Below are 1,153,433 nucleotides of genomic sequence, written 5' to 3' on the forward strand. Positions count from 1 at the left end.
GCATATGTAAATTGATTTTGTTAATTGACCAGTGTTGATTTTTCCTTGAACTGAAATCTGTATTTTTCAAGGCTAGGCTATTCATTAAACTTGATCGTATAATTGGTGAGTGACAAGTTCATCCCAAAATGTTTGTGCAGATTCTGCTCAATTGCCTCAAAATGTCCACTTGTCACTCACCAATTATACGATCACGTTTAATGAAGAGCCTAGCCTTGAAAAAGACGATTCTGTCAAAACACGTGTCGCTGTTCAACTAGGATTTATTGAGAATAAACTTATGGATGAATTATATGATGAATTGTGTTATGACTAGGTTGGGATATACCATTATGCACTAAAATTGAAACATATCAACAATTTTTGGGCATAGCGCGACGAGTTGTTGGTACATAGCTATTTTACAATTTCTATGATTATGGTTTACCAGAGACCATTAGCCACACAGCTGCCCCACCAATCCAAAACTCGGGACCCAGCGCAATTGGACACCACTTAAACCTACCTTTTACCTTATGAATCTGAAATAGGGCTCAACAAAGAATCCATTAAACTGTTTGTTGTGTGACACTTTGATTGGGGATGGAAGGAACTCCCCGTGTTGAGGGTGGCCTCTCAATAAACTGTTACAAATTGGGATTCGTGCCGGGATTTGGCTGGCTGTTTTTGACTCATGACAAGTTCATTGGGACAGACTATTCATTTTGATATAATTGCATTAAGGTGGAGGGGGAAGTAATCTTTGCTTTGTTAAAGTGCTGCAAGGACTTGACGCCTTAGTTCCAGGGAGGTGTAAAGGTGAACAATTAAGAAAAAGTAAGAATTGATTTTGATTTGTCAATATGAGTGGAAATTAAGCAGGAACAGGGTCATTGTTGCCCCTGCGCAAAGGAAGTTCTAAAGAAATGGTTAAACACCATTTTAAAATGACTACCATAGATGTGTGTGATGCCAGGAACCATCTCCCCACCAAACTGTTTGTTCGTGGAGAGTGGACAGAGGTGGATGATGGGAGCTGGCAAGCTAAACTGGTGCAAGAGATTTCATCAGAAGGAATTGACATTTGGTTTGAATGTGGGAGGTTACACAAAGCGTTAGAGGCATTTTACATGACCCAAACTACAGGTGAGCAACAGATTCAAATGGCTCAACTCACGGCTTATTTATATTTTTTATTTGCAATTAGCTGAAGAGCGGTTGCAAATAAAAGAGACCGGGTCTGCTTGTGTCTTTCAATCCCCGTTGCTTTGCTGAGGCAAAGAGGAAATCATAATTCTCCAGCACCTGATCAACCAGGATGCCAACTTCTCTGGACGAGCCCTATGCCTCGCTGCCATGGGGTGCCGCTCAGTGCAGAGGATGATGGTGGTGGGTATCGTGCCAAGGTAGGCAGTCTGGTATTCTCCAATTGAAATGTCTGTAGACAGCCCATGCCAAAGGTTAGTGGCATGAACAATGCCAATGAGTGTTCCTGTCTGCATTGCATGTCATGTAGGTGCATGGTTGATTTACAAATGTGTTCATACAGTTAATTTTTTGTATTGCTATGATTTATTACAAATCTTGTATTCTTTTCTCAGAATATAAAACATAAAACATTTAAACCAAACATTTCCATATATTTAAAAAAAATCCCATTCCTACCTTATTCATACAATGTTAACAATGTTCATCAAAGTATAAAACATTAATCCATAACCTCATCTTAAAAATGCCATCTCTCAGCAATTCCTACAATCTTCAGAGACAATAAATAGAAACACCTCACCAACATTTTGATTGATCAAACACTTCACCTAGGAATTTTACTACCACAAACATCAGGCCAAAATTTCCCCCTACCAAAGCCATGTTCCACCATTCATCAGTCGAGAGCGAGCTAACATTTTCAACCCCAGGGCCCAAAACCTTATTGCTGTTAAACCAGCACATACCACAATTATGTGTTTCAATGACTCAATGGACCAATTCCTTCAACAAAATCTACAGGTTAAATGTATTATTTGTTTATTATATATTTTGGTTAATTTTTAAAACCTTTCACACAAATCGTCAATACAAAAAAACATTTCATCACTTAAACATTACATCATAGATAAAAAGCATGGTACATATAATACATTAAACAGAGTTTTAGAAACTATAACCCTAATACAATTCATGTTCCCATTTAGAAGAAATCAGGATGAAGAATTATTTTTAAAAATTCTAAAATTACTATTAATAAACTTGTTTCATTCAAATGTAAAATTCGAATAGGTTGTGAGTTGGGGAGGTGAAGAACCATTCTCCATAGAAGGGCCTCCAAAGATGACCAGTCTATTGTAACTCCCAAGTTTTTGACACCAAAAACAAGTTTTGGTAGAATTTATTGCCGATAAAGTTTTAATATAGGCAAGGTTGAGAAACTACCGAACTTGTTATCGAACATTCGCATCTATGAGGCTGTCGTCAAAAAGGAGGATATGAATTTCCTGTAAGTTTCCACTTTTACACTTTTTTGACCTCACCATAGACCCCAAATATTTAAACTCCTTCACCACTTCCAGGGCTCTGAATCAACAATTTAAATGATCTCCATTTAGTTTTTGTTTCATTTAGAACCAACACCTTTGATTTAGTGATATTTAGTTTAAGGTGGTAGTGCTATGGGTGTCTTGTAGAATGTGATGCCATTGTCCGCATAATTTATGTATTGGATCTTAGTGTGGCCTGTACGAGGGGGGCTGGTGCGTACGGCGTCCCAGCGAAGGCCCATATCCATTATATAGAAGTCAAACAGGAAATGTGCCAGGACACATCCCTGGAGTAATCCTCTGTTAGTGTCAAGCCAGGCAGTGCAGGTCCCTTTAGCATCCAGTCTTACCCAAATCTTTGTATCACTGTGAAGTGATACAAGGATATCTATTAAAGCCACAATAAATCCATATTTACACAATTGAAGGCCTTACTTACATCTATAAAGGCCAGGAACAGAGCGTGCTTTTAATCCCGTACCTGGGCATCATCTAAAAGGCTCACCAGAAAATTCTTTAGCCCTGTCCCCACTCCGTTCTTAAACCCAGATTGAAATAGGTCCAATTTGCCTGCCTGTCTGGTGCAGTTTAAAAATTCCTGCAAAACCAGCTTCGAGAAGATCTTACAACTAGCTTCTAGCAGTGATATCGTCCTGAGATTTAAAGGTGAGAATCTATACCCTCCTTTAAAAATCATCACAACGGTTACAAGTTTCCAAGAATGGGGGTTTGTATTTCAGAAAGCACGTTGGCAAACAAAGCTGAGATCATTTTTGCCCACAATATCGGGTTGGATTTCACGTTCATGGTCGAAAGACCATGAGGGCCCGGTGCATTCGAGCTCTTGCTAGATCGAATAAGCATTTGCAAAGTGTCCGTGTCCCAGGCAAGGACACCTGCCCTGGATGACGTATAATCTACTCCAGGCACTTCACGCTCTACCCTGTATAATTTTTCTAAATGATTGACGCAGATTGAGCTCGCTAAAGGTTAAACCTGTAACTACGGGTCAATCCCACTTGACTTGATCAATTGCCAGAAGTTAGTTATTCGTGTTACCTCCCGACATACATCCTAGCATTATTTCTGCGTCATCGATCGACCTAAAAAAACCTGTGAGTTTGCAGCTATTTTAAATTTTGTTCTCAGGGCTTGACAACCAGCGAGAAATGCATGACTTTTTTTATTTAGACTCCCAATATCCCACCTCAGCTCCTTTTTCCTTGACATTACTGCCCTGTCAAAGGCATGGGCATGGACGCCCGAACAGGCAACCTAAGCCAATGATTTTGATGAGCACAAGGCACCAATATTGCTTGAATAGTAGGTCGAAAGCATTCAGGATTGCATAGTTAGGGGAAATTCTCATAGAGTCTCGTCTCCAGTATCCCAGTAAATTTGTGAGCAAAACTATATTGCCAGCGAACACTGTGGTCCCTTGGGTTAACTGATACTGTCAACTCCTCACAGCAAACAGAGGACGACCATAGGGCGGGAAACTTATAAACTAGCATAGAGTGGTCACTTAACTGGGTACCCCGCACCTCCAAAGAACCGTCCCTGGTTTGCAAGTTCGAATACACAAAGATATAGTCTATAGTAGAGCGTCAAATGCGGTTATGCCACATGAATTTGCGGGAATATCACGCTGCAGCATTCCGTTCAGAGGGACCAAGTCCCATGTCTGCAGTTCCTGACAAATCAGGCTCCTATTGTGGAGCTTTTTAGATGAGACATACAGTTGGTCGTGTTTTTGGTACCAAGACCTATTCAGGCATTCAGAGTTAAAGTCTCCAACCACTATGATGCATGCACCTTTAAAGGGATTTTCCCCCAATAAAGATTACGAGAAATCCGATAAGAAGTCCTCCAAAATTGAACATTTGTGGTTAAACTAAACGTTAAATATAAGGGACTTTGAGAACCTATTGGGTTCCATCGGTTTCCAGGACAGTCATTTAATTAACATGTCCTTTCTTGATGACTTGATAGGGTACCCTTAATACTCTGGTTATATTTGATGGCTGTCAGCAGCCCACCATATGGGTGGCTTTTTTCACCCCCTTCTTGCCATGATTGAAAAGACCTCATAAGCATCCATTATCAGTGAATTGCACATAAGGGTTTCCTGAAGACACACCACAGGAAAAGCACTCAATTCAGCTTTACTTCTAACTATATTGGAGAAGCCTGTGGAGTTCTAAGACACCATAGCTGTTAGAGGCAGTCATGCCTCAGAATCTGGTCCCGTTAGTTCCTCATGCAATGAATTCACAATCCTAACCCAATCGTATTTAGCTATTCTCTCACTGTCCCCTTTATTACATTGTAGGTTCTGAAACTCCTGTGGTTGCTCGTTACAGATATTAATTGTTAAACATTCAGTGTGATCTCATACAGTCCAATTATCACCCCTGCTAGCCCTGTCAGAGACAGGTAACGGGTCCAATACATTTTCTAAAATCTCGTAACCCATCGAGAGCAGGGCTTCACCCTCAGCAAGAACTAGATTCATGACTATGTTTGATTGAAGGCACATTTTGACAATATTTAAGCTGTCTTCATAGACAAAGACCACCTGTTTTTGATATCTTTAGAACTAATGAACCTTATACTTGGGACTTGCAAACACTGACAAAATGTGCTGACGATTTAAAGGATTGTTATACTCTTCAAATAGGCGCCCCAAAAAACATAATGTGGCTCGACTTCCTGTTTCACCTTCTGCTTTCTAGTATTGTCCCTATAACCTAGGCTCTTTTGCTTCTGTACCAGGATCGGTCTCAATTTTTGGGGCAAACCTCAGAGACCGGATACTTCTTGAGGTTTGCAATAAACCTTCAGTTGAGGCCCTGTCAGCATTTCCTTTGATTTCTCTTCCAAAGTCTAAAAACATTGGGAGCACCTCCTTCTTTAGATGAAGGGATTCTTTGTTCAAACCCTGAGATATCAGTGCAGTTTGGTTAAAATCTTTCCTCCCATCCCTCAGTGCTGATTCTGTCAGAGTGTGACATTTTTCAGTCCCAATTTGTATACAACTTTCTTCAGCCCACCCAGGAGAGGTTGAGTGTACTTGGACGCCATCTTGCTACAAACCTTCATTATCAGAGTTCACTGAGATCTCACTTAAGTTAAGGGACTCACACATTGTAGCTACCGGGACCAAGTATCGAGTAATGCGGCCCTGGATGTTTATCAACACAGCCTTAGTTTGTCGGGGCTCATTTCTTTTTCCTTCCACCCCCTTTCTGCCCCTCTCATTGCCACTCTTTATCCCTTTTGACTCCTTCCCCGTACCTGCAGTGGTATCACCCACCTTCACCCTTAAATTACGAAGAAATTGGCTTTAACCATTATTAGATTGTTTCAACTGGTTTTTGCAATTTTTCATTTTAGGCTGATTATTGGGAGTGTTGTCCTTATTTTTACCCCTGCAAGGTGCCTTATGGGGGATCATCTCTGGGTATCAACAGTCTCAGTATTGTTGCGGGGGCCACATTCTGGTCCCAGTGAGGCCGGGGAGTTGTGGTCCAGAATGGAAACAGTAGGACAAGTCTCCCTGTCAGGGGTTGATTCCACAAAACTCATTCTCCTATTGGGGGACTGAGGCTCAACTACAGAGATATCCCCAGGTTGGGAAGCAGCAAGCTCTCTATTAGAGTCAGGGTTGGGGGCTTTCAGGGAAGGACAGTGTGGTATTTGCAGTATTTCATCACAGGGTATCACGGGATACACAGATTTTTAGTGATACTGCCAACTACAGGGATATCCCCAGGTACGGGGGCAGCAAGCCAAAAGTTAGATTCAGGTTTGGGGCCTTTCGGAGAGGGACCATGTAATATTTTCAGCATTTTATCTTTGGAGATCACCGGGATACACTGATTTTTAGTGATACTACCGGTGATGAAACCTTCAATAAAGTTAACCTTACCACACACCTCTTTCAAGAAAGACCGCACCTCCCTCAGCTCAAAGTTAAGGGTATCGTACCCCCTGTTCATAGAGTCCAACCGGGACAGGACCGGGAAGGATAATTCATCGACCACCATCTGTTCCTGGGCATGATCACATCCCCCAGGCACAGCCGGTGTGGTCGATGTGGGCACACCCCGTTTCCCTGCCTTGGGGCCACGGTCTCACCATGATCAACAGACCCCCTTCCCTCAGGTGACAAATCAGAAGTGATGTTGCGGTCTGGCGAAGTCCCTGTGTTTTCATTGTGCTGGACACTGAATGGTCCTGTGCGGTGCAACATGACCTCTGTCATTTCGGCCTTCTCTGCAATAAGGCCAGGGAAAATCCATTGGTTTGATTTAAAATCAAGTGAGAGTCTGACTCGTTTCCCTAGCTCGTGAGATATGGCAGGCACAAGAATGGAAACATCAGATAACATGTCCTGTTCTTTCGAAATAAGGACTTGCCTTAGGCCAGAATCAGGCAGGTTTGGGTGAGACCCCCATAATTCCTGGTAAATGGGAGAAATAGTAGCAGTTTTGGACCTGAATTTTGCAGAACCTTCGCCCTGCTACGTGTGCTCCCGGAGTGCACTCTATGCCGTCTCTCGGTGGAGTGATCTCCTCAAAGGGCGTTATTTGTGGGTGTTGTATTTCTGCAGCAGATGAGCCAGCAAACAAGTTTCCAAGACACGGACGCCGGGGAGAGATCCTTCTTCCGAGTGCCCTCTTTTCAGTATCCCCACTCAGGCCCTGATCACCTGAAGCCATTGGACTTTCCATCGCAATCACAGAAGGGCCTTTAAAAGAGTCAGGGGTTTCTTGTTGAGCTTGGAGCATGCTGAGTAGTACAGCAATCATCCTGAGGGGAGATATAAAACCAGAGCGCCAAACAGATAAGCCTCGACATTGCTGGGGTTCAAAGGACCGAGTCGCACAGTCACCCCGCGGCACTGAACAATAGGTTTGTATAAGAATGTCCATTCCCTTTCATTCCTCTTTTTTTATTTTTTATTATTTGCACAAGTAGAGCAAGGAAGTCTTTTCCGCGTACACTAGTTGATTGCCTGATGACAAGGCAGTTGTGACCAAAACAGTTCTCAGCAGCAGGTGGGCTGGCTATGGGAAAGCAAAGCTATTATTGCGTGACTGACCCACACTCCTGTGTCCACTTTTCTGGCTGCAAGTAACGTGAGCACAGTTAATGGTGAGCTTACCCCCTTTGTCATGCAGCTCCATTGCGTCAACTGGATTGCGGGGGGGGGGAACCTTGGTTGGTTTCAGGGGTCGAGGCAGCATAGAGTAGCCACAGTCACTGTCACAGCAACACACCACGGATTGCACAGACTGCAAAAACTCTGCTCCAAGCTCCGCTCGGCAGTCTGGATAGGGATTTCACTTCTGGCTCTTCCTCAATGCACTAAGGAAAGAGAAAGCAGACTGTCAGACTGCAAAAACACTTTGCCAAACTCCGCTCCGCGGTCTTGATTGGGTTTTTCACTTCTGGGTACGGTAATATGAACTTGGAAATTTAGCCAGGTATTTGGGAACTGTAATAAGCAGACTAGTTTCAATCTTGAAATCTTTCATCAATTTATATTGGCCTCTTTTCTCCTGTGTATTAATCCAATCCTGGCGCTGCAATTTCTTTTTTGCAGCGATAGGATTTGCTATCAAAAGTTCAATTGAAATGTACACATTTTTTAGGATATCCATACACTTATCCTTCCAATGTTCTAGAGGCCATTCCCAACCCCCTTTATTTCCACTCCTTAGGATCTCCAAAGGGAGGGGTGGATTCATCAAAATGGATTTCCTCAGCAAGGACAACGACTTCTACAGGACTACTGAATGCAATGAGTGGATGCCTAGTTCATATCTAATAAGGGCCAAAAATAACCCTTTAGGAAGACAGACTAAGCATGTCCTTCCAGAATATCCCAAATCTGCCACAGGAGATTTAGACTAGCTTCCATTCCATATGAAAGAATTGGAACCACCTTTAGTTGATAGAAATATCATACTGGCAAAATGGCGAACTTGCCATAACTGAGATGCAATGATAAACCCTGGGATGTCAAACTTTTAGTTTTAGCTCACAATTCCAAAACCCAAGGGTTCTCATTTATACTTTTTTTCAACCGAACCCCCAGATAAACGATTGAATTCACAATTTCAAGAGGCTCCTGCCCAACATGCCATTTAATCCTTTGTTAGAAATTTCCTCTGGATGCTCTAAGGATCATAACTTTAGTGTTCTTCACATTAGTCCTCAGATCATTCGTTGTCATATATTCCTGTAATGTAAGCCATCCAGCCTCCGTTGCAGGCCTATAGGAGTCTGATCAATGAGGATTAACTCATCAGTATAGAGCATCCAAGGTAGGCTTATACTGTTAACTTTAGGAGGATAGGTGTTTACAGATTCCTGCCCACTACCCAGGTCTGATACATATAGATTGAACAATATTGGGGACAGAAGGTAGCCCTGTCTCAACCCCTTGTATGTATTAATATGTTCTGATAATTGTCCCTGTAAATTCAATCTGACCTCCATAGTAGTGAAGAGAGGGTCCCTGGAATGCCCCCCCTCACCCCCATGAACATGACGGCCGAAGAGCCAAGAATGCACAAAGTCACTCACTTTTTGGCCAGTCCCCAGGGGGACAATTGACTGACATGTATGCAGAAAGATATTCTCTCAGACAGCCATTCAAAATGTATCCAGTGAATGTCTTTATGGGTACAGGTGCTTCAACATTGGTCATGGACCCACATGCCTCGATGGATGACGTTGACTTATTCCGAGAAACCACTTGGCTGACATCGTTAGTGACACCATCACATAGCCACGTTAGTCACGAAGTACACTCGCAGTCATGCACAATTTTACACAAACACACACGTGAATACACGAAGAACATGCTCACACAGTTCTGTAGATAGAGGACAGATACATGTACAAACCGTCAAAAGCTTTTATTATTTTTCTCATTAGCAAAGTGCAGAAACGCTGAACCCAAGGCAACAAAGAGATGCAGAGCAAACTTGCAGATGCGTATGGCAACTAACCCTATGGAACTACAGGATCACATAAGGAGCCTGGCAGGACCAAACACAACTAACCTATAGGAAACATAGCACGATATAGATGTGTAGAAATCATAGTATAAGTATAACGAGGATCACATAAGGCCACAGGACGAAGGTCGAGGTAAAGCAGAACCAGGCTGCACAGAACAGGAAGGCCAGGGCTCGCAGCCAAGGTCAGAGACAAGCAGCACATTCCAAACATAAAACGACAAAGAGCCGTCTGCAGAAAAATTGAATAATTCCTCATAAATTGCAGACCAGGAGAGCTTGAATTTCTGGTCCTCAACCACATGATGCGGCCAAGGTAGACAATGGTTGTTCACCCGCGGTGGGAAGACGAACAGTTCTCACCAATACAGACATGAAGTGACATATGAACTTGTAAACAATGTTGCAACATGGAGAGCACTCTCACAGACAAAAGTGGTACTGCTAACATATCCATTGCGAACACATAGTCATTCTCATCACCTTGAAGAGGTGCACAGAGCGCTGAGAACAGAGCTGGGTCCCAGGCCTGGAGAGACCCGTTCCAGACAATCAGGGGACAGAAATCCAGGGGTGGATGGCAAGGGCAAGGGCCAATGGTAATCCTGTGACCCTGCAACAATGTAATAGATAGTTGCATGGGGAAGGGGCAGGCTAGCCACCTGACATGAGAGGGCCAATTAGCTAAGATCCATAGGGGCAATCTATACGGTATACCACTCCGATCACCCAACCAGGAAATGCGATAGCATTTTCAGGGAAGGGCCCATGTTGTGACGTTACTTTGCAACAAAAAGACTTGACACAGGGTTGGGAGCGGTGACTCTGGAGATTTTTGATCCTCCTGTATGATCCCTGTCGGTTTTTGTAATAAACGACAGTTCTAACTTGCCCTTGGCTGAGTCCTCCATTTATTCTGGGGGAAAGGTTGTTGGGCCCTGTGTGCTGAATGGTTAAACTTGTAGTTACCCCCAGACCTCTGGCACACCATACCACACACACAAGTAGTTGAAGAATACAACTACTTTATTGCAGCCAACAGATTGACAGGGCCATTCCAATTTGCCAGTTTCATCCATAATCTCTTTCTATTAACACCATTTAACACTTGTTTCAAGTCTACAAATGAAATTGAACCCTTTTTAATAGCCTTCATTTTTAACAAATCCAGCAGGAAGAGGTTAATACTAGTCCCAACTCCTTTAATGAACCCCGTCTGACGTGGGTCTAACCGACCTGAACCAGTTGTCCACGAGTTCAATTGCAAAAGAATAAGCAAGGCAAAGAGTTTCCCCAAGATATCCAAACGAGTGATAGGTCGATATTTTGGGGATTTTCCCTATTGCCGTTTTTGAATATCAGTATTTTTATAGCCTGCTTCTAGGAGCTCGGGACCTTTCTTTCTCTCATTACCCGCTTAGACAAAAGAAAAGTAAATTCAGCTAATAACACTGGAGTTTCCTTCAGTGTACTATTGGTGAGACCATCCGGTCACGCGGCCCCTGTAGAGCTAAATTTTGAAATGAACATCTCAATATCCTCCTTGTCCCAATTAAAATACCATTGATCCTGATTTCCCAGTTCTTTTTAGGGATTTCCAAATTAATGGGTGCAAAGAGGGCAGTGAAATGCCTAATCCACTGCTCTTCAGAAACTCCTTTAACTAGAATAGCAACTTGAGGGGTACCATTATTATTGATTTAATCCCATAGGTTGCGTGGATTTCTTTTACTAACTGCTATCAGCATTTGTTTTGCTTCATATTGCAGTCTTTGGGATTTAAACATTCTCAACCAATTTTTGTACTGCTGCTTTCTTTTCCTAATCAATATTATGCTCAGGTTTCTTGGCAATTGCATTAATATTCGAAGATCTCTGTGATATATCTTTCTACCCTCCACTAAGTCTTTGTTTTAGGTGTGTTTATGCGAAAAGTCTGGTTTATATTGACTACAAGTTGTTACTTCAAACGCCATAAAAGCCGAAGTGGATTTCAGGACAGAACCGTCTTATCACATCCTTCAATTTCGATAGCATGTAAGGCATCATATTTGGTTTGATGAACAACCTGTTTCTTCCTTATGAGACTGCAATATCAGCCAGCAGTACTTTTTTACAGTCCCTACTCTCGCCCCTCCATATAATTTTCAGCAGTCTGTGATCACTGCTCTTCATACAAACGACAGTCAATGAATCAACAGAAAGTAGGTTAGTGGATACAAAGAAGTAGTTAAGGATGTCTTTTGAGCTACCACAAGCCCAATTTGACTTCCCAGGGATATCATTCAATAGATGTAATTCCCTAGTCTCTACTTCTCTCATCCAAACACACGCTCTCTTTTGCAATGATGGAGCCCGATCCTTCAGAGGTCTAATCGGTAAACCCTTGTTATTCAAACAGTTAATGTTAAGATCACTGCATAACATGTTTATTTATTTATTTATTTATTGTTTGCTAGTTAGGCGCATATACCAATGTGAAAATACAGTTCCAAAGCGCCCACAGCGCAGGGAGGGAGCGTGAATGGGAAATACATTACAACACAATATTTAAGATAAGAGAGGGGAGGAACAAACCTAGTAAGCCTTGTGAGTTTTCAGAATGTGCAAGTGTAGAAAGGAAGAGGGAAGAGGGGGTAAATTCTGGGGAGTCCGAGTTTGTGGGTGAGCCATAGATGAAGTTCTAGGAATGCTGAGTGCTACACGGCTTGGGCCGCGGGATCTGTAAGTGCGAACCTCCAGAGCGGAGGGTGTGCAGATGCAAAGTGATGTGGATAGACAGGAGCTGGGAGGAAATGGTGTGGGAGGTCAAGGCCCTGAAGATGCAGAAGGGCCATGGACACTGATTCATCAACTGTGGGATTACCAGAGGAGAGAAGGAGGGAAGGAGGAGTAAAAGAGTCTTAAGGAGCTTCTGGAATTTGAGAAGATTCTGCCAAAGGAGGGAGCCCACACAGGAAAGTGAGCGACCCCCTGCCCTCTGTTTAGCAAAACGCTTTACACACTAAGAGTTGGTGCCAGAGTAACAAAGTGGTCTAGAGGAAGAGTATTTAGTGAGATAGAGTTGATGATAGTGTGGTCCCTGGGCCCAGACAGCCTTGTGGATGATGCAGATGGATTTGAATTTAATCTTTGCAGCAACCGGGAGCCAGCAAAGACTTTTTACTGCAGGAGATATGCGGTGCCTGGGCTTAAGGCTAAGGATAAGTCTTGCTACCCTATTCTGGATAAGCAGGAGGGGTCGCAGAGTGGAAGAAGGGCAGTTTCCGTGCCTCTGGATGCTCGGAATCCAGATTGATGGTCGTAGAGGCCACTAACTTCAGTGTGAGAGTTGAGTTGGGGCAAGGGCAGCTTCTCAAGCAGCTTCCCCAGGAAGGGGTGATGAAGATAGGGCTGTTACAGTAGTCAAGTCTAGAGAGAAACAGGGCTTGAGTAACACTGAGCCTCTGAGGGAAAGTGAGAAAAGGTCAAATTCCTTTGAGAAGGAAGAGCTGATAGTTGGACCTCTTGGCAATGTCCTGACTGTGAGGGAGGAAGGAGAAGAGGAGTCAAAGATGACTCCAAGGTTTCTGGCCTCAGTTGAAGGCGCAGGGGGAGAGACCAAGGAGGAAGGCCAGAGTGATGGGAAGAAGGAGGGAGCATGGGTTCCAATGGGAAGGATCTCAGTTTTACAGGCATTAATGCAGAGATCATTGGAGGTGCCCCAGGACTGAATGGCAGATATGCAGTCAGCGATGATTCAGGGTGCAAGAGGTTCAGCAGGGAGTCTGAAGAAGAGCTGTGTGTTGTCTGCATAACACTGGACATTAGAGGATAAAAGGGAAATTGAGGCATGCAAGGAGATAAGGTAGATGGTTTAGAGCTGGGGGAAATAATAGAGCCCTGGGGGACACCACAGGTGGAGATGGAATTAGGAGAGGAGAAGGGACGCAGAATGAATTGGGAAGAGCGGTTAGTGAGGAAGGAGGACAACAATCCAGTGCCCATTCCGAGATACCAAGTGAATCGTGGAGCCTTTGTATGAGGATGGAATGGTTAACTCTGTCAAATGCAGAGGAGAGATCGAGAAGGATAAGGACAGCTGGGGAGTTGTAGTCCAAAGATGCAAGCAGTTCTTCTTTGTTCAGAAGGGCACTTTCCATGTCTCTGGATGCTCAGAATCCAGATTGATGTTCGTGGAGGCCTCCAACAAGTTCAGTGCGAGAGTTTATTTATTTATTTTAATTATTATAACGCGCCGCATGCCCATACACCTCAGCGTGCACAAAAACAGAGACATAGACAGGACAACAAGAGAGAGCAAGTAGGATCAGAAAGGGGTCATAAGGATTACTCCATGTTAAAAAGATAGGTTTTTATGGCTTTTTTAAATAGGAGGCAGTTTTTGATTTGTGGTAGCCCTGCGGGCAGAGCATTCCAAAGTAGAGGGCCCTGAACGTCAAGCGTGGTGGCTCCAAACTTTGCAGTCTTAAATCTGGGGGAAGCAAGGACTGTGGCAGAGGATGAACGAAGATTTCTTCCATTGCTCTTGATGTTAATGCGTTCAGACAAGTAGATGGGACTGCTGAAACAGAGGCATTTATGTGTCATAGTGAGCATTTTATGTGTAATGCAATGTTTGACTGTTAGCCAATGAAGCTTCTTCCTGAAGATGGAGATATGGGAGCAACGAGATTGAGTGAAGATGGTCCGCACGGCATTGTTCTGGGCCACTTGTAAGGATTGGATATTTGCAGCAGTAGTAGCAGACGATAGGCTATTGTAATAGTCCAGTCTGGAGTTTATCAACGCCATGGATAGAAGAGCACAGTTTTCGGCTGTTAGAAATGGACGGATGTAATTGATTTGCTTATTGATCAGTCCGCAGCTAGACCTGATGTAAGAGGCATGCGGCTTCATGGATAATTCGTCGTCTAAGACAACTCCCAGAGTTTTTACCTTCCTCTGGACTGTGATGATGTTGCCTGCAAAAAGGAAGTTGGAGTAATCAGTATCTAGTTTGCTTCGGGTGTTCTTGGAGGATACTATCATTAGTTTGGTTTTATTGTTGTTTAGGCTAGAGAGTTACAAGCCATCCAATCCTGACCACTAAGCTGTATGACCACCTGTGTGTCATCTGTGTAGTTGGTATACTGAACACCAAGTTGAGTTGGGGCAAGGCCAGGTCCTCAAGCAGCTAGCAGGGCAGGTAGGGTCAGAGGATGTTTTTTTCAGGAGTGGGCACACAAGGGAGTGCTTAAGGGGGAGGGGAAAGATCCAGTGACAAAAGAGCAATTGCAGAAATCAGCGAGAGCACGGGCAAGAGTGCCAATGTCATCCTTGATGGTCCTGGTTCACCTGTTTAGAAGAGACCTTCATGGAGCGGACAACTCTGGTAACTTCTTCAGGTGTCAGGGAGAAGGAGCAGAAGGAGGAAGGAAGAGGGAGTGGGGAGTACGGTGGGGGTTGTGGAAAGTGTTTTGAGGGAGTGTAGAAAGGGTGATCAGAAGTGTGAGGCCAGTGCATTGCAGTGCATCATAACATAAGGATCTTTCAGATCTGCACAGGTCTCTTACATTAGATTCATTACACCATCAATAAAATGTGTAGTGGTTATTTTGGCAGGGTTCCAGTAAAGGTTAAAAACAATTCCCAATTTAATTCTACTTGATTTTTAGTTATTCAAATCCCTTTTCCTGTTTTAACTTATGGTAGGAGCCTGGAAAATGGCCTACCCTTCTCTCCTTTAATTGCAGGATTTAAGAAGGCTGAGCATACATCACAGATCAGAGTATCCCAAAGCCAGGTTTCCTAGAGACAGGTAATCTTCGTTAAATAGGTGCAGAAAGCCACACGTGTTCCAACTGCCAACCGTAACATCCCTGCTGTCCAGTCCCTCTACAATCTATTTATTACTTACCCGGTCTGAGGCTTCTGTTAGCCAAGACCACTTCTGGACCTTCCTTTGCTGGTGCTCGGAATTCATATCAACTAACCTTTCATGATTATATATTCATAAGAAGGTCACTCTAAAGGGGCTGATGGTATTATTAGTGAACCCTTCCAGGTCTGGCCCCAGGGTTTTAGCCGTGTTTCTAGGATTCTTAATATAATTGAATTTGGAGGCTTTTAAGGTACCCTTCTGGGCAATACACGATTTCTCGATACTTCCACCCTTCACGATAGATCTTCCACACTGCAACCCCATAGGTTAATCTTTTAGTTCAAAACCCTATGGTAGAAATACCAGAGACAATTCCCACAAAATGCAGTTTAACCCAATCCATTCGGCCCTCCGTCACAAACTCCACTACTGCAATATCCTCAGAATCTATATAGCTTACTTGGGGTATATATATGATGCAGTAAATTCAAAACTTTTTGTCTGTTTAATATTACACCATCACTGGAGTCAAGTAGACGTTCCAATGTCAAAGTCATGCAACCACCTTTCTCATTTATTTTGTAGGAAATATTCACGTTAGTGGAAGGAAGAACTTTTGACCCATCCTTTCTGTATTTTGAATCAGACAAATTGCGTTTTTGTGCAAGAGTTAGAAAGATTTGCCCACTTTTAACTGAGGATCCCGTCACATCATCATCAGCGTCAATAGTGGTGGCCACCTGCTCCCTCCTTTCCTCTGCTGCAATAGGCACAGTTGCCCTTACGTCTGATACATCAGCTAATGAGTCAGTTGAATAAGTGGAAAGAATCAACAAGCCATCCAATGTACATTCACTATGTTGCTGATCCAAGATTTAACTACTTGAAGAAAAAATGCTCCACACTCGAAGAACTGCGCCACAACGTATATTTGTGGAAACTGAAATTTATTGATATAATGCCCTTTTGGATAACACGTGTTTTGACACACCAGTGTCTTTTTCAAATCAGGGCTGGTGATAAAAACTAGTGAATGTGTAGCCGAATTCACAGTGAAAAACATATATCAGAGATCCTAATGCATAATCAAACACATGTAAAAGTAAACCATGTAAACAAAAGATTAAATTGCATTGAAAATAGTCACAGAGAGAAAGGGAGGGGTGAAGGGGCAGGAGGTTCAAGGTAAGAAAACAGAAAGCAAAAAGGTAAAAAACAACAACAAAATATTAGTACATATTCATAGGTCATTATCTAGTAGTATTTGAACAAAAACATCAATCTTACTTAAGATGATAGATATAAAGGTTTGCCCATGGAGGCCTTACCTATATTTCAAATCAAAAGTCTTCAATTCAGTAGAACAGAAAGTCATGGGTTAAATCCCCCTGTTTTGATTCATGCCAAAATATCACATTTTAGACAGTAAATACGTGTGACTCGTCATTTAAAACGTCCAATATTGTCAAACTCTCCTATATTACATATTATTGAAACTATATGTCTAAGTGAAAAAACCTACAATAGTGAATTACCCGAAATTAAAATAACCTCAATTATACAAATTAGTAATTATTGGTAAGAAGGTGTTCATGTAAATACTGGATGAAATCCTAGCATGATGGAATACTAAATACGATAAACAGCGTTTGCCTGGAGCGCGGCAAAACAACTCAGATAATGTACTCATAGAACAAATAATGCTAAGTCCAAAGACGCCATGGCTACATGTATGAAGTATGCGCTTACTCTGGTCCAAGCACGGCCAGCCCATTACTCGAGTTGCAGCCGTGCGACAGAATGCGGCAACAAAAAAGCGCTGAAAGCACAAAAGAAATGTGCTGCAGCTTACCTCCGGCTTCGTATTCCCTTTTCTATAATTTGAACTTTTAATATGGCGCTCATTTATTTTGCCTGACTCTCCGAAGAGGACCTAATGGAAATAGTAGTAGGACTAGGGTTGCCTAGAGAACCCTTGTAAACTTGGGAGAAACCGCTTTGCCGACCGACCCAGACGAAAGGAGATTGAGTACAAGCCGGAGGTAAGCTGTAGCACATTGGACTGGCAGCCAGTGGAGTGATCTGAGAACGGGAGAGATGCAAACACCGTAGGGGGATCCCGGGCAGACACGAGCCACATAGTTTTGAAGGAGCTGCAACCAATGCAACAGATATAAATGTTGCGTCAGCAGAAGTGAGTTACAGTAGTCTAATCGGCTTAATACTAGCAAGGCTGTAACTAAGGGCCTGAGTTGAGTTGCAAGAAGTGGCAGGACCCTACGAAGAACGCAGAGTTGAAAAAAACATGCCTTACAAATAGCCCCAACTTGGGCATTCATCAACAGTGATGCGGAAAGGATGACTCCAAGATTTTTCACCTCAAGGACCGGAGGGGGACAAGTCCCCAGCTCAGTGGGCCAGAAGGCTGGAGACCAGGACAGGACGGGCTCTGTGACAGCATGCCGGGAGCAGCACAGGGGGTACACCACCAGGACCTCGGTCTTGTCCCCATTCAATTTCAGCCAATTGCTGCCCATGGCCGCAAGGCAACTCCTAAGCTGAGATGCAAAGTTTGGCTGGGAAGAATCCAGCCGGACGATGATCTGGGTATCATCATCATAGGAGTAGCACCTGAAGCCGAAGGAGCGGATGAGCAGAAAGAGGCTGAATATAGATATTAAACAAAGCCGGGGACAAGGCCGATCCCTGGGGGACCCCACAGAGCAACATCATAGCAGCGGAAAAGAAGGAGCCAAGAGTCCAAATTTGACTGCGGTCGGCCAAGAAGGAGGCAAACCACGCCAGAACGTGGCCGGACAGACCGGTCGCGGCCAAATGAGTCAAAAGCACCTGGTGGTCTACAGTATCAAGTGCGGCCGATAAGTCCAATAAGATAAGGGCTCCTGTTCCGCTCTCATTGGCCAGTCGACAGAGGTCATCGTACACAGAGATCAGAACACTCTCTGTCCTGTGACCCGGACGAAACCCTGACTGAAAGGGATGGAGAAAAGAAGAGGACTCAAGAAAAGACATAAGGAGAGGAGATACAAGGGATTCCATTAATTTCATGCAGAAAGGGAGAAAAGAAATGGGCCTGAAATTTACCAGAGATGTGGGATCTAGTGAGGGCTTCAACACGAGTTGAATAACAACCACCTGTTTAAGCTCCGGTGCAATAGAGCCGGATCGGCAGGAGTTGTTAACCGCCTCTGTCAGCCATATAGATATAAGCGGGGAGATAGCTTTCAGAATCCTCAAAGAAATGGCATCAGAGGGGGAAGCAGATTTAAGTTTACTAGCTGCACGCTCCACCTCCTCGACTGAAAAGATGGGAAAAGTCGACCAAGTGTGATCCCAGACCCCCGGCAAAGTTTGTTGCACAAGGACAGGAAAAGCAGATGAACAAATCTTATCTCATATGACTTTGACTTTATCAATAAAGAAAGTGGCCAGGTCATCACAGAAAGCCTGGGAAGGTTCAGCCTGTGGGGCAGAGTCAGGGAGGAGGAGAGAGAATGGACAACAGAGAATAACTCCCGAGGTTGATTAAGGGCATTTTCAATATTACCCGTATAATAGGTACATTTGGCTGATTGAATAGCCAGATGGTAAATGCTACTTATCGAAGAAAAAGCTAACTTAAAGCCATCTGAATAGGTTGTCCTCCATTTTTGCTCAGCCTGACGTTTTTTTGCTTGTGGAGCATTCAGCTCATCTGAGAACCAAGGCTGAGATGGACGACTTCTTAGCTTACGAAGAGTGAGCGGGGCTAAGGTGTCAGCAACATTACTGAATACTTTGGTTAATGTAGAAAAGTTTATTGAATCGGCTGCTAGACACTGAGTCTGAATGCCGGAAATAATATCAGTATTTGGGATCTTTTTCCAATTGCGACAGCGCTGGTATTTTGCTTCAGCCGGGGTTGGAATGACCTGGGCCTGAATTAAAAAGGGGATGACAAAGTGGTCTAACCACAGAATAGAGAAGGGGGGAAGACAATGGCTAGGGAGTCTCTGGCAAAGACCAGATCTAATATATTACCAGCTAAGTGCGTCGGGTTTGAAACTAGTTGTACTAAGCCGAGGTCACTCATAGCTTCAAAGAATTGTTTCTTGGCTATGGTCCCAGGACAGTTCAAATGTAAATTAAAATCACCTGTAATAATCAGGTGGGGATATCTAAGTTCTAAATCAGAAATAAATTCAGTAAATAAATCACAGAAAGAGCCGATCGCTCCAGGTGGTCGATAGACCACCAGAATGTGGCGACTAAAATGGGAAGAAATGGCGACTTTTACTAAAATTGCCTACATTTTAATCGAGTGAGTCAAGGGAATCACGGTGGTCGCAAGGCAGGGTTTGACAATTAGAGCTGTCCCACCTCCAACTTGCCCTAGCGGTTGATCAACACGAAAAGGTTTATGAGAGTCTGAAAGAATCTGGACCAGTGCCGTGCCGGAGGCATCATTAAGCCATGTCTCCGTAACACACAACACATCAGGAGCTAATTCTGCCAGTAGGTTCGAACAGGCAGCGGTGTGTACCATCAGAGAAAGGGCATTAATCAATAGGCCAGTAAGGGACTTTTCGGGGGACTTAACAGGGTGGGCTCTCACAGATGTTATCTGATCTGCCAGGACGGGCAGAGACGAGCTAGGCGGTGCTAATGCCAGTAATTCATCTCTTGACCATCTGATAAAGGATGTTATATCTGATTCATGAGCCCATGGCACAGAGTGCGCAAGGACAAGCACAGATGGGCTCGACTTTGGTGAGACTTCGGCACGCTGAGCCCTTGCCCACTGCGCTTCCTTCGATGCTCTTTAGTACTGATGCACATGAGGTTTAAGTGTTGTGCCCCACCCCATGGGGAAGAAAACAACAGACAGACCGCAAAGCGTGTCTGCAAGATGTAATGCGGAAGCCAGGCAACTTCCTAAACGCAGAGCGCAGCATTTACAAGGAAAGAAAAAAGTGCCTATGAAGTTAAAGTGCCCAGTCACACACCAGCACAACACAATGTGCTTAAAAGGAAAATAAAAGGCTAAACATTGACGGCCTGATTTGCATTTGTCTTTCCCCTTCTGTATGGCTTGGCAGGCAAAGAACGATGGTCTGGAGGGTTGCTCAGAGCATTGCCAGGAGTTACGATTAATTCAAAACCTTCCAGCCATCACCTCTTTACTTTTGTGACACTCAGTGGGGCACATTTTGCAGTTTAATTGGGTGCATGGATGTGTTACCTGCCCTGACCTTGTGTTATATTTCTCAACTGAGGCATTCTGCAGGGGAAGTTGTTTGGTGCAATTGAAGGGGAGATTGCTGTTGGATCTGTGCACACAACACATCAGCAGAGTTGGGTAGTTTGCTGACCTACAGAGGGGAGCATCAATGCATTTGACGGTACAGCTGGTGCAGGCTCAGATGGGGAAAGATGTGAGCTGATATGTGCATCATTCTTGCAGTCCACTTGCATTTCTCAAAATGTGCATGACTACTTTTATGTGGATGTGTAATGTGAGTGTACTTGCTGTCACAGAATGCGGTGGCCACTCCACCTGTATATTGTTTGACACGCATAGGGTGGCCAGGGCAGTCCTGACATGTGTTAGTTGCTGTTTTCAATTTTGTGCTGTACTTTCCTTATTGTGTTCTCCTGTGTGTTTTTGGGGGTCTACATGCACAATAGTTGGTGGTGTCCATGTGACAGTGGCCAGGGATTTTGTTGCTTGTGTCGTGTGCTTTATTGTGGACAATGTAGGGGAACAATGCAACAATCAGACATAGCAATAATAACCCACTTGGGAAAAAGGTTTAATGCACTCTTTGTCGAGTAGAACAGGAGCTTTATTTTGTATACAAAAATGAAAATGGCATCAGGGTATTATTTGTCCACTGCCACAGAGCTCTCTGCTTCATCGAAGCAAGCATCACATTATTACCATGACAGTGTTAATCCCCCACCCTCATTGGCTACCGTCTATTTACATTCTATTATTCACATATTGACCCCTCTCCCATTGGCCGTATAAGCTTCTCCTCCAACGTCTTCACACATGGGTGACAGTCTCCTCACCTTGGGTCACTGTAAAATTATTGGTTATGCTTTCGAATACACCATCCTATCTTTAGGTCTAACAACTTTATGTGCACCTGGCCGTCAGCATAAGCTTGGAAGACAAGGGCATCCTGATTCTTGCATTTCGAACAAAGCAACTCTTTTCTCATCCCACACACGCAGGCACCCCCATCATGTCGCAATCTTATAAACATTGGCATCCCCCTTTGCTCTCCCTTGTACAAATCATGGACCTTGTTGTTCTCTGTTCCCCCTTTATCCGCTACTCCTCCCAAGGGATAGGCCTGGAGTTCCTGCATGTCCCACTAATCCTTCTAATTCATTAAGGATTTAGGAGCTTTATCCCAGGGCATCTGGTAATTCAAATGGGATGAGCATTATCCTGGGGAGCACTGGTGTCCTCGATCTCAGCTCATGTTTTGGCAGCTCCGACCTCTGACCTGGCTCCCATCGGTATGGCCTTCACAATCGGCCACAGTCCTACTCCCATTTCACTGCTCGCATTCCTGTGTAATTGTACAAAGTTCTTACTAGATACATTTGTATATGTGTGTACGTGCGTGTTCTCTGCCTTGCCTAGGGGTTGGGATGTGATAGTCATGCAAGAGAAGAGGCCTCATTGTTCTGTGTTTCCAACACAGCCTGCAAGGATTCAGGCCTACCTTCAATTATGGTGTTAGTTCATGTCATGGATATCATGCGCATACAATGTATTCTAGGTGACACTTCTTCAAAGCAAGTGGTTAGTTTCCCTTGAAAATGTATATGCTTCTACAATACATGTGTCTCCCACCAGTCACCTCAACCCACATGATTTCCCCCGCCCCCTATACCCACCTCTATGCATTCCTCACGTGTTAGTATACTTTCCTTAACCTGAATCGTTTGAGAGGGGCTGGGATCTGAAAGTGCAACCCAACCACAAAATGGATCATGTTGTTTCCATTTGCTATGAATGTGTCTGTGTTTGGTGCATGTTATTTTATTTCTAATGAACACACACCGTTTTCCTCTCTCAGACACACATTCTCATGGTATTGCTATGGGCACAGAGGATAGGCCCCAAATCATCAGTGAATGGCACCAGGGCTGTCATCTCGCTGTGTGTGCTCCACAGGGGTAGGTTTTCAGGTAAAGTATGTTTGTACCAGCTGGTTGCGTGCAGCCTCTCCCTGTGCCCTTTGATGTACTGAGGGCAAGGGTGGTGCCTGTAGATGAGGGTAATGGGCCCCCTGCATATCAACTGGTATGCCACGCTTTGTGGCTACATTGTGCAGTACACATGCTACGACAATGATTTTACATTCTACTGGTGGGGCATGTAGCCAAACCCCACCAGAGTGGTCTAGCGAGTGGAAACATGACTTAAGCACCCAGCATCATGAATGTTGATAGCGAGTAGGCACTGTCCCCTGCAAATGTGTACATGGTTGTTATTGGCACTTATTGTCATGGTCTGTTGTTCAGTGTGTCATGTGCATGCATGAATGCATGTGCGTGACAGTTCATACTCACCAATGAATCAGGTGTTTGCATATTTTTCCAATGCCAGGGGGTGGTGACTGGCAGTAAATGTAGCTGGTGTGCGTGCTGCCAGGGAAATTGGCATTGACTTGCATGATCACTATATTTGCATGCATCATAGACAACGTGCACGTTGATGGAATGCCAGTGCTTGCGATTGTGGTATATGTGCTCCATCAATCGGGGGAGGAGGGGCGCATAGCGCAACATGTGTACAGTCGATGGCTCCAAGTATGCAACCTCATAGAAATCCTGGCACATTCTCTGCCTTTCCTCCAGTGTTCTCAGCATATATATATATATATATATATATATATATATATATATATAATATGCCTATGATGTTATGCAGGCCAAGACCTGGTTTAGACTGCGCGATTGTGTGACCTGATATATCCCACCAACTATGGCAGTGGTGAACTGAAAGGAGCCTGTGTCAATGAAATGTAGTACTGCCAGCACCTTTTCAAGAGGCTAAGGGCCTGGCAGTAGATGGTGGGGGATGCTAGGTCTTGCTCGTATTCCCTGACAAGGTCTAGGGTGACAGGGGATGGGAACCTAACATACACCTGGTCATCAGGCATCCCAAACAGCGTGTTGCTTGTTTTTAGAAAATCCGTGGCATGGGCATCCTCCTTCCGTGTCCATGTACGATTGGTCTTACTATTCATTGTGGCTATGCGACCTTTGTATGGTGTGCATTGTCTGCTTTATATGCATTGGATCCTTTGCGCATTGAACTTTATGCTTGCTATCATGTGGCAGTTGGATCACAGGGTTTACGTGTAACTTTTGCCAATGTGAGGTTGCACGTTAGAATCCATGAATTTGGTTGGGTTTGCGGTGGCTTGGGCATGCCATTGCTTAGCGTGTTCCTTCTCTTAACATGCACACATTAGTCCTCACCCTGCATGGAAAATGGGATATATGCATGCTCTGCCCCCTATTTTAATCTTTGCACAGGCCCCACCCACGCTCTGCATGTAGTCTCGTGCGATGCACTCAACTGCACACAGTGATGTGCCGGACCAGTGCGGAGTCCCTAGAAGGTCCAAAAAAGTCCCGTAAAGTCGATTCCATGAATCGACGAAGGGGAATTTTGCGTGCAGAATGACGTGCATAGTATTCACTGCGCATATTATTCCATTAATCAACCCCTACATTTGTTACATCTCCTCAGCGCTGAAATGATGCTATGTTGACATTTGTGATGCGTCATAGTCGAGTAATTGAAAGTACTTTCAACACGTGGCTGTGGAGCACGTGTAAGAATAATTTTCATTAGGGAGGGGTGCACCGAGAAGAGAAAGGACTTGCTATTACGCAAGACGTAATATTACGCACCTCGTGGTCAAATATGTGCTTCCGTCCACATATCGCTCGCGCACTCATGAAAAGTGCAGTTGAATAGCTCTCCAGCAGCCTTTTTTCAGAGGCGTCCTCTCAGCATGGAGTAGACTAAGGGCATCAAGCAGCACTCATGTCAACATCATACGATACCCCGCTGTGTCATTTCTTCCCTTTTCAATTATTCACCACCCAAATACGTTGCTAGATAGAATTACCCACTTGGACATCGAAAGGCTATTGAGTGCTGCCTGTAGAGAGCTCATTGCTGTCCAGCCAACACGCTGTACGTATTTGACAAAAACATAATGTCACGTGCGCTTTTGAACTCAGATAGGTGAAAAGAGCTGCCGTCAATGCTTTCCCTGGTTGGCTGTACCCTGCCTGTCTAAACCTGTAAGAGTGTAAGTCCTTTCCTTTCAGCAATGCACATGGACCCACATGTGATGAGAGCGAGGGCTCATGAGAGATAGTGTCTCATGCAAGAGCTTTCTTTATCACGCAGTGCACACCTTTCCTGGTAAGGGATCCGTGATCACGTGACGAGTCTAACACACTTAGGGACTGGAGTAAACGGGTGGCACATACGTGTGGTTCAGTCTTTGTGTAGGATTTTTTTTTTTACATTCAAGTGTTTATTTTTGCATGCTTCCCCCAGATTAAGCCAAATATTGAGATTTTATTGCATTGTAAATAACAGATGTTACTATTATCCCACTAAGTTTTGTTCATGTTATCAACTGTGCAAAGATGAAAGGTAGAATTATAACATTGTAGATGTACAGATGTTTGACAAACCCTCTGAATCGACTTTTCCTTCCCTGCCTCTTCAGTGCCCTTTTTTTTCTCTCTCTCTCTCTCTCTCTCTCTCTCTCTCTCTCTCTCTCTCTCTCTTTCTCTCTCTCTCTCTCTCTCTCTCTCTCTGTATTTATTCTCCTCCTTTTCCGCAGAGCGCTCTATTGATTGGTGGAAAGGTTTTGGCTACATACATTTCAATATTAGAAACAGCTATACCTCCCCTCTCGAGCTCTTCGCTCCTCTACCTCCAACTCCCTCAGGGTCAGTCATTTAACTAAGAAACGAGCTGGAGGTATATCTCTGTCTTCGGCTGGGGCCTCCCTCTGGAACAGCCTCCCTGCCACTCTAAAACTTGAGGAGAACCATCTCCGGTTCCGGAAGCAACTCAAGACCTTCCTCTTTTCTTCTGCCTTCACTCCCCCTCACCCCTGCTGATCTGTTCTCTCTTGGCACTGTGCACCTGGCCACCCTCTGTCCTTTTGGCCCAGGTACCTGCTCATCCTGCCACCCTCCCGCACTGCATCTGGGCCACCTCTTGCACTGGGGTCTGTATCTGTACCCATACAGCCCCCCCTTTTCCTTCCTACACTTATCAGACCTACCATGTCTGCTGCCTTAAACCTAGCACTTGCAAATTGCTGACTGCATTATCACTGTTTGTTGCCTTTATTATTTATTTATTGTTATTTATCTGTTTCTCCTCTGCTTCGCACTTTCCACCTCTCCCCCCTTCCATGCACTTTTCCCCTCCCCCCTCTCCCATGCACTTGCGCGTTCTCAATGTCACTGGGCCTAGTAAGATCGCTGTTTTGTTCTCCCCTGCTCCCCTCCCTTGCCTTGTCGCGCTCTGAAACACTTGTGTACGAGCGCGATAGAAATAAAATATCAATCTATCAATCTAAAGCTATTCATAGGTGAATATTTTTTATTCTGCACACAACAGAAATCTACATGCAAAGTAACTTCTGGGTGTCAAAATCCTATAACTTGTACTCCACGTAAACCGCTGCCCACTTATCACCCAATTACTTCATTCAAACTTATGTTGCATAAAGATGTGAAACAGATGTCTCAAATCATGCTCTGTAAGTCCCACAATTGTTAGGATCAGCCATTTTGTATTCATGTACAATTTATAAATACAGGCCTACAAGCACCAGAATGCAATATTATGTGAGCCTTAAACAGACTCTTCAGCTTATCGCGATTTTGAAAACCCGCAAAATGCAGCGAAAATTGCAGTTTTTGCAAAAATGACAGAAAGGGATACGTTCTAAAAACTTTTTTTGATGCAGGTAATGAAATGCGGTTGCAGATCTCATCACTTGCTCCAAAAAAAGGTGCGGCCCAAACCACAAAGGACATCGGAATAGGCCCATTTTGTATGCACACATTCAGGTGGCTTTTTTGTTTTTTGAATCTCTTTGCATTTGCGCAAATCAGGGGAGCTTTTCTGCACATTTAAACACATCTCCCAAATTCACAAACATGATACGCTTTTAAAAGGGCAAAAAACGAAGCCAGCCCCATGCAACTGCTTGGAATAGGCACAGGAGCGTGTGCATTGTATGACAGGGTCTTTGCTAACCCTGTCATGCAATTTGAACCGCTGCTGTCTCGCTTGCATTTCTATTCCTCAAAAGGGATAAAAATGCTTTTTTTAATTACATTTTACAGTGGGGCCTCATAAGGAGTTGGCATGTAGCCCTTAAATGCTATTACCGCCACATTTAAGGGCTGGCCCTGTCACGAGTTGGGCGCTAAATGGGCTTTTTTACCTCCAGCTTTTTTCTGGAAGTGAAAATCCCATTTGGCGCCCTGTTTTCAGCGGTATTGCCGGCGGCTGTTTTAGCGCGCTGTATTAGCCCCGAAAATGCCCCATTGAATCGAACGCACACAATGGGGAATGGGGATTTATCATTAACGTCCAACCCATGCTTCAGCCTTATTGCCGGACTGGTGGGCGCTAACGCTATTACAGTTGAGCGGTATTACAGCCGGGATACCGCCCAACTCGTGATGAGGCCTAGTGAAATGCACTGGGAGCCTGTACCACATTAATGTCAGGGGAGCGCTCCCGACACCGATGCATTTAAGGCCGCTTATTTCCAAAAATGGTTGCTGTAAAAGTAGTGCAACCTCTGCTCTACTTTTAGATGCTTCATTTTATGAGGATCTAGTCCAAAATCTACATTTAGAAAAATGTTATAAAATAGTCAAACTATGAGAGGGGCAGCGATGGGCAAGAAAGCAGAGGGAGATAAGTGGCACAGAAGGGGAAGAGATTGGCAAGTGAGCAGAGAGGGAGTGGAATGCCAGCGGGAGAGCATTGGGCCAGAAAGCAGAGAGGGAATCGCAGGCCAGGAAGCAGAGAGAAAGAGGAGGTCCAGAAAGCAGCGGGAGCGGCGGGCCACAGTGAGAGAGGTGGGCCAGACAGCAGAGAGGGAACAGCAGGCCAGGAAGCAGAGAGAAAGAGGAGGTCCAGAAAGCAGCGGGAGCGGCGGGCCACAGTGAGAGAGGTGGGCCAGACAGCAGAGAGGGAACAGCAGGCCAGGAAGCAGAGAGAAAGAGGAGGTCCAGAAAGCAGCGGGAGCAGCGGGCCACAGGGAGAGCGGTGGGCCAGACAGCAGAGAGGGAACAGCAGGCCAGGAAGCAGAGAGAAAGAGGAGGTCCAGAAGGCAGCGGAGCGGCGGGCTACAGGGAGAGCAGTGGGCCAGAGAGCAGAGAGGGAACAGCAGGCCAGGAAGCAGAGAGAAAGAGGAGGTCCAGAAAGCAGCGGGAGCGGCGGGCCACAGGGAGAGCGGTGGGCCAGACAGCAGAGAGGGAACAGCAGGCCAGGAAGCAGAGAGAAAGAGGAGGTCCAGAAAGCAGCGGGAGCGGCGGGCTACAGGGAGAGCGGTGGGCCAGACACCAGAGAGGGAACAGCAGGCCAGGAAGCAGAGAGAAAGAGGAGGTCCAGAAAGCAGCAGGAGCAGCGGGCCACAGGGAGAGCGGTGGGCCAGACAGCAGAGAGGGAACAGCAGGCCAGGAAGCAGAGAGAAAGAGGAGGTCCAGAAAGCAGTGGGAGCGGCGGGCTACAGGGAGAGCGGTGGGCCAGACAGCAGAGGAAGCGGTTGGCAGGAAAGAGGCAGCGAGCCCCAGACTGGAAGAAAGGATGTGGGAAAAGTACGATAGAATTGTAGAAAGTATGCAAGATGCAGAAGGAGCAAGAAAGAATGAAGGACTGTAGACTGCAGGAGGAACTGGGGAGCGTAAGGTGAAAGTTGGGAGCATGGTTTGGAGTGTTGCAGGGACTGGGGAGTGCAGGTTGGGGCTTGGCAGGTTGACAGAGCATGTGAGTATGTGCATGACTGGCAGAGTGAGAGGTTTGGGAGTGTAAGTTGTGATGGGGAATTTTTGAGTGTGAGGGGCATTGGTGAGTGGGGAGCGGGGGTTCTTGGGGGATTGGAGAACATACAAGGGGAATATGTTTACCATTAAAACTGATAACAATCAAAATAATACAAAATATTAAATAGGCATGCAACAAAAACTAAAGAAATAGGGTCAAACAAACGCTGTTCTGTCAAGTCAGGGACATCTGTGACTCATCCTATTAAATTGGTACAAAAGATACAAATAATGACAACCTGGCTCTCTTGTAGCCTCACACACTCCCTGTTTCTTGCAAAATGGCAATCTTATACCATCCAGTCAATAGAAAATGTACCGAAAAAATGCTGCTCATTTTGTCCTGGGGCAGCACAGAGAGCATTTTCACTCAGTCAGTTCTAAACTCAGCGACTCAAGCACGCATCTGACCCCCCAGTCTTTGCAGGGACAAATTTACATCTACATTCTCTACCATTACCTGAAATTCCCACACCAAACTTTCCCATGCATTTTCCAAAATCAATTTCTAAAAAAACATTCTATAAGTGTGTTATAAGTAGGGTGACCAGACGTCCTGGTTTTGCCATTAAAATACATGATCCAATTAGTATAATTCTTGGTATTTATATGCTTTTATCAAAACTCAAAGCCGCACATTTTTTATGCATACACTGTGGGAATGGGGGCAGCGGTAGAGGGTGGTGGGGTCCTTATTTTATGTTGTTGGCTGTCCCGGTTTTTTGTCTTGAAAATCTGATCACCCTGGTTAAAAGTTTCAAATTGACTAATCAAGACAGAGCACCACATCAGCATGGGCAGGTCAAAATATATGTGTAGGAGTTATCCGAGTGCAGAGACAACTGGTTAAATCCAGCCTATTGTTACATTTGAATATATCTGCCTCCTTACACATCTTCTCACCAAGTCAACTGCCTTATCCATATTAGACTAGACACTCCTGCTCTCTTTCTATGTACTGATATTTTCGAGAAAGTACAGATGGTAGATTTAAGCAATACAATCTGACAGGCGGGGTCTTTACCGGGGAAAGGTAATGCCCGGGCTAGCTAGAAGCCAGAGCAAAGCAAGAGGTTTTTTCATCGTTAGCGCGGGCATTAATTGTCCCGCTAAAGACTTTGGCACAGAGGGGTTTATTGCTATTAGCATTACGCCATGTTTACTGGGATGCTAATAGTTTTTCTTTAAAGTTGAGAAACGGCCAGTTGTCATTTCTCAACTTAAAAAAAATACAAAGATGGCCTCCATGGATTAGGGAGAAGGGAACTACACCTAGTTGCTTCTTCCTTTCAATGGCATCCATTGCTGCAACAGAGATGCGCCAGGAACACTGAGTGCTCCAGGCACCAGTGAGGAACAAAGGAGCACAAGGTAAATAGGGTGTGGTAAGGGGTGGGTGAAAGATTTTGAAATTTAGGTTGAGGGGTGGAGGGAAGGAGGAGACGGTAGCACAGTAGCACAGGGCTGTGGACACACTTACCTGAATCCCAGCGGAAAGATGGTGGCCTCCCGCTCTCAAAGAGGCTTTAAGCAGTGGATTTACCATAAGGCCCTGTTCTGAGCCTCCTGACTGCCAGAGAGGCCACCACCCCCCTTCCCAATGAATGCTAATACATGCAATTTACCCACAGTCTTCTTTAGGATACCCCTAATGAGGAAAAGGACAGCACTTTTACCATTTACCAGCTCTCCCATAAATGTGTTGCTCACCATCACCTGTAAATCTATGACAGACATCCAATTTGTGACAGGCCACTCCGCTCTGAGGCCTTGATAAGAAATCGGAAAAACCAAAAGAGCACTTTCCTTTAACACTGAAGTCCATGTCTTGTGCATGCCCAGGCCCAACTACTGTCATCCTCCGACCCATCCTAAATCCATCCTAAATTGTGAAGGAGCCCTTTCCCAAAGGGCTTTAAGACCCACTTTTCATTTGTCATGACAGTTTCTTCCAACCTTGTAGCTTTTTCCTTTACTCCACAGTAAAGGGGTCTCTCTTTACATTTGGTGCATTCCTGACAGAATCGACAGCATGCATGGCGCATGAAGTGAGCAGAAGTGAGTTTGGCTGTTGGGCTGTGGACGCTGCCCTAGGTTCTGCTTCCTGTGGTGCTAAAATCGCCACTCCGACGCCTATGCAGGAGAGGAAGAGGAGACTGTTTGAATAAGGCGAAACACTTGAAGGACTCTGTTAAATGCTGTGGACTACCTCAACCAAAATACTCAGCGTGCCCATGCCACGCCCCCAAATCCCGGCATCCACTACATAGAGTGCGGGTTACGCGCATGGCACGCGCGCATGAAGTGAGCAGAAGTGAGTTTGGCTGTTGGCTGTGGATGCTGCCCTGGACTCTGCTTATTGTGGTGCTAAAATCACCGTTCCGACGCCTATGGAGGAGAGGAAGAGCGGACTGTTTGAATAAGGTGAAACACTTGAAGAACTCTGTTTAATGCTGTGGACTACCTCAACCAAAGTAATTATTCTGGGCATCCGAGACAGCCCTTGTATTCGCTGTAGTGCGTTGTGACTGCGTGGGTTGGGCAACCTTAGTCAGTGGGTTGGGCATTAGAGTTCAGTGGGCTGGGCTTGTACCAAAGGTTCACGCAAACATACGTATCTAATTGAATCGTTTTTTTGTGTACTTTAGATACTCAGCGTGCCTGCGCCACGCCCCCCATCTCCCGGCATCCACTACATAGAGTGCGGGTTACGCGCATGGCGCGCACGCATGAAGTGAGCAGATGTGAGTTCGGCTGTTGGGCTGTTCGGCATGGCGGCGTTAGGTGCGGTAAATCTTAACTATTTAAATTGTATTGCAAACGGTAAATATTGAGAACGACAGCACCTTCATTTTTCTTGAGTTGATAATGGTATAATTTAGACCATTGTATTAGCTTGAACATTTCCAAAAGAATCTTCTCCAGAACACCTGTGTTGTGATCACATTTTCTCACTTTAGTAATCTACAACCATATCTGTACTATGGTTGAGTGTCTGTGAAGCGGGAAATGTTTGAATAAGAAACGTGCTTATTCTAGTCTAAATCTGACAGCCCCGATCCAATTCCATGCCTCATATGATAGTTTTTCTAATGATGCTAGTTATTTGCCAATGATCAAAGTACAATGCATCTGAAAAGGCGTGGATACATTCTTGTAAAAAGGTAGATATTCCTGATGTATTGTTCATTCAGGAAACGATGTCTAAATCCCCTATTTATGTGGGAGGTTTTGAAACATATTCACAAGTTGCTGCCATGGGTGAGAGTGGAAGGCCCTCAGTGGATTGGCGATTTTAATTAAAATTTCAACTCATGCAAAATCTAAATTGTTTTGGATGCAGAACAACATTCTAGCAGTTGAGTACCAGCTTTTAGAAGATCCTCAAACGATATTTTAGTGGTATGTATCTACTTCAGTCCTCTGAAATGTACACTTGATGAGTATTTTGATTCGCTTGATTTGGTCTTTGAAGCTGCAGCAATTGCCAATCCTGACTTTTTCATTATCATTGGTGGAGATTTCAGTGCTTTATGTCTAGCTAGAGCACACACAAATACTCTGCTTGCTCTGAGGAGTGGTCACTCCTCTGCTCTACATAGAGGAAGATCATGGACACAATATCTTGAAAGCTGTAGTTCTTATTTGGTTGATTTTTGTTCTAATACTGTGCCAATAACTTGGACAAGGGGGCTGGCCGCATCTTGCATCGACTATTTGTTTGTGTCTTGTAATGTTTTAGCAATGGTTAAACCTGTGTTGGTAGTTCCTGTGAAATATAGCGACCATTCGCCCATCAGTTTAGAAGTTACTGTTCGCTATGCATTACTTGAAGTTAAATCAGAAGCTGCTTTGACAGAGGTGAATAGGTCAACTGTTTCTGTTCATTGGTCCCCCAAATTATGTAGAACATTCAGTTATTTGGTCAACAGAGACTTGAAGCGTAGAGATGAGAACGACTGCTCTTCTTTTGAGCATGAAAATTGGAATGCAAACTTAATCAGAGCTCATGTGAAAGATCTGATGCTTGTTGCACAGAAAAAGGAATTTGAGCATAGTGAACCATACAATTCTGAGATTGCGAGACATAAAAATAATAACAAGTTACTAAGATCATTAAAAAGGCTTGTTTTTCACCTGAAGACTATGCTATTAGAAAACATCTAATCTTGAAGAACTATAAGTGTAATCTGAAGGTGATCAAGCATCAAATACATTGTGCGCAAAACCAGAAGATACTTGCGCTAATTTGCAAATGCGATGTTCGCAACATTTCCGATATGTTAAAAGACTCGAACAAATGCAGTGATATGTGTATGAAAACTGTAATTCCTGCAGAGGTTTGGGAAACCTTTATATCCTCAAAATGTAGGCTACCAACGTCTTTTATGACTACTAATCATATGCTGCTAAATTCCCTACATAGTAATGATTTAACCTTTTCCATTGAGGACATAGAATGGGCAATTGGCCAATCAAAAAATTCAAAAGCAGCTGGGCCAGATGGGATGCCACCCTGTATTTTTAAATCTGACCCAAAGTTTTGGGCTGTAGTTTTGTATGCGGTATTCAAACATATTTTATGAACTGCAGTAATACCTCAATCTGGTGTAATGCGCTAATTATTCCATTATACAAAAAAAGGGAAGCTAGTGACCCAAAAAATTATCGGCCTATTGCGCTGATGGATTCTCCTTTTAAAACATCTAGAGAATCATATTGAAACTAATGATATTTACTCGAAAGCGCAAGTATATTTTCGTAAAAATATGAGCACTTCTCTGAATGCAATGGTACTTGCACATTTGCTGTCCCCTACTAATATTGCTGTCAAAGGCCCCATATACATGGCAGCTTTAGATCTTTCATGTGCATTTGATGCTGTGATAAGAAATCTACTATGGGTCAAAATGCTCAAGATGGGGTTCTCGAGGCATTTGGTACAACTAATTGCCCTTCTTCACACCAACACTTCTTTTCAAGTGCGAGTTAATCTGGATGGTGCCATCACAGGGGGCATCCCTACCCTGACGGGTGTGAAGCAGGGGTGCAACCTGGCGGCGACTCTTTTTAATCTTTATATAGCGGATATAGACTCGCTTTGGGAAGAGGTGGGAATGTTCGCTGTACGGTTGGGTTCTATCCACTTAGACTGGCTCTGCTTTGCAAATTATATCATTTTACTGGATAGAACTCCGTCAGGTTTGCAATTAAAACTAAATGCTTTTCAAAGATTCGCCTCTGAATATAATCTGCAAGCCAATTCCAAAAAAATCAAACACTATGGTCTTTGCCAACTCTAGACGAACTAAAACCTATCAATGGAATTTAGATGGGTCAAACCTCCCAAAGGTAAAAACAATGTGCTATTTGGGTTACCACCTTACAGTATCTAATTCATCAACAAATTGGTTGAAGGGGCAGAAAGATAAATCTCGGCCATTACTCTCACAAATGAGAATCATCCTTGGTAAATACTGTAAATTCTCTCTAAAACCATTCATAGACTTTTATCTGCTTAAAGTGGAATCATTTCTACTGTATGGCTTGGATTTATGTCTAGCGAATGTGGACGATGCTTTAGATAGGCTGCAGGGCCAACTATGGAACAAAACTTTGGGTCTGGTGGTGCCCGTGCCCAATTCGATACTTCGGCATGAACTTAGTTTAATTTCTTATCAGCAAGAGCCACATGGCGCAAACTTTCAATTAATGCTAGAATTATGGCACCAGTCATGTTAGATCAGTTATGACAGACTCTAATCAAATGAAACAAGTGCTTGTGTTGATAAATGCGACCTCTGAGGACCTGTTGTTAGGCCTTCCAAATGGTAAGAGAAAGCTATTTTACTTAGACTGGATTCAGACCATTGATACTAACAGTACATATAAAATTTACGGTGGGCATGCTTTCTTTGAGACTGAAAGGAGCTTTCGGCCAGGTTATATCTTGAAATGTCCATGTCTGAAAATTAGAAATATTTATATGAGATTTAAATTAATTCAACTTCCTACATTGTAACGTGAACATTATAAGCTGTGTGAAGCGCAATCACGTTTTCGCTATTGTCGTTTTTGTCAATCACATGACCAAAAGGAATCTTTGAAACATCTGGTTGTGTATGTTCTTGAGCTATTAAGAAAACTATGTTTGGGCGAAAGTTGCCCTGTGCGTTCTGAAATAGCACATGAATCGTTCTTGCTTAGAACGAAAGAGGGGATAGTACTAAACTTATTATAGCACTGGCAATATTCTTATACAAATTGGAAAAACTGCTGATTCAGTGTAACCTAGCGTTTGAGGTTGAGACCTAAATCATGACTTTTTGTTGGTTTAATGTCGATTTCATTGATGTTAGATATTCATTTTATGTGACTGTTAATGATATAATCTTGAGTAATTGTAAATATTCAATTGCTTTTTTTAATATTTTGTAAAGGTTCTTTGTTGAAGAATACAATTTTATAAATAAAAAAAATAAAAAAATAAAATTGACAGCACGAGGGACCGTACACCCCTTTGAAGAAGGCTCATCTTGCCCCACCTTGCCTGTCTTGTGGCCTAGGAAAAGCTCCCATCCCTCACTGGTAGTGCTGGCCTTGAAAGGGTGAGTATGCCGCAGGCAGGCCCTTGATATGTTATGATATGGCCTTTATAACACGCCTGCACACAAGAGGGGGAAACAGACGGATGACACAACAACAATCTTACTAGGCCATGTGTCATTTAGATCGTGCAAGCGCAGGGAAGGGGAAAAGGAAGAGGAAGGGGAGAAGTGCAAAAAGGGGGGGTGTTCAAGGTAAACAAAAAAGGGCAGCCAACGGGTTCAATAAATAACATGATAACACCACAGGGTGAACAGTTGCATCGGCCCATAAGTGCAGAGGGAGGGGACTATAGGGTTACAGATAAAGACCACAAGTGCTGGGGGAGCCAAGAGGCAGTGCAAGTTGCAACCGGACAGGCAGGGACCTGGGCCCAAGTTCAGAGGGTGGGCAGGTGACCAGTGCGTGGAACATACAAGTCATCAGCAGGGATGAGGAAGAGAAAAAGAAAAAGCGGAAGAGAATGAGAAGGTCTTGGGTTGCTTCCAGTACTGCAGATGGTTCTGCTCAAGTTTGAGAGAGGCATTGAGGCTGTTTCAGAGGGAGGCGGACCCTCAGAGAGTTGGAGGTGGATGAGCGGAGAGCTCGAGATGGTTGATACTCAGGACGAGAGAGTTGGAGGTAGTGAGGTCCCAGGCCACAGAAAGCCTTGTGGCCAATGCAGAGGGTGTTGAACTTGATCCTTGCCGCCACTGGGAGCCAATGAAGAGATTTCAGAGCTGGAGAGATACGATCCCTGGGCTTGAGACCAAGGACAGGTCTTGCAGTTCTGTTCTGAATAAGTTCTAGAGGATGGAGAATAGAGGCAGGAATATTAAGAAAGAGGCTGTTGCAGTGGTCCAGCCTTGAGAGGACCAGATCTCTGGAGATAGTGAGCTTCTGGAGGAAAGTGAAGAAAGGAAGAATACTTCTGAGGAGGTGCAGCTGATAGTTTGACTTCTTAGAGACGTCGGAAATGTGAGGAGAGATGGAGAGGGTGGAGTTGAAGATGACCCCAAGGCTCTAGGTTTCACAGGTAGGAGCAGGAAGAGGACCCAAACTGGGCGTCCAGAGAGAGAGAGAGGAAAGGAGGGAGCTGGTGTTCAGATGAGGAGGATCTTTGTCTTACTGGCATTAAGGCAGAGATCATTGGAGGAACAGCACTCCTGAATTGCAGACAGACAGTCAGGAATGAGAGAATGAGTAGGGGCGGCCGAGGGGAGTCTGAAGGAGAGCTGGGTGTCATCCGAATAACAATGGAAGTTGGAGCGCAGAGCAGAAATGCAGTGGGCAAGAGGTGCCAGGTATTGGTTGAACAACTAGGGAAGAGAGGTTAGACCCCTGCGGAACACCACAGGTAGAAATAGAAAAGAGGAAGGACCCCAGTTGGACATGAGAGGGTCAGTCAGTGAGAAAGGAGGCCAGCCAAGCCAGGGCCTGATCAGTGATATCGAGGTTATCACAGACGCGCTTGAGCAGGATGGCATGGTTGACTATATTGAAAGCAGAATAAAGATCGAGGAGAATAAGGACAGAAGGAAGGTTAGAGTCAAGGTTGGAGTGCAGGTCTTCACAGATGTTCAGGAGAGCAGTTTCCATGTTTCTGGCCGCTCTGAAGCCAGACTGATGGTCATGGAGACAAACAAAAGATTCAGTATGAAGGTTAAGCTGGAAGATGGGCAACTTTTCCAAGAGTTTGCCCAGGAAAGGAGATTGGGCGATAGTTAGCCAGAGCGGAAGGATTGGCAGAGGGCTTCTCAAGGAGGGGGTGCACAAGGCAGTGCTTCAGGGGGAGGGAAAAGTTCCAGTGGCAAAAGAGTGATTGCAGAAATCGGCCAGGGCTGGAACAAGGGTGTCGATGTGGCCCTTGATGGTTTTGGAAGAACAGGGAAGAACCTGTTTTGACAAGACTTTCATAGATCAGATTTGTCTAGAAACATCGTCTAGGGTGAACAAGGGAAAGGAAGAGAAGGGAGGAGGAGAAGAGGCCACAGGCAGGCCATGAGAGGAGGAGGAGGATCAGGTGCAGGGGAAAGAGGAGGAGGAGGAGGAGGAAGAGGAACAGGATGTTCTGGGTTTTAGTGATGGAATGATATGCCAAGACCATGCAGAGGGCTTGGGGGCAGGGGTGTTGCTAGGTCTGGAAAAGACCCGGGGCTACGCTGATGTCGGAACTGTCGGGACTGGGGGCTAGCTAGCCTTTTGGTTGTAGCTCCTGAGATTCTATCCAGGGCTACAACCAAAAGACCAGGGGCTATAGCCCCTTTAGCCCCCCTCTAGCAACGCCTCTGCTTGGGAGGGAAGAAGAGAGGTAGAGACTGCAGCAGGGATGGCCAGCTCCTTGCAGATTTTGAAGAGGTGGGCTGAGTTGTTAGATGCCGCAGAGACACACGCTTGGATGTGTGCTCTCTTCATGGACAGAAAGTCTGTAATGCCTTTGGAGCAGGCGGCAGGCCAGTTTTTCAGATGATGCACCTGTAGCCCTCCACTTCCTCTCAGCCACCCTGTACTTGCATTTGCGGGTGACGTTGTTATGGGAGCCTAGCACTACAGCCAAAGGTCTGCATGCAAATCTGCTGGTCCTTCGTGTGTATATCACAAAAACAGCTTGAAATGATTACTGTGTGCAGGCACCGTGGGACACTGTGCCAGCTGTTCCTCCACATTATTGCACTCTTCTTTGCCCTCAGTTGTGTAAGAATGCCACTAGATGTACTTGCCCATCCAAATCTTGTCTTTGATCGTCCCCATCAGTGATTTTGGCAATCATATCTAGGGGAGCCTAGAGGCCACATTCAGTACATCTTTCAAATTCCCTGCCTCTCTAGCCACTTCATCCAGGACTGGCTTGGTCATCAGTAGGGCTCAAGTCGAGGGTACACGCGGATGGACTGAGTCTCGCCACTTTTTTCAGGAGTCCCCCCATTTCATCATAGGGCACCCTTATATGCTAATTTCTGGTGACGCCACAATCAAATAGTATGTTAATGAGTCCCCACTTTTTTTTTTTAGGACTTGACACCTGGTCCTCAGTCAAGCTTCTCGTTTGTCGAAGCTGTTTGTCTGCATTTCACAGTTCACCCAAAAGGGGCTTTATGGAAGGTCGCTACCTCCTTTGAGCTAAGCTAAGTCACCATCTCTTTTCAAGCAATTGTATAAGAAAACCTTTCCAGAGGTAATATATTAAGTAAAACAATGTATTATAGTTGTTCCTAAATAATATTAGGAGTACTCCAAATATCTTACATCAATGTACTCAGAAAGCTTTGCAGATACATGTTGAGTGTGACAACACACCCTCAGATACATGTTGAGTGTGACAACACGCCCTCTGCGGTGACCTATATGGTAACTTTCACACAAGCACATTCGTATTTCTTTCAAACACTACAACCATACAACAAATCCTATTTGAACCATAAGGTAGAAACAATCACAAGCATTCCTTTGATAACATTTCACTTTGAGCTTAAAGAGGTATGCTTATGAGTGTTTTATTGAATTACACATCATTCAACAGAAATGATTGCAACTACATTAGTTCATCGTGTTCTACCTTTTATGGAAAATGGTAAAACTAACATGGTTCAATATACGGGCAATGGCCTTGAGCGTTACCTTCCTCCGTGTGAATACTGAATTGGCATGTTTTCCTTCGGGGTGTGGTATACCCTAAATAAGGTGGTTTTCTATCACAATTCAAAAAACAAAAAAAACCGAAAAAAAAACCGAAAAAAAATTAGTGGGGGGCGACCAATGCAGTTATTTCTAAAGTGGCAGAAGAGCAGCACTGACCTCTGACATTTACCTGGTTTTGTTTCCAGAGAATCGGACCTAAGCTATTCTTTCCACTTCCTGTGCTAAGGTTAGTTCATCATTGTAACACGGTCTTCCAGATGTTGTTGCTGTTAGGGCACCTGGTTTAAGGAAACATGAATCTACCAAGACACATTCTTGTCCCTTTGAATGTGAGCTCTTTTGGTACTTCCTTAGTCTATGCAATTCCTGGTGTATGCATGGGATGAACAGTTACGGTATATGAAAAACGTGGCACGTTATGCCACAATTAGACAGTAGCAATAGTGGGAGGAAAGAAAGGTTCCCTTATTAAAACTAAGCATTGATTTACCTGAAATTATGCTGCGCTTGATTAATCTATAAGGAGATGTAGAGCAATTTGTTAAAGATGGCCCTAGACATCTCCGCCTGTTTTTTTCCCAGCCACCCGAGGCCCCTCCCTCTTTTTTATGTGGGGCAGCAACTGGGAGCCTCTTCCTGTTGCCTCACCCCGTATTAGTCCCCCCAAAACAAACCATACCACTTCCCTACTGCCTCCCTCCCCACTTACCTGCTGGACAGAAGCTTTGTTCTCCAGTCCGGCGCACCTCACGCTCCTAGCTGCCATAGAAATGGAAAAGGGACTTAGCTCCTTTTCCCTATGGCACCGGCCTTGTTTTTTTTCTCGAGAGATTGGCGTTGTGCAATAACCCTGGGGTGCAAATGGCTTTCACTCCATGGTGGGTGGCGGACATGGCAGGTAACAGCCTTGAGCCCTCGCAAGGCTCTTGCTTCACTTATTTTGTAGTTGACTGCGACATTCATTGACATTGTCAGTTTTGTTTAATATGACTATCCCTCCTCCTTTGTCTGCTCTTTTAATTATAATATTGTCATTTTCTGTTAGGGTTTGTAATGCTTCTCTTTCATTTTTACTTACATTTCGAAACGTTTCATTATTGGTTTTCTCCAAAAATGCAACGTCCTTTAGGACTATCTTTTCAAATATTAAAGATTCAGGCGAGAAGCTGTAAGTAGGTGGGTAAAACGTCGAGGCAGGTCTTAGTCCAGTACAATTCCATGATTTCCTCCAGATTGGAAGGAAAACATTCTTTTAAAATGAATCTTTGTCATTAATTTGTGGAAATCAGTTCTAAATTCGAATCGGTCGTGTCGTTTGCTAATCAAATAACCCAATCCTTTATTCAGTACTTGTTCCATATTGTTAGGAATCGAGATGGTGTTTCCATTCTTCCGTCTCGTTCCCTACGGAGTACGCTTACCAGATTACAAAATTCATGCACACAGTCACGCTTACTGCCTCGTTGTTAACGATCAAAGGATGTTTTTGTTACAATCTCGTAGTATTTACAAGAAAACTACGCCCGTTAAAAGACATAACCCTTTTCCTATGTGGTGACGGTTGCCATGGAGATTGGGGCGTAAGCATTAGCTCCTTTCTACGTCATGCACACGTTATGGTGATGTGACTTCAGGTCCTTTAACCCCTTCCTCACGAGTGACCGGTGCTTCTGATGGAATGAAGTGCGTTACCTTCTGTATGCTTGAGTTCTAGGTTTCCTGCTCTCTGACTATTGGCTCGTTTCATGAACTCTGTTTTTTCTTGCTCCCTGCCTGCTATGTTAATCCTTGGATTTTGTCCTCTTTCTGAAGACTGGTGAACTTTGTTTTCTTTGCGCCTCAATCTTGCTCCTGTTTACTCACTCTTGCTAAGTACTAGATCTCCTGTTGCCGACCCGGACCTCCATAAGGATTGCCTCCACCTCCCGCTTTACTGCAATTAGACTTGATACTCCTGTTGCCGACCCGGACTTCCATAAGGATTGCCTCCGCCTCCCCCTTTACTGCAATTAGACTGATACTCCTGCTGCCGACCCGCACCTCCATAAGGATTGCCTCCGCCTCCCGCTTTACTGCACTTGGGTTTGATACTCCTGATGCCGACCCGGATACTCCTACGGATTGCCTTGTTTCCTGGATCCTACCTGCTACACAAGCTACCTGTTAAGACTCAAGGCACTCTTGTCTCTACTTCACACCGGTACGGACTAGAGACTTCCTGTGTACCTTTGGGGGGGTGAGTAGGGAGCATCCTCCTTCCGTCAGGCATTGCTTTGGACTTCCTGACCTCTAGGCGTTCGCATGCCATCGGGAATAGCCCTGTCCCATCTCAGTGCCTCCAGGTCTTACGTGTAGCTTTTGTCATCAGCTGCTGTAGACTTCATAACTGTTCCATCTCAGCTCCTGCTAAGGATCTTCTGGTTATTCCTCCTTATTCTGTTTGTTCCACTCAAACTTTGATTTACTTAATTTCTATATTACTCTTTCTGCTGCTTCAGATACTTCATGCCTCCCTTTGATGTCTGTTGATTTTGTCCAGTATTTCCTACCAGTGTGGTGTTATACATCACTAAAAATCAAACGTGAGGTTAGTCATATTTATATCCACTATTATTGTTCTTGTCTAACGAAAGGGTTGTTGCTAATTTGCCTTTCCTTTCCAGTTCTAAGAGGTCTGCTGCACGTGTTTTGGTCCATTCTTCCAAATAATTGATCCCTTGGTATTGGTTTTCAATCCATACACAGGGTTACATTGTTGGGTAGAATTCGTCATCTACACGATGTGGGCAAGTTACGAGGCATTCTTGACATAATCAGACCCCTTATCATGGACCCAAACGAAGCTCTAGCTCAGATCATGCAAATGGTCACTGAACTACGGGCGGATATGTCTGCCACTCATGCATCTACCCAGCAGCGTATTAATGAATTACAGGTTGGTATTCAACCAATGGTGCCACAAGTACCTGACCCAGCACAACCTTCAGGTTCTGGGGTGGCCATGCCTAGAGAAGATTCAGGGCCTGTCTATATGACAGCCCAGTATCCAATGGCCTAGCCAGAGAGGTTCTGGGGGGATCCACGAACCTACCGCACCTTTTTGAATCAATGACGTTTGCATTTCCTAGGCAGACTGTCCTCCTTTCCAGATTCCAAGACTAAGGCTACATTTCTATTGTCTCATCTTGGTGGCACAGCAGCCTCTTGGGCTAATCCTTTACTCGAACAGGGTAGTCCGTTATTGTTCGACTGTGATGCCCTGATAGCCATGAGCCGAGTATTTGATACGCGTTACAAGACCCAAGCAACGGATCTCAAATTTTTGGGGTTACATCAAGGTGACTCTCTTTTGCTGGCATACTTGGCCAGATTCAACCAACTCGTGGCCGAGACTGGATGGCCTGAGGATAAACAGGCATCTATGTTTTACCATGGGTTATCTGATTCTTTAAAGGACACTTTATCCATGGTTCCTATTGTACCTACCACTTTTCCGGAACTCCTAGATATGGTGCTTCAGATAGATGCACGGAGGGCAGAGAGGAAGGGTGAGAAGAGAACCTCAGTACCTTTAGCCATGTTATCTCCAGCTCCTGTTGTTGGAGGCCCAGAACCCATGCAGATAGGTGCAGTGCGGGGTCCATTGACCGTTGAAGAAAGGGAGTCAAGAAAGAGGAACAATTTATGTTTTTACTGTGGTACCTCGGAACACCTATTGAAGGCTTGTAACAAGAAGCCAAAACACCAGGGAAATGCCAAAGCTCGGCAGTAGATGGGGTCAACCTGTCGAGCTCAGCATTTCTTGACTCCTCGATATCAAAACCATTTACTATCTCTACCCACTGCTCTTGTCCTCCAAACCATGAGTGGTTTATTGATGCGGTACTCGATTCAGGAGCCACCGGCAACTACATTGACAACGCTTTTGCCCGGAAGTTGGGTATTCCCGTGATATCCAAGTCTCAACCTGAACTGGTCAATGCCGTGGACGGTACCACACTGCTTTCCGTTTTAGTTACTGAGCACTGAGCAGACAGTCGATCTGTGGTTGATCACCAACAATGGTCACACAGAAAACATTAGCTTTGATATTCTTGCAGCACCTCAATACCGGTTGATCTTGGGATTACCCTGGTTAAGACACCACAATCCGGTAGTGGACTGCAACTCTGGTGAGCTGGAGTTTGTGTCTCCCCACTGTGAGGCATTGTGCTTATTGTCTGTTTCAGACCCACACACACCTTGTCGACCACTATTGCAAGTTACATCCTCTATAGGAGCTGTTACAGCTACTGTACTACCAAAGGAATATTAAAGTTTTTGTGATGTTTTCGATGTAAAAGGAGTGGAAACACTTTCACCTCCTAGACCATACGCCTGTCTCATAGACTTGGTGCCTGGAGCCAAGATACTGGCAGGTCGCATATACTCGCTTATGAAGAAGGAGGATGTGATCCTCAAGGATTACATTGATAAATCATTACAGTCTGGTTTCATCCATCATTCACGTTCTCCTGCTGCATCCCCATTGTTTTTCGTACCTAAGAAGGAAGGGGATTTAAGGCCTTGTATCGACTATCATGCCCTGAATGCCATTACCATTTGTAACTAGTGCCCAATTCCCCTGATTTCAATACTCCTGTACCAGCTTGGTTCATCGAAGATCTTTAGATGGATTTACGTGGAGCTTACAATCTGGTGAGAATCAAAGAGGGGGATGAGTGGAAGACGGTGTTCAAAACTAAGTATGGCCTCTTTGAGTACTGTGTAATACTTTTTGGTTTATGTAATGCGCCTGCTACTTTTCAGCACTTCGTTAACGACATTTTCAGGGACATGATGGATCGCTTTCTCATTATCTATCTAGACGATATCTTGATCAAAAGTCTTCATGTACAACATGTCCGTCTAGTCTTGCAACGTCTAAGGGAACATGCTTAGCACGCTAAATTGGAGAAATGTATCTTTCATGTTACTTCTGTTGAGTTTCTTGGATATGAAATAACTGACCAGGGAATAAAGATGAGTTCTGTTAAGGTTAAGGCCGTTCTTGACGGGCCAGCTCTAGAAAACCTAAATTCATTGCAGTCGTTCTTGGGGTTCGGCAATATTTACAAGCGTTTTGTGTGCTCTTTTTCTGAGATTGCAGCCCCCCTAACAGCTCTCACTAGTAGCAAGAGGGCTTTTATGTGGGATTCTGCAGCTAACGTAGCTTTTGATACACTCAAGTTAGCGTTTAGTACAGCCCCAGTTCTACAACAACCGAATCCAACTCAACCCTTTGTGGTCAAGGCTGATGCATCTGACACCGCTCTGGGGGCTGTATTATCCCAACCATGTCGAGACACACATGCATTACATCCTGCAGCATATCACTCAAGAAAGCTCACCATCCATGAACAGAATTATACCATCACCGAAAGGGAACTTTTAGCCATTTGGGATGCCTTTATTGTCTGGAGACATCACTTGCTTGGCACTATTGTGCCAGTCCAGGTATATATCAATCACCGTAATCTAGTAGCCTTACAATCCGTGAAATGCACCGTGGCCAGGCTTGCACGTTGGCATGAATTCTTTTCCACCTTCAATGTCACAATGACATATCATCCTGGTTCTTGTCATACTAAGGCAGATGCCCTGTCATGCATACCTGGGGACGATATTCCAAGGGCCAGTCAAGATCCTCTCTTGCTCCCCCATCAAGTGGTATGCAGTTGTACCATGAATTCCTCTTTGAGATCGCCTCTTATTGCATGGGTGGAGCAGAATCCACAGACTGTTAAGGACGAAGGTATCCGTGTTGAGCAGTCCTTGCCTTATGTTCAGGATAGGCTGTTTTTACCCGATGCTACTTGTGCCTTGGCCTTGCAGTGGTGTCATGATTCCAAGTTTTGTGCACACCCGGGTACTAGAAAAACTCTGGAACTACTACGCAGATGGTGTTGGTGGCCAACCATGACTGCGGATACTAGTCAATATATAAGGTCCTGTGCAGTTTGCGCTCAGGGTAAACTCTCACACGTCAAACCCATGGGCCTGTTACAACCATTGCCTGTTCCTAAGATACCATGGACTATAATATCTATGGATTTCATTGTAGAATTACCACCGATTCAGAGATTTGATACCATCTGGGTTCTTGTGGACTATCTAACCAAGTCTGCTTTGTTTATTCCTTTTTGAGGTTTACCGACCGCACCTGCTTTGGCGGAATTATTCGTCAGCCACGTCTTCAGGCATTTTGGTCTAACTAGTATCATCAAAACGGATTGTGGTTCGCAATTTACCTCACGTTTCTGGAGGGCCGTGACCACAGCTTTAGGAATCGAAAACAGTTACTCGAGTGCTTACCATCCTCAAACAGATGGGCAGACAGAGCTAGTTAATGCCACCCTTGAACAATATCTATGTTGTCTCTTGCTTCACCATCAGGGTTCTTGGTTATCATTGTTAGCCATGGCTGAGTGTGCTTACAATAATTCTTTGCACAGGGCCACAGGTACAACACGCTTCTTTGCTCTGTACGGGCACCAGCCTCACACTCTGCCTTTACCTCTCCTATCGTCATCCAGTAACCCTGCTGCTCAGTCTTGTGTCCAGTCCCTTGCTAAGTTGCATTCTGATGTCAGGCAGCATCTCTTGGATGCTCAGCACAGCACCAAACTTTATGCTGATGCCCATTGTATACAAAGGGAATGAAGGTTTGGTTATCCACCAAGCATCTACGATTGCCGGGCCGTAGAACTTTGTTACCATGGTTTTCAGGTCCTTTTGTTGTCTCCGAGGTTGTCAATCCAGTGGCCGTTCGTTTGCATTTTCCGGCTTCCTGGAATATTCATTCAGTGTTTCATGTTTCCCTTCTTAAACCTGTACAGGGGGGTACGAGATTCATGCCTTCCAAGTGTCCCCTTCCTGTGGTGGGATCTGATGAATATGAAGTCCGACAGATCCTTCATACTAAGGTCAAGCGTGGTGTATGGCTTTTTCTCGTGGACTGGAAGGGTTACGGTCCAGAAGATCGGACTTGGGAACCTCTTGCCCACATCCATGCCCCTGCTTGTTTGCAGGATTTCTGGTCTTCCCGTTGTGGGAGACATTCTTTGAGGTAGGGTACTGTAAGGAATCAAGATGGTGTCTGCATTCTTCCGTCTCGTTCCCTATGGATTACGTTTACCGCATTACAAAATTCATGCACACAGTCACGCTTACTGCCTCATTGTAAACAATCAAAGGATGTTTTGTTACAATTTTGTAGTATTTACAAGATAACTACGCCCATTAAAAGACATGCCCCTTTTGCTATGCAGTGGCGGTTGCCATGGAGATTGGGGCATAAGCATTGGCTCCTTTCTACGTCATGCTGCAAAATTATAATTGGAAAATGTTCTGGATTATTGTTTCACAATTTGCAAATATTGCTGCTTGGTGTTGTATAAAAATGTCCCTCACAATGAAATGTTTTTTTTTAAATTGAAGTGAGAGCTCTTTTGAACAACATATGTATAAATAAATAGGTTTAATGTATTTTTATATTGAATTCTTTATTGTTGAAATGTGATGTTTTTAGAATGATATAGTAATAAAATTGAATGACTTCATAACGTTTTTGTCTATCAGTTGCAGTCCAGGCTTCCACATTTTAGTTTTCTTTACTATTATGTTAAAATAATGCTTTAGTTCCATATGGCATCACCTTTGGTTTACATGTGTTAGTAAAAGGTAATTACATATAGAAATAATTAGCTGTTTAACAAAAATGTGCCAACTCTATGGCCATAAGTTTCGACCGCTGGGCTTTATCAGGGCAAATCAGGTTATTCTTATCTCAGTCTATAACTAGTTCACATAGTTTGTGAATGCTTTACATAGTTTGTAATGAATGTTGCTAGAACTAGTTTCTAAATGTTGTCAAATAATAATATAGTGTTTCTGCCCACAGATTTAATTTAATCTATATGTTCAGGAAGCCAATTCGTTTTCTTGTCATATAAGATTTTACATTTCAGATTTGGATTTCTTGAATTAAGATGTACATGGATTTGTTCAAGATCCACCTTGGTGTTGTGTCAAATCATCAAATCATTGTCAATGAGCCACTCCCATGACTTAAAAGGTGTGTATTTGTTGATGTAGAAAATATTATTGTTTTCAAAGAAAGAAAAATATAAGTTGTCCAAGATAGGCACAGACTAAACCTCTGTAGTGGTTTCTCTTATTTGCAAGACAAAATGCAACTTTAAGTATGATGTGAAGAATGTATTGAACCTTCAGCAATGAAGCTGGAAGGGACTGAGTAGAGATTGTTTCTTTTCTGTAAGAAGAGGTTGTTTTATATTCCTTAATGTTATGGTTTATTGCTGTACGATGACTCCACCTCAAATGAAACCAGGATTTGAGATGCAGGTCGAAGTCCATATTCTCCACTAGGTTGATAACATCTCTAATATCTAGTATTAGCACCGGGGGTTGGCTGTCCAATCAATTAGTTTGCTCTGAATGCAGGCTGAATCTACTGATCTAAATCTGCGTTCCAAGCAACCTGCTGACTGCTTTCCCCATCCCGCCTTCTTCCCTCCGCTCTCCATTCCCTTCTTTTAATCCCCTATGCTCCACTAACATGATTTCTGCATCGGTGGCGGGTGCCGCTGCTACTGCTCCCTCCTCCCGTTGTGCATCCTGGCTGCCATGGAAATGGAATAGGAGCTTTGTCTGGAGTCCTGTCTTCCACATCCCTGGTAGCCATCTAGCTTAAATATTTTGTTTGAATGAACGGAATGCTGCAAGGCGTCCGGTTCATTCAATCAAAATAAAATGCTCTGAGCATTTATTTACTAATTAGGCAGTCAATCATTTATATTGACGCTTGACGCTGCTTCATATCGATAAGACGTTACTATATCAAATGATTTGGAAGTTATAGAGACCTCACCTGTGATCTACTTGCAAGGCGAAATATTCTGTGTCATAGAGGTACTCAAAGATCTGTTGTTCATTTGGGGCTCTTGGTGGGACGTTGAGACAACCATTCACCAATCACAGAGGAGAGATGCCTTTGTGCGGATTACCTTCTGTTTCCTGCAACCCTGGCCTTGGCTGCCACATGAAACTGCCGCTTTCTTTTGTCCATTTAGAGAGTATCTTGGGTGCTCTGGGATGCAGCACTGGTTGCAGCAGTAGTAGCTACTTTGACTGCCTCTTTGTAGGCACATGACATTTCCATTCTTGTTCTCGGGGTGGGAGGGGGGTGGGGGGGTCTGCACCATATCCATCAATCAGCAAAAGGGAAGAGGGGGCCATAAACCCAAGCTCTATGGTTGAAGCAATGCACTGATAGATGTCCTCCATTGAACATTGCTTCTCGCCGTGCATAGAGAAGGGGAGAAGAAGATGAGAAATAGCAATGACCAACCCGCCACCCTTCTACAATTGACTGCGTCTTTGCACACAATGTGTTGCCATGATATGCCCATGCTCGGCCTCTCGGGCCTGGACTCCATGATTTTAAATGCTAAGCAGCAGCAGTAGCCCATCAAGGGCAGACAGGCATGTCATTGTATTTTTCATTAGTTTGGGCTATAAGGTGTCACTTACGACACCTATAAACCGAAACTATTGCATTGGAGTACAGATAGGGAGGAATGGCATATGAGGAGGGACACAGGAGAATGACATATGAGGAGGGACACACAGGGCCTCATTACGAGGAAGGACGTAACCATGCCGCTTTTTGCTGCATGGCTACCTCCATTCCGAGTACCGGGTCCGGGTTCCCTGAATGGGGAAGTACCGGGCCATTCCAACCTTGGAGGGCCCGGTATTTCCCCATTCAGGGAACCCGGACCCGGTACATACCCATTCCTATTTCAGCCCCCGTAGGGTTCAAGGGGAATGGGGATGATGCTAACAAAGGGCCCATTAATAACTTTACCGGCGCCGTCAACCCCTTCCCGCCCTCCTCGTAATGAGGCCCACAGTCTGTAGGCATTGTTTGGTTATGTGCCCACCCATTGACTGCCCATGACCATGCTAAATCCTATGGCCATTCCTACTCACTCCTGCCTCTACTCGCCCAATGCACCTCCTCATGGGAACTCATTAAGTTTGCTTTAATCAAGCCTTACCATCAGGCGTCGCATTCAAAGTGCTTGCCAGTGTTTGTTCAAAGCAATCTGCTGAGAGTTAATGACATAATTGGAGTTGTAAACACGCTACTGCTATGATAAAAATGTCTTACCAGACCTTCCTTAAGCCACTAGATTCATAAACACTCTGCATGCCCTTCACTGAAGTCCTGTTAAAAACAAGCATTGGCAAAGTCACAATTTTTGGCTTGCGCATATGTTTTAAGCTTTTGCCATGCACTGCTTATTAGATGCCCAGGTACTTGCACCACTTTGTACCTGCTACCACCAATGAAAAGTTAATACCACTGTAGCTGTGCCTGGCAAGTGCCTTTCCAATGTCTACACACAAGCCCAAACTGTTGGCATTGCCAATGCTTGTTTCAGTGCCCATGCCACTGTGCAGATGAATTCCGGCACCTCTCGTATACATTGCTTAACCACTATCTGGGATGGTGCCCGAGACTAACAACGGGCACCCAGTAGTGGGGAGAGTGGTTCAAGCACCCCCCATCACTGTTACTCCAGTGGTTTGAAGCGGAAGGAGCGCCTGCAGTGTGGACAGAAGGCAGAGGTGGAGGGAATTCAAATGAAACATTCCACTCAACAAGGCCAGGGCAGAGATGTATGACTCCCAGGCAAAGAACAATGTTGGTATCCCTTCTTCTAACCAGTGCTTAAGTTGTAAAAATATAAGTGCCAGGGCACACATTTTTTGAAGCCCTCCTGTGACATATTTTGGGGTTACACCACAGCTCGCTGCTGCTCATTGTGGTTGGTGGATGCGCTGCCTATCACCAATTAAAGTGAGTCTGAGACAATGGGTCGCATTACACGGTAGGCAGTGGAAAGGGGAATTACCGCCCTATTCCAAGGTTGGCGGGGCAGTAATTCCCCCTTCCCCTATTGCCCTTCCCCATTCCCATTTTTGCCCCATAGGGCATAATGGGAATGGGGAAGGTGCTAATTACGGTACCGCAAATTGCGGTACCGTAATTAGCACCCTGGTCCCTTTGCGGGTTGGTTTTTAACGCCTGCTAATAAGCAGGCGTTAAAGTACCAACCGGCAAAGGGACCTCGTAGTAAGGCGGTAAGGGTTAACAGTCACCGGTACCATTACCGGTGACCGTTAACCCTTACCACCTTCCGTGTAATGAGGCCCAATAAGTGCTGGGGCTCAGAAATAGGTGCCAGGGCCGAGCCCTGGCAAACGCCCCCACAAATGAAGCACTGCTTCTAACAAAGTTGCCACATTTGGGGATATTAGTGAACTATGGGGCAACAGGGCAATGCCTGAAGCAAAAACGCAAAATGCTGGTGTGGGCCACTTTGGGCCACTTTGATAAGTTACTTCACCATCCCGATAGTTGTCTTGAACAGTGTTACTTAATGAATATTCTTTGAAATGCACAATTTGCATCACATTTGACCAAAAACCTCCCCCATGTGCACGATTCAAACAATCTGTCACAAAAGAAATGAGTTGCCATTTGCAACTGTGGGCCAGTCTTTCATTGGCGCCTGAGACAATTTTATGCCCCAGCCCGACCCGGTCCACTTTCCGTGCTGCCCCAGGCAGCTGCTTAGAATTGCCTCGCTGTAGCACTGGCTCTGATGTTCACAGGCTTTTGGATGTTAGCAGTGACCCTTTACAAGACCGATAGCGGCACAAGCTTCCGGGTTAATTACCCTGTTATTATTAATTGCACACCTGACTTTGAGTGGGCTAGAGTCCCATTTCCCTACTGTTCTACTCTCTGTCTCTTAGCTGTGGGGCATGGCCCGTGTGTAGACGAGAGAAATGTTCTCGACCTGCATAGCCATTGCCAAATCCGGTTTCAACAGCAGCATTCCATGCAGGTTTTTCCGTTTGGTTGGTTAATAAGAAGCTTTCCAGGGACTGCCTGTTCGAGGGGGCGAGGCCGTGTTCCTGGGCAGGACATTATGACGCAAGCCTTTTAATTCGAGTGAGTAGATGTATATCTCTGGAGTGGGGAAAACATGCGCTAAGAACTCCACACACGTGGTGGCTCTGAAAACCCTGAGCTGCACATGGCACCAATGCTGCACGAGGACCTGGTGGGCATTTTAACAACAGACTCAATCCAGGGTCGGACTAGGACATAAAACTGTGCGTTCATTAAAAACGTGGCCCACATTCATCAATCACAATTAGTGACTTTTCACGACAAATGAAGTAGCACCTGGGGGCATTTGTTGGAAAAGACACATGATGCCAGTGACATTGGTTGATCAACTAACCCATTAAAGCGGCCTACATTGGCCACTCTGATCTTCCCTTTGGGCATTGCCCTCTCCCCCTATGTACCAGTAGAGGTCTGGCCCAGCTGCTGATTACAGGATAGTAGGTTATTTCCCTCAAAGGTGTTTTTATGTCATTAAGGACATTTTGAGGCACATTGATTTCATACCCTGGAGCTGATGCAAGCACAGTGCGCAAGAATTCTTTAGACTCAACTCTTGCCGGCAAGAGGCACAAGACTCCTTAAGTCTCATCTCTTATGATGAGCATTACTGATTTCATTTATTTTCAAGTACTTTAATCTTCTATAAATATCTCAGCAATTCATGAAGTGTGCCTTAAAAGTAGCCATTCTGTAAGTAAGCTCCTGTCAAATCCCCACATCACTTCACTGGTGGATATCTAGTTGTCTTCCTCATTATATGTTGTGTTCCTGCGTAGTGCCAGTGCTACAAGTCGAGACGAAAACTCAGGGGCAACGCTTTGGCTTGGAAGCAGAACAATGAAGAGCAGTCAAGGGTCCAAATCCCGGCCCACCTTACCGGCTGGTCTCTGACATTAAGCACAATATAAACACTCAATTTATTTCATTTTGTAATTTATTTTTTACAAGGCGGAGAGGGGTTATCCAAGATTACCCCTCTTTGCCTAATCTTTCTTTCGGCAAATGCCATCCCATACTTGCACAGCGACTTCGAGCTACGTATATATATATCTAACAAGAACGATCGCTTTGGATACCTTCACCATGCAAAACCTAGCCGACGGAATGATTGCTTGGTCTTCACAATCCTCCCCTTATCTTAACCAACAGCGGATATAACTAAACGCTCCCTAACACTCCTCTTCATGCTTTTCTTCTTTCCTACTCTACTTTTACTCCCACAGGACGGTATGCAGTAAGAAAATCTCGGCAAAAATGTTGCCTGTGCAAAGAATCTCGGTTTAAAATGCTGTGGTTTGACCTGGTAAAGGTGTACCCCATTAAACCATTTAAGGAGAGCGGGGTTTGCGGGGGTGTCCCCCATATCCTTTACATGGATTGCGGTGGCAAAACCACTGCAATTTTTTGTGTGTAAACGGCCATTTTTGCCGCAATTGCAACACATGGAACCCACAAGACTAGTGGCCCAATATATATGTGAAACTGAACTTATTGTAAGGAATAACAAGCTACTAATGCAAGAACTTCATAACAATGGGATACGAAAAAGGCTTACCAAGTGCTAAAAACTGTTATTACCCAAGGTTCTCCACATCCGAATAGTGTGTATTTACTATATCAGGATATTGAGCTAACTAATGGAATGTTATGCACATTGTTACTAACGCACAGTTACCTGTGACTCTGAACAGGGATTCTGTTTCTGTTTTTGTAAAAACTCTGCCATGCCTTGACAAAGCCCGCACAGGGGTGAAACATTTGCACGTGCCACCATTTGGTTAATGTGGGCTTAAAAAACTTAAGACAAAACTTTACACAAACTAGGATTGTACCTAGGACCCTATGGGTTTTTTGATGTAATCAAGAATAAACATTATGCTTGGTCATATACACCAGTTTTTGATTGCATTATTGTCATGGCGCAGAACTATACCCAACTAACATACAGGTGCATCTTTACCTTTGACTGATCAGGGGAATGTCCATCATAGTTAGGTTCTTGCCGCCGACGTACATCTGACATTACCACATGGAACTTCAGCTCTGAATAACGTAGAGAGACGCACAGGCATACTTATCACCCTACTGTCTGTAGTTGGTGGTAGTACAGGACCGTATGAAGTCTTAGTGAGCGGTGGTGGAGTAGGTAGCAGGGAGCGTTAGTGAGTAGAAGAACCAGCAGAGTAGTATTAGAGGGCGATAATTACAGATTAGAAATAGTAACAGCACAGGATAGTAAGTGCAACAGTTTTATTTTATTTTTATATTTATATCAGCGCACAAAGCCCTCAGGCAGCTAAGCGCTAGTTACAGTAAGTGCGGCGGCACAGTCCACAGTGTGCAGGATCGAGCATATAGGGCCTAATTACAAATCCGGCGGTAACCTGCCGGTGCTATCGGCGGGTTGCTGCCGGACTTGCAATATTTACTGGCACCTGGCTTGCTGGAAACACTGGGGGATTATGACCCCGGCGTTCCGGGAAGTAAGGCACCGGTAAATGTTAATCCCCATTCCCATTGAGTCCAGTAGGACTCATTGGGGATGGGGACCACGGAAGCGCCGGTACCGTTAATAATGGTGCCGGTGCTTCCGCGAAACTCTGCGGGTGGGTGCCGTTCCGCATGAAGGGTCTGACCCTGACAGGCGGGACAGCACCCGCCGGCAGAGTCGTACTGTGCCGTTGTTATCAGACCGGCATGGTTGTAATGAGGCCCATAGTTACCAAATAAGGGAAGATTGAGAGTGTGTCTTGTGGTAAAGCCTCACCTCGTGGTACGGGGGCTACATCAGGTAGGCATAATAAGAAGCATTTGTAAGAGTGCACATTCCAGAAAAGCCACACCTCATGGTGCAGGGGGGGGGCTACGTTTGGTGTACAGGTAGGCACATATAAGACACATTTGAAAGAGTGCACATTTCTGAAAAGCCACACCTCGTGGTGCGGGGAGCTGTGTCGGGTGTGCAGGTTGGCATACCAATAAACAATTGTGAGAGCCTGACCTCGTGGTATGGGGCTGTGTTACACGTGTGGAATGAGCTGGAAGATACAGCACGGATTCATATGAAGCTACAGTTCTGTGTAGTATAATGGGCAAGCCTCTAGGTGCTGGATGCACAGAGAGAGTGCATAGTCACTGCGGCAAGCATAGGGTGCAATCAAAACATGACTGAGGCTCTGGTCATGAATGAGGACGGTCAAGCCCGCCGTATACTGGCAAAGCCAGGCATGGAGTAACTGGGGGCTACCTCCGTTGTGCGTCAATAGACAGACACTGGGCATATTACATTGAAAAACGTCATAGAGAATCAATCGAGAACTCCACTTACTATGTCTATATTGCTCACATCCTGTAGGCATGGGGAACAGCGAGCAGAGTCACAACAGACAGGTGTTACCTTGTCCTGATAAGGATGCCTGGGCTAGGCAGGTGGGCAAAACCGGGGGAGTCAAGAGAGCGAGGGGCAGTCCTAGCGCCAATTCCCCAAGAACCCGATCAGGTCTGAGAACTACTCGAAAACCCTTAGCCCACGTTGGTTGTGAAGTCCCAAATAAACACCCTTAGATTTGCGATACAAGTCAGTGTGATTCTTTTGTGGTGGGCTGCCCCGTCACAATACATAGAATGGTGCTATTCCCAAAAGGAAATAATCAATTACTTTGAGGGGCAATGTATGTTAGTAGTAAGTAGGGGCAAATGCTGGTTAATTGCTGATCATCTGTTATGTTGTTTGGTGTAGTCTTGTCATTTCTCAGGGGGCGGGTGCCCAATGGGACAGAGCGTGACCTGGGATGAGGAGCATAGGGTGGGAAGAGGTTGGTGCCAAGTGGGTTTAGAAGGGAAATGGTCTACCCTCAGAAAAGTATGGGTATGCCCTTCTGGTGCTGCTATGGACTGCTGGAAAAGTACAACTAAAGAACAGCTTTCAAAACTATCTGGTTTCCTGTGCTATTTCCAGTGCCCCACTCCAGCAAAAATGTGGTTACAAGAAGACATGGAGGCACTAGTGCTACGCCGCAACACAGGGAATCATCTTGTGAATTGTGTTGTTGGTTGGTGGTGTGGTGCTGTTGCAAGGTAGGCTGTGATCTCTGATCCTGACAATCATGTCAACGGTAGTGCTGTGCCATGGGAGCAGTCACTGCAAACTCTGCACCCCCAGTTATCTATACGCATTTTTAGCAAGACAGAAGTCAAGTGGTTCAGAGGGAGCAGTGCTAGCTGTTTGGGGCACACCTGCAAGACTTCCTACGTTGCACGGCAGCCATCTTGGAACTGGAGGACTCCTCTGATATCCAGGGGAGTTTACCCAAAACTAGATACTCTTGCATCAGGCATTTCCTTTTAGGGGACTCATGTGAATGCAGTGATGTGGACGTGGACCTTTGGGAATGACAGAAAGAGTTAAAGGGCAACGTGAATGCCAACAACAGCTAATTGCCCACAGTGTGCCGGACAGATACAGAGGGCACACAGGAGGGGCCAATTGAGCAGAGGAAGTGGAAAATTACTGGTGTGATGCACATGTAAAATACACAGTGGCAGAGCTCGTTACAAAGGCAAAGATCAAGACTTGAATGGTTGGACACCAATATACTCTGTGCTCTTGTTGCCAAGGCAAGTTGTGCTTCCTCAGGGAATGAGACGGAGCTTCTTAATGTGACCCTTTATGGTCACAGTTACACTATGGCCATGAAGAAACATCTTCAGAAAGAATGTTTCAAAACAATCTTAAAGAAAGTTTCTAGCATCATACGCGATGGAAGAACTCCAAACCCAACTTTTCTCCACGGAAACAGCTATGGATTTCTTGTGTAGAGTCATTGGGGTCATTACGACCCTGGAAGTAGGGGGTTAATGAGGCCGGTAGAGGTGCCGGCCCCGTTAACCCCCTACCACCTCATTACGAGGTCTCCTCGCGGGACCCACTAAGGACGCCTGGTAAAACCAGGCGTCCTTAGCGGGTCACTCGAGCAGACCAGGATGCAAACAACGGGCCCGTCATTAATGGACCCGTTGTTTGCATTCTCCCCATTCCTATTGAGCCCTATGGGGGCTCAAATGGGAATGGGGATGTACCGGGTCCGGGTTCCCTGATTGGGGAAATACCGGGCCCTCCAAGGTCGGACTGGCCCGGTATTTCCCCATTCAGGGAACCCGGACCCGGTACCCGGTACCCGGTATGGGGGTAGCCATGCCGGTAATAGTGGCATGGCTACCTCCATACTTGTAATGAGGCCCATTATCCTGCTGGGGATATTGTTGCATCCTCGTATTTCCTAAATTTCAAACAATGCCTTCTACGGGGGTTCTGTTCTTTCTGTGTATGGCCTTATGATCTCGGCTTATGGTATTGCCTTTGCTGTGAAGATAGCTGATCGCCTCAGAGGAGATGAAATATTTTCTGATATTTGCTTAATAGCTCGGTTTTCTGCATAATGTCTCAAGGGGATTATCAACAAGATTAAGCAAGCGTGTTCACTAACCAGAAAGTCACTTGCTGAACACCTGTGTCAAATGATCAGTGACCGTGATTTTCCTACATACAGTTTCTCAAGGGAACTGAGGATTGGACAGGTCGCCTTTTATGACATGAAAAAGAAGCACCTTAATTGAGCTATATTGGAATGAGACAAAGAGAAAATGAAGAGAAAGAGAATGTGGGGGATTATGTGGATAGGCCTAAAAGGGATGAGAAATTGTAGATGGACTAGAGGTTGCAAGAGTGGTAATGCAGCTGACATCATGAAATCAGTGTCAGTGTTTGATCCCAATCTCCGACTGCTGGGCCTGTGCCATGGTCACAGCTGCGTGTCATCGTCATTCCATGTTAGGATATAGGAGGAGGGTGTGTGCTATAGTTCATAGCCCCGTGAACGCCAGCCTCTAGCCCTCTGGTATGTGGAAGGCAGGTTCCTTGAGCTGATCCTGATTCAGTCATGTGGCCCTTGCATTAAAGTGTTCAATATTCATCAAGATGCTTTAAAGAAATTGATATAAACTGGGTTATGTTTAAGTCCAGAGGAGATGTACTTTTAATATGGGAGAGAATGCATGCATGCAGGTGGTAGACACTGCCGGTAGGAGCTGAAGGAGGGAACATATCGACGAACATGGCTCTGCCATGTGAGAAAGCATTTGCATGCATGTATGTATGGGCTTTATAAAGTGCAGACCTAGCTGGGAAGCAACACGGTGCAGTATAACGGAGACGCTCCCATGGTGTCACAAACAAGGTTGCAGGCATTAAAAAGGAGCTGGGATGGATAAGTGGAGCGGGGGAGGGAGGGGTCTCCACAGGGAAGAATTAGGTGTGAGTGGAGCAATCAACAATTGTTAAGATGCTCTTTAAAGAGTAGGGCATCCACGTCCTTCTTGAAGTGCAGGATGAAGGGTGTCAGTATAATCTGCATTGCTTACTTGTTCCAGCGGCAGGGTGCTTAGCAAAAAAATACCTGATTCCAGTTGTTTTCCCCTAATTGCAGTTTTCCTGTTTTTTTCCCCTAATTGCAGTTTTTTGTTTCCAGCCTGATGACGTTGTAGCTACTGACAGTGTGCTGGCCTCCGGTGATGGGGATTTTACCAGCTGGGTAGATTGCTGTTTTGGTTATGACTGCTTTGTTGTAATTCAGGCTGTAATGAACATAATGTGTGCTTGAAGGGGTAGCCTTGCAGTTTATTGAGGTTGCGGACAGTGTGATCGAATTTTCTTAGTCCTGTGATGAGGTGTGCTGCAGCGTGCGGAAGAGCTTTTAGAGGGGATATGGTGGCATCTGGGACTCCTGCAAGTACAATGTTACCACAGTACAGGTGGGAGTTTACCAAGACTTGGGGCCTCATTACAAATCAGGCGGTCTGGAAATAACGGTGGCGGTAAACCTGCCGCCACCGTTGTTTCCGGACCTCCTGATCCCGATGCCTGCAGGCGGGAGATGATGTTCCTGCCCGGTTTGACCTGGCGGGTTTAACACCGCCCGCCTGCAGGTGAACGAGGAAACACCGGCAGCATTACGAGATGCTGCCGGTGTTTCCATGATCCCCATTCCCATTGAGTCCTATAGGACTCAATGGGACTGTGCGAGCACAGAGATATTGTTGACTTCCGGTGTCTCGTTGGCGGAACACTTCCTGTTTTCATGGCCCTACACCGGTCTCCCGCTTTTTGTGGCTTTCTACATCAGGAATAGTCCCAGACTAGTAACTAATCTATCTACAACCTGCTGGACTTCCTGATTTGTGATCTCCCAACAAATAGATGGGAATTCCGTAAAAACCTTTTCAAACTGAATTCTGAAATAACAATGTTAAAAGATCAGAACAGAAGAAGAATATGGGAATCCGGAAATTTTTGAAGCAAAACCGGAAGAAACAATTGGACGCTACTTTTTCAAACTAAATGAATAGAAGTAGAGAATAGAAACACATCTATTAGCATTGTCTTCCTTTTTTAACATCCTGTGGATAGAGAAATCTAATAAAATCATCTTTTTTCATCTATGAAGCAGCTTTTTAAGAAATTCCAAGTACCTCACTCGAGGGCGAACTTTAAAAACAAAAAATTAAACAATTTTTATTTAAATACTTTTACAGAATTGATCAACCTGAGTCTTCTATTGTGTTAATATATAAGGGTACACTCAGGCCAGAGACTCGTTTCCTGGTCATTTTTGTGACTATTGCAGTTCCCAGGAAGTCATGATAACAAGATTTCAAGACAAGAGGGGAATTCGAAGAAAGTCCAGAAGGCAGTCCGAGGTCATGCACCAGTTGAATGTTAAAGTACCAGCAGCCAATAAGGGTAATGCAAAAGAAGTCCATGAGTTCAAATCCAAGGTCGAGTTTCCAAAAGATCCAAAACAGGTATCTGACGCCAAACAGAGTTTCGAAGAACAGCTGTGAAGCAATGACCGTACGGGAATATAGCGCTTAAATACTCGCTTCCTGGTCACGTGACGCATAGCCGCATCACGTGAACGGGATCCCGGATCACGTGAGCGGGAGCCGGCGGTCACGTGACGCGGAAGTGCTCATTTGATTCTCCCGTCTCCCAAGTGCCAAGGCAATTGCCAATGAAAGAATGGGTGCAAACGGGACTGCGCAATGCTGGTGGCATGCCGCGCCCGTACTCAAGGGGCAACTAGCTGCAAACGTGAGTCCAGAACCTTATGAGAGCACTGTGGAGAGGTTGAGGGACATGGGCGGGTCAAGGGAACCCTAGGGTTGTCAGAGGTGTGTTTAGCAGAATGCGTGACATTGGGGCAGGGATGGAAGACTTTACTATGTGGTGGCTTGCAGGCCGGTCCCATGATGATTGGATCTTCCTGGTGTTGTGTGTTTTGAATGAGAGTTGAAGCCAAGAGATTTTCACTGGGGGAGAGTTATGGCGTGAATCTGTCTAGCTTCATGTCATTCAGCCAATTCTGCACTCAGGCATTGATGGTTGGGTTTACTAGTAGAGTGAATTCAGTCTTTGTTGTGTTGACTAGAAATCTGTTACGTTAGTGTGCTAGAACAGCATTAGAGATCCTGTAATCTTAAGGCGTTGTGAAAGTTAGAACGTTTCACAAGAGTTGCACAGGTTATGGGATGGGAAATGTTATGTTCCTGTAGATCAGGGGTGTGCAACCCGCAGCTCTCCAGATGTATTGGACTATTACCCCCATAATCCCTCCCTATTGACTATGCTTGCTATGACTGGTGGGGGCTGTAGTCCAACAAATCTGGAAGCCAACGGTTACAGATTCTGGCTGTAGATCATAAGGTGCATAATTTTCTGGTAAATCTAAGTGAGTTTGTCTTGTGGGAACTGAGCAATTTGAATAAAGTGGGCAGGCATGGAAAGGCTACAGGTCCGGGTGTCATTAGTTGCAATCATTTTGATACAAGAAAATATCATTGTTTGGGCCTTTGAATGGGGCTCAAAATATAGTGGACCACCAATGACTTTCTAATATTGGGGAGTTGCTACATTTATTTGCTACAGTGATTTTATTTGCTAGTTCTGGTCTGTCTTTGGCCTGTCAGGTGCTAACCTGCATCCCGAGTTAAGGAACTTTCAGACTTATCTGGAGAAAAGTGTGCCATCTTTCCAAGATCAGCTTTTCATAGCAGGTAAAGCATTCAATTATCCTAATGCTGGATTGGATCTCGTGTTGGATATTCTGGGAACTCATGGGTTACTATTAAATAAGCAATATGCAAGTTTAGTGTAAGGTTTATAGAATAGCTGGGGTATAACACAAAGTTTAAGCATTAGAAACCCCTGCCTTACAGCCTAATAAGAAAGAAAAACAGCAACAATTTCTAGGAATGTTGCCTTTTCAAGATCACAGCCATTTGTAGAATGTGCAGAAAAGACCTGACATTCATTGAGCTGTGTAATGGACAAAGGGGAATGCAGTGGATGTAGTGATATTTGGGAGCATAAGTCATTTGAGAACATGGAATGGAAACAGAAATGTAGGACACATGCTTGCGTCTGAGTACCCCTCAGGAGAAATAGGTGCTTGTTCCAAGATGTCAGTATGAAGTCCAACACACCTACACCTCCTGCCACAGAAACACATGTGCCTGAAGGAGCTAGCCACAGAAGCACTTCCAGTGCTCTTCGGGACAGTGGGTGTATTTCCCTCATCACAAATCTTAGAAGAACTGTGCAATGTTGAAGCCAATGACTCCCACACATTTCATCAACTTTATAAGACCCGGTGAGGCCGTCTATCGGGCAAACCCAATCGGTCTATCCCTGTGCACATCATGACCAGAGAGACGGGTGCGATTATCCGACCAGTCATGTTATATCCAAGGAGTCTCCACTCCATTTTAGACACAGGGCACCACTCAATACCACCCCAGTGGGACCGTGCTTTAGGTCTATTCCAATTACCACAACAAGGACCTTCACTCTGACCTCCATCTGCCTAGCACTAACAACAGGCTTTAGAGGCACTACACTCATTTTGCGCCCTAACCAGTCATTGAACCTTTCCTCATCCCTTGACAGGAACGAGCGCGCTTTCTTCACAAGATGAAGATTCAATCCTGGTGAAATAGATTTTGACACTTCCCAGCCCTAGCCAATCTGCTCCTCGGATTCGGTAAGCACTGGCATCCTCTTCTTATAGTATTTATTTACACATCTACTGCTAGATTCTCTCGACCCACTATATCCTGACACGCTCTCTGTCTGTTTCATTCCAACAGACGACATAGGATACTTCACTCCCAAGAAACTCTTGTCCTGATGAAGGCCTACACCACTAGAGCTCACCTAGCTCCACTCAAAATGGCCGAAACACTGTTGTGTTGACATGTTATATATGTTTTTGTACAACTCATGATTGTGCCCACACCTATTGGGCGATTTACCTGATTATGCTTCCACTAAATTCTCTAGCTTCCTTCCCAAGGAACCTGTAGAGAATTAACAAACATAAGAATGTGGTTGTTCAAATATTTACCATTTGATTGTTAAAACTCAGGTACTATACTCTGTACGTCTTAAATGTTAAATGTCCTATGTTCTTCAAGCTTACGGTGTATTACTACACCAACTGCACTCAAAATAAAACTCTAACTGCAGAATACATATTTTGTGATAATTCTCTGTCCACCCACACATGGGGTGACCCACCCAGGATTGTAGTGGTCGATTTGCAGCAGGTAGATTTGCCTGACCTTGCTCACTGGTTTTGTTTGATATTACTGTACCCACCTGGGCAGAGCAAGGCAGTAACCAGGTACCCTTTCGTATATTAGTTTAATAGAGAGGCTTTCCAAAGAAATTGCCAATCCAGCAGTTAATTCTTCATTCATTGTGTGTCCCCTCAGAAGGCCATGCCCCTTATAAGTGCAGGCTGTTTCAGGGAAGTATCTAGAAGGGCAGGAGGGAAGGAGTGAACTATGCGAAATGTTCTATTTTCAATGGGAAACTGGGTCTCTGTCATGAACCCGTTCGGATAGCGGTGGTTACCACGGTTACAGCTTCGCCGCCATTGATCGGTGCCATCACGCCTCTCACGTTGCTGCTGTAACATTCTAGGTGTTTTCCTGCCCACCTCAGCCGGAAGTATTTCTTCCCAGCTTTCTTTGCAGTCTGTGCGTTGCAACCGTTTTAGCTCTGCTCCTACGGTCACACGCTAGTTTTCTCCACTTTGGCTTCACACGGAAGCCTGCCATTCTCTATTGATTTCCGTACCTGTTCTCTCTGCCATTCTTTTCCCTTCAGTTCGGCACGCTCGCCTTGCGAGTTTTCTGCTCTTTCCTCCTCTTGCCTTGTACTTGCTCAGCTTGTTTACCCTTTTCTGTTCCTTTTCTGCCACCGCATTGGCTTGCCCCAGCTCGGTATTTCCTTTCCGCTCTGTAGTGGAACTTTCGTGTCAGACACTGCTCCGCACATTGTTGTGCTCTCTTCCTCTTACCGCTACCAGCCTCCGGCTCCACTTCAACGGGGTTCTACATTCAGCGTAGCCTTGGACTTCGGATTCAACTGTACCTGTTGGCCAGCAACGAGGAATATTCACGGGGGTTTTTTCTGCCTTTGGCTTTTTCCCCCATACATTTCCTGCTTCTGAGACTGTAGTCGTGGAGTGGTCCAGTTTGGGATCCACCACGGCTACTTCTCCTGACAGGATCCAGGTATCAAAATCGAAGAAGGACTATCTGGCTCACCGACAAGGAATCAAGGAGACAGACTCCAAACAATCAGGTGAGGAGAGTGGTGATTCAAGGGAGGACATTGACAGTCTCCCACAGGTCTTATCATCCATCCATGTAGGCGCCAAATACGTTTCTGGCAAAACCACTGCAGCCCAAGGGCAACCTGGTCCAAGCAGTACACTTCACTTAATCACAGTGAGTTCCAGTAGTGTTGCAACCTTTTAGATAACACTTGATAATATTAGTCTTCTCAATGGCATTCATGTTGTCGAAAGGGTGAAGATTAAGGAAAGAGGCAGCCCTGTTGGAATTTGAAAACAATTGCATGCAGGATCAGCAAAGATCTCTGGAGAGCTACATGCACTACAGCCCACTTAATTGGCAGAATTAAAGGTTTTTCCTTTCTGCCACACAAATGTAATCTGCATGAAAAGTAATGTAATTGCTAAATATGAAAATTCTAAAGCCTGCTAAACTAGTAATGCAGAATTGTTTTCTCTCCAATTTTTCACCTAAAATCACTCCTTTACATATGCCAAGAAATGCTAAAGCAAAGTTCTCAAATCATGTTCAATAAGATCCATCCTTAGTATTAATGATTAACAATTGGCATTCCTGTATGTAGACATTGTAAATGTAGTCCTACCTGTATCAGAAAGCAATCCTATATGAGCCTAAAAGCTGGTAAACTGGTCAATTACTTCATACCTGGGAAGTCACAACTTGAGATCTCTACAACTACCCAATGTGTTGCAATGCTTTTAGATTTATGAACACTACAGAATATCCTGGGTGATAGTCGTCACCTGCTTGTAGTCATTGATTGACACATGCCTTGAAACGATGCATAATGTACATACCATTTGCAAATCCTCAAATAAATGTGGTAAAATCCCTTTCAACAGGTTTTCTCTTAGGGTCTCCTGCATGGGTCTGAGCTGGGATTTTTTTAATTGTGGACTTTATTTGCGCTTCTTTTAAGCAGCAGGATTTTTCTGCAGATGCCCAGTGCTTAGTTTGTAAATAAATAAGTGCTAAGGCCCAAATATTTGCGAGCACTCCTGTGACACTGCGGGTGGGCAGATCCCCACCACTGATGCCACCACCCATAGCTGCTCTCCACAGTGGCGACATATTTGGGGTTACACTACAGCTCGCCCCTGCTCATTGTGGTTGATTGATGCACTGAATATAACCATTTCATAATTAAAGTGACTTTGAGACATGAAATTGCCGAGCTCAAAAATAAGTGCCAGGGCTGAGCCCTAGCAAGCACCCCCACAAATTAAGCACTGCAGATGCCCCTAGTGGTTTCCTTATCAGCAGTGTGCTCCATGAGTCAAAGAGCTCTTAATATGCCTTTCTGTAAAGATCAGAATGTTGCGCATTCTCTGCTCAGACCGTGAAATCCTGCTAAGCGAATTGTCACAGTACAATGCAAGGTCTGTGTGGTGGGTCCATTCTCTATATTGGGTGGATACAGGAAAATGTGCAGAAATATCTTTGTCCCCATGTCAGTTGGAATGAACTGCTGTTTCGAGTCCTGTAGTCAATCAAGGGGGTGATTTGGCCCACTTTGACCCACAAAACGGGCCCACACTAGAGTGTTGTGATTTTGGTTCGGCCATGGGCCTATTGCCCTATAGGCCTGTCCGAGCCTGGTCTGATTCGAAGTCAGGCCCTTTCTGGACTATCGGCACCGGTAGGTGCCTGGTGTATCCCCCATGGTGCGTCCACATCAAAATGTGAAATCCATTTGTGTATCACTTTCGAAGGGGCCTATTCTGCAGATGCACTGAGGCAATAATTAGCAGGGCTGGTGAATACACAGGTAGTGATTTGCCTGACCTTTCTTCCTAGGCCGTACTACAATTTGATACCTGTGGAATCTGTCTTCCCACAGAGAAGAGCCAGCCTTGCAAACAAAGCACACACAGCCGTGTTTGTTGAAGGAAAGTTGTGCAACTAAAAACGAAGAGTCGCCTAAACCCCACAGCTCAGCAAACTAGTTTGGCACTTGGGGTATGGGATTACATTCAGTTTGCACAGATCGTAACTTTTCGTCCAAGGACTATTTGCCCAGTGCCTTTCTCTGACGATTGGCAAATTGGGTCTGGCAGGGTAAGCCGCCTGCACTTTAAAACCATGACTACGCTGCTTTTATCTTCGCCATTGCATTTGGGTTAAACCGCAGGCTAAGTAAGACGCGATGTTCTAACCCGGAAGTTCTTCGAAGTCTGGCGGCGGCTGAACCATCGCCCCTGTCGGCACATGGCTTAGAATGCACATGTCAATTGCCATATCTTTTTCCTTGCAGAGAATGAATGTGCACCCGCATGCAGCTGTGTTGATTACTATTGGTGCTTTTTATAGTGTTTGATGCCAGAATTCGCCAGATCTTAGGTGCAGAAAATGTGGACTATTCATGGTTGGTTGGTGTCCCTTAAAAATGTTTGCTACAATATTTTGTATTCAATCTTTTTTTGGAATATAAGCATCAAAACCGAACAGAACGTGGCAATGAACGTAATAAACAGGCACAGCAGCGCCCTTAACATTGTACATAGAACGTGTAACCCATATATCAATAACATCAGACCAATAACAACCAAAAAAGAAAAAAACAAAATATGAAACAACAGAGCCCCCCATGATTCATTTGCCATGTCTAAACGCTGATTCAACAATGCCATCACAACCCCCCCCCCCCCCAGCACCTCCCCACTTAGATGTGTGCTGCAATTTCTGAACCTGGTTCTCATAAGGACTGTTAACATGTTTTATCACTGTTGGATTTCTGCACATTATAGTATATATTTTCATAGGCTGAGTAGTGTGGGTTCACTTTGCTTCTCTTACCAGATCCCTACCTAAGTCATAAATTACATACAACTTATGTGTATGGAAAAGTTGTAGGCTGTAGGCATTTTATTTTCTTACAGAAAATACAACACAACAAAAATAATTACACAGCCATATGCTTTTGAGCACATTGTGTCCAGTTCCGAAGCTGCCCAAGGCTCCTCCTGAGTCCTTGTTATGCCTGAGCATTCGTTCCTGGGCACATGCCGCCTACAATGTGTCTTGGACCGTGTACTGAAAGAGTACTCAGCGTTCCTTTCTTCTGCCTGCTCCTTCTTTTCTTGGACCGTGTACCGAAAGAGTACTCGGCGTTCCTTTCTTCTGATCGCTCCTTCTTTTTTGGACCGTGTATCGAGAGAGTACTCGGCGTACTGGCTCCTGCCTGCACCCCCTCTTCCTCCATTTTTCTTGTAGGGTGGGTTGGGTGGCAAAACATTTTTCCTTCCCCTTCTCCAGGTACCAAGAGCCTACCCGAGAGAGGTGAGCTCTTACCTGGTTTGTGCCGCCTCTCCTTTTCCAGGCTTACTTATACCCTCCCCCGGCCTTTTGTTCCTTCCTGGGGACGGCCGGGTTACCCCCTGACCCCTTGCTGTTACAATTCGCACCTTCCCAGGTGCTGTTTCCTGCCCTTCCTGGGCTTTTGTTTCTTGTGGCGCCATTCGGACGCCCCTCCCTACGCTTTCGCGCCGTTTTCCCCCACCCCGCGCCTAAACTCCCAGACCCTCTATCGTCCCGCATTTCATGCGGCCCGGGGCCTGGGTCATAGGCTGAGTAGTGTGGGTTCACTTTGCTTCTCTTACCAGATCCCTACCTAAGTAATAAATCACAGACAACTTATGTGTATGGAAAAGTTGTAGGCCGTAGGCATTTTATTTTCTTACAGAAAATACAACACAACAAAATTAATTACACAGCCATATGCTTTTGGGCACATTGTGTCCAGTTCCGAAGCTGCCCAAGGCTCCTCCTGAGTCCTTGTTATCCCTGAGCCTTTGTTCCTGGGCACATGCCGCCTACAATGTGTCTTGGACCGTGTACCGAAAGAGTACTCGGCGTTCCTTTCTTCTGCCTGCTCCTTCTTTTCTTGGACCGTGTACCGAAAGAGTACTCGGCGTTCCTTTCTTCTGATCGCTCCTTCTTTTGTGGACCGTGTACCGAGAGAGTACTTGGCGTACTGGCTCCTGCCTGCACCCCCTCTTGAACCATTTGTCTTGTAGGGTTGGTTGGGTGGCAAAACGTTTTTCTTTCCCCTTCTCCAGGTACCAAGAGCCTACCCGAGAGAGGTGAGCTCTTACCTGGTTTGTGCCGCCTCTCCTTTTCCAGGCTTACTTATACCCCCCCCGGCCTTTTGTTCCTTCCTGGGGGCGGCCGGGTTACCCCCTGACCCCTTGCTGTTACAATTCGCACCTTCCCAGGTGCTGTTTCCTGCCCGTCCTGGGCTTTTGTTTCTTGTGGCGCCAAACTCCCAGACCCTCTATCGTCCCGCATTTCATGCGGCCCGGGGCCTGGGTCATAGGCTGAGTAGTGTGGGTTCACTTTGCTTCTCTTACCAGATCCCTACCTAAGTAATAAATCACAGACAACTTATGTGTATGGAAAAGTTGTAGGCCGTAGGCATTTTATTTTCTTACAGAAAATACAACACAACAAAAATAATTACACAGCCATATGCTTTTGGGCACATTGTGTCCAGTTCCGAAGCTGCCCAAGGCTCCTCCTGAGTCCTTGTTATCCCTGAGCCTTCGTTCCTGGGCACATGCCGCCACACCTGAGTGGGTGTTCCTTACGCCCGCTCAGGTCCCCCACAAAAGCACCCTACCTACAACCCCGTTCCTGGAGTGCCCTAAAAATGTTGTCGGAAAAAACCCTCATCCCTTCCTTTGATAGGTGCACCCCATCTTGGTGAAACATGTCCGGATTGTTCCGGTGTAAGCCATGTCTTATGAAATGCAGCCCTGTGCTCCTGCAGTACTTTTCTACTGATTTATTTCGTTTCTTTCTGGCTATCTCAATTGCGTGCCTCTTCTGTGCCCCATGCCAGACCCTTCTTGGTATTATCTCTGACATAAAAATCTCGGTTTTCCACCAGCTGCGGGCTATGCTATGCAGTGACTCGCAGATCCTCCTTTGTAATTTACCCCTGTTTGTGCTCACCAGGTCGTTTGCCCCCAGATGTATAACCAGGTACTCGAGGGGTTCCCTGAAACCTATCAGGTCCGATAGCCTGTCGTGGATGTCCTCCCAGTGCATCCCCGGAAGGCCCCACCATGACGTAATTGTGTTCCTGAAATGTAGTCCTTGCATCACCTCCTCCAGCCACCTGCCTGCCCGGGTCACGAAATAGTGCCCCACTATCCATGCCGATTTGTATGGGCGGCCTCTGTAGAAACGGGGGAGATAAGTGTCATATCAATTCCTCCCTTATGTATTTCTTAAAACATTGCGACTTCCATCCCCCAATTCGTCTCACCCCTTTGCTCCCAGGCCCCCCGACAACGCAGAGGTTGCTGCCCCTATCCTAAAAGAGTGTGTCCCAAATTCGGCTGGATCCCATCCCGCTTTCGCCACCGCCTTTTTTAATACTGCCTGAAACTGATACCTGCTGAGCGTGCTGCGGTCCCTATGGATCAATAACTGTCCGTCGACCTCTGGTCGCAGCGCCAGGAATTCTTGGGTGATGCATCTGGGACAGTGGTCCTTTTCTCTGATGCAATTGAGATCTATTGCTCTCCCCTTCCCCATTTGGTCTATCTTAGATTTCCTTAGCATTATCGACATCCCCTTGATACCCATATTAACGTCTTTTCTTGCCGGGCCGTCTCCTGCCACCGTATTCCTGGCCACCAGTTCCCCTATTCTGAATGCTCCATAGTATGCTAGCGCAAATGCTGCCCTGAACAGCGCGGTTTTGTACGTGATGCTGCACGTGTCTTGCAGTACTTTTAGCAGAATTATCAATTTCCCAAAATTTACCGGCCTTCTGCTATCTGGTTTCTTCCCCTCTAATTTTGCCCATCCCCTCATAGCGTATTTTATCTTAGCGGGTCCGGTATGCCCGCCACTTTTGTGGCATATGCCACCGCCGCCAGGTGCGCTGCTGCCCAGCTTTTCTTTTTCCCTTTGGCAAATGCCCCTTCAAGAAATTCACGAATTTTTTCCCGTTGCAATTTTTTTCACCTGTTTCCATCGACACATTTTTCACATGCTTTTCGTACTGCTTACCCGTCTTGTATGTCAGGGCATTTCTGGTCAGCTTGTCGATGACCCTTTCCTTTCTCCGTTCTTCTCCCACCTCTTTTGAGTCGACCTTGAGGCCAACCGTGCTTTCCTTTCTAGTGCCTCCAACGAGACCGATGCCTTTCGTGGCGTGGGCGTTCTTTCCTTGTCGATGTCCGGTCTCTGCTCCCTGAATTTCTCCCACTGAAAGCGAGAGATTGCATCAGCCACCACATTTTCTTCCCCAGCGATATGCCTCGCCTTTATGGATGTATTCATTTTTAGGCTTTCCAGTGTGATTGCCCTCATTAATTCCAATACTATTATGCATGACGCGCTTCCTTTGCTTAACACGTGCACCACCGCCATGTTATCTGACCATACTGCCAACTCCTTTTTCCCCAGCTCTTCCCTCCATGCGCATAATGCGACCCATATTGGGAAGAGCTCCAGCAGCGTTATGTTCTTTGTCCATTCCGCCACTTGCCATGATTTTGGCCACTTGCCTGCACACCATTTTTTCCCCAGTATTGCGCCAAAACCAAAGCCACCGGCTGCATCGGTGAATAACACCTTTTTACCTTCATCGTTCACCGGGGAGCGCCAAATTACTGCCTCCTTGAAGTTTTTCAGAAATTCTGCCCATCCTTCCAGATCTCTCTTGATTCCTCCCCCTAGCCTGACCCTGTGGTGCCCTTTGGTAGCACCTCTCGTTTTCAGCTCGAGCCTTCTCTGGAACACCTTCCCCTGAGGTATGACTCTTCCTGTGAAGTTCAGTTTACCTGCTAGCGCTTGCAATTCTCTCACTGTTGCTTTGTTTCTTCCTTGTAGTTCCTTTATTGTCTTCAGCAGCTCCGTCACCTTGTCCTCCGGGATCCGACACCTCCCCTTGTTTGAGTCGATTTCTATACCTAGGAATTGAATAACCTGCGTTGGCCCCATCGTTTTCTCCTCTGCTAGCGGAAAACCCCACTCGCTCGTTATTTCTACGAATTTGTCCAGTGTTGCCCTGCATATATCCGCACCTTTGGGGCCGACGAATAAGAAATCGTCCAGGTAATGCACCATCATGGAGTCCCTCATTTCCTGTGCTACTGCCCATTGTAAGAATGAACTCACCCTCTTGAAATATGCGCATGAGATGGCGCACCCCATCGGAAGGCATTTGTCGATGAAATATTCCCCCTCCCAATGCATGCATACCCGTCTTTGTGAACTGCTGTTGACTGGCAACAGGCAAAATACCGATTTAATGTCTGCTTTCGCCATCCATGCCCCTTCCCCTACCTTTCTGACCAGTTCCACCGCCTCCTCGAAGTCTGAATATGATACTGTTGCCTCGCTCTGAGCGATGCCGTCGTTCACCGAGGCACCCGGGGGGGTAGGACAGGTGGTGTATCAACCTGTATTCCCCCTCTTCTTTTTTTGGCACCAGTCCTAGAGGTGAACATAAACATTCTTCGAATGGTAGGGCCGTGAACGGGCCCTCTACCCTCCCTAGTTCTACTTCCTTCCTGATCTTACTGGTTACTATCTCCCTGTTTTTGCTTGCTGATTTTAGATTCCTAGGAATGTCATGTGCTCCCTGCCCGGTAAACGGGATGTTGAAACCCTCTTTAAAGCCTTGCCTGATCTGTTCTGCCGCTTCTTGGTCGGGGTATTTCCATCTTCCCGATTTTTACCGGCCTGACCCCTTTCCTGTCCCAGGTTTCATTTCTGCGTCTCATCTCTTCTGCCGCTTGGCGCCACGGCCCTTGTGCACTTGGAGCTGCTGTGGTCACCCTTGCATCTCTCGCACTTGTGGCTGAATTTGCACCTCTATCCCCAGCTGCATGGTACTCCCTTTTCAAAGCTCCTGCATTGCCCTGGTTCCGCTCGTGCCGTTTCGTGTTCCCACTGCCCCCACCCAGTGTTGTCGGGGGCAGGCTGCTCTGCCATCCTCTCTGTGACCCGTAATTTCTGCTCCGAAAACTCTGGTCTCTATTCCTGTCATAGCTGGATTTGTACCTTCTGCCACTCGATCTATAATCCGTTTTGTAATCGTTCTGCCAGTACTGCCTTCTCTGCTGTCCCCCTGTGCTCCGCTCCTTGGAATCCCATTTCTCTTTTAGCACGTTAAAAAGGTAGAGGTTACAGTTTTCTTTGTCCCATCCCATATCCGGAAAGCAGTCCATCTCCTTTCTGAACTCATGGTCATACTCCAGCCATGCATCCCCTCCAAATGCTGCGTGGACCTTCAGCACCCTCTGCTGATATGCCACCAACGCTACCCCGTCTTCCGGGAATTTTTGTAATATGATTGTAGACATTATGGTGAAGGCCGACATCCAATTGTCAAAGTTCCTTACTACTGGCCCCTTTTTTAGTAAGCTTTTTTCATCCTCTTTCATGTCCTCCAGTGCTACATTCATCGCCCTCTTTTGACAATCTAATAATGTAAATATATCGATCAATTCTTTTCTCCAAATTCTTTCTTTACTTTGTCATTTATGTACCAAGCCATCGCTTTCATTGACCTGCCCTGTGCGTCTTTACCCATGGTTGGCCTGCCATATTTCGTCATGAGCGGCGCCTCGTTTTCCGCTGCTGCCGCCGGCGGTACTGCCCCCGGTGGTGTGGCCCCTGCCCCTATGTTTGGCCCTACCGGTACCCTTGTAGTGTTGATAAAATTGGAGCTCCTTGCGGCACCGGGACTAGTGGTGCCCCTTGTGGTGCCGGGACCGGGGCTTCCCTGGGCTCAGCTAGTGCTCCCTGTGGTGTAGGGACCGGGGCCTCTCTAGGTTCTGCCCCTGCCCCCCTACCCCACTCCGTATTTCTTTGCTTACTACTCCTCTCCATTTAACCTAAGCCTTTAGGTGATCCCTTTCTTCGTCATCACTGCTTGATTCATCTGATGAACTCCCCTGCCACTCTTCCCTGCTTTTCTTCCCCCATCTGCTCGTCTTGACATTGGTTCTGGGCGACTTACCCGAAACCGTGACGCAATTTTTTAAAATTTTTACTATTTTATTCCCCACATTATTATTCACAGTACCTTTCTTTTTATCTTTTTTCTTTCTCTTGGTCGCTGCCTCTGTCCGTTCCTCTGCTCTTTTCGACTCCGCTCTCCCCCTTTTCTGTCCTTGCGGTACCTCGTCTTCTCCTTCGCTGCTGCTGGGCTCTATGAACAGCAGAGGTGACGTTGCCTTTGCTCTTTCTTCTTTCTGCATTACTTCTAGCACCCATTGTGCTCCATACTCCTTCTCCGCCTTTCTTGCCCATTCTGAGAATTCTCTGGCTCTCTTCGCTCTTCCTTCCGCCATCCTTCTCGTCTGAATTCTGCCAGTCGCGCTTCTGCTTGGCCACTGCGAAAGTATCCTTCTCTCCTGCTCCGGCACTGTTGTAGCCGCCGCGATAGTATAAACTTCTAGAGAGGTAAAAAAATGTGTGAGCCCGCAAGAGCAAACGTTTTTCCTTCCCCTTCTCCAGGTACCAAGAGCCTACCCGAGAGAGGTGAGCTCTTACCTCGTTTGTGCCGCCTCTCCTTTTCCAGGCTTACTTATACCCCCCTCGGCCTTTTGTTCCTTCCTGGGGGCGGCCGGGTTGCCCCCTGACCCCCTTGCTGTTACAATTTGCACCTTCACAGGTGCTGTTTCCTGTCCTTCCTGGGCTTTTGTTTCTTGTTGCGCCATTCGGACGCCCCTCCCTAGGCTTTCACGCCGTTTTCCCCCACCCCGCGCCTAAACTCCCATACCCTCTATCGTCCCGCATTTCATGCGGCCCGGGGCCTGGGTCATTTTGTAGTCGCCGTGGAAAGGAGAGAAAAAAGTGAACACCCATTGAACACCCAATATCATCTCTTGCAGGGTTTGCCGGTAGAAATGTTGCTTTGACTACTCCACAGTCCACCCGTGACCCATTGCTGCTGCGATGCTACCCCTCAGCCATTTTTGCGCCTATGGCAGGTAAGAGGTGCAGCGGCCCACACCTCGCACCCTCTGATTACTCACAAGCCCTCCATCTGCTCCATTTTTTCTTTCCGAGCACTATGTATCACAGGGTATACACGCATTTCACCGCAGTATTTTTCATCGCAGGTTTTTTTTTTTTGGGGGGGGGGGTTAAAAAATCAAATATATGGTTGTGGGTGTAAGGGAATAAAAAAAATTTAAAAAAGGGGGGCTTTGGGAGGTAACGCCCCCCCAAAAAAAAAAAAAAAACGATTCGTTTTTCGAAAAAAAAACAGCGATGAAAAAACCTGCGATGAAAAATACTGCGGCGAAATAACGTAGAACTGTATCACAGAACCCCTGCCATAGCGGCACCCCGGCGTCCACAGATCTATCCGGTTACTTCTTACGAGATCAGGCACAACACATGTCTTCCCCCCACAAGAGTCCTACCAGCCTTGATCTGGGATACCACCTATATCCGTGCCACCACTCCACCTACCCGATCCGCACCCTCCTTCACTCTATCATGCGAACGGTCATCTCCAGCAGACTCCTACTCATGGGCTAATCGATGCCCATACCAAAGCGTGGCATAGAACACGGAGTCCATGCCGCCCAAACTCGCAGAACTCATTTTTGGTCCACCGGCAAAATCGATTCCATTGTTAGGAGTCACGGCCCAGATGACAGGCCATGCGGTGCCTCGCTTGCCACTCGACATTTCACCAACAATGCAAACTGGCACTCACACACCCGTGTGTCTTCATGCAGCTGGCAGATGTAATACTGATTCATATGCTCCATCATGTCATGATTTTGCACCAGCGACCTCTCCCTCGTTGCATATTGTCACCCAAATACATGCAACACTTATTGCACTGCCCATATGTGACACTAATCATCAAACTATACAATGTCCTGCTAAGGCTTTTGCTGCATCTCCCGAGTCACTTATTGCCCCTGAAATGCCTGATTCCCACATTGCATTGCCCAACTATGCTGTTGAATAACAAATTGCACCTTCCCCTGGTGTTTCGGTTACTTTGTAATCCCCTGCAACCCTGATCTATTTCTGCCTACCCGAACACGCTTTGCCCCCCTCCTTGTGCTGCTCCCTAGCTGTTCACTCTCTCCGTAGCACTCCCCTGTTTGACTCCTAATTGTTGACTCTGCTGTCCTATTGTGTTCTCACCAATCTCCTTCCTCTCCCCCTCCTCTGCCTTGCTCCCATGCTCAACATTTCCCTACTTGCTACAACTGCTTGTCTGCTTGCCTGACATAGGCCCTCAGTCCATGAGGTGTGACTTTTCTAGACTGCATTTACCCTAACTTTGACTCCCATTTACCTGTATGCCTAATGTGGCCCCTGTACCCTGAGGCGTGGCTTTGCTAGACTATGCATTTACCCTAACTTTGACTCCCATGTATGCGTATGCATAATATTCCCCCCAGTACCATGAGTCATGTCTTTGCTAGACTATGCATTTGCCCTAACTTTGACTCCCATGTACCTGTATGCGAAATGTAGCCCACCGTACCATGAGGCGTGGCTTTGCTAGACTATGCTTTTACCCTAACCTTAACTATCATGTATTTGTATGCCTAATATGGCCCCCATACCGTGAGGTGTGGCCATGCTAGACTTTGCATTTACCCTAACCTGAACCATCATGTACCTGTATGCCTAATGTAGCCCTCCCATACCACGAGGTGTGGCTTTGTTAGACTATGCATTTACCCTAACTTTGACTCCCATGTACCTGTATGCCTAATGTAGCCCCCGTACCATGAGGTGTGGCCTTGCTAGACTATGCATTTACCCTAACCTGAACTATCATGTACCTGTTTGCCTAATGTAGCTCCCTTTCCATGAGGCGTGGCTTTGTTAGACTATGCATTTACCCTAACTTTGACTCCCATGTACCTGTATGCCTAATGTAGCCCCGTACCATGAGGCGTGGCTTTACTTGACTATGCATTTACCCTAACTTTGACTTCCATGTATCTATATGCCTAATGTAGCCCCCCGTACCATGAGGTGTGGCCTTGCTAGACTATGCATTTACCCTATCTTTGACTCCTGTGTATCTGTATGCCTTATGTATGCCTATTGTAGCCCCCGTACTATGAGGTGTGGCTTTATGCATTTACCCGAACCTTGACTCCCATGTACCTGTATGCCTAATGTAGCTCCTGTACCATGAGGCGTGGTTTTGCTAGACTATGCATTTACCCTAACTTTGACTCCCATGTACCTGTATGCCAAATGTAGCCCACAGTACCATGAGGCGTGGCTTTGCTAGACTATGCTTTTACCCTAACCTTAACTATCATGTATCTGTATGCTTAATATAGCCCCGTACCATGAGGCTTGGCTTTGCTAGACTATGCATTTACCCTAACTTTGACTTCCATGTATCTATATCCCTAATGTAGCCCCACGTACCATGAGGTGTGGCCTTGCTAGACTATGCATTTACCCTAACTTTGACTCCCATGTACCTGTATGCCTAATGTAGCTCCCGTTCCATGAGGTGTGGCTTTGTTAGACTATGCATTTACCCTAACTTTGACTCCTCTGTATCTGTATGCCTTATGTATGCCTAATGTAGCTCCCATACCATGAGGCATGGCTTTACTAGACTATGCATTTACCCTAACTTTGACTCCCCTAATGTAGCCTCCCTACCTTGAGGCGTGGCTTTGCTAGACTATGCATTTACCCTAAACTTTGACTCTAAAGTATCTGTATGCCCAATGCAGCCCCTGTACGTGAGGCGTGGCTTTGCTGGTCTACCCTTTAAGAACCACCTGTACATTGTAATTTATGTGTGGGTTTGCACTTTGAAGATTGTTACTTCACACTTACTGTAGCTAGCACCTTGATACCTGAGGGTTTGGTGCACTGCCAAGAAAGAAAGAAAGAAAGAAAGAAAGAAAGAAAGAAAGAAAGAAAGAAAGAAAGAAAGAAAGAAAGAAAGAAAGAAAGAAAGAAATAAGTCCTCCCCCAACTGGACCGCTTTACAAAATGGTGGCCTAAATCAGAAAGGGCTGATGAGTCTGATTGGTATTTTCAGAACCATTATTAACTTTTTGGGTAAAGTGAGTTAGCCACAGATCGTTGTGCAAAATGGCAACATTGCCGAATGATACCATTTACTGTGGTGTTTTTATCCAAACAATTTGGCTTTACCGAAGTTCCCTTGTAGGAATACCAGATTATTATTACTATTCCTACATTTGCATGAGAGGTTCCCTATCCAAAATAAGTGTTCTGTGATAGGCCAGATGAATGCCCTATTAGGGAAAAAGTGGGCCCGGCTGTCGCTCGAGAACAGTGAGCCTTCGATCCCGACAGCACCAAAAAAAACCATAATGGATTTCAGGCACTTCATTGCGTCTGGTACAGACCGAATACTGCTGCGGCCGTTCAATATGGGAGCCACACTACTTCTGTGTAAGAAGCCTTGTAGTTACTGTAGCAAATGCATTCGAATTTAGTGACCTTTGTAGGCAGCGGCAGTGGCAGATTTAAGGCAAAGGGCCCCGTGGGCAGCACCTGACACAGGGCCCTAGGTGGGCGGGTCATGGAGGCAGAGTTTTGGGTGGGCGGAGTTAATTGTGGTAACAAGTGCACAGTGGCAAACTTTAGGGACAAAAGCTATTTTTTATGAAGTTGTCTTTATTACAGTTACCTAGGGGTCAGTTACGCTCCAGTCGAGCTTTACCTTTCAGAACTTTGAATCTCTCTCGGACCCCTCATGAAACTCAAATTAATGACTTTCAACTTTGACCACAGACAGTAACATTTGAAAAAAGACAAAAGCAGATTTCTCTTTAGTTTATCAGTGTCCCGATTATGCTTCATTGTGGGGGTGAGGGGTTGACAAGCAGCAACCCAGGGTAGCAACTGCTGCACCATGCGCATGATGCCCTTGTACACCCGTTGAATCTCAACAGCAAATTAGGGTGGCGAGTCACGTGTTTGATCCCTAAATAGTCACGTTTCACAGAGGCCCATCTATCCCCACAAGTCCACCCTTTCAGACAGGGGTGTTGCTAGATTTGGAAAAGATCTGGGCTATGCTAATGTCGGGACTTTCTGGACTCGAGGCTAGCTAGCCTTTTGGTTGTAGCCTCTGAGCTTCTAGCTCTTTGCAACAGATATATACGTCAGATGTGTTCTAGTTATAGCAGGCGTGGCATTGCTTGTCTTGTGCCAATCATTTCAAACCAGATTGGTGCAAGATCCATGGGGGAAGAAAGGGGAGGGGGCTGTGGAGTGAGGAGTGAAAGAGAGCAAGCTAGGTGGAAAGAAAAAGAAAAACAAAGGGGGACAAAGAGTGCTTTTGAGGCGGATGGGAGGGGGGACGAGGGGAATACGATGAAAGGTGAGAGAGGTAATGATGGGTGCTAGAGAATGGTGATGAGAAAGAGGAACAAGAGGGGCAAGTGAGAAGTGGGATGGAGGAATGAGAACGAAGGAGAAAGGAATAAGGAAAAACAGGGAGTCTAGGAGAGGGAGTGAGAAAGATTATATAAAGTGAGTTAAGAGAAAGAAAGACAGAACATAGGATGGAAGAGGAAGTCGTGGGTAAAGGGGAAGGGCGATGGGGTGAGATAAGAATGCAGGTGAGAGGATTGTAGAGAAACAGATGAATGAGATGGAGGGGAAGGGAGAAGAAGGCGGACAGGATGAGAAAGAAAGACAAACACAGATAGAGAGACACAGAGGCAACGAGGTGGGCCCCTGGTGGCATCGCACTACTGCGGTCCATGAACTCCCCCTCTGAGCTGGGCCCAGAGCCTCTGACTCACTGTGCCAGGGACGGTACCTGTGCCTGGCGACCGTTGGATCTGCCTCTGAATCAGGGCCGCAATAACCATAAGACAACTCTCTAGAGTACTCTTCCCCAGCCAAGGCCTGGCCACGCAGCATATCAAACGGGCAGCCGTCACTACATCCAGCCCAGGGCATGCATTACAAATTAGACAACGAATCACAAAACTGACTGCCGAGGCCTTCCAGAGTTCACCACACCAGGGGAGAGTCACTGAGAGGCCAAGCAGCAAATGGGTGGGAGGCCCTATGCCCGAGCACTGAGTGAGCAGAGAGGCTAGACTTCTCCCAGCGCTCCCAGAGAAAAAAGAACAATCACTGGGTGGGCACTGACTGCACTGCTTTTAACACCTGGGCAAGCCCCATAGCTAAGCATCACACACCGAAATCTGCTAATTCCGAAATTCCCCCACACAAAGAGGCCAAGTACGGAATGTGCGCGGTGGTTGCAGCTGCACACTTCCGTCAATAAAGAGGCCAACCACCTAGGTGTCCCATTTGATCCCCACAGCAGTAGCTATGTCGAGGCCCAGCAAAGACAAACAGTCAAGGAGGCGGGCAGTTCAAGACACATCAGCCTAAACTCTACAATGAATTTAAAACGAAACGAAAACACACAGTTACACACCCCTTAGTTTCGGAAGCACTGGCGACATAAAAAATAGTAAATCTGCCATATCTCTCCTCCCTCTCAACCTGTATACCCTTCCACTCCTCACCCCTCCCTCCAGCGCCATGAAGCGGCTTACAGTGGCATAGCACGGATTACACACCCCCTTTAAATAAATACATCCATTTCCATGCAAAGGCCTGCAGACAAATGCTTAGAAACACTGGAAACAAAAAAACACTCGAAATAAAAAAAGACCATCCAGCCCCCAACCCCACAATAGCCAAGCTTACCTGTTTTAGTAAGCAGCAGCAGCAGACCGCAAACACTGCTGGACGACAGCCTCCCTCGACTCGAGCAGCAGCACCTTCTCTTCTACAGGTAGGCCCGGGCAATGGCGATTGGCGACTCCTTCCTCGTGGCACCACCACACCGGCACATAACACTGAGTCACCTAGCAGAGGTGGATCTAACGGTCTCCTTTCTTTCTCCCTTCCAATCCTGGGCCAGTGTAGGGACGTCATGAGACGTGTCTACGTCACGGTCGTCTCTCAGGTACCTCTACCTACACTGGCCCAGGATTGTAAGGGCGAAAGAAAGGAGACTGGACTCTGGAGTGACGTCCAAGACTTCGAACAGAAAGGGCCCTGTGCTGCGTGAAAGGGGCGGGGCCTGGCACAGGGGCCCAGTCGCCATTGGTCTGCCTGGCGAACGTTAGATCCGCCTCTGGGCAGCGGCCAGCAGAGCAGGCTGAGCTGTCATTGTCTAGCAAGCTGTATGGGAGCAGAAGGCACGCAGTGCTGGAAATGGGAAACACGTTCTGGGGAACTGTCACCTCTTTGTAGGGGTGGGGCTGTAGGAAGGTTAGGGCAAGGCCAAGGAACGTGTTGTGCATCACAGTATCTTTTCATAGAACCCAATCCTGGTGATTTGCATAAAAGTAAAGAGCATTATGGGAACATCATAATGTCCACAATTTTAAATGTTAAACATGTCTTATAGTGATTCATTAAGAAACCCTTTTACGCGACTAATGGACTCTTCTGTTTTAATTGGTCACAATATCCACCTTAACAAAGAGATGTCTGTAAATTGCAGGACATAAATACTTGTTTGAACAGCTGTGACACTGTAGCACTTTATGTAAGGCTTTGGCAGTCTCCAACACTGACTCTTCCGAAAGCATACAGCTTCAGAACAGATCTGATTGGCAGTGTTCTGTGGACCTGGGGAAAGGGCAGCACTTTGTGAAGTTGTTTGAACGAGCAACTTGCTTTCATAACACTAGGTAGTGTGGTCTGCTTGTTGAGGTGCAGGATCTGGGAAGGTCTGGGGGACTCAGCAGCGCTCTGGCAAGACATTTATTTACCAGTGTGCCGCTACATCTTGTTCTGGCTCATTCCCTGAGCTGGGCAACGCCCTTTTGCCCTGGTGGAAAACGTGTGTAAATAAGTAGGGTTTAGTATAAGCGTGCACTCTGTCTTCAGAAAACACACATTGCATTATACAAAAATTACACCACATCCTTTTTGGAGGTAAACAGGCTGCACTTTATTATGAACAATTCTCAGAAATCCATGACGGGGACCACACGCATTTTACGTCCACCATAATCGGTTACCATCATCTTGACCCTAGCAGGCTTGCCAACCCGCCAGCCGCCTGTTTGACCTGCTGGCTGTCTGAGCTGTTTCAGGGTTAATTACAGACTCCAAATGCCAATGTCCAGCTGGACAGCCCAGCGCCCAAGCCTGGGCTACAACTCCACCCAATGGGCCACCGCCCCCGCCTGCTTGGCCTATTGGATGAGAGTGGACCCCTCAACCCACAACCCGGGTAGCAAAATCATAATTCATCTACTTAACATTTGGTCATGGTCCACAAATTTCAGAATCCATTGTGTAGGTCCCTGTCCACAGCACCAAATGCAACATGCAAAGAACACACGTATAATTACACACACAAATCATAAAAACATTGTGAAAATTGGATCCCCAGATAATGGCTCAATTAGTACTGTCGCAGCAAAAGGTTGGGTGGGTGGATAAACTTGTGTGCAGCGTGGGCAGCGAGAAAAGAGTCTGGGCCTCCACTCGGCCCCCTTTTATAGGTCAACCCCCCGGATGCCAGGTAAGGGTGACCCTCATCTTCCTCTGCTGTGCCCCCTCCCTTTGTTGATCCCAGGAAGTTCCCTGCCAGCAACAAAGGCCAAACCATGGCCCACGAGGCAGCCCATAAAGGTGCCTCTCTAGTAGGGCCCCAGTGGCACCTCAATTTTTCTGAATCCCAAACACCTTTCTTCATGTTCACTATGAGGTAGGAGGGGGTTCCAAAGGCAAATGCATTCTGCTCTAATCAAGCGTTGGACAAGACGTTTCTTCCTGAAAGTAGTTGACAGTTTTATGAGCCATTGTGGGTCTGAAGCTTCTGCCTTGAAGGTGTCTATTAATGAGGGTAGAGAGGTAACTGCTGTGAAGCACTTTGTGAATGATGCACAGGGATTTGATAACATTTTATTCTTTCAGTGGAAGCCAGCGGAAGGCCTTCGGGGCTGTTGCGATGTGGTTACGCATTTTCAGATTAAGGATTAGCTTGGTTGGTTTGTTGTCGATCAGTTGGTGGATATAGGTGAGGAGTTTGGGGTGGCCCAGCTACAACCTGTTATAGTTGTCCAGCGATACTGTAAAGTACTTGGCACAAAACGTTACCAAGAAATGGCAACAAAGTCGAAGACTAAGGGAAACATAGTTTCCCAGTACCCGGAAGGACGTGTCAGTTTCCCCATAACAAATGAGCGAAAGCCCAGAGGAGTGCAGCTGAATGCTGGGCTCCAATGGAAAAAGTCAGGTTAGGTAAGCCAAACAAAAGCAAAATGTTTGGGGGGGGTCCATAAATGGAGGGAAAATAGCACCTAAGGGAATTCTTTCCTACCACCCGCCCGCAGTGTCACAAGCATGCTAGAAAATATTTGGGCCCTGGCACTTATTTCTTTGTACAAATTAAGCACTGGAACTTCCGAAAGTAGGTCTCATTTAATTCAAGGTGAATTTGCCTGCCTGAGCTCAATTATATAAATATCTTAGGAATTTGGGGAGTTTGGCAACTCCCTAATGGAGTGAAAAATCAGGTTATTTGGAGTTTGGATGAACTTATTCGCCCTGGCTTAGGTGTAATAGTGACAGTAAGTAAAGATTGATTATGCTCATGCTCTGGCCCTTGGATATTTATTGAACAGATTGAGATGTGGGATATAATACATATATCTGTTGGATCATTTTACAATAAAAACTGGGGTGAGCCGGATTAAGAATGCATACATCATTTGAAACATTACATCCAAAAAAAACAACACACTGAGCATTCACCACTCGTCCTTCATGTATTTGTTTGCTTTTTTGGGATGTGTGCCTCTGTACCCCAGTCTTGGCGAGCCTGCAGTAACCCACAATGATATTAACATAGATGTTTTTTATGTTTTCCATAAAAATCCAAACCATAAAATGGTGTACTTCATCAACCTCTGCAAGAGCAAAATGCAACACTATGCAGAGGGAGAAGTTGTGACATTTGTAAAAGAACAATGGGCCTCATTCCGAGTATGGCGGTAAGGGATAGCGGCCACCGGTAACGAGACTGGTGGCGGTGATCCCTTACCGCCATACTCCGAGTTCCCTTTGCGCCCTCGCCCTTAACGCCTGCTTTGAGCAGGTGTTAAAGTCGAGGGCGCAAAGGGGCCTCCAAGCCAATAACGGTGACCGTAATGAACGGTCACCGTTATTTGCATCTTCCCCATTCCCATTGAGCCCTATGGGGGCTCATTTGGGAATGGGGAAGAGCCTTGGTGAATGGGGAATTACCGCCCCGCCAACCTTGGAATGGGGCGGTAATTCCGCCATCCACCAAGGCGCTGCCGGTCCGGGTACGGCGTCAACCAAGGGGTTAATAGCGCCATTGGTTAGCGCCGTACTCGGAATGAGGCCCAATGTATCTTTACCAAGCTCAGGCATGTGTGTGCTGGTCCTGAGCAGTGCTTAATTTGTAAAAGAAAATATTTTCTATCACACCTGGGACACATCTGGCGGGCAACACCCAGCCCCTGCTGACAACACCTGTGATTGTCCCCCCACAGTGCCTGCATATTAAGGGTAATTGCTGCAACCTCCACTGGCTACTTTGGTTGATGGTTGCACTAGCTATAGCAGATGTGCAATTTACAGATGACAACCTAAAATAACGTAACATACTAGTTTAAGAAAAATGTGCAAGTGCTTCTTTAAGCACTTCATTATTGTTAACATTTTGCTCAGACTGTATAGGTTGCAATTGGAACATGTTGACCATCTATCCACAGGAAAAACAAGCAAACCTGCTTTCCTACTAAGTTTAATTGATTGACAAATGCAGGCAAAACTTGTCTGTCAAACATTGCAGTAAAACCTTTGTCTTAGTGCCTTTTTCGCTGGCCTTTCCAATGTGTTGGTGCTGCAGGCTGGTGACTGACCTCTTGTTGCAAACCCACACTAATGTAGTGTTGCGGTGTATTGCAGTAGTGGAAGTAGGACTGGATAAGTGTATGGGTGTGGCCAGCACAGGCACCCAGCAAAGTCACCTTCCAACTCATTGTTAAAAGTGAAAATGGATAACTACCCCTCTGTGGTCTCTGTGAGTCACCAAGTTCATGAATAGCGATACGCCGCCACAGGGTGAAGAGAATGTGGTTAGCGCACACAGGTATTGTCTTGTTGTGCGACAACTGCTGAATGAGAATGAATAATAAAGTTGCCAAAACACAACATCATAATCAGAATGAGTCTGAGAAAATAAGTGCCGAAGCTCAGCAGCAAGTTCCGGGGTTGAGCTCTGGCAAACACCCCCACAATTTAAGCACTGGTGCTGGGGTTTCTACATGTCATTTTGTTTGTGCTAAATTACACAGTGACTTTGTCTATTGCGTCTGTCACAATTTCACAAGAAGGATTTGTAATGGACTCTGCCTGAACGACGACAAAACAGAGATACTGATCCTGGGCTCCGACTCTAACCTCAAAAAACTTAGCACCAGCTATACAGCCTTTAATATAAATGGTAATGTAATCAAGGTGGTAACCGAGGTAAAAACACTAGGCTTCTACCTTGATTCCACACTATCTCTTAAAAAACAAGTCAACTCCTTGGCCTCATCTACAGCATACACCTGCAAATTAATCAGGGCCTGTAGACCCTACCTCTCCAGAACTAACTGCATCACTCTAGCCAACGCCTTAATAATGTCCAAATTAGATTATTGCAACGCCCTATATGCAGGTGCCAATAAAACTGTCATAAATAAAATGCAAATACTGCAGAACAATGCTCTTAGAGCAGCCTTGGACATACCCCGAAGAGAGCATATATCTAACACCAGGAAAGACCACCACTGGCTAAAGATCAGCGACAGAATTCACCTCAAGACGCTGTCCATCACCTACAAAGGACTAAACAATACCGCGCCACCATATATCTCGGCCAGACTGACTAGAAAATCTTCCAGTCACCACACCAGAGCCTCTAACCATCTTCTGCTAGAAACACCCAGATTCAGACTCACAAAATCGGGCGGTGCGAGCTTCCCTGTTAGAGCTGACCGTGCCTGGAATGCACTCCCCTCTGCGCTAAGAGATGCTGAGACCTACTCTAGATTTAGATGTAAAGTGAAAAGTTGGCTCTGGACTAATGACACCTACCAAACAGCTCCCCGGCTCTAGACAATGGATTTCTGCACGTAAATATCTTGAAACCTGAACCTCCTTGAAACCTGTACTATAGACTTGTGTGAAGTGATGTTCTGACAGATTGTATATTTGCACTGTAAATAATTTAATTACATGTTATGCATTCACTGTATGTAACTAAGCTTAAGTATTCTTGTTACCGCTGCGCCCGGCTACCCTAGGGTTTTGAGCGCATTATCAAATAATAAACTAAACTAAACCTAATAACATGGACTGTATATCAAGAGATGAACGCCACTGCCAATTGATTTGCATTTTTGTGTTTCTTTTTCACACCCATATTTACAGGGGTAGCACAACTAATATAAGAAGTCATTTCACTCTTCTTGATCTCATCATAGTAAATGACCTCACATGACCATTGTCCTCATTACTATCAGAACAACCAGAGCAAGTTGTGATAAAGAACCCTACAATGTGTCTAACATTAAACGTACCTCAAGTGTCTCACAGAAGCAGGTAAAAGGAAGGCACAGGGGCCACACGTTTGTAATCATAGTCTCTCCAAGGCCTGCCCAAGCACTGGGCAAAGTAGGCAGCTGCCTACATCACAGGTTAGCACGGGTGATAAAACCCAGGTTTTCCCTGTTATTATGAATTACACAAGAGAAGTGAACTAATTTTAGCTAAAGCAGCTGTATGACATCTTCCTGCAAACAGCATATTTCACAGGTCTGAGAGTCACTAATTTGGCAGTGAAACAGGCCTATTTCTTATGACACCTGTTTTTGGGCTGCATCCCACAGGGGGCCAGAATCAAGTCACTCGCTTTAGGCATGTCAGAATCATGGTAGATCCCTCCCGACAATTCTGCAGGAAGAGTAATGCCCAGCCAATGCAGCCACCTCACAGGTAGGAGCTTGGAGGCGATGGCGTGGGTGTAAGGTCCTCATGCAAGTTCAGAAACAAGTGGCTAAATGGCCTTTTCCACCCAATCTGAGAATAGCGCAACATGTGCTGAGTTTACACGACATTTCCTCTTAAACATTATAATTTTCTTGATCAACCTGATAGGTACAACTTTCTAAGCAATGCTGCAAGGGTTGCTTCTGAATACTAACTATATGTTTGGTTGGATGTAGCATTTCCTCAGGAGTCGAAGTATATTCATTCATGCAACTTTAAAATCACTGCATGAATAAATATACTTTATTTTAACCACATATACTACTTGGAAGTTGCCATAATGTGTATGCTGTTGATTTCATAGCTGCAAGCATCAGCTAGAATTTTTTGTAAAGTTTACAAACACAAACTGGCCAAACTACATCACACACACGGGTTGTCAGGGATGAATCCTTACAGGACATCCTCCTTTCTAAGGAGAATATATATTAAGAATTAAGAAAGGACAACCCACAATACCTTCGAAATACATTCAGGAAAAAAGCAATAGAGCTTTAAGAGAAGAACCTTGCATATCAAACAAACCAACCACTGATTTTCAGACAATCATTACCCACAGCACAATGGGAAAGGTCAATTTGCAACCTAAGCCCCGCCCACCTGGTGCCTTCCTGCCTGCCGCTCTTTTTCACCACTTAGCAAGCCCCGCCCACATGGTGCCTTGCTGCTTCCTGCTCTGTTTCCCTACTTAAGGAGCCCTCCAGCTTCTTTTCCTTTGCAGATGGGGAGCAGGTGCAAGTGGATCTAGGTCACCTGGCCTAAGCCCTGCCCACCTGGTGCCTTCCTGCCTGCTGCTCTTTTTCACCACTTAGCAATCCCCGCCCATCTGGTGCCTTCCTTCACCATCACCGTCTTGTGGCCAATTCTGGATTTGACTTTTATGGACTTCATTCACGGTGCGTCACTCTTTCTCAACTCTCATGCTGGACTTCCTTTGCATCTTTTACTCATGGTGGCCCTGAATCATGCTCTTCCCATCTTCATCTTGTATCCTGGCTTGCAACATTATGTGTTACTACTGACTTCTGCAATTGTATTCACTCTCCACTCTTGCTTACTCTCTTTTCTCTCCTCCTTTCCCTTCTCCCTTTTCCTATCTCCTCCCCTTAGTTTCTTCTATGCACTTACTCTACCAGAATTGTCCCTGGACCTAATATGATAGCAACCTCGTCTGTTTCCTCCACCCTCCCATTACTGTTTTTTTCCTCCCCACCACCCCTCCATCACTATCTGAAATGTCGTCAGGCCTAGTATGATAGTCGCTTGTTTTGTTCCTCCCCCCCTTTCTGCACCCCTCTCCCTCACCTTTTGTTTTTCTCCGGCTCTACCAGAAATGTCGTCAGGCCTAGTACGGTAGTCACCTGTCTGTTTCCATTTCCTTCCCACTCTCCCCCTCCCTTCCTTATCTATGTCTTAGCTCTTGCACTATCTGAAATGTCGTCAGGCCGAGTACGATAGTTAATTTCACATCCTTACTGTTCATGGCCTGTAAGAAGGTGGTTGTATTTTCCCTTGTTCCTTCCCTTGCCTTGAAGCGCTTTGAAACACATTGTGTGTAGGCGCTAAATAAATAAACGATCATAACCATTGCTTTGAAAAAGACCTTGTATCGAAACACATGTTTTCTTCTGGACTGCTCAGGCCCTCCCCTAATTCTTCCATAACCTTACACCTGCCTGTGTCCGCACAGATCTGTCCTTCAGCGGATTCATCAGTTTGGAGTTTCCATGAAGCTTTGTGGCCTCTATTCATTTCAATGTTTGTTAATTGTAACAAAGATGACAGCCCTTACTGTTGCATCTTTACATTACTATGTTATCTACGTATATCGTTTGTTTTGCGTTTTAGCTTATACATTGCTTGTGTTATATTCTTCTTGTCTTTATGGTGCAAGCAATATTCTTTGGGCCTCATTACACGGACGGCGGTAAGGGTTAACGGTCACCGTTAATGGCAACGGTGACCGTTAACCCTTACCGCCGTACTACGAGGTCCCTTTGCGGGTTGGAGGATTTAACGCCTGCTTCTTGCAGGCGTTAAAATCCAACCCGCTAAGGGACCTCGGAGCTAATTACGGCACCGCAAAATTGCGGTGGCGTAATTAGCGCCTTCCCCATTTCCATAGAGCCCTATGGGGCAGAAATGGGAATGGGGAAGGGCAACGGCGGAAAGGGGATTTACCGCCCCTCCAACCTTGGAATGGGGCGGTAAATCCCCTTTCCGCCAAGGCGGTGCCGGTATTTTACCGGCATGAGCCATGGCGCTAATAGCGCCATGGCTCACCGCCTACCGTGTAATGAGGCCCTTTGTGTCTAAATGCACGTTTGACCTAATGTATGTGTTTTTTCATGGTGAGTGTGTATTTCCTTCATGTCTGTTGCATGTACATATGTCAGTCTAACAGCAGGTCTGCTTACTCTTGCCATCTTTGGTTACATTAGGTCCATCTCGTCCTGTATTGGTCCAGGATACGGCCGCCTTAATGCATAGCGTTTATCTCCTTTACGATATTGGGGTGCAGGAGGGGCAGTTGCCACTAATGACATATTTATCTGTCTCTCGACAATCCCCCCTCTGGTGGAGTCTTCGACCACACCCTTATTCTGGCCGTCCTCTGCATAAAACACCATATTTTAGTCAGCCCCCTCAGGTCGCCTGCACCTCTTATGTGCTCATCCACACTCCAAGTCATGTAGCAGCACTCCCCATCTGGCTTGCAGAATACACGTCCCACGTAATTGTGTGGGTCTTGGGGGATACAAGAATTTAGATCCTGTAGGTATAATAGGGCTTTCTCTTACGTGGGTATGAGGTAGTTTATCAGTGTGTGTATATGTGTGTACTTTACTATCCAGGTTTATCACTATCTTCATCCGCACTGTCTTTCTGGCAGTGTTCTTGCATTGCCTTATGGATATTCCCAAAGGGCAGAACCCTAGTAGCACCAATATCAGTATTGCTATTAGTATTTTGAATGCATTAGCCAGCCAGGAGGGGACCCAGGAGAATAGTTAAGAGAGCCAGTCTTCATCTATAATGTCTTCCACCGCCTCTTCCATTTTTATGTTTAGCTCTGTTAACAGAGTTATGGCCTCGTGATGGTCCCATTTTCTTCATCGTGGGCAGGTGTGTACATGCAGCAAGATGGGACAATTTTTGCACACACAGCCCCCTCAACAGCCATTATCAGATCACGGACATGCCTGTTCTGGAGGGTCATTAGTCTTCAGATCCTTAGCACTTCTATGATGTTAAAGCCCTTCACTGTTGTGTTGATTGTTTGCAAAACTCCCATCTTGTGATTAGCGGCACGGCTACCTCCAAACTCGTAATGAGGCCCATAGAGTTTGCATTTAGCACTACTTCCTCCCGGTGTCCCAGGAGGGTTAATGCTTTGCACACCACCCATCCCTCAGCCCACACCTCAGATGTGAGCACAGTTAGTTACCTTTTATTTGCAATTCACCTCCTGCCCAACACCCAGGTATTTATTTTCCAGTCTTGTCGTTGCAATGGAGCATCACATTTCCTTCATTCTAATCCGTGCCCCTTTTGTTTCAGACAGCAAATATCTCAACACCTTGTGCTATGTTTCAGTTTTTATCATCATTTATGCCTCTTATATATAGTTGTCTTCTCGTGTGGATATTTCTTTATTTAACCACATGAGTGAGGCAGTGTGGCCTTTGAATTGCCCCCTCGTTAAGCACAGAGCAAGGTGTGCTAGGCAGTGCGCCTTATGCGCGGGTACCTCTGTGGCTATAAAGAGTCGGGATGCTCTCATGGCATAGCGGAAAAAACAGCAAACTTAGCAGCTCTCATCAGATGTCTTCTTCCCCGATTGTGTCATGTGCGGATACCATAGATTATTACTAATGTGGGCAGAGTTAGTTACATGCAAGCTCATGTTTCCAAGTCATTCATAACACTGCACTTAAGCCTCTTCAGCTCTGTAGTAGGCATGGGAAATGCTGGTGTTGTTGATTAATTTGTCATGGTAATAAGGGTCACATTGCTATAGACTGGGCTGGATTAATTATACAGGATCCACGTTTGTAATGCAATAACAATGAAAAGAAAGGCTGCAATATATTAAAAGTATTTTTAAAAGCATTATTGCCTATGTATTGTGATGAATCCTGCTGAGTCATCACTAATCCCCACCCTAAAGTCCTCCATGTGGCCAGGTGAAGGCAGCCGCTACCTAATCCTGACCCCCGGGTGGTATTCTGAGGGTGGATTACATGGGAGAAGATGGCTGTTAAGGGAAAGTGGTGACTCCACAAGGAGAGAAGCGCTATAATTTGCTTTATTGTGAAGAAGATCCTTTAATTCTGAATATTTGATGGCTTGCCGACAGCATTCAAAACCATCTGATTTTAAAACTTTGAAAAATACTTGCATTAAACATAACCCTATTCAGTCTTCATGTATACATGGCAAACCTAGAACATGTGAAACATCTGATCTTTATAGTGATCGAATTGTATTACAAGTGTTGAATCATGTGATTTAAAATCCATTGAAACTTCCTTGGACTGCAAGTCCTAGAAAGCCTCAAGTAATGTGACGAGGACAAGGAGCCAGGAGTTAATGTGGAGGAAATGTGACCATAAGAATACTATGCAGTCTAGTTGTCATGAATCCAATCGGCTACGCAGCACCTTTACATTTCGGAATCACCTGTAGCAAGCGGAACAAAGAGGCAAAGCTAGTACAATTCTCCTGACATGAGATGTCAGTTGGGGGAAATTTGGAACAAGCATTGTGAAGAGTCAAGAGATATTGAAAGAGAGGTTGACAGACACAGCTTGAACAAGCTTTCATACATGGGATGTCAGTTTGGGGGAAATTGGCACAACTAACAACAAAAGTATGCTAGTGAAGAAGCAGAGTTGTTTGGTACTTAAGGAGTAAGTGAATGTTGCAGAGAAGCATGATACAGGGATCACTTAGTCAAGCCTTTTTGGAAAGAAATACCTGGTAGGAGGGTTCACCAGGGGATCTAAGTGAACCAAAAGGGGATATTCCAGCAAGGAGAGTAAACCAGGATTTCAAGAGTTTTCAGTTGAGGAGTTTCCTTGCAGGAGAGTGAACCCGAAAACTCAATTTGAAGTGGTGTGTTGAAAAGCGATATGGTTATATTAAGTTCTTTTTTCCTTTGAACATTTTTGTCAACCAGAAACTTTGAAAATACTTGCCTTTTGCCATACTTGAAACTCTGTTGCGGAAAAGACATTTGTTTTGCCATCCTGAAAAGTAGTAAAGACATTTCTTTGCCTTATTCCAATCTGCATTGTGAAAGAGACATTTTGTGTTGCCATTCTGAAAGACTAGGATATACTTTGTCTTTACCAATTAATCTTGTTGAAGGAACAATTGTTTTCTCATCCTGAGGAGAGTATGAGGTAAACACAACATTTGTAAAGCCTTTACGAGACTGGTTTTGACACAGAACATTGTGAATAGTTTATGTTAAATAATGCAGGGGAAGGGAGCCAACCCTTGGATACTAGAAGTGTTTTGGTTGAAGTTATATGTTTGAGTTATTGCACTTTTCTGATGAGTTGAAGTTTGAAACATTTACCTTGCACATTTTGTTAGTGTGAGCGGCAGATAGAGTCTGGACACAAAGTCATCTTGCTTTAGTTTTAGTTTCATAGGAAGAGATATTCCTGTTAGGATAGGGAAAGTTAGGCCTTTATCAAATCCACTTTCTGTTAATAAAATGGCGAATGTTGAGAATTATTCCTCTTTGTGTCTGCCTCTCATTTCTGATGCTCACAATATCTACCTTTAGTAAATAACCACATGCATTATTTGGTCGAAAGGTCAGAAGTACCTAACAGAATTAAGAAGTCCCATTTTCTTCTTTCACAATGTTTCTTTTAGTTCTACACAATGGGCCTCTTTACACGGTAGGTGGTAAACCATGGCGCTAATAGCGCCATGGTTCATGCCGGTAATTTACCGGTTACCGCCTTGGAGGAAAGGGGAATTACTGCCCCATTCCAAGGTTGGCGGGCGGTAATTCCCCCTTCCACCATTGCCCTTCCCCATTCCCATTTTTGCCCCATAGGGCTCTATGGGAATGGGGAAGGCACTAATTACGGTACCGCAAATTGCGGTACCGTAATTAGCTCCACTGGTCCCTTTGCGGGTTGGTTTTTAACGCCTGCAAAAAGTAGGCATTAAATTCCCCAACCCGCAAAGGGACCTCGTAGTAAGGCGGTAAGGATTGGTAAACCCTTACCGCCTACCGTGTAATGAGGCCCAATGTCACTGTTTTGCAGAGTAAAGCAGAATTAAAATGTCAATAAAAATTCTTTCAAAAAGGAACCATGTTTTGGGATCCCTTAAAAGGGCAGCGAGATTTCTGTTTCTTGATCTTAACGCAGGAAATAGGTCTACTAAGTAGTTGAAAAGCATAAACAATAAGGTTTGCAGAGAAAACATTAAGCGTATGTACTTTTGTTTTTTGTGAAAGTGCTAGTCTTTCCTGTGCAGGTGTAATGTTGCAGAGAAAATGTCCACTAAAAGTCCTTCTACTATTATTTAAAAGCAAACAAAGATTTTCATTTCTAATCATTTGGCTGTTGGTTGGCTCGGGCAGTATACCAGGATTGGACATGTGTCATCCCTTCTTTACCTTCGGATTCAGGGAGTTTCGGCATGTGGGTTTCTCCTTTGTAGGGTTTGACGTCACTCAGGTGGAGGCCCTTCTTCCCTGCACCTTGAGCACTGTGGGTGTGACACCCTTGACAATGTGGGGAGCTTCAAAATGTGGTGTGTGCCAGCATAGGGTGAAGATGCTAATGAGCACTCTATCTTCAGGATATAATGCTAAAAGCTCCAGTACTGTTTCAGGATGAAGTTGTTTGTTGTCTTCATCAATCTTTTTAGACCTTCCCTGCCAGGCACAAAGCTGTTGAGACATAAAGGTGACACTCGCCGTCATAGCAGGCAGAAAATCAGGCATTTCAGTGCCTAGTACATTTGCAACATTATGGGCATTAGCTTGCGCTCGAGTGGGAGGAGTAAGAGGTAGACACATGCAGCGTCCTGTCAACAGCTCATGAGGAGTCAGGTGATGGTCTGACCCGGGTTGATTGCGTAATGCAAATAGAGCTACGGGTAGGCAGTGGAGCCATCCTTTTTTCAAAGTCACTTTTAATTTGGCATTGTGTTCTTTAAGGAGGCCATTGAGGCACTCACAAAGTCCTTTTGCCTGCGGGTGATAAGTGGAAGAGAATGTGTGCTTGATATCCAATAGGATTGCGAAGTGCTCAAATACTTTGTTTACAATATGTGGTCCATTATCAGACCGGAGGACTTTGCCCACTCCCCACCTTGGGAAGACCTCACATATGAGTAACTTCACAGCACATGAAGCATCGGGATTTGTGTGCGGACCGTCCTCGATCCATCAAGAGAAAGGCCACACGACTACTTGCATATATCTATAGCCGTTACAAACTTGGAGCATATCTACATAGTCGATATGCAAATAATGGAAAGGTCCAGTAGGATGAGGTATTGCTTCTGTCACATTACACAGCATGTGCCCTGCGGTATACTGCTATCAAACCAAACAATTTGTAATAAAAGCGACAACATGCACTGCCAAATTTGGTACAAACCACTCCTTCAATATTAGGGCTGCAAAACACTCTTGTGTTGTATGTGCTGTGTAATACAGTTGATCCAATGCTACGTTAAGCAATCCAAGAGGGATTACTGGTCTTCTGGTGCTGTCCTGCTACCATATTGCATCTGTCGGGGACAGTGAGCACCGCTGCTCTTCCACAACTTTTGTATCTCTTGTGGTGCTGGTCCCTGCAATTCAGTTACTTGGGCTATGGGCAATCTAATAAAGCCTTCTTTCATTACCATACTTCATGCACGTGTGTATCTATTGGGTGCTGTGTCAAGACTGGATATTTTGGAAAAATATGCAGCTTTTTTGGCCCCTAAACAGGCATCTTTGTTGCAGCAGGAAATTAAATCTGTGACTTTAGTATGTGCTGGGCACATCACCACCGTGATAGCCAATGGGAGCTCTAGTGTGTTTATGAACTTGTCCAATAATGAGACATGTTGCACTCGCATGCCGTTTGCGTGAAGGAAGCGGCACATCTTCCACAGTGATAGTCCTGCATGTACTGTTGATGTCACATGGGCGGACTCCATATATACTGTTACTTCATCATCCTCATGCATTTCAAGTGCCAAAATAAGCTCTACCAATTCTGCTTCTTGCACTGCAAAATGCAAAGGCAATCTCACACTTGCCACTGTCGCAAATTTACATTCAGTTTTGCTTTTACCACTGCAGTCCCTGTTGGCCTTTCCCCCATCCTCTTGTGAATCAACGAGGAACCGTCAATGAAGGGAACTCTCCCCATGGCATTTTCCTTACGATGGAGTATATCATCATGGTACTCAGTATGTGTAGTGCAATTGTACACGTAGTCTCCTTCTCTTCTTCTACTGGTTCTGCTATGAATCTTGCATCTCCCTCACCGCCTTTGATCTGGCAGTTTTCAAATTGCTCCTGCTCTCTCCGGGGTCATTTTTCATCCTTGTTGAGATATCAGCTGTCCTATGTACAATACTTCTTCCTGGCAATATTATAATTTCTCTTTGTCTACTTTGTACCCCTTCTCTGCCACACTCTCAACAGTTGTATCGAGTCTTTTTTGCATTTTTCTTCTGTCTTGCTGCACATCAGAATTTCATCTGCATATTGGGCCTCATTACGACCCTGGCAGTACGGTGACAACGGTGCTGATAAGCTTACCGGCACTGCTGTCACTGTACTGCCATACTACGAGTTGTGCTCGCGGGTCTCACTCTGCCCGCCAGGCTGGACCTGGCGGGCATTTCGGCACCCGCAAGCACAACTCGTCGGATGCACCGGCACCGTTATGATACTCCTAACAATGCCTGTCCCACCCCTAACTCGGATCAGAGCATTACAAACAACTGACCAAACAAAAACCAAATAACTACTGCAGGCGTATAGTCGGGGTATATGGATATGTTAACATTGTACCCCTGGATCATCCCACCTTCTCTGGAATATTTTAGGATGACTTCTCTATCCCAAAAATGTAGAGTCTTCGCTATCAAAGGGCGAGGGTGTGAGCCCAGAGGTGGCCTCTTTTGCAGAGATCTATGGACCCTTTCCACCACAAAGCCCTGCGAGAGTGCGCCCGCCCCAACTTCTTGTAGTATTAGGTTTTCCAGAAAATGTGTGGGGTCAGATGCTTCCATTCCTTCCGGGACCCCTAGTAAGCGTAAATTGTTCCTCCGAGAGCACCCTTCCGCATCCTCAGCTTGAGGTTCCAGTGCCACGTTCTTCCTCTCTAGGTCCAGCAATCTCTTCTCGAGGTCTTTGATGGTGTCCTTCATCTCCTTTAGTTCTGTTTCTCTGGTTGTCACTCTCTCAGCAAGTTTGCAGACGTCTTCTCGCAGCAGCTGCATATCAGCTTTTACTTTGCCTATTTTAGTGTCTAATTTGGTGTCTATAAACATCTTCAGGGCAGCTATCGCATCTAGTATTTGATTCTCGTTGCCTGCAATTTCCAGAGTGGGTTGGCTTGCGCTTCTATGTCACCCTGTGGCAACACTTTGGGTTTGGCTGCGTTCAAGGAATCCATAATTGTAGGGTCCTTTTTGCTTTCAGTTGAGGGCATCGTTGCTTTGTAGGCACGCAGCTATTGACTTTAGCGTGAGTGACTCCCTGCTCCTCCTTGGCTGGTTGTCAGTGCATTAGACGGTCACTAGCGTGGACCAGAGTCTTACTGGTGGCGTCCTCAAGTAGTGCGCCCCCGGGGTCACTGTCCGATTCCACCTGCTGTCCCCTTGATGGGCCGCAGCCAGCTATGCCATCTCTTTTGCTGCAGTCATCGAAGTGTGCTATGGGTGCTTTCTTGGGGAGTATGGTCAAACATGTGGTCTAGTGTTGTGTGCCTCGAGTTCTAATGAGAGAGTGCTTCTCCAATGCCGGGATGCAGTTTTGCGGCAACTGTAAATGTGTGCCCAGCAGCTCAGGATCATGTTCAGTGTAGCACCTTATGGCGGCGCAAGCAGAGTGTTTGGCATAGGTTTGTACTATTATTTAGTAGTTTGCGTCCAAAGTGCTTGATGCAGGGCAAGCCCACACAGTCCTGCGCTTAATGCGGCATTTGTGTTGAGCCAGAGCCGTCAATGAGACTTTGTTGCCGGATCTAGAAGCGCATCGTTGTACCCAGACGTGCCTGCCCACACATGGCCATATTTAATATGCCCAAAGCTCAGCCTCTGTGGTCCAATTCTCCTGGATGTGCCACTCCGGTCCCTTCAGCCCAACTTTGGCTCAGCGGCTGGTGCAATCACTGCTGTGCTTTCATGTCTTTTCCCAGCATTCGCACAGTGATGTACATATTTTTTGGGGGGGACCTTTATTATGTGGTGTGCCGCACGTCTCAGTGGGCCATTACCCCAGGCCTAGGGAGCCCGCCTCGTCGCTCCCACTCCTCTCCAGCACCCGCTCCCGCTGCAAGACATACCAGGGGTCTATCGTGGTGAATGCCCTTTGTGTATGAAGGCAGCATCGTGGGCCTCCTGGACGTCCACCTCAATCCGCAGTCCTCGGCAAGCAGGCACCCAGGTCAGCCAGGTGCGATAGGCGAGCACGGGATGTGTGTTGCTCCCACCCCTGCTGCTGACGCACCGCTAGCAGGACATGCTCCAGTACAATACAAGTTCTCTTCAGGGTTCCAGGGCTCCCAGCACCGCACTGCAAGGCAGGGCAGTCGTCACAGGCCGCGCTGGGGTGCCCCAGCCCCCCGTTAGCCCGCCACAGGCACCGCTCCTGGGTACTGAGCGTCGGCACAGCTGCGCCTTGGATGCCGCAGGATTAGGTGTTTATTGGCAGCCGAGAAGCGTTGAAAAGGCTGCTCATGTGAACAGGTATGCTGGGGTGCCCTGACACTCAGCCCGCGCCGGAGTCCATCTCCCCCCGCAGTCCACAGCAGCACAGACCAGGACAGGGCAGCGGCTAACTCCCATTGCTGCTTACCAATGTGCTGCACTCCATGCAAGCCCTTTCCCCACCTCACAGCAGTGTTCAAATGGCGACTGCCATCTTGCTCCTTTGGGGGGTACTGTGTTTGCGAGCAGTTCCCTTGGCTGTATCACTCTGATTTCAGCTGCCACTGTCTGGCAGGACTGGAGAACCGTTCCCTGCACCAGTAAATGTCTTCAAAGGCAGTTTTTCTCTGTGGTTGCGCAATAAAAAGGATTAATGGCAGGATCTTGACAGGAGCTCCATCAGTCGACTTCTCTATTTCATGGGCTCAGGCCACCATGAAGGATACTGTCATGTTGAGTTTGCTCATTAAATCTCTCCCCAATATGTTGACGGGTGTCTTTCAGGAGTACAATAGTGGCATGGAGAGGTCATGTTCTCCTATAGTGATAGGTATGTCATCAGTAAAAGGAGCCATACCTGTAGCCCCAGAAAATCCTTGTGCATTCATGGCCATGCCTGACATTGGGTACTTCCCCTCCCTAACCCAGGACCTGGTAGCCCCGTATCAACAAGGAAGGAAAAGGTCTTGTCAACTATGGTTACCCAGACTCTCGGTTCCTCTTGTGGGTCTGGTGTAACAGATAGGATAGAACAAATCAAGTCTCTCTGTGGACTGTCCTATTGCGGATATAAGTTCATCCCTGTGCCATTGAAAGGATTCCCTGCCACCACGGTCACATTCTCCATTCTGGGCGTAGGTGTCTTGGGTCCGGCATTTGCATTCCATTTTGTCATTTTGTTCTGTTGTACAGGTGCTTGTGGCTGAATTGGTATTTGCTTTGTCTGTATGTGGGTTTGTTGTGTTTGCATCAGCACTTGTTGCACTGGCATTGTCCTTCCCTGGTGTGCAGGCTGCATTGTGGTGCATGTGTCTGATACTGCGTTTGATCCTGGCATAACATTCAGGTGGATCTGCACTATACGGTGGGGGATATGCTATCCCCCCTCTTGGGTCTTGCAATGTTGCTGCATCCCTCCCCTGCTCCGACATGCTCCATTAATGTGCTCCATTTGCCCACAAATCTAGCACTAATGAGGTTGTTCTACAAATCGAGGCTTTTTGCCATCAAATCCTCCTCCTTGTGGAGCCGGAAATTCAAATCCTCTACCCCTGGGTGCACCCCTTGTTCCCCGTGGCCAATAATCATATTCCCCTCTCACTGCGAAATTACCACTAACTATTGGCTATGCCTGCTTTGCTACTGATTCATTTACCCCCTCTCCACTAATCAATGCAGCTCCTTCCATTGAAAATGTAGAGGGACAGATGTACATCATCTTTAGTGCCAGCCTCCTCCCCTCCGTCATACTGGAATAGCGGCAAAAGGGCACTGTGTGTGACACTAGGTATCATCCCAATACTGCATCAAAGATACGAGAGACGTTATGCACTCAGACAATCGTCTTGAATATACCCTCGCAGTGAAGGGTGGAAGGATGCCTGCATACACCATTGAAAATTGAGGAGTTATAAGTGAAATCAGGTGAGGACAGAGTGGCGTCATGAAGAGAAGACACGAAGATGCACTGAAACAATATGCAAATACACTAAGATTAAAGATGTAACTGAAGTAACTAAAAGAACATGTAAATGAATATGAAGAAATCATGTGCACGAAAGAGATAAGTGAGAAGAGATGAAGTGAATGTACATATGCAAAAAACACAAGGTAGATGAGACATATAGAAGCTTGCTGAAGAAGAAAATAAAATGCGATTGAAGCAGCCATGATTAAAAGATGGATGTCGGACTTGTGTTAAGAATGACCAAACTACCTCAGAGACAGACCAGGGCTGCAGAGCTGAAAGGCACTGTAAAAACAAATGTGTGTGAGGAACAAAGAATATCTATTGACTTGGATTAAGGATGCCACATCAAGAAATAATTGCAAGGCACAAAGGGAGTCAAGACGATAAGCTACATACGCATGACATAATTCTCTTAGATTAAGCAAAGAAGAAAACATTTGCAAATGCCAAGTATTGGACAATCAAAGATGCACAAAGCATATGTGAGGCAGAGCAACCAAGTCTCCAGAGGCCAAGAGTAGTAATAGCACCCAGTATAATTGAATTAAATAGCACTAAATAAAAGGTTGAAATTGCCAAAATCATGGTCTACTCACACATGATTCAGAACTTGAAAACACAGCCTATTCATTAAACTACAGACGAAGATAGTGGTGTACCTACACTCCCTTAAATGTCCCAGAGAATAAAACAAACAGTCTTCAAGGTCAACTACAAAGAAGAATTCTTGGCTTGGGGCCTGACCAATGAGAGATGGTAGGTTAATTGAACAAGTGGGTAGTAGTCTCATGTTGTTCTGCAGACCTGAGTTTCGTTTTGATTACATGCTCTTAATGAGCCGAAATTCCAAGGTTGGGAGAGTATGCCAACCAATAATGAAGGTCTATGTAGCATGATACTATACAATGTTGCAGAAGCCAATCTGCTGCTGTTATTTTGCTATTAATCTGTATTATACGTACTTAGAGGTAGTTCAAGGCGTGCCTACGAGATAAGGGGCATCCAATAATGATACTAACACTTATATGAACTATAGGTATATATGTTCCCTTAACCAATCGGTCCCATCAATAGGTTTCTAAAGGTCGCCACGTAGGATGACATAATAGCTGACCCACATTGAGGTATAAAGCCTTTGTATAATCAAATTATTGTCGAGAGTGTGTGGACTACGATTTGTTGTTTGCCAGGGTTCCCTGCTTTATTGAGCTGATAATAAAGTAGTATTTTACCATATTCTTTGTGTCTGTCTGGTTATTTGTGTCTGAGATTGTTAATTGGTAATTCCATATGGCACATGAAACACTCCAGGTGCTACTGCGCAAAAACCTTTATAATTACTTCTGAACTAACTTTGCTTCCTCCAACTTTCTTTCCTCACGTTTTTTCCTGACTTTCTATTGTCTTAGCCAACGATGATGAACTATAGTCTACTGGATCCCTGGCCATGGCTTCGCTTCCATTCCCACTATCTTTTTCAATTGTTGCTGCACTGGCTCATGCTACCCCCCAATACGTGATACAAAATTGATATTATTATGCCCCATGGCTTTCTCGTTTCGAGCCGCCATTTTTCTTGAATCTCTTGAATGTAAGCAACAGGGTGTTCATAATCATGCATTTTGTGTGCAATGATTGCACTCATGTCTGACGAATCAGGATATTGCACTTTGAGAGCTCTCCATACATCTGCCCTACAGTTGCTAAACAGTGCTCAATCATGAGTAGTATTCTAAGCTGTTACTCCAGGATACCCTCTCGCTTCCAAATATTGTCAGCCCTCTCTCCTCTTATGGCAGCAAACAAGCTTTTTATGTCACCCACCACTAGCGTCATATCTGCAGACATTCTTTCTAATTCGTAAATACACTTGCCAGCTCCTGATGTCGGCATTGGTAACTTACAGACTAAATTATTCTTGCCCATTTCCAGCCATGGTATGTATTTCAGCCATTTTCCCCCTTTTTCCAGCAATGGGAATTGTGTGAACTCCGTATTCTGTCTAATCGCCATCAGTCCCTGTGTTTAGGGTGTGACGTCGGTCAAGTTAATTTTCTTTCGCCCTGGTAAATTTTGTAACCCATTCACCTAATGTGTTCTTTCTTCTAGGCTCTTTGATCGCATTTTCAGGTCCTGGTCCAGGCTCCAGCATCCTTTCTGATACCCCCACTCTTAGCCAGGTTCTTTCTCCCTCTGTTCTTAAACCACAGAGGAGGCTTGTGCAGCCTCTTTCTCCTCCTCTTCTTCACCTTCTTCCCTCTCTTTATCCATAAACACTGTAGTACACACTTCATCACTACCTTCATCTTCTCTGTCCTCTGTCGATTTCTTTTTGTTGCTTTCCTCTGCTTATTTCCATCTCTCGTTCTATTTCCATGTCTCTTTTTCCACCATTTCCTTTGCTCTTTCTCTCTATACTTCCCTTTGCCTTTCTTTCTCTTCTCCCCTCTTTGCCCTTTCCCTTTTTTCTCTTTGTTTTTAATATATTCCCTTTCTTCTTTTTCTCTCTTTCTCTTTTCTCTAGTTCCCTTCTCTTCTTTACTTTTCGCTGCCTCTCCTTCTCTTTATCTACCTCACATATACTTTCCCTTTCGTTTTTTCCTCAATTATTCTTCCCATTCTCTTTATTCCCTTTCCTGCTCCCTTCTTTCTAATTCCTATTGCTCTTCCTCTTCTTTCTCCTGTTTTTCTCTAATTTCCCTTTCTCTTTTTTTCGAGTCATCCATGTTTCTTCTGTCTAATTTGAGCAATATGTGTCCTCCCATCCACTCATTTGGGTAATAATTGTCACTTCCCTGTTGCCCTGCCTGCCTCTCTGTCTCTAGATCTCTTCCTCAACTTCTGTTAGTTTCACCGGCAGCTCTCAGCGTTCATCATACTCATCGCATGTGGAAACTGGCTTTTGTTTTTTTATTTTACCTCGGTTTATAGCATCTTCACTACTGTAAGCGGGGGGTGCATACATGGGGTTAGTGTACCCTGCTGCTGCCTTTAGTTCTTTCAATGGATATAATCGTTGCACTTCGACAGATGGATCAATGCTATGGTGAGGAGGAGGATCCGAGGGCACTGTGCCTTCCCCTTCATGCCGATTAAGCATCCACTCTCTCATGGGTGGCTCTTCCGCCTCATCCCCATACATCTTACACAACTCTAGAATGGCTAATGGCTTTTGCAACTTTTTTCCCTTTGTGGGTGGCATGCAAATATGTTGTCATGTGTTGCAGCACTGATCTTGAAAGTGCTCCCTCCTGTGGCCTTGGCATGAACATCTTGCTAGCAGTAGCCCAAAGACACTGTGAACGATATTTGAGTATCTTGTCTTTGTACCAGGGTAACGCCTCATATAAATGCATAAGGGGAATGTCTCCCATGATGGCACGTCAGACTCTTGACTGCTGATAGTTACCAGACCATACTATATCTTCAAGCTTATTACCTAGTCTCTCCTCCCTCACACTTTCATTCAAACAATATTTCCCTTTATTTCGAACACTTCTACGTATTCTCCCAACACCTTCTCTGATACAACAATTAGTTGGGCAAGCACCACAAACACCGTCCACTCTCTGGATCACGCCCTTTAGGTCCAAACCATAGCTCCACATTCTCTATGATCCATACCAATATACACAAGCTCTTATTTTCTACAATCCAAACCACTTTACCCCCTACCGCTGGCGCCAGCAATCACTACACATATAGTTGGACCCCAATAAAATACAACACAAAGATCCCTTGCCAGTGACAAGAAGATGGCTATCTCTTAACCATTACCCGGAAGGGGGTTTGTGACACACTCTTCTGCGATCGTGTCTTGGGCAATCTCTTTATCATTGATACCTCGTCAAAAGGTTTAGTGCATCACCTTCCATAGCCTTGTTACAGGTATTCTCTCATAAATCAATCCTTTTCTCGTAATTCCCCAATATGCAGACAATTCCCCTCCCCCTTTCTGTTCTTCCAAGTAAATGCTATACTTAGATCCGTGGATCGGCCGAGGCCTTCAGTGTCGATCCTCCCTCAATTGGCCAGTTGCCTTCTGCCCTGCGGGGCACCCCACAGGGATCAGGCAGGATTTTCTCCAAACGTGGCTCCTGTCGACCTGCTCAGGTCATGCGTGATTCACTGATCTCCACAGGTCCCGTCGCAATCCTCAGGCTTCTGGCAGGCAATCTCAACAATCTGAGTGCTGTGGCCAATCATCCAAACGGCTACCATATTTAGGGATCGGCTGGGAAGCCCACTCTCATTGGAACAGATGGGCCGGAAATCCCACAGCCAATAATGTAAATAGTCAAAGTAGATTGCAAAACCCCACTTTATTAATGATCCACATAAAGCAGGGACAGCATACAAACAAATAGTTGTGCGCACTGGTTCTCACCAAGCCTGACAACAGTTTCAAACCACAAGATATGTCACTATTGATGTCACATTACACTCTCGGTTACAAAAACCTAGGGTACAGGGATTGGTTAAGGGCATTGTCTACATATGTAAACTATAGGGGTTAGTCTTCCCAGTGGCTATATTTTATCTGATGGCTCCACCTGAGACCACCTCTAGATTGATAAGAGAGAATACATGTCACCTTTAAAGTTGACTATTGGCTAATGCAACATATAGTGGGTGGTGCAATATTAAGAGGTTTCATTAGTCGGTACCTTGCTCACCAACCATGACTATGACAGGTCAACACATGAACTAAAATTGGGAGCGAGGGGTGAGAGGGACAGGAACTGCATTCCTCCAATAAATAAGATGCTATTCCTCATCCCTAAACCATGAGCCAAACTATTACAGTGTATTTGACCTTGTAAGGCGCTTTGATTCTGAGAACATGTGGGGATTTGTGGCAGGTGCCGGGACATGATCCTGCGTTAATGAATGGACACTGTTCTTGAAATATGGGTCATGTGTGAGGGGACACTGTTCTGAATTATACCGTCCTGTATTTATTTGAGAATTTAACTAATATGAATGCAAGTGTTATTTATTTTCCAGCCACTGAGAACTTGTCCGATCCATTCTTTATGAGGTTTTAATTTATAATTAGACATCCAAAACATCCTGTGGGCCCCCAGGTGAGTGAATGTGGTTTCTGGCCACCCTGGTGCCTAGACCACCGCTGCTTGGGCTGACTTTACTGACCCCAGGCCCCCGTGTGCAGCGTCTCCATTTCCCCTCCTTCCGTGTGAGTCCCAGTGTTCCCCTCCATCCGCCCACCAGCCCAGCACCAGTGATTGGGTGATTGAAGCCTCCTCTCCACGACCTGAATACCGGCCCTGCTGGCGTGCGCCTCAAACATCCCCTGGGCCCCGAGGTGAGTGAACGTGGTTTCTGGCCACCTTGGGGCCTAGACCACCGCTGCTTGTGCTGGCTTTACTGCTCCCAGGCCCCCACGTACAGCGTCTCCATTTCCCCTCCTTCCATGTGAGTCCCAGTGTTCCCCTCCCTCCGCCTGCCCGCCCTGCGCCAGTGATTGGCTGATTGAGAACTCCTCTCCACGACCTGAATACCAGCCCTGCTGGCGTACGCCCCAAACATCCTCTGGGCCCCCAGGTGAGAGAATGTGGTTTCGGGCCAACTTGGGCCTAGACCACCGCTGCATGTGCTGACTTTACTGACCCCTGGCCCCCAATAGCAGCGTCTCCATTTCTGATCCTTCAATGTGAGTCCCAGTGTTTCCCTTCCTCCACCCGCCCTGCACCAGTGATTGGCTGATTGAGGCCTCCTCTCCACGACCTGAATACCGGCCCTGCTGGCGTGCACCCCAAACATCCTCTGGGACCCCAGGTGAGTGAACGTGGTTTCGGGCCACCTTGGGCCTAGACCACCGCTGCTTGTGCTGATTTTACTGCCCTCAGGCCCCTGTGTGCAGCGTCTCCATTTCCCCTCCTTCCGTGTGAGTCCCAGTGTTCCCCTCCCTCCGCCCGCCCTGCGCCGGTGATTGGCTGATTGAGGCCTCCTCTCCGCAACCTGAATACCGGCCCTGCTGGCGTGCGCCCCAAACATCCTCTGGGCCCCCAGGTGAATGAACGTGGTTTCTGGCCACCTTGGGCCTAGACCACCGCTGCTTGTGCTGACTTTACAGCCCCCAGGCCCCTGTGTGCAGCGTCTCCATTTCCCATCCTTCCGTGTGAGTCCCAGTGTTCCCTTCCCTCCTCCCGCCTCCCGCCCGACCTGCGCCAGTGATTGGCTGATTGAGGCCTCCTCTCCACGACCTGAATAACGGCCCTGCTGGTGTGCGCCCCAACATCCTCTGGGTCCCCAGGTAGTGAACGTGGTTTCTGCCCACCTTGGGCCTAGATCACCTCTGCTTGTGCTGACTTTACTGCCACCAGGCCCCCACGTGCAGCGTCTCCATTTCCCCTCCTTCCGTGTTAGTCCCAGTGTTCCCCTGCCTCCGCCCGCCGTGCGCCAGTGATTGGCTGATTGAGGCCTCCTCTCCACGACCTGAATACCGGCCCTCCTGGCGTGCGCCCCAAACATCCTCTGGGCCCCCAGGTGAGTGAACGTGGTTTCTGGCCACCTTGGGCCTAGACCACCGCTGCTTGTGCTAACTCTACTGCCCCAAGGCCCCCGCGTGCAGGGTCTCCATTTCCCTTCCATCCGTGTGAGTCCCAGTGTTCCCCTCCCTCCTCCCGCCCGCTCTGCGCCGGTGATTGGCTGATTGAGGCCTCCTCTCCATGACCTGAATACCGGCAATGCTGGCGTGCACCCCAAACATCCTCTGGGACCCCAGGTGAGTGAACATGGTTTCTGGCCACCTTGGGCCTAGACCACCGCTGCTTGTGCTGACTTTACTGTCCCCTGGCCCCCGCGTGCAGCGTCTCCTTTTCCCTTCCTTCCGTGTGAGTCCCAGTGTTCCCCTTCCTCCTCCCGCCTCCCGCCCGCCATGCGCTGGTGATTGGCTGATTGAGGCCTCCTCTCCACGACCTGAATACCGGCCCTGCTGACGTGCGCCCCAAACATCCTCTGGGCCCCCAGGTGAGTGAACATGGTTTCTGGCCACCTTGACACCGCTGCTTATGCTGACTCTACTGCCCCAAGGCCCCCGTGTGCAGCGTCTCCATTTCCCTTCCATCCGTGTAAGTCCCAGTGTTCCCCTCCCTCCTCCCGCCCGCTCTGCGCCGGTGATTGGGTGATTGAGGCCTCCTCTCCACGACCTGAATACCGGCACTGCTGGTGTGCGCCCCAAACATCCTCTGGGACCCCAGGTGAGTGAACATGGTTTCTGGCCACCTTGGGCCTAGACCACCGCTGCTTGTGCTGACTTTACTGCCCCCAGGCCCACGCGTGCAGCGTCTCCTTTTCCCTTCCTTCCGTGTGAGTCCCAGTGTTCCCCTTCCTCCTCCCGCCTGCCATGCGCTGGTGATTGGCTGATTGAGGCCTCCTCTCCACGACCTGAATACCGGCCCTGCTGGTGTGTGCCCCAAACATCCTCTGGGCCCCCAGGTGAGTGAACATGGTTTCTGGCCACCTTGGGCCTAGACCACCTCTGCTTGTGCTGACTTTACTGCCCCCAGGCCCAGGCGTGCAGCATCTCCATTTACCCTCCTTCCGTGTGAGTCCCAGTGTTCCCCTCCCTCCGCCCGCCCGCCCTGCGCCGGTGATTGGCTGATTGAGACCTCCTCTCCGCGACCAGAATACCAGCCCTGCTGGCGTGCGCCCCAAACATCCTCTGGGCCCCCATGTGAGGGAACGTGGTTTCTGGCCACTTTGGGCCTAGACCACCGCTGCTTGTGCTGACTTTACTGCCCCCAGGCCCCCGCGTGCAGCGTCTCCATTTCCCCTCCTTCCATGAGAGTCTCAGTGTTCCCCTCCCTCCTCCCGCATCCTGCCCGCCCTGCGCCAGTGATTGGCTGATTGAGGCCTCCTCTCCACGACCTGAATACTGGCCCTGCTGGCGTGCACCCCAAACATCCTGTGGGCCCCCAGGTGAGTGAACGTGGTTTCTGGCCACCTTGGGCCTAGACCACCACTGCTTGTGCTGACTTTACAGCCCCCAGGCCCCCTTGTGCAGCGTCTCCATATCCCCTCCTTCCGTGTGAGTCCCAGTGTTCCCCTCCCTCCTCCCGCCTCCCAGCCCGACCTGCGCCAGTGATTGGCTGATTGAGGCCTCCTCTCCACGACCTGAATACCGGCCCTGCTGGTGTGTGCCCCAAAAATCCTCTCATCCTCTGGGTCCCCAGGTGAGTGAACATGGTTTCTGCCCACCTTGGGCCTAGATCACCGCTGCTTGTGCTGACTTTACTGCCCCCAGGCCCTGCGTGCAGCGTCTCCATTTCCCCTCCTTCCTTGTGAGTCCCAGTGTTCTCCTCCCTCCCTTTGCCCGCCGTGCGCCAGTGATTGGCTGATTGAGGCCTCCTCTCCATGACCTGAATGCGCCCCAAGCCTTCTCTGGGCCCCAAGGTGAGTGAACGTGGTTTCTGGCCTCCTTGGGGCTATACCACCGCTGCTTGTGCTAACTTTACTGCCCCAAGGCCCCCGCGTGCAGCGTCTCCATTTCCCTTCCATCCGTGTGAGTCCCAGTGTTCCCCTCCCCTTCAAGCCTCCTGCCCACCCTGCGCCGGTGATTGGCTGATTGAGGCCTCCTCTCCACGACCTGAATACCGGCCCTGCTGGGGTGCGCCCCAAACATCGTCTGGGCCTCCAGGTGAGTGAACATGGTTTCTGGCAATCTTGGGCCTAGAGCACCGCTGCTTGTGCTGACTTTACTGCCCCCAGGCCCCTGCGTGCAGCGTCTCCATTTCCCTTCCTTCTGTGTGAGTCCAAGTGTTCCCCTTCCTCCTCCCGCCTCCCGCCCGCCCTGCGCTGGTGATTGGCTGATTGAGGCCTCCTCTCCGCGACCTGAATACCGGCCCTGCTGGTGTGCGCCCTAAAAATCCTCTGGGCCCCCAGGTGAGTGAATGTGGTTTCTGGCCCCCTTGGGCCTAGACCACCGCTGCTGGTGCTAACTGTACTGCCCCCAGATTCCCGTGTGCAGCACCTCCATTTCCCCTCCTTCCGTGTGAGTCCCAGTGTTCCCCTCCCTCCTCCCTCCTCCCGCCTCCCGCCCGCCCTGCACCAGTGATCGGCTGATTGAGGCCTCCTCTCGACGACCAGAATACTGGCCCTGCTGGCGTGCGCCCCAAACATCCTCTGGCCCCAAGGTGAGTGAACATGGTTTCTGGCCAACTTGGGTCTAGACCACCGCTGCTTGTCCTGACTTTACTGCCCCCAGGCCCCCGCGTGCAGCGTCTCCATTTCCCTTCCTTCCGTGTGAGTCCCAGTGTTCCCCTTCCTCCTCCCTCCTCCCTCCCGCACTGCGCTGGCGATTGGCTGATTGAGGACTCCTCTCTACGACCTGAATACCAGCCCTGCTGGCATGCGCCCCAAACATCCTCTGGGCCCCCAGGTGAGTGAACATGGGTTCTGGCCACCTTGGGCCTAGACCACCGCTGCTTGTGCTGACTTTACTGCCCCCATGCCCCCACGTGCAGCGTCTCCGTTTCCCCTCCTTCTGTGTGATTCCCAGTGTTCCCCTCCCTCCTCCCATCTCCCGCCCGCCCTGTGTCAGTGATTAGCTGATTGAGGCCTCCTCTCCACCACCTGAATACCGGCCCTGCTGGCGTGCTCACCAAACATCCTCTGGGCCCGAGGTGAGTGAACGTGGTTTCTGGCCACCTTGGGCCTAGACCACCGCTGCTTCTGCTGACTTTACTGCCCTCAGGCCCCAGCATGCAGCGTCTCCATTTCCCCTCCTTCCGTGTGAGTCCCAGTGATCCCCTCCCTCTTCCCGCCACCTGCCCGCCCTACGCCGGTGATTGGCTGATTGAGGCCTCTTCTCCACGACCTGAATACCGACCCTGCTGGCGTGCACCCCAAACATCCTCTGGGCCCCAAGGTAAGTGAACGTGATTGGTTCAACCACCCTTCATCACCGGTCTCCCCAGGGCAGCCCTCTGCCCGGCTGCCCCTGCAGCTAAGGGCCCAAGGCAAAGGGCGGCTCCTACAGTAGCGGCTCCACAAAGTGTCTGCAGGTGTCAGCAGGGAAGCCATTGAAGCCAGAAGCGAACAGACACCAACAAAACTGTAAGTGTGGCATGGGTGGGGTGAAGAGCAATTACTCTACTCCAGAAAGCTCCTGCCACTCTACCTTACCTACGCATAACGTAAAATGCCAAAGATTTACTCCATGCACACCCAGAGAGATCCGAGCACCAACCTAATTCAAGGCTGGACTGTAAATGTTGTCCTGCATAACACTCTAAGATACTTGCATTACTAACTAGTACCACTTCCAGAGACAATGGTGAAAATTAACCAGCCTCACATTGAGATGGGTGTAACAATGTTAGCATGTCCTACTCTTAGCTTGAATTGTGAATGAGAGCATGTGCCCCTCCTTGATAGAATTATGACTGGTAGCATATCCCTCACGTAGGTGCATTGAATGATAGCACGTCCCACCCTTAGTTGGAATTGTGAATGATAGCATGTACCACACTTAGACGGAATTGTGAATATTAGCAGCATGTGCCACACTCAGACGGAATTATGAAAAACAGCATGCACCACATTTAGACGGAATTGTGAATGTTAGTAAGTACCACATTTAGGCACAATTGTAATAAATAGCATCTGCCCTAATAGCGTCACTGTGTTAAAGTTGAATCTGGAAGGTGTGCGCTAGTAGCGTCACTGTGTTAAAGTTGAATCTAGACAGTATGCCCTAATAACGTCACTGTGTTAAAGTTGAATCTGGAAAGTGTGCCCTAGTAGCCTCACTATGTTAAAGTTGAATCTAGAAGGTGTGCCCTAAACGCGTCACTGTGTTAAAGTTGAACTTAGAGGGTGTGCCCCAATAGCGTCACTGTGTTAAAGATGAATCTAGAAAGTGTGCCCTAATAGCATCACTGTGTTAGAGTTAAACTTAGAAAATGTGCCCGATAGTGTCACTGTGTTAAAGTTGAACTTAGAAAGCGTACCCAATAGCGTCACTGTGTTATTGTTGAATCTAGAAGATATTCCCAACAGCATTGTGTGTGTCCTAATAGCATCACTGTGTTAGAGCTGAATCTCGACGGTATTCCCAACATCATTGAGCGTGCCCCAATAGCGTCACTGTGTTAAAGTTGAATCTAGAAAGTGTGCCCTAATAGCGTCACTGTGTTGAAATTGAACTTAGAAAGTGTGCCCTAATAGCGTCACTGTGTTAAAGCTGAACTTAGAAAGTGTACCCTAATAGCGTCACTGTGTTAAAGTTAAACTTAGAAAGTGTGCCCTAACAGCTTTACTGTGTTAAAGTTGAACTTAGAAAGTGTGCCCTATTAGCGTCACTGTGGTAAAGCTGAAATTAGAAAGCGTGCCCTAATAGCGTCACTGTGTAAATTGTTCAATCTAGAAAGTGCACCCTAATAGCATCACTGTGTTAATGTTGAATCTACAAAGTGTGCCCCATTAGCGTCACTATGTTAAAGCTGAAATTAGAAAGCGTGCCCTAATGGCATCACTGTGCTAATGTTGAATCTACACGGTATTCCCAACATCATTGAGTGTGCCCAATAGTGTCACTGTGTTAAAGTGGAACTTAGAAGTATGCCCTAATAGCGTCACTGTATTAGAGTTTAATTAAGATGGTATTCCCAACATCATTGGATGTGCCCTAATAGTGTCACTGTGTTAAAAGTTGAATTTAGAAGGTATTCCCAACATCATTGAGTGTGCCTGGTCGCATACACTTTACTGATTACCACAATATCACACTACTACGCTTACTCTCTCGTATACACCACCATTCAACTAGAACACAGCAGTACTATGACACATTCGGTAAAGCTGTTCTCATCCAAATAAAACACAGCTAGCTAGCGCACACCGGCTAACTTAGGTGTCTCCTCTGGCCTAACACAGCCAAAACTCAGTCTGGATGTCCACCCTCCAGACTGAACACATTCACCTGATCTCCTTGGCACCACACCTACCGCTAAGAAGCAGCTATCATGCAACAACCACACCAGCTGCACACATACCTGGTGCGCCCACGCACTTTACGACTCTCTCTCTCTCAACTGACTTGAACTGCGATTCTTGAGGGCGTTCAACCTACCAGCGCTTTGAGATCATACCAATGATACATAAGGCGCTATACAAATGCCAAATAACATAACATAACCTGGCATTCAAAGGCTGTTTATTCTTCACTTAATCTAAGAGAAATATGTTTTTTGTATTGATAATCCTTATCTTCTGTTATCTTCTGGATTGCTCAGGCCCTCTCTTAATTCTTCCATAACCTAGGAGAGGGGGCGCACTGCCCCTGCCTGCTCCCTCGCGGATCTGTATTTCAGAAGATTCAGCAGTTTTGCATTTCAATGAAGCTTCTATTCATTTCAAAGTGTGTTATGACTTCCATTTTAACAAGGATGGTGACCCCTTTAATGTTGCGTTTCTATTCTACTAGGCTATCTACCTATATCGTTTGTGTTGCATTTTAACTTATACATTGCTTGTGTTATATTCTTTGTGTCTTTATGGTGCAAGCGATAATCTTCATGTCTAAATCCACGTTTGACCTAATATATGCGTTTCTTCATGGTGAGTGCATATTTGCTTCATGTGTATTGCATGCACGTATGCCAGTCTAACAGCATGTCTGCTTATTCTTGCCATCTTTGGTTACATTAAGTCCATCTCTTCCTGTAATGGTCTGGGATACGGCCAGCACGGTCGCCTTAATGCATAGCGTTTCTCTCCTTGACGATACTGTGGCGAGCGAGGCGCAGTTGCCACTAGTGAGATATTCATATGTCTCTCGACACGGTCAAAGATTTATGTGGGTTGTCTGGTCATATGTTAAACTTACAGTAAAAAGGCATTAAACTAATTGAATATTTCTGAAGGTCATTACAAAAATACTTTTAGCAACAACTAATAGGCTACTCAGCGCAACAGTGAATATATGGTTTGATTTTTATTTAATATTTTGAATTTATATTGCACATAGTTCCTCCATGGAGGATACAAACACCAGACAGACATACATCTGGGTGCATATGTTATTTTCTTCCTTTAATTACATGCTAAAAATCATTGTGTGCATAGGAATGTTCGATTATTCGAAAATATATGCTTTTAAAGTTTTATGATACAATCAACATGCATCCTGAGTTCTTAGCTTGAAGGGTAATGAATTCCAGAGATGGGGACCCAGAACGGAAAAGCGCCTGTTTCCTCTATGGGCCTGGTGGGATAACCAGATGACAAGCAAGCATTGGCTGTCTGCGTTGAGAGATCATGTTGGCCACTGGGACAAGGATGCAGTGCAATTGTTCTCCATAGGGCCACGTATGCTCTAACTAAGCCAAACTGGTCTGCGGTTTTAGGAATTCCCCTGGCTGGCCCAATTCTAGGAGAGATTGTTTTTATTTATTATTTATTGTGCAATAGCCAAAAATTGACTTATAACACATTTAAGCACAACTGTATACAAAGATAAAACAGAATAAAATTCATAAACAATCACTGTACATACTCTGAATACAAACTTAAGCACGACATTCATCATTAAAAAACCAGAAAAGAAAAAGGAAAAGAAAGGAGAAAAAGAAAAAATTCAAATCAACCCTAATAACTCACTCTGTTAATAATTCTAGTTCCTTTAGAACTCTTCCCACCTCAATCGACAGAGCCATCTCATTACCAGAGGATAGTCTCGCCAGAAATCATCGGTATTAAGTCTAGACTCATTATGAACAAATCTGCGAAAGTGTTTGGCCCTCACACTCCAAGTCCCAGTACAATTGGATAATAGATGTTTAATAGTCTGGACTTCATTGCCAAGACATCTGACAGATTGGTAGAGGCCCCCCTTCCTTGTCTCTAGTGGCTAATATTTCTAGAGTGGTGAGTAGGTTTAACCGAAATCTCAAAAAAGAAGATCTGAACCTTGAATTTGGGGACTTTTTTAGATAGGCCGGAACAAACGACAGTCGTTTATCCAACACTGTTAAAGAAGCTGATCTTTTAGCTTTTCGCATATTATCAATCGTGCCTATCCAATCACCCAATTTCAGTTTTTCTTTCACCTTTAGTGGGTTCTGAAGGAGCAACTCAACACCACAATAACATCGAGACAATATTTCCAAACATTTTTGCCCAAATGTATACAGAAAACCATTATTACCCAATTGCAGCTCTAAAGCTGTTTCCTCAAAAAGGGATTTTTTTGGAGGATCTAAGAGTAATCTGTAAAGAGCCAACCACTTCCATTCCAACCATGATCTAAGTGATGGAGGACCAAGTTCATATCTCAAACAAACAATAGGTACACAGTCTGGTAGCCCCAAAGTACGTTTCCAAATGCCAGCTTCTATTATATCCCAGTCTATCTCCATAGCTATAGGGTTGTAGTCCAAACCATATAAGATAATGGGAACTACCTTTCCTGTGTAAAATATTAGGAGTGGAAGAATAGAAAATGTGCACAACCTGAAATTAATTTTTTTCATCTGTGAACCTAATTTCACTAACTTTAGATCGATGGATAACAGCAAGCTATTCTTGGTTGGAAAAGATCTTAATGTGGCTCCCAGATAAGTTCATTCTGAGACAACCTCTACTAATGATTGATCCAATTTCCAGGCATAGGTCTTCACTATTTTATTAGGTCTCTTAAATAATAAGATCGGGGATTTTGAGGGGTTAATGTTTAAGTTATTAACCCTAGCATAGGATTCTAATGCAGACAGCAGACGTTGCAGCCCAACTTGCGAGTAATCCAGGACTACTACGTCTTCCGCATAGGCTAACCAATTTACTTTTGCATTACCAATAGATGGAGATATTAAACCAATATCCTGCAGCCAATTAGCTACATCAGCCATAAAAAGGATGAAAAGCAAAGGGACTAATAAAAACAGTCTGTCGTACCCCTCTAGCTATCCTGATTGAGTTTGAGAGCAAGCCCGATCTACCAAGTCTGACCCGCATAGAATTGTTGGAATGCAACTCTCTCAGAATGGAAAGTAAACTAGGGGGGATTCCCCAGGCATCACGTTTTTTCCACAGTAGGTTCCTATCAACCGTATCAACTGCCTGGGATAAGTCAATCCAGGCTCCAAAAAGGACAGGACCTCCCTTCATGAACGACTTTGCAGCGAGGCAGTACAAGACTAGCCTATTCAATGAAGTGCGTAGGCCCTTTCTAAAGCCAGATTGCTGCTTTGGGATAATTCCCTTGTTTTTGGCCCAGGCTTCAAGTCCCCTAAAATGATGCCCGAAAAGATTTTACTATCGGCATCTAACAGGGAGATTGGGCGATAGTTTGAAGCCAATAACCTTCGCGCTTTTAGATAGGAATAACTATGAATTGTTTTCAAGAGTCTGGGATTCTCTTCTGAGTAATGATGTTATCAAAGAGCTGTTTTAAAACCTTCGCCCAGGTGAGTGGATCCAATTTAAGAATTGAATTACTCAAACCGTTCGGGCGGGTGCTCTTGATGCTGAAGATTTCTTGATTGGCAGTTCAAGGTCCAGGACACTGAATTCAAGAGACCAGCTGGACATTACATCCACAACCGAGCACACTGAGGCCTCAGGGTCTCTCCTGGATGACATAATCCTGTTTCTGGTGATGAGATACCTCATTCATTCCCACCAATGACCAGAAATTTCGAGAATTCCTAAGAGATAGGGCATAAAGCATTCTCTCGCCATCATGCTGAAGCACCAAATGCCTATGGGTGCGAAGCCAGTTCCTATAGTTGTTTTTTAGGTTTGAAACTTCCTCCCCATAGGCCCTAGCGCTTAAATGTGATCTCTTTAGCTCAGATCTCTGGTGCCTCAATTCATTCTTTTTAGCCATAATTTGTTCATTAAAAGAATGTTTATGAATCTTATAGGATTTCTGTGAGGAGTGCTCAAATGGAGCCAAATCAGACAAAAAGTGCAAGAAGACCCCCAGAGTACAGCACTCAGACAGTCACTGGACAGATAAAAGATTCACCCTTTTTCTCAGGTCCTCATTTAACAGTTTACCCCCGTTGGCAAACTGTCTAATAACATTGCCTGCAGTGTTAATAGAGAGCTCTTGACCATAGCGCGGTGCCACTAGATCACAATCATAGGACATAGCCACCTTCAGCATTGATTGGTCATCATTAAAACCATCCTCCACAACCAAACTGCAGCAATTCTCAAAGATATTTCTTGAGGCAAAAAGGTAGTCGATTGTAGAGAAAGAGGTTCCTCTGTGCCAAGAGGGGGCATTCGGGATATGCCCCCAGATGTTCCCATTCAACATGAGATTCCATTCCCTCATGAAATCTACCCACATTTTGCCATTGCTGGACTGCTGTTTGAAGTTCCCCGACCTTGGGTCCAGCGTAGAGATACATTGAGAGTTGAGATCCCCGGCAATGAGAATATCATCTGCCTGAAATCGAATGGAACATTCAACTAGATCATTTGAGAGGACATTCAAGAAATCATATAATGAAATAGCACCTGGATTCCAGTACAAATGTACTACTATCCAACTCGAGCACTCTATAACACCTCTTCTTGACAGTCTCACCATAAGGATGCCCTGACTTTCACTTGAAGTAATAAAGGAGTTATTAAATAATTTCATTGCTAGAAGCAACCAAAAGGCCCCCCATTGGTCTGTCCACCCCTGAACCCAAAGCCAGTTGTTGAGAAATCGAAAACCCATCCATACCCACTACACAAGTTAGCCAAGTTTCTTGGAAGAAAATTAAATCAAATGTTTTAAAAATTTCCAATCTACTGGGTTCCTCAGAAAAAGAGGCATAGGAGAGATTGATATTGGCTAGCGGGCTGTGGGCAGACTTGGCAGTGGAGACTTTCCATGTTGAGCAATGGCCAAAGCCTCACAGCCTTTTGAGCAGTGAGCATGTTAGAAAAGACTGTGTGCGGTGGTGTGTGTGTTGGTGTGTCTGTGTGCCTATTAACAACTGTGCTTGCTGCTTTATTTATTTCACCTTGTCCTCCCACCCAAAAAGTAGAACCTACATCAAGACATTGCTCAGAGAGACTGCAGAAAGCAGGCATGTTTGAGCAGTGTACCTTCTGTACCTGCTGCTCTCTCCAGCACACTTTTGGTAAGAGTGCTGATTGTGGGAGTGGGTATTTGAAAGCAGAGAGCTTGGTATGCATGCATCCAGCCCTTGCTGTAACTGGTCTTTGGAAATGGAGCTGTCCAGTTGTGTCTGCGCGGGGAGCGTTCCCTGGCTCTGATCATGCTGAATGTGTACCCATTTCTAAGATTGTTTGCAGTGGCCTGATCATGCTGTACCTGTCCTTTTGTAGGGGGAAGCTTGCACTGGCCCTGCAAACTCTCTGAGGCTCATTACAACTCTGCCAGTCCGAACAAAATGCCAGAAAATGCTGGTAATTCTGGCACCAGCATTTATTCTGGACCGGCAAAGTACATGTCTGCCGGTGCGGGCCACGGATCGCCTTGCAGGCCTGACCTGCCGATGGATCAGGCCGCTAGCGGCAGATAAATGACTGAATCACCAGCACCGGTAATGCTGGTGATTCAGTAGTTCCCATCCCATGGAGTCCATGGGTTTGGAAACTTACCGTTACTCCACCACTCCTAATATCCTGCTAACACCCGGATATCGGGCGGCAGAGAAGCTAAGGTGGGTTTGACGGCAACCCCCCGTAATTGCCGGCAGGTTACCGCAAACCCGTGATGGGGCCCTATATCTATAGGAGGGTATGAGGGATGCTGCACCACTCCTGTTTGTATAATAATTGTACTCATTGTACTCATTTGTGACACAAGGGCACACATGCCATTACAGACAGTTGCCCTGCCAAGGTGGTACATTTCCATGTTCGTAAGGAAAACTTGCACTGGCCCGGTAATGCAGTATCAGTACCCATTTGCAAGGGACTTGCAATGATCACGCCCATGTACATGTTTGAGAGGGAAGCTTTAAGTGGCCCTGCCCATGCAATACCTATTTGTGAGGCAGACTTTCAGTGACCATGGACATGCTTTGTCTGTTTCTAAGCGCAGATTGCCCTGGCCCTGCCCACCTTGTCCATTTACCCATTTGTTAGTAAACATATTTCAGCTGTAACCATAATAATAATTTAGCATTTATATAGCGCTACAACCCCTTAGGCATCTCAGCGCTGCGTATTATTACCACGGTGTGTGGTGCTCATTTATTGACTTCAGAAGGATGAAAGGATGAGTTTGGTCCTGCTGGGATTCGAACCTGAGTCAGCAGGCTCTGCACAGATGTCAAAGCAAGCGTTCTACTCGCTGTGCTATCGGACCAGACTACGAAACCGTGTTGCACCTATACTTGTTTGTGAGGGAGACATGCACTGTCCTTGTCCATTCAAACCTGTATGTGTTTTTGAGAGCAGCTTTCTTTGTCCAAGGCAATGCTGTGCCTTTTTTAGTGAGAAAACCTCTAGTTGTCCATATTAAACCCTTTGTGAGAGATGGTTGCTCTAAGCCTGCCCATGCTGTACCTGTGAGGCTTGAACTAGGCCTGTCCATACCGTGTGCTTACTTGGTTCTTAGGGAAGCCTGCAGTGACCCTATGCATGCTTCACCTGTTTGTGTGAAAAGCTCCCACTGGACCTGGCAATGCTGTAAAAGGTGGATTGTGATGGAAGAGCGTGCACTGCATCTTCCTACACTGTGCCTGTACTGCCTGGTCTGTGGGGGAATCCTTGTATTGGTCCTGCCCATGTAGTAATTGTATGTGCTGTATTTGTGAGGAAAGCCCCCCTGTACTTTTGGGAACTTTACAGTGTTTCAGTGACTGTGCAAGCTGCTGTCCATGATATGCACGTCTGGCCTGGTGCCGTACCTGTTCGGTGTGTGATAATAGCTTGCAGTGCTGCTGTCCATGATATGCACGTCTGGCCTGGTGCCGTACCTGTTCGGTGTGTGATAATAGCTTGCAGTGCTGCTGTCCATGATATGCACGTCTGGCCTGGCGCCGTACCTGTTCGGTTGTGATAATAGCTTGCAGTGCTGCTGTCCATGATATGCACGTCTGGCCTGATGCCGTACCTGTTCGGTGTGTGATAATAGCTTGCAGTGCTGCTGTCCATGATATGCACGTCTGGCCTGGTGCCGTACCTGTTCGGTTGTGATAATAGCTTGCAGTGCTGCTGTCCATGATATACACGTCTGGCCTGGTGCCGTACCTGTTCGGTGTGTGATAATAGCTTGCAGTGCTGCTGTCCATGATATACACGTCTGGGCTGGTGCCGTACCTGTTCGGTGTGTGATAATAGCTTGCAGTGCTGCTGTCCATGATATACATGTCTGGCCTGATGCCGTACGTGTTCGGTGTGTGATAATAGCTTGATAGCTTGCAGTGCTGCTGTCCATGATATGCATGTCTGGGCTGGTGCCGTACCTGTTCGGTGTGTGATAATAGCTTGCAGTGCTGCTGTCCATGATATACATGTCTGGCCTGGTGCCGTACCTGTTCGGTGTGTGATAATAGCTTGCAGTGCTGCTGTCCATGATATACATGTCTGGGCTGGTGCCGTACCTGTTCGGTGTGTGATAATAGCTTGCAGTGCTGCTGTCCATGATATGCACGTCTGGGCTGGTGCCGTACCTGTTCGGTGTGTGATAATAGCTTGCAGTGCTGCTGTCCATGATATGCACGTCTGGCCTGGTGCCCTACCTGTTCGGTTGTGATAATAGCTTGCAGTGCTGCTGTCCATGATATGCACGTCTGGCCTGATGCCGTACCTGTTCGGTGTGTGATAATAGCTTGCAGTGCTGCTGTCCATGATATGCACGTCTGGCCTGGTGCCGTACCTGTTCGGTGTGTGATAATAGCTTGCAGTGCTGCTGTCCATGATATACATGTCTGGCCTGATGCCGTACGTGTTCGGTGTGTGATAATAGCTTGCAGTGCTGCTGTCCATGATATACATGTCTGGGCTGGTGCCGTACCTGTTCGGTGTGTGATAATAGCTTGCAGTGCTGCTGTCCATGATATACATGTCTGGCCTGATGCCGTACGTGTTCGGTGTGTGATAATAGCTTGCAGTGCTGCTGTCCATGATATACATGTCTGGCCTGATGCCGTACGTGTTCGGTGTGTGATAATAGCTTGATAGCTTGCAGTGCTGCTGTCCATGATATGCATGTCTGGGCTGGTGCCGTACCTGTTCGGTGTGTGATAATAGCTTGCAGTGCTGCTGTCCATGATATACATGTCTGGCCTGGTGCCGTACCTGTTCGGTGTGTGATAATAGCTTGCAGTGCTGCTGTCCATGACATACATGTCTGGGCTGGTGCCGTACCTGTTCGGTGTGTGATAATAGCTTGCAGTGCTGCTGTCCATGATATACATGTCTGGCCTGATGCCGTACGTGTTCGGTGTGTGATAATAGCTTGCAGTGCTGCTGTCCATGATATACATGTCTGGGCTGGTGCCGTACCTGTTCGGTGTGTGATAATAGCTTGCAGTGCTGCTGTCCATGATATACACGTCTGGGCTGGTGCCGTACCTGTTCGGTGTGTGATAATAGCTTGCAGTGCTGCTGTCCATGATATACATGTCTGGCCTGATGCCGTACGTGTTCGGTGTGTGATAATAGCTTGATAGCTTGCAGTGCTGCTGTCCATGATATGCATGTCTGGGCTGGTGCCGTACCTGTTCGGTGTGTGATAATAGCTTGCAGTGCTGCTGTCCATGATATACATGTCTGGCCTGGTGCCGTACCTGTTCGGTGTGTGATAATAGCTTGCAGTGCTGCTGTCCATGATATACATGTCTGGCCTGATGCCGTACGTGTTCGGTGTGTGATAATAGCTTGCAGTGCTGCTGTCCATGATATACATGTCTGGCCTGATGCCGTACCTGTTCGGTGTGTGATAATAGCTTGCAGTGCTGCTGTCCATGATATACATGTCTGGCGGGCATCGAAGCTTTCAATTCTTCTTTCTGTGCTGAGTTTGTGCTTTCTGGGTGGGTCACTTGCTCTGATGTTACCCAGATTGTACTTTTCCTGTATGAATTTATGTTGCACGTGCTGTGTTTTCTGCATGGGAGTAAAGTTTGCTGTGTGTCTGCCAGTGTGGAGCCTGTTACGTGAGTTAAGGAGGCATCGGCAAGGCGCACATTCACAAATACAATCCATGACGACAAATTACACTGAGTAGTACCTGGGGGAACTCATTTTGGGCACAGTTTGTAAGAAATGCACCTTTTAGGCACCTTTTAGAGAACATTGGGCCAGTAAAAGTGGTTACAGCTGCCAGCAGCACAGCCCCTATTCAGAAAACCCACTGGAAGCAGAGCTTCCACCCGACCTCCACTCCATCTCGTTGTGGTCCTTTGGATAGCAGATCCACCTTCCCATTCTTACATCTTGCAGTAATGGCGGCCCATTGGCAGCAATCATCCTAGTGGACAAACCTAGCTGCAGGGCCAGATGGTGCGTTGGGTAGCGTTGCCCCTCCCCTGAGCTGGCAGGGGCCGTCCCACCATTGCCCATGCTCCTCCCAGGCATCCGAGATGCCAAGGGAATTCCTTCTGTTCAGCCAGGAATGCATAACCTATCAATGTGCATTCTTTGCCATCTCTGGTGTGTGGAAGGAGGATGGAGGGGGGATACCACCATCGCCAAGCTAACTGGGGTGATAGTAAAGCTAACACAAGCCACCAACATCCTCTGCCTTTCGTTGACTTGTCATGTTTAGGTAGAATGGATGAGGGTGGCGGCAGAGCAAAGAAACTGCAAGCAAAGCCAGTAGTAGCGCCACATCAGAACCGTGTGGATAAGCCATCTGGGGTAGTGGAAGGAAGCAGAAGCCCCCCCTTCCAACCATCTATAAAGATGCCGCATAGTGACCGACATGCCCTAGTGAACTGGCTCACACAGGCATGGCTGTTTCTGTGTGTGTGAGTGAGTGGTTGTGTTTGGTCTGTTTGTGTGAGTGTGTGTGTTTATGTGTGTGTCTGTCTGCTTGTGTGTATGCAGGGCAAAAGTGTGGGGATGACTGATGGTCATTTTCTCGAATTGTCACTAACATAGATTTCCCTTAATCCCGCCTGATATTTCGATTTGTAATCCTGCCTAATCTGGTCATTGGTTCTAATCCTGCCTGAGTGTTTTTGGATTGTGTGCATCTAAAAGGGTGGGGTTTGACCTTGCTATGATAAGACGGTCTAAAACAAGATGGCGGAATGGCAGCTTGTGAATGTGGGCCACGGAACACGCATTTAGTTAGGTGAGGACACATTTGCAGGGAGGGATTACTGTAGTCGGGACACACGGGGCTGGAAGTGGAGGGGTAGGCAAAATGAAGTTTCGTCTAGGGTGGCAAAAATCTGCTTCTTGTTTTTTTCACGAATCACACCCATGTCCCCTATGACTAAAGCTGGTGTTACTGTTTGTGGTTTATTTTGGTGTGCATGTCCTCTCTGAACCGTTGTGTAACTATGGAAGAAAACAATTATGCCTGTAAGCGAGCCTGAAAGATCCAGTCTGCCCCAGTAAAGGACAAGTGTTTTTCTTTCAGCCAAGCATACCAAGCAGTATTCTGCCATCTCATTGGCAGCTTGATACAGCAATTCTTCGAAAAGCCAGAACATTTGCCTAGAATCTGATATAAAGTGCAGTACGCCCCGCCCACTGAGACGTGGCCTGACCAAGTTCATGTGACTCTACTCAGAAATGCAGAACAACCGCATATCTTTTAGCGAACACCGGTCGTTCTTTCGCGAACATTTGTGTACACACAACTTCCGGTTAGGTCTTGATGTGGTGGCGACAACTCATAATAAAGGACCACAAGGAGTAGACAGGTGAATGACGATGGCAAACGTTTTCTGTACACTGTGGGCCTAGCAAAGAAACTGGAAACTGGATGCACAGGTATATCAACCTCTGAGGGACAGGTAGGCAATGCACACCCCCTAAACCAGTTAAATCTCAGAAGTAGGTGAAGGTCAATGCATATTGAGGGCCTCAGTTCGCAGCTCAGTCTGCTGGTAATTGAGAATGTTGCCATCTGCGGCCAGATTACAGAAACTTTGCACCGGTGCAAGTGCAAAGTTGCATGGTATTAGCACTAGGGCAACATTTGCCCTATTTCTAAAATCACCGGGACATATTGGAAAACCGTAGCACCATGACAAGCCCAGTTTGGCATCTTATAAGCACCAATGTCAAAAATTGCCTTAGTGCAAAAAAGATACATTTCACTGCATGTTTACACAAGGGCAAAGTTTGCCCTAGTGGTAATACAGACTGGTATTAGCACCAGGCCAAACTTCGCCGTGGTGCACAAATGCATCCAAAATGTATCTTTTTTGCAGCATGGCAATTTTTTCCTTGCTGCTTATACCATGCCAAACTGGGCTTCTTATGGTGCTAGGGTTTTCTAATATGTCCTAGTGTTATAAGTGTGCCCGTCCTGTAACATCGGTGCCGTTAAACCTTTTACTACACCGGCACACTACTTTAGTAGACCGGCAAACACTTTATTGAGAGGGCCTGCTTGCCGGAGTTGCTGTGCCCGGCAGGTCTGACCCAGCCGGGCAAAGCGGCCACGGTAGGCAGACTTTCAAGGAAGCACCGGCACCTATGGGACTCTATGGGAATGGGGAACAATGTTTTATCGGCACCTGGCTTCCCGGACCGCCAGGGTTGTAATGCCCCGGTGTTTTCCGCAAGCCAGCTGCCGGTAAAATGTACAAGTCCAGCGACAACCTGCCGGTTTTACCAGTACGATTAGCGCCAGACTTGTAATGAGGCCCAGTGTGTGTGTGTGATAACATCATAGGAATACAGAATAACAGGGCATATGTGCTAATGCGCGCCCTGCAGGATGGTTTTGGGCCTCATTATGAGTTTGGTGGCATCTGGGTGGTAAATCCACCCAGATACCACCAAAGTGAATTACTGTTATCGCCACTTGGCGATAACAGCCGGATTACAGCCGGATTACAAGTGGCAGTGGTGGTGTGAATACCCCCTTTTTTTAGTCCATAGGACTCAATGGGGCATTTTTGCTGGAATTACTGCCGCAGTAATTCTGCCGATTTTGCCAATTTCTTCGGCAGAGAGTTGGAGGATTTACCTCCAGCATGATGCTGTAGGTCAATCCTCTACTCCAGGGCCATACTCGTAATATGGTAGAGCGGGAATATATGCGGTAATTCCGTTACTGCCAATTTTTTCCCGATCTAACCTACTTGTAATGAAGCCCATACGTCTTGGCCCTGCGAACCACATACCGTTGACTGAATCGGTGAAGCAAGGCTAAGCTCCTGGAGATAGTCCAAATAAGGGAATGGTCAGGAGGGAGCCTGCTGGTCTTGCGACTACGGTCCCGGGAAGCTGTACATTTTTGATGTCTCTCTTGTCCTAGTTTAAAAAAATAAAAAACCAGGGGACGAACATGGTGAACCCCCAAGTCAACATTTTGAACTCTTTAATCGGATCTATGTGCTCACTGCGCAGAAGTGTGCCGCTGATTGCCCTCTATCCCTGTGGTGTCAGTTCCCACCCACTTGCGTGGGACCGCGCTGGCGCTGCAGTGTCCTTTTCATTTCTTCATTTAAAAACAAAAAAAATCTTTGTTGTCCCCTGCTCTCTATCTAATGAAAGCAGGGGACACTCCCGCAACCCCCGACCACCATTACCCCGATCAAGAGGAGCGGGGGACCCCCCGCAACCTCCACCCCCCTTGGTCAGGGTAATGGGGTCAGGATTTCGGTACCACGCAAAAGCGCATTTTTAGTAGTGGGCAAGATGATAAAGTCGCAGTGATGGTACAATACCCCTTAACCATTTCAGAGCCAGGTTTAAATCGGCTCCAAAGTTATTTTGTCACTGTATACAGACACTACTAAGCATACTGCATTGTCTTGTTATTTATGCTCCTTATATTGGTTAAGTCAGTTTACAGGCCCTGCCTGTAAATAAATCATGTCAATTAGTATTTCACCATGTTTTTAATATCCACATTTTTTTTCACACAGGCTTGTTTCAGAGTTCACTCAGAGGGGCTCATTATAAGACTGGTGGTGTATGTTAAAAGTGGCGTTAACGGTGTAACCGCCACTTTTACCGTTCTGCCAAATTAGGAGGCAACAGTATTACCACTCAGGAAGGGTACATAAGGCCCACACGTTCCCCAAACACACTTTCCAACACCCTCATGATGCCACTGGCTTCTGTGCACGTTGACATGCACCTGCTCCAGCTCTGCACTGAGCTCCAGAGGCTGGAAGAGCAGGACGCAGAGGAGAGGAAAAGGCGGAAGGGGGAGTAGGAGACGCCATGCAAGGCGATCGCTGATTCCCCCTCGTCAGGTCCTCACCCTGGACCTTGACAGACAACTTGCTAACCACCCTGTACTGGCTGAACAGGGAGATCATTGCTGAGCCTCTCACCCTGATCCAGGACAGCATAGAGAAAAGGATCAACATCAGGGCAGTCTTACCCCCGCTACAGATGCTTGCATTGGTCCTGCATTTCCTGGCAACTGGCACCTTCAAGCACACTGTGGGCATGCTGCACAGCATGTCCCAGCCCAAATTTTCCAATGTGCCCGTGTAGGTGCTGGAAGCAGTCCTATGCCATGTCTCCCAGCACATCTCTTTGTACACCACCTTGGCACAGGAGAATGCCATGAAGGCACGTTTTTTTGCAGCAGCCCACATGCCCAACCTCATTGCTGCTTGGACTGCACCCATTTGGAGTTGGTGGCACCCCAGGGATCTGAAGAGGTATACCGCAACCAGAAGCAGTACCACTCCCTTAATGTCCAGGTCACCTGTGATTCTGGCCTCCTCAATACACACTGCTGTGCCCGCTTCCCTGGTTCCACCCACAATGCCATGGTCCCACAGAACAGCACACTGCCGGGATACATGGAGAGGCACAAAGGGAATGGAAGTGGATATTGGGTGAGTACAAGTGCCAATCCACAGACTATTCTCACAGCACAATTGAAATGCCATGTGAGGGGGGGTTTACCTCAACTGAAGAATGCACGCTGTGTCAAGTTCCTGTACATTCATGATCTGCCCTCACATCCCACACACAACAGACTACAACCCACAGGACTAGGACATGCATGACAATGTTGCAGTAAATGGCCAATGCATATTCGCCAAACAGGCTAGCAAACCACACATTGGACCACAGGTACCGCAATGCAACATTACACATCTCTATACATGGAACGACACACTTCAACACTGCCACTAATGAATGCGATACTGGCGGATATAATGCCATGCACTCAGGTGACCGTTGATGTGAATCCATCATGGAATAGATGCAGACAACCTGCACAAGTACAACTAAACACCCATCAAGGCACATGCATGGGAGCAAAAGACAGGCCCAATACAGGCGCCATGGCATGCTGCCCTGTCAATCACTGACCCTGAAAGTGACGAGTGCTGGCTGTGTGCATGATGTTCGACGACAGAGTAAATGTACCCCCTGAGTGAAATACTCCATATGCAAGTACTTGTATGGTAATCATGTTGTGTGACAATACTTGTGAAATGCATGCACAGAATGTCTATCAACATGCTGTTGTAATGGGAAACACATCCACAATGCTCTGTGACCGACACCTATAACCTTTGCCCTTGCAGGTGAATCTGGATACGTCCAGCTAACATGGCTGATGACACCAGTGCAGAATCCACAGACGCCACAGGAGGTGGCCTACAATGGGGCACGCATCCAGACCAAGCTCAACACTGATTGGACCTTTGGCCTATTGAAGGCTTGTTTCCAGTGCCTACACTGGTTTGGAGGGGCCCTAATTTACAGGCCAGAGAAGGTAGGACACATTGTTTTTATCTGTGCCATGCTGTGCAACGTTTGCATCAGGCAGAATGTTCCCCTTCCCAATGATGAGGATATGCCACCCCCAGAAGACGAGGCCTCACTACCTGTGGATGCTGTGTTGCTATGCAGTGAGTGCAAAGAGGGTAGGGAAGGACGTCTGGTTCGACAAGAAACAATTGACAATTACTTTTGATGACAATTGAGATGTACTTGCTACGCACCTCTGTATATAGTCACATTATTAATTAAACAATGGCACACAATAAGGAATGTCCTAGCATTGCTTTAAGTGAACAAAAATTTAATATTTTATTTATTTATTTATTTATTTATTTATTAAGTTGTTTTTCAGTTCATAAAACTTTACAACTTTTATATTCATACATACTATCTTAAATTAGTTAATTGCTGAGAAAGTAGAAAAGATAAATACTCGATCATTAATTCGATCATTCATATTATAAAACGGTTAACCATACAGTACTTAAAAACTGCTGAACATTTCCTTAGACCATTGTTACATATCCATAACAGATTTTTGTTAAAAGCTATAATTATTTTCTAGGCAGAATTGTTTTCCATAATCTATATAAAGCGATATGAACAGCCTCTGATTGCACATTCAGGCACCATCTCCAGAATTCCTCTGATTGTACATAGTCCATATTATGAACAAAGCAAACATAATACATCATATAATGATTTTGTCTTTCAGGACAGGAGGTTAATACATGCCTAACAGTTTCTAATTCATCGACGTTCTGGCACATACAGCAATATCTATCTTTTTCCATGATCTTCCATTGATGACCAAAGGTAGATTTCACCGGGAGTTGGTTAGTTCGCATTAATAGTCTGAAATTCCGAACCAGCGGGTCTGGACATCGTATTAAATATCTTTGAGGTTTATAGAATGTATGAACAATCCATTCTATATATTTAAAATTTTTCAATTCATACATACAAATAAAATTAATCTCCCAATCAATTCTCTTTGCTTTAGATTTAAACGCTTTGATTACAGGGAAGAAACCACACTGGTTCATTTTTGCCTCCCACTGCAGTTTATGAAAGTATTCGCTACAGCTAGTCATATATTTACACCTATGTGTAGAGATGTCAATTTTAACAGCATTTGTACTGATGATTTGTAACAATTCACTCTCTGGGTGACACACTGCTTTCAAATTAAGTAAACCATGTTGTTGCCTTACAATGGATCTTAAAGAGTGCAAGTTCCACCCTAACATATTGACTAGGGCACGAACGAGGCACCCCCAGAATGGTGCGCCAAAGTAGACCTTCAATCCTATCTAGAAAAGAAAGGTCGGTAATAGTGATGGCCTCTAAACCATACACCATAACCGGTGTACACCATTGCTGATATAATGTTAATATGCCTTTCAGTGAATACCCTGCATATTCTTTAACAAACTTGTGCACCATCATAGTAATTTGTTTGGCCCTTTTGATTTTGTTCTCAATTAAGTATCTATATCCAATTTTACAGTTAAAGAGGACACCCAGGTATTTATACACATCAGTGTATTCAACATTACCCCAAGACACTTCCATTTTTACTCTATTAACTTTCTTACAGGTAAACAACATAGCCTGCGTTTTTTGCAGATTAATTGTCAGGTTGTGTTCTTTCGCAAAATAGCCACGTTCTTCTAACATCGCCTTCATACCAACAATAGAGTTATCAGACATCACCAAATCATCTGCATATAGCATGGCAGATATCGTTTTTTTAAATTTTGCAGGGCAGTTGGCTTTAGCGACAAGTCGTCTAATGAGGTCAGCTATATAAAGATTGAATAGGAGGGCAGCCAGCAAACAGCCTTGTTTGACTCCTCTATTCACACTAATCGGCTCTGTCAAGCTGCCCTCATTGTCTTGGCAAATTTGGACACTGTTGTTTTCGTGTAGGTTAAGCAGAATGTCAACGAGCCAACTGGGGCATGCAAGTTTCGTCAAAATTTCCCACAATTTGGCTCAATCAACACTGTCAAATGCTGACCTTAAGTCAACAAAGGTGACACAAACAGAATTGCCTTTACTGGATTTCGCTTTAGTAGTTATGGCATCCAGGAGACGGATGTTATAGGTTGTACTAGTCAAACCCCAGTTTGAAGAGGATGCAACAGATGGTTAGTTTGAGCCCAGTCATTAAAGCAATGGTTTGGTCAAAAATGTTTATTGTCCCTACGGGCCGGCCATGTGTTTTTAAGCCTAAGTCGCTCGATTTTAGAAAAATTTCCTATGGACCTTACCCGAGTTTTTTCATCCATTAAACGCACGCGAAAACAGGCACCAGGGAGCTGCCATTTTGTGATAATCCTATCACTTGCCCCATCACCCTGGCTGACCTGCTTTTGCGGCACTAAATCATATCCCCCACCTCTGAGCCTGTCATCTGCAGACGTGTACCGCCCATTTCACAATGCCAAAGCATCTCTTGTGTCAATAGTCGCTGCGCTTCAGCTAATGACGTGTCGCCATGGAAATGGCAAGACACCTCTTTCCTCAATAAGTATAAACAGACCGTTTCACAACACACAGCAGCAGATTTTCGATTCCATTCCTCTCTCTGTGTTACTTTGAGTATTCTGTGACTCGTTTCTGTGCTCTGGTCAGCTACCTTCGCCGCTTGCAGCCCGTGTGAACACCTGTACCATCGCTATAAATTATTTTAGTTTGTTTACCACACAATGGCTACAATAATGCCCTACATGTACGAGCCCGATTATACCGAGGAGGAACTACTGGAAAGGGAAACATGCGAAAAAACGATGGGGCTTCGGACGGCAGTTTGCAGGACGAATCAACGGATGAAGACCCTTGACCTTGTCGCATGGACGGTGTTTCCACCTGGTGCACATGCAATCGGTGTGAGCTAATGCCAACCGAGGACGAGAACTGCTGCTGCTGTGAAAACTCAGAATGCGTGGCCTAGATTTCGGAAAGGCGAGCCACGGCCGCAATGCATCTCCGAGCTGCCAGACTTCAGGGCAGCCTGCCTCACACGGTCCGTGTTGAGGATAATGATGGTGCTTATGCACGAACTTCGCGCAACTGTTCGTCCTTGTAATCCGAGTAACGAGTAAGTATACTCTGCTTGTGATGCCACTACTATTTCATGGTCGTCTCCTATATCCAAAATTACATCTACATATCATTGTAACGCATGAAAGTCGTTCAATAGTGTGCAGTGCCTAGATAGCATTTGTCTGAGCAGAATGCCATTAGTTACAAGAATTGTCATTGACAACAAACGTTTATTAAACTTATCTTGGTCATTTAAAAACAGTTTGTTTCATTCTTTTTCACAGGTGGTACAAGCTGGTGGCCTATCGTTCCTTTACATGGTGGCTTCACGGAAGGCTTGTACACCGCGTTCGAAGAGTAATACCCGCCTGTGCTGTTCGTGCCATAAGACAAACTCTCCCCAGTGACAGCGGTCAGTACAGGGGATTTTCCCTCGCTGTGCTGCAACCTGACCTGTACAATGTGTAAAGTTTTGTATTTTTGTGCCATCAAAATAAGAAACAAAATAAAACACCACATATATTTTAACAACGGTTGTTTCGATTTTTTAAATGAATCAAGCGTGTCTCCATTCAAGAGTCTTCCTGTGCCTTGTCTGCACGCCCACCGGCCCATCCATCCCACCCCCCTCTATCAAAGGCGGTTCACGCCAGTGGATGCGCGCTGCCATGGGTGGCTGTCAGGGGAGCAAACGGCCAAGGTGCCAAACAGCATGTACACTTCAAAAGGTATCCCACGCTCAGGGGCCATTGGTCACATGGCCTCCTCAGACCCAGTGTCTCCAGGCAGGCCTCGCCTGACGCTGTCTGCCCCCCTGCAATCCACATAAGTGTGTCTCCATTCAAGAGTGTTCCTGTGCCTTGTCTGCACTCCCACCGGCCATTCCATCCCACCCCCCTCTATCAAAGGCGGTTCGCGCCAGTGGATGCTTGCTGCCCTGGGGGGCTGTCTGGGGCGCAAACGGCCAAGGTGCCAAACAGCATTTACACTTCAAAAGGTATCCCACGCCCAGGGGCCATTGGTCACATGGCCTCCTCAGACCCCGTGTCTCCAGGCATGGCAGGCCTCGTCTGATGATGGCCGCCCCCGTGCAATCCACATAAGTGTGTCTCCATTCAAGAGTGCTCCTGTGCCTTGTCTGCACGCCCACCGGCCCATCCATCCCACCCCCCTCTATGAAAGGCGGTTCGCGCCAGTGGATGCGCGCTGCCATGGGGGGCTGTCAGGGGTGAGAACGGCCAAGGTGCCAAACACCATGTAGACTTCAAAAGATATCCCACGCCCAGGGGCCATTGGTCACATGGCCTCCTCAGACCCCGTGTCTCCAGGAAGGCCTCGCCTGACGCTGGCCACCCCCCTGCAATCCACATAAGTGTATCTCCATTCAAGAGTGTTCCTGTGCCTTGTCTGCACGCCCACCGGCCCATCCATCCACCCCCCTCCCCATCAAAGGCAGTTCGCACCAGGGGATGAGCGCTGCCATGGTGTGCTGTCAGGGGCGCGAACGGCCAAGGTGCATAACAGCGTGTACACTTAAAAAGGTATCCCACGCCCAGGGGCCATTGGTCACATGGCCTCCTCAGACCCCGTGTCTCCAGGCAGGCCTCTCCTGAAGCAGGCCGCCCCCCTGCAATCCACATAAGTGTGTCTCCATTCAAGAGTCTTCCTCTGCCTTGTTGCACGCCCACCGGCCATCCATCCCACCCCCCTCTATCAAAGGCGGTTCGCACCAGTGGAGGCGTGCTGCTATGGGGGGCTGTCAGGGGCGCGAACGGCCAAGGTGCCAAACACCATGTACACTTCAAAAGGTATCCCAAGCCCAGGGGCCATTGCACACATGGCCTCCTCAGACCCCGTGTTTCCAGCCAGGTCCCCCCCCTCTCACGCTGGCCAGCCCCCAGCAAACCACATAATACCACGACATACACACTTCATTCATTCACAAACACACCCCTGTTTCTAATACTTTATAAACCACTTGATATGTCTCATGAGAACATCTTTGTGCTTTGCAAGTCAACTCCTGAATGTGCTACCTGAGAACCACTGAGATCTATGCTAATCTGCTTGTCGTCGTGCTATCCGTGAACTTCTGTGACCGCTTCGAGCAAACTCGTCAGTGTGCTACACATGGCCATCTACCTGTTCTCCTGCAACATACTGCTCGGCTTGCTGAATCCAACTGCTTGTTGGTCAAGGTAAGGCCATGAATCCTAGTCATATTTCGTTGATTTTTAAATTTCTATCTATTTGCGAGTAGAGTACTCAATAGTGCTATGTTCATTGGTCTCATTGCTATTGACTTGAGTTTCAATTGTTATGCTATCAACAGATCTATTTATTTTCATCTGTGTCAATTGTCATCGAATTCCATCCTTCGGGGGTCCAGTCTATAATGTAAGCATGTTTCCTTCTCGTGCAAGACTGAACATCCAAGGGACGAGTCACATGTTCAGAGTTTAGTCACATCATTTATAAATTTCTGCAATTTATGCAAATACTAAGCCGCACATGATGAACTGGTATAGTTCCGGCGACCAAAACAAACCTTGCATTGAACATTGTATGCTTCATTTACTTTTGTATCACATTATTATTCATCAAGATTGTATAATAATGTCGATATTTACTTTTCAGAATTTTCAACAATGCCTGCCTGTTCGATTAGCGGTTGCCCTTCGAAGACCCATGCTAAATCTGAAGGCACTACAATGCATGTATTCCCGAAAACTGTTGATCGAATAAGAGAATGGGTCAGACATTGTGATATCCACTGGTTGAGCTGGAAAGTAGAGTCCAACAAGTCTTAGAGGACAAGAGGGGTGATCGATACCGCATCTGCAGCTGGCACTTTTCCTCGAACATGTACGCCACATCTTGGGTAACAAAGAAGAATAAACGGCGAACAACACGAAAATTGCTCGCAAACGCTATTCCCACTCTATTCATCCACATTCCGCCACTGGTGAGTGAAGTGTCAGGATTCAGCTTTAGGCCTTGCGGTAGTGTGTAGGTAGCCGAATGGATTAATTGACATTTTAGGTGTTGTGTCCCTTGTAATACCTTCGACATTGATATGAGTGTATAGCTTTTTGAATAATTACATTTATCAATATATTCTTTTTCGATTTCATAACCCACAAACGAAATCTATATATGGGCACAGGGAACTGTGCTATATTGCGCATTTTCAATAGCATTACTCTCAAGTATTCTGTCTCCTTACATGGCAATTTTTAATATTGGCATTTCATTATCAATCAATTATTTACCTTTACAACTGCTTGACTATCCCTTGAATCTGAAGCAAGAACATTCAACATCCATGACGTGCTCGCAGTTATCAACCACTTCTAGCGCGTATCAGGTAATCTTACTTGGCTATTCCGCTACAGACTTGTTTTATGCATGTCAAGTAATAGTTTTTATGTATCGTGTAATTATTTTACCGAATGTTTGGTTAGTGCTTTCCAATTGATATACACCTTAGTTATCATCCACTGGTGTTTGTTTTCAGTTATAATTAGTGTTATCCATACTAATGCAAGTACTGTCTTTCAGGGAGATGCTGAAGCGTCCACCACATTGACAACAGCCCTAGATGTTCTTCAGCAGCACGAGGTATGGATACTGACAGCTCCATGGAACTAGATCATCAGAGCTGGAATACTTGTCGTTTGATTGTTCTACACAATGTTTCATTCATGGTTAGCCATTGATATGTACCTGTGCGGTCGACCCCAAGTCTGTGTTATGTTTTCAATATTGTAATCCTTACTAATGCAAGTACTATGTTTCAGGCAATTGATGGAGCGTCAACCCCTGCACTTGATGCAGAGCCTGACATTCAAGTAATTCCACGGGAAGTGGAAGTGGGACCTTAGTCGTATATGAATTGGCGCAACAGCTTTCGGAAGTGTGCACTACATTTACAGCATCCCTAGATATTCTTTGGCAGCACGAGGTATGGATACTGACAGCTCCATCGAGCGTGATCATATAATGTGATTCCATTTTCTATACTTTCTTCCCTATTAACGCAAGTACTGTGTTTCAGGGAGACGACGGAGCTTCCTCTACAATCACAATATCCCTTGTAGGTGATGCAGATGTAAAGAAATCAGAGAAATAAGTCGATGAAATCTGATCTTATTTAGATATTCCTTGATTCTTTTAGACAATGCATCATTTGTGGTTATCTCTTTATATGTACCTGTGCCGTCGACCCCAAGTGTGTGTTATGTTTTCAATATTGAAAACCATACTAATGCAAGTACTGTGTTTCAGGGAGTTGCTGATGCCTCATATCCAATACAATCATTCATGGCAGTCCATGCGGAGCCAGAGGTATGGATACTGACAGTTCCATCGAACTAGATAATCAGTGCTCGAATACTTGTCGTTTGATTGTTCCACACAATGTTTAATTTGTGTTTAGCTATTGAGATGTACCTATGTGTTCGTCCTCACGTGTGTTTTATGTTTTCAATATTGTGATTCATAGTAATGAAAGTACTATGTTTCAGGGAGTCGATGGAGCGTCATTCCGTGCTGTCTATGCGGATACAGAAAATATAGTCGCTGCAGCGCAAGAGGAAGGGAAGACATGTGGAAACGAATCGGAGCAACAGCGTGCAGATGTTGAAGTTCGAGTCAAGAAAGTTGCAAAGAAAAGAAACAAAAATAAGGTTAGTTACAAACAGTTCATAATTTTAGAAATAGTTTTGTGCTGGGGACTATATTATGTTTTTTTCCTGTCAATTGTACTATACTTTATCTTGTGTTTAAACTGAACATCCCTTTTCCAATCTGTCCTCTAGTTACCCGTGGGTGTACGAACTATACATACACAGACAGTGAAGCAAATGAGAGATGTTGCTTGCCAGACCATTTACACTATGGAGGAACTATTAATTCAGATGCGGCGTGTTGAGACTCGAGATGCTTGTGTCCAATGGCCAGAACATGAATTGAATGTGTCCGGAGAATCCAGTAAAGTTTTATTGGACCATTGCTACAGTGCGACCGCACCACCACAAGAAGATGATACTGAATGTATTGAAGATAGCTCTGAAGTAGTCGCAGATCAATTCACACAATCTACAACCGCCAATAAAATGCCACCCAAAAAGCCGTCGACATTGTTGTGTTCTCCCATCAATGTTGAAGTAACAGATGTTGAAATGAAAGAGAATGAACCAGCAGCAGCATTCACCGACACATCAGAACTTGATATCAGCGATATTTCTTTCAATTGTGGTGATATGTCCTCAACGATACTGTCCGAAACAACTTTGACGCCGGATGACAGTCTAATGAAAGAGGGCAAATACATAGTATTCGACAGTTGTTTGATGGATATTATAAGTATGCTGAAATGTGGTCATTCAGTTAGAGGGAAAGTATGTGGGAAGCCATTGATTCATGTGTCAAAAACAAGGCAATACCGTCAAAATACATGCCGCCTGTAGATTAAATCATACGTTCTCATGGTCTGCACAATCGATGCTGGGGAAACTGCCATCAGGCAATCTACTGTGTGCAGCTGCCTCACTTTTTAGTGGGTCCAGTTTTAGAAAGTTAAAGTCTTTCTTTCAGTTTGTGGGACTCCATTTCATTTCTAAAACAGAGTACTACAAATTCAAACATGATTATTTATTTCCGGCCATTAGTGATGCTTGGAAAATTGAACAATTGTCTCTAGCAAGTACATTCAAAGGCAAACGATTCAGGCTAGCCGGCGATGGACAGTGCGACAGCCCTGGATTTTCTGCCAAGTACTGCACCTACCACGTTCAGGACATGGATAGTAAGAAACTTGTGAGTTCGGTGGTCGTGCAGGTGTCGCAATGTAAATCCTCAGTGGCCATGGAGAAACTAGGATTTATAAAATCATTGGAATATCTACAATCGAGGGGAATGCACATCGACCTCATAGCCACGGACAGACACAATTGCCAAGACAATGAGAGAGCAGTTCCCACATATTAAACATCAATTTGACGTATGGCATCTTGCTAAATCAATCAATAAGAAAATCTCGGCTGCAGGGAAAAAAAAAGGTTTGGAACGTATTTCACAGTGGTCCCAGTCTATCAGCAACCATCTTTGGTGGAGCTCCAAAACTTGTGAAGGGTCAGTGGAAATCCTACTTGAAAAATGGCGGTCACTGATGCACCACTGTACCAACGTTCACCGCTGGACAGAAAACCAACATTTCCACCACTGTGAACATGGCCCTTTGTCCACAGAGGAGGCACGGAAGAAGAAGTGGTTGATTCCATCTTCACCTACACACAAAGCTATTGAGAAGCTTGTTTTCGATTAAAACTCTATCAAGGGATTTGAGGGGACTGACAGAATTCTGTCACACAGGAGGTTTGGAGGTGTTCCACAATATGTGCCTAAAGTACAGGCCAAAGCGATTGCATTTCGGCATACAGGACATGAAACATAGGACTCTACTAGCGGTCTTGGCCCATAACGAGAATGTGTGCCGTGAACAATCTAGGACTACAGGAAATGTAGGGATGCCTCGCTACACTAGGGACTTTGCAAAAAGAAGTTAAAAATGGGTGGTGAAACCAGTATATGAGGAAATGGAGTTCGACTTTGTTAAAGGCCTTATTGTTACTGTACTAGAGAAGCACAGATATAGAATTTTGAGCGTTTCTGTGCACACCACTGATGCATTGCCACCGAACATTGCCACTGTGCCATGTCCACCCAAAGCAGAGCTCGTTGAGAAGTACAAATCCCGGTTTAAATGATTGTAATCTGATTGTCTTTTTGAAAATAATGTTATTGTACAGTGTGCATACAAAGTATGCTAACCCTAACCCCTCCCTTCACCATCCTGGGTGGCGAACAACATGGGTGTCATCTTTGACTTCTCTCTCTATTCACCTCATATGACCTTGTGAATATGTGTATGTATATATTTTTGTTGCTGTAACTAAGTTTCTCAATCTCATGTAAATGCTGCCCACTGTTAACCGAGGGGAGGCTTGCGTATTGCAAATAATAAAACAAACAAACAATAAATCTAACTTTCAACTGAACTCCTTGGGTACTTTATACTTTCCCTGACCTTCCCCCAAAAAGTAAATGTCTCCATAGTTATGGGTTTCTAGGGCTGCAAAGCTTGCGGACAACGAGGACAAAATTGGGGGCTTTAGAACGCGCCAAGCAAGACGTTGCAGATCAGAGAGAAGCCAGTTTGCATTTGCACATTGAGGCCTAGTACATAGATGGAGTCGAAAATTCAAGTTCTCACAGATGGCTTTACACAGGATGTTGCAAAGTAAGAATGTGTGCTCATGCAGATTGAAGGTCAGCAGCTTTGATTTTTTACTCGCGGGCTGAAGAGGCCCGCGACTCGCACTGGCAGTATAAGGTTCTATTGTTTTTTGACCTTGAGAGACAGGGACCATGCCGAAAGGACTTCATTTGAAGGAGGGGTGCAATAACGTAAGAGACGATAAGGCTGAAAATTCTGAAACTAGACCGAGTTTCATGTTAGTTCAGTATATGAAAAATCGTTGGCACAAACTCAGTGGGATTTACGGACTGCATTACACAGAGACACAATGGAAATGACAAATATAATGTAAGTAACTCTTTAGACGCTTTTATACCGGAATGAAGAATTAATGAATGAATGAATGAAGAGCAAGTAAAACATTTGTGGGATCGTCTTTCTACCGGGCACATGGGCATGCATGTGCCAATTCGACACGCATGTAGACAAACAGTCGTTTCTCAGTGGTTCAACGCTAAAAAATCATTACATTGTGTGCTTACCTCGATTTATTTCATTAGTTTTCGCATTGCTTTTAGAGCCGAACATACTCCATTGCACTATCCTCGCAAGCAAATAGTTTCAGCTTGGCCGTAATAAATAAAATGAATTATAGTAATAAAGATCAGCTGGTGAGACTAATTTCAATTTTTATGTTTTCTAAACAGGTACATCCTACCATACTGCTACTGCCACCTATTCCAGACCCCGGCCGACTGATTTTTCAATCGCCAGCTGCAGCTTCTTGTAAACAACTGCACAACGTTGACCATTTTATGGGACGATTGCCAAGGGCCCATATGCCCTTACGCAGTACTAGCGGCTAGAAGCAACATATCAACCTTTGCGGTGGCCTAGTGCCTAGTTGATGGAACAGTCTTGCGGTTCACCGTGCGTCCAAAGTGCTTCTTTTAACAAAAACCAACACCCTGTATACCATAAAGGAACAGCGCATGACTCACAATCAACTTTAGAGGATTTGCGGATCGAGAGAAAAGAAAAAAAATTCCATTCCGATTTAATATGCCAATTGCTGAATATTCTCCAAACATTTAATGTCAAATAAATGTACTTTACCAAATGTACCGTATTGCTGTTTGATTTTAAAGTACAGTTTCATATTCCGAGTTGTGGCGTGCTGTGTTGTGAGTTGATCTGTGTTGGTTTCCGGGTTCTGTGTGAAGTCGCGTAGAAGACGACTGGGCGCGTTTGCCTACGCAGCACAGTAACGTTACGGAGAGAGGCGGGGAATATGAATGTTTTGATAATGTCAGGCTCAGGGGCGGGGGATATGATTTAGTGCCGCAAAAGCAGGTCAGCCAGGGCGATGGGGCAAGTGATAGGATTATCACAAAATGGCAGCTCCCTGGTGCCTGTTTTTGCGTGCGTTTAATGGACGAAAACCCGGGTAAGGTCCATAGGAAATTTTTCTAAAATCAAGCGACTTAGGCTTAAAAACACATGTCCGACCCGTAGGGACAGTACATTTTTTGACCGAACCATTCCTTTAATGTATTCCAAGACAATTGCTGTAAACACTTTAATAGTGGAGTCTAAAATCGACAACAGGCGATAGTTCTCAGGTAGGGCTCTATTTCCCGCTTTGTACACCGGGATAAGAATGGCTTTCTTCCATGATTCCGGGATGCATCGTTCCCGACATACATTAGTAAACAACCTAAACAGCACAATGCCCCATAGAGATGGATTGTATTTCATTACTATGGTTGCAAGTCTGTTAGGACCGGGAGCGCAGGATTAATTCAGTTTAGCAATGATTGACTCTATCGTTTTAGCAGAAAATGTAAGCGGCCATGCACTACAATTGAATCTGGGGCAGATCTCATCTATTTTCTTATACATAGTTCTATTAATATAAGCATTCCACATTTTCTCTCCTATGGGATTCAAGATGCAAGCCTTATGCTCGTTTCTTAGATTGTTCAAGATTTTCCACACAGCGCTGATTTCACTCCGTTGGAGAGTATTAAACATGGTCTGCCATTTAGTGTTCAATTTGGACCATTTTCTGTGTTTACACCAATTAGTAAAACCATTTTTCTGCTTCTTTTTTTCTTTGCTGAGTTTAATGGATCCTATATTTATTTTTGTCAATTTGCACAGAGATTGGCGTTATTTACGCTTTACAACCGACAACTCCCCATCAAAGGAACGGTTAACCCTATTTCCATGTATGGTCTTAGGGGTACTCTTAACCGAACCAACAACATCCGTAATAGCTTTTATCATACTCTCAATCTCATTCCCACTAAGGGAGTCGGCATACTTGTATATTAACTCATAAAGTCCATATAGTTTAAGTGACGTTAACTTACATGTTTTTGTATTCCACTTTATATTTGTGCCTTTTTGGTTAGTGAAAATATTCCCTGTACCACTCATTATCTTAGCATCTATATCTAATTCCAATTTAGCACATAACATGGCGTGATCGCTATTTTTGTTATCTAATATTTCAAAATCACACACAATATTGAGCAATTGCGTGTTACCCCATATATAGTAAATCATGGAAAATGTCTTTCCACAAGACTATGTATATTTCCCCAGGGTATCACTGACTGTTCCCCCATTTAAGAAGCTGAAGCCCCATTCATTCATGTATCTTTTCCATACTCTCCCCTGTGCATTGGTCTTGGTGCACATTAACGTAATATTAGATGCTAAATTGTTAAACTTGGCTTTCATGTTCATAATACCGCATTGTGCATTCATGTCACCACCTATGACAATCAATTATTAGAATCAAGCAACCAACTAGTGATAAGTTCATCAATGGTATTAAAGATGGCCATAGTTTTTCTACCACCAGGTGATCATAAACATTAATGACCAACATTTTAACAACATGTGTTTTTTGTTTCGAGCTAATTACAACTGCTAATACGTTATCATTTATTTCAGAGGGCATGAGAGTTTCTGAATCAAAATCATGGCTGACTCCTGTAATAAGGCCACCAAATGGCCTTCCATTGGTACCCTTTTTTGCATGATTGTGAAATAATACATGGGTGTCTACCAGAAAGTCATTCATCAGCCAGGTCTCCTGGAGTAAAAATATTTGATGGTTTAGGATTCTATCTAGGGAGTACCCTGGCTTGATCAAATGGGCATGCCCCTAGTATTCCAAGACACAATCGTGCATACTCATAGGCAGGACTTTTTCATCATGTCCACTAGTTGTTGTAACCATTGTATCCCCATTTGACTATCAGATTCACATTGTGTGCAACAATTTTTTGTTCTTCTGGGTTCCCAGTCTTACAATTTAGATATGCATACCACCGAACTTCACCTGTGATCTCCATGTCCAAATCATAACCGAGAAAATCAAGAGATTCTCTATGGGCCCTAATCACCTTCGCTGTTGCAGGCAGTACACAGTGCACTCTAGATATTGCCCCAAACTGCCTCCTTATTGGTTCAATGAGTTCAAAATCACATGATTTAAACATTCTCAATTCTGGGAGTTTAGCAAATAGAGCCAGTAAAGAAGCTCTGTTAATTGGGTTTTTTGTTCTTTTATCTAGTTTTTCACTTATCTGCACAATTCATAGGTCAAGACCTATCTCCTCCTGATCATCGAGGGGGGCATACTTGTTCTCCACACAGACCCTCACCCTTTTACCAGCATTTTTCATTTTATCGTCAGTCTGCGTAGTGACCGAGCTAATCGATGGCCCTTCCAATTCACTTTCTGAATCAGTACATTCTTCATCCAAAGTTGTTTCTTTCTTCCTATTCGCTTTGTTATTTCGTAGTAACCAACTTGTTAGCATGCCAGATTTCATTTCTTGTCTATTTCTTTTCAGATTGTCCCATTTACGGGCACATCTCCTATTCGTTTTTAGTTCTTTAGAAGAAGTCGTTGTGGAGTTAAGAGGATGACAGGGTATTATATCATCTAATTTGATACTTTCTGTCTTCTTATTACTACCCTGTGACTTCTTACTGATATGTTCAGTTTTCTTGAACTTTTTCTTGGAGATATTCAAGACAGGTTTTTCGTCAGGGCAAGTGGGATCTACAATGGGTTCAACAATCACCACAGAATTTCTGGTTTTCTCAATTTCAATAGCATCCTGATCATCAATACCATTTACCACGTCATGATTCATCATCTTATTGTTTTTCATGAGGATGTTTAAGTATTCACTGTGAACTTGGGACTGAGAATAAATATTGTCACATAGTTTTATCAGAATTTCTAGGACAGAATTTACCAAATTAAGCTATGGAGTGGATATACGGATCGTAGGAATATTTGCATTGTTATCAGATTCATTCATTTCCCTCGCAAATCCTTCATGGTTCAGAGTATTATTTACACCCTCTTCTTCTCTGTTAGTATTAGGTTGTGTTTCAGCAACACTAGAAGGTTGAAACAGAGAGGGGGTGCTAGATAATTTATCAGTTTCTTGATGGGTATTCCGTTCTCTTTCTATGACACCAATATTAGTATCACCTGCCACATGACTCAAATTGTTATTGCCTCGCTCAGTAGAAGCCTAATTAGAGCCGCACAGGCGATAGCACAGTTCCAGCAAGGAGTTATTGTCTATAGGGCCAAAGGAAGGAACGGGCGCCACACACAAGTTACCAGTACCCGCCTTAGCATGCACTTGGGCAGTGGTTTTTTGACATCTTTCATTATTAATCACATTGTCGGGTTTAAAAAAAAGTCTGTGATTTGAATGGGGGATCTGCCAGGCAATAAGGTAGATTTCTTAGGACCTTTACCTCTCTCGCTTTTTTCTCCACAAATCGGAGAAACACTAAACTGGGATACAGTGTTGGATTTAGACATTTTTCCATAGGGTTTGTTTTTCCGAAGGTTGTAATGATTACTCCTTCGTTGTGCTTTCCCAGGCATGATAGAGACCCTATGCCACACAAAAAAGCAATGGATAGGGAAGTACACAAGTCAGTACACAGCTGAAGCTACCCCACTCAAGGAGGCAAAAAAAGCAGCAATAGTGGACAAAGGCAATTGGATGGGCTCAATGAGAGATGGTTAAGTTCAAGGATAAATCACAAAGATGAAGGCAGGGGAGGTACTCACAAGTCACAAACCTCGTCGAACACCGTCAAACACTCTGCAACTCACTCCGCTACACGCCCAGCGTGTGCGGCTGAGTTGAAGTAGAGTAGAAGGTCTGTCACGAGCGGCGCTGCAATGGACAGCGAGAACAGACTTCCAATTCCTCCAAACACCGTCAAACACTCTGCAACTATCTCCGGTACAATAAAATTAAATTTGCAAATGTCAAACAACCCTCTACCATAACCCACCCCAAAAACCCCCTGAAAAAAAACATCCCCAAAACAACATCCCTACAACACCTCCCACCTCCCCAAAATCCTCCCAAAACACCATCCCGTAAACACCCTTGCAGTGTCACACATTCGGCAGTTACTCCCGGGCCTTATTGGAATGGAGGCCTGCTGCAGCACCTTGGGGGTGAGGTAGCACTGTAACCCCTGGCCCAGGATATGCTGCAGGGTGGTATTGGGTCATTGAGTGCTGCTACTACTAGATGGAGGTAGTGCCTGCCGAGGGTGTAGATGGTGCATGCATGTGCACATTGCCTGTTGGCCTGCCAAGGTGGCTTGTTGTTGTGGGTGGGCTGGGGCTTCACTTGCCAACATTACTGTCATGGCACATATCGGTGCTTCTCATGTTTCCATGTGTTGGCATGCACATGTCACCTACAGTGCATGTGCATTTCTACATTTCCCTGCCTCCCCTGGCACATGCGTGTACTCACTGTGCATTTGCTGTGCTTGCCATGTGTTTGCACATTCCCTTCCTCATTGTGCTATTCTATCGTGGGGGACGCATGTTATTGGCCACTGCATTCACATGTACGTGGGGTACGACAGATTTACCAACATCGCTGTGGCTTCCTGCTCTGGTGTCTGCGCTCCTGAGGCCCTCTCCACCCCCCATGTGGAGGATGAAGCTTGTCTTCTCCACCCACGGCAAGAGGGTGAGGGGTTCCACTGTGCCACTCCCTGTGGCAGCATTCTCCCTCCTGTGACATGAGATCAGGCGTGCGCACTGCTGTCACCTTGTCCATGATGTTTGCCCGGATAACTGACTTCCTCTGAGCAGAGGTCTTTCTCTGCCTACTCCCGAACAGCTCCTCAGCATGCCCAACCGCTGCATCTTCCAGAGCAGTGAGCTATCATTCTGTGAATTGAGGCTTAAGCAGCCTACGTTCTGAGAGCCGAGCCTTTACCTTTTCTTGAGACATGGTGGATCCCCATGTATGGTGTCCGGATAGCTACAGGAAATGGGACATTCAGAGTGAATTGAGTTTTTAAAGATTACCACCAATGTGCTTCCCGTTCGGGCAGTGACGTTATTTCCACTGGTGGTAATACAAGCGGTTGTGCTGCTGATAATGGTAATACCATTGTATTTGGGTGGTATTACTGCCAGATGACCATTGTCAGCGTTAACACCGGCGCATCATAACAGTATTACTGTTACAGCCAGGGGAAGCGGGGTGCGTGTGCCTGTCAGGTCATGATACAGCGGTAATACCACTGGTCAACCTCAGACTCAAAGGGCCTCATTACACGGTAGGCGGTAACCATGGCGCTATTAGCGCCATGGTTGCCGCCGGTATTTTACCGTGTCCGCCTTGGTGGATGGCGGAATTACCGCCCTACTCCAAGGTAAGCGGGGGCGGTAACTCTCCATTCACCAAGGCCCTTCCCCATTCCCATTTTTGCCCCCATAGGGCATAATGGGAATGGGGAAGGTGGTAATTACGGTACCGCAAATTGCAGTACCGTAATTAGCACCAAGGTCCCTTTGCGGCACCCTACTTTAACGGCTGGTTAAACCAGCCGTTAAGGTCGGATCCCGCAAAGGGAACTCGTAGTAAGGCGGTAAGGATTTACCGGTACCGGTAAACCCTTACCGCCGACCGTGTAATGAGGCCCAAAGTCTGCAACCTAAATGGTAACAGATATAAGCACGGGCTCCATTATAGTGAATGCGTTCAGCATACAGTTCATTTGATGGTTGTGTAAAGCACAGAATGGATTCGGACCATCTGCTTCATGTACGGTGTGACATAGAACTGCCTTGAAGCATATATGCAGTCATGTGCACATCATGCCTGTCCTGCTTTAAGAGTCCTGGATAGATTCGAACACATACCAGGAAAACCCTCAGGTGAGCTGATCACTGTTCCATTCCACCTGCGAGCGTTGACACTTTTATCCTTCTTTTTGGGTTCCACATACAATTTTGACAAACAGTTTTTTTTATAAATCTAATGTTAAGACAAATAGAAATATGGATCTTCTGGGCAGGGCATTAGGAGTTGAGGTAAACTGGCTGAGACTTGAGTTGCTTTTGTACTTGTTCTAAATAGCATGCTAAGAGAAAACGTACACGTTATTGTAGCACCTGTTCTAAGGACTATGATAAAAGATACACTGTAAAGGCATATATTCCCAGTGTAATTGTAAAACTGATTTCTGGGCATAGTTTATGAGAATTGGAGACAAATGGTCGTATTTCACCTCCGAATGTGCCCCTTTCTGTGAAACACGTCCGCCACCGCTGAGATCTACTTTTCGACCCCAAATTGATTGCTAAGAACTACAGTATTGAGGGCAGTCATCAAGGGTCCTCTGTGCTGCACTCTGTGACCCCCATACCATACCATGATAGCCCTCCAAACAGAAAAAAGTAAGGAATTTGAATGATATAATTTCTGCTATGATGGAATGGTCGTTTTAATGCTCAAACCTGAGGGAGAGATTGGCAAGTGTCATCACTCAATCCAGTTCAAGTATGAGCACAACATTTGACTTGATGCAATGGGCCTCATTACGAGTTAGGTGGTAAGGGAAAAACGATGCCGGTACCGGCATCGTTTACCGTTCCGGTCCATTATGACCCACCAACCCGCTATTAGCGGCACCGTAAATAACAGTGCCTCTAATAGCGCCATGGGCGCGGGCACGCGACCTCACATGCCGGCAATGGCGGCATGGCGAAAACAGGAGCTGAACACAAGTAATGCGGACATGCTAATAACGGCCTACAGAAGACAGAAAAGTACCTTACCGGCATGGCGCAAATACTGGCATCGGGGACCACCCGTAAACGGCCATGTCCAGTGTTCTCAACTGCCACAGGTGCACACAATCAGCACAGGTTGAGGCAATATAGACTGGCCCAGCACAAAAGGAGCACACCCCACCCCTTCCCACACCCAGTCACAGACAAAAATGATTCCAATACTACTAGCAATGCTGGGGCTGGAGGACATGATTGCAGCGGAACTCCAGCCACAACAACAGGCAGCACAGAGGAGACGCAGGAGGAGAAGGAGGGTGAGGCAGGTCCAGCATGCCCCACCAGTGCAGCCAGTGGTACCACGCAGGCAGCCCCCAATCCCTCGCATCAGAGCCAGTCCATTCAACCTAACCCCTGAGCAGATCCACACCCTGTACCGTCTGGATCGGGACACCATCACCACCATGGTGGACATGATACATGACGACATTGTCAGCCCGATTGAAATACGCACCGCCATCCCACCTCTACTGAAGGTAGTGTCTGTGCTCCACTTCCTGGCCAGAGGCACCTACCAGCACACAGTGGGGTACATGCATGGCATATCACAACCATTATTCTCACGTACGCTGAACCAAGTGCTTGATGCCCTCCTGAAGCACACAGGCGACCACATTTTCCTACCACAGACAGCCCAGGAGATCTCCAACACCAAAGTTGGTTTCCATTCACTGGCCGGCATACCTGATTGCATTGGCGCCATCGACTGCACCCATGTTGAATTGGTGGTCCCACATGCCATGGAGGTAGTGTACCGCAACTGTAAGTTATATCACTCCATCAACGTGCAAATGGTATATGACTCAAACAAGATCATCACACATTATTGTGCCCGATTTCCCGGATCAACCCATGATTCAATGGTCATGCGGAACTCCACGATACCACGCTACATGGAGCGACACAGAGGGCACAGATCCTGGCTTCTCGGTAAATTGCATGTCAGGCTCATGCCATCGCGATGTGGGTAGGTGATTGGGGGGTGAGATGCATACTTCACCTGGCTGAGATGGGTGGGGGGGAGAGATGCATACTTCACCTGGCTGAGATGGGGGGGGGAGAGATGCATACTTCACCTGGCTGAAATCGGGGGGAGAGATGCATACTTCACCTGGCTGAAATCGGGGGGAGAGATGCATACTTCACCTGGCTGAGAGTACCTGAGAGGATGGACCATGCTCATACCCCAAAGACTTGATCTGACACCTGCCAGACTTGACCTGACACCTGACCCCAAAATGCAAGACGTAAGCTGCCCTAGCATTAAAATGATGCAGTGCTACAACCGTTCCATAGCCATCAATGTGTACACTGCACATAATCAGACCACAGCCCCCGCAACACAATGCAGCGACACGACAAGCAATTAGTATGGCCAATGCACAGCACCAAATACCATCATCAAAAAGGACAGTTCTCCATTACTGCGTACAAAGGAGTCACATGAGGGCAAAATACATGAACACACCCCTACACCAACACAGAGGTCCACCAAAACAGCATGTCAACATCTGTTGTGCTGAGTGAGATCATCATGAGTCTGCCATCAACGCTGACACGATGAATGCATACAATTGACTACACAGCACCCAGATCATGGGAACAACCGGCGTGGACTACCACAGTGCATGGGCACTCACAAGGAATAGGACACCCCTGCGCCCACTAGACGATGCCACGCACACCTGTCGATCAGATGAATACACACATTGCAGTTACATCATGAGGCTCCATTCATGCATGGATATGTGGGTGCAAACCGGAAATAAATGCATGCTATGGTGTCATTGATACAGGTCCCATATGATGCGATCACTTACACATAACCATTGTTGCACACATGCAGGTAATGCAGGCTATCGCTTGAAGTGGTGGCTCCTTACCCCAGTCCGCAACCTGCAGAACAGGCACGAAGAGGACTACAATTGTGCGCATAAACATACCCGTGTGGTGATTGAGCAGACATTTGGCCTTTTGAAGGCACGGTTTCGCTGCCTCAGCAGGTATGGTGGGGCACTCCTGTACAGGCACGAGAAGGTGGGCAAGATCGTCATGGCATGTGTCATGCTACACAATATGTGCAACAGACGGAATGTGCCTCTGGCCCCTGATGCTGAACTGCAACCACCTCACGATGAGGATGAGGAAGCAGCGATGCACAGGAGGGACGTGCCATGCGTCAGACTTTGATAAACCCGTCAGACTTTGATAAACCAATGTTTCTAGCACACATGGATGGGGAGTGTGACATGGAGGGTGGACTCAGGGCCCTGGGTGTGTCAGGTACATGGACACTGTAGAGTGTTCACCAATAAAGTACACGTACACAATAAGCAATGTCCGCTCATGTGAATTCTGATTTCACAACAGGTGTATTGAAGAAATGTAACATATTAAGTGCACAAGCCCTCCACCCACACACCCTCTCCCCCTCCGTCTCCCCCCTCAACTTCCCCACACACCCTCTCCCCCTCCCCCCTCAACTTCCCCACACACTCTACCCCCTCCCCCTCCCCCCTGAACTTCCCCACACACCCTCTCCCCCCTTCCCTCTCCCCTCCCCCATCAACTTCCTCACACATGGTGTGCACTTGCATGCACCATTAGTCTTCAGAAGTTCGGAATGGCAGGCTGCACCTACACCCCTTTTCCACTGACAGCATCGGGTGGACCCCTGTCTGACCTACGCACATTCCGCCCAGACCTACGCAGGGGGCTGGTCTGTCTGGAGCTGGCATTTGAGGAGGTCTCTGGTTGTTCAACCATCTTTGTGGGACGCAGGGCCTCCAATGCTGACACCATTTGGGTGAGGACCTGCCTCACAGCCGCCAATTCGCTACATATGTCTTTGGCAGTGGACTTAATGGCAGAATTGAGGGATGCTGTGCATTCCCTGATTTCCTCCCTTGCGTGGCCACATTTGGTGATGTGCTGGGTCAGCAGCCCTGTCAGCTCCTCCTGGTGCTGTTGTATTGCCCTGATGCCCTCCTGCCTGTCCCGGACACTGGTGGATGTTGTTGGTGCATGCAGAATGGTTGGGGCCTCATGCATGCTCCCCTTGGGGCTGAAGCTCCCTGGCCAGGACTCCACCGCAGACAGCTCATGGCTGCTGGTATACTGATTGCTGGGTGGGGAGTGTTGGGGTGACTGCTGGGGGCCTGTAGCAGTAGGTGTTCTGGGTGTCAGAGTGTGTTGTTCATCATCGGACACAGCTGCCGTGGCAGCTGTCTCCCCAACGGTACTGCTTGCAGTGGATACCATGCCTTCATCCACTGGCTCCTGTGTGGATGTGGCTGGTGGGGGTGCTGTGGTGGTGTCTGTAATGTAAATTTGTGCTGCGTTGTGTTGGGCTTGCACAGTAGTCCAGGTTGCCCTCTTCCCCTGGAAGTTGAGGGACGGTTTGCTGGCTCCATGCCCCTGGACCTCTTGGCTGGTGTCGCAGCATCCTCCCTGGGGTCCTGATCTTCACTCTCAGATTGTGTGCCTGTGGGGGACCAAGAGAGGGAGTCCATTAGTGATGGGTCTACATGCATCAGGCATGCATTGGGGTAGCTGCATTACTATGGAATGGCAGGTAATTGGTGTTGGGGTAGTGACATGCGGGTTGCTAGCCTCTTGGGTGGGTCATGCAGGGATGCGTCTGGGATATAACATATGTGGGGTGCATCATGCATGTGGACGAGATGGTGCTGTGCACTGCCTGTAGGCAGTCTTGCAAACATGTGTCTGGTGGACCCTGCTTTGCATCATTGCACTGTAAATTCAGGGGGACATCATCGTGTTATTCTTTACAGTGGTTCAATTGGGACACCTACCTGCATCAGCTGATGACGGGGCTCCACGCTCCATGTCCCCCACTCCCTCGATTGCCTTCATCCCGATGGTGCTCGCACAGGTCTCCTCCCAGCGTTGCATCTTTATGGGGGAGGCCGCACCACCACCTGTTGCCATCCCCTGGCTACGGTTAGCAGAGATGATGTTGGGGACGCGTAAGCGCAGGTCGTCCCAGCGCTTCCGGACATCTTTTACTGTTCGCGGGGTGGTGCCAACGGCACTCACTTTCCACGCCATCTCCGCCCATATCTCTTTTTTCTGCTGCAATGCAGGTCGCTGCATGTCATTGGAGAAGACAACATCCCCATTTTCTACCAGCGTATCTGCCAGCATGCTGAGCTCCTCTTCTGAGAAGCGCTCCTTGCGCAAGCGCGCAGCACCTTTTTTTAGTGCCTTGGGCATTGTAATATGCTGAAAGTATATGTTGGAACAGGTGTGGTGGTGATATGGGTCCTGGTTACAGAGGATGGCAATGGATTGCGTTTTTAAAGATGGCCCCCGTGCTCTTTCCAGTTCCTGTGTGATGACGCTACTTCCGGTTCCGCTTATTAGCGGTCACCGCTATTAGCGGTGACCACTACTAGCGATCACCGCTGATAGCGGTGACCGCTAATGCCGGCGGCATGGATGGCGGTGGAGCTATCTGCGCTTTGCGCAATGCTGGTAAGGGCAATTTTTTGCCCTTTAACAGCAGGGCGGTAAGGTCATTACCGGCATGGCGCAAAGCTCGTGCCCGCGTACTTGTAATCGCCCTCTAATAGCGGGCTTGCAGCAACACGGACACGGTATTTGCTCCATGCCGGTAAGGGCAGTTACTTACCTCCAGACTCGTAATGAGGCCTAATATGTGAATGGCACTGGTCTCTGAGTGGAGACCAAACAGCTCAAGAAGGAGTACATCCTTGCCTATTACAGAACAGTATTAGCAAATATATTTAGCTAATAACTTTAAGGGTCTCATTACGAGTTTGGAGGCAGCCATAGTGCTATTTGCACCATGGCTGCCTCCAAACCGGGCTCCATTACCAGGTTCCTGCAATGGGGACTTACCGTGTCATTCCGACATAGGAGGACCCAGTAATTCCTCCTTGCAGGAACCATTCCCCATTCCCATTTGAGCCCCCATAGGGCTCAATGGGAATGGGGAGGGAGGTAACAACGGGCACATTACAAGTGTCCCGTTGTTACCTCCCTCTTCCCCTCGCAGGACCCGTCTCTTTTACCAGACGTCTGATCCGGGTCCTGCAAAGGGAAACTCGTAATAGGTGCTCCTGTAATGAAGGGGGCCGGTCCCGTACCGGCCCCCTTCATTACGGGAGCGCCAGGGTTGTAATGAGGCCCAAAGTGTAGCTATCAGCTATTGCCTTCTCCATAACACATGGGCTCTGGTAGCACTGTGTGTTGTGTTTTTTGGATTTATGAGGGTGTCGCATATAGGATTCCTTGTCTAGCAGCATTGGAAGATATTAATATGGGGTTATAGAACAGTTTGTTGTGTTCCTATGACTTCCCACAAGACTCCAAGGGCCTCATTACGAGAAGCACAGTAAAAACGGGTTAATTACCGGCATGGAGGAACTACCGGGTCCGTGCTCATATGACGCTGCTAATAGCGGGTGATTACGAGTGCGCGAGCTTGCGCAAACCCCCATGCCGGTAATGGCCATACCGCCATGGCGCTAAAGGCCCTCCAACCCCCCCATAGCGCAATCACGGGACCCGCCGATACCGCCTCCGCCTAGGTGGCACCCCTTAAAACCGACCCGGTAATAACAGCATGCTAGTACGGGGCTCGCAAGACTGGACCCGGAAGTAACGTCATCCCGTCGGAACGGGAAATGGGCCGGCGGCCATCTTTAAAAACACAATCCATTGCAATCCTCCCAAACCACCAGTTGTTTTCAGGAGAGACCAGTGCCAATCCCTTCACCATGCCAAAGGCTACCTGGAAAACTACCCCCGCCTGCGCAAAAAGCGTTTTTCAGATGAAGAACTTACCATGCTGACAGACACCCTTGCCGCACATGCAGACAAGATAAATCAGCATAACATGAAGGGTGAGGCACAGCAGCGCAAAAAGGAGATCTGGGAGGAGGTAGCCCGCAAGGTATCAGCAGTCGGCACCACCCCACGGACAGTGAAGGATTGCAAAAAGAGGTGGGTTGACCTCCGCCTCAGGGTGCAGAATATCCTGGCAAGCAACAGGAGGGGGGCTATGGCTACAGGCGGGGGTCCCCACTCACCTGCCAAACTGTGCCGCTGGGAGGAGATGGCAAGCACGTTTATCCAGATGGAGTCCATCGAGGGATTTGGGGAGATGGAGACGGGTGCCGCAACATCTGCAGATGGAGGTGAGTGACCCTGCAGATCCATGTAGGGGAAACCATGACGTAGCACAAGTGATGTGGAAGAGAGTCGAGGCAAGGCAATGCATGTCCCAACATTCACATGAACATATTCATGCCCAGATGGAGGGCCAAACCCTGCCACACTGAAATGCATGCTGTGTGCCAATCCCATTACCAACACACACCCAACACACATGGGCCGTGCCCATGTAATACATCACACAAACTCCAATACAACGGCATGCCACCTGCCATGCAGCAAATGCCAAAATTCCCCCTAAATACTACCCTTTGTGACACACATGTAAGATATGAATGCATGATAAATGAAATACCCCACAGCACCATATAATGCATTTAGCATGTAACACCATCACTGATGCCCTGCATCTCTTCTACCCCCCCAGGTACCGATGGAGAAGATGCCAGCGAGGATCCTACCACAAGGGCATCCACGTCCTGGCCAAAGACAAAGGCCACTGAAAACACCACTTCCAGGGGCAGCCTCGCAGCCCACACCAACACCCAGGGCGTCTGACACCGTGGACACCGAGCTGGCTACACCTACACCAGTAGAAGGCGAGGCCGTTGACCAACTGACCAACAATGATACTGCAGTGGAGGAGTATGTGGACCAGGATGGACTGTCCCATGTGGCATGTCCACACTCCCCAAGGCCCGTGTCCATTCCCCCACCCCACACTCAGCCCTCACTCACCTGCAGCATTGCGGATCCCTGCCTGCACGATTCTGACCTGAGCAGCATCCACGAGAACAGCACTGACATTGCAGGCCCTGTCACAGCACCCTCGACCACTGCTGCTCCCACCATCAGCCTTGAGACACGGCTAGCGCGGGTGGAGGCCAGACAGGACTCTATGTTGGACCTGCTCCAGCAATATTTCGCGGATGGGGAGGACACGAGGCGTGGAATAGCCCAGGCCATAGCGGGGACCACAGCCGCCATAGCGGCCAACACAGCCGCCGTCAATTCCTCAGCATTGTTGTTGAGAGACCTGTCTGGGTGCCATCACACCGGTCCTCACATCCATCCTGCTGCACATGCAGCAGCCACAACCCGCACCAGCCGTGCAAATGACCATGGCTTCCTCCCCATCCACCACACCCACTTCCTCTGCCCCCACTTCCTCTGGACCCTCCAGCCCTGTACGTCTAACAAGGCGGTGTGCGAGGCACCCTAAAATGCCGCCCCTGGACAGCAAGAAGTCCCAGAAATAGTGTGGGAGAACTATGGGAGTGGGTCAGATGGTGTTTGCGGTGAATGGGAGTATTAGGGGGAGTTCATTGGGGTTTTTTGGGAGTACATTGGGGTGTTTTGGGAATACATTGGGGTGTTTTGGGAGCTCACTGGGGGTTTTTGGGAGTTCACTGGGGGTTTTTGGGAGTTCACTGGGGGGTTTTGGGAGTTCACTGGGGGGGGTTTGGGAGTTCACTGGGGGTTTTTGGGAGTTCACTGGGGGGTTTTGGGAGTTCACTGGGGGGTTGGGGGTGGGGGGTTGCACTTTCTTCAGTTGATATCAATACACCCGTTGTGTTAAAAAACATTCAATGGCTGGGCATTCTTCATTTCGTGTGTATCAATTTAATGTATGACGGTGTACAGTGGCCAACTCCCCACATTCCCTGTGTGCATGTCCACATGGACACAGTGTACAATGTGTCACTGACACATATCTATCAAGGTCCCTGTGGGTCAGAAGTATTTGTCAATCAGTGATTGGCGTACTGCACGGCCATCCTGTGCATCACATACTGGCAGGGGTGCTGCTTCTCCTCCATCTTCATCCTCATCATCCTCACCCGGTGCATGCATGTCAATGTCAGGTGGCAGTGGTACATTTCTCCGGATGCACATGTTGTCCAGCATGACACAGGTCATGGTTATCTTTGCCACCTTCACAGGTGCATAAAGGAGTGCTCCACCAGACCTGCTTAGGCAGTGGAACTGCGCCTTCAACAGGCCAAAGGTCTGCTCAATCACAACACGGGTACGGGTATGTACCCGATTGTACTCCTCTTCATGGCTGTTCCGCGGGTTCTGCACGGGGGTGAGTAGCTACGGCTTCAAGGGATATCCTCCATCACCTGCAAGAGAATACAGATAGGTCTATGTGAGTCACTCTGAGCTGCCACCTTCAGGATACACAGTCATGGGCACAGCTATTTGCTGTTGACCTGCACATGTCCCTGTACATATGCACGAATATTGTCTAGATGCATTCGATACTGCAATATGGTGTGGTAGTCTGGATGGCGTTGTACAGGTGATGCAGGGTGAAATCATGCATGCTGATGCGGATGTACTGTGGTTGTACGACAATGTTTTGCCTCCCATTTGTGCTCTGTATACTACACTGTGCATGGTCACAATAGCCACATTGGCACAGTTGCAATCCTGTTTAGTCATGCATTGCTTGACATACACATGGTGGCCAGGTTGTGCGTCTTACATGTGGTCATTGATATACGTAATTGGTCAAATGTGTGCCAGTGATGTGTCATGTTGGGGTTGGGAGGTTCAGGTCAGGAGTCATTAGCTCTGCGTGCATTCTCCACTCACCGTCCATTCCCACCCAGGTGGACTATGCACCCCCCCCCATTCCCACCCAGGTGGAGTATGCATCCCCCCATTCCCACCCAGGTGGAGTATGCATCCCCCCCCATTCCCACCCAGGTGGAGTATGCATCCCCCTCCCCATTCCCACCCAGGTGGAGTATGCATCTCCCCCATTACCATCCAGGTGGAGTATGCATCTCAACACATCACTACCCCGAAGCACTGCCATGGGCCAGTCAGGCAACTCACCATGCAGCCAGGCACATCGTCCAGCATGTTGCTCCATGTGACGGGGTAGCGTGGAGTTACGCAGCACAATGGCATCATGTGTTGATCTGGGAAATTGGGCGCAGCAATGTGTGATGATCTTGCTGGAGTCACATACCATCTGCACATTGATAGAGTGGTATTGCTTGCGATTGCGGTACACCGCCTCTACGGCATGGGGGACTACCAATTCTACATGGGTGCAGTCCAGGGCACCAACACAATTGGACATGCCTGCCAGTGCATGGAAGCCTACTTTGGTGTCGGCTATCTCCTGGTAGGGATATGTGGGTGCTAGCGTGCTTCAGGAGGGCATCCAGCACTTGGGTCAGCATGCGTGAAAATAGTGGTTGTGGAATGCCATGCAGATGGCCCACTGTGTGCTGGTAGGTGCCTGTGGCCAGGAAGTGGAGCACAGACACCACCTTTAGTAGCAGGGGGGTGGCAGTGCGTATTTCTATGAGGCTGGCAATGTTGTTGCCTATCATGTCCACTATGGTGGTGATGGTGTTCCGGTCCAACCGGTACAGGGTGTGGATCTGATCAGGGATTAGATTGAATTGCCTGGGTCTGATGCGAGGGATTGGTGGCTGCCTACTAGGTACTACTGGCTACACTGGTGGTAATTGCTGGGCCTGTCTCACCCTCCTTCTCCTCCTGCGTCTCCTCTGTGCTGCCTGTTGTTGCTGCTGTAGTTGTTGTTGTAGTTTCTGTTGTTGCTGTAGTTGTAGCTAGTGGTATCATTTTGGTGTAGGAAGTGGTGTGGTGTGTGGGTGTACTCCTTTTATACTGGGCCAGGCTCCATTGACTCCACCTGTGGTGATTGTGTGCACCTGTGGCAGTTGGCTTGATTGCTGATTGCTGTTTACGGGTGGTCCGCGATGCCTGTATGGCCGCCATCGTGCAGGCCCTAATTACCGCCTTCGGGATGCCTGTATTTGCATGCCCGCGTGGGTTGTGATGTCCTCCTATTACCGGATTCCTGGTATTTACTCCCCAAAGGGGCGCATGTACGCGCCCATGCCGGTATAGGGGGGGCCCGGTACGGTGATGGCGGTATTGGCGGGTTGCCGGGTCGTAATGCACCAGACCGGTTAACGATGCCGGTATTACCATTCCGCCTTCCTTTTTTCATTTCCTCCATTCTCGTAATGAAGCCCTCCAAGACTTTAACAGGCTGTATGTTTGTGTAGTTTAGGGTCAAAAACCTGACTGCATGCATGGGCCTTTCTTAAAGATGCTCTCCTCTCCCACCAGACATCTACTTTCACTATGTGCTTCAGCTGTGGTTTATGAGACAGGTGGCCTCCTTTCTGAAATGTCATCCTATCAAACATTCAAGTGCATGTGCCTTGATCCACTGTTTTTCCTGCAACACCTGATTCTCCTTGTTCATATCAGAAATTTTAGGTGACAGCTAAGATCCTGAAAAACCCAGCAATGCTGTATTGCGAAAAGAAATTCATATCAACACAACACTGCACAAAAGGTAAGGTTACTTTTTTACCCCCTCAGATTACAGACCCATGGCCTTTAGTGCACCAGGACCAATGTGAAATTAATATCTTTCTTTGGCTGTTGCTAAATGTTTTCCTGAGCCGTGAGTCCATTGCAGTTTATGGATGCTATTGGGCTTAATGTGTGGATGGACATTGTCGAAGGTGGGTGACACCCTCCAAAGGATGGTAAATTGAGAGGCGTGCCTTGCTGAACTGCAGATAAACACTTAAAATAAACACAGCTCTGAACAAAATCTAAGTTTTACCTTCCCGCCCCACCTGAGTTTAGGACACTCACTTTCGCAGTGCGCTATTTCCAACCTACAGCTGGCTGAGCCGGGTACGGTATTCTGTTTGTAGAGATCGGAGCTGGGCCATTTCATCGTCTTCCTTAATCAGGATGTCAACGATCTCACACAGGAACCTAATAGTACCAAAAAGGAAACAGAATGTTATTTTAGTGGTCATAACCACAACCAAATCACACAAGAGACTGGATTCCTCCTAACCGTTGAACAGTAACGTAAAGAGCACAGTTCAGAATAACAGTGAGACACAGAAATGGTAAGGACAGCAGCCCATTTTGAATACCATCTGTAATTTTGAGAGCGATAATCATGTGTAAAATAAATAAAATAAAGAACCAATTTAGAAGTTCAAAAGAAATCTGGGTTCTAAGAGCCCTTCTCCACCCAAGGGCAGCGCCAAGTTGAAAAAATACTCCACACAAAAAATGGTGAAAAGTACTAGAGTATTAGAGGTGCCCTATTTGAGACACGTGTTTCGGCGATAACTCTGCTTTTTCAATCAGGGCTAATGGATGTGACATTCAATGTTTATCTCATTGAAAATTGTTGGTTGCCCTGCTCATGGGTTAAATCCCACCTTGACCTCACTTCCTCGCGGTCCTCTCAGTCTGCGCAGACTGCAGTTCTAACTCTGCTGCAATTCTGCTGCCCTCACCGTTCCGCGGAATGGTGAGGGTAATGTAAGTTATCTCCTCCTGACAAGCCTTTGTTCAGAAGTGAGATTTCATCCTTGCTAAGAATTTGGTTTGAGAGATTGAGTACCAAATTAGTTATTTGTTCCGGCGCGCTGCTTCTCTGTTTGATCGAGTCTGTCTGCGCTCTTCGTTTGTTTCGCCTGAACGGAGAGCGCAGACAGACTCGACTAGTACTTTTCACCATTTTTTTGTGTGGAGTAATTTTTCAACTTGACGCTGCCCTTGGGTGGAGAAGGGCTCTTAGAACCCGGATTTCTTTTCATATTCACCTGGAGTGGGGGGATTTCTCCAACTCACCCCCCGGCAGTCGACACCCCCTTTTAAGCGCAGGACATCATTGGTTGATATCTAAAGACCCCCCCATGCATGTTGATCAATTTAGAAGTTCCACATGATGAATTCTGTCCAATTTCTGTTTATGAACTGAGCTCATGCAAACAGGTTGGAGTTTGAACTCATGCAAAAATAGATTGAAGCTTATACACACCACTACAGAGTGGAGACATTTTTTATTCATAACTAAGCAGATGTCCTGATTAAGGCCTTTTTTTTATGAAATTGGGAAATGTTTTTGTACCCTATAAAGAGGCCGAAATACACAGTGTTGACTATTCTGGCATAGGTTTGATGACATAGGATCATCAAGAAGAGACTTGAACCCCCACTTTTCTTTCCAAAATCAGTCGATTTACCGCACAGTGGTAAATCCACCAAAACCTAGAATTTAACAGTGTTGGAAAAACAGTGGTAATTCCATTACTGCTGAAAAAAGTGGCGTTAACGGAAATTACGACCACTTTTTTCCTGAATCACTAAACTTTAAATGAGGCCTGTTGTGTTGTATCAGTTTTAAATTTTAAGATAATATACTACATATTTTGTGATTAAAAGTTATGTTTTGACACATTTATATTGTAAAGTGTTTTGGATACTGAAGAATTTCTGTTACCATTCCCTTTGCCATATTATAACACACGTTGTGAATGCATTAGAATTATGGACTTAATGTGCTTTTGGCCCAAATGCCTTTACATTTTGCTCTATATGTACCCAGTGAGGAAGGGTCTTCTAAAGTTAGGTTTGCCCCATAGTTTTACAGCAGTATAGCACCCCCAGCTCCTTCAGTATACTGAACAATACCGCACAGCACCTCAGAACACTTCCTCACCCTGATGCTTAGTTATCCTCTTCTGTGGGTGCTCTTTCCCCTGAAATGGAAATAGATTGTAGGCTGTCTGAGGGAAATCCTGAGAGTTAGGAAACATCACTTGATTTTGTTAATGAAATGCCCAGTGCTATAAAGCTCCTTTGCTTGGTCCTCATCTCTTGGGGCGATGATTTTAAGTATGGAGGGTCCCAGAAAAGTGCAGAGTCCCGCAAGTAAAATTGCTCTTCAGTTGCAATGCTCAAAGAATGAATGCAGCGTAGTCTTCAAAATGGGGACCTTTAAAAGGAGTAGGATGAGGAGGAGAAGATTTATACAAGGTGCATGACGGTCTAGAGTCTGGAGTTTAATTGTTTCCTGGAGTACAATGTGGAGTACTACCATCAATGCTTTGCAACTTTATCAGTGACTGCTGGTCTGTGCATACTTGCTTGACAGAAATTGTTCATCTGAAAAGGTGTAAATACCTTTCAAGAGGCCAGGGGTGGTACTGGGTATTCCACAAATGTTTACCCATTATTTCATATCAGTAGAGTAGCTATTGCACAATAACAAATCAAAAGAGTGAACAAGGGTAACCCCAAAAAAAACACACTGCCCCCAAAAAAGGCTTCCTTTACAAGTCGAGCATTCAATCCTCAGCAGAACCTATTAAATTAACATGAAGCCCATGCAAGCGTACTGTGCACCCATAACCTGAAGGGCAACACGGGGAGGCTGTGCGGCTGAGTGCTTACAAAAGAATGACATGGCTGCCCAATGGACTATGGGCTGTGTAGTCCAATATAATTCAGATGAAAGAAAAACTCGAGCACATCATTTAGTAAATTATTCAGCGTGGTTGTGTAGTAATTAGAAGTGTGGCGCTGTCACTAGAGATTGACAAAAAAGGCATAAATCTTCAGGGGATCCAGAAACCCAGTGCCTCCTGGGACAGAGCACATGAAGCACCCAAGTACAAGGACACATTCCCTCCGCTACCAGTCCTTGAGGCTAATTGCATTCAAAAATAAATAAAACATTGATCACAGTTAATTGTTTGTGTTGTGTTTTTGCTTTGACAAAAGGACTCTTATTGGGGAAGAGGGTGTCTCATGTGTAGGCCCATATTACAATGTCATTGACAAGTGCTTGTATATGCATGATGTAGGAGCATGGCAGTTATGGTTACTTCAAAATATCTAAAATACATGAATGCAAGGCTGAAAAGAGACGTTCTTGCACTTTGCCTCCCATTGATAAATGGTTTGTAGATTGCGCTGACAGATTTTCTTAAAAGAAAGGATTTCGATGTGCCTTTTGGAAGCTTTATTAAGCACCAGCATTTGAGTGTCATAAACGCAGCAATGGGGAGCCAGGCATAACAACTGAAAAAAGCCAGAAAGGTGTGTCATTATCCCACGCAAAGCCTGACCCACCCCAGGTCACCGGGGTTGGCTCACTAGTGACTGACTATGAATTTTCATAGACCACTGCCCTGAAATGACCCTCTCTTTCAATTGAATGGTTACTGGGTTTGACTCCCCGGCAGGCCTTGTGTCCATTTATTTGTACCGCCTCATGGGGCCAGTGTGTTATTCCTCCTGGCGGCACCCTGCACTGGGGTACGATCTGTAACCCCCACTCTATGCTTCAAGGCTGCCGGGCTTGGCTCCCTGACTGTGATACATTTTCTGGGAGGCACCCCCATGGGACTGGCCGGATCTGCTCTCTGCGGGCCCCTACCCTGGTCCCGCATATGTTCTCTGCCCCCCATACCCCCACGCTAACCCTCCGAATGGGGTGTTGGTGCCGGGACTGACTCCCTGATGGACCCATCAATAAATAACTTTCTCGTGACCCCCCCCACGCTCCCCCCACTTCACTTTGAACTGTATACCTGTTGGCCTACCGGATGGGAATTGCTGTTTGGACTGGCTGGTGGGACTGAGGGCTGACTGGTGGGGCTGGGAGCTGGGTGCTGGCTTGCTGATAGGACTGGAGGCTGACTGGTGCGACTGAACAACTATTCGCATCACCATTTGGCTTTGGATGAGTGCTCAGCCGAACAATTAGTCATTTGGGCTAATAATGCATTTACTATTAGCACACCCCAAGAGGAAAAACAACTTTGCAAACAATCTGATCAGAAGTTCTAAAGAAAACCACTGCCACAGGATGGAGTTCAACAAAAAACTACAGCTGCATGTCCACCTTGACACCGCCAATGTATAGACTGGCGCTTTGACGTGGCTGAAAGGTGACACCTGCCTGGTGCTCTACAAAACAACTGAGTACATATAAGCAGGGTCGGCCTTAAGAGCAGCAGCGCCCTGGGCGAATTGGCGCCCCCCCCCTAGTGCCCCTGGTTAACAGGGGGTGGGGTGGAAGGGGGCAGGGCCAGGATGGGCCACTCTTTAAAAAAAAAATTAAAAATGTTCAACCTCCTCGCTCTGGCGAGGAGGTTAAATAGGGTGTGTTGGCACTCCATTGTCATTGAATGAGTCCGCCGCTGCGGGTTCATTCAACGACAATGAGGCACCTGCCACGCCTTCTGCCACCACGCCTGTTTGGGGGAGCCTTTGAAAGACTCCCCGAGCTGGCTGGCGTGGTGTGGGGCTAATGGCGCCTTTTCTTATGAAAAGTCCCCGCGGCGGAGGGGCGCATTTAAATGCACCCGCTACTGCGGGCACATTTTACAGTAAAAGGCTGCCCCCTGCGCCTTCTCCCACAACGCCAGCTCGGGGGAGCCCTTGAAAGACTGCCCCGAGCTGGTGTGGCAGGGACTAATGGCGCCGTGGGGGGCGTTGCGCCCCGGGCGGACGCCCGGCTCGCCCTTCCCAAGGCTGGCTCTGCAAATAAGCGTACACATTCCAGACATTTTTATTCTTTTGTGACTTTTTTCTTTCACTTTATAGAGGGTTTTATTTGGTGCACACCAGACCCAAAAACTGGGAATCAGAATTCTAAACATCATTTAAATCTTAATTTGGAAAGCAATGCATTTGTCAGGGTTGGGCAGCAGGTATTGTGTATGGGACATTGTGTGTGAAACGGGTACAATAGGATAATTATCTTGTTTAAAATGCACGTGGGATTTTTTATGAAGATCACTAAGTCTTTAGTTATATCTGAGAAGGCAACATGTTGGCAATCTGAAGACATTGCTCTTTATGACTATGGGCCTCATTCCGAGTTGGGTGGTAAGGGTTTTTGCGGGTCCCGCTAAGGGGCCAGGGTGCTAATTACGGGCCCGCTATTTGCGGGCCCGTAATTAGCGCCTTCCCCATTCCCATTGAGCCCTATATGGGCTCAAATGGAAATGGGGAATGGTATACTGAATGGGGACTTACCGGGTCGTCCAAGGTCGGAATGACCCGGTAAGTCCCCATTCAGCCAGACCGGACCCCGACCCGGGTTTGGAGGCAGCCATGGTGCTAATAGCACCATGGCTCTCTCCAAACTCGGGATGAGGCCCTATATTGTAGGAAAACACTTGCTGTTCTGTCTTTTTATTACCGAGACAGAGGCGGATAAAGTTGTGTGGTTCGGACACTGGGTACTGAACACTTGCACAGCTCTTATCAGCTTTTAACAGCTGTGTGAGGGATTCTTATTAAACTGTATAAGAGTTCCCAGAAATGCAGTGAGTTTCCAAGGAGTGATGTCACAGAGGCATATTCTTTCGCTCTTGACACCAGTTCGGCAATAGTGTTTCATTCACTGTTCAAAGGAACACGGTTTAATTCAGATATGTTTGATATCAACGCAACACTTGTTTTGCCGGCTCACCATGTCTTTTTGGTAAGGGGTTGCTCAAAGCATCAGAACTCTTCCCAGAGGGAAATACCGGACATCAAGTGAAATGTGGGTTGAGGGGCGGGGCTTCCACACTTTGTTTTTGTTATGCAGAGGGTGGGGGGCCTGTCCGCAAAACCTGCATCGTTAAAGGCTTCCCCCACCTCTTTGCTTATCAGCCCCCACCCCTTGGATGTCAAAAGAACACATAACATTGTTATATGTTGTCTTGCATACGTGGGGAGGCGGCTGCTGATGTGCACACTTGCTTTTTGTTAAGCAGAGATGGGAGGGAAGTCTTTCCTGAAAATGGTGGCGTTGTGTTCGTGTAGAAACATTTATTTTCCACAAACGCAGCAAAACTTTAAAGCTGCAAGTTTTATGAAAGGCTTCGCTCACCTCTCTGCCTGACAAAAATGCATACATAAGCCCCCACCCCACAGAAGCGAGACAACACATAACAATGTTATGTGTGTTCTCTTTCACATCCCGAGGGCAGGGGGCTGATGTGTGCACTTGCTTTTTGTTCAGCAGAGAGGTGAAGGAAGCACTGTTGTATGTTAGCTCAATATGTATGTATTCATGTGTACAAAGAGTGAACACATTGATTATGAAATGTGTGTGTGAAGGAGTGCATGATGAATGGGGGGCCGGGTGCACGTGCGAATGAGTGAGTGTGCGTGGAATGGGGGTGCGAGCGAATGGTATGTTTAAATGAGTGAGTGAATGTTGTGTACATGTGAGTCTATGGGGGTCATTACGAGGTTGGAGGTAACCATGGCGCTATTAGCGCCATTGCTGCCTCCAAAACCTCACCGACTCTGCCCTGGTGAATGGAGCTATTACCGCCCCATTCCAAGGTTGGCGGGGGCGGTAATTCCCCATTCACCAGGGCCCTTCCCCATTCCCATTGAGCCCTCAAAGGGCTCAATGGGAATGGGGAAGGCGCTAATAACGGTACCGCAAATTGCGGTACCGTTATTAGCACCAAAGTCCCTTTGCGGGTCCCGTCCTAAACGCCTGGTAGAACCCGGGTCGTAATGAGGCCCATGTGTGCATGCAGAAGCGCTTATGTGTAATGCTGGGCCGAGGAGCTGATTTTGGTGTGTATGTGGTACGAGTTATGGGGCTGTGGTGCCGGGTGGGGGAGGGAAGGGGGGCACACTGTACCTCCATTTGGTCCTCTTGTGGTTATTTTTGTTTAAAGGGTGATACCTGATCGAATACCTGGGCTTTAGATATAAACATTATCAAAGCAACTAAATGTGTATTTTATCTTGAAATCCAATCACATGGTTCGTCTCACTGGCATATTGCTCTTACTTGGCAACCATGACGGCCAACCCTTGCCATTGAATAGAGGGGGCGGAGCCTCTAAGTTTGCCCCACCCACTTTCTGAAGTAGCCCATCCCATCACCATTTAGCCCCCTTACCCGAGATGTAGGTTTTCGTTGTGCCCCTGATTACGTGCCTGAAGCACAACTTCATGGCTCCAGACAACCAGCAGACATTTAATTTTCCAGCAGTGAAAAATGTACTGTGCCCTTCGGTTGGAAGGACACCCCACACATGCATGCAAGGTGAGCGGAGATGGGGAGTGTAGTGGTTAGGTTTCTTTGTTGCTTGTGCAGAAGGAGCAGAATGCTAACTGAGTGACACAGACTCTGGGTTGTGAGAATGTTGATGTATGATTCAAGGGTTCTATGTTGGTCAGTTGAGAGATGTAAGCCTACCTTAGAGGATGCAGGTGTATGTTGCCCTGAACCCAGATGTACTTGACCTTACATGATTAGCACAATGTACTGGAACTTAATTAAAGAAGTTGCTGGAACTTCACCTGAGGTCAGAGTCATCTGTGGGGAACCCAGAGTCCTATAGGGAGGTCACAGTAAACTTGGAGTGCAGCCTTCCTCTGGGAGGTCAAACTTCTGGGCACTATCAGAGATTAGTACCACAATTCCACCACCCTCATTGACTGGGCCACACTCAACGTTCTTAAAATGGTGGTAATAAAGGTTGGACATCCTCAAAAAGCTCCATTATTACACTTTATTGTGGAATAATAATGATGTTTATTTTATAAGTACTCTCACATTTGTGTTGTTGGTCTACCTCCCTGCAAACCTCAAGTGATCTCAATGTGGCAATGTCTTCATAATGAACACACATGAAAGAAGAGCGGACAATGCGCTTTTTCAGTTGCTTTAATTTCAGAAATACACAGGTCAACTTGTTCTCCAAATTGACCCGTATATTTTAGGTGGGCTGGCAGCAGCACAAAACATGCCTTGTCCAGCTCCATTGCATACATTACTGTTCAGAGCGCGCTCCCTGTACGACTGTCTACAACCATGTGGTTGCTGGGCGCTTTTCACAGAGCCAGGCCCTTCAAGGGCCAGTTTCTGTGAGATGGGGAAAGAATATATACATTTCGACCCCAGTTTAAGGGATAGAAATTTAAGCATGACACCAGCAATTTGTAATGCTGCTGTCACAATCATGGCCAGAGAAACCACTAGGCAAACTAGTTGTTTGCCTGGGGTGGCAAACATTTGATCACAAAATCTAAGCTAAAAATAGAAATGTCCTAATTGACGAGGCCAGTTTAACACCATGGGTGTTTCACACACAACAAAGTCTGTGGCTGGTGAGGCAGACTGTCTAGCTCCTGTTACTGGAGCAATAACCTAACATCTCCTCGGGTCTGGCTCGAGGTCTCACATGCAGCATGTGACTGCCCCAGGGTTGATGGGTCTGGTCTCCTTCTGTAAGGTCTCTCTTGACAAAAGTAGCAGCTCCTCCCTGCTGCTTACTCACTTTCCTTGGCCATGTCTCTGCAGGCTTGCACCAGCAATCAACCTTGCTTGGCATCTGGTTGCTCCCAGGCCTGAAGAATCACAGAACTGGCCAGGCCTGGTTACCTTCTTTTCTATCGGGCGTGGTGAGTCACTTTCCCTCCCCCCATTTTCTGGCACACTCTCACCTTCTATCTTGTGGTGACCCTCAGGGCTCCGCCTTGTCTCCTATGTTATTTAACATCTGTGTTCAGTCGCTAGCTGCCCTCATCCGCTCTCACGGTTTCAGATGCTATACCTATGCCGACAACACCCGGATTTTGGTGCAGTTAGATCTTGACCAATCTGATGTGGCGTTGAAGCTGTGTGAGTGTCTGTCAGCCGTAAAAAGGCTGGATGGATGGCAACTGGCTTAAACTGAATGGGGACAAGACGTAGGTGATAGTGGTGGGTTCCCCTTCTTGGACTTCTCTGTGGACATCTTCGTTCTGGCCAACAGCTATGGAGGTCCTTTCCTTCCTGGTTGCGTCTGTAAAAAACTTAGGAGTTATATTATCATCCACGCTATCGATGGCTGGACAAGCTAGCACTGTCTGTAATTCGTCTGGCTCGAGGTCTCACATGCAGCATGTGACTGCCCCAGGGTTGATGGGTCTGGTCTCCTTCTGTAAGGTCTCTCTTGACAAAAGTAGCAGCTCCTCCCTGCTGCTTACTCACTTTCCTTGGCCATGTCTCTGCAGGCTTGCACCAGCAATCAACCTTGCTTGGCATCTGGTTGCTCCCAGGCCTGAAGAATCGCAGAACTGGGGAGGCCCCTCCTCACTCAGGGGACTGAGTCGACCATTCCATCTTGATGTCCCTGGTTATCTTCTTTTCTATCGGGCGTGGTGAGTCACTTTCCCTCCCCCCATTTTCTGGCACACTCTCACCTTCTATCTTGTGGTGACCCTCAGGGCTCCGCCTTGTCTCCTATGTTATTTAACATCTGCGTTCAGTCGCTAGCTGCCCTCATCCGCTCTCACGGTTTCAGATGCTATACCTATGCCGACAACACCCGGATTTTGGTGCAGTTAGATCTTGACCAATCTGAGGTGGCGTTGAAGCTGTGTGAGTGTCTGTCAGCCGTAAAAAGGCTGGATGGATGGCAACTGGCTTAAACTGAATGGGGACAAGACATAGGTGATAGTGTTGGGTTCCCCTTCTTGGACTTCTCTGTGGACATCTTCGTTCTGGCCAACAGCTATGGAGGTCCTTTCCTTCCTGGTTGCGTCTGTAAAAAACTTAGGAGTCATATTATCATCCACGCTATCGATAGCTGGACAAGTTAGCACTGTCTGTAATTCGGGCTTCTATCTGCTAAAGCTTCTTCGCAGGATTATGCATTCTTACCGGAGGCATTATGCCCTTATGCCCTCAGATGGTGGATTCTCTAATATCTAGCTGCATTGATTACTGCAATGCCCTTTACCTTGCTCAACCTAAGGGGTTGATCCAGTGGCTCCAGAACCTGCAGAACATGGCAGCCAGGGTAGCCACAGGATTGCCATATGGTGCCCATATAAGTCCAGTGATACATGCTTTACACTGGCTCTCAGTGGCAAAGAGGATTAAGTTTAAGGCCTTATGTCTAGTACACTGGGCATACTAGTGGCTGGGCGCTGAATTCTTGCAGGACAAATTTAGGGCCTACATCCCGCCAGGTCCTTTTGCTCAGAAACGCCCAACTTGGTCATTATTCCTAAATTTCGGAGAGCTTGTTTAGGTGGCCGTGCATTTTAGGTGGCAGCAGCCATTCTGTGGAATAAGTTACCCACAGCAATGCAGAATTTAACTAATCATATGCAATTCCAACGATCCTTGAAAACTCTCCTTTTTTAGGAAAGCTGCTGATTGCTTCGGTTTAGTGCCCTAGCACCAAAGTGCTGTTGTGGTGGATGTGTGCTTTATAAATAGAGTTAACATTATAGGGGACTGGATATACAGCTTTAGAGGAGCCGTAGACAGGGTAGATCCTGAGTGGAATATTGAAATCTTTATGGTGTCATCACTGGTATAGAAAGGGGATGCACTATGAGAGAGGGGAGGCTGCTGAAAATTCTGCTGGAGATTCAGATTGGGAGAGCCTGAAACATCTTGAAAAATTGTCCTTAACATAACAAACGGGGTATTCTGAAACAGCTGCTCACCATTAAATGGAAAAGGGGAAAGCCGCTGCTGACTAGGCCCTGGCGGAAAGACAGCCTGTGACCAAACCTGTACTGTGACCAAACAAGAGTGCCTGACTGGTTTTCCGAAAGTTAAACAGAACTCTCTAGTGTGAGTATGTATAACCCAATATATGAAATGAGTGGGGGACCTGCTTGCCTTAATCATTTTCTTTAATAGTGGGGGAGGGGCAAAACCGTGCAGACGCTTAGCTGATTTAACGAAAAATATGAATTTAATATATTCTCCTTGGCAGAACACCACAGGGTGATTTTTGTCAAAATTCGATATTAACAAAGCTCATTCCCAGTGTGCGTTGAACACTTTAGACTGTAATGTAATTGGGTAATCCAATTTGTCCATTCAATCCCAGATTTCCTTTAAGGAAAGGGGTTTCTTAATCCAAAACGAAAATCTCAAAACCCTGCCTTTCACTTAAATGCAATTTTGTGCTAAAGTGGAAAATCCCATTTCTTCCATTTATCCAAACCCCGCCTTTCAATTAAATGTGGTTTTGTGCTAAATTAAAAATCACATTTCTTCCATTCATCAAAACCATGCCTTTCAATTAAATGCGCTTTGGTGCTAATGTGAAAAATCCAATTCATTCAATTTTACAAAATCCTTCAGTTCATTGGAATGTGTTTCTGTTTCAAAACGTGTTTTCCTATGAATGTTTTTGACATTTTACATGCAATTTAAAAAGTTGAGGTGTTTTCAAGAATGAAAGTTTTCAAGTATCCAATGCAACCCCATACATCTAGCGCTATACATACCATGGGCCTCATTACGAGTAGGCCAGTAAAAACGGGTCCATTACCGGCATGCCGGTAAGAGCGGGTCCGTGCTCGTATGAACCCGCTAATAGCGGGTGATTATGAGTGCACGCGCCAACCCCCATGCCGGTAATGAAAATACCGGCATGCCGCTAAAGTCCCTCCAACCCCCCCGATAGCAGCATCGCAGGACCCGTCGATACCGGCCCCGCCTAGGAGCAACCCCTAAATACCGGCCCGATAATACCACTATGCTAATACCAGGTTCGCAAAACCGGACCCGGAAATAACGTCATTGCGCAGGAACTGGAAATGGGCCAGCGGCCATCTTTAAAAACACAATCCATTGCCATCCTCCCTAACCACCAGTCGATACTCGGAGAGCACAGTGGAAATCCATAGAGAATGTCAAAGGATACCAGGAAGACCACCCCCCGGCTGGGGAAACTGCGTTACACAGACGCAGAACTCACCATTTTAATGTACACTCTAGCTGCACATGCAGACACAATACAATCCCACGACAAGAAGCGGGAGGTGCAGCAACAAAAGAGGCAAATCTGGCAGGAGGTAGCCCGCAAGGTATCAGCCGTAGGTACCACCCCGGGCAGTGTGAGGGACTGCAGGAAGCGGTGGGATGACCTCCGGTTGAGGGTACGCAATATCATGGCTAGCAATCGGAGGGAGGCCATGGCCACAGGCGGGGGAGCCCAACCCACTGCCAAATTAATGCCCTGAGGAGACGGCTAGCAGATTCATCAGTCCTGAGTCCATCGAGGGATTATGCGAGATGGAGACGGGTGCGGCATCAACCGCGGAAGGAGGTGAGTGACCCTGCAGATCCCTGTAGGGGAGACCATGACGTTGCACAAGTGAAGTGGTAGAGAGTCTAGGCAAGGCAATGCATGTCCCAACACCCTCATGACCATATCCAACTCCATATGGCGGGCCAAACGCTGCCACACTGAAATGCATACAGAGTGCCAATCCCATAACCAACACACAGCCAACACACCTGGACCTTGCCCATGTGATACATCACACAAACCCAAAATCAACGGCATGCCGCCTGCCATGCAGTGAATGCTAAGATGCCCCCTCTGAATACCCTGCGTGACACACATGTAAAACATGAATGCATGATCAAATGAATAACGAACAGCACCATCTTATGCCTCTGCCATGTCACACCATCACTGATGTCCTGCATCTCTTCTACCCCCCAGGCACTGATGAGAAAGAAGCAACCCAGGAGACAACCGCAAGGGCATCCACCTCACACCCTAAGAGGGCAACCACCACCACCACCTCCGCTGGAGGCAAGCAGGCCACACCCACACCTGTCCAAGGGGAGTCCCTGGAAGCACCCGCCTCCACTGGGGAAGAACTTGATGCCAGTGTGGAGCCTGAGGGAGACACCGAGGTTACATGCCCGGCCAGCCCGAGCCCCATGCCCACCCACTCGCCCCAACACCTGCAGTCACCCACCTGCAGTGAAGCTGATCCCTGCCTCCGTGACTGTGACCTAGCCACCTCTGAGTACAGTCCCGAAAATGTCATCCATGTGACTGCACAACCCACCACTCCTGCCCCCTCCAGAACCTTGGAGACACGATTGTCGATGGTGGAGGCCCAACAGGAGGCCATGTTAGACCTACTCTGCCAGTACATAGCGGACGGGGAGGAAACCAGGCGGGGTATTGCCACAGCAAATTCGGGGACCACAGCGGCCATCGAAGCCAACACAGCCGCTGTCAATGCAGGGACTGCCTGGGGGCGGTGACACAGGTGCTGACTTCAATGCTGCTTCATATGCAGCGGCCACGGCTTGCAGGAGGTGTGGAACCTGCCAGCGACTCACCTACTACCTCCACATCAGCTTCATCTGTCCCCACCAGCCTAGTGCGCCACACACGTAGGAGTGCAAGGTACACTGAAATGCCGCCTCTAGACAGGAAGAAGTCCCGGAAGTAGTGTGGGGGACAATGGTAGTGGGACACAAGGTTAGGGATGAAGGGGTGCATCTTGTGGAGTCTATTGGGGGTGTTGGTGTTTGTTGGGGGGTCTGGGAGTTTGTTGGGGGGGGTCTGGGAGTTTGTTGGGGGGACTGGGAGTTTCTTGGCGGGTCTGGGAGTTTGTTGGGGGGGTTGGGGAGGAGGGAGTGGGCACATTTTTGCTGTTGTAAATAATACACACGTTGCGATTAGAAAAATCCATGGCTGGACATTGTTATTTTCGTGTGCATCCATTTAATGTGTTACGGTGTTCAGTGCCCAATTCCCAACATTCCCTGTGTGCATGTCCACATTGGCCCAGTGTCTGACTGACACATGTCTTTCATAGTCCCTGTGTTTCAGAAGTATTCGTGAATTAGTGATTGGCGTACAGCATGGCCATCCCGTGCATCAAGTACTGGCATGGGGGCTACTTCACCTCCGTCTCCATCCTCATCATCCTCACCCGGGCCATGAATGTCAATGTCAGTTGGCAGTGGTGCATTTCTCCGGATGCACATGTTGTGCAGCATGACACAGGCCATGGTGATCTTTGCCACCTTCTCAGGCCTATATAGGAGTGCCCCACCAGACCCGCTGAGGCAGCGGAACCGCGCCTTCAACAGGCCAAAGGTCTGCTCAATCACAACACGGGTACGGGTGTGCACACGATTGTACTCCTCCTCATGGCTGTTCTGCGGGTTCCGCATAGGGGTGAGTAGCCACGGCCTCAAGGGATGTCCTCCATCACCTGCAAGCAGATACAAATAGTTGTGTGTCACTCTGATGTTACCTAGATGCAATCTATACTGTCATGAGATGTGGTAGTCTGGATGGCGTTTAATAGATGATGCAGGGTGTAATCATGCATGCTGAGGCAGATGTGCTGTGGTATTGCAACAATGTTTAGCCTCCAATTCATGCTGTTCATTCTTTACTATGCATGGTCACACTGACCACATTTCCACAGTTGCCATCCTGTTCATTCATGCATTGCTTGCCATTACCATGGTGGCCTGGTTGTGCCTCTTACTTGTTGTCATCGATATGCATTATTTGTGATATGTGGCCCAGTGATGTGTCATGTACCGTTTGACTGGTTCAGTTCAGGAGTGTTTTAGCTCTGCATGCATTCTCCAATCACCGGCAATTGCCACCCAGGTGCAGTATCCCCCCCCCTTTCCCACCCTGGTACAGTACCCCCCCTTTCGCACCCACATGCAGTATCCCCCCCTTCCCCACCCAGGTGCAGTATGCCCCCCCTTATGCATCCCCACACATCAGTACCCCAAAGCACTGCCAGGGGACAGTTGTGCAACTCACCGAGCAGCCAGGTGCGTTGTCCAGCATGTTGCTCCATGTGACGGGGTAGCGTGGCGTTACGCAGTACCATGGCATCATGTGTTGATCCGGAAAATTGGGCACAGCAATGTGTGATGATCCTGCTGGAGTCACATACCAATTGCACATTGATGGAGTGGTATTGCTTGCAATTGCGGTACACCGCCTCTATGGCATGGGGGACTACCAATTTCACATGGGTGCAGTCGAGTACACCGACACAATTGGGCATGCATGCCAGTGCATGGAAGCCTACTTTGGTTTCGGCTATCTCCTGGGCAGTCCGTGGTAGGGATATGTGGCTGCTTGCGTGCTTCAGGAGGGCATCCAGCACTTCATTCAACATGCGTGAAAATAGTGGCTGTGAAATGCCATGCAGCTGGCCCACTGTGTGTTGGTAGGTGCCTGTGGCCAGGAAGTGTAGCACAGACACCACCTTTAGTAGCAGGGGGATGGCAGTGTGTATTTCAATGAGGCTGGGAATGTCATTTTGTATCATGTCCACTATGGTGTTGATGGTGTCACTGTACAGGGTGTGGATCTGCTCAGGGGTTAGTTTAAAAGGGCTGGGTCGGGTGCGAGGGATTGGTGGTTGCCTACGAGGCACTGCTGCCTGCGATGGTGGTAATTGCTGGGCCTGTCTCACCCTCCTTCTCCTCCTGCGTCTCCTCTGTGCTGCCTGTTGTTGCTGCTGTAGTTGTTGTTGTTGCTGTTGTTGCTGTAGTTGTAGCAGTATGGGCATGTCCTCCAGCGCCATGATTGCAACAGCTAGTGGTAGCATTTTGGTGTTGGAAGGAGTGTGGTGTGTGGGTGCGCTCATTTTATACTGGGCCAGCCTCCATTGACTCCACCAATGGGGATTGTGTGCACCTGTGGCAGTTGCCTTGTATCCTGATTGCTGTTTGTGGGTGGTCCGCGATGCCTGTATGGCCGGCATCGTGCAGCCCGTGATTACCGGCTTTGCGATGCCGGTATTTGCCTGTCCGCGTGGGTTGGGATTTCCCCCTACTACCGGCATGCCAGTATTTGCTCCCCGAAGGGGCGCGTGTACGTGCCTGTGCCGCTAATACCGGGTTTGCGGGTCGGAATACAACGGAGCGGTAATTTTTTGCCTTACCGCCAACCTTGTAATGAGGCCCCATGTGTGATTTGTGCTAAAAAAAAGAACCTGTGATTTGTAGAAATTTAAATCTTATTCAGTAATCTGTGCCAGTTTGTTGTAAAACGGAAACTGCCTATATGCAGACGTTTTTTTGTGTTGTGCTATGGATAAAGTGGCGTGTGACATTTTTGTGTGATTTTCTTAACATCTAATTCAAATAAATATATATATTTTTCTGCACCCGGGCCTGGTTCTTGGCTCAATAGTGACACAAGGGGAGAGGGCTATGTGGCATTACATGGGACAACAGTAGAGCCAATAACTAACTTGTTAAGCAGTTTGTGGGGTGAACCCTTCATTGGGGAGGTAAGGAACCTCCTATGTTGGGGGTCGCCTCTCAATAAACCTTTAGAATTATGAATGATTTGTATGGCAGAATGGGGGCATGGGTTCAAATGTACAAATCTGCCAGCTCCATCTGTTCCGCCATACAGATCCAAATGAATTTCCACGAAGATCTGGTTTTGATACCGGTTGAGACCCATTGGATTCCAATGTAATCCATTTTAATGCTCCCCATCATGCATGGGTATGAGGAATAATGTCCCTTTACATAATGTCCCTATACATAATGTTGCCTGGAAAAGCCATTGGCGATATTATGTAATCATGTTTTCGCAAAAAAACAGAGACTTTTTTGTCAGGGGACATTTTTGCGGGGACATTATTACATGGAACCCATGCATGCACATGTTGGGCCGCATTCACAATTTGTTTTAGAAAAGTGACACATAAACCCAGGTCTGGCCATATTTACATGTTGCATGTGCACTCGAGTCTGAAATTAGGCAAAAGTGCATGGAGGGGACTGATAGACATAAAGTACATGGCTTCCTTCGTGCAATTTACATGTACCTCAAACAGGAGGCCTTAGTTGGGGGTCCTATGTGCAATTGTGCATGTCAATTTCCTAGACTGATATACAGGTAAATAAGGTCTCCTTGTTCAACTTCTCGATTGTCTTGTCTTGTTTTGAGAGTGTGTACAGCGGGAGGGGCGGTGGGGCTTTGTTTCAATTCCTGCTGCAGTTGAGGGAGAATTCTTAGTTTAACACACAAACAGGAAAAGGAGACTGTGGGCCTCATTACGAGTCCGGCGGTAACCGCTGCGGTAAAACCGCCTGGTTACTGCCGGACTCGTATTACCATTCCGCCTCCGTGATTCCCAGAATTACCGGGGCATTACAACCCCGGTTTTCCGGGAATCACGGAGGCGGAATGGTGTTAATCCCCATTCCCATCGAGTCCTATGGGACTCGACTGGAATGGCGATCATGGAAACACCGGCAGCATCTCGTAATGCTGCCGGTGTTTCCTCGTCCGCCTGCAGGCGGGCGGTGTTAAACCCGCCAGGTGAGACCTGGCGGGAACATCACCTCCCGCCTGCAGGAGTTGTGATCGCCCGGCATGGAAACAACGGTGGCGGCGGGTTTACCGCCACCGTTGTTTCCATACCGGGCGATTTGTAATGAGGCCCTGTGTATGGTTACGTTTGGGGAATGGCAAAAATAGTGCAGAGTATGCAATAGGAAGCTTGCCAAAAGAGTGGGGAGGGGGCACCAAATGGATTTTCGATAAAGGCGAGAACAATCCTGCACACGACCCTTTGCCGGCATTCCACCGTTTCCTTGGAGGCCCTGCTATAGCCTTTCCATGTCATGCCAAAAGGTATCACTGTTGCCAGAGTCTGGGCCTCATTACAACCTGTCAGGTCCGGACCGTGGTGATTCCGTGACGGTGGAAACAAAGTTTGCGTGTCCGCAAGGTTGTGGAAAAACCGTCCGATTACGGGATGTCGGTCGCGCGCACCACTCGGACGTGGAAATGTTGTTACCGCCGTCACGGAAAAAGCCACGGAAACGTACATAGCGCTGCCACGAACTGCGCAAAACCCGTCTCCGCCTCCGTCGCCACGGACACGGAACCGGAAATACCATGATCGCCGAAACCGGAAACAGAGAGGCGGCGACCATATAAAGCACAATCCATTGCCATCCAGAGTCAGCACAAGCTCAATCCACACAGTGAGAAGGCAAAAGGGAACACCAGCATGTCTGGCAGGATTCCAGCTCAGAGGCAGCACAAACAGCGCTTCAGTGAGGCGGTGCTTACTGTTTTGGTGGAGCATATCGTTGAGCATGCCGAGATGCTGTTCAGCGCCGATCAACGGCGTGCCACACAGCAGCGGAGGAAGGAAGTGTGGGGTGAAGCATTACGCAAGTGCACTGCTCTGGGCGTGACTACGAGGAGCGTCAAGGACTGCCACAAGCGGTGGGACGACCTCAGGCTGAGGGTCCGGAACCTGATCTCCAGACACCGCCAACGCAGCAGTGGGACAGGTGGAGGACCCCCTTCCCCACTGAGGCTGCAAGCATGGGAGGAGCGTTGCAGCAGTGTCCTCCACCTGGAGGGCATCCATGGGATCGGGGAGGCTGAGGCAGGAGGGAGCCCACCTGCAGATGCTGGTAAGGGCGCAAACATGAATGCCATATGAGAATAAGTTGATGGCATGACAGGGCCAAAGGACCCATTAACAGCCCACCCCCCACCCCCCAGGCAGTGCATGACAGGGCCAAAGGACCCATTAACAACCCCCAGGGCAGTGCATGACAGGGCCAAAGGGCCCATTAACAACCCCCCCCCCCCCCGGGCAGTGCATGACAGGGCCAAAGGACCCATCAAGATCCGTATGGCCACCAACATCACATCAATGCATACCCCCAACAATCAGATGCATGAAGCTAACACTATTGAATGATCAGCTTGTATGATGCATGTGATGCACCCAGCAGGCACCACCCGACAACACTAATTACATGTCCTCTGTGTACCCACAGCTAAATCAAGTGACAGTGACACGGCACAACCCGCCAGCCAGACTGCACCGGCACGTGTCCAAGCCACCTCACCTGCACAAGAGGATGCTGCCAGCAGTTCGGCATCACTGCACCCAGTAACAACAGCAACAAATGTGCCGGCAACCACCACCGAAACCCCCAGCGTCTCGACGCTGCCTGAGCCAACACAGGTGCCACAGGAACCCTTCATGGTCACCAGAACCAACACAGAAGGCAGCTGCACTGCAGTTGAGACGGCCTGTAGCGACAACAGTGTCCAGGCAGAGCACCCTGATACTGGCCCTCAGGGGGAGATGGCCACATTTGATGACCTGGGATCCTCTCACCAGCTTGAGTTTAGCCCCACATCATTCAGAAGTCCCCTGAGGTCACCCACCCCATCTATGGCAGAGCTCAATTCCCGCATGCAGCGGATGGAGGAGCAGCAGGCTACCCACACACAGCTGGTGGAGAGGCAGCTTGAGGAATCTCGGCTGCAAAGGGAGTGCTACAGCACGTCAGTGCGTCGACTGTCAAGGTCAATAGGACGCTTTGCCAGCACTATTGTCACCGCACGGAAGTGATGGCATGTGTGCGGGGCACTGCAGGACACATGTGGACTTGAAAGGTGTGAGGGGAGGGTATGTTTGGGTGGTGGGGGAGGTCGTTTTGGGTGTTTGGACATTGGGGCATGGGTGGGGGTGGGTACGATTGGCGGTGGGGAAGGTTGTTTTGGGTGTTTGGACATTGGGACATGGGTGGGGGTGGGTACGTTTGGGTGGTGGGTGGGCACGGGTGTACAGTTTCCATTACCATTTCACCTCCTTCCCTGTTGTCAATTCTTCAATACATGTTCATTTTAAATCTAAACATACATGTGTGGACATCTATCATTTCATTTGCAGTACTACAAATCATTTATTCTCATCATCATGTGCATGCATTGCTGTGAATGTGCTGTGTCTCAGAAGTAGATGCGAATCAGTTCATCCCGTGCTCTTTGGCCATCATGTGGCCCCCCAGGGGGAGGTGGTGCCATCCCATCCCCATCCGCATCTCCGTCTCCATCTTCTTCATCTCCGTCTGGTGGCATTGGGATGTTCCTGCGCAGGCAGATATTGTGCAGCATGGCACATACCAGTGTGATTTTACCCGTCTTCACTGGGCTGTACAGCAGTGCCCCACCAGATCTGCTCAAGCAGCGGAACCGGGCCTTCAGCAGTCCAAATGTCCTCTCAATCATTCCACGTGTGCGGATATGTGCCCTATTGTATGCCTCTTCATGCCTGTTCCTTGGTCTCCGTACAGGTGTCATCAGCCATGGCGTGAGTGCATATCCAGCATCACCTACATGGGATGGAGATGGGGGGACATGTCAGTGTTTGTGGTATCATGTCTTCACTTGATGCTGTGCTATCTTGTATCATTGTTCATTCATGCATATGTGCCATGCAGAGGTTGGAAGTGATTATTGGCCATCACAGTGGATGCAGCCAACTGGATATCAGCCTACACATGTACGTGCACGTGTACTCTGACCTGCGGGTGACATTTGATTGTGATTATGGCAGAGTGCAGTGCTGTGCACACATGGCAGAGTCACTCCATTGTGTAGAAGTAGTTAATGCAGGACGTCTCATTTACAGGCATCATGTGCATTGGGAGGTCAGTGTCCCATTTGTGGGTGGGTGTTAGCAGTGGCACAAGGTGTATGGGACAGTGGAAGTATCGGATGTGTGTGTCATGTGGCAGGGTGTGTACGGGCACACAGTGGTGACCTGTCATGTCTTACTTCGTGATGTTTGTGATACGATATCTATTTGGTTGATGGCAGGTGCCGTGATGCATGTGCGGTCACAGCGCCACACTCACATTGCCCATTGTCCTGGAGACACACACACCACTTCAACAGGGTCAGAGCATTGTCAGCTGTACTCACCTAATAGCCAGGTGTTTTGTCCAGCATAGGGTTCCATGTACCATGGCAACGTGGAATTGCGCAGTACCATTGAGTCATGGGTTGAGCCTGGGAAACGTGTGCAGGAGTGTGTAATCAGTTACATGGCATTACATACCATCTGTACATTCAGTGGGTGGTACTGTTTCCTATTGCGGAAGACCATCTCAATTACACGTGGTACTGTCAGCTCGATGTGGGTGCAGTCGACTGCACCAATGCAATTTGGCATGGCTGCTATGGCATGGAAGGCCAACTTGGTGGCAATGACCTCGGGGAGGGTACGGGGTAGGGCTATGTGTTCGGACACATGGCGCAACAAGGCATCCAGTACCTGGACCAGGATTTTCGAAAAACAGGGTTGTGATATGCCGTTCAAGTGCCAAGGAAATGCAGCACAGACACTACCTTCAGGAGGGGGGGTGGCGGTGGGGGTGTCTATGTGGCTGCTGATGTTGTCCTCAATCATGGCAGTGATGTACAGGATTGTGGGACGGTCCAGCCGGTATAGTGTGTGGATCTGTCCAGGGGTAAGGTTCCAGGGTGAGGCCGTGATGCGTGGTATTGCTGGCTGCCTGCGGGGTTGTGCCGGATGGACAATGGGGTTGGCCATGGGTGCAGGGTTGGCTGGTTGGCGCCTACGCCTCCTCCGCCTCCGCCTCCTCCTCTGCACCATTACTGCCATCATGTGCAGTGCTGCCTGTTGGTTGAGTAGGCCCAGTGCTACTAGAGCTGCTGCCTGCATGTTTCTGTGTTGTGTTTGGCTGGGTGTGGCCCTTTTGTAGGCTCCCAGTGTGCTGCTGGGTCCAGCTGGGCTGATTCAGTGCACCTGTGCCCTGATTCAGTTCAGCAGGCACTGTTTAACGTCTTGTTCGCGGTGGCGGCGGTACCGCCTCCGTGATCACGGTTTTAACGCAATTTTTCTGGCGGTGTTTCCGTGTCCGCGCTAGTTGTGATGCTTGCGGTGTTTCGTATTGCCGGTAACGGGGCGGTTTCCGTGCAGGCGGATTTTCCGGGGACCTTTATTCCGCGGTGGCGGTTTGGGGAGGTGCTATTTCCGGGGACGCGGGTCATGATTGGGCGGACGTGGAAACGGTGCCGGTATGGTTTTAACGGTGGTGTTAACTCCGGACCGCTGCACTTGTAATGAGGCCTTCTGTCTTTACTGCCAGTCTGTTCCCACAATCCCTCTCGAGAAATGGAGGGCATCATATGCATCGGGAGTCTCGACCATCATTACCCGAACTACATGTTTACGAATCTAGGTTGAGATAACCCCTATCTCTTGACGTACATTAGCGGGGGAGGAGAAGAGAGTTTGGGTCGGGGTATCCCTCCATACGTTCTTTTCCCGCATCCCCTTCGCACCCCTGAGCCCCCCACGACACACCTCCAGCTATCAGTTTTTCATGTCAAAATGATTCATATTTACAATTTGCATTGTCTGTAACGTACCTAACAATGCAATTTGTTAAGGTTTTTGTATGAAAAATACAACATATTGGCCAGATATGCTCTTCTGCCTTCTTAGCAGTAAGGGTTGCAAATGGGTGCCTTGATGGGATGAGTGCCAGCAATTGATGTTAAGGGTGAACTGGCCTAAGGGGAACTCTGGGGATTTCCCGGTAGGTCTCTGCACCCTGGGCTTCTTGCTCCGAGGGGGCCCCTGGGTCGAATTCACCCCTCCCACTAGTTTAAGAGACTTCCTGAGTAGTGGGAGGAAGCACTTTACAACTCATTACCTTCCTGAGCGGGGGACCTCTGTGGACAGGTCAGTACCTCAGCACCCGCTATTTTTTTTCTTTGCTGCCTTGCTCTCCCCACAGCCAGTATTCTTCCCACCTAAATCCCCCCCTTATTCAAACCGCAGAGCCAGATGCAGCTCTCCGGCCTGGCATCATATGCATGTTGCCCACAAAGCTAGATACCAACCCAAACCACTGCCAGGCACTCGTTTTCAGGCTCTTACAAGACTGGAAAAAGTCAATTTCCAAATCCCTCTAGCCCCACCCTATCCATGTCAACTTCAGGTCGGGGTCACCCACAATAGGGGCTGTACCGGTCTGCGTTACCCAAAATGGTGGCTGTTTGACTCCTCCCCCACCCCCAGGATCCTGTGTTCTGACCCACACGTTGGGAGTAATTGCTGATCTGGTCAGCCCTCCACTATTTTGCCCCGTGGTACCCAGCCATTAGCATTGTGTTCATCTAGGCCCTTGCTTGTGAGACAGCATCACCAAAATGTCTCAGGTTGGGCTCCTTGTGCTCATGGACCTTCTTACTTTTCTCCCAGATTTCAACATGGTCTCAGAGGATTTTCTTTTCTTCTTAATTTGGGGGTTTTGGTCACATATAATTCCAGGCAAGATAATATCCTTTAAACTGCCTACATGCTGGTTAACCGTCACCATGAAATAATGTTGAGCAACCCCTCCATTACTCCCTACTCACAAATAATGCACAACCCTGCAGGCCACTGCGTGTCTGAGTTCCACGACTCCATGGTATTTTGTGTAGGCCCTTGCAAGACTTTATAATTATAATTATTATAATTTTTCTTTTATAACCAGGGGTCAAGTCCTAAAAATAGAAGTGGGTGGACTCCTCAACATTCGCAATGAGATGTCATGGTGCCAGAAATTTGCATATCAAGGTGAAATATGCACATTTCATTAAATTGGCTTTGTATAACCACTTAAATTGCAGAGGCTGAATGGCATTTGCCTTTAATAAAACCAACACACAACCAAGAGAGGATATCTTCTTTTAGTAGTATTTTTGAAAACGTTAAACGGTGTGCATATTTTAAACTCCAAGAATCAATGCAAATGTTTTCCCTGGAATATCCAGTACCGAAATGGGACATTTCACCTGTAGTTGTTTGTCATTTGTTATCACGGTATGTAGTGTAGTGGTGAGGTGTCTGGCCTGCAGACCTGATGACTGCAGTTCGATCGCTGAGGTACGCTTTAATTCATATATTCAAATTAAACTTTCAATGTATATCATTTTATTAGCTGGGAGGGAGGGAGGGAGGGAGGGAGGGGGCGGGGGCTGAGTCCATCCTCTGAAAAAAGTGGGTGCCCTCCGTTCACCCGTGTATACCCTCAACTTTATCCCTGTTTATAACGCGCTTATTACCAGAGATTGGTTTTTAAACACGGGATCGGGATTCAGATCTGTGTTGTGCTGGGTTGTCTTGTTTACAAGACAAACGTGTTGCCCCAGAGCTCTTTCCCCTCATTAGGGGGTAGAGCTCTGGGGTAACGCATCTGTGAAGGACTCCAAGGACTTACCTTTGGTCCTTCACTCCAATAGGCCCTTGCAAAGCTGGTGAGCTCTCATCAACTCTTAGTAGGTAGAATTGGTGGCATGAAGCTGCATGTATGTTGCTGCCCCAATACCTGACAAGTAGACCCAGCACAGGTCGATTGTCCCCAACCCCCTTTATTTATTAACATTTATATAGCGCACAGCAGCCCAGGGGCATCGTTGCCCCTGACCCCTTTGCTGGTAATACGAATGCCTCTTCTAAAACAAACTAGCAAAACCCTTCTATTTCCCTACCTAAACATAATATAAGCAGTTAACCACTAGATGATTCTGGAAACAGCACAGTTGACTTTCTGTTCATTCTTTTGGTACTCCTGCTTTTCACCACTAGCCACCCATTTCTGCTATTTTAACTGGGGTTTGCTTTATCTATTCCCCTTCTGCGTCTATCAGCCTATTTTCCTTCCTTGCTGCTGGAATCAACACTTCTGTACACAAGGTGGTGGCGCCCACTCAGGAGCAGGCTGTTTAGAAATGACGAGGAAGTCCCTACTGAAGAACCGCAGTGAAATGCTGTTAACATTGCCTTGGGTTTGGGTGGTATAGAAAGGACTCAGGGTAGTTCCCTCGTGCTCAACAGTTGAGCTAGTCAAGGCCACAGTGTTCCAGATTGTTGCCTTTCTTTTCCTATGTTTGATCATCTCCTATATCTCATCAGCTCCAGTGCCAGGCTCTGGTGGCCCCAGTCTCAGAGAATGTATGCAGCTCCTTTGCTTTGACCGGCACTCGATTGCGATGAGGGAATGATACTAGTCCTTTAAGAGAATATGTTCACAGTTTGGTGGAAAGGTTTGCACTTTCTTTAAGACAAGACCAATGATTACAGAATTCTTTACATAGTGTTAGGTCCTTGTTACAGATGAAAGAACTAGAGTAAGACTTTCTGCTACTGCAACCGGAGCGTTCGGAAAGCAGCAGAGAAAGAGACTATGTCGGCTCGGCTCGCAGGGCACTCAAAGTAAGCGTTCGTAAAGTTGGCCAACAAGGTAAGTGGGTTGATTGATAACCAAAAGGGCCCCAAAGTGGTGCGCTGACCATGACCATATAAACCATCAATCCATCCCTAACATTCCTCAACTCTCTTCCCCAGAGCCCTGGAGTGCCACACATTCTATATCCACACTTGCACAACTTTCCACAATGCTTCTGCCTGGGATCTCCGCTACATCACACCATCCCCCATTAACCGTAGCAATCCATTGGAAATTATTTGAAATAGATCAGGAGACAGTGTTGTCTAGCCAATCAGGGTGATGCAGAGCCTTGGGCTTCCACTGTATGATAATGAGCCCTAGGCAGGTTGTAACCACAAAGTGGAGTTGAAAGGCAGATGCCTCCCGTTTGCGCCTCAGTATTATAACACTTAGAAAACAGAAGACTAAATAATTACAAAGTCATTCCTATTGCTGAGTCCCTAGCACAAAGTTAAATGACCCTATCTGTGAATACTCTCGTATCGATTGGTTGTTGGCCCTAGTGAGTGCTGCTGGGCCGACTACAAAGAATGTCGAGATCCTGATAGAGGGAATTCTTGCTAACCCCTCTATACTTGGCACAGAACAACAGGCTGCCATAGCTACAAAAGGCGATGATTGGAATGAATTGGAGGCATTACGTAAAAAGTTAATTAGAACTGAACTGCATGGGGCCATCATGACGGAATACCTACGGTCACACATAGCCCCCAATGGACTAATCATCAGAATAGAACCTAGAATCTTTCTTGAATAACTCAAATTTAGGAAGGATTGGAGTTTTATCTCAAATAAATGCACCAGGGATTGGATCATATTGATTATTAACACAGCAAAAACGGTGTCCGAGAGGTTAATGAACGAGATCATCACAAAGCAGGACGCGATAACAACAGAAATGATAGTGGGAGACTATCTTAAAAGTATGGCAACCTTGGATGCAACGATAAAAGAGTTCAAAGATCTAAACCTAAATAAAAAGGTGACCAAACTCAAGAAGGACATTGCGGCATTCTCCCACGAGAAAAAATATCCGTACACAACGGACGCGTACTACGAGGAACAAAAAAGAAATACAAATATACCTAACACAGGACCCATGAGGGGCAGACAACAAAGGAACAGACCGAGACCCGGCAACTGGAACTTTTCTAGTGGTAGCTCCGATGAGGACTCAGGCAGAACTGGTGGCAATGTCAGATTTGACAACCAACAAAACAGAGGTGGAAATGCTCAGGGTTTTCAGGCCCCAAGAGGACGCGGCAGAGCCAGAGGATGGTGGCCGAACCAATCACCCAGGGTCATCAGGAACAGAGGGAAAGGGTGGTACCAACAGAATGCCAAATCCCACAATACGACCCCTAATTCCTGCAAAAGAATCTTTGGTGGTCAACTTATCTACCTTTACCCCTTCAAGTACACAATTGAGTATACTACAAAAGGGCCTTTCGTTTGTACCTACATCCCCCCATGATCCGTTCCAGACAAGAATCGAGTTCACCCAGCTGATGAGAAAGATACGGCTAAAACAATTCTTCACTAAGAATACCCACAGTGGACCAACTGACGTGACGGGGCTACATAATAAATCTACATACTACCCTCCACCACAGAGTATAAGTGTGGAATCACAGACTTTTGAGAAGCTGATTCTCAAAAAACTTGATGAGATTGAGGCAGAAGAAAACCCGGGAGTATTCCACAACTTGACCAAGATGGAAAACCTAGCCTTGAAGGAACTAAAAACGAATGCAGGTATAATCATAAAGGGACTCAGCAATAGGAATAACTTTGTAATTATTTACCCTAAGCAGGTTGGCCAGGTCCCTTACTGATATAATGTAATGTAAAATGGCATTTGTATAGCACCTATTCCCATTGGTATGGCCCTAAAATGTTGTAGGTAAACACCATCGGGGGACCGAAGTCCATGGTATGGGAGTTTCACCAGAGGAGTTTAGAATGCGTGGTGCTTTTTAGCCAATATGAAGGTGGTAGGGGTGGCCAAGTCCCTGCTAGCAACCCATGCCTAGGTGGCTCGTGGATGAGTGCTGTGAGGCTGTTGGGAGAGTATGCAAGTCCAAGAGACAGATTATGTGTCCAGCTACACCAAATGTTTGTTGTGCCACTTAGCTGCATTCTAATGGCAGAGGTGTTGTGCAGTGTGTCGTGAAGTAGCGTATGATTGCAGATGAGAGCGGGTAGGTGGCCGCATCCACGGCTATATTCCATTGACATGGAGTGTGAAGTGATACCTAGCCATGAGTCATGGCTGGTTTCTTGTTTCGTTGATGTGGGAAGATCCTGTTCTGCCGTCTGCTGGAGTCCTTTCTCTGTGTTGTTCTGTATATACTTTTGAGGGACTTATAGATGCACCAGCCTATCTGACAGGGTGAAATGAACCCAAAGTGACGGAAAGGGTTCATCAGGCTGCAGGGGGAAAGAGCCAGGTCTTGAGGGCCTTCAGGAAGGCAAGTTGATCCTCTAAGCTGCAGATGCTAAGGGGAATGGCGTTCCATAATGTGGGTGGTTGGACCGAAAAAGAGGATCCCCTATTCTGGTCGATTTGATGGAAGGGATGACAAGGAGAAGTGTGGTGCCTGATCTTAGGTTTCTGATGGGTGTGTAAGGGGTGAACTTGTGCTGTAGGTGATCTGGGTGTGTCTTGTGCAGAGTATAGTGGGTGATCCACATAGCTTTGAATGTGGACCGTCTCCCGACAGGCAGCCAGTGGACGACACAGAGGGCGTGTGTGATGTGCTCTCTGGGGACAATGGCTGAGGAGCCTGGCAGTGTTTTTTTTTACCCTTTGGAGTTTTCTGAGTTGAGATGCAGGAGTGCTCAGGTATAGGGAGCTAGTGTAGACTAGGCAGGATAGGGCGATAGTTATGATTGCTGTGTCTCTGTGAGGGTAGGAGAGGTAGGGGAAGATATGTTGGGGAATGCTAAGGTGTACATAGCACGACTTAGACACTGAGTTGATGTGGTGTGTAAGTGTCAGATCTGCGTCCATGCTACATCCCAGTTCTTTACTTAGTGGAAAGTAGCAGGAGGAGGTCCTAGAGAGGATGGCAATGGGGCAGGTAGAGGGACGAGAGCAGTCTTCCCGCACATCATGATTTCTATTTTACCAGAGTTGAGGGGGTAGTTAGCCGTTATTCAGTGGTTGATTTCTGTGAGGCATTAAGCGAGATTGGGGTTGGAGGTTGGAAGAAATCTTAAGGACCTTGAAGGCGAGCTGGGTGCTGTGTGTGTAGTTGCTGCAGGTTAGGCCATGTGAGGAAATAAGAGTAAGGGTGGCTCAGGTAGAGGTTGTAGAGCACAGGGGATTGCGAGGTGCCCTGTGGTACTCCATTGGTGACAGGGAGTGGGGTCGAGGAGAAAAGAGGTATGTATGTAATTTGCAATCGGTCGGTAAGGAAGGAGGATATCCACATCAATGCTGTATCCTTGATGCCGTAGGCAGTGGAGTCTATCCATGAGGGTATAGTGCTCGATAGCGTCAAAGGCTGCTGAGAGGTTGAGGAGTATAAATGCATCATAGCCTTCTGAGTCTGCAGTTCTTTTGAGGTAATCCCAGATGGAGACTAGGGATGATTCAGTTCCTGGTAGGGGTGTGAAGTAAAACTCAGCGGGGTCATGGAGGTGATTGGATTCAGTGGCAAGGCAAAGCTGGGAGTAGGCTGGTTGAACAATTAATTTGGCTATGAGGTGGTGGCTAGCGATTGGTCTGTAGTTGGCTGGTAGGAAGGGGTCAAGGGAGGGGTTTTTAAGCAGGGGCTTGATGTGGGATGTCTTGAAAGCTGCTTGGAATGTGACTAATGGGGGGAAGAGGTAATGAAAGATCTTGCAATGCTGTCTGCACAGGTTGAGGAAAGGATATCTTTTAGGGGAGCAGGAGGGCACGGATCTGCCAGGGATCCCGATGGATGGCTTCAGGCAAGTAGCTTCAGGACTTCAGGTGGCAAGAAGGGAGGGAAGGAGGTGAGGATTGGGTGGGTGGTGTTACAAACGATCTGCGGCTCCAGCTTTGATGCAACTTTGGGAGCAGACAAAATAAGGGAACAAGCTGAGGAGGACTGAGCCCCAATCACAGGATCATGGTTGTAATCAAATGGCACATCCATTCCACACTCCACTTCGTGGCATCTACCTAGTTAGTCCTAGCTCCACCTGGCGCCATCCTAAAAACCCACTATGGGTCCCATGACTCGCTGAACCCTCTTCCTGGATGAGAAATGTGAGATTTCCTACCCCCCAATCTGGGGTTCTTTACTTTAACCATTCAGAAGCAAGCCCACAGGGCATTGTGTAGGTGGCTAACACCATGTCTCGGACCAGGATGCGTGCATCCAACTCAAAGGGTTCCCATGACCACCCTTTAACCCTTTTCACAAGGCCATTTTGCCAGCGCCAGTACAAAGCAGTGGTCATGTGACACACACTCGATCAATTCAGCTAATCCTTGAAATAAACAGATCTAAAGTGCATGCCATTTTCAGTCAACAAGATTGCAAGCAACACCTCATGCAGGAACACCTTATCCATGAACTATACCATGCTGTAGACAGTCCCTGTACCATGGCACCACCGCCCACCACCGGCCACTTCAAGTGGTAATTCATAAAAACAAAAATACACCTATCATCTGAGACCAAATTATAAACTGGTCAAATGATAACCAGTGCCATCTTCAGCCATGGTATGGCCGGTACTCGCATGGGAAGCAGAGGGGCCTTGATGCCCACATGGCATTTTGTCACTCTGGGTACAGGGTAAATAGTACTAGATGGCCTCCTCCATTTTCTGCTTCATTCTGGGTACCAGTAACGCTCTCGAATAAGGCGTGTGGTCATGCTTCCCCCTTAGTGACCACCGTGAACCATGGCAATGATAACTGGGCGGGAACAATTCGGGAGGTCACTTTTCTCACCTCTGAATAGCTGCTCACCATCAACACACAGCATGTCCTGGAATCTTCAAAATATCTCCCCCACAACAGCTAAGTATTTGCTAGTAATTCGGGAAGTTCCTTCACTGCTTAAATCAGGCCCAACTAAGGACCAATTCGAGCTGCACACATTGGATGTTACAGGTACGTCACCTCAAGCACCCTAAACGTGCACTTTTCATGCTTAATATCAATCCCCACCTCTTTCAGGGTATTCACCTCTTTGTGAAGATCGGGATGCCATCTTGAAAACAACTACTGTTACCCAGGCCCCTAAACAGCCCAGCAAAACCCGCTGGAACATGTCTGTGGTGGTATCCAACCAAGAACGTTAGGGGCCATGACCCTGGTTACAATTTGACATTTTGCTATGAGTTTGTCAAGTCCAAGAACTTGTAATATATATTACACCCCCAACAAAGCCAACAATGCTGGAACTTGGTGGAGGGGTACCCCATCTACCCAGACCCCTTGTTTAAAGACCTTCGAATCTGATGACGTTGTTGCTCTTCCGCAACATTCTGGCATCTCTTTACTCTCACTTAGATTACTGGCACACAACTGTCCAATTAGTCTTTGAACAGTCCCTGAAGCGTGAAGGGTTCAGGGAGCACTGCATGGGCAACTGGCACTGCTCCCTTCTTTAGGACTGTTCTGTGCCTGAAGCAGTTCAGCTTCTCAATTGAACTGTTGAAAACCTGAGGATACCTGCCCCAAATCTTGCTCCGCACCAACATCTGCTCTTCTGGTGTATTGGGTTCCACCTCGATACCTAAGGACTTCTGATGCCACCAACCTAGCACCGCTGCATGTGCACATGGCACTTTCCATTTTTCACGCATCTCCTTGCCTTTCATCTTGATTAACATGGGCAGGAAGCTTACCCCTTCTATCCTGACATCCCCATATGCCCATAGGTTAATGTTGGGCACTTCCCAGTCCTCCAGTTTCTTCCCTAGTGTCAGCCAAGTGTCCACACTAATGATTGTTTTGTGGGAGCAAGTGGAGTGACTCCCAGTGTCATTCAAGGAATCCCTACTGAGGCAATTCAGGGAATGCCCCCAGCCTCGCCGGAAGAGCCGTTCATAGCGGTGATCCCGAATCTGTACAAGGATCAATGTAAAGCCCTGCTGCCTAGACCATTGTCCACGGTTAACATTTATGTCAGGGTCCTCTGCAATGTGATAACTGGCAGGATGCAGATAATACTATGTTCGGTGGGTGGTGATTATGCACCCTTTGCCCCCGGGTGCATCACCGTTACGAATCTTAGGCTTTTAATTCACATACTCTACAAGACTAAGAGAGAGGATGTTAATTACACTGTAGTATCCGTAGGTTCTATGTGATGTGGTCAAAAACAATCCATCAAATCCGTTTTCATTGATTTTTTTGTTTTTTCTTTTGGTTGATTTTGCAAATATAAGCAGGGGGAGATCCTCTGTAGCCCCCACAAACCCCCATAAATCCATAAATCACCCCCCACATATATTTGGGGCAAAATGTGATCAAACAAATTGGCTGAAAACTAATTTGAGGGATTCTCCCACGATAAAACCTCCCCCTCTCGTATCTGTAGATGTCGAAAAGGCTTTCGATTCTCTTGGACGGGAATCCTTATTTATTTACAGCAATGCAAAATAGGACCTTTGCCCCAGAGCTCGTTATGTGGCTATGCCTCCTGTATATAGCCCACCCACACTTAGAAATAGAAATTTTGGATAATTCTGAAATGTGGGATGAGCAGAGTCACAACACAGAGTTTTGGCAAGAGCAAGAACATATTAGTAGAAAGTGAACGCATGGGTTCCAAACACACTCCCTAGTACAGCCAAAGGACCCTGGTACTGGCTTTGCTGATGGGGATCAGCAGCTCGGGACAGCCGCTGGGATTGAAGGTTAACTAGAACAAGCTGCTGCATATGTCCGCTTGGTAACTAGAACAAGCCCTGCATATGTCCGCTTGGTAACTAGAACAAGCCCCGCATATGTCCGCTTGGTAACTAGAACAAGCCCCGCATATGTCCGCTTGGTAACTAGAACAAGCCCCGCATATGTCCGCTTGGTAACTAGAACAAGCCCCGCATATGTCCGCTTGGTAACTAGAACAAGCCCCGCATATGTCCGCTTGGTAACTAGAACAAGCCCCGCATATGTCCGCTTGGTAACTAGAACAAGCCCCGCATATGTCCGCTTGGTAACTAGAACAAGCCCTGCATATGTCCGCTTGGTAACTAGAACAAGCCCTGCATATGTCCGCTTGGTAACTAGAACAAGCCCCGCATATGTCCGCTTGGTAACTAGAACAAGCCCCGCATATGTCCGCTTGGTAACTAGAACAAGCCCCGCATATGTCCGCTTGGTAACTAGAACAAGCCCTGCATATGTCCGCTTGGTAACTAGAACAAGCCCTGCATATGTCCGCTTGGTAACCTGGTGTGCAGACCTGCATTAGATCACAGCCATTTGCCCCAGGTGTGGTCAAAGAATGCATTCACGTGTATAGGTGTTAGAGTCTACCAGAGATTAATGGTATTATCCATTTTTGCTGAATGACATTTTCACCGAATGCATTTTTCGCATTTTTTACCTCTTTTTTTATTGCAAAAGTGTGGGTGTTGATGGGAGTTTGGGTTAGGTATATATAAGGGGTGGAACAGGGTAAGAGCGGTGCAGGGGATTTCCCCTGATTTTTTGCTTTAAAGAAATTGGCTAAATCGCTAAAACAATTTGGCAAAAACGTAATGCGGCACCAACAAAAAAAGTTGGAAATCTTCATAGATCCAGAAGAAAGTACAATGGCATATAACTGATGCAAAACAACATCTGCACTAAAAAACTCGTAAAATACCACATTTTGATTTAATCTCGCATGGTTCTGCAAACATTCCTATATGTCTTTTTAGGGAATACTGGCATATTTAAAGCCAACCATTTCAACGAGTTAGATAGGATGATATGCCCATTGGGCTTGATTTACGCTAGGGTAGTATGGCCGAGGACACTAAGCTCCCTTTTAATAGGGGGGGGTTGAGGCTTCTTGGGAGTACTCTTACCTCATTGTTATTTTTGTGGTCCTTAGTTTCGTCCTTCCTGGCTTTCAAGCTGATGTTTTTGGCCCCTGCAATCTTGCCAACACTTCCAAAATGTGGCGGGAAACACAGCAGGGTTTCACTCTTCTGTTGCCCCCCCCACCCCCCCCCGCTCCTCACCCACCCTTGTATGCACAAACCGGGCCGCACTCACCTCCTAGTTATTGTCCTATTTACTGTCCTTGGGTGCATGTATTTCCATAATTTTCATTGGTGACCCCGTTCCCTATGCATTTTCCCATTTTATGTGTGACTTTTGCGATTTATGCATGTATGCACTGCACCGGAAACACGCCTGTGACCCCAGATTGCATTTTTTGTGTGTGGAGGGGTTGTTTGCTTTTATATTTTGCCTTGTATGGCTGTGATGGAGTCCCTCCACCCCTCGCATCACCCAATACTTCCTTATCCCCAGCCGCTCCCGCCCGGGAATCAATGACTGTAAGAATTAAAAGTGCAAAAGGCGGGATGCGACAACTTGACCGGCTTCCTCTGAGGCCACCCTACCCGGAAGTGTATTAGCTTAGGGCGCAGCTCCAATATGCAGTGCATTGGGCCACTGAGGACCAACCCCACCTCCCCCCCAGAGAAAGATGTACTACAATCACAATCAGAACAAACAAGGTGTGAAATTGTCCAGATGGGTTGCACACATTGATCTGGTTGCTTTCAAAGAGTCCAAGTGGCTGGAAAAATCATGGCTGAGATGCCGCAGGAAGCTCAACACTAACACATCGAACTTTACAAGTGCACTGCAAGGCATCCCTGTTGCTAATTGTAAAGGTAAGAGGTTTTGAGTGTGGGGAGTCTGTTCCCAAACTGTATGACTTTTCAAGAAAAAGGCTCAGCGGTCCATATCGGTGTGTGCTCGGTTACGCAGACGAACAGAATTGCACAGCTGGTTAGAGATAGTTGTGTATGCGTCCCATCAGAGCCTTGTCAAACTAACATTCCTCAAACAATACCAGTTCTGTGTCCTGAGGGGAAGGCGTGCTGAGGTCTAAGTAAAGCTCTGGCCGAGGCCCTGATATCGCTCCCGACCAGGGCCAAAAGAAATTGCGAAAGGGACTTAGGTGGTGATGTTACTGTGGCAACGTAGGATGAGATATGTGGGCATAAACAAAATAGTTATTGTCAAAGAAAATAGTGACAATGACGTCCTTGCACAAAATTAATCCTTACCGGGAGGAAAACGTTCAGAGCAACGGCCCTGGCAATGTGAATTTGCACGGCATGGCGTGGACCTGCCCAAGTCAATTCATTGAGGACTGAGATTTTGCTGGCAGGTCTAGCTTGGGGGAATCTGGTCTGCTTTTTCTTGCCCAATCCAGTTCTTTCACACCCTGAGTGGCAGCCTTTGAACTGTTATGCTGTCCCTCTTGAGTGTGTGTATGTGTACCGTCTGCATGCCCGTAGCATGCCTGAGGACAGGAGAGGACCAGGTGGCCTGGGGACCTTGTGGCGCAGTAGACGGCAGTAGGGAGAGGGGTTGCTGCATTGCTTGGTTGGAGAGACTAGTGTGCATGGACTGAGTTGTCAGACGTCAAGGGCACAGGCTGTGGTGAGCTCGGTTGTACAAGTCATGGATTATCTACCAGGGCCAAGCAGTCATGTTGATGTGTGACTGTGCGTGACCTGCCAGGTGGCATGACTGTCTGTCTTACTGGGCAACTTCAGGAGTATTCCCTCAGCACTCGGCCATCTTGTCAGTGGAAGTCACCTCATGCAATGGGAAGATAAGATGGATACCAAGCCAGAAGAAGCAGAGCAAGCGTTGGACTTCCCGTTCAGCTCCATCTCCTGGGTTGCTGTGGGGTATAGGGTAGGCTTCTCTGTCTGTGTTTGGATGCTGAGTTCCTGAGGAGGAAGAGCTTGTCCCCGGTGTCCTGCCTTTTTGTACCTCCCAACCATGACGGTCTGTCGAACCTTCTTGGAAGACTACATCAGATGCCGCTCCGTGGAGGTAAGCATGCAGGGTCCATGTACAATGTATAGAGTTCACTCAGTGTCCAGATCATCCAATCATGTGAGGATGTCCATTGCTGCATTGGCGCTTACTGCTGGTCATGTCACTTTTTGTGGGTTGTTAATGCAGAATATATTGCATCCGGGTTAAACTGCAGCATGCTTTACAACTGATTCAAAGACATGCCTACGGTTATCCCTCCCGGGTTGATGCAAGATCAAGAGAGGGCTTATATAGGTAATACATTTCATTTAAATCATAATTGCATATTGTTCGTCCACTGTCAAGGTTTGTTTTGTACACTATTGCCCTAGCCATTAAGCGCATGCTGTGCACGTTCCTAAAGCATGGTAGTTGGACTAAATTTTGAGGTAAACTGGACACTAATGTGTTCCTGTAAACCATGTCACGAGGAATCGAAGGTCCATTCAGATGCACGCTTCTGTGCAGTAAAAACACTGTGACAGAGGAGCTTTACTTAACCTTTTTTACGCATGTGAATGTTATGTACCATGCTTGGCCAATGTTTGCTGTACTGTCAATCTTTCGTGAAATTGTGATCTAATCCCCAATTTACCGCGGTGTAAGTGGTTCGCTGAAATGTGTGTTTAGACTTATTTCGTGAGTTAGTCTCTATCATCTTTGAAACTTCGCTATTGTTCATTGAACGCTTAAGTGTGTTTGAGGGCTTTTGGGTTCTTTTTCTTATTCTGGCTCTAATAAATCCATGATAGCTTTGTTTTTGAGTTGCAATAATAAGGCATGTGTGCAGAATGCCGAACTGAATTGAAAAAAGGGCAGATGCATCATGGACACTTTAGATTAATAAACTAAAGGCTCATATTCCGTACTGGTATTTTTCTAATGAGTACTGTTTCGCCTCCACCTTATACTGTTGACACTTCTGAAGACTTACATTGCATATTTTGCACCTTCTATTGAGAAGTACGTTTTTGGCACTACAAATTGCCAAATTGAAGGGACACATTCTGTATTTGCACTCTCATATTGGGAACTATACTGTTTGCACTTTATACTGTTTTACACCATTAATGGTTTATATTGCACTCTGAACTTCATAGTGAGAACCTGGTTGGAAATGTATAAAGATATAGATCAGACTGGGAACAGAGCATGTTATTTCTAATAAAAGCTATATAGCTAAAGGTTATCTGGATTTTGTGGCTGATAAACTGATACAAATTGTAAATAGTGAGTTAGCAGTAACCTTCCTCTAGGAATAGAATGGCTCCTAAATTAAGATCACAGAAAGGGAGAAGAAATAGTTATCAAAACTACTCCCAATGGGCTATGGTAAAACTAACTACTAGGTCAAATGCAAAAGTAATGGGGGAAAATGACTTGGACAAATTTGGAACAAACTAAAATTTCGGATTACCTAACTAAAAAGAAGGAAGGGAAGGAAGACTTTAACGAAGAGTTAGCCCAACACTTAGGGAACAGTAGAGTAATAGATAATAATTCCCTTCTAAATCTCTAAGGATTTTCAGCGCCATTTAATGGGTCAGCCTTCAGGCCACCCAAGTAAGAAGGATAGAACTCTATCAAATATGCAGCACGAATATCATAGACTCTATGGGGCTGGTCAGTAATGAGGAAAGAATACACCATTAGAGAAGTTTAGAGACTTTGGCTGATATGAATAATGTAATTGGACTAATGTATCTATCACGCCGGATTTAGAAAAATTGGTGAGCGATAACGTTAAATGAAGATAATGAATCTTGGTGTGGCTCGGATTTAGAGGTAGATAGTATGCTCAGTTTAAATGGAAAAATTGATTTTTTAACTACCGAAGACATTCTTTTAAACGTTTGTACCAAGATGAATGAGCAGCTGATGTTGAAAGAATTGGTGCTGAAGGAAAATCAGCACAAATTATCCAAAGAATTAAATGTAAGCTCACATGAACAAAAGGAAGATTAATTGAGTGAACTATGGCTATTGATAAATGAAGATCAGGCTAATAATATAGTGGAAAACACTGATGTACCAGAGCAACAGATTTTGACCTCTCATTTGGAAAATAGCAGAGTGGTTGAGAGTTTATTTATTTGTATTTTTAAAGCAAACAACAGCCCGTGGGCATCGTGGTGCTGTTGAATATAAAACATTAGGCTGGTTACAAAGGAAGGCTGATAATTACAAGGCAGTTTGCTTTACAGGCGCATAATTAGTTAAATAAGCTGGCAGTACAGACATCAAAACGTTGAGGTACAGTTAAGGTCAGTGGGGGGAGGGTGAGGATACAGGAGGATACAGGTTATGTGAAAAGTGTGGTTTTGAGGGATTTACAAAAGGAGTACAGAGAGGGTTCAGCTCTGAGAGAGGTGGGGAGGTCGTCCCTGAGCTTGGGTGCTATGTGTGGGAAGCCAATGCCGCCAGCTTTGGCTCTGCTTATGGTGGGAACTTGCTGTTGGTTGGCATGGTGGCTTCTTTTAGGACGGCGGAAGATTTCCTGGTTATGGTTTCTGATAAACCTTGGATGCACACTTGACTCTGACCTAACACTCTCGTGCCAAGTCAACAACGTCTCAAATTCACGCCACTACCACCTTAAAACCTTTAGGCACATCTTTCCATATCTCTCCTTTCCCAACAGACTCTCTGCGGTCCAATCAATTGTTATATCAAGACTCGACTACGCAAACCCCCTCTACCTCGGACTCCACGCATACCAACTGAATAAACTTCAAAGGGCACAAAACGCCGCAGCCAAACTGCTACTTGCGCTCGGCCCTAGAGACCACATCTCCCCGGCCCTTAAGACTCTACACTGGCTTCCAGTCGCCCGAAGGGTGACCTTCAAAACCTTATGCATTACAGTCTAATTTGCAAAGCTTTGCTCAGGTCAGAATGCCAAGATGCCCAGAGCCTCTCAGAGTTACATCCGCCATTTTACATCTTATTGAGGAGGACCCCTTGTACAGGGCAAGATGCAAATGAGCCGACAATTGTGAATTCCGCTTGTACGTGACAATCTCAAAGAGGCCACAGTAATCTCCACTTTTTACTAAGTTTTAACCATTGTAAATAAGGCAAAAGGTGGCATGTGCAATGGTGAAACACATTCGCAACACATTCGCTCCAAAGTCAACCTTTGTGAGAAGGCCTCTTAGCTGTTAGTGAATATTTAACATTTCAGTTACATTTTTTGCTGCTTATTTAAAGCGTACACTTTTTAGTGGCTTACAAAATTTTGGACAGACACCCACACCTATATTTGTTTGTTTTGTTTGTTTATTTGTTTATTTATTTGATAGTGCGCACCAAACCCTTAGGCAGCTGGGCGCAGCATATAAAAGAATATTCAAAGCTTAGTTACAGCATCAAAGATGAGTACAGGTTATAATGCAATTACAGTGCATACATTGCATACAGTAGTAGTGCATAAAGCAGTATAGTAATACAGTTACAGATGTGAGCTTATTTACAGCATGAAAGATAAGTACAAATTAGAATGCAGTTACAATGCATACAGTAGTAGTGCATAATGCAGGTATGGTAGTAGAGGTACGGTGCACGAAAGAAGTCAGGGGTGTAATACACGTGGAGTCGCGCAAAGGTATTTGAGGCTAAGTTACCACATGGCAGGTAAGTACGGAGCAAAAGCAATGATAGAACTTACAGTAGTGGAGTAGTACTGGTAGAATGCAGCGAATAGTCAGGAATGTAGTGCACATGGCGTCACGTGAAGGATCCTAGGTGTATTATATTCACTGCTGTGGCGTGCGCCACCAAAACTGCCAGACTGAAATAACCCCATCTTTGTGAACTATCAATATTTCAATTATTTCTCCCAAATGATTGCCCTTTTCGTCTTAATCGCACGAGGAATTCGAATACAATATTAGGTGTTTAGATAGTGCTACGTGGAGGATGCCTGATGCTTCCAAGCACTGTATATAATAGCTGCTATTTATTATCCAAATCCACTGTCTTCAATGTGTCGACCTTCAAAGGATGACAAGTTGAGTTTGCTCTGCCAGGGACTCAAAAGTGCGCAGAGGAGACTTGCCGCGTGTCATAGGCTCCCGGGTAAACCCCAAGCTCTCCATCTAACGCTGAATATTCTATTTATACGTATTTCAACATTTTCACAACTTTAACCCCAATAAAGTAGTGATTTTTCTCCTTGACGTGATAATGCGCTGGTACAGTGAGCAATTTAAGCGACTTCTGCCGTGTCATTCTGCATAGAAGCCTCCCTTTGTTTCCCTCAGCGTGCGTGTGTGTGTGTCGCAGCTCAATGGACTCACTTTGTGGTGTAAGTCCCTCTTTGTTTCTCCTTCGGCGAACGTGCCGCCCCCGAGTACACGCTTCCACCAACGGAGGATTCGATTAAACGAAAGGGAAGATAACATAAAAGAAGGACAAAGCGTGGCATTATGAGAGGCAGACAAAATGCACAATGCCCGCTCGCCTGATTATGAACGACTGGCTGCTTGAAATTCCCTTTTCTCCCACGAACTTGAGGGCAGCCTGGTGGATGTCTAAGAGGAGAGGTTGGCACAGGCGTGAGCTACAATATAGAAAGTTCTGGCGTGCCGAATTATTCATTAGAGTGCCAGTACAACTGCAATTTTGACCCTAAATACATCATAATGCCCCCTGTTTTAATGGAAAGGGAGTGCCAAAAAGCAGTCTCAACCGTGGTAGGATAAACTATGCATGAAACCGTGGGCACGTGTGCAATGTTAATACACCGTGTGTTGACGTTTGGGGTACAGTGTATTGGCCTGCTGAAAGACGTCCAAATATAACGTAAAATGCCAGCCGTGGACCTACACAGGGTCATATTTTTCGCGGCCATCGTTGTACTTTTGTATTGGTGCCTTCAAGGTATTAATCAGCGAAATATATTATTTTCTTGAAACTGCCCGGGGAACATTCCATCAATTTCAACTCTAATGCACGCTCACATCCCTTAAAAGGCTGTGTGCTGGCCATATGCACCAGGGGAGGAGAGAGGGTGTGTTTCCAGTGGGGGAATTATTTGCCTGCCTCTTCTCTCATTAAGACACTGTTTTCGCAAGCAGAACATTCGAAGAACGAGTACAGAGAGGCAGTTAATGTATGACTCGGAGCGCCTCTTAGCTTGATTGATGTTCCGTACTATAGGCGCAGCGGGGCTGTTCTCAGGCCGCTTCTCTCAGCTCTGGTTCGAACTGACCAAAACTGGGTCTTCGGAGCGGGCAGGAGCGCAGTCGGACTTGTCGGCCCAGTTTGTAAAACCTGTGCTTTAAGTTAAACTGGTTTTCTTCGGTTCTTGATCTTAATGCACGAGCCCATGAGGCGAGAAAGCAGGAAGTTGGGTTGAGTTCCCGCTTACTGTACGTTTTCACGCCCCCCCTTCCTCCTGGTGTGAAAAGCACAGTTCCTTACATTCTCCCCTACCCCATGTAGTCTTATTGCAGAAACTGCACGAATGCAACTGCTAGTTTGGACCTCATTAGCACGTGTGCAAAAACATTAATTAACATAGGCAGTCGGGTACTGTTCGCCCCCCCCACCCCCAAAACCCTCTGACATAGACACTTCTCTCAAGCTTGCTTTGTACGAATAACTGGGGCCAGACCAAGCTCTTCTTATTGTAGCAAAACAAGGCCACAATTTATTACATATTTACAACCATAAACTTTAATAACAGAGACGATCAGCAGCACATTTTGGGTATCATTTTGGGTAAATATTGTTGCCATACATATGGTCGCTGGGAAACAGCATAGGCGACATTATTTCTGGGGATAATTTCTGGGGTAAGTGGGAGAGGGGGTTGCAGGGGTGTCTCCCGCTCCCTTTAACAAAAATATGGGGGTTGTAGGGGTGTCCCCCGCAGGTTCCATGGGTTAATATTGCCGCAAAAAAAGGCGCCATTCTTGTATGGTGAGATTTTTGTGGGGATATTAACACATCAAACCACCTTTTGTTTTGTCTTCCTCTTCATCAGCACCTCCCATTAACCTTTGATCTCTGTTATTAATCTCCAGTCATATCTCTTTATCTCTTTTTCACCTTATCAACTCTTTACTTTGCACACCTGGGTCTCACCCCCCCCCCCGTGAACCTCCCCGAGCCTCCCGCTCAAGGCGAATCATATTGGCAGCCGCTGCTGTTGGGCTGCAGGGAGCGCCATTATGCTTTTCTTTCCACCAGCCAAGGCTGGAAGCTGATGACCAAATGGGGGTGCACCTCTTTATCCGACTTTGCCGCCCGCGTCGTGTTAAGCTGACAGGGTGCTACTTACTCCTGGTCATTTTTGACTTCCGCCAGGAGGTTAGTTTCGGCACTGCTTGATCGCCTGAGTAACCCTGCGACAATACATAAAAACACATTAGAAAACCTGAAGTAGAAGCCATGCTAGGCTGTGGTGGGTGAGACAAAGTTGAACTTGCAGCAGGGGGGGAAAACGGAGAAAGAGGCTGCTCCTCCCCTGTGCAACCCCAATATACAGGCCCCAAAGGGGCTTCTGATGTCACCTGTTGGAGGTGCATAGATACATTTGTCCTCCAATCAGGGGATTAGACAGAGGAGGGGGCTTCCCCCCCTTCCTGTCCCCAAGCTCCTTTTGTCCTACGTTTCCTCTTCCTCTAGAGTCACCATTCCGGCGACCCCTGCTTTCTGTTCCTTCTAAGGAGAAAGAGGAGGGGCGGGGGCTCGGCCCCTTCGCCATGTTAAGCTCTGCCGCCCTTAGCCATTTCGGGACCGTGCCATAGGCATTCCTTCAATGCATTTTTGCACGAAGGCCATGTTTGGCCCAGTGCCGATACAGAATCATATTAGCATAAGGGCAAACGTTGCCCCAGGGAAACATGTATCAAAGAATATGGTTCTTGAACTAATACTGTGCACAATTGCACTTGCACAGGTGTAAAGTTACTTTAAGGAGGCACCCATGTGGGGAACCTGGGTCCTGTTTATTGACAGTGATGGGAAAATACCTAATGATGCACAACACCATGGGTGGCGCCAGGCTTGGGCGGGTTACATCCCTGCCACTTTGAGGCAGCAGTCATCACTCTGCTGTGACGCCCAGCCTAGGCTGAAACAGCAAGAAGCTGTCCCATTTCTCACCTCAGAGAGTCGTGCCTTTACTTACTTTTAAACATACTTTAAAACTTTAAAAGTAATACACCACTCTCTGAGTTGAGAAAACAGTTGTTAATGTGACTTCACTTCGGCAAGCGTGCACAGGACAAAAGCCTGCCCAGGGATGATATCAATAGACCCCTATGTGGCTTAACTTCTTGGCTCAACTTTTAATTGGCCCATGTCTCCAATGATTAGTGTTGCTTTGTTTAACTAAATAGCTTGTGAGATGCAGAGGCCTAGACAGGGTAGGGCATGCGCGGGTCCAAAGTGAAGCGGGTAAGAAAATAAAGTGTTTTTGTTTGTGTGTATGCAATGATTGTTTGCGTGTATGCATGCATGAATGTGAGTGTGTAAGTGCATGCATATTTGTATGCGAGGAGGTGTCTAAGTGCATGCATATGAATGAATGCAGTGTGAATGGTGTACATGGGTGTGAGTGCGTGTGTGAATAAGAGTGCATGTATGAATGAGAATGCAGTGTGAGTGCTCATGTGAATGACAGAAGATGTATGGGTGCGTGTTTGTACGTGTGTACGGTTATGGGTGAAAGGATCGAATGCAAAGGATCGAAATGCAATAGTTTTGAGTCAAAAGGACCAGGAAAAAAAGGTCGAATATTATTATTATTTATTTATTTTTTGGGGGGGGGGTCCGCACCAAACCCCTGTTTTTGATGTAAAAACAGTTTTTTTTCCAATACGAAACCAAAAAAAAAAAATAATTAAAAAAAGGCATTCCACCTTTTCTTTTCCGGTCCTTTTGACTCGACCCTATTGTATTCGATCCTTTTGTTTTCGATCCTTTGACTGGACACCCGTTGGTATATATATGCTTTATCTCTGTGTGTGAGTATCTGTGAGGCTGGGGCCCAGGGAGGGGCATTAGAGCATGGACATGTTTTGCTGGCTTATGCGAAGGAGAGGTTGGAGTGGGGTGAGAGTACTCCAATGGGGCTGGCTGGGTCCTACAGTGGCAATGAATTTTGTACTCAGATTAAGGACAAAGCTGACATGATGGCGGTTGCTCCCTTGGTGCTGAAACCAAATAACATTGAACAGTTAAGACTGATTGCTTTACCTACTACCCTTCTGTCACCATCCAGAGTGCATCCCTTTCCTTTGTGAAACTGTCTGTCCTCTGTGTTCCTTTACAGGGTGGGTTGTATTTTGTAGTGTGCTAGAACTGTCTGTTGTAATAATAATAAAGTAGATATTATTATACAACCTTAACTGCACAGTCCCTTTTATCATTGGGTAATAATCGTATTGTCGCTGTGTTGCAACTAACCAACAATCCACGACCTTGTGGAGATAAGCCTGTCGTTCCATCCACGTTTCCAAAATTGGACAAGGAGGTTTATAATTTACTAGTGTTTCCAATCTCTTTGGATCCCTTCTGGTGTGCTAGAGGTATGGGGCTGATTGATGGTTTAGAAACTGATATTCATCCCTGGACCACTGGTGCCCCGGAAGTTGATTCGTCACACAGACAATGGCCCTATCTAGTGGGCCTGATAGACATGTAAAATGGGTACAAAAGAAAATGTTGGGGGAACATGTACAGTGGGCACGACCAAAGGCTACTGGCCATGGCTAGTGGCCTGGTGGTGTTTTAAAATATACATTGTGCACGGCCGAACGTGTGCTCACTGGTCAGGACCAGAGACCCTGGATAGTGGGCCCGAAAGACATGTACATATTGGGAGAACATGTACAGTTTACATGGCCGAAGGCCATGGCTACTGGCCTGAGATTGTTTTAAAAAATACAGTGGGCACTGTGGGTCCTAAAGAAACATTTTGGGGGAACATGTACAGTGGACCCCGCCAAGGGCCGTGGCCACTGGCCATGGGAGAAGGCCATAGCTAATGGCCTGAAAACAACTATGGTATAACAAAACCCTTGAAAATCAAGGAAAAAACCTTAGTTAAGGTGCAGTTAAGTTGCACAGATTTAACACAACAAAACCCTTGAAATTCGACAGATGTGGGAAGTCATGACGAGCTTCACTCGGTGCGTTCCCGTTGCAAAGCCCATGAGCACAATCATATTATAAGAGAGGGGACTCACAATGACATACAAAATGGCATTGTTTTATTTTTACTTTATGGACATTTATAAGGCACTTATACAAGACAGTGGGCCTCATTAGGACCCTGGCGGATTTCGCGGTGCTAAATGCACCGCGAAGCACGGCGGAAAGCCGTCGATAGCGCCATGGGGGTTGGCGGATTTACCGCCCCATTCCGACCTTGGCGGAGCGGTAAATCCCCAATCCCCATTCTGCCCTTCCCCATTCCCATTCTTGCCCCATAGGGTATAATGGGAGTGGGGAAGGAGTTAATTACGCCACCGTAAAATACGGTGGCGTAATTAACAACGAGGTCCCGTAGCGCCATGGTTTTCTCCGCCTGGTAAAACCAGGCGGAGAACGGCGCCATGGCGCTGAGGGAACTCGTAGTACGGCGGACGGGTCCGCCGCGATTAGCGCTGGCGGAAACCCACTCCGCCAGGGTCCTAATGAGGCCCAGTGTGTCAAAGCGCCACAAGGCACAAGGGAGAAAAATAAACTATGGAAATAGCAATGAATGAATAGAAAGAAACAGTGGTCCTACTAGGCCTTGTGACATTCGCAGCGTGCAAGTGCAGTGACAAAAAAGGGAGAAAAAAGGGGGGGTGGAGTGAGGGTAAGTGCTATCAGGGTCCCCTAATGGAGGAAGTGCCAGAAGTGCCCATTGGGGAGGCAACAGGTAAGTGCATGGGTGGGCACATCCCAGGGGAAGAGGGAGGTCTACCGCCCAACAGTTAAGTGTGGGGCGGAGGCAAAAACACCTGGCAGGCGTGTGTGGACCCCATGGGCAGTGCAGGGAGGTTCTGGGGGCGATTGGGCAGAAAGCCAGGTCCCTATTTGACTCTTGAGGGACCAGGCCGCCAATCTCAGTGACAGAGGGGATGGTTAGCATGGGAGTGGGAGGGGGAAGGAGGAGGAGAAGAGAAAGGCCTTGAGTTGTTTGCAGAACTTCAGGTGACCCGGTTCAAGATCGAGAGAAAGAGGGAGATGGTTCAAAAGAAGGGAGCCAGCTGAGGAGAGAGATCTACCCCCAGCTCTCTGCTTGGAGAAGCGTTTGATCAGCAGAGAGTTGGAGCCAGAAGATCAAAAGGATCTGGAAGGAGAGTATTTAGTAAGAGAGAGTTGCAGGTAGCGTGGCATCAGTCAGCCTTGTGAATGATGCAGAGGGTCTTGATTTGATCCTTGCAACAACCAGGAGCCAATGGAGAGATTTTAGAACTGGAGAGATATGGTCCCAGAGCTGAGGCCAAGGATAAGTCTTGCAGTCCCATTTTGGATTAGTTGAAGAGGATGGAGCGTGGAAAGAGGCAGGTTTAGGAAGAGGTAGTTACAGTAATCTCGCCTGGAGAGGACCAGAGCTCTAGAAACATTGAGTTTCTGGAGAAAGGTGAGGAAAAGAAGAATGCCTCTAAGGAGGTGAAGTTGAAAGTGGGCCTTCTTGGCAAGGTCCAGGATGTGAGGAGTAAAAGATAGAGAGGAGTCGAAGATAACCCTGAGGTTTCTAGCGTCAGTGGAAGGAGAGGGAGGTGAGCTCATAGAGGGCGGCCAGAGTGCAGGAAGGCAATGCGGAGCATGTGTCCCCATAGGCAGGATCTCAGTCTTGCTGGCATTAAGACAGAGATCATTGGCGTTGCACCAAAACTGAATAGCAGACAGGCAGTCAGGGATGATAGAGGAGGAAGAGGAGGTAGAGCAAGAGGAGAGCTTGAAAAAGAGAAACAGAGATCAGGTGAGCAAGAGGTGCTAGGTAGATTTTGAAAAGCCAAGGTGAGAGGATAGAGCCCTGGGGAACACCACAAGTAGAGGCAGTGGTGGAGGAGGAGAAGGAGCCCAGGAGCACCTGGGAAGGGTGGTCAGTAAGGAAGGAGGTCAACCAATCCAGTGCCCAGTCTGAGATACCAAGTGTATCTTGGAGACGCTTTATGAGGATAGAATGGTTGACTGTGTCAAAGGTGAAAGAGAGGTCCAGGAGTATGAGAACAGCAGGAGAGTTAGAGTTAGGATTTGCAAGCAATTCATCACAGGTGTTCAGAAGAGCAGTTTCCATGCCTCTGGATGCTCGGAATCCAGATTGATGGTCATGTAAACAACCAGTGAGCTCATTGAGTTGGGTCAGTTGGGGGATGACCAACTTCTCCAGGAGTTTCCGGAGGCAGGGTGTAGAAGAGATGCGGCGGTAGTTGGCCGGACACGAGGGGTCAGCAGAAGGCTTTTTTAGGAGGGGGTCCACAACAGAGGGCTTGAGAGAAGACGGGAAAGAGCCATATGATAGGGAGTGGTTGCAGAAGTCAGCAAGAGTGAGGGAAAAGATTGTCGGCTTGATGGTTCTGGAAGAACAGGGGGACACCTGTTTGGATGAGTCCTTCATAGAGTGAAATACTTTAGAGGTCTCATCATTGTGATAGGTGAAAAGGAGGAGGGAGTGGATGGGGGTGGAAGAGAGGCAAAGGGAGGCATGGGAACAGGGGGAATGGAGGGAGGGGAAGACGAGAGAGCAGTCAGAATGTTCTGAGTTTTAGAGGAGAAATGGGTGGTCAGTGTAGTAGAGAGGGAAGGAAGAGGTGAGGTGGAGACTGCAGATGGATTGGCTAGATCCTTGCAGATTTTGAAGAGTTCAGCCATGTTGTTAGAGACACCAGAGACACAGGCCTGGATGTGAACCCTCTTCTTGGAGCGGATAGAGAGATGCCATTATCTTTGGAGTAGGTGACAGACCAGTTTGTCAGGGGATGAGCCTGAGGTCTGCCACCTCCATTCAGCAACTCTGCATTTGCATTTCTGAGCGGCTAGATTGGAGTCATACCAGCTGTTATGTTTGGAGGCAGGTTTCAGGCATGACATGGGCAAGAATGTTAAGAGTGTTAGTGATAGCAAAATGAAGATTGGCAAGGACAAAGTCAGTGGGAGAATCAGGAGGAGAGGAAGGAGGAGGGATGACGGTGGTGGCAAAAGCAGCCGTTGACAACCGTTTCATCAGACGGATGGCCGCGAAGGAGGCTGGCAGTACTGGTGGAGGCTTGGTCAGGGGGCCAACATGTCCCAGATGAGAAGAGAGGAGAGAGTGAACAGACCAGGTGAGAGGGGTAGTGAGAGGTTTGGAGAGAGGGAGATCAGCAGGGATGAAGGTATCAAGAGTCTGTCTGGCAGAGTGGGTAGGACCAGAGGAGAAAATAGTGAGGGAGAGAGAGGTACAGAGATCATGAAGAGCGAAGAGGCAAGAACAGTGTAGTCCAAGTGGATGTTGAAATCTCCAAGGAGGAGGAGTTTAGAGGTAGGCGAGGCGAAGTCAGCCCATTCCAAGAGTAAGACAGACACAGGGCCAGGAGATCTGTAGATAGTGGCACGGGTGAGAGAGAGAGAGTCGGAGAGACGCCAAGCTTGCAGACAAGGCTTTCACAGGAGTATTATGGCTGGGTGGGTTTGAGAGAGGAAGGGACCCACTCAAGGATGATCAGGGCTACTCCACCGCCAGATCGGTTGGGCCGAGGTTTGGAGAGAATCTTGTAGCCATCAGGGAGGAGGGAATCAAAAGCACTGACTGAGCTGGCATTGAACGACGTCTCGGTGAGTGTGAGGACGTCGAGATCAAAGTCTTCAAGAAGGAGGCAGATGTCATAAGAATGTTTGACAGCAGATCGAGCATTCAGAGTGGCTAAGTGTAGCCGGTCACCACCTTTGAAGGTTTTCCGAGGAAGGTTAGGGGGGTGTCGTACATCCATCGGAGGTGCTGAAGGAAGTGCAGAGAGAGGAAGGGGATGGAATAGCAGGAGAAGGAGAAGGTAGGAATTTCATGAGGGCCAGCAGGCACTGGTCGAAGAGAACAAAATTGGGTTGAGGACCCTGGGCCATGACAGTGCCATTGTGATAGACATTAATGATGCACCTAGCGGATGAGAAGTGCGCCAAGAGTACTTCCCATCTATTGCCACCATTAATGGACATCAAAGATGACATCACAAATGTCATTGATGACATCACTGATGACATCACATGTGAAATACATTTTGATGAAAAGTCCCTACAAGGAGTTGTGTTTATATTGTTTTTAACAAGATGTCAGGGGTGATCAGGAGACTTATCATGAACTACTTAATCTATTAAAGAATGTACTGATCTAAAATCATTGTATTGGAGTGTTGTTCTTAATACAGAAACCTAATCATATATAAACATAGGCAATGACTGCAGAATGCACTATAGAAGTACACTATTTATAATCATGTGATGTCATCAGTCATGTCATCAATGACATTTGTGATGTCATCTTTGATGTCATGGGTGTTAGTCCTTGCAGTGCACAGTGGTTGCACGAGTTATGGTTGCTTAGCTTACCATAACTTGCACATTTCTAGGGTTTTTCGATTTTACCTGTAACCATAACATCCCTGTTACAACGTTTTTCCATTGAATTGCATAGGTTTTTAGTAGCGCAACTTAACCATAACGTCCCTTTAACAACGTTTTTCAGTGAATTTCATTGGATTTTAGCAGGATACCCTTAGTTTGTGAAGATGTACTGTGCAACATAGTGAAGCTGCTGGCACCATGTTAATGCGCACAGCAGTTGCAGACCATGCGTCTGGTTGCGGACATCGGGTGGCATCCAACCTGCTCAGGAAGGCAGGTGCTACCAATCACCAAACACAAAGAACATATACGAACAGCACCATTTACAAGAATTGCAAGGGAAAATAGAGTAGGTGTGCAAATTGTGTACTTATGAAGCAAACAAGACAAAGGCATAGGAAGTACACCATAACGGAATGTATCAACAAGAGAAGTGACGTCTGCCTTCAACAATCTTAACGCATTGCTACTCTACATGGGAACAAAGAACGAATGGCCAGTCTAAGGACTGCAAAGTAGTAAGACCAGAACGGCACTACAATGTAGTAAGCACACTAAAGGTTGTCTGATAATTGCACCGGTGCTGCAGTATACAATAGTAGAGAAGCATAACATTTCTTGTTTTATGCAGCAATGGCAAGCAATAGTGGCTGGAAGACAATTTCCCTCATGACGCAATAACTTACGATACCAACCCCATTTATACTTACAATAGTGTGAAGAGTAAATTATGTAATATATATAGCTGCATGTACACCAACACATTTTCTTTTTTGTAAGAGATCATATTGGAAAGGAAAGCAAGGCAGCTCAAGCGGCACCCCTTCCACAACAGCATACGGGCATAGGAAAGGAAAGAAACTCTGTGCATAGGAAAATGGACAGCCTGGAACCCAAAGCAGAAAAATTAGTGAACAATTGTGCCGCCTTAAAGGTTGCGTTTAAGGGTATATTATGTACAAAATAAAACAGCACTGGCAGACCTGTACGTGTACCCCTTGCCCATGTCAGAGTCTACCATCCCCTCAAAATCCGTGTGAGGTGAGGCGTTACGGTGATACCGCAATCTCTTCCTCCCTTCAATGCCAACTTGTGTGCAAATCTCCAATTCCCCACAATTAGTATCCACTTCTGCTACCCCTTCTCTTTCCTAATGGTGTGTATGAATGTGTACAAGTAAACATTAATATTTAAAAAGGTTGATGTGTGTATATGTGGTATTGGTTTTTTTTTTTTGAAATGTCTTTCTGACTCAGCGGCACACAATCCTCGTTGGAATGACGACAATTAAGGAAAAGGTAGGTGTCCTATGGACACCTCAGCTGCACGGCCTATCCATAATGACAATGGAGGAATCCATACAACGCCAGCACGCTCCACATGTCCGAATGTTGTCCACCACCTATTATTATGTGTGGGAGCGGACGTTTGTTTGTTGTGGAAGTACACGCATGTGTATCTGTTCCTCTGAGTCCTGGTAACACAGCCACTGTGCAGCATATGCGAAGGAATGCTAATTAGGTGGAGGTGCCCACCCACGTGCTACAGGTAGCTATACAGAATAACATTGCACCTGCTATACCCTATAAACAGCCACTGTCTCCCAGAATGGTTGGTGCACGTGTGGTGCACTATTATTCAGTAGAGCAGTGGCAACGGTTTGCATACGACACCTATGCACATACACACAATGTATTCTGCCCAAAGCGTGTCCTGCGGTCAGCCATCCCGAAGGAGAACAGTGGCGATGTCACCATGGGACAGCACCCACGCTGCACGTGGGCCTTTATTTGGGGACAAGATCTGGACCCTCGGACAGCAGCAAAGTACAGTGTTGAGCAATGTATGGAGTGCTTTTCAGAAAGTACATGCTTACAAACACATTAAAATGTCCCGTTGCACCCGTACGTATGTTTTTGAACAATGTAGGCCTGTTTTCCGGGCAAAAGTTCTTCACAGGAATCCTACAAAAGGCCACACCGCAGAGCTGCCCCGCAATCTGTTTGCAGATTTTCAGAATAGAGTAGCAGGCCACATAGGTTTGCCTTCTAAGTGATGGTGGACCAGATCTGCTGTGCTACATTGCGTTTGCAACTAATAGCAACCATGTCAGTCCGGCTCAGTACACACAGTAATGGAGAAAATTATGAACGGCTCTTCCTGCAACCCACACCCGCAGGTGCGACAGTCCCCACTGTCCCAATCTCATGGGTAGCATGCTGAAAACGGGAGTATGTGCATGTGCGTTTCCCCAAGGACAGCGAGGGCCGTGCCCCAATAAAGCAGAAACATTCCATTTTACCTTTCCACTTTCTTCTTTCCAGCACGCCGTCATTGCGTACTGTTAAAAAGTTCCACACGCATCCACCAATGACATTGAAGAGCTCTCCATGTAACAGTATCAGTTCTGTACAACAGTCCTCTGCGTACACACCCCGCCCAGAAGCGTTATTGCGCAATCCCTCGGCCTCCACCGTCCCATTTCCATGGCCGCCATCCTCAAAATCCCCTGATGTGGCTTTTGTGCTGCGTGCGTGCGTGGGGGAATAAATTGCAACCAGGGTAGGGGGAGTTTTTTTAGATGCTTCTAGAGAAACACCTTTTTTTTGTTTTTTATTTGATTTTGTGTTTTCTTGTGCCAACATTGTTACAGTAAACTCTTCACCGCATCTTGTAAACGGGCAAACAAAACAGCATTACCAATGAGTGACAACAAAATGCCATTTGCTTGGATAAACTCTGCATTTCCACAACTAATGAGGTAATATTTGCAGAAGAACATCCCACCAGCGGTACACATGCTTCTGTTGATGAGACACCTTCCTGCCTCTGGCTCAGAACAACATCCAGGAGCATTGCCCCATACTCTTCGTGGTGTTATGGATGAGAAAAGCACCTTGGCAGTGGGAAAAAGCCTCTTGACTACATTTAGCACCCTCTTCAGTCGACGGAACAAACCTAAACAAGACACGTAACCCATATGCATGCCGCTGCAGTGTATGACGATAACATCGGTAGTAGCAAAAGTGGCCAGGTCTTTGCAAAGTGCATGCATGTCGGTGAAACTGCGCTCATAGACAGCGTTCCATGATGTGTCCACTCCTTCCAAACCGAAATTGCCATCTAAGAGTCTTTCCAGGGCATACTTGTGCAGAGGCAAAGGCATCACCCAAAGTCAACACAATGCATTTTGCCATGTCAGCCAGCCTCACTACACTGAGTAATGTACAACAGTATGACCTCCCCTTCCTGTGAATCACACCCACAGTACCTGATTGGCTAATCCCCACAATCCCATGTCCATTGGCCAGCATGGTGAGAAGCGCAGATTGTGGCATGTGCGCTTCCAAAGTACCGCAAGGGCCGCACCCCAGTAAAGCAGGAGCAGTCCTTCTTCCCTATCCACTATCTTTTGTCCACCACTACTTCATTGGGTACAGGTAAATAGGCACACACGATTCCCCAATGCCATCCAAGACGTTAGCATCTAACAATGTCAGGTCTGCACTACACTTCATAGGTACCGTTAAAAATTCAGCCTGCAAGTGTCCTGTCACTTTAAAGCACGTCCAGTAGAAAGTTCAGTAAATGATTGCAAGATTTGTGCATCCGCATTCATCCACATGACCACCCATCACCACAAAATTGAGGTATGAAAATATTTTCTGCAGTATGTTTACCACTGTGTTATAAGTGTCTCTGCACACGGTATATGCCATTTAGCGTCCATTACATTCTTTAAAAGCATACTGTTTTTTTCCCATCCCCTACCATCAAGTGGCACTTCAGTGGTATATGCTTGCAACGTTTTCATTTACCCATATCATACATTGTAATAACGAAACAGGAACTCTGCTTTCCTTCTGATAATGCTACGAAATGGTTTCCCCACTAACCCATCTCCTACATAAATCATACAAATATGCCTCCAAAAAGCAGCACTGCATGTATCTTACCAACCTTAAGCAAGTTTCCAAAAGGACTTCTGTCTAGGCAGCACTATTGCAACAGGCTCTTTTTAAATCTGCCTGCTTCTACTCCCCACCCTCTGCAATGCATCCAGACTGCACAACATGGGATGGTATCTCTCCTGCACTGAAATGTCTGCAATAGCTCCCAGTGGCTGCGAGGAATAAGGTGAAAACCCTCTGCATTATCTCTCACTTCCTATATATCGCGCTGATCAAGCTCTTCCCTCATCCGCCTCCAACTCCCTCAGGGTCAGTTGCTTCTGCAAGCAACTAGATGGTGGTAGATTTTTATTTCGGCTTGGGCCTCTCTCTGCAACAGCCTCCCTGCCTCCCTGAAACATGAGAACCATTGCCGGTTCTGGAAGCACCTCAAAACCTTTCTCTTTGCATCTGCTTTTTCGCCTCCTCTCCCCGGCTGACTGCCTGGTGTAAACTGATTCTGCACTGGTTACCTGGTGACTCTGTGATGTCAGGCCCATGCCATCTCCCCCTGCCAGGTGAACTCATGCACTGCCTTTCAAGAAAACCCTTGTTGTCCGAACAGTTCCTCCACCACCTGATGTGTGCACTTATCCTTGTACTTGGCACAATCGGCCCGTATTTTTACTTATTGTCATTTCCTCTTCTTCCAATGTACTGCACCTTTCCCTCCCCCACCCATGCATTTGGGCGATCTAAGTCACACCTGGCCTAATAGGTTCGTTGTCTCTGTCTCCCCTCTGTTCCCCCTCGCTTGCCTCATTGCGCTTTGCTAAGCGTGTGTATAGGCGCATTCTGCATGCCATAGCACACAATTGCACATCATATGATATCATACACAGAATGCCTTCATTACAGTAGGATACCTGCCACTTATCTTGTACACTGCACAGGTTTTTTACTTCACACTTTTCAAAAACTATCGCTCAAAAACAGCACTGCATGCATGTTACAAACTTCGAACAAGTACATACAGTTCATGCATACACCCAGGATGCCTACCCATTACCTTGCACACTTCTATCATAGCCTTCTGCACTTCTTTGTACAAAGAGACCTTCTGGCATAGTTTTTGCGTACACACCACAACCACAAACCTTACTGAGAAGTGTCTTTCGCTCCACAGTCCCATTTCCATGGCTCCCATCCTGAAAATAGCTGGATGTGGCACGTGTAATCCTGAAACTACAGCGTAATCTGCAGAGTTTTCGGAAACAGGGTAGGCTTTTTATCTTGTATGTATGTATGTATTTTATTTTTGTATAGCGCTGGTAGCCCGAGGGCATCAGGGCGCTTAAACTTACAACACAGCAGCTGCACGACAGACATTAAATAACAAATACTGCGGCCTGATAAATGACCCTAAACACTGCTTTCCCTGGATTCATCATCTAAAAAGGTGTGTCTTCAACTGCTTCCTGAAAGCAAGGTGATTAACTTCTGACCTTAGAGTCTCAGGAACGCTGTTCCACAATTTAGGAGCCATCACCAGGAAGGATCTACCCAACCCAGATTTCAACTTGAACTTAGGCACAGACAGAAGGCACTTTCCCTCCGAGCGTAGACTTCTCCTGGGAGTGTAGAGCACTAAGATCTTTTTCAAGTAGTCCGGCGCTATGCCATAAAGGCACTTGTGTACCAAACAGAGAGCCTTGAACCTTATGTGTTCCTCTACTCTAAGCCAGTGCAGAGATAATCTATCTGCAGTAGTATGGTCTTTCTTCTTCAAATTCTTAACTAGCCTGACCGCATTGTTCTTGATCACTTGGCAGCTGGATAGGTCCTTAGATGAGGCCCCTAACAACAAAGCATTCCCGTAGTCAAGCCGAGATAGAATAATGGCTCTGGCTATCGTGGCCATATTGCCTTCATTAAGGAACGGCTTAATTGCTTTCATTTGCCTGAGATAATACGCCGTATTTTTTTAAAGATAGCTGGTCTGGGCATGAGAATCAACCGCAGAGTTGACCATCATACCCAGGGTTTTCACTTTAGGTGCCACCAAAATAGTGGCATTCTTGATTTGGAAAGAATTGTACTCTGCCCCCAGATTGGCCAACTGACGACTGCAACCAAACAGCATCAGTTCGGTTTTTTAGTCATTCAGGCACATCCAATTTGCCTGCATCCAGTCGTCTATTGTCTTGTAAACCCTTGCAATCACTTCGCTATCTGTGGCAGAGTGCGCATATATATATTAAACAGCATCGGGGACAGACTGGCCCCTTGGGGAACTCCAAATAGGATGTCACAGGGATCAGAGAAACTTTTACCCCAATGGACTCTGGCTTGGCGGTTAGATAGAAATGACAAAAGCCAATCAATGGCTTCTTTGGAACAGCCCACGTTCTCTCTAAGTGCCTTGATGAGAAGATGATCGTCCACCAGATCGAAGGCGGCACTTAGGTCTAGGAGCATCAGCATTCCTCACTTATTCTTGTCTAGCAAACTCAGCATCTGATTCTGCAGGTCCAGCATGGCTGTCTCGGTACTATGGGACGTTCTGAAACCTGATTGTTGCTGGTGCAAAACCTCCTGGTTCTCAACAAAGTGGTGAAGTTGCTGTGTTGCTACCTTGTCTAGTAGTTTAAGAACGAAATTCGAGTTAGTCATTGGGCGAAGGTTAGCTGGGTCCTTAGGATCCAGGCCAGCTTTTTTAACAAGTGGGGTGATGGTGACTTTCTTCAGATCTCTGGGCACTGTACCCTCTTGAAAAGATGCATTCACTAACCTCCGGAGGATAGGAGCGAAAATGTCTTTGTGTTGGAGGATGATACTAGGTGGTAAAATGTTTTCTACACAGGTGGTAGGTTTCATATTATTCAACACCTCTAGCAGATCTGCCTCTGAAATGGGGTCAAATTTAAAAAGCTGTTCTCTGACAGTTGCCTCCACTTCTGTGGGTCGCGTGTCCTGTTTAACGGAAGATCTGGCCTTGATGATATTTTGTCGTGCTTTTTCCGTTTTGGCTTGAAAGGCATTAAGACCGTGTTGCAATCCACCTCTGTGGGCATAAATGGAGGGGTAAGGGTTGCAGGTTTTTCAATACTCTTCAGAATATCGAAGAGTTTGCTGGTCTTGTTGTCTGCATGCTCAATTTCAGAGTTGAAAAAATCGGCCTTAGCTGCCTTAATTTTGTCTCTATATTCCTTATCCTTACTTTTCCAATTATTTTTACTATCCACAGATTTATCTATGATCCATTTTCTCTCCAAGGTCCGTTTTTCCTTCTTCAATAAATGGAGCTCTGAGGTGAACCATTTTTGGCTGTTGTTGTTCATCTTTGTATGACTTCCTGTTTGCTTCTCCCCCTTCAAATTTTACCAATTTATGGTCAAGGCTTCGTGCACAGTGTACAAGAAAATGGTATTGCCAATGGTGTTCAAAGAAATGCCATTTGCATGGAAGCAGTGTATGTTTTGGAAATTCATGCTGTCATAGTGGGTGGATAAACATCCCATCAGTGCACATAAATGCAGACATGCCTCTGTTCATAAGACACCTTCTGAGCTGTGGCTGGGGACAAATTACAGCAGCATGATCCCATAATCCTCTTGGGGGAATGGGTGAGAAAACAACCTTGGCAGTGGGAAAAATCTGCATCACTACATTCATCAACTTCATCAGGTGAAAGAGCAAACGTCCACATGACATATAACACAAATGTAGACCTCCATAATGCACCATGACAACTTCACCAGTAAAGATGGAGGCCACATATCTGCAAAGGCGAACCATCACACCAAAACCGCACGCATCGAGAGTGGCCCACAACGCGTCCACTCCTTATAACCCCAAAGTAGCAGCAACGCCTCTTTGCATGGCATACCTGTGCAGATCTTGTACAAATGTATCACCCAACGATCAGCACTGTGCGGCTCTCCACGTCCACCAACTTCATTACACAGAGAGTATTGGGAAAAAAAGTAGTACCGCCCTTCCTGTGAACCACACCTTTGTCACTTGATTCCATAATGCCCACAGTTCCATTGGCATGCCCACCATGTTGAGCATGGCAGGATGTGGCGCATGCGCTTTCCCAGCTACAGCAAGGAATACACCCCAGTAAAGCAAGGACAGTCCTTCTCCCCTGTCCACTGTTCTTCTTCCAGCACTCCCTCATTGAGGACTGTGAAATATTCACACATGCATGCAGCAATCACAGCCAAGAAGTATGCATCCAACACTATCATTTCTGTACAGCACTCCATATTTGCTGTTCAACACTCTGAGTACACATCGCGTATGCTTCCAAAGCACCTTCCGTACAAAGGTGTGGAAAAACATCCAAGATTTCAGCATCCAAAATCATCCATAGCGGCACCCATCACGCCTTTGACCATGCACACAAGAGTCTACTGCTTGCCGACACCCATCACAACATAATGGAGCCATGCATGAGAACATGTGGCCATAAACCACAATCCACAAACGTAACATAGCCAGCTGCACTTCTACCCAACCCCAGCACCATAACACAGCGATGAGTGGAAACATGTACCAGTTAGCAGATTCCACAAACATACCACTGCCTCCACCTCCCCTACCCACTTCTATTCACAAAGTATTATGTCACTGGCAACCAAACCGCACAATCCTCACAACATTGGGCCTACTCCCAGGAAGCTACACAAATTAGAATGTCCAAGCACATAGAAGATTCACTTCAACCCTACCCTCTTCTATACTGACAGTGTTCCAACACTGCATCCGGTGGGCACACTGCAAGACTTTTCACTGCACAATCTCCTGCCATACACCGAAAACCGTAGGATGTTCTAACAATGACCACACCCATGGAACCAACAATGTATGCATGGCAGCGCACTTCTGGTGCTCTATGAAGAGTAAAATGTGCTCCACAACCATTCTGTGAAGGTGACCACCCTCTGAGAGATGCAGTCAAAACTGCATTGCTGCTGTGGGTGTGGTGAAGGCCTTGGCTTTTGGGTGCATGGCCTACAGCCTTTGGCCATGCACCCAATAGTCTAGGCCTTGGCCACACCCATCACAACGTAAACCAGCCATGCATGGCAACATGTCGCCAAGTACCCCAATCCACACACATACCACAGCCACTGGCACTCCTACCTAAGCTGAACACCGGGTTACGGCTGTGCATAGAAAGATTCACCTTCTACCAGAATCTACAAACTTAACACAGCATCTGGCACCCCTGCCCACCTTTATTCACACACAATGGTGTTACTGCCAACCAAACCAACCAACAATATATGCATGTCAGCTGACTTCTGGTGCTCTATCAAGTCTACAATGTGTTCCACAACCACCATTCTGTAAAGGTGAGGAGTCTGTCACAGATGCCGTCTAAACTGCATTGCTGCATGCCTTTGGCCATGCACTCAATAGTCTACGCCTTGCCCACACCCACCGCAACATAATGCAGCCATGCATGTCATCATGTGCTCACGTACCACACTGCACACACGTACCACAGCCACCACCACTACTGCCCAACCTCCACACAGTAATACAGCTATGCATGGAAACATAACACAGCCTCATGCGTCCATACCCACTTCATTCACATAGTACGTCTCCCAGCTCTCTATTCAGTACACAAAGGCAATACATCATACTGCAGTACAGTAGTCACCACTTAATGGACATTACGCAATCCTATGCGATATGCCGTTTATACCGTATCCACTTCTATGCACACACTATTGAAGAATTGCAACCACTTCACACACTGCAGTATCCATGCACATAAAAGGTGCACTTCAACCATACTCTCTTCGATACTGTCAGTATTACAACACTGCACTCAGTGGACTCACTGCACAACTGTTCACTACAGTAGCTGCAGTCATGCAGTAAACACTGTAGGATGTGCTAAGAAGCACTGCACCCATGGAATCAACTATCTATGCAATACAGACAAACCACAAACAGAAGGGAACAATTTGAAAACTAATTCCAACCACGACACATAGGTGCCGCTGTAAGGCCTCAATCCATGTGGCTTCCAGGCATAATGTGCATGTCATGTGCAATGCACTCCCCTTCTGCAATTGAACTTCCACCAGTCACCAGCTATCGTGCCGTAACAAAGCCTGCCTGCATGCAGCACACATGGGAGTCGGCTGTGCAGAGACCTGCGAATTGGCGCTGTACGCAAGGACACTGCAGGCACATCCATGTCTTTGTCCACCTATAAACATATCTCAGATGATTCACTTCGCACTCCCCCACCCTTTCCGTCCCTTCTTCCCACCATCACATTGCATAATATATGTTTTGCAATGCCCTCCCCGTCTGCTATTCAGGTACCACCAGTCAGCACAGTAAGAGGTCGTGGCACAAGCTATAGTGCCGTAACAAAGGCTGTCTGCATTCACCACACATGGTAGTCGCCTGTGCCTGGACTGGCGAATTGGCACAGTACACACGGATACTGCAGGCACACCACCGTCCTCGTCCACCTAATAATCACATATCCCTAATGAACCACTCTCTCTCCCTCACCCTTTCCATCCCCTCTTCCCACCACCACATGCCGTACATTATGTTTGTCATTCCCTTTCGGCTTCGCACTGTCCTCCGATACACCATGGCAGCGTTTCCCAAAAACATTGACGCACAGCACGCTTCCCTCCAGCCAACCACCGGCTGCGTCCTAAGTTCGCCGCCAGCACGGCGTACTGCAAGCCAATGAGCCTTCTGTCCGCGGAGAGAACAGGGAAATGGGTCCACGAAGCAGAACCAGATATCACGTATGTACTGAGATGTACATTTCAGTTCTTTTCAACAAAAGTACTGGTCGGATTTCCACCAAACACACAAAAGCATGCTTTCTGGCCCAAGCCCATGCTCCTGCCGCAAATTTGGTGCATATCCGTCCAGCCGTTCAGCCTGTAGCCGTGCGCAAAGTTTTCTCCCATTCAGTCTATGGAAAAAAATATATATTTGGGACTCCCATATAACCCCCACCCCCTGCACGAAACCTCACCAAACTTGCTGGAAACATTGTGCATTCCTTTGGAGCTGTTCCAGAACGTTTGGGGGAAATGCTTGCCGTTTGCACGCATGTTGACGGTGCATTTTGTTGGTGAATACAGGATGGACCTTTAACAGCTGGAAATGATTGCTTCCTTCCCCTGGTTCTCTTCGGGTTGCACAATTGCGTAATAGAGGGGTAAAATAAACTATTAGGGCGCAAAGGAAGGAACAACACAAGAGAATTATTTCACTTGCATAAAATAAAGCATTGTGAATCAGTCCAGCATGTTTGCACCCAATTACTTTAACACATGGGGCCTCATTACGAGGTTGGAGGTAAAAAATAGTGTTTACCGGCATGGAGTAAATACTGTGTCCGTGTAGGAAAGCAGCCACTAACACTGGCCTATTACGAGTTTGCGTGCACAAGCATAGCAGCATGCCGGTAACGACATTACCGGCATGCCGCTAAAGTCCCAAAAAATCCCCTTAGCAGTTTCATGGGAAGCGCAGACAGCACTACCGCCGCCGTCCACCTCTAAACAACGGGCCCGGCATCAAAGGATATGGCATTAGCAGTCACCGCCATTAGCGGTGACCACTAATAGCGGTCCCCAGAAGTAACGTCATTGTGCCGGAACGGGAAAGGGCACAGCGGCCATCTTTAAAAACACAATCCATTGCCATCCTCAATGCACAGGACCTGGAGCCTCATTCAGATAGAGGAAAAACATCTACTACACCACACCAGCATCATGCCAAAGGCAGTGAAGAAAGGGGCATCGCGGCAGCGTAAGGAGCGGTTCTCAGAGGACGAGCTCACAATGCTAGCAGACACGCTGGCTGAAAATGCTGAGGTCGTCTTCGCAAATAACCTCAAGAGAGCAGCTCAGCTCAAGAAAAAAGAGATCTGGGAACTAGTAGCCCATAAAGTGAGCGCAGTTGGGAACACCCCCGGCACAGTGAAGGACGTGTGTAAACGGTGGGACGACCTGCGCCTGAGTGCGTAACATCATGTCGGCCAACCGGAGCCAGGCCCTGGCTACTGGCGGTGGCCGTAGCTCTCCTATTAATTTGAGCCGCTGGGAGGAAACCTGTGCCAGCACTATCGGCATTGAGTCGATTGAAGGAGTGGGCGAGATGGAACATGGCACCACGTCATCAACAGATGGAGGTGAGTGTCCTAAGAAAACACTGTAATGCAAAGTATGATGATAGTCCACCAGTCCGACCGTGCCATGAGGCAATGCATGGCCCATTACAGACACATGGACACATCCGTGCATAGATGCCGTCCTCAGCACTGACACATCCACATGCATGCAGCATGCCAATGCCATACCGGAGAAACATCACAAAAACATGGAAACAGCATTTGTCACACTGCACACAGTCCACAACAAAAAAGCATGTCACACAGCATACAACACCTAGAACATGTGTTAACTTGACGTATGCCTGCACGCTCCCCCCATATAGCAAGCAACCTGGATGTCAAAACTCAAATACCTAATCCTCTCATCTTAATACTAAAACACATATAGTCAATCAGATCACACAAGTTTAAACAAAACAGAAAAAGTGCAAAATAGTGAATAAGTACATTTACACAATGATATGAATTGACAGGTTTGCCACAATGTCAAAAAACGCCTTCCTCGGGGCAGAGAATGAAGTAATTATCCCCGGGTCAATGCTGGGTGGTTTTCATGGACAAAGTTTTCTGACACGAACCCAATTCGTGCCGAGCAAGCGCGTTGAAGCACAATGGATGATCAACAACAGCACTCATCTATGTCATATGGGTTACAACGTTGTGCTGTGCCTGTGGCAAGGTGAGGCCCTAAATTAGGGGAATCACCGTCTCATATTAGATGTCGAAGCACAGTTGTCCGGCTGTATGGATTCATTCCACAGCTTTCTCTGCAACACTGCGGGTCTGTAATCAGTACATGGGATTTGTCAGTCTTCACCGACTCTGAGACATCGCATTGGCGTGCCCCGTATTTATTAAACAATGGAAACCCGTCTGACTCACTAGCGAAGGAACTCAGTATTTCTTCATGACAAATTGCACACTGACAACTGTGCCTCAGGGAGGCGCGTTTTGACATTGTGGCAGACATGTCAATTCATATCATTGTGTAAATGTACTTATTCGCTATTTTGCACTTTTTCTGTTTTGTTTAAACTTGTGTGATCTGATTGACTATATGTGTTTTACCATTAAGATTGTTCACTTGTTGTCTATTTCTTATTTAGGCAATCTTAAGGATCAATGAATGTTGAATCTCTTTGTGTCATTTTTCGGATACCTTTTTTTGATTATGATTTGCAAAATTCATGCTTTTCTATTTAATAAAGAATAGAATTCATTTTCAACATAATTTTTCATTCACTTCTTTAGATTAGATTTTTGGTTTTTGAGGGCAACTAAAATTTGGATATTTTAGATACCAACATGACTGAGAAAGAAATGTAATATTTAGGTTAAAAATGTATCTTACACAGCTTTTTGGATTTCCTGTTTGTATATTATAGACCCCCACCATAGCTGTACCACATTTGGGGCAATCCCCTTCTTTAGTACTGTCTCAGTCCCACTTTCATGGCACCCTCTGCACCCATGTGTCTCAGAAATATTGACCAATCACAGACTGGTGCATGGCACGTCCCTACTGTGCATCGCCACCGCGATGATGTGCGCCTACATCTTCTTCATCATCACCTGGTGGTTGCTGTTCAATGTCAGGGGACAGGGGCACGTTCCGTCGGATGCACATGTTGTGCAGCATGACACATGCCATGATGATCTTGGGCCCCTTCTCTTGCCTGTAGAGGAGAGCGTCCCCCAGACCGGCTGAGACTACGAAAACGTGCCTTCAACAGACCAAAGGTCTGCTTGATGACCACACGGGTACGGGTATGGGCACGATTGTAGTCATCTTCGTGCCTGTTCTGTGGGTTCCAGACAGAGGCGAGGAGCCACGTCTTCAAGGGATAGCCACAATCACTTGCATGGGTGCACAATAAGCTATGTGTCAGTCAAATCATGATGGACAGCTGTACTTATCACATATGCCTGCAGATATTTGTGGTACACATGCACGCATGCTTCGCGCCTTGAAACACCTGTGTATAGGCGCGTTACAAATGCCATATCATATCATATCATATCATGTCCCTGGTTGTATGCACACATTTTACCTTGCCACAATGTGTGCTCTGCCATGGTCTTATGTTGTGGATTGCGTCTTCAAGATGATACACGGTGTACACTGCCTTGATGTTGCTCATGCACTGTGGACGTATACCGCTGTGTTTGTTTTAAATATGTGATGTGTAGTGTTCAGTATGATTTACTTGCTGACAGCGTTGAAAGTAGTCTCTGCATTATTTGACATTCAGCTCTCATTATTCCCATGGTGACATGCTGCGCTACTGTGGTGGTGGCCCTGTGACAAGCAGTGGATTCACTTGGTGGTTATGATTTGTGCACTCTCATGGATGCTTGTCCTGTGTAGTGATTTGCTGCAGACATTTACATTGTGCATACTCACAGCATGTTGCTGGATTGTGTTACGGAGGGTGAGGACTGATGATGGGTGGTGGACGTGTTGTGGGATCTGGGGTGCGAGGAAGTTCGGTATGATGTGCTTGTTGTGCAGCTTCCATCATTGTTATGGGAATTGGTTGTCATGTTCAGTTTGGGATGCTTTGGGGCACAGTGTATTGGGATGTGGACATTGTGCAGTCACCACAACAATGACACCATGGTGGTGTGTGCATCTCTCCCCCCATTACACTGCCATGTGCCTGTCATGCAACTTACCAAGCAGCCAGGCACGTCGTCCTGCATGTCGCTCCATGTAGCGTGGTAGCGTGGAGTGGTGCAGGAGTTGATCCAGGAAATCGGGCACAACAATGTGTGATGATCTTGCTGGAGTCACATACCATATGTACATTGATGGAGTGATATATCTTACGGTTGCGGTACACCACCTCCGTTGCACGCGGGACCACCAATTCCACATGGGTGCAGTCAAGTGCACCAATACAATTTGGCATGCCTGCCAGTGCATGGAAGCCAACTTTCGTGTCAAATATCTCCTGGGCAGTTCGTGGTAGGGATATGTAGTTCCCTAAGTGCTCCAGGAGGGCATCCAGCACTTGGTTCAGCATTTGAGAAAATAAGGTTTGTGATATGCCATGCATATACCCCACTGTGTGCTCGTAGGTGCCTGTGGCCAGGAAGTGGAGCCCAGACACTACCTTCAGTAGAGGTGGGATGGCGGTGCGTATTTCAATCAGGCTGACAATGTCATCGTGTATCATGTCCACAATGGTGGTGATGGTGTCCTGGTTCAGACGGTACAGGGTGTGGATCTGCTCAGGGGTTAGGTTGAATGGACTGGGTCTGATGCGAGGGATTGGGGGCTGCCTGCGTGGTACCACTGGCTGCACTGGTGGGGCTTGCTGGGCCTGTCTCACCCTCCTTCTCCTCCTGTGTCTCCTCTATGGTGCATGTTGTTGTTGTTGTTGCTAGTGTTGCAATGCAAGCATGTCCTCCAGCTCCAGTATTGCTACTACAAGTGGAATCAATTTGGTGTGGAAAGGGGTGTGGTGTGTGGGTATGCTCCTTTTGTGCTGGGCCAGACTCCATTGCCTCCACCTGTGCTGATTGTGTGCACCTGTGGCAGTTGGGAACACTGCACATAGCTGTTTGCGGGTGGTTTGCGATCCGGTTATCCCATATTACCGCCTTCATGATGCTAGTATTTGCATGTCCGCCAGACTTGTGATGTCCTCCTGTTAGTGGCAAAACTAGCTACGGTGCTTGTCGGTCATGCGTCAAAAGTCTTAAATGAACCTGTGCACCGTCCAAACTAACCCTCTCTGTGACCCTACCACTAACCTAATAACTAAGCTTAGGAGAATGACGCCCTACTCCTATTGTGTTTGCTGCTTGCAAACTTCAATTCAATATGTTATCTTTCAATCATCTCTGGTGACTACTTGTATCAATTCACACAGTTCATTCAATACTTTCAGCGGTTTCCCTTCTCTTTTCTTGGGCTGAGGTTCTCTGTTCATTGTTTGTCTTCCTTATGACTTTCTTATCAATTATTCTTTCTCTTTTGCCCTTGTTAGGGTTGTCCAACAATGACCAGCACATGTCTCTATTTGTTTTATTTCTCTTCTTCCCTTAGTCTCCAATGATTAACCTGAGTAAGAATATTTCAACACTTATCTCTCCTGGAGATTAATTGGATATTTCTCTCTCTTTCTCTGGGACGAGTATGAGTGTTCCAGTAACGATTTTCATTAACTTCACTACACATCAAAGTGACATACTCTATTCCTTCACTGATACGATTATGAGCTTTCCAATAATGATTCCCATCAGCTTCATTGACTTTTAATTTTACAGTCTCTTCATCCACGCTGGGACGAGTATGAGCATTCCAACAATGATTCTTATTAACTTCACCGGCTTTTAACATTATAGTCTCTTTCTTCACAACAATAGTTTTCCGTCCTCCTTCCGGGTCTCCCGCCTTCCCTGTTATCCGTGACTGGTAGGGATAACGCCAGAGGGTTCTCCGTTTCCTCCTGGTCATCTGTTAACTTTGTCAGATTGGCCTTTAATGTTTTCTTCACATCTCTTCTTTTGTGCCGTTGTAACTGAAGGCTCTCTAGTTTCCCACTTATCAGATTACACTGATTCACTAGAGTGGTAGCAGCATTGTTACTTGGACTGCAAGTCCACCACAGGGTTTTTGTGGTCATGCTACCACTCTTCCACTCGCTTCTTTTGTCGTTTCCAGGCTTCTCTCTTCTCTCTCAGCTCCTCTCCTTTCATATACTTCCCTGGCGAAGTTACGTACTCCTTTCTCTCTTTCTTCCATGACTTCTCTTCTCCTCCCCAGGTCATCCTCCTCATCCCAGTAAATCAAGATTTCTCAGTTAAAGGAACACTTGCAGTTTCTTCTTGGCAATAGCACATATGGATATTTTCCTCGCATGAATCTTTGTAGGATATGTTTATAGAAGCCTGCAGGGACAAGAGCGCAGGTGTCCTGCTCCTGTTCTTGCCCCAGTGGGAAACCGTAAGGGATGTGCCAGTGGCCACGCCCGGTTCATCTGTTTAAGCACTGCAGTGGGTCCGCCAGGATGATGGCACAGGGATAAGGGATTGGGTCTCCTGCTCCTGTTCTTGGCCCAGGGGGTCGGTGTAAGGGATCTGCCAGTGGCCATGTTGGAGGCCACGCCCACTTGCCCCTTTTAACCACTGGACTGGGCCCGCAAGGGTGAAGCCAGCGAGGATAAGGGCGCAGGTGTTTTGCTCCCGCAGGGTGTTCAGTGCCTTCAGTTCAGAAGGTGGCCTCACAAGACCAGGGAGTACCTGTGCAGGAGAAACCGACGAAGCAACACGTTTAAGCACCTGATCAGGTGAGAGGTCACAAGACTAAGGGCTGAGCAGGGCTGGCCGGGGACACTGTGTTTGTGACCGTTTGACTGTCTGACTGTCTGCCCCCAAGCCAAGTCAAGTCAATTCTCACACCATATAGAACCACCCCTGCTCTACCGTGCAAGACCGCGTGACAACAAAATGCAAAATATTGACTGTTGGGTGGCAAATGGCAACAGAACCTCCTCTATATGGTGCTGGCATCGGCACTGTCAAGGAAAAGCCCATAGCCCTATAAAACTCACAGCAGAGGCGTACTCTCTGATTAAGGAAATCCACCAGTTTCTCAGCACTAATCAGGATTCTTGTGGGGGCATAGCCAACAAGCCAAGGGCCAAATCACACACCTGCAGAAGCAGCAGAGTGGTCACCCACAGCCGGTGTGCAGTCATAATGTCGACAGTCAAAATGTCGACAAATAAATGTCGAAAAACAATAATGTCGACAAACAAAAATGTCGACATTTTTCGATATTTTTTCGAAATTTTGAATTTATTGTATGAATAAATAAATAAATATATATATATAAGATGTGTTGAGTATGAGGGGTGGTTGGGGGGGTGTGGGGGGGTGGCAGGGGGGTGTTGGGTGAGGGAGGGTTGGGGGGGGACCCCCCCATAGTAAATGATACTATTTTTATTTATTTAATTATTGACTAAATAAATAAATAAATATATAATTGTTATGTGTTGAGTATGAGGGTTGAAAGGGTGGTTGGGGGGGTGTGGGGGGGTGGCAGGGGGGTGTTGGGTGAGGGGGGGTTGGGGGGGGACCCCCCCCATAGTAAATGATCCTTTTTTAGGTTATTTATTTATCGAATAAATAAATAAATAAATATATAATTGGTATGTGTTGAGTATGAGGGGTGAAAGGGTGGTTGGGGGGGTGTGGGGGGGGGTGGCAGGGGGGTGTTGGGTGAGGGGGGGTCGGGGGGGACCCCCTCCATAGTAAATGATCCTTTTTTTGGTTATTTATTTATTGAATAAATAAATAAATAAATAAATATATAAATAGAATGTGTTGCATATGAGGGGTGGGAGGGTGGTGGTGGGGGGTGTGGGGGGGTTGCAGGAGGGTGTTGGGTGAGGTGTTGATAGTTTTAAGGGTTTATAGTCATAATGTAAAAAAAAAAACATTATTTTCGACATTTTTTTTTCGACATTTTTGTCTGTCGACATTTTTTTTTCGACATTATGACTATAAACCCCCACAGCCCTAAGCAATAAGCCAGAGACAATCCCGGCAGAGACAATCCCGCAGATAATGTTATAGCAGTTCCATCAGCTAACCCACTAACGACTGAGGGCCTGCCCAGCACCCCGGGTGGACACAATCCCTGCGAAGGGGGAACAGGTGGTGGCAATGGAGTCACCTCAACAACCACGACCATTGAGGCTATGACCTCCAACAAGCACCCAGCAACCGGTCCCGCCACCACCTCCATTGATATCCCTCTAACCAGTTCCTTTATGGACAGAAATGAACCAGTGCCTGTGTCTGCTTTAGTGTTTTCAAGCACCGGCCAGAATCTCACAAATGGCCCACCACCAAATTGGATCCCGGGGGAGTGGGGGGTTAAACAGGAAAAACCCAATGAGATATTGTAAGAACAATGAGATCCCAACTCTACTGGGACCCAAACTAGATTTGAAAATGCTGACATTACCCTCAAGTCCGAACAGTCTTGTGGCACCTAAGAACAAATGGAAATTGAGGGTGTGGAGGATAAACGGTGTGCTGCCTCTGATGCTGTCTCTGAAATTAGTCCCTGTGACCCCTCATAGGCACAGCCCTGAAAAAGGAGTCGGACATGTGACTTGGGAGTAGTGCCCTGCTGAGTCTCAGTCCCCCATGCGCCCCCACACCATCTGGTCCATACATCTTGCATACTGCTGTTTCTGCTGCCAAGGGGGCTCCCATGGATTGTGATGTAAATGCAGCCGTGTCTTGTCTGAGCTAGCTGATCTAAAGAGGCTGCTTCTGGCCCTCATAGAAGACCAGGGGAGAGGGGGAGCCATGGTGTGGGGGGACCAACTTGTTTGGTGAATGTGATGGGGGTTCACCAACCACCCAAGAGGACAGCCCATCACAACCCAGATTTCCCCTTAAATGTAATGAGCCCCAGTATGATGGGGCAAGGCCCATTTGCTTAAACAGAGAACGCACTGTTTCTAACAGTGCCATGACCAATAAGGTATCCCAGGTGCCATCCCACTCTGACCCCCCTGTGCCTACTCCAAGATCATAGAACCAAGCTGCGCAATTGTCCCATAAATCACACCCAGGCGTGCAGATTGTGCAACTAGCACTAACCCAATGAATGATAAACCAACTGCTAGGGATGGCCATGCAGCACAAAACCATGTCCCCAATGATGCTTGCTCTAGGGTTCGTAGATGATCGCAGCCCGGGGAGGGTATGACCAATAGGAAGGTGAGTGGGGGCCCTAAGAGGGGCATAGCATTCCTGCACATGGTCCCCAAATTGTCCCCAACCAACTAGAATCCAGGGAAGCGCTGAAAAACAAATGCATGCACTTGCACCACACTGTATGTGGCTGCCTATTTGTAACCCAGGAGGACATTCTAAACTGCACTAGAATTCACTACCAGGGTGAGAGCCCCTGTGACTTTGTTCAGATAGAACTTAGGGACCAGAGAGTGGCCAATGGTATTCTGAGTATCAACATGAGATGCTGTTCATTACCCAACAGCATGATAGTAATTAGCCCCTAAATCCACAAAACACTGACCAACCCTTTGAAACCAGGCCTCATTATCCTGTGCTGACCAGCGCTAAAGCAATACCACTGGGGCAAAGGTCCTTAGGTAACTGCTGCTTGACAGGGGTACGTGGGCCTTTAATCGACCTGTGAAAAAATATAACTGAGCAACGGTCTTGATGGCTATTAGTGGGACTCTGATGCATTGTTATTGTAATTATTACTGCTATTTGTGTTAGGATATACTTTTATGGCCTTATGGCCGAAATAATTTTATTGATTGATTGATTGGATATCTTAGAAGAGGTGTTATTGGTATGTTCTCTAGGGAGTTCCTCAAAGGAAAATACAAATCCATGCAATCAAAGACACTGGCAAACCTGCCCTCCTGATGATGCTAGACCTCTCTGCAGCATTCGATTTGGTAGACCACCAAATCCTCTGCTCTCGACTTGCCTCAACAGCGAACATCTCGGCATCAGCTACCAATTGGGAGAGGTCCTTCCTAGCTGACAGATCATCTCGTCTCTTCACCAACGAATTCTCCGTTGAACCTACTCCAGTCATTTGCGGAGTCCCCCAAGGCTCCTGCCTCTCCCCCAGCCTTTACAACATTTACACAAAACACCTCAATGACCACCTTCACCTACTAGGCCTTTCATACACAAACAACACCGATGACACGCAGCTCCTTATCCACCTCTCCGGATCATACGCCCAGGACTCAGCAACCATAAACGCAGCTTACGAGGTCATTCAAAATTGTATGGCTTCTCACCAACTCAGTCTCAACGATGACAAAACAGAAATCCTCATTGCCGACTCAATCTCCACGCTTTGCAACATTGATCCAGCATATAAGGAATTCTTCATTGATGGTAACCGCTTCACCACCTCTACCAATGCCAAAACTCTTGGCCTCTACCTAGATGCCAACCTCAATCTCTCACGTCAAGTGAACTCAATCGCCTCAGCGGCGGCTTACACAGCCAAACTGCTTCATGCCAGCAGGCCCTTCCTCTCCGCTCCCAACCCCCTAACAATAGCAAGAGCTATCACTGGAGCCAAGCTCGACTATTGTAATGTCTTATTTACCGGCACCTCTAAGTGCAATGTGAACTAACTCCAGATGACCCAGAATAATTCCCTCCGAGCAGCCATTGGCCTCTCCAAATCGAACCACATCTCAGAAGCCAAGAGAGCTGCACATTGGTTGTTCATCTGGGAAAGGATTAAGTTCAAAACATTGTCCCTTGTCCACGATGTCTCTCTAACACTGCCCGTCTTATCTCTCACGATGGGTAGAGAAATACGCCCCTGCCCATCCTCAGAGATCGTCAAACTCTCACGTCCTGAAGACCCCCAACTTCAACTGCCTCTCAGAAGGGTGCAAGAGCTTCCCAGTCATGGTGGCCAAACTTTGGAAGAATCTTCTACTACTAGCACTCAGAAAAGAACAGGCCTACTGGACCTTGTGTGGAAACTTAAAGGCGTGGCTGTTCAACTGACTGTTTTCCTCCTCAGACAATTGCATCCCCCCACTGCTTCACCCCACCACCCCTGCCTCTCCTTTCCCTAATGTAACATGTAACTTTGCACCTTTGTACATCTTTTTCCTGATGTAACATGTAACTAGCGCCGAGATACCCTAGGGTTTTGTGTGCTGTGACAAATGCAAAAATAAATAAATGATAAATAAACAGGAGTTCCTGTCCCCAAAGAGGGAGTCTCTCCCGGTGAGTTCCCACTTGCCTCTACCCCTACAGAGGGCATTGCAGAGTGTGCTCACCTCCTAGCCTCACAGGGGGGGGCATCCCCTTGGGTAGAAGTGACAAATTCCCTTGATTCGACACACAATCTTAAATCATTCTACATTATAGCCATTAAGGGCCTCATTACGAGTATGGAGACTGCCATGCCCTTAATAAGGGCATGGCAGCCTCCATACTGGGTTCCAGGACCGGGTTCCTTCAATGAGGAATTACCGGGTCATTCCAACTTTGGAGGACCCAGTAATTCCTCATTGAAAGAACCAATCCCCATTCCCATTTGAGCCCCTATAGGGCTCAATGGGAATGGGGAGGGCGCTAATACCGTTATTAGCTCCCTGGTCCCCTCGCAGGACCCGCAAAGGACGTCTGGTCTGACCAGGCGTCCTTACCGGGTCCCGCAAGGGGATCTCGTAATGAGGCATCCTGTAATGAACGGTGCCGGTCCCGTACCGGCACCCTTCATTACGGGAGTGCCAGGGTCGTAACGAGGCCCTTATTAGACTTGGGTTTCAGTGTATACATCTACGAGGGTTGAGATAAGTGTTGAATCCACACCTGTGGTCTCCAAAGATTGCAGCAGTAGAGGTCAGTCAATGCCGTGTATCACAGGCCTTTGGAATGGAAATATGCAAAATGTTCAGCTTTCGCTATTTTCAGAAGCTTCAAACATATACAAATGTAACTCTGAAGAAGACATTCGCTCTAGTGTATGCCATACCTTGCCTGATATTTGAAATCTAGAGCAGATTACCAAAATAGCTTAAACAATTTCATCAGTGTCACCAAGGTGGGGCTTACTGAGAGTTGTCCCCATTCCACAACTATTTCACATCTCTTTGTACACCACGGCCACTGGATCCTTCCAATTGACAGTATCAACCTCCTGCAAGGAGGACTAGCACCCATTTCTTCACACATAGCGATGCTTGCTCTCAGTTATGATCTCCTTTGTTCCTGCCTGTGCAGCCCATTTTCACTTGGTCTGCTTTCCCCCCAGTTGAAAACAAATTCAGGAGAGCTTCCCTCTGATTTGATAACGTTTGACCTAAACAATGAATGCATTGCTTGGTGACCAGAATATTCTTTGGAATTCTGCATTTGACCACATGGGCTCTGCTGTTGTTTCTCTGCCACTAGAGCTTGATTTTACTCAAAAGGCCATAGGACCAATTCTCAAAAGAAGAAATACAGTTCCTTTTATAATATCATCAATCCCGCGGCTTTCCTGTTCCTGCCCTGTTTCTGTCTACTGGTTTGACCAGAGATTGATTGCTATCCGTTGAAATTTCGCATTAGTCCTAGTCTTTCTCAAAGCTTCTGCCCCACAGGACTCTTTAATGAGAATTTCCCTATCTTGCAAAGGTTGAGTTGATCGCCACCATTTCACCCGACCACTCTAACCTTTGGGCAAAGAATCCAGTAGCCCTTATTTCCACTCCGCTGGCCTCACCATTGAGGATGACGTGACTCCCTCCAAACTTTACGAAGTACACCTTTGCATTTCTGTAACTTGTTATTCATCTATTCTCTGGCCCACATGGAAGGCCATGCCTTCTGTCAAAAAATATTTCACTAATTCACTGATCATTCCTCTTCATCTTCCCTTGATGGAAAACGCTCTACCTACAAGGTGTAATTGAGACTTGCTAAGACCTTACAGTTCTCCACCAAAATCGCTGGCACAATCAACTAGCCCTGGGAACTCTACTCAGTGGTTAGGCCCTATCTTAATCATCCTTTCCCCTTCCCTCCACCGCCTTATTTACGGCTAAATGAAATCCATTCCTTATTCTCAGTTTAGTGCAATAATATACATTAGGGAATCAAAACAAAACCCCTCAAGCACCCCAGTTAAACCTCCTTACGCAATTCAGACCTGTCCACTTCTCCTTTGGTCTAACAGGAGTTCCCTAACTTCTTGTGTCTTCCATGAAGGCATCCACTTTCAATGATGATCCCATTGTGGCTTCTGAATCCAAGCCTATTGACACAGCTATGCTTCATCTCCTGAAGTATTTTTCTAATCTCTCACTTTTTTCTGACCCTTTACAGCCAACTACAATGTATACCAATCCATTAATCTTTGAAAAGAACCCTCCTTAGACCCTGATGATCGATATCATTTGTGTCTGATCACCAGTCTGTTGTTTCCAGGCAAGTGTCATAAAAAAAAATCTTTTTCTTCTAGAACATTCGACACCCCTAACAGACCAGTGAACAAGCAGGCTTTGGCACTGAGTCTGTGTCCCCTAAGGTAATGGGTGATGTCATGCCTCTGTGGGATTGGGTTGGGATGCTCTGTTTCCTGGTTCTCCTGACTTTTCCAGCTGCCTTTTATACATTCAACCATTGGCTACTCCTTTCCATCATGGAGGAACGCATGGAGATTGCTGGCACTGTCTTCGGCTGATTCGCATCACTTCTGATAAGCTGTTCACAGCCGGGACACATGGGTATTGCCAGAGCGAGCCTCATTCCTATGCCCTGCAGGATCCTCATCTACATAGAACCGTTGGGGATCTGCAGGCGAGGCAACAGGAAATCTTGTACTCTAAGTATTGTTGGCATCACGTACTTGTTTTTATTAATGTAATGCGTTCTTACCATGCCCCTTCTCAGGGCATATTTACTTTTCTCATTTGGGGTTACAGCCAATCCCGCCTTGAAACATCCTTGACAATATCACCCACAGTCTGAGGTGTATAACCAGTGATTCCCTGATTCCTCCGTATCCTCCAGCCTCCTTTCATGCTCTGTATCTTATCTATACTCTATAGAAGGCCAGCCCACTGCGGAGGATCACAACTGACATTATTTATTTATTTGGCATTTGTAAAGCGCACTTAGCCCAGAGGCATGAAGGCGCTAGAACTTAAGAATATGGTTACAGTGAAATTTTGGTACATCTTACATGTTACTTGTTGCCTGTTACAGATTGTAATTACATTCATAAGACAGGTACCTACTTGCTAGGATAGGTACAAGCAGGAAAACAGACAGGATAGTACTGACAGTTTGATTTGGCATATGTCATGAAGAGGGCACAGTCCGTATGTCGCCTATCTGTCATGGGTACTTCATTGTTGTAAGTCTAGACTGAATAGTCTAGTTTTGAGACTTTTTCGGAAAGACCACAGGGATGGGTCTTTTCTTAATTGTGGTGGTAGGTAGTTGCATAGATTAGCTGCGACTACCGGGAAGCTGGAACCTCCTGCTTTTACTCTCTTAAATCTTGGGATGGTGATGCGGTTGGAGTAGGAGGAGCGGGTGGGTCTGATGGATTGGGTTCTGGTGATTTGGTTACCGAGATATGTCGGAGCATTGTTGGCCAGGCATTTGTGGGTAAGGGCAATAATTTTGAATTTGATAACTTAGGGCATATAGTTTGTGCTTTAATACTTGAAACACAAAAAAGGTTGAGGGATGCAGGTCACCTGTTTAAAGGATGACTGTGACTGACCTATCGAACTGTTTTGATTTGTGTTCCACGTATCTGCATGGGTCCGAGGGGTCGTGGATAACCGTCAGCTGTGTATCGTCCAGTGATTGTGTGCTTCCAGAGCCACTCCGTAGAGGCCCACCCTCTTGTCCCACGCTGTCGGTGTTTGTCCCTTTTCAGTTTCCGGTCATCTGCTTCAGGAATTCTTGCCGTGCAGGCTCGCAGTCTTCTGGATGTGAGTGAATGGGTCGCACATGTTGCTTTTGATTGAACCACGCTGTTACATTTACATGTTACAGGTCACATGCACCCGTGGGAGTGGTTCCAGAGGGAAATACAGGGACAGCCTCAAAGTGTCCATCAACTTTCAATCCAGTCCAGGTACGTGTCACACTCAGCCCCCGGTTTTACCTGTCTGCCCTTTGTCGTCTTCTTCTTTGGAGATCTTTCTGTATTCCGGGACGTCTCGGACTTATGCAGGTAAGGCCTGTGATCCTCCGTGTCCAGTGTGGACCGCGAGAGGACTCGGAGGAAGACAAGAGTTCAGGATTCCAGGAAGGTAAGAAATGGCAGTCAATATCCGGGATGAAGCGCGGAACCAGGAAGGGAAAAGCACTACTCGCAGAGTACAGGGAAGTGGCTGCGAGCGCAGAAGAGCGGATAGGGGTCCAGGAAGGAAAGAGATGAATGGCCTCAGGAGAAGGCGACAGGCCACTCCTAGTACTCCGGGAAGGAAGAGGAAATGGAAAAGTATCGGAGAACTGGCACAAGGAAAAGGAAGGTAACAATGAGCACACTAGCTGCAAACTCGAAAGGGAGCGTTGAGACGCGCAGCGCCGTGGGGGCGTGCCTGTTTTCTAGGAAGCCAGGGCTCCTGCGTAAACGCTAGACCGCAACGTGTCTGAGGCGTAGGCCATGTTGGGAGGAGAATGGCTCCACGTTGTGGTGCGCCGTGGACCAGGAAGTCCAAAAGGGTCGTAAACGGCAAATCATGACAGTACGTTGATGATTACAAGTAGCGCTTGTTTTTGACAAATAGGTGTGGTCTTTTACTCCCTTTCAGGGACTTTGCCCCTTTACAGGCTCAACTCGGGTTACCTAACTAAATGTTGGGGGCCTTTCTCCAAGCTGTCAAAGAGGTGTTTTGGGGCATTAAAGATATTATTACACAGAAGGCTTGGGATGGACTGTGGAGTATGAGGGATCTGCCTTTTAGCACCTCCTGGGCTTTCTACAATGAGGTGGTGGTGATCTCTGGTCCCCGTGGTCCACCAGTTCCATCTCCAAGCCTGCAACATGGGACTTTGTCAAATAACTCCCCTTCATCACACATGATATCCAGGACCCAGAGAGACAGCCCTCAACATCTGCCCCATTAACACTGAGCGGTCACCATGCAAGAGATGTTGCAAATGAGGGGAGGATACAGTGCAATGCCACGAGAGGCAGGGGAAAGACAAACAGATAATAGTTATCTCGCAAAGGGAATATAATTGAACTATTGATATTATAAATCCCAGAGAGTTTTTGTGTTTCTCAAAGAAGAAAATGATCAATCACAGATGACAAAAGTCATTATTGTATTGAAGACTTCTAGCATCAATTTGCAAATTCACGGTGTTCAGGAATGTGCCATGAACAGGCAAATCAAATGAGAAGTACACGGAAGAAGGAGCACATTCAACGAAGGAAGTTGCTTGCTCATAAAGCAGGATCACATGATTCACATCTCTTAATAATGTTAGTATCTTGCCGAGGTTTTAAATTGGTGCAGTGGACGAATTGAACTGAAATGGGAATACATTGTGTTGTGTTCCTTTAAATATTTCCTTTTAGGTGAACACTTCTTCTACTGCCATTTAGCACTGAGGGTCAAATTCTCAAAAACTAATTAAAACTAATTAAAATGCAAAAGTTTGAGATTGCTCAGTTCGCCTTATTCTCAAGGGTTGACCTGCACATTTCAGCGAGCTGGCCAGCAGCGGAATTGAAAAGAAGGAGAGAAATAGTCAAGGAGTTCCCACGACTATAAAGTAGTAAAGATTGCTTTTTTTTAAAGAGGTGGTATTTATTTAGCTTGTATGATTCAAGAAGCAACAAAAAAAAAGTCACAAGAAAGAGGGTTATTGAAAATCTAACACGGGGGCAGTTAAACATCAGGGCAAATAGTCTTTAAGGTTTTTGGGAGTCGGGGATCCAAAGGGAATAAAGGATGATGATAGATCACCAGGAGCAGAACCTTGTTGGGGGTGGTAGGAAACGTGCTACCATGTCTTTAGCTGGGAAGAACGAACCAATAGGTCAAGAAACAAACAGTGACAACTCCTCAAAGGGCAGCAGACAACATGCAACAGATGCACTACTTGACAATGGAGGTGAATGTCCATGGGCTACTGAAAACTGATCTCAGAAAAGATTGCTGATATTGGAGGCCAGTCATCTTTTTATGGTATTTTTTGGCCCGCAAGAGCATCGTCTTCTGTTCCTGATGAATCATTTTGAGGGTTGTACGAGTGCATCCAAATCCTGCCAGGTGACTTACGAATAAACCTAGCAATTAACCTCTCAGGACTGAACAAAGTGTCCTTTAAAAGCTGTCTATACACAAAGGTGAAGTGTTTTGGGCGGCACTGTTTCTAAGGCAGGGGAGAGTGAAGAAAAGACAAAGGCTTGTGGACCGCACACCTTTATGCCCAAATAGGGTTAATCCGTTTTGTGTGAGTTCAGTAAAAATGTTTGCAGGATCTCAGATCAATGAAATGAAGTTCTTTTCAAAATATTTTTGTCCAATAATTCGTTATTTTTAATCAAAATCAGTTACACCAAGAATCTGGTGCTTATATCTACGTGGCAGCAGCCTGTCTGTCGTGCTCCACGCGTTGTCGATCGAACACTCAGATCGAGTATCACGCAGAAGACGAGAGAAACGAATCGTACTGCCGTACAAAGACGATAAGGATTGTTTTTGCTGATAAGCTAGGGCACAGATATGGCCCCGATGAAGGACGCCTGGTCCGAAATGCATAGGCCTCTTTTTCTTGTTCTTGCTTGAGAAATAAGCACCAGTGGACAAAAATATTTTTAAAAGGACTTCATTTGATTAATCTGAGATCCTGCAAAAAATTGGACTAAGCTCACACAAAACGGATTAACCCTATTTGGGCATAAGGGTGTGCGGTCCACACTGATGGCTCATAAGCCTTGGTCATTTCTTTGCACTTACCTATAGGTACCCAGCATGGTGGTACTTAACGGTGGACTGCACCCCACTGAAGTAACTAAATGTGCAGATAATTTGCCTAACTACAAAACTAAACAAGTAGTGCCCACTCACCCCCACAGACAATAAGGCAGGGGGGATTCATTCTTGATATTCTAACAAGGTAACTGAGAGATTCCCGCAAAAGAGAATTCAGCTGAGAATAATGGACTGTAGTGGGATTGTTCTCTTCTGTTGTGCTGTTGTCCCTCTGCCCTGGAATGTGCAAATCACCTTTGAGAATAAATTTATGAAGAACATAAGAACATATCATCCCCCTTTCCTCAGACTTTGCTCCCAAAGTAAAGAAAACAAACTTAATCAATGAGGCTCTCACCTTCAAAGCTTCTGCCCCCTTCACTGAGGCCATATATTGCTGTAGAAGGTTTGAAGAATACAGCGTGTTTATGCCCCATCCTCTGTCTGAGGGGGTTAGTTTCTATACTGCAAGCAGTATAAAGGTGTTGATATTTCAATCACTCACGGAGTGTCACTCATTTGTTAGGGGTGCCAATACCCCTGATATTAAGAGAAGGATATTAAATGTAGTGATGAGGTTCCTTGTGAAGCCGGAAATGTTATCTCCAAAGCAATTACAGCAGAAGGAAACATGTGGTGGACAACACTGGTGCAGAAATGAAGACACACTCTCCTTTGCCCTCCTCCATAAACAAAGTCCGGTTGCAAGTTAGCTACCATGCCATTGTCCATGGCGATAGTGTCACCATTTGGACACAAGGGTACTTTTGATGTTTACCAGGTCTGGCCCATCCGTCTGTAAGTAGGGTAAATGAATACCACCCAATTCTTGCCCCATCCCACATCGCCCCCAGTTATACCCTCCATTGGCAACGACACCTCTGTATCAAACAGTGAACCCAACTGCAGAATGAGAGAGTAAAACTATTCAAGAAATCAGACCACGACCCAGCTTAGACTATAAACCAACTAAAATGAAAAGCATAAAAGAATGTGGCATGACAATACTCCTAGTCCTCGTTGTTATGAACTGTAGATGTTCAACAATGGCTCTCAAGTCTGCTCTTCTGCATCTGGCTGCATCTTTCTTTACCTCAACCAAAGAGTTGGGGCAGATCTCTTTCTTTGGCTGGGGCCTCCCTCTGGAGCAGCCTCCCTCCGTCTCTTAAACTTAAGCAGAACCATCTCTGGTTCTGGAAGTGACTCAAGACCTTGCTCTTCACTTCTGATTTCATTCTTCCTCCCCCTGGTGATGACCCATCTGTTCCATGCACTGGTCACCTGGCCACCCTCTGAACTTGGGCCCAGGGCCCTGCCTGTCCAGTTGCACCTCACACCTGCCTCTTGGCTCCCCCAGCACTTGTGGTCTGTATCTGTAACCTTACAGTCCCCTCTCTCTACACTTATGAGTCACCCATTGGCTGCACTTTCTGATTACCTGCACTGAGTCACCCGCTGGCTGCACGTTTGATTATTTGCACTTCTCCATGCACTGTTTCTGTTTTTAACAACTTTCTCGATTGGCTTTAGTAGGTTTTTCCTTGGATCTCCCTGCTCTGTCCAGTGGCCTTTTCCTCTACAATGGGATGCATCTGGCTCTGGCTCTCTGTCGCCTGTCTGTTCATTCCCATATACCATCACAATTAAATAAATTCCAAACATTTTATCGACTGCGCCACAGAGCTTTCATGATGGAACTCCCTCATCCACTCAAATGACAAGCCAAAGAAATATGTCCTTTGATACAGCTCTCTCTGGTCCTGCAGCTTAGTCGATATTGGATTAATGGCGAGTTGTTACTGAAGTTAGTTGTTACACATCTTGGAAAAAGAGACTGATTCTGAAAGGTAACTGATCCTTTCACTTTTAGCATGTGCAGACTTTTTTTGTTAGCAGTAAAAGGGTTCAGCTACCCAATGTCCCAAGTCCCATACCCTTTAGCAATCCTGTGTTGCACCACTCTAATTTTATAGCTAACACTAGCTTGGGATAAGTTGAGAGAAAAGATACAGCAGCAGGGCTCTTGGAATGTAACCCTTCACGGGCAGCTCATCCATAGTGGATGATGGGGTGCCGACCCACCAGAAGCCTTGCCTATTTTTTACTGCCCATCTTTGACGAAGAAAGCATGAAAAGGGTTATACGTGGCTAGGCTGGCATTTTTTGTACTGGACATTTCTAATAAGGCAAGTGTTTTCACGTGGCTAGAATGACGTTTTGGTGCAGCCAGTGTAGCTATTTCTTTGGCATGGCATTATTTTAAATGACATCTACAATAAAGCCAGCATGATAAGTTTATTACATGGCTAGACTGGTATTTTGGTGCAGCGAGTCTAGCCATTTCTCAGTGGGCATCTTTCAAAAAGCAAGCAGAGCAGTGAACACTATACCATTTTACCATTTTGGTACTGGGACGAAGAAGATGCCTGTTAAGTGTTGGGAAGGTCAGGCATGTTCACTTTAGCCATGATCAGGCAAGTCAAATTGGAAAAGCACACCTTCAGCCTGTTGGAGGGCTGCAGGTGTATAAAATGAGGTAGAGGAAGCAACACAGAGAGGAGCAGCAGGGAGGCTGGTGCCAGCAGCTGGGAATCTTGTTTGAGGAGAGACCGACAGCTGGGTAAAACTGGTACGAGTGTTCACCATATGCAGCATGCCAAAACACTGAAGACTGCAGAGAGAGGCGGTCTGCTGAAGTGTGGCGTGGGAGTTGGGGCTCTATGGAGTGGACTGAATGTGGAGAAGGGAGCTGTGTGGGAAGGCTATCCCCAGGGATATTATTTGGGGGTCGCAACTGTGACCACTGCAGTCTCAGATGCTACCCCTGCAATCTTGCTTGCAACCCCAATATTAAAAGAAAAGAAAATTAGGCGATCCCCAAATAGCAGTGTGCTTGTTGAAGAAGAAATAGAAAAGAAAAGTGTCAGGGCCTTCCCTTCAGTCTCCCAAGTGAGACATGCGCCACCAGTGGTGAAATTAGAAGAAGAAAAAAAAGAGGCTGTAGTGCTGCTCCGGTGTTGTGGGGAGCAGGGTTTCTTTGCCCTGGGCTCTGCTGCTCCTGTCAATAAGTATAAATGCAGCCAGCTGCAGGTCACCACCCCATCTGCACGACAGTGCTGGAGAAAGGATGCTCTCTTGTGGGGATGTGAAACAAATAAAAGGAGAACCGAACGGTACCATGGCTGCCATTGGCCAGAGGCCATCCCAAATGTTACTGGCGCTTGTTCAGTAAAAAAGAAGGCGAAGAACAAAAGTGATCTGCCAGCACTTCACTCCTCTGAGGGAGTCCAGTTCTTCATTCCTTGGTGCCAGCTTCAAGGAAAAAAGATGATGGCCCCTAACGTCACCTTTTACACCACACAGTGAGGGGGTTCATATCTCTCACAGTTATAGTTGCAAAGGGACCGTGACCCTCATGGTGCAGACATTGTGAAGCAGCATATACCACGGTGAGCTGGCACTGCAGGTATTAAGCAGTCCACTCAGCACACATTCTGTAACACGATGCAATAGCAATTATAATGAAATAATGAAATAAGTAGTGCATTCTAGACTGGGCCTAAATGTGATGGTGGCATGTGTAAGGAAGGCATGGTATCAAACCGTAAAACAGACACAAGTAATCACAGTACAAGGATGCTTATTGAACTTCAATTGGGTTTGGAAAATGCCTATCTAAACCTAAATCTAAATATTGGAGCAAGCTACGACCATCAAATAATAACAACACAGTCCTAGTGGTGTCTTGTCAAAATAAAAGGGCCTATACTAATAAACCTATTGCCAATCCTTACTTCTAAATACAAATTGTGTTATGCAAAGCAAAAAGTGTTCAAGAATTAATATGTCAGGATATTCAAGCCGTTGGCTTCCCTTCCCCACGTTTTCATCACGGGACAAAGCGGCACACTCAAGCTTAGCACAGTCTCTGGCTTCTCTAGCATGAGGGTGCAGTTATAAACTTCAACATCATGGCCTTCTGTGCCAAAGTATCTTTGCCATTCAAAGTCTCTTTTTCAGAGTGCCTGATGCAATATGACAACCAACAAAGTTTCTTTCTCCTTAGGATTTCATAGGTACAAATTCCAGGTGATTTTCTGTTCACCTCGGGTCCCCCTCCGCTGGGCTCAGACGCACTTCAACACAAAATATTCTTGGGTGATTTTCGCTTCACCCTGGATCCCCCTCCATTGGGCCCATGCCCTCTTTAAAACAAAGTTTTCAATTGATCTCCCTCTGTCGGGCTTGGACCAACGTTATCAACTTTTCCACCAACATTCTTTCCTGTATCAATATCGAAGACTTTTGATTGTGCGCAGGATTTTGCTTGACCCACCGCAGGACCACTTTGATTCACAATTCTCTACAACTCTTTCACTTTTCATCCAGATACCTTACAGAGACCTTCTATTGAGCATACACGTGGTGCCGGACCCCTCTGTCCAAGGTATCGTATCTTTATTTCAAAGTTCAATCACTCATCAGTCGTTCAACTTTACTTGTGTCTTTTATCACTCATATTTCAAACAGTGTTTCTTCCAGCGCTTGCAATACAATGTTGCTGCTTGCAATCTTGACTTCAACATAGGCGGTCTTGTATCGGCCTCCCCAACTCACCGGCTATGTTGATTTCACTGACGCAGCTTTGTTTTTGGAGGATAGGACAGTACCACTGCAGCTGGTAATTATCCCCGCCTTAATTCTTAACGCGGGAGGGCCCCCGGTATCTCCGACACACAATGCAGGATTCTTCAGCCTGTTTTCCTGGTCTTACTCTTTCCAATATTGAGGGCTCATGAAAGCAACGGTTCCTTGTCAAAAAGGTCAAGGGAACTTCCCTTCTTGCAATCCCCTTCTGTTTCACTGTCTTTCTTCTGTTGTTAAACTGCCATCTTCGAACTGTTGTTTCCTCGTGTGCTTTCCTTCGGTCAGAGTGTGCTCTGGTGTTCCGCCTTTTATCTTTGTGGGGACGCTTAATACAAGTCAGGTGTGTGTGATGGTCAGTAATTACCTGACCTTGCCTGACCATTGTATTGGGACACGTCAGGTATACGGCTCAGTGTTAGTCCGTTTTCTTTCTAATAGCGGGCTGTCCATGAGAAAGTGTTTGTGTTGTAAAGTGGGGGGGATTGGAGTTCCTAAATATCCTACTTGGTAGGTTGGGTAAAGGTGTTATAAGGAAGGGGGTAGCGTGTCTCACCATGCAGTGTCCAACTCCCACTCCCTGAAGACCCCTCACCCATGTGATCCTCCCACACTGGTCATCCCCCAGGAACTGGATCCAAAAGCGATGGCCGTGTCCTGGCCACCTGGATAACAGATTCCAGGGGACTAGTGGGTGAGACACCTTCTGGTTTCTCACACATAGAACACTGGGGCATGTCCCGTGCCACGCAAGTTTTCATTGTATTCCTGCATGGAGCATTTCGGGCTCCATGCAAGTATCATAAAATGTTTCATGTTTCATTTAGGAAGCTGGTGGGGCACCAGTCACGTGGCCTGTCAATTTGATTCTCTGGTCAAAAAGCGCAGTTTGACACTTTCCTCTGCACTGTGACTGTCAATGAAATGGGACATTTTGGAGGGTTGGGCGGCCTTTTAAGCAGCGGTATGCAGAGCAGCCTGAGCTAGGGCGGGGTCAGCCAGGGACTCGTGATTAGGAAAGAGGCAAGATGAGCAACCCACGCAGACCTCACCGCAAGCGCTTCAAAGTAAGTTTTGTGTCACTGGAGCTGCATGGGCTCATATTTGCAGGGTGTCTAAAGTAAAGTGTCAGTCATCATAACACAGAACCCAGCTTAGAAGTAAAGTTTTTTGTTTCAAAATGCAGTGGCTTGAGTTGGCATGAAGCGTCACTGCACTTCCTTTGAGTAACATTTCTAAACAGTTCGCCCTTAGAGGTGTGCTCTCGACCAGAAAACAAACACGCTCTCATTGAGGGGGACTTCAGAGTTGGTGGTGGAGGCCTTTGAGTAAAACATGAAAAGAGTGGGCTCAGTGATACATAGCTTACAAATCATAAATTATTGGATTTGCAACTCGCAGATTGCGTCCATCACGCAGCTTCATGGAACAGTACACCAGAGCCACATTGTAGTTTACCGCTCTCGCCTGGTCGCCCCAACACTCCCCATTGGTGCGCACTTGCACCCCTTCACCGCCCACATCGCTGATGTTTGCTTTGCGAACGGAGGACAGCAAAGCGGCAACACGCTGGTCTTCAGAGCAACAGAGGTTCGAATCCCGGATCCGTGCTTAGAGAAACCGAACTCAGGTATGCTTTTTAGGCACGTTATAAAAAAACCCCAATAAAATATAAAATAAATAAAATATTCTACTGGGATCGTGACTGATTTTACCTCCAGGATACATGGGCGCTAAGCACTGGCAGAGAGGTAAACTTGATGTACTGTATAATATCATGTGCACATTTACCATGGAACTGTGCACATGATATTATACACTGGAAAGTGTAAGGCTGGGTTTAAATTAGATGGGAACTAGTAGCCATTTTCCACAGAACTCAGATGTGAATTAGGCGGCACGTCACACTTTGCACCATACCCTGAAAATGACATGAAATAAACATCTGCATCAACCGGGACCCCTGGCCCACTGATCGCCCAACAGCGGGGCTCAATTACATTCCACAATATCCAACACTATGGGCCTCATTACAACAATTGCGGAATGGAATAACAGGCACCGCTAATGGTGGCGGCGCCGTTAAACCCATTCCGGAATATTACGAGGTTCCCTCGCGGGACCCGATGTGGATGTCTGGTTTTACCTGAGGGAGTTCCCTGAAGGAGGAATTACAGGGCCCTCCAAACTCGGAATGGCCCGGTAATTCCCCATTCAGGGAACCAGGACCCGATTTTGGAGGCAGCCAGGCCCTTGCCATGCCCTTAATAAGGTTTAAAAGTCGTAATGAGGCCCTATGTCTGTACTAACTCGTATCCGAATCGGGTTTGATTTACAAAAGACAAATGAATATGTTTCACAAGGAAACGGAACGAGGAGCATTTTATTGTTTGGTTTGGATGTCCTCCTTCATGGCAATGATTTGGTATTTCCCCTTCACCATGTTAGCTAGAATCTCAGAAGTGCTTTTAATTTGACTTAACTCTTGGTGCCAACATTATCGACCTTTCTAGTGCTGTAAATAAGGCCAAACAGTTCTACTCTTCTTTTCAGCTTCAGAAGGATGAAAGGCTTAGTGACTGCACAGGGTAGCGAGTGCATGAATTTCATCAGGAGGCGCATTAACCCACTGAGCCATCTTAAGTGCGATTGAGATGTGCATGCTCTTTTGGTGTTCTCTTGGCCTATTGGTTGACTGCGACTTTATCAGAGTTGTAACCCCCACTTTGCTTGCTTCGAACACATATTTTTGCTGTGAGTTAAAGGGATAGTCCAGTAAAAAAAATTATTTAAAAAATAGATAGGCAACATTAAAAAAAAAATACTAGCACTTTTTTTTTTTTACTTCCTATGTAAAATTTTGAGCTATTCAAGCTCAAAATTCGCCAAAGCAAGCACATGGGCGCATCCATTTTGTGAAATGGATGCCCGCCTGTGCTGGCTTTTGCTTTTGCGGCACTAATGAAGGAAAAGCCAGCCAGCTGTAGTAAACAAAAGCTACCGCTGGGTGGCTTTTCCTTCATTGGTGCTGTACGCGGAGGACGGGGACCGGAGACCAGAGCAGGAAAGCTGCAGCTGAATCTCGGTAAGTGCTATTTATTTTAAAAAAAAAATAAGCACTAGCTGCGTTTTTTTTTCTAAGTTTTCCGGGCTGGAGGAGCCCGGAAAACTTAGAAATAAAACCGCAGCTTTAAAAACGTTGTATTTATGTTTGCGGTCGCAAACATAAATACAACGTTGTGTTTGAAAACGCTGCGGTTTTTCTTTCCAAGTTTCTCAGGCTCCTCCGGCTCAAACACAACCGCGTTGTGTTTCTGCCTGCTGTGGCTATCACTTTGGGTCTCCGGTGCTCCCCCAGGAGAGCACCGGAGACCCAAAGTGAAAGCCAAGGCAGGCAGAAACACAACGCGGTTGTGTTAACATGCCGCAGTGTTTCTGCCTACAGCTGATTTCCCATTTGGGGCTCTCGGGCTCCCCACGGGGGGCCCGAGAGCCCCAAATGGGAAATGCTAAATGCTGCAGTGTTTCTGCCTAAATCTGATTTCCCATTTGGGGCTCTCGGGCTCCCCACGGGGGCCCCGAGAGCCCCAAATGGGAAATGCTAAATGCTGCAGTGTTTCTGCCTAAATCTGCTTTCCCATTTGGGGCTGTAGGGCCCCCCGTGGGGAGCCCGAGAGCCCCAAATGGGAAAGCAGATTTAGGCAGAAACACAACCGCGTTGTGTTTCTGCCTGCCTTGGCTTTCACTTTGGGTCTCCGGTGCTCCCCTGGTGAGTGGCTCTGTTTTAGATCATGCTGAGTGCACCCTGGTACAGACATGCTGTAGCTTTGTATTGACTGAGGCAAAGTGAATTTTAGGACTTACAGTCATTTAGGGACTTACTGATGTGTCCTTCTTCTGGTTGGAGTCTTCTGCATCGAGTTAGGAAGTGTTTACCCTGGAACATGCTGCCCCTCTGTGAGTGCCTACTCTGGCAGGGTGCCTCCTCTGGCATGCAATACTTTGTGGTGTCTTTTCTGAGTGAATAAATATACACAAGTTCACATTATGTCCTGCATGTTTGAGGGTGCATCTATACTGGACATAGAAGGGCACATAGTGTATTAGACAATTCTGTTGTGTCCTCTGTCTTGTGGAAGATTGCCTTATGGAACACAGAGGAGGGGAGTCTTGTATTGCGCAAACATTCAGTGGCAAGCTGCCAAGTGTGGCTATCTGCATTCTGGGGCATTTAATCCTGTGAAGACAGTTGTACAGAAAAATGCAGCATGCACTCAAAGATATGTAGTGCAAGGGCTCCTCACCTAGGCTGGGCAGTGCATTCCCAGCCTTGAGCTCTTATGTGGGTGCGTATTGCTACTGAGCCAGACAAAGTAAATGTGACTTGCAGTCCTATGTGGACATATTGTGAGGTACCAGCCGTGATTCAAGGAGCATTTCTGACTTGTAGGCCCACGCAAATTGTGAGAGCTAACAAATTAAAATGCTTCAGAAAACTTCCAACACCTGTAAATATATATAACCTGCTGCAATCTGTTTTTTGTGTGCATATCCCGACAGGGGTTGACTGTAGATTTGCTTGGTTCTGGCTCAGTTTCTAAGGATTGAATTTGTTGACACACCTTTCATTTCATGCAACAGCCACATGTATTTCCTTTCCAGTGCATGGCATCATTTGACCTTGGACATCTGCTTACAATCACAGTAATTTGGTAAAATGGGCGTATGTACACTGATATTAATGCTACATATGGTGATCCCTTCTTGTATGAAATGTATATCATATTACAGCTATATCGTAGCCATATTTTGCTTAGTGTACTGAGGAACAATTCTATGAAATGCCACTTCCTGTTTTGTCAAGGGGTGAAAGGTTGTGTGCCATCACGTCCCGTGATGTCATGTTGGGGAGAGGTCAAATGACATCTCTTCCTGTGATGTCATCAGAGGTCAAGGGTTGTGTGATGTCACTTCTGCTACCCCTGGCATTTTGGTGAAATGATGTCCCTGGCTATCCCTTTCCCTTATGGGTGAGGGTCTCATTCCGCTGTGATGAAAAACCCACACAGGAGTGTCTGAGGGGCAGGAGCTGGGACCCTGACCTCGAAAGCAGAGGGCCACGTGATCGCGCTGCTAGAGAACTGTTAAAACGACCAGTGAGTTTCTGGCAAATGAAAAATCTAGAACGCAAGTGTTTAAACAGTTCTATTGGGAAGGAATACTTTGTTTCGGAGTGGTCACCTGTCTCAGAAGAGCACATTTTTTAAATTCCCCTGTGTAAACTATTATTGATTGTTAAACTACCAGGAACACTTTGTATCGGAGTGGTTGCGTGTTTAAGGCAACATGCTTTTGAAACTCTCTGAGTGCTGCGCAAGCTGTTTAAAGTGAATAAAACAAACATTGAACAGCGGATTGGATTAAAAGTGAGTCACAGGCAAAACTCACATCTGTTGAATGCAAACTGAATAAAAACTGTGCAAACAAACATAGCTATTACCTATTGAACATGGAAGGGAACATAACTTTAAATTCAAGCAAAACCACTATATGCTGAATTCTGAAGTGAATGTAACTTTACAGAAAAGTGAAAACACAATTATATTGACGCTTGATTTATAATGGAACTTTAAAATAAAACCAAAGAGAGGAGTATTCAATACCAAACTGTGTGAAAGCTAACACTATAGGAACCCATCTTTGCAAACAAAAATAACTGAACTTTGGAAATTAAAATCAAGAAGACAAGGATACTTTTCTTTTGAACTGTGTTGTTCAGCTTAATCTTGGGGAAGGGAACCCGTGTGGTTTGAGACATTTGCTGAAGTAAGAACGTAGTTGTTTGAACTTTGTTGCTTAAAAGTTGAGGAAGGGACCCCTGAGTCTTGTTTAATACTATTTTATGTTAAGTCCAAGGAAGGCAATTTTGAGACTTTTTTTTCATGGAACTGTTTTACACTTGGGGAAGGGAGCTGAAAGGGAGCTGCTAGCGGGAAGAAGCTCAGAACTTTTTGTTAAAACCTGTTTTCTTTTGATTGTTGACATCCCTACACATTGAACTACATCATTCTAAGATGACCGCTGCCCCACAAAGGGTTCATTGACAGCTCCATTTGGAGGCATCCGAGTGTTCTTCTATTACACGATCGAGGATGCAGGTTGCCTAGCAACCCTCTGCGCTGCAGTGTGACGCCGGCATTCATTGCGGGCGCTACATGGACCTTGGCTTGAGCTCCTGTATGCTTTTCCACTCAGGCTAATCCACTCGTGCCCCCCTTACTAAGTACAAATGGAACACATGTTCTGGGCTATCACGGATATTGTGTTCAAGTAGAGGCTGCTGCCCTAACTAGCCCCCCTGTTTTCATTTACAGCAAGACGTCTCCATAATAGAAGAGAACACCAAACTGTTACGCTCACCTGGTTCCCACGGGGGCGTCGATCGGAACTGGGCCGCTGTTGTTTCCACCAGCGTGACGCATAGCGCCGAGATGACTGACTGGACTGGCCCGCTCAGCCTAGTTTGTCTGGCTCGCAGGAATATTCTTCTGCAAAGGAGAAAGGGAATTAACCACCCGTGGAATTGAGTGTCAACCCACCTTCCCCACTCCCGTTGTCTTCCCACAGATCACTCTTGATGTCCCTCCTAGTCTCACCTGATGGTTTGGAAGGATGAGCTCTCCATCCTGCGTCGAACGCAGGGGCGCGTTGAGGACCAGTTACTTCACTGGCGTAGAGGAATTGGTGAGTTCCAGTATTGACTCTAAAGTCCAATTGTTCATAAGAGTTCAAATGTCTGATCTTCACTCTGTCCGATTCCTTGCAGGTTGCCGATTAACCACTCGAAGATTTCCAAATGGCAATTGGTAAGATTCAGGTAAGTCTATTGTGGTTTTCCCCTTAGGGGCCGGGGTACGGCGATGAAGCAGAATTGACTGCGCTGACCCGAGATGAGGTGAGACCCCCCGTGGTAAATCAGGTATGTTTTTTGGGGGGGTAAGTTGTATTGTCTTTGCTTTCTCCCCTTAGGGGCCGGGGTACGGCGATGAAGCAGAGTTGACTGCGCTGACCCGAGATGAGGTGAGTACCCCCCGTGGTAAATCAGGTAAGTCTTTGGGGGTAGCTTGTATAGTCTTAGAGAGTCCCCTTGCTCACCTTGCTGTCTTTGTCTCCTTAGGTGTCGGAGGGCGACCGCGAGATGGAGAGAGCGTGATGGAATGCTGAAGTACCGCCAAGCAGGTGAGTTCATCACGGCACCGTAGGAATGCGAGCGATGCTTCAAAGACTTCTGTCTTTCAGCTCCATGGCGAGATGGATCAGGATTCAGGTAAGGATTAAAGTTAAAACTCCTGTTCTAACCTTTATCTTTCTTTTCTTCTTGTTTCAGGTGTCCCAGGACTGAAGCGGGTGTGGCTGAAGACTGGAGCTGCTGAAAACACGGTGAGCGTTACGCTGCAGCAAGCAGAATAACGCGAAGCACGTGTGGCTGTCCGGGCGTGGCTTAAATAGCCTTGGAAGAAGTCCCAGGTAAGTATTCTTCCACAGCCCCACCCAAGTAACAAAATAGTCCCTTCAGTAAAATAGTCCCTCCTAAGCCTCATTTGGCTTGGGTCTTCATGCAGCATGGTCTGCATCAGGTGAGTATGCAGCATGGTCTGCTTCAGGTAAGTTATCACTGATGAGCCTGGCGCCCATGGCGCCAGGACTGACTTTATCCTTATGAGCCTGGCGCCATAGGTGCCAGGACTGCACCCAAACAGCCCCTAACTTGGGCTTTTGGGCATGCTCCAAGTGGCATGATGCCTGCTTCCGGGGCTGCTGGGCCTGGTCTGGTTTCCCGGGGGCAGGCATCATGACAGCACTCCCCCTCAAGGCCCCTCCTAAAGTCGTTCTCCCCCTTGGCCGTGGTTTGTCTGGAAATTCCTGGTGGAACCTCTTCACTAAACAAGGTCGTGGTCACTAGGTTCCCAAGACCTTTCCTGCGGACCATAACCTTTCCAGTCAATTAGGTAAAAGAGTTTTGATCTCACTCTTTTTGAGTCCAAAATATTCTTGACTTCGAATTCGGGTTCTCCATCTATGAGGATAGGTTCAGGTGGAGTGGTTAGCCTAGTTCCTGGTTGCACTGGTTTTAAAAGAGACACGTGGAAGACGGGATGGATTCGCATATGATCCCGTAGGTCCAACTTGACGGCCACTGGGTTAATAATCGCCTTAATAGAAAAAGGTCCCAAATACCTGGGGTTAAAGGTCCGAGCTCCCTTGAGTGGTAAATGCTTAGCGGCTAACCATACTTGGTCCCCTATTTGGTATTGAGGAGCTTCACTTCTGTGCTGATCCGCATTTCTTTTGTATTTTTCCTTAGCCTTCTGTAAATGGATGGTTGCTTCCTTAAAGGCTTGTGTAATAACAGTGTGGAGATGGTCCACTGCGGGCATCTCTAAATGCTGGGGTGAGTCCAAATCCGAGGTTCGAGGATGGTGCCCATAAACGGTAAAAAAAAAAAAAGGACTTTGTCCAGTTCCTGAGTGTACGGAATTATTATACGCATACTCTGCGATCCACAGAATGTCTTTCCAATTCCCCTCAGACTGATGTAGTATACAACGTAGGTACTGTTCAAGAGTCTGGTTGGTCCTCTCCATTTGACCGTCGGTCTGAGGGTGGTGACTGGTCAAAAGCCTAACATCAATTTGTGCCAGTTGGCAGCATTTCCTCCAAAAATGTGAAATGAATTGACTGCCCCGATCTGAAATTAACACTGAAGGAAAGCCATGCAGGCAGACAACATTTTAAAGGAATTCCTTGGCCAGGATTGAAGCTGAAGGTATCCCTTTTAAAGGAATGAAGTGGGCCATTTTAGAAAAAAGATCTACAATAACTAGAATGGTATTGTAACCTTGGTACGGGGGTAAATCCGTGATAAAGTCTAATGACAAGGTATGCCAAGGGGTAGGTGGTATGTCTATAATCCAGCAGGTTTTTTCTTTTGCCCTTTATTTTGTGCGCAAATGCCACAAGACATGACAAATGACTTGACATCCTTTCGCCAGGTGGGCCACCAAAATTGCTTCCTAATTTTAGCTTCGGTTTTTGCAATACCCGGATGCCCTTCTATTAAGGTGTCATGGTAATGGGAAATGAAAAGTTCCTGTAGTTCTTTTTGCGGTAAAAATAGCCAGCCTTGGTAATAAGGTAAATCATCGGTGACAGAGTACTCTGGACCTTTCTTTGCCCAGTCCTGTAGGGCAACGGAATCAAAGAGCTGGTGGATCTTGTTTTGAATGTCCTCCAGTGTTTGTATGGATGTCAGGCCAAGGATTCTCTGTTCCGGAATTATGGGTACAGGTTCTAAAGTTATTTCTGCTTCTCCCATTCCAATCCGGGACAAGGCGTCTGCTTTACCATTTTTACAACCTGGTCGATAAGTTATTACAAAATCAAACTCAGCGAAAAACAATGCCCAACGGAGTTGGCGCGAAGATTGGGCTTTGGCTGTCTTTAGGTATTGTAAATTGCGGTGATCGGTGATGACCGTGATGGTATGTCTGGCACCCAGTAGATAGTGCCGCCAAGCCTTGAAGGCGGACTTGATGGCCAGCAGTTCCTTGTCGGTTATGGCATAGTTTAATTCGGGGGCCGAAAATGTTCTTGACCAAAACGCCACTGGGTGAAGCTGGTTAGTTTCGGGATCCTTTTGGGAGAGGACTGCTCCCATGGCTCAGCTGGATGCATCTGTTTCCACTATGTAGGGAAGATCGGGGCGCGGGTGTCTTAATATGGGAGCAGATGTGAATTTAGCTTTTAACTCTTGGAAAGCGTTCTCGGCTTCCTCTGTCCACACAAAGCGTTTGTTTTTTCGCAATAGCGTTGTAATGGGATGTACAATGTGCGAGAAGTCCGGGATAAACCTGCGGTAGAAATTGGCAAAGCCAAGCATGCTTTGAACTCCTTTGATTGAACTTGGCGAAGGCCAATTAAGAATGGCATCCACTTTACGTGTATCCATCCGGATTCCTCTCGGGGTCAGAATAAATCCAAGGAATTCCACTTCCGTAGTGTGGAAGATGCACTTTTCTAGTTTAGCATATAATCTATGCTGGCGTAACTTCTCTAGGACTGCTCGGACGTGTTTTACATGCTCAGATTCCGATAAGGAGTATACTAAAATGTCATCGATGTAAACGACCACACAAACATCGATAAGCTCTCGGAGGACATCGTTCATGAAGAACTGGAAGGCTGCTGGTGCATTGCATAGTCCGAAGGGCATCACCTGGTACTCAAATAGTCCGTACTTGGTGCGAAAAGCAGTCTTCCATTCGTCACCCTCTTTGACACGTACCAGATGATATGCCCCCCGCAGGTCTAGTTTCGTGTATATACAAGCGTCCTTCACCTTGTCTAGTAGTTCTGGGATCAAAGGCAGTGGGTATCGATTCTTGATGGTTATCTGATTCAGTGCGCGGTAGTCTATACATGTTCTAAGGTCGCCTTCCTTTTTAGGTACGAAGAACAAAGCTGAAGATGCAGGGGACTTGGACGGGCGAATGAAGCCATTAGCAAGGTACTGATCAAGGTACTGGCGGAAATGGAGATTTTCGGCTTCCGTAAGGGCATAGATTCTGCTGCAAGGTGGTTGTGCTCCAGGTACAAGATCTATTTGACAATCATACGATCTGTGAGGTGGTAAGGTGTTTGCCTGTTCCTTTTGGAAGACATCCTGAAAGTCTTGGTATTCAACAGGTAATTGTATGGCTACTGGAATTACTGGGGACAGGACTGAGTTTTGAGTTTTCCTTGGGTAGCAGGTGTGAGCACATTCTGGGAAGGTAAGTATCTTCTCTCGCCAATCAATACAGGGATTATGTTTTTCCAACCAAGGTATCCCCAGTATCAGCTGAAACTGTGGGGCCTTGATTAAGTCAAACACCATAGCCTCTCGGTGCCCATCTTGACTCAGCAATGTCATCTCTGCAGTGGAAGGAGTTACGGGTCCAGAGGCAATTTCCGTTCCGTCTACAGCAGTGACAACATCGGCCGTGGTCTTGCGGGTGAGAGATAGATTCATCCTGGTAGCCAATTCCCAGTCCAAGTAATTTCCTATGGCTTCACTGTCTACGTACGCCTTTACCGCGTGCATGCGTGATGGCTGCTCTGGATCTACAAGGACCATGGGTATGGTGAAATGCGAGGTCAGAGTGTCCTTCTTTAAGCTCGGCAAGCGGACCTCTACGCTTGCCGGACGTGGCCGTTTCCCGAGTCAGGTTTCACATGGTTTTCGTCTGCTGCTCCTATAACTTTCTTGGGTGGTTTTACAGGGCAGTTCCGAAGAAAATGACCAGTAGTTCCGCAATATAAACATAATTGCAGTTGCCGTCTTCTATCTCTTTCCTTCTGGGTTAAGGGTCCTTTAACCCCCCCATTTTGCATGGGTTCTGAGGCATCTACTCCCTTGGAGTTTATGTGGGTTTTAACCAACACCCTATTCTCAAACTTGGTTCGGTCAGCCTTCCTGGTTTGAAGTTTGTGATCTAACTGGACCACTAGATCTATATATTCAGCACAGTCTTGAGGCGGGTTCACGATTTGGGCCAAAACATCTTTGAGTTCTCCTCGAAGTCCTCGATGGAATAATGTGATTCGCTTGGCTTCAGGCCATTCGGTTTCCACTACTAATCTATTGAAAGTTGCAATGTAAGATAAAAGATCCTGGTTACCTTGCCGTAGGGATAAAAGTTCGTTGTCCAAAGCCTGTCCTCGGGAGTGTCGGGCGAATAGTCTTTCCATGCTTGTTCGAAAACCCTGGAAATCTCGAAGAATCGGGTCATCCTGGTTAACTAGTGGAATGGACCAATCCGCCGCACTGCCGCTGAGATATGACAGTACAAAGGCTACCTTGGCCTGATCGTTTGGGAAAGCTCTAGGTCTACATAAAAAGTGCAAGCGGCATTGATTCATGAATGTTGCAAACCCTTTTGGGTCTCCGGCAAAGCGTTCAAGCGGAGCCAAAGGAACGGCTCCAGGTAAATTTATCTGCACCGGGTTACTCGATGGTACAGGAGCTGGACTTGCCCCAAGTCCTGGTAGAGGTGTTTGTCCAGTCTGGCTTTGTAATAGTTGTCTGGCCAACTCATCAGTTCATTCTTTTGACACTATCAGTTCCCTCCTGAGGGCATTAGTTTCTTGGCGGGCGGAATGCACTTTGGCCCTTAATTCCCCTAATAATTGGGCCAACTGATCAGTTTCCGAGGTCTCCATGACGCCCAGGTGGGTATTTGTGGGTGGTCTTTGCGTTCTGTTACGCTCACCTGGTTCCCACGGGGGCGTCGATCAGAACTGGGCCGCTGTTGTTTCCACCAGCGTGATGCGTAGCGCTGAGATGACTGACTGGACTGGCCCGCTCAGCCTAGTTTGTCTGGCTCGCAGGAATATTCTTCTGCAAAGGATAAAGGGAATTAACCACCTGTGGAATTGAGTGTCAACCCACCTTCCCCACTCCCGTTGTCTTCCCACAGATCACTCTTGATGTCCCCTCCTAGTCTCACCTGAAGGTTTGGAAGGATGAGCTCTCCATCCTGCGTCGAACGCAGGGGCGCTTTGATGACCAGTTACTTCACTGGCGTAGAGGAATTGGTGAGTTCCAGTATTGACTCTAAAGTCCAATTGTTCATAAGAGTTCAAATGTCTGATCTTCACTCTGTCCGATTCCTTGCAGGTTGCCGATTAACCACTCGAAGATTTCCCAATGGCAATTGGTAAGATTCAGGTAAGTCTATTGTGGTTTTCCCCTTAGGGGCCGGGGTACGGCGATGAAGCAGAATTGACTGCGCCGACCCGAGATGAGGTGAGACCCCCCGTGGTAAATCAGGTACGTTTTTTGGGGGGGTAAGTTGTATTGTCTTTGCTTTCTCCCCTTAGGGGCCGGGGTACGGCGATGAAGCAGAGTTGACTGCGCCGACCCGAGATGAGGTGAGTACCCCCCCGTGGTAAATCAGGTAAGTCTTTGGGGGTAGCTTGTATAGTCTTAGAGAGTCCCCTTGCTCACCTTGCTGTCTTTGTCTCCCTAGGTGTCGGAGGGCGACCGCGAGATGGAGAGAGCGTGATGGAATGCTGAAGTACCGCCAAGCAGGTGAGTTCAGCGCTGCGCCGTAGGAATGCGAAGCAATGCTTCAAAGACTTCTCTCTTTCAGCTCCGTGGCGAGATGGATCAGGATTCAGGTAAGGATTAAAGTTAAAACTCCTGTTCTAACCTTTATCTTTCTTTTCTTCTTGTTTCAGGTGTCCCAGGACTGAAGCGGGCGTGGCTGAAGACTGGAGCTGCTGAAAACACGGTGAGCGTTACGCTGCAGCAAGCAGAATAACGCGAAGCACGTGTGGCTGTCCGGGCGTGGTTTAAATAGCCTTGGAAGAAGTCCCAGGTAAGTATTCTTCCACAGCCCCACCCAAGTAACAAAATAGTCCCTTCAGTAAAATAGTCCCTCCTAAGCCTCATTTGGCTTGGGTCTTCATGCAGCATGGTCTGCATCAGGTGAGTATGCAGCATGGTCTGCTTCAGGTAAGTTATCACTGATGAGCCTGGCGCCCATGGCGCCAGGACTGACTTTATCCTTATGAGCCTGGCGCCATAGGCGCCAGGACTGCACCCAAACAGCCCCTAACTGGGGCTTTTGGGCATGCTCCAAGTGGCATGATGCCTGCTTCCGGGGCTGCTGGGCCTGGTCTGGTTTCCCGGGGGCAGGCATCATGACACAAACCCCCCCTCCTGGTCCTTATCACATTGTGGCTGAGCACACCTATTTTGGAAAGTAGTTGGATGTGCATAAAGCTGGGGGATCTATGCCCCCCTAGTGTGTAGTGTTCCATTAAGTAAGGCACCATTAAAATAATTACTGTTCTATGCACTAAGGCATTTCAAGCTGACCCATTTAGCAATAACTGGTACATATGTCCCCTTTTCCATAGGACACGGGATAGCTGTCAGATCTACATCATTCAATACCTGGATCGCGCTATAATCATACGTCTAGAAGATGACACAACTATTTATGTCATTGAAACTGGTCAACCGGTTGTTTGCTGATATCCTTTGATCTACATAGGATAAAAATTTCACATTAGCACTCCCCCTTGGAGCCGCGTGATCTGCGCTGCTGGAGGAACTGTTAAAGTGACCAGTGAGTTTCTGGCAAATGAGAAACCCAGTACGCGAGTGTTTGAACAGTTGTATTGGGAAGGAATACTTTGCATCAGAGTGGCTACATGTCTCAGAAGAGCACATTTTTGAAAGTCTCTGGATTGTTAAACTACCAGGAACTCTTTGTATTGGAGTGGTTGCGTGTTTAAGGAAACATGCTTTCGAAACTCTCTGAGTGCTGCGCAAGCTGTTTAAAGTGAATCAAACAAATATTGAACAGCGGATTGAATTAAAAGTGAGTCACGGGCAAAACCCATATCTGTTAAATACAAAACTGAATAAAAACTTTGCAAACAAAACTATTACCTATTGAACCCGGAAGGGAACCTAACTGTAAATTTAAGCAAAACCACTGTATGCTGAATTCTGAAGTGAATGTAACTTTACAGAAAAGTGAAACCACAATTATAGTGAAGCTTGATTTACAATGGAATTTTAAACTTAAACCAAAGAGAGGAGTATTAAATACCAAACTGTGTGAAAGCTAAAACTATAGGAACAAATATTTGCAAACAAAAAGAACGGAACATTGGAAATTAAAATCAAGAAGACAAGGATACTTTTCTTTTGAACTGTGTTGTTCAGCTAAATCTTGGGGAAGGGAACCCTTGAAGTTTGAGACATTTGCTGAAGTAAGAACAGAGTTGATTGAACTGTGTTGCTTAGAACCTGGGAAGGGACCCCCGAGTCTTGATTAATACTATTTTCTTTTAAGTCCAAGGAAGACAATTTTGAGACTTTCTCGTGGAACTGTTTTACACTTGGGGAAGGGAGCTGAAAGGGAGCTGCTAGCTGGAAGAAGCTCAGAACGTTGTCTTAAACACAGTTTATTTTTTAATTGCTGACATCCCTACACATTGAACTACATCATTCTAAGATGGCCGCTGCCACACACAGGGTTCCTTGACAACTCCATTCGGACGCATCCAAGCGTTCTTCTATTACACAATCGAGGACGCAGGTTGCCTAGCAACCCTCTGCGCTGCAGTGAGACGCCGGCATTCACGGTGGGCTCTACATGGATCTTGGCGGGTGCTCCTGTAGGCTTTTCCACTCAGTTAGGCTAATCCACTCGTGCCCCTCTCCCCCCCTTACTAAATACACCTGGAACCCATGTTCTGGGCTATCACTGATATTGTGTTCAAGTAGAGGCTGCCGCCCTAACCACCCCCCCTTTACAGCAAGCCTTCTCCTTAACAGAAAAGAACTCTAAACCCCTCTCATGGTCATTACCACATTGTGGCTGAGCACGCCCACTTTCGAAGAAAGGTAGGAGGATGTGCACACAGATGGGGGACCTATGGTCCCCCGGTGTGTAGTGTTCCATTAAGTAAGGCAACATTAAAATAATTACTGTTCTATGCACTAAGGCATTTCAAGCTGACCGATTTAGCAATCACTGGTACATATGTCCCCTTTTCCATCGAACATGGGATAGCTGCCAGATCCACATCATTCAATAACTGGATCATGCTGTAATCACATGTCCATGCAATTCTTGGTCCTGAAGAATTTGACACAATTATTTATGTCATTGAAACCGGTTGACCCCTTGTTTGTTGATATCCTTTGATCAACATAGGATAAAAAATGTAACACTCCCCCCTGCGGCTGTGTGGATTGAGTAATGCAGGCATTGTTTTTCCGCTCATAGAATTTGTATTTCTAGTGTTACTTTGCAGATTCACCTGATCATCCTTGTTTGGTCTTGAACACACTGCATAGTGGGAGAATGAAGCCACCTACAGGATAGAAATTCCCCTGTGGAATTTTCTGACTTTGCTAAGAAATTAAATTATGTGTTTACTTGTTTCTAACTGCGGGCCAGTCAATGTGCCTCATTACACGGAATGCGGTAAGGGTTTACCGGTACCGGTAAGGGCACCGGTACCGGTAAACACTTACCTCCTTACTACGAGGTCCCTTTGCTGGACCCGACCTCAACGGCTGGTTTTAGCAGCTGTTAAGGAACGGGCCTGCAAAGGGACCTTGGTGCTAATTACGGTACCGCAATTTGCGGTACCGTAATTAGCTCCTTCCCCATTCCCATTGAGCCCTATGGGGGCAGAAATGGGAATGGGGAAGTGCCTTGGTGAATGGGGAATTACCGCCCCCGCTCACCTTGGAGTAGGGTGGTAATTCCGCCATCCACCAAGACGGACACAGTAAAATACCGGCGGCAACCATGGCGCTGATAGCGCCATGGTTACCGCATATCGTGTAATGAGGCCCAATGTCTTTAACAGTCATATATTTCCTTATTTTAATGGAGGGAAAATCGTTGCTTCTTCCCTTTTCTTTTAGATACACGGCACAACACCATGAACCTAGGGACACAGCCCCCAGCCCCGACAGGGTTAGAGTGTGCTTCTGTCTAGAGTCAGCAGTAGCAACCTTTAATGTAGTCACATACCTAACTGAAGTATATTTTACTTTTCTCTTCTACATATATCCTTTGTGTGTTATCCCTACACATTGTACAGAGATAGTTGTGAGAGCAAGTATAGGTTTCGGACACAGACAGATTCCTTGGTGGAACACTTTGACTCAGATGTTCCTTAGTTTTATTTAGGTAGGGAAGACCCACCTTAGTATATGGCAAGATAGGCCTATTTCCATCCTGACATTTAAGTTAATACAATATTTGGTTTTGAATTCTGAATTTGTTCTCTGTGTCTTGCTTCATGATGCCTTCACACTTGCTAGACTGGTATTTTAGTGCAGCCAGTCTAGCCATTTCATACTGTGGCATGACATTTTGACTGGGCATCTTCGATAAAGCAAGCATGATAAGAGTTATTATGTGGCTGGACTGGCATTTGGTGCAGCCAGTCTAGCTATGTCTTTGGCCTGGCATGTTTTACTCTGCATCTATAATAAGTCAAGCATGATAAGTGTTACTATTTTGTTGGACTGCCTTCTGGTGCAGCCAATCTAGCTATTTCTTTTGCATGGCATCTTTCATGGGGCATCTATAATAAAGCAAGCATGATCACTGTTATTTCGTGGCTACATTGGCTTTTGGTGCAGCCTGTATAGCTATTTCTTTGTCATGGTATTTCTTACTTGACAACAATGATAAAACAAGCATGATGTTGTATTACGCGGCTAGACTGACCTTTTGGTGCAGCCAGATTAGCTATTTCTCTCTCTGACATGGCCTTTTGTTTGCAGCGGGAATCTATTATGTGTTATATGGCTAGACTGGAATTTTGGGGCAGCTACTTTGGACGTGTTTAATTTGTGGCATGGCATGTTTAATGACAAAGCCAACATTAAATAGTATGTTCTTACCTGGGGATAGTGGCATATATTGGATCAACCATTGTGGACATGTTTTCTTATAGTATAATTACTGGCACTATGCACACATGAGTATGTTCTTATAGGGGAATACTGTCAGATATTGATGCAGTCAGCATGGAAATGTAAGGGCTCAGCCAGAGTGAAAGTGTTTTTATACTGGCATATATTGTGGGCAAAGGAATAATGACAATGTGATTGTGCAATGTTGGTAACTTGCATCTGTTGAATTGTTTTTATGAGTTACCCTATAAAACCAATTGCAAATTGTCTGGCTTTTTACCCAATCTTTCTCTAAAAGTATGCTGTAAAAGGCACCATTTTAACCCAGTGTTAATAAATGTTCCTTGGTCGCTCAGCCATTTTTGCAGGAAATATTTCTGCCCCTCGAATAAAAATAAACAACCAGATGCTACTGAAACCCTTAAATACTTCCTCCAGTTGTCCCTCGTCCTTCTTTTCTCATACCCCTTGGACTGGGAGAGGAAGCCATAGTCAGCTTTTCAGAATCTGTGAGTTTTCTTTGTCTACTTCCTTTGCAAAATTCCTGAAAGCCACTTTCTATGATGCCTGTTCTGTTCGGCATCATGTCAGTGTCGCCTACCATTTCAGATTTCATTGTAGTCTCCAGAATCCAGGTATTTTATTTTTCAGCTTTTCCAGACATTGTACAAGACCAATCTTGCGGGCCACGGCTATATATTTTCTGAGGAATCATTTTTCTTTAGTGGTTTGTTACTCTGCTTGTCGGTTACAAGGCACCTCTGTTTACTCTGGTACAAAATACCTGTTTACGAGTTCGTTGACCTTCCTTATCCACTGTGTGTTAGGGAATTATGTGAAAATTGAGCTCAGTTTGAAAAAGAAATAGAAAACAAATATAGTCAGGTTTTAGAATAGCTCATTCATGGTGTTTTCACAACTCTATGAGAAATTGGTAAGAGCCCGCTTGCTCATTTTTGATAGCAGACTCCCCAGCCATAACCAACATTTTACCCTGCTCCATCCTCCATTCAACCCACTCCTCTCAGCCACATGCACCACCATCAAACGACGAACCGGGTGGCTGGGCCAGCCTCCCCTGCTCTGTAGCTGCAGGTTGGTGGTCCCGCTTCCTCTTCCTGCCATTGGATGTTCCTCACAACTTCCATTACTTCACTTCTTACTTTGGGGCAACTCAGCCCTGGGCGAACCAGCAAAGAACAAACAGCTAAGGACCAACCTCCAGCTCTTTTCCTCTTTGCCTTTGAGCTATTGATTTGCTGTGTCCTGCTACTTGCTTGTGAGTACCAATTACGCCGTTGCTCAGTCCCACCCTCCCCATGCACTGCTCTTACTATCTGTCAAGGTCAGCTATAGTCTCCCTCCCTTCCTCCTCACCTGAATCGTCAGTAGGGCTGTCCAGAGGCTCCGTCTTCTTTCCTTGGCGTGTTCGGGTCTGCTCTTTAGTCTTCTTCTTTATCTTTTTCTTTTTGTGTAAGTAGGGGCGAGCTCCCTGGGATGCCACTCTGTCGGATAGTTGGAGAACTGAACAGTGGGGACTCCCGGGAGCCGGCTCCTGGGCAGGGAAAAAGCCTCAATGGCAGAAAAAACCCTGCAACGGGATACTCTTGAAATATGGCAAGACTGGTATGCAAGTTCTCCGTGGCTGAGTTGTCCTAACGGTAATCTGATGCAGGTAAATATTGACAGGATGGATAGAACAATGAGCAGGTTCCATGAATGAGAAGTCGTCCCGACAGCTGCAGACGCCGGCAAAGGAGCTTCCAAGAAGGAGGCAACAAGGGATCCCAGGTAGGAGGGAAGCTAAACCCCAGAAGGGAAAGCGAATAACAAAAGGGGAAAGGAATAAGGAGGAGAAAAAGAAAGAGAATAGAGAAGGGAGAGTCGGATCAAACAGAGAGGGGGTACAGGAGTAGGAAAAAGGACAGGGGAGAGTCAGAGAGGAGAAATAACCGAACAGCCAAGGGTGGCGTAAGAGGAAGAGGAGGCGGAGCGGAAAAAAATGAGAGGTAGAGGCATCAGGACGGAAACGGAGCAAGAAGCGTTCCGAGAAGGGAACAGAAATACCAGGCGGGCAGAGGGAGGTGAAAGTAGAACAAACAGCGTTACCTTCGGAGTGAGCAGTGAAGGTGCAACGCGGGGATCGCTGCACTGACCAGCATTAGAAGACGCGACGACCATCTTGGGAAAAAACACTAGACCAGTGATTCCTGACGACCGCCGACGTGACGGAACCTTCTAATGGCATCTCCACAAGTCCCATAAACGCCGCCCGAACGGAATGCATGACACTATCTCTTCCTTTCTCTTCTAGACTTCTCTCTTCATTCTCCACTGCTCAAAACCATTTCAACTCTCATCCTATCCCTATCATCTCTTTTCCTCAACGCCACGCCTCTTCTCGCTCAACTACTATCTCTATTCACAAAATCTCCAACGCTAACTTCCATCACACTTCCTCTTCTCACATCTGCCCCCAGAACCTCTCTGCTTCACACACTCAACATCAGTATGCATCTTCATCTCACTCTCTTTATATATCGCTTTGGAATGCACAATTTGTCTGTAACAAGACTTTCTTTACCGCTGACTGCGTCCTTTCTCATTCTCCCTCTCTTGACCTCAGTACCCTTACAGAAACCTGGATTTCTCCCTCAGGCTCTTCAACCCTTGCTGCCTTTCACGATCCTGACTACACCTTCATCCACTCTCCCCACCTAACTGGTAGGGGTGTTGGTGTAGAACTGTTAGCATCTTCCTGCACCCCTATATTCCGCTAGTTCTCCCTCTTTCAAATATATACGATTTCCACAACCCCTGCGCCCTATGACATTCATATTATATCTCTCTATCAGTCACCTGGTGCCGGTGGTCAATTTATTGACTTCCTTTCCCAACTAATTTACTCCCTTCCTCCCCATCAGCACATCATTGTCACTGGTGACTTTAACCTACCCTCTCTCTCCATCCCTCTATCCACTGACTTTAGTTCTCTTCTCCTGAACCTGTCCACTCTATGCCCACCCATTCAAATGGTAACTCCTTTGACCTTATTCACATTTCCTGTCAATTCACCGCCTCTTAAATCTTCACTGCTCTTTCTCCCTCTGGTCATTACATCATATTTGCCTCAATCTCCACTTCAACGTCCACTGTACTCTCTCCATCTACAACATCCATTAACAAGCGCAAGCTTCCGTCCTCTAAATTCCCTATCTACCTCTCTGACCTACACCACCCTCTCTCCCCAATGCAAAATTCACTGTTCCATCCATGGATAACGCCTTCATTAACTTTAATGCTGCTCTTAATGCCAACTTCTCCCCTCACTTTCATCTTACTGCATTCACTCCTAAACCCTCCCCACCATGGCCTTGGATTACACCTTCCATCCACACCCTGAAAAAAACAATAAATAAAAACTTCACACTTGGCAAAGCTCTAGTCACTTCTCAGATCTCCAACTCTACCTGACTCCTCTTCAAAACTACTTCTCTGCTCATGACCTCCATCTCTCTCTCCTTTCGTTTCAATCCTCTTAACATAGGAACCTCCAAAAATCTCTCACTTCTGAAGATCTCCTTCATCTCATCTAGTCTTTCTGCTAACGATTTAGCTCTCTACTTTACTTCACCACCTCTACCCTCCTACTGTGACAATGTCTTCCTTTCTCCGCGCCATCCCTGATGAGATTATTGACCTTCGCCTCAGGGCTAACACTTCATGTGCCCCCATCGATCCTCTTTCCCCACACATAGTGAAACTCATAGCTCCCATTGTTTCTCCATATCTTACTTACCTCTTTCACTCCTCTCTTGACACTGCTACTTTTCCATCATCCTACAAGTTAGCTACTGTCATCCTTATCCTTAAGAAATCCGGCCTAGATTCGAACTGTCTTGCCACCTTTCATCCTGTCTGTCTTCTAACTCACTATTCCAAAATCCTAGAGCATGTAGTTTGTAATCGGCTCACTGAGTTCCTTGGCACACACAACCTCCAGGATCCTCTTCAATCTGGCTTCCGACCTTTGCACTCTACTGAGTCAGTGCTCCTCAATGTCAGCAACTACATCTCTTCTGCTCGTCATGCTGACCATTCATCTATTTGTATTCTTCTCAACCTCTCTGCTGCCTTCGATACCGTCATGCATTCGGAACTTCTCTCAAAACTATCTCTCCTATGCATTAGGGACAAGGACCTCAATTGGTTTGCTTCATATCTCGCCCCAGACACTTCTAGGTGTCCTGAAACTGCCATACCTCCCCATTCAACCCTCTTACTTTTGGTGTTGCCCAAGGGTCAGTGCAGGGTCCACTTCTCTTCACTCTCTACACCTATGCTCTTGGCAACTGGTTCTCTTCCTATGACTACTCCTATCAAACAAATCTTTGATGATGACACTCAGATATTTTCTCCTTTCCCTCAATTTCCCCCGTCTGTCTCTCGCCACCAAATACTGGATAGCATCTCACTCCCTCATGCTCAACTCCACTAAGACTGACGTTCTCGATTTCCCATCCAAATAGGCTATCACTTCATCTCCTCCTTTTCTATACTTCTGTCCTTACTACCTTCTGTACTCTGCTTCTGCTCGCAACCTTAGTGTCGTCTTCGACCCATCTCACAACTTCTTGCTCTTCATCTTCAAATCTGCCACTGCGGCCAGTCTTAGTCTCCTCAACATCGGAAAAAAAGACATCTTCTTACCTTCAACACTGCTAAGCGTCTAATCTCCTCTTTAGTACTCTCACCAACTGACTACTGTGCTTGTCTCTCTATGGCCTTCCTAAGTGGCATATTCAACTTTCGACAAAGTCCTCAACTTTGTTGTCCGTACGTTCTTCAACCTTCCCCGCTTCACCTAAACCTTCCCAGCATCAGTTAGGCTGCTTATCTAAGAGAGAGAGGGCAAAGTATAAACTAATTTTCTTCATCTTCAAAACTATACACAGACTTGCCCCACTCTACCTTTGGGCCCATCTCACTCCCTATTCTACCCCTTCCTCCCAAACAATCATTCACAGCTTACCTCCTTGCCACCTACCATACCCCTTGCGCTCCCTCATATTTCCGCTCTCTCCCTCTCCCTACTCCCTTGCTCTGGAATGCTCTTCTTCCTCTTCGCCCTACTCTCTATTTATATATTTATTTTATGTATTTATTGGACATGTTTATGGTGCTTATACACAAGTGTTTCCAGGCGGGAGCGGAGGGGTATAGGGATGAAAAACCACAAAAAACGAAACAATAACGGTTATATTGGTCTTCTTACAATCCTACTGTGCAATTGCAAGACAAAGGTGATAAGTGGGGGGGGGGGGTTAGACGTGCAGGAGGGGTGCTCAAAAATGGAGTGTGGGGGTGTGCAATGCTGGGGGGCAAGATGGCAAGTGCGAGGGGAAAGAGCGGGGCAAGGGAGGATAAGTGCGATGGACAGGTGGACCAGGTTGAGCTAGTCCGGAGAAAGGGTGCCTGAGGGCAAGTGCTGGCCTGGGAAGCTGGGAGCACTGGTAGGGGGGTGGTATGGCCCTTGTATGACTCAGAAGGGACCAGGCCTAAGTCACAGTGGCAGAGGGAAGTTAGCAGAGGAGGTGAGAGGGAAGGAAGAGGAAAAAAGGAAGGTCTTGAGAAGTTTACGGAATTGGAGAAGATCCGGCTCAAGTCCAAAGGGGGCAGGGAGGCTGTTCCAGAGGAAGGATCCTGCTAAGGAACAGGATCTACCTCCCACTCTCTACTTGGAAAAGCGTTTGACCAGCAGAGCGTTTTAGCCAGAGGACATAAGAACTCTAGCAGGGAGGTATTTAGAGAGGGAAAACTGGATGTAGAGAGGTCCCAGGTCCCAGACAGCCTTGTGGGTGATGCAATGGGTCTTGAATTTGATCCTTGAGGTGAGCGGGAGCCAGTGGAGAGACTTTAGGGCTGGAGAGGTGCATTCTCTGGGCTTGAGGCCAAGGTTAGGTCTTGCAGTCCTATTCTGGATAAGTTGAAGGGGGCAAAGGAAGGAGAGAGGCAGATTGAGGAAGAGGCTGTTGCAGTGGTCCAGCATAGAGAGAACCACGGCTCTGGAGACATTGGGCCTCATTACAAGCATGGCGGTAGCCGTGCTTGTATGGCAGGCACGGCTACCACCATGCTCGCATCCGGCACCACCTTCCGCGATTGGGCAATAACCGGCCCATTACGGGATAAGTGGGCTGGTAATTGCCCATTTGCGGGAGGTGGTAATGCCGGGCTCCCGATCCCCATTCGGCCCAGTAGGGCAGAATGGGGGTGGTGAGCATGGATGCGCCGGCACCGTTAATAATGGTGCCAGCGGCATCACGAGTGATGCTCGCGGGTGCTGCACAACCCGCCAGGTAAGACCTGGTGGGCTGTCAGGAACCCAGGAGCAGAACTCGTAATGCGGCGGCCCGGTATGAATGGTACCGGTGCCTTACTTGCACCGTTCATACCGCGGCCGCCAGCCTCATAATGAGGCCCATTGAGCTACTGGGGGAAGGTGAGAAAAGGTAGAATGCCTCTTAGCAGGTGGAGCTGAAAGTTGGACTTCTTGGCAAGGTCCGCAAAGTGTGGAGAGAAAGAGAGAGAGAGAAGTCAAAGATAACCCAAAGGAGTTATGCCTCGCAGGAAGGTGAGGGGAGGGGGTCCAAGGAGGGTTGCCAGAGAATGGGGGAGAAACAAGGACCTGGTGTCTAAATGAGAAGGATCTCTGTCTCATTGGCATTAAGGTAGAGATCATTGGCAGAGCACCATGTCTGAATAGCAGTCAGGTATGAGAGAGGAAGGGAAGGAGGAAGAGGGTGGCAGCTTAAAGGAGAGCTGCGTGTTTTCTGCATAATACTGGAAATGATGGGTGAAGGTAGATATGAGGTGCGCCAGAGGGGCCAGATAGATGTTGAAAAGCCATGGGGATAGGATGGAGCCCTGAGGAACACCACAGGTGGAGAGTGAGGCGGAGGAGAGAAAAGGGCCCAATTGTACTTAAGAGGGTCTGTTAGAAAGGACGGAGATCAGCCACCACAGTGCCCTATCCATGACGCCTAGGTTATCATGCAGACAGTTTCTGGGGATGAAGTGGTTGACTGTGTCAAAGGCAGGAGAAAGATCAAGGAGGATCAGGATGGAATGAGTGTTAGAGTCCAGATTAAATCCCACCTATTTGCACCCCCTTTCTGAAGAACCACCTGCATAGCATTCTACACCATCCCATCTCCCTGTTCTCCTCTCCCCTGCCTCCATATGACAACCCCAAGGCACTTAGCCCTCACCCCCTTTATGCTAAAACGTAGCACTTCCTCCACTATCCTGTTTGTATATCATGCACTACTGCCCTTGTCCCTGGTTCATGTTTCTATCTCCCCTGTATCATCTGGTCTTATATCCAAATCCTCTCACCCATTGTTAAGCACACTTGTCCGCCGCTCTGTGAATTGACGTTAAAATGTTTTGTAAGCATTTTTGTGCCAACAATCCATTGTTTTCCCTGTAATTTTCATTCATTAAATTAATAAACAAATGGGTTTTTTTTTACACCTTTTGGGCTTGCAACATGAAGATATAACTATTTAACAAAATATGTCGTGTGAATTGAAATTAAAGTATTGATGAATTCATATTTTCAAGGGTAAGATCATTGCAACAGTTAAGTGACATTTTTTATTTTTTATAGCAAATTTGGAAAAATATTATTAATCATTTTTGTTTTTTCTCTTTTTCGCTTTTCTTAACTTGTCTACAATCATGTTATTTTGCCTTTTTGTTCCTATTTTGGCATGATTTTCACTTGTTAATCTACATTATACTGTAGAACAGAACTAACAATTATGTGAGAGCATTTAATCGAAAATGTGTTGATAAAATCTGCCTTGATAAAGACCGATTGGTCGAAATACGCGTCAGAAGTGACAGTGCATGGATAGTAATTTTCTGTTAGCAACAGTGACAGAAAAATAAACAAGAGCATGTACAAAATCATGGTGGTCTACATTTTATTATACTAAAATCTGGAATAAATCGTTGAATTTATTACAAGCACAGGAGTACCTAACTCTAGAAAAAATTAAATATCAGCCCAGGAGGTCAGCGATCTTTGATTGGAACCCTCAATTACCTGATCCTCAAACTCCTTGCACTGAGGAAGGCAGCCATTGTTAGCTTTTCAGGATTTTTGTGCAGTTTTTTAGTCGACTTTCTTTGCAAGATCTTAAAGGGCTCTTCATGTAGCGTCTGTTCTGTTTTCCAATTTGTCAGTATCAACTATCTTTTGGGATGTCATTGTTAGGTTTCTGAATACCATTCATGAATCCAGAATCCAGAAAATGTATGTTTTAGCATTTCTAGACATTGAACAAGACCAGTCTTTTTCAGTGAGTCTGGGCTTTTTCTTTTCTATTACTTAGATGTTTCTGGTGTTTGCCACTACGATTGTCTGCCACAGGACACCTGTGAATCCACTGATTATAAATAGTTAGTTAGAGGACCCTCGCCATTCCTGAACTCCTGCAGATCTGGTGGGAACTAACATCACCACTGCAAGGAAAGGGTCAACCACTCACAAGGCTTGCAAATAGGAGCTCACCCATGTCAGGGTCAGAATCTGACCAGGGCGGACAACCACCACAAGGGGCAGGAGGGAGAAGTGAAGATCTGGCTGAAGGATTATACGATCGGCCCAACCGGAACTTAAGGGAGACAATCCAGTCCTGAAGCAGTGGCCATGGCCCTCAGTCCCGGCAGCCACAGTTAGGTGCTTCCCAAGGCTCCCACCACACCCTGCACCCGCTGGCAAGAGTGGCGCACACTGGGTGCCCAGCTTCCATGGTTTCACCCCACGAAACAGAAGGGAGTATCTTCTCCAACCCTCATCGACAGAGGTGTAGCCAGAATTGTCTAACAAGTGTGGTCTAAAGCCAATGTAGTTGGGCTCACTGCAGAGACATTAACATATGTAAATGCCCACACAGCGTTGCTGAGTGGGCATAGATTTTGGGTGGGCCTTGCCCGCTCAGGCCCTACCCTGTCTACGCCTCTGCTCATCGGTGGCACAATCTGTCACTCATGTAGCTGTCTACAAGGAGCGTGACATCTCTACCACACGACATCCATGACAGAAAGAGCCCCAGAGCACCACCTCCTGCTCCTCAACCTCACCTGCCACCTACCCGGGTTTCATCTGCAGGGGCTTTTCTTACCGCATCAGATCCTCCAACGACTGCGTCCTCTTGTCGCCTCAGATGAGCTCACCATGGATACCAGTGCATCTCTGGCACAGGTTTCAGGTGGCGATGGATGGAAAGATCGTAGAGGGCCATCAGTTGTGTGTATTCTATACAGTGATCTTGGGAGGAGCAGCAACACCATGCGCCTACTTTCCATTGCCCCCGGGGTGTCTGCGTAGACGCAGATGCCACACCATGCATTTACTTGCCCCTGCCAAGTCTGTAATTGGGCTCACCTTCTTGGGGTGTAGGTGGACGGGCAAGGCAGTCGGGAGTGCGGCGCAGAGCTCTTGTCCGCGTCCTCTGAGCACCATGTGTACAATCATTTCATTGAGGGTCCAGGTTTGCTTATGACGTTCTTTTGCTTTTTAAGTTCTGTTACCGATGCTAGCTGTTGCTGTATTTTGTTGCTGCAGTGAAACTGATGAATGGTTTGATAACACGACGCATGTTGTGCATCTCAAAAGCATGTCCACATTCATGGTTCAGACAACTATCCAGTGTGTAAAAACGTTATGTTCATTTGACAGCCAATGGATCAGTAGGTGCTGCAAGGATTACGTCAGTGCACTTTGGAGAAGGAATAAATAGATGTAGAAAAATGTAGGAACACCATTCATTTGACTTTTCTTTTTTTTTATTTTAATAATGTTTATTATTTTGATTAAGAAATGATAACATATGTGTTCGCAAGCTACAGATATTTAGAGGAACTACATAATTCAAATAAACATAGAAGAACTATAATAAGAAGTGAAGAAGTTAATGAAGCTTATAACATTAATAAACCATGTGTATGATTTTGCAAAGTTCACAAAGCTTATGTTATTGAAACAATAAATAAAATAAAAAAATGGAACATAAGTTAATTTATCAAATCTGCAATGAGAATACATTGAAGAGAGTTTGACTTTTCAACAAAAATAGAATCCATATTGCATGTGTTGAATGTGCCAAGTCTTGCAATGTTAATGCATTTCTAACTTTCACTTAGGGGACATTATTTTAACAGCTAGCATTTGTTGAAAGTATGTGTATACTTGGCAGCTGAGTTGAGCACTTCAGATAGTAATATGAGAGGGACTACCTGGCCATATGGTGGCTCTCCCTGATATATATCTTAGGAGCACCTGGGCACATAATGGCATATGCTGGCTTGTGGTGATAGTGCAGAGATTTAGGATGGCAAGATTTGGCATGAGATGAGATTACTCAGTCATAAAAAGGAAATTGTTTGCATGCGGCCTTATTAGCACCGTGTATGATGATATGTGGGTATGCCTGTGTGTGTGTGAGGAGAGAGAGAGTTGTATGTGTGCCTGTCTTTGTGTTGTCTGCGTGGGCATGTGGGTGAGAGTTCATGGTCTGCATGCATCACGGCATGTGGCATCTGGAGGTGCATGTGCCTCTGCATGTATGCGGTCTGTGTGTACGCCCGTGCACAGCTTTGTGTATGCTATTGGTATGTGCATGTGGGCATGCAGACTCGTGTGTGCATGTGTCCTTTGACAATAACACACTCAGATCAATTGGTTGTGTAAGTGCACATCTCTTTCACAAACCCATGATCTATGTATCTAAGCTCATGTTGCCATGGTTACGCTACATCGCCCCGCACTCACGCTGATAACCAGCTTATATCATATTTCATGTCAATAGCCGGAGTCGGGCAGAAGCTCATAACTAGCACTTTGCTTGACAGCGAAGAGTTCTTAAAACACGTGATCACACCATTGCAGTCACGACGCCTCATCACAAGCCTTCCGTCACCTGGCCCGCTTTACAGAGATAAAGAAGCTTAGCATTTAGAAGTAAGCCCGGGTACTTTCTTTGTGTTTACAGGCACTTCTCCAGCTCATGTGTTGAAATGCAGGGCGCAGGGTGGGTACTTGCATTAGTTTGCATAGTGAGCCACGCGTTTTTCTGCACACGGAAGGTCTTTGGCCATGTGTTGTGGAATACCCCAATGAAGACAGGAGTCAGAAGGCTTGTAACTGAGGGTTTATTCTCTCATAAGATTAGTGCACACTGCTCATCAGGTGCGTGTCCAAATAACATCTGTAACAAAGGCCTAAACGTGGCCTTGAGGATAATGCCACAGGGTCCGTGTCAATGGAAGAGTCCCTCGGCCTCTTTCTCGAAGGAGCCGGCAGGACGCGCCCTGTTGCGTCCTCGGCTCTTCCCGTAATGCGCGCAAAGCGCGCGGGGGCGGAGCTAAGGCTCGCGGCGATATCTCTACACATCTCCCCTTTTCAATGTGCAGCGGAATCAGTGTAAACATAGTCATTGTATCTCACCGGTCTTCTGTGTTCTCTTCTGGGCCGCTCACTATTTCCGGCACAGTTCTCCTGTTGCCCCTGTTCGGGATCTGCACTCGGTGCTTCCGGTTCACGTTCGGTTTCCACCCTCTCTCTGTCGTCTCCTTCTGGTTCTCGTTCTTCGCCTGTTCCATAGTCTCTTTCGGTTTCCCTTTGTGATCTCTCCGGAGTCCTCGCTCTTTCCCTATTCTTCTGATATAATGCCCCTCTTTGGAGGTTCCACGCTCGCCCGTCTTCCGTGCGAACATGATTTGTCCCTTTGTGGGTCACTCTGGTGGGTCGGCTAAACCGAGACCCCGTGACCTGATCTTTCTTCGGTAGTCTTATTTTAACCAAATCTCCTTTTCCTATGTCGGACGCTTGCCTAGTTCTTCTTCTCTGATCATTCCATGATTTCATGCGTGCCTTGCTGCTTTTGATTCTCCAGACAACTTCTGCCATGTCCACCGATTCGTCTTCTCGTATTTTCGATAACCATGGTGGAATGAGCGTGGATGCCGCACTCCTCCCTCTCAACATTTTGAACGGGGATATCTGTGTGATCCCGTTTGGAGTGAGTCTGTGGGCCGCTATGGCCTCCTTAGTGGTTTTGAGCGGGTCCATACCCGAAGCTGTGGCCAATTGGATGGCGCCTTTTATGAATCTGTTGGCCCTTTCCACAAGGCCGTTGGCCTGGGGGTGATATAGGGCCGCTTTCTTCTGTTTAATGTGGTTTCTTTTTAAGAATTCTTCCATGTCCTTAGAGACTAGTTGCACCCCGTTGTCTGTAACCACTTCCTTGGGGAGGCCTTCTCTCTGAAAAATTTCTGTAAGTACTTCTATAACTGTCGCTGTCGTTATGTTCGGGACAAACTGTGCCTCCACCCATTTGGATAGGTAGTCGACCAGTACTATGCCGTACCGATGTTCAGGTGCCATTGCTTCCAAAGGCCCTATGAAGTCGATGCCAACCTTTGACCACACGGCCTCTGGTATTTCCGTGGGTATTAGGGGTGCTTGGCGGACTTTAAGTCTCTTGTCGCTATTGAGGCATTCATGGCAACGTTCTACCATGGATCGAATTTCCTGGTCCATGGATGGCCACCAGTAGGCCTCTCTTACTCTGCGACGGGTCATCGTGTTTCCCAAGTGACCCGTATGGGCTCTACATAGAATAGTTCTTCTAATTCCAGTGGGGGGGATAATCTGATCGGTTTTCATAATTATCCCATCCATTTCAGATAGTTCATCTGAGACCTTCCAATAGGGTCTCATGCCCTCGGGCAACGTCTTTTCCGATGGCCAACCTTCCTTGATCCATTTGCGAATCATGGCCATGGTGTGGTCTTTCCCATCTTCCTCTTCCCAATGTCTCTCACTGAGTTCTAGGTAATCTGGTGTTCTCAAGTCCGTGATGGATGCAACAATGCATTCTCCATGCAGGAACGTGGTGGCTTTATCCTTACCCTCCGGCAGCCTCAACATGCAATCAGCTTGCGAATTTTTCCAACCTGAGATGTGTTGGATCTCAAACGTGTACTCTTGCAGTTTGGCTGCAATGCGTGCCAACCTGGGTGTGGATACTTTAGTGCCTCCCGGGCTGAGCATATGAATGAGGGGCTTATGATCCGTCACAAGCTTGAATTTTGTGCCCCATACGTATGTCCTGAAATGTTCGACCGCCCATGCGCAGGCCAACATTTCTTTTTCTATGGTGGAGTAGTTCTGTTCGGCTTCTGATAATGCCTTTGATGCGAAAGCCACCACATGGTCTGTGTCACCTTTCTTTTGTGTGAGCACCGCTCCTAGTCCATATGCACTGGCATCTGTGGTGACAATTGTTTCCCACGCCGGATTAAATGGTTGGAGGCACGGTGCATCTATGATATGTTGCTTTATGTTCTCCAACGCCGTCTTATGGGGTTCTTGCCATATAAATTCCGAGCCCTTTTTGAGTATGTCGCGAAGGGGTGCCGTGGTCTCAGAAAACTTGGGTATGAACTTCGCATAATACTCGGCCAATCCAAGAAATGACCGCACTTCCTCTTTGCTGGTGGGTTCCGGTGCTTTAGTGATTGCTTGCATGAGATTTTGTTTGGGGCTGATGCCTTTTTCTGAAATCTTGTACCCCAAGTATTCAACTTCTTTCACCCGGAACAAACATTTTTCATGACGTAATCGCACACCTGCTTCTTGTAGCTTGTTTAGGACAATTCTCAACGTGGTATCGTGCGTTTGTTCATCCTCGGCATACACCAGAATGTCGTCCTGGAAGTAAACCACATTTTTAACTTTCCGTAGCAGGACATCCATCATGCGTTGGAACGCTGATGCCGCTGATGACAACCCAAATGGCATTTTGGTGAATTGGTATGTGCCAAATGGAGTGATGAATGCCGTGAGGGGTTTCGACTCTTCATGTAGTTGTATTTGGTGGTATGCATTCCTCATGTCTAATTTCGAGAATATTTTGGCTTCTTTCATCAACAGAATGAGTTTGTTTATGCTTGGAAGGGGGTAATTATCTGTGATGACTTCCAAGTTTAGACTGCGCAGGTCTATGCACACTCTGAGTTCCTGTGATTGGGGTTTCTTTATTAGCACGACGGGGCTCAGCCATTCGGACGCTTCGATTTCTTCAATGACCCCCTCCGTTTTCATCTTTTCAAGCTGACACCTCAGGATGTCCCTCGCCGTGGCTGGCACTGGCCTCACGCAGTGCTTTTACAGGGACTGCATTTCTTCTGAGCACTATTTTGTGCCGAAAACCCTTAATGTGCCCCGGCTCCTCCGAGAAAAGTGTTGGGTAGTCGCTTTTGACGACGGGTCCGCTCGTCACCGTGACCGACAGGACCTGATCTTCGGTGCTGGGATCCAGTCTGATTTTCAGCTTGTCTTGGTCATCCCAACCTAGCACTGCTGGACCTTCGTGACTGAAGTAGACTCGGGTCGTGGTTTCCCTTCCTTTGAATTCTACTTTGCCCTTGATGTATCCTAAAAGTTCGACCGACGCCCCTCCAAATACAGTGGGTTGATGCCTCGTCGTGAACACTTGCACCTTTTCTTTTCCCACCATGTCTTTGTAAGTTCGAAGAGGTATGATCGTTAGGTCCGAACCAGAATCTGCCATGACCCTTGTTTCCATGCCATCAATTTTTATCGTGCAGTGAGGCTTCTCTCTCCTTGCTCTTGTGCTGTTTACCATAATGACTGTGGGTCTTCCTTCATCTTCTGAGGAAGATTCTTTCTCCGTATTTCGGTCAGCATTGAGACTGGAGACTTTCTTGTTTCTCCACCGACACACGATTGAGAAATGTCCGATGCGTTTGCATATGGAGCATTCTTTGTCTCTGGCTGGGCACTCCCTGTCGAACGCTAAGTGTTTCGTGCTGGTGCACCTGTGACACTTGAGGGGTTCTTTCCTGTTCCCTTTACCTTCTCTCGTGTCGGTTGCTGGCCTTTCTTTTTTTGTATGAAAGCCCACTGCTTGTATTTCCGCGGAACTCTGGGCCCCTGTAAGCTCCTTTCGTCTTCCCGCCGTTTCTTCGACCGCCCTGGCGATTTCAATTGCTTTCTCCAACTGCAGTTCCTTTTCGACAATGAACTTATCCTGGACTTTCCGACTGTTAGTGTGAACAACCAACATGTCGCATATGAAGCTCTCTGCATTGTTGCCAAAACTACACAGCGCTGCCAATTCCCTCAGTTTGGTGACATAGTCGTCGACTGGTTCAGCCATCTCTTGTTTTCGAGTGTAAAACCGTATCCTGTGGAGCACTGTGTTCTCTTTGCTGGCAAATCTTTTTATGATTCTCCTGACCGCCTCCTTGAATACATCGTCATTGTCGTCATCCACTGGCATCGGGGTCAGACTCTCGAAAACTCTTTGTCCTTCTACTCCCAATGCATTGAGTATTATGGCCCTGCGCCTCGCCGCTGAAAACCCTGCTCCTCCTAGAGCCTCCACATATGTTGTGAATAGGGGTTGCCATTGTGGCCACGGGATGGCAGGCCTACCTGGAGTTTGTAGAAACGGTGGGGGTGGCGTAGCCCCTTGCATGGTCCTCCGTGAGTTCTGGTGGTGATCCTCGTCGCCAATTTATGTTGTGAAATACCCCAATGAAGACAGGAGTCAGAAGGCTTGTAACTGAGGGTTTATTCTCTCATAAGATTAGTGCACACTGCTCATCAGGTGCGTGTCCAAATAACAGCTGTAACAAAGGCCTAAACGTGGCCTTGAGGATAATGCCACAGGGTCCGTATCAATGGAAGAGTCCCTCGGCCTCTTTCTCAAAGGAGCCGGCAGGACGCGCCCTGTTGCGTCCTCGGCTCTTCCCGTAATGCGCGCGAAGCGCGCGGGGGCGGAGCTAAGGCTCGCGGCGAGATCTCGCGAGAGTGTGGGCTCTCGCGATATCTCTACACCATGCTCGCCTCAGCAAGTTCCGCTCCTTGTCCTCCATTTGAGTGGCCCCTACAGATATTCGCCAACATTTTCTATTCTGAAACGTTCCCGCCTTAGGCAACGATTTATGACACAACGTTTCAGGGAAGTCGGACAAAGGTGGCGATCGGGGAAGAAAGACGCGTTGGATGCTTCCTTCCAGGAGATGGACGTGGCAGGGACCAGGGCTCGCTGAACACGGAGGAGAAGTCATTGGTCCTGTCTCTAGGCCTGAGCACGGTGGGGGCAGAGGGGGCAGCCAGAACCAGGCTATGCAGCCCCCGAGGCCAGTGTTGGCGTGGCAAAGACCCAACCCTCTCAAGAATCTATAGTCCAACACAATGAACTTTCACATTGTAAAAGTACAATATAAGGTTACACCGAATGGATTTTTGTATTGTCATCAGTAGAAATTAATATTTGAGTGTGTGTGTTTATACCCGCTCACTAATAACGTATTCCTCTGAAAGGGTAAGCGGCCCAGGCAGGAGTTACACATCCACACAATGGATAAGATGGCATTTGTTATAAGCAAGCATGGTGTGTTGCTATGCGTCAGACATGTTTTCTTCTTGTGGCATGGCATTTTGAATGGCAACGCCAACAGGAGTACGTTCTTCTGTGCAGGTACTGGCATGTACTGGCAGAGCCAGGTCAGACCTGCTTTCTTTTACTGGCATTCGCTGCTGGCATTATGCACACAGCAAACATGAGTAGATATTCGTATATGGGAATGCTGGCATGAACACTGGCATGGAAATGTATGGGCACAACCAATGTGAGCATGTTTTTTAAGCTGACAAATAATGCAGGGAAAGGCATCACGAAAATGCGTTGGGAAATGCTCCTGAGCACTGTTGGTGACTTGCATCTATTGGATTTTTTCATGCTTTACCCTTTAAAAAAACAGATTGCAAACTTGCTTCAATTTTTCACAGAAAGTGTGCTGCAGAATGAACCATTTAACCCATTATTCAAAACATTTTCTTGGAGCGAATAGTCGATCATCTGTGGTCCCAGGATTGTGTGAATCAGGACCATTTGCTGGGAAGTTCTTTGTTTGGACATTTGACTTTTCCTCCCCAACGTTATCTTGCTTCACAGGACACTTAAGGCTTCCCTTGTTATGCATTTGTATTGTTGTTGGAGCATGTGTATAGCACAACGTAGGACTGCATGGTTGTCAAGGCACTGTCCAGCGGTGGTCAAAGTAAAGAATAACATGTAATACATCATCAAGGAAGAGGACACATAGGCCAGGCTGTGTTGGAGCTGCCGAAAGCACAGAACATATAAGCAGTACCATAGTTAAGGGCGCGCAGCATTATGTTAATGGGTCTTGTACCGTGCACTGTCGCCACTTGCGTGGTCTCTTGGCGGTCTGGCGGATCTGCAATGGAAGAAGGGTGGGGGACTGTTAGTGGGATCGCGAGGGAGAAGAGCAAGAGAGCTTTGATCTGCTGTTGGCAGCTTAAGTTCGTAGAAAGCGGTCAGTGAGCGTAGGTGAGTTTTCGGTTGGAAGCCGTCATGTGGCATTGAGGTGTGATTGTGTGTGGTATGGTTTCGTGTTGGGTGTTGTGAAGTGCGTGCGGTTTGTGGTGCGACAGAGGTTGGGTTGTGCGGAGTTGAGAGTTTGAGGGTATGCAGAATGGTGAGTTTTTAGTACGGGTAGTTAGGAGTAACACTTTTCCATTATACAGGAGTTCTCCATGAGTGACATCACCTCATCGAAATAGGGGGGGGTGTAGAACAGGAGGAGGAGAATTTGTACAGAAGACCTGAGGGAGCCAGCCATTGCAGTAAGTCATGATTTAGGCGCTGTATGTTGAGGAGTCCCCTGTGACCGAAAGGACTTAAGCCAACGAAGGTGGGACGAGGGCTGAGTACATCGCGGAACAAGGAGCCTATCAAGGGGGCTTTCCAGGCCAAGCACGAAAGGACTTATGCCAACGAAGGTGGGACGAGAGCTGAGTACATCGTGGAATAAGGAGCCTATCAAGGGGCCTTTCCAGGCCAAGCACATGTGGAGCAAAATAAGCACGGGGAGGCGAGAGGGAGATTAGGGCTGGGCACACAGGATTATACAGCCAGCGGGTACAGAAATAAAGAAGAGGCGGGTCAACCATAACCAAGAGTTCAAAGGCAACGGAACTGGGTAAGGGTTTCGTCAAGGTTTTAGGAAGGGCGTCTTTTAGCAGTAGTGTGGATATAATGAAGAGGACAGACTTTACCTGAAGAGAGGTACCTGCTTTAATCTCTGGTACTGATAGAGAAAATGGAAGAGGGTGGCACCTGGTGGAGGGAGAAGACCACGCCGTACAGCAGCCCACTAGATACCCATGAGCCGGGAGAGTGAAAGGCAACGGATGAGGGTGAAGGTTTGTCAAAACCTGAAGTGTAGAAGAGCCTTAGGAAGGCTGTGGAAGAGGAAAGATGGCAGCGGCAGGGTGCAAAGAGGAGGTATTCATTCCAGGAGACTGTTTAGGTAGGAGCAGAAGTCTGCAACCTGCAGCTCTCCAGGAGGACTATAAATCCCATGATCCCTCACCATTGACTATGCTGACTGGCACTGATGGTAGTTGCAGTCTAGAGCATCTGGAGAGCCAAAGGTTGCAGACCCCTAGCTTAGGGTGAGCACTCACATCTGAGATGCATCTTATACTAAGGGCTTTGTTTATGATTACTGATTGGTCTCTTAGTTCTTTGATTGACAGTGAGCAGATTAGAGGTACTAGGTTTGCTGATTGTACACTATAAAGACTCTATAAAACACTCTAATTCAATGTTAGACTGAATTATTTGAATTGAATGTTGTATAGCTTATCCTACAATTGTCATTTTTTTCCAGCACCCCAGATTTCATTTTTGGTCGACAGATTGCAGCATGATCTCATTGTTGGCAATCGAATTGCCAGATACTGTAGTCTCGGCTGCTTGGTCTGTTGCCTGGTTAAGCAAAGGAGGACCATTGCATGGTTTCAGTGCACCAAGGCACGTGTGCATCTGCTACGTATAGGCACGTTATGCTTAGGTTGAGAGCCTAAGTAAGGTCATGTGGCTACTCATGCAACTGCATGGCAGAGAAACCGGACATAAAAAAGGGACTGTCTGCCAACTATGGCGATAATGATATAAACGTGGTATTTTAAGAAACCATCCAAAAAAAGATTTGGTCTACTTACTGCACGTGGTACATAGGAAGTAATTTACCCCCCTGCAGTATTTTCTCTGGACCACAGGCCATAAATAACCCAATGAGACACCAACACACAATACATTATTATTTTAGGCAGGAGGAATTTTAAATCCATGTTTGAGTGTTGCAGCCATACTCATAACGCGGGCCTTCATCTCTTTGGAAGCACGAATTTGGCGGCATTACCAAAGGTTGTGCCACCCAATGGAATTACCGTTACCGCATGTGGTAACTTGAAGGGTCTGCAAGACTTACAATCGTACAGACTCATCAGTTGTTCCCTGTTTTGGGGATTTCATATTCCGGCACGTGGTAATTACCACGTGCAGTAACGCTTTTCTGTGTTGGTAATTACCGCCCCATAAGTGGCCGGCTTCATTTGAAACTCGGAATTGATCAGAGTGGTAAAATATCTGATATTCTAAAATAGCGACTATATTACTGCTGCCGTCAAACATGAAATCAGCCCAAGGACACGTGACCTGAACCGCCAAGGCTCAGAGTTGGGAAATACCTTGAGAATAATTGAATGCGTCGCCGCCCAGACTCTCTGCGGCCAGGCTGTGTCGCAGCCCGAGGCGTGAGACACGTTTTAAGGTGGAATCCAATCCGATATCCTGAAGGGCTGGGCCCAGAGGGAAAACAGTCTGCTCTCAGGATGTCATTAGCGAGAAGCGGTTGGCTCCAGAAGGAGCTGCTTTCGGCTTGGTGACTGGAAGTCCAGTGCACGGGAGTGCAGCGGCAGCTGAGGGCGGTGTACCTTGCCACGTTGGCCTGCATATGGCGCAAAGAAGGGGGCCTCTCAGCAAGTAGCTCCACATCCCACTGCAAGAAAGTTGAAGACGGAAGAAACTACCTTAAGAGGCCGTCCCTGGACATTAGCCACTTCTGGAAAGAAATGGAACCGTCATTCTACCAAGAAGCCATTCTCAGCGAACTTCCAGAAATTGTAGCCGATTGAACAAGCATTGCCAAAGCCAGTGGTATAAGCTACTGGATAGATGCAATAAACATTATCATGATCTATCCATGGAGTTCACATGGTATGTGTTTCTGCTATATTCCCATTCCCCTTTTCACCAGCACAAACCCTGATCTGGTTTTCAAATCAAAGGCGTGGGCACAACACGTACTCGTAACTTTGAATTTCCAGGAATTACCAGGCGTTGCACTTAAAACCACATGTACTCGCACCATCGCCACCCAATTCTCACAACTCTATCCAGATCCCATTATACGCAGTTAGCATAGCAGTGTGGGCTTCCATTATGCCCAGTGAGCACAACAGTGCTAAACTCCATTATGCTCTGTTAACACAGCAGTGTTGGACTCCACTATGCTGAAGTAGCACAGTAGAGCCAGCTTGGGCCCACTTAACATAACAGAGTCAGAGTGTTCAGTATTCAGTTAGCAAGCAGTGTCAGATGGAATTATGTTTATCGAAAACGCTGAGCCCAGATTACATTATGTTTATATAGCATAGTAACGCCACATTCCATTATGGCTGCTCACCACAGTCAGGCCAGGGGCCATAAACCCTGTTAGCAAAGAAATGTCAGATGCTGTTATTCGTAGTTACACCAGTAAGGCCAGATTCCATTATTTCCAGTTAGCACAGTACGTCTAGATTCACACAGTACGTGTAGTACAACAGCGAGGCCAAGTTGCATTGTGCCCAGTTATCAAAGTAAAGTCAGGTTCCATTATTACAAAATACAGCTGTGAGTACAGGTCCCCTACAGCCAGTTAGCTCAGCAGTCAGCAGTGGCAGATGTCATTATGCCAAGTTAAACCAGAAATGGCAGGTTCCATTATGCTCAGTAGCATAGTAACCTATTTCTATTAGTTACAACGGAGAGGCCATATTCGTTTATGCTAAGTTAGCACTATAAGACCAGATTCCAGTAGGCCCAGTTAGCACCACAGTGACGGCTTCCATCTTGCCTACTCACAACCGTGAGGACCTGTGCCATTATGCCCAGTTAACGGAGTGTGGCTAGCTTTCACCGCACCCAGTTAACCCAGAAAATACATTCTTTTAGCACAGTAAGGCTAGGCTTCAGTGTGCTCATTTAGCAGAGTAAACCAAGATTCCACTAAGCCTGGTTTGCACAGCAAGGGCACATCCAGCTATGGCTACTTAGATATGATGTTTTCAGTATGCCTAGCTAGCAGAGCAAGGCCAGAACTAAAAACTAGACGTATACACTGTAAATGGAGGTAATGACAGGCTGGAAGTTGTGTTTTCAACCATATGTCGCTCACTGGTGCTGTGCCAATCACTGCAATAGAGTCACTTATTGGTTGTTTCAATTTTACTGTAGTATTTCTAGGCCTAGCTGGTATAATTGCACATCACTGGATATCCGGGAATCCCAGAGTGACCCTTCCTAGATTCTAGACAGTCACTCGAGAATAAACCTCACAATATGACCACGTGTCAAACAAAGGGGAGTAACTACATAGAATTATACCATAAATGTTATCAGTATTACTCTTTCACAAATTGGAGTTGGCTTACCAGGAATCGTGGCTGGCCTTTCCTTCAATATTACATTCCAACCATGTTGAGAGGTTGCCTAATGCTCACTGCACCCTGAACTTTAAGTTTAAAGAAGCTCTCAAGAATTAAGAAAGAAAGTATGGACAATGTCAAGTCGTACATAGCTAGTCTCCTTTTACTCCACGATGATATAGACAACGTCAAGTCGTACATAGCCAGTCCCCTGTTAGTCCAAGATGAAATGGACAATGTCAAGTCGTACATAGCCAGTCTCCTGTTACTCCACAACGATATAGACAACGTCAAGTCATACATAGCCAGTCCCTGTTAATCCACAACGATTTGGACTACGTCAAGTCATACATAGCCAGTCCCTTGTTACTCCATGATGATATAGACAACGTCAAGTCGCACATAGCCAGTCCCCCGTTTGTCCACGACGAAATGGACAACATTAAGTCGTAAATAGCCAGTCCCCTGTTACTCCATGATGATATAGACAACATCAAGTCGTACATAGCCAGTCCCCTGTTACTCCACGACCATATGGACAACGTCAACTCGTACATAGCCAGTACCCTGTTACTCCTTCACCATATCGACAACGTCAACTCGTACATAGCCAGTCCCCTGTTACTCCACGACGATACAGACAACGCCACAGAACTCTGAGAGGATTTGCAAGACCTTGTCCCCCCACTCCTCAAATCCATATCTTCTGGACATATCCCGCTTGTTCTGGGTTGGAGGTACATTACAAAATGGAGGTGTAAAGAGTGCGCTACCACACGTTCACTGCAATCATCTTTTGGATGTGGTGCTGGTTCATTATTGGGGCCTGGTTGCTGCATCACAGTCACATTGCAATATACTCGGAATGACAATTTCTTTTGGCAGAGCCGTTGTGTTTTAACACTATTCTCTTAGTTGTCGTAGGCGAAATGCTGCGTAGTTTGGGTTGTACAGTTAACTGTGATCGAATGCTTAAAGTTGCATCTTTTGCATGGTGCAGGGTGGTACTTTGAAGACTCAGGGCCTAATTCATGGAACTTTTTGCACTGTGCAAAGTGACTTTGCACTGACAACAAACACCCTGATTCACAGAGAGGGGGAACTTTGCACTGCAGAAATACACTTCGCCCCGCTCTGTGAATAAGGGTGATTGTTGGCAGTGCAGAGTCATTTTGCACTGCACTAAAAATTACGTGAATTAGGCCCTTAATGGGCTAGGCTATTTTCCAAGTTGCTCTGTTGTCCTGCACTATTTATGTCGGTAGGTTGGCACTTTGACCGGAAGTGCTGGATTGAGACCAGCAACAGACAGTGAAGGAAGTTCCTTTTCATGGTGTCTTTCCACAGTTGCAGTGAGTATGTGGTTGGAGGGGAGCAGGATGATACGGGGGTAAGACGTTGACACTTGTGAGGGTCATCTGGTGAAAGAGACGCCTACATAAATATACTGTACATTTTCGCCTCGGACCAACGGTTCCATGAACACGTCATTTGCATATCTGCATTTTTTTAGTATCAGTTTGGGGTGGTCAGAGAGTTGAGTGAGTTCGGCACAACGGTGGTAGAGGAGTTGGAGAGCAGGTGGTGCTTGAGCCTGGTCTTAAATGCTTCCACTTAAGTAGCAAGTGGGGAGCACTGAAGTGATGAGGGGCCATTAGAGAAAAGCAGCGGAACTGGGAAGCCGACCAATTGGAGAGAGAGAGGAGTTATGGAGCAGCTAGCCCGAGTAGGAGAGTAGAGGGAGATGGAAAGCGTCACGCCAGGGATAGATTTACAGACAAGGGGCCTCATTACGAGGAATGTGGTAAGGGGTTAATGGCGCCGGTAAAGGTACCGGAGCCGTTAACCCCTTACCGCCCTATTACGAGGTCTGCTCGCGGGAACCGCTAAGGATGCCTGGTTGTACCAGGCGTCCTTACCGGGTCCCGCGAGCAGACCAGGATGCTAACAACGGGCCCGCTATTAACAGGCCTGTTGTTAGCATTATCCCCATGCCCATTGAGCCCTGTGGGGGCTGAAATGGGAACGGGGATGTACCGGGTCTGGGCTCCTTGAATGAGGAATTACCGGGCCCTCCAAGGTCGGAATGGCCCGGTAATTCCTCATTCAAGGAACCTGGACCCGGTACCCGGTAAGGGGGTAGCCATGCTGCTAAAAGTGGCATGGTTACCTCCTTCCTCGTAATGAGGCCCAAGGAGTAGAAACCTTAACTTATAGAGAGACACATTTTGGAATAGACATCCACCCTGTTTGGTGACAGTATGCTGAGGTGGGAGAGGACCTAGGTAGGTTGTAGACAGCCATGTGGCAACTTATTTTTGGAGGGGAGTAAGGGTGTAGAGGAAGAGGCACAAGAGCAGGTTAGGCGGTAGTCCAGTGAACAGAGGAAAAGTTGGAAGACTAGAGTTTTGGAAGAGCGGTATGGGTGTGATGAAAGTGGATCGTCCTGATATTTAGAAGGTTGCACCTGGCCGCACTGGCAGTGATGAAGTGTTGATGTTAAATCAAAGACAGCACAGAGCTTGCAGTCCTGTGGGATGGGATGAGAAGGTCCGGAGGAAAGGAAATAGGGGTTGGTAGACTGAGGTTGGCATTGAAAGCTGTTAGAAAGAAGATGGCTTTCATATTGAGAGAACTCAGCATCGAGCGGCGTAGAGAGCACCAGTAAGAGACAGAGAGGCAGTTGGTGATGCGCTCAGAAATATTAGGGATGACGGATTGAAAGGAGAAGAAGATCTGATTGTCGATGGCAAAGAGGTGTTAAGAGACGCAGAAGGAAGAGATGAGTCTACAACAGGAGGTGGCGTGTAGTGCGAAACGAGTCAGCCCAGGACTGACCCTTATGCATGCCCTCCGGACGGTGGAAACACATAATTGTTCTCAGAACTTGTGGAGATCCATAGTTGAGTTGTGGGGGTGTGAGAGGTTGAAGGGGCACGCTGGCGTGTGATAATCAAAGGGAGTAGCCAACGCAGTGCCGAAATGAACAGGGGCAAGTTTAATGGAATTAGCAAGTGGGGGAGAGAGGGCTCGGAGAGGAGTCCTGACTTGGTCAAGGAAAGGAAACATGGCGTCGGGTTTGAGTTTTCCTTTGGGGGTGAGGAGCAGGAATAGAAGGGCAGTGGAGACAGTGAAGCCAATAGGTGAGTGGTAAGAGCATGAACTATTAACCGAGTGCAGAGGACTAAAGGTAGGAGGATAGGGACGTAGGATCTTACGTGTTGCCTTGAATGTGGGTAGGAGGTTGTGTTGGTTGACCAGATAGCGGCCAGAGATAGTGGTGTCCAGGTGTTGCCGATGGGCCTTGGTCTTGTTGGTGAGGTTGAGTTCACCCATGATGAAAGAATGGATATTACTTGGTGGAATTTCAAGTAGTACATTTGTTGCCGGGCACCTTCAATACTAACCACTGAATTATATTTCTTCTATCAACCTCAAAAGGTTCAAAGGTGGGGTCATCCTGACAAGCATGATTTGAACCTCTCCTCTGCAGATTATGAGGAGAGCTCTGCAGAAGACATTCATCCGTCTTGTAATACCACTTTTTTCCTATTCAAGTAGGTCAGTCTTGACACGGCGGGACGAAATTGCATGGTAAATATACATTACTTCATGAGATGTGCCGGTAGGTATACAGTATAGAAATACTGCAATATGATTGGAACTTTCTCAGAGAAGGCAAAGCCATGAACCCTGCACACACCTGTAAAGACTCTACAATGACAGGGCGCATCACATGTTTCAGGCACTGCTAAACAGCCACCAGAGCAGCAGGTCTCCAATGGGTGCAGAGTGTTTCCATTCCAGGTTTCGACTCAGTGGTATGGTCTTCCATCCTTCATCAGGGAGCAGGTCACCCAAACAACCTTTCCCTAACGAACTTAAAACTTGACTATTCCATCAGACGTCTGCATACATGCCAACATTATCCGTTCCATTTGGGAGATGGTACACCAGTCCTGGGTGTAACTTTGCATTCTGGGACTTGTAGTCCCGGGATTCTCATTATAAATCCGAGACTGCAAGTCCCAGAAATTAAAGTTAAATCCAGGCCTGGACTATTTTCTCCTGAATGGAATGGCTAATTTGGGCATGTCAGCGCCTCTGGAGTCGAGTGTAGTGCCACAGATAGAAAGGCCCACCTTAAAAGGCTAGACATTGTTACGGTCAGATGACCTTTCTCGCCCCTGTTAGTGACGTTGGAGAGGAAGTGAGGGGACAGCAGATGTTCAAAAGTAGGGCAAATGAGGTCAAATAATGCAGAAGACAAAGCTTTGCCAGTGGAAGAGCCATGGGTGTGACACCACATTGATATACGCTCTAAAAAGAAAGGATATTAGTAGGCAACACGTGTTCTGTGTTGCTTCAACCTAACTAGCTTGGGACTGTGTGCTGCGGTGCTTCAGTTGTCCTAGTTCTACACCACACGCGCTGATACCTTTTTGAATACATGGGTCATACTAGACAAAAACACTAAAGAAAGTATTTATTGAACAATGTGTTCATTTTTAAGTTTTGAATCATAGATGTTGTTCATTAGTTGAGCGCATGTATTGGTACAACAGCGGCAGATGGAAAAGACGCCCTTCTTGTTGGAACATCAGGAAAACACATAGCTAAACTAAGATTGCTCAAAACAACGCCCTTAGGGTCACCACGGGTCTCTCACGTAGAGACCAAATCTCAGGACTCAGGAGGCAGGTCCACTGGCTCCCAATTAAGCAGAGAATCATCTTCAGGACCCTGGCCCTTACCCACAAGTGCCTCCATCATCTTGCCCCCCCCCTACCTGGCCCAGAGGATCAACAAACCTCTCTCCTCCAGGCCAGCCAGAACGCCCTACACAAACCTGGTACCGTCCCAAAAACCAACAAAAGTTGTGCCGGAGGAAGCAGCTTCCCAACACAGGCTGCTCTCAACTGGAATGCCCTACCGCCTCACATCAGGAGCATTGAAAACTCACTCAGCATTCCATAAGGCAATCAAAACTAGGCTTTTTGTCTGATACATTTGCTTAAACCTATTTTGACCACCACAGCACCTGTAACCATGCAACGGTGTCACTGGTATGTTGTATCTAATCCTCCGTGGGCTGTATTCATGTAATTCAGAATCAAGCCCATCTGAGTATGTTGTAACCAACCTTTACCATGTCTAAGAATTTTCCATGGGCGGCATTCATGTAACCCAGAATCAGCCTTCCTAAGCTCATTTTAGCGCCTCTATGCCCATGGGCTGCAGTGCGCTTTACAAATCTAAATAAATAAAAAGGTGTGCAGCATGAATATACATCCGCCTTAGTTCATTGCCATCATTCCCTCCTTTCGGATGTTTCTGGGATTGTGATCGCAGAGAGATGAACATCCTGTGTGTGCCTTAGTTTCAATTCTATGACAAGACAGGAGGCTCATATTATGCAATACAATCTTTACTCTGAAACCACAGCAGCAAAGAAAATACTTTTACAAACAAAAAAGTTTCCACAACAGAACTAGATAGAGTTCAATGTCAATGTATGGGGAACTCCCCAAACCATCATGGAGGACAGGTCATGCCCTGCAGGGGACCAATGAGCAGGGACCCTCTTCTATATATGTCCATTACTCTAACCCCAACCCCTCTTTCTTTGCTGCTGACACCACAGAGCTAAGTCACCCCTTTCAGTTGTGTCTTACATTGTTTGTCAGTAGTAGGCTTTATTAGTTTGAATATGGCATATATGGTAAATATGTGTTAATTACCTTTTATTATAAAGGAATTTGTGTATTTGATACAATGTATCTGGATAGCCGCGTGCGGCCGTTGGTTTCATTTTGGTGTCTTTCAAAAAGAAAATATGTATTATGCTCATACATCTTGTTTCAGCTGAAGCAGTGGTGCAATGGTTGAATTTCGGACTACAGTCCATGAGGTTGTGAGTTCGAGGGAGCTCTCTAATTTATTTCTTCTTTAAAAATTTCTCGCGCTTGTAAACTCAGGTGTTTCTAGTGCATTAATCAACTCGCTCCCGGCGAGAGCAGTGTTGTTTACACTGTTCCCTCTTCATTTCGCCTGTTTGAATTCGTGCCCCTTGACAGATTTATGGTCACCTGGGGATTCCAGGTGCTGCAGGCTTTGGGTTCGGCCTGCCCCTGTGGCTTATGTTTGTAACAAAAGCCTCTGTTTCAGTACTGAGCCAAGTTAGCTCAAATATAGAGCTGCAGGTCTCCCATGCAGGAAGACCCGGGTTCGCGGCTGACCAGCGCATGTTTATTTGTATATTTTAAGATTAGATATTTTAATTGTTATATTTTAAATAATTGTATTTTACAGTGGAGGTATTTGATTGTCACCTTTTTTGCTCAGTTGAGCAGGGATTTCCTAATGGGCATTTGGTTGGTTCATGACTTCTTCAGAAAGATTATAGCACAAACATTTTAATAGTAAAAATGTGGTTTTGTTAAATGTTTGTAATTTCGTATCCCTGGTGACACAACACATTTCCTTACCTTTAGTGCTGGAAAGAAAGAATGTTTACTGATAGACTGTGGGTTTGTTAGGTCAAAGTCTGACCATCCAGCGCAAGAGCCCGATGCACTGCCAGTCTGCAGTTTTATTTTATTTTCTTTGTTTATTTATTCATTTACTTATTTCTTAAGTTATGTGCTTTGCCTTCACTGTAGGTGCCATAAGTTCGGTTTCAGGTTCAGCCTGATTCTATTGCGAGGTTACCCCCTCGTGTACTGCTGATTATCACACCCTGCTCGGCCGAGCAGTTGGAGGTGCACTTGCTCAGTGTATCCTACCTTCAACTTGACAGTTTTCTTTCGTTTGGGTTATCTTCCCTGGAAAGGTGCAGTCACCTGCTCGGTGGCAAGGTTGCCTGGGGTTTCTGCGAGGGGTCCCCTTGTATACGGCTGTGTCCACACCCTGCTAGGGTGAGCAGTTGAGGTACACTTGCTCAGTGTTTCCTCCCTTAAAGTGGGCAACTTGGGTAATTACCTTAACTGGCATGCACCATAACCTGCTTGGTTTCAGGCTCTGCCTGAGTTCTAATGCGAGGTTACCCCCTCGTGTACTGCTGATTATCACGCCCTGCTCGGGCGAGCAGTTGGAGGTGCACTTGCTCAGTGTATTCCTTCCTTAAGGTCGGCAGCTTTGTTTAGGTGCTGCATATGGCTGACGCCATTGTTTGGTCTTGTAGGCGTGCAGTAACCTGCTCGGTTTCAGGCTTCGCCTTGTTCCTACTGCGGGGTGCTCCCTCGTGTACTATTGTTTGCCTCACCCTGCTGGGGTGAGCAGTTGAGGTGCACTTGCTCAGTGTACGCTTTGATAAACAATATGTTTAAGTGTTGACTGGAACACATTTGCGTTTTTTCAGAATTGTCAGTGGCCCAGAAAGCTCAGTGAGTATCAGCTTATATAAGGGCCGGGGATTCGGTCCCCTGTGAGGGCGTAACCCCTCTTCTTTGGATATTTTATATATATTTCATATATTATATATTCTTTATTTATTAAGTGCTTTAAAGAAAAGAGTGTGGAAGTGGTTGTAAACAGACCCATATGGGGTTGTACCTTCCTCTCTAACCATCTCTCTGGTGTTATCATTCATCTTTTAGTTAAAAATTCTGTCACCCTTTACCTTAGTTAGTTTCAGGACAACTCAGTCCTTTCCTTAGGTTTTGATTCCCGACCTCAATTGCTCCACCCAATACCAGTGCTGATTAAGCTACAGTATTTTCTCTCAACATGAGGAAGAATAAAGATGATGCGTTATGCCTCTATTGAGGTCTGTAGGGCTTAAGGCTCTCTTTAGTGGGGACGTTTGTTCTCCCCTACTTTTGTCCCATTGGACATTCCTTATTCTTTTGGTTCTGGTGGAGACAGGGTCAGCTCGAGGGTAACCGTTCAGTTTTTTACATGACAAGTTGAGCAACCATGTTTTACTTGGATGGAGTGTTTGGAAACACTTGATGGTATCAGTTAGACGAGTTGCCAAATAATAACTTGCTGGCGCCTGCCTCATGTTTTTCCTCCCAAAGCTTGGCCTATGGTTCAGCTAACCGTCTAACAGTGTGTTGCAACTTCTCCTCTGCTCGAGGAGTACACGCAGGCTTCTGTACCCTCATGAGCGTTGCTTAACCTCTTTAGAGTGCTGTTTTCATATCCGTGCTGACCGTTCTGATACAGGTTCCTAATTTTGGAAAGGTCTACATCAGTCTTTTATCCTGCTGAGATCGATAAGTGAACACCTCACACCACACAACGCTCGTAGTAGTGTTAAGCACCACTCATATACCTGAGGGTTCGTAGTACTGTATAAGTACTGTTTTGCTATGGACAATGTGCTTAGTTTTTCCTTCCCCTGATTCCCTTAGTGGCCAGTCAGCCTCACATGAATACAGTGACTCAGACCTCAGGGTTGGAGGGGACAGTGGTCCCAGATTTCTTCTCAACCTTGCATTTACAGGGCATTGGTAATTATCCAGAGTTCTTTCCCCCTCATTCCCCTTCCTGCCATCCTTGGGGGAGATTGCATCATAATATTACACCTCTGGGAGTATCCAATCGTTTCAGTTTTTTCCTTTTTACAGGAGTTCTGGCGGGTGACCAGTGCAGACTCGCACTGAGCATTTCCCTCCCGTCTGTTAATTTCCTTTGTGCTAATCTCTGGTATTTCAATAAGTTAACTGGAGTCTGTCCAGTCAGGGGATTGGTTAGAGGCGCTAGTGGGTATTTATTTCTCTTAACGGTGTAAAGCGGGGCTTTAATGTGGTCCTCAGGGTAGTTTTCTTTCTGGATTGCAAGGTTTTTCCTTTGGATAAGTGGGGGAGGTTTCTCCTCTTTTGGGAAGGCTCAATATCCCTTGGTGGGATAGAGGGGTCTGGGAGTGATACTATCCCCCATCCACGTTATGACCCTCTATCACGATGCGTTCCAGAGTCTATACATTAACTTTCAGACGGTGTCTGCCGCTACGATTACCAGAGTGCTGGGATATATATTTGGTTGATGACTTGATTATCATAGTCACCTGCATGGCAGGTGGACCTTTGGGTTTTTCACAAGAGTTTGTTTGCAGTAAGGTGCCAGCTCAGGGTGCTGTGAGCTTCAAAGATCTGCAAATTGGCTGAAATATAGGTTGGACCTCTTCTGGTGTACACCTTCAGTTTAACCATTTAGTGATCAGTTCTTTGCAGTTTAGAGTCTTGCTAAGATTTTGGAAATTTGGTGTCCTCCTTCGGTTACTTTTGATCCGCTAGGGGATTTATCACCAGGGAGGAGGGATCAAGGTTCAAGCACCGGGCATACCTACAAAGGAGTTTAGATATCACTATAATGATAGTGATTGGATGTCGGATACATTTTTTCTTCTTGCCAAGTTTGGCCTCTTAAGGATCAGGTTTATAATATCTGCCTTTTGTCATGGTAGCAGAGTCCTTCATCAAGAGTTCGGGAGGTCTGAGGGTCTCCGTGTTGGCGGTTTGACGGGTTAGCTTCTCAGGTGGGGCCCTCTCTTCCATTCTGCTTCTGCCTCCAGAAGACTTCCCTCCTTAGTATACACATATGTCTGAAGACAATTGTAGATTAATTCTATTGCTTTTCAGCTCCGCTCAGGATGGATTGTCCTATTACAAAATTTATAAAAATGATTTTTTACTCCCATTTTACCCTTTTGAAGATTTGTCTTTCCCTCTTGGTTCCCCAGTGTAGTTCTGTGACATGCCCTGTTTCTAATGCGATATCTTCCTTTAATGCATGGGATGGAACCTATAAGACTTTCACCCCTATGGGGTACTTTTCTTTATCACCAGGAGAGCTAGGTGTTTGTTTTCATTGGTTTGCTTTCTAGGTCCCCAAAAATGGTACGAATTTAAGTGTTTTGAATATTTGATTGAACAACATAGGTGTTTATTTCAGATGGTTTTGTCCTAACCTATTAGTATAGGAAAACTTTGTTCAATGTTTTCCCCTCTTTTAACCAGTTGGTTTTGGTGGCCTGTAAGGAACGCTGGATTTGGCACATTCCTGTTTTTCTTGCAGTGGATTTGACTTTGCCTTATAAGACAGCTTTTTGGGCAATCTAGTCTTGGGCAATTCTCTGATTGGTCAACAGATTGATTTAATGAAAGCATTTAAAAAATGTTTCCTTTCCTATTATTTTATTATATTATCTATTATATTGGATCATTTTGTACGTACTAATGAGATGCAAGGGCTTTGAACTTGCATAATATGAGCCTCCTGTCTTGTCATAGAATGACTAATCCCCCACACTAACGTGAGATGGGGGTTTAGATTCTATTAAAGACAAGGAGGCGATTATTATCCCTCCCACCCACCCTGAATATGATATGATATGATATGACAATTGTGATACGCATGTACACAGGTGGTTCAAGTGAGAACATTCTTTGGTTTGTTGTTCTTCCCAACCACCCACCCTTCTTGCTTGTTGTTCTTACAGGTACGAGTTGAGGTTCTGCTCAGGAGTGTGGATCGCAGTTACAAGTTCTGGAGTGCGTGATTTCGGCCACGAGTTGAGGTTCTCATCAGGAGTGTGGCTCGCAGTTACAAGTTGTGGAGTGCGTGATTTTGGATGAGAAGTCCTATCCAGAAGAACTTCGGCATAGATTCAGGCTGCGGGAAGGTGGAGATCTCCAGTTTCGATGGATTCTTTCTCCGCGCTACGCAGTTCAACCGTTTCATTGGACTTCTGGTGCAAGACAGCTGCAGAAAGAGGGGTTGGGGTTAGAGTAATGGACATATATAGAAGAGGGTCCCTGCTCATTGGTCCCCTGCAGGGCATGACCTGTCCTCCATGATGGTTTGGGGAGTTCCCCATACATTGACATTGAACTCTATCTAGTTCTGTTGTGGAAACTTTTTTGTTTGTAAAAGTATTTTCTTTGCTGCTGTGGTTTCAGAGTAAAGATTGTATTGCATAATAATCGCCTCCTTGTCTTTAATAGAATCTAAACCCCCATCTCACGTTAGTGTGGGGGATTAGTCATTGGCTGCCTCTGCTGTCAATCTAACGGAAAGCGTCCGAGGTAAGCAGGCTTTAAACAAATGGTGCTTGTTTAGCTCTCCGTTTTTGGACTGAGGTGTAGACCTCTTTTGTGTTCACTCCTTTAATGGCTGCTGTCACTCGCGGTTCATGGTGTGATGATGTCCATGATTCCTCGCTTTATGAAGCTCAGCTGGGCACTCGAGGAAGCGCTTAACCGTCAGCATCATCCAGAGACTTTCACGTATTTTACAGAGCTCGGTCGCAGGGTCACTGCAATTCACATCCCTTTTTGGTGGATATTTTCTTTTCGTGCTTTGTTTCCATGGCGATGATATATTTATGTTCCCCTTTTATGGAAAACCAATCAGCCTGCTGGCACATTCCCTCTGCATTACAGGCGAGGAGCTCGCCCTCCGCAGCTGCCTGTGATCAGCAGGGGAACCGGAAAGACGGGAAGGGCGGGTTCATCCGAATCTTTGCAGCAGGACATACCGTCCAACTGCCGCAGAGCACGGGGCCAGGAAGTAAAACACGCTGCACCCGTTACTCGTTGTTACGCATTGTTTTCAGCATTAAAAGATGCATTTGCAGGTAATTGACAGTTTACTCAGAGGAGGGTTGCACTAAATGCCCGACTAAATGGTACGTACATAGGCGGCAATGCGCCGCCTCATTTCGACCGTCATACACATAAAGCACACATTCATTAAATAAACGGATGCTTCTCCCCGGACTTCATTCACCCTTCAATCTCTGCATCAACAAACCCCACCAGACCACGCGGCACATATGTGTACTCCCCCCTTTTTCTATACCATTCAAACAATGTGCTCTATTGAGGCTCCAAAACAGGTGTGCTCTGGCGTGCTTGGTGGGTACGTGGCGGGTGATCCCATTGAAGCCAACGGGGACTAAATGCATCATTGACTGCTCGTAAAAGGTTTTCCTGGGTTGCTGAGTCCATTGTATTCTATGCATACAAGAGCTGTGTTGACAGGGTAAACCTGTGTCCAAAGTGACGGACACCCTCCAGATTACGGCAGTTCATCGGGATGCTTGTGAAAATCCTTACTAACTGAATTTTTCTACAATTACATCTTATATGAACCAACCTTCCTTCCTTCCTTCCTTCCTTCCTTCCTTCCTTCCTTCCTTCCTTCCTTCCTTCCTTCCTTCCTTCCTTCCTTCCTTCCTTCCTTCCTTCCTTCCTTCCTTCCTTCCTTCCTTCCTTCCTTCCTTCCTTCCTTCCTTCCTTCCTTCCTTCCTTCCTTCCTTCCTTCCTTCCTTCCTTCCTTCCTTCCTTCCCTCCCTCCCTCCCTCCCTCCCTCTCCACAGTGCTTTAAAGTGCATCACACAAACCCAGGTACTTATGAAGTTGGAAGACACCAACTATGGTCCTGGGGGTGTGTTGGCCACCTTCCTAGATTGTTCATGCTGCTCCGATGACCAGTACATTAAGCAAGGTAGTGCAAAATGATCTTGTAGTTCTGGTGCTAGAAATCAAGAGGACCACTAACGAGTCACAAAATAATATTTGCAAGCAAGACCTGAGAGGTGTCTTCCAGGCTCGCCAAAGGATAAGCCACGAAAAAGCCCTTTAATGCAGGGGTGGTCTAGGTAATTCAAGGAATGGCAGAAGAGGAGTAGTTGAGTTTTCCCTCTTCCGTGCCGTAAAATCTATTGCTTGCTGCTACATGTATGTTCTGCTCTTACAAATGCTCCAGCTATTCATGATATGATTGCACTTCATAATGTCTATGTTACGTGTATTACTGGAGCTGCTTTAAATCGACTTCAGACCCGTTTCTTAACACTCTCCGTCCTCACAGTTATTGCACGATCCACTCTAACCGATCATCGGGTTCTAGAGGTGGCCTTCAAGTCATTTTCATCAACCGCTGCCGGATTCCTTTAGTTGACATATTCTTTGACCTTCTTTGGAATTTCTTTCTTTTTCCTTACCATTTCTTTCTACTTCCTCTATATATTTCCTCTGTATATTTTCAATTCTCTTATGTCCTTCCAGCTGAAGCTGGCACTACTAGCTAACAACTTTGTGATGTTTTAACTTCTAAATCCGTGGCTCATTATAAGAATGTTTTCAGCTGATTTTAATGTATATTGTAATGATTCTGTCGATTCTTTACAGAATCTTTGTTCCAATACTTTAAAACGTCTCCAAATTGTGTCTTGTCCCACTCACCGATTAGGCAATACCTACTTGGAATACTTTTTCTTCTTTGTCAAAATATGACGTTCTGAAGCCTTTTCCTTGATGAAAGTCAATTCCTACTCTGACGGCCCCCTTCCGGCACTTATCCAATCACTGGGCCTCATTACGATTTTGGCGGTAGCCATGCCGCTATTGGCAGCATGGCTGCCGCCAAAATCGGGTCCGGGTTTCCAGAATGGGGAATTACCGGGCCATTCTGAGTTCGGAGGGCCCGGTAATTCTTCCCTCCTGGAACCCGGCATGGACCTTCCCCATTCCCATTTCAGCCCCCATAGATTACGAGCGGCCCGTTGTTTGCTCCCTCTTCCCCTCGCGGGACCCGGTAAGCACACCTGGTTTGACCAGACGTTACTTACCGGGTCCCGCGAGGGGAGCTTGTAATGAGGCAGAACGGGTTTAATGGGTCCGCCTCCTTTAGCGGGTCCCGTTAACACGCTCCTCCTCACTTGTAATGAGGCCCACTGTCTTCTTCGGTACAATCAATATGGCTTCCGGCCCTGGTGCAGGACTGAAACAGCTACCCTTCACATGTTTGACAACCTTATGCATGTTCAGGTTTCCAGAGGGACCTGTCTTCTTGTTCCAGTTGATCTGGCAGCTGCATTTCACACTTCAACCATGAGGTGCTGATTAAACGCGTTTTCACTCATATGGGTATGTGTGGCCCTTTCCTGGCCCGATTTTCCTCTTTTTTTGCATGATTGGACATGTTTGTGCAGGTGTGCTCTGCCAGTTGATGCCACTTCCCGGTATGCTGTGGGGTCCCTCAGGGTTCGATCTTGTCATTGTCGTTGTCCTTATTGTTTACCATATACATAGAACCTATGGGGGATCTGGTGACAGGCATGGGCTTAAATACTTATCTATTTAATTGTTATGTTATAATGCCCCTAATACTGTACCTGAGTTCGGCTGCGTGGATCCGCGATTCGAACCTCTGTTACTCTGCGTGGTCTTGCTTCCAAGACCAGCACGTTGCCCCTGTGCTAACCTCCGTTCACGAGCTACACCAGTACGCTGATGACATGCAGGGCTATCTTAAAGTGTCATTCACCAGAAGACGCCATCTGCCTTAGGAACTATCTTAGTCCCATCGAGGATTGGATCTCTTTACCATCTCTCAAACCTAACCCTTCCAAGACTGAATTTGTTTTGGTACCTTCATCTGCTATTTCCCCCTTCACTTTTGCAGGAGTGGCTTGGTCCCCTCTCTTCGCAAGGCATTACTCTGATTTTTGGCATTCTGGAGGTCAGGCACATGGCTTCTATTCTTATTTCTCCGAAAGGCTGCGTTTCTTAGTCCACCTTTTAACCTTACTGAGAAGTGGGATATTTATGGGGATCAAAGGGTACTCTCTTTGATTTTATATTTCCCGATATAAGCATTGCCACCTCTCCAGCCTTTTCAGATGCTGCCCCTCGATCCTGGAATCCACCTTCTGCTTCTCTTCTTCTTTCTACGAATCTGGAGTTTGGGAGGGTCCTTTGAAATGGTTTAAGGTCTTTGCATCGAAGATTTTCTAACGAAAGTAAAATGCATCGAAAGTTTTCCAATGAAAATGTTTCCATCAAAAGCATTTTTTTGTATTTTCTTTTGGGGGGGGGTGGTCCCCCCTCCAACCGGCCGTTTTTTACCCTTAAGATCCGCCCCAAACAAAATTAACCCTTTACCCCACAAATACATGCATTCGATGGAAACATTTACGTTGGAAAACTTTCAATGGAAAAAGTTTTGTTGGAATCTTTTTTGATGGAAAGACTGCTTACCCTTTGAAACGTATTTATTGCAGTATGCTTATCAGTAATTATATGTTATGTTATGATGATTTATACCACGCACCGCTGCCATTTGCATGTTCTCCAGGCGGTCACATGGCTCTGTAAGAAATGGGGGTGATGCTGGTTAATTTGCTTCTTTTTTGTCTCTATTATTTTGTTCTGCTTTTAATGTATTCATTGCAGGACATTTGCTTTGTAAGATTTTCCCTATATGTTGTTTTGTTTGATTGCATATCTGTTGGCTGCACAGCACTCAGTTGCCCTCATTCCAGGGTTTCCCTTTGTAACATTTCTAAATAAAAAAGAAATAACAATACAAAATCTATTGTAAAATGTATTTTGTATGAAAGGGAGAGAAATCGATGAAAAAAAGTGTTTCAAATATAATTAATCACCAGTCAAAACCTCTGCTAAAATTAAAATATGCAGATAAAAAATGAAATCAAACTAAAATAGGTCAATGCGGGTTGTATTCTGCAGGCTGGAATTTCCCAACCTGGCAAGATAGCTTGAGGGATAACGTGTCTGCTGCCACGATTTGTGTGCAACACAGGGCACAGGCCCATACACCAAAGCAACCAAAGAATTTCACTTTCACTAATGCACCGCACCATCCAAAAATGACCAAAAAAACTCTACAATTTGCAGTTCATGTTACTTTTTTAAAAAATGTCATTGTTTATGGTTAAATAACCTTTACAAAATGTCCACTATACAATCAAAAGCAATACAAACCAATACATCAATGAATGTTGAAAAAAGAAAAAACACGGAACAATAACAGTGTTAAAAGAAATTGACTTGTACAAAATATAATACACTTTAAACTACTCAGTATAAAAGAGAATTAAAGTCACTAAAACGTATGTAAACAAATTCGATTAATTATTCATCAAAAATAAAATGTGTAATTTGTAAAAAAAAAGCACAAAAGTCATTAGTTCATACTCCAGTGCTACCATGTCATATTACATTTTACTAAACATTGAAAAAGCCGTACCTCAGGTGGTAGGCACTGTGCAGTGAACAATGTCTTCCTTTTCACAGCACTCTGCTATGGTCAGAGCTGTGTTAATCTAGCAAATTGGCCCCTTTGTGTGCCTAGCCCTTGCCCGCAGTGCAGCATGTCCCATGAGGAGGGAAGAACCTGACCATGAATGGGCCGGCGGCAGTGCTTGCCATGGCACGTCCCTCGTGGCTCCAGCTCACTTGAAGGCCTGTGTTAACTATGTGACCGAGACTCTTGCTGCTATGTTCTTTTTACATGGTAGACTGCAGCTTTGCATCAAGTGTAGAATCGTGTTTAGGCTTTGGCTGATACAGTAGGTGTTGCTTTAGCGAAACCCATGGAGCAAAAACGACTAGTACTGATGGTGGAAGATGGCAAATGCACCTCAATACACGGACAACACGGAGAAGACAGTTTATAGGTACTGGTAGCATCCCATTAATGCTTAATGTGATAATAAAGAAACAAATTATAACACTCAGGTATATGTCATAACAAATATATTTAATATCTGGACATCCAATCAAATAGTTAATATGAGGCAGATAAGATATCCAACGTGTTTCAGATCTATAAAGATCCTTCGTCAGGGAACAATATGCCCTCAGGATGTCGATCATAGATCATACATTGGATATCTTCACCTGCCTCTTAGTTACTGTCTGATTGTATGACCAGGTATTACATATATTTTGTATAACATATATCTGATTGCTATAATTTTCTGCTTTATTATCATACCGATGCCATAAGAATATTTCTTTGAAATGCTGTTGTGCTCGGCACTAGTGTGGGATGCTAGAGTACCTGGAATATTTCTTCTCGTTTGTTTTCTTGTCTGAATATCACACAGTGCAAGTGGGACTACTGGTTTGACCCAAATAATTGCCTTGATGTTAATTATTATTGCCCTAAGTATTGTATTATAAAGGGTGGCGCTCATTTATGACCATGTAAATATCTATGAATACACATTTGCCTTAGTAACGTTTAATTATTACCCTCTTGGCATGTTTCTGGCATTGTTATTTGATGAAAGATGAACATTAACAATGGAAAGAGTCCCGGATGTCTAGGGTTCAGTTAACAGTGTGTGTTTTGCTATCCTTTTTGGAGGGGAAGTGTGTGCCTGTTTTGTGTTAGTTCTTCAAAGATTATCTGTAGTATTGGTTTAAAACTTACTGCTGTCCTTTAGTTATTTATTTATTTATTTAATTTATATACAGGAGGACCAATGCTCTTTTGATCACAAAAGAACATACAATAAATAAGAAATCAGATTTGAGAGCAAACAGTAAGCTTCTTACAATGGGGTGAATTTGAGGGTCATTCTGACCAGATTGTGGAGGGGAGTAAATGGAACAGTCGCCAGCGACAGTACGTAAGTGGTCATAAATAAATTAAGGACAATGAACATTGGGCATTTTTAAGTGCAGGTAGGTGGTACGGCCAGCTGTGCCTGGTATGTGACCACGATTGGTGAAGTGCTAGAGTGGAGGCAGAGGACATGAGGGACAGAGGCAGGTTACAGGCGAGGGAAAAATGTAAGGTAGCAGCCAGATGAGAGGTAGGTCAAGAGGGTAGCTAGGAGGCGAGGAGGTAGGATTTACAGTGGTGGCTTACTGTAGATAGATTTGTGAACTAGGAGAATAAATTAAAATCTGGCCCCGTTTTGCATCATCAGCAATCCAGTCTTGAGAAAGTATGAGGACGTAGGTGTGAAGTGAAGGAGTTCAAAGAGAGTCCTGGAAGCAAAGTTAATGATCTTGTCGAGAGGATAGAAAATATAGTTGGGGGACCAAAGAGGATGTTGGCACAGTAGTCCCGTTTAGAGAAGACAAGAGTGGTTAAGAGATTCTTGGCTGTGTTGAAAGGAAGGATGTGCCTGATTGTGAGGAATTCGACCATCTACACTGTGGATGTGCTCTCACCTGAGCTTTTGTGAAATTTTAAATGAAATTGATTAATGGTAGATCAACCTCCAGAAAAGGTGTGGGGCTAATCTGCACACATTTTCCTATGCTCACTGCACGACAAACGCATAGATCTGTATAGTAGACTAGGTGGACACAGCCTACAGGCGCAGTGCGCCCTGTCATATTTAGTTGTGGTCTGACAGGTAGAGTACACAATGCATCTCCAGAAGGGGGATGGCCAAACCTTCCCTCGGCCATGGCCAGCCTGGTTAATTGACAAAGGCTCTATGGATCTGCCATGTCCTCTTGTTGAGCCCTGTAGCTGGTGACAGCGATTTTGCATACCATTCACAGGGTAATTCAAACAGGCTAATATGGGCCCTGGCTGCAGAGGCTAACAAAGAAGACAGGAAACCCCAACAACCATTCATATGTACTGTGTCAACCTGAAGTCAGCTCCCACCCTCAGTATCGATTGACAGTGAATTGTCATGTCTTGGACTGCTTGTTTAGAGTAGTCATCCCCGCAGGGGGACCCCATTCAAAAGGTATGAGTATGTGGTTTGAGAGAGCCAGAAAGTCTGGTCTCATAGCAACTTCAAGGGATACCTGCCACTTTAATCAGGATCCACAGGGAGCTCCTTTAACCAGAGGGGACCTTTGATCCACAACAGACAGGAAGATGGGTGGGATTTAGTATTGCATGTTTTCAACCCTTTACCTTTTTGTTGCAAAGCACATTAGTTAATTAAGGCAGTTTTAGCCTGCACCAATCCCTGCGGGCCATTTGGCTTTAAAAGAGGGCCAATCCCCTCTTTTGGCAGATCATCTGAAGACCTTGCAAGGAGTAACAAGAAGAACTTATCATTGGACTCTGGCTGAAGGTACAATCTGCCTTACATCTTCCGCCAACGAAGGAAGGCCGGGACCTCCAAGAGGGAAGCAAGACCCCTCCCCAACAAATCTCCCAGGGAACACAGGCACATATCGAATCCAGAGGACCCTCCAGCAGCTTCAGAACCGGTACTCAGCCAGCACACATCATGCCTTGCTAGGCTCTGCAGCAAGCTTCCTAGGTGAGAAGTGCCAGGGAGTCTCTGAACTAAACCAAGAACAAGGTAGCTGCCTGCAATACACTCCTCAGTTTTGGGCCGTCTGCCTTAAAGGATGACACAAGCCAAGTGAAGAAGCTAGGAGAAGTCCATCGACAAGCACCTACCGACGTCTGCCTTAAAGGACATTTTCGAGCAAGTCGAGCCCCTCGAGCTACAATCTACTGCACCGCTGACTGTTGTTACACTGCAGTCGCTAAAGCCGCAGAGACGCCTCAACCATCGACCAGGCAACAATTCCTGACCCCGAGCCACCATGTAGGCCAGTCTGCAGCCGGCCGGCCATCCTCACTCGCTGAACTGGTTGCCTGATACCCGCAGCTGTCTCCCACCTGGAACTCTGTCACAGAAGCTGCAAAGCACCCTGAAACCGACTCGACCCTGTTGAGCACCCTGAACACCAAAAAGCACAAGGTACAGTGTGGTTCTGTCCCCCTGGTCCTTCTCAGAAGGCCCCTAGAGACATGTATGACCCATTGCTCCCTTTGTGCTGAAACCAAGTATCCTTGAACTGTTGAGATTATTTACTATACAGACTACCATCCTGTCAGTATCCAGAGTGCATCCCTTTTCCTTCTTTGAAACTGTCTGTCCTCTGCATTCCTATACAGGGTGGGTTGTATTTCCTAGTGTACTAGAACTGTCTGTTGTGATAATATTAAGGTAGATATTTTCATACAACCTTGACTGGAGAGTTTCTTTTATCATTGGGTAATACTTGTATTTTCACTGTGTTGCAACTAACCAACAAACCACCACCTTTCAGAGATAAGCCTGCCATTCCGTCCACATTATCAAAATTGGACCAGGTTTATAATTTGCTTGTGTTTCCAATCTGTTGGATCCCTTCTGGTATACAAGAGGTGTGGGACTGATTGATGATTTTGAAACCGAAATTCATCCCAGGACCACTGGTGCCCCAGAAGTTGATTCGTCACACTGATTTTCCTAATATTTAGGAGGTTGAGGCGAGCTGCTCTTCCTGTTTTGGAGATGAAAGTAGAGAAGGAATAGATGACTTTGAGGTTCCAAGCTGAAGAAGAGTAGGGGAGAGTGTCAGGTGGGAACTGGATAGGCAGAGGAATAGATGAGAGAGAGCTTTTGGCAGGGAAGAAGAGCACCTGTGTTTTGGTAGAATTTAACATCAGAGAGTGCAAAGTCGTCCAATATGTAATGCCAGAGAGACAATTGGACATTTTGATAGAGAGATCAGAGGAGAGTTCAGGAAAAGAGAAGAAGATTTTGGTGTCATCCACAAAGAGCTGGTAGGGGAACCCAAAGGAGGAGAATAGGGCCCCAAGAGGAGAGGTGAAGAGTGTAAAGAGGAACAAACCCAGGACAGAACCTTGTGGAACACAAACAGTTACAGGAGTGAGCTGGGACATGTTGTTGTTCCAGGAGACAGAGAATTGACAAGGTGCAAGGTAGGATTCAACCAAGGCAAGGGCTCGATCTCGAATACCAAGAAGAAAGAGAGTATTAAGGGGATCAGAGTGATTGACAGTTTCAAAGGCAGTGGACAGGTCTAGAAGAATTAGGATAGAAGATAAGTGAGAGTGCTTAGCAGAGCCGATGAAGTTGGACACATTTATGAGAGCAGTTTCCCTGGAGGTACAGGAGCAGAAACCTGCTTGTAGGGGTTATCGAAGGTTGTGGAGGTCTAAGAAATTGATAAGATGGTTGAACACAACCCTTTTGAAAATTTTAGAGTAGTGCAGAAGGAGAGACACAGGGTGAAAGTTAGCCGGTAGGTATCGGGACAGCCCCTTGTTTTTTAGGAGAGGGATGACCGTGGCTGTTTTGAAAACAGGGGACAGCAAGTGGAATTGGAGAAAATGTTGAAGAGTTCAGTGAGGTGAGAAGCCACTAAAGGGGCAATAGGCTTTACTAGCTGAGGAGCAAGAGAGTCAGATGGGGCACAAGAGGGGTGAGACTTCATCAGTAGAGATAAGACTTCATCAGTATCAGTGTGACTAAAGTGGGAGATACAGACAGAGGATGATGTTAGAGTAGGTAGGGTGTAAAATGTAGGAGGAGGGTGTGTGAGGAAGGTCAGGAGGGAGTTTCTCTAATTATTCAGTGAGGTCATTTGCTGTGAGAGTGGAGTTGATAGTCATAGAATTAGGTGTAGTGAGGAGTGAGTTTAGGGTGCCCTCTAGCCGGTGAGGATGGTTGGAGTGAGAGTCAATGAGGGTTAGTTATATTTCCTTTTTCGCTCTATCAAGAGTGGACTTGAGAGAGTTCAGGGCAGAAAGGTAGAGTTGCAGGTCCTCATGTGAGTGGGTATGCCTCCATTTGCGCAGCAGCCAATGCATGTGTGTGCAGAGAGAACATTTGAATGGGGTAACACATGGTTGAGAATGCTGAGACTTAGGGGTGAAAGTAAGCAGTGGCAGGTGAGAGGAGAATGAGTCATATAGTAGGGATTGGAAGATGGAGAAGGCAGTGTTGGTTGAGGAGGCATTGGGTGTGAGTTGGGATAATGAGAACTGTAAGCCAGAGAGAAAGGGGGGAATGGCAGAAGGTTTACATTTCTTTTAAGTGATAGGGGAAGCAAATGGCGAGGAAAGGTAAGAAGGTGGAAATGAGATGGCAGTGGAAACAATTGAGTGATCAGATATGGATGGTGTAACAGTAGTATTAGTGGCTGAGGGATAGGTGGAGATGAAAAAAGATACAAAGAGTTACCCGGGTGTGGCTAGGTATGTGGGGGTGGACCTTTAATTACCTTAATCCAAAACAAGCCCACCACTTAAGAAGTGAGTACACAGTTGTACATAAAGTAAGTCTATTGTACAAAGCTCCAGGGAGAAGTTAGATGGTGGTGCAGGACCAAACTAACCCAAGTCTCAACAATATAACATCAGTTGGCAGTTTATATACTTTTGCAGCAAACAAAAAAACTCCTAAACACTTTTATTAACACACACCCCCAAAATCTGATTGGACAAGATCTCTTCAAAGAAATCCCATCTTTCCCCAATCCATTAATTTTCATTATGCAGGCTTATTTTCATTATTATCTTCCGATCATATGCAAAACACACCTCTTTTTGGGATTGGTTGTAATAGGTACTGATGTTGGTGCATTGTTTCAACATTAGTATTGAAAACATAATTCAGTGCTAGCAATAACTGTCCTTAAACCTTTAACTTTAAGTATGATTGCACATGGTCTCGCTGGCGTATTTTAGAAAATAGATGAAGGCCTGCTTAACCATTATTTTCCTTGAACTCTAGATAGCCATCTCCATAAGACAGACGTCTGGCACCTTAATCTAATTTATAGGACCACTTTCAATCTCTGATGACCTATAAAAATACTTAACCATCAGACCCTGGCCTCGGGCCCTGTTTACTACCACCAAATAAATGACTAATCCCCTCTAAACATTTAATACAAAGCGTCAGATAACCTCTGTTCTCTTGTAAACACTGTGAACCTTGCCCTGTTCGCATAACCTTATTACTAGGTAACCAATTCTCTTTCCCATCAAGAATGTTCAGGCTACTTTTAGAATGCCTGTGTAACAACTAATTGTTGAATGAAAACCATCGCCTGTATGAGTTTGTGTTTGTGTTGTATTTACAGTTTTAATATTGCATCTTCCTACGTGATTCATATGGATTTGCAACACTATCCCAGTTTTGCTGTCATCCTCAATATGGTGTGTGCAACATAAATTCTTCACAATAAAGGGGACCCTCCTTGACCACCCTGACAGGTAGGTTATGGATAGAGTGGAGAGCATGGTCACTAAGAAAAGACTAAAGTTCAGATTTCTGAGAAGTGGTTGGAGAGGGAAAGTTAAAGAGAATGAGGTGATGTTTAGTGGAAAGAGAATCAAGGAGTTGATTATCAAAGAAAGGTCCAGTGGGACCTGGAGGGAGATAGATGGAGATGATGTGAACCAAGGGACGCAGAAGAATAGTAGAGATGGCGAATTCAAAAGAGGTAGGAGAGGATGTGGCATTGGAAATTTGTGAGGCATTGAGGCAGGAAGAGAGTAGGTGTCCGATACCTCCACTTCAGCCAGTCAGTTGAGAAGAGTGAATGAGGGAGAGTTTTGAGTTGTGTCTGCCCGCCAGAGTGTCAGATGGAGAAATCCAGGTTTCAGTGATAGCAAGAAGGTCTAGAGGAGGGAAACGGGAGTGAAAATAGTCAGTGATAAAGTATGCTTTGTTGGCATGTGGTTTATTGGAACATTTGTGGTTGCACTTGACATTTGACTGCCAAAACCTATTGGCGTTGTCAATGCGTGTACTTCTTATCAATGTACAGTGGCATTAGATCAGCTACTAATGCATCTGCTGACTTCATGCTTCTATTAAACGCCAGAAAGTAGACTCTATATCCCTGATTTATGGAATTATTTGCGCATTAAAACGCACATTTGCGTGCCATTCTGCACGAAAATCCCTGTTTGTGGTATGGGGATTTTCAGGAAGAATGGTGCGCAATTGTGCAAATTATTCCATGAATCAGGGTGCATGCTGTGTGTACTGTTATGGCCATTACCACTGCAGTCAGGAATACACAGGGGTGGCGCCAACCATCGGGAAGGGAAGGCTCAAGCCCTCCCAAAATATTGACAAAAGCATTGTCAGGCAGCAACAGACGGAGCCATGAAAAGCTGTCTGAAGCCTCGCCAGCAGCTTCCCTCACGCTGGAAACAATAACTGTCTTTCACACACACTATTTCAGGCAGTGTTTTTGTAATACAGGGCGGCCACAGCAGACACCATAAAATGTGATGATTTATGTGTGCACTGGACCTAGTCTGTTATCAGTTGGCACTGCCTTCAAGGTTAATGACTGGTAAATTGCACTGCCACTGAGACATTTGCATTTCAAAGCACAAGTTGGGTTTTGACTCTGGTACCTGCAAAGTAAATGCCATTTTAAAATGCATCTCTTTTTTGAAACTTTGAAATGTTGACTAGACCATGAGATTAACTTATGAAATGCACTCAATAAATCATTGTGTGGCATTTTGCATGTCGTTCACATCATTAAGAGCAAAGGGTTGCAAGCCTGTGTCAAACAATTTAGTAACACAGGTGACTTAACAGTCTATTCTGGGAAGTGTATTGATGTCTTCAAAGTAGAAAACACAGTGTGCCGTTTTAAACAAACTCAAGTTGTCCGGGATCAGGTGTGAAATAAAAAGTCACTCCTTGCTTTTGGGCTCTCTTCATACTGCATTATGGTACTTGTAGTCCTTTACTTATAATCTTGAACAAACTTACAGGGAATGTGCAACTATGCCAAATGGCATTTTTAAAGAGGCTAGGGCTGTGTATTACCATGCATAATCTTTTCTGTGAGCCGTTTCATCACCATCTGCTTCTTTGGTGTGAAATGTAGGCAGTGTGTTTTGTTGGCATTACTAGGTTTTGTTGGCTTTTTAATTGTTATCCTTTGTAGTTGTGGTATTCTCCTTTGCATGCAGATTACTGTCGTGCGGCAAAACATGGGCAAATTAAGGCGCCCCTGTCAAACATGGTGGGAAAGGGCAAGGTGGCACATTGGAGACATGTTGAACGTAAGGGGCATTGTGGTATCAATCTGAATGCCCTTTAAAATTGTACTGTAAGCCCCTGCCCCCCAAAAGTGTGCTGCTGGCTCTGCCCCTAAGAATACACAGCTGTTACACAATTCAATAATGAACAGGGGAGGAATTGGGCCAGAACGAGACCGAGCTGCGTTCCTGCAAGAATGTTCTTGCCTGAGCGTCTTTCTGTGGAGACATGAGGCCCAAACTCCCCAGGTTGAGGAAGCTCTCTGCCCCTTATGTCTTGGGTCTCCTGACTACTGAGATTTACTTTGCATGCGGCAACGTACAACTGATTTTCAAGTTGCATCTGACACGTGCCCTTTGCCCACCCGGGCAGACCAAGCATGAGTAATAAAGCAGTCCTTCTTCTTCTCAATTATCAGAGGCGCTTCCCCATCCTAAAGGATGATGTGCACCAGACCCACCAATCAGTACTTAGCTCACATAAACTCACAACTCCTCCCACCACCCCCTCTGCCTCACAAAATCCAACATCACACTGCTCCTCCTCCTGCCTCTCACCCCGTCCCCTCCCAGCAAAGCCCTCCCACTCAGCTCAGCAACACCCAAGCTATATTTATATCTTGTAATTTGCAAACATTTTACTATTATGATGAGTTTTTTTGATAGATGAAATGAGCAGCATATCCATTTTTTCATTACATGCTCAGAAGGAATGCATGATTGAATTATTATCATGGACATGTTTGATAAATTGGCTGTCCTTCTTATGTTCCCAGAATGCACTTTGTTTGTATGCAAAGGAATCAGCATCCAACATTCAGGACACCTGCATTATTGACCAACTAGCTCCATCCCTCAGTCCCACACACACCACTCTGTCACTCTGTCAATCTGCCCTCCCCCATCCACCCTCCAGTGTAAATACTGCACTTATTGGGGCATCGTAATCCTCACCACTCAGGGCTGACAAAACCACAAAACACTTAAAACTTGCAGGTGGGGTTCCTGCCCCCTAACATGATCAAAGCAGGACTTAATGCACCACTTCGGCTCTTCCAGGAGCTACTCAGCTGGGAGACGTAGATGTTTCTAACCTTTCTGTGTTAAAAAAAGAAAACACAGAGATCAGATGAAGAGGAAGAGTGTCTGGGAAGACGTGTGGCTTTAACAATGCTTCAGGGACTGGTCCGTTCCTTCAGAACCATGGAATTCCCCACCCCCACCCCCACAGGGACCACAACATTCGGTTAATTTCTCAGCTTTAAAAAAAATTACAGCAAACTTTCAAAATAAAAAAGTTTGTTTTGCTTTTTTAAATCCTGCTTATTGCAGAGCTGATGTGGTCAAGTAGCTGAAAGATTGGTGGTTGCTGCAGGGCCCTTGCATCCTAATCCAGGCTTCGCCACTTGAACAGGTAGGGTGATCTTTGGCACAGCCCTTTATCGCCTCCGGCCTCTTTTGCATTTTCTGCCACAAAAGGGGGCGCTCGAAGGCAGGGTAACCACAACATTAAATGCTATGCACACAAATGGGCAAGACATGCATGTGCATGTTACTTTGTGGGTGTGCACATGTTTTTTTTAAATGCACTCTAAAGGCTGGGATTAAAGCTCCTAAATGCGGGTGCTTTGAGTACTGCTCTGATTACTTACCGGTAATCTTCATTACTCCGAGTCCTACTCTTCCTCGTCACAGTACTTACTTCATGAGGCACCTGCCTCCGACACAGGACCTTCTTCTATTTCTTTAAATCTCTATAACTCCTCCCCCACATCCATGTCACTCAGTTTCATATTACCAAGCTGGAGCATGGGACCTTCCCCGGAGGGAGGGTGAGGAGGGTCGTCAGTACCGTGACGAGGAAGAGTAGGACGAGGAGTAATGAAGATTACCGGTAAGTAATCAGAGCATTACCTCCACGTCCACTCTTCCTCGTCCCAGTACTTACTTCATGAGGTATACCAAAGCAGCAACGGGGAAAAGGTCCCAATGAGACACAGAGCCAAAAACAGTGCAGCAAAACACACCCACAATAACTTCCCCACAGACAAAACTCCAACCACGAAGGAACCAACCCCCGAGTGGGAGAAACTCAACCCATAGCGGTTGATGAAAATGCCTAGACCAGCCAAGGCGGCAGCCATACAAATCTCTTGCAGAGAAAAACCCTCCTTGCATCGGCCCAGGAAGCCGCCAAACCCCTGGCAGACCGCCCCCGATTGTGCGCAGGCACAGGCAGGCCAGAAGCCACATAGGCCCTAGAGATCACAACCCGGAACCACCGGAAAATGGAAACCACAGATGCGTTATGCCCAGCCCCAGCCGGACCACAAGCAATCAGAAGACTATCAGATTGGTGGAAAAAGCAAACCAAGCCAAATACTCCAACGCGTCCCGTCGGACATCAATGTTAAGTCGAGCCACCTCCTCAGGCGTTCTTGGATCATGAAAGAAGTCAGGGAGAACCAGACCCTGAGAGGTGTGAAAACCGAGAGACAACTGAAGGGAGAAACATCGGACCACACCCCGGCACCACCGAGTCTGGCAGCACCCTCATGAAAGTAGCGTGACATAAGAGAGCCCCAATCTCCCCAAGCCTACGGGCAGAAGTGAGGGCAATAAGAAAAGCAGATTTCAGTGTAAGATGTTTGATATCAATCTCAGAAATGGGCTCAAAAGGAGGCCCGTGAAGGAACCGTAATACAAGAGGGAGATCCCAAGAGGAAAGCCCTTTATCAGCACAAGGACGGGAAGAAGAAAAACCCTGGATCAATTTCCCCACCAACACCTCCCCATCCAAGTGACAGTCAGTGTCCCCCAAAAGTAATTTCATGGAGGCCTACTGAGAGCGAAGCCTGGAAAAACTGCCAGGCCCCTGTCAAAACCCCTCCTGGAGGAACTGAAGGATAGCAGAGGCCAGAACGCAGGGGAGGGATTCCAGACCGCCCATACCAGTCATGGAAATGGCCCCAGTGTCTGCCTAACACCTTCAGAGTGGAGGGTCTAAGAGCATCCATTTGGACCCAACTACAGGATCTGAGAACCCCTGAGATATCAACCTAGACTGAGCAATAGCCACACCGCCCATTGCATCTGGTGGAATTCCAACCGCAGATCCCCTTGAAGGGGACACGGCCACCTCGGAACCAGCCAAGGTTCCTAGGACCGAAGCTCCAACAGAGAGGGGAGCCAACTCCGGCGGGACCAGAACGGAGCTAACAACAACACAGTCACCCTGGACACTCTGATGCGCCAAACCACCCGGGGCAGAAGGGGAATAGGCGGAAAGGCATAAAGGAAAACCCCAAGGCCACTGTACAGAGAGGGCGTCCATCCCCCAATCCCCTCAGCCTGAAACCTAGAGCAGAAGAGGGGAACTTCTGATGAGGCCGGGGATGCAAACAGGTCTAGAACCAGGGACCCTAATCTGACACAGGTCACCGCAAAGACCTGGGCCAACAGGACCAGTTCCGCAGAGGAGTGAAAACCGGCGTCTGAAAGGATCCGCTTGAACATTGTCCACCCTTCTGATACGTGAGGCCACCAGAGACACCAGATGAGAGTCCTCCCAGGTGCCTATCAGCGCTGCCAGAGCATTCAAGGAGTGGCCGGAACCCCTTTTGCAGTTGACATATGCCAAGGCCGTCGTATTGTCCGATCGGACCAAAAACCGCCGACCGTCCAGCAACTCCTCGAAGTACACCAGAGCTTGGACAATGGCACAAATCTTGCCAATTGGATGATCGCCGGCTCTCCCCAGATCTCACAACCCTTGAGCTGAGAGGACCCCCAATGTAGACCCTTTCTGCTGGTGTTGGTAGTAGGAGAGGCCACAGGAGGAAGGACCATGCACACCTCAGCCTGTAGACCTGAAACCCCCCGCCACCATAGCAGGGACACTCGCAGCGCTGGGGACACTGAAAACAAAACTACGAAAGCTGAGATGTCGGGAGCCAGTGGGAGAGAGTATAAGACACCAGGAGACGTAACCGAAGACGGGCTCAAGGAACTGGAAAACATGCAAGACGCCACGTGCCCCGTAACTTCAGCAACAGGCGAGCCGAGACATACTGCCTTCTGAGAACCCAGCCCAGAACAGCCAGCAAGCGCCCCCCCTGCACAACATCCAGAGTACGCTCTCCCCAGACGTCCGGACAAGCAGTGCAGGGTCTTGAGACCCATAAGCAGATGACACATCCTAGAAGGCATAGGGACCAGGAACACCCGCAAGTAGAAAACTTGACCCTGAACAGGGAGAGGAACGGGCAAGACGGTAACCCACAACAACCGTTCGGAGAGAACGGATCCCATGGCCAACTACTTGGACCGTGAGCTGGGTACCAAAGTCCTAACCATGCAAACCTGGACAGGAGGAGACAGGAACGGCAACTGATACCCCCTCCAGAAGGAGCCCATTACCCAGGAAGCCGAACCCCACCGGTCCCATACACCTCCGAGAAGATAGAGACGAGGAGCCAGGGAAAACCGCCAGTCACTGCACTTGCACCAGAGGGAAATCATAGGACGTTGAAACAGGCCTGCGCCACAATATAACAGCATGCTTCTCAGCCCACAAAAAGATCTGACCTATCAAAAGGAAGATACTGGACAGCCCAGAAGTCCAGCAGACTATGGCCCCCTCAGCTGACAGAGGAGCCACCAGGCTGGCGTCAAAAGGGCAGAGTACTGTCACAAAGCGGGGCAAAGCAATCCATCCCGGATAGCCGACATCAAAGGCAACCCCCTACCTGAGGTATGCCTATACTGGAAAACCCACTGAAGTGACATCCCCCTCCACCGGCACCAGGGGCTCTGAGAAACCCTCTAAGCACAGACATGTGCCACCATGTGCCCTATCACTTCCCACAAGTCTGAGAGTAGGCGTGAAAGCAACACGTCGGCACCGGAGGACCTAGGCCCTAAAAGAAGAGACACTGGGAACCCCCTGCATGGCCGTTACTTCCATGATGCATTTTCCATAGTCCCATGCCGGACAAGGGAAAAGCAAATCAACTCCTTCGACTTTCCCTCGCGCAGTTTAGAGGAAGAGGACAGGACAAGGAGTCTGCGTCCATAGCTAGCACAGACCCAAACACACCACTAACACGCCACATGACTGAGAGGTGGCTTGAGCCCTGTATCCAGTAGCTGGTAGCCCCATGCTCTAGATCGTTCCAATGCGTCGGTCTAGGAAGGTTGAAGGACCGAGTCAGCACCGCTGATACTCGAACCCGAAGTGTAGACTATGCCAGGCCGGTACCCTTCCGGCCGCTTGCAGACGTGTCCAAATCTGCGCCGTATTCACAGGCAGCACGCAAGGAATGCAGCCAACATCCGGTGCATCCTGGGCTGTGTGTGTCTGAGGAGCGGGTGGTATGTGACATGCCTGTGACAGTACAGAGCCCCCACACTTTCAAATACTCTGTCACAGACACCCCACGACAAGAAGCAGAGAGGCCTCACAACAAAAAGGGAAGGCTAGCCCATACTGCCAAGTGCTTGCCATCATTTCCAATAAAGATGTGTACACGGAGCACGAGGTAACGGCCTTTCGAAGGAGTCAAAATGGCCATACCAGCAAGAGAGGGGAAAACATCAAGCACAGTCCTCCCCTCTCCTTACCTTCCCCCAGATAATGCAGCTAACATCCGGTGCATCCTGGGCCGTGTGTCTCTGAGGAGCGGGTGGTATGTGACATGCCTGCGACAGAACAGAGCCCCCGCACTTTCAAATACTCTGTCATAGTCACCCCACGACAAGAAGCAGAGAGGCCTCACAACAAAAGGGAAGGCTTAGCCCATACTGCCAAGTGCTTGCCATCATTTCCAATAAAGATGTGCACACAAGGCACGAGGAAAACGGCATGTTGAAGGAGTCAAGATGGCCATACCAGCAGGAGAGGGGAAAAATATCAAGCACAGTCCTCCCCTCTCCTTACCTTCCCCCAGATAATCCAGCTAACATCCGGTGCATCCTGGGCCGTGTGTCTGAGGAGCAGGTGGTATGTGACATGCCTGCGACAGAACAGAGCCCCCGCACTCCCAAAGACTCTCTGCCACTGTCACCCCACGACAAGAAGCAGAGAGGCCTCACAACAAAAGGGAAGGCTAGCCCATACTGCCAAGTCGAATCAAGACGGCCAAAACAGGAGGAGAGGGGAAAAACATCAAGCCCAGTCCTCCCCTCTCCTTACCTTCCCGGGGCCGTGCAGGACCCGGGACACAATGCTCACGCTGCGGTCCGGAGCCCAGCAAAGAACCGAGCGAGGCAATCCAGCTCAACTGTGACCCCAAGCCCCGCAGGGGGCCCAGGAGCAGAGCCGCACCTGAGGGAGCCGAGGGCCCCGCCACACAGCCCCCCCCAGGGGGCCAGCAATCGGTGCTCCCTGGTGCCCCGCACTGGGAAGAAAAAGTCCAACCTGCCGGAGGCAGGAAAAATTAAACTGAGTGACATGGATGTGGGGGAGGAGTTATAGAGATTTAAAGAAATAGGAGAAGGTCCTGTGTCGGAGGCAGGTGCCTCATGAAGTAAGTACTGGGACGAGGAAGAGTGGACGTGGAGGTAATGTGGCTGAGGTGAGCATCGAGCTCCCCAGCACACAAAGGGAGGGATTAGTGGATGGAGGAAGGGATGATGAGTGCACGTGAGTGGTGGCGAGCATGCTTCTTAGCAATCTTTCCCCTGAAACCCTAAGGCCTGCAACTGGAGTGCATTGACGTTCACCGTCGGGATTCACGTGACATGCTGGATGGATGAGAATTTGTGGGCATGCTTATGTTCCCGTAATGCTCTTTGTTTTTATGCAAACGGTCAGACTTGGTTCTATAAAGAGATTACCTTGCCTGGGGCCATGCCTCTCGACCCCGACCCTTTCCACACAGCACGCCCCCCTCAAGTAGGCGAGGGCTCCCCGAGTAATTATTTTCCATTTCCAGCACTTAGATGAACAACGAGGTGAAAAGGAGAAGTAAACCAGCATATGGGTATGTTTATATTCCCGAATGTCGTCATACATTTCATGACTACTTCAGCCCCTGACATGAACAATTGCCCCAACTTGTTTATAAATGGTGCTTCTTCCTGCAGTGTTGCAAGCGAGGCGGTCTCAAACCCCCGCCCCTCTCATAGACAAATCTGCAGGGTAAACCAAATGATTCACGCATTACAGGTATCTCTATCGCCCTTCTACTTCCGCTTTCCCTCAGGTGTAATCCCGCACCTGTCAATCACTGCATATCTGGTGTAAGCAGAAGGCAAACGTCCGCAATACCGGACTATTCAACTCAGCCTTCATAAATACCTAACAACAGGGCAATAGTGTAAAAACTGCGCTCTGTATTTCCGAGCCGGCTCAAAGTGTGATCAACTGGTGTGGTGGCACAGGGGCGCTGCAGATAAAGTGTAAAGTGTCAGTCCATGACTATAAAGTCATGGACTGACACTTTACATGACAGTGAGTGACAGAGGCGCAGTGCCTATTCAAGAATCACGCTGCGCCTGGCACGGCTCTAAACACACTATAACCTGTTCACAGTCATTTCCTGATTTGCTGAAGGTACATCTTTGTGTCTCTTTCAAATGCAGCAGCACACCACAAACTTTGAACCCTCGCCCCAGAGAAAGGGGTGAGTACATGAGCAACTATTCATATTCCCACTGTGAAGTGTACTTGTTTTTCTTCTTTGCATTCTGGTATTTGTAGGCTAGAGAACATTGGGGGGCAGGACGTGTGGGGAGGGGCGCCCAAACATCACGCACAGGCCGGCACTGCTGTATTTTACCTCATCAGATGGCAGACATGTTGTTTTGGTGGCAGCATAATGACTTCTGAAGTAAATGAACTTTTGAAAAGGGTAAAACAGGTGGGCGATTTCATGCTAATTGGTAGGCCTGATGGCCTGATCAGCCAATGGGCTATTTCCTCTTAAGGAGAAGGGCAGTGTGCAGGGAAGGGGTTTGGGAAAGAGTAGTATGTATCCAGTTTATATACGCAGATGATTCCCACACGAGCCTGCCACGGGTTTAAAAGGGGTTCTGTCATCACAACACATCACTGTTGGGACCCGAAAAGGAAAACGGCAGGGTAAGGTGGCCTTTTGGTAGATGACTCCCACACCTGAGCGCGTCCTGTTGGCTTCCGGAAGCCTGCCTTTCGAAGAGTGCTTACTCAAGTTTGAGGGCCATGTGGTTTCTCAGGGGACCTTTTTCAGGGCGACGCAAACCAGGAAAGACACCTTTGTGCTGTGAAACGTGCTTTCTTTGATGCATGTGCCGGGCGAAAGACATTGGCAAACAGACGTGGAACCATTTGCAGGGAATCCAGCTTTTACCGTATGGCTACTTTTCAGCCGCAGTCTCTGTTCTTCTTCTTACTGATAGATTTTTATCCATCAGCTGTGATTTTTGGATACCGAGGCTTGAGCCTCACTACTCCATCTTCTCGGGTTGAGTGTGTAGTCGTGGTTTGGATTCCTCTTGGTCTGTGTGGTCTTGTCACAGTAGGGCTGGTTTCACAGCGTCATCGCAGTGATGGGCCGCGGGTAGCGGTCAAAGGGGTTTGCATTGGTGGCAGTGAGTCTTCTGAGCAGAGGGTTCGGGTTCTGATCCAGTCCTTGGCAGAAGTTCTTACTCAGCTCCGCTAGATGTTTTCGACCGCAGTGTCAAGAAAACACTGATTATAGCCAAGCTCTCTCTGTTTAAGCAAGGTATCCTTTAAGTATGTTGTGTTTGATATTAATAAATAAAATCCACAGTGAACCGGCACAGGACCTTTTCCTTGCTGCTCCACTTTAGAGTTTGCCATTGGATTGGCATAGTAAATGGGCAGCTGAAGGGTTGGTTGAAGATGTGTCAGAATTCGCGGGAGCCTATTTCAACGTATTGTTTTGGGGCCCCCTTGCCTAGAGCGTAGAAAAGCAATCTGAGGCACCCATGGGGGGCATACATTGTAATGGAGATAAAGAAATACAGCCAGGGGCTGTGCGGGCAGCCAGCGCAGAGCTGAAACACTAAATGGCCACTGAAAATATATTAATCGTCTTCGTCAGCAAAGGGCTAATGCAGATGGAACGGGATTAAAAAGGCAGTGCGATGATAAGAACGCTGCTCCATAGCGCGGAGGCCCGAGAGAGATGATGGCCTGAGGGCACCAGCAAAGGCAGCCTGTAATGTATCTGTGCACAATGCACATTTAATGTGACTAATGAAAGGAGCATGTTTCAGTGTCATAAGACGGCAGGCAGCCAACATTGGGGCAGCTGCTCCCCCCTGCCTGTAGCTGCTGCAATGACATGAAAACAACATGCTTGCTATGTTTGCGTGCGCAATTCATAAAGGCCACACCGGAGGTCAAAGTGGGCGGGAACTAAAGGGTACGACATTCCCTTACTCTTTTGGGAAATCAGTGAACGTTTCTTAACTTTTCAACCTAGCGCACCATTCCACGACAGCAATGATGGACACCTGTATTCATGTATTTAGTAACTTCTTCTCTACTGGGGATTTGAACCTGGGTCATGAGGGTAACGCTCCACAGGCACACCATGATGAGCTATTTTGCATTGACTGCCTGGCTCATAACCCTTGTTGTCAAGCACAAAGCACCATTCTCATCACTGATATGTGTCTTCTGCAATTAATCATGGATTGCTGCAAAGACCGTGTCTCTGGGTGTGTGTCCAGGGGTGTGTGTCCCTTAAGAGGTTGGAATGGTGGGTGATTGGAAGGGGGAGGCTGCATGCTGTGGGGGACAATGACCAACTAATGGTTGTTATTTAAATGCTGAATTTTCTTTCGTTGTGTTCTCGTCTGTCTTAACAGTACTGTAAACACAGCGGTGTGGGGTACAGCGGAGAAAAAGAAGGTATAATTTTTGTATTTTGGGGGTTTAGTATGGGGTTGCTTGGAGTGGAGGGCGGGGGCGGCTGGTGCGGGATTAGAAGGGGGCCTAGTTTCACACATATTTTTTATACTTCGACCACTGGGATAACAACATACAGACCATTGTGGAAAAATGACTAACATACTTCTTTGTCTCATGTCAACTAGGTAATAATCAGCCTGGCTGTCATGTTCACATTATATTGCTTTGTGGTACTTGTAGACACCTATACAAATATACAGGGATGCTAACTGGCATGCACTAAAGAAGATAGGACTTGAAGTACATGACTGTTTCTGTATATTTTTGATAAAGGAAAGTTTACAGTCGTTTAATAGTATTACTAGCTTTATTGGGCTTTTAAAAATGTTCATTCAAAGTGAGTTTATGGTCCTTGGAATGTGCATCTGTTACTGGATGGGATTACACCAGAATAACTCTGAGTCCAAATAACCGGACAAACTCAAGAAGATGGCAATTTGCTGTTTTATTAGCAATGATCTAAAACAGGGAGTTACAACGAACATCAATGGACGTACGCTTATTCTCAGTGATTTCCACATGAAAAGCAATTATATACTCGCTTTGTGCATCAGAATGACATAATGCCATGTGGCAATACTAAAAAACCTATCAAGGGTTGGGATTGGTTAAGGGACACACCTGGATATACAATCATATAGGAGCTAGGGTTGTTATTGGCTGTCTGATATCAGGTGGACAACTCATGACTACCTCTTCAAACATGTAATTTTTGAGAAAAATCAGTTACACAGTGTTTCATTGGTTTCTCAAGCTATAAGGTCCTTCGTTGTATGGATTAATACAAGGTTGGCACTCTTGCGCCATGTCTGGAACGTTTGGTTCAATTATCAGCACATACGCCAACACCCAGGAGCACGTAGATAGGACATGAAGCTGCCCTAACACCCAAATAGCCCAACATCTCTCATCACCCATGGCTTCTGCCATGAAATTCTCTTTGTACTTGGCCTTGCAGATTATTCTTGTTCTCGGAATGCAACGGGAGTGAGGGCACTCGCTATCCTGTCTGGAACTCCAAGTTCAAGCCCTATTTTCATCCTCGACTCACGTGACAAGAGACCAATATTCTGCTCATTCTGCAAGCTTTTAAATGTTTTAAATGAATTAAGACTTGGCATCCCTCGTGTTCTTTCTTGCACCTTAACGTATGACGATTCATCCTCCGAACACATGTTCCCTTCCACGTAGATAGCTGACCTCAACGTCTCTGTTCTTGACTTCAGGCCAGACAGCCTCCCAACACAGCTCCAACAACCTGTTATTCTACTGGGACACAGCCTTTTATTTTCTCTTCCTGATTCTTTGGCTTATTATTTCATGATACCAATGTCCAGTTTCTTTACAATGGCGGCTCCGCCTGCATGCTATTTACTACTTGTAGCTAGCCTATACGATGACTAGATCTATCTTGCGTTTCAGTGTCTGTACATTTATTATACTTCTGATTTCTGCAGCACTCGTGTATGTGTAATCTTCTTCTTTTACACTTTTAAGTTCAATTGATTCTTTACTTCATTATTTCTCCTCTAGGATCCATACATTGTCTTCATTCACTATTTTAGGACGTGATGCACACTTTCTTATGATGTCATCAGTTCATTTTCTTACCTTTTTTTGAAATATTTGTAAGGAACGTGGGATTGGTCACCCTGAGTTACCTGGGGGCAACCAGGCGTGGACTCCCTGCTCACTGTGCTCAGAGAGGCACAGCTCCACCTCACTGATGAGGTCCAACCAGGCTGAAACACGTGTATGGGGTTGCTGTCGGTACTCTTGCTAAGAAGGGAATTGCCGTAGCATTTCGGTGCTGGACTGCCCATGTGGGCGGGACAAAGATTGATGTGCAAATGGATATTTCCCATCTCTGAAAGGTACTGTGAGCAAACAAGCCTCTGCAGCAAACTCTCATCTCGGAACAGGTTATCATGCCTTGTTCTTTCGGGAGAGGAGCGTCTGCTACCTTTTTTGAAATGTTTCCTTTTACATGGCATGTGCTTTGAGATGTCAGGGAGCGCCAGTGGGGTGGGCATTGAAGACCAGGCCTGCAGCCTGCTTCATTGGCAATCGGTTTGGGGGGATGGGAGATGCTGAGCAGCAGGATGGAGCAGGCAAGGGACTGCGAGTTCAAATAGCAGACCAACAAACTAGGCACCAGACACCAACTTTGGACATGGACCTGCCTCTGTTAATAAAGTCAGTGTTCCTGTAAAGGTGATTGGCTGGTCCGCATTGCCCGGTACTCATAACCCATGAGATCTCCCGGCCTTGCCTGAGCCCCACCAATAAACTGGAGAAGTTCGAACCCATGCTCTCTACATCTAATGGATGCAAAGCCTCCGGGAACTGCTGCCCACCAATGTTCATCAAGAGGGCTCTTGCCCTCTGAATCCCCCACAGTCAGAGTCAATGACTTTTCTGTTTCAAACAAAAGATTAGGCCCAAATCTGCTCCTTTTCAGCTCTGCATCCAGTGCCAGAAAGAATTATAAACCTAGACATGATAACCTGTCTACCAGTGTCCCTGTTAATGAGAGACTGCCCCCCACGCTTGACCTAGTGATTCATGGCATTTTAAAGCTACTCTCTGTCCCACTCACAAAGAAAGAAACATGAAGGGGGGATTTTAAAACAAATATTTCAATTTTGTTTAGCATTTTATTATTTAGCAGGTGGACCCCACCTTCCAGCCCCCCATTAAAAAGAAAAGGTCGACTAGGGCAGAAGCCGTTATGGCATACCGTTGGAGACAATGCTTTGAAACACCATGTACTTGATGTATAAGCGCCGTACAAATGCACAATAAATAAATAACTAACTAACCAACTAAATAAATAAATACATAAATAGAAGTGGCCTAGCTCTCTTCAGATTTCTGAATCTTTTCACTACTAAATCACTGCAAGAGGAAAAAACGCCCAACGTGTTTCCAAAGACGACATGCGTGTCTTTTGCAGGAGGTGAAATTCGTTTTTAGTGTAGTTCATTTCTGGGAAGGTAGTTCAGTGGACTGTGTGCCTGCCTAGATAATCGCAGGTGAAGAATTCGGGTTTTGATGGGCCCGGCTCAGATTTTCATCCTTCTGAGGATACACAAGTGCTGTTGTGTTGATTACAAGTGTTCTTGACACAATTCAGCTTGTGCTGTGCACTATGGAAATAGTCTTTATTGTAAAATGTGGACCCTGTGTAGATGTGCATTTATTCAGCAGCCTAGCAGGAACATAGACCCAATAACTGACCAGTGTAGACCTACATTTCCCAAAAGAATTTGGAATTGAGAGCTCCTCCTGGTTGGGCAATGGGAGTATACATGAAAGACCCGGTATTTGTGTTTAGTGCTTTCAAGATTTACAGAGATTACCCTTTCTGCTCTTGCTATCGTTCCTTTTTAGCTTGTTTTCCTGGTTCTTTTTTTGGTTGTTTTTTGTCCTTCCCCCTTCCTGCGCTTATATTGCGCATTGATAATCACACTATTACATGGAAGGCCTGCGAGCGGAAGCACATTTTAATACATACATCACTTCCCTATTTCTAAACACTGCCAATTTAGGGAACACAGGTATTAGACGATCAGATTTTCTTTTGCACAAGATCACACAATTTTGCTCAAGAGGCAAAGGACACATTAGAATGTGTGCCTCCCAATCCTATAGTCTCAATTTAGCCAGTAGAACACCACCATTTGACATCAAACCTAAAGATGGTGACGTCAAATCCAATGTTCGTAAAACGGATATTTTTAACAGCCACTAAAACCCTTCAACACACAGATGACCTGCTGCTGTACCAATGCAAGGAAGCCGGCTTTTGAAAGACGGCGACACTGCTGGACCGGTTGCCTGATGAGGTCTTTCCTTCCATCTCATGATATAGAGTGATTTCTCAACCGGGTAGCTACGGCGGATGCTTCCTGCTCTTTGGGTCGTCGAGCCGGTGTTTGGTGGCACCTCTCCAGATCTCAAAGGGAAATATTGAGAAAGTACAGAATGCCAAATTCGACTGTCTCCTTCCTTGCCGGCATCCGTTCTCCTTAAACAAGTCTACCCATTTCAGAGGCACTAGCTGTGAGAAGAAGGGCTGGGTACAAGCGGGAGGGCGGGAAACAATGGAGATGGTTTGGGGCTCAGAAAACATTCCTTGGAAGATGATGTTTGGGGTCATGGTGTCATGGCTGCCAACTGGTGTCATGCCATTGAAGTTTCCTTCTGCCAAAATGCAGGCCTATAATTCTACTGATAAAAGCAAAACAACCTGCCCGCGACTCCTGCTCTCACGGGCAACTTTAATGCCAGAAGAATGGGCGTGTAGGCTCCACACTCCGCTCATTGCCAAGTGTCTCTTTGTGATTCTCCATAGCATGCGACGCCGCATTGACGATGCATCTTGCCCCATAGTGCACTGTTGGGATTCCTGACATGGGCCATTTTTAGAACGCTTCCTGTGCCCCGAAGGTACCCCGTCCGGTCAGTTCTAAGCGGTTGCGCAATACGCCGGCTAACAATAGCCGGCAAGGCTGACCTGTGCACAGGGAGGTTGCAGGAAGAAGACCAGGGAAAGGACCTGCATTTGAGCTGAACCCAGATGTTTCCTATGAAACCAGCACTGAGGGCCTTTGTGGAGCCGAGTCAGGGTTGGAGTTCTTGGCTCGCCCCTCCAGCAACCTCAGCTTGCAACATTGTGTTATTGTATTGCGAATGCAAGTAGGTGGCACTTGGCCAACCAATGGCGAATCCCCCAGTTTAGACTTCCTTTCTATTTTCAGCCTGGAAGAATATTTCTCATGCCGGAAGCCCTTCTGGGGCGTGTTCTTTTGTGAGCTGAAGACAATGCAAGAAGCACCCCTGTGCCAGAAACCCTGAGGCCTCTGGAGAAAGGTATCGCTGCAGAGAGATGGGTGACCAGGGCAGCGGTGATCTCAAGTCGCCGTATAGCAACACGCTGCAGTTTGTGTTATGGACACTCCATGCATCCCTCAGTATAGAACCCATTTGATTGCTGCACTTGTCGCAGATGAAGCCCACTATCAGAAAAGCTCCAATGCATGCAGCATTTTGGCGGGAACTGTCAAACCTAGCTCCCAAATTAGTCTATTTCACTGTTCCTTAGCCTAAGAACAGCCAATTGTGCATGCATTAGGATTCCCACATCTAATTTTTCTTATCTTTCTTCTTTGCTCTCTTTCTTAGTGTATTGGTTTGGTGTTGGTCTACGTGGAGTCTTGTGTCTATGTATGTCTTCTGATAGGAGGGGGGTTATATTTTTTGAGACTCTTGTTGTTTACATACACTGAAAGTGATTTAGTGTGGCTGTGGCGGATGTGTTGGATTGTAATGTTTGCTTTGCATTGTATACTTATTGGAATGTAGTTCAACGATGTGTTTATGCTTCTGCTAAAATCTAAAAAACCCTTGTATTATATCGATGTGATTTGTATTTGTTGACATGCTAATAAATAGATGTTTAAAAAAAAAAAAAGAGCGAGACAGATAGCTCACCGAGTTCGGTGCTCCCTGCTGACCTCAGTCTCAGGTTCAACACCTTCCTGATCCTGGAGTTGATAAATGGGATGCCACCAAATAGGGGAAAGAACTTCATCCTTCCCAGGTTGGCAAATGGAGTTTCATTCATTCTGAGAACAGCTCTGAGGTCATGAGAGTAACACATTAGTACAACTAAATTGTACTAAACTGTTATTTATAGTGCTACAAAACAGCAGAAACTGCAGTTTTAACCCGCTGCATAAGATCAATCGGTTATGTTTTGTTTTATCACAAACATGTTTGATTGGGGTATTGAAAACAGGAGGCCGGGACTTTGAGGCTCTCACACCTTCATCCTATTATTTCATGACCCCATTACCACCTGAACTGCCACTCAATATGCATAATTCAAGCAGACCAGGCCTGAATGGACATCGGCCGCACAGGATCCATATAGCCCCCGCCCTTCCTGCAAACCGTAATTTTCTGAGCTGGAAGGCTCTTTCTAGTCAGTCTAATGGATGGTGTCCAAGTGAATAAGGGGGACCTTTATAAAGTGCACACTGCAAATGTACCCTCATCTTGGCAATTTATTGATAACAAACCCCAGTTGCCTTTTTGTGATTTGGCCTCTTGGCTTCCAAGTAGCCCTATGTAAAATACAGCAGCCTAGTGCAGTCCTGGCTTTTTAATTCAATAGTTAATTGAAAGGCGGTATTTTCAAGCCTATGCATATATTGTGTATATAAGTAACTGGGTCGGTATCTACTTACTACATATAGTAAATACCAGTAGAATTCCCAAAATATAATATTTCTTTTGGTGGTTGGTCATTTTTTCAACACCAAAAAAAGTCGAATGTCAATAATGTCGAAAAAATAATGTCGAAAAAAAAAGTCAAATTCCCTTTTTTTAAATGATATATTTATTTTGGGGTCCGGGAATAAAAAAAAATGGGTAAAATCAAAAAAAGGGAAGTTAGGGGGGAACCACCCCATTTCGAATAAAAAACGTAATAAAAAAAAATTTGACTTTTTTTTTTCGACATTATTTTTTCGAAAAAATGACTTTCAACGTTTTTGTATTAAAAAAAATGACTATAAACCATTTCTTTTAGCCCGGGGCGTGGGGAGCAACCAGTCAAGTTGCTTGGATTGCGGGCTGAATCCCACAATCCAAGCCCGAGTTACGAGTAACCTGACGGCTGCTTCCACTGCCCCACCAGCTTACTCCCACCCTCCATTCCCTTCCCCTTCGTTTCCCATCCTTCCGAACCACACTTACCTGCTTCCCTCAGCAGCATCAGCACCCACGCCGCTGAAGCCACTCCGTCTTCTTGCTGGCGGGCATCTTGAGTCTGTTTTTTGTATGAATGAATGGGACACTGTGAGGTGTCCCGTTCGTGCATACAAAAACATAAGTATCAGCACCCTGGGTTTCTGGCTTGCAAACCCGGGTGCTAATAGCCATAGGCACCCGTTCCACAGTCTGGAACGGGTGGTAAAGTCTGTGGAATGGGTCTTTATGGCTACATTTGTAGAACCTGTAATGAAGCTCAGGATAAAAGGTGGAGTGTAAGCTGCATTCTCCAGAGCACTCAGTTTTTGCATAGCTGAGTGGAGGAAGGACCCATGGTTGGTGAGTGCCCTTTCCAATTCTTCCTTAATCTATACATCGGTTCCAAGAGTGTCATGCAGCATTCAGTCATATGCAATCCCTAGTACAAATTATTCATTCACGTGTGTATCTGACTGCAATTACCACAACTAGTTCATAGTAATTCGTACATTACATCTGAGTGAAACACGTTTCGCACAATGTTCTTCTTCAGGGACTGTTGATTGATTGATATTTTATTCCTATCGCGCTCGTACACAAGTGTTTCAGAGCGCGACAAGGCAAGGGATGGGAACAGGGGAGAACAAAACGGCGATCTTACTAGGCCCAGTGACATTGAGAGCGCGCCAGTGCATGGGAGAGGGGGGAGGGGAAAAGTGCATGGAAGGGGGGAGAGGTGGAAAGTGCGGCCAAGGACAAGTCTTGCAGTCCTGTTCTGGATTAGTTGCAGAGGGCGAAGAGTAGAGGCAGGTAGATTTAGAAAGAGGCTGTTACAATAGCCCAAGCTAGAGAGAACCAGAGCTTGAGATACCATGAGCTTCTGGGGGAAGGAGAGGAAAGGCAGAGTACCTCTGAGGAGGTGCAGTTGGAAATTTGACTTTTTAGATACCTCAGAGATGTGGGCGGAGAAGGAAAGGGTGGAGTCAAAGATGACCCCGAGGTTGTTAGCCTCGCAGGTGGAGGTAGGAGGGGGGCCAAGGGAGGCCGGCCAGAGATGAGGGGAAAGGATGGTGAAGGTGTGCCGATGAGGAGGATCTCCGTCTTGTTACTTTAATACAATCGTTGAAAATAATTCTTGAAGTTCTTCTGTGTTTCTAAAGCCTTTTTTCTCTTAGTATAGCCTATATCTCAGTGGCCAAGTATCCGAATGTGAACAGAGAGGCTCCAAGGAAATTTGATTGTAAGACATCAGTCTTTGTACAAAGAACAATCAGAAAGTAGAAAAACCACTGCCAAGACTACCGTGAGCGAAGGGACAAGAATTAAATCGAAAACATCAAAGATTGTGTCAAGTCCATGAAGAAGTGGATCAAGAACATGCCTGAGAAAGATCTTAGGGGTTACTAACACGAAAGAGCAATCAGATATAGCCGGGAAAAATATAGGAAGAATATCTCAGTCTATTATTGACAGCCCCAAGATGACAACAAGAAAGAAGCAATGTAAACATGACAATGTACAACTTGAACACGTGACAGTACACGTATCTAGTCCAATAACGTCTGGTCCCCAGTAAAGGTCGATTCAGGGAAGAAAAAAGGGGAAAAATCAGAAGAAAAGGAAAGTATATCGCTGACTCCCAGTAACGGATTTGATATCTAGTCATTTAGGAGCTTGAGGGCAACAAATTAGTAGAGACGACAAACATAGGAATCATTACATTTGGTAAGACACGTCGATAACCAACTACTAAGAAGAAAACCTGCAATGAATTTCCATAAGGGGGAGTCTGTGAAAACAAACGACTTAAAAAATAGATTGGTGAACAAGTACGACTTAAACCAGCCACACATTTTTCAATCAGTGTTTGAGAATAATTGGGATGTGCCTCTCAAGAGCAAGAATCAATTCTGTTTTTCATTTAATCCCTGAGTTAAGGTCTATTTCGTCATCTGACATTCAGTTTGTTGATATGTTTGATGAAAGTCACTTGGGGAAATGTGCAGTAAACTTTGAAGAGGGATAAGGCTGGTAAGGAACCTAACCAGGGAAAACACACTAACGATAAAACAAACTTAATTTGCTCGGTTAATAAGGACGGGCGGAGGCAGGTTTGTTTTGGGAAAGAGATAGGCAGTTGGGCCTAGCTTGCAAACACACTATCCACATCAACCAGAACTCGACCGGGGTTTCAGAACAAGAAAACGTATACTCCCGAGTTGGAACTCAAAAGGACACAACAGCTTTCTGAATACCAATGTGAAGGATATCACTGCAGGTTATGATTGTATTCTAATACCAGAAACTTAGTTGAATGTGGATTCCGTATTTGACAGGTACATATACTACATGCTAAAAAGGCTATGAAAGGCAACAAGGGGAGGCCATTTAGTGGGATTCTCACTGCGATAATAAATGTACTTGGATGAACCGTTTGCAAAAAGAAACAGGTGTCTGAAGCAGTTCTAGCAACGGTAGTGTTTGATAACCAAGGTGGCATAGAGAAGAGGTTGCTAATAATTAATATTTACTTTAACCTGATGCACCTGAATGTGGATGAAGTGGTTGATGAAAATACCTTGATTGAATAGACGAGTGATGGTAACGGTTGGCCCATCATATTGGGCGGGGACTTCAACTCCTTGTGTGCGACCACAGTTGATGCATTTGAGGAGTTGAATACAGGAACAGTTCATTTGGGAAAATCAGGAAGAATAGGGTGTGCAAAGGAAAAGCACGGTAAGGTATATGGGCGGGATTCCTGACCAGGTGAGGTTCTGTCAGACAAACACAGTTTGAATGCCGGGTGAACCACCAGCGCCCACCTGTTTTGGATTTGCGTCTTCCTCTGCGATTGTCTATATCTAAATGGCAAATGTGGAAATGTAGACATAACAAGCTTCGAGACAGTCACCACCCAAAACAGTGACCATGCACTGTTGGTAGTTTCTTTTCTCATGTATGATAGTATTGACAAAAGACTTCAGTCTGAATGCAAAAATCTTGTCCTAAATGTTTTCAAGAGTATCTAAATTCAGTAAAAACTCAAAGAAAGTAAATCATTAACTATCTAAGTGGTGAAGAGGGAAATAGTTCACACTGTTCCCCCTCTGAATTTCCCAACATACCACTATTGCTGAAAAACTCAAATAAATTGCTTGTACGTTTGGAAAATAAGGTTTTTGCGGAAGACAAGGGTAAACATTAGGGCAAAGTTATTTCACAAAAATAGTGTGGTCAATTGCTCAATCAGAGCGATGTTGAAATCCAACCAACTAGATCGGAACTAAATTAAAACCGCTAATGTCAAATAATGTGGTGGACGCTGAATCAGAAAAACAGGGTTCAGTGTTCAATTAATACACCAGTCTTTGTGTGTAGCAGAAGGTGTATGGGTTGACTACCAGAACGTTTAAAGATGATGTAAGTCATTTGACAGAAACTTCTTTGGTAAATAGTACTGCACCGCCCAAATGGACCTTTCTGTTTGACAGGTTGGATATCATGAACTTCATAGGGAACCTGAAAAATTCACGAGCCTGTGGGCCAGACGGTATCACCAATTGTTTGTTAAAGGGCAACATTGAGCTTTGGGCATAGATTTTATTCCTACTATTCACGCAAGTAGCTGCCTCTGGGAGGTGTCCTACGTCGTGAAATCAGGCCACGCTGGTACCAATTTTGATAAAAGGCTTTAGAGAAGATTCACTTAGTTATTGGCTCATAGCATTAATGGATACATCTTTAGAAATGCTAGCAACTTTAGGTTTAAAAGATCGGACGCTTTGGGCAGAGAACTTAAGGCTTGTAAGTCCATTGCAGACCGGATATAGAAAAGGTATAGGCACAATACTGAGCAGTTTGGCGGGAATGGTCAGGGCGCATCATTGGCTCGGGAATGGTCAGGGCGCACATTGTATATGGCGGCCTTAGATCTTTCCTGTGCATTTGACAATGTAGACACGACCAGACTATGGAAAAAACTAACTGGATGGGGTATTAACAACAGTCTGTTCAGTATGCTACAGCATCTGTACTCGAATACTGCAGCTAGAGTCAGACTAAACTCAGAAGGAGATCTGTCAAGAAGCATATTGATTGAGAAGGGAGTCAGACAATGTTATGCACTTGCCGCAACCCTTTTCAACCTCATACATGGTAGATTCTTGGGCGGTGGGTAGTGGTGGGGGCGGGTATACCCCAAAATGCTGGGATTTACGAATTAACTGCATTGCCTATGCTGATGGCCTCCTCCTTCTAGACTTTACTCGGCAGGTTTACAGCACACTCTGAACGGGGGAGAAGCCTAATTAAGGGCGAACAGACTAGTTATAAACCCGCTAAAATCATACACAATGGTAGTGAGTGCTAAAAGAAAACATGTGGGACATAAACAAGATCACAGTTACTGAAGTGGTCTCACTAAAATATTTGGGACTGGTGATCTCCTTGCATAAGGTATTATTAAATTATAAAAACTTGTTAGAGGAGAAGATTAGACCATGTGCAACCTTAAGGAAGGGAATAAAAAGTCGACTACGCGACTTCTCCTTAGACCCTGTGTTAGAGTTTTTTCGTTTGAAGTTTTCCAATATGGTTCTGTATGGCATATGGCTGGTGAATATTTCTACTAGGAAATATTTAGACTCTCTGGAGGGACAAATCTTGGAACACGTCTGAGGCTGTCAAAATCAGTGCCCATCTGCATTGTATGGTTAGAATTAGGGGTACAATCCTGGTAGGTGCATTACATAAAGAAATCAATATCCTTGTATTTGAGCATTAAGAAATCTGAAAAACCTACGCTTGCGTCTTGGTTAGGGGATATGTCAGCATGTCAATCATATCCTTTTCTACGTAAGTTTAACAAGCGATGTGTTTACGTTTAATGAGTCTGCCGGAGATCCTGATTACTGATTCTGAACTGACCATTAATAACAAGATCAAACGGTGGGACAGAATAACTAATTTGGAAGATCTAGAGAGATTGAAACTATACAGACACAGAGGAATCTTTTATGTTCCCACAGTAGAAAGGAGATTGTACCTATGTACATTTCTGTCTCAGAAGCACAGAGACTGGTATTTCAGATTTCGTCTGAACTGGCTGCCCACATTGGAGGTTATTGGACCAAGACTTGGAATACCACACAAGATTCATAAGTGTCGTCTCTGTAAGTCTGACAGGCAGGAAACATTATACCACGTTGTGTTAAAGTGTCCAGAGATGGTTTCCTTTAGACTTACGACATTGGCACCCTTGGTACACTCCGCTTTGTCAATTGTAGCAAAGGACCTGTGAATGAGACTAATGACGAGTACCAACACATCTCTTTTACTTGCATAAGTGAGACTTTTAAAGAACATATTTGCAGCTCTTGAAACTGTGATAGATCAGGATGAGGAGCTACTTGCTGGACTGATGCACCACGCACTTTAAACGAGAAGTACTTGTGACATGTATCTGACAAATTGGAAAGATTAAGTATTATTATTATGTACGAGATATTTTTTAAACTTTGAGATTCTGAAATGGTTTTAAGAGGGTGGAGTTTGGCACTTCTGATGCCATGCACTAAGAAAGGACTAGGGATTGTCACAGCGAGACAGACTAAGTTAAGAAAGATTTGGACGAACATGCACAAAGCCCTTAACGTGGTTGTAGCTGACATGTTTTAATCTTTTTCTTTTTAGATAAAAAACTCGTTTATGAATATTGTGAAGTGAGGTTTTATGTTCTTGACTACAAACAAAATCAGTCTACACAGTGGGGGTATAGAATCCAGAACGGCAGAGGATGACGTAGGCGTGTAGTGCACACTTGTCTGTTTATTATACATCGGTCTGTTTTTCTCTGTGGCTATTCCCAGTGTTTACTGCTGTTTTGTAGTGTCTTTCTTTGGTTCTTTTTTTGCATGTAAAGCATTTATATACTAAAAACACTGTTTAATAAAAAAAAAATGTAAAAAAAGAATTCAAACAATACATCCAGGGTTGGATGAGTGCCTCCTGCGTGACATGGAACTCTGTATCATAACCTTGAGCAGTTCCTGTACACACCAGCAGGGGGTGATCTGATGGTGCATATCACATGGACGCTGATTTTGCGTCCTAGGGGTTTTATTTAACAGATAAAAATGCATTCTTGGAGATTTAGCCTTGGTTCATTCAACAGAACAAATTGACCTTGAACATATTCCAAAGAGTTCTAAAAATAAAGCCCAGGACTGGCAACGCCTGTCCTGGTGGCGCGGAGTCAGCAAGTCACCCCACAATGGCAGGTTCTGTGAGGAGTCATACATTGCTCGAGAGGAGCCAAGTTCGTGGACTCTCAATCCAGCATGTTCCACAAGTACTTACATTTAAACCCTAAGTAGGCAGTGCAGGCGTCCAGCCGGTGCTGAAAAAACACATAACACAAGTGAACATTTTTTGGAAACAGGTTTGATCGCATTTATTACCGATAAACACAAACAGACACAAAAACAATGTCTAGCTCCATCACCTTTAAAGAACCACAACCGAAATTGGTTCTGCATTTACACAACTATTTTTTCGAAAAATACCAATTATTTTGGTAAATCACACTTCAATGTTCCATTTTTTATTTAATTCACCACCCCATGCTTAAAAATGTCCCCGGAGTTTCAGGAAATGTACCGTAATTTGCAATAATGAAGGTAGACGCCTAGGACACCACATGGCCATGCCAAGTTATCTGACTCAGGCAATTAACTAGCACACACATCTTGCAACCTGTGATGGCCTGCTGTAAATAAGCTGTGTGCTTGTTTCCTCGTTCTAGGCGAAAGCACAGTTTGTCCCGCATTATGTCTCAGGGGTTATTTTTAAGAACGTGAGGCCAAACAGACATGACAGGTTGACCTACATTCAACTGGCCTACACTGCCTACCTGGATCACTCACTCCCTCCCATTGAATTTAACCGGAGCGGGGTGATGCACCACACCCTCCGGTTTCCACTGGATTCTAGTGCTCTGGGGCTGCCCTCCACCAGCCAGCCCGGCACCCTAGTGAGACTTTGGCTGGGGCTAGCATGAGGACGATGGCTAGACGGCTATCTTCTAGATGCACGTGGATGATAGGCTCCTTAAGTGGCCAATAGCAAAGCTGTGGCCACCTGCTGTGATTGTCGATACTCATTTTGTCCCATGTACTTGGAAATCCCTGTCTCAGTGGGAGGGGTTTTGAGCCCCATCACACTTATTGCTGTTATGTGAGGTATCTTGGGAGTGGTTAATAACACATGCAGGATACTCAGGAACCACTCCAGAGCCAGGGTTATCAAAAGATAAGTCTTATTTATTGGTTACAGTAACAGTAAGAAAGGTGAGACAGGAGATCAGATGATGTGCTGCTGTTACCCTTGGCTCTCTCCCTGCAAATCCCCAACCATCAATCCTGGAACCCTCACACTCACCCCATTCCAGTCCTCACACGAACACTCCAAGCTCCACTCTCTCTAAGACAGACACACAGCTCACATAGCAGATAGAATACTAAATAGTGGCACTAGGTTACAACATTATGCGCTATAGAGCGTTCTGACGCATGTTGTATATTTTCAGTATTGGGTACACAAGTAGGGTCTTTGCAGGGTACGAAGTTTATTCATCTACAGTGTTTCTTCAATGGGTTTTTTGTGGAATTTATTTTTCTCGATAAAACGCGTCAAAACATATAGGGGGCTGTGGGTAAGGGTATGTAAGGGGTTGGAAATAGTGTACAATTAATAAGGCAGGGAGGTTGTGGGGAACCCACCCAAAAAACAAATTCAGCAAGATTTTTCAGAAACAAATATGTTGAAAAAATCTTTCCCTTTAAAATAACACTGTTGATGAATGAGCATAGAACCATCTCCAGTGCCAGGTTGCTCGCCATGATATTTGAGACTGATTTGGAATTTTCCGGTGCATTGCGTGCCTATTGGAAAAGTCAGAGGTAGAGCTTACTGCCATGGTCAAATTAGGAGCTTGCTAGGAAGGTCAAGTGTGCTTGGAATGTCAAAGGGGGAGTTTCCTCAGAATGTCAAACAAGGAATTTACTGGGAATGTCAAAAAGCGAGATTGCTAGAAATGGAACGCTTGCTGGGAATACAGCACTGTGAGCCTACTGAAAATGTTCAGTTTGCTGGAAATGTCAAACTGGGAGCTTATAAAAAAGGTCAAGCTTATTAGGAATGTCACACTGGGATCGCAGATGGAATGTTAAACTAGCTGGGATTCTCAAGCTGGAAGCATACTTGGAATGTCATGCTTGCTGGGGGAATGTCAACCTGGGAGCTTACTGAGTTTATCTAGCTTAATTTGAGCTTACTGGGAATGTCAAGCATGCTGCAAATGCCATCCTCCTCATCATCAAAATAGCTTCATTCCGGAGGACACCTTCATAAAAGTACATTAAAATATAAAACATCATTTAAAATCATGGATATTAAATGCTACTAAAATCAATAGGTAAATACAGGGCAGATAGGTCAAGCATTACATTGAATTCACAGCCACATACAAATTTTGACAATGGATTCTTCTACAAACGCTCCTTTGTAGTATTTACCACCCAACTGTCCTCCGCATTAACTCTAATCCACCATTTTACCATTACAGAAAGCATGTGCATACAAATATAATGGCCTAGAGTCCCTTATCCCTTTTCCATTACATCACACATTCTCATAACATTTCTTTGGGGTTCATCGGCTGGGATTTTGAGCTTATCGGATTTGAAGCGTATTTCTGAAGAGAGAGGAGTCAGTAGGCCGAAACATGCCTGAAAGTCGCTCATCAGCAAAGATATATCGATGCTCGGCGACATTGCCGGAAACCCGACGTGTCCTTTCGCTAATGTAGATGGGGCGAAATAAGACACAGCGGGGTAAGGATTCAATTTCCCCACACCCCCACGTGGCTAATCTCTGATCATGTTCCGTCCCGATCCATCTTCCCGTCATAGTAAAAAGTGATAATAATGCGAATCTAAGTCACGTGAATGAATTCTTGTGTCTATGATCAAGAACCATCAGCAAATATTCGATGCATCCACCATCAAGTGAAATAGGTGACTATGCTCTGACAGAGCTCTCATTCATAGATGTGGTCTCCATGCTTTCCATCAAATAATTCTTCTGAGCGTATGCCACTTGCTACGTACAATTGCTTAGCGCAGTAAACCATACGTCAGATCCCAAATACTTCCATGATTTTGAGAATTAGCACAACCATGTAACATGACCAGCAGGAAAACACTGCCCTTAATCTTTAATGGTATTTTGAGTAAGGGTTGCTTTACATTTTTTGCCTGTCTCAAAACATAATGCCACTGGCTGTGCTGTCAGTCCATCAGGAAGATGTGACATGGCTGTTCCAAGATGAGCATTAAATGTGGCAGTAGGTGGTGGACCACCTAAAAGCTTAAGCATACAAATAGTCATAGACTGGAGCTTTAAAAAGGGGCAAATCACCTTCTTGCTTCTTAATCTAAAATTAATTGACAGGTTTGAACATAGGATAAATCGATAGGAGTGACAGTTTATCGAAAAACGTTTGAATCTTATTATTATTATTTTTAAAAAAAGCCATATATTGTAGCACATATTGATGTCTTCACTGTGTTACAAGCATATGGGGTGCGTACATACATGTAAACAAGTAACACATTCCAGTAATCAACAAACCTAACCACTAATACGCCACCCATCATATTATGATGGTACACTCATTACTGATATTATTGTGGAAACCAACATCACCACCCTTGAATGCATAATAGGTGTCGACACACTGTGTTTCAGTCATGCTTGAGTACACTCTCCAGCCCCTCTTTTGTTGACATTGGCCTTCATCAGGACAATGTACCAAAAAAAGACACTGAATGAGATCACCCATGTGATTACATCAACTCATGTGTTCTGTTACGCGGTGGCTTTTTGTTCATCCACAACTTGATGAGCTTCTTATTTTTCAGAGGCTTAAAGTTAGCCACTGCAACAAGTAAAAACACATCTGGTGTGTCCTACTCTGCGGTCATGTTGTAATTCAGGGAGCCATCAATTACCAGCAGCCGATGCACATGGACATTCTCGTCTATGACTTTCAAGTATGGGCGCTAGCATACTGGCAAAAAAATACTTTTACAGAGCGGTAGGTTCTTTGCATCTGCATACCCACATATAACCACTGCATACCTCACTATTGCAACTGACTTAGCTGTAAGTACTCCTAAAATCTGCACCACAGTGGAAGGTTTGAGGTACATGCCATCCTCAATGGTTCATAGTCATAATACGAGAGGCAAAAAATAAATATAAATAAAAAAATAAATAATTTGACTTTTTTCGACATTTATTTTGTTATTTTTGTCATTCGATATTTTTTTCTCGATATTTTGGCTGCACACCATCCTCAACATACGCGAATGAATCTGGATATCACTATGAAACTTGATTTTTTGGCAGTCACCAACAAACCCCCTTGCCTCATGCACTTTGTGTAGGTCTATATGTAGCTAACTATGCGGCATTGGTGAAACCACTTTATGCATTAGTAAAGGCACATTTCTGTCCATCAGACTGGAAAGCCGATCACGCTCACATTCTGCATATATTTTCAATCAAATCCCTCAGAGCAGTTCTCCTCAAGACATAAACACTGATAATGATTTAGGGGTAAAATTGCTTCCTGGTCAGAATGCAGGTACATGCAGCGTTTGTAATTTTGTTGAGACCAATCCATAGTGCATCGTTCACATGTCTACACAAAACCAGAACAGACGTTCACCTCAGAAGTGAAGATCCTAATAGTATTACATGTTATACTACAGAAAGGGCGGGCTCTAGCAACCAACGAAACTATGCACCTCAATACTCTGCAAGTGGAAACGCCAACACACCAAGCGTCTTGAAGACTAAAGCCCTACACACTAAGGGCCTGATTCATGGAATAATCTGCACTGAAAACAGGGTGCATACATGCAAAATCGCAAATCCAGAAACACCTTTGCTATGCGACAGTAGGCGTAAACGTCAATGCGCACACTAACAAATGCATAAAAGGCACGCACACTCAACACACGTACAGATACAGCCACGATGAATGCACCATTTGTTGCAGCAATCATCCACCCAAAGACCAGCCTTTTTGGGATGCCGTATGACCAGGTGTATGGCAGGGATAGGCACCCCCCATATCATCCTCGACCTGGTCAGGGAGTGGGAAGATGACCTCACATCACCCACCATGTACTCCCAAGCAATGAGCCCCTTGCAAAGGGTGCTCACTGCTCTGCCTTATTTTGCCACTGGCTCATTCCAGCGGACCACCGCCATAGTAGGTGGTATCTCCCAGGCCGCACAGTCTTTCTGCTTACACCAGGTGTTGGCAATCATAGCTGTATGTCCTTCTGTCTGACGGCATATCTATATGGCCAGAACACCGGCAGAAAGGCAAGCAGTGGTCCAGGATCTTTATGGGGATGTGCACTTCCCAAAAGTGCTAGGTGCCATTTATTGCACCCATGTTGCTCTATGTCCACTTAGAGCAACAGAGCACATCTATCGCAACCAGAAACATTGGCACTGCATCAATGTTCAGGTTGTGTGTGATGCCAAGGGCATCATTAATGAGGTGTATGCCAACTATCCTGGTAGCACACATGATAGTTATATCTTGAGGATGTCCCCGCTACACCGGGCACTAGAAGCTGGGAAGCATGGCAACACATGGCTCATTGGTGAGTATGAATGGCCATGCACATGCATGCATGTTGCTCCCAGACCAATAGACACGGTCAATGACAATGACCAACATTCTCACCTCTACAGGGGACAATGCCTATCCTCTGAGCACACACATGATAACACCCATATGTAACCGCAACACACCTGCCGAGGTAAGGTACAACACTGCCCACATTGCATCTCGGGGCATAGTGAGCACACATTCTGAGTACTCAAGTCACGTTTCCGCTCCCTTGATCACTCTGGTGGGGTGTTGCTATATGCACCACCAGTAGTCTGCAGGATCATTGTGGCAGAATGTGTCCTGCACAATGTTGCAACACAGCGTGGCATCCCAGTGGACATGGTGGTGGTACATCATCCACACCCACAGGCACAGCGATTGCGTATGGCTGGGCAAAGGGCACATGGAGAGGTTGCACTTACCCCACATGTGCAATCTTTTTTCACCTAAAATCCTTCCCCTGTGGAGTGCACACGATTCCACCAAATACCAGGTGACATTCAATGATGACAATGGGCCAATCCACTGTGCCCACAAAATCACACAGAGAAAGTACCCTTGGAAGTGCAAATGTGTGTGCATCCCTTAGAACTGAAAAGATATTTAATTGTTTGTTTCCCAAAGAAACAAATTGAAGAGGGAGGACACCACTACCACCATGCCAACCATTTCATGAAATCACCCCTCCGGCATCAAAAACATCCCATATGACTAACTAACATACCTGACAAATGTGTAAGCAGCAATAAATACGGAAACATGTCTGAGCTGCATGCCATACATGGCCTCCAAAATTAACATGGACACAACATACAACAAGCACATTGGCATATTGCTGCACACATGTCCTAGAATGAGCATGATGCGCACAAACGTGTTCCTATTGTGGGGTGTAGAAAAGCAGTGCAGTATTGATCCACATGTGACACAATCTGGCAACATGACCACAATACACCCCATCCCAAAAACAAAAATCAACAAGAGGTAATTGACAATTGTGACAAAGAGGGTGACATACCAGACTGGCCACATTAAGACATGCAGCAACTAATGTAGCCATTCCATAACGATCAAGATTAATGCACATCTTACCTGTCCCCTTGGTATACAGTCGACAGTCAAATTTCATCCCATGAAATAGCCATCATTCGCTGATGGAAGGATCTGTAGACAATGAACAAAATGAACCAGAGTGCAGCTAACACATCCATGCACCACAAAACTGAAGACCCACGGGCCGCCCCTCAGTGACATACAACACAGGCAAACAACAACTCACAAGACAACCATCAACATGCGTCCCAGACACATGCAGCAACACCTGCACACTGCATGCAAATCAAACACACAAAACACTCACACTGACAAACAACAACCCCCACACTGCCTGTCCCCCTGAATGACATGCAGCAAATGTGCATGTCACAAATTCCCATTCACAAGACGATGGCACATACACAACACACGCATCAGTCAAAATGCTGCATGAACATGACAAGACATCACATATGCAGATAACTGAGCCCCCAAAAAAGCAGGGACACCCCTGGAAGACTATCAATGACATGACAAGGCATGCCATCACATGCGTAGTATTGGGACAGTGCGCTGTACACAGTAATGGGAGCACATGATGCAAAGCACAAGAATTCAACTACACAAATTCTCACCTCTTGCACTTCAGGTAGGATCATGCTTGATGCAGCAATTCACAGAGGCCGATGCTAGACTGGAAGGCTGGCCATCGGGGAAACTGCCATGGAAGACATAAGCAGACAAGACAAAGCTACGTGATACTGCAAGCAAGGATAAATGCATGCAAAGTAAAAGTGCAAGATCAATGCAGACTTCATTGTGACAGCATACAATTGGTACAATGGTGCATTCAATTGAATGCAGCAGTACCATGCACCCAGCTGCAGTTAATTTGAAGCTGCAAACACCATGTTGCAGCATGCATGGGATATGCATGTGAAAACACCAACACTGCAAAACGTAATGTGCTGGTTCACAACATAGCATCCCAAAAATGTGCAACAATGGTTCCATGATTGTGGCTCGTAACTGGGGCTGCACACCATAATTGGTGAATCCTAAGTAAGAGAGGCCAAATGTGCTGTAGAACCATTACCACACAAACATTACAAGGGATGTGACGTGTCACTCAGTACATATGGTCAAAGTGCAATGAGACACATACCAGCACAAGCATCAACTCGTCACATGCCACAAACAGCCAGCCCTGCCACCCACTCCCAACCACCCAAGAAAGGCCCACACAGTTGGAACTCCCACAATTTTGAATATGAAACCAGTGGCCCCACCAATCCACAGAAACAATACCATGCTAAAATCTATCAACAGAACCACACCCTGTGAAACATGCACCCATAAAGAAGTACTGGTGCCTCACAAGACAAGTCAATCCAAAGAGATCACACACAGTGCAAGACTCCCAGGCAAACACTACACAAGCATCTGCAACTACCCTTCACTTTACTGCACAGGATACCCACCTGCCTTGCATATGATGCAACCCATCTGGAGATGCATCCCCTAAATGCAATGACATGCATAGTAACAACAGAAAGAACATGCATATCCATGACAACACATGAATGGATCCTGAAAATATGCAGAGAGCACCCACTGCAGAAGCACCACAGGGCGCAAGAGGGTGACAGGACATAGATTGTGATCTGCCCATGAGTGCAGCGTAGCACAACAAAGAGAGAGAGTGACAGTGAGAGGGAAGGCCAAGTTAAACACACATCAAGGAGTACACTGCCTGGATTGTAGATGGCCAATGACATGCGCTACACCACAGTAAGTGCAGGCATAGATGAGTTGACCGAGGGAGGTAACACAGTGACGTGAGTACCACTTACACATGCAGCGAACATGGGCAACAATGACACATGCTTAACATCCATGACAGTGCTCATGCTTACCCGCTGACTGTGCCGGCATGGTGTGAATCCTGCATCACCTTCACCAGGAACTGTGTCTCCAAATTAGTGACAGGAGGGCCAGTGCCTGGTGGAGGGCATGGGGAGCATAGACATCAAAGGGTGCAGGGTGTCTCCCCTGGGACAGCATTCACTGCCACATCACGGATTAATGAAACAACATGGGAGAAGACATTACAACAGGCATAGTGAAGTACTGTTCACAAAGCACACATGAACTCATAGTTACCTGCACATGCCATGCTGCGTATCACCATGCAAACATGCAAGTGGACCTCACTTTGCATGCCTGCATGTCCACCCCTATACACCAGGTCCACCCAGAACGCCCCATCTGGTGGAGATCACATCCCTGCCCACGTTGGGCGTCCAAGGCACAGTAGCTGAGGTGGCCACTGTGCCTACCCAGGCACGTACAGGGGCACAGGCAATGGAGGGATAGCAGGGACCCATGAGCAGTGTAGGTGCTGTACGCTCCCAGGTATCGTCATCAGCACGGAGGGCGTACCAACGTAGCAGGCACCATGCACTGGAGTAGCAGGTGGTAATGAGGAGGAGGTGATCTTTCACAGGGATGAACACCCAAAGGAGGCAGGTGGCCAGAGTGAGGCAGGGGGCATGCATGAGGCACAGATTGTCTTCCGTGTTCCGGTGATATGATGGGCAGATCATGGCAGAGAGGCAGCGGGCACAGGAAGCAGTAGTGCTGATGGCCAGTGCTGGGAATGTGCTGCATTGTGCAAGGAGGCGGGCTGCGATCCTGGTGGCCACTTGCAGGGAGGTGCAAGTGATAGAAACACGTATGCTGGATGACCTGCAAGCCCTTCAGGCAACATTGGAGGCCTGCCTGACGTGGCGTGGGACTGCTTTCACCTTCATTCCCTGTTTTAATTGTAAATATTTATATGGAATACGTTACATATGCAATATAAATATAATATTGGATTTTGTTACATTCCACGCTTCATGCAGTTCATTTGTGTGCCAGCAACTTTGATAGTTCACTTTTCAGCCATTGCAAGTCATGTGTCTTGTGGTGTGCATGCATGTGTGTTGTTGTTGCTGCGATGGTTGCAGCTGGAAGGATGCTCATGTGCCCGACATGTGGAGGTGGGTCCATCAGACAGCTGGGTCTGCACTGCATGTTTTCATTTGCTTTTAGCTGTGCAGCATCACTGTGTGTTTGCCATCAGTGTGGTTGGGGTCGAGGTAGGTGGGCTCACTGTGGAGGTGTTCCATGGGCCCATTAATTGCACTTTTGTTTGTCATTGCTGTGTTAAACCCATGTCATACAGACACGCCCACCAGTATGTGCAGTCACACACCACCTTCTCTCGTGTGTTGCTCCACCTCGGACACTGCAATGCACTAGTAAGCCATGTTTGCTCTTTTTTTGTGGCAGTACAATACTATGGTCTCTGTGACTCGTGCACTCTCTGACTGCCCTCCCATCACCCATGTATGGCCCTGTCATGTTATTGTTCTCTGTTGGCTAATTTGCCAACCCTTCCACCCAGGCCACTGATACTCAGGCGGTGACGCGCCTGGCGATTGTGTATATTTTATATTTGTTAGTAAGTTTACTTCTGTCGTGGGCACATATTCAGTTAGTGTGCTTTGATGCCTTGGCAATGTGCCATGGCCAACATGCACATGCCACTTGCTATTGCATTCACTTGTCACAAGTGTATGGAGTGGGCTTGTGAAAGTCTTGAGGGGTGTGTCAGCCGATGCTCCAGTCCTGGATGGATCTCCAATGCTTCCTGTTGATCTTGTTTGCAGTGGACATATTGGTGTTACACTTAATGGAGCTGGCAGACCACGGAGGTTCCGGTAAGCTGCAGACATGCATTGCACTGGTATTGTGAGAGACTGTCCGGGTGCTGCCTGGGGGTGTAGGGGGGGTGTCCAGTCTGGAGGGGGCTGTCTGGGGGGTGTCACATGTGAGGGGGGCTGGGGTTTTGTGTCCAGTCTGGAGGAGGCTGCCTGTGGGTTGGGGGGTCCAGTCGGGAGTGGGCTGCCTGAGGGAGATGTCCAATGTGGAGGGGGCTACCTGGGTGTGGGTGTCCAGTCTGGAGTGGGCTGCCTGGGGGGTTTCAGTCTGGAGTGGGCTGCCTGGGGGTCCAGTCTGGAGGGGGCTTCCTAGGAGGGGGCGTCCAGTCTGGAGTGGGCTGCCTGGGGGGGTGTCTAGGCTGGAGTCGACTGCCTGGGGGGTCCAGTCTGGAGGGGCCTGCCTACCGGGTTGTCACAGGTGAGGGGGGCTGGGACTGGTGTCCAGTCTGGAGGGGGCTGCCTGCCTGGGGGGGGAGTCACAGGTGAGGTGAGCTGGGGGGTGGTGTCCAGTCTGGAGGGGGTTGCCTGGGTGTCGGTGTCCAGTCTGGAGGGGGCTGCCTAGGGTGGTGTCAAGTCTGGAGGGGGCTGCCTGGGTGGGGGTGTCCAGTTTGTAGTGGGCTGCCTGGGGGTGTCCAGTCTGGAGGGGGGTACCTGAGGGGTGAAAAAGGTGAGGGGGCTGTGGGGTGGTGTCCAGTCTGTAGGGGGCTGCCTGAGGGTGGTGTCCATTCTGGAGTGGGCTGCCTGGAGAGGGGGTTCAGTCTGAAGTGGGCTGCCTGGGGAGGGGGTCCAGTCTGGAGGGGGTTGCCTGGGTGTCGGTGTCCAGTCTGGAGGGGGCTGCCTAGGGTGGTGTCAAGTCTGGAGGGGGCTGCCTGGGTGGGGGTGTCCAGTTTGTAGTGGGCTGCCTGGGGGTGTCCAGTCTGGAGGGGGGTACCTGAGGGGTGAAAAAGGTGAGGGGGCTGTGGGGTGGTGTCCAGTCTGTAGGGGGCTGCCTGAGGGTGGTGTCCATTCTGGAGTGGGCTGCCTGGAGAGGGGGTTCAGTCTGAAGTGGGCTTCCTGGGAGGGGGTCCAGTCTGGAGTGGGCTGCCTGGGGAGGGGGTCCTATCTGGAGTGGGCTGCCTGGAGAGGGGGTTCAGTCTGAAGTGGGCTGCCTGGGTGGGGTGTCCAGTCTGGAGGGGGCTGCCTGCCTGGGGGAGTCACAGGTGAGGTGGGCTGGGGGGTGGTGTCCAGTCTGGAGGGGGCTGTCTGGGGGGGTATCACAGATGGAGGGGCTGGAGGGAGGCGTCCAGTCTGGAGGGGGCTGCCTGGGGGTGGGGTCCAGTCTGGTGTGGGCTGCCTGGCGGGGGTGTCCAGTTTGGAGTGGGCTGCCTGGGGGGTGTCCAGTCTGGAGGGGGATGCCTGGGGGGTGCCACAGGTGAGGGGGCTGTGGGGTGGTGTCCAGTCTGTAGGGGGCTGCCTGAGGGTGGTGTCCATTCTGGAGGGGGGCTGCCTGTGAGGGGGTCCTATCTGGAGTGGGCTGCCTGGGGAGGGGGTCCAGTCTGAAGTGGGCTGTCTGGGTGGGGTGTCCAATCTGGAGGGGGCTGCCTGGGGTATATCACAGGTGAGGGGGCTGTGGGGTGGTGTGCAGTCTGGAAGGGGCTGCCTGGGGAGGTGTCATAGGTGAGGGGCCTGAGGGGTGGTGTCCAGTCTGGAGTGGGCTGCCTGGGGGTGATGTCCAGTCCAGAGGGGGCTGGCTGTGGGGGTATCCAGTCTGGAGTGGGCTCCTGGGGGGTGTCCAGTCTGGAGGAGGGGACCTGGGGGGTGTCATAGGTGAGGGGGGATCTTGGGTGGTGTCCAGTGTGGATGGGACAGCCTGGAGAGGTGTCACAGGTGAGGGGTCTGAAGGGTGGTGTCCAGTCTGGAGTGGGCTGTTTGGGCGAGGTGTCACAGGTGAGGTGGGCTGGGCGTTTGTGTCCAGTCTGGAGGGGACTGTCTGGGGGGTGTTGTCCAGTGTGGAGGTGATTTCCTGGGGAGGTGTCCAGTCTGGGCTGGGCTGCCTGGGGGGAGGTGTCCAGTCTGGAGTGGGCTGCCTGGGGTGGTGTCCAGTCTGGAGGGGGCTTCCTGGGCTTGCGAGGGAGGGCTTGCGTTTTCACAGGGGTGCAGCATAGGCTTACAGATTATGGGCCTCATTACGAGTCCGGTGGTAACCCTGCTGGTGCTTCTGGCAGGATGCCGCCAGACTCGTAACATTTTACCGGTGCCTGACTTCCTGCTGCCATTGGGACATTACAAGTCCAGCGGCCCGGGAAGTCAGGCGCTGTTAAAATGTTAGTCCCCACTCCCATAGAGTCCTCTAGGACTCTATGGGAGTGGGGACTCAGAAGCATTGACACCGTTGCTAAACGGTGCCGGCGCTTCCATGAATAGTTTCCCTACCATGGCCACTGTGCCCGGCAGGTTCAGACCAGTGGGGTGTAGCGGGTCCGGCAGGCAAATGCATAGTTTTCCCTTACCGGCACCCTTGTTTCCGGACCGGCAAACTTATCATGAGGTCCATATGTGTTCCATGCTGATAATGCGCTAGCAAACTGGTGGCTGCTTTAATATGCTCCAATTCATACAGTGACGATGATATAAAACCTGACTATGCCCTGAAAGGATTCCCTAACAAACATACATGCAGTCTAAAAGACAACACTGTAGTAGTCGCGGTTCTGAAAAAAAATGGAGACTCCATCCAAAGGGGGCTTCCAACCCAGCATTACAGACTAACATTGATGGCTGCTGCACATGCAGGAATGGCTACTACCCACGTTGGGAAGTTAGCAACACCTCAGCTTCTTTTGGGGACAGTGACTGAGAAACGAGGTACAAAAGTACAAAAACCAATAGCAGACAGCAGTGGATCATACCAGTAAGCCAAAGGAACTTCCTCTGCTACAGGCGTCAGTCCCATTTGAAAGTTTGTATATGGACCCCATTGGCCTCTTGACAGAAGTTAACAAATACAAATACTTGTCAATTGTAGCAGACTCATGTACAAGATTCACATGGATCATTCCCAAGGAGGAATCTGATTTTAAAGATGCCATAAAGGATTTGAAATCACTAGTATCTGTGACAACACCAAAAGACCCAGAGGTGACAAGGAGCAATCCATAAGAATATCACTGTCATGTTTGGGATGTAGCCTGACATTCTCTAACCTCTTGCAGTGATTTGAGGGTACACGACAGCCTTCCTTATGTTGAGGGCAGGGGCCAGGGTTATTCCTACTGATGTGTCATTCTGAGGGGGGGTTGAAGGGGAATCAACTTGGCTTAGTACCCTCTTTGAGATCTTTCACCCACTACTCCAATGTACCAAATGGAGGAATTTCCCTGAGACTGCAGGTCCCAGAAACTCCTGAGCAGGCAAGAAAGACACCAGGACAGATCTGCAGTCTTGAAGAGCTTTCCAAGCCTTCGATGTAAAAGGTACTATCTACTAACTACAGTCAGAGAAACCATCGGCTGGGCAGGAAGACACAGAGCGTTCGCGGTAACAGGCAGAAACAGCCGATTGGTATGGAGGGAACAATGCTTACCACAAGGGAGCCACATTTCCCCCAAAACTAACATGCAGACCTCGACAAATTCTATACCCTCTTCGACTGGCCTTGGGGAGTCCAAGATGGAGGCGTCAGCCTCCAATGCCTTGACAAGCATGTGAAATTCAAATTAGCCGGATAGGTACTAATCTGTAATTAGCCAATCGCAGAGTGTGAATAAGGAGTCCCTGACATAAATCCGTAGAATGCCCTGGTGAAATGGCTAACTGGAAGGCAAGATACAGGCAGACCTGGTGAATCGCTAATCCTAGAGTGGTTTAGAAAATCTCCCACAATCCCTGGTACATTTAAAGAGGCTGGGAAAGGTCAGTCAGTGCGTTGGACCTGCAGGAAGCAATCATATGTGTTGAGGCTTACCTGATACAAGGGAAGGATGCTGAATGCAAAGGCGCCTGCTGCCTGGAGGAAGACAATGCCAGAGGGAAATTGTGAGAAGTGAGCTACCTGGAAGAAGGTAGTGAAAATCTGAAAGCTTTGGAAGGAGAGGTTGGCAGACTGGAGTCCCTGGAGAGGGAGTCTGATGGGATACATGCAGAAAAACACTCCACACTTGTTGGAACTGGAATGCCAGACCTGGCTGCTTTCCACCATCAACCCGTGAGAGAGAAAGCACGGGTGTTAGGATTGTGGCAGGAGGGTGAGAAAATAGAGGTCCTGAAGCGAAAGCCTTACCGGGATCTCTCTACCCATGGGGGAACTGACACGCCAGAGCCAGATATCTTCAACCGGCAATGCACAAGGAGGAAAGCAGAGGGACTAGGCCCATGGCAGGAGGTAAAGCAGTGGTGATAGGTGCATGGCAGGAGGTTGAGAGACTATCAGCTGCCTGAAAATCTGAAAAGGATTTTGCATAAGGGGATTGGGGGGGATACCCATTATTCATGACAACCCAAGGTCTTGAAAGAGACCTATTGTATATGTTGAAACACCACAAAGGTCTGGGGGAAATTGTTTTGTAAATCTTGAATGCCCAAGGCATAAGAAGAAGACCTGTTGTGAACTTTGAAATGCCAAGGGCTTTGATAGATATCTGCTGTGAATCTTGAAAAAACAAGGTTTGATGGGACCCGTTGAGAGCCATGAAAAGAACCAAATATCCAGAGTGACTTTTGAAAATCCTGAACAGAACCAAGTTCCAGGAGGGATTTGTTGACATCCCTGAAAAGAATCAAGGTGTGTGAGGACCTGTTGAGAATCCTGAATGGAACCAAAGATCAAGAAGGACCTGACTTCCTGAAAACCCCAAAAACAACTAAGGTCCAGAAAGGACCTGTTGAGTGTCCTGAACAGAACCAAGTTCTGACAAGGACCCGTTAAGTAACCTGGGGGGAAAAAACGTCCAGAAAGACCTCTGAACAGAACCAAGGAGCAGGAGAGACTAGATATGAATCTTGAGAGGATCTAATTTCCAGCAGTGACCTGTTGTGAGTCCTGAGAAAGACCAAGTTCTAGGAGGGACCTGTTGTGAATGTGCAGAGAGCCTGGGGTGTAAGCGGGATCTGTTATGAATCTGAAGCAAACACGATGACAAAACAGAGCTCATCATCTTGGGCACCGCTGCTCGCATTTCTAAACTCAACCCAAATTACTCTGCATTTATCATCGATGGTATCACTATCAAGGTCACCAGAGAAGTAAAAACGCTAGGTTTCTACCTCGACTCGACCCTATCCCTCACCAAACAGGTAAACTCATTGGCTTCATCCACGGCCTATACATGTAAATTAATACGCGCCGGGAAACAATTCCTATCAGATGACAGCTGCCTAATCCTAGCTAGAGCCCTTATCTTATCAAAATTAGACTATTGTAATTCCCTTTACATAGGGGCAACTAAACAAACCATCAACAGAATACAAGTGCTCCAAAATAATGCACTTAGAGCGGCCCTGGGTATTCCCAGAGGAGTACGTATTTCAGAAATAAGACGGAAACACAAATGGCTCTCTACCCAGGAAAAAATCAACCTCAAAGTTGCCTCCCTCATCCACAAATGCTTAAATAACAAAGCCCCTTGTTACTTAACAGAACGTTTTACTAGAAAAATCTCCACTAGACCATCAAGAACAGCCAGTCCCAATTGCCTGCTAGTGCCCAGATTTAAACTGACCACTATTGGAGGGTCCAGCTTCCCAGTCAGGGCAGCTCAACTTTGGAACTCCCTACCTCATGCTGTTAGATCCGACCAAACGTTCAACAAATTCAGAAAGAACACAATAAAATGGCTCACCGAGAATGCTATGTAACCCGCATTCGCCCCACGTATCCTCTGCATGTACTGTACTTATATAGATTTGCTATCATGTAAAACGTCAGCTATATGATGACCGGCTTTCTGCACACCGTATTGTACATGCACTTTACTGCCTTAACTTCACCCTGTGGAGCCAAGAAAACTGTTTGTACCATGCTCTGTAAATCTGTAACTTCTGTAACCAAGCTGTAAATCCTCTTGTCTTATGCGCCCTGCTACCTCAGGGTCCGGTGCGCACAATAAATAAACAAACAAACAAACAAACAAACAAGCTCCAGAAAAGACCCACTGATATTCTTGAGGGTTTATAGTCATAAAACCGAAAACAAAAATCCCGAATACAATAATCTCGAATCCAAAATCTCGAAAAAAAAAAAAGTCGAATTTTTTTTTAATGACGTTTTTTGTTCGAAATGGGGGGGTTCCCCCCCCAACCCCCCTTTTTTCTATTTTTTTTTTATTTTAACCCATTTTTTTTACTTACCTGACCCCAAAAAAGCATATAATTAAATAAATAAAAAATTCGACTTTTTTTTTTTCGGGATTTTGGATTCGAGATTATTGTATTTCGAGATTTTTTTTTCTGTCTTTTGACCGACCACCATTCTTGAGAGATCCCAATGTCTGTAAGTGACTGCTTAGGAGAAATGACCACACCAGGCTTGAAGCCAGCCCTGTTAAGGGTCATGAACTTTTAAGGACAAGGTAAAGCTTACCAGTACAGATCATCAGGCCCGCGAAGGCCTTGAATAGAAAGTGGTGGAAGACCTAGGAGAGGCTCTGGCATATGAGTTGAACACATAGAGGTAAAGGAAAAGCCAGACTGCAAGACAATCCAGAAGGAGCTTGCTCAGGAAATCGTGTTCTGGTTGTGATTACCTTTTTAGTGGACACACCTGGAGTATTTTTGTTACTAGTCTTTGGTAGCTTAGAGGATGCAAGGCTTATTATGATTAGGTGTAAGACTTTTCTGTTGGCCACATCCTTTGTAGCATTTATTTATGGAGCAGGGTGTCCCAAGAAGAAATAAGGACTCATAAGACTAGCTTTTGGACTTTATGATTTAGAGGGTGTAATACTGGTGTGTTTGGCACCAAGAGAAACCCCCACCTTTTCTGTTAATCCATCCTGATACTATTTCATTTAGAAGTCCCTGTTTAGTTTTAGAGTTTCCTCTAGTCCCTTTTTAGCCATTTGTCTAACCTTAAACAGCATTTCACTTAAATAAAAGGTGTTAAACCACCTCGAGTTGTCCACACTGTTCAGACCACAGTCTAAAGGGAATGTTGAGTGAACAAATGGGATTATTAGGACCTGCCCAAATACATTGTTTGCCCTGGAGGTAATTGGGTAGATTTCTTACCTTTAGTAATGAGAAGCATAAATACGTTACCATGCCAATCGCAATGTAATGGTAAAACCTCTTATGAAATGCTGTATGGCACTCCAATTTGTATGCCTGACTTATACAACCCGTCCAGTTCTCTTTCAGGCTAGATCAACAGCTTTTCATCAAACTATTAAGAGACACTTTGAAGGTGGAAAAAGATATCTTGGCAAAATACATTATAGTAAAGAAGGGCACCTGGGTTCTATAGAGGCTGCCCAAAACAGAAACAATTGGTCCTAAGTACAGATAGCCAGTCAAAGTTGTTAAACCTGTAGGTATAAGGGCAGCAGTCCAACCAGCTCTGCCCTCCAAAAAAGGAGCACACCATGTTTCAATCGAGCACCTGAAACTGGATCCTGATGGGTACTCCTGTGTACCCGAGGAAGAGGACCATTTCGCGCTAACAATCTGCAGAGCATACAGGAATAATATTAATGATGGAAGAAAGAAAAGAAGAAGCATCTGAGTTTGCATGTCTTATAGATACAGAAACAGAGACTTGTACTGAACTAGACAAAGGCACATGATTGTCGCATCCCATTCAAAGCTGGTTTGGAATCGAAGATGGGCAACTCTGTTTAACCTTCGCCTGTGGATGACCTTTGCCATGTTTATATATGTTTACCACAGGAATATTTGTGACTCCATCGGCAACACATCCTGACTAATAGTCTAGTCTTGACATCATCAACGTTTCCATGTAAACTACATAGGATGAATATGCAGGCCCTGCCGCTATTGTGCTTTCACCCACTTCCACTGGAGGAAATGTCAACAAGACAGTGCAGAACACATAGTGGGCCTAGTATGCAACTTCCTGTACACTGACACACCAACAGTGATAAATGAGTCAAAGCGTTCCCCTAGTGTTCCCATATCAGGTGCCTAGAAGGACATATTAAGGGTACATCTAAGAAATTGACCTATGGTGCCTGAAGATAACAAAGAAGATTTGCAAGACACGGCTGAATATGTTAGTTTTGTGAGACATTTTGATATATTTGTGTTCAAGAAAACCCACTGGAAACCCGGTGCCGTATGTTTCTCAATATCCTCTCCTGATGTGAAAGCACAGCCTGACTAAGTAACATTGGCACCCCATCAGAGCGGTGTATATCTTTACTTGAGCAACAAAGGATGTTAGCTTCGATTTGTCTAAAAGCACTAGCATTTGATAGACTGTTTCATGCTAACATGACAGATTATTCCTGGCAAAAAGGTGTACCCAGGTTTCCATCACCCTCAATTCCCCCCCCTCCACCAGACAATTGCCACCATTGTGAGGGCGATTATTGTAGCTCGCTTAGACTATTGTGCAAGTCTCCTCCAGGGCAGTGGCAAAGGCGAAATGACCCACCTGCAGGTGATTCAGAATAATGCAGTACGCGTTGTCGAGGGCTTGCGTAGATCCGATCACGTTTGAACTGCAAGGAACGCTCTGCATTGGTTGCCAGTTGCTATTAGAGTCTCCTATCGAAGGCTCTGCATTACTCCCAAGTGCCTCTATGGCAAGAGCCCCAGTTACTTGGCTTATAGACTCTCCTGGCTGCCGGATCGGAGAGTTCTTCGATCAAATAACTCGCATCTACTGCAAACCGCCAAAGCTAAACTATCCATAGTTACTCAAGGGTCTTTTCCCCACTATGCTCCCAGATTTTGCAATGCCCTGCCCCGCTGGCTTAAGGGCCTGTTCCAGCTTGTTGACTTTCAAATGGGAACTTCAAACTGCGCTCTTTCATTGACCTGATAGGATGAGTCCAGTCCTTCTGGATTAAGCCTTTACTCCTCTTGGCTCTATTTGTAATGATTCTTTTGTGTGTATATCCTGTCTCACCGCTATCATGCCCACCGGCCTTGTCTATGCGCTTTACAAATGAAATAAAGAAATAAATAAAACAGAACACAAGAGAGTCATTGCATACAAGCAGTGCTTTGTGTCTCATGTAGCCGCGGTTATGTCTGGTTTGTACAGTCTCCTGCCAATGAATCTTGGTCCTCAAGCAGGATTTTTTGCCAGTTAGAGAAGATATTCTCGGTTCACCTACGAGGATAATACAGCACCTGAGTAGACAAAGCCCTGTAGCAAATTAACACAGCTGGGTAGGGTGACCAGAAGATGCCATGTCATCCAGACATGGCAGACATTTCAGTCCTTAGCTTTGATTTAACAAATTAATGTTATCAGGTGTGTTAGTCCAATTGCTTCAATAAAGTTAGCTGATGCAAATTCTACCAGAATTAACCAGTTCACACTTCACATGAGGCATATTACAGATTGTGTGCATTGCGCAGAAATGTTGCAGTTTCAGGTTGCACCCTTTTGACCCATTTCATAGTAAGGAATGAGGTAAACATGGTGCCATATTGTATAAGGATTTTTCACATAGGCAAAAATGGAGCATTAGTTCCATTCTGCAACCTTCAGTTTTGCTTTTGCCATTTTAAAAAGCAAATAAAAACAAACCTAAAAAGCAATGCTTTGTTTGTTACTTTGGGAAAAGCTCTGCATGTGGCCCTGTAAAAGTTTGGAGAAATTTCTCCTGGCCATGTTTCTTACTACGTATATCACAATAATTTGATATACTTCAAGGTGATAGTGGCAGATCATCTCACTACCTACACGACAGCAGCTCAACCACAATTTTACTTTACTTCCTTTCATGAAAATCCAGTTGTGCGCATTCCTGACTAGGGCTTCACTTCCACATACCGTATTTTCAGTTTCTTACTACGTGAGCAGCAGTAAAAAGGGAACATTCATTTGCTCAATTTTTGGTCTAGGAAAGGAACCTTAGGTTATTAAAACTTTGGGTTTTTATGATCTTAGTGCAACCAATTGAAAAGTATGTGCATTGCGCAAGAGACATTGGGCCTCATTACAAGGTTGGAGGTAGCCTTGCCGGTAAAACCTCCAAACTTGCTACAGGGTCCCGGCACCCGCGAATGGGCAATTTGCGGGGACCCGGTAATTGCCCTTTTGCAGGTGCCAGAATCGGGTGATCCCCATTCCCATTGAGCCCAATAGGGCTCAATGGGAATGGGGATGCCTGTCGCACAGGCACCTTCCATAACGGTGCCTGTGCTACAGGCATGCTCTGCTCACGGGTGCCTTTCATTCCGCCAGGTGAGACCTGGTGTAATGAAAGCCACCTACGAGCACAACTCGGAGTTTGCCGGTCCGGATGCAACAGTACCGGCATGCTTACCGGTACCATTGTATCTGGACCGGCAAGCTCGTAATGAGGCCCATTGTCTGGTAGTGGCCCAGAATTACACAGGTTTAGCTACTGGCACCCTACCCATTTCAAGTTCAATGCTTCTCGGTGCAGTCACCTGTACCAGGTGATAAAGTGGTGCAGCACATACTTAGTGACACCATTTCCAGTTATATTTGAATCATGCAGCGGGGACCTGTTATGTCGCACATAGGTGCAAGCAGATCCCCTCCAAATAATTTTCCTCATTTGCACTTAAGAGAGAAAAAGGAGGTGTAAATCAGTGATCGAAAGTGAGCGGGAACCGTCGGGAGCGGTGTTCAACTACTTTTACTTTTCACTGTTAACAGCTGCACCACTTTTTGCGAGCATTTTCACCATTCTGGAACTGTTTTTTATTAGGTTAAATCACACGTCTCCACTTTACCACCGGATATCAGTTACAGCTGAAGTGAAATCTATTTCAACTCAATTGGCTCTCAAGCAGCATGATATGATATGCTATGGCATTTATAACGCGCCTATACACAAGTGGTTCTGTGACTGCAACCCTTGAAAAACGTGTTGCAAATTGCTCCTTTCCTTCCTACTCTGTCCCCCGCCGGAGTCACAGTTCCACTACTTTTTTGATACACTTCTATCACTCGTGTAAAGTAAAGGCGAAATAGCCTTTACACCACCTTTTTTGCACGCTGCAGTGAAAACAGAGTAAATGCTGCCTGACCTTGACTTACGGCAGTCAGCATTTAAAATGGATTCCTCTGGAATCCTCCTGCTTTTTGCTGTGCATAAAAAGCAGGCAAATTCCATAAGCCAGCATGAAAATGTTATGCTGGTGTAAATGCTGGAGAAGGTTTTATGGCAGACAGAATCGGGCAAGACTGAATCGTACATTAAGATCCAGGCCCCCTCTCTGCAATACAAATGCATGGTTATTTATAAGGGAGATAGGCTGTGTGTCTTTGGGGAGATGTGATGTAATGGCTACATTGTGATTCTGATCCCATTCTCTTTATTGCTGTGCTTGAACAATATGTTCAATCTGCATAAATCCACTTTACTTTGTGCTGTCTGGTACTATTCAAAGTACATTCTCCCCTCCACATAGCATCCCATCCAGCTTTATCTAAAGGCCAATAAGCGTCTTCCTTTCCCTGATACAGGATTCCATTGCTGGTGCCTATTACAAGCTAGACCTGACAAAGATAGAATACATCCGCGTTGGAAGCTAACCCAAGATCGCCCAAGTGCAACCTATGCTCGCTGAACTAAAGCTTCACACCCCAGGGCTAAATCACTTGAATTTATCTTTCCTTTGGTTGGGAAGGAGAGAGGGTCTTCCCACCCCCTCTCCCACCTAGGCGATACCGAATGAGAAATAAATGCTAAGAGGGCACATGCAAGGAGCAGGGGGGAGGGGAGTTCTGATAGAGGAAGGTTCGCGATTACCTTAGTGCATGCAGTACAAGCTATGTAGTGGATGCTGGTGTGAACGCCATCTTGGCGAGCGGCAGCTATCTTAGAATTTCGGCCCAAGTGCGGTGAAAAACGTTTTGTGTGCTAGTATTAGACCCTTTGCATGAGTGCGAATATCACCACCACCCTGGCCAGGTCCCACAGAGTCCATAAAATCCTTCATTGTTCTATGAAAGCTACAGGCCCTCATGCCCGGGAAAGAATGCTCCCTGCAAGGCCATGAGAAGGGAGCATAGCGCCTCTTGGCAGTACCATCCCACAGGACAGATAGCAAGGCCCTCCTGCCCCCAACTATCCCCACATGAGAAATGCAGCTTTGCCATGCTTTCATCCCATGACCACCGCATTCCTTGGCACCGTCCAAACCCAGACCACCGACCATAAAAACGTTTACACCCCTCGACCGATCACTAAGATGAGAAGGCAAGGCTATCGCACTTCAGAAATCAGTTACGTGATGTGTGCAGGGAGATGCAGGGCAGCATCAAAATTATAGCCTAAAACTAAGGTGGAGGACCTTGGCAGTTGCTGATCTGTCTGGGAGCGAGTGAAGCGTGTGAGTTAATGTGACCTCGGCTCTCCCCAAGAGCCCATTCTTGTATCTGCCAGGTGCTTGTTACAACAATTAAATAATATGAATTGTGTAAGTAGCCAATTAATTGTTAGGCCAACTTCACCTCGGATGACGAGCCCAGCAGTTCCCACATAGATGGAGATGGACAGATGAAGATGGACCAATGGCCTGGCATCCCATATGGAGCAGGCCCTACATGTATACAGCTCATCCAGTTAGGATTGTAGAATTGTACCATATATAATTACATAATTAGTGACGTTGTTGGTGCTTATAATGTGCTGCACGTGCCTACGGAGCGCAGAACGTTCGGCGGCAGCAGAGTTCTTTAATGATGCACTTCTATTTTTGAGAAATAAATACTTGTTATCCTTGCAAGCATGTCTTGGGCCTTATTCCCCAGCGGGCTGTATTTTTTCTGATGTGAGCGTGCAAGGGAGTACCTTCATTTGGTGACTCTGACGTGATCCCAGCTACCCCCGTACTGACAGAGGCTTCTGGGCTGCTTCTACAAGGGGCCGCACCCACCAACAGTGGCCAGTCCCAGACGTGTCCGTTCCAGAGGTTTGCAGGAGCTGTTTTTTACAGAATTCCAGTCTGCTCTTTGAAGCAGGGTGCAGCTCCGGAGAGAGTACAGGCTGTTGTTGGAACCCGTGAGGAAGGAGTTTAGGTGAACACAATTTTTTGCTTTTATTATTAACTATTTTTCTAAGGATAATATTATGGAAAGGAAAACAGCAGTATAGGGAGCCTCCCCGAGTGAGCGGAGAAGATGGTACCACTTATTTTGTGTAACAGAGGAAAAGGAAATAAATAGGGGCCAGGCATAATTAGTGGGCTTGGGAATAGTAGTGGTTGTTATTTTATCTCTTTTTTGTGTTGGGTGAATGCCTGAGGAGGTGCGTTGTTAAAATAGCAGCGTGTTTTTGAGTGCGTGGAGTGCGAGAGTGTGTGCATTTGAAGGAGAGGGGAGGGAAACCCAGGTGGGCTGACGGGGAGGAGGTTGTGACATTTGCAGCATGTGCAGCACGTGAGTAGATGCGTAGTGACACTTTAGAGTGCATACATCACTGCAATGGGAGGGGAGACCCCTTTAGAGAACATGTACAAGGTCTTTCCCTTGTACTGGGAGAAAATTGAGAAATATCATAAGCAGTGGGTGACAGAAACATGAGGGGGGATTCCCCCGCTCATGGCCAGAGCAGGGCACCCATAATAAGGGAATTCTGGAGCATATGACTACATTCCTAGCAGCGAAATACAAGGGTAACCAACTACAGAAAAGAAAGGAAATGTTATACTTATGGAAGATGATTGAGGATGTGAAAGACACCAATGAGGGAGGGGCACAGAACCTACATGCGGGGGACAAACAAGCAGAAGCATGTGGGACAGAAACAGAATACAAGGGGATATATCAATTGGCAGCACTACCAGCGACAGGGTACACTAACTCAACCTATTTATCCACACGGGCCACAGTCTCTCCACCTCCATATATACCCACTCCAGCAACCGCTCCGCAACAGGAGTGCACAAGGCAGACAGAATTAGAAGGAGCACTAGAATCGGCGCGAGCATAGCTAGCGCAACTGCGAACGGAACAGAGCAAGGCAAAAGGGAGCAGTCAAGACCAGTGGAGAGCGAGGGTCATTTTATTTATATTGGACAGCATATCAACAAAGGATATGCACATAGAGAAGAAAGAGGACGAGTGGGCCTCCAGCACAGGGTACAGAATCGTAAGGTCCGGCAGATGCTTAGGTGGAGATCCAGGAGAGGATGCGTGGAGTATCTTGGATGAGTTTGAGGATGACAGTAAGGAGGAAATGCAACAAGTGCTGGAAATAACACCTTGAGTGGAAAGTTTTTTGGGATGAGAGGGTAAGGATGTTTGGCCGAATGGCAGTAGTAAGGAAAAAGGGAAGTGCCAGAAGAAAAGAAGGGAAGAGAGTAGGCTTACAGATGCCTTTGATACACAAGGGCATGGGTAAGGCACAGTATGTGCCATGGGTGCAGATGGACAAGAACAATTTGATCAAAAGGCTCCCGTCATTGACAGCAGGGTCGGGGAAAGTGGATATATGCATTTGGAAAACAGACTGCGGATGTACCCCTTGTCGTGGGTGATATCAAACGGTATCTAGTGTTTCCATCGAAAAGGTTTCCAACAAAACCTTTTCCATCGAAACATATCCATTGAAAATATTTGCATCTAATGCATATATGTTTAGGGTAAAGGGTTAATTTTCATTGGGTGGGTTTATAAGGGTAAAAAACGAGGGTTGAGGAAGGACCCCCCGAAATAAATGTTTCAAAATGCATTCAATGCAAATATTTTTGATGGATAGGTTTCGTTGCAAAAAACATTTGTTGGAAAGCTTTTGTTGGAAAGACCATAAACCATATGAAACATTTATTAGGGCCGATAGTGGGAGACCAGGCTGGAGACATGTGGATTAAAACAGGATATTGAGGAGTGAAGTTAGACGAAGAGGTACATGACGGCGCACCATTCAATAACATCAGAACGCAGGTGCGGGGGGCACTTCTGCGCACTTAGCCTGACACGCCAGACATACAGTAAATTATGCAATATGTTATGGGTGATGACGAAGACCCCATGCAGTACATTGCTAAGGTAGGAGACGGGGGACCTATGGGACCGATCACTTCCTTTTTTTATTTTATTAACAAAAGGGGCTTACCAAAGGAAGTGCAGGTGACACTAGACAAAATTGTGGTAATTGAAGTGAAGGGGTGGGCGGCAATTCAGTACATAATAATATAGCACTGCAAACGAATAACACAATGTGAAAGCGAAATGGCACAACACAATGTCGAAGGCCTTCCCCAAGCTGAACCAGACAAAAACATAACTCGCCCTCATTGGAAGCCTAACCCAAGCTCACCCAAGTGAAACGTTGGCTTGCTGAAATGAAGATTCACACTATAGAGCTAAATCAAATGGATTCATCTTTCCTTTCCCTCACACACAATTCCATGTCAAGGGCCTACCCCAAGCTGAACCCGACAAAAATATAACTCATTCGTATTGGATGCTAACCCAAATTCATCCAACTGCAACATTGGCTCACTGAAATTAAGAGTGATGGATTCACACACCAGGGCTAAATCACTTGGATTCATCTTTCCTTTCCCTCACACAGAATTCCATGTCAAGAGCCTACACCAAGCTGAACCAGAGAAAAATATAACTTATTCTCATTGGAAGCTAACCCAAACTCACACAAGTGCAACAATGGCTCACTGAAATGAAGAATGGTGTATTCACACCCCAGGGTTAAATCACTTGTATTCATCATTCCTTTCCCTCACACAGAATTCCATGTCAAGAGCCTACGCCAGGCTGAACCAGAGACAAATATAACTCATCCTCATTGGAAGCAAACCCATGCTCACCCAAGTGCAACATTGGCTCACTGAAATGAAGAATGGTGGATACACAGCCGAGGGTTAAATCACTTGGATTCATCTTTTCTTTCCTTGACACAAAATTCCATGTCAAGGGCCTACCCAAGCCGAACCAGGCAAAGATTGAACTCATCATTATTGGAAGCTAACCCAAGGTCACCAAGGAGCAACATTGGCTCTCTAAAAGGAAGTTTGGTGTATTTAAAACCTAGGACTAAATCACTGGTATTCCTCATTGATGGGGTTGTTTGCTTCAAAGCTCCAATTTCCAGGAAAAGACAAATTCCTTGGTGCCAAATCACCTTTCTTCACACATGAAGCACTTAATCCCAGCCTCACACTGTGGCCCAACCCTTAATCTATTGCCAGTTCGACTGTGGCAACGCCCTCCTCGCAAGTGTCCCAACATCAACACTGGCTCCGATGAAAGCCATCGACCATGTTACAGACAGCCTATCTGATCAAAGGTGCAATGAAGTTTGACCACATCAAACTTTCCCTAAAAAAACTGAACTGACAATGTCTCCAAGCCCTCGCCACCTTTAAGACAGCATCTATCAAGCCCAAAACAGGGAAAATCAAGGCACCCACCAATCTGGCCTACAGAAACCACAACATTGCAAGGCTAGAAACCAAGAAATGCAAAAAGGAAACAGAAAGGCAAGCCTGTCTCCTCCTGCAACACACCAGTAATCTGGAAAAGCATTGCACCACATATCAGGGTGCCTTCCTCCCACTTGCACTGTAGGAATGCACAGAACAATCTACTCGGATTAAGGCGTCTTGTCAACCGCGTGTCATGATCACTCCCTCCTCTGCCTCTACCGATTTCCGCCATTCTCTGACTAGTGTCCTCACCCTCTGATGTGCAGTGCTCCTTTGCAACCCAGCTAGCTTAGTGCTATAGGACACTCACACTCTGCCCAGACTGACAAGGCTGCATTTCAGTGCAGTCCCTTTTCCATCCCATATCCTTGCCTTTCTCCCTAAAGTCTATGGGCAAGGAAGCTGCCTCAGACACGTTATATGCAGAGTTCTGATCAAGAACAAAGCGAATCTCTCAGCAAACATGGCTTGTCTGCTTTTCATCACTCCTATAATTGCATACTCTAAGGTCCACATATGGAAATATTGATAGGTGTGATGAATCAAGTTCCGGGTTACCAGTGGTCCAGGGGTGAACATCTGTTTCTAAACCATCAATCAGCCCCACACCCCAACACACCAGAATGTTATGTTATGTTACTCAGATTTATAACACGCACGTACACCCGAAGGCTCCTTGGCACTAGAATAGTCACAGTAGTACAACATCAATCTAGGGGACTAATAAAAGAGCAGAGTTTTTAACAAGCGACAAAAGTGCAGGCCATTTGTGGTCAGCCTCAAAGATAAAGGGAGACCATTCCATAACTTACTAGTGGCCAACGAAAAGGCTCGACTGCCCACTCTTTCAAGACTAAATATGGGGACAACGACCAGACTGTCACTGCTTGACCGAAGAGTGCAGCCAGGAATATAAGGAGTGAATATATCCCACAAGAAATTGGCACCAGCCTGGTAGTATGCCCAGTGAACAAGACAGAGCGATTGTTTCACCGGAGCCAGTGCAAAGAAGGTCGCACTGGGCTAATGTGGGAACCATAAGGGGTGGCTGTGGCTGTCCAAGCAGCCAGGTTCTGCTGCAGTTGCAGGCAATGGATTGGGCCCGAGGGCTGGGCCATGTAGAGAGCATTACAATAGTGTAACCTGTTGAAAATAAGAGAAGCCACAACTGGACAGAGAAGAGAAGGAGGAAGAAAGGGCAGGATCTTCCAAAGAACCCTCAGTAAGAAGTGGCCAGTCGGGCACACTGCACTCACCTGTGATGCCATGAACAGAGGAGCAGAGGGATAGACGCAAACATTTTTAACTACTGTCACTGGAATAGGAAAGTCACCCAGAGAGGATGGCCAGAGGGCCGAGGACCAAAAAAAGGATTCAGAGGAGGGGTCCACCACCAGGACCTCAGTCTTGTCCCCGTTGAGTTTGAGCCAATTGTCCCACATCCACTCCCCTACGGCCTCCTGGCAGTTACAGAATGGATCTGAACAGATTGGATTAAACAAGCATACAACTATCATTATAAACCTCCTTGTCCAATTTTGCTATTGTGGACGGAACGGCTGGATTATTTACCCTAAAGGCCATGGATCATTGGTTATTCGCTACACAACAAAAATACAATTATTACCCAATGATAAAAGGAGTGTCCATCCAAGGTTTCATACAAATATCTACTTTAGTATTATCACAACAGTCAATCTAATAGCACTACAAAATACAACCCACGCTGTAAAGAAATGCAGAGAATGCACAGTTTCTAAGAAGGAAAAGGGATGCACTCTGGATACTGACAGGAGGGTAGTGGAGGGTAGTTGGTATGGTTAATAACCAAAATAATTTTTTTAAAGGCTTATTGGCTTCAGCAGAAATGGAGAAAGGGTCTTAAAATGCTCAAGGCGCCTTTCTGTGCATGACCAATGGGACAGAACCATAATGTACCTCTTGCTGTAGTTGTTCTTGCTGTGGTGCTCAGTAGCTTTGAGTCAGCTTTAGGACACTTTTCAGGCTTCTGCGACAGAGTTCGAGATGCAAGTCAGCGACGGGTATCAGGCGGCAAGATGGTTTGGTGAGCGTAGCTTGGCAAATGGCTGAAGGCTGGTCTTCTCAGTGACTCGGGGTCAGAAATCGTTGTCTCAGTGCTGATTGGTGGTTCTGAAGTGCTGATCGAGACGTCTCTGGTTCTTTTAGTGGCTGCAGCTTGATGGTGGTAGCTCGATGCTTGATGGCAGTCAGCATTGCAGCCAGTTGCGGATCGAGGAACTCGACTGGCTCGATGATGTCCTTTAAGGTGAATGGCAGCAGGTGCTTGCCGTTGCACTTCTGCCTGCATCTTCAATGGGCTTGCATTGTCCTTTAAGGCTGAGTTTATGGCCCTTTGGAATGTACATATGGTAATGGATGGAATTACTCCAGAATAATTCTGAGTCCAAATAACCGGACAAACTCAAGAATATGGCATGGTACTGTTTTATTGAAAGTATCTAAAACAGGGAGGTTACAACAAACATCAACAGACGTACGTTCAGCCTCTCAATGATCTCCACAAAAAATACAATTCTTATACTTTTTAATGTGTCAGAGTGACATCATACTACGTGGCAATAGTGAAAAACCTATCAAGGTTCGGGATTGGTTAAGGGAAACATCTATATATACACTTTTATAGGAGCTAGGATTGTTATTGGCTGTCCGGTATCAGGTGGACAACTTATGCCTAACTCGAAAAACATGTCATTTCAGAAACATTAGATACACAGTTTCTCATTGGTCTTACAAGCTATAAGGTCCTTCGTTATTTGGACTAATACAATTGGTTGGCACACCTGTGCCCTGTCTGGCACAGACGGTTCATTTACCAGCACATAAGCCCGGACTCAGGTGCAGGGAGATAATACATGAAGCTACCTCACCACCCAAATAACCTAGCATCTCTCATCACCCATGCCTTCTGCCATGAAATGGTCTTTTTACTTGGCCTTGCGGAGTATCTTTGTCTTGAGAATGCACAGGAGTGAGGGCATTCACTATTGTGTCTGGAACTCCAAGTTCAAGCTCTATTCCCATCCTTGGCTCACTTGACAGGAGACCACAATCTGGTACATTTTTCAGCGCTTAAATGCTCGAAATGAATTAAAACTTGGCATCCACTGTGCTCTTTCTTGCACCTTAACGTGAAAATATTCCTCCTCTGCACACTCGTTCTTCTTCAGAGTACATAGCTGACCTCGATTTCTAGGATCTTGACTTCAGGCCAGGCAGCCTCGCAACGCAGCTCCACAAGCCTATTATTCTGCTGTGACATAGTTTTCCACTCTCCCTTCATGGATTCTTGCTTACTTAATTCTTGACACCAATGTCCAGTTTCTGTACAATGGTGGCTTTGCTTGCATTCTATTCACTACTCATAACTAGCTTCTATGATGGCTTGATCTACCTTGCGTTTCAGCATCAGTACATTCATTGAACTTTTGTTTTCTGCAGCACTTTGTGCACATGTAATCTTCTTCTTTTACAGTTTAGAGTTCACTCTGTTCTTTACTTCTTCATCATTAATTTCTTTGGGATCTATACATTGTCTTCGGTGAATATCTCAGGATGTCGTGCACACATTCTTATGATGTCATCAGTCATTTGCGTAGGTCTTTCTCATATTCCTTCAGAGAGTTCCTCCTGCAGGTTGTCGTCACTTCGAGGGTACATTCGATAGGGTTGTCTCAATGTGTATCTCCTTCCAAATACTCACTTTGGTATTGGCACGATAGCTGGTGTCAAGCAAGGCACCGTCTCATGTCTCCAATACAGGGGAGGTAGGGTGGCGGGATATCCTGCAGAGGTATACAGCTGCTCCTCCACAAGGCAGACGGCCCAGAGCTAAGAATTGGATGTTGCAGGTAGCTGTCTTGGCTTGGTTATGGGTTCAAAGACCTTCTGTCACTCCCTGTCCTGGGAGCTTGATGCAAAGCCTATCAGGGCACGGCGTGTGCTGGCTGGGTACTGGTTCGGAAGTGGCTGGATGGTCTTCTGAGTTATTTTCTCCCTCTGTTCCTTGGGAGAAGTTAAGGGAAGGAATCTTGCTTCCCTCTTTGGGTGTTCCTATCCTTCCTTCACTGGCTATAGCTGTAAGGCATCTGTACCTTCAGCCATTATCCAAGGAAGAGCTCTTCTTCCTGCTTCAAGTGAAGTCTTCAGTTGATCTGCCCGAAAGAGGGGCTCCAGCACACTCTTAGAGCCAAGTGGGCCACAGTGATTGGTGTAGGCTGAGCTTACCTTAGTGAACCAATCCTAGGGTCCCTACCAAAAATGTTGAGGTCATAACCAGAATGCTTTGCAACAGGAAGAGGTAAGGGCGTCCTACAGGAACAATTGGTGTTGCAGAACCAATCTGGCTAAGCCCTTATCTGAGAAGAAAGTGTTCTGAGCTCACTCCCCTATGATACTAGACCCCACCCACCTTCTTGTCTGCTGTGAGCAAAGAGTCTCTCAGGGTAATGGTTCTCCTTGTGTGGTTCCTTTTTAAAGTGGCAGATCTCCCTTGAAGATGCTGAGAGACCAGACTCTCTGGCTTCTGCAAACCGCTTTCTTGTATCTTATAAATGGGGATCCTCTCGGAGAGGTTGTCTACTGCAAGAATAGACTCAGATATGCCAGTTTATTGTCATTGATACTGAGGGGCGGGAGCTGGCTTCAGGTTGACACAGTTACATATGAAAGTGTTATGCTAGGATTGCAGCCTTTGACCCAGAGTTTAGAAACAGCACACAAACCACCAACCGGTATTCCGATAACTGTCTTCAGGATGACTTCTGCAGGAAATGATGTCTTCCTAGTCGTTGCCGTGGCTAAAAGGAATCTACCTGAGCCTCCCCCTGAGCTCCAGCATAAGGCTCGGGCACAGTGAGAGTCCCAGGGAAACCCCGAAGGGAAAATACCCTGAGAAGAGTTGCTGGAGTTTGTGGAATCCTGAACGTCTTCTTCTCGGGATCAGGACCGAAGATCAGAATGTAAGAGGATAATAACTTCTGTCTTAGCTAGAGAGTTTGCACTGTGGCTGGATATCAGCTGTACAAAAAGAGAGGAGAAGACTGTGAAAGTTGTGGTTCTCTCTACTCTCTTCTATAAGAAACTTCCCCCTTCTTTCTTTTCCTTACCCTCGGTAAGAAGCTTTAGAGTAATGAGTCTTGAAGGTGAAATCAGAGAAAGGATGGAACTGGAACTGGAAAGGAGAAATAGAAATAGAAGAGAAAGCCGGAAATAATTATAAAATGGACAGCAGGTCAGAAACCTACTGCTTGATGCCGTATGTGAAAGGAGATTTCCTACCGAGGATCGGGATTCGTTCTTGCACACAAAGGGTTGCGTTCTTATAATGCGATGAACAGAGAGCAATTGTGAAAGATGGGACTGCCGTCCAATCCTACAAATAGAAAGCAGATAGTAACCAAACAGGGAGAGCGATCGCTACTCCTGAACTGCATGTAGCTTAAAGGGGAGGAGTCTGATGCTTACTGCGGCATCTCGGCGCGGCTCTCTGAGGCTGAATCGAACGGAGATTTGTAAACAAACCAAAGGAGGTCTCGGTCTATGATCGGATTGGCAGATCTGTAGTAGAATGGAAGGGAAATGAGGAACAAGTGAGGACAAGAATATGAGTAATCAGGAGTAACCTAGAATGTAATCCCTAGGCGAACTCACGGAGCGTGGGCATACTCCTAAGAGTGTAGCAACGCGAAGAAACTGGATTCGCCTCCCAGATATGTCGTTCCGGATGTGGGCGGAGTCTCAACTCGACCTGGGAAAGGAAACACTAGACCGCGGCTTGAAGTCTCGGAGGGTTCTTTCTGGGAAACACTCTCTTTCGCATCATAACACTGGGAACTCCATGGAAGGTAAGAAATGTTCATCACAGTATGCCCCCTCTTAAGGGTATCTCCCCCCGGCTTGCTGGGATGCCGGGCATGGAATTTCCTAACAAGTCGTGGGGCATGTATCGCCGATTCCGGTTCCCATGTACGATAGGCCGGAGAATATCCCTTCCAATTAACCAGGTATTGTAACCGCCCTCGATGGTATCGGGAGTCACGTAGATCAGCAACTTCATGCTCCGGATCTGACATAGTAAGAACCAGGGGAGGACGAGCATCCACTTTCGGATGGAAGCAATTACGTAGGTCTAGTTTTAATTGGGATACATAAAACACTGGATGTATCCGGCTCCAAGAATTAGGAAGTTGGAGTTTAAAGGCCACTGACCCAATTGCCTTGATGACGCGAAAAGGACCCAAGAATTTGGGGGATAGTTTTGAAGGAACTAGATGTCGAGGGACAAACCTGGAAGATAACCAGACCCTATCGCCTGATTGAATATCTGGGGCCGAGGTTTGATGACGATCTGCGAACTTCTTCCTTCGGCATTGTGCTTCCCTTAACGCGAAGGCCGCTGTCTTGTGGCCTTCCTTAATCTTCTTTATTAGATGATCTACATCAGGAAACTTTGAGGATGAAGTCATTGTAGTGGGCAATGAGCTGGGATCAAATCCATAGGTACAAAAGAATGGAGAAGATCGAATGGAAGAGTGATAGGCATTATTATATCTGAATTCTGCTAATGGTAACAGCTCCTTCCAATCATCCTGTGCTGCTCCTACATAACTTTGTAGGTACCCTTCAAGTCTCTGGTTTAGTCTTTCAGTTTGTCCGTTGGACTGTGGGTGGTACCCTGAACTAAGGACTCGCGAAATGCCTAGAATCTGGCATACCCGACCCCAACATCTGGAGGTGTATTGACATCCTCGATCGGAAATAATAGTTTCGGGAAGTCCATGCAATGAAAATATCTGGGAGACAAAGATTCGAGCCATCTGAGCTGCTGTCGGAATTCCCAAGAGAGGGATAAAATGTGCCATTTTGGTGAAGGAATCAATAGTGACCATAATAGTTGAACACCCTCCAGATTTAGGTAAGTCGACCACAAAGTCCGTGGATATCATTTGCCACGGATGTGTCGGGATTGGCATCTGCACCATCTTCCCCACTGTTGAACGCCGAGGACACTTGGTTTGGAGACACACAGGACAAGATCCTACATATTCCTTGATGTCCTTTTTCAGTGATGGACACCAAAAATAACGGGAAATCAATTCCTGTGTGGTTGCAACACCCCGGTGACCCGAGGTTATAGAATCATGACACATCTCCAGAACTTCTTTTTGGAGTTTCCTCGTGGGTATGTAAGCTCTAGGGTCAAAGAAGTAACAACCCTCCTTATAAGTCAGAGCCGATCGAACTCTCGGAGATAGAGAGGATTTTACAAGTAGATTGGACTGTTGTTGTAGTCGAGTCAAGAGGTTTTGGCTAGTTTGTAGACCCAACGCCAGGCGAGGAAAGACTCTTTCTGATCTGAATTGTTCAGCTGAGAATCAGCTTTAAGGTTAGTTCTTCCAGGTATGAAGGAGAATTGGATTCGGAATGGTGAAAGGAAATGGGCCCATCGGCCTGCCTGCTATTGCAGGTCTGGGCATATTGAAGTATGCAGAGATTCTGGTGATCATTGCGTACCTCCACTGGAAACCTTGCCCCAAGCAAGATTTTGTCACCATTCCTCAAAGGCCCGTTTGATGGCCAATAGCTCCTTTTCTAAGACAGTATAGTTCAATTCAGCGGGAGACAGGGGCTTTGACAGAAAGGCTATTGGGCGTTCTTGGGACTGATCATCTTGTTGCAGCAGAACAGCTCCTAATGCATATTGGGAGGCATCTGTTTCCACTATAAATGGACGATGCTGATCTGGATTCATCAATATGGGAGCCGAAGAAAATAGATCTTTAAGTTGTTCGAATGCTATCTGTGTCTGCTGACCCAATTGAAATGATTTTTCCTTTTTTAGTAGCTTGGTCAGTGGTTGAGTAAGGGAAGAGAAGTTCGGGATGAATTTCCTGTAGAAATTAGCAAATCCGACGAATCTTTGAATATCTTTCCCAGATTTTGGAATGGGCCAGTCTTTTACTGCAGATACTTTCTCAGGATCCATGGCAATTCCCTCTGATGATATAACATATCCCAAATATACTACTTGGGACTGGTGGAATGGACACTTTTCCAGTTTGCAGAATAGATGATTCTGTTGGAGTCGCCTTAGAACTTCCTTAACATAATGATAGTGCTCTTGTAAGGATGACGAGAAAATCAAGATGTCATCTAAATATATGATGACCGTATGTAAGAGTAGATCTGCAAATAAGTGATCCATAAATGGTTGGAATATTGCAGGAGAATTTGAAAGACCGAATGGCATCACTCGATATTGGTAATGTCCGAATGGAGTTCGGAAGGTGGTCTTCCATTCGTCGCCCTCCTTTACCCTAATGAGGTGATATGCACCCTTGAGATCGAGTTTGGTGTATATTTTTGCTCCTTTTACCACCTCCAAGTTGTCAGGGATGAGGGGCATTGGATACTTATCGGTGACCGTGACCTTATTCAATCCCCAATAATGTATACAGGGCCGTTACTCTGAAGAGTGTTTCTTCGGGATGAAAAATAAAGACGCAGCCGCCGGGGATGTGGATTCCGTAATGAGTCCATTCTTGAGGTGCGTTTTTAAGTATTCTTGAAGAACTTCCTTTTCTGAATTTAAAAGAATATACATTCGGCCAAAAGTTAAGGAAGGTCTGGTAGCAGGTTGATTGTACAATCGTCCCTCCGGTGAGGAGGCAATTGAGTATACTCTGAAGTGGAGAATACTTCACTGTATTGCCGATACTCCTCGGGAAGACCCCTAACTTGGCAGAGAGTGATGACCTCTGGGTTCTTTTCACAGGTAGCAATATTCTCGAGTTTCAGATTCCGATGATCCATCAGACAATGGTTCAGGCAGTATTCGGAACCCAGGAAAAACGACCCTGCCGTCCAATTGGTTATGTCTTCTTAGCCAAGGGAGCCCGAGGATGATCGGGTGATGTGCAGCATGAATAATGTACAAGATAATTATTTCCTGATGAGAGGAGATGGTCATAATGAGCGATTCTGTCTGTTCCTTGATTGGTCCAGAGACTAATGGACTACCATCCACACTCTCGACAGGAATCGTCTCAGCTTTAAGGGAGCGGGAAATATCATGTTCCATGGCCCAATGTTCGTCCATGAAGTTCCCTGCTGCCCAGCTGTCTATCAAGGCCGGGACGTTTTGAAACATCAGTTTTCCCAGGGTAAAAGAAACCTTAAGTATCAACATATGGTTGTGTGAAGGATGTGAGCAGACTGATGTGTGTGTCTTCAGTGAGGAACATTGTTGTGGCAATGATTCCCGTACCGTGGTTCCTCTTACGGCTGGGAGCTCGCATTTCCTGACCTGCGATGCAGAGCGATTGGACATTCTTGGACTGCATGGGTATTTGCCCCGCAGTACATAGAAAGGCCAAGTTGTTGGTAGTAACTAATGGACTGGCCCAAGCCATGGCTGGGCCCGTCATTTGAGAAATCATTTACCCGACCCTGTCCCTATCTGTGTGGAAATAGGCTCCCTTAAAGGTGAACTGGATGGCGCAGGAGTCTATAAACTCCTTCACCTTGTGGGGATTCCCATTGAATTGTCCTCTGGGAAGTGGTCCCAGCGGGGCTTCAGAGAAATGGGGAATACGGCTGGCTGCCACCTGTTGTGCGGCTTGCTGGGCTACTTGTTGTGCCGCCTGTTGTTGGTTTTGCCGTAATGTGGCATTTCATTTTCTTGTTTGAGGTGCTGCACCTCAGTGGTAAGAGATTGAACTGCAGCAATAAGCTGCTGGATTTGCTGATCCATAATAGTTTAGATCTGAAACACCGTCAGGATTTCTGCGTACCTGTCCCAAATCTGGGTGATAGCCTATGGCACCTAAATCGGGTGTTGCTATCTGTTATGCTAGGATTGCAGCCTTTCACCCAGAGTTTAGAAACAGCACACAAACCACCTACCGTTATTCCGATAACTGTCTTCAGGACGACTTCTGCAGGAAATGTTTTCCTAGTCGTTGCCGTGGCTAAAAGGAATCTACCCGAGCCTCCCCCTGAGCCCCAGCACAAGGCTCGGGCACAGTGAGTGTCCCAGGGAAAGCCCGAAGGGAAAAAACCCTGAGATAAGCTGCTGGAGTTCGTGGAATCCTGAACGTCTTCTTCTCGGGATCAGGACCGAAGATCAGAATGTGAGCAGATGATAACTTCTGTCCTTAGCTAGAGAGTTTGCACTGGAGCTGGATATCAGCTGTACAAAAAGAGAGGAGAAGACTGTGAAAGTTGTGGTTCTCTCTACTCTCTTCTATAAGAAACTTTCCCCTTCCTTCTTTTCCTTACCCTCGGTAAGAAGCTTTAGAGTAATGAGTCTTGAAGGTGAAATCAGAGAAAGGATGGAACTGGAAATGGAAAGGAAAAATTGAAATAGAAGAGAAAGCCGGAAATAATTTTATAATGAACCGGAGGTCAGACACCTACTGCTTGATGCCGTATTTGAAAGGGGATTTCCTACCGAGGATGGGGATTCGTTCCTGCACACAAAGGGTGTGCGTTCTTATAATGCGATGAACGGAGAGCAATTGTGAAAGATGGGACTTCCATCCGATTCTACAAATAGAAAGCAGATAGTAACCAAACAGGGAGAGCGATCGCTACTCCTAAGCTGCACGTAGTTTAAAGGGGAGGAGTCTGATGCTTACCGCGGCGTCTCAGCGCGGCTTTCTGGGGCTGAATTGAACGCAGATTTGTAAACAAACCGAAGGAGGTCTCGGTCTGTGATCGGATTGGCAGATCTATCGTAGAACGGAAGGGAAATGAGGAACAAATTAGGACAAGAATATGAGTAATCAGGAGTAACCTAGAATGTAATCCCTAGGCGAACTCACGGAGCGTGGGCATACTCCTAAGAGAGTAGCAGCGCAAAGAAACTGGGATTCGCCTCCCGGATATGTCGTTCCAGATGTGGGCGGAGTCTCAACCAGACCTGGGAAAGGAAACACTAGACCGCGGCTTGAAATCTCGGAAGGTTCTTTTTGGGAAACACTCTCTTTCGCATCATAACACCAGGAACTCCGTGGAAGGCAAGAAATGTTCGTCCCAGAAAGGTTTGTTGGGTTTCCTGTCTCGTTTGTTCTACTCAGCAGCTAGGCCCTATGGGGGCCTATTTGAAGTACCCTCTATTGGTAAGCTAATCACTGCCACCAGCTGCAGGCCTAACAGACTAGCAGGGCAATGCCGTGGAACCCTTGTCAGTTAATAAGGCTGTCCATGGCAGGGGGGAGCCCCCCCATCCTTGGGATGACATTGTGCTCTCCTCTCCTGTCATATTCCAAGTAAATATGAAAGGGGTGTGGGCTGTACCTGTATGCTGTGTCCATGCCGGAGTACATGGGTCTATGTGTTTAATGTGGTGTGATCATAGGAAAATGTGCGTGGATTGGCCCCACACATTTTCCTGATGCAGGTCTACCATCATCCATTTACTTAAACATTTCAGAAAAGCCCAGGTGAACCCACGCCCACCATGCAGATGGTCGAATTCCTCACAATGGGGCTCCAGCCCTCTGGGGCCATACGACGTGGTAACCATAATGGTCCTCTGGTGATAGCCCTTTGTGGCTACTCACAACCCCTTTTACTCAGACTGTCTGACTTTCTATTGCCTGATTTACAAAGTGTTTTCAATGAGATTGCAGATTGTGAAACGTGTTTGTAAATCAGGCCCCTAACTGCTATTAATTTGCACTCCACTAGCATCTGTTAATGTAAATGAATACGTGTTTGTGCCTTTTATTAATAATTCAACAAATTGCAAACAAGCCTTCTCAATCAGGATTGTTAACAAAAAAGTATTTATGGGCTCATGATCAAAGGCAAACATCACGTAATGTCATCGAGCATGATGGCATTGATAGGTCAGGGCCGTGTGATGTCACTTCCGCTACGTCTTAGTTTTTCATGCAATTGCACAGCTATTGGGGCCATGATGACACCTTGCCCAGCATAGAAGCTGATGGGCAAGAGCCTGTATCACAAGTGTGGGGCACAGCAGGAGGGTCATTAAAAAGTCAAGGGGCATGTGTGGCTGGAGACCATGCTGTGAGGACATTCACAGCGGAGGCCCCAATACAGATCTGCCATTTGATCCTCTGAAACTGTGCGCGGGATCCTGAAATTTTGCATTTAGCTGTCGGAATATTGCTGCTACCCTCTGGTGAAGTTTAGAGCGGATTGAGTAGCACAACGAGTGCAGCCTGACCATCTAATCCTGAGACGCGTGAGCTCGCCGGGAGGAGGCAATATGGTGGCTTGCAGAGCTGATGTTCCTCGCTGCTGGGTAATGGAGGCAGGGATGGGATGACGCAGTGCTTCCCTGCATGTCCTCATGTTGATTTGCTGGCCAAGGAGCAAGACTGCAGAACAACGGAGCATGGATGGACTGCTGCGTGGAGTGGACGGTGGTGCCGTGCGGAAACAGACGTGTGGCTGTCACCCGAGAAGGTGCACTAAGCCCCGGCGTTTCACCTGTGGTGGACAGCGCCGGTGACACAGGCAGCTGGAATAGAGGAGCGGCCTGCGGCGGGGGATCAGAGTGGTGAGAGCAGAGGTGGTAACGCTTGGAGGAGCAAGCCGGGGTGACTGATTGTGCCTGACTGCTGACTGGCAGTGAATTGTCATGTTCTCTGGCACTTCGAGGTGGAGCACCTGGCAGGGATATGGAGCTTGGGCTGCACCTCACAGCTTGATTGCATTGAACACTCTGCCTGACTCTCGTGTGGGCTGCCAGCGATAACTAGAAATCGAGAAAGAAGTCAAGGGTCCTTGAACCTCTTCTGGCAGCTGCCACGGTCTTAGCAGGAACTTTACCTACTGAAGACACTTGAAATTAGATATGTTGTAACGCACACATCAAAGGCGACCTACAGTTGGAGCATCGCGTTGACCTTAATGGCGTGGGACGTCTAGTGACCTGTAGACTGTTTAGTTTAGGAGGAGTATGTATTTTGCTGGTACCCACCGCCTGCGGCCCTCATGACGATGCTTGGCCTACAGTAGTCATGTTGGCTCAGTTGGCACTGTGCTGTTGAGCCTTTTTGTTTCCCAGCTGTTTATGGCTGGCTGGTTTCTGGTTGTTGTTGCTTGTTGTTTTGTTTAATGGAAGGCATCCTGGAAGTGGAGGGAGGTGGTGGCGATTTCATGTGGAGGGCTATGTGGGGGGAGTGAGTATGCAGTGCTGTTCCACGTCGAGGTGTTCACAAAGGCCCTGCAATGCGTGTGGGAAGTGGGGTAGTCCATCTCCATTACCCTGTGTTGATGGCAGTGCTGGTTGGGAAATAATTGATTTAGAAATGTGGCTGCACTTAAGATGTTGACATGGAATTTCAGGGGGTTGCACACATACACGAGGAGAAATAGGATTTGGTCAAACCTACGAAGGAAACAAGTATTGATTGCTTTCCTACAGGAGACACACTTGCTAACTAACAGATGAACAGGACAGGGTGCTGACTAGATGGGGGGGAGTTGGTTTTGGATCTACGTTTTCCAGATACACTAAAAGGGTACTAAGGCGAGCAGGTGACTTCAATTGTGAGCTAGACGCTGCCATGGACAGGGCATGCTTCAGAAGTATGAATCAGTCACCTGCTTCCACTACCCTTAATTACAATATTCAGTGATTATTCTCTCGCAGATGTCTGGGGGGCGTTAAACCCAGACGGAAGATCCTACTCCTACTACTCTGGTACGCACAAAACCCACACTAGAAGTGACTATCTGTTTATGGGAGTTGAACAAATGGGTGAGTTTGTTGATGCGGAATCCACAGGCCGATCCGTTTCTGATCACTCTCTGCGTATAGTGGATTAGAATCGACTGGCAGATCGCCCTTCAATACGTATGTGGGACATGCCAGCGGAGGTGCTGCAGGACAACATTTTTAGAGACCACATGGAGTCCACATTCACTGCCTTTCTAGAGACTAATGTCGGTAGCGTAGACAGGTGGGAGATGTTTTGGGAGGCACCCAAGGTGGTGGTCCGAGATGCGATGATTGCTAAAGCTGGGGGCATTAAGAAGACTCTATGGGCTGACCTGGGGTTATCTGAAAATTGTACCCAAATTATTGAAAATAACAAGACTCAGAATGCGTCCACAGAATTAAATTTGATGGGAACTGTGGGAGCAATGTACTGTGGCGTGGGAAAGGCTCTGGAAATTTGATTATGGAGTACATGTTATACAAATGCATGTGGAGGGAGATATATCTGGGAGGCTGTTGGCGTGGTTATGTAAGAATGAAAGACCCTGACATGCAATTACATTCATTAAGGATGGATGTGGTTCTAGCTGGAGCTCCCAAGTGGCTATAAATGACACTTTCCGGACGTATTATCGAAATCTTTATAAACATGCAGCCACTGTTGACAAGGATATGATAGATCAGATAAGAGTAACGCGGCTCACACCGGATTAGGCCTCCGCCCTTGATGAGCTGCTTAATTTGGAAGAGATTTGCAGGATGATTAGGTTGCTGAAGACTGGGAAGATCCCAAGGGGTGACAGACTCCCCACTGAATTCTATAAAGAGTCTGGGGACTCCATGGCCCCTGCCCTCCTCCAAGTCTTTGAGGAGGCATCAAAGAATCGCTGATAGTGCCGATCTTTAAGACTGGGAAAGCGCAAGATCTGTGCGACTCATGTAGACCTTTGGTTATGCTCAACCAAAACGTTAAGATCCTGATGGTGTTACTGGCTGGATGCCTCAAACACGTTATTGATACACGGAGACCAAACCGGCTTCGTCCGTGGAAAAATACCTCGATGAACCTCCGCCACTTACAGCATATTACAGACCAGACTGACTCTCAGGAGGCCTTGTATGCTGTGGTGTCATTAGATGCCAGCAAAGACTTCAAATCTGTATACTGGGAGTGGATCTATGCAGTGAGGCAGAGATTTGGGATTGGCGAGGGATGTGTCAGATGGGTGAGACTATTGTATTCTAAACTGGTTGCCAGAGTAAGAGCTGGTAAACAGATGTCAGAACCCTGGACCATGCAAAGTGGAAATGTGCAGGGTTGCCCCCTGTCTCCGATGCTGTACGTTCTGGCGTTGGAACCTCTTGCGGTGTACCTGCTCAGTGAGTTCGATGAGCTGGAATTTGTTTAGGGGGTTCTAGACATGTGATCTTCTCATATGCCAACGACATTCTTTTATACTTCTACGAACCTAAACACAACCTACCCTTAGTCCTGGAGGTGTTGCATGACTTTGCAGAACTCGTGGTTGTTTCTTTTAGCACACGGAAATCGTGCATGTTCCACTTGGTCGGGCTAGGAACTCTGATGTCCTTGATTTACCTGATATTGGGTGAATGTGGGAGGAAAACACATTTAAGTATTTGGGCATGAACATCACACAGTCTCCGGAGAGTATGCATGTCTGTAACACTGTTAAAGTGGTGAATGGATTGCAACGGTCGATGAAACTCTGGAGCAGATTGCCCCTGTCACTGATGGGACGTCTAGCGCTCATGAAAAGGATTGCTCTTCTGCGCCACCTCTATTTTTTGTAGCTGTACATTTTTTTACTGCTGTTGGTTTTTTTCTGAAGGGTGGACTCTATGATTGGGGGGTTCCTGTGGTGTTGTGTGAGGCATAAAGTAGCTTTGGCCACGCTATGTGTGAAACACGGAGATGGCGGTGCCCACCTCCCGTGGTCCGAGTGAAACTATCTAGCGGCCCAGCTGCAGCATGTGGTGGGATGGCTAGCAGATGAGCAGACTATGTAGTCTGGGCTGCTGAAAGGTACGGTTGCCCATCGGTGCTCAAAGAGGGCCTGTGGATAACGGACCAATGTCTGGGGGGAAACATCTCATATACTGAGGCTGGGGAGGTAGTTGTGGGCCAGAACAGTTAAAGTGCTGGAAAGGATATCTTCTCTGCATGCACCCCTGACTGTAGACTCATGCGTGGACACCTATGACTTACTCATGGCTAGAAGATGGGAGGAAGTTGGGGGCTCCTCATGGGGACACCTATATGAAGATGGGTCAATCAGGGAATTCGAAGTGATAATAAATGTGCAGGGATTACATAAAGGCCCATTTCTGAGATATTTAAAGATCGCTAAGAATGGCAGACATAAGCGGGTGGATTGGCACGTGGAACCAGAGCCTACTAGACCACTGGCGTTGTTCTATGAGCTTGAGGATGGCCGGAGAGTGACGTCTAGGCCGTATGGGGGCGTGTTGACGGCAAAGGGCTATGAGGGGGCCAAACTGCGATCAGCATAGGAGGCAGACCTGGGTTAGGCATTGCTGGATAGGCAATGGGAGAGCGCACTATGCTTTGTTAAGAAGGTCACCAGAACAGCTTAATGTATTGCACAAGACGTGCATGACCCCTAGCAGAATTGCAAAGTTTCATTCCTAACTGCCTGTGGTGCGGGAAGGCCGCAGTGGATAGTATGCATGTGTACTGGAGTTGTTTGGTGGTGCAGGCCTTTTAGCACCAAATTGAATGGGTATTAAGGAAGGCCGGTGTTAGCAGGTACTAATGGTCCCCGATGGATTGCCTGCTGGGTATCTATTCTAGGCCCGACAAGATCAGGCATGTAGTGCAGCTTATGGATCTAGCTTGCACATTGGCAGTGTTGCACTGCGGCATAAAATTGCCTTCGGCACCAATGGAAAACGTTGCCCACAGTTGCAAATGACAATTCATTCCTTTTGTGACAGAGTGTTTGAATAGTACCCAAGGGGCACTTGTTTAATAAAATGTGATACAAATTGTGCATTTTAAAGAATATGTATTCAGCAACACCGGTCCAAACTACTCGCCGCATGGTGAAGTAACTCATCAAACTGACCCACTTTGACCAAAAAACTGCCTCACATCAGCATTTTGCGTTTTGGTTCTGGCCAATCCGAGCCTGCGCCTTGTCTAAAAGGAGGATTGCTATGTTATGTTATGTTAAACCATTTGTAAAGCGCGACCAGTGGCGGCCGCTATCATAGGGTGGCAGGGCTCCTCCCTCCCTACTCGCCCCCCCCCCCCTCTCCACCCACTGGGACCGGTGTTCAGAATTATAAAGCAGATGCAGAATAAAGATTCAGAAGAAGTTCTTCAGAATCTTTGCATTTGCCAGCGGCGCGGGGGCTCTGTGGCAACAATACGTGTTGAACTTGTTGTCCTATCACGGGCCAGCTGCCACAGCAGGGCGCGTCCCATTTTACTCTGCTTCTCCCCTATAGTAAAGTGTGTGGAGCTCATAACTCCAGGCACTCTACGTAAACCATTTAATTAGGAGTCTGACGGGGCGCTTGAGTGGTGGCCCCGCGAGTAAAATATGTGCAAACAGCGCCCCGAAGATTCCCTCCCTGCATAGATACAGTTATGTCATTGGCTGTTATTCTTCATGTTCTGAATCATCGACGAGACGAGCTGAGCTGAGCTGCCCTGCCCAGTCCAGCCCAGCCTAGTCCACCAGAGACAGCCATTGCCAGAGAAGATTGCAGGTAAGTACCCATTCTGAGTTCTGACTGTTGGGGCCATGTAACACGGCCCCAACAGTCAGCACTGAAAGACTGTAGGCTATGCATCTTTCAGTGCTGACTGTTGGGGCCGTGTAGGCAGCTTGGGGTCTTGTGGGCCTTGTGGCCCAAGGCCCCCGCCATCTGGGACGTGGGCCATGTCCCAGGTAGCGGGGGCCTTGGGCCACGGACCGTAGGTTAAGAAAGGCCCAAGCGTGCACCGCTTACTTTGAAAGTAAGCGCTGCGTGCCTGGGCCAAAGAAAGTGAGCCATCAGACCTGGACTCTCACGTCCCAGGTAGTGGGGGGGTGGGGCCTTGCGGCCTTTTGGCCTACTAAACACATCGGCCTGATGACGTGGAGCTCGTGCAGGGTGGTATTAAGGAATTCGTTGCCCTTTGTTAAGTGGGGTCAGCCCACAGTAATGCGAGGGCTAGCAATCTATAACGGGGGACCTTAATGTAAACTTTAAAAAACACCAGAACTGTGTTGTCAGTGCCCAGGTTAAAAGCAGAGGGCAAGGGCAGTAGATGTAATGATAACGTGCAGCTGTTATTGTCGCTCGTTTTTTTTAATTAGAAAGCCTGTACATGGTCGGGTGTGCCCCTGATTGGTGTGAGTAAGGAAAGCCAGTGCTGGGTCAGTTGATCAGTGGCTTATGAACTGCATGTCGGCCGGGGGAGCTAATTTGGGCCTTTGGACACAGATCGTAAAGGCCCAGGCGCGCACCGCATACATTTAAAATACGCGATGCGCGCCTGGCAGGGGTGGACTAGCCTGTAGGGAACTCTGGAGATTTCCCGGTGGGCCTCTGCACCCTGGGCCTCTTTTGTGTGGTATTTCCACATTTTCTCATAGGAAAAGCATTGGGCTTGCTGAAAATGTGTCATATGGGGCCACTTTGAACTTTATTTCCAGGGCCTCTTTTGGTCCCCAGTAATTATTTCCAGGGCCTCTTTTAGTTCCCAGTCCACCATTGGCGCCTGGGCCAAAGGAAGCCAGCCAGCACTCCTTTCTGGGTTCTAATTACTTGCCCACTGTCCCGATAAGGAGGCACCGCATTGCATTCGTGTGCTGGCAGAAATAACAAATATTGAGGTGAAGTACAGTAGCTCTAAAAAGCAAACAATACGTGAATTAAAAGTGAATGCCTGCGTACACGAATCGTATTGCCCATAAACGCGGGTGCATAAAGTGCATTGCACGTGCACTCTGTTTGGGGCCCGGTTTTGGGCTGTAGCATGCTCACTGCACATGGCAGTTAAGGCGTGCTTACAGGCTGTAAACCTACGAGTGCCATTTCAGTGGCATCAATACTAATAACGCAGTTTGGTGCCTCCTTACCGGGGCAGTGGGCACGTCATGCATAAGCAGCTCTCCCAAACACAAACTTTCTTCTCCTGGTAACCAAATGATTGTTTATCGAAGACACAATGGAACTCTGAAGTAACGGGATGAAACTGGGGCGAGCAAGGGGACGCAGAGACACCCAGAGACCTTAAGGCTTCGTTGGGTGGGCACTGGACACAGTGTTCTTTATGTCACTCTGCGGTCCCTTTGTAGGCAGCTCTGCAGGATGCTCCCCCTGGCATCAGAGAGTGCATTTTAATATCCAAAGAAAGCTGCAAGATTTAGAGATGAGGTGGAGGATTACCTGCCGGCTCGTCAAGTCATGTTTCACACGTTAGCCCGTTGCATGCTCAGAAATACAAAGGAAACACGATTCCCTTTCTACTCCCCCCTCGCTCCCCAGCCCCACTCTCGATATGCTCAGGGCTCGGGAGCTGCTTTCAAGCTACTCTTGAGTCTCTATATATTCCAATTTCCTTCATGCAGTGTGTTGGTGCTAGGATGTTTCGTTATCCAAAAGTGCCCCGTCCAATATTCCAATTAAAAGAGGGGACCTTTTTATGTTTTCTGGGCGGCAGGCTCAAAGAGTCACCTTGGGAAATCTACGCCCCGCCAGCTTTCAAACTCACCAGCCGCCACTGAGCACGACATTCACCCGCAAGGGCATCTAGACGCTAGGCAAAAAAGCAGAGTCCACAGAATGCAGGAAGAAGAAAGGAAGACGCCGATGAATTAATACACCGGAAAAAGCAGAGTCTTCAGCTGGCGGCGGAAGGCAAGATGGTCCTGAACCTGACGCAAAGAGGGGGGAAGGAGATTCCGCAACTTAGCAGCACAGACCGAGAACGAGCGGCCACCGAAACAAGCACGTCAGATACGGGGGACAGAAATACAGCAGGAGGTGGAGGAGCGAAGAGAACGAGAGGGGGTGTAATGTGGAAATTTGGCTTGAAGCTATGGCATGGAAGCTGAAGGATGGCCTACAGAAAAGATTTGAAGCTATCGGTACGGCCGAGCCGAGACTGTTACGGGTGAAAAGCCCCCTTGAATACGTAATGTCTCTACCGCTTTGTTCTGCGTACAGATATGAGAACAGCCCTGAGCTCCATTAGAAAGCCACCCTACACTGTTGCTATGGAGCTATCACATACTGGTTAAGAGACACCTCCTCTAATTTAGTTGTCCAGACAGCTGGTTGTCTAGGCCTAGCCACCTCCATGAGCATGACGCAACATGGTCAATTCTGTTGGATGCCTCATTTGTGGTTAATGTTTTATTGTTGAATTGGTATAGAGAATATTTCCTGAATGTTGCACTCTAAAATTGTATGCTTAAAAAAAAGAAGTCAAGGGGTTGTGAACATGGCTACCGTAGGAAGATAACGCAGATGAAGAAGCAATCCATACCATGACACTACAACTAGAGAAATTGTAGTAGTGTGGCTAGGATCAAGTGAGATTTTTTTTAATCAAGTTTTTCTGTTCCAATACTTTTATTTTAAAAAGTAAGTTTCATTTTTTTAAGTTTTTAAAAAGTGGTTTCATTTTTAAAATAAAAGTGTAGCAAGAAGTTGAAACTTGCACTTGAGTGAACATTGCCTTAAACAGCAGGCGCATGTGTTTGAAGGTATGTGTTGTGCGTGGGAGGGGGCGTGGTGATTGGGTTTGTGGGGAGAGGCGCCAGGCCAGGAGGTAACATAGGTCCACTACTTCTTTTCATACACAGCCCCACTGACAGACCAACCCTGCCAGCCTGATAAAGAAGGAGGAAATGGCGTCGAAATACGCACGAGCTGAATAAGTCATGAGAGCGGCATTCGGCAGTTGGGCGGAGGCTGAACTGCCGGTGCTTTATAACAATGTGCCCGCGAGATGCGTCCAGTTCATGTGCGTAGCATCACAGGACAGAAAGTTCGCTTTCCCTGCCAAGTACACATCTCAGGGCAGAGGACGGCGAGCACAGGCACCTGCCAAAGGGAGAGTGAGAGAGAGAAAGTTCTCCTCAACTCCGAAGAAACGGCTCCGAGGACGCCATGCGCGCCGCTGCTGCTGCCCGCCACACAGGCTGTTCGCGGGCTAGCTGAGGCCGGTTTCTGCAAAGGCGGCTTCATGTCACTGACCTCTTATCCGACCCGGCGCCCTTTACAACATTCTCCACGATTAGATTTCAGATGCGCGGGATGATTAAACGGAGAAGCCATATTTAAATGTCGAGCTGCCAGGGGCATTATTGCAGCCATAAGCGGGCATTCTGGAAGGAGGAGGGGCAGATCAGCGATTCCAATGATACAAGCACTCACAAAGGAGATGTAACAGTGGTCGAAGTGTACACAAAGAAGCAGTGGAGCTCTGTTCCCTGCTGGCCTGCCCCCCCTCCACACACCCATCACCACGCCTCCTCCCATGCGCAATCCAAACACACCTGCTATTCATTTAGGGGAATGTTCAGTGCAGCGCACTGAAGTGCAAATTCCAACTTCTTCCCACGCTTTTGTTTTTAAAACGAAACCATTCCGAAACAGTTTATTTTTAAAATAAAAGTATGGGAAAGGTAAAACTATTTTCTTTTTTAAATACAGCACCGTTCCCAACCGTTCCCGCCCACTTTGACCACTTGGATTTAAAAGACTCAAGGGGCAACCAGGGACAGGGCCAGAGTTTTTGCTGCTCCGTGTAAAGTTACATTTTGGGGCAGCCTCTCCAATCTCAGGTAGGGGGAAACCGTGTCGCTTCGTGCGGCCTTTGGGTTCACCCCGCTTCAGGGTACGCCAGGCAGCCCCCTATGTTTCTCAGATCTTGCACGTGCATGCATGCACACGAGGACCCCCACCTCCTCCCTTCCAGATGTTTGGCTATTTTAGGGCCCCTCAAGTATGCCCTCAAGCACAGATGAACCCATAAAGGCCCTTCCCTCCCCATACTGATGGAGAAAGACAGCCCCTTTTACTCCCGCTGCCCCAACGTGTGCAGTGAAAAACCCATGCTTTGCTCAGGATACCTGAAGGGCTCATTCAAGTTGCCCTCTGCCACGCGGGCGTGGTTTAAATTTCTCATTATTCATGCAAGGACTACATGTGCAAGAGAAAATGATTGGAGGCCTGGATGTCATGCGTGGCACAGGATACCCTATAGGATATGATCATATGTGGAGGAAGGATAGCTCAGGGGCAAAGCGTTTGTCTTGGAAGCAAAACAGGTTCAAATACCGATCCCGCGCTTAGAAACCACTCGCTGGTATTAAGGGCGTTATAATTGAACAATTAAATACATAAAAATAAATAATAAATAATCAAACCCATACCAATATGATCATACCCATAGGATAAGATCTCAATTGGTGTTCTCAGGTAAATCTATATTGGAAGGATAGCACAAGGGCAATGCGCTGGCCTTGGAAGGAAGACCATGCGATCGACAGAGGTTCGAATCCTGGATACGTGCAGTGTCAATACTGCTGGTGATAAAACACACTTGACTTTTGAGCCAGGTCCAGGAACTGCACTGTTTGAAATGCAGTGACTCTGAGCTGTGTCAGGGAGCCACCTGTAATGGCGAATTCTTTGAAAGTTGACTCACAATCCCCAAAGCCGACAGCTGCAATGTAGCTCAGCAGGTTAGGCGACTGTTGCTGAGATGGTACCTATTAAGATCAACCTATATACCTGTAGGTTTTCTCAAATTCCTTCTGTGAAGCGTGTTCTAAAATGTCCCGTTTCCATCCAGTAGGGGTCGAGCTCGGTGGCTTTCTCTTATTCACGGGCGGTGGTGAGGGAAGGTGGATGTTTTCGCTCATACTGAAAATCAAGAGTAGGCACCCATGACTAGGGAAATCCTGCTATGCCCGTCTTAGTGTATTCATTTATTTATTATTAACCTTTATAGAGCGCACAGCAGCCCGGAGGCATTGTGGCGCTTGTTATAGACAACTTGCTTAGTTACAACAGAAAAACATGCTTAGTTACAGAATAGAAATACAAACTTAATTACAAACAGAGGGAACGGGAGGGAGGGGGAATGTGGTGGAGGGTGGAGTGAGGGCAGGGCAAGGTTTGCACAATCTTGTTATGAGTGCAGGCCCGGCTGAAGATGTGTGGGGGCCTATTTCAAAATGATGGTTGGGGGCCTCCTCTTGCTTACAGCAGAAAGCAGTCTGAGGCACTCGGTGGGGGCATACATTATAATGCAGATAAAGATAAGGTTACTAGCTACCAATTATCATGAGACGGCGAGCCAGCAGGGAGCTGAAACACCGAATGTCCACTGAAAAGCTATGAATCAGGCTATGGATCCTACTTTGTAGTGGCTGATGTGGAAGAACCATTGTTGAAAGTTAACGAGATGATTACACTTCTGTTTTCCCCAATGGAAGTGATGAACGGACAGGCTCCAGCAAACACAGCTTGTACGGTGAGCGGTGCAAAGCACACACTGTAAGACCTGGAACGAGAGGACTATATTACTGTGTTATTAGACTGCTGACTGGCAATATGGGGGCAGTTGCTGGGGACCCCCTGGGACTCGAGGCCCCTTTCATTTGAAAAGGCTGAAAGGCCCCGACGCCGTCCCTGCATGAGTGTATCTTTCACGCGCACCTGTGGGAAAGTGGTTCAATACAACAAGCGCATCAATTCACAGTTCCCTGAAGTTTTCATTGGTCAGGTACAGTAGAAAGAAGCAGGCATTCATTGAGAAAGGAGTGAATGCTGTTTCCCCCACGCATGACTGCAACTAACTACTCTGAAACGAATGTAACAAAAACAGTTCGGACGGCAAATAGCAACGTTTTCGTCGAAAGCCATTGATTGGCAAACTGCCGGTTCTCTCTTTAAAAAAGCGTTTGGCCCTTGCATTCAGTGGCGGCTGAGGTTTCGACGCACTTACATGAGTAAAATAAAAACCACGCCGTCATGCAGGAATAATGGCTTTTTGCACAATATGTCCGGTCTTTCTATACTGCAGTTCACATATTCAACGGTAGGTTGCGCTCTTGCACCATATTTTTAAAATCTTGGACTGACACGTCGTTACAGAAATGTTCACTAAAATCACCGCAGATAAGCATTTGAAAAGAATTGATAAAAATGTAGGCAACACGCACAGCTAAGTATTAATTTTTTATTGTTATTTGTTTAACACAAAGAGTCACCAATTTATGGACATTGAGTGCGAGTGGCTATCAGCCTAGGGAGGGGGACAGCACAGTTTCATTTCTCCCGGGCTGCATATTTCTTGTTCTGGGAATTCACTTCACAATTGACTACCTTCTGAAGTCCTCGTTTATGGTTGGGCAGAATTCGGATATATATAAAAAAAAAAAAGTCCGTCCTTCCTTCCTTCCTTCCTTCCTTCCTTCCTTCCTTCCTTCCTTCCTTCCTTCCTTCCTTCCTTCCTTCCTTCCTTCCTTCCTTCCTTCCTTCCTTCCTTCCTTCCTTCCTTCCTTCCTTCCTTCCTTCCTTCCTTCCTTCCTTCCTTCCTTCCTTCCTTCCTTCCTTCCTTCCTTCCTTCCTTCCTTCCTTCCTTCCTTCCTTCCTTCCTTCCTTCCTTCCTTCCTTCCTTCCTTCCTTCCTTCCTTCCTTCCTTCCTTCCTTCCTTCCTTCCTTCCTTCCTTCCTTCCTTCCTTCCTTCCTTCCTTCCCTTCCTCCCTTTTCCAAGGCTACATTTGCGATAAGGGAAGAGCAATAATGGGACAGAGAAAGTGGCACGGACAGAAAGAGGAAATGCGAAAGTGGTGAAAGCAGAAGAGGAGAGAAAAGAAAGAGACGAGACAGTAAAAGTGAAATGCACACGGATAAGCATTTGGGAGCGATAGTTCCAGCAGAAAGCGAACCTGTCGGATTTCCAGGGGGTTCTTTCCGGTCCAACTATATGCGTTTTTCACAAGGTATGAGCTACAATGTTTGGCCTCACGTCTGTATAACGAGAGGTGAGTGGAAACGCGGGACAGCCAATGGTTGGCATGTCAAGAAGCCGGAGCGGCCCAGGGATGTTAGAGAAGCGATGTGAACGATAGTCAGGTGACGGTAGACAAATAGATAATAGGTCTCAGGTAGGGAAGTTTGTTTCATTTTTTGGGGGAAGTTTGGGGCCCTAGTTTGTGGGTGGGTGGGATAGTGAATTATGGATAAAGGGGCAGTACAGCCCCCATGCATTGGGTAGGAGAAGGCTGAAGCACTGTGAACCTCACATACACGTACAGGCCCGATTCATGGCATTTTTGGCACTGTTCAAAGTGACTTTGCACTGCTGAAAAGTGACTTTGCACTGCTGAAAAGTGGCTTTGCACTGCCGACACAAACCCTGATTCATGGAACTGTGCAAAGTGTATTTTTGCAGTGAAAGTCCGTGCAAAGTCATTTTGTACTGCACAAATGACTATGGACTGACTTTGCACGGCAAAAATACACTTGGCACAGTTCCACGCGTCAGCAGTGCACAGTCACTTTTAAGCACTGCAAAGTCGCTTAGAACTGTGCAATACAAATTCCATGAACCGGGACCTGAGGATATGGCCAAAGCACTGAGCATCCCACATGCATTTAGTAGGCAAGGACAAGAAGTGGAAAAAAGAAAGAAGAAAGTAAACAAATGAGAGATGGAAAGAAAAAAATGTGGAACGAAAGGAGATAGTGGAAAAAAACAAAGGGAAAGGAATTGAAGATGGAATTTAAGGAACAGTTGGTACAAACTTGGTGCACAGGGGAATGTTCTGTGAACCCTTTAAAGAAGTATGTGAAAAAGCAAATCAGTGTTGGCTGTGAAATGTTAAGTGCAGCCACGCATATCCTGATGAACTTAATTTATTTATTTAGTACATTTGTATAGCGCACAGCAGCCCCTGGGCATCGAGGCACTGTTACTTGAGGAGAGCTTAGTTACAGGGAGAGGGCACACGGGGAGAAGCAGTTATTCAGTGACAAAAAAACAGCGCTACAGTTCATAGAATGAATTACAAGTTATAACATACAGTGATACCAAAAGAGTCACACTCTTCAAGCAAAAAATAGAGGAAAGCGAGCATTTTGTTTGTGAAGTCCCTGGGATCTGGGGCTCTTTCCATTAAACTGACAGCGGAGACAAACAGCTGCAGGTGGGACACACACAGATGACTCCCCGGTCATCAGATCACAATTCCATAATCATACAAAAGGAGAGGGACGCGTCACTACGGTGGGCAGTATTCCTGCACACTTCCCATCTACCACCAACCTCAGCAACAGGTTTTGGCCTGGTAGGTGTTGCTAAAGTTACACCAAAGAGTCAAACTTCAAAGGAAACCTCTTTGGATCCTGAGACACTACCACCGCCTTAGAGTGACGCTGCTGAAAAGATTCGGCACATGAGGGACTTACAGTGGAAAATGAGCACTATTTGACCCTTTCTATGGGGAGTCACTTTACCTAATGCGAATGATGTTTTAAAAAAAGATATATATATTTATTACATTTAGGTAACGGCCAGACCTGGCGGCATCACAGCGTTTGTACAGCAACATCACGAGGGGTTAAAGTCAAAGATAGGAATATGTCAATATTTGTTAAACAGCCAGGTTTTCTGAGTGTCAAATAAGAGCGTTCCTTTCTGATGTTTGGTGGCAGTGTGTTCCAGAGAGAGGGCGATGTAGCACAAAAGCTCACGCCTCCAGCTCTTTTACTCTTAAATCTCGGGGTGGCCAGGGTCAGGCTGGCCGACGATCGTAGGGGCGTACCCGGAGTGTAGGGGCAATGCTGTCGTGAAGCTATAGCGCATCCACTTTGTATAGGCAGCCATGTTCAATAGTCAACATTTTGAAATCGATGGGGGCCCTTATGGGGAGTCAGTGGACGTCATGTCTGGATGCTGAGGTATGATCGGATCGGTGCGACGCCAACCCAGGGCTGCAGAGAGGGCTTTGTTTTGAAGGAGTTGGAGTTTAGCAAGGTTTTTTGTGGAAGTGCCCATGAGAAGAGCGTCAGGCAGTTGTCCGGAGTGAGGAATTATCTGCTCAGGGAGATAAGCTTAAATTCAAAACAAAAAACTCCTATGCCACCTTCAGTTCGATTCACTTAACTGTCAATAAAGGCCATTCCGTACTTAATTACACCAATATTTGTTGATTTATGTTCATGGTTAATTAGTTGAAAGACAAACATCACATGATACTATCAAATGTGACCACTGTGTCTAAATTCATATAGTTTAGAATTTCATATCATCATTCATAAATGTAATTCATAAATACTCTCTCAGTCACACTCATACAGTCAATCAGTCTGCCAGGGAAGCAAACCGCATCACCTACAAGCACACAAAACATAATGCCAGGGATAGAGTATAGACAGCCGTGCGTCTCAAGGCAAAGCAAAGACAAGTCATTCTAGGGAAACAATGATAAACAATAAAAACAATGATAGCGCAAACAGTTGATCATTTGGTGCTGCAATCCAATGGCTGCACTTAATCAGTCTTTCATTAAAAAAAAGTGCATGAAAAGGCCTATTAAACTTCAGAGGCCTGTTAGCAGATTCAAGCTGCATCATTCTGGACGGAAAATAATGATGGATCTTCTTATCTCAACTTCCAATTAGTAAATGGCCTATTTGAGTTTCGGCTGAAGTGGCTCTGTCTTTGTCCACAAGCCCAGCCTTCTTCAGGACAGGAGAAGTCTGCTTATAGTAGAAGTGGTGCAAACAGCCTGGGTCTTAAAAAGAGGGGAGAGAAGGTGATGTCAGAGTCCACTACTCACATTTCTAGATGTACATGTATTGGTAAAGCATCAAATTGCGGATACCTGATAAAACCTGGAGGAACTCCAAGGGTGGTCACATCCATGAGAAGGCCTCACGGTGCCTTATTGGACCAGAGACCACCAGGAGTAAGGGCAGGAATAGGAAGCCACCTGCAGGTAAAGGGGGGTACAACAAAAAGATATATATATATTACACAGCCACGGTAGTGGCTGTGTAGTTATGGTTAAGTTGCTGTTTCCATAGGAAGAGCACTTTTTGGGCGGCTTATAACTTCGCTCCCCCTGGACGAATCCTCACCAAACTTTGCAAAAAAAGTATATGGCCCACTCTGAATTATTTTGCAAAGCTTAGTGAGGATTCGTCCGGGGGGGGAAAAGTTATAGGGGGGATCCCAAAACTTTTATTTCCCCCATAGACTGAATGGGAAAAAAGTTTGCGCACGGCTACAGCCCGAACCGCTGGACGGATTTACACCAAATTTGCGGCAGGAGCGGCGGCCTGGTCCCAAAAGCGTGCTTTTGCAAATTTGGTGTAAATCCGTCCAGTAGTTTTTTAAAAAAAATGACCAAAATGTAAGGCAAAAAAATTAGTGATATCTGTGTCCGCTTCGCGGACGGACTTCCCTGTTCGCTCCGCGGACAGCACCCCAATTGACCCATGGCCTTGCGTCATGTCCACGGACATGCGACGTGTTCGCTGATTGGACGACGAGGGGCGTGGAGCGCGTCAGATTTTCTGTGGCACCCGCCATCTTGTATTCGCCGTCGACCGTGTACAGCGCGGTGAAACGTGGATAAAAAATTGTATTTAGTGTCGTGTGTTGGTGTGTAAGAGTGTTTGGGGAGGGTGGGGGAGTATGAGATAGGTTCAATGTTTTGTTTTTTTATGTGCTAGACGTTTTTGTTGCGTTCGATTTGTCCGCAGAGAACATGGCTGTTCTGACATTTTGTAAATAAACTAAATGGTGGGGTGTTTAGAGGACGGAGTATGTGTCATTTTTGTTCGCAAGGAAGGTAAAAATGAGCTATGAACACTCGCGGTGTACTTAATTGTTCGTAAATACACAAACTGGGGGTGTCCTCAGGACGCTGTCCGTATTGTAATCTGTTTAGTTGAATGTGTTCTAAGAACACTTGCGGTGTCCCGAAATGGTTGCAATTACACAAAATGTGGGTGTTCTGAGAACGTTGTTTGTATTGTTCGTTGTCAGGGTGAAAGTGTTTTAAGACCACTCCTTTTGTCCGCTAATAGTACAATTTCCTATGGGCGTCAACCGACTTTTTGTCCACTAAAGAAACGATAAATCTGGCTGTTGTGCGCCAACATTATATGATAATCCTATGACTGGCGCTATTGACCTGGCTGACTTGCTTTTGCGGCACTAAATCATATCTCCCGCCCCTAAGCCTGATATTATCAAAGCATTCATATTCCCCGCCTCTCTCTGTGATGTTACAGGGTGCGTCATCAAACGCGCCCAGTTCTCTGCAGTCGTAAGTGACTTTACACAGAACCCGGAAGACAACACATATTATGTCACAACACAGCGTGCCACAATTCAGAATATGAAACAGTGATTTAAAAGCAAACAGCAAGATTGTAAATTTTGTAAAGTACATTTATTTGACATCAAATGTTTAGAGAATATTCAGCAATTTGCATTTGTCTTTGTTGTCGATCCGCAAAAGTTCATGTTGAGGCACGCGGTGTTCCTTTGCGGTACAGAGGGTGTTAGATCAGCTTACAACTCAGTGCGCCACACTTCGGAATATGAAACTGTGGTTTAAAAGTAAACAGCAGGATTGTACATTTGGTAAAGTACATTTATTTCACATGAAATGTTTAGTGAATATTCAGCGATTTGCTATTGTCTCTGCTGTCGATCAGCAAAAGTTTATTTGGAGCCACGCATTGTTCCTTTGCGGTAGATAGGCTGTTGGTTTATGATAAAAGCAGTAAATGGTCGCTCTAATAATCGGAAGGTTGCTCCAACAACGAGCCATTAGACCACCCTATTGGTTGGTATGTTGTTTGTAGCCGCTAGTACTGCGTAAGGGCATATTGGTCCTTGGCGATTGTCCCATAAAATGGTGAGGGTCATGAAGTTGCATATTTGGACCTGCACCTGGCAGTTGAAGACCCCATCCGCTGGAGTCTGTAAATCGTGACATAGGCAAAATGGGGCCACATACCTGTTTTAAAAAACATAAATTAGTCTCACCAGCCGATCTTCATTAAAAATCATCATTTTATTTATTAGGGCGTGAAACTATTTGCTATCGAAGATAGTGCAACGGAGTATGTTAATAATAAAATAATAATATATTCCCATTCATATAGCGCTAAGAACCGTGAGGTATCTAAGCGGTGCTTATTATTAACCACAGTGTGTGGTGCTCATTTATCGACCACGGAAGGATGAAAGGCTGAGTTTGGCCTTGCCGGGATTCGAACTTGCATTAGCAAGCTGTGCACGGATTTCAAAGCGAGTGTTGTACTCCCTGTGCTACTTGACAGTCTACAGTGAAGTGGCACAGCGAGTAGAGCGCTTGACCGCCTATAGACCGGTTAAATTATTTCTATTAACCTACCCTGTGTCGTCTGCCTTTTTCAGAGCCCTCTAAACGGCAGGGGATCAATTCGGCGGTGATATGGCGCGGTAGAAAACATTATGCCACTTTCAATGAACAAGTTCAACTTGAGCGGTCTTTAATGCTACGCTATTGTAATTATATTTGGTATAAAATAATCTAAAGTGTTACTTACAGTACAATTGCAATTTCCATTGTGTACGAGTGGTGCAGTCCCAAAATACGACTCCGCGTGTGCGAACGATCTTTCGCATAGTGATATAATATATAAAAGTGGTTTCGTTTCAGAAATGTCATCTTTATCTTCTCTTACGTTTTAGCAACACTCCTTCAAGAGAAGTCTTTCATCACAATCTCTGTCTGTCAAGGTCAAAACACAATACAACCTTATAGTCCGCTTCGTGAGCCTGACCGGGGCCCGAGAAAAAAATGGAAGCAGCTGACCTTCACTGTGAACGAGCATAAATTCTTACTTTGCAACATTCTGTGTAAAGCCATCTGTAGAAGTTGGTTTTTGCACACCATGTTTGTATATTGTTTGCGTGATATTAAAAAAAGTTTGTTTAAGGGACGTTATGGTTCTAAGTACAGCCAAAAGACCCCTGAAAATCGCAAGTTATGGTAAGCTATAAAAAATAACTTGCGCCACCACCGTGCACTGCTAAGACTAACACCCAGGACATCAAAGATGGCATCGCAAATTTCATTGATGAAATCACTGATGACATCACATGTGTATGTACCTTTCATGGAATTTGTGTACTAGGAATTTTTATTATAATGTTGTGAAAAAAGTGTCAAGGATATTGCAATAAATATCATACCGTTATTAGTGGTTTGAACGATGCATTGATATAAATAGCATTGTATTATGGGATTCTATCTAGTATACTGAGCTACTAATGGAGAAACATAGCATTGTGTGCAGAGTACAAGATGAAAGTATAGTATTTGTAATGTTAATATGTTGAATAATGAAATGATAATTGTCCTGAAATGTTCGAAAATTCACAAAATGGGGGTGTTCTGAGGACGTTATTCGTATTGTGTGATTGCTTAGCTGTATGCAATGAGGGAATGGCACAGAGAGTAAAGTGAACGCCGTCTGCGGACACCGTGGCTGTTCGTGGACAGGGCGTGCTACATCCGGGTTTTTCCAGGAAATCCAACATGGAAAGAAGACTGTACGGATCAGCCAATCAGATGTCGAGGTTGTGGATTTGTGTTGAAAGAGACTGTGTGTGGTGAAGATGGCAGAAGTAGAGAAAGTCAGGGTGTTGGTGCTTGGAGATATGTTTGTGTATGGTTTACAACAGTACGCTCAATGCAGGCATGTTGCAAAGAACTTTGATGTGAAGGGAGTGGAGGTGGTGTGGAGCACTGAGCCTGATTGCAATGTACAGGGAATTGTACAAGTTTGTGAGGATATGGCCACGATGAACAGTCCGCATGTGGTAGTTTTGCACTATGGTGCTTTCCATTTGGGCAACGTCAGTGCCCCTACTTTGTTGGCTGATTTGGAACGCTTGGTTCAAGCCGTAATGAAGATCCTTCCAAATGCGAAAGTAATTTTTTCTGGATTACTACCTAGGGCAATATGGGACAATAGTTCAGTTTTTTGTCCTCAGCAAAACATTGCTAGGTGTGTCATCAACCGAGGCATGTGTGCCTTCATGCTTAGAGCTGGTATGTTCTTTTGTAATAATGAAAATATTGATGCCAGTAATGCTGTTAATTTTAAAGAAGATGGCATTTCTTTATCTTTTACGGGAAATGCCTTTCTATTTTGGAATGTAAGGGTTGCTTTGGAGAAGGTTATGTGAAGATTTTAGGAGTAAATTAAGAACAAAAACAAGAAAAAAATAGAAAATAACAGGTGTCTGTCAAGCATCTGTAAAAAAACCCCCAAAAAAACGGCTCTTTTCAGAGCCAACTTCAAAGGGGAAATGGAGCACACTATTTAAATTTACATTCACCACGCTCAGATTTTCGATCGGTCCGCGGAAATGGCGGTAGTCCGCGGACATGAAAATCACTACGAGGGGGTTAGTATGTTCTATGTTACATGTATATGAAGTCAGGGATATTATGGTTAAGTTGTGCTACTAAAAACCTATGAAATTCAGTAAAAAAACGTTGTTAAAGGGACGTTATGGTTAAGTTGCGCTACTAAAAACCTATGAAATTCAGTGAAAAAACTTTGTTAAAGGGACGTTATGGTTCAAAGTAAAACCGAAAAACCCCTGAAATTCGGCAGTTATGGTAACATAAGCAACCATAACTCGCGCCACCGTGCACTGCTAACACTAACACCCAGGACATCAAAGATGACATCACAAATGCCATTGATGACATCACTGATGAGATCACATGTGCATTTACTTTTCATAAAAACTCTGTACAAGGGATTCTTATAATGCTGACCAAAAACTGTCAAGGATCATTGGGATAAATATCATGAGCTAATTAGTGCATTAAGCAATGCATTGATATAAATAGCATTCTATTATGAAGTTCTATCCAGTATTCTAAGCTACTCATGCAGAAACATAGGCAGTGTGTGTAGCATACATGATGAAGGTGTCATATTCATAATCTTGCCATGTTGAATACTGAAATAACTGCTTTCTTATTAGAGTTTTGCATACTGTGAAACATGTAATAAGTAGATAATAAAACCCACTTAATACATAATTATTACAGACAAAACACAAAGAGACCACAACACATACAAATATGAGTATATACAGGGACAGTGAAGTAAACAAAAAAGCAGAAGTAGTAGCAGAAAGAGTTCATAACCTAACTGATTGTCTTTATACAGAGAAACTATTGCTCTGTTTCAAAGCTGCTACTTACCATATGTATGTGTATCACATGATGTGACTGCACCCAAAGGAAAGGAGAGTGAGTATAATGTATACAAATATGAGCATATACAGGGAAGGTAGAGTAATAAAAATAAAACTATGAGAAAGTGCTGATAACCCTAATGATTATCTTCATGCACAGAAAGGATTGCTCTCTTTGAAGCCTGTGTCTTCCGCTATGTATATGTTTCATATGATGTGACTTGACCCTAAGTCTACAAATATAGCACCTTTTCAATTTTTATTTCCTGACTGTTACTGAAGAAAACTATGTGGCTTTGATATGTCAGTAAAGGATAAAAAGGGAGAGCCAGCCATGTGATGTCATCAGTGATGTCATCAATGACATTTGTGATGTCATCTTTGATGTCCTGGGTGTTAGTGTTAGCAGTGCACGGTGGCGCGAGTTATGGTTGCTTATGTTACCCTAACTGCCGAATTTCAGGGTTTTTTTCGGTTTTACTTTGAACCATAATGTCCCTTTAACAAAGTTTTTTCACTGATATATATATATGTAAATCAAATGGAATTATAATCAAAATGGTATTCCGAAGGCACAGAGGTCGTCTTCATATCCTAGTCCTCTGTGATTGGACCAGGGGATTTGACAACTGGTCGTAGTCTCCTCACCTTGGTTGCAATGGGCACGAAGGGGGGCGCATCTGCCAACCACCAGCTCGGTCCAAAGGTGAAGCCTCGACAGTTGGGTAGCCGATTAATGGTTTTAGTGATGTGTTGCCACCTCACTCTGGTGGCCGCTCATCAGCAGACAGCTAAGGGGGAACAGGAATGGGCAGAAAGGAGAAGTGAGAAGGGCACACTGCTCCTAAATGCTGAGATTCAAAAGTTGCACATATTTTCAGTGCATTGTGAAGCAGTGCGCTGCTCACCTATTTTTATTTGCAAATACATATGTTCAGGTAGGAAGGGGTGTTCAATTTATATTCCCTCTATCTCCCTTGGTAGTGGTGCATGCGACCCAGGGATTTATCTGTGGTCCATGCCCGAAAGCTGAAATGCAAATGTAGATAACCCTCATCAGAATTTGAATCACCAATATAGCGCCAATCACTGCTCCTATGGTTGGGTTGTAAGCCAACACAAAACACGGTAAGCACAAAACCCTGACGTCATGGTGTGAATTGATAAGCTTAAAGGTGCAGGCCGTGGTAGATGCTAGGGAATTGATATGTCTAGTAATGCAGAGGTCCTCGTCCAGGTAGATGCCCAGTGTTTTGACGTGTTCGAGGACTGGTATGTTAGTGCCACCAATGGAAAAGGAGGCAAAGGCAATGTCTAGGTTTTTGAGCCGGAAAGAAGAGCCCACAGTGAGCAGCTCTGTTTTGTCGTGGCTGAGGCACAGATTGTGGGTGGCCATTCAAGTTTTGGGTGATGCTGTAGACCCTTTTTATGGCGGTAGTATCGTTATGGTGGTTACTTATGATAGGGATGAGGATTTGTGTATCGTCGGCAAAGTTGGTGTTGGAATTATAGAGGGATGTCCAGAAGGTTGAATAGTGGCTTGGTTTAAGTGTTGTAAAGGGCTTGGGCAGAAGCAGGATCCTTAAGGGATTCCAAGGGGGACCACAATGGAGTCTGCTGTAGAGTCCCCAGTGAAGACTCTGGAAGTGCGATTTCGTAGGAAGGATTTAACCCAAGTGGTGGCATCCATGGAGAAATGGAAGGTAGAGCTAACATTGTGGCAGAGAGTATCATGGTTCACCAAATCGAATGCAGCATAGAGGTAGAGGAGGAGGAGAATAGCCATATCACGGGATGTTGCCAAACTAGGTTTTGAGATCTAGCGGGGAAGTTTCAGTTCTCCATTTCGGCCTAAAGCCTGATTGTCTCCCCCTAGCATTTGGTTGTTTTCAAGAAAAAGTTGGATTTGGGAGTAGGCCATAAAATCTAGAATTTTGACAAAGAAAGGAACGATGGTGATGGGGCGGTAATTGATAGGATCGGTAGGGTCGAGTGAGGGTTTCTTAAGTAGAGGGGTAACCCAGGCAGCTTTGAGACTATTGGGGACTGAGTTGGTTTGGAAGTTGGTGTGGATGAATTCAGTGATGAAAGCTTGATGATAAGAGCCAGGCAGGCATCACCCTTACAATTGGATAGTATGAGTGAATGGATAGTACATTCGTTTCTGACACTTGGGAGAAACTGAAGGGAGTTGGTGGGGGGTGTTTGGGTGGGAAAGGGGGCACCAGTGAGTTCAACGACAGGGGTTTAACTGCAAGTTTATCTTTTTTGGCAGCGATTTTGTCCCTTAGTCTGCCAATGTGTTGGCAAGGGCCGTTTGGATGGTGGAACACCATTAATTGTCTTAACGGGTCTGGGAGTTGGATGGGGCAGGTTTTCTCTAGCTCTTTGAGAATAGAGAAGGGCTCTTTAGCATTGGAACTGGCATTGGTGATTCTGTAATTATAAGATTGGGCCTTATATGAGATTGTTTTTTTGTAGGTTTCGGTGGCATAGAGAGATGAACACGATTGGCAGGGTTGGGGTGCTTCCTCTAACGGTGTACTAGGGCTCTTTGCATCTGTGGAGGATGACAAGGTGTCCTGAGAACCAGATGTTAGCTGGCTTGAGTAGATTTAGTGTTTTGGGCTTCAGGGGGGCATGCACATCCATAGAGCGGAGGAGGCTCTGAGTATAGAGGTCGGCTAGGACATCAGGGTAATTACTTGTTGGAGGCAATGGGGTTAGGAGTGCCTGGAGTGTGCGCGCTAGGGACTCTTCAGTGAGCTTGCAGGTATTGCAAGCCATGGTAGAGTCAGGAGGGGGTTGGCCAGGGGGAGGGAGTGTGAGAAGTCAAACTCGGAGAGTGGTCAGACCAGGGTAGGGGGTTAATGCCAGAGATAATAATGGGAGCATTCAAGATAAGTATCCCGTCAAGGATGCAACCTTTGGCATGAGTGGGCATGGCGATATGTTGAGTAAAATTCATATTGACCTAGGAATTAGTAAGGGCTGTAGCTTTGGAGTTAGTGAAATCGATGAAGCCCAGGTTGAAATCACCAAGTTGTATACATTTGGTGGTAGGTTTGATGAGCGGGGTTACTAATAAGGGAATGTCTGATTCCGGGGAGCTTGAAGAGTTGGGTTTGCCTGTAGAGGCGTAGAAGGTTATAAGAGATTTCGGGGTTAATGGTGTGTTTAGTTAGAAGTATTTCATAGCCTAATATAAGAGGGGTAGGGACTGCCTGATCTTTAGGGATGATTTGGCAATAATGACCATGCCAGCCCCTGGTGCATTAGGTCAGTCTGCTCTAAAGATAGAGTAGTTGGGGGGAATAGCTAAGGAGAGAAGAGTGCCAGAAGCACTATGGAGCCAGGACACGTGGTAGCAAGGATGTCTACGTGGTGATCAATGACGAGACAATGGACTGCAATAGAACGAGCGACCAGAGAGCGTACATTTAATAGTGTGCAACTAAGTGTCACATCTTGGATTGCTGCAGGCAAGAACAGTGAAGAGGGGCGTTATGGCATAGGTAACGGGGTTCAGAGGATGGGTGTCAATTTGGAGTGGGGGGCAGGTTGGTGGTGAAGTTTGAGAGGAGAGTCTTTCCCGTCTGGACACAACGTTGATGGGTAGAAAAAGGCCAGAGGGTAGTAGGGCAGTTCCTAATGTTCAAGCTCAGAGTTTGGCAAGTCAATGTATCCCAGCACATGGACGAGAGAGGATCTAGGACCGACGTTGTGGCCAAGTACTGGTATTGCATGTAAGAGAGCTAGACTGGGAGGTAGGGTAATGAATAGGGCTAAAGGGAGTGCCTGATAAACCCAATACTGGAGTGAGGGTGAGTTGGGCAGAGAGGGGGTTGTGGTTAGGTTGGTTCTGTAGAGGAGCAGGTGGACGCATATACCCTAACTCTCGCCCCCTGACCACTGTCATACTGGAACAGCAGGAGAAGAGCTGCATGTGGGATACCCTGTGTTGTCCCTGTACTGCATTGAGTGTACGAGAGACGGTATAGACTCAGGCAAACATACCCAATGTGCCCTCACACTGAGAGAGTGGAAGGATGTTTGCATGCACCATTGCACATCATGTAGTGCTGAGTGACAGCTGACAAGGGCAGAGTGATGTCATGAAGAAGATAAACAAGGACATACTGAAACGATATGAAAATACTTAAAAGTGACGATTTAACTGATGCAAGAAGAGAAACATGTACGAAATGATAAAGTGATCATGTATGTGAAAGAAGATAGAATAACTTGGTGATCAATAAGTGTAAATAAGGAGCAACACAAGGTAGATGAGACATATAGAAGTTTGCTATAGAGGAATATATAATGTGGTTAGGACGGCTATAATTGGAAAATGGATGCCGGCTCGTGCAAAGGATTCATTCTAGCTACCTCAGAAACAGGCCAGGGCTGCAGAGTCAGGAGACGATGGAAAACAGTTTTGTGTGCAAATGAAGAGGAGTCCATGCCGGCCTGGGATCACGGATGCTATTTCAAGGAATAGCTGCAAAGCACCAAGGGAGGCAGATGGATAAGCCATGAGCGTGAGATATAATTCTCTGAGGTTAAAGAAGATGAAAACATGTGCAAGAACCAAGTATTGGACAATTAATAGTGACTAAGGCTCATGCAAGATGGAGTGAGCAAGTCTCTAGAGGCCAAAGGAGCAATGACACCTAGTATAATTTAATCAAATAGCAGTAAATAAGAGGTTGAAATGGGCACATTTGCGGTCTCCTTACACGTGAGACAGAAGTTGAAAACAAGGGCTATTGGTTAAGTTGCGATTGAAGATAGTGATGTGCTCATACTGCCTTGAATGTCCCAGAACAGAGAAGACTACAAGGTCAACTACAGACAAGAAACTTTGGCTTCTGGTCAGGCTGATGAGAGATGATGAACTAATTGGGAAAGTGGGGCGTAATCTGACGTGATATAATCAGTATTGTACGCATGTAGAGGTAGTTCAAGGTATGTCTTACAGATGAGAGACAGCCAGTGAAGTACTAACCCGTGTACATTCTATAAGTAGATATGTTCTCCTAACCAATCCCTACCACCAATAGGTTTTATAGTTGGTCACCTAGGATGACATCATAGATGACGTATATTGAGGTGTAAAACCTCTGTGTAATCAAGTTTGTGGGTGTGTATGCGTGTGTGTGTGTGTGTGTGCAAGCATCAGTCCGATGTATGCCGTTGTACCCTGCTTTACTAAAATGAGAATAAAGTAGTACTTTGCCATATTCTTTGAGTCTGTCTGGTTATTCGGTCTGAGATCTTTATTGGTAATTCCATCTAGCACAAGAGACGCTTCAAGGTGCTAGAGCACTGGTCGGATGGTACTAGGGTGATGGGAGGGATGTTCCGCCCAGGGTGACTAGTCTGGACTGGGCTGCACATTGATGCTCTGGGACCCTAGGTAAAGCGCTCCAGGATGCAGACAGAGTCTAGTGGCAACAGAAATGGGGTGGGTGGTGCGATAGAGTGGGCTAGTGATGCGCTTGTGGTACAGTATTTAGACGGAGTGAGGGTCACTTCACCCTGAGTTGCAGACCTGGGTAGAGTGGCGCAATGTTGCGGTGGGTCCCCTTGGGAGCAGACATAGTGTAGTGGAGGCAGAAATGGGGTGGGTGGTGGGATGGGGGAGCCTCTTGAAGGAGAGGTGGTGCAGTTTCTGGCTGGAGTGAGGGTTACTGCGCCCATCGAGCAGGCCTGGGCAGAGTGGTGCAATGTTGCGCTGGCACCCCCGGGGTGCAGCTAAAATGTAGTGGCTGCAGAAATGGGGTGGGTGGTGGGATCGGGCAGCATGGATTGGCACAGGTGAAATGGTCATAACAAGGTAACCATCCGAAACACCTTACCTTTTGTACTGGTATTGATCCCATCAGGAGAGTGTTTTATGCAGTGGTACTGGATGCTGTAAGTGGTGAGCAGCTCAAGCAAGGTTTGAGATTTCAGGGGGAAGAACCAGGGGTCATGGCAGATTGTGCAGCCAAGCAGGCCCTGACAGGCCCTGTCAGGTGCGGGCCTTAGATGAGGGCCTTCGTTCGGGGCTGTCTTTGCCTGCCAGCTCCCGTTGTTCAAAGCCATATGGCTGCAGGACAGCAAATGCACTAGGAGGATGGGCATGACATTTGAGGAAGTGGCTGTGGGAACGATGAAGGTCTGCAGGGAGGCAGGGGTGACGGCAGCCATGTTTGAAAGGAGCCAATGCTCTGTGGGGAATGAAGGGAGCCCAAATGGGCTTACCTTGAGCTGAAAGTTGTCAGCGTGAGGCTCCAGGCATCATGATACTGATGCCCAATAGGCACTGGCCTTAGATGAGGGCATTTGTTGGGGGCCGGCTTCGCCTGCCAGGTCCTGTTGTGCAAGCCCATATGGCTGGAGGGCAGCCAACCTGCCCGGAAGATAGGCGCAACATTGCAGAAAGTTTCTGTGGGGCTGATGATGCTCGGCAGGGAGGCGGAGCATCGGCGGCCATCTTTGAAAGTAGTTGATGCTCCATGGTGAATGAAGGGAGTCCAACTGGGCTTACCTTGAGCTGGAAAGTGTCAGTGTGAGGCTCCAGGCAGGCTGATGCTGAGGCCACGACAGGGGCTGGCCTTAGACGAGGGCCTTCATTGGGGGCCGGCGTCGCTTGCCGGCTCCTTTTGTGCAAACCCATATGTCTTATCAGATAGGAATCGGGTGTGCTTAATAACACAATTACCCGTGCGGTTTATCTGATCCGACCACTGATGGAGACGCAGCTACGACATGTGGTCTAGTGGCATCATTGCTGGCACTGAAACTCGGTTATAAGGGCCCTAATGCTGCATTTGGGAACTTGCCCCAAAAAAAGCTTAGGGAGCTTGTGCAATCACATCATTTATATAGGCCTCTATTTAACAGTATGTGGAAATAAACTATACAGGATGCCACCAATTGCTGACGCTTTTACATGTTCCAGCCCCGTTGCTGTCTGGTTTGAAATGTTAACTGCATCTCACGTAGGATACTGTTCTCTTGCTCAAGGCGACCCCCCTTCAATGAAACATTCCTGTGCAGCCCACCACTGCTCTTTGGCCCGGGGTATAGCAACCGGATGCATACTAAGAAGACTAGGGACAGGAATCTCCTATACCCTCATTCTGAATGTTGGCAGTTCTTGGTTGTGGGACATGGCCATGTCTATTGCCAAACGCCGTCCAACAGGAACACAGGCAGAAAAATTCTTATGTCGGCTGATTCCGAAACCGATAGTTGTATTGCTAGATTACAACTTCACCAACGGTTCTATGACAAAAATCTGCCCCTGGAGGGCGCAAACAAAAAATAGTGCATTCTTAGTACGATTTGGAGCAACCATCAACAGGTGGCATGTTGTCAAAATGGGGGGCCGGAGAGTTCTGCCCCGGCTCCTCTACTCCCCAGCCTGGCGTGGTCTGAACCCTCTGTAACCCGCATCCCGACCCACCCGTATCCCCCAAGCCCAGGGCATCTGAACAACCGCCCCACCCCCACGCGAATGCCCCAGGCCCATCACCCCCCCCACACTCCCCGGCCTGCTCACACCCATGCACCCCCGTCACCCCGCCCACTCCTACCAGGTCTAAAAGCAGCACCGTGCTGGGGTGACCTCCTGGTTCTAGCTGGCACTGATGCAAGTTGTGGGAGACAGACTTTCAAGGAAGTCATCTGTATTGTGTCTTTTTGGTACACGTGCAAAGGTAGAGGGGCAAGACACTGACTACCCCACCAACTCCATCCTAAGTGAAGAATTCTCAGTCCAAAATAAACCAAATGTACTACTATCAAAGATCAGTGATGGGTTCTGCAAAACAATCTGCATAGGAAGAAAGTTGATTGGTTGGCCTGAAATTTATTTTAGTTGTGTCAGTCTGGACCGGTCAATGGAGCAACTAGCAAGTGAAACATGCAAGTGTACAGTAAACTATTACATTTACAAGTCATCAGGTTTAAATGTGCATAAACTCACGCAAGCCAGTATTTTGTCTTGGCTAAAGAAATATGTGAGAAAGCCAGTGGCGGCTGGGGAATTCTTTAACTGGAGGGGCGTAAATATATGTCCCAGATATGCCACAATGAAAGGAGGTTCTGGGTGGAAGGGCTCCCCCCCAAGAATCTTTTAAAAATAATGGGTTAAAATGGTGCATTTTAGATCACAAATTTTAGAAAAATTGGGTAAAAAGCCAAACAGTTTGCAATTGGGTTTTGTAGGGTAACTCATTAAAAAATCCAGTAGATGCAACTCACCAACAGTGCACAGAAGCATTTCTCCAAAATATTTTTATGATGCCTTTTTGCACAATATGTGCCAGTATAAAACATTTTCACACTGGCTGTGCCCATACATTTCCATGTTGACTGCACCATTATACCCTCATATTGCCATATAAGAACATACTCATATTTGCTTTGCTCATAATGCCAGTAATGATAGCATAAGAAAACATGTCCATGTTTGTTCTGCAAATATATGGTAGTATGCCCACGTAAGAACATACTCCAGTTGGCTTTTGCCAAAGAATGAAAACATGTCCAAACTGGCTGTACTAAAATGCCAGTCGAGCTACATAATAACACCTATCATGCTTCATGATAACACTTATCATGCTTGCTTTATCAAAGATGCCCAATACAAAATGGCATGCCTCAGTTCGAAATGGCTAGAATGGTTACATAACAAATGCCAGACTTGCTTCGTAATAACACTTAACATGCTTGCTTTACAAAAGATGCCCAATAAAAAATGTCAGACCACAATAAGAAATGACTAGACTGTCTGCATTGACATGCCAGTCTAGCTACATATTAACACTTATCATGCTTGCTTTATCAAAGATGCACAATACAAATGTCATTCCACAGAAAGAATAATACCGCTGACCATACTTGCATTATCAAAGCTGGCCAACATAAAATGTCATACCACAATAAGAAATGGAAAGATGGCTGCATTAAAATGCTAGTCTAGCTACATAATACCACTTGTCATGTTTGCTTTATCAACCACGCCCAGTAGAAAATGCCATGGCTGCTCTACGGTGCGCCAGCGCGTTGCACTCAGACATAATCACATTAATGATGAATGTGATTATGTGTGATTGTGAGGCACTGGGGGGGGGGTGGAGATGTGTGCCAGGGGCTGGGGTTCCAGGGTACAGCCATGGCATTTTATATTGAGCATAGATGCCAAAAAAAACTTCCATGCCTGCCCCCTGAGGCCCGAGCACCTCACAGGCACACATTCATTGTGTGCATGCAAGGTGCTGGGGGGCTCAGTCATGGTATTTTTTTACCCAGCATCTATCAATTGCCAATTAATAAAGGGCATTCCTTCCCTCATTGCCCTCCAGCATCTCACATGCACAGATAATCAATTGTATTGTATTGTATTTGTATGTATTACATTTATAAAGCACCTTTCCCCAAGGGCACTGAACAATAAAAGAATCAAAAACAAACAGTGAAATCAAGTGGTAAAATGGGAAGTTACATCAGCAGAGAAAAAAGAGAATTTTAAGGGGCTAAAGACAAAAGAAGATAGAGTTTGAGATTAGTCTGGAAAATACCAAGAGATTAGGAGGAACGAAGTGAAAGAGAAACAGCATTCTAGTGTTGGGGGGCCAAAAGAGAAAAAGAAGGGAAACGAGACAAGGCACACAGGGGCTTAGGAACAGTAAAGAGAAATAGATTCTGAGATCGCAAAGGGCATGAGGGGACATAGAATGAGAGTAGAGAGGAAAGGTAGGGAGGGGCTAGGCCATGGGTGCATTTGAAGACAATTGAAAGAAAGTGATACAAGAGACGAGATTCAAAAGGAAGTAGTGAGATTGAAAGTAGGGAAGATGTAATAGAGGCCAAAGTGGGTAAAGAAAAAAGAAGACGAACAGAGGAGTTATAAATAGAACGAACAGCGAAGAGATGACAGGCAGGCAGAACGAGCAATGAAGAGGAACAGTAGTTGACATAGGATAAGACAAGGGAAAAGAGAAGAAGTTTAGTGGCATGAAAAGAAAGATAAGCAGGAGCATGACGAATGTTAAACGAAGGATAACAGCATGAATGGGCAATATAGCAAATATGGAGAGAAAAAGAGAGGGAAAGATCAAAGATAACGCCTAAATTGCACGCTGAGAGTGAAAAGGAAAGAGTGGATGGAGGAAAGGAAATCAAGGGGGTGGAGTGGGAGAAATAGTAGAAGAAGGGATGAACAAAGCCTCCGTTTTAAGGGATTGAGATGAAGAAAATGAGAAGTCATCCAGTTCTGGACAGCTAAAAGACAGCTTGAAACAGTAGAAAGCAAGACAGAATCAACGGAAGAGAAAGAGAAAAAGATCTGGGTGTCGTTAGCATAAAGGTGAAAGGAGAGATGGAAAGAAGAGATGAGAGCACAGATAGGAGCAGTATAGAGGGAAAAAGGGAGAGGGACAAGTACTGAGCCTTGGGGAGCCCCATAAAGAAGAGGGAGAAGAAGAGGGAGCGAGGAAGAAGAGTGTCCAGCCCAAGTGACAGAGTAAGTCTGTTTCGAAAGACAGGAGCAGAACCATTTGAGAGCAGACCCCGAAATACCCAAAGTGGAAAAAGAAGAGATAAGAAGGGAGTGGTCCACAGTATCAAATGTTGCAGGTAGATTGAGAGGAATAAGAATAGAAGAACGCTTAGAGTGACAAGCTGTGAGTAAAGAATTAGAAACATGCAGAAGTTGCTGTTTAAGTGGAGTGAGATGGGCGGAAACAAGACTGCAAGGGGGAAGAAGAGAGTGGAGAGTCAGCTTTGTACATGCGAGGCCCGGGGGGGGGCTTAGGGGTCAGACTTGATATTGCATGTAAGGCGCTAGAAATCCCAGCGGACTGGGCTGGCATTCTTAACTGGGCATAACCAGTAAAAAATGCCATGCCTACACCCTGGGCCCAAGTGCCTCACACGCACACGATGAATGTGATTGTGTGTATTATGCAGGGTGCTGGGGGGGCACCGGGGTCAGTCATGTTTTTTTTTACTGTACATCGATCATAGATGCCAAGGAAAAAAATAAATATACGCCTGTCCACTGGGCCCGAGCTCCTCACACATGCACACAATCAATGTGGTTATGTGTGTATGCCAGGCACAGGGCGTTCAGGGAGCAGGGATGGTATTTTTTACTGGACATCTATCATAGATGTCCAGTAAAAAAAATCCATGCCTGTCCCCTGGTCCCAACAGCGCCAAACACATGCACACAATCAACATGATTATTTGTGTATGCAAGGAGCTTGGGGGGAGGGGGCAGGTATGGTATTATTATGAGACGTCTATCATAGATATCCAGTACGAAAATACCATCCCTGTCCACTGGGCTCCACAGCATCTCAGACTGAGAGCTGATTTTGGCCGGTGAGGAGGGGGATTGTGCAAGACAGGCATCTTAAAAATGCCTTTGTTGTACATAACCCCTACACCCTCTCACCAAAATCAGCACAAACAAACACACGCACACACACACTTACACAACATACACACAGCCAGCACTCGCTGTCTCATTCACATGAACATCCATCATGCACTCGCTCATAACACAAGCATACACGCATCCATACACATATTAAAAGAAATAAATGAACATACAAACACACACGTTTAGACAACATACACACTGCAGGCACTCTCTGTTTCATTCACACGAACATCCATAATGCACTAACTCATAACACAAGCATAAACGCATCCATACACATATTTAAATAATAGATAAATGAACAAACACACATTTACACAATATGCACACAGCAATCACTCTCTCATTCACACCAGCATCCATTGTCATACATTCATTCACTTAACAACACAAGCATGCCAGCTTCCATTCACGTAATTTAAATGAAAAATAACATGCACATAAACAAATGTAGCTTCTGCCGCAGGTCTTTCTTCTCCAATGCTCGGGCCCCTGCTAGCATGAACAAGAACCAGGAAGCTTCCTGGTTTCTGCACATGTGTGCAGGGGCCTGAGCGTGGGTGACAAAATGCCCCACTCCAGTCTGCTCTGTCTGTATGGGTGAGGAGGTGCAGGAGCGCCCCCTTGCACACACAGACATGCAATTCCTCAGCCAGCATTTCCAATGAGCCATGAAAGTCTAGTGAAGCAAAACACCCCCATCTTTGAATGGCTCCTTGAGCTTGCACGGCTAGCGAACTGTAACTGTCAAAGGGAAATAGTGCTTCTCTTTGACAGTTAAGAGTGCTCCCTCAGCTGAAAAAAACATCTGAGGGAGTGCTTATATTTCACTGGGCTAGCTCTCCCATAATGGGTGAGAAATGGCCGAGACCAGGTGGGTTGATGCCCCCTTGCCCACTATGGACAAGCCACCCCAGAAAAATGACATGAAGAGTGCAACAGGGATTCCTTGCCCCCTTCCATCACCACCCTTGCCAGTTACAGTTTTGAAAAATGGAGTTTTTTAAAACCATCCTAAATAAAGCAAATGTTGTGATAATTTCTGCTGCTTCAATATTAAGTAAACTAAAGTATACATTCTTCAAGTATCAAAACATGGGGGTATGACCACTGATGTTAGCGAATGACTTTGATGTCCTGATCGCTATGGGGTTGTACATTTTTCCAGAAATGTACCTCTGCTTATGATCTCCTGCAAGTGACTTGAGTCATGAATCTAAAAAATAAGGAAATAACGGGTTGTAAAAAAGGGTGAGAGTAAGGAGGGGTCAGGTGTAGGAGTAGGAACAAATAGAGGTCTCTGGGTGAGGGTAAGGAGGGGTCAGGTGTAGGAGTAGGAACAAATAGGGGTCTCTGGGTGGAATCCCCTTTTTAAGAAAAAATGAAAAAGGTTGTCAAAATGGGAAGGTCAACCATTTCGCTAATTTTTCAGGCTGTGAAAAAAGGTGAAATCCTCTTTCCTGACATACATCCCCTGCAAGCATTTAAACTTCACTAATAATAATGATGCTGGATATATTGTCTTGTAGGTTCTTACCTAAAATGTCTGAAATCTGACCAGTGCCGGAAATGGAAAAACAATTACTTTGACCGATATTTGAACTGAATCAAGCTGTCTGAAGAAAAATAAAACCATGAACACTGTCAATCGGACAGCTAAAATAAGCAAACACGTGGTCACTCACCAGTGGAACATTCTAGAAATAGAAGCTTGGTAGGAAAAAATTGGATACCACAATATCAAGGCTAGGGGAGGAGCTACAGGAATCCTTCAGAGCAGAAGACTACCAAGGTTTTTCAGGAAAAGACTCAAGACCCACCTTTTCATTAAGATCTTCGAGTCCTACCTTTGCCTGGTAACCTTCCAGCCTTCTTGAGTGTTGTGCACTGCAACTTCTTTCTCTTCATGTACTGCTCCTTTGGAGGCTTTTCAATATGTATTGCACTTATGTTGCTACGTTATACAATTAATAATATGGGCCCTCACTAAGAACTTCTCCTTTCCACCTACATTTCAGCACGTAACCATCTGGTGTTCCCCAAGGGTCTGAAAGATCAGGTTTGCCTGTTTCCTCTTCCACTACTCCTCACTGTCCTTTCCTTTCCTCTTGGGGTGCTATGAAGTGATTGCATTCCAGGGACGTCATTTGGGGGTCGCCAGGGGTCGCAACTGCGACCTCTGTGGTGTCCCTTGCGACCTCTGTGGTGTCCCTTGCGACCTCTATTAAAAAAAAAAAAAAAAATTTATTTTTTTTAATTTTTTTTAAGTTATGCAAGCTCCTGGGCTGTGGCTCTTTACTTCTGGGGTGGCTGGCTTTCTTGTTGAGGCCCCTTAAAAAAAAGACTTGAGGCACTCCTGTTCTTATTTTTCTTATAACACTTTCAGCACTGACCCTAAATAAGAAAGAATAGGAATACCAAATAATGTGTCTTTCTGGAATTCTATACAGTAATTGCTGGCCTCATTAAATGTTTATTTCAGGCACACTTCATGGGGTGAGTCACTGATTTAGTCTGTTCTTAAACGCCTCACTAAGCCGTTCATCCTTCTGAGGTCGATAAATGAGTACCAACACAGGTTGGGTGATATTGGGTGTATACTTTTTCTATATAAAGCGCTTAATGATGTGTTATTATATAGCACTTACGCTTATCATTTGGTCATGGACGTCTGCTTGCATACACAGTCATTTGGTAATACGGGCCAATAAACACTGAACTTAATGATACATATGGCGATCCATTCTTGTATGAATGTACATCATATAGTGATATCATAACTATATTTTTCATAGTGTACAATGCTATGTGATGCCACTTCCTGTTTTGTCAACGGGTGAAATGTCGTGTTCCATCGCTACCCGCTATATCACTTTGGGGCGGGGTCTAATGACATCACTTCCTGTGATGTCATCAGGGGGTCAAGGGTCGGGTGATGTCACTTCCGCTACCCCTGGCATTTTGGTGAAATGACGTCCCTGTTGCATTCACAGGTAATTGATCAATTAATCTTTTATAATGCACTTCATAACAGAGACAGGTTTCTAAGCAAGGGACCAGGATTTGAACCTATGTTGCTCTACATTGTTTGCTTCCAAGACAAACATGTTGCCCCTGAGCTATCCTCCCAACCAAGGTAGCACCTAATAAATCACCAGTAAATACATCTCTCAGGAGCTTTCCTTGGTTATCAGCCATATCTCTTGGGAACATCACGCAACTCAGCACGTAGAACCACCAGACCATGAGCATTGGCTCTCAAAATAAGTGTTTAGTAAAGATTACATTAGAATGTATAAACGGTTAGATAATATGATGCCAACGTGACAACTAAAGCTATAGCCATGATGTAAATGCCCAGTGAACTATTAGGTCACACAGCAGATACAAATGAAGAAAGTTATAGAATCACAGCATTTGAATAAGAAGGGCCTCACATAGTTTTAGAAGTGTACCACAAATGTAGTGGAAATGTAATACCCTCGTTGGGGCGGGGGCAGGGTAGGCAGGAGCCTGGTGCAAGACATGCGTTAAGGGGTTGCGGCAGGGCAGGTTGACAGCCCAATGGGTGAAGGAGGAATAACAAGCATGTGATGTTTCCTACAAAGGAGTTGTTGGCCTTTGCTGATTTGTAGCTGTGGAATGTGACTGTGTACATTGAGGAGAGCAGGACGTCCAGAAGAGACTTTTAAAAGAGCTGATGGTGACAACGTACAGCTGGGTGCAGGGCCATAATGCTCTTTGAATGATGGCGGGGGCTACGTCCATCTTGTTTGGATGGTCTCTTTATAGAATGCTGCAGCCGTTAGGCATGAGGACATCTAGGATGCGGGTGGGAGTCATCCAGGTCTCAGTGATGAAGAACATCTAAGTCGTGTGCGGTGATGGGCTAAGTAATTTTGACCGCATGGATGATTGCTGACTGGATATTGGTGAGCATTGTTTTTTGTGTAGTGGTGAATGAGGGAGTAATGATGGCATCAGTGGTGATGTGGGAGAAATTACGTCCATGATCTAGCTGATGGACAGCGTGGCTGGTAAATTGTGTGAGGGTGGGGATGGGCTTTTGGGAGAGAGTGGGGAAACACTTATTTGAGAGAGCTTACCTGATGTTTGAGAAGTAGGCATTCTGGTTCTGTGTCCTCCCCGTCCGAACAGGTCACACCAGAAAATGCTTGTTTCTTTGTCTACCATTTGCTTCGGATGCCCAGGCAGGAGACACCCTGTGATTTAACAATTAAGAAAGGAAGGGGCAGGGCTAAGCAGGTTGGGGGCAGAGGTCATGTGACCTAGATCCACTTGCATCAACTGACCAACTTCAAAACAAGAGGCTAAAGGTTACTGAAGTAGAGAATAAAGAGTCAAAACAGAAAGGCATAAACAGAGTAGCAGTGATTGAAAGGTGGGTGGGGCAGAGGTCACATGGCCTACACCCACTTGCATTACCTGACCAACTGCAAAAGAAAAGAGGCTGGAAGGCTGCTTAAGTAGGGGAACAAAGAGTGGCAAACAAGAATGCGCCAACAGATTAGCAGTGATTGAAAGGTGGTAGGTCACGTCACATAGATCCACCCGCACAAATTGACCAACTGTCAGCCTTCACTAGCTGGGAGAATATGTTTTTGACCTTCCACTGTGATATGGAGCCTATGGATGGTCTTTAAAGCTTTCTCTGGCTTCACAAGCAGTCAGAGCTGTCCCAAAAATATCTTTCCATCTCTCAATGCATAAGTCTATCTTTCAATTTTTGACTTTTTCCCCATTAAGTCGAAGCTGTTAAAATCTCTGGTAGAGTTGCATATGGATAATACGAACAGCAATATATCCTAAATGGATGACTCATCAGCTACAGGCCAGGCAGAAAGCTACCACCCATCCTCTTTTGCACCTGACATGACAAGACCATATTTGTCCAGGATTATCATCACTGGTTAAGGCCAGAATTGACTTTAAATTGATATCTATTGCTCATCAGATGTTCGATAAGCATGGATCTCATTTCCTGAGAGACCATTTCCAGCAGCGCCTTCCACCATGCTCGTTGCTATGTTCCGATTCACTGCACACTCAAGTCCCTGGGAACACAAATATTAGGGTTGGGAGATCCTCCTGTTCAGACTTAGGAATTCCCATCGTCATTAGTGCAGCGGTATTGTAGATCATTCATTTGTGTGGGAACACTTAAACACGTGTCTATTGCCACAGTAAACAAACCATGCCCTGTCTCTTTCCAAACTCATCCTGGTTCTTAGCACCAAGTGGACACAACTTGCGCCGATAGCATTTTCTAAGAATCATCTGCGCCCGTCCCCCTCAAAGCAATGCCTTCGCGAAGCTTCCTTCAGCTGTTCTCTCGAATTGGGCTCTCCCTCCTACTGTGCCATAAAGGTGGTCTTGACCTCACAGTGATTTTGGTGCGCCCTCCAACAATCCACATCAGTGCTTGAGCTTCTTCAAACAATGAACTCAGTGTGAGCGACCCACGGCAGTGCCCATAGTGCAAGCTTCCTTCGAGGGGGGCCTCAATAGCGCCCTTGGCATGTGCTTCCCCCAGTGGCAAATTGTATGTGAGCTTTCTCAAGCAGTGTGCTTAGTGCAAGCTTACTCGAACAGTGTGAGCTTCTGCATGTGAGTTTCCTACTGGATTGGCCTGAGTGTGACCTTACTTCAGGAGAGCTATGAAAGGGAAGTTCCTCTAGCAGGGCCTCAAGCTTAAGCATCCTCGCGCAGGGCTCCCAGTCTGAGGTTCATACTGACCTGTCCTCAGTGCTTGCTATTCCAGCAAAGCCCTCAGCGTGAATGTCTCTTAGCAGTGCCGTCGGTGTGCGCTTCTTCCATAAGGGCCCATGTGTGAGCTTATACCATCAATGCCCCCATTGTTTGCCTTCTCTGTATCAGTCAGGGGGTTTGAAGCCATGGAGAGGAAGATCAAGGAGACAGAGTGTGGTTGATCGGGTCGTCCTGCAAGGCCCGTGTCCATTTTGGAAACCCTATGGCTGCACCTCTGAGACAAGTCAGCCCACCTCCGGCAACAGGCATTTCAATCAGAAAGCACAGAACTATGACAGGGCATGTTTGGCTCTCCACCAACCACCGTTCTTGTTTTGTAGGCAACCTGATGCAACCAGCCAACCCAGATGCAGCAAGCGGACAATGTGCCTCGACCACAGAGTTCTAATAAAGAGCTAGCGGGCTAACAGTCCACGGGGAAGTGATGCAGCCTCACAGAGTTCTCATAAAGAACTAGGGAGCCGACATTCCTTATTTTGTGGATCAAAAAGTGAGGCGGAGGCAGTTTCTCATTCATTTGACAGCCCTGGGTCCGATTCTAGTGGACAAAGAGCCATAGGCTGCAATGGAAAGTGACGTGTTTTTTTCCACCAGCATGGCGTCCAGGGCTGACACAGTCTCTGGCGGAATGTTGTCCCTCTAGTTCTTTATTTGTACTCAGTAGGCAGCCTATGGAGGCCATGTTAGTGGATAAAACACTTCACTTTCATATGCAGCCTACAGCTTCCTATCCACCAGCGTGACGCCCAGGGGCAGTCTCACTTTGTGCTGTCATTAAGTATGGAATGTTTGCCCTATAGTTCTTTATTAGAACTCTTTGGCATCGGCTCACATGCACAACGATACCACTACCAGCGAGCGAAGGCAAAGAATGCCGATCTCAGTTCATGGTCCAGAGTAAAAACGGTTATGTTAATGTCAGGGGCGTTGCTAGGGGGGGGCTAAGAGGGCTATGGCCTCTGATCTTTTGGTTGTAGCCCCGGATAGAATCTCAGGAGCTGCAGCCAAAAGACTAGCTAGCCCCCAGTCCCAACAGTTCCGACATCAGCGTAGCCCCGGGTCTTTTCCAGACCTAGCAACTCCCCTGGTGAATGTCGAACAGCTTTGCATAATGCAGCATTGTGGATGTAATTGCGCTCTCTTAATCACTTTGCAGCAATTGTCATAATCATCTCCTTTGTGCGGTGGGATGCACACAATGGTTGAACGCGGCACTGGTTTGGCCTCATACGCCAGTTGATGTGTGATGCATTCAATAGAACCCTGCAGAACAGAATGTCTGGTCACCAACCCAGAAAACCAGCAATTCCCTGAGAGGATACGAAGACCCCAACTGGGATTACGAAGAAAATCATAGAACGGTCTTTTTCCTCTCATGCCAGATGCCACTGATGCTACTGTGCGCCACAGTGCTGTTCTTTGTGTTGAGCAACACTAGCTATAACTCAACATTTAGACCGCAAGGAACGGAGTCTTACTGTCTTAACCAATTGGTCCGCCTTCTGCACAAGGAAACAAGCGTCGAACCAAATGCGAGTTCACTGAAAGGGGAGAAAACTGTATGCCATGTGTCCAATTGATTGGTGTGAGATTTAAGGGCAAGGCCCTGTAGGCCAGAATGGCCATGGGTTGCAAAGCGTTGTGGAGGATCACATCCTTTGGTCTAAAGGAGAAGCCGGGATTGGTACCCGGTTTGCCCGGACCCATAATATGGAGTTTAGCCGGTACATCGCATCTCCTCTCGTTCCATCTTTAGTTTTACACTCGTTTTCTGCACAGCTGTCTTTCAATAGCTAAATTATAGCTACATTTAAAAAAATAAAGCTGTCATACACAGCAAGAAAATCATGTTTTAAACGAACTTGCCAATGTATAGGAAATGTTTATATGATTGTAAATTATAATTGGTTATTTATGACGCGCTATATCCGGAGGTTTCTAAGCGTGGATCCACTTCGTCTTGCTTCCACGGCGAGTACGTTGCCCCTGAGCTATCCTCCCAAGGGGCAAGAACAAAAGGAATGATTATCTGCAAAGGGATTACGCAAAACTATATAGCTTCAAAATGAACCTGTATTCTACATCTTGTATCTTCAAAGGTAGGGAAGGGGAAACGCCATTCCATGCACAAATCAAGAAGCACCACTTCTGTGGCAAGAATAACCATTCGAGAAGTTGATGAACTTGGTCAAGTAAACCATGCTTCCACTTTCGATTGGACGCAATTAAGTCAGGCTATGGGGTTGTCGCAGAGTGCAGCGTTCACCTACTTCAAGCATCTTGGCGCTAGGATCAGAACCCCCTTCAGACAAGAAAGAGTCAGTGATGTGAGGGAAGAGAAGAGTTTTAATCTCTTTTCTGAAGCATCCATGCGATCCCAGAGACCCATTGTCAGGGGGCAATATGTTCTAATGGTAGGCCCTGAGATATGTATGTTATGGTATGTTATGTTGTTTCATTTATAACACACACCAAGGGCCCGGAGGCATACGGGCGCACAATCAACAGCACAGGAAGCTACAAAAACAGATACCTGGAAGATACAAGGGATACAAATACCCATCGGAATACCAGGTGAATAGCCGGGAGCAGGGCCCTATTACAGCAGGCGCCTGCCAGAGCATTAGTTCAGAAGGATATGGGGGATAATATGTCCAACCTGCCGCAAAGAGCAAAGCTAACCGCCAAGTGTAGAAATGAAAACTCTCTGCAATAAACCAGGGCATTCGGCCCTCAGGGTGATGGGAAGCCGATGCGGCGAGTGTAAAGCCGGCCTAGAAGAGTAGAAGCCCAGATGTTAAGTAGGATTTTTGCAGCCAATGACTGCACTGCTTGCAGTTAGAAATTAACAAACGTTAGAAGGCCCAAGTGGACTCCATTTGCTTGATTCAGCCTCCATTTAACCAGACCGGAAGTGGCTGAGTCCCCTGGAGGCCTGTCCAGGTGTTTAAGCATGTGTCTAGGGGTACTCAGATAAAAAAAAGTCTTGCACCGATTTGTTGATTTGTGCATTGAAGGAGATTCTTTTCTTCTCCAGAATGATGACTACATTCTTAACCTCCTCCGTCAACCTGGGGGTCGGGCGGGGGCACCTGTTGTCTGATATCCTGGAGGGCTCATTAGGGCTGAATGGGATAGCTTCGGCCTTACCGGTGTTCAGTTGCAGGCGATTTGCCATCATCCATAGCAATATTATGTAGAGGCGTCTTGACTGTTTCAGGGGAGCTCTTGTTGGTTCCTTGCAGCATATTATCACCTGCGAGATTTAAAAAAGTCCACATGAGCAAATGATGGGGCCCAGAAGCAGAAGTTACACATTCAACAGGAGGGGCGAAAGTGCCAACCATTGCAGGGCCCAACAGCGAAGAGGCTGGGAATTAGATGCGTGAGGGGGGACTGGCAAAGGATTGGCTGAACCGGGATCGGAAAGTTTGACAACAGAAGAGTGCGGAGTCCTGGATGCCCCCCCCCCCCAATTCAAGTCTAGTGTGGAGAGTAGCGTGATAAAGGGTCCAGGTCTGCAAACAGCAGTGCCACTGGTTCTATGTCCCTTTGCCGACACCTGTTTTTTTGAAGTAGTTTTCTACGAAGAAATTACTGCGAAAAACTCCTCGAATTTCTTTTTTTATTTTGGGGGTCCCCCTTCCACCCTCGTTTCCCAATACTATTAACTCTAAGCCAACACCCTCCCCGCCCCTTTTAACCCCTTAACCCCTATATATTTTGATGAGTTATTTTGAAGTAAATTTTTCATAGAAAATTACTTCAAAAAAACTGATGTCGATGAAACAACACGATACCACCACCCTCCTGTACCTACTTCCTGCCTGATCGCTTCAAGCACAACCATCACTACTAGTTCGGTGCCCTGGTGGGCAGGTCTAAGGCCTGCTTGGGCTGGCTTCAGAATGTGATGCATTTTAACGAATTTCTGCAGTGGCAACTGGACTGCTTGCTTGCAAAGATTCGCCAACCATAGAGCGACGCCCAGTCATTTCCCCTAGATCAAGGTTTGGCTTTAACAGTAGCAAGTAACATTGCCATGTTTAAATGAACAATGAATTGCACTCCCCTGGAATGAGGAGTTGATTGCAGAGAAAAAAACATTGTCTTTACAAGTGATTGCCGGATTTAAAAAAAAATATGTATCTTTGAAAGGCAAGGGTTAAGGGTTATCCTCAACACTTGCTTGAAGTGAGCAGGCTACAGAAGGTTTCTATGGAACGTGGGGCGAGGTCTCTATGGAAAGTGGGGCAACAGCCATAAAAAAGTGTATGTGAACTGGTGATAGGTGGCATTCGTACCTGATCTAACTAGGAAGTATATTAGGGTGAGAAGCAGCGTTGGGAGCCTTGAATCTTTGACTATTTTAAAAGCTCTGTTCGTGCACTGGGTGCCTTACTGATGCATTCTAAATAATGGCTACGCTTATCATTCTGAATTGCCTTTTTATGTGCTCTTAGTTAATGCTTTTTGGTTGTTTTGCCTCAGAAGTGGAAGGTGTTGCCAGTCTTTTAACAGCATCCTTTGTGTTCTCTCTGAGAGTTTAAGATCTGATGCGTACCAATGAGCGTGTATTTTATTATAAGTCTGAACTACGTGTGACAATTCAACTTCCGGGGGCACCAGTGGTCCAGGGATAAATATCGGTTTTTTAAACCATCAATCAACCCACACCTCTAGTACACCAGAAGCGATCCAAAAATATTGGAATACAAGTAAAATATAAGACCTCCTTGTCCAATTTTTGGTAACGTGGACGGAACGGCAGGCTTATCTCTGCAAGGTCGTGCATCGTTGGTTAGTTGCAATACAGCGAAAATACAATTATTACCCAATGATAACATGGACTGTCCAGTCAAGGTTGTATACAAATATCTACTTGATTATTACTACAACAGACAGTTGTAGCACACTACAATTACAACCCACACTGTAAAGGAACACAGAGCACAGACAGTTTCACGAAGGAAAGGGATGTACTCTGGATACTGACAGAAAGTTGGTTGGTAAAGTAATCAGTCTTACAGTTCAAGGTTATTTGGTTACAACACCAGAGTGGCAAAGGGTCGTAACTGTCTCTAGGGGCCTTCGGAGAAGGACCCAGGGGTCAGAACCACAATGTACCTGGTGCTGAAGAAGTTGTTGGTGCTCAACAGAAATGAGGCAGTTCCAGGGCACTTTGCAGCCCGTCAGACAGAATAAGGGGTGGGAGACAGCTGCGGGTACCAGGCGGCAGCCAGTTCAGCAAGCAAGGCTGGATGGACGTCTGCAGGCTGTCTGACGTGGCGGCTCTGGGCCAAGAATGATTGTCTCTGTGCTGGTTTGTGCATCTGGAATGCTGGTCGAGGCATCTTGAACGGCTCTGGTGACTGCAGCATGACAACAGTCAGCGGTGCAGCCGGATGCGGTTCGTGGATTCGACTTGTGAAAACAAGGAAATAATATGAGGCAGGGTAACCAAAAAGGAAACACACCAAACACAGGTTACAAAGGAACATACAAAGTACTTTATTTTATACTGAATCCAGTTACAAAAGAACAGAACAAAATTCAGATAGCTATCGACCCTCAGTACAACACAGCGAACTCCGGCGTGGTTCGGTGTGCTCAGTGAGTGCAAATATTCATTGAAACAGTCAGGCTTTTATACATTTCTCCAGCCTGTTGTCCAGCCTTTCTTCAGGTTAACCATTCCATAAATAAGTTACTGCTCTAGGGTCCCTTGCCAGGTCAAATCTAGTTCATCTTAGGTTTATACATTAACAAGAAGAAATGGTAATAATGTATGCTCTAGGCCTAACATTACAATGCGGGTCTTAATTTATACAATGTAGTTAAGCAGGTGTTCTCATTCAATTATAGATCAGTTTCGGTGATACAGGTAATCCATTGCACACAGGTCAGCAGAAGGACAAGGTCTCAGCTCATGACCCTAACAAGTGGCCTGCAGGCAAGTTATAAATTAGCTGTACAGAGGTCATGACAATCGAGTTCTGTTCTGAATAACATAGGCTACCATTTTAGCTCACATGGTGACTTTATGGAGCAAGAAAACCTAAAATGGCGGCTTGACCCAAAATGACAGTTTACATGGTTTCTAAGGTCAGGACCTTGCAATGCGAGTTTATTCACATGTAGTTTATAAGCAGCTTGTTAGCAGCTTGGTGTAGGCCAATATACATATATTCATAGCAATAGGAGGCACAATATAATTTCTAGTTTGACAAACCCTCCTTTTGGCCTATGCCAAGTGCTAAACTACTTCTGATCTCCCTGCAAATAACTCCATGTGTCATCGTCCATACACCCTGAATAGCTGTCAGAAATATCTATCGCCATTAGATCTTTTACTAAGATCTCTTTCAGTACATACTCCTTAGAGGTTTTATCCGGGGCATACACTTTATGTCCTATTGTACCTATCGCCTGAGCGCAACATCCCCCTAGCATTGAACATATACTAGACATTGGATACAACAACAAAGAAATAGCAGAATTCCCAAAATAATCAGCAAGACTGAAAGCACTTTCCAACCCCAATGACCGCAAGAAGTCCCAGAACCAAGCGCTAAAATCCCAATTACCCTCGGGAACATGCACTTCTGAACTAAGAATGTGCAGATTCTGTATTGCCTTAAAAATAGTTGGGGTGGAATCCGGTACGAAAACACAGCAAGCGGACCCCACTAGTTTACATAGTCCACCACGTTCAGCCAGAATGACATTTAATGCCATCCGGTTCTGAAGCGCTACCAATCTGATCGCTTTCTGCTCTAAAGTCGGTTGATGGTTCTCTCCAGTACTCTCGCTAGTTTCCTGATATCCTCGGAATTCGCTATCTGCCCAAAGAATGGAAGGAATGATTTTGCTACATCTCCTAAAACCTGTGCTGGAGTGTCGCCATTCCCGTCCCGCCGTGGACGAGCCTTCGAAACCTCTACAGTACTTGCTATAAACACCGCAGGTAACAGGATTCCTAGATAACAAGTTCCCTGCCAATCCCTGGGCAACCACGGAAATGCTACATTACCGCAGACAAAATAGATAGGTTCGCCTACATACAAAGGTCTGTCTTCCCCAGTCAAATTTGCAACGTTGGCACAACCTTTAAAATCTCCCATTGACCGGGTGCCATTTCTCTGTATGCAGAAAGAAAATGAATCGGGGCTATGGTTAACAGTATAAGAAGGAGGCACGGCATCCTTATTGCCTATCGGAGCCATTTTAAAGGAAATCAAAGATTGGAAAGGACGAGACAGTCTATCAGAAGGCCTAATAGAAGCAATATTGAGCTTACTCCTATTTGCGAAAAGCGAGCATCCCAGGGGAGTCAGAACACGTTTCTCAAAACTATTCAAATTAGTGCCATCAAAGTTCCCCGAGATGCTATCGTTCCATCGGCCAAAGAACAGTGCTCTAAGTGAAGCATAACAAGCAGTTGTCAAAGGTAAAGGGTGAATATACCAACCTAGCCCCTTATCCCCATGTTGCGGTAAATGCGAGCAGATCCAACAATTGGTTCTGTTAAAGATTGCATGGGTAGCATTCATAATTAGAAGTAGAGTGTTATTTTGATAATTCCGTCTATGCAAAAGATCTGTAGGTGACAAGGTATGTAGTTGCACAGAAGGAGTGGGAACAACAGTTATATTTTCAACAGGTAGGAAATCATTCAAAGGGTACATTCTCTCCAAATACCAAAACCCACAACCAACAGTTAGTAAAAGTCCCGTGATTATCACCAGTAGACAACAAAACGTTTTCGGGGCCCCCATACATATCTGCTCATTGTCTCTCCTAGTCACATTTTTGTCCAAAAGTTCAGTACAAACGGTAGCGGATGCGGGCATTGTCGTCTTCAATCGAGAAACACCAATTGTTCGTTTGCTGGCGACTCCGGTCGTGCGTCTTCTTAATGTCTTTTCCCAAAACCCTTAGCCAGCAGAACCCTTTATGCAATTGGGCCAAAAAAAAGGCAAGCCCTCAAATTCTTTCAATTGTACAGCAAGAGCCGTATTGCAAACCTATCTCCTTGGGCGGAGATTATACTTCACAGTTTCCGGTGCAAAAGAATCAGCAGACAGGATGTCGTCACTTCCCACAGGAGGTGGCGAGTGAACGGAAGTTGGATCAGAAGATGGATGATCCACAAACGATGCAGTGGGAGAGCAAGGAGGCAAGATGGCCGTTTTGTCGGGCCTTACAACTTCCGGAACGGCCTCCGATACTCTCTCTCCACCGTCTGCCGTTTCGGGTACCTTGGTTTCAATGACAGAAAGGGGTTCTGCGTCTTCTGTATCGTATGGCACTGGGTGTGGGATCCGTTTGGTGTGGCTGCCGTGGATCCAGTGGCGACGTCCTCCTACCCGCACCGCAGTCTGAGTGACCAGGAGCACCTGGTAGGGGCCCCTCCAACGTGGTGCAAGGCAAGACGCTCTATCAAAGGATTTAACGAGGATCCAATCCCCTGGTCGTAGACTGTGACCGGGGCCCTCGTACCTCACCGGCAATGCCTCTCGCACCTGGTGATAAATTGAAAACAGGTTTTTAGTCAATTGGTTACAATAGTCGGAGAGAAGTACATTTTCTACATCGCGCAATGCGCAGCTTTTAGGCAAACCCCAAATATTAGCAGGTCTCCCCATTACCACCTCAAAGGGAGAGAGCCCAGTCTTAGTTTGAGGGGTTGTCCGCATTGAAAGTAACACGATCGGTAAGGCGTCCGGCCATTTTAGTTTGGTGCCGGCACACGTCTTAGCGAGCTTGTTTTTTATGATACCAATGTGTCTTTCCACTAATCCGGCGCTCTGAGCATGTCTGGCCGAATGGAATCGTTTGTCAAATTGCAATGCCGTACATATCTGTAGAATTACAGCAGCGATAAAATGCGGACCATTATCCGACCAGATAACTCTCGGCAAACCGAACCGTGGGAAGGATTCCTTTAACATGGTCTTTGCAGTGGTCATGGCTGTAGCGTCTTTAACAGGGAAAGCCTCGACCCACTTACTAAAGGCGCAAATGACCACAAGGACATATTTTAGATTGTTACATCGCTCCATTTCAATAAAGTCAAAGTGAATCACTTCAAACGGGACAGAAGGAGGCCCAAAGCTACCTCTTGGAGTTGCTGTCCCCTTTCCCACATTGTGTTGTAGGCAAATCATGCAATTTTGGACATAATGCTGGGCAATTTTTGAAATCTTATCATTTACCCAGACTTTCTCTAACATTCTCGTGATCTGTTGAGCACACACATGTGTGCGACCGTGTGCCATGGTAACCATCATTACTATATAGGCATTAGGAAGCAACCATTTCCCTTCAACCATGTCCACCCAACACCCATCATCATTGAGTTTCCCCAAGCCCTCAGCCCACCTCTTGGATTCTTCTAATGTGGTATCGGCTTGGACATCCCGTACAGACCCAACACCCTCATCCATTGCATAGGCATCTACAATCTCCCTTGAAACATACATCTCCGTGAAGAGATCAGAGGCAATTTGTCTAGCTATTTGATCAGCGAAAGCATTCCCTTTCCCTACATCATCTATAATCTTGCAATGTGCTGCGTACTTAATGATTGCTAACTGACTAGGGAGCGCAAGCGCTGAAAGCAATTGTACTATCAGGTAGCCATGTTGGATCTTGGTGCCATGCAAAGTTAAAAACCCTCTCTCTGACCAAAGTCTCCCAAAGTTGTGAGCCACCCAAAGGCATACTGGCTATCAGTATATATGTTTACTGTTAGCCCTTCGGAAAGCTCACAAGCTCGATTCAATGCTATAATCTCTGCGGCCTGCGCAGAGTTATGCGTAATTCTCTTGGTCTCCACAACCGTACTCAATGTAGTGACTGCATAAGCAGCTGTGGATGTACCATCCAGTAGTTTGAAGCAGGAGCCATCACAAAACAGCTCCCCTTGTGGGTTATCCAAAGGAGTGTCCCTCAAATCAACTCTGCCTTTTGTATCTTGTTCAGTAGTATACAGGCAGTCATGTGACTCTTTGTCACCGCAAACAGTATTTTGCGGGAAAGGTAGGAGTTCAGCCGGATTAAGAACGCAGCACCCCCTAATTTGAATGTGGGGAGCAAACAAGATTAATTCATATCTTGTCAGTCGTGCGGAAGTGAGGTGTTGCGTTTGGGTTTTGTTCAATAGAATATCTACAGAGTGAGGCACCATCAGGGTTAAATCATGGCCTAGGACCATTCCCTCACTCTGTTTTACAGACGCAGCAGCGACAGCGCGCAAACATCTTGGTAAAGCGCATGCAACAGGATCAAGGGCGGAAGAGTAGTAACCGCATGGCCTATTCTTCCCTCCATGTTCCTGCGTTAATACAGCCAAAGCACATCCATCACATTCATGCACAAACAACACAAAGGCCTTCTCATAGTTCGGTGTGCCCAAAACTGGCGCCGAACATAATGCAGTCTTGAGCAACTCGAATGAATGTTGATGCTCTGTATTCCATGGCAATGGCGAAGAAATACCCTTCTTCGTCAAGGCCAACATCGGTTTTATCACTAGTGAGAAGTTTGGGATCCATAACCTACAGTAAGAAGCCATACCTATCAAGGCTCTAACTTCCTTTTGTGTATTTGGGACAGACATGCCAGAAATGTGTTTTATTCTTTCAGGTGTCAATCTTCTTCCCTCCTTTGACAGGAGATAGCCTAAATAGGCGACCTCCTGGCAACAATATTGAAACTTTTTGAGCGAAGCTTTGTGACCATGCTTAGCTAGATGGATGAGCAACAACACAGTGCCCTCTTTACAAGAGCTCTCAGAGTCAGCGGCTAAAAGCAAATCATCAACATATTGAAGCAACGTACAAGTAGGGGGCAATCCAAGGGTATCAAGCTGCTCTTTCAAAGCCCTACTATAAATACTAGGACTCTCAGTATAACGTTGAGGTGCACGAGTAAATGTGAATGAGCGTCCCCTAAGGTGAACGCAAACAAGTATCTACTATCCTCATGTATAGGAATACTGAAGAAAGCATTCTTTAGGTCCACAACACTGAAGTGAGTAGCCGTAGCTGGAATCATGGTTAATATTGTCGTCACATCAGGCACAGTTGGAAATTGCGGAGCGACGACTTTATTAATGGCACGTAAATCAATTATAAAACGAAATGGAATTGCATTTTCACCTTTTTTGTACACGGGTAAAATCGGATTATTGCACAAACTTCCTGCAATCTCCTAAATCACCCCACGATGCACAAAATCGGAAACAATGCTCTTCAAAGCTCGCTCGCCTTCAACTGAGATCTTATACTGTGGAATACGGGGCAGCTTAATTCCATGTTTCAAAACTATTTTAACAGGCTCAATCTGCAAAACACCGACATCATTGTTATCAACTGCCCACAAACACTCTGGTACATTACTGAATTCTGGCGGCAAAGGTCTAGTCAAGAATTGCGAAACAGAACATTGCTGTGGTGAAATCGTCAAACGCACTCCATCAGAAGAACAATGAATTACCGCATTTAATTCCTTCAACAGATTCAACCCCAGCAAATTCTCTCCACAATTCGAAGTCAAGAGAAATGGACAGTGGTCCGTAAAGGGACCCAAAGAAATAGGTACCGGTGAAGAAACCGGACAAACAACTGGTGTGCCAGAAAACCCTACAGAAACATTGGTTTGCCCTGACAGTGGAATGTTTGGAACCCGAGAATGATCAATGGAGCACTTCTGTGCTCCAGTGTCTATCAAAAATTGATGTTTCCTATTTCCCACTACCATTTCAACGTAGGGACCTTTCTGATTAACGGGAATAGGTGTAGGTTCCAAACCCTGCTTCGGGCAATCCTAACAAAACAAAATATCATCAAAAGGAAGCTCTTCAGATAGATATGCAGCAGAAGGATGATCAAATATGTTTCTAGTATCCACACTCGAAGTCTGATTATCCTGTGAAAAAGGTTGTTGGGGATCCAGCGATAACTGGCCTCTACCAGGGCCCCCTATACCTGGGCGACCTCTGGATCGTCTACCCATATTTCCAAATGTGTTATTCGACCTCTGTCGAAGGACGGGGCATTGTGCACCCCAATGACCCTCCTGGCGACAATAGGCACACTGGTTAATATTCACAGGACCCAAGGGCACATTCCCTTGTGGAACATACTGACCTCTAATCTGTGAACTACCCCCTCTGGGGCCTCTAACAATTTGCTGTAACAATACTTTAGTCTTCAAATCACCTTTTCTCTTCTCGACTCTATCTTTTTCATTATTGACACTGTTCTCGTAGTACTGAGCCATGTGCAGTACTTCTGATTGGGATTTCGCCTGCCAAGCGCTCTCAGAAGACATAATTTGTGACTGGATGTCAGGCAGCAATCCACGTACAAATTTGTCCACAAATAATCTTTTCCCAGACTCTGTGCCTAAGTCTTGTCCACTGAAATCCGAGAATACCTGTTCGAACCGATTAAAGAACTCAGTAGCACCCTCAGATTTTCCTTGGACACAGGCCGTAAGCTTGTCCCAAATAATTCTCTTTTCGGGGATTATAGTTTTCAGTTTTGCAATGATTCTGTCAGGCAAAGTTAGTATCACCTGAGGTGGTCTCTCACCAGCTGGCCTTTCCCCATCAAGCCTAACTATGTTAGCCCATGTATCTCCCAACCCTGGTACATCGTCTATAGTTCTAACTTGTTTCCACAAATCTACAGGTAGGAGTACAGGGAATAGCAAATCAATGTCGCCTAGGGTAAACACTGAGGACTGCAAAACGGACTGTATCTCTTTATAGAACCCTGTCGGATTTTTCCTAATGTCAGGAATAGTTTGTCTAATAGTATTCACTTCCTGTCGTGAAAACGGGACGTGAACAAACTGCGATACATAATGTGCAGGAATGTCCACAGCAAGTGTACCTGCTGCAGCATTAGCAGGAATCTCAACCTTTGGGACAAATGTCGTAGGAACCTCTCTCATAGGCAACTGAGAAGTAGGCAACTCCGAACGCTTACTAAGCAACAGAGCTAAGTTGAGCGCTAAAGCAGTTGAAGAAGTGTCAAGTGAAAAAGCTCTCTTATAAATGCTCAATAACTCTGTGGGACAACTAACCTTTCTCTTTAAACATTCATCCTGCTGGTACTCTACCATTACCTGTATCACTTTCCTCTGCATTTCTAGCGTATATTGACTGTATGTGTCATATACCTCAACTGGAGTTATCGATATGTCTGAAATCCATCTAATCGCATCTTTTGTACAAATTCACGCCTTCTCAGATGTCGATTTACGACACGGAAGAAATCGTTTCTGTACATACATACTTTCTTCTTCATCATCCTCATTCCGTAACCTTTCCAACTCCTTTCTATACTCAAATATCCTCTCAACACGCTCATGTACCTTCTCCACAGTGTCTCTTGAAAACGCTAAAGTATTCAGGTCCCTCAACCCTTGTGGAAGGTCTGCATTATTTAATTTACCCCACATTACACATAAATGAATCCCTAAACCTTCAATGAAAACATTTTTCTCAGGAAAATGATCCATATTAGAAAGTGTGGCAAGAACATTAGCTCGATCATCTCTCTCCATACAATGCTTAGCCCATGCAAACAAATCCTGTTTCTTTTCTGTAGGAACAGTATTACGAGTAACAATCCTTGACCCCACACCCTGATCAACTACAAGCGGTACAGAACTACTTGGGAGTGAGGGTGCAGGCAAATTCAATGGAGGTACTATTACTGGTGCAATGGGAAGAGGCAGAGGAGCAGGTGGAGGAACAACAACCGGAGGAATAGGAACAACAGGTTGAGCAGGAAGAGCAGGAATAACAGCAGGAAGAGGTACAGCAGGAGGAAGAGGAACATACGGAGGTGGTGCAGAGGCACCAGGCCTTCGTTCATTTAACAATTTGTCGATAAACTCATCAGAAACATGAAGATCTTTAGAAGGATAGATTTTCTGAATACCGAGTGAGAAAGCCCTGTCCATATTCCTAACCGACTCAGACTGTTTGTCCTGATCATATAACAACGCCTTTTCAGCATTTGTTTTATGACGGCGCACATGTTTTTCCCTACTTTTAAGCTGCTGCAACGCTTCTCTTTTCCAATTTTACAAAACATCAAATGCTGCAGGTCTGGCCTTCTTTTTTAACAAGACTGACTCTAAATATTCAATACGAGGGATCTCAAAACTACCATTGACTGGCCACTGAAGTTTGGAGGCATGTCTGGTTTGTCTGTGCCAAATTTTATTAAATACTACACTTCCAATGCCATGCTTACAGTACATAGTACATGCCAGTGACCCCTCCTGTGGTGCCGGACGGCTAAATTCCAAAGATTGTCTATCGCTGCGGAATAATGCCCTAAAGCAGCTAGACAATTTCCCAGGCATTTCTCAAATACTCGGTGTTGCCTGGTCAATAATTGTGTCTGCAGATACAATGCGCCAAATTCAAATTGTCAGGGTTGAATTAAGAGTCGGGTAACGACTCACCTGACCAAACCTAAGGAGGACCGATCGGTTTACAAAGGACTTACCTAACGAATTTTACCTTGTGTATGGTGATTTCGGCAAATCTGCCCGCCTCAAAAAATTGACCCTCGTTAAGATGCCGTCTCAGACCACACGGCTATCGTCCAGGGAACGGATCGTGCAGCGCTGTTGAGGTGTCGTGTCTCGTTCAGTCGGGCCCGTTATGTCACACCGTCCGATCCCGGTCCGATAGCGTGCGTCAACCTTCAATAATCCGGCATCAATCTTGAGGGTCCCTATTCCGGGCGCCAACTGTGAAAACAAGGAAATAATATGAGGCAGGGTAACCAAAAAGGAAACACACCAAACACAGGTTACAAAGGAACATACAAAGTACTTTATTTTATACTGAATCCAGTTACAAAAGAACAGAACAAAATTCAGATAGCTATCGACCCTCAGTACAACACAGCGAACTCCGGCGTGGTTCGGTGTGCTCAGTGAGTGCAAATATTCATTGAAACAGTCAGGCATTTATACATTTCTCCAGCCTGTTGTCCAGCCTTTCTTCAGGTTAACCATTCCATAAATAAGTTACTGCTCTAGGGTCCCTTGCCAGGTCAAATCTAGTTCATCTTAGGTTTATACATTAACAAGAAGAAATGGTAATAATGTATGCTCTAGGCCTAACATTACAATGCGGGACTTAATTTATACAATGTAGTTAAGCAGGTGTTCTCATTCAATTATAGATCAGTTTCGGTGATACAGGTAATCCATTGCACACAGGTCAGCAGAAGGACAAGGTCTCAGCTCATGACCCTAACAAGTGGCCTGCAGGCAAGTTATACATTAGCTGTACAGAGGTCATGACAATCGAGTTCTGTTCTGAATAACATAGGCTACCATTTTAGCTCACATGGTGACTTTATAGAGCAAGAAAATCTAAAATGGCGGCTTGACCCAAAATGACAGTTTACATGGTTTCTAAGGTCAGGACCTTGCAATGCGAGTTTATTCACATGTAGTTTATAAGCAGCTTGTTAGCAGCTTGGCGTAGGCCAATATACATATAGTCATAGCTATAGGAGGCACGATATAATTTCTAGTTTGACAGACTGTCTCGAAATTGTCCTTAAAAAGATGGACGCTGGATGATGCTTGTGTGGCATTCCTCTTAGCTTCTTCGCAGGGCTCATGTCCTTTCAAGGAGGACGGCCCAAAGCTCAAGAGGTTGTTAGCAGGCAACGCCTGGTCTTTTGTCCAGAGAATTTCTGGCATGTCCCACCTAGGAAGCTTGCTGTCAGAACCTAGCAGGGCACGCTGTGTGCTGGCTGGCTACCGGTTCTGGAGCTGCTGGACGGGTCCTCTGAGTCCGGTATCTCCGTCTGTTCCCTGGGAGATGTTTGGGGGAAGGATCTTGCTTCCCTCTTGGAACTCCTGGCCTTCCTTCACTGGCGGAAGATGTAAGGTAGACAGTACCTTCAGCTCAGGTCCAAATGAGACCTTCTTCTTACTCCTTACAAAGTCTTTAGATGATATGATCAGTGAGGGGCTCAGCACTCTTTTAAAGCCAAATGGGCCCCAGTGATTGGTGTAGGCTAGGCCTACCTTAATGAACCAATCCTTGGCGCCCACCAACAATCTTCAGTGAGGCTTCAGGTCAGAATCAGAGCACTTGGCAAAAGACAGGGGAAGGATGACAACATATACTTCTAAATCCCACTTATCTTCCTGTCTTCTGTACATCAAAGTGTCTCTCTAATTAAATGAACCCAATGCAGCTCTTGATCACAACATGAGCCTCCTTTGGAGTAGGGGTTTGCAGACAGACCTTCGTCTCCTACAATTCACATACTTCCCTGCTCTGAAAGGAGTGATTCCACAGAGGACATTCACTGCCCTCTCACACCAAGGAGAGGTGTTAGTACCAAGTTGACACATTGCACTACAAAGAGGTGTTGGTCTCTGGTGTCCATTATCACTTCTTGCAGCCAGGCCTTGCCTAAGGCTTGCTAATGAAAAATGTTCAGTATTTACCGCCACCAGCAAAGTGTAGCAATGGAGATGCAAATCCATGGGGCCTTGAAATGCTGATCAGGCTTCCCATGACCAGAGTCTTTTGATGTACCCACTCCTGTCAGGTGTGAGTTACACATGACAGGGGAGGGCAGCACTGGTAAGCTGTGTCCTCCCAGAGTACATGCCTATTTTTCTGCTGTGCAGTGAGCGTGGAAAATATGTGTGGGAATAGCCCCACATATTTTCCGGAGGTTGATCACCCATCATGCATTCCTTTTAAAGAAACAAAAATAAAAAAGCCCAGGCGAGCGTACTCTCCCTGTGCGGATGGTCAAATTCCTCACACTACGTCAAATGAAATCAATTCTAGCAGGATCTGCAAGACATCTTGACAGCATTTCCAAGGTATGTTTCCTCATATCACCTTGAGGACAAATGGCACTGATTTGGTCCCCATTTTGTATTTAAGAAACATGGGGTCTCGTGAGTGTGGCAGAGTTGATGATTTACCTCCAGCAAAATGCTGGCGGTAAATCCTCCACTTTTACGTTGAAAAATCAGCAGACTCCAAAAATTGGTGATTTACTCCAGCTACCACCACTTGTTATCCTGGGTTAAATCCGCAGGACAAAGTGGCGGTAACAGGATTTCCGTTTGGTGCAGGTTTGGCGGTAATTCCACCAAACTACTGCCGAACGTGGAATGCGAGCAATGGTGTCTGATTCATTTGACCTACACATTTCTTTAACAATGTGCATAGGGTTCCTTTGAAAGGTTTTCGCGAGGTTAGGAAAACTAAAGTGCAGAACTGGATGATGAAACAGTCATAAGGATAAGATGTGTCTGCTTTTATTGTCAGCTCATTGATGAATAACATATTCAATGTGCTTTCTCCTTAGTGTGGGAATTCATCAACTACCTTATTGAGGTTCACGGCCTGAAGGTCTCCTTGGAGCTGTCGCTGAAATGGATTAGAATGCTCTTCTAGCCAGATGCTGACGTCATCCAGCATTATATAGTAATTACAGTCTACAATTAAAATAAGTTCAACAGTGCAGCTAAAAATGTGGAATGGGGGCCAGAAGTGCAGTCAAATAGCAGGAAAACATTGGAGTTGGCTTGGATAGGGGAGACACGAGATATATATATATATATAGGTAAGATAGCTCCGTGGGTTGAGCGCTCGCTGCTGCAATCTGAGTGTGATCGGCAGGTCACAGGTTCAAATCCTGGCTTTCATCCTTCCGAGGTCGATAAATGAGTACCAATTTCGGTTGGGTGATATTGTATCTAAATATGTTCTCTGTAAAGTGCTTTGGATTAAGGCGCTATATAAATGACACATCATTATCATATTTAATAGGATGTTGTCTTTAGAAGAAAGAATTATGTAGCGGAAACTGTCCTCGTATATAATAGCTACTCCACCATCCAATTTGCCAACACGTTTTAGGGTTACAATTTTTATATTTTTATTTTTGGGGCTAGCATCTCACTGACCATTTGGGTTCCATCCAGAGTCAGCCCGGTCTCCGTGATAAACACTAACCGTGGTGCGAGGGAGTCCGTTAAAACATAGAGGTCCTCTTTCTGTTTTACTGATGGGCGTGCTTTCACAGGAATGGCCCTGCCCATAACAGGTTTCGGTTTATTCTTAACGATTGGCGCTGATAAAGGACAAATGGGTGTGGCTAAAAAACCATCATCATTCCAGAGTTCTAGTTTATTCATCTCCCGACCTATAGCGGAATGACTACTATAGTATTTGTCATTGACATTATAAGTACCGCTGACAAGTCAAATACCCTTTTCTGCAATAAGAAACCCTGAATCCATGCAAGCCATCTCCCACACATTTATTTCTTTTTTTGCCATTATGTTTAAAAGTAAATTAAGTGCACTTCTCCGCTCGCTCCATGGTGTGGCGCTACCCTCAACCACACTGCCCATGCACAAGGTGTTAGCCATACTCAACATATTTTAGTTCCTACTTTCCTGCACCGTGCGCCCTTGATGCCATCCCTAAGATGGTACCAGGTGCATAGCGACATGCTGTGATATGCTTAAGCTTAGATTGCTGTGTACATGCTTCATAACCACATCATTGGTACTGTAGAGGTTTGAACACAGTTAAACAAAGTATCATTTTACATGTTAATCAGGCAACCAAAGCAGCAGGCGGTGGGGATAAAGGTAGACATGAAACACTTGTCCCCGTTTGAAATGCAAATGCAAGTGACACAGTGGGGTGGGGGGGAGAGTACAGATGAGCATCAGCTGTCCTCACATTAGGGAGAGTCTGTACATGCACAAGTTGAGCGAATTGTGAAATGGAGTCACCGTCAGCTGAAGAAGCTCGTACAAAAAAAGCACTTGGTGAATGCTGGCTCAATTGACCATTCTGAAATATAATTTTTAGCGCATACAGTTATTTGACCAGACTTACACCTAAAACTAAAGCAATTAAAGAGATAATTAAAGAAGAGCATTGGGGAAGATAATCTTGATCTTGGAGAAAAAAAGAATTGAAAAAATATCCCTGTATTTGTTAAATGGCTGGAAAAAAAAAGAAAGCAATTTTTAACATAGAAATGTTGGCATCTTGGTTCCACTTGGGTCAGTATTCACGCCGTTTGTGCAGCACTATCTGGACGCACCAGAGCTTGAGAGCGATGGGTACATGTTTATTGTTGGTGTAATATTGATTACTCTTTTCTATTGCACTTGCCAAAGTAGTGGATGTGCACACTGGAGTGACAGCCGTAAACTCTTTAGTGCACCAGGCATACAGATTGGCTGATTTGCACCAGAATGAATATACATGAGAAGGAACATTGTCAGGGAGAGCTGAGTGAAGTCAACAAATAAATAAAGGCATGCTTGTAAACATCATTGGTGGGCAGGATCGAACCGACCGCTCCCTGGGTAACAACGTCAGTGTGCTAACCTCTGGTCCAGCACAGCTTTGGCAATGCTTTGTTCATGTCCACTTCTGTGCCTATATCTCCCTCAAGTTTACTGTCATCATTGCCACCAGACCCCCCTGCGAGTGCAAAGAGACTTTCATGGCTTTTAATTTTAATTGACCAGGCTAAAAAACAAAAGAAGACCATTGCCAGTCTAGCGTTTGATCCCGTGAAAGAACATTTTGAATGCCCCCATGTTAAGCTTTATTCTTCATAACAAGTTGGCATAGTGTTTGTAAAAAAGGAAAGCACCAGAGACGAGGCTCGAACTCTGCACTCTTGGCTGCTCGCTTCTCCACAGTTGAGTGCCCTAACCTATAAACCTATACACTGGCCTTGACGCATGACGTAATGCTCATGGGTCTGAAACTGTAGCACACAGGTACATGGACTGAATTGAAGACCCTGGTTGAATTTCAAGAAAGCACCTGGGGGCTAAATGATAGGCAATGTGTTGGATAGTTGTATGAGCCGTGTATCCGGGATAAGTTGGCACAAATATAGTGGCAAGATTTGTTGATGAAAGGGCTGCTACGGGTGATACAACCGACAGATTCCACAAAAAGCTACCCTGCTTATACACACTCAGGTCGGGGGAGCCCAGCACTTATGTGCTGCATCTCTGTAACATATAGATTAGGCAATAACACAACAGGTCAAAGAAAAAATAAACATATTTTAATTCATATACACACTGGACCTCTCTATTTGGCATCAAATAGAGAGAACCAGTACATATATAGTTACATGAAATGAGTCTCTCACTTTTGTTACTAACCCCACAAAGGTGGCTTTAAGTAATAGAAGATTGATGTTTTTTTATACGTGTGTTATCAAATATCTGTTTTGACATGTCTGTTTGGATACAACAATTTGTCTGGGTTTGATTTTATATTTTTAGACAAGTGTTAAATGTGTATATGAATTTAAATGTGTATATTCTTTCTTTGACCTGTTGCATTATTGCCTAATCTATATGGTGTAGAGATACAACACATAAGTGGTGGGCGCCCACAACCTAGGTTTGTATAAGCAGGGTAGCTTTTTGTGGAATCTGTTTGGCGGTTGAATCTATTTTGTCCTCATCCACATAGCCCCCTATAAAAAAGAGGACTCCCATGCTCATTTAAATTGAACTTGCTTACGGGTGATAGAAAAGAACGATATGGCCAAATGATGCTCTGAAGAAAAGTACAATTAGAAAATAAGGATTGCTTACAAATAAACCTGCTCTCAGGTTACATGTGACCGATCTGTTAAGATCATTTGATAAAAGACATATCTGGCAAGCATGAGTACCTGAACGACGCAGGGAGACTCTACACTCTGGACCAGAGTATTATTGTAAGAAAGACTACTGAAGAAATTGTCCAGAGGACGTATTTATTTTACAAACATCGTATCAAAATTTATTTAGCATGATACATAAATTCAAAAAAAGTGAATTAATCGCAAATTATTAACATTTCATTGTTATATAACATAGCTGGAAAGCATAAGACTACCTAGTAAAAGCTAAAAAATACATACCAATATTTTTCATTTAAAGTGCAACATTCAACCTTTATCTACACTCGGTGTCAATCATACATACCAACAATGACTAAAAAACATACCAACAAACTACAACATTAAGAAGTGGGACATACAACTTGTCGCCACGGACAAACTTATTGTTTTTGTATAAAACACAGCAAAATAATTATTTCATGTGATCTATCGCAGAGGTGGATCTAAACTAAATTGTTCTACCAGATCACATCCCCTTTGAGGTTTCTCAAGCGGTTTCGACGTCAAATACTGATTTTGTCCACGTCTTCATCAGGAGATTTATGGAAATTTGCTAAAAAAAGAAGGAGATGAGCGCATAAATTAAATGCACTGCCCTATCATAATGCTGAATACAACAGCCATTAGTGTATTTGCCACATGCAACCCACATAATAAAATTATTAAAAACAAACTGAAATTTGGTGTGGGCGCGTGCATTCCAAAGTATACAGCTGTGCCCATCCTTGGAGAGTTGACTCAGAGCAGAAGGTTAGTGAAGCCTAAAAGGAAGAACCGTGCTTGGTGGTGGAGAGGATACATCTGGCAAGCATCCAGGGACTTCCTCAGCTTCATTTATTTTACCGGGTGTGATACTTGCTGCTTTATAAGACTAATTATCATACAATACAGCAGTGAAGCCACGCTTAGGAAAAGGGGGCGGGAAACTTAGGGGCCTGTAGGAAGGGCCCTTCAGGGCAGCCCTGACCGGTTTGGGCACTACTTAAATTCACCTCAACAATGGTATGTGTTGACTCCAAGGTCGACTGGGCCTTGGCCGTGGAAGGAACTTTCTAATTGATGGCAAGGTTGCTTTGCTGGTATAAATCGTTCACCAGTTTGGTAAGTACGAACGGTTCTTCACGTAATCGTTTAATCAGCCGTCTCCAAGAGACCTCCTATTACCAAAATCATGGCTCCAGTGAATGTAAGATCCCCTGCACCTTAACCTTAATGACATCATAGGAAGTCACATCCCATGGATGGAGGTTCTCATGACAGAATATTATACATTGTTTATTAAAGAATATTTATTGAAAAGTCCGTACTATTGAATGTTAATATGGAGTGATTGATAACAGGCACACGCAACTAGTCTCTAAAACTGGAATCACAGCAGCCATGATTAAGTTCAAAAGATCAGTGCTCAGAATTGGTCAATCACAATGGCCGCCAAACCCTCTATAGGAGTTGCGTGCAAGAAGGATCTATGTGGATACCCAACTAAAAGAATTGACAATAAAGAAACCCTTAAATAGTGCCCGCCTGCAAAGAAATTTAATATTACAAGTATAAAAACACTTACTAAGCACATACAGAATTCAACTGCAATACCCCAATCATGTTACTTTATTACTCTTCTCCAATGCAGAATCTGGATAACTTTAAAAATACTCCTTTCCCCCCAAAAAGAAGGCCTTCTACATGTAAACATGGATGAAAGTCTCTCTAAGACGCAGAATAATCGATGACCTTGAAACTGGTATGGGGGGGGGACTTTGTGCCCTCTTTTAGCTGCCGAATAGCCGGAAAGGATCATGTGACAGTGTGAAGCTGGGAAGAAAGCCGGAAGTTGATGTCGGTCTTCAGCTTGTGGATGTTAAAACAAGCGAAAACAATTCTTTTATACTCTATTTCAACTGGTTTTAAATTATTTAAAAAATAATTTACTTCCACGTCGTTTTTGTAAAAAAATGAATTCACAATTCATATTTCGATTGGAATCGTCAGCTGTTTATAAAGAAATGGCCTGATAGTGGGATTTGAAACAGGAAGACGTGTTTGTGAAAAAGAGGAGCCTATGTCCAAAGATTTTTAGGAGCAGGTTTGGATTATTCGTAAACAACGTTATAGAATCTTTGAGCAAAAACCACTCACGTAAGGCCAACGCCGGAGACGGGTCGATTCCTGAAGATGGCCCTCTCCAGGGCAGCGCTCTCTGTCTCTACACTACTCCTCTGCACTTTTGGGGGTTTCCCCAAACCTTCTGTCAAGCTCGGTGTCCGCCCCAGGGATACTCTTTCCCCCCACCCATATGCGCCACACCCGCCATTCCCCCTTACCACACGTCCGCTCAGTCCTGTTTACCGCTTGCTGTCTCTGCATTCTGCTCTGGGTGAACCTTTCAAACTGTGTGTCAGTCTTTTTCTGTCACTTTTATGAGTGTCGTGCTTCCCCCGAGAGGTGTGCAGGCCGCAATCCAAGTAGTAACTGTCACATGAATTGGCTACTCTTAATTCACAAAGGGAATTAGGCCTAATTCATAAAAGGATGTTCGACTTTTCTATTGCCTTGCTCCAAGATTCAGCAAAAGTGGGTGTTCTCATGGGTGTGTTGGGGAGTTGAGGGGGTGCCAATGGGGTGCCTAAAAGAAAAGATATGCGCCCACAGATGCGTACTTTTACATGATCAAAAGAGCTATGTTCCTCCTGTATATAAATAGATAAATGTATTTAGAAAAATTACTTCAAAATTGCCTTATACACTTTTACGAAACACACTTCACTTACAGGAGAATCTCCCAGCTGTCAGGGCTGGACATGATGTGGGAAAACCCCGGAAACGGATGTAAAGGTGTGTGATGCATGGCATCAGAAGGGATTTGTGGCGGGAAATTATTTTGTATTGAGAGACAGAGTGCATCCGTTTTTAAGTGCGCAATCGTTCGGCTGAAACACAAACCTGGGCGTTAATCAAAGATGAGAAAGAACATGGCTTAATGTGAGCGGGCAAAACTGCGACACGGCTGACAGCTGATGGTGAGAAGACCTGCTGGCCCCCCTCCCTGCTCAAATTCCTCACACATGTGAAGCACAGCCTCTCCCCTAGAGAGGCTGACACCAGGACCCTTTGCTTCCACAGGAAAAAAGGCTACAGAACACACACGTGGCCTTCTTTCTCATGTTCCCATCATTCCGCTGCAATAACAGCAACAGCCCCAAACTCCACCCCTCGACGAATCTTGTTTTAGACAATCCCTAGTGGAGGCGGCTGGCAATTGCATTTCACAGGTTTGACATTATACTAAGCGTTTCCTTTCTGGACACATTTTTATTGCATGGAAGTGTTGTGTTACATAGATGTGGCCTGCAGGGGTGGGTGGCCGATTCAGAATTTATTGCAGTGCCCCTGGTGTCATTTTTATTATACATCTGGCTGAGAGGGAGGCTCTCTGAGGCAGGGCTGTCACAAGGTGTGGTGTGAGGCCTGCGGCAAAACATTTGGTGAGGCCCCCCTTCCAATTTTTGCACCGCACACAGGAGACTTGAGAAATCTCCTCTTGAGTTTATATGTGTAGGAACCCGAGTACGGTTTATTATTACGCCTGCAACTCAACTACAGCAAAGTTGTGTTTCTCTACTGAAGAAAGGTTTATTCCAGACTCAGTTATGTATCACATGCATACATGTATATAGAATGGCATGACAAAGTGTGGTGCGTGATGCCGGCATTTAGTAGCACCCTGCCCCTGTGCACGTGTAAAAAACGGCATAGCGTCCTTTCATTCATCGCCAGGCTTTCTAACGCCTGCATTTTAAACGCGAACAGAATAACAAAAAACTTCATCGAATTCTTTTGAGGAGCGGGGGTGGGAAAGGGTAGATAAACAGTTGGGGGGTCGAGTATGGGAAAAATAGTTGCAGAAAGGAGAGATTGCCCCCCCCAAAAGAAACAAAAAATCAATTACGTTTTTCGTTATTCTATCCACGTTTAAAACGCAGGCGTTAGAAAGCCTGACGATGAAAAGACATAGAACCGTTAAACACACACCATGCACAGTGCCAGGTACCTGATGTTCAGTGGCGGCTGGCGAATGTGTGAACTAGAAGGTCTTAAATGTTTGCGCCACACAATGGGGGGGGGGGGTCGACAGAGCACAGTGAGGAAGCCTAAACTAAACAAGGGGTGCTTTGAAGGGCTTCTCGCCCAGAGAACATTTTTGAAGCAATGGGTTAAAATGGTGCATTTTAAAACACTTTCTTTGAAAAATTGGGTAAACAGGCATACAGCTTGTGATCGGTTTTGTATGGTAGCACATGAAAAAACCCAACAGACGCAAGACAACACCTGCGGGCCTACGAGAACTGCGGCTCTCACTGGTGTTTAATATTATTGTGGCCACTGTTGGAGCCACTGCAGCTGTTGCAGCACTTTAATACTGCGGTGGCAGATTTCAATGATACTACAAGTTTTCCCTGAAATATTAACAGACGTTGCAGTGTGAAATATCCGAAGTTCATTCAGTTGACCTTTCCAAATGGCATAATATGGTCGTGGCAAAGGAGCTTTTGCCTTTCAGAAGATGAATCCTCACGTGTCTGGCAGAGTACAACATACATGCACCTTTTAAACCCAATAATATGTATTGAAACATTTCCTTCAGGGCAATTTGAAGTGTATCTCAATCTGTTCTTGTGGTGGCTATGTGTCCTGGAAAACGGATGACGTTGTTTTAAATATTGACACTGGATTTAAAACACCTGAACCCATTTTATTTTTAAATCCTGGCCTTGAACAGCTAACTGGAACGGTATCCGCCTTCTGAAAAAAACCTTTGACCTGTGTGGCAGCATCGTAGTATTCATGTCCTCTCATCCAAGCACATATTCTCATTAGGGGACGCTTGGCTCCTCAAGTACTGTGTGCACCCCACAACGCGACCCATGGAATTCAGTGGTGAGCCCCAGCCCCTCCTGCAGCTGGGCCCAAATTCATCCATTCCCTTAAAAATGCCAATTGTGAGTCCAGGCACACACTTCTGTGTGAGGTACGTGGCTCTTTCCGGTGCCCATCTCTTTACCTTAGATTTGCTAGTCAGTTCCTTCTGCTGTTTCTCTTATCCTTTTGACCGAGTCTCCTCCAGACTTCTCGGCTTAGATTTGCTCGTCAGTTCCTTCTGCTGTTTCTCTTATCCTTTTGACCGAGTCTCCTCCAGACTTCTCGGCTTAGATTTGCTCGTCAGTTCCTTCTGCTGTTTCTCTTATCCTTTTGACCGAGTCTCCTCCAGACTTCTCGGCTTAGATTTGCTCGTCAGTTCCTTCTGCTGTTTCTCTTATCCTTTGACCGAGTCTGCTCCAGACCTGTTGGCAATCACTGAATCCTGGCTCAATTAGTCCAAATCCACCAATGCCACTTTAACCCTCCCACCTCTCTAATCAACGCCCTAGAAATCATCAGATATACACAATGGGTCAAAGGACCCACACATATCGGGGGACATACACTTGACTGGGTTATGACACATTGCTTGCCCAACAACAGCCCATCTCCCGCTGATATTTGGAAAACTTGACATCTCTGATGTCTCTGCCGTCTCGTGTCCATGGTCCGATCATTACCTGGTGATCTTACAAGCGTATCCCTAGCGTCACCGCATGGAATGGATTCTCTGCCTAGAATCCAAAAGAAAACTAAAAATCTTAAAATTGTTACATCCACTAAACTTTCTGCGCTGCTGGCGGCAGGCTATGGCCAATTTATAGTTTCACTAATTCCTTTGATCGGGCGGTAGACCTGATGACTACTATCAGCTCTGCCATAGAAACCCGAGCCCCAGTAAAAGTAAAAATAAATTAAACTGAAAATCACAAGAACACCTGGTATAATGACAACATAATTCTACTCAGACACATCAAAAGACCCCTTGAAAGGGTTTGGCACAATAATCTCTGCCCCCAATTCCCCAGCCTCTAGTAACAAGCAGTGCAAGAACTCAAAACAGCCATTATGGAAGCTGAAACAGGCAACCTTAACACAAAGATCTCGAATGTTCGCTCAAGTTCGAACAAACTCTTTAAAATCCTCACAGGATTTGAGGGAAATGTCCCCTGTTAATCAAGATCCCAAAAGAAACTCAGCTTGGTGTCAGGCACTCCATGACGAGTTCACTTCCAAAATCACAGGGCATCAACAGACCATCACGGACCTACAAGGGAGCACTACTGGGCACCGAGTGACCCCACATGGGCCCCTAGATGACAAAACCTCCCAGACAAATAACATCAACTTTCATTTTAATCATTGCACTGAGTCCGAAATACACAAAATTGTCCTCGACACGAAACCAACATTCTGCCTGGGAGATAGTAGTCCCGCCAGCATTCTCAAAGGCTCACTTGAGTTGCATGTCCCTTGGATCACCAGACTGGTCAACCTCACCTTTGGTGAAGGCGTGGTCCCATATCTCCTTAAAGAGGTATGGATAATGCTGCTCCTTAGAAAAAACAATATGGACCCTGCAGTAGCAAATAATGACCAGCCCATCACAAATGTGCCCTTTTGTAAGTCATGGACAGAATAATCTGTCTACCGATCGATCAAGGACTTCATTGAAGAACACTGCATACAGGGGGCACGCCAGTCAGGTTTCAGAGCTCAACATGGTACCAAAACCGGTATGCTCGGCCTTAAATCCACCGTTGCCAGCAAAGTGGATAGAGGACACCTTGCTTCACTGATGCTGCTGTATCTCTCAGTGGCCTTTGATCTGGTCGAACACTCTCTTCTGGTGGCCAGATTAAAGGATCAGGCTCATTGTTCAGGCCTGCCAGCTCAACAGATTACAGCTTTCTTAGGGTGCGCACTGCTAGAGTTGCAGTCACTGATGCTAGCTCCATTCCCAGTGCTTTGACCTGCAGAGTCCCCAGAGCTCTGCCATTGCCCCTACATTGTTCAACATCTACATCAGGCCCCTTCTCAGTCTCTTGAACCATCTGGGGACGTGTTACACCAACTATGCTGACGAAACCCAGGTTGTCCTTGAACTGACTGATGTTTACACACAGGACTCCCATGCCATCAACACAGTTTATGACGCAATACCGACCTGATGGCCAATAATGCTCTAGCTCTCAAGAGAGCCAAAAAACCGAGCTTCTGATTGTAGCATCAGGCCCATGGCTGAAGAAACTCAATCTAGTCTATGGTCGTTTTGTCACTGCAGGCGGTAGTATAACCAAAGCCAGGATAGTGAAGACACTTGGAGTGTACTTAGACGCCGAACTCCCCATGAAACATCATGTCTCACACATTTGCTCATCCTGTGGTTACACAACCAAGCTCCTCAACTACATAACGTTCCTACATCTCAGCCAGCAACTGCTCCCTACTAGCCACGGCCCTATTGAACTCCAGGTTGGACTATTGCGATAGTCTGTTGGCCGGCACCTCACAAGCAAACATACAATCCCTTCAGGCCACCCAGAACGGAGCAGTCTGTGCTATCTGCGGCCTCTCAAGATCGGTCCATGTCTCTGACACCAGAAGGGACCTGCATTGGCTTCTAATAAAACACAGGATTGCCCTCAGGATCCTGACACTTTCCTACAAATATTGGACGGATACTGTGCCAAAATATCTGAAAGACAGCATGAAGGTAAAACAGTCGGGCCGTACCCTGCGTTCCCATGACAACTTCAAAATGGCTCAACCAAGGCTCAAGCTGGTCAGATTTGGCGGCACAAGTTTTGACTTCCAGGCACCGATAGCCTGGAATGCTCTCCCATTGAAAATAAGAACAGCAGCCACAATCCTGGAGTTTAAAAAACTGGTTACGTTCCATCTGCTCAATCTCAAACCAGGCTGAAGAGACACACTCCCTGTAGTCTTCCTCTCCACCTGCACTGACCACTCTCCTGTCAGTCTTGTCAATGTTTCAATGTCTTTTTGTGCAACCGGAGGCCCATGGGCATTTGACACTCCATAAAAATTAAATAATAATAATAATAATAATAAATAATAATAATATTAATAATAATAATAATAAGAGAGAGAGAGAAATAGAGGGAGGGATTGACATTAAAATGTGATATAGTGAAAAAGGACCTGCCTTCATGAGACCAGTGCTAAGGTGCAGAGTTTCACAGTGTTTTGCCTTGTTAGGCCTCCTCCCTCTTCACCTGAGTAACCAACCATCCTCTAAAATATCCTACCACCTTACAGTGCAAACACAAATCCCCCACAGATGGCCAGCACAGGCCTAGCCATTAGCACATCAAAACTAACGAGCCACGAGTAAGCTCTCTTAATTGCCCCATCACACTCTTGCATATCAGCCACTAACCAGACACAATGTGCCGTATTCCAGCAGCCAAGCCTATTATACAAAGCATATTAGCACACAGGAACAGGGCTCGTCCGACCTGAAACTACCTGCACCATAGGTTTCTCATCTGCCTCAGTGTTTCAGTAATGACAGTGAGGCCAAGAAAGGTGACAGAATAGCGCTATACAAGACCACTTATATTACACAACTTGTGTTCCTCACTCCAGAGAACTGGGCACTGCATGATTTGGCAGTGGTGTGGCAAAACAAGTATCGTAATATCTATCCCTGTCCACCCCTCATTATTTGTCCAGGAAGAGATGCAGGACGTGTCTTGGGACAGTAAATGTTTAGGGGACTGGTCTAGTGCCACTGGCTGGAAATAAGGCCACAGGTCAAAGCTGGCACCTCTGATTCTCTGGAATGAAGTGAGTCCCCGGGCACCAAAATGTCACCAGTCTCTTCATACACTGCTGCATTGTTAATCCTTGCCTGGCCAGATGGGCTTGTTTCCTGCAGGCTGATCACTCTGAGAGGAATCTGATTATGTGAGCTTACCATGACTAGGCCCAATAGCCAAGAGCTTTGGTTGGTCAGAGCACAGGAAGGATCCTTTCACACTACCCCTGATGTGATACGGGTGTACAACTTTATGAGGATTGTAGAATCCTCAGTGGACACAATGGGCATGGCCGTGTCTGACACGACACGACAAAAGCCTGCACAAGTCAGGTTCTATTCTATGGAATCTTGTTTGACAGGAACCCACCCTCTCAGGGAATCCAGCAGTGCGATGTGTGGCCCAGTTATACTTCCAGGTTCCTCCAATCATTGTGTACAAGGCTGACTCATGGCCCAGAAGATTCATCTCTCTTTTACCCCAAAAGCCTTTACATGATCATAGAGAATGCTCTCACAGAAACCAACCTCTTTCAAATGGCTTAAGGCTGGCTTCATTGTGAAAGGAACAGTGCCTGGCCACTCCAGCACCTCATCCATCAAGACGTGGAAATGGTAACGTGTGTTTAGGCAATACCTGCAGGCAGCCTCCATTCTTGGAAGATTGGCACTTGCGTCAATGGGGGGAAGATAGGTTGCCGAAATGTTCAACCCAGAAAATGAACAACATTTAAGGTCAACAAAATGGACCATATGGCCTATGGCAGCACAGCAAGCATACCTGATTTCCCAGCCCTCTAGACAAGGGGAGGAAGCCATGGGTGAATTTGGTGGATAAAGTGGCCCTCTCATCTGATCCAGATATCATAATGGTGACATTTATTTACAAGGGACAGAAATCCTCAGGTAAGGGCATGCACCAATCTTGGTGAGCTTACCAAGATACAATACTGGACCTCAACTGTTCACTGGGTAAAGTGTGCAGGCCCACTGGATAACACGATGGACCTAGCAGAGCAATCCAAGAATGTCCGAGTTCTATTGCATCCACTGTTTCTTGGAGATTGTGCTGATTGAGTGGTCTGCCTTTTAGGGAATACCAACTGTCCCATGTCTATCAAGAGGTGCAACGTTTGGTACTCAAGATTAACTCCAGGCTGGACAAACTAACCTCCTTCCATTGACACCATCTGAAACAGGGGATGCTTTTCAGTGATGCCTTTTCCATGGACATGTCTAAATGTATTATCCAATGGAAAAACACTAGGCACACCTATATTAAAGGGTAAATAGATGATAGAGTATAATGTTTACTCATTCAGGAATTATATTATCTATAAATTTGAGGTGCGGAGGAGATAGTCTCAACCTTAGCATCTAGGTTGGAAGTGATATGCAAAAAAAGAAGATGTTCCCAATATTAGGGAACGCCCGTCCCCTGCACACTGTCTAATATCTGAAAACCAATAGTTTATAGTAGTGATTGACAGGTAATTAAATCAATACCTAGTGCCCTCACCTACTAGTTTTAAGAAAGAATCTTGTTCAATTAGAATTCAACCAAAAACATGCAGATAATTCAGGAAAGGAAATAAATTAATAAAATAACAATTTTGAAAATTTCTCACAAAAACTTGAAATTTATTATTTATTAGTTGGCCCAACGCGTTTCGAGAATTCACTCTTCATGAGGGGCATAAATCATAGTTTCTTAAGTTCTAAAAGTAAATGAACAATATATTCATCTTAGTATTTACATTTGGGACAATTATTTGTTTTCAGATATTAGACAGTGTGCAGGGGATGGGAGTTCCCTAATATTGGGAACATCTTTCTTTTATTGCATGTCTAAATGTATTACCATAAATGCCGAACTGGAATAGGCACAACCTTCTCTTATGAGGGTTTTCCCTTCACATTTTTGTTTAACAATGGCTGACTGGGGCAGCATTTCCATAGAGCATCCCAGCCCCAAAGAGTCAAAGACACGGCATAATAGTGGACAGCAGGAAAAGCGTATCACTCTCTATGGGTCGTGGCGCATATAACCACCGCGGTACACATTGCAGCCCACTATTACCATAAATGAGAGTCATGGGCCCATACATCCCTTCCATGGGAGTAGGAAGGTAGTTCTTTTTGTGAAAGGTAGTGCTTTTTGTGAAAAATTGTGATCATAGATCAAGTGATGATTTGGTGCTGCAAATTATTTCCTGGTTCAGCATCAAACTTTACAGAAAACCTTTCCAAGTGATGATTCACCTTTCATTCCACCTCAGCCAAAGACATGGGGCTCATGGACAAAAAGGTTGTTGACATCACACGGAAAGTGGATGCAGTGCAGGTGACGCCAGGTCACAGGCTCATCGAGTGGTAGGAGTGTGCCAAAAAAGTAGTGGCACTGTGAATCTGACGGTGGACGGGTTAGGCAAAAAGGAGCAAGGTGCAACACTTGCTTCAAAGGGTTATCGATGAGCCAGGTTGACAGCCAAGCGGCTGCAACAGGCAAAAGAAGGAACTATGCTGAATTGTTGGTCAATAATTTCTCTCAGTTGCAACATTTATATATGGCCTTGTAAAATCAATAGCCTCTACTCGCGGTTCTTAACTCAGCTGGAACCCATACTTAACACATACCTTGACAGCAGCGGCTCCAAAAGGGACATGCAACTAGAACATTGTGTGCTGTCATGAATAGAATTTGGTAATTTATAATAAAGTCTGGATCCCAATACTGAAAATCTTTTTTTAATCTTCTCTGGTCTGACAGAGACCTACGGATGGATGGACTGGGCACATAGTATCCAACGGGAGTGGATTACAGCATGATATGATATGATAGGTTATTTATAATGTTCTTAATACCCAGAGGTTTCTAGGTGCGGACCCAGGGATCGAACCTGTGGCGCTCCGTATCGTCTTGCTTCCAAGGCGAGCACGTTGCCCCTGAGCTCCTCTGGAAATGGCATGGACCTTTATCAACTGTAACATCTAAGCATTTAACGTGAGATAACAGCTTGACAAGTTTTCCAAAAATCAAGGGGAGATGGGCTGTTGCAAGAGATCATTTCTTGGTGTGAGCAGAACCTCCTCTAGCATGATTTAGTTAAGAGGAAGCCAGATAAAGTTCCTCCAGGCGGAGATGTCGTTCAGGCTTTGTGACTGTACAGTGAAACAGATTTCAGTTTTGCTGTAACTGCTGGTAAAAAGAAGAGTTTTGTTTTAACTTCAAAAATAACAGTTCCGGAATGGTAAACATTGGTTGTAAAAAGTAGTGAAACTGTTAACAGTAAAACATAAAAGTAGTCGTTCTCCACTCCCGATAGCTTCCGCGCTTTGACCACTGGGCACATCCGCAACATCCTTTCTCTGGTGAAAACGGGGTCATCTTTCGAGATTATAGGGCACAGGCAACTTTGGGCACCCACCCCCTCAAATAAAAAAAAATGAAAGCACCTAAGAAACTCTGGTTGCAAACTCCACCCCTCCCCTCACTCCCACTGCTTTGTCATGATTAGCAACTCATAGCTTGAAATGTTGCCCTGGCAGTTATTAAAATAAGCATGGAACTCCCCTTGAAGTCCCACAAACTCCTTCCTCCATTCTGTAATACGCCTAATAAACAAGTGTCATCTCAAGGGCAACAGTAACTGTCTGAGGTGGGTACATATTTTCTAGCAGAGCCACAGAACACATTTTAACAATACTGCACGGAATTAATGCATGCAGGCTTTAGCAGAGATGCAGGGCACAGATTTGAAATAACACAGAACCTGCATAAAGGATTTCAATTAGAAGTTATGATATGGGTGCACATATCTGAACATAGAATAAGATGAGAATAGGTCCATGGATTTCAAGTGGTGTTGTCATGAGTGTGCCAAAAAACATGTGACATTGATATGATATGGCATTTATAACGCGCCTATATACAAGTGTTTCAATGCGCAACGAGGCGAGGGAGGGGGATAGAGGGAGGACGGTGACAACGATCTTACTAGGCCAAGTGACATTGAGATAGCGCAAGTGCAGGGAAGAGGGGAGGGGAAAAGTGCCAGGGGAGGGGGCAGTGCAGTACATGGGATCAAACAGTAACAAGAAGAGCGGCCAGCAGGTGGCATTGCAAGGATAAGTGCAGACAGCTGGTGTCCAAAAGTGCAGGTAAGGGGACTGTAGGATTGCAGATACAGACCCAAGTGCAAGGGTTGCCAGGTGGCAGTGCAGGTGTGCAGCTGGGTGGGTAGGGACCTGGGCCCGAATTTAGAGTGTAGCCAGGTGACCAGTGCAGTATCAGACAGGAGATCAGCAGGGGAGAGGAAGAGAGAAGGCAGAAGCACAGAGGACGGTCTTGAGGTGCTTCCGGAGCCAGAGATGGTTCTCTTCAAGTTTCAAAGAGGCAGGGAGGCTGTTCCAGAGGGAGGCCCCAGCCGAAGAAAGAGAGCTACCATCACCTTGTTGCTTGGAGAAGCGACCGACTCTGAGGGAGTTGGAGGTGGAGGAGCAAAGACCTTGAGTAGGAAGGTATTTCCGAATGGAGAGAGTTGGAGGTATAGAGGACCCAGGCCCAAGAAGGCCTTGAGGACAAAGCAGAGGGTCTTGAACTTGATCCTTGCAGCCACTAGGAGCCAATGAAGGGTTTTCAGTGCTGGATAGATACGATCCATGGGCTTGAGGAAAAGGACAAGTCTCGCAGTCCTGTTCTGGATGAGTTGCATAGAGCGGAGAGTAGAAGCAGGCATATTTAGAAAGAGGCTGTTGCAGTAGTCCAGCCTAGAGATAAGCAGAGCTCTGGAGACAGTGAGCGTCTGGGGGAAGGTGAGGAAAGGAAGAATACCTCTGAGGAGGTGCAGTTGGTAGTTTGACTTCTTAGAGATGTCAGATATGTGAGGAGAAAAGGAGAGTGTGGAGTCGAAGATGACCATGAGGTTCTTAGGTGGGAGCAGGAAGAGGACCAAGGGAGGCCGGCCAGCGAGTAACAGGAAAGGCGGGTGCAGGTGTGCCGATGAGGAGGATCTCCGTCTTCTGGCATTAAGGCAGAGATCATTGGCGGCACACCACTCCTAGATAGCAGACAGACAACCAGAGATGAGAGAGGGAGAAGAGGTGGCAGAGGGAAGCCTGCAAACAAACTGAGTTTCATCTGCATAGCACTGAAAGTTGGAGCAGAGAGCGGCAATGCAGTGGGTGAGAGGTGCCAGGTATGTGTTGAAAAGCCAGGGAGAGAGGTTAGACCCCTGGGGAACACCACAGGGGTAGAGTGTGATAGAGGAAAGGATGTAACCAAGTTGGACCTCGGAGGGTCGGACAGAGAGGAAAGAGGTCAGCCAGGCCAGGGCCTGATCAGTGATACCCAGGTTATCACAGAGATGGTTGAGCAGGATGGCATGGTTGACCATGTCAAAGGCAGAAGAGAGATTGAGTAAGATGAGGACAGAGGGGAGATTAGAATCAGGGTTAGACAGCAAGTCTTCACTGATGTTCAGGAGAGCAGTCTGCATTCTTCTGGCTGCTCTGAAGCCAGACTGATGGTCATGGAGACAACCAACAGATTCAGTGTAAAGATTAAGCTGAGAGATGGCCAACTTTTCCAGGAGTTTGCCCAGGAAAGGAGTGATGGAGATTGAGCGATAGTTAACCGGACAGGAGGGATCTGCTGAGGGGTTCTAGAGAAGAGGGTGCACAAGAGAGTGCTTCAGGGGGGAAGGGATGGCTTCAGTGGCGAAGGAGTGATTGCAGAAGTCGTCCATTGCAGGAGCGAGGGTGTCAATGTGGTCCTTGAGTGCTTTGGAAGAACAGGGAAGAACCTGTTTTGATGAGACTTTCATAGATTGGACGTGTCTAGAAACCTCATCAGGGGAGAACAGAGGAAAGGAAGAGAAAGAGGGAGAAGAAGAAGAGGAGAGATTAGAGGGAGGAGGAGGAGAGGATGAGAGGGTGGACAGAATGTCCTGGGTTTTAGAGATAAAATGATAAGCTGGGGCCGTGCAAAGGGCCTGGGAGGGGACAGGAGAAGTAGAGACTGCAGCAGGATTGGCTAGATGCTGCAGAGACATGGGCTTTGATGTGTGCTCTCTTCTTAGTGCTGACAGAGAGCCGGTATTGTCTTTGGAGCATGCGGCAGGCCAGTTTGTCAGAGGATGCACAAGATGCCCACCATTTCCTCTCAGCCACCCTACACTTGCGTTTAAGGTTGACAAGGTCAGAGTCATACCAGGAGTTGCACTTGGCTTTTGGCTTCAAGGGGATCCTCACGACAGGGGCAAGCACATAAAGAGTTTCAGAGATAGAAGAATAGAGCATGGAAAGGGCTGTGTCAGGATATGAGTCGGACAGAGGTGGAGGAAGGGGAGAGAAGGTGGCAGTGAAAGCCTCAGCTGACACACGCTTCATGCAGAGAAGGTAGGAGGTAGTGCTGGAATTGGCTTGGCCTGAGGGGTAGAGAGTGAGAGATGGGAGGAAAGGAGAAAGTGATCACTTCAGGAGAGAGGAGTGCTGAGAGGTTTAGAGAGGGGGAGGTCTGAGGAGATCAGACCATCCAAAGTGTGCCCTGCAGAGTGAGTCGGGCCAGAGGGAAGAATAGAGAGAGAGAGAGAGTCACAGAGGTTGCGAAAGAGTCCAGAGGAGGGACATGACATTGTCGTTTTCAATATATCAATGGTCTTCACACTGTATTCATACGCTTTCATTCTATGCGTAAGGCATGAAGTTAGCTTTAGCACTATTGTCTTAGAGGCAGGAACTAAGCAGGGTAGCAATTCAAAATCTCTGCTATCCGAGGGGGGGTGCTCTAGAGCCTGAGCAAGATGGCTGTGGGCTGACGAGGCTCTGAAGATTACACGCTAGATAGCTCAGATAAATATCCCCCAGATGCTTGAAATATACATCTAACAAGCTATGCTGCCGACCGCACGGTGAGGAACCAGCGGCTCCACTTTGATTAGCCGGAATGCACCAGAACCAGAGAAAGGGAAGGCCTGGGAAACAAGGGCCTGGGATGGCCACACACCATCCAAGTGCCTCCACGATGGAGCCTACCGGAAGATTGATCCCATGAACACGAGCCGCTGAAAGCCACTGGAGCGTGCCTGGTGCAGACACTACCCACGTATGGGGACGGGCAGGAGGGGGAACTGTGGGGAACCGAGACAATCCCTGTGCAAACACTGACCATGGGGGAGACGCTGGGTGCAGAACACGCGACCACCCCATGCTGGGACACCGACTGTGGGAGGAGCAACGGTGCAGTCGGGCAACCTTATCGGTCACATAATAAACATGGACTTGGAGGAGGTTGCGGCGGTGGAAGTGATCACCTATCCCCTGCATCCTGGCAACAACCATCGCTGGGCCTCAGAGGTCCTGCAGGCCTACAAGGTACTCCACATGGGGTGCATGACTGGTAAGGGGTGGTGTGAACGCCAGGGGATATAAGTGGTGGTCGCCTCGTTTTTTACAGCACACACCCATGACGTGCCCTAAGCTAAAGAAGGGTTCTGGTGTTCACATCGCAAGGATTTACTGGCGCGCGATGGGAGGGGCAAACCTAACTGCCTTGCATAGACCACAAGGTACTGCCAGACCCTGGAAACAAGCCCCACAACAAGCACTGGGTGGCAGGCGATGGTGGCCTTAATGGTGGCTCCCCATGCTCCTCTCCACGTGGGACATAACAAGGGGATGATCCCAGGGTCTGATTGACCATAAGATTGTGAGCCACACTAACCAAGACCTACCTCTGCTACATCAGGAAAAGGCTGCTGGGTCCAACTGGCCTAACAGAGGTTCCATATGTGTGTAGAAGGCGTTAAGGTGGAGACTGCGCTACGGCTCCTCTTCTCCCGGGGGGGGCACCCTGAGGACGTGGTAACAGGCTGTTGGTATCCTGCGTTTCCCCCTGACACACACAGCACATCATATGTGGGGTGCTGCAGCCCCCAGGGGCCTATGGACCACGACTGGCTTGGATGGGGGGGTGGGAGCTAACACCTTGACTGTGCTAAGCTACAGCTCTCCCAGCAACATGCCGTGGATGCATCTGTGGCATGCCACATTCTGACCTGGACCCGGACTCTGACCTTACTACAAATGCACAACCTCTTGCCACTTCTCTATTCTGCTCCTCAAGGCAGCGCACCAAAATGAAGATCCAGGCGCAGCTTCAAGCAATCTTGGCCAGGCTGAAAGTCATCGGGCAATGGACTCCGGAAACAACTACCACAGTCCAAGACATCAAATGAGATCTCCAGGACGTCCAAACCCGCTTGAACGCACAGGCTGAGAGAACCACCGACAACGAGCAATGGATCACTATTTTGGAAGATAAACATGGCACGGTTGTGGCTTATCTCGACGGAGTCATCAGAGAAGTACAATGCATGGGGGATAAAATCAAAGATCAAGAAAACAGGTCTCAGCGAAACAACCGGGTGGGCCTCCCGGTGAACACAGAAGGCGCACATCTAGACGTGTACATTTACAACTTCTTGCAGGATAAACTACACATGAAGAACCCACGGTTCATTATTGAAAGAGTGCACCAAGCCCCCATCCCCAAGCCAGCCGCCAGTGAGCACACACGAATAATCACCATGAGGCTGCTCAACTTTCAACATAAGCTTGCAATTCTTAAAGCATACAGAGTGGCGGGAATGGATAAGGTGGATAATAAGGACATACAGATTTTCAATGACTAGTCGCTGGAAGTGTCCCGGTGTAGGAAGGGGTTTAACCCCCTATTTGATGCTCTGAAGGGCACGGAGCATAAACATTATCTCAAATTCCCAGCAGTGTGGTGCATGCAGCTAGAGCACCAGTGGCACTCCTTTAAAGACCCTGAGGAGGCCTGGTGGTTCCTACAGCAATGGGGTCTGGTGACCAATGACTATGCTCATGAAGGAGGTGAAGGCGCATAGGCAAATCGGCCCTCCCCACTTTCGCAACGTCGATCCAGGCTGAAAGGTAGATGGCAAAAAGTTGGGAGAGGCTCCCAGGGCCCATACCATGGTCGCAATGGAACAGCCAACTGAACATACCGTGGCCCCCTAAACTAAACGAAAATGGACTAAACTTAACTAAACTGAACAGGACATGCACCTTTGCACTCAACCGGACACTCGTACAATGAGGGAAGCTTCTTCGTCACTCCTGACGTTAGGGAGCACACAGGCCGGAGTCGCTGGGCGTTGACATTCCGCAGCAGGGCCCTGACCCTAGTAAAAATATGATATTGGTGCACATGCATCGCATCTCAACCTCATTCACTGGATAGGAGGAACATTGTCAGACTGCTCATCATCCGTGGCCTACCATGGACCCCTAACCATTTCTACTTTGTGTCATTGTGGTGCGATTCCCATGGCAGCGACGATGGAATATGTGAGGAAGGGAGTTGGTTCACAGACCCTTCCCAACTGGCTTCACGAATGGGCTCCTCTAGCCACCTATTGGGAGTTAACTTTTCCATCCCAATGTTTACATGTACCAATTCTGTGTTGGGATGTTATTTCTCTTGGGGGTAGTTCTGCATATGTGCGCAAAGACCCTGGTCTGCTAAAGACTGACTGTGCTGATGCTAGATATGGTGACCGCTCAGGTGGGACTCCTGGGATAGGGTAGGATAGCTGCACTTACAATGATAACACTCAATATCCAGGGGCTGGGGCACTCTATCAAAAGAAGACAGGTGCTGAACTACGTGAGGGATTTGCAGGGAGACATTATACTTCTGCAAGAAACCCACCTTAATGGCATTGATTCAGCGAAGCTAGAGGGCGGGTGGGTTGGAGCGGCGGGCCATTCCCCCTGTCATGGTAAGCGGGGGCGGGCTCCATATTGATCCGTAAACGCGTCCCCATGCACATCCAGCATACTGTTTCAGACAAAGATGGCAGATACATCTTAATTCATACTGAATATTTACGCACCCATGACTGATCCACCATCATTGACATCCACGAGACATATGAAGAGCTTGACAATTGTAGGCGGGGACTTCAATGTAACCCTTAACCGAACATTAGATCTCCAGAGCAAGGCCACCAGTACACCCACTGGCCCAAGAAAGCGTGCAGCCCTCTCTGCCCTGATGATCCACCTTGGCCTGAAGGATGTATGGCGACAAACACATGGGGGGCAGAGGTACTATCCTTTTTTTCTATCCACCACCACAGCTACTCTAGGATTGATTATTGTCTGATCCCATCCATTGCAGTTTATATGATAGACAGGTGTGACATACTTCCCACCACCTTATTGGTCCATGCCCCGGTACTTCTGTGCATAACACTCCCCAACACACTACGGCATAACCCAATGTGGTGGCTGAACCCACGGGCACTGAGGTACCCTGAGGTACCCATGGGCACCTTCTCACACACCTGGTGGAGGATACAAATATGTGTTGGCAAATTAACCTATCCCTGGAATACATTGCACACACCTGCTGGGACGCTTTCAAAGCATTCACACACAGACAATGTATTTCCCATTGGTCACACACACTTAGAGCTTGCGTGGAACGTGAGGAGCAACTGAGAGTTACCATTGCAGACACTGAAAAGCAACATAAATGCACACGAGAACCCCAGACTCACGCCCGCCTGTGCAAGCTATGAGCAGAGATTAAACAAGTGTCCTCCACTCGAGTTCAGAAGTCCTTTATGAGCTGGACTCAAGCATACTTCTTAGAACGGTGAAGAGGTGTAATGCAAAAGTGACTACCCCTCCTCCTCTGATGATGGACAGATAAACATGTCACTCAGGGTTCGTGCCCTTCCCCCAGTCCAATATTGTAAATATGAGAAGTGTTATTCACTTAAGCAACTATATCATCCATACCCTAAGCAGAGACATTGAGGATAAACACAGTGTGAGCCAAGGATGACAAAAGCAAGTGATGTCATCTCACTTATGACACACGTAGAAGTATAAGACATGAGGTAAATATGTATTTATCACAAAGCTACGCAGACTTTAGGTCAAATTGTGTTTAGACGTGAAGAATGATACCCATACTCAATAGACAGTAGAAAAACATATCATAAATAATGTATCAGCAAAATGTAGAAAACACATAGAAATGCTCCAGCAAAAGTTATCCATTCCTTCCAAAATGGATGCCACAGCATGCATTACAAAATGTATTGCAGACAGGGTTTGGCAAAATGTCACTTATAAAACAGAATCAAATATGAGGGAAAAACATGATCTTAGCAGTTTGTCATAAGAGCTTTTTAAAAAACAATTGCCAGTAAAGTAAGAAATAGATGAGCCAGACAAATAGACCAATAGGGATGCGACAACAGACATTATGACCTTGGCAGAGTTTTGCTACAGCCTGCGTCATCTCAAAACTGATTCTAATCAGCTCTAAATTGCAACACAAGTTCGATGATTCATTTGAAAATGGGAAAAACAAGTGTTATGCTGATCAGAAGAAATATGAGGTCGTTGGTTGTGGAAATAATGATGTATTTCAGGAAGTATTTGTGTCCAATAAAAAAAGCGCAATGCATTTTACTCATAGCAACCTGACCAATTACATTGTAAGGTTCATATTAGAGCAGAACTGGTGTGTCTATAGTTCCATTTCTATATAGGTATGCTGGATGTAGAAAAACCTTTCCTTGCCAGCTGAACCATCCGGTTGTCATGTGAAATGCTCCCGGCTGGCCGTAAATAAATAAATGTTTTGTCCTTTAAGCCATTGCGTGTCTCTATCCATGAATGGCGTTTTTGGGTTAGGTCACAGAAATGACCTCCTCCAAAAGGATATAGACCATTACGTATGATGACGCTTGTGCTGAAACAACGGCAGAGTGCGCAAATAATTGCTGCTATCCACGATCACCAAGGCGCTTGTCTGACAGAAGATGACCGTATTATTTCTCGCTATGCTGAACAGTATCAGGGACTTTACGCTATCCCCGAGCCCAGCACAGATCATCGTATGCACAACTTCCTCTCCTCCATTACTCTACTCAAGATAACCACCCCCCAGGCATAGGATCTCAACAGCCCTATCGCAGCATTGGAAATAATCTGTGCAATCCAATCCCTTGCCACTGGGAAGGCCTTCGCCCCAGAAAGCCTCCCCATTGATTTTTTATAAGGCAATGGCTGACACAGTTTAGAATTGGTATTCTCGGAAGTGGTTGAACACGGCCAGTTTCATGAGAAGGGATGTGACCACAGAGACTGTAGTTCATATCGCCCCATTTCATTGATGAATGGTGAAAAGATGCCAAAAGTCTGGTGAAATATTTAGTGCAGCAGATAGAGGGGATTCTTGCGTCTTTAGTCCATAATGTGGACCAAAGTGTGGCTTCATTCACGCGACTGATAACATTCAGAGGTTATTACATTTCCTTGCAAGCGACCCAGACCTGACCCTTGATGATGAAAAGGCTTTTGATAAAGTTCAGTGGGATTTCAGGTTCTTGGCCTTGGTGTAGTTTGGGTTTCCACCAATGCTTATAAATATGAGCAAAATACTATAAACTAATCCGGAAGCATCGGTGGTGAATAACAGTATCACCTCAGCCCCATTCACCCTCCACACCAGCACACAGCAGGTATGCCCACTTTTGCCTCTTCTATATGCTCTATCAATAGAACCATTGGTGATCAAGCTTCATCAGATCTGGAGTGAACGAGTATAAAGTGGGCAGACAAAGAACACTGGGTCTATACCTTTACGCCGATGACCTCCTTCTTTATGTCAATAATTGCATAGTCACCTTGCCCTACATCCGGTCCTTGCTACAGGACTTTGGTCTGATGGCGGGCTGCAAACTCAACCGGGGGAAGTCTGAGATTCTACCACTGAGGGTGGACATCCCATGGGACTTGGGGGGGTCACCCCTTTCCACCTCCAGCTACATCACATACCTGGGGTGAAAATAAGTGACTCCATCAGCGAGCTCTTGGATTTAAACTATCATCTGGTTCTCATGAGGATCCAGCAGGATTTAGCTAGGTGGGACTCTTTAGCTCTCTCCCTGACAGGCAGAATAAATGCCTTCACGACGAATTCACTACCAAAACTAATTGATCTCGCCATGATGATACCCATCATGCCTGACTCTAAAATGTTCAAAGACCTAGACGCCTCTATCACAAAATTTTGTATGGTGTGTTGAAAAAAAGCACGGAAACCAGGGGCAAAGACGGAGGGGGTCTAGTGCTATTGTCCTGGAGAGGATACTACCAGGTGGCGCAAGTCTGTTGGGTGAAGCCTTGCTTAACCCTGAAAACACCACACGCTAGAGGGAAATGGAGCTTGCCTCGATGCCCCCCCACTCCGGTGGAGGCTATGGCCATCCCGCCACCCAACTACCACCTCAGCTCAAGACACATCCAATATTGGGACCAACGCTCGCCCAATGGCATAAACTGAGGGCAATGCAAGGAGTGACAGTTCGGGAGGCACCCCTGAATAAGCATACGGGCGATACTTTCCAATGGGCTGAACCACAAACCACACCCTAGACAAGACACGGAATGGCCACAGATGCGTATAATGATATGATATGACATAGACATACACGATGGGGAGGACCAAATTACCTTTCAATCAGCACGTCAAATACTAGGCCCAGAGAAGCAGGACTGGCTCCATGACAAAACGCTAAAAGCATTGTTCACCACATATATCTCAGCGGCCACTCGCCAGGCTAGCCGTCAACATGTGAGCTGTAAATGGAGCAAAACCTCACAACCTTTACACTCTTCCGCACATTTTATGCACTGTGTATCTTCAACAACGTTAGTAGAAATCACACACTAGCGGTCACATGGTCTAGCGACCTAGGGGAGGCAATAGACACCGGGGATCTTTATGATTACTTTGCCAAAATCCCTGGAGTGTCTCTAAACCTGAAAAACAGAGAAATCCAATTCAGAATTGTCCAAAAAATGTATTGAACACCAGCCAAAATGTATAGGGTGAGATTAAACTCTACACCAACATGCTAGCGAGGGTGCAGGAGGTTGGGTCCATGGGTCATGTGCTGCGATCGTGCCGCTGGCTAGCTCCATACTGGTGCATGATACACCGATAAGTATCACATAGACGCGACACAAACCTCACTATGGCACCAGGCCCCATGCTATTTGGAGTGGGTAGCGACAACTGGCACGGAGAGGCATTTAATCGAAGGCTTATGCAAAGCTAATTGTCTTTAATTGAAAATCTGAATCCCCGCCCACTAAAACGATATGGGAAAGCCACCTTGCCAAGGCCTGTGCTTTGGAACGTAGTGCCTACAAACGCCAATCCAACTCTACACATGCTGAGGGGTTCTGGGAATTGGTAGACTCCTATCTATATCTGAGGGTGTACCAGAATCTGCCAGATTGGAGCAGGGAAATCCAACGCTAAAGGTTATTAGGATGGATGGACCTTTTATAGCCCAGTGGGCCAATGGCTCGTTCCATATTGAGTGGTGTATGTATAGCATTTCGACCAAGGCGAGCATATATGGGGGTGTGGGGATGGGGTTTGGGGGCCATGTTGGCCATGGTTTCTCGATGATTTCAAATGTTACTTATACTGCAGTCGGCATATACTGTCAATGTAAAAGAGATGGGTCGCTTCAATAGGGACACGGCCCTATACCGATAGGGATTGACTGGCAATGCTACACTGGTCGTTTTTTCTCTTATGTCTGTTGTATATGAGAAATAAAAACTGAATAAACAAAAAAAAACAAAAAAATCTCTGCCATCTGGGCAAAGAAAGTCAAAGATTTTCCATGGCCTAGTACGTGTGATTCCACTTTGCACGAGCACTGAAGCAACGGCAAAGTAATCCCTGGTACATTAAATGATTGTATTCACAATTGCAAATAGTAGAATATAGTCAATATCCAAATCAATGGAAGATTAAACTGGCCTAAGAATACAGTATGCCCCCAGGAGCACAACAATACTCTCAGTGAAAGTAAATCAGTGGCAGGGTGCCATTCAGGGGAGTTGCTAGGTCTGGGAAAGCCCCGGGGCTCCGCTGATGTCGGAACTGTTGGGATGAGGGCTAGCTAGTCTTTTGGCTGTAGCTCCTGAGATTGTATCCGGGGCTACAACCAAAAGATCAGGGGCTATAGCCCCCTTCGCCCCCCGTAGCAACGCCCCTGGTGCCATCATAGAGTTTGATGCAGGAGAGAAGAGCAGCACAATAGAAATGGTGTTATGCTCGAGAGGACAGGCACGGCAGCCCAAAATCTGCTTCCCTTCAGCTAATGCACCCGGCCGCACCACACCCAGCTTCAGGACAGGACTATCCTACAGGGAACTCTGGAGATTTCCCGGTGGCCTTCTACACCCTATGCCTTTTTTGTGTGGTTACCTATTTTATTTTCAAATGTTCTCACAGGGAAAGGGTTGGGCTTTCTCAAAATGTGTAATATGGGGCCACTTTGAACATGATTTCCTGGGCCTCTTTTGGTTCCCAGCCCACCCCTGCCCAGCTCAAACACATGGCCTTCCCGAATTCAATAAATGTAAGCAACATGCATTAAACGTTTACATAAACCTCCCTGATGACACGCTGTGTAACTCCAACAATGTACGAAACCTTTCTAATTAACGCTGAAAATGACGACGTGCTGTTTTCCCCTATGTTAACAATGGCTGACTGCTCCTGTCAACAAGTTACCATTTCCGGTTAACTCTGTGGCCCGGCTCTGGGCTGGTCATGCTCCAGCGGTCACGTACCCTTTCTGCATTGTTTGCTGCAGCACCAGAAGGTGCCACCCTGTTCTGGGGAGAGCAGCAAGACACAGAAAAGCCCACTCAGTCGCTGCTGATAACCTGACATCGGCTTTGCTATCCACACCCTCCAAAAAGAACAACATCCCTCCTTCAATGGCATCATGGCGCCCTCCCATTCTCCTTCTGAACCTTCCGGAAATTCTACTGGGTCTACTGGTCCACTAACATTTCGCATCACAGATCACAGTTCTCAATCAGGCTTCTTAGCCATAGGCCAACCCCATGACCTGCGGCTACTCTTTTTGCCCTACGAGTGTTCCATACCGCAATGTCCACGCCCAAAGCCCTTCCTGTTCTGATTGCGCACGAATCTTGTAAAAAATATCCTGATAATTAATCAAGTGATCCCTGCATTAATTCTGGTGTCTAGTCAAATAACTACTTTCAACTCACTCAATGTACTTTAAAATATATCCTATTTAATATTTATGTAAAAGTGAAAAAAATAGAAAAGTGAACATTAAAAGTAATATCTTTTCTCTCTCATTAAATAATGTTCTCATTTTTTAAATATGACAGTGAGCTTAAAACACTCCAAATCCCCCTTTCTCGCTCTCTTTTTTAAAATAAACCTTTGTTTTCATATGTAATAGAACACATTTTCTATTGGCCTTCTTGCAAAATCTTTAAAGCTGTGAAACATTTCTTGTACATGGTTTGATACTTCTACACTCTCTTTCTAAACCCATATCACATTTTCATATGTAACATATGCCCAACATGTTCCTGTATTGATTCTTTCAATGCATGGTACTTGGTTCTGGGGCCCAAAGTTGTGCAATAAAGTTGTTTTAAAAATGTCAGGGGCATTCACTATGATTTTATCAGTTGTAGTCTTTTAATCGATGGTTCACATAGAGATACACCAAATGTACTGATGTATTAAGTTCATACTCTCTCTTTTTCAAAAATCTCTTACTTTTAGCATCTGTTCTGGCTCTGTTCGAGGACCTCATTCGGCAGGACTTCTTCCATGCTGCAGATCCCATCCTCAGCCGCTTTCTGCACCCCTTCTTCTGAACCCCTTTTGCCACTGGGGCACTAGACTTGACCATCAATCCTATTTTTCATATTCTTCCTGGACCCCAGCGGGTCGTAAGTGCGCTAGTACATTCCCTGAAGCCTGTGCATGCTGCTTGGTAGGCGCAGGACATTTTAAGAAGACTGTCCTTCAGTGGTGCACCAAAGAATCTGGGACTTTGGGGATGACAGTGATTTTCTTCGGTGGCCCGTCCCACTGTTAGGCATCATTATTTATAATACTTGCAATGTTAGGTGACTGGCTATGTTTCTTACAATGGAGAATGAAAATGTGGCTCCTGCCACCTCTCCAAGGATTAGAGCAGCCTGCCCCTTGGCCCAAGGAGGATTGCTTGTACATCATGGATACCTCTGTGAACAAGCCTGTTCACACGGCTGTGCCCCGGAACATTGTGATGGTGTTATCTGACTTGCTTGTTTCTCCACTCTTCTAGTGCAATGGCCACACCTCGCCACAACAAGGGCAACCAGACTAAACATATTTGAAGAAGCTTTCTTCAGATTGCCGCTAGGGGGTGCCAGCATCCAGCAGAGGCCCATTCTTAACAAGGGGAGCAGGCACGAGATGCCTTTGCCTTCTGTATGGAAAGTATATCGGTCCATGGTGGAACGCACTGGGAGAAGTCACTCTCTAAGTTATGCCCTAAGCACCTGCGCCATCACCCCCATCATGGCAAGGCTTTAAAGAAAACTAAGCATCATTAAGGTCCTAACCAATAGAATGGGGGTAGGACTGTTGCGAAAGTGTGCAAGGATCAATGTTCCGATAGCAGGTCTTCCCAGAACTCAGACCCTCGCTCCCTGAGGTAGTAGAAAATGGACTTAAGCATAAACACAAGAAAACAATGTAATCATTGAGTCTTCTGACACTCAGACAGAGTTCTCCCTCTCTCAGGTTGATTTTGGCTGCAATGACAGTGACGGGAGGTGTCTCCCTAGCAAGAGACTTTGCTCATGCAGGGCTGCTTCCCTCCTCACCCTAGAGGAGGTGCTTTCATACTTTGAAGTTATAATTGTGGATAATATTTTGAGGGACTCACTTTTCTATCCTGATGACATCAAACATCACATTTCTCTAAATAGTATTCTATTGGACACATAGCAGATTATATTAACTTTTCGATCAGGAAATGGACTGCTAAACAGACTCCTAATAATTGAAAGGCTTAGTGGCTCAGACCAACCATGGCATTTAATTGAGTCTCACCCCTGATTTGGACCCTGAGCTGTTATCCTTCTTACAAAAGTAGGGGAAAGAGCCCAGGAGGGGTTTTAACATGGCAAGGAATGCCTGTGAGCATAAACTACTGGATGTGATGGTTCCTCTAATGAAGAAGTCGCCAAATGTCCTTGATCTTGAGGTGATCGGTCAAGAGCGCCATTTGTTTTTTTTCAGACAATGATAATGCTGCAATTCCATTGGGTGGTGCAAGGGTCTGTTTATAAAACTTGACACAAAATTTGAGGAGTTACCTTTCACGCCAATGCGCAGATGCTGCCCGCTGTGGACACTTTAATTGAGAAACACTTGTGTACAGGCGCGTTATAAATGACTTATCATATCATAACATAATTACAAAAGTATGAAACAACCATATGTCGATCATTTTCTAAAAAGTTTTTTTTTTACCCAGACCAATCAAGGGAGTGGCCGTTTCTCTGGTCGTTTCCCAAGAGGCTCCTCCCTCTACCGTGGATTCAGCCACAGGCATGGTCAACATTGCCAAAACTAGTGTAAACCGTATCCTGATGGTTCCATGTGATACTGTCCCTGCAGAAATGTTGTCTGACAAAAATATCACCAAAAAATGGCAGGGGTTTGCAGGGACATTATCACATTGAACATTCGAGGGACACCCCCGCAACCCCGTGAACCTTTTTTTTTTCAAGTGGACCGGGCGACACCCCGGCAACCCCCGCTCCCCGAGACCCCATATATGTGGCCACCATATATAATGTCACCACAGCCTTTTCCTGGCGACCATATGTATGGTGACTATATATATATATATGGGGATAATATTACCAGATACCATCCTGATTACACCGCATCCCTTCCCCCGCATGGCAGAGGAGGTTGTAGACATATTAGCAGGTTCAACCCACAAGAAGTAAAGGTAAAACATCCTGTCCTTCTGTTTCCTCATATTTCGGGCAGACAAACCGACTTTTTTCTTACAAAATTGGATTTAAATAACTCAAACTCTTTGGGTTCACTGCCCTAAATTCCACATAGAGCTTTACACTCTTTACATCTAGTCTCCCCCCTCTCTGAATCTCAGTGGACAAATCTGCCCTTCTTCAGAAAGAGATTTTAGATCGGGCCAAAAACCTCATGCAGACTGTGACAGAATCCCATTTGGGGAAGGTGGGAGAGCTCGAGCTTTTTTGATTTGTAATGAGGAAAAATGATGACAGTAATTCTGTTTCTGAAAGTGAGATCTGTAATGAGACACCACGTTCACAATGCTCCATGCCAAAATACATAATGCAACCATTTAACTTGCTGTGACAGTCTCCAAACAGCTGCCCTGCAGTGGCAACAGGGCAGGTTCTAATGTCACATGTGCACTCCTGAACACAGCTGCAGAAACACAAAGTTCCAAAAGACAGAGGTAGTTTTTAGACTGTGTGTACCTATGGTTTAGAATATCATAATGGTGTCCTCCAGCAGCTTGGTGGCAGATTAATGCCTACATATAAGCCATATGCTGGCTACCGAGTTTACACAATTCTGCAGCCACAGAATACAATTTATTTGTCAACTTGTTGAAAAGGGACTCATTCATGACAGGGCATGATGTGTGATAAACTACATGGGCTGAGTGTACCTCAAAAACCATGTTGGCCCAGCCCAGCAACCCCTCTCAGTAATCCCTTTGAGAAGGGTTCTCACCTTCCACAGGAGTAGTACCTGGATGGTCCTGTTTGTGCCCTCCCTGTCTCACATGTGCAAGAGAATAAAACAGACACTCCCGGGACAGGGAATAAGGCAAAAGAGAGCAGGCTGCGCGAGTTCAAGGAAAAGTTTATCTAGATCTCTGAGAGAGCTCTGACAAAGTCAATGTTACAACACGTTATATAGGCACATTGTCATATCTAACATATGATGCTACGTTGGACCCGGATTGGTCAGCCAGGGTGGTGTCTTAGGTGTGGGCATCATCTCTTCCTCCTGCTTGGTTGCTTGGTTGGCGGGAGGATGGACGTCAGATATTTGTGCTCCGAATGGGTGAAGGTCAGGTCGCCGTGAATCAGGGTGGTCACTATCTAAGCTAATGAATACATTCTAAATAATGCATGCACTAAATAATGGTTGATCAAAACACCCTCAGTAGTTATCATGTCACTATACGAATCACACAGACGTCTATATCATCTATAACATTTGGGTTATACAGGTCACAGGTTTAAGGGTCTTGACCACTATAATACTCTCATTGAATTGTGGAGTTAGTCTCACAAGAATCTCAGGTATGTGGCATTTGTTAGTATTAGGCACGATATACTGCAGCAGGGGTCTAATGTTAGTTGGGGGTCAGTTGGGTGGGCCTCATAGCATGGTCAGCGGTCTGGCACATGAAAGGAATATCTTGCAGGGACACAGGGTTAGAACGGCAGTAAGTTTCCATTGGGGAGGGTGCGGGCGCAAGGACACGTTTGTGGAGATGAACGAGCTATGTGCTTAGTTCATGCTGGTTCACATGCAGGACAGTGATCTCAGAGGAAGACTGATGTGATACATTTATTAGTTGTTGCAAATACCTCCGGCTTCAGCGTGAGAATGGAGCCACAGAGTTTTCCAGTCAGAGTGGGAACGAGGGTGGGGGCCGTGTGCTCTGAGCCTGGCTGCTGTGGGGAAAGGGAGAGAAGCATTTCGTACTATCGCAGTGAGGCCTGGTCATCAAGATGGAGTCGAAAGGGGGTACAAAAATGGATGCCCTGTTTCCTGCTCATTGGTCCCATCTACGCGAATGTAACTCAAAGTTAACATTGCATAAGGGCAGGGGGCGAACCCACTACTGGAGGCACTTGGTCCAAGCTTTGTACTGAGAAGTGAAGGCAGAGAGGGGCCTGCTGGCCCCTCGCTCCCACACATTCCCCCCTTTCGTTACATCTAAAGTAACAAATATTTTATTTTTTATTCTTTTCATTCTCCCTTCGGTAGTACTCAGCCTCCGCGACTGCTTCGTCCCACGCGGGGGTGCCTTTTATTGGCATCCACGCCCTGCACACACTTTTTAGGCTATTCCCTCTTCTGGCATATTCGTCTGGTGTACACATTAAGTAGATCCCACCATCTCCATCTAAGTCCACCCATACCTCTATGTACCATTGCAGCTCTGTTGGTTCCTTTATTGTTGTGTGGTGTAAATTATCAACCCTGTCCCCATATTGCCTGTAGATGGCTGTCATCCTGTATTGCGGTGTGGTGTATTCCCCTGTTTGTATTTGTGCATCTATCATGGTAGCTACCGTTGTCGGTCGGCCCATTGTTACCATCATCATAGCTGAGGTAGGCATGCTTTTTTCACAACACCAGAGACCCATTTGGCACACACAGAAGAATAGGAGCACATAGACGATGATAGGGACTAGTATTTTCATTGCCACGTTTACCCATGATGGTGCCCAGCTGAACAGATTGTCGAACCATGTGCTTTCCTCTGCGCCTCCTTCTGTTCTCATCCTCTCTCCTAGATTCTGTACTGCTGTTATCTCATGTGAGAGTGTCCCGTTATCAGCATCTTCAGTTGGTACGAACGTGCAACACGCCCCCCCAATTTTTTGGCAAACACCACCGTCCATCGCCGTGAGGAGGTCTAGGACATATCTGTTTTGCATTGTCATTAGGCGCAGTGCGAGGAGCTCTATTTTTATAACGTTGAACCCTTCTTCAGTGTCGTTAGCCAGTTGGATGAGCTCCCAGCGCACTATCTGCAACCATTTGGCGATTGTTCGTGCTTGCAGTCCCGGGACAAGGAGTGATGCGAAAAATGTCTCTGCTGATGAAAAGAGCTTGTACTTTTGTGGGATCTCAGCAAGGAGTTTCGATGATTCGGATGAGATGTAATTGGAGGATCTTTTACTTCGTGTTAGTTTTTTCTTCAGTTCATATTCTGACAATAGTTCGTAAGTTGGAACTTATGTTATCATTTCTTGGGGCGCTGTCGATTGTTCAGCCGATTGCCCTGCTGCCGATATGCCAGCCGATTCTCCCGTCGTTCCTTGAATATGGCTTTCAGGTATTACCATCAGTGCTGTATGGAGGGTGGCTAAGGCACATGTACCTTTTTCATGCTGTTGGGAGGTGTAGATAGGCTTGCTTGCCACAAATCCAGTACATGTCCATTAGCGCAGCGGGGCTTTTCTTCCTGTCAGGTATGATTACCGTCTTGTTGCATTTCTTTGTTTCCCCCGTGTTCACTCTTCCTTCCCCATGGAAACACAGTTCATGTGGTACTTCTTTCTGTATTTTGATAGGTTTTTCCAATGCTGTGACCCACGTTAGCTTCGTGACATGTCGCGACCAGATGGGGCCACATACTTCCTTTATCCATTGGAAGGTGTCATTGGATAGCCCTCGGAGTGCTTCTGCTTTGCATTCGATAGTTTCCTCGTGCCATTTATTTTCTGCATATCTCGTCCCTTTGATGACAAGAAATGGTTCCTTGAGGCAAATTACTCCTTGGCGTCTGCTTGTGCATGTTCTCTCATTTTCCAGTTTTTCCATTGTGACGGTGTGCGCTTGGAAGGTGCTTTTTATCCTGCACAAAACCAAATGAATCAAACACTGGGCCTCCGACAAGGGCACTTCCTGTGGCACTAACATTTTTGGTGTCCCTGATGCATGTGGTATGAGCGAAGAAACGTAACAGCTCTCATTTGTCGCCTGCTTTGCCGTGGCACTCATGTCCGAATACCACTTGTTTGATTGATCTGGGTGGCGGGGGTCTTCTATCTCATCCAACCCCAGGTCATGATAAATGTCATGTCTTTTCCCTTCTGCTCCCCTCTTCTTCCTCCTTCTCCCTCCCTCCTTGTGGCTCTTTACTCTTTGGTAGTGTATTGGGAACATGCCCGCCCAAGCTGTGTCATTACCGTTAAATATGTCATCATGTGTGTATTCATTAGTGGCAGCAGCGTAATCTGAGGTAGGCTCTACTGTTATTTGTGCATGCGAGCTTGTGTTGTCTACGTTGCTTGGCCAATAGTAGTCGCCATCATATATATTCAATTCATAATCATTACTTATATTTATATTGGGATGTAATATGGACGCACTTATTGGATCGGCGGCAGAGTGTTCTGAAGGTTTCATTGTATTTGTATCATTAGCATCAATGTCATATGTTTCCTTCCACATCGTCTTTACCCCAGTCCATATCAAGTGCGACCCTTCTCGTATCAAGTTGGCCCAGCTCCCCCCCTTGTGCATGTCATTAACCAAAGATAGAAGGGTGTAGTACCAGGCCATAAAAAACAACATTACTGACAACAAAACTGCAGCACATTTCAAAACACATTCAACATTGCTGAACCTATTAGCCCTAATGGCGTCCCTATCGCTATCTAACATAATGGTGTTTTCGGTGATGGCGCTGCATTGGTCCATTTGCCACCTGGAGGGGCGATACAAAGTTGTTAAGTCACCAGAATAAATACAGTTGTATATCTACATATTTACTTTTTCATTATTTACTCATTTCTGCTATTCACTTTGTTCATTATAATCTTAATTACGTCCTTTGCTTTAAGCATTTCATGTCACTATTGAGAGAGAGGGATAGTGGTGAAAAGAAAGTGGAAGGAGAAAAATGACATGGACATAGTTCATTTTAACCAGAGGGCGTGTCGTCACTTTCGCCCTTTACATGTTCTATTTACTTAAATCACATTATCATTGTGTCTGAACCTCATCCTCGGTGCCGCTTGCGCATTCCTGTTCAGTCTGAGGGAGTGCACTATCACGTGCCCTTCTCACATCTGAGAGGTGTACCCAATATTTTAGTCCCTTAACTTTAACTGCAGTGGGCGTACTATAAATGAACTCGTAGGGGCCATGGAACCTCAGTGAATTCCACCTCCTCACAAAGCTTCTAACGTAAATTTGTGCTCCTGGCATCAGTGGCCCATTTGGGCTGCCTGTAGCTGGCATGGTAGTATCAGTCGCTGCATTCGCAGTAAATGGTGGTGCAATTTGTCACGCTATGCTGCGTACTACGCACGTCAGTTGGGTCAGGTATTCCTTAAATTCCTCCCCCAGCACTGTGGCAGCTCTGTGCGTGTCTGATGCTCTCCTAATCGGGGAGAGCGGTGTGTGTATTCGTCTCCCAGTCACAATCTCATGGGGGCTCAGATGGTGGTCCTTGCATGGTTGCGTTCTGAGTTGAAACAGTGCTAGGGGTAAGCAATACACACAATTCTTTTTCAACGTATTACACAATTTTTATAGTTTACTCTTTAGTAATCCATTGATCTTTTCCACCACTCCATTCGCCATCGGATGATAAATGGAACACAGTTTGTGTTTCACCCCCAAGAGTGACGTCACTTCCTTGAAAAGGTCATTCACAAAGTGTGTGTGTGCCATTGTCTGATCTTATCACATCACATATTCCCCAACGAGAAAAGAGCTCTCGCACCAGGAACTTCACCGCACACCACGCATATGGGTGGGGACAGGGACCCGCTTCCACCCACCTTGAAAAGGGGCATACCACCACAATCAAGTATCTTGCTCCATTACATCACTCTCCCATGTCAGCGTAATCTATGTGTAGTTCTCTAAATGGTCCTACTGGTCGTGGCAGGGTGCCGCACAGTGTTCTCAATGTCATTCCTGAATTGTATGTTTGGCATGTTGTGCATTCTACTACAAATTTTGACAAATGTTCCTGTAAATTGGGGACAAACCAATGTTCCTGGATTTCTGCGGCAATATGTTGTTTTGCTACGTGGGCTGGGAAGTGCAGATGTTGGAATGCTACCTCTAGCAATTCTACTGGCATCACTACCTTTCCTGTTGTCTCCTATCTCCAAATTAGGTCTGTGGCTGATTGTTTGCACCCTCGTTTCCTCCACAACTCTTGCTCCTCCTGTGGTGCTCTCCTTTGTAGTTCTATTATCTGCGCTATTGGTGTGTTACTGTACGCCTCTTCCAATGGCTCTGTGATGGCTGATTTTACAACGCATTCGACTGTTGGTGTTGTATTGAAATACAAGGCCTCCTTCGCTGCTGCGTCGGCTGCCGTGTTTCCCAATGAGACTGCATCTGTGTTGTTGGTATGGGCTTGGCATTTCACCACTGCCACTACCGATGGTTCTGCTAATGCATCTATCAGTTCAGTCAATAGGGCGGCGTGCTGTACTGGTGAGCCATCCGCTCTTCTGAACCCCCTCCTACGCCAGCGGGATAGGCCTGAATGGACTGTGGTTGTTGCGTATGCTGAGTCTGAGTATATTGTTACTGTGCATCCTTTGGCTGTATGCAGTGCCTCAATCAATGCAGTTAATTCTGCTGCTTGTGCGGAGTATTGGGACGGGAGGCGCTTCTGGACAATTTTTTCATAGCCATCTTCCTCCATGCGTACTATGGGCATTCCTACATGCTTCTCCCCCGTTTCAGGGTTTATGGATGCTGACCCATCTATGAAATATATCTCTCCTTCTTTCAGGGCGTTGTCGCTCGCTTTGGGAATGTCATCGCCCTTCCCTTCATAGGTGGCGGAGTCGTGTTCTTGCATGTCCTCTGTGGTGCATGGTTCTGTAATAAATGTTGCTGGGTTTTCTGTTTTGCACCTTACAACGTGTACGTTGGGGCTCGAAATTATTATCTAATATGCTGTTGCTCTCTGTGTTGTTAATGTTGATTTTGACCTCTCAAGAATTGCAAATAAGGAGTGTTCTGCATATAGCGTTACTGAACATCCCATCACGATTGTGGTGCTTTTTTCAATGGTGAAAGCTGCTGCAGCGAGGGACTGTTCGCACATGAAGTGTCCTTGCATCACTGCATCTAATGTTCCGCTGTAATAGGCCAAAGGTTTGTGTCCTAATGATGTTTTCTGTGTGAGCACTGCTGTCATCAGTGTTCCATTGCAGTGTGAAAATAAGAAAAATTCCCTCTCATAATCTGGGTTTGCGAGTACTGGTGCATCTGCAATGGGGTCTTTTAATCTAAAGTACTGTGCCATCATGTCATGTGTCCATTTTATTGGGCCCCTACTCTTCTGTGCTTCTTTCAGTGCTTGTAGCTAATGGGCGTGTGTATGCTGCGTAATCAAGGATCCATGCTCGGCAATAATTACATATACCGAGGAATTTTTGCACTTCTTTAACTGTTTTAGGTATGATCATGTTGCGTATAGCAGCTGCCCTGTCTGGGAGTATCCGTTTCCCATCTTTTGATATTAGCTGTCCGAGGTATACAACGTCAGCCAGGCTGTATTGCAATTTTCCTTTGTCCACTTTATACACCTTGGCAGCCAACACGTTTAATAGTGTTATAGAGTCTTCTCTGCACTTTTCTTCTGCGGGGCTGCAGACGAGTAAATCGTCTACTTATTGTATAATGGTGCTCTCTACATCTATGTTTCCAATATCTTCACGCAATACTCCGTTGAAAATGCTGGGGCTTTCGCAATACCCCTGTGGGAGTCTGCGATGTTCATACCTGTTGTTTCCTAATGTGAATGCTGCCAGGTACTGCGAGCCTGGGTCGAGTGGTATGGAGAAGAAAGCATTCTTCAAATCCACCACAGTAAAACATGTAGATTCTTTGGGTATGCTGCACAGTATTGATGCCGGGTTAGGCACTAATGAGAATTCTTTTTGGATGATGTCATTGAGTGGGCGGAGATCTTGGATCACCCTCCACGCCCCTCCCTTTGCTTTTTTGATTGGGAAGATAGCCGTGTTACAGGGGGAGTTTGATGGCACTATAATACCTTGTATTAGGAGTGCATTTATTGTTTCCCTATTCCCTTCTTCTGCTTCTCTGGATATGGGGTATTGTTTCACTCGTGGCGGTATGGCACCTGGTTTCAGTTTTATCTTTATTGGTGTTACCTCATGGAGTAATCCTACATCGTGGCGGCCTGAAGTCCAAATTTCAGGCGCCACCTTGGCCATATCTTCCTCAAATATTGTCGGCGGGGCATTAATGATAGCCATAAGTGGGTTGTGTACCTCTCTGTACTGAATCATGATGTCACATGGTATGCTTATTTCCATTATTATCTCTCCGTCATCTTCATTATCAGTGAATAATTCCTCATCAGTTATTTCTCTTAGCATTATGTTGGGGTCTATGCATAACACAGTTCTCCACTCACACCCATGCGCGTCCAATCCTATGACCACAATGCGTTCGCTTGATACCTGAACAGCCTCGATGTCTATGGACATGATCGTGCCTGGCACAACATCTGTGTGTGCAATTGGGCGGAATATAAAATCTGATGGTGTTCTCCATTCCTTTCTCGTGATCTCTGGTACCACTCGGGCTAATACTTTGATGCCATAAATAAACATGTCTATGTCAATGGGTATTCCTCGCACCACAATTTCATTCATCACTGTGCTAATCATCAACATTGCTCGTACTGGGCATACTCCTGGGGTGGAGCACACTATTCCCCGCTCAGTAAACAAAATGGTCATGTTCAATTTACTTAGCAAATCTCTGCCCAGTAAATTGATTGGCGCGTCTTCGTGGTACAGTAAGGGTGCGCTCGGTTTTCCCCCCTACCGTTATATCAAGATCTTTAGTGTAAGGAACTTTTAAAATAGCCCCAGGGAACCCCTGCGTTTACAAATTCCTGCCTGAGAGCGGAAACCGCCCTTCTATAAGACATGATTTTTCTGCTTCTGAGTCTACCATGAAGATAAACTGCTTGTTTCCTATCTCTGCCCCCACTAGTGGTTCCTCTTCTGCACGTAGGGTGGTGGATAGGACTGGACACGCAAATGTTCCCTGTGGGCTGTTCTAGTCTGCATACCTTTCTTGCCCTGGTATTGAAAAGACATTGTCTCCGACCACTGTCACGCCGCGGAATGGCGCAGGTGTGCCATTTGCAGCCGTTGCGAAACAGTTACTATTTGCATTGCCTACAGCGTTTTGTCTCGCCATGGGTTGCTGTGCGCTGTGATGCGGTTGTGGGGGTGGCTGTCTCTGCTGCATTTGGGGTTCGTTATAGCACTGGTCTTGTTGTCTTCCCCCTCCCATTGGTAACCCATAGGGTCTACCTGGGTGTGTGCATCCCCATCCTTGTTCATTTTCCACAGGCTGCGGCACTTGGAAATACCCTGAAGGACGCATTCTGCAATCCCTCGAATAATGTCCCTGTCTCCCACAGTTCCAGCAAGACCCTTGGGGTCCTCCTCTCATCCCCTGCCCACCAAATCCTCTATTCCCCATACCCCCAAATCCTCCTCTCTGGCCACGGTACCCACCTCTTCCTCTTGCCGGTCTTTCTTGCCACTGTGGTCCCCTGTATGAATCCTCTCCGTTCCACGGTCCTTGTTCTCCTGCCGTCCGCAACGCTGCTATTGTCACTGGCCTACTTCCCACTCCTTCATCCCCTCGTTTTCTCTATCTGCTCTTGCAGTGGTATACAATTATACTCTGAATCTCAGGCCAACCCTTGGCTTCTATCCCAGCTACTTTATCCAAGGCCTTCTGTACCTCCTTCGGGAGCCCCTTTTTTGATGATAAAATAGAACAAGGCGGTGGACTGATTCCACGCCGTGCCAGTTTCGCTTCTCCACAAATCTTGCACCGTTTTATGAATTGCGTAGGATCCTCATTTTCTTCCATTGTACACTGCATCACTAAATATAAATCTGGAATGTCTGGAAACGTACGCCGCAATGCGTCCCATACTTGCGCTCGAACGTTGTTGAACGGTGATCCATCGTGGCGGTCACAACTCATGGTCACTCCTGGGAATCCTGCCTTTTCCCATACTGCGTCTGCCTGATCGCCGACTGCCGATACTAACAAACTTTTTACGTCGCCTATGGCTAATGGCACCCCTGCCATGTGTTTTTCGAACTCGTGTATCCATTTCCCAGCTCCTCCCGATAGTGGGGGAAGAACTTTCAACAAGTTATTTTTATCCATTTGGGCCCATGGAATGTAGTGCGACCTACCTGCCCCCTTTTGTATCAACGGCATCTGTAACTTATGTTTCTTTCCTGTTTTACTTACCGCCTCTTTCTTTACCTTACTTACCAACATATTCCCTGTTCGCTGTCTTAATCTACCCTGCCATCGTGGGGGTGATCGCGGATCCATGTCATCGAAATGATGCGGCAGTGGGGACCCTATGGCCGCCACTCCTTCTTTATATTCGTCTAGATCACTCCACACCTCTTCTATCTCTGTTTCTTGTTCGTAATTCTCCTCCTGTCCTTCCCCTTGCTGACTTTCTGGGGTGGATGGATGTATAATCCTCAAAGGTTTGTCATTTAGATGAAACAGGAACTCTCCTGATTGCCATTCTTTTTCTCGCCCTTTTGGTATGTGTGTCCCCTGTGATGATATCGATAGCGCAGGCTCTGACATTGCTGGCGCCATCTCCCCTGCTGTGTTTATTGAAGGTGTGAGATCTGCAGCATTTGTCCTCTGTCGCACAATGCTCTCAGCCGTGTTGTTTCCATCTGTGCATGTGCTAGCTGGCAGTCTAACTCTCCGGTTAAGTGTGCTAAATTCACAGGGGTGCACTTGTCGGGCCATACAAACCTCCTTTATCATAGGGCGGTGGTGCTGTAGCTACCACTCCGTTTGAGGGTGTTGGGGTGAGACATGCCGGTATGTATAGAGGCTCGCTGTACCCTACTGCCGGTCTTGACATTAAGGGATATATTTTAGTTGTGTCACCTTCAGCTGTAGTGGTTGTGTACCCGCTCTTTGGCGTTCCGCTTGCCTCTTCCTACGTTTTTGGGTTTTCACTCGTTCTTTCTTTACCTACCTCTGCTGTGGGTGTAACTTCCTTGAACATTCGCCGTCCAGTACTTCTCTTCTATTTTGTAACTGTTTCCCCTTATATCTTTCTAGCAAGTGCATAGACACTAAATCTAACACTCTCTTATCAAATGACCTTCCTTCTGGCCAAATTGGCATTACACTGTCTCCTTTTATCTCTGTCAACCATTGATCATGGTACTTTTGTATCTTTTCACTGTATAGTGGAAGGTGTTGACAAATATGGGCTATTGGTGTTATTTACCCCATGATGATGGTTCTCCTTGTGCCTGTGTGTATGGATGAATCTCAGTCTCCCTCTAATCACCCCTCCACCCACTCGTCCTTCCTTCTAGATCAACAATATATTACGGGTCTTTCAATTACTGATAGTTTCTTCGTGCACATATATCTATCAACACATGTCAGTATGCAATGCTACTAATGTGATTATTGTCTTTCCAAATTCAACAGTTCACTTTTGCATGTATACAATTTTATCAACAAATTAATTGCAATACCTTGATATTCTTGAAAACAAATAGACGGAACATGAAAAACATATAACACATATCATGCACATGCACTACCTGCGCGCTTTTATTTCACCTTTGTTCCCGTTACCACTTCGTCCCCATTTCACCTATTCTCCTCATTCAGTCCCCACCTCTTACACCTTCTTACTCGTTCACAAGAATTCTCACTTACACGGAAAAAGAATATTCTAAATAAGTACTCCGAGTCTACTCAATATACGAGACTCCTACTTTTTTTTCTCTTTATCTTCACTTATTTATTCTGCACTGGACGAGACAATGCTACGCGTCGCCGCCTTCTACCCCGTTCGGGCTAGGATACCTCTCCTCTTCTTCTCTTCACTTCTCACAAAACCTAATGGCCATATAAAGGACAGATCAGAAAAGCCTCATTATCACTCACATAGGCCCTACTCTTCCCTATAATCTGTTACCACCTGTTCCCTCCTACTTCCCCCTTACCTTTCCTTGGTAACCTTTGCAACCGGCACTCACGTGTTCAGTCAGGTGATCCGAGGGTCACCGTTCGCGGTCTGACCCCAGTTGGGTTCGCACCCCAACCAAGCTGTGGCCCGCCTCGGCGAGCAGCTTTTCAGTCGGGTATTCGTCAACCGGGAACCCTTGACCCTTTCTTGTAGTGCGCACAGGCTGGTCAGCCGTGCAGGCGATGGTTTTGCTGGGGGGTGTCCCGGATCTCGTCGCACAGTGCGGGTCTTGAGGCACCTCTCCAAATCACGTTGCAGGGGGTCACCAAATGTTTGTGCCCTCCCTGTCTCACACGTGCAAAAGAATAAAACAGACACTCCCGGGACTGGGAATAAGGCAAAAGAGAGCAGGCTGCGAGAGTTCAAGGAAAAGTTTATATAGATCTCTGAGAGCGCTTTGACAAAGTCAATGTTACAACACCTTATATAGGCACATTATCATATCTAACATATGATGCTACGTTGGACCCGGATTGGTCAGCCAGGGTGGTGTCTTAGGTGTGGGCATCATCTCTTTCTCCTGGTTGGTTACTTGGTTGGTGGAAGGATGGATGTCAGATATCTGTGCTCCGAATGGGTGAAGGTCAAGTCGCCGTGAAGCAGGGTGGTCACTATCTAAGCTAATGAATACATTCTAAATAATGCATGCACTAAATAATGGTTGATCGAAAGACCCTCAGTAGTTATCATGTTACTATACAAATCACACAGGTGTCTATATCATCTATAACATTTGGGTTATACAGGTCACAGGTTTAAGGGTCTTGACCACTATAATACTCTCATTGAATTGTGGGGTTAGTCTCACAAGAATCTCAGGTACGTGGCATTTGTTAGTATTAGGCACAATATACTGCAGCAGGGGTCTAATGTTAGTTGGGGGTCTGTTGGGTGGGCCTCATAGCATGGTCAGCGGTCTGGCACATGAAAGGAATATCTTGCAGGGACACAGGGTCAGAATGGCAGTAAGTTTCCATTGGCGAGGGTGCGGGGGCAAGGGCACGTTTGTGGAGATAAACGAGCTACGTGCTTAGTTCATGCTGGTTCACATGCAGGATAGTGATCTCAGAGGAAGACTGATGTGATACATTTATTAGTTGTTGCAAATACCTCCGGCTTCAGCGTGAGAATGGAGCCGCAGAGTTTTCCAGTCAGAGTGGGAACGAGGGTGGGGGCCGTGTGCTCTGAGCCTAGCTGCTGCGGGGAAAGGGAGAGAAGCATTTTGTACTATCGCAGTGAGGCCTGGTCACCAAGATGGAGTCGAAAGGGTGTACAAAAATGGATGGCCTGTGTCCTGCTCAGTGGTCCCATCTACCCGAATGTAACCCAAAGTTAACATTGCAAAAGGGCAAGGGGCAAACCCACTACTGGAGGCACTTTGTCCAAGCTTTGTACTGAGAAGTGAAGGCAGAGAGGGGCCTGCTGGCCCCTCGCTCCCACACAGTCCTCTGGGAACCAGTGTTTTGCAATGGCCACCTGGCATTGCAATGACCACCTCACACCAGCGTGCAGATTACTGGAGACATTTTGCAGCAGGCAGACAGAAGAAAGGGTCGGGTTAGTACTGCTGGCTACAGGCATAAGTGTATTTCTGAGTTGGTTGCGACTCATGTTAACTCAATTTGATGCTCTCCTTACTGTCAAAATGTACATGAAATGCTGGATAGATTGACAGAGTGCTTACTATTTCACCTGTTAATGTCTCCTTCAAATTACTTCTCATGAATCATAAAAAATCAGCACACCGTTGTGTAAATTGCCTGCGCTATTTATTTTTTTACTCAAAATAGCATATTATTCAACATTTTTACATTTGTTAATTTCACTGGATTTCTCTTGTCAAGGAAAAATATATAATTACGTGGTTACATTTCTAAACATATTAATGAACTCTATAAAATATAATTATCACTTTTGAAACTATGACAAAATTCAGAATTTTGAAAACTGTGTAAAGTGTAATTATCATTTTTGCAAATATGGCCAACGCCTGTTTCACAAAAATGTGTTCTGAAATGTTCATCCTACGTTTATGAGCTTCTTCTGGGCCATATGAACCTTTCTGTATTTATGCACGATTTACAGATAGTTCTTATTGGCTGCCTGTTTTCTTTGTATATCTCAATTAATTATTTCTGTTGTATCTGTTTTTTCATTTAAATCATCTTTTCATTGTACAAGTTGTCCCATTAAATCTTTCCTTGTTTGAGTTTACTTTATGTGTTGTAGATTCCAATCTTAATTTATATGAATTAGTCAATTTCCTTCCTTTTTCTCGCTATTTAGTTGGACCGGTGCAGCATTATAACCTCACGGTGATAGCATTATGTTGAACAGAACGCCAACACCATGGGGTTGTTATGCTGCACCGGTCCAAATAAATAGAGAGACAACAGAGTTGGTATTGGCCATTAAAGAGCTTCAGTCCACAGAGGGGTCTCGCCATCTTGATTTTCTTGGGGTTCCCAAAATTCCTGTCCCCGCCATACTTACTTCAGACAAGGCATTCTGGGTATGGCATCAGAAGACAAAGGCCACTTGTTTGAAAAATCCAGGATAGAAGCAATAACAACAGGCAGGCTGTGGAATAAATTTGCTGTAATATGTAAGGTGGAGACCCTCCCCTAGTCGATTCATCTTTGGAACACTTTTGAAGAAGGAATCGCCTAGAACTAGCTTGGGAGTACAGTCTAATCCAAAGTCTTCTGACATAGAGGTGAAGACAGAGAGCTCCAAGGAAGAGACCGCTCATTCTCCCTAACAGTCTGAATGCCCTATTTGGGAGGACCAGCTGGCTGGATAAGGCAAACTGGAACTCAGACACTATACCCAGGGCCTTCTCACTGGAGTTGATGGAACCCTAAGAGTGACTGCTACAAACCTTCCTGGTTGGGAAGGGCAGTAGAAAGCCTCACGTTGCCCTTGAGACTCAGGACTAGGTCTCCTAGAGACTGCAAAGCCCAGAAAGCATCACAAAGCATGTTTACTGCCTTGAGATGCTTTTCTAGGTGGCATTTCACTTTGGGCTGCTACAGTAGCAGCAGTGCTGCTTTTGGCACTTCAAGAACCTTTGTTTAATCAGTTTACCTGCTGTGAGGTACCAGGAATGAGACACGGACACAGAGGACTCATGTTTGTTGGTACAAACTTTTATTAAAATAATAAAGGGGGTTGGGAAAGTCCTCACTGTTCCCAATCTAGAAGGCATTTCCCTACCTCAACCAAAAACTAAGGGTCTGTCATGAGTCAAGATGTCCAAAGCAAACATGTCCTTTGTCTGAAATTCTATCCTAGCCCTCTCATTCTAAAAGTAACCATAAAGTCCTATGGGTAATGTTGGACAGCTTGGCTTCCCCCGCAGTGGTTAGCCGGTCAGATCTCCCAGTATTGCTCAGCTGTTCCATATTTGAACTCCCGCTCCAAGGAAGGGAGTTGTTCAGAGCCAATCAGATTCCCCAACGGCTAGTCCGCTCGTTTTGCTTCAGTCGAGAAATCTCCATTCTGTTTGCCCTCTTCCTTATGTCCATTTTCTTCATACGGTTGATTACAGAATATAGAAGGATACTGTCAGCAGGCTGTGTGGGTTGTTGAAGGGGATTATCACAAAATGCCATAAAGGCATGAGGAATGGAGCGTGTATCACTAAAAGGGAAAGGGGATACCATGTCTCATCTGACAATATCTCACTCCCCTCCCGAGGACCATATCCCCTCATGTGATCCTCCCACACATAGCCATCCTCAGGGTCACAATCTGCTATCTCCTGACCACATGAGGAGAGGCCACCTCTGGGAAAGGAGTGATGACATCATCAGATGCTGTCATGATGCCTGCCCCCGGAAGACCAGACCTGGCCCAGCAGCCCCGGAAGCAGGCATCATGCCACTTGGAGCATGCCCAAAAGCCCCAGTTAGGGGCTATTTGGGTACAGTCCTGGCGCCTATGGCGCCAGGCTCATAAGGATAAAGTCAGTCCTGGCCGGCCATGGGCGCCAGGCTCATTATTGATAACTTACCTGAAGCAGACCATGCTGCATACTCACCTGAGGCAGACCATGCTGCATGAAGACTCAAGCCAAATGAGGCTTAGGAGGGACTATTTTACTGAAGGGACTATTTTGTTACTTGGGTGGGGCATTAGAAGAATACTTACCTGGATCTTCTTCCAAGGCTATTTAAACCACGCCCGGACAGCCACACGTGCTTCGCGTTATTCTGCTTGCTGCAGCGTAACACTCACCGTGTTTTCAGCAGCTCCAGTCTTCAGCCACGCCCGCTTCAGTCCTGGGACTCCTGAAACAAGAAGACAAAAAGGATAAAGGTTAGAACAGGAGTTTTAACTTTAATCCTTACCTGAATCCTGATCCATTTCGCCACAGAACTGAAAGACAGAAGTCTTTGAAGCATCGCTTCGCATTCCTACGGCGCCGCGCTGAACTCACCTGCTTGGCAGTACTTCAGCATTCCATCACGCTCTCTCCATCTCGCGGCCGCCCTCCGACACCTAAGGAGACAAAGACAGCAAGGTGAGCAAGGGGACTCTCTAAGGCTATACAAGCTACCCCCAAGGACTTACCTGATTTACCACGGGAGGTACTCACATCATTTCGGGTCGGCGCAGTCAACTCTGCTTCATCGCCGTACCCCGGCCCCTAAGGGGAGAAAACAAGGACAATTCCAGTTACCCCACACAAAACTTACCTGATTTACCACGGGGGTCTCACCTCATCTCGGGTTGCACAGTCAACTCTGCTTCATCGCCGTACCCCGGCCCCTAAGGGGAAAACCACAATAGACTTACCTGAATCTTACCGAGTGCCATTGGAAATCTTCGAGTGGATAATCGGCAACCTGCAAGGAATCGGACAGAGTGGTGAAGAGCAGACATTTGAACTCTTATGAACAATTGGACTTTAGAGTCAATACTGGAACTCACCAATTCCTCTACGCCAGTGAAGTAACTGGTCATCAACGCGCCCCTTCGGTCGACGCAGGATGGAGAGCTCATCCTTCCAAACCATCAGGTGAGACTAAGGAGGGGACATCAAGAGTGATCAGTGGGAAGACAACGGGAGTGGGGAAGGTGGGTTGACACTCAATTCCACGGGTGGTTAATTCCTCTTCTCCTTTGCAGAAGAATATTCTTGCGAGCCAGACAAACTAGGCTGAGCGGGCCAGTCCAGTTAGTCATCTCGGCGCTACACGTCACGCTGGTGGAAATAACAGCGGCCCAGTTCCGGTCGACGCCCCCGTGGGAACCAGGTGAGCGTAACAGATTCATCACACTGGCCTTCAATCTGTCTCGCTACTGACTCAACCCATTGAAGTGCATAGTCATGTCTTGAATGCCAGCTGAACTCTGTGGAAGCCATTGACTTGCAGAGGCTCATTCCAATTGAGGTATCATCTCCACCCAACTCGCATGCCAATTTGGTCTGCCAGTAGTCACTGACTTTCCATCTTGAAAGACGACTAACAGACATATTGTCTCAAAATCGTCTTGGCACTCACTCGCCATTGGGAAAGCACAACTCAACTGTTACAACACCAGCGCAACCACAGGCAAGCACTAAGAAGCCTGGTTCAATGCTGTTGAGCTTGGAAAGAGTCAAACTAATGTTATTTGAAGTAGCCTGGCCCCTAGCATTTTAGTCACTGTTAAGCACCTTTCTCTAACTTTTTTAAAGTCATCTTCATAAACTTTGACATGTTGCTTCTGAAAACTTTGCCCGAGCTGCCCTGTCTACAGGCCAAGAGTGCCCCTTTAGTTTAAAATCTGCTTTATCTGGGTTTTCCCTTACAAGGGTGGGCCATTAATGTTTTCATTAGTTCAGTGCATTCTTGTTAGTTTAATTAAAGATACTATTTTCATAGGACCTTGCTTAAACACTGTACTGCTGTTGTTTGTGTGGCTTCGGGATCAGCTTGCATCCCTCCTGAGTATACCCTGCACTTGGCCTGTGCTACACTAAACAGCAAAGGGGGTATACTGGTTGGACTGCACCTGTTTCCCCTTTATGATTGGGATCACTGTACTGCCGCAGAGCAGTAGTCATTTTGTCACATAAACAGTTGTAAAACTCAAAATTTTTAACAACCTCACCCCAATCTTACCGCCTATCTCAATTTTAAGGTGGTGGGTTTTCACCTTGCCTGACAGTCCAGGTATGAGGGGAAAGGATGGCCCTGCTTGATTTCAAAGATGCTTGTCTCATGGTTCACAGCCATCCACCACATCAACGTATTGTTCAGGCCCTCAGGAATTACCAGCTTTGGCAATTTTTTAATCTTCAGCATTTCTTTGACCAGCAACAGTGGTAAATTCACATTCCATGGAGTCCTGTTCGACTCCATGGAATGTGAACTTACCACTGTTGTCGGCACCCGTAATATCCCAGTAATACTGGGATGTTGGGCACCGGAAATGATAAGGCGGGTTTGCCGGTAACCCGCCGGAATTGCCTGCGGCTTACCAGCAGACCCATAATGAGCCCGATTGTGTTAAGAAAAGAAAGATTGATAATAACCAGCCTGACAATTGATGTTATGCAAATCTTACAGGAGGGATTTGTGGAAAGAATCCCATTTATTGGGAGATGCTTTCTTAGTGTTGTTTGATTGCCCTTCTAGTGTGCTTCATTTCTTCTCTTGTGCCCCACTAAATGCCAATTGGATTCAAGGATACTTGATAAAAAGTTACCAAGTGAAAACCAAACCCTTTATTGAATTTTCTTTTTCCACATGCCTTTGTCTGGGGCCAGAAGTGGGATAACATACCAGGATTGGAGGTGTTCAAGAGGTCCAACACCCAACCAAATGCAAACATGTGAGAAAAAATCTGTAAGGTCCCACTTCCTGTTTAAAGTTAGTAGACATCCCTGTTCTTTGAGCGTTCAAACTATTACCTTTGTCCGGTCCTTTGTAAACACATACAAAGACCAATAGTTCTCTACTGCTTAGCCCAATGAGTATTTCAACAGTCCGATTTTTTACCTATCCTAGCACCATAAGAGGAAACCTAAGAGTGTCCCAAATCTGTGGTCGCATGTCAAAGAATTAGGGCCGACATTGCATCTAATATCAAGAAAGACGCACTATCAGCATGGAGGACCCCAGTTCAGCTGCTCCGGCCATGCTTAACCCAGTTACACAGTATGAACACTTTTTGGCCCCTACAAAGTATGGGTCCATCCGACTTGCAGATATTTATCAAGTACGACCACAACCCTCGGACCCAGGGGCTGAAGAACATGCTTTCCCTGGCATGGAGGAGAAAAAGCTGAACTTGGCTGACACAAATATAGAAGTGAACTTGGCCTCCAGTGCTAATGCAACAGCAGTAACTGCGCAATCCGCCACCAAGGAAAACACCTTTGAAAATCTGGTGACGGTACAGCAAGTGATACTGGGTCAACCCACTTGCAGTCCATTTCCACCAACTTCACTCCTACAGAAGATTTCAGCGGGGGTGAGTGGCTTTTTAAAACAACGTTGAGGGGAGTGTGGTGGTAGCCGCATGGGATTAAGCATGTTAGCACCAATAATTGGCTCTGCTGCTACAAGGAGATGTACAGGTTCCCACTAAGTATTGAACTCTGATTGACAACAGCAATAAGAGGCTCTCAGGGATGGCCTTCTAGAATTGTCCGGCTATGAACAGGAATATCATCATTAGCAGCTACTGGAGGTGAATTTACTACCACAGTAAGCTCCTCGCCAGATAGCCTACTGGATCGGATTTCAAGTTAAAAGTTGGCTGGGTGGACAGGCCATCAGGGGACGCAGGCAAGATGGCTGCCTGAGTCTCGAGCTCCGCACCCAGCCCAGGGAAACCAGCAGAGTTGAAATGGAAAAAAGGAACCTCCACGCTTAGAAAGTAGAAATTAAATGGTTGGAACCTGAGAGCTACCTGAGGGAGAAACATTGGGGTCCTGAGGTGCCTCCTACCCCCAGTACGGCTGCTGTGACATCGTGGGCACCCATCCCCCCGGCAGCCACATCGGACCAGGCTGAGGGAGAAAGCGTGGTCGGCCGCCATGATTCGGAATCACCCTGAGGGAGTCGGGCCAGCTGACCGCCACCAGAGATCCGTGGACCAGTGACCCCGAGTGCTGAGGCAAAGCGGCAGGCAGGAGGAGCATTTGGGAAACCAAAGGTGGCGTGGTTACCCGTACTGCCTGGCCACGTACAGCTCAACAGCGGGAGGCTGTGAACATCTCCACCCCCCGCCGCAGAGAAGAACAGTGTCAAGAGACCTTGCTGGTGCCTGCAGCGGTGCTGTGGACGTGGACCCCACCGTGCTCCAAGGTGCGGGCGGGAGCCCCGGGAGACCACCTGCGCCAGGGGGGGACCATCCTCCTCCAACTACCAGTGCGGCTCAAACTGGGCTGAGGCGGGAGCACACCCAACCCGGCAGCCGCTGCTGGAGAGGGAGACATCTGAACAATCTCCGACATAAGGAGGCCCCCCCGCAGACTTATTCTGGTGACCAGTGGCCCCCACAACATACCAAGGGGGCCTGACCCGAGGGACATAGAGCCCAGATTCTGGAGGCACCACCTACACGGTCCCTGGCGGGGGAGCCACGAGGACCCCACAACACACAGGCAGAAGAGAGCTCGAGAGGGCCATCTTAAACAGCGGTGCAGCCTCCCCCCACTAGACAATTCATCCAGAGCAGTTATGCGCCCCCACTGAGCCTCACGGGAACAGTGGACACGAGGGGGACCAAAGTGGGGCGAGGAGACGGCTTGGCGCGGCCCCCCTCCACCCTGGGGGTGACCCTAGACACCTGGGAGCCCCAAATCACGCCAGAGGAGGCCGATTCGATCATACATGGCCCAAAGCCGCCTAAGGAGGGGAGGCACACGCACAGGATAACTGGACAAAACAACTGGAAAAGGGAGAGGGGGCAAAAAGCCTACACAGGAGACCACTGAGGACACGCCCGCATCGGAGGCTCGCTTCATCTGCCTCCCTCCAGCTGCAGGCCAAACATACGGGCCCCACAATATTAGTAATCAGCCCCACATCTGCCGCAGAGACCCCCCAGACAGGGCCATCGCGGGAGCGCGCCCTTGCCAACACCGGCTGGGAGAGCACAACTAGAGCCACACTCCACGTGGGAGTGCCATTGGTGGGACCCCCTGAAGGCCCAGTACCCGATGAACTCTTCTTGTCAGAATTACATGGGAAACCAACTAGAACCGAGGACACCCTTTCCCTAAGGCGCACAGCGGACGATACTTTCTCCTGCCCTGGACCAGACTGACATACCTCCATCCAATAACCGTCACCCACCTGGGCTTCTCTTCCTCCTCCGCCGGCCCCTACGCCAGATCTAGAGGAATGCCTCGCCCTTCACACGGGGACCCGAGGACAGGAGCCCGAGGTGCACCCGGTAACCACCCATGGACCCGGACCCCCTTGGGCCTAGCACCCACAGATATAACACCCTACTCACTGGCACTACCGAAATACTACCCAAGAGACAACCACGAGATCAGGGGCGGCGCTCTCACCACTAAGTACTGGACACAGGGACCTTGCTATACCCGACTCCGAGAAGACTTCTATGAGTTGAGAGGAAGCCCTCTCCAAATTAAATTCCGCACCGATGAAGGCGAGATGGCCTCTGGGGGCATTCCCACTCCGGCCCCCGACCTGGGAGCGATCCAAAACAACATTCAGATGATCCTAGAGGAAATCCGTGGGATAAGGACAGATATGGGAGCTAAGCTGGCAGAGCTTACAACGAAAGCGACCACTCTGGAGGATCACATGGAGGGAGTCGAAAATAACCAACTCTCCACAGCACTCCTGGAAACTCAAATGGAGGCGAGGTTCATGGAGATGCAACTTCACAAGGAGGAACTGCAATTCAAGGTTGATGACATGGAAAATAGGGAAAGGAGAAACAACCTGCGCATCTTCGGCCTGGCGGAGTCCGAGGGCGAGGGCCCGCTTACTTTGGAAGGTAAGGTCCACAACATCATAAGGATTGTCCTGGGGACGGATGCTGGCCCAGAGATCAAATTGGACAGCGTTCACCACGCCGGAGGGGGAGGCAAGGGCCCCCCGATCGGTGTTGGCACGACTACACTACTATAAGGCTCAGATCCTGGAGAAGGCCAAGACTCTCAAGAGCATACAGTATGGGGACTCCAAAGTGGCCATTTTTCATGACCTTTCAGCCCTCACCCTCTTTATGAGGAAAGAAAAAATGCGGCAATCTCACCAGATGGCTTCAGGAAAAAGGGGTCAGGTATCGCTGGGGTCATCCCTTCTACCTGGCTTTCGAATAGAAGGGTGAGAAACACCATTTTGTGTCTGGGGAGGACATTCAGAGGGTCACGGAGGACCTGGTGAGAATCAGGCCGGCTCATCGGGCAACCGAGGAGTGGACACTTGGGACCCCACCCGGGTCCCCAATGGCCCCAAAGCCTTCAGAGGTAAAGCCAAGGTGAAGGGGGCCCATAAATTCCAAAAGACGAGACACCCATCTTCGGCCTCTGAGGGACACCTGAAGTGACTTTGACAGTGTCTCCTAAAAGTTGAGCAAAGTTGCTACTGGTTAGGTGGCCCAGGATGAGGGCCTCGGAGCCGCTCAAGGTTGGAACGCCTAGTCACTATGGCCAAATGCCATGTTGGCGTCATGTTTACACCTAAGGTTGAGGAGTCAGTTGTTCATTCTATACGGTTACCAAGATGTTGACTGGCTCATGGCCAGGTTTGCAATGCAATAAAACAGGCGGAGAGGTGGGGGGGGGGTGATTTTGGGATCCCGACGGGAGCCCCCCCAATATTTGGGAATAGAGAGCGGTTCCCACATAAAGATGGTGAGGGGAATCCTGATAACTAAACATCCCTGGGTTGGGGATGAGACCCTGGTGGTTAGTTGACCTACCCCAGACGAAGGGGAAGGGAGGGAACGAACGAGGGAAGGTGTGGGCAAGGGGTAGCGGGGAAAGGGAACAGTCAGATCGGGCCGTGGCCCTACATCTCACAAGGGGCTCCATATCGGAAATATGTAGAGGTGTTCAAAGAGGAAGAGGTCAAGGATGAAAATGGTTGAAGGAAGAATAGGCACGCTGAATGTTAAAGGCTTAAACTCCCAGAACAAGAGATCTCTGACTAGCAACATGTTTCACAAACAACAGCTAATGGTCCTCTTCCTGCAAGAAACCCACTATAAACAGGGAAAAGAATCGATGATAAAGGGAAAGGATATTGGGTGCAATTTATGGGCCTCTCCTAGAAGTACCAAGAATGAGGGGGTAGGTATTCTCCTGAGCAAAGCATTCCACCTTACAGAAGTAGTAACCAAGAGGGGCTTTGGAGGGCGGTTTCTGGGGGTTAAGGGCACCGGCGAGGGTGAACGGATTACACTAGCCACCCTGTATGCACCCAACACAGGCCAAATACGGTTTCTGACCCAGATTCTCAGGGTAATGGACGAATGGGCAGAAGAGGCCTTGATATTGGGTGGTGATTTCAACCTCATAATGGACCCCATACTGGACAGGTGGTCGGCGAGAGGTGCGGGGACAAAGGGAGTCACCAAGGACAATTTAGCCCAATTTAGCCCAATTTAGAGGGAACATTATTGGGTGGATGTATGGTGCAAAGCATGGCAAGACCCGGGGGATACACCTATTTCTCCCCCCCCACACTACACATACACGAGGATAGACCTGCTACTTATTTCAGAGGAAGGGGGCGGCACCACTGAGCTCCCGAGGGTGGAAATGATAACATGGTCTGACCACGAACTCCTAGTGGCAAACTGGATGTTGCTCGTGTCCCTGAGGTCTTCCCGATGGTGGTGTAACGATAGGCTCTTAAAGGACCTGGTCTTCAGGCACTTCCTTAGGAAGGAAATGATAGCCTGCTTTGAAACAAACGACAATGGGGAAACTGACATGGTAACGGTGTGGGAGGCGGCGAAAGCCACTTTTCGGGGTCTCTTGATAGCGGAAGGCTCTAGACGCAAGCGGGAATGAGTTCTTATTGAAAGCAGGATTCGAATAGAGTTGAGTTCCCTACGGGCCAAACTAAATCTCGAGGGGGAGGACCGGGAAGCCCTCTTGGGGAAATGCGAGAGAAGAGGCAGGCATTGCACACGGTCCTCATGGGGGAAGTGATTAAGAAATTGAGGTATACACGACAAAGATACTATGAACAGGGAGACAGAGTAGGGACACTCTTGGCAGACAGGGCGAGGGGATGTAGAACCGAAAGGAGGGTGGGACCCATCAGGGAAACAGGGGGCAACATGTGTGAGAAAAGGGAGGAAATAGCGGAAAGCTTTGCTGATTTTTACAGAAAACTTTACACCAGACAAGGGGGTGAATAGGTGGAAGAGATTCGGGCATACCTGGCCAAACACCCTCTACCCAGGCTTACTGAACCAGAGAGTGAGGATCTAGAGGGGGAAATAACAGAAAAAGAGGTGACCTGTGCCATTAAGAGATTGAAAGCGGGAAAAGCCCCGGGGGGAGATGGGTATACGGCAGACTTCTACAAACAGTGTCAGCCCATTCTGACGAAACCATTGGCCAAGTTGTTTAATCAAATTAGAAATCAGGACTCAATCCCACCAACATTCCTGCAGGCCCTAATTACTGTAATACCCAAACCAGGTAAACACCTTGCAGACTGCGGCTCATACAGGCCCATCTCCCTCCTGAACCTAGATGCTAAGATCTTTGCCAGGGTCCTGGCGACCCCTCTAGAGAGATGCCTCCCACGCCTGATCCACCCAAACCAGGTGGGATTTGTACTAAACAGACAAGGCTCCGACAACATGCGAAAGACCCTCCATGTGCTCAACTCGAGGGTGATTCATGAGGAGGGCGCTCTCCTGTTGGCACTCGACGCTTAGAAGGCCTTCGAAAGGGTCAGCTGGGCCTTCATGGGAGAGGTGTTTTCTTCACTGGGGATGGGACCTAGATGGCAGGGATGGATGTCAGCTCTGTACTCCACTCCCTCAGCTAGTGTGGTGGCAAATGGGATGAAGTCTAGGGCATTTTCCTTGGGGCGAGGCACAAGACAAGGATGTCCCCTATCCCCCTAATATATGCGCTGGTCATGGAACCCTGGGCGATCTCTGTACGAAATGACGAAGCAATTACTGGAGTACAGATAGGAGACTCGCACGGCAAGATTTGCTTGTTTGCAGATGATGCACTGCTTTATATCACAAGACCATCTCAGACGGTTCCCCTGGTGCTGCGAGGCCTTGCACACTATGGAGAGCTCTTAGGGTTCAAGGTGAACTTCGGGAAGTCAGTGGCGTTTATAGGGGGAAATCTGGCAGAGGCAGAGGCAAACAATGTGGGGGGGGGCTCCCCTTCCAGCTCCGGGTGGACAGGTTTCGGTACCTGGGTGTTCAAGTGACACGCAGCCCTGTCAACCTCTTCCCCGACAGCTTTCCGCCGCTCTGGTCGGAGGTCAAAAGGGAAATAGAACGATGGGCGAGATCGGGGCTCTCATGGATGGCTCGCCTCAATCTGGTGAAAATCGTGATTCTCCCCAAGTTTCTATTCTTGTTCCAAATGCTTCCCGTACAGGTCACCAAGACATTCTTAACGGAAATAAAACAAACTCTCTTGAGAGTCCTTTGGGAGAGTAAGAAACATAGGATCTCCTATGAGGTATTAACTAGGCCGAAGGAGGACAGAGGGGTGGGGCTCCCAGACCTGGATACATACTATAAGGCCTCCCAGCTAAGGGTGCTGATAGATCACTTCACCCCGGGACAGAAAAGCAGTGGGTAATGATGGATAATAAGGTCCTTGCCCCGGTGACACTAGACAAGCACAAATCCTGAGAGGCATACTGCACCATCTGTTGCTGGGGTCCTGTGGTCAGTGTAGAGGGAAGGGGGCTAGTATAGATGGTTTACAACCTGTCCGTCCCCCCGGAGTTGTATATGGGCCCCCCCGTTCATAGACAAGGTAGCTGAGCCAGACACATTCCAACAATGGTACGAAGCCGGTCTCGTCAGGGCAGGGCAACTCTGGGTGGAGGGCTCCTTCATACCGCTGAAAGATCTTGAGGAGGCTCTAAGTTTGGGGCGCCTTTTAGCTGTTTCGCTATCTCCAGCTCATGGGGGTCCGCACCGAACCCTCATGGGGTGACACCCTCAGGAGAGACTTGACGGACTTCGAGAAACTCCTCATCACATTCTGGGGCTCCAGGGGAGTGATATCTCACCTCTATAAACTCCTCCTTCTTTCGGCTCCAAGAGATCCCCCATCAGCACGGACGCAATGGGAAAAAGACCTAGGGGGAGGCAATTGATGATATAAGATGGTCTAAAATGTGCAGACGAGCCAATCGCTCAACGGCCTCGCTCCAATTCCGCCATCAGGCTTTGAAGGTACTGCGTAGGTGGCATTATCCCTCACAAAGGATTGCTAAGATGAGGGAGGAATATGACCCACGTTGTTGGAAGTGTCGGTTGGTGAAAGGTGACTATATACACATGTGGTGGAGGTGCCCGGTGGTGCAGACATGTTGGGGTGAGGTTTTATCCTGGATTAAAGGGGTCGATGGAGTGGGAAGGACCTTGTGCCCCTGGCTTCTCCTCTTTGGAATTGATGTGGGGAACGACCAGGAGGAAACCCTGGGTCACATGTTGCAGGTCATGCTGGTGGCAGCCAGGTGTTGCCTGGCCCAGAAGTGGAAAAATCCACACATGCCAGGAGAAAAAGAATGGGTCACTAAAGTCTGGTCTATTCATGATATGGAGTTCTTAGCGCATGTCACTAATGAATCTAAATCGAACATTGAAGAACTATGGCTCCCCTTTTTTGAAAAATATGGTCGCCTGGCCTGAACTTACAGTATCACACTAGGGGATTGCCTCAAACATGAACAGTCACATGGAATGGCAGTATGCATAGAGGATGTGCTATAAGAGACATGACCCATAGGGGAAACAGAACAGAGCCCAAAACTCCAGCGTGAAAAGAAAAAAGTATTGTAATACACCTTGAACTGTGCTCCGTGAGCTCATCAGGCGAACTAGAGATTGTTGCTCGATCTATGGTTGTGGGTGGGGGTAGGGGAGTGGGTTGGGTGAAGGCCACTAATATAACTGTACCAAGGTTTGGAATGTTGAGATATGATCCATGATGTTATAACCTAAAATGTTAATAAACGTTGATTTTTCCAAAAAAAAAAGAAGTTGGCTGGGCGGACTAACTGTGGCAATCCATCCTATTTTCGAACAATTCCTGGAATTCTCTCCTCTGTATCTTAAAAAGAGTTTGGAAGCTTCAGCAACCCAAACCAGAGATGGTGATCTACATGATCACTGGTTATTAAATGGCCCAGCAGGACAGACCAAATGGAGTACAGTTCAATGGCAAGCAAATGAAAGTTAACCTGGTAAAACAGGAAGCACTGGGAACCCATAGACAACCAGACACATTCCAGAACCACCAACCAGCCCTCACTTGCATCCCAGGGGCTTACTTCCCCCACTGGCTCAAAAACAAAAACAAAAACGATAACATGCACAACCTTCTCCTAGAAGGTCTGTCAGTCCATTCCTACCTTTGTGGAAAAAACAGGCATGTTGCCACATTGTATCATATAGCACCAACCCAGGAGGTTCTGGACACCAGCTACTGTGTCCCTTTAGAAAACATCATGGCCATCCTACAGTGGTGGGTTGACGAGGAGTCAATCCAAGTAGTGTGTGATGAAGAACAGGAGATCCTATCCTATCCAGCTGGAGAGCCAGCAAACCATTGCCCTCCTTTACTCGGGGGAGGAGGGGCATCAGTCAGTAGTACAGTCTGACCTCATTTTAACTGAACAGCTACTTCATAACTACATTGTTCCATTCACTTGCACACATGGGGAACATGAATTATATGCAAAGACTAAAGTGTGTCTCCCAGATTCTAGCAGAAGTAACTGCAGTGCCAGATCTACCTGAAGAGGTAATAATGTGAACAGATTTAGAAGGCTTCAATCGTTGGGTCCAAAAATCCAGAAGAAATTAAGAATAACACAGTCGATGACCATAACAAAGGAGGTTTACCTTGAGCAAGGGCCGAATGGTGGAGTTGGGACTGAAGAAGGAATTTTGTAATGGTCCCAAGAGTTCTCACTGGTAGAAGGGTCTGAACCCCAAAAAACAGACAATCTTTTCTGATAGCAGAACCCAAGGCAGAGCATAAAGGAAGCAGGGAGATATTGGACAATGCCCACTGCCTGACACTGGGGTAATTTGGGGTATGACAAAGGGGCTAGGGACTGCCCAGGGATGGTGTAGGGAGAATCCTCTGGCCACCCCAAGAATAGCCAAGTCAAGGGGCACCGACTTGTCTGATCTGATATATCCTCCAAACTGACCCTTTATAAACCTTTCACCCAGAGTGCCGGCCCACATTCTATTTATATGGAAAAAAACGGATGGCCGTTTACAAAAGGCCCTGCAGTTCAAAGTCACTGCTGGTATAGACAAAGATCACCGGCTGGATAGCGAAGCACTGTTGTAACCCATGGGGAGGTTTCAGAGTGGGTTCACTGTGAGCCTTGTTTGTACAGCATGTGTCCTGCACTCATCCACATGGAGGGTCTGAAAGGCAAGAGAGCGAATCAGACTTTTACCGACGTTGTCTTCCCAGTGTGGGGAGACCATGCTCCAATATTAGCACTCTTCTACCAATAGAACAATATATATCCAGTCAGTTCCACACTGGGAAAGGCAACCACAGACCCATGCAGACCCGGAAAGAAAGATGGACCCTAGGGGAGGAGACAGCCCACCATACAATCGTGGGTTCGTCTGGGTGTTTGGGGAAAGAGAGAGTGTTAATCAGGTGGGTGGGGGCTGGAGAAAGGAGAGTCTGCAGGCAGAGAGGGACTGGTTGTCAGAGGAGGAGCAGAAGAGGATATGACCAGAGGAGGAGGTCATGGGAAATGGATCAGAGGAGCGTGAGGTGCTGATAAGAGTAGAGGAGCAGGTGGCAACATGATCAGAGTAGGAGGTTGGGGACAGGGAGCAGGGGAGGAGGCAGTGGCGGTAAGATCAACTGAGAAGGGAGTGGTGGTAAGATTTTCAGATCAATAGAGAAGTTAGTGAAAGGAGGAGTTGAGGAGGAGGGGTGTGCAAGGGGGTGAAGGAAAATTCATTGAAAGAAGGAGCTGAAAAGAAAGGGATGCCTGATGAAGACCAGGGGAGGAGAAAATACAAGAACATTATATGATAGATTATTTATAACATGCTTAAAACCCAGAGGTTTCTAAGTGCAGACTCGGGGATCGAATCTGAGTTTCTCTGTGTCATCTTGCTTCCAAGGTGAGCACGATGCCCCTGAGCTATCCTACCGAGTCAACAGAGATGGAAACACATATCCCACTCCTTTAATGTATGTGAGTCATGAGGCAGCAGGAATGAGCCCATGGTGGAACATGGATAGTCTTGCCAGGAGTTATCTAGCAGTAAAAAGGAGGAAATCACATTGCATAGAGGTGCCACTGCAATTAGACGATGTTGTGCCAATGAGAAGAAAAGCGAGAATGTTCGAGATCCCTTTAGGATCAGGACCCCGGGACCAGAGAGGAGTCAAGAGCCCAACCAGCAGTCCTCAACACCATTGACTCAAACAGATTTTTGCTCAGAACTGACCTCCTGACCTCAATGGCAGCTTCTTTCCTGGCAGGAACTCTGGGCCAGGTGGCATACTATGCTTTAAAACAAGGCTGGATGCTTTGATGGACAACAGTGAAAGATGAGAACAGGGGAGAACTTCAACCATGGCATCCAGGATTCCCCTTCAACCGAGATATCGAACTACATCAATGGAAACCACACCACCCATGAGACACTGCGAATAATACCGGGTAAATCCTGAGAAACCTTGAGAAACATTGTGCTAAGAAATCAAAGTCTGAAATTATGATAGCCCCATTGTGTTAAGAAAGAAAAGATCCCTGAGCTGACTGCCACCCTGACAAGAGGTGTTGGCCCGAATTGTACCACTCAGGGATACTGGGTAACAGAACAAACCTCAGCTAGAGATGGTATTTGTGGGTGAAACAACCTTTCTGGGGAGATGCTATTAATATCTTGCTTGAATGCCCTACTATTTATGTTATATTGTATAACTCAGCTTTTATGCAAATATAACATTCTCTGAATCATACTTGTAAGGTGCCTTTTCTCATCAGTATACCTTGATGATAGTGAGATACTGCATTTAGACCTCTGAAATGTCATCTTAAAGAGTTCTATGTGTTAAGTTATATTATGTTACTCAGCTTCTATGTACATTTAAAGCTTTCCCGAAATAACATTTTAACGGTGTCATTCCTTAACAGTATACTTTACTGATAGTGAGGGAACACATTTGTTCCTCTAACAAGTTATCTTATAGAATTTTGTGAGGTATTTAAGTAATGTTACATTAGGATTCTCAGCGTTTGTGGAAATTTCAACCTTTCCGCAAATCACACTTTTCAGGTGTCATTTCTTATCAGTGCACTTAGATGATAATAAGGGACTACGTTTAGAACTCTAAAATATAATGTTATAGAGTTGAAGGTGCTTTTTATGTAACATTATGTTACACAGCTTCTACGTAAATTTCAAACTTTCTCGAAATAACATTTTTACGGTGTCATTTTGAACTCCCAAAATCACACTTTCCAAAGTGTCATTTCCCACCAGTGTACTTTGCTGACAGTGAGGGACTATATGTTCCCATCTCAAAAGTGCTTACACAAATGTATGTGGTATTAATGTTATGTTGCACTAAGTCGCTCAGTTTTTATGCAGATTTCAAACTTTCATGAAAGACACTTTTCAGGTGCCGGATCTTACCAGTACACTTACATGATATTGAGGGGCTACATTGTTGGCATCAAAAAGGTCATTTAATAGAGTTGTTTGTGCTATTTATGCTATGTTATATAACTCGGTTTGTAAGCAAATTTTAAACTTCCCAGAATCACACTTTTTAAGTTGTCATTCCTCTCAAAGATCATCTTATTGAGTTGTTTGTGATATTTATGCTATCTTGGTCAGCTTTAAACCACACTAATCACCATTGCTGACAAAGTACAATCGTCCCTATGCTCTTGATAGGAAGATGTTTTTTTTTTCTTCAAACCAACCTCATGGTGAAACTGCTGCTGTGCTCCACTCCTTCCACGTTGCATGAACCCTCAGGGGAATGAAGACTGATGCTGGGTAGACACTGGTATAGGCTGGTTGTGATCCCCTTTTTGTGACAGGTGGAATACTTATCATGCTACTTGTGTGCCAGCAGAATGATGTCCCTGATAGACACGAGACATGACAAATCTGACAATATTGAAACCGGAAAGACACATCGGACAACCGGAAGGACAAATCTAACAATATTGAAACTGAAGTACAAAAGAGATTACTCAGTCCATCATTATAGAACTGGAAACCGCACCCACACCATCAAAGGTAGTCAAAAACCTGGGAATCCTAATGGACAACGCACTAACCGCAAGTAAACGCGATAATTAAGAAATGCTTCTTCCTCCTTCACTCAACAAAAAGAATCCTACCTTTCCTGTCTTTCACCCGCAATACACTGACAATCATCGCCCTTATCATGTTAAAAATCGACTACGCACACCGCCTCTACCTTGCTATGCCGGAACACCTCCTGAAGAAATTACAACGCATCCAAAATGCAGCAGCTAGACTCCTCCTCAAACTATCAGGAAAAGACCAAATCACACCAGCACTAGAAATGCTACATTGGTTTCCAATCAAACAACGTATGACGTTCAAAACAATGTGCATAACTCGCAGGGCAATCAGCGGATAGGGAGCAGAATTCCTACAAAAGAAAATAACAATCTACAAGCCACGAGACTCCTCAGATCAAGCAATGAAACCTGCATGGAACCAAAGCCATACGCCAAGAAAAAACTGGGGCCCACCTGGCGGCAAAACCCTGGAACAACCTCCTGAAAGGAATAGGAAACACCAAAGACGACCTAAAATGTAAAAAACTACTAAAAACCTGGCTCTTCAACACCTCGGAACCAGACGGTAACAACTGAAACAATCAAACAGGAAATGCAAAGGAAAAGGCTCACAGAACCCATGATGGCACAGGCAACACCTAGAACCGACAAAGGAGAAACTCTCACAAAAACTAGAGAGACAATGCTAGGTGCAACCGACTATGAGCGACAACCCTAGCAGGACGCCAATGCTACATTTAGGTAGAATTGTGACTAGTGGCTTGCGTCGCTCCTGGACAAGGTTGTGAATGTTGGCCTAGGGCACCTTTTAGATAGAATTCTAATATTAGTTTGTGCCACATTTGGACAGGATTGTGAGTGTTAGCCAGTGCCGCATTTGGACGGGATTGTGAATATTGGTTTGCGTCTCTTCTAGACAAGATTATGAATGTTGGCCAGGGCCACTCTTAGATAGAATTGTAAGTCTTGGCTTGTGTCGCATCTAGACAGGATTGTGATCATTAGCCAATGCCACATTTGGATAGAATTGTGAGTATTGGCTGGCGTCACATCTAGATGGGATTGTGGATTTTGGCCCGTGCCGCGTTTGGGTAGAATTGTATATGTTGGTTTGCGTTGCTTCTTGACAAGATTGTGAATGTTAGCCAGGACCACATCTAGATAAGAATTGTGAATATTAGCTAACGTCACATCTAAACAGGATTGTAAATGTTGGCTCGAGTGACCTCTGGACAGGATTGTGAATGTTGGTCAGGGCCACATTTGAATATAATCGTGAATATCAACCTGCATCATGTCTGGACGGGTTTGTGAATGTTGGCCAGTGCCACATGTGGAAGGAATTGTGAATGTTGGCTTGCATCGCATCTAGACAGGATTGTGAATATTACCCAATGCCGCATCCAGATAGAAATGTGGAGATATTCACTCGCCACATCTAGAAAGAAATTGAAATAAGCACGTGCCACATCTAGATAGCGAGGCCAATAACCAACCCACTAACAATCTCACCCTTCTGCATACACCTCTCAAACTCTAAACCAAACACAACCACATTCCTAAAGCACAGAAAACTGCACAAACTTCACAACACTGCAACAACAAAACAAATCACAACAGAACAAAACCTTCTCACAACAGAACACAATGGCTACCAAACAAAAAGCACACCCAAGATCAAGATCGGCGAACAGTGCTAACCAAGCTGAAGCTGCCAACAGCACATCACTGCTCTCTTGCACTTTTCCCCGCTTGATCTCACTAACTCACCCCATCCCCTTTCCCTTTTTCAGATCCCTCAGTGCGCCAGGGGCCCACTACGGTAGTGATAATGCGCGGTACAAATATCCTTTAACATTAACATTAACATCATGCCATAGACCGCAACAGCCCGGTCATGGAGCCTGAAGACAGACTTTGAAATAAAAAGGAAGACATACTCTTATCTAGGAATGCACACTATGTAGGGGCTTTCAAAGCGAGGTGCATTCTGTTATACACGTAAATATGTTTAGGACTTAAACTCAACAGTCTTGCTGCGCAGTGCCCGCCAAACCAGAAAATAATATGTCACAACAGCTGCAATAATCCAAAAGCTACTGACATTTACATTTTGTTTGTGACAGATTGGCAAGTTAATCCAGAGATTGGTTTGCCTCACGCCCCATGAAGGGGATGCCTCATCATGCTCGTGACATCAGAGAGCATTTGCTGAACTTGATTTTCTTCCTGCTTTGCTACCAGGCGTACAAAACAAGACATTATCCATGTGCCTGGGTGTGCCTACATCTTTTAAGTGCGGCTTAAATGCTGTCAGGCACACTAATGAAAGGCAAGTGCTGAGCCTTCTTGCACGGTAGCGCAGTTCATGATTATGTACCACCCCTTATGATTGGGCGTTGCTAAATTGTTGATTTACACGGACAAGCGAAGTGAAAAGATCAAAGCATCATCTACCATCGTCAGACCCAGCATGAGTCTGTCACTTTATTTATTTATTTATTCAGATTTGTAAAGCGCGCAACAGCACATGGGCTTTGTGGCGCTTGTTACAGACATAGCTTAGTTACAGATAAATGAGCATTTACAGATTACAGTATGGTTGATATTGCTAGAGACAATTTAAAGTGACAGTTAACAAGCAAACAAAAAAAGGTTGCAATTTACAGGACAGAAAGTGCGGTTTTGAGTTTTCTTTGGAAGGCAAGGAGCGAGTTTTATGCTCTGATGTCTGAGGGTAGTGCGTTCCAAGATTTGGCGCCAATGTATGGGAAGCCTAGGCCACCAGCTTTGGCCCTATTGATTCGTGGGATGTGGAGTTGGTTGGTGTATTGTGTCCTGGTGGGTCGTGTAGAGGAGGATTTGGTAATTGTCTCTGATAGGTATGATGGTGCAGAGAGAGTGAGGCATTTATGTGTGAGGGTGAGGATTTTGAAAGTGATTTGCTCTTTGACCAGGAGCCATTGAGCTGATTGTCTGGCCTGGGAAATATGCTCCCTTTTTGGGATGCTTAAGGCTGCACAAAGTAAACAAAAAGGTATGTCCCAGCGGGAAAAGGATTTAAAGAATAACAGTCCACCCAATAGTGTCATATCCCACAGAAGGAGATGGTCATTGTGGCGCCGTTGGTCCCAATCACGGGTGGCGGCCATTGTTTCTCCCAAGATGGCGGCGTCATCCAATTGCAGTATTCCAGCCTTGCAAGGGATGCTTGCAACTATGGCTCCACCCCCTCAGCAAGGATCCGGTTATCTTGCGGCAGGCACAACGCTCGAGTGCGTTGCTACTCTCCCCAGTCAGCGCTTCGTAAGTTCGCCCCTAGGCTTATACTCTTACTAAATTTCTCATTGCACCTTTCTAATACCTTCCACTGTTTCTGTCTTTTAGAAGCTTTCTTGTCGTACTCCAAGGGCAGAGATTCCACCTCCTAACCTCGGTTTTCGAGTGCCAGAACGGCTCGAAACAGATCCTTTTCATTTCACCTGTAACCGCTTCCAATCGCACCGGTCTGAACACTTCGCATATATTGATTCGATTAAGCCTCTTCACTCATTTCCCCGACAGTGTAATTCAGAAGGCTTTTTCTTTGCATCACAATCCGAATATGCTGTCAGGTACCCTTCTCTCCTTCTCATTTGTTCCTATGGCATTTCAGAAAGGTCAGCCTGTTCAAAATTCAGGTCTTTCATGTTTCCCTTACATATCATATTAGATTCCCGAAGTTACATCACGATATCCACGAGTTCTCACTCTCTGTGTCTCACAGAAGGAATTCGTACACATGCAATCCTGAGACATTATAGAGCACAATCTCCTTTATAAAGGGTAACTATTTGGCAACTGATATTCTGCTTCCACTCTGTCCTTCAGTGCAAACTTACCATTCTCTAATCTTTACTTTCGTTATTTTCTTTGTGGTATTTGCATTCAGTCACCTGGAACTGTGCCAGAGACTCGACCCAACCTGCTTAACAGAGAAGACGTCCAACAGCTGAGGCGGTCAGGGTTTTCTTCCCCAGAGGGTTTCCCTGGGGAGTTCATTCCTTCCTGGTGCAATCTATCACGGGATAGGAAGAGATTCCCCCGGGGAGGCTTCTCATATTCAACACATTCGAGCTACTGGATCAGGTCAGTGGGTGCATGTTTACAGGGAACCATTATTATTCCTGGAAATTTTAAATGCAAGAACAATATATTACAGTTAGCAACGCCTAAAGAATTATAATAAGGGATTTACCTTAGTTTCTTTTCTATATTTACATTCTGTTTCCAGGAATAATTATTTTTCCCCTTGCACGCTCACTGAAATGGATCCGGCTCAACAACAGCAATTATTGGCGGCAGTTCAGTCGCTAAGGGCCGAAGTCCAAGCACTTAAACAAGAGAATGCTGTATTACGGCAACACATGGGGAGTTCCCCTAGTTGTTCCGAACTTCCTCCTGGACCTTTACCAGGGGGACGTTTTGATGGAGACCCATATAAGTTGAGAGAGTTTTTAGAATCTTGCACAGTGCAGTTTACTTTTAAGACTGCATTTTTTCACACTGATAGGGATAAGGTGGGACACATGATTGCTCACCTTACCGGTCCCGCTCTAGCCTGGGCTACCCCTTTAGTTACTTCAAACAATCCAATTCTGGATTCATATCCTGCCTTTGTTAATCGTCTTAAGGCCATGTTCGGGAGGCAGGAGGTCACAGTGTCAGCTCAAGAACAACTATTGGATTTTCGTCAGGGTTCTTTGGATCTCTTGGTCTATATTACTCGTTTCAAACAATTGGCAGCAGGAACGTCCTGGGCTGATGACGCCTTGATTACGCTTTTTAGGCGGGGTTTAAATGAAGAACTAAATGATGAGGTCTCTAGAGTTCCTCGCCCCCCTAATTTGGCCGAATTAATATCGATGGTTATGCAGACGGACTACAGAATTTTGGAAAGACGTCAGGAAAAGAGACGGCAAAAGAATTTTCGGTCTCAGCCTGACAATTCAATTGTCTCCCCCAAGGGAAACTTCTCTGACGAACCAATGCAGGTAGGTGCAGCTCGTGGTCCTTTATCGGCTGAGGAGCGACTTCGACGTCGCACCTTAGGGTTATGCATGTACTGTGGTTCCAAGGAGCATTCTTTACAAAATTGTCCGATCATTCTCTCTCGGAAGCAGGGAAACGCTCAAACCCGACCGTCAGGGGAGCCGCGGTTAGGGAATCAGTGAGCGGTTCCCCTTCTTCCTCCATTTCATCCCACATTACAGATATCCCTGATACCCCTATGTTGGTTCTAAAGGTTACCTTTTCTTGTGATTCCTTGGGTTTAATTGAGGTTCCAGCATTGGTGGATAGTGGGGCAGCAGGTAATTTCATTGACGATATTTGGGCGGCCAAATTTAGAATTCCTCGTTCTTCCAAATCTATTGCTATTCCCGTTGAGTCAGTAGATGGGAGTCCGTTGGTTTCGGGTCCCATCAAGGAACAGACGGTTCCCTTACGGATGTCCGTTTCTACTCATAGGGAAGTCATCACATTAGACATTATCCGGACTGCCCATTATCCTGTGATATTGGGATTACCTTGGCTTAGGGTGCACAACCCCTACATTAATTGGTCAGCTGGAACATTTTTTCTGGGTTCTGTTCATTGTCAAGCCCATTATTTTCATCGTGGTACTGGTGAACTACTTTCTGCCTCGTCTCACGGGGGTGAGGGATTGAGAACTACTGTGCTAAATCAGATTCAGGGGATTCCTGAGCCTTATCACTCTTTCCATAAGGTATTTTCCAATACTGAATATGCTGAATTGCCACCTCATCGTAGGGATGATTGTGCCATCGAATTACTTCTGGACCACCCTATCCCATTTGGTCGCTTGTATGTGCTATCCGCAGAGAAAAGGAGGTTCTTAAGGAGTATCTTCACAAAAATGTGCACAATGGTCTCATTGCCGAATCCACCTCCCCTGCAGGGGCTTCCTTATTTTTTATTCCCAAAAAAGACTCTGCTGAACTTCGTCCTTGTGTTGACTTTCGCGGATTGAACAAGATTACGGTCCCTGATCGTTATCCTATGTCCCTAATCGCGGACATCCTTGAAGCCATTAAGGGTGCCAGGATTTTCACCAAGTTGGACTTGCGGGGAGCCTACCATCTCATCCGCATCAAATCGGGGGATGAATGGAAGACGGCTTTTAGGACGCCATTTGGACATTATGAGTATCGCGTAATGCCATTTGGATTGTCTAATGCACCTGCAGTCTTCCAGCGCTTTATGGACCATCTTTTCTCTGACATTCTCCTACATTCAGTTATTGTATATCTTGATGATATTTTGGTTTTTTCTACTACACCCTCTGAACACATTGGTCATGTTACAGATGTGCTACAGCGCCTTCTAGACAATCATTTATTCTGTAAGCTGGACAAGTGTGAATTTCATCAAGACAGTGTGGCATATTTGGGATTCATTCTATCCGCTCAGGGGGTCTCTATGGATCCCCGGAAGGTTTCTGCTATCCGAGACTGGACTTCTCCAAATTGTGTTAAGGATATCCAGCGATTTCTGGGGTTTGCCAACTTTTATCTGCGATTTATTCCTAGATTTTCTGAGATCATTTTGCCATTAACGGCTCTCCTCAAGAAAGGGGTTCCGTTTCATTGGTCCGTGCAAGCAGAAGAAGCTTTCACCTCCCTAAAGGACTGTTTCATGACAGGGCCTATTCTGCTCTCTCCTGATCAAGGAAAGAGATTTATTGTAGAGTCAGATGCCTCCCACTTCGCCCTTGGAGCTATCCTTCTTCAGGAAAATGAACAGGGAGTGGAGTGTCCCGTTGCGTATATGTCTAAGACCCTTTCTCCTTCGGAACTGAACTATACAGTCCTTGAGAAGGAGTTGCTTGCCATCAAACGGGCTTTTGAGGAATGGCGACATTTGCTGCTAGGAGCCCAATTTGCGGTTGAGGTTCGGACAGACCATCACAATCTTCGAGCCTTTCAGAATGCACAAACTCGGAATAGCAAACAAGCCCGTTGGGCTCATTTTTTTTCTCCGTATGAGATTGTGTTTACCTTCATTCCTGGCAAGAGTAATTTAAAGGCTGATGCTTTATCTAGGAAGGAAATTTCCGGGCCGAACCTTTATTTCCCAATGCTCGTTTTGTACATGTGATTTCTAGTTTTCTTCAGTCCGTAGCCAACGCTACGTTGGTTTTTCAACAGGAGAACCCTGACGTTTTTCGGGCACTGGGGCTCACTATCTCTCAGGGTTGTGGTTACCGGCATCGGAAACTGTTTTTGCCCTCGGCGGAACTCCAAAAGACTATTCTTACAATGAGTCACGACTCGCTTATGGCTGGTCATCGAGGAGTCAACAATACTACGGAGCTGGTCCGCCGTAACTTCTGGTGACCTAATCTTGTGGAGGATGTGAAGCAATATGTGGCTGCCTGTACCGTCTGTTTACAATCTAAGGCACCTCGATGTTCCCCCTTGGGTCTGCTCACAAGAATGCCCGTTCCGGTTCGTCCATGGCAGATCATTTCCACTGACTTTGTAGTGGATCTTCCTAAGTCAGCGGGATGTACGACCATTATGGTCACTATTGACTACTTCACGAAGATGGCCCACTTTGTGGCCTTGCCTAAGGTACCTACCTCAGCGCAGATGGCAAGGATCTTTATTACGCATATTTTTTCTGTTCATGGCTTACCGGATACGATTGTTTCTGATAGGGGTCCCCAGTACACTTCTAGATATTGGCAGCAACTGTGCAGGATGCTTGGTGTTACCCGAGCTTTGAGCTTGGGATTTCATCCGCAAACGAATGGACAGACGGAACGATTGAATCAGACCCTTGAGGGTTATCTCAGGTGCTATGTTTCAGCGTCTCAGGACAATTGGACGGAGTTGTTGTCTTTGGCAGAGTTTGCCTATAATAATGCACATCACGCATCATTGGGATCCAGTCCGTTTCACTCTTCCTATGGGTTCCGTCCTACATGCTGCCCTGTAGGGGTTTCGTCTGCATCTTCTTTTCCGGAGTCGTCTGCCTGCTGCAGGATATTCAACAGGGTCATCAGAAGGCTCTGACTTCTCTTCAGAACGCTCAGGAACGGATTAAGCGTTTTGCTGATCGCCGACGCTGTCCAGCTCCTGTTTTTGCATCCGGGGACAGGGTATGGTTGGCCTCTCGATTTCTTCCTCGGCACCTGGTGCCTTCCAAACTTTCTCCTAAGTATTTTAGTCAATTCCCTGTGCTTCAACGTTTGGGTGAGGCGGCCTATCGTCTACAACTTCCTCCTTCTTGGTCCAGGATTCACCCGGTTTTTCATGTTTCTCAACTTAAGCAGGATGTGGCGGATCGCTTTTCTCGTCATCTGGTTGCTCGTCCTCCTCCTGTTTCGACTCCTTCGGGGCCGGAGTTTGAGGTAGCCGGAATTTGCGATTCCCGTTACCACCGGGGCCGTCTTCAGTACTTGGTGGATTGGCGTGGATGTTCGCCGGCTGAACGGTCTTGGGAACCGGCTTCTGCCGTTCATGCTCCTCAGCTGGTTCGCCGGTTTCATCGTTCTCATCCCGGCAAACCGGGTACGTCTGCTCTTTGGAGGGGGCATACTGTCATTGTCATGATCTCTGCTTCCAAAAGGTCAGGGTTTTCCCAACTCCCTTGGAAGCAGATCCATAACCCAGGTTCCGAGTGCCAACCAGTCCCAATTGGGACCTTTTGGACCCAGTCCTGGCGCCAGTGGCACCAGGCTCATAAATATGCCCAGTCCCAGGGCTGGAAGCGCCGGGCTCATAATGCTTGGGTGGATTTACCTGCAGCAGACCATGCTGCTTACTTGCCTGCCAGTTGAGCCTCTGATCCTCTTCTGTTTGGAACTACTTTTCCTGTTGGGTGGGGCAGGAGCCACTCCCTAGATTCAGAACACTGGAACTCTTCTGGAAAGCAGGAACTCTTTTCTTACCTAGGCGTGGCTGTGGAAGGAGACACCTAAGCACTACAGGAGGCTATTTAAACCACACCCAATGGATGAATCTTGCTTTGCGTTATTCTGCATCCTCTGCAGCAGAACGCTCATCGTGTCTTCTGCATCTGATCCTGGGCCTAAGGAAAAAGGCTTACCATCCTGAATCCAGTCTTTAGCAACACCTATAAAGACAAGAAAGAACAGGTTAGCATTACCGTCTTCAGTGACAGCTCTTCACTTACCTGGTCCATCGGCTGTCACCAACGCCTCGCGGTGCATTCTGGCATCTGAAGGACAAAGGCTTACCTACTCTTCGTGCGCTCCGGAGGTCTTCACACTGCATTCCGGCATCTGAAAGACAAAAGCTTACCAACTCTTTGCACGCTCCGGAGGCCTTCGGCGCTGCATCCCGCATCTGAAAGACAAAACAAGGTGCGTTTAAAGACATTGGGGAACTTTAATACTCACGTGCCATTACTCCTTTCCACATCTAACCCAGTGGGTATTCCGGCACCCGGCAGCCGCTCCGAAATTGTACCTGCAAAATAAAAAGACAGTTAGAGCGCATCGTGAAGCAGGCAACAAGCGCTTACTTACGTGCTTCCAGGCGCTTCTATTCATCACACGGGCTCCATCTTCAACTCACTTCAGCCCGTCATCCGCCATCGCCAGAACCCTGCAAAACAAGAAACATCATTACTAAAGACTTTAAAGACATTAGAGTTACTCGAAACTTACCGTTCGTGCAGTAAACGACGGACAGCAGTCCTCTGAAGTCAAGAGGCCTGCTCCCCTTATCCAGTGAAGAAACTGGTTACAGCACCCTGCCCCGAGGCAGATGGAGAGCACGGTGTTCACTTACCTAAGGTGAGAGCGTTAACCTTTGGGGTTCTACAGGAGAAGAGAAAGGGAAGAAGAGAGAGACATTCAATAACCCAGTTCCTTAATCCCATATTTTCTATCTGCAGACATCTCACCCTTCAAGTCAGACATACAGTGCACAGAGGTCCAGCCCAAAGAGCCAGCCGTGTGTTGCACATCACCTTTGAAGATACGGTATACGACCAGTCAAGACCGGCGCCTCTACGGGAATCAGGTGAGCGTTACAGAACGCAAAGCCTACCACAAAACTCCCGTCCAGGCGCTATGGAAACCTCGGATACCGACCAGCTAGCCCAGTTACTTGGGGAACTAAGGGCAGAAGTGCATGCAGCCCGTCAGGAAACGAACGCTCTAAGAAGGGAACTGATTATTTCCAAGGAGCTAACAGATGATCTCGCTAGACAATTGCTACAGTCACAAGCCGGACAGACCCCGTTACTCGCATCTGGGGGAAATCTTCCTTCTACATCCTCTATGAATCCAGTGCAGATCAACCTACCTGGGAATGTACCTCTGGCTCTGCCCGAACGATTTTCTGGTGACCCAAAGAGGTTTGCAGTATTTATCAATCAGTGCCGGTTGCATTTCTTATGCCGGCCAGCAGCCTTTCCAACTGATCAAGCTAAAGTAGCTTTCGTGCTTTCGTACCTTAGTGGCAATGCGGCAGACTGGTCGATCCCTCTAGTAAATCAAGATGATCCGGTCCTCCATGATTTTCAAGCTTTTCAGCTCAGTATGGAAAAACTGTTCTCAAGACATTCACAGGGGCAGGCCTTGGACAATGAGCTTCTTTCGTTGCGACAAGGTAATCAAGACCTTTTGGCTTATATTGCGTCTTTCAACAGACTGATAGTGGAAACTCAATGGCCTAAGGACAAAAGGATTACGCTGTTTTATAGAGGTCTACGTGGAGAGCTCAAAGATGTGTTAGCCCAAGTAGTGAATCCCCCACAAGATTGTTCGGACTATATAGACTTAGTCGTTCAAATAGATCACAGACTGCAGAACAGGAAGGCCGATCGTTCCAAGTTTGATGCTCGAGTATTTTCCAAACCGCCAACTCCTTCCAAAGGAGTAGACTCCGGGGAACCCATGCAAATAGGGGGTCTGAAAGGTCCTCTAACACAAAAGGAGCGGGAAAGGAGAAAACAGTTGCAATTATGCCTCTATTGCGGAAACTCAGGGCACTTTCTTCGAGACTGTCCGGTGAAACCTGCCAAGAAGGCAGTAGGAGCTGCAGTTACCAAAGTTACAAACTTTGAGCAGGGAAACGACCTCGCCCGACAAGAATAGAGGTCCTCTTGCCGAGCGTGAAAACCAGTTCCGTGACCTCGCATTTCGTGATACCTATGGTCCTCATTAGCCCTGATAATCCGGATCGATTACATGCAATTGAAGCTTACGTCGACAGCGGTGCCATCGGCAATTATGTGGATCACGAAATGGTTTTGAGGATGAATCTAACTCTTTGTCCCAAGGCTGTAAAGGACGTCATTACTACGGTGGATGGTACGGAGATAGCCTCTGGGCCAGTAACGCATACCACTCAAGAGGTGACTCTAGTAAGTCAAGATGGACACCATGAGAAGATCGTGTTCAATGTGATCAAGGCCCCTCAGTTTCAGATTATTCTAGGAATACCTTGGTTAGAGAAACACAATCCTCTGATCGATTGGCGAGCAAGAACGGTCCAGTTTCCAGAATGTGTCTCTACTTGTCACCCTCCACCTGGTGTGGCACTGGCAGCAATTTCTTCAGAGACTCCCCAGTTACCTCCCGAATACCTAGAATACCAAGATGTTTTCCGGAAGGATCAGGCTAACTCTCTACCTCCTCATAGGTCTTATGACTGCCAGATAGACCTGATACCTGGATCTACTCCTCCTTGTAGTAGAATTTATGCCCTCACCGAGCCTGAGAACCTTCACCTTCGACAATACCTGGATCAATACCTGGCAAATGGGTTTATTCGTCCTTCCAAGTCCCCTGCTTCTTCAGCTTTGTTCTTCGTTCCAAAAAAGGAAGGAGACCTTAGAACTTGTATAGATTATCGCTCCCTGAACCAGATCACCGTTACAAATAGATATCCGTTACCTTTGATCCCTGAACTCCTGGACCAAGTCAGAAAAGCATGCATATATACAAAGCTGGATCTTAGAGGAGCTTACCACTTGGTATGAGTAAAAGAGGGCGATGAATGGAAGACGGCCTTCCGCACCAAGTATGGGCTATTTGAATATCAGGTCATGCCCTTCGGACTTTGCAATGCCCCGGCCGCCTTTCAATATTTTATGAACGATGTCCTCAGAGAGCTCATAGATGTGTGTGTTGTTGTTTACATTGACGACATCCTCGTTTATTCTTCATCGGAATCTGAACATCGGAAACACGTGAAAGTGGTCCTCGAAAGATTGCGTCAACACAAACTTTTCGCTAAGTTGGAAAAATGTGTTTTCAACGTGACTGAAGTTGAATTCTTGGGATTCATATTATCACCTGGCGGAGTGCGTATGGATTCAAAGAAGGTCAATGCAGTTCTCAAATGGCCATCACCATCCTCCGTAAAAGGTGTGCAAAGCATGTTAGGCTTCGCTAACTTTTACCGCAGGTTTATCCCCGAATTCTCTCGAATAGTCCAGCCCATCACTGCCTTGTTAAAGAAAAACAAACGTTTTGAATGGTCTACCGAGGCAGAACAAGCTTTCCAGGATTTGAAGACTAAATTTATCTCTGCACCAATCTTAAAACACCCTCGCCCCGAACTCCCCTACATCGTGGAAACTGATGCTTCAAGCCTTGCCATGGGGGCAGTTCTATCACAAAAGGACCCGGTAACCAATCAGTTGCATCCCGTGGCATTTTGGTCCCGCAAATTCTCGCCTCCTGAAATCAATTACACGATTACTGACAAGGAACTTCTGGCTATCAAGTCTGCCTTTAAGGCTTGGCGGCATTATCTGCTGGGGGCCCGACACACCGTTACTGTGATTACGGATCACCGAAACCTGCAATATTTGAAAACCGCAAAAGCCCAATCCTCTAGACAACTCCGTTGGGCATTATTCTTTGCCGAGTTTGACTTCATAATTACCTATCGACCTGGTACAAAGAACGGTAAAGCTGATGCCCTTTCTCGGATGGGAGTGGAAGAACACTTGATCAACCCTAAACCTGTACCAATCATTCCCGAACAAAGAATTCTGGGTGTAATCGCCACAGAATCCATAGAGGAAGTTAAGGATAAAGCCAGGCAACTTGTAACTCCAGCAGACATACAGAATTGGCATCTGCAGGGAAAGGACTTTGCAGTAAAGGACAACTTATTGTATTTCCAAGAACGATTATACCTACCCAGCACAGATTTACAGAAAAAAGTAATCGCTTGTTATCACGATTCTTTAATGGAAGGACATCCCGGTATGGCCAAGACCTCAGAAAAGATCAAGCGCTACTTCTGGTGGCCGTCTTGGAAAAAAGATATCAGAGACTTTATAATGTCCTGTGGAGTATGCGCCCAAAACAAGAGTCAAAAGGAAAGACCAGCAGGCCTCTTACGCCCTATTGACATCCCACCTCGCCCTTGGCATACGCTTTCTATGGACTTCATCACCGATCTACCTCCATGCTCCGGATACAATACGATTCTAGTAATCGTGGACTTATTCTCCAAGATGGCGCATTTCATTCCGCTCAAAGGCTTGCCAACAGCAGCAACTATGGCCCGAGAATTTCTCGAAAACATCGTCCGACTGCACGGTTTTCCTTCGGTTCTAATTTCGGATCGAGGTAGTCAATTTATTTCTCATTTTTGGCGAAGTTGCTGTCGGTCGGCTCAAATTGATGTGAGACTATCGACCAGTCACCACCCTCAGACCGACGGACAAACCGAGAGGACCAATCAAACTCTGGAACAGTATTTACGCTGCATGCTGCAACAAACTGAAAAAACTTGGAAAGACATCCTTTGGATAGCCGAATATGCCTACAATAACTCTGTCCATTCGGGAACTGGGAAAACCCCGTTTTTTCTTTTGTACGGCAGTCACCCTCGAACCTCGGAGTTGGATCCCCTCCAAGATCTTGAAACACCAGCAGTAGACTACCTGCATTCTACAATCACCCAAGCCTTTAAGGAAGCTGTTTCTCACCTTCAAAGGGCTAAAGAACAATACAAGAAAGGAGCAGATCAACATCGGAAGGAAGCCCCTCAATATCAAGTAGGGGATCAAGTCTGGTTATCCACCAAACATCTACCTCTAAAAGGGCCACGCACATTCAACCCAAGATACCTTGGTCCCTATTCCATCACTACCATAGTAAACCCAGTAGCGGTCAAGTTGGACTTGCCCCCGCACATGAAGATACATCCGGTCTTCCACGTCTCTCTATTAAAACCCGTGCAACCTCAAACCCGACTAACTAAATCTCCAAAACCTATCCTAGTTGATGGAGAACTCGAGTTTGAAGTCAAAAGCATTCTGGACTCCAAGATCTCCAAATCTAAACTATTTTACCTAATTGACTGGAAAGGCTACGGCCCCCAAGAGAGATCCTGGGAACCTGCTGAATATGTCCACGCTCCTCGCCTAATCAAAAGATTTCACCGAACATTTCCTGACAAGCCAAAACCCCCGGAGGAGCCCGGTTTGGGAGGGGCCTTGAGGGGGGGGTACTGTCATGATCTCTGCTTCCAAAAGGTCAGGGTTTTCCCAACTCCCTTGGAAGCAGATCCATAACCCAGGTTCCGAGTGCCAACCAGTCCCAATTGGGACCTTTTGGACCCAGTCCTGGCGCCAGTGGCACCAGGCTCATAAATATGCCCAGTCCCAGTGCTGGAAGCGCCGGGCTCATAATGCTTGGGTGGACTTACCTGCAGCAGACCATGCTGCTTACTTGCCTGCCAGTTGAGCCTCTGATCCTCTTCTGTTTGGAACTACTTTTCCTGTTGGGTGGGGCAGGAGCCACTCCCTAGATTCAGAACACTGGAACTCTTCTGGAAAGCAGGAACTCTTTTCTTACTAGGCGTGGCTGTGGAAGGAGACACCTAAGCACTACAGGAGGCTATTTAAACCACGCCTGATGGATGAATCTTGCTTTGCGTTATTCTGCATCCTCTGCAGCAGAACGCTCATCGTGTCTTCTGCATCTGATCCTGGGCCTAAGGAAAAAGGCTTACCATCCTGAATCCAGTCTTCAGCAAAACCTATAAAGACAAGAAAGAACAGGTTAGCATTACCGTCTTTAGTGACAGCTCTTCACTTACCTGGTCCATCGGCTGTCACCAACGCCTCGCGGTGCATTCTGGCATCTGAAGGACAAAGGCTTATCTACTCTTCGTGCGCTCCGGAGGTCTTCACACTGCATTCCGGCATCTGAAAGACAAAAGCTTACCAACTCTTCGCACGCTCCGGAGGCCTTCGGCGCTGCATCCCGCATCTGAAAGACAAAACAAGGTGCGTTTAAAGACATTGGGGAACTTTAATACTCACGTGCCATTACTCCTTTCCACATCTAACCCAGTGGGTATTCCGGCACACGGCAGCCGCTCCGAACTTGTACCTGCAAAATAAAAAGACAGTTAGAACGCATCGTGAAGCAGGCAACAAGCGCTTACTTACGTGCTTCCAGGCGCTTCTATTCATCACACGGGCTCCATCTTCAACTCACTTCAGCCCGTCATCCGCCATCGCCGGAACCCTGCAAAACAAGAAACATCATTACTAAAGACTTTAAAGACATTAGAGTTACTCGAAACTTACCGTTCGTGCAGTAAACGACGGACAGCAGTCCTCTGAAGTCAAGAGGCCTGCTCCCCTTATCCAGTGAAGAAACTGGTTACAGCACCCTGCCCCGAGGCAGATGGAGAGCACGGTGTTCACTTACCTAAGGTGAGAGCGTTAACCTTTGGGGTTCTACAGGAGAAGAGAAAGGGAAGAAGAGAGAGACATTCAATAACCCAGTTCCTTAATCCCATATTTTCTATCTGCAGACATCTCACCCTTCAAGTCAGACATACAGTGCACAGAGGTCCAGCCCAAAGAGCCAGCCGTGTGTTGCACATCACCTTTGAAGATACGGTATACGCCCAGTCAAGACCGGCGCCTCTACGGGAATCAGGTGAGCGTTACAGTCATATCCCACAGAAGGAGATGGTCATTGTGGCGCCGTTGGTCCCAATCACGGGTGGCGGCCATTGTTTCTCCCAAGATGGCGGCGTCATCCGATTGCAGTATTCCAGCCTTGCAAGGGATGCTTGCAACTATGGCTCCACCCCCTCAGCAAGGATCTGGTTATCTTGCGGCAGGCACAACGCTCGAGTGCGTTGCTACTCTCCCCAGTCAGCGCTTCGTAAATTCGCCCCTAGGCTTATACTCTTACTAAATTTCTCATTGCACCTTGCTAATACCTTCCACTGTTTCTGTCTTTTAGAAGCTTTCTTGTCGTACTCCAAGGGCAGAGATTCCGCCTCCTAACCTCGGTTTTCGAGTGCCAGAACGTCTCGAAAGAGATCCTTTTCTTTTCACCTGTAACCGCTTCCAATCGCACCGGTCTGAACACTTTGCATACATTGATTCGATTCAGCCTCTTCACTCATTTCCCGACAGTGTAATTCAGAAGGCTTTTTCTTTGCATCACAATCCGAATCTGCTGTCAGGTACCCCTCTCTCCTTCTCATTTGTTCCTATGGCATTTCAGAAAGGTCAGCCTGTTCTAAATTCAGGTCTTTCATGTTTCCCTTACATATCATATTAGATTCCCGAAGTTACATCACGATATCCACGAGTTCTCACTCTCTGTGTCTCACAGAAGGAATTCGTACACATGCAATCCTGAGACATTATAGGGCACAATCTCCTTTATAAAGGGTAACTATTTGGCAACTGATATTCTGCTTCCACTCTGTCCTTCAGTGCAAACTTACCATTCTCTAATCTTTACTTTCGTTATTTTCTTTGTGGTATTTGCATTCAGTCACCTGGAGCTGTGCCAGAGACTCGACCCAACCTGCTTAACAGAGAAGACGTCCAACAGCTGAGGCGGTCAGGGTTTTCTTCCCCAGAGGGTTTCCCTGGGGAGTTCATTCCTTCCTGGTGCAATCTATCACGGGATAGGAAGAGATTCCCCCGGGGGGGCTTCTCATATTCAACACATTCGAGCTACTGGATCAGGTCAGTGGGTGCATGTTTACAGGGAACCATTATTATTCCTGGAAATTTTAAATGCAAGAACAATATATTACAAATAGACTGTATTCTATCTCTTTATGTGAGCAAATCTCTCCACCAACACACTAGGCTCAGTGTGTGATATACTTCAAATATTTAGCAAATAAGCATTGTATATTTACTAAATCAAAAAATGCATTTCATTCATATGCCATGTTGTCATGAAAAACATACTCAACTTGCTAACCTAAACATAATCACAATTTTATTAAGACAATTTAACAAATAAATTCAATTTGCTACAACAAAAACCAAAATAAAGGATATCTTGAAAGAAAAAAATAAACTTGAAATAAAGAACAAATTATTTTTCCTTGTTTACATACATTTAACATTTATAACAAATCCACATATCTGAAATACAGAAAAATCTTTTTTCAATTACGTAAACATGTACTGTTATTTTATCATTTATAACAGATCCACATATCCAAAGACATAACCCACACCAACAAAAAACTCTTGTGAAGTGGTCTGAGGTGAAGTGAACTTGAAAAGAACCAAATATAAAAGATTGCACCAAATAATCTAAGGATCTACTCGGGGTCTACATAGAGTGCCTGTGTAGATTAGAAAGCCAGCCGACTAGTAACTGCTTTAAGAGATGTTATAAACGCAGGTGTGCCCTACGTTTCAGCGTTGGTAGATGTAAATAATGCCTTCCTGAGGACCAGAGTTAGATACACAAAAGGATGATCCTGAGGAAAAAAACATATACAACAATAAATTGCATTGTTCTGCGCGACTTGTAGTCTGTTTAAGTTTATTTCGGTTGTCCCTGCTAGGAGAGCATTGCAATAGTCTAGTTTAGCACCAATAATTGCTCTAGCTATTGATAGACAATTGGGTTTGGATAAGAATGGTTTTATGGCGTTTATGAGTTTGGTGGTGTGCGCGAATGCTGATGTGATAGCGCTAACCTTTCTAGTCATGGCTAGAGTGGAGTCTAAGTAGACCCCCAAGGTCTTGACAGCTGTGGACACAGGGATGATAGTGTTATCAATGGTAAAGGTGGCGTACAGTTTATCCAGTTTGACTAGTGTATTTTTTTTTGACCGAATATAATTATTTCTGTCTTATCCCCATTGAGACAGAGGCCATTGACTGCCATCCAGGCATCGATGGTGGAATAAATAGCGTGAAGTGCCTCGGCATCTTTGTGGTATGAGCCAAAGAGAGGTAAGAGTACCTGGGTATCGTCGGCATAATTTGTGTACACGATACCAAGTGAGTAAAGCTTGTTGAAGAGGGGTTTTGTGAACAAGTTGTATAGTGTGGGTGCTGTGCATGATCCCTGTGGGACTCTGCAGTGGATGGTGGTGGGGGTAGCATTTGCTATGCTAGAGAATACCTTCATTGCTCTGCCTTTAAGGAAGGAGGTGACCCAGAGAGCTGCTTCTTTAGAGAAGTTAGCTGAGTTTGTAAGGTGAGATGTGAGGGTCTTGTGGTCGACCAAATCAAAAGCAGCCGTGAGGTCTAGGAGTAACAAAAGGGCTGGCTTGCCTTTGTCCATGATTTGGGTGATCTGATTCTTTAGATCCACCAGGGATGTTTCCGTGCCGTGTCCTTTTCAGAAACCAGATTGCCTAGTCCCTAGGATAGAGTGGGTTTCCAGGAAGTGTTGGATCTGGCTATGGCAGCTTTATCCAATATCTCAAGGAGGAAGGGCACGGTGGTTTTTGGTCGGTAATTATTTGTTTGCAGAGGGTCGAGAGAAGGCTTTTTTAGGAGTGGGTGAACCCATGCTTCTTTGTGGCTCTCAGGGATAATGCCTGTTCTGAAAGAAGCATTAATGAAGGCCATCAGGAGCGGGGGGAGGCAGTCTGCTCAGTCCTTGATGAGTTTAGGAGGACATATGTCCCCTTTTACACATAGAAGGTTTGAGGTTTTTGAGTAGGTTCATGACGTCTAATTCAGTGATGTCACTGAAGGTGAAGACGGGTTTGGTGGAGTTAGTTGAGGCGGGAGTTGAGTTGGTTTGCTTAGGCCCAAGATGAAGGGTAGGGCTTTGCAGTGATCCTGGATTCTTTTTTTGGAGGAAATCGATTTTATGTAGCATGGCAGATTGAATACTGGCATACCAGGCTTCATCTTTGACTATTTCATCTGGTGTGTTAGGTGGCAAGATGAGGTCGTTGAAGATAGTGAAGATTTCCTTTGAGTGCGATTTAGCATTAGATGCATGCATTAAATGCGTTGACCTTGGCTTTGGTGATGGCTGCTTTGTATTGGTGGGAGATTAAGTTAAAGCTGTTTTGGCACTGTCACTTGGGTTATTTTGCCAATTTTTTAATACCTCTCTTTTACAGGAGCACAAGGACTGTAGTTCTTCAGTGAACCAGGAATTGGAGTGTAAGGATTTCTTTTCTGTTTTGCATTCAAGTGGTGCTATTGCATCAATTGCTTTAGTGAGAGTATCTTTGTAGATCTCTGCTAGGGTATTAGGATCATTGGAGAAAGGGGGGGCCAGCTCATGGATGTTAAGGTAAGGGTGAAGATTATCCTCATTGAGCTTCTTGGAGCTTCTCACTTGAGCTGCAGGGGCAGGGGTGGGAGTTTTGTGGCTTTTGGTAATGGGTAGAGTGAATTCAATGCAGTTGTGATCAGTCCATGGCATGGCTGTATTGGAGGTGATAGTGGTGAGGCAATTATGATCTGGAACCCAGTCTAGGGTGCAGCCTTTGGAATGCGTTGATTCAATACTTTTTGAGTGAATCCTAAGTCAATAAGTTCCTTAGTGGGGGTTTCAGCGCTTTATCTTTAGAATCATTGAAGTCTAGGTTAAAGACTCCAAGTAGAAGGGTCTTGGTGGAGCTTTTGATGTTGTTACTGAGTATGTGGATGAGGTGAACCTGAAAGTCTAAGGGGAGACCTGGGGGGCGGTATAGCACATGCATGTTGATGGTGCTGTTGGGGGACAGTGCAAGCTTGGCAGACAGAAAGTCTGAGTTGCTAGTTGAGGGGTGACTAATAAGTCGAAGAGCGGGGCTCTCTTTGAAGATGAGGGCTACTTCGCCTCCCACTCGGGCTGGTCTCTCTTGTCTGAGGATGGTAAGGCCTGGTGGGAGTGCAAGAGCGACAGCGGGGCCGGAGGCTTCATGTAACCAGGTTTCTGGGATGGCAAGTAGGTCAATTTTATTGTTGGTTATGTGGTCGTGAAGTTCTAGCGCATGAGCTGAGAGGGAGCGCACATTTAAGAGGGCACATTTAATATGAGGTGTGGGTGTGTTTTTGGTGTTAGTGATGGTAGGGATGGAAGCTGAGTCTGGTGTGGCAGGTGTAGTAGAAGGGAGGGGCCTACTTTGCTTAGTGTGTGATTGTTTGAATGTGATAGAATGTTCGATGAGGGGGGTGTACTTGTGGATGGTGCGGGAGCCTAATCTATCATTTCTAGATACCGTGGGAGTGGGACGAAGGCGGTATTCTAGAGGCAGAGTGCAGGCTATGAATCTGTTCTGTCTGCACATAGTGCTGGAGCACAGTGGTGGAAAGGATGTGGCTGCGTGAGGGTGGTACGACTGTTGCGATGTATTAGAAGTGTGCACGGCAGTAGGTGACAGAGGAACAAAAAAGATGTTCACCAGTGTTAGTTGCATAAAAGTAAGAGCGGTGTGAGGGGAGAGAATGTAGAGTGTGAATAGGAGTGTGAGCAGGGTGCTAGTGGAAAGAGAGTTGGAGGTGAAGACCTTGCTGGCGACTATGGGCATCATTGTGTGCGAGAGTCAAAGACCGTAGGTGGTAGTAATGACCATGCAGGGTGATAGGTATCAGCAATAAATTTAGTTATGGACAATAGTAGACAGTTAGCAGTCAGCACAAAGAGCTGCAATTTATAATAATATTCGGGGAGTGAATGCAGATAGACAGAATAGCTGTAATATTTAGATGCAGAATAGGGGCACAGTGGGCAGATGTCAGCAGTAGTCAGATGTGAATTTAAGCACAGTAGACAGATTTTTCAACCTTTATAGGTTGCGTAGATTCATGTCACTGGACGGATAAAGTGGCACCTGCGCTCATATATATGTTAGATTCTGTAAGGAACTACATAAATCTTTATAATGATTTCCCCAGCATTCTGGATGATTCACAGAAATTGGACAGAATGTTTCGTGAGGGTAATAAGTACTTCCTCTTTGCTCGAGATTAGAACCCCATTCTGCGCCAGCGGGGCCACAACGGACTTGGTATTGACCCCGTTAAACAGACAGGGCCTGTAAACGACATTTATCACTGGTTCATCAATCCCCAGGTAGCCTGAACAGATACAGGTTGGTTACCACATGGCATAAAATGGGGGTGCCCTGTGCATATGTTGTTATAACTAATTGGCCTGATGGGACTCTCAGACTTAGTACATTTAACAGCAAGGCTCACAGCAGAAGACTCAGCAGATGAGAACCAGCCCCACTTTTTATTCCTGTGCCGCAGGCATGTAGATTCAGTGAAAATGTATCAGATGCGCCGGCTATTAAAAAGTAGTGTCAGGCGCCTGGAAGAGAGCAGAGTGTTGGCTAGACATACAACTGGCCCTGAGGTTGTGTTTGCCATTTCGTCACATCTCTGGGCTCCTTGGTAGATGATACGTGAATGGGTGCGGTACACAAAGTCTGATGCATTGTTTATACTGAGCAATCAGACACTTGATATATTTATGAAATGCGTTATTGGTTTTTAATGCTGTTCATTTTGCATTATGTGGATGCGATGCGATCCTCCATAAAACAGAGAATTTGCATCAGTGCCATTTGCAGTAGGCCGAAAATTATACAAGGGCAAAAAGTGCATTCTTTCAATGCGGTGTAGAGAAGCAGCCGTACATATCCGCAGGAGATCCTAACCCCCTAAGCCCCCTGTATTAGAGCCATGCGACCGTGCCCTGTCTAACACCAGCTATTATACCAATACCGCAGTGAGCATACGGAAGACGGTATCCATTAAGACGACCATATTGAATGTATCCTCGAGTTCATGACAGCCTACAGGAGGAACTCCCTGAAGGAATATGAGAAAGAGCTAAGAAAATGGACTGATGACGTCATAAGAAAGAGTGCATCACGTCCAGAAACACTGAATGAAGACGATGTATGGATCCTAGAGCAGACATTATGAAATAAATAATCAAGTGAACCTAAAAGCGTAAAAGATGAAGATTACACGGCAAAAAGTGCTGCAGAAACCAGAAGCATGAAGAATGCATATACGCTGAAATGCAAGATTGATCAAGTCATCATATAGGCTAGCTATAAGTAGTGAATAGAATACAGGCGGAGCTGCATTGTACAGAAAATGGACATTGGTATCATGAAATAATAAGCCAAAGAATCATGGAGAGAAAATGGAAGACTGTGTCACAGTAGAATAGCAGGTTATAGGAGCTGCGTTGGGAGGCTGCCTGGCATGAAGTCGAGGACTGAGAAGTCGAGGTCAGCTATCTACAATGAAGAGGAACATGTGTGCGGAGGATGAATCCTCTCACGTTAAGGTGCAAGAAAGAACACAAAGGATGCCAAGTGTTAATTCATTTAAAAACATTTAAAAGCTTGCAGAACTAACAGAATCATGGTCTCTTGTCACGTAAGTCAAAGATGAAAATATGGCTTGAACTTAGAGTTCCAGATACGATAGTGAACGCCCTCTCTCCCATTGCATTCCCAGGACAAGGAAAATGCAAAAAGCATTGGTGATGAGAGGTGTTGGACTGATTCGTGGTAGGGCAACCTCATGTCCTATCTACTTGAACCTGGGTCTCGGTTTACGTGCTGCTAATTGAACCAAATGTTCCAGACATGGCACAAGCGTGCCAAACCAATTGTAATAGCCCCTATAACGTAGGACCTTATTAGCTTAAGAAAGCAATGAAACACTGTATAATTGATTTTTCTTCAATGAAATGACACGTATGAAGAGGTAGGCATAAATTGTCCACCAGATGTTTGACAGCCAATAACAAACCTAGCTCCTATATGATTGTATATCTAGATGTGTCTCTTAACCAATCCCATCCCTTGATCGGTTTTTCACTATTGCCATGTAGCATGATGTCATTCTGACGCATAAAGGAGTATATCATTCTATTTTTGTGGAAATCTTTGAGAATCAGCACACATCCCTGATGTTCATTGTAAGCTCCCAGTTTTAGATAATTGCGAATAAAACAGCAAATTGCCATCTTCTTGAGTTTGTCCAGGTATTTGGACTCAGAATTACTCTGGTGTAATCCCATCCAGCCATAGATACACGTTCCAAGGGCCAAAAGCTCATCGGGTTTGCACTTCCTACTACGACTAGGGCAAACATTGTCTAGGTGCCAAAATGCATCAAAATAATGTTTTTTGTGCTAGGGCAATTTCTTCACCAGTGCAACTTTCCTGTAATAGCACCCGACATATGAATTGATGTTATGCTGCTTCGAATGCGGTACATCGTTTCTGTATGATATTTCAACATGCATTAGATGCTTTTGCATTTGCATTGTCTTAGCAGGTTTGTCCTAGATTTTGCCTACTAATCAAAGCCATTTCTGCTTGACTTGTCTTCATGGGAAAGAAGCATAAAGAATGAAATGATGAGAGGTGCATGGCAACATGCAGTGCTGACGGGTCCAAGACTGATCAGATGATATCGCTGGTGGCAAGACTATGGTATGCATCATTCATTCCTATGAAGGAATAGGCTATGGGGTCGGGGTATGGGATCCTCCTAATGTTAGAGGGGGGATCTGGCTTTGTTCCCTTCTTTGGCTGGCTTCCCTTACTCAGGGAATTGGCTCACCACATTAGTACACACAACACACAGTGCGCGAGAGATAGACAGACAGAAAGAGAAACAATGAGAGAGAAAGAGAGTGTTGCAGAGGAGAGGCACAGGAGATGGGAGCAGGGTAGAGAGATCAAGATCGATCCGGTGCTTGTTGGGCCTAAAGACCCAAGCTATACCTCACCGATGACACCCAGTGAGGCAGAAACAGTTCTGGGGTTGCTAGTGGTCTCATGCAGAAGGGATGTGACCAAACAGCTTCGGCAGGACTGCGACTTTTGGAGTGGGATCAGGCCGGATTTGCATATGTTCCATCCGCTTTCTTAAATGGCTTAGCAGGTGAAGAACAGTGGTCTGGCAGGATGCCCTGACCAATTCCAGAGTTTAAGATGATGTTTTCCTGTAGTCACCCCGAGTGGGATGGTATGCCCAGACATGGATGCCGTGTCTGCTGGGACTAGAGACCCAAGCTACACTTCACTAAAGATGCCCCATGAGGCTGAAACATGTCTGGGGTTGCTTGTGGTCTTGTGCGGAAGGGATGTGACCAAGCAGTGTGGGCTGGACTTCCACCTTTGGGTAGGAGGGAACCAAGCCTGGTTTGCATATGGTCTTTACCCTTTCTGTAATGGCTTGGCAGGTGAAGAACGATGGTCCGGGGGGCTGCCCATAGCAATGTCAGAGGATACGATTAGTTCTTAAGCTTACAGCGATCACCTCTTTTGTTTTTCTGTAACATAGCCCTTGACCATTGATTTGTATTCAGATTGTTTTTTATGGAAGCCTACTCTTCCATGGTGGGCCTTGATCCAATTTGGGCTCCAAGAGTAGGGCGATTAAGTGTGTGAGGGCATGACGAGATGCAATTCTCCCACATTTTGATTAATGGCTGCAATATATTGCTCCTATAGTTGATTACCTCTCTCAGTCTGGCCTGCCACTCATATGCCGATGACTGACACTGTAGTGTACCAAATGCAAGTGAATTGGCTTCAGCTGAATTCAGCACGGACGGAGCTGGTCCTTTTTGTTAGCGTGAGAGGTCTGAAGCACTTGCCTAATATATTGAATCGGCCAGCTTTCTTTCCCCGTCTCTTTATCTTATAGGTTATGACACAAATATTCCAAATATTGGGATTCTAGGTAAATACTCTAAGTGCAGGTTAGAGATACAAGTAAAGCTTGTATTTCCAGCCACAGTAATTAAACATATCCTGTCTAATGTTACAGAATTGTTACTGAGGTTGGGTTGCAGGCTTCGAGGCTCGGTTACACATTTTTGGTTGGATGTTCTTTTCTACTGACCTTGCCAGTGGTTGGATGCTCCATTTACATCTGACCCAGAATGCTTCTGTAAGGCTAGCATGGGGAACATGGAAAAGCCATCCTGTCTCAGGACTGAGAAGCCTTCAGTTGTCCACCTAAAGTGCACACTGCTAGCTTTGGCTCACCAGATGTTTTGGACTATAACTTCCATCAGCCCTAACAAACTTAGTTAATGGTGAGGGTTCATGAGAGTTGTAGTCCAAAACATCCAGAGATCTGCATGTTGCAGCCCTCTGTACTAGGGTGAATCACACAGTTTTCTCCTTATGGAGTTGAAAGTTACAGTGATTTGGTTTTCTAGAGACATGCATGTCTTTTTTTCATAGGGAGTAAAATACGGGCTTCATTCGAGTTTGGCACAGCAGTAAAAAAGTGGTGGCGGTTTATGTTACCGCCACTTTTTTTTATGGTAACGGAATTACTGCCCTTTTTACCGCTCCGCAAATCCCAAATTTGGAATTGAAGCTGAGGATTGACCTCCTATGTCATGCTAGAGGTAAATCTTTAAAGCCACAAACTGTGCAGATTTACTGCAGCAGAATTAATGCTCACGGTAATTCTGCCAAAAACTCCAATGGAGTCCTATGGACTCCAAAAATGGGGATTAACACCACCCTACCACCACTTGTAATCCTGTGGTAAACCAACGGGACCAAGTGGCACTAACTGTAACCGATTATGGTGGTAATTGGGCCAAATCATCACTGAATTACTGCCCAACTCGGAATAAGGCCCATTTGGAGTCTCATTCCGAGTTGGAGGCATTTCAGAGGAAAATTCTCTTAAATACCACCAAACGGGTTTACTGCTACCGCCTTGGCCAGGTGGAATTTCCGCCTGATTACAAGTGGTCGTAGTGGTGTAAATCCCCATTTATTTTGGGTCCATTCCACCCAATGGGGCTTTTTTTTGTGGAATTACCATAGCGGAATTACTGCTGCAGTAATTCCAGCTATTCTGCCGATTTTTGGGCATTGAGTGGCAAGATTTACCTCCAGGGTTTTGCTGGAGGTAAATCTTCCACTCAAAGCCAAAACTCATAATTTGGCATAGTGGTACAATTGGATGTAACTCAGTAACCTCCAATTTTACCACTTACCTCCATACTCATACTCGTAATGATTATGTTTATTAAGGTGAAGGAACACGGAATTGAATTACTGTTGTCCTCCCCACTGTGCAAATGCGCAAGCATTAACACCAGCATGACAATTTCATGCTGATGCAAATGCCTTGGATTTCTATGAAGTCCACCTACTTTGTACACCTGCTAAAAGTAGGCAGATTCCATAGGGCACCATTGTAAATGTCACCTGCCAAGCATAAATAACAGGCAGCATTTGTTCAATGTGCACTAAAAAATTCAGAAACGAAAGCATGTAGGCAATTACACCTGCATTTTTACCTTTGCACTTTGTCATGCAAATGACCACAATTGCATGGGTGGGATCTGTTTGCATCTAAGTGCAAATGTTACCGGCTTTTCCCTGCAATTTACGCAAGTAATTAAAATGATCTCAAATGAGTTTAGAAATACACACATTCATTTTCGCCAGGGAGCAGAAAAGTACAGTGCTGACTTCTGAGTGACACATGTTTTTTTCCCCCGAGACAGCAAAAAAACACAGACTTGAAAGAGGTGTTTCAGTCAGTACATTTGAATGATTACACGTGATTGCAAGTGAGGGATCAGAACATTGGAATGACTGGCTGAGAATGAAACACGCTAATTCCTGGGGGAATGGCAATAGCATTAACTGGATTAGAAGTGCACATACTCTTTTTCCGATAGAGCAGAAAATCACAGCACCTGACCTTGGCGCAAAAGGAGGTTTCGGGTACATAAATGATTAAACACATGAATTTTTGTGAGGGACCACAAAATCTCGGTGACTGACTGAGAAGGGTATGTGATTATTTTGAACCAGTAAATTGCAGGGTCTGTCTTGAGGCAAGAGGAGGGTCCGTGAATACGATGGAGCCATTATTCGCATCCATGATGCGTGAAAAGTTCAGTTTTGTACTAAAACACCAAATAAATAAATAAATAAATAAATAAATACCGATTGTTCGCCATTGAAGCTCTGCCCCTTTTCCAATCTTCAACGCAACAGCTTGTATGCGGGGCCCACAAAGTCTGTGTTATCATCTCTTCTTTTCAAACTCCCCTGGCCTCACTAGTTGACTCTTTTGGTTTGGGATTTTGTAAGAACGCTGACGACGCCCCCATCCTCCTGTAGTGGGAGGGTGATCTGGGTGGTGCGGCTGCAAATTTTCAAAGTTGCATTGAATCTACTGATCAATGAATGTGCTTTCGCTGTCCCAGACTACAGCAACAAAAATGTGAGGTGCTTACTGAATTCCAATCGGCTTCCCTAGGGCCCAGCATCCTATATTTGAAACCCCTGACATGCCTGAACACCTCTGCCATTAGTATACATCGACAACCTACGACAAATGTCAGGCTAGCTGGGTACATATCGAGTCTCCTGAACTAGCGCTCTATCGTGACCTCTTGGGTAGTTTACTGGAGTCTAGCTAGCCCCCCTTAATCCTAATCTCAGCCAAATGCACACATGCATATTAAGCCTCCTCTTAGAACTTTACCATACCTGGACTTCGGTCCCTGAGGGTGTTCCAACCACAATGCGTATTGAAGCCATACAAATGGGGAAATGGCGCTATATAAATGACGACTACAATACAAAACAATATTCCATGGGACATTCTATCTATTTTGTGTCGGTGGTCTAAAACCTTAGTGGAACTTTATTTATTTTCTCGTTGGCCTATAAGGCTCCCAGTGTGCAACGGGAACTGCTTAAAGGCAGAATGGTCGAATCAGGAGAAGTGACCGAAGACAGGAAGAAGGGGAAACATTTGTAGTGGGGAGAACAAGGACACAGATAGGAGGGTTAAAATAGCCATTCCCATGTTATTGAGAACATGCCTGCTAATGCAAGTACATCAGCAAGATGGCTGCAAGAGGCAACACGGAATACATCAGTGCCAAATGTACCAATGTGGGCCATGCTATAGGCAGGACGACAATCCCAACATTAGGGTGGTGTCATCATGCCGCATAGATTAAAAAACTGAAGGCATATTTAAAAAGTTCAGTTTGGACAAACGTTCCACATTTCTTGCGGTCTTTGGTTCTGATGGTTAGGTGTAGATTGCGACGTCGAATAAAGGTGGCTGGGCACAATTTACTCTTGAGTGAAGATTTCATGTTGCTGATTGGACTGCTCATGCAATGTGTAAAACAGATGTTTGAGTTCTTGAGCTCCGTAGGAAACATGTATGGTTTAGAAGACTTCAAACACAATTCTCTTCTCTACCGGCAACCAATGCAAGGCCCATCAGCATTCTCACTGGCCCATTTGGTAGATGTTGGAGTAGTTGTGTAGTTTTGCTGCGTAGCCTCAGGTAAATAACATAACCTGTAAATTACTAATGCTCTTGCTGCATCCTTTTTATGCCCCATGTCAGATAGAGGGGGGAGGTGCATTCTTCTCTTTGCATCGTTTCAGCTGATTGACAGCATCAGTCAGGGATTCAACATAGGCAAGTAGGTTAAAAGTTACAATTAATTTCCGTTCCACTCAAGGTTACTCTGATCAATAGCCTATATTTATCTCCTTTACACTATTTTAAAATCTATACGGCTTCCGGCCTAGGTCCTCCATCAGAGAGCGTAGCATATACACAGGGGCTCATCACAACTCCAGCGGTAGCCATGTCGGTAAAACCGGCAGGCTGCCGCCGGAGTAGGGATTTTTTCCAGCGGCTGGCTCCACCGAAACACCGGGGGATTATGACCCCGGTGTTCCTGGAAGTCAGGCGCCGGAAAAATACTCATATTGATAGGACTGAATGGAAATGGGGATGACGGAAGCACCGGCACCATTAATAGCGGTGGCGGTGCTTCCCGGAAAGTCTGCAGGCGGGTGCCGTCCCACCTGCCGATCAGACCTGGCCAGCGGGAGGCAACCGCCCGCAGACCCGGAGTATGCCGGTCCGATAACAACGGTGCCAGTAAGCTTACCGGCACCGTTGTTACCGGACCGGCATACTCGTAGTGAGGCCCAAAGTCTGTCTGCAGGCATGTTTATTTGAAACTAAAGTCCTCTGATAATGCCAAGCCTATTCTATCTTCACTTCACTGACTCCCGGTGGAACACAGAGTTGTTGCATAGCATCAAGATGCTGGTTTCGGGAGAATGGTTTGTGGTTCACAAGAATCATAAATGGAAACCAGAAACTCAGAGTCAGTGGCTGAGACTGACAGACAGAAAATCACAGTGACTAAATTTAGAGGGACACCTGATTGTTTTCCCGACAAAGGTTAGAAAGGGGATTTGGAAACGTAGGAAACACGTTATGATATTTATGATGGGAGACTGGCGGTACCCGTGCCTGTGATACATGCACGGCTGCCGCCGGTAATTTTTTTTCCGGCGCCCAGAAATGGGCAATTACCGGGTCATTACAGCCTTGCCAGACCTAATATTTGCCCATTCCGGGGCGCCGGAAAAAATTCTTCCCCATTCCCATTTCATCCCCATAGGGCTCAATGGGAATGGGGAAGCCGGATGCACCGGCACCGTTATGTCAGACCTGGCGGCCGCAATGGCATCCACTAGCAGAATGTGTAGTTTGCCGGACCGGGAACTACCGTACCGACATGCTTACTGGTACCATAGTTCCCGGACCAGCAAACTTATAATGAGGCCTGATGTCTCAAATGCCCTCACATCCCAGGGGTGCTGGTGGCAGAGCCATATGGATGGTGGTCACTGAACAACGGCAGCGGCTGTAGGAACTGGAGATGCGCCATATTTGCGTGAGATTGTGGAGCCATTCCTAAGTAGCAAGACTCTACTTGTCATGAGATCAGCACCACCTGGCACATACCACTGGTTTGCAGCAAGATGTATTAGTTCATACACAGGTGTTGCAGCCTGATCAGGTGACTGCCAAGGGTTCAGTCCATTTCATAATGGGCAGAAGGGGAAGAGATGAAGAGGAGCAGGTTCTATCAAGTGAAGTACAATGACGATTGGAGAGGAAGCCAGGACGCCCATTCATCCCAGTTCCATTGAGTAAGGCATTGGTGATGACCAAAGTGTAGGTTATGATCACTGTCCTTTGAAAATGGCTGCGATACATCCCTGCAGGCAGTGCCCACTGATACTGACGAGGACAATGTCACAGACATAACAGGGACAGATGGACAAAGTAACCGCAGCGGCTGACCGAAACACAGTACCCAGGTGGCCAGTGATGTTGCCATATATAGGGGAGCCTCTTAGAAGTCATTTTTAAAATACCTTTTCCGAAAGGACAGTGCAGGGGCAAGGCTTTGGGTGTGGCAGCCATAGGACTAGCCCCACAAGCAGAGCTTTCAGACTGTACACTAATGACACGAGGGAGTCCATATGAGGTAGCCTGTGCAATTTGGTTCAGGCAGGAAAATCAGAGGCTACATGTTTCCACATGCAATGTGTGCAAGCAAATGGTTTGCAGAGTGACGGCTGGCTGGGACTTGCTTGGGTATCTCTTCTCACTTCTCAGCAGGGTCAAATGAGGCAACAGCATGCATGTGTGTGGGTAGGAGACTCCAGTCATTAGCAGCAGAAGCTTCGAGTGACCCACTGTCACTAACCCGGACACAGCCACCTTGTGCCATCACTTTGAACAAACCCTGCTGCTGTGCAATCACACTGATCAACCGTATCCCTACCCCAGCGGCGTTTGCAGCAGCGCGCACACATTCTTATTCCTTTTGGGCCCACTCCATTGTCACCAAAGTTTGTTATAATGTATCAAAAGTCACATTACAGAGTGCGCCTGAATGGAGTGCGCCCACAATAGCAATCATGTTTTCTTGAAGACTCTTTCCAGTACTAAGTGAAGACATTGATTGTTTAAAAGCAGCCTTTCTATATCGAACTGTCTGCCCTTTGACGCACACGAGTGCACGTGTGGGCTGACAGGCACGGCAGAGCGGAAGAGGGAAGTCGCTGGGGCTCAGGCAAGTGTCTATGTGTGTGTATTTGTGCGTCTGTGTGTGTGAGCAATGTTGTGGAAGAGAGGAGGCGTGGAGCGAGTAAATGTGCATGTATGCATGACTGTGACTGTGTGCATGTTATTGTGTCCGTGGTGAGGGTGGGTAGAGGAGGGAGGCTTTAGGCGGGGAAAGGGAGATGGTGGTGGAGGAAGGTGTGGTTCTGGGAGTTAAAACCCCCAATTTTCTGGAAAACCACCAGCGTGGGAGGGGCTGGTGGCAGCCGGGGGTCGGATTCGGAGGGTGGGATGGGGTCATTGAAGTCAGTGGTTGAAGTGTACCAAAAGAAGTAGTGGAACTATGTTCCCTGCTGGCCTGCCCCTGCTCCCCACAAACCCCATTGCCACAAACCCTCCCACACACAATACACCCCCCAAACACCTGCACCTGCTGTTTAATGGAACGTTCAGGGCAGTGCACTGAAAGTGAAGGTTTCAACTTCTTCCTACAATTTTATTTTAAAACAAAACCATTCTGGAACGGTTTCTTTTTAAAATAAAAGTATAGGAGCTGTACAAGGTAATTTAAAAAAGTATAGGAGCACTGCTCCCGACCGTTCCCGCTCACTTCAACCACTGATTGAAGTGTCATATTTCTGCATTAGGGGGCACAAAATCAGCTTTAAAAAAATCTTTCTTTTTTTGTGTTCGGCCCTCTTTCTACACACCTTTGTAATAAACTCAGTTTTTGGTGTCACCCGGAAATAAAATAACCATTCTGAGAAAGTCTCAGTTGCTATTCCGTTTTGTGAATGCTCTACCAGTTGCACAGCTAGGTTCTTATTGCAGTTTAGGTTGCCTAGTCTATCCATGATATCTAAATCTAGTCTAAATCCATGAATTTCCCCCAAATCTTCTCAAATATTACTTATTTGAGAAGATTTGGGTGCAAATCATGGATTTATATTAATATTAATCAGTTGGTTGGATGGGTGTGGTGGGGGATATTGGCAGGGGAGGCAAACGTGGTTGTATTTATGATTTATGTTGTATATAATTGTGGATTAGTTGCAATGTTTTATAGTTTAGGTATTATGTGTATTTTTTCTCTCTTCTAAGTTTGGATTTTCAATTCTTCGATTTCAATTGTATTTATAAACTGTATGGATTGTGCTGTTAATTAAGAAAATGAAAATAAAGAAAAAAAAATAAATTGCCTAGTCTGAGGAATGAAACATCTGGTTAAACATAAACATGTGGACCAGTGAGTAAAGCATCAAGTAAATGTCCATTACTTCCCACTGGCCTACCTCCCCTTCTACCAGTGGTGACACACGTTGGGACACCTTGAGACAGTTTATATATGCCTGTAGGGCTGCAGACCCGTGACGAGGCACAACGTACATTGCCATAGTCCGTTTGGCCACTTTGGCCTACAGGCCCCGGGCTCCCCGTATTGCCTTGTTCTAATGCTTTTTGTTTCAACAATCTCTCACACCCTGCACAGGGGACATTCAGATTTCTCTTACTATCCTCCTGTATGGCGTTCCATTTTCAAACGCCCATCCTTAACCCCCATGTAACGTGACGTGACATGTGTATGTATAGAGCATACTTGGAATACTGGAGAGGTAGTTAGGCACTGACAATGGATAACTATTGTTGCCTCACTCTTTGTTACCCCTCCAGTACATCCTGCATCCACATTGTTTTATCTCCTGACCTTGCTGCCTTTTACGTACCGCCATCATCTATTTAATCACCAAACTTGTGTTTATCTTATTACATACTCCAATTCCTAGTACCTGAACACATGGCTGTATAATATAGACCCTTATACTGTTTTAGTAACTTTACTCAGACCTCTCTCCACCCTGCTCTCCTCTTCACCCACCCATGGGCTTCTACTCTATGCCTGTCCATCTTCTAGCTCTCACTGTATCCCTCTCCTGGGGCTCTCTGACTATCCCTCTGTCTCAACCATACTGTACTACTCTCGATATCTCCCCTCCTCTCCCAGGCCATCCTCGTTCTAAGAACTACTATTAAAAGATACTCTGTCCTCAGGTCCCCCGCTCTGACTTAATTTTTTTATTTATTCTTAATATAGTTATAGCTTTACGGCTTTGTATATACAACATATAATACATACATACACATAAAACACCACATTAGCAATGTTTCTTAGCAATAATGCTGAAAAATAAAATCCAATAATATGAATAAAACACAATCTATAAAACCAATAAAATAAAATACAAAAGCTTTACATATACACACCTTGAGCTCAACTATTTAAAATATCTATCTATCTATCTATCTATCTATCTATCTATCTATCTATCTATCTATCTATCTATCTATCTATCTAAATAAAAATGTAAATGTTTGTTTGTTCAAAATCTTAAATCTCTGAAAGTTCTTCACCGATTGCTTTGAAATTTTGACACAACGTTGCATTCGAATAGGCACGTGTTTTTATATACCTACTATACACAGATGTCACACCTGTGACAGGTAAAAACATGCTTTTTCTGAAAAACAGCGCAATCTGTACTAAAATCTATGTATGCGCAGTGCACATTTGACTCGCGTCTCTTCCCTGTATATTCAACTGCATAGGTTAAGATCACTAGGTTATGTAAAGTGTTGGATTTAGACCTGAAACTCTTCTGATTAGGAGGGAGAATATTGTTCACAGCAATCCATGAGTTTAGTTCTGCCTACAAAACTCTTGTGAAGATTTTTGCTGGTATGTCTAGCATAACTAGCATTCAGTAATTAGATGGATTATTCCACGCACCCTTCTTGTACACTGGGAGAATATTACTCATGCACCAGGTATCCGGCAACTTCCCTGTTTGCCCAATTTCTACAAACAAAATGTAAAGTACGTGGGCCAAGAGGTCAGAAGATAATTTAAGCAAATTACTGCATACGCCATCTGGCCCGGCAGCCCGTGAATTGTTCAATCGCTCGATAACGATATCAAGTATAGTCACCTTACATATCCAGATGTTGGGTGGAAGGGGTGCAACTACATCATTGTCTTCCGATGATCCAATGTCAATTTAATATGTTTAGCCCACAGATCTTCAGAGACACAATTTATCGTCAACCCTCTTTTTTTCGTCCCACGAATTACCTCCCATATCCCTGTGTTGTTACACTTAATTGCAAGATTCGCAATCTTTCTCCACCTTTCTATTTCACAATTCATTTTGAGATCTTTTAACCAGTTGCGAGACACATTTTTGATGAATTTTACATGAAAAATGATCTCACTAGATGCCCTACTACCCAGGGACAGATAGATCACTGCCGCTATTTCAATACAGAGCTGTTTTTTTTGCCTTAGTAGTCTTTCTGTCATAATGTTGTCTTTTTATTAAAAACCTTATTCGACCTTTCATACGTGGTTTTGTCGGATCTTGTTGCCTCAGTATAATCACCTATGCTAACCATCAACAATGCAAATAAGGGGATTATCTCAGCCACCGCATTAGCACTGTTAGTCACACATTGCAAAATAAATGCAGGTACAAGACTGACTACTGCTTGATTTGCTTCAATTACATTTTTCCCATGCCATTGAATTCTATTTTGAGCCTCATTTAAATAGATATTTCCATTTTGGTCATATACATTCAGGCGCCGGAAATAGGCAATGAGGTGGGTGAGGGCGTTGAAAGAAATGTGGTGGTAGATGGCCCTACTGACACCATTAATACAAGTATGAATGAAGTAAGTTCCAATCACATGTCCTCTAATTGCATGTTTTGGGCTTTTGAGAACCTCTTGGCAACACTAGTGGCAAAATGCGAGTGTCTTGAGAATGAATTGGATATCCAATATATTCTCTTACACAATAGCATAAATCGAAGCCGCAAAATGGTCCGTGACCAAAGCACCTAAACTGACCCTGTTGAAATAGTGGTGTCAAAGCCAGAAAAAAGAATAACTTACCACTACTAGAGATGGGCATAAGCGGTGGGAAAGTAAAAAAAAATTGGCATAGTAAAGCGTATGGCAAAAACCATCTCCCAGGCCTTTATGTACAACAATCGCATGAAATTACGTAAGAATGTATGTGTAATGAGGGAGCTTAATGGCGGCCCGTTCATGGATTGTGTAAGTAGTCGGAATGGGCTACCTTGGCTTACACGTGCATATTCACAAAGTGACACTGTTAGAAGTTACCTGATGATTAAATTCAACAGGATTAACACCTTTGAAATCACAGGTGCGTGGCAGGGCATACCAAGGCATGAGGGAACCTCCTGTTCATGTGGTGAAGGGGTTATTGAAACTGTCAAGCATTCTGAAGTTGAATTTGCTAGTCTAAATCGAATAAGATCGCGGTTTATGGATCCATATTGTGATTTAGCTGATAGATCTGAAATGCAAGAAATCAGGAGGGTTTTATGTGAAGGAAATGATTGTAATTTGATCTTTAATATTGTAAAACTGTGTGATTACTTGATGGGGATTTTAAATGATCTTGTAGATACCTACTTTGATTGTTATGGTGATTTGTTTTGCTGTATGTGATCCATGTATGTCTTTGGGGGCTATGTGGTTGTATGTAAGGCCAATGTGACTGTATGTAAACTGAATAAAAACAAAAAGAAAACAATTAAGCAACCTGTGAAAGGGGCACAGTACATGGCAAATAGCTACACCGCTGCAGTAGTGGCACAACTGGCAGCAGCTAGACACCTAGAGAGAACCTGTACGATGAGAATTTGTTTTCCAAGGGTTTAACCTGAAACTTACAGCAGAGGTCAGTGTTAAGAGCAATTGGTTGGACAAATTGTAGGTATAGTTGTTGCGACAGTGCATGGCAAAGAATTCATAAAAATTCACAACACTGCACATTTCTTTATAAACCTCTCTAAGGAATGTTTCCCCATACTACAATTCAGCCAAACTTTTTTCATATTTTCAAAAATGACTGTAGGGTCCAAAAGCCAGACATTCTTATTCTTCTGTCCAACTTAACTCCCACTCACCTGTCATTTACATGTGCGGAGCCTCACATGAAGGTGGGTGTTACTTTTTTTTCTTCAGTAGGGGGGTGGTTGAACCTCTCTACCTTTTTGCCCCGGGCTACAGGAAGTATGAGTAGCTTGGGCCTCCTTCCTGCAGGGCACCATATGCCGAACAAGAGCCCATGGTGGTGCTCGTATGGGCCCCAGAGGTGTGCCGCCATTTCAAGTGGCCTGTTTCTTCTTTATTTTTGTTTTTTCATGAGCCCATAGAAGGCCCCTGAGGGGGATACCAGAGGGTCTAAACCTCTACTATATATAATAAGTGTTGATCCAAAAAATGGCAACTGTGTGATACCTTAGATCAAGGAGTGCCTCGACGAGTGCGGTCTGCTGTCCCCCCCTCCCTATTTGCCGTTGCTGCTGTGGAGGCTAATTTCACTCATTGCTTTAAATACTTCCTTCACATGGACCGAACTGGAGTAAGAAGCGACAGAAAAAAGTGTTGCTTCCTGTGGGGAATGAGACTCATTCATTCTCTTGGTGCTTGGATTAAGTCCCACCCCAATACCAGGAAGTGAATTTAAACATCAGCCCATGTGCACTTGGCACGCCCGCACTCAATGAGTGCCTTGACGAATGCTGTCTGCGCATCGGTGCGAGAGGTGAGGAGAATTTAAGTGGTGAACAGTTGGAAGCGACGTGCTAAACATAAGGTTTAACTATATAACAGAAGCGCCCGTCGAGATCGCTTTCTAGGGCAGGAGGGGCATGAAGGGGATTATTATCTCAGCTACTCTTAATTGACTATTTACCCTGGCCTGAGTCCTTGGTATAGTATTACTCCCAGTGTTCTTCCCTATACTTACTTTCAGCCCTTGTGCGCGGGTGCACGAATTGTGACAACGCCTGGCAACTTGAAACTGAAACCGAAAGTGCCCAAAACGTCCAAAAGACTGGGGCTGCGCAACAATTATAGCGAGGGCGTGGTAAAAGGCTGAGGAGCCCTCCAAACAGTACACGCACCTTAAAGGGTGCCCCAACGACAAAAAAATGACAAAAAAGGAAACAGACTATAGTACATCCCCCCCTGTCACTGCAGCCCAAGATTATAGGGTTTTATTTCAACAAGGGCAAAACTCAAACTTCTACAGTGGTGGAGCAGCACTCCGAGGCCTGTGCAGTTGCTGCATCCGAAGACGAAGACATCTACGTAGATGGGCCACTGACAGTAACACTTCCCCTTGAAGCAGAGGTTGACGACCTAGCTGAGGACTTTATCAAACACTCCACATGTTAATTGCCGGAAAGAGATAACAACGGATCATTGCTTAAGCTTTGTTTTGAGTTGAAATGTAAATCATTGTGCCCTGATTTGATGAGCTGTGATAATATAATAGTGACAAACTTATCAAGTAGCCCGAACTTGGAAGCCCTGCTCTCCCCTTTGGAAAAATCAGGAGTTGAAAGCTCGGAAGACGGCCCCTGCCCTGTGATTTGTAAAAACATAACCCACATGGGGCTCGAGCCATTATTAGACCTGATGAATAACATCCTATCCAAAACTGACAGGCTGCTCAGTCTCAGTAATCTCGTGTGGCCTCCCAGCGGGCCTTCGAGACTTCTACGTCGAAGACTTCAGATGTTATATTGGCTAATAATACAACCTTCCTGATAACTTTACATGGCCATGCTGTAAGCAGCAAGGTGTGCAAATTACAAAAAGTGGATGGAAGCTGGGGCCAATCAAAAAAATGCTCTTTGCCATATTCGGTGTCCATTACCATAGTAATATCGGATACACAGGGGGATGTTTCATTATTGACTGACCAGTCAACTAGTGAGCAAGATTCAGTAAATATTGCTGCCTGCAACGAAGACAACACCCTAGAAACCCTCTGTAATGAGATATCAATGATGAAAAGCCCACCTGCTGGAAGTAAAACAAAGCTACATAAAAGTGACCGAAGTGTCATGTGTGGAAACTGTCAAAACGGAGACCGACCCCGTTGTAACGTTGAACTGTAAAGTTCAGGGTAACGGAACAGTGAGACAGGTCTTGCTAAGAGGCCCACTAGATACATGGATTTACCCAAGCCACTCATGCCCATCGAGTAGGGACTTACATTCGTTTGATCCACCGCACAAGGGTGTCACGTTTGAAGTCATCATAGTATCGACGGAAAACCTGAGCGACACTTTGGGTATGTGTAATCCTTCGTCTGCCCCTTTCTACAGGAAAGAAGGCTGTGACGCCACAAAAACAGAGGAGCCTAAACCCATTGAAATCTACTCACTAAACCCAGAAAACCATGGCAGGTCAAATAAAAAGGCCCACTATGCCCAGAATCCACCTCAACTCAATGATTACATAGCAGATGTGCCTAAGTCATGTGGCTCAAACCTAATGGCCCCGAACTTGGGTTCACTGGTGTTAAAATGGATTTCTGAACTCTGACCTGGTGGGCAAAGGTTCAGAAGGCCAGCCTAGTTTCTTGGAACAGGGTAACCTTCTGGACAAGCCAGACCAAGCAAGGTAGCATTGGCGACAGTCAAGGCTAGGTCTCAGGAGGGGTGAGGGTGACTGAAAGCCCACCATGTGCACACACAGTAAAGGACACTACAAATCACTCCCAGTCAGGTGTATATATCAAAAATACATATACATGTATTCAAGGCCTTTGAAATCAAACACAAAGCAAATATCAACACTACTACATCAAACCAAAACAACACTACTATGAAACATATATACAGTTATCAAGTGGCCTAAATGAATAGTGCACAGGTTGGGTCCACAACCTATGAAGAAAGGGAGCAAACAGTGCAAATAGACTCGAGGCAGTTTTTCATCCATCAATCCCTATCTAAGAGGCAGTCCAGACCCTACGAAGAGTGGAGCCTATCACTCAAAAGTACTTTCTGATGCAGGTACATGCGATGGTGCTGTAGAGCAAAAATGGGGTCTCTTGCAGGGGCTGTAGCGACTCAGAAATCTGGGTGAGGCGATGAAGAATAGGTTTCCACTGTTCAAGGAGGGTTTCCCCAAAAGGGCAGAACAAGTTCTAGGAGTTGGGAATAGGACGGTAGCACAGGCTACCTATGGAAAGGTGAGTGGTCCTCAGGGGACACTCGTGCGTAAAAAAGTATGGCTGCACTAGGGGTCACCGGTAAGGGTTGAAAGTACTCACCGACCCCAGGCGCACTCCAGACCAAACTTCAGCAGTGGAGTCCACTTCGGTTGCAGGTTCAAATGCAGCAATTGTGCGGCTATGTGGCTTTCTGCGGCTGAGTTACAGTGATGATTACGTGGCAGGACAGTGGCAATTTCTCCGCTCCTGATGAAGGGATCAGGACAGTTTCACTGCAGCAGGATTCAGGGCACAGAGGGGCACAGCAGCAGGTCCCCTTCGAAGTGTGTCACCACAGCTGGGCGACACGGCGACTGTGTGCACTCGGGTTCAGGCGTACTCTCCTAATTCCAGACCCAGGGTGCCTAGGTGTACGAAACTCGGCAGGAGAGTGCCTTGAATTGAGTGCTTACGATCTACTAAGTTTCAAGTGTCAACTCGAAATGGCGGCGGTTTCAGAGCAAAGGTCCTGCGTAACCTGGTCAGTTTGTTGGTTGGCCCAGGAACACTTCCGAAAAGGCTTGCCTGCAGGTTAAGATGAAGGTGCCGTGAATACCTGTTCCCATTATTCAAATGGGTCGAAGCGCCTTTGCAGACCTTTTAAGTTCAATCAGATGTAGAGGGGTCCTCCGGGACAACAGCGGGCTCAGGGTGCCAAACCTTCCAGCGGGTCACCAGCAGTTCCTCGACTCGGCTTCTTAGTTTCAGGATGCTTGGATCCTATGCTAGGTTCAGTGAGAACTCAAGAGATCGACTTGGTATGGGTGTTTGTAGCCTTCACTTATCCAGAATCTCCGTCACACCAAAATGAAGAGAACCCTATGGGAGTTCTGCTAACATACTAGTACTCCAGACGTTGTCCAATCACAGACCACGGTTGTCCTAGTCATTCCCAACACAACAGACTCTCTGGCACCCAGGATGTGTATTGGAACTTAGACAGTCCAGCCCACATCCTGGAGGCACACACACAAGGCATGCAGAAGCCTGCAAAAGCTTGGCGTTTTGCAGGAGAAGGCATGACCAAATAAGGACTGACCTGGATCTGCTTGACATGGGGAAGGCAAAGGGATAAGATGGTCAAAGGACAGGACAAAGAACCTTGTGGCATGGCCATTTTAGAGGCAGGGCCCCTTCCTGTGCCAACCGCTGTAAACTCGGTTGCATGGCAAGGGTTAAAAATATGCGAAAAGATAAGCTTTCACCAGCCCTTTCCAAAGCACATCTGCACTTTTACCAAAAAAGTCCTTTGAGGGAGTCTAGGGCCTTTGGAAATTAAAGGAAGACCCAAGAGCACTGTACTGTAAGGTACTTTGTGCACTTGTAACATGTTGCAGAAAAGTTGCAACATAGGAAAGGACTAAGGGAAACAAAGTCTCCCAGTACTGACTGTCTTTAAGGGCATGGCAGTTTCCCCATAACAAAGTGAGCGAAAACCCAGCAGAGTGCTCCACTGGCAAAATTCTGGGTAGGCTTGTCAGAAAACAGCAAAAGGTTGGGGGCTACACAACTGGAGAGAAAATTACACATAAATGGGGATCTTTCCTAAGACTCGCCCCTCCCAGACCAAGGACATGGGGAATTAATCCACCCCTGGATGAGTCTCATGTTCAGGTCGGTTAAACATTCTGGACAACCCATCAGCATTTCAATGCTGGACTATGCTCAATAGTGAAGTCCTATGGCCTATGCTCAATAGTGAAGTCAAACCCTTGCAGGCTTATGAACCACCTGGGCAACTTTGGATTCTCTCCCTTCATGTTCATGAGCCACTTTAAGGGCTTATGATCAGTTTGCACAGTGGAATGGATCCCATAGAGGTAGGGCCCCAGTGTCCTTAGGGCCCACACCACATAGAAACATTCTTCGTCTACTATGGACCACCTGAGGTTTTTTTCCTTAAGCTGGCGACTAATGAATCCAATAGGGTGTTTCTTACCCTTCTGATCTAGTTGTGGTAGTACAGGTCCTATCCCAGTGTTAGTGGAATCTGTCTGCACAATAAAAGGTCTTCGGTAATCAGGGGACCTGAGAACAGGGGCCTGCACAAAGAGTCTTTTAAGCCATTGAAGGCCTTCCCACAATCTTCAGACCAAGATACCTTCTTGGGTTTCTTTGGATTTGTGAGAGCAGTCAGAGGGGCAACTATGGTGCCTTAGTCTGCCATGAAATTTCAGTAGTACCTTGTGAGTCCTAAAAAGGCTCTCACCTGGGTTTGGGTAGTGGGGGTAGGCCAGTCTTGTACTGCTTGTACTTTACTGGGTAGAGGCTGTAAACTTCCACCAACTACTTCATTCCCAAGGTAGACCACTGAACCTTGACCAATCTGGCACGTACTGGCCTTTATAGTCAAGTGGGCCTTCTGAAGAGCCTGCAACACAATTCTAAGGTGTTTCACATGATCCTCCCAGGTGGCACTGAAAACTGCTATATCTTCCAGATATGCTAGACATAATTCATCCAACCCCTTAAGAACATGATTCACAAGCATCTGAAAAGTGGCAGGTGCATTCATCAATCCAAAAGCGTTACCCTGAACTGGTGAAGACCCCCTGAAGCTGAGAGTGCTGCCTTCTCCTTGGCATGTCCTGCAAGGGCTATTTGCCAATAGCCTGCAATGAGGTCAAATGTGCGGAGGTATTTGGAGACACCCAAAATATCCACCAGCTCATCTGTTCTAGGCAAGGGGTGGGCATCTGTCTTGGTGATAGCATTCAGAGCCCTGTAATCCACACAGGATTTTGAAGGCTCTTCAAGTATGGGTAGAGGAAAAGCATTTGTTACAATTCACCCAGACGGGCTTCCGTCCCCTTTGTGCCACCACCCACAACCTCAGAGTCTTGGACATATTGACTACGGAAGCTGCTACCAAGGAAGGGCCTGCCCTATACATTGTGTTTGTTGACTTTAAGGCAGCCTTCAACAGCGTTAATCGTGAGAAGCTACGGAGCAAACTGGAGGGCCTAGGATGCGCTAGGTGGTTATTGTGGATCCAAAGGGCCCCCACCACAATACGTGGGCGGCGAGTGAGGCTGGATGATTCGGCAGCATGTCCACTCAGATCCAGATAAACAGAGGGGTCAAACAGGGCTGTATCATGGCCCAACTGTTTTATAACATTTACCTGGCTGGTATACCCCTGTGTTCGACTAGTGCCAGTGGATGCTGCCTGAAAATTGGGGGAGTAACTATACCTTGTATGCCATAAGCTGACAACCGGGTTATGTTTAACCATATCTTCCAGGGCGAAAGAGAGATGTTTGATGCTCTTGATGCATTCACCATCGAAAATGACATGTCCATTAACATGGACAAAACTAAAGTCATGTTGGTAACCGCAGAGTAGATATAATCAAACAAAGGGGGTAGAGTCAAAGGCTACCCTAGTCATGGACGTGACTGGAGGTCACCAAATGGTAGCAGCAGTTAGATGGCTGCTAGCTCAAAAGAGATCACCGTGAGATAAAAGTATATCAAACAAGGAAGTTTTATTCAGATTAACACAGAGACATATTCACACAGATGGACATGTGCCATAGCACGAAAGATATGCATAATAAAGTACATAGTGGTATGCATATTGGTGAGTTAGTAAGCAAGTGACAATTTATTTCATGTATTGCTTTCCATAGCAATACGCTAACACTGTTGTGCACTTTACAAAAACTGGCTTACAAAAAATAAAAAAAGTTTGAAATTAACAAACCTGCACAGTTTGTTGTACATTCAATTGCCTAAGGAAACAAACAGATGCAATCAGCAGAATTTGCATATTAAACACATAACCGTGCCGTATCATCTGTATGACTCACGTGAGATGTGCATGTACCCTCCTATGACACATTCAAAGCTAAATTATCATGCAAATTGCAGGGATCTGAACAACTCTAACTCTGGCCCTTACCGTGTTCGCCATGGTATCACACTTAATGAAAGAAGTTAAGCAGAGATTTAGGCATTCAAGGGAAGGGGACTCAACAGGGAACTTGGAAGTCGGGGAGCTTTCACGTGTCAAGTTTTCACTTTTATAAATAACATACTTGTGCGTATTCTTTGAGACAGGTGTGCTGCTCTTGAGATGTAATGATAGGTAAAGCATACATCCTATTATATTTGATTTCACACTCCGCTTAAGCACGTCTGCATTTATGTGCTAGTGGCAACCTCCTTTATTTAAGCAATTCCTCTTTTATACGTCTTTGTTTGGCCTGGAAACAAGCACATTGCACTTCTCCGGGCTAATACAGTGCAGATTCACCGCCACTCTTTGCAGTTTTCAAAAACAGTGACTTGGATATGCACTACTACACCTGGTAAACAATTCATCATCTCATATAAAATTGCCATAGACCAAAACATATCGGTAGGCATATATATCTATCTCCTGGACAAAATAACGAGAAGCACATCCTCATGTTATATTATAACATGGACAAACAATGAAATGCGCCAATCAGAAAATAAAACTCCATGAATGTGAAAGTCAACAGTGTCACAAAATCATGAGCTGATACATTTGTGCATAATGCAAAGACATCACAAAACACCACCATCCCATAAAAAAGAATATAAAATGTGACTAAACACCGAAATCAGTTTTTCTAGGAGTGTACCAAAAGTAAATGTACTTTTCAGCTGAATACTGAATAGTTGTCCTAAGTATTCGGCCGTAGCTGAATAGTGAGCCGAATAGTAAATCACTTCTAGAAATGTGTCAGCATATGTATAGAAATTTTCCTTTTGAAGTATAAACATAGTAAAAGTGCATGAATTGGTTCTGCAAAATAAAACATATGGAAGGAACTCAAATATAGATGAAGTATATATGAAACACAAATCATTCAGAGTGCCGCCCATCAATGAGCTAAGCAGCAGTAATCTGGAAAATATAAAAACAGCATTATACAAGTGTGTATGAAGATGCCCACTGCCAGAGAAGCAACAACAAACAAGCCTTGGCAATGGAAACTGTTTTGGCTTTTGTGTAGGCATGCGAAAGGCACTTGCCATGCACTGCCATAGTGGTATGAACTGGCTATTGATGGTTGCAGGTGCAGAATGGTGCGAGGTCCTACGCATATAATAGTAGTGCATAAATGGCCAGAACTGTTGGCTATGCCAATGCTTGTTTTTGAAGAGAACTTCAGTGAAAGGCATGCATAGCGCTTATGAATAGATAATGAGCTCCCAACATGCAATGCATGTGGAGCCTATACTGTGATATACTATATTCTGATCGGGGCTGAGGAATGATCTCTTAAGTTGAGGGTGACCATACTCCACTTCAACTGAATATAAAGGCAAATCTAGAACATATGCCATCTACCTCACAGAACCTTGGTAGTGAATGGGAGTCATCCACAAAGATAAGGGCATGTTCTCAGGAGAATCTGGAGGTTAGACTCAAAAGCTGGAGACAGCAAGAGAATAATATACATTGTGCTAGAGGGCAAAGCTTTCACAGTGTAACCAACTCACTCTGTGGCACAGGTGAAGTGAAGTGCCGATGCGTCCCTCCTGCCACTCTGTCAGCACTTTCTGACCAGGCTGCAGCTGAAGCCTGCAGATTTGGCAGTTCAGCTATCCAAGGCTCGCCCTGCCCGCTCTGCCCAAAGTGCCGAGACATGACTCATTTCACTCAGTTTCCCTGAGAGAAAAGGTCGATTGATTGGCAACTGCTGCACCCGACTTCTTACAAAGAAGCCATTTGCATGCGCAGGAGGTAAATTCAAACGTTGTTTACTAGATGTTACCGGGTAACAGTGACGGGAGCCTGGAAAGGAAGGAGCGACTTGCACTGTATTTGCAGCTGAGTGCCCGGTACATAAAATGCATTGGCAACAAAGTTCTAGTTTATGTTTCCAAAGTGAGCGTTCTGATGCTTGACCTCGGGTGAAGTACTTCACATTACCGTTTAAGGCCTGCTTTCAGTGAACCCCCATGGCTGCCCACATGCCAAAGCGTGCGTTTTTAGCATGCATGCTTTGCAGCTCTGTCATCAAGCAGCCCTTCTCACCTCATTACATTCCAGGGACAAACATCATAATAAATCCTAGGGAATGGCCCAAGCCCAGGAATGCTTTCCCGCCCATGGTCATGGAATGGCTTCATGCACCCCGGTCCAATGTGAGTGAATACTATCGGATGCGGTTCAGCCCGAGCTCCCAAATCAAACTTGCATAATAGAAGGACACTTTTATGCAAAATGAAAGCTATCTTTTTTCAGCGGTTTTTAATTAAAATGTGCAATTTAAACGCAAGGATTAGACAAAGCGAAGACGCATGGACACATTTCGATCTCATTGGACCTTACAGGCCATGGGTATCCTCTATGATTTTATCATGTGTGAATTATAGCGCTACAAATGGAAGCCCATGTAACATATATGTGAATGTGCACATATATATGTAAGTGTGCTTTATATTACATAGGCATCACTGTGTCCCCAAATCTCACTGGGTTGTGGCCTGCACTGCGTGACTGTGGGGATAGCATGCGCCGTATAATGCATGAGTTCCTGGCTGGATAACTTGTGTTATATTTATGGGTGTACCAAACTCTGCCTTCGAGTAAGTATTCCAGTAAGTATTCGGCTGAAGCCAAATAGCTGGTTTTTCAGCCAATATACACCCGAATACTTACTCGAAGTCGAACTTTGATACACCCATAGTTTTTATTAAGAATCTTAGGATGCCACATAAGGAACACATGAGAGGCGTTTTCTGCAATTTTTGAGCAGATGACTTATGGAATAAACAGAAACTTGTTTCCTGTGGGAGTATTTAAAATCTAAAGAAAATAGAGCAATAGAATTGTTCCCTGCTTACAAGAGCCAGATGAAAATATAAAATATGGTTCTCTCACGAGATACCATGATGTATACATTGATTCTTCCTTAGTATTAAAGGATGCAGTCCATTTTAAGAGATCATTTGTTCTAGACCCCTGAAGAATGTCCAATACTAATGGCATCGACAGAAACATGGAGGATACAGTGTTGTAGAATGCATTTAGAATAAGAAGTGCATCCATTTGAATCTTTTTGACGGTTTGAAATCTCCAATTTCTTGAAATTTATTAACCAATGTGAAGTTAATAGTATGTGATTTGAGTGTTTAGCCTATTATTATATATTTGTTATCATGGTGGTGTTATTTGATGTCTTATCATTATACACAAGGGTATAATTCAGGATTTTGTGAAATGTTCTTGCGACACGTCTTGTCTGAGTCCTTTACCTTGCGCATTCTGATATCCCGGTCCCTGCTTTGTTTCTCAATCCTGTCCTGTACCTAGTTATTTCTTGCAACGCTGCTTTCTGCCTGCATTACATCTTGGCCCACTGTTGTGGCTCTGCATCCGTAGATTTTCATTTTTTAATTGTATAATTTTTTGTCCATGTTATAATATAATATGAGGATGTGGGTCTCGTCATTTTGTCCTGGCTATAGGTATATATGCTTATAGATGTTTTTGTACCACAAACGTTTCATATGAAGTGATAAACAGAAGAAAAGAAAAATCTATTTTTTTAAAACCATTTACAAATGGTAACACTAAACTCTTGATTAGGAACCTTCCTTTGTTGGTTTATGTATGGTTTATCATATTCCCAGAATGTAGGAAGAGTTCCTTAGTTTTACCTCACTTTAATACTGGGTACACCGTTTTTGTACTGTAGGAGTTGTTTTATGCCACATTCTGGACAAGGCTCAGTGCTGTTAGATGATTGTTGTAGTGAGTTGGCACAGTATAAAAGTGTATTTACATGCAAAATAAAATTCTCCCCACAAATATGGAGAATTCTGTACCATCATTGGACATATTTTTATCAAGATAATTTTTCTATATTTCCACTCAGTATTTGTTGAGCAGTATCATGTCCTGTGCGTATTGGTTAGGGCTGCCTTTTACTGATTTTTACCAACTGGCTACTTAAGGATGATTTCATCACCATCACTGGAAAAGAGCCCATCACAACCTATACGTGTGACAATTCACTAGGTCTCGTCACTTTTTCCCCAAGATGGGTACCCCTTCTCATGAGGCTAGGGAGGTGAGGCCGCTACCCAATAATCCCCCTAGGGCCGGTTTGAAGCAGGAGAACGTCATGGGGAGGGGCTCCCCTACTATGGATAAGGACAACCACCTGGGTGATAGACAGCACAACACCTAAACCTACCCAACACCTCTAGTATCCTTTCACTGACACAACCATGTGCTATTGTAATATCAGGTCAGTTTCACTAACGGAGACGAAGAAGATCATCCAAGATGTAAAATGTAACACCATGTCAGTTTCAGCAACTGAGACGAAGAACACTGTCCGAAAAGCAGGTGGCCCCAAGGAGCCATGCAGAGTGACTCATGGAAAGAGAGAAAACATTCTAGTGCTCTGCGGGGGAGTGGTCACAAAAACAACGTAAAAACCAACAAAAGACTGAGTAACAGGGAGAACCGTTCTGGATGTGGGCCAGCCGAGAACGAAAGCAGCATGGGAAACAGTGCAGCCCAGGAAAATCAAAGGCGGATCAGAGAACACTCCTCGGAAGCCAAAAGCAGTCATCCGCTGGAGACGAGAAGGAGGCAGTGAAAATCCTTTGGTTGGTGGAGTGGAGCTTGTCAGGAATGTGTCTGGATGCTAAGAAGCGGAGTTACGACTTTGAAAAGGTAGACCGCGTGGTCCTGCAACCGCACCTACACCGCTGGCCAGGTGAGCAGGAATGAGGAAACGTGGATCAGGAGCTGAAGAAACAAGGAAGGCTCACATAATGCTCCCGAACGAAGCAAGAATCCAGGAACAAGACGTGGAGCATCTGAAGCCAGAAAAGGTAACGGGTATAACACAGGAACAGGTAGGGGCATACAGATTGAGAGTAAATACATGTCCACTGTAAATACTGAATATGAGTTAACAAAACTTGATGATATGAGCAATCTTCCTCATTGCAGTACTTGGCAGGAGAGTGAACCAAATGGGCCTAGTGAAAAGGGGAAGAAAGCATGGGTTTGGGACCCAAGCAAGATAAGGGTCTGGGACCCGAAGCAAAACCAAGCAAATACCAGAGGAAGTCGCCCTCAAGACATGGCCAGAGATATGCTCACTGGCCACCAGAGAAGGATCTGGGACCCTGTCCACAATCACAGTGGGGGCGATGCTCCCACTGGCCATTATGGAAGGGTCTGATACCCTGGCCACAATTGCAGTGGGAAAGAAGAACCCACTGGCTGCAAGCGAAGGGCCTAGGACCCTATCCATCACAAACAGTGGGGAAGAGGAAACCACTGGTGATATAAGGAGGGTCTGGGACCCCAACAAAGAGCCATTGAAGCAGACAGGAAATCTTCCTCCTCATCATAGTGGCGGAGATTAGTTCAGTAGTCACAAGAGAAGGATCTGGGATCCTAAGAAGATTCGGGACATTGCTGACAGCAGGTTACCAAGGTAAAGCGTTATCAATAAGAAATCACGGAATATCAAGTAATACCAGTAGATGGGAATCATTCCCCCTGGCTTGTGTGTCTGGAGCAGACCAAGAGAAGGGAGGCATCCTCTTGGTCCAGAAATAGAAGTCAAGTTGGTGACGCCAGTGAAAGGGAGTCATTCCCCCTGACCTTGTTGTGAATTGCATCAAATGCACACCAGGAGAAGGGAGCATTCTCCTAGAGAGAACATTGTATAAAGACTGTTCTGAAACCTGCAAATCAAGGGAAGGGAATCATACCCCCGTGGGGATTTTGTTTGAAGGGACATTTTGGTTAAGCAACAATCCAGAAGCAGGAGAAAGGAGAAACTCCCCTTGAAGAAGGAATGTTGTGTTAGTTTACGCCTTAGTTTTAGAGAGTGAGGGATAGAAGTAGGTTTTTGGTGCAGGGCAGTGGTTTATACTTTGAAGATATCGTGACAGACCCTTTTAGTATTAGTTTTGTTGCAGGGAATCCCCCCTTAGAAGTTAGGGATAGCGAGGACCTCCATTTTCCTAAAAGTCTATAATATAAATCATGCCACCTTTGTGTCAGTCTCCTTCTTCGACACCCTTACGTAGGACACACCTAAAAAGTTCGGTCACCTAAAATCTCTGTCACCTTCATGAACTTTGTCTAACTTTGTTATTGTGCACATACGCCCAACAGAGTGTTTTGTCACCCTTCCAAATGTTGAATCGGTTTGGTTATGCATTCTGCGCCTTCAAAAAGCCCTTAATTATCACGCACGCTGCGTGCCCTGAGCCTGTGAGCTTCCTTGCCCCAAGCAAATGAGCTGCTCTGCCCTGTGCCTGTGAAGTGCCTTGTCCTGAGCCTATGTTCTGACTCATCATGAGTTGTGAGCTGCCACATCATGAGGCTTTAGACTGCCCTCATCTCAGACTGCGATCTGCATTGTCCTGGGCCTTGAGTTGCCTTATCTTTAGCCTGTGAACTGCCATGTCCGGAAGTTGAACCTGTGAGCAGACCTGTCCGGAGCATGTGAGTCGCTATGTCCTAATCTTGTGAGCTGTCCTGTTTTGACCCTGTTAGCAGACAGATCTTGAGCCTGTCAGCCATATGTCCGGAGCCTGTGAGCTGACCCCTTTCTGAGCCTTTGACCTGGTATTAGCCAAATTGTTCAAACACAATTGTTTCGAATGAACAATTGACCTAATTTCAAGGGTACGAATTGACCTTTTCACAATTGACCGTATATGCATATATATATATATATATATATATATATATATATATATATATATATATATTACATGGCCACGGTAGTGGCCATGTAGTTATGGTTAAGTTGCTGTTTCCATAGGAAGAGCACTTTTTGGGCGGCCTATAACTTTGCTCTCCCTGGACGGATCCTCACCAAACTTTGCAAAAACGGTATTTGGGTCACTCTGAATTTTTTGCAAAGTTTGGTGAGGATTCGTCTAGGTGGGGCAAAGTTATAGGGGGGTCTCAAAACTTTTTTTTTTCCCATAGACTGAATGGGAAAATGTTTTTGCTCGCGTCTACAGCCCAAACCGCTGGACGGATTTTCACCAAATTTGGACCAGGAGCAGCGGCTTGGTCCCGAAAGCGTGCTTTTGCAAATTTGGTGAAAATCCATCCAGTAGTTTTTTTTAAATTACCAAAAAGTAGGTAAAAAAAAATTAGTGATATCTGTGTTCGGTCCGCGGACACACTTCCCTGTTCACTCCGCGGACAGTGTCCTGATTGGCTGATCGGCTTGCGTGATGTTCGCGGACATGCAACGTGTTCGCTGATTGGACGGCGTGGAGCGTGAAGCGCGTCAGATTTTCGGTAGCGCCCGCCATCTTGAATTCGCGGTCGTCCGCGGACAGCGCGGTGAAACTTTGTTCAAAATTTGTATTTAGTAGAGTGTGTTGATGTGTAGGAGTGTTTGGTGAGGGTGGGAGTGTATGAGATAGGATGAAAGTTGTGTTTTTTATGTGTTAGACGTTCTTTTTGTGTTCAATTTGTCTGCGGACATCACGGATGTTCTGAATTGTTCTAAATAAACTGAATGGGGGGTGTTCTTAGGACTCGATATGTGTCCGTTTCGTTTGCAAGCAAACTGAAACTGTTCTAAGAACACTCGCAGTGTCCTGAAATGTTCGCAAATACACAAAATGGGGGTGTTCTGAAGACGTTGTCGAACACTCGCTGCGTCCTGAAATGTTCGCAAATATGAATGGGGGTTGTGGCTGACAAGTTGAATGTGTTCTAAGAACACTCGCGGTGTCCTGAAATGTTCGCAAATAAACAAAATGGGGGTCTCCTGAGGACACTGTCCGTATTGTTCTCTGTCAAGTTGAATGTGTTCTAAGAACACTCGCGGTGTCCTGAAATGTTCGCAAATAAACAAGATGGTGCTGTTCTGAAGACGCTTCTAAGAACACTCGCGGTGTCCGGGGAATGTTCGTAGGGGGTGACCTGAGGACGCTGTCCGTATTGTTCTCTGTCAAGTTGAATGTGTTCTAAGAACACTCGCAGTGTCCTGAAATGTTCGCAAATAAACAAAATGGGGGTGTTCTGAAGACGTTTCTAAGAACACTCCAGGTGTCCTGGAATGTTCGTAGGGGGTGTCCTGAAGGCATAGTCCGTATTGTTCGCTGGCAAGTTGAATGTGTTCTAAGAACACTCGCAGTGTCCTGAAATGTTCGCAAATAAACAAAATGGGGGTGTCCTGAGGACGCTGTCCGTATTGTTCTCTGTCAAGTTGAATGTGTTCTTAGAACACTCATGGTGTCCTGAAATGTTCGCAAATAAACGAAATGGGGGTGTTCTGAGGACACTGTCCGTATTGTTCGTTGTCAAGTTGAATGTGTTCTAAGAACACTCGCGGTGTCCTGAAATGTTCGCAAATAAACAAGATGGTGGTGTTCTGAAGACGCTTCTAAGAACACTCGCGGTGTCCGGTGAATGTTCGTAGGGGGTGTCCTGAGGACGCTGTCCGTATTGTTCTCTGTCAAGTTGAATGTGTTCTAAGAACACTCGCGGTGTCCTGAAATGTTCGCAAATAAACAAAATGGGGGTGTTCTGAAGACGTTTCTAAGAACACTCGCGGTGTCCTGGAATGTTCGCAGGGGGTGTCCTGAAGGCGTAGTCCGTATTGTTTGCTGGCAAGTTGAATGTGTTCTAAGAACACTCGCAGTGTCCTGAAATGTACGCAAATAAACAAAATGGGGGTGTCCTGAGGACACTGTCCGTATTGTTCGTTGTCAAGTTGAAAGTGTTCTAAGAACTATCGCATTGTTCTGAAATGTTCGTAGGGGGTGTCCTGAAAATGCTGTCCGTATTGTTCGCTGGCAAGTTGAAAGTGTTCTAAGAACACTCATAATGGCCGCGGACATTAAACGTTTCCATAGACCATAGTTGAAATGTTTGACTCTATGGATGTGATATGCTGCGGTGGTTGTTGCCAGGGCATAGAGTCTTGGGTGCATGGCCATTTGGCCATGCACCCAAGACTCTATGCCCTGGCAACAACCACCGCAGCATATCACATTCATATTTGCTTATAACTTTGGGTGAAAAACAAATGTATAAGGAACAAAGGTATTAGATACTATGGATGTGATATGCCGCTATGGTTCTCCTTATTATTGTATACTTACTCTTTGGTCTAGTAACGGGAGTCCATGTTTTTCTTGTTCATTTCTGTGATAAAAGAAAATAGCATGTTAGTATTAGTATTTTGTAATGACTTATTACATTGTATAATCAATATACTTTTTTTTTTTGGACCCTCATATTTAGTAGATTACAAATCAGAGTACTGTGCAATTTGCTCAGTTTCTGCATTTGTTGCTAAAATCATTGGGTCTGTGGGAGAAAAAAAATCCATGTTGGATTAAAAAAAAACCTTTTTCTGTTATGCTACAGTTTATTTGTTTGTTTTCAGTGTTCGCTTGTTTCTGGCTAATGCTTTATACTTTGGCTTGTTGTATTTTTTTGGAGCAGTAACATATTATTTATTTGTTTTGATATTATAAAATTTTGGAGCAGTTAGATATCAATTGGCGCATTCTAACTGTCTATTCTTTTGATATATTTTAGTGGTATTGATTTATCTATTTGGATATTGTTACATTTTGGGACAGTTAGATACCAATTGGCGTATTCTAACTGTGTATTTTTTGGTCTAATTTAGTGGTATTCATTTATCTGATTAGTTGTTGTAGAATCTTTGAGCAGTTAGATAGCTTTTGGAGTATTCTAACAGTTTATATTTTTGTAACACAAGTTTACTTAGGGTTTAAATACAGTTTAGTTATCAAATTTTGGTTTTAAGAACATCAAATAAGCGTTTGTAAGATTTCCTGGTAATCTCTGCTTTAGAGTAATGGTACTATCATTACATTCAAACCATCCACATTTCTTTTTTATATATGCAGTGTAGTGCCCCTGGTGTGGATGCTGCATGGTAGATTATACCTATTGTTGTGAAGGTTTTCTTACCAAGTGATATTTGACCATGTGTGAATCCAGTCAGCTTGCAGTTGTTTTTGGTACCATCTGCATTGTAACATAGAAGCATTAGTATTATGTATTTACTATGTGTTTGTATTAGTAACGTGGAGCGATTATCTCAATTGCAGGTAGAGCATAATCTAGCATGGTTTGCATTTTGTACAAGTCGCTGAAATGGAATGGATTCACAATTTGGTATTGATATATATATATGAAGCGTTCATTGGGGATTTCTTCTTGTGTCACATTGTTGCAGAGAGTGCATGTATGTTTCCACATGTATGAAATCTGAAAGATTTCATTTATAGGTATGTTTTTATTTTCCAGTACTTGTAGTAAGTACATTAGAAATTCTTGTGGATCTTCCTGTGAATTTATAGTGAATTTCACCATTCCAGCACAGTAGTCCAATTGTTGTCTTATTCCATAAACACTATACGTGTTGTCAGGATTGTTTGCTGCATTTCTGTGAAGTACTAACATTTGCAAACACAATGGGTCTGTACTGTGTAAGTAAATGTTGTCAACAATTGGTGGTAATTGAAATAGAATATTCATTGCTACATTTGCGTAGCAACTTACACCAACTATATTTGAGAATTTAAATGGTCCAGGTAGTTCTGTATCTAACTGTTTTTTTTGGAGTTTGCCTTCCTTCATTAAAGAAGTACCTGGTTTACTTTCCCTAATTGATTCTTTTTTGCTTGTGGTACTTGATGAAGTATTAATTTCTTTTACTCTCTTTGGAGGATTTGCAGTGACATCCTGTTGTATTTCTGTTTGATTTATTTTTCTTTTATAACGTTTTACTTTTTGTGGAACAGAATATGTGTTCAGGTGGGGGGTGTATAGTGAGCGAAGTCTATTGTATTCTAAAATGCAAGGAATATCAGCGTTTATTTTACTTGCATCAAAGTTGATTAGAAATAGACCGTCAAGTGTACGTAAGCGTGATAGTGCTACATAGCTCATGCCTTCTTTAAAGACTGTGTTACCAATATCTATCATTGCTTTGTCTAGGGTAAGACCTTGTGATTTATGAATCGTGACTGCGTATGCAAGAGTTAGAGAAAATTGTTCTCTGCGTACATATATATCTTTGAAGAGAAGGAATCTAGCTGTTGAGCATCCTATCCTTTTTACTTCTGAAAGTTTGTCAAAGAGTATATTGACAAACTGAATTTTGTTGTCGCGTGGGTATGTTTGAAAGCCAACAACTGTACCCAGTGCTCCATTAACTAGTCCTTGGTCCACGTCAAGGTTACTTTTAAGCATTACTCTGCAATTTAAGGATAATTTTAATATCCTTTCTAAGCCTGCTGTGTTTGAGATTGATTTTTCTAATCTATTTAGTCTTGATGTGGCTTGGTCACACATGGGTAGTGTCATACCATGTACATCTAGTTTGTCTGTGGCGCAAATTTCCATGATTGGTTGCATTTCTTTACTTAGCATGATTTCATTGAATTTGAAACAGCTTGCAAGAGTTGGCATTAAGGCCATACAATTGACATTTTTGTGGGCTAATTGTTCCATAACATCTGTAGCACATGCATTATCGCCATAAAGTGCATTAATGTGCCGGGTTTTCAATATTGCTTCTGCTTCTTTAGAAAGTATACCAACTCTGATACTTTTTAAAATGTTGGCATAAGTGAGATCTGCAGATTGCCGCATGTTTTCTGTTAATTCTCTGTATTGGAAATGTTGCCAAAGGTTGACATTTCCAATGCTGCCAACAGTTTTACGGCAGAGTTTGTGTGATTATGTTTTAAAAATAGGCTCACCTTTTACTGGTGTTAATTGAAGCAGATCTCCAAAAACAATAATGTTTTTCCTGCAAAGAGCTCTTCATAGTCTGTTTTGAGTACTTCTTGTTATCTGAGGTGAATCAAAGCTAACATCAGGTTGGAGACCATGCTCACTTCATCTATTAGTAGCATTTTCATTTGTTTCAATACTCTGCGTAATTCCATTGCAGCTTCTGCAGAAAGTTTGTAATAGTCTAATTTGTTCTGGTGTTCTACTGGTAATAGTAGTAATCGGTGAAATGTAACACCACCTATGTTGTAGGCAGCTAAACCTGTGGGGGCAGTGACAACAGCTGACAGTTTGTTGTTTGTCAATTGTTGAAGGAACTTACTAATGATTTTGATTAGGAATGTTTTGCCAGAACCAGCTTCACCACTGACTTACAGTAGTATAGGTTTATAATTATGGCAGGAACATTCTTTATTTTCATGTTTTACACCATGTGCAATTTGTTTTGTTACTTCTTGAAAAATGCTACTTTGCTCATTGTTTAGTTTTGATTGTAGTATAGTTAAGTCTTCCTTATCTTCATACTGACACATGGTGTTTTCTACTTCTATCATAGCTAATTCTGCCTCATTTATTATTAGTGGTTCTTGGCTTCCTGTTACAGAAGGTTGACTACTGTCAGGAGTGTCCTTATCTAGTTGGGCTTGGAGTTCTTCTTCGTGTTGCTGTTCATTGTGCAACATTGTTTTGTACTGTCCGCGGACATCAAGTACAGTAGAAGAGATTCAGTCAGTTCCATATGATATGTATATAAAGTCAAAGTCATTATTGTTAAGTTGCACTACTAAAAACCTATGAAATTCAGTGAAAAACTTTGTTAAATGGATGTTATGGTTAAGTTGCACTACTAAAAACCTAAGAAATTCAGTGAAAAAACTTTGTTAAAGGGACGTAATGGTTAAGTTGCGCTGCTAAAAACCAATGAAATTCAGTGAAAAAACTTTGTTAAAGGGACGTTATGGTTAAGTTGCACTGCTAAAAACCTTTCAAATTCAGTGAAAAAACTTTGTTAAAGGGACGTTATGGTCAAGTTGCGCTGCTAAAAACCAATGAAATTCAGTGAAAAAAACATTGTTAAAGGGACGTTATGGTTAAGTTGCGCTGATAAAAACCTATGAAATTCAGTGCAAAAACTTTGTCAAAGGGACGTTATGGTTCCAAGTAAAACCGAATAACCCTTAAAATTCGCCAGTTATGGTAAGCTAAGCAACCATAACTCGCGCCACCACCGTGCACTGCTAAGACTAACACCCAGGACATCAAAGATGACATCACAAAATGCATTGATGACATCACTGATGACATCACATGTGTATGTACTTTTCATGAAATATGTGTACAAGGGATTCTTATTATAATGTTGCGAAACAAGTGTCAAGGATCATTGCAATAAATATCATACCCTAATTAGTGCATTGAACGATGCATTGATATAAATATCATTCTATTATAGGTTCTATCTAGTATACTAAGCATCTCATACAGAAACATAACATTGTGTGCAGTGTACAAGATGAAGGTATAATATTCGTAATGTTAATATGTTGAATAATGATATGATAATTGTTTTCTTAATAGATTTTTGTGTACTGTGAAATATGTAATATGTAGCTAATAAAACACATGTATTACATAATTGCATTACTATAGACAAAACACAAAGACACAAGAACACATACCAATATGGGTATATACAGGGAAAGTGAAGTTAGCAAAAAAGCACAAGTAGTAGCAGAAGCAATTCATAATTTAACTGATTATTTTCATGCAAATAAATGATTGCTCTGTTTCAAAGCTGCTATTTACCCTAGGTATATCTATCACTTGATGTGATTGGACCCCAAGGAAAGTAGTGTGAGTACAATGTATACAAATATGACCATATACAGGGAAAGTACAGCCATAAAAAAAACGACAGAACTATCAGAAAGTGCTCATAAGTCTATTGATTATCTTTATGCACAAAAAGGATTGCTGTCTTTCAAGCTTGTGTCTTCCCGTATGTATATGTTTCATATGATGTGACTGGACTCTAAAGGGAATTACTGTAAGAACCTACTTGAAGGATACGTCTACAAATAAAATAAAATTTTTAGTTTCTGACTGTTACTGAAGAAAACCATGTGGCCTAGATATGTCAGCAAAAGAAAAAAGAGTGAGCCAGACATGTGATGTCATCAGTGATGTCATCAATGACATTTGTGATGTCATCTTTGATGTCCTGGGTGTTAGTCTTAGCAGTGCATGGTGGTGGCGCGAGTTATGGTTGCTTAGCTTACCATAACTGGCGAATTTCAAGGGTTTTTTCGGTTTTACTTGGAACCATAACGTCCCTTTGACAAAGTTTTTGCACTGAATTTCATAGGTTTTTATCAGCGCAACTTAACCATAACGTCCCTTTAACAAAGTTTTTTCACTGAATATATATATATATATATATATATATATATATATATATATATATATATATATATATATATATATATATATATATATATAAAGGGGTTTTGGTGGGGGGTTTTGCTTTGGGTGGGGGTTTGCGGGGGTTTCCCCCGCATATAACTAACAATTGACCTTCACAATTCGGTCAATTGTGAAAAGGTCAATTGTCATTCAAGCAATTGTGACTCGAACAATTTGTATACAACCTTTGACCTTCCTTGCTCTGAGACTGAGAACTGCACCATTATAAGCCTGTGAGCCGGCCCATTCTGAGCCTTTTTGCTACTCTGTTTGCACCTGTGCCATGTCCTGTTTGAGCTGTCACATTTTGAGGCAGTGAGTGTCCACTTGGATGTTTTCTAATCCCCTTTTCCACAGACCCTGCTAATTCCCCACTGTGGAAACCATATCCTATTTTTTGTTGCAGCTCTTTAAACCTCCATTCCCACTTTACCCTATTGTGAGGAAACAACACCTGCCCAACTCATAGAGGTCAACTCATCACGACCGTTTTGCTGCATTTTGACACATTTTTAAGGGGAGGTGCAGGGTTAGAGTACATATTTTCTCCATTTTGGGGGTTGGGGAAAGGGTGGGGGTGTAAAAAAAGAGTATTGGGTGCTTGCCCCCCATAAAAATGCAAGCAAACAATGCGGGACAACAGCTGTGATGAGTTGGCTACATTTGAGTTGTGCCAGATCCAAAGAAACATACTCAAACAACAAGGCTGCATTCACACTTATGTGATATAGCTTGTATTCCCTGTTCATGTTCACAAATTCAACTGACCGTCTTCTGCATTGTTAAGTAGCTGTTCTTCTACATCCCCAAAAGAAGTATTTTGAGGATATCAAAGTTTCGACCCTAAATTGTACTCTTTTGTGATAGCCAAGTTATTGCCGAAAGTAACAACAACAAAAAACATTTCTTATTAACATGGCACATGGTGGCATTAGCAAGGCATATAGAGTAGTGATATTCATTTCGTATTTTATTGTCTGAAAATTCTCATTGGATTTTATTGACTTAGGGTAATATTTCCTGGAACATTATTTTAAGATGGCACCAGTATATCTCTAGGCATTATATTTAACATGGTGTCATTTCTGAATTTCTATTTTGTATTTGTATTTTGTTTATTTGTATAGCGCGCCTGGCCCAAAGGAATCTGAGCGCATATCTTAGGTTACAGTGACATTGCAAGCATAAATGACAACAGCTTAGGTTACAATAGTACACATGAGGAACAGTGAGAGCATGAAAACATAACATATATTCATATTCAAATTACTTACAAATAATTTACAGTGCATTTACAATCATGGAGCTAACCAGACAAACTAGTAGCGGTGGCAATGGTGCAGAGACTTACCCGACGGGTTAAGGCCTGTAAGAGTTTGGAGGGTCTTGAGTGGACAGCCACGCTTTGGCCTTGCTCTCAAAGGAGTGGAAGGAGGGTTCCGCTCTGAGATGGTTGGGCAAAGGTGTGTTTATAATTTCTGGTGTATGAAGGTGTACAGTTTATAATTGCTTTGCCAAGAGTGCTAGTGTCACTCTGTGTCAAGTACCTCAAGGTGTTTTGCCACATATAGTTACTTACTAGTGGGTTCTAATCATGTTAAACGGATGAATTTCAGGGGATCAGCCGGGTAAATACTCATGCCGTCTGGGTGATCAATCAGCCCCATTGATTACTTTTTCATTAAAAGAAAGGATTATAGAAAAGTACAGAGATTGGTGATAGGACAGAAAGAAGGCAGTGATCGCTCAACATGGAGATTGTCATTGGATTTGGGGCCTTTCTCAATAGTGAAGACAAAGGATGGTGAGACTGACGTCAGCACCAAACAGAGCATTATTAAATGGTCTGCTCATAACATAAGTGCAATTAAATAATATACGAATGAACTAGGTGATATAAAAGGCCCATCACAACTTGATTCCACTCCATAACACTTGGTAGAATGGATAAAACCTTTTGTAGCAAACTTTGGATGCAAAGGTAATAGGGTATTGAGCGTAGGGTCCTTTAGGAATATGCATGCAATGGATGGGTTCACAGAATAACTCTGAGTCCAAATAGCCGAACCAACTCAGGAAGATGGCAAAGTATTGTTTTATTAATAATTATCTAAAACAGGGAGTTAGAACGAACATCAACGGATGTACGCTCGATTTCTCTCAACAATCTTTTCATAAAAACAAGATTATATACTCAAAATACGTCAGTGGTGATGTCATATTACGTGGCAAATAATGAAAACCTACTGGGGATCAGGATAGGCTTAAGGGGAACATCTAAGTACACATTATATAGGAACTAGGGTTGTAATTGGCTGCCCACTGTCAGGTGGACAATATATGCTTACCTCTAAAACATATCATCTTCAAAAACCTTAAGTACACAGTTTCTCATTGGTCTTCAAACGTCCTTTGTTATATGAACCACTAAAATTGGTTGGCACGCTTATGCCATGTCTGGAACATTTGGATCATTAGGAGCACGTAAGCCCAGACCCAGGTGCAAGGAGATGGGGCCTGACACTACCTCCCTACCCAATTAGCCCAGCATCTCTCATCTCCCAAGTCTTCTGCCAAAGATTGTCTTTGAACTTGGCCTTGTAAAGTATCCTAGTCTCTGGGAATACATGGTAGTGCAGGCACTCACTGTCATTGTTCTAGGACTCCAAGTTCGATCTACCTTCATCCTTGGCTCACCTGACAGGAGACCACGATGTGGTCCATTTTGCAGGTTTTAAATGTCTTAAATGAATAAAACTTGGCACTCTGGGTGTTCTTTCTTTGCACCTTAACAAGAGATGATTCATCCTTTGCACGTTCACTCCTTTACAGAATAGATAGCTGACTTTGGCTGCTTCAGTCTTGATTTCAGGTTAGACAACATGGCCATGCAGCTTTACTTATTCAGTTTATTATTACTGCAACACAATTTTCCCTTTCTTTTTCATGGGTCCTGGCTTACTAAAATTCATGATACCGATTTCCTTCTTCTATACAGTGGTGGGTACGCCTGCATTCTATTCACTACAGATAGCCAGCTTCTATGATGACTTAGTCTATCTTGCGTGTCAGTGCCTGTACAATTATTGAATGGTTGATTCTCTGTAACACATTGTGCACGTGTAATCTACATTTTCACATTTAAAAGTTCACTTGACTCTTTACTTCATCATTAGTTTCTGTAGGATCCATACATTCGCTTCAGCCAGTATCCTGAGGCGTCATTCATATTCTCTTATGTCGTCACAGGCTTTCTCTTTGCTCTTTTCTCATATACCTTCAGGTAGTTCCTCCCTCAGTTTGTCAACCCTTCGGGCATACATTCGATAGGGTTGTCTCAATGGGTATCTTCTTTCGAATATACGTTGCGGTATTGGCACAACTGCTGGTGTCAAACACGGCACGATCTCAGGCTTCCAACATATGGGAGGTAAGGGGGCAGGGTTTCCTGCAAAGGTATGCAACTGCTCCTCTACAGTATGCATTAAAGAAAATGTGACCGGTAAAAGGGTAGTTTATGAAGCTAAGATTGTCGAAGCAAAATCACTCCTTAGAGAAAAGATAAGACACATAGGAAACAGACTGGATTACAGTGTTATGGAGTTATTTAAGCTCACAAAAACGTACTAAACTTCTTTATGAAAATTGCCTTAAACGGCATAGATACAAATTGGCAAGTGATATTAAAAATATTAGGAGCAAAGGATATTACAAAATATTGACAATTATTTAACAGCTTTAAAGAAAGCAAGAGTAAACTGCAAGTCAATCCTATTCCTGAGAATGAAGGACGATGCTATAAAAGCACAATGCTTGGTGCCATCCTAACTAATACTGCATGTTGAAGAACGATAACGAGTCATATCTTAGAAGTCTGCATAACAGAAAAGGATGTTTATAACATAACTAAGAAGCTTAAATACTCCAGGCCCTAGGAGTTGATGGATTAACAAATGTGGTTTTAAAAAATAAAACCATCTTCTGGTCCCATTTACTAAAAAACGGTATCCAGTCAATATTTCGAATGAACAATTTCGAATGCATTTTTGTCTAAAAAAAAATGTAAAAAGAACATGTTCGAATATATATTTTTTTATTTTATATGTTTTTTTGGGTTAAGTTAGTAAAAAAGGGTCAATAAAAAAACGGGGGGTTTGGGGGAACCCCCCATTAAAAAAAAAAAAAAAATCAGCATTTTTCATTCGAGAAAAATGCATTCGAAATTGTGACATTCGAAAATGTCACTATAAACCCTAAAAAACATGGCTGAAATTATAATTAATACAAACAGCATTTCTGATTCCTGTAGGGAAGCACTCGTGGTCCCAAGGTACAAAAAGGGGGTCAACTAGCTCTCATAAATTATAGACTATTATTCATGTTGGATACTGCTAGCAAAATCTTCGCTTCCATCTTATTAAAAGAGTTAAACAAGCGGGTAAAAAGTAGGGGCCTTCTAAATTATTTTCAGACCAGTTTTCAAAAGGATTCTGACACTGCTCATAATATCCTTGCTTTGAATATCTTACTAAAAACATCTTTGGATGATGATAAATTACCACTACGTATGGCCTTTGTTCACTTTGTGACAGCGTTTGATGGGGTTGACAGGCAATTGTTATGGCGCATGATCAAGGAAATGTAGAGTGACCGTCGCTTCAAATCAGGTTGGACAACCTGGTGACTTTTACCTCTATAACACCCACTAACCATGGCGTGAAATAGGGATGCGTTCTAGCACCCCTATTATTTAATATACACTTGGCAGGCATGTCTGAGGATTTGAGCAAGGCGAATAACTTCCCACCTAAAATAGTATAACAGCATTTTTATTGGCTGGCTTATGCCAGTGACAAACTGCTTTTGGACCATACCTCAATAGGATTAGGTAGATCTCTGAGAACTGCGTAAGAGCACTGCCTTAAAACTCACATAATGGTTAATACTGATAGAATTAAAATCATGTGTATTGGGAAAAAGGGTTCTATGTGAAAATGCCCCCAGGAAAACGTAGTCATGTGAAAATGTAGCCAGCAAAAAGTAGTTTTCAAAAATGTAGTCCTCCAATACAATCAATGGAATGTGTGAACATGTTATCAGTAACAAGGTCGCCAAAAAAGCTATTTTTAAATACACAAAGGTTGTAACCCTAATAATAGCCCAAATTGTTAATAACCGATCCACAATCACACTAACTCTGTTCCTAAACATTCCCCTAACTTTAATTACTACCCTGATCTCACCCTTCAGCGGGGTAAAGCATTTTATTTGCATGTTAGTCAATACAAAATCAATGGACAATGAACAGTGAACCTAACTCCAAACCCATCACCAGCTCACCACAAATGACTTAGCCCTCGTCCTAACCCAAACCCTTGCTCTAATCCTAACCTTAGCCTTACCCTAAATTCTTACTTTGCTCTAACCATTAGGTTTATCCTAACCCTACCTTATGTCAACATCACCAGCCCTCTCCAACCTCCCTATCCCTTTCTTTAACACTTACCGAAGCCATTACACAATATGAGGCCTAGCCTCACCATAACCCCTGCCCTAACACCTACCTGACACTTAATCTACCCTAACGACTAACCTAACCACAACATTACTAGCCCTTCAGCAACTACCCTAATTTGAACCAGAATCTTTACTCTATCCCCTATCCTTACCCTAACACCTAAACGAGGCAATCTGAAGCCCGCAAAACTCTCCTTAACCCTAGCAATGATCCTAGCAGCACTACATTTTTGGCAACTTTTCAGCAGCGTTTTTTGACTACTTTTTGCTTTGCAACATTTTCACTGGAGGGTCTTTTACGTCATTTTTGCTGGTAACATTTTCACTGGAAACAGGAAAAGAGGAAAGACTGTTTATTGGAAGTTGGGGAGTACTAGATTAGAAGTTGTAGACACATTTGCATACTTGAGTGCCACGATCTGTAATGAAAAGAATGAAAGTGAAGAAAAGAAAGAGAAAAGAAAGAAAGGCTTCCCTTTGAGGTCTTCCATCAGGAGTTTTCTAAGCAGAACTAATTATATAGTATGAAGGGACTGCTTCTAATATACTCATCTAGTGTGATCCCGAGCAAACCTTATGGATTTCATGCGTTCATTGGTTCAAGCTTCAATTTGCTAAAAACATTGGAAGGCAAACGATGGCAGTGAGTGCTTGCATTAGCGCAACGTGTGCCAGTGGAATGCATCAGATTGCAAATAGGAATGATGTCATTGGAAACTGAGCGATTTGGAGAGGCACCGTATACGTCTTTTTCTCAGTTTATTGGGGAAGGCGATGACGCAGTGTGCTAATAAAGTGGCTACTGAATTTGTCACTCTGAATTATTCATTTTTTAATAAAGTTTATTGATAGCCGGACAGAACTGTGGGATACTTTGAGTTGGTTATGCAATTAAAGAAGAAAGCACAATTGTGGGACTTTCGGAATAACTATGCATATGTATGCAATACAAATGATCGCTGAATAATCATAATACATACAGTATAGGACACATGCTGCTGCAACCCTGTATATTTAAAATCCCATCTCCTAAAGATTGCAGAATATACATGCTTGTCAGGATGAACTTGTTACCCACTTTAAAAGTCCTTGGATCAAGATTGGCAATTGCCAGGGAAGAGCGGGACTGTTGATTATGCAGGGTCACAGCCTGGGTGGAAACGCTGCTCCACCTATTAGCACAGTGCACAGAATCAGATAAGATTCATATTGCACATTTAAAGAAATGTGTTCACCATTGGTGAATGATCAAACGGAAGCATTTTGGTGGAGTTGTTAGCCTGCGAGGCTGGTTTATCATGTATTAACACCCTGGCAGAGGGTGCCAGCCAATCAGGTGGCTAGGAACGTGGGCTTGAAGCGCCAGTGAAAGCCCGCATTCCATGCTGTCTGATGGCCGGCTACCCCGCCACCATCTTCCCCCCACCCTCCAACCCCATTTATTCTTAATTATCCCCTTCCCCACCGCCTCCAACTTACCTTATTTCAGCTGCGAGAGCACTTGCCACCGCAGCCGCACCTTCCGCTCCGCTCTCAATGGCTGCCATGGAAAGGGAAGAGGGGCTCCATACGGAGCCCCACTTTCCCTTTCCATGGCAGCCATCTTTGCAAAGTATTTTCCTTCATTCAACGGGACGCACGCAGAGTCCTGTTGAATGAAGGAAAATCCTTTTTTATTAGTTACTGCTTTGGCAACCAGGGGTGCTAATAGCCTTAATCCCCCATTCCAAGGCCTGGAACAGGGGATTCATTTGGGCTGATAACTTGGGGTGCCGGGCCCTTAACTCCCATTCCATCCCTTGGAACGGAGGATTAACGCCATATTGGCACATACCAATCTCTGGATGATCATTGTAGGAAAGCTAATGGCTTTTATCAGCGAGGGTAAAATGGAAATTTGTATATGGTGATACAACATTTTAGCACTTTATGTCCTTCCATTTCTATGTTACTAATTGTATATATTTGCAATTAATGTATTTGCAACTATGCATCATTGTAAAGGTGATTGGAAGTGACAGTGTGAAAATGTAATATATGGTTTGTAATCTGTAAGGCACTATAATGTTTAAATAAATATTTACTGTGCCTTCAGTTTTCTATTGGACTCGGTTTGGACACAGTTTACTAAAGCACACATGCATGGCTTGCAGCTCCTGAGAACTGCAATTCTGTACTATGGCAGAACTGTCTTCTTAAGTATTGCAACATCATAGGTGATCCACTTCCAAATATCTCCAAATATATGGCTTTTTATACACCTTACTCGATTAATTGGCTCTAAAATGCACCATATTTTCAAATGTTATTGGAAGTCTCTCAGGAGGAGGTTCAGAGGGAGTGGTTTGGCTTCATGGTTTTGCTGTCTAGCTCAATGGAAATTGGTAAAAGTATTATGCACCCCCAGTTTGTACGTTCAAGAGCAATAACTTCGACCAGTGTTTCCAATCTGAGATGTCACTTTTTGGTATCAGCTCTTTTGTCCTTACTCCTATACAGAAAATGCGTTAATGTTCACAGGACACACTCTTTGTTGGAAACCTCCTGGGCCATCACCTCCCTGCACTCCTTTGTGGGCAGAGAGAGTGTGAAGGCAACCTTAATGCACTCTACTATCTGTGAAATGAAGGTGGACGACTCAAGTTACCACAGATGACTTTCTGCGAGCTACATTGACACGTCTATTTATTCATCATGAAGCAGGCAGCTGGATGTGGGAGGAAGAGGCTTCCCACGGTGGATCCCCAAAATATAAAATAAATTACAGAAAGTAGAGAAAAAGTAAGAAAACATCAAGGGGTCTAGGGGATTTATCTGTTCTGTGTTAATGTTAATGTTAAAGGATATTTGTAACGGCACTATCACCACCTGAGTGGTCCTCTGGTGCTCTGGCGGATCTAAAAACAAAAATGGGGGTAGGTTAGGCGTGTTAGTAAGACAAAGTTTGGAGAAGAGCACGGGAGCTGTGAAGTACTGTTGACAGCTTCGGTTTGAACACCGTTCGCCGAGCATATTGGTGTGTTATTCGGTTCTGAGTCCATCGTGTGCTGTTGTTTGTGGGTCTGTGTGGTGTGGTTGTTGCGGTGTGGTGAAGTGCGTGCAGGCTGCTGCGGCTTTAAGGGGTGTGTTGTGTTTCGTTAGCGTGTGAGAGGTGTATGACGAGTGGAGAGGTTTTTAGTAGTTTTTGGGTTGGTTAGTATCCTTGTTGTTAGGAGAGATGCATATTCCTATTGTGTCTCGTTTGCGATTCCGAGAAGGTTGTTTCCTTTCACTGATTAAGTTTCAGCGTGATAAGGTTGTCTCAACTCTTTGTCATTCTAAGTTAGCTACTTTCATGTTTCCATTTTTGTGTTCAACTATTCCTTTCATCCTAGTTTGTCTTTACTGCAATCTAGGTTCAGATTGATTTACTTGTGAGCTACGCCTGTACCCTACGTCCTTTCTGAGTGGGTAGGGTTGTTGGTGGTGTTGGGCATGTATGTTAAATTTCTATCCTCATGGAGTTGTCGCTTGTGTTCTATTCCACCTAGCGTTGTGTCTCTTGTTCTTGTAGGAGTTTCCCTTAGTCGGTCCTGGGTGTTGTCTGTGCCATCATATATGATGTGAAAAGACCTCATTTGAAAGGTGTCAAGAGAAAAATACCAATCTACAATGCCCATTTTATATTAATCAGAAAACCAGCATTGTAGAGGTATTTTTCTCTTCCGTTCTTTAAAATGAGTTTTTAAATTTTTTCAAATATTCGGAGAGTTTCACCCCTCTGACCCCCATTGATCCTCCCTGACTCCCCCCCCAAACCTCTCCCATGGGACTTCCCTTAAATCGGGTGTTTTGCCACCCGAACCGCCATCTCTCTGCCACAGCCCCTCGCCACCTCCCTCCCACCCCCTATGCCCCACTCCCCCAAACCAAAATACATACATACACACAACACACACACCAACACACACACACCCACACACTTACCCGTTTTCCTCATCCAGCAGTTTCGTGTCCCGACGTGCCTGTCTGCTGCGCGCACTTGTGTGCGGCAGGGGCGTGACAGTTCCATTTAGAAAGACTGCTCCATGCAGTCTTTCCCCAAGCTGTCTTTCTAAATCAGTATTTTGGTGAAAAGATTTTTTTCTAAAGATCTTTTCACCTAGAACAGACTTCTCCTCTGTGATGAAGATTAAAGAAAACAAAAGCAAGCAAAAGATTGGCAAATGTTATAGATGTGGCACACTGTGAAAGTAATCACTGTGGGTTACCCCAGGGGTGGTCTTGGTGACTAGGAAGAGGGATTACAGGAAAGGGAAGGAGGGAGAAAGTGCAGACAAGGTTGCTGGACATGGGCAAGGAGTTTGAAGCGGGGGGCTGCCCAATTGACCCTGCCTATTTTTCCCTGGTGTCATTTTTACTCAGCAGCAATAGGATCTTCTCAATGAAATCCAGTGAGTGGACACTACAGTAACACCTGAGAGAACAGTCACTAGAGAAAACAAAATGGTAAACACACTTGTTACATGCAGCAGACTTTCCTGAGCAGAGGACTACCAGGTGCTACCTGGGAAATAGCCATGAAAACATGACTCGAGAGACAGCATAGATAGACAGTGACATGAGGGAAATCAATTAGTACAGTTTGTTGTTAAAAATCTACAAAGTGTCCATGTCTTGAACCAGTGGGGTTCTTGTAAGAAATCTGAGGTTTTCTCACCCGCTGGTTCCCGGAGATCTGTCATCCAGGTGGCCAGGAGATGGCCACTGCTATTGGATCCAGTTCCTGGGGGTGGACCAGTGGGTAGAATCACCTGGATGAGGGATCTTCGGGGAGCAGAAGTGTGACGCCGGCGGTTGAGATGCGGTACCCCCTTCCTTATAAGACCTTTTCCCCATCCTACCCTGTACGATACTAAGAAGCTCTATTCACCCCTTATTCGACATGAACACTTTCCTACACCGTAACAGACCACGGACTAACACCAGAGCCATTTATATGACATGTCCCAACACAAGGGTCAGGCAGAGTCAGTAATTGACAATAACCACAAACTCCTGACGGCCCTTTACCTTTCCCACAGGGATTAAAGGCACAGCACAAGAGCACACTACGAGCAAGGCCAAATGCATGAGGAAACAGCTACACCGAACAAACAGTTCAAACAGAGGAGAAAGGCGGCAAGACCTGGAGGGACGACGAAGGGGGATCTGCCCCTGCCCTTTTCAACTCAGACCCGCAAAGTCTCAGGGAAGTGAATTATGGAAAATACAGCTGATGTGTGGGGTGACTGATGGCAACAGTGCACAGGGGCCTCCTGCATTGATAACACAGGCGGGGAGGTACACTGGCTACCGTGGTACCGTCTTGAACTCCAGAGGCAATCCAGCGGACTCAGTGCAGTGGGTGAGTTGGAGGAAGCTGATAGCAAACTGAACTGGCTTGAAGCCAAGGGCTCAAGTGGCAACATTAGATCAACGCAAGAACTTGAGAACAAAGAACTTGTGTACGTGTGAATTTCTGAGAAAGCCCAGAGAAGGGCAGCTGCAGAGTGGTACAGGCACAATAGGGGTGCTCTTTCGAAGGACTCTTGCTAGCACTTTTGTGTGGAACCTACAAGTACCAGAAGACCCTATGAAAAAAATGGAGTGGTCCTACAAGGGTCATGTCAAATTCCTTGTACACTCAAAAGTCTCTGACCCATTGCCAAGGGGAAACTAAGGCAAGTAAATCCTGCAGCGTAAGAAAAGTAAAGTGAACTGTGAAATTGGCAAATGTGAACCGGACGGAAAGATGCCTGCGCGTTGGGGTAAAAGGTAATACACCCGTGAACATTGTGTTGACAAGAGTAAACCAGCCGAGGGTTGTCCGCAGTGGGTAGTGGTTTAAAAGACATTTGTTTATTACAAGCTGCATTTCAAAGGCAGTGGTGAACCCGACGGAGGGAGGCCCAAGTTGCAAGATGGATCCGAGCCCGGCAGAGGGAGATCAGAGGGGCGAAGAGCAATCACCCAAGGTACAAGATTACAGAAGGAACTTTTCATTTGTTTGTTTTTTTGAACCAGCAGGCCTTCTAAGGCAAGGAGACTTGGCCCCTGAAGGACCTGGTATCTTGGAACTTGAATCGTGAACCTCGTGCTGGTGAGGCTCAGGAGTGTGCTGTGCTCAGAAGTCCTGCCTTATCCCATGCTAAAAACGTGGGAAAGGGAGAACCAGCCATACCATCCTGACTTATCATTTTGTGAACACGTCTTTCTTTTTTGGTGAACACTATCCCACACTCTTTTTGTAAACGTAGTGGTAAGGATTGGCAATCGTTTTTTTAGAATAGACCCTTTTTATTTGACAAGACACCATTAGGACTGCCTTATTATTATTTGATGGTCGTAGCTTGCTTTCATCTTAGATTTAGGATTAGATTAGGCATTTATCTCACCTATTATAAAGTTCAACAAACACCCAAGTGTTCGTTACAGTCTGCAACAAAGATTTTAAGAACAATAACAAGCCATTAATGCATATTTATGAAGAGTTTTGCCGAATGCGCATGATGCACTGCTGACAACAATAGCACACTTCACCATCCAAATTAGGTCTATTTATGTAAGTGTGTGCATGCATGCATGTATATGGAGACATATGTATGTTGAAATGTGCATGTGTGTATGAATGCATGTGCTCATGCTTATTTATACATTTACTTGAATATATATAAAAACACTGTTAATGGGACATTAGGGTTAAGTTGCACTAATAAAAACCTTTGAAATTCACCAAAAAAACATTGTTTCCACACATTTAATATGTTCTAAAAGTACTTTCCTTAGGGTTTAATTTGAGTTCATAGTGCACATACATGAGGCAATAAGCATGCCTCACACACTGTTGTTTCTTTTTTCCTTCAGTTTCCCTGTATGATCCTCTAATTTGTATGCATTGTGCATTTGTATAAGTATTCTTTATACTAACACAAGTGTGTCATAAATTTTCAAGTGTTACTTATTTATTCCGTGTTTAACATCAACACTCTCATCAGGTAGCATTTATTATGTTACTTTCGGAAATTACCAGATTAAAAATATTGTACTTCTATGGTGCATGCTGCATTCATTGCCTATGTATACGTATAATTAGGTTGCTCTGCTAACAACACCACTAGAATGTAATGTTTTTTTTGCATAAGTACATTCTTTTATACATTAAGTAGTTCATGATAGTTCTCCCAATCACCCCCAATATCTTGTTTCCAACATTATAAACTCAAACCTTTTTAGGGACTGTTTATAAAAATTGATGTAATATGTGATGTCATCAATGACATTTGTGATGTCATCTTTCATGTCCTGGGTGTTAGTCTTAGTAGTGAACAGTGGTGGCGTGAGTGTTGCTTAGCTTACCATAACTGGTGAATTGCTGAGATTTTTCGGTTTTACTTGTAACCAAAGGAAAAGCATTATAATTTTCAGAAAACATACATCCAACAAAAACTGTGTCATTGGCTTCTTGTAAATGTTTCTTCCCTTTAAGAAAGTTTTTCAGCGAATTTTATAGGTTTTTATTAGTGCAACTTAACCATAATGTCCCTTTAAGAAAAATGTTTCACTGAATTTCATGGGTTTTTGCTATTGCAACTTAACCAACAGATGTAGGATGCTAAGCAGAACTCTATCTGCCATCTAATTTGGTATAAGAATCTGTTGTACATTTGTGACAATAAGTATTTTATATTTTATATTTCCCACGTTCTTCTTTTCCCAATTTTGTTGACTCCCTTTAATGGTGTGTATTGGCTTAACTTGTATTGAATTTCAATGTAAGCTATGTTACTCTGTGATTTTCTGTCGAGTAATGAAATGCAAATTGCGCTAATTTACTTTTAAATGTTAAACAAACATCCTTGAGAAAGATGTAAGTCGAAACACGTGCTGTCTGTTCAAGTGGAAAAGCTAATATTAAAAATATATGGGAAATTTCAAGAAATGTCCTGAGACTTGTACGTTAATGCAATTTTGCTTATAACTCAATTTTCAGTATTAATGATACTCTATTGGAGAGTTAAGAGAATATACTACTATTTTGGGCTAAGCGAGAAGTGCTAATAGTATCCATATGCACCGTACTTAAGGTAGCAACAGTATTTCACAACTCGAATGAGGGACACGAATATTCCTAGCATTTCTGATTACTACTGATATTTTATTCTGAAAAGCTGTCCCACTTTAAAAGAAATGTGTGAAAGGGTCAGAATCGACTCTGTCCTGCAATGTGCATCCCCCTGCCACTGTTAAAAACAGGTGTGGGGGGATGTCTTTGTTTTCTGTGCATTTTATTTTAAACTTTATTTTCTCGAGTTTTGAATAGAATTTTACAACTCATGAAACAAAACAACAAAACCAAACCTCCCCTCCCTCCCAACCCCTCTCCCCACCCACCTCCCCCCCCAGACAACGAGCCTCCACTGCACCAATCACCATTCCATTAAAAAAGAGAAAAGAAAACGTATCACAACTATTGCAGGTCCAACAGTCTCAGGCGCTGCGGGCACCAAATCACCATAAAGTCATCTTTAAGGAATTCCAACAGCTCGCCCCAGTCCGCCGCAAAGCTCTGAAGTTTGTTGAGAGTGGTATAAGTCGCCCACTCCAGAGCCACTATTTCCCACATCTTTCGGAACCAGTCCTGGGAAACAGGGATCTCAGGGCTCCTACACTTACGTGCTATTAACGTTATCGCCACCAACACCAGTATCACCTTTGCTTTTTCCCCCCCTTTAGGTTCACCCACCACTTCTTTTGCCCGGAGGCCTACTAGGATATGTATTGGAGGTCTATCATCACCCGGACCAAAGACCAAATCTTGCACTTTCTGTATCTCCCCCCAGAAAGGTGCAATATTCGTGCATGACCACCAAATGTGCTCGGCGGTGCCCACCATGCCGCATCCCCTCCAGCACCTCTCCGAGACCTCGGGATACATCTTATGAAGCCGAGCGGGGGTATTATGCCATCCATACAGTACCTTATACCAAGATTCTTGTAACTGGGAAGCCTTAGCCAATTTAGGAATCTTTCTTCATAAACCCTCCCACTCCGAAGAGCCAATCTCTCTCCCCACCACCCGTTCCCACTCCCTCATAAAGGGCCACCAAGTGTCCGCAGTAACACTGCACAAGATCTTATAAATGTTAGAGATTAGGCCTTTCGATCCATCATTAGTGAGGAGAAATCTCTCAAAAGCCGTTGTGTCTCGGGTGACTGCCTTTTTAACCTCCGGGTGCATCACCCAGTGCCGAATTTGCACGTACCGCAATCGCTCACTTTCATGGATGGCAAATTCATTCTTACAGTCTTGAAAAGACAACACTTCCCCCCCTCGGAACATATCTTCCAGTTTCCTGCAACCCCCTTCCTGCCACCGCACAAAAGCCCCCAAGCCCGGGGTGAAGTCCCCATTCCCAGAAATAGGGGTGAAGGGTGATGGGAATGTAGTTAAGCCCCCCGAGTGCACCAGTCTGTCCCAGGTGTCCACCAGAAGCTTGGTAATAGCGCTCACATAAAGATGCCGGGGCCTGAGCGGTTTGGGAAGCCATAGAATTTCTGCTAGGCTACGATGAGCAACTGCCATGTCCATCCTCACCCAGAGTTTATCCGACGGTCTCTCTGCTCCCATCAGCCATTCCCTAATGACACGAAGCTGTGCAGCTTCGTAGTATCGAGCCCCCCCTCGTTCTTGGGCGCTGTCAAGAGCTTAAAGGCCACCCTAGCCCTTTTCCCTTCCCAGATGAACCCTTTGGTGAGCAAGTCTAACTCCCTAAAGAAAGTTGCTGGAACAGGCAGCGGGGCAGCCTGGAATAGATACAGAAGCATTGGTAACGTGACCATCTTCACCGCGGCTATCCGCCCAACCCAAGAGACCCTGAGATCCCTCCACTTTTGATAGTCCTTTTTTACTGCTTTGAGGAGTGGGGGAAAGTTAGCCGCATACCACCCTACTAAGTTAGCTGTAATTTTCACCCCCAGATATCTGATCCCTCCCAGACTCTACTTAAATTGCAAATCCTCCTTTAGCCTGTCCCGTTCCTCAACCCTTAGTGTCAGGTTTAGCACTTCCGACTTATTGGTGTTAATCTTCAACCCTGATGCCTCCCCAAAAGCCAACAGCAAGGACACACTCGCTGGAAGCGATTCCCTTGGGGCCGGCAACATCAACAGCATATCGTCCGCGAATGCCGCGACCTTCTGCTGCTCTCCCCCTAAATGTATGCCCTGAATCTCCCTAGTCTCCCTGATTGCCTGGAGGAGAGGCTCCAAGTAAATCGCGTAGAGTGTTGGGGAGAGGGGACAGCCTTGCTTTGTTCTTCACCACAGAATAATTCACCTAGAAGCCTTCCCATTAACCATCACCCTGATGCTAGGGTCTTGATAGTTAGCTCCCACCATACTCATAAAGTCCCCCCCGAAGCCCATCCTTTCCATCACTCGGAACAGAAAAGACCACTCCACGCGGTCGAAAGCCTTTTGCACATCTAGTGCCACCAAGACCGCGGGAGTGTTCGTCTTCTGGGCCTTTTCGACTATGTGAGCCACTTGCCTGATGTTATCCGACGTTTGTCTAGCTCTAATGAACCCCGTTTGGTCGGGGTGGATCAAGCTTGGGAGGACAGACTCAAGACGGCTCGCCAGAATCTTGGTGTATAACTTTGCGTCGACATTCATCAACGCTATCGGGCGATAAGAGGATCTGTCCTCCGGGTTTTTGTTAGGTTTAAGAAGAAGGGTGACCTTCGCCTCCTCCATGGTAGGGGAAATCCTACCCATTTGTCTAAAAGAATTAAACAAAGACGCCAAGTGTGGGACCAGCTGAAAACTAAACAGTTTATAAAATGCAGCGGTAAAACTGTCAGGGCCGGGAGCCTTGTGCGCCGGGAGGGCCCTGATTACCCTTAACACTTCCTCAACCGAGATTTCTTGATCGAGGGCTTCCCGTGTGTTCCTGCTAATTTCTCCCAGTTCCACCTTTCATAGGAACTCCTCCTGAGAAGCACTCTGAGGGTCCTGCGAGGCGTACAAGGAGTCGTAGTATTCTGCAAAAGCCTCCTGAAGTTCCTCTTGCCTAGTAATCCGAGCGTCATACTCTGATTTCAGCGCTGAGATTACATTCCTTGCCCTGCTACCCCTTAATAAGCGCGCTAATAGTGCTTCCGGCTTATTGGCTTTCATGTAAAATGTTTGCCTCGCTGCCAGGAAGGAGCCCTCATCTTTTTTAGTGCACAGGAGTTCCAACTGACCCACCGCCTTTCTGTAACCCCTCATTGCCGCCCGGGAGGGGATATCACCCGCTGCCTGCCTCGCTACCTCCACCTCAGCTTCTAGCTGAGTTTCTAGGGATTTCAATAGTTTCGCCCGATGAGCCGCCGCTGCAATCCATTCCCCCCTAATGGTAGTTTTAAAAGCATCCCACCTGATTCCCTCTCCGGTATCCTCCTTCCTGTTAATATCGAAAAATAATTTGATCTTTTTCTCGATAACCCCCCTAACCTCCGGGTCTCTCACTGTGGCCTCAGAAAATTTCCACCCCCACAGACCCTTTGCTCTCCGACCCAAGTCCAGTACCATGGAAACCGTTCTATGGTCCGCTATTCCCAATGGCCCAGTCAGTACCTCGCGAATACTACCCACCAGGCCTGCCGAAACCCAAATGTAATCGATTCTGGACTGCGATCCATGCACCCCTGATAGGAAGGTGTAGCCTTCCTCCTCTCCCTTGCATTCCCTCCAAACATCACGCAGCCCCATCCGTACAATCCTGTCCCTCGTCCTCGCGGACATCACCGCGCCTCCCCCGTAAGTCCGCTGGCGATCCCTGTCCCTCCCCCTATCCCATGCAATATTAAGGTCGCCCATAAGGACGATCTGACCCCATGCCTCATCCTCTAACACCTGCAGAACTTGATGCAAAAATTGTTCCTGACCCGAGGTGGGTCCATACACTACTGCAATTGTGTATTGGGCCTCTTGACACCTCCCCCTCGCTATTAAGTACTTCCCTTCCTTATCCCTAACCACACCACAGACACTGAAATCCACGGTGTTTCGAATGGCCAGGGCCACCCCCTTGCTTTGCTAAGGCCTGAAGCATGGAGGATCTGATCAAAGCTGCGTAGTTTTAGTCTACGCTGGTCTCTATGTAGCAAGTGTGTTTCCTGGAGCCCCAGGATATCCGGCCTTTCCTTCTGCGTGAAATGCTCCAACTTCTTTCTTTTGAGAGGGGTATTTAACCATCTCACATTATGCGTTAACCACTTAAGTGAGCCCCCAACACTGTGTGGACACTGAGCCTGGTGACCACCAATTCCCCTTACCCTCCTCTGGTTGCTCGTTGGCCTTCCCCCCACACCCTCCACTGAACCCCCCCAGCCCCTCCCCTGAAGGATGACTCCTTCCTGTACTTCCTCCACTCCTACCTCAGGCATCTCGCCTTTCTCTTTTCCAACATGGCTGCTCCACCTAAAACCCAAACGCTTTCATCCACCTTTTAGAGGCCCACCACCCCTATCTCTGACCGATTCACAGAGGGAGTCGTTCACTCGAGTGCCCTCCCTTCTCCAGATTTTCCCGGGCGCAGCAGGTCCTTGTCTTTTGGTTCTTTCCTCCGTTTATCCCTTACAGTTGCCCATTCCCAAGGCCTGGGTCTAGATCTGTCAGTCATGTTTCTTGGACTTGAGCTTGAGGGTGCATCTTCTAAGTCCATGCGCATCAGGTCAGCACCTTCTTGCAGTGACGTAATGCGCCGCTGGGTACCCTCCCACTCGAAAAGCTAACCAAAGGGAAAGGTCCATTTGTAACGTATCGCTTTCCCGTTCAATATCTTCAGTAGCGGGCTCATCTCTCTCCTCTTCAGGAGCGTAATGCTCGCCAGATCTTGAAATAGCACTATCTGTTGACCCTCGAACATGATGGGTTCCTTTAATCGTGCTGCTTTGAGGACCGCCTCCTTCTGGGGATACCTTTGCGAAGGCCGCCAGTATGTCCCTCGGCCTCGTTGACTGACCCTTGGGCAGACGCCCCGTCCTGTGCACCCGGTCCAACTCGATCTTTCCAGGCTCGCACTCGCCCAGGATATCTGCAAAGATGCCTTGGAGCACCCCTTTCAAGTTCTTGTCTTGTACCATTTCCGGCAACATTTTCACTCTAATGTTGATTCTACAGGAACGATTTTCTAAATCCTCCATCTGCGTTTCTAGGTTTCTGGTGGCAATGTCCAGCCTTTCAATCGCCTCACTATTTGCTGTAGTGTCCTTGTCCACTTCCTGGAGGCCTCTCTAGAGTATCCGTCCTTTCGCCCAATTGACGCATATCTTGTTTCATTTCTCCTAAGGCTTCATTGAGATCTGCTCGCATTAACTGGAATTGCTCCTGAAAAGTTTTGGTTAGGTTGTTTTGTAAGACTTGCAACTCCGCAAGGAATTCTCGCCTATGCAGTATTGCTGTGTCCTCTGTCTCCCCCTGGGAGGAACCCTCCCCAACCAACTTGCCGGGGGCTCCGCTTCCTTCCTTGGTGGCCTGTGCCTGCCACAGTCCATGAAGGGTGCCATGATTATCACCTGGGGCCGGAGGCGGCCTATTCCCCTTCCCCTTGATTTTCATGGACATTCCGCCCGCCTCACCTCTCTCTGAGGACTTGTTGCTGCGCCAGTATAAGGCCGCCGGCTACCCGCGCCCCACCGTGAGCGCTCCGCGGCCAAGCGGGTAAAGCTCCCCGCAGCGTGAGACCACCTCACCGCCCCCGCCCGCACAACAAGCCCGTGTCTCTCCTGGGACCCTCTTGGATCCTTAGCCACTGGCCAAGCACGACAAGCTGGGACAGCCCCTCGTCCTCCTCAGGGGCAGATAACGTTGTGGCTATGCTCCTTTGGCCACTCTAATGGCCCTTCAACCCAGCCCGGGTCAGCAAGCTTTGCACCAGTGCTCCTCACATCTAAAGGGCCAGTATCACAAGTTCCTCTCCACCTCCCTGAAGACCAGTTCGAAATGCGTGTGTGGCTGTGGGGGAAGCCAATGCCCTCACTCCTGCGCCGATTTCGCTGCACCGCGGACCTGCAGGTGGGACGTCCCACCCCTTCCTACCTCCACTCGGGTCTCCGGGGCTGCCCGCCCGCGCCGCAAGACGCCGGGCAGCCTCTTCACCGCCGTGCACAGGAGAGGCTCTGCTGGCTCAATATTCCCGGGCCTCCTCTTCCTGCAGCGTTCCTCCGATCCGGATTTCCTGAGCCTCCCCGGCCCACAGGCTGAAACTGGGACCCGTCACAATAGGCGGCGTGCCCTCTGGACAGGCTCCCTCGTCGCTGCAGCCCCCACTCTTGCCGGGCCCTCGCCCTCTTCGGGACTGCCGGCCGCGCACAATCCACTCCCACCTGCTATGCCACCGGTCGGGCCCTCTACCACAGTTCTCCAAACTGGGCCTCTTCAGCGGGTCGATGCCCGCGGCCCCGAGGTGGGTCGCACACCCGGACCGTGCCTCCGCAAGTCCCCCCACAGCCCTGAGTCACCGATCCCGCCGGTAGCCGATCCCTGCACCGCTCACACGGCCCCTGATGCCAATTTGGGCCCCGCCTCCCAGGAGAGGCCGAATTCTGTCGGGTCTCTGATGCCTTCCTGCCTGCTGGCCGCTGTGTCTCCGCAGTCTCCACCGCCCGGCCAGGCACTTCCTGACTTGTTCTCCCACGGGTCTTGGTGGTCCCGAACTGCCCGTTTCTCGGCTAATGCTGGGGTGGTGGGCACCTTCTGCAAACGGGTCCGGGGAGCGCCGTCGGCACGTCTAACCAGTGCCGGCGGCCATCTTGGAACTATTTCTGTGCATTTTAAACCATATCCAGTTTTAGAATTTCTAATATGTTTCAAAATGTGTAGAAATGTCCCTGCTTTGCACACATTCTTCAAGCTGTGAAAAGTGCACTTGAAAGATCACGTGGCCTTTTAGAATAAGGCTCATGCGTTAGCATTTGCACCAAAATAAGGTTTTGAGGATTTGGTCCTGTTTATTTACTTCTGCAACATTGGTCCAACTTGGCATGCAAAGAAATGACATTGGGCCTCATTACGAGGCTGGCGGTAGCCTTGCCTGTAATACAGGCACGGCTGCCGCCGGTATTTTTTTTTACGGCGCCCAGAATTGGGCAATTACCGGATCATTATGGCCTTCCCCATTCCCATTTGAGCCCCATATGGTTTTAACAGTGCCGGTGCATCCAGCATACTCTGCTCGCCAGTAAGGCCACCAGGTCAGACCTGGCGGCCGCAATGGCACCCGCGAGCTGAACTCGTAGTTTGCCGATCCGGGAACTACAGTACAGGCATGCTTACCGGTACCGTAGTTCCCGGACCGGCAACCTTATAATGAGGCCCATAGTATTATATAGCGCTGGAAAAGTCCGTGCAACAACAGCACTGGGGAAATGGTCCCAGCTGAAGCTTAGCCGTGAAGTCATCGCTTCGGTTAGATCACCCCCACCCTAAATCAAGAAAAATAAATGTTTGCCATTTGAATATTTCAAGATGCATTCGGTGTTGTCATGACTGCAAAGCGTCTGACTGCCGAAAGAGGACTATGATGCTCATGTAAGTCCAAAGCCATCCTCTCCCTGAGAGAAATAAACAGGAAGTGGGAGGCAGCACCGACAGTAGACAGGAGGGACAGCCGCCGCCGCCACGTCTGGCAAGCTGACGCATACGCACAGCTGAAGGAGGAAACTCTGTTTACTGTAGAATTCTTCAAAGGGAAACCATAGAGTCCGCGCGATGAAAGAAGCCCGCTCATTGAAAGTGATGCCAGCTTTGGCATTGCACTTCACAGGACGAGTTCAAGTATGAACAAATGCAAACTCACTCTGAAGCAGTTTTTTCTACAGTGTTTTAACAATGACACAGTTACCGGCAATATTAGGTTTTAAAGCACAGTAACATTTTGTTTTGAGCAGTTTCTATTTTATGTAATGATCTCGATTGCAGCTCCCCTACCCCTGAAACATGATGTTGCCTCACTGTATGGTTATACGATTAATAATAAGCACCTTTCTTGATGTCACATCCTTCCAGCATCTGAACATAAATGTTGTGGTCTCTTTAATACCGGCCCCAACTCTTACACAGTGGTGGAAATAGAAAAACATTGGTGGGGGGAGAGTTTTATGTGTGGAGGGGGGGTGCCCGAAGAGGTGGGATTTAGGGGTGCGGAGCTGGCAGTTGACCTCTGATCAAAGGAAATATCCAAAATAATAATTTAAAATGGCGCTATTTCTTTCATGCTGCTTCTTTTCCAAACTATATATCAATTCCACTTTAAACCACTTCCATGGCACTGGTGATGAGTTACTTCACTATGCGGATAATGGTTTTGACCAGTGTTGCTGAGTAAATGTTCTTTAAAATGCACAATTTGCATCCATCCTATAACCCCCTCCCCTCCCTTGGGTATTATTCAAAGAGGGTGATTTCTGTTCGCCATAAGTAATGTTTTCTTTTACTTGAACCACCCCCGAAACAGCTCCTGCAGCTCCCCTCTGAAAGCATTTGGGTGGCTGCATTATGTGTGATAGTTTCAATGTTAATGATAGGTTTCTAAGCACAGACCCGGGGATCGAACCTGTGTTGCTCTGTGTTGTCTTGTTTTCAAGGCGAGCACGTTGCCCCTGAGCTATCCTCCCGAGACAATAGCAGGGGTATTTATTTATTCATGCAATGTTTGTCGGATACCTGTATATTTATTTATTTATGCAATGTTTGTCAGATACAGGTATCCGACAAACATTGCATGAATAAATGAATAAATAATCCAGATCGATGTATCTGACAAACATTTCATACATAAATAAATAAACTGGGTTGTGGCTGAGGACTGTAACTTCCTCTGGTGACCCTGTGGTCACCAGAGGAAGTTACAGTTTGCTCCCGGTTGCTTTATTTTTTTCCCCAGCACTGACTCCGGCTGGATCCCAAGATCCAGCTCCACATCGGGTGCCGGATCTCGGATCCGTCGGGAGCCGCCCAATCGCCAGCGGTGCTGTTACGTCATTGTGCCTGAGGTATAAAGGGAGCATCATGATCAGCACATTGCCAGTACACAAGCAGAGCCCGATACGGTCACCTGTGTCTCTGTGCCTCATTATTATTAGGGTTTCTGGGTCGAGGGATTGGTCCCCCGTTACCCCTCAACAATATATTAGTGAAGTGCTCTGCATGCCAATCTCTTAGCAAAGATTTCGTCACAGGATGAATTGGCCAGAACTTGTATATATAACAAATTAAGCAGGCCACAAGAATGCCACAAATGAGTTAGGATGTGTGGATACTTTTATTTAGACGGGACTTCTACCGTATCTACATTTATCCAGAGATTGGGCACTTGATGTATTTACCCGGGATGTATACATACCATGAATCTATTCAGAATAGTGCTGGCTCCATGAATTAGCCAATACTTCTACATGCCAAGATTTGTCCAGGGCATGCATCTAATCATCGATAGGGAGGAACAGACATGGCCTGCCTTCTCCCCTACATTGAGCTGTGAGACAGCCACTTCACCCACGAGGCCTTAGCTGCACAAGGGCAGGCATATGTCAGCCATCAATAGGAAGCTACATGCAATTAACGAAAGACACCTTTTGGAGAAAAATTGAAAATAATGTATTTTAAAAGATCTGTTTGGGAGTGTAAGCATTGGCAGTCTTCTTCTGCCGCCTGGACACACTCCGGTGTGTCGTGTTGCGCCATGCTGTGCAGCCCTGCTCTGGAAGCGTGGCGATTGTATTTTGCCACATTGGATCCACGGGCAACTCGAGGCCTTAACAACATGGCAGCCACCTGCTCCCTACATCAGCCAGGCACCCCTGAAACCCAGTGAGCTGCCTCCTGCAGCGTGATTGGGCAAAGCAGCCTTCTTCTGGCCAATCTGGGCACCAGTAGGCTTCAGCCGGCGCCCGACTGAAGGCCCACATCTAAGGTCCTGCCTGAACCTGCCAGAGCTGGGTGGGCCCCCAGTCCCTGCCCTCTACAAACAATAATACAGCCTCCCTTGTACATCATGCTTCACCATGAACTTGGACCGTTCTATCGTCACACTCTTTACTGCTCCTCATTTGAGTGATGGCTGAACTATCCACTGGCTTCTCATCCTATCACCTTTATCTATAACTGTACTTGTCCTTCTCTGCCTTTCCTCCTTAGCCATTCTACTTTCTCATCCCATTCTGTGCCCCACAAATGAACATTCTTTTTCTTAGGGTCTTATCTTTCACTGCACCACTTCCTGCATTGTATCTCTGAACCATTTTAAAAATTGTATCTAGGTGGGTGTGCTTTATATCTTGCATCCTTTTGTGCACTGCATTCAATTGTGATCCATTTTAAAATCGTATCTGGGTGTGTGTGCTTTACATCTGGCATCCTTTTGTACACTGCATTCAACTGTGATCCATTTTAAAATCGATTTTGCACCCCAACCTATTTCTCTGCATTCGTGCCCTCCTAACTACTAGGCCACCTTGGAGTACGAGCCAGGACTGTACAATGCAGCACCCCCCTTTTTACTTTGCTTCTGTCATCTATTCTCTGCCACTATGATGACGTTCACCATCTCTCCTATCTTATCTAACTGCTACACTATCACCTATCCTCCCTCTCTCACGAGGTCTGGGAGGAAAAAACACAAAAAAGACATCCTGAGTGCAAACCCAGGTCTTCCCATCGCAGACACCTATGTCAGCGCATCTTCCAGAGAGGTATTCACGGATATTCTTTTCTCTGTCCCCTCTCCAGATCTATGTACTCCTCATCGAATCTGTACCGTCTCCCCTTTCACATGCTCTCCCATTAACGGTGATACCAAGTGAGAAGTCCTCTTGGCTGGCTTCTCATCATCACGTTGCATCATTAATGTCTACCACACAGGCACTATCCTGGTTCAGGGACCTGAACCCAACTTCCTTCTCTTTGACTGGTTCAAGCCGTCCCTCATTAACTTCCTCCCATCTCCTGCCTCTCCCTCTACAAGTCTCTCTGTCCATGCCCCTCAGAAAACGTTCAAAGGCAGAGACCTCCTCCACCTGGCAACTCTTAACGCCCCCTCAGCCAACAAACACTCTGCTGAGATCTGCCTCCTTCTTGAAAACACTGACCTCAACATTCTCGCTCTTACTGAGACTTGCTTCGTTGCCTGTTCAGTCACTGCTTTTGACTCCCTCCTCCCTTATGGCTTCAAGAAAATTACCAAGCCTCCACCTCACCTTGCTGGTGGTGGGTTTGCCTTAATCTTCCCTGAGTTGGGTACTTCTTCGATTTTACCCACCCAGCTCTATGCTTCCTTTGAGAGCCTTGTGTGCAAGCTAGTTATCTCTGCCTCCTCCACCCTGACCATTGCTACCATTTACCGGCCTGTAGGCACTACCACACTCTTTCCCTCTGAATGGGCTGATTTCTGTTCTTCCTTACTTTCAACCACCTACAATCTCTTCCACTTGGGTGACTTCAACATCCAATTGGACTCCCCTGTCACAGCATCCACTCTTTTCATTGACCTCTGCACCTCCCTATCCCTCTCCATTCTGGTCCAACCCACTCGGCTGGACACACTCTGGATGCCCTGATCCACTCTGACCTCTCTCTCTCCCGCCCTCTGGTCACCCCTCTCTCTTGTTCAGACCATTCTCTCCTTTCCTCCCACCTGGGTCCCTTCGGCCCTCTGACCGCACACCCAAAAGCCCTGCCAACCTCGCTCATGAACATCTTCCCAATGAAACGATTGACAGCTGCTGCCTTTGCTTCCACCTTCATCCACCCTTGTCCCCCAACCTCAGACTCTACCACTGACTGTGCTCTCAGTAACTTCAACTTGGCCATCACCAATACTTTTGACGTTCTTGCCCCAGTCATGAGGATCTGCCTGAAACCCACCTCTATGTGCCACACCTGGTACGACTCCGAACTTGCAGTCCTGAAAAGGAAAGTGCAGAGCGGCGGAACGGAAGTGGCAAACCCCAGGCTCACCCTCTGACAAACTGGCCTCCCGCCTGCTCGCAAGGCAATACAGACTCTCCATCTGTGCCATGAAAAGGGCCCACGTTTAGGCACAGGTATCTGGTGCATCCAACAACACAGCTGAACTTTTCAAAATCTGCAGGGAACTAGCTAACCCTTCTGCAGTCTCCTCCTCCCCTCTTCCTTCCGAGGCCTCCTGCAATGCCCTGGACACACACTTCACCACAAAAACTGAAGACATCCTGAACACCCTTGTTACTCACCGGCCCAACCCATCACACACCCCCTTGCCTCCCTTGGCCCCTCACTGTCCTACTTCCTCCCTCTCTTCCTTCGCCCCTGTCACACCTGAAGAAGTTACCAGAGTTGTCCACTCCATGAAGTTCTCATCCAAACACGGTTCCCCTTGCTCTTCCATAACCATCAAGGACTACATTGGCTCTCGTGCACCCGCACTCGCTGATTTCTGCAACCACTCTTTTGCCACTGGATCTTTCCCCTCCTTCCTCAAGCCCTCCCTGGTGTGCCCTCTCCTGAAAAAAAAACTTCAGCAGACCCTACCTGTCCAGCCTATTACCACCCTATTTCCATCACCCCCTTCCAGGGGAAACTGCTGGAGAAGCTGGCCTTGCCCCAACTCCCGCACACTGAATGTGTTGGTGGTCTCCACGACCATCAATCTGGATTACAAGCATTCAGAGGCATGGAAACTGCTCTTCTGAACACCTTTCAAGAATTGCACATCCCTGGACTTCACCTCCTCAACTGTCCCCATCCTACTTGTTCTCCCCTCTGCCTATGACACAGTCAACCACTCCATCCTCATACAAAGGCTCCACAATACCCTTGATATCTCAGAAAGGGCACTGGACTGGCTGACCTTCTTTTTAACTGACCGCTTCTGCCAACTCATCTTGGGCACCTTCTCCTCTCATACTTCATTCTCCACCTGCGGTGTCCCCCAGGGTTCTATCCTCTCCTCTTGGCTCCTTAAAATCTACCTTGCTCAGCTAGCACTCCTCATCTCCTCCTTCTCTCCCAACGACCAGTGTTACGCAGACAACACACAACTCTTTTTCAAACTAACTGCTGACCCTCTTTCACCTTCCACCATCCCTGACTGCCTATCTGCCATCATGTCCTGGTGCACTTCCAACGATCTCTGTCTTAATGCCAGCAAAACTGAGATCCTTCCCATTGGGATCCCTGCTCCCTCCTTCTTCCCCTCACTCTGGCGTTCCTCCATGGGCTCTCCCCCAGCTCCTAGTCATCTTCAACTCCTCTGTCTCCTTCCTCCTTCACACTCAGGACATTGCCAAGAAGTCCCACTTTCAGCCTTTCCTTCTAAAAGGAATTCTCAATGTTCTCATTTTCCCCCAGAAGCTCAATGTTATCCGAGCCCTGGTTCTCTCTAGGCTTGACTACTGCAATAGCCTCCTCATAAATCTTCCTTCTTCCACTCTACGACCCCTACAGCTAATCCAGAATAGGGCAGCGAGACTTATCCTTGGCTGTAAGCCCAGGGACCGCATCTCTCCTGACCTAAAATGTCTTCACTGGCTCCTGGTTGCTGCACAGATTAAATTCAAATCCCTCTGCATCATCCACAAGGCTGTCTGGGGCCGGGGATCACTCTATCTGCAACTCTCTCTAACTAAATAGTCTCCCTCTAGACCTCTATGTTCCTCTGGCACCAATTATTTGTGTGGAAAGCGTTTCACTAAACAGAGGGTAGGAGGTTGATCGCTTTCCTCAGCTGGCTCCCCCCTATGGAACAGCCTCCCCTTCCCTCTGGACTTTCTTAAATTCCGGAAGCTCCTCAAGACTTTCCTCTTTACCTCCTCCTCCCATTCTTCTCTCCTCTGCTAATCTCACAGTTGCTGTGATTGGTGTCCTGGGCCCTTATGCATCCTCGCGGCCCTTGACCGCCCACACCCAATTGCCCCAACTTCTGTCTATCTTCAGCACTTGCCTCGGCACACCCTCTGGCCTGGAGGCTCGCACTTTCCACTCAAAGCAGCTCCAGGCCGTGCAATACTTACCGTACCTTGGACCTCATCTCTGGCTCAACCACGAGCATGGACATCCCTGCACCTACTCCCACTGCCCTCTTCCTTGCTGCTCTTGCACGTTCTGAATACTCACAAGGCATAGTAGGCCCATCCTTTTTGTCCCCTCCACTGTATTTAATGTTTTTTTGTGTTTTTAATGTGTTTCCTTCTCATGTTCCCTCCCTGTTGCCCTGTGGGTGCTTTGAAACAAAATGTACTTACTGTATAAGCGCCTAACAAGCGAACAATAAAATAAATTAAATAAATAAATAGTTTCATGCATTGGTTAGGACCTGCACATATTGTGCATGAGTTGTACATTCAATATTTTAGCCAGCATTTGTGCACTATACATCACACATTACCATAAATACGTGCGCACAGGGAAAGACCCTGGATAACTTTACGCCATGCATGAGCCAGGCACAGTTTTCCTGATTTGCTTCTGTTTATCATCTCACTGCCAAGACGCAGAGCTCTGGTTTGCTAAGATTTCTAACCCCCCTGTACCTACTGTCTTCCATCTCCCTCTCCCAAGACACGGTACCGTTTTTGGCAATGCATACTCTCTTCTTTTTTTGTGCCAAAAATCGCTGCCTGATGAACAATATTTGCAAACGATATACTATTAACAGATATTTGTTCATCCTCACTTAAACTGAGCAGGGACTCGGAGAATCAACGGGGTGTCAGGCTTCACCATTAACCAGCAGCTACCTCTCCAGGGAATGCAAGCTAGTATATATCATTCTAAAAATCTGAGATGACCCCTTGTACATTTTTTGTGACCCATTGGGATCATTCTCAAAAATAAGCGCAAACAACAAAAGTGCAAAGGATGCACATTTTTTCATATTTGCTCATTGCTGGAATGCGCAGGCCATCTTATTCTATATTCAGGACTGGTTAGCTGTTTAGGAGATGGAAATGCCAGTCTGATAACCCCAGTTTAAAGCGCTGCGGTCAAACTTTAAGAAATAATCCTGGGCGGGTCAGAAAGGATCCTGTCACGATTTGCGCCCTCCTCCTCTGCCTGTTCCCAGCGGTTTATGGGTGGCCCTCCTGTCTAGGCATTTAAAAGCACATCCTGTTTGTGAATTTGGGTTGCGCTCTGTCCACATATGCGCCTTTACATGTTCAAATGAGCAAAGTTGTGAAAAAGGGCAACTGAATGAAAGCATCTAACAGGAACTCATTCAGACGGCCTTTGAGAACGGGCCTGGTACTTTTTTTTGGTGCAAGTGAAGGGATGCGCTAGCGCCAAAAAAGGTTCTGAGAATCTGGCCAAGAGAGTTGTTGTCACATAAGTATGTTGGAATGGCACCTTTTGGCATGCAGAGTTAAGCATAGATCTTAAAGGCAGTCAGTGTCAAGCTACCCAGTCCCTCTAAGCTATAAACCAGGGTTTACAATCTCCCAAGTCCCTGCAATTTTGAACCCTGTATTGCGGACATGTCACAGAAATGTAAAATTGTACATACACTTTTATATCCAGGAGCCTTTCGTGACAGCATACAAATGAATGCGACATAACACTAAAAACAATTGAAATGAAGTGGGGCAAAACATGGCAAGTATGAAACCTTAAGGTTCAGTGTGCTATACAAAATCCACCCAAAGATTAAGTCATGTCACAGGAATGAAGTCCACGAGATCCGGCTAAGCTCAATAATGCAGTGTTACAGGGTCTATTACAGGGACGTCATTTCACCAAAATGCCAGGGGCAGCGGAAGTGACATCACACGACCCTTGACCTCTGATGACATCACAGGAAGTGATGCCATTGGACACCACCCTGAAATGACATCACGGATAGTGATGGAACACAACCTTTTAAACCTTTACAAAACTGGAAGTGGCATCACATAGCTTTGTTCCTGCGAACATTACGAAAAGTATGGTTACAATATCACTGTAATCATATGATATACATTGCATACAAGAATGGATCACCATATGGATCGTTAATATCAGTGTGTATAGGCGCATATTACCAAATTACTGTGAATGCAAGCAGACGTCCAAGGCCAAATGTGTTATCATTTACCACTTATGCTTAAGTTCTTTAGTTTATATAGAACAAATATACATACACTATCACCCAATCTGTGTTGGTAATCAGGTATCAACCTCAGATGGATGAAAGGCTGAGTTGGCCTCACCGCGATTCAAACCTGCAGATCATACACACATCGCAGCAGCGATCGCTCAACCCACTGAACTATTTTACTGGTCATGCCGATCTTATCGGCTATAGTCAAATGAGCAGTTACATGTCTGAATGTTCTCAAAGTCAGAAAGCAAATTACACTCTTTAGTGGATACCATTAAACTGGTAACTGAGATTTAACAAGAGGCCAGTTCATCTGCAGGTCTGGCGCATAAGTTACCACATGTCAAGCCTGCATTGATCTACGTTACAAGCTTGAGAGGCTGGCAAAATGCATACCATTCGAAGGGTTCATAACTGTACTCTGGGCACTCGTTACCTCATACATGCAAACACAGATCCTGAACAGCATGCCAGGAAAGATAGACACATTACAACAAAGCATTCATTGTGGCACAATGAAATCAATGGCCACTTAATGTGCTATGGTCAAACATTTCTACACTGTACACAAGCTTTTTGGCACAAGGATTTTGTCAAGTGACCAAGGAAACCGAGATGGAATGTCTTGTTATGATTGTAACAGAGACAATGGCAAAGAAAAACATGGTATACTGCAACTTGCGAAAAGCAAAATGCATATTCCGAAATGGATGCTTAGTCTACTCTAAATGCTTTTTGGAAGTTTTTGTTTGCATTGTGAATTTGAGGTGTTTAAGAACAGACTTCATCCCCCCCCACCCTCTCCACCCCCCCACCCCCCCTCCCGGTGACTCGCCCCCTGAAGTGTGCCTGAAATAAACCTTTAATGAGTCTAGCAATTATTATACAGAATTCCAGAAAGATACATTATTTGTTATTGCAATTCTTTCTTATTTAGGGTAATTGTGCAGAGTTATCCTTGTGAAACCACCTTTTTTTTTTAGAGATGCCCGAACAAGAAAGCCCTCCACTACAGAAACAAAGAGCCAAATGGCGCTGGCCACAGACCAGGAGCTTCAATTAGGGTAGCAAGGGAGATCACAGGGATTGCAGTTGCAACCCTGGTGACCCCCAAATGACATCCCTGAAAGCAAATAATGTAACCGTTTCAAGCCTGCTGCATTAAAAAATACTGCTAACTCATCTCACTTTGTCTCTCCGACATTGACTTATTCATGCTCCGTACTGTCGGAGGCTGGAAGAAGCACACATTACAGAGATTCACATTACAAATGTGGAAAAAGCCAGAGGCAATGGAAAGTATAGTAAATAAAAAAAAAGACAGAAAGAGTGAAGGCTGGTCTCACTGACGTTAGACCTTCAATGAAACACCATTGTGTTTTACATAGACCGCCCTCCCTTCCCCACCTCCATCATTGTTACCGATACCCGTTTAGTCTTTAGTCCTGATCACACAACCTAATGCTAGTGATTTAATGGGGCACATTCGGAGTCAGTGGTGTGTTTTCTTTTACCCCAACTTGGGGCTAATGCCCATAGTATAATTCCCTAAATTATTGGATGTCTGGTTCACTGTTGAGACCACTACACAATCGACCCTGAAGCATATATCTTCATGCTTGTGTCTCCATTCTAATGATGACGTGGAGTATCTGAATCACTCTGTTATTTTATCTGCTTTGCACATGATGCAAAGATTGCGTTTCTTGGGAGGATAGCGCAGTGGCAACGTGCTGGCCTTGGAAGCAAGACTACACGGAACAATACAGGTTCAATCCCTGGGTCTGCCCTTCGAAACCTCTGGGTATTAAGCGCGTAATAAATAACATATCATATGATAACGACATTCAGCTTGTCTCATTTTTTTTAAAGAGGAAATTGTATGAGAGTAGTCCTGCTCTGGATGTTACATTTAAAACTCCTTTGTCAGTTTCCATGACCCTCCAAGTCGTAGAGACTTTAAGGCATTGTGGTTTTGATGTTTATCTCACTCTTCCTAAATACTTTTTTATGTGGATTGAACAACGGTGCCTTGATCCCTCTTCTGCCCACACATTTGGATACGATTATGGACCAAATCCTCTAGCATTGAGTGTGGGGCAACACGCAAAGCTTGTCCGTGTAGTGCTACTATAGAAATAGTCCAGAGATCACCCAAGATGCAAGACAGTCTTGGGAGTACCTTTCCTAGGCCCTATCCAGACAAAGATCTTGGTTCATCCTGGATATGTTTGCTCCACTCTGGAGCTGAGCTCAGGCCCCGGAACATCGCTGTCTCTCTACAGAGCCTACTTAATACTTAATGAACAATTTCTAAAGTTTTTGACATGGTTGGAGTGTTGTTCCAGGAGAGTTAATAAACTGTTTCACTCCCTACGTGTCAAAACGACAGGCCCTTTAACGGACGATCCTGATATTGGAATAACTAGGGGCAGTAAACATGCAATGTTTTAGGCACAACTTCAGAATAACTTTGTTTGCAGCCTCTAGTAACTTAAAAAAGTACCCTAAAAAAATCTTTGAGCAATTAATGTGCATTAGCCCGGACCGACTCAGCATGATGTCCTTTTTAATGAAATTAAGGGACTTTTTGAAAGTGCTAATGGGAATCTCTCCAACTGAGGATATTTTACTGTGTTGTTATTTTCACATCAAAGTAATTCTCTCGAGGAACTCTGGAACATTCCTCATCTAATCTGCTGTTGGGCTTATTGACACAGATGCGTCTTTCCAACCCGGCCCCCGATGAGTTTGAGAGATTTACCAAGAGTTATTACGACTAGAATCTGAGCAATGCCCTGCAGCCTTCCTATGACTTGAGTCTCTCTCAGTCAAGCAATACACATGTTTACATCCTTGTTAAAGTATTTTTTTAGTGATGACAATGGCACTAACGTTCTATTCTAATTTCCATCTAAGTCTCTACCAAAAGACTATACTGCAAGTTATTTGAATTTCATTGGCATTCAAAAATACCTCACATATTTTTTAATATTCCTTGTAAGTGTGCTAGACAGATGTCATTTACATTTTAATTTGTTTGGTGTATGGGAGAAAATTCAATACGTGGGAAAGCCTGAAGACTATGCAGACTGCGTGTGGAATTGCCATAGAAACTTTTTAGTTTTTGCAATGGGGTGCTAAGTGACATCTTTAAGCCAAAACGATTGTATTTGAGCTCAGATGAGAGGGAGATGGGATGTGAGAAGAGACAGCTTGTGGGTGTTATTTGGTTATTTACCCACCCATCGATGGCTCACGGCGCAGCTAATCCCTATGGCCATTCCTCCCAAATAACTGCCTGTCCCTAATAGAACCACAACCCCTTGGGACCTCCTTCAGCTAGCTCTATCAAGCAATAACATAAAACGTTGTGAAGTATAGGGCCTCTGCCAGTGTCATTTAAAAGCAGACTTCTGAGAGTGAACGGCTTAATTACAGCAGTAAATGCACTTCTCGTTAAAAAAGATGTCCTAACCAAGTATGCCTTGAGCCACTTGATTTAAAAGCAGCATGTGTGTCCTTGCATGTGTTCCTTGCAGCGAAGTACTGTTAAAAACAAGCCTTGAGAAATCCAACAGTTTGGCTTGAGTATATATATATGTATTAGATAGGAATCTGCCAGGCACAACAATCATGTACCCAGCTACCCATACCATATTCCAGCTGTTGCCATTTTATGGCTAGGCCGTACCATCATGGCAGTGTCTGGCAAATGCTTATCCAATGCCCCCACAAAGGCCAACATGGTCAGCTTTGCCGAAGCTTCATTTAGAATGTTTTAAGGTATGATCTGATAGGTTATTTATAGCGTGCTTAATACCGAGCGAACGAACCTGTGTTGCTTCGTGTTGTCTTGCTTCCAAGGCGACCACGTTGCCCCTGAGCTATCCCCCCGAGCTAGGTGATCTCAGACCATCTTTACACACTATCTTGAAATGTGCCTTATACGCTTTCGGTAAAGCAGTGATAACCCTCGTGATTGCATCGACTATGAGTTTAGCACTTTCTGTGGTGAAAATATGAGAGTCTATTGAGGTAAGGATCACTGGCTATTATAATCAATTTCTTGTTGAATTCAGTGTAATTTTTAACCATGATTTTAGTCTACAGTTTTTGTTATAAACCACATGGGCACTAAAAAAAACTTCAAATCGTAACAACAGCATGCCATAACAACGGCCTGGTATGCCGAAAACGATGCTATGGTCCCTATTATTCGCGAGGTTTACGTTGGATGGCACGCGGCTTGCAAGAGCCTCTGCACAGCAGACACCCTGACAACGTCAGAGGACTGCACAGAAAAATCTAGTAACGAGCACAAAGAGAATGTTATTGTCCTACGTCTATGGAATAGTCTCATTGCGAGCTTCCTCGCGCTGGGCCCAGAACAATGCGCTTGATGCCACATGTGATAAGCATCATGTCGGTAGAACACGCTGTCATACCTCAGCGGCCTGGAAACAGATGACATGTTAAATGACTCTGGAGATTGCCCCCTTATTATCCCAGGTTTCCTGTCGGTTGGCTGCACAATCGTTTATTTCTGCTCTTGTGTTCTGGCGCCGCAAGGCCTGCTGTCTCCACCAGGCCTGCTGTCTCCACTGTCCATCCGATGCTTCCTGCGCCAGGGAAGGCTGCTTCCTGCGCCGGCGCTCTGACGAGGCCGGCCGCCATATTAGTCTGGAATGGCGCAGTTAGAGGTTACCTGCGAGCATTTAGCAGCACGGTGTCCGGGATGCCACAGCCAAACCATGGCGTTCGCACAAAAGAAAGTCTCTCTTTCTCTCTCTCTCTCTCTCTCTCTACATATATGATATGCAACGGTCAAAGTTTAAGTAAAAATATTACCCTGTTGAGTACTTCCTCCCAACTTCCTATATTGCATTTTGAAATAACATGATTTGGTGAATTGTATTACTGCTGCTGGAGAGGTATATTTTCTTTTCCTCTGCCATTATCATCCTTGTGGCACACACACAGAAGCACACAGACATGCACAGTAATAATGTTCCATTTGCCTTGAAAAAACGAAATTACTTTTTAAAACTTTTTTTCGCTTCTCCATAAGAATAGAGGAAGGGGTGGGGGTGGGGGGGCACAGGGTAGCTTTAGAATTTCTAGTGCTCAGCAATTGATAGGCTGCCAGCCAGGGCTGTGATCTCATTGAGACAAGTGTATGCAACTGACTGGGGCACCACATGCAAGGCGGTTGTGTAAACTAGGTATACCAGAGGGCAGAGGTTCATGCTACACAATCAACGTTCAGCAGAGTGCCCAGGGCCCAATGAACCCTCCCCTGGTAATGATGGAGGACTCAGCCAAGGGCAAGTTAGAACGGTCCTTTATTTTCCATAACAGACAGGGATCATACTAGAAAACCAATTTCCAGCAATCACAGCTCCAGAGCCAATGTCATGTATTTTGTTAGCAAATGTCATCACAACTTAGAACCATTCCCCCAAAAACCTAAGAGCCCATTTTATTGGGTGGCTGGGGTAGTAGTGCATATAGAAGACACCTATAGATGTTTGCTAAATTGTTCTTTGCATGTCAGGTGGTCTCACCTGAGACTTCCCCAAAAACGATCTCTTACATTGTTGCAGGGTCACAGGACATCCATTGGCCCTTGCCCATTACCCGCCACCATAGGATTTGTGTTCCCTGATTGACTGGAGCGGGTCTCCTCAGGCCTGGGACCCTGCTCTGTTCTCAGCACTCTGTGTACCTTCTCAAGGTGCTGAGAAAGACATTCGGCCTCATTACAAATCAGGCGGTCCGGAAATAACGGTGGCGGTAAACCCGCCGACCCTGTTGTTTCCGGACCGCCTGATCCCGACTCTTGCAGGCGGTAGGTGATGTTCCCGCCAGGTTTGACCTGGCGGGTTTAACACCGGCCGCCTGCAGGTGGACGAGGAAACACTGGCAGCATTACGAGATGCTGCCGGTGTTTCCATGATCACCATTCACATTGAGTCCCACAGGACTCTATGGGAATGGGGATTAACACCATTCTGCCTCTGTGATTCCCGGAAAACCGGGGTTGTAATGCCCCGGTAATTCCAGGAATCACGGAGGCGGAATGGTAATACGAGTCCGACGGTAACCGGCGGTTTTACCGCCTCGGTAACCGCCGGACTCGTAATGAGGCCCATTGTCTCCCCATTGTTGCCACTGGTATAGCCAACTATCCTGAGAGAGTGCCTGCAAATGCAATGTTGTTAGACAACACATGTATCAGTCCTTGTCTTCTTTGTTGGGAACTGCTCCTCTTCCCACAGAGGGTATATGGCTCTGTGTTCAGCTCAGCCTGTGCCTTTTGGTCTGCAATTAGTGAGGATTTAGTCTTCTATTTTGGCAGGTGGCTCCCTGTTCCTTGAGCCAGGAATGTTCTGCTCGCCTCTTACCTTGGCTGCGAGCACCAGTTCTGAGCAGTGTGCTGTAAAATCTGTTTTCCTTCATCCCTTATTATGAGGCCTGTGGCTTCGTGTAACTCTACTATAGTTTTGCTATTATTTGTATATGTCTATATTGTACTGTTTTCCTTATGGGTTAGTGGTAGTTGACTTTTCCACGTTCCTTATATGACCTGCTAGTTCCATATGGTCAGTTGCAATAAGCGGCTGTAAGATTGCTCTGCATCTCTTGCTTTCTTGCGTTTCTGCGTTTTTGCTAATGAAAGAAAATAGAAAAGACTTTCGACAGTGTGTGCATGGATCTGTACTCTATCTATAGAACTGTGTATGCATGTTCTTCATGTGTGCACATGTATGTCTGTGTAACTTTGTGCAGGGATGCAAGTTTGCTTTGTGGCTAATGTTACTATGTCGCGGTGTCTCTAATGATGACAGCACAGCTGAATAAGTATCGATAGTCAACCTGGTCCAGTGTTGAGGCACCTGTATCCGCGAAAAGGTCAGCCTGATAGGGTTTGAATGGTTGTCTAAGAGAATATCGACTCACATATGTAGAATTTATTTACTGGCCCTCCCAGGGGTAGGCGAAACAGTGACTGGGACCTCTTGTTTCTTAGTCTTCGGGCTGTCATGTGTATAGGGATCATGAGGGGCATTCCAGGGACCCTCTCTTCAGTTGCATGTGAGGGGTACTTTAAGAGGACAAAAATAAAGAAATCAATGCAAGGATGAGAACATTGCGCAGGGAGGGGTCATGGTCTGCTGATCCAATCTGCTGTTGCTGCCTGCCTACAACATTTGTGACTGTCCCCTTCCCACAGACTTCAGACTTATAAACTGCTGGAATGCAGGCACTGTCACATAATGCATATTGTACTAGCAAAACACCACGCAATTTATACTCATTACAATTTCTACATGCTGCCATATTGCATATGTTTTCATTTGCAAGGTCCCTAATGCTTCCGTTAGCATGGTTTGCAGTTTTGCATAATGTCTCTATTACTATAACATGGGTTGCAAGTTTCCAATTCCATATTCCTGCTGCACCTGCATTTTTGGAAATTCTATGATGCGCCATTAATTCTCCCTTTATCTTTAGCCTGTCCCAGCTGCTGATGTATCCCTGTAATAGAGAAATGCTTAAACATTTAATTTAAATGTATGGGGGTGGGCCTTTAATCACCTTAACCTAAAGCAGGCTCAACACTTAAGAAGCGAGTGTACATTTGATTGTAAAGTAAGTTTTTCATACCGTCGGCGAGGTGGGGCTAGATGATTCTGTAGAGTCAAATTAACCCTAGTCTCCTTGAACCAAAGAAGGTGACACATTATATACATTTTGGAAACAGTTAAAACACTCCATATATTTTATTACAAATCACCCCGCATGTATTTGGACAAAACCTATACAAAAGAAATCCAATCCTTTTCCACTTCCCCTGTTTTCATTGGTTACAGTTACCTTAACACCCATCTTTAGCTCAAGTTTACAACACGCCCTGTTTTAGGATTTGTCCATGGTAGGTTATGGCATCATCACATAGTTAGACATTTAAACATAAACATAATCAATTAAAATTTCATCTGGCCTGAGACCTTCTAACTCCAGGCGTGACTGCACATGGTTTTGCAAAGACACTTCAACAATATGGGGAGAAGGGGGTGGGTGGAGGAGAGCAAATACGTTTCCTGTGAACTGGTGATAACCATCTCACCCACCCAGACTGTCTGGCATAATTGGAACAATCTAATCTAAATGACTACCAATTCAACACACATGTCTCCATTTGCATCCTGAGAAAACAATTGAAACCCACGAAGTATCGTTCAACTCTGGCCTCAAGCTGCCCTTAACCCCAGGTTTATTGCTGGTCAAAAACAAATGGCTGAATCCCCTGAAAAATAAATAACAAGCTCCCATGCACTTAACAGATTACATTGTTCTTCTGCGATACTACCAAGCCATAAACAACCCTGGCCGATTGGCTGACCAGCTGCTTAATGTCATGGCTTGCTCATTACCTTTCCTTTGAGCACAAATCCTGCAAAACCAGTTTTCCCAGTCACTCAGAATTCACATTGCAAACCCTGACTACTGAGTTTAACCAATTTATGGAAAAAGCACACTGCATGTAGAGTTGTAAATTCCCCATGTATGTAATATAAAATCGTGCATGTTTTAAAAATGACTGCGTCCTCTTCACAGTGGTTTCTTTGTGACAAATCTTCTTCCTAACATGCACATTATGAAGCTCCTTGTTGCCCAGCTGCTAGGCACATCGTAGCACCCCTTACCCAGATTGTATTTATATTAAATTGGTGATTTTGACATTTATCTTGCTGCACGTGTGCAAATCTTCATTGTATCAACTTAAACACACAGCAACACTTAAAGTAACACATACCCTATTCTCATTATTTGGTATGCCGTTACAAGTGAACGTGTCAGTGGGAGACCACAATTCCCTCTCTTTGACTGCTTTAAAGAATGTCAGGTGCCACAGACCTTCTTGCCATTTAATGAAGAGGTGGGGCGGACAGGCGAGGATCCATTGGTACCTCTCCATGCAAGCTGTAATCAACCTGCTCTGAGTTATTATGCAGAGGACGCCCTCCAAGCTTGTAGCTGTACAGTCCACTGCAGCCACCCGTAGAAGCAGAAGAAGGACCTCCCAGACTAAATCATTCTTGAAAGCTTGCTATGTTTACAGCACTTTTCACACATGTACAAGCAAACATCAGAAATATTTTTTGGAGGATGTATGAACATTGCTGTGCAAAATAAATGCACTATAATGCTATGTATAAAGTCTAAGGCAATTATTGTGAAGCCCCAATAAAAAATTACATGGGGCACAAAGTGTGTGAGGTTTGTCATTAAACTATGCATTCATTCATGATCCCACAAGCCAATAGGTAAAGATCATTCAGAAAACATATGTTTTGTTAACTGCATTTGTATTACAACATGGCAAAAACAAAGAGGTGATGGCTGGAAGGTTTAGACTGAATCTTAACCACTGGCATTGCTCTGGGCAACCCTCCAGGCCATCGTTCTTCACCTGCCAGGCCATTACAGAAGGGGAAAGACCATATGCAAATCAGGCTTGGTCCCACCCCAAAAGGGGCAGTCCAGCTTGAACCGCTAGGTCACATTCCTTCTGCACGAGACCACAAGCATCCCCAAACATGTTTCGCCCTTGTTGGTCCTCATCAGTGAGGAGTAGCTTGGGTCTCTAGGCCCAGCAGGCATGGGACCCACGTCTGGGCATACCCGTCCCACTCGGGGTGACAAAGCAAAAACAAATAGGTGATGGCTGGAAGGTTTAGACTGAATCTTAACCACTGGCATTGCTCTGGGCAACCCTCCAGGCCATCGTTCTTCGCCTGTCAAGCCATTACAGAAGGGGAAAGACCATATGCAGTAACAATTGTGGCATAAAAGGGATATGAGCCGGCTGAGGGGGATCCAGGGTGAAGAGTGAATCATGTAACTTGTGTGCTTGTAAGAGGAAAGGAACATTTCATTTATTTTGGTACATCGGGCCCTCTGCATCAAGAGACTTTGATAACTTAAGAAAGTTAGGCACAGAAGGCCCTGATGCTGGTAATGGAACTGGGTCTTCATGCCGAAGAAGGCCAAGAGTGTGCTATGCTCGAGTGTACCACCTTGTCCCGTGCGGAAAACGTGGAAATGGGAGGCCAATGTCCTGAACATCCTGACATATCATTTTGTGAACACTTCTTTCTTTTTCATGAACACTACCCCACACTATTTCTATTTAGCGGCAGGGATTGGCAATAGTTTCTTTTAGTATAGGCCCGTCTATTTTGACAAGACTCCACTAGGACTTCATTATTATTATTTGATGGTTGTAGCTTGTTCCCACCTGTAGATTTAGGTTTAGATTAGGCATTTATCCCACCCTTGTTAAAGTTCAATAAACACCCTTTAACTGTGGTCACTTGTGTCTGTCTTACTATTGATGCCTTGCCTTTCTTACAGGGGGCAGAGGAGAGAATTCCGATGCACAGGATATGGATTGGAAGAAACAGCAAACATGCAGGACCAGGAAGCATTGGCCGAGGCACTGAACATGTAGTCCGGGGTAGTGCAACACCATGAGACAGATGGGAACTGAGTGAGCAGAGACCTCAGACAGATGTGGCACTGGGGATACAGGTAAAGGCACAGGAGCGAGACTCTGGATGAACATCATGGGTGGCTTGGAGTTAAGAGGGGACATCCGTCTTGGAACATTGCAAGGGCAGGAGGAAATTGGAGCTGGCGAGCGGGAATTGGGCCCCTGAAGCATCAGGAGAAAAGGGAGGGCATAGAATATGCTAAAGGCAGCAGAGGTCAGGATCAAGGAGAAGAACCCTTAAAATAAATATATATAATATGTTAGAAGGTGTCTGGGGAGAATAGGGGTGTTCACTCTGGAAGGATAGTGGGCAACAGGGAGTACATGTGAACAAGAGTGCCAGACACTTTGCTGTATCGTGGTCCGCCATGCCTAAGTGCTGCAATGCTTCTAGGCACATCTCCTGCATGCGTGTCACTATCATTCTGCATGGAGGTTATCTAGAATCAAAAGACTTGTTTCTGAAGGCCATACACAACCTGAAGGGATGAAGAGAGGCTCTTAGAAAATAAAAAGTGGAAGGGAATTGCAATGTTTCCTGCTAAACATAAAGGAAATCGAATAAATCATTCAAAGATCCGCCCTTCGATACTTAGTTGTCAGAGACAGTTAATTATGTTGTGAAACGGCACAGAGAGATATAATAAGATCACGGTAGCCACTGCGTCCCCATTGACCAGAACTTGGAGATCATCCAGGACTGATGTCAGAACCACCTCAGCCCCACTGTCTAGTCTAAAACTGTCTTGAAAACACCCCAAAAGACTGTTTTTTTCCAAAACAAAGGATGAAAGTTGGTTAAACAGAGCTTCATTTATGTGGGTGTTTGCCAGGGCTTAATCATGGCACTTATTTCTGAGCCCCGGCACGTATTGCCTCAGACTCTGTTTGATTATGATGTGGTGTTTTGGCAACTTTAATAATGTAACTGCCAATCACATAATATTCACCTAAATGTAAATGGTGATTTTGTTTAAAGACACAATTAAAAATTTGTCTCATGTCAAGGTACAAAGCGTATGTTATTTTATGTGTATGTCGATTGGTATTTGTTAATCACACATCTACCGAGTAGTTCTGTCAACCACAATAAGCCGGTGGGATTTCCAGCTTTAACCACCCAATATATGTTGACCGCATGGTAGCAACCATTGATGGTGGCAACAGTAGGCAGGGAACTGCCCATCCTGATTTGTCATGACACGGGCACATATCTTTTTACAAATTAAGCTCTGGTTAACTACAACCCACTTTAATATATTTGCTGAAAGAGCTGGTGAGAAGTAGGTGTAACTTGACATATGCAAAGGGTCAATGGAAGGTTTCATCATCAAACGGGACCACTATAGCTGCTTTCATAAGATCTGGTATTGTCATGAGAGAGCTACTAAAAATGCTTCTCAGAACTGCTTTGAACATGTGAAAATGGCTTGCACTGTGATCTGTCGTATTTGCATTGAAGAGCTGCACAGGGGATATCCTAATAACTATAGTTTGGGAACAGGTTGCCTGAGAGCACATGTGCAATATGTTCCCCTACATTTTATTAAGAAACATACACACGCTGTTCCCTCCACCATACAAACATACTGATTCGCACAGAAACATACACAACATATGCGTGACACAAACACAAGCATAAGACCTCCTAAAAGTACTAAAGAAAATGAAATGTAGATACCAAAAGAGTTCCCCCACAAAAACAAACTATTCAAACCCAAAGAAAGCAAACAATGGAAAGGACCTTCCCCTTGCCATAAGTAAACAGCAAGTTCTCCAAGAGGGAGACATAGCAGCCAGTCCCATCTCCTCCAATGCAAGTCACATGGAGTTTCCTAATTGATCACACCACTTGAAGATACTTTGCACAACGCCTCTGCCATAAGCATGCAGCTACCGTTCACAGCAACAATTCAGTACGAAGGTGCACCCATAACTTCTATCCTGCTCTCGCTTACCCCCTCTTGACCACTTATCCCCACCCATGCACAGGCAAGGCATACATTATTTTTCAAAAATTAATTAGAAACATTTGCTAATAAAAGTGCTCTTGATTACCAAACAAACTTATTTGATTAGCAATGTTGTATTCATATTTTAAAAGTCACCAGAGGTTATTTATACCCAAGACACAAAATTAGCAACAATACAGCATTTTTGTGTACCACTGAAGTAAGACATTAGAGAGGAGTGTCTGTAAAACATAAAAGGTGAGGTGCATGAATGGAAACAAATAAGTAAATATAATCAAAACGGCTTTGAATTTTTTTTCAGTACAAGGCTCTGTGCATCTGGGTGCAGTCAGTGTTGCACAGGGCAGTTCCCTTGATATTGTAAAATAGACCCATCATTTGCTGTGTACATTTAGAAGTTTAAAAAAAACAAAAGTTCACAATGTTAAAGGAAAGTCTTAGCCTGAGACCAAGTACATAGGATGGTGTTGTGGCAGACTGGGTAATTGTCAACTTCGGGTGGACAAGATGGCCCTTGCATGTCATTGATATCAACTCTTTTCAATATAGTGTTAATTACCACTTTCGGTGTAGGGCAGGTCTTCTAACGGTCCTCAGGCCCGAGTCAGGTAAGCAAAAGCACAGCATTCCAGCCCAGCGTATCCATGAAAGTGATATTTATCGCTATTAGCACTCAGAGCTGCCATCTGGGGTTCTTATACTTTGTTTTTAAGGGAACCAGGCTTTGGGTAATTCATCCTTCCCATATAAAGGCATTACCCATACATCCACAAATGGAAATTAGTATTTCCAGGACTTGAATGTGAGCAAGGAGCTGTGCAGGTGAGCGGGAATGGGTCAAGGTGTTGGATCAACAGTGGAGACTTGACCTGGGGCACCGCCTCCAATGAAAGGGTGAAGGCTAGGCACAGGTACAGCAGCCTGGCATGAAATGCAGGCAGCTACTTTCAGATTCTGCTCATGTTCCCACCCTCCGAATTGTCCAACTCTCTCCCACAGGTGCTAATATATAATGCATTCATAATCATAAAGCAAAGCCAGCTCTGGAGGCTAACTGCAGTGTAAAGTTTTGCAGTACCCCTGTAGATGTACAGTCTGGCTGGAACTATTGGTCACTACTTTGCATGAACTTGTAAGCAACTAAGCAGAATGGGTGGTGTAGCAGGCAGGAAATTGGGCAAACTAGGTGGAATATTAAGAGTTATGCGCCATCTCACTTTCACGGCAGCTGGTATAAAGCAATAGGTTGATAAGATAGAATGTCAAAGAGTTTGGGATCAGCTCATGGGTTGAGCATCAGTTGCACAGATACATGCAATTAGCAGATCACAGAACTAGGGTTGCCATGAAAAGCAGTTGGCCCTGTCATCATGTACATTTTCAGAAGTGTTCACTCGTCAATGTGATGCACTTTCCCCAACAAAATGAAATCTAGTTTACGCTATGAGATTCAGATACACCAACATAAACTTTATTGAAAAACATGGAAACAATGCAGTGTTTAACAGGAGAAAGACTGTTATTTTGCATTATGTAACAATGTACATTTTTAGCAAGGGGATTGCAGGACTGTCTTTTCAAAAAAATAAAGTTAACATATACTTGTCTTTGCGAGAAAGGATATTGTTAGGTTAATAAAAGTATCACACAGATTACTTCTGGTTTTGAATTATTTGGAAAAGAGTGAACATTTCTTGCCTAGCACTCCCACAAAGGCCTTTGGAAATTTTAATAGTGGAGGGGATAATTACCACTGCACTATCTCACATAAGCCTATTTCAGCTTGTAATGAACAGATAAAAGGGAGGAGGGAGGCTCAAGGGCAAGAGAGTTATGCAGTTGAGTAGTGCTTTTATTGAACAAGGTAATTAAAGTAGCTAGCTGTGCTACACAATTGTCAATTTGATAAGCAAACCTACAGAAATGTGTAGCAAATTGCTATGTAACACTGCTTAATTTATGGCTTGCACAGGCCAGCTTGACATGGGTGGCTAGCAGGGACATACCACCTCTCATATCTTAAGCATTGGTCAATATACACACATGCATACTAGCACCTCCTCGAATTTTCTTCCATACATGGTCTCCGGTCCCCTGAGGGTGTTAAACCTACTGTGCATTGTGACCATTTTATTGGTGAAAGGTGCTGTAAAAATTATGCACTACACTACTACTATTACTACTACTACTACTAATTAGTACCCAAGGTGGAGCAGCCAATTAGGTTCCTTGTATCGTGGGTTGAACTGCTATTCTCAGCTCGCCTTCCATGGAACCTTGAAGGCTGCTTACAGAGCACTGTATCATCATCTTTCCCCCACTTTCCCTTATATTTTATTTTTCCTTTTACCCAACTCCACTTACCTCTTTTGTTTGCTGCCACTGATCTGTGGCCACCATGGAAATGGAAGAGGGGCTTTGTATGGAGCCCCGCCTGCCACATTCATGAAGGCCATCTTGAGTCAGTATTATCATTCGATTGATGGGATGCTTAGCTCAGGCCTTTAACTCGGGCCCCGGGCCGTTAACACCTGTTCCAGCCTTTGGAACAACTGCTTAATGCAATTATTTGCAGTGGCATGTTTACATTGCTTCAAGTTTGTTTCTGTTGGGAAAGTCAATGGGAAACAACCCTGCAACAAATACGGCAACAAGGGCAGACACATCATACAGTCCTAATCACAAAGTGACCCTTTCCGAATATATTGTGCAGTAGCACCTTGACAGTATCAAGTGCTGGATGGGATTACCACAATAACTTATTTCAGACCCAAATAAGTGGACAGACTCAAAGAATATGGCAAAGTACTACTTTATTATCAATTCAATAAAGTAGGGAAATCTGGCAAGCATAACAAATCAAAGCTCCCACACTGTCAAATACATTTCAATTACACAAAGGCTTTATACCTCAATATACAACCGCTATGATGTCATCCTACGTGGCAAATAGTAAACACCTATTGGGAGGAGGGATAGGTTAAGGGAACATATATACCTTTAGCTTATTTCAGTGTTAGTAACATTATTGGCTGCCCCTTATCAAATAGGCACGCCTCGAACTACCTCTAACAACGGATAACTCAGATAACAGTAGAATAACAGCAGCGGATTAGATTCTGAAACAGTGTATGTTCCACCATCACATAGGCTACCCTGATTGGTTGGCACTCTCTTCCAACCTTGGACATTCAGCTCGTTAGCAGCATGTAGAGAACAATGTGCCACCTTGGCCAATTAGCTTACCATCGCTCATCAGTTAGGCCCTAAACCAAGGCCTCTTCTTTGTAGTTGACCTCGCCGACTTTCTTCCCCAGAACTTTACAGGGAGTGAAGGTACATTGCTATCTTCGTCTGGAGTGTTATAAATAGGTCTTGTTTTCTGGTCTTGCACCACGTGTGAGTAGAGCATGATTTGTACATTTTATCCTCCTATTTAGCGCTATTTAATTCAATTATACCGGGTGCTATTACTCTTCTTGGTCTCTGGAGACTTGGTTGCTCTGTCTCGTAAATGCTTTTTTTTTTTATTATTATTTTTATACGGTTTGTTCAACCTTTAAAAACACAGGACAGGAAAATCACACCCGATCAACAGTATCTCCTAGTCCTTTTTTAAAGTCCATTGCCCTCGCCACCCTTCTACACCCAATTTCACTAGTTATATGATTCTTGGTGTCCAAGCCGTGTTCACTGCAAAGGTTCATTCGACTCTGGGCACTTGAGTTGGATCCTTCATGTCTAATCTTGTTTTTAAGACCTGTAGCAGCGTTATCAGATTAAACAATATAGTTCGGTTTGAGCCTTCGAAGAACATTTCCCACCATTTTTCCGAGCTCCTTGGGCTAATATTATGAATGATTGGCGAAAAGATCCGTCCTCTTTCTTTCTCAAAACTCGAGCATGACATGATCAAGTGCTTTAAAGATTCTATATCAAGCTTGCAGAAGCGGCACCTTTGATCAATATTTGCATACTTTTTTTTTTTTTTTTTAACTTCTTTTTATTTTTTACAACATAACGGAAAAGAACAAACCAAAAAAGAACGCATTCCCCATTTCCCTTTTTTCTCCTCCTCCCCCCTCCCTCTCCCAAAGGCTGCCGCAGTATGTTCGTAGTCCATCGCCTCCTCGGGCTTGGCTCTAACAGTTGTCGCGTTTATAGCGGAGGGACCGGTCTCTCAGCAGCCTCCTTCCTTTCACTGGGAGTGTCCCTGCTCTCGTCTATGCGTGTGTATGCTGGCCTTTCCAAGTAGGGTTTCCACTGTTCAGCGTCTGCGCAGGCTACGGCCAGGCCTCTTCCCACCCAGTTCTTTCCTGTCTCTGAATCATATGGTGCCCTCTGGCGTGGGCGGGCCAGTTTCCTCATTTCCCGAGTCGCCCTGGTCGCTCGTGTCATCCCCGTTTCTGTTACCTAGCAGGTCTCGTACCAGAGAGTTCCATGCCAACAGTCTGGCTCCACTGTTACTCTCCCCCCTTTGAGTGGCTCTCGCCCAGACTGCCGTCTCTGCTATTGTCCATTTTTGTAGGTCGGCCCACCAGCCCTCCTTCGAGGGGCCTTCGCTCCTGTTCCATGCCATCGCTATGCGGCGCTTTGCCAATATTATCATTAAGTCTTTCATTTTTGCCACATGTGACATCTGCCGGTGCCCCCTTGGGAACAGGCCCAACAAGTATGATGCTGGCGATCCCGCTGGCATGTGTATGTCTGCTGTCAGCGCCTTTTCTTTCACCATGTTCCAGAAGTCTGTTATCTGCGGGCACGACCAGAACATGTGCACCATGTCGGCTTGTTCGACTCCGCAACGCGGGCAGCACCGGGCCTGTCCATCTCCCATCCTCGACATTCTCTTGGGAGTCAGGTATGCTCTATGCACTATGTAGAGTTGCAGCTGCCTGAACGTGGCGTTCCTGGAGACCCTTTTCGTGTACCAGAGGACTTTGTTCCATTCCTCTTCTTCAAAGGGTTGTTGAAGTTCCTCTTCCCATTTCATACGTACTCTTAGTGTCTTTTTGTTGGTGATTCCCAGCAACTGCTCATAGAGTCTGGATACGGTGTGCCCCCCTTCGGAAATATCATACCATGCGTCCAGTGCTCCTTCGGTGTCCTCGGGCTCAGGCATGGTGTTCCACCTTTTCTTTATTGCGCAAATTAGGCTATTATGTAGGATGAATTGGCCCTTGTGCATGTCCTGTTCATCTACCAGGGTTTGGAATTCGACCCATTGTCCTTCTCGCCACAAATCCCCTATTTGGGCTACTCCTTTGTCTTCCCATTGTGTTCTGTACGTGGCCAAACTGGCCACTCGGGTGTCCACTAGCCCTGCTAGTGGAATATGTCTTGAGCAAGGGTCTCGTATGTCTTGTGATTTCCAAGCTCTTTTCCATAGTGTTCGGCCTAGCTGAACTATGTTGGGAAGGTCTTTGGCTTGGGTGGCCTTTATCCATAAAAGTTCTCTCAGGTGGTATCTCCGGAGTGTTGGCCCAAAAAGTATTGCGTCTATGGAGATTTCTTCCCCTAGCCATCGCACCACAAATTGGAGTTGTGCTGCCAAGTAGTAATGCTCATAATCTGGGAGTTTTATGCCCCCCCACTCGTAGCTCCTTTGTAGTGTGTTTAGTGCCACCCTGTTTCTCCCCTCTCCCCACAGGAAGGTTCTCACCATGGTGTGTAGGTGTTTAAAGAAGGACCTCGGTATGTTATATGGGATGTTTGTAAAGTAATATAAAAGTCGGGGCAGGACCGTCATCTTTAGCAGTGCCGCTCGGCCTATCATGCCCAACGGTAAGGTCTGCCAAAATTTCATGGCGTTTTCGATTTTGTTCAGGGCTGCTTGTGTATTACCTGCATGTGTTTCCGTGGTGTCGTGGTAAATGTCTACTCCGAGGTATTTAAAGGTGTTCGGGGTCCATGCGATACCTAGGTGCCAATATTTGCATACTTAGGCCAAGAGCTTAAACGTTCTTTTGTATTTAGTGCGTTTAATCTGAATCTCATGTACAATGCTCTTGCGTGCTGATTTGGCAGATGCGTTAGGTAAGAGTGGCGTTGGTTGAAAGCTTTCGCCTCGCCTGGGACTTCGTGCATTAACTTGCACTTTGTTCTTTGATCACAGGTCTTAATCCAATCTAGCCGCCAAATCTTCATCTTTGCTGCATCCGGATTTTCCACTAGCAAAGCAGGAGTAATGTCGTACTCACCTAACAGATCTTGGCACAGCTGATTCCACTTGGCGAGTATTGTATAGTTTTTTGCACTGTCAGGCATATGTACAATTAGAAATTGTGGTGCCGGAGTCCTTATCACTGTTTTACGATAAAGGCTTAGCAGGTTCCACAGAACTCTTGCATGTATTGAAATTAAGCCAAGCTCGTATCGTATGCAAACAGTTGCGACTCCCCTCGGAAGATGAAGTACACGAGACCAAAAGATGGTTTCTAGTGAGTTCCATAAGTCATTAGAGCAGCCGAAGGCATTTTCCCCTCCGTATATCAGACTCGGGACCACTTTCTGCTGATAAAATAAAATTGCCGGCTTCAGCGAAAATTTGCCATATTTGTTGTTAATTAAACATGCTAGGCTTGCTAATTGCCGACATTTACTTTTTACCACTTCTGTCCAAGGTGCATCATTTCTACTTGCGCTGATGGTCATACCTAGATATTTCGTACATTTTACTGTCTTGATGCGTTCGTTGTCAATATACCAATGATCTTTCGACCCCTTACCGAGGCCTCCTTGAAGGTTACCCAATATCAAATTTTCAGTTTTTAGTCTATTAATTTGCAATCCGTTTGATGTTATGTAGGTATTTATCAGATTCATTTTACGCTGAAGACCTATCGGCGTCTGATCTATTAAGACAAGATCGTCAGCGTATAACAGGTAGTTGATGGGTACTCTGTGGATTTTTGGGGGGAACAGATTGTTACCACAAAAAATCTCGTTCACATCCGATATAAACAAGTTGAATAATGTTGCTGCCAGGGGGCAGCCCTGCTTCACACCCTTAAGTGTTTTAATTTTTGCAGACAGAGTGCCCTTCAAGTCCAACCGAATTCTAATAGTAGTCTCCGAGTGTAGTTCCTGAATTGCAGCTTGTCTCTGATCTATGTGCTTAGATTCTTTTGCCCACCTCACAAGTTTGCGTTGAAGCAGCGTTGCATATATCTTCCCCACAACATCAAGAAGTGCTATTGGGCGATAGTTTTTAGGGTTGGTTCTATCACCTTTTTTAAAGATGGGCACCACAATCGCACTTTTCCATGAGTTGGGGGTAGATCCACTCATTGCAATGCTATTGAACAGTGTGACACAGAAGTCTGCCCACAGTTCTGGATTACGTTTGATTGTGTAATTAGTTAGTCCATTAGGACCTGGCGCTCTGGATTCACTCAATCCCTTGATTATTAAGAGAATTTCATCTCTTTCAAATTGCAAGTCCCATTTGGATTCGGGCAGGAATGTACTGGCGCTTGTTGGATCATCTTTGCTGAATAATGTAGAGTAGAATTCGACCCAGGCTTGCTCACTAACAGCGTTAGCTTGTAGAGCATATTGTGATGTTGCACTGTTGTTTATTAGACTCCAGAATTCAGCTGATTTGCGCCCCTCCATTTTTTCCATCATCTTCTCAGAGTCATTTTGTAATATAATGGCCGCATGTGACTTAAGCCAATGTTTGTATTTCTGTTTGATCATTCTTCGAATTTGTTTCACGTTTATATCGGAGATGTTTTTGGTTTTCCTTAATTCTTGTCTCATCATACGTTTATGCTGTAGCACACAAAGATCAAATTTGTGTTTACGGTGTAATTGAGCATGATTCATTTTAAATCTTCTTTCTTCGAATTGAACTAGTATATGTTGATATTCGAGAGCCTCAGTAGATCCTTTAAATTTTGATGTAATTGCCTCTACTTCAGTATCTAAAAGATTAAGTCGAATCCTGCTTGGGCCTGTTTTTACCATATAAGGCCATACTTGCAGCAGACAGGCACATTTTTTGTGAAGAGTCAGTTGTACCATTTCATGATCACTATGAGCCATTTTTTAAACGTTGAGGTGCAGAACTCTTTTAAGAAGATTTTCGGTTACGAAAATGTAATCAAGTACTGATGTTGATTCATCTCTTCTCCAAGTTGACTGTGCCGGAATATCGCCTATGGTGTTGCCGTTTAGCATGTGTATTGCACGAAGGTCCATTTCATCGCACCTTTGAGCTGCTTTAGGTTCGAGTTGGAATTTCTCTTTCAAGCAGTCCAGGTTCAAATCACCACAAACAATCAGATTCAGCGAGGCTTCTGTCTCAAGGAGGTCGTCTATCGCAGTTGTCACAGTGTCAAGAAAAGAAGATGCAAGTTTATTTCGATGGTTCCAATATACATTAAGAATATGTAGGCGGTCAATGTTCTTTTCATTAGGTTGGGATCCGCCAATTGTTGAAAGTTGAATAAATGGAGACAGGTTCTGAGAGTCTAGAATCCTGAAACCTGCCGCCTTTCTCACTGCTGTCATCAATCCCGACATAGGTCTTCCTTTGGCTTGGCGAATCGCCGGGTTACAAACAATTTCAAAGCCTTCTAAAAGAGGACTGGTGCTTAGCCAAGTTTCTTGAAGGCACAACAAGTCCAAATTAGATGCCCATGATGTATGAAACAAATGGCTAAAGCCTCTAGTATTCCAGGAAGCCAGTCGACAGACATTTTGCGTCTCCGACGTCTGGCGTTATTTATTATCACTCTTGTTTATTGAGCCTGCAAGCCAAGACCAATCAGATTCTACTTGAGTTAAAGCGGGCTCACTTGCACTTTCCGCAATTGTCTTGGAACTGCATATGGGTCTATTCACAGTGATTCGTATACACTCTCCTGTCAGCATGTGTTTAGATGATTTTGCCACAGAGAAAGGCTTCAGTGCTGGGCTTTTTGACAATATAGCGGTTGATCGTGTTTCAGGCTGCTGTGTGTAGGCTCGACTCTTCCCATGTACTATTCCACAAGTATCTCTTTTGTGAATTGGCAATTGCAAGCAGCCGTCTGCTCTTGATATATCGAACCCCAAGGACATTAGGACAGGCCCAGCATCCAGCAAAGCTTCAGCGATCAATTTTGATTGGAGATGTAAAATGACAGCATCATTTTTCTTCTCGTCATAGAATTCTACAATTCTAAGATCATCAGATTCAATTGCTCTTAGGCTAGGGATCAGGTGACACAACCAGAGTACGTTGTGCCGATTTAGGATTAGATCATCCGAAGATTCAATACGCTCGAGTAGCAAGCGTTGCAGACTATGAGAATCTTGTTTCGCTGAATACGATTCTCTTTCATTATTGGGATTTTGTTTCATCTTCAGTAATTTCTGCATCTCTTGTTGTAACTTAACCCGAGGGCTGAGTACCGGACCCCTAGGAAACCTTCCAGGGTCACAAGATACACTTGCGGGATCGGGAAGCACTGTCTCGCTAGCCGTCTGGATCTTCACCTGACCATTACATCCTACACTGACATCCTTATTAGACGGTAAGGCACTAGACACTCTCGCCCTCACTTCGAGTATCTTTCTTTTGTCCTCTAGCGTTGTAAATTTCAAATTTACCGCTTCTTTTTCAGGTGATGGACTGATTAATACTGGAATCAATTGACATGTTCTGGATAAAGTCTGTGTTTCGTCTGAGATTATCGTTCCATTATTATGTGCATTAGAGGACATCATGGATAGCCGCTTACCATCACCTACAGTCTGGTTAGTCGTCGACTGTTGTACCGGGATAACAGATTGGGCCGTTTTTGTGGCCAGAGGTGACAGATTCTCTTTTGCTGTTGGTACTTTAAGAACAAACATTGACCGTTCATGATCGACTTTTATATCACTGTTGCCCAGGACTTCTTCCTCGTAGGTTGAAACATTTAACAAAGTGTCGGATATATCACTGATGTGGGTATAAGAGACATTCGAATCCTTATCTGCTTTTGAACTGCTTTTTTCAGTTTGGTTACGAAATGTTTGAGCTAAGTTTGTGGACGCACCGTTCACCCTTATGTCCAAATTTTTAAGGTTCCTCAAGAACTTGAGTGAGTTATTATTGCGTCTCTTAGCTTTCTTTTTCGGTTGTTTTTTAGTCTTCATTCCTAAGGCCCCATTTTCGGAGCTGTTTGAATTACTCGTCTTCTGTGAATCCCCAGCAGGTTTAAATATAGAAAATAGCCCAGTGGGTTCCACCTCAATGTTCTTAGCTGCCTGAGATAGGACGGAGAAGTGCGGCTCCTGAATGATGGCTTTATTCGACGTGGATGGTCTTTGTGGATCTTGTAGAGCCAGGTTTGCCATGTCCTGGGCCTCCATTACCACTTTAGCGAAACCGGACTTGTGACTCGTTGCTTCACTACTAATTGGAGTGTGAACCTTTGATGCGGCCATGCAGCAGTCGTTATAACCATCCAAACTGGCAGTAGAATGTTCCTCGAGCACGTGCACCTTAGCGTGCGTCTGTTGGACGGAGGCAGTTGCTGTTGATATCTGTACATCATTTGCAGATTTTTGCGTTTGGCACTTTAGACAAAGAGGATCACTTGTTTGCACATCGCATCTTTTATTTGTATGGAATATTTTCAAGGCTTCCTTACCAACCTCTGCCAGTAGTTTTTTGTCAATATTTGCATTTGTAATTTGATTTAGAAGTGCGGCCTCTGTTATATCAGATTTCCTAATCAACTCTTCAACCATATTCTTAGATTCCGACATTTCCTTTCCGAGATTTGCTGAGTTATTGGACAATCTGCAGACCCCTGCAGATAGGTCTATGATCGTATCATTTAGACTTTCATATAGTTTAAGAAAGGGAGCAATCGATAAGTTTAGAGAGGACATTATCAAGGCCTGTAGGTCTTGCATTGTTGGCAAGTTCCTTGCAGCTTCAGGCATGGTTACTTTGCTAGGCACACCTTTCTTTTTGTAAGCAGGCCGTCTAATCTTGGGATATGGCCGCTCCATCAGCGAAGAATCGGAAGACACTTGTCCAGCGAGGGTGTCACTAGGTGCTTCGTCCGAGTTACAAGAGTCATGCTCTATTTCTGGGGGCAAAGTGCAGTGAGGTGAAATATTGTACGCAATCCTTTTAGCCTTTTTATTTTGAGAGCATCTCAAGCTGGGTGAAAGGCTTTCATCACATCTCGTGCGCTTCGTCAGGTACCCAGTTCCATTCTTCTCACGCTTCTCAAGTAGAGGGCGTATCTCACTGTCCACTTGGCAGCCTTTGCTTTCCAAGTCAGCTGTTTTAGAAACATCAATGTGTTTGTCGATTTTGACCTTAGATGTTCTTTGTTGATTTATGCGAGTGAGATCAGCCAGCAATTTGTTAACCACTTCCAGCGAGTTTCTTCGTTCTCTACCATATACTATGTCAGTGTCAATGATGGGTTGAGTATTCGGTGAAGCTTTATGTTGGAGGTCTAACGCGGGACTCAGCCGCCTTATTTCACAACTTTCTAAAGAACCACTAAACACAACATCGTCGTCAGCACTACCTGTGGAGTGCCTTGGGACATCAGCTGTAAACCCGGTAGTGGATCGTGCAGATTCTAGAGTCACCAGGTCACAGCACTGCGTCAACTTTTTGGGAGGCTCTGTTTCACAAAAAACGCTCTCGGTGTTACTATTCGGGGAGTCATCATTGGGCGACCGTCGGTGAGACTCGCTTAGATTCGGGCTAACCGGCTCTGCTGTTAAATTGGAGATCACGCCCATCTCTTGAGGGGCAGTAAGTGAAGAATTAAAGGAACAGCGACTTTCTAGCACTGACACGGACAAATGGCCAGTCGCTAGCTTCTTGCCTTTGCAGTTTTTATGAATTGCATCACACGTATCAAACCCATCCAGCACACAGGCAGGCCTCGCTCCAACCACAAGTTCGGCCGCTCGCATTGAGGGCACATCGTTCGAGTCAGTCACCGCAGACGGCAAGCCACTGGGCTTTTCCGACAAACCATGCAGCGGGCTTATCAAGGGGCTTAACAATATTCTCTGTGTAAGTTGCTCGTCAGTTGCATGATTTGCCACTTTAGCAAGAGATAAATCCGTGGAGGCATTAGTTACGTTGGAGGTCAATTCAGCCGTCTCCTTTAATGCACTGCACACCGTTTCAGCCCAGGCCGCCATATCAGCCCTGCCTCGTTTTCTCGAGGCCGTTATTTCCATTGTGGCAGCTTCGAACCTCCGCTGAGCCCGCGTTTTGGGCGAGAGGACCACCTTCATCATCTTCTCGAGGGAATGCACGGGACCTCGCACCCCAGACTCCTAAGACTCCCAAGACTCAGTGCCGCTCCGCGGGAGAATCGGGTCTTTCAGCACGCTCGACGCGCCCACGGCAGAGTCAGAAATCAGGCCGCAGTGAAGGCACGCTGCGAAATCAAGGCGATCAGGGAGACACTCCGTCTACTCCCAAGACTCAGAGCCGACTCCGCATACTGTCTCTGAGCAATCACACCCGCTGCTGACAACGTCTGCCGTTACGTGCTGTGGGACTAGAGTAGACTGACAATCACCTTAGTACTCTGCGGTGTATGTTGTACGCACAATGATATTACTGGTGTAGCTGGTCCGCTAAAATAATTGATACGATGGGAATATGGCTGAAGCCACCATCCGCCAAACAGCCGCACAACAGCCGTTGGCCTTTACGCCTGTCGGGCTTAACGCCGCAAGGGTGTGCTGAGCTCTGTTAAATGTGCCTGGATAGGTCAGGTGATCAGTCACGTGACGGCACAACGCTCCGCCTCCTCCTGGAGGCGAGCGAGCAGGCGAGCTGGAAATGTGAAATGCGCGAGTTCTTAGAACTCCCAGCGCACGTTGACAGAGTACAGCAACAACAGCAGCGAGAAAGTGTTCTCTCCTCACGGGGATTATGCATCTTTAATTGTCCACTACTTGGCACTCGCAAATGTATACTCCGTTGCCTAATTTAAGAGAAATATGTCCTACGTACATGGCTTATGCTTTTTGACTCCTTTTGTACCTTGCAGTTGCTTCTTGCTGCGGCATCCTTGATCCTTGGTCAAACAAATATTCTTTGTTCTTGCATGAATCTCTACTTCAGTGCCTGTCAGCTCTTCAGCCTTTGTCTCTTACCTTGTGGGTTTTAGCTTATTTTATTTATTTATGTAATATGTTTGTAAAGCGCTTAGACAAAAACCCCTAAGGCATGAGAGCGCTAAGACTGACGTACAATAATCAACATAGAGAAGGCCGGAGAAATCCTAAAGGGAGAAAACACAAATGTGTTTGGTTTATTCAAAAAGCACAGTTTTCAAAAAGACGCTTGGAAGTGACTTACTTTTATATAAAACCAACATCCATCTTCTCAACATGGCTATTTAACATGTGTACATTTTTTGCTGTACCAAGCTTCTATATGTCTCATCTACCTTGTGTTTCTGTGTTTATACATCTACTGCATCTCTTCTCACTTATCTTTTCAAAATATATTATTTCCCCGTATCCACGGGTTTGTTTAATTTGCTACTTCAGTCACATCTTCATTTTTTTAGTATTCTTATATCGTTTCAGTGTGTCCTCATCTCTTTGCTTCCTGACGTCACTTTACACATATCAGACTTTACTTATAGTTTACTATGTTCAGTGGTGTCTGCAGACTTCCTTATACCTCATCAGTTTGAGGGTACATTCGATACGGTTGTCTGAGCACATAGCGTCTTTCATATCTTCGATGCTCTTCCTATATGATGTAGGGGAGGGTGTGGGCCCATTAAGAGACATGTACATATGCTTCTCTCCAATATGCAATCATATTGTTTACCGTTACTTCCTTGAAAAAAACATCTTATTACTGTGCATTCATCTTCAAGCAAGAAAACATGGTTTCTGTTTGAATACAGCTCATCTGGTGCTTTCAAATGTTGTTTAGTACACTGGATTTCAAAATGCATTTGCACAATTTATAAGAAAGCAGATGATATCAGTAATGCACAGATGTGTGTGAAGATGAGGTGTATTTCTGTGAGGAGATACAATGCAATGCAAAATATGTGAATCCAGTACATTGTTTAACATTACTGTTATCACACAAGGCAGACAGAAAATTCAACATAATGCTTTATATACTAATACTATACTTTCATTAGGTATATCCATTGGTACATAGTCAATGAGGCATCCACCGAACCAAGGCACTATTACCCAAAATACGTAAAAGGATTTAGAAAATAGAGAATTTAATCAACAATAGGAATAAAAGTCATACGACACAGCTTCATATACGTTGTGGATTTTGCAACAAGAGTTAAACAAAACAATTACTTAAAAACGGGGCATAGTCCACGGGATTTCAACACGCACTTCCACATTCAATACCAAATCACATCACAAAGGTAATGTTCAAATCGACATATGCATGCGAAAAATAAGTATGCTTCCTGTGAGGAGATAGATGAAAAACATAGAACATGTGACTGAAATACATTGTGTGGCCTTACTAGTATCACACTATAAATGGGGGATACAACACACCATGTGTTACCTCCAATGGATTATACATGTTTACATGCTACCGACCGGATGCACTATTATGCATAACATGTTATAGGACTAGAGAAGTGGAGAATTTAATTCAAGATAAGAACAGTTCACTTAGTGCGTGGGCTTTGCAAATAAAAATGACAAAACACAGTAAAAACACTATGTATTGACACATGGATTTTACAATGTACAGACCAGTCCTCTAACTCTACGTTACTGTCATGATGCCAACCCCCGGGCATCAGGACCAAGGCCCTCAGCTCCGGGAGCAGGCATCCAGACATTTGTTTAAACCTCAGCAGCTGGGGCTGTCTGGGTTCAGTCCTGGCGCCTTAGGCGCCAGCCTCATCATAGAAATCAGTCCTGGCGCCAAGGCGCCAGGCTCATAGACTTTACTTACCTGATGCAGACCATGCTGACCAGGCTATTTAAACCACACCCGAACAGCAGCACATGCTTCGCGTTATTCTGCATCCAGCAGCGTGACGCTCACCGTGCCTGCAGCCAGCATCCAGTCTTCTGCCACGCCCGCCTCGAATCCGGAGCTCCTAGAATAAAGAAGAAGAAAAGGACAAGGTTAGAAAACAAACTTATTTCAAATTCCTCACCTAATTCCGGAACCATTTCATCACCGGACCTGGAAAGTACATCAGTCCTGCACGCGCCGCTTCGCCAGCTCCAGCACGGCGCCATACTCACCAGTTCTCACAGCATCTTTCGATCCGGCACTGTCTCCATAATTTCTTTGCCGTAATCTGGCACCTAGGGGACACAAGAAAAAACAAGGTGAGCCAAGGGAATCAACAAATACAACCTCTTACCACCATAGACTTACCACCAGCGATATTATTCCATAACTCTCCACATTTTCATATGCCGCATCTGTAAAGAGGGAGAAAAACAACACGTTAACGCATGCAATAGTTACCGGACAGCGTTGGGTAACACAGACTCTTACCTGAATGCCAGCAGCAGCTATGAGACCTTCATCTCACAAACTCAGTTGCAATTTAAGGAAGGAAGGGGAAAAGAGTGAACATCGGGCACATTGAACTCTTTGAACCTGATACTTACCAATCCCGCCAGGGACTTCAGAGTCAATACTTACCGGAACTCTCTCAACGCCTTCAAACCAGTCAAGTAACTGGTATCTACGCGCCCCTGCAAGACACGCAGATGGAGAGCTCATCTTTTACGAACATAAGGTGAGGTTACTAAGGGGATATCGGAGGTGATTAGTGGGGGAGAGCGAGAACAGTTGGGAGACCATCACTAAAACACACAGATGGTTAATCCCTGTCTCCACTTGCAGGAAAATACTTCTTCGGGTCCAGCAGACAAGACTAGGCGGGCCAGTCCAGACAGTCATCTCTGCACTACGCATCACGTTGAAGGAGACCGCAGCTGTCCGGGTCCGATGGACACCCCTGTGGGGTCCAGGTGAGCGTAACAGTTACGTCAAAACATTGCCGGACAAAAAGACAATATTTAAGGCAAGTACTTTTGCAATATAAAATGTAACCCCTATATAGCACATAGCATATATTCAAGATTTGTATGTATATATGAAACCCCATTAAAATTGCAAATCCATTGAATTGATTGCAGTGTCAAAATGAAATAATGCCCCCACACCCCTGTCCTTCCATGCTTTTTTCTTGGGGAAGAGCAGGGCAGAGTGGCGTTTTATTTGAAGTCCCCTTTTCTCTTTTTTTCTTCATATTATTCTTTCTGTTCGGGCCCATCCAGCTCAATCTCCTTTAATAGGGAGTGGGCACACCAGTCTACCCTTCTGTCTCTGGGTTGGAAGGGTGGCACGGCACCCACTTTCTTCCTTCATTAGGCAGTGAGCTCTGAGGTTCACATTGTACTCCTTTCTTGCCTTCAGCCTGGAAAGGAGGTTATTTATCTAACAAATAGAAAAAGAGAGGTTCAGTACTTTTTACACCACCATATTTCCCTGGATGATGGACGTTGCATTTGAGAAAAAAATATAACATCGAAAGAGACATCACATTTCAACACTTACATTCAAAAGAAGGAAACATTACATAAAACTAGACACAGTATTTCAGAACATCCATTTTGCACCTTTATTACCCCACAAATATTAATTAATTAATTAAAATAGTCACCAGTTATAATTCTCCATCCAGAGTTTTCACTCCTCGGATTAGTTCCTCTGCTCGGCTTTCATTTGGCTCCTCAATCAGTCGTAAAACTTGACTTGGATGACAGCTTTTCAACTGATTGATGTGGACCCATATTTCTTCTGTCTGTTCTCCTTTTGGGATAGCCCATCTTGTAGGGAACAGGAGATATTTTATCTACAATTTCAAAGGTACCACAGCAATATGTGAGAACTTTCCGCTCCTTGAACTGATTCCTTTAAAAATTGTACCCTACTTCATATTCTTTCCTGGTGGTCTTCAGGTCATAATAGGTCTTCATTCCTTAAGCCGACTTTTCTAAATTGCGCTGAGTCTAAGCAAAATCATGCTCCATGTGCTTTCTTACATTTTCAATGTACTCATGAGTAGTCCATGCATTTATCAGCGTCTGCTCCTGAGTTCTATAGAGCAGATGCTGTGGTAATGCAATTTTTTCATCCGGTAATGAGCTCAAATGGAGACATCTTTGTTGCAGTTGATGGTGTAGACCTAATCGCCATCAGGACAGCGGTCATCCGATGTCCCAACTGAGTCCAGAGTCTGCCACAAACGTCTTTTAAGATACTCACAATTGTTTTGTTGTATCTTTCTACACCCCTGCTTGAGGCCAGGGGGTAGGCAATGTGGAGTTTTCTTTCTGCCCCTAGAATCTCCCACATCTTCACCATCACCTCACTGGTAATCTTAGTGCCTCAACTATCTCTGCCTTACAATTCTGGGCTCGAAGAAATTCTACCCACTTTGTGAACAAGCATGTCACAGTCAACATGTTCTTGTTTCCTCTAGAGGAGCGAATCACTAGCCCGATGAAATCAACTGGAAAATCTGACCAATGCAGTGTCATTCCCCTTTTTTGTAGGGGAGCTCTGTGTGTGAGTGAACATGGTTGAAATTGAGAACACACAAAACACCCCTTTGGGTAGATTTTGATGTCCTGGCCCATGTGTGGCTAGCCGGCAACCTCGCTCAAGATTTCTAATGTTGTGTGAAACCCCCTATGACAGGCAGTGACCATGTCATGGGCGTGATTCAACATTAGGCTTTGGAATGCGGTAGGTACCACACATTTGTCACAGCCAGATAGAGCTCTCCTTACTAACAAACCGCCTTGGATCCGGAACATCTTGGAAAACTTCATCAACACCCAGAGATCCTCTTTACTGGTACAATCCGACACTGTTCGAGGAAAGCTCACAGGGTCTGAAATGTGTTGATAACATTTTCCAATGATCAGGGTCCTCTTTATGCAGAGTGGTCAAATCTGCATCTGGGTTATCTTTACTCCACTAGGCTGCAGAGAGTTCACTATTCACACAAGTTTGTGACCGGGTGACAGCAGCAACTTTAATTTCACCCAGCAGGGATTCTGTTTCTATGAAATCCCCCTGCAGAGCTCTGGTTTTAGCCAGCTGGTCAGCCAGGTAATTTCCAGTCTTATCCAGCCCCTCTAACTTGGAATGACCTCTTATCTTCTTCCAATAGATGGCCATCTCATTGGAGGTCACCAGATCATCAATTCACTGGATCGTTTGGCATGTTTCAAGGGTTTATTGTTGGCACAAGTTTTGCAGTTAATCAGGTGCTCCATGAACCCATTCCTGGCGTAATCAGTGTCAGTGATTATGACTAGTTCATTTAGTTGGTGGTGCACTGCAGTGAGGATGGCTTGATGAATGGCCATCAACTCTGCAACCTGACTTCTTCAGGGTCCTATTTTGTAACCAGGGTTCTGGGGTATCGTTCAACCAGGCATTCCCAATACAAGCCAATAGTTCTTTTTCCCCGTTGTTATCATCATGGTAGGAGCACCCATCCACATAAACTGTGGTTGTTCCCTGACACGTGTCTTCTTCATAGGCCTTGTGTGGGGAAGTTAAGTACACCTCCATGTTGTTATTGGTCATAAGACTTTTGTCCTCGAGACAGTTTTCTTGAACACAATCTCCACCAACCCTTGTGCTGGAGGACTCTTCTTGTTTTGGGAAATACATCACCTCCACAGGAAAGCCTTGCATGGATAGAATCCAGGAAGTAATTCTGGAATTAAGAACGTTCCCCGCCCTCTGTCACTTTGTAGATATTGCAAGGGTTGGTGAGGAGTTGCGACAATGACGTGCTCCCTCTGGATGAGTGGGCAGTAATTTCTCAACACCCACACCGTTGCAAGGAGTACCTTCTCACAATCATTGTATTTTTCCTCCACAGAGGGCAAAGTCTTGCACACGTATGAGATGACTTTCTTGACCTTGTCGTGCTTTTGATACAACACTGCTTTCAGGCAAGTATCTGAGAACCCTATCTGTCTCCAAGAAGAATTCCTTGTTCTTTATTAGGTAAGCCAAACAACGAACCTGGCAAAGGCTTCTTTTCAGTTGTTTAACTGATTTCTCGAGACCCCACTCCCACTTGACTCCGGCCTTTAATAAATGTACCGAGGGTCGAGTGACCTCAGCGTAGTCTTCAATTTACTTCCGACTATAATGAGTGAATCCAAGAAGGCTTCTTGATTCTCGTAGAGTAGTCGGGCCTTTTAATTTCAATAAAGCTTCCACCTTCTTTGCCTGGGGATTAAGACCCTGAGGGGTGATCTTGTGCCCTAAGAAGTTCACTCGGGCTTTACACCACTGTGCCTTCTGAAAGGACAGTTTTGCTCCGGCTTTCTACAACTGGGTTATAACATAGCAGGGTTCTGCTATGTGTTCCTCCACAGTTGAGCACTTGATCAAAACATCATCCACATAGGCCAGGTTTTTCTTTTGCCTATATCGGGCATGGCCTTATGTAGGAAGATATTGAACTCATTACCAGAGTTTCTGTATCCAAAGGAGGTTCAGGTGCACGTGTACTGCTGCCCCCAAAGGCAAAGGCAAACTTGAACTGGTCTTCCCTACTCACGGGTACTGTCCATTAACCATTGGTTAGGTCAATGGCGGTGCACACCTTTGACCATTGGATCTGTGCCAGCCCTTGTTCAATGTAGGGAAGTGGCCATCTTGACATGTGGACCTGTTTGTTCAACTCCCTCAGGTCTGCACATAATCTTCATTGGCCCTTTGGTTTGAGCATCCCCTGTAAAGGGTTGTTGAAGGTACTGTGGATTGGACAAACTATCCCACAAGATTCTAAGTTCGTAATAATCTCCTTGAGTGACTGCATGGACATGAGAGGTAACCGGTATTGTTTAACAAATACTGGAGCCACCTCAGGGTCCGTGGGTTTGGTGGGTGAATGAATGAATGTGCGTCCACAGTCGCATGAGTCCACTGCAAGGATATCTTGGAATTCGGGAGGGCTTGTTTCAGCTTTTGTCTTTGCTCCTCACTCTCAGAGGCATCAGCAAGATTGATCCTTTCCTCGACCATCTGCTTGAAAGGTGGGAAGACCTTGGGCTTGGCAATTTCCAGTCGGGTGGAGAGATCTTTACCTGGACATGGGATTCAAGGTAGTGGTCCTTGACTCTGAACACTACCTCCTCCCTCCTAATGTCACAGGCCACCTCTTCCACCCCATAGAGGCAGGAGGTGCACACCATGAAATTCCCCACATGACTAGTACAAATCTTTTATGGAGAAATACCGTTGCTGATGTTGAAACTGTCATTTGGGATTGGTCCTATGATTTCATTTGCACGTTCTCAATGTCACTGGGCCTAGTAAGATCGTTATTTTTCCTCCCTTGTACCCCTCCCTTGACTCGTCATGCCCTGAAACACTTGTGTATTAGCGCAATATAAATAAAATATCATATCATTACCTAGATCAACAGAATAATGTTGTGCATCAACCGCCATTCCAGTAAAGGTGTTGTAAAGGTGTGTGCGCTGTAAGGAACTCGTGGTGGCAACAGTAAAGATAGACACAAGTGATCACAGTTCAAGGGTGTGTATTAAACTGCAAGAGTGGGTGAGATAAACACCTGGTCTAAACCTAAATCTAAGATGGGAGCAAGCTTCCACCATCAAATGAAAAATAAGGTGTCTTGTCAAATCAAAAAGGGCCTATACTAAGAAACCTATTGCCAAACCTTACAACTACATACAAACAAGTGTGGAGAAAGAAAGAAGTGTTCACAAATAATATGTCAGGATGCTGTTGTCAGGGTCTCCCTAGCATGAGACGACAGTTCCGCTCTCAACCTTCAACAACCTCAATGGCCAAGTCCCTTTTCATGCAAAAGTCTATTGCCTTTGATGGTCGGAAAATAATGAACCAAAAAAGTTCCATATATACGGTAGTTAGGGTGATAAAGAGTCACCCCTGCGTTACCCTCTCTCGGGCACACCCTTCTCAATTTTCAGCCACCCTCTGACGGGTTCACTATGACTCTTGTTCGCTCGTCCTCATTATACTTGTACATTTTCATTCACCTGTAATGATATGGGATTCATTTCCCTTAGCTTCATAATTCAAACAGTTCACTGTGGACATCCCTCGATCGGGTTCACTTCTGTCAACACACTGTTCATAGGGACTTCAGGCTTCACCCCTTTTGTCAGCTTCCCTCTGCCGGGTTCACTGTTGCCAACTTTATCAATCGTGCCTTTCTCAATCGCCTGTCGGTCAAAGACTTTCGACTGTACAGAGGATTTTGGGATACCCCTGTATGACCACCTTGACCGTTCCTTTGCAGCCTTTCCGAGGCCTTCAGGTATAAGCAGTTTCAACAAACACGGGATTAACCAGAGTCTCTCAAGTAAGCACCTACGTGGTTCTGAATCCTTCTGCAGCTGCTCTCCCCTTTATTTTAACAGTTCTTTGAACTTCCCTTAAGTTGCTACTTTGCGGCTTTTGTTCAACACAGTTTGAATTTGTGTGATCAGTTCTCCCCTCGACTCACTGGCTGTGATGAACCGCTTGGCTTTTCAGAATATCCGTAGTCAAGGCCGGGACCACGGTAGCAGGTGCCTCCCTTGGTCCTGCTTATCAGTGTAGGCACGCTCTGTGTACAGTTGATATCTGCTGAAACACACTTGAGCTTTTGTGTGCCGTCTTTCGATTCCTTCTCTGGAGGTTTTGAGGGTCTGGGTCGGAAAGGGCAATGTCGCATCTCTCCTTGTCGGCCTCTCAATATTCAATGCCTTTTTCCTCTGCTTGAACTGCTGTGCCTGGATAGCTGTCTCGTCATGCAGTCTGCCTTGCTTGCAGTGTGTTTTCGTGCTCCAACATTTATCCCTGTGGGGGAGGGGAAAGGCTGTAAGGTGTTTGTGATTCTCGTCAATTGCCTGACCATGCCTGACCCTTGTATTGGGACATGTTAGGTAAATGGCTTGGGTGTTAGTCCATTGTCTGTGGTGTGCGAAAGTGTCTGTGTTGGAAAAGGGTGCGGGGGGCAGTGTTTTGGAATATCCTATGTGGTAGAAGGGGGAAAAGGTACTGAAAGAAGGGTGATACCGCGTCTCACCCATCGGTGTCCCACCTCCACTCCCCAAGGACCCCCATCCAGGTTATTCTCCCTCACTGGTCAACCCCCAGAAACTGGATCCAATAGCGATGGCTGTTTGTAGACCACCTGGATGACAGATCCCTGGACACTAGCTAGGGAGACACCTTCAGGTTTCTCAGAGTACCTAAAGTGAAACTTCTAGGGTCGCTGTTATCCACCAATATTCAAATGCTGTTGTTTTCTAGGTCTACTAGAGGTATCAGATTTAAATACAAACCTTGTTGTTGGAGATGGGAATTTAGATTTATATAGGCGTCTTGATGTTTGAGGTTATGTCCTCGCTTAATTTTGAGAAGAAGAGTAAATTGTTGCACATGTCCTGGGATGGTAACCTCTTCTTGCACTTGACCTTCAATGGCATAAGGCAGCAATTGAACTGACCGGAATGCTTTTTCAGTGTTGTCAAAGCCCATGGAGTTACCCCACAGTCGGGACCAGGCTTTATTATTGATTAGGTCCAAATTGATTGCAAATTGTTTGAGAATGTCACTTCCCAGATAAAAGGCAGAAAGGACATCTCTCACAACCCAACAATTATGTTCTATGCTTTTGTCACCTATGGACATTTTTAGCATACACCTGCTAGGCAGCAGATGTTTGTAATTTGGGGTTTCCAGACCTACTTCCCATTTGTCAATCAATTTAAATGTGGGAATGGTCGGCTCCTTTGGGAGTTTCCTGAATAATCATTTGCTGATGAAGTTCCTTCCGTTATTCAGGCATAATCTGGCGAGCACCGGGTCCTCCCCTCATTTAACTGAATTGGGAAAAACAACTGTTCGCCCTTTTTCTGAATGTCTGTCATAATTTGAGCTGGTTCGTCCTTGTCTGGTTTCACAGAAATCAATGTTTCTTCTGCCTTTGGATTGGTGTAAAGTTTTAGGATGTTCCCTTCCAGTGTGGATTGCCAATTGAAACTGGGAGGTAGGTTAATTTTTAAGAATGGAGAAGGGTTCCCATCACCAGTTTGTTCTCCTACAGAGATGACAGTGAGATCTGGGACTTGGTTATTCTTCAGATGGAACTCTACACTCTCAGAATATTGATAATTTATGTGCAGGTACTATTCAGGCTTACATACTTGACACTCATTTTTTATTTCATAGTGCGGTTAGTCTGAGTCCAGAGGACCTTGTTTACACAGTCGATCAGAGGTGAGGTAAGGTCTGTTTCATGACATCATTCCCCAGTAAATAAGATGTGCCCTCTAGAGTCACAACTAACACCGGATGTTTCAGCCAATGCCGTCAAATGTATATTTCCAGATTCACAGCCCCTTCGATGGAAATATCATTCCCATTGAAATTTTGGAGCTATCCGGAAAGTGGTGTGAGGGGAATTTGATGGCCCTCCCCCGTCCTGAGTTTAATTTACAAAAAAGGCCTTTTTGGTTAGGAGGGTGGCTTGGGATCCAGTATCCACCAGAACTTATAATTCACACTAACCCTGCACCTTGACCGGTACATGCAATTGGTCATCTTTTTCCTCCAAGGTGCAAAGAAAGTGTGAGTTAATTGCCACCCAGTTGCCATTTTCTTAATATTGAACGCCGACACTATGTGATCCTGGGAAATGTTCTGTGACGGAGTTCAGGAATCTGTGAAGAAAACTTTGCAACTTGCAATGGGAGTCGTTGGGGAATTCTCTTTTTCCCCAGCTCCTTGGCTGCCTACCTTTACCTGGCGACAGTTCCCAGAACCTATTTGGAGAAAGGGAACCCCCTCTGTTTCAATTCTGTCTGGCTCACCCTTTCGGGGTTGAAGTGTTTCTTGTTCTGACTCAGTCTCCATACTTACCCTGTCCTACTCAGGGTCTTTTGGGACCCATTTTTCTTTGGGAGGGATCCCACCATTTTTGAAAGAGAATGTCTGCTTACCTGAACCCTCCAGGGATTCTTCTGTTTCAAAGGGGATGATCTGGAGTTCCTCCACAAAGTGGGTTCTTCTTTCGCCTCTACTACTTGCCCTTTGCTCTTTGGGTTTTAGCATTTTGGGGTTAGAAGAGACACTTTCAGGCTGAGAGGTTATTAGGGGTTCTGTTTGGGTGAGAATGGAAGCTTCTTCTAGAGCTTGGCATCTCCCTCTGGTTTGTCAGACATTTCCTCCCGTCATTTCCTCTCTAGGGCATCAGACATGGGTGTTGGGGAATTCTGGGAAGCAGGGTTAGGTTGAGAGTCTGGTCAGTTGCTGGACCTGTCGCTCCAGTTGTGAGACCTTTTCTGAGTGGCATAGAGGTCTCAAGTCATACCGTGGCTGATCCCGAAAAGGGTAACTGTCCCTTCCCCCAGAGAAGCTCAGGTACTGGAAATTTCCCCCATAATTTTCCATCCTGAATCTCCCTTCTCGCAGGTTCAGATATCTATTGTCCTGGAACCAGGGAGAGAGAGGAGGATTGTTTTGGAAGTTCTGGTTCAGGCTATATATTTTGAAAAAAGTTCAGATTGGGAGCTGGAGTGATACTTCTCTCCTAAGGGACGTTTGGAAGGAAGTTTCCTGGGGTGGTACTTACCTGGGTGGGTCTACCCCCTATGGTGAGCGGAGTGTATACATACCATAGGATTGGTTTGGTACCCTTGTAACTAGGGCTTATATAGGTGGCAGGGTCAGAGGCATCATTGTTCTGGGCCCCTGCTTGACTACCATTCGATTGGGCCAGGTTGGGGAGTCTCTTCTGCCTTCCATTTTGATTGTTGGCAGGTGGGTTACTTTTAGGCCGTGCTGTCTCCAGGTGCAATGGAGGGGTTATTTATAACCTCTGCCACCTTTGCAACAGCAAGGGTGTTAGATGGTTTGGGGGTTTTGGCTATATTTTAACTCCAAGCAGGCTTTTGGACCTCATAGATCCTGGTGGTTTGTTCAGTCACCCAATCCAGGGTCTTGTGCTGGTGAAATTCACGCACCAACTGAGTCATGATATTTTTGGGGAGCGCATTTAAATATGTAGATATGAGCTCCCTACTATTGGTGTTTACCTGCCGGGAACCCTGAGCAAATGCCCGCCTCAACTCCTACTCAAACTCCCTAGGCACCTGATCCCCCCCACATTGTAAATTATAGGTAGCATTACAGGATTTCTGTGGGTTTCTGTGTGAGGAGAAATGTTTGTAAATGGCCGTTTTATAGGTGGACTATTTATAATGATCCTGGTCCTTCAGTCCTGCAAAGAAACTGGAGTACTCAGGTGAGAAACTCCATTTAGCAAATGCTATACAATTCATATATGGAATGATGCCATCACCTGCTCATAAAGTTCCAGGTGCTCCCATACTGCATACTTGGCATTCTTATGGTATGGGGTCAGGAAGCTCTTTATGGCCTTGATTTGTCTCATTGGGTCTTTCACAACCCCCCTGCTCTGTTTCCCTGTCTCTTTCTTCTTCTGTACCGGAGTCCACTACCCTTCTTAACCAGAACTGCTACTGGTACTCCCTTCTCTGTCTTCTAGGCGCTCCCTATCTCTATGAGACTGGGAATATCTCCCAGAACCACAGGGTTGGAACTCCTCTTACCTGTGCAAAAGTGAACTTTCAGCGTCACACTCCCTGTAGTTACTTTGATGTCCAGGATAGAACCCAGTTTCCTCTTCCCTCCTTCCAGGGAGTCTGTGGAAATCCCCCCATCCCCTGAACATACAGAGGTTTCTAGAATGCCTCTCCTGGGCTGAAGCTTTAATGGTCCTTCTCCAGTGAAGCGAGGTAGGGGGTCTCTCTGTAGTCGCATCTTCAGCCAATCTAACTCCATGACTTTCACATCATAAGAGTTTTCATGGACTGAGGTACTCACAGTATTATTCCTTACTTCCCAGGACACAATGTTCGGGCCACTTTCCCTCCTGTGTGGTAGAAATAAATATTCATCAAGTTCAGACAGGCGCTGGCCTTCTTGATAAATTGGACTAGGCCTGGGTAAGTCTAGCTGCCACCTGTCACCCTGCTCTTGATATGTGGCATGCATGAGATCGGTTCCCATTTGTACATGAGAGGTTGTAAATTATTGGCACAGGGTCCCTGCTGGGAGGAGCTCCTCACCTTGATCAGTGGGCCTTGTCCAATATCCTGATTGGTCGGGGTGCCTCAGGGCCTGTTTATAATTGTCAGTTTCCTTGGTGAGACTCTCACCCTCGTGTCTCTCTTTGCTTATTTTATGTTGGTAGTCAGATTGCTGGCTTTTTAATTCTGGCACTAAGGCCTGATTAGCATCAAGCACCCTGCTCTGAGCTACCAACCAATCTTTTGTTTGCTGCACCTCATACTTAAGTGATTCATTCTCCCTCTGCAATCCTTGTATGCTGTGTGCATATTCAAGGTGTCTTTTCTTCAGGAGAGTAATCTCTTTCTCTTGTTTAGCCCTACAATTTGGTGCCTCTAATAGTTCAGCCGATATTGGTCTCACTCGCTCTACTAGCTCATTCCTTTCTTCTCTAATTACTGAGAACCTGACTGACTCTTTTCTACATCCATCTTTAATTGATGCACCTCCTGTGCAAGGACACCATTCTCCTGGTTCAAGAGGTCTTTTTCCTTCACCAGTTGAATTTTCTGTTGTTTTAAAGTATGTACCTGCTGATATATCTGAACAAAGTCATTTTGGGAATCAACCCCTTTTGTAATTAACTCCTTTATGTGTAATTGAAAGGCCATACGGTCATCTAACAGACCTCTATTATAAATAGTCTGATCATTAACCTTATGCTGCAGTGTGCTCACATTTTCCACACATTCATTATGTGCATTTTGCAGTGCAGAAAACTGTGTTTCAATCTCTGCACTTTCTTGCTGTTGGTTTTTAACTCGTTTTTGAATTGTTCCATGAAGCTGTTTTGTTTTATCTCGAAAATATGGTTTTGCTGTACTTGTTTAAGTTCTTTCTGCTCCTTATTTAGATTCTCAGTCTGACTCTGTGCACAAGCCTCACTCTTCTGCACTCGCTCTTCCACTAACTGCAAGTGGAAGTATAGATAAGCTGTGAGCTGAGACATTTGACTCAGTTCTTCCTGAGCATTTTGCGTCATACATAATGCCTCTAATCCATTGTGCCATATCCCACCTTCACATCAAATATCAATTACTTCTGATGTGACATTTTGCATCTTTTAGCTGCCAGCTCCTTTCATCCACCGCTCTGCACTCACCACGAATGAACAGCTTTGTAAGAACATGTCTCCTTGTCAGTGATGAGTGTGAATTTTGTCCCTAGTAGGTAGTACCTAAGATGGATAATTGTTCATTTGATGGCAAAGGCTCCCAATTCCAACACAGAGTAGTTCTTCACATGGGGGACAAGTTTAAGACTAGTTAATATGATGGGGTGTTCTAATCCATCACGTATTTGCAATAATACTGCTCCTAAACATGTGAGGGAGGCGTCAGTCTGTAATACAAATTCCTTTGAGAAGTCTACTACTTTTAATATTGGATTATGGCATAAGGTTTGTTTCAGGTTATTGTAACAAGCATCGTCCTCATCAGTCCAACACATTTTCTGGGGTTACGCATTTCTTAGTTTGTCTGTCAGTCTAGCTATTCTATCTGAAAAATGTGGGACAAACCTAGGCTAATATCCAATCAAGCCTAGGAACGTCTTGAGTTCTCTGTTGGTCCTGGGTGTGGGAGCATCTAGGACGGCTTTTATTTTTTCTGCTTGGAGCTGGCTCTGCTATTCCCTACAAAGAAACCTAGGTATTTTACTGCTGACTGAGCCAGTTTACATTTTGATAGATTGACAGGGTTCTCATAATAGTAGAAAGATGGAAAAGATGTTCTTCCCAAGTTTTACTATAAATGACTATGATGTCAATATAGGCCCAACAGAAATCGGAGCCTGTGGGAAGTGAACTGTTAATGATATTGGTGGCCAGGATGATCAGGACATGGGGTCACTCTTCGGTTAGTGGAGCTGGGTTGGTATTGCATATCTTCACCTGTACGGGCTGGAGGATGCAGAGGGGACTTTCAGTCTAGGTGGTAAGTGTGGGGGAGAATCTGAATTGTACCAATGTAGGAGGGGGAGTTCAGAGGGAGCAGAGGAGTTGGATGACTGGTGATTGTAGCCATAATGTTTTCCAGGTTGGAAGAAACTTTGAATACTCTGTAGGTGGTCTTAGGTTTTGTTTCAAGTCTCTGTATTATTTACGGTCTCTTGGAATTAGGCCTTGAGGACATTGTTTTTGTTAAGAAGGCCTAATTGGTTGAATTTGTTTTCATAGGAAAATCATAGGTTAGAAATAGATGCTTAAATAATGAAACCCATTGATTAATGAGCAGCTCTGGTGAGTTACAGATATAGCAACAGTCATCTTCTGATACCGAAGGTATGACAAGCATTACAAGCAGTCATGAGTAAGGATGGGTGAAAGTCCCTAATTCCGTTCTGCTGGCAACGTAGCAGATTACTAGCAAACTTCGCCCAATCTGTCAATTACACCCACAGAGCGGAATTGGCCATTTGCAGCTTTTTCCCACCCGAAATTTCTCGTTTTTGTTTTTTCATTTTTGCGAAATGTTGGGTTTGAAGGGGGTGTTTAGCCCATTTACATTTAGTTTTCCCTGAAGTTTCATTTTTGTATGTGTTTTGTACCACACAAAAATGAAATTTCGGTGAAAAACGAAATTTCGGCTGCAAAAAATACATGCCAAGAGTGTGACAATGAAGAGCTGAAACGCCAGGCAGAGGAACAGAATTGTGACTAAATTTGTCAATTCTGTTTCACCGGTGGGATTCATGCCCACCCCTAATCATGAGGTCACTGTTTATTTAATTAGCGAAGAGTGCTGGAGTTATACCTTAGGTAGTACAGTTAGGGCCTGATTTAGTTGGTGCTTAACAGTGTTATTTATGTAATACTGCCAAGTAACCTACTTGTGGGTTTCAGGTGCCTGGGTCTAGTTAATGCATAGACCACGACATAGCGTTCATATGTTCATGTCTTCCTTTTATTCTATTCCATACGTGTATGACCCCAGGAAACACACGTGATTTATTTCCTACCAAACCAAATTATAAACATGAAAAGGGGCTTCTTAAATCCCCAAACACTAGAACACTACATCTCCCCACACATAAACCACAATATGCATTTGCTTATTCCATTTCTTCAATCCACCTCGTTGGTCAACGCCCAACCCGCTTAGACGGGGCTCTACCCAGTGGCGGCCATGTTACCTCACTGTCACTCCTGTTGGCAGTGTCCACATCAGCGTCCATGTAGTCAGAGTCACTGGCAGACAGATCGCTGTTGCTGAGATCTTCTTCAGATGAGACCCCTTCTGTGAGAGACTGGCCGACCATCCGAAAGAAGGCTGAATTTCAGGTGGTGGAATGAAAGTCATTCTCTGCCGACACCATGGACACCTTGATGTCTGTCACTGGCGCCCCAGCAGCGGCTTGGGATGAAATGCAGGCATGTCCTGCTGAGTCTGTCCCTGGCGCCCCAGCACTGCGTACCTACCTGGATGTCATGCTCCCTTGCTCTTCTTCCAGCATCCTCATATTTCTTCATTTTCCGCTTGCTGGCATGGTCCGTTTTACAGGCACATCATGTCATGTCCTCTTCCGGGTCTATGCCCACCACATGAGGCAGACACATGCAGATCTTGCGATTAAACATGAGTTCGAGGGACATACCACTGTGGTGCTGTGCAGGGTGTTCACCGGGAATCTTTCAGTAATGCGCAAATGGCTTGCATGAAAGACCCATTGGTGATGGTGCATACTTGTAGTGTGAACTTGATGTTAGCCATGAATAGTTCTACTGTACCATTGGCCTGAGGCCATATCAGTGTGATCTTTCTATGTTGAAATCCAAGATGTTCAGCAAACATGGCAAACTCCTGGCTGCTGAAAGGAGGATTGTTGCCTGTCTTTACCACAGAAGGAACACTGTAGTCCGCAAATCTCTTGTTGAGTGGGGGAATTATGGCATGTGCAATCATGGAGAATACCAGGTGGACTTCAGGGTATGGAGACATCTCATTAATGGCTACCAATACGTACTTTCCTTTTGCCAGGGCCCCAAATAAATCAACGACACCTCATCCCACAGAGTTAATGGTATGGGGGTCATTTGTAGAGGTTGAGGAAAAGTGTGGGACAGCACGGCCTTGCACACCAGGCAGTCTTCCAGTGCAACCTGTATTTTGGAGTCCACCTTTGGGAACCACACCTTGGTTCCCATTTATCGATTGGTGACCACGATACCTCCGTGACCTGCATGTGGAAGGTCTATGATGCTGTCTTGTAGTGAGACTAGAATCACAATTCTTTTTTCCTTTAGAATTAATTCTTGCACCAACGTGGACATTATGCCCTTCGTGAGTGTGAAAGTGCATTGTCTTTTGCTGATCTTCATCTAGCGCTGATTCTCCGCTCATTGTGGTGCGCCATCATCCTGCGAGAATCTTCTGCTTTACCAAGGACAACCATGCATCTCTCTCTGTCTCATATGCTATTTCCTGAATGGTTAGCGCTGCAGGGAGCACCTGGTTCACTAGATAATTGATATATTGATATGCCTTGGATGTCTGTGCTTCCACATCAGCGGGAAGCTGAAATCGGGAGAGAAAGTCAGCTGGATTGTTCTCCTTCCCAGGCTTGTGAACAATGACAAAGAAATATTCCTGGAATTGGAGGCCCCACCAAGCTATTCTGGGAGGCATCTTGGTGTTGGGCTTGCCTAAGATGGTGATGAGGGGCTGATGATCAGACATGATGATGAATTCTTTGCAGTATAAGAACAGGTGATAGTGCTCATAAGCCCACACCACAGCAAAACTTTCTTTTACTGGCTCTGAGTATGCACGCTCAGCATTGGAGAGGCTCCTGCTGGCGTAAGAGGCGATGCGCTTTGGCAAGTTTGAACCTTTCCTGTATTGTACCTGTTTGGCCCCTAGTCCTATCGGACTTTGTCTACCGTGACTTCTGTCTATAGTTCTGGGTCATAGTATGACATGCAGGCAGCAAGACTTTTTCTGTACCCATATAGCCCCCCTCCCTTTTTTCTTCCTGCACTTATCAGACCTACCCTGTCTGCTGCCTTAAACCCAGCACTTGCCAATTGCTGGCTGCACTACCACTGTTTGTTGCCTTTATTATTTATTTATTTACTATTATTTATCTGTTTCTCCTTTGCTCCGCACACTCCACTTCTCCCTCCTTCCATGCACTTTTCCCCTCCCCTCTCCCATGCACTTGTGTGTTCTCAATGTCACTGGGCCTAGTAAGATCGTTGTTTTGTTCTCCCGTGTTCCCCTCCCGTGCCTTGTCGCGCTCTGAATCACTTGTGTACGAGCGCAATAGAAATAAAATATCAATATCAATCTCCTGGAATGTGGCTTCACACTCCCGAGACCAGAAGATGTCTTCTCCCTTTGCAATGAGCAGGCGCACCAGCGTGCTGATTGAAACACAGTCTTTAATGTACCCTGTACAATAACTGTCCATCCCTAAAATGACAGTATTGCTGATATGGTGAACTGACTGGGTGAGCCAACCAGCGCCTGCACTTTCATCGGATCCAGTTGCAATCCATCACACAAAAAAATCTGTACAAAGAATATCAAAGTGGAATTGCTAAATTTGTACCAGTTCAAGTTGAGAGCTAGGTTTGCTTGTTGCAGTGCCATGCAGACCTTGCATAGAGTTTGGTCGTGAGCGTCTTGAGTGGCCCCAAATATAAAAATGCCATCACTGTAATTTAAGCACTGAGGAATGTGCTTGATGACCTGGTGAATCTCATTCTGAAAAATGTTGGTGGTCGATGACACACCCAAGCTTAAACGCTTGTACCTGAACAGTGCCACGTACTTTGTGAATGTTGTGATGTACCTGCTGTCCGGTGATAGCCTTTGTTGAGGTCTAATTTAGAGCACACTTTGGCATCATATTTGTCATTCAGGGTGAGAGATGTCTTTCTCTTTCTATCGCTTGATTTGGCATTCGCATGTCCACGCACAGTCATATTTTTTCACGGTGTTCTCTTTTGGGCACTAGCACAAAGGGGGAAACCCATGGCGTTGGCTCTTTTACGTACTCCATAATGTCCTGGACGAGTAGGGATTTCAACTCATATTCAACTTGTACTTGGATGTTCAGGGGACTGCCTCTGTACTGCTGAGCTGTTGGCTTTATCTGTTTGTCAATATGTTGTTTGAATTGCTTTCCTTTTAGTTTTACCAGAACCTTGAAAAAGAGATGGGAACATGTGAACCACCATGTCTTTGGAGCTGGACGTGTACGCCAAGATTATCCGTACATGATGTGTACCAGACCCATCTTGATTGCTGACTTAAAATTCAGTATGCTGCCTCCAGGCATGTTGCCTTTTATCACGTAGATTGTCACTTTTTCGTCCTTGTCCTTGTACGAACACGCACACTCAAACATTCCTTTGCAGGGTAGCGTCTTGTGTGAACCATATGCATAAATGTCAATGTCTGAGGACTTCAATTATGAGGGGCATTTCAGAGTGGCATAGGTTGTCTCACTAATGACATTTACGGTGGCGCCTGTGTCAATGAGAAACTCTCGGGCACTGCCGTTTATCTGCAGGGGCAATGTCGGGCTTAATTCTGTCGCTATTCTGTTGCAGATGGGGTGGACATACCCTCCCTTTCTCTCACCACTTGAGGATAACTGGGATCCTGACTGCTCTCTCGGAGGTGACTCGATATAGCACATGTGTGGCCTTGTGGATCTCCGCTTCTGTTCATCAGGCGTGTTAGATCTGTGACGTTCGTAGCATCATTCTGTCGTGCGCTTGGGACTCCGAGGTGATATACAACGCTGTTCCAGGGAGCTCCTTCTGTTTTGATGGGGCGATATCCTCCCTGATGTAGACTTCTGTCCATCAGATGCCTTTCGTGAGTATCTTCTCTCCAATTTGTGGTGTCCATATTTTGACGCTTTGCACACTGACCTGAAATGGCTTTCCTCCCAGCAGGCATCACACCTTTTGCCCACAGCTGGACATGTCCCTTCATTAGGGAAGCCGTAAGCACACCTGCAGCATTTCAGCACTTACTTTTGTGCATTTTGTCAGACGCCTGTATCTGGCACAGAGGGGCTGAGGTCGCACGAGAGATGATGACTTCCCCATTGACTCGCCTTGTCTGTCAATAGCTATGTGACCCCTTCTCAACATGAGAATGTCTTACAAGGAACTCATCTTCTGGAGTAGCTTCTTGTGAAATTCAGGGGACTCGCAGCTGACAATCTCCTGGGACCTGAGGGCCGCATCTGTAGAGTAATTGTCCAAATCGCAGTATGTCACTCTCTCCCGCAGTCTCATGACAGAGAGATCCAGGGTTTCGCCCTTTTATTGAGTGGTTGTATGAAAGATATTTCTCTTCTAGTCAATATTTCGATGCAGGGTGAAATAGGCATATAGAGCATCAATGACGTCCGTGTAGGAGACAGTGATTTGGGGCGGCTGCTCATAAACCATGTGGCGTACTGTGGGCTGCAGCGTGTGCATCAGGAGATCCCTCGATAGTCGTGGTTCCCGCACTTCTTGTGCATCTATATGAACGTAGAAGTCCAAAAGCCATCAAGCCAACATGGGCCCCAGACAACTTGTGTCCGTAATGTCAAAAGGCAGTACGTCTTGCAGCTGTACACTCTCTTGCTGAGGTTCATGTAGTACAGGCGTGATGGGCGAGAAAGAGGAGGGGTGGCCGCGGTGCACACAGAGGGCTCTTCAGACTAAATTTCTTTTGTGGCTCCTCATCTGGTTGCACCTTGTGACACACTCTGCAGCAGCCCCTGTGTGGCTGGGCTTGTCAAGCTGCAATACCAGATTCCCTATGAAGTATTTGTGCCGTCCTATCACACTTTGCAGTAGCCCCTGGGTGGCAGGGTTTGTACAGCTGCCTTGGGAGCCTCCCTCTGGAATGGTCATGCTGTCCTAGCGCACTTGATGCAGCGGGGCCTGCATGGCAGTGAATGCACATGCAGCAAGCTGGATGTGGCAGTGGAGCGCTCTGAAAATGTGTTTGCAAATACTTGCCTGGATTGGGCACACCGGACTGCAGCGTGTGCATGTAGGTGAGCCGCCGGGTGGGTCCTGTTACCGTCAGTATGCAGTGGATTCAACGCAGCGTGAGGCAACTCACATGCACGGGCTCAAATAGTCGCCTCCTCACCAGTCTAATACTGCCAAGCTAAATACTTGTGGCTTTATGATCGCTGGGTCTAGTTAATGAGGAGACCACGACACAGCGTTGTTCGTGCGTGCATGTCTTCCTTTTATTTCATGCCACACTTGCCTGAACGTAGGAAACACACGTGCCATGTTTCCTGCCAAACCAAATAATAAACATGAAAAGAGGCTCTCTAAATCCCCAAACACTAGACCGTTACATCTTATTAGGTACAATACATGGCTCAATTCATTACAGTTTACCAATGCACAATTTCAATGTTTAAAAAGCAGATTTCCATAAAAACACACATACAATTTTTGTGAAGTCTAACAGCATTGAGCTGGCTGAGAGGCGCGCACTTTCGGTGTGCTACATGCATGCGCCTGCACCTGAGATCATTTAATGGCGCTGTGGTGTAACGACTCTGGGTCTAAAATTGGGTACTAAGCCCCTCCCCGATGTGGTGGGTGAAAGACAATTCCTTGTGAGAATGAAGCCCTTTCTTCATCCAGCCGTGATGTATCTGCATTGTGAGCTAAGCCTTTTACAAATAGCTGGGACTGTGCTGTCTGCAAGCATCATCGCCGCAAAGCACTTCCCCAGACGATTGATACTTATCCCATGTTACTAAGCTGGTGCACACGCTGATCTCCCTCTCTTCGCCAGCAGAATTGACCCCCACTGTTTCTGAAACAATATTGCATAGTACAAAAGCTATATAACATAACATAACGCGTTAGAGTTTGATGCTTTCTTCTGTCCGTCTTCAGATGAATATCAAAAGATCAGTGTGGATCGAGGCATCGAGTGTGTCCAGGCGAGTGAGTAGAACCACAGGGGAGAATGGGGAGCTTTTGAAAAACTTGCATCCCACCGTGTCCTGTGGTACAACAGCTTGGCCGGTCGATTTCTGACCTCATGATTTCATACAGACACATTCCTTGCCAATTCATTTGACTTGTCTGTGCTGACTCTACACCGCTGAGTAATTCCAATCAATGCTCAGCGACAGTACACTGACAGTGTGGGCTTAATTCAGACAAATGTCTCCTAATCAGAGCTGCCTGCTCGCAATGAAACCCTCTTTATTAAGTGAGAGCTTCCGCTGGCCTCTTTGCTTATGGATCCGCATCTCATTTCCAGGTGATCAATACTCAGTGTATTGCTTCACCAATTAGAGTTGGATGGATTGGTATAGGAGCTTGGTGGAGGTTTGCGATGAATGTGTGGGGCCTTTACTTTCAGCCTTTTCCCAGTCTGCTCAATTGAAGCGGGAACCAATCAGAGAGAGAACGGTAGAAGACCAGTGTTTATATCTCAGCGACCACTGAAACTGAAAGAGAACCCAACAGGAGGCCGTTTCATAAACATTGAGAGGCCTTTGCAACCAGCGCATTGCGTCCTTCCCTCTGGGGGTAACCCCGTTTGCTATCACACAAACACCACAAGGGCTCTTTAGTAATAATTCACTAGTGGACACAGTTGAAGCACCCATGCAATCCCTGCAACATCGGCGGACGTAGTACGTTCCATAAATATGCCACGCCCCCGCGGCCCCACGCATCTCAATGCTATTGCGAAGTAGCGACCAGATGTGTGCTCCGTAGCTCCTGGTATTGTTTCCCTTGCTTCTTCCACTCTAACCCAATTCTAGTCCCTTTCCTTCCTTTCTTGATTCCTGGACTCGTGTGCTAGTTGCGCACCCTGTTATTTCCTGGATTCCTGGACCCCGGCATCCCGGTACTTGAACGCACGCTGGAGTCGGAAGAGACTCGTGCAGCCTTATTCAAGACTCGAGCAGTGCGCAAGAAGGCATCGATCAAGTAATCCAGCAAAGATCGAACCCAGGTGAGAAGTGGGGATCTCCTTGACACAAATGGTGAAAGAAAATGGGAGTCGTCCAACACATCTGGAGAGCCACAAGTTACAGACCCCTTAGGGGAGCTCACAGGGTTTGCACGGGTCAGGCCTGCGTGCAAATTGGCAAATGCATGTGCCTCCAGGCGTTGATGGCAAATATGACCTTGAAGAAAGTCAGAGACTACCATCACTTGAAAGTCAGGTCGGGCCGCCTGTGCTTGTAATGGCTATGCACGTTTGATATTAGGATAGGTACACCATGCCCGTAACCTTTCAAGGAAACCCTAATCAACCTCACCAGGGTGGGTTCAAAATGTTAATTAGCACCCTAGGAGGAGACGTTGTCAAATCATGATGCTCGGAACGCTGGCTGTATTCTATAGTACCAGCCTGTGTTGCAAGAAGCCCTGGTGGGCAGTGCCGCTGCCCTTCCGTTTCCCGCTCCCCCTTCAACACATAGCATGCATGTAGTTTCCTACACCAGTGCTCATGGTAACTTTATTTTGATAAGAAATTATTATAATAAACGGACCTTTCTGGCACAGCCCGGCACCGCAGCAGTGCTATTCTCATGAAGTGCGTTTCCATGTTGATGACATCACAGTCATCAACATGCAAAACTGACTTCCTGTCAGCAGCACTGCCTCGGCGCTGGAAAGCACAAGAAAGGTCAGTTTATTTATTTTTTTAAACACACCATTAGGGTATCCAGTCATTCCATTGAATGACAATCCATCTAACACCAAACCATCAAATTCTTTCCATCGAAATACCATTCCATAGAATGGTCATTTTGTTGAATAAAATTCGATGGATCCATCAAAATGTAATGTTATGATAAGGGGTTAGATTAGGGTTAGGGTTGTGTTAGGGTTAGGGTTGTGGCTAGGGTTAGATTAAGGGTTACATTATGGTTAGTGTTGGGGCTAGGGTTAGCTTAAGGGTTACATTACGGTTAGGGTTGGGGTTAGGGTTGGGGCTATGGTTAGCTTGAGGGTTACATTACGGTTAGGGTTGGGGTTAGGGTTGGGGCTATGGTTAGCTTGAGGGTTACATTAGAGTTAGGATTGAGGCTAGGGTTAGATTAAGGGTTACATTAGGGTTAGGGTTAGGGTTAGGGTTTGTGTTAGTGTTAGGGTTAGGGCTAGGGTTAGGGTTGGGGGGTGGGCATGGTGGTTTGGGGGCTTGATGAGGGGGAACCTCCCAATATACAGAAATACTTAAAAACGTTACAAGGAGCTGGCCAGTGCTGAAATTTCAGCACTGGACAGCGGCAGGTAATGTTTTAAAGTTACAAAAAAGCATGGAAATGCTACTTTTTACATGTAAAAGTGCATTTCTGTTGAAACCAGTCCATGTATATTGTCGATGGACTGGTTTCGATGGAATTGCACTTTTACATGTAAAATATAGGTTGTCGATGCTTTTGTAAGCAATGGTTTGTATTCGATTGTTTTGCATGTCGACCCTTTTTTTCCGACATAATCATTATAAACCCACCATTAGCACCAGTGTAGAGAACTACACAGGTGCTAATGGCGATATGCACCTCAGTGGCGTGCCGCCCAATTCAGTAACGGCACCGCCAACGTCATTAAGGGACTTGGGCAGCAGGCCATTAGCTACAGGGTCTGCCCGGCACCTCAGGGCATATCGCCTCATTAGTCCACTGAGGCGCACATTCAAGACTGGGATTCCTTGGACCGCCCTCACCGAGCAGCTGGGCATAATTCACTGCAGCTGCATAACAGACACATGTGTACTTATTATAACACTTCAGCAGGCACTAATATGGCACATTAAAGCACGCACTGCACTTCCACTTATGCTGCCCAGGGTGTCATGCTGGGATAACATAACCGTAGAAGCCAACCCGAGCACTGTCAGGGCACCTTGCTTGGGAAGTGGGTGGGGTTAGCTGTTCCCTTGTTGAATTTTATGTACGTATACCTAAGTACATGTACGTAAGCAACAGGTCTGCAACTCTGTAGAGTTTTAGAGCAGGATTAAGATAAGCAATGCTTTTTTTTTTTACTGCATGGTCTAGCAAGCGGAATGAGAGGGAAAGGGTGAGTGCGTGTTTGCTCATTGGAGCTTTCTCTACAAGGCTGTGGCGTGAGACGTCACCAGGCTACGCCCAGCATGCACCAATCAAAGAGAAGCAAGTCCGATACTATCCATGCAATGAGTGGGAAGAGAGGAGTCTACAGCGAGAATCTGAAATCAAATCACAGAAGACACAAATATGCTTCTGAATGCTTGCCACAACTAGTACCTACTAGTCGAGGTGGACAATGCCACAACGCTTGTTACGCCTAGGATACTTGCGCAGTAGGGGCATCATTTGAGCAGCCAAGGAGGGTGTGCTGTGCTATCTTTAGCTGGGCGGGAGTAGATATTACAAGGGTTCTGGGTCATGTATTTGACTGACGCTTTATTGAGAATAGGTTATATTGACCCTTTGTCATTTTCTGAGAATTCATTTTCTCGTCCATGCTTAGAAATTGGGGTTGCACCTTCTATTTCCCCAGCTCATTCCGAATCCCCTTTCTCCCACTTTCACGTACCTCTTCTGCTTTGTTCCCCTTTTTGTTCCCCCACGCCATTTAGAGTTCTCAATGGGATTGCCCTGTGCCTCTTTGGAACTGGCGCTGGGGGTTGTGCAGTACATTAAAGGGTCTGTCTGACCCTTCGATGCCTGTTTTTATTTTTAAGTGCAACACTAACTGTATTAACACGTGCCATCCCTCTTTGTTTCCTATCTCTTAAACAGGGATAGAAATGCTTTATTTTTCTTGCTGTGATATTTCACAATGGCAGGCCCTTTAAAGGCTCATCTCCTTGAAATGCGCTTCCTGGAGCTGAGGGCCAATCATACTCATGACATTAATGTGTGCAGGGAGTCTGACCAGCACATCATTTGCCCTTGTGCACAGTCGGAAATGTGCAGGTCACAGGACAGTGACCTGCACTGTACCATCGGCATCTATATCAAGTACATCCACTGGGCTACTTTTAGATGACATTTGGGCCTTAGACTTATGTCTCAATGTAAGTTTGGCATATTTTGACCCACCGTTGCCACATGTGTTAATGGCGGGTCGTTAAAACAAACCCAGTGGTAATGGATGCAGAGACTCGGAAATACTTCATTTGGTTTTCTGAAAATCTGCTGCCTTATTTTCTATTTATTTGTAAACGAGTTCTGCACTTGTTGTGAGGATTCAAATGGACACTCTGCATCAGAGTTTCCTACTGTAAATTGGGTGAGAAGTGGACATCTGGGATGCCCAATGTATTGCCCACCTGGAGACCCTCCAAAGAATGTTTTCCCATGAAATGAAGTCATGTGCTAGCACATACCTTCAACACATGGAAAAGAAAATATTATTATTATTATTATTATTATTATTATTATTATTATTATTATTATTATTATTATTAAAACTTTGAAACGGTATGGGGTGTTTTCACAACCCTTCCCTGCTCTACCTGTGTGCAGGTGAACACTGATGGTTCTTCTATGAGAGGGTTCATCTCATAATCAGGCAATATTTACCTCATCTTGTATTCTTATGAACAGGGCATACAGTACATACACCATAACTCACCATTTGGCATGCAGCAAACATTTTGCGAATACCACCTGTTCTTACCGCTTACCTCAGAGAGCCTAAGAGTTCTACATTAAAAAAATTCAAACTCACTCTTACAATTGCCTTGAGGAAGAACTGGGCAAACTGGCTCTACCAAACACCACATTTTTATTTATTTATTTATTTATTGGGGATTTGTAAGGCGCTTATACATCAAGTACATTATGTTTCAAAGCGCCCACAGGGCAAATGGAAGGGAACAAAGGAAACAGCAAGCCAATGGAAATGCAAAATACAAAAACACAAAAAGCGGTCCTACTAGGCGTTGTGAACATTTGGATCGTGCAAGTGCAGAGGGGACAGCGGAGGAGGTACGTGCTAGAAGATCCACAGAGGGGTGAAGTGCCATGGAAGCCGTTGCAAAGCAGCAGCTAAGTGCAAGAGCCGGCTGCGTGGGCAACAGGTAGGTGCCCCGCAGTGTCCACAAGATGGAAGAGGGGTCACCAGCCCATAAAATAAGTGCAGACCTGTAAGGCAGCACAGGCCAAGTGGTGCCTGAAGGCAAGTGCAGGGGGCGGGGGATGCTGCAGGCGATGGTACATACGTCCAGGACCCAGAAAGGACACATAAGGGCCCAGGCCACCAATCATAGCTATTGTGGGGTTTAGCAAGCGAGGGAGATAGGGAAGGAGGAGAAGAGGAAAGTCTTGAGGTGTTTACGGAACTCGAGGAGATCTGGCTCAAGACAGAGAGAAAGGGGGAGGCTGTTCCAGAGGAGGGAGCCAGCCAAGCAAAGGGAACGGCTGCCCGTTCTCTGCTTAGAGAAGTGCTTGACAAGCAGAGAGTTGGAGCCGGAGGATTGGAGGGATCTTGAAGGAGAGTGTTTGTTGAGAGCAAGTTGCAGATAGCGTAGTCCCGGGCCCCAGACAGCCTTATGGATGATGCAGAGGGATTTAAATTTGATCCTTGCACCAATGGGGAGCCAGTGGAGAGATTTTAGGGCTGGAGAGATACGGTCCATGGGTTTGAGGCCAACGATAAGTCGGAGGGGGCAGATAGAAGAAGAAGGTAGATTAAGGAAGAGACTGTTGCAGTAGTCCAGCCTGGAGGGTACCAGAGCTCTGGAGACATTGAGCTTCTGGGGGAGAGAATTCCCCTGAAGTGGTAGAGTTGGAAATGGGCCTTCTTGTCAAGGTCCAAGATGTGAATATTTAAAGAGAGTGAGGAGTTGAAGATAGCTCCCAGGTTTCTGGTCTCAGAGGAAGGAGAAGGGGGATAGCCCATCGAGGTTGGCCAGAGTGAAGCGAGAAAAGAGGGAACATGAGTCCTGATAGAAGAATCTCAGTCTTGCTGGCATTGAGACAGAGGTCATTGGAGCTACAACAGGACTTGATTGCGGACAGGCAATCAGGAAACAGAGGAGGTCTGAAGAGATGGAGAGTGTAGTCTGAAGAAGAGTTGGGTGTCATCTGCATAACACTTGAAGCGTTGTGAAAAAGTGGAGATAAGTAGAGCAAGATAGCCTGGGAGGGACAGTCAGTGAGGAAGGAGTTCAGACAGTCCAGTGCCCGATCCAAGATACCAAGGGTATCATGGAGCCATTTTATGAGGATGGAGTGGTTTACTGTGTCAAAAGCAGAGGAGAGATCGAGTATAATGAGCACAGTAGGTGAGTTAGAGTCAAGAGAGGCAAGCAATTCTTCACAGGTGTTCAGAAGAGCGGTTTGCTTGCCTCTGGATCCTCGGAATCCAGATTGATGGTAATGCAGGCAACTAACAAGCCCAGTTTGCTCAGTCGGGGGAAGACCAACTTCTACAGAAGTTTCCAAGGATGGGCATGAGAGAGATGGGGCGTTTGTTAACCAGACCTGAGGGGTAGGCAGAAGGCTTTTTAAGGAGGGGGTACACATGAGTGGATGGGGGACTGAAGGGAGAAAGGAAGGATGAGAGAGAACTCAGGATGTCCTGAGTTTAGCACTGAAGTTGGTGGCCTGTGCGGTGCAGATGACCTGGGAAGGAAGAGGCGAGGTAGAGACTGCAGATGGCCAGTTCCTTGCAGATTTTAACGAGTTCAGTCGTGTTGTTAGAACATCCACAGATGCAGCCTGGATGTGATCCCTCTCCTTGGAGTGAATGGAGGGACAATATAGCCTTTGGAGAAAGAGAGAGGCCAGTTTATCAGAAGATGAGCTTGAGGTCTGCCACTTCCGTTCAGCAGCTCTGCACCTCCGTTTCAGGGCTGCTAGCTCAGAGTCATACCAAGTATTATGCTTGTAAACAGGTTTCAGGTGGATCCTCATGACAGGGGCAAGAATATCGAGAGTGTTAGAGATAGCAAGAGCTATATTGTTGAGAGCAGAGTCAATACTTAAGTTAGAAGTTGGAGGAGGAGTGATGAAGGTAGAAGCGAAACCGGCAACTGACACTTGCTTCATTGGACTGATGTCCGCAAATGAGGCTGGCGGAGCTGGGTGAGGTTTGAGTCAGAGGGCCAAGAGGTCCCAGGATGGAGGAAAGGAGAGTCTGGTCAGACAAGGCTAGCGGGGTAGAGAGCATGAGATCAGAGTGAATGATGACACCGAGAGTGTGTCCAGTTGAGTGGGTAGGCCGGAGGGGAGGATAGAGAGGGAGAGAGAGGTGCAGAGGTCACAGAAGAGAGTGGATGCCATGATTGAAGAGTCTAAGTGGTGTTGAAGTCACCCAGAAGGAGGAGATTGGAGGTGGAGGTCAGGAGAGAGGAGGAGAAATCGGCCCATTCTGAAAGAAAAGCGGAAATATGGCCTGGGGCCCCGTAGATAGTAGCAATGATCAAAGAGGAAGTAGGGTAGATGCCAAGCTTGCAGACCAGGCTTTCAAAGGACGAGTAGGGTTGGGTGGGTATGAGGGAAGAAGGGACTCACTCAGAGAAGATCAAGGCTACACCACCGACAGTGCAGTTGGGATGAGGCTTTGAGATGTTCTTCTAGCCATCGGGTAGAAGGGAGTCAAAAGCAGTGACTGAGCTGGCATTGAACCACGTCTTGGTGAGAGCGAGGACATCAAGATCAAAGTCTTCAAGGTGGAGGCAAATGTCAGAAGAATGTTTGATAGCAGAGTGCGCATTAAGTGTGGCTAAGTGAAGCCCGTCACTGTCCTCAAAGGTTTTCTGAGGAGGAGTACAGGGGGATGGTATACCCATCAGAGATGGTGACAGAGGTGTTGAGAGAGAGGAAGGATAAGTAGCAGGAGCAGGAAGAAAGTTAATGAGAGATGGCAAGCGCCGGTCAAAGAGGAGGAGATTGGGTTGAGGACCCTGGGCCACGATAGTGCCATTGTGATAGACATTACTGATTCACCTTGAGGATGAGAAGCCAGCCAAAAGAAATTCCCATCTAGTGCCACCATTAAAATGTGAGGAAGAGAAATGGGAGAGTGTGGAAATCACCAGATAAAATGTCAAAGAGATTTCTTATATAATAGTATATAACCAATATACCTCCAAAATTAAGTTTGAGCAAATGATAGCCAATTATGGACTGAGTACACAATTATATTGGCTCCTTATTTTAATTTTATTTTACTGTACGTTTATAACGTGCTTAATACCAGCAAGTGGTTTCGAAGTGCAGGATCAGGATTCAAACCTGTGTTGCGCCTGAGCTATCCTTCCTCCCTCCTTATATTAAAAAAAACTTTTACCAGAACTTCAGACATTAGTTCCTGTAATGAGCCAGCAACCTGGCAATACATGTGTGCAAATTATGTGTCAACAAATAAAATGGTATTCTACTGTTCAGCTAACAGCCGAGAACGTGTTTAGACCCATGGTCATTCTCAAGGCTGATACATAAGCTGTTTTCTTCATACAGTATCAAGTTCATCTTAAAACGTAACATGTAACGGTGATACAGTATTTTTCCAAAAATACATACAAGGTTCAAGGTTGGGAAACAGACAAAAAAGCAAACAGAAGATATACGAGAAATTAGAATGCAAAATGACAATGGTTGCATGTCCTTCCTAAATTATAAGAATAGATTCATCATGAACCCTATCTCCTATCATCACATGATGATTATCAACTCTAAATCATCTAAAATGTAGATTTGGTGAAGCACCCAAAATCCAAAAAATCATAAATCCAGAAAATGTGCTGGTTGAATCATAACAGACAACTCCTATTACACCCATACATTGTGCAAATGTGTCTCTTGCAATTGATGTTATTGGTAAAACATATACAGCAGTTTCCCTGCATCGCGCTAGTTAATATCTAAAACATATGGTTCCGTGCCTTAGTCCAAGTGGTTCCCCATATTGTATATGATGGTGAGATTGAAATTAAGTAAACTCACCAACTATTCCTGTGTGTTGAATTCTGAAAATGCAAATGTTTGATATTGTATTATTGACCTGATGGTCTCTGACCTCTTGCTCATCCTTAAATTAGTGGATTAAGCGGTCATTTGCTTACCCAATGGGCAAGTGTATGTCATTCAATAGGACTGGATATGGAATAACTTTCTACTTTCCATAATTGCTTCTTTAAAAGCTGCAAAAGTATAATCAATGATAATTTTTTAGGATTGTCCACATTAAATGCAATATTATTGTCATATACTGGCATTATTAATTTCGATAGACAATAGACAACGATTGAAAAACATACCCACTAAGGTGACTGAAAGTGAGATGATTTGTCATAACATCTAAGGGAGTACCGCATGGACAACACTGGGTAACCATCGGGTTGCCCTGTTGTTGCCTTAATAGTTTCGATAGACAGTAGACTACGATTGCTAAGCACAATCACTAAGGTGATTAGAAGTCAGATGATTTATCATTATATCATCGATCCACAGTATACAATCCTGGTACAATGGCATCATACAGACAACTAATGCAATAGCACAGAGATAATTCGACACACTCAAATGCATATGACAATCTTTACATCGGAATTATGATGTTATGATGCTACGACGTCAGACGTCCTTGACATTCAATAAATAGCGGGCATTTTGTGGAACGCACTGGACTCATCAGCGAACTAAAGGAGTTCACAAACACAATTGCGTGGAGGTAAGAACCCTTTATGGTGAATATAATGCTCCTCAAACACTGGTAATAATGGATTGCCAGAATATCTAACAACCCCTTTACCCACTTCATTGTAGATACCATTTGTTTGAGCTAACCACCTGATCCTATGGGGACACCTTAGTAACCACAGTCTACCAATAGAAGAAGACAAAGTATTCTGCTCTTCATGTCTGTTTAGACTTACCTTGAGACTGAGATCAGGAATCACGTATTTTACAATTCTTGCTCTTGTTATTGTTTCCATAGATACATATTCGAATAACAGATAGCTGCTCCGTTCAACAAGAACAATTGTCAAATAGTTCAAGAAAAACATGTATTTTTCTACGCTCCTAAATGGTATGCATTTACCGCAAAAGTGCATCAAAGGTCTACAGTTATAGAACCCTTTTCTGAGGTACACTATATGTTGCCCAATTAATAGTTGGGAGTGATCTCATTTAGCATAGTCGGACACACAGATACGAATTTAAGAGAAGACACCTTGGACCCATTTTAGTGCATGAAGTCAACCAGGTGATTAATTAATCAGTCCTCAATCATAAGATTATAGTCTCTTTTGTAGAGTCATCTACATTTATATATCATTAATTTACTCAAAGTATGTTTACTTGCACTTATTCTTCAGATATAACACGAAGTGTGAAGAATTAGAAATCATCACAAAGACAAATGCTCCTGAAGAAGGATTTAACCCGAAACGTGTTGTTTGTTTATTAAATTGAAGATGTAAAAGAGAGCCAAAATTGTACAGATTTTCATTTACCATTATTCTAAAGCATCATTGTTTCCACATCATGATAAAGCTATACTTGAATACATTTACTGTATACATGATTTGTTGACTGACACAGGTCAATATTGATGGTTTGCAGGGGAGGAGAGTCCAACACTGAAGGACACTTTGTCTATTTCTGCACTTTCTTTTGGCCCCCGCTACTTGGTAGGGGACAGTGACACTACATTCACCAAAGCACTTAGAGCACCAACATTAGTTAATCTGTCCCAAATAGCAGAATATGAATTGCTTTCCCAGATGCCTTGCAAGCCATGGCCTGGCTCTTCAAGGAAAAGGCTTCCCTGAGTCCTATGCACAGTAATGTACACCCAGGAGTATTATCGGTCACCCACCAACATGCAAAAGACCCCTTTAATAATGACACTGTTCAAAGAGGTGAACAGGGGAGTCGTGCGGAGGAGTTATGCCAAATTTGCAAGCTCCCACTCATGCTGAGGCTTTTTTGCTTCCTGGCATTTGAGACCTGCACTGGGGATACCATCTTACCATTTCATAGCTGAGCAGCCCCAGGGACAGAGACATTCCGTTCCCCAAGCCGGAAACTGCTGGCACTGATAACACACTACTAACCCAGCAGATTGTACAACTCTTTTCAGGTTCTGCTTCGGACCCATGCTTCAGCTGGTGTTTGTTTGCCAGGCCCCAGCTCAGTTCAAACATTCATGAGGAGCATTGGAGTAAGTGAATGAAATTCCAAGATGGTGGCTAGGCATCATAGAATTGTGGCCCATACCCTTAAGTCTTCATTTCTCTCAGGAGTGTCCACATTCAAGAGCCAATGACAGCTCTTAGTCCATCAGCTCACACAGGTACTGACCATTAGGAAAAGTCCCGCCCAGTGGGAGGAGGGAGTCGTGTATAAAAGCCAGCAACTGCAGATGCTGGGTGTGGGTTGTTGGAGCAGGTTGTGGGTAGCAGTTGGGGGCATTTGGAGTAAGATACAAAGACAGTGGAGGAATGGAGGTTGTTGGAGGCGAGCAGGAGAGAAGGAGCAGAGAGAAGGAGGTGAAGGTTTGGAGGGTTTGGTAGAAGGAAGTGGTAAAAATGTGGGGAGGTGGTGAACATCTGGAGGAGGTGGTGTAGGAGGAAGTGCTGATGATTTGTAGGAAGTGGTCATAGGAGAGTTGGTGAAGATTTGGAAGGGGTGGCAATAGGAGGAGGCGGTTCAGATCTGGAAGAGGTGGTTATAGGAGGTGATAAAAGTATGGAGTTGGTGGGAACTGGAGGAGGTGGTGAAGAACTATAAGTGATTGCAAACACTGAAGCAGGTGGTGTTGAAGTTATTAATAGCAGGAAGGAATGAAGAGGTCACGTTGGCCGAAGGCAGATTAAGAAGACGAAAGGAGATAGGTGACCCTTGTGACCCAGGGAGAATCAATCAGGAGTAGAGGGGAGCTGAGCAGTGATGAGGTCCAGGCACACATATCTGAAAGTGTAGAGGCACCTTGGGTGTAGAGACAAGTAGTGGGGACTCTCAGCTTCAACTTCTTGAGAAGCTTGGGTTATATTTCCAGCTTTGAAGAAGACACAGAACTAATTCAAGGCGTGCCAATGGGAAACCAATGCAGACTAGGGCTTTGTGTGGAGATTTGATGCTAGAACTATTTAGTCAAGAACAAGCAAAAACCACCCACTGGATACTGGGTAAGACACTTTGCGTGTTTATTCCCTAGACCATTGACTGTTTTAACTTGTGTGTTGATCTTTTGTGGTCTGTGATGAAGTAAACCTAATTCCTAGAGCTCAGTCCCTTGAGCATCCCACCTGGCCTCCATGACACACCACACTTCTTAGAGTTTCTTAAGAATAGCTTACAGTCCTATAGAGACTTATTAGTCACATGCTCCCCCCATAGGGTACTTTTCAGCATTGTGCATACATTTCAATTGCACCTTCTCCTCACCATAGGGGCTCCCGATATTATTCACACCCGGAATAGGGCGCTCCGCCAATCAGGTGGCTGGAAATGTGGGTGAGAATACACAGTGTATCACCTGCATTTTCTAGCCATCCAAGTCTCTTTCCCGGTTGGCACCATCTTGATTGTGGGCGCGCAACAGAGAGTCCCTCGAGGCAGCAGACTCTCCCGCCCTCAGGGCGAATGTTCTTTCTTTTTCTTTAGCCTGCAATGGAAACACTTTCTTTTGAAGTTTCGCAACTCTATTTGCTAATAGCCAGAGAGACCTCAGAAGGGTTCATTGTCTCTTTGGGTAATAACCCTTTACCAATGTATAGTCTCGGCTTCAGCTCGGTAAGTAACCTGGGGGCGGGTCATTATCCTGCCATAATTGCCCCTCCCTTACCTATAAGTCTTAAGTACATCCCTTTAAGTCACGTTGGAGACCCCATTTTCAATAAAAGGTCACGTTGTGTGCTCATTATTGGAATACACGTATTCATATTTTGTTTTTCAATTTTCAAGTGAACAAAATTGTTACAACGTTTACATTCATTTGAGCAACAAGCCACCCTGTAGGTGGGGCGGTGCTGAAGGTAGGGCACGCAGCGGTGGAGGCTGGTATGGTGTGAAGGGCTGCTCATGGGACACTGGGCCACCCCTTCACTGCTATGTGGGGACAATGAGGTGGAGGGGGAAACTGAAAGGTGCCATGGGAGAGGGAGATGGCCATCAACAAATATGGAATGGCTTGTGAAAGGTTGCCTGGTAACTAATTGACAGTAGATGTTTCCAGAGACCTTACTTTCGGATGCAGGAAGGAGAAGGCCCCTGCCCAGCCCTACCTAGCCCAGGAATGTGTTTGATCATCTGGTCCTGTGCGTCCAACTTGCGTGCACTAGGATAATTTTCTGGCACTTGCCCAGTCATGATCCACGTCATCTGGCTGAAACTGCATCCCATTCTCTTCATTCGCTGAGGGAACAGCCTGGAAGGTCGTGCAAAGAGCTAACAAAATGTAATCCTTATCGGCGAACTGATATGCGTGGCCTTGGTGTTACAGTACGTGAAAAGATAAGCCCTGGGGTCTTTAGAAGGTATGGTTTCAAAGAAGGAGGAGACTCTAAGTACCCCTATGCGGGTGATTATGAGTACAACTACTGCTTGACTCAGCGCACAGTTTCAGTCAGCCCTAATGATTTTTGAAATTCCGTTTGCTAAGATTTCCTCTGGTAAACAATGTCGTAAATGCTGAATAATGAAGCGGCAGTACTTATCAGGGCCTGTATCATGGAAAATTGCCTACACTTTGAATGTGTGCTTTGCCCCTGGCTTGTGCGTTGTATGTTCAGAGTGTTATCTGTGTGCATATTTGCTTAAGAACTGCAACGCATAGAACTGCCATGCATCATGTAGCCTCATCATTCCTGTAAGTGGCTATAAGCAAAGAATAATAGCACAGTATTGTTAGTGTGAAATAGCTTTGTATTTTCTATGTACCTTTACACAGCATATTTAGTAGGACATAAGTGCTTTGCTTCAAAGTGTTTATACAATTTTCTTCACATAGCATTGCTCCTAAACCTGCTGTCCAGGCCTTGGTCCTCTCCCACCTGGATGGTGGCAATGCCCTTTTGGAAGGCCTTCCAGTGATTACCCTGGCACCCCTGAGATGTGTCCGCTGTGCTGCAGCGCGACTCATCAAAGGACTCCACAAATCCGACCACGTCATCTGGACCCTCATTGAACTGCACTGGCTCCCACAGCAAGCACTTACCATCTCCAAATCCTGCTGCATCACCTGCAAGGCTGTCATTGTGAAGTCCCCAAGCTACCTCACTGAGAAACCCAGCATCTCCAGAGGCCAACAATGCATCAAAACTAAGGCCATGTCTAGACATGAACTCTGCGGGTGCAGGAAAGAAAGAACCAGAAGACAGGCCTTCTCGGTCTACGCCCCAATACTCTGGAACCTCCGCCATCAACACCAGACTCACCCACTCGCTTCTGCATTTCAGGAAGGAGCTCAAGCCCCTCCACTTCAAGGAATGGCTCCTCCCTACCACATAGGCCTATACCCTCTACTCGCCATCCTACCTGAGACTGGGTGATCTGCTCCCGACTGTTTCCTCCTTTGCGTGCTTGTAGACCCTTTGCTGCCAAATTGCCCATCCTCTCCCTCCCCGTTATTAGCAACCTGCTTCTGCGTATCTCTGCTCCCTTTACCATATCCTTCCCCATAGGATCTGTAAAGCATTCCGTTGCTTCCCAAAGCTAGTTCTGTGCTCCATATATACCCTGATAATAATAACAAATCATAACATGGAGTGCACCATCTTCCCTTCCGCTACTTTACCTAGTTCCTTTCACAATCACATCCCTCTCACTTCCCCAATAACTCACCTGCTTGTCTTCTAGATTTTATACAAAAACCCGCTCTTTGTCCGCATTCTGAGTAGTGTGGTTATGGTAAAACATACAGTAACTACCTCCATACAAAGGCATTAACAGAAGTGGTTTCTACCCATGTGGTATTAAGTCATATGGCAATACCACATTTCAATGGACTCCAGTGACACTCTAAAATAGGGAATAACTTTAGGACTATGAATCGCCCCCATATAAATACTTTTTCTGCATGTGGTAATCGCGATTGAGTTTTGCAATAACCACCAATGTAGGCCTCTTCGGGACAGGTCACAGGTTGGAGAAATGTGAGTTCCAGCAACAGTCTTTGCACACAGGTGAAGAGGGGCATCCTTTCAGTCTCGTCACAGAAGCTGCTCCAGGAAAGGATCCCTTGACGCTGGGATGCTGAAGTAAGTTCAGGAAGAAGGTGACTTGTGGCACAAGCTAGCAACCACCAACGTTCCAGACTATAAAATGGAACGGCAACACTTCTGGTGAGGTAGCCCATGAGAGAGCTGGCCAGTCCACTGGGCATTCCAGGGACACTTCCAAAGGTTCAGAAGTGCAGAACACTCAAGAAGGCATCAAGACTAGATGGCGCCACTAGTTCATGGGCTGAAACAAAGCTCAGTGTCTTTGGAGATCAGGAAGAGGAGCAGGGCTTCACCAGGCTGGCTACTGGAAGGGATGCTGGCCCACTTCATGAGCCGTCTTTGGATCTTCAGAAGGCTGTTTTTTTTGTTGAATTATTCTTGGCTCCAACGATGATCTGACAAAATGGCTGCAGAGGTCTTCTTCTTATCCAAAGCCTGAGCTGGAAGCACATTCAAGGCCACCAATGGTAAGGATCTGCACCATTCAAATAGCCAGCAGTCGTCCAATCAGGGACAAATACAGGCTTAGCATTAGCCCCACACCTAGACTCTCTGGCACCAAGGATATTTACTGGGACCAGACAGTCCCACCCCCTTCCTGGGCCACACATACACAAAAATAGATCTAGCCCCTGAAAGCAGAAGCAGAAGTTTTCCCAGACAAGGGCATGACCTTTAAAGGGATTTCCTGACCTGGCAAGGCAGTAAGAACAACATAATGTTATGTTATGTTAAGTTAAGCTGATTTCTACCACACACTGCTACCATTGGATGGTCTCCAGTCGCTCATGTGGCTCTATAAGAAAGAGGACAGGGTAGGTTAGTGCGGGAAGAGGGATAGGATAGAGGTAGTGCTCTTCTGTTGATGCTTGAAGAACCAGGAGAAAGTGGCATCTGTACATGGCGGCTTCCTAAGTGTGCTTTGATTCTGTGCACTGGCCTGTTGTGTTCGGATGATTGAAGCCCAGTGTCTTGGTTGTTTGTAGTTGTTTGTATTTGGTGATGTTTGTTGAGGTGGATGTGTGGTTTGTGTGTTTTGTGGGATTGGCTTTTTAGGGCATGTGTGGCACTTGGGAGGTATGCAGGAGAAGAGCAGGAGCAGGGGTGGTTAGCATCATGGCAACCTACAGAGTGTAGTATGCTTTCAACACAGAGGCAGGATTCAGATGGCAGCACTACCCTATTCAATCTGGTATCTATACTCAGAAATACAGCTGGGTTAAAGCATGGTGGCTATGCTCAAAACTGCACCTAGATTCAATACAGTGGATACCCTCAGAAGTTCAGCCAAATGTAATACACCGGCAATACTCAAAGTTCCGTGAATTTAATACACTGGCTACACTCAAAATTCGGCTAAGTTCATACAGTGTTTACACTCAGAGGTTCGGCTAAATGTGATACATTGGCTATCTGAAGAATCATCTAAAAGTATTAAGTTAGCTTACCTCAGATTCATTTAAGTGCAATACATTGGCTAATCTCATAATTCATCTAAGTGCAACATTTTGGCTAAGCTCAAAGATTCATCCAACTGCGATACATTGACTACCCTTGAAATTCATCTAAGTGCAATACATTGGCTACCATTGAAGATTAATTTAAGTGCAATACATTGGCTACACTCAACGATTGATCTAAGTGCAATACGTTCACTAACCTAAAAATGCATCCAAGTGCAATACTTTGACTACCCTCAAAGATTAATTTTAGTGCAATACATTGGCTACCCTCAACGATTCATCTAAGTGCAATACATTGGCTAATCTCAAAAGTGCAATTCATTGGCTAACCTGAAAAGTTAATCTTATTGCGCAACATGGGCTATCCTAGAAAATGTATGTAAGTGCAATACATTGGCTAATCTCAAAAATGTATGTAAGTGCAATACATTGGTTAATCTCAAAAATGTGACTAAGTGAAATACATTGGCTACCCTCAAAGATTAATCAAAGTGAAATACAATATGGCAAAAGGGCAGGCAAAACACTCTTGTGACATGGATACTTTAGGGTGCTAGTCATGTTTATGTTAGGTTATGTTAAGTGCAGCCTCTGGTTGACTGAGGTCAAGATGAACCACAGTTTGTGTATTGCCGGCATAGGTGTAACACTGGAAGGCTGAATATAAACATTAAATAGAATAGGGGCGAGAGCCGAACCCTGAGGTATACCACAAGTGACTGAAAAAGAAGCAGACTTGAAAGGAGAGAGAGAAGAGACTGTGAGCGATCGATTAAAAAAGAGCAAAACCAGGCCAGTACTTGGCTGGAGATACCGGCTGCGGCCAGCCGGCAAACAAGATGGTGTGATTGATGGTATCAAATGCTACTGAAAGGTCTAGTAAGATCAGAGTGCCGACAACACCATTGTCTGACCGCCAAGTAAGGTCATCTATCACCAACAAAAGCACTGTATTAGTCCCCGACCAGTATGAAACCTGGACTGGAACGAGCCAAAAAAGGACAATTCTTCAAGAAAAGAGAACAGAAGAGGAGTGATAAGGGCTTCAAGCAGTTTTATAGAGAATGATAGAAGAGAAACAGGTGGATACTTAACAAGAAAGGAGGGGTTGAGTGAAGGTTTCTTTAGGAGAGGAATCGCTAACGTGTGTTTAAAAGAAGACAGAATGAAACCTAGAAAACAGTGGGCCTCATTACGAGGTTGGAGGTAGCCATTCCGGTTTTACCGGCACGGCTACCCCCAAACTCGGCTCCGGGTCCGGCTCCCGCGAAAGGGGAATCACCGGCCATTCCGACCTCGGCAGACCCGGTAATTCACCTTGCGCGGGAGCCGGAGCTCGTACGTCCCCATTCCCATTGAGCCCCATAGGGCTCAATGGGAATGGGGAGGGTGGTAGCAGAGGTACCGTTCATAATGGTACCGTTGCTACCATCTATTTCTGCTCGCGGGTCACGGTACGGCCACCTGGTCAGACCAGGTGGCTGCAAGGGCACCCTCGAGCAGAACTCGTAATGTGGCGGTACGATAACAACGGTGCCGGTAGCACTACCGGTGCTGTTGACACTGTACCGCCACAGTACTAATGAGGCCCAGTGAGTGATTTGCTGCTAATGAAAGCAGGGGAGCGATCCCAGAGGCAAAAGATTTCAGAACAGAACTAGGAATGGGGTGTCTCAGACTCAGTTTGAATCTGTTGTTGTATTTTGTTAACTTTATTATTTTAACTGTCAATCAGAGTTACACACAGGCAACAGTAGTGTGCATAGGCCTGATGTCGCTGCATCCCGCTCCATCGCCTTGCTAGTCATAAACATGATTAGCCACAGTGGTGCTGCTGTGCTACTTATCCGTACTCATGCCGATTGGCGAGAGAGCTGGGCAACCATGCTTGCCATGGTCACACACTGCTACAGCCAGCCTGCATGAATGTGCCACTGCTCTGCTACTGGTAATACCCAGCAAGGCTAACTGAGCAGGGTAGGTGGTGCCAGTGTGTGGTGTGGGCTTCTGCCAGGTACCGGGAACAGCTCACGAGTTTAGCGGACAGGCAGACACGCACATGCATATGTACCAGTGTCAGTGGTATGGCTGGCGCGTTGCATGCATAGCTCTGGCACTGCTGCACCTTTGGAGGCAGGGGCACTAAGCGGGAACATGGAGGGCCTTTTAAAGCTGGGCACTGCCCCATTATTTCTTTTATACAACCAGGAAGAGCGGTCGCTGATACACAGGCACCTTCCAGGCTACAGGCTCACTTGAACACACACTGTGACATGTCTGCAATTGGTGCTGACAGTCGACAGTGCCATTAAGTGGGCAGATGGCACGAGGAACAGAGGGCACAACAGCATCATCACCACATAGGCAATATGAGTGAAAAGGAAGCCACTACTGCGCTGAGTGCCGCCCTACAGAAGAGGATCTTGCTGTGGTATGTGACAGTCAAGTTCATCAGTTCAGAAATTAATATATCTGCATTTGTCAACACTTGACAATAGGAAAAAAGCTCAGACAATTTGTGTGGCTCTTTCCTCTCAGGCAATTACCTCTTCTTAGTACGGTTGCATCAAGGCTTGGTATATCAGTCGATAGGAGATATTGCCGAAAGTGTAAGCTGAAACATATCCTCGAAACTTCAAAACATGTTTTTATGGAATGTTCCCAGATGGACTAGATTTATATGGTAAATTTTGGTGACTTTGTGCACTCATATGAGTCAACAAGAAGTGACGATTTCTGGTCTTACTGTGTAAACTCTAAATGGGAAGCACTGCACGTTGCAGGTTATAGAGTATGGAATTGTGTTAGTAAGAAATTAGGTGTAATTACCTCAAATGCTTGAATTTCATTTTCTACAAAGGGTCCCTTGGGAATATTTTTGTCTTTTCTCTTTTTAGTGTCTTTAAATCTTAGACTATTTATTATCATGATTATTTTATGATGAATTGTATTCGTTTTTAAATGGTATATGTAATATCGATGTAAAGATATGAGATGTTTTGTGTCAAATTCTTTTGAACTGTAAGAAAATCAATAAATAAAAATAGGAAGAAGGCACTTCCACTCTGTTATCTTTGGATAGATGGTCAAATTATCAGTTCCATGTAAAAATGTCTCCTGACAAAAAAGTCATAGTTTATTGCAGAGACATTATTATATTGAATATGCAGGGGGTTTGTTTTAACAATGGGAGCAGGGGACATCCCCGCAAACCATCACCATACATAATGTCACCATATATATAATGTTGCCAAATGCTTTTCCCGGTGACATTATGCATGGGGACATTATTACCTGATAACAAATTATACACTTTTCACTAAAAGAATATGAGGAAATTGATAACGAGGATGATATTTTTAAACAAGCAGTTAACATTCAGAGTCTCATTTCAAGATGCAACTGGTACACTATGTTATGTTATGCTATTTTATGTTATTTTGGCTGGTATTTGTAAATCATGCCTCTTCCATCGATAGTGCAGCCATCGCCACAAGGGGGCAGTGGGAGTGGAAGCTGCAACCCCAAAAATGTTAGTACTGGAAGGAGCAGCAGTGGGTGGTGTTAGCAGGGGATTTTGAGCTGCCAACCCGATGTGGAACACGCATGCTACGAAACATTTGCCGCCTGGTATTTATTTCTTTATAAATTAAGCACCGGGGACACAGTTCATAACTGATTCCTCTGCCACCTTACTTTATGAGGATGAGAGGCAGCACTAGCTCATAGGCTGGCCTCCTTGATGATCAGCTCCATGGGATGTAGACTTTGGGACTTTTCGGGGCTACCATCCCAATGTTCAGGCTCTGTGGGAGCCCTGGGATGAAGGGATTGGCTCTAGCCAGGAGGCAGTCTGAATCAGTGGAAAAGCCAAGACAGCAAAAATATTGCAACCAGTGATATTGTTGCCAGAGAAATGGCTGCCAGGTGGCGACATTTACCTAAAAATGGACCCTCTAGACAATTAAATACTTTCCCCAAATAGTATAGGATTGGAGGTCGGAATATATAACTATACCCCTCCTAGAATATTTGGGGAGGGGTATATTATCACATGGAACCAAAAATATATGTCATAGGTAGGTTTATCCTCTCATCCCCATTCACAGTGGCGGGTACAATGACTATTCCAACATTGATTCACTTTAAAGGTTCTCCACCTTCATCAACAGACATATAGTAGAGTTGCCTGCTTTCTCTGTTGGGAGAGTTATACAAAAGATGCCCTGTGTCTACCTTGACATGCTTACTTTGGTGGATGTGCTGACGTCTGGTGCCTAGATAGCAATATGGCGGTGCCACTTGACTTTGCCATGTATAAGTAGATTCTCCTTTCTCTGCTCCAGTATGAGAGCGTGCAGTGCATATAGTTGACATGAAATGAAGTTAAAATAGTTAAATGATCATAAACATGTGTGAGCTGCAATGCCACACCAAAGCTCTCAAGCATGTTGTAGATGAAATCATGGACTTATGGCACATAGATATACATATGTTTCCCAGAGAAGGATCAAGATGCAGGGGTATACTGTGTTGGAATACTAACATACAAGCATGGTAGGTGTGGGTTGGAGGCGGGAGGATGGCTCAATTTAGGAAGATACATGTATCCCTCACAGTCTTGGTATCTCCTCAGAATTCCCTTCCCTCCCCAGCTCAGCCAAGTGGAATGCTCAAGGGTGCACTCCTGAGTCGCTCTGTGGGCGTCAATGTCACCAGATGCTGCAACTGCCCCGCCCCGTGACCTCAGCCCACCTTCCATTTTACTCCTGAGCCGGGCCTCATACCCGTTCCTCCTGCTTCCTTCTGTAGGCAACGCCCCACCTCATACCATTGCAGGCCACGCCAAGCCAAAGCAGTGTCCAACCGAGTGGGCGGCCATGTTGTCATGGCCTTGCCAATAAGTTTGTATGCTGTACTGTGAAGGCATCATGAAGCAAAACACAGACAACAGATTCAAAGTTCAAATAAAAGTTTTTATTAACTCAAATGTCAGAGGATGATGTAAGGCCTAACTCGCACTATTCTAAGGTGGGATTTCCTTACCTGAATAAACTAAGGATAGTCTGAGTCAGTAAGTTAAACTTAAAAGTGTGTCTGTGTCCAACACCTACACTTGCCCTCACAACTAAAGCTAAACAATGTGTGGGGATGTCAGCAACCAAAATAACAAGTTCAGTTCAAGACAGTGCCAACAAAAGGGTCTTGGGGTTCCCTTCCCCAAGTTTAGTACAGGTCCAACAAAAGGGTCTCTGGGTTCCCTTCCCCAAGTTGAACCCAGTTTTATAGGCTACAAATTCACAGTCTCATCAACTTCTTCAGTTTGCCTTTCCTTTCAAGCCCCTGAACAACCTTAGGCCAACCAGTCTGAGCCTTTTCACTTCTCTTGATTTCTTCCAAGGAAGGGTTCCTGGGTCTAGGTGCAGTTGTCGGAATACAAGGTCCACCCATCACAAGTCACGCAACCGATAACCCTTGGCACTTTACAACAGTTCCTTCCTTCTCTTGAGACTTCCTTGACAACACAGGTTTCCTTTCTGCCTCTGTGTTATAAGTCCACTTATACTTCTGGTTCACTTTACTGGCTTCTTGCCTTTATCAACATGTGAATTTCATACCAGTTTTTCATGGTATTTCTCTTGGTTACCACCTTGCTTTCACAATATCCAATAGTGTTTTACTTTCTGCGCTTTTCACTTTGTTTGCAAATGCTGTTTCTTAAAATTCCTCTCTTTCACAATTGCACCTTGCTTTCAATTTCATTTGTGCAATATTCTCATATCCCTTTCTTTAACCCGGCATTCACAACATATTCAGTTCTTGTCACCTTGTTCATTATTCAATAGCTCCTATTTGGTCATACAACCCATTTATCAGCATTCAAAACTCATTACGTGCTTATCAATTCATTCAGTATTCAAGAGTCCATGTTTTGGTCTCCAGAACGCTATATTGTGAATTCTTGGTGTTCAGCATTCGCTGCAACCCATACCATGCCCCTAGAGCAGTCCCCCGGCCTGAGTGAATGTTCCCTGTCACTCACCTTTGTGTGGCCGCTCCTCCAGGTGCTCTGGTCTCGTTTATGAGTTCTTGCTCGCCCTCCCTCTCTCACTCCTGAGGAACTTTAGTGAGCAGCTCTCACTCTGTTCATTTTACAGTTCTTCTTGCAGCAGTCGGCAGTGTCTGCATGTTCCCCACTCCCAAACAGGAACAAGAGACAACAGGCTCTGCGCAGCTCCAGACTCTCATGCGGCCTGCATTGGCCTTCGTGTCTTCCTGGCTTCTTTGCTGTTGGCGTCCTTTTCACTGGCCCGTACTCTGCTCGCTCGACCTCGGATGGCCGCGCTCTCTTGCCCAACTAGTCCCTTCTCTGCTGCTTCTGACTCTTTTTAAACACCTTCAACCATTTAACATATTGCAGGTGTTGACACTTAGTATCCCTTGCCTAACCATACTTATTGGGACATGCCTGACCCTTCCAACACTCCTCAGGCCTCTTCCTCGTCTCAGTGTTAGTGTGGTGAAATGCTAGTTAGTGTTCACTACTCTTAGTCGACTCTTCCTCCTCCCAGTACTATAATGGTTTAAATGAGGAAAAATGATGGTAGATGCTTTACAACAACCTACAAAGGCATCCTTTGTAGATTTCCTCTCCCCAATCCCCAAGAACCCTCCACCCAGGTGATCCTCCCTTGTATCTCCACCCCCAGAGTCAGGATCCAAGAGCAATGGCCTTTCACTGGCCACCTAAGAAAAGGATCCAAGGGGATTAGGTGTGAGGATACCCTCAGGTTTCTCACAGTACTTAGACCCACCTTGCTCCCTCTTTTTTTAGGGGAGGATTCACCCCACATCGGTGATAAAAGCCATATCAGCCGGGCAGGCTTGAATTCTGGGAATTATGTACCCAAAGCCCTCCTTAACACCCTTGCTTAGCTTGGTATGCCAAGTTGTGTTTCTGGGCACCTAATGCCAAGGAATGGATGTCCCGACGGGTGCAAAGACTTGCTTAAACATGGTAAAAAAGGAACCTACATAGCTCTTAGCAGCCCACTACCGGAGCCATACATGACACACAGATGTTTCGGCAGACATACCCCAAACACTGTAAGCCTACTTGAAGCTCTCTCTGCGATAGGGCTTACAAATTAGTTATGTAAATAATCGAATTTTCCAATACAATTTGCACTTATGATTTTCGATAATTCACACCCTACTGTATTATTTACTCTATGCCAATGGTAATTTAATAATTGGATATTTGCAAAGAAAAACCTTTAATGCTGTCTTAGTTTAGTTTTAAAATAACACAAGATGCAGGTTTTGAAACCTTTTATTTGAATAACTGAAAATAGTATGCAGAGATGGAAGAAAGAATTAGCTTTCGAAGTCCAGCAGACTCTCTCTGTCAGATGGTGCAGTGTGAAATGATTCACAAAGAGGAAGCCACAACACAGTTTGTTCTCAAAATGAAGTCTAAAGAAAACATTTTAAAGTTTGTCGGCTTAAGGAACAATATGCCTGGAATGTGGGTCTGGAAACTGCTGTCTCTAAAACACCGTGAAACTCCTGGAAGCAGGGAACACACAATGGGTTGGAAACAGTACACATTTCTGTATGAAAGCAGCATTTAACACAAAGGGAAACCCAAATCCGCTTCACACGCACCTGTTAAGTTAGGCGCAGGCAGTTTTAAAGTGGGCCTCAGTAGTTTCCTAAAATTACTAATTCTATTTTTAAAGGTGTGTTGAAATCATAATTTTAAAGAAATATAAACAAAAACAGGATCAAAATTGAATATTCCTCATGGAGAGTATAAACATGTGCTCTGCAGCCTTTATGTGGTGCCAGGACATTGTAGTGATTTCAATGCAGCTGCTATGGTTACTTGGTTGGTATGCAATGTGACACTACAACATATGCTCCTGAGGTTTAACTGGTGCAGTCTCCAATGTTACCCCAGTGTGCCTCAAGCTTCACAATTGTTTCCTCGCTTGCATACAGTGTGCAAATGAGAAATATGTTACCCATTTTTTAACGGTACAGTGTCCAATGTTATCTCAGTGTGCCCCAGGCACCGTAATGGGCGCCACCCACTTGAGCTTAGGCGCCCAAGATTTCTACTGTTGGTGTTCTGTGCCCCTTATCCATTAGGGGTCCTGAGCAGTAGTGTCGAACAGCTGATAGTGACAAATGGTGCTGGAGGGTTGTCTTCCCAGGCGTGTGGCAAAAGGAGCCTACTATGCAACCATGTGTATTCCATATACATGGTTCATGGTCCTTTGAAACAGCCTGGCTGCCATACTGAATTTGGCCTGTGGTTCAATGGCCAATGAACCCATTGGACCTAGGCATAGGCATTTATAATGCTATACAGTTGTGATGTGACCATGTTATTGGCCATTTGGTGTATCGTCTGCAACCTTTTTGTGTTGATTTAGAGGGTGCTGCAAACCTTTAACTGCTTGCTCTAAACCTAAAACATTCTTCTGAAACATTTAGAATTCGGGAACGTGTTTAAGTTATCTATCTTTTGTTTTTTTTGTTCGGAGGACCACTTTTTTTCCCAAGCACTATGTGGCTGGGTCAGCTTGCTTCAGTGTTGCCTGTTCCCAGGAACACCATTTTTTTAGTTACCACTTTCTTCCGATTGAGGTCATTATGATGTGGTGGCAGTTGCTGACATATTTGGGATGTCAGTTTTGATCAGAAATGACTTACAATAAATTCACATTTACACATGGTGGAGGCATTTTATTAAGTGTGCCTGTACCACAGCACAAAGTGAGAACAAGTGTTGAGCCAGAAGGGCATGAACACAGTGGCACATTGACCAGGGACGCATAAAATCCCCCAAAACAATATGTGACTGACAAAGGCAACACCACGGCGCTACCTGCCCTATTTCTCATAGTCGTCTTTTTCCTTATTGAATTGGGTTTTCGTTGTTAGACCAATGAGGCAGCCATCTTGACAACAGGTACAGTCCATGGCGATTTCCCCATTGAGTGATCCAACCACAAGACAATAGTGTCTGCCAAACTATGACGCATGAACACAGTAATTACTTTTTGGTTTGCAGTGCTGCTTGTACTTAGCTTATCAGAGATGAGGGGAGGGAGTGCTCGTCACGTGACACCTTTCCGAGGTGAGTGCTGGAAAAAGAAAACAGTGGCCTTTGCTCAGCCTAGATACACATGAGTAGTTGTACTCCAAGAAATGTCCCAGCTCATTTCAGGTTCAGTACAAATGGAGGTACATGTGATATCGGTGGGATCTCCCTGCGGCAGTGCGACAGAAACGTCCAGAGCAATGGGTTTTATACCTCCGAGCAAATGCAATTACTGGAAAAACAATAAACCTCACGATTTCAGATGAGAAAACAAGATAGAGTGTTTTGAAACTACGATTGCACAATTTTCCATGTTCATTGGACGATGCATAGCAGGGGTGTCGAGAACGCGGGTGCCCCGCGGCCCGTGCATCCAACACCCCCCAGCCCCCCGAAAAGGAATGTGTGCTAAATGTTCCTATAGCTGAAATGGAACTTCCCTAAAATCTGGCCACCCCTCCACTCGTTCCCCCACCCCCACAAGCAATTCAAAAGTTTGCTCTCCTGAAACATAATTATATGTAGTTTAAAGTCCTCTTTAATGTAAACCAGACTTTCTTGCAGGCCACCCGGCGCATGCCAGCTTAACGATCGGCTTAAAATGGAGCTTCTCACCTGCATTTAATCGGAGCTCAGGCCGGGGTGGGTGACTCTAATGGCAAACTGTTTACAGGGCAGATTGAAACCTTCTGGAACATACACTGCAAAAGAGCGTATTTTCTGACAAATCAACAGAAATGAACTACTGCAGTCAACTAACAAACTACCAAAGATGCTGAAGATGTTGTAAATAAATCAATTTTATGATTAATTTCGACAATACAAAAATAAAAAATAAATTAAAAAAAGAACATTTCGGGAAAATACTGTTCCAGATAGCAGGATATGTTGGACTTTAATCCCTTTGGTGACAAGTAAGCAGCCCATAGAGTTTAATAGTACAAGGATATGTCTGGACCGCTCCGGGAATCCCGATGTACGTTCATTTGAAATGTTTCTCCAGTTGGGTCTATAAAGTGGCTAGATACTTTTGTTCAAACCTGCCCCTCTGTAACCCAGCATACCCATTTGACAAGAAAGCTCAGCCACTGGGAGGTGTGCAAGGGATGCCAAATGTTATGCTATGCAAAGCATTCCCCACATCTGGGAGTGCCGCAAACACACTTGGGGTTGTTGCCCCTGGATTTGGGCTCCAGCTGATGTCCAGGGTGTCTGCCCTACCCAATCACAAGCTGCATGGGACCCGGGAGTATTCCTGCCTTCCTCCTAAGGAGTACCTTCTAACCCTAAGTAAAAGACGAACAGGTGACCAGGGGTTGGTGTTGCTGGCCTTGGGATCCAGCCGTTGTTCTGTGGTGGCTGTCCCTCCCTGGCCACGAGTTCCACAAGCCTCGGGAGGACTAACAGCCTTCTCAGGAGGGGCGAGCTTTAATGTATTTGTAGTTAGGGCTCCAGCAGCAGGTGAATTTGGGGATGCGGCCCCTGACCTTAGACTCCCACCACAGATCTAGGCTGGCTAGTTGCAAATTCTAGGCACCCCGTGAGGCGCACTAGCCTTTCTTTTGAGGGCAAGCACTATGGTGAAACTGTGAGAGCTGTACGAGTCCTGCAAGCACACTAGTGGTGCATCCCCGGATTTTGTGCTTTAGCAACAGACTCAGCATGGCTGCCCCTAATCTGTAAAGAGTTTCACAAGCCCAGAGGGGGGATGCACAGCCCTCTCTGAAGGATTACACTCCAGGTTACTCCCTGTTAGTGCTCCTGGAGTCCTGAAAGCGCATTTTGTGTGCTTTCCTTATCCTTGGGCTCAAGCCACTACACCATGGTGGCTGTCCCTGCCCAGTCGCAAGTCACACAAGCTCCTGAAGGAATGCCTGCCTTTACGGAGCGTAGGATCTATTGTGCCCCACTCAGACCTTTAGGAGTCCTGCAAGCACACGTTGTGTGTATGCCCCTGGCCTCAGTCTTCTGCCACTGACCTGCTGTGGCTATGCCTGTCCAGTTGTGGGATCACACGGCTTGGGAGGAGTCCCAGCCTTCTCTTGGAAGGTAAATTCTAATATGTCCAAGTAAGAGCTCCAGCATTCCTGTGAGCGCACTTTGGTTGCTGCTGTTGTTCACCTTTCGCGGCAGCCCTAATCTGTCCCAGTGAAAGCCTGAGGAGTACCACAAAGCACATTGTTACACGATACCCCGTTACAAGAACACTAAAGCAGGGGGCAGCAGCTTCCAATACTTAGCCCCCAAACATTGGAACTCTCTCCCCAACAGTATCAAAGAAGAGGGCTCCCTCTCAGGATTCAAAAAATCACTCAAAACATGATATGATATGTTATGATATGATATGATATGGCATTTGTAACGCGCCTATACACAAGTGTTTCAAGGCGCGACGAGGCAGGGAGGGAGGAACAAGGGGAAGACAGACAACGATCCTACTAGGCCAGGTGTCATTCAGATCGCGCAAGTGCAGGGGCAGGGGGAAGGGAAAAAGTGCAAGGGGAAGGGGAGGGGGGAAGTGCAGTACAAGGTAAGTAGAATAAAATAAATAAATAGGGCCAGCTGGTGGCATGTGCAAGGTAAGTGCAGGCAAGTGCTGGGAAGGAGGGGCTGTAGGGATACAGAGACAGTCCCGCAGTGCAGGGGTTGCCAGGGAGGCAGTGCAAGTGGAGAGTGGCTGGGCCCAGGACCGAGGTCGGTGAGAGTGGCCCAGTTGCAGAGTCAGTGCAGTTTCAGTGAAGAATTTAGCAGGGGAGAGGGAGAGAGAAAGCAGAAGCAAAGAGGAAGGTTTTGAGGTGCTTCCGGAACCGGAGATGGTTCTCGTCAAGTATCAGGGAGGGCGGAAGGCTGGTCCAGAGGGAGGCCCCTGCCGCAGAGAGAGATCTACCCCCAGCTCGTTGCTTCGAGAAGCGGCTGACCCTGAGGGATAAACATGGCTCTTTATCTAGAAGAAAGGATAACCATACTGAGTGGGTGCAAATATGCTCTATTCAACTTGTACCAACCATCTTTGTGTATTGAATGTAATTATGTTTGTAATATGTAAATTTATGCTCTGCAACCACGCCGTGATACCTAAGGGTCTGGGCGTGTAACAAATGTAATAAATAAATAGATACATTGTGGGTGCTGCCCCTGGTCTTGAGCACCAGCCACCAACCCGGAGTGGTGGCTCCTTCCCAATGATGAGTCCCAAATCCTTGTGAGGCATTACATTCTCTGGCGAGGAATGGCCTAAGACTTCTCATTTAAAGCTCTGAGAGCCCTGCAAGCTATTAGGGGCTCTTAACCTTACCTTGGGCTTCAGTCATTGGCCCAGTGTGACTTTCCATTCCCAGCCACGCATTCTATGGGCTCCAGGAGTAGCCTCAAGGTTCACTGAAGAGGGAAGCTCTAATGTTGCACATTCAGAGCTCCAGGAGTCCTGCATGCATACTAGTGGCTCTTCCCCTTACCTTGGGCTTCAGTCATTGGCCCAGTGTGACTTTCCATTCCCAGCCAAGCATTCTGCGGGCTCCAGGAGTAACCCCAGGGTTCACTGAAGCCGGAAGCTCTAATGTTGCACATTCAGAGCTCCAGGAGTCCTGCATGCATACTAGTGGCTCTTCCCCTTATCTTTGGCGTCAGTCATTGGCCCAGTGTTACTTTCCATTCCCAGCCACGCATTCTATGAGCTCCAGGAGTAGTCTCAAGGTTCACTGAAGCAGAAAGCACTAATGTTTCACATTCATAGCTCCAGGAGTCCTGCATGCATACTAGTGGCTCTTCCCCTTACCTTGGGCGTCAGTCATTGGCCCAGTGTGACTTTCCATTCCCAGCCACGCATTCTATGAGCTCCAGGAGTAGTCTCAAGGTTCACTGAAGCCGGTAGCACTAATGTTTCACATTCAGAGCTCCATGAGTCCTGCATGCATTCTAGTGGCTCTTCCCCTTACCTTGGGCGTCAGTCATTGGCCCAGTGTGACTTTCCATTCCCAGCCAAGCATTCTATGGGCTCCAGGAGTAGCCCCAGGGTTCACTGAAGCGGGAAGCTCTAATGTTGCATATTCAGAGCTCCAGGAGTCCTGCATGCATACTAGTGGCTCTTCCCCTTACCTTGGGCTTTAGTCATTGGCCGAGTGTGGCTTTCTATGGGCTCCAGGAGTAGCCCCAAGGTTCACTGAAGCCGGAAGCTCTAATGTTACACATTCAGAGCTCCAGGAGTCCTGCATGCATACTAGTGGCTCTTCCCCTTACCTTGGGCTTCAGTCATTGGCCCAGTGTGGCTTTCCATTCCCAGCCAAGCATTCTATGGGCTCCAGGAGTAGTCTCAAGGTTCACTGAATCTGGAAGCTCTAATGTTTCACATTCAGAGCTCCAGGAGTCCTGCATGCATACTTTGTGTAGTGGCTCTGGACATTCTGTTAGGGTGGCTGTCATACCCAGTGTCAGTCATGAGTTTCATGAGCCTCAGGAGTCCCAGCCCTGAGTCTTCTCTGGGAGATTGAGCTGCAATGAGTTCGGAAATTCCTGTACACTCGGTGCTGCCCTACCACCTCACAAGCCCCAGGATGAGTCTCAGCCTTCTCTGGAGTTGTAAGATCAAATGTGTCATAGAGCTCTAGAGGTTGCGCACACTTGGGGTGCTCCCCCCTGGGCTTGTGGGATAGTGTATGCAAATCATCATGATACAGTCTTACATTTATTAATTCACCAAACTTGTGGTAGCCCCTCTACGGCCTAGCATTTCATTGCTGCAATGTCCTTTTGGGGGTGGGACCAGACTGACATGCAAATGGATCTTTCTCCTCTGGTGAGGCAGAGTGGGCGAAGTTGTGTTTGTCCTCAGCAGAGGCGTATCCAGGATGGTCTAAAAAGTGGGGCCTGAATCTAACATAGTTGGGCCCCCCACAGTAACATTAACAGCTGCAAACGCCCACACACCGCTGCTGAGTGGGCATTGACAGATTTTGGGTGGCCCTTGCCTGCTCAGGCCCTACCCTGTCTACACCTCAGTAGCTCTCAATTTTCTGGCTAAGGATTGAGCACATATTTTACAATGAGAGATTTGATGCAATACTTGTAAAAATGTTTTTTTTTTAAAGAACATTGTCCTACAATGGGCTCATTCCGAGTTCGGAGATAACCATGGCGCTATTTGCAGCATGGCTGCCTCCGAACTCGTCCAAACTCCGGACTGGTGAATGGAGTAATTACCGGTCCATTCCGAGGTCGGAGGGACCGGTAATTCCCCATTCACCAGGGCCCTTCCCCATTCCCATTTGAGCCCCCATAGGGCTCGATGGGAATGGGGAAGGCGCTTATAACGGTACCGTAAATTACGGTACCGTTATTAGCACCAAAGTCCCTTTGCGGGTCCTTCCTTAACGCCTGCTAAAAGCAGGCGTTAAGGAAGGACCCGCAAAGGGAACTCGTGGTAGGGCCCGCACCGGTCTCGTTACCGGTGACCATTAACCCTTAACGCCTTACTCGGAATGTGTGGCTGCATGTGCTTAAGCTGATTTAAAGAGCACTGCCTTCAGCGGGGAATGTTGATTAACTGGAAGGATTACGAGGCTATTTTAACCTATGACGTCTATTGCATGGATTGTCACGAAACATCTATCATGATTCAAAAAGTCAAGTGTCTTCGAGGCCCAACACCCTGCCTGTTCTGCAAACCAGTCATCCTGCTGGTCTTTATGCACAATTAGAAACAGCTGAGCAGCCACTGCACCTGCAAGTCTATGCTGAGGCTGGAGGCACCTTCAGTTAGCAAAAGATGCAATTTATTTCTGGAAATAGCAAGAGCCTTCCAGTCCAGGGAGGGAACTTTAAAGAAATAATTTCTTGAAAACTGGCATCAGTGGTGGGCTGGCATCTTTGGGGAACGGCAACCACGTTTTGGAGTAGTACAACGTGCGAAAAGAAGGGTTCTCTGAAATGGTCACCTCTTAGTTCTGTTGAGTGCCAGTGAAGCTCAGAGCAACTGCCTTCAGCCAGCTTGATCCTTGCACCCATCACTTACCTGATTATCTCATCGTGGCTTCACTTCCTCCTCTCCCACTCTGCATTGTTGATGACACTACGACGCAGTGACACCTTCACGCCCCCTATTCACACCCACCGCCCACCCATCACCTACCTACCATCCTCCTGGACACACAACCTCCCCACACCTCACATCACACGCTTATTTTCTGCGCTGCAAATACATATCACCATTGCAGCATTACCTGAGATTGTGACATATTGATTATTTGCAGTGCCTCCCAGGTTCTTTGGAGCAGTTGCTCTCGGGAAAGTCGGAGCATTCATCTTGGAATTTCCTGCGTCAGTCTTGGTCATCTTTAAGCTACTAAATGCTGGAGGAACACCAAACTCAACCACAATAGAGCATTGACCCGCCAAATGTATGAATATATCGCTTACTGCTGCAGCATTCATCAAGGGAACCAGAACCAAAATCACCCTAATTAGGTTCAGCCAGAAAATGCATATTGGATCTATGGAATCAACCAACGACGGGAGGGCGAGCGGGGGTTCGTTGAGGGTTACATGCGTTGTACCTGAGCCAGAAAGCCACAGTGAATTCTCTTCTATTTAACATTTACATTCTACTCTTCTGTAAGATCCCGTAACAGTATCAGGTACATTTCCAAGTGTACCCAGTGATATCATTGAATAGATAATAACGAAAAACTATTTCAACGAAACCCAAGCAAAAAAAAACAAATCTTTCTTAAAAATATGTATGGGGTTAGGGTAAAGGATTACAACGGTTGGGAAGGGGTTTGGAGTAGGGTTACAAACCTAGGGAAACGGGGGGCTTGGTGGCAGACCAACCAAATAAAATAAAAAATACAAAATTCAGTATTTTTAAAAGTTTTTGTTTCATGGAAAATGTTTTCGTTATAAACTGTTTCGATAAAATCACATGGCACCCGTGCTGATTTTGATGATGATCCTCAGATTCACATACATCTGAACAAAAACCCAGCAAGATAGACCTGAGTAACTAACTGCCTTAACCACATCTTTCAACAGTGTTTAATTTGTAAGAAAATAAGTGCCAGGGCCCAAATATTTTCTAGAACCCCTATGACACACCGGGGTGGACACCACCCACATCTGCTCCATAAAGTATCAAAATATTTGGGGTTAATGCTGCAACTCGTTGAAGGTGATGAATGATGGGACTCTAGCCCTGTCGACATCCCATATTAGTTGTGGTTGGAAATAACAAATGTTTAAGTGTTTCTTTAAAACACATCACCGTTAACATGTTGCTCTAGTTCTATTAGTGGCAAGTGGAACATATTGACAATCTTACCACAGAAAAAAGAGCAAACATGCTTTCCTCCTGCGGGGAATTGAGGGACAAATACAGGCAAAATCATTCCTGAACTAATGACATTTCCTGTTAAACCCGGCAGCACGGTCTTCTTGTATAGGTTGTCACTCGTGACAGGCACGCCTCTTCGACATTGGCCTTTTCACTGACCCTAGTAGCTAGTAGCGCCATGACTAGCACCAACCTCGGAATGAGGGCCATTGTTATTCATGTACATGGATAATTAGCCGTGACCTTCCCAGTGGAGTAACTTTGCTCAAAATGTTAGGGGGGACATGCCGTCTGAAGAAAAGGTGCCCCAGCCAAATGAATGGGGACAACATAGTGTGCCATGAAAGTAGGGCGGCACAAACACCCCTGTCCCCCCTTAAAATTACACCCCTGGACCTGCCAAATTAGGCCACACTGTTGCTGCTTGTTGTGTAACGACCGACTGACAATCAAAATAACACAGTTTCCAAAATAACCCATCTTAATCAAACTGGGCTCAGTAATACGTGCCGGGGCTGAGCCCTGGCAAACACCCCCGCAGATTAAGCACTTTCTTTCGATAGATAAGAGAAAGTCACCTCTGCTTAAATGGATCGAAAGCTGAAATTCAGAAACTTGACCTTGTAACACTTCTATTTGAGTGACCTTCCAACCTGGGGTCTCCCATTGGCACATCGCAAAGTGTAAACAAACCTGGAGCCATCTTTGAGAGCAATTGCTCATATACCCCCCCAATCAATGCTGTGGTCAGGAGAAGACATTTAGATTTAGGTCATCCAGCTGCTACATATGACTCACCCTTTGACCCAAACGGAAGCTTTATTAATGGCGTGACTGAACTATTATTACATAATCGACTCAGGGCGTCCAAGAAAGCTTCATAGATTACAGGAATCAGCCAGCCACAATGTGACTGAATGGCATTAGATATGATCACGTGGAAGCAGCCTTAAAAGTACCTCATTGGCAAGCAGTTCAGTTGAGGGTCCCTTTAAAGTCACGTTGCCTCATTTGCAAAGCTCACTATTCAAAAGGTTGCAAGTACCTGCAAATATGCCCCTTAACTACACACATGCAAAGAACATTGAAATACCTGAACCATCCGGGCACTCTGAACCGATACTTTGGAATCTATCTCATCACTGGCATTCCTAAACCCCCAGTGGTTGCCCATTTTCTGAGAGAACTGCACTGCTCCCCTGTAAAACACCACGGGGGTCATTACGACCCTGGCGTGAAGGGTTTAACGGCGCCGTAAAAGGTGTCGGCGCCGTTAAACCCTTAACGCCTGATTACGAGGTCCCTTTGCATCTCCCAACCTTAACAGCTGGTCTGGACCAACCGTAAAAGTAGGGACCCGCAAAGGGACTTCCGAGGTAATTACGGTACCGCAATTTGCGGTACCGTAATTACCGCCTTCCCCAGTCCCATTGAGCCCTATGGGGCAAAAATGGGAATGGGGAAGGGCCAATGGTAAATGAGGAATTACAGCCCCGCCAACCTTGGAATGGGGCGGTATTTCCCCATTTACCATTGGCGGACTTGTTACAATACCAGCATTAACCATGGTGCTAATGGCGCCATTGGTTACCGCCAGTGTTGTAATGAGGGACCACATCTCCTTCAAACTACTCTGACTTGCATTAAAAAAGCCCCAACGGAGCTGTTCCTCTTTACCAGGAACCCCGGATTCCTCCTTACCAGGCTCCCAGAAAGCCCCACTCTGCGATTCCGATGCGCCTGAAAGTTCGACCTTCCGAACACCCTGGCAGAGTAGACGGGTCATTCTCTGCGGCAGCTCCTGCTTTACAATACTCTCCTGGCACATGTACATCAAGTTACACCAGGGGTGCAGATGTCGGGGACTCTTGGAGACCAGGCTCTTTGTTCAAGCAGGGACTTTGCAGCTTTCTTACTGGACACCCTTCACGACTTCTTCAGCGCATAATATCCCCTTGTGCTCCCCCTTCCATCTTGCTCAACACCTGGACATAATGCATGTAGTTGTGAGCGCTTTTATCAGCTCTTAAATAAATAAATAAATGGATACATAAACAAAAAATATTGTAGCCTTGTCTTAGAGAAGAACCAGGGTCCCTTTTTCTTCAGGCAGGCTTTCAATCCCTCGCTAAACCCCACAGTCGCTGAGATTGGTGACCAGGGCCCTTATGTGCCCTTCTGGGTCCTGCCCTTCTCCCCTGCCCCCCCTCCCCCGAAATAGCCTCAGCTCCGCCCATTTAGAGCACTTGCTGCCGGGCTCCCACTGGCCTGTGCTGTCTCACAGGCCTGCACTTATTGTGTTGTCAGTTGACCACTCTTACCAAGTGATCTCTGCCAGGCACTTAACAGCTGCTTGCAACTTACTCCCTAGCTCCTCCCTCTGTGGCACTCCCACACACCCTCCCCCTCCCCGCTCTCTCTCTCTGCACTTGCACGCTCTGAATGCTCACAAGGCCTAGTAGGACCGCCTCTCTCTATCTTCATTGTTATTATACTTGCATTTCACTCCCATGCTCCCTCCCCGCTGCCCTGTGGGCGCTTTGGAACACAATTTACTTGATATGTAAGTGCCTTACAAATGCACAATACAATTCAATTAAAATAAGTAAATTAAGGTGTGGCAACTCTAGACAGTGATTCAAGAGGAGTGAAAAGGGGGCACCCACACCGCCTTTTGCACACCAGCTGCCCACTAAGACTGCTCACCTATTATTCGAGAATGCCATCGAGCAGTGAGCAATGGATACTGAATTGAGGACCTTCCTCAGCACAAGGTTGCACTCATCTCCATGCAAAAACTGTTTCTATGGTTTCTATACTCTGTCGTTTTGAGCGCTCCAAAGTTGCAGCAAGGCAATTCCTAAACAAATATCTTAGTTTTGCAAATGTAAATAAAATGGAACATGTAGTAAACTGCGCGCATAACCACATGCCACGTAGAGAAAAATGCACCGTCCCTACTGAGCCCACCACAACTCTGTCCATGCAGACACTGCATAGGCCTACATGTCCCCTTGTAGAAGCCATCACAAGCCTCACGATTCAATGAAAAGAACCAACCATTGAATCATGTGATGTTATGTTATTTGCCATTTGCGAAAGGCTAACAGACATCAGGTGTGCCCTGGTGACACTTGGTTCCAAATCTTAGTGCATTGTGGTACCTAACTGGGTTTCTGGTAGACCATAGTCTGAAACGTGGCAAACATTAGATTCATAATGCCATTGGAATTGCAACCGTAATTGGCGCTTTGAAACACTCTCTTGTTTTATAAGCGCCTTATACATATCCAATAAATAAATAAAACAGTAGCCGCAGTCCTGGGGCTGTCCAGTCACCTTCGCAATAGGTGACGCAGAAGAGATATGTGTGGGGTTGTGTGATGTGCATTTGAAATGGTGTATGGTGCCTGTTAAAAGATGGGTTATGCAGCACAGTAACATCAAGCAATTGTTGTGTGCTTGTAGGGTCTGCCTTTCTTTGGTTTTTACAGGACATTTTTACAGGTGACAACAAGGGGAAAGATTAAGGATACCTTTTTGGGGTCCAACATGCAGGGTCCCTGTAGAGGGTGACGAACTGCAGTATCTCCTAAAATGTTTGGAAGATGGAACTCTTGGCCATTGTCCCGATAGTGGCCAATAGGAAGGGCAGAAGGGGCATTTCATGGGGAATACCCATCCTATGAAGTCACATACATGTACACTGTATATTGCCCAGCAGCAGAAGCCTCACGCCACCCGTGTATTAGGTAATAAGCAATGCCCACAACACACATACAGGTTTCTACAAATGGCATGTGGCAGGGGTGTTGCTAGGACGGGAAAAGATCCGGGCTATGCTACTGTCAGGACTGTCGGGACTCAGAGCTAACTAGCATTTTGGTTGTAGCCCCTGAGCTTCTATCTGGGGTTACAACCAAAAGACCGGGGGCTGTAGCCCCCTCAGCACCCCCCCCCCCGCAACGCCTCTGGCATGTGTTGTAATGCACATCCTGTGTAGCTACCATGCAGCTTTTGTTGAATACTTAATGTCTCTCCAACAGATGCTGCAAGATTGGATGGGCAAGGGGTACTCAGATGACTACCAGAAGTGCTGCCACCTCCACTCTGCAACTACCTTCACCACCACGACAGCCTCGGCCCTACCATCACTGCATACATGGCCACCACCACCACTGTGGCCGCATCCACCATCACTGTCATACCACCATCTGGCAAGCGGCAATGAATCAGGAGATCCCTGATTCACAGGCCATGAACTAGAATACTCCCACTTGCCTCCACCTCCAGTCAGCCAACTGTACACCGACATGTGCCACAGTGGGCATTGGTGACAATGGGGGGAAGAGTGTCTCTGCAAATTGTCACAAAGGCAAATGAGATGGAGGGCAATGTGCCACACACCATTACAACGGAATCTAGGGGTGTTAGTGGGAGATTCTGGACAGTGGGGCTATCCTCCAGACACAACCACCACCGGGCCATTTGGCACTGCGTGCAGGCCGCAAGGAGGATGGCCCACGTGGGCCTTTCTGACTGGCTGGTGTTGGACAAACAGGGTGTCGGTACGATAATGTGATATTCAGCACCATGCGTTAGAGCGGTGGGTACTAGGAACCAGGTCCTCTGAAGAGCGGCGAGCATGGCACCATCAACTATCACCAAGAGAAGTATGATGCAGGAGGTGGCATGCGAATCTCACATGCTTCAGCATATGTGAAAAATAGCTCTGGAGTTGGCAAGGGACACAGAGAACCCCTCAACTGTGGGGTGCCCCTCAATTTGCCCTCTTGATTCATCTTTTGGGTGTACCCCCAGGAGGCATTCAGTAGGGTGGCTGGATTTCCTCCTCACTCCCACTGGCGTGCAAAACAGCCGTGCTGCAAATGAACAAAGCAGGTTTTGGGGGAATGTGTGAAGGATGTTGCGTAAGAGATGGTGGGCGTGATGGGTGTTCATCTTGCGAAGTGGAGATGGGGGGGATTGGTGTTAGGTTAGGGAAGAGGTGTGGTGGCCGTTGAGTTGTGTTGCAAGAGTTGGGTGTGGAAAGTTAGGGAGCTTTGGGGTGTGTGTTGGGTTAGACAGTGAGGGGGTAATGAGTGTATATGGAGTGGGAGGCCATGAGTGGAGGGTTAGTGAGTGGGAATAGGCTCAGAATGGCCCATTGGGCAATAGGACAATGCCAGAAAAGCCATCCTGACAGGCTAACGTGGGTCCATTCTGTGGGCCAAAGGTGGCCAGTCACTGAGTCACTGCGTCGTGCTTGATTTTGGCAGTTTTTACCAGATTTGCTAGTCCAATATATTTAAAACTCACCACCTGAAACAACTGCTCATACAACTTTGCTCTGAAGTATATTAAACATACTGTTTCTTCATAGCGGCCTCAAATTGCAATTTGCCATTGTGGGTAACTAGTTGGTGCCCAAAAGAGTTGTTTTGCCCAGGCCGACCCTGCAGGGGAGGGCGTAGTATTGGGTGTTGGGTCTCGTAAGAAGGTGGTTAGGTTCATGTGTATGTGACACTTATTTAAGAGTGTTATACTTTTTATGAATAATACATTATGCATCATGTAGTATAACACCATATTAAACCCAAATGAAAGCCTGACACAGGGCCCTCGTATCCTCATCAATGCCCATGTCCGGAAGGCTCAGGCCAGGCATTACACCCGCCACCTCAATGCCAGCTTCTAGAACACACAGCACGCAATTGGTATTTGTTGGCAGTCGTCTCTGACCTGCAGTGCTCCCCTTTGCCAACATACCCGCTCTATTTTGCCAGAGGTCCTAATGTGTGCAGAGTTGTTCCTCATGCATGTGTTTGGGGGTGCAGAGGGGCGTGGGTAGGTATGGCATCAGGGTATGTGCGGTTCCATGTAATAATGTCGCCACAAAAATCGAGCCATGCAAAAATATCGCCGAAAACTGGCTGTTTTTTTTGCCCCTTTCCCCATATATATGGTCACCCATATAATATCGCCGCGGCCTTTTCCCGGCATATTATTTACGGCGACCATATATATGAGGATAATATTACCTGATACCGTATGTGCAGGGTGACATGCAACATGTCCGCAGAGGTTGACAGTAAGGGGAGGCAAGCATTGCATGCATTTGTGATTCATTGCACCTGCAGGTCTTGGTCTTTCCTCTGTGTTTTCAGCAGTTATTCCTGTAAACGTGCATTTGCGTTTTTGAATGGGGCAAACCAAGTGTGGTTTCAGGGGGGGGTAAATACAAGTGGTGAGGCGGGGTGAAAGGTGGAGGCATTGTGGAGAAAGAGGCGGTCCTATTCCCTACGTAGCAGCCATGCCTGTCAGAGCGTTTGAGCTAGGCAGCATCTACTGGGCAGCATTCTACGCCAGAGGACAATGGAGTCATGGGCGGATCCCGGGAAGCGTGCATTGCATTGTGTGATGCGGTGACGAGACTGACAGCGCACGTTATGCAGACGTTGATGCTGTGCTGATGCTTCCAATTGCCGATACGTGCTCCTTTGAGGGTGCTATCCAATATCCCCAGGATACAAGGGAATCCAGCAATGACAAATAAAAAATGACTGGCAGTATTTAGTTTTGCCTGGGCAGTGGTGGGGGACAACTATTGGTTCAGCACAGGAGGGCACAGCTGAGTACCACAGAAAATGGAGGCTGGGGCATGTCATGCAGAGGAATGTGACAATGCACAGTTTGAGGGGGAGAGGGGTGTGGCTACAGATAGCAGGGACACCCTCAATGCCCCTCTGAATGAAGCTTTTTAGCATTCCCACGAATGTGATTTTAATATTTGCAAATGACATGTTGCTTATTTACATTTTCCTGAACCTGCCTCATCTCTCCATTTTTTTTAATGACCTCATGTTAATTTTAGGCCAAAGAGAATTGACTTCCTCAGTGTGTTTGGAAAAATGTCTTTCGTTCCACCACATCACTTTTGAGATTGGTTTATAAATGTGACCCTACTTTCTTAAAGCCATCCATCTTCTACTCCTCTCTCTCTCTCTCTCTCTCTCTCTCACCGTCGCTCTTCTCTTGTCTCACAGCTATCAGATCCAACTGAAAAAGCCTTTCCTTTGCTTGGATGTTATTCAATTTAAAGGCATCTGGGACACATCTTTGTCAGGCAGTAAAACTCAAGCAATTGTTCAGTTCTATATGGAATATTTAGATCTGCCGGCTCTGAGGTGGTTGACAGTTTCTTTGGAGTCACGTGAGAGGGGTCTTTGCTGCAGATATTTACAGAAGCCGTGATCATGTTATTGCTCACACCAGGGAAGTTCCCGAGGGATTTTACCTCTTATCATCCACTGTCGTTACTCCACTCGGATAGCAAAATACTTGCTTTATTAATGGCTGTGACGAATCAACTACCAGTGGTCCAGGGGTGAATATCAGTTTCTAAACCACCGATCAGCCCCACACCTCTCATACACCAGAAGGGATCCAAACAGATTGGAATACCAGCAAGTTATAAACCTCTTTGTTCAATTTTGGTGACGTGGACAGAATGGCAGGCTTATCTCCGAAAGTTCGTGGATCGTTGGTTAGTTGCAACACAGAAAAAATACAATTATTACCCAATGATAAAAGGGACTGTCCAGTTAAGGCTGTTTACAAAATATATACTTTATAATTCACAACAGACAGTCTAACAACATTACGAAATACAACCCACCCTGCTAAGGAATGCAGAGGACAGACAGTTTCAAAGAAGGAAAAAGGATGCCCTCTGGATACTGACAGGAAAGTAGTCGGCATGGTAAATAACCACAATAGTTTAAGCTTTCTTGGCTTCAGCACAAAAGGAGCAATGGTTCTTAAAATGTCTGGGAAGGACCAGGGTAACAGAACCACAATGTACATCGTGCTGTAGAGGTTCTTGGTGCTCGACAGCATTGAGTCGGCTTCAGGGCGCTTTACAGGTTTCTGTGGCAGAGTTCCAGATGGGAGTCAGCTGCAGCTATCAGACGGCAAGACGGTTTGGCTAGCAAAGCTGAACGAAATGCTACAGGCTGGTTTACATGGTGGCTCTGGATCAGCAAACATTGTCTCAGTGCTGATTGGCGTTTCTGAAGCATTGGTCGAGATGTCTCGGATGTCATTAAGCGACGGTGGCTTAATAACAGTCAGTGTTGCCGTTGGTTGCAGATCTAAAATGTCCTTTAAGGTGGACATCGGTGGATGTTTGTCAAGGCACTTCTCCCAGCTTCTTCAATGGGCTTGTGTCGTCCTTTAAGGTGGGCTGCTGAAGCTGAGGAGTGCGTTGCAGATAGCTTCCTTGGTTGTAGGTTTAGCGGCCTTCTGGCACTTCCTGTCCAGGAAGCTTGTGGCAGAGGCGAGCAGGGAACGCTGTGTGCTGGCTGGGTACAAGTTCTGGAGTGGCTGCAGGGTCCGCCAAGTTCTGGATCTCCCTCTGTTCCCTGGGAGATGTTTAGGGGAGGGATCCTCCCTCTTTGGATATTGTGGCCTTCCTTCACTGGCGGAAGATGTAAGGCAGACTACCTTCAGCCAGGGTCCAAGGTTGAGTTCTTTCTTACTTCTTGTGAAGTCTTCAGATGATCTGCCAAAAGAGGGGCTCAGTCCTCTTTTAAAGCCAAGTGGGACACAGTGATTGCTTCAGGCTAAGCCGACCTTAATGAACCAATCCTCGGGTCCCTACTAACAATCTCCTGTATGCATGAGGTCATAACCAGAGTGCTTTGCAACAGGAAAGGTAAAGGGGTGAAACCTTTTGATACTAAGTCCCTCCCATCTCCCTGTCTTTTGTGATCAAAGAGTCTCTCTGGTTAATGGATCTCTTGGTGGTTCCTGATTAAAGCAATCTCCCTTGAAGCTGCAACAAGACCAGACTCTCTGGCTACTGCAGACCACATTCTCATACCTTATGAATGGGGTCCCCCTACCGGGTTGGCCAACTGTAAACACAGTCTCAGACATGACAGCTCACTGTCATTGATACTGAGGTGGGGAGCTTGATTCAGGTTGACACAGTTACATATGAAAGGGCGTTGGGTTTCTTGTCTCTTTTGTTAAACTCTGTAGCCAGGCCCTATGTGAGCCTGTTTGTAGTACCTTCTATTAGTGTGTTAATCGCTGCCACCAGCTACAGGGCCTAACAAAAGAGCAGGGCAGAATCCATGGAGCCTTTGTCAGTTAATTAGGCTGGCCATGGCAGGGGGATGCTTGGTCCTCCCTCTTCTGGGAGATGACATAATGTACTCCTGGCTGTCACATTCCTACAAAATATGACAGGGTGGACTGTGCCCATAGGCTGTGCCCACCCAAAGTGCACAGGTCTATGCTTTTGCTGTGGTGCGAGCATAGGAGCATGGGTGTGGATTAGCTCCACACATTTCCCTGAGGTTGGTGTACCATCATTCCATTTAATGAAACATTTCATAAAGCCCAGACGAGACCGCGCTCACCATCCAAATGGTCTAATTCCTCACAATAGCAAATCAGTTGCTTTCTCCAAGTTAAGGCCTCCTTACCAACTTTCTTCCCCTCTTTCCCCACGGTTGCTCTTGCTCCCCTTCCCAGAAGACTAAGGTCTAGTTTCTCGGGGTGGGAACACAATACACCATGGACAAGGATTGGTGCTTTGAAACGACTACGGTTGTGATACCGCGCTATCCAAAATCATAGTAACAAAACATGGCATCATTCTGTCTGCCAAATCGACCTTTGTGAGCAACCCCCTATAGTTTAATGCTACTGTTTGCCATTCTGCACTAGAACCACCATGGCAGGATTATTACACTTGCTACTTCAGATGCCAAACAGGCATTCGGCTCAACTGAATACCCTGTAAAATTGATAGTCCCGTGGAAAAAAGATACTGCTAGGCTACTTGGAGTGTCTCACCTCTAGATCGAGTGCTGACACACATTATGGTCGCTGGGGAACCTTAGTTGGCAGGAGCAGGAGACAGGATTGTCCCCGTCTTCTGTTATGTTTGCCTGGCAGTACAGTCACTGTCCTTGACTTGAAATGTTATTTATAACACGCTTAATACCCAGAGGTTTCTAAGCACGGACCCGGGGATTCTAAGCACGGACCCGGGGATCTAACCTGTGTTGCTGCATGTCGTCTTGCTTCCAAGGCGAGCACGTTGCCCCTGAGCTATCCTCCCCGAGACCATTAAGTTTCGATTGGCCATTACCTGTAGGCATCTTGGTAAGGGAATGCCGCTTTTCTCGTATGTCATCTGCATGAAGTATTACAGCCTAAAAGTTGTCATAGTTGACGTATATATAACAAAGACCTGGGTGTAAACTTTCCAATGTAGGTGGATGAGGTGGGCTTATTTGCGTAATATGCTGGTTCCTTAGAATTTGCTCTAAGCCCCAATCTTTCCTATGATCTGAAATATGTATTTAGCAAACAGGACAGTTCCCAATATATGGACACAGGACATAGTCGTACACCCTGGGGAGACAGTTTTCCATGATGGCCCGGGATTGTATATTCACAACTTTGTAGCAGCTCTGACGTTTGATAGTGATTGCACCACAGCAAAAGCAATGGGCTGCAGGCACCATTTCTCTTTTAAAAACATTAACACATGGACCATGTGTAAGGAAAAGGCAGTGGGTCCAGAAGCGGAGGGGAATAGGAAGTGTAGACTATCACATGGAGCGCCATACCTGCATCACTGCGGGCTGGAGTTGGGGGTGTGATAGGGCTGGAATGTTGGAACTTGCTATTTCAGACTGAGAGAATTCACTTAGATTGCAAAATTATGAATGGCAGGGTAATTAAGTTGTGTGGCGAGTTGTAGTGATTTGTGTATGCTTTGGGGACAGCTGTGCTCAGGCATTGAGACTTTCTTGCGCTGCCTGGATGCACAAGGTAACAGGAGAGCACACAGGACTACTCCCTTTCTAGGCTTGATCGGCCAGGTTCTACAGACAGGAAAGCCGGGATCAACTATGGGCACTCTTAACGGAGGGAGGATTTTGAACTGGCTCCAAATGGAGCAATGACTTTGACTGGACTGCCTGGAAGTCAATGAGGCATGCTGGGAGCTTTTTGTGGATGGCAAAAGTGGTGTGGGATGCTGGAATCGTCTTGGGATGAGGGCGGGCTCTTCATGCCATGTGCCTGCGGACCTCCGGTTGGCACACATTGGTCAGATGGACTTTACTGGAGTGTGACATCTGACCTCTTTCCTCCTTCATCTTGAACCTTTCTTCAGTGAGATGCATGGGTGGAAATGGAAGGGCCAGGTAGTCTGGGAGTGAACACAGGGGTCTTCAAACTGCGAGTGCTGAGGAAATGGTGGTGTGTATGCTGTGGTCATGGTCTAGAAGAGGAGAGCGCAGAAGTGATGAAGTGATGGACACAACAATAACAAAGGGTGTGGATGCAAAGGGGAAAAGAAGAGCAGCTATCAAATGGAGCCATTTGAGACTGAACAGGCATTTGGTAGAGGCATCGGATGAGTTGAGGAAACCAAAACCATCTTAGGCTGACAGCTGTGATACCAGGGCTGTGCCAGGCCACCAGGAGGTCTTCCATTAGATGAAGTCCACAAAGGTTCCATGGGACCCCATCCACTGGTCACAAACTGATTCACCCCTCATTTTCCCTTATGGACATCTAGGACAATATGCGTGAAACATGGTCCTAAGGAATGGAGGCTTCCCACTTTTAGCCTTCACCGCTTCATCCACTGATATTAATTCATACTCCCGGGACTGTGGCACTGACGGGCTTGCCTTGCCAAAACATTAAAGGTTGCGGCAGATTGGCAGATAAGTTCAGAGAGCCAGGACATAGCTCAGTGGGTGCTAGCAAAGGGGCATTCTTCTTTCCTGGGCCCACATGAGTGCATTTAAGCGCTGGCGTTCCATATTACAGGTGGGTTAGGGGTTGCAGTCATACTTCTCCCTCCTGGCTGTGTCATGAACCGCTATCTGCGTCCCTTCTGGACTTCGTGGTCCCTGACACATAGGGGATTGAACTCAGTAATCCTTCCAACATGGCCGCTTGATGCGGAACGCTGCTTACCAGTCTTTGCGTTACACGCTCTACGTTTTACAAAACAGACACGCACCAACGGCTCTGCGCGTCTCAACGCTACTGTTCGCCGTAGCTGGACGTGTGCGGCCGGAGTTCGCTCGGGGCTGTTTTTCTGATCTCTATTCCCGGTTCCTTGTTTTCCTCCTCCTTTTCCTTTCATCCCACAACTTACCCAATACTTTCCTGGATTTTCGCCCGCGCTCGAACCACGGTTTCCGTGCCTCCGCGCACGGACATTGTTCCTTCCTGGTGCCTGCCCAGACAATCTGAACGAAGCACGCTGGAATCCGAAGACCCGCGCGCAGGCTTATACAAATCCCGGACCGTGCGGAAGAAGTTGCAAAAGAAGTTTGTAAGCAAACAGGAAAGACAGGTGATAAGGGGAGAGACTTGTGACAGGCTGTACCACATCCAAGAGAGATGAGCGAGCTGAAGAGCCTGGACCCCTGTGAACCATGGCTGATTACGGTAGCTTTGCCTACGTTCCATTCACTACGTATAGCCAGCTTCTCTGATGACTTGGTCTACCTTGCGTTTCAGCATCTGTACATTTATTGAATGGCTGATTTTCTACAGCACTTCGGGCACGTTTAATCTTCTTTTACATTTGAGAGTTCACTCGATTCTTCATCAGTTTCTTTAGGATCTATACATCCTCCTTAATCAGTATCTCGGTTATACATACTTTTTTGTGGCATCACTTGCTTCCTTTCTCTGCTCTTTCTCATATTCCTTCAGGGAGTTCCTCCCTTAGATTGACATCACTTCGTGGATACATTCGGTAGGGTTGTCTTAACAAGTATCTTCTTTCGAACACATGCTGCGGTATTGGCACAACTGCTGGTTTCAAACACGGCACGATCTCAGGTCTCCAACATATGGGAGGAAGGGGGGCAGGGTTTCTTGCAGAGGCATGCAGCTGCTGCCCTACACAGGCTTTAGTTCCAGGTGTTCAGATCATGGCTAACATTCAATTACCTTTGTGGTTCTCAAAACAATCTTTCAGTCTTTGTGTCCTTTTAATGTTCACAATTATCAACACTAATTTTGAAGATATGTGCTGGATGTGACTGCATGGATGTAAAACTGGCAACCCCTTTATTGGGCAACCCTTGCTTTAGCAAAATGCTAAAATATAGCATCAGTCCTTTGTTAAGAGTTCCTTTGTGCCACAGTCCACCGGGTGAGCCCATTCAATGAACAGGTCAATGATACTTTCCAAAAGACTTGCACTAAAGTGCTCTAGGATCCCATCCACGTCTAGAGTTGTGTCACACTGCTCAGTTGAGGCAAGCCCAAAAACGGTATTATCAGTCTTCCGATGAAAGTCAGTAATTAGCATTATGTAGCTGAGCTGGCTCTTCAGCCGTGAACAGGGCCACCGTTGCTTAATTTCTACTCAAATGATTTAATGCTTCTCTCTGGGACCTTGCGCTCGTGTTTGCTTCAGATATTTTGACCAGTTACAGGAGTTCACAGCAGTATTGTCAACACATTGCCTAGGAAATACAAGCAAAGCTCTTATAGAAGTTTCCGCAGCCCCAATGGATAGGTTAGCAGTTTTGGAAATCTCTGATTATCAATCAACAATGCCGGGGGACCTAGGGGTACCTCGGGAGCAGGTTACTGCACGCTGCAGGGCAGGAACAATCTTGACAGCTCCTCACAAGTTCCTCAAGGTTTCAGTGACTGCTGACTGTGAATCCTGGAGTCCTCACTTTGTATAGAACCATGGCAGGTTCTATGCAAGGGTCACTGCTAAGTCTTGTGATTCACTAGTCCCGATGGACCGAAGGACAAAGGCACCAGGCCGGTCATCTTCTGGTCACGGGAAGAGAGGTGATGTGTGCTCGCACTGGCAAAGAGTTCACCCTCAGATTTCTGGAATGCTTGCAGAGTGGCAGAGCTTCCAGGTGACTGGTCTTGCATTGTGCTATGCTTGTGTTGGAGGCCGAGTCGCAGATTCGACTTCCATCTTTCAGGAAGGTATCGGCAGAGTTCGGTGGGCTAAGTAGGAAACATGGGAACTCAGCACCAACTCAGCTTCCCACCAGGGGGGCGGCATCCGTTCAGGGTTTGGCAGGCTTCCAATCACTAGTTATTGCAACATTGAATCATTTCCCGACATCTTCCTGGGATTTCACCGAAAGGAGAATACAAGCAAGGAATCCAGGTGCCATTTGCTTCATCCGGCTAGGTCTGGTTTTGGCTCGGCATACCTCACGTTTCCTATACAATAGAGGCCATGACCATACATAGCAATATGGGTGTTTCACTCACTCTAACAGGACATGATCCATTGCTTGACTTGGCTGTGGATTTTACACCAAGGCTCTTGGTCCGGACACCCCTTGGGTACACAGGATGTGCATGATAGTCTGCTACTAACTAACCAGTGGAACCTATGTGACGCACCGTGTGAAAATATCCACACGGGTGTAGTGCACCCCTGCTGGAAGGCGCGTGAAGTTTTGCATTTGTCAACTTTTTGGGGACACTCTAACCATGAGAGGCCAATGGTTTTTCATTGAATCATGCAGATCACATTGGGGAAACACTGGGTTAACCAGCCACACAGGCAAAACTTCATGCGCCTCCTCTCCTACCAAGTGGGCACTTTACGGCTTTGATGTCACAAATAACCCGTGTGGACGCACCCCTCTGCCATCTTTCTTAAGTTGTTTATTACATAGAGGATTTTTAGAACATGAGGAAGACATACCTAGCAGCATGTACGTAACATTGTAATTTTGATAAAAGGCAGAAAAGTTGCATATTTCCAGCTCCACACCCACTGAGTTAGTTCGAGCACCATGTTAGTATATACAATGCTTAACTGATTACCAAGTGAAGTTTATTTTTGGGTGACATTGCTCAGGATGGGGTAAATCTGGGGAAGTACAGTGAGTGCTTAATTTGTGGGGGTGTTTGCAAGGGCTGAACCCCTACACTTCTTTCTGAGCACCCATACTTATTGTCTCAAACTCAATTTGATTATGAGGTTGTGTTTCGGCAACTTTATTTTTTTTAACTGTCAGTTAGTCTTCAGACATAAAGCAACAACAGTGTGAACCACGCCAGTGCAGCTGTGATAGATAACCAGTTTCATGAACACCTTTATTTATTTATTTAGTATTATACAGTTAAATTAGTAACTTTTAATACATACATCAAACATCTTAGACAAAGAAGGCATTTCATTTCAGCAGATTCTTTCTTTTAGGACAATGTCATGCTTCAATGTCAGCAATGATTTCCTAATTTTCTTTCCACAATTTCACCAAGAAGATTAATGAGAAACTGTTCATGGCCCGAAAGTGCTCTAGACAGCCTGCTCACTGGCAGCACTGCTGTTGCATGGTGGGTGGCTGGGTGTGTGGTATGGTAGCAGCCATGACATCAGGTGCAGCTCATTATTTTAGCAGGCTCATGTGCAAGTGTCAGTATGGCGCTGGCTTTGCTGTGCCTCTAAATTGGGTGGCAATGTAGAGCCTAGACAATAGTTTGGCCCTGGCACTTATTTATTTACAAATTAAGCACTGAAGGGCATTGTAAGCACAGATGGTGTGTAACACATTATTAACTTGAGCTGCAGCTACCTTACCCCATTGAAAGAGGGTAGTAGGGGAACCTTAGCTTCCGCAGGGGTGGAGAGTATGCTTACTAGCATACATTTGCAGGTCTGCTTTGGTTTTTAAGGTCGTTTTAAGGAGCTCAGTGTGCTAATTAAGCAATAGAACCCGAGCGTTGCGGACATTACCGACTCAGGCAATGCCCCGGGGCCCATAGGTAAGGACCCGAGCGAAGCGAGGGCCTTACCGAAGGCCCTGGGGCATTACCATAATCGGTAATGCCCCCGACGCGAGGGTTCTATTGCTATTAGTACCCCGGCCTGCAACAATTGCGTGACCGGGGCACTAAAAGCATTTTTTTTTGTCACGAAACGCTGCAGCGTTTTGGGAGAAAAAAAAATCAAAAATGGCCGCCGCCATGGAAAGGTAAAACGGAGTCCGTTTTCCCTTTCCATGGCGGCCATCGGGAGCGGACGCGCTGGGAACACAAGTGTTCCCGAAAAAGGATCAAAAAGAAGGTAAGTAGAGTTGGGAGGGCAGGAGTGGGACGGGGGGAAGAGAAAAAAAAAAAAAAACGTTCCTGCGTCCCCGGCAGGGGACGAGGGAAGACCCCAGCCGTGTGGGGGCACAGAGTGGGGATGGCCCCGCTCCGAGTCTCCACACGGCTGGAGGCTTCCCTCATCCCCTGCCGGTGACGCAGGACCAAGAAGGTAAGTTGGGGGGGCGGGTGGGAGGGAGGGAAGGGAATTTAAAAAAAAAAAAAAAGACTTACCCGAGTCCCCGGTGGGGGGCGAAGGCAGCCTCTCAGCCGCGGGGAGGCTCGGAGCGGGGTTGGCCCCACTTCGAGCCTCCTCATTGGCTCAGGGGTAGCCACGCCCCCTGCTGGGGACAAAGGCTGTGGAATCCCGATGGAGGGATTCCCGGCCGGTTAGGGACCTGGCGAGAGCCAATCAGAATGCTTGTTGCATTCAGATTGTCTCTCGCCGGGTTACTAATGTGTTTTATTCATTTGTGTTATGCTACATGTTACCTTTCAGCTACTTCACAGGCCAATGTCGGCCATGTCCAAGCCACATGACATTAATGTGAATTAACATAACAGAACATGACATACAATAACAACACATAGCACAACTTATCCATAGCATGCTAGTCTAACAAAACGTGTATAGGTGAACAAAATGGGGGTGGGGGGAGAAATGTACTAAGTAAAAAGGAAAACGAGCAAAACTTCCTTAAAACAGAAACATGTCACTCGGCTACAAAATGAAAAACGGCATGGTGGAATTAAACGACAAAGATAGAAGCGTGGAATAGGTTTTGGTTAAGGCACAATGAGGGAGGGAATAGAAGTCTAAAAGTAGTGTGTGTGGGCCAGCACCTGGCTGACAATCCATCATCCACAAGATCCCACACTTCCAGGCACAAAACACGTATTTGCCAATCTTCCCATCTTCCTGAGCTCTGTACATTTCCTCGCTCGAAGTCGAAGCTATTTCCCCCTTCTCTCCCCCATTCTTGTGCCCCTCCCGTTTTCTCTTTTCACCTCGATAGAGCCATGACTTGTTACTCCAGTTGTGTGCACAAAGTGCACTTCTGCCAGGAGAACACTGTGATGGTAACTGCCCCAGCATAAATGACTATGGTCCTCATTACAGGTTTGCCGGTCTGGGAAAGTTGCTGCTAAAATTGCCGGAAATTCTGTGATTGGCAATTTTCCCGGACCAGCAAACTACAGATTTGCCAGTGGGGGTCACTGATATACCTGCATCAAATAGCCGCACGTAAATCAGGCCCCCACCGGCACAACAGACCCGGGAATTTCCAGCACCGGTGTTCTCGATCTACGGAGTCCTATTGGACTCCATGGAATGGGGATTTACCTCCCTGTCCGCCACATGTAATATGCCGGAGATGTTTGACTACCAGGCAGCAGAAACGGTAGGGTCAGTTTGTTGGTATCCCACCGAAATTACCGGCAGCATACCGGCAAACCCGTAATGAACCCCAATAACATTATATTATTTAAAAAAGGCAGCTCAAAGTACTCTGTGGCTTTGTTTCAGTTGGGCGGTTTAGCCAAAGGTAACAATTCTTACTTATGTGTGTAGTCTGCCGCATGGAAAGTGAGTTTTGTTGTGGGGTAAATTGAAACTTCTCCAGTAAGAACATTTTTTGACAGGTGTGTGGGCACCTGTGGCGCTTGGATTTCCCAAAATGTGATCAGTGGCAAGGTCGAGCATTTCGAGGTGGGTTCAACTTGTGGTATCCCAGGGGATTTCCCAAGAGAGGAACCCTGTCTTGGGTCTCAAGGCAGCGTTCAAGGCCTGTGGTCCAATCTAAAAGAGCAAGGCTCGAGAGCGGATTTTATCAGCCAATCAGAAGCCCAGAGCCAGTCTCAAAGGCCTTTAAGAGACCTAGCTTGTTTCCGTCTTCCTTTGTGTGTTTTGTATGGCGCTCAAGTTAGTTGTGGACAGGAAAGGCTCACACACTAGTTGTGTTGAAAGCGTTTTGGAGTGCTTTTCGTGACTTTAGTAGAGTTTTGGAGGAGTTTGTTAGTTGTTTGTGCTGTGTTAGGAAGGAAAGTGGAGTCCACAGCCAATGCACCTCATGATCTGGACTCAACAAAGATTATTATTGGGATGGGCAGCTCAAATGGGGAATCCAGATGGAAAACAATAATACATAAGTATTTCGCTTCAGGAAACGTGTCCCAAGAGAAAAGGATTGTATTCGGTACACACCATTAACAATATAAAATGACACCCTGGACTATATTTTGAATACATTATAAAAGACCAAAATTACAAAAAGCTCCAAAACTTCTTCCAATTGTCTCTTTTACAAATGTTAACATATCATACACAAAATCCTCATCAATGAAATGCATGAATAAAACAATAGCATCAGCACAACATCTAATATTGTTGTTAAGAATGAGTGGCTTCTAGACGCTTGGCGCACACTGCACCCTACTGAGAGGAAATTCACCTTTTACTCTTCTGTCCATGATTCCCATTCACGTATCGATTACTGGTTCATTAGCTCACCCCTGGCCGGCATGGTCACCAGTTGTGAAATACACCCCCGCACCCTCTCTGACCACTCACCAGTAACACTTGGCATTCAGCTGGCTGATGTCCCTCCTCCAGTTAGACGGTGGCGAATGCCCCCCGCCATACTCAGGGACACTAATATTTGTGAAGCCCTCCATACTGAGATCACGGAATTTATTGAAATAAATGAGGGATCGGTAACCACTTATGCTACTCTCTGGGAGGCATTCAAGGTCTGGATCCAGGGTACTATCCTGGGCAAGTCCACGGGTATGCTTAAAGCTGTAAGACGGGAGCTGGGCGCAGTCGAAACTAAAATAGGCCTGTTACAAACTGAATATAGCGCCACACAGGACAAGGCAACACTATCGCAAATGCATGTCGCGTTGAAGGAATTCAACGCGTTAGCCAGCAAGGAAGACTTATACATGGCTGCACCTGCCAAGGCCCTTAGATATGGGGAGAGTAATAAGGCCGGGAAATTCTTAGCCACCATGCTTAAAACAGATAGACATCGGAGCCCAATCCCTGGTATTTTGACACCCACTGGGGCTTTGGTTAATAAGGAGCAAGACATTAATTCCACCTTCGCTGAGTTTTATTCCTCCCTTTATTCCAATCATGACATCAAAAGTAAAGAAATACAATGTGAAGGTGGGCACCACAATGGTTGGGACTTTTTATATAAATAAAGTTCATTTAGAGAAAATGTGTGATGTTTTAACCTGGAGCTACCAGTCTATAAGTGATCCTGTGGCATCCGGATCGCTCTAAATACAATTGCAAGAAAAAGTAAGGTAAAAATACCGTACTTAAGACTGGTGCTTCTCAGTTGACCTTAAATAAGGTTGCTCAATCATATAAAGTTCTTGCGTGAAATGATTAAATGTCAAACAAAATATACTTCCAAATGATACAACGTTTTCCAAGAAAAATGTTTAATTCACATTCCTTGGTTTTATATTTCTGATATTACGAGGCAACTCAAAATCCATAGGTCAATTATTCACAATAGTACATATGCCAATGCATTTCGGTCTGAGACCATCTTCAGGGCTGTACTGAAGTGAGTGCAGAATCTGCATAATGTAAACATTAAACATTCATCGCAATACACATAGATATAGATACAATCGAAAATTCAAAATAAAGCAAAACACATACCCCAAATAGATCCAAAAAGATGTTGAACATGTAGGGAAAAAATATAATGATAATAAATTTAGAAATATGTCAACACACGTCATATCTCTAATCAATCATAGTGTTTTAACATCTTTGTATCCCGTGCACTGTACCTGCTAATTGTGAGTTGTCCTCCCCTGTGAAATGCGTTCGTGGAACGTCTCCAATATTCCTGTTAATTATCAGAGGGGTAATAAGTATTACTATTACTATCGCTATATCCAAGAATATAACTATTTGAGCCAGAGAGGTTCTTACCTGCTCACGTATGTTTCGCGCGCAGGACCGATCGCGCTCGCTGTGAAGGCGAAAGTGAACTGCGCGCGGCCAATAATGCTTTTAAGGGTAGTCATGGGAACCTAGGCGGGGCGTCGGGCAGCAGCACGTACGCCCGTACGCCTCGGGACCCACCGCCCTACGAAGGCGCAGGGGGGCGGGACTGTTCCCATGGCTACAAGGTGTGTGTATGTGGTGTGTTACTAATGATGGAATTAACTTGTGTGGAATGGGGAGGAGAAAGTCTAAGCAATTAGTGAAACAATACACGTGACTTCATTCTATAACCATGCACCTGTTCTGTAAATGTCAACACATATAAGTATTCAATTAGGTTAGAACCTGGTTATATGGAGTGGATCATGTGACCCATACACGTATTTTTATATATTCATTTGATAATGTGCAATTAGTGCATGTTTATGTAAAATACAGAAAACAAAACAAAAATCCGTCATCAAGCTCAATCACATATTTGCCATGTGTCCTCAGTTGTGTCTAAATATCAGTTCATAGCGCTTCTCCATCCGAAGAAACCATGAATCTAACTTTTTTAGAGAAAACACATATAATTAATCTCTTCGTTGATTCCCTTTGGTGTGAGGGAACTTAGTCTGTCTATCCAGAACGTTTCTCGTTGATCAATTCTTTTCTGTAGATCCTCATGTCTTTCTCTTCTTTGGACTCTTTCCAGGACTACAAATTTGATCTGTGCCAGATTGTGTTGTTTACTCTGCCAGTGTCTTGCATCTGGCAGAGTAAACACCTGCTTGATCAACGAGAAACGTTCTGGATAGACAGACTAAGTTCCCTCACACCAAAGGGAATCAACGAAGAGATTAATTATATGTGTTTTCTCTAAAAAAGTTAGATTCATGGTTTCTTCGGATGGAGAAGCGCTATGAACTGATATTTAGACACAACTGAGGACACATGGCAAATATGTGATTGAGCTTGATGACGGATTTTTGTTTTGTTTTCTGTATTTTACATAAACATGCACTAATTGCACATTATCAAATGAATATATAAAAATACGTGTATGGGTCACATGATCCACTCCATATAACCAGGTTCTAACCTAATTGAATACTTATATGTGTTGACATTTACAGAACAGGTGCATGGTTATAGAATGAAGTCACGTGTATTGTTTCACTAATTGCTTAGACTTTCTCCTCCCCATTCCACACAAGTTAATTCCATCATTAGTAACACACCACATACACACACCTTGTAGCCATGGGAACAGTCCCGCCCCCCTGCGCCTTCGTAGGGCGGTGGGTCCCGAGGCGTACGGGCGTACGTGCTGCTGCCCGACGCCCCGCCTAGGTTCCCATGACTACCCTTAAAAGCATTATTGGCCGCGCGCAGTTCACTTTCGCCTTCACAGCGAGCGCGATCGGTCCTGCGCGCGAAACATACGTGAGCAGGTAAGAACCTCTCTGGCTCAAATAGTTATATTCTTGGATATAGCGATAGTAATAGTAATACTTATTACCCCTCTGATAATTAACAGGAATATTGGAGACGTTCCACGAACGCATTTCACAGGGGAGGACAACTCACAATTAGCAGGTACAGTGCACGGGATACAAAGATGTTAAAACACTATGATTGATTAGAGATATGACGTGTGTTGACATATTTCTAAATTTATTATCATTATATTTTTTCCCTACATGTTCAACATCTTTTTGGATCTATTTGGGGTATGTGTTTTGCTTTATTTTGAATTTTCGATTGTATCTATATCTATGTGTATTGCGATGAATGTTTAATGTTTACATTATGCAGATTCTGCACTCACTTCAGTACAGCCCTGAAGATGGTCTCAGACCGAAATGCATTGGCATATGTACTATTGTGAATAATTGACCTATGGATTTTGAGTTGCCTCGTAATATCAGAAATATAAAACCAAGGAATGTGAATTAAACATTTTTCTTGGAAAACGTTGTATCATTTGGAAGTATATTTTGTTTGACATTTAATCATTTCACGCAAGAACTTTATATGATTGAGCAACCTTATTTAAGGTCAACTGAGAAGCACCAGTCTTAAGTACGGTATTTTTACCTTACTTTTTCTTGCAATCAAAAGTAAAGAAGACACGTTCCGGTATTTGGATAGCCTAGACCTCCCTACACTGACCACTGAGACCTGTAACATACTGGATCAGCCCATCACTATTGAAGAAATCGTAGGGGCCATTAAATCTGTGTCAGGGAGCCACGCCCCCGGCTCGGATGGACTTAGCGCGGAACTATATAAGGAATTTAGGACTGAACTAGCCCCCCTACTGTTAAAGGTGTGGGAGGAGGCGATGGATCAAGGGAACCTTCCAGAATCGATGCGCGAAGCTATTATTACTGTCCTCCTGAAACCCCGTAGACCTGCACATGACATGGGTTCGTATAGACCGCTCTCCTTGATTAATACCGATGCGAACATTTTCGCCAAGGTGTTAGCCACCAGGCTCCTGCTGTACATGTTGATCCTTGTTCACCCAGACCAGGCGGGCTTTATACCAACTAGATCTACAGCTCTCAACCTGACGCGCTTGTTTAATGTTATGGCACACATTGATCCCACAACAAAGGCTGCCGTGGTGGCCCTTGATGCCGAGAAGGCCTTCGATTCCGTGTCCTGGTCTTATCTCTTCCCGGTGCTTGAACGATTTGGCTTTGGCCGATACTTCATCAAATGTGTACAGCTACTATATACTCACCCGACTGCTAAGGTTCTGACCAGCGCCACTTTGTCCCCCTCGTTTAGGTTCTACAGAGATACCAGGCAGGGCTGTCCCTTTTCACCTATACTTTTCGCACTTACTATCGAGCCGATGGCGGAACATATACGCCAGAACCACTCACATAGAGGGCTTAGGATGACCGGCCCCCCCCAGATCATTTCACTATATGCTGACGATACCCTGCTATATGTACGCGCCCCAGTAGAGTACGTACAGCACATAATGTCGGACATACATGAGTTCTCGGAACATTCAGGGTACAGAATCAATGTTCCCAAGTCCGAAATATTTCCCCTTACGGATTGTACGGGTAACATCGCTGCAATTGCTGGGCTTAGGCCCACCCCGACTCAAGTACGTTACTTGGGTATTATGGTGGCCAGGGACAAACAATTGTTATATACACAGAACCATGGTGAACTGTTACTGAGTTTGACAACCAAGTTCCAAACGTGGGCTAGCCTTCCCTTGTCCTTGTATGGTAGAGTGGCTATTCTCAAAATGGTAGTCTTACCCAAACTCTTATATTATTTTAACAACATTCCGATATGGCCCGGCAAGTCCTTTTTCATGAAACTGAAGTCGCTCGCCTCTAATTTCGTTTGGAATGGGAAGACGGCCAGATTGGGGTGGGATAAGATGGTGGAACCATTCTCACTGGGTGGAATTGCTGCGCCAGATTTTGAACTATATTATCTGGCTGCACAGGCTCAATTTGTTAAACACTGGTTTGACCCTGATGACACATCTCCCCACATCCCCATGGAGAAACATGCTGATCGCCCCAATGACATCAGATCACTTCTTCTTAACCCTGTCTATGGAGACACATGCCCGTTTGACCCGGTATATACAACCATACGCGCCTGGGCCAAGATATATAACAGATTAGGCCTTGAGACCCCCTATGACCCGGAGGTCCCCCTGTGGAACTTCTCGAGTATATCCCCAACATTTGATAAAGCCATTCAAAAATCCTGGGATCCTAACAAGTTATTCACACTAAGGGACATGTTCCCAAATGGCACGTTCTGTGAACTCACTGACTTTATCGGGATGGTGGGAGGAGGCCCACTTAAACGCTTTTAATATCATCGTATGAAAACTGCTTTTGCGGCTAGATGGCCATCTTTCCCGTTGGAACCCCAGGTACATGAATGTATTAGGGCTATAGTATCCCCTAATAGTCACAATAAAGGGGTCTCGTTGGTATACTCACTAGTACAAACCCACTCCCCGTCACATAATACGATAAGAGAGACCTGGGAGCGGGATACGGGCACTCAGATTGATGAAATACGGTGGTCACGCTTCTGTCAACTCACCAGATCCGTCTCTATGAACGCAGGGCTACGGCTGATCCAGTTTAAAGTTCTGAATCAGCTCCACTATGCCCCCGCCACACTGGCCAAATTTGTTGAGAGTTGCACGGGAGCCTGCCCCAAGTGCAATGCACCAAACGCTAGCCACTACCACATGTACTGGTCATGCCCTTTGATTATGGAATTCTGGCGGGAGGTGGCAGAACTCCTCGGAGACATAACGTCGATTCCGGCGACCCTGTCCCCCTTAAAGTACTTGCTTGGTGACATTGGTAAGGTGAAAGAAACTACGAGGCGTTTATTTAATATTTCATGTGTTGTCGCCAAGCGCTGTATCCTTAAATCATGGAAGTCTACAACTGCACCATGCAGAGCCAATTTCTTAAAAGACTTATGTTTGGTAAACAACGATGATGATGTGGGATGTTTGATGTGTTTTTCTTGCTACTCTGTATATATGTGCCAATACTGTACATACCTCAATACCTTGTCAAATTCTTTCTTTTGTGGACGGTCTGAATGCTAACCTGCTCTCTTAATAAAATAAATTTTTGGAAAAAAAAGAATGTGTGGCTTCTTCTCATATCAGTATCAAATTTGCAAATCAATAACACATTTAAAATATCCGCCTCTTTACCCATCCCACAAGTGCATTGCCTGTCTGTACACATCCAGCTGCTTCTAGGTTTCACAGGAAGAAGATTTAATTTGATCTTCAGGACAACCCTCCTAAACTTGTGATTTAATTTTTGTTACATGGTTCAGTGTTGTTACCTCGGTACAGGCTTTGTTATAAAGCTGTAGAGATGGCAACCTCATAATATGCAACTGGGTATTTTCAAAACCTTCTTTTGCAGCACGTTTCTTGATTAGACTTTTCCGTTGCTGTTTCGTCATGGGCCTAAGGAGCTCTGTTACAGGGACGCGTCCCTTTAAGACAAGGCTTCCACTTGCACGTCATGACCGGACGTGACGAGGGAAGTAGGAGGAGGGTGGAGGAAGTTAGGCAGTATCCTGTTGTATATTAAATAAAGAAGACGTATTTACCTCCCATGTTTTCATTAAGGCAATCCTCTTCGAATGCCATTGATACTTCCCTTGTGTAGAGGATCTAACATAAAGTGTTCCAAAGAAAAAACAAGCCTCTTGTTGGCTTCACTCACAGTCTCCGTAATAGCACTCCAGGTGATTGTGAATTGTCCGTGTTCTCTGGCGGGTTTCTGCCTGTGGCCACAAACTGAGTAGCGTGCTTTAGATGGAACCAGCAGTCTGGTTGAAGTTCCCAGCTTTGTCTTACTAGGGTCCACATTGTCTCCCATAGGTGCGATATGCCGAGTGGTTCTTCGGGTGCTGGGCTAAGTGCTGCAGGGGCCTGACTTGCTCACCAAAGCCATCTTAATTTCCTACTCACAAAATCACAGCTTGCTCATGGGAGGAAAACTGCCTCTATTCTGATCTCTGTCCCTCAGGTTTTCTGTGGACAAGCCATTCAGCCATACATTAGTTCCTCATTCAAACCCACCTGAGACAATCAATATGTGGAGGTTGTCCGAATGTCTAGCTTCCAATAGACCTCTATCTCTATGGGGTCCTCAACCCCCTTTCTGTCCTCACTCCTCCTTTCTTTTCTCCAACATATATTCCCATCCTTGATTTCTCCATCCTTCACCCTCAGTGTATCTTCCTCCTCCTTGGTAATCCTCAAATTCCTTTCTTGCCATGCGTGCTCCTTCTAGCCATGTGTGCTCTTTCTGCCTATTACTTTCCTTTGGTCATCTCTGATCCTTCACCTCCTCCACCCCCTCGTGCCTCTCAGTTCTTTGTGCACCTCCAGCGCTCTCTAAGCTTTCCGGTCTCTTCAAACCCCATCTTCCTGTACCTTCACTCCTCTCACCACATCCTTCTCCTCCGGTATGTTCAATTCTCTGTGCCATTCTCTACATCCTGCAGCTTCAGATCTTTTTCCCCCTCCTCCTCCTTCAGTTCACTTTTCCCTGATGCCACCTTCCGCACCTTCTCGTCTTTCCATACCTCATTCTCCTTCCTTCACTCTTCACCTCCTCTGTCTCCTGCATCTTAAGATCTCTCTGCACCCCCTCCACCACACGCACTCCTCTCTACACCTCCTCTTCTTGTACCTTCCCCTCTTTCAACCTTACCACTCCTCTAAGCCAAATTCCCACTCTGGAATTCACCTTCACTCTGTTTATACAGGGCTTGGATCCTCCCAATTGGCTGGACTCCTTACTGTCCAATTCTGCTTGTAGTCAGTGATTTCTGTGGACGGGGCATTGGTGGGTTGGTGAGGCATCAGGTGTTTGCCTTCGGTCCATCCCTGTCTGCTCTGCCCCGTGAACCGAGCCTCAAATAGGCTGGTCTGCCATCTTGGATCTTTTCCCCTTCCCAGAAACTGGTAGGAATTGATGGTGAGACTGGTGCTGCTACTGCGGTCTGCCTTTGGCCTGTGATGACTATGAAAATAGAGACCTGACTCACCCGCACAGACCTGCTGGTAACCTTGATGTGATATGGCATTTGTAATGCGCCTATACACAAGTGTTTCAAGGCGCGACGAGGCAAGGAAGGGGGAACAGAGGGAGAACAGAGACAACGATCTTACTAGGCCAAGTGACATTGAGATTGCGCAAGTGCAGGGGAGGGGTTAGGGGAACGGTGCCAGGGGAAAGAGGAGGGGCAGTGCTGTACATGGGATCAAAACAATAACAAGAAGTGCGGCCAGCAGGTGGCAGGTGCAAGGGTAAGTGCAGACAGCAGGTGTCCAAAAGTGCAGGTAGGGGGACTGTCTATAGGGTTACAGATACAGACCAAAGTGCAAGGGTTGCCGGGGGGCAGCGCGGGTGTGCAACTGGGTGGGTAGGGACCTGGGCCCAAAATTAGTGGGTAGCTAGGTGACAAGTGCAGTATCAGACAGGAAATCAGCAGGGGAGAGGAAGAGAGAAGGCAAAAGCAAAGAGGAAGGTCTTGAGGTACTTCTGGAACCAGAGGTGGTTCTCCTCAAGTTTCAGAGAGGCAGGGAGGCTGTTCCAGAGGGAGGCCCCAGCTGAAGAAAGAGATCTACGAACAATGCGTTGCTTGGAGAAGCGACTGACCCTGAGGGAGTTAGAGTTGGAGGAGCGAAGAGCTCGAGAAGGAAGGTAACTACGAAAAGAGAGTTGGAGGTATTGAGGACCCAGGACCCGAATGCCTTGTGAACAATGCAGAGGGTCCTGAACGTAATCCTTGCACCCACTGGGAGCCAATGCAGTGATATCAGTGCTAGAGGGATACGATCCCTGGGCCGAGGCCAAGAACAAGTCTCGTAGTCCTGTTCTGGATGAGTTTCAGAGGGCGGAGAGTAGAAGCAGACAGTTTTCCAAAGAGGCTGTTCCAGTAGTTCAGCCTAGAGAGAACCAGAGCTCTAGAGACAGTGAGCCTCTGTGGGAAGGAGAGGAAAGGAAGAATACCTCTGAGGAGGTGCAGTTGGTAGTTTGACCTCTTAGAGATGTCAGAGATGTGAGGAGAAAAGGAGAGTGTGAAGTAGAAGATGACCCTGAGGTTCTTAGCCTCACAGGGGGGGAGCAGGAAGAAGCCAGGGGAGGCCGGCCAGAGAGTGACAGGAAAGGATGGTACAGGTATGCTGATGAGGAGAATCTCTGTCTTCCTGGCATTAAGGCAGAGATTGCTGGTGGCACACCACTTCTGTATAGCAGACAGACAGTCATAGATGAGAGAAGGAGAAGAGGTGGCAGAGGGGAGCCTGAAAACGAGCTGAGTGTCATCCGCATAGCACTGAAAATTGGAGCAAATAGTGGCAATGCGGTGGCCGAGAGGTGCCAGTTATTGGTTGAACAGCCATGGAGAGAGGTTAGACCCCTGGGGAACAGCACATGTAGAGAGTGAGATAGAGGAAAGGAAGGACCCAAGTTGGACCTGGGAGCGTCAATCAGAGAGGAACGAGGTCAGCCAGGTCAGGGCCTGATCGGTGATAGCCAGATCATCACAGAGACGGTTGAGCAGGATGGCATGGTTGACCATGTCAAAGGCAGAAGAGAGATCGGGTAAGATGAGGACAGAGGGGAGATTAGAATCAAGGTTAGTGAGCAGGTCTTCACGGATGTTCACAGATGTCTTCCTCCTTTATGATTAATGTCTGTGGCTTTGCCAAAGAGCAAGCCATGGAAACTGTCACAGCTATATTTGGGGTTAATTTTAAATAGCCAATAACAGAAGTAGCAGCACTACGACAATTCCCTGACCTTGGCCCCTTGTGCTTTTGAAGTGAAAAGGATTCTTCCCATCACATAGCGGGGTGGCACATCATGAGCCCATCCCCACATGCACCTTAAGGGCCAGAAAGGGGACTTTGTTACAGCTGCTGTTGGTGTGTCTTCTTGATCCCTGTTTTATCTTCTGCTGTCTGTGTGTGTTAATCAGGCTACCCCCTCCAATCTTTCCTTATTCCACTTTAAAACATATTTATTTACAAAAACAAAAGGTCTTCTTATACATTTTACTTTTACCTTTTCTTTTTGTGTCACCCCAAAATATTAAACAGAAAAAGGTTTCCTAATGTAATGTAATGTAAATAAACCAAGGCCAAAAGACATCTGGGTGCTACTAGCAGTAGTTAGAATACTTAAAAAACATCCCTCCTCAAAACAAAAAAGTCTTATGAGCTCTATGGAAGCTCAAATGATCCGAAATCTCCCGCAAAATAGGCAGGAAGAAATTCCACAGCATAGGGTCTAAGACCGAAAAAGAGCACCCTCCGGCTCGCATTTTACAAAAACTCAGTACTTGCAACAGATTTGCAGAGGCTGAACGTAAGGAGCATTCGGGAGTACAATGAATCAGCTTAGGCTGAAGGAAAAAAAGCATGGTGAAGAAAAAAGCAGGATGTGTAATGCAGAGTGCCTTACATTTGATCAGACTTCTCACCCAAAGCCAATGAAGCTTAGCCAGTAAAGAAGAGGCGGGAGATGTTCATCATGCCACAGAATTTTGCAGACTCTAGAGCCGTTGAACCAGAAAATCAGGTTGATCCAAGTAGATGCCATTGCAATAGTCCAGCAAGCCCATTATAGAGGCTGTGACTACAGTAGCGTGAAACTGAACAAGGAAGCACCTTCCGTAAAAGTCTCTGTTACAGACTGATGCAATCTGCGCTTCTCTCGAGCCAGAAGGAAGACGCTTAACCCATCAGCTCTTAACAGAAGAGCTGGAGGATGGCCAATGTCGCAAGGAGTCGGGCCAGAAATCAGAATGCCAGAAAGAGTGGGCGCTGGGCGGACTGACCACCAGGATCTCTGTTTTCTCGCCATTGAGCCTCAACCAGTTTTGAGACATCCACTGGCTGGTCTCTGACAAACACGATTTTAGTTTAGAAGGAGGGTCAGATACAGGAGAATTCAACCTGAAAATGAATTGCGTGTCATGGGCACATGTATAAAAACACGTATTACCCAAATGAATCAAAAAAATTTGAAGGCAATGTAGATTTGACTGAATTCGGTCACCACCATTAGTTCAAATCTTTTTGAACAATTTGGGTCCGAAAATACCGAACATGAGGACCCAGGGTTGCGGGGGTGTCCCCCACTCCCCATGTTCAGTATCTGCGGCCTCGGGGTTTGCAGTGGTGTCCCCCGGATCCTTAACAATGGAGGCGGGGGAAAAAATTGCTGCTGTTTTATTGCGGGCAGTCTGCCCATGAACAAATCCCTCACGGGCAGATTACACTGATCCATAAAAACATGCTGAACGAGGTTAGGCAATGGGCGCAGGTATACATTAAAAACCAGAGGGGATAAAGATGAGCCCTGAAGAACACTGCACAGGATTGGAGTGGGGGCTGCTTGAAAGGGAAACAGTGATACGTTCTGATAACAAGGACGAAAACCATGCCAAGACCGGACATGACAGCCCTCCCTGCCTGATCGAGGCGCTGCAAAAGAATGTTGTGACCAATAGTATCGAAAGCCGCAGAGAGGTCCAGCAGAATCAGAACTCTAACCTCACTGCAGTCCTGAAGGAGCACCAAGTTGTCAACGATCAATATCATTACAGTTTCTGTCCCGAAGAGCAGCCTAAATCCAGATTGAAAAGGGTGCAAAAGACGATTTTCTTTGAGAAACCTTGAAAGTCGAAGGGCTACAATGGTTTCCATGAGTTTCATAGTTACTGGCAGAAGGGAGATAGGGTGGTAACTGGCAGGGGGCAGGGGGTCCATTTGTGGCTTATTCAGAAGTGGCATAACCATTGCATGTTTTAAAGGAGCTGGAATCACACTGCTCATAAAAGAATAGTGACGAGCGGTGGTAAAAAGAGAAATGGCATCCATGGAAAGAGATTGAATACGACGCAATGGAATCGGGTCAAATAGAGAAGCTGATTTGAGCTTACAGATTCCAGCAAAGACTGTTGCATCAGTAACAGGCTTAAACCTGGAAGAAAACACATAATCAACCCCAACAGGGGTTCCTGATAGGCAAGATCTACGATATCCAAACCCATCATCATAATCGGCTTGCTAATCTTATCAATCTTATCTGCAAAGAAAATACTGATTGCATTACAGGTATCTTGGGAATGAGAGGAGTCAAACCAGGAAGGAGATGGCACAGAGAGTTCCATTGTGACTCTACACAGCTCTCTAGACACACAAGGAGCAGCTAGCTTCACAGTCAGTTTATCCTGAAGTTGGATCTGTTTATACTTTACTTTGGCATGTGGACTATAGCAGATACGCCATTTGCACTCCGCCCGACGACACGCCTGCTTCAGAGCTCACAGATCAGGAGAGAACCAGGGAGCTGAAGGTTTTTGGTGACAGACACCCCACTTTAAAGGAACTAGAAGATCGGCCATGAAGCTTATGGCTTCTATTAATGCTCCACATGGCTCAACCTAATTCTCCTTAAGGGCAGTCTGCGTGCTAAGTTTTAAAGATTCTGCTAACTGCACAGAGGATACCTTAGCCCAATGATGTCAACTGGTACAGATTCTATAATCAGTCTCCTTATGGATAGAAAGGAAGACAAGAATGGGAAGAAGAAAGTGATACGACCAGTTAACTGGCAGTGAATTAAAAGTCGGCAGAAGTGTTGTATCAAATCAAGGGTGTTGAATCTATTATTTGTCGGGAAGTGGTTGCGCACAATACAAGTGGCAATCAGAAAGCCTAGCAGCTAGATTAGCCTCATGAGCATCAGTCACATTATCAGGCCAGATAATGAAACCGCCTAACAAAATCACATTGGTATCAGAGAGCACAAGAGCAGCAGCCAATTGAGAGAAGCTAATAATAAAATCATTAGTCAAATAGAAATACCTTTCCTGTATTTGCAGAGAACACATGTGAACACGAGATTTCTCACAAGATCAGCAGCCAATTGAGAGAAGCTAATAATAAAATTATTAGTCAAATAGGAATAACTTTCCTGTGTTTGCAGAGAACACATGTGAACCTGAGATTTCTCCCTGTCCTGTGCTTAAGTCACCTCTCTACTCTTTGTGTTCTGAGAATACTTTCCCAATGTGTACATCTTGTGTAACTCCCTTCCATACTCTTTATCATTTGTTCTGCATTTTGCACATTCATACCTTGTGCACAAGTACCCAACTTGAACAAATGTGTGCTTTGAACATTACATTTACACTTTAGGCAACATGTCCTTTTGTTTGGAGGGAGCGTTGCTCTGTGTTGTAAGTTTCGTAGTCAGCCAGGTGAGGGAAGGAGGGACAGAAGGAGATTTAGAAGTGGGAGACAGTAGATGAAATGGGTTTGCTTGGTGTCTTCGAAGTGGATGCTGTGTGAGTGCCATTGATTGCACAGCTAGTGCTGTTTATGTGACTGAAAATGTCCTCATCCTTCTAATGAACTCCATCCTCTGATGACTGATTCCCCTGTTTGTTGCAGAGGAAGAAATCTGAGGTTACTGATCGAGTAACTTTGTCGGCGCCGAGACCCACATACTGCTTGAGCTTTTCCAATGCAACCAGTTCAGGATGTAGCAGGCGAAAAATGTCCAACAGATGCATTCTTGCCAAAAACCCTACCTCGTCAACTACAACATTTTGGAACTCCAGCAGTTTCAGACATGTCCATTAAATTTGCCTCTTCCCTTCAATAACTGCAAGCGGGATTCACAGGGCTTTGGCTTTGCATTCCCCAACTAAATGAACATGGGGATCCCTGTGCTTTGGCTTTCTCTGCCTTCTAAATGCATCTGGGGTTCCTATTTCTTTGGCGTTCTACTCTCTTTACTCAATGAACCTTATCTCTCAGCACTTTGGCCTTCTACTCCATGCACCCGAGATTCTCAGTCCTTCAGCATACTCCTTCACTTACTAAAGGCACATAAGGTCATCATTGCTTTAGCCTCCTCCTCCACCTTATAAACGCACATAGAGTTCTGTTTTGCCTTTCTCCTATGTCTACTAAATTCACCTGAGGTTTTCAGTGCTTTGTTCTTCCCCCACCAAGTAGGTGAACATGAGGGTTTTACTGCTTTGGCCTTCTCCTCTACATACTAAATGCAAGTGAGTTTCTCAGTGCTTTTCCCTTCTCCTTCATCTACTAAATGCTCCTGAGATTCTCAGTGCTTTAGCATACTCCTACGCTTACTAAAGGCACATAAGGTCATCATTGCTTTAGCCTCCTCCTCCAACTTCTAAACGCACATAGAGTTCTGTTTTGCCTTTCTCCTAAGTCTACTAAATTCACCTGAGGTTTTCAGTGCTTTGTTCTTCTCCCACCAAGTAGGTGAACATGAGGGTTTCACTGCTTTGGCCTTCTCCTCTGCATACTAAATGCAAGTGAGTTTCTCAGTGCTTTTCCCTTCTCCTTCATCTACTAAATGCTCCTGCGGTTCTCAGTGCGTTGGCCTTCTCTTTCATCTACTAAATGCACCTGGGTTCTCAGGGCTTTGGCCTTCTCCTAAATGCATGCGTAGTTCTCTGTGACTTGGGCTTCTACACCTATAAAATGCACCCAGGGTTATCAGTAGTTTTGCCTTGTCCTCCTCTTAGTAAATGCACACGAGGATTTCAATGTTTGGCCTTCTCCTAGGCCTGCAAAATGCATGTGGGGTGAACTGCCCCTTCCCACAATTCACACCGACACACATTGACAAACCACGTGCCCACAATTCCCTAGCCAAATTCTTTTTACTTAATTCTGTAACTCTTCATAGGCCCCATTATCAATTTAATTATATTGTAGCCTACACTATCCAAGCTACATTTCCCTTCCCTCATAAGTTTGAGCTGCCCCCGCTTCTTCAAACGCCAAACATCAACTGTCCTGAGTAGAACCTCACACCTAGAACCTTGCGAAAGATCCTTAAAGGTAGACCTGGCCCACCATGACAACTCTGCCATCTTTAATGTGCCCAAGACTACTAGGGTGTTGGGGTCAATTTTCCACATAAGGTTTATGCAAGCTAATCAGGTGATATGACATGATATGATATGGCATTTATAATGCGCCTGTACACAAGTGTTTCTAGGCGCGACAAGACAAGGAGGGGGAAACAGAGGGAGGACAAAACAACGATCTTTCTAGGCCTTGCATCACTCAGATCGTGCAAGTGCAGGGAAGGGGAAGGGGAGAAGTGCAAAAAAGGGTGGATGGAGAAGTCCAGGTAATCAAAAGTGCAGCCAACGGATGGCTAAGTGCTGGAAATCAGAAAGTGCAGCCAACGGGTGGCTCGTAGGTGCAGAGAGAGGGGACTGTAGGGTTACAGATACAGACCACAAGTGTTGGGGGAACCAAGAGGCAGTGCGAGGTACAACTGGACATGCAGGGACCTGGGCCCGAGTTCCGAAGGTGGCCAGGTGACCAGTGCGTGGAACCAACAGTCATCAGCAGGGGAGAGGAAGAGAGAACGTGGATTGGAAGGGTGTTGTACTAGGGCATAACTACTACAGGTGCAACTAATGCAGCTGCACGGGGTCCCCCCACCCACCGTTGTATACCGGAGGCGGGGGGCTAACCCAGTCAGCCAAATGATCATGGCGCTGTTCACCCAGCACATGCTGAGGGCATTGAAGGGTTATTTGTCCATGTTTCTCTGCAGTATCCTGTGCTTCCGTTCACTCGTACATTCGGCCCAAAGCAAACTGAAAATCTGCCCTGCCTGCTTCTTCTAACATTGACACTTTATTATTGTTGCAATATTTCATCTTAATCGGGAGCCTGAGGCTGGTTGGCCGCACAGCTATGCTCCTATGTGAGAGGCCATCGAGGCAGGCCAATCTGATTTCACTTTCCCTTAGATGCTCTCACAGTCACACTGGCATAGCAGCATGTACTGGCTGCTCGGCTGCTGCGCTGAGCTCCTTAAGCAGCCAGGGGTCAGAAGACCAGTCCTGTGGACTGACAACTGCAATCATTTCTTCTAAGTAGGATTATATCTACACGGCATCTGCAGCTCCTGCTGTAAGAGCTCAGCACTGGCACGTGTTATCAGCGCGTACCTTTCTGGATACATTTTCCTTAATGCATTCCTTTGCAGTTTTAAAAGGAAACACATGTTTGTACAGTAAGGCACGTTTTCTGTGGAATCTATGTATCTCATGAATGAATGTGTCGCTTTAGGCCTATGTCATTTCTTTATACTTGAATTATCATACACAGGTGGCTGTCCTCCAGCCTAGAAAGGCTACCTGGTGAAGTCTTTTAATTAAAGTCATTACTTTGATTCAAATCGGATTTCTTAGCCATTAGTATAACCCAAAGGCCTAAAACAAGTGTTCACACTAGTCACCACCAGCCAGAGTCAACAATACTTGCTCTGTCACATTGTAAATGTGTGTTTAAAACTTGTGTCTACTGTGTTCTGCTCCGGAACACATTTATATTGTGTAGCTAAGTAAAGCATTTGCACTTATTGTGGAAATTACAGTTTTCAATTCACGTATTTGTCTGCTGATTGTTGATGTCCATGCTTTAAAATACTTTTGACTTCAAATATTAATGAATCAATTCATGTATTCAGACATTCAATCATTCATTACATGAGACCCAACCAGGCCTGGGACAATTTCATAGGCTGTTGTTGATCAATCTTCTGAGCTCTGTTGTCATGCACTGCCCTGCCTCAAAGTCAACATGTCTAAGCAACTGCAGCATTCTCAAAATAAAAGGTGCTTGGAAAGTACAGCTTCTATCATCATTGTTAAGGTTTACCTTTTGTATATGAAAACTGGTAAAATAGATCAAGAGTTTGAGCGCTCGCTGCTGTGATCTGTGTGTGATCTGCATGTTGCAGGTTCAAATCCCGGCAAGTTCATCTCAGTCTTTCAATCTTCCAAGGTCGATAAAATGAGTACCAGTTTCGATTCGGTAATACAAATTGTATATAAAAATGTTCTGTGCAAAGTGCTTTGGATACACGTTATTATATGAAGGATGTAACTTGAGATGTCTCCTTGTCGCAAGTGACACTTCCGCAGTCTTGGGCTTTGATTTGATAAACCGAACTATACTGGGACCTGTGCTCCTGATTTGCTTAAATTAAAACATTTGGACCAAATCACCTGATAACAATGATTTGTAAAAGGAAAGCCTGGGACTGGAAACGTGGTGTCCCAGGCACACGGAGTCATTTGTTAAACCTTCAATACAGAAAATCCCTTCAAGTGATTTAGTCAGTTGAACTTGCCTGTAAACAGTTGGTATAAAACATAGTGAAAAGGTAACTTGGTGTAATATTACAGAGAATCATTGAATTAAATGTGAAACATGAAACTGATAATTCCAGTCATGGCATCGAAAACAAATGTCAAATGCCTACTTTACATAACAAAGAAGAACGAGGCATAGTGCCTTGGTAATCACACACTCCCTTAAGCACTAAGTAGCACTTTCTTTTTTAGTGGATCCCACTTTGAGAAGGGGAACAGGGTTTCTCGTAGCACTGATGTTGTCATTGTATACGCCTGACTACATCCTAGTCAATGCTCTGATGCCCAGACACCTCCAGAACAGAGATGTTTAGCTCCCTTGTTTCCTGGGGTCTGACGCAAATGAAGTGACTAGTTGAGGTAGGTGAGAGACACTTGATTGGCATTGCCTGCAAAGGGGGTAGGTTTTTTCATTTCTTGAACCAGGGTCCAGATCAACCTTGTTATGCCCCTGGTTTAATCACTAATGTTTACATGATATTGCCAATCATTCTAATATCAAACATTTGTACCCGGCGGGACAAAAAAAAAGAAAAGGCTTACCTCTGATTGGCTACATTTCGAGCCTTACTGCATGGTAATCCCGAGCACGCAATAGCGTGCAGCTCGCTCCGGTCCCGCAAGTATATTAATTCCGGAATGGCCACCATGGAAAGGGAGAAGGGACTACGTGCAGTCCCTTCTTCCTGCTCCATGGTGGTAATTTTTTTGTTTACTTTTTTCTCAATTTACTTCAGTGGCCACCATGGAAAGGGAGAATGGGCTACGTATTGTCCCTTCTCCCTTTCCATGGCTGCCATTTTCTTTGTTTACAATGGCCACCACGGAAAGAGTATACCGACTATGTTATCTGTCTGCGGCGGCCATTTTTGTTAACTTTTTGTAACTTTTTTTTTCAGCTGTGAAACGCAACGAGTCTCGCACCTAAGAAAAAAAAAACATTAGTACCCCGGTCTAACGGGCCAGGGTCCTAATAGCAATATGCCCCTCAACTGCTGGCCATTACCGCATAAAGTAATTCCCCCAAGGCCTTATTAAAGGCCCTTGCTACGCACGGGCCTGCAACTTTGGGCCCCGGGGGCATTACCTTTTGCGGTAATGTCCCGCAGTCTCGAGGCATATTGCCTAAATATCTGACTGTACCAGTAAAAGTAAAACCACTAGCTTTAAAGACCCTTGCCTTATCTTGCTCTTTTGGGGTGTGGATGGGGTAGGAGAGCCTATCAGGTGGTAGTGACGCTGAGAGGCCCTTCCATACCTCCCCCAATCATTTACTATGGACCCAATTCTCTACTTACACAATAGTCTGCTGCTTTCAAGCTAGCGTTCGGTGTATATAAGGCACCTCCAGACATATATAGAACATTAGGCATGCTCCAATTCCAAGTAGGCTCCCTTACAAGAGCCATCCTACAAAATAATTCATTCTGTTCAATTTCTGGAGAGTATCCTATTAATTTCCTGGCAAAGATTGAAGTGTTTTAGATTGCTGCAACAGAGCTATTCCTTACATTTGCAAACATGTGAGGACTTCAGTCTGTGGTGGGTGTTGCAGCGTTTAGCATAATCGGTTATCCAGGCTTACTCCTCTCGGCAGAGGAAAGTTACAGGGGAATTGCAAACGGCAAGCACATGGCCAGGCAGCACACACTTCTAAATGCATCGTCAGTGAAACGCACAGCGGCCAGATAATCCCCACTGCACATGTTCGGCCAGGAGCAGCGCGCGCCGGGAGGTGGAAGTGGAGGAACACAGAGCAAGCAGTTATTAGGGGATTGACCGGACAGGACAGGCAGTCTTACTTCACATGTGCAGATGTGAGAGAAATAATAATAATAATATACATGACGACCTTAACTATACTCATATTCTTTTTATTTGTGATTTGACTTAAAATAAACTTTTCACCACATATTTCAAAAACAGAAAGTAACATTATTTCTGATGAATAAAATCTAAACACATTATATTACAGTGGTAATATTACAAAACCATATACTAAAGCGACAAACACAATTCTTAAATATCATACAATTTATATTATTATAAATTATAGATTATTATAGATTATTATAATAGAAATAGAAATGAATATTTACTACAGTAATAGAAATAATAAAAACATGATGAGGCCCATGGACTCTAATAGGAGAAACCCTCATCAAAATATGGGGGAGAACACTCGCACCCCTCAAAATGAGATCTTAAAAGTTAACCTTACAAAAATCGGTATTTGATTATACTATAAATACATTAAGATGAATACCTATTGCCCAGAAGGGCAGAATAACCTTGTAACTATTGCATTTTAGATAGGCGCGCGTTTTGCAAGAGTGGTTGCTGAGTCGGCTGTCTTGCTGTCTCCCACGCTGCTCCTGTGTCAAGAGCAAAACTACTGTGGATCGATTTTGGATTGGACTCTGTTGACTCTGCTGAACTTTGTTACTTGTGTAACCAGTCCATTACATTGACGTCCTTCGGGCCATTTTCCAGCTTCCTGCCCGCCCCTTTTCCCAGCAACCTCTTCATAACCATCAACGCTGCACGTTTTCGTGCGCGCGTTTTGCAAGAGTGGTTGCTCAGTGGGCTGTCTTGCTGTCTCGCGTGTGAGCGGGCTGCAGCTGCTCCTCTGAATTGCCAAATTTCTTGGCTGTTGATTTAAAATGACAACAACGGTTAGTAAAAAAATGTAAATTAACCTCAGGTATGCCTGCAATTAGTCCCGGCCAATTATTTAATTTAGAGATGGCGGCGATCAAAATTGGTAATAGATTAAGCCGCAAAAAGCAAAATCTTCAGCGCTCAATATCACTTTCGTCTGACATTCGCCTGTACTATACCCAATAAATGTTGCCTAGTGAAGAGTGTGGGTCTAATGGTAGTACGTGTCTGTCAAATGAGCTTCCGTTAATAACGCCCCTAACCAACTACTGCGCTCGGAGTCTGGGCAAGAGCTGACAAAGAATGTGTTGGCAGAGGTTATTGAGAGTGCTGCCCCTTTGCTTGTTTCCGGAACACTTGCGGAACCACCTATGTCAGTTGATGTGAACAATATGAATGAAATTACTAGTAGAGATAATCTGATAGCTGCTGATGTTCATTTGATTGCTAACCCTTCAGGCGAAGTCACAGACATGACTTTGGTGACAGCTTGTATTCTTGATGGTCTCCAGCCTGGTGGAGAGTTCATACCCCAGACTGACATGGGCACACAGCCCATGTTGGAGCCCATTTGTTGCTCAGTGGCAGCCCAACGTCGATTGCGCGCTGCCCATGAGGCGCTTACTCTGACAGGGGAAATTGACGAGGAAGCTATGGAGTTTCTGAATACATTGGGAGGGTCCATCTCCCCCTCCGCTGATGTCATGTATATATGTTCAAACACTGGGGATTTAATCCAACTACACCAAGATAATACTACAGGGAATGAAAATCAGGCAGTTAATTTAAGGGGAGTGGGGACTCCCATTCAAAAATGTCATCAAACCCCTCCAGACATTGATCAAATGCCTAGCTCCAATTGTATTGAGGAATCACCCTCTTTCATTGCTCCGACTCCTCGAAGGACAAGGTTTGAGGAACCTAATCGAGAGTCTGACTTTTTTATTAAGAAGAACTGCTCTAAGCGGTTTTCCTTTCCGGAAGCCCCGGCGCTTAAGAATATTCTTGGCGCCATGAATACTGCATTGCTAGCTTTAGCAAAGCTTTATAAAGTTCTCGATGGTAAGCTCAATCATCAAACCATCTTATTAGAACAATGTTGCAGTGGCTTAGCAGTGTTAGCACAACTTCCGCCCACTGAGCTAGTGAGCACTCAGTCCAATGTTGAGGCTGTTCAAGCTCATTGGCCTGATTCCCGAAACCTCATGAATGATGAATGTATAAAAGTCTATGCCCTGACTGAAATAGGAGGCAATGAAAGAATGTGCGATGTAGATCAGAATGGTTGTAATCAGCAGAAAACGATAATGATTGATGAATCTGCCTCATCCAGATCTAACATTAAAGGTACCGAACAATTTAATGTTACCAAAAGAATTGATGATAAAGCTATCCATGAGACCGATGTTCAGACTAATGAGAAGGGGCCAGTAGTCACCGCAGCATCGTCAAGCTATAAATAAATTTCATCTAAACCTGCTAAGGCAAATGCAGTCAAGACAATAGCGGTAGTTACAGACCCCTTGCCTTCTGCACCCAGAATATTATTTACAAAGGGGCGAGGTACCAGATCACAGGTCTCCGGGCGCAAGTTTATCAAAACCCTATCTAGACATGAACAAATTGTTAAAGCTGCAAAAGGCAATCTGGCAAAACCATGCCCCAAGCAAGCCACTCAAACCTTCATGCCGTACGGGTTCCTCGATGAACTGGTTACTCTTTCAGTTGGCAAGGGTGCCCCAGAATCTGAACGGTGTCCTAATCCCCAAAAAACATCAAATAATCCTAATTCTGGTGATTCTATGAACAATGGTATAAAACCATACAATAAGGGCCATGAAGATACACAGACCAGGTTGCCCACGGAGGCGAGTGATGGGCATTTGAGTCAGTTGGCCCTTGCGGAACTTAGAGAGGAAATTAGAACGTCTATCAAATCATATATGTCACTCATACCTGGGGTACCCGCCTGTCCACCGACAGTGCAGGCTCTATGATGATGCAGGGTATTGATGCGGGCAAAGAGACTACAGTAATGGGAAATGTAAAAACGGTAACGTTTGGTGAAATCCACTTACAAGCTGAAGCGAATTCCAAATCAAGCCCGATGCCCTCCTTGCAAGCTGAGTCCCTTGGTCAACCTCAGCTTTCAGCCATGCCCCGACAATCAGTAAATATCTCGGCTGCTCCATTGCCCCAACAATATGGCATCACACAAATACATGGTCAGTTGCTCCGGCCAGAAACTACTGTCCAGACTCAGGATATCAGAGATATTATAAAATCTTCGATTGCGGCATATATTGACGAGACCAGCCAATGTTCTCAAGGGGCTGGTGGTGGTCAACTGCTGTGATATCCTGATGTCAGCCAGTTATCGAAGGGGCCAGCCCAGTTGGTAGATCGAGTAGCGTTAGAAAATGATGTTGCAACAAGACTAAAATTCTCGACAAATGCTCAAGTGCCTAATACAAATTTTATAGATGGTAATAAACAACAAGCCAAGTTCAGGTCTCACTGCCTAGTGATCAGATGTCGTGAAGACCCTTATCCTCAATACGTATTAAATCAGGCAAACATCTTGAACATATGCAGTGAAATCCCGTCCTTGTCTGACATATCCTCATCAGATGTCACATTGGTCGAATTTACTAACATAAATGATCCATCTGAATCAAGAATTCATCTTCAATCAACAATTGTGATGAATATTTTGTGGCAATCTAAAACAGCCCTTTATGAAATGGGCTTCCTTCTGTTTCAAGATCCACTTACAACAAGTAAAGTGATGGAGAAAGCTCAAATCAGTACATACCAGCCTATTAAAAATAGAGAATCGAATCAGATTGTAAACTTTGCTCCAAAAATGTTGACATCACATGAATTCATTACAAAATCATAACATAATGTCAATGATAATGTAGGCAGCCTACTTTCGTGGAACACAAGAGGGCATAAGCACTTATTTGACCTTGCAAGTAAAGATTTGGCTTCCTATGAACTGATAGCCCTAAAGGAAACCTGGCTTGTTGATTGCCCCATCTGGGAGTCCCATAACATTATAATAACACCGGCTATTCAAAATTGTAGGGGCTGACCTAGTGGTGGCCTTTTGCTAGGAATCAACAAATCTGCTGGCTTTGTAAGTGAAAAATTAGTCTCTCCCTCCATGTATTTTCAGTTTGTTAGACTGCAGAGAAACAATGAGCTCTTAGTAATTGTCAACATTTATTGGAGTAGAGGTAATATGACTTCGGAATCCTTTTTTCGGTCATTAAATTCGATTCTCGATCGCTTGACCTTTGAAAGCAATATTTGTCAAACTATCATAGTAGGGGATTTAAACCTCCATTTGATATCACAAAGTCCACAAGGACACACTGCTGATGAACTAATGTGGTCAAATATGATGGAAGAGAGAGGTTTTGTGATGTTGAATAGTGCAATTGTGGGGGATATTCCTGCTGAGTTTACATGGAGTAGGGGGCCACAGCGAGCAATCCTCGATTATGTTTTTGTCCATAAGAATTTTCTAAACTGTGTACAATCTATGCAAGTGGTTGAAACTAATCGTAGTGATCATAACAAGCTCTTTATGCGTTATTTAAGAACACCACCTGTAACTCCATTTATGATTGAGACCTATGCATATTCGAATCTCGTAAACAACAGTGGTACCCGAGTGAGATGGACTGTAAATCGATAAGATCAGTTTCATGAGGCGCTTCTTGTGTCATCTGGGTCAAACAACTGTTATGTAACGGTGATGCAATTGTTTAAGCAGGTAAGAATGCCGGACTTGAGTGTTCGACACAAACATTGTCATCCCTTTGATCCTATAGTACAGTGTAGAAAAGCTGAATTACGAAGAGATCTACGTAACTTAAAATTTGTACCAATAACCAATCGTTTCTTAATCAAAAAACAACTAAAAGCCTCATATAGAACATGGTTAAAGGGTCAGCGAGCCCTGTGCTATCAACGAGAGGTGGAGGTAATGCTGTCTCAAATCCTTAAGAAGTCCACTAGTGGCATATGGGCTTGACTGAATGAGGCCAAGTTTAAAACACAGGACGCTGTTCAAGTAAATGCCATTCCAAATGCAACCTGGAAAGCCTATTGTGGTAAGCTCTATTCATCGCCTTTTCCAAACTTGATCCCGAATACATATTCTCTAGGCTGGTCCCATCACTTTACCATCTCCATTGACGATATACAGATATGTATTAGAAACTTGAGTCGCTCGAGGGCAGTGGGCCCGGATGGTCTTCATAATGGTATACTTAAAGATCATCCAAAAGAATGGGCAAGGATTCTCCATCAGATATTTTGTAAAATACTTTTGACAGGTGTTATTCCTGACTCATGGAAGAAGTCCATCATCCTACCTATATTTAAGAAATGAAACCGTGACGATCCAGCCGCCTACCGCCCCATAGCGCTCCTGGATTGTCCGGGCAAAATTTTTGCACGATTAGTGTTGAATAGATTTAACACATGGCTGGACGCAAACAAGTTAGAGACGTGTTTCAAACAGGGTTTTTGCCTGAAAATGGGACGACTGTAAATACCATTACTCTTACGAGTATTATTCAGAAGGCACTCCAACAACAACAGCCACTCTATACCGCCTTTATAGATTTTAAAATGGCGTTTGACGCTGTACCTCGTGAACTCCTTTTTAAAAAATTGATGGATACAAAATGTCCATGGTCAATTGTCTAGTGGCTTATTGATTTACACACAGATACTTCAATATAAATCAAACTTTCCAGCGGTGGTCTTCTGTCCGATCCTATTAAGACTGCATGTGGGTTGAAACAAGGTTGCCTGCTAGCCTCGGCCTTATTTACCTTCTTCATTTCAGATATTGGTGTAGATCTCAGTAAAATTGTGGCAGATCCACCTAAAATTAATGGGGTCAAAGTAAAATATCTGCTTTATGCTGATGATATGGTGCTATTTTCGAAAACGCCCAAAGGGTTACGTGCACCCCTGTGTGATTTGGATACATATACCAAAAAGAACTGTATCACTTTTAATTTAAGCAAAACAAAGGTAATGCAATTTGGTAAAAGTAAGCAATGGAATGTTACATATAGATGGCCCTTACAAAATGTTAACCTCTTATCAGTCTCCTCTTATATCTACTTGGGGGTCTACATAAGTAATTCATCAGACAAGCACGCTAACCATCAACATCTAAAGCAGCGTTTAACGACCGCCATTTCACAAAGTAGGTTAATTAGGAGTAAATATTGTAAATTCTCCATAACACCATTATTGGTCTATTATAGACAGAAATGTACTCCTGTAATTCTTTACGGTTCGGAGGCCATCTAGGGAAAGTCATATCAATATTGGGCCATATTAGAAGGCTGCTATTGGAAGCGTGCTCTAAACCTCCCATTGTCGTAACCCATTTGCATCCTGCGACACGAGCTAGGACCTCTGTCCCTTTATGCCACCTATATATGGAGATTATGCTCGTTGTAACGCAAATGTATACTAAGTATGAATCAACCTGGGTTGTTAGGAATGATTGCAATATACCTTTTAAGATCTGACAATGCTTTTGCGATATCCTGGAGAAGTAACGCCGAAAAAATCATTACTAATATCTGTTTTTCCTTGGCATTGTTGCTAGGAAATCCCGATAAGGCGAAAAAACGGATATGGGAGGATGACTGGATAAAAACAAGGTCGGCATGTCTCCTATACAAAATGTTTAAGATTAACCCATTTGCCTTAAAACGCTATGGGGAAACAGAAAGCTATTTAGTCATATTCCCACATTCCCGACAGCGGGATGATTACCTAAAGTTTCGACTCAATATCTGGCCCACAAAGGAAATCCTGTGCTCTCACAGAATTATCTCAAAAAATGATGTTCAGTGTCGGTTTTATCAACTTGCCATTGAAACAATGCAGCATTTATGTGTTGAATGCCAAAGCTTGCAAACAAAAAGAATTGTTTGTTTTGAACATCTGTTTTCTGGGTATATGACTATGTCTCAAATACGCTGTTGCAATCTGCTATTTCATAGTCACCTGAAAATTGTCAGATATGCCATACTGAATTTTCTGTATAGCTTGGGACTAAAAGGCAAAGTCAGTACATTAAGTAGCATTTAAGGAGTTCACTAGATAAGTTTTAGATTCAGGCTACACTTTGCCATTTGCATCTTGTTGGCTCTTTTATTTTTCCTTTTTTTTTTTATTTAAAGCATGAATAAGTACATGCATATATGTTAATTTGCAATTGATTATGCAATTTTGTATATGTATATGATTCGTGATCATATTTTCATTCTTTTTATTCTAAAAAAGTCATGTAGATTGTATGTGGAAAAATCAAGTTTTACTTGATTAAAACAACTTTTAATAAAAATAAAAAAAAAAAATTTTTAGATCTTAACAAGCACGCTCGTGTACGAATTTAGTCACCATGTATACTTTAGCCTTATTGCCCGTTTGCTTGCAAAACTCTAACGCTGCGAAAGCCAAACAAATTCACGCTATTTTTAGGATTGGCTTTCAGTAAGCGCATCTCATGGCTCTTAAACAGGGACAAAGAAAAAGGACGTGAATTTCGGTTTCTTCCTTGGTACCACAAAGCAGGCGAATATTTGAGTTATTAGTGCCCCAAGATTGAGTAAAGGGAGCCAGCATAAGACTCCCAATCCCAAAGTTTAGGCAAAGTGCTCGTGCAAATGGGGGATTGATTAGTTTGAGATATTCTTTTGAATCAAACTACATTTTATTTCTTAGACAACAGGAGCCCAATTTCCAGGTGTATTACCACATTAGCCATTAGGCGATCACTTGGGCAGCAACAGCAAGCTTTTCAAAAATGTGTTTTCCTCTCTTGCCAAGCTAATCATATCGGTGTAACCCCATAATTCAGCTCCATAAGTGGCAGAGGTAATAGCCTGCTTCCCATATAGTTCCAATGCAGTTCGTATCCCCCACCCCCTGGCCATGCCTGTTAAGAAAGCCTCACGTAGCACCATCATACATTTCAAGAGACGAGCAGGCTTTGGTCAATTGTGCTGTCCATTATCCATTCTCATGAGATTGAGTAGCTAGGTAGTCATATGACTCAACTTGCTCGAGTTTCTATCTTCTCCAACATGTAGAAAAGGGCTGGAAAAATATCTGAGCATGTTTTAGGAGGGTGCAAGCAATTTTGTAACAGGCCTGCAATTACTTCATCAATGTAAACAGAAATACAAGGGAACGAGAACGCACCGCTGCCTTACGCCGCACCGCTGCCTTACGCCTTCGCCAAAATCAAACTAAACAGTGGTTTCCCCAGCCAGGCCAAACCTAACCACAGCCTTGTTGTTACAGTAAAGTAACCGTGCATAAGAGATCAGAGATACATTTTGCAGAATGTGAGATGTATGCAGACCACCTTATTGAAGAATACACAAAGTATAATTTTGTAATTTTAAGGAATTTGCGTTCTCAATATCAGGTCCAACATATGCGGTTAGACACACCTACTATATCAATTCCCCATAGACGCAGCCATAAAAGGGTGTTAGAGGTGGTTTTGCAGATATCGCCTTGGGTGGAGTCATACGTGATCATATATAGAGTAGCTCTCGACACATAAAAGTGTGCTGCATCAGAGTACCACTGATGTTTGAGGGGTCCCCTCGCTATAGAAAGCTCAACACAATGACAAATAATGATTCAAACCAGATAGTCTATTACAGCTTTCAGACATGGAATCTGACAGATATATTGAGCGGGGAAAAGAAGGCGGAACAATGTGTCCCATTCAGACAGGGAAAAGGTGTAAAATCATTCTTGGACTGAGAGATTCCCAAAGACCCATCAGTCTTTGTTGAGCCCTGCTAACCTATATTCAACTACAGCCTTTCAAAAGTGACAGGCATTGATAATTTCCTAGAGTAATTTATAGGTACATCCCTTCAGAAATGAAATATATTGTGGGGGGTTTGTATCACTTGAATAAAATAGTAAGAACTTATTCCGAGGTGGTTGTGCAAGAAAAGTGTCTAATTGGATCGGCAAACTCTGTCTGAGCTGGTGAGGGCAATGTGTGCGAGAAGTAAGATCTAATGAACCTGTCACTTGAATCAGGATTCACTTCACATGTTCCTATTCAATTCAATGTTATTTTAAAATCTCGTCTTGAATCTTACTAAGCGTCATAGACATGACACATGACATCATTACCCCAACTAACTGCTATTGATCTGCAGATCCTCTACACTTTGACCATTTATAGCTACAATGGCTAATCCCCCACACTAACGTGAGATGGGGGTTTAGATTCTATTAAAGACAAGGAGGCGAGTATTATGCATTTCAATCTTTACTCTGAAATCACAGCAGCATAGCAAAAACTTTTACAAACAAAAAATGTTGTAAAGAACAGAACTAAATGGAGTTCAATGTCAATGTAAGGGAGCTCCCCAATCCATCATGGAGGACAGGTCATGCCCTGCAGGAGACCAATGAGCAGGGACCCTTCCTTATATAAGTCCATTACTCTAAACCCAACTCTTCTTTCTGTAGCTGTCTTGAACCAGATGTCCACTGCATAGATCAGATGATAATGATGAAGACAAATCCAGCAAAGCTCTCGTACCACGCACTCCACATCTTGTAATTGTGAGCCACACTCCTGATTAGAACCTCAACTCGTAGCTGTAAGAACAACGAGCAAGAAGGGTGGGTGGATGGGAAGAACAACAAACCAAAGAAAGTTCTCTCTTGAAACACCTGTGTATATGCGTGTCATAACTGCCATATCATATCATATCAGGGGTGGGTGGGTGGGATAATACTCGCTTCCTTGTCTTTAATAGAATCTAAACCCCCATCTCACGTTAGTGTGGGGGATTAGCCATTCTATGACAAGACAGCAGGCTCATATTATGAATGTTTGTAGCCCTTGCATTCCATTAGTACAACATGATCAATACAATAGTGACAATATAATAAAATATAATAGGAGAAAAAATGTTTTAACATGTTTTCATTTGATCAATCAGCTGACCGCAAGAGTATTGCCGAAGGCTAGGCTGCCCGAATAACTGTTTTATAAGGCATAGCCAAATCCACTGCAAGAAAAACAACTGGAAGATGTGCCAATTCCAGCGTTCCTACAGGCCACCAAAGCCAACTGGTTAAAAGAGGGGGGGGTGGACACTGAACAAAGTTTTCCTATACTAATAGGTTAGGAAACAAAAACCAATCGGAGTAATAAACTCCTCTGTTGTCCAATCAAACATTTAAAACACTTAAATTCATACCATCTTTGGGAACCTAGATAGCAAACAAAAGAAGATAAACACATAGCTCTCCTGGAGATAAAATACGCCTTTAGGGGGTGAAAGCTTTATAGGTTCCATCCCCTGCGTTAAAGGAAGATATCGTATTAGAAACTGGACATGTCACATAACTACACTGGGGAACCAAGTGGGAAAGACACATCTTCATATAAAGTAAAATGGGAGTAAAAAAGGTCATTTTATTAACCTGTAATAGGGCGACCTATACTGAGCAGAGATGAAAAGCAATAGACTTAACACACAATTGTCCCCAGACATATGTGCATACTAAGAAAGGTATGTCTGGAGGCCGAAGCAAAATGGAAGAGAGCGGCCCCACCTGGAAAGTTAAACCTGCCAAACCTCCAAGACAGAGACCTTCATACCTCCTGAGCTCTTGAAGAAGGACTCTGCCACCATGGCAAAAGGAAGATATTTATAAAAACCTGACCCTTAAGAGACCAAACTTGGCAAGGAGAAAAAATGTATCTTACATCCACTCGCTACCATTATAGTGATATCTGAACCCCCTTGTAGATGTGCCAGGTGCTTGGACCTTGTTCCCTCCTCCATGGTTGATAAATCCCCTAGAGGATCATAAACTAACCGAAGGAGGACCACTCACTTCCATAGTCTTAGCAAAGACTCTAAGCTGCAAAGAACTGATCACTAAACAGTTGAAATGAAGTTGCTCACCAGAAGAGTCCTAACCTCTATCTTAGCCAATCTGAATAACCTTGAAGCCCCCAGCACCCTGGGCTGGCAACTTATTGCAAAACAATCTCCTGTACAAACCAAAAAGGACTACCTGCCATGCAGGTAACTAGGAGAACCAAGTCATTAACTAAATATATCCCAGCCCTCTGGAAATCGCACTGACAGGCACCTTCTGAGATAGTTAAGGAGAGACGTTGGAACGTATTGTGATAGAGGGTCGCAATAACTTGGATGGAAGAAGAGTAGCACTCCCAGACCCCTCTATCCCACCAAGGGATATTGTGCCTTCACAAAGGAGGAGAAAACCTCCCCCACTTATTTAAGGAAAACCTTGCAACCCAGAAGAAGGCTACCCTGAGGACCACACTAATGCCCTGATTTACACCCTTAAAATAAATACACTCTTGCACTTCTAACCAACCCCCTGACCGTGGCGGGGGGACTCCGCTTAACTTAGAGAAATACCAAGAAATTGGTGCAAGGAAAGTAAACTGACGGGAGGGAAATGCTCAGAGCGAGTCTGCACTGGTCCTGAGCCAGAACTCCTGTAAAGGCAAACGGAAAACATCAGGTGTTACTCCAAGAGGTAAATAATATGATGCAATCTCCCCCAAGGATGCCGAGAAGGGGAATGAGGGGGAAAGGACCTTGGGATAATTATCATCGTAAATGAAAAGTTGTGAAAGAAAACTGGGACTACTGTCCCTTCAAACACTGAGATCTGAGCCTCCATATGCATGTAAGGCTGACTGGCCTCTATGGGGAACAGGGGAAGGAAAAAATTAAGTACATTGCCCATAGCAAAATAGCGCTTATATAGTGCTACGAACCCTCGGGTATATGAGTGTTGCTCATCACTACTACCAACGGTGTATGGTGTGAGGTGTTCACTTATCGATCTCAGCAGGATAAAAAACTGATTTAGAATGTTCCAATATTAGGAACCTGCATCAGTAGGCTCTGCACAGATTTGAAATCCAGTACTCTATTTGCTGCACTGTAGAAAAAATATATAATGAAAGAAACTAAACAACTCTCTTGAGGATACAGCAGCTTGCTTGTACTCCTCGAGCAGAGGAGAAAATGTAACACACGGCTAGACAGGTAGCTGAAAACAGGCCAAGCCTTGATGGAGTGGGCGCCAGAAAGTTATTATTTGGTAACTCGTCCCCCTGATTCCAGCAAGTGTTTCCAAACACTTCATCCAATTTAGAACATGGTTGCTCAACTTGCCTTGCAACAAAACTGAACAGTTACCCTCGAGCTGAACTTGTCCCCATCAATAGTCCAAATAGTATAATGAATGTCATAAAGGGACAAATAGTAAGGGAAACACGCCACCCTCTAAAGAGAGCATCAGGCCCTGCAGACCTCAATAGGGACATAACGTGTCATTCTTTCTTCCTCATGTCGAGAGAAAATTCTGCATCTTAATCAGCACGGGTACTGAGTGGAGAATTGTTATTGGGGAAGGAAATGCCTAAGGAAACGGACTGAGTTGTCCTGAAACTAAGTAACGTAAAGGGTGACAGAATTTAACTAAAAGCCGAAGGTTAACACCTGAGAGATGGTTAAAGAGGAAGGTACAACCCCCCCCCTCCACATGGGTCTGTTTACAACCATCTCCACACACTTTTCTTTAAAGTACTTAATGATAATATAAAATAATATAAAATAATATAATATAAAATATAAAATAAAATATAAAATGCCCAAGGAAGTGGGCTTACGCCCCCACAGGGGTCCGAACCCCGGCCCCTTACAGAAGCTGAAGCTTACTGAGCTATCCGGGCTACTGACAATCCTGAAAACGTAAATGTGCTCCAGGCCCCTTAAATAGGTTGCTCAACAAGGAATACACTGAGCAGGTGTACCTCCACTGCTCACCCTAGCAGGGTGTGGGGCCAGCAGTACACGAGGGGTTCACCTCACAGAAGAACACAGGCAAAGCCTGCCACTGAGCAGGTTAAGGCACGTTTACAGGGAAAATAATCACATCTGTCAAATGCAGCACCTAAACAAAGCTGCCAACCTAAGGGAGGAATACATTGAGCAAGTGTACCTCAAACTGCTCACCCTAGCAGGGTGTGGCAACCAGCAGTACACAAGGGCGCACCTCGCAGTAGAACCCAGGCAAAGCCTAAAACCGAGCAGGTTGAGGCACGCTTACAGGGAAAATAATCACATCTGTCAAAAAACAGCACCTAAACAAAGCTGCCGACCTAAGGGAGGAATACACTGAGCAAGTGCATCTCAACTGTTCACCCGAGCAGGGTGGGGTAACCAGCAGTATACGAGGGAGTAACCTCGCAGTAGAAACTCAGGCAAAGCCTGAAACCGAGCAGGTTTGAGTATACCTAAGTGAAGGCCAATCACCTAAGCCATGTGCGGCGCTTAACATAAAGCTGCAGACACGTAGCGCCTCAGACCCCTGGGCATGCGGGTCCCCAAATATAAACTGAAAATATCAATTTAAAACAGCAAATATAAAACTTATATATTCATTTTTAACAATATATATAAATATATATACACATATACATATGTAAATAACATATACATATAACCATACATATATGTACACATACATACATGTGCACACAGGACATGAACGCAGACCCTCTTGCATGGTAAACTTGCAGGTTTACTATTGAATTTCCCAGTTCTGAGCTGAAACAGAGGCTTTCAATACGTTTAAAAACCAATTGAGGCCCATGGGTGTTGCGTTAAAGACAAAACCTATATTGGAGGATGGGCTCGAACCCCCAGCCTTTAAGGCACAAGCCACACGACTTACTGACAGTGCCACAGAATTCGAATCATAGATTCTCTTGCACGCCGGGTCTGAAGCAAAAGCTTCCATCCGACCGGCGCGCAACGGAGCATGGAGGGCGTCAAGGCCCGCACTGTAGCAGCAAAAAGAAACATTATAGTGCTCGCACGTGCTGGGTCTGGACAGAGGTGTCAGACAACCTGGCGTGCGTCTGGACATGGAGGGAGAACGCATTACAGCGCTCGCAAGCGGAACGGCTGTCATGTTTCCTCATATTTTTACTCAACGCCTGTTAAATACAGCGCCCGAGCGTGCCGGGTCTGAACAGAAGTTTCTGCTAGACCAGAGCGCGTCGGGCAGCAACTAAGTAAAAGAAGCATTACAGCGGCCCGTGCGCTATAGATACGCCCATTACCCAAATTAAATGAAAGAGGGGCGCCATGTAAATTCCTTCAAAGACATCTACTAAGATTGCCTACAACAACAATTAAGAAAAAAAAGGTACCTTCCACACGCGGCTCAAAACCCATGATACCAAGAAGGAATATAAAAGGTACTAAACACATCAAATACATTCATAATTTGAAGCCAATATTAGCATCCAGGCCTACTACTGACTAACATGCAAGGCACAACTAATTTAGGAGTGACTTAGCTGTGGTGTCAGCAGCAAAGAAAGAGGAGTTGGGTTTAGAGTAATGGACTTATATAAGGAAGGGTCCCTGCTCATTGGTATCCTGCAGGGCATGACCTGTCCTCCATGATGGATTGGGGAGCTCCCTGACATTGACATTGAACTCTATTTAGTTCTGTTCTTTACAACATTTTTTTTTGTAAAAGTTTTTTCTTTGCTGCTGTGGTTTCAGAGTAAAGATTGAAATGCATAATATGAGCCTCCTGTCTTGTCATAGAATTTCTGTGACTTATCAAGATAAACTATCCTTTTCACTTTAAATGTATTCATTGAGAACACCAGTTAAATGCCTTTTGTAATTGTGTCTTTAGTTATTTAAAGTTACTACAAATATTACATAATGAAATGTTGATGTAAATGTCAATGGCCCTCATTAGAAGCTGGGTGCAAAGGGATACCGGGCACCGGTAATGACACCGGTGCCGGTAATCCCTTTGCGCTCTATTCCGAGGTCCCTTTGCGGGTCCTTCGTTACCGCCTGGTTTTAGCAGGCGTTAAGGACGGGACCCGCAAATGGATACCGGGGTCAATAACGGTACCGTAATTTACAGTACCGCTATTGCCACCTTCCCCCTTCCTATTGAGCCCTATCGGGGCTCGAATGGGAATGGGGAATGGCTTTTCAAATGGGGACTTACCGGTCCCGCAATGGTCGGGATAGCCCAGTAAGTCCCCATACCACCAAGTCGGTGGCGGTACCGGTATTGGTGCTAGTCATGGCGCTAATAGCGCCATGGCTAGAACCAACCTCGGAATGAGGCCCAGTGTTTCATAATGATGCGAGTTCTGCTGCACGTGCCTTGTTCTTTCTAATAGCCATATTAATATAGTCAGAATATATTACATATTTTTGCGTTTTGCCAACAATGCATTGCAATTTGTTTCTTATCCCAGAGTGTGGGGGTAGGATTGTTGTACTTTGAAACCATCAGTCTGTGGTTACTCTCCTCTGTCACAGAACCCAAAATAAATATTTGTGCATATCTTTTTTTGGTGGGGAGTTTGTTAAATTTCCCTAAATGGGTTCTCCAAATTCAAAATATGTTTACATCCCCATCAAAAAATCATTGACCTACCCTGAGCGGCCTCCTCAGGGTTTAATCCGGAACTGGGCCCACATAAAGTACTGTACCAGGTGATGTCGTTCAGGAATGGTCTCCCAAAACATGTAGGCTACACTTTGTCACCTTTTGAAAATGTGATTGCGCAATGTCTCTTAACTTGTCTGCCTGGTCGTTGCCCGAATTTCTAGGCGGCAGTTATGAGGGGCAAACAGCGCCTATTTTCCTTACGAGTTACGACTCTACATTCTGTTTCTAAATTATGACAATAATGAAACAAAGAACGCCAAAGAGCATGGCTTCAACAAACCCATGATGTCTTGGAACATTTTTGACAACAATGCCATGACAAATATGAGAGTGAAACAAAACCATTACATTTTCCGCCTAAAATAAAAGCTAGTGTGCATTTATTTTCGTAACCCTTTTCAGACTCTTTTTAGTCTATGGTTTCAGCATGAAAGTTAATGTTGCTGTGAAATTAGTACACGCATAGGACACAGGACAAGGAACAGAAAAGCCGTTATAAATAGAAGTCACTTTCACACTTTCCCAGAAATGACGCCGATAAAAGCCGTTAGAGCGACCCGCGCTAATCCCAGGAGTTCTCGCGTGATCACCTGTCCGGCGCGGTAAGCGCCACCTGGCTTTTTATAGCCGGCCATGTGCCGGCCGGTCTCCTCACGTGCAGCTCCCTCTGTTGCTGTCCCCGTGCTGGGAGTGCAACGTGTGTCGGATCATCACGGGCTTCCCCGCAGCCGCAATAAATCCCCTCTCAGGAGCTTAGGCCTAGCGCGGCCCTGTGCAGCGCGAGGCACGTGACCAGAACATTCTCGCAGTCGCTGCCGCCGCATGCATTGTTTTTGTGCAGAGGGAGCCATGTGCGCCCTATTCACTGGGGAGGTGGCAGAAAATATGGTGGGTTGTATCTAATGCATGCGTTACATTGAGCAGTGTATATGGATTTCTAAATCTGCTATTATGTCGCTGAGGGCTGTGCAGACATTTATGTACACTTACCACAGTTTGACCACCAGCTTATTGTTATTAAACAAATAGGCCACGTGTTCCTGCTTGTGGGTAAGAGGAAATAACATATGAATAAGGTGTGTAGCGAAGGCATGGCTAGTGGCCCTTGCATAAACGATGGTATAACAAAACCTGTGAAATTAATTGAATAACCTTTAGTTAAGGATAAGGGACAGTTAGAGTGATCAGATCTAATACATCAAAATCCAATATATCAACATCCGTGAAATTAATTGAAAAACCTTTAGTTAAGGATAAGGGACAGTTAAAGTGATCAGATCTAATGCACCAAAACCCTTGAAATTCAGCGGATGTGGGAAGTGATGGGCGTCCTCTCTGTTGCAAAGCCCATGAGCAAATACATAACAGATGAAATTCACAATGACAGAAAAAAATGAGAGGAAGAGAAGGTAGCTCAGTAGGTTGAGCGCTCACTGCTGGGATCTGTGTGTGATCTGCAGGTTAAACATTCTATCTCTGGTTGAGTGATGTTACATGTATGTGTGTTCTATGTAAAGGGTGTAAGCGCTATATAAATACCACATCATTAGATCTTAGGGGGTCATCCACGGGGTGAGGGGGACACCAAGTTAAGATGATTCTTAACTTTAGTCTGCATTGTATCTAGATAGAAATGTGAATGTTAGCATGCGCCACTTAGATGGAATTCTTGCCTTTAGCCTGCGTCGCATCTAGATAGAAATGTGAATGTTAGCATGCACCACACTAAGATGGAATTCTAATGTTAGCTTGCGTCACATCTAGACGGAATTATGAATATTAGCATGTACCACACTTAGATGGAATTCTTAACTTTAGCTTGCGTCGCATCTATGTAGAAGTGTGAATGTTAGCATGTGCCACACACTTGGATGAAACTGTGAATGATGGTAAGTGCAACTCTTGATTGGAATCGTGATCACTAGCCTGCCTCACATCTAGACAGAATATTGAAAATTAGCAACGATGGAATAGTGAATGATATCAAACATCAGACATATACATAATTGCAAGGACAGCAATGCCAACTAACCAATCCATTAACAATTTCATTCTTCTACATACACTTCTCAAACTCTAACCAAACACAACCACAAGCCTAAAACGCATCAATCCACACTAACTTCACTACACTGCAACAACAAAACAAACCCCACAGAGACTTGCACAACAGCACACGACGACTACCGACCGTAAAACACCCCAAGCCTGGCCGACTGACCCACCGGGCTGAGGTGCCATCAGCACATCACTGCTTTCTTGCACTTTTCCAGCTTATTCCCAATAACTCGCCCCCCCTCTCTCTTTCAGAGCCGCCAGAGCAGCAGGGGACCACTCCGGTGGTGATAGTGCGCGGTACAAATATCCTTTAACATTAACATTAACATGATCATCACTTCCCACAATCAAGTTTTGTTGTATTAAATATGATCACCTTAAATGTCACTTAACTAAAGTTTTTTCAGTGAATATATATTTAGAATTATTTTGTGAATATGTAGTGCCTCCAAGGGCTCTAATAATAAGCGTCTCTATCATTACCCACTCAGCCTACACAATGTAATGGTTGTATACGAATTGTTTGTTTTACAACTGTTCGAATGACAATTGACCTTTCCACAATTGACCGAATTGTGAAGGTCAATTGTACCATATATGTGGGGGGAAACCCCCCACGACCCTCCACCCAACGCCAAACCCCCCAACACCCCTATATATATATATATAACCAAACCGATATATATATATATTCGGTCAATTGTGAAAAGGTCAATTGTGACCCTTTAAATTCGGTCAATTGTTCATTCGAACAATTGTAAACGAACAATTTGGGTAATACCCAATGTAATGACCTGCAGAGGGGTGGTAGGAGGTGCAGAGTATAATCTCCCCGACTGAGGTGTTGAACACATAACCTCTGAGCACATTGTGCTTGAGATATCCTCCTGACTAATCATTAGAGGTCATGAAGAACCAGTTGCACCCCGGGAAGATGGCTGGAAACACGAGCGAGAACACGCAGTGTAGCCCACAGGTTTCTCCAGCCACTCAAAGCCCTTCCCCGGGTGATTTCCTCTTGATTATGGGGATACAACAAAGACCCCATCCCTGTTGCCACCCCATTCTCCCAGACTCTATGACCCCCAAGACATCCCTTTCTACCCACTTACCTTCTGGACTAGAGCCTTGTGCTCCTGTCCCGGTGCTCCGTCCCACTTTCGGCCACCATAGAAATAGAAAAGGGGCCCAGACCCTTTTGTATTTGCTATGGCAGTGGCCATCTTTTTATAATTTTTTACTGGAGATTGGCCTTGTGCAATGTGCGTGCAGTCTGTCTCCAGTAAAAAATAAATGAAAAGAAAACTATTTTGCACCCTGGACAAACAACGTGTGTGTAAATAGCAATCACCCCTGCTTAGGGAGGCATAGGGGGCCGTTAACGCTTGTGCCTGTGTAAGCTTGGTCTGGTGGGCCGTAAGCAGCCCTGTATGACCTCCTAAGGGGGAAAGTTTTGCTACAAAGAACCATAGAATGACCATATGCACTCTAAGCCTCTACAGTTAGCAACTATACACTTCCAGTGAGATACATGTGCCCTGCGTTCCAGCAAGGATTTTTGTCTTGTCATCAAACATCCACAAAGGACTTGGTATAGATGCAATTCTATCTGGGCAGGGAACTGGGGGAGGCTTCAAATTCTGACAGATATGAACACAAAAGTAGAGTGCAACACAGGTGGGCCAAGATCTTCAGGAATAAGGAAGATAAGATCCACAATGTATTTATGATTGGTAGGAGAATGTTGTCATATTAATGATGGGAACGAGGGGTGGCAGAAGATGGGAATATATCAGTGGAGCTCAGTCCCCCTGCTCCTGTGGGAAACATGTATGTTATGTTAACATGCTTTAATACGGCACCAAATCCCTGCCATACTGATTCCAGAGAGTTTCTCCGTGGAGTGGCACACCGTATCCAGACCTTGGTTTTCTGGATGAAAGAAAATGAGCAAGATACGATGGGAACATGGGAAACAGATGCTACAAACACAGGGAGGGTGGGATGCAGCGGCGGACGAATGCCTGGTGATAGCTTGAATGTGCGCCAGTCCTGTTAGGTGGACCTTAGTTCTGTGAAAGAGAGGAGGAGGATGTGTATTTAAGTGTTGTGATAATTGGGTTGTGTTTCCAGGGCAAATTTGTAGAATTATAAATTCTATGTCAAGACCGGAGGCTCACATTATACTTAAACTTCTTTAATGCTACTATGCAGCAGTTTCCAAATCTTAAGCAAATACATGTTCCATAAACAAACTTCCAAATACTTTTAAACAAAAACTGTTTTTTTTCTCAAAAACCAAAGCAGAAAGTTTTCCAGGAAAATTCTCTATCCCATGTGCCTTTTCCTGACTCTGCAATTTCTTGTGTCAGTTCCAACCAATGAGGTCTCCCCAGGCTTCCCATGTCATCCTGCCTGGGTCCCTTCAGTTGTGGGACCCACACCCGGAAATGGCTTGTGATTTGAGAGCCTCATCTGTGGAATATTTGTCGAAGTCACAATATTTAGCTCTTTTCCTCAATCTCATGACACAGTTGTCCATGCTTTCATTTTTGTCCTGAGTAGTTGTGTGAAACACATGTCTCTCGTAATCAACATTTCTTATATGTTCAATGAGTCAATAATACCTTGAAAGGAATCGGTGCTGGAATCAGGCATTTCAAATACGATATCACGTACCGTGGGACCCAGGGTGTGTAACAGGATGCCTCTCAGGCGGCGTTCTTCCCTCACTCCGGAGGCGTCGATGTACATTTGCAGTTCTTTTAACCATCTGGCCCACCTGGGCGCCAGGCTGTTTGTGTCCGACATGTCAAAGTGTGGCATCCCTTGTAACTGAAGGGACTCTGAATTTCCTTCTTCCTTGTTTCTGGCAGGTCTGGGGGTGGAACTGGCCTGAGGACTTTGGAGGCCACTGTCAGAGTTACCTTCAGACATGATTGTTGCCACGTGCAACTTTCTGTGTTTCGATGTTCACTAAGGCAGGCTCCTCTCTGTAGGTCCGTGCATCCCGTGATGCTGATGAGGGTTTGACGTGTTGTGGGCCACACGAGGTTTAATTGGAAGCGTTCGCATGAATGTTTAGCCTTTCCTGCACGGCAGTGAAAATCTGTCAATCCTCACAGTAATGAGCGTGCAGGCGTGTGGGCATGACTTTCGCGCCCGCCACGTGCCTCCGCTGCTGCTCGAGTGCAGAATACCAGTGTTCTTGAAGGTGGCAATGAGACCGTCGGATTGCGGGCGTGGCCTTCGCACCCCGCCGTGTTGCGGTTGAGTGGGTTCAGCTGGTGACAACCCAGTTAGCAGTACCTCTTTGCCATTGTTGAGTCGGGGAAGATTAAATACAACAACGCACATGCAATAAGTCAAACCAAATGATACGCGGGAGCCAGGGTCTGAGTTTCTGAATCCTTTAATTGTCGGCGCGAAACTGCACCTGAGGCGGTAACCCCGCCTCTTCCTGCCTCCGGTGGTGCGCAGCCCACAACAAATAAACAACCATGGAAATGGGACTTGCTCCCAAGTCAACTAGAGATAATGAAGATAAACAAAGGACACAACACCTTCCTCTTCTTTTTGCCACTTTCCATCAGATAACTTCACTTCACTTCTGCTGCATAATTTTGTACTGTTCAGTGTTGTATGTGTGTAAAATGTAGTGTTAGCGCATAACTGCGTAATTGCAAGGCAGAGCGTTTATTTTATATGGTGTATAATGTGACACATTAAATAATAGATCCATTGAAACAGTACCAAGGAGCCCATGCATGCTCGACATCAATAAGCCTTGGGTAGGCTTGGATACCGCATCAGGTTATTCATTCCAGGCAGGCGGGCACAACGTGTGCATGCAATGTTAGAGGAGATGCACACGTCTGTGGGTAATGTAGCTCATGCTAAGATGCGAGTTCTTGTCTCCCGTAGGGATCCCAATGCAGAGTAGCTTGTAACGCATTTGGCGTGCTCGAGTGCATCCTGGCTAGGATGCGGCTCGGCACGCCGATGCAAGGTGATTAGAGGAAAGCACCTCTATATGTGAGATTGAACGCTTGAGTAGCCGTAAAAGGAGCTCCTGGTCACGCAGAGATCTGCAATAATAATTGAAATAAAGTCGAGCTACAGACAGGATACAGTGCAAGCAAGCATTGTACATTGGTGTCATCATGAGGTGGAGGTGTGTATGGCAGAATCCTGAAGCGAAGACACACACAGGAAGAGGAGAGCCAAAAAGAGGGCATACTTCTTTTCGAGGCACAGGAGGAGGCAGAGGACTTCCTCTGTGAGAAGGATGCTGACCTAACCCTAATTTTAAAACGGTACTAGGGCACTCACTAGTGCAAGCGGTCTTGCAAGGGGTAAAACCCCTACAGGACAGGCTAGAGAGACTGGAAGCCCTCATTAGAAACAAGACTCAGTCCATGCACAAGATGGGCAGAGAAGAAGGGGATGAAAGTGCAGGTGAAGGTCCATCCCATATATACCCGCAAGTAAGGGTTGAATGACAGGGGAGTAATGCGAACCGGGAGAGGAAGCACTCTTCTACGCCCCTGTGTTAAGAGAAGGGGATAAGAGAGAAGCCCCAGGAGGAAGCCAACGCATTTGAAAAGCTTAAAGAATCTTTCCTGTTGAAATCGGCCAAGCCCAGCCTCTTACCCCCTACCCCAGGGGTGCAAAATATAGGGGACGAGGACACAGACCTGGTTCCGCCGGGGGAGGGCACTGGGGATCTGGTGTTGAAGTCATGAATCAACTCGAGAGCTTACTGTGTACCTCCTTGGGATTCTGGCCAGAAATGCTCTAGCATAGATTAAAACTATAGTAAATATTTTCTTGTCCAAACTGAGTTTCTTTTCTGTTTTCACTACCCGATTTTTCTAAAAACGTCTCTCATTCAACATTGCATATCTCCCTCAGTTTAATAGCTAGAGACTTAATTTCAATTCCAGAGTGTACCTAAGACGCATAGCTACATCCCAACCTAAACGCTCTCAAAATCAGCAGTTTTTCTCAACACCCGCTTGGTTTGCGGAAATCCACAATTTTGCAAAGTTTTACATGTGTGATTTTCATTTTAAATTATTTTCAACCTTCCATTCAGATTCTAAGTATCTCTTGATTGTTAGTATCTTTCCAAGGTTTCTCCCATAGAAATCTGTACTGATTTAAGAATTTTTGCACACATTCATTGTTTTACCCAGCCATTCCCGAATGTCATTTTAAAGTGTAAGATTTCAAATCCGTTTTTCTCTCTTGTTTGGGGAGGAGAGGTTGGATTCGAATTCTGTTTTCCATTCCTTATTCCTGATTGCCTGTTGCTTCCTTATATTTATTTAGAATTGTTTATTTGTGGGTTAAGGAATATTGCAGGGGGAATTCCTAACTTATGTGCTATCTTTTCAAACAAGCCAAAAGTGTTCTTTTCTCTGGTGTTTGATATTTGTGTTGCTCAAGAGTGAATTTAAATGGATTACATACCTTCCTATCGGTTATTGTCACCACATTGGTGATTGCTGCTCCCTATTAAAAAGTACATGTTTGATTTGAATTTTAAATAAAAAAATAAATATTACCTTTACCAACCATCCTGATTCCTGGTCCATTGTGACATGGGGCATTTGAGAAGGGGTGTGATATGAGTGGTATATCACTCAAAATATTGAACCTATGGATATAATAAAATAAGCATTTCAGCTGTGCACCGCTTACTAGGCTGAGACCAGGGTGTATCGCCTGATTGAAATACTTAACAGGGCATAGCCAGACTGCTTAAAGGTATTCAAATGGTTAAGCCCCCCGCCCCTAAATACAACACATTGTGGGATGTGAAGAAAGTGTTGGACTTTTTCTCGAGATGGCCGAATAACAACCTGTTACCAAGCAAGCAACAGTCAGGTAAACTACCACGTTACTGTGCCTGGAGAGTATCCAAAGTAAGAGCTCTAGAAATCGACCGAAAGATATTCTACCCAGACTGAGTGGCATTTAGCTTTGCCAAATTAACTAAAGGGAACCCTGATGTTAACTCGTACCTGTGCTTTCCAGACAATGCAAGCTGTGTGTAGCACAATGCATCAAAGCTTACAAAGAAATATCAGCACGAGTAAGGCCACTAGGCGTATCGCATCTGGTCATAGCGCAGAGGATGCCCTTCCAGGCAGTAGCAGTAGCCACCATCGCCAGATAAGTGAGGGAAGTTCTAGCACTAACTTGAGTAGATATTTCAGTGTTTGGGCATACTCTGTTAAAAGGGCCATGGCGTCTAAGGCATTTGCAGTAGGGGTGTCTTGCAGGCCATTCTCAAGGACAACTGGTCTAGCGATTCCACATTCTGAACCTTTTATTTTAAGCCAGTATCAGAGTTGGCCGTGGCAGTAGTAAGAAGCTTTGAACAAGCATAATGTGAGTCTCCGGTTTTGACATAGAATGAAGATTACCGAAGCGATTATCACAGGGAGTCTTGATTTTATTAAAGACATTGAGGACAGCATTGTCCCACCCAATGAAAATACGTAAAGAGGGCAGAGAGGTGGGTAGGTCGCTGGCGTGAGGAATTTTCCAGCATATTTTTCCCACCCTATGGGTTTGTACTCTATTGCAGGGGATGACCAGAAGACACTGTGAGACTGCATAGAACAGGAGTGCAGCAGGATGGCGGTATCGGCAGGAAAGGCAACATTTCCTGGCACATACTGGTGTAACAGGGGCCCCCGCAGCCCCCATGTCCTGGGAGGGGGCCCACTCGGAGTAAAAAAAAAAAACATTTTGAAATTTCTTTTTCAATTCACTCTGCATTTATAAAGAAATGATTTCTCTAACAGAAATAATGTCTTTATGAAGGCGGAGTGACTACAAAAAGAAACTTTCTTTTTGAAGTCCGGGTCTACCCCGACCCCTTGACATGAAGACCCTAGGCTGGAGGCCTCCATGTCATGGGGTGGGGGAAGCCCTATGACTTCAAAAATAAATTGTTTATTTTTGAAGTCACTCTGCCTTCATAAAGAAATTATTTCCGTTGTGGTTCAGTCCATAACGGAAATAATTTCTTTATGAAGTCAGAGTGACTTCAAAAAGAAACAATTTATTTTTGAAGTATTATGACTCCCCTCAACCCCATGATGTGTGCGTGTGTGAGTATATGGTGGAAGAGTGAACACAAATGTATGGGTGGCTGGGTATGCGTGTGCGTGTGTACAGTGAAAGGTTGCACACTTAAATGTATGGGAGGCTGCCTAGGTGTGCCTGTATGGTGAAAGGCTGCACACTTAAATGTATAGGTGACTGTCTGTGTGAGTGTATGGTGAAAGGGTACACACTTAAATGTATAGGTGACTGCCTGTGGGAGTGTATGGTGAAAGGGTACACACTTAAATGTATAGGTGACTGCCTGTGGGAGTGTATGGTGAAATGGTGCACACAAATGTATGGGTGGCTGGGTTTGTGTTTGTACGATGAAAGGATGCACACTGAAATGTATGGGTGGCTGCCTGGGTGTTTCTGTATGGTGAAAGGTTGCACACTTAAATGTATGGCTGGGTGCCTGGGTGTGTGTGCCTGTATGGTGAATGGTTGCACACTTAAATGTACGGGTGGCTGCCTGGTTGTGCCTGTATGGTGAAAGAGTGCACACTTAAATGTATGGATGGCTGGGTGCGCATGTGTATATATGGTGAATGGTGTGTGTGCTCGTGTTCAGGGGTGCAGCGAAACCTACATTTCAGGGGGGCTAACCCTTCAAATGTTGGGAGAGACGCTAACTTCATGTGTGGTGGGGAGGAGCAAACTTATTTGTGTGGGGGCATCTAACTTCTTTGCGCATTTTAATGAGACTATTGTAGTGCAGCTTCAATGTTACAAGCAGTTAACTCTCTCCTTTATGTCTGAAAACACCCATTTATGGACTGCGGTTCCTGGCTGTTTTGGGCCATCTGTTTCAGTCGTGTGGATTGTTGGTTTGGTTGTCCATTGGTCTTGGTTCATCAAAAAGAAGAGGAAGAGACCCAGGAAGGATATGACATGGGGTATCCTGGGGAGTTCTCATTGCTTGGAACTCATACAAGAAACTACTGAGTCAGGAAAAGGCTCATGGGAGAGAGAGTTTTCCAGGAAAAGTTTCTAGTTTGGTTTTTCAGAAGAAAAAACATTTTTTTAAAAAAAGTGTTTGAATGTGTGTGTATGGAAAGTAGCATTAAAGAAGTTAAAGCATAATGCTTGCCTCTGAGACATTAATAGAATCAAGACTCCCTGTGCTAATCGCTTGGGTGACCTTCATTAGTACATAATGTAATGTCGGATTGTCAGATTCAAGAGGGCACCAGAGTAAATTTAGACAATCCTGAACGTTTGCTAGCTTATTTACCAGGGCAATTCTAAATGTTGTATCCCAGGTCAAACTCCAGAATGGTAATTTTGGGACGGTTAAGCCTAAAATAAAAGTGGCATAGTCAAGATTAGACTATGCACAAACATCAATGCTGTTGGTAACAGAAGGTAAGGGAGTGGTCAAACTGATACTGTAAAGATGAAAAGTCCTACACATTGATATCAAAAAGGCCATTATTAAGAATTTGTTTCGTGTCATGTCATGGTAGACTTACTTCGCAGTAGGTGTCAAAGTCTGTAGATACCTCCCCCTGTGTCTCCTCACCTGAAGTTTCCGGGGTATGAGTCTTGGTTGATTCTCTTTCTGTCCTCTTTCCTTTCTTGCAAAGTTTAGGATCCTCTTCTGTCTTCTCTATTTTCTTTCCCTTCTTTCTTTCGTAGAGAAAGGGACACTCTCCACTTGAGGCCACCTTGACTGAGATATATAAAACCATCAGGCGGACCCAAGGGAGCTCGCCCCAAGTTCAGGGAAAAAGTCTATGGAGGCACAAAAAACCCTGAAGAGTCTTATGCGGGATCAGTAGGCGGATGGCATTGCTCGTTTCCAAAATAATGGGCAGACTCCTTGAGTGAGATGATGGCGTTGGACTAAAGAAGGTAGCAGTACACTTTGTGATGAATATAGTGGAGCGATGACAGCAGGTCCACGGACAAGGAGCAACAGAACTAAATCCGAAGGAAGAAAGAGATAAAGAAGAACTATGAAGAATCAGAAGACGGAAGGAAGGATAGGTCAAGAGTAAGAAAAGGGAAAGGCTGAGCGAAACGGGAAGTACAGTTAAGAGGAAAAGCAGGTAAGCGAAACGGGGAAGTACAGACAAGAGGGAAGGCTGGTAAATAAGACAGGGAAGGAATAAAAATAGAAAGGGCTAAGGAGAAACTACAAATGTAAGGTCCTATAGCGAAGAGGGATGAGCCCGCAAAGAACACAAGACTGAAGCCGGCGACGGCGGAAGAGGGACAGACAAAGGAAAGGAACGCGCGAAAGCGCAGAAGATTCCTGTGGCAACAGAAGGCAAACAGAGCAGCAAAAAAAGGAGAAAAACAAGGATAAAGGCAGAACTGGAGGGCTATGAGAAGGATCTCAGGCAGAGACGAAACGGGCACAGCAACGCTCAGGACAGTCCGACGCGAGCAGACCAACGAGTTGCAGCGTGTCGGAAAGGGGGCATGGCCACTTTAAATACCGGAGCTTGGGAAAGGCTAGTGTGTTACTACTGATCCCGCTGCGGCTTAGTGGAGCCGCCATTGTACCACAGCTTCCACGGTCGAACCGTGACAGTAGGGTGTCAAAGTATAGTATTATGTGCCCATCTATAGTGAGGAAAAATTCTTTAAACTCAATATCCAGACTGTGCTCGTTAGACTGCATGAAAGGTGTACACCATTCAGGGTTGGCGGAAGAGAATGGACAGATGTCTTCCCTGTGTAGGCAGTGAAAGTCTGGCACCCATTTGGGTGATATGATGATGTTAGTATGTCCTGGGCTCAGAGGGCAGTCATGCCTTTAGGTCTTCCACAACACCAGGGTGTCATGCTAATGCCATGCAAATTGAAGCAGGAGAGCACACACCAGTGTATGGACAGTAAAGCTGGAACTACTGGCACTTTTAAATGAGGGCGAGTTTTGAACTGTGGTTCCATTGTGAAAAAATCCTTGGTCCTGGCTTTCAGGGATTTTTTTAGGCCTGCTAGCAACTTCATGGGGATTGTTACAGTGGTGTGGGGTGCAGGGGTCATCTCAGGCTGGGGCTGGGCTTTTCTGGATCATCCAGCCGGGTCTGCCCTTCTCAGGCTGGGCTGCAGTCACCTTGTCCTGTTAATAAAGAGCAGCATGAGGGTCTTATGTCCGATGGGTTTACAGTCTGCTAATCACAGGTCCGCTTTAGGCGCTATGGCCCTTCGCCTCAACCGAGTGCTGCTCGCATATGTTATTTATTTATTTGGGTGTTTTGTGAAGTTTCTATCTGCCCCCTTACGGCTGCTTCATAACACCTGTCCTGTGGCATTAATGCAAAACGACATAAAGAAACATGACATAATGTAGCGGGACATAACACAATCTAAGCAGCTAGTGGACAAACACTGAAGCCATGCCCCAAAAATGTAAATGAAGGGAAATGATGCATACATAATAAAACGCTCCTTAGCGTTGCTGTAGCACCAGTCTATAGAAAACAATACAATGACATCAAGCTTGTTTTTCGCCCCTATACCCTCATCCCCTCTTCTCTCATTCGCCCCCTTGTCTCCCCCTTCTCTCTCTGTTCCCCCTTATGGCTTGGATATGTAAGGAGAGGACCCGTTTTGTAGAAGTGACTAACGTGTTACACAATCCTGTCTCTTGCTCCCCTCACTCATTGCTATTTTCCTTTCCCACTCTCTTTTATTCTCTCATCCCCACGATGTGGCCTAATTTTGCCAAAAGCACAATGCTATTCCTAAATGCCGTTGCATGCCCTCTCCTAACACCTACCTTCCCTCATTCCCGCTACATCCGTCTCCCAGGACCCTTCTTCTGTTCACCCTCACCCCTTCAGTGCAGTCTAAGACCGGGAAAAATGAGACACAAACAAGCAGTTCACAGGGCAAGGCCGGTCATACATCACACCTACACCTGAAAAATGCTTTTGCGCATTATGGGCGGTGGCAGAGGGGATCATTGAGGCCATCTAGGCACTGTTATGAGGGGCGCATCCTCCCTCACACCCCCACCATGGCGCTCAGATCACAGACACGTCCGTACTCTATCTATCATGGCCAAACACAGGGAACCCCACCAGGTTCGGCACATTCAGAGATGTATTTATGCGAGGGCAAAAAAGGGGCACTTATCCCAGGCCACCACCTTGGAGGGGGCCCCCAGAAAAAAAGTCAGTCCTCATTAGCCAACAAATGGAATCACACAGTAGGGTTGTCTATGGTGTGCTGCTGAGGCTCTAAACCTATTACCTGTCTGTTGTTCATAAGTACATTCTACCGGGATCTGTTCATCCTGTAATGCTATGTTCACTGTGCTATATATGCATTGTTTGTGTAGCACAAAACCTGTAGCATTCTCACCTTTCTGTCGGGATTATATTGATCATGCGCAATAGCCAAAATGGAAATGGGTATTGATAGATGTGAGGGCCTGGTGGTTCAGAGGACAGCTCAGTGTGTTAAGCACTTACTGCAGACATCTGCCTTCATATGCAAGATTACAATATCAAATTCCAGCAAGGTCGACTCAGCGTTTCCAATGTATGAAGTTGTTAAGCCTGTGTGTATCATCACCAATGTACCTGCACCAGATAGTGGTTGCTATAGAAACTAACATGGTGAAGGTCTAGAAATTGCTTTGTTTAGATGGGGAGTTGTAAAACCTAGACAGGCACCGCCAGTGACGACAATAAAGTGTTAGTCCAGAAAGGTGTTTATGTATTCAAATTCCAGATTCATGCTTGGATCCTGGCTTTCCCAAAATACAATACAGTGATCCTGGACACATCTTATATCACTGACAGTACTCTGCTGCCTTCTATGAAAAGGTTTGCCTTCTCAGATACTGTTGGCATTGTTTAGCCAATTACCTGATCTTTCCTGTTATGTAGGCCATTTGAGTGGAAGGAGTTCTAGACCAAAGAGAGCAGACTAGATATTGTAGGCTTCTGGCAAACATGTCTTAAGGTCTGCTTACATGATAAAAAACGTTTTGCTTTTTTGTAAAATTCAACGTTTTTTTGCACGTTTTAAAATACCATTGCACAAGGTTTTCTGCATGTTTTTAAATACCACTGCACACGCCTGTGTTTGGTGTGTATTTAAAGCTGTAATATAAGAAAAAAAGTAAAACCTATATGAAATCTTTTAAGAGCGCATCAATTAGTATGCTGGTACTTATATACTTCCATTGATGATGGAGACAATGAAGCTAGAATCATTCCCATTTTGCATACTATGCTTCTATGATGTTTTGTTTTAATAATATTTACATTGGGTTCTGTGATTTGCACATTTCCTAAGCGAATCCCAGCTCCACCTCTTAACCATTGTGTGATCCTGGGAATCTCATTTAATCTTGTATATCCTCACCTGTCAAAATTGCAAGTCCCTAAACCTTTCCAAATTGTCAGCCTTTCCGGGTGATTTCATTCTCAGGGTATGATGTTTAAAAAAGCCTCACTCATGGTTTCACTGGCTATGTATAGTGCTGCTTCCTCTATGATAACAGTGCGCATTGATATATTGCACACCACAGCCACTTGTTCATTTGCTCGCTAATCGAAACACTATAGATATTCTATATGGCAATACTATAGATATTCTATGTTGCTTAATTCCTTTGGTCTGGTGGAGAGGGCCCCAAAGGTGCCCTTGCCCCGGTCCCCAAAAGTGCTTAAAATGGCCCTGAGCACAATCCACTGAATAACCGCCAAACTTGTTTATCGTTACCGCCACTTAGCCCCATGGGTGCACCATCAGATTGTGGTGTAAATCACCACTTTCGGAGTCCGTAGGACTCAACAGGGATTTTGTTGGATTTACATCTATGCATTTGTTAATAAATGTTTCATAAAAGACAAATGTTGCATGATCGACCATTGCTGTTTTGTAAAAATGCCTTTGCGAAAGTTCATTAAAATTTACCAGGCTCCAGCTGTGCACCACTTCAATGCCATTGTGACGTTGTCACACCAAGCCAGCTCCCGCATCAGGTGGAGAGGGACATGGGGCTATGGGAAGGGGAGGGGCGAGACAGGGGAAGTTAGTTCATGGGCGGAGTTAGAGGATTACAGACGTGTTGCATACTCCTCCTGTCTCCGCCTCCTCATTGCCTGGTATGAATGAGAGAGGCCGTGTGGGTGACATGGTGACATGGGGCTCATGCCCCTCCTGACTTCTGTGCGCAGCCAAGCATGTGATGTAGGTTATATGGAGCCAAGAGAACCAGTGATCATGTTCAGACTTTTGCCGCTCAAATAGAAGTGGATTTCTGTAGCCACCCGAGCCTAGAGGGCACATCAATTTTCTGCCCACTAAATCCCAGAGACCCACTTGGCCCTCTACCAATGAACACATCTCAATGTTCATATTAATAAACGAGCAGCATTAACTAAAAGCTGCCTCCTGCCTTTTTTTGCTACACCATAAGAATGAATATTAGAGCGTCAATGAGCAAAGTTGACATCCCCTCAATTCGAAAGACCCAGATTCCACGGAAACAATTGTGCCAATTATCCTGTGTAGAGTTCCTGTGCGGAACGGTATGCACTCTAGGCGGTAAGAAAGAGATGCTGTTGTCAGAGAGAACTACATCCACAATATGGGCAGTGTTTTTGAGGAAGCCAAAAGGAAAACAGTGAAACATTTCAACAATAAAGAAAAAATGTAGTATTGCACAAAATCCGATTCTAATTAGGAGTGCAAGTGTATGCGTAAGGGCTTGGTGTATGAGGGGCTGAGCGTTGTGTGAATGGGTTTGTGCTGGGCCAGCCGTGGAGGAGCTGATATTGGCCGGTAGGATATGAGGGGTTGTGGGGGTGGAGGGGAGTGTGCTTAATGGGCATCCATCCATGATAAAGCAAGCTTAATTTGTGTTATTATTAGTCTGGACTGGCCTTCTGGTGAGGCCGGTACAGCCATGTATTACTGTGACATGATATTTTTAATGGGCAACTATGAGAAAGCAGGAATAATATGTGTTATTACTTGGCGAGACTGGCATTTGGGTGCAGCCAGTCTAGCCAGTTCTTACAGCGGCATATGTGGTATTACGTGACTAGACGAACATTTGAGTGCAGCCAATCTAGCTATTTTTTACGCTGGCATGGCATTTTATTCTCAGCATCTATAATAAAGTAAGCATGATAATCGCTATTATGTGGCTCGATTGACATTTAGGCGCAATCAGTCCAGATATTTCTTACTGTGGCATAGTTTTTTCTTTTGGGCATCTATGATAAAGTAAGCATGATAAGTGCTGTTATGTGGCTATGTTGGCATTTTGGTGCAGCCAGTTTGGACATGTTTTCTTACTGTGGCACGGCATTTTTAATGGCAAAGCCAACAGGAATATGTCATTACGTTGGGATGCTGGCAAATATTGGAAGAGCCAGCATGGGCATGTTTTCTTACAGTATCAATATTGGCATTAAAGCTAACATCATTATGTTATGTGGGAATTCTGGCATATACTTTTAAGTCGTCATGGACATGCATGGGCACAGCCAGCGTGAACATGTTTTTATACTGCCATATATTGTGTGCAAAGGCATCATGAAAATGCGTTGAAAAAGGCTCCTTGCACCGTTTCTGAATATTGGATTTTTGAATTGGAGTCGCCCTACAGAACCAACTGCAAACTGTTTGGCTTTTTACCCAACTTTTCACAGAAAGTGTGCTGTATAAAGCACAATTTTAACCCATTATTCAAAGCAGTTTCTCGATGGTTCAGGGTGCAAGACATCCCTGAACCAGCTTTGGTTGGTTCGGGCTCCCTTGATAGTTCTGGGTCACTCATGCATATTCGTGGGACATTTTTACCCCCCCCCAATTAAAATATTCGCCAGCCCCCACTGTGTGTATGGGTATGAATGTGTGCATGCAATGCTGGGGCATTGGAGCATGGACACTTTCTTACATGTTTTACTGTTTTTCTTGGGGCAAAGCCAAGTTGATGAATGCTATTACATGGAGGATGGCTTTATAGGGTTTATAGCGCAATCAGGGAGGCTGACTGGACATTTTCATTCTGTGCATTGGTATTTGTTACTCACATATGGGGCAAAGTGAATATGATGCATGTTCGTACATCGGTGGGGTAAGGCCATCTGTGTAGTCAGCAAGTCAATGTTTTCTTACTGTGGCATTGAATGTTTTACTGGCGTTAAGGGCAAAGACAACATATTAAGTGTTCTTAAATGGTATTAAGTGTTCTTAAATGGTGGGTGGATTCATGTGTACAGCCAAACAAGGAAATGGTTCCTTAGAACAAGAGAACGTGTATACATGGGGATACTGGCATATACTGGCAGAGCTAGCATAAACATGTTTTATTATGGTATCATTACTGTGCTAATATGTTTGGCCATGCAAAAAGTTGGCTAGTACATTTGGGTGTCAAGATTCTGGTGGCGGTATACAAGGATTCCTCAGGATCCCTTGCACAGCCCATGGTTGTAACTACGTATACATAGATCCTTCGCCAACAACTCAGAGACCCAAGCAAATTAAACCCAACTTTTTGCAGCAAAAAATCAATTTCAGGGTTTGGAATACAAGGGCTAGGGACAAATATTCCAAACAGATATTGAACAAATGTTCACTGGACCTTATTCTTTTGACTATTCAAGAATTAGCAAAATCACTAGATGTAATAGATAAAGAAATTACCGATCTAACAGCTCAATTGAGTAAATTGAAATCCGCACAAGACCTTCAGGCTATTTTGGAAGACATTAATCAGAAACTTTCATCTTATAAACAGGACATTGAACAACGTAAACTTCGTAAGTTTAAACGTGACACTTTTGATTACCATAACAATATGGTCTACTCGTGGCAAGAGTTTTATGCCCAAAGGAATAGAACTAGATTTCCAAACCCTCGACCTACTTCCTCCGATTCAGAGAATACAAGTGAGGGCAGTATAGGTGATCGTATACCAGGTAAACAAGTATCAATCCATCGACCACCAGCATCCCCTCAAAATTTAGAGAATAGTACAGTTGCATCTAATCCTGTAGGTGTATCCATTGAACCTCCTTTTTTAGAAAAAAGACCCGACGTGGGCACAAGATCAAAAAAGAAAAACAAGTAAAGGATTCAATTGTGGTGAATATCTCAAGTAAGACACTGTCATCTAGCCAATTGGACATTCTGAACATGGTGCTCTCTTTTGTCCCGACCTCTAATTCTACCCTCTTTGATGAGAAAGTTAATTTACACATATTACTCCGGAAAATCAAACTTAAACTTTTTTTCGCATCGCAAGTTGACGAGTTAGAACGGGAAGATTCAGGTGACTCATTGGAAATGAAATCCAAAAGCTCCTTTGATCCGCCAATTGACAATCCAGTTTTGAATATGTTTAAATTGAAGGTTGAGGATGACCTTAAGAAAATAAATTTTCACTTAAAATCTCCAGTGAACTTGAAAGATTTTCAACTGAAAGAGTTGGAATCCTTAGCCAGAGATCTTGATCTCAGGATCAAACCAGCAGATAAGGGAGGTGCGGTAGTGGTTATGGATTCTACCTTTTACCATGCCCAGTGTACCACTATGTTGGAGGACACCACCACATATTTAAAGTTGAACGGCGACCCAACACATAAAATCAAGGTAATCATTGAAAATTGTGTTAACGATGCACTTGAGAATGATTGGATCTCTGTAAAAACTAGGTCTTTCTTTTTGAAAAAATTCCCTATAATGCCAGTACTGTATGGTTTGCCAAAAATCCACAAAAATAAAGACCACCCCCCATTGAGAGCAATTGTTGCCTGTACTGAGAGCATTTTTGATCCCTTATCCAAATATGTTGATCGAATTTTACAACCAATTGTTCAATCTATACCAACGTATTTGAGAGACACCACAGACTTTTTGTTGAATGTTAATGAATTTTCTTGCCTGTCATCTGAATGTATTCTTTTTTCAATGGATGTATGCAGCCTATATACCTCTATTCCCCATCAGGAGGGTATTCAGGCAGTAGAATGGTTATTATTGCAAGCAGGAAATGTTAAATGTGATCCACAATTAATCATTCAATTTATCACGATCATCCTTCACAACAGTTTTTTTCGATACCAACGCGATTATTACGCTCAAATATCTGGTACAGCGATGGGGTCAGCGATGGCCCCAGCATATGCTAATATATACATGTATTGGTTTGAGAAAAGATTTGTACTGGACAACATGGAATGGTCGTCAAAGATTATTATGTGGAAAAGGTACATAGATGATATTTTTGGTGTGTGGTGTGTCTCCAAAAAAGAACTGGAAGATTTTCTTAATTATCTTAATTCTGTTCATCGAAGAATTAAATTCACTTTAGACATTGGGGAACCTTCTCTCCATTTTCTAGAGGTACAACTAGAAATTGTGAACAATCAAATTAAAACATCTGTATACCACAAAGCTACTGACGTCAACAGTTTATTACATTACGCTAGTTTCCATCCTAAGGCAATGATGGCGAGTCTGCCATATAGCCAAACGTTACGTCTGAAGAGAATCATCACTGATTGCGATTTTTTTCAAGAGGAGTGTGTGAATTTGTCTAAGCGATTTACCTCAAGAGGGTATCCAGTGGAATTAGTGGAAGAAGCACAGGCAAAGTCACTCCCGATGACCAGAGAACAACTATTGACCGTTACAACCAAAAAAGAGAATACGGCTATCCTCCACATTTCTAAATTCTCTAGACAATCATTTCACATTAAACGAATTATCCAAAAACATTGGCCCATTCTGCATTATGATCCAACTCTAGGCGAGCTGTTTCCTGAACCAACAATGATGGTATAGAAATGAGGAGTCAACATCCGAGACAAAGTTGTAAAGGCAGAACGCACACTTAAGGAAACTCAGTTGACACTAGCCACAAAGAAAAAAGGTACATTTCCTTGCTTATCCTGCAGTCACTGTAACAATATATATAAGGGTGAATCTATTTCACACCCCCACACGGGGAAAAAGATCAAATTACGACACTTCGCAACTTGTCGATCTACTGGTGTCATTTACTGCATCAAATGCCCATGCGGTTTAATCTATGTTTGGCAGACCGCCCGTTCAGCCCGAGAGAGGTGGACCGAGCACAAATCAAATATTCGCTGCAAGAATAACAAATCTCCGGTCTCGAGACATTTCACATCAGCTCGCCACACCATAGCCCAGATTAGATTCACCATTTTGGAAGTTGTTAAGCGTCCCACCAGGGGAGGGGACTTTATGAGAATACTCACCCAAAGAGAGAAGTTTTGGATTGACTTGCTTGACACTATTTCACCTAGAGGATTAAATGAGGAGTTTTCACTTAACTGCTTTGTTTGAATCTGATCTTTCTCTGGCAGGTTGATCTACCTACATGTGACTTCAATTAGTAGTGTTCATCTCTCTATTTCTTTCTTATTCTGTTAACTTGTGTCAAGCATCTTTTTTCACTTTATTAGTTATTTCTGTTTCGCTATTTTATTTGTTTTACTGTGCACACAGGGTTACATTTGTTTCATTGTTCATGCAGTACGTTTATTCGCTTGCTTAGTTTTAGTAATTGGTTTGGAATTATTGCTCATTTATCTTTTTATTTATCCGCTGCCTTTCTCACCTATTTCCCTTCATCATCTGTTTTGCCCAGGTGTTGTGGATTCACTTCCATTAATTGGGTGCTAGTTCACGCTTTAGATTTATTTTTTGGCCCTCTTGACTTAGTTCTTCATAGATGGCGCCGTATTTTAGTTTATATTTGTTCCCTACTCTAAATGTAAGTGTTTCCTTTTATCTTTACTACTACTCTTTACTAACGGTATACTGTGCATTCAGTGGTGCACAGCTACCGTTTGTTCCGCCTATGCCTCCGCGATTAGAACGTTCCGTCCACAACCCTGGGGGTCATGTGACATCTCTTTGTCATATGACTCATTATGAGTCATCACTACTTAACACACGTCCGGCATCACCGTGCAGAGCTACTGGAGCGGTGACGTGCGCGGATGTTCTTTGCGTTTTTCCACGGTGAGTTTGGAAGTTCTATTTAGGCTTTGTTATTTATGTGGGGCACTTTCATCCGTGCGCCAAGTTTAAGGCTTCTTCTTTACTTTTTGCCACTTGGTGCTTTGAATGAATGTACCTTGGACCACTTTTTCCTTGCTCAGTTTTTGGTAATTATCTTGGATGTGCACTCCATGTGCATTACCTGCCTCATGCGTTTTCTTTGATTTGTTCTTTGTTTGTTTACCTGTATGGCACATTTCTAGAGTGATAGCCCAAGAGTTTTTGCTATAGTTAGATGCTTAGGCTAGCTTAGTGGTAATTCTTGTTTATTTTTCTTTTTTAGTACACGTAGTACTGTACTTGTAGTTTTCCGCACAAGATTGGTATTACTTGGGTACTTCCTCGATTGACTCTTGAAGTGTCTAGGATTGAAGCTGGACCTTTCCTGATTGCTTAAGCTGTAACCCCGAATATCTTAATACAGTTAAGCGACTGCAGCTCAATTTTGTGGTAAGCAGCTCGATTGTTAACTGTCTCTCCAGCAGGTTTTAATTTTCTTTGACCTAAAAGGTTTTTGTCTCACACAAGTGGCTATACATATTCATTTATTTATTACACCAGGTTTATGACCTCGAAAAAAGTTTATTTGCACCTCAGCAGTTTGTGGATTCTTCTCCATACAGCACCGCTGTACATCAGATTCAGCACGCCCGTGTTTATTTCAGGTATTCGCTTTTTTTGAGCCTACTCATTTTCCCATCTCTTTTTGGAGTCACACCCTTGGTTAAATCGATCTTTATATCTTGATTACCTATGTGTATCCTAATGTGGATTTTCATGTACTTTTATGAATTAGCTAAAATCATTGTACTCTTGCACTTAGCGGTGTTGGATTGCTCAATCTTTGTCTACATCCTTGTTTTAACATTGTGAATCAATATACTGATGTTGTACTTTTGATGCATACATTTTCAGATTACTTTGCTCCTGAAGAAGGGGTTATTCCCCCGAAACGCGTAGAGCATCTGATCATCTGAGTTTACTACCACGAAATTCATCATTTGAAAATTTGGATTGTATATTATTATTTCAGTTGCTAATTTGTATATATTCTTCTCATGATCAATGGCTTATTTCTATGTATTGAATGCCTTTATTCCTTTATGGTGATTTGAAGTGATTTTTACAGTACTTAGAATTGTTTGCTTTGATTAAAGTTTGACTTATTAGAATATTACACTCTTTTTTCATTATTATTGACTGATAGTGTATCAGTATCAATGGTGTGCAGGGGACGGGAGTGTCTCTAGATGTAGACACTTTTCTTTGTTTCAACCTAGCAGAGGGCCAGGAATCAAACACTTTCCAGTAAAGACCCCAAAACATTTGAGTTCATGTTGTCACATGACCACCTCATAACTAGGAAGTTTGATAAGACACTTACCATCATGCCTTGTTCCCTCATACCCAAAAATCCAGAGATGCTGTGGGACTCCAAACCAGAGGAGAAGAGGAAAAGGCACAGAGGAGCACAAACCATCCAGGAAAGCCCATTTCCCTACTACAGAATTAAAGAAAGGGAACCTCCAAAACACTCTCACATTTCACACACCAGCATCTACAGTGGTATGAAAGACAGCAGAATAAAAACACGTGTCTCTGCAATGGAATGGCCCACAACTGGGTCGGATAAGAGAAACAATGTTGAAATGGGCAGAAATGGATGAGACTATGAATGAAGAAGACGGGAACACCAGATGGAGGGTGTGCAAGACATGTCAGGAGAACCTAAGGCATAAGGATCAAGAGAGAGCGCTGGTCAAGAAGACACCCAGACAAGAGATTTGACAACTCTCAGTTCTCCTGGAAAGGTGCTGATGCGGTCAGGACACCAGTTTAAGAAGTTTTCCACGTTCAAAGACTGGAAGCTGTCCAGAGGGATCTATCTGATTACTGCGCATCAATTACTGTGCAGCAGAAAATGTTGTATCCATTACAACAAATCTATGTGAAAATAAATGTGGGTGGAGACCTCCCACAGCCTCGCAGTAAACGGTTGATACTGTCCAGAGTACATATCCAAGGTGCGCATCCTCAAGTATCTCAAGGGATGTACAGAAATGCTTTATGTATTGACGTGCAGCGGACATCCTTCCTGCCCATGCACCAAGTTTTGGCATATATATTTTGAAGCAGTTTTCTTGGGACTCCCATGCCCAGCTGAGATGACGTAAAAGCTGACCATCTCCAAATTACGAGAGACAAACTGGGCCCTCAACCGATAGATATATCTTTTTCTAGCTATCAAGGAACCAGCTGCGTTAATAAGAGCTGCCATAACTCTCTTTGTGCTGCACTATAAGAGTGAATATTACACTGCCCCCAGTCTGACCGTAACAAGGCCCCTTTTTCCCTACTCATTTCCCCACAGCCACGGTCTGGTTGTCGGAATTGGAGGGGATACTGAGGTGGATTTTATCAAATATCTAGGCTATCATTGTCCACAAGGCTTTCTGGGGCATGGGTCCAAAATACCTTCAGCTATCTCTCAGCAAATGCCTCCCTTCTCCAGCTCTTCACTCCTCTACCTCTAACTCCCTCAGGCTCAGTCGTTTTTCAAAGAAACAAGCTGGGGGTAGAGCTCTGTCTTCGGCTGGGGCCTTCCTCTGGAACAGCCTCCCTGCCACTCTAAAACTTGAGGAGAACCATCTCCGGTTGCGGAAGCACCCCAAGACCTTCCTCTTTTCTTCTGATTTTGCCCCACCTCTCCCCTGCTGATCTGTTCTCTCTTGGGACCGTGCACCTGTCCACCCTCTGTCCTCCGGGCCCATGTACCTGCTCACCCTGCCACCCTCCCGCACTGCCTCCAGGCCACCCCTTGCACTGGGGTCTGTATCTGTGCCCAAACAGCCCCCCCCTTTTCTTCCTGCCCTTATCAGACCTACCCTGTCTGCTGCCTTAAACTTAGCACTTGCCAATTGCTGGCTGCACTACCACTGTTTGTTGCCTTTAATATTTATTTATTATTATTGATCTGTTTCTTCTTTGCTTCGCACTTTCCACTTCTCCCCCTTCCATGCACTTTTCCCCTCCCTCCTCTCCCATGCACTTGCGCATTCTCAATGTCACTGGGCCTAGTAAGATCGTTGTTTTGTTCTCCCCTTTCCCCTCCCTTGCCTTGTTGTGCTCTGAAACACTGGTGTACGAGCGCGATAGAAATAAAATATCAATATCAATATCAAAATAGACAAATTGTAGATTGTCAAACTATTTTTTTTGGTTTTTGTCCTAGATACTTAGAAGGAAGTTTCTCCCACCTATTTTTACATTGTATAGCGTTTGTACCTTAGGCGAGGCCAAGACATTGGTGTTCTCCCTTCCCTGTAAGGGAGTGGCCGATTCTGTTCATGGTTTTATTGACAATGCTTTATATTCAAGAAAACTTAATATCGTTTAAACATTGGCCCTCATTCCGCGGTCGGTGCTAGTCATGGCGCTATTAGCGCCATGACTAGCACCAATACCGGTACCGCCCCCGACTTGGTGGTATGTGGATTTACCGGTCTATTCTGACTTTTGCGGGACCGGTAAGTCCCCATTTGAAAAGCCAATCCCCATTCCCAATTTAGCCCCTATAGGGCTCAATGGGAAGGGGGAAGGCGTCAATAACGGTACTGCAAATTGCGGTACCGTTAATGACACCGGTATCCCTTTGCGGGTCCCGTCCATAAGGAGGGACCAGCGAAGGGACCTCGGAATAGGGCGCGAAGGGATTACCGGCACCGGTGTCATTACCAGTGCCCGGTATCCCTTTGCGCCCAGGTCGTTTTGAACCCCATTATATTTTAATTAGCGGTGTTTATATATTTTTTATTCGCTGTGTTAATTGTGTAGTTTTGTGAAATTGACATTTTGAAATAAAGTTTGTAAGGAAAGCAAAGATTGTCAAGCCAGTGTTCTTTTCATGGGGATAGCAGGCAGCACGTATCAAATGCCTCGCTTTCAACAATTCCAAAGTCTGTGGGCACCCACGAGATGCGGCAGTGCATTGAGGTGGTAGGGTTTGCATAAAAGAGATACGCCCGGTGCCATTTACTGACCTGCTCTGGCATCCTCACACCTGTGGGCTGACATCATCGCCAGCTGCAAGCTTGGATCTGTCCTCTGTTCCGTGTAAAACGATTGTATTTGTTCCATTTCACAGCTTAGAAAAGAACAATGCGCCTGCCAAAAATGTTGGGTAAAAGCTAAGGTCCGTCAGGTTACAGTGTGTTGTGTGACGATTTAGAAGTGTAGTTAGGCTTTTTCCCAACAGATTCAAGTGAATTACACAGCAAATCCTGTGGATTATTTGAGCAAATAGCACATTTTTCAATGGCTCCAGTGTGTTCTTATTTTCCTAACTAGCGAGCTAAATTCCCAGGCTTCCTATCAGCTGCTGAACACGTTAATAGGCATCATTACAGCTCTGAAGTATCTACTTGAGGACCTGCCAATTTGTAATTGGAAAATGCCTCTTTTCACTGTGCTGGCTCTGCAAGTCTGGGACTTGCACAAGATTTAGTGCTTGGTTAACGAGGTACATCCAGCTGAAGACGCCACCGCGTTGAGAGTTACGCAAATGGTTTTCTCCATGTGAGCTCAAAACATAAGGGCCTCATTATGAGTTTGCTGGTATCCGGGTGGTAAGACCGTCAGGATAACGGCAAAGAGTAGCACTGTTTCTGGCACTCGTTCCGGCAGAATTGCTGCCGGATTTCGAGTGCTGCGGTGACAGTGAAAATCTGATTCATGGCGTCCCATAGGACTCTGGGGATTTGGCTGTATTACCAGTACCGGCAATAAAGGTTATTTTTGCATGTATGGTGTCGGAGTTACCTCCTGTCCTTAGCTGGAGGTAATTCCTCCATCCCACCCGCAAATTTGTGGTTGGCCGGTACAGTAACGTGCTAGTATGCTTTAATACTGGCATGCTATTTCTGCACCTGCCAACTTAGGTCCTTATGTTTGTGTTCCGGAGTCGAGCTATCACTCACGAGCAACCACCACTTCAGAAGGCTCAGCACATGACTGAATGGGCTCTCTCTGCAAAAACAGCCACATCCTCATATGCTGTACAGATACAGTCATCACTTTGTTAGAGTGAGTATTGTGACCAATGAAAAGAGCAGAACCCAACTTGCATTACTCACTGAAAAGGATTTCTTCCTGAATTACTATCATAGACATATTTCAAATATAAAGTATGGTATATAAAATTGTGGGCATTCTTATGTTCCCAAAATGCTCTTTGCTTTTATGCAAATTGCCAGGCTTGGGTTCCATGAAGAGCAACACCCTTTGGCCTCACTCCCCACCCACAAGGAGGAGGGGCTTCCCAGAGCATTTTCTTTCTCCATATCCAGCACTGTTAATAATAATAATAATAATAATAATAATAATAATAATAATAAGAGAAACAACTTCCCATGTTTAGAAACATGATGCGGGTAAAATATTTTGACTTGCGTAACATTTTTCCAGAAGCTTGCATTTGGATTGTGTTCAGGCTTATAAACTGATTGAGGAAAGGTGCCAATATTATCCCTGCTTCTGTTCTAAAATGGTATTCCAATGAATGAGACATGTCTTGGAATGTTATCATATTGCTCTGATATATAAGAGAGGCCACCGACGTACGACCTGACATTCACAAACATGGCCATTAAACATAATCACCTGATCATTCTTGGAGACTTCAACATTTGGTTCGAAAGTACAGAACATCGAGTCACCGGAAAAAAAAGTACTAATCAACTAGCGACAACACGCCTGTGACAACTAGTGAAAGGAGTGACACACAGCAGGCGACACAATAGATGTAATCTTTGGCAACAAAAACCTGGCCACAACTGCTACTCCAATGCACATCCTCTGGAGCAACCACCTCATTATACCTTTCATGATCCAACTGCCAACAAATACCTGAACAAAAAAAATTGGAGAGCAATTAACAGTGTGGATCTAAATGCGAAACTGGAAGCCACAAAACCATCAGTTATCATCCTAGACATGCGGAGCCTAGAAGAAAGAACAAACACAATCCTGAAATGGGTCGCGCAAATGACATTTGCACCAGAAAAACCTTTCACCCCTTAACTAAAGAAAACAATGGCAATATGGTTCATGCCCCAAATCAAAGCACCGAAAAAACCCAACAGAAAACTAGAACAAGAATGGAGGAAAAACTATGACCAACAAAATGCATACCAAAGACAGATTAGACTATATGAAGCCAAAATACTCAAAGCAGAAAAGACATACCACAATGAATGGACTGCAAAATCAAGCAACAACCAGAAAGAATGTTCAACATCATGAAGGAGATAAGAAACCCATCCATGTGAAGCATTGCAAAAACAATGCAATGACCTTGTAGACTACTTCAAAAACAAGATCACTAGCATCCAACAAATCATACAAAGCAAGCTAAAAAGCACATGTGATCACCTCAATCAGCCAACACCGGATCCATTGACCAGGCTAAACCACCTCCCACCGATATTGACAAATACATTCTCAAACCTGGTAAGCAAAAGCAATAGACCGGCTTCTCCAGCAATTCTCTGCCCACCGGACACTTACAAAACCATTCTAACCCAGTGAACACAGACCAGAAAACTACCTCAACCTCTTGAACTTCTCACTAGCAACAGGAACCGTGCCACAAGCCTTCAAATCAGCCTACATCAAGCTGCTCCTTAAAGACATATCTGGAAACACAGAAGACCTAACCAACTCCTGAACAATATCAAATATCCCATACCGGCAAAGCTTTTGGAAAGCTACGTCTATAAACAAATCTTGCAATACGTAGAAAGCAATCTTCTGTTGGATCAGGCACAAGTATGCTTCAGACCCATTAGAGGGATGGAAACTCTGCTACTATCTATATGGGACGATCTGAAGACCAATGCAGACTCCAACACAAAATCAACAGTAATACTACTCGATCTATCAGCAGCCTTTAACAGTCAATCACACCACCCTTGTCAAAAGACTAGAAGATATTGGGATTGGCAACACAGCTCTCCTCTGGCTAAAATCATTCTTGACAGAAAGAACATAAACTACCTCCCTAGCACCTTTCAAATCAGCACCTCGGAAAACAACATGTGGAGACCCAGAGGGCTCATCGCTGTCTCTGCTACCTTTCAACTTCCATATGACCTTCCTGATTAACCTCATCAAAAAACATGGTCTTCCCTGCTACAACTACGCGGATGACACACAAATCATCTATAAAATCAATACCAGTGAAGAACAAAACACAACACTCATCGACTGCCTCAATGAACCTAGCCCGTGGATGAGCACCAACAGCCTTAAATTCAACCCAGACAAAACCCAAATCTTGATTGCACCCAAAGAATCGATGAACAACCACCACATTCCATGGCACACCGAGCTGGTAAACCAACCAGAGCCATCCCAAGTGGTCAAAAATATCAGAATCCTAATGAACAATGAACTAACACTAGAACCACAAGTCAACACAGTAATTAAGAAATGCTTCTTCCACCTACATGTGATCAAGAAGATGCTTCCCTTCTTCTCCTTCGCACACAGACCACTCACCATCATCTCTCTCGTCATGTCAAGAATAGACTATGCCAACAGCATCTACCTCGAATTGCCAGAATACCTCATGAAGAAGCTACAATGAATACAGAAAGTGGCTGCAAGACTACTCTTTAGACATACTAGAAGAGAACACATCACTCCAGCGCTAAGAACACTGAATTGGTTACCAGTCAAAAATGCATCTTCTTCAAAACTCGCTGCATAACACACATAGCGATTCATGACTAAGGGGCGGTATAATACAGGAGAAAATCTCCATCTACACAACCAACACGAAGACTAAGATCCTGCCATGACATTCACCTCTTACCGAAACAATACTCAAAACAGAAATTCAGGGTCAGCATTCTCTTGCATAGAGGTGGAATTCTGGAACTCGCTTTCAAAGGAAATACGAACAACAGAAGATCACCTGAAATTCAGGAAACTGGTAAAACATGGCTCTTTAATGCACTGAACTGAAGAAAACATCGGAGCTACAAACCCTGCCAGCGCAACGCAAGAGAATCCTATGAGACGGCAACTCCCAACAAAAATCCACACTGAACCCAATAGAAATAAGATTAAGCCAAAGGGCTAACCCACTATAAAAAAAACACAGACAACCCTGACTAACCCTACCCTAAACTCTCCAACACTCAGCATACCCACCACCCAACACAGAAGTAACATGACACAGACCTTCAACATGAAATAGCCAACCAGCAGCACTCTACCATCTCTCCACAACTGTCAACATGCTCATTAAACACCTGCATAAAACCATTCACAAAAACATCACATAAATGCCAATCTACCAACATCATACCAGTGCAACATGACCAGTGTTTCCCAACTGAAGCTACCAACAGCACACCAAAGCTCTCCTATGCTTTCCCTTCTCAATCCTACTAACCTACCATCACAACCCTCTTCCTTTTCAGATCCTCCAGAGCGCCGGGAGACCATGAACAATGGCAGCGGTGCACAGTACAAATCTCAATAAAAGATAATTGATTATTTCTCCTAGAGTGGTGGTTGGGGAATTTTTCAATGGGGGTTGTAAATATTTCTTATGAATGCGTGTGAGCCACCAAGATTGGCTGAGGAGCCCTAACCAATTTATAGGGTCTAGGGGCGGGGACGGGTCCTCCCTCAAAATTTCTTTTGCAAATTATGCACAAAAATGTTGACTTTTTGAATCACCCTATTTTGGAAAAATTGTGTGAGAAGTCATACAATTTACATTCAATTTTGTTCGGTAACACATTAAATTTCCAATAGATACCAAGTCACCAACAGTACACAGGAGCATATTCATGATGCCTTTGTCCTCAATATATGCCAGTATTCTGCCAGTCTAAGAAAACATGTTCATGCTGACTCTGCACAAAAAGCCCAGTAATGTCATGACTCGCCATTTACGCCCCTTCTGGACTTTCTGGTCCATGGTGCACCGTACCGATGGAGTCATTTTCCTCTCAACATGGCCGGCGCATCAACCACGCTGCAGTCTAGCATTTACGCAGGAGCCCCGGCTTCCTAGAAAACTGGCACGCCCCTGCAGCGCTCTGTGTCTCAACACTCCTTTTTCGAGTTCGCAGCTAGTGTGTGCATCGTTTCCTTCCTTTTCCTCGTACCATTGTCCGATACCTTCCATATTGCCCTTTTCATTCCTGGAGTATTAGTAGCGGCCTGTTGCCTTCTCCGAGGCCGTACGTGCATTCCTTCCTGGGCCCACTTCCATGCTTCTGCGCTCGCAACTTCACCCCAGTACTTTGCGAGTAGTGATTCCCTTCCCTGGTTCCGCGCTTAATCCCGGACATTGACTGCTCTTACCTTCCTGGAATCCTGAACTCTTGTCTTCCGTCGAGTCTGCTCTCTTTCCACGCTGGATACGGGGGACCACCGTCCTTACCTGTACAAGTCCTGGTCAGCCCGGAAGACAGAGAAACCTTCAAAGAAGAAGACAACAAAGGACAAACAGGTAAAACCGGGGGTACAGTGGGACAGTTTGAGACGCTAAGGACTTGATACTGAGCTCAACATGAAGGCTGCAGTCCAGGACTTAATGAGAGGAATGCAAGAATTAACAACAGAGTTTCAAAACCTCAAAGCCGAAAATGCAGCGTTAAAACAACTCGTAGTTTCCCGGGATTCGGCGTTACAGGAAAGTGCTCTGGTAGGGGACATAGTGGACAAGTATGATGGTTCCTCCAAAACACTGTGATCCTTCTTTGATTCCTGTTTGGTGCATTTCACATTCAAACCCTACTATTTTTCCACGCACCGAGCCAAGGTGGGGTTTATAATTGCTCATCTCTCGGGCAATGCCTTAGCCTGGGCAACTCCTTTGGTCAATGCTGCAGATCCACTCCTGGACAATTATGATGGATTTGTGGGAGCCTTCAAAACCATGTTCGATCGCCCTGCTCAGGTTTACAGTGCTCAGGAAAGGGTCCTGGAATTCCAACAAGGGAGTCAAGACATGCTTTCTTATGTAACCCGCTTTAAACAGTTGGTTAAAGAGGCCGATTGGTCCCAGGAGGCAGGTTTTACCCTGTTTTGCAGAGGCTTAAATGACGGAATTAAGGACGAACTTGCTAGAGTAGCCCATCCAAGTTCCTTCGAGGCTTTGATAGACTCCCTCGAAATAGACTTTCAAATCTAGGAAAGAAAGGCGGAAAAGAGAAAAACCAAAACAGTTTCTCCAAAGGTTTCCATGGATTTTCCTGGTCCTAAGGAAACAACCACATTGCACTCTCCTGATCCCGAGCCTATGCAATTGGGCTCCGTGCGGGGTCCAATATCTGCAGAAGAAAGGATGCGTAGGATCAACACTGGGCTCTGTATGTATTGTGCCTTACCTGTAACATCTAGTACGGAATTGTCCTATAGCTCCACCCAGGCATTCGGGAAATGCCAGCTCCCGATTTTGAGCGAAGCCCAGCTTCGGGAGAAAGATACTTGCTCCGCTTCTGCTCCTTCCTTAAATTGCCCCCGATTGAATACCTTGGTGGTCCTGCAGAAATCCTTATCTAGCGCCAATAAGGAGACTCATTCCATCCTGGCCCTAGTGGACTGTGGTGCCATGAGAATCTTCTTGGACCATGAATGGGCCTTGAAACACAACTTTCCCCGAGAAACTAAGGGAACAATCCAAGCTGTCGAAGGAATTGATGGGAAACCACTGTCTTTGGGACCCATAACCCAGCAAACCATGGAACCGCTGCTCTCAACCAACAATCATCAAGAGATGCTTTGTTTTGGCATCATCAAGGCAGCACACTACCCCATAGTTCTGGGAATGCCCTGGTTACAAAAACACAACCCATACATCAATTGGGCGGCCGCATCCTTATTTTTAGGCACCGAATTCTGCTTGTGCCATTGTTTATCCCAAAACATGGTACAGAACGTATCTATGGAACCCCAGATCCTCGAACGACCATCCATCTGTGTCTCCAATATTTCCCAAGTGCCTGAGGATTACCAACAATACTCGGATGTATTTTCAACAGCTATTGTTCAATCACTTCCACCCCATTGACCAGAAGATTGCGCAATTGACACAGAAGATTCTGCAGTGATACCATTTGGAAGAATGTTTATCCTTTCCGAACCTGAAAAAAGGGCATTGCCGGAGTACCTGGACACCAACCTTGCCAATGGAACCATTCGACCTTCCAAATCTCCAGCTGGTGCCTCTTTGTTTTTCGTGCCCAAGAAGGACAGTAAGGAACTTCGACCCTGCCTGGACTATCGGGGACTTAAACAACGCACCCTTAAGGATCGTTACCCTCTACCGCTCATTTCCGACATATTGGAAGCCGTTCGGGGAGCTGCAATCTTTACTAAACTCGACCTACGAGATACCTAACATCTCATCCGGATAAGGGAGGGCTACGAGTGGAAGACTGCCTTCAGGACCCCCTTTGGACATTTTGATTACCTGGTAATTCCATTTTGTCTTGCAAACACCCCTGCAGTGTTTCAGCGATTCATGGACAGAGACTTTTCGGATATGTTGTTTCTCTTGTCATAGTGTACTTGGATGACATATTGATCTATTCCAATGATTTCCAGTTACATCAGGAACATGTGACATCGGTCTTACAACGCCTAAGAGAGAACAAACTCCTGGTTAAACCAGAAAAATGCATATTTCACATCCAAACAGTTCATTACCTCGGGTTCGTTCTGAGTGCAAAAGGAATTGAAATGGACCCATTCAAGGTTGAGTCTATCCTTTTTTGGCCAGCCCCTATAACAGTAAAGCAGATTCAATCCTTTCTGGGACTTGCCAACCTTTACCAGAAATGAATTCCCACCTTCTCTGACATTGTACAGCCGATAATCGCATTGTTGAAGAAGGACATTCCCTTCATTTGGTCCGAAGCTTAAGAGGTGGCCTTTCAGGAGCTAAAACTGATATTTACTCAAGGTCCCATCCTGGCTCAACTGGATATCAATAAACCCTTCCTGGTAGAATCAGATGCCTCAAATCATGCAATAGGTGCTGTCCTAAAACAAGAATCCGAGAACAAAGTGGAACATCCCACCTATAACTATCCTGAACTTTATCTCCCAGCGAGACCCACTATTCAGTTCTGGAGAAAGAATGGCTCGCCATCCGGCAAGCCTTTACTGAGTGGCGCCATTTACTTTTGGGTGCCAAATTTCCTGTTCAAGTGCGAACCGATCATAGAAACCTACAGATCCTACAATCACTTGAATGCAGAAACAGTCGACAAGCTCGTTGGGCCTATTTTTTTGCTCAGTATCAGTTTCGCATACATCATGTCCCAGGAACTAACAACATAATCGCTGATGCATTATCCAGGCATCCTGATTATGAGCCAGTGGAGTCCCGTGCCTTTCCGAAGATGTTCCCTGACACAGTGTTCATGGCTCAAGCCAAATCCTTGTTGGAACAGGTCCGTGCTGAAACACCATCTTCTGATCTCTGGAAGGATTACAAAAGGAAAAACCAATGGTCCTTAGCCACGAAAGATGGTTGCCTCTTCAAAGATAAGAGACTGGCAGTACCCACGAACAAGTTGAGAACCAAGATCATAAACCTCTGTCACAATACCTTCCATTCCGGGCATCGAGGCGTTACTGCTATTCTTTGCCACATTCAGAGACAATTCTGGTGGCCTAACATGATTGATGAAGTAAGGGCATATGTCCAAGCCTGCACTGTCTGCAGCCAGAATAAGTCACATAATAGGAAACTTGCAGGTCTTCTCCATCAACCCATATTGCCAGAACGTCCTTGGGAAGTAATCGCCACCGATTTCATCGTGGAACTGCCCCCTTCTAAAGGGTTTACTACCATTATGGTTACCATCTATCTATTCACCCACATGGCTCACTTCACTCCGTTGTACAAGTTGCCTTCAGCACAAGAAATGGCAGGAATATTTCTGAAGCACATCTTTAGACTACATGGCCTCCCTTCCAAGATAATTTCAGACCGTGGTCCTCAATACATTTCACAATTCTGGAAACACCTTTGCCACATGCTGGGCATCCAACATGCCTTGCCTTCTGGATACCACCCCCAGACCAATGGGATAACAGAGCGAGTAAATCAGACCCTAGAACAATAGTTGCAGTGTTTTTCAGCCAAGGTCCAGGATGATTGGTCGATCTTAATTTCAGTAGCTGAATTCGCCTATAACAATTCTGATCATTCTGCTATCAAGACAAGCCCCTTCGTCTGTAGTCAAGGTTTCCATCCATCTGTCCTGTCAACAATCCTACCTCATTCCACCCCGGTTCCATCGGTTGATTCCTGGATTGAAAGACTGGTCACAACACATAGGGATGCTAAAGAACATTTAGAAAAGGCCAGAATGGATGTCAAAAGACATGCTAATGCTAAACGGAGACCTGCTCCTGTCTATAGACTTGGTGACAAGGTCTGGTTGTCTTCTAAACTCTTGCCTCGACATCTGCATCCTAATAAACTGGCCTTGAAATTCTATGGGCCTTTTCCTATCAAAGAGGTCATCAACCAAGTGGCATATCGACTCCAGTTACCAGACTCCTGGAAGAGGATTAATCCTGTTTTTCACACTTCCTTGCTCAAACCTTATATTGCATCTACCAGATCAGCTCACCGACCTAACCCAGTGCTTGTCAACGATCAGATTGAATTTGAGGTTTCCAGGATTTTCGACTCTAGATATAGAAGAGGTCAGCTACAGTACTTAGTGGAATGGAAAGGATATCCTCCCAGCGAACGAACATGGGAACCACTCTCCAAAGTGAATGCCCCTCCCTTAGTGCGGAAATACCCTCTAGCTCATCCGGGCAAACCCAGTGGATCGGGTTTTAGGAGGGGGCATGCTGTCATGACTCGCCATTTACACCCCTTCTGGACTTCCTGGTCCATGGTGCACCGTACTGCTGGAGCCGTTCTCCTCTCAACATGGCCGGCGCATCAGCCACGCTGCAGTCTAGCATGTACGCCGGAGCCCTGCTTCCTAGAAAATTGGGTATGGGTTTCAATGCTCCTTTTTGATTTCGCAGCTAGTGTGTTCATCGTTTTCTTCCTTTTCCTCGTACCATTGTCCGATACCTTCCATATTCCCTTTTTCATTCCTGGAGTATTAGTAGCGGCATGTTGCCTTCTCCGAGGCCGTCCGTGCATTCCTTCCTGGACCCACTTCCATGCTCGCAACTTCATCCCAGTACTTTGCGAGTAGTGCTTCCCTTGCCTGTTTCCGCACTTAATCCCGGACATTGGGTCTCATTACACGGTAGGCACTAAGGGATTACCGGCACCGGTAAGGTCACCAGTGCCGGTAATCCCTTAGCGCCCTACTACGAGGTCCCTCAGCAGGTCCCGTCCTTAACGCCTGGTCTGGCCAGGCGTTAAGGACGGGACCCGCTGAGGGACTTCAGAGCTAATAACGGTACTGCAAATTGCGGTACTTTATTAGCTCCTTCCCTATTCCCATTGGGCCCTATGGGGGCTGAAATGGGAATGGTATTTGGAATGGGGACTTATCGGGTCCTCCAGGTTCGGAATGACCCGGTAAGTCCCCATACCGCCTACCCGGACCCGGACCCGGACCCGGTATGCGGTGAGTAGCCATGCCGCTAATAGCGGCATGATTACCTCCTACCGTGTAATGAGGCCCATTGACTGCTCTTACCTTCCTGGAATCCTGAACTCTTGTCTTCCTTCGAGTCTACTCTCGTTCCACGTTGGATATGGAGGACCACCGGCCTTACCTCTACAAGTCCCGGACATCCCGGAAGACAGAGAAACCCTCAAAGAAGGAGACGACAAAGGACAAACAGGTAAGACCAGGGGTAGAGTGTGACAAGTAATGCCACTGTATAAAAACATGTGCATGCTGGCTGTGCCCGTTTCCACATATAAAAGTACACTCATTTTGGCATTGAATATGATACCAGTAAAGTGCTTTAACTAAACATATTGATCCTGGCTGTGCCAATATATACCAGTATTCCTGAAGTAATTACACACTCATGTTGACTTTGCCAATAAAGTACTACTAATGCCACTGTAAGAAAACATGTCCATACTGGCTGCTTCAATATATGCTATTATTCACAAGTTTAACCGCTCATATTGGTTTTGCACATCATTTGATAATGCCTCTGTAAGAAAACATGACCATTCTGGCTGCACCTACATGTCTAAGTTTTCCCATCGAATTACGCACTCATGTTGGCACTGTCAATAATAGCAGTAAAGTGCTGTAAGAAGGAATGCTGACTGCACCAATATATGCCAGTATTCCCACCCAACAACACTCATGTCAACTTTACCCATAATGCACTATTGCCACTGTAAAAAAATATGTCCAAGCTCAATGCACCAATATATGCAAGTACCCCAACGTAATTACGCGCTCATGTTGAATGTGCCCATAATGCATAATGGCCACTGTATGAAGCCACATCTTCGCAGTCTAGTTTTCACTGCTAGCGTCAACTTTATTCTCTTCTCTCATCCCATCAACCACAATATCTGACCTTCACACTACCACTCCTGCACATGGACACTGCAATAATTTGCATGTAATCACATTTGCTCTGAATGAAAATGTAAACTTGGCCTCTATGTGCCTCGTGTACAATTCTCTATCTCACCTCTAATTGGGCTTGCACATATTCCTGTGACTATGAACTTCAAATCATCTAGTTTCTCATCATCTAGAGGAGGATATTGCTTCAGTATTTAAAACCCCTCTGGGTTGCAAAGTCAATTATCTGCTTTTAACAATTTAGCAAAGGCCAAAGGACTCAAAGTAAATATTGCTAAAACAAATATTCTAATTTGTCACCCAGTCAGGAGCAAGAAGCCATCCAAATTGCGATCCACCCCCATCCCCGCTTTGGACATTGTCAAAGAGTTTGATTACTTTGACATTAGGATCAATAATGTTATCAGCTGGAATCCCCATATTGTCAAAAGCAGTAATGTAAGGACCTACTCACTACTGAGTAGGTCCTTACATTTTCTAAGTGTAACAATGGCCAAGCTCTACTGAGTGCAATGGGGGTACATAATACAAAAGCAGTGACAGCTTCTATCTTTGGTGCAGAACTATGGGGTCATGGTGATACCTCGATGTTGGAAACTAAAGAGAATAAAATGTTGAAAAGGCTCCTTTCCTTACCATACAGCGCACTCCCGCTTCGAAGTTGGAAGTAGGGATGCTAGGGATACTGTACAGGATAAGAATTAAGTCGCATATTTTCTGATCGAAAGTCTGGAATAGTTACCATCTGAAAGTCTATGCAGAGTCATTGCATGAATTTCTTAACTGTCCATGGGCCAGGGACTCACCTTGGTTTAAATACATAAAAAGTATGTTATGCAAGTTGAAACTAAGAGTGTTGTGGTCTGAGCCCTGTTGTTGCTTTATCCGGGCAAAAGCCTTATTGACGGGAGCATATCATTCTTCAGTTTGGAAAGAACTGTTACGTACTCGTGAGGGTGATAGCTTATTAAGCAACTACCTGCTCAATGTTAAAAACCATTGTACTTTTAGAACATGCCTTGATAGTGGCTGTTCGCACCCTTGTGGCCAAGTTGCAATTGGGAATATTGCCACTTAATAGAGTGACCTTTAAATGGGGAACTTACGAATGGGCCAACTTCTGTTATTGTTCCTCACAAGCTGAAATATGAATACACTTCCTTTTTATTTGTCCATTGCATACATCTTTAAGACTTCACTGGCTGAAACCCCTTTTGCAAGCTCAAGGTATTTGTAATGTAGTGGACGCACATGCGTTATCTAGGTCTCTAAATGATCCTGCTGCCGAAAAATCTATGGCTCAATGTTTGCCTGCTGCCTAGAGAAAAAGGCTTAGATCTATGCAGTTGGCTAAGTAATTTCTTCTGGCATGAATAGCTGTCCTGTTTCAAACTTGTTTAGCTCCCTTTGTGGGCTAAGTCTCCTTTTGCCTGTTGGGGTTGTTGGGAGGCAGATGAATATGTCACCTTTGGCTTCTGCCCCTCGCCAGTCCAATACCACACAGGTGAGAACCGTTACTCACTAAGGCAACCATACCACCCTTATCCCAGGCTGGTTCAGCAGGACATAGCGACAATATAAGCTGAAGATGGCAAAAGCAGTCAAACTAAATTGGAGCAGTGACAAGCACATGCATTAGATACAAAGCACATATGCATTCCACATGAAGAACATGAACAATAGGTAATTTATGCATTTATACATGACGGATATTAACACATCACCCACAGCCATGAAGAACACTAACATAACCAATGTATAAGGTGAAAACAACATGAATGATATGTGAATATAGCTCGCTAACATAGAAACAAGAGTGTAGTAGAGCAGTCATCTTAAAAATGGAAGTCACAGCGAGTCTCTGAAAGATCACAGGCCTCAAAGCAATGGGTAAACTCCAAATGCTGAATACGCAGAAATACAAATCCATGCAGAACTCAGACAGTAGCTTGCAACTAGTGCCAAGGTTACAGTGAAATAAGGGAGGATCGGAACGACAGAGGGAAGGCATGAGATAGCAATTCCCAAGACGCAAGCAGTATACTCCCGGATTAATTAAAGTTTTATAAGAGCACAACCAGCCTCTGTGGCCAGGTGCAGCATATATACAGGACATTCAAGATACATGACTAGAAACTAGGGAAGCGTGTGACAAATATATGACAATTGTTTGTCACATTTTGAGTCAGGGACTCTCCAAAGAGGTGCAGAAGCAATTAAAGAAGATTGTGGAGATTTATACAGGATGTACGACTCCTTGAATAATAGTGTTGAGGCAGAATTCCCATTAGTGCCAAATCCATCGAAAATATTACATAACTTCCCATCTAAAGCAAAATATTTTACAGTGATTGATTTCAAGAATGACTTCTCCAACCAGATTCTCTGTATTTGACCGCATTCACTTATCGCAGATTTCGATTGCAACATACCCGATTACCCCAGGGGTACTGTGAATCAATATCAGTCTTTAACAAGGGGCTTTAGGTGGTAGATGGACTTAGTAAAGGTACAACTTAAAAGTGCAGTCATCCAATATATGGATGACATATTGGTGTCTAGCACCGCAGAGTAAGAGTGCAGGAGAGACTCTTTGAAACTGATGACAGTACTGGCAGAAAAAGGCTATAAAGTGGACAAAGAGAAACTGCAATATTGTTAAGGAGAGGTCCTATACATAGGCCTGTTGATATCAAAATAAGGGAGGAAGGTGACAACTGAAAGAGCAGAAGCAATCTAAAAACATGCAGGCCAGAGGCAGTGAAGAATTGCAAATTCAGTTGCATGTATACCCTGTCTTCCAGTGAAAAGAAATCCCTAATTGAATATCTGGATGCAAACTTACAAAATGGTCTAATCACGGAGTCAAAGTCTTCAGGTGATGCTTCATTATTTTTTATACCCAACAAAGAGACCACAGAACTAAAACCATGTATCGATTATCGCAGCTTAAATCACATTACCATCAATGATTAAAAAAATATGTCCTTTAATTCCAGACCTATTTGAAGCTGCCCAATCCGCTCGCATATGCACTACACTGAATTTAAGTGGAGCCTATCATCTTGTGAATAAAGGAAAGGCATGAGTGGAAGACGGCGTCCCATACCTCGTTTGGGCATTTTCAATATCATTTGTGAGATAGGCATGGTATCAAGAGAGACACAGACTCAAGGGTAACAGTTTAAAAAACCTTTATTTAATAAAGTTCTGGGGTTGGTGTAATTCCTAACTGGCCCTGGGATTGTTCCCTCAACTGATGTTTCTAAGGGACGTCGATGTCTGAAAGTCCAAAACCAAAATCAGTCTGTGTCTTAACCTATGCTTGTCCTCACTCTTTGACAACATTTGATAGAAAGTCTTCTTAAAGATAAATAGTGATTCAAGAAAAACTAAATGTAAACCACAGCTGATTTCAGGTAATCTTACCAATAGGTATAGTTCTGCCAGTGCAAAATAGACAACTCAAAAAGGTAGTCCTTCAAACCTTCTACATGGGGCTCTTGCAGTAAGTCAATAAAGTTCACAATGTTTCTGGGTCTCTTGGGGTTCCCTTCCCTAAGCTTGGACTCCTATGGTTCCAAACAAAAATACACAGTTCTTGTCAGGCCTCTCAGGGTTCCCTTCCCCAGGTCTATGCCCCTTTTACCTTCAAACAAAGTTCTCCTAATCAGTATGTACCTTTCACTGTACAGTTCTTCTCTGGACTCTTTGCTCCTCCCAGTCATGACCACTATGACCTCTAACCTCTCTCCTTATCCCCTGTACCTTTCTTCTGGCACCTTTTCCCTTCTGTGTCTCTTTCATGCTGTTCTTTTCCACTTCACTGTGCCTCCTGCACGCCTTCTTTTCTATTCTGCACACTTGCACGCTCTTCTCATCTTGCTGTGCCTCTTGCACACTCCGCTTGTCTTTATCATGCTCCTAGCACACTCTGTTCCTTTGGTTGTGTACCCTTGCACCTTACTTTCTCTTTGTGGTGCCGCCTGCACTTTCTCTTTTCAAACTTCCAGTCGCTCGTACCCTCTTTTCCTGCTTTCGGCCACCTGCACCCTCTCTTTACTTTCTCTCGCTTTTACTTTCACCTTTCCAGTCTGTTGGGTCACTCACATCCTCTTTCCTGTTTCAGGTCGCTTGCACACTTTCTCCTGTTTTGGGTCACTCACACACTCTCCTTTTCCTTACATTCTTCAAAGTCACTTTCCTCTTATCTCTCTTTACTTCTGCGCCGCTAGTGCATCTTTCTTCCTGCTTTTTCTCTTGCTTTCTGCTTTGTTTACCTTCATGCCAGTTGGAAATCGTGTCTGTTTCCACTCCCGCTCCAGCCACCCACCTGCTCCCGAGTTTCTCTCTTTACTTTCACAAATCTCACTGGGCAACACGGCGCTGGTGAGCGGTATCCCTGGGATGAAATGGGTCGAGTTTAGGGTCTCACAACCTGTCCCTCAGACACCCTTGGGACCGGCACAGGTCCCAAGGGAACAAGCATCTCTCTGTACTCATCCAGCAGATCACAGTCTGCCTCACTCTGGCTCTCTGGAGACACAGCTCCTTAGCCACGCTACAGCCCCTCAAACACACCAGGCCAGCGTCTCGTAGCGCCGCTCCCCTCCGGACTCTCCAGGTTTCTCTTCCTACCTCTTTCCGCACCTTGACTCCTCTGGCCCAGTCTGCATCCCCAGCTCGCTCATTGCTTCTGGCAGAACCACAACTTTTATACTGGTGTAGTCAATTAGAGTCAGGTGTGCACAGTTGGTGTAAAGTGCCTGACCTTGCCTAAATCTATTAGTGGGACAATTCAAAGGTGTTTCATGGCAAGCCTCAGTTTGTATTCCTATGTTGTCGCTATGGGAAATCCTCATTTCTCCCGATGGCCTCCTCTTCATCCCAGTACCTATTGGAAATGGGGACGGGAGGATGGGTGTGATTGGAAATGCCCAATTAAGGCAGAGGGGGAGTGGGTTGTAGCAGCAGTAGCAGTGTCTGTGCATCCTGGGGGCTGTCTGGTACCCCCTCCAGAACTCTTGTCCCAGATCTTGGGTTGCTGAGTTGAACTGCTGCAATCAGCTCACTCTTGTCTTGGGTGGATGTGGTGTTGCCTGACATCTGGGTTGCTTGTACATCTACTCTCTCAAAGTTTCTGGCCATTAAACGGACCTCATCGATGGAGAGTGGCTTCTTGAGCAGTTGTTAGCTGTGGATCTCATAGGGGGGCTGGGATTGCCTGGGGTTCCACATCAGGACCAGGAGGTGAACAGGTGAACTCATTGTGGCAAGCGGTGGCAGACAGTGATTGTGCTGCTTGTCTGCTAATCTTGACAATGCCACTTAATGTGTTATAGTTCGTAGGCTGTGGCAGGCAGCTCTGACCTCCTTGTGGCAGTTGGCGGGTGGTGGAATTGTAAGTGGCCACACATGTGGCATTTAAAGCCCAGGCAGGATTGCCGGATGAGAAGGTTCCAGAATGGCAGCTTTTTTGGGGGGAGCGGCTGGCTGGGCCCAGCTCAGGTGGAGCTGGCCTTATGAGGGCAGCCTGAGGCTATGGTGCTGCATCAAAAATGGCACTGCGGGATCATCTGATGAAGGGGGCCACCCACCTGGAGTTCCTCGTGCTACAGAGTGGCGGGTGCCCCAGCCGCTAGCGGATTGCCACGCAGTATGCAGATGATGCTCTTCTCCCTTGCGCCTCCTGTACAGAGGACATGTGGAGTCAGCAGGAGGAGGAGGAAGGCGGGGGCCCAGGATCGGGTCCCACAGTGTCGCAAGGAACGGCGTCGGAAGACGACCCTGGACGCGGCCTGATGGCGGCAGCTGTAGCAGCACACCACAGCAGGATCGCTCGCGTGCCCAAGGAGGAGGATCTTGGTGTGCAGGAGTAAACCGCCTAGTCGCCAGTTGTTACGGCCTTGCAGCCTACTAAATGAAGTACGCACACCAAGGGAATTAATACACATCTACTTTATTCAACAACTACAGAGATCATGATTTCCCTTTCATTTTCGGCTTCCTCCCTCCTCCCACCTCATGATCCACGTGACCCTGTCCACGGGAGCCTGCCTCTCTCTTAAAGAGATATGAATCCTGTAATAAGGAACAGAATGTTTGTTCCTACCAAGGAGGTACAAGCCAAGATCCTTCAACTATCTCACGACACCCAGGTAGCTGGACACTGAGGCTGCCGAACTACAAAAGACCTCATTGCTAGGTATTTTTGGTGTCCAGATCTATGTCAGTCGGTTCTGGAAAATCTTCAGCGATGTACTGTTTGTGCTCAGAACAAGACCCCATGAACGTTTCCAGTCGGACAATTGACTCAAGCTCCTCTTCCTACCAAACCTTGGCAAAGAATTTCCACTGATTTCATTACACATCTCCCAAATTAAAATGGCTGTAGGACTATAATGGTCACAGTGGATACTTTCACCAAGATGGCACATTTCTCTTCTTTGCCCAAACTACCTACTGCTCTGGAAATCAGTCACGTTTTTGTACAGGATGTCTACCGAATGCTTGAAATACAAGAGGCTATAGTTTCAGATCATGGGAGCCGATACAACTCACAATACTAGACAGTGCTATGCAAAGAATTAGGGATCAACAGGGCTCTCTCATCTGTGTTTCATCACGAAACCAATGGCCTGAAAGAGAGAGTAAATCAGTCTTTGGAACAGTATCTGAGGTGTTTTTCTAATGACACTCAAGACAACTGGGCTCCTTTACTTTCCGTTTTCATACACAATTCATTACATACTGAAATCCAAATGAGTCCTTTCTATTGCACATATGTGTACAATCCAAATTGGATTCCATCAATCACTTCTCATGGGTCATTAATCCCTGTCGTAGAAGACATTGTTCAAGAACTACATAAGGTGAAAGAGCACGCAAAATAAGCTCTTGTTCACGCTTAAGAAATGACCAAACGTTTTGCATGATCGCAAGCAGACTATTGCCCCGAAATACCAAGTATGAGACAAGGTATGGCTATCTGCAAAATACTTACCTAGACATCTAACCGCTACAAAATTCCCTCCTAAATATTTTGGGGCCTTTTCTATCACAAAAAGAACCAAATCATTGGCTCTCCATCTGCGTTTACTGAGAACATGGCATCACATCCACCCTGTGTTTCATGTGGCCTTTTTGAAGCCCTATCACGGTTCCTCCAAAGTTTCCATTCGTCCACTAGTATTTCTGGGAGATCACAACTGGAATACAAAGTGAAAGCAATGTGTGACTCAAGGTATCATAGGAACACCTTAGAGTACTTGATCCAATGGAAAGGGTATGGTATATCTGAAAGAACTTGGGAAGCTGCTAGAGATGTTCATGCACCACGATTGCTCCACTAATTTCACAAGAGATATCTAGGCAAACCGGTTGAGTTGAGATTGGAAGGGGGCACACTGTTAGGCTTTTGCCTAATGCTGCAGCGGCTTGGAAGTGGTCCTCTTTCGCTTCTGTGTGGAAGCCTTGGTGCTAACATGGACATGGTCCCATTTGAAGAGGCCACTGGGGCTGAAGATGCATCGTATGCCGCAATGATGACATACGTCCAAGATGGCCGTGACCCTCGAGAATGAGTCAGAGTGAAGTCACAGTGACTTAAGAAGCCCCACTAACAGGTACTCGCTGCATCGCAACTACGCTTACTTGGTTATGCACGCTTTGCTATCCTGTGCTTCTCTGCTGTTCTCTGTGCCTCCCTTGCTTTCTTTCTTTCTGCTATTCTGGTGCATCCATCCGCTGTCTACTCTTCGGGTTCCTATTCATCTGTTACCCTTTCACTTTGCTCTCCCCTCTTTGACTCTATATGTCTCTTAGATATCCAGACTTGCTAACTACTACATTCTTGATAGACTATTCTATATCAGAGTTTCTATTGTGCCTATTGGGAATCCTGTGAACAGAACTTTCACTGATTGGGCAGATCACAGATACAGGCCTTAACTCTTTTGCTTCATGATCGTGCACATTAAGATTACCATCAAGGAGGTTTTTCCCATTACAGGTTGTATTCCTTATATTTGGGGCTGCACCCCCAGGGTGGTCCCTTAGCCCTCTGTACTTATATAGAGAGGCGAGGTGGCTTCTGGGGGAGACAGGCCTTACCTCTTCACCTCTCCACCCAGAGACACTCTGAAGGTAAGGCCTGTCACTTAGATTAATATACAGATATATTAACAATAATTTAGAAGTGAGTGTAAAACGATTAAACTCATACTTGATAGACACTGTGGACATTTTCAATAAATGGCATAAAATTGAATGGAAGGTGTGCTCTATGACGGTACCCTATGAGGTCACATCTCATACACATCAATCAACTGTGATATGACTATCAAAGCATTAAACCTCTTTTTTAACAAGTGTCAGTTTCACACCTTGTACATCTAAATGATTTGTGCATTTTTGGAGCTCATCATGAAGAAAAATCTTTCTATTTAATGAAGAGTTTTATTGGGGTAGTCATAGTAGCTTGTTATGCTGCATTCCTGGCCAACATATTCATATTTTTTAATGACACATGACCTATCACCTAAGATGCAAGGTTTTGAGCAAATTATTATACATTGGTCATGTATTTCAAGTAACAATGATATTGATGATATCATTGTTACTTGAAAGGGAACATGGACAATTTGAATAAATACACATGGAAACTGAATGAGAATGAATTTGATCTGGAATTCATATTACCCTACAGTGAAGTTTTGATGTTTTCCTGATATTGAACTGTACATTAAAAAGAATCAGATTTAGACTAAAATGTATAGAAACCAAACAAAGTAAGCTCACTATTATATGGTGTCGTTTTTATTGTAAGACTACAGTATCAAAATCTACTGATAGGAGAATTTTCAAGAGCAAAGAGTAACTTTAGAGCGAATGAACAATGCAAAGAGCAACCGTACAGAGAAAACACATGAATGAAGGCATGAGAAAGATACATTCAAAAATAGGAAAGAATGTGTTAATAGTGAAAGGGAAAACATGAAATATGAATAAACAAGAGAGAGTAAGGTTAATTACTATATATTCAATGCATACCAATCATGTACAAAGAATATGGGCTTCATCATGGGTTGGGCGATATCCTGGTTGTAATATCGCCTAACTGGAAAAGGGTTGAGGCCAGCCGGTCCGGCCTTATTAGTGCCCGATCACGGGTTTTGATTTAAAAGTAAATCCCCATTCCCCAATGGGTAAATTTTTGCCATAAATACTGCACGCTAATACAGCCGGTGGTAATTGTGCAGAAAACAGGGCGCTAAATGGGAAGGGCCTCATCACGAGTTGGCCGGTATGCCGGCTAGAATCCCGCTCAACTGTAATAGTGTTAGGGCCCGCTGATCCGACGTTATTAGCACCGGATCACAGGTTGGGTGTTAACGGTAAATACCAATTTCCCATTGGGTCTACTGGACCCAATGGGGCATTTTTGGTGCTAACAGCGGATGCTAATACATCTGGCAGTAATAGCACCGAAAACAAGGCGCTAAATGGGATTTTGACCTCCAGAAAAAAGCTGGAGGTTAAACAGCCGATTTAGCGCCCAACTTGTGATCAGGTCAGCCCTTAAATGTGGCAGTTTCCCCGTTACCCTCATGTTTAAGTGCTACCGCCCAACTCGTTGACTGAGGACCAGTAGTTAACATTGGACCCTTCTGGCATTCCACTCAGAATTAAACGAGTACATAAAGGACAGACAATGTCACTCACATTGAAGAGCGAAAATTATGAGGAACTATATATGTTCCTGTTTCATACAAAAAAGCAAAGAAATTGAAAAGACATGCTGCATGCTATGAAGAAGGACTGATTTTCTTTAAATGTGTAAATTGTTAATTGTGCAAAAATACTTTTAACAACGTAAACAATGTACAGATAGCCACAAATAAGACATTCAAATCAAGGACTTCATAAACTGCCACAGTAGTTGTGATATGTCTGTTACATTTTGTGGCATTGAAAAATGTGCATGCTTTGTAGAGGGGGGACAGAGAATTGCCTTGGAGGCAGAAATAGACCACCGTTATGCTAAGAAATATGAATTGAATGAGGATACAGAGCTGTATTTTTTGATGGAAGAATTTTAAAGAATTATTACTGAAAGAGGAAGAAAACCGTTTGACTGTCGAACGTGTATTCTATCTTTAATATTGAAAAGTGATTTACCACACAAATAGTAAGTTACATAATTCATCTTTGTGATAAAATCAATGATTATATATTGGTTCCATGTTTCTACTCTGTGTGTATTTACTGTGTGTGTCTTTGGGCAGTAAATAAAGCATAGCTTTTTCCCTCACTGCCCAGTAATACACTGGCCCACTTCTTCAATGGGCGGTGGGGGTGGGGGGGGTCACCCCTTCATTCTCATCCCCTGCCAGATGCACCCAAAAAAGGGCAAGTTAACATCACCCAGTTATTAACTTGTACACCAATAAACGTGGAATAAATACCAGCATGAGATCAATAACAGCCAAAACAAACATTAAAATGTTGATGTCAGTGGGAAGATTATTATAATTTAAAGTACTATTGTAGATGACCAAAACATTATCCGATGTATAATATAACAAAAAATATGCTGTATACTTGTGAATGGGGGCCAAGTTGGGACGCACCCAACACTCTCTCCCTTAGTATAAAAAGTCCATAAATGCAAAACAGTGGTTTAACATCACTCACCAGCCAATAACACTGGACTACATGCATTGATGCCATTACTAAGGGGCATACACTCCCAGACAGAGAGAGAGAAAGGAAAGGGAAAGAGAAAGAAAGAGAGAAACAGCAATGTGAAGAAATAGAAAGAGAGAGGAGCTTAGAAAGATGCCACAAGGAAGATGATGACATTATGAGCAGGCATGCAACATCCGATAACAAGGAAAACGGTGTTATGAGAAGAGGAAGTTACAGTTTAGACAGGGTGGGAGGCAATACGAACAGACAAGCCAGTGGACAGCAGAGAGATAATGGAAGAGCAGATGGCAGGGACATATAAGCAACATCTCCTGGGATGACTATATTTTGAGGATAGAGAGGATGAAGAGGACAAAGACAGCGAAGATACAATATTTGAAGACAAAGAAGACAGGGAGAGTGATGAGGGGGCGGCACAAGCCCCATCCACGTGTATCCAGATAGGAAGAGAGGTAACATGGATAGAAATAGAGGAACTGATGATAAGGCCAGAAGCTGTTGAATATGCGAGACGGCCAAATGTGCGCTCAAACAATTTAGAAGAGAAACGGCATACGTGAATAGGCTGAGTAATCTACCAGGATGGAAGAGAGTTAGCATGACGAATACAGTGACAAAAACAATGTGTGCTGCCGTGGTGGATGGGGCACTGGGATAAAACAATTCCCCTTACTAGAGAAAGGGCAAGGACTAGCACACAATATACCATGGCCACAGACAGATACGTGACTGCTTGAAACACAAGACAGAATAGGGCACCTTTTAATGATTGCAGAGGAGAAAATGGGAGGGCACTCAGAATACAATACCCAGACACATCAGATAAGGGGGCAATCATGACGTGGAAAATTTGGCCTGGTGAAGGACCTGCGGCTTATATACATGACATTCAAGAAAAATGGAGAGTGCAAACTAGGGAACCATGGAACATAAATATAACCATTATTTTATCACATTTTAAGTCAGGGACTCCCTAAAGAGGAGCAGAGGCAATTTAAGAAGATTGTGGGAAAAGAGGCAAAACCCTGGCCTGAGATACAATTGACTATTTTCACCATTGTTGACTTAACCAAGAGAAGGACAGAAAGAAAGGTGAGGAAAGAAATTGAGAGGAAGCAAAGTTAGTGCAAAAGAAACTATCAAAACTAATGATGGAAGGATTTATGTTAACAGACGTGGGAGAAAACAATGCTGTGCCAAAGGCCAAATGGAAACTTTGCAGTGATGGGACTATAACTATCACCCCCAGGGATGAGGGTTTGCACCCAGAGAATGAAGGTTCATATTCCAAGCTTGGCAAGGCGGAGGGTTTAATGGAGGGCCACCACCGCAGTGTTGGACATGTGGGAAAATGGGGTATATCTCACATGTGTCGAAAAGCAGGGGAGGAATATGACAGAATAGGCAAACGAATAGACACAAGAGGGGGCCAGCATACCCCCCATCATATAGTGTAGAACCACCAACATATTATGCCCAATATCACACGCAGTATCAATCTCAAGCACCACAAATACAGCAAGTGAAACAGGGGATGCCACCTCCAACACAGCAAGCACCAATCAAAGCACCAATCAGGCACCACACACACCAATGCAAACACAGCAACCACCAATGTAGGCACAGGCACCAGCACAACAGAATGCAGTGACACCATGCAACACAAACATATTGCTGCAGGCACAGGCACCTAGAATAGGGGGTGTGACAGTAGTGGGAGTGAATCTTTTAACTAGTACAGGGATGAATATGTACCCTCAATAGTACAGCCTACAGAAAGACTTGATGTGTCCCATCCTATCGATTACACCAGACCCACAAGTGGAACCAAGGGTCGGAGAGACTACAGGTGACAAAACATTTTCCTTTTTAGTGGGTACAGGAGCTACCCGAACCTGTGTCATACAGGGAAAATACCTAATGTCAGGTATATCCATGGACACACAGGGGTTTGCTTGGGAAAGACAAAGGTCCCTTTTGCAGACAATTTACCCACAACCATAGGAGAACACAACATGGATATGCCGTTTTTATAGTCCGTTAAGATACCAATCACATTGCGAAAAGAGTTGATGAGTAAACTAAACATGAAAATATCATTTACTGACGAGGGGATATATGTTCCACTCCAGAGATCCACTGTCGTAGGCTCTTATTCCAGCGCAGAAGTAGCTCATATAGGCCAAACTTCGTTCTAAACGCGGACTTCCATTCGTCCCCCTCATGCACCCACACCAGATGGTACGCCCCTCTGAGATCCAGCTTGGTGTAAATAGCTGCTCCCCGCACTTGATCTAACAGGACTGGGATTAGGGGCAATGGGTAACGGTTTTTAATTGTTAACCTGTTGACTGCGCGATAATCAATACAAGTCCTAAATTCTCCGGTTTTCTTTGGCACGAAGAATAGTGGTGACGAAACGGGTGAGGTGGAGTGCCGTATGAAACCACTTCGCAAGTTAGTATTGATATACTCTTCCAGATGTTTGTTCTCCGCCTCTGGTCCAGCAGATGCCACTCTCCCCATGTGATATTCCTACAAGAGGGACAGAGATGACATCTGCTGGATAAATACGTTCCCATACTGGTGGCTGCCACACTAGGTCCCTGCTGGGCTCTGACATCCACTATGTGAAAGCACAAGAATTCATAACAGCATTTTATGGCCAGAAAACACCAAGATAATTGCCATTAAACCCGGAAGTAGTCCTTCATGCGGTACATATTGTTAGCATGGCTGCCAAGAATAAGGGATACATTATTGAGGTTACTCACAGAATTTTTGTTTCAACCAGAAGTACCCACGGACGTGGAAAAAGCATAGATAATCATAATTGAGCTAGTAAGGGAAGACATTGGGGGTCATTAAGAGGTTGGAGGTAATGGAAACACGATGCCGGTAAAGGATTACCGGCATCGCATACCGATCTGGGCTATTCCGACCTAAGACCCCGGTATTAGAGGCACCGCTAATAACGGTGCCTCTAATATCGGCAAGGGCGCGGGCACGTGGCCCTTTAAGGCGGCAATACCGGGATGCCGCTTATGGGAGGACATTACAAGTCAAGGGGACATGCAAATACCGGCATCATGAAGGCGCTAATAGGGGGTACCGGCATGCCGGTAATGCAGGCATCGCAAAGCACCCGTAAACTGCTATGTGCAGTGTTCCCAACTGCCACAGGTGCACACAATCAGCACAGGTGGAGGCAATGGAGTCTGGGCCAGCACAAAAGGAGCACACCCACACACCACACCCCTTCCCACATCAAAATGATTCCACTAGTAGTAGCAATACTGGGGCTGGAGGACATGTTTGCATTGCTACACCAGCAACAACAACAACAACAGCAGGCACCACAGAGGAGATGCAGGAGGAGAAGGAGGGTGAGACAGGCCCAGCATACCCCAGCAGTGCAACTAGTGGTACCATGCAGGTAGCCCCCAATCCCTCACATCAGAGCCAGTCCATTCAACCTAACCCCTGAGCAGATCCACACCCTGTACCGTCTGGACCGGGACACTATCACCACTATTGTGGACATGATACACAACGATATTGTCAGACTCATTGAAATATGCACCGCCATCCCCCCTCTACTAAAGGTAGTGTCGGTGCTCCGCTTCCTTGCCACAGGCACCTACCAGCACACAGTGGGGCACATGCATGGCATATCACAACCCTTATTTTCTTGCATGCTGAACCAAGTACTGGATGCCCTCCTGAAGCACACAAGGGACTACATATCCCTACCACGGACTACCCAGGAGATTTTTTATACAAAAGTTGGCTTCCATGCACTGGCAGGCGTGCTGAATTGTATAGGTGCCCTCGACTGCACCCATGTGGAGTTGGTGGTCCCACATGCCATGGAGGCGGTGTACCGCAACCGCAAGCGATACCACTCCATCAATGTGCAGATGGTATGTGATGCCAGAAAGATCATCACACATTGTTGTGCCCGATATCCCCGATCAACTCATGACTCAATGGTCCTGCGGAACTCCACGCTACATAGAGCGACATGCAGGACGACGTGCCTGGCTGCTTGATAAGTTGCCTGACAGGCACATGGCAGTGAAATGGGGGGAGAGATGCACACACCACCATGGTGTCATTGTTGATGTGACAGCACAATGTGCACATCACAAAACACTGTGCCCCAAAGCATCCATAACTGAACATGACAACCAAATCCCATAGCAATGAAGTTAGCTGGACACCTATCACAACATGGCAAACTTAAAAACACCCCACATATAACAACACGTCCACCACCCATCATCGTACCTCAACCTCCGTAACACAATCCAGTAACATGCTGTGAATAATCACTATGTAAATGTCAGCAGCAAATCACTAAACAGGACAAGCATCCATGGGAGTGCACTGAACAAAATCACCAAGGGAATCCACAGCTTGTCACAGGGCCGCCACCACCACAGAAGTGCAGCATGTCACCATCGTAATAATCAGAGCAGAATGCCTAATATTGCAGAGCCTACTGCCAACGCTGCCAGTTAGAAAATCATACAGAACACAAGACATCACAAATTTGACACAAACACAGCGGTATGCATCTAAAAGGCATGAGCAACATCAAGGCAGTGTACAGCGTGCATCATCTTGGAGATGCAACCCACACCATAGGTCCATGGCACAAAACACATTGAGGGCATTAAACGTGTGTGCATACAACCAGGGACATGTGCATGTGACCAGCGATAATCTGCAGGCATGTGTGACTAGTACAGCTGTCCATCATGATTCGACTGACATATACCTTTTATTGCCTCTCATGCAGGTGATAGTGGCCATCCCTTGAAGCCGTGGCTCCTCACCCCTGTCCGAAACCCAGAGAACAGGCACGAGGAGGACTACAATCGTTCCCATACCCATACCCGTGTGGTCATCAAGCAGACCTTTGGCCTTTTGAAGGCACAGTTTCGCTGCCTTATCCAATTCGGTGGGGCACTCCACTACAGGCATGAGAAGGTGGCCAAGATCATCATGGCATGTATCATGCTGCACACATGGGTACCCAACAGAACTTGCCCCTGCCCCCTGGCATTGAACTGCAACCACCTGGTGATGATGAAGGGGATGAAAAAGATGTGGGTGCACATCATCGCGGTGCCGATGCACAGGAGGGACGTGCTATGCGTCAGTCAGTGATTGCACAATATTTCTGACACACATGGGTGTAGAGGCTGACATGAAAGTCAGACAGAGGGCTCTGGTTGTGGGAGTACATGAACAATATGCACTGTATATCAATAAATGACACATATGCAATAAGGAATGCCCACTCACAAATTTTTCTTTCACACAACGGGTGTATTTAACTGTCCAAAAAATATTAAAGTGCTGAAACCCTCCACCTCACACACCCTCAACCCCCTCCTACTCCCCCACAACTCCCCCAAACACACTCACCCCCCTCCCCCCACAACTCCCCCACACACCCTCACCCCCTCCACCTCCCCCACAACTCCCCCAAACACCCTCCGCCTCCCCTCACAATGACATGGCAATGGTATGGCATGACAATGGGATGGCATTGCCATGCTGCATGCATATGCATGTGTCTGTGCTGCGGACGACATCTAGGCAGGGAATGTGTATGTATTGGGCCATGCATTGCCTCTTTAGACAGACAAACTGGTGGACTATCATCATACTGTTACGCTCACCTGGTATCCACGGGGACGCCACCCAGCCAGCTGATCGCTGATGCCCTTCCTGATGGTTCCCCTGTGGCCTCGGTGTCGAGGGAATTCTGCTTGGAAAATGAAGACTATGTCAGGACTGGGCGACCGAGGTAAGCAGTTTAATCCCCCACCTCCTTATATTTCCAGCCCCTCCAGGTTCTCTTCTCACCTGGTTGCCGGAATCGGTGGGCTCTCCGTCCTGCTCTCTGGGCAGGGGCGCAGGGGCAGGGGCGCGTTTGCTTTTGTGGGCGCTGGCGGTCCAGTTACTTCACTGACTGTAGCCCTTGTAGTGCCCACCTTGTAGTGTCTTTCTGGTAGGTCTTATTGCAATTAATGGCGTCACATTTCTTGCATGCCTTTTGTCTGTTCTAATGTCTCTTTTATCTCCTCTTGGGGCGTGGAGTGTCCACTTGGAGAACGGGATGTGCTGGTTCTCACTGGGAGGTGATGGCGCGCTATAGCGCTATGATGCGGTAACGAGGCGCTTTGAGTAGCACAGCGATGCCTTGTTCTCACGGACCTGTTTTTGTCCCGTTTGTAGGCCGCGGAGAGTACCCAGCGCAGATGGGGTTTCCGGAGCAGTGCTGGTCGAGAAGTAGCCAGCCAGGTAAGTCCTTAAGCGCTTTTATGGTTGTACTGTCTCTAGTACCTCCGTTAATAATGTCTTTCTCCTTTTCTCTGGTCCCTCGATTCGGGCGGCGAACTCCTCCAACAGAGATGCCCAGGAGCTGTGAGCAGAGATGGATGAAGATTGCAGGTAAGATTCTGCTGCTAACAATGTTTCTTTGTTTTTTCTTCAGTTCCGGAATTCATCGGGTTTGCGAGAAGCTGGACACGGTGAACGTCACGTTGCTAGAAGCAAAGTAACGCGAAGCGTGTGTTCTTGTTTGGGTGTGGTTTAAATAGCCACTGTAAAGTAGTCCAGTTAAAGTAGTCCCTAGGCCACCACACCTAAAACACTAGACCGCATAGCTTGGTTCTAGGAACCTAGCTATGTGGAGGCCTCCATGTTGGCTGAAAGCCTTAATAAAATAGTCCCCTAAGCAGATGCCTCTCCCAACTGATGAACCTGGCGCCAAAGGCGCCAGGACTGGCCCCAAGAGGGCTTGAAAAGTGGAAGTCTGGCCTTATTATAGATCCGAGCCCTGATCCCACCTGGCTTGTGGGCTTGCCAGTGGGGGTCAGGGCTGAGGGTCCTCACACATACTTTGCCTTACAGTGTTTTCTTAGGACACTCACCTCCTTCTGCCGATGAGGTGGCGCCACACTCCATCTCACTAACACCTTTGATGGCCTCTATGCCAATCGTGATCTCCTCCCACCGGCTTAGCTTTATTGGTGAGCATGATCCTCCACCAGTAGCCACTGCCTGGCTCCTGTTTGCGGACAGGATGTTCCTGACTCACAGGCGCAGGTCATCCCATCTCTTCTGGACATCCTTTATTGTGCGGGGGTGTTGCCTACCGTGCGCTGACTCTTTGGGCAACTAGATTTGTTTTTTCTTTAAAACTGCCTCTCTCTTGAGGCTGGTTGTGAAAACAACATCGGCATTGTCAGCCAGGGTCTCAGCTAGCATCGTTAGTTTGTCTTCATTAAAGCGCTCTTTGCGCTGGTGGGAGGTGCCTTTTTTTACTGCCTTGGGCATGTTTATCTTGTGAGAGGTTGATATATGGAGTCAGCAATATGCTGCAGGTCCTGAGTGCTGAGGTTGGCAATGGATTGTGTTTTCAAAGATTGCCACCGTGCTCTTTCCCGTTCCTGTGCGATGACGCTACTTCCGGTTCTGCTTATTTACAGTCACCGCTAGTAGCGATCACCGCTATTGCCATTTCCATTGATACCGGTAGTGCTGTCTGTGCTTTCAATGATGCCGCTATGGCCCATTTTTTGGACTTTAACGGCATGGCGGTAATGTAGTTACCTGCATGGCACAAAGCTTGTGCACGCAAACCCATAATGGTAAGGACTGTTACTTGCCTCCAACCTTGTAATGACCCCCATAGTGCTTAATGAGGGACGTAGACTGACCGACTTGAAAGATGAAAACTTGTGTCCAGGCAAAGGCTCAGCTTACGAATTGATGTTTAGCATCAGTCTAACATATCTCTAACAACTTGAGAACAGGTCAATCCCCCAGAGAATGTCATTAGTGAAGAAAGAACCATCCTTTCTTCAAGAGGATTTGGCACACGTGCCAAAGCACACTGTTGACTAGCAGTCGATATAGGCTCGCTCTATCAAAAGTATTAAGGGCAGTAAAAATGCAACTAAAGAAAGGAGCCATTTTACAATGAGTAAAACCGTATCCCATCTCAAAGCAAGCTGACAAGGGTATCTATGAAACCATCGCCGTTTGGTGCGACAAGGGATATTAGTGCCTTCAGAATCAACGTGCAACATGGCTGTGTACCCGGTCAAGAAAGCGACATGGGGATTGTGAAGATTTATACAGGATTTATGCCCATTGAATAATATTGTTGAGGCTGAATTCCCATTAGTGTCAAATCCAGACACAATGTTATGTAACACCCGGTCTAAAGCTAAATACTTTACAGTGATTGATTTAAAGAATGCCTTCTTTTCAATTCCCTTACATTCAGATTCTCATTTGACTGCCTTAAATTTTTGCAGATTTTGATTGCAACATACTCGATTACCCCATGGATACTGTTAATCACCCTCAGTCTTCAACAGAGAGCTTCAGATAGACTTAGGGAAAACACACCTTGACAGTGCGGTCATCCATATTAGAGGAAGAGTGCATGAGAGACTCAGTGAAATTCATGACAGTACTGGCAGAAAAAGGGTATAAAGTGGACAAAGATAAATTACAATATTGTCAGGAAGAGGTTCTATGTATAGGCCAGCTAATATGAAAAGAAGGGAGGAAGGTGACACTCGAAAGAGTAGAAGCAATCATGAAAACATACAAGCGAGAAACAGTGAAAGAATTGCAGCACATCCTAGGCCTTTTGCAATTATTGTTGGGCATGGGATGTTGTCTACAGCACATATGTCAGACCACTTTTAAAAGGACTAAAAGAAATGCAAAAGGATAAAAGTGACATAGCCTTGACAGGTGAAATGATAGAAGCCTTTGACAAATTGAAGGTAACAATAAGTATGGCTTCAGTTTTAGGGATCCCTGAAACACTTGTGTGCAAATGCAATACAAATAAAATATCAATATGAATATCACTTACAATGAAGACGTCTTTGTATTTTCCCATTCAAAAGGAGTAGTGAGGCAGCTGTCCTTGCGTAGAAAATGACCATGGGACACAAGTCATTAGCATTTTATGGTGGAATCTTAGATCCAGGAATGAGAGGCCATTACCCGTGTGAGCACGCCTTGGCTGCAGCGACTTTTTCAATTGGGAGGTCTGCCTGCATAACTGTGAGTTGTGCAGTTATGTTATATGTTAAGCATGCTCTATTCGCCATCCTTGAAAAGCCCAAAAGAGCATTGTCTACTGAGAGGGCATCATGTTATAAAGTAATTACATCAAATCCATCAAATAAAATCATCAGGTGCAGAGTGGTAAACTCAGCCAGATTCATAGTAGAACCAGTGAAAGGGAGATTATGTGCATGGTTGCATTAACTACACTGATTATCCTGATGAAGTACCTCAACTCAAAGAAAATGCCCTAGGAGGGGGATAATTCTCTTAATGGATGGGTCATTGTCAATAGATCAGAGCACGGGTGAGAGGCATAGTGGATCAGCAGTGGTGAAGCCAAGAGAGAATGACATCTTTGAAATAGTGACAAGCATAAGATTGGCAACACATTTTTCAGCACAAGCGGTATAGTTGGTAGCGTTGATCTCAGCACTTGATGTGCATGGATGTGAGGCGGTATAAGTGAATTCCGACTCTGCCTATGTGACATCGACAGGACACTCAGGACTGTCACGTTTTAAAATTAGGGGCTTCCTGGTGCGTGCAGACAGCACACCAGTACAGCATGCACCATTACTAGAGAGGGTTGTAGAGGTACTTCAACTTCCATCGGCTATCGAGAGGTGCAGACTGGCTTTCTCATGGTAACTAAGCTGCTGACTTGGAAGCAAAAAGAGAAGCATATTTTCCAGTCTCATCTGACATTGTGACTGCACCAACCAACATAGATGTGCATGCAACATGTTTATGAAGAAGGGCATTAATACGCTACCAATAACACAAATTATTGAGTTACTGGGGAGGGCACCACTTGAACAGCAAGAATTGTGGAAAAGGAGGGGGTGGTCATTGTCCCCCAGAGATGCAATGTAGAGGCAGGACAGCACCAGGAAACCAGTAATGCCCCTAGGGCTGCTTACTGTAGTGCTTATGCAGTTGCACTACCCAGCACACATAATACGGGTAGGTCTATGTCTTGCAGTACTGATTTTGGAGAAATGGTTTGTACCTAATTTGAGTGAGCATGTCGCAAAATTTGTTTTTAATTACTTGATCTGTCAGAAATTCATTGCTGGTCTCATCCTGAGAATGATGAGAGGAGTAATCCACGTCCCACAGGACCATTTCAACATTTGCATATTGACTATGTAGATATGCTGTACATTTGTAATGGCTAAAGGTATATGTTAATAGTCATATATCCCTTTTCCCGATGTATCGAAGCTGGTCCATGCACACATCTAGATGCCACATGTGCAGCAAAGTTCCATGTACGTGAGGTGTTTTCCAAGTGGGGAGTGTGCGATGTATTACGTTCTGACAACGGACCACAATTTGTAAATGAAATATGTGAGCAAAACACTAGCCTCTTTGGTATAAGGCACACATTCTCATCCACCTAGCACCCACAAGCAAATAGCGTTTGTGAGCATGTCAATGGCCTCTTAAAAGAACAAATGGGCAAACTAAAAGAAACTTTGAAAAGAAATTGTTTACATTTCCTCCCTCTAGCTCTATTTGCCTTACATAATCAAGCAGGCCCTCACCATCACCTGAATCCAAATGAGCTGATGATGGGACACAGGATACATACTCAAGGAGAGGTGAATGTGCACAACCTAATTCTTAGCTCTGTGTCGTTCCGTTGCAATTTCTTATAATTCTGCTTGGGGTGCAAACCCACTGGTATGCCTCTGTGAAATGACACTGCAAATAGACTAAAACGAGACCTTGACCGTGAAGCCAGCGTTGTGGGCTGCACACCCGGAACCCACTGTCAAGTGGTGTGATTTCTCAATATTTTATGCTTAACAAATGATAGAGCACTAGTCAAGATAGTTTGATTTATAGGATTATATATTTATTCCTTATGTTTTTATTCAAGATTGCTTCCACTGTTTGCAGATGTATCACACACATGGCCTATGCATTTCGGACCTGGTAGTCCTTCCTCAGGGCCAGTGATTGGTATTACCCTTATACCGATATCTGGTCTCCATATTTACACATTAAATATATGCACATTGAATTTCAATTAGGTAGGTAAGCCAAACACATCGTCATGTCAATAAATCAAGAAAGCAAGAACACATCATCATATCGATCAAAGGTAGAGACATTTTCATAAATGTGTAATACCACACTAATAAAAGGTGTAACAGTTGTACGGATGTGTTAGTGACCGAAGGTTGTGGCATCCCAATGCCATGCATAAAAAAGCAGAAGAAAAAGAAAAGAAATATTCATATGTGCTGAGTTGTAAAAAATGGCCGCTTAAATAGTGCTGATAGACGTATAGGTGTAACTAACCTGATGATGGTGGCAACGGTGAAATATCTGTAAATGAAATAGTACGGGAGAACTGTGAATAAAGTGAACGTGTACAAACATAGATGTCTTACCGATGGAAGCGTGGTTTGCGTGTGAAAATCTTGCGTGCGTAGGCGTAACTGACTGTAATAACAGAGATCTGTGTTGACACTTATGGATATGTCTTTTTCATTTTCTTTTTCTTTTTCTTCTGCTTTTTTACGCTTGCTTTTGGGATGCCACAACCTTCGGTCACTTTAACACATATGTACAACTTGTACACCTTTTATTATTGCTTTTCCTTTGCAGCTAGGGAGCAGGTGTAAGTAGATCTAGGTCACCTGGCCTAAGCCCCGCCCATCTGGTGCCTTCCTGGTTGCTGCTCTTTTTCACCACTTAGCAAGACCCACCCACCTGGTGCCTTCCTGATTGCCGCTCTTTTTCCTACTTAAGGAGTCATCCAGCCTCTTGTCCTTTGCAGCTGGGGAGCAGGTGTAAGTAGATCTAGGTCACCTGGCCTAAGCCCCACCCACCTGGTGCCTTCCTGGTTGCCGCTCCTTTTCACCATTTAGCGAGCCCCGCCCACCTGGTGTCTTCCTGCTTGCCGCTCTTTTCCCTACAGAAGGAGCCCTCCAGCTTCTTTTCCTTTGCAGCTGGGGAGCAGGTGTATGATATGATATGATATGATAGGTTATTTATAACACGCTTAATACCCAGAGGTTTCTAAGCATGGACCCGGGGATCGAACCTGTGTTGCTCTGTGTCGCCTTGCTTCCAAGGCGAGCACATTGCTGCTGAGCTATCCTCCCGAGTGTAAGTGGATCTAGGTCACCTGGCCTAAGCCTGCCCACCTGGTGCCTTCCTGGTTGCTGCTCTTTTTCACCACTTAGCAAGTCCCGCCCACATGGTGCCTTCCTGCTTGCTGCTCTTTCCCTACTTAAGAAGTCCTCCAGCCTCTTTTCCTTTGCAGCTGGGGAGCAGGTGAAAGTGTGTTACTACTGACTTCTGCAATTGTATTCGCTCTCCCTTCTTGCTTATCCACTCTTTTTGACTGCTTACTCTCTGTTCTCTCCTCCCCACACCTCTCCCTTTTCCTTTCTCCTCCCCTCCTCCCCTTACTTTCTTCTATGCACTTACTCTATCTGAATTGTCCCTGGACCTAGTATGATAGCAACCTCGTCTGTCGCTCCCCCATCCCCTTACTGTTCCCCCCAACCTCCAGCACTATCTGAAATGTTGTCAGGCCTAGTACGATAGTCGCTTGTTTTGTTCCTCCCTTCCCTTCTGCACCCCTCTCCCTTACCTTTTGTTTTCTCCGGCTCTACCAGAAATGTCATCAGGCATAGTACGGTAGTCGCCTGTCTGTTTCCATTTCCTTCCCACTCTCCCCCTTATCTATGTCTTTGCTCTTGCACTATCTGAAATGTCGTCAGGCCGAGTACGATAGTTAATTTCACATCCTTACTGTTCATGGCCTGTAAGATTGTCATTGTATTTTCCCTTGTTCCCTCCCTTGCCTTGAAGCGCTTTGAAACACATTGTGTATAGGCGCTATATAAATAAACTATATCATATCATTGTGGTATTACACATTTATGATAATGTCTCTACCATTGATCAATATGATGATGTTTTCTTGCTTTCTTGATTTATTGACATAACGATGTGTTTGACTTACCTACATAATTGAAATTCAAAGTGTATATATTTAACGGGCATATGTTTGTACACATATGAATTGACCGATTTGAATGGCACTTGCTTTATAAATTGTGGGTATATATGTAATATGGAGACCAGATATCGGTATAAGAGTAATACCAATCACTGGCCCTAAGGAAGGGCTACCAGGTCCGAAAAGCATAGGCCATATGTGTGATACATCTGAAAACAGTGGAAGCAATCTTGAATAACATAAGGAATAAATATATAATCCTATAAATCAAACTATCTTGATTAGTGCTCTATCATTTGTTAAGCATAAAATATTGAGAAAACACACCACTTGACAGTGGTATCCGGGTGTGCAGCCCACACCGCTGGCTTCACGGCCAAGGTCTCGTTTTAGTACACAGTATACATACTCCCATTTCTTCTCTCACATGGGCTCACACTGATGCGGATAGTGCTGCCGTTGTGTTAGGGAATGAAATGCACAATTATTTGACAGCTGTGACAGAATCTCTTAAATGTAGGTCTTGACCGTTGCTAACTTGGCAAAGGGGTTCGAAAAACAGAAATGAAAATAATGAAGAAGTTGACCCGGACACGTTGTTAAAGCCTCTTTTAGTGTATCCTGGAAACAAAGTACTGTGCCAAAACTGTATCAGGAAGTGACACAAGCCATGATTTCAAGGACTGTACGTGTTGGAAGCTGTTACTCCATGTTACTGTTACTCAGCAATCTAGGTTGATGGAAGGACCGCATGGATCCACCTCAGTGATGTCAAATAATATCTCTTGGAGACCCCCTGTCTGCGAATACTGAGCCTGAAGGTGAAAAAGAAGTTTGGCAACCCCAGACAGGAACAATGACAAGAGCCAATCGGCAACAAGCAGAATTAAAATCACATTGCATTTTTACATACAAAAACAGTTTGTCCAACATCCTTTAATGACACTCATCTCAAATAAAAGTGTGGCCCGTTCAAAGTAAAAAAGATGCAACAATTTATGTTCCCCATAGCCTTCCTGTTCTACTTGATCTTATCATTTTTTGTGAAAATGTATCCTTTTCTAAGAGCCTGGAACATGTTCCTCACAGTATTGTTATTTAATCTGAAAACTTACATTATTCTAGAAAGCAATTTTTTTTCACTTCTAACAAGGTTTTTTTCTGTAAACACTTGCCTTTAAAAGAAACAAAAGAGAGATTTCACTTCACGGTAAAAAAATGAGGTTGTTGAATGAAATAAGATATTCTCTTTTAACACGTAGGAGGATTAAAGGTAGACATGTTAGCTACTATGATCATATCAACATTTTCTACATTCCGCAGCCTCTATTTTATTATTTTATTGCATTAAGGGAACTGGTCATTTATAATGTACCTAGACAAGTGAATATGAGCATAACTACTGTGACAATAACAACTGAAATGACACCAGAACAATTCTCTGTGGTGAGCACACAGATTAAATGATTGAAAAGAAATATACTAAATGACTGAAGGGACTTGAGCACATTTATTGATGATTAGTCCATGTCACCAATAACCTGTGGTAAAAACACAGGGCCAGAGTGGGGATAAAGACATCTGATGAGAGTTGTTTTGTATGTTCCCTCATCCCCTCTGCCATGAGTGCCTCCAGAAAAGTTTATACACACAGAAATACCTACACACAGAGCACAATGTATGACACATTCAGCACTCTGTACTACAAGAGGGCAGTTCAGGGAAGGTGGTCCACTTTGCAATGGATGACAAAAAGGACGTTCCTTTATGAGGATAGGTACATAAAACAAAAGTCCAGGATGGATGACACTAAAACAAAAATAAGGTGATGCAATTTGCACTGAAAGGCCTGAATAGAGGAGAAGTTAAAATAATGGACCATATGTTGTTACAATGCCTTAATGCAGCAGGGAAAGAAATGCCTGGTTGCTGGGAAAGAACCCAGCTACTAATATATGGAGAGGTATTTACCTCAGAAGGCTGGGTCGAAGGGATTGCGGGTTGTAAGGCCCAAGCACTTCTATCAGTGTCAGTAGAGGTGGTTCAGAATGCAAATGATATATGCCTCAAGGAATGGACTAAATATTCCAAATTGCTCACGTGGGTAGAGGATGAAGTGGGCCCCCTGCCCATAGTACACATGAAGAATACCACCTTATGCTTCAGAAATATGGGCACTGTAAATGTAGGGGGAAATGAAGGGTTCAAGCACATTTGTTATGTGTCTGGCATGAAAAGAGACACAGATCAATTAATAGACCACTATTGGTCCTGTGGCTCAAAAGCCTACCGGCAGCTCCCTCTGACTTGGGCAGGCCTTTGATCCCGGGTGGTGATAGGTGCAACAGCTTAAGTAGGAGCCCACCGTGAGGTGCAGATTGGTGATTTCCCCAGGGTGAATGCACAAATAAAGCATGAGAGGTCCTTCACCCTTGAACACAAGGAATGCGATAACTACAACACGGCAAAGATGGCAAAAGCATACAACGACATACCAGATGGGGATTCATTGTTCAGTAGGGCAGAGATGTTCTTTACATCCCTCCTTACCCCTGGGTTGCAGGCCAATACAAATGCCAAATGGTTTCAAATAATTTGATGGGAACTGTTGCAGACCATAAATACAATTCTAAAAGGCTTTAATGCCATCAAGGAAGGCTGAGCGCAATAAGGCTCACAAGCCCCCCGAACAGATATATCCTTGATGTGATAATGGCTATGGGGAGGGGGGTGTAAGCAAAAATCGTGCCTTTTTGCTGCACATATATATACCTGCCCACAATGCGGAAAATGGGACACTCGCAGAGGCAATAACCACCTTGATAGAACTGCAGACTGAAATGGCGGAAGAGGTGGAAGACATTGCAGATGACATCTGGTTAAACTACATGTTCTCATGGACACACATCTGGTTAGCTAACACATTCTAAATACTAGTGGCCATAGGTATACAGTGTTTTAAACAAATCCAAAATAAGGAATTAATTCATAACGAATCCAAAAGAATGATAAATAACATATGTTTTGGTAAAATTATTTTGGGGTGGGGGTTAAGGGATTAAAACATGTGGGGAGGGGTTTAGGGTGGGCTTTCAAACATTTTTTCGTTGTTATAGGTTTGTTATTAATTCATTCTCTTTTATTTGATTTGTTTAAATCACATGGAACCGTGGCCATACTGGTACTAGTACTATTAGCTTTCTGTGTTACAAGAATAGCAATACGTCAATACAAATGGACTCCCAAAACGGCCGTAGGAATGAAATAGTAATAGTAATAAACTTGCATACTTGGATACCCATGTGTATGAATATACACAAACAGATGACTGCCCCCACCCCCACTCCCAGACAATGGAGATCCCTATTGCACCTCCCGGGCCAAAATGTATATATCCTCAGGACCCTCACAATTACACTGAGCACTGGGTATATTGAGATGCCAATGGTGAGTGTTGCTACATGACCTGGAGTTCAGATGAGCATGTGAGACATGGAGGTAGCTTGAGGGGGCTGACTAAAATATGGATACCCGAGGAGCCCTGTATAGGGGAGAGCAGAAGGAAGAGTATGGTTGAGGACTTAACCAAAGCGGGGAATGGTAGGAGGCAGATGAATACATCATATATGGCTTCTGCCACTCCCCCAGCCCAATACTGCACAGTTGAGAAACATTAATCACTGAGGCAACCGTACCACCCTTATCCCAGGCAGGTATAGCAGGACATAGAGATAATTTAAGCTGAGGATGGCAAAAGCAGTCAAACTAATGTTTCAGCAGTAACGCGCACATGCATTAGACACAAAGCACATATACAATCCACATGAAGAACATGAACAATAGGTAATATATGCATTAATACATGAAGAATATTAACATAGCATTCACAGACATGAAGAACTCTAGTATAACCATTATATAAGGTGAACACAACTTGAACGTTATGTGAATATAGCTCGCTAACATAGAAACAAGAGTGTAGTAAAGCAGCTATCCTCTTAAAAATGGAAGCAATGTGGGCGCTGTTGTGCAGTCAACAAATATGGCCCCTTAGCCTTGGAGCTCCACGACACGACGGAAAATCTTGCATTAAGGTAGCTGTCCTGGCCAGACACGAAGCATAAGGCGGTGTGGGGAGACATCGGAACCCCTGAGGAGTGCTAAGACTGAGGGACGGAGTGAGTCATCCCCACCTCACCCTGAAACAGCTGGCTGAGCGAGCTGCCCACTGCGGCAGTAGAGAGGAGACTGCCCTAGGCCCTAAGGCATATGCAGCTGACACCCGTCAAACTCCTACTGCACTGGCGGGACACCGGCCGAGCTAATTCTTGTCCTGAATCCGTCCATTACACAGCATCTCCTCACCCACTTCTCAAAGGGGCCCAAGGCTGATGCAGTGGTTATGAGGGCCCGTCAGGGTGCCTGGCCTCCCTAGCCCACAGCCACCTGCGCAGTGCTTCTCCTCCGACCTACAGCGTGTTGCTGTGATCTCTACCATGCCTGCAACTGAGCACTGAATCTCGCCGCAGCAGCACCTACTGGGGAGATTATCTTTGGCAGCAGCCCTGCTGACGTCTACCTCGCCAGTTCCATCCAGAGGAGACACTGCTGCACTACCTGCCTCCTTCGGCCAGGACCACGGACCAGGAGTGCTCCCATGACTGCCTCTCTCTCCAGAGGGCAGCCGACTGCATTGCTTCCACGGTCGTCTGCCATCAGAGCGCTGGGATACCTGCAACACCAATCCACCTCCCGCCCACCTTTGAACTCTCTGCCTCCATTTCTACAGCCCACAGATTGGGAACCATTGACCTGCTGTGAGGGGCCGCCCTGACTCTTGACCCCAAGCTTAGATGCCTTTGACATCCTTCCAGGCCTGGGGGACACCCTCTGTCCATCAAGTCCCATCAACACAGGACAACAGTTCTCCAGGGGACCGCAAATTGATCATGTCCCTTCAGGAATCCACACCACCATGGCCACCACTGCTGAGGATCACTCTCTGACAGAGTAGTCAATGTCTGTCCCAGCATGGACCTCATTCCAGGCCGGTTCAGGAGGTTCGGCTGATACACAGCGTGGTGGCTGCTTCCAGGTGAGAAAACCCCCCCACTGGCACATCCAATCTACAGACACTTGCTACACCCCTCTTGAGCTGGGGTAATGATTAATCCATGCTAGGGCTGTTCACTTCGCTGTGCCCCCCAAGCGCAAGACAGACTCGTTGACTCCTTACGCTATACAACCGTGCTGCATGAACCCTCCCATCTGACTGCACCATAGAGTGCTGTACTTAATAACAGTGGGTTGATACTCTCATCGCCCTGCAACTGGCTACAGGAGTCGGGACTTGGAGGGATGACTTAGTACAAAGCCCCATTCTGCCCATGCTTGGTGTGGGAGCCATCGGGTCCAGAATTTTCAGAAATATTAGAAAATCCACATCACCCAGGGCTACAGTGCCCTAACACCTCTTGCTGATGCCCACCGGAGGATCGCAGGACCTAGTGGGCCTACAAAACCCTCAAGGGCTACACAACTATCTGCTTTGGGAGGACCCGGGGTGTCTCTCACAGAATAGCCCCTACCCAAGCTATCATCAGGTACAGTGCTCTGTGCTTTCTTGAATTGAGAGCCATTACACCCTTTTTCATCCTCGCTTCCACCACCGGTGCTCTACCAGAAACAGCAAATACTCTGCCACAAGAGCCCATCTATCAGTATGAACCCCTCTCTATATACCCTGAGTCTGGTTCTTCTCCTTCAGTCATGACCATGGGAGCTGGAGGGAATAAAAAGACGGGTGCTATGGACAAGTTTGCAAAAGCAACCGCACATGATGGTCCAGACCTGCCCCGCCAGCTCCCATCAGCACCGTCTACCTCGTCCCTGCAACCCCCGTTCATACCAGACCTCACGGGAATGATGGAGGCCATGGCAAAAGGCTTTGCAACTGTACACAAAAAGCTGGATGACCTTAATGCGCCCAGTGATCAACACACCGGCTGATCCAGCAGATTGAGTCACCCTACCGGCTGAACTAAGGTCACCAAATCTTCGTCTACCCCCTATGCACAAGACCCGAGTTGATTGTCACCTATTTTATGGCACGCCAACTACAATCTCGTCATTATTAGGACAAAATGTCCCTTTTGTTGATAACAGTGCTCCCACTTGCAGTTGCTCATGTGAAGATGCTGTTCTCATCCCCGAAGCCCAGTTGGCATTGGAGGAAAGTTTAGGGCAGGCGAAAGGGGGTGAAACAGACTGCTGGGTTGGGGGAGGCAGTTAGGGTGGGGGGTAAGATCAGCATATTGGGGACAGATCGTGACCCCGCCGTCGTAAAGTGCGCCTGTTGCGCAGGATGTTCTTATTGCGCTAGTTGTGCATTATCACTGGAAAACAGGTTGGAAATTATTAAAACCCTGGCAATTAGACCCACAGGCACACGGAAAGCACACACTCAGCTCACTACCCTCACAATTTCAGTCGGGGCCGGCTGTGATCCTACCAAACAAGTATCGCACAACAGGTGAAGATACTAAGCTGGAACATCTGCGGTCTAGGGAACTTCACCAAATCACGGAAGATCATATCTTAGACTCAAAAGCAAAAAGGCAATATTCTCTTTCTACAAGAAACACACGGCAAAGAAGCCACCTGTCGCAGTGTAGCTACCACCTGGGGGAAAAAAGATACTATACCTCATACTCCACTCAATCAAGGGTGTCATGGTGATGATCCACAAATCCTTGAAATTCATGATGAAACACACACATGTAGATCCGGAGGGCAGATTTTTGATCATTCACAGAGTTCTGGAAGGGCTACACCTCATCCTCATAAATACGTATTGCCCCAACACCGACTCCCCGGAGTTCTTTGACCGCCTGCAGGACATTATTTCCAGTTACTATAGGCTGCCTCTGGTGTGGGGGGGTATGAATCTAATCCTTAACAGCTCTCTCAACAGATCCAACCCAGTGCCCCGCCCTCAGAACAGGGCAGCCCACCGACTACTCTGCCTCATGCAGATGCTCAAATTTAGGGATGCGTGGCTTAGCACGCATCCCTTATCCAGAGAATGCACTTTCTACTCCTCCCCACTCAACAACTCCTCCCGCATAGATCTCCTTCTCATTTCCTCCTCACTAATGGGCCCAGCACTAGCAGGAAATACGGGTCAGGCGACAGACCTGGTGGAACACTGGCGAGGACGGTCCACCCCTGAACGCAGTACAGACCAGGTGGACTCGATCCTAGATGTGCATGGGAATAATAAGTGGTCCGATGCGGATGTGGTGGAGGTATTTCGTACCTTTACTACATATTATACACTGCGCCAAAACCAAGCACTGAACAAACCGCTTACACCTTCCTCCAATCTCTTCCACTATCCTGCCTCTCCACTCAAACCAGGGATGAACTAGAACTGCCGATCACCCTTGAGGAAATTGAGGCGGTTTTATCCACCCTCCCCAAATGCAAAGCCCCGGGCCTGGATGGCTTAAAGGTTGAATCTTATCAGGCATACGCTACAATGCTCGCTGTGGTGGGCCTCCTATTTTGGGAAGAATCTCCCCGGCTTCATACTCTCCCAGAGTCTCTGATTGGAGCCCTAATTACAGTCATGCTTAAACCAGACAAACCCTTCAACGACTGTGGTTCACATAGGCGCCTTTCCCTTACAAACTGTGACATTAAAATACTGGCAAAGGTTCTGACTAACCGCCTTCTCTCACTGATGCTGATGCCTGACATGGTCCACCCCAACCAGGCTAGCTTTATCCCGGGAAGATCCACCACTCTCAATATGAGGCGGCTGTTCAACATAATGGCTAGGATTGACCCTGGGACTCAGGTAGTAGCGATAACAATAGACGTCCAAAAGGCATTCGATATGGTCTCCTGCGACTACCTCTTCACAACACTGGAGAGGATGGGTTTCGTCCCCAACATGTTGAGTTACATCAAACTCCTGTACACACCCCCACTGGCTAAGGTCTTAGTTAATTCATGTAGTTCCACTACATTCCAACTTGAATGGGGCACCAGAGAAGGCTGCCGATTCTCCCCCATTCTCTTTGCCCTAGCTATCGAGCCTATGGCAGAGTTTGTCAGGATACACCACCGTCAACATGGGATCCATCTAAGCGGCCACCCTGAGATCATCTCTCTATACGCGGACGATGTGATACTGTACATAAGAGATCCTTCCACTAACCTGTCACCAATACTCAAGGACATCATGCGAATAGGCGCTCTCTCGGGTTTCACAATCAATTTTTCAAAATCTGAAATATTTCCCCTTACAGACCAGACCCTGAACTGTCCCAGCACTAACTCTTTAAGGTGATCCCGGATCATATTAAGTACTTAGGGGTGATTGTTTCACGCTCCCATTCATTCATGACACAAGCCAACTATGTCTCGCTCAGTTCATACATAGACACCAAAATCCAGACCTGGAAAACCCTTCTGCTCTCCCGTGCTGCCAAACTCTCACTAATTAAAATGATAGTACTCCCCAAGATGCTATACGCCTTTACCAATGTTCCAATCTGGCCGGGCAAACCATACTTCTCCAAAATACATGGCCTGTTTGCACAATTTCTGTGGCACTCCGGAGCAGTCCGCAAGAAATGGCTCGATATGATGCACCATTATGAGAAAGGCGGCTTTGCTGCCCCTAACTTCGAATTATACTGGATAGCTGCATAAGCTCAATTTGCCACATTCTGGTAACTAATGTCATCGCCCCCCCCCCCCACCCACAAGTGAAACTGGAGGCTCTAGCCACAGCAAATTCAGACTTAAAAACACTTATACTAGACCCCAGCTACAAGGACGGCTGCCCCTTCGACCCGTCTCCACCACACTGCATGCTTGGTGCCTACTATTCGCCCACACCAACATCGACAGGCCCTATTAGCGATGGCTTACTTTATGGAAATTCCCCGAACTGACACCCACTTGGGATAACACGATCCAGTCAAAATGGGAACGTCTGGGCTATAGGGCTGTGGCAGACATTTTCCCTGACAGTAGTTTCATTACCCCCTCCATGTGGAAATAAGGGCATGGAAACACTGGGGTAGATCATCTCCAGTATTACAGGCTATGGGCAGCTGCATCAGCCAAATGGCCCTCCTATCCGAATGAACCCCCATAGTCCGCCCCCTGGCCTATATTGCAAACTCAGGAGACTGCAGACACACTCTCTCCACGCTATATAAAACTCTAATAGACTCTGCCTCTCCTCCTTCCCCACATGCCCGTGAGGGATGGTCCCGGGTACTGGGCTCCCAACTCACAGATGATCAATGGTCTCGTATGTGCAAACACACTCAAAAAGTTTCACTAAACGTTTGATTTAAATTCATGCAGTTCAAACTCCTCAATAGACTTTACTACACCCCGTCTAGGCTATACAAGATGTCTAACACACAATCTCAGGGCTGCCCAAGATATCGATTTCCCCCAGCAGACCATTTGAATATGTTCTGGTCATGTCCGCGCATAAGCAACTACTGGAAGCAAATTATGAATGTAATTGCCAGGGTACTGTCCATCACACTGGAATGCAACCCCTTGGGAACACTCTTTGGCATCTGGCCGAAATACAGAACAAAGCCCAATGAGCTTTAACGTTTATAGCTTGCATGATTGCCAAAAGAGCCATCCTACTGAGGTGGATGGACAAAAACCCTGTGAGCATAAATAACTGGTTGGTGTCATTGACATGGGCTCAAGAATGCAAGGATCTATTAATCTCCACCCTACTACCTACCTCCAGACCCTGTGATGGCTGGTCGACCTTCCGATCATACCTCTGTGTTCCGGATACACCAAAACCCAATTGAAAAATGTTATTTCTGACTTCTGACTTGTTGTGATATATATTTACCTGTACTTTCTGCATGTTTTCTAGCTGTTGGTGCTGTGCTTATTTACACGGAGTGTATACGTTGTGTTCCTGTTGTCCTGTACCCTTCTGCCAGTGATAAATAAAGTTTAATTATTTTTTTTTAAATGGAAGCCATGGCACGTCTATGAAAGAGTACAGGCCTCAAAGCCTCGAGAAAACTCAAAATGTTGAATCCACAGAAATACAAATCCGTTCAGAGCTCAGACAGTAGCTGGAAACTAGTGCCAAGGTTACAGTGAAATTAGGGAGGATCGGAATGATGGAGCGAAGGCACGAGATAGCAATTCCCAAGGAGCAAGCAGTATACTCCCAGATGAATTAAAGTTTTATAAGAGCACAACTAGCGTTTGTTAGCCAGGTGCAACAAAACAGTAAGCCAAAAGATTCCATGCAGAATAACTCAAGCGTGTCCCCAGAGGACCTGGCAGATACCCTAATAAGAGCTAAAATCTCAATAAAAAGGAGGTAATTCCATTTCTTACACAGTTGCATCGCACGTGACCCATAATTGGAGAACACTGACTATTTATTAGAAGCCAACATAGATAGTAAACCTGCAGTACTCCCTAAATGTTCACATAGATATGAGATGCCACCCAAGGCCAAGCACAAAGGGATTCCTCATGTTTCATGGCCTGAGAATGAGTGGTGGTAACATTTAATTGGAGGATGAATGTTCTATGGGATTTTCTCCCCCTACTCCATGTATGGCTCATATCCTGATGACCTGCCAAGTGTCCAAGGTTGGTAAGAAATGTGCCACCCTATCAAAATTCTTATAGACATGCTGCCCATCAAGTAGTATACCAACCAACCTCTTGTCGTGAAAATGATGTAGTTTAACCTTTATCAATATAGGGTTGGTTCCAGGTGGAGCCATCAGATATCTCTAACTCAAATACATGTTTAACCCCTTTAGAAGCCATATGTAGCCAAGCTCACTTACCTATCCCCAGTCCAGGTGGGTTTTTGTAAACTGAGATTTTGTTATGATGTCACTGATGATACATCTGTAGGATTTAGACTGTTGTTTTTAATTGATATTTCTAGAGTCACAAGATTGAAATGCTTGTATGCTGTCCCTGCTTTATTTGAATGATAACAAAGCTGGATTTCCTGCACACTTTGTTTGTTTCTTCATATTAGTCTAGTATGGATTTACTCTAGTGCCTATGGATCTGCTTGGGACTTTTTGAGTTGCCTTAACACGGTCAGCTTTATGTTTCCGGTTCTAACCAGACTGAATGAAGAAATGGAATCGGTGTCCTGAACCTGGTTCTCCTTCTTGTATATTATACTTATGGTACTGTATGTTGTATAGCACAAGTCTGCACTTTAATAAGTTCTTACTTTAGATTTAGTGATGCATATTGAAAAATTGCATTTTTAATAATGGAATTTTCTTTTCTTTTACTTTTTCAGATTTAATTTTGTCATGTATTGAAGAATGTTATGGCCTTATTTAAGCTTTTAGGCGCTTCAGTTATTTTATTTCATGCATGCACGCATGTTTAATGGCTTTGCCGAAATAAACAATATATTTTTCTTCATTATTATTGGCAAGCAGTAGAAACAACAATTCTTTTACATCTGTACAGTCCAACAAGAAACTTTAAAGAAAACATTCTTTCGTTGTTAAAGATTATATAAAAGAGAAACTGTAACATTTTTGGGGGCAAGTGATCAAACAAAATAATTTTAACTGGATTGGAATGCTGTTGACAATGAGTATATGCACATTTCCCAATTTTGATGAGGACAATGATGATTTAGCGGTGTCCAGTCATTTGGTCGACTGAAAACTGGTCGAATGACATTTGGTCGACGCAATTTGGTCGAAAACCAAATGGTCGAATTTTTTTATTTATTTATATATATATTTTTCGGGTTTTCGTTTTTTTAAAAAAGGGGTTTTCAGAGAAAAAAAGGGGGTTGGGGGGGGGGTGAAAATAAAAAAAATAAAAAATTCGACCATTTGGTTTTCGACCAAATTGGTTCGACCATTTGTCTGGTCGACCAATTTTTTTCGACCAAATGTCTGGTAACCTGATTTAGCAACATGTTTGGAAGACAACCTCGCTCAGGCCTCCAAAGAGATGATCAAAATGCTTACTGAACAGGCACAATCATGTACAGGCTTTTTCTTACCACAGTGCTGTACCGCACCAGATATTTTGGAGTTCTGGGAAGTCCTCAAGGCCTTATTCTTCTGTCAATAGCTAGATGCCACTTAGGCTCCTTGTGCCCCTGCATCACATTCCACCCAGTGACCACAACATACCCTGCCACATATTGTAACCCCCTTAGCTCATATGCTGACTTGTACAGTAGGGTGACAATATTATAAAAAGAAAAGAAAACTGGGGGAGGCCACCAACATAAAAGACTTAATTTTGTCATTTATTACCATGAATACATTTCAGTAGTGGTAACAAGCGTATGTGGGTAAGGGGGTCTGTCATTCCACCTCAATGTAAACTGTGTTGGTTTGGCTCTGACTTCAAGCATGTACAAAACAAAGGGATATTTGACTGATTGCTATTTCAGGCCTTGGTATGAAGCCCATTCCAAGATGTCGTTGTGGTCCTGTCAATTAATGTATGTGGTTGTTAACTGAAATGTTGGGTGTTCCATCCCATCTCTGGATGGCTTAAGTGTCATAAGTGTCAATACAAATTTACCAAACTATGCAAATAGTTGGTAAATGAGTGAGATGGGATGCTAGTGATCACCCTCCCTTTCCCTCAAACCACAACACGGTTTATAAATATTAATACAAATCTGACTAAACAAAGGGGTATCACTACATATTATCCCCACCAAAAATATCACTGTATATATATGGTTGTCTGGAACGGCCATAGGCAATATTTTGGGGCGGGCGGTGATAATTTTTGGGGTTTTTGGGAGCAGTGGTTGCGGGGTGTCCCCCGCTCTTTTAAAAATAATACGTCGATTATGGGAGGGTCCACCGCAGGTTCCATGCCTTAATAACGCCGCAAGAATAAGGCAATATTTTTGTATGGCAATATGTTTGCAGGGATATTTACACATGGAACCAACAAAGGAACAAAGGGCCCTATTCTGGGACGACGTCAGGTCACTTTGTTGTTTCCTAGCTAGGAGTGGCCTATATAAAACCAAAAATAACCTACAAAAACACATGACAAGATACAATATTAAGTTTTTGTTTTCAAAAAGGAAATTGGGGATATGCAGAGACCAATAATGATCAGGATTGGGTCCTGGAAATAATATAGAGATAAATTAACAATCAATTAGAAGAGAATATACAAATATTAACCTTATACATGAGAGACACTGGGCCTCATTACGACCCTGGCGGTAAGGGGTTAACGCCAGCGTTAGCTGCGCCGACCCCTTACCGCCAATTCCGAGTTCCCCTAGCGCCATGGAGGTTTTAACACCCGATTTTAGCGGGTGTTAAAATCCATGGCGCTAAGGGACCATGGAGTTAATTACGCCACCGTAATTTACGGTGGCGTAATTAACGCCTTCCCCACTCCCATTATGCCCTATGGGGCAAAAATGGGAATGGGGAAGGGTAAATGGGGATTGGGGACTTACCGCCCCGCCAAGGTCGGAATGGGGCGGTAAGTCCGCCAACCACCATGGTGTAAACGTAGTTTACACCATGGTGGTAAAGTCACGGCCCAGGCGGTAACTTACCGCCTGGGTCGTAATGAGGCCCAGTACTGTGTGTGAAGTGTTCTATGTAATAATCTCATGGCGCAAAATCCCACGGCAGAAAAATCTGCCTTTGAAAATGCAATTTTGAATGCATTTATATACGGGGAAGACGCCCATGCAGTCCTCCATGCTGCCCATTAACATAAATATTACCCCCACCCACCCCCAAATATAAATGCGTTTAAAAAGGCATTTTGAAACTGCTGCGCGAGATTATCACTGGATACAGTGTTAGGAACCTGATCTCGTCGCTGCTGGCTTCGTGGTCATGCTGCTCTGCTTTCCACAATGACCCAGACTGCAAAGGGGTGCTAGTATGGCACAGGGTCCAACCGCCGTGCCCTTCCCCTACAGAGACTGAAAGGTAGAGAACCCGGAGGCCAGCTCTCCACACCATGGTATAGCTTTCCCGGATTAACGTGATGTGGAGATAGCGCAAGCACTGTCCAGGAAAGCTGGGTGATGAGAAGATCAGCGGATTCAAGGTACACCAGTTACAGAAGATGGTAATGTTCACCCTCTGAGCAGAATGGAAGAGGCAGGGAGGAGGCAACAGATGCAAGCCAGGAGGAGGGCAAGGCAATATTCTGAAGGATAGGCAATGGGATGTTCCAATGTGGTTTTGGGATCGAGCTGCAACACAACCACCCCAATAACGTTGTCAGAAGCATCAACTTCAATGATAAACAGATGTGTTTCATCTAGATGATGAAGGATGGGTGCTTTAATAAAGTTGACTTTGAGAGCTAAAAAGGCAGTCTTAGCAGTATGGTCCCAATGAAACCTCTTCTTAGAACTGGGAAGATGGGTGATGTTAGCTGTTAGATGTCAATAGCCCATGATGAAAACACAGATAGGAATTGGCAAAACTCAAAAACCGTTGGGTAGTTTTTACATCCCTGTGACGGACCAATCCAGCGTTTATCTTTCAGGGATAGAAATGGATGCAGAAGGGACTGACTATGTAACTCAAAAACTCGATCTGTTCCTGATGAAAGACACATTCCTCTGCTTTGGTGTAGAGATGATTGGTGGCCAAGCATGACAGGACCTTGGTAATATGGCGTATGTGTTCGGAACCTAATGATGAGGAAACCAAGATGTCATCGAGGTAGACCCATACACAGATACCGATGAGATCAAAGAACACAGAATCCATGAAACGTTGGAAAATGGCGGGGGCATTACAAAGGTCGAACGGCATTACGTGGTACTCAAAATGTCCCAATGGTGTTTTGAATGCTGTTTTCCACTTGTCGCCATCTCTGATCCACACCAGGTGGCAGGCACCATGTAGGTCCAACATGGTGAAGAGCACAGATGTCTTTAGGGATTCCAAGATGTCTCAAATCAAGGGCAGTGGATATTGGTCTTTCACAGTGATGCCAATCAGCAAGCAGTAATGTATGCATGGGCAAAGCGTGCCTGCCTTCATGGCACAAACAACAAGAGGGCTCCTGCTAGTGACTTAGACAGTGAGTTGCACACCCTTTGTAGACAGCATCCAGGTACCACCGTAAATCTTGTTCTTCTCCTGCAGTCAAGGAATACACAATCCATGAAGAATAGGTTTGTCGGGAAGAAGATCAATGCCACAATCATGGACTTGATGACGCAGTAGTGGAATATGGTCTGGTTCGGAGAATACATGTGCATAGTCGGTATATTCTTTAGGTATATTTTGTTGAGTACATCCCAAAACAGGAGGAGGTGCTTCCAATGAATGTTTTACAATAGCTTTCTGAAAGGGTACAGTAAACTCTAGACCCATGAAATGTAATGATAGAGAAGACCAGTCAATAAATGGATTATGACAACAGAGCCAGGGTAATCCCTGTATGATAGGATAAGAAGGTGAATGTATGACGTTGAAAGCAATGATTTCAGTATAGTTGCTGATACACAAAGAAACAGGAGCTGTGTGTTGTAGGACTGGACCAGAAGCCAGTGGTGATCTGTCTATGACTTCAATCAAAAAAAGGAAAGGAACTGTTTTGGGCAATAGAGGTATGCAAGATCAGAGAGCAAAGGTTTCATTGACATTATTCTCAGATGCCCCACAGTCTTGTAAAGCAGTAGTGATAATGGTATCTTTGGTTCGACTCAGGAGACAATAGTGTAGACGGAGGCATGGACAAAATGGGGGAAGTCAGAAGGTTTTCTTGTTCAGTAACTGGGGTTGTTGCTCTCTTCTTTTCCTGCAAAAAGCCCTTCAGTTTCCCGCCATTTTAGCAGGCCGCAGAGGATAAGCACCAAATATATGCCTTTTACTCTGAGTCAGCTGCCAGTTGACGAAAAAGGCTCAAATAGGCCACTGGATCCGAATGTCCTTGTTTGAGATCCAATAATTGGTTCTGAGCTGTAGCATCAAGGTGTGGTGATTGGAACACTGCAAGATACCCTTTTCGAATTCCCTGAAATCCTCCAGAATGGGGCTATTAGCAGATATATATATGGGGCAGCCCAGACAAGGGCACAGCCTGTCAGGTTGCCCAAGATGAAACCAATATTAGGTTTATTATGCTGGAAATGGTGTGGACAGAACCTGAACTATATCTTGCAGTGGATGCAGAATTCTATCAATTTTCTGGGGTCACCGTCATATTTCAATGAAGATACATGAGCTACGCTACTTTCTACTGAAGCAGCTGTGGGATCTCAATGGAAAGTGCCCCGTAGCAAGATATTGTTTGTTTCAGGGCTGCAACATCCAATTTCAGGGGGTGTAGTCCATCCCGGAGCTCTTGAACTGCTTCAATGTTGTCAGTGGATTTTGGACGTCTCAATCTGTGATGTATTTGGTCTTGTCGCTGCTGGCTTCGTGGTCATGCTGATCTGCTTTCTGCACTTCCATAATGATCCAGACTGCATATGGCTGCTAGTATGGCACAGGGACCAACCACGTGCCCTTCCCCTACAGAGACCAACAGGGAGAGAACCCAGAGGCCAGCTCCCTTCGCCCGGGGACAGCTTTCCTGGATTAACGTGATGTGGAGACAGCACAACCGCAGGTCAGAAAAGCTGGGTGATGAGTAGATAAACTTATTCAAGGTTCACCGGTTCCAGAAGATGAAAAAGGTCTGCCCTCTGAGCTGAATGGAAGAGGCAGGGAGGAGGCAACAGATGCAAGCCAGGAGAAGGGCAAGGCAAGCAGTGGCAGGGCAACCAGGAAGGAGAAGAAAATGACCAAAGGAAGGAAAAGACTGGTCAAGTTCAAGGAGAGGGGTAAACTGGGCAGAGATTGCAAGGAACTGGAAGAAAGTTCAGAATATCCAGAGGAAAAATGCAGGGCAAAGTGAAAGGAAACAAAAAACACACAGAGCGTATTAAGAGGCATACGTGTTGTGTTCATGCAGGCTTTAAATAGCCTGCTGCTCCTGCAGAGCATTCATAGCAGAGGACATTATCCCCATGGCAACAGGGAATGTTGCGTGGATGAGGCTGACAAATGGAACCCGAACTGGGTTCTGAGCATGCCCGCAAACAGAAAAACATGGTGGCGCCCATCACGGACATGCCGGGAAGAGGCTTGCCTCTGGGTCGCGGCCCACTGCCGCCAGCCCACCCACCCAGCCTGTGGCCTGACACTGTGGACATTTTCAATAAATGCCATAAAATTGAATGGAAGGTGGGCTATATGACGGTACCCTATGAGGTCATATACCTATACACACAAATCAATTGTGACATGACTATCAAAGCATTAAACCTCTTTTTTTTTAGCAAGTGTCAGTTTCACATCTTTTACATCATTAAATGATTAGTGAATTTTTAGAGGTCATCATGAAGAAAATATCTTTATATTTAATGAAGAGTTTTATAGGCAAAATATTGGGTAATCATGGTCGCATGTTATGCCCCATCCCTGGCCAACATATTCATATTTTATATTAACACATGACCTATTGCCTAAAATGCAAGGTTTTGAGCAAATGATTATACAGTGGTCAAGATATATTAATGATATAATTGTTACTTGAAAGGGGACATGGACAATTTCACTAAATACACATAGAAAATGAATGAGAATGAATTTGATCTGGAAGTCATACCCTACCTTGAATTTACAATGTGACTTCCTGATTTTGAAATGTACATTCCAAATATTCAGATTTAGACTAAAACGTATAGCCAATCAAAGATATTAAGCTCACTATTAAGACTTGAAATGTGTGAGGAACCTCTTTTTGGTGGGCATTCCTTTGTGGGGACCTCAGCGCCCTTTTAATATATTTTTTGTATTTTTTGGTGATGTATGGATTTCCTTATTACCAGTCGCATGGAATAGTAACTACGGAGTACTTGGTTCCTCAACTCTGTTTGATCAAAAAGAGAAACTTTTACAGTTACTTTATCAAATGGCCCATGCGCCCACGCTTTTCTGAGAAAGAAGGAAAGACTTGTGACCCCTTTCCTCAGTTTTCCAAAGTGCATTTAATGTTCAGATTTGTACTTGTTTGCAAGTGCCCTATGTGATGACACGTGTAATTGTAAAAGTAAGCTCACTATTATATGGTCTCGTTTTCATTGTACGATTACAATAAAAAACATGTACTGATAGGAGAACTGTTAAGAGCAAAACATAACTTAAGTGAGAATCAATAATGCAGCGATAAACCATACAGGTTCACTCAGAGTTTTTTTGGAAAGAGGGTACTGTAGAAAACGCATATATTAAGGCATGAAAAAGACAAATTCAAAATTGGGAAAGAATTTGTTAATATCGAAAGAGAAAGCATGCAATATGAATAAACAAGTGATACTAAGGTTCATTACTATATATTCAATGCAGACCAATCATGTACATAAGATTCTGAATTAACATTGCACTCTTTTGGCCTTCCACTTAGAATTAAACAAGTACATAAAGGACAGACAACAAATAGCACATAGAAGAGCGAAAATGATGAGGAACTATGTATGTTCCAGTTTCACGCAAAAAAGCAAAGAAATTGAAAAGGCATGCTGTATGCTATGAACAGGGACTGATTTCAAAATGTGGAAATTGTACAGTGTGCATATGTGCTCTTAACAATGTAAACAATGTACATATGGCCACAAACAAGACATCTTAAATAAAGGACTTCATAAAGTGCTGTAGTAGTTATGATATGTGTGTTATATTGTGTGATTGTGTTAAGATTCACAGGCATTGAAAACTGTGCATTCATTTTAGAGGGGGGATAGAGAATTGTATATGTGCAGAAAGACCTAAAAACTAATTGGCCTAGAACACACCTATTTGTTAATATAGTAAATGTTTTAAGATAATTAGTGGGGTGCGGCGGAGAATAACAACCCTGACACTGGGTTGTATCAAACTATGTGAAAACAGCAGGTGTTCACAAACTTGTGGAACACTCCCGTCCCCTGCACACCCTAATATTGCAATAACAACCAAATACCCATGTGATTTCACGTATTAAAACTTTATAACTTGGTGATCTAGTCACCAGTAAATTTTGTCATCACAGAGCAGGATTTTTAAGTAAAAGGAAACAATTCAACATGACAGTTATAGGCACTTATAACAAAATAAATAAACACCAGACACTTTTTTCTTTGCGTGATTAGTAATTCAAATTGTGGCTATTTTTTGCATAGTCAAATTGAACCAATCCCTCAGAATTCAATTTATAGAACACAGGTAGACATTTGTAAAAAAGGGTGCTTATATTAAAACCACTCAACCAAATATGTCACCTCAATAGTTTAGATAGAAAGTAAATGCCCATAATTACCTGAAATATGGGTTAGATGTAGCCAAATCAAGATATATGGTTTGACTTCAGTAATGTAGGTGGCTATGAGTCTTTCGTCCTGTGAATAGCCATCAAGACACTTTTACAAGCGGATCTAAACCTGTAAATTTAAAAAACCTATATTGCTATTCTTGTATAATTTAAATTAAATTCCTATATTGCCATTCTGAAAAAAACCTATATTGCTATTCTTGTATAATTTAAATTAAATTCCAAGAATTACCACCAAAGCTGCATTGATTTATATGTAGGGATCACCGTGTGGTACCCTATTTAGACAAATAATCTTACCATGTTTGCATGGTGTGATATAATCTGATGTCCCTTGGAACACTCCGAATCTCATCTGATGTATCATATGGGTTTTTAGAAAAAAATCTGCAATAAATGTAAGAATTTCTAAGGACATATATTCCGGGTCTGGGTGTTATATTAAGTAATACTTAATTGTATGTACTTATTAAACTCAATCAAGGTTACTACATTGAAATAAGGTAGCAACAGGCTTACCTGCACTAGTAATCTCCTAACGTGATGATTAAGCCTTCAATTATTGGGTACAAACTCCTCTTAAGGCGATACCTCCAATTATATTTAAATATTCAGCCTTCTATGTTTCTCAATCAGGAGTGCATTCTAGCTGTACTAGTTTCCATATGGATACAAAGATCCATCATATCTCAAAATGTTGGGGCTTACCTGAGAGAGGACTCTCATGTGCAGGCTACCTCGAATGATGCCCGAAAACGGCGTAGCAAAGATGGCCGCCGTTATAATTACATGGCATGATCACGTCATCACGTAGGAACGCGATGACATCAATTTGTTTACTTTTTTAGTCATAATTTACTTATAGATAAGTAACGAACTTGGGGACTCGTAAAAGGTTCTCTAGTGAATATCTCTACCCAATAGGGTGTAAAGACCAGGAACGTATCTAGTATAATAATGAATACCAAATTCCTTCCACGTCCCAGTTTATTTAGGGACTACTGTCACAAGTCTCTCCCCTTCTCACCTGTTTCTGTTGTGTACTTGTGACCTTCTGGGATTTCTTCTTCTTTACGGTCCGGGATTTGTATAGACCCGAACGCCGCTCTTCAGCGTCCAGCATGAGAGTAGCGGTTCAGTTTCCATGAGCGTTCACAAAGTCCAGGGTAATTCCAGGAAGTAAATAAGGTACGCTCGGAGGCACGGAGGACCATGACTCGAGCGCGGAAGGTTTTCCAGGAGATTGGAGAGGGAAGGGAACAGGAGGGGATTCAGGGAACTGGGAACGAGTAATCAAGCGAGAGCCCCGATCGAACTCTGGCTAAGCACGTCCGACTACAGGTAGCGGTAGCGTTGAGGCACGCAGAGCCGCGGGGGCGTGTCTCTTTTGTAGGATGAGGAGCGTGGAATGCATAGACTGATCCGGAGCATTCCGTTTCGGGCGGCCATGTTGGAAGGATAACTGCATGCAAACCCCTGCGAGTCAGGGACCAGGAGGTCCAGAAAGGACGTAGACGACGGTTCATGACAACTACTCAGACTAATCGTCATCTGGTGACTGATGAAGAAATCCAGTTATGCTCACAATCTGAAATATGTAAGCATGTTAGAAGATGGTGACCAGCAACACCAGGGTAGGATAATTAAATATCCTAAATAGACATAAACAAGTTAGTTGGTCATGTTGAAAGAGAGGGTGTAGTCCATATGATCGTGTGAAGGTACTAACATTAGTACTATTGAACTTATCCGAGTTTTATGTGGACAGAAAAATAGCACAAAATGAAATAAATATTAGAAAGAAGATATTCTTAAATGGAGACCATTGAATACATATTGGCTCCATGGCTACATACCTATTAGGTAAAAGAAAGAAAGGACAATAAAGACTAGCATGAGATCAATAACAGCCAAAACAAACATTAAAATGTTGATGTCAGAGGGAAGATTATTATTATTTAAAGAGTTATTTTAGATGACTAAAACATTATCATATGCACAATATAACTAAAAATATGTTGTATGCTTGTGAATGGGGCCAGGTTGGGGCTCACCCAACATTCTTTCTCACAGTATAAAAAGTCCATAAATACAAAAGGGCGGTTTAACATCACTCACTAGACAGTAGCATGTCATGAGATAGCAGCAAGTTAAGCTAAGTGGAAGGGTTTTAGTATAGCCTTAATTAAAATAATGCCCAGACAATCATTTACTAAAGGATATTGTTACATTTTTGCTTTAGGGGTTGAAACACCCGACAGGGTACATGAACTTACCAATAGGAAAATCTGAACACATAAGAAGAAACAAATTGCAATTTGAAAAAAAAATTCTAAGACATTTCTTTAAAAAATATTAAGGTAACCATAAAAGCTTAAAGTTAAATGAAGAGTATAAATATAGATTACATTGGCTGTGGGGACACTTCAATTACAAACAGATGTTTGGGTTATTTTAATACTTTATACCTGGATTCCCGTATTATAATGTACAACACAGTAAAGAGGGCCAATGAAAATTTAATAAAAGCAACTGGTAGACAGTAAGCTCAAAAGACTAATAACTGGCCACCAATATTAGTGGATACAAAAAAGACACAGTGTGTGTTTGCGTATAAACCAGGAGGGATACTTAAAATATGAATGTACATAAAATATAAATATGCATGTGTTTAAAATGTGTATTCAATAAGACAATTATGCATGTTAAAAGCTTATAAGGCAATTTGGCTAATTGAATATATGGACCCCAATTTAACAAGGACCTTTTATGAAAGATGAAGGGGGAAAAAACTGTAAAACTACTAAGAAGAAATACATACTTTAAGGAATTAAATGAACAACTCGGTTTACACTTAATTTTCATTATTTCTGTACGAATGTGTAATAGTCTGGAAGAAAACCAAAATACTGAGTCCCATTTACCTGTGCCCATACTACCCGAGGTCAATAGTAAAGGAACAAGTGAAACCCTCTCATGGGAAAACCTAGTCTCAAGTGACAGCACGGAGCCTGAGAACCAGGATCAAACCGATATGCACCAACTTGGGACATGGTGGGGTTGTGACTCGAACCCAAGAGTGTGTTTAATTAATAAGCTGAGGAGCGAGTGCCCGCATGAGTCGGCGGCAGCTAGCGAAACTCCGTGCACGCATGAGTCGGCAGCCCCATTCCAGGAAGGTAGTGAAACGCTGGGCTCACACGAGTCTGCAGCTCCGCTACGGGAAGCTAGCGAAAAGCCGCGCTCACGCGAGTCTGCAGCCACGCTATCAAGGGACATAGAAACCGTGGTTAAGAACGGTCCACAATCAATCCACCCAATATTAAAAACATGCGAGGCTGGCAGCCTCCTAGAAACACTCACAAACAAACACCCTTACATGTCTCAAGGGAAAGGGGGTGGGGCTTGGAGGGGTATTTATAACCTGGGAAGTAAAATAGTTCCTAATTGGCTGAGGTACCAGTGGAGAGGCCCATATAAAATAACAGCAGTTTTGGGTCCAGTTAATTATTTGGTAGAGCAACCAGATTGCAGAGAGAAAACCCAGAACTACCATATAAATCTGCTTAAAGAATGGAAAGAACCTGAAGAACGTACCACCAACATCCAGCTGGCTACTCGGGAAGAACAGGAACCGGCCTTCAGTGCAGTCCAGTGGGGTTCCCAATTAACCTCAGAGGAAAAAAAGGAACTGGAAGACCAATTTAGTACACTAAGGAATGTATTCTCATTTTTTCCCAGGACGAACATCCTTGGTAGAAAACAAAATAGAAACAGAAACGGGACAAATAGTGAGGATACGTCCATATCATCTTCCCAAGTCTAAAAGGACATCCGTGCAAGCTGAAGTAGAGGAAATGTTGAGGCTAGGAGTAATAGAACCTTCATGCAGCCATTGGTCATCCCCGATTGTACTGGTCCCAAAGCCCGACGGAAGTATCCGGTTTTGCATGGATTATAGGAAGCTGAATTCAATCTCAACATTCCAAGCTTACCCAATGCCTCGCATAGATGAACTCATTGAACAGTTGGGTTCCGCCCGTTTCATCAGTACCATAGACTTGACCAAAGTGTACTGGCAGATTCCTTTGAGATCGGAGTATAAAATAAAAACAGCATTCGCAACCCCTTCAGGACTCTACCAATTTACAATACTGCTGTTCGGCTTACATAGGGCGCCGGCAACGTTTCAAGCATTGATGAATAGAATACTAGTCCCACGCTGTCAGTATAGTTCAGCATACTTAGATGACATAATAGTTTACAGCCGAACCTGGAAAGAGCATCCGGAACATCTCACTGCAGTGATCAAAGCACTGAAAGTAGCCGGGTTAAAAATAAATCCCAAGAAGACCCTGCTAGCAGCCAACCAGACCAGATACCTGGGGTATCTAGTAGGAAACGGAGTTATCAGACCCCAAATGGACAAAGTAGAGGCTATTATGAAGCTGCCAATGCCTAGCAACAAGAAACAAGTAAGAGCATTTTTGGGTTTTATTGGCTATTACAGGAGGTTCATTCCTCTATTTTCAGATATTGCCAGTCCACTGACAGAAACCCTCAAAACAACCTACAACTGAGACATTCTAAAGGACGAAAATGCCTTAAAAGCCTTTCATAAACTCAAAAACATCATATCGGCACATCCAGTTCTACGATGCCGGAACTTTCAAGAACCATTTGTCCTACAAACAGATGCATCTGGCTTAGGTTTGGGAGCAGTGATATCGCAAGGTGGTGAGACAGAATTACGCCCGGTGGCGTTTATAAGTCGCAAATTGTTACCCCATGAGTTGGGATACTCTACCATCGCGAAAGAGTGTTTGGCAATCAAATGGGCAATTGAAACCCTTAGATACTACCTGAGTGGACGCCAGTTAACAGTATTTACCGATCATGCACCACTTCCGTGGTTAGCCAAACATAAGGATTTGAACCAAAGGGTGTTACGATGGTTTCTCACGTTACAGGAATACTGTTTCCAGACAATGCACAAACCCTCTGCATTTCAGTTGATTCCGGACTATCTGTCAAGATGTATTGATCGACCCAAACGGTTCGATTCTTCGTGGGGCATGTATAATAGTCCGGAAGAAAACCAAAACACTGAGTACCTTTACCTGTGCCCATACTACCCGAGGTCAATAGTAAAGGAACAAGTGAAACCCTCTCATGGGAAAACCCAGTCTCAAGTGACAACACGGAGCCTGAACACCAGGATCAAACCGATATGCACCAACTTGGGACATGGTGGGGTCGTGACTCGAACCCAAGAGTGTGTTTAATTAATACGCTGAGGAGCGAGTGCCCGCATGAGTCGGCGGCAGCTAGCGAAACTCCGTGCTCGCATGAGTCGGCAGCCCCACTCCAGGAACGTAGTGAAACGCCGGGCTCACACGAGTTGCCAGCTCCGCTACGGGAAGCTAGCGAAACGCCGCACTCACCCGAGTCCGCAGCCACGCTATCAAGGGACATAGAAACCACGGTTAAGAACGGTCCACAATCGATCCACCCAATATTAAAAACATACGAGGCTGGCAGCCTCGTAGAAACACTCACAAACAAACACCCTTACCTGGATCATTGGGGATCAGCAAAAGCGGGACGGGGCCCAACAGCATTTTCCTCCACAACGTCTCAAGGGAAAGGGGGCGGGGCTTGGAGGGGTATTTATAACCTGGGAAGTAAAACATTTCCTAATTGGCTGAGCTACACGTGGGTATATAAACCAGAGTCAATGGAAGGTATGTGTGCTCATTCTTCCTTTTGTTGCAGAGCCAACCAGAAGTGTAGAGCGGAGACGCAGGAGGTTTATGGGCATACGAGGACTAAAAGGAGAAGACTATCCAGAGGTCCTTAATTCATTCCCTGCAAAGAACCAGGAAAAATAAAGAGCAGGAAACGGAAGAATTAGAGAGAATTCTTCTGTACATTTTTTTTTATAACATTATACCTCATTTAATTTGGACTTTGGTTGGTGAGCCAAATAAAGACAACATTTTCTTTCAATTGAACCGTCTGTCTACCTTCTTGTCACAGAATGATAAGATTAATTTCTTAGAAAACATTTTTTTTTTGTTATTGACTTATTATAATAAGTTGTTGAATTAAATAGATTTTTATAATTTGTTGTTCCATATGTTTATTTGTATAACTTTAGAATACAGGAAGATTCAACTTTTTATGAGAATGAATAATATATTCATTGCCTACAAAAAAGCTTGTTAAGAGTGAAGCACATTTAGTCAAATATATCCTTTGATTTCATGTCTAAAGGTATTTCTTGGGAAACCTATTGTATGTACTTTCTTATGCAGACAGGTCAAAACATGATAGAAGCACATACATTAAAAATAGTGCAGTGTGGTTACCATGCTCACCAAATTTGGAGTTGTTTTTCAGTAAGCTATATTAATTTGTTTCATAACCACCAAGTATTGCATAAGTAGATTAATTATTGCACAGCGGTATTAATGAGTGCATAACTGTATTAATCTATTGTACTGCACATTAATCATTGCACAAGTAGATGAATGGTTGTATAGCTAAATCTACTGCTGCACTACTAGATCAACTGTTGTGTGAATGTAGTTCACACACTTATCTAGATTGTTTCATATCTAGATTTGTGTTACATAGACATACTAATTTCATGCACAGCCAGTTTAATTACAGTATTGGTAGACTGTTTATTAGATAGGTAGATAACCTGCTGCTTATCTATATACATTTGTTACATAACTATGTAATAACATGCACATTACTTGTTGCATATATATACTGTGTATTACATTGGTAGACTAATTGTTGCATAGCTAGATATGTTGTTGTATTGTTAACTAAATTATGGTTCAACTGTACTTTGTCCCTTTGTTTGTCCAGATTCTTTGTTTCTGTCCTACACATATTATTTACATCTACATCTATTGCTGTCTATCTAGAATAATTGTTATCCATAGAAAACTCACTCCTGGATTGCTATACTATGGCACATCTATATTCATTTTTGTGAAAACATAACAATAGCTATGTAGATTATTGCATACATTAATCAAAGGTTGCATAGCTAGATCTATTGTTACACTGCTAGGCTAATTGCAAACCAACTGTTATTTGTCCTTGGTATCCCCTAGACTATGTTGTTGCTCCTCTAAATTGATTGTTGAACTGCCTCATGCACTTCCTTCGAACTATGCTTTCATTATCACAAGCTAATGCTTGCACCTCTAGACTGCCCACTTCATTGATAGACTGACTATCACATTGTTGGCTTTATTGTCTTTCACCAATGTGCTGCTCTTTGGCTGCCCTCATTAATGTCCACACCTGTAGATTAATTGTTCTATTAAAAGACTGTTTCATTCACAACCAGATTCATAGTTGCATGTGTAGATTAAAGCTCACATCGATGACAGACTAATGTCAGCACCAGTACACCAATTATTGCCTAACTGCACCCGGCTCCTTGATTGACGCAGATCAACTTTGTATTGCAAGACAAGTTGTTGACTTGTCAGCCTGGATTTACTTTAGGTGGACATTAGTTGTTACATTAATTCCTACACCGTTAGATTAGACATTATGACCCTGGCGGTAGCCGTGCCGACGTGTTGTGCCTGCGGGTGCCTGACTGTACCTGACTTGTTCTCCCCAGTCGGTTCTATGTTCTTTCATCATCAGGCATTTCTCTGCCTGCAATTTAAACATGTTTGAAATAACGGAAAAGTTAATTAAATGTTTTTCTTTTGGGGGTGTCCCCCTAAACGCCCCTACTACCTCCCTTTGAGCGGAAACTCCCAGGAAAAATAAGGTGTCCTCCTTCACAATACCAGGCAATTAACTAATTAGAGACATTGTAGGTTGTCCAATCAACCCCCAAAAGACTCATGCTAGCATTAATCCTTAGATATCTTAGGAAACAACTTCCTTTATCGGAAACATACAACCACATTTCGCCAAAATCCAACCTTGCAGTATACAGAGGATCCTGAAAAAACACATTCATCTACTCTAACTCCCATACTCAGCCACTGGACCTGAACCTCAAGCAGGCTGTCCAGCTGAAGCACCTACCTGGAGTAGTCAACATTGATTACACCTTTCGTCACAAACAATTCCCTATTCCCAAACATAGACTCAGGACAGCCAACCTGAACCCACAAAATAAGTCTTCAATTTGAATGCAGTAGCCCAGAGTGCTTGCAGGGACCCCTCCACAGGAAAGGAAAAATCCATGTCAATTTTTCCTTGACACAAAGGAACACAAAGTGTATGTTGGAACACAGTGCATTTGCATCAGCATCCCCTCTACCGCCAAATACTTTTCACAAATACAATGATCTCTGGGTGGTCAAAACAGACTTATCTTTAGGCTCTGAGAGCATCATTCAGCAGTTATACCAAAGCCATGTCCAGAGATGCAAGATCACATTCCCCAATAGAACAACCAGGAGAGAAGGAGGTGTAGAGATGGAGTCAAGTACCCCCATCCAAAGCTCCTCCCCCATGTTGCCTATATGTTGGCAGCCAGAATGTAAGACATGTGCAGTACCAGTGAGAATATCTGTACCAAAGAGAATTCTGGAAGTAAGATTCCCATTGAGAAAGCAATAGATGCATGCACGACAATATGATGGCCATTTGAATGAAATCCTGGAAGAAGTGGGAAAACTGAGCAAAAGGGAATACTGGTGACGTCATGAAGAACCAAATTGACACATCCAGAAGAGATGCAGAGACGAGTGAACATAAGCATTCTATATAAGCAAGGGAGGAGGTGTTAAAGATGAGCAACATTTCAGGCTCCAAATGAAGATGTTCATGCTACCAGAATAATGAAGAAATTATCAAGTCATTTTACAAGTGTACAGTCGCAGCAACGCAAGTAGACAAAGTAATCTTTAAGGTTGGCTATGTAGTGAATAGTTGCAGCGATGCACCAACGTATATACATAAGAAATGTAAGGACTATGGATGATTCCACAACGCGCTTTAGCAGAGCTGGATTCTGAAAGCAGAAAGACTTTTTCAGTGTGTCGCAGTTAGAAATCAATAACTGAACCAGGGAGGTGGATCAAACAAAGTCTTGGTTGGATCAACACCAAGAGGTCAAGGCCACCTTGGGCCTGGATGTGCGTACAAACAATTACAGAATGTGTGAAAAGAACAAACCTTCGGTCTTAAATGAGAGGTAAGAACATTGGCGACGTCAGAGGTTCATCAAATAGTAGTATTTTAAATGCAGTAAGACTCAAAAACATGCTGATGGTAATAGCGCTGAAAAATTGTCAAAATCGCGGCGGATTTGCCCTCAGCTCAGAGCTGGGGTAAATCCGCCAAGCCCATGATTTGGCGGACCCTTAAATGCAGTGGTAATAGCGTTCCCGCCGCATTTAAGGGTTACCGCCAAACTCGTGATGAGGCCCTTAATCTCAGTGCATGCCTTTTACACATGGACCTTTGAATGACAAAACACAGAATCAAACTCAATCTCACAAAAACAAATCTTATGATCTGCGGCATGACCACACCATATCCCACACCAGCCCATTGGATAAAGTGGGTACCTCCTCATTGCCAGCGATAACTGCCAGAATCCGTGAAGTTCTGATGAACAGCGATCTCAGACTGAAACCTCATGTTGAAGCCATCAGAAGGAACTGCTCATTTCATCTCCTTATTATCCAATCCATTATTGTAATTGGTAATTTATAACGTGCTTAATACTCTGAGGCTTCTAAGTGCAGACTCGTGGACCAAACCTGTGTTGCACCGCATCGTCTTACTTCCAAGGTGAGACCGTTGCCCCTGAGCTATCCTCCCGAGACAATTATGCCCTGCCTGAGCTTCACGCACAGGACTTTGTCAACAGTCTCTAACCTTGGAATTTCAGAATATTTATTCAACAGAATTTAAAGGGAAACAAATGTGACAGCCAGACTGTTGCTGAGTCTCTGCATTCTACAGCAGGGGCCCTGATTCAATGACACAACATTCACCAACTACTAATCATCGAGTGCCCTTCAGTCTGGTAACGTGGATTAGTAACTGTCAAGTATCAACCGAAAATGAGAACGGGGGTCTTCCTTCTTCCTCTCAAGCCAGCTGTGAAACTCTCTCCACTAATTCATTTGCACCGTAGAGGGCCACATGACTGGCCATCCGTGTTTGAGTATTTTTATAGACCCTTGCTTGAACATGTGCTTTATGTGGCCCCTTATCATACATGTGTTCTTTGTAGGCCTCCACTGTTAACTCACATCTCTGAATACAATACCCTGGCCGCAGCAAATGCTGCCAATATAGATGCAAAGGAGGCGTGCTATTTGCTTAGTTCCTGTTTAACCTGGATGATAGAAACACCACTGAGAAAAGTTGTGGTACAAGTTCGGGCATAGTGCATACAAGATTATGCTCCTCCTTGTAATCCTTCAGCCCAGTATTGGATCTTGTCACACTACATTTCCCTCGGATGTATAGTTTCTTACTCTTAGACTGCACCTAGTTGGTTCACACTGTTTTTCCCTTGATGCACAATTTCTTACTCCCAGTCTGTATGCAAATGTTTCCCACTACATTTTTTTTCCTTGGTACAATTTCTTATGCACTGTCTTTACATGGCTGTTGCTTTCTATGATTCCCGGTTTTGCACTTTATATCATCCATAAAATCCCTTTAGGGGTGTACTGAACTGCGGCTTTGAGTAAGTAGCCAGCTGGCTGAAAAATAGCTATTCGGCTCTGGCCGAAACATTTCTTTCTATAGCTCAGGCAGAATACTTTGCAATGTAACAACTCAGAGAGGCAAAGGGTATGCAATTAAACGTTGTTTGAAGGCCTTTTCGATTAAATATAAGAGTAAAGTTCATATGTTTGTGTATTAGGGAGAAGGAGAGGTGAGGATGAGAGGGAGGCGAGATTAGTTTGTTGCTATGAGGAATACTTATGGAGAAACCTGAATTCATAACATGACATATGTAGTGGAGACCAGGAGGGCTGAGGTAGTCAGCGATATGTCAGGGAGAGTGACATGGTGCAGCGAATGAGGCCTCTGAGGAACTTCATGTTGGGCAATCTCTCTGGAGGCCCTATGGACCAGTCTGCCCGAGGGGGTATAGAGGGCTAGGTGCGAGGACTGTTTAAATGGAACAATGTCAAAGGCCTATTCTCTGTTGGAGAAATTGTTTTTTTGTGGTTTTTATTTTATTCAAATGTATAATGAATAAATGAAAAGACAACAAATCCAGTAGAAGAAAATGAGAGGAGAAGATGGGTCTTAAGATCAGAGAGAAATGTGTAGAGAGAAAGGCAAGCACTGATGTCGGGAGGGAGGCCATTCCAAAGTGTAGATGCTAGGACCGTAAAAGAACAAATACGTAAGCGGGCCTGTCAAGAAGATTGAGATGCTCCGAACAGAGAGTTTGAGCAGGATTGTAGGGAGGATGAGCAAGGAAAGATGGAGAGGAGCTAGACAGTGCTAACATTTAAAACCAGGTGATAAGAAGTGAAACCGAAGACCAAGGTCAAAATGGAGAAGATAAGAGATGGAGAGAAGTCTGTTTTTAAGTAATAAACAAGGGGGCAGTGTAAAAGAAGATAAAATGAAAATAGAGTGAAGAGGAGTAAGATGAGATGTCGGGAGGCCGACCAGCAGAGCAGAACAGTAGTCAAGTTGGCAGAAGATAGACAAGAGGATGAGAGGTTTTGTGGTGTGAAAAGACAGAAGGGCCAGCTTTTTGGCACGTTGAAAAGGTGAAAAAGACAGGTCTTAGCAGTAGAAGATATGTGATTGGAGAAGGTAAGCTCAGAATCAAATATCACACCCAGATTATAGGCGGTGGGGGAAAAGGGATAAGGGACAGAGGGAAGGAGATGGAGGGAGTAATGGGTCGGGGGGTTACTGCAAAGGGGGGAGTACAGAATTTCTGTTTTGACTTTTCACATAAGCTACATTTCAACATATATGAGAGTGAAATGTGTGTGATTTGCAATGGCAGTGACAAATTCATTTTATATATTGCACTAGCACTTTGCATTCTTTAGTCCTGCCACTTTGAGTAGTACTGGTTTTGCATATGCAACATCCTTCCTTACATATTGTCCTTCCTTTTTGCTAAACTGTTATTTTCCGGCTTCAGTACATAAAATAAGAATTAGATATTGATTAAAATAAAGAAAAGTAAATCGAAAATAGGAACACATTTAAAAAAAGTTCTTTAATTATTTTTCATATTTAGAATAAAATTTATTAAATAAAGCAACGATTCGGCTTCATATTTAGCTTTGGCTGAATAGTTGAGCAACTATTTGATATTGGCTGAATACTAAATATGCCAGTCTCTAGAGTTTTCCCACAACAATTCCCACAATGCAAAATGTTTTGCTCTTAGCCTCTCAATCTTTAGTTAATGTTTTTAATTCCACCTATTTATGATCAGGGCCTTCACAACTTGTACCACATTCCTGAAGGTCTTATCTTCCACAATCTTTCTCAGTTTAAATATAATTTTATTCAAATATTTAAAGGTACTTTCATTTCCCTATCTTCTCCTTAATCTTCTACAGCGGAATCACAACCGCGTAATCAACAACAGGGCATCTGAACGTTCAACAGTTTCACGCCATCGCTTTTGTTCATTATGCTCCAGCGGTATCTTAACTGCAAATTTTACAATATGGGAATTGAGCTTAATGGGGATGGAGGAATCTACATGACCTGCACACCTGATGAATATGACAGAAAGGGGGGAATGTGTGGGAGTGGTGGGCCATTCGTCCCCCCCCCCCCTCTCCCATTCAGTTCAAGGTGCATCACTTGCTCAAGCAACAGTGTGGGACGCCTCCTTAGCCCCTGTGTGCATTACCAGCCCTAGTGCTGACGACATAGGGAGGGGGGAGATTTGGGGTGGGGGATGTTGCAATATGTTGATTGTATGTTTGCATATGAAAACAATTAAAAAAAAAACAGTTTCCATTCTTTTTGTATCAGTTTATTTCCTCTTTGCTGGGTCAACACACCAGTAACTTTCTGACCACAGTTTTTTCTTCATGCAATGGTGGCCATCTGAGCCTTTCCCCCTCTCTGCTCATTCACCCAGCATCGAACCGCCTCTCTCGATGCTTGCACTCTCGACTTTGACTCTGGCTCCCCCTCTTGCATGCACTCTTCCGGTTTGTGGTCTCATTCTATGTATCACAGTGGGCACCTTCTTCTTCCCACTATGGGACTTGCAAACTTGCTATGTTCTTTGTCTCTGGTACCATGGTAAACTCTGCTTCTGTTCTCTTGTTTGTCTTGGCCACAGTGGCTCCTCGTGAACAGTACATGTAGCTCCCCCTCCTCTCTCATACTGCGCAAAGGTGCTGTCTCCTGGAAGGCCTTGCCCCACAGCCTTATGGAACGGTTCATCGTTTGTCCCAACTGCTTCCATGAAGATCTGTGGCTAATGTCTCATGACTGACCCTCCGATGAGTCTGCGGCTCCAATTTCTCAGCATGCCCTCCTCACCTCTGGTCCATCAGCTTGATCTGGACTCCTCCTAACAGCTTCTCTTCTTGTGTCTCTTGGATATTTGCAGACTAAAAGCTTTGGGGAAAAACTTGAGCTACAATGTTTACATTAAGATGGGGAGTGAGTTTAACCCAAAAATATTTTGAAAAGGGGCAATCTATAGCACAAATCTGCAACCTGCGGTTGTCCAGATGTGTTGGGCTATAACTCCCATAATCCCTCACAATTGATTTTTCTGGTATGGGCTGATTGCAAATGTAATGAAAAACATCTGGACAGCTCAAGGTTGCACATCCCTAATCTATAGGCACTATAAACACTTCCATCAAGACACGCATAAAAAATCCAAACGAGATTTTATAAATTGTCTTAAACCATTCCCGTAAACGATGGATTCAACCTTCCTCTACACAAGTCTCAGACTTTCTCACAGAAATAACAGAGAAGCATGCCAGAGCCTACATCATTACATCATACCATGGCAACCATAATATACCCCGCTCAATCAAACATCGTAAGTATGTTTGCAAGATGTCATAGAATTCTAACGTTTTGTAATTTAGGATCCAATAAATTATCACTCATAGCCTAGCATGTTTTCTTCACATTTATTTTCAACGAGAGTCTGATCAGTTTATAAGCAACGCTATTCTACTTGCAAGGATGAAACTCACTGACACCGGAAAAAGGATGATCTTCCCTGTATAACTGGATGGATCTCTCAACTCCTAGAGAACTATGACATAGATCGTGCAATTGTTCTAGCTCCAACACAGGTGTTGTCTAGGGGGTCCTCACTTCTCTTTTTTAATCCACATAGAAGTACTTAGTAAAATAGGTTAGCTACATTTCTATTTATGTTGACAGTCCCCTTTAGCAAAAAGTGCCCGTACTCAGCAGAATCTAGACAGACATGCTAACACTCTCATCAATAGTTGAGAATCAACGATCCTGTAGGACGCCGTTCCGAGTCGCTTATCACTTGATGTGCTTTGCACTCTGAAGTAAACTGCACGGAGAACGGGCGTGTGTGGCTGGCTGACATACACCAGAGCAGACATGGAGGGGAGGCAAGAGTTGGCATACAGCAGCATACTGAGAACTTCTGTGCGGTCTCCCCATCTGTCGCCTCACCCTGGCGCGATGGAGTACTTTGCGTTGCGTTGCAGAGTAAATATCTCGGGAACGGTGCATACTAGTGCCTTGAAATGTAGTTGTACAGGCCTCATAGGGACCATTATTTTTTGTTCCTTGAATTGAGATGCTTAAAATGAGCTCTATCCGGTCCTTCTTCAACCACATTGAGGTTCCCCAATTTCATGCAACCATCTCGTGTGTGAGGGGCTGAAATCCGGGGAAAGGGGTGCTTTGTCCAAATGTCATGTAGTCAGTAATGTCTGCAGGGTCCTATCAGGTAAACATGCATAATTTGGGTACAGATTGGTGGAGAAGTGTGGAATTGTATAAGGAACAAACTAACAGATTTTCTGCTTTATTTATATAGATATACAGAATGGATTTATGGTAATGCCATTTTGGGCCGTGTAAACAGGTAGCTACTGAGGATTAAACAAAACTGCTCTGTTCCATTGTTTTTTGTCTTCTGATTTTCATGGTAACCATTTCCTTCGACTGTGCAAATTTCCCATGAAAAATAAATGCAAAAATTAAAAATAGTGTAGGATGGGGTAATGGGTGCTTGGTAGAGAGCAAGGGATAGGTCTGCACTGGGTGCATTTGGGTGATCTGTAATGTGGTGGTTAGGTATTGTCTGGATTTCGGCTCTATAGGTTGCCACGGGCCACGAAGGTTGCTAGGGTCACAAAGCATGCAGGCGGAGCCTCGGTTGTGCCTGGATTTTCCCCACACTGCTTGGGGAATGTGCAGTGACTTCCCGTTAGGGCCACTCTGGCGATTCTCCGGTGTGGCTTTCGGCTGGCTTGCGGGACTGGCTGTGTGAAGTTACGTTAAGATGGAAAATGATGTGGTTGTGCGCTGCAGTTTAGGTTGCTGGTTTAGCATCATGGGCAGGTCAAGTGAAGCATACAGGAGACGCATGTTCAGTGCCAGTAGTGAAGTGACAGTGGAGGAAGGGAAAGTGTTTCACACCATGTCCGATGCCCTATGCCGCTCTCCAAGAATGAAGATGAAGAGAGTTGCTGTGGTGAAAGGAGGCATGGAGGTGGTGTCATAGAGCGTAAAAAAGGTAGGAAAGAGGCGAGAACATTAAGACATTGCAAGCAGACTGGAAGATTGCCTCAGAAGTTCAACGGAGGTGGTAGCGGGATGCATTTTGGGGAAGGAAGAGTACAGGCATCCCAGTTGGTCAGTACAGCGGTATGGCATTGCAACGTTATAGAAGGGTAGGGAAGACCCTGGAAAGGGAGAAGTACACTTATGTGGAGGCCAAGGGAGGAAAGAGTGGATTGAAGTCAATGGAGCAGGACCAAAGTAGGGGGGAAATGGGGAAAGGAATCCTGAGAAAGGTCTGAGCTCAGAGGTTTGGGGATTAGAGAAAGGTCATCAGAAGGGTTGAGTGGTCAGTTTAGTCTGGGGCTCAAATTGGTGTGAAGGGGAGGGGAGCTTGAAAAAGTGCAGAAGTGGTCAGGCACTTAATCTTTATCAGTAAGGTGATGGTGCCAGGTAGGATGTTTTGTGGGAACTTAGCTTGGGGATGTTGGGTGCTAAGTTGTCTCAACAGAGGATTCATTTGTCAGGTATGGTTGAAGAGGATCTTTGGGTATAGTGGACATTTTTGCATAATTACAACAGCTACACTGTGATCTAGTGGAGCAGGGGATGCTGATATGTTCAGCTGCTTTGCTTCAGTCTTTGAGGGTTTGGATGCTTTTCGCAAAACATTTGGTGTGCAGAGCTGTGGTCAGAGAAGTGGCTTGTGAGGAGACTGATCATTACCTTTTGGAGTTCTACCTTCCTTGGTCCCCTCTCACGTGGACGGAGGTGATGCCTTCCAGTGACCACGCTTGCACTGCTGCGATGTGTCTAAACTGTGCAGGACGATTTATAAAAAGGGCTCAGCAAATTCAAGCACATCATTTGGATCATCATTGAACTACACTGGCTCCCGCTGCCAGCATGTATCACCTTAAAATCCTGCTGCCTCATCTACAATGCCGTCAACCTCAAGTTCCCAAACTACCTCACTAAGAATCTCAGCATCTCTCGAGGCCTATGATCCGACAGAAGCCAGGATATTTGACAACTTGAACAGACCTTCTCTGTTTACTACTCCAGACTCTTGAGCCTCCTCTTCTTCAGCACCAGGCTCTCCCTCTCGCTTCTACAGTTGAGGAAGGAGCTCAAGACTTTCCTCTTCAAAACATGGCTCCTCCTTGACACCTAGGTGCACACCACCTCCTCTCCCCACTTAACCTGAGACTGGGTGGTCTATTTCCTCTTGTTTCCCCCCCCCTGTTTGCTTGTAAATCTCTTGCTGCCAAATTACCTGCCACCCCTCTTCCCCATTGATAGCTCCCTGTTCCCTTGTATGGATCCCTTTTGACCAACTTCCTTCGCTATATACTTGCCCCTATTGCTTGTAAAGCACTCTGTGCTTTCCGTAGCTGGGTCTGCGATCAATAAATGCCAGAAGAAGAAGAAGAAGAAGAAGAAGAAGAAGAAGAAGAAGAAGAAGAAGAAGAAGGAGAAGTAGCTATGCAGCACTTATAATAGGTGTTGCGAGGAAGTGACAATCCACCTCCTCCGCGATACATGATGCTTGCTTAGGACATGGTTTGCCACTTTCAGGTCAGTTAATTGGATAATGAAGATAATGAGATGGTGATGGCAGTGGTGACCAGTCAGTCAGCCAGAGATGAGAAGGCTGTGATTGTTAATGTTAGGGTGTTTTGTCAATTAGTACCCAGCGAGGGTCAATCAAAATGTAACAATCGATCTGATTGACCCTCGCCGGGGCTTTACCCGACGGGAATCCCACTCCCCACTATTATCCTTCATGCCCCCTGTCCAGGTGGGGTGGCAGCGACTCAGCCAATGAGGAGTCTCAGAACATGGTATTCCCCGATCTGAGCCACCACACGGCTGCAGGCTGCCATCTTCCCCTGCAGGGGATCGAGGTGTTCCCCTTACCCCCAATCCAAATAATCCCCTCCCTGCCCTCCCAACCCCACTTACCTTCTTTTTTGACCATTTCGGGTGCAGACGCGCTGGGAACACTTTTGTCCCCAGCGCGTCCACTCCCAATACGCGACAGGCCATCATGGAAAGGAAGAAGGGACTACACATAGTCTCTTCTCTCCTTTCCATGGTGGCCATTTTCTTTGTTTACTTTTTTTCTATGGCCGCCACTATCAAAAGGGAAAAGAGACTTCGTTTTCCCTCCCTCAGTGGCCATTTAAAAAAAAACATTCTGTTCTGAAACGCCAGAGCGTTTTGGAACAGAAAAAAAATACTTTTGGTAGCCCGGCCTTATGGGCTGGGGTACTAATAGCAATAAACCCCTCACCACAGGGGCATTACTGAGTCAGGTAATGCCCTGGGGTCTACGCTAAGGCCCTTGCTTCAGTCTCGCCCGTAACTATGGTCTCCGGGGCATTACCTGTTTGGTAATTCCCCCGATGCTCGGGGCTTATTGCTTAAGTAACTTTGTTATTAGGAAAATTCATGTTCCTGGATTGGACAATGATATAGCACATGCTTCATATTGTCCTAGAAAAGGAGTCTGTAGCCTTTGGCTCTCTAGATGTTTTAGGATACAACTCCCGTCAGCCCTAACCAGTATGGTGAGGGGTCATGGAAGTTGTAGTCAAAAGTCAAAAACATCCGGAGAGTGAAAGGCAGCAGACCCCTGTCGTAGAAGCTCATAGTGGATTTGTTGAACAGTGAATGCCTTGCTGCTGATAATGACAGAGGGCTTGTGGGGACTAGCAAACTGAGAACATTGGAAGTGCTGTGAGGTTTTGTGTCGCTTCATCAGGAATGGCATTGTAAGTGATGCTATGATGCTGAGAGAAGGAGACAAGTAGATGTGGCCCATTTCTATTGAATGTAATAGATAGGAGACTGTCATGACTGACAGTAGTAGGCAAGTTGGTGGTAAATATACTTTTTTGATATATTAGTTTGCGCTTTTGAGCCAGTAGCGGGGCAGGTGTGCAGGAGGATATCTTGAAAATGGCCTGTAGGCAGTGAGAATGGGGAGGCAGTTGCAGTGAAGAGGTTGCTGGGAGTGCTTCAAGGGATTTGCACCTCTTTGTGGAAGCAACAGTTGTACAGCTCTGAATATTATTGGTGCATTCAGTGTTTCTGAATTTTGGAGTAGGAAAGGGGTGAGAGGGTTACAGTTGGGGGAGGTGAAGGTACAAGAAAAAGGTGTGGATCTCTTCAGGTAGAAGTCAAAACGGGATCAAAAAAGTGTGAGGACTTGGGAGGTTATTATTATACATTTACTTAATTGTTTTTTTTATAACATGCCTAATACCATCCCTGAGTTCGGTTTCTAAGCGTGGACCCGGGATTCGAACCTCTGTTGCTCTGCATGGTCGTGCTTCCAAGAGCAGTGCGCTGCCCCTGTGCTTTCCTCCGGTCATGGGCGAGTCATCTGGTGGGTCTTTTCTTTTATGGGATACAGTCAGAGGGGCTCTCTACCAGGGTTTGGGGGGGATCTACATGAGAACCGATCTGAGGTTTCAGATTCCTTGGCATTCTGTTAGATCTTGGGTTTTTGGGGGTTGATCTTAGACTGTTTGGGTTTCATTTGATCATCAGAATTGGGGCAGGGCAAGAGGGTAGTAGGATGCGGTTTCAGGGTTGAGTTGAAAGGTTTTGGTAGGTGGAAATCAGAAAAGTTAAAGAAGTTGGACATGGGGTATGTGGTTGCTCCATTGCCCAGGCACCCACTGGAAATACCAGTGCAGGCCTAGCCCCCGTGCAGCGGAGAACAATATCAGGCACATGCAGTGACAGAGGCAGATTTCCAGAGGGTGGGCGTGTGTCCCTTACGGGGCATTGGCATTGTAAACAATTCAAGGTCAGTGTTTGACAGCTCTATATTTGTAGTCTAGGGAAGGGGCATCAACATCTCTCAATTAGCACGAGTGAGTGAGTGTAGTTAGGGAACTCATATAACTGTAACTAATATAGTGAGGGTTCTCCCCCGATAACATTTTTATAATAATGTGTTAAAAGGGTGCATTTTAAAGCACATATTTTGAGAAAAATTGGCTAAATAGCAATACACTTTACAATTGAGACTCCAGGGTAACACAAGAACATATCATGTAAAGAACATGTCACCCAACAGTACACAGCCGTATTGTGACATCTTCGTGATGCCAGTGTCCACAGCATAGGCCAGCATTGTATTGTAAGTCATTTTCATGAAGCTTTGGCTACAATGTATCTATGCCAGTAATAGTCACCTTAAATCCCTTTCATGAAGCTGCGGGCACAATCGAGCTAGATTGGGAGCATTAACTAATGTAAGGTGCTTCAGGGGGCCTCCCACGACAAAACGTTTAACCAGTTAAGTGCTAAGGGCGTGTATGTTCTTCCTGAATTCTCAGACGGAATCATTGTAGGCTCTGCCCACTCCTGCAGTTTAAAGTAATATGTTCAAGTGGTGCCTTTTACAGCACAAGTTTTAGACAATGGGGTACAATCCATACAACGGACAATTAGTCCTCTAGAGTAACACATGAACACTTCCAGCTGGTGCAATGTAAGCAACAGTGTGCAAGTACATTTTACAACATGTACAGGATGCCCATGTCCACAGGGAAATGCTCACATTGCATTGTAAGTCCCATTAATGAAACTAGGGCCACAATATAGCTATGCCACTAATGGTCACTGTAAATCATTCCATGAAATTGCAGCCATAATCTATCTATGCCAGTAATGGTCACTGTAAATCACTTGATGAAGCTGCAACCACAATCTATCTATGGGTTACAGCACATGAAGCCATGAAGCTGCAGCCACTACCCATGCCAGTAATGATCACAGTAAATGACTTTCATGAAGCTGAGCACACAATATAACGACAGCAGTGATCACTGATGTGGTGCCCATCCCCGGCATTCAAACACTTGCACACCAAGCATTGCATTAATTAATGCACCCACACACTCTGGCAGCTGTCCAGACAAGTGGTCGACTGTAAATTGGTCGAAAGACAAATGGTCGACGTAATTTGGTCGAAAACCAAATGGTCGAATTGTATTTTTTATTTATATATGTATTTTTTTGGTTTTCGTTTAGGGAAAAAAGGTTTTTTTTTTAGAAAAAAAGGGGTTCGGGGGGACCCCCACCAAAAAATAAAAAGGGGTGAAAATTAAAAAAATAAAAAATTCGACCATTTGGTTTTCGACCGAATTGGTTCGACCATTTGTCCAGTCGACCAATTTTTTTCGACCAAATGTCTGGTAACCACTCTGACAGACTCAGAAACACGCACACACACACACACGAGCGCACACACACACACACGCACGCACACATACACACACACACACATACACACACACACACAGCATGCAATACATACATGCAATACAAACTCTTTATAAAATGAAATCTTTCCTCTGGGGTCCTAGTCGTCATCGGCGAGGAGGCAACGGTTTGAGAACAGCTCTGCCAGCTGTAAATGCCATAACAACTTGAACACACAGGACACTCGCTGGCAGATTCAAAGTATGTTGCACAGCAACATGGATGCCAGAGCCTTTGCACACTATTTGTTCTTTTAATTTTAAAATAAATAAAGCACATTAGGCAGCCTACGGGCACAGGAGGAGGGTCAAATGGGTTTGAAAGCCCTCTTTACCCACCTGCCCCCAACGCTGCTAGTGCCACACCTGGCCGCGGCACAGCTTGGCCTCTCCTCCTGGAGAGGAGTAGCAGATGTCAAGCAGTGCAGCCTCCCGCCAGCAGCCAGACAAGTACCTGGTTAATTGACACTTCTAGAGAATGTGCTTTTTAACCTCATCCCTGCCAACCCCTCCAAAAGAAAATATGAGCATAAATGTAAGGCACAGGGTAAGAAGCCTGGCAACGTGAGCAGATGTCATAGTGCTGAGTGGTGCTAGATAAAGTGCTTCACCGGAAGTGAAGTCACTAAATGGATAGTGAATTACATCTTTGGAAGTTAATTCTTCCAATGACATCACATTTTTCATGGAATTAGTTTTCGGACCGATCAAATGTGCTTCTTCTAAGTATACACATTATGTCTCTCTATCTCTCTTGAGCTTGTGTGAATATCAGCATGCCCATGGTCTTTTCAACCACAACACTGTTTAGTAGGGTGGCTCATCTGTAACAGGGGAGGGGGTGCTGACCTGGCCGTACCCCCACTCAATATGGAGGAGGCGTGCCTTAAACTGTGAAAGGGACAAAGGTTGCCTTTTATTCTTTGTTACCCAGAATGCATGTCCAATGGAGCATGCAAAGCTGGGGGCATTTTGCTTCCCCAGCCATGCAATGACCATTGGGGCTCGAGGCTGTGGAACTGCACATCTGAATGTAAGAGGGGGCGGTCCTACACCCCCCTGCACATTCGAACGGATCGGGGTGATGACAATGTGATGCTACGCTAGGGCGCGCATGAACTGAAACCAGGAAATGCTCAGTGCTTCCTGGATTCCTGGTCTTGTGCATGGGAGCCAGAGCGAGCTCATAAAGAGAGCAGCGTCCACAAGGGGGCAGAAGGTAGGTGTTGAATTGTGTATGTACATTGTTGTGTGTGTATGTATGCGTGTGTGTGTGAATGTGCAAGTGTATGGACATTTGGGTGGTGTTTGTGAATGAGCGAGGATATGGTGTATGGGTGCACTTGTGAATGAATGAGTGAATGCTCTGTGAATAAGCAAGTGAATTCTGCATGAATGTGTGTTCAAATGAACGAGTGAATGAGAGAGTGAATGTGTGTGTGCTTGTCATGGGACTGATGATTTTGGTGGAGGTAGGGAGTTAAGGGGGAGACATTTATTATTAGGTATCTATGAAAAGGATGCAGGATTATTATATGGCTATACTGGCATATTGATGCTGTCATCCTATCCAGTTCTTCCTGTTGGATGACATTTTTACAGGAAATCATTGATAAAGCAAACATAATAAGCGTTATTATGTGGCTCGACTTGAATTTTGGTGCAGCCAGTCTAGCTATAATAGCTTAATGTGGCATGCAATTTTCTTACTGGACATCTTTGATAAAGCAAACATGATAAGCGTTATTACATATCTAGACTAGTCTACATTGGAGGAGCTAGTTTGGATATTTGTTTTATTATGGCCTGACATTTTTAATGGGAAAGCCAACAGGAGTATGTTCTTACTTGCGTGTACTCGCATATATTGGCAGAGCCAGCATGGACATGCTTTTTTTTTATAGAATCATTACTGGCCTTGTGCACTAAGCAAACATGTGTGGGCTCTTATATGGGAATACTGCCATATATAAGTGCAGCAGCCTGTAAATGTATAAGCACATCCAGCATGAACATGTTTTTTTATAAGGGCATATATTATGGGGAAAAGCACCATAAAAATGCGGTGGGAAATGCTCCTGTGCACTGTTTGTAACTTGCATCTATTGTATTTTTTTAAGAGTTGCCTTACAAATTTGATTGCAAACTGTCTGCTTTTACCCAATTATTCACACAAAGTGTGCTGTATAATGTACCATTGTAACCCATCATTTAAAAGGAAGAACCCCCTGTAAACTCCCCTTCATTAGTTCCAACTACTTCACTACACTTGGTCACTCCCGCATATTTGTCGAAAACATTTACACCCCTCAAATAAAAAAAATTAACTATCCGATATTAAAATATCTCAAACTAAAAAGTAACTTCAATTTCCTATGTATAGCCCAGTTGTGGAATGTTGAAGCATACTGTACATCCTTCTAGGGCTAATTCAGGTCCTAAACAGCAGTGATGGCTAGTTAATTTTGTAATTAACCATCTATACGCTGCAACTTTTTAATTAGAGAATATATAGGGAAAAATGGCATATGAGGAGGAACACACAGGTTGGAGGTGTTGTTTGGGTATTTGCCCAACTATTCACTGCCCCGGGCCATGCCAATCCTTATGGCCATTCCCTCCCATTTCTTGCCCTTCCCTGCCCAAAACACCTCCTTCTAGCAACGCTTTGAGCTTGCTTTAATCAAGCCTTACCATCAAACTTTGCACTCCATGTGCATGCCAGTGTTTTCTAAAAGCAGTCTTCTGAGAGTAAATGATTTAATTGGAGCTATAAACCAGCTGCCGGTGTAAACAAAACAATTATCCACCATGTCTGCCTTCAGCCACTCTATTTATAAACATTAGGCATCAAACACTTGTGTATAGGCGCGTAATAAATGCCATATCGTATCATATTATATCACTCAAGTCTTTCTAAAAACAAGTATTGGTAAAGCCACCAGTTTTGGCTTGTGATTAAGAATTATGCATGTTCCAGACACTGCTATTAGATGCCCGAGTACTTGCACCATTTTGCACCTGCATCCATCAATGGCTGGTTAATACCACTACGGCAGTGCCTCGCAAGTGCCTTTTACATGCCTTCACAAAAGCCAAAACTGTTGGCATTGACAATGCTTGTTTGTGCTTGAAAGCACTCTAAAAGGGGCCTCTTGACGCTGGGGAAAATGACTAAGAGGTGGCAGGCTCACAACACAACACAACACAACACAACACAAGTATTCCAAGAGAGTAAGAGGCTGTGATAAAGTCCATGGTTAAAATGGATATAGGTCCCAGCGTGCCTTCTTGGGGTGTGCATGCACACACGTTTTGCAGTATCAAACGATTGGAAGAGGTCTTTCTTTGCAATTACAGGTGCAAAAAAAATTAAAAAGAGCCACAAAAAAACATTGCTGGTGTCTAGTTTGCCAGTAATTTCACAACAGCATACTGCAGCAACCACACCGGTGGTGATGTGATCACCTGCACATGTACACATAGCGTAGCACGTTGACAAAGAGAATAGTAATATAGTTCTGGAAGGAACATGGAAAAGATTTGAAGGCAAGCAACGTGAAACGCAAGCATGCATTCAGCCGTGGGCACGGGCCAGACACGTCTGTGCCTTGTCCGTCTGATCTTGATTAGTAACCCTTGCATTGTTGGAACATCACATTCTCCAGAGCTGTGCCTGAATGTTTGCCCTGAGCTGCCTGGCAGCCTAAACTACCTACTTGAATTCTCCAGCCATGTCGTACACCAATAAGAAGGTCTTCGCATATGAAGAAGTAAACAAACTAGGTGCTTGAATACACACAAGTGCAGGGACGCCATACAGGCCTTGCATATTTTTCATTTAAGCAGGGGCCCGAGCCTCAGGTGGACCCCAGTAACTGACCTCTTGTTGGCAGTCAGCAGTATTTCATTCAGGTCCTTAAATGTGTCCTTTGGAGCATGCGTGTCCCAAGCTGCATTTGCTGGAGCCCTTCAGGCCATCTCCTCCCCTGGGGTCTACAGAAGAGCTCTTATCAGCTCATTGGGCCTCGTTACACGGTAGGCGGTAAGGGATTACCGGCACCGGTAAGGGCACTGGTGCCAGTAATCCCTTACCGCCCTACTACGAGGTCACTTAGCGGGTCCCGTCCTTAACGCCTGGTCTGACCAGGTGTTAAGGACGGGACCCGTTATGGGACCTCAGAGCTAATAACGGTACCGCAAATAGCGGTACCGTTATTAGCTGCATCCCCATTGAGCCCTATGGGGGCTCAAATGGGAATGGGGAATGGTTCCCGGAATGGGGATTTACCGGGTCCTCCTAGGTCGGAATGACCCGGTAAGTCCCTATTCCGGGAACACGGACCTGGAATGTGGTAAGGGGGTATCCATGGCGCTACCGTGTAATGGGGTCCATTGTCTTTTTAATCCAGTTTCTCTACATCAATCCCTTGCTGACAAAGAAGGATTAATAGATTTTCAGGTGACGTTTAGTGTTTCAGCTACCTGCTGGCTGGTCACCCCGTGGTATGTAATATGGAGACTATTAACTCCCTGGCTCTATTTCTTTGTCTCCATTATAATGTACACACCCACGGGCACACCAGACTGTTTTTCACTGCTCTTAAAGGGGGGAGGCCCAAACATCAAGTTGAAATGTGCCCACAGGATCCGGGGCATATCTGCAGCCGGCCCTGCACAAGTCAATTAGAATTCATATCCGTACTGTAGTCTAGTGGGGCATTATGAGGTTGCCAGTATGTCGGCAGTAGTACCACGGCTTACCGGCAACCTCAGCTTACCATTTCTACCACTCAATATCCTGGTATGAGTGATGTAGAAGTTATATTTGTGGGCTGCAGGTCTTAACCTGCTACTGTTGCGACAGGCGCTGGAACAGATACGCTGACTCTGGTTTGCCAGTTTAAGATAATAAAGCGAAATTTGGAAATTGCATTTGCAGATGAGATTCAGCGCTGCTGCTGTGAGGTTGTGAAAAAGGGGCCTTGAAGATAAAAGCCTATTGTTCTGAGTGGAAAAGAGCAAGGAAGGAATATGTTAAATTATCGAGTGAAGTGCTGAACGCCGCCCAAATGTCGCTTAGGGCTGGGCTGGAAAATGACACGAGATGGGTGCAACAAGGTTTGGTAGAATCCCGAAGTCTCGGTCACATGTTGAAGTTAGGATTGACACAAGAAAGGGGCTGGAGTTTGAAGGAGGTAGCAGCTAACATAATCAGAGAGGTGGGTACAATGTTCAGAATCCATATGTGATATGGGACAAAGGGATGGTTCTGGAGAGGGGTTTATAATGGGCTATCAGCTGGAAGGATTTTTTTTTTCTTCTTTTTGGCTGTTCCTGCTTTGGGCTGTTACAGAGTTAGTGGCTTAGCTTTAGCTGGCTGAAACTTTAAAACTGGGATATCAAGACTGGGGCTGTTAATTGTCGTATCTTGAGAGAGATTTGAAGCTTACCAGAAAGCTTTTTGCTAACTCTATTTTCAAGGCATGAGAAAACTGATCTGGCTTGTTCGGTGTGTTGCGCCGAGCACGACCAAAGACAGCAGACAGGACTTGAAGTTTGATGGGAGCCATCTTTGTGCTGACTGTATCTGGGTAGCTGGCAGTGCATCAAAGTTCTGAGTGGTGCAGTGTCCTGAGATCCTGGCAGCAGGAAGGAAGTTGGGGGCAGCTGCCGAGTGGAGCACAGACCCTACACTGGCCAGAAGGGCTGGGTTCACAGGTACCCCATCCGTCGACACAACCTATACACCCATTTCTGGTTACCTCATCCGTCCATACAACACATACACCCATTTCTCGTTACCTCATCCGTCGACATAACCCATACACCCATGTCTGGTTACGCCATCCGTCGACACAGCACATACACCTATGTCTGGTTACCTAATCCGTCGACACAGCACATACTGGTTACCCCATCGTCGACACAACCTATACACCCATGTCTGGTTACCGCATCTGTCGATACAACACATACAACCATGTCTCATTACCTCATCCGTCGACATAACCCTTTCACCCATGTCTGGTTACCCCATCCGTCAACACAGCACATTCACCTATGTCTGGTTACCTAATCCGTCGACACAACACATACACCCCACCCAAATCTGGTTACCCCATCCGTCGACACAACCTATACACCCATGTCTGGTTACCTCATCCGTCGATAAACACATACACCCATGTCTCGTTACTTCATCCGTCGACACAGCACATACACCTATGTCTGGTTACCTAATCCGTCGATAAACACATACACCCATGTCTCGTTACTTCATCCGTCGACACAGTACATACACCTATGTCTGGTTACCTAATCCGTCGACACACACATACACCCATGCCTGGTTATCTCATCCGTCGAAACAAGACATACACCCATATCTGGTTACCCCATCCGTCGACACAACCTATACACCCATGTCTGGTTACCTCATCCGTCGATACAACACATACACCCATGTCTGGTTACCTCATCCGTCCACATAACCTATACGCCCATGTCTGGTTACCTCATCCGTCCACATAACCTATACACCCATGTCTGGTTACCTCATCCGTCGATACAACACATACACCCATGTCTCGTTACCTCATCCGTCCACATAACCGATACACCCATGTCTGGTTACCTCATCCGTCGATACAACACATACACCCATGTCTGGTTAACCCATCCATCGACACAACACATACACGCATGTCTGGTTACCCCATCTGTGGACACAACACATACACCTCACAAGGCAAGTCGCCAGGAACACTAAAGGCGGTAACGCACGTGGTATAAATGGCTAATACATTGCAAGCACATGTGTAAAGAAGCATTGTTTATATGGTTTATAGGGCTGAAGTGTTATGGTGCTGCTTTAAGGCTCATGGTTTGGTCCAATATGAACACGGCATCCGTGATTACAAAATGGTGGCAGTATCTTAGAGCATGATAGAAATCTGCCTTGGCTACTGATTACAAACCATGCACCATAGTATGTGGCGTTGTCTATAAGGGCGGGGCTCTGCGAGCTGTGGCTCTACAGTTGTTTTGGAGGCTAACTCCCATGCCCCTTCGCCATTGACTGTCCTGGCTAAGGTTGATGGGATTTGCATTCCCAAACATGTGGAGAGCCAAAGGTTGCAGATCCCTGCTCTCACGCACATGTTCCGGTTACCGTCACCATCTGACGAGCTGCTACCTTGAGTACTCAAATCTTTCAGGCATTATATTCCAAGCTGGTGGCAAACGTTCATCCAGTCAGAAGGGACCTTCAGTCATCTACTGTGTTCTGCTGGTTCTGAATATCAGCTGCACTGATTTATCAACGTTGCAGGAGTTGGTGCAGGAGCGCGTTTTTCACATTTCGGTGTCAGCAGAAGCCGAAAGGGTGCACGAAACGAATCAGAAGGTGGAAACGCAGATAGCAGGATTAAATGAGCAGGTAGAGCAGCAGCAGAGAGGGTGATAGACTGTCAGTCGGAGGTGCGCACGGAGAGAGTTATAGGGGCTAATGCTGCAAATGGTTTCAATCCGGAGGTCTTCAAGAGGCATGAGCACATATCGTGGCGCGAGCCTCCTCGGCGAAATGTTGCTAAAAGTCATTGGGCCTCATTACACGGTAGGCGGTAAATTTACCGGTACCGCCTCTAGGAAAGGGGAATTACCGCCCTATTCCAAGGTTGGTGGGGTGGTAATTCCCCCTTCCCCCATTGCCCTTCCCCATTCCCATTTTTGCCCCATAGGGCATAATGGGAATGGGGAAGGCGCTAATTACGGTACCGCAAATTGCGGTACCGTAATTAGCACCTTTGCGGGTTCGTTTTTGCGGGTTCGTTTTTTAACGCCTGCTAAAAGCAGGCGTTAATGTACCAACCCGCAAAGGGACCTCGTAGTAAGGTGGTAAGGGTTTACCGGTACCGGTAAAATACCGGTACCGGTAAACCCTTACCGCCTACCGTGTAATGAGGCCCCTTGACACTTTGAACTCAGTGCAGGCGACAAACAGCCACCGACCTGCTCAGTTTTCGTACCCATTGACAACATTCTCACTTCCTGCTTGAGTGCCTGGGTTATCAATTTGCATTTTTGATGAGAACTCCCTGGGTAATCTTTGGAATAGGTGCTCCTTCTGCGCTCATTTACAGCATCAGTAAGACTGACAGTAGCCAGCTGCTCCAGCGAAACCGGTTCGAAGTAGTGTTAAAAAGTGAGGGCCTGCGACTCAAGCCTTGAGTAATATGGTGGGTGAGCTACAGCTGCAAGCACACTCACTCTTTCGGGCTGCATATGCTGACTGGTCTGCATGAGATGCCATTGTTGTTTATGGCCTCTTCTTTCTAAGTGCTGTATGTTTTCTCCTGTTTCAGTCGCTAACACGAAAATTGCCTGTTATTTATGTAGCGCTTTTATCCAAAGCGCTTTATACAGACAGAGAGCATATTTACATAGATTATTGCCCAATCGAAACTGGTATGAAGTGACATTGAATTGAAACTAAATTGACGAATCACTACTGTTGGTTGACACTTAATGAAAAAGATGTCGAACCGGTGTAGATAGGGCTGTAGAGAACAGGACAAATACGTGATAAAAGGAAAATAAAATAAAAACGGGAGATACGAGGTTTAAAAAGGAGAAACGTGTAGGCACAGAAGTAAAAAAATTGCATTTCGAAAAAACATCTCCAATTATAATTTTGGCCAATTCGTGCCAAGGTCACAGGAGGATAGCTCAGCGGCAACGTGCTCGCCTTGTATGCAAGACGACACGGAGCGCCACAGGTTCGACCCCCGGGTCCGCGCTTAGAAACCTCTGGGTATTATGCCCATTATAAATAACCTATCATATCATATCATATCATCCTGCCGTATATCTTGCAATCAGTTTAACTATCAAATCATGCCAGTGCCACAGAGAAGTCATTTTCCACCGCAGTGATGGCATACTTAGGAAATACTACTGCATGCCTTCTAACTTCCCTGCGTCTCCTCAGAACACAGGTAAGGAGAGGGGGCTGTGTGATCTGTCCCACAGACTGTGCCATGTTCTGTATCAGGCCTACATAATTGTCAAGCTAACTTCAAAGCCCGGCGCTGCTGCGTGAGCATCTTAATGACACAAATGGGCGTTGGTGCTAGAAGACCTGCGCCACAGGTTGCAGTTGGTTTCCCCGTGTCTCACTGGCCGTCTGCCAAGTTGTGCCTTACTGCGTAGTGACCACCTTTGCTCCAGCACTAAATGCCGTGTCCAGAGGAAGGAAGGTCTTCTGAGAGAGGTGGGTGATGGTCACACGGTGCTAGAGAGTTTCTTCTTTTTGGGCAGGGGTGAGAAATGAGGGAGGCGGGGGTGGTTGCAGGATGCCAGTTATTTTCTTGCCTTTTGGTAATGCGGTGGGAACAAAATAAAGGGAGTTAGTTAAGGTGGCAGGAGGCCAAGCATTTTTAGTTTTGGCACATAGGTGGCACTGTAAGCGCTGCCTGTCAGCCAAAACTATTGGTATGGGAAGTGAAGAAAGGCATGTGATGAATTATGAGGAGGCACACACGGCCTGTAGCTGTTTTTTTTAATTTTTATTTGCCCATCCATTGCCTTCCAACTTCCTATGGCTGTTCTATAGACATTACATAGGCATTTTCTAGACACTGTGATGGTTTGTCAGGTACTAAGACGACTTGCCAGCTGCCATTTTATGGTGTGGCACTACCATTATGGAAGTTCCTGGAAAATGCCTGTACCATTACTTAACAAATGCCAACATGTTTGGCTTTGCAACTGTTTGGTTGTATGTTGAAGGTTGAGAAGGGTGACAGTAGTTAGAGTTGGTGTGTAGGGGAGGGGGGCTCCTTTTTGCCATGTTTATCTATTGGTCCCTAGCAACCTTCCACCCAACCCCTCTCACTGCATCTCCACGGAGAGAGGGCAAGGGTGTGAGAATGATGCTTGGGTCAGACACAACAAATACCTGTAAATGGGCAACTTGTAACAGCCAGGTGCATTTCACCTTGGGGTTCTGAGTGATGTATAGCAAACGTGAACCCATAAATGGGATCCATCTAATTTGTGGACAAATGACATCTACAATTTTATGTATTTAAGATCAATAACAGAGGTGTCACTTCTTTCTTGAAAACCACTATTCCAATCGCTTTTGACTTGATTCCATGGTTGGTCATCTGACTGACAGCGTCAGTGGATTATCTGGTCCAGTGCAAGGAAGTCTGTAAAGATGGGTTCCTGGCCAATGATGACTCTGACATCCAGATGTACGAGTGACCTCTTTAATCTGTTCCTTGTACATTACATCAGGTCAGGTACACATAAGTTGAGGGCAACATGCACCGGCATCCTCTCTAGGGGTCTACATCTCTCCAACTGGCTCTCACAGAGCACAGTCATACATCAACATTCCCTCAGGCCGCATTCTCTGTCACTCACTCCAACATTCCAAGCATTCTACTTAGGGTCCAGGGGAAGCTTAGTCACTACAAAGTCCTTCTGCATACTGCTGTTCATCAGAAAGATGGGACAAAGGATGCATTAGCAGGAAACGTCATGCCATCAGAGGGAGAGTGTCTGAGTGATGCTCGAGGCTTCCAAGGGCTACATGGCAATGCTTCTACCTGGATCTTTTTGCGGGTGGCAGTGGAGATTTCCGATGCCTGAATACGGGCTTTCCGGAAAAAGTGTTTTGCTGTTTTTATGTCACATAACAGCACAGTCCATTTTATTTTTACTTTTTCTGCAGTTAGCACCGTGTTTTCAGAAGACTGACATTAGAAATTACTGTTGGACTTCACCGGGGCTGGCTCTGACAGCTGCTATACTTTGATTGTAATAACTACTGTTGTCACAGCTGTTTTCTGTTTGTTCCAATTCTGACGCATTGTTGCTACTTCGCTCTTTATAACTTTTGCTGTTACGTCAACTCTCCTCACGTTAGTTGTTCTTGTCATCCTACCATCCTCAAAGCTGTTATCGTTCTCCCATCCTTGTTTTTGTTGTGCTTCTCTTAATCACAATTGGTTCGGTTTTGTTCTCAGACCCTCTGTGTGATTTCAGTGTTTTTGTGGCTTTCTCTCCAATTATGTCCTCTTCTCCTTGCACTAGCCAGGCCCTGTATGAGGGAACGAGCTGCTCACCTGCTGATCTGCACTACCTCATAATCAGCCACTGCATGATGCACACCCTGCAGCTATGCTCCTGACTCAACGCAATAGTTTGAGTACTTGTCAACATCAATCCATGACTTGAAACCTATAGTATGCAGATCGGAGAAAGAGACACCACACGGGCTAGTTATTATGTGAGACGGGTCCGGCGGTACTTGTAATATTTTACAGGCGCCTGACTTCCTGTGTGCCACCGGATGATTTCGAGTCCAGCGACCCGGGAAGTCAGGCGCCGGTAAATTATAGGACTCTATGGGAGTAGGGACACAGAAGCACCGACACCTTTGCTAACAGTGCCAGTGCTTCCATGATGGGTCTGCCTACCATGGGCGCTGTGCCCGGCAGGGTCAGACCTGTCGGCACAGCGGCCATGGCAGGCAGACTCAGAGTTTGCCGATCCGGAAACAAGGGTGCAGTGAGCTTATCAGAACCCTTGTTTCCAGACCAGCAAACTCATAATGAGGCCCATTGAAATTCAGCTTAGCATAGATTGGCACATGCAACATCCCTGAGTGCTGAGCAACCACAAAAAGCTTCACACCACAGAGCCTTATGGCAAGAGTGCAGCCTGGTGTTCTAGTCTCAGAAAATGGTGCTGACTCAGTAAATGATAATTGTAATTGGTTATTTAGAACGCACTTAATGTGGATGAAACCTATGTTGCTCTGCGTCATCTTGCTCCCAAGGCAAGCGCGTTGCCCCTGAGCTATCATCCCAAGGTATGGTATGTTTTTGTACAAAGTTTAGGGCCTGATTCATGGAACCTTTAGTGCAGTGCAAAGTGACTTTGCACTGCCAACAAACAACCTGATTCACAGTGTGGTGAGAGGTGTATTTTTGCAATGCAAAGTGACGTTGCACTGGGGCAAAAGGAGTGCAAAGTCACTGCATAGCAAAAATACACTTTGCAACGCTCTGTGAATCAGGGTGTTTCTTGGCAGTGCAAATTCACTTTTCACTGTGCTAAAAGTTCCATGAATCGGGCCTGTAGTGCATCGTTTCCATTTGCATGGCCTCTTGGCACTCCAGGTTCTGTAGTTGTACTTGATTTAAATAGGGCCTCATTACAAGTTTGGCGGTTGCCTTGCTGGTAAAACCGGCAGGCTGCCGCAAAACTTGTGATTTTTTCCAGCACCCACAAATGGGCAATTACCGGGGCATTCCGGCCCCGCGGAACCCGGTATTTGCCCATTCGCGGGCGCTGGAAAAAAATGCTCCCCATTCCCATTGAGCCCAACAGGGCTCAATGGGAATGGGGAGGTCGGATGTACCGGCACCATTCAGAATGGTGCCAGTGCATCCGACATGCTGTGCTTGCGGGTGCTGCTCTACCCGCCAGGTCAGACCTGGTGGGCAGAAAGGCACCCGCAAGCACAACTTGTAGTTTGCCGGTCCTAACTACGGTACCAGCAAGCTTACCGGTACCGTACGTACCAGACCTGCAAACTTGTAATCAGGCCCATCTTTTGAAAGCCTGCAGTTTTGTAGTGCACTTTTGGTCAAACTGAATTTAACCAGTATATTTTATGTAAGCTGCTTCCCCCATGCCCCTGCTTCCTACCCCATTCGCTCACCTGGCCACCACTAACACCCATACTCTCCTACTCCCACATACACATGTACATGTATATGTAATTGGTTGATTCAACCAAAAGTGCATGACCAACCTGGAGTCTTTTAAAAGAAAGTATTTTAAAACAGGGGATACAGATAAGCTGCATTAGCAAAATGATAACCTCATTTGGTCACAGCCTTCCTCCATCCCCCTTCTCAAATCAGCCCTTATGAATCTGAATTTCCAACCAATTAATTTTCCAGGAACCCATATCTAGCTGGGCAGCTCCTGTATTTCTACTCTCTCACTACATATTATCAATCCTCCATTTTGCCACCATCACTTTTTTTAGTAGCTGCCAGAATGTTCACTTGTTAGCCCACCCCTGCTGCCAGATCCTGGGTAAATGTTTTTAGCTGTAGTTCCCAAGAGAATAACTTCCGGTCCAGGGGAAACAACTCCATCACACGTCTTACAGCATGTATGACCTCTTTGCAGGATTCCCTTCATGTGGGGCAGTTCCACAATAAACACAAGAAAGGCTCAGTACTTTCCCCATTACCCACAAAAGCCATCAGATCTCTCAGGAGATAGGTGCTGCAGCCAATTCAGAACAATTCACCAATGGCACCCAACTTTATAGCCTTTTTGTAGGTTCTGAACATATCGTTATAAAGATGCTGCTCTCCTCCATACCAGATGCCAGGGTTTGTGATCCCATGTTGCACATCCATCGATGTGCCAAGCCAATAACTGTTGCTTCGTTAAACAAGTTTTTATTAGATAACGATCAGCGTCATCTGGCATCTTTCCAAAACCAAAGCAAAATTGTCATGCGCAAAAGTGCAGTATTCCTCATACCAATCCCAAGAACCCTCCGCCATTCTCCCACACCTGTGCACCCTCTATCCACATATAAGCTAAAAATTAAAAAATATATATGATATGCCACAACTCATATGACGGTTGCAAGATGTTTAAACCTGTTAACCTTCTAAATGGATTGAACTGCTGTACACCTTAAAAGAAAAGACAGCTTTCTCCACCCCCAGAGGGCTATTTCACTTTAAAGTTTTTCCCTTTCAGACTTCACGGGGTCCCAGTGACCTTTCAGCGGCTGATGGATCAGATACTGTGATTCTTTTCCCATTTCTGTGGCGCGTATTTGGACGACATCGCAATCCACAGCAAAACCTTGGAGGTGCACCTGTTTCATTTACATGAAATTGCCTGTATTCTGAGGCACGCTGGCTTTACAGCTAATCCCAAAAAGTGTCATCTAGCACAGTCTGCAGTCAAATATCTGGTTTTGTGTGGTGGTAAATGGCCATGTCCAACCCCAAGTGGAAGGGTTCAGGGCTGTACAGGAAGCACCTCCTTCCTAGAACAAAAGAGACCCGAGAGCCTTTTTAGGGCTTACCAGTTATTGCCGGAGGTCTATTCCCAATTATTCGCCCATAACATTTTGCCACACGGATAAACTGAAAAATGCTGAACCACAAAAACTTCACTAGAAAAAGGAATATAAAGCTAGTATGGTGTAACGCTCACCTGGTATCCACGGGGACGTCACTCAGCCTGTTCTGACCTCTTACGACCTCGAACCCTTCCCTGGAGTCTACTCGACTGGAGACTGGGCCTGAAACACGGATTGGTCGAGTTTATCTCCCTATTGTCTCTGTGCGCTTGAACCCCTTCTTCCCCGGGGTCCAACCCTTCCGTTTGATCCACAGCTCACCTTGTTTTCTTGTAAAGTGTGCTCTCCGTCCTGCTTTCAGCGCAGGGGCGCGTTGATTGATGCAGGCTCGTTGCTGCCTAGTTACTTCACTGGCAAGAGTCCGACAGGTAAGTATAATGAGTCTTTTGAACAGTTCTCTAACTTTGTTCCTTTCCTTCCTTAGATGATGGCCAGCGTCCGGGGATGGCGACATGCTGCTGAGATGAGTAGCGCTGAAGGTGAGTGAGAGCGCGATGCGCAATGCGACCCTTTCGTATTTTTATTGAACTGAGTTCTTTTTCCGTGTCTTTTAGGTGCCGCGACGTTTTCAGCGTGGATGCCGGTTATGAAGAAGAAATGCGGTGAGTAAACGCGATATGCAGCGCCTCTAAGATGTTTCCACGCTAACCTGGAGTGTCTTTTCCCTCTTGCAGATGGGTGAGAAGTTCCGGAGACAGAGTTCCCCCAGAGCGGCTGGGATTTAGGTAAGCGTTTGAAGCTTGTACTGAAGCGCAGCAAGGTAAGGCTGTTCCCAACAGTGTTCTTGTTCTTGCAGGAGCTGAGCGCAGAAGAAAGATGCAGGCCTACTGGAGACCAATCCGAACACGGTGAGTGTCACGCTGCAGGTGCAGAAAACACAAAGCATGTTTCTCAGCCTGGGCGTGGCTTAAACAGTCTCTGGGTATCCCAGGTGTCTCTGGGCTGAACCACACCCAAAAGACTAGACTGCACATGCAGTTCTGGGAACTGAAATATGTGGGGGCATCCATCTTCTCCCCATCAATGCACTACAAGTCCAATCCCCAATGTTATCCTATGGGAGTGAGTGAGTCTGGTGCCACAAGCGCCAAGTTTGACTCCAAGTGGGTCTTTGGAGGGATGGAGAGGCCCTTGAGGGCCATGTAGATGATGGTGGCCTGGCTCCAGCCTGACATCTTGGAGGGCTGGTGACATGAGCGGCAGTATCATGACAGCTGGATACTCTGAGGCATATCTCATGCAGGGAGCCCGTGCTGAATGTTCCCAATTTTAATAAATAATTCATCCTTCAGACAGATGCTTCTAAGGTAGGGATAGGAGTCGTTTTGTCGTAAGAATATGACAGGATAGAGTATCCCATTTTGTATATCTGCCGGAAGCTTTTCCCAAGGGAGAAGAATTATGCAACCATCGAGCTTGAGGCCCTGGCAATCAAATGGGTGATGGGTTACTTGAAATACTATCTGACAGGTAGAAAATGTACGTTAGTTGTCGACCACTCTCCACTCCCCCACCTCAGTCTAAGGAAAGGCACACACCCACTTATAATGCACTGGTTACTTGACCTTAAGTCTTTATGTTTTAACGTAGAACATAGAAAAGGCAAAGAACAGGGAAAGGTTGATTTCCTTTCTCAATTCCCTTAAAGGGAGATGGGGAAGCCAGCAGCATTAGGGGAGGGCATGTGATGATTTGCTAGTTATCGCCATTTCTCCCCAAGGGGGAGCCCTTTCCCATGAGGCTAGGGCTGCTATCCAATAGTCCCCCTATGGTTGGTATAATGCAGGAGGACCTCATGGGGATAAGCACGATCACCTTGGATACAACATCTTACGTCACATCGCTCCCACACAGGCCTTAGCCCCCCTCAATTGTCAACCACTATATTGAAAGTAAACCAATGTATTTCTGTAGTGCTAGCAATACAACTAAGACAGAAAGTACTAGGACGAAGAAGAACATAGGAAGCATAAGGATTACTGACTTTCATGGTTCTGAGATGAGGTGGCTCACAGGAGATATGAGGAATACCAATAATCCATTGACAACAGGTGTTGACGTCATGCTGGGTCGGAGCAAGCCCCATAAAACGGAAAGTGAAGAATGACTCTAGGTCTTCGCTTTCCGCCCTGGTTGGAGTTTTGAAGTACGTGGTGGACCCGAGGGAAGGGTTCTGAATAGGATGCCGGCGGGAAGCTGAGAGAGTCAGTGACGGGTCCTGCCTCAGCAGGACCGAGGTAGGGTACAAATAGGGAATGCAGTGGCAAGACCTCCAGGAGGAGGTGGATTGCATGGTTACCGAACAGTGCAGAGACTGTAAGAAGCTCCAACACGCAGAGATGCAGCAGAAGCAGAGAAGAAGCTGAAAGCTGCAGGAAGCAGCAAGGAGACCGACTCCAGTCCCTAGAGAGACCAGCACTGTGCAAGCAAGTACCAGAAGGTAATGGGAAGCACAGGTAGACCATAGTGATGTGGGGGGAGTTAAGGTAACCCAAGGGGAAAAAATAACTCTCACACACCAGGAGAAGGTAGTCATTCTCCTTGTGGGACAATTGAAGCCACTGACATACACCGAAGATGCGCCAGGTGAAGGGAGTCATTCCACCTGGCATTGGAGAGTGTCAATCAATACCAGGAGAGGGGGGGTGTAAGGTGTCAAGAGTAAGACCCGGACACAGTGGCATGTTGAATGTTGGTTAAAAAATAAGAAGAATGTTGGGGAAATTCCTATCAATCCATAAACTCTGAGAGAGGTTTCCCTGCCTCAACAAAACTAAGCAATGTCTGTGTCAGGATAGAAAAATAAAAGTGCATCATCCGTCCTGTGGCCAATCCCTACACTGACCCTTATAATCTAAATTTAATATAATGTGTACAGGGGGATTTTGGTAAGTTTAACATCTATATCTTTTCTTCAAAGTTCCAAAAACTTAAAGAAGAAAGAAAGAAAGAAAGAAAGGAAGGAAGAGAGAAAGAAAGAGAGAAAGAGAGAAAGAAAGAAAGAAAGAAAGAAAGAAAGAAAGAAAGAAAGAAGGAAAGAAAGAAAGAAAGAAAGAAAGAAAGAAAGAGAGAAAGTTCCACCAGGAAAGGGATTTCCCTTAACCTAGATTTCTTCTGGTAATTATAAAGTCACTTTATCACAGTTCACTGTTGTTCAAGAGGCATACACCTTCCCTTTGGCCTCCTTTAAACACACAGTTTTCTCCAATGCTCAGATCTATATTTCCATTGACTTTAAAAGGGGTATGGCACTTCCATTTTCTGTGGTCATTCTTCCTTATACCCCTAGAATACTCTCCGGCCAGGGTACTCGGACAATTTCACAATTTCAATTTCACTTTTCCTGTAACTCTCCTGCCAGGATGTTACAATTTAGATTGGCTGCAGGTCGTAGACTCGCACAGTGCCTGGTTCACTATCCTGCCAGGGCTGTTGTCACTTTTTCTCTCATTCAAGCAACAAGTATAGGACCACTGCAATTTTCTTGACCTTCACATCAACTTCCTCTCTTCAAAGATGAATACAGACCCCTTTTGGACATGGGTCATTTTCATATCAATGTCTCCTTTAACCATTCGGTCACGACCCATTTTGCACACTGTTCGTATTTGTATCAAACAGTTTTTCCAAACACTGGTTTACCGACCCTTTCTGCATATTGTTCGTATTGGCCTCTGGCTCACCAACTGTTTTAATTGGACTTCGTAGTGTCTTTAACAATATGCAACTCTCATTTGTAAGCCTCGTTCTCATCAGCTTCTGTGCTGTTTTCACAATGTTCACTTCTCTTGGGCTGGTTTCTCGTCACAAAGTTCTCGTCAGCCTCAGTGCTGCTTTAACAACAGTGTTTGTCTCTGGAGTTCCAGTCAGCACCAAACAGCTACACTCTACTAATGAGGTTCAACCAGACCGAAACACGTCATACTCTTGTTCAGAGGAGAATTGCCTAGTATTTCGGTGCTGGACTCCCCCGGGCAGGACAAAGACTGATATGTTTAGGATATTTCTCCTCTGTGAAAGATAGTGAGCTAAAGATTCTGGGTAAGGCTCTTGTAACTAGGACTCATGTCTGGCAGAGAGTCCCCCAGGACCCCCCTTGTTATTTGCATATTTCAAGTAACTTTGGGTCTCAACCTAAGTTACTAGGGGAATCCAGACGTGGACCCCTTGCTCACTGTTCTTAGAGAGGCACAGCTACACCCTACTGAAGAGGTTCAACCAGACCGAAACACATGTCTGGAGTTGCTGTTGGTACTCTTGTTCAGAGGAGAATTGCCTAGCATTTCAGTGCTGTACTGCCCCCGGGCAGGACAAAGACTGATATGTTTAGGATATTTCTCCTCTGTGAAAGATAGTGAGCTAAAGACTCTGGGTAAGGCTCTTGTAACCAGGACTCATGTCTGGCAGAGTGTCTCCCAGGACCCCCCTTGTTATTTGCATATTTCAAGTAACTTTGGGTCTCACCCTAAGTTACTAGGGGAATCCAGACTTGGACCCCTTGCTCACTATTCTTAGAGAGGCACAGCTACACCCTACTGCTGAGGTTCAACCAGACCGAAACACGTGTCTGGGGTTGCTGTTGGTACTTTTGTTCAGAGGAGAATTGCCTAGCATTTCGATGCTGGACTGCCCCCGGTCTTTGCAGGACAAAGACTGATATGTTTAGCATATTCCTCCTCTGTGAAAGATAGTGAGCTAAAGACTCTGGGTAAGGCTCTTGTAACCAGGACTCATGTCTGGCAGAGAGTCTCCCAGGAACAACCTTGTTATTTGCAAGCTGCGTTACATGGCAGCCTCTGCCTCTTCTTCTCATTATTTTGAGCTGTGTGGATTTTAAACTTTGTGGCTTTCTTTAACACCTTCCAAAGACTAGAACACAGCGTCTGCTTACCATTTCTAGAAATCCACATTGTTGCATCCCTCTTTCCTATTTCAGCACCAAACAGGGGGAGGGAGAACGAGATTGTGGTCTAAGCCAAATTGGGAATTCTTCAGCTATGTCACAGTATGCCATATAGGCATGCCATAAAGGTACATGGCTGTCCCAAAAAAGTATACCTGAAGGGTCATTTTGATTTATCACTTTCTTGTCTCCTCCACGTGGTCCTTCTGCAAGCAGCACCCCCAGGGTTGGTGTCAGGACACTTTGGCCATTCCCATACCATGTAAGAGAAGCTTCTCTCCAGAGAACCAGTCATAATTTCGCTAGATGAGTCACAGGAGCCATTCTCCTGGTATACTGACAGTACAAATTGTTGGAATTACACACCAATTCCATTTAGGATCCATTCAGACTGAGCTCGGAAGGTCAATAATACAGACGAATGGTCCAAATTTCTACTTATTAGTTGGTATAGGGAGTCAGGAATGGGAGTAGAGAACAAGGGAAGCCCATTGTACCCGTGCCCACAGCGACACCATACCCAACTCAAAGCAGATAGCTGAGATCGGAATCGCGTTTGGCACACCATGGATTCTCCTCCAAATGTTTCCCTCAATTTTGCTCAAGATTTTACACAAGTTATCAGATCTTAATTCTAAACCATAGGTCAATTTAGGCACAATTTTGCCTTCGAAGAACATCTTTGAGGGTTTGAGGGAGAATCTGCCAAACTTTCGTCAATTCTACTGATCTGAGCTTCTAAGACTTTAGCCTTATGCAGCAAGATCTCATTAGCTATTTCGGGGCCTCTACAGGTGGAAAAATAGAAGCCCAGATACCGAACTGAATCCGCTAATTTCAGGGGCATGCCTCCAACGGTGCATACAGGTCCTTTAGTCATCCCTTTTGCTTTCTTAAAGGCAAGAATCTCAATTTTAGTTGGCTTGATAATTAGCCCGTTGTCATTGGCATAGTTCTCAAAGTTGTTCAGAGATCTTTGCAGCACAACTTTAGTGCAGTTAAAGATCAGTACGTCATTTGCATATATTAGACATACAATCTTTTCCTTGCTGATCCTTGGGTCAACCAGCCCCTCTTCAGTCAGCGCTAGTATTACATCAGAGAAGTACTGATTAAATAGCCAAGGGGCCAGGACACACCCTTTCCTTACCCCCCAGTAAGATCGTACTCTCCTAGAGATGTCCCCCTTTTGACTTAATCGGACCTGTATGCCACAGTTTTCGTACACACCGCTATTGAGTCTTAGCAGCCCATCAGGCAAACCCCATTTAGCAAGTTTGGACCATAGTCTGCCACGGTCGATGCAGTCAAATGCGGCAGTTAGATTTATCGAGGCCATGTAAGTACAACCCTTAATTTGTAGCCAAGCCTCTTCCTGCACACACTTGAGTGCCAGGCCGTTAATATTTGTAGAATGCCACTTCCTGAATCCTGTCTGGAATTGGGCCAGCGGATCATATGTGGTATCCCTGTCCTACAAGTACGAGAGCAGGAATGCCGAAAAGATTTTACAGTCGGTATCGAAAAGGGAGATCGTCGATAGTTACTGGGATCAGTCCTGCCCCCACACTTGTGCCGTATCCCAGGAGCTCGGAGTGATCCCAGTAGAAATAATGTCTCTAAACTCCAAATATAGGAGATTTGGCCACAAATTATGGTCTCCTTTAAAGGTGTTATTGTGAGACCATTAGGGCCTGGGGCACGAGACAACTTGCATCTAGAAATTAAACCGTAAATAGTGGAAAAATCCAGCTGAGCATCCATGTGGCATTTCCCATTGTTTCGTTTATTGTCGGGCTGTTGGTCAGCGGGTGCCCAAATCTGTCCTCATAGAATTGCACCCACTCTTGTTCAGAAATTGAGTTAAGCTGGGATACAACATAATTAGGGTCTTGCCTGTTGACCCGATACCAGAACGAGCTGACTTCAGATTTATTCGGAATCCCTAACATCAATTCTGCATCTCACTGAGGAGCAGAGGTCTTCAAACTGTGGGGCACGCCCCCCCCAGGGGTGCGCGGCCGCATCCCGGGGGGGTGCCAGAGCCCAGCATGAAATGTAAAAAAATAAATACAAAAAAACGTTTTTTTTTTTTTTTTTCGATTGGAGGAAATGGTAAGGGGCAGCTCACATGGTCAGACTGGACCATAAAATGGTCTTAGGCGCCAATGAAAAAAATGTCCAGCAGTTGCAAATGGATATTCAGTCCTTTAGTCACACACTGTTTGAATAGTACCCAAGGGGTTGTTTTTTGTTCAAATGTAAACAAATTGTGATATTTAAAGAATATTTATTCAGCAACAATGGTCAAAACTACTAGCTGCATAGTGAAGTAACTCCTCAAACTGGCACACATTGTCCAAAAAAGGGGCCCATTTTGACTGGCCTACACTAGCATTTTGCATTTTTGGTACGTTCATCGCCCTATTGCCCTATAGGCCAGTCCAAGCCTGCCGGCTCATCCATAATGGGTGAGGGGGCGTCCACCCACTGGCCACCTCACCCATTATGGAGGAGCCGAGGAGCCAGCCCAGTGAAACACTGAGCACTTCCTCAGCTGCTTTTTCCAGCTGAGGGAGTGTTCCTGGGCTGGCTGAACTGTCAAAGGGAAACACTGTTTGCCTTTGACAGTTAATTTCCCCAGCCGCACATGATTACTGAGCCATGCAACGCTGGGCGTGTTTTGCTTTGCCAGCCTTGCATAGCTCATTGGAAATGCTGGCTGAGGCACTGCATGTATGTATGTGCAAGGGGGTGCTCCTGCGCCTCCTCGCACATACTGGCAGAGCAACCTGGAGCGGGGCATTCTAGCAACCACGCGCAGGCCCCTGCAGAAGGTACGTTTATGGCGATTTATTTTTTATTTAAATGTGTATGGATGTGTGTATGCTTGTGTTATGGGACTGTGTTGGGAGCAGGATGGGTGGCAGCACTGGAATAGTGGTAGGAGTAGGGTGGGGAGTGCCCAGGGTCTGTACTGGGAGTAGGGTGCGGTGACGGCACTCAAAAGTTCATAGCGATTTATACATACTGACCATCTGGCACTTTTGGGGCGGCCCGGCCTGCCCAAACTTTGCTCAGGGGGGGCCCAGGCCAAAAAAGTTTGAAGACCACTGCTGTAGAGTAAGTATAGCATATATTAAGCTGTGAAAGGCCTACAAGAGACTCGAGTGTATTAGCCATCTCTTTCTGCAAGTCTCTGAGCTGCCCATGTAGGATGGTGACAGGGAGGGCTTGAAAGAGCCCAAGAAGCAATGGTGAAGATTTATTTAAGGACATCTATTATCCTAAACTATAATGTTGCTGAGCTTACCCTGTTTCTCAGTTCCTCCCTAATCGTCTCAGACACTTTGGGATCATTTTCTTTGTAGAAGGTCTTGTTTACCTAGGCATTTAAAGCACTGTCCATTACACCTCATTGGTGAGTGACCTTGGAGATTTTCTACATCATCTGGTGGGAATGTCAGATTTAATAGTTTGGAGGAGATCGCTCTGATTTTCTAGATTTCGGAAAGTATTGGGGGAATGTAGCCGTCTAAGTGCTCAGGTTTAATCAGAGCATCATTGGCAAAGAGTGAAAGCTTCAATTGCATTTTGCTGTGCGGCATATGCCTAATTTCTTTGTTTCCGTATACTTTTCCTGACGGTGGTCCATCCACTAAGTCACCGAGGAGAGGGCACGAAAGGCACTGTGCCATCGGCTAAACATTCACCTAGAGGTAACCATTGAGGAATAATCTGGTTGTGGGTTTGGCACAACTAGCCATGATCTACTTTATAAATGTATGACTTGAACCAACTTTTCCAAGTATTCTAATTACCAAGAACATTTGGTAAAAGTCAAATTTTATTGGGAAATGTCATTTCATCAAATGTTTTCTCTTCATTGAAGGCAGCCAGGACAGCTGGTGTCTACATCTGAAATATCCAACAAAGTAGTCACCTCGCAAACATTGTCCGCTTGCTGCCTTCCCCTGATGACCGCTGACTGATCACTGTAGACAAGGTTTGCAAGTAAGCATCATTAGATAAACAAGCCAGTTATGATATATGTACGCTGGGCAATGCTGCTTATTTTTCCGGATTTCATGATGACCGAAATGGTGACGTTGGTCAGAAAGTCGATGATTGCTCCAGACCAGATGCTTCAAAGGTATTTTAAAGAGCAGGGAGAGGAGTCAGGAGAGTGCGGGACAACTCTTTGTAAAGGTCGGCTGGGGAATCCTCTAGGGTGGAGGCTTTTGTTGGTCTTTAGGGTGGAGAGAACTTTAAGCAGATCTTTTTCTTGGATTGGGGACTTCAGGTCAATCCTAAGGATCCAAGTCTTCTAGGAACGTTGTCTGTGAAAAGTGAATATTTAAATAGCTACACCTGATGGGGTCAGTGGAGTGACATCACTCAGGCAGGTCTCAGCCTCCTCGGGGTTCCTGAACGTACAGAGGTGTTAGTTGAAGACCTGAAGGCGTTACATTACCTGGCTGTAACTCTGTGTCCTTCTGTCTCTCTCACGCTCACAGCTTAAAGGCTAAAAGCCTGCGCGGCCTGTTTTCCTTTTTCATAATACTGTCTTCGCACTCAAAGGAGAGTCACGTCAGCCTTCTTAGTCAGGAGTTTCATTTACATCTAATGCTGTCAGGTTTCCATTCCGCTTTCTTGGAGACTGTGTTTTTGTGTTGCTTTTCAAAGGCACGTGCTTCTTTTGTCCTTTGCCCTCCTCTAAACAATGTGCTGCAATGCCCAGGTGTGAGGTGTTGCCAGCGTTAGTGGTCAGTTCTAAAAATAACGTATTCTTTTCCCTGATTTCATCTCTAGCAATTAGACTGGTCAGCAGGGAGCTATTAAACCCCCATCTTTTCCATGTCCTTGGAAGTTAGGGAAGCATCAAGGAGTAGTGGGGAGTGGTCTGAGGTTGCTTTACTTTGTAAAGGTAACTACAGCAAAACAAAAGAGGTGATGGCTGGAAGGTTTAGAACTAATATTAACCCTGGGCATTGCCCTGGGCAACCCTCCAGACCATTGTTCTTCGCCTGCCAAGCAATTACAAAAGGAGAAAGACAATATGCAAATTATGCTTAGTCCCACCTCAAAAGGGGCCATGCAGCTCAAACTTCTTGGTCACATCCCTTCTGCAGGAGGCGAAGAACGATGGTCTGGAGGGTTTCCCAGAGCAAGGCCAAAGGTTACGATTAATTATAAACCTTCTAGCCATCACCTGTTGTGTTATGCTATAGTCACCCTGAGTGGGACGGGCATGACAAGGCGTGAGTCCTGTGCTTGCTGGGCCCAGAGACTCAGGCTACTCCTCACTGATGAAGCCCAACAAGGCCGCAACATGTCTGTGGATGCGAGTGGTCGCGTGTAGAAGGGATGAATAGGTTGCAGGCCTGTTTATTTGATGCTAATAACAACAAGCTTAGCACTCAACGTTTGGGTGACAGTGCTCCAAACCTGATTGATTGGTACTTTTCGCTTGAATTCCATCTGGAGACTCATCGACTTGTAGATTATAACCATTCAAGTGAAAGCCACTAACTGCACACACTGAACCACAGTACCAATGCTACTTGCTGCTCTTATATAGTGCTTCATGCGCACTTCTGTGTGCTGTAGTAGCAGGTGCTATTATTACTCACTTTGATGGCACTTTATTTCCCGAGCTCGGAAGGATGAAGCTATACACCCGGACACCAGTGAGTACAGTCTTGCCATGTCATGACCTGAGGGATGTGTGCACTTAATGAGCTGCGGGTTGGACTCGGGTGACTCTGTACTGCCCACATTCTGTGCTTCATCATAGGAAAAACCATTTCACATGTAGGGCATTTTCTTTACAGAGCAAAAGTTTACTTAATGAGGGGTAGGTGACCTGCAGGCTCTTCAGATGTGTTCGACTAAGACTCCCATCATCCCTCGTCACTGATTGCACTGGCTAAGGCTGATGGGAGTTGTAGTATAACACATCTGGAGTGCCGCAGGCTTCCTACCCCAGAAGGATAGCTCTGATCACTCAGTTTTGCTTCTATATGTTCCTTCCTCACTTTAAAACATATGGGTCGTTTAAAATTATGCTTAGATGGGGAAATGAAAAATTGCAACAACCTGTGTCATCGACAAGCAGAAAAAAATGTCACTACTCTTCTGATGGACCAAAGCTTCCTTTCTCACCATAAAATCTTTCTAGAGTTTTGAGGAGAACATTACTAGAGTGATTAACCTTTTAGTGCAGTGAAGACAGCTATCTCTTTCACTTTGAGTAAAATTAATTCCCATAACCCTACTCCCTCCCCCCATCCCCCAGAAAGACTTATAGAACACTCTAACACAGTGGCAGGAAGAGTGGTGTTATGTTATGTTAAAGGTTCTTATACCGTGCACTGTTGCCACCTGCGTGGTCTCCTGGTGGACTGCTAATGTTGCCCTTCAAATGTCACTTGTTTATTATTCCGATGGCAATAGGGATAAATTAAGCAATGGGACTTTAAGGGAGTACGTATATCCACCCTTCTACCTCCACAAGGCCAACTAGAACACCTTACGCTAACATGCTTAGCGTGACCATGGTAAAAAGAGCGAGAGTGGGTGGCGCTAGCTTCCCCTACCTTGCATCCTTACACTGGAATTCCCTACCTCCTACTCTTCGAGGGGAGGCATCACTCATGGCTTTCTGCAAAGCCATGAAAACCATGCTCTTCGCTTCATGTACACAACACTCACCGCCTGGGATTGCCTAATGCATCTCCTGTTAACCTGCAAAATGTATTCATAACTTGTACTCAAATGTATTAATGTACAACATGTAAATGCATAACCCACTTGTACCTTCCCTGTAACTAAGCCCCCCTCAAGTAACAGCGCCTCGATGCCCGAGGGCTGTTTGTGTGCTATATAAAGGTAATAAATAAATAAATAATGAATTGCGTGACCAGGGATTCAGGAACCCTTCATTTCTTTAGTTTAAACGTGTCCCCCAAAGGTCTTTGTACTCCGGGCCCCAACATTGCTTAAATCGGCCCTGTATACACGGCCCGGCACCTCAGTATACCAATCCCTCCAATATGAGAACTTGAATTTGCTTGAGTTTTATGACTCATCAGAACCCAGGTGGTAATTTGTCATTTCTATCCCACGTGTGTCCCTTGTTATCTGAAGAGTTACTGCAGCGGCATGATTTACAGTAGAGACCTTTGCATGACATCTTTATGTGCTGCTATATAAATTATTTGCAAATTAAAACTGGCGAGGACTGTTTTCTGTTACTGGAGCTTCAATAATGTTATGTAAATCAAATGATGTCCTCGGAAATGGCATGAGCTCATTTAAAGGTTTGCTGTCGCTGTGGTCCTGTTTCTGTACCAGCACTTTTAGTATGGGGACACCATAGCCGTATACAAAGTTGTGTCCTTGACTATTATCATCCTCAGAGGGCTGTGAAAGTGCAGCGATTTCGCATGTTACATGTTCCTGAGAGACTACTCTATTTTGGAGGGAAATTACCTGTCAAGCCAATTAAGAAGTTGTGTTTCCTCTGTAAACACAAGTTTAAATGCTATTGTATATGCTATATTTCTTGGGCCTTGTATAGGGCGACTCACAGGAAGTGGCTACATGGAAGAGGTTATTTGCGCCCAATCTTTTAGCATGTCAGTTGTCTAATACCTGCTACCCCCTAGCATGGGGGCATTCCAACACGAAAGCTTCTTCGTCCATGCAACACACACAGGATGACAACCCTTTTCTGAGGATCTCGTCGAGTCTGGCACGTGACTGCTCTGTTCTTGAGACAGGGACATCAATTCACCAAAATGCAAGGGATAGCTGAAGTTAAGATGGTTCTCTCCCCTCCCCCAAATTTGGGAAGGACTTGTGCTTTGGAGGGGTGTCGGTTGCTGGCAACCTGAACAGAAAAAAACTTTTTTCACTACAGCTACCAGAATCCTTTGAGTCTAATTAGACACACCTGCTTAACAGCCTCCCTGATGATTATTTGAGATAAGAAAGCGCTAGGAGGAGAACAACCACAGACCACAGAACTGCAGCTGAGGGATCTAACCCTGTTATTACTGACTACCTGATTTGCAGCAAGGGATCTAACCCTGTTAATACTGACTACCTGATTTGCAGCAAGGGATCTAACCCTGTTAATACTGAGTACCTGATTTTCAGCAGAAGGGATCTAACCCTGTGAATATTTGTCCATTTTGGGATGTGACCCAGCTACCTATTTTTTGCAACAGGTTTAATTGACCAGGACCGGGAGTGCGCGCCTCACCCACCTTCTTTTCTGTACTGAATGCTATGGGAGTCCCGGGCTCCAGAGGCAGCGCCACGGGGTGACTGTGCCCCACTTTGGAGAATCATTAAGATGGTTCTCTCCCCTCCCCCAAATTTGGGAAGGACTTGTGCTTTGGAGGGGTGTCGGTTGCTGGCAACCTGAACAGAAAAAAACTTTTTTCACTACAGCTACCAGAATCCTTTGAGTCTAATTAGACACACCTGCTTAACAGCCTCCCTGATGATTATTTGAGATAAGAAAGCGCTAGGAGGAGAACAACCACAGTCCACAGAACTGCAGCTGAGGGATCTAACCCTGTTATTACTGACTACCTGATTTGCGGCAAGGGATCTAACCCTGTCAATACTGACTACCTGATTTGCAGCAAGGGATCTAACCCTGTTAATACTGAGTACCTGATTTTCAGCAGAAGGGATCTAACCCTGTGAATATTTGTCTATTTTGGGATGTGACCCAGCTACCTATTTTTTGCAACAGGTTTAATTGACCAGGACCGGGAGTGCGCGCCTCACCCACCTTCTTTTTTGTACTGAATGCTATGGGAGTCCCGGGCTCCAGAGGCAGCGCCACGGGGTGACTGTGCCCCACTTTGGAGAATCATAAAGATGGTTCTCTCCCCTCCCCCAAATTTGGGAAGGACTTGTGCTTTGGAGGGGTGTCGGTTGCTGGCAACCTGAACAGAAAAAAACTTTTTTCACTACAGCTACCAGAATCCTTTGAGTCTAATTAGACACACCTGCTTAACAGCCTCCCTGATGATTATTTGAGATAAGAAAGCGCTAGGAGGAGAACAACCACAGACCACAGAACTGCAGCTGAGGGATCTAACCCTGTTATTACTGACTACCTGATTTGCAGCAAGGGATCTAACCCTGTTAATACTGACTACCTGCTTTGCAGCAAGGGATCTAACCCTGTTAATACTGAGTACCTGATTTTCAGCAGAAGGGATCTAACCCTGTGAATATTTGTCAATTTTGGGATGTGACCCAGCTACCTATTTTTTGCAACAGGTTTAATTGACCAGGACCGGGAGTGCGCGCCTCACCCACCTTCTTTTTTGTACTGAATGCTATGGGAGTCCCGGGCTCCAGAGGCAGCGCCACGGGGTGACTGTGCCCCACTTTGGAGAATCATAAAGATGGTTCTCTCCCCTCCCCCAAATTTGGGAAGGACTTGTGCTTTGGAGGGGTGTCGGTTGCTGGCAACCTGAACAGAAAAAAACTTTTCACTACAGCTACCAGAATCCTTTGAGTCTAATTAGACACACCTGCTTAACAGCCTCCCTGATGATTATTTGAGATAAGAAAGCGCTAGGAGGAGAACAACCACAGACCACAGAACTGCAGCTGAGGGATCTAACCCTGTTATTACTGACTACCTGATTTGCAGCAAGGGATCTAACCCTGTTAATACTGACTACCTGATTTGCAGCAAGGGATCTAACCCTGTTAATACTGAGTACCTGATTTTCAGCAGAAGGGATCTAACCCTGTGAATATTTGTCCATTTTGGGATGTGACCCAGCTACCTATTTTTTGCAACAGGTTTAATTGACCAGGACCGGGAGTGCGCGCCTCACCCACCTTCTTTTTTGTACTGAATGCTATGGGAGTCCCGGGCTCCAGAGGCAGCGCCACGGGGTGACTGTGCCCCACTTTGGAGAATCATAAAGATGGTTCTCTCCCCTCCCCCAAATTTGGAAAGGACTTGTGCTTTGGAGGGGTGTCGGTTGCTGGCAACCTGAACAGAAAAAAACTTTTTTCACTACAGCTACCAGAATCCTTTGAGTCTAATTAGACACACCTGCTTAACAGCCTCCCTGATGATTATTTGAGATAAGAAAGCGCTAGGAGGAGAACAACCACAGACCACAGAACTGCAGCTGAGGGATCTAACCCTGTTATTACTGACTACCTGATTTGCGGCAAGGGATCTAACCCTGTTAATACTGACTACCTGATTTGCAGCAAGGGATCTAACCCTGTTAATACTGAGTACCTGATTTTCAGCAGAAGGGATCTAACCCTGTGAATATTTGTCCATTTTGGGATGTGACCCAGCTACCTATTTTTTGCAACAGGTTTAATTGACCAGGACCGGGAGTGCGCGCCTCACCCACCTTCTTTTTTGTACTGAATGCTATGGGAGTCCCGGGCTCCAGAGGCAGCGCCACGGGGTGACTGTGCCCCACTTTGGAGAATCATAAAGATGGTTCTCTCCCCTCCCCCAAATTTGGGAAGGACTTGTTCTTTGGAGGGGTGTCGGTTGCTGGCAACCTGAACAGAAAAAAACTTTTTTCACTACAGCTACCAGAATCCTTTGAGTCTAATTAGACACACCTGCTTAACAGCCTCCCTGATGATTATTTGAGATAAGAAAGCGCTAGGAGGAGAACAACCACAGACCACAGAACTGCAGCTGAGGGATCTAACCCTGTTATTACTGACTACCTGATTTGCAGCAAGGGATCTAACCCTGTTAATACTGACTACCTGATTTGCAGCAAGGGATCTAACCCTGTTAATACTGAGTACCTGATTTTCAGCAGAAGGGATCTAACCCTGTGAATATTTGTCCATTTTGGGATGTGACCCAGCTACCTATTTTTTGCAACAGGTTTAATTGACCAGGACCGGGAGTGCGCGCCTCACCCACCTTCTTTTTTGTACTGATAGCTGAAGTTACATCACGTACCAGATGAGTTCAAAGGCAGTGACATCACTTGACCTGTGACCTTGAAAGCATCATAGGAAGTGATGCCATAGGAAATTTTGCCTTGGCAACATCACAGGAAGTGACATTGACAAAAAAAAACACAATAAGTGACACAAATTTTTAAAAAAATTACAATAAGTATATAATTCATAAAGTAACACAGTTCTAAAGTGGACAAAGGTCTATTTTATTTTCCACCCCTACATTTACTATGGTGATGTCCCAATGCGCAATGGTTGCATACATGATATGGCAGGGGCACACCCAGCAAACCCATCATAGGCCAGGAGCTTTGTTTTCTGATGTAAGAACTGCTGCAAATTGCCACGTATAGCCCCGTTAAATCTTTTAAAGCGGCAGGTGCCAGGGATACCCATAACATGCATAAAACCTGCCTCATGTGACAGGCACTGCTATAAAATGCCAAGCGCAACCTCACATATCCTATACGAGTTATCATATACCAGGGGATGCCTCGTAAGTATACATAAGCTTCACATGGAAGAAAAAGTTTCACAAGCCCGAGTGCTGTGATAATTGCCAAGTGCAAACACAATGGTCCAAGAACTGCCATCTTAAGCCAGGTAACGCCTGCCTTGTTCCCCCTCCTTGCCTTGAAGCACTTTGAAACACATTGTACATAGGCGCTATATAAATAAACTATCATATCATGCTGGGCACATGATTCTGCTTGTTTGTTATTTTCTAGTGCAAGCGTCACTGAATAACTTGTGTTGATCTCGTTTTGAGAAGTATGGGTGAGTTAAGCCATGTGAGGTAAAGTGATCTGCCCTGGATCACACATGTTGGTCAAGTGAAGAAGCAGGGCCTTGTGCTATTTCAATGTTTCCAGTTTACCCAGTAGACCACACCTCTTACTGTCCCATCTGTAATTATGTGTTTAAAGGAGCGGATCTGTGAAGCGCCAAACCCCATTCTAAAGGTATTGGAAAAATAAAATATTGATACTGCAACATGTTGGGTACTACAAGTAATATTTATTGTGATGGGGTGCAGGAGGAGGACAACAACGAATGGTACACACTTATTTCACAAAACTTTCCACATCTATTTCCACATACTGCATGAAAACATAATTTCCAGAATCTACAAAAGTGTGCAGAAACAACTGCCTTACACTGGTTGAATTGACATGCCACACAGGTGACCTAAAACAGCACACGTAAGCAAACTGCAAATGCAGAAGTCGCCTGTGCATGCATGCACATATTCACAGAGAGAGAATATACAGGAAAAAGCTCTATCTGGCCAATATTCATTCTGAAGTTGCCCTGGCAGGTGCTATTGTGGGAAATGTCAGTTCCGCTATGCAAATGGCCACAGCATGAACCCTTTCAGGAAGTACTTGTGGTGGGTTCTCCCACTGAACAAGCATCATCACTTCGAAATGCTGAATGAGACTAAAAGCACTTAGCCCAAGTGACTTATTGCAGGCCAACAGTGTTTGTCACTGAGCATTAAATCACCATTTGACAGCTAAATGAGAGAGTAGCAGGGGTCGCAACGGCAGTGCCAACGGTACCAAGGGGTCTACAGGGGTAGCAGCCAGTACTCCGAACTATCCCTAAATGACATCCCCGCCCTGAACTCTTTCCCCTACCCCCTCTTTCTGTGCTCCCCACACTCCCTCCACCAATTTCTCTGAGGCAGCTATAAGTTGGGGAGTAGAACTGGACATAAACTGTAAATAAATAAATAAACAGCACCCACATGGATTTATCCTTTATGGTAGGTTTCTATCAGGACAATGCTTTGAGTTGCAGACAATCCTTAACCTAAATCTCAAATCTCTGATTCTTATCCCACAGCACCCAGTCTTCCGTCTGCAACACTAATCCATGGCCCCCATATCTGATCCTTCGCTCTGAGCACTGAGCCTCATCCCCTGGTCCTGTAGGAGCCGCTGGATAGCTCTGGCTACACGAGTCTCGGCTTTGGATCTTTGGCTTCAGTGCCACAGGTATGTGTTGGCAATGTTCAAGATGGCCTTAACCTCACTTATGGGTGTTTATTTTGCAGGTGGAGACTATAGATGACTTTGTTAACAACAAACTTTACACTGAGGTCTCACTGGATGGCACCTCATGCTACTTTTTAATCGAATCAGAATACAGGTGTCCCCAGATCGCACCATTGCATGGCTTCCCTGTACAGCCACCAATATTGCTTAACATGACACTGAGTGTGATCATGATATAATATGGATGGACTAGTTCTCTTCTCCGCATATCATGGATCCTCACACCGCACTTAACCATGGAAAAATCAAAAACAAAACATTGAAAAACACAATAGAAGCCTCATGAATGAATGCAGATGTTGTTTATAACAGAATCTAGCTCTAGAATCTTGTCGTGGATTATGACATGGATGTCCTATGAATAACATGGCTCTTTCAGCTCTTAATGACCTCATGCTTTCAGGATATTGTGAGAGTGTAGAAAATCGCCTAAGTAAAATGGGAGGTGGAGGAGTCATTGGAATCCGTTAGAACTACACCCGACATCCCACGCACTGAAATCTTACGCCTGTAATGGCTAATTGCACTCTAATTTCTCTTAGACCTGATGATCTGTCATCCACCTCCTTATGATTCATCCAATTTGTATTATTTTTTAGATGTTATAGCCCTGCTTGTCCCAAACAGATTTTGTCCCAAACAGTGGCAATCCAGTGATTGTAGCTGATTGTGTCCCAAACAGTGGCAATCCAGTAATCAGTGGATGATTATAACTTCTGGATTGATCAACCTGATTACAAGTATGCCAAACCCATTGTTGATTGTATGTCAGCTTTAGGTTTTATACATTGGATTTGGTTTGCGATTCAGTAGAAGGGCAGGCTAGAGATTGCATATTTTCCTATGCTAATAGGTGCCTTCTAAATGCACCCGTTTTTAACCCTGCATTGATCATGCTGGTATTCCATTTCCCCTAATCTTAGACACTGATCAGTCATTAGAAATCACAAAGGCTGCACAAGGCAACAATTGTGAATAAGCCATCATTACACCCGAACACTTGCAGCCTTGGCTATCAGATCCTTCTGGAGATGAGGGTTGCCCTGAAAGTTTGTCTTCCCTGTTTTCTTCAGTCTTTTGAGAGACCTCCTACGCTAAGACCGCAGCTGCTGTTAATACCTTAGACCCTTTGAAGCCCAGCCCAATATGGCAGCATAAACAACCTCCGAAGGCTTGCTTTTCTGAAGGTTTGGGTATCGAGAGAACATGACTGTGCAAGGAAGAAAGGGCTTGGAGTATAAACTATGACATTAATGGGAGGGCAGCCTATTGCACTAAACCTCGGGCTTATAAAAAAAGAATATTTCTATTTCTAAGAAAATATATTTTTTCTGTATGTATTTTGTAAAGTACTAATGCTGCTAAAACACTATTTACCAAGATCTGTAAATGGCCACTCATCAGCACTGTGTGGGCATTTACAGATGTTCATATCAGTGCGGTAGCCCCAACTACATTAGCTTCATGCCCCACTTGTTAGGCAATCCCGGCCATGCTTCTGATTGTGCCACCAAGTTTTCTGATAACTTGGCCAAGTGCTTCATAATTCAGATCTTACTGGTGACTCCAGATGCGTCCGTGCTAAAATGCCCTCAAGTCTCCTGGGGATTGACTCAATCCCTAGTCTTAGCAGCTTTAATCTTATTTCTGAGGGTTAGCTGGAAAGGGTAAACCGCAAAGTAAAGAGATAGGCTCTCCTCGTGAGCCATACCCTTCCATGCTTCCAATAGGATACCCGGTTGCTAGTCGCTGAAGATCTCTGTGGAATCATCAATGTCTCATGTGGGCCTGGAGCTTGTTCCTCATCACCTAACGAAAAGTGACAGTAACCCTGCTCTTAAAGTCAAACATATGTCTCAATCCTGAAGACCCAGAGAATCTTCATCCCCTCACTATGTGGCCCTGCTCAAGCAAGCTTACGGAGCCGGTTGGTACACAACAGTTGTAAACTTTCAATGGCAATGCGGCTGATCATTGATCATAAGGTTGCCTTTCAACCGGAGTTCAGCCCCAAGTTGCTTATTATTGCAGCGATGGACGATCCGACAGGGGTGGTCGATGGTGGTGGTGTCAGCGCCTTGATCCAGTTGGATCTCTTGCCGGAGTATGACACCATCGAGCACAGCGCCCCCCTTGGCCACATTTTTTACTAATGCATCTGAGATCAAGGCTTAGCTTGGATAACATTTCTCAGAAATTGTGACAATAGCACCATTAGAATCATTTTCTAGCACAATGCTAGTGGTGTTTCCCAGGGTTCACCAGTGAGCCGTCTTTCACTTAATCTCTATATGAATCCACTATAGGATATTAAAGGCCTGATTCATGGAAGTGTTTTATAACGGCGCAATCCCATAGGAAAATGTTCTGTGAATCAGGCCTACATGTCTTTTTTCTGTTTGCCATTTCTAGGCCGTGCCCCCTTAAAGGCCTACATATGTGAGAGTCTGCATTCAAAAGGCGGCCCCGCCCTTACGTTGATCTGTACGTGATGTGGTTTATACGGGAGCGGGACAAGTACGATGGAGTGCAGCAGGAAAGTGGGGTGGATGAGGAGGGGAGCAAGCAGGGGTGTGAGCCGTTCAGTGGCCGGAAGGTGCATTGGGAGACCCCTCTCAAAAAGGCCTTGGAGAGGGTGAAAAAGGCTTGTCTGATGGAAGCCGCCTTTTTTGGCCTGGAATCTGAAAGATTGTCCTTTTGTGTCTTGCCTTCAGACCCAGATTTGTTTTTTTTAATCTATGCTGATGAAACCCAGGTGGTCCTCTGCTTGCACATCGGCTGGAGATTCACAGCAGAGAAGTTCAGATGTTGCATGGATTAGGTCAGTTGTTGGATGATAAACAAATAGTTATTTTGATCACAAGAAAACTGAGATTTGACTTACAGGGACACAACTTTCGGATTTGAATTATGACAATAATGTTTGCCATCCCAGGTGCTAGTCCAATAAATTGGGTCTCTGCCCAGCCCCAGTCAACTAAGTGGGTAACCTGGGAATCTTGTCTCACAATTTACAATAAAATGATATCCTCGGGCAAGTGACCTGTTCTTTAGTTTTTTCACCCCCATAGACCAAGAACATTTTTAGACTATTTTTCCTTTCCACATAGTGAGCAGCTGATGAACAGCTTTGCGCCCAGCCATTTGGACTGCAGTAATGGAGTCTATCTGAGGTTTCCCAGGGCGATCCCTGCAGAGACTCCACGTGAGTCAAAATGAAGCAGTTTGAATGCTCCTCACACCTGGACGTCGGGACCACATCACCAGGACGTCAGGAGCATATCACCGGGACGTCGGGACCATATCACCGGGACGTCAGGACCATATCACCGGAACGTCAGGACCATATCACCAGGACGTCAAGACCAAATCACCGGGACATCATGGCCAAATGTGTCTGGTTGCCACCAGGATTCAGTGAAAATCTCTCACACGAGCACCTACATTTACCCATTACTTCTATGAGCCTAGAAGTATTCCACTGTGTGCCTTTTGCGGCACATAACAGTGCCTAATTTCAGAATTTCAGATCTGCCAAATTCAACTACTTCCCAGTTCCAGCAGCCTAACTGTGGAACTCATTGCTGGCGGCCTTGCGAGTTCTGGAAAACCGTTCTCCTTTCTGAAGGGTTAAACACTTTCTAATTCAGTCACTGACTTTTGTCTCTTTTTTCACATCATTCGGTCATCTTTTGTCTGGAAAGGTTCCTCTTTCAACAACTCCATGATGCCTATTATGGCATGCAGAGTTTTATAAAAACAAAAGAACAAATACAAAATACAAATAGCTTGGATACTCACACAACATTTAACTATTGCAAACTCAAGTACACGGCAGGCCATATTATTTTGAAACCACAGAGAATTTCTTTTATGCTGCTTTTGATTTGGTGAAATTCAGATCATCTACATTAGAAAGATTTCAAAAGTCACTCAAGTTGTTTTGAGTTGCATAATGAATTCAAGTGGCCCTGACTGATAACCCTAAGAAGGGTTGTGCAACCTTTGGCTCTGAGGAGGTTTTGGACTACAACTCCCATCATTCATAGCAGCAAAGTCAATGGTGAAGTATCATGGGAGTATCGTGCAAATGTCTGGAGAGCCACACGGGTAAGCTAATGATGTCAACCAGCACCTCAGTCTTTTTTTACAGATGTGTAGAGGAGCAGCTGTGTACCTCTGCAGGTGATCCCGCCCCCCTACCTTCCCTGTATTGGAGACATGAGATTGTGCCTAACACCAGCCATAATACCAATACTGCAGCGATTGTTTGAAAGAAGATACCCGTTGAGACAACCCTACTGAATGTACCCTCAATATGATGATAATCTACAGGAGGAAAACCCTGAAGCAGTATAAAGTGAAAGGTGCATTGAGGACGTCATAAAGAAATGTGCAGAATGTCTCAGAATAAAGAAGCATGACAAAGTGTGAGTCCTAACGGACAAACAATAATACAACAGTTCAAATGAACTTTCAACGTAAAGAAGAAAAAGACTACAAAGTAAATAAGGAGTTGCAGAAAACAAAAGTTCACCACATATACAGATGCTGAAACGCAAGGTAGATTAAGTCGTCATAGTAGCTAGCTAAGAGTGGTGCATAGAATGCAGGCGAAACTGCCATTGTACAGAAACTGGACATTGGTCTCATGAATTAAGTAAGCCAGCACGCATGAAGTGGGAATGGAAAACTGTGGCGCAGAAAGAATAATAGGCTTATAGAGCTGCATGGCAAGGCTGCCTTGCCTGGAGTCAAGATTCAAGAAGGAAGGTCTGCTATCTATTCTGAAGAAGGATGAACCTTTGCACGTTAAGGTGCAAGAAAACACAAAGGATGCCAAGCTTTAATTCATTTAGAGCATTTAAAAGCTGCAAAATGCACCAAATCGTGGTCTCCTGTGACACGAGTCAAGGATGGAAGTAGAGCTTGAACTTGGACTTCTAGACATGATAGCAAGTGCCCTCACTCCTGTACATTCTCAAAGACTAGGATACTCTGCAAGGCCAAGTACAAAGACAATTTCATGGCAGAAGGCATGGGTGATGAGAGATGCTGGGCTAATTTTGTGGTGAGGTAGTTTCATGTCCTATCTCCTCGCACCTGGGTCTGGGCTTACATGCTGCTAAATGAACCGAATGTTCCAGACATTGAATAGGTGTGCCAGCCAATTATATCAGTCCATATAACCAAGAACCTTATAGTTAGAAAACCAATGAGAAGCTGTGTATCTAATGTTTTTGAAATGTTTAGAGAGGTAGGCATAAGTTGTACACCTGCAAATGGACAGCCAATAACACTCCTATTGAAATGTATACTTAGATGTCTCCCTTAACCAAATCATACCATTGATAGGTTTTTCACTATTGCCACGTAGTATGACATCACTCTGACACATTTTGTATAAAAAAACATATTTTGTGTGGAGATCATTGAGATCGTTGAGAGACTGAGCGTACGATGTTCATTGTAAACTCCCTGTTTTAAATAATTGTTAATAAACCAGTACTTTGACATCTTCCTGAATTGGTTCTGTTATTTGGACTCAGAATTACTCTGGTGTAATCCCATCCATTCCATTTGCCCATTCCTAAGGGCCATAAACTCACACGCATCCATGTGTGCACAAATAAGCACACACATACGCACAGAGACAGGCTAACACCTATATGCACGCACGTCTTTCAAATCTAACTTGCATTTAGGTGGCCGCTCCTAGACTTTGGATGTGTGCCACTATTGCTGAGATAATTGTTGTAACAGTTGCCATTTGCATGAGTTGTTGGCTTCTAAAAGGTCCAGATGTTCCTCTGAAAAGGGCAAGCACGCCACTTTTTTTTAATACATACTTGTAATGCTTTTTAATGCCTGATAATCCACTTAATGATGTCAGCTATGCTGCCCTAATGACTCGTGTTACTTGACGCTGCAAGAATGTTTGTAATAACCAAATTAAGGCTGCGCTGGAGGGCTGCCATGTCCGTGTATTAGTGAAGAACATCAGAGAAGCAGACCTATTCAAGGCGACTTCCTGATCATGTTGTAGGTTTGATTCGTCCATCGCCACCTGCAGGACAAGTTTGATTCGTGGTTTAAGAAATGCCGCTGGGAGTACATCACCACTTTGCAGAGATCAGCTCTCTGCCAGGTGGAAAGCTCAGGGGCAGTGCAAGTATGCGGTATCCCCATCAGTTTCACTAGTGGTAAAAAACTGCTTGGGTAAGGCCTGCCAGTGGTCAAAATACAGCCATAGGAAGACATATTTCCTGCAATCTAAGCTGCCAAACAAATACCAACAGAGTAAGCATTTGGAAGGGCAGGGTGCTTCAGATGACAGATTTAGGCCAAAACCCTATTGTTTCAATGCATTTTTGCACCATGGCTAAATTTGCCCTCCTGCTAATCCGGGTTTGGTATTAATACGAGGGCAACGATTTCCCTGGTGCAAAAAATGCATTGAAAGCACATAGGTTTTGCCCTAGTGCTAATACCGTGCAAAATTGACGTTGTGCCAGTGCAAAGTTTATGTAACCTTCCCCCCCGGAGTGCACAAGCAATACAACAAGAAAAAGACTAAACACACAATATTGAAAAACCTGAGTTAATATATGAACCCAAAACACAGGGATTAATACCCATTCTGACCAGAGCCAACCTTAAATCTTCATTAACTTTAACACAGCCATATGCTTAGGGTAAAATAAATCCTGGCACTATACATGTAATTCACGCTTACCCTAAATGTGCATTGGGATGGTATCCACTTATACAAGGGCTTCTCCCTACTGATCGTCAGCCCATTTCCTCCTTCCGTCCCCCGGTTTCCACAGCTAATGAGCCACTGCATATTGTATTACTGTATCGCCTGCAACTTGAATCCTGAAACATGCTTGACTTGTGTTCTTGCACCCACCACCATATGGAAGGTTTCAAACAGGTCACAGTATAGTGTACACAATGAAAGAACTGACAGGCTTATCTCCATGACCCTGTTACAGCTATAATCAACCTAACTTGTCAATGACCCGAGTAGAAAGACTTCCCAGACTGAGAGTTGTCACTGCCCATAATTAGAGCATGCTTTCTTCTCTTTAGCCAACCAGAAAGGGTCGAATGGAGGCTCTAACCATCCATGGGAGCCTGCATTCCAGGCTATTCCTTTGTTCTGGGAACTGTTTCCCACTCTCTAGCCAATCGGCATGCTGGGAATGCAGGCTCTAATTGCCTGAGATGCTTTCCTAGTTTTCCTTTGTGATGTGTATTTGTGGTGAATACACACTAGGCAATGGGCAACGAAATTTGGACATTCTCTTTTATAACAAGCTATAGGTGAGCCTTTAATTGTTCCCAGGGCACAAGTTCTAATAGCGTTGGAGCCCTTATCACCAGCCCTTTTCATCAGCCTCTATCGTGCGAAAAGTGATATTCACCCTTCTTAGAGGCCCTCACTTCGAAACACTAACTTGGGTGGCGGCCACCTACCATACAATGGAAACCGCACTGTGGTCTCTGATGCTTCAATAAGGCTACCTTTGGCATATCATCCAATCTTCTAAATGCAGAGACTCTGAAGCCATGCCCCTTAACTTATCTGTAGGTGCTGCTCTCCTGGACTCAAAAAATGAGGTGTCTCTGCAGGATAGCTCAGTGGCAACGTGCTCGCCTTGGAAGCAAAACAATACAGAGCACCAAAGGTTCAATCCACGGGTCCGAGCTTAGAAACCTCAGGGTATTAAGCGTGCTATAAATAACCTATCATATCATACTTGTCACATTTAACCCAGATCAAAGGCTGAGCCCAAATTTATTGAAACCAAGGCAAAGTGTGAGAATGTTCTAATGCTGGACCCTCTTTTTTACAGACACCAAACTGTTCTTCTCGAGAGTTGACCCATAAACAACTTCGGACCTGGGGGCAATGAGAGGGGTTCCTTAGACGGCTTGCAAGAGAGGTCCCAGAAAGGAGTTTTCTAACCTCTGAAAGGAGTGGCAGTTAGCCAACCCCCACAGTTCGCCCCCATACAATAAGTCTGATACTGCCTTGCCCTTGTAGGTTTCAGTAGGGGCTGCCACGCACGTACACCCCCAACTTGCCATTGTATAGTTGTGGTGGGCCGATATTTGCCTGCAATCGTCATAGAGGCATCGATCTCTGAGATGGGTCTGCAGTTGATTGGAAGATGCCTGGCTCTCTTTGTAAATAAGGGAAGATGGCTACTTTCTTCCAGGAGGCTGTCATCTTATTCGGTGAGATGGCAGAATTCAAACCTGTGCCAACATTGAAGGCTCCATACTGGCATTCTGCTCATATAGGTCTGCATGGGCAGTTATTTTTGTTTTCATATTATTATTGACTTGGAGATGAACTCATTTAGGGCAGTCATTTGCGTCATTTCCTTCTCCAATGAGAATCGCTGGTGAGAAATTCATTAGCGTTACGGGTCGGGGAAAAATAGATGGGGACCATCCCGAACAAATATGCCTTCACTGGGAGCCGGAGACCAGTACACCATCAAAAGAAGGTCTCGAAGGAAACACACATTGACAATAACCTATAAACACAATGTATATGTGATACAACAACACAAATGAAAAGCAAAAAGGTCCAAAAAAGACACACAAATTAATACTTCCTTTTAATCAAAACATACATTAAACCTTCATATGGACATGCCTATGTGACCACACAAAGGCACATGCAACAATGGCCAACGCTGAAGCAGATTAAACAAGAGGCATCACGCAAGAAAGGCTTTTGGCCATCAATGGGACAGCAAAAGCCCAAAACATCCTATGACACATTGACACTTCGCGCGCGCAACATGCTTTTAGACACAGCAAGGCAATGCTTTGTAAGGGGCTCCTGTGGCAACAGCCTCAGGGCTACTCCTTGGGTAGGTGAACATACAGACCTGTTGTCTTCTGTGCCACCATATTTATAAAGGTTGCCACGCAAGTGAAAAGACTCTCAGCCGTGCAGTGACTTGATATGATATGATATGGCATTTGTAACGCGCCTATACACAAGTGTTTCAAGGCGCGACGAGGCAGGGGGGGCAACAAGGGGAGACAGACAACGATCCTACTAGGCCAGGTGTCATTCAGATTGCGCAAGTGCAAGGGTAGAGGGGAAAGGGAGAAATGCAAGGGGGAAAGGGAGAGGGGAAAGTGCAGTACAGGGTTAATAGCATACAAGAAAATAACAAGGGCCAGCTAGTGGCAAGTGCGAAGTAAGTGCAGACAAGGGCTCGTAAGGGGGGATGTTGGGATACAGACACAGTCCCGTAGTGCAGGGGGTGCCAGGGAGGCAGTGCAGGGGAGAGTGGCTGGGCCAAGGACCGAGAACGGTGAGTGGCCCAGTTGCAGATTCAGTGCAGTTTCAGTAACTTTAGCAGGGGAGAGGGGGAGAGAAAGTGGAGGCGAAGAGGAGGGTTTTGAGGTGCTTCCGGAACCGGAGATGGTTCTCCTCAAGTTTCAGGGATGCAGGAAGGCTGTTCCAAAGGGAGGCCCCTGCAGCGGAGAGAGATCTGCCACCAACTCGTTGTTTGGAGGAACGGCTGACCTTGAGGGAGTTGGAGGCGGATGAGCAAAGAGCTCCAGAAGGAAGATATTTAGGAAGAGAGAGTTGAAGGTATTTTGGCCCAAGGCCCCAGAAGGCCTTGTGGACAATGCAGAGGGTTTTGAATGTAACCCTTGTATCCACTGGGAGCCAATGGAGAGATTTCAGAGCTGGAAAGATACGGTCCCTGGGCTTGAGGCCAAGGACAAGTCTCGCAGTCCTGTTCTGGATGAGTTTCAAAGGGCGGAGAGTAGAGGCAGGCAGATTTAGATAGAGGCTGTTACAGTAGTCCAGCCTAGAGAGAACCAGGGCTCTAGAGACAGTGAACTTCTGGGGGAAGGAGAGGAAAGGAAGGATACCTCTGAGGAGTTGTAGCTGGTAGTGTGACTTCTTAGAGATGTCGGCTATGTGTGGAGAGAAGGAGAGTGTGGAGTCGAAGATGACCCCGAGGTTTTTTGCCTTACAGGTAGGAGCAGGAAGAGGGCCAAGAGATATTTTTGTGTATCTGAAAGCAGGGTTGCAGGTCTTTAAGTGATCATGCAATTTAGTAGCAGGGTCAAGGCTTGTCCGCATCTGGAAGAAACTAGCAGGGGTTGGTCCTTCTTGGAAGGTTATTTGTTGTTTGTTATAGCTGCTGTTGGCGTCTCACAGGCTTCCCTCAAACGGTGTGTTTGCAGTGCTGCCTGGAACACTGGCAGGCTTGCTCATGCACTGCACCCAGACGGTGTTACTTTCAAGCTTCTTTCTGTTGAAGCTGCATTGGATGAGCAGATTGGCGATGCCCTACTAAATGCTTTGGCTGGGATGTACTGAAGAGGGAACACAGTTTCTGAAGGAACGTTGGATCTTTCCCCCATTGACTTAGTAGGTTTGTAAAAGGTGCTTCTTCGCTCCACTTGCCCCAGCAGAAGAGCTCTTCAAGGATGGGGAGGTGTGGTGTGATCTCCTCAGATCTTTCGATTCAGGCAGATCATCGATAATTCATTTTCAATCATCGGTAACTTTTGCTCTCCTTCGTCAGCGCTCCTTCTGAGATTATGTCCACGTTACTCCAAAAATGTAGACGCGTTAGCTAAAGAGCGCAACTCAGTTAAGTCTTGTTCTCTGCACAATGTCTGGAATCTGGAAGAAAGGGCGATCTTAAAATGCCAATTGAGACTGGAAAAAAGGTGAACAAAGCATGCGTGTGCTGGTTTCATGGACCTCAAGCCTAGATGTGGAGCAACAGAGCGATGCACAACAAGGGGGCACAGAAATAGGTTTGAACAATACACCATCAATTACGAGGGTGTACCATCTAGGGTACTCTTGGAAGAGCAAGGAGAGGGGAGTACACAGGGTTACAGGCAGGGTATGCAAGTTAGGGACAGAAAGGTGGACCATTCCTGATTCATTTGTTGATGGATCTGCAGCTGTGCTCTTGTTTAAGCGCTATTTCTGCAGGTTTTATGCAATCTGACCTTCGTAGCGGCGTCATTGCCTTGCATGGGAAATTACAGCCTGCTAAGAGATTGGTTTACTTAGGGAGGTGCTTGTGCATGCAGCAGTCCCTGCCCCATTTTCCTCTGCCTGTTGTTTCCTGTTTCACAGCCTAGGCACAACTAAAGTGTAATGCATCCAGGGTCATTTCACACCCTAGCTGCATTGGTCTTCCCCAAATAGAATAGCTCATGCTAAGCATTAGCGTTCCTATTTATTTTATTTCATTTCTATCCCAGAAAAATAGTGTTTACCCTTTAAGGCCCATCAATGTCTATGAAAACACAGCCCCTACCTAAGTGTTGGGGGCTAATACAGGCTTAGGTCACTCAGGCATTCGCGGAGGGGGTGGTGGTGGGTCACTTGCACCTGGCGCGTGCCCCTTCCCCTTCACAGAAGTCACTTCTGTTACTAAGTGGACTTGTGGTCAGGAGTTCACGACTGCACAATGTGAGCCTCGCTCTGCACCCTACTTTCTGCATCAGCAGCCTTCTGTGTATTGGCTACATGGGGCTACGGCTTTAGGCATGATGGCATTTTATATGTGGTCATTTAAGACCCTTCCCTCCAAATACGCTCATTGTCCCCAGACAGGTAGGGGACTCACTGTGATTGACAAACTACTTAGCAAATACTTACCTGAGTGCCTGTAACACACATGACACATAGGTATGGCCAGCCCTAGGATTTGCAGGCCCTCAGCGGCAAAGGATGTGTAGAGGCCACCCTTATTTGCATAAATAGTGACATCAGTACTATTACAGAAAATTATATTATATGAGTCTTCAATGTGCCAAGGTATCATGGGAAGTTAAATTAAAAACATGTTGCCATGAGTAAGACAGTAGACAAACTATGACGTCCTGCATATTAACGTATATAGACTTTTAATTTTGGCAGATAAAGGTGTAGGGAGATAAAAGTATTTGGCTAGGAGCACACACTTAGGTTAAGTGGAGAAGCCAGGATTTGAGAGCAGTCTGCAATTCAGGAACTTAAATGCATCTCTTCCCAGATGTAATTAGTAGAAACATTGTATGTAAAAGGTCATTTTGAAACATTTGTTTGAAAACACCATCTGTCTGTGGAAGACATTGCAACAATATGGTGATTGTGTTTTGCGCACTGAAGGTAACTGCTGGATTTTTACGCGTTTCTCCATTTTTCCATTTTTATTGTATATACATATTTCACCACACTGTCCAAACTAGCAATATGTTTTTACTTCAGAAGCTACAGATCAGGATTATTTTGGCTGTCGAAAGAAATAAACTGCAAGGATGTCAAGTCATGGTAGGGTTTGGCCCTGGGGCAGACAGGGCAGGTTGCATCGACTGCAGGATTTCCTTAGAGTGCGATAGAGACGATTTACCTGGGAGGTCTTGAGGAAGGGAAGTATGCAATTTTGCAGGTCTTGAAAGGTTAAGAAAATTAGCATGGCTCAAGTCCTAAAAAAAAGTGGGGCGGTTCCCAATAATGTATGCATAGGCGCTGAGTACAAGGGGCAGAGGGCTTAGTTGCATCCCTTCTCCTTGCCATGCTCATCTAAATCGATGGTTGTAGAAGGGATTCTGTCTCCTCTCCTGCTGGACTCAGGCTTGGTGACATGTTCGCATACATCTTGAAAATTTAGCAAGTGCTGCTCTCTTCAAAATGGGAAGGGAGCCTCATTAATGGACCACCTGGCCCATGATCGGAGGGGTGGGTAGGCCACATCTGTTTTGCGGGTGCAGGAGTTGCAGGGGGAAGCAGGGGATCCCATAGCCGGATGCTGCAAAGACAACTCATCAGATTATGTTGCTGAGATGTTATATGTTTAGAACTACCTGTAAATGGCTTTTTACTATACCTGCTGCAAAATGTACTGTAAAATGAGTTGTTTCAGCCTGGGGAGAATTACAGGTCCCTCTCGTAGCTCAGTGTGGGAATCTCTGCCCCCCCCCTAGGCGAAAACGTAAAGCTGCCACCTATTAATATATGCACAGGAAGTGAACATATCTTAAAGTGAAATATACAAATTTAGTTCGATTGACTTTTCCCCTTAGAAGAAAATGCACAAGACAAATGATAAATTGCCTTTCAAAAAAAAATTATTCAATGCAGAAAAATATTCACAGAGAGAAGAATTTCCAATAATTAAGCCAGCAATGTATAAAGGTTTAAACCCAACAATGTATACAGAAATATTCCATGAAAAATAAAAATCCAAATATTCGACATGTGCTTTGCCGGTCAGATAGAAGAGCGAGTTGAACGCTTGCCCCTGAAATCTGTGCGCAGCCGGCTGTGTCAGGTTCAAATCCTGTCAGGGTCAACTCTCCATTTCGGCCTTCTGAGGTTGATAAATTGAGTACCACTCTGTGGGGTAAAAGTGTCTTCTGTTATTTCAGCACTCTGGGACCCAGTGTTGTGTAGCGCTATATAAAAAAATATTATTATTTAATGACACTTATGTGGTCTTCTGGGTAGGGTCTGCACTGGAAACATGAAAATATAGGGTGGAATCTTAGTAGCTGAACAGTTGCGCAAGCAACAAAAGTCTTGTGTTTAATGCCGGGCTCACCAACACTGAACACGCGTTGACTCCGCCCTCTGAAAAAAGTAGGCGGGTGCTGTATGCCCACATGTCTCCTCGACTTGTGCCCTAACAATCAGCAGAGGGCTGGAATCAGGGAATATAACCCCTCCAGTCTCCAGGACTGCAACCTCTGGCGCCGCATCCTGGGCAAATATGTATGGCTCACTTGCCCTCTCATCCTTTCCCCTCTGACCCCAGGTTTGGCTTTCAACAATACTGTTTTGTAAAGATAACTTGAAAAGTACACATTCCATAGTGTCACTCAAATATATAAATCCTTATAGAACTATGTTAGGCAAAAAGTGTACAAGTGTGGCATTGTTCTCCCACCTTGAATGGAAAACTATGGGCCTGAATCATGGAACGTTTTCTAATGGGATTGCACCATTATAAAACAATTCCACGAATCAGGCCCTATAGATACCAGCATGCAATTCAGCAGAAGGCAAGAAATGGACTGCGGATATTGTAAATGTACTTTCAAAACTTAAAAACTCATAACAAAAGGTAATGTGCGTCTAGGTTACCTGCTTGTGTTTCAATGTTTGGCAAAGGAATGCTTCACGTGAGGAAAATGTTACATTCTACCTAAAATAAACACGTTTTGGTGTGTTAGATACGAACACGTGAAAGTACGCCAGATTGTTTAATTCTGTTTAGTGTAATTGTCTCTGAGGAGGGCATAGATGTAGGCAGCTAGCATGTGGTTTGTGTACGCATTCAAGATAAAAAATGCCCCTTTGCCGTTCTTAACTAGGAAACATTGACAACGTCTGATCCAAAACCATGCCCTCCTAAATGCGACATCACTTGTGCATCGCTCCCACTTTAAATGCTCTGGAAGAAAGAAAGTGATAAGCAGAACTTACTGAGCGTCTGGTGGGCTGCTGGGAGGGGGGCTATTTGTTTTGCAGGAGGTTGAGAGGTGACTGGTCGCCTCACTAGAACGAACACAAAAGGGAGCCTCGTACATGGAGGCAGCATAGCCGCTCTTGAAACAATATTACTTCATATGCTGGAGGCAGGCAGCTGGTGCCTGCAGGGCCCCTACTACCGCGGGGCCCTGAGCAGCCACACAGTCTGCCCTACCTCTGGCCAGCCCTGCACTTATGTGAATACTGAAGGGCTGGCTGCAGGCCGCAAGTCTCTGCAGGCAATCCTTTCACCAGCGTGCAGGTCCCTGCCACGAATGAGTGCGAGGGCAGAATGCGAATGCGCACGCGTTCGTGCACTTCTTGATTGGGGCTTCAAAGTCGGCCAGAATGCCGTGCTCTCATCCATCCAGCTTTGATCCTCTTAATTGATCTATTTATTATCAGAACACGCAGTTTGCGCATCTTGTCCGTAATGGTCTGAGAAGGTGTGTGTGTGCTGCAGACGTAAAGCCCAATGGGGAGGACTGAAGGAGCGGAGAAAACTGGAGATGAAAGGAGGCCATAGAGAAGGGATCTGATGAAATGACACAGCTCCATAGGTTTTTTTTTATTTTGCGTGTACATAGTGTTCTTGGTCCGCAACACATTAGCATGCAAAATGCGCTTAGTGAAACCACCTCTTCCTTTTCAATTTCGGGTGCGGCATGAGCTCGCAGGCTGTTGAGCGCTAAGCCTGCTTTGACATTTGTCAAAGCTTTTGCTTTTACGTACATATGCCTGTTTGGGTTTTATAATCCCTTAAATATGCACTTGAAATGCGACATATTGGCTTACTGGTTACTGATGGCTTTTCTGTAAGCTTTGTCAGGCCCTGTAATATGTACAGTGCCCTGTAATATATACAGTGCCCGGAATTCTAGGGACGCCATTTGTAAATACGACATAAAAGCATTTGGAATACTCTGTTGCTCAGAGGAAAAGAACCGTGCTTTTTGTAAATAAAGCAGGACTATGTTCTTTTGGAATCTAGCAATCAAACATATGAAATAGCCTAACAAAGATATTTTCGCTGCAAGAATGTTGTTTGTTTTCTATTTTTGTAGGAAAATATAGCTCAGCAGCAACAAGCTGGCCTTGGAAACAAGAGGACAAGAAGCAACACAGGTTCGATCCCCAGGTCCGTGCCTAGAAACTCTTAAGCACGTTATAAATACACAACTAAGTCATATTCCTGTAACAGCACCTCGATGCCCCCGGGCTGTGTGGGTCTGTTCATGAAAGAGGCTCCCCTCTCAAGAAAGTTTAACCTAACATTGATGTTTACACTTCCTCAAATGCATACATTAATTCATATTTTATAACACGCTTAAGAGTGGGACGGAATTCAAAGCTGTGGTGCTCAGCGTTGCCCATTTTCCAGAACAAACATGTGGCCCCTGAGTTATCCTCCCGGCCATGAGAATAGGAAACAGAACATGAACAACAGATCGATGGAAGGATTAAAAGTACAATGCATTATATCACATCAACCTTGCAGCATATAATGCCCAGACTAGGAAACTCTATCCCATTCCTTTAGAGATCCTAAGCTTTTTACTTATTCTTTGTGTTTGAGCTGAGTAGATGATTGCCACCATTTCAGAATCTTATTTTCTATGTCAATGAGTGAGTTTCCAGTATGCCCACTTCTTTAATAAATAGTAATAAGCAAACTCTAGAAAGTAGACAAGAACGCAGATAAGCGGCTCGCTTAGAATTTCACCATGAGATCATTCCCTATGTTGAACGGTTTCATACCAAGAAAAGTAACAGTTTTTCACAGTACCGAATCACGCGCTCATTTTAGGGAGACAACGTACTTTCGATGTTCATAGTTGACATTTCCACACCCTCGCTGGGGACTAGTACTGTGATGGATGATGTGCTGCTGTGCATAGCCGAGGTCAATGTTGTTTTTCATTGAGTGCAGATTAGAGAAGACTATGGACCATTACGAGAGGGTTATGGCAGGGTTCAATACATTGCTCCAATGTTTGTGATCCAAGGTTTTGCGCTCTGAAACACTTGCGTACAAGCGCGATACAAATAAAATATCAATATCAATATCAACAAAATACTCCACAGGGGGAGCTCTCCATCTATAAAGCCAAAAGGGTATTGTCAGGAGAGTTTGAGAATGTTTATACGAAGCTGGTACATTATGCATTTGATTATGTAAAGGGAAAGTCAGTGGCAATAATACAGAAACATGCTGAGTATATCTAGTTATTGGGGTCTGTGGTTCTCTTGATGAGGAAGGATTTAGTGCCCCGAATCAGAGCCATGATTGTTATCCTGTTCTTAGACACGAACATTCCTTTACATGAGGAAGTGGTGGCCTTATGCATTTAAAATGCTCATGTCCAACCTGACCGGTGTGAGTCATTCTTATATCAACTACAGAGAGTTATTTGGCACATCAATGGGTATGGAATTTGAGACTTACTTTGGGAAAGATTTGAGAAGGGGCTGATATCATGCCAAACAGTATGGCTTCAAAATGGGGTTCACTAGCTGCTATATATTGATGCATTTTTATGACATCAAATGAATCAGAAAGTTCCCTGAGCACGTTTCTACTCTCTTTAAATGACAAACATCCAACTTTCAGATGTACTTTTCAAATTGCCACTAAATCAATTCATTTGTTTAATTCTTGCCTGGAATTAAGAAAATGTACAATTCAATATTTGTAAGAAATGTACAGACATTGAAAACAATATGCAGCAAACTCTCAGCATTGAACATCTACAGTTCATGGACTTTCTTATTTACAATTTCTAAGATCCAGGAGAGTTCCTACAGACCACACACATGTTTTAACTCTATTAAAACCTGGATTTCTGATGTTTCACAGAGAGGTTATTACATGTGTATGTTCATGTTTATGTTTATTAAGTTTATATAGCGCTTTAATCCAAAACGCTTTACAGTATAACAACAAGATACAATAATGAAAGAAGCATATTAAAAGTCCTGAAACAAACCAGTGATACAATATGTAGAACAATTTACTTAGAAGGAGGGGAAGAGGTAAGGGGGAAGGGAGGGGAGAGGAGGTAGGTAAGGAAGGTTTAAATGTCCGATTTGAGATCAGCGGGAGCGGGAAGAAGGGGGATGGATGGAGGGCATGGGAAGGGAGCTTAGGGGACTTGCGGGAGAGAGGTAGGGAAGGAGAGTCGGGGGGAGTGGAGAAGAAGGGCTTTTAGGGAGGAGCGGAAGGATGAGTAGGTAGGGGTGTAGCAAATAGAAAAAGGTAGGGAGTTCCAGTGAAGGGGGGCCAAGAGTTGAAAGGAACGGAAGCGTGAGGAGGCACATGGGCCTGTGGGTACAGTGAGTAGGTAGAGATCATCTGAGCGGGGAGAGCGGGAGGTAAAGTAAAATGAGAGGAGGGAATAGAGATAGGGGGGGCAAGATCATGGTGAAATTTGAACACAAGACATAGGAATTGAAATTTTAGTTGGGAGAGGAAGGGAAGCCAGCCAAGTTGAGAGAGAGAGGTGGAGATAGAATCTCGAGGGCCAAGAAGACAGAGAGTATGGATTGTGAAGTGGTAGATGGATTTTAGGGGAGTCAGATGAGAGACCTGGAGTCGGAAGAGGAGAGAAGAACAGTAGAAGTGGCAGGGGAAAATAAGGGAGGAGATTAAGAGTTTAGTAGCGTGGAAGGTGAGTGAGGAGCGGATCTTGCAGATGTTTAAGAGGTGGTGCTGACAGGCATGAGAGGTGAGAGAGATGTGGTTGGAGAAGGAAAGGGAGGAGTCAATGTAGAGATCAAGATTGCGGGCATGGGTCGAGATGGGGAGATTAAAAGGGGGAAAGTGGATGAAAGGAGGGGGGATATGGGAAAGTGTGTTAGGAGGGAAGAAAAGGACTTCAGTCTTGTCAGTGTTGAGAGAAAGAAAATGGGATGACATCCAGTTTTTGATGGCCATTAGGCAGGAAGATAGAGTGTGATGGAGGTCAGGAGTGAAAGAAGAGAAGGAGAGAAAGAGTTGACTGCCATCAGCATAGAAATGGTGGGAAATGCCGAAAGAAAATATAACGGGGCGAGAAGGGAGATTTAAAGAGAAAAAAGAAAAGGTCCAAGTACAGAGCCGTGGGGGACGCCTTAGTTCAAGGGGAAGTTGGGGGAGGTGTGGCCGCCCCAGGAGACAGTAAAAGATGAATTGGAGAGGTTAGAGGAGAGCCAGGTGAGGACAGAGCCTTTGAAGCTGATGGAGGACAGAGTCCTAAGAAGTAAGGGGTGATCTACGGTATCAAAAGCTGCAGAGAGGTCAAGGAGGATAAGAATTGAGGATTGATTAGTGTAGCGAGCAGTTAGGAGAGAATTAAGTACATAAGTGAGAGCAGTCTCAGTGGAGTGTTTAGGGTGAAAACCAGACTGAGAGGTGGGGGGGAGGGAGTGAGAGGATATGAAAGCTGAGAGTTGAGAGTAGGCTAGGCACTCGAGGAGCTTAGAGATGAAGGGGATAAGGGAGATTGGTCGGAAGTTGGAAGCAAGAAGAGAGCTAGCAGAAGGTTTCTTCAAGATAGGGATGATGGTGGCGTGTTTGAAAGCTAAAGGAAAGGTAGCAGAGAAGAGACAGGTGTTGAAGAAGGTAGTTAGGTAGAGAATGAGGAGAGGGTAGATTTTAGGGATGAGGGAGGTGGGGATGGGATCGGAGGGGGCAGCAGTAGGGTGAGTTTTGGACAGAAGACGGGAGACACAGGATGAGGTGATAGGAAAGAAGTTGGACATGTTAGCAGAGGTGGGTGAGGAGGAGGAGGGAGGAGGGGAGAAGGAAGGAGAGGTGAGGATTTTTTTGCATAGAGAGAGAATTTTGGATGAGAAGAAGTTGGCAAAGTCGGAGGGAGAGAGGGGAGAGTTGGTGGAAGGGTCAGTAGTAGGAGGGGATCATCAGCAGCACACATGTCAATCACATGACTAGAGTATAATTGGTATCTTCTTCCAGGGCCAAGGAGGCTTGGTTTATTGTGCATACTTACAAGTGATCCCATAGTGGGGATACTTAAGAAAGTTATCTGAAAATCATGGATGATGTTCATACAAGACATAGTAATGGCTAACGGTGTTCCCGAATTACCTTTATGTGCCCTCAAAAGGAAAACTAATATGCATAAAATGCTGATGCATGTTGACTTACCTCCACCCCTTCCCCGATTCTTCCCCTGTTAATGGGGGGAGATGCATAAACTGATCTTATTGATATAAAAACTGGAACTTACCCTTCTCTAGGATGTTCATGTGGTAATAATGTTATTAAAGGGGATCTGTGTTCACCCTATACCAGTTGCAAAAATCACTTTACAGGATTATATTACTTTTCTAACCGACTATGTGAGTTACCTGCTGCTATAGTCATTTGACAAGTAATTTGATACACCCGATAAAGATAGTGGTCATTCCCAAAATATGTTGTGCTCTAAATCTTCAAGTGAGGGTGGAATAAACATTTTATAAATTGCATCACAAATTAGTGTGACCTCTATTCTTTGATGAAACATTAAGTATAAAAACATATGGAGTACAATCACTTTCTGGAAAGCAAGTGAGCTGTGCACTGGATCAGAAGGGAATCTGACCCATTTCCTTTTCAACGGTTTAAGCAGGGCTGGTGCAAGCACTAGGCAAACTAGGAGGCTGCCTATGGATCTGGCCAGCATGGGGCACCAAAGAGCAGGTTTTACCCTCTGATGTCATGAATTACAATAAAGATGTCAACCAATCTGAACTAAAACAGCAACAAACTGTCATCCTGCAATTATGGGTTGCCCTGCTGCAAATCACAGTGCTCACATTTCTAGGAGTCTCCAACAGGTCAGTGGAAGCAGGGCCATTGCCTATTGACACATGTTTTTGAGCATCACTGTACATGGCCTGGCTCAAATAAACAATGTCAAATTAATGGGGGTGCATAGTGCGTTGGGGAAAACAGTATTATTGATGAGGTCTGTTAAGAATGTTTTCTGCGGCCAGTTAGGGGATATGGCCACTGAAACTTTAGTAGAGTGGGGATCGATAGTGAAGGGAGGACATACATGCTGATATCGTTTTGTTGATTAGCAGTAGTAGTTATTAGTTTGTAGGGGAAAGGCAGGATAGTGCATTAGGCTACTGTGTTATTTTATGCCAAAATGGGTGGAATCAGTTAAGGTAGTTAATTGTGCATGCTTTTAGTTGAAGGTGGCTAAAGAGAAGTAATGAAATGAGGCTGGGAGAAGCAAGAGTGTGGTAGGGCCTAATATGTTGCACAATCAAAACCTTCTTTATACTGTATTTGTCAATGTGAAACATTGTTGCGTACTATACGCATAGAGGCTTTAACGATAAATGTCATCCTAAAGAGTTCTTGTTTAATGTACACTTGCTAATCACAGGCATCTACCAGACCATCCGGAAAAATGGATGCCTTTCCCTGACTGTTATTATTGATGTATTTTTATTGATTTTTCAATTTTTGGCATTGCAGGGCAGCCCTCTGCCTGTGCAGACCCTGCAGCTAAGGGCCCAGAGGCAAAGGGCTCCAACTGAGGCAGCTCCAGATCATGTCTGCCGGTGTCAGAAGGGAAAGCCAGTGAAACCAGATGCCAGCTGTCAACCAGCAGCAACAACTAAAGTAAGTGTGTCATGGGTAGTTAGTAGAGCAATCACTCTATTCCAGAAAGCCCTGCCACTCTACATTACCTTACCTCAGAACATAGCTTGTCAGACAAATGTCACCTGCATCACTCTCTTAGGCAATACTCAACACTAGCAATCACCCAAGTATATGCATATAAAACCCTCTGTGTCCACTATAAAACAAAGCCTACTGTATAATATTCAGAAACCTGCTGCATTAGGAAACCTAGCCCTTTCTCCCACTATACAGGACTCTCAAATCTTTATATATGATGAATATACCATTAGTCATCTGCTAGGCCAAAACCAGACAGAATCGTGAAATGTAGCAAATGCCACACTTAGATAGAATTGTGAATGTTAGAAAATGCCACACTTAGATAGAATTGTGAATGTTAGCAAACACCACACTTAGATTCAATTGTTAGTGTTAGCAAATGCCACACTTAGATAGAATTGTGAACAGTATCCTGCGTTGCATCCAGACAGAACTGGGAATGTCAGTAAGTGCTACACTTAGATAGAATTGTGAATGTTAGCAAGTGCCACACTTATATTGAATTGTGAACATTAGCATGTGTGGCGTCTACACAGAACTGTGAATGATAGCAATGGTGACATCTAGTTAGACTTGCAAATAAGAGCCTGCATCACATCTAAATAGGATTGTGAATGTTAGCAAGTGCCACACTTAGATAGAATTTTTAATATTAGCAAATACCAAATTCAGATACAATTGTCAAGATTAGTCTGCACCGGACCCAGACAGGATTGTGAATGACAGCAATGCACCACATTTAGTAAGAATTGTGAAGCTTAGCCTGCGTCGCACCTAGATAGGATTGCTAATGTTAACAGCTGCCACATTTGGACTTAATTGTGAATATTGGCGTGCGTCACATATAGACAGGATTACGAATATTAGCCAGCGCCGGATCTAGATAGAGCATTTAGATAGAAAATGTAGCACATATGGCTTCTGGGCAGCAAGGCCAATAAATTGATCCACTAACAAATTTTACCCCTCCGCATACACCTCTCAAACTCTAACCAAACACAACCACAACCCTAAAGCACATCAAGACATGCCCTGTTCGGAGTTTATGTCTGCACATACTCCTGTATATATTTGCTTTTTGCCGTTGTGTTTATATGTATATGATTGTATATAGTCTCACATATATTTGCTTTTCTTGCCGCTGTGTTGTATATATTCATGCCAAATACTGTAACAAGCTTAAGTCTTCATGTAAACTGTTGCGCCCGGCTACCCATGGGTTTGGCGCCCATTAACAAATAAATAAACAAACAAACAAACAAGCATCAAAGCGGACACACTTCACTACACTGCAACAATAAACCAAACCACACATAGCTTTGCACAACAGCACACGATGGCTACCGACCGGAAAGCACCCACAAGCTTGCAGGAGAAAGACATGATAGTGTATTATGCTATTGTGTTATTATGCTGAAATGGTTGGAATCAGGAGACGTAGTTAATTGTGCATGCTTTTTGTTGAGGATGGCTAAGGAGGAGTAATTAAAGGGGTGCTGGGAGGAGCAAGGCTGTGGTAGGGCTTAGTTATGTGAACACTAATATACTTAATGCTATGTACTTGGAGTTGTCATTTAGCTGTTAAGTAGAGGTTTGTGAGGCATTTTATGGTGCTATTAGGGGTCCTAGCCATTCAAACTGTAGTGATAGTGGGGATGTGTAGTGGAGGGAGGATGGACATGCTGATATGTTTTGTTGACTAGTAGTAGTACTTTTACTTGAAAGGTTACTTATTTAGTTATGGTGGCCAATTTGGAACAGTTTCTTTTATGTTTGCTGCCATCTGAAAAGGGAACAAGTGTCTTTTCGATTTAAATCGTGGTAGTATACTTTTTTTTCTGGTGTGAGGTATTCTCACTTTAGTATATATCTTGTGAGGGATAATACAAAAAGAAAATGATATGCACACAGTAAAATTCCCACGGTGTGAATAACTATTATACTTGGGCTGACGGGCAGACAGAGGCTTTTCTTTTCTAAAGCTTTTAGTGAGTGTCTTTTTCGCTTGGCTTTACAAAAACTGGGTTGGTGGGCTGTTAAAGTCCATCTCCACCTGTTAGCCTGGGCTTGAAACTTATATTTCATATTGAAAATATAAAGAAATACAATGCGTGAACTTAATCATTTCAATTTCGTTTTTTGTATAGCTTTTTTGTAAGATGCCATCAAGAAAACAACAACGAGCTATATGAATGGGCTGTCTGCAGGGAAGTAGAGCTAAACCTTATCATTTTTCTTTAAAGTAGTGTTTCTAGATCTGTTGATACAAATCCTGCAGGTAATGCAACCATTTCTAGTGTTGAGGATAGTTTTTAAAATGTTGAAGTTGAAATAAGAGTTATGCCAACACAAAGTTTTGCTGTGACCAATAATGTTTTTATTGAAAGTTAAAAAAGAAAAAAGGTTTAAAATGTGTTAATAGCTAGTAAAAAAAGAAAACATTTTAGAAAAAAGGTAGCAAATAAGGAATAAGGATATTTATATAGGAAAATGTATCACTCCCAAGTGTTTACCTATATTTGGAGAATCGTGACACCAACATCTAGACATGTGTTCAAACTTTTTTTGCAAAAGAACAAAGTAGAAGTAATCATCTAAAAAGATTTTGATTTGAAAATAAAATTGTTCATTTACATATTAAATAAATGTAAGATATTGCTTAAGATGAATGGTGATGAAATTGTTACTAAACTTAATATAGAGCAAAAGGAGGTTCATAATAACATTCTTACATGGTTTACTACATGACAAGTGTGAATGCTCTTGTGTGCAATACAAACCTGTTTTGTTGTATGTTAGTGGACAGGAACAAGTACATCTTGATTAATTAATGCAATAAGAGCTATGATCCAAAATGTAACAGATTCCACTTTGTCATGTATTGTAAGTGCTCCAACAGGCTTAGTAGCATTTAATATAGGAGGTGTTTCTTTACATCGCCTGTTAATATTACCAGTGGAGCATGACAAAAAACTAGAAAATCAGAAACTTGTATCAAGTGCAGCACAAGAAGTAGGAAAAGTTCATAGAAAATTAGATGAATTGATGCTAGCTTTCATTCACTTGCAAATGCAAGAGGTTTTGAAGACTGACTACAATATTTTGTTTGGAGGTAAACATGCACTTTTTTTGGAGACTTGTTACAATGAACTCCTTTGAAAGGTCAACCAGTTTTTAGAATGCTGCAATCTAAGAATGCTCAAAAAAGTATAGGAAGTATTGGTAATTTTAACATTCGTAATTGTTTTGAATGCCAGGAACTTACTTTATGAGGCAATCTGGAGACTTAGAGTATGCATAAATGCGTAATAAGATTTGTATAGGTGTTCTTGAGGAACATGTGGAAGCGGTCTTAAAGGGAAGACTGATTTATCACATGTTTCAGATTGCAGTTCGTCTGATGTTATGTTGACTCTTCAGGAAAGAAAAATGTTTTGTGTTCCTTTGATGTGCACACTTGCAGAGTGTAAAAAGATTAACTCTACAATGCTACTGTCAGAGAAGCAAAATATTGTAGAGATACAATTATGTGATGTTTTAGATGGTCATGTTATGCCTTTGGATTTGAATAAGAGAGCAAAAGCATGATTAGGTCAACTAGAAAATTCAATTTCTAAAACAGCCGGTCTGGAAGGAGTTTTAAAACTGTGGATCAATGTAAGAGTAATGTTGAAGAGGAATTTGAACATAACAATTTGTCTAGTCACTGGAGGAATGGAAAGAGTGATTGTATTTCACACTTTTCATCACAGTTCAAGTATTGAACATGTTGAAGTTACGTTTGATCATGTAGAAGGAACTCACTTGATTTCTCTGAGCTCTGCATGTTTCATGCTTTTTAAGGATACCATTGTGAAAAGAGCACAGTTTCTATTGTGCTCTGCTCATGCAATGACTATTCATAAATCACAAGGGTTGACTTTGGAAGCAGCACTTATTGACATTGGTCATACCATTTTTAAAGAAGGAATGTCATATGTAGCTATGTCATGTGTGAAAGATGTAGAAGGTTTATTTTTAATAAAATTTGATGAAAGTAAAGTGACAGCTGACATTTCTTACATTGAAGAATGTAATCGGTTGGGTGTACTTTATGCTCCTCACCTGAACCTTATATTTGTACCTGTGAAGCAGTCATCCAGCAAACGTAAGGAGTCAGTGAAAGCACATTCAAATGAAACAATCCTTGTGTGACTAAAAAACAACAGAATTGAGTTGGACAGTCGTTCAACTGTAACACAGTGTCATTGCAGCTTTAGTAATGAAACAGTAGTTGAGTACTATTGTAATTCAGCTTTGTGTATGTTGTTTCAAATGAATCCATTGATGCAAGAAATAGCTCAACAGCAGAGAAGCAGCTATGTGTTGAACTTTCATTTTTTAAATGTCTGGACATGAAAATCCACACAGTTTACATTTGGCAATGTCAATTCGAAATTTAGTAGCTGTTGCAAGTGGAAATGAACAATTGTGTCAAAATACACAGGAGGATAGTCAAGAATGTTTAATGAATGTTTTTGAGATATTAGTGAAAGAAACTGTTAATGTGGATAAGTATGTTGGAATTAGTTACGAGTGGATGCATATGTGTTACTGAAATGTAAGAAAAGGTATTCTACTCCAGATCTTTGTGAAAGATTTGTGTATCTGATTATGTGCCTGATCAGAAAAGTGTAAAATGTTCTGATCTTGTAATTAAAGCATTCCATGACTTGCAATGCAGTGACTGTGGTTGTAATTTACAATCAGCAATGCAAAATCTAGATTTTAATAAGTATGTATTGATTATGTTTCAAAGACGCAATGTAGATGTAGGAAAATTAACACATCAATAATACATTTTGTAAATAGTCAAGTTCATGTTAGTAAGACATTTTTTAAAATGTGTGCAATTATTTGTCATGAGGGGCATTCATTAAATCAGACAATTTTGCAACATGGGTTCATACAGAAGTAGATTGGCTTGTTTGTAATGACTCTGTAGTCACACGCCAAGCTAGGTTGTCAAAAAGTTTAAAGAATGCTTACTTCATGTTGTTAGAAGCAAAGTATTAAAACATATGTGTAATATTCTTTGTGAATATAAACATACAAAATAAAAATGGGAAATAAAGAAATATGCTAATAAGGGGTTTATGTAAAGTAGGAAAGGGTTTGCTACTAGGATGTTTTTTAAAAACAGTACTAAATACATATAGAGGTAGTATTGTGAAGATGATATCATTTAGAGGAGAAAATAGCATTCTGCAATCTTCTACTTCTGTTTTATTGTGTTACACTGTATATTGTAATATATACAGTTGTTCCCTATACATACAAGGTTACATAAATGGTTCCATGTACATTATTTTGAATGTGAGGGAGTGTCGAAGCTGATGACTGTTTACATATGAAACAAGTAAACAATAGGTTGTAGATATGAAAAAATATTGTGCAATTGAAATACAAAATCAAAATAACTGACTGAAAAGGTAACTTTGGTAATTGTATAAATGTGTTTTATGTGCAGTGTGGTAGATTTAAGATAATTGTAATTAGCTTCTAAGGTGTGCACATGGCCAGAAAAAGAACGCACACCACATTATGAAAGAAGTTATAAAATTGCGATGCAGATATAATTTGTATAATTTAGAATACATTTGATATAGAAAAAATGTGTATTCCACACTGTGTAGCAGAATCAGGGGTAACAGAAGTTTAGGTAATCATTTGTAGTTTTAAGTTTAAAAAAAACATGTGTGATATGAGCAGTCATTATGAACTTCTCATGTGTTTAGGTGGCCAAACAAAGGACGCACGCAGATTTTATAAGAAGTATGGAAATTACATTTGTTATGTTATTAGTGTAGTTTTTCATAAGTGTTAATATGTTAATTCACACATTTTTTTATTGTCTGCATATTATTTATAATATAGGTATGACTATAGTCTAAACGATTAATAGCCAAAATAATGTTACAGTGTTGGCATGTCTTCATTTATTTCTTTGTAAAACTGAAGACATAGTTATGTTATATGTCTCGGTTCACTAATGAAGGATGCATAAATAATTTGTAAATTAGTCATCATGTAGCATAAAGTAATGTTTGTATAGTATTGTAACATGGGCTTAAGGGTTGTTGGTGTTACTCACCGCTCCGTATACTGGTTGGAGCGTAGGTAAGATGACCTCGCGGAAGGAGGTAGAGTTTAGTTGGTTCAAGTTCAGCCTCCAGGATTCCAGCTCCCCTGAATTCTATGATTCAGGCTTCCTCTAAAGAGGAGCTCTTCTCTGCGATGTACCTCTCTGCTGTTTGGAGGAAAACCAGCAGAGATGTCTATCGCATAAAAGAGCGGGGACAACACGCACCGCCAAGTACCAATGCTGCAAAGAAAATACAGTATGGTTAGAAGCGATAAGGTAATATGGAATTAAATAAGACAATCAAATATATCTTTAAATACCTAGGCACTGGTTGAGGAGGTGTTGAAAATAATATCATGAACCGACAAGAAAACCCAACTATTATTATGTACATACAACCAATTGAACCTCACTATGACTGGTACAACACCAAACAGACCTGACAAGTGGGATTCCTAATTATTAAGGGACTTCCAGTAGAAGAGGAGTACAATGGCAGGTGTAAAATAATAAACAGGGAGGTTAGTAAAGGAAGAATACACTCGGGTGGCACGAGGGTCGCACTAGTGACGGGTTGGTGCATACACAGGAAAGTGTCACTTCTATGCACTCAGGTAGGATAGTTCAGGCAGTTATGTTAATGAGATTGTTCCAGGAATCCCCACATCGGAGAGAGGGAGGACTGATGCAGATCAGGTAATGAGGCACAAACAAATATAAGTAGAATTAGGATGACCATTACCTTGTCTTCAGTACAGTCAGCTGCCACGGGTTATTTGGAGGAGAGAGGAGCACTCAGTAGACCCGCTGTGACTTCTGCTAAGTGATGAACGTGTACGGGCACAGCCATGGGCAGAAGTTGGCGAGATACTCTGTAGGGCTCAACGTGACAGTCCGCGTTGGAATAAGTATATGCGGTATGCGTAGGAAGGCAAGGAAGAGTAACCAAACTGACAGGGAGAAGGCAGTGGCAGTCCAGGGGCAGTCCGGAGTCGGCAACAGAGTTCACTGATCAGACAGAAGGAGAAGGCAATTGTAGTCCGAGAAAAAAAAGGTGGGTCGAGGAGCCACGGGAGTCAACAATCAGAAGGAAAAGGCAACGAGCACCAGGAGCGGGATGGAACCAAAGGAACATAATGCCACAATTAGCAGCAACAAGCCACTGAGTTGCTTTGGCTTTTACGGTGCAGGGGGGTGGGGCCTCCTTACGCGTTCTCCATGCACAGGACACCTCAGCTGACGCGGCGTCCCCTGCTGCACAGCCAGGTGCCATGGCAACCGATACCTAAGCCACAACGAAGTCCTGGAACGCGCTTCCCCTCGCATGTAGATATCAGAAAAGGGAGGCACGGCAGGTCTGTGCTGATATGTAACAGCATCTGCCCCCAAAGACACCAGCAACCCCTGGCGGAATGGAATTCCCTCAGAAGCTTAGGACAATGCAAGTTAGCAAGGGGCTCCCAAGTACAGTCCTCAGGACCAAACCCCTTCCAATCGACCAGATAAAGGATAGTACCCCTGGATACCCTCCAGTCTAGGATGCGAGATACTTCGTATTCCTCTTCGCCGTCCACCATGACAGGGGAGGGACGCGCCGGAAGTTGAGTGGAAGGAACAAATGGGTTAATGAGGGAAACATGAAAGACAGGATGTATACGCCAGGATCTGGGCAGTGACAACTGGATCGCAGCAGGATTGATGACCTTGGTAATGGAAAAAGGACCCACAAAGCGAGGCAACAATGAGCGCTTACCGGCAATCCTTAAATTACGGGAAGATAACCACACCTTCATGGCAATCTGATAGGCGGGCGCCGGAAATCGATGTGCATCGGCTAATTTTTTTGCATGTTATTGGGCCCTGATTAGATGACATTGTACACCTCCATGTATTTGGTCCAGATCGCGGATGCAGTCTCACGCAGCTGGATTGGAGTCCGGCAATGATGGATCAAGCGGCAATGTCCTGGGGTGACATCCATAGAGGGCAAAGAAGGGAAAAACTCCAGTGGAGGTGTGCATAGAGTTACTGTACATGAATTCGGCTTGCAGCAACACCATGACCCAGGTTTGTTGGAACTGGAGACAGAGACAACGTAAGTATAGTTCGATAGTGGCGTTGACTCTTTCAGTTTGCCCATCTGTTTGCGGGTGGTAGGATGAGGAGTATCTATCATCGATGCCAAGGGAAGCCGTAAGAGCCTTCCAGAACCGTGAAGTGAATTGCGTTCCCCTGTCGGAAACCATGACTGATGGCAACCCAAAATATCAAAACACATTAGTCATGAACAAAATGGCCAGTTCGGGTGCCAAAGGCAACCCGGAGCAAGGAACGAATATAGCATACTTCCTAAAATAGTCCACCACCACCCAGATTGTGTTGTGTCCCTGAATTTCAGGTAAGTCGACAATGAAGTCCATTGACACCATCTGCCAAGGTTTATATGGGACCGATAAAGGATGTAACAAAGCCACCGGTTTGGCCCTGGATGTTTTGCATTGAGTACATATGGCACATGTTGTTATGTAGTCTTTTACATTGCGTGCCATGGAAGACCACCAAGCCCAACGTCGTAATGCTTCCAACATTTATTGGTTACCTGGATTTGCAACACCAAGAGAATCATGAGAACACTGGAGGGCTAAAGTGCGGGCTTGGCCAGGCAGAATGAAAAGACGTCCCTGAATGAACGGAAAACCCTGCACCAAATCCATATTAAGTTCTGGGATCTCAGTTGGATGAGCCGAGGCCCAATCCGCAATAACGGATCGTAAGGAGGGTTGAACAGAACACCCACACACGACCCTGTTCAGTAGAAGTGACTTATGTTCAGTCTGTATGAGCCGTTCACCTGCACAAGAGCGAGAGAGAGCATCAGCTGATACCTGAGCCTCTGCAGGGTGATAGGTAATAACAACTTGGTATTGTGAAAAAAACAAGTGCCAACGCGCCTGCCTGGCAGTGAGATATTTCATGGATTTGAAAGCTAACAAACTCCTATGAATTGAGTAAACGGTTACAGGGTGTCTAGCACCTAGGAGATGGTGCCTCCACTCCAAGAAGGCATCCCTGATGGCTAGGAGTTCGAGTTCTGTGATTGAGTCATTTTTTTCATATGGTATCAGTTTGCGAGAGAAGTAGGCGATGGGATGTATGTCACCCGAATGAGAGCACTGTTGTGACAAAACAGCACCAATTGCATATCCCGAGGCATCCTCTTCTACAAAGAACGGGAGATCCGGGTCTGGGTGCTTAAGAACAGGGGCGGTAGTGAAGGCAGACTTTAATTGATCAAATGCCTTCTGGGCCTCCGATGACCATCCATATGGTACTTTGGCACTGGTCAAGGAGGTAAGAGGAGCTGACAGATCAGAAAACCCGTTCACAAAACGCCTATAAAAATAAGCGAACCCCAAGAATGACTGAAGGGCCTTAACTGACTTGGGTGTCGGCCAGTCTAGAATAGCCCTCACTTTTGATTGACTCATTCGGACCCCATTGTTTGTTAAATCATACCCCAAGAACTCTACGTCGGAAACGTGAAAAATGCACTTTTCTACTTTTAAGAACAATTTATGGTCTCGTAGGCATTGAAGCAGTGTCTTGACATGTTGGACATGTTCTGAGAGATTCCGTGAGTAAATTAGGATGTCATGTAAATACACCACAACGTATTGATCCAAGACATTGTGAAATATATCGTTCATGAAAACCTGAAAAGTGGGAGGGGCATTGCAGAGCCCGAAGGACATCACCAAGTATTCGAATAGGCCGTATCGTGTTTTAAATGCGGTCTTCCATTCGTCCCCCTCTCTCATGCGGACCAAGTTGTATGCTCCTCTAAGGGGATATTGGTTCTTTATTGTTCTTTATTGTTACCGCGTTCAAGGCATGATAATCTATACAGGGACACCGATCTCCTTCTTTTTTAGGAACAAAGAAGAGAGGAGAAGCCACTGGGGACTTTGAAGGTCGTATAAACCCCATAGTGGGCACCTTATCTATGTACTCCTTGAGCACTGCATCTTCTTTGAGAGTGAGGGAGTACACTCTCCCAGCTGGTATCCTTCCCCCTGGTATAAGGTCTATCGTACAGTCATAGACCCGATGTGGGGGTAGTGTTTCTGCCATTCCTTTGTCGAATATGTCAGTATGTCCTACATATTGAGATGGTACCGAGGGTGTGAAAGAATTCGAAATAACCCCAATATGCATGGAAGGAGAAACTAGCGCCCTAGCCGGACCGTCTTGACTAATCCCGAGCAATGAAGTGCATTGGGTGTTACAAATGTTGGGCAGGAACTGGATCTGATGCGTTAACCAGTCAATGGCAGGGTTGTGGAATTGCAGCCACGGAATACCAAGAATTACTTTATATGCTGGAGCCTTGATAATGTCAAAGGGTATTTCTTCTGTATGTCCATCCTCAGTCCTCATGATTAAATAAACCGGCTGACGGGTGACCAAACCAGAGGCGAGAACGGACCCGTCCATGACATTGACAGTTTCAGGATTTTTTTGCGAAGTAAGGGTATACCTGATGCAGAGACATATCCTTGATCAATATAATTGCCTGTTGCTCCGGCGTCTATAATCGCTGTAGCCTTAAATGACACTCCCTGGGCCGAGGAAAAGCCAGCAGGGAGATGAAACAGCTGAACAGGATCCTGCAAAGGTGAGTCCAGAGTGAAACATCCCGACGTAGGGACTCCATCTACTGTCGGGATTTGGCATTTCCCGCCTTTAGTTTGGGTTTTTTAGGACACTCGGCTAGCAAATGATCTGAGACTACGCAGTAGATACACAACTTGTGTGACCTGCGATATTCTAGTTGAGCAGGCATCAGTGGACCCCTAACCGCTCCTATCTGCATTGGTTCAGGGGCAGGTAGAGTCATGGACGTGGCTCCTGCCACTGCTGGGGCGAACAGAGTTGTTCTCTTCTCTCCACGTCTTTCGGCCTTGCGGGCATCAATTTGGTGGACAAAATCAAGTAATTCTCCAAATGCAGTGGGAACGACTGGGACAGTGGACAAAATGTCCTTCAGTTCGTCAGAAAGACCTTGGTAGAAGACAGCCGTCTTCTTCTCTTCAGGCCAGTCAGTTTCGGCAGCCAACTGGTTAAAGTGGGCTAAATAAACCAGTAGGGAGTTATTCCCCTGTCTGTGTTTCAGTAACTCCAGATCAGTGGCTTGAATGGTATATCTTGTGTCAAATACTTTACTCATCATAGTGAGAAGGGCATCACAATTATAGAGAACATGGCTGTTAGATTCCAACAATGGATTTGCCCATGGGCTGCAGTACCACCCAGGTGTGATAACACGAAAGCGGCCTTAGTGGTGGAAGAAGGGAAAGCGGCTGGGCCACACAAGAAGTGCAATTTGCATTGATTGACGAAAGTTCTGTATTGCTTGGGGTCACCCAGAAAGTGTTCTGGAGGGGCGAGAGGAAACTGAGTGGTAAAACTTAACTAACCCCTTGATTCCCTTTTTGGAAAATAAAGACGCTTGTGCCATTTTGGCAATATAAATACAAAACAAGTTGGACTAAATTTACCTTTTCTCTCCCTCTCTCTCCTTTCCTATATATCCTCCCCATCACCAACCCCGTTTCTATCTGGATTTGTTTCTTTTCAATTTTATTTTGGTTTACATTTTTTGTTATTTTTAATTTACAATCATTGTTGATACAAATGTTCTAATCTGATTATTTCCTACTACAGATGCATCAATGACGACCTTTTGATTTTGTGATGTTTTGTTTGAAATATGTTCCATTGAACCAACTGCCTGTGGTTACCACCAACATCATATGTTTGGCAACAGATCGCATTGAATAATCAGTTAAGAGGCCCTGATTTGAAAAAGGCTTTAAGAAAAGCTGAAACCCGTGTCATCAAGGAGGGCTATTTTGTTATAATAATAAAAACATTGTTAACTTTGCAACCCATATTTGGCGCAGTCTTTTTTCTGGGTTTCTTTCTTAACCTTACCTTTAACCATAGCATTGTAACATCTGTGCATTGTAGTGAAACGCATTTATTGGTGTACAAACTATGGATGTTGTAGGCATTTCTTTTTTTTTTTTGCTGATGCAAAAAGTAGTTCATAGTGAGTTAAATATTAAGTATTTTAAATAACAAAACAGAGGTTTTTGTCTCCATTGAGACGTTTTTCCCTCCATTGCATGATTAATCAACACAAATTGGTAATGGTTGTATACTTGGAATACAATCAGTATTATTTTAGTATCATTATGAGAAAAAAAACATAAATAATATATTTATTTTGTTATGATGAACACCATAATACCAATGCAGTGTTGATAGTGCATGGTATAAATGGTCTTTACTGTTAATATTAAGTCAATTTTTATTTTTAAGAGTTCATTTGTGGAAGAAAGAGGCAAGGACATAGAAAGGTATTTGGTAAGACTTTGAATAAATATATATGTGAAATGTATACATGCACATACAAAGAATTGTTGATTTTTTTAATAATATTCTTTTTAGACATGGTTACGGTACCAGCCAATGAATAGCAGGATTTCTTTTTTGATGCTAAGGTGAGCAATGACTGGAGAGTTTTTAATCGCGGCTCTGATAACCACGGCTACAAGCAACAATTGACAATTTTGAGTACTGAAACTTCTTAAAATAAATTACTATCAATATTGTAATATATTTTTGCAGTCTGTGTTTAATTTTATCTATTTTTGTCATATAAAAGGTGGCTGTTAAAAGGGCCATTTTGGGGAGATGGAAAGAGGTGGGTGGAATAGGGGAGGAACATACATAAGGATGAAACTTTTAAGAAAGGGAATTAAAATAAAATGCAACATGTTTTTTTTTAAAAAAAAATCTTTTTAGAAAAAAGGGGGGAAATTGCAACTTAAAAAAAATACTAAGCATGACTGGTAATGTGATGTTCAGCGATTAACTTTAGCCATTGCTCAATTGTGGCATCTCCCTTGACTAACCATTCGCAGCATCCTTTACACATGACTTGCATCCTGGAAAGGTTGGGTGTCGGCAACAGAGGAGTCAGTGTAGTTGATACCACTGCTGATGTAGACGCTTCATTTCCACTCTGCGTTGATGCTGTACTGGTGGATGGAGGTTCTGCAGGTGGTACTGATCTTCGTCTATACAAAGTATGGGTCCCATGAATTTTTCTTTTGTGATGTTCATGGGCTTTACGATATTCATCATTGACATTGTCCCAGTGAACTCTCATCAGATGATTAATCATTATCAATGTTCTCAGACTTTGAGACAGAATATTGGGAGGCCCACGACATAGAGTCTTGTTGCAAAAGGTGCACAGTACCTCTTCCACATCTTTCCTGGAGTGGTGTTCTTTCACTTTAAAGAAGCTCCAACTGTCTACAGTTTTCTTCATGCCTGTGTGCTTCTTCCTTGGTGGAGAAGGATTGCACACCCAAATGATGACATCATCCTCACTGCTCCTACTGTCATGGTCAGACATGTTGTAATGTCCAACCGGGGAGAAAAATACAAAACAATAGAAATGACAACATGAAAAAGACAATGCTGAAAAAAAGGAAAAAGTAAAAAAAAAAGGAAAATAAAAAAATAGACAAACTAAACAATTAAAAAGATAAAGGAAAAGTGGATTTTGGGAAAACTGGGTAAAAGAGATGAGAAGATTAAGGGACAAAGTGCCAAACGTGCTTTTCAATAGCAAGAACAGAAAGCAATGGTTAATGTAAAGTTATGTTTTAGCGGGTCTGGTGATTATGCATGACTACAAACTGCTGCACCATCTGATTGGACAGTCTCGTATGCGCGGATGTCATCAAACGGCGTGGGCATAGCTGCGTCAATACAGCATAACATGTGATTGGATGGCACATTGACGCATATACAAGTCACGTGTAGGTGTTATGATTGGCTGATGCATTTTGCGAGAAGAGGCGTAGCCGCGTCACAGGAGTTCTACATCCAATTGGCTTATTTGTACGTGCAGGTTATGTTAAACCGCATGGGCATACTCCCATCCATACTTTGCAAAGTGTAATTGGATGGTTGGTTGACACGTATACAAGTCACGTGTAGGTGCGGGACCGCAGTGCATGAAACCATTGGCTGGCGTATTAGGCACGAAGATGTATAGCCTCATGAACGGATGCAGATGTTCTCTTGGCTAACTTCGCACCAGCGGGTTACCACCCCCCCCCCGCCAGTCGTTGCTGTGTGTAGCTGTGCATGTATCTTTAGTAGACGCGGCTATGAAAAATATTTTGTTTTTCAAAAATATAAATATATCTACATATATATGGACAGTAGCCTGGTAGATATTTATTTTCAAATATATTGCCAGTTACTGTAAGATTTTAATAACTTTTCATGAACAGTACATATACATGTAAATACTTTAACAAGTTAAGTACATATGCAAACTCATTGATTGTAACAACAGGTTCATTTGGGGGTATGTGGTTGTCCAGTTGCTTTTTATTTTACTTTCTAGACATAATACAGTGTTTTGGTTAGCTGAATTGTCTGTATTAGTAATGTGAATTATGTATGCAATAACAAAACCATTGACATTCAAGATAACTTTAGTTGCAGGGACGTTAAAGTGAGAACTTAATGCAACAAAACCCCAGAAATTCAGCTAAATCCACCTTACCTTCGCACCCCCTGTTGCGCAGCCTATGACCTCAATGATGACATCACAGATCACACCACTGATGACATCACTAATTACATGTTGTATGAGAACACTGATGACATTACAAATCACATCACTAATGCCATCACTGGTGAAAACACTAATTACATTAAATATAACTGATTAGATCAAAAATGGAATTAGACATAACATCATTTATAAGTTAGCTCATGAAAAGTTTGGTTACTTAATAACAATTTAGGCCATGGACTTGGCCATAACAAAGGCTGGGGTCACTGGCCAGTGGTGCACTGTGTGCTGCAGGAGGAGGTTGATGCCTCACTCCGTGATGTTGCTGAGGAGAGTGCCAGGTCTAGACAGGCATCAGGCCTCAAGAGGGCTTTGAAGAGGACGCCGGCAAGCCTGTCCGTTTACAGCCACAGGGGAAAATTACTCCGGCATCCTCCGATCACAGGCAGGCAGGGCTGCCATAGAGGCGACCAGAAGCTGGAACATCGTCAAGGGCCGACCTGCCCAGAAGGACTCGATGGTCTGAATCAGGGCAGGTGGCCATCTTTAAGGAGCAAGTGTTCTGTTATTGCTGTGAGGCATTTCAGGAGTTTTTGGCATCAGCCTCCCTCTGCCACGTGGTGTGCTGCAGGAGGCGGCTGATGCCTCACTCCATGATGTTGCTGAGGAGAGTGACATTGAATACGCTAAAAACGCAAAAAGAAAACTAAAAACAAAAATATGAGGAGGGCTTGTTTAGGCACCGACAGTACGTGAGATAATTCAGTATGTCAAACATTGCATCAGTGCTTTCCAAATAATTATGGTGCCGCTTTCTGACATAATGAGCGAGATCCAAGAGCTCATGGTTACAGACCTGTTAACACGCAACCAAAAAGAAACAACAGCAAATGGAAGGTAGAGACACGGATGGAGCGAGGCAACTGCATCCATTGTTAAATTATAGATGATTGTGGGTGTACATATCAGACGTAATACGCAGGATCTAACAGCGCCTTGTTGGACACCGTTGGTTTTGCCAATTAGAGCATAAGATAAACTCTTCTAAAGAGCAATGAGACAAGTCGAGCATAGGCAAGCAGACCAGCTCACATTATGCTACAGTCTTAGTGAGATAAAGGTGTGTATTGAGCTATAGAAAAATAACCTGGCTTGCTCTGTGGCGGCGCTAAGCAGATAGACGGAGGTGAAAGGGGGCCTGTGAATGAATTGCAAAGGCGAACTAGCTGAAGTCGGGAGGACCAAAGAGGAATGCACTTCCAGAAGGCCCTGTAGCAGCTGTAATGGGTTGATGGCAGATAGAAAAAAATCCAGACCGAGGGACATGTTGAATACGGGGAAGGTGCTTGAAAATGGAAAAGCGTTAGGTGGCATAGGCATTTAGCAGAACTTTAGAGTAGGAAGGGAGGGAAGAAGTGAAAACTGTTGTGGGGCAGGGCCTCACCCAGATGAGGCCTACCCACCTGATCAGAAACAACAAGGACACAGTGCTGCTTGCTACAGAGGTTCCTGTGTGCACTGCCCACATGACACGGGCCGCACCTATTTACTAACCTTGTCTGATGACTTGACACGTTACAATGTTCTTAAAGGAGAACACACCACACAAACCAAGAGAAAAAAAGCTCCTGAGGTGTCGTGAATCCGTGGGGCTTTTAGCCCCGCTAGGTCGCAGATGAAAAAGGCATTCATCCAGTATTGTGAGCGTGAGGGGAGTGAAGAGGAAATAGGCAGGTCAGAAGGGCAATATGGCCCCCAAGTCTCAGGTCTGGAATGGAGGGTAGGGCTCTAACGAGAGGGCGTGGCCTTAAGTGTACTTGGCGAAGTGTAGTGTAGTAGGCAGTAAAGCCTAATTGCCATTTGTTCATGAACCCACCTGCCTCTTCTCAGCCTGGTTTTTCAATGTGTTATATTGTTCGAAAGCCTGATCCAGCAGCCCTGACCACCTTTTAAATAGGAAACTGAGGTCTTTTGCCTGTCCTTTTACATGTTTCCACCAAACTTCAAGATCAGACTCAAAGCAAAGCTTGGACATGGCACACGAAAGACAGCGCAATCCCAGGGTAAAGGGGCCAACATCGCTGTGAGAGGTAAGGCTTCGGCCGATGTTGCTGGCTGACGGCTGAGCATGTCCGGTGCCGCGGAATGGGGAACCCAATGCAGCTAATGGGCACAGGACCTTAAGCTGCGGCAGGGGGTGACAGGGCAACGGAGGGAAGAGGTCCACGGGGAGGAGGCTTGCCACCCCCGTCTCCTTCCATGTAAGCACAACAAAAGCGGAGAACAGGCAGAGGAGAAGACAGGGTAGGGCCTGAGGGGCAAGGTCCACCAACATGTATAAATGCCCACTCAGCAGCGCCGTGTGGGCATTTACAGATATTTTTGTCAGTGAGGTGTGCCCAACTACGTTAGCTTCAGGACCCATTTACTAGACAATCCCTGGCTAGGCTCTGAAAACAGGGCAAAGGGTGAGCAGGAAGGGAACACGAGGGTGCTAATGGGTGGTGGCGCTGCACTGAAACCCAGTCACTTGGCTGTCAGCACCTAGGAAAAGGAAAGGCAGGACAAAAGAAGAAAGGGTACAAGGATCCTGGGTGTGTAAGGGATGTCGGCTCCAGCGGCCCGTTGGTGTCAGTGCAAAACAAATATATGCATGGCCTCAGGCCATTTTTTTCCTATGTATGACAGCCTATAAGGAACAGACTGCCAGCTTGCTAGCACTCCGAACGGAGTGCACCAATGGTTGCCACGAACGTGAAAATCATTCTTCACCTTTGAGCATTGTCATGCCCTATCTCCTACTCTGCTCCACCGCACGGGATGTGTTCATGCACACTGGGTTGCAACGAACGTGGAAATCTATCTTCACCTTTGGGCATTGTCCTTCCCTACCTCCTACTCTGCTCCACCGCACGGGATGTGACCATGCACACTGGGCTGCAACGAACGTGGAAATTTATCTGCACCTTTGGGCATTGTCCTGCCCTACCTCCTACTCTGCTCCACCGCACAGGATGTGACCATGCACACTAGGTTGCAACGAATGTGGAAATCTATCTATCTTCACCTTTGGGCATTATCCTGCCCTACCTCCTACTCTGCTCCACCGCACGGGATGTGACCATGCACACTAGGTTACAACGAATGTGGAAATCTATCTTCACCTTTGGGCATTGTCCTGCCCTACCTCCTACTCTGCTCCACCGCACGGGATGTGACCATGTACACTAGGTTGCAACGAATGTGGAAATCTATCTTCACCTTTGGGCATTGTCCTGCCCAAACTCCCATGTTTCCTCAGCTTTGGTGAGTCGCGGAGCTCACCATCCCAGAGCACGGATAGAGAGCTGTGGAACGCTGCCAATGAAGCGTCTTTGGCAGATTGTGAGGGCTCTATGCGCAGCGTTAGATCTTCATGTGGAGCTCCTGAGCAGAGCGACCAGCAATTCCCCAACAGCATGGCAAATTTTGTTTTGTCACCATCCATCGGTCCAGACGGAGATGCGGCAGGAACATGGGGGGCAATTACATGTGAGTAGCCACGAGAAAGGATTCGTGGAAGCCTGGGGCGAAAGGTTGGCTAGCAATCAAGCTTTGACCCGTATAACGTTGCAAGAGCACGGCTCGCCCGCAAAGAAAGCGGAGAAGCTTTCTGCAAACCTGCGGCCGGACCTCTCAGATCAAGTCGATGGGCGCAGTGGTTAAGTGCTCATCTACAACCTTGGAAATCCACAGACAGCAACTATGTAAAGACAGTCAAAGGGCTTTTGTTTTATTTTTTTTAAAAAGGCGCTGCTGACAAACCCCTTGCCGGAGAAGCCCGGGGAAGACTAGCAGGTGAACCAACGCACCACAACAGCCTCGGAGGGGCGAGCAATCCCACTGGCAAGCACACATCAGGACACAATTTGGGCGTCATTACGAGTCCGGCAGTAACCCTGCTGGTGCTACCGGCGGGTTGCCTCCGGCCTCGTAATATTTTAGCGGCACCTGACTTCCCGGTGCCACCGGGCTATTGCAAGTCCAGGGGTGCGGGAAGTCAGGCGCCAGTAAAATGTAAGTCCCCACTCCCATAGAGTCTAGAGTCCTCTGGACTCTATGGGAGTGGGGAATCGGAAGCACCGTCACCTTTGGAAACGGCGCCGGTGCTTCCATGAACGGTCTGCCTACCGTGGCTGCAGCGCCCAGCAGGATCAGTCCTGTCAGGCACAGCTGCCACGGCAGGCAGATACATATTAGTACAGCAGACAACGGAGGCAGCATTACAAAGTTTAAGAAATCTACACCAGGGTACGAAGTACAGGAACAATTCAAGACAAAACGTGCATGGCACATAGACCAGAAAGCAAGGAAAACAATATGGAGAAAGGAATTGTATCGAAATATTTTCACTGCTAGAAGTCAAAAAGAGAGGGTACGATGACCGGAAGGAGGATGAAAAAAAATACAGCAAAGAGAACACCAGCAGAACACACTTTTAGGAACTGGTTGAGGGCTTAAATCATATTGGAAAAAAACCCTGGGGAAAGTTTAGTATTAATAGCATATCAAGACAAGATAATGGAAACAAAAGAGTCATTCGGGGGGAATCCTGTTGAATTACGATAGGGAATTCCGGATGGACATGGACATTCACCCGGATTTAGGGTGGGATGACGTAGAAGCTAACCTTTACATACACAAACTTTTAAAAACAAAGTCAATCCCAGTCAGTACAGACACACAGCACACCACAAAGACAGTACAGCATAGCTCAAGCAAAAGTATGGGTACTTACCAACACCCCAGCCAAAGCGGGAAGCCCTTTCGGAAAGAACAGACCTGGGGTGCTAGGTCAAGTAGCCCCAAATCACTAATCCAGAGGCAATACCACTATATCCTGGAAATTTGATAAGGGGTTTTGCTCTTTATGGAAGGAATGTAGATACAGATATGAAGAATTTACATACAGGGGGCTGGTGTGGATGAGGAGACATATGTGTGAAAAAAGCACAGGTCCCGCACTCGGCTACCCTACTTCCCAACACACAGTTTGTGGATAAAGCGCTCCCCTACTCGCCAAAATCAAATGCGCAACTGTGGACCAGATGTGTTAATTTAATGGATGACGGGCCGGGTTTGGCAGAATAGCCACTAATATATTCTACACCCCCTACCATTTCCTGAGTCCATCTGAGAAAGGAGAGGCAACACATTATATCTCCCACATTGAGATTAGTGGCCCTTACGCAAAAGAGTTAATGGTGAGGGCAGGACTGTGAAGATTTTATTTTTTATCTGAATGTATTCCATTGAGATCGTATGAAAAAAATGATGGTTTAATTTTTTTTAATATTTACCACTGTTATCATTATTTGAATATTATTATTTGTATTTTAGGATGTGAAGAATATTATGCTATTGCTTGGTTTCACTGCTGTATAAATGTGTAAAGTTTATTTTGTAAACTAAATCACATTAAATATTACATTAACTGATATGTTAACATCACATATTGTAATACAAATTCAAAATGACATAACATAAACAACACAGATGTGTTTTTTTTTTTTTTTTTAAAAGAAAGAAATCCCCCTTTGCAATCAACTGAAAGATGAAAGTAATTTTTGTATACATAAATAGATGTTGTTATATGAACTAATAGAGGGAAGGATTCCCTGATGTAACAATGACTTTGAACACGCGGAGGATGAAGGTGGTCAATGATATCTCTCCTTTTCCTCGAATCATGCAGTAATGCAATAGACCCGACGCTGTTAAAATAACTGATCAGCGAAATGATGTTCATGAAAAGAAATATCACTCCCAGCACTCTGTAAAAGCGAATAAGTTGGTTTAATGGGTTTATTCTCCTCTGATGCTCATGTTGGCAAAAGTATCCCTAATTAAAAGAGGGCGACCGGATCCCTAACGAGGAATTTTGATTGTTTATCTGTAGGTTTTAACGGTGTTGCACAGGGCCCTGTGCATGAACCCTAAATTGATCTAATTAGCAAGTGCAATAGCGTCCCGAAGACGGGTTTGAAGATACATCGATGTAAAGAACTAGCGTACTCCGGTGTAAACTTCAATACCTAGAAACACGAACCAGTGTGGACGCCACATGCCATTCAGACATGGTTGTGACGCCCCATGCCGCATAGATATTCAGACATGGTTGTGAAACGATCACTTGTGTTACTAACAACACACAATACTGAGTCAACAGTTGTACATTTGCGTGTATATGAATCAACTGTTTAAAACACGCATATATTTTTTTTCTTCAAAACGCAATTAAGTACATTAACTGCAAATGGTGATTTCTCTCTTTAAAAGAAAAACACATCTGTGTTGTTTATATTATGTCATTTTGAATTTGTATTAGGATATAGATATCAATGCAGCGGATGCGGGGAGAGCACAGTGTCACCAAGTGCCCAAGATTACCCGCCAGAAACCCCAAACAAGAGGACACCTAGACCGGCCACAGGCATGAGTGCATCACCCATACAAGTGCAGGCCATGGAGAAATAGCTTTGACATATATCCTGACAAACATGCAAGCCCATTTTTACATATAGGTTTTTCGGAAGGATTCACCATCCCCTTCAAAGGCCACAGCTCCTCCATCATAGCACAACATCTGAAATCAGCCAGGGAAAACCCAGACATAGTTAGAGCCCAAATACAGAAATAACTAGAACTTGTGAGAATAGGCGGACCATGGGGAGCACCACCTTTCAGCAAAGTCATATGTTAACCCTTGGGGCTAGTGCCCAAAAAAGAATAGGGACAATATAGGTTCATACACCACCTGTCCTTCCCTCCGGGTAGGTCAGTAAATGATGGTATTCCCAACATTAAATCACCGGTATCTTACACCAGCTTCAGAAAGCAATCAGGAGCATAAGAAAACTGGGTAGGAAAGCACTGCTAGCCAAAGTAGATATTGAATCCATTTATAGGCTCCTCCAAGTCCACCCCAAGTCCCAACTCTGGTTGTGTTTTCAATTAGAAAACAAGACCTATGTGGATAAATGCCTCCCCGTGGGCTGCGCAATCTCCTGTGCTCTCTTTCAGTAATTCAGTTCCTTTTTACAATGGTCATTTTTAAGGCTGATGCCCTCAACTTCCATAGTCCACTACCTGGATGAGTTTTTACTCATAGAGCCGGAGAACTCCAATGCATGCAAGCAAGCGTTAGACAAATTCATTGCACCTGCAGAAGAATGGGGATCCCTCTGGCCCAAGGAAAAAACAGCAGGGCCCACTATGACTTCATCTTTCTTGGGCATTGATATTGACACTAGGGCGGGGGAATGCAGGATCCCAAGAATAATGATAGAGGGCCTCTTGAAGAGATCAGAAAACTGATTATTAAAGACAAGGGGACTGTCAAAGTAGTACAATCACTGGCGGGTAGCCTCAATTTTGCAGGAAGGGCGATATCACAAGGCAGTTTTTTTTCCAGAGGTTTATAGGTAAGAACCAGAGGGTTCAGTAAACCCCACTTGCACATAAGACATGGGGAAGAGGTGAGAAAAGATTTAGCCACCTGGGAAACCTACTTAGAGAATTTCAACAGGTCAGTCAAATGGCGAATGCATATGAACAAAGAAAACAAGAGAGTTTTATTTACCGATGCTGCTAGAAGCAATGGTTTTGGAGCAATTGTGAATAAAAGTTGGTGTGCGGGCCTTTGGCCAAAGGCATGGCACAAAAAAAATGGATGGACCAGGAATATCACACTCCTGGAAATCTTCCCCATATGGATTGCCTTAAAGCTATGGGTCGCCAATTTGATCAATTCTAAATTGGTCGTCTGGTCAGACAACATGTCAACAATCGGCCTCATTAATAGAAGAACAACATTATGCCAATAGGTTTTGAAAATACTCAGGGGAATGAGGCACATGTCACAAACTTATAACATTGAGTTGAAAGTGAAACACATTAGGGGTGCAGAAAATGATGCCGCTGATGCTTATCTCGCTTTCAGTGGGATACCTTTCACCATCAGACGCAGACCCGATGAGGACAATTGCGCCAGAGGAAATTTGGAAAATTATGACTTGAAGATAAAAGCTAATACTGGGCCAACACCAGATGGCAGGGGCCTAAGCAACATCTCAACAAAAATACGCACCTCAACGTTGGGTCCCTGCAGAAGCCCTCTCCCTGCCGACAAACCAGAACCCCCTCCTGGGGTTCTGATGGATCTCGCCAGCAGAGCCTGAGCAACCACTACAACAGAGCAATACAGTAAGTGCCTGGCCACAGTGATGGAAATCACCAACGTATCACACATAAATAAGAAAACCTCAAATGAAGATAATAGATGTATGGAATGGGCTTATATCCAGAATACAAGGAAGGCATGGGATAGGCTACACTTGTCAGCAGTTGCATACTTTGTCTAATTGAACTGGGGCAAAGAGCCAACTCGCAGTGCACTGATTGATTATGCTTTCTAAGGTTGGAGCAAAATTGAAGGGTCACCCAAAGATGAGAGACGTACCCTGAACTTTGAAATGCTTACATGATTGCTTTTGGAACTAGGGGACATATGCTCGCATGATTATGAAACTCGCCTGTTCAGGGCATGCATTTCGCCTGGACTATTTTTGTGCCATCTGGCTTATCGAGTTAATAACCTCAAGCACAAGTGGCAATGATGGCCTGGCCATGATAGACGTAAGCATTGGGGCAGGATAGCATGTCATCAGATGCAGTCAAGACTAAGGGCCTCATTACACGGTGGCGGTAGGGATTTACCGGCACCGGTAAAATACCGGTACCGGTAAATCCCTGCCGCCTTACTACGAGGTCCCTTAGCGGGTTGGAGTTTTAACGCCTGCTTTTTGCAGGCGTTAAATACCAACCCGCTAAGGGACCTCGGAGCTAATTACGGCACCGCAAAATTGCGGTGCCGTAATTAGCGCCTTCCCCATTCCCATAGAGCCCTATGGGGCAGAAATGGGAATGGGGAAGGGCAATGGCGGAAGGGGGATTTACCGCCCCTCCAACCTTGGGATGGGGCGGTAAATCCCCTTTCCGCCAAGGCGGTGCCGGTATTTTACCGGCATGAGCCATGGCGCTAATAGCGCCATGGCTCACCGCCTACCGTGTAATGAGGCCCTAAGACTTGGAAAAAGAGCTTGATAAACTTGTATTGTACTGAAGATAAGTACAACTGCCTAGCATCTGTCACAGAAGAATTCCTGGCTATCCGCTCCATTATGGGGGAGAACATTTTTGATTTACATGGATGGGAAAGCCTTCAGCTCCTTCCAATTCCATGCAGTCCTTAAAGAAATGATAACTAAAGCAGGATAGAACAGCACAGAATTTGGGACACATTATTTCACAATCAGTGCAGCTACATTTGCCAGGAAAGGGGGGATGGGAGCCCAAGGAGTCAAACAAATAGGGGGTTGGGTTTCAAATTGTTACAAGAGATAAATACGGTCTGACCTAATTTGAATATAACATCTCTTAACAGATAAAGAAGACCCTCTCATTTCAGCCTGGATCGTGGGGCACTCACTTGTGTTCAGAAAAGCAAGGTGGACCAAAGAAACAAGGGAAAGGCTACCTTTCTGGAACACCATAATATCTTGGTGGGGATCCAGGGGCATGAAATGGGACGAGATACATGATAAACTTTGAGATCTAGTGGGTTTTAGGGACCCTCCCAAATACCTAGTAATATATCTGGCAGGACGATCTAGTACAGCTATGCAGAAGACAACTTCTTCTTGACATCTGTACTTCCCTGACAGGAATTGGTTACTGCTGGAAAGAGACTGAAATCTTTATGTCGGAAATACTGGCTAGACAGCAATGGTATGGGGCCGTTTCTAATAAAGCCATAGGCATTGCAAGGAAAAAACATAACGAACCAGACTAACTCTCTCACATTGTACTGGACATGTCCCGTTAAATGGGTCAGGCAAAGTCAGGCACTTTACACTAAGTGCATACACCTGATACTAGTTAGCTCTCCTCACGCGAAAAAAAGGCAACACCTAAAGACGCACTCTGAGCAAGGCGGAGCACGAGCATGAGCAGAACTTCCGAGACAAGGGCACACCAACTGTAGCAGAGCAACGGACCAAGGGATGAGAGCAGCAGGCGAAAACACCAAGGGTTTCCTACTTGAGGTCGTTTCCTCCGACAGACCTTGAAAGACTTGTGGAGAAGGCCAGATCCCATAAGTAAAGATTGCATTGTGTTCCAATGATGCCAGCGACCCTGCCAGGTGAACGAGAGTTGGGGAGGTGAGGCCAAGCCTGTGGTACTAACCTTGACTCGTGAATTGAAAATAGCAAAACAAGAAAGAAGCGCAAAACAGCCGATGAGTTGGCAATCGACCTGAGAGACCAGTGTGTGTTAAAGCGATTGAAGTAGCAACATTATATCACAAGTGAAGGCTGCACGCATGTGGATGAGACGCGACGAAAGGCACACCTGTGAATTAACTTTGAAGTAAAAAACAGCTGTGAGATCAGCAATACTAAGTAACGGAGTGGTCCGGCAAAAGGAAGTATCCCTTTCGAAACTCTCAGTGAAAGGTACATTGTTTGAAGTTTTAAAGCAAACAGACAGCAAAAGCAAATTAAGTGAAAGTAACCATGAACTTTGAGTCGTAGTGGTCCTCCGGTGGTCTGGTTAAAGTGCCACGCAAATTCAAAAAATCTTCGAAAGGGGTCCAAACCTGCTTGAAGGAGACCCGAAGTACAATAAACTTGGGGAAGGGAGCCCCCTTGCAGGTTTGTGTTGAACTGTGACATGAGAGGTCTGAGCCCGGCAGAGGGGGACCTTCGTGAACTGTGTGCTGTGAGGTCTGAGCCCAGCAGAGGGGGGCCTTTGTGAACTTTATGTTGGAAATACAGTTTTGGAAAGTCAAGAAAAAGACTTTAACGTGGAAGGCCCGGCTGGCCTCAATCCACGGTTTGGAACTGCTTAGATTGTTAGAAACAGAGCCAGAGTGTCTCATCCAGCTTACAGGAGCAACCTTACTCCGTGAGGTCTAACGTGAGGAGTAGTGCTAGTTCAACTACCTTTATTGTTCTGAGAACTGATTTTTCCTTTTTGTATACGTTTCTACTTTTACACTTTTTGTATAAGAGATAGGGCAGGCATTAGTTTTTGTTAGCATAGGCCATTTTGATTTGACTGATGCCAATAGGACTGTTCTGTTTATCGTTTGATGGTTGTGACTACTCCTATCCTAGTTATAGGGCAAAATAGGAGTTGCTCCGACCCCAACATTTTCAATAAAGGTTTTACAAATTGTATCCACTGTGTCAGTGTCAATACTTGTGATACCATGCCTTTCATACATCTCCCACAGAAAGCGATGATTTGTCAGCAAAAGAAACCAAATCTGACACCTCAGAAACTCCCTGCGCATTATGTCAATGCCTGACATTGAATATCTCCCCTCCCTAATACAGGACCTAGTCGGTCCCGTATCCACGAGAAAAGAAAAAGTCTTGTCACCGATGGTCACCCCTGTACATGGTTCCTCAGCTGGATTAGGTGTAACGGCTAGGATCAAACACATTTCGTCTGTCTGTGGGCTGTCCTATTGCAGGTTAAGTGACATTCCTGTCCCTGTCAGTGAACTGCCACCTGTAACAGTCGCCCCTGACAGCTTTTGCACAGGGAGTCTGCATCTGTATCGCAGACATTGCAGAACCCGTATGTGTTGTGGCTGTAGTGTTCTGGTAGATTGGTGCCTGTTGCATCAGAGGTGATTGTTGCAGGTGCAAAGATGCAGGATTATAAAACATAAATCTTAACAGAATGTTGTATGACATGTGATAGTACTTAGACACACACATACAGCCAGACATGAACACCCTGCTCCTGATTCACCCAGATTTTTGGATATGCTCTTTTACCTGGAAAGCATATACAGTCTGGCAGCGTTAGCATGTTCACATATTTCATAGACACCAGCACCACGGCCAATCAAATCAGACCATCTATTAAGGCCTGCAATGTCTTTGTGATTACAAAGGTGGCTCCAGGTAACACTGGTTCCTCCACCCTAACTTGTGTGACTCATTACTGTGCATTTACTTTACATCAGTGGTGCTTTGGCATTGCTCTGCAGTTATCTGTAGTCTCAGAGACGGTGGTGGTGATAAGTCACGCAGCTTCCTGTTCTGCTACTCTATAGAAAAGCAAGAAAGCGGCTGTGCCACTCTCTTAAGATCACTTTTCTGCCACGTAATCACTGCACTCAATAGAAACTCCTTGTACTCCACCATGAATAGCAACTGTTCCCTCACTGGATTTGCACTGTCACCTTAACATAATTCCCATATCTGCAGGTTCAGGGATAAGACAAAGCTCACTGAGATTCCAGATTGAAGCAAACCAGAGAGTGGCACTCAAATATAACCACACTTTTAAAAAGCTGCCATCATTTGAATGGCAAACAATCCATCTTGCAAAATACTTCCTCTTGCTCTTTTCTAGAACAGTGTTCTTTAACTTTAAAGAAGCGCCAACTGTCAGCAGTGGTTTTCATCTAAGTTGCCTTCATCCTCGGTGGCAATGGATTCGGAACCCAAATGAAAACATCATCACTGCTGGTACTCTTGTGGACCCCAACATGCCTACCGCCCCTGCCACTCCTCATAGTGCTCCTTGAAACTAAATATTAACATGGACCTAGGTTTGAGAGATTTTATAATTAAATGGTTTGGATTGTGGGGAATTCATTGCATCCAAGTCTTTCCAAGATTGTTAAGTCTGAGAAGTACAGGGCAGCAAGATGTCAGACTAATTGTGGAAGCAATGATTTGGGGAATGTGCAAGTGGTGTCCCTTACATTAATTATAAAACAAGAGATAGGAAAACTAATGGAACTATTTCCTCACAACATCTTTATCTTCTCCAATCTCACTCAAAGGCAAAAATGGAGATAGAAGTCAGATTTAATGGTAACATTGAGAAATCCCATAGAAATTTCAATAAAGCAGTTTCAGCATTCATGATAACCCACAACCTATTATGGATTTCGAACAATTACATACAGTTCAACATGGCCAATTTCTATAGACATGACGTAGTACACCTAACCGGTGAAGGAAATGCCGAGTTTCTCCATAACATCAACACAGTACTCCTGATGTGCTAAAGTTCTACACCCAGTGTATCCCAAAGCAGTCCTTTAAAGGACTTCTCATCATACATAAATACACAAATACAATAAATAATAACTAAAACATGTTTTATTATATCTGTGGCTACAGTTCATTGACTTTTACCATACCCGCGGTTACAAAACGTCAGTTAGAAGGGGAAGTCACTTCAAGTTTTATTCTACAATCTAAGTTAAATTATCAATACAGTACAACACTACTCATGTATACTTATGTAAGTAAAATAGTAAGAAAAATAAATAACAATAAATTAGATAGGCAAACATTTCACAGCCACACAATATATTACCATAGGTGAGAATACACAAACTAAAAAAGGCGTAGTAAGATTGTTGTTTTGTCCTCCCTCTGTTTCCCCCTCCTTGTCTTGTCACATCTAGAAACACTTGAGTACAGGCACGTCATAAATGTCATATCATATCATATCTAAAACTAGACTACAATTGCTCCTTTTTATATTAATTTTGTTTAACTATTTTCTTCTATTTTTCTCCAGAGTCTCACATACTTGTCGGGGTGATTATCCCGGGGCCGGCAGAGCCGTCCGCGGACTTCCGGGCGGGGAGGCCCCAACTCCTCCTGTGTTTCCCAAAAGGAGTATGAGACACACACAAGGGGCAAGGTGGTTCTGCTGTTTATTATAACAACGGCAGGGATGGGTCTCGGATCGTACGCGTCCGTCCAGACTCTCACTCTTAGTGGGGCTCGCAGGCCCTTTTTACAGCAGTATGATGCGCTATCTGCATGACCTGGGAAAGTTAGCAAAAAACCTATTGCCACTCTGGATTGGTTCCCCAAGTGGTAGGGTTAGTATAGGGTACACATGGAGAAGGATGTTAGTGGTTAAGGATGAGTCAGGTGATATACTTGGGCTGTCCCTACTATTAGATACTTGAAAATTGCTACAAAGGGACCCCTGGTGATTGGCTAATACTACTGACGTCAGTGATGAGCCCCCCTGTGTTCTGATTGGTTCTCCCGCGAGTCCCCAAGCCTGGGACCATAGTTGTTCCCAGCTCGCAGTGTACCTGTCTTTAGCAACAATGTGCAACTATGTGTTTGTGCAGGCAACGTACAGGTCTGCTCGTAGACTTGTGAGCGGGTCGTTCCCATTGCCGTAGGTGTCCATCTTGCCGCTTCGTTGTTGCAACCTGTGTCTCAGACGTGGGACCCAGGTGACTTTCTGTCTCGTGGGTCTGGCACCTTGTCAGATCGGCTTGGTCACGTGTGGAGAGACCATAGCTGGAGCAGAATTCTGCACATTAGATTTGTATTTCGTTTCTGTGGCTTGGCTTTTTTTTTACAGGTGTAACCTTGGCGCTGGGCTGGTAGCATGCGAATTGCAACATCGTGGCCCTGGCTGTGAGCTCTCGCTGGGGCTCGTTCTGCATGATCAGCACTTGTACTCTTGCTCTCAGAGGATTTTCATGGCGAGGCTCTTGCTTGCGGCCTACTCGGACCTAGTTCATGGGTGGCGGTACATAATCCATTGTATGGAGATCGTGGGTTGACATGGCGTCACAAGCATTGTTAGGTATACATGATGGTGTCGTCACAGGGCGAGTGGTGGGAGAAGCATCAGCAAGCGTATACACAAGCTGTTCAGGTGTCTTGCGTTTCTGCATTACTATAAAAAGGCCTATGTGAAAAATAACAACGATGCACGTCAGTGGGTGTGTCAGTCACCTACGTCATAGCAGTGAGTATGTTCTTCGTGTAGGTTGGTGTGTGAGTGACCAGTGTGCATGGTGGCACGTGTGTTCTTGGCAGTTGGCTAGGTCGTTATGGCATCTCTAACGATGTGGATACTTGTGGCTGGTGTCTTAGCCGAGCTCATCCGTGCCGCAGGTGTCAGTTTGAGTCGGACAGGCTGGTGGGCATACCCTTATGTTCCTGAACCAGGGTATTTTGTCATCAGGTAGATAGACTAACTCGTCCTGTGGGGGGTGCCTGGGCCTGATGATCCTCTAGGCCATGGTCTTGATGAGATTGGGAGGGAGCTTGTTTTCCCATTTTCCCTCTTCAGTCCCCCCTCTGGTCGACTTGTCGACCACAAACATATCTTTTTCTTTATCTCCTCTTACTCGCCATACTTTAGTTATTCCAGCCAAGTGTCCATAGTGGTTGACATGATCTTCGAACGACCAGTACATATAAACACAGCTGCCGCCTGGTTTGCAGTATGCCCATCTTCTGACATAGCTCCTCAGGTTTCTTGGGTTCTCCACTTTCACAGATGGCGGATCCAAGTGGTTGTTAAGGATCTGTTTACGCAGCCTCTCTCTTTCCTTTATTATCATGTCAGTGTGCTGGTCATAATCAGTTGGCATCAAGGGGTGCATGCCGACCATTTCTATCATTTCGTCTGTAGTGCATGCTTTTCTGGCCTTCAAGAACCTTATTATAATCAATACAGCTGCAGCTAATATTATGCATCCAACTATAATCTTCAGTCCATCTGTCAGCCATGATGGCATCCATGACCATATTAATGAAAACCAACTGGTATCCTTCTTTACTCCTTTGCTTTGTTCCATCATTTTGGAGTGCACCTGGGCCAGTTGTGATACTGCTTCAGTAAGTGTCCCATTATCTGCGTCGTTAGCAGGGTTGAATGTGCAGCATGATTGTCCAATTTTTGCACAAACTCCTCCTTCCATGGCCGTGAGAAGATCCAGCACATATCTGTTCTGTAGTGCTACCATTCTCACCGCTCGTAGCTCTTTTTTTATGGCGTTGAATCCATTTACTGTCAAATTAATTGTCATCATCAGTTCCCACCGAGTGATCTGAAGCCATTTTACGTTTGCATATGCTTGTAGTCCTGGGTGTATTATTGATGAGAAGAACATTGCAGCCCTGCTAAATAATCTGTGTTCTGGTGGGATGGAGGTGAGTGCTGTTTCCGATCTTCCCCACAGGTAGTTTCCTGTCAGGGGTTCTCCTTGTCTTTTCATTCTTGGTAAAATGTTATTGTTGTTATTTTTGTCTCCTTCTTGTGATTGTATAGACCTTTTCCTCCTCTTGTTCCCTTCGTCCATCTTGGGGAAATTGGCCATGTTAACATGTTTTTGAGGCACAACCAGTGATGGTACGTTGATGTGTACCATGGTACATATTCCATTCCATAATGGAGGCAAGGTGTGGTATGCCTTATCACCGCAGGCCCAATAGTGGTCCATTATAACTGCCATTCCAGCACCCCCCTCTGGTAGTTCCACTACGCTTCTACAGTTGGTGTTGTATCCCACATCCACATTTCCTTTGTGTTGGTAGCACAGTTTGGGTGCAGTCAGTGGTAGTATGCTTATTGTGTCTTCGTCCTTCTCCATCCACATCAGCATGGGTACATATTTACCCCACGTCGTCCAACATCTGTCGTTGTGCTCCTGTATGGTGGTAATATTTTCTCTTGTTGTCATGTTGCTCCCAGCCACTCCTATTTCCCATTCATTGTTCATATATATTTTCCCAGTTACTGTTATCAGTGGTCTTTCCCAGCATCCTTGTACACCGGGAACTTCAGTGGCGTACCAATCACACGGCAGGTATTCTAGCGTTACTTTCTTCATTTCTCCTTTTTCTGGGCCATCCGTCATGTATCTGAATGCTTCAGCATGTAAGCTGCTTTTATGGTAGTTCAAATATGTCTTGAGGAAATTATTTTCGTATGGGTATGTGTCCCTTGTTTTCCACTGAAGTCTCACCACTGTCCCTTGGAATCGTCCCCTCGTTTGGAATAGTGTCAGATATATTATACATTGTACTGTTTTTTACTGTATTTCCGTGGCAACAAACGTTCTTGATGCACTCATGGCGTATGGGATCAATGAGCACACATAGCAGTTGTCCTCAGTTGTCTGTTTACCAATTTGGGTCATGTGCTGGTACCACATGTTGTTTGAGACGTGTGCTGAATCTGTTATATAATTATCGATACCTTTGTTGACCGCATATGTGCTGCGTTTAACTCTATTTCCCTTGCCTTTAGGGTTGCTAGTACTACCTGATATCATACCTGTTGCAGCTGTGGGAGGGGATAGGTTAGTTTTGGATGCAGCCATAACATTGGAAGCATAGTTCTTCTGCCATACAGAGGCAGCCAATAGACCAGTGATCACCAACACTCATAGCAATTTTATTACAAGAGCTAATATCACTGGCATTTTTGCTCTTACCTTGCTGCAGTCTGGCAGCTTATTCTTGCGACGTTAAAGGTGCCCGCATGAAAATCCTGAATGTGCTCGTTATTACTGTTAGTATTTGTTAGTTAAGCTCTCCCTATCAAGTAATCGTTCAATGCCCAGGCAAAGAGCTGTTCCCACGCTAATATTAGTGACCTATCTTTTAGAGCCGGCAAGTGCTTGTGAAGATGGGGAAATGATTATTCTATGGCCAAAACAAATGCGGTGTAATATACGCGTACCCTCCTCCTTTTCAGGTACTTTGGCCTCCTTATATGATATACAAATTGGTGTGATAGGGCCTCAGGGGTGTTATCAATTGCGGGCAGCATCTACTCCTGGGCAGAGCACATTGTTAGTTACTTCACTTTCTAAACAATACAATGATACGCGGTACTTGCATGTGCGAGAGAACATTTAAAAAAAACATACAAGTGTTTTATATGTGTGTGTGTAACATCCAAGTTTGTTGTACAATGTCCTTCATTCGGTGGTGGCCTGGGCGGGACTGGGTTGGGCAGAATTCTGTTTACTTTGTGATCACGTGACCATGGGGTGGGCTATGGGCAAGTGTCCAAAGGCTATGGCAGTGTTTGTAACTGAGGAGTGGTCAGGGGCAGTGACACAATTCTCTTTGGTGGCGGTTGCTGGGTCCTTGTCTGTAGCCGATGTTGTTGATGTTGCTGGTGTTGTAATGGCCCTTTCGTCAACGCTAGGGCGGGTCTGATGTTTGTAGGGCTTCACGTCGTGCAGGTGATACCAGGCGCGCTTATCATGCAGCTTTACTGCTCTGGGAGCCACTGCCTCTACCAAGTGGGGCCCGGTAACGCGCAGACTGTTCCAATTTCTATTGAAGTTGCAGAGGAGCAGGTGATCTCCCTCCGCAATAGTGCATAGTCCTTCCTTTTCTTGTTCCTTGTTGGTGTCTTCTTGTTGAGAGCTCTTCGACCGCCCCGCGTGCGCTAGAGCTGTTGAGATACATATGCTACACTAGTAATCAAGGAAGACACATATTGATAAATTTCGTCACCAAAAACATTTGCAGTGTTATCATGGTCAGTAAAGGCTCTTGATGTTGGCGTTAAAGGAAGGCGCATTTGACGTCCTGTCACCACCTCGTGGGGAGTGAGGTGGTGATCAGATCCTGGCCTATTCCTCAGCTCAAATAGAGCCAGCAGAAGGCAGTACAACCAACTCTTTTTTGTTGTCTGCTGAATTTTAGCAATTTCCTCTTTTAATAGGCCATTCAGGCGCTCACATATACTGTTGGCCTGGGAATGGTATGCACATGCACATTTATGTTTAACACACAGCAAAGATGTGATGTGCTCAAACATTTCATTTGCAAAGTGTGGGCCGTTGTCCGACCGCAGCACTGTGCAAACACCCCACCTGGGGAAGACCTCTCTCACTAGGAATTTAGCTGCTCTGAACGCATCCGCGTGTGAGCAGGGTCCGGCCTCGATGGACCTGGAAAATGGACATACCACTACAATCATGTACCTATGTCCTTGACATACATTGATCATGTCAATGTAGTCAATATGAAGGTGTAGGAAGGGTCCTTCTGGCGGAGGTATAGTACCTTTTATCACTTGCAGCGTGTGACCGGCTGTAAACTGTTGGCATGTGAGGCATTTGCTGATGAAATTAGTAACATGAGAATTTAACTCGGGGCAGAACCAAGCTTCCCTAATTTGTGCTGCAATCACTTCTTTTCCTGTATGTGCTGGATGATGAAGCTGGGTCAGGGCGGTGTTCAACAGTGCCAATGGCATGACCACCTTTCCAGTATTATTTTGACGCCACAGTGCGTCTGTTGGAGACATCGTACATCCTCTCTTTACCCACAGTTCTTTTTCTGCCATTGGTGCAGCTGCCTGCAACTCCATTATCTGTGTTGCAGGGAGATGAGTGTACCCATCCTTCATCAACATCTGTCTTGCCATTGACCTCCCCCTCCCTCTCTCTGATTCTGGGGGGGTCCACATTTCACCAAAATATGCAGCATGCTTGGCATGTGTGTTTGCTGTTTCATTACCTATCGAGATAGGGTCATCTCCATGAGTGTGTGCTTGACACTTAACCAAAGCTATCTCTTGGGGGTCGTTAATTACTTCAATCAATTCTGCTAGTAAGAGGGCATGTTGTACTGGGGTGTCATCAGCTCTTTGTCAGGCATGGGAAGTTGCGAACGGGTTTTCGTGTGCCTTCAGCAGCAAGACAAGGCAAACACAGGAAAGCGCTGGGACAACGGCATTTGGTTGCCAGAAACGCGATCCGTGGCGGAGCCTGGAGGTTGCCATGGAAGCTTGGTGACACGTTGCTAAGGAGGGGTAACGTTCGTGCACGATCACAACGTTGATCAGGTGATCCTGGGTATTTAGCCCCTCCTCCTCAATTGCTCAGCGCTTCTGATTGAGCATTTTGGCGTTTTGTTTCTTGTCTTGTATTTCTACGGTTTTCCTCGTGTTTTGACCCAGAATTGTACTTGTTTTTGGCTTTTGGATTACCATACTGTTTTGGCGACTTCTCCTCATAGCTTTTCATGATTTCTTGATCTCTGGCTTCTGTGACCTGGATTATGTTTTCGCAATTTTCTTGACTGTTTGTTTGGTGCCCGCAAGGTGTTTTTGGACTCGGACAGGCTTATAGATTAACCTTTTGGATTCTGAATTTACGTCTTGTGTGTTTTGTAACTTCCTAGTACGTTGAGCTGACTTTCATATTCACCTGGATTAATTAGTGACTCACAAGTTTTTTCCTGCGCCGTAGGACAGCCTCCGCTGTGCTGTGGGACAGCCGCCGCTGCGCCGTGGCACAGCCTCCGCTGCACCGTGGGACAGCCTCCGCTGCACCGTGGGACAGCCTCTGCTGCAACGCGGGAATACAAACTCTTGGAAGAACTGTTCCCCGCGCCGTGAGATTACCGTGTGTTATCACGGATTGCTGAAGGTGGCTCGTGTTGTTCATTCTACGGATTCACTCCTGGATATTCCCTGGTAAGAAAATTCTTGTGGTATAAGCTCATTAGCTCAGTATTCTTATTTCTTAGGCACATAGTGGTACTCATAGTGAATATTGTTTTGCAGAACTTCTCTGGGCTCTCTTCTTAACCTGATCGTGGTAGTACATTCCCTCCTATTCAGTTCACTCAGGTTAGTGTTATTGGGTTTAGATTAGAATTGTGATTTTTAATCATTAGTCATTTGGTACTAATTGTATTATATGTCCTACAGCCACGTGGTCTCGGTGGGATATCCATTCTTTCAATTAATTGATTCCTTTGCACTGTGTATAACTTACATTCAAAGGAGTACATTGGTGGGAAGAATTCTTCTTCTACACTACGGGTTCAAATCTGTGAAGAGGAATTCTGACAGAATCAGAAGCCTTCTTTAACATGGACCCCAACGAGACCCTGGCTACTTTGCTTCAGTTAGTGGTTGATTTAAGATCTGATATGGCCCATGCTCACGCCACTACACAACAACAAATCCTCGAATTACAAACTGCCATTCAGCCATTACCACCAGTGGCTCCGGCGATGCCTAATGTGCCTGTTTTTGAACATGCACAGGCAGAGGCTGGCCCGGTATACATTACCTCACAGTTCCCATTGGCTCCTCCAGAAAGGTTCCATGGAGATCCCAAGCAGTACAGGACATTTTTGAATCAATGTCGTTTACATTTTCTATGCCGACCAGGTTCTTTTCCTGATTCCGCTACCAAGGCAGCTTTTTTACTGTCGCATCTTGGAGGTACTGCTGCAGCTTGGGCTAACCCTCTTTTGGAAGATGGTAGCCCATTATTGTTTGATTGTGATGCATTAATTGAAGCAATGGGAAAAGTGTTTGATACCCGATACAAGTCTCAAGTTATGGAACTGGAATTGTTAAATCTACAGCAATGGGATTTGACTCTTTTGGCATATCTAGCCAAATTTAATCAATTGGCTGCAGAAACTGGATGGCCTGACGATAAGAAGCCGTCCTTATTCTATAAAGGATTATCGGACTCGTTGAAAGATAATCTTGCTTTAGTACCAGTAGTTCCGGTTACTTTTCCAGAATTATTGGAATTAGTTCTTCAGATCGATGCCCGTAAGGCTGCCAGGAAAGGGGAAAAACGTGGCACTCCACCTGGAATCCAGGTGAATCCCACACCCGTTGCAGGTGCTCCAGAACCAATGCAAATCGGAGCCGCTACACGGGGTCCTCTTTCTCAAGAGGAGAGAGATCATCGTAAGAAAAACAATTTGTGTTTTCATTGTGGCTCTTCTGAACATCTATTGAAAGCTTGTACCAAGAAACCCAATAAGAATCAGGGAAACTTGAAAGCTCGGCAATAAGAGGAGTCCGATAGTCGAGTACCAATGTTTCCGCGGACTCCAATCTCAACCAACCTATTTCTTTACAGGTGAGATTTAGGTTGTCTCAAGACCAGGTCATCCAGGCCATTGCTATTCTGGATTCCGGTGCTATCGGAAATTACATTGATACACAGTATGCCAAGACATTAGGTGTATCAACTATTGAAAAGGAAAACCCTGTTGTAGTCAATGCTGTTGATGGTTCCACTTTGATATCTGGTATGGTGGTACAACAGACAGAGGATTTGGTGATGGAAACACTTCAGGGTCATTCAGAACACATTTATTTCGATTTGATCCCTGCGCCCCAGTTCAAGCTTATATTAGGCATTCCATGGCTCAAGTTGCACAGTCCTTAAATTGACTGGCATGTTGGCAGTATCGAATTTTTATCAGAGTACTGTGAGTCCAGGTGTTTGGAAGGGAAGGTTCCAACTTGCAATCCTTGTCATCCTTTATTGGAAACTGCAGCCACGATTGGTGCGGTCATGGCTGCCGAATTACCGAGTGAGTATTCCGATTTCAGAGATGTGTTTGATGAAGGTGGGGTTACAGTACTACCTTCTCACAGACAGTACGATTGTCCCATTGATTTGGTCCCTGGAGCCAAAATCCCTTCAGGGAGAATTTACTCTTTAACCCACAAGAAGGATGTCATTCTGAAGGAATACATTGATCAATCTTTAAAATCAGGTTTCATAGTCCCATCTTGTTCTCCGGCAACCTCCCCTTTGTTTTTTGTGCCCAAAAAAGAAGGGGAGCTCCGTCCATGTATTGATTATCGTGCCCTCAATTCCATCACTGTGCGTAATCAGTATCCCAAACCACAGATTTCTGTACTCTTGGACCAAGTAGGGTCATCCGTCATATTTACCAAGTTGGATCTTCGAGGGGCCTATAATTTGGTGAGGATCCGTAGTGGAGACGAGTGGAAAACAGCCTTCAAGACCAAATACGGATTATTTGAATATAGAGTCATGCCATTTGGGCTCTGCAATGAGCCCGCTACTTTCCAGTACTTCATTAACAATGTTTTCCATGATATGATGGACCAGTTTCTTGTGGTGTATTTGAATGACATATTAATATATTCTGCATCCTACGAGCTACATGTACAACATGTTACGAGTGTTTTACAGAGGCTTCGTGACAACCACTTATATGCGAAGTTAGAGAAGTGCATTTTTCATGCATCTGAGGTAGAATTTCTGGGGTATGAGATTACTTGTAATGGAGTACAAATGAGTCAGTCTAAGGTTAAAGTAGTTCTGGACTGGCCGATCCCTACCTCCCTGAAAACTTTACAATCATTTTTGGGGTTCTCTAACTTTTATAGAAGGTTCATTAAAGATTTCTCATCTCTGGTCGCCCCATTGACCGCTCTAACAAGCAATAAGACACCTTTTTGTTGGAATGATGACTGTAACAAAGACTTTCAGCGTCTTAAGTCCGCTTTCACCAGCGCACCTGTTCTTCAACACCCTAATCCGAAGTTACCGTTTGTGGTAGAGGCGGATGCTTCGGACATAGCCTTGGGGGGCAATTTTGTCTCAGGAATGTCCAGAAACTAAGGGGTTACATCCGGTGGCCTTTCACTCTAGAAAACTTACCTCTTATGAAAAGAATTACACTATCACAGAGAGGGAGTTGTTAGCAGTTCGTGATTCATTCATGATTTGGCGACACCATTTATTGGGTTCGGATTTTCCTGTTCAGGTATACACTGATCACAAGAATTTGGTAGCCCTACAGTCGGTTAAGTGTTCCACAGCCCGGCATGCCAGATGGCATGAGTTCTTTTCAATGTTCGATTTCGCGATTACTTATCGCCCTGGTGCTCTACACACGAAGGCGGATGCTCTTTCACGTATCCATGGAGAATCTCTCCCTCTCAGATCGGAAGGTCCTCTTTTGTTACCACACCAAGTGATTTGTGGTTGTACCATTCAACCCACACTAAGAAGCGATCTACAGGATTGGGTGAGAGACAATCCTGCAGAATCGGCAAAGCTCAATCTTGAAATCATTCGGGGGTTGCCACATATCAAGGGGTTACTGTTTCTTCCGCATAGTGGTACTCGGAAGAAGGCTATTCAATGGTGCCATGATTTAAGATTAGCTGCACATCCCGGTAGTAGGAAGACTCTTGATCTCTTGCAGCGTTGGTGTTGGTGGCTGTCGATGATAAAGGACGTTGTTGAATATATTTCCCATTGCTATGTCTGTGCTCAATGTAAAGCTCCTAGTACTAAACCGGTTGGACTCTTGCAATCCATGCCCGTTCCTGAGTATCCTTGGTACATGATCTCGATGGACTTTGTGGTTGATTTGCCTCCGGTTTCAGGTTTTGACACTGTTTGGGTAATCATTGATTACTTCACCAAATTGGCGTTGTTTGTGCCTTGTCAAGGTCTGCCATCTGCCCCGAGATTGGCGGATTTGTTTCTGAAGAACGTTTTACGCCTCTTTGGTCTTCCCTGCGTTATCATCTCGGATAGGGGTTCGCAGTTCACTTCCCATTTCTGGAAGTCACTTACTGCCTCTTTTGGAATTGATGAAAGATATTCCAGTTCTTATCATCCTCAAACGGATGGACAAACTGAACACCTCAATTCCACCATGGAACAATATCTAAGGTGCCTTATTCATCAATATCAGGATTCCTGGCTTTCACTGCTCCCTATGGCTGAATTTGCGTATAACAATTCTTTACATTCCTCTACGCGCTCTTCCCCATTTTTTGCCATGTTCGGTCGTCATCCTCGGTCTTTGCCCGTTGCCCCTGTTTTGCCCACACGCCAGCCGGCGGCTTCTTCTTGTATTCAGAATCTGTGTACAATCCATGATCAGGTGAAAAAACATCTTGTTGTTGCACAGGAAAATGCCAAGCGCTTTGCTGAGGTCCACCGTTCTCCGGCTCCTCAGTATGGAGTGGGAAATAAGGTTTGGCTATTTACTAAGAATCTGCGTATTCCTGGTAGGAGGGCTCTTCTTCCACGTTATGTAGGGCCATATGATATCACAGCGGTAATCAACCCCGTAGTGGTTCTGCTGTCTCTGCAAGCCAAGTGGAAGGTACATCCCGTTTTTCATGTGTCTCTAATTAAACCTTTTCTTCCCGGAACCACTCTCCCTACACGCCCTCCTTCCATCACGGTGCAAGGGGAGGAGGAGTATGAGGTCCATAAAATTCTGGATACCAAGGTTTCTAGAGGTACTAGGATGTATTACGTGAATTGGAAGGGTTATGTACCGGAGGAAAGGACCTGGGAACCAGTACAGCACTGTCATGCCCCTCGCTTGATATCTGAATTTTGGGCCTTGAGGAGACGGAGCCTATCTTTAGGGGAGGGTACTGTCAGGCATGGGAAGTTGCGAACGGGTTTTCGTGTGCCTTCAGCAGCAAGACAAAGCAAACAAAGGAAAGCGCTGGGACAACGGCATTTGGTTGCCAGAAACGCGATCCGTGGCGGAGCCTGGAGGTTGCCATGGAAGCTTGGTGACACGTTGCTAAGGAGGGGTAACGTTCGTGCACGATCACAACGTTGATCAGGTGATCCTGGGTATTTAGCCCCTCCTCCTCAGTTGCTCAGCCTTCTGATTGAGTATTTTGGCATTTTGTTTCTTGTCTTGTATTTCTACGGTTTTCCTCGTGTTTTGACCCGGAATTGTACTTGTTTTTGGCTTTTGGCTTACCCTACTGTTTTGGCGACTTCTCCTCATAGCTTTTCATGGTTTCTTGATCTCTGGCTTCTGTGACCTGGATTACGTTTTCGCAATTTCCTTGACTGTTTGTTTTTGGTGCCCCCAAGGTGTTTTTGGACTCGGACCGGCTTATGGATTAACCTTTTGGATTCTGAATTTACGACTCGTGTGTTTTGTAACTTCCTAGTACGTTGTGCTGACTTTCATATTCACCTGGATTAATTAGTGACTCACAAGTTTTTTCCTGTGCCGTAGGACAGCCTCCGCTGCGCTGTGGGACAGCCTCCGCTGCACCGTGGAACAGCCTCCGCTGCAACGCAGGAATACGAACTCTTGGAAGAACTGTTCCCCGCGCCGTGAGATTACCGTGTGTTATCACGGATTGCTGAAGGTGGCTTGTCTCGTTCATTCTACGGATTCACTCCTGGATATTCCCTGGTAAGAAAATTCTTGTGGTATAAGCTCATTAGCTCAGTATTCTTCTTTCGTAGGCACATAGTGGTACTCATAGTGAATATTGTTTTGCAGAACTTCTCTGGGCTCTCTTCTTAACCTGATCGTGGTAGTACATTTCCTCCTATTCAGTTCACTCAGGTTAGTGTTATTGGGTTTAGATTAGAATTGTGATTTTTAATCATCAGTCATTTGGTACTAATTGTGTTATATGTCCTTCTACAGCCACGTGGTCTCGGTGGGATATCCATCCTTTCAATTAATTGATTCCTTTGCACTGTGTATAACTTACATTCAAAGGAGTACATTGGTGGAAAGAATTCTTCTTCTACACTACGGGTTCAAATCTGTGAAGAGGAATTATGACACTCTTCTAAACCCCCTTGTCTGCCATTTTATTAACCCGGAGTGCACCGTCGATGTTACATATGCACTGTCAGAGTATATAGTAACTTTTTTGTCAAAACTTTCCTTTAGTGCCAAAATCAGTGCAACCAATTCCGCTGACTGAGCCGAATAATGCTGTGGTAATTGCATGCATTTTACTGGGACATACATCAAATCTTCCGTCATTTTAACTACTGCTGCCCCTGTTCTCCTTATCCCATCGCTCTGATCAATTGTTGATGACCCATTAATGTACATTATCTCACCCCCCTTAAGGGCATCCTCCTCCACCTTCCTTGTGCTGGAGTACATTTCAATAGTCTGTGTGCATTCGTGGGCATAATCACCTTCCTCAACAACTTCTGCTATGAATCTGGCTGGGTTTACATTACTGCACCTGATAATTGTCAATTCGGGTCTGGATAAAATTATTTCATAACCTGACGCCCTCTGTGTGGTCAATGTGGACTTAGGTTTGTTCAAAATTGCAAACAGTGCATGTTCCACAAATAATGTGGTGGGGCACCCCATTGTTATCGATGATGATTTTTCCACAGCAAATGCAGCTGCGGCGAGGCCCTGTTCGCAAGGCAAATGTCCTAACATGACAGGGTCCAATACTGCTTTCATTACTGCTGACTCGCAATGTGAAAAAATGAAAAATTGATGTTTGTAATTTGGAGTGGCTAGTAAGGGAGCTGTGGATATGGAGTGTTTGGGTTCGTGTCCCATCTGGGGTGCCAGCGTTTTGCAAATATGTTGGAGGGGGGTAGTCAGAGTGCTCCCCCACCCTCCAGATCCCGACCCGTATGACATGGTTATGCTATGCTTTTAACTCCCCTCAGCACAACCTTCGTTACCTGGCCCCGTAGATTGGGGACTTTCGACCGTCCGCTAAAAGTAAAACAGTTACAAGTATACAGTCCTTTTCCTCTGTTTGTTTTACTCCTTTGATACCGTTGGTATGGCCCCCTGTGGCCGCAGCACACAAATCCCACTGCGGCTGCGTGCCCTGTGTGATGTGCTTGTACAGCCGCCCTAACTTTTCCACTCCCCTCTTTCTTCCAACTTACCAGCGTGGTCGGCACTATCCGTGCACGGTCACTTCCCCCTTTTCACCCTTCCCGCATTTAGGGGTGGCTGGCGTTCTCTGTGCACGCCTCCCCACCTCTGTTATGCCGCCCTTATCCTCTGCTCACTCCCCTACTACCACTCAAACAATGCAATGTGGTCAAGGTGTCCTATGAAGGCCCTACGGGTGACGTCACCAACCTCTACAACTATTACCGGTAAGATCTTTAGATAAAAAGAGAGCGCGCAATATGTTTTAACTTCTTGTCCCCGTTTACCCCACAGCTGTCCTCTTGTTACGCCCGGAACAAGGTAACCAACAATACACTCTTATAATCGGACTGCGCACGCTGCGACGCCTCGCGTTTGACACACCCCTCACCGGGGGGGCTTAACCAGCCAATTATCTTACGTACTTGGCAACAATCTAGCTACCTCCTACAGGAAAATGCCATCTATCTATCGAGTTTCAACTGCTCGATCAATAGGGATCCTCGTCTACTCATTGATCAAAAACGCCAATTAGTAGGAAAGCCCCACACCCCCTCTATAGGTGCCCACGATCTGGACCAATCAGTATCTACGAGCAGCCGCACGTGGTGCCTTCTGGCTCCACTCACCCTGCTTCTGTGACGTGGTAGAGGACGGCCCTCGTGCCTGTCCCCTTACCGCTCACACGTCTATCAACACTTATTAATCAAATCTTTGCAACACACTGTAATAACACCTCCCGCCGCCCTTATTGCATTTCCTCCCCCCTCCCTCACAATGTCACATTGCTTGTTGGGTGTGCCATACTCACCAAGTTCTCCTGATGTGGGGCCGCTGGACTGCGTGCACCCCTCCAAGGGGCTCGCCACCTCCCCTCGTCTGGACTACGTCTGGACACTCGCCAACCGCGGGCGGGATACTTCTCAACCGGCTCCCGAGGGCCAATATCCAGATTGCGCTGTCCGGTCTTCTTACAGTTCTGCGATGGTCCTGTAGTCCTCAAAAGGAGGCAGCGGCAGAGGGGGCTGCGCCGCCGGGCCTCCTCGCAATGAGAGGCCTTGGAAAAAAAAAAATCAAAAGGGTAGACCTTAAAGAGATCTCACGAGTGCCTCCAACTTGTCGTGGTGATAATCCCGGGGCCGGCAGAGCCGTCCGCGGACCTCCGGGCTGGGAGTCCCCAACTCCTCCCGTGTTTCCCAAAAGGAGTATGAGACACACACAAGGAGCAAGGTGGTTCTGCTGTTTATTATAACAATGGCAGGGATGGGTCTCGGATCGTATGCGTCCGTTCAGACTCTCCCTCTTAGTGTGGCTCGCAGGCCCTTTTTACAGCAGTATGAGGCGCTATCTGCGTCACCTGGGAAAGTTAGCAAAAAACCTATTGCCACTCTGGATTGGTTCCCGAGTGGTAGGGTTAGTATAGGGTACATATGGAGAAGGATGTTAGTGGTTAAGGATGGGTCAGGTGGTATACTTGGGCTATCCCTACTATTAGATACTTGAAAAGTGCTACAAGGGGACCCCTGGTGATTAGCTAATACTACTGACATCAGTGATGAGCCCCCCCTGTGTTCTGATCGGTTCTCCTGCAAGCCCCCAAGCCTGGGACCATAGTTGTTCCCAGCTCGCGGTGTACCTGTCATTAGCAACAATGTGCAACTATGTGTTTGTGCAGGCAACATACAGGTCTGCTCGTAGACTTGTGAGCGGGTCGTTCCCATCGCCGTAGGTGTCCATCTTGCCGCTTCGTTGTTGCAACCTGTGTCCCAGACGTGGGACCCAGGCGACTTTCTGTCTAGTGGGTCTGGCACCTTGTCAGATCGGCTTGGTCACATGTGGAGGGACCGTAACTGGAGCAGAATTCTGCACATTAGATTTGTATTACCTTTCTGTGGCTTGGCTTTTTTTTTTACAGGTGTAACCTTGGCGCTGGGCTGGTAGCAGGCAAATTGCAACATCGTGGCCCTGGCTGTGAGCTCTCGCTGGGGCTCGTTCTGCATGATCAGCACTTGTACTCTTGCTCTGAGAGGATTTTCTTGGCGAGGCTCTTGCTTGCAGCCTACTCGGGCCTAGTTCATGGGTGGCGGTACATAATCCATTGTATGGAGATCGTGTGTTGACATGGCGTCACAAGCAGTGTTAGGTATACATGATGGTGTCATCACAGGGCGAGTGGTGGGAGAAGCGTCAGCAAGCGTATACACAAGCTCTTCAGGCGTCTTGTGTTTCTGCATTACTATAAAAAGGCCTATGTGAAAAATAACAACGATGCACGTCAGTGGGTGTGTCAGTCACCTACGTCATAGCACTGAGTATTTTCTTCGTGTAGGTTGGTGTGTGAGTGACTAGTGTGCATGGAGGCACGTGTGTTCTTGGCAGTTGGCTAGGTCGTTATGGCATCTCTAACGATGTGGATACTTGTGGCTGTTGTCTTAGTCAAGCTCATCCGTGCCACAGGTGTCGGCTTGAGTCGGACAGACTGGTGGGCATACCCTTATGTTCCTGAACCAGGGTATTTTGTCGTCTGGTAGATAGACGAACTCGTCCCGTGGGGGGTGCCTGGGCCGTGATCCTCTAGGCCATGGTCTTGATGAGATTGGGGGGAGCTTGTTTTCCCATTTTCCCACTTCATACTCAAAGGACTGAAAACACACAATCAAAATAAAAAAGACTCTCTAATACCTACAAGGTCACAATCCATGGCCTTTGGACATGGGCAGTGATTTTTTTGCCCCAACGTCTCTATACCTATACAAATAACTTTTGCTTTCAGATGTCGGCTATTCTCGGCTATAGCTGAGGCTACAGAAAGCTTTGTGTTGCACCCTCGGTCTATGGACCCTCTCCAACTCCCATATTTTACTCATTGCCCTCTAGCCATCCCCCCACGTCTGATGGCATTTGTATGTTTTTTGACCTGCCCATAGCTTTTTAGCTTGTTTCATTTCCCCATAGTCTCGGTTATAGCCGTGAATATCTCTCGCATCGAGAGCAAAACAAGATTGCTGTTGTTTCATTTCTGAAAATCTTGATCCTGCAATGCACCATGGGTGATATCTCTATTTTGGGGGGGGCTAGGGGCACCCCCTTTTCCGTCAAATATTTAAATAACTACTGCACAGAATAACCACAAACCATGCACGGCGTGCAAGTCAATGCTTTGTGCCCAAGTTGTTTTGGAACTGGTGCAAATCCGTCCAGCGGTTTGGGCTGTGCACTATTTGACCTTTTTTGTCTATGGGAAAATGAATGGGAAGTAGGCCGCACTTTTTTACACTTAATAACTTTTTTTTTTTTTTACGAAACTTTGCAGTCAAATCCGTTATTTGATTCAAAAGGTATTAACAATAGAATTTTGAGGGGTTCCGATGTGTCTCAGACTCACCTTAACTATATGGCGGCTATCGCCACCCTACTATATATATATATATATATATATATATATATATATATATATATATATATATATATATATTACATGGCCTGATGTAGAGGCCATGTAGTTATGGTTACGTTTCTAAACCCATAGGAGGAGCACTTTTTGGGCGGCTTATAACTTCGCTCCCCCTGCATGGCCCACTCTGCATTTATTTGCTAAGATTGGTGAGGTTTGATCAAGGGGGGCAAGGTTATAGGCGGGATCCCAAAATTTTTTTTTGCCCATAGACATAATGGGAAAAAACTTTGCTCATGCCTACAGCCCAAAGCGCTGGATGGATTTTCACCAAATCTGTGGCAGGAGCAGCGGCTCAGAAAGCAAAATGATTTTGTTAATTTGGTGTAAATCCGTCCAGTAGTTTTTTTTTTAAACAACTAAAACGTAAGGCAAAAAAATGTGTGATATCTATGTTCACTCCACGGACACACTTACCTGTTCGCTCCACGGACAGGACACCGATTGGATCATAGACTTGCGTCATGTCCGCATACACACAACGTGTTCGCTGATTGGTTGGCGTGAAGCGTGAGGTGCATCAGATTTTTGGAAACGCCCGCCATCTTGGATTCGCGGACATCGGGCGGTGTCCGCAGACATCATTGTAAAAACAGATTAAATAACATAACATTCCACGTGTCAACTTTATCAAATAATCTCTGGAGAAGTGAGGGGTGATGAGGATGGGATGGAATATGGCTGCAAGAAGCAAAAAAACGGGTGGTTTTTGCAGCAAAAGTCCATGAACAGTTTGGATGTTCGCGAACAGTCCTGAGAAGTTCAGGGACACTTCAGATGTTTGGGGGCAGTTTTTGGATGGCATATAACTTTGGCACCACTCAATGAAACTGCATGAAATGTTGCAATTATATTCCCGTCCTCAGTGATATATCAGTGATGTCATCAATCATATTTGTGATGTTATCTTTGATGTCATGGGTGTTATTCTTAGCAGTGCACGGTGGTGGCGCAAGTTAGGGTTGCTTAGCTTACCATAACTGGCAAATTTCCGGGTTTTTTTGGTTTTACTTGTAACTATAACGTCCCTTTAACAATGTTTTTTCCCTGAATTTGATAGGTTTTTAGTAGCGCAACTTAACCATAACGTCCCTTTAACAAAGTTTTTTCATTGAATTTCATAGGTTTTTATTAGTGCTATTTAACCATAACGTCCCCTTAACAAAGTTTTTTAATTGAATATATATATATATATATATATATACACACATGGCCCGCAGTAGCGGCTGTATAGTTATGGTTAAGTTGCTAAACTCATAGGAAGAGCACTTTTTCGGCGGCTTATAACTTCGCCCCCCCCTTGACGAATCCTCACCAAACTTTGCAAGAAAAGTATATGGCCGGCTATGAATTTTTTCGCTAAGTTGGGGGAGATTTCGTGTGGGGGGGGGCAAAGTTATAGGGGGGTCTCAACATTTCTTTTTTTTCCATAGACTGAATGGGGAAATACTTTGCACACAGCTACAGGCCGAACGGCTGGATGGATTTTCACCAAATTTGCATCAGGAGCGGGGGCTTGGGTCTGAAAGCGTGCTTTTGTGTGTTTGGTGGAAATCTGACCGGTAATTTTGTTGCAAAGAACTGAAATGCACGTCCCAAACAATTAGTGATATCTGGGTCCGCTGCGCGGACCCTTTTCCCTGTTCGCTCCACAGAGAGAAGTGTCATTGGCTGGCAGTACGGCGAGCTGTCGGAGAAGTTTGGACGAAGCAGGGCGGTTGGCTGGAGGAAAGCGTGGTGTGCGTCTATATTTTTGGGGGAATTTTTTGGGGAATATTTGGGGGAAGCCGCCAACGTGTATTGGAAGACAGTGCGGCAGCAGAAGGGTCTGGAAAATCTACCGTATGGAATGCGCTGGTAGCAATAAGGGAGGGAGACGGGTGAGGGAGAAGTGGTTAATGTGACTTAGGTAGGCAGGTGGAAGAAGACGGAGGAGCGGCTGCAGTTATCGCGCGTACTGCATCAAGTCGTGGCTAGCTAGACAGGCGAGTAATTTGTATGGTGATTGGAGGCAGGTGTCGTAACGGCCCCTATAGCTTGTGCTGCGACCGGTTTGCGGAAACCTTTTCATGTAGTGAGTGGTGGTATAGCAATTTTAGAAGGGGAATGAAGTGCACATGACATAGGTTGGATGGGAGCACGGGTGGCTGTGATATGCGGATGTAATGCGGTAGGTGGGTACATGGTGGCATGTGTGGGTGCAGGAAGCTGCGTTGGGTTTGTGGAAGGATTTGACTATTGGGTTCATGGGCAAAGGCCGTAGAGAGTAGGGCATGAGCTGAAGAGCGTACGGCTTTAGTATGCCTAGCGCAGTAACGCAAGTGTGGGTGTGCATCCGATACAGGGTGCTACTTGCATAGTGTGGTGTGTGCACATTGGTTGCAGTAGGTTAGTGTTGTGAACCGATAGTGGGTAGTTTGGAAGTGATGCAATAGTTTGGGAATGGAAGTGGGGACGGCCATGGTACGTGAATGAAAGTGCAGAGGGGTGCAGGAGAGAGTGTTTTCTTTGTACATTATGGTAACTGGTGCAATTTGTTGCTACATAGTTACATGGTGGTGCGCAGGTTGGGTAGGAGTGCTGGTGGTAGTGCTGTGGATGTGGATAGTCGAACTTGGCAACATGGTGCAATGGATGGTGCCATTATGTAGCAGTGAGAGTGTTGAAGGCCTAGCCTGTTGGGTACATGGCCGAAGGCGGTATGCCGAAGGCCATGCACTCAAGAGGCTAGGAGTTTCCGACACACCCAGCTATAATGCATTTTGCATTGTGCAGCAGTTAGCGGATGGTGACCTGTAAATAGTGGGTGTAGAGCATATTTCAGAGGCAACACAGGATGGGAAGTGAGCTGCCATGCGTGCATGTGTGGTTTTGCAAGTGAGCACAACGTTATAACATGGTAAAGTTTTTGATGTGTACTTGGCCATGGTGCTGGGAAAAGTAATGCAGTGTGGGAACTAGGTGTTGGGTTTGCATACTGTTAGTATGGAAGAGAATATGGTAGAAGTGCACCTTGATTGTGCTTGGTTACTATGGTATATGCTGAATTGTTGAAGTAGGGCCAATGTGGTGAAAAAGTTGCGGTTGGGTTGGTAGTGACACAAAGGTTTGTGAATGGGTGTGGATAGGGGTGGTGGAGGCTGTGATATGTTAGTGTATTCTAGTGATAGGGACCTGTTTTTGTGAATTTGTGCAATGCAGAGGTTCAGTATGTGATTGATGAATGCATGTGTAGATTGGGTAGGATTGCTGGTGGCAGTGGAGTGTATGTGGATTGGCATAGTTGGTGATATGGTGAAATGCATGGTGCCATTACGTTGCAGTGCGTGTGTTCAAGGCCTAGCCTATTGGGTGCAATGCAGCAGCTGAAGAGAGCTTTAATGTGTGCATGTTTTGGTTCGTAGGTGAGGACACAGTTACAAGATGCTAAAGTTTTTGATATGCACTTGGCGATGGTGAGGTGAAAAGTCATGCAGTGTCGGTACTGGGTACTGGGTTTACAAACTGTTAGTATGGAAGAGGATAAGGTAGACGTGCACCTTATATGTGATTGGTTACTATGCTGTGTGCTGATTTGTTGAAGTTGGGCCAATGTTGTGCAAAAGGTTGTGGGAGGATGGTAGTGACAAAATACTTTGTGAATGGGTGTGGGTAGGGGTGGTGGAGGCTGTGGTATGTTTGTGGATTGTGTGAATCGCGACCTATTTACATGATTGAGTACAATGCCGAGGTTCAGTATGTGATTGGTCGGTGCGTGTACAGGTATGGTAAGAGTGCTGGTGGCAGTGGTGTGTATGAAGATAGACGTAGTTGGTGATATGGTCACATGCATGGTGGCACCTTGCAGTGCGTGTGTTCAAGGCCAAGCCTACTGGGTGAATGGCCAAAGGCCGTAGGCCATGCATTGAAGAGCCTAGCACTTGAGAAAACCCACACCATTAATGCAATTTTGACTTTGTATCTGGTAGAGGGTGATGACCTGTAAAGAATGGTTGTGGAGTACATTTCAGACACCATAGAGCAGCAGAGGTGACCTGGCAGGTGTGTATGTTTGGTCCCGCCGGTGAAGGCGCTGGTAGAACATGGTCAAGTCTTGGATGTGTGTTTGGAGATGGTGCAATAAAAAGTCATGCAGTGTGGGCACTGCGTGCACTGTGTGCATAATGGCAGTATGGCAGAGGGTATGGTTGAAGTGTAGCATGTACGGGTTCTTCACAATGCTGTGTGTAGATTTGTTGAAGTAGGGCCAATGCATGGCCGTAGCCCGTAGGCCATGCATTGAAGAGCCTAGCACTTGATGAAACCCATACTACTAATGCAATTTTGACTGTGTATCGGGTAGAGGGTGGTGACCTGTAAAGAATGGTTGTGCAGTACAATTCAGAAGCCATAGAGCAGCAAAAGTGAGCTGGCAGGTGAGTATGTTTGTTACCGCAGGTGGGGGCGCTGGTAGAACATGGTAAAGTTTTTGATGTGTGATTGGAGATGGTGCAACAAAAAGTCATGCAGTGTGGGCACAGGGTGCAGTGTGTGCATACTGGCAGTATGACAGAGGGTATGGTTGAAGTGTAGCTTGTATGGGTTCTTCACTATGCTGTGTGCAGATTTGTTGAAGTAGGGCCAATGTTGTGAAAATGTTGTGGTTAGGTTGGTAGTGCATACTTTGTGAACGGCAGCGGGTAGGGGTGATGGAGGTTGTGGTATGTTTGTCGATGCTGATAATTGCGACCTGTTTTCGTGAATGGGTGTTTTATGGTGTGAGGGAGTTGGTTTGCAGTGCCGCTACGTACATTATGTTTATGCCCAATGTTAGTTGCCCACATGGTCGCATTCATGGATTCATAGTGTTGTGCTGGGTGTGGATAAGGGTGGACTGTTGTGTGCATGGCGAAAGGTGTGCTGGATGCACCGCAGGATCATTGTGGATGCTGAAACATTTCTTGTGGAGGAGCTTTGGAAGGAAAGGGAACGTGCTCTCAGAGTGTTTAACGGGTGTTAGGCAGAATCCTGTGCAGTGCCCTTAGGGACCACTACACACAATTAAGGCTACGGGTGGCAATACAAGTTTTACCTTTGGTACAAGCCTGTACTACTATGTCAGAGTGGTAGCAGTGGCGGAGCAGCAAGGCTTATCTCAAGAGTATATGAGCAGTAGCAGAGATTACACAAAGGGACCACAATTACTGTGACTCAAGCAAACACTGACTCAAGGTTTGAGATAAAAATATATAAGTACATTTATTTTTAAACTATTCGTTATAAACACAACACGTCTATTAAACTCAAATAAAAACCACACGTTAAATATACTACAACTAACCAATTCACTTTGTATAGTAAGTCTCAAGGTAAGTACCCTGTGTTGCATGAACCGGTGTTACGAACAAAACACGTTACCATGAATACGATTGCGATCCTTTTTTGACAGTTCGGTCTACAAAATAAACGCATATCCGTGACATGAAATGCTAACGGGGCAAAAACACACTTAGCACCTGTGATACCCAGAGGGAGTTGGAGGCAAAAATCACAGGCTATATTTTGGTTAGGCAGGCAGAATCAAGAAACACTCAGAGACAGGAGTTCAAAAGTCAAAGGGCCGGAGCTAGGGTTGAAAGACACCGGGGCCTGTTGCCGAGGATCACACAGTCAGACAGTTCACAATTCAACGTAGCCAAAAGTACTTCGATATTGTCAATGTTCAGAAGCAAAAGTTATAAGAAGGAGGGAAGACACAAGGGCAAGCCTTGGAAATGAAGAAAAGGGATTCACCCAGTTTCCTCAAGTAGAACACAGAACTTTGTTCCAATGGTGCAGCTGGTGCCCTGGCAGTTGTTCCTGTTGGTTTCCCGCAGACCCACGATTCCTGGAGCTTCGTTGCGAAGGAGAACATCTGAAGGGGTTCTGCACCACACAGGGATGAAGCCGGCAGCAGCAACAAGGAATAAAAGGTGCGCTCCTTAAAAACAGGAGAAGCTCTTCAGGTGGCTATCCGGACCACTACAGCAACGTGCAGTGATTTCGACCAAGGAAGAGGATCCTCTGGCTGTGGTAGATGAGCTGGTTATCCCCACCAAGCTCAAGGGAAGAAGACTCCGGACTGGATCTTCTCTGAGTCGTCGAAGGGAAGATAGCTCAGGACTGCAGCAGGGCTTCAATGGGACGGGGTCTTGCAGCAGCCATCATTCTCTCTGCTTCTCTTTCAGTTCCTTGTAGATCCAGTGGTGACTCTCTGACTTCTAGCCCAAGCGACCTGCCTTTTATGCGGAAAAACCCCATTCACACAGCCTGGCTGTCAATCACCCAGCAGGGGGGTTGTCCAGCCCGGACAACTACCCTGGCCAATCATGACAAAGTGCGACTTGGGTTTCCTAGGATACCCTGTGCAGGGGGTGACTACACCCCTCCCTCACATTCAGCCCACCTAGAAACCCAGGTGCCTTGAGGAGCCCGCCAAAAGACAGTGAACAAAGAAGGCGAACCTAGTTTGCTGCGCAAAGTAAAACACAAGAAGGACTTTAACAAAAAGAAATTGTGAATAAACCCAACATAGAGCCAAAAGAAAGACGATTTGGTAAAGCGGGTTTTATGTTCGAGGCTAATATAATAGCCAAGAACAGTACCATGTTTATCTAATATAATCGCGGTAAAAAGGTTAGGGTAGATACCACTGCCACCAGCCAAATCTAAATGTTAAAAGAGCGAAACAATGCTCTAGGAGGTACAGATAAAAAGGGATACGAGTTAACCCTTTCCAGTACTCCATGGAAGATGGGGTGTACTGGATCTGTGGTAGATTGATTAAGTAAAGTTAATGGTAACTTTACCCTTTTCTGGGGGACGGTAGTCGCCTCAGAAATGGAGTCAAGGCAAGTCTCAAAGACAACCCTGTATCACGGCACTGAAGGTGCTGTGTGACACACAAAAAGAAGAGGGCTACTGAAGGGGTGTACTTCAGAGTCCACAATCACAAAAACAGGTGGATACACATAGCAAAACACAGGTAAGATGGGGGGAAAAGCTCTCACTCTTACCAAGTGGAAAATAATAAACTCCAGAAGCCCAGCAAAGCTGCTGGGGGACTCACTGGGTGAGGAAATTAGCCATTGATGAGAATTCTCCCTAACACAGGGAAATATGGAGTTGTGTACAGAAATTACAGTGTGCAATGCTGAGGTTTAGTATGTAAATGGTGCAGGCGTTTTTGAAGTTTTATATTAGGCAATAGGCGGCACTACATTAGCGTTGGAAAATGTGCGTGCAAAGGGGAAGAAATATTGTGTCTGCTTTACTGGGGCGTAGCCCTAGCTGTAGCTGGAAAAGCGCACATGCCACATCAGGGCCTTCTAAGCATGGAGGCTTCGCAAATAGAACTGTGGGGATTCTCCAATGAGGATTTGAGGGTTCACCAGAAGGGGCGGTGACATATTCAGCCAAAGTTCGATGCAGTGAGGTTGGCAGTGATGGACAGACGGCGAGTGCTTATAGCTGGTGATAGCTTTGTGCATGATCTACACAAGTATGCCGTGGAAAGAGGCTTCGATACTGACTTTCAGTTGGAACGAGTGCATGCTTTTTGGGGCACATTTTATGAGTGGGGCTACGGGTGCATGGATCTTCTTTGCAAATGTGTGGCCTCTGTAAGTACTGCACATATGGTGGTTGTGCATTTTGGAGGACTACATTAGGCGCACATGTCATGCTCCCATTTGCTCGATTACTTAAAGAAGTTGATGACAGTTTATGATGCCGATGTTTCCTACTGCAAAGGTGATTTTCTCATTGATGATACCAAGAGGACAATGGGAGAATGCTGGTGTAAATTGTCCACAGCCAGAGGTCGGGAGATGTTGGATAAACAGAAGCATGTGCGACTTTATGTGCAGTGCTGGGATGTTCTGTACCAACTATGAAAGCATTAGTAATCAGCCAGATTTCCAGTGGTTTCAAGGAAATGGTTTTTTTTTTACCTCCATTGGCAATGCTGTTCTGTTTGCCACTCTGCACGAAGCGTTGCAGAGAATTTTGTAGAAATGTAAGATAAGCGAGCCTCTTAAGTCGAGAAAAATGTGAGGAACAGATGCAAGCAGTCAGTGAGCAAAAGTGAGAAAAACGAGGAAAAAATTGTATGAATGCACTTACATAAGAAAAACGCGACAACAAGAAAAACAAAATATACGTGTTTTAGAGAAAATCCTAAAGACACAATCCCCACCCCTGTTTCAAATTCCTTCCCCCAACCCCCAAACACCCCAAACATCCACTGAACCCCCTCCCCCTCCAGTTTCTAGCACGGTAATGCCATGGATTCTGTGGCACTTTGAGGATTAGACGTGGCACATGTGGCTCTTTTTAGGATGGCACCTATTGCATTGGCCATGTGGAGGCTAACCCATTGGGCAATGTGGCGGCTGGTTGTGGTGTGTACATAAACACTGTGACAGAAGGTTCGTTTGTACCGATAAATGTCGGAGGCTATGGTGAAAGTGTGCAAGGTAAGGGGCGTGCATTTTTTTTGTATGCATGCACTGCACACACTTGCTTAACGTTGCTAATATAGATTCCCTGCTGCTTTAGTGGGTTAACTTTTCCGACATTTGTAGTGTATGCATTACAGCGGGAAGACCATATTCTGAAGTTTACAAGGTATGTGGCAGGCATCATGTTGGTATGAATGCAGTTTGTGCATTATATAATATGATGTGTTATGGTATTTTGTGGCATTTGTATCGCGCCTACATACAAGTGTGTGAAGGAGTGCCGAGGAAAGGGAGGCGGAACGGAGGCCACACAGAGACATTGATTCCTCTAGGCCAGCTGACATTGAGAGTGTGCAAGTGAATGTGAAGGGGGAGGGCAAAGTGCAGTACATGGGAACAATAAAAAATTATATACAACTATGGCGGTGCTGGCATGAATAAGTGTAGACATGAACTGGTGGCTGCACTGTCAGAGTTATAGAAAACAGTCCCCAAGTGTGGGGGTTGGTAGAAAGACAGTGCAAGGGTGAAACTGTAGGGAGGGATGTGGCCTGGGGCACAGATTATAGGGTGGGTAGGAAGGCAGTGCACAATACTTTTTAGCCAGGAAGTGAGTAGGGAGTGGAGGGGAAATAGAAGCACATGGAAAGGTTTTCAGGTGCTTGTAGACCGTACGATGCTTCTCCTCAGGGTCCAGGGAGACAGAGAGCATGTTCCACAGGGAGGTCGCAGTAGAAGAACAACATCTACCAACATGTGATATGATATGATATGATAGGTTATTTATAACGCGCTTAAGACCCAGAGGTTTCTAAGTGCAAACCCGGGGATCAAATCTGTGTTGCTCCATGTTGTCTTGCTTCCTAGGCAAGCACGTTGCCGCTGAGCTATCCTCCCGTGACTTGCGGTTGCATGTAGAAGCAACTGACCCTGAGGGAGCATGAGGCGGATGAGGGACGAGCTGGAGCAAGCAGATATTTACGAAGTGACGGTGTAAGGTATTGAGGTGCCAGGGACCAGAAGGCCTTCTGCATAATGTATAGGGCTTTTAGTTTTTTGTTTGCAGCCACTGTGAGGTATTGCAGACATTTTAGTCCAGCAGAGATACGATCCCTGCAGTTCAGACCAAGGACAAGTTGTGCACTCCTATTACAGATGAGTTGCTGAGGGCGCAGAGTGGAAGCTGGGAGATTTAAAAAGAGCCTGTGGCAACAGTGCAGTGTACAAACCACCACAGCTGTGCAGACACTGACCTTTTGGAAAGGGACTGTAGGTTGCTAAGATACATTTAGTGGTGGCTTTAGTGCCTTCTTTTTACGAGTTATGTACTAGGTGGGTTAGTGGGGAACAATTTTCGTAGCATTGTCGGAAAGAAAGAATAGAGTTCCTGTTTCGCTGATATAGTGTATGATATGGATAAATGAAAGCGTTGCAAGCACATACGGACAAATTGCCACTTTATGGAAGGAGATGGGAGGAACATCAGTATTATTTTCAAACACGTAGTAGACGCTTAGAGGCAGATATCGTGCGCAGAGGCACTTATAACAGAGTTGTGACTATACTGCAAAACAAGTGTTCATACCTTTCTTTTGTGGCGATGGGTGCTTATGTGGATGAATGTCCATGTATAACTCATAGAATGTTTCACTGAACTTTCCACTGAACGTGCTTTCCAATAACAGCACACGTGCAGGCTGATTTTTTTACGGTACATATGATGTCTTGTGGAGAACTGACATTGTAAGATGCTGAAGTCGTGGAGGGCTTTTGTGGATGCGTGTGTGAGTACTTAGCAATACCTAATAACAGCATGGTGGGAAGAGGATAGTGGAAAGGGAAGAAGGACTAGACATGATTTACTAGGGCACAGCCATTACGATACTTTGCGTGGCGCCTGTGCTACATTCTGCGCTTTTGAACATGCTTGCCAGTGGAAATGCGATTGTTGCAATTGTCCAATCAGGTGGTTAGAGTGTGTATCACAGGAAAAGGGCGGCCATATTTTGTTTCATTACTGTGTGTAGTGAGGCGAGCAGAGATGGCCAGATGTACAGTTTTCATAGTGGGTGATCGCTTTGTGCTAGATCTACTGCAGTGTGCCGCGGAAGGAGGCCTTAATGGCAATTTGAATTTGGACAAAGTGGAGACTTTGTGGTGCGGTGTCGCTGTCCGTACTTTCCATCATTTGCTTGCAGAATGTCGACGAGTGGCCAGTTTAGGTACTGTACACATTGTGGTTGTGCACTTTGGAGCATTGCTTTTGGGTTCCACAGCTTGTACACGTGTGCACAGTCAACTCAAAAAGATGATGAAAAAAGTGCAGCACATTTTTGCCACTACGAAGGTGCTTTTCTCATTTATACCACCAAGTCCACTATATAACTATCCCAATGAATGTTGTCGGCAGCCAGAGGTGGGAAGGTGTCTTATCAACAGAAGCATGTGTAACATTTTGCCTGCTGCTGGGATGTATTCCTGTGACAATGACAACATTGGTGAACGATATGTGCACCTTCTCAATGGAAATGGCATTTTATTGTCATCCAGTGGCAATGCCATTTGGTTTTCCAATCTACAGGCTGCACTGAAGATGGTATTGTAAGAATGTGAGGCACAGTGCAATAAATAAAAACAATTATAAAAGCCTGAAAAAAGAGTTATTACTGTGGAAGTTGTTTTAAAAAATAGAAAAAAAAAACGCTTTTTAAGAGCCACCACCACAAAGGACATCCCCTACCGTGGTTGACATTTATTCCCCTATTCCTGCGCACACACACCTGGAAAAGTCCAAGCAAATTGCAACAGTTGCAGGGTTGTACGTGTAACATACGCCCCTTTTGCACATGGCCACCTTATATTTGAGACTGTGCAGGACACGAGATTGCGCAATAAGCTTTCTGGGTGTGGAGTGTACGCACAGACTGTGGTATATGGTATATTTGTCGATCTAAATGCAGAGGATGAGCTTATGCCTGTGTGTTGTACGAGCCACAGTGTATGCTTTGTGGGTGAATTGCACATACATTACTTGACAGTGAATGGAAAACAGAGTCCGGTGGGAGTTAAGTGTGGAGTGTATCATGTAGGTTTGTATGCGTATAGAGCAGCTACACTCAAGTGATTGCTTTTGATTTGTCTGTGTGAGACTTTGGTGATGCTCAATCACGATGATATTATTGTTGTTAACTGTGGAGGGACAAATGAACACCATGTAACACGATTTTCTGTGCCGTTTGTGCTGAGGAAGGCACTAGGCCATGTAATGCTTCTTTTTCCGATCTCCTGTATAATTTTGTATCCCAATATGCAGACACCCATGTAGGCGCGTTATTTTTTATTTGGTCCGGAAATGGAGTAAGCGGTACATTGTAAAGAACTGTTTTTGTGTCTTTTTACAACTTGTGCCATTGTCATACTGTAGAAATGGGAATCTATCGTTTCACAGCATGAGCAGTTTCCCCCACAAATAGTGTTCTTGTTGATATTACTGCATTTCCGTATTCTGCATGCTCTATACACATTGCCTTGCTGCCCTTTTTGGAAGTATAGGAATAATGTTTGTGCTTCCTGTTGTGCACTTGCGCTCTTGAAAACGCACTGTAACACGCACAACCATCTGTTTCAACAGCCACCCATTTCTACCTTTTTGCACTGCAGTGTTTTCCACAGTACCACGGTTCCTCCCATTTAGAACACAATTGTGTGGAAAGTATACGATGGGCGTCGCACTGCCTCCCTTCATTGCCACTTACATTGTGACACTCTAAAAGGAGCTTTATATCATAATCAGCCACAATATTGCTAAAGGGATGTTACGGTGCAGCTGCGGTACTACAAACATAGCATCATTTATAAATACCATGCTAAAGCAATGCTCTGCTTACAGTGCCCTACTACAAATCTATGAAATTCACTAACAAAAATGTTGTTAAAGGGACCTTATGGTTAAGTTGCACCAGCAAAAACCTATAAAATTCAATGGAAAAACATTGTTACAGGGACATTATGATTACAGGTAAGAGTGAAAAAAACCAAAATTCGACAGTTATGGTAAGCAGCCTTACCTCGTGCCACCAGTGTGCACTGCAAGGACTAACACCCATGACATTAAAGATGCCATCACAAAGCTCATTCATGACATCAGTGATGACATCACATATGTGGCTCCCTCTGTTTTGTTCACTACCATAAGTAGGGCAGGTGCTTTTCTTCACTAACAGTCAGTAACAAACAATTCAAAAGGTTCTATATTTGTGTACCGCACCCTTCTCATATGTTCTAACACTACTTTCCTTAATGGTTCACTCACATCATCATATGATACATATACATATAGGGGAAGAGGAAAGCGTAAAACACAGCACTAGTTTCTGTGCATGCAGATAATCAGTTATGTTATGACCAGTTTCTGGTAATACTGCTCCTTTTTAGCTTATTTTAATTCCTTTGCATATGGTCATGTTTTTATGCATTGTGGTGTCTTTATGGGTTCTGTGCAGTAGTGCAATTATGCAGTTATAAAGGCAATGGTAGCTACTTCTTACATGTTTCACAGTACCGGACACTCTAAAACAAATGCATTCATGATTTCACTATGTAACATGGAAAGATTTTGAAGGTTACACTTCCATGAGGCATGGTGCAGACAATGAATACGGTTGCAAATAAGTTTCTTCATGTGCGGTGAAGGAGTGTGTAATACAATGGTGTGTGTAGCAATGCATTCCTCCATTACCTACTTATCTCATTATAGAAAACAATCAAAACTGTAGCAGGCAAGTCGCGCGCATGCCAATCAAATCATTGCTGAGTGATCAAAAAAATAAAGTGAAATACGATCCAAGACTAAAAATGTAGTATCCAAGTATTTAATTCTGAATGTCAGCCGACACGTGTTTCGACAAATAGTCGTTCTCAAGGCTGATGACATCATCAAAGCAAACCAAAATGTACACATACAATGTATCCACATTTAAGTATATGTGAAAACAACATACCCCATTGATGGGCAGCAGAAGGAATTTCAGCATTTGGGGAAGGCAGAAAACATAATTGAAAACAATAAAAAATCAACAATCAATTCGCAGTTCAAGGTCCAAAATTAATTGTTAAAAAACCAAAAGGGGCATTGGTGTGTGAAGGGAAGCCCTGCACAATCACCTAAGTGAACAACCAAAGTTTTCAGAGTGTCCATGCTTATACTCTACAAATAGAGCCCGAAGCTCATTGTGGATGGTATTATCAATACTAAAACCTATCACAAACCTACGTAAGCTAACTCGACTCTCTTTTCCACTAGCTGCCATTGCAGCACTACTGTGCACAATATACCTAGCAACACCACTGATGGCATGTGCTATGGTTGCTTAGCTTACCATAACTGTCGAATTTCGTTTTTCTTCTGGTTTTACCTGTAACCATAACATCCCTGTAACAACGTTTTCCCATTGAATTTCATAGGTGTTTGTTAGTGCAACTTAACCGTAACGTCCCTTTAACAAAGTTTTTGTTAGTGATATATATATATATATAAATATATATATATATATATATATATATATATATATATATATATATATATATATGGTACGTGATCAAGCGGTGTGTGCACCACGAAACGCGTCGTTTTCGTTGTGCTTTATTTCTTTTATCCACGACATTTATACAATAAAGGATATTCTCTTTGCCTGGTGATTTTCTGGTGATTGGACTCAGGATTCAGAGGACATTGTTTTCTCTGGACTGCTCTTGGAGTGCATTCGAAACACTTTGTACTGAGGTACGAAGATCTCATCATATATATAATACATTTGTAAAAAATAACTTCTAAAAAAATGCCCTGAGCCGGATTCAGAATAAAGGATCTAAAAATAGTGCATAAAATGCCATTTTTTAGCTTAGCAAATCTAAGAAATGTGTAGGCCTGCATATTCATAAAGGTGATATGCACATGTCCAGGGGCTCTGCCTCAGCACAAAGCTTTGGCTCCCAGGGTGCTCAGAGCACATCTCACTGTTACGGTTCCTTAATAGCTCCACATAATGAAACGGTAAAAAGAAACAAAAAAACATGTTTTATCCTTATTCGCAATATAGAAGTGCTTGCAGGTAAAACGTGGTTCATATCTCTGCAGTCCTTGTTACAAAATGCAAAGAAGGGACAGAAATGGCCCTCCGATTAATGTACACACACATATGCCTTCTTCAAACAGAAGCAGGAAGCACATACCATGCATGACTCGGTGCGCTTTTAAAAATGGAGGAACGTGGCCCCTTCCACAAACTCACTTGTGTGATTCCACACAAGAGAAGACAAGCAGTATTTGAATGTGTGCATCAGAGGCCCCTTTTGAATTGCAGGCCAATGTTTTATTACCAAATACTTTCACTTGTGTGATAAAACATTTTGTGACTGGGGCCCTATCAGGGTCGGACTGCCCTATGATGCCCGAACCAAAAACCCAAAATGCTAGTGTGGGCCAGCTTTTTTGGTCAAAGCTGGCCACTTTTCTAGCCAATGTGGGCCAGTTTCAGTTACATAACTATGGGGCTAGTCGTTTTGAACAGTGTTGCTGAATAAATATTCTTTGAAATGCACAATTTGCATCACATTTTATCAAAACACTTCCTCTTGGGTACTATTGAAATAGTGTCACAAAAGCAATGAATATCCATTTGCAACTGTTGGCCACCTTTTCTTTGGTGACTGAGACAATTTTATGCCCCAGTCTACCCATGGGCCCTATATGTTATGGTCAAATAAAAGGCTCTTTCCAGGACACGGTTACTCACTATGTGGCCATTCTGATGTTTTGTTCTACAACTCCCATGATCCTTCACCTCTAAATATGCTAGGTTGGGATCATGGAAACTGAAGTTTAAAACATCTGGACGGTTGCATAATGCGTACCCCATAATGAGTAACCATTGTCCAGCATATCTAAATAAGTATATCTAAAATCTCTTTTTCTCTATGTATTTTTTGTTGCATTTTGTATTTGTATTTATTTGAAGAGCATGCATGTGCATTTCGAATAGAAATAACATACAGTAACACATTTACAGGTGGCAGAAGCATTCCTATGAAGGGTGCCTGTACTTCAGCAATAAACCTGGAAGGGTGGGAGCATTACCAGGCCAGGTAATGCCCAGGCCAGTTTAAGGTTATCCAAGGCATTAGCACAGGCAAAGCCTACTCTGCCTCCCACCTTCTCGGTCATCTGGCCTATGTAGCTTGTGTCATATGAGGCTTTCACTGCCACTCTCTCTCCCCCTCCTCCACCTCTGGCTGACTCTCATCCTGACACTGCCCTCTCCAAGCTCCACTCTGCTATCTCTGATTTTCTCGATGTTCTTGCCCCTGTCATGAGGATCAGCTGAAGTAAAGTGCAACTCTTGGTATGACTCTGACCTAGTTACCCTTAAACGCAAGTGTAGGGCGACTGAGAGGAAATTACTGGTATCTTGTGCATACTCTGAAAAACTGGCCTGCCGCCTGCTCCAAAGGCAATACTGGCTCTATGCCCGCACTCAGAAGAGAGCCCACATCGAAGCCCATCATCTCTGCAGCATCTAACAACTTGGAGAAACTCTTTAAAATCTGCAAGGATCTGGCCAATCCTGCTGCAGTCTCTACTTCGCCTGTCCCCTCCCAGGCCACCTGCACAGCTCTGGCCTCTCATTTCTTCTCTAAAACTCAGGACATACTGTCCACCTTCTCGTCCTCTACTCCTCCTCCCTCTTCTCTCTCTGCTACCCCGGCCACCCTGCAGCCGCCCCTTTTCCCTCTTTGTCTTCCTTTCCTCTGTTCTCACTGGACGAGGTTTCCAGACAAGTCTGATCTATGAAAGTCTCATTAAAACAGGTTCTTCCCTGTTCGTCCAAAATCATCAAGGACCATATTAACACCCTTGCTCTTGCCCTGGCTGACTTCTGCAACCACTCCTTTGCCTTTGGAACATTCCCCTGTCCTCTGAAGCATTGTCTTGTGTACCCTCTTCTCAGGAAACCCACAGCTGACCCCTCCTGCCCGGCTAACTATCGCTCGAACTCTATCACTCCTTTCCTGGGCAAACTCATGGAAAAGTTGCCTATCTCCCAGCTTAAGCTTCACGCTGATTCTGTTGGTTGTCTCCATGACCATCAGTCTGGCTTCAGAGCTGCCAGAAGCACGGACACTGCTCTCCTCAACATCTGTCAAGACCTGCTCTCCAACCTTGATTCTAATCTCCCTTCTGTCCTCATCCTACTCAATCTCTCATCTGCCTTCGACACGGTCAACCATGCCATCCTGCTCAACTGCCTCTGTGTTAACCTGGTTATCACTGATCAGGCCTTGGCCACCTAGCTGACCTCCTTCCTCTCCAATCGACCCTCCCATGCCCAACTTGGGTCCTTCCTTTCCTCTATCCCACACTCTACCTGTGGTGTTCCCCAGGGGGCTAACCTCTCTCCCTGGCTTTCCAACCAATACTTGGCACCCCTCGCCCACCACATTGCTTCTCTCTGCTCCAATTTTCAGTGCTATGCGGGTGACACTCAGCATACTTTCAAGCTCCCCTCTGACATCTCGTCTCCCTCTCTCATCTCTTTTTTTTTTTACTTTGTTTATTGATGGTTTTAGCAGATACAACATGACTTCCAATCCACACTGCAATACACACATTACGTCTGGCAAAACATAATCACAAACTGATACATTCGAATTTACATAGAAGCTTCATCATAAGAGGCCATTTCACATAAGTATATTCGAAACGGGGCCGATATGTCCTTGGGGCGACATGTTTTAGGCACAGTCAGTATAAATTGTTCCTCACACTCACTGAGATATGACAGTTCTCTAAAGAAATTTCCTATGCATGGTGGGGAAGGGTTCTTCCAGTTTTGCAGTAGGCACTGCTTCGCTATCACACATGTAATATTGAACAGTCTTCTTGTGGTTTCCTCACTCTTACTGATGTCCCCAAACAGATACTTTTGGGGGCTCAGGGAGGCCGGTATTTGAGTTAGTTCTCTATGATATCTGCTACACTTTTCCAGAATACAGCCTTCGCCGGGCATCCCCAATACATATGAAACGACTCCGCCTGAGATGCTTTACATGTGGGACATTCACCCGTACAGTCAGATGTAAATTTGGCCATTTTTGCCGGGGTGTAGTGTAGCCGATTTCTTGAACTGAATCAATCGCAGGCCAGCATTCAATGATACTGTTTTGGTGAGCGCACAGTATTTGGACCATTTCTCATCGGTCCCTCTCTCATATCTGATTGTCTGCAATTCAGGAGTGCTGTGCCGCTGATGACCTCTGCCTTAATGCCAGTAAGACAGAGATCCTCCTCATCGGCACACCTGCACCTTCCTTTCCTGTCACTCTCTGTCTGGCCTCCCTTTGCCCTCCCCTGCTCCCACCCGTGAGGCTAAGATCCTCGGGGTCATCTTCGACTCCACGCTTTCCTTTTCTCCACATATCTCTCTTCTTCCCCAAGAAGCTCACAGTCTCTAGAGCTCTGGTTCTCTCTAGGCTGAAATATTGCAACAGCCTCTTTCTAAATCTGCCTGCATCTACACTTCACCATTTGCAACTCATCCAGAACAGGACTGCAAGACTTGTCCTTGGCCTCAAGTACAGGGACCGTATCTCTCCAGCCCTGAAATCTCTTCATTGGCTCCCAGTGGCTGCAAGGATTGAGTTCAAGACCATCTGCATTGTTCACAAGGCCTTCTGGGTCCTTGGTTCGCAATACCTGCAACTCTCCCTTCGAAAATACCTTCCTACTCAAGCTCTTTGCTCCTCCACCTCCAACTCCCTCATGGTCAATCGCATCTCCAAGCAACGAGTTGGAGGTAGATCTCTTTCTTCGGCCGGGCCTCCCTCTGAAACAGCCTCCCTGCCTCTCTGAAACTTGAGGAGAACCATCTTTGGTTCCAGAAGCACCTCAAGACCTTCCTCTTTGCTTCTGCCTTTGCTCTTTTCTCCCCTGTGTATCTCTGTCTGCTTCAGCACTGGGCACCGGGCTACCCTCTGATTTTGGCCCGAGATCCGTGCCCACCCAGTTGCATACTCGCATTGCCTCCTGGCAACCCTTGCACTTGGGTCTGTATCTGCAACCCTATAGTCCCCTTCCTGAACTTATTTGACACCCGTTGTCTGCACCTTATTCTTACACTTGCCACTTGCTGGCCGCACTACCTGTTGTTGTTTTTGATCACGTGTTCAGCACTTTCCACTCCTCCCCTGTGGAATCAGAAAAAATACAATATTACAGCTGTTACACCAAGCAAAGGAAAATACACGACACGGACTTGTAAAGATTCCCAGAATCTTTATTACAAAACTGAACAGTATTCAACAAAGTACACAAATAGCTATTTGGACGTCAATACATCACAGAGACCACCAGCAGGGTTCAATGTGAGTAGTGAACAGAATTTCCTAGCTGGACATCAACGCATTTATACAATTTGTAAAATGATGTCCAGCCCTCTTACAGGTTAATTATACAGTGGGCTAGGGTCGCGCCATGTTCATTTTCCTAATTTACATATCTCGTGCATGCAGTTTACTTTTGAATACATTTACTAACACACTCCATTATTCTTTAATTTAACATTTACATTCTTTACATACTGTTTTAATACAGACCAAACAAATTTTTCACATATTATATTCGGATAGCATTACTGTTCTTGTATACTTGTAGTTTAACATTGCTAATTCAAGTAATCCCCTGCTCCCGAGGTCAACAAAGGACAAGGTCTACATGACCCTAACATGTACCCTGAAGGCAGGTTGGACATTAACTCTCCTACAGAGGTTGGAGAGGTTAAGGCAAGAACAAGGGCACATGAGACGGCCATTTTAGATTCCAGGGTGACTTTGTACAAAAACCCCAAAATGGCGGTTCTAACTTAAAATGGAAGCTTGATTCAAGATGGCGGCTTACATCAATTTCTAAGGTCAAGACCTTGCCCTAGAGAGTTATTCGCGTACAATCTTAAGCAACTTAGCGTAAGGCCAATGTACATACAAATCGTTATAATAGGAGGCATAATTTAATATCCAGTTCGACAAACCCTCCTTTTGGCCTATGCCAAGTGCTAACACTACTTCTGATCTGCTTGCAAGTAACTCCATACGTCATCGTCCATACACCCCGAATCATTGTCGGACATATCTATTGCCATTAGATCTGACACCAGAGTTTCTTTCAACACATACTCTTTGGAAACCTTCTTTGGGGCATATATTTTATGCCCTAATACACTTGTTGCTTGCTCGTAACATCCCCCTAACACTGAGCATATACCAGGGAGACACTGTATACAACAACAAAGAAACAGAACCAACTTCCATCCCCATGACCGTAGGAGGCCCCAAAACCATGTGCCAAGTTCCCAGTTTCCCTCAGGAACATGTACTTCTGAACTAAGAACATGTAGATTTTGGATAGCCCTAAAGATCGTCGGAGAGGAGTCTTCGAAATTTCTATAGTACTGGCAATAAATACCCCAGGTAATAGAATCCCTAAATAACAGGTTCCTTGCCAATCCCTGGGCAACCATGGAAATGCCACATTACCGCAAACAAAATAGACAGGTTCGCCTATGTACAGAGGTGTGTTTTCACTAGTCAAATTCGCAACGGTGGCGCACTTTCTAAAATTACCCATTGACCGTGTTCCATTCCTCTGTATGCAGAAGGATACGGAATCGGGGCTATGATTAACAGAATAAGATGGAGTCGTGGCATCCTTATTGCCTATAGGAGCCATTTTGAAAGAGATTAAAGACTGAAAGGGACGAGACAATCTATCAGAGGGCCTAACAGAAGCAACGTTTGGCTTACTTCTATTTGCAAAAAGCGAGCATCCCAGGGGCATCAAAACATTCTTTTCAAAACTATCTAAATTTGTACCATCAAAGTTCCCTGAGATGCTGTCATTCCATCGACCAATAAATAGGGCCAAAAAGGCAAGCCCTCAAATGATTTTCTCAATCGCACAGTCAGACCATGCTGTACGTTTACTTCCTTGGGCGCAAATTAGATTTTGCAGTTTCTGGTGAGAACAAAGTGTCGTCACTTCCTCCTGGAAGTGGCGAATGGACGGAAATGGGATCAGAAAAGGATTGATCCAGAAGTTCCACTGTTGGGGAGTGCAGAGACAAGATGGCCGTTTTGTCCGGCCTTGTGGATTCTGAAGCGGTCTCCGATTCTCCCTTGTTGGTTGTTGCTGTTTCAGGCACACTAGTTACAGCAGTGGGAAGGGATTGTGTGTCTTCTGTATCGTATGGCACTGGCTGTGGGATCTGTTTGGTGTGCGTCACATGGATCCAGTGTTTACGACCCGCTACCCGCACGGCAGTCTGGGTGACTAGCAGGACTTGGTAGGGACCCCTCCACCGAGGTGCAAGGCAAGATGACCTCTCGAAAACCTTCGTGAGGATCCAGTCCCCCGGTTGTAGACTGTGACCAGGACCCTCGTAGTGCACAGGTAATTCCTCTCGCACCTGGTGATAAATTGAAAACAGATTTTTAGTCAACTGGTTACAGTAATCTGAAAGAAGCACATTTTCTATGTCCCGTAATGAGCGACTCTTTGGCATACCCCAAATATTAGCAGGTCTCCCCATTACCACCTCAAAGGGAGAGAGCCCAGTCTTAGTCTGAGGGGTTGTTCTCATCGACAGTAACACGATCGTTAAGGCGTTCGGCCATTTTAGCTTGGTGCCAGCACACGTCTTAGCGAGTTTGTTTTTTATAATGCCGTTGTGCCTTTCCACTAATCCGGCACTTTGGGCATGTCTAGCTGAATGGAACCACTTGTCAATCTGTAATCCTTTGCAAATTTGCAGGATTACAGTGGCAATAAAGTGTGGCCCATTATCTGACCAGATGACTCTCGGCAGCCCGAACCTAGGAAAAAACTCTTTCAACAGAGTTTTTGCCGTGGTTATGGCTGTTGCATCTGTAACCGGGAAGGCCTCAACCCACTTACTAAAGGCACAAATAACAACCAATACATATTTAAGATTGTTACACCGTTCCATTTCAATAAAATCAAAGTGAATAACCTCAAACGGGACAGAAGGTGGAGCGAAACTTCCTCTAGGAGTCGAGGTACCTTTTCCTACATTGTGCTGTAAGCAAACCATGCAGTTCTGGACAAAACGCTCTGCAGTTTTGAAAATCTTATCATTGGCCCATACACTGTGTAGCATTTTTGTCAATTTTCGCGCACAAACATGTGTCGGACCATGAGCCATAATAACCATCATTGTAATGTAGGCGTCAGGGAGTAACCATTTCCCTTCAATATTGTCTACCCAACACCCATCGTCATCCAATCTCCCTGCACCCTCGATCCATCTCTTAGTTTCCTCTATGGTAGCATTTGCTTGAATATCTTTTACAGCATCGATACTTTCACCCAAAGTGCAAACATTTACAATTTCTTTTACAGCATACATTTCTGAACTGGAATCAGTGGCAGTCTGTTTAGCTATCTGATCGGCAAAAGCATTCCCTTTTCCTACATCATCTGTAACCTTTTGATGTGCTGAACATTTTATGATAGCTAACTGAACAGGGAGTGCAAGTGCTGAAAGTAATCGCACTACTGAAGTGCCATGCTGGATTTTCGTTCCGTGCGAGGTCAAGAAACCTTGTTCTTTCCAAAGTCTACCGAAATTGTGGGCCACCCCAAAGGCATACTGACTATCAGTATATATATTCACTGTAAGCCCTTCAGAAAGTTCACAAGCTCGAGTTAACGCTATAATTTCTGCGGCCTGTGCAGAGTTATGCATAATTCTTTTAGTTTCCACAACCGTACTTAAAGTAGTAACAGCATAAGCAGCCATGGATGTACCGTCTGGAAGTTTAAAACAAGAGCCATCAAAAAATAGCTCTCCTTGTGGGCTATTCAAAGGCGTGTCTTTCAGATCGATTCTGCCTTTAGTCTCTTGTTCTGTCATATAAAGGCAATCGTGTGACGTATCGTCACCATCAACAGTATTTTGCGAGACAGGTAAAAGTTCAGCCGGATTCAATACACAACACCTCTGAATTTGAATGTGGGGGGCAAACAAGATTAGTTCATATCTTGTCAATCGTGCAGAAGTGAGGTGTTGCGTTTGAGTTCTATTCAATAGAATATCTACAGAGTGAGGCACCATTAGGGTTAACGCATGACCCAGGACCATTCCCTCACTCTGTTTTACAGACGCAGCAGCAGCAGCAACAGCGCTCAAACATCTTGGCAAAGCGCATGCTACAGGGTCAAGGGTGGAGGAATAGTAGCCGCACGGCCTATTCTTCCCTCCATGTTCCTGCGTTAACACAGCCAAAGCACATCCATCAGGTTCATGCACAAACAATACAAAGGCCTTGTCATAATTCGGAGTTCCAAAAACCGGCGCTGAACACAGCGCGGATTTGAGCAAATCAAATGTCTGGTGTTCCAAAGTCCATGGCAATGGCAAAGAAATGCCATTCTTTGTCAAAGCCAGCATTGGTTTAATCGTTAACGAAAAGTTAGGGATCCACAATCTACAATAAGAAGCCATACCTATCAAGGCTCTAACTTCCTTTTGCGTATTTGGGACAGACATGCCAGAAATGGTCTTTATTCGTTCAGGTGTCAACCGTCTTCCCTTCTTTGACAGGAGATAGCCTAAATAGGCAACCTCCTGGCAACACTATTGGAATTTTTAAGTGAAGCTTTGTGGCCATGTTTTGCTAGATGACAAAGCAACAACACGGTGCCTTCTTTACAGGCGCTCTCAGAATCAGCAGCCAAGAGGAGGTCATCTACGTACTGCAGTAACGTGCAAGTAGTAGGCAACACGAGGGTATCAAGCTGCTCTTTCAATGCCCTACTATAAATACTTGGACTCTCAGTGTACCCTTGTGGTGCACGAGTGAATGTAAACGAGCGTCCACCTAGGGTAAACGCAAACAAATGCCTGCTATCCTTGTGTATGGGAATACTGAAAAACGCATTTTTAAGATCAACAACGCTAAAATGAGTGGCAGAAGCCGGAATCATGGTTAGTATCGTTGTAACATCAGGTACGATAGGAAATTGAGGAGCCACAATTTTGTTAATAGCGCGTAAGTCAATTAGAAAACGAAAGGGAATCGTATTATAACCTTTTTTATATACTGGCAAAATGGGGCTGTTACATATACTACCCATAATCTCCTCAATTACTCCACGATGTACAAAATCAGAAACTATACATTTCAAAGCCTGTTCTCCTTCAACTGAGATCTTGTATTGCGGGATGGGAGGCAATTTTACTCCATGTTTCAAAATAATTTTAACAGGTTCAATTTGAAGAATGCCCACATCATTATCATCAATTGCCCATAAGCATTCTGGAACATTACTAAATTCTGTCGGTAAAGGTCAAGTAAAAAACTGAGAGGCCAGTGATTGCTGAGGTGAAATTGTTAGCCGAATTCCGTCCGGACAACAATGTATTACTGCATGCAATGCCTTCAACAAATTTAGCCCCAGCAAGTTCTCCCCACAGTTTGTGGTAAGTAGAAATTGACACTGTTCCGTGAAGGGACCCAGTGTTATCGGTACTGGCAAAGAGACCGGACAAACTACAGGTGTGCCTGAAAACCCTACGGAAACGTTGGATTGCCCTGACAGGGGAATATTTGGAACCCGTGAATGATCAATGGAACATTTCTGTGCTCCCGTATCAACTAAAAATAGATGCTTCCTATTTCCCACCGCCATCTCAACGTAGGGGCCTTTCTGATGAACGGGAATAGGCGTAGGTTCCAAATCCTGCTTCGGGCAATCCTAGCGAAACATAATATTATCAAAAGGAAGCTCTTCAGAGAGGTACGCGGCAGAAGGGTGATCGAAAATGTTTCTATTATCCACATTCGAAACTTGCTTATCTTGTGAAGGAGGTTGCTGTGATTCTTGTGTAAACTGACCTCTGCCAGGGCCCCCTGCACCTGGGCGACCTCTGGATCGTCTACCCATGTTCCCAAATGACCTTTGCTGTAAGGTCGGACATTGTGCGCGCCAGTGGCCTTCCTGCCGGCAATAGGCACACTGGTTAATGGTTACCGCAGCCAAGGGCGCACTTCCCTGTGGAATGTACTGACCTCTAAATTGATTACCCTCTCTAGGGTTTCTAACAATGTGCTGTAATAAAACTTTAGTTTTCAGGTCACCCTTTTTTTTCTCAAGTTTTTCCTTTTCAGTATTTACACGATTTTCATAGTACTGAGCCATATGCAGTACTTCTTATTGGGACTTCGCCTGCCAAGCGCTTTCAGAAGACATATCTGTAACTGGATGTCAGGCAGCAATCCACGTACAAATTTGTCGACAAACAACCTTTTCCCTGACTCTGTGCCTAAGTCTTGTCCACTGAAATCTGAGAATACCTGCTCGAACCGATTAAAGAAATCGGTAGCACCCTCAGACTTTCCTTGGACACAGGCCGTAAGCTTGTCCCAAATGATTCTTTTTTCTGGAACCATAGTTTTCAATTTTACAGTAATTCTATCAGGCAAGGTTAATATCACTTGAGGTGGTCGTTCGCCAGCTGGTCTTTCTCTGTCTAGCCTAACCATGTTATCCCATGTATCTCCCAACCCAGGTATGTCATCTATAGTCCTAATCTGTTTCCACAAATCAACTGGCAGGAGTACGGGAAATAATAGGTCAATATCACTTCAGTGAATACCGACGACTGTAAGACCGACTCTATTTCTTTATAGAATCCGGTCGGATTCTTTCTTATGTCGGGAATAGATTGCTTTATGGTGTTCACTTCCTGTCTTGAAAACGGGACGTGAACAAACTGTGAAACGTAATGTGCAGGAATTTCTCCGGCGACTATTCCTCGTCCAGCATCAGCCGCAATCTCAACTTTTGGGACAAATGTCGGAGAGACCTCTCTCATAGGCAAATGAGAAGTAGGCAGCACCGAACGCTTACTAAGCAACAGAGCCAAATCACGCGCTAAGGCAGTCGAAGAAGTATCAATCGAAAAATCTCTCTTATAAACACTCAACAATTCTGCGGGACAACAAATCTTTCTTCTTACACACTCATTCTGCAGGTGCTCTACCATCACCTGTATCACTTTCTTTTGCATTTCTAATGTATACTGACTATATGTGTCATATACTTCATCTGGAGTTATCGACATATCCGAAATCCATCTTATAGCGTCCTTTATACAAATTTGCGCTTTCTCTCCTTTTAATTCTCGACGAGGAGAAAACTGTTTCTGTAAGTACATAATACCTAAACTACCACCATCTACTTCCTCATTCTGTAACTCTTCCAACTCCTTCCTATACTCAAAAATCCTCTCAACATGCTCATATACCTTCCTCGCAGTATCTCTGGACAACGCTAAGGCGTTCAAATCCGTAACCCTTGTGGGAAATCTACATCATTTAGTCTATTCCACATTATACTCAAATGAGTCCCTAATTCTTTGATAAAAACATTTTTCTCAGGAATATCTTTTAAATTTTCGAGTGTGGAAAAAACATCAGCCTGTTCACCCTTCTCCATACAATGTTTAGCCCAAGCAGTCAATTCACTCTTTTTATCTAGGGACACAGTATTACGAGTCACAAACCGTGGTCTTGCACCCTGGTCTACTACAAGCGATGCAGAATCACTTGGAAGAGTAGAGTAGGCACATTCTGAATAACAACAGGTTAAGGCAAGGGGGCAGGCAAAGGGGCGACGGCTGGAAGAACAACAGGAAGAACAGCAGGGAGGACAAGAGGAACTATAGAAGGGGGAACTACAACAGGAAGGGGCAAAGCGCCAGGAGGAGGGACGTATGGAGGTGGCGCGGAGGCATCAGGCCTTCGTTCATGCAAATGTTTATTCATCAATTCATCTGATGTATGAAAATCTTTTGAAGGGTAGATTTTCTGAATGCCTAATTGGAATGCCCTGTCCGTGTTCTTAACTGACTCTAATTGTTTATTTTGATCATATAACCGTGCCTTTTCGACACTTGTCATTTGTCTACGCATGTGTTTCTCTCTACTCTTTTGTTGCTGCAAAGCTTCTGTTTTCCAACTGTGCAACGCGTCAAATGCTGCAGGTCTAGCCTTTTTCTTTACTAATACAGACTCTAAATATTCTATACGAGGGATTTCAAAACTACCATTGGTTGGCCACCGAAGATTAGAATTATGTCTGGTTTGTCTGTGCCAAATGTCATTAAATGCTATACTACCAAAGCCTTTCTTACAGTACATAGTACATGCTGGTGGCCCCTCCTGTGGTGCGGGACGGCTATCTTCCAAAGATTGTCTGTTGCTGCGGAATAATGCCCTAAAGCAGGCAGACAATTTCCCAGGCATATCAAACTTCTGGTGTTACCTGGTTAAATAATTGTGCTCGCGAGTACAATGCTCCAAATTCAAATTGTCAGGGTTAGATTAAGAATCAGGGCACGATTCACCTGACCAAAGGACTGGGAGGCGCGATCGGGTTACTAAGGACAATGCTAAGGACCCACGTGTCTGGTGATTTTCGGCAAATTTACCCACCTCAAATATATGGACCCTCGTCAAGACGTTGGCTCACCGTTCAGGGATAGGATCGTGCAGTTTCGTCGAGGAATTCGCTTCTCGTCTAGAGGGGCCGTTTCTGTTGGCACCGTCCGATCCCGATTCGATAGCCGAGCCAACCTTCAACGAGACGAAGTCAATCTTGAGGGTCCCTATTCGGGCGCCATCTGTGGAATCAGAAAAAATACAATATTACAGCTGTTACACCAAACAAAGGAAAATACACTGACACAGGCTTGTAAAGATTCCCAGAATCTTTATTACAAAACTGAACAGTATTCAACAAAGTACACAAATAGCTATTTGGCCGTCAATACATCACAGAGACCACCAGCAGAGTTCAATGTGAGCAGTGAACAGAATTTCCTAGCTGGACATCGACGCATTTATACAATTTGTAAAATGATGTCCAGCCCTCTTACAGGTTAATTATACACTGGGCTAGGGTCGCGCCAGGTTCACTTTCCTAATTTACATATCTCGTGCATGCGGTTTACTTTTGAATACATTTACTAACACACTCCATTATTCTTTAATTTAACATTTACATTCTTTACATACTGTTTTAATACAGACCAAACAAATGTTTCACATATTATATTTGGATAGCATTACTGTTCTTGTATACTTTTAGTTTAACATTGCTAATTCAAGTAATCCCCTGCTCCCGAGGTCAACAAAGGACAAGGTCTACATGACCCTAACATGTAGCCTTAAGGCAGGTTGGACATTAACTCTCCTACATAGGTTGGAGAGGTTAAGGCAAAAACAAGGGCACACGAGACGGCCATTTTAGATTACAGGGTGACTTTGTACAAAAACCCCAAAATGGCGGTTCTAACCTAAAATGGAGGCTTGATTCAAGATGGCGGCTTACATCAATTTCTAAGGTCAAGACCTCGCCGTAGAGAGTTATTCGCGTACAATCTTAAGCAACTTGGCATAGGCCAATATACATACAAATCGTTTAATAGGAGGCATAATTTAATATCCAGTTCGACACCCCTGCCCCTTGCACTTTCCACTTTGCTCTACCCTGCACTTGTGCATTCTCAGTTTCACTGGGCCTACTAAGATCGTTGTTTTTGTCCTCTCTTATACCCCTCCCTTGCCTCGTTGCGCACTGATAAACGTTTGTATGGTTGCGATATGAATAAAATATCATATCATATCATTACCTGCCCAGGAAAAGCCCCTTGTCCTGAGGGATTTATTGCTATTAGCATGTTTACTGGAATGGTAATAGTTGTTTTTTTTTTATTGAGAAATGTCATGGTTACCATCTCTTAACTTAAAAAAACTACAAACAAAGATGGCCTCCATAGATTAGGGAGAAGGGAACTCCACGTAGTCCCTTCTCCCTGTCCATGGCAGCCATTGCAGCAACTGAGATGTTTCCCGGGAGCACCACGTTTTCCCAGAGCCGGCGAGGGACAAGGGAGCTCAAGGTAAGTGAGGCGGGGGTGTTTGAGGGATATTTATTGAAATTAGGGTTGGGTGTTGGGCGAAAGAATGGGAAGGCGAGCGCACACTTACCTCATCCCTGGCGAGGAAGATGGCGGCCTCCCGCTTCTTAGGAGGCTCTTGGCTGGGTTTTTTCCATGAGGTAAAGACCATGTTCGGACCCTCCTGATTGGCTGGGAGGCTGCTACTCCCTCACCCCCATCTGGGTGATAAAATGGCATAAAGATGAGAACAAGTAGTGAGTTTATGATGGTGTAAAAATATTTGGAAATATACCAGGGACAAACAAAACAGGGTAGGGATGGCATTGGAAGCTGGGAGAAAGAGGACTTACGTTTTTGAAGAGTTCTATGCAATCATGTTTTACAACTTGTAGAAGAAAAGTCAGATCATTAGTGAGAAAAACAGCAGTAGGGAAGCTGTAGGTCTCTAGATTTGAAGGGAGGGGTAAACATTGGGAGCGTACCTGGATCCCCAATATACCACATATACAGAAATCCTTTCCAAAGGTCATTATTAGATGCGCAAAGCCATGGTAGTTTACAACAGCTTTGAAATATCCCCAAAGGTTTGAAGCGCAGAAATGCGCAGTGTAAATAAATGCAGCCAAAAATGAATTACTATTTGTAACTTGCCGGATAATGATGATGGTGTTACTACTGATAGTACTTATAATGCTAATAATAATACTGCTCGCCGTTTTAACTGTTCTTACTTCTTCGTTAGTAACAAAAGGTGTTTGTTCCCTTTCTTTTCGTTAATAAGCTGTTAATTGTGAAAGCTATCTCTTGTGACATTTCAAACCAATTATGAGAAAGAGAGAAGTCGTTATAATTGTGTTTAATCTTTAAATCCACGAAAAGAAAATAATTTCCCAGAGTGAGCAGTAAATTGCAGGAGCTTATCTCGCTCACGTGAGAAGACTGTTGGCGCAGCTTTCCAGGGCTTTCCAGAGGCGCCTTCCCAGTCTCTCGCGAGGTTGGGCGCGTGTCTTTTGAAGTCTCTGCGACGGAAATACTGCAGTGGATTCTTCCCGCCGCCCTGCAAGCAAGATGGATGACGGCAGAAAAAGGCAGAGGGGAGATGGAGTGGGCTTCACAGGAAATGCACCGGAATGAGGCTCTGATGGAGGGCAAAGCAAGCTGGGACTGGAGCAAGCGATGTTCCATAAACCGCCTCCTTTACATCTGGCTAAAGGCACCTGGCCTGCCCCGGATGAAAAGAGCATCCCCGAGCCCGTCACCCTCCCAGCACTACTAACCTCTAACCTAAAATTCTTCCAAGAATGCCTTGGACCCCTAGTGTGTATATGACCACAACACATTGTTTTCTGTGTCGCCTCTCTCTCTCTAGAATATAGGGTCCCATGTGATAACGTTGCGTCACAGGTAGATGACTTTTTTTTCCTGACCCCTAAAATACTTTCCCTAAATATTCTAGGAGGGGTATCATTTTATATCATAAACTCCTATCCTACAATATTTGTGGAAAGTATTTGATTTTACTGAGGGTGTATGTTTTGGGAAATATCGCCCATTGGCGGCCATTTGCCAGGCGACTTTCTCACTGGACACAGAAGATAGTCCATCTTCAGTGGACTAACGTGCAGCCAGAGCAATACACTGCATTTCCCCCCTGCCTGGCTCCCTTTCCCTGTCTGCAGCCCCTTTCCTGCTTTATCTCGCTCTTACGTCACTCTTGAGATTGCCCTCCTTCCCAGCAGTCTAAGAGCTACCTTCCCCAGGTGAGGGGGCACTATACCTTATGGACAAGGTTGGGCGCTTTGAAGCGACCACTGCTGCTTAGGTACATTACTAAAGCTTAGCAAAATAACATAGTATGACTGAACCACTTAAACATTCTCCACCATTGCTAAATATTTACCAAATTAATTTAGGCCCTGTGTTGATGCTTAGATAATATGGAATTCAGCAAAGTTTTTTCCCCACGTTTGCAATAGGGCAAAAATGAAGCCTGCTTTGGTGCTATGTTTTCTGTGTTACATTAAAAGTAAATATACTTTTAAAAGGCTTTTATGTTACACAGCAAACATAGTAAATAAACAACATTCTACTTCATTTTTTTTAGCACTCAAATGATACTTCCCTGTCAACTGCAGGAAACTGTCACAAAATGCGAGCCATACAGAGGGCTCCCCCTAAGCTCAGCAACAAAGCACAAGCCACTGCGTTCTCTGGGCCCGCATGGACCACCGCACATGTACAATGCGTTCGAGGATCAGACTGCTGCAGGGAAGCGCCTCACACTGCACTCGGTAAAGAAATAAGTATGTGGTTTAATCTAACCTTAAACCTTTCACCTAATGTATAAACAAGGGGCTGTGCCTGGTTCCACTCTGTGCCTGGCTAGCAATATTATGCACGCTAATGGTTTCATAAGAAAACGCGTTCATGATGGCTCTGCCAGTATCCCCATGTACACACATTCTCTTGTTGGCTTTGCCCTTAGTGCCAGTAAACATCTCCTTTGACGGGAAGAAAAGATGCTAGTGCTGGCTGTTTGCCCAGCTCCCACACCACCATCTAACAATACGCTTCATGTTGACTTTGCCCTCAACACCTGTTAAGCATTCAATGCCTCAGTAAGGAGAAAAGACACATTTACTTGCTGACTGGAAAAGTGCCTGCGTCTTCTCCATGTAAGAGCCACGTCATTTTGGCCTTGCCTGTTGTGTGACAGAAAAATGCTGTGCCAGAGAAAATGGCCAGTCTTCCTGCCCCATTGTGCTATAAACCCCAAACCTTAAACCCTCCACCATGTAAAAAGATTCTTCAACTTCGCTTTGCACAAAAATGGCAGTAAAACATGTAAGAAAAATTCCACGTGCCAATGTCCCAACCTTGCACACACAGACGAATACCCATTCACCCACCCATCACTCTCCCAGTGGTGGCTGGTGATTTTTTGTTTAATTGAAGGGGCGTAAGCATTATCCCATAAATATGCCAGAGTGATTGGGCATAGAGAGGGAGCCCAAACCAGCCAAAGGGGATTTGGGGGGTGATTCCCCCCCCCCAGAGAAAAATGCTTGTAGAATGGGTTAAAATTATGCATTTCTGTGTAAGATTGGGTAAAATACTAGACAGTTTGCAATTGGTTTTGTATACTAACTCCAATCCAAAAATCCAGTAGATGCAAGTCACCAACAACACAAATGAGCATTTGCCAACACATTTTCATGATGCCTTTGCTCACAGTATATGCCAGTATAAAAAACACGTTCATGCTGTCTGGTCCAATACATTTTCATTTTGACTGCACTAGTAAATGCCAGTATTCCATTCCCATATAAGAACATATTCATGTTTGCTTTGCACATAATACCAGTAATAATCATTTGAGAAAACATGTCCACGCTGGCTCTGCCAATATATGGCAGTATCCCCACTTAAGGACATACTCATGCACACTTTGCAGTCAAAAATACAATGCTACAATAAGAAAACATGTCCAAACTGGCTGCACAAAGTAGGCAAGTCTAGACACATATTAACACTTATCATGTTTGCTTCTCCCTCGACGATGCCCAGTAAAAAAATGCAATGCTTCAGTAAGAAATAGCTTTACTGGCTGCACCAAAAAAGGTAGTCTAACCACGAAATAACACTTATAGATCTTACTTTATCATAGATGCACAAAAAAATAATCCATGCCACAGTAAGAAAAGGCTAGACTGACTGCACCCAAATGTCAATCTAGCCAGTTAATAACACTTACCATGCTTGCTTTATCAGAGATGCTCAGTAAAAGAATGTCACGACGGAGTATGAAATGACTAGACTGGCCACACCAGAATACCAGTTTAGCCCCGTAATAACACATATCATGCTTGCTTTATCATGGATGCCTATTGAAAATGGTATTTTAGCACATACCTCAAACTGCCCCTCTCCTTCCTCCAGTCCCCTATCACACCGTCCCCCAAAAATCCCACCTGCCAAAAACAGCTCATCGGTCCTCTGCCCAGCATTAAACACAAGCACACACACAAGCACATACACATTCACACAACATAAACTTGCTCATTTACACGCACCACTCACTCGCATGCGCACCCATACACCATTCACTCGATCATACAAACACGCACCCAGCTACCCATACATAATACAATCACTCACTCAAACACACATAACATAATACATACGCACCCCTGAACACACTCACAGATACATACATACATACATACAAACATACATCATGAACATGTAACACCCTTGCATGCACGCACATTTGCATTTTTCTTATGTTGCCGAATCTGTCATCCCGAGGCACTCCTCCGCAGGTAGGCCTCTGGCCGCACTGCATGCAAACAGGAACATGGAAGCAGGGATAGCTTCCTCGTTCCTGTCATGAGGAGAGGAGCCGGAGCACCTGCATCTCGCGCCAATGAGCGAGAACATAAATGTTTTTTAAGTCAACCTGACTTCAGGAAGAAATCATTTTGTTCCGGTTAACAAGTAATGTCTTTCTGAAGTCAGGGTGATTTCAGAAAGGAATGATTTATTTCTGAATTCCGGGACGGTGGCCCCCGCTATGCCAATGAGAACATGTTATGAGATTCCCCCACTAGTGCTCCCACTGTGCTGATTCATGAAGGGCTCGGAGGGATATTGGTTTTTTGACATACAAGACAGTTGGCCTCATTATAAGTTTGCCGGTCTGGGAACTATGGTACTGGTAAGCTTGGCGGTACTATAGTTCCCAGACCGGCAAACTACGATTTGTGCTCGCGGGTGCCTTTCTTCCCACCAGGTTGGACCTGGCAGGCAGAGCGGCACCCGCAAGCACAGCATGTCGGATGCACCAACACCGTTATGGGAATGGGGAGCATCTTTTTTCCGGTGCCTGCAAATGGGCAATAACCGGGTCTGGCAGGGCCGTAATGACCCAGTAATTGCCCATTTACGGGCGCTGGCAAAAAAATTACACTGACGGCAGTATTACAGGCATGGCTACCACCGATGTCATAATGAGGCCCATTCTTTTGCAGCCCAGGCAAAACTGTCTGTAAAGAGGAACGTGAATCACCAAGAAACGCCCGGTTTAGCCACTGTGAAACCTGGGCTCAGAGCACAGATGGTGGTGGAGCTATGCATGCACCAAGGTGGCCCCGTGCGCCTAGATTCAGCCAGTTTAACACTTCTGAGGAGTTCGGAAAGCTCTTAAGAGCAGTGGATGCGCCAAAGCAGGCATCTTCTTCAGAGCAGTGGATGCGCCAAAGCAGACATCATGCGTTCCTAGGAAAGTTCAAGTAGCACCTCTTGTTATCTGGAAGCTATACCTGGCATTGCCACGAGAAGGCTGTTTACAAAGCTCCCCTCAATCGCCTGCCTGTGAAGGTGATCTCAGGCAGACCGACCAGGGCAGATATCAGCACGTGTTATTGCCGATGGGATGGCATCTGTCTGGAGACCATTCGTCCTAATTTGTCCCCATACCTCTGCCTCGCACCATAAGCTGCAGAGAAATCATCTAACACCTGGAATGCAGTTTATTAGAGCATGACAGAGCTGTGGGATGGCACGACCGCAAAGGGCAGAAATCCCGTGGCCATGCAGACGCCTTCTTCCCCTCGTATCTGCCTTTTCTGTCAGAATAATTGGACTCACTGGTATTGTAATGGGTCGTTTTTGATGATCAGTTCGGCTGTTGGGCGAGACCTTTTAAAATGTGTTTAATGTGGGTGTCAGCAAGTTGCTGAGATAGCTTGCCATGGGGGGTACACTTGCACCGATTTTGGAAACCCGTTTGTATAGTTGGACATGTTTTCCCTGCGCCGTGGGGGATATTTGCTGTTTGGGTGTACAATGTTCTTACCGCGTAATGCGCTGATAGTTATCTTCGTCATTATCCTTATTATTAGGCTCTATGAGTCGAATAATTTGCACAGACATACATAAAATTATATTAATGAATTTTAAAAAGATGTGTGCAGCTATCTGTTATTACAACCTTTTTTTCTTGTTATCACAGACAATACGCACTGTTATTTTGCACTATGTGTATTGTGTAATACATGTTGGCGTTCAGCAAATAAAGTACCTTTATATTGAGCCCAGCTGGTCATGAACTCCCATATTTCGCCAGAGGATTTTCAACTTTTGTGACGCCTCAAGGGATGACCCTTTCATCACATTTGTCCAAAATGTATGTGTCCCCTTGTACACACACGCACACAGACACGCACACACTCTCTCGTGTCAGAACTGATTGAATGTGACAATACAGGCACGAAAACCATCAGACATGGCATTGAGAAGGCCTTCAACTTATGTCACGGAGAGTTCACATGGTCACATGGTTAGAGTTCTTCCAGTGTGCAGTCTGATCAGCCTAGGAGGCCCTGTTTAACTACAGCCTTGTTAACAATTAGTACCTGACAAGGGGCAATGAGATTGTAATATGGAATCGTTGCAATCCTGCGCCACCTAAAGGCAGGGACTATTGCAATACAGATAGGAAGAAATGGCATCTGAGGAGGGACGCAATGCTTGTAGGTGTGGTTTGGTTATTTGCCCACACATTGACTGCCCGTGGCCATGCTAGTCCCTATGTTCATTGCCACCCAGGTCCTGGCCCTGACCACCCAAAACACCTTGTCATGGGAACTCTTTGAGCATGCTTTAATCAAGCATTGGCATCAAACTTTGCACTCAAAGTGCCTGCCAGTGTTTTTCAAAGCAGTCTTCTGAGAGTTCATAACTTAACTGGGTCTGTCTTCTGCCACTAGAGTCATCAGCACTATGCATGGGCCTCACTGAAGTCCTATTAAAAACAATAGTGTTCGCTTGTGAATAGGCTTTAAGCACTGGAATTAGATGCCCTGGTACTCGCACCATTTTGCACCTGCCACCATTAATGGACAGTTAATACTACTATAGCAGTGCCTGGCATGTGCCGTTGCCATGCCTACCCAAAAGCCCAAACTCTTGGCATTGCCAATGCTTGTTTTGCACGACGTCAGGCTCCTGACAGATGAAGTCCCTTTTCAGTGCTGATGAACATCACCATGGCCACTGAAACGACTCCATCTGCAAGCATTGCCGCCTCAGTGGAACGGAGGTACGTTTCTAATTAAACCTCATCTTTAGCACCTATGTCTTCAAGTTGCGGGTGTTATTAACTGAGCCGGTGGTTCGACCCTGCTTATAAGGTCACTGCTACCTCCATTAAGGGACCCTCGCGACTTGGGAAGCTGGTCATCACTGGCAGGGTCAGTCCTACCTGGCCCGTTAATATTGCCTCTTTAGAGGCATAGAGATGGGGAGTCGGTACCTGTCTGACAAAAGATAATGTAACGCAACACCACCACCTAAAGAGCCTCAGATTGATTGGATTAGCAGTTTCTGCGAGAATATGCTGTCTTCAGAGTCAGCTCTCATTAAGACTATAAAGTTAAGGGTTTCTTGTATGACCCTATCAGGGGTGTGCATTGTCGCTATATTTGCCATGATGGCTTCAGTTTGATTGATTGGAGTTTCACTGGGGGTTCAGCCACCCCACCGGATTGATGCCTGTGGACGGTGATCTGCTCTTACTGTTCAAGGCAGGTGATTCGTGGACAGTAGAATAGTCTACATCCTGTTGGCCAATGACTGCAGCCATTTGATGCCACCTTCTCCATATTATGCCTTATCCTATCAGGCCACATTTTGTGGATGTCCACTATGGGCCTATCTCGGTCGCCCAAGTGAGTTGAGGCAAATCTTTGCAAGGCCGGATTTTCCTCTATGCACACCCGGAAGGTCGCTAGCCACTATTCCATGCAAACTTCTCCGTACAGAACTTGACCTTTTAATAGGGAAGCTGGTGTGTGTAGATGGGTTTTGCAACGAGTATCCAAGCCTGGCCCCCAACATGCCAACCCCTTCCGTGTTCCAGGATGCCAAAACAAAACAAATGTAAACCCTGCAAATCTAAATGGAGCTATTTACATAGTCAGAGGTTGTGCTGAGAACACGGCAAGGGTGTTGCGCCTGTGGACTGGGGCTAGAGAAGACCCCGTTTGAATGGGAAAGCGACTCCCTTTGTTTATACAGAGCAGTGGGTTGATAGTGAGAAGTAGTGGTATTTTTCCTGCCTTCTGTAAAGAAACTACGGACGCTAGAGAAAGGTTTGTGAACTTGAAATGGCGACGCTTGAATCATTTTCCGTTACCACAGGCATTTTTAAGCACAAACGAGCTTCCCTAAATGCGGCTGGGCTCCCATGAAGCGCAGCGCATGGACACGCCCCCTACCTCGTAATCACGCGCCCCCTACCTCATAACCATGCACGTAAGAGTAATTTACTCCGTCCAATATTTGCCCATTTGGGATGTATGTGATATAATTCATATTTGCGTTTCCAGAGCATGGAAGGTCCCTGTGCAGAACAGCAGATGGATGTGATCTTTCGTCACTCTTTAACCTTCGAGGGCAGGGCCCACTGTGGCCTTCCCAGGGGACTGCTTGTCTTTCAGGCTTGCTGATGGGAAAGTAGGCCACTTTTAAGCCAGATCATATAATACTTAGAAGTATTTACGAAATAATTGAGGCTTTCAGTTGTGCTTTGAAAGGTGTGGAAGCTGTGTTGTGACGCAGCACCGCGTTTGTCTGTCAACAGATGGGCCAAACTAGGTCACCTGAACCTTTAACTACTCCATGGGCGCCAGAGCAGGCAAACCTCGCCTTGCTGTTATGCTCGTTTCTGCCTTGGCGCAATTACACTGCTGAAGTCCACACCTATGTTGCATAGAGGCCTACTATGCACACCCAGAAAGCCCCGGGGTACTCTGTCACATCAGCACCATGGATGGTTGGCGGGGAACACCCGGTCTTGTTTGGCAGCAGGGCGAGCCAGACCATGCATTGACCGTGCAGACCTCTGCCACCGTCCTGGCACGAGGGCCCCAAAGCATCATGGCCTGCAGCCCTGCTCTCACATGGTATGGGCCTGCAGGCCTAAATGAGTGAGAAACTGACTCAGTCGTTCCTCTTTGGGAGTCTGCAGTCACTCTGCTGCACGTGCCTGCAGGGGCTCCTGTTATTAGCTTGGGCTATGACACAGTCATGGCTCATGTTAAAAGGGCAATACATAGGGGAAGGACACATTTTCTTAAAGGGGCAACACACTTGGGAGGGTCACACACCACAATCTATACTGGTGTATATGGTGAGACAACAGGGGTGGAGCCTGTCACAAAACTCTGTGTTTGAAGAGTTCTTGAAGCCCACACTTACAAAGGTGGCTCATCCTCTCACCTCTCGCTCTCTCCCATTCTGCTGCTTACTTCTGCCACTCCCTTAACCCCTAACTATCATTACTGTTTCCCCCATTTCCCCATTTCTCTCCTAAGGGTTGCGCTGTCACTCAAAGCCTACATCTGACCTGCAGTGCTACTTTGGGCCTTGCCTTGCGTTCAGCTCTATCAGGGCATTGCTCACCGCCACTCTCTCACTATTTCACCCAGTTTACTTCTGAATCCCGCAAAAACAAAGAGGTGATGGCTGGAAGGTTTAGACTGAATCTTAACCACTGGCAATGCTCTGGGCAACCCTCCAGACCATTGTTCTTCGCCTGCCAAGCCATTACAGAAGGGGAAAGACCATATGCAAATCAGGCTTGGCCCCACCCCAAAAGGGGCAGTCCAGCCCGAACTGCTAGGTCACATCCCTTCTGCACGAGACCACAAGCATCCCCAAACATGTTTCGGCCTTGTTGGGCCTCATCAGTGAGGAGTAGCTTGGGTCTCTAGGCCTCTTCTGAATCCCACCTGTCCCTCTAGTTTTCTCACCTCTTTCTCACTCAAAACCTCACTCAGCTTGAGGCGGACGCAGATGAAACCCACATACAACTTTGTTTCTGCAGGTGTCCCTGCACCCATCCCATTCTGATCCGGATTCCCCACGCAGAGTGGAAATCCCAGAGGGAAACTCATATTACCGGGTTAACCACTCTGTGTGTGGAACGGGGACCGTATCCACGGGGTTCGGTTTTCCGATCCCCACAGATCAGTTTGATTAATTTTGTCTATGCGTGCATTCTAGCACGTTCAGAATGCACGTGCAACGCGAATGAATCTAATACGACAGCCACCATGTTTGTTCATGGTAGCCGCCACTGCTAATGTGAGATCAATGGGAAACCCTGCATGTTGCAGTAATAGGCAAAGGAATGGCAGGGTCCCCAGGTTCCAGAGCTCCACATCACATCATGCAAAGTCTCTTGAGAATCCGGTTGCAGAGGATGCACAGCACCACGCACAGCTGCCATGCTGTTCTTATTGGATCATCCTTGGGGCCAGAATGCACAGGTCATTGTACAGGCATGGGGATGCAGGGTCCCCAGATTCCCGTGCTTCACATGACACTGTGCAATTTCTCTCGGGACTCCAGCTGCATAGCATGCACAGTGCAATGTTGTTTTTACTGGATCCTCCACAGAGCCAGAATACATGGCTCATTGTTTATGCATGGGAATGAAGAGTCCCCAGATACACATGCTTCACATCACATCATGCAATGACTCCTGAGAATCCAGCTGCACAGCATTCACAGCGCAAGGTACAGCAACAGCAGTCCTGCTGTGTTTACGGCAGGGGTGCACAACTGATTTTGATAGAGGGCCGAAGGTACCTTGCATGAGGGCTATAGTGGGCCGAAAAGTAAATGTGGGCGGGGCGGTAGGCGGGGCGTGGCAGGAGGCTTTTTCAACCCCCAATTTGTATTAAACACACGGAAAAAGAATATGTTTTTGAGGGGTAACGATTTTTATTTGCATTTCAAATTTACATTTTGTACTACACATTTTCCATTGTTATAATTTATTTCTATTTAGTTATCGATTTTTATTTGCATTTCAAGCTTACATTTTGTACTACACATTTTCCATTGTTATAATTTATTTCTATTTAGTTATTGTATATCGTCTGTTTAACTAAATTATATATATTTTATTGACCCTTGATTGGACATTCCGTTATTTTGGACTGCTATAGTTTGCTGTTTGGGTTGCCCAAGAGGAGTATGGCCTTCGTTGAGTCAGGTTTCCTCAAAAAGCAAAGGATGTACATCTCCTAACTGTGCCTGTTTTAGCTTTATTATTGGGTTCACTCTTGGAGTGCAACACTATGCCCCATGTCTCCCACCCCCAACCAAACACTATGCCCCATCGCTCCCCCCCAACTCAGGACACAAACTCTCAAGCATGCACCCATACAGACCCAAACCCCCCAGCCCCCAACTCAGCACACACACTCTCAAGCATGCACCCATAGAGACCCGAACCCCGCACCCCCAAATCAGCACACTCTTTAGCATGCACCCATACAGACCCGAACCCCCCACCCCCCAAATCAGCACACTCTCAAACAAGCACCCACACAGATCCGAACCCTCCAGCCCCCCAAAATCAGCATACTCTCAAACATGCACCCATACAGACCTGAACCCCCCACCCCCCAACTCAGCACAAAAAACTCTCAAGCATGCACCCATACAGACCCGAACCCCCCACCCCCCAAATCAGCACACTCTCAAACAAGCACCCATACAGACCCGAACCCCCCACAACCCAACTCAGCACACAAACTCTCAAGCATGCACCCATACAGACCCAAACCCCCACCCCCAACTCAGCACACACACTCTCAAGCATGCACCCATACAGACCCGAACCCCCCACACCCCAAATCAGCACACTCTCAAACAAGCACCCATACAGACCCAAACCCCCACCTGCCAACTCAGCACACAAACTCTCAAGCATGCACCCATACAGACCCAAACCCCCACCGCACTTACACTCCAAAACAAACATGCATGCACACCTGACACTCCCCCACCCCCGTATCTCAACATACACAACACAAACATTCAAAAACAAACATTCATACACATCCGACACCTCCCACCCCTGCATCTCAACATACACAACACAAACATTCAAAAACAAACATTCATGCACATCCGACACCCCCCACCCCCGCATCTCAACATACCCAACACAAACATTCAAAAACAAACATTCATGCACATCCGACACCCCCCCACCCCCGCATCTCGACATACACAACACAAACATCCACAAACAAACATTCATGCACATCCGACACCCCCCCACCCCCGCATCTCGACATACACAACATAAACATTCAAAAACAAACATTCATGCACATCCGACACCCCCACCCCTGCATATCAACATACACAAAACAAACATTCAAAACCAAACATTCATGCACATCCGACACCCCCCCACTCCCGCATCTCAACATACACAAAACAAACATTCAAAACCAAACATTCATTCACATCCGACACCCCCCCACCCCGCATCTCAACATACACAAAACAAACATTCAAAACCAAACATTCATGCACATCCGACACCCCCCCACCCCCCCGCCCCCGCATCTCAACATACACAAAACAAACATTCAAAAACAAACATTCATGCACATCCGACACCCCCCCACCCCCGCATCTCAACATACACAAAACAAACATTCAAAACCAAACATTCATGCACATCCGACACCCCCCTACCCCCGCATCTCAACATACACAAAACAAACATTCAAAACCAAACATTCATGCACATCCGACAACCCCCCACCCCCATATCGCAACATACACAAAACAAACATTCAAAACCAAACATTCATGCACATCCGACACCCCCCCACCCCATATCGCAACGTACACAAAACAAACATTCAAAACCAAACATTCATGCACATCCGACAACCCCCCACCCCATATCGCAACATACACAATACAAACATTCAAAACCAAACATTCATGTACATCTGACACCCCCCCAACCCCTGCATCTCAACATACACAAAACAAACACTCAAAACCAAACATTCATGCACATCCGACACCCCCCCACCCCCGCATCTCAACATACACAAAACAAACATTCAAAACCAAACTTTCTTGCACATCCGACACCCACCCACCCCTGCATCTCAACATACACAAAACAAACATTCAAAACCAAACATTCATGCACATCCGACACCCCCCCACCCCCGCATCTCAACATACACAACACAAACATTCAAAACCAAACATTCATGCACATCCGACACCCCCCCACCCCCGCATCTCAACATACACAACACAAACATACAAAAACAAACATTCATGCACACCTGACATCCCCCCACTCCACCCACCCATCTCAACATACACAACACAAACATTAAAAAACAAACATTCATGCACATCCGACACCCCCACACCCCCTCATCTCAACATACCCAACACAAACATTCAAAAACAAACATTCATGCACATCCGACACCCCCCACCCCCGCATCTCGACATACATAACACAAACATCCACAAACAAACATTCATGCACATCCGACACCCCCACCCCCGCATATCAACATACACAAAACAAACATTCAAAACCAAACATTCATGCACATCCGACACCCCCCCACCCCTGCATCTCAACATACACAAAACAAACATTCAAAACCAAACATTCATTCACATCCGACATCCCTCCACCCCCGCATCTCAACATACACAAAACAAACATTCAAAAACAAACATTCATGCACATCCGACACCCCCCCACCCCCGCATCTCAACATACACAAAACAGACATTCAAAACCAAACATTCATGCACATCCGACACCCCCACCCCCGCATCTCAACATACACAAAACAAACATTCAAAACCAAACATTCATGCACATCCGACAACCCCCCACCCCCGCATCGCAACATACACAAAACAAACATTCAAAACCAAACATTCATGCACATCCGACAACCCCCCACCCCCGCATCGCAACATACACAAAACAAACATTCAAAAGCAAACATTCATGCACATCCGACACCCCTCCACCCCGCATATCAACATACACAAAACAAACATTCAAAACCAAACATTCATGTACATCCGACACCCCCCAACCCCTGCATCTCAACATACACAAAACAAACATTCAAAACCAAACATTCATGCCCATCCGACAACCCCCCACCCCCGCATCGCAACATACACAAAACAAACATTCAAAACCAAACATTCATGCACATCCGACACCCCCCCACCCCGTATCTCAACATACACAAAACAAACATTCAAAACCAAACATTCATGTACATCCGACACCCCCCCAACCCCTGCATCTCAACATACACAAAACAAACATTCAAAACTAAACATTCATGCACATCCGACACCCCCCCACCCCCGCATCTCAACATACACAAAACAAACATTCAAAACCAAACATTCTTGCACATCCGACACCCCCCACCCCTGCATCTCAACATACACAAAACAAACATTCAAAACCAAACATTCATGCACATCCGACACCCCCCCACCCCCGCATCTCAACATACACAACACAAACATTCAAAACCAAACATTCATGCACATCCGACACCCCCCACCCCAGCATCTCAACATACACAACACAAACATACAAAAACAAACATTCATGCACACCTGACATCCCCCCCACTCCACCCCCCCCCCATCTCAACATACACAACACAAACATACAGCAAAACAGACCCGACACACAAACACAAACAGACCACTTACCGGAGACGTGCTGGAAGGCAGGTAAGCTGGAACGCTGGCGTGGTTACTGGAATCGTACTACTGCTGGCGTGGTCCAAGGCTGAAATGCCTTCCGGCATCAAGCCTTATGGACCACGCCAGCCGTAGTGCTGGGCCTCCATTGGTGCAGCACACACACACTATGTGGCTCGTAGGAGCGACGTGGTGAGTGTGTGCTGAGCCAATGAGGGCCAGTGTTTTGTCCGGCCTGGAAGACAACAAAGACTTTCCTAATGGAGGGCGGCCGATGCTGCTTGCGGGCCGCACTCCATTAGGAAAGTCTTTGTGCCTCGCGGGCCGGACAAAACAGCATGGCAGGCCGCAACTGGCCCGCGGGCCGTATGTTGTGCACCCATGGTTTACGGGATCCTCCACAGGGCCAGAATGCACAACTGATTATACAGGCACAGGAATGCAGGGTCCCCAGATTTCCGTGCTTCGCGTCACATCATGCAATCACTCTTGAGAATCCAGGTGCAAAGAATGCACAGCGCAATGTACAGCAACTGCAGTCACAACGCTTTTACCAGATCCTCCACAGGGCCAGAATGCACGACTCATTATACAAGCATGGGTATGCATGGTCCCCAGATTCCTTTGTTTCACATCACATCATGCAATGACTCTCGAGAATAAAGCTGCAAAGCATGCACAGCGCAAGGCACAGCAGCCATGCTGTTTTTTACTGGATCTTCCACAGGGCCAGAAAGCATGGGTCATTGTACTGCCACGGGAATGCAGGGCCCCCAGATTCTTTGGCTCACAGGTATCCCATTACAAACACTACTGGTTAGGTTAGGGGTAGATTGTATTTACATAAATATGCATCTTCCTTTGTATTGTGTAATTTTGTATTTCTTTTGAATTTATCTGGCATTGTGATTTTCTGAAAGTTTAACATTTTCTCTGTGCTTTATTTGCAATTGGTTGTCTCTGATGTCAATTTAACACAAAGCGTCCCTGAGGTCTGAGGCTTGACAGACCTGTATTTGTTTTGCTCTACTTTGCTGTTTGAAGAGTGTCCCTGTTTTGTGTGAAGTCTTTTAATGACTGTTTATCACTTTTAATGGTGTGATAGCGGTCCTTCAGTCAAGACAGGCAGCTTTTGCTGGGCATTTGAGGCTGCATTTGACAGTCACAACATATTGGCTTTCCAAATGCTTGTTAATATTCTGCTTGGTGGCTTGCAATCCTGAGATGAAGGATGAGTGAACCATAAAGAACAATTGCAAGGTTTGCCGAGACAAAGTTCTTACACCTAGAAAGGTAGTGTGAAACTAGTCACTGATTTTAAAGTGCACCCTTATTCCTTGAGGACCTTGTGAAGGCAGACACCAAGCTGGGCCTCTTGCGCAAATTCTTCTTTTTTTTTGTTGCCAAATTATTTTTTATTATTTTAAAGGTTTATGAACAATAATATAGAACAGTCGTTTCTTTGTACAAAGTATCGAACAGTTACACACTTAACTCAGCCGTCACAGTCATAAGGTAAAAGGGCACAAAAAATGGGGGGGGAGAAGAACAATAGAAAAAAAGGGGAAAAACTAAAACCATCCACAACACACAGATGTTAATGAGGGGTCAAATCAAGTAAACCTTAAGGCACAATTGTAGACAGTTAAGCATAAAGTTTGTTAAACACACCCCAGATGCTCTCATATTTGTGATGTTGTTCGTTACCATGAAAAGTCACTTTCTCTCTTTTAGAAAAACTCAGCAGCTGATCATCAACATAAGGGGCAGTATCACTTTTCCAGAATTTCTGGATGGGTCTATTGGCACCCAATAATGTCCTGTATGCCCAGAAACGTTTTCCAATGGATAATACAATATCAGAAGGAAGTATGCCCAATAAGCCAACAAGCAGGTCTCTTGGAAGCGATAGGCCTAAGACCAAATCAATTCTCTGAAAAACACCATCCCAAAACAAATGAATTTTCCTACATACCCACAACATATGGAGGGTGGTGCCAACATCACTTCTGCAATTCCAGCAAACAACTTCACAGCATAGTTTGCATGACTTCATCTTCCATGGAGGCCAGTACAAGTAGTGGTTAGTCCGCTGCTGCAGATATTGTAGTTATAAATCAACCTTATATTTAACTGGTCCTGCACAAATGCGGTGCCACTCAATGTCTGACAACAAACAACCCAAATCTACGTTCCAATTATTTCTACCAGATCGTGATAGAGTTTGAGCGAATTCTTCTATAGTCCCATGGTTGCAGTGTAATCTTACAGAGTTTGTACTCACCTCAAATCCACAAAGGGCACAGATCAGTGTCCTCATCAGCTCACAGCTAATGTGGCCCTCAACCGGTTCTTTTGTGCGTGACTTTTTAATCCACTTTAGGGAGGCCTGGAATGTTAGCTCTCTGAATCACAGTGACAGATTACATAATGAGCGTGAACAAGATAAAAGAGTTTAGGCATTAACATTTTTGCTAGACAGCTGGGTAATTATAGGGCAGACGTGCTGCAGTTATCTAATTGCTCATAGAGGTTGAAGCACCTGACTCCCTGCCCTAATAAGTGCTGCTGCGCAGACATGTCTTCTCTGCACATGACCTTAAAGTGTGCATAGTGCTTAATTTGTAAGAAAATAAGTGCCAGGGCCCAAATATTTTCTAGCACGCCTGGTACACATTGGATTGGGCAACTCCGTGCTCAGTGTTGACACTATCCATGGCTGCGCAATACTGTGTCAACTTGTTTGTGGTTACTCTCACCGGGTATTTGAGGATGCTGGATCCACTGTACGATTTACAACTATCAATGTCAAGGAGTTCCCCCCTTCTCACCTGGGTCCGGTGTTTGCAGGTGTCTTCGATCGCTGCCTTCTTGCGAATGCTCCTGGTCTTGAACAGCGCTGCTCGAGTCTTGTCTGGTTCCAGGTTGCGTTTAGTTCCGGGAGCGCAGAGTCCAGGAATCCGGGAGTCTGCGAAAGGCTAGTAATGCTCGGAATCAGGAAGGGGGAAAGGGTCAGGAGTGGGTATTAGCACTGGTACAAAGGAAACAATACCGTGAGCTACGAACACACATCTGAGGCTACTCTGCAATAGAATTGAGACGCGCGGAGCCGCAGAAGGCGTGGTCTATAAATAGATCACGCCGCGTTCAGTGCATGGAGCGAGCAAGGGCTTCAGCTCTGGACGGCCATGTTGGAAGTAGTATGGAATGTAAACCCCATTGAGACAAGGACCAGGAGGTCCAAAAGGGGCGTGATCTGAAGTTCATGACAGCATGCCTCCTCCGAAGGCCTTTTCCTCCAGGTTTGCCCGGGTGTATTAGGTGAAATCCTCTGAGAAACGGAGGAACCTTGATATTTGAAACAGGTTCCCAGGTCCTTTCGTTAGGAGGATATCCTTTCCACTCCACTAGGTATTGAAGATGGCCCCGCTTATACCTGGAGTCACCAATCCGGGACACCTCATATTCCAGTTGGTTGTCAACCAGTAGAGGAGGAGGTCTACTGGATTTTCGAGAGGATTGGATGTAGGGCTTCAATAGGGATGTGTGAAAAACTGGATGAATTATTTTCCAGGAGTCAGGTAGCTTGATCCGATATGAGACAGGATTGATAATCTCCTTGATGGGAAATGGACCATAGTAGCGGGGAGCCAGCTTGTTTGGTCGCAAGTGTCGGGGGAGTAGTTTTGATGACAAGCACACTCGGTCTCCGACCATATAGGAAGGACATGGTCTTCTCTTGGAATCTGCATACCTCTTGGTCTGTAATCTGGCTTTCTCTAAGTGTTCTTTAGCCTCCCGGTGAATGTTGATAAGAGTTTCGATCCAGGAGTCAACAGTAGGTACTGGTGTAGGGTAAGGAAGAACCGAGGCTAAAACCGATGGATGGAACCCCTGACTACAATAAAAAGGGCTTGTCTGTAGCGCTGAGTGTTCGGAGTTGTTGTAAGCGAATTCCGCAACAGGTATCAGGAGAGACCAGTCATCCTGGACCTTGTTGGCAAAACATCGGAGATATTGTTCCAGGGTCTGATTTGCACGTTCTGTGGCTCCGTTGGTTTGGGGGTGATATCCTGAAGAGAGGGCACGTTGGATTCCTAGTACCCGACAGAGGTGTTTCCAGAATTGTGAAATGTATTGGGGACCCCGTTCAGATATGATCTTGGAAGGAAGCCCATGTAGTCGGAATATGTGTTCCAGAAATATTCCAGCTAGCTCTGAAGAGGAGGGTAGTTTCATCAGTGGTGTAAAATGGGCCACATGGGTAAACAAATCTATGGTGACCATGATGGTAGTATATCCTCAGGAAGGTGGTAACTCCACTATGAAGTCTGTAGCAATGATTTCCCATGGTTTAGAGGGTAGAGTGGGCTGCAGAAGAAGACCCGCTGGTTTTTTGTTATCATGTTTATTTTGGGCACAGGTTATACAAGCCTGGATGTATTGCTGTACGTCAGACTTCATTTTAGGCCACCAGAACTGTCTCTGTATAAGACAGAGGGTGTTGGTGATACCTCGGTGCCCGGAATGGAGTGTGTCATGACATAGGTTTATTATTTTTTGCTGTAGCTTGAGTGTAGGAATGAGTAGTGCATTGTCCTTGAATAAGTACCCTTCCTTGGCTCTTAATTTCCAGTGATTTCTTGTTGAAATGTCCTTCCATATTTCCGAGGATTGGGTTTGCGATCGGGCTTCTTCCAGGAGATCAACTGCTTGGGCTACGAAGATCGCGGGAGAAAACATTTTAGGAAATGCCTTATCTTCAGTGGTCACGTAGTCAGGACGGCGAGACAAGGCGTCAGCGATCAGGTTCTGTGATCCAGGCACATGAGTAATGTGGAACTGATACTGGGCAAAAAAGTAGGCCCAACGTGCCTGACGACTGTTCCTGCACTCCAGTGACTGTAGAATCTGAAGGTTTTGATGATCAGTACGGACTTGGGCAGGATGTCTGGCTCCCAGAAGTAGGCGTCGCCATTCAGTGAAGGCTTGGCGAATGGCTAAGAGTTCCTTTTCCAGGACGGAGTAGTGTGTTTCACTCTGAGTTAAGGTTCTTGGAAGATAAGCAACGGGGTGTTCCAAATCGTCCTCCATTTTCTGCTTCAACACTGCTCCTATAGCGTAATTGGAGGCATCCGTTTCCACTAAAAAGGGTCGACTTGTATCGGGTTGAGCCAAAATGGGAGCTTGTGTGAACTCGGTCTTCAAACGCTGGAATGCAGTTTCTTGTAATGTTGACCAGACAAATGGGGTATCCTTCTTTATCACAGCCACTATAGGTTGTACAATCTCGGAAAAGGTGGCTATGAACTTTCGGTAGAAATTGGCTAGTCCTAGGAAGGATTGGATTTGTTTCACGGACGGGGGAGTAGGCCAGGCGAGAATGGCCTTTACTTTTGAAGGGTCCATGCTAATCCCCTCTGGACTAAGGATAAATCCCAGATAGTGCACAGAGGTAACGTGAAACAAACATTTTTCAGGCTTGGCTAAGAGGTGATGTTCCCGGAGTCTTTGTAGAACTGCCTTAACATGTCCTTCATGCTTCAGAGGGTCCTTGGAAAAAATCAATATGTCGTCCAGGTAGACAATGACGAAGAGAAACAACATATCAGAGAACACCCTATCCATAAAACGTTGGAATACTGCTGGGGCATTGGCTAGTCCAAAGGGCATGACCAGATAGTCGTAGTGGCCAAAGGGTGTTCTAAAGGCAGTCTTTCACTCCTCTCCTTCCCGGATACGGATCAAATGGTAGGCGCCCCTGAGATCCAATTTGGTGAATATTACGGCTCCTCTCACAGCTTCAAGGATATCCGAGATCAGGGGCGGTGGGTACCGATCTTTGAGGGTGCATTGATTTAAGCCTCGATAGTCGAGGCAAGGTCTGAGTTCCTTGGTATCCTTCTTGGGAACGAAGAACAACAAAGCACCCGCTGGAGATTTCGAGGGCCTTATGGTGCCGTTTTCAAGATTAGTGTCTAGGTATTCCCGAAGGGCCTTTTTCTCAGGTCCGGAAAGAATGAACATTCTGCTGAAGGGAATTACAGCTGAGGGATCCGTATCTATGGCACAGTCTTCGGGCCTGTGAGGGGGTAAGGCTTGGACTATGGCAGTAGAAAATACATCAGCATATCCCTGATAGGCCACTGGAACTTGTATTATATTGGAAACCATGAGTGGTGTTTCTTGGTCTCTTAGTGGTTCTTTAGAAATTATCGAGGAGGGGTCCAGGGATAGACAGTGGGACATACAGAACTCTGAGCCCAGGAATAATGATCCTGCTGTCCAATTGATATACGGATTGTGCTTTTGTAACCAGAGCATTCCCAAAACCGTGGGGTAATGGGCTGACTTAATGATGTTGAATGTAATCTGCTCTTGATGATGGTTTATGGAAAGTTGGTTCTCTTTAGTGTGCAGGCTTATGGGTCCTGAAGAGAGGGGTCTTCCGTCAATTGCTTCCACCGGCTGCATGGTGTTTCGTGTCTCGTAAGGAATATGATGACTAACAACCCAGTCTTGATCAATGAAAATTCCCATAGCTCCGCAGTCCACCAAGGCCAGAATGGGATAGGTCTGTCTTTGGAGGGCGACAGGAAGGCCTGTAGTATCACCAAACTGTTTTGTCCAGGAGAGTTCAAGGATGGAATTGATGTGGAGCAAACATCTCTCTCCCGAATCTCTGCTCCATTTAAGATCGGGAGCTGGCGTTTCTCGAACGCCGAGTAGGTGCCAGAGGACATTCCCTGACCAAATGTTTGTCTTAAGCACAATACATACACAAACCCGTATGGATCCTTCTCAATCTTTCTTGAGGTGATATGGGTCCACGAAAGGCTCCAATTTGCATGGGTTCAGGTTCTGGGGCTGGACTTGGGTTTGCGTCCGTTCTGGCTGTGCTCTTAAAGGACGTCTTGGGTGGGTTTCCCTTGGATTTCTTCCTTTCAGCCTTCCTTTCCTGGATGCGAAAGTCTATTTGCAAGGCCAGGTCCATTAGCGCTTGGAATGAATTTGGTCTGGCCACCCTGGCCAGTTCATCCTTGATCTCATTGTTCAGGCCTCTCCTGAACAGGGTAAAACTAGCCTCAGAGGACCAGTCTGCTTTCTTAGCCAATTGTTTAAATCTGGTCACGTAAGTGAGCATATCTTGGGAGCCCTGTTGAAAGTCCAGCAAGCGTTCTTGGGCAGTATAGACCTGCTCTGGATGGTCAAACATGCCTTTAAGTGCCTGTATGAACCCATCATAGTCGTCTAGGAGGGCATCGCCGGAGTTAACAAGGGGTGTTGCCCAAGTTAAGGCGTTGCCGGAAAGGTGGGATATGATGAAACCCACCTTAGCCCTAGGAGTCGAGAAAAAATAGGGCTTAAAGGTAAAGTGGACCAGGCATGAATCCAGGAATCCGCGAAGTGTTTTTGCCGAACCATCATACTTGTCAACAATACCGCCCAACAGGGCACCCTCCTTTGTAGCAGAATAAGACCAATTTTTTGAGCGCGGTGTTTTCCGCCTTAAGATTTTGAACCTCGGTTGATAATTCTTGCATGCGTTGCATTAAGTCCTGCACGGCGGCTTCCATCTCATTTTTAGGTCCGATCGGGTGGCGTCTCAAACTGTGAAGGAGTTCCCCCTTCTCACCTGGTTCCGGTGTTAGGCGGTGTCTTCGATCGCTGCCTTCTTGCAAACGCTCCTGGTCTTGAACAGCGCTGCTCGAGTCTCGTCTGGTTCCAGGTTGTGTTTAGTTCCGGGAGCGCGGAGTCCAGTAATCCGGGAGTCTGGGAAAGGCTAGTAATGCTCGGAATCAGGAAGGGGGAAAGGGTCAGGAATTGGTAATAGCACTGGGACAAAGGAAACAATACCGCAAGCTACGAACACAAGTCTGAGGCTTCTCTGCAATAGCATTGAGACGCGCGGAGCAGCGGAAGGCGTGGTCTATAAATAGATCACGCCACGTTCAGTGCATAGAGTGAGCAAGGGCTTCAGCTCTGGGTGGCCATGTGGAAGTAGTACGGAAAGTAGGCCCCGTTGAGACAAGGACCAGGAGGTCCAAAAGGGGCGTGAACTGAAGTTCATGACAATCAATCAACATAACATATTAGTTGTGTCTTGAAATAAACTAAATGTTAAGTGTTTCTTTAAAACACATCATTGTTATTTTGCTCTATCCTATCGGTAGCAAGTGGAACATGTTAAGCATCTATCCAGAGAAAAAAAGAGCAAGCATGCTTTCCTCCTACAGTAAATTAATGGACACATGCAGGCACAATCATCACTTAACTGATGAACTTTCCTATCAAACACTGCAGCAGGATTGTCTTATATAGGTTGTCACTCACAACAAGAACTCCTCTTCAATATTGGCCTTTTCACTGAACTTGCCCCTGTGTTGGGTTTTCTGGGTTGTGACTACACTGATTGTTATTACAGTACAGAATTTGCAGCAATGTCATGCCGGCTGAGTGGAGCAGTCTGCGGACATGGCCAGCATCTGTGCCCAGCATTGTTACCCTCCAAATAGTTGTTAGTCATGAAAATTGATAAATAAGTAGTGTATGGGGTCCCCTTTAACACATATCAACATTTTAACAGGTGGCCATGCCCCCTTTGTGCTCTTAGTCCCTCCCCCTTTTGATATGGTTTTGAAATAAAGTGAATATACATTTTATATAAAAAGGATATAAAAAATGATATCAATTTGATATAAGATGTATATTTTCTATAAAGTGGGTTTAAAATGGTTATCAAAATGTTTTGATATGATGTTGAGATGACTTGAAATAAAGAGAATATACATTTTATATAAAATGTGTATAACCATTGGAGCAGCCAGGGGTGGTGCTGCCTGGATGACCATTGAGGGTGAAGTTAGCTCTGAAGACAAGGACTGTGAACTTAAGGTTTGGCAAAGTGAAGCGGCCATTACACCGGAGAGGGGTTTGCCTTTTAATATTATATGAAGCATATATACATTTTATATATAGTATAGATGATTCCATGATGTTATAATTTAATAACATAGGGCCTCATTACACGGTAGGCGGTGAGCCATGGCGCTATTAGCGCCATGGCTCATGCCGGTAAAATACCGACACCGCCTTGGCGGAAAGGGGATTTACCGCCCCATTCCAAGGTTGGAGGGGCGGTAAATCCCCTTTCCGCCATTGCCCTTCCCCATTCCCATTTCTGCCCCATAGGGCTCTATGGAAATGGGGAAGGCGCTAATTACGGCACTGCAATTTTGCGGTGCCGTAATTAGCTCCGAGGTCCCTTAGCGGGTTGGATTTTAACGCCTGCAAGAAGCAGGCGTTAAATCCTCCAACCCGCAAAGGGACCTCGTAGTACGGCGGTAAGGGTTAACGGTCACCGTTGCCATTAACGGTGACCGTTAACCCTTACCGCCGTCCGTGTAATGAGGCCCATAGTCTAGAGAGCTAGCTTCAATGGCTAGTAACATTAAACTTGGATATAGCTTTGATATAGAGTGCAAATAGAGGCTGGCACGGCAGCGCTGTGTGAATTCGCTTCACAGGCAAAGTCGGGTTTATACTGCTAATACAAAAGACACAAAACTACTGGCTTTGGACAATGTGTGTTTCTTTTTGTACCAAATAATGAAACATTTACATAAAACTATCAGCATTTGACAATGCGTGTTTTTTAAAATAATGAAAAGAATTTGTTTTATAGGTAAAGTGTGTTTTCCAGAGCGTATACAGAAGTCCAAACTATTGCCATTGACAATGTGTGTTTCTTTTAAATAATGAAAGCAGTTTGCTTTATATACAAAGTGTGTTTCACACAGCCTATACAAACGTCCAAACTATTGCCTTTCACAATGCATGTTTCTTTTAACTAATGAAAGCAATGCTTTTTTATAAGCAAAGTGTTTCACAGAACCTATAAAAAAGTGCAATCTATTGTCTATGACAATGCATGTTTCTTTAAAATAATGAAAGCAGTTCAATTTATAAGCAAAGTTTGTTTCACAGACCCTATAGAAAAGTACAAAACTATTGGCTTTGACAATGCATGTTTCTGTAAATAATGAAAGCAGTTTGCTTTATAAGCAAAGTGTGTTTCTCAGAGCCTATACAAAAGTCTGAACTATTGCCTTTGACAATATGTGTTTCTTTGAATAATGAAGTAGTTTACTTTATGAGCAAAGTGCCTTCACCAGAGTTGCACAAAAGACCAAACTGTTTCTATGACAAAGTATAAATGACAAAGGGCAAAGTGTCTTTACCAGAGTTGTACAAAAGACCAAAACTATTAACATGGCAAAAATATAAACGAGAGAGTTCAAAGTGTCTTCACCAGAATTAAAAAAAAGACCGCTTGTCCGGACAATGCTTGTTTTTAAAAAATAATTGAAAACAATTTGCTTTTATATGTACAGTGTGGTTTAAAGCACCAATGGAAAAGACCACTGCATCGGGCAGTGCAGGCGGTTCTTTGCCAGATTAAAAAAATATCAGTGGCAGAACCCGTCTCTTGTAAGCCAGTGAGACGTTTTTGCATTTCAAAGAGCTGCTGACGGAGAAGCTTTGGAACTGATGATATAATGCAGTGAGTCGTGATATTTTCGGAACAGATGGTTTGTAATAACATTTTTGCAGACACTAGCAAAAAGAAATGCCCTATGTATATATGACAGAATAAAAGAACACAATTTGTAAGTATAAACCGTCATGAGAAATACTTATCTTCTGCTGGCACAAAACCTTAGCGTGAGCCAGACTTTGCACACGTGCAATGGAAATAAATGACAGCTGTGGTCGATTGAGTGAGCCCATATGAGCAAAGGAGCATGCAAGAGTGAAATCTGAACAATGAAAACCACAAGCTGGCTCAGTCGCTTCATGTCACCAAATCACAGGGGCAGGGGAAGTGACATTACATACCATTTGACCCAATCCTTCAAAATACAAATAAAAATAGTGTGTCATCATGCACACCTTGACCCTGATGAAGTTTTGCGTTACTTTGTTGAAAACCCCTCAGCATGCTGAAAACATGTGATTGCTTTCTGGTACAAAACCCATATTCAAATAGAAGCATCATCTAAAACACCTTGACTGGTTTTGATTTGATTTGAAGCATTTGCATTGCACACTGGATGGACTTAACCTTATTTAGGCGCAGAAGTCACAATAACTATACTAATAAGGTGGGAACAGCTCAACTAGCAAGCCAGGAAGCATTACACAATTTTAGTCCTCAAATCTCTCATTTGAATAGATACTTTTTGAGTGTTTTATGGAACTGGAAGAAGGATTTGAGTGCCCTAATCTCAAGTGGAAGACTTTTTCATAATCTGTGGTCATATACTGCAAATCACATATCTCCCCTAAAGAAACAGACAGAAAGTTGGCACTTTCAGGAGTAATTTGTCTTTTGACTGAAGCACCCTGCCGGGTAGATGTCTGCTGATTTTGACAATGAAATATGATGGTGTAAGGTTATTCAAATATTTACATATCAAGCATAGGACCTTAGAATTCATTCTTTCCTCAATAGTGAGCCAATGTAGGTAGCAGCGCAAAGCCGAGACGGGAGAAGACTTCCTCGCTTTAAAGATCAATCTGATTGCCGCATGTTGTGCTTTTTTAAATCCGGGAAGCCATTTAATTTGTTTGAGCAGAATGCCTGCCAGGGGCTATTGCAATAGTCTAATTGTGAGTTCACTAAGGCCCCTACTACTGCTGCTTAGTCATAGGCTGCAACAAACGGGAGAGCTTGCCATAGTAGGTGCAATGAGTAATAGATTTCCTGAACCTTGGCCCCTATCTGAGCTTCACTACCCAGACTGTTCTGCCAGATGCAACCAAGGTTTTTAATTTTGGCAGAACAATTCAGTTTGGTGCCAAGAAAGCCTGGTGAAAGAAAGCTTCTCCCAAATAAAAGGAGATGTTTAGGGCCAGACAGTGCCACTTCAGCCTTGTTAGGATTGGGACGGAGTAAATTGGAAGACATCCAATTACTGACTTCATTGAGACACTGTTTGACTATGAAGAAAGGTTCCTCCATGTCGTCAATTTTAATGGACGCCTGGGTGTCATCAGCATAAGACTGGAAATGTCCCTTGTGACTCCTCAAAATGTCCATTAATGGTCAAAGGTATACATTAAATAACAAGGGAGGTAATGAAGACCCTTGATGTACTACAAAGTTTAGAGGTAGTAGATCTGAGATATACGCACCTGATCTCATCTGTTGACAACAATCTAAAATGAATGGTTTAAAACATTCATGGCTTGCTCTGATACATTTCATCTTCTCTGAGATGACAAAGTAGAGTAGGATGATCTACTGCGTCAAAGGCTGCAGATAGGTCCAAGATAACCAGAATTGACAAATCTCCCTGGTCTGCAACCTGAAGAAGGTCGTCCCACACAGCAAGTAATGTTTTGGCTCCAAATCTAAGTCAAAATCCAAGGACTGCATTTAACCTCAATAAACTCGGCCCCAAATATACCTCTTTTAAAAATCATGGCAACCTTATTAAAGTTGCTAAAGAGGTAGAAACTCTAGGTTTCTACCTAGATTCCTCCCTCACCTTTGCTAAACAGGCTAATGCCATGGCATCGGCCTCTGCATACTCCTGCAAAGTGATCAGAGCCGGTAAACCCTTTCTTTCCAAGGACAGCTGCACAACAATGGCCCAAGCCCTAATTTTGCCGACAGCAAGCACATCGTCAACAAGATCCAAATTCTACAGAACAACGCTCTGGGAATGGCACACGGCATCACCAGGAGAGAACACATCTCAGAGACAAGGAGACAGAACAAATGGCTGACCATCAGTGACAAAATCCTGCTCAAAACTGTCTTGCTAAAACATAAATGCCTTAACAATGCCGCCCCTCGCTACCTTTGTTGAGAGAATTAACAGAAAAACTACTAGCCGACCCACCAGGATTGCTAATTCAGATTGTCTAGTTGTACCTAGGTTTAAATTGACAAAATCAGGGGGGGCAGCTTCCCAGTCAAAGCAGCTCAGCTTTGGAACTCCACCCCCCTTTGAGGGCTGACCAAACCTTTCTCAACCTCAGACACAACACCATCAAATGGCTCAGAGAAAATGACCACTAATCCATCCCCTTGTGCCGGTCCCTCTTCTGCATGCATCTTAGCGTTAGCCTATAGATCTGTCTGTATATAGCAACTGCAAATTTTAGTACTTTAACACTGTAAACGTGTAATGATAGACTGATTGCTCCTTTTGTAAGTAAATATCTTGTTTATAGCTCCCTAACTGTATTTCACCTGGGAACTACTGCATTCGTCTTTCTGTAACCTATGTAACTGTAAACTGAAAGTATTCATGTAACCTCCTGTTTTCTGCGCCCTGATACCCCCGGGTCTGGTGCGCATTACAAATGAATAAACAAACAAACGAAAAACATATTGGAGGGGATCCAGTAAGGACACCTTCTCCACATGTTCCTGTAACTGCATTGTAACTATTTTAAAATCTTCATGGGCCACGGCAGCCCAGTCACAGGGTGATAATTCTGAAGATTATCTGGATCAAGATTGCATTTTTTCAGAAGGGGCGTGACAATTGCCTTTTTTAGCCCGAGTGCAGCCATGCCATGCAGGAGTGATTTATTTATAAACTGCATCATGAACACAGAATATTCAGATGGCAGAAGTCTTGCCATACAAGCTGGCATAGGGAAAAGGAAATCGTTGGTGGGCTTAAGTACTTCTAATAAAGACTGAATATTATCCTCCTAAACCAGTCTAAAATTAAAAGATGGATCGTGATAGGGATTCCCTGATGTCACAGAAGTAAAGGATTCCATCTAAGGAGAAGCTGAATCAGAAACCTGCTGTAGTTTAACGTGATTCCTTCCTGGATAAGATCTTTTTTCTGAAAAGAAGTATTAAATATATTACCCTGTACAAGTGAGGGTTCTATGGAGGAGGAGGAACACTTACGGTGTCAACGGTTACTGATAACTGAGAACAGTTGTCTTGAATGGTTTTTTGCAGCCTTAATCTTCTTGTGTAGGAATTCAGATTTTGCTTTAAAGATTGATACACTAGGCTATATTCTTTCAAGGCCAGCTTGACATTGGTGGCATGGCTGGGGGTTCTGGATTTTCTCCACGTTCATTCCATTGCTCTCAGATGTTGTCGTAAGGAAAGTAAACTCTGAGAGAACCAAGACTTAGACATATTGTTTAACTTCCTTCATCTTAGAAGTTCTACCCTGGTGCATATATTGCCCATTATATCCGCTCCCTGGGCAACAAATTCGTCACATTCAACAGATAAATCAATGGCAGCCAAAGCTCTTCTGACTTCGAGTCCAGAGATTTTATCCGATTCCTTGGCTTTGCAAAATTGGCAGATTAATGAGGTAGATCCTTCCTAGTGTAATGACTGAAGGAGAACATTCTTGCTGAATAATCAGACCATGAAATAGGAAGTGTATTGGTCAAAGTAGTGCTAGAACCTCTCAACAAAAGTATATCACGGCAATGGCCTTGACTGTGAGAGGAAGATATAATTCTAGTGGATTTAGAAATGCATCTTCCTCTCTGTGGTTTTCTAAAATGTCCCAAAGCTCCTTGGAGTCTGACAGAGAACCATCATTTAGACAAATGTTAAAATCACCAAGATAAATTAATTCCTTAAACTTGCTACCTGTCAATGTAAGGATGGAATCTAACTGTTCCAGGAAGTCCTTAGCTGATCATGGAGACTTATACCCAAATACACTTTTTATATGGTGGGTAGGTGATACGAAGACAGTCACATGTCTGACCTGTGTTGGATCATCCCAATTTAATGAATCTAAATTAGAAATGTTCAGAGTATCTCTGAAAATTACAGCTATACCTCCGCCCCTCTTCATAACATGTTTAATAGATTGTATATGAAAGCCATCAGGTACAAGACAATGAAATAACACCTGGGAGGTATAATCAAACCATGTCCTAGTAATGAAGAATAGATCAAGCTTCTTATCTTCAATACAATCGTATATTTCATTTGCATGAGCAACGGCGGACCTAACATTGAGCAAGGTATCTTTCAATGTAGTAATTTAAGGTCGAGGGGTACACAAATTCGTATGATCACTATTTTCTAACTTTAATTCACAGATTTTATTTAGCGCATGGAGTGTGAGGTGGCAAGAGTTATTATTTAACTCAAGTAGCGAGGAGCTGTCATGGTACAGTAGAGACGTGACTAAAACCGGAACAGGTTAGGTAGTTCAGGACAAAAATTCACTCACCTCCTGAAATGGAAAATCACGCTAATTGGGCAGTGTCTGTCGCCGACCGACGCATTGGCCGCAAACAGGCCTAAAAAGGCTTTGTGTCAGTGCTTCATGCTGCCACCGGCCAGTTAAGAACTGTTGCGCCTACGGTTGGTGTCAGAACTGTGCAAACTAAGCAGTAAGAAAAGAGTTTGAATGGCTATCAGCTGCACACTAAAAAACGAGTTAAAATGTAAATGCGTCTGAGACATAGAACAGGGGTTGGCAGTGATTCCCTGCACCACTAAACCTTGACCCTTCTTTCCTACAAGCTTATGTCAAAACGATTGTATGTGGCATGGTGAAAGGCAGCCAGCAAAAGGCAGTACCCTGCAAGGTCGCTCTCTGTCCTTCCTCCTGCCTCTTTCAGGGGAGCCCTTCCAAACCTCTTGATTCACTGCCTCCCTATGTTATGTTAACACTTATACCCCCAACCACTCGCAAACCCTACGCGTCACCGGGCACGGGCGCTGACGTTCCATCAATAAAACAGGCATGACCCGGGTGTTCTGGGTAGATTTAGCTGAGTCGGATATGCCGCAACTGAAGCCCTGTCTCCGGGTCCTACCCTTAAAAGTGCATGCCGTGGTGCACTCTTCAGCCGCACATCACAGCATGGTCGCTCTCCACTTACGGTCCCATGCTGGAGGGACCCTGTCCACACCTTTAACACTGGTGACGAGGATGGGATGAACTCTGAAAAGCTGAGGCGAATGGTTCTGAGTGAGAAAGGAATTCCCATACTCTACGTACTGTAATATGGGTGCCAAAGAGAACTGGCCCATGCCAGAGCCGTGCATATGGGAAACACCATGCAGAGACTAATAACCACCCTTAACACAACAGTGGCAAGTGTGTCGGACAACAAGCCGCAAGGACGACAAGAGAAAACATTGGGAGGCCCCCACCCTGGAGATCACACGTACCAGGCCCCAGAGAATGTGGATGGTACGGAGGAGCATGCCACGGGAGAGCTACCTGCTTGGCACAAGGCACCACATGCAGCACGTGTGGATGGCTAGATCACTATGCAAAAGTATGCTACTGCTCAGCGCCAGCAGCCCATAGGCGCCACACACCGCTGAGGTCCAGCCAGAGGAAAAAACAAGTCAAGACCTGACAGGTAGAACGCAAAAATGACTCGTTCTCAGAGGAATCAGAGGATGATGACGACAAACAGCAGTCAGCAACCCTACAAACGAGGGCCATCTCATCACTGAATGAAGGGTGATGGAGAACAAAAATAGAAATGGCCAGATGCTCAATAAACATCTTTGGGCAAGATGTGGTGGTCACGATCGACACAGAGCATTGGTGAATGCCTTGCCACATGAGAATCAACTGAGGACCTGGGGCTAATGCAAATCATATGCAAAGTATCAAAGTCTACTGGCCAAACACCCCAATCTAATGCGGGGCATAAAATGTCTAAAAGGACACAAAATGTTGCTCCATGTTGACACCTCAGTAAAACCAAAAGCGGTAAGACACCACAGAATGCCATTAATTTGTACATGTAACCTTTATGCTCATGCCTTGTAACTAAGTGGCCTTCTTGTAACAGCACCTCGATGCCATTGGACTGTTTTTGCACTTTGTACATTTTGAAAAGAAGAAACAAAAATCAATACAAAATAAATGCAGTTCCACATGTGAGATAGTGTAGCCAAGTACCTAAAAGACCTTGAGAAAGCAGGCATAATAGAAAAAGTAACAGGGCCAACATCGTGGATTTCACCATTGGCAGCGACTCGAAAACCCAAGCAACCAGGAAAGGTTAGGATTTGCATAGACATGTGCCTACCTAAAGCAGCAATCATCAGGAAAAGACATGTCACTCCCACATTAGATGAAATTGTCGCAGACCTCACTGGTTCGGGATATCCTCAAAACTGGACCTTAATGCAGGCTACCACTAGCTGAAATGACATGGGGAGTCCAGGTATACTGCGTCCATCTGGACACACCCCGGACTTCGAAGATACAAATGACTAAACTTTGTATATCCTCAGTGGCTTAAGTGTTTCAACATGCCATACAGTCGGTGCTTCAAGGCCAGCCTGGAAACTAAATGTCAGCGATGACATCCTGGTGTTCTCTAAAAACAGAAAGAAGCATTGCACATGACTAGCAACATTACTCGAAAGGCTAGACACTGAAGGCCTCTTCATACACCGAGACAAGTGAGAATTCCTGAAGGAGGTGCTCATATCTTTGGGTTCGTATTTAACAGATGTGACATGTCATGTCGGCAAGTTGCAGATATATCAAAATAGCATCACCTCCTACCACACCTACAGATGTCAGGAGCTTCTTAGGCATGGTGACATATTGCGGTCCTTTCATCCACAATCTGGCAACACTCTCTGAACCACTCTGCGACCTAAGCAAGACAAACACAAAATCGACACGGGATGACGGCTGCCAATGTGCGTTCCAGAGTTTCAAAGACTCACTATCGGCTGACACGACGATGGCGTACTACAAAACCTCAAAGAACACTGAACTTGGCACCATACTAGTACAGAAATTACAAACAGACGAGGTAAGACTAATCGCCTACACCTCCTGAACATTCACCACAACAGAAAAAATATACTCGCACATAGAGAAAAAAGCAATGGCAGTACTGTGTGGGTGCTGACACTTAAACACATTCCTCTACAGAAGAAAATTTGCAGTGGTTACTGATCACAAGCCATTAATCCCTATTCTAACAGGTTCAGTGCCTCACCGCGCAGCAAGAATTGAGAAGTGGCTACTACATCTGCAACAAAATGAGTTCACTCTGGAATACCAAGTAGGAGGTTACAATCCAGCAGACTTCCTATCAAGACAACCGATGCCGGCTACAATGGCGGAAGTCAAAGATGCAACCAACATAGAAGACCACATCTGCGAGGTCGTATACCGGGCAAAGCCAAGAGCAATCAGCCTTCCCAGAACTCACTGAGGCCACCCACCAAGACCAATGTTGTGAAATTACAAAGACCTCAAAATTGGCCGGGGACTGGAAGCATTTCCCAAAGAATGTCCAAGACCACACAAAAGTAGCCCAGGAGTTCTTAACAGGAGTATTCACTGTTTGTGACAAACTATCCATATCATAAGATGGACTACCTCTCTGGGGTGAGAAGATAGTGGTATCAGAGTGTCTACAAGGCAAAATAGTCACCCTCACACACAAGGGCCACCCAGGGGCAGCCCGAACCAAGTCCAAGGTCAGAACCAATCTGCTCATCACCCAGAGGAAAATCCTGTTGGGAGGGGATCAGTATGGACTGTATAAGAAGGGACCTATCTACTGATTGCAATCAACAACCATTCCAGATACCCTGAAGTGGAAATAGTGTCATCCACAGCAGCCATAATAGTGATACCTGCTGTGGAAAAGATGTTCTACACCCATAGCCATCCCCTGTCAATTCTAAACAAAGATGGCCCACCGTTCCATGGGAAGGAGCTCAAGAAGTACCTAGAAGAGCTCCAAATACTTCACAACCAGATCGCGCCTCGCTAGCCTCAGGCTAATGGAGATGTTGAACGTTTCATCTGCACCCTAAATAAAGTCCTCAGAATCGCAAAATCGCAAGACCTCCCATGGAAAGTAGAACTGCTCTACTTCCTGGAAACTACAGTGTGACCCCACACATGTCCACAGGGGTGCCCCCTGCAGAGGTTATGTATAACACCATATTAAAATCATCAATACCACACCACAAATCGACACAGGGGAGAAAGGTAAACAGCCAACATGTCTTAGCTTGCTGAGCCTGAGCAACTTGCAAAACCATCACAAATAGGCCCTAAGGAAGTGCAACACAGTTATCTCTCCCATTCGATGATGCCCCATGGATGGTGGTAGGTAGACAAGGGACCCTGGTGATAGCGCAATGAGGGTCCTAGACGATCGCGAGAAATGCCTCATGGTTCAAATGACTACCTAGATGTGTATGGATTTAAAGTACCGAGCCTGTGATCCTAGAACAGATGCAAGAGATCCAACCAGAAATGGAGATGACCACAGACGTGTACCAGGAAGAATGAGAAAACCTTGCAGGGCATGAAGAAGGTGAAACACTGATAGGACCCACTCATCTACCAACCCCAGAAGACACTGGACCAGGAGAGAAGAGACCCAAGGACAGGTCAGATACTCTCTGAGGAGAAACCCGACTGAAGAAAATGAGGGATGTTATGTTCACGAATGCCCACAACCATGGGCACACCCTACACATCACCGCACCATCAATAAAACAGCCCTGACCCGGGGCTCCTGATCATTTAGCCGAGTGGGATACACCACAACTGAAGTCATGTCTCAGGCTCCTATCATCTGAAGTGTGCACGTCACAACACTCTTTAGGCGCACGTCGCACCCTGATCTCTCTATTCTCCTCACGGTCCCCTGCTGGAGGGACCCTATAGACATCTTTAACACCCCATGATCCATCCCTCCAGCCCCCCCCTTCCATTGCATTGCCACCAACTTTCCTGTGAGCTCAGGACCTCCGAGCTCTTACGGGGGAAACGCTCACCTCGGGCGAGAAAGACGACGCTGACAAAGGCCATGGGCTAAAGTACAACTTGCTTTATTGCTGGTTTAACTGCAACTGTCCCTTCTTCCCCGTCATGTCCTGTTTCCTGCCCCACACCCCCTTCCCTAACTCCAACGTCACTTCCCCAGTGTCTCGGCCCAATGATTTTAGAGGGCTCCATGTCATGCATGCTTGTAACATGACATCTCCACCTCTTTTAACATAACAGATCACTTAAAGTTTGTCATCCTATTTCCTCAATCAGTCTTTGAGGCTTTATGCGACATTTGCGAGGCCTCATGGGTAGATGTGCATCGGCGGAGACAAAGGTTCTCCTTCACTGCTGGCTTCGTCTTCTGATTGTTCCCTATCCACTTGGTACAACTCATCCGAGTGCCTGTCATCTTGACTGTCTTATGTGTGTTCCCACGTGAGGGGTGAAGTATCAGTGATTTTCTTAAAGTGTGACGAGTTCCTCATTATAGACCGTTCTCGGTCTTCGCTGGCTGTTACCATGGTTCCCTTTTTACTGGTCATGATTAATGGTTCTGGTGCAAATGTAGGGTCCTCCTTCTCGCCGTTTGGCTGGCGTACCAGCACGTAGTCTCCCAGTTCAATGACACACTCTTTGGCTCTTTGTCAGGCATCCGCCCTGTCCTTCATTTTGCTTTTCTCTTCCTGGTCTCTGTTCCTCACCTGCTGTTCTAGGAGGTGGCTGTGTGTGTCCCTCAGGTAGTCTTATCTTGATGTGTCTGCGGAACACTAGGCCAGAGGGGCAGACTCCAGTGGTGCTGTGTGGCATGTGGTGGTATTCGTGCAGCAGCTGGTATAGAGCTTGTTCAAATTGCATGTTGAGAAGGGTGGCTATTTGCAGTGTCCCCTTGATGCTGGCCATGAATCTCTCGACTATGCCGTTGGCTTGAGGCCAGCATGGTGTTATCTTTCTATGCTGGAACCCCATGTACCGTGCAAAGTTTTGGAAGTCCTGGCTGGCTAACGGTGGGCCGCTGTCTGACTTTATGATTTTCGGGATCCCAAATATGGACAGCATGAAGTCCAGGGCGGGAATCACGCATGTGGCTGACATGCTCTCGACCAGCTGAGCATCTGTTGAGAAGTGGTCCAAAGAAATCCACTGCTAGTTCTTCCCACACATTCTCTGGGAGCAGATACATTTGCATATGGTTGGGATGTGGAGGCTGAGCCACTTGGGCAGACACGGAGCACTTGCCAATGATCTCTTCTACTATGGCATCCAGCTTGGAGAACCAGACCTTTTGATGAAGGAGGCACTTCGTGGATACCACCCCTCGGTGGCCTTCGTGCGTAAGCATGATTGTCTTTCCCTGTATTGCCTCAGGTATGATTACCTTGCAACCCTTCATGACAATGTGATCATCGATAACTGTCAGTTTGTCCCTTACCAGGTCTATGTAAATCCTCCTTCACAGACTCATTCTCATGTCTGATCTGATGCTTCAGATGGGAGGTTTTCCCTGATTTGATGCAGTGGGTTATGATTCCAAGTGCCAGGTTCTGTTCTCATGCAGTTGCGAGATCGGCCCAGTCCACTCAGAGTGGCTGTAGGTGGGGAATGATATAATTGATGTAGGCGTCTGTGACGGATGGTCTCAATTTAGCTCGGCCTGTGGGGTGCGAGACAGATAATCCGCTGGGTATTCTTCCTTACCAAGGCGATGTACGATGTTGAATTTGTAGACCTGTAATCTCAGACCCCATCGGGCTATCCTGGGGGGCATTCAGGCATTTGGGTCTCTGTAGATTGTCAAGAGGGCTTGGTGGTCTGTGTTGACTGTAAATGATTTTCCGTAAAAGAACAAGTGGAAATATTTGCAAGCCCACACAGGTGTCCAGTCAACTGGTCGACAACAAACTGGTCGACTGCAATTTGGTCGACACCATTTGGTCGAATGCCAAATGGTCGAATTTTTTTTTTTTTTTATATATATATATATGTGTTTTGTGGGTTTTCGTGTGGGGAAAAAAAATAAAAAATAAAAAAAGGGGGTTGGGGGGGACCCCCCCAAAAAAAAACAAAAAATGGGTAAAAAAAAAAAAAAAAAAAAATTCGACCATTTGGCATTCGACCAAATGGTGTCGACCAAATTGTCTGTCGACCAAATGTTTTCAACCATTTGACTGGTAACCGCCCACACAACCTCCAGGCTTTCTTTTTCCACCTGTAAGTATGCTTGGTCCGTGGCTGTGAGGCTTCTGCTGGCATAAGTTATGACAAACAAGTGGGATTAGTCAGCCGGGTCCTGCTGTGTAAGTATGGCTCCTAGCCGACGGGGCTGGCATCGACTATCACCTCGGTCTTCCTTTCTGCGTCCAAGTATGCCATATCCTCAGCACTGGCAATGTTGTTTTGGATGGTCTCGAAAGTGCGCGGGCAGTCCACTGACCACTCGAACGGTTGGTCTTTGTGGGTAAGTAATCAAAGAGTGTTGCTGACCGTAGCATAGTCTTTGAGATATCGTGAGGAGCAATAGCTTGTGAGTCCTAAAAAAGAATGCAGTTCGGATGTGGTTTGGGGTGTTTGGGCTGTGTTGAGTGCCGCTATCTTGTCTGGGTCAGGCCCAATTCCTCTCTCCAAATAAATGTGGCAGAAGAATCTGAGAGAGCCTTTGCTGACCACACATTTGGGTTTGTTGAGGGTTAGGTCCAACTGCTTTGAGTGCTGAACAGACACTGTGCAGGGCCGCGTCATGCTCTTCTTTTGATTTGCCAAATAACAGGACATAATGCGAGTAGTTGAGGCAGTTGGGTATATGTTGAATCACCTTATGAATATCCTCCTGAAATATCTCAGCGCCGGATGAAATACTGAAACTGAGTTGTTTATACTGGAATAGACCCATGTGAGTGATGGAGGTGGTGATATATTGTGACTCGGGTGCAATCTCAATTTGATGGTACCCTTTTGTGAGGTCCAATTTCGTAAATACTTTTGCGCCATGCAGCAGGTGCATCATGTCTGTTATCCTCAATGCTTGGTGTCTTTCGCGCTCTATCACTTAATTTGCACTCTGCATATACACGCATAATCTTATTGAGACATTCAGCGATTTCTTGGGCACTGGTACTATAGGTGAAACCCACGGTGTGGGACTTGTGACTGGTTCGATGACTTGCTGTTGTAGGAGCTTGTCGATCTCATCTTCCACTTGCCATTGCATATTAATGGGAATGCCCCGGTAGTGCTGGGCCACAGTTCTGACCTCAGGGTTGATGTGCAGTTGAATTTTACAATGTTTTAGTTTTTCGAGTCCTTTGATCAGATTTGGGAATGCCGCCTCGATGTCTTCAGGCTTAGAAAAGTATTTGTGGGCTATTAACTGGTACAGGATGTGCACCAGACCCATTTCTACAGCCGTCCTGAAACTGAGTATGCAGCCGCTGTTAACTTCCGTTTTCAAGATGTGCAGCGGGATCTTTGCATCGTGCGACTTGGGTGTGCACCACGCAGAAATGACACCCTTGTACAGAAGTGGTGTGGTGGACCTGTACGGGTAGATGTCAACTGTTGATTTCTTGAGCTTCGGGGCCCTGGAGAGCGCGTTGTAGGCTTTTTCACTCATTATCTTGACCGTAGCTCAAGTGTCAGTAAGGAACTCTAGTGGAGTGCCAATTATGTGTAGCTCGTGGACTGGGCTGTGTTGGGTGTCTGTGCTGTTGTTTAGAGCCCACACCTAGCCCTTATTCCTTTGGTCTTCACATGACTAGGAAGAGTCACTGCTCGAGGGAGACTTCATTTTGATGTACCGAACAAATCTTCCCCTGCCACTGTGTCTTGAGCTGTCAGGGGTCGTTCATCATCTCGAGCATACAAGCTTCTGTAGTATCATTCTTCTCGCCTCTGGCATCTGGCTTCACTGTCACGTTTACCTCCTTTAGGGCTTGTCCGTGTGGTTCTATGAGAGTTCTCCTGGTGGGGGTAGGGGGCAGGTGCATTTTTGCAGACTGCCCCAAAGTGGTCATCACCGCTGCATAAAGCACATTGATGGCTCAGGGCTAGGCATTCTCCGGTGTTGGGATACTCGTACCCACATCTGAAACATGTGGCCTCCCAGCATCTGCATGGCTGATTGGGTGTTGTTAACAGTTTGTTGACAGCATTGGTTTCAACAGGTTTTTGCTGTATCAAGATTTTGCATAGGTTATCTAGTTGTAATTCCACCGCAGCCTCCATGCGAGCTAGGTCTAGGATTTCTTCCAATGACCTTTGCTTTTACAGGAGTTTCTTATGAAAGTTTTGTGAGTCACAGCCAGCTATGACCTGAGATTGTAAGGCTTCTTCGTTGGAGCATCAGTGGAATTCATAGTACATTAGTTTTATTCTGAGTCTCATAAGAAAGTTGTCGAGAGATTCTCCTTTGTCATGACGCGTTGTATGGAAGATATGCCTTTCATAGTCAATTTTAGTGTGGGGTGCAAAGTATTCTGACAGCTTTTCGTGTAGGTTCCGTTATAATGCTGTTTGCAGGTTGAGTAGTTCATCCTCTATGTCCCTTACAGCAGGTCCCACCGCCATAGACAGGGTGTTTTTTAGTTCATCGTCCGTGAGCCCTATGGCTCTGACATAGAATCTGAAGTCCCTTAACCAGGTCGCCCATCGATGCCCTAGATTGCTGGTATCCTGGAGGTCCAATGCATGGGGCAGGTGTAGTACCTGCGAGGCACCCACAGAGGGGTTGGCGGGTCCTGACGTGTCCCCTGACCTGCCCCCTGCGGACATGGATGAGACATCCTGATCTGACATGGTGGGTGTCCACTGCTTCTCTGGGCAAGCTCTTGCTGTTTGGATGTGGGGCATTCTACCTGCCCTCTGGTGAGCGCGGTTTGTGGCTTATTGGGTGTCCCCCGATTGTGTGTGGCAGCCCTGGTTCAGGGGTTAAACAGTTCCTTTGATCCGGCCTTTCTTTTTACTATATCTTCTCCCCCCACCCCCTTTTTTGTTTAGGGCTTTGTTGGGGTGAAAAACTCCCTTGCCAGGGCCTCTTGGGGGGGTGTGGGAGTCTATGTGCTGATTCCTTGCAGTCCACATGCAGTGGGTATGGTCACCACCAGTGCGTGTATCTGTAGGGGGGATCTCTCCTTACCCCTGTTGCTGTGGCTGCATGTCAGCATGGAGTCTGGCAGCTGGAGACTTCTGCCGTTTCACTGCATGCCTGGGGGCGGAGGGGCTTAGCAGCAGGAGGCGTGACAATGCGTATTCGAAATACCTGACGTCATCCTCCGGTGGCTTGCTGTTGGCGGTGCCCCGGTGTAGCTGCTCTCAGCCACGTGTATGCGCAGGCCACCAGTGTCACCCACGGCCTGGGCAGGAGCACTCGCGGAGTGACTTCTGGCTCCTCGTCGCCAGTGTGAGCTTGGGACCTCTGAGCTCCTGCGGGGGAAACGCTCACTTTGCCTCAGGCGAGAAAGATGATGTGGACACGGGCCATGGGCTACAGTACAACTTGCTTTATTGCTGGCGTAACTGTAACTGTCCCTTCTTCCCTGCCATGTCCTGTTCCCCGCCACATGCCCCCTTTCGTAAACCCAAGGTCACTTCCACACAGTCTTGGCCCAAATGTAGCCCGTCCTCTCCAACAATGTGAGAGGGCGCCATGTCGCGCATGCTTGCGGCATGGCATTTCTCTGCTGGCCCCTCTTACATTTTTCTCCCATTAGCGATGTAGATGCCGCCATGGACACTCATACCACGCTCTTTAGCGTCGGCCTACGCACAGCACTTTTTTGTGCGTTGTGCTTCTCCCTCGCAGCATCAACGCCTCTAACGATATATTATTACAACAAAAATACAGGTACATTAAATGATTACATTTTAAATGAAACAGATGTCAAGAAACCTGTATGAAATTTTTCGCTGGCTTTTAAGCCTTGGCGCTTAATGTTTCCGAGCCGGGCTTGTATTTTGCATCATAGACATTGCAGTGCCTGGCAGGGACCCTAACATTGAGTCAGGGTGCATTAGAATTGTGTTCAATTCATGGGGGAAATTTCATGCATGCACAAAGCAAAATTCAATGCCCCACTGCTCTACTCTTGCCTTCTGCTCCTCTCTGTCCAGCCCCTTCCCCATGCTGCCTCCCACCACTGCTTCTTCCCCCTACTGGTCCGCTTCACTGGAATGCACTCTCATCTGGCATCACAGCTGTCTAATCAATTAAACATTCTGGGCCCGACGCAGGGTTGAAAGTGATTTTGCACTGCTGAAATGTGACTCTGCACTGCTGACACAAACCCTGATTCATGGAACTGTGCAAAGTGTATTTTTGCAGTGCAAAGTCAGTTCTAAGTCATGTTTGCACTGCAAATTGAACTCTGCACAGACTTTGCACTGCAAACATACACTTTGCACAGTTCCATGAATCAGGGTTTGTGTCGGCAGTGCAAAGTCACTTTTCAGCAGTGCAAAGTCACTTTGAACAGTGACAAAAATGCCATGAATCAGGCCCTGACAGCGGCTAACTTCATTGGTTGGCAGCTGACCAGCAGAGCCCGCTGCTTTTTTGATAATGCGTGGTTACGCTGCAGTTTCTGCACCACAAATGTTTCATTTACGATTGTTAAAACAGGCTCTTTGTTCCAGTTTTGCACATATGGCCCAAGGTGTCCATAGAGCCCCATGAGAACATCCCAGTCTCTAAAGGTATTGAGTTTACTGATTGACCCTTACAGTTTGTTGTGGCTACTGCTTGCCAGTAGGCCGTAGCTAGTATGGACAGTAGACATAGATCACCCTAGCTCATGCTTCCCAAGCTTTTCTGTTCAGGGCTGCTGAAAAAGAGAGAGATTTAGTTTGAGTGGCTGAGAGTCCATTGACGTCTATGGACATAGAAAGGGATTGGATGATGAGTGACTCCAAGGCGGTTGTCACCCGCCAAATGCGTGTGAGTTGAGATGTATAGTATCTTATTGATCGACCAATTAATGACGAGCAGGGACCCCCGAAAACAAGGTGAAGAGGGGACTATGGTGAGGTGTATGTAAAGTGGGGCGGTTGGGAGAATTGTATGGCGAGGCATGCTTGTAAAATGGAAATGAGGTGTGGGGTAAGTGGGGGAGGGGGAATGTATGTGAGGGTATGAGCATAATGTGGGGGAGGGGGCTGGGTGGCAGGGCCAAGGGAGGGCTAGAGGTAGCAAGTGAGGGCAAATGGAAGGTGAGAAACTACAAGGGAGGAAGTGGGTAGGGATGAAAAAGGGTGGTGCAGCACAGGTGTACTGGGGAAATAAACTCTGGGTGGATTGATGGGGGTGGGTAGGAAATGGAGGTACGAGGGGACAACCCTTAAGAAAGAGAACAGGCAGGATATTGGGGAGAGAAAAAATAGTAGAGGAAGGGGTGTATGACATTTATAACGCGCGTAAAACCCAGAGGTTTCTAGGCACGGACTCGGGTATCGAACCCGTGTTGTTCCATGTCGTTTTATTTCTAAAACGCGCACATTGCCCCTGAGCTAATTTCCCGAGACTCGGGGACGTAGGAATTAGCATTAAACGGAAGGGACGAGCAGATGCATCTGTTCACCACCTGGTGCCGAGCACAATGCACGTGCTCACAGGTAACAATGGGTGCCGAGCAGCTGCGATCGACCAGTAGATAGGTGGACCATTCTTATTTCGATAATTAGACATACATCCTCTGTAAAGTTATGCCAACACTTGCAAACCCACACGTCTTGCCATTAAAACACTATTACATTACAATGAAAATGCCACAGTGAATAAAACGTTGTTTAAAGTTAATTGCCAGTAGGTACGGTTGCCTGTCTAATTATATGATTTATGTTCCCTTTTAATTAGGATGTTTGCAATGGCAAATTGTCAAAACAATAAATCAGTTGAAATCATTGCCTTGAGTTTTCAAGTGACCTGAAGTAGCCCTCACCGGCGTATTCACGCTGCCAAACTCGCAGGCCTCCGCTCTCTGTGCACTTGGGACTTTTTATGAACCTCGCCAATGGGCCCTGTACTATTACCGTGATTCTGTTCCTCATTTCAGCTGACCTGCTGGGGCCTGCCATGCGGGAGCTGGGCCAGAGCTTCCCCTCTCGGTTCTATTTTAATCACACTGCCCAACAGGAGGTTCCATCCAGGTCTGCAGCCAGCACAAACTTTCCCCGGTGTATCTGTGGGGAGACCGTGCTATTTCAATCCAGCCATCCATGCATTGTGTTTACAACACACTTACATCTATTGAATACGAACTGGCGCACGCAAGGCAGAACACAAATTGGCAATGAGGAGAAACTATGACAATTGCCCTTTCTAGAGAGTACTCCTCCTAAACGCATGGGAAATGAGTCTGTTTTCCGTTGGTCACGTGCCAATCTGTGCTCTGACTTATGCTTGCCAAAACTTATTCAAATGCCTCCGCGGGTCATGAAAAGATTCTGTTTCACATACCAGCACCCAAAGCAAACACTGATGTTCCCAGCTAGGGCTGGTCTTTACATTTTCTAGAATAAATATTAATTGCATAATTTGCGTTTGATAATACTACATTTCACCAACACATATGGCCAAGACACATGACATGGAATCAAGTACTTGTTCTTCACATGGATGCATTTCTGATGATTAGCAATGTTTGATCTTTTGCCTTCCCCATGCAAATGGCCGCGTTGTGTGGTACATGTCCTAACATAACATAGTGTATGGACCTTGTGGCCTTCTGCATAGCACACCGGATAGCATGCCGTATTTGCCTGGCCTTTAAACTTTGGAAATATAGCAGGAGCCAGCCCATTGTGGCCTCTCTTCAGCAACCACTGGACCCACCGTTCCAGACTAGATTGTCTAACAATGGAACACTCTGGATTCTCAGCACAGGGATGCACCTCGCTTTCCAAAGAGCCCCTTAAATCGAGGTCTTCCCTCCGCTCTGGCTTTGACGACGAAGGACAGGCAACTGAGGCTATGATGGGAATTGCTCCTAATGGCAGCACCTCGCAAAAGAGTTGTGCCCTTGCCAAATCCCCAACTTGCCTCCTCCTCTGGCCCTAACTCGCCCCTGACCCTCACTTCTAAGGCATTGCTCACATTATTTTAAACAGAAAACAGGAGATCGTCATTCATAATAACCAGTGGCATGGCGACTCCATATACATGGCTTCACTTTGATACTGCACGCGCTCTCTCCACACCTGACACCCTCTACTCTACTCGTGCATGCATAAGATGTAGCACCAATGAAACCAGTCCCTATCAGCGCACACCACTGGACTTCTCTCACAATACCTGCAACTACCTACCCCCTTAGTCTCCAGGCCAAGCACACACTTGATCCGCCGATCTTCCTGTTCCCATTAGCTTTCCTGCAAGAAATGAGTGTATACCACGTGCACTGCATCCCTGCCTGATGCTGGAAAACACCAAGGCAAAGGATGCTGGAAAAAGGATGCAGCACTGTGATCAGGGCACATCTCTGATACTGACTCACAACAGCTGATACCATACGCCCACTCAGGACATACTCCAGCTGCCTACCCTTCTCAACAGTGATGCAAGGCTCCAGGATTTCATGACTTCCACTTCTGCAAGAATGAACCTTTTCAACCTCAGGAAGAGCTGCTCTGTCCTCACCTATGTTTCAACAAAATCTTTAATCTCCAGCTGTCCTGTTGGGCCCCACTCTTTACTACTCCTTTCCTTCTCTTGATAAGATTCTCGACTTTTCCACCCACAATATATAACACTCATCTCTTACCTGTCCCACCACCTATAGGACAGATGGTTATCTATGCATATCCAGTCCCTGAAGACATTTCTACTAATCATTTTTATATCCATCCATGAACTTTCCACCCTTTGCTGGCAGGCTAGGTCTCACATTACTTTCCTTCCCGCATCATTTCCTCCAGCAACCTCCCCAATCTGAGCATCCATTGTCCACCTTGAGCATCCTCTGGCTTCAACCCATTCACCTCCTTGCATCCCAGCAGAAGAACTTCCTAATCCATGTCACCAAAAATAACACCAACAAACACACATTCAAATTTGGCTTGAGTATCCATTTTAAATACCTTCAAGGGGAAGACTCTCTCTCGCACCATTACCCCCCTGACATCCAAAACTCTACCATCGCTCTATATACCTTTATAACATTTTTAAAATTCAACCCCTTCTAACCTTTCATGCTACTAAACTCTTAATTACCTCCCTCATCTTCTCCAGACTTTTCTACTGTTCCTCCCTTTTCTTTGGACTCCCCTCCTCTCACCTCTCCCCACTAAAATCTGTCTACCACTCCGCCATCCGCTCCCTCTTCCTTCTCTCACCTCTTGACTCCATCTCCTCTTCTCTCACCTCTTGACTCCATCTCCTCTTCTCTCACCTCTCTAGGCTGGCTTTCTTTTCACTCCCAGCTTAAATTCAAGTTCCTCTGTCTTGTCTTCAAATCCCTCCATGGTCTTGCCCCCCCTACCTTTCCTCCCTTCTTACTCTCTACTCCCCTTCTTGTTCTCTTCGCTCTGCTGATCTTTTCCTACTCTCTCCTCCTCCACCTCCCTGCGCCCCTCCCGCTTCTGCTCTTTCCAACTGCTTGCTCCGTTCCATTGAAACCGCCTCCCCCTCCCCATCCGCTCTTCTCCCTCCTACCTTTCCTTTCGCTCTTATCTAAAATCTTATCTTTTCCATTCCCCCTAACACCTCTCACTTCCTCTCCTACTTCTCCCACCGCCCATGCCTCACCTCTTACTCCTTTACCTCTATAACCTATCCTTCCTCTCTATTCCCTTCTACCCTACCTCCTGCTCTTATCTAGTCTTATTCTACCCTCTCTTCTTCCTCACACCCTCTCGCCTCCCTTCTTACTTCTGCTTACACCTCCACTCATACCTCCCATTCCCTCTCACACCTCTGTCCCTCTCCACTCCTTCCTTACCTCAGCAATAATGTAAATTGTTCCTTGTACTGTTTTCGAGTTGTGATTCAATTGCCATCTCATGCTCGTTGTATTTCTTCTTGTTTTCATGTAAAGCACTTTGGATTAAAGTGCAATTTTTTTTAATTGATTCAGCTGAATTTAATCAACTTTTCAATGTACAAATCAATACATATAACAAAAAAAAATGTTATACATGTTATATATATATATATATATATATATATATATATATATATATATATATATATATATATATATATATATATATATATATAAAATGAACAAGAAAAAGAAGTTTAAAAAGATTATTAAGAATTTCAGTTTGACTCAAGTAGAGTTTTTTCTCATGCAACTTTTTAGACATATTAACATTATGCATAGAAGATTCAATTATAATAAAACAAGATCAAGTTCACTATTGCAGTGGAAATAAACATAATGGGTTAGAGACTAACAATCTAATTTCAATGTATTCAAAAAATTCACAGTTGCTATTTGAATGGAAACATTTTTGGTGCACAGCAGATGAGCCCATCTTTGCACAGTATTTAACATTCCTAAATAGGCACAATGATGAATGAAATACTTTGAACGCTCTTTAATCAACGAAGGACACAAAGAGATGAGATGTTCTAGTGTCTCACCTGCCTCACTGTTCAAACAAAATCGGCAAAAGTTTGCTCCTTCTGGAATGATTCTGCGTTTAACCAAAATTTCACGAGTATGCCACAGGTTAAAACGTAAGCGTAATATATCACTGCGTATTTGTGGGGACGGAAATTTGAGCAGATATGGTTCCAGTGTGCCAACGCTTTTATGTGTAAACCTCTGGATGGAATCATGTTTATAACGTAGGCATTCAAATCTAGTGTTGATCCAATCACTGCGATAAATCAAGGCCTTGGCTTTGTCGGGTTGGTTACCAAAACATTAATGGTCACCTCGGCTCTTAAGAGGATACAATAAATGCCCTTTAACCAGGATTTGACAAAATTATGATTTGTTGCAAACATATAATTTGACAAATAGTTCAAGATATTATTATCACAAGTTGATATCAAACATTTGCGGAAGAGAGCACAGATCTTCCATTGATATTGTGCATATAATGAAACCAACCGCAGTTCATAGTGTAACCATAACCCTGGGACGCATTGAGGAAGACACAAAACTGCTTTCCAAAACTTTGCCTCAAGTTTGTCTAGTGTCTGGACCACACTGATTGAGATTCAAGGCCATATAAGATGCAGGGTAGCGCTTTTTGTTTTCAATATATTAGGGCAGATTTTAAGGTGAACTTGCCATAGCGATGCAGTTTGATTTTAGTTTGTGAAATGGCTGTGGCTAATTTCTGACTCATGGATTCTAAATGACCCTTGGATGCGACAGTACCCTCAAATACCATGCCCAAATAGGTATAGTTTGTAACTACTAACAATTTATTTAGCTTGATCATGCAAGCAAAATTAATTGCACTTGATTTATTCGCCGAATAAACCACAATTTGCTTTTTTTGGTGTTAATTCTTAACTCATTTTGCTCTATATAGATGTTAAAGACATCGAGCAGTCTTTGTGAGCCACTAGGGTTTTTTGAAATGAGAACCAAATCATCGGCATACATGAGAGTTTCTATGGGGATGTTATTTAATTTCGGTGAATCTGAGGGTAACGCCGCAAAGATTTGACTGACATCGTGTAAGAAATAGTTAAAAATAGCCGAAGCAAGCAGGCAACCCTGTTTGAGACCACGTGCAGTAGGAATTGACGCTGACAACAGAACCTCAAGAGTACGAATACGAATCGAAGTTTGTGAATGTAACAGGTAGATGATTTCCAACAAAGTCTGAGGATATTTATCTCTTTTGAGTTTGGCTAGTAGGAGGGGCCTGGAGATGGCATCAAAAGCAGTATGCAGATCAATAAATGCTAAAAATACTGGTTGTTTTAATATTTGGCATTGAGTTTTTATAGAATTAAGGCAAAACAAGTTTATATTAGTACCCATGCCCGCCAGAAACCCAGTCTGAAAAGGGTCTCGTCTGTTAGTCCACTTATTGAAGTCACGTAAGATCAACTTCGCGAAGAGTTTCCCTGGCACGTCTAAGAGCACAATAGGTCTATAATTGTGCGGGTCTGTACGATCACCCTTCTTATGGATTGACTGTTCAAGATCAACGCCCACATAGCTGGGTTTGCCTTGAACATGAAGTTGCTAAGCCCATCAGGGTGCATCACCGTAGAAGGGCTAATTTTCTTAATGTAATCTTCAATGATGGAGGGAGAACAGTCTACAATCCACTCTGCGGTGTTCTGCAGTAGTGGAGTGAGATCTGAGAGTTTGGCATCTACATATAGATTGGTATAGTACAGAATCCATTGAGCCTTGGTGACATTGTGTGATTGAACTAAAGGTTGAGTCTGTTGGGCACAATAGTTAAAGACAGCCCAAATGTCTGCAGAGTTTTGCTAGCAATTAATCTGAGCATGTGCTCGCTATAATTCTGCAGAGTCTGTGCTCGATGTTGTCGGAGCCAATTATGGTATCTGCACTTGGCGGTTTAATTGCAGTGGAGTGTGTGACGAGTCAGAAGAAGGACACAGACTCTCAGAGGACATGATGCACAATTATTTATTAAGGTAACTATATAAGGCCTAACTTTCCCTATAACTATTACCTATCTTACTAACTACAGTGCTAGTTTGTCAGTCACGAAGGTCCAAAGAAATAAGTCTGCTGTCCAAATAACCTACCCTAACTGACCCTAACACTACGAAAAAGGCTAACTTAGGTCAGGAGAATGATTCCTTTTTCCTCAGGGTACCTCTAGTACCAGTCTTTAATATACAATCCATAAATAGTCTCTCATGACTTCTTGAATCAGTCTCTTTAATTCCCCAATTGGGATCTTGAGTTTTCTCTCTTCACCGTGAATCTCTTTTGGCTGTCTCTTATTAGCGTTATGATTTTGGTTGTAGACCTCAGCGTTTCCTTTTAAGCAGACATGTTTTGTTGGGATCGAACTCTTATGTTATAACAGTTCCACTTATCCTGAATCACTTGTTTTTGTATCTGACTTAAGTATCTGGTCTCAGGGCCATGTCTTTCTTTCTCTTTAGTACTGTATTGTTCTTGTACATGTTAGCAAATTATTATTTTACTCTCCCATGGTATTTTCATCCACTGGTCTCCTCTTCATTTGACCAGCTTTTCAACAACCTTTTCTCTTGAATCCCAATCTTTGTATACATTTGTTTTTTTAACTCTGTTCATAATGTTTACTTTGCCGAGTTAGCTGTGCAGTATAATGATGCTATTTAGTCTTCCTGTACGTCCTGTTCTCTCTGTTACCTTCGATCTTGGAGGACGTTTTCAGAAGGCTTCTTTGTCAGTGCCTCGCTCTCGGCTTGTGAATCACTGATGCCGTCTCCTCTCGGGCGTCCGCCTCTTTGTTTTCTCTCATTCTTTCCCTGTGTCCCGGTGGTCAACTGCAGACCCAGACACAGTCTGCTCTTCTAAGTCCCAGTAGCCTCTTCAAAAGGCTGCAGCCAAGAATAAATATTGTCCAACACCAACATTTGCCACTTTGTAGTTTTCAGGTAGGCAGTGACTATTTGCCAGCTCTGATCATTGCAGAGTGGTTCACTGCTTTAAACTGTTCTCGCGGATATTCCAGTATATGGAGGCTCAAAGCTACACAATTGGCTTCACTGTTTTCTGCTGTTTATAAGGGAGCTGGTGCCCTCCTTGTATGACCACTAAATGCACATGGGGCCCGCAGTGCTCCCACCGTTTCCTCCCCCTACTGAATGCACGTGCAGCTCTTAGTGTTGTGCCCTCATCATCTGCCTTCTAAAGGAGTGCGGGGTTCTCAGTCCTTAGGCCTTATTTTCTGCCAACTAAATGCATGCAGGATCCTCAGTGTGTTTGCCTTGTCCCCACCTACTGAAAGCACATGGGGTTCTAAGGCCTTGTCCTTCAGCTCTTCCACTGAAAGGCAGATTGGATTTTCAATTCTTCAGCCTTCTCCTCTGCCTACTGGATACACATGGGTTGTGAGTACGTGGCCCTATCGCGTGCCTACAAAATGCATGCAAATTGCACTACCCCTTCACCCACAATTCACACACCACTCGCTCTCAAATCATGTACTCACAAACCCCCACCTATAAAAATCCAACCTATCTCCCAATCTACCTAGGCCCTATCATTTATCTGATTCTACTCTAGCCTATACTATTCTAGCTACAACTGCCTTCACTAATATGCCTGAGCCGCTCCTGCAGGGACGTCATTTAGGGGTTGCCAGAGGTCGCAACTGCGACCCCTGAAGTCTCCCTTGCTACCCCTGTGGTCTCGATGCTACCCGTAAAAAAAAGAAGAAAAAAGTGCTGCCTCATTACGAGTATTGAGGCAGCCATGCCCTTGTTAAGGGCATGACTGCCTCCATACCGGGTTCCAGGTCTGGGTTCCTTCAATGAGGAATTACCGGGCCATTCCAACCTTGGAGGACCCGGTAATTCCTCATTGAAAAAACCCATCCCCATTCCCATTTGAGGCCCCATAGGGCTCAATGGGAATGGGGAGGGAGCTAATAACGGACCTGTTAATAACGGGCCCGTTATTAGCTCCATGGTCCCCTTGCGGGACCCGCTAAGGACGTCTGGTCTGACCAGACGTTCTGAGCGGGTCCCGCTAGGGAACCTCGTAATAGGGCAGAATAGGTTTAGCGGCACCTGCACCATTACCGGCGTCGTTAAACCCATTCCGCCCACCTCATAATGAGGCCTTTCTTTTTCATTTCTTTTTTTTTTTATGCCAGGTCCTGGGCTGTGGTTAGCGCCATGTGGCTCTTTGCTTCTGGAGTGGCTGGCTTTCTTGTTCAGGCCTCCTAAAAAATAAAAATAACATGGGTTCCACAAGTCTAACACTTTCAGCACTGATCCTAAATAAGAAAGAATGGGAATACCAAATAATTTGTCATTCTGGAATTCTATACAATAATTGCTAGACAAATTAAAGGTTTATTTCAGGCACCCTTTAGGGGGTAAGTCACTGATTTAGTCTGTTCTTAAACACCTCAACTCAGCCTTTCATCCTTCTGAGGTCGATAAATGAGTACCAACACAGGTTGGGTGATATTGGGTGTATATTTTTTCTATATAAAGCGCTTAAGCATAAGTGCTATATAACACATCATTATCATTTGGTCATGGACGTCTGCTTGCATTCACAGTAATTTGGTAATAAGGGCCTATACACACTGATCTTAACGATACATATGGCGATCCATTCTTGTATGAAATGTATATAACTTTATAGTGATATCGTAACCATATTTTTCGTAGTGTATGTAGGAGCAATACTATGGAATGCCATTTCATGTTTTGTCTAGGGGTGAAAGGTCGTACTCCATCGCTTCCCGAGGGCAAGGGTCATGTGATGTCACTTCCGCTACCCCTGGCATTTTGGTGAAATGACGTCCCTGCGCTCCTGCCTCTTCAAATGAGTCATTATTCACCTGCCTTTATCCAGAGGCGAGGTCGAACCCAGTAAAACTCATATGTAAAACCTTGGGAAAAACCTTTCAGTCTTTTGTGGTCGAATCCCTGGAAAATCTACGGGTTTCGAACCATCCTGCCCATATCTTGGCAGATGTGTCTTACACAAATGCTTAGTGCCATGAAATAACATAAAGTAAAGTACATTAAAACATTGTCAATAACAAGCTAGGGCGGTGTGAAATTAGTAATGCTATGATGGTCATGGGCTTTGCAACAGGCTCTTCCACATTTTTGCATGATTTGAGTGCTAAGAATAAGAGAAAAGTGCACGTTTTATAGGCCTGCACTGGCATGTGGTGCAAGCATCCAAGGCCATTAATTAGTCAATTTCACCTACACACAAAATTTGGGGCAAGGTGTTACGTGCTGATCATTATGTGTCAGATGCAAACTGGGTTTTTACTGGGTTTTAGCCGCATTGCCTTTTTCTGTAAATCTCAAAGGCCTCGTGGTGAATTTTGTGCTTGGGCACATTTTTGCGCAGGATAATTCTCATTGTCATGAGGCAGAGTCTTATGCAAATCAGATCATTTCTCTAGCTGCAGTGAAAACGTGCCGACGGCCTGGTGAATGGCCTTACATTTAAATGCACCTATGGACTAGGCTGAAAAATGCACTATTGCCGACCCATCAGCGAAGTGGTTCATTTTAGGGCTGCATCCCCGAGATTATCAGCAGGAGCCAGCCTGTGTGGGTGGGGGTGCACACTGGTTCCAAAAATGCATTGTTTGCTCTTTAATTTTCATTGATTGAATAACATAAATAAATACATAAATACATGAGCGCCTTCTCAAACATGTCTAAATTATCCATTCCATTCAGGAGACATTAATCCAGTCCTGATTTTGATTGTGCATTCTGGGACTTGCCGTCCCCATTGTAAACCGAGGACTACACGTCACAGAATGCAATGTTAAATAATCTAGTCCTGATTTTAACTTTGCATTCTGGGACTTGTAGCCCTCGGTTTACAATGGGGACTTAAAGTCCCTGAATGCCAAGTCAAAACCAGAACTAGAATAGTGTCTTCCGAAAGTAATGTATAATGTTTGCATGAATGCCTTCTTCTGCCCTCACCCCACTTAGTCAAAAGTGGCATTGTGTCAGCACAAGAGCTCTCTAGAGCAATTGGATGCTGCTTGAAATCTGGGGCTTGCAAGTTTTTACCCTAACCCCTTGTTTTTATCCTTAAAAACTAATCCCAACGAAAATTAACCCTTTACCCAACACATATATGCATTCGATGCATATTTTTTCGATGCATAATTTTCATTGGAAAAGGTTTCAATGGAAATCTTTTCGATGGAAACAGATACCCTCAGGGACGTCATTTGAAAATTGCCTGGGGGAGCAAGTGCTAGCCCAAGACCTGTCCGTGCTACCCCTTGGCCACTGGCCATAGAGGCAGTGCCAAGAGCAGATCTCGGTGTTGCACCTGAAAAGGGCAGTTGTAAATGCAGCTAAATGTGCCACAGCTTTTTTCATCTGGAATCTCGATCTCATTAGCTAGCGAAATAACCGGGATGCAGGAACACCATGAAGCCGCCATCACTAACTGGTCGCCAGTCCATTGGTGAAGAATGCCTGAATGGTTGGGTTCAGAGGCGGGGCTGTCTGTGCAGCTCATACCCAGTACTGCAGCAACAGGATCAGTGTGGGGGCTACATCTAGCTAGCTGGGAATGTGTAAGAGAAGCTTGCAGTACTCAGTGACGCACATTTCATCAGTGTTTTTCATTGTCTGCTTTGCATATTCAGTGAGCCACTGGGCCTGTGATGAGAGGCTGTGCCCCAGTGGCTTCTGCCACCACTCCTGCCTGGGCACTGCGTGACCTGACCCAGATCTGCCAGACCTGCATCACAGGCACACTGTAGATAGATGCAAGGTGAGATAATTAATGTTCTTGGAGTTGCCCTCTATCTTTGAAGTAAACCATCTGTTGATTCCTCAAGCAAAAAAAATATATGTTTGGAAGGATAGCTCAGGGGCAACAATGCAACATTGCTTTGGGAACAAGAGGATGCAGTGCACCGTGGGTTCGGTCCCTGTTCCAGTGCTTAGCAGCTGAAGGAGGCTGGCATTAAGCAAGATATAAAGGAACAAAGAAAAAAATAAAATGGGCTCTTTTTGGGGTGATGCCATGAAACTGCTGGTGTTGTTTACATTTTAAAAAAATTAAAAACGCTACAATTACTGTGACCTGCAACACATCCTACCCCTTTATCTCCCATCTAACAAAACAAACTGTGGGATACTTAACAAATAAGCAAAACAGAAAGGTGATGGCTGGAAGGTTTCAAATAATTCATAACCACTGGCACAGCTCGGGGCAACCCTCCAGACCATTGTTTTTCAGCCTGCCAAGCCACAACAGAAGGGGAAATACCATATGCAAATCAGGCTGGTCCCACCCTAAAAGGGGCAGTCAAGCCCGAATGGCTAGGTCACATCCCTTCTGCAGGAGAGCTCAAGCATCCCCAGACATGTTTCAGCCTCATTTGGCATCATCAGTGAAGAGTAGCCTAGGTCTGTAGGCCCAGCAGGCTTTTCTAGCGGTAACGTGGAGCTGCTGTTTACATGTTAAAATAAAAAACCCTGTAATTACTGTAGGTCACTGTGTAATTACTGTTACCTGCAACACATCCTTCTCCTCCATCTAGCAACAAAAACTGTGGGCTACTTAACAAATAAGCAAAACAGAAAGGTGATGGCTATAAGGTTTCAAAACATGCATAACCACTGGCACAGCTCTGGACATCCCTACAGACAATCGTTTTTCTGGTTGGACTTGTGTTGGTCAGTTGCTGATTCCAGTCTGTGACCAGACACTTGGCAGACACTGGATGTCTGTACGTTGGAGTTTAGACCTCTTCAGGATGAGAGTGATGTAAAATAGTCCAAGTTGTTGGACCTCTGCTTGCATTCATACTAATTTCGTAATATGGGCCTGTACACACTTACAATAACAATACATATGGTGATCCTTTCTTGTATGAAGTGTATCGCATATTACAGTGTTATCGTAACCATATTTCTCTTAGTTTACTGAGGAACAATGCTATGTGATGTACTTCCTGTTTTGTCAAGGGGTGAAAGGTTGTGTGCCATCACTTCACGCGATGTCACTTAGGGGTGAGGTCAAATGTCAAGAGGTAAAGGGTCATTTGATGTCACTTCTGCAACCCCTGGCTTTGCTTAATGATACGTCTTGCGGTTTATGTTCTTATGGCACCTTCTGATCTTTTTTAAATAGTTGAGCCAGTCTTCTAAGTGTGGATGAGTTCACAGAGGTACCAGGGGAGAGGAATGTGGCATGAGTTTAGAAACTATGCTGCATTCTCATGCTAGACAGTGGATGTTTTGTCACAGGAGCGTTTAGCGCAGCCACTTTGGCACAAGTTGAATTAACAATGCATTGCAATTGCAATGTTAATTAAAAAATAAAATATATATAGTTTTAGGGTGGTAGCGAACCCTGGCATGCAGAATTGTTGCTTATATTAGGCCTAACATATTCAGAATGACCCACAGTTAAAAGAAGTAACTGGTGCAAGTGCGATTGATAAGATCTCTCTAGCCTAGTGGTTACTTCCCGTTTTCGCAAACCCTGCAAGCCAGGGTTTGAGATAGTATTAATACTTACATTTTTGTTATTTAATTAAAATCGTTGAGCTGCCATGCCGAAACGTGCTGCGGTCAACAGATCCCTGCGCCGGACTGGTCGCGCCAAACTGGCCCGCGCCGAACTGCCCATGCCAAAATGGTGTATACGGCTGGAAGTGGCCACTCAAAAGGCTCGGAATGCGGACTACTTTCAAAGCCATCTGATTGGCTCTGCCGTGCCTCCAGCGTGGTATTTACATTTAAATAGCAAAAAGAAACATGCAAATATTCAAATGGAATTCCAAAATTACCCGAGCCATGTTCAGCTAAAGTAGAAAGGATCAAGTTAGTGATTAGGTTTGTCTGTTCACCTCATACATCAATACCAAGATGTTTCCCATTGAATCGAGTGCAAAAGCAAACTAGTCGTTTTGACAATAGACTATGGGGGCTACGTTTAAAGGAAGTCTTCTTTCAAGTGAAGGCTTTTGTGGCTTGTACTTGAAACATGAAGGGAAATTGAATATAGACAATCGGTGAAAGAACTTTCATTTGAAAAGGACTGGAATAATTAGCAAAGTGAATGTCACATGCAACACTACTTGCAATTTATTTAATCACCATTAATATTCACTGATAATTTCTACGGCTCTTTTGTGTGCCTACTCCCTCCTCCTTTCATTCTGCCTTCCAGACTTTTTTCTTTTGCAGTTTTTCAGCAGCTGAAAGTGGACAATGGTCACGTAATCTCTGCCCCCTCCACTAGCCAATCACTGCAAGTCTTGTCTCACATTTTTGTCTTCCCCTCTTAGCTCTTAGACCTTAGGATGTCTCTCGACAAGGTTGCAGAAGCGAAGGGCAGAAGAAGGCAAAGGCAATTCCTGTTTGGTCCTGTAAGAATCTGCAAAGTGCCAGAACCACTGCTCCATGCAGGTTAGCTACGACAGTAGATTACGCATCACCCCCCTTTCCCACAGAAACACCAAATATGCATCACACTCAGCACCACGCTCGCTCCTCCTTCAAAACACATATGTAACCTCATGGACACAGCAAACATTGTCAACCTGATCCCTCTCGTAGACACACTCTTCTTCACAGAGATATGGCTCAGTGCCCCATCCAGACACATCCTGGATGTTCTTCATTTCACAGGTTACAACATCAAACAGAAATGACCACATAGGGCAGGCTGGAGTAGGGCTTGTAATGATGCATAGGTACATATGGGTACATACCAGCTAGGAGATCACCACACCCACATTCATGGAACTCCTCACCTGCGCTTTCCTCCCACCCACACTCAGAAAGCTACCTTCCCCTTGAACTCCCAAAACAGGTTCATCTCTGTTCCTCTAAAACCATCAAGGACTACATTGACACCCTCGCTCCAACCCTTGCTGATATTTGCAACCACTCCTTTGCCTCAGGATGCTTCCCCTCCCCTCTGAAGCACTCCCTTGTGCATCCTCTTCTCAAGAAACTCACAGCTGATCCAAGCTTTCCTTTCTGGGCAAACTCCTGGAAAAGTTGGCCATCTCTCAGCTTATCCTTCATTCCAATTCTGTTGGTTGTCTCCATGACCACCAGTCTGGCTTTAGAGCTGCCAGAAGCACGGAAACTGTTCTCCTGAACATCCGTGAAGATCTGCTCTCCAACCTTACTCTAACATTCCCTCTGTCCTCATCCTCCTCTATCTCTCTTCTGCCTTTGACACAGTCAACCATACCATCCTGCTCAACCATCTCTGTGATAACCTGGGTATCACTGATCAGGCTCTGGCCTGGCTGACCTCTTTCCTCTCTGATCGACCCTCCTAGGTCCAACTTGGGTCCTTCCTATCATCTATCTTCCTCTCTTCTTGTGGTGTTCCCCAGGGTTCTAACCTCTCGCCCTGGCTTTTCAACCAATACCTGGCAACTCTCATCCACTGCATTGCCATTTTCTGCTCAAATTTCCAGTGCTACGCTGACGACACTCAACTCATTTTCAGGTTGCCCTCGGCCACCTCCTCTCCCTCTCTCATCTCTGATTGCCTAACTGCCATTCAAGATTTGTGTGCCACCAATGATCTTTGTCTGAATGCCAGCAAGACGTAGATCCTCATCATCGGCACACCTTCACCACCCTTTCCCCTCACTCACTGGCTGGCCTCCTTTGGCCCTCCTCCTACCCCCACCTGCGAGGCTAAGAACCTCAAGGTCATCTTTGACTCCACACTTTCCTTCTCCGCCCACATCTCTGATGTCTCTAAAAAGTCAAACATCCTACTGCACCTCCTCAGAGGTACTCTGCCTTTCCTCTCCTTCCCCAGAAGCTCATGGTCTCCCAAGCTCTGGTTCTCTCTAGGTTGGACTGTTGCAACAGCCTCTTTCTAAATCTACCTGCCTCTACTCTCCACCCTCTGCAACTAATCCAGAACAGGACTGCAAGACTTGTCTTTGGCCTCAAGCCCTGGGATCATATCTCTCCATCCCTGAAAACCCTTTCATATGCTCCCAGTGGGTGCAAGGATTAAATTCAAAACCCTCTGCATTGTCCACAAGGATTTCTGGGGCCTGGGTACAAAATACCTTCGGCTATCCCTCCACAAATACCTCCCCTCTCAAGCTCTTCGCTCCTCTACCTCTAACTCCCTCAGGGTCAGTCGTTTTTCAAAGAAACAAGCTGGGGGTAGATCTCTGTCCCTCTAGAACGTCCTCCCTGCCACTCTAAAACTTGAGGAGAACCATACCCGGTTCCGGAAGCACCTCAAGACCTTTCTCATTTCTTCTGCCTTTGCTCCCCCTATCTCCTGCTGATCTGTTCTCTCTTGCCACCATGCACATGGCCACCCTCTGTCCTCCGGGCCAAGGTACCTGCTCTCCCTGCCACCCTCCCGCACCGCCTCTGGGCCACCCCTTGCATTGGGGTCTGTATCTGTAACCATACAGCCCCCACTCCCTTTTTCTTCCTGTACTCATCAGACCTACCCTGCCTGCTGCCTTATACCTAGCACTTGCCAATTGCTGGCTGCACTACCACTGTTATTATTTATCTGTTTCTGCTTTGTTTCGCACTTTCCACTTCTCCACCCTTCCATGCACTTTTCCCCTCCCCCACTCCCATGCACTTGCACATTCTCAATTTCACTGGCACTAGTAAAGTCGTTGTTTTGTTCTTCCCTGTTCCCCTCCCTTGCCTTGTCACGCTCTGAAACACTTGTGTACGAGCGCGATAGAAATAAAATATCAATATCAATATCAATACCTCAAACCAACAAGGCATTTAGACCTCCTCGTCAGACCCCTTGGAGAATGCCAGCACCCAGTTTAGCACTCTCTACCATATCCGAACTACAGAACCACTGAAACCTTGACTCAACAAACATAAACTCTCCACTCATTGGTGCAACGGAGCTCATCGACAGCAAGCATGCCATCCAAGATGAGAACATTACTGAAGAAAATGCCACCTAAAAGAATATTTCTGAACCCTTTGGATCCTCGGTTTATCAAGCAGGACATTCAACACCACAGGCAAATTAAACTGCTACACAACATCCATCAGGAAAAGCAGAGTGATCCTCCAAGCCATATAGCACTGCATCAGCCCCCTGCCAGACTCTGTAATGCTCCAGACCACAGCCAGTTGTAACACTAGCAACTACTTCTAAGACAAGATAGACAAGGTAAGGCAACACAATGACAGCTCTAAATACACCACACACATAACACCATACCAGCTCACAACATACCAAGATCAACACATTTTAGGAAAATGACCCCCAGAAGACCTGCCCAAGTCTCTCACAGCCCTCAAACCCTCACCAGAAAGACAACACCCTCCCCTCCTTTGTTAAGTTTACTACAGAAAAAGCACACACAACCCTCCTCTACAATTCCCTCGCATAAGGCACCTTCCCAGAAAATGCATCAGATCCTCCACCTGCAGATACAGCCTACACTCGACACACGCAATCAATGCACCTATTGCCCCATCATGCCTCTACTATCCTCCACAAAGTGGTCAAGAAGATTATTGCCACCCATAACAGGATTTCCAAGCAATCTCGTAGAGGACTACCAATGCATCACGGAGACTGCCACCATTCAAGTTATCAATGCTGCCCTCCATACCCTAGATAAAGGGCACCCTAGGCGAGTCGTACAAAACTCTCTGCCGCCTTGGAGATCATCGACCATGATGCCCTCCTCAACATCTTTGCCTGCTTTTTTTGGTACTGCAGGGGGAACATCCCAGACTTGTTTCCATTGATGCTTGGAATCACATCTCAAGCACTTCAGAATGCCATCTCGGAATGTGTCATAGTCCGCCATTCCAGTAGAGATTAGAACTTCTTAGACTGCTTCAAATTTCAGTTGCGGGGCAGAGTGCTGTGGCAAGATGGCTCTCTTCCACCTGGCAGTTTCGACGATTCTTCACAATGTCTGAAAAAAGCTTTAGGGTATTCACCCTAAGCATTTTTTTTGTAGCAAAGAGAAGGGTGCTAGCAACACCTGTCTATGCTGATTCGACTATCTCAGCAACTATTTTATACAGGGATTTGAATATCACATGTCCGGACATAGATAGCAATCTACGTCTAAACAACAGAGGGATAAATTGAACCCCAGACTGGTAATCAATACGGCTAAAAAACGTTTAGCTTGGACTGAAGACTCTGTAAGAAGTCTGAATGACTGTTTAGTTGAATTCTTTTAAAGTGGAAGGCATACAATGAGGCTGTAGCTTGGAATTACGTCACTGTTTTGAATTTATTTGTGCCCAAAAAGCAAGTCGGTATGAGACTGTATTATAAACACAGTCATTCTTATGATGTAGTGGTGCAAGAAGAAAGTAGTGGGCTCCGAGGGCGGCACTTAAAGAGCTGTGCGACTCAAAAAATGTAGTGGAAATGTAGACGGGGAAAAAAAATTAAAACTAATCGAGGGTACAAAGCAGTATTGACCCAGTGAGATGCTGAAGCCATAATGCAAGCGTAAGTCTCTGAGCGTCCCTCCTAAATTTGGAAATTGACAAAAAGTTATGCTCGCCGCAGATTGCTCTGCAGTGTAATCCGGTTCCTGAGGTGGCTTTTTACTCAGGTATTCTCACCGCAGCAAACTGTTGAGCTAACGACACATCATCTGGCATCCCAAAAATGTCTGCTGGAGTTTGATTCAGAAGGTCCTCTCCAGCTGATTAAGAAATGTAGCAGTTCAAGGGCACCCGGCACGGATGGTCCTTCAAACTCAATTTTTAAAACACCTCCGGGGCTCTGGCCAAATGTATTGTATACACTGTTTGTCCAAGTAGTTAAGAAGAGGCAGAAACCTCCCTCTTGGAAAAAGGGCTATAATAATAACTATTTTCAAGAAAGGCGATAGGACCTATCCCAAGAATGATCATCCTATCACCTTGTTAAAGGCCTCAGGTAAAACATTTTAATCATGGGTATTAGATACAATGAAAAAATCGGTCCAACATAGTTAAGGTTTTGATGTCCACCAATCTGGATTTATTAAGGGTGTGGGATTTGCACTGAATAGGCTGATTTTGAATGTCCTAAACAGAAGATCCTTGAAGGGTGTGGAAACGACCTACCTGGCTTTCATTGACTTCAAATTAGCTTTAGATGGCTTGGATCGGTAACTACTGTGGAAAAAGCTTAGAATGTGGAAATGCCAAGATTATCTGGTGGATATTTGAATGCAGCTGTATAGTGATACTTCAACTCAGGTTCGAATCAATCAGCAGGGGGATGTTTCAAGGAGAATACCAATTTTTAGAGGGGTAATGCAGGGGTGTATTTTTGCCCCCTGTTTTATTTAACATATTTAATTTCAGATGTAAAAAAGAATTCGGAACAAGCCCAAGCTTTTTCCTCTCGCTTTAAGTGAAATCCAGTGCAATGGTTGCTCTATACGAACGATTTTGTCCTTTTAGACCAAACCCACATACGGTTACAAAGACAGTTAGTAGCACTGTAGAATTATGCAGAGGAAAAAAACATAAATATGAATTCGTCTAAATCTAATATTTTCGTTTTTAGGCTGCAACGACGAAGAAGGCAAGCACTGTTAAATGGAGATTGTGGGGTGTGTTGTTCTCCAGGGTGGAAACCTATTGTTACCTTGAGTTTAACATAAGTAGTAACTTAAAGGATTCTTTCAATGTTTCAATGCCCAGATTGAACATATATTACTTGGCTGAGCAGGAAGTGGCCTTACATTGCAGATTTGGTCGCTTCTCTATGCTTCCAATTCTGCAGTTCTATAAGTCACATACTTACAATAATATATGGAGCAGAAGTTGCCCTTTGCTTGCTATGATGTTGTGGAATCTTCTGGAGGGGAAACTTTGGAAGAGAGCTTTTGGCGTTACCAGACGGTACGCCAATTAAGGTAATTCTTTTTTATTTGGGCCAATTATGACTACATGCTATTAGTCGCTGGAAAGTGCAATCTACATATCGGAAATGTTTGTTGGCAGATACACATTTGTTGTTCATTATATTGAAAGAAGAATTATCGCCAACAACATATCAGGCATTAATTGACTGGGAAAGTGTTGGGAAACAAAAACACAGATCTTGAGCTTGATCTACTTTTGCAGAAACCACTTAAGGCAAACGTTAAGATCTATACCATGGACTAGGTAGATACACAACAGGAATGTAATAGATATACATTGTTTGTGAACTTTAAGGGTGAGGTTAAAGCCCTTCATCAAATACCAATTTATCTTAAAAGTACCCGAATGCTATGTATAGGAATATTTTTTTTCAGCTGTGTTTTAATATACTGCCTACTAGGGAGGTGTATGTCATGAACCATCGGACGCGTCCTTTCTGGACTTCCTGGTCCCTGACCCATAGGGGCTTGCACTCAGCAGTACTCCCAACATGGCCACCAAATGCGGAACACTGTTACCAGTTTCCGCGCTGTACGCATTATGTTCTATAAAGGGGACACGCCCCCGTGGCCCTGCGCGTCTCAACGCTACCGCTTGCCGTGGCTAGACATGTGCTGCTGTAGTTCGCTTGTGCTTATCCTTTGATTCCTGGTTCCCGGTTCCCCTAAATTCCTCCTCCTTCATTCCCCCTCTTTTTGTCCTCTATTGCATCCCGGATCTCCGTGCACTCGTCTTCCATGTGAACTCTTTGCTGTTTTCCTGGATTTCCTCGGACTTCCCCGGACATCTGAACGTTCCGAGGAGTCGGAACGCTGAACGCACGCTGGAACACGAGGACCTACACACATGGTTAGACAAGACCCGAACTGTGCGAAAGAAGACTCCATCGAAGAATTCCAACAAACAACATAGACAGGTGAGAAGGGGGGAAACCTGTGACAGTGTAAGGAAGAAGAACAAGGTTACAAAAGATGGACTTTGGTTGCAGATTTGGTTGTACAGCCTCGAAGAAGAACACCCTGAAACATTTACTAGTGGATAGTCCAAAGTTAGCTGACATGAGAAATGATTTTCTGGTGACACATTTAAACCAGTATAGGACGCTCACTAGTGAAGAATGGTGGATTATTTTATCAAGGGACATTTTGTTAATATATCTCTTGCTGTTGTTAGATTTATACAACAAATTCTTTTTTATACATTTCCACATTTGTAGTCGACTTTTTTGGTAGGTTAGTTCACGATTTTAACTTGTCATATACTGTAATGAAATGATGTTGCTGTTGGAGGTATTATTTTGTATTTGGCCAGGAAATACTATGATTTTAATAATATTTTAAAAAGATGTTTAATTAGGTTCTTTTCTGGCTGGGCAGTTTGGAGGGAAGTACTGCGGGTTTGTATGACATTTATTACATTGAATTCTATGATTTTAATAATTGTACAAAATTAAGTTTGCAATAGTTTTTGTAGATTGGGGAAAGGTCAGAGACATGATCGGTTCATTTGTAAGTCTGAAATCTATATAAATAAAAGTTGTGTGTGGGTTTGTGGCAAAGCGTTGTTCCTTATACAATTCTACGTTTCATCAATCTGCACCAAATATTGCATAGTTATCTGTTAGGACCTTTTGGACATTACTCGATACATAACATCTGGACACCTCACCCCTTTGACCAGATTTCAGCACCTTCACACATGAGATGGTCCTGAGACGAGGAAGACATCTTGAGGTCCAATACGATATTTCAAGGCCCTAAGATGCACAGTTTCCGAGATATTTGCACCACAATACACAACAACTAACTTCCCCATGCCAGGGTGAGGCAACAGGTGGGGAGAGAGCACAGACGGTCCCAGTTTGCAGCAGCACACCAACTCTCCCCTCCCCCATCTGCTCTGGGGTATGTCAGCCAGCCACACATGCCCATTCTCAGTGCAGTTTACTGCAGCGTGCAAAGCACATCAAGTGATACGCGAATCGGAACTGCGACCTACAGGATCATCGATTTTCAACAATTGATGAAAGTGTTATCATGTCTGTCTACAGTACCCGTTCAGAGAATCAGTACTTTTGCTAGTTGGTTATAGTTGCAAATTATTGTAGTGCTTTGCCTGTGTGCCTGAATTTTGTTGTAAATTGTAAGTTATTGTATTGGCTTGATGTGTGATTAGCTATGGTTTGATTATTCAATCCTCTGGTCTGTCTGCTAGAGTTTGTCAGTCCTCTAGTTCCAACTCTCTGCAAGTCTGGCGCTTCGAGTAGATCTTCGAGTAGATCTTTGAGGAGATCTCTCTCTTCGGCAGGAGCCTGCCTCTGGAATGGCCTCCCTGCCCCTCTCCAGCTTGACCCGGATCTCCTTAAATTCCAGAAGCTATTCAAGACCTTCCTTTTCTCCTCCTCCATAACCCTCCCCCTCCCTGGCTTGCACCAAATGCCTCTGTCTGGTTGCTAGGCCCTCCGCCAACCAGTCTCCCCCTCGCCCTTACCAGCACTTGGCTGCGGGCCCCCTTCCTTGACTAGCCTACTCAGTCTAGTCAAACACACTACACTAGTTCACTCCTATCCCCTTATCCCCTTGAGCACTTGCCCCCCGGGGCCTCCCTAAGCACTCGCCCAGCCTCCTGCCCACTTCCCTTTGCACTTCTCCCTTTACCCCTCCCGCACACTTCCTGTTATTGTACTTGTATGATCCAAATGTTACAAAGCCTAGTAGGACCGTTATTGTTTTTCTCCTCTCTCCCCCTCCCTTGTCTTGTGGTGCCAGGAAATACTTTTTGATGTATAGGCACCATACAAATGTGCAATAAATACATAAATAAATGAATAAACAAATAAATATCTTTGGCTTGCCACACCCCACCTCCCAGATTCTCTCAGGTGAACAGGGACTCACATGTGCCACCTGAGATGGGGACTGGTGTTGAGCCTTACCCCTGGGATGGCTGACAGCCCAGCTGTGTGACTTCTGAATGGCCTGCCTTTCTCCTTGGGCAATCCTCTCTCCGCCTGCCACACCATGCTCCTGCTGTCCAGCCTGTCTCTAGGGAAAGGGAACACATGTGTGTGTCTACAAGCAGCTAGTGTAGAGATTGACACGGGCCACTTTCCCCATGAGGATGTTTTCCAATTTTGCTGTGGGACTTTGGAATGTATAGTCTCTCCTCTTGGGTGTTACTCTGTTTGATTGTCATGTCGGGGGTCCTTCCCATATAGCCGCTCGGCCCATCATCCACTAGCTTGAGTAGTGTTGGAGCAACAAGTGGTGCAAATTTCAACCAGGCCAAGAATTTGATTGGCAACTCAGACTCCTATAGAAGGTGTGTGCCAGTGTATAAATAATGATGGTATTGCATACAGTGTGTGTGTGTGTGTGTGTGGCTTAACACTGGTGGGTGGCACTGAGGTGAATAAAGAAGGGGTGACTTGGGAGTTAGCATTGCATTGGATAGCATTGTCATAGTGTAGTTGTAGCATAGGGACTACCAAACATAACACAACTAATCCTCAAACATACTAATAATTAACCCAAACATACACAAATAATTAGTGATAAGAATGGTGCAAACTAAGGGTGCAAACTGGTGGTGTAGATACTGAATGCAGGCATAGCCTCTGCGATGTTGGTTTAAGGAAATAAAAGGCACAAAATGCAGACCAACCCACAGTGTGGATGGAGGGCTGCACAATGAATTTGCAGATTAATTCTGCCTGAAACTGTCTTCAGCGCAGGAAATTAGAAGCATTTGTTTCAAATATCCATCCAGGGCCATGGTGCTGAACACTGTACAAAGGTGACAGGGTAGGAGCAGAACGCCTTCTGGAACACTACTGGGAGTTGACAGGCCTGGCCATGATGGCATCATGGCCAGGGCTGGAAAATGATATGTTTTCTGTAGGGAGCTATAAGAAAAGTGTGATGGCAGAGAGAAGGCTTGAAAGGGGAGAGAGAGCAAGAAGGAGGGGATGGCAAAGCAAGGTTGGATGAAAGAAGGGAGGCATGGCAAGAAGGAGAATTTGGAGGGGTGCTGGATGCTGGCTGTCTGTGTGCTGAGCTGAGCACTTGGAGACTGCAGCCGATGTCAGTGGAGGAAGGTCAGGTTGCTACAGTGGGCAGCGGCTGTCGCAGACCTGAATGAGGGAGAGGCAGGCGGGATTATAGAAGACTTCCCATGCAAGCTGATTTTCCTCGCTGAATTAGGTAAGAATACCCTGTCAAAGTGATTATAATGAATATAGCAATTGATTAGCAGTTTCCCTATGTTAGCTTGGAGGTGTGATTTTAGGTCAAAATACACAATATATTTTCTATGTGTCTTTCCCTTCTATGTAAGAGTGGCAGATATTCCACGTGCAGAGGAATGTAAGCCTGCCAAGATTTCTAGTATCTTTCAAGGTTACATATAGCTATGTGTTTCCAGCCAAATTGAAGTCTAAATACAATTTCTAAGAGAGAAAATAGCATTATCGCGGGGAGAAGGGTGGCTTTGAAGAATTTTCGCATCGCTATCTTGATCCGAAGAATAGAGAATACTTTCACTCCAATGTAAAATGCGAAGTGTCAACTTGTGGTTTTATTATACATGGTTGCAAATATCACATCCAGTTTGTTACATTGCATTTATTATTTTCATCGCAAACATTGTGTACTAAAATGAGATATTCAAACTGCATATAAAAAATACATGATAACATAAGTACGTGTGCTGGTCCATTGTTCGTGTGGCCTTTTAGATTTACTCTGTTGGTTTATTAGGCAACCCAAAATACCGCCTCCGGTAAAATCAGTGTGCATCACACTACATGAAGTCGAATAATTGTATCCAAAGAGGAACCGAATAAAAGATCACGTTTGCAAGCGAATTCCCCATGTTTAGATGCAAGCTTTAGCAAACGAGGGATAAGCACATTATTGCTTGCGCTTGTTAAGAACCTGGTGAATGCAAGCATAGGTATAAAAATCCTACATATTTTTGGTGCATTGCCCGGGAAGTACTTTCGTTATTACAAATACTAGGCGTGGCCTTTTTGTAGCTGGGTCTAGTTGTGTAGTACTGGTGCATTTTGAATTGTTTTGCTTTGTTGTTTTTTTTATTTCAGTGACATTGTGCTTACGATAACATTGGTGCGGGCGCATTTTAAATCCCTTCTACTTTCTTTTCTTAATTCAGCTGTTTTTGTAAAAGTGCATTTGGGCTGTGTTTTGACAAGGCATTTACTGCAGTGGCATAGGGTGGACATTAGTGCACTACAACATGACTGAACTTGGGGTTACTGATCTTTGCACTTATGCCGAGACAGTATGTATGCTCTGGCAATGTGGTCTGCTGACATACTGGCCAGCTGGTGGGAGTGAATAACTTCTGAGATTGATAAGGAAATTCCTGAAGAATCTTTCGCTGATAGATTTGTGCTACAAATGTGTAATGAGGCTTTTTAATTCAGGGGGGCGTAAAGAACAGATAAATTGTCTAAACCGACTGCCTGTGAAGGCATGGTTAACTCTACATAAGTTAGTTAAACTAAAAGTGAAGGACAGTGAGTTAATGAAGGCCTTGTACACAGGTTTGGCAGTGATGCGTTAGGAAATGTTGCGATTGCAAGAGAAAATTAAATAGGGAGAGCACTGCCTGCAGGCCCAATGTGATGATGTAAGTGCACGATTGGCACAGAAAGAGAGGCAGTTTTCAGAAAGTGAGGAAGAAATTGAACATTTAAAAACTGTCCTGAATGGTGCTGTCAGAGGTACAAGCACTCAGAAAGTGTGGTATTTAATCATCTAAAGAATTACAGGCAATGGAGGATGAGATTTGTAGGCTTATGGATGAGAATGATAAAAGGATGGAAACAGTTGTTCATTGTAAAATGCAAATTGCAGAACTGAATGGGGAAATAGTCACATTAAGGAAAGAGAATTCTGCACTTTACAGTGAAACTCAGGATCTTCAAGCACAGTGTAGGGAGATAAAATGGCAGAATTTGGATGTCAGAGGTGTTCGGAGTGCATAGCTGTCTTTGCCCTGTGGACAGCAGGGTGTTACTTTCACTGATTCTGAATGCAGCTGCAGTCTGGGAGATGTGCCAGCTGTTCACTTGGAAAGAGCTGGAAGCTCTCCAGTGCTTGAAGCTGAGTCTGCCTACCAGACCACAACCAGGGTCGTCAAAGTGACCCATAGTGCAATGCATCGTACAAAGCATTGTGCAATGCACTAAAGATAATGAAGTCTATCAACACTCAATCAAACCCTTAAAAAAGGATTCAGGCATTTCCATAGAAGAACATATCGAGAGTGCAACTGACATTTTTCAGATGCTTGAAATACTTAAGATCCAATATGGCAGGTTTTTTCAATTCACTATGGAGCCCACTTCTCCTACCTTTATTTAAGGCTTAAATGAGCAGAAAAATCTATCCTGGGAGGACTTTGAAAGAGATTATGAATTAATTTTCTCTGTATCATTATATCCAAGATGCTATGAATGCCATTTCCAGCATGACTCAATTAGATGAGTCACCATGTCAGTTCTTGCAAAATTTGAAAAGGACATTCTCACTTTTTGATGTGGCATGTGACCCTAATTCAACAGAATTCATGACCATGTGTTTTATGGACTGAACGGGACATAATTTCAAAGATGGCCTGTGAATTTAATAGGGATAAAACCTTAGAATGGATCATTGAACAAGCCACTAAAATCTATGAAATAATCTATCATGAGAAGGGAGAGGTTAGGAATAAGGAACCCAAGCAAAAAACGGAATAATCTACTCCTGCAATCCTAGAGGTATAATCTGGGAAGATGCCATTGGAGACAGCTCAAATTAAAATAGGGAATGCCATATTGCATAATCAGAGGGGTGTGGCCATGCAAGGGAAGATAACATCACCACAATCACCTGTGTTCCAATCTATAGATCCCAGTGACGGAAGCTCATATATTATATATATTTGCTTCAGCTGCCTCTGCCTACAAATCCGCCATCTTAAATGCTAAGAACGAGACCTACAAATTGAGAATACAAAATGCCAAATCTGGCACCAAAGAACTCTTCTCTATACTAAGAGAACTTGAATCACCACTGCCCCCTACAGAGGACTGCATCAAAGACAAGGCCTGGTGTAACAATATCCAGCCCGCCCTCGCTAACAAAATTGCCCTCCTACAAACCAAGATAGAAGCAAAAAAAGCTAGCCCTGCCTCCAGGCAGAACTCCAGCAGCAATATTAACCACACTACCCCTATCTGCCCATCTTTCCACTTCTCACCAGTCACAGAAGAGGAAGTAATCAAGATAAAGGCCAGCCTCAAACCATCCAACTGCAAAGGTGACATCTGCCCTGCATCCGTCATCAAAGATGGTGCTAATGAGTTAGCCCCTCTCATCACTTCTCTGATCAACTCCTCCTTCAAAAACTCAGTGGTCCCCAACAATCTTAAAGAAGCGTGGGTCCTACCCCTGTTCAAAAAACCTAACCTAGATCCCAACATCCCCACAAATTACAGGCCCATCACCACAGTCCCATTTCTTCTCAAAATCTTGGACAGGGTAACCTATCTCCAAATACAACAACATTTGGAAGAAAACAACCTCCTAGGCCTGCGACAATCCGGCTTCAGACCAAGGCACGGGAGTGAAACTGCCCTCTTGGATCTAAAAATCCAAATGGATGACGCCAAAGACAAGGGCAAACTGGCCATCTTGCTTTTGTTGGATCTCTCCGCTGCCTTTGACCTGGTTGACCACCAGATCCTCACTCAACACCTCTCCTCGGCTGCTGCATTCTCTCAGAATGCCACTAAGTGGATCCAGTCATTTCTGTCTGACAGGATGACTAGTGTCTTTGCCCCTACCGCGGCTGCGGACCCTATCCCAATCACATGTGGAGTGCCGCAAGGCTCCTGCATTTCTCCCACACTTTACAAGATCTTCACGAAGCTCCTATTTGACCGTCTTGATGATCTGGGTGTCAGCTACACTAATTATGCAGACGACACCCAGGTCCTCATCACGCTCACTGGTAGCTATGAAGAAGATGTTGCAAAGCTTAATGATATCTACTTAGAAATCCAAGCCTGGATGGCCACTCACAGTCTTTGTCTTAAGGACGATAAGACAGAATTGCTTATCGTAGACTCCCAGGCTCGCCTTAACAAACTGGACCAAAGGTACCAATCCTTTACCATTGATGGTAACATCATAAAAGTCTCCAAAGAGGTTAAAACATTAGGTGTATACCTCGACTCTACCCTATCTCTAAAGAAACAAATAAACTCGACCATCTCAGCTACCTCATACACCAATAAATTGATCAATGCCTGCAGGCCTTTTCTCTCGACCTCTAGTTGCCTCACACTATCTAGAGCGCTGATATTGTCTAAATTAGACTATTGTAACACACTCTACTTAGGCACTACCACTAAAAACTTGAACAGACTCCAGATTCTGCAAAATAATGCACTAAGATGTGCCCTCAACCTCCCGCGCAAGGCCCACATGTCCACAGTTAGAAAAGAAGTCCACTGGCTCCCGATCCGGGACAGAATTAAGCTAAGAACACTGGTCATCACCTACAAGTGCCTATCACATAGTGCCCCACGTTACCTTTCTGACAAATTCTCTAGACACTGCCCCATTAGACCCACCAAAACACCTTATCTACACCAACTAAAGATCCCCAATTATAACCTAAAAACAGCAGGGGGCTCCAGTTTTCCAGTGCTCGCAGCACAATGCTGGAACACCCTCCCCACTTCAATTAGATCGGAAGCCGCTTTCTGGCCATTCAGAGCCATGGTAAAATCATGGTTACTAGCCTAAACATCCAGACTTTCACTGACATGACCTGCTAGCCGCCGCTCTCCACCGGTAGTAATGTTTACTCTACCGACAGCCTATTTAGGACCAACCTGTAACCCGGTCCGCATTAGCCACTGTAACTTCTTCCCTGCATATTCTCTGTTCATACTTCTCGTGGTATATTCTACTCTTGTATGTAAACATTCAGAGCCTGGACTAATGTACGCTCTGTCCGTTGTACCTTGATGTTCGTGTAACGATATGTAACTCTGCTGTACACATGATTATGCGCCCAGTTACCTGAGGGTTCGGATGCGCTTTATAAATAAACAAACTAAACTAAACTAAACTAATTAGTCCTAGGTAACTTGGTAACTCATTAAAGGTGTGAATTATCTATGATAAGGTGGAGACAAATAATACCCAGAATCAGATGTATAATGGGCCATACCAGGCCTTGGGGGCCCAGAGTAGATTTGACCCTGCCACGATGGTATATGAAAATCAGACAAGACCAATGTATGTAGGTAGGTTAATTGAAAATGGAAATCAACAAAGGGAACAATTTCAGAAAAATGAGAAACAGAATGTAAACTATGCACCTCTCCATTATGCTCAGTCCACCCCACAGGTTGACCATGGTCAGAGGATGGTCACCCCATGCTCCCCACCCCATATGTCTCGGGAATTCAGGGGAAACACAAATAGGAACTAGTCTCCTGAAAGGAGCCAGAACCGCCTGATCAGGGTGAATTCAACCAGTAACGGCCTAGAACGCACAGGGATTATTTTAGGGATATGGACAGATTCCAGTGCTTGAAGGCACAAGTGATATGATATGATATGACATGTTACTTACAACGCACCTGACCACAAGTGTTTCTAGGTGTGACAAGACAAGCAGGGGGAAACAGAAGGAGGACAAAACAACGATCTTACTAGGCCTTGTGTCATTCCAATAGTGCAAGTACAGGGGAGAGAGATGGGGGAAGTGCCAGGCAGAGGGAGAAGTGCAGGTTGATCAATGAGTGATAGGGAGGAGGGCAGAAGGGCAGGCATTCAATAAGTGCAGCCGGACGGTGGCTCATAAGTGCAGAGAGAGATGGGACTGTAGGGTTAAAGATATAGGCCCTTAAATGCTGGGGGCGCCCAGAGGCAGTGCAAGGACAACTGGACATGAAGGATTCTGGGTCTGAGTTCAGTGGGAGGCCAGGTTACCAGTGCACGGAGCAGTCAGGGACATCAGCAAGAGAGAGTGGAAGAGAGAAAGTGGAAGTGAAAAGGAAGGTCTTGAGTTGCTTCGGAACCAGAGGTGGTTCTGTTCAAGTTTGAGAGAGGCAGGTAGGCTGTTCCAGAGGGAGGCCCCAGCCAAGGAAAGAGATCTTCATCATCTCTCTGCTTCGAGAAGTGACTGACCCTCAGTGAGTTGGAGGTGGATGAGCGGAGGGTTCAAGAAGAAAGGTGTTTAGGAAGAGAAGGTTGGAGGTGGTGCGGTCCCAGGCCCCAGAAACCTTGTGGATGATGCAAAGGGTCTTGGACTTGATCCTTGCGGCCACCGGAGCCAGTAAAGAGATTTCAGAGCTGGAGAGATACAGTCCCTGGGCTTGTGGTCAAGGACACATCTCGCTGTCCTGTTCTGGATAAATTGTCAAGTTCGTAAAGTGGAGACAGGCAGATTTAGAAAGAGGCTGTTGCAGTAGTCCAGCCTAGAAGGCACCAGGGTTCTAGAGAAAGAGAGCTTTTGGGGGAAAGAGAGGAAAGGCAGAATACCTCCGAGGAGGTGCAGCTCTTAGTGTGATTTCTTAGAGATGTTGGAGATGTGAGGAGAGAAGGAGAGGGTGGAGTCGAAGATGAAACCAAGGTTTTTAGCCTCACAGGAAGGAGTAGGACGAGGAACCAGGGTGGGCAGCCAGAGAGATAGAGGAAAGGAGGTAGCAGGTGTCCTGATGAGGAGGATCTCAGTTTTACTGCCATTAAGGCAGAGATTGTTGGCGGCACACCATTCCTGAATTGTGGCCAGACAGTCTCGGATGAGAAAAGGAGAAGAGGTGGCAGAAGGGAGTCTGGTGGAGAGCTTGGTGTCATCTGCCTAACAGTGTGGAGATGTTGTCTGAGCAGATGGGAAAACTGTGTGCAGTACAGAAGCAGCAACTGAGTGAAAGTGCAGAAAGTCATGATAGTGACCTTACACAGGGTGAAAACAAATGACTACTTAGCCAGGAAGACGTGCAGAAGTAGTGGTATATCCATTGTCATTTTCAAGGCCAGGGAGTTCACTACCAAGCTTAAGAGGGCCAAAATGTGGTCACCAGAACCAGGCCCATTAACTGGAACTGACCATGGATGAAAGCTTGGAAAAATCAGGAAAGCATAACGTATTCCCATCTCCATGCTTGGATACAAGCATTTGCATCCTTACAGAGTCTGAAGCCTCAGAAATAGGGGACATGAAGCCTCTGGTCACTCCAGTCTGGCCATTGATGAGAGCACCAACCTGCTGCCAAAACCTGCATGCCTAGTAGAAATTCTGCTTGAACCTTGATGTGATATGAGAGGAAGAACTCCCAAAACCTCTTGGTTAGCTCTGCCAAGGACCTGTCTCAAGTCTGACAAAGTGTGTTGATATACCTTTCTGCTGTGATCCTGTATACCAGTAGTCTTGCCATGCAATGGGAACACATTTTGCAAAGCACCTGATTGGCAAGGACTCTGTAGCATCACCAAAAGTGTTCATGAGCCAACGGGACTTCTTAGGCAACCATGCCCTCTAGTCAGAGCCATGATACTTAAAATAAATATATATATTCTTTATTTATATATGTATACAGAGAGGAACAATGCTCTTTTGTCCACAAAAGAACATACAATAGATAAGAAATCATATTTGATGGAAAGCAGTGAGCTTCTTACATTGGGGAGAGTTTGAGTGACATTCGAACCAGCTTGTGGGAGGGAGTAAATGGAACAGTCACCGGGGACAATACATCAGTGGACATACATAGATTAAGGACCCCCAACATTAGACATTTTTAAGTGCATGTGGGCAGTATGGCCAGCTGTGCTAGGGACGTGAAGATGATGGATGAAGTGCTAGAGTGGAGGCAGTAGAAAGTGAAGGACAAGGCAGAGGCGAGGGACACATGTTAGCTATAAGACAGGTGAGTGGTAGGTTAAGAGGGTAACTTGGAGGCAAGGTGTTATGCTTTTAGTTTGGCTTTGAACAAATAATTGTGGACTGTTTCTCAGATGTCTGGGGAAAGAGAATTCCATGCAAGTGGAGCAAGAAGAGAGAATGAGTGGAAGAGAGAGAAAGCATAGGAAGGGCAAGGTGCCACAACGGTAGTCAAGGAGGCAGAGTGGAAATTATGAGACGGCTTGTACAGTTGGATAGATGAGGTCAGATACAGTGGTGCCTTTCCGTGGATAGATTATGAACCAGGAGAGAACATTTAAATCTAGCCCTGATTTGCATCATCAGCCATCCAGTCTGGTGACGGTTTGAGGAAGTCAATATGAAGTGAGGGAGTTTAAACAGAGTCCTGATAGCAAAGTTAATGATCTTGTCGAGATGACAGAAGCATAGTTGGGGAGACCAAAGTGCTGGCACAGTAGTGCAGTTTAGAGAATACTAGAGTGGTTAAGAGATGCTTGGCTTTGTTGAAAAGAAGGAGATGGCTGATTTTGGTGGTATTTTGGTGGTTGAGGCGAGCCGCCATTGCAGTTTTAGAGATGAAAGTAGAGAGGGTGTGAGAACGGTGATAGATGACACAGAGGTTTCTAGATGAAGAAGAGTAGGGGAGAGTGTCCGGTGGGAACTGGATAGGCATGGAAAGAGCTGAGAGAGAGTATTTGGCTGGGAAGAAGAGAACCTCTTTTTTGGTAGAGTTTAACTTCAGAGAGTGCAAATCTATCAAATATTTAATGCCAGAGAGACAGTTTGATAATTTGATAGAGATCAGAGGAGAATTCTGGAAAAAATAAGATTTGGCTGTCATCCGCAAAGAGTTGATATGAGAAGCCAAAGGAGGAGATTAGTGGCACAACTGCAGAGGTGTTGAGTGTAAAGAGGAGAGGACCCAAGACGGAGTACTGTGGAACACCCACACTTAGAAGAGTATGTTGGGAGGTATTGTTGCTCCAGGAGACAGAGAATTGAGGAGGTGCCAGGTAGGGTTCAATTCAGGTAAAGGCTCGATCATGAATCCCAAAAAGAAAGAGAGTGTTAAGGAGATCAGCGTGATTGACAGTGTCAAAGGCAGCAGATAGGTCAAGGAGAATTAGGATATATGAGTGCTTAGCAGAGGAAATAAAGTTAGAGAAATTCATGAGATCAGTTTCTATGGAGTGACAGGAGCAGAAACCTGCTTGTAGGGGGTATGAAGGTTTTGGATGTCTAAGAACTTGGTAAGACGTTGAACACAACCCTTTGGAGAACTTTAGAGTAGTGCAGAAGGAGGGACACAGGGCGAAAGTTAGCCAGTAGATTCGGGTCAGCCGCTTGCTTTATTAGGAGAGGGATGACCGTGGTTATTTTGAAAATAGACGGTTAGAAAGCTGAGTCTAAGGATAGATTGAAGAGTTCAGCGAGTCGAGAAGCCATTTAAGGGGCAATAGGCTTGACTATTTGAGGCGCAAGAAGGTCTGATGGGGCACAAGAGGGGTTAGCCTTCATCAGTAGAGATAATGGTTCTTTAGTATTGGCGTGACTAAAGTGGGAAATAGAGGCAGAGGATGAAGGCAGAGTAGGCGGAATGGAAAATGTAGGAGGTGGGAGTGCGAGGAAGGTCAGGAGAGAGTCTCTAATTTTAGACATTTTTGCTGCGAAGTATTCAGTTAGGTCATTAGCTATGAGATAGGAGTTGATAGTCATAGGTTTAGGAGGAGTTTGGAGGGAGTTTAGGGTGCCCTGTAGCCAGCGAGGATGGCTTGAGTGAGAGTCAATAAGGGTGCAGTAGAAACCAATGTTTGCTCTATTAAGAGAGGACTTGGGAGAGTTTAGGGTAGTGATGTAAAGTTTCAGGCCCTCATTTGAGTGGGTACGCCTCCATTTGCGAATCAGGTGATGCATGTCAGTGCAGGAGAGAGGGTATGAATGGGGTGACCTGTGGTTGAGGATGCTGAGTCTTAGGGGTTAAAGTTAGTAGTGGGAAGTGAGAGTGGAATATGTCCTATGGTAGGGTTTCGAATCTGGTGAAAGCAGTGTTTTTGGAAGATAAATCAGGTGTGAAGGAGGAGATTGAGAACTGTAGGTCCGAGAGAAAGGGAGGAATGGCAGAAGGTTTACATGTCCGTTTAGTAATAGGTGGGGCACGTGATGAGTACATGCCAGTGGGTGGAAAGGAGATGGTGGTGGAAACAATGGAGTGATCAGATATGGATGGTGTGACAGTAGTATTAGTGTCTGAGAGAGAGGTAGAGATGAATAAGAGTTCCAAAGAGTTGCTCATGGTGTGGGTAGGTAGGTTATGGATAGAGTGGAGAACGTGGCCAATAAGAATAGACTGAAGTTCAGATTTCTGAGCAGTGGTTGGAGAGGGAAGGTTAAAATCACCTTGTAGAATGAGGGGATGTTTACTGAAAAGAGAATCAATGAGCTGCCCAAGTTCATCAAAGAATGATCGAGTGGGACCAGGAGGGCAATAGATGGAGATGATGTGAACCGAGTGAGGCAGAGCAATAGTACAGATGGTGAAGTCAAAAGAGGTAGCAGAGAATGTCTCATTGGATATTTGTGAGGCATTGAGGCATGAAAAGAGTAGGTGTCCGAGATTGAATGAGGGGCAGTTTGGAGTCATGTAGGGTCACCAGGCTGGCAGTGTCAGATGGGGAAATCTAGGTTTCAGTGATAGCAAGGAGGTCTAGGGGAGGAGAGGCAGTGTGAAAGTAGTCAGTGATAAAGGAGGCTTTGTTGCATACAGATTGAGCATTCCAGAGTGCAGCGTTCAGTTGGTGCGGTAAGGCAGAGCAGGGAAGTTGAGTCTCAGGGGAAGAGGGGCAAGGTTTAGGGGGAGGTATGGTTATCTCGTCAGCTTTGTTTGTTAGAAATATGAGCTGGAAGAGAGATGGAGCAGTGGGAGTTTTGAGATGTGAGATTTATGATAGGGATACGACAGGAGGAACTTGTAGCGTGATTGGAGAACACGTAGGGAGAGCTGAGTAGGAGGCGCAGCAGGAGCAGCAGAAGCGTATGCATTTGAGGTGAGTATTGCATTGTGGGCAGACAGCACAGTAATTTGCAAGCTAGGAGTACTCACAGATGCAGCAGGGAGAACAGCAAAAGCAAAGGCTCATAGGCCAACAAGCCAGGAGGCTGGTGAACGACTCGTCTTCACCCAACACTGTTCCAACCTTGACTAGGACACCCCCGCTGGATGCCCTGGGAGTCCCAAAGGGATGAGACATGCTCTTGTCATCTGTGCCCCATCGCCTAAGACTTGATTCTGATTTTAATTGAAGAGTAGGGAATTAGGCTAAACGGCTGTGTCATTCCTTGTGCTCTTGTTTATGACCCACAATTCTACCGCTTCTTTTGCATCTATGGAAAAGGGACCCATGATGAAGTGCCTTTATTTCCATATCAATGCAGTGCAATGTATTGGAGGGGCCCAGGAAATACTGCCTAGATCGAGGCTGTGAGGTATGGGGCTCTCTGCAGCTGCCTCACTTTCTGCTCTAGGAGGCTGAGGGAAGCAGCCCTGAAATCTGAAAAGCTGCATGCATTGTAAATATTCCAGACCTGATTCCCTCACATTTCTGATGAACCTCAGGCTTCATGCCCTAAACTGCCAATAATCAAAATGTTATCCATGTCAATCAGCTGTCTTATTCCCTGGGCTCTCAAAAAGGCTGCCAAGGGCCCCGCAAGCTTGGTCAACAACCCACCAAGTAGCCAAAGAGAGAACAGATGGTAAGAGAAAACTGTAAGTAGACCTCTGCCACTGAAAGTGGAGATATGTTCTGTGTTGAACTGGCAAGATGGCTGTAAGATCGGCATTTTTTAGATCTAACTGGACCAGTCAAACTCTTGACCTGAAACCGGTTTATAACGTGGCAATCGTCATCATCTCAAAAATAAGATATTATTCAGCAAAAGAGACAAAAGAGACCATGTCCCTGTGGTTTTTCATTGGGCAATAACACTTGTCATTTTCTCTATCAAGAAAATATTGCTGACAAGTCCCTCTGTTGAAGGCAAACTCTCTCTATGGCCCTCGTTTTAACCAGGGCCTTCACTTATTGTGAAATTTGGAATAAAACATTGACCTTCATGTCCCTGCCTTGATCGGAGGGTGGCTACAAACTCAAATATAATTCCTGAACTACCTGAAGCACCCGGGGGTCCGAAAAAATGTGAACAATTCCCCCTAATGTCATATCTAGAAATACAAGAAAGAGAGTTTTCACAAAGATTACATCCAACTCTCCTACCTTATCCCTTGGGACCTCTTGGTTTGAAGTTGAGAATCCTCTCTGGAAATAGCATGGCCTGGGTCTTTTGGTGGGAAGCCTGTACATGTGTCTTCCTCTGCTACATCTAAAATGTTCACAAAGGTACCAGAGGTGTGGAGAACCCTATCCTCTGAGGGTATCCCTTCAATACCTAGGAAAGAAAACAGCTACCTTTGGATGAATGGAAGGGGTAGACGCCATTCCTGTGACAGACAGTGGGTAGAACATTCTGCCATCATCCTGTTGTGAGCAGAAGTGTCCAGCTTGTTATGTAGATAGGCATTATCATAGGCTGCAGCCACCAGCAAGAGACAACACTCTCTCTAATTAGCTAGGAATAATCAGGACAAAGCAGACTTTCCCACTAAATCCCAATGCCAAGTAGTATTTTACACGGGGTAATACAATTGATACTCATCAATGTGTTCCTTTCTATCATCATCATCCCCAGGGAGTAGGTGGGGCCCCTCCATATTGTGGTCACTTGGGGGCAAGTTTAGAACTAATGTTCTTTCCCTCTTAGCCTACTTCTGTCCATAGTTACTACCTGTGGGTGTAGTGTTTGCAGCAACTCTATCACCAAAGGTCCCTGCCCTGTCTCTGCCCAGGGCTGACTTGACGCTGGACAACCACTGCAGATATCAAATATCTGCTCAGGGCATTTTTCTTTTGCCTGGAGATTGTTTACCTGGGGAGGCACATGTCACGTCACCTTTATGAGCCCGAGCCTCACCCCTCAATGGAGGATTGCTGGTATTTCCCTGGGCCAGTGCCAAGAACACCATGTCATTAAGGGATTTGGAGAGAGAGAACAGTCTATTCATCTGCCTGCGATTATGAAGCATATTGAAGCACCTGCCAGGCTCTTTCATCTGAGTCAGAGTCTCCTTCCTGAGGGGGAGTGCCTTGAGGTAGCCCAGATTCTTCAGACTGTCTCCTATTCATGGTGCAATCAACAGCCAGGTCTGGCCTGGCCTACAGGGAACTCTGGAGATATTCTGCTAGGCCTCTGCACCGTGGGCCTCTTTTGTCTAGGTATTTCCACACATTTCTGCATGGGAAAAGGCTAGGACTTGCCCCAAAGGTGTAATATGGGTCCAGTTCTAAAATTATTTGGTTCCCAGTCTACCCCTGTCAACAATGGATTACCAGCTCTAAACTAAACAGTGAAGACAGACGCTTTCATAACACAGGAAGGTCACCTCCCTTTAAATCTCCACGTTTTCAGCCTGAAAGGGAGCCCTGCAGACCCTCGAGCAGCAACCATCCCCAGCCGGAACCCCGTCGAGGGACCACATGGATTATGGGCGTTAGGGTGAGTTTTGGAAACACTTGTTCCGTAAAGAAAAATCTTGTTTTTCTAACTGCTTGAAAATAATGAAAGTTCATAAGTACAGAAAAGGAAGACTCTGCGCCATGCCGGAAAATCACAGGCATTGGAAGCAACCAACAACAAAGACCTGGCGTGAGCCCACGGCAAGAGTGGCACACTATTACACAGTCAATTAACTGTGCTGATTATTTGCAATATGTAAACAAAAGTTAGATGCTTGTATGTATTATCAACATTACTTCGGAAACCTATCCAGGTGGCAAATAGAATTATTTATTAAAAATACAGGCTCACGCACAGGTCTTTGTTGCTAGTACATTTTGTACACCTTGTGCAGAATATTTCGAGGGCATGCACTGTGGACTTTAACCATTCAATGTACAGGAGTTGACATACTGAATACCGGTATATACAGAGTAGTGCCCACCCCACCCAACACATTGGTAGCAACCAGCCCATTGCTAGGCCATTGGCCTGTGAAACACAGCTACCTGCTATTGCAGTGAAGGACACTGGCACAAGCACTATGCTGAGAGTCTATGGGCCTCATTCCGAGTGGGGCGGTAAGGCATACCGGACACCGGTAAGGAGACCGGTGCCGGTAATCCCTTACCACCTTGCTACGAGTTCCCTTAGTTAGTCCCTCCTTTAACGCCTGGTTTTACCAGCCGTTATGGACGGGACCCGTTAATGGAAATCAGAGCCAATAAGGGTACTGCAAATTGCGGTACCATTATTAGCTAATTCCCCCTTCCCATTGAGCCCTGTGGGGGCTCAAATGGTAATGGGGAATGGTTTTTTCAATGGGGACTTACCGGTCCCGCAAAGGTCGGACTACATCGGTAAGTCCCCATTGAACGAGACCGGTGCCGGTACCGTTATTGGAGGCAGTCATGGCGCAAATAGCAAATAGCAGAAAATAGAGATGGGTGTCCCCTATTCCATGAACCTAGGGAGCAAGATACATAAAGAACCAAAAAAAGAAGTCGCATGGATAAGTACTGAAAATATTTAAGTACTCATATCATGGAATGGATGTGGAGAAAAGGAAAAGGTTCAGTCAGGTAATCAGTAATAACTTCATATTTTAATTTGAATTAAGACCATTATAAAAATACATACTGCATTTGTGTGATATCAACCTTAAAAATCATTAGATTAAACATTGATGCAGCAAATATGTGTCAAAAAATGTTTAGAAAAAATGTTTTTTTAATCTATAAATTTCAGAAACATCACTAATAAACTACATGCATATCCATTTCTAAAAACGTCAATTTCATTAGATAATGAAACTGCTGTTGCAAAAAGTACTGCAGACAATGAAAGTTCTAAGTGCCAAAGTGCTAAATGCCAACTGTAGATACAGGATAATATAGTATCATCAACGTAATAGTTTCAGGGACAGAATTCTAACTAGTTCACTCAGATGAACTGGTAGTCGCCAAATAGCAAATAGCGCCATGACTACCCCCAATCTCGGAATGAGGCCCTAAATGTCCTAAGCTCCTCTTTACAAATTGTAAAATAAGTTTTACTGTCTGCCTTTATATGTAGCTAAACTCTAATCACACACTGTAACAAGCGCCACGATGCCTTCGGGCTGTTGCGTGCTCTACAAATATGAATAAATAAATAAATGAATAAGAGGAGCTCTAAGCACACTGGTGCTGCATTGTCATGAGTTGGGCACATCTCCCAATGCACAGCATCACTCTGTGTTATGACCTACATCAGTACACGTGCAAGTCTTAAGGACTGGGTTTGGGGTGAATGCAGAGAGTTGATGCAACGGGCCTATGATGGATGTGCGGTTCCTTGAAGCTATGCTGCCGGCATGCCACCCCGAATCATCATGTGGTGTGGGAGAGCGGACGGTCTTAATGATGTCAGTGCCACTTTCGATCCCCACACGTGCCAACCCAATAAAAACATGATGATGACGAATAAAAAAACATGGAGTATTTTCCTGCAGTTAACCTCCTTTGGCGCCCCTGATAACAAGTGGGATCCCACAGTGACAGGCAATTAAATAATTTCAGTAACGCCAGCAACCACAATACCAAAGCTTCAGAACTGTTGCAGTACCACACTACTCATATGTACACTTTCAACGACCCCAAAATGTGCTCCTGCTTCAATGTGGACTATGGGCCTCATTCCGAATATGGAGGTAATCATGGCGCTATCAGCGCCATGACTACCTCCAATACTGCTACCGAGTCTGGACTCGTTCAATGGCGACTTACCGGTCTATTCCGACCTTTGCGGGACCGGTAAGTCCCCATTCAAAAAGCCATTCCCCATTCCCATTTGAGCCCCCATAGGGCTCAATGGGAAGGGGGAAGGCGCTAATAACGGTACCGCAAATTGCGGTACCGTTTTTAGCTCTAAAGTCCCTTAACGGGTCCCGTCCTTAACGCATGGTAAAACCAGGCATTAAGGAAGGGACCCGCTAAGGGAACTCGGAATAGGGCACAAAGGGATTACCGGCACCGGTGTCCTTACCGGTGCCCGGTATCCCTCTGCGCCCAACTCGTAATGAGGTCCTATGTCACAACCACCACTAGGAGCACCGTAATAAGTGCAGCGTGTGGCACGGACATCAGTGCTGCATATTAAAATACAGGGAACACATTGGTGATGTCCTGCATCCTACATCACTACAGAGGTGACAAGAGCAAACATAATTGATAAAGGCAAACGATCAAGCTTCATTAAAAGCAGCCGACTGCATTACATCTACAGCTACTTCCATGACGTCGCTAGGGACAGACTCATACATCCATACATTGCCCACGGCTACTTGCAGCCACACGTTGCCATATGCTGCCACAATTTGGCAGGTACAATCTGGGGATGCACTGCAATTGTATGTCAAGTGCAGCACCTGATGTCCCCACAGATAACAAACACAGGTGATGGTCCAGACTAATAACGGGCTGAAGCATTCATGAGCCAGATACAACCCCACTTGCTTGGCACAGTCTCACTCACTCGGTATCTCCCAGCTCATTCCGTGTACAGCATAGTGCTCACATTTCCCCATGTCACTTTGTAGATTTGTATCCATTCTTAGCATTCTGCTTAGACTGCATTGCATTCTGGAACTTATAGTTCTATATTCATAGTGGGAAAAGACTATCCCCTGCTCGAGATTTTTTTTTTAAATAGCAGATTGAACGTCTCACAAATGGTACTACCAAACTTGTAAGGTTTGTTCCAGTTTAGTTTCTTTTTAGCTTTACAAAATGAAAAATTAAAATTAACCTGTGGGACAATAGTGTCCAAATGTTCATCTATAACCGTGCCAAACTGCTACAATTTCAAGAAAGAACAACATTTTCTTGTTACAATTTGGCCTAGAAAGAGATTGACTAGTCCCACTTTGAGAGTTAAATTGGGGAAAAGGAGTACAACATCTCAGTTAAACAGGTAATTAATTCGAATCAAAATACGAGTCAATTTATATCAGGCAGTATAGAATCTAGGACTTATCCAGGCCTGGCTTTCATTACGTGCATTCTAGTACTTGTAGTTTTGCGTTTTCTATCATAAACACAGGAATATAAGTGCCAAAAACAGGGCTGCACGAGCTACTCACAACGACCTGCCACACCTCGAGAGCTTAACTGTTATTTTGATTCCTACTTAACTATGGTACAGATCTTGAGTTGGTGGCAGGTTTTTTGTGTGTTAATTAAGTAATAAGCCCCGGGTTGGGAGGGCATTACAGCTTCAGGTAATGCCCCGGGCCACGAGAGCCTAAACAAAGGCACCGGGAAATTCCCCCGGGGGGTGGCGCTTATTGCAATTATTATGATTGCTTGCACTTGTAATGCACCGGCAGCCTGCAGACAACAGGACGCAAAAGAAAAAGAACAGATGACGGAAAAGAGAAGAAGCGACTGGTACCAAATGACATACCAATAAATATATTAATTTGCAGGCCCATTGCAACAGGGTACTAAAAGTGTGTTTATTCAGTTGTGAGACGCGCCAGCGTTTTGCAACCAGATAAAACAAATCTCAGCCATGGAATGAGTAGCAAAGTCTGTTCTCCCTTTTCATGATGGCCATTTAAAACAGTAAAAAAAAGAAGAAAATAAATGGCCGCATTGGACCGGGAAAAGGAACTACACATAGTCCCTTTTCAGTTTCCATAGTGGCCACTCATGGAAGGACGCGGCTGGTAAAGGCCCGGAAAGCGCCAATGAGATTGTCTGTAACAATCTGATTTCCCCTGGCCGGGTACTAATTCAGATTAATATTTGTGCATTTAATCTGCAAAGAATGCAACTGGGTTGATCTGCCCACAATGGTTACATGATCCCACATTAAAAAACCTCTGTACCAACATATACTTTCCTTTAGTTCTCACTTTCCTGATCATATCATGTAGTGGGTTAATCCAGGTACTGCAGAGATCGTTGGACAGCCTTCAGAGTCCAACTTTAAAACCTGTTGGAGAGGACTCAACCTTTCAGCTTTGAGACGTTGATTAAAATCTGTACCACTGAGATCGTTAATTGAATTGATTGAATTGATTGTTTATTTGTATAGCGCCTATACACTGTGTATCAAAGCGCTTCAGGGAGGGACAGGCGGCTACAATTACTATGCCTGATGGCAATAGAGGTAGTGCCAGAATTTAACAAGAAGAGGGGAGGGGTGGGAAGGAGGAGAGGTCAGGTGGATGAGAAAGACAGGTGGCTACAATTACCATGCCAGACAGCAATTGAGGCAGTGCCGGAATTTAACAAGAGGAGGGGAGGGGTGGGGAGGAGGAGAGGGCAGGTGGATGAAAAAGACAGGCGGCTACAATTACTATGCCTGACGGCAATTGAGGTACTGCCGGAACTTAACAAGAGGAATGGGAGGGGAGGGGGAAAGGGGGAAAGGGAGCAGGAGAAGGACAGAACAAGCAACAACGTACTAGGCCAGACGATCTTTCAGAGTAGTGCTGGAGGGGAGGGGTAGGAGAAGAGCATAAAGGGAGGGGCACAGACAGTCAACTATCATACAAGTCAGGAAGCAAGTATGAATAGCAATGTGCTGGAGAAGGAGAGGGGGATAAAGGGGGGTAACAACACACCATAAAGGGAGACCCAAGGGGGCTAGGGACACAACACATCCATCCCAAGGGGCAAGTGGGGGTAAACACAACCAAACACAGGGGACAAAGGGGGTGGGGGAACACACAACCATCACAGGGGGCAATGAGGGGGTTGGGGGCACACATAACCATCACAGGGTCAGGGAGGGGGTGGGCGCACAGACAACCATCACAGCGTCAAGGGGGTGAGGGGCACATGCACGCCATCACAGGGGGAAAAGGGGTGAGGGGCACACACAAGCCATCACGGAGTACAAGCGGGGCTTGAAGGGCACACAGAGCCATCAAGGGGGAGAAGGGGGTGAGGGTCACACACACAGCCATCACAGAGGGCAAGGGGGCAAGGGGCATGCACACAGCCATCACAGGGTCAAAGGGCACACACACAGCCATCACAGTGGGCAAGGGGGATGATGGGTGCACACACAGCCATCACGGGGGCAAGGGGGTGAGGGCACACACACAGCCAGCACGGGGGGCAAGGAGTGTGAGGGGCACACACACAGCCTACATGAGGGGAAGGGGTTGAGGGGAACCTTCACAGCCATCACGGGGGGGCAAGGGGGTGAGGGACACACACACAGCCATCACGGGGGACAAGGGGGGTGAGGGTCACACACAGCCAACATGGGGGGAAGGGGTTGAGGGGAACCTTCACAGCCATCATGGGGGCAAGGGGGTGAGGAGCACACACACAGCCATCACGGAGGACAAGGGGGGTGAGGGTCACACACACAGCCAACACAGGGGCAAGGGGCACACACACAGCCATCACGGGGGTAAGGGGGGTAAGGGGAACACACGCAGCCATCACAGGGGGTAAGGGGTGAGGGGCACACACACACAGCCATCACGGGGGTCAAGGGGCACACACGCAGCCAACACAGGGCTAAGGGGGGTGAGGGGCACACACACAGTGGGTGAGGGGGGTGAGGGGCACACACGCAGCCATCATGTGGGCAAGCGGGGCAAGGGGCACACATGCAGCCATCACAGGGGGGAAAGTGGGTGAGGGGCACACCACAGCCATCACGAGGGACAAAGGGGGCAAGGGGCACACACACAGCAATCGTAGGGGGCAATGGGGAGAGGGGCTCACACACAGCCATCACAGGGGCAAGGGGGACCGTGGTAGCATACCGTGGTGGACAGGGGCAGACAGGGCCTTAGTCATGGGCCTTGGAAGACTGGGCCGGCTCCCACCTCCCGGTTGCTGCGATTGGCCCTTCTGGACCAGTGTAACCAATGTAAGGGGGAGACCGAGGCCAGCCCAAGGCAGCAACACCAAGGAAAATGGTGCAGCCATCTTTGAGGTCAAAAAAACAATGGGCACCATGCACGCAAGTGAGGAGAAAGTCAAAGACCCAGTCAATGGGTAGTTTCAGAGAAAGGAAGAATTCTCTTCGTGCAGTCACCACGTTGCCAGCAATATTAAGCACAATTCTATGAAAAATGCTGAAAATCACAGCATCCGGCACACATTACACTGACAATTCAGGGCTTACCCCAGATCATGCTTTAAAACAAGATGTTGCTTGCAGGCAGGTAAATGCAGCCGGATCGATGCAGCAGGGCTCCGTTTGAAGAGCCATTCGAGGAGGATGTTAACAGGGATGTCTTTTCACCAAAATGCCAGGGGTGGCGGAAGTGACATCACATGGCCTCTGACCTCTGATGACATCACCCCAAAGTTACATCATGGGAAGCGATGTAACACAACCTTTCACCCCTTGACAAAAAAATAAGTGGCATCACATGGTATTGTTCCTAAGTACACAATGAAACATATGGTTAAGCTATCACAATAATCACAATAATGTGATATACATTTCATACAAGAATGGATCACCATATGTATCATTAAGATCAGTGTGCATAGGCCCATATTACCAAATCACTCTGAATGCAAGCAGACGTCCATGGCCAAATGATAATGATGTGTAATTATATAGCACTTACGCGTAAGCGCTTCATATAGAACAAATATACATACAATATAATCCAATCTGTGTTGGTACTCATTTATCGACCTCAAAAGGATGAAAGGCTGAGTTGAGGTATTTAAGAACAGACTAAATCAGGAACTCACCCCCCTGAAGTGTGCCTGAAATAAACGTTTAATGTGTCGAGTATTATTGCATAGAATTCCAGAAAGACAAATTATTTGTTATTCCTATTCTTTCTTATTTACGGTCACTGGTGAAAGTGTTAGACTTGTGGAACCCCCTGCTCTTTAAGAGGCCTGAGCAAGAAATCCAGCCACTCCAGAAACAAATAGCCACATGGCGCTGGTCACAACCCAGGAGCTTACATTTTCAAAAAAAAAAGAAAAAGATGTTTTTTTTATGGGTAGCAAGAGAGACTACAGGGGTCGCAAGGGAGACCTCAGGCGTCGCAGCGGCGACCCCTGGTCACCCCCAAATGACGTCCCTTGATGTTAACCTTTTGTTTAGCACAGACTGCCTTGCCAAATTCTGAGCAGTCAGCCTCACTCGACTCAAGCTCTGCTTATGGCCATTTCATCTGTGAGTAAATCACTCTCTGATGGCAGGCCCTTTTCCTGTCTGACTCCCATGTTATAGATTGCCTCACTTACCACACTGATGCCTTAGTCCCAACATGAAGCTCTAAGGAAACATTTGAAAAACCACTTGTATCTCAAGCAATGTGTGATTAGTCTGTGTGCTATCATCAAGGGGCCGACCAGTGTTGATCATAGCACCCTCTATGCTTTCATGACATAAAATACATAATTAAGAAAATTCCATAAAATGGTATACTATAAGAAAGGATTGTGTTCCTGATTATTCCAAAATAAATGTATATAAAAAAAACCTTCTGATACAAAAACACGGTAAAAAAAATGTATAGAGTAAACGGTATACAAAAACAACTATGTTATCAAATACTCTAAAAAGCAGATGGTACTCTTAACTCAGCTTATAATGTATCACATATTCAATAGGAGAATGATCAGTGGGAAATACGGAATCAGATTCATACTGTTACAAATGTAATATATGGCTCCCAGAATGACTCCACATAATTAAAGGCTGTAAAATAACTCCTGGAAGGAGAGCATTGGGGATGTCCATGAGCTATGTGGACTACCCCAGCCCTAGCGTGCCCTGTGCTGCTGACATCTGGAGATTTCCCGGTAGGCCTCTGCACCCTGGGCCTCTTCTGCGTGGTAACCTATTTTAATTTCAAGATGTTATCACAGGAAAAGGGTTGGGCTTGCTGAAAGTATATAATATGGGGCTACGTTGAAGATTATTTCCAGGGTTCCTTGTGGTTCCCAGTCCACAACTGCCACTGATCCGACCTCATCATGGACACCCCCTCCCCCACTGCTCCTTTGCTTCAGCCAGTAAGGCATTCATTGAACTTTGCTATTTGTACACTCTACAGTTTCCCAGAATCAATGCTCACCCCACATTCATCACCTTCACACAGGTTGGCCAGCCACGAATAATCAAACGCTGTTCAAATTCATTCTTCTTGTGTCTGACTCTATATATGGGCTACCCCTTCAATCATCTAGCAGCTTACTGCAATGGGCTGCAATGTGTCCAGGCATGCAGAAATCAACATTCTCCATTACCTCAGGCATGTTTTCAATACCCATGTGTCCCACCCCCAAAGACCCTGAGGCACATCAATGCTGCCAAGGCCAGCTTCTCTGTCATGGCTGGCTTCCCCAAATGGCCTGGCAACATTGGGATTTGCTCTCCAGATGATGTGTGATGCCAGCTTGTTTATCACACACACTGCTTTGCCCGATTTCCTGGGTACATGCATTACGCCATGATCCTGGCGATGGGCATAGCTGCTAGTGATGCTAAATAAGTGACTCGTTTGATCCACAACGCCCACTCCTCACACTATCCCTCACCCATCCTTGGTGTGAAACGGTGAAAGAAATGCAATGCACAGAGGTGAAGGGCATAACAAAGTTTGCATCAACACAATCATGCACATTCAGTGCCCTTGTAATGCAGCCCATTCCTGTGTGTTACATAACAACAGCAAAATCCATTACACTGTGTCAGGTGATCAGGATACAAACCCCTGCCATAGCTCATGCTATCCTATCAATACCCCCACAAATCACCATGTAAAAAAACTACAACAAAAGGCACACCAGAGCCATGGGACCACAGCTCAGGCTGCTGGCCTCCTGAAGGCTGTGTTCCAGGGTCTGCATCGTGCAGACTCAGCACTGCCCACAACCCAGAGACAGTTGCCCAGTTTGCTATCCTATGTTGCATGTTGCACCATACTGCACTCAGGCATTCAGTGCCTATGTCTGACCTTCCTGGACATTTGAATCTATGGAAAATAGAACAAGTTTTTCCCATTTTATTTTTTGGGGGCAAAACACCAATTTGTTGAAAAAATAATACATGTACAATACCTATTTCACAAGCACCTTCTGATGCATGAAATGTATTATGTATAACTTGATTTGCCATTACACATTAACGGTTTGCATATTTATATGTATATTATTTATACAGTAAACTATATCTTTTGCTGGAGACTTTCCAAGGAAACTATGTAACACTTTTGAGTTTTCCAGTTATTTTTCTGGAAATAAGTTGGCAAATTGAACACTGATACTCATTCAACCATTCTTGCGTAGTTCAAAAGTCAACGATAGAGTAAGGATGTCCATAAGCAAAAGCAGGCATTGAATGCATCCCTCTTCTCTTATGCAAATGCCAAGTGCCCCTGGAGGCAGACTTGTTGTGATACCTGCCTTTGGAGTACAGCAATTGCAATGATCTGATGATATAGTCTTATAGAAAAGGCATTCTATTACATAGTTATTATACTAAACCATTTTGGGGAGAAAAGGGAAGCCATACCAATGTATTCATTATTCTCAAAGAAAGTATTTTCTTGGGTTTGAAATTCAGGGGTGCTGGATGCTATTTCACTCCTGGTGAACAACGTATGACCTGATGGCCTGTTTCTCTGCTATTTGTTGGTGGTATTTTTTGCTCCTGGACACCCCCGCTAAACCCACCAAGTAATGTCACAACTCTCAAGGTAAATAAAGTGTTTCTTCCTACACATGTGGGTATTTACAATGAATAACAAAATTTCTTTGCAGTACCCTGGAAAAGAATATGAAGAAAGTAGTTAAAAATCTAGAGAAAAGTGCTAGTGTTTCATTGCATGACAATTGTATACGTCAAAAGGAAAAGTAACGCATTTTCATTTCCAAACACATCTGAAATGATGGTCTCCCAACGAATCAAAACAAGAGTGGCATGGTTCCTGCCAACTGCAAAGAAACTCTATTACTAATCAGCATACGCACAGAGAATGGAGGTTTCAAATACAGTAAAAAAATGACCAAACAGTGATTTGGAATGACTTTAGATTTCATTGATAATAAAGTGTGGTCAAGACTGGGGGGCCACATTGGGCTTGGAGAATGTTTAGGAAGCATTTTGGTCAGCTCATCTGTTGTTCTACGCTGTTGAAGTCCAAGTAAAATAAGAGGTTACTATTTCATGACAGTTTCGACAATTTATGGGACCTCTCAAAATTAAAAGAGGACATACCCTGGTAAATCAGGAAGCATTTATAAATTCGAATCATGCCCTCCAGCAACAAGGGTTGTCCGTGCTGCCAAAAGCTCTAGTCGATCTCAATGACAACCCAATTAGAATATTGGTGGATAATTGCGATCTTCAAAGTATTATTTTGGGCAACTGACTATTGGAATGGTAGTCGATTCCCAATTCTGATTTATTGACTAAGAAATGAAATTATAGGTCTGTTTCCTCTAGATTACTGTGACAGTATCCAACCAGAAGAGAAACAAGATAGGGGTGACACTTCTTGGTATATTCTCCATCCCCTTGCAGGTTAAAAGATGTTACCTGTGATATCTTGGAAGATGAGGTAGTACTTAGAGTTAATAATAACTATCTCAAACCCATGGAACTCCCTGTCCAGGTAAACACCATCAAAAGAGATCTCTCCACCCAATTGAAGGATACTTCTGAAATCTCAAAACCAGAGGTATTTTTGGGTTTCAGTCAGATGGTCTGTGCCTGTGCCTGATGCCTGTGAGACAGATGAACAACAACACTAACTGAGACAGGCATTCCTGGGTTTCCATAGTAAATTCTCAGTGGATTGTTGGCATACACCTATTCATTAAACAACAATACCTACGGACCATGAAATGGATCCTGTGTTTGTCAGACAATAGTGGTTGCAGCTCATGTCCATGAAGTCACTCATGGAGATTAACAGGAATCTAGAATCCTGTGATGAAATTCATCTGATCCACAGTACCTTTAACAACCTGGTACTGGGGAATCCTAAAACCAAATGAACAATGAAAACTTTGTGCTGACCTGAGGGAGTTTGATACATGGGTCCATTTGTCAAATGGCCTCTTCTTGGTTATAGGTCAAAGGATCGAAAAAAAAGGGTCGAATGACAAAAGGGTCCAGTCAGTGTTGACCACGGACTAGCACAGATGCAAGGATAAAAAGTGTACTCAGTCCTTGACGTGACAACTCGTTATTGGACAGTACCTGTGAATAGGGAGGATGAGTATAAACTTGTCTTTACTTTCAGAGGCAAACATATACTTGGACCCGTACGCCCTTTGGCTACATCAATTCAGGAAATGAGCTCAATATTTGCCTTCACAATTCCATTCTTGATTTGTGTGAAAGAGGAACCTTGTCCTATGTGGATGGTCCTTTCATCAAAATCTTAACTGTGGAAGAACATCTGGTGAAAATCCAATATGTTCTTGCCCAGTTGCAAAAAGCTGGTGAGAAATTATCTTTCCAGAAAGCACAATGGTGCAAAACCAGAGTGAACTCTTTGTGACTTGAAACTACAGCTGATGGTCTCCATCCAAAGAAAAATAAGTTTGAGGCACTATTAAATTGAAGAACCCTACAACTCTGCCTGTGATATGGAGTCTCCCTGGAATTATTAATTAGAGCCGAAAAATTGATTGATATGATATGATATGGCATTTATAGCACGCCTATACACAAGTGTTTCAAGGCGCGTCAAGGCAAGGGAGGGGGAAGAAAGTGAGGACAGACAACGATCCTACTAGGCCAGGTGTCATTCAGATCACGCAAGTGCATGGGGTGGGTTAAGGGCGAAAGTGCGGGGGGAGGAGGAAGGGACAGTGCAGTACATGGGAATAGAATAATAACAATAGGTAAAAACAGCCAGCAGGTGGCATGTGCAAAGGTAAGTGCAGACATCAGGTGTCAAGTGCTGGTAGTGGGAATGTAAGGGATACAGAAACAGTTCCCAAGTGCGGGGGTTGCCAGGCAATTGAGGATTATGTAGAGATCACTGCACCTTTGGTCCACTTACTGAAGGCCTCGGTGAAGTGGAAGCGGGGTGAAAAACAATAAGAGGCAGTAAAGCAATAAATAGAAGCCTCTCACAAGCTCCTTGTTTGGCTTATCCCATCAGGAATAAGGATTATTTCCTAGAGACTGGTTTCTCAGACACCTGCTTGACAGCAGTGTTATACCAAAAACATGACAAGGTCAACTGGAAAAAGATAAAAGGCAATTCCCAGATAGAGGGTCCTGATATAACTGGAAATGATGTGGCAGAACAAATGGCCAAAACATGAGCACTAGGGGGGAGCTTCATAGATATGGAACACCTCCTGTGAGAAATCCAAGTCACAGCAGTGGCCAGATCATAAACGTGCACTGATAGTGAACTTTCAACTGCTCAGTGGAGTAACGATGATCCTGATGCAAACTTGATCACTGCTCAAAAAGCGGATCCCACCATTGGACATTCTATCAATATTTAGATGATCCAATTAGTTATTCTCTGATTGAATAAGAATATCAAGGAAAGGAAGACCTCTGTGTATTGCTGAAATTTGAGGACATTTTCAAGATTCAAGATGGACTGTTGGTAAGGAAACCTCAATCTGGGTTTGACCAGTGGGTGAAACTATCACATTCCCAAGTCTGATGTTGTATCATGCCGTAATGTGGCTACTGCCAGTCAGAGGGGATTTCATAAGACTATAGAGATACTGCAAAAAGTCACTTAGTGACCGCACATGGGCCAGGATCTCTACATACTTGAAGGGCATCTCATGTCTGCTCAATTCCAACTGAGTTTTCCCACACATAGACCCTCTACAGAAAAGAGGAGTTATGTTATCATGGTCTGATTTGCAAGTAGACTTCATTCAACCTTAACTCATTCTTCCACAGGAAACACATACATGTTGACTGTGACATGTCTTTTCACAAGGTGGATTGAGTGCCTTCCTGCCAGGAATTGTGAGGCAGATACTGCTGCCACTTTGATGATCTATCACATCTTGTCTTGCTTCTGTCTTCCTCAAAGGATTGAGTCCAACAGAGGTAGTCATTTTACCAGTGAAGTAATGAATAAGATGTGGGCAACCCTAGGAGTAAAAAGAAAGTTCCACATAGCCTACCACCCAGCATTGAGCAGGGTTGTAGAGAGATACAACAAAACAACTGTGAGGATCTTGAATAAGTTTGTGGTTGATTCTGGGGCACATAGGGGCCTCCAATTGTCGCTTATCCTGGTAGCCCTCAGATATACACTTCTTCTGCATCCAAGATATCGCATGTGATTTAATGACTAGATGAAAAATGGTATTACCTCAAAAACTGCTTTACCAAACTCAGGAGCAGATGTTGGTAAACGTCTCAACTACTCATGAATACATTCCGAATTTGAGGACGCATCTACAGCATGCTTTTTCATATGCCCAAAGCAATCTGCAGAAGTTTCCTGAGGGGATGAGGAACTACTAGGACTTCAAAACAATAAAACAGAAGGTTGTTGTAGGTGAAAGTGTTTATCTGTATAATGTTCAAAGAAACCAAGCAAATGACAGGATGTTTTACCTTCTTAGCGTGATTTTGAGCTTCTTAATAAGATCACTCCTGTCGCCTATAACATCTGCATCCCAAAAGGAGATTCGACAGAGGAAAAAGGGCTCCACATCAATCAATTGAAAAGCTGTGACCCTCCACCAGCTTTGAGACAGATTGAGGAGCCGTTCGAAGTTAGGGTTGAAGAAAATTATAAATAATGAAATGTGAAGAACAGAAAAGGTGAAGGAGTAACAAGGAAATTAACTGGTAAGTAAGCAAATTACATTGCAGTGACTGGTTCAAAAATTCCCCAAAGTAGCTGTTGCCTGATTAAAACATCTTACACCATCTGCCAGACTCACTCCTACCCCAATCTCGCTCTCAGTGACCCTCTCTCATCATCTGCTCTGTATCTGTCGATTTGGGGTCTTTGTGTCTCGCTGTATGCCTCTCCCTCTGCAACTGTTTCTCTTTGTATTCATATTTCTCCCTACCTCATGCTATCTTTCTTTGTGCCCCTGTCTCTCACACAGGCTCTCTGTATTACCTGTCTATTTGTGTAACTTGTGTCCATGTGCGTGTCCTGTCTCTGTTACCACTTTACTGTCTTTATGCACCATGTCTTCCTTTGTGTGTGTGCCCCATGCCATTCCCTCTTCCTCCTCCACACTTTCCTTTCATCCGGAGTTCCCCACCGTCATACACGGTCTTTTGTATCAGGTAATTTTGTGACTGAGAACACTTCCTGAAAAATGTCCATGGAAACAAATTCTTGATTATAAACACAAAACATGAAATCATATAAAAAATGCCCACAGTATAGAAATGGAAAACAGCACAACAGATGCTCGGGAAGGGCCCCCACCACCACAAACACACCACTTCCTATGGGTTCTTACAAGTTGAGCCCAGGGCTGGTGCAAGGAATTTTGCCACGCTAGGCAAAGTGTCAGATTGGTGCCCCGCACTCAGGGTCGTAACCCTTCTCATCCAATTATCCCCATTTTGTTACCGTCTTTACAACCTGGATGAAATCCATGTAGCCAAACACTTGAGCAGGTTTTCTGGCCTCAAAAACACCTGAGAAGGGTAGCATCTGCCCTCTGAAAAAAGTGTGCCTACCCACATGTATCCTCTGCTTATGCACTGAAAAGCAACACGTGGCCACAATGAGGGAAAACAACCTCCAGAATTGCATCCTCTTACCACATCCTGGGCATTTATACATGACTTGCTTGCCCTCTCATTGTTTCTACTCACCCCATGTTTGGCTTCAACAGTACTTTGTTTTATAAAGATGACTTAAAAAGTACACAGACCATAGTAAGGTATTCACAAAAACCTACCCCACTGGGGAAAGTGGTTTACTCAGGAAATTGGTGAGAGCGATCCTTTCAAAAAGCCCTCCTGCTCTCCCAGAACTATCTCACAGTCACTTTCAATCCCCGCCATCACTGAATACACAGATGAGCGCATGCCACACACCTTCATTCCCTGCTGGGATACATGCCCTCTAAACAGTACAATCATTGACATCCATTTATCCTGTCGCAGTTTATCAAGACTTGACTCTTCACACAGTCGGGTCCCAACCAACCTGTGGTTCACCTGCGTCCATGGGTGCAGCGCCAAGAAGCTGCCTGCCAGGGGAAGGTGGTGCTTTACAAACCTGCATAATACAACCTTCCATAACTGAATTGTCATATACTTAGTACTGCAGTGCCATGGTAATGAAGGACTTTGTTTTGTCGATTAGTGGTAAATACCGCCTTGGGGGCATGATGTTGTACCTACCCATACACTCCTCCCCATGCTACCGAAACCCACAGGGCATCCCATAAAACATATAAAATATGTGGTGTTAAAATTCCCTGGGCATCATAGACAACCCATGATATCGAATACCCACCCAATCTCCCCTGAAATTTCACATGACCAATTCCAGCACCACAACCTTTTCCAATCTTGAAGGCATTCCACGGTGCTGTGTGAACAGCATATGTATGAATGAAGTGGTATACCTAATCAAAATCCCAGCACATAAAACTCACACTTCGTGCTACTGCACATATCACACATATGGCTCAATTCACTGCCTCATTCAGGCCATAACATGAACCAAACCCTGCTGCTAACCCTGTACATAACACAAATGGCATGCTGCTACACTGTATATTTCACATACGAACCGATGCTCTATGGTAACTGTACAAGGAGCACACAAATTATTGCTTCACGTCCCTGTACATATCACTCACACAGATCGATGACCAGCTGCTAGTCTATGCGTAACAAGTATGAATGCATGTCCTGCTGTCAGTTCTCAGATGCTACCCTCGAACATATCACGCACATGTCCAGCCAGTTTCCCCGAAATGATCAAATGTGAATAAATGCCAAGTCCCAACCTCTGTATATATCACAGAGAAATGGACACACACGCCAGCCATGGTACTGTGTGGCTGATCCACTGTGAATCTAGGTTACATTACCCTGCTACTGGCGCAATTCATTGCTTCAATAAATGCCCTGCTGCCCTGCTTCACTGCTCCCTGTCATGTCAGCTTGTATTCCCCTGCATACTCCAGATTGCTTCTCTGTCCTCCACTCTCGCTCTTGAGCATGTCAGCCCATGTATATAGACCATTTGCTGATCAGCGCAACCTCCCTCTCCTTCCACCCACCACTTTCACTTTTTCCCCACAAAACTGCAGCCCTTCTTCAGGATAGCTTCTTCGGGAGGGTAGCTCAGGGGCAACGTGCTCAAGACAACGCTGAGCAACACAGGTTCGATCCCCGGGTCCTCACTTCTGGGTATTAAGCGTGTTACAAATAACATGTCATATCATACCAGCAGACAGACCTTTCAGCAAGCAGCCCAGAAACCCCTGTGGAACACCAAGTGGAGACATGACAAACAAAAACATTCTCCTGCATTGTCACATTTCAAAGCAAGACATGAACCCATTTGAATTGTTGGCGCCACTGCATCCTAGCAAAATCTGAATGTATTTTTGTCATAATTAATGTAGGACAGAGCGCCAAGAGACCATTGAAATAACAGTAGTGCGCTATATGGAACATGGCAGAAAGCATGATATTAGCTGTAGATCGTACCTGTTCTTAACAGCATACAAACATGTAAATTGGAATTTCATAATACTCAGAGTATCACATTCCCACAAATCCTCCTGTCGTGATACACAAGGCTCCAGTTAGCGTACAGCAGGGCGGGCCACCAAGGATGGTCCAGTCACCAGAAGACCGTCCACTCGTCCAGAAGTCGGCCAAGAAAGAACATTTGCACCTGCAAGCCTCCGCCACGAGGGCAGCGTGCACAAGCAGTGCTAATGTGCAGGTGCCCCTTGAGGCCCTGCGCGTGGCACAGCACGCCATGCCAACACCAGATTCCGAGTCTGCCCCGAACCTCACAGTGCAGTGCCTGCTCAGCAGACCCTGCTGGACTGCCTGCTGCAGTCCTGCAGAGACACAAGTGCAGCTGGGAGTGCCGCCCGCCTCATGAGAGAGAATACATTCTAACAAATATTATTCAAATAATCATGCATTTGCAGCTCTAACATTTTCACATTATAGTCAAGCGCCCAACCTTGCCTAGTGGTAGTACCGGGCCTGGTTGAGCCCCACCAATATTTCCTTTTCCTAGGTGTTTAAGGGGTGGAACGAGACGGTACATTTTACGCAGTGTGTTGTCAAAGTGAACTGCACACAAGTATGCAGTGCTTACTGGAAGTAACGTGTTGGTTGCTTTATAATCCCCGCCCGACAACTAATGAACCCGAAGCTGCCATTGCCCATAGACCATGGGTCAGTAGGAAATTAAGACATTGTATTGCAGTGTAGGTTTCTGATCTTGGGCAAGCAGTATGCATGCTAAGCTCTTGCATCTATATAAAAATACATTTAAACACATTATTAATATTAAGTAATTTAGCAAACTGTGAACTCACGCTACTAAACATTGCCTGCCTTATACCCTGAATGCGACATTCTCAGCTGTAGCCATTATTTTGTAAGTTAACAATGTGTTCTGGGCACCATGAATACATTTCTGGCGCTGGTTCTCATGTCTACATTTCAATAGTGCTACTTCTGATTTCGTAGTTTGCAGCACTTGCGAAACAAGTATTTTCGGCTATGCTTGCAAAATTTGTAGCAGACCTTAAAACTCGAGCTTGCATTTCCTGTCTGGGCCCCGAAGCTGTAGCAACATCCCTTTGAGAATCTTAACTGCTGATCAGAGCTGGATTGTATGATCCGCTGATCCAGGGAGTCCTTGTCGGTATATTACTGATATTCCCTGTGCGGCTGCTTGTAACAAAAACAGCTGTTTTAAAGTGGGTCTGGGAGAAAAATGAGGGCTGTGCTATTCAGCACTTGTGCGTGTGAGGCACGGCCACAATCAGCCTTTCAAACCCAGAAAAACACGCGTTTAGTCCCCCAGGTCCAAGCGGGCTTGGGAAAGTCCTGGGGATGGCTGCGGGGAAGATGGAAGCAGACCTAGAGGGAAGAACGATCATTAAAGGTGTGTGGAAAGTGGAGAGGCGACGTCACTCTTCCACATTTCCTTGTCAGCAAGTAAGCAAGGCGTGTATGTCCATTGAATGTGCCACTTTCGTAAGTATAGTTCACGAACATGATTTCCACATTCCGTAACGCCGCATATGCTGAAAGTGGCTTATTACTGGAGCTGCTCGCTTCTGGAAGCATGTTGTCATTGTCAGTTTCATTGTCAGTTTCACGCGCAAGTGAGGCCTATTCTGCGAAATAATTCATTAATACTTTCTTTTGACAAAGCCGTCCAAGTTCGTAATACATACTTTACAACTACAACAACAAAATTACAACTACAACAAAAGCTCTTCATTCATTCATGAATCATTAAAAAAAAGCGTTAGTATTATTAAAAAGGTTCAAATGAAAAAGCTGACACCTCAGAATTCATGTATTCATCTTTTAATCTCTCTGAGCGCAGGACCAGGATTTGAACCTGTGTTGCCTTGCTTCCAAGGCAAACCTTGCCCCTGAGCTGTCCTCCCCGGCTCGCGCTCATTGGCTATCACTACGCAGGAACACACCAGTGGGAGAAATCCAATAGGCAGAATACTGAGGTTGATAAGAAATATATTGCCATGGCTGGGTCTTCCCTCCTTCTCTGTGAAAAAGCCCAGGCCTACACATTCCCCCGTGTGTAAGGCATCCCCCCGCCCGTGTAAGGACATTTCGAGAGTAGGATCAGCTGCGTGTCCTTCACTGAACTCCTGTTAAAAACAAGCACTGACAAAGCCAACAGTTTTGGCTTGAGTGTAAGTTTATGCATTTGCCAAGCACTGCTGTTAGATGCCCAGAGACTCCAAGCATTTCACACCTGCTATCATCAATGGGCAGGTAGTACCACTGTAGCAGTGCCTGGCAAGCGCCCGTCCCATGCCTACACAAAAGCATTGCCAGTGCTTGTTTTTACAGGGGCTGGGGTGCCCTGTGTATCGCTTGTATCCCTCCCTCTCCAGAGCCCTTATCCTTCCTTTATCCCTCTGTATGACAGGCTGAATGAGAGTGCTGCAGCCGGAAGCGCATAGATTTACAATCAGACCAATAGATATCCCCTCTTTCATCGCCAAAATCACAACTTCATTATTTACCTCGAAAGCGCTTACCACGCTTCATTTCATCTCGTTATGTTCTTCATCACCTTGTTCAGATTCTGCTTCTTATTTTTAATTTTCACATGTATACAGAAAATGAAAACAGGTTTGTATTATTCTCTGTACTTTGCAATTCCGAGTTCATGCTTTATGTGGTTCTGACGTCGAAACCTACTGGTACCCATTGCTATATGGGAGTCTTTCAAGGGCTTCCCAGAGCCGGCGTAGTGGGAGAAGGTACAGCAGTCACCCTTTTGTTATTAAATGTGCACACAGCGACGGGGCATATTTAATGATTACCTCCCCACTCCAACGAGGGAGTGAGGAGGTTTTAATTGGGATAGGACGCTTATGCACGAGCACAAGGATCTTATTTCAGTGATTAACCCCCTGGCAGGTGCCGGAGCGGAGAGTTTAAAAAATATTTGCTGCTCCTGCTCCCCCGCCACTCCCCCTGTTTACCAGGGGCGCACGGGGAGGGGTGGCCGCCAATTCGCCCAGGGCTCTGCTCCTTGCAATATATTGCCCTGGTTGGGTGTGTTCCCCTTGTACAACACTCCAATACTTCCTAGCTGGGTTCCCACTTTATATAACCCACAAATGCATACACACATGCTAGCTTGGACTCTTTTAGAAATGTCTAACCAGTTTTTCACCTCATCTTGGAAAATGCTTGCATGTTATGGGGTGCTGACATCCGTCATTCTATTTTTACACTGCATAAAGATCCCTGTATCTATTTACATGGATGTCTTGGGTGAAAGAATAGCCTTTGTACTAAAAACAACCTTGTCGAGCATAGAGTCTGGTGGTTTGTAATGTCATGTAACAAGACCGCAAATGTGACAGGTGCAGATGTAATAACAGACAGACTAATCACCCTGAATATGTCATTATCATCACATCGAGGTGCTTTAAAAAAAAAATGGGAACATAGCCAGCTGGATTAGATTGCCCCCTTCAGCATTCTTTGCCTTCTCGCAAAAATAATCTGCATATTTTTGCTGGTCTGCTTCTATGCGCAGAATGGAATTACTATATTAAATAGCCTTGGACACAAATGACCCGACAGACTCGATATGCCAAAGTACTACTTTATTATCAGTTCAATAAAGTAGGGCAATCTAGCGAGCAATGAATTGCAGTCCACACACTCAAAATGCAGATTAGTTACACAAAGCCTTCATACCGCAATATGAGCCAGCTATGACGCCATCCTACATGGCTAATAAAAAACCTATCAGGTTTAGGGATTGGTTAGGGGAGCATATCTACTTAAAGAGTCTACAAGTGTTAGTTACTTTATTGGCTGGTCTTTCTCTGGTAGTCAAGCTCTGAACTTCCCTCTAACTACGTATAGTACAGATTATAGCAGTATAACAGTAGCAGATTGGCTCATGCAACATTTTATGCTCATACTTGCATAGGCCCTCATGATAGGTTGGCATCCTCTCCCAACTTTGGATACTCGGCTCACTAGCAGCACATAAGCAAAACAAAACTCAGGCTTAGAGAACAAAGTTAGACTACTGCCCACTTGCCCCATTAGTTAACCATCTCTCATCAGCCAAGCCTTCAGCCAAGGCCTCTCCTACGTACTTGACCTTGCTGGATGTTCTCTGCTCTGTGAATTTGAAGGGAGTGTAGGTACACCATTATCTTTGTCTGGAGCTTAATGACTAGGCCTTGTTTTTGAGTTCCGAATCACATTTGAGGAGACCATGATTTTGTCCATTTCGAACTTTCATTTAGTGCTATTTAAATCAATTAGCCTGGGTGTCATTACTCCTCTTGGCCACTGCAGACTTGGTTGTTCCACCTCACATTACCTTTCTGCCTCTTTGATTGTCCAATACTTGGCACTTGCAAATGTTCCCTCATTTATTTAATCTAAGAGAAATATGTCCTGCGTACGTTGCTTATCCTCGTTACCTCCCCTTTTACCCTTCATTAGCTTCTTGCTGTGGCATCCTTGATCTTTGGCCAGCAGCTACTTTTTGTTCATGCATGAATTTGTATTTCCGGCCTCTGCTAGCTCAGCTGCTCTGGTCGCTCTCCTTCAAACTCTTTGCTTACTAACATTGAGAGCCGGCATCCATCTTTTAAATATGGCCACTTCACCCGTGTTATGTTTTCTACTGCAGCAAGCTTCTATATAGCTCATCTACCTTGCGTTTCTGCGTATATACATACACTACTCATCTGGTTACTTATCTTCTTTGTATATATGGTTTCTTCTTACGTGTACGTATGTTTACTCTTGTTTCTTCAGTTACATCTTCATTCTTAAGTATTCTTAAATCGTTTCAGTGTGTCATTCTATCTTCTCCTTATGACATCACCTTGCAGCTGTCAGATCTTCTTTACAATTTCTAGATATTCAGTGGTGCCTGCAAATCTTATGCTACCACCTCAGTACAAGGGTACTGAGTGCATAACGTCTCTCATACACTCGATGCAGAATAGGGATGATACCTGGTGTCACGCACAGTGTCTCCTTTTATTCATCCAATATGATGGAGGTGAGGGGGCGGAGCATATCAGTGACGTACATGTATACTCATCTACAGTTCTGTCCCATAAAGATGGAGAAAGAGCCTCATGGAGTAACTTTTAGCCCTTTGTTTTAGTTGAGCACATGTAAGTTTTGATTACAATACTAAACTTACATCTTTCACCTGGTACAGAGAAGGTGGACAAGGGCATTATGCTGATGTCCGGGGACTGTGCTGTCTGCCACTGAGCAGCAGCACATCACCTGCTATGTAAATGTGTGTGTTTGGCATATTTAGCCCAGTGGGCTCCAAGCAGAAGCCGTCGACTGCAACGCTGAGAGGTAGATGGAACATAGTAACACTGGCCCGCCGCCTCTCCTCTGTGCACAACTAGCATGTGTGATGCATGCTGACAGTTAGGAGACCGAGACACAGGGTTGCCGGCGGAATTCTGTCCCAGTGTGTTGTTTCAGGAAGCTGAGGCAGCACAATCAGGCACGTTGAGAAAGACTTTGCGTTTATGCATGTGTGTATGTATGTATGCATGCATTCATGTGGGAAGGCCTCTGTGTCTATGAGAGTACATGTGTGAATGTGTCCCTGTGTGAATATGTATATATGCAATGTGTGTGTGAAGTGTGCATGCAAAGTGAGTATGCATGCAATGCGTGTGCAAACACCCTGATGGGTGCTAGAGAAGGGCTGATGATTATGGTGATATGGGACAAAATGGCACTGACGCTTGGCAGCCAGCATGGACATGTCTTCTTACAGCACTGTGGCATTAGTACATTATGGGCAAAAGCAATATGAATGTGTTTGTTCTTTGATGGTACTATTGGCAAATAGGGATGCAGCCAGCCTCACATGTTTAATTACGCTGGAATAACTAATGCAATATGGACAAAGTAAACATGAGTTTATTCTTACATGGAGATACTGGCATATATATATATATATATATTTTTATTTATTTGCATTTATCAAGCGCACTTGCAGCCCATGAGGCATTGAAGCGCTGTTACAGAAGATAAGCGGACTTAAGGTTACAGGCGGGTGCCCAGTGGGCTCATGGTTACACAGTAGCGAGCACATGTGCAGGAAATGGCTGATACCGATTTGTATTTGATATCGGTGAAGTCAACACGAACATGTTTAATTACACTATTCTATTCATTTATTTATTTATTTCATTCGTTACACGCCCAGACCCATGGGTATCACGGCGAGGTTACAGACAGCTTATAAAAGTTCTTGTACAATGTTACAGTAATAGCACAAATAAAACAGTGATACAGTGTTTCATAAGGGCAGTACATTGGTGGTTGATAGGTAGGTCAGGTGATAGGATAAGAGAGCAGGAAGGTCTGGATGATCAATATTTGTTGAATAGCCACGTTTTCAATGATTTTTTGAAGTTGACTAGCGTTTCTTCATTTTTGATTCTGAGTGGGAGGGAGTTCCAAAGGGTAGGGGCCAGGACTCTGAAACTGTTCCCCCCTGCTCTGGTGCTTTTGTGACCTAGTGTTATTACTGCATCATGGTCAAAGGCAACATGAGTGTGTCCTTACATGAGCATTCTGGCGTATATTGGTGCAGACAGCATGGATATGTGTTCTTCCCACGGCATTACTAGCATCATGGGTTTAAGGAATGGGTTCCTTCATGGCATTAATGGTATAAACTGCCACATCGAGCATGACAACCTAGTCTTACTCTGGCAGAATACTGGCATACATTGTGGGCAAAGGCATCAAGAAAATAAGTAGTACAATGCTTCTGTGTAGTGACCTAGCATCTATTGGATTTTGTATATGTGTTAACCTACAAAAAACGACAATTCTAACCCATTATTTAAAACTATTTCTCAGATCTCCTGCAAGCCCATCTTAGTTGGTTGGATTACAAGTATGCTCCCTCAATTATCGGAATTCAGCGGTTTCCCATCTAGCCTGCCATGTGCATAAGGACTGCGCCAATAGACTGTAGATTGGCAACACTTTCACTTTTATAGCATTGGAAGATTTAAAGAACAGACTTTGAATTGCTCAAACATCTGGACATTGAACACATTAGCAGCCAGTGATGCGGAAACACTACTTAAGACGAATTTAACTTTTGATAACCATTTCTCTGAAGGCCTAACTTCTTCACCAGGGAATTACGTGGCCCCCAAATGCAGGGTTTGCATAATTGCGCAATGCAGCAAAACCAGGAAAGAGATGTGGGAGCCTATGGGGGCACACCATATTGGCAAGTGGAGGATAGGCCACAAGCGTTCAGCATAAGAGAGGGTGTTCTGCTGCAGAGAGCCTGGAAGATCATATGGGGACAGGGAACATTGGTGCAGCAAATGGAGGACCCTTCCATATTTAAGGTGGACAGGTGCCATGGAGACCAGGATTGGCACTGCACTTCTAGCACAGAGCCACATGTAGGTTGGGCATGGACAATGTGAGTAACATTTGCAAGGGCCTCCCACCTGGGAGGATGTGTGGGTGTTGTTCTGTCAGTGGTTGGGTGTGAGACAAGGGTTGAGGGTGCCGAGGCTGGTGGCCTTCTTTGGCAGCGGTTCAGGGGTTTCCGTGGGAGGGCTAGAATCTAGGCTGAGTGCTTTTTAATTCATGCTCACAAATGCATTAATTGAAAAATGCTTCATGTTCTATTTCGCTCACTTCAGTTATAACATGCACATTTCAAAATCTCAACTGGTGGCACATTTTTTAAAATGCCTTCCACAACGACAGGTTGCAATGGATATAGCCACATAAAACTCATTAAATGGCAAAACAGTCACAACTAATCAATGTGAACTGTGCCTCTGAACATCCACATCATCTAACAAATAGTTTTCCATGAACTCTTCTTTAGTTCCCAGAGGAGCATTGGTTGTTCAGATGGAATCATGGATGAAAAATGTTCAAATTTAGGGTACTGGCTTTCTCTGGTCTCAGCCAGTTCCCCAGGATTAATGGCACCCTGTCTGAAACTGCATATCTGGTTTTAGGTACCTAAATACAAACATGAAAACCGTAGTGGGGCCTAGGCAGTGCTAACAAAATGCTATACTTCAGAACAGCTAAGAAACCCCGATGGATTGGAAACGAATATGCCAGCCCATCTTGGAGGAACTAGGTGAAGATGACAGATCTCTAAGAGAAAATCCAGACAAAATCAAACGCAGATTATACATACAAGACTGGATAGCGCCTCAAGACGACAGACAAGCTTTGAAAACATATGGGAAGCTGTTTCCAGAGGCTAGAATATTAAACTCCTTACCGAAGTACTTAGTTCAATTTAACAACTGCTACTTCAGGGACAAGCTGATGAGATTCAGATGAAATCTGCGAGATACTGAACTCTCAAAAAAGAATTTGACCCCAGCACAGTGTAGACTGTGTAAGGAAGAATCAACTGTAGAGTCACTAAAACACTTGGCCATGTTCTGCTCAAATATGAAGGAAGAGAGAACAATTCTTATGGAAGAATTTACTAAATGACAGGGCTGGCGAACCACAGAAGATTGGCGGCTTGAATTTCTGAGAGGAAACCGAATTTCGATCTCCTTTGCGTTGATACAACTACTGCTAAAAATCTTTAAGAAACTAAATGAAATCGAAATTAGACTGGAAGAATTAATTTATCAAATAAAGTAAATTATTGCTGTTTTATGCGGTTAACATGAAATGTTAATTTTATGAATACATGTGGCTAAAAGTATGTCTATATTTTAAACCAATAAAGCCTTTATAAAAAAAGAAAAAAAAAAGAAAATACAAACAATATAGTGACATACTCAGAAAAAGAGCATTCAACTTATATCACTGTGCTATAATGGAGCCCTTATTTTACACATCGTTAAATTGCCAAACATCTGTCAAAACAAGAGTTCCATCTTGCAAATTATTTTATTTTTTCAGTGACATCAGCCCATAATGTATTTAGCTTGAAATTGTGGATGGACACCTTCTAGGATAGCCATACCTGTATATTTGGGATGCAACAAAATCATAATGTACCCTTATTAGTTGGTGTGCGGGGTGGTCAGAAAAGCCGCATCAGAGCAAGCTACTGCTGGGTGGCACTGGAGGCTAGGCAGAGGGTTCATTGTGTAGGAGCCAGTAGAAATAAATTCCCAGACCTTCCAAATTATAGTCACATATATGCAGGCATGCCCTAATCCATCCTGGAGGTGCTTGCCTAGCAGCAAATAGTGCAGTACTCATGAGTTTAAGGCCCAGCACGCAATGAAACATCTTACCCAATCCTCCCACGAAAAATATTTGGGACATACTGAAAAATCAATGCCCTGTTCATATTGCAGAAAGATGTACTATAATTCATATTTTTAATGGGAGGGAGGGACATTAATGATATGAGCTTGCTGGTAGGGGTATCAAAACCACAGATTCTGCGGCTGCTTGTTTCTCTGAGGAGGGTTATCACCACTCATCCACCAATGATTTGGCAATGATGCATTCCTGAGTATGGACATGATAGGCATGTGTTTGGGTGATGTCCCAGTTGAATTAAACTTGTTGAATGACAATGATACGCCTAGTGGCAAATGATGTAGCTTTATTGGTGGCTTATCATGGATGGTCTGGGGGAAAATGGGTTTGATATGTGTTGATGAAATGGCCTTTTCAGGCAAGAAACATGAGCAATATGTCCAAACATCACTGTCAAAAACATTATTTGATCTAGTCTGTCTTTGTCAATGTCAACACGTGTCCTTAAAAGGATTCTGCTCGGGTACTCCTACACATTATCACCTACTATTCTCATCTTGCTAGAACATTAAGTGGAATAAAATTTCCAAAAGAGTTGTTTATGTACCTATTTGATCTTGTCTGATTAAGTTACCAAGAGGACGCCTAATCATTTCAACGATTTTTCTCTTTCTGTTTCCATCTAGAGCTAGGATAATATTTTGTAATCCAGGTTCGCCACACACGGACCAAAACGAGAATTCTTAAATGAGATCTTTGGTCTCACATTGTAATAGTCCCTATCAATTTCCTACGCTACCCTTCCAATTTCTTCTGAATTCGTGCAACTTTCTCAGTATGATTATTTAAAAATAAATCAAATTGACATTCAAGAGATTTGATTTCTTTTGATATTTTAATCCGCTTTGCCTCTAAATTACATGTTGAGTTATAAAGTATGATGACACTTGCCCCCTTAAAGAACACCTTGAATCCCAAACTATAGTGGGAGATTTGTATCAAATGCCCCAAAATCTTAAGGTCATTTCTCAAACATTCAAGAAATAACATATCTAAAAAGAGCAATGTACATACCTAAATCGACTTTTTATGGCCCATTTTGCCCAGAGGTTTGTGAGCTTCAAAGAACTTATAGTTTGCAATCGGAAGAGGAAGAACCATGGCAGCAACACCACCGCCACTATGAATTTGACACAAAATATAATAAATCCTTGAGGAAGATTACATTGATGTGAATAAAAGAACATTTCACTTTTCTAGATTACTATATCTCCATGTATTCTGTAGTGGAACACTAAAAATATTAAATTTAAGGGATTCACATGTTCTGTACTAATTCTTCCACAATGTACAATATTATTTTCCAATTTATTATCTTTATGTACATTTACAACAACAGTTAAATCCCTATGCCCAGTACAAGGTGAACTTAACAGTGGACCAATCACTGAACACATGTTAAATCATTAGTGGATCACCCATATCTGGACCATATTAACTGGCCCAAATCATTGCTTGAGCCCCCAGCCTAAGAATTTTCATTGGCCCACTTTCATCAATCATGCGGGTAAGATAAGTCATTGGGTTAAGCGCTTCATTCTGCGATCTATGTCAAATTTGCAGGCTACAGGTTCAAGTCCCCGAGAAGGCCAACTCATTCTTTCATCCTTCCAAGGTCGATAAATCAGTGTCAAGACTCGCAGGAGAATGCTTCGCCTGCGATGCACATGGTTGTTTGCTTCGCTCCTTGTCCGTCATTGTTGGTGGTTACCATGGCGCTTACAACAACGCAGGGAGCATGCGCATTGCACGCCTCCTGCTGCACGTTCACACCATGGTGTATCCCCCGTTGCTATGGTTACCCGACGTGCAGTGGTACGTTGCCAAGCTACTGCAGGCACCGGCTATTTACAAGAGACTGCTTTTTCATGGCGCTGGCACTTCTTATCAAGACTCACAGACTGTTTTTTGGATATCCCTTTAAAAACAGTTCTGCCTTGGTTTGGTGATTTTCTGTCTGACATCCACTATTCTCATGTTTGTGGAGGATTTGAGGAAATTTTCAGTTCCCTGGAAAATACTGTGTACTGAAATATGGACGCTATGCTGCATTGAAGATGAACAGTACACATCTTCACGTACAGTACACAACACCCATAAATCCAGATCACCTCTCAACCCTTCAAGATACTCTCGCAATGGCCTCATGTGGCACCCTGCGCCCACATCGGTACACACGATCCTAAAACGTGGTGCATCAATCTCACATCAAAATAAAACTGGAAAATAAAACCTAGCCGATGTATGTATCCAGGACTGGGGCTAGCCGGGGATGAGCCCCGGCATTCTCTCGAAACTTTGATGGAGCCGGGGCACTGCCGGGGCTCCCTCAGCTCCCACCACCCCACCATAAACCTGACAGCGAGGAAAGACACCTTTTCTTAACTGTCCCTTGCTGGGGATCGTCAAGCAGTCTATTGAATGAAACAAAACAAATCTAGCACCTACGAAAGAGCACAGTGCAATTTCGTAGCTGCTGGATTTCTTTGCTATGGGCTTTATGTGTCAGGCAGTCTATTAAATTAAAGCAAATAAATCCAACAAAATCTATTGAATAAAACAAAGGATATTGAGCACCAATGAAATAGCAAAGTGTGATCCGACATTGGCCTATCACCGGCTTTGGTTCAAATCCTCATTACTGAACAATAAAAAAATAAAAGCAACCAAACAGTAATGAAAGCCTTTTTTTTATTGTTCCGTGCTGGGGACACTTCAGGCCACGCCCATAATCAGAGAGCTCTTGCAATATTTTTTTTAAAACTCTCATAAGGAGTGTAACGCACCCATCACTATGGGGAGAACTAAAGGCTGCACTACGAAATGAAAAAGGTCAGCTGAAATGAATCGCTTAATCCAGCACATCAGGACGGTTCTATGAAAAGAAAACATTCCCCCCTCATATTCTAGGATGGGTATTATTTACTATTCTATCTCCAGTCTTAGAATATTTGGGGAAAGTGCTTGATTTTCATGGGAGTGCAAATTTGAGGAAATGTTGCCCCCTGGAGACCTTCCCCTAGGCGACTTTATCACTGGATATTTGTGTTTATGTTGCCACTTGCACATTTAGGCAAGCTTGCTTTCCAACCAGAAACCCTGTGAGTGAGCAGAAGGAACAAACATTGGTGAGATTTCAATTTTGCTGAACATAGCTGGCCAAGACTGTTGCTGATCACTGTGCTGACCAGACAAGCACAGACTAATTCAGTCTTGGGGCGTTGAATTTCAAACTAGCGAACTACAACCAGGACTCAATCCAATTGAGGCAGCTCTTCAGGCTGGAGACATCTTTGTTAGATGATGCCTTAAGATAAAGTTGAGTGTCATTGGCATACCCACAATCGGCCATCAGACCTCCCAGAAGCTCCATATTGTCACGTTTATATATATAACGGCTGGAAATAGGTGACAACCCCCACCCACGCTCTGCCCCCACAACATCAGGGATACGTCGAATCCCTGAGTTCTGACAGCCAATGGAAGATAGGGAAACTAAATTAAGGGAAGGTATGATCAAGGCTCTTCACGGATTTCCCAGTTGCGTGCAAAGTATGCAACATTAATATGAATGATTCAAAGAATCTTAAGCAACCTAAAAAATATTATTAAAAGGTAGTTTACCCAAGAGAGAGCGACTGGCCATGTCACTCCTCTGACACCTTTCCCTTCCACTTGCTTGTGATGTAGAAGTCAGCAAGTGCTTGTCAACTATAAAGTGAAGAGAATCATGAGGGTCATGGTGGTTATCAGCCTTGATGAAGCCAATTGAGCTGGAACATGCAGGAAGTTGTGCACCTCTGATGGGGAGCACAACAGAGGATATCGTGTAGAAGGCACCAAAAAGTTGGGACCGTGGAGACCGAGTGCTGCAAGGAATGAAGGAGGCAGCAGCTTGTGAAGAGGTTAGAGCACAAAGGGGAAAGATGAATGGGAGGTAAACAAAACAAGGAAAACACTCAGGAGTAGACCAGCAAGAGGAGATGAGGGGATGGGGTAAACAGGAGAAGCAAAAGATTACCCTGGAAATGGGCCTTGATGCACAAAGAATTTAAGCTCAGGAGTAGCACAGACTCTAAAACATGTTGCCAAGCAACCTCTCTTGATCCCACTGGGTACTTTATTCAGTCACCACCACCTAACCTGGAAGTATTTCCTACTTCCTCTTTCCACTCTCATTTGTGATCTGGGTGACGTCTTGGAATGATAAATCTCAAAGTGCAAGATCTCCTATAGTTCCTTTTTCATCTAATCCACAGTTTCAATGAAACTCACACTGATTCCCCTAGAGAGTCTCGGATCATATTCCTGCCTTGGATCCAAAACATATGAATATTGAACAAAATTGACACCTGAGGCAACCCACAGTTTGCATGTGGTATGAGAGCAAAATGGCCCCATCAAGACAGATTGAGGGTCTCCAGATAGGAACGATCAAAACCAATGTTAAACTTGCTTCCTCAAACACAGGCGTGAAGAAGGAATAGCAAAGTGACCTCATGAGCCACTCTGTCAAATGCTGCTGAGAGGTCAAGCAGCACCAGCAGTCAGTAGCCAGCATCTTCAGAAGCCCTGAGGCTTTCAGCCACAACCTGAAAGGTTGCTGTCTTAGTCCTTTGCTGAGCCCTGAACCCTCATTGGTGTGTGCAAAGCAAGTGGTGATGTTCCGCATGTTCAAGCATTTAAACTAGACTGATTTTTCTAAAACAATCCCACGGAAAGTTATGCTTGTAATAAGGTGATAATCGAGTCAATAGTAGATTTGTTCCAGAATGGAGAAACCACGACTAGCTTCAACTGACCAGGAAAGATGCCCTGATTAAGAGAGAAGGTTCAAATCTGCAATAAAAGACCAAAAGCATCAGGTTGGAGAGTGTTTAAAAATATGAAGTAATGGTACAATCTGAATAAGAGATTGGTTCCAGGTATGTCAACATTTAAAGAAAAGCTGGCATTGAAACTGGGGAAATACATCTGTGATTGGAGTTTCACTAGGCAAATAAAATAAATCAGTACCATTTGCATCTTTTTAATCATTTCCTTCAGGATTGGGGAAATCTTTTCAACAAATAAGGAATTCATAGAGATACATTTCTCTACTGGGAAAATAGGGATGGGATTGATATAATGGCGCACAACTTCAAAAAGAGTGAATGTTTCAATAGCGCAAGAAGTGATTTTGAAGCTTAATAGGTGGACTGCATTTACAACGAATGATTGACGTTGAAGGCGGGACGATCGTAAGTCCAAAAGGGAAAGTTCTGTTGGATAACTATGCCGCACAGTTCATTGGCATCGCTCATATTCATCGTTAAGGTTGCAACAGAAACTAGAGTTTATTGCAACAAAGCAGATAATTGCACATAAGTGTGCTTCATAATTTTGGGGCGTTTGGTTGACCAACTCTGGACCGGGCTCTTGTCATCATCTTACAGAGAATTACAAAATGGTATGACCAGTTAACTGCCAATGGAAAGAATTAAGGGGGTGGGGGGATTCATAAAATAACAATTATTTCCCTTAATAAGGGGCGGCAAGTCCGCACACTGATCAGGATTAACGATAGAAACCAAATGATTAAAATCCATTTTGAAATAATCAGAGAATTGATCTTAGAACTCCGGACAATATTCAGGAGGGTGATAAATCAAGCGCAAAACAAAGGAACAGATACATTTAAAACGAAACAGCAATATATAGCACTTCAAAAAAGGATGGGGGTCAGTTGTCAAAATTGTACAAGTGTTAGTACATTTGAAATGGAAAGCAAACAAAGGCCCTATTTTCCGTGCTCTCTCAGCATGTAATTAATAGAAATTGACCTTCAGGCACATTTCAACAAAATGAACAACTGACTCAGCTGAACACTCATTGGCCCTCATTACGACCCTGGCGTTAAGGGATTAAAGGCGCCGTAAAAGGTGTCAGCGCCGTTAAACCCTTAATGCCTGATTACGAGGTCCCTTTATGGCTTCCGACCTTAACGGCTGGTCTGGACCAGCCGTTAAAGTGGGTACCCGCAAAGGGACCTTCGAGGTAATTACGGTACCGCAATTTGCAGTACCGTAATTACCGCCTTCCCTAGTACCATTGAGCCCTATGGGGCAAAAATGGGAATGGGGAAGGGCCAATGGTAAATGGGGAATTACCGCCCCGCCAACCTTGGAATGGGGTGGTAATTCCCCATTTACCATTGGCAGAATCGGTAAATTACCGGCGTTAACCATGGCACTATTAGCGCCATTGGTTAACGCCGGAGTCGTAATGAGGGCCATTGTCTATCAAAAACAATACATCAAGATGTTAAGATGGTAAGATGTAATTAGACCATTGATTAAATTAGTGCTAGAAATAGCATTCCAATCATTTAAAAGTGCTGCAGACAAAGACAAACAAGTGGTTTTAACACAGGGAATTGTGTGTTGCATAATAATCGGATTAAGATTTGTTAGCATAACACTGATATGTGCCAACCTAGAAGTTAGCAAGCACAACCTCTGAGAAGTAAAAACTAAAATGCGTAACAAAAAACATATATGACACGTTGTTAACGAGCAGTAGGTAACACTTCCAGCTCATAGCCAAATAACAGTAAAATTATAATTCCTTCGAATATCCTGAACCTCCACATCAAAACCAGCAGACCAAAATGAAAATACCAGTCATACAAGTAATTTTCACCCCCTTAAACAGCAAGCAACCCTTTACGGAAAGGCGTGGGCAAAACCCCCAAGGGAAGAACATCTAAAAACAAATGTGACATGACCTTCCTTGCGGCCAATGCCCTTCCAGGTGGCAGATGAGGCCACAGAAAGTTGTCAGGAGCTACACTACTGAATGTTGGGAGCCGGCAAGCTAGAAGACAGCTGCTCCGAGTCCAGAAAATTAAGTGAATTTTGCAAGGGCTCAGGAGAACCTGAAGTCGAGAATCGGATAACTTTATAAAGTCACGCAACCTCGGTTGTGAGCAATGAAGATTCATATGGCAGATAACTAATTCAAGGGAGTTCCAAAATGGCAGCTAAGCTTGTAGATGAGGACGGAAAAAGGTGATGATTTGCGCTACTAAATGTGAGGGCCAAGCAAGCTTGAAAACAGCCAGTTCACTGCAAGTACAGTGCTCCCTTCAAGCCAAGCAAACAAATCGTGAAACGGCTCTGTGACCCTTGAAGAGGAGACTCAGGCCACATGATCAAGTCACATGATCTTTCTTGTGGGGAGCGAAAGTCCAGATGGCAGAGAACTTGTTCAAGAGTATCCCAAAATGACATCTACGTTTGTGGCTAGTGCAGAAAGGTGTCAGGAGCTGTGCTACTCAATGTAGGAACCTGGCAAGCTGGAACACAGGGGGTCCCTGCAAGGGCAGTGCACATAGTCCATGAATTGATGGATCTTTCCAGGCCATGCAATATGGCCCAATCTTTATGGACATGACGGAGGTAGGACACTGGCCAGGGAGATCAGGCTGATACGCCTGAATCCCTTGATTGCTCATGCTATTAGGAGATCATATTCTGCAATGTTATCTTTGTCATGCCTCTCTTAGTGAAAGTGACAGGTCAGGTGTCAGCAGGTTGCTTCAACCTCACTATGTCAGGGACACTGACAATCAGAATCATCACTTTTAGTCTTTGCATCATGAGCTAGCGATTGGAGACATCTTAATGGAAGCCATCTCGCCGCAGGCCCAACCCAATGGAACACTCCTAGTGAAAGCCATCTGAAGGAATGTATTTTTGGACCATTTAACCCCAAGTCTTTGCTCTAGAATTTCTTTTTATCTCTTATTGCTTTCAGCTGTATCCCTTCCTTATTTATTGCGAAACCACAGGACCCACTTTTACCACACTTTTAGCCCCTTCTGACTTCTCCCATACCTTACATGAGTCTTATTTTTGTTTGGTCTTTTTTTAATTCCTCGTTGTTTGCCTTTTTTAATATCCCGTTGCTCCCTATTGTTAAATGTTATTATTTACATTTTATTTTTAAGCTTGTTTTTTCAACTTTTGGCACGTTGTACATTTAACTCTGTGTACATATTTGTGGTGCACTGGAATTTCATTGAAATGGGGTGCCCTGGAAAAGGCTTTCACTTAAATGGATGAGATGAAATGGCTGCATATCATGAGCAAGTGAGGTGCTGATAGTGGATCAGATCAACCCTAATGGATTCAGCAACGGGCCACCTCATAGAAAAGGGGCCGCCGGGCCATTGTGCCCTATTGAGTTCATGATCAACATCATGCCTCCTGTGTGTCAAGGGAGGATTCCACAGAGATTGCATGTTTACTGCAGCTCAGTTGCACTCATTCTCTACAGCTGACCCGACTCAGCAAGCACATAAGGTATCGGGGTTCAGACACTCCAATATTTTGGAAGCTTTGGGTGCTCAGCCCTCCGAGGTCGATATACCATATTGGTCAGTATCTTTCATTCTGAGAACTGTGTTGAATCAAATGGATGATGCCATGGTCCAATTTATATACCTTCCAGCCATCACACCTTTTGTTTTTCTATAGTCACCCCGAGTGGGTCGGGTATGCCCAGACATGGATCCCGTGCCTGCTGGGTCTAGAGACCCAAGCTACTCCTCAATAATGAGGCCCGACCAGGCTGAAACATGTTTGGGGATACTTTTGGTCGCGTGAAGAAGGGATGTGACCGAGCAGTTTGGGCTGGACTGCCCCTTTTGGGGTGGGGCCAAGCATGATTTGCAAATGGTCTTTCCCCTTTTGTAATGGCTTAGCAGGTGAAGAACGATGGTCTGGAAGGTTGCCCAAAGCAATGCCAGAGCTTAAGATTCATTCTAAATCTTCCAGCTATCCCACCTTTTGTTTTGCCAATTCACATACCAGAATTAATCAAACTGGGCAAATGAAGTACCTATAGTAATTTGAGATGAATAGCATTTTTACTGCATAGCCGTTCCATTAAGGAAAATCGGAAGACTTTGATGCCTAAGCAATTTAGCAAGAGCCTGTACTTGCAGTGAGTCAAGATTTCTATTTATTTATTTATTTATTTATTTATTTATTTATTGTACTTATTGAGTGCCTATTTCAGGAGGCTTCAGGAGGCAGTGGAGCATTTTGCAGAGGAAGAGGAATTCAAGTAAAACATTCCCCAACCACTCATGCAGACCTCACTCCATAGATAAGCAGACCCTAGGTCGTTGTGCTTCATTTTCAATGCCTGCAGCAATTAAAGCCACAGGCGTAACACACGTTTTCTGTTAAGGGCATCTTCCACTCGCCCTTCTTACCCCTACCTCCCTGGCCATCTATGCCCTCGACAAATAAGCCTCCGTACAGGTGGATGAACAGAGTGCTGCGAGAAGAGTTTTTGCTGGTTGCATGGCAACACCGGCAAAATGTCCCAATTGGAAGTAGGCAATCATTGTCTTATGTGCTGGCATTCCATTACGGTAAGCTTTCCCATATCCCCAAATCAGTCTGCAGGCCAGTGGATCCCTAAATACATGCAAGTCTTATAGTACGGCTTGCAGGTTGAGCAAGACACCTGCAATATAAATTTGTATTTGTGTTTTGTATTTATATTTTATTTAATTTATATAGAGCTTATCTCCAACACGCCTTACAATATAAAAATGATACAATAGTTTAAGTAAGTGGTGAAGCAGTGCCAACAAGTTTAGGCAGTGAAGAGAGACATCAAGTGGTCCTTCAAACGGGACCGAAAAAGTGAGACAGAAGACAGAGATCTAATAGATAAAGGGAGAGTGCTCCAGTCCCTTGGTGCAAGAAGCGGAGAAGAACGGAAGTGTGATGAGGCACAAGGAGGTCGAGGGGCCGAGAGAAGGAACTGGGATTTGGATCTCAGAGTGTGAGGAGGAGAATAAAAGAAACAAGTGGAGAAAGATAGGGGGGTGGGTGGGAGCTAGACCGTGTTGGGGTTTAAAGACAATGCAAAGGAAGTGACTGATGAGGCGTTATTCGAAAGACAGCCACTGAATCGAAGCGCAAGCACAAGAGACAGAGCTACGAGGCGGTATACCAAGAAGGCGCCAAACAGAAGAGTTGTAGACAGAGCTCCAAGGAACTCGTTGGTAAGCAGGAAGACCCAATAGAACAAAAGGAACAGTAATCGAGTCTCGACCAGCAATGTAAATAGGAGCTTTTTACATAATGCTATGGGAGTCCCGGGCTCCAGAGGCAGCAGCACCGGGGTTACTGTGCCCCACTTGAGAGAGCCATAATGATGGTTTTCTCCCCGCCCCCAACTTTGGGAAAGATTTGAGCCCTTGGAGGGGTTTTGGTTCCTGGTGACCTGAATTGTAAAAAAAGGTTATCACTACCGCTACCAGAATCCTTTGAGACTGAAAAAGCAACTAATTAGTAACACATGTAATGAAATACAGCCTGCCTGATGATTGTTTGTGACAAGAAAGCGCTTGGAGGAGAAGAACAACAGAGCAACTGAACTGCAGCAGATGGGATTCAACCCTGTTAATACTTGTTCATTTTTGGGATTTAACCCAGTTACTTGTTGCATCAGGTATATTTGACTGGGAACTGGAGTGCGCGCCTCGCCTTCCCCTTTTTTTAAATAGAAATGGGAGCTTAGTTGCATGAAAAGACAGGTAAGAGCGTGCTTTCCAAGGGGTCAAGAGCTGTTAACGGCAGGAACAAGCTGCAGAGAAAGAGAGAGAAGGATCCAAAGTGACGCCAAGATTTTTCACTGATGCAGATATATAATTGTTATATATTGATATAACATTTTTAGGAAAACTTGTCTTCTCGCTGTAAATCCTTCTAGGTAACGGCTCTATGGCCAGAGCACATAGTAGCTTTCAGGGGACGCACTCCTGATGGAGCTACTTGCACATTTTAATTGCATATTTTCATATTTGTGCATGTTTTGATGATATCCTGACACCATGGTACTCATGTCATTATTTACATTATCTGGCGTACACTGAGTCAGGAGTGCAGGAATGCTGTGGTGCAAATTTCTGCACTGGAAATGAATTGCAGGTAAATCAGTGCTCCGCGCAGGAAATCCTCCAGGCACGAAAAACCATTACCCGCTTCATTTTCCTCTTCAGCTACTTTTATTGTACTTTGTGGCCCGTGTAATACTGATGAATGGGATTTATTAAAAAGCCATTTCTCCTCAGAAATATTTCTTTATTGAGGAGAGGGTGATGTCGTTGTCAAAAGGTGGGACCTTATCACTGGGCAGCGGTGGAGAACTCCTGCAGAATCTCTTTTTGCATTTGTTCAGGGTTCTTGAAGCGCGGCCGTGCTCCCTGAAGATGGCTTCGGAGTTCATTAGACAATTCAGTCTTAAATACCTACGTATTCCAGTCACATGGTAGGTTAAATACCAAGAAAGGCACAGGGGATAGATCACGAAGACTTGGAAGAGCAGAATGCAAGTGGCAACAGGGAGTTGCATGTTGGCTGAGGGACTGGCTGCGGGTGCATTGGATCCACAGCCCATCCCCCAGCAGAGGCGTAGTCAGGGTAGGGCCTGAGCGGACAAGGCCCAACCAAAATCTGTAAATGCCCCCATAGCAGCGTTGCATAGCCGTTTACAGATATTAATGTCACTGAGGTGGGCCCAAGTACATTAGTTTCAGTCCCCACTTGACAACCCTGGCTACGTCTCTGTCCCCCATGCATTTGCGTGTGTCGGGTACATGCGCGGCACACACATATGTTTTGATCCCAAACCTCGTTTTGCTCTCCATCGCAATGCACCCATGCTGGCTGAAGAATTGTTTTCATCTTGTGCACTTTTGGTTAATTAGAGCACCCGCTGTTCTCATGATCTGCAGACACGTTCAGACTCCTACAGGAATCCGTCACTTGGGAACATGAGGTCCCCCACATCATTCAGATATTACTCTAAGCCCAAGCGAAAGGGCAGCTGTCCCACTGCCAGCAGCAAGTGTGTGGCACCGCAAAAAGGCAGGTAAGCCACAACTGCCTAATCTTCAGTATCACCCTTTTCGGAAGTGTACTTCTGCTCCATAATCAACTCCATCTAGTGTAGAGAGCAAGAAATGCCTAGAACACCGGCCTCACACAACATTTCCGGGGTCGACATATGTGCATCTAAAGAAATGCCCTCAGTGTCAGAGAGCTGCACAGTCAAGCACCATGCCCTACTCTCCGGTGCCGCTTCCAAGTCCTCATGGTTCTTTGGGGTGCTCCATGAGGGAGTGCAGTCTCCTGCAAGAAGGACATCATGATCTGAATGGAGAGGAGCCCAAGCGGAATGTACTCATAGATAGCCAGGGAGTAAGCCATTGGTTAGCCTCACTGGCTCAGTAGTTCTTCAGCTCTAACAAAGGACCTCTTCTAGTAAACCAGCCTGATGCTAACAGGATTATAAGTGTTGTCACTAGCATAACTGGCTCCCAATAAAAGAGAGAATCATGTTCAAAGCGCTGACACTAACAGACAAGTGCATCCATCTCACTGCTCCCGACTACCTCTCACAAAGAATCCACCCTGTCGCCTCTACAAGACCAACCAGATCACCCTATACCAACATGCTCTGTGTGCCACGAGTAAAAAGAGCTAGAGCGGGTGAATCCAGCTTCCCATATCTCGCACCTACTCACTGGAATGCCTTACCTCCCACCATCCGAAGTGAGGCCTCCCTCCTCGCTTTCCGCAAAGCAATGAAAACCATCCTCTTCTCATAAGGTCCATCGTAGCGGCATGAATACCAACCATAGGACCCACTGCTTAATCTGTATTGACCAATCAAATAAGCTGTAATGATACCTATGTCTGTGTTTGTATGCAATGTGCCATTTACTGCTACCACGTCTGTACCCCTGTAACTAAGCTCATGCAAGTAACAGCGCCTCAATGCCCTAGGGCTGCTTGCGCGCTATATAAATATAAATAAATAAATAAATAAATAAATAACATGGGCCAAGCAGCCAGGTCCGTTGTTATTTTCCAGACCTTCACAACACAGTTACTACAACCTTCAGGCTTTTCGGGAGGCTCCAGGTGCGGCATCGTCACATGCGTGCTTGAGTGATGTCATAGCAGACATGAAAAGGCATCCTTCCATGGATGCCGTTGCCTGGGTGGGATGTGCATTGGTAAAGGGGTGTCTTTTCAACTTGACTCCATTGTGTGATAGGCCCCTTCCCTGAAGAAAAACATGATGTTAAAATAATCTCCCGAAGATTTCATCAATTTGTACAAGCTCCAAGATGGAGAGCACTTAACGAGAGAAGTGTCACATTCTGAACAAATGACCTCTGCGAATAATTATCGTCTGCTTCCAGTGGCAGCTGGTGACATTTTGAAGTGGGGGGTGCTAAGGCTGGAATCAGTAAGTGCATGCAAGCGTAACAAGCTCTAGGAGGGTTTAGGGGGTTCTCCCCCCAAGAAAATATTTGAAAAAAGACTTAAAAATTGGCATTTTACAGTACCGTTTTCAAAGGAAAAGGAGTAGACATGTATTGTTTTCACAGACAGTTCTTAAGAAGAAGAATTAAGTATTCCAATACTCAAGGTTCTGTTACAATTCAAGAGCATCATTTTTTCCACAACTGAAAACAATATCCTAGTTTGTATCATGCTACAAACATGCCTTTATGTCACAAAAAGAACCACACTTTTTCTTACCTTTAAAGTGTGTCTGCCTCTTTTCTGCATCAACTGATGCAAAGAAATCCTGAGGTCATTGTATGCCTGGAAGCTGACATTGAATGTCAGCCCTGGCAGAATTATCTGATGAAAAAACACTGCAGTATTTACTGAAACCGGTTGAGCTATTGAAAACAATTCAACCTTTGATTTCAATATATAGATATATCTATTTACAAAAACACACATGCGCATATTATAAAAAAGAGAATACATGTGTCCCCCTAGGTCCCTGACCAAACTAACATTTAACTGTGGCCCTCTTAAATGCTACGCAAAATACAACTAAGCTAAGTAAACATATTCCTGCAATATTCAGAAAAATATATAAAGGAGAAGCTTTTTCCTAAGGGATTTGCTCTGTAAAATCGGAATCAAGATTTCATATGTACAGAGGTTGTTGACATAATTAAGAGCTTATTAGCCTGTTAGATGTCACTCTTGATCACTTCTTGTAGAGAAATGTTGCATGCCTGTCTTTAAGATGTGCAATCTTCTCAATGACTTGCTTATTCAACTCCTGAATGTCACTGATAATTTCCTTTTCAATAGACAGCATAGCCAGTGCCTTAAGTCTGTCTTCAGTCATGGTATTTCTTAGGAATATTATAATTAGTTTCAGTTTTGAAAAGCATTGCTCAGATTCAGCTGTCATCATTGGTGTGGTCAAGAGATTCTTCAACAAATTGATAGTCTCTTAAAGATTATCAATAAAGGACCTGAATAAAGCAAAGGAACTGTTTGCATATTGGAATTCTGGTCTTCAGAGATTATGGATAACTCTGTGTGCAGTTTGTCTTTATTCAGCATGGGGTATGCTTGGACACTTCTACGTAGTATTTCAACAGGAGAAGATGCATTGTATCTCTGAAACTGGCCACTCTGAACTATTGTGCGGCTCACTAGATGTCCACTACACGCAAAGCAGTTCTGTGGTGTTGTCAATTATAATATCACACACTTTTTTTGCCACTTGGTTCAAATGCTCTAGCTTTGTTCTGTGGTTTGCAAACACTGAATCATGTTGCATTTTAGTATCTATATTGTCAGTGGCATCTCATACCCTTTTGATGCTGCTGACAAAGTCTTGTGTGGCTTTTTCTACATGCAATGGGTCTCATTATAACTGTGGCGGTAAGGCAACAACGGCGCCGGTAGTGCTACAGGTGCCTGGTCAGACCAGCTGTGCAGAGTGGCACCCACGAGCAGAACAGGATGGGAGCAATGGTACGGTTATGAACAAACAGTACTGCTGCTATCATCCTCCCCATTCCCATTGAGCCCTATTGGGGCTCAAATGGGAATGGGGACGTACCGGCACCGGGTCCCACGCAAGGGAAGTTACCGGGCCATCCAAGGTCAGAATGTCCCAGGTATTCCCCTTTCGGGGGATCCCATGCTGGTACGTCCCCATTCACATTTGAGCCCCAATAAGGCTCAATGGAAATGGGGAGGATGATTACAGAGAATCTCAACATGAGGCTGAGATTCAAGTCTATCGTGCACTAGAAACAGAAAGAAAATGAACTCCCTGTCTTCTAGGAATCAGAGACACCCTTGGGCCTTGTCCATCGGGACTGAGCCAGTGTTATCCCGGGCTTGAATTCTATTAAGGCGTTCAATAATTTCTTCCCTGTATTTGTAAACCATCCCAATTGACAATACATGAAAGTTCCATCGGGTTGGAGCCCCCCTCTTCTACCAACAATTTCTTGGGAAACTACAGTCGTTTTTGGGAACATGAAAAAATGTTTGATATTGCAATCAAATCAGCAAAGACATTTTTTATTTTGGTAATGTTTGATGCTGCTTACACACTTGATAAGGTTCAACTGGTGAGCATAACAATGCACAGAATGTGCATTTAGATACACATCCCTGACTTTTTTTTGGACCCCGACAGCAGAGACATGCATAATACTGGCACCATCGTAACGTTATGCAATTTGTTTTTGCCTGTTTTAAGGGTCTAGAAGTCAATGTTTTACTTGATTAAGTAAAGCTGTAGAAATAGAGTCAGCCAAGGAATCTATTAAGAAAAAATACAATCGTTCAACTACCTTATAATTGTCATCAAGATACGAAAGACTTGCATTGACTGAATCACAATATCATAACTTGGTTTGCGCTGGTTCAAATACGCAATGAAAAATGTGCACAATGGGTGGTGGATGGATGAGCTAGTAGTACTCTGCATCAGGTGCTGGGGCTATATTATATACCAGCCATTGCCCGGGGAACTCAGACATCAACAGTATACCTGAAGCAGCAAGGACAGAATTCAAGGTGTGTCAATCTGAGGGCTGTATAATCCAATCAAAACACACAGGCTTCTTGGTGGCAGATGACTTCAGAAAGTTCAGCAAAAGAGTGTGACTAGATCACGCACATGGCACGTCGCTCCAGGGCTCAGCACACAATGTGTTTGCATATATATGGTGAGTTATATTTTAAGATGAGTGACAGAGGGGATAGTGGCTGGGTGCAGGCCGGCCCTACGATTTGTATGACCCCCTTTTTTTACATAAATATTGAGATCTGTGATATTATAGAAAGTATTGCAGCTTGAGTCTTCAATACACAACAGTATCATGGTAAGTTAAATTAAAAACGTGTTGGCATGAGTAAGGCAGCAGGAGGGGAAAAAACAGATGTCCAGTATGTGAATTGAAACTATTAATATTTACCTATGTGGAAATATCAAATGTTAGACTTTTTTTTGACGTAGCGGACAGTGTGAGCTAAATACCTTAGATAAACATTTTATTTTGGCAGACAAGGGATAGTGAGATAAAAGGATTTGGCCAGAAGCACGCAATTTGGTTAAGTGGAGAAGCCAGGATTTGATACCAGTCTGCAATTCAGGAACTTGAACACATCTCTTCCCAGATGTAATTGGTATAACTAGTGTTTGTAAAAGCACAACTGACTGTGTAAGGCATTGCAAAAATATGGTGATTTTATTTTGCTAACTAACGTTAACTGCTATTTCTGCAGGCATTTTCCATGTTTTTTTTTATTTTAGTGTGGATATATTTGGACATATTGTCAAAACTAGCAATATGCTTTTATTTCAGGAGGTACATATAGCGATTATTTTGGTTGTCAAAAGAACTAAACTCCAAGCAAGTTTCAAGGTTTGTCATGTTAGGGCAGGGATAAGCCCTGGTAGTCGGGGCAGGTTGCGTCGACTGCAGGATTACCTTATAGTGTGATATAGCCTATTTTCCTGGGAGGTCTTGAGGCAGGGACATCAGGTTGAGGAGGCCACAGTATGATGCATGCACTATTTCAACCTCTTTATTTTGCAGTGTTATTCTTGTAACTATGAGAATTTTTGATGTAGCATGTGTTTTACTGAACCTTCTCTTCATATTGACCTGCAATGCACTAACTGTTCAAGGTGCTCCGGTTGGACTCCGGCTGAAAAGATCCTCGTTCTAAGCATGGCTTCTTGAACCCTTTCATTCTATGGGATAATTCTAATGGTTCCTAGTGATTGCATCAAATGCAAAAGCATTGAAAAAAATGCATCGAAAAATGCATTTAAAAAAATAAAAATTAATGGGGGTCCCCCCAACCCGTTTTTTTACCCCTTAAAACCCATTTTCGATACTTTTGCATTCGATAATGTCTATTCGAAGCAATTCCTGGATACCAATTCTAATGACTATATCGAAGCTTTGATGGGACATTTTTTGAAGAATTCCATTTTTCTCCTGTACCGTATTAAACTGAGTGTTATGCCTTGTAAAAGATAAATTACATGAAAAAGAATTAAAGCTCCAAGTTTGACTTACTGGCACTTTTTAGGTTAGTGGCCACATGAATGGCTACATCTGAACTCTGGAGGCCGACCTAAATATGCCCCTAGTGAGTCCCCTCTAGGCGAGTTGTTGAATCGTTCTTGGAAAAATCGATTCAAGCCTTTAAAGCCGGTGCTATCCAACCCAGCCAACATCAAGATATGTATAGTAGGGCTCCTGAGTGGCAGAGGGCATCTCCGTTGCCCTGTTGCTACTCCTTTCTTATAAAGCCAATGGGTGTTTTGCTTCCATTTAATAGCAAAAAACATTCTCAGCCTCAATAAATGAACGGGAGTGGTTTCTTTTTTTAAAAAGAAGAAAAGACTGCATACAGAGTCTCTGAAACACTGCATGCAGTATTGCATACAGAGTCTCTGAAACACTGCATGCAGTATTATGGACATTCTGCATCTCCTACCCCTAGCCCCCTTCTGGTGGTGTTGTTGTAATGAGGTAAATTGCTGCCATTGCGCAACTAAGCAGTTACTACATTCAAGAGTAAAACTCCCAGAGAAGCGTGTAGGGGTCATTTACACCTGTGCTGCATTTTTGTGATCTTTGTGGGTGAGACCAGTCTGATTTTAAGTGGTACTTTTGGAGGATATCGCGCCCATTTCTTTCTCTCTTTCACCAGACGGTAAGAATTTGCAATACGGAAGCCTGCAGCCCAATGCATCGTGATCACCCATGATTAGCACAGCGGAAACAACTGGCTTTAAAGATGACGTTTAATATGCGTTACTTACTGCTGTGGTTGATCGTAAATTCTGAACACGCAGTAAATTAAGCCTGTCGCCCAGAGGCGTTGTTAGTGGGTGGGGGGGGCTGAGGGGACTGTAGCCCCAGGTCTTTTGGTTGTAGCCCCTGATGGAAGCTTGTGGTCTACAACCAAAAGGCTAGCTAGCCCGAGTCCCAACAGTACCAACATTAGTAAAGCCCCAGATCTTTCCCACACCTAGCGACACCCCTCTTACGCATGCATTTGTGAGGAATTCACAACGAAAGTACGCTTCCACCTACATGTGTAACAATGCATATGCGTGCATTACCAAGCTTGTACAGCCCGGGCTCAAGTCGAGGGTACATGCGGGTGTTATGTTATACAGATTTATAAAGCGCACGTACACCCGAGGGCACCATGGCGCTGAGAGAGGAGGAGGAACATCGAAGACTAAAAGAGCAGTGTTTTAAGTGACTGTCGAAAGGAGAGATGGTCAGTAGTGGCACGTAGTGTGAACGGGAGTCCGTTCCAGAACCTGGCGGCCACCACAGAGAAAGCACGTCCCCCCATCCTAGCCAATTTGATACGGGGCACCAATAGCAATAGAGCAGACTGAGATCGGAGGGCCCGTGATGGTGCATATTGGGAGAGCTTTTCCTGGAGGTATTCAGCTCCTTGTTTATAAAAGGCACAAGTGACAATGCACAGTGATTTATACAAAATGTGCTTCTCCACGGGAAGCCAGTGAAGTTCTCTGAGCACAGGTGACATGTGAGTACGAGGAGGAGGATGGGCGACTGCTCTAGCGGCAGAATTTTGAAGCAGCTGAAGTATATTTATAATATGGCAGGTTGGCCCAGATACAAAGAATTGCAGTAATCAACTGTGCTCAAAACTAGAGCTGCAACCACAGGTGCGTGGAATTGGGCTGGGATAAAAGGGAGAACTTTCCTCAATACACAAAGTTTAAAATGGACAGATTTACTGACATCAGCAACTTGATCAGCCATAGAAAGAGAGGAGGAAAGCTTAACCCGAAGGTTTTTCACAGAGGTGGACGGACAGGGAAACGAGCCAAGAGAGGAGGGCCAGAAGTCTGGAGTCCAGAAGGAGAGGGGACTGGTAGTGCCCACCACCAAGACCTTTGTCTTGTTCGTGTGAAGTTTGAGTGAATTTAATGCCATCCATGCTCCCAAATCCTCTGGACGAAGTCCCCCACTTTTTTCAGAAGGCACTGTAATATGCTAATTTCTGGTGATGTCACATTCAATTGGTATGCTAATGTGTGTCGCCACTTTTTCGTTTTTAGACTTGACCCCTGTTAACATAACACACAAGTAGTGCTAACCACAGACGTTTTAAAAGTGTGATGCTTTTTTAGAGCGCCCTCATTATTGTGGCTGTGTTAAACTTCTTGCTGGACTCCCTCAGCATTTAACCAACAGAGTGCAACCTGTACGGGATGCTGGTGCCTGCTAGGTCCCGGGCTTTTGCCTCCTCAATGCCTACTGCCTGATCTAGAAGTGGAAAAACAGATATAGAGTGGCTAAACTGGTTATCCCCATTTTAGCACATTTGCTGCACCTATTCGCCACATTTCCCACACTTGTAGTTTGGCACATGTCAGGTATACTCCAGTGCAGTATGGCTAGCGGAAATGGCAGTGGTTTGTGTCAGAAGGAGGTTGAGGTACCTGATGGTGTGGGGTTTGGCAGGCCAACTGCGGAAGAGAGGGAGAGGAGGCGGAAATAGTCCCATCACAGGTGTGTGGCAGTATGAAGGTGAGTTGAGGGGGTCTTCTCCACATCAAGAAAGGACGGGGGAGGGTGGGTACTTGCAGTGGTCTGCCCTGAATGTCTGTGAGCAAGCGTAAGGTGCAGAAGGGCCATGGTTGGTGTGGCAAAAGCAGCGTCGCTAAAAGTTCATGGAGCCGGTTAGAAAACATGCACCCCCACTTTCTGTGCCTACAAAGTACCTGCAGCTCTGCTGCAGCACACTGATGATGCCATGCAAGACAGAAACATGTGTTACGGTTGCGCTTGGTACTCTTGTCCATAAGAGAATTGCCTGGCATTTGGGCGCCAGACTTTCCTTCTCGTGCAAAGTCTGCACACTGAAACCGACTTTGCATGAGCCTGCGTGCATTAGGAAATATACGTGCTCCGATTAGCCATGGAATTGTTCCCGCAAAGTAGGCCTATCCGCAAGTTGCGACCGGTACACCCCCAACACGCCCCCACGCAAAGCAAAAAGAGCCACATACACCTACTTTTGCGGGCTCCCACAACCAGGCCAGCAACATGGTGACACTGCGCAGGGTCCCCCGTAGCTCTAACCGGCACCTAGAGAACATGCGTTCAGTTTCCCAGAACTCAAGTAATTTTCTGGTCAAACTGCATGCGAACCCCTGTAAAGCATCCCTGCACTCAGCTACGCTATTCCACGCAGTCCGATCAGAACCCCTTTTGCCTGCATGCACTCTTAAATCCAACATGCAAACTCACCTCTGTTGCGAATCCTCCATGCAAGTCTGTACGCCTGCTTTCGGGTGGCAGAAAGATCCAGGGCTTTGCGTGAGCATTTCACAGGTGAGAGATTGCACTGTCACATCCATGAATATGCTTTGTTGTGCGCATTTGTGGGCTTGCAATGGACTGCCTTTGGCCTGTCCCTCGTAACACCCACGTTTTGCCTTGCTCTTCCTCATTTTGTGTGTTCCGCCCTCTACACCGGTCCCTGCGCAGGCCACACCCACCCCTTGTGTGGAGTCTCACGCAAGGCACTAGTCCACTTGCAGAGCCGTGCCAAGGCCTGCATCAAGTCCACGCAAAGTACAAAAAAGTGCTGCACACATGATTCAATGAATCGACAGACAGGCTTTTGCATGCGGTTTGGATGCAAAGTCCCTATTTACCATGCAAATTATTCCATGAACCAGGACCTTTGGGAGTATGCGATTAGCAAAAACACGAGATACTCAACACTTAACTATAAAACTATCAGAATTCATCAATTGCAATTCTAAATTGGTTATTTATGTGATTATTTCTATCTGTAGGAGAGTATATGTGGGCAGCCCCAAAAGGAAACAGCGGATTCGTATGAGGGAGCACCTCAATAGCATACATAACATTGATTACCAGCGTCCATCGCCTTGCTTTGGGGGAACCAGGAGCAGTTGGCAATCACCAAATTGCATAATTCTTAGGCCTTAAGAGAATCCAGCTGCAGGAGCGTGGCGGGGGGCCCGGGGGATTCATATGCAATGCCAAGTGTCCAACGAAGAGCTACGAAAGAAGGATTAAAAACACAAAACAGGAACTCAAATGATTCATGTTATCATGATATCTGTACATGATTGCCTATTCCCCTATTCCTGTGCTAGGGATACGCTGCAGAGACCAGGTACAAACCCCCCTTTCCCCCAGACATTACGATATAATCAAAGCATTTGAACTAACTTATGTTTTGTATAATTTCGATGACACAATGATTTGATTTACTTTATTGCCAATTCTTTTTTTATGTGTGCTTTTATGAAGAAATTACTCGAAAGTAAAATATCCCTGAAGAAACACTAGGCGAGAAACACGTGTAGGCAGGATGTGGTCATTAGGGATAAACAAATTATGAAGACTAAGACATAATTGTAGTATAGCATCATTTAGTCTCTTGTTTCCACTTTATATGTTTGAGTCCTAAAATATTCAAGAGCATCTCTGAGTTTTTGTGGCATGTTGTTAGTTAACTTAGTATTGTGAGTTATTAAAATCATACAGTTGCTATACTGAGCCAGTGAAGGCCCTTCATCTCAGGATATCACAAACAAGTAATTCAATAATTCAGGGCAGGGTGTAGTGCCTTTACATTCGCGAGTCGTAGGGCAAAAGCCCTCTAATTAAAATATACAGGACAGCTCAGAGAATCTTGTTTGCCTGAATATAAATGCTATTTGTAGTTGTTTAAATCTATTATTTTTTGCCATTTTTGGACACTGCAAGTCACGCGTCTTCTTATTTCTTTGTATTTCCGAAGGATTGGAAATGAAAACAAATCAGGTTTCTATGTAGCGCTTCATACCAGATCACGCCTGCTTTCGTTATCCAACGCAATGGTCCTCAAATAATTGACTTCAGAAGGCTGAAGGGCTGAGTCGGCCTTGTCAGGATTTGAACTTGTGAAGTGTAGTCAGGTCCTATGTCTGGGTCGTCTCAGGTGAGCATTTAATTCATGAGCTCTCCTCCCTCCGGAGCAATGTATTCACCCCTTACTTGCGATAGAACCTGTGAGCTACAATCGCCTGCCATTTTGTGTTGCAACTCTGTGGCGTGAGGATTCTACCCATCCCCCGCTCTGGTGAATGGGGCTATTTTATCCTGAATGCAGCATCTTGTCCGCGCTCTATAACCTGCTTCTCATCTGTGACATCACCCACTCACCAGTTGTCCGTGTTTGCCCTCGTGGTGCAAATTGCTGTTTTGCTACATTACGCCCCTTGCTTCCTTGTGCAGTACACATATCATACATGTAAGACAAACAGTATAAATGTAATCGTGGGGGACAAGGTTTAGGGCAGGAAGCTTTGTGTAGGACTGTGTGTTCTCCACACAACACATCCAGAAGTAAGGGGAACATTCGAGATTTCCTCTACCGTTTTCTACCTGGAAAAGGACCGAGGGATGTTTTAGGGCTGGTAAAATGACGATAACACCTACAAAAAAAAATGTTAGTCAAACGTGTCATCTGAAAAATTCCAAGCCTACACATTTGCAAGTAGCCCAATAACTTCTGTGCTTAAAAATTGGGGGAGGAAATGACATTTATAAGGTACATTGGATTTGTGAACAACCCCATCAGGCCATAGGGAGTCGAGAGAGAAACTCCAGGAGACCTTCAAGAATAATAAAAATACCACCCGCATGGTTTTGAATGTTTCTGAGACTCCACGACTGGAAGTCACATTTTCAACTCATTGCAATCTGGGAAAGACTTTGAATTCTGTGTTCCTACTTTTTGGAAATTATGGGTCCTTTCCTAGACTTAAAAAGTCCAAAAAGGGCCTGAATGCAGAAGCATACGTCTCAAGCGTGTCTGTAGCGGGAGGCACCGGGATACCTGGACCTGCAAACAGCGAAAGCAGCAGCTTTCTAGCCGAGCATGTGTATACCCTCGTAATAGGCGGTGTGCGTTCTTCTGAACTCATCCTTGCTAGCTCTGTAATTGCGCTGGCTTCCTCCTGCTGGCACGCAGATTCAGAAGCGAGCCGCATAATTACTGGATCATGCGAAATCACAAGTGCTGCTAATCAGTACCTCACCCAATCTTGGACAAGGCGGTGCTTGTCAGTGTTCGCATGGGCTTTTGAAGGACCTGCAATGAGTCACCGTCTCAGGTGTATGCAGTGCCGGATTGAACCCTGTGGAGGCCCCTAGGCAGTTGAGATGTCGGTCCGCCCTTGCAAATTATCTCCTAATACATTTTTAATTTTCTGCACAGCTTTATCTTGGTCAGTTGTCGCGGGGCCCCTAAAAGGAGTGGTGCGCATAGGCTGGTGCCTACTTGGCCCAATGGATAATCCGGCACAGGGTATAGGAGCTTTCACCAGTAGCCTCGTGCCCGGTTGGCTGTCACATTGGTAGCCTTCAACTTGTGAGAGTCTGTCTCCCCCTGGGCCATGCCCCCGCCCACACCCTAGCGGGGGCCACATTTCCAGGTCAAAAGAATGTCATGACCAGGGACCACTGAGAGAAAGAACATCTATTTTATTCGGCTTGCATCATTAACAATTTCCAAGAATACATTAAATCACATAATGCGCATCAATTAAAATATAGACAATCACAAAGTTAAGATTTTCAGATAACATAAAATAGAGTGAAAAAAGAGTACAGATGTTTCCATGTACAGTTAAAGAAGCCTAACACATATCCATTAATAGGTTAATATCATAAATGCTTAACATCATTCCCTCAGCTTTGATTCTAACATTGTACTTAATCAAATGTCCCCATGGTCATAGTCTTTGTATAGCGATCAAAAGGTTGCAAATCAACGTAAAATTTGGCAAACTTTCAGTAGCCCCAGCACAACACCCCTGAGAGTAAAGGGAAGGGGAAATAAAATGTCCTCCCCCAAATTAGGATGTATACATACACCTTCTGTTAAAGCAACCTTACTATTGTAGGGCCATATCCATATACATGTCCTAAGCAGGTACCAAGTTGTAAATGGGATGTCTTGGAGTTCCCTGATGAATATCAACTATGAGTTTGAAGCAAGTGAAGTAGCAGAACAGTTGTTTGTTTATTTATATAGCGCGCCTAACCCTTAGGTATCTTGGCGCATTTACAGGTTACATTTATATTACATTATACAATTACAGTGAGACAGATGCGAGCAATTATTTACATTCCATTGGTATGATAAGCATCAGGCAATATATATTACAGGGTTCCAAATGTACATATATACAGAAGAAGTATGGTGTTGCAGAGTTAAATATCACGTGAGAAGAGACATGTTTTAGTTTTATTTCTGAAACTGTGGAAGGAAGGTTAGGATCTTAGGGGAACCGCAAGGCATTCCAGAATTTGGCTGCCAGTACCGGGAAGCTGCTACCCCCTGCTTTCATGACTTTATATCTGGGAACCTTGAGGCAATGAGGGTGTGGGGTTCTGGTAGGTCGATCAGATATGTTTTGGGGGAATTTGTCTGCTAAGTATTTGGGGACTGATTTGGCGAGGCATTTGTGGGTGATGGTTAGTGATTTAAGGTTAATTCTATCCTTCACCGATAACCATTTAGTGGTTCGTCTGATATCAGATATGTGTTGTGTTCTGGGAATGTTTAGGGCTGTTCTTCATGCATTATTTAGCAAAATGTGCAATTTGTTGACATTGTGTCTACTCAAGCCTAGGTATAAGGCGTTACAATAGTCCATTCTGGACAGGATTAAAGCTCTAGTCAAGGTCGTGCAGCTAGATGTAGAGAGGAATGGTTTGCACGCATTCACTTGCAGTACTTCTTTATTCATGAAACGCCATGCGCAGAATGCCGTGGTCAATGTGCCAAGATACATTCCGCTCTTCATTTTGAGGCATGGCCTGCAAAGTGGAAGTGGTGCAAAAACCTTAGCCTCTATCTGATGTAAGCGAAGCGGAGGAAGAGTGGGTCACTGGTAAACAGATCCAATGCAATCAAGGGTGGAGTGCGTGAGGGTGGGGCAAAGACAGCCATCTTTCTTTGTTAGATTTTCATTCTCATCACTCTTCCCGGATGCTGGAAGGGGTGGGATTATGAACTTTCGGGAAGAAAGAAGGCGAATGGCAGCATTAAAGGTGGTTGGTGGGGGAATAAGGAAAGTCAGGGAGAGGAAGAGGCAGATAAGAACAATATTCAAGTTGTGAGAACACCAAAGCAAGAATAGGGATATTACTGGCTTGGAACGTGGGGGAATGGCTAGTTCAGTCCACTGAGTAAATATGAGAAGAGAAAGACAAGGAAGGATAACAAATAACTCCCAGATTGCAGAAGTAGAAGAAAAGAGTGGCCGGAGGGAAGGGAATGGCAATAGAGTGGCCACAGAAATAGGGCATCATCAAAAAATAATATTTCTAGTTTTGAAAACATTAAAGTGAAGAGGACGGGAGGTCATCCACTGTTTAATAGTGGAGAGGCATTTAGAAACAGATGGTGGAGACAGAAAGTAGCATTTGAGAGGCATCAGAGTAGAAATGACACCTGCAGCCCTCGCATGAAATAAGAGAGAGAGATAGTAAAGAGTGGGAGCCCTAGCAGACCAAGGACAGAGCCTTGGGGGACCCTCAACACAGAATGATGAGTTCATGAAAAGACCCAGCCCAAGAAAGAGAACACCTGCAGTTCAGAAGAGGGGAAGCAAACAAGACAGGGCAATAGTTGAAATACCAAGAGATGAAAGAAAGGTGACCAGGAAATGTCGCAAAGTGAATAGCCTGAAAATGATTGTATATCCAAGATTCAATACTTAATTCAGGGCATTCCTGTCGTGTTCCCTGATGGTCCTTACATGAAAATTAACAAAAAACAAAAAACTGCTCGATACTTTTCTTTTGGGTGTGGGGCATGGCTGATTTGTACGAGGGAAACACAAGTTGTTTCTTACTGTAAGAGATTGGGAAATTAGAAAGAGTTAAAAATCTTGACCTTGTTTCCTTTGGAAAGAGAATTGGTATCTCAAAGCTCTGCAACTGCAGTCCCGTGTAGGAGGAAAGTTAGCAGAGAGCGTACTCCTCATCATTATTGGCCTGCGGAAGGAGTGGGAACGAGTGTTCAAACTAATGAATATATGTCCATGACATTATTTGGGGCCACTCTGCTATTCAACCCAAGCATAATGCTGACTCAGAATATGAATTATTGTCGACCAGCACATGGTGGAAGCGATACATCATGAGGGGACCTGGTGGTCAACAGGAGGCATATGTCATTGGAGGAAATGTGGGAGAGTCTAGACCTGCATGACTTAAGTGCCAGGGTCCATGGGGGCCTTGATCGGCCATCCCCATTGAGACATATTCTAAGACAAGGTAGGAAATGTTCCTGGCTAGAGTGAGGGTGATCGGACAAATGAGGCCGGACTGGGAGTTGGAATGGGAGGAGGACCTTGTAAGGCCAATTGAGAGAATGGTCTGGTCAAAAATCTATGCTGTTGTTACCCAGTACTCTGGAGATGTATAGGTCCGATACATGCAGCAGCGAAGTATATTCAGACTAAACTGGACGCTTGAGAGAATGGGTGAGAGGGCTGTTAAAATATCATACCTGCTGCAACTGGGGAGTGAGCAGGGGCTCAATGAAACACATTCTTCTGGAATTGCCCAGATGTGTGAATCCATTGCAGAGAGTTGTGGGAGCACATCAACATGACCGCAGGCTTCATGATCGACATGGACAGCTGGCTCGTGTTTATTAGCTACTCAGTGAGGCTGGAAAGGATGGAAAGGTGTAGGAAACTGCGGATACTGAGGCCAGTGACCCGCGCCAAGCAAGGACTGCTGAGACACTCGAAATCTAGGTACAAGCCGACCATTGAGAGGTGGCTCGACAATGACATTACCAGATCGGCATTGTGTAATAAAGTATTGTTCAAGATGATAGGGAACATGGACACCTACTGTAATATCTGTGATGACTTTGTGGAGAGGCATTCATTATGACTGACTGGGCTGGATGCCCTTTGTGTCTCTTGCCCCTACCCCACCTGCCGTATAGCTTTCACCATCCTTTTTCTTTTTGGCATATAAAAGGAAAAATTGGCAATTTGTAATGTGATCTGCATAGTGAAAGGGTTGGTGCCTACAACGGAAATGAGAAGAGTGGAATTGTGTTGCGTCGCTCTTTGTATAATTATGATTCTGGCTAAAGAGATGTTGTAATTGGCTGTCGTCTTGCGTGTAAGCCATTAAAAGTGATAAAAACAAAAAATAATAGTTTTACCAATGAGGCCCGTCTCTGCCCATACACTTTTTTTTCTTGTAAAGGAGAAGCATTGGGTTATCTATGTGAACAATTGGGCGGCCATCTTTTGAAAGGCCCAAAATAAACATAAAGAAGGAATATATTTCAAAACCGCTGCAAAGCCAATGACGCATATGAATACGTTACTACCACCCACTGAAGACAGTCATTGGCCCTCATTACAACCCCGGCGTTAACCATGGAGCTATTAGCTATTAGCGCCATGGTTAACAACAGTAAGTTACCGATTCCGCCATGGTGAAATGGGCAATTACCACCCCATTCCAAGGTTGGCGGGGCGGTAATTCCCCATTTACCATTGGCCCTTCCCCATTCCCATTTTTGCCCCATAGGGCTTAATGGGAAAGGGGAAGGCTGTAATTACAGTACTGCAAATTGCGTTACCGTAATTACCTTCAAGGTCCCTTTGCGGGTCCCTACCTTAACGGCTGGACCAGACCAGCCGTTAAGGTCGGGAGCCGCAAAGGGACCTCGTAGTAAGGCGTTAAGGGGTTAACGGCACTGCAACCTTTTACAGCGCCGTTAACTCCTTAACGCCTGGGTCGTAATGACCCCCATTCTGTCCTTATTCCCCACTGCTGACACAGGGGTAAGAGACGATAAAGTTAAATGAAGGACAGATTCACTAATGTGAATGTTGTAACCATACATATGCATCCACTAGACATGAAGCAAATATGCACCAAACAAGAAGAAAACACATGAGGTCAAATATGCATTCAAACTTGAAGAATATTTACTGCATCCATTTATACATGAAGAACTAACATGGCACTCATTGGAGATAAATAAACATTCATGATTAGGCAGCCATCTTCTTTAAAATTGATGTTTATGTTTATTGCTTTTAATGCACTACAGCCCATAGGCATCAGGGCCTACATATAACACGAGACAGAAAAGAAATATACCAACATAATTTTTTAATGTTTATTTTATTTGTAACAATTAGTTTGTATTCAAACTTCAATTACAATCAAAATTTAAAATTCTTCGCTCTATTCAATTTCACACAGGGCTACAAACAATATGTTTGATATCAAAACATTGATTAACAGCCGTTCTAGACATCAGCAACATACGGTGGCTAGGAGTTTTCATCTTTCAGGTTATTTTCCAGAAAATCACATACTGCACATGTGAGAAGTACATTGTGGCTTGACAGTATCCAATACCACCATTTATCCATGTCCCAGTCTACAGGAGCAAAAATTCCAAGATGACGATTTCTTGACTGCGTTAGTTTTTGACACTCTGTGATCAGATGTTTCAATGATTCAGCTGATTGTTCACAAAACCTACATAGGTTATTATTAATGTTAGTATCTTGTCTCCTCCATAGAATCTCCTTTGTTTTATATGCATTTAACCGAAATCTTAAAAATTGGTTGCGATGTTTCCTTGATGGAAATTTTTGAAGATATCTCGGAAGTCGATCTAGACTATTTGCTGATGGCCCCAAGTCAATCGACGAGATCAAATGGTTTCTTTGTTCCAAGTTTTGGATCCAATTCCATTTTCTTCATTTCGTTTTAGCGATTTGTGGCATTGCTAGAAGTGTTTCCCAATTTATATCTGCATATACAAGGATCAGTTTTAATCTGGTGGTCCATTTTAACAGAATACCATGATATTGGTTTGGTCGGGCTGCTGAGAGAATTTGGTATGCATGGGCCTGATCTTCTAATGACAGAAAAGCAAGCACGATGGATAGTGAGTCAACTGATCCAACTCTAGAACATTTTTCGGCAGGCGGTTTAAATAAACAGTATCGTCTTAAGCCATTTACAGAAATTTGGGTGACTTTTCTATGCACGCATCTCGACTAGAAGGTCATTTAGGCGAGTGTGGCTATGACCAGGAAAGATCGGCCCGTGCTGCACGTCCTTTTAACTTTAGGACAAATAAGGCAGTAGGTGTTACTGCATCTCGTGGATCTTCCCTGTGTTTTCTGGGTAATGCAATCTTTGAGGTAACTTGGTTCAGAACCATGCAGGCATTTATGCATCAACATAAGAATTTTAAACTTAATTCTGGATGCAACGGGCAACCAATGCAGTTCTCTCCTGGCAAGAGTTAAGTGGTCTCTTTTGGGGACATTGTTACCAATGCGAACCACATCATTTTTCAAGGTTTGGAGCTTTCTTATATATTCTTACTTGCTCCACCTAAAAGAGCATTGCAATAATCTATGCAGGGCATTATAATTGCTCTGACCAGGGTTTCACAGTTCCTGCTTGTGACATATGGCTTTACCAATCTGAGCAACCTCAGGTGATATTAGGATTTCTTTGTGACGTCGTCCACATGCGTCTCTGCTCCCAGAGACTGATCGACAGTCACTCCCAGGGTTTTAACTTTATCCAAAGTCTTGATATATTGGCCAACAATGAGAAACTATGAATATTCAGAGTCCAATCTCATCCTAGCTTGGATGGATCTGAAGACCAGTAATTCAGTCTTCGCACTGTTAAGACAAAGCCAGTTGGTTGTCATCCAGTTTTTCACTATTTGAAATATACTCTGGATTTTTTTAATGTCTTTAATGAGTTTCTGCTCAGTTCTATCAACAGCTGAGTATCATCGACATATTTGTAAATCTGGCTCCAACTTTATCCAGAATGTTACATAAAGGGCGCAGATAGATATTAAAGAATGCAGGAGAAAGACCTGCACCCCGCGGAACACTGCAATTAGAGGGTCTATGCATAGAGGATGCCTGGCCCCGACAGACTCTCGACATCCTGCTTGACAAAAAGGACTTCATCCATCTCAACGCTGAGGGGGAAAGAAGGCCCACGGAAGATCGGGTTGCCTGTAGTTTCTTATAATCCAGGAGGTCGAACGCTGCTGATAAGTCGAGCAACATCAGCAGGCCTGACTTACTCCTGTCCATGCAGTCCAGCATTTGGTTCTGGAGGTCAATTAATGCACTCTCCGTGCCATGGTGTTCTCAGAAACCAGATTGTCTTACATGTAAAATATTGGCATCCTCAAGATGTTTTTTGTAGCTGCATGGTGGACACAGAGGATGCCACAGAGGCTCAGAATTAGACTGGTCAGCAAAGCTGAATTCACAAAAACACAAGCAAAGCAGAAGGGCTTGCTGAGTACAAAGATTGTTTAATGCTCAACCTCAAGGTTAAACTGCGAGAAAGGAATGGTCCCATGGGAGGAAGGATTTTGCCCAGAACACCAGGTGCACAGCCTCTGGTGTGAAATATAACACACAATAGGAATTGAATAGCTGAAAATAGAAATATTAGCAGTTCCTTGTAGAAGTTTTTTATAACTAGACTTGGCACAGAGTAAGGGTTAAACATAGGGAGGTACAAGAGAACCAATCAGCGTGCAATGGAATGCACAAATCTGGTGTCAGAGTACACTAGGAAGAATCTGTGGGGTAACGCTAGGTTTGCTCTGAATTTATAAACATCTGTGCTTTATCTGCACAGAAAGGCTATCTTTTCCCATGTAAAACATATCTGGTTTGGTTTTGAAAACAGTGAGAATGCAAAGTGCAGTTCCCATTTTACATGCTCAGGCATCTATTTGGAATTAGCTCCCCCTAGTCCATCCACTCCTGGGAATTAGCAGAATGATTTCTAGAGGGCTTATGTCCAATTGCTTTGAAGTAATTTCTTACTCACGTTTGAAAAAACCTTTGAGGTGCAAAGTCATGAGGGATCCTCAAATGTTTGCAAAGGAACTCCTGGTGGTAAGCTAGCCTTCCTATGGCCTCTTTCTCCCTGAAGGTAAAAACCTCTGCCTGAGGTACAAGATTCCTCAAGGATAAGGCCCAATCACCTCCAGATAATATCCAAACTCAGCCCACACTATGCCATCGTGACCTCACAATTTCTGGCTGGTCAAGTTGTTCTGTTGGCTTGCTTAATATCCCAAAGAATACATCCCTTACTTTTTTTTAGCTTGATTATATTTCTGAACATGTGAACAAATGGGGTTGTATGCACTGGACACTTCTGAATTCAAAATCATATATTATTCCATATTTCATTGTAGCAACATGACATATGAATGAAATAATGATTTCTGGACACCCATGGTCCCTGTGAATGCAGGCATATGTGGCATGAGTTTATGCAATGAAATTAGATTTTTTTATCGATATTTATATACAAAAAATGTAAATCCTACAAATGTTGTGTTCAGACTCATTTTCTAGAGGAGAATCTCGCAACTGAAATTACGAAACCATCATGGTAGCATCATGATTCATGTAAACAGCGCTCAGAGGACCCATTGTTTGTTCTTTCATTAACCATCCCATTCGTGGATTGTATTACTTTGGCTAATATCATGGGTGACACTCTAAGTACACGCAGGCTCTTTGAAGCTGGAGAGGCTGGAAAAGGAGTCTCAGCCTTCTGGTCAGTTCAGATTGTTATCTTTGCAGAAGACCACTTATTCAGCCTGGCTGGAATTAAATTAATTTTACTTTAAAAGATTTCCCTTGAGATAGGTCTATATAAGTGGGAGTCTTTTTATTAACCAGAGGTCTTCAACAGATGGTCTTTTTCACGGAACGTTTAAGAGATTTCTTTTCTGACTTTTCATTATATAGGTCTGTTTACTCATGATGGTCAAGTTACTCCTTGGGGCCATAAAACCACCCATACAACAATACTAGGTTGAACATCAGTTGATCTTAGTGCCAGATTCCCTGGAAGGTTAGCATTGGGAAGGCCACATTTGAAAATCACGGATGTCCTAAGGCTTGTTTACTTCTGTTATATTGATTGTGCACAAGCCATTCTTTATAAATACTTTACACAGATTCCTTCCTGTTGAGTTCAACATATCCCGAATCAACATTCACACAGTATGTCATTTTCAATTTTTTCTTTCTGAAATATAAAGGTGCTCGGTTGAAAAACATCATATGTGAGCTTATAAAATGAAAAAGAGGGTTTGCTTTACAAGCACCGTTATGTTTGCAGTAGTCTTCAAAAACGCAAATGAGGTTTTCTTTTGTGCTTAACACCTTTCTCACAAATGTATTTTCACACTGAATGTGTTAACGTTTTAATAGATACATGCTTTTCTTCATGCGTAGCAGAAAACAGAAATGTAATGCTCATCAAAACACAGCCCTTGGGCCTTAAATACGTTTTTGCAATGCAGATCAAGGGAATGTGCCTGTGTGTGATGAAATGCATGCCATATTTTGTGTGCTGTACCCAATGTCAACAGGTAACTCTACCTGAATCCCCCATGTGCAACCTGTTCATGGGAAGTGAAGAAAGGACAACACATGAATAAGCAAAGCATTATTACGGCATCCTTCACCTTAGAGTCAGACAGTCTTCATTTCTCGTTTATTCTCCTCTACAAAAGGTAGTCTGTCTTCAATGTTCATTTGGAGTCATTTCAGCAAGAGGGCCCCTGTCTCTTTTTGGTCAAACATCATTTGCAACCCTCTACTCCACATCCAGGTATCTACTTTGGCTATACACAGTGAAAACATTGAGATTTTATTTTAAAAGAAGGCAGGGAGAAACTAATCAAAATTCAAATGAAGGAGAGAAAGTACAGAGTCCTGCAGTAAACACAATTAATGATATATCAGAGGATAGTTCCTTGCCTCTCTTGCTCAAAGAACTGAGTAACTCGACAAGCATCATACCTGTGAATACTGTCACTCTACAAGCTTTCCAGAATTAAAATTGAATACCTTCTCTAAGTCAATGAATTAAACATTTCAGATGGGTCTCAGAGAACAAAGAGCAACTCAGTTAGAAACTTTGACATTTGAATAGATCAAAAACATGACTCAGCCTAATCCAGTACAGTATCACTTCTTCATTCTTTCGTATATTGCCTGTGGCATTCCGTATTGAGCTGTCTCTCCTCACACTTTGGAATTAATTTCTAACTTTCTAGTTTGCCTCTCATTTTGGGTACCCTTAAAATACAAAGGGAGGGAGGAAGGAAGGAGAAGGAAGGAAGGAAGGAAGGAAGGAAGGAAGGAAGGAAGGAAGGAAGGAAGGAAGGAAGGAAGGAAGGAAGGAAGGAAGGAAGGAAGGAAGGAAGGAAGGAAGGAAGGAAGGAAGGAAGGAAGGAAGGAAGGAAGGAAGGAAGGAAGGAAGGAAGGAAGGAAGGAAGGAAGGAAGGAAGGAAGGAAGGAAGGAAGGAAGGAAGGAAGGAAGGAAGGAAGATTGGTTCCGAGGCAGGTTTGGAGGGAGGATGGAGGGAGGAACGGAGGAAGGAAGGAAGGAAGGAAGGTAGGTAGGAAGGTAGGGAGGAAAGGGGAAGGGAGGAAGGAAGGAAGAAGAAAGGAAGGGAGGGAGAAGGGAGGGAGGAGAAGGAAGGAAGGAAGGAAGGAAGGAAGGAAGGAAGGAAGGAAGGAAGGAAGGAAGGAAGGAAGGAAGGAAGGAAGGAAGGAAGGAAGGAAGGAAGGAAGGAGGAAGGGAGGAAGGGAGGGAGGGAGGAAGGGAGGAAGGAAATCATGCCAAGTTTTACAAGAAATGGAGAGCGTATATTTGCGCAAGTGAGGATAGAGCGAATACACAAAGTAGGGACAAGTTATGGCTTTTTCCGTGTGGCTTGAGAAATGAGCAAAAAAGAGAAGATATAAAAGCAAGCAAACTTTAAGGATGAAGGAAGCCTTTTATTCTGCAGAAAAGGAATATCTGTTCATATCTAGCGTGCACATCTTCCCAGCCCAGACAGTAAATCACACCAGAAGCGGGAGTGCGGCGCGTCCTCGAGAGCAGCGGCAGTACATCACGCAGGCAGGCAGGGCGAAGGAGGCCTGTCTGGATCAGGAGAGATGCTGACTGGTCTTCACGCAGTGCCAAGTTGACTTTAGAGGGCACTTCTGAACAGCTCTGCCAGTTCCCGAAACCGGACAGCAAGAGAGCCCCTGGCAACGCGGCGAAACACAGCTTGGTCTGAAAACACGAGGATCCCAAATGGCGTCCCTCTGTTGCCATGCAGCGTGGGCTATTTATCGCCTGTCGGCAGTAGGTGGCAGTCTACATTCGAGTGCACGTTTAGAATGGCAGTTTCTCCAATTAGGGTCTTGGGATTTAATTGCTTGTTTACAGCTGACGAATTTATCATGGTGTTTCATTAGCAGGGCCTATTAATACAAATGCCAACACTCATATTAATGGGTTACTTACACGTTGCTCCATGAAACATGACTGTGTTTGGCAGCTGCGTTATTTCTGCTGGAAAGCACAGAGATAGCCCGCCTGAGACGTCTGGGAGCACACGGTTTTTTTTGAGAGTCCCACACTAGACAACGTTTGAAAGAAAAGTCTGATTCAGCGCCACACCTCAGACTACAGCAGGCACAAGGAGAACAGCCGTATTTCCCACCAGGCTACCACCAACCGTACGCATTCATGACGTGAAGGAAGAGCACGTTCAAGTGGCTGGGCACGGCCATATGTCAGTGAATGGTCATGGAAACCGAGTTGCTCCATTCCAATCTTGGAAATATAATTGTGCATGCAGCGCTATATGTCTCAGAATCCAATGTTAATACCAGGCCTGGACACCCATCTCCCAGATGGAATAGGGCATGTTGACATGTACATCAAGACAAAAGGAAGGGAACCCAGTTTAGGACAAAAGGGTGGAGGTCCATTTACAGGGGCAGCGTGGTTGCTATACTGGCAGAACATCGTATGAGGCCAACCTGGCTCATAACAATGTGATCAGAGGCGTAGCCAAGAATGACTAACAAGCGGGGCCCGAAGCTAATGTAGTGGGGCCCACCGGTGTGACATTAACACCTGTAAAGGCCCACACAGCGCGGCAGAGTGGGCATACACAGATTTTGGGTGGGACTTGCCTCTACATAACATGGAGAACTGGAAAGCGATTGCCACTTTGTAGCAGAGTCCAATGTGAGTATCGAGATCGGTTGGCGCTCATTTATGATTCTCCGGGCTCTGCCCCGGTGCTAGTTGTGAAGCGGCTAGAGTGCTCGCCTCGAGTGGCAAGGAGCTGAGTTTGATAACCACCTCCGACCAACACCTTTTAGGAGTGGACCTGTTGTAAAATTAATCTTGGTGTTTGTGTTTCGGTGTCCTCAAGCAATACAAAACCCAATAAGAGAATAATAATGGTTATTTTAATGATACGAGGTATCAGTTGCTGGGGCAGAAGGTGAATGATGGAAAAGAAGTTTGAAATGAAAACCACTTTTGAGAAAGATACTATAGGGTAGTCAAATGGGGGGTCAGCAAGAAGTCTACTTTACAGTAGATTGTTTCTATAAAAAATGAGAATGATAAATACATACTTAATAAATGCTGTAGAATATTTAAATATATATAGATGCTTTTGATTATATTGCCCTATTGCAGTACAAAAACAACACAAAAATGATTGCTATTGTAAAAATAGATTAAAAACGGGGGAAATCACAACCAGAAAGCATAAATACAATACACATACAATGCATTCTGCAATGTTACACTGTGTGCATTCATAAACATATTACTAACTGCAATGATGGGCAGATCGAATCCTTGGATGAATTTTGGGAACCAGTTGATTGTGGCGCCACACAATTGAGGAGGCATTTGCCCAATTGATGAAGCTCACACCAGGTTTGAAGCCTAGTCCCCAGTCTATCACAGATACACTAGCTAGCTGAACACGAACAAGCCTGTAGCTACCGCTGCTACAGAGAGCAATAGACATCTGAATGCCTATTGCCTGAAAGGATGTCTATGTAACACTCTCCTCCCATTCGTCGCATGCCTATGAAGGATATGCTTCTACCCCTGTTAAATGACAAGGAGTCCTGGAATGGTAAAATGATAAGCAGTATCTCCGTAGGCAGTGTACGATTGATATCAAAGATAGATTTCGGGCGATCAGAGCCAAGATCTGTGGCCGATACGTCCAATTTGGCTGATAAAAAGCTAAACATGGACCTGGTCACCCTCTGTTCCCGGGCCCAGGTCCCTTCCCCTGCCAGTCGCACTCCTGCACTGCCTTCCCGGCTACCCCCCGCACTTTGGGGCTATTTCTGTATCCTTACAGTCCCACTACCAGCACTTGACACCTGATGTCTGCACTTATTCTTGCACTTGCCACCTGTGGGTCGTACTTTTACTTACTATTTATTTTAATTAATTTATTTATTTTTTGTTTGTTTTTTATCCCATGTACTGCACTGTCCTCTCCACCTTCTCCCTCGCACTTCTCCTCCTTCCCCTTCCCATGCACTTGCGTGATCTAAATGACACCTGGCCTAGTAGGATCGTTGTCTGTCCTCCCTTGTTCCCCCTCCCCTGCCTTGTTACGCCTTGGAACACTTGTGTATAATAGCGCTATAAATGCCATATCATATCATACATGCATAGCGCAATGACAGCTACTGTAATATTGGCTGATACTATTGGCTGATACATGATACACTCTATGCTCCAATGCAAGACATGTTGTCTAGCCGAGTGACCGCAGATGGATTTATTTCCCTTTCCTCTTCATGGTGCGCCACTGAATGGAAACCTCAATGCCCATGCGCAAGCCTTTGCTTGAGACAAGAGCATGGTGACACATTGGTTGTGTCAAAATGTGTGCTGCACTTCTAAAGTGTTCAAGCTGCCCCACCATTGCCCTCCTCGCCTCCCCCAGTTATTCACACCTGGCAGCAGCTGAGTAGAGGGATGTTATTAACTGATGATTTAATTGAAAGTGCTTTTACTGGTATTTGCTGATATTGATTGATTGATTGATTGATTGATTGAGTCCCATGTGAAAAGGTACAAGGTGCGAACGGAGGTTATATTACGCAATCTGCAGGAGTGACCAAAACAGCTACCAAAACCCAAACCTTAAAGGCACTGTAAATCAGTAAGACATTTAAAAATGGCAGCCCAATAGGTAGCACACATGTCAAAGTAGATGTCACAATAAAGAGACACTATTGAGATAAGTGTTATTTTACCCAAAAGCCAAAGATCATGTTGGTTGTCAAGCAGTTCTGAACCTTTGCTATTTAATACTTGGTGGGATTATTTAACACTCTGTGTTTCAATACATGAGTGGACTTTCTCCATCTTGCAAGTCAGTTCATAGAACCATTGTCCAACCGGTGAATGCTTCTCCATGTGTTCATAAGCATGAATACTTTACTCTAAGCTGCAAGTTGTATTTGTGTTATTTTTTACATTTTATTTTTATATTTTATTTGCTGAAATACAGCAAGCCAATTCCAAAAGGCATTGTGGGGGTGAAAATTGAACCAAGCTCTGATGGATTCTTCCCAGAGGAGGCATATGCTCTTACCGGGCAACAACTTGTCCGCTTGTAGCGCAGATGGAGAAAACAAAACTGACTAATAAGTCAAAAAGAAGCATAGGCCATTAATGTTTTCTTCATAATAAAAGCTGGGGATGAGTCATTATTGTGGGCAGTAGATTTAAGTGATGTTAGATAGAGACAATCTAGAAATACAACACAGATTAAATTCAGACCTGGTGGAAATAGAGGAGTGACGTTACATCGTGACAGGGAAAGGACAAATCATACAACAATCAATTAACCTGCAAAATCTTGTCAAATGAGTGGGGAACAACTGTGACTGAAAGGGTGCCATGGGCAAAGGAAAATACATTTTAAACAGTAACCTTGAGTTTTTAGAAGATATTTGTGCCTGATTTCTAAGATATATAGCTCTTGAGCATGATCAAGCTTACACGACTGACTAGGCAGTGGCAGCTCTGCATGGATACGAGAATCAACGACATGCTTTTCATAATTTAGCTTTGAGGAAAACTAAGGTTGCGTGTGACAAATCCTATGGATCCCTCACTAAATCCCTGCCTAAAGTCTCCTCACATGTGACCAGGGAAAGGCAGACACTTCCTGATCCCAACCCTCAGGGTGGTGTACTCTGGGAGGATCACCTGGGAGGAGATGAGATCCAGGGTGGTAATGAGATCCCGTTGGATGAGACGCAGTATTTTTCCTTTAAAAGCGAGAACCCTTTTAAGTTGCCATAACAGGTAATGGCCTATTGTTATTATGATCTTTCTGAGAGATTGTGCAGCAAGAAGCGTGTCAGAGACCGAGGCGAGGAGCTGTTGTGAAGCTGTGTGTCTCCAGAGCGATAGGGGCTCCTTAATTGAGTAGCCAGATTAGAGACACCTTCAGTGAAGAAAGGTGTGTGTCCCAAGTGAAGCCAGAAGTTGTAGAAGTTGTGCAACATGTGGAGAAAGGAACACAGAAGCCAGTGATTTAAAGCTAGCGTTCTGATTCCTAGAGCGAGCACTGCCGGCAACAGTACCCAGATTAATAATCACTTGTGTAAGAGTAGAAGCAAGGCAAATTTGTTTATTGAGTCTTTAACAATGGTAAACTTGAAAAGTAGCAATCGCATGTGATCGGGTATCTTATTTTTCACTTGGGTGAAGAGCAAACACTACAACAATCAATTGTTAAACCTTTAAACTTTGTAAAGCCTATGAAGACGTGGTTACGTGTGCCTAATTACGCTTCTCAGAGGAAGAATTACCTCTGAATCTTTATTCTCACAGTCAAAAAAATAGCTTATACAAGGAAGTGAAGTGTTAATATCTTTTTACTTGAAATTGGAGAGAGCAAGCATTGCCCAAGCCAAGAGTGAACGAGGTATTCCCCAATTAAGATTGATACCAGCCTTTCCCAAAGCCAGATAACAGCCTAAACATCACTGTGTGCCAAAAAGAACTTTGGCATTGCCTAGGATACAAGTGTGCAAGCATTACCTGAAGCCAAGAGAGTGGCACTAAAGCTGATGGGTAATTATTCTAGCTAACAGGTGACAGAGGGATAAAGACAAGGTTGGGGAAGGGAAACTTGCTGCTTATAAATATTATTTGAACTTGATACAACCTACATTGCCAAAGACTTTAGATGGAAGAGGAGAGAAGTGTGTTCCAAAGGCAATTCTAGGTTGTTGCTGGTTGCTGACAGACAAGACAGGCAAAGAGGCTGCCCTTCTGAAAAGAAGGTTCTGAGGAAGAGTGCCTTGCCTACTTGAAGGTGTTGAAGTACCCAAAAGTGAATTATGTCATAATCAAAACCTGTTTAAAGTCACAAAAGACTGAAGCTATGGGGGTGCTTTTGGTTGTCAGTAGAAGTGAGACTTCAGTAGCACAAGGGAAGTGGAATACTATACGGCAAAAGAATAGATCCTCCGGGTAAACATTTATAGATGTTGAAGTGTTGAAGTTTTGTGGTGCAAGTAGAAGTGCTGTAAAGTGAAGTAATTCTGACAAAGATATCTACTGTGAGTCCTAATCTTGTAAAGAGAGACAGAACAACTGTTAATCAAGAACTGGATTTCACTAACATTTACTGAAGTTGTATTTCCTTTGAATTGTGATAATTCTTCTTGGACAACTGGATGTTGTGGCAAAGCATTGTGGCTGGGAATGACATTGATGCTACTTTGTTGAAGTGGAAAGTCTTGTCAGCAAGAGGCGAAGCTCTTCTGTTATTGGATCTTTGGATAACAAACCTTACTTTGACATTGAAGACATCAAGAACTGAATTGAGAATGTATTACCAACATGGATTTCCTTGTTTCTTGAACGTTGGAGCTGAGTTTACCTTTAATCCTGGGGCAGAGGAGTTTACCTAGGTTACTAAGAGGTTATCAAAAGAGACTGTGAATATCATTGTTGATGTTATTTTAATTGCATTATATGTTCTTTGTTTATTTGATGTTTAAGTCTGAGGGCCAAACATCCTGTGTTCAAGTGTTTCCCTTTAGTTTTGATAGGCAGGGAAATCCTCGTCAGCGTAGGGATAGTGAGGCATTTGATAACATTTAATAATTTAATAAAATGGCATATTTTGAACAATCATCCAAATGTTGTTCACCTCGCATTACTGACCCCTCACAATGGGTTTGTCTTTGTTCATCCTTTTTGTATCGCAAACAGGTACATTTTAACCAGAAATAGATATTTCAACATGATTGTAGGGAGAAAGGAGCCTACCTGTGGCTATCATTATACTAAAGACTTAGGAGAAGGTTGCCTTTTTAAAAAGTCTATAGAACAGATCAAGGAGGAGGATGCTCGTTCAAGTACAGGGTACTGGCAACACTGCACAGGGAGAATTGCTCCACCTGCCCCCACCAGGTCAATAACCATTTAAAAATGGCTGCATTGCCATGCAGGGACGTGTTTTCCCTCACAGCTTTCCAGTGGCATTTTATGGGATGTTGGCCGAGAGTCAAAGAGAAATGTTCCCATAATTCAAATTAATGAAGGGATCCAAGAATTTCCTTCCCCCCATTTGTAACAATCACAACCCATAAGTTGATCTGCTGCCTTGCCAGAATGAAAGTAATCAGGGCACAGATGGAGGGGGTATTCCACTGACTCCCCTCCATCCCCTCCTCGACTCCAACCTATTCTAATTATCCTTGACTTGTCCTCTGCCTTTGACACTGTTGATCAAAATGTCCAACTGTCTCTCGCCATTAAATATTGGATGGCTTTGTACTCTTTGATGTTAATCTCTACCAAAACAAATGTGCTATTCTTCCCTGACAAATACATCTCTTGCCCCCTCTCCAGTTCCCACCTGAAAGTCTCCCCTACTCTTCTTCAGCTAGAAACCTCACGTAATCTATGACTCTTCTCACACCTTCTCTACTTTCATCTCCAAAACTGCAACAGTGGCTCACCTCAACCTCCTAAATATTAGGAAAATCAGGCACCTCCTTCCTTTCCACACTGCCAAGCATTTTCTAGCCACTCCTGACTTCTCTAAACCGGACTTCTGTACCAGCATTCTTTTTGGTCTTCCCAACTATGCTTTCTGTCCTCTTGATAAGATCATTAACTTTGCTACCATGACTCCCTTTCATCTCCCTCAGTTAACACCTAGTTCCTCCGTCACAAGCCTGGATGGCTAACAGTGCAAAAAGGGGACACATTTAAATTTCGTCTCCTGGTTGACAAATCTATCCATGGCAAGGCACCACTATATCAATCCTCTTCTATCCAGCTCTACAAGCCTCCTCGTAATCTCCTCGTATTCTCCGCTCTGCTTTCTTGACTACCCTCGTGGCACCTTGCCCTACCTGTGCTTCATCTCACTTCTGCACCTTCTCTCTTTTTCCTCTACTTGCATGGGATTCTCTTCCACCAGACATTCGAACAACAGTCCACACTGTTTTGTTGAACACCAAACTAAAAGCCTACCTCCTTACCTCAGAGTTACCCTCTTAACCTACCTCTCATCTGCCTTATAGCTAACATTTTTCCTTCGCCTATCACCTCCCTCTCTCCCTCGCTTTCTGCGCTTCCACTCTAGAGCTTCATTAATCAAAGTCACATCCAATGTTCCCTCTAAACTGTGCACATGTCCACTTGCCAGCTTCCTTCTGGGTGCCACTGAGAAGATTTTTAGCAGCGCAAACAGGCAATTCTCACCTATGCAAAAAGATTTAATAAGGCACAACCTACAGCAATTAACTGATATTTGCTTTCTCTGAAAATAACTAAATAATCATGGTATTCTGTAGTCAATTTTCATTACCCTACTATGCAAGCATGACCTTAAAAACCTAAAAAAGTAAAATCAGAATACAGCCACAAGAGGTAAAAACTAATATGAAAAAGTGGCTCCATGAACAGAAAAATCGAACTAAGATATACTTGTAAAAATTAACCACCTACTGTTCCCTCCCCACCCATGACTCATATGCTTTTACTCTACCACATGCTTACTCTAACCTGTACACCAAAACATATTTAGATATTACCAGACAACCTTGACTCTTCCTCTCTTGCCTTTGCGAAAGGTTACCAGACATGAACATACATCCACTTATGTTATGTTTGTTGCAATTTGAATAACGTTCAAGCACAAGAACTTTGTGGTGCCTTATACAAAGTTCCTTTTTGGAAGGCCTTCCAATGACTACCCTGGCACCCCTGAGATGTGCCCTGCATGCTGTAACACGGCTCATCAAAAGGATTCTGGAAATACAATCCTAACTGTACTCTAACTGCATTGGCTCCCACTGGAAGCCCATATCATTTTCAAATCATGTTGCATCATTTACAAGACTGTCACCCTGAAGTCCCAAAACTCAGCATCTCCAGAGGCCTGCAATCCACAAGTAAGGAAATGTGAAGGCTCGAACTCTGGCGGTGCAGGAAGGAAAGAACGAGAAGAACAGCCTTCTCTGTCTATGCTCCAAGACTCTGGAACCTCCTCCCGTCAACATCAGCTTTTCCCCATTGCTGTAGCAGTTCAGGAAAGAGCTCAAGACAATCCTCATCAAGGAATGGCTCCTGCATAACACATAGGTCCACACACCCTCCACTCCCCACTGTACCCGAGACTCTGCGATCTGCTCCACACGGTCTCCTCCACTGGTTTTTTGTAGATCCCTTGATGTAAATTGGCCGCCATTGCCCTTCCCCGTTAGCTCCCACTCCCTTTTTTTTGTGTCCCTCACTGTGTTCTTCCACCTACGATTGTAAAGCACTCTGTTGATTCCTGAAGCCAGGTCCGCGCTCGATAAATAGACTAATAATATTAATAATAAAAGCATCAACCACACTATGTAACCCAATTATCATCTCAAATATCGGATACTGACTGTAGGTAAACAGGCTGCTTAGATGTGTAACTTCATCCATGCTTCCTATTCATAGTACATATGTCACGCAAGCGCTTTGAAGGGGTCCCTTGCAAGTTAACGCATTATACAACTCAAATATTAATTTGCTTCCTAAGGATTTTAAGTAGACATATGTCATGCTCAGAGTCTCCTACTTTAGTATTGCTAACATTACAGTATAAGCGGAGAGAAACATTGCAATATAACTTACTCAATCTGCCAGGAACAAAGGGTATGGGCTATGCCAGGCATTACTCGTCTATAGTATTAGGGCAATGGATAGTCAAACAGTAGAAGGCTTTTCACACATCTTTCTCGTTTCTAATTGTTCAGAGTTGCATTGGGCATATACCTTAACAAATTATATTGTAACTCACTGCTATACAAAAACGATTTAACTTTTCAGTTGTATTATCCTACCCAATAATATAAGGGTGGAATAAGTTGCAAACTATTATGTGGCACCGCAAAAAAATGGTGTAGCTGCAGATTCATGACATTTTCTTAAAATGAATCTAATATCATGGTGATGCACTAAATATGTTCTGCTTGCTAAGTACTATGGGTGTGCACATATCCCAGTGAGTATTTCGCTGCTACAATCTCTTATGTTTTAGAGTGCCTGTCAATTTGTATTGGAGGCGGGTACAGGAGCCAGAGAGGAGTAAGCGTGAAAGGGCATAGGAGAACACTCCTTGCAGGTGAAGAACAAACCAGTAACTTTAAAAAAAACAAGTTAGTTGTTTCGGCAGTACAGTACAGTGTAGAAAATATGCTTGCTGAAGGAAAGGAAACTTTAGTAACAGTCTAGAGAACTGCACTTTCTGTTTCTTTCTATGCTCAGCTACTGGAGGTATTTCAATACTAACATGTGCTCTGTGTTAATTGACTGTAGCATCCCCCTGCATCTTGTTTAACTGATAAAAGTGAATTACAGAGGGATCCCTATTTACAGAAGAAGGCTCTCAAGCTGTTGTACCTCTGTGCATTGATGCTATTAACCCAAAAGGCATACATATGTGATTTACTTCAACAGGGCTCTATAAGAAACTTCATTAAGTCTCTGTCAAAGGTTTCCCCCCGGCTCACCTGAGTTCTCTTCTTGTGGCGTTCCGCGGAGGACTCCTTCTACCGGCTGGACTGGGACTTGTATAAGTGCGCGCGAGTCGAGTCTGACTCCAGCGCGAGCGTTCAAAGTTCCAGGAAGTCGCGTGTTCCAGGACGTCCAGGAAGAGGATTGAAGAAAGGTAAGAGATACTGGAAACAGGGGAAAAGGGAAGAAAGAATAAGGGAGTTGGCCAGGAACTTGGAAGGGTAACGCCGAGCAGCACACACACGTCGAGACACTGCCTAGAGATAGCGTTGAGATGCGCGGAGGCGCGGGGGCGTGGCCCATTTATAGAACGTGCCGTGTCCGACGTACAGGCTAGTACGGAACACGGCACTGGGCACCGCCATGTTGGAAGTATCAAGGAGCAAACTCTCCATCTGGACCAGGACCAGGAAGACCAGAAGGGGCTATGTCCATGGTTCATGACAGCATGCCTCCTCCGAAACCCCGTCCCACCAGGCTTGCCAGGGTGTATGAGATGAAATCTTCTCAGCAATCGAGGGGTGTTTAGGTTGGATAGTGGTTCCCATGTTCTCTCGCTAGGAGGATAGCCTTTCCACTCGACCAGGTATTGAAGCCGACCCCGTTTGTACCTGGAGTCACATATTCTGGATACTTCATATTCCAGCTGATTGTCCACAATCACAGGACTGGGTCTGCCGGTTTTCCGGGTGGAGTGGATGTAGGGTTTGAGTAGAGAAGTGTGAAAAACTGGATGTATTCTCTTCCAGTAGTCTGGTAGCTTGAGCCGATAAGAAACAGGATTGATGATTTATTTTATGGAAAATGGACCATAATATCGGGGGGCTAACTTGTTAGGGTGTAGATGTCGTGGTAATAGTTTCGAGGACAACCAGACCTGGTCACCAATAGAATAGGAGGGTGCTGGTCTTCTTTTGGAATCAGCATATCGCTTAAGCGAATCTGGGCCTTCCCCAATTGTTCCTTGGCTTCCTTGTGGATGTTGAGGAGAGTTTCAATCCAGGAATCAAGTGAAGGTACTGGAGTTGGATGTGGTAGAACTGAAGGTAACACGGAGGGATGAAAACCTTGACTGCAATAGAAGGGGCTAACGTTGATCGCTGAGTGATCTGAATTGTTATAGGCAAATTCGGCCAAGGGTATAAGGAGAGACCAATCATCCTGTACCTTGGTTGCGAAACAACGAAGATATTGCTCCAGGGTTTGATTAACACGTTCTGTGGCCCCGTTGGTCTGTGGGTGATATCCAGATGAAAGAGCGCGTTGAATCCCTAGAACACGACAGAGATGTTTCCAGAATTGTGAAATATATTGCGGTCCTCGGTCCGATATGATCTTGGAAGGAAGTCCATGAAGACGGAAAATGTGTTCTAGGAAAATTCCTGCGAGCTCTGAAGAGGAAGGAAGTTTATAGAGAGGTGTGAAATGTGCCATATGAGTAAACAAGTCTATCGTTACCATGATGGTCGTGTAACCCCGGGAAGGTGGTAATTCCACGATGAAGTCTGTAGCTATACATTCCCATGGTCTTGTTGGCAGTGTGGGTTGCAATAGAAGGCCCGCCGGTCTCTTATTGTCGTGCTTATTCTGACTGCAGACAGTACAGGTCTTGATGTACTCTTGTACCTTGCATTTCATTTCCGGCCACCAAAACTGTCTTTGTATAAGACGGAGCGTGTTGGTTACACCACGATGTCCAGAATGAAAAGTATCATGGCAGAGAGTTATTATTTTATGTTGAAGTTTCGGTGTGGGAATGACCAAGGCATTGTCCTTGAATAAGTATCCTTCCTTGATTCTTAAGTTCCAGGGATTCTTCCTAGAGATGTCCTTCCAGAGGTCAGAGGACTGGGTTTTGGCTCGAATCTCTTCCAAGAGGTTGATCGCTTGAGCTATAAAGATTGTGTTGGGAAACATTGTAGGATAGGTCCTATCATCAGTGGTTAAATAGTCAGGACGTCGGGACAAGGCGTCCGCAATCACGTTTTGTGATCCAGGAACATGAGTGATTTGGAATTGGTACTGGGCGAAGAAGTAGGCCTAACGCACCTGACGACTGTTCCTGCACTCAATAGATTGGAGAATTTGTAGATTTCGATGGTCCGTACGGACCTGGACTGGATATCTAGCACCCAGGAGTAAATGTCGCCATTCTGTGAAGGCTTGGCAGATTGCCAAAAGCTCCTTTTCCAGGATGGAGTAATGGGTTTCGCTGGTTGTTAGGGTTCTAGAGAGGTAAGCCACTTGGTGGTCCATCTTGTCCTCAAGCACCTGTTTCAAGACTGCTCCTATGGCATGGTTGGAGTCATCCGTTTCCACTATGAAAGGGCGATCTAAGTCAGGCTGAGCCAGGACGGGGGCTTGCGTGAATCTTGTCTTCAAGCGTTGAAAAGCCTTCTCTTGCGAGGAAGACCAGATGAAGGGAACATCCTTCTTCAGCAGAGCAACGATCGGTTGGACGAGCTCAGAAAAGGTAGGAATGAACTTTCGATAAAAGTTAGCAAGTCCCAAGAAAGACTGAACCTGTTTCACCGATGTAGGAGCAGGCCAGGCCAGTATGGCCTTTACCTTTGAAGGGTCCATTCCAACTCCTTCTGGGCTGAGGATGAATCCAAGGTAATGAACTGAAGTCACGTGAAAAAGACATTTCTCAGGTTTGACCAAGAGCTTGTTTTCACGGAGCTGTTGTAGTACCGCCATGACATGTTCTTCATGTTTCAAGGGATCCTTTGTATAAATCAAAATGTTGTCTAGATAGACAATGACAAAGAGAAAAAGCATGTCAGAAAACACCCTATCAATGAAACGTTGAAAAACTGCAGGGGCATTAGCTAATGCAAAGGGCATGACTAGATATTCAAAGTGACCAAAGGGCGTTCTAAAGGCAGTCTTCCATTCGTCCCCTTCCTGGATACGGATTAAGTGATAGGCACCCAGGAGGTCCAACTTCGTGAATATTACGGCGCCTCTGACAGCTTCCAGGATATCTGAAATCAGAGGCAGAGGGTACCGATCTTTGAGGGTGCATTGATTTAGACCACGGTAGTCGAGGCAGGGTCTGAGTTCCTTGGAATCCTTCTTAGGAACGAAGAACAATGAGGCACCCGCTGGAGATTTTGAGGGTCTTATGTGCCATTTTCCAAATTGATGTCCAGGTATTCTCGGAGGGCCTTTTTCTCAGGTTCTGAAAGGATAAACATTCTGCCAAAGGGAATTACTGCTGAGGGATCTGTCTCAATGGCACAATCTTCGGGTCTGTGAGGGGGTAAAGCCTGGACTATGGCAGTCGAAAAGACATCAGTATATCCTTGGTAGACCTCTGGGACTTGTACAATGTTGGAAACCATGAGTGAGGTTTTTTGCTCTCCTGAATGTTCAATAGCTGGTGTTAAGGAGAGATCCAGGGATAAACAGTGGGACATACAAAACTCAGAGCCCAGAAACAATGACCCTGCTGTCCAATTAATGTACGGATTATGTCTTTGAAGCCAGGGCATACCCAGAACCATTGGGTAATGGGCTGATTTGATGATGTCGAATGTAATCTGCACTTGGTGGTGGTTTATGAAGAGACGGACCTCTTTTGTCTGTAGGGTTATGGGTCCTGAAGAGAGAGGTCTCCCATCAATTGCTTCTACCGGCTGTTTAATGTTCCGTGACTCATATGGTATTTTATGTCTGATAACCCAGTCTTGATCAATGAAAATTCCCATAGCTCCACAGTCCACCAGGGCCAGTATGGGATAGGTCTTGTGCTTGGAAGGCCTGTAGCACCACCAGGTTATTCTGTCCAGGAGAGTTCAAGGATGTGATTGATGTGGAGCAGACATCTTTCTCCCGAAACCTCGCTCCATCTAGGGCCGGGAGCTGGCGTTTCCCGAACGCCGTAGAGGGGCTAAAGGACATTCTCTAACGAGATGCTTGTCTGAGGCACAATACATACACAGGCCGGTGTGAATTCTTCTCATCCTTTCTTGTGGAGTAATTGGCCCACGAAAGGCACCTATTTGCATTGGTTCGGAGTCGTTATCAGGGGTTGAGGCAGGATCGGATTTCACAGTCGACTCCGGAGGGGTTCGTTGAAAGGCAGACTTAGCCTTTTTCCTTTCAGCCCTTCTTTCCTGGATACGAAAGTCTATTTGTAAGGCTGGATCTATCAAAGCCTGAAACGAACTGGGGTGAGCCACTCTGGCTAATTCATCCTTGATATCGTCATTTAGACCCCTGCGAAATAAGGGGAAACTCGCTTCAGGGCCCCAATCAGCCTCCTTTACCAGCTGTTTGAATCTGGTAACGAACGTTAGCATATCCTGGGATCCTTGCCGAAAATCAAGTAGGCGTTCCTGGGCGCTGAACACTTGTTCGGGGTGGTCAAACATAGACTTGAGCGCCTGGATAAATGCATCATAATCGTCCAGGAGGACGTCTCCAGAGTTCACTAGGGGAGTGGCCCAAGATAACGCATTCCCTGTAAGATGGGAGATTATGAAGCCCACCTTGGCCCTGGAAGTTGAAAAATAATAGGGCTTGAATGTAAAATGCACCAAGCAGGAATCCAGAAATCCACGTAAGGATTTTGGCGAGCCATCGTATTTGTCTATCACTCCACCCAGTATCACGCTTTCCTTATTGGCAGAGTCACGTGACAGCACTAATTGTTTCAAGGCTGCGTTCTCTGCCTTTAAGTTCTGTACCTCAGTTGTTAGCTCCTGCATGCCGCGCATGAGGTCCTGGACCGCTTTCTCCATAGCGGTATCAGTGTTGATCGTTTGGCGTCTCAATCTGTCAAAGGTTTCCCCCCGGCTCACCTGAGTTCTCTTCTTGTGGGGTTCCGCGGAGGACTCCTTCTCCCGGCCGGACCGGGACTTGTATAAGTGCGCGCGAGTCGAGTCTGACTCCAGCGCGAGCGTTCAAAGTTCCAGGAAGTCGCGTGTTCCAGGACGTCCAGGAATAGGATCGAAGAAAGGTAAGAGATACTGGAAACAGGGGAAAAGGGAAGAAAGAATAAGGGAGTTGGCCAGGAACTTGGAAGGGTAACGCCGAGCAGCACACACACGTCGAGACACTACCTAGAGATAGCGTTGAGACGAGACGTGCGGAGGCGCGGGGGCGTGGCCCATTTATAGAACGTGCCGTGTCCGACGTACAGGCTAGTACGGAACACGGCACTGGGCACGGCCATGTTGGAAGTATCAAGGAGCACACTCTCTGTCTGGACCAGGACCAGGAAGACCAGAAGGGGCTATGTCCATGGTTCATGACAGTTTCTTGTTGAATTTCGTCCAGGCTGTGGTGAAGAAGGGTGGGCAAAACTATAGACTGTAGTATGTGCCCTTTCAGTTTACTTCCTACATCAGGTTTACAAGCAAGGCTCTGATAATAATTTGCTTCCTACTTAGAGTGAAATGATTTTTCAGAGAGTAAAAAAAGTAATGAGTTTAACAACACAGATACTTTATGCTTATTAAAAGATGTTCTTTGCCCTTATAATTCATCTTGAGATCGCTCTGAAATATTATTAGAGCTTCTTCCTATGCCACTGCTCTGCTGGTCACTGATTTGAAAAAGAAAATATCAGTGGAGCTGTGTTTGCTGAAGCCAGGGGTTGGCTTCTATGTGTTCATTGTTTCCCATTTTAATTGGGCAGATTGTTCTGTTTTTAGGGATTGCAAATGGATGGTGTATATGACTCTTAACTGTAAGGCTGATTTTGAGTAACTCACAGGACAACATAATGTGGATAGTCAGCAGAAGTCAGGAAATTTTGATAATCATATTCTATGGTGCAGTTATTCTGATGTAATTGTCATCTTTGCACACATTATGAGAGGCATGTTCTCCTGGCCATTGAATTACTTAATTAAAGTGGCACATGAAGTCATATTGGCATGTTTTCCAACACTTTTAGTTGCCTTTATTCCATCTGCTCTTTAGTGTATCCGGTCTCCTTTTTGATGGCCACATCAGTTTTGAAAAGCAATATTTGTTTTTTTGTCTTTCCAGTGGCATAAAGAACACATTTTTCTCTGCAAAGGAGTACTTTTTTTAGCTACTGCAGCATTTCTGGGGGTCTCAAACTGCTTGATGAGTTTGCTTTATAATCAGATATAAGATATTTCGTTTTTTAGACTATGTGTTTGGAAAAAGTGTTGTAAGATGCACATTTTATGCAGATTTGTAAAGAATTGCAGAGGTTTGGAAGGGGAAATTCCTTTCCAAACTCTCTTCAGAGATGGTAGCTCACTAACTACGCCTGTTCACAAAGTGGCTTACCTCGTTAGTCAGTTGCGCACATGGAAAACCAAGTGCGCACGAAAGGTAACCAGTTCCGCACAAATAATTAGAGGGAACATTGGTCACATCCCAATCGCGGCTGGTCGTAACGCCTAGCTGAACTTAAAAATGTCTAATGTTGGTTGTCCTTGATGTATGTATGTGCATCCATGTATTGGTCCTGGTCACTGTTCCATGTATTCCCCTCCACAACCTGGTCAGAATATCCTTCAAACTCACCCCATTGTGAGAAGCTCACTGCTTCCCATAAAATCTTATTTCTAATCTGTTGTGGCATCTTTTATGATCAAAAGAACATTGTTCCTCTCTGTATATAAATACATATACATACATAAATACATCTGTGAAAGAGAAATCAGATTAATATACAAGTGGCATTGCAAGGGCAACAATAGCAGGCCACAACAAGGGGACATGTATTCTAGCATAGGAACATGAAATATATTAACAATAGTAGCCACAAAAGGTATATGTGATGTAGTGTAGATGCAGGCCAGTGATCCATAGCCAGTTGGGAAAGGTATACCTATCCCAGCAAAGACACAGAACTAAGCAGCCTCACACAATGCATATCTTCTCAATTGTGGCTACAGGAAACCACTTGGAAGCAACAATGAGGGCAAACATACAATAGCATTGAAATAGGATACAGTATAAAACTCTGAGCAAGGTCCACTGAACATAGACTGAAATTAGAAGAGGGACAACCACCAAAGCATGTTAAAACATCAGTGAGACATGTTTAAAGAGTATATCCTGAGACCTAAATTATTCGTGGGTACTGACAAATTTGAAATATTTAGAAACTGTCAATTTTAACAGGTTAGGCAAAATGAGATTACATTGGTTACCCAGGATCACACACTTTGGTTAAGAAGTGATTCTGGGATTGGGCCCATTGTGTAAACAAATTTAGCACATGCCAGCTTCCATGTCGTTTCGTACATCTAGGTGAAACTATTTGTAGATACTTCACTTTCATGAGCTTACAAATGCTCTATTGTTTAGTCCTAACTTTTAAAGTACACAAATAACATGATAACCCACCAAAACAATATTTTCTTTTAAAAAATCCTGATAGAAACGTATTATGCAGCGTTCTACAAGCATCTGATTACTAACTGATGTGAGACCAAAAGCATCTTATCTTCAGTTTAGTGCTATAGATTAAAGATTGAAATAAACTTAAAAAAATAAACTCAGTGATGTTATCCACCTCTTCATAGTCATTGTCTGAAATAGATGTGCATACTGATTCCTGGTGGACAGGGGAAGATCTGGAATTGTATACACCATCAAACCGTTTTTGTGACTAATGAGCAGACCTGAAACTTAACTTGCCAGAAAACTGTGACATTGTTGTTGGCTCTCTCCATTTGAGGACCTTTTCCACTCACACGCTCCACATAAAAGAAAAAAAGGGCAATGGCCTAAACAATGGCATTAAATGTGGGATGGTAAACTTTTTCACCAAAAGAAGCACAGCGCTAGTCAGTGAGACAGGTAGCTCTGTCCAGGATCACAGTATCTTCTGTCAAATCTGGGCTTAATAACCTGACACTTTGGTTCCACTGCCTCAACTTTGGTTATCTAATCTCCTTTCATCTAAGATGGATGCCCATTTTAACAACCCTCCTTTGTAGAAGTGTGAAACCAGCACCATACTGATGCTATGTTAGCTTTTATAATTAGGACTTTCTGCTGCAGGTACGTTGTTTTGTAGAATTCTAGTAGTTTCTAAAACATTTATCAAAGTGTATATGTTCAAGTTTAATAATGTCAGGAATAGAGAGGAAAGGCTGAGTCTTCCTTGCCTGGTTTTGGTAGAGTGATGTGGCATATAAACACACAGTTCTCTGCAAAAAGTGATTATTCCACTGTGCTCTCCTATTAACCATAGTGAAGTGAAACCTATCAAAGTGCATTTCAACTCTGGTTATTTAACGGGATCTGTTATTTTCACTAAGGTAAGGTGAAAACACTGCGCAAGTAGTGCTTTAGTGAAGACACAAAATATGTGTACAGTACTGCGGTGAACAACGAACGAATAACAGAATTCAGAGATCAGATATGATAGTAGTTGTCAATAACAGCCAGGGAGCAGAGCAGGGTTCCGAGCCTCTGCACAATATCATGTCATGTAGGTTTTGTAAAAAATGTGCACTGACTTCTTTTCATCAGGCTGTCAGGTAGGGTGGGTGCTTCTGGTGTGATGACCTGGGACATTTGCCCATTTTGCCGTAGAAGAAGATGTCTCTGGGGCTTTGCAGCATATACAAACTAAGACTCTGAGAATAGGATGTATAGTGATCTTCTTGCAAAAATTGTAACACAATTAAGTCAAGTAATAACATTTCTTTTTAAACTAAGACTTTAAAGCTCTGATGAGCTGCTCCCCAAAAGAAAATGAGCTATTTCAAGAGTGTGTGTTCCTTGCAGAGCTTTACTCTTTGGGATAAGCAGCCATGACACTGAAATGCCAGTGACGTGGGGGCTGTGAGCTGTTTCTGGTAACTGGGCAAATGGGGACTGAGAGTTGAAACTGGAGCTACATTGGGTGATGGGTTGGGTATACTCAGGCAGCTTTTACATATGAATCGTCACATTGTCAGGCTCCTGGACCAACTCACAATCACCCTGTAGCTTGTGTGATTTGTATCTCTGACAACTTGTTTGCCCATGACAAAATTGTATCTGTAAACATGAGAGTCACGTTCCTTGTCTCTCTGTTTTTCACAGAGACAAACTTCTGTCTTACTACGGTTATTGATAACCCGTTGGCAAGGATCTCACAAGCAGGCAAAAGCCAATTGACTTCACCTACCAGGAAGCCAGAACACTCAGGAAACATGTGTTAAGGCAGCGTGATAGATATTTTGGAGAGGCAGAACCATTCCTATCAAATGCTGCATGGTTTGCCATTTGAGCCTGATATCGCCTACCAAATGGCCATCATAGGTGTCACCAAGAAGAGACTTAAAATGTTCAGATTACTTCGATCCATTGACCTGCTTCAAAGCAAAATGAAAATTAGCAGTTCTGTTGACCAATATAATTAGCACACTATATGCCAAAGAGGATCAGTGGCCATTTCCTAATATGTCAATATAAACCTCAAAATAACATCACCGCTGAAAAGTGAGGTCACATTTGTACAATTACTAGCCAATGTGACATGCATCTGTTAAAAGGGATATTTCCAGTGGCTTAAATAGGCTTACTGCTGCCATAGGCTCAAATAAGTGCATGCACCCCTCAACTTTACTCCATCGCTGCCAAACTCCGAACCCTCACCATATTCTGCCCCTTCATCAAACTCTATCCACATTTTCCAAACTACGCATCTTCAACCACCTTTTGGCCCACATTTTGGATCCATTAACTAGTGAGAATGTTTTTAAGGTTGCAGGGATTAGAAAGTTACTGCTTCCTCTCTATTAATTCAAGCCTGTCCTCTTCAATGTTATGTTAATTGAAAGAGTGTTTTCAGGTTTCTGCTGGACAGGATTTGGAGAAGGCAGTGGCCCTCATTACGACCCTGGCGGAGGTCCATGGTGCAATTTGCACCATGGACCATGGCGCAGAGCTGCCAACACCGCCATGGGGGTTGGCGGACTTACCGCCCCATTCCGAGGTTGGCGGGGCGGTAAGTCCCCAATCCCCATTTACCCTTCCCCATTCCCATTTTTGCCCCATAGGGTATAATGGGAGTGGGGAAGGCGTTAATTACGCCACCGTAAATTACGGTGGCGTAATTAACAACAAGTCCCGTAGCGCCATGGATTTTTCCGCCTGCAAAAAGCAGGCGTAAAAATCACCATGGCGCTACGGAATGTCGTAGTCTGGCGGAGAGGTACGCCATGCATTACGCTGGCGTAAACCCCTCTCCGCCAGGGTCGTAATGAGGGCCAGTGTGTTTTACATTTGAGTGCACTAGCGGTAATTGATACGGATATTTGTCTACTTTTGGTAAGGTCCGAAAACAATTTTGTAGAGGAAGTGATAAGAACATAAGCAGTCTGTCAACTGCAGACAAGTGAGAGACGGTTGGAATGAGGAATTTTGGTTTCAATGCTAATTTCTGGTTTCTCTCATAAATTGCCTGCTGTCACTCTTTGAGAAGCACTTAGACTGGCCTGTAATATTAATGCAAAATAAGTAGATTTCTACATCCAGTCTTGTCAAATGGTAAAGTTTACGTAGTAAATATAAGCATTGGGTACAGGCACATCTTATAAAAATGCGGACTAAAAAGAACTCCAGCACCTTCTCATGGTTACAGCTCTGGCGTTGGCAGGGAACAAAATGGAACACAATTCAGAAGCGGCACTAGCTGGGAGAGACCACTCCTGCACGTGGAAAATCGGGAGGAGGCTCCTGAAGCTGGGCCCACCCGCAGGGGGTCTGTAAACCAGCAGAGAAGGTAGGCTATTCGAGCGGGCACTGGGAGGTCTGGAGACCTCGCCCCTGGGTCTTACGCAATGACCAAAACCCTGAAAAGTGGCAAGCAGGGAGACATTTCAACCATGCTACAGACGGTGGAGAGGGGCATGCGCACAGAGATGGTGACAGCTCAGGTACACAATGCAGACCCCTTAATGGCCATGCTCACGCAGATGTCCACCAAAGCTGACTTGCAGGACCTGCTGGGGGAAATTTGGAAAGAGATACATAAATGCACGGAGGAACTCTTCCCCCAAAATCCTGGCACTTGACATGAGAGTTGCTGAAGTGGAGCACAGGGTTTCGGAAGTGGAGGACACACTCTGTGAGCAATCATATGCGGTGAAAGAGTGCTCCAAACACCTAGAATCCAGGGAAGCACGTTGCAAGATCATGGAAGACAAGCTGGAAGATGGGGAAAATCGTTCCAGTGTTAACAATATCTGCATTCGGGTTGTCTCTGCCGAAGTGAGGGAGGAGGATCTGCCAGCCTTCGTAGCAGATTTAATTTGCTTCATCCTTAAAGCACTAGCTGATCAGGACATGGAGTTGGACAGAACGCACTGCACTAGGTTCTGCATTTCACTGAATCAGGATAGACCTGCAGACGTTCTGACACTGGTCCATTTTTACCAACTAAAGGAGCACACGATGACAGCAGCTAGACCTACGCCAACTATCACCTTTTGCAACATGTCGATTTCCTTGTACCAGGATCTGGCGGAAACAACCTTAATGAAACATAAAGCATTGTGCCCAGTGACTGAGCACAAAGAAGATACCGTATCGGTGGGGTTTCCCCACGGCTCTGCACTTCACTCATCAGGGAAGGTGATGGCTGGTGCGCACCTTGACGGAGGCGGAGGGGCTATTGAACCCAGGGAGCCCTGGGGGAGGGAATCGGGGAGGGGGAGAGTCCATTGGTGGGGTGGAGCCGGGGTCCCTGCAGAAATGGTGCAAGGTGGGTAGAGGGAAGCCCCAGAGGGGGGCGCATAGGAATACCTGATGGGGTCTAGGCCACAGAAGTTCGCTCTCAGGGCCCCTGTGGGGGATTCAGGGATTGGGATGTTCGGAAGTGTAATGGAGGAGGTTCCCATGGTTGGGGGGAGGCGGCGTGATGGGTTGAGGTAGCGGGGGGGGCTGCGGGTTGCCAGTGGAGGATGGACTCCTCCACCCTTCAAGTCGGGTCCTTGATAGTTACACTCAATGTTCAACAGATGCTCCTGTTGGAGCTGGTTTGGGGGTTGGAGGGAAGGGTGGGGGCGGCCATCTTTCACCGTTGAAATGTTGTCCATGAGGGAGAAACCATCACTAGGGGGTGACACACAGAAGTGGGGGATAAGATGGCGACTCAGAACAGTGGTCCATGGTGGTTGACATAGCAGAGGCAAATGGGACGGAGGACACCATAGACATGGGCACATGGAATGTCCAGGGTCTGAACTCCTCAAATAAGACAAAACTAATTCTGGGCAAACTGAAGGATATACCACTGTCTATTGTGTTCCTGCAGGAGACTCACCTGTTAACCCAGGATGAGGGGCGTATGAGGAGTAGGGTATTTTCACACAAATACTTTGCCTCGAGAGGGGAAAAAAGAGGGGGTGGCTATTTTGATTAGTGGCCATATTCCAATCAAAAACATTAAGGTTCTCTGCGACCCACAGGGGAGATGTCTATGTGTCAAGGGCCTATTGTGGGAGCGAATGTTCACGCTGGTATCCCTGTATGCCCCAAACATTGGGCAGGATGGCTTACTGGAGGTCCTCATCCTCAAGATACTGGCATTTGCGGAGGGACAGATCTTACTGGGGGATGATTTTAACCTGGTTCCAAACCCCACAGAAGATAAAACTCTCCTACCTACTAAGCCAGGCTTTAAACACTGCACAGCGTTCTGTCGTTTCCTCTGGGAGTTGGGGCTGGTGGACGCTTGGAGGTTGGCACACAGGGACGATAGGGAGTTCTCGTTTTACTCACATTTTCATGGTGGTTTCTCAAGACTTGACCTAATGCTGATACCCAGCAAACTATGCCTGTGTTTCCGGTAGGCGAATATTGGCATATGCCATTGTCCAACCATGCCCCCGTAGCAGTAACACTGGCAGTCGTGGACAGACCCGCCAGACTCAGGTACCCATGGAAACTCTAGGAGCCAGTGCTTAGGGATTCCATCTTGGCCGGGGACATAGGGGAAGTGATTTCCAACTACTTTAAGGAGAACGAAGGGTCAGGCTCCTCTCAGTATACAGTATGGGACACTATGAAAGTGGTAGTCAGGGGGAACTCATCAGCAGGACCACAGCATATACCAGAGCAAGGAGACTGATTCATGAGAGGCTTGAGGGGGAGTTTGACCAAGCAGAGTGAGAACACAAGAAGTCAGGATCACGCAGCGCATTGCGAGCACTGAGGGTGGCGAGGTAGCGGCTCGAAGCACATTTGGCAGACAGAACAGCCCAAGCAATAATGAAAACTAAGCAATACTACTATGCTAAGGAGAACTGGGCTAATCGGATGCTAGTAGCTAAATTGCATAAACCTCAGACTCGGAACTCGATACAGTCCCTGCGGAAGGGAAGCTGCAGTGGGACGAGACCACTAAACAGGGAATCTTGGAAGCTCACTTCTCTGCAGTATTTAAGGGGGAGCTCCCGCTGGAGGAGGCTCAGGTCCGGTACTTGGGGGAGGCACAACTGCCTCGGTTAACGCAGGAGGACCAAGAAGGCCTCAAAGTATCGATAACTCCTGGGTAAGTGGAGTGGGCCATAAAATCACTAAAAAATAATGCCGCGGGTCCGGACAGCTTTTTGGCCCCCTTCTATAAAAAATTGAGCGGTAGGTTGGTCCCCCCACAGGTAGGGTTGTTCAACTCTTACTTAACCTCTGCTACGGTCACTCCGTCCATGGGTGCATCAGCGACAGTCCTGCTGCTGAAACCAGGTAAAGACCCAAACATGTGTGACTCATATAGGCCCATTACACTTACCAATGTGGATTCAAAAATTCTCCAAAATTCTGGAACGCCGAATGATGGGGGTCCTGCTTGGGCTTATAGAGGTGGACCAGACAGGATTCATCTTTGGCCGAAACGCACAGGACAATGTGAGGTGCACCCTAGGGCAGTTGGAGCTGGGCGCTAGATCAGACCTAGACTTGGGAGTAATAGCTCTGGATGCCCACAAGGCTTTTGATAGGGTAGACTGGGAGTATCTGAGGAGGGTCTTAGAACGATTTGGGCTGAATTTCACTAGTTGGGTCATGGCGATATATCAGAAGCAATTCACACAAATACGAGTTAATGAAGGAACATCGGCTAGCCTAAGCATCACCAGAGGTACAAGGCAGGGTTGCCCGCTCCCCCCCCCTTGGGTTTTGCTTTGTGCATTAAGCCGTTTGCCAGTTGCATCCGAGCAGCAGGGGCAATCGAAAGGGTGAAGGTGGGAACAACAGTATTTAAGGTGTCCTTATATGCAGACAATGTCCTTCTTCCTCTGAGTGACACCGCCGCCTCCCTGGAGTCGGTGTTGGGGGAGCTGGTTGAGTTGGCTGGGCCTCTGGGTTCAAGGTGAACTACAGCAAGTCGCACGGGCTGGATGTGTCCCTGCAGCCAGGAGACAGGGGAACTATAGGCGCTCTCGCTCCCCTACAGTGGTCTCGGGATTCTATGCCATATCTGGGGGTCTGTATTCCAAGCAGGCTCTCAGAGGAGTATCATGCCAATTTTCCTCTGCTATTTGGGGAATCGACTGAAGACCTAGGAAGGAGGGGACAACAGGAGATGTCTAGGTTTGGCCGCATAGCGGCAGTCAAGATGAACTTGATACCGGGCTTGCTTTATGTGAGCTCTGCCCTAGCGGTCAGGGTCCCAGACTCTAACCTCCGCACTCTGCAAGGGAAGATATTAGGCTTCATCTGGGGGAACAAAAGGGCCATGATATCTAAGAGGGTATTACTGAAGTCGGTAAGGGTTGGAGGACTAGAGGTCCCTGACGTGTTCCGCTACAATTTAGCCGCTCAGATCTTGCATGCTTTTATGTGGAGCAGACATGCCTTGCCCCCAAAATGGAAACTCATCGAACAGGCCCATTCGCCGGTTGACCTGGCAGGACTGTCTTATGTGGAGGGTAGACTCCTGGGACAGGAGGGAGGCTTCTCGTTGCTTGTATCAACTAAGTGTACGCTTTGCTTTACTACACAGGGAGGGCCCTTCGTAGATGGGGAATAGGGAAATGGCTGGGACCTCTTACGCCAGTGTGGATAACCTAGATTTTCACCCAGGGTGTGGTAGCGGGGAGTTTTGTAAATGGAGAGAAGTCGGGCGGGTATGTGTACAGCAGTTATATAAAGATAAAAAACCTTTGTCCTTCGAAGATTGTAAACTCACCTTCAATATACAAGAATCAGAACGATTCAGATACACACAACTGAGGTACTGGGCCTCTCACCCACACATGAGGGAGGGGGCGATGAGATCTGGGTCGGCCCTAGAGCTGACGCTGCAAGAGGGCACAGGGGGTATCTAGGCTGTACAAGCTTCTGGACACAGGTGACCCCATGATGTTCCTGCCATATATGTCTAAATGGGAAGAGGATCTCAGGCTGGTGTCCAGTCAACTCGTCGAAAAAAAACTGGTCGACTGCAATTTGGTCGACGCAATTTGGTCGAAAACCATTTCGTCGAAAACATTTTTTTATTTATATATTTATTTTTGGGTTTTCGTTTTGTTAAAAAAATGGGTTTTTAGAGAAAAAAAGGGGGTTGGGGGGGGACCCCCCCAAAAAAAAAAAAAAAAAGGGTTAAAATAGAAAAAAAAAAAAATTAGACGAAATGGTTTTCGACCAATTTGATTCGACCATTTGTCTGGTCGACCAATTTTTTTCGACGAATTCACTGGCAACCCTCAGGCTCCATAGAAGAAGAGGAGTGGTTGTGCATATAGGGGAGGATGCTCAAGTCCTCCAAATGTGTCACAGACAGGGAATGCTCTTACAAATTCTGCTGTAGGTGGCACTTTACCTCTGAGAGGCTACACCAAATGGACGGAAGTTACTCGGCCAACTGCTGGTGAGGATGTGGGGCATTGGGCACCCTGTTTCACATGGTGTGTGGTATGCCCTAAGGTGGGTCTCTACTGGAAGGAAGTGCTGGCAAAGGTCCAGACGATTATGGGGTTGGACCTTCCCGCAGACTGACAAGTGGTGATTTTGGGAGGTATGTGGGCAGGTTTCCAATTATCCGGCTCGCTGGCCACCCTGATTGGGCATCTCCTTCTAGCAGCAAAACTGGGCATCGCCCAGATTTGGAAGACGGCCGAGAGGCCACTGGCACAGATGTGGTGGGTAAGGGTCTGGGACATATTGGTGGCAGACAAAATTACAGCACTGTGCGAGGATCGCTATGCAAAGTATATTTCTGTATGGGCCCTATTTATTGCCTTTGCTGAGAAATACCCAGCTGTAGTGGTTAAGCCCCCTATGCTGCAACAATTCTCTCTACTGTGAGCTGGACCGTAATGAACCTGATCCCTGCCGGAGTAAATGGGGACTCAGCGAACCTGGGATAATTCGGGGTTGCCTTTAAGACTGTCATATTGTACTGTCCTTAAAAACTAAGATTGTCTCTGTCCTCACAATATTTTCTTATAAATAAAAGTTACTTAAGAAAAAAAGAACTTCCCACTCAATTTCATGCACCCAACTCCTACTCTCCCTCAATTATCTCACTTACTCAACTTGCATGCCCTCTCAAACCCAAATACTTCTTTCTCCCACCAAAAAATACCTCATCTTGCACATGCTTTCAGCTATCCTCCTCCCATGCTCCTCTACACTGCCCTTCCTTTGCTTGGTCTCTTGGTCCTCCATCTCCTCCCTTGCCCTCACCCGGACAACCCACATTGCCTTGATTTCCCGGCTCATTTATATCCCCCAATGTTCCCTTCCGTTGGTTCTCTCCCTTAGCTGATTCACCAAACCTACCAGTTCATATGTCCACCAGAGCTTGGCAGATTGTTAAATGTGTTTCCATTTCCAAAGTTTGTATCAGGACCAAATAGAGCATTGAAATTGCTGGTTTAACATGCAGACAGTTCCGCAGTCCTACTGAAGGCACAGAACATTTTATAGTGCATGCCTGTATCCCGCATAGTGCCAGGATTACGGGTTTGATGTGCAGATCTCTCTGCACTCTTGCAGTTCCTCGCCGGCTCTCGCTCGGTTGGGTTGCTTGCTCTTTCCTCCATTGCCAGGGCTACTGAGCAATGTAGTTCTATGGAACAAAAAGAAAAAGACTGGCCAGCATTGTGTAAAACAGGTATGGGGCAAATAAAGTCGGTGCTCAGTTCACTTAGCCAGGCACAGGTAGAAGGGTCCGGACTGGGGCCTCCCAACTTCCACACCCCGCTTCTTTGGCAGGATTGGCTCTAGTAGACACCCTTTGTGGCTTCCTGCACCAAGCTGAGAGCAGTCCCCATTCCCTGTGGACATGGTCAAGCCTCTGACCCTGTCACAATGGCGTTTTATTGGAATTGGTTCCTTTTTTCATGTCTCCACACTGAACCTCTCCAATACCCTGTCAATCTCTACCCTCATTTCCAGGACTCTGTTAAGGCACCCCAAATAAGACTGTTTCTTATGAATGTTTGTACTATGTATGCCCGCGGAAGAAAGGGCACTGGAGTTTGCTGTGCCGCCCCAGCAAGCCTCCAGAGCAGGAAGCTCCTTCTGTGGCTTTGCCCCCCTCCATTCATCTGCCCACGGCCTCCCGCCCACAGGGTGAAGCCCACAGGGGTAAGAGCACAGGAGTTTGGCATCCTGTAGGGAGTTCAGCAGATGCAGGAGGCGGAGGGATGACCTTTGGCCAATTCTGGACTCAGCATTGGACAGCGTTCTGGGAAAGGATCAAGCAATGGGAAACCAGCTGAGAAGCTGCAAATGTAACATGAATCCTGGCCCAAATTAAGTTCGGTCATTGCAACTGCAGCATCAAGGCGCAAGAGCAAGCAACATCAAAGCAAAACATTCTGATAGTCAAGCGGCAGATGGTGACTGGTGCCGCACACCCAGGTTCTGAAAGCTGCACTGCACCTCTTCTGAGACCCACAAGAATTACCGGGGAGGCCTATTCTCTGATTCAAGAAATTATTCAATTCCTGGGTACTAACCACGTGGTCAGTCGGGGTAACACCAGGGGTACAAAGGCAAGGGAGCACCATGATGTGGGTAACGGTACACGCAGCAGAGTTGCGGCTTAGGATCCAGAGCAGATTGCACAGGAAAATAGAGATAACGAGGCCGCAGAAAAGACCGTAGGCCTGTTTCAGAGTTTCCTCTGCAACAATGGAGGCCATCATCTTGGGGCAGAGGGGATTGAGGCGGGCAACGGACCTGTGGGCATCCTAACACCTCTCACCTTTAAGGATCCATGCACCACCAAGATAACCATAACTAGCCTCGAGACTTTGGACATTCCAAATGTGGGCAAGAGCAATGATGGGGTAGAGTGTGGCAATGGAGGTGCTGTAACTGTTTTTGCCAAAGAACAAATCTGCCCAGTACATCCACAACTATACCGCTCCCACTACCTTTGCTACGGATACAAGTAGTATAGTGCCGTAGCCAGCCTTAGAGCTGGCACTCATGGCTCAGAACCATATCGTTGACAGACCCTTGAATCTGTCCCTGGGAGGAGGGTTTCTACCAAGAAAAAACCCACAGGCTAATGGGGGCACAATTCAAATTTGAACCTGCCGGAATTACATCCAGAACTGAATGGGGCCCCGGCGCCAATGGATTTAATGGAATTTGAATGGATGGTGCCCAAACAATGCCTTGTTAAAGCCATTGCTCCTGTTATCAGCCCCTCCCCCACAGGACCCAATCAAAAGAGGAACCACCCAAAGAATTGTCTTCCGCTGAGCTCTACCTATTCATGTACCCAAACACTCCCTGATCGATCCAGCCAGAATTCTGCTGCCTCAGTTGTTGAGGGGGCATCTACATCTTGCGGATGTGAATGTAGTGCCATCTTGCTGGAACTTAGGGACTTAAAGAGGCTACTCATGGTTCTCATTGAGTCTGTGAGTGCGAGGGGCAATACTGGACGGACTCCCATTGGGACTGGCAGTGCCACTGGTACCAACCAACTATCTGATGTGCTATCTCCCTGCAATTCAGATACCCCCATAAGTATCACAATCTAGAGCATAATGGGGACCGGGCCCACTTGTGTAAGCAGCGATATTAACGGCTATGATGGGAACAAGAACACTCAGGAGCATCTGGCCCCAACTGACTGTATAGCCATGACCCCAAACTCACAGAATCCAGATGTGCAACTGTCGAAGCAGACTATATTCAGGGGAGTAGATCTGGGACCTGGAGTCAAAACATTAAACGATAAGTCAGTTTCTGAGGCCAGGTATATAGTTCAAAATCATGCCACATGCCCTGCCTGCCCTAGAGCCGGCAGAGCGTAGCTTGGGTAGGGCCCCGAAGAGATGTCTGTGTATGTTTGCACCAAGTCCCCAAATGATCCTCAAACCTGATAAACAAACGTTTGCATTGGCTTTGCACTGTACAGGGTTGACTTTTTGTATCTAGGAAGGCCATCTCCAATTGTACTAGATTGCATTATCAGGGGGAGAGTCCCCATGATTCCGGCTAATGGTATCCTGGGCATCAACAGGAAAAGCTCCCCACTACCCAATAGCACAATTCTAACCAGTCCCTATCTTGATCACAACATCGTTTCCCCGGTTGCGATAAGGGCCCATAGGTTTGTGCCATCTGGGGCGAATGCTGCACTTCTGGGGAACAGGCCCAAGCGGAATCGCAATAGGACAGGGGCATACGAATTGCATAAGACTGGTGGACGACGGCCATTGCTAAGGTGACTAAACGAAGACTGGAGGATGCATTGATTCCAATGTTTTCCTGACATGTGTTGTTATTTTGCCTGTGTCTATTTTGTTTTAGTTTATGCAATATGTACTTTCATGGGCTTTTGGCCGAATAAAGTTGATTGATTGATTGACTTTGTATGGTGCTTCAGGCTGCCTGATTTCCAACCCTTCCACTCAAATAAACACAAATAAAAAACAAAGAAATTGTCCATTATCTTAACATAGCCTATCAAGGCCTACAACGCAAAGCATCTCTCAGGCCATCCTACAACTTATATGTAGAAAGCCATCAAACCTCCGTCTGTGGAGTTGGGGTTTTCCTCTTAAACGAATCAGCTGACAAAGAAACAAGGAACACATCAATGTGCAGTATTTTTATGTTATATCATTTGGTGTATGTTTCTGTTGTATAATTGGCGCTTCTTGAAGCGCTTTGTGGGAAGAGGAGAGAGGCTGGGGAAGAAGCGAAGCGGGGGAGTAGTATAAGAAAGGAAGACACAAACCATTACAAGCAACAGAAAAAACATTAGTTGACATTAGCAAAGCACAGGAATTACAATATGATGTAAAATAATTTCTGAGTGTGATGTACGGTACTTTGTGTTAGTTATGGGTTTTTTGCAAAAACCCAATTCACAATAGCAATGCAACACCTATCAATTATTTTGCACAATTTAGAGAAATTGCATCGTAGGTGTGAATTCCGTTCCTAAACCAATGAGATTCCTTTTTGTGTGAATTTGATGACAAAAATAAGGATGACATGTTGTTTTCGTGGGCCGAATGTTCTAGAAGTCTGCAGAGCGGTAATCGGTGTCTACACATCTAAATCATTGACACCCAACCTTTTCATTCCCAAAAGTCCATTGTGGGGGCGGGAATTTTTTGGGTCTCAAAGAAAGGGCTGTGGGTTGAGTGGCGAACAGGGGCCATTATTAGTGAGGACCCAGAAGAGGGACCTGGGATGGGGGGCTAGTAAGAAGAAGCCTAGGCAATTGAAAAGAGGAGACACAATGAAAGAGACGGATGAAAACGCTGCCTATTAGTGTTTGGAGGATGAAACCTCGGTAGAGCCCCGCAGAGCACTCGGCTTTCTGGTTCCATCAAATCATCAGTTCTCCTTGATGGCATTAGAAGAAATAAATAAAGGTCACCTGTCAGATATCCTATATATAGTTATCAGCAAAGGCGCAGATTCCCTGTCTAGCTGTACACTGTGTACAAAGGGACAGTGACCTCTGTGCAGACTTCTTACATCTCACGGATTAGGTGGGAGTCCCAAAGATTAGCCGAAAGCCTCACAGATCATGTAAGGTAATTTCTAGAAGTCACGCGGCAATGCAAGCCTCTGAAATTCAACCAGCCGCGTTTACCTCCTAATCCCCTCACCTAGGTCCTTGCAGTTTAGATTTTCATGACACCTTTGTGCTGAAACCACTCATGTAAAAATGGCAACGGAAAAATAAGCGTCTTCATTACTGGGGTGTGTTTTTTTATTTTTAGGCACTATCAAGGCCTGTTTAGAACTTTCAAGGCCAAATTGTAACAGTGTAGAACACCAACGTGGGCCTTGCAAGCCACGTGTGTGCTGCGGCCTACAAAGTGGCCATGCTTCGCTTCCAATCGCCCCCGATCTACTCCCCCAGAGACCGTAAAACATGGCATAAACGAAAAGAGATTCTGCCTGGCTAAAGGTGGGCTTAATTACTGTATCCTATTAGCTGCAGAGAAAGCTCGTAGTGAAGGACTTGACATGCAGAACCATAAAATAGTGCTTCGTAACTGTGGGCGGAACGGTAGGCCATGGGTACATCAAGAAGGGCAACTGAAGACATTGAATTGATTTTGGAGGGCGAAAACAATCTCACTGCCAAAGACCTTTGAATTTAGGCCACATAAAGCCTTCAGAAATTCGTCTTCAGCCTGCAGTTAAAATGCAGAAGCGGAGACATAATCCTTCTTGCTACTTTGGTTGATAAATTGGGTGCTTTTCAGTTATGCGTATTAAAGTGCTTAGAAGCAGAGTTATCTGGCCTGATGTGCTACATAAAAACTTGATATTATTTATGTTATTGTTTCCTAATTAAATCACTGTTATCACTGCGATTCAGATGTCTTTAGTTTTTTTTTTTTTTTTTTTTTTTTTTTACCCTTTAAAAAAAGCGTGGTATTGGTTTCTGCCACCAAGACCTCTGCACTGCAAGTTTAAAACAATTTCAGAATAATATAGTCATATTTAAACATTCGTGCCCCGTACACCTCTGGGTGATCATAGTTCACTGTTATTTTCTGGACCACTTGAACTAGAGCCCCATGTAGAGTGGAAGGCAGGATGTGCCGATAGTCCCAAAGGCCGCGCAACAAGAAGAAGCACCTGAGACAACATGGCCGCCGATCATACCAATTTACACCCATTCCTTCTGCCCCAACCATGGAAAACTACCACGAAAGATACTCACCCAGCAGACCTTACAATCCTGCAGTAGTACGGATCCTACCTAGACTGAATGAGGAGACTTAAGATGGAGCTGGAGATGACTACATGGACCGAATTGACTAAGCGCTGAGAAGCCATGTCACTTATCATTAGAAACCTCACGACGGCTTAGATACATTAGACATGAAGCACACGTGCCGCCCGGACATCTTTGGCACACAAACACCTAACTACACAAAGAATATGGATATGCAGTTCTATGGTTAGAGGACAGAGACATATACATACTGTCTAGATGTTTGTTATTTTGTCATTAGGCCTGCTTTAACACTGCAGTAACGCAAGAAGCAAGAAGAGTTTGTGCATAAGCTTGCTGATGCACACATGCAGATAACCTATGGCATGACAGGAGCGCTCTCGGGACCTGCCAGCCATAACCGCACTAATGCATAGATGGATTATAATCCATATGACCAAAAGCCAGACTATGGCTCACTAACGCGATTGACCCAGGGACGCAACCAAAAGCCTCACAGGAGCCTGCACAGCAAAATCACGGCGACAATAGCAAAGCCACTGCCAAGGTCGCAATGTTGCAAGCCGGATTCCTGTTCCTGAACTATAGTAACACCGGCACAGGAGGCGTAAATGCTTGTCAAAATACAGTATAAATTGGCCATCTGAGGCTTCCAACTGTGGTCTACCGACACGTGAGCAGACCATGCTGAGGAGCTGCCAAGAGCACAGCTTGGGAAGTACCACCTGCTCCATGGTCCAGACAACAACTGCAACAAAATAGTTACAGCCACGACAAAGTGCTGCCCTGGGAACCAGAGCGCACATGGCATTACTACGAGCTACACACTGTATACTGTTGACACATAGTCACACTGCACTAATACATTATTATACAAAGTATTGTTCACTGGTGTTCGTGGCCTGAGAATGGGATCAGTCCCAGGCTGAGGGGGCTCGGGGCCTATCCAATCAGGGTGAAGAACCTTTGGAGTGGAGGGTGAGGATTACCAACCAATTATGGGGGCCTGTTACTGTAACTATTTTGCAGTAACAGTTTTGGGGGAATGGTTTCGTATACCACCTGACACAGTCTGGGCCAATTACTAGGCCCTTCTATATGTCCGTTTAGGGGACCTACCACTCAACAGCCTATCCCAACTTCAGATAGGTTTTTGAGACAGTTCCCAGTGATGATGCCAATTACAACGTCACTCCACTACAAACCCGGCCTGCGAGCCAGGGTCCAGAGAGATCTGTGTGTGTGCCCATCCATGTATGTGATCCCTGTGGTGCATTTTGTTTAATAAACCGCAGTTACCCTTGCCTCTTGTGTGGACCTGGAGTTCTTGATCAGGACTAAGGGAAGGAGTTAGGCCATTCCATGGACTCGGTACAGCGGGCCCCCAAAGCGGCTCGGCTGGACCTGGGGATCCACCACTAACATCCACTACTTATAAGCAATGGATACCTGGCACCATAGCAACGCTGAGGTGCAATTTTGCAATGATATTTGTACTCAGGCATTCACTGCTTTGGGCAGCTAGGTCTTGGTTTAGTCAATGTTTGCAATTGTGCAAATGCACTGCCAAATTCAACTGCAATTGTATACCAGCAAAATTTTCTGTAATGTGGGCCTTGGTCAGAAGTAACCACAGGAGATTGGTCCATGGGGTTGGCAGAGTCAGGAAAGTTTTATGGCCATTAGTTCTAGTCTTAGGCGGTTCCCAATCTTACTCCATTGTGGGTTGCTAGTACAGTCTAGGACTGGCCTGTAGGGCAATAGGGCAATTCCTGAAGTCATAGGCCATGATTCTAGTTTGAGCCAGTTTTTGTGGCCAGAATGGGAACCTTTTTTGGCCAGAGAGGGCAAGTTTCATAAATGGTGAGGCACGCCGTGATGGGCAGGGGCTGAACTGAAGTATCATCAGTTGTGGGGGCAGGGGCAAAGGAGGTGAAGTCTGGTGGTTCGGGCAACAAGGAAAAAGACCCTTGGCATACAGAATGGCAACATAGGACCGAAGGGTACAGGTCGGGGAGTTCCAAGTGGTTAGTGGCAATCAGACATCAGCATAAACTGTACCTGGTGTTGTTCCGCCACAGACTCACATTGATCCAACCTTGCTACTGCCAATTATGGTTGCATTAGAACCTCTGTATCAGGGTTGTCCAACTCCGGGCCCCGAGGGCCTGAATCCTGATGGGTTTTCAAGATATCCCTCATTAATATTCATGAGGAAAAATGCACATACATTGGGAATCATTGTATGCAAATTTATCTCATGTATAATAATGAGGGGTATCCTGAAAACCCAGCATGGATCCATCTCTCGAGGCCTGGAGTTGGGCAATCCTGCTCTATATGAATCAACCTTATCTTCAAGAGCTTAGCCCGCGTCTGACCAATGATCGGGCGAGGATCGCTCTCCTGGTATAGCAACAGTGGCTTACAGACCGCCCAGAAGAGTTGCAGATCAAGTAAACAAACAGCCCACACAGCACAAGGAATCAGGTGTCTCATTGTGTGCTGCATGTGTGTGGATTACACGAGTTAGACACCAGCAAATCCGGGGAGCTCAGGGCACAGCAAGGCCGCTTTCCCACGCCCAGGAGGGCCAGTCAGCTGCCTCTGGCACGAAGGCTGAGCTGTTCAGGGTCGGAAAATCGAGGGTTTGAGAATCTTTTCTAATCCCTGTGAGGGTTGGGGGAGTTACAGAAACGTGTGAAAGGTGGATTCTCAGCCAAACCCACTTAATGCCAGAAGAAAGTAGCTCTCCTTGGTTAATTGTGCATAGTGATAATCCATTTAATGGGCTGGTTTTATCAGTTTGGCGTGCATTCAAAGGTTCATGCATAAATAAAGACTTGAAACAGTCCAGACAAGCTTATTTTGCAAAACAAGTTAAATATTACCGCATGTGCTCGTTTTCGAGACAGGATCGAAAAAGAAGGTGCTTAAAACAGTTGTTAAAGTGTAATAGGTTTGGAACACCTATTTTAGCAATCCAGGGGATTTTGTAGGTTTTTGCAGGTAGAGCTGGGGCACGGGAGGGGATTTCAATTTCCGCTTTCCCCTAATGTTCTGCCTGCAAAAGCCACAAGGCAAAATACGTTCATGATGCGGTTAAACCAATGGATTCCTATGGAATACGTTTATTTTTTGTACCTGGCAAAAGTAGTTGGATCCCAGAAGAATCCATTGCAAATGTCTCACACAGCCATTAATTGCAAGAGGCATTTACACTTTTGCACAATGTAGTGTTGGTAAAAACGTTTTAACCTGTTTCCACCACGTTTGACACCTTTTTTTTCCTCTATGTTGTGCAAATGTCCAAAATTGCACTGAGCTGGTCCAATTGCACAGAAGTGCAAACATTGACAGACACGTCTAATTACACATTTTTTCAAAATGAGCCCCATCGTCTTGTTCTGTCATGACAATGCTAAAGAATCGACTCTACAGCAGGCCCACCATTTCACCGAAATGCCTAGGGTAGCGGAAGTGACATCACACAACCCTTAACAACCTTTGATGACATCACGCAAAGTGATGTCATTTGACCACACCCCGAATTGACATCACAGTAAGCAATGGAACACGGCCTTTCACTCCTTGACAAAACAGCAAGTGACATCACATAGCATTGTTCTTAAGTACACTATGAAATAAATGGTTACGATATAGTGATATACATTTCATACAAGAATGGATCACCATATGTTTCGTTAATGTCAATGTGTATAGGCCCATATTACATACATGCCATATCACCCAACCTGTGTTGGTACTCATTTATCAACCTCAGAAGGATGAGCTGGCCTTGCTGGGATTCGAACCTGGAACCAGCAGATCACACGCACATTGCAGCAGCATGTGCTCAACACACTGAGCTCTCTTACCGGCTATAGCTATCTTACAGGCTATAGTAAAATGAGCAATTACATGTCTGAATGTTCTCAAAGTCAGAAAGCAAATTACACTCTGTACTGGATACCATTAAACTGGTAACTGAGATTTAACAGCAGGCCAGTTCATCTGCAGGTCTTGTGCAAAGTTGGCCACATGTCAAGACTGCAAGTATCTACTTTTCAGGCTTCAGAGTTTGGAAAAGTACATACCATTGGGAGGGAGTAGCGCAGGGAAAGCAGCGCACTCACACAGCATCCCGTATTCTGTGCACTTGTTACCTCATACATGCAAACAAACATCCTGAACAGCATGCCAGGAAGATAAACACATTTACAACAAAGCACTAATTGTGGCACCATGTAATCAAGGGGCACTTTATGTGCTATGGTCAAACATTTCTACACTGTACACAAACTTTTAACCACATGGATTTTGTCAAGTGACCGAGGACACCGAGATGGAATGTCTTGGGATGATCGAGATGGAATGTCTTGGGATGATCGTAACAGAGACAAAGGCAGAAAAAAAACATGCTATAACTGAAACTTGTGAAAAGCAAAATACATTGTGCAAAATGGATGCTTATTCTAGTCTAAATGCTTTTTGGACGTCTTTGTTTGCATTGTGAATCAGTGACTCACCCCCTGAAGTGTGCCTGAAATAAACCTTTAATGAGTCTAGCAATTATTGTATAGAATTCCAGAAAGACAAATTAGTTGTTATTCATATTCTTTCTTATTTAGAGTCACTGCTCAAGGTGTTACGCTTGTGGAACCCCCCGGTTTTGTTTAGAGGCCTGAACAAGAAAGCCAGCCACTCCAGAAACAAAGAGCCACATGGTGCTGGCCACAGCCCATAAGCTTCCATTTAAAAGAAAATAATAATACATAAAAAAAGTCATTATTCTTTTAGGGGTAGCAAAGGAGGCCACAGGATAGCAAGGGAGAGCCCAGGGGTCGACCCCTGGTGACCCCAAATGACATCCCTGCTCTACAGGGGAGAATATGACAGGGTTGCTGAAAACCTACCTAAGGGAGAACGTCAGAAAGTGAGGTGAACGTGTTCTATCACAGACTGACAATATGAGAGGGTCATGGTTTCCAAGTGGGGTTGCCTTGGGGTTGCCTTGAGCGAGCCAAGAAATAAATGATGTTGTGATGTTAAATATCTCAATGGTCACCCATTTTATATATGAAATAACACTGCAGGCAGTAAAACTGTGAGAGATACTTTTTTAAAATCTAGTTTGGAAAGGAGACACTAACGCATGCTTTTCAGACCACTTATTCAGTTTCCCGTGTAAGTTGTAGGAGAACATTATTTTACCACTAACATTCTACATCGCCAAAAGGTGGTAGTTGGTTGGGTCAATCCTTTCTCCATTTTTGTACACTGCTACAAGAATTGATTCCGGCCATGAGTTCGGGAAACTGATTATTTTGGGTGATTTTGACTGTAATATGATATGATATCACATTTGTAACGCGCCTATACACAAGTGTTTCCACACATTTCTGGAGCGTTTTTGATGACCCTGATACATTAACCTTCTGGGTCTGAGGCCAAAGAGGGATTCATTTTCCTAATTCCTGATCATATCACCAACATCATAAGCATACTTGTACAATGTGATTGATTGATTGATTGATTGATTGATTGATTTTGACATTTCTAAAGTGCAACGTTCGCCCAAGGCATCTTGACGCTGGAGAGTGAGAAGACCATTCATATGAAAACCAGTAGAGAAGCCAGCAGACAAAAACAAAAGTGTCTTAAACACCTTCCTGAAGGCCATATGATTCGAAAGTTTTTTTATGGAAGTTGGAAGATCGTTCCATAGTCTGGCTGCGGCCACAGAAAAAGCTCTGCCGCCAATCCTCGTGTGGCGGTAAGGAGGAAGAATGAGCATATTGGTAGAGGCTGAGCGAAGTTGGTGATTAGGGTGGTAGCGCACGAATTTCGCCTGTAAAAATTCTGCGCCTAGGTCATGAGTAGCTCTATGCACTATGCATAAGGCCTTAAATCTTATATGCTGGCTAACAGGTAGCCAGTGTAGTGAGCGCAAGACTGGAGATATGTGGGCTCCATAAGGAGTGCCGGTTGCCATCCGAGCCGCCAGATTTTGCAAGCGTTGTAGTCTTTGGATAAGGCCCTTGGGTTGGGACAAATACAAAGAGTTGCAATAATCTAACTGGGATAAGATCAGCGCTGCCACCACAGGGGGGCGAAGGGGCGCAGGAATCAAGGGAAAAACCCTTTTCAAGATTCTCAGCTGGAAGTGCCCCGCCTGACATACAATCGCGACCTGATTAGCCATTGAAAGAGAAGCTGATAGAACTACACCCAGATTTTTTACTTTACTTACAGGAGATTGGAGGGCACCAAGAGAGGAGGGCCAGAAGGAGGAAATCCAAAGTGTCGGGTCTGGGGGACACCCAACCACCAGGACCTCTTTCTTGTCTCCGTTCAGCTTGAAACATTTGTGGTTCATCCATTCACCCACGGGTGTCAGGAATCCCAGCAGGCACGACGACACCTCTGCCCAATCCAGATCTAACTGGATTAGGATCTGAGTGTCGTCAGTATATGAGTAACACCTGACGCTGTGGGAGCAGATGAGACTCACAAGTGCCCAAATGTAGGTATTAAATAGGATCGGAGACAAGGAGGAGCCCTGTGGGACACCACACATGAGGGAACAAGGAGCAGATAGAAACAGTGGCATGGAGAGGGTCTGGGTACGATCCGCCAGGAAAGAGGTGAGCCAAGCTAGTACCTGGCCGGATATCCCAATCTGGGACAGTCGAGACAACAGGATGGGGTGGCTGACAGTGTCATAAGCCCCTGGCAGATCTAACAGTATCAGGGCTCCAACCCCTCCTCAGTCTACCATCCTGGACATATCATCCTGGACGGCGACCAGTACACTCTCCGTTCCTCTACCAGGTCTGAAACTGGCTTGTGCCGGGTCCAGAAGTTGGGAATATTCGAGAAATGATGAAAGAAGAGGTGATACCAAGGATTCAACTAGTTTAGAGAGAAAAGGAAGAAGAGAAATGGGGTGGAAGTTAGCCAAAATGGTGGGGTCAAGTGATGGCTTTTTTAAAAGAGGGACAACTCTAGCTGCTTTAAATTCAGGTGGGACCACCCCAGATTGACAGGAATTATTCACAGCGGATGTGAGTACTGTCAGAAGGTCCAGTGAGATTATCTTCATGATGTCGATTGAGATGGCATCTGAGGGGGAACAGGATTTAATCTTTTGGATTGTTGCTAGGACATTATCCTCTGTAAACAGAGAAAAGGAGGACCATTCAGCAGAATCAGCAGTGGTGCCGGATGATCGATGAGATTGCTATTACTAGAAGGGATCGATTTAGCACTTGCGATGGTGTGGCAAATATCACTGATCTTTGTTATGAAAAATTGGGATAAATCGTCGCATAATTCTTGCATAGGTCTGACCTTTGCTGTTAGAGCTTCGCAAGATGAAAGTGACTTAACAACTGAGAACAGCGCTTTTGGTTTGTATAGGGCAGCTCCGAATGTGCCATTATCTCATTCATGTTACCCATTATCAACAATGGTGCAGCTATGATAGTTTCTCTTCGCTGTAGGTATGTGCGTCAGACCGCTTCAGATATTGGATTTAGTAGTCTGACAATTTCATACTTACATTTTTTTTTACCATGTACTAAACATATTTACTGTCCCCTACCCTCACAATACCTAATGGAAGGTACGAACACAAATAATAGTGGTACATTTATACTGCTTTATCCAATTGTTTTAATCAGATTTCCCTTTTTAAATGTGGCCTTTCTTCCTCTGAAACGGGTCTAATGTTAATGTTAAAGGATATTCAAATAGTTTTTTTATTTTTTTATTTAATTTAGTTGACAATTCAACTTTACAAATACATAAAATGCATCATTTAGTGGTATCATATGAGTTAATTAGACATGAATTACATACAAAGGATACATACATAAATATCAGTAAGCATTAAAATGTTTACATAATTTCATCACGATGACTCTGCAATCACCTATGAGAAAGAAAATGAGGATTAAGAATATTTTGCAAAGGATTAGTGATAAAGCTCAGCTAGTTCATTTTCATTTTACAGGCGCAATGGCCTTTCGCTCATACGGGAAAGCAGCATCAAGAATATGAATAGTTGAAATTCTAACTGAAATTTTACCAGACCCAAAGATTTCAGCCCATATCTCATTGTCGGATCTTTGAATATACTTAGGTGTCATGCATTTGGCAAGTTTCAAACGGTGTGATATGAAAGCTTTGCATTTCGTGATAATATGACGAAGAGTTTTTGTATATGATGCATCTTTGCAGAAGTGACAATGGATTAGTTATTTTTTGAGAAGACCTCTTCTGGCCAGAATCTCATTCACAGGCCACAAATTGAGTCGTAGTCTTAGAATTTTCAGTCTCAACGTTGAGGATGGACATTTAACAAGATAGTCAGCCATTGTGCGAAATCGTTTGTGCACAAAGAGATTCCTATCGAAATACTTGATTTTTAAACATTTTTCTTGAGTTAGTGACCAATCAGACTGATAGAGTTCGGTCTTTGCTCTGGTCGGGTTCATAAGGAGGAGATTGATCGAGATATCAGCATTGGCAAGAGCATTCAAAATATGCGTTCTCCAATTTAGGGGAAATGACTGATTCGAGGTCAACAAATGATTAGCTAGAATGGCAAGACTATCTCGGTTAGAGAATCCCAGAACACATTTCCTAAACAATGTGCACATTTTCCAGGTAACTTGTATATGAATTGAAAGAAGACCAAGTTCGTACCTAAGTAGCATAGTTGAAGTGATTTTTGGTAGATTAAGTGCAGTTTTCCAAAACTTTGCCTCTAACTGATTCCAAAATACATGAGTTCTGGGCAGCACGGATTCCATCCCATAGGTTATGGCAAAATTGTCTGAGGCCTTTAAGTGTGCTATCAACAGACTCAAATAGCTTGGCAAGAGCCATTAATGCAATATTCATCACCTCAAGGGTCAATTGAAAGGCTCAGATGTTTTTGGTGAGATCTGTGTTTCTCTATTAGCTCGGCGTGGCGTCAGGGCAATGTAAGACATGGCTAGAGCTGAAATATTACAGCTAGAATGCTGGAACATGTCAGGCGACTGTGAGAGATTAGAGCCATCTGCTCTGGCCGAGAAACAAGAGTTAACAGAATCAAGTTCAATTACTGCATCTTCAATGGCATTTGTAATATCAGAATTCACAGGGCACGTTGCGCCAGATAGAGCATTACGTAGTATCATGCTGTCTGTAAGAGAAATAGCAATGTTAGCATCTTTAGCATTTCCTTCAACCTGTGATTTTTCATCAGAAGCAAAGGGAGCATGATCACATGTTCCTGTGGCAAAGTTCGAAGCAGCATTGCCATTGATAGTGGATGGTTGTAAATCATGTGCCATTGGAATGGCAGCTGGAGCAGCAGTCCCTGCAGTTCCAAAACCATATTTGCGAATGTCAACATTGTTCGACACAGCTCCTTTCTTCTTTTTAATCGCTTTGGTTTTAGAGCAGGGAGTACGAGGGATTGGGGTCGAGCACGTATTGACAGCCGCCACGGCTGTCGGCAGCTCATCTTGAAGGAGCTGCGACTCAGACATAATCCGTTGGCGTATGTTGGAAGGCATGGCCGTTGTGAGTCGGTAAGGACCCTTCGGTTTAAGCGCCATGAGCTCAAGTAACAACCCTTGGTTTTAAGCAGGGAGCTTGTCTTGCAACTGTGCTTACAAGGGCTCTGTTCAGTAACAAAATAGAGAAAATAAAAGCGCAAGTGTGGGCGAGAACAACAAACCCGGAAACCCGAAAGCCCTGAACGCCGCGGTGAAGCGGCAAAGCGGGACTCCACGGGACTCGCTCTGGTGCGCGCGCGCGCGGTGCGCATGCCTGGGTTCTTCTATGGTCCCGCCTCTCACTTGGTAGCCACAAAGCCTAAACTGATAAAAATTTGTATAAAAGGCCAGTATGTAATAATAGAAAATAAATACACTATTCTTGATGAAAGTTCAGCTTGTGGGAAAGGTAGTCCGCAATATAATATAATATAATGCAAAGTTCAGGCTTGTGCAAGAGAAGTCCTCCAGCAGCAAGATAGAGTACCACGGCAAAGCGGGACTCCACGGGATTCGCTCGGGGTGCGCGCGCACGGTGCACGTGCCTGTGTTCTTTTATGGTCCCGCCTCTCACTTGGTAGCCACAGAGCCTTGTGGGAAAGGTAGTCCACAATATAATATAATATAATGCAAAGTTTAGGCTTGTGCAAGAGAAGTCCTCCAGCAGCAGGATAGAGTACCACGGCAAAGCGGGACTCCAGGGGACTCGCTCGGGCACAGTTTTATGTTTATGTTGTTTTTGTTCATCTCCTTTGGCATCATACTCTATGCTATTCACCTCGCCAGCAAGGACATCCCTACACCAAAATGCCAGAGGTAGCTGAAGTGATATTACACTGCCCTTGATCTCTGATGACATCACAGAAAATGATGTCATTGGACCCCACCCCCAACTGACATCACAGGAAGTGATGGTATACAGCCTTCAGATGCGTACACAGCCGTGTTTCCAGGCACTCTCATTTCAGCCAGATATAAGAACTGAGTCGAGATTTGTCCACACTAACAAATTTGGGGAATGTCATTTTCCAGATTCAAGTGAAGCCTATATGTAAAACATACATAATGCAGTACGTGTAAAAGTCTAACCAAAATCTCTAATGCAGGCTACAGCTAGTGCATGAAACATCTATAGATCAATACACACAGAACTACTCTTTATCTGTGGTATTGATATGTTAAACAAGCCTAAAAAGCACTGACCTAAGGAGACGTGCACTGTCTGTTTACCCAGGAGCAATGCCTGAAAAATAATCATTGACCAGGATTTAGTATCAACAAAATTCCCTGGTTATAATTGATCCATGAGTCAGCTACGACTACGATAGAAGAAAACTATTGTGTGGGTGTAAGCGGAGGCCATCTGTCTCTGTGTGCATTTATCTTTAGTTGTTTGACAAACAACCACATGTTGCCCCCCACAACCCAGATATGAACATGCACCTTATTGTCCTAGGCTTTGATACATGACTCTTCTTCAATCTTTTTTAACAGGGTGAGGTGGGGGGAACTGCACTTTCCTCAACAGTGGGGCTCAATGCCTCTATGATGTGCGAGATACGTTATTCATTGAACCCCCCCTCACTCGATGGCTCTCTCACTTCTGAGACGCTATGTCCAATACTTATTTTCTTAAACACTGTTGCATCAGAGCAGGGTATATGTCGAGTTTGCGGCACCTCTCAACCATTCACATGACACTTGAATGCGTTCAAGGTGAGCAGAGCCCAGTCAGTGGCGTAGCACAAAATTTGGGGGCTCCCCTGCAAGCCATGCTGAGGGTCCCACCTCAAAGCTCCTTAAAGCACAGGGCATGCCACACCCCTGTGGGATGTTTTTACCCATGCATCCAAGCCCTACAATAAAACTGTGCAGTACTGGCATGGAAAACATCATGATGGCCAGAACTCCCCAGAGAGTGCACAGGGAAAACATGAAGAATAGGCTGCCACCCATTTTTGCCTATGTTGTGAGCACAGGAGGGCACTGCCTAAAACCACCAGTGGGCTACACACACAGTAGCCTGAAACCATTGGGAATGGCAATGCTGATTGCCAAAAAAGCAACTCAGAACTGTGGGGAATTCATTTTCTTAATCCCAAAAATGGTTGCATTACCAGTACTCACCACTATCAGAAAGCCGGCGTTTTAAAACCACCAGACTTTTGTGTAAAACTGAACAAATGAAACAAAACCAGACCAAGGAAAGACTTGCTAAGAGGTGGCTACAATGTAAAACTATATTCTGAAATGACTTGAAGGAAGTAAAAAGTGACATTTAGCTGAAACCTGGCTTAATGAAACTGGATTCTGCCTGACAACTACCCCCAACAGGAGGTGAAACCTGTTCAGCCACTCCCCTTGCCAAAAGGAGTTGTCACCTCTCTGATTAGATTAGGGGTGGAGCAACTGGGGACTACAGGGAGTTGAACAAAGGCCTGTCCTGGACTCAGGCAATTGTTATATTGGGGGGCCGTAAAGTGGCTTCCTCTTAGGGGAAACTGGGAGGGGCAGTGCCTCTGCTAGCAGCTGAGCTTGGGGGAAGTGGATAAACCAGTTATTCCACCCTGTGATGTGGGAAGCCACACCCCTTTTTGACCAGGGCATAATTTTAAAAAGATAGATAACTCATAGTGCAGACTTGTCAGAATTATATAAGTGTGATTTTTCTGTGAACATTTTGAGGGGCGTTAGGACCCTGGGGTGTATTCTGGGGGGCTGCTAGCGGAAAATAGGGTCTCACTCCAAATGTCTGCATGTTAAAAATCTGACACTTCATCAATTAATGTCCATACTCCTTGCGCACATGTGTGTAATTTTGGGTAAATGTCCGATATTGCAAAACCAGTTAAAAAGCGCAAAATGTTGTCATTTTTTAATGCAAGCCCCCAGGAAGATCAGAGGCGGACAAGCATGGACCATAAGGAATATATAATGTGCACATGTAATTTCAACAAATTGTATATCTGGGAAGGATGTATTTGAATCAAATATAGATTTGTGGGCAAACTGACCAGGGGAGGATCCTCTGACCCATAAACAGACTTCATCATGCTGACAATCCATTTCCTTCCCCAATCATGGGAGAGGGGAGAATTGGGCCAATGACAAGTAGAGAGGGGCAGGCTTAGCTAGGCCCAGGCACACACCCATTTTCAAAACACATAAAAAGAGACTGCTGGGACAGGTAGAGACATTCAATTCCATTTGCTGCGGAGCATGCTGACCGACGACTTCACATCCAGAGATCCAGACTTCAAATCCATCAATCTCCAAAGACCAGAACTTTACTTCAGAACTTAAAGCAAGGGCCTAAACCCACAAACTGAGAACTCTTCTCAGCAGGCCTCAGCAACCTTAAAATCATTTGCAACTATTCCAGCGAGCTGTCTGAATTCTTTTGCCAAGAACTCTTGCCAGTACCCAGAAAGCAGTGTTACATCCAGAATCCACTTGATCCGGACCGGAAAGCAGAGCAGTATCCAGAACCAGAGGCCGCTGAATCCAGAGAGGCTAGACCAGCAGAGCAGAGCTGACCCAGACTGCTGTGAGCAGAACCGGTGACCCAGATCGCTGTGAAGTGCCGAGACCAGAACCGGAGTCCAGTCCAAAACCTGACCAGATCCGTGGCGAGGCCCATTCCTGCACAAAATATCTTGTGAGTACCTAGCAGAACTGTGCAGAACCAATCTCTTAGGTTAAAATAGTTTGGATTAGATTATTTTAACTAAGTAGAACTGCCTCCTAGAAATCGTGTCATCTGTCATTTTTAAAGCCGCACAACTGTCACCTGTCAATTCTGCAGCTGCAAGCTGTCACCTGTCATTTTGAGTTTACTTTAAATCCGAAAAACGACCTTTACAAAATCGTTCATATCTCTGGAACCGTTTGTCCTAGGAACTTGGTTTAACTTTCCTCTGAAAGCTTAGAATCTCAGCTTTCCAACGAACATAGAACCGACGTGCTACCTTATACTTTTGCCGTAATCACAATTCACGCACTCGCAAATTTTGCCGCGATTTGCGATTTGGCCTGATTTCTTTACCTGTAAAAAGATAGCAGCTTTTTGCTTTCCTCTGCTAAAAATGTGTTTGCCTCTTTATAACCATCCCTGAATCATTGCTAAAGTGAGCCTGAGCTCATCCCAAGTATCTCTCACTCACCCTGAACCTCCTAAAGGGAATTAAAGCATTTTTAGCATATTTCTCACTTCATTGCCACCACATTCAAAGCACTTGGGCCTGTGTTTTAAAACTCATACCGGTTTTCTCTAAGCTTGCTGGGGTGGGAATTGAATTTCATATTGTATTTTATTGCATTCCTGAGAACTGTGTGTGTTACTTCCAACTCCTTCCATTTCTTACATTGCATAGGGGAGGGGGGTGAATTGCCAGAGAAAAAGTGATTATCTTATCTTTTGCTAAAATCATATCAAGTATTTCTGTACTGCATTTTATTCCTCATTGCTTGTCCCTTGAAATCATAAAAGTATTTTTGCTACTTTATCCATCCTATACTAACTCCTCATTGATTATAAAGAAGTGTGCGAGTGTCAGATTACCCATTGTTGATTAACATTATATTTATAAGGGCGATATCGATTATTAATTTATTAGAAAAGCGTGGTATCTATATTTTGTTTTATTTCTTAAATAAACCTTTTAAACTTGCAAAACAGAACTACTTCTTGGCTCAGTGGGGTCAGGGGGATTCTAAGAGAAGGGTGTTATATAGGGGTAGTCATCCAGAACTCATGAACTGGACATAAAGATATATCAATAAGGGTTTCCATTCAGTATCCCAGACTAGGCATTGACTTAGCTGTAGTGTTGAATTGAATCCTCTTACACCCCAGCCGTCCAGACCACCACGTGTGCGCAATGTCCATGATGATTATGCCACTGCAGGGGCATGCATTACTCCAAATGAAATTAATAATTATGTTTTTTAATCAAAGATTAAATGTTTCAACTAGCGTAGAAAGAAGGGGCCGGTGCCTGATCCCAAAATATACCAGTCACCAGTGGTGGCTGGTGAGTTATTTTATTGGAGGGTGTAAATATTTGCCACAAATATGCGATTGCGACTGAGCATAGCGAGGGGGCCCAAACTAGTGAAAACGAGTTGGGGGGCCAGGGGGTGTCTTCCCCATTCCATGAGAAAATGTTTTGAATAATGAGTTACAATGGTGCATTACATAGCACACTTTATGTGAACATTTGGGTAGAAATCCAGACAGTTTGCAATCGGTTTTGTAGGGTGTAGGGTAACTCACAGAAAAAAAGTAGAATAGATGCAAGTCACCAAAAGTGCACAATTGCATTTCCCAATGCATTCCCTTCAATATATGCCAGTATAAAAAACATTTTCATGCTGGCTGTGCCCATCCATTTCCATGCTGGCTCCACCAGCATATGCTATAATTCCCATATAAGAAAATACTCATGTTTGCTTTAAGATTTTTTTGATAGTATCATTACTGGCACTAGGCACAACACTGGCACTGCCAATATATGCCAGTTCTTCTTTGTAAGAAAATACTCCTGTTGGTTTGGACATTAAAAGTGCCATGTCACAATAAGAAAACAACTGGTTCCAATGTAAGCCAGCCTAGACCCATAAGAACACTTATCATCCTTGCTTCATCAACGATGCTCAGTTAATAAAAAGTCATGCTACAGTAGGTAATATACATGCCTATGCACTAAAATGTCAGTCTAGTGAGGTAATACCACTTATAACGCTTGCTTCATCAAAGACACGAGTAATACATGTCATGCCACAGTAAGCAATGGCTAGACTGGCTGTACCGAAATGCCAGTCTAGCCAGCTAATGACAAACATGAACTTTGCTTTGCCCAAAAATACCAGTAAAACGTGCAAAGTTAATAAAGGATGTGCCAAAAATGCTATGGTGATCCTTAGTTTCCCAGGGCCTTACACAAACACATTCAGGCATCCCCTTTCATTCATCCATATGTATCCTCTCACATTCATTCACACTGCATTCACCACACGGGCATACACCCACTGACCCTTAATATTCACACACAATCACATTCATACCCATTGACCCACCAGTCACTCACCCTTATTCCTTCTCTCACATACACTTACAATGGCACCCATCCACCCAGTATATAAAGGGGGAATCCCAGATTACCACCTAGGTGGTAGCTCTATCTTATTCTGGGGGTAGAGACTGATTAAACAAGAGATAGATAGCTTTGGATAACACAACAGTTATAAGCATTAAACATCAACTGCTAAATTACGACAAATTTAACATTTTAATGAAGACATAAAAGGATTTTTACAAGTTCGTTGTAAATCACTTGATAAAACACTCTAAAACAGTGACGATATCGTACCCTAATAGGTAGGATTGACATCAATGTTAATCTGATCAGTAGTAATGCAGAGTATCTAACGTTTAGTTCTCTAGTTTTGTCCTTGTCTTGACATTTCTCGTATCACTATGGTAAAAAAATGTAACCATTGTGTTGTCTCGACATGTTTCTGTTCTATGTCAATTAATACAGAACTTTCATCAGGAGTATAGTCACTATGATTAAAAAACCACAATCTAAACTTTGAATCGGTTAAACCGAAAAATCTGCTGGCTGGATGTGGAAAGTGCACATGACAAATCTTACGTGTTTTAAATGGTTGTAACTGTTGGTAAAAGACAGTAGAAAAGGAAAAAGCTATTAGTGCTATTACCTCAATTTAGAGAAAAATCTCATGAGAAGGCAAAGGATATAAATTACCTTGTCCCCTCTGTGGAGTTAATGCAGAAGCTGGCTTTATTAAGGCATATTTAAGACTTCTGTAGGTGAAGAGACCCTTAATAAGGGATAAACACCCTGCAAAAAATAAAATAATAATTGCAAAAATTTAGAATAGCCCTGCGAGGCTGTATAAAAAGGACCGGAGTGAAGGAGTTACTCAGGAGGCATTTAGAATAGTTTTACATTAGTTAAAAGCTGTCCCCCATAGTATTTACCTGTAGGTTTAGGGTGGCAATGCCTAAATGGTCCTTGCAGTGAGGTCAATTGGGAAGGCTCACTCAGGAGCCATCAGAATAATTTTCGTTTGGCAGAAATGAGCTGTTAAAGAAAACAGATGGGATTCCTCGATAGGGTCTTAAGAGGTTAAGCTGTTAACGAGTGATTAATTTAACTTCTAAGCAAACCGCCTGTGGGCTTGAAATCTTACAGTGGCTCGTTATAATAAGTCGCCGCATTCTTTAATGAAGACTGTGGTAGAACTACGTTGACTGCAATAGGCTTCCGTGTAGTAAAGCATCTTATAAATACCTGCCGGAATAGAAATGGGGATGTTTATGTAAACAGAATCCATTTCGTTATTTATCCGCGCTTGTCGCGAATACTTAATCTTATTCTAGTTCTACTCACAGGGGTACAAGAGTACCCCCGGTCTTGAGAGTAAAGAAAAAAGCTTTACCTATAGTTGGTATCCCAATTGAACGAGTCCTTTGTGGGTCCTCGCTGTAGCTGGTTGGTTTCACCCTCTTTTCCTCTAGGATAGGCGGCCGCCATCTTGAGTGAGGATTTATATAAGGACTATGGTCCTTTGTTTGTGTCGATACCGTGTAAGTACGAGTTACAACTCTGTAGCTAATCCAATGGCACAAAATGAATACACACAGTGCCATCTGACTTAAGATTAAGTATCCCAAACTTTTATTCGGATGGCCAAGATACTAACATATTGAATCGTTAAGAATACAAAACAATTTTTAAATTCAAGATAGAATGTAATGGTCGGAAAGGCTATATGTAGAGCTCATTAATGAGAGGAGATTATGAATGATCCTCAATATGATCCATCAAATGATAGATTGCTGAGTGCAGGCAACCGGGAGGGACTATCGAAGTAACACAATAGAATCATTAAATTTTGCCCCATTCGACTGCATCGTTCAACCCTTCCTTGTCACTCTGTGTTAAAAAGATAAGTCTTTGTTCTTTTGTGCTTAGAGCTTGTTTCTTTTTGTTAATATCAGTGCCCGTCATGGTATAAAGAACTGTCCAACGAAGATCTTCACATGTATGGTTATCATCTGTAAACTGTGTAACCATTGGGCCTGTAAGCACTTTTTTATTAATACAGCTTCGATGTTCGATAATCCGGGTTTTGACTTTCCTGTTAGTTTTGACTATGTATCTTTTACCACATGGGCATGTGATCATATAGATCACATATTCTGTGTTGCAGTTGGAAAATTTTGTCTGTTGCCATTTTTTATTCAGACCTATCTTGACTTCATTTGATTTAGAGGTGTATTTGCACACGCTGCAGTGTCCACATGGATGGTGTCCTATAATGGGGATTAAACCCCAGCTTTGTGTGAGAGTTTCACTTTTTTTAGGGTTGACTCTAAGCTTACTGCTGCTAATGTGATTTCCAATTGTCGTCGATTTTCTGTAGGCAAATAGTGGACAAGTTAACTGGGCTGTTGAGTTTTTAAATATTTTCCAGTGCTTCCGGACTATGTTCGTAATGGTCAGACTTAGATTTGAGAAAGTGTTTACACTTACGATTCTGTCGTCTCTTGGTTTTTTGCTTTGTCCTCTGGTAGTGCTTGGCGATTGTTATTATAGGCTCTTTTTGCTGCTCGGCGTACCAGTCTTTTAGGATAAGTCCTTTCTATAAGTTTATCTGTCAGGATATCTGCTTCTTTTTCGTAGGCCTCCTTTTGACTGCTATTGCTTTTAAGCCTTAGAAACTGGCCAAACGGTAAATTGTCTTTAAGGTGTTTGACGTGGTGGCTGTAGTAATGAAGTAGCGAATTACTTTCGGTACTCTTATGGTAAGGTTGTACCAGAAGGGTGCCTGAATCGTGAAAAATAGTGACGTCTAGGAAGTTAATCCTATTTTGGTTAATGGTCATTGTAAATTGCAGATGACGATTCCTCTGGTTTAACCAAATGAGGAACTCTTCTGCCTCTTGGCTAGTGCCTTTCCATATCACTTTGACGTCATCGATGTAACGTGCCCAAGACATAGCTTAGCCGTGTAAGGATGGGCTGTATAAATGTACAATTTCTCGAAGCATTCCACATAAAGGTTAGCCACACTAGGGGCCATAGTGGCCCCCATTGTGGTTCCTTCTATCTGTTGATAGTATACTCCCTGAAATTCAAAAAAGTTTTGTATAAGGGCCATTTCAAGGCACAACATTATGAAAGAAGTGGGTACTGGGTCATTATCTATACGGGTAAGTAGGACCTCTTCGATTGTGTCAAGGGTGGCTGTTTGTGGTATATTGGTGTAAAAAGAGATTATATCAAAAGTGATCAGAAAATGAGTAGTATTGTCAAAGGGAAGATGTTCAAACCTCTTTATAACGTCTTTAGTGTCCTTTAGGTAAGATTTCATTAACACGACATAATTTTTCAAATAATGATCCACAAATTTTGATAGGGGTTCTAAGATGGAGTTGATCCCAGCCACTATCGGTCGACCTGGAGGATTGAGAAGAGTTTTGTGAACTTTAGGAAGACAGTAGAAGGTGGGTTGGAAGCTTCTTTATTCACAAAAAATTCGCTCTCTTGTTTACTAATCCAGTTTCTTTCTACTGCTTTAGTAACTTTTCTGTCAATCGCTTCTAGGAGTTTAGCACTCGGGTTCTCTTTCAAAATTTTATAATACTGAGTATTATTCAATTCACTGAGACATTCATTGACATAGTTTTAGGTGTCTTGAATCACTATGCTCCCTCCTTTGTCGGCTCTTTTTATTGTTATTTTTTCATTTTGGCTAAAGCTTTTAGCGCTTCCATTTCGATTTTACTTAGATTGTGAAAACTGCGCGAGTTCATTTTTTTCTAGAGCTTCTATTTCAAAGAGAACTCTTTTTTCAAAGATTCTGGACTCGGCTGAAAAGGAAGAGCTAGGTGGACAAAACAGAGACTAATTTCTAAGTCCTGTATGATTCATAGTTTGGGTCGAGCCTGCTAGGTTGGTATCATCGGCAAAATATTCTTTAAGGTGAATTTTACGCATCAATTTTGTAAAGTTTACCCGAAACTCGAACGGGTCGTATTGTTTAGAGATCACGTATCCTAAGCCTTTTTTGAGGACTTGTTATTCAAGGGCTGTGGGTGTGTACTGTGATATATTAACTGCGAGCGATTCACGCTCCGTAGTTGCCGTTGATCGTTGTTTTTTTGGCCCCGCGTTGGGCCTTGGTATAACAAATTCTTGGATCTGTTGCTCTGATTATAAGGACCCCGTTTGGGGTTTCCTCTGCCTCGGGTGGGTTGGTAATTACCTGAGTTGGAATTATCAGGATCACTGCTGCTATTACTGGAGCTGAAAGATGTAGGGCGAAAATCTCACTCTTCTGTTCTGTTTTTGTGGCCTGTTAGTGGGGTTCCCTGTGCTTTTTCATCCATCAACGGTATAAGGGTATGCTTTTTCGTGGCTAAATTTAGCCAGATCTTTTTGTAGCTGTTGGATACGTTCTGTGGTGTTAATTGTTTTAAACTCCTTCATTTCCTTGTCTATTTCTTGTAATCTTGTTTTGAGAACGTCTAGGGCTATCAGTTTTTTAATATCCTCTTCCACTTTTTTTAGGTCGATTTCAATTTTTTGAGCTACTTCTTTAGCCGTGTCGATGATTAAAATCAACCAATCACGGCCACAGCGGTTAGCTATGTAGCTCCATTGAAGCTTAAATTTGGCATTGTCTAGAAAGAGACAGGGTTCATTTGGGACAGTTAAGCCTTGGGGAAGTGATTTATTTTTGAGAGATTCGAGCATGATAGCTCCATGGAGTTCGGTTCTAATAAGTCTCTTTCTGGGCTGTAATATCTCATCCCATTTGTTGTTTTGATCTTGGATTTGTTCCAATTCACTATTATTTATAATAGATATGGCATTCATCAATGCTGTGGCATAGTCATCACTATAACCCATAGTTCTATCTTCAGTCATGATGATTGATAATAGGGCTAGTTTGCTCAGGTCAATAGATATCCAACAATACCTCTGGGTTCACCCTCTCTCTGGGCCTCTCATAAAACAACCTCGCAGGCTCCACTTTAGAAAAAATCCTGTGACTTATCGCCACTATATCATACAATATATAAAGGGGGAATCCCAAATTACCACTTAGGTGGTAGCTCTATCTTATTCTGGGGGGGTAGAGACTGATTAAACAAGAGATAGATAGCTTTGGATAACACAACAGTTATAAGCATTAAACATCAACTGCTATTTACGACACATTTAATATTTTAATAAAGACATAAAAGGATTTTTACAAGTTCGTTGTATATCACTTGATAAAACACTCTAAAACAGTGACAATATCGTACCCTAATAGGTAGGATTGACATCAATGTTAATCTGATCAGTAGTAATGCAGAGTATCTAACGTTTAGTTCTCTAGTATTGTCCTTGTCTCAACATTTCTCGTATCACTATGGTAAAAAAATGTAACCATTGGTAGTCTCGACATGTTTCTGTTCTATGTCAATTAATACAGAACTTTCATCAGGAGTATAGTCACTATGATTAAAAAACCACAATCTAAACTTAGAATCTGTTAAGCCGAAGAATCTTCTGGCTGGATGTGGAAAGTGTACACGACAAATCTTCCGTGTTTTCAAATGGTTGTAACTGTTGGCAAAAGACAGTAGAAAAGGAAAAAGCTATTAGTGCTATTATCTCAATTTAGAGAAAAATCTCATGAGAAGGCAAAGGATATAAATTACCTTGTCCCCTCTGTGGAGTTAATGCAGAAGCTGGCTTTATTAAGGCATATTTAAGGCTTCTGTACGTGAAGAGACCCTTAATAAGGGATAAACACCCTGCAAAAAAAAATTGCAAAAATTTAGAATAGCCCTGTGAGGCTGTATAAAAAGGACCGGAGTGAAGGAGTCACTCAGGAGGCATTTAGAATAGTTTTACATTAGTTAAAAGCTGTCCCCCACAGTATTTACCTGTAGGTTTAGGGTGGCAATGGCTAAATGGTCCTTGCAGTGAGGTCAATTGGGAAGGCTCACTCAGCAGCCATCAGAATAATTTTCGTTCGGCAGAAATGAGCTGTTAGAGAAAACAGATGGGATTCCTCGTTAGGGTCTTAAAAGGTTAAGCTGTTAACAAGTGATTTAACTGGTAAGCAAACCGCCTGTGGGCTTGAAATCTTACCGTGGCTCGTTATGATAAGTCACCGTATTCTTTAATGAAGACTGTGGTAGAACTACGTTGACTGCAATAGGCTTCCGTGTAGTAAAGCGTCTTATAAATACCAGCCGGAATAGAAATGGGGATGTTTATGTAAACAGAATCCATTTAGTTATTTATCCGCGCTTGTCGCAAATACTTAATCTTATTCTAGTTCTACTCACAGGGGTACAAGAGTACCCCCGGTCTTGAGAGTAAAGAAAAAAGCTTTACCTGTAGTTGGTATCCCAATTGGACGAGTCCTTTGTGGGTCCTCGCTGTAGCTGGTTGTTTTCACCCTCTTTTCCTCTAGGATTGGCAGCCGCCATCTTGAGTGAGGATTTATATAAGGACTATGGTCCTTTATTTGTGTCGATACCTCGTAAGTACGAGTTACAACTCTGTAGCTAATCCAATGACACAAAATGAATACACAAAGTGCCTTCTGACTTAAGATTAAGTATCCCAAACTTTTATTCGGATGGCCAAGATACTAATATATTGAATCGTTAAGAATACAAAACAATTTTTAAATTCAAGATAGAATGTAATGGTCGGAAAGGCTGTATGTAGAGCTAAGTAATGAGAGGAAATTATGAATGATCCTCAATATGATCCATCAAATGATAGATTGCTGAGTGCAGGCAACCGGGAGGGACTATCGAAGTAACACAATAGAATCATTAAATTTTGCCCCATTCGACTGCAGCGTTCAACCCTTCCTTTTCACTCTGTGGTAAAAAGATAAGTCTTTGTTCTTTTGTAATTAGGGCTTGTTTCTTTTTGTTAATATCAGTGCCCGTCATGGTATAAAGAACTGTCCAACGAAGATCTTCACCTGTATGGTTATTATCGGTAAAGTGTGTAACCATTGGGGCTGTAAGCACTTTTTTATTAATACAGCTTCGATGTTCGATAATCCGGGTTTTGACTTTCCTGTTAGTTTTGCCTATGTATCTTTTACCACATGGGCATGTGATCATATTCCACCCTCGAAACAATCGAAGAGGTCCTTCTTACCCGTATAGATAATGACCCAGTCCCCACTTCTTTCATAATGTGGTGCCTTGAAATGGCCCTTACACAAAACTTTTTTGAATTTCAGGGAGTATACTATGAACAGATAGAAGGAACCGCAATGGGGGCCACTATGGCCCCTAGTGTGGCTAACCTTTATGTGGAATGCTTTGAGAAACTGTACATTTATACAGCCCATCCTTACACGGCTAATCTTATGTCTTGGGCACGTTACATCAATGACGTCATAGTGATATGGAAAGGCACTAGCCAAGAGGCAGAAGAGTTCCTCATTTGGTTAAACCAGAGGAATCGTCATCTGCAATTTACAATGACCATTAACCAAAATAGGATTAACTTCCTAGACGTCACTATTTTTCACGATTCAGGCACCCTTCTGGTACAACCTTACCATAAGAGTACCGAAAGAAATTCGCTACTTCATTACTACAGCCACCACGTCAAACACCTTAAAGACAATTTACCGTTTGGCCAGTTTCTAAGGCTTAAAAGGAATAGCAGTCAAAAGGAGGCCTACGAAAAAGAAGCAGATATCCTGACAGATAAACTTATAGAAAGGGCTTATCCTAAAAGACTGGTACGCCGAGCAGCAAAAAGAGCCTATAATAACAATCGCCAAGTGCTACTAGAGGACAAAGCAAAAAAACCAAGAGACGACAGAATCGTAAGTGTAAATACTTTCTCAAATCTAAGTCTGACCATTACGAACATATTCTGGAAGCACTGGAAAATATTTAAAAACTCAACAGCCCAGTTAACTTGTCCTCTATTTGCCTACAGAAAATCGACGTCAATTGGAAATCACATTAGCAGCAGTAAGCTTAGAGTCAACCCTAAAAAAAGTGAAACTCTCACACAAAGCTGGGGTTTAACCCCCATTATAGGACACCATCCACATGGACACTGCAGCGTGTGCAAATACACCTCTAAATCAAATGAAGTCGAGATAGGTCTGAATAAAAAATGGCAACAGACAAAATTTTCCAACTGCAACACAGAATATGTGATCTATATGATCACATGCCCATGTGGTAAAAGATACATAGGCAAAACTAACAGGAAAGTCAAAACCCGGATTATCGAACATCGAAGCTGTATTAATAAAAAAGTGCTTACAGCCCCAATGGTTACACACTTTACAGATAATAACCATACAGGTGAAGATCTTCGTTGGACAGTTCTTTATACCATGATGGGCACTGATATTAACAAAAAGAAACAAGCCCTAATAACAAAAGAACAAAGACTTATCTTTTTAACACAGAGTGACAAGGAAGGGTTGAACGATGCAGTCGAATGGGGCAAAATTTAATGATTCTATTGTGTTACTTCGATAGTCCCTCCCGGTTGCCTGCACTCAGCAATCTATCATTTGATGGATCATATTGAGGATCATTCATAATCTCCTCTCATTAATGAGCTCTACATATAGCCTTTCCAACCACTACATTCTATCTTGAATTTAAAAATTGTTTTGTATTCTTAACGATTCAATATATTAGTATCTTGGCCATCCGAATAAAAGTTTGGGATACTTAATCTTAAGTCAGATGGCACTGTGTGTATTCATTTTGTGCCATTGGATTAGCTACAGAGTTGTAACTCGTACTTACGCGGTATCGACACAAACAAAGGACCAAAGTCCTTATATAAATCCTCACTCAAGATGGCGGCCGCCTATCCTAGAGGAAAAGACGGTGAAAACAACCAGCTACAGAGAGGACCCGCAAAGGACTCGTCCAATTGGGATACCTACTACAGGTAAAGCTTTTTTCTTTACTCTCAAGACCAGGGGTACTCTTGTACCCCTGTGAGTAAAAATAGAATAAGATTAAGTATTCGCGAACAAGCGCGGATAAATAACTAACGAAATGGATTCTGTTTACATAAACATCCCCATTTCTATTCCGGCAGGTATTTATAAGACGCTTTACTACACGGAAGCCTATTGCAGTCAACGTAGTTCTACCACAGTCTTCATTAAAGAATACAGCGACTTATTATAACGAGCCACGGTAAGATTTCAAGCCCACAGGCGGTTTGCTTACCAGTTAAATTAATCACTCGTTAACAGCTTAACCTCTTAAGACCCTAACGAGGAATCCCATCTGTTTTCTCTAACAGCTCATTTCTGCGAACGAAAATTATTCTGATGGCTGCTGAGTGAGCCTTCCCAATTGACCTCACTGCAAGGACCATTTAGCCATTGCCACCCTAAACCTACAGGTAAATACTGTGGGGGACAGCTTTTAACTAATGTAAAACTATTCTAAATGCCTCCTGAGTGACTCCTTCACTCCGGTCCTTTTTATACAGCCTCGCAGGGCTATTTTAAATGTTTGCAATTTTTTTTGCAGGGTGTTTATGGTGTCCAGTCATTTGGTCGACTACAAACTGGTCGACTGCAATTTGGTCGACGTCATTTGGTCGAAAACCAAATGGTCGAATTTTTTTTTTTTATTTATATATGTGTTTTGTGGGTTTTCGTGTTAAAAAAAAAAAAAGAAAGAAAAAAAAGGGGGTTGGGGGGGGGACCCCCCCCAAAAAAAAAAAAAGGGGTAAAAAAAAAAAAAAAAAAATTTCGACCATTTGGTTTTCGACCAAATTGATTCGACCAGTTGTCCAGTCGACCAATTGATTTCGACCAAATGACTGGCAACCGTGTTTATCCCTTATTAAGGTTCTTTTCGCCTACAGAAGCCTTAAATATGCCTTAATAAAGCCGGCTTCTGCATTAACTCCACAGAGGGGACAAGGTAATTTATATCTTTGCCTTCTCATGAGATTTTTCTCTAAATTGAGATAATAGCACTAATAGCATTTTCCTTTTCTACTGTCTTTTACCAACATTTACAACCATTTGAAAACACGTAAGATTTGTCGAGTACACTTTCCACATCCAGCCAGAAGATTCCTCGGCTTAACAGATTCAAAGTTTAGATTGTGGTTTTTTAATCATAGTGACTATACTCCTGATGAAAGTTCTGTATTAATTGACATAGAACAGAAACATGTCGAGACTACACAATGGTTACATTTTTTTACCATACTGATACGCAAAATGTCGAGACAAGGACAATACTAGAGAGCTAAACGTTAGATACTCTGCATTACTACTGATCAGATTAACATTGATGTTAAGCCTACCTATTAGGGTACGATATTGTCACTGTTTTAGAGTGTTTTATCAAGTGATTTACAACGAACTTGTAAAAATCCTTTTATGTCTTTATTAAAATATTAAATGTGTCGTAAATAGCAGTTGATGTTTAATGCTTATAAACGTTGTGTTATCCAAAGCTATCTATCTCTTATTTAATCACCCATCCACCCAGAACATTTGAACGCACACACACACACACACACACACACACACACAAACATTCCTGCTCACTCACCCACCATTCACTCACCCATAAACCTCTCACGTCCACTGCATTCTCCATACATGAATGCACCCACCCATCCAGAAGATTCAAACACACACTATCACATTCCTACTCATTCACCCACCACTCACTGATGCATACACCTTCTCTCGCACCCACTCACGCTGCATTCTCCCCACAAACACGTACCCACCCAGAAAATTGAAACACATTTTCACATTCATACTCATTCACCCACCGGACACTCACTCATACACCTTCTTCTGTATCCACTCTCATTGCATTATCGACACAGGCACACACCCACCCAGAACATTCAAACACACACACATAACATTTCATCTCATTCACCCACCACTCACTGACCCATAGCACATAAATACATCTGACATGCACTAAAATACACATCACATAAAAGAAGTCTTCTTACCTGTTTTTCCAGCTTCGGTCCGTCAATCCAGGCTCACTCGGCTCCTCTCTGCTGCTCACAAACAGGAACCAGGAAGGTGAGAGAGCTTTCTGGTTCCTGTATGTGAGCTGCAAGGAAGTGGGAGGAGAAGGGGTTGGTGCCACATGACACGGTCAGCTCCAACCCCTATTGAGCGCTTCCTTCTCGCACTGCAACCCCGGGCCAGCCTTCACCTTGATGGGTGAAGACTGCGCCGGGGAACCCAGACCTGGTGTGGCATGGCCCCCACACCACAGGGGCTGTGAGGGCCACTGCTACTCTGGGAGTATAGGTTTTACATCTTGTATCTTTTTACAGGGCTAGCAAGGGAGATTGCAGGGGTAGAAAGGGAGAACATAGGGGTCAAGGCTGTGACCTCTGGTGTCCCCCAAATAACGTCCCTGCTCCCCAGAGGTTCTACCAATCAGAGCATCTCCTGTGCCTCTGAATTGAGTATTCAAGTTTTTAAACCAGACCACAATGTTACCCGGGCCGCTTATACATTTGGAATCAAGGATAAATCCATGTTTTTCCTGAATATGTTTTTTTTGCTCTGATGTTACTTCTGTACCATCTAATTCCATGGCCAAAGTGGTGTTCTCTAAGTGGCCCGTCATTGTATTTCCAACTTTAGCACTGGTTCAGAACTTTTTCCAGGTAAGCATCAAAAGGTCACTGAGCCCTGCATCATTAACTATAAATTCACTCACCATCCAGTAAAGGTTAAAATTCACAAAAACATTCACTATTGCTCTACTTCCCCTCCCCATAGACCATGTAGTTTTCCCCGACAGGTCACCTTTAGTACGTCCATTCTACATTAGTAAATACATAGATCCCATACATTTAAGCCATTTTGTACCTTGCACATTAAGAAATGGGCAACTAAAGGATGCCGGAGGAATACCCGGGTTAGCCCATGTACCAGCTAGTGGTTCATTGGATTTGCCGTACACTGCATGGAAGTCTCATCCCACACCTATAATGGAGGAGGTTGTTTGATGTTGCCAATTACTAATAAAGTCCATTAAGATTACCATAATCTGGTTAGAGTGAAAACCCCCAGGGGATCGTAAATACTAATGGCAAGGACCCATTTCCATAAATGGCCTACATTAGGTCTTCTTTTTTGAGCAAGGAGATAGGGACAATGGCCTCATTACGAGTCTGGCGGTAGCCGTGCTGGAAAGACCGGCAGGCTGCTGCCAGACCGTTAATTCCATTCCACCTCCGTGATTGCCGGAATCACCGGGGCATTACAACCCCGGTGACCCAGTAATTCTGGAGGTGGAATTCTGTAAAGCCCCATTCACATGCAGTCCCATAGGACTCCATGGGGATGGGGACCATGGAAACACCGGTTCTGGCTATGACAGAGCCGGTGTTTCCATGTCCGCCTGCAGGAGGGTGGTGTTACTTCCGCCAGGTCAGACCTGGTGGGAGTGACACCTCCCGCCTGCAGGACTCGGGATCAGCCGGTCTGGAAACAACGGTGGCGTTGCTTCCAGACCAGCTGACTTGTAATGAGGCCCAATGTGTTTGTTTACCCCATTCTATTGAAGCTAAGTTATTCCTGGATCAATTTACCAAACCACCATAGTTACAATATATCCATCAATGGGTTAACAATGTAACAAGAAGACATTGTGGACATATGATATCTGAAGACCCTCTTTATTATACATATATTTCCTATGGTCGTGGATATTTCAAATGAACATCTTAAGTTCCGCAAGAGGGCTGTCAGGGTCTGCAAGACGTACCACGTTACAGAAGACCATGGAGCAAATCCCACTGATCCGTGTAAATTACAACCTTAACAATAGGTTTGTTCCCATACATAACCTGCCGTCCAATTTCGTTAAATACCACTCTGAGGTTCTCAAACTGTGTTAAATAGTTTGTTTCTGATGAGAGGGGAACATTATTAGATTATGTAATATTGTATCTCATTTTTTATTTAGTTGAGGATTGGGACGTGACTAAAGAAATGTTCTGGTACACACGCAATGAACCTAACAAGCATCGACCCAGTTCCCTTCGAGCAGCTCGACATTTGCTATGTCTTTGCAATCAAGCACACGCAGTGTTGGTGTTGCTATCATATACAACAGTGACAAGGAATGATTCAGTGGTTGGTTATCCTCAGACGGAAATAAATCAGTACTAATGAGTGACATACAATTATCCTCATAATTCTCTTTGTTAATGTCAGGGGCTTTCTCTGGGGGATTGGGCATGTGCTCCCGGATAATCAAATCCCGGGCTAACCTTGTTTTCATACCAAGGTCCACATTTGTGCCATTGTGAAATAGCTAAGTCTGCAAGCAGCTAAGCCCAAGAGCCTAAGGTCAGAGACATATAGACGAGCTTGTGAGTACAGGAAGGACAAGCAAGTCGTTTTTCCAACCATGGGGTTGCAAAATGAACTTTGCTATGTTGGGAGCAGTTCAATGATGCCAACCACTGAGGTAAATAAGAAGTTATTTAAAGAGTTATATTTTATGGGTCACACTGTCTCATCTCACAAAGATGATTGGTCAACATTTCTGCAACCATTTCACTCCACCTCTACTCCTCCTGGAGCAAAATTGGTTCTGGCTGATACATGTGTCTAATGCTTCTGTCCAATCGTAGCGCGTGAGAAGAGAGATGATTTCCCTGTTAATGAGATAACTAGCAAGCATGTCACCTTACATCATTAGAATGAGCCAATGAATATACAAAATGTATAGAAGTAGTATATTGTTGATCACACCAGCCAATGAACACTAATGAAGTTTGCAACAACTGTTGTTTTTTCTTTCTGTAATTGATATATTACCTGATATTTTGGCTGACTTTGTTTAATGTCTGTTAATTATTTCCCTGCCCTGGCAGTCACAATAAATGTTTTTCTTTCCTTCATATGTCGTGCATTGCATTTTTTGGCTCTTTGGATTACTTTTATTGATAGAAAAGGGACCTGCATTACATACTCCTTTGTCTCATTTGTCTATTCTCCTTTTTTCCCTCTTTATTTTAACAGCGTCATCTGCCTCTACCGCCACCAGACAATCAGAGTACATTACTTCTTCAGTAATGGGAACATACATTGCCGCTATCAGAGACTCATTCATCGAGCAGGCTTCACTCAGTCTCTCCATTAGGCAATGATCATTGACTAGAGGCACTGAGGTGCATATGATTACAGGTCCATTATCATCGTCGATAGTACCCTTGGTGGTTTTTAAATGCGAGACAATCCATTTCAACATATCTCGATGGTTTATTTTGTTCGCATATGATCTCCTTAAGGAGCATAATCGACTGTCTAACATAGGGTCAATGACCATGGAATGCAAGTTCGACTCTCTGCCAGTCGAAGATGTAGAAGTAAAAAACGTGTTACGTGTGCTTGCATATCGTTCTTACAGAGTTGAGGCCGATATCATATTACTAAGAATTATTGTTCATGGTTCAACTCCGTAGTTGCATCATTGGTCAGAAGAACCCCACCTGTCCTTGCAGTAGCATGATTAATAGCTGTTAGTTTGGGTAGTGAGCAGCAGGACATTTCAAGTAGGGAGCTGTTATCAGTGGGAGTTTCTTCAGTGCGAGGCCAGTCCTAGCTCTGGCACTCCCCCCTCACCTCCCCATTGTAATGACATGTAATGAGATGTGCCCAGCTCCCATGCTGGAGTGGGGAATCCATCACTTCAATACAGAGCCAATGCTAAACCAGCATGGGGCAACCTTTCAATTGTAATCAAATACGCCCCACTCTCATGCTGGAATGTCCAGCGCCAGCACGAGAGCGGCGCGCATTTCCTTTGAAATTAGTGTCTTCACCCATCACGCCAGCTCGGTACATCATGAATCATTTGACAAAACAGTGCAAAGAGCAATTAACTGAAGGGGGGGCGGAAAGGGGAGTGAGACTAGGTGTGGGGGGGTGGAGATGGATTGGACGAGGGAAAATGGAAGGGAGAGAGAGGAGGAGCAGGAGAGGGGAGAGAGAAATCAGATGAAGGAAGAGGGGGAGGGGAAGTAGAGAGGGCAGAGGGGGAGTTTTCAAGGAAGAGAATGGAGGAGGAGGGATTTAAGGGAAGTGCGAAATGAGGTGAAGGTCGTGGTAGAGCGGATTGTGAGCGGGAGCGAGTTCCAGTGCAGAGGTGCAAGGAGTTCATCTCAGCCAAAACTGCTTGCTTTACCAACACTTGATTCAATATAGATAGCAAAAGACCACTAAGTGTTATCATGTTCCCTATGTTACTGTCCAAACACCAGACAATCAGCACTGGTTTAGATGCTGAAGCTACAGTGGGTGGAAAAAGGGAAAAAGAAACAGAAGAGAAATGCAAATGAGGATGTAGATAGGCATGTGATTGTGAATTAACATAATTTAATAATGGGAAATGTTTTTCATTTTAGAAAATTAGGCCTCCAATTAGTTCAAAATGGAAACCAAACTTGCTGATTTGTACTTAAGCATGGAGTAAGAGGAAAAAAAGAAAGGCTACGAAACTAATCCAGCATTAACTCACATGTTTAGATTTGCTGCACCAGACCTGCGATTTTAGAAGAACGCGTTCACTGACAATTTGTACACCGAGTACACTGAAAAGTTGCCTTCATGCTACAACTGCTAGAATAGTTTTCATTGTTTAATTATATGTATTGCTCGCAGCTGCATTGCCGCATATACAAATTCTTTGTGCTTGACGTGTCCGCGATGGCCTGGCTACACAGTACATGTTGTTGTGCTAATTGGAGCAGAGCAACCCAACCCATTACATTATGTTAATAGTTCTGCGTTGTTTTGCCGAAGTAAATTACTACATTACGACCCTGGCGGAAAGTGACAGACCTGACCGCTATAGCGTAAATAGCGTTTCCGCCATTGCACGACGTAGCAAAGTGCGGCTAATTCCGACCCATCGGGCACGAGCACTACGCCATGGCGGAAGTGCAAAGTCCGCGATGGCGGAAATGTCCCCAAAACGCCCCTCACCGCCGTCGTACGGCGCCCTAGGTGCAATTCCGCCACCCATCTGAGCGGTCACCGTAATGAGCGGCAATCGGAAAGTACGGTGACCGTAAATATACGGAAACGGAAGTAAAAACAAGGTCCCGGAACGGGAAACAGCACAGAGTACACCTATAAAATCAGAATTCCCACACAACCATAAAAAATACTACCCTGAGACACATCCCAACCCGTCATCCACCCCAGTGAAAGCAATAAAAATGGGAAAATAGCGAAAAAAGCGTGCGACCGCAAGCGGCAGGTCCACTTCTCCCGTGAGGAACTCACCGTGCTGACAGAGACCCTCCAGGAGAATGCTGCCGTCGTCTTCTCGACGCAAATGACCAGGACGGCACTTGCGAACAAGAAGGCCATATGGGCCCTGGTGGCACAGCGGGTAAGTGCGGTGGGGACCGCACCCCGCAACCCACAGCAATGCAGAAAGTGATGGGACGACCTGCGGATGCGCGTCCGGAGCATACTTTCTGCCAACCGAAACATTGCCACAGCTACCGGGGGAGGATCGGAATCACCTATCAAGTTGACCCCCTGGGAAGAAATCTGTGCCTCCACCATTGGAATGGAGAGTATAGAGGGAGTCGGAGGGATGGAGAAAGGAGTGCAGACATCCGAAGAATCAGGTAGGTGGGCCAAATCAAACTATGCCAAATCCACAATGTCCAATCATGTGAAGTACCATGTGTCCACATAGTCCAACAGTAACACATGTCCAGGAGAACGTCCACATACATCGGCCTGATAGCGCACTTTAAAACTCACATCAAATACATAAATAATTAAAAATCCTAAAAACACCCTCCACACGTGCAGCAGGCACACCCTAACTGCAGGCTGCAAAACAACTGCATCCTCAATCCACACAAAAATGAAACCACCCCCAAGGCCCCGACCCAAATCACCCTCAGGTACCACCCCAATGCATGTGATACATTGCCATTCCAATTTCAACAGACCCATTAATAACGCTCGCCCTCCTTTACTCCACCACAGGGTCCGATTCAAACGACGAGCTCCAGGACACCCCTACCAGCACACCTGCAAAGAGGGCCAAGACCAACGGCCAAAGACCCTCCACCTCAGCTGGACGCATCAAGACACGGCAGCAGCACAAATCAAGTGGCAGCACACAGGAGGGAACTTCAACAGGCACCCCAGCAGCCAGCATGCCCACAACAGCACCACCACAGGTCCCCCCAATGGATGCCACAGAAGGCACTGCTTCTGGTGGCAGCAGCACCATAGGTGACACTGCATTAATGGCAGCATGCTCCGACACAGAAAACGGGGATGTCGAAGTAAGATCCATCCATGACCTGTCTCAATCCCCCTGTTTGTTCCATCCCGTACACCATGAGGATACCACGCAGGGGCACCCACAAGACGACGACTGGCCATCCCCCACAAGCCCTGTGGCAAGGCAACATGAGGTGACCAGCCCCTCTGTGACACCACCGCAAATGGCCATGGCCCAGCAGAGGCAACAGTCCCTCGACCAGGTGATCGTGCAACAGCAGCAACTGGCCACGCTCCTCAAAGACCATGCTGATGAATGTGGGGGTACTAAGGCAGCCATAGAAACATCTACTGAGACACTAAGGGCACAAATGGAGAGTAGCACCGAGAGCCTGAGAGTACAAATGGAGAGAAGCACCGAGAGCCTGAGAGTACAAATGGAGAGAAGCACCGAGAGCCTGAGAGTACAAATGGAGAGAAGCACCGAGAGCCTGAGGGGGCAACTGCATGCAACGTCCAAAGACGTATGTGCTGAACTTGCCGCTGTGCGCCGTGTGCTCACTGAGCTCTCACAAACCCTTAGGGACATGCATGGACGTGAGCAGGCAGAGACATCATCCGTTGCAAGTTCCGTTCAGGGCAGCCCCCAACGTAGATCTGGGAGGAACCTGCGCTCCACAGGCAGGGGTGCCCCTGATACCCGGAGAGGGGGCTTGCAATAGCGTCTGCCCACTGACAATGAGCATCTTCGGACACTGGTGTTCGGGGGGGAGGTAGGAGGGTGGAGGGGGTGTGTTGGGCTCACTTGGGTGGCGGGTCGATGGGGTGTGTAACATAATTTCACATATGCTATAAACATTTCATAATCATCCAATGAGATGTGTGGACATTGATCTTTGTGTACGAGGCCTTCATAGGCGTACATTCCACATTGTGCATGTTCCAGACACACACAGTGCCACAAGTCCCGTGTCCATGTAACAGCCACCAGGCGTGAGTGCTAGAAGCATGCATCTATGATATTCTGACGAATCTCACGGCCCTCCTGTGCCTCGCGGACTCCCTGAGGTGCTGCCACATCCCCACCCTCATCATGACCATCTTCAGGTGCTTGCAGTTCTGCGTCAGGGGGCATGGGCACATTTCTACGTACGCACATGTTGTGTAGCATGACACATGCCATGACCATCTTTGCAACCTTCTCATGGCGGTACAGGAGGGCCCCGCCAGACCTGCTGAGGCAGCGGAAACGAGTCTTCAGTAGGCCGAATGCCTGTTCTATGACTACACGGGTACGTGAGTGGGCATGGTTGTAGTCCTCCTCAGGCTGGTTCTGTGGGTTCCGGAGTGGTGTAAGGAGCCATCTCTTCAGTGGATACCCGGCATCACCTGTATGTGGACAATAAAGGAAGTTTGTGGAATGACATTGCTACGTACGCGCCCCCCCTCCTGCCAGGTCATTGCCGCATCACATACCCCACATTATCATGCATGAAACGAGACTCACCGAGTAGCCAGGATCTGTTCCCTGCGTGTCGCTCCATGTAGCGTGGTATTGTAGAGTTCCTCAAGACCATAGAATCATGGGTTGATCCAGGAAAGCGTGCACAACAATGTGTAATGATCCTGTTGGAGTCACACACCATTTGTACATTAAGAGAATTAAATTGTTTTCGGTTGCGGTACTGAGCCTCCATGGCATGTGGGACGACCAATTCAACATGGGTGCAGTCGATGGCACCAATGCAACCCGGTATGCCGCCAAGTGCATGGAATCCCACTTTTGTGTTCGTAATTTCCTGCTCCGAGCATGGTAGAGAGATGTAGTCGTCTGCGTGCTTCAGGAGGGCATCGAGCACTTGCAATAGTGTCCGTGAGAACACTGGCTGTGAAATGCCATGCAACTGTCCGACTGTGTGCTGGTAGGTGCCTGTGGCCAGGAAGTGGAGTACAGACACCACCTTCAGTAGGGGTGGAATGGCGGTTGGGCTATCTATCATGCTGACAAGGTCAGCCTGTGTCATGTCCACAATGGCGGTTATGGTGTCCCGGTCCAAACGGTAGAGGGTGTGGATCTGCTCATCCGTGAGGTTGAACGGATGTGCTCGGAGGCGTGGGATTGCGGGCTGCCTGCGTGGTGGTAGTGGCTGTGCTGGCGGCCCTTGCTGGCCCTGCCTTGCCCTCCTCCTCCTCCTGCGTCTCCTCTGTGCGGCCGGTTGTTGTAGTAGTTGCTGTTCGTCTTCTTCTTGAAGTTGGAGAACTTGCAGTGCTATCAGGTCCCCCAGGGCCAACATCGCTAGTCCTGCCGGTAGCATTTTGGAGTGGGTGTGGTTGTGTGAGGGGGTTGGGTGTGCAATTTATGTGTTTTCAAGCTGTATTGCCTCCACCTGTGGTGATTCATTCCACCTGTGAAAGCTGCAATCCCCTTTGGGCGAGCACGTCCCGCACGCAACGCTGCAATTCGACGCATGGCATCTTGCTATTACAATCATGTATTTGATCCCGATGGCAGTGAAATATTGGTTCATATGTTCATTCTGCTATGGTTCCATTGTTTCACATACTATCTCTGCAGTCGCGAACAAACTTGTGAAGGGTCAGTGGAATGTAGTACTCGATTAACGCTGGACCCTCATGCAGCACTGTACCGCGGTTCACCGACGGGCGGGGCGTCCCATTTGTGAGTGAAGCCACTTTGCATTTTCACACATTGCCGCACTACATGGATGGATTTGTGATTTCAAGCGGTCACAGATGCCTTTTCGACGTGATGTTGCAAATGAGGAATTCGAAGGACGGCGCTTTCGGTCTTCAGCTAGCGGCGAGGAGACGCCCACAGGTCTGACTGCAAATATAACGTTCTATTGTTTAATGTCCTTGGGACAGGGGCCATGGCGAGAATGCAATGATTGATATGAATAGTATGGGATGCGCAATAGCGTGGTGGACGATAAGGCAGGACGTTCCCAAATACATGTTACTTCACAACACTGGAATTCCGGCCTGGGGCACAGTGGATTTTGCAGACTGCATTACGCACAGACTCAATGGAAATTTCACATGTTATGTGAGTACATAATCAGGCGTTTTCATACCGGGATGAGGGAATGATGTATGGATGCATGGACAGATGATTTGATGGAGAGTGTGCCATGTACAGGGCTTTTTGGAATCTATCCACCTCCCCTGCGCTATGTGATGCAGAGCTGCCATAGTGGGACCATCGTCTATCTGCCCTTGTTGAACCCTCCCTGTCTCGACGCGCCTTCAAACACTTGTGTCTATGCACGTTACTATTCCCATCGAATGGATTCTGTTTTGACAGACGCATGCACACAAACACTCGTTTGTAATAGTGTTTTCACCTCGATATTTATAGTTATGATTCGCAAGTGATATTTGGGTGGGAATAATCCTTTGGAGTGGGCTAGCATGCATATGGCTGTAGATTTAGTGTGATCATTGAAGTGAGTAATACAAATCAAGTTCTGATGGCCATACTATTCTTTTTCATTTCATTTGGGTGACAGGTATCTCCTCCCCTTTTGCCGCTGCCATCTGTATGCCACTCCTGCAGATGGCTTTTACTCCCGACACCTGCTGCTTCGAGTTAATCAGTGGAGCACCATTACGATCTTATGGGACGATCGCCAATGGGCCACATGCCCTTACGCAGTACTAGTGGCTAGGAGCAACATTTCGAACTTTCAGCTGGACTAGTGCCTACCTAATGGGACGGCCCTGCGGTTCTAGGTGCTTCCATGTTGCCTTTTTGAACGTGAATGTAGCTCCTGTGTACCATCAAGGAACAGGGCGTCACACAAGAAGAAGCTGGTCATTTATTGCGGATGCAGCCCACAATGATGAAATATGTTTTGGGGTTCATGACCTAATGGCTGTATGGGCTTGGTGATTTTGTGGTGCATTAAATTTCTATTCTGATATTAACCGTGTAGCGTTCTTCTTTGCAAGTAATGTAGCATATTCCTATTTGTGGAGCGATGTATTGTGAGTAGATCTGCATTGGGTTCCGGATTCTGAGTATGGTTGCGTGGTACTGTACTGGCCGCGTTTGCCTACGAAGCCCAGTGTGGTCAGGGATAGGGGCTACCATTATGACTGTTTTGATGATGTCATGCTCAGGGGCGGAGGATTAGCTTTTGTGTAACAGATGCTGGTCAGCCAGGTGGATTGGTGGAATGATGTGATTATCAGTATATGGCTGGGCACAGGTGCCTGTGTTTGCGTGCGTTTCTTGGAGGGGGACTGAGGTCATGTCCATTGGAATAGCTTCTGTATTCGTGCCATATGTGCCCTGCAGCTCCCATTGGCCCCTCTTGAGATGTGCCTGGCTGCTCAGTCACTCTGCCAACTTGTGTGGTACATGCTTATGCTGATGGTTGTTGTGTTTACTGGCAGGAGTACAGGGCTGGTGCAGTCTCCCTCAGGATACTGCTTTGAATGTTGCCTTACACTGGTGTCAGTCGATGGGGGGGGCTGTTTTTGTTTGTCTCATTTTTCTGCTCATGTTGCTGTACTTGAACCTTCACATGCCTGTGCTGCATCAGTGCGGCAATGGTGCCATGGCAAATTTGGATGGCCACTCACAAGGCACTTGGAGCCCCTAGATTCATTTGTTCGTTGGCATGCATGGGTGACTTGTACATTTCACTGGTTGCATTGTGTGACTTCATTGCACCTACAAGGAGTTGTGCAATGTGGCCAGGGAGTGGTGTACAGGCACTCAGTAGGGCTGTTTACGGTTGATTCGCAATGCCGTACTTCTCACCATGGCGGAATGGTACTTTCCGCCATGCTTGATGGCGTTAGGTACATGTCCGCTAGGGTCAGAATTCGCGTACCATTGCGCCATGGTGGTAATTACGGTTTGCCATGGCGCGCGTGCGGGTACTTGGTGCAGTTAGCGTTGGCGTTCACTACGGTGTCGCTAATGGCATCGTACTTTACGGTGACGGGTCATAATCGCACCGAGCGCTATTCGATGGCGGTATTGCATTTCCGCCATCATTTTTCGATTTACGCCAGGGTCGTAATGAGGGCCTATGACTAAATTACTTTGAGTAACCTGTGGTTTTTTGTTCGATTTATTTTAAAAAATGGGTGGTCCCTCCCAAACCCCCTTGCCACCACTATTATCCCTGCCCTAAACCCCTCAACCCCACCTATACCACCTAACCTTTAAAAGGCATATACAAGACCCTGATCAAAATAATGTTGTTGAAGTAAATTAGCATGTTGTAATTTACTTTAGAAAAACAACGACAAAGGATGGTAATAGTCGACTCTTCTACATTCGAACTAATGGAGGAAAAAAGTAATAAAGAGAGGCTGTTTCAAAGGGGTGGGTGGCAGACCTTGCCATTGTGCATGGATCTGTGTGTCTCTGTGCTGTTTCTTGTTTTGTGTCTTCTTCAGTGCTGTGAATTAAAGATTTCTCTAAGTTCAACCCAAATTGAACTCGGACTTCTATTTCACAAACAGCTGCGTTATTTTGTTTACACCTGGCTTAACAGGCATGGCAAATAGCTTGAAAACATACCGTCCAGGACAGTGGCTTGCTTATCTGAGAAGAGTACAGCATTTGCGATTAAGTAAGTTGTAATTATGTTGCATGTTGAAAGTCATTGGGTGGGCCTCCGTGCAGGTGGATTGCTGTGCAAGGTCATAGAAACAATGTGGTGGCGCGCAATGTTCTGTTTGCATTCTTTTAAGGTTGCTCTATATTTATTTATTTATTTTATATTTTACTCCTCACCAGATGTTTCTGGTGTATGTGTCTGTGTGTATATTTATAGGTTTTCCTGATATATATGCAGTTGTTAGTACCGCTAGACTCCACAAAATCACAGGTATTTTTGTATCTTTGCTTGCAGTTTTTAAACTGTTTTTGTTCTCTTTTTTGTATCATTTTTTGGTTTCCCTATTGTAGCCATCCCCATATTTCGACATAGTTTCATTCTTCCATGACCTTCTCTTTCTTTTTTGCTTTCTTGTGGTTTTCTCAGTATGATACTTTTCTTACTAATGTCCTACATGGACAGTGTTTTCTTACTTGGACTTTTTTCCCTAGCACTTTTCCCTTCCTCTTTTTTTTGTTTCAACCTCGCTTTCTTTCTATTACTTACACCACCATTAGTCTGGTGTAGAACGATGTTAAAGGTCACTAATACCATCGCTGTCTTATTACAAACACATGCCGACATACGAAGGTGCTTTAAACACATTGCTTCACAATTTAGGCATGAAATGGTAACCATGTGTATTATAAGATCCATTACTTACTGTTTTAAATGTTAACCCACAGTATGGCATATTTCATCACTTGATTAATTCTAAAGAGCAAGAGTCCCAAGATAAGTTATTTTATCAATAAAAAACAATAATAATGATAATGATAATCATAATAATCTGAATACATTATTATGTCAAGAATTTACATAAAATCATTTCATGCACATACATGCTTTTCATTTCACATTCAAGGACACATTGGAATCAGTGCCTCTCACGTCTTTGGCCATGCACTCTACTGTCGCCCCCTCACACACTCTGCTTGTGATAGACAGTCACGTTCTTCCTCTACCCACCTTAGGTTAACTGCCTCGCCCCCCTCATTGATCATCCTGTCCACTCCATCTTTTGCTCCCCCCCTATCTTCATGGGTGTTCTCAACATATCTCCCATATCAGCATCTAAGCATAAGAGCGAAACAGTATTAAAAATCATGGCCTTCATTTTCTCTTCCTAACTGAACCCTCTAGAGCATGTGTCCATACTTTGAATACCTGCTCCTTATGAACATCACATGACCCTCGCCTTCCTTTACTAGCCCAATGGTCTCTCTCTGACATTAAAAGACCCATTCAATTGCCCCCAAGAATTTTCCAGACCTCTGAATAAACGTTTTAAATATTTCCACAGAGCCCCTCATTTCAGCAGGGGATGGGAATAAACCGGATTTTGTCCAAATGATAGCTGCCACCATGTATTGCAGCATTAATGATCTGGACTTTCCCGTGATTCCAAAACTCCCCACGTATGTGCCATTTCACCTCTGCTGGTCGGATTATTCCTCCTTGGTCTTCTTGATCATCCCTAGAGAGCTCCAAGTAAGTGCTAACAAAATCTCAACCAAAAACGGATTTGTATTCTGCAGAATCGCCAGTAACTTACAAGCTGACCCCGTCCTCCAAGCCTTTCCAGCCTACGTATTACCCTGAGTCGCTGTCCCTCCACTGTCATTCTATCCAGAATGATGCAGGCCTGACAACCTCCCCCAGATCAGATGACCCCTCTCAGAAGACACACAATTCATACATTAAGGCCACCAGTGATTCCATTCAGATCTCTGTCACTTAAACAAAGGTATGGCATTGGAAAAGTGTTGGAGGATATCAAACTTGCATTTTGATCATTAGCCATGCCGAATCAACATCTTCGGTTATAAAGAGCTATTGAACTTCTCTTACCCAACCTGCACAGAGGATAAAGTCAAGTCTTCAAGTGAACTTTTCCAGATAGTTCAAGAAATCGAATCAATTGTTTCTAGCTCCACCTTGATTATAACCTTACCTCCAGCAAAACCAGGTCTTCCAAAATCACACTCTTTTGCATCTATCTTCCTGTCCAAGAAGCTGGCCTCAATACAATCTTCAACAGGTTTAAAGCTTCTGCCTCATCAAACAATATTTGGAGGGAAAAACACACTACGTAACTCAGTCCACGCTCCACTTAAGTTAATCAGCACCTCACTCGAGTGTGGAGCAGTCCGTCACAAATTAAAATATGCGATCATCCCTGTTGCTAAAAAAATCAGAGGCAGAGCCGGGAAGCCCGGCAAGCTACATGCTGATTTCCAGCCTTTCTTGTATAACACGAGTCTTAGAAGCCACAATGACAGCACTATTATAGGAGGTCTAAGAGATGCCTAATGAATATTAGAGAAAAAAGGAGCACATACGGGGATCCAGGAGGAGCTTCTGCAATGAATCTCCTACACACCTCTCAATGGCTTTGTTCTTGGATAACCAAATCATTCTCTCCTGTATATTTGCTGTTTTTAGCACCTGGCCATGTTAGAACACCCAGAAGTCGGTTTCACTCCTTGTTGAAGACATCCATATGCCTCAGGTCGGCTTCTGAAAACAGATTATCTTACCAACTGGGGCACAGAACATCTTTTGAGTCAAAATGCTTTTTCATACTTAAGATTTTTTTAAATGACATAATAACGTTATTCATTCGTAAAAAAAATTTAAACAGTGATAACATTTTGAGCCAATTTTGATAAGAAGCTGCAGTAATTACATACGATTCTGCTGCAAATAACACACTCCAAAACTGATCCGAGCCGTAATTGGCAAATTTGCAGTATACCCTAACATATATATCCCCAGGGTTTGGATAATCAGTCAGCACATGACGGGCAGTTTCCACTTTAATAGAATAATTTGACAAATGCGCTCCTTGCTTTTTATTCTTTTCCAGGCCCCTGTATTCACTAAGACTGGGAGAATATCAAAACGTAAGCAAAGCGTGAAGTGAATTTGCGCAGCTAAGTGCTGAGTAATTAAACATTTCCTCAGGGATTCTTTGAAATGTCCCTGGTGTGTATATACAGTATATTTATCTTTTTCACCAAATTATCTATAGAGACACAGCGATCAAATTTGCGCGTTTTAAGGTTTATCCTACTTAAGAACAGAGGGATGTCAGAAACTCCCGTACAAGGTAAAATTGATTTCTTGACAATGCACGTTCACCATATGGTCGAGATCGCTAAACCATTGTCACACCACTTACTCGGAGACGGGGGTTTTCCATTTCCTCTCAACCTGTTTCCTCCTGTCGGTTCTACCCGTGCTTTCACGCTTGGGGCTCCGCGCAGCAGGTTGCTTCCAGGTTTCACGGTCGCGCTTCCCTCCGCAGGCGCGGGAGACCGTGTTCCTCATTCCGCGCATGCGTGGTACTCTGGGCACTCGGGGCAATTGAAGCTTGCACTTCAGGCCTCGTTCTGGGGACTTCAGCACCTGGGAATGACATGGCTTGTGTTTCAAGCCTCCCAGGTACTGGTAGTCCTATAAAAGGGGCAGAAGTCTTCCACTAGTCATGTCTCAACGCGGTTAGTGTTCTGATCGTGTCTATGCTCCTGAACTTTTTTTGCCTGCCTTTGGACCTGCTCCTGATTTGTTCCCCTGGTTTCCTATTCTGAGGGTCCTGCCTGGTGTCCGTTTGGGGTTTTGGTCCCGTGGTCCTGTCTTGTGCTCCTGCCTTGGGGTACCTTCCTTTCCTGCTTCCTGGGGTTGATACATTCAGTTCCCTTACTTCTCCTTTCTCCCCGCTACCCTGGGTCTCCTCAGTATTAGCATAATTCTTTGACTCTTGCCTTGGGCTCCTTGCCTGTGTGCCTCTGTCTGGCTCCTCGCCTCGCCTGCTTGCCCTCCTACCTGAGTGCCTTCGGACCTTCAGTTTTCTTCTGCCAGCTATTTCCACCTGACCTGTGTCTGGAAAATCATCTACATTCGTATCCAGCCGCAGCTTCCTCCAGAAATCTCCATCTCATCTATTGGAACTGCATATAAACTGCTTCGCCTGCCAGTGCTTGCACTGTCTTGACATCACGTCAATCAGGGGAAAGCGCTTTATGACATTGGTAGCGGGTTCACCTTAAGCCCGGTGTCCATTCCGGGTTGGAGTCGGGCCTGTTCTCTGCGTCATCATTTCGTCGGTGTTTCAACAGGCATTCTGGCAGCCAATCCGAGACCCTCAACCAGACAAACAGGTACGCAGCATCCTCGAGATACGTACCTTAACAACCATGTACTCCTAGATAACAGGTCATTATGGGCTAAAGCATTATGAACCAGTGACTCAACACCCAGCAAGTTGAATTTAATTTCCATCCAAAATTTACAGGCAGCAACTTTCCACAAAGATATCAGAGACTGTAGACCGAGTTCCAGTCTAAATGCCCCTACTGGAACAGAACTGGCATGTTCAGCAGAGAGCGAAGAATTTTGGCCTCAAGCTTGGGCAGCCAAAGAACTGCTTTTAATGGAGAAACGTCTGGTGCATACATGATTGTAGGGACTATAACCCTCTTATAAGCAATTACTAGTGCTCCAATTGATCGACCTGCATTTTGGTGAATCACCCTCGTAATGATAAGCCATTTACTACAGGCTTTCGTTACAGCCTGTACCTCAATGTGTGACACGGAGGCCCGAAGTTGAACACACAAATATTTATATGACACCACCACCTCTATACGAGTGCTGTCAAGGGTCACAATAAAGGGGTTCTTGCCCTTATGTTTTCTGCCACAAGACATTATTTTTGTTTATAAAATAGTGATTTTGAACCCATTTAATTTGGACTAACTAGTCAAAACATTCAGGGAACGTTGTAAACCAATTTCAGTTCTATTCATAATCACAGTGTCATCTGCATACATTAAGCATACAGTCTTAACTTTACCAAACTTAGGGGGAAAATTTGCAACTAAGCTTAGCGCCTGGGCAAAGTCAGAAACATAGAGATTATAAAGCAGTGGTGCTAATGTACATCCTTGTTTCAGATACACATTTGTTTTATAGTGTCCTGACAGAGCCCCCTTCTGCAATAATCTAACCCTTACTCTTATGTCACCATAAAGTAATATCAAGTAATATAGCAAAGAGTCGTCGATTCCCACAAAATCAATTTCTCCCATAAGCATGAGCGAAAAATGCTATCAAATGCCATGCTATATTCTACAAAGCAGAGGTACAGAGGTGCCTCTGAATATAGGCAAGCATCCGAGATTAGGGTTGGATCTATCCATATAGATTGAGAAGCATTAAAGCTGTTATGCAATCCCGAATGGTGGGGGAGGAACGGATTATTTTCATTTGCCCAGTTAGACAGAAGTTGCAAAAGCAATGTCGCAAACAGTTTAGAGCTGCAATCCAGCATTGCCAATAGTCTCTAGCATACAGGATCAGCTCTGAGTCCATGTTTAAACATGAGTGACAGAACTGACTCTTGCCATGACCTGGTCACCAAACCAGTTCTACAAAGATGTAAAAATTGACTCTTAAGCAAAGCTGCCCAAAATAAGGGAGCCATTTACAGAATAGCGTTGCAATGGCCATCTGGGCCAGTAGCCCTAGAGGTTTTGCTTTGTCTTATCATACTTGCCAGATCGCCCCCTTGAATCTGAGAATGGACTAAAGTATTCAACATTGGGCGAGCTGGAACCACAACCCTAATCTCATGGTTTTTAATATATAGGGCCCCATGCAGCTTCTGTAACAGTTGCTACTTCCGGCCCAGCAGAGCTTGCACGGATCCGTCGCAACATATTCCAAAAGTTTGGGAATCATTGGTTCTAATCCACAAATGGATTAATCGCCATTGTAGGGAAGAGTGGTTGCCCTTACGGGTCTTAAGCCATGTGTGGTAATGTTTTTTAATTGTTTTTGTCCTTGTCCACGCAATAGTGGGCTCATACGATGGATTACGGTTAATGGATCGAATCGATGCCCCTACTTCTCTTTTCTTCACGGCAATAGCTGCATCATAGGGAGCAGCCAATTTCTGAAATGTATTACCCTTAACCAATCAACTCCTCCCCCTAGGGAAAAATACCTCCATCAGTCTACCAATATCCCCTTAGCACATATCAAGAGTGGTGGCAATAGAACGATCTTCACTATTCACCGCCCTATTAAAATTGGCCATGTTTGCGGTAGTCCAGATTATTCCATTACGCTGAAGGTTCACCTGGGGACTCACCTTCAAATATTACACCAGATTTGTTTTTTACGGATTGCAAATAAATCTCAGGGTCACATAATCATTCATATTCACATATTTTGGGCTCATTAAAGGCACAAGTTTCCTAGTCCTGGCATTTATGTATAAAAAAATCAATTATACTACTGTAGATATCATTTGTCCATGAATACTGAGGTTCCTCGGCATTAGGCAGAAGGGGGCTTAAATCAAAGGCATCCAACAGCTCCCTCAATTCTCGCACATTTATGCGAGGCGAGTTCCCCATGTGTGCTCATGTCAATCGGATGCTCCAACATGCAATTTACATTGAAATCCCCCCACTAAATTAACCCCCCTCTTTACTTTTTACACACCATGCTTGTAGGGTATCATATACTATTTTCTTGAGGTTTTTTTATTTTCTTGCCAGATGAAGGGTCGTACAAAGTTGCGACCAAAGTACCACCATAGTTAGGCAAAAAGATGGGCAATTCTACCGACAAAAAATGATCATCCTCCCTAACACCCTTCAATGCATATGGGGAAAGTTCACACTTAGCTGCTAAGCAGACTTCTCCTTTTGGGCTTCCTGACAGGAGAGGAAGGGCCAAGCGATGAAACAGCCTATACCCATCAAAAAAAGGGCAGAAGTAATCCAGTTTTCCTGAAGACAGAAAACCTGGGTGTATATTCATTCCTGTGGGCCTAATTGGTTACCAAGAAATGAATGATAACCATTGGTGTTCCATGATAACAAAGAGAACTTTTTAGGGGATCTCCAAGAAATTCAGGCCAGGGTACACAGAGCTCTTGACCAAATGCTAGGGAGTCTCAGTTTCCCACCCTCATTGACACTCTTAATTGATGTAAAGTCCCTTACACCCTCGTGTATATTCTGCAGTCTATTTACCATAGGGGGAACCCTGGCAGAAGGATAAAATACACATATATCAAAGTCTAAGTCATACTAAGCTTTAGCATTCAGACAGATCCGTTCGATAACCAGGGGAGAGGCCGTGGTCAAAATTACCCAATTCAAGAAACTATCATAAGTCAGGAGTTCCAAAGTAGAAATGTCCTCAGTGCTAAGTCCACACAATTCAAGTATTAGACATGTAATAGGAGAAATAACCAAGTATGGTTTAAAAAGGGACTGTATTGTGTGGGTTCACGTTCAACCAACGTAATGCATTTCGAGAAGGAACTAAGCTTCAAAGGCTCCTGATGTATTTCTTTTCTACAGGACAAATTCACTGTATTCACATAAGATTGCCATGAACCGGGTGGTTGTTGAGTTTTGAAGGGGCATGGGCCTCCTTTCTGGTCGGAGGGGGGCCTTGGAAAGGACTGTACTTGGACATGACTGTTTAAAACACCTTCTTGGTTTTGTCTAGAGTAATCAATGCTCGAGTTCTTTTCATACTTACCAATTCCCCTAAATTGGGGAAAGATTTTGGCCCTTCACAGGCAGCACTGAGGTAGACCCATTAGGAAAAGGACCATGCAAAACTACTTGTCTAGTAGCACCTTCCAACTGAGTATTAGTGACCAAATATTTGCCGGCCTTACATTCATCCCCATGCTGGTCAAGATGTTTCACTGCACCGGGGATGATGGAGGTCATAGTTTTCCTCTTTTGGACCATTTGGTCCTGACCAGATTTAATACAACATCGTTATATCCTTTTCGGGCACTCTTTTGGGCTGTTTAACAAGGCTTGTTCCATGTCCAAGACTTCCCTGGCTTGCTCTTTGGAACCCACCGTAATCCTTAACGTAGGCCCCTGTATTACCACTGAATGTGGTTTGTTATTGGGAAGCGCAATTAGTGTCTGCAGGCACCGACCTACGTTAGTTATGGCTTAATTAATGACCACATTCTTCCTTCCCTGGTTGCACATTTCCACCAAAAGAGTATTTTTAGGGGAAGGAACCCTAGGATCAATAAGCCGAGCACAGGGTTTCAAGAGAACTTTCATGCCTTCTTGTAACTCTGCCATGTCATGTCTATATGCCAAATTGTTCTGTGCAAGAGTGAAGCAAAGGACAAACAGAGCCTCTATTTTTTCCACCACCACTTCCAAAGAGGCTTATAATGAAACATGGTCGGGTCTCGTAGGACACTTGGAGTTCCCCTCCCGTGCAAATTCTGATTCGCCCTCTTCACTGACTGAATAATAAGAGAAATCTTGGGTTGCAAATTTTTCTAAATTAAGGGAAATAAGTTTTTCTAAAAAAGAGAAATAAGTTGGTGCACCTGGAATTTGTAGCACTGGAGGTTGTGGGTGCAAGAGAGTTTCTCTTTAGGTTTAGGCAGTGGTTCAGAAAAGACTCATTGTTATCAACCATGAAAGAGCTTTGTAAAAGTGTAAACGGATGTGTGTCCCATGTTAATAGACCCATCTTGTACTTGCTGAACATTAGTATTTGAGGTTTTATTTTCAAAAGGTGTTAATTTCGTTTGGTCCGGGGTGACAAAAGCACTGGATGCCTGCTTCTGTTTCTTAGAGGGATGGATTAACTGTCTAGAGAAAGCCGCTTGCATGGGACTGCAGCCTGGTTTTGATGCTCTGGATGCTCGAGGGGCAATGCTCCTCGTGGTTGGTTTAGGCAATTTGAGATGATTCAATTTCCCCTAATAGCCACACCTTAAAGCAAGCAGGCAACTCAGTAAGTTGCAATACGTTCAGCAGGCCCACCAAGTAAGTATCCAGCAGTATGAACACCAGTCCGGTAAAACAAGGCTAAAGTTGCAGAGGACCGTCATGCAACCAGTTCCCCTTCCTTAAATAATCCACTCACGGTTTGAATCTGTTAGCAGGTAAGAGGCATCTCGAAACCGTGTGAAATGGGCTACTGGACGCTGGTGTCCATGAGGAAAAGGTCCTTGGCGAGTTTGCAGCTGCCCCAGCAGCCCGGCCCAAAGGAAACAGCAAAAACATTTTTGCCTCACTTCCGCTATGCTCTGCATAGAAAGTGCTCCTTAAATGTTTCCCCATTTAAAGAGGCTGCTCCCTCACAGGTCTGCACTGAAAAAAAGTGCAGATCACGGCTTCCGTGCTCTTTACAGCAATGAAGGACACCGAAACACCTCTGCCTCCAATACACCTACAGGTCTCATGTCTCTGTAATTCCCTCCGTTTGGGAATATCCATGAGGCTGATTTCAGTGAGCATTGCATGGAGGTCCGAACCTTCCTCTTTTACAAAGCCAGTGGCTGACAGAACCTTGCCAGGTGTTTTCCCATTCCCTGCCTCCTTAATTTCTGCATCCTCTAAGCTCTGGAAGAGACTTAAAAAAGCCTGATAGTAGTGTGGTGATCTGTTCGAAAAGAATAACGATTTTGCATTTTGTACCTATGGAAAACCAATATAACCCTCACTAGTAGAATAGCATATAGGATCACAAGCAGGACACTAACTGATCACTATATATAGCAAGCAATGCACAACTACAAAATATGCTGACACCCAATTTTTCAGCTTTGCAATATGTCTGCTTCAGAGAACTGGTTCATGATGACCTCACATTGCTATTGCTTCAGTATCACCTCACACGTCTCAAATAGCTGTCACCTAATATTGACAATCCTTAGTCAGAAACTACTGCAACACATCCATCCTCTGTCATCGTATGCCCTAAGGAAATGTCCTGCTGAACCTCTTGGATCCCTATTGCCTAACCCAGGGATGTCCAACTCCAGGCTTGGACGGTCAAAATCCTGACAGGTTTTTAGGATACCCCTCATTAATATTCATCAGGAAAAAAATGGCATATATTATTTAAATCATTGTATGCAAATTTATCTCATGAATATTAAAGAGGGGTATCCTGAAAATTCAAAATGTTTCCGGTCCTCTGGGGCTGGAGTTGGACAACCCTGACCTAACCAAACCCTATCAGTGATCCTTTCATCCTTCAGTCAGACGGCCCATTTCGAACACTCTTGTTCTCATTTAGCCACACCTGAACATACATTCTAAAATAGGGGACCTAAACCCCAGTCCTCAAGAGCAGCAAGCACACCAGGGTCAACGGATATATGCTGACTGTATGATAACTCCTATTTACATACAATATTGAGAGTAATTTTATTTGCATAGTCAACATGGGGCCTCATTACGAGTTTGGTGGTCTTGCCTGTAGTACATTTGTTGAATTAATTTGCTGTTACCACCCGATTACTGCCTCATACCTAGAGGTCAATTCTCCAAGTTCCAAAGTTGTGTTATTCCGCATTATGAAGTCCCATACGACTCCTTGGGGATTTAGAGGAATTACCGCAGGTGGTAGTTTAATTGGTGTTCGTTGCACCATTATTTTGAGGGCAATGGGGAGGTAAATCCTCCATCCGAGTCCTGAAGGTTGTTCCTCCAATTTCCCTGCATACCGTAGCATAGCAGTTAAATGACAGGAATTCCATTGCTGCACATAGTACACTGCAACACGAAAGATCGGACATTAAAAGCGACAGTGAAAGTCAGTAACCAAAAAGGCACCGGGATCTTTAAAATGCAATGGTTTATGACATAAAGACCATTGAAAAAAGAATGTATGAAGGCGTGAGAAGTTTCAAGCAGCCAGCTCCATTTTGTCCGCTCTTCCATCTCCTTCTATGGGGATTTCCTTAAGCATCTCTATTCGTTTTCCCTCTTTTTGTTTCCATTTCACGGTGGACGTGGCAGCGTGGAGCCATGAGCTGACACACTTGAGACTATTTAAACGTCTGTGATATATATACACAGTGTCACAACCAGACATGCTTTTTTTGTTTGTAAACCAAATGTCACCAACGAATAGGCCTCTATGAAATGCCTATTGTTCAAAAGCCCAGCACAGCATTTCCCATTCGCAAGCCACTCAATTTACATGGGAAACCTATAATTTCCACTGTAGACAGAACAGAAATAGACTCTTTCAGTTTGAAATTGACCGTTTTGAATTCTTCACATCGAGATATACTGAGAACTGTATTTACAACCTAAATGTGTTTTTACTAAGGGCAATCTCGCTCGAATAACTGGAAGCTAAAGCTATCTGATTTGTTCCAGGTGCAGTTTTTTGGCTTGTCTAGCAGCTCGGTAAGTTTATTTATTTATTTTATTTAATGTGCTTAGCCAGATTGAGCTTTTCACATAAAATCGCCAAACAAAAGACAAATCAAGTAAAAATACATTTATCAAAATCACATTTCTTAAAAAAATTGTTAAAATACAGATTTCGTTATTTGTAAAATTGATAGAATATAAATAAACCTTTTCATATTTTAATCATTTTCTCATTTTAAAAGTCTAGCAAAACACGTCCACATGTGATAAAGTGCTATGTATATGGAATCAAGGCCAGATTTTAGGCAATAGTGCCCAAACACTTTATAGTGTCCTGATCTATTACAAAAGGATCTACATTGCACCTATACAAACTGCCCAACAACTACATTATCCATAACATGTTATGCGGACTCAGGGACCTGTTTTAACCCCCACACACACACACAACGTGACCTGCTCGCTCCAGAGATGTGTGTGCAACCTGACGCGAGAAGGCCAACCCAGCTTTTCAGCCATTGGCTTGCAGTTGTATTTATTCGAATTGTGAACAGAACAGCATCAGAAAACTCTGATCGTGTGCACACATGGCCGAATGGACAGCTGCACGACTGGGTGCTACATACCATCACATGGCTCGCTACCCGATGGCCTGATCCCCAAAGCTCTTGCTAGGAGGAAGTGGGGGAAGTGTGAGTTCATCCTAGAGCCAAGTAGTAACAAACACATGACTAATTCACCCGATTCATGCAACAATGTACTTTTATGCAACACTGTTATTCATTATGATCACTGCCAGTCCTGTAAAAAAGTTCTGATATTTACTTATACTGGCACTTTACCGGACTGTCAGAGTACAAGTATGCTGCTGGGGGTAACTAGACTTACCTCCAGTCAAGAGATTTAGGTAACTCAGGCCCCCTCTGGCATTAAACATCTGGTATTTTTGGCACCGGAATTGGTGGTGCCAGAAATACCAGCAAATCCCCTCATGGAGTCCTATGAGACTCCAAGGAATGAGGATTTACCGGTAGTTCCACCACCTGCAATTTCCTGGTATTTCTGGGATATCAGGCGGCAGAAACGGCAGGTGCGTTTCCTGGTATCCTGGCAGACTTTCTGCCAGGATACCGGCAAACTTGGAATGAGGCCCATTGTGTCTTAAATTATGCATGATTAACTTACTATCAGACAGACATATAAAAGTGGGTATTTCAAGGAGTGTGCCAGCGAAGGTGTGCAGATGGCAAGGAAAATATTGGTTAACACCCACCAAGTTGTAATTTGCATGGATATAAATACTTGCAAATGCGCTTGTCACACTTATCTACATATCTAATTTACACTTGATTGATCTAAATATGACTGGCGCAATGACAATCAACACGTGATTCAATTGCTCTGAAATTGGCAGCATATGTGTAATTTGTCACTCACGACAGTCATGGGGTAATTATGTGCAGCCAGGAGAATACAAATAATTCAATAGATACAACATTTAAACCCTTAAAAAAATGGGTTTCTCTAGTCTGGGATCTTCCCTTAAAGAGACATTAGCGGGTGAGACCATATTTTCAGCTGTAATTGTACTTTCTTTGTGAATACAGCCAATTGCATGTAAAAGTAGCTTGTGCACTGTGAATAACATGTCAAGTAGAAACCACACTGATGAGTAACTTATACATGTAGCGCCACACTCATCATGAGATGAGTGATCTTTCTGAATAAATTCCCATGTTTGTGTATGGGTTTTCATGCAGAATTCTTTATAGTTCTAAGTCCTGTAATAATTTGGCGATAGTGGCCGCGGAGGAGAGAGCTTGGAATGCTTAGTTGGCCAGAACCCAATTTAATTGTCCTAAATGACGTGAGGAAGTTCCCGTCTCTGAAAGTACTAACACTGTACGCATGGTGTAATGGGACAGGTTCTGACATGTGTGCCGATGCTCGGCCATCAAACAATGAATGATGGGTTCCCAAACATTGTCCGAAAATCAGAAAGAACATAACAATATGGCCGTCAAGTTGTGTGCTGCTGACACAAGTGTAGGTTTAGGGTGGGCATTTTTCTGGATGGATTTTGGCAAGCCTCTCATGCAGTGGGGTTTATTGGCAGCCCCAGGATCAAATGAACAGAAAGGCTGTGTTAGGCCCAAATGTGCAGAAATACATTCTTGTTATGGGAAGGCACACTGGCAGATGGAAAAGCAAGCCACTTCAACACTGCTAAGATGCCTAGCGAACTAAAACGTAGAAACTTCTGCAGTTGAAGTAAGAAATATGTAAAAATGAAACTGGGCTGCAGAAGGAAATTATAAAGGTGCATTGTGAGCTGACAGACAAAAAGGCCTACCCTTCATTAAATGATGAAGAAAAATGAAAGGCACTATTTCATTTTCAGCTGCCACCTTAAAATGAATGTTTCAAATAAGGAGAAATCAACGTTCTAATTGAACTTTGCATGTGATTGATTAAGGCAGGAAAAATTATAGGCTTATTCGACATAAAGCACGGCATTTGAAAACACAGGAACTGCAATGTCCAAAAGTGTGTGCATTTTTCAGTTTCAAATGAATACATGGAGACAAACCTTCCCTTGCCACAATGAGCATATCATCACGAGAAAAAGTAACAGTGATGCTGAGATTAAATGTATTACAGACAAATAAAAAAGCCTCATGTGTGGTATAAATGTAACATTCAAAGTGCGAGTTTGTGTGCATGGAGAACAGCACTGTGTGTGGCCTAAAATTACATTTCCCATGAGATTTGAAGGCCCAGGCAAAGTGACCTGCCCCCATTATATGTTCTGCTTTGGCATCTATTGAAATACCATTTCTATGAAGTTAAAGGGCCATGGAGAAGAGCTCTATTCGTCCATGACAGAGCCATTTATTAGTGGGTCAACAGAAAGACCACTCTTTATGGGCTGAACTTAGTAAAATCCCCAAAATTCAAGAGATTTTGTGGCCTATCCCTGAGCTGACTGGGGATGACCTGCATTCAAGATTGTCACATGATGCCAGAGACCCATCTGGCCAGAGAGATAAGATCTCTTCAGCATACATTAGCCCAGCCTTTAACTTCACAAGAATGATTAAGTATTTTACACCAGAATAAAATCAACACATGAGTGGCATAGACTGTAGCAGATGCCTTGAGCATATGTTCCAAGTGAAATGAAACCCCAGACAAAAAATGAAACCTAAAGGGGCAGTTTGATCTTCAGAATCATATGTATATAAATATATGGCAATGGGTTTATATTAGAAATTACGTTGATTCAATCCTTATACAAATTCGATTTTAGGAAACCCTTCTACAACCTAAAATGTGTTTCTAGCTCCTCAGAAAATGTCACAAGACCAAGAGTTGGGGAGGTTGTCACTTAGTGAATCATGTAACAGTCTTTAAAGTTGGTGACAATAACCTTTATTGATTGTGAGTAAAGTGTGTAAAACTGCTAGTTGGACCTGCAACCTCCTGCCGAAACGTGGGTAATTTTAGAAAGTCCGCCAAGATTATAGGAATCCATGAATATATATATTGTTATTTTTATTTATAAAACAAGGTTTTGTCATGTAGTTACTTTTAAGTTGAAAAATGTAAACATGTACGATGAAGATTCATCCTTCCCATCAATTTAAATTCATCACTCCAGTAGCTTATCCACAGAGGGGGACTTTGCCTTGGTGAGGAGTAAACCATAGTGGTCCAATGGAAATTCAAGGCAAATAAGTTAACATCTCCTGGTTTTAATATTTCGGAGGTATGGCTTAGAGGGTAAAAAGGCCTCTTACAATGGGAAAGGGGAGAACTGGCTAAAAATCATTGGGGTGAATACTGAAAGAAGGTGCCAGAATTTAACCTTGTCAGGACAGCTACCTAGACATCATCTGGCTACAATGATTGAACCCTGGATGGAGATATAACAATGCTCGGGAGACAGCAACTGGGAAAGGCTCAAGAGGCTAGGATTTTTGCAAAGGAGAGCAGAACCCTGGGATGAATGCTGGTGGCTATCCTTCACTGAAGTGCCCTGTGCTTCTCCAAGAGAGGGTCCTGAAACACTGATCTGTGTTCCTGAGTGCCAAAGCCAGAGATTTCCAATGTAAGTCGCTTGCCCAACACAACCAAGTGTGTGGATTTGTTTGATTTAATACCTTCCCGTTAGTTATGGGTGGGGGTATGAAAGTAAATCCT

The 1,153,433-nt window shown here is 45.3% G+C and overlaps 1 protein-coding gene and 1 long non-coding RNA gene across 2 annotated transcripts; both read left to right on the forward strand.

Moving 5' to 3' along the window:
- Positions 1-30,858: 30,858 nt before the first annotated feature.
- LOC138452669 (putative nuclease HARBI1) lies at positions 30,859-577,368 on the forward strand. The gene is made up of 5 exons (XM_069605024.1): positions 30,859-30,974; positions 31,199-31,294; positions 123,865-124,055; positions 152,968-153,055; positions 576,222-577,368. The coding sequence occupies exons 2-4, from the start codon at positions 31,267-31,269 to the stop codon at positions 152,974-152,976; spliced, it is 228 nt and encodes a 75-aa protein (XP_069461125.1). The 5' UTR covers positions 30,859-30,974; positions 31,199-31,266; the 3' UTR covers positions 152,977-153,055; positions 576,222-577,368.
- On the forward strand, positions 279,912-285,227 carry LOC138453716 (uncharacterized). Its single transcript, XR_011260503.1, has 2 exons — positions 279,912-280,018; positions 284,744-285,227. It is a non-coding gene; the product is annotated as an uncharacterized lncRNA (long non-coding RNA).
- Positions 577,369-1,153,433: the final 576,065 nt, after the last annotated feature.

Source organism: Ambystoma mexicanum, chromosome 4p (genome assembly GCF_040938575.1).
Source record: "Ambystoma mexicanum isolate Mex_15411 chromosome 4p, UKY_AmexF1_1, whole genome shotgun sequence".
Lineage (NCBI taxonomy): Eukaryota > Metazoa > Chordata > Amphibia > Caudata > Ambystomatidae > Ambystoma > Ambystoma mexicanum.

Excerpts from the sequence above, each read along its gene's own strand:
- LOC138452669 (XM_069605024.1), top strand. The coding sequence starts at position 31,267 with ATGGCGCGCACGCATGAAGTGAGCAGAT. Across the intron at positions 31,295-123,864 it reads CACGCATGAAGTGAGCAGAT|GTGAATCTGGATACGTCCAG; the intron begins GTGAGTTCGGCT and ends TTGCCCTTGCAG.